Genomic DNA, 1,153,433 nt, shown 5'->3' on the forward strand with positions numbered 1-1,153,433 from the left:
AAAATACGTTCCTTTGTGGGATTTAAACAAATTAACAGGAAGAGCAGTGTGGAGGATGAGTGTAGAAACACATTTCAGTTTGTGTTTTCAACCCTTCACACGTATGTTCTGAAAGTCACGCTCCAAAAACGTGCCCCTGTCAACCGCATGGTTAGCTGGATGGTGACCTTCCTCCGTTGTGCTGATGGGGGAGTTAAGAGGGAGACGGCTCCCCCCCCCCCCCGCCCCAGGGGCAGGCCGCAGAGCGGGAAGAGCTTTGGATTCCTGCTGCCTCTACCACCAAGTAGCTGGGTGACCTTAGGCAAGTGACCTACCTTCTCTGAGCAAAAGTCTCTTGTCTTGTAGAGTGGGGGCCTCCTGTGAAGATAAAATGTGAAGTGTCGGGGCCCCTGCAGGCGCGGAGCAGGCCTCCGGTCCCTGGTAGGTATTATCGTCAGTTACCATGCCCAGAAACAGGAAATGGGACCAAACTGCTGTTACTTCGGGGGTTTTTCTCTTATAGCTGAACTTAATCCTGACTAATACACTTACTTCACAAATAGATTCCACATCTTTCTTAGGACAGGCATCCAAAGTTAAAAGCCCCAAACTGCCTACACGTGGCCTAGCCTTTAAGCCTGTTTTGTATTTTTCCAAAATAACTCCCACTTTCTCAGTGAACATTTCCAGCGGGAAGTTTTCAAGTCCACGTATCAAAGACCTATCTGTCTCGGGCCTGTGGGACTCAAAACAGAAATGGGGGTGAGAGACGAGTTCTTTTTATTTATTTATTTCACAGAGAGAGACACAGTGAGAGAGGGAACACAAGCAGGGGGAGTGAGAGAGGGAGAAGCAGGCTTCCCGCTGAGCAGGGAGCCTGAGACAGGGCTTGATCCCAGGACCCGGGGATCATGACCTGAGCTGAAGGCAGACGCTTAACAACTGAGCCACCCAGGCACCCCAAGAGAGACATGTTCTTAAAAAGAGGTCATGTGTCCCTCTTCCCTGTTTCCCCACTGTTTTTACTCACAGCACTTAGGACACCAAACGTATGGGTTTGGTTGCCCACACCAACCGACTCCCTGGTTCTCTCCAATTTCAGTATATGTGCTGCCGAAGCGAGCACTCCCTGGTTCTCTCGACACCAGCTGGGTGTCTGGCAATTCAGTTCAGCTCTGACACTACCGATGAGGGTCGGCGTCCGATCCTGTGGGGTGAGGGCTCTGTCGCATGAGACCGCCACCACCTGATGCCAGTCACAAGTGCCGGGCGGTCACCTGCCCTTCTGACCCACCTGGCTACACATCGGGGGTTCCCCTGGCCCCCTGTTTTGACAGTTTGCTAGAATGGCTCACACAACTCAAGAAAGCACTTCCCTTATTATTACTGGTTTATTAGGAAGGATACGATAAAGGCTATAAGTGGACGGCCAGAAAAAGAGGTACGTAGGGTGAAATCTGGAAGGGTCTCAAGCCCAGGACCTTCTGCCCCTGAAGGGTTGGGGTACCCCACCTTCCCAGCATGTGGATGCATTCACAATCTGGGAGCTTTCCAAATCCTGTCATGAGTTTTTACGGATGTGATTGGTGTGATTGATTTGATCATAACTGATTGCATTCAACCTCCAGCCCCTGCCCCTCGCTGGAGTGTGTGTGGGGGGCTGGGCTGAAAGGTCCACTCTTCTAATCACATGGCTGGGTCCTCTGGCAACCAGTTGTCCGCCCTGAAGCTATCTGGGGGACCACCAAGAGTCACCTCATTAGCATAGACTCACATATGGTCTAAAGGGGTTTGCTATGAATAACAGAAGACGCTTGTATCACCACTACCACTCAGGAAGTCCTAAAAGGTCTTAGGTGTTTGTGCCAGGACAGGGCACAGTCGCCACCATGCCACAAGGAGATGGTGAGCAGGGAAGCCGGGCTGGTAGAGAACAACATAAGAGGCTACTAGGTCCCCAACACCAGAGAAGGCTACGTTAGTCTTCATTTGACCACCTCTGGACTTCCTGAACATGCAGAGATAGCCTTAAAGAAGCTGATGATGTCTCCCAACGCACTACTGAGGAGGTCTGTAGGTATAACCAGGCTTCAGCGCCCGATTAGGGTGGGCCAGCTGTGAATGAGAGAAACAGGAAGAGGAAGTAAGACTTATGGACCAAATGTAGCAATACGGTCCACAAGATGAGGTCGGGTAGTGGAATTTCTGATGTGGGTCCCATACACCAGTGGCCTCAGTATAATTCTAACTGCGGGGATTGTGTTGAGTTGTGCATTTGGGGGTAACTGGCCATCAGCCAGAAGAGACTCAAACACTGCAGATGGAACAGCCAGTTGAGGAAAGAGCTGGTCGGATGGGACGAAATGAGGCAATAGCCTTGTGTTAGTTTCCCAGGGCTGCCAAAGCCAAGTTTTGGCCCAATGGAAATAAATTGTTGCACGGTTCTGGAGGCTAGAAAGCCAAGACTGAGGTGTTGGTAGGATTGGCTCCTTCTTCGGTGCCTCTGTCCTCACCTCTGGTGATCTACCAGTGATCTTTTGGCATTCTTTGGCTTGTAGACACATCAGCCCTATCTCTGTTTTTATCTTCATGTGGTGTTCTCACTGTGTCCAAATCTCCCCCCTTGATGACACAGCCACACTAAATTAGGGCCCACTCCACAGTGACTCCATTTTACTTGCTCATCTGTAAATTCCCAGTAAGATATTCACCAAATAAGATATTCCCAAATAAGATATTTACAGATACTAGGGGTTTGGACTTTAGCATCTTTTTTGAGGGGGAATACAATTCAGCCATAACACGTCATCTTCTAATACTTTGAGGGTTATCACATGAAAGGCTTTTCTCCCCCATGACCTCAAAGGGCAGGAAGCAGGCCAGGGTGGCTGTTCCACGGAGACAGATGACAGAGGCGCTGGGCTGTGCCTCAGGGGTTCTGTGCCTCTGGCTGTTTTCTGTGTAGCTCCATGCTTCCCTCTGCTCCCGCTGGTACCCGAGGGCCATTTTCTTCCCCCACCCTGGCCCCATCTAAGCAAAAACAAAGATGCAAATAAATTATTGGCCAAATAATGTATCATCTGAACTGGAACATTTCTGAGCAAGACGGTAGTGTGCGTGGTGGGAGCAGTCGGCAAGGAGGTACACTGACTCAAGTATGAAAGTATCAACAGCAACAACAAAAGCAAATAAAGACGGGCTTTTCACGATCCCCACGCACGTCGGTAATAAGTAATTCCAAACCATGGCAGTGATAACCTATTCCTTGAAAAAATGTTTTGTTGGCTTAAGTCATAAACAATTGCTAGGTTACTACTGTTGTAACATACACGTAAGCTTCAAATTAGCTTGTCATAATTTTTATCCTTTATTGTCTTTTTAAGATTTTATTTATTTGAAAGAGAGAGAACGAGCATGAGGGGCAGAAGGGGTAGCAGACTCCCCCGCTGAGCAGGGAGCCCTATGTGGGACTTGATCCCAGGACCCTGAGATCATGACTTGAGCCAAAGGCAGACACTTAACCAACTGAGCCACCCAGGTGCCCTAATTTCTTCTCCTTTAAGAAGTAAGTATTATATTCTACCTGGAAGTTAATTTGGAGAACATCCTGTTCTAAGGTTGGCCTCCGACCCATGGGGACTCAGTGTACACATTCATTTGGAGAAGTTTGCAACTACTCAGAATCATTCAGGCTTAGTGAGCCATTCATGTCTCCAGCCCCTGGGTGAGTCCTGCTTTTATTAATTAATTAATTATTATTATTTTTATTTTTTAAAGATTTTATTTATTTATTTATTTGACAGAGACAGAGATCACAAGTAGGCAGAGAGGCAGGCAGAGAGAGGAAGGGAAGCAGGCTCCCTGCCGAGCAGAGAGCCTGATGTGGGGCTCAATCCCAGGACCCTGAGATCATGACCTGAGGTGAAGGCAGAGGCTTAACCCACTGAGCCACCCAGGTTCCCCTATTATTATTATTTTTTCAAGATTTTATTTATCTATTTGACAGAGAGAGAAATCACAAGTAGGCAGAGAGGCAGGCAGAGAGAGAGGAAAACAGACTCCCTGAGTGAGCAGAAAGCCCGATGTGGGGCTCAATCCCAGGACCCTGAGATCATGACCTGAGCCGAAGGCAGAGGCCTAACCCACTGAGCCACCCAGGCACCCCATCCTCCTGCTTTTAAACAATAGATTTGAAATGGACAATGACGGTGTGATGATTATAAAGACAAAGAAACAGAACTTGAGTCACGTTAAGTCTGCCATTCTTCAGAATGACAGAATAAATTAAAACATCTATTCTCTTGGATTCATTTGTAGCACAAAGGGTTCATCAAACATATCTAATAATTTCCAAATTACCTGTTCACATTTAGGAACTATTGGTGTGGGCTTGTGTTCATTGTGGCCTACCCTCTTGAGGTGATGCTCCTGCCTGGGCCATGATTTGATGCAGGAAATGGCATCAAGCTCTTCCAGCAATCTGCAATCTCCCTATTAAGCTCCCTACATTAGGTAACTTGTAGCCTCCGTAAGTGAAAAATCTTTCTGAATGTCTGTGATATCATAAATAACGCTGATCTCTTCTCAGATACTGCCAACCTAACAGCAATTAAACATTTTCCAGGCCTTATAAAATTATCTGAGCTTTCTATATATTTCATACCTTTAATTATTGACAACATCATTGAAAATCGTTCCTTGGAAGGTCGGAGGTCAAGTCCAGTGTTACAGGCAGATGAGAAGTTGGGGGCGGCATGCTTGGCTGAGAGCGTGGGCTCTGTTGCCAGACTGTTAAGTGTGAACTCTTATTTCTATTAATTAAATTAAGATTACTCATCCCAGTGATGGGCTGGGGCTTAAAGAGTTTTAATACACGTTCCATTCAAAGGAGGTGAAATTCACCAGGGACTATGGAAGGAGGGACCTACACCCTACAAATCTGGGCATCCTATATCATCTCTGCCTTCCTCATGGGTGCCCACTTCTGTCTCACACTGTCCGTCCCTTGGAGCCTGCAGTTCCTCCATGTGGCCATGGGAGGGCAACTCCAGATCCTTGGCAGTGGGCAAGGGCAGCTGGCTACAGCCTCTGAGAGTGGGGCTGGGGGCTGGTGGTTTCCACGCGGGATGGAAACCCCACTGACATAGAGTCCAGGCTGCTGTGGCCGAGGAGGCAGATGGGGATGGCATCGTGCACCAGGGAGCTCCAGAGAGCTGACAGAACAGGAACCTAGATTCCCCGGGCCCTGGGCTTTGCCAAGTGCTGACTCTTAAGGTGCTGGGCTGTGGACAGGTGCAGGAGTACCAGGTAAGAGCCCAGGGCAAGGGGTATTTGCCAACCACTATACAAAAACTTCAACTTTCTGCCAACCAGTACAGTTGGGAACTGCCCAAATACAGATCCCTGTCACAAATCTCTAAGCAAAGCCCAACAGGCACAATCATCACGGTTCATAGCTCGCAGTTATGTTCCCTAGAAAAGGAACAGTCCATTTCAGTGTGCTGTGAATATGACTGCTTGGTATTGTTCTCTCTAATCTTTTGTACTGAATGAAAAAAATTCCCAAAAAGAGAAAAGTTAGACCATCTGAAACATTTCTGGAAGATTCGATTGTGTGACATCTTTTTTAAAAAAAGCAAAAACAAGTACACCTGCTAAGGGGTCATTTGGCACCGGTGGGATTTTTAGAAAAATTGCAAATTAGGTAAATTTTATTTTCAAAATTCCTCATTCCAGTTTCTTTTCCCTGTTACCTCTGTCCCCGTGGTCACTCTGTTCCCCACTGTCTGTCCTTGACCACCCCTGACCTTCTGTACAACATGGCAGGTGATGGCAGGTGTGCCTTGTCTCTTCCTCTTAAACCCAGACTTTGGCTATCTTATTTTTACTTTGAATTGTTCTTTCCTTGTTCCTTGAAGATATCTGAAGGACATGAATAGCCAACCAAAGTTTTGCTCTGTGATAGCAAAGATTTCTTCTTTTGCTATAAATTTAGTGGCTTTTCAGAAATGGACAAAAGTCAACACACTACATTCATAAAGGCTCAGCAGCTTGTAGCTCTGTTTTTCACACACCAAGAAGTAAAAAATGGAATTCAATGAGCATCTTTGTTGTTACTTTCTGACCAAATTATATGTTGAAATTGACTATATCCAACTTACATGGAGTAACGAATTTATACATTGCCTGAGTGCAAAACTGATCAGAGAAAATAATACCGAATGAGATGATTCAGTGAACAAAATAAAACGCACACTAGGGTCGTAAATAAAAGCGTTTCAGCTCTCTGTCTCCATGCTGCCTGTGAATCACACAGCCCATCTCCCTTTCTCCCAGCTCTTTTTCTCCTTTTACTCTTCATCCTATCTCCTAGACCGGCTGCTTTGTGGCTTGGTTCCTCTGATGTGACTTCTTTGGCCCCCTCTGCCTGACATCACCACCTCCTTTCCTCTTCCTGATAGGCTCCTGGAAACCCTCCAACGTTATCCCTTCCTGGAGTATTTATATTATAAAAGGAGACAGTGAGGCAGCTGGAGAGGGCAACGTTCCAAAGAAATGAGCACCTCCTGGGTGTTGGGGCGCAAGCATCACCTCATTTCATCTCCACAACAAATGGGTTTACTTCCCCATTTAACAGGTAGGGAAGTGGAGGTTTTGGGGCTAGAGCAGGTAGTTACTGGGTCGAGGACACAGAGCTGACGGTTCCCTGGTGGGGCTGCTCTTAAAAGCACATTTGGTAGGATCTCAAGCCCTGGCCCGTTCTCAAGACCGTGCCCCTTCCTCTCCCCTCCTCTCTCTCCCTCCACCTGGGAGCCAGACCCCTCGTCTCTGCCCACATTGCCCGGGCTGCGGTGGGCGGCAGAGGAAGGGCTCCCCGGGCCCTGCTGCCCATCTGTGGCTTGAACAGGAAAGAGACAAAGGTCCCATTTGAGGGCTGCTGTCTGTTTCCATGTCTAGTTGCTGAGCCACCAGGAGGAAAAGCATTTGAGGTATTTCCACGGGAAATGGTAGCCAACAAAAGCGCCGTTGGGTGGTATTCTAGTTAATTGCAGGAAGGCGGGCAGCCCTCCAGGATATTACCTTTCTTGGGCTGGAAAGTGTTTCTTTGAAAAACGTTTTGGTTCAGCCGAGGCCTCCTAAGTTTTCGCAGATTTGCTTGTTCATAACTACGAAGAGAGTCACCAAGTCGGTCCTTCGGGGGCTGGGAGGGGGTCCAGTGGGAGGCAGAACTGGGCGGGAGAAAACCACTCTGATGACAACTTTCTGCTAAATGATGGCTGGAAAACACTGGATTATATTTCCCAGCCGGTATCAATTCCTAAAGGGGGCCCATTCCCCCGAGGTCCGCCTCCCCCAGACGGAAACAGAATCAGCGACCCTGAATGAAATGTCTCATGGCCCCGTGAAGGGGAGAGGGCAGGAAATGAAGAGAAGCCATCACTCTTCTTATACACACTTAAAAAAAAAAAAAAAAAAGTATATATATATATATATATATATATATATATATAATGAAAAGAAAAGCATTTGCAAAGGTGCATGAATCCAAATGTGTTACTCCTGACACATTGGGTTTCCATGTGCTTTTTGCCTTTTTGGAGGAATGCTTCAGTTCACAGCAGCCCCAGGAAATGAGCAAGGCCTCCATTCATTTCTGCACCCGAGAGATGAGGATGCCTCATGACTCACAGTGCTGGTCGCCCTGCACATTCCATCAGTCTGTCATGACTGCACCCTCCTTCTCTGTGCCCCGCTCTGGGCTGCTGGCAAGGACTTTGAGGTGGCTGCTCCTCGCTTAAGTGGAATAGTCCAGGACAGCCCAAGATGAGCTGGAGTCCACGTGGCGCTCTGAGAAGGCAGGACTGAACGTGGCTGGAGTGGGAAGCCTGGCAGGACCTCTTGTAGGAGGTGACCCTCCTTCCCCCATGGGACTCTTTCCATCAGAGCTCACTGAAGTCTAAGGACTGTTCCCAAAATGGAATACATGCATTCTTGTCAGCAAGTGTACCTTTCCTCTACGCTACTTGTTATCAGTTCCAAAGTGAAGGCATAGAAGTAAAAGGTCAACATGTCATTTCCTCCACTGCCGGCAGTTCTGGCCCCCCACCCCTAAGATGAACACTCAGCACTTCAGGACGTTGCTTTGTATCGTTTGGGACATTTTTATATGTACACAACCTGCCTGATGTCTTCCCTAAACACTCCTCCAGGTGCGTGCCTCTCCTCCACCCTGCTGTGCCTCTCTCTGCCCCTGCAGGGCACCGTGAGTGCGGAGTATTCACTCCCTGGCTAGTTACCGCTCTGCCAGGTGTCTCTGCTCTAGCTCACAGCTCCTGTGGGCTGCTTCCCCAATTCTCTGCATTCTCACCAGGCCTCTTCCCTTTACCTTAGAGCAAGCGTGCCCATGCGCTCACCCTGGGCGCATCCTTGTGCCTTGCACGTTCCCTCAGCCCTATAAAGAACCCTTTTTATGAAATGCTCCTCAGATCACCCCGCTTCAGGTTTTGTAGGACCTTGACTGACAGTAGGGACGTATATTGTTTTGCAGCCTGCATCTACAGATGAATATGGATGTGCGTGCGTGGGCAAAACGTAGCAGGGTATTTCTCTGTGTAGCTGTCCGTCCTACTTTTTAAGGTGAGCACAGTATTTCACTGAGTGGAGGGGCACTGTTTATGCCATCAGTTCCCCCACTGATAAACATTTAGGGTTGTGCTCAGTTTCTCTCTGCTATCATGGCATCCCCAAATATGTATAAGACTTCTTCCAGGAGCCTAAAGCTTGGCACAGAGTCACTCCACTGCTCGGCACTTCCGTTTCCCCATCGGTCCTTCGGGGACAGCCTGCTGTATGGATCCTCGGCCCTGAAGGTAGGCGATGGCCGGCGATCATGTGGCCTCATCTTCCGCGTAGCTGCTGTTGCGAGGGAGGCCGCGGGGGGGCGGGGGGGTTGGGGGACGGAGGGAGGGCAGGCGGTGGCAGCTCCCCACAATGCTCATTCCTTGCGAAAATAGTACTTTCTGGAAGAAGCCCCGAAGAGAGAACCAGCTCTAGAACTGAAACAGAGACGAAATGAAGATGCAGAGAACTGGATGAGTCTCACAGTTCGGAAGTGTTCTGGGGGAAAGGACGTGTTCTTGGGGAATCTGGGGCGCTCCGAAGGGCGACGGGGTCGTCGGGGAAGGGGTGTGGGCGGCTCAAGGCCCGGCGCTGGGTCCTGGCCAGCAGTGCTCGCGCTTCCGGGCTGGCGGAGGCCGCGCCTGCCCGCCCCAGGGCCTGCGATCGGGGGCGGACGAGGGCGAGGGCGAGGGCGAGGGCGAGGGCGAGGCCTCGGAGGCTGGGCGGGGATCGCTGCGGTGTCGGCGGCGGCGGCGGCGAACTACGGCCGGAGCACGGCCTCAGCGGCCCCGACCAGCAGGTGTCGCTGCTGCCCCAGCGGACGGCCGCGCGCACCGCCCAACTGCTCGGCTCCCGCCTGGCGGGCTCTGCGGTCGGCAGGCACAGGGTCAGAAGCCCGTTCGCCCCCACGCCCAGACTGCCGCCTGTGAAGAGGAGTGGCAGCCCTCTTTCTCCTCCCCGCCAAGAGGCTGGGAAGGTGCTCTCAGAAGAGAATTCCGTGCAGGTCGGCTGCGCGCTGCGGTGTCCCTCACCCACTGGCCAGGGCCTGTTCAGCACGCGGGGCCCCAGGGCACCGCTGCTGCCGGGCTCTGCATGGAGCCGTCAGGGTGCTCGGATGAAGGGTGTTATGGATTGCAGAATCCAGCCGGGGAATGGACAACTTGAAGGGGAATTTGCAAGTGTAACAAAGAGGGACCTAGCCTGGGTCCAACAAGCCCAGTCCATTTCCTTCCTAGCCGGTTTTTCTTGACTCCAGAGGCTGTTCTAAGCAAGAGTCTGTTCTAGGTTTTCAGTCATCCCTTGAATAATAGGAGAATAGGAGAAAAGGAAGTAGCTCAGCTGAATAGGGTTAGAGGGTGACTGATGGTATCCTTTCCTCAGCACTTGGGAGGCTGGTGGGATGCACTACTTTGGTGCTAAGCCCTAGGGATCCCTAGGCGGCTGAGAACACCTTGGTCATCCTAATTGGGTACCAGCCAATGTTCAGGCTTTATCTCATTTAGTCCACATCGGTGGTAGTATGGTCTTCTCCATTGTTCAGAAGAAGAAACCAAGGGTCAGAGAGGCTCCACAAGCTGGCCAGTGTCTCCAAATGGGGAGGGAAGAGCTGACATTTGAATGATAGTCCCTTTAACTGGTGTTCTTTCCATGGCACTCCATGGTCTCCTGGATGCCTCTGAAGTTGGGAGTTGAGAAGTGACTTTCAAAGGCCAATCTGGGAGACCCAAACAGTAGGCAGCTGTGGGTCGTGGGCACAGATAATTATAACCTGTACTGTGGTGGTTGCCTGAGCCGGGGCAGCAGCCCAGGAGCTCCTCAAGGGCTTGGAGTTGTGAGGGAAGCAACATACTGGAAAGTGGGGGGAGATGGGGACTTGTCAGCGAGTGCACAGGCAGCAGAAAGGTGTGCGGTGGGCCAGGCCAAGGGCGCACTGCTGGGGCTGTTGGGGCTGCTGGGGCTTGGGGGGAGATAAGACCAGGTTATGTCAGCTGGAGAGGGGCCAGACCACACCACCAAGAAGGCCTTGATAACTTCATCTACGTCCTTAGTAGCCCGGACAGTTTTTGGAAATATCTTTTAGTATAAGAATAAAAGCCCCAAGCCTGGTGGGCTCATGACTTCTGTGTGCTGAGCTGGACAGGATCAGGTGTGTGGGCAGAAGCAGATCCTGAAGGAAGATTCACCATCCTCTTCCTTGCGAGCCTGGTTACCTCCGTAGCTCGTCATGAAATGATGTCAGGTTCTGACAGAGAAGCTGGGAAAACACTCAAGCTCGCATGAAAACCCAAATGAAATGATCCATAGGGTCCTGGGTCTACCTGGTAAAAGCAACTCTTGTCAACCCAGGCTGAGTGCTGTGCTCAGGACCAGTGTTACAGACAGCAGCCCCAGCTTTCCCGTCTCTGTCTTTTTTTTTTTTTTTTTTTTTAAATTTATTTATTTGACAGAGAGATCATAAGTAGGCAGAGAGGCAGGCAGAGAGAGAGGAGGAAGCAGGCTCCCTGCTGAGCAGAGAGCCCGATGCGGGGCTCGAACCCAGGACCCTGGGATCATGACCTGAGCCGAAGGCAGAGGCTTTAACCCACTGAGCCACCCAGGCACCCCCTGTCTCTGTCTTTGAGAGCTCCCAGTCCTACAGCTGACAGACGCCACAGCAAGGCACTGCAAGCAGGATGAGTGATGAAGGAAAAATGCACCAGAGCATAGCTCTCAGCAGCACTGCTTTGCAAGTTCAGACCCCACAAGCCCCCTCAGCTGGGTGCCTTTGTGCAGTGTGTAAACTGCACAACTGTGCATGGCTGTCCTGCAGACGGAACCCTGTTTGCATCAGGGACTGAGAAGTCTTTTGGGAGAGAAAGCATCAAGAAGAAGGAGAGTGACAGGCAGGAGTGGCTTCAGGAGTGAAGCTGGAGTGTGCTCAGAGTGGTCACCTCTGCCTGGGAAGTGCCCAGGAGAAGTTACTCAGGAAGACAAGGAGGAGGTGCCTCCTGGGCAAAAGGAATAGCCTGTGGAGAGGCACAGAGGCATGAAATCTCCAGGCTGCCTGGAGTGCAAGGTGGGGATGGTGGGTGATGAAATGAGCCAGGGCCAGACGGCAGAGGCCTGGGTGTCTGTGCGTTGTTCTGTAGTTGAGGATGGGGTGAGCTGGACTGCAGAGAAGGGGGCAGCAAGGTGGGCGGCGGGGGGCGGGGGGAGGAAATGCTTTTCTGTAGCTTCCCTTCGTATTTAATCACATCCCACATAAATGCTGTGCCCAGAAACCTCCAGCCGTAGCTCTGAGCTCCACCTTCTGCCCATTGTGCCTGCTCCTACTGGGAGTCTTGGGAATAAAAGCTGGGAACCTGACTCTCAACAGTAATGCCACGTCCGAGGAAAAGAGTTCTGATACCACCCGTGTGTCTGCTGGGAGTAACGGGGGGCAAAGAGTGCTGGGCGGGGGTTGGTGCTTGGAAGGAGCCCGCCCGGTGCTTGGGCTGGTCTGGAAGGACTCCTCATACCTGCCCACGGCTTGTGTAGATCTGGCTGTGGGCACGGTCTCTACCCCTGTGGAGGGCCTCGGGATCCCCCCACCTGCAGAACAGCCCAGCGGCTCGCACTCTCCCCATGGCCAAGGCATACGCTTTCCAGATGTCAAATTATTTACCCTTCCTCCTGGTGGGCAGCTGTATCTCGAGGACCCACTCCTGCCTCTCGCCCACGTGCATACCAGCTTGGACCTAAGTTTGGTTTTCTGTAGCCAGAGAATTTAGCAATTTTCTTTTTTCTCTTGTGTTCTGGTTTTTCTCTTTTGGAAGGCATAAGAAAGAGGCTGGAAAGGACCCCTTTGACTGATGCAGATCTGAAAGGGCTGAAAGTATGCAGACAATGGTCGGTGGGCCAGGCTGGCTGTGTCCCACAGGCCTAGCCCCATACTGGGCTGCTCTAATAAGAACTTGAATGGAGGGGCACCTGGGTGGCTCAGTTGGTTAAGCCACTGCCTTCGGCTCCGGTCATGATCCCAGAGTCCTGGGATCGAGTCCTGTATCGGGCTCCCAGTTCTGAGGGGCGTATGCTTCTCCCTGTAATGTTCTCCCAATTCATGCTCTCTCATTCTCTCTCTCCTTCAAGTAAATAAATAAAATCTTTAAAAGTAAAAAAAAGAACTTGAACTGAACCGAACCATGACCCCCAAATTGGAAAACACTGCCCTGATTCACTGAACCCAAAACCGAATCCAAATATTATTATTTTTTGACTGAACTCTGAGTTGAACTGTTTTTTTCTTAAATACCTACCCAGCCAGTTTGAACTAGACACAAACATGTGTGTTTTCTGAAACTATTGAACCTGAACTTCAAAATAATCTCCTATCCGAGGGCGAAGTGAGACTTATTTGCTTGAGAGTGTCCTGTTCCCAGCAGGCCAGCAGAGTTTCCCTTATGGCAAGAGTCGCACTCATTTGTTCAGCATTTTAACCTTATTCCTCAACTTTAAATGTAGTGGAACGTACAGATCTTAAATGTGCAGCCTGATTGGTTCTGACAGATGCGAGGACCTGGACCCGGAGGACTGGTACCCCGGTCAAGATCTGGAATGTTCACGCCTGCCCAGAGATTTCCCTTTGCCCCTTCCTGGTCCATCCCAGCCCTATCAAACAACCTCTGTTCTCATTCCTGTCTCCTTCTGCTTTTCATTTGAGGCTTAGAAACATCCTCCAGTCCCCGCCATCCTCACCATCCTGGAAAGAAGGAAAACAAGTAAGATAATACCCATTTTATGGATAAGAGAACAGAGGCTCAGAGAAATGCAAATGGCTTGCTTGAGCTCACGGAGCTAGGTGGTGGCAGAATTCAAATGACCCACGTTTCCGGTTTCCCAGCCGAGTGCCCCCCTCTTCTGTTTCCAAACAGCTGCTGAACTGAGAAGTGGCTTTGGTGCCTCCGTGGGCTTCCTAGGGCCTCTGGCTTCCAGGGCACGGTGGGAATTGCTTGCCTCACAAATAGAGTGGTTTCACCTATTTTCAAAGATCTCTTGGCAAAGAGGGCCCAGTGTGTCTCGGCCCGGGGTTGGGCCGCCCCTGCACATAGGTCCTACTCGTGGGGCTTCTGCATCCCCCCGCGGCGGCAGTGTGCACTGGGGTGCCTGTTCCCTGTCTCCAGCCTGCCTGTGTGTGGCTGTCTGTCGGTGTCTCTGGCCGCGGGTGTGTAGACGAGCTATATCTGACCCCCGAGGAGCGGTGTCTGTCTCCTCCAGCCGTGGAGCTGGAGAACATTGACCAGGTTCCCAGGCTGGTTTTCCTGGGGAAACATTTTCCAGAGCCTACAACAATGTTGCATTTGATTTGATTCTTTCCCCCCTTTGCAGGCGGATTGTGTGGTTTGGGGTGTTTTGCTCCTAGTTATAATCCAATAAAGAGCAGCTGCTGAGATTTTTCCAAGAGGGCTGCTTTCAACCGCCCTCGTTGAAAATGCTCTAATTTATTTCAGTCGCTTGTGGGAAAAGCAGGCTCAGCTCAAAACAAAGGCGTCCTGTGCTGATGTAATTGCCCCGTGAGTCTCTCGTCAGGGCTCCAGGCCTGCTGATGGTCACTGAGGCGGCCCAGGGAGAAGCCTCCTTTCTAGATGGTGGCCATTATCTAAAAGAGCCTCTCTTCCGAGCCCTTCGTGGGGTGCAGGCCCCCGATCCCAGAGAGGGGCAGGAACCAAGGTGTTTTCCGTGGCTTGCCCACGTCCTGTGGCTCACAGGGGTCCATTTGCAGGTCCCTCCCACCTTCATGTGAATTAATTGGATCATTTTTCTTTCTGCTTAATATGCAGTCAAGCCTGCCCACCAAGGGGCTTTCTCTTGGGAGAAAGAACAGATTGAGAGAGGGAATTTCAGTAAACAGACCTGTAGGGGGGGCCCAGATGGTGGCACCTGTGGGAGGGCATTTTAGGCACTTCAGGGGTCCACCTTTTCTCAGCTCTCCGAGCTGGCCTGTTCTATCTCCCATTCTGCCCAGGCGCCACCAGACCCCTGGCTAAGATGATTACAGGTCACCTACTCACTGACTTGGTCCGACTGTATGTGGATTTCTTCTTGTGAAGCCCAAGGGCCTCCTGGACTCCAAAGGCCAAAATGGCGGCCCCCATGGCAGAGTGATGTGTGAAACATTTGTTGCTTAGTCAGCTCATAGATAAGATTCTGATTGAATTACACGGGGTTGTGCCACCTGTTTGGTGATAACTGTGTTTCCAAAGGAGGGACTCTGGGTGCATGTTGCGGGGCTGGCTGACTCAAGGGCCCTGTTTTCCATTTTGTTTGCAAAGTGATTTCCATGGAGCCACAGAGCTCTGTTTTCTTCAAGTTAGAGGAAGTCACGTGCTGGTGAGCATTTGCCTGGGAGGTGACCTTCCTCCCCGATGGGCCCCCCTCTCCCCTAAGGCCATTCCTTCCCTAGAACCAGCTGGAAGGGCAGAATGAATCAGGTGGGCGGAGACTTGCGCAGGCAAGCCCTCTTCCCCGCCGTGGAATCCCAAACACTCTACAAGTACGGATTTCCAGGTTTCACAGACTTCAGAGATTCTGGTTTAGTCTACCTCATGTGGGACTCAAGCATTTTTATTTTTATTTTAAAAAGTATGTAAGTGTGCATGTTCATTTGAAACCTTTAGAGAATGAAGAAAATATCAACCCATAAGGTTTCCATCCCCTCCAACAGTCACATCAAGCGATTTTGCAAACTTTCTAGTCTTTCTCCTTGTCCATTTGTCCGTTTTATCTGGAGAAGTGCCACTTTGGTGTCCTTTCCTTTTTGCGCATCACAACTATTTTCTCGTGACATTCAGTGTTTTCTGAAAGCATTTTTTGTGCAGGCCACACATAAGGGAATCTTTGTCTGCATGTCTGCTGCTTACTTCCGCAGGCTGGGATCCGAGGAGACAAAGCTCAAGAGTTTGAAATACTTAGCATTGTGCATTCCCTTGTGCTGGGTCCCACTCCCCCCAAATCACCCACCACCAATGAGGAGCATTTGCCCATTTATTTTCGTAGTTTTAACGCGTGCTCAAGGAGACCAAGTCCAACAGTATGAAGGTGTGTGAAACCAAACACCCAGTCCTTGGGTTTCCCCCACTGAGCATGTCCCCCTGTGAAGGCCCCTGGGTTAGGGATGCACCTCTCATTTTTAGTGTTACTAAGTTCCTTCCCCAGCTGGTTCTACTCCATGGGAAGATGGGGAGCTATCGTGGGGGACAGGGTAGGCTGGGAATCTGAAAACTGAGTTTCTGTCCTGGCCCCATCACTCACCAGCCCTGGGGATGCGAGCATGGTAAGAAATCCTGGACCTCACCTTCTTCTTTGCAGTGGAAGGGTGTTGACATCCTTGATGCCTGCCTGCCCAGAGATTGTTCTGGAGTTGGATTTAGCCCCACTGAGCAAGCAAACAAGCAAACAAGACAACATAAAACCCAGCAAGAGGCCTAGTTAAATTTGAATTGCAAATGAACCATGAGTAACTATTCAGGAGAGATATGTATTTCATTTTATTTTCTCTGGCAACCCTACCTGGGCTGGAGCATGTGGAAGTGAGCTGGAGATAGGCTCTGGCAGGATGATTGCTCAGGGCCCCAGCTGGCCCTGTCCTTTTGGGTCAAGAGGGCTCCTTTTTCCCAGGGAGGTCAGGGTTCATCCATCCTTGGACTGGAGACAGCTCCTCTAGCACTGACAAAGGCAGGAGGACAGAGGCCCTGGAGCAGCAGGGGTAGGGAGGGCGCCCTCACACAGGATGTACTGTGTGCCAGGCAGGTGGTAAACACTCCAGTCTCCACGTTTACCCCCTGTTTGTAGGTGTGGGCCCTGCTTCTGATTCCCTCGGCCTCCCAGACCTCACCTGCACCCAGAACCCATTTGGGCCTCGTTAGGGAGTATATTTGGAAATAATTCTGGGGCTTCAGCCATTGGCTTTCTATGCTTGTTTTCAGGTAAGCCCCGGGTCAGGAGTGGTTTTCCCCAAAGGCCTTACTTATCCAGCCTCCCCTTGTCTCCTCGGATCCCACCGAGGCTCAATCTTTTGTGCAGGTGTGAGTGGACGGCAGCAGTGCTGCCATTTGAGAAGGCCTTGGACCCCAGTCTTTATCCTCCCTTCTGGGGTGGCTCATATAGAACTGACTTTCGTGGGCATCTCCAGGCAGAGGCTGGGGTCTGCCAGGATGCCCTTCCTCTCGTGGGGCCCCTTTCTGGGCTGCCTGGGCATGGCGATCTCCTGCAGTGCCCCTTGACCCCTCTGTAGCCCGCCTGGTATCCCCCAAGCACCCCACAGACCTCCCACCACCTGCTAGCCACAGCTGTGGGGCTCAGGACATTGTGGAACCCCGTGAGATACAGATATATTCAAGTCAGAATGACAGAGTACCATATAAGTCTGCTCTAAACTGGATGCCGTTTTAACCTGTATGCTCTTAGAGATTGAGGATATTTTAGTAGAAACAAGCTCACAGGGAGGGCAACACTTAGATTCAGAAACATTCTACACTCCGAGAGTTATTTCACCAAGGGCAACATACCTGATCCCAGGAACTAAGTCTGAGAACCCCCTGGAGCCTCACACTGTCCCCGTGGCCCCAGTGTCTCCATCCAGTGGAGGTTAGTAGTGCAAAGGAGAGAACAACTCTCTGAATGTGTTCTCTCTCCTGGGTAACCACTGCGTTACTTCCATCCCATCAGTACTGATGGTAACAATACTTTAGATTTACACAGCATGGTATATTTTTTCTGATCCATTTTATTTTTTAAAGATTCTGTCATTTATTTGGGGGAAAGAGAGCACAGAGGGAGAGGGAGAAGGAGAAGCAGACTCTTCTCCGCTGAACAGGGAGCCTGATGCAGGACTTGATCCCAGAGCCCTGGGATCATGACCTGAGCAGAAGGCAGATGCTTAACCAACTGAGCCACGTAGGCACCCTTTTTTGATCATTTTAATATTTGAAACAACACCGAGGAAGCAAAAGCCTCTTCTCTGCCCCCCGTTCGGTTCCTCTATTTCTCTGTTATCCACACAGAGCAGTTTGGGCTATAATTTTCCAGACTTTTCCATCTGTACATAGACATGTCCGGGTGTGTTTTGTTTTTGACCCAGTTGGCATCACACTGCACATATCACAATTCTGCTTTTTTCACTTAGCAAACAGACAGCAAGCCCATAGACCTCGTTTATCCTTCTCCAGGGTCTGTCCTGCCCGGTGTGGCCTCAGCTCTGTTCCCGCAGCGGTCCCCTCCCGGCTGACGCTGGGGGTGCACTCAGCTCTGCTGCTGGCCAGCACCTAACTGGTCACAAGTTGACCTACAGAAGCTCTTTCCCGTCTGGTATCTGATGGGCGTAGGTCAGACATCATCCCTCTTCTTTACAGACATAAAGCCACAACACAGATGTGCCAAAGTCCTGGGGCCACGCAGCTAGTGAGGCACAGAGCCTGCTGGCCTTGGGTCCCTGCCTGGGGCCCTCTGGCTCGGAACCCTCTTCTCACGCGTCGGTGTGCATATGTGTGCCCTGGGGATGGTGTGACGATGGGGAGTCTGATCCACTTGGTCTGGGGAGGGCACCTCTCTCGTAAGCTCCCACGTGGTGCTCACGCTACCGGTCTGGACCGCTCTTGGAGCAATGAGGCTTTGGTGTAGGGTAGCTTCAGTAGTGTCCAGAAGACATTTGCGGTGTGGGAGCCTTTGCTGACATCCAGTGTGGTGGGCACTTGGACCACAATCACTGTACCCACAGTGTTAGGGCCAGGAGGGCACCAGGAGACCAGCTAGCCCTGAAGACCGAGGCTCAGGTTGGGGAGCCTGGGCTGAGTCACCTTCCAGGACTCAGGATCCCAGTGGGTCTTTTCTATGCAGGATGCTAGGGACTGGGGACTGGCAGCTGGTGGCTGTGGGATCCCAGTCCCCGTCCCCTGAGTTCCTTCTTCCTATGTCTCATCATTGTGGCAAAGCTTGGTTTGAGGAATTGACCAGGGAAGATGGATTGGTTCTTACACAGTGAAGGTGTCAGGTGTGGCCCTTCTATGCAGAGAGGCTCTCTACTGGGCTTTTTTTTTTTTTTTTTGAAAGATTGGTTTGGCATGTGATGAGCACTGGGTGTTATACGCAACAAATGGATCCTTGAACACTACTTCAAAAACCAATGATGAGGAGCATCTGGTGGGTGGCTCAGTGGGTTAAGCCTCTGCCTTTGGCTCAGGTCATGATCTCCAGGTCCTGGCATCGAGCCCTGCATCGTGCTCTCTGCTCGGCAGGGAACCTGCTTCCCCTTCTCTCTCTCTGCCTGCCTCTCTGCCTACTTGTGATCTCTCTCTCTCTGTCAGATAAATAAATAAAATCTTAAAAAAAAACTAATGATGTACTATATGGTGGCTAACTGAACATAATGATAAAAAGACTGATGTGAATTTAATGACAAATATTCCATATTGATTGCTGAACTACTAGAATGCCATTTCACTGGGCCTAACTTCCAGGCCTTGTCCATAGGAGGGCTGGCCACTCTCTGTGTTTGGCAGTCAATGTTCCTTCATCTTGGCTGCACCCTCCCAACCATGGAACCAGCCATCCATCTATCTATCCAAAATATCTTTTGCTTTCCTACCGTGAGCCAGGAATGGTCCTATGCACCATAGGGAGATTAAAAAATGAAAGAATCAGGTCCTCACCCTCAAGAGAGGGAGAGAAGTCAAGATACAGGTAACTCTAAGAACATTGCTCTCACTGTCCCAGTTTCTAAATCATACTCATGTCCTCCATTTCATTTAGTCTTTAAAATCAGAGTTTGGGCCCTTGGGAGAGAAGGTGGCTGGCTTGGAGCCACCTGCCCCCAGCGGTCACGCCCCCATCCCCTTCTGGGATTTAGTTCTGTGTGGGGAGGCTGCTGAAGGCCCGAAGTGATTGGGGCCCTTGGAGGGAGGAGGGATGATGGGACAAGGGGAGCTGGTGTCAAAGGTCGTGAAGGGTTCAGGTTCAACATGGGAAGAGGCTCGCAGCCCAGGGGATTCAGGATTCTAAAAACGTGGAGGTCTTTCTATCTGTCCCTGGGTAAGTGGGACTGAAGAAGATATTGGCCCAGGGTCATGCTGCATCCAGGGCAGAGCGGAGGCAGGCCCACTGCTCCCTACCCCATCCCTGTCCAGCTCCGCAAGCTGCGGAATCAGAAGGTCCCTGCTAGACCCTGGTTGGCAGACCCACGCTGGGCTCGGCAGGCCTCTCCTGGCTGGTATTCCTCCCGCTCCTCCTCCTCTCGATTTAGACTTCAATTGTTTTATTAAGCCATGACTTTGGGGTGAATAATCTTGAACGAGTCAGGTAAGGGGTCAGCCCCTCACTAAGCTGGTGGCTACTCCTGTAAAGTCACTGAGGGCTTTGAGGGGGAGGGGGCGACTGACCATCCCATTAAGGTCCACATGGATGTCTGGGCAACCAGGGGCATGAAAACATGGGCTGGGCATGTTGAAGGGTGGGCGACTGCTTAAATGGCATGTGCCAGGTGTTGGCAGAGGGTGGTGCTTGCCCCGAGGAACATGGGTGTGGTGAAGAGAAGGGGGGTGCCCCAGAGCAAATCCTGCTCTCCTCACACGCACTCCCCGCGGTGGTGCATTCAGGCCTGCAGGTGGGGGCTTGTCCAGCGGCTTCCGTGGGAGGAGGTAGGGGGTGAAGTGGGTTCTTCGTTGGTGTTGACATCCCACCTCGCACTCCAGCCTGTGGAAGCACAAGGTGGTGTTGAAAGGGGTCCCCACCTGCGGTGCTGATGGGTTCCAGCTGTGCCCCTGACTCCGTGAGCTGCCAGGTGGGGCTGGGGGTCGGGGAGGCCTGGCAGACCTTTGAGTTCTCATGTGCTGTGTAATGAAAACCAACACTCGGCCCATCCCAGAGCTTACCCCAGGCCTCCGGCTTCGCGCCTCCGGGGTTTTCAAGGGTTTCGCCAGCACCCCCTGGGAGCGCCACCTGCGGGAGGCGCACAAGCCCCAGTCCAGAGGCAACACGTACCTCCCCTCGCCGGCTGGTTCCCCAGATGAGGAAGGCGAGGCTGAGGGAGGTCGAGGGCCACGTCGGGTCTGCACGCCTGGAAGAGGCTGGGCACCATGCAGGTCCTCCTGACCCCGCCGCCGACGATGCTTCCTCCACCGTGGTCAGATTTCTGGCATTTAGGCTAGTGGGTGGGGCAGGTCGGTGGGGGTGGGAGTGGGGGTAGGGGTGGGATGCGCTCACCGTGATGCGCGGTACCGCGTGCGCAGGTTCCTGTCTGGGTGTCTGTAGCCGTGCCGTAGCCAATGCCCATAGTCTAGGCCTGGGACGGGAGAAGGGAAATGTGGAGTTGGGGTCCCCTGCTCCACGTCCCCTCCCGTCTCTCCATTTCCGGCTTCATGGAACCTTGGACTTCCGAGAGGGAGAAAAGAAGGGTGACTCCCTCCTGCTCCTCGGGTCCTGCTGCTTTTTCACACTGGGGAAACTGGGGCGTGGGAGGGGGTGGTTTGCCCCAAAGCAGCTTTCAGGAGGGTGGTGAGAAGTTCTAGCTCAACGGGAGTCTTGCCTGATAACTATGTATCTGGCCCCAGTCATGCCATGCTGGTTGGGTTATTTGGTTTACTTAATCCGTGTGTGTGTGTGTGTGTGTGCATGCGTGTGTGTGTTGACATGGGCATAATTAGTGTACAAGGGTGTATGGCGCCTGAGGACTTGAGCTGTTGATGTATCTTGGAGCAGGTGGGAATCCTTGGGAATGAAGTTTTCTTGGAGGCAGGAACTGAGCTCTGAGTTTCCTATAGCCCTGCATCATGTCTGGACAATGGGCTCACTTGCCATAGCACAGATGTGCTTCTAAAACATGTGTGTGTTATTAGGTTTTCTGAATGCCTGTAACTTAATGCACTCGAGGTAAAAGGGATGGGGTTGGTTCCCCAGCAAAGAGAGAGATCTTTCTGTATTTGGGGCTAACCCTTCTCTAAAGTGACCTCTGCAGGAAACACTTGAAAACTGGACGTCCTAAAATGAGAGGCATCGTGACAATAACAGGGCTTCTTGTCATTACGGGTGCAGTGTGGACTATGGTGAGGTAGGGGTCCTGGGTTTGGGGCCGTGACAGTCTTTAACTAAGGGTGAGTTGTGTCACTCTGGGGCTCAGGGCAAGTGTGTCCTCTGAAGTGAGGCAGCGAAGCTGGCACTTCCCAGATTTTCCTATGCATATCAGTTCCCTGGGGATCCTGATGAAACGCAGGCTCTGATTTGGTAGATCTGAAGGGCTTGAGAGCATTTCTAACCAGTGCCAGATGAAGCCACTGCTGCTGCTCCACAGGCTACACGGGGAATGGCAAAGCTCTAGAAAGTTGCCAAGAGTCCTTTCTTCTCTCTTTTTTTTCCCCTAGGGAGGGGAGGGGCAGAGGGAGAGGGAGCACCTCAAGCCGGCTCCAGGCTGAGCACGGAGCTGGACTTGGGGCTCCATCTCATGATTCTGAGATCATGATCAGAACCAAAGCTAAGAATCAGACGCTTTGCACTTAACCGACTGAGCCACCCAGGAGCCCCAAGAGTCCTTTCCATGTGAGCGTCCCAAACTGTGGTTTTGAAGTGGGCAAGCAGAGCTGGGGTCCCCCCATTTCAGAGGTTTTCTCAAGACACAGCTCTGGACTCAGACGTCACACACACATATCATAGGAGCAGAGACAAAGGCAGAAAGGATGGAAAAACGGGTGGGGGGCACCGTGTGGCCGGGAGCAGACACAGAGGGGGAGACTTGCGCACAGAGACAGAGAAGGAGGAAAGCCTGGGACAGCACAGGTGGGGAGTGGAGGGAAATGGGAGCATGGGGAGAAGAGGAGGGTCCCGGCTCTGCCTTCTTCAGGGGTGGAGTGTGCTGCTCCAACCTCCTGGTCCCCTGGGGAAGAGGAGGACACTGCTTCCAGCTCTAATCGCGGCCGCTCCAAGCCCTGAAGGGGTCCCATTATTTTATTTATCATGTTTATATTTGAAACGGGATGTTCCCTCCCCTGCCTTTCTCTTCCCCATCATCAGACTCCAGCCGCCATCCCAGGCCCAGAAAGGAAGGACGGACGCCCTCCTCCGCTATTAATCAGAGCTGAGGCCAGCGGGGCGGTGGTGAGCACCGGGACTGCAAGCTACTGTCTGACCGAGCTTTAGTCATGCTGCACGTTACGTTCTCTAATGAGAAAATTATTCCAAATTGCCTCGAGGGATGGTTGTGATTAAACTATTTGCCTTGACTTCCTCTGCTAAATTGAATGTGCATGAGTACACACACACACACACACACACACACTCACAGAGTCACCCCAGTCAGAGCTGCTCACCCAAAGCCTTGGAATAGGGGAGGTATAGCCTCTGAATTCCAGAGGCTTCCGACTCCCAACCTGCTCTCAGCTTGCCTTCTCCTGCTACATTTTGAAGACAGCTAGGCCCGGGGGATGGAAGGGGAACATTCGTGAGGCCATATCATTACAGCAAGGCCCCAACTAACCACATTGTGAAGGGGGCTCAGTTTCTCTGAGTGAGCTTCTCCTGGGTGTTAGATGTCTGTCTTTTAAAAAGAGAGTAATTTTTTTCGGGGGGGGGGTGGCAAGAACCTGGGGCTCTTTTCGGATCCCTCTTTATGTTCTTGACTCTGTAACTCCAATTTTATTTGGAACTCCTTCTGATGCACAAGCTGGGCCAAGCCATTAATATGCAGTCTCTATTTGCTGTTACAGGTTTTTGAAGCATATTTCAAAAGGGAACCAAAATGAACCATTAAATGAGTAATTCATAGGAACTAGAAAGTTTTTATACAGAATTTGTAACATAAAAAATCTCCCCAAGACTATGCGTGGTCTTGGTTATTGGGACACAAACATACTGCTTCTTCAGTTGCTTCCTCTTTAAATCCTGGCCAGATTTCAGGGTTTTGCACAAATGTTCCCTTCTCTGGGGTCCCTCTCTAACCATCCCCAGGTCACAGTTGAGCACTTCCAATTTTGGGCTCCTACCACTTTGTCTTTAGTTGATAGAATTCGATGAACTTTTACTGACTACCAGATAAGTCAGCTTTTGCTAAGTTATAGTGGGTCAGCCGACAACCCCAACTTCTCAGTGGTTCATTCTGGGATCCAGGCTGAAGGAACAGGACCAAGAGGGGGAAAAAGAGAGCAACCCTGGGTGGTTCTTAATACTTGTGTTTAGATTGGCACACGTGACTTCTGTTCGCCTCCTGTTGGCTGAAGCAGTCATATGACCAAGTCTGAAGTCAGAGGGATGGGGAGGAAGATTTCATCACGCCAGGGAGTGCTACCAGAAGCATCTCCATTTACGGGTGTGATGCGTCCTGGGTATACCAGGAAAAATTCAGCTCCCTCAGACTTATCTGGAGTAGTTTTGTGTCTGTTCTTAGCATTCTATCAGAATTCCCTCACCATGATTATTATCACATGTAGCGATTCTTTTTTCTCGTTTTTAGACAGGTTGTGTGCTGGCAACATACGATTCTGTCAACTACTCTCCTCTCTCAGCTTCTAGAGGAGTTTTCTCCTGGTTCTTTCCATGCCTCTGGACACCTCATCTCTGTCTCTCTGGACCCATCTCTTCCCCTCTCTTTTACAATCCTTGTAGTGTTATGTTCCCTTTGGGTTGGGAAGTCTCTTTCTTGGAGTTGATGCCAACTTCCTCTTCTATCTCTGTGGCCATAAACTCTTTTTCCCTGAGAAAACTTGGTCCTCCTCTTCTGTGGCTCATCCAATATGGCCACACCTTCTTTGTAGCTCCTCCTATCAAGAAGTGAAATCTACTTTTCCTCCCCTTGAATCTGGGCTGGCCTTGGGACTTTGTAAGAGTCTGAAGCCGAGGCCTGGGATAAGGCAGCTGCCAGGTGAGGAAGCCAGTCTAGCCTGACAGAGGGTGCGAGGTGCGGGAGAACCGAAGTGCCCCAGCTGACAGCCAGTGCCAACTGCCAGGCTCAGGGGTGAGGCCAGCTTGGACTTTCCAGCCTAGAACCTCTACCAGCTCATTATGGCTGAATGAGTAGCCCAGACAAAGCCAGCAGAAGATGCATTCAGCTAACCCCCAAATCACGAGCAACTGTAAATCTTTGTTGCTTTAAGTCCCTAAGTTTTGGGTGTCTGTTATGAGCAGTAGATAAGTGAAGTATCCTATACCCCTAGATTGGGTGGCAGCAGTGCCACCCAACCAGCCTTTTAACCTTAAAACCTGGGAGTCAACCTGTCATGTCCCATCTTGCTCAACTCCACATCTAGTAGGTCAATAAGCCCTACAAAAGTGATCTGGGTCAGGGATGGGAGTTGTTCAATGAGTACAGAGTTTTAATTTTGCAAGATGAGAAAGTTCTGGAGACAGCTTGCAGAACTATGTGAATATGCCTAATCTATTGAATTGTACACTTGAAAATGATTAAGATGGTAAACCTTATATGTATGTATTTTTTTTTTTTTAAGATTTTTATTTATTTATTTGACAGAGAGAGATCACAAGTAGGCAGAGAGGCAGGCAGAGAGAGAGAGAGGAGGAAACAGGCTCCCTGCCGAGCAGAGAGCCCGATGCGGGACTCGATCCCAGGACCCTGAGATCAGGACCTGAGCCGAAGGCAGCGGCTTAACCCACTGAGCCACCCAGGCGCCCCTATATGTATGTATTTTACCACAACTTAAAACAGTGATTTTAAGCATCTTCTGGTCTGCCCCTCTTCTCAATCCCCACTTTCTGTGCTGCCTTCTTCCTGAGATATGGCTCCAGCCCTGACACTTACTTTGTTTTTTATTTTTTTCCTTTTAATACCTAATGCATTATTTGTTTCAGGGGTATAGGTCTGTAAATCGTCAGGCTTACACAATTCACCGCACTCACGCTTACTCATATCCTCCCCAGTGTCCATCACTCAGTCACCTCATCCTTCCCCCCACTGACCCCGAACAACTCTCAGTTGTTGGGGTTTCCTGAGATTTCCTGAGTTTCCTGAGATTAAGAGTCTCTCATGGTTTGTCTCCCTCCTGATCCCATCTTGTTTCATTTTTTCCTTCACTACCCCTCATGATCCCCCCACCCTGCCTCTCAAATTCCTCATATGAGAGAGATCATATGATGATTATCTTTCTCTGATTGACTTATTTCGCTTAGCATGATACCCTCTAGTTCCTTCCATGTCCTTGCAAATGGCAAGATTTTGTTATTTGGATGACTGCATAATATTCCATTGCATATATAGACCACATCTTCTTTATTCAGTCATCTGTTGATGGACATCTAGGTTCTTTCCATAGTTTGGCTTTTGTGGACATTGCTGCTATAAACATTTGGGTGCATGCCTGACACTTACTTTAAAGCCCAGTGTCTCCCCCTCTGCCTTCAGGGTAAAATCCACATCTGTACCAGATTCCATGTCTTCTCTCATGTCCTTTACCTCCTGCTCCTACTAACATCCTCCTACTGTCTGGGTGTGTTCCAGGCCGTTCCTTACCTCCATACCTCTGAGCATTTCCCAAGAAATTCCTTCTATTAACATGTCCTTAGTGGTTTTTATTCAACATTAACAACATCTCTTAGGTCTTCATAGGGTCCTGTTTTTAAATATAAGTGAAGTTACCAATATATTCCAACTCTGATTTTTTTTTTTATCCTTTGGCCCAATATTTTTAGTTCTGAAAATCCAACCCATGGAAATAATACCAGTGCCAAACAACGAACAGATACCTTGGGGTGGATGGCTGGGAGTAGATGAGAAGGAAGGGAACTAGAAGCCATGGTTTATCATGACAATCATGTGTTATCACAGGAGATCACATAAACTTATGCTGTCATTTGTAGTATCAGCAGGTGTCCAATGTCTGCCTTGCAATGGTGCCTTGCTGAGCACTTCGAGTCAATATCGCTCACCCTTACCACACCCCCTGAAGGCATGAGGTATTGCTTACTCTCACCATGTTACAGATGAGGAAGTTGAGGCTCAGACAGGAAAGGTAGCTCTCTCCTGGTTTTACTGAGCTGTCATTGACACACAGCACTGTAGAAGTTTAAGGTGTTCAGTAGAATGATCTGAAAAGGTAATTTTGGAAAATAAACACTTTATGGAAATATACATATGGAGAAGTGCACACATAGTCTAGAGAGAAAGCTGTCACAAGAGAAGAGATTGGTTGAGGAATCATATGCCGCCAAGACGTCGAGCAGCAGGTAGCACTGCTCGCTCTGTTCTAGAAAAAATAAGAAAGAAGAAGAAGAATTAGATCTGGTGATTGAACACCTTGACAGCATAGTGCAAAGTAAACACATCCACTGACCACCACCCAGAACAAGACACAGAACACTGCCAGTGCCGTAGAAAGCTTCCCCTTTCTCCCCTGCTCTTCTTCCCAAAGATAACCATCATCTGACTTCTACCGAACAGGTGAGGTGGTTGCTCCCTGAATAAAGGGACCGGTGTCTTCCTACTGCCTATATAACATGAGCCCTCAAAGCACACAGCATTTCTGTGAGATTGGTGACAGCAGGGAGAGGCCTGACTCACAGCTCTGCCCCGCCCTGGCCTTGAATTTGCTGGATGGAGGCGCAGGCATCAGTGTGTCCGGGGAGAAGAAGGGCCTGTCAGGGGAGCAAGTCTCTTTTCATCTGCTCCATCCCGGGGCTTGCTTTTCGGCATGTGCATGCACGTATATGCACACGTGCGTGCACACACACACACACACACACACACACACAATTCCTGGTGATCTCTGTAGTGAAGTCCGCTTGCAACTGCAAACCTTCCTGATAAATGTTTGATCTACCCCGGAAAGCGGTTGTGAACTCCGTGTAAGGAAAGCTTTCATAGTGACCCACCATTTAAGCCTGGAGTCAAAGCCTTGTGTGTTTTCTTTCCTTTTCTTAACTGGAAGGTTATGTGTTTCTTAGCTACTGGTCAGACTGGATGAGACTGCCAAAAAGCTTTCAGGGAATTTCCTCACCGTGTTACAAATTTATGAGTCATATGAAAAACTGGGAAAGGCTTCAACCAGCTGCCTCTCATTGACTCAGAGCCTTTTTTACAACACCTTGGTGCTGGGGACTTGGATGGAGCCAGGCGGAGGGTTTATTATAACTACAAATGGCCTGGCATTGCCTGGAAGGAGGCTGTGTTGAGCTCTCATCTTATCTCCACTCTCCTGTCCTCCCCAGCAGAAAGCTATAAAAGTTCTCTCAAAAGCATCAGACACTGAAAGGCCAACCCCGAGGGCTGGGCAGATGGATAGGCGGGTGGCTGGCTGGATGAGGGCAGATCTGGGGACCTTCTCCTTCATTTCTGCCTCGATGATCAATGGGTTACTCAAACTTAACCTGCCTGAAACAGAGTTCTGATCTCCCCCCAACCCATGCTGTCCTCCCCATCTTAAAAAAAATGCTCGCTTCCTCTGGGTCAGACCACATTTGCCAAAGGTGGCTTTGAAAATGTCCCCGATGTGCCCACCATGCTCTTCCGTGATGTGACATTGCTGCTCTTTCATCAAGAGATAGAGTTCATTTATCACCCCCTTGAAATCGGTGAGGTTCTGCCACTGTTTTGAATAACAGAGTATGGTAGAAGTGACGCTGGGCCAGGTTGGAGCCTGGACCTTAAGTAGCCTGGAAGCGTCTCCTTCCTGCCTTGCAGGAGACAGCCACCATGTAAGAGGAGTGGCTACCCAGGGACTGCCATGCTGTGAGAAGAGAAGGGGAGAGAGAAGAAGAAGGAGAATGAGGAGGAGGAGGAGCAGGAGAAGAAGGAGGAGGAGGAAGAGGTGAAGGAGGTGGAGGAGGAGTAGGGGAGAAGAGGAGGAGGAGAAGGAGGAGCTGTCGCCATTTTGGGGATAGATCTGCAGGCCTGGTCTCCCCAGCTGCTGCCACAGGAGCCACATGGAGCAGAAACAAACTACCCAGCCAGCTTTTTCCTAAGTCCTGACCCATAAAAACATGGGCAAAACAGATGGCTGTTTCAAACCACTAAGTTCTGGGGTGGCTTGTTCCACAGCGGTGGGTAACTGAAACACCATCTTCCCGGTTGCCAGACCAAAAACTTCCCAGAGCTGTTCTTGACTTTTCTCTCTCTCTCAGACGCATATCCCACCTGGATGCAAATTCTGAGGGGTTCATTTTCAGACTATATCCAGAATCTGGCTACTTTTCATGACTCCTTTGCTGTGTCTCCAGGCCACACTGTCACCTCATCCCCCTTGCCCCAATGATTACAGCAGCCTCCGGTCACCCCTCTTCAATATCCTTTGTGCACCGTGGCCTGGAAGGAGCCCATGAAGTCCAACTTAGACTATGTCTCTCCTCTGCTCAGGATTCCCAAGGTCCCCATTGTACTTGGGCTCTGCTCCCTCTGGCTACCTCTCTATCATCATTTCCTATTTCCCTCCCCATTGCTCGCTCTGTTCTAGAAGCACTGGCTTCCTTGCTGTTCCTCCATCCAGCATCAAGCCTTCATTTGTTGTTCCTTTTTACTGGAACACTCTAGTCCAGATGGCTGTGTGACTCGCCTGCCCCCTCTATAAAACCCTGCACTGGTTGGCACTTAGGGATGCTTCTCTCTGCCCCCCATCCGTCCATATACCCACCGCTACTCCTTCCCTGCTGCTCTTTACTCTATGACATTTGTCACCTGATGGCCGCAGCACTCCAGCTGTTCAGTTCTGTCTCTCTTCTCCATGGGGTGTGAGGTGTTCCCCCATGGGGGCAGATTTTTGGTTTGTTTGTTCACAGATATTCCCTAGAGCCTAGAACACTGCTGGGCACATTGTAGGAGCTCAAAAACCATTTGCCCAATGCATGAGTTGAACTTCTGTGAGCCTGAGCTTCTTAACTCCAAAATGAGGAAAATTATAGGTGCTTTTAGAAGATTTTGAGGACAAGTGAGGAGGTTAAGCACAGTGCATGGCATTGAGGCTGGGGCAGAACAGTACTTAGTAAACCTCAGGTCCTTTTACCCACATTCCTACTTATCCCAATAGCCAACTGCTTTACTGTTCTATTCTAGAAAGGCTGGGAAGAAATTATATGTGTGTAAACTTGTATCCATTAATAAAAACATATTAATTTGTAAAATATTATTATACTAAAGTATATTTAAGATACATATTATATTTGTAAAAAGATATGGGTAAAATCCAAATCTATTTATAGTATATTTAACTTGCTTTGTCTAGCATTATGTTTTTGGTCTTTACTACCTTCTAGAACGATCTCTTCTGTAAGTTAGCAACTATGTGATAGAATGTGTTCTCTGGGATCTGTCAGTCACTGACTTGTCAGTGACTCTGGCTGGGTCTTTTGTCTGTGGTTCTGGCTGGAGCAAATATGATTGGTCCAGCTTGTGTCAGTTGTTTGTGCCTGGTCCAATCAAGGGCAGTTGGGGGCAGGGAAGCAGGATTACACACAGAGCAGGTCCCATTTAAGCCACCTTCAGCGATGTTATGGGCGGGGCAGTGCCCAGAGAACAGGGTTTGGGTAGGGCAGAGACCTTATGATGTGTCATCTGCACAGTGCTTCCTCATAATTGTCACAGGCCTGGGTCCTGCTGATGGGGGCATTTCCCCCAATCTCATATTCTAAGGTCTGGGAACAAGTTTGGTGTCCCCCAAGATCTGCCCTTTGTAGGCCACTTCCTGTCTCCTTTCCCCTTCTCCCTCCAGTCTGGGAGGCTCATCTCTTTGGTCTGCCTTTCCCATCAGAGGCCTTTCCCTACATTTCTGCTGGAGACTGGCGGCTCACTAAGAGCAGGACATTTAGAAGAGGGTTTATGGGCAAAGGTGGGGGTTTAGGGGACCCATAAGGGATTGTGCCATCCCCACAGATGGCATAGGCTGAGCTGTTATATCCAAGGGAGGCAGGAGGGTTGGTTACTGGTACTTGAAAGGACAGCCATCTAGAGAAGCAGAGGGTTGCAACCAGCCCAAGGTGGGGATGCAGGGAGGGAAAGAGGTGCATGGTCACCCCAGCCTCACTCTCTCCTGTCCTCTGGCTCCTGCCAGGGCCCCTCATTGGTTGAAGCCCGAGGACAAGTGGGTCATTGACGTAGTCCCTGGGGGGTTCCTGGGGGGTTCCTAGAGCAGGGGGAAGGGTGGAGGTTAGATGGGTTGTCATAAAGGAAGGCCCAGCCACTTCCCTCTGTACTTTCTCTGGCTGTCTCCAAGTGTGAGTCCTTCCCCGTACTGAGTATTGCAATACTCAGATAATGTTCACCCTTTGGGGCAGAGAATACTCTCACCGTTATCTTTAGGAATTCTTGAGTCATAACTGATGATTAATTTGTTATGCAAAGCATAGAGTTTGGGTCATTCTTCCCTAAGCATATGCTTATACTTGTTCCACTAAAACTCCAGCTACACACACGTGCTGTGGGACCCCTTCTGTGGTGTTGTCCCAGTCCTGGGAGGTTGTAGGTGGACAGAATGTTGTTGCCAGCAGAGACCTTGGAGCTGATTTCCTGATAGCCCAAAGGTATCATTCTCCTGGTAAGAAAACCAGAGCCCAGAGAAGGGAAGTGGCCTGCTATCAGGAAAAACTACTTACTGCACTCACACTGCTGGTCACCAAATGTGTGGATGTTTCCCCACACCCACTGATTTTTGGACACCAGATAGGTGTGTGACAATTCCAGTCAGTTCTGACGCTGTCTCCCTGGAGTCAGCATCAGGTCCCACAAAAGCTCTGTCCCACAAGACTGCCCCCACTGCAGAAGCCCATCCCAAGCCCCAGGCTGTCATCTATGCTTCTGAGTGACTGGCTTTATATCAGGGATCCCATGATCCCATCCTTGGGTTCAATACTTTGCCCCAACAGCTCAAGGGACTCAGGGAAACTCTTCTGTTTGTCAGTTTATTATGTAATAAATAAAGGATGTGCTAAACGCTGATCCAGAGGAACAGCCAGAGGAAGAGATATGAAGTGTGAGCTCCAGTGAGGGGGTGCAGAGCTCCTGTGCCCTCTCCGGGGGCACCACTCTCCCAGCACCTCCATGCATACAGCAACCCGGAAGCATTCTGAACCCTGTTCGGGGTGTTTATGGAAGCTTTATCATGTAGGTGTGATGGATCATTGACCCCATTTCTAGCCCCTCTTCATCTCAGAGAATGAGGAGCAGGTCTGGAAGTTTCAACCTTGGGATCATGGTTTGGCCTTCTGGTGACCAGCCCCCTACCCAGGAGCCCAGCAAGAACAAAAGACGCTCCTATCACTCGGGGAATCACAAGGGTTATAGGAGCTCTGTGCCAGAAACTGGGAGGAGAGACCAGTTATATTTTTGCTATGAAGGCACACCTGTACAAAGCCACACAACCAGGCTGGTGGCAGAGCTGGGACTTTACTGCAGCCCTCCTCCATGTCTCTGACTCTTTCTACTTTGCCCGGTTGTATGGGGATAGAATGCTATTAGATAGTCAGAGGACAGCCAGGGCCATCTTTCCCTTGTCCTCTCTGTTCCTTCCTTGCTTTGTCTCATTTGTTCATCCAGTCACACTTCCTAGGACCTCGTGGGTGATTGGTATGTTTCACACGCTGGTTCAGTTAGGGATTATGGCAACATTACTAGTACCCAAAATAGCCAGTTCTTTTCTCCTTCTGGGCTCATGGAAGACTCACTTCCCACCGAGGAGGTATCCAGAAGGGAGGAGCAAGCTTGTATGTGTTAAGGCTGAGAATGGGGGGCTGCTTGGTACCACAGAATAAGCCATGTCAACTGATACACAGCTCGTGTTTGGAAGAGGAGAGAAAGACATTTCTAATAATGGGATAGAATTATGGGATGGTAGAATAATGATAACATGGAGGCAGGAGTGATGGACCCCACACAGTCCACAGAGTAGCCCTGGGCAGCAAGGCCAAGTCAGATGTGTCTCTTATGAGCAGGACAGTGCTCGGTCTGGACTACAGCCCTAGCTCAACCGCCAGTCTGCTCCATGACCTGGAGTGTACCGCTTTCCCTCTCTGTGCCTTGTGTATACAATGCTGGGGTCAGACAGGATCATCCCTACGGTTCATTACTGCTCAAAATTCTGTGTTTTGGAAGAGATCTAGTGAGTCGATTTCCTGACATCCTGGCCTATGCTTCCTCCCTCCAACTGGCTCGGGACTGTTCCTGTGTGTGTCAGCGGGGTCCACGTTGCCTCATGGGGATGAAGACTGATGGAACAGGATGCAAAGGGAAGGAAATACTTGCTGTTCAGGCTGTTGACTTCCAAAATAATGGTTGTAAAAGCTGTAACTAGGGATTTGCTGGCCAGGCTTTGAGGAGAGAAGGAAAGGCTCTTGAAAATCCTCAAGGGGGAGTCCTGAATGACAAGTAGAGAAGCTCTCTCTTTCCTTCTTTTACCTCCTTTTTGCCCTGCACAGGCATTGTCCCCACTTCCCTTCTCCAAACCATCCCCACCACTTACTTGCCAGATGAGTTTGAGTAAATGATGGGTTCAGAGGGCCTCAGGTTCCTTCTTGGCTAAATGGGGCCATGGTAACGTACTCCCCGCTGGCCCAGGGCATCAAGTGGGGAGTGGGCACAAAGTACTTGGCCCAGGCATAGTCCATTGTGGGCACTCACCAGCAACAAGTCCAGACCCTGCCCAGTACCTGCCCTGCCCCAGGGCGGCCTCCATGGAATTTGGTTCCTGTAGATCACCAGTTCTCCCAGGCCCCAAATATCCCACTTTGGTTCCAGCTACCACTCCCTACAAGCCTTCACCATCCATATATCATTACCACACCCACTGGGACTATGAGGTGCTTGCTTTCAGGGTCACGCAAGTGCACAGCCTGAAAAAAGGAGCACCTCTTTACACGTTGTGTCCCTTTGGCCTCACCCTCCACCTGGCTTGTCCAGCCAATGTGTGGCTGGTCTGGGGTAGACAAGAAAGCCTCTAATGCAAGGGTGCTCAAACTTCAGTGGTCAAGCACCTGGAGGGCTGGTTAAAGGGGTTTTGTTAAGGCATAAATTGCCAGCCTGAGTCTCAGAATTACTGATGCAAGAGGTCTGTAGTGAGGCCCCAGAATGTGCATTTCTAGCAAGTTCCCAGGTGACACTGAGGTTGCTGGTCCAGGGACCACACTTGGAGAATCTCCAGAATTGCAAAGTGGCACCAAACTCTCTCGAGGCTGCATGGAAAATTCAGGGATGAGCCACTTTCCTCGCCGTGTTGATCTAGTCTTCCTGTTCTCTGGATTTGCTGCTCTGGCTGCTGGTCATTCTCCTGCAGCTCCAGAGCTCTGACATGTTTGCCTAATTTATGGGACTTGGCAGACACTCAGAGGCTGAGGGAGGACAGAAAACTCCTAACATACAGCACATCTGAATTTGTGTTTGGGCGTTTTTTATTGCCCAGTGGGGAGAGCGTACACGTGGAAGGCCTGTTCCCCGGTTTGCCATAAAACTTGGTAATGGAGTGCAACAGGGTGGTTATGAGTTATTCAGGGGGCTGCGCCCTTGCCCACCCTGGAGCAAGCAGGAGGTCCTTCTGGAGTCCTTCATCGAGTGCTGGAGCTGGCACTCGATGGCGATGGGTGGGGATTTGTTTGCTCTGTGGGCTAATTAGTATCATTCCCTTAGAGGGAATGGAAGGCACACACCTCCTCCTCCTTGCTGGCTGCATCATGGACCTGATGGGAGGCCTTCTTGACCATGTGAGCGGGGGCCACACTCTACAGATGGCAGAACAGCGGATGGCAGGGGCTGAGTCCTGGTGAGCACAGGTGCCACCCCAGCTCAGATTTCTACTTCAGAGAGAAACACGTCTACCCTGATGTTTAGGCCACTCTTGGTGTGGTCTCTGTTCATTGCAGCCAAGTCTATATCTTAAATAATAGGCCACTTGCTCACAAGGAGCACTGCCTTTCCCTGAGAGTCATTCTTCTTCAATCTCCCCAAGCCATTGGAGCACCGGAGGTTAGATGAAGTCCTCCTCCTTTCCACTGTGTGGACACTCTGAGTATGGATCTGAGGGGCACGTCCAGGTCCTGAGCAGAGCCAGAGCAGTGATTTTCAAACCGAGGCATGCTTCAACATACAGAGGTTTGGTTCCTACTCCACATCCAAACTGGACAGGTAGGATTTTAGGGCATGAGACCCAGAAACTGCATTTTAATAAGCTCCCCAAGGTGACAATGGCTTCAAGATTTGGAAACTGATTGGTTACATTTATTTTGCTTCAGGACCTCCTAGCCAGGGTTCCTAACATGGCCTGGCCCACTGTATTTATTCAACGAGTATTTACAGAACACATTCCTATAATATGCTGGGCACTATCATGGAGCTCACCTTCTAGTATGAGAGACAGACAAAGAACAGCTAAACACACTCACAGGTAATTTCACGTAGGGCTACCTGCTTTGAAACAAAAGAAGACAGGGTAATTAGGATGATTTAGATTGGTTGAGAGGGAAGGCTTCTCTGACCAAGCGCCATTCAGACCTGCCTGAGCAGCAGGAAGGGGTGAACGATATGGACAGTTATAATGTTAGTTATATAATGTTATAATTGTAACTATATAATTATAGTTATATAATGTTAGTTATAAGCTGAGCTGGCATAACAGATAGACTTCCAAAGTCAAGCACTTTAAAGAGTTGGATATTTCTTGTTTCTCACATAATCTTTCAGTGTTGGTATTCAGGCTGGTGGGATGGTATTCCTTTATATAGTCATTTGGGGACTGCTCTATTAACCTCAAATTTTGACTTTCAAGGTCTTCCTGGTATCACCTTCCCATTTGGATAAAAGGTCAAAGAGCTTGGGGAAGTGTGTTGGGAGTTTTCTATGGGTCAGTCTGAATAGGAACCAACATCACTTAGGCTCATGTACGACAGGTACAAAGCCGGTCACGTGGTCATCCCCACTGCAAGGGAGCCTAGGAAATGTAGTAAGGTCATGTGCTCGGGAACCAGGAGAAGATGGATTTTGGGAGAAGCCAGTGGTCTCTGCCAGAGGCAAGGGGAATGGCAAGTGCAAAGGCTCAGATCAGGGAGTGAGTTGGGCAAATTCAGGGAACAGCAAGGAAGTCCGTGTAGCTGGAGTAATGAGGTGGGAGGAGGGGGAGAGCAGATAGCAGTGGAGACGCAGGCAAGGCCTACTGCCAAGGTGTTCTCCCTCTCCTGCTCACTATAGTGAAGCTTTAAAAATGACAGTCTTTTTGAGCATAGCATTGTTCCAATGTACACAGAAGTAAAGAGAATCACATAGTAGACCCCCAGGTACTCATCAGCTTATCAGTGTTTGGCCAAACCCACTATAATTTAAAAACAACATACAAATTACTCAGGCGGCAAGAAGAGGGGACAAGTCTCTCACAGTCCTCTGTTTACCTCACACAATCTCTCAGGGCAAATTCTGACAGATATTTAGAAGCAATTTGGATCTTAAGAAGAAAAAAAAATATGATAATGATCCAATCATTATTGTTATCTTTATCAGAATTTCTATTTTTTAAAAACATTTTTATTTATTTATTTGAGAGAGAGTGAGAGGAAAAGAGATCACAGAGGCAGAGGGAGAAGGAGGCTCCCCGCTGAGCAGAGAGCCCGATGTGGGGCTCGATCCCAGGACCCTGAGATCATGACCCGTGCCGAAGGCAGAGGCTTAACCCACTGAGCCACCCAGGCACCCCTCTAATTTTTAATATCAACAGATCAGGTATAAATTTTTAAAGGTAGAATTACCTATCTTTACCGTGCCACAAATTACCTCAAAGTGAGTGGCTTAAACTGACCATAGACATTTATTATCTTTCAGAGTTTCTGTGGTCAAGAATACAGGAGTGGCTGGGCTGGGTGGCTCTGATTTGGGGTCTCTTATGAGCATGCTTTCGGGATGCAGATGAGGGCTACAGTCCGATGAAAAACCTGCTCCTAGATGTCTCCCACACACAGCTGACAAGCTGGTGCTGGCTGTTGGCAGTAGGTCTGAATTCTTCACACAAGACTTTCCCTAGAGCTACTTAAGCACCTTCACAAGGTGGCAGCCGGCTTTCTTCAGAGTGAGTGGTCCATGAGGTCAAGGAGAAAACCATAAGGCCTTTTGTAACCTAGCTTCAGAAGGTCCACACCACCCTTTCGTGGTATGCTGGACTCACATGAATCACCTGGTGAAGGGGGAAGTATAGGGGGGGTGTGCAGAGTAGGAGGCAAGGACCACTGCAGGCCATCTTGGTCGCTGGTGACCACTGAGGCCTAAGTTAAGTTCTTTCCAATGGTCTCTTGAAGACATAACCCTTTCAGTGAGCCCTAGAAGGACCAGTTTTGGAATCAGTGCCTAGATATGAATAAACAGAAAGATTTCTGATGACTAGCTGAATAGAATAGGGGTATTTTCTAGTTAAGAGGGAACTTAGAAGTGATGTATTTCTACCCTCCCATTTTACAGAGGAGGAAATTACTTCCAGAGAGACAAAACAACTTGTTTCAGGCTAGATTATGGTTGGATAAAGATGAAAAGATCCAAGCTGTTAACTCCTGGACCTTCAGTGCTTGGGATAGTTAAGGAACCTTTACATTTGGAGTCCAGAGGTCTGGCCCAAGGTCTCCACATGGGTGACCACTTGCCCAGCCTCTGCCCCTGAGCTTGGTCATTGTCTAAACAAAAATGTCATCCTTTTGGGACAATGTTTAGGGACAGTGTCAAATATTCTCAATAAAACTCAACATGCCCTTTAAAACATTGGGTTGGTTGATGTTTTGTATAGCCCTATTCTTTTAATTTATTTTGCCCCAGTCAATGGTGTTGGGGGATTTTTTTTTTTTAAAAGATTTTATTTATTTATTTGACAGAGAGAGATCACAGCAGGCAGAGAGGCAGGCAGAGAGAGGGGAAGGGAAGGAAGCAGGCCCCTGCTGAACATAGAGCCCGATGCGGGACTCGATCCCAGGACCCTGAGATCATGACCTGAGCCGAAGGCAGCGGCTTAACCCACTGAGCCACCCAGGCGCTCAGTGTTGGGGGATTTAAAGCCATATAACTTTATTTAGTCAGCTACCTGGACCTCTCAGACATGCTGTCCATGAAGCAGCAAACTTGGGGCACCTGTGGAACCCCAGATTTGTGGTTTTCTTACACTTTCCTTTTGTTTTTTAGTTGCATGCAACAGAAACCTCACTGACTAGCTTAAGTCAAGGAAAAAAGCTAATTTGTTTCAAGAGACTAGGGAATACCTCATAAATCAAAGGAAGGCTTGAACAAGTAAGATTGGGAATAAAATGAGGCAGCCCTGAATGGCTCTGTAGCAGGAGCCAGATCGTCTTCTTGGTTGCTTCCCACTGACAAAATCCAGCCCCAGAGATTTCCAGCCCCTGTGTGTTGATATGGATGTCAAAGTCCTGGGAATCAGAATATCTCTGACTGCCTTTGGGTCATGTGTCCTTGAGGATCAATAAGCTGTGGCTGGTGGCCAGGATCAGGTAAAGTAGACATGGCCTTTGGGGCCCACCTTGAAATGCCTGTCTGTGTCCACTCCTGAAGGGGGAGTTCCAGAGGCTACCAAAGAGGTATCTAAGGTACTCTGTGAAATTCCACCATGCCACAGGGCTTAACCTTGAATAGTATACAAAGTCATTCCTACCACTTTACTAGGCAGGAAACCAGCATCCTTAACACCACTATTAACTCACTTGTTTTCACTTATTTTAAGCTCAGAGCTTTGGGACTCAGGCCAATACCATTTCCTTCTTAGGAGTTAGCTTTTCATCTGTAGTGAGGGGTTTGTCCCTGCAAATTCTAGTACAACCTGCTGGCTGTACCACTCAGCAGCCCTTTTCTTCTGCCCTGCTGTTGGAGATTCCCTGGTTAGGCTTCACACTGTGCATGTGAATACGCACAGATCTATGTGTGTGAATTAGGTCTCTAAGAGGGTGTCACCCACAACTGTGGAATCAGGTACTCTCTAAACTACCCTGGTGTATATTCTCTTAATGAGAATGGATCAGCTCTGGGTTGAGATAATCATGTGACAAGGGGGAATTATCTGGATGGATTGTTACATTTTCCAAGCAAGAAATTCAAGGGCTCATGTATTCCTCTTTACAATCTATAATTGTTGGTGTAATTTTGGCTAGAACTGGAATTAGAAGTTTGTCCAGGGTTTGACTGATGAGAACTGCAGCAATAAGTGAGGGATGGGAAGAGTTAAGTGGGTTTGGGGTAGAGGCTGTGGGGAGAGAGAGAGAGAGAGAGAGAGATTTCAGTAAGTCTCAGAGGCCACTTAAGTGTTTGCAAGTTCTTGGACTTTAATGAATAATCTTTGACAAGCTTATAGGAACCCTCCAATCTTCGACAACTGAGAAAACTCAAATCTACCTTATGGTTCATCCAGGGTTGTGGGGGCAGTGATGGAAATGGGGGTGAGGAATGCGTCAATGTAAAGGATCTCCAGCAGGAAAAACCCTATCACCAGACCCCACAACCCCCACTTTGTCCCCACCCATAACGTGAAGTCCAACTCAAAGATGGGTCCTGAACCATTTCCAACCTTTCCTTGGGATCCCAAGTCAAAATCTTGGAGTTACACAATGGTGACCAAACAAGGCTTCAGAGATAATAGCTTGATCCCAGTACTTTCTTTTCAAGTTCTCCCAAACCCCCAAAGTCATGTCTTTGGCAGGTCTACACTGGTAGGTAAGTTTCCTCTCTGGGGTCACTAGTTTTTCCACTATGTTAGCTGCTGAGGAGACAAGCATCTCACTCTCACACACCCAGTCACATTCAGGGCTCATCACTTTTATCATGGAAGAGAATCTTTCCCAGAAGTCCCCAGCAGAACTTTCTTTTTGTTCAGTTGATCAGAAGAAGTGGGTCAAATGTCACTCTAGATTCAATCATTATCAAAGAGCCATTCAATTGCCACTACCAGTTCAGACTTACCCTGATTCGTCCCCTGGGGCCAGAGGTTGGGGTGCAGGCAGCCCTTCTCTAAGCCCATGGCTGCTCACTAGGTGTGTGTATAGTAATATAGTAGGTAGACGTGTGCAAGGTGGGGACACTGGAGTGGGGACAGGACTCTGGTGGCACCCAACTTGGCCATCTCATCTATATTTGGGTTCTTGAGTGACCTGCCTGTAATTGCAGGTAAATCAATAATGGAAGGTTTTTAAAAATATTTCCTTTCTCTCTCTCTCTCTCTCTCTCTCTGTGTGTGTGTGTGTGTGTGTGTATGTGTGTGTGTGTGTAGCACACTTATGCACATGTATGTGACAGAAAGAGAGTTATGACCCAGGGCCTTATAATGTTCCTTCCTTAATTAAACTTGCGGAAATGTACCATTTTGCTTTAAAAGAAGTGTAATGAAGATGGATTATAGTTCAGAGTCTGATTGGAAAGAACTAGGAACTAAGATTAATTAGCAGCAGCATGTGGTTTATTTTCAAGGTCATTTTTACTCAGCTTCCGGAAATCCTGGCTGAAAATCTTCAAACTCTCACTGAACTTTTCATGTGCAACGGGGTGGAGGGTTTTGTGTTCTTGTTTGATGGGGAGAGGTATTTGCCTTCCTGGGACACTCTCTGGGAGTCCAACCCCTGTCACTTGCCATGTTGGGATATCTGTGGATGGCCATCCCAAACTAGACCGACCCCTTCCCATTCCTACCCTGTATGACTTCAATGTGAAATGCTTTCCAGCTGACCTTTATCAGAAGGCATGTGGGCGTTGGATCTGGGGGTGGTTTTTAATTGTACAAGCTGTTTAAAATCGCCTAAAATTCCTCAGCATCCTTTTTTTAAAAATTAGTGCTTAAAATTCTCAAGGATTTTTCAGAACTGAGAACTTTAAAATAGCCCCATTGTTACAGTTTCTGTGTATTTTGGAAAGTTTACGAACTTTATGGATAATTCTTTGGTTAGCTTTCAGCCTTTATTTTTTTCCATGACACCGTTGACTTCTCCTGAAAGGCTACTTCTTCTCCTTTCTAGCCAGGGACTATCACTACCTCATAAGCCCATTAGTAGATCCCTGTTTCTCTGGGGATAAAAGCTGAACTCTTCACCATGGCTCATAGGGCGGGCCAGCTCTGCCCTCAGCCTCTCCCTTCCTCCCTTTATCCCAGGCACACTGGCTTTCTCTGGATTCCTTAAATAAGTAAATCTTTTTTTTCTGCTTCAGAACCTTCACACATGCTGTCCCTTGTGTATGGAACGTGCTTGCCCCTTGATCATGGGACAATTCCCTTTTACCTTCCAGGTCTTGGTTTAAATATAACCTGCTCACAGTGGCCTTCCTTGACTTTTCCAAACGAAACCTCTCCTTTAAGTACGGACCACACCATCCTGTTTGGGTCTTCCACAGAACTAATGAGTTTGCCATTACTGTGCTTATTTCGGGGTGTACTTGACTAAGGGCAAGATCTCAGCAGCATGTTCACCATTCTACCTGCAGAACAGAGCTCTGTGGGCTCTGGGTCAGAGGTGGTTGGTCAGTGAGTGAAATCCTGCTGGCCTGGGCAGCTTTCCTGGGGGCACTCATCTGAGGTTGCCCCTTTTGCAGGAATGGCTCCTTGCCCGGACTGATCCCTGAGGTCCTTGGAGCCAGTGACCAGGTTTGATATGTCTTTATACTCCTCCATGCCTCCTGCCTCTACCATCAACTTAATAAAGAGTTATTGATTGATTAATTAAAAGAACTCTCTTTCCAAGCAAGAGTCATCTGCTTCTGCCAAGCTAACCACTGTGAAAAGAAGTAAAAAGTCATCGCTTAGAGATGTAGATTGATTAGGATACATTTGGCTGCAAGTAATAGAAGTCTTAACTTTTGGTGGTTTAAATAATAAAGATACTCAATAATCTCGCATGATCATAGCAAACCCTTATGTCTTACTGCCTGCCAGCCTTTGCACCATATGCTTTCTTTATATGCTAAGTCCTAATATCCTTCCTAAGAGGGAAATGCTACATGGTATTCATATTACAGGTGAGGCAATTGAGCCTCAGAAAAATTAAGCACCTGGTCCAAGTTCAAGTGAGTGATAGAGCAAGAACTTGACTGTTTCTAAGTCGCTATGGCCCCGGGGTTGACATTTTTCTGCTTTGTCCTGGCAGGTCTTGAGGTCTCGAGGTGTTATGTAGGAGCTAGGGACATCAGCGTGCTGAGTCGGTGTCTCTGTAATTCCCTTGGCCTTTCTGTCATGGTTACTACAGCTCTGTGCCTCTCTCTACTAGACTACAGTGTCTAGAGCAGGAAGCTGGGGGTAGTGGACACAAGCACTCTTTCTCATGCTACCCTCACCTGTTGCCAGGGAGGAAAGTCTCTTTCAGAAGTGATTAGAGAGTTCCATTTGCATCTCATTAGCCAGGACAGAATCTCATGGACTCCCCACACCAACCCTGGCAAAAGGAAATGGGGGGGGGGGGCATGAATGGCTGGCTTCAGTTGACTGAGTTTTCATTTCTGAGGACTAAATATGCTGCCACCTGAATAAAATTGGTTCTGTGAGCTGGAAGAAATAGGGGAATGGATGGTGGGTAGACCCCCACAAAGCCTAGCCCAGCATGTGTGCTTTATTGAGGGAGTTGGGAAAGGTATTCAGGATCAGGAACCCATCCTTGCCAGAGGCAGGGCTTGGGTGACATCCAAGGATGCCAATTTCCTTTGAATCTTAATCCTCAAGCAAGCCCAGTGTTATTCCAGAGATGTGTGCATGTGTTTGTGGGTCTGTGTGTATACACGCAAGGGGGTCCAGGGCCCAGGCAGGGAACCATGGTTGGTGGTGGAGAAGGAGCCCAGCATGTTCTTCTTCCTTCTCCTCTGGCCTTGCTGGATATGCCATCCTGGGATTTCAGACTTCACTGACAGACAGTATATATATATATATATACATATATATGTATATATATATATTTAATGAGTGGGACATGGTAGGGCCAGCATCTTTCTGCCTAACTCAGGCCCTTAGTACCTGCTTGGGTGACCTGAGAATGCCTATTGTGTCCTTGTTGTGTGTCACTTGTACCCATATCTCAGTTAATCTTCACTACTGCTCTATGAGATCAATGCTGTTATTATCATCCCCAGTTTTCTATCATGAGAAAAATAAAATTCCTTGTTGTCTTTCCTTTTATTTAAAAAAAATTAAAAAGATTTTATTTATTTATTAGAGAGAGCAAGAGAGAGGGAAAGAGAGAGAGCACAGGGAAGGTGGAAGGGGTAGAGAGAGAGGGAGAAGCAGACTCCCGCCAAGCAGGGAGCCCGATGCAGGACTGGATCCCAGGACCTTGGGATCATGACCTGAGGTGAAGGCAGATCCTTAACTGACTGAGCCACCCAGGCACCCCTTGTCTTTCTCTTTAAAGAAAAGGCATCCTTTTCTTTAAATCCCAGTGTATTAGTTTGGGAGTGAATTTAGAAAGAATAGCATCATTCTATTCAGAAACAGACACGACCTTCAAGCTCATTTCATCCAAAATTCTTATTTTATGGTGTTGAAACCAAGACCCAGAGAAGGATAGCAGCATGCCCAAGGCCATGCGGCATGCCCAAGGCCATGTGGTCAACTTACTCATTAACCATTGGAAGTTCCTATTTGCTACCATGGAGAATGAGAACACACTAGACTTCTTGCTGGGAAGGCTTTCCAAATCAATATGCTTAATATCACTTTTGTTCATCTCCTTGAAAAATGCAATGTGGCAATAATGTCCACTGTCAACATTTTTATGAACTCTGTGGAAAATATGATGTTAAAGTCTTTTGGTAACCACTTCATTAAACTTGGCTTTTTCTAGGCCACCACAAAATGTAAATAAACCCTAATGAGTAATACACCCAGTCTGAGATCCTGTAAGCTGTACAAAGAACCAGTGCCTCAAAACACACTCATCTCCCCACCCCACGCCCCAGGGGAGTCTGAGAAAGGTGATCCTAGCCCTGCACTGTGCACCAAGACCTTCAGACAAAGACTTATTAACCCTCAAATTAGATACTAACTAAATAAAGCCAGAATTTCCATAGACTGAAAAGAATTGCATAGCATCAGTAATACTGTAAAGTTAGCACTCTGCCAACTGGCCTCCCATCAAAGCAGAATTCCTTGGTAACTAACCAGTACACAGAGATTAATGGGGGCTGCTGGGCCTAACAATGACCCCAGGCCTTACTCTTTCATTCCTCTTGCAAATTCTATGCTAGATGTTGGGGATTCAATAGTGATTAAGACAAAGTCTCAGCCCTCAAGGAACTCATTGTTTTTTGGGAGGAATTGCAGTACAAGGAAACAGACTATAGTCCTGGGGTGCAATGGGAACTTGCAGAAGGAGTAACTACTCCATATTGGGGGAGCAGAGCCATATCACTTCCTTGGACAGACTGGAATGTTGAAGGAAAGAGCTCCTTTATAAAATATGAAGAAATTGGGTGTGTTTATAAGATTATGGGAAGGAGCCACTGGAAAGAGAAAGGATTGAGCTCAGTTATTGGCCTGACATTCCTAAGAAGGTGGAAAGGGATGGAGGCAGGTGGGAAGATGGACCTTTGGAGAAAGGAGAATCCTCTTTGTGAAGCAGATGAGGAAGGGACAAGGGTGGACACAGACGCAGACAAGAGTGTGGAGGAAATAGGAAGATGCAGCTGCCTTGACTGAACACCTTATGAGTACATGAGGGTTGGTGGGAAGGTAAATGGCTCCACAAGAGTGGGAAGTTTAACAAAGCTGCTGGGTAGAACACCAGCATGGCTGATTGTGTTGTAGAAGATGTCTAATAGGTGGTGATGGGGGCCAGCAGTTGTCAAAGACCATGGAGAAGAATAGTACCAAAATGAGTGGTTGGTTAGATTGCCCCAGAAGTACTTAGCATTATGAATATAGGAACATCGAAGGTGGAGCTCAGTCTAGGTTTAGTTTTTTTCCAGGTAGATCTAAGGGAAGGAAAATGGGGCAAAGGGATTAAGAGTTTTCGTAAGACAGGATGAAATAATTGATCATGGGACTAGAGAAGGGAGTAGAGACAGATGGAGTTCATATATTGCAAGAAATGAAGAAGTCAAAGGTCTGGAGGTCTCAAAAGCTTAAAAAGAGATGCTGTGAGGTGAGTAGAGGAAAAGTGCTGAAAGATACAGGTGATTGTGATGGAGAATGGACTATGAGAACTCTGCTTCCAGGTAATGGTGAGTTAGTTTAATTAGACTATCCTGCATGCTGGAAACAACCAAGAACTCTGGATAAAATACAAAAAGTCTTAAAAGTGACAAGAGCTGACTAGATCGTAAGGAATTATAAGGCCAGCATTTAAGGGGAAAAAGAAGTCAGAGAGGTAAGTGAGCACAAGAATTGTTTTTGTTTTGAGGGAATTTCACATTTTAACAAATCTGATCTTTTGTTTTGTCTACCAAAATTGAAGTCAAAGACCAGCACAAAGTGCAATGTTGAATAGGAATCTTTCCTCACTATAAACTGGGCTTCCTAAGAAACCTTAAAGCAGGATGAGCTAAATTATTATTATTATTGTTTTTAAAAGACTTTATTTATTTATTTGAAAAAGTGAGAGAGAGAGAGAGAGAGAGAACATAAGCAGGGGGAGTGGCTGCCAGAGAAAGAGAGAGAGAGAGAGAGGGAGAAGCATGCTCTTGGCTAAGTAGGATGAGCTGAGTTAAACCAACTGTGACATGGTCTTATAGTGGATTTGTACCATCTGGGTGATTCAGGAAAACTCAAGCCTCAATTTTGGATTAAATGTTGGTTCTAGACTAAGGTTACCAGACACATATCTCTATAAATAATTTTTCAAATATGATGACTAGTACAGTGTCGAAGATAACTATAGCATGGAAATAATAGAACATGTGTAACCTGTAGGTGTAACAGACCCATTGACTTCAGATACCTTTATTATTAGACACATGTTATGAAAAAGCTATGTTTTTTTTCTGTTTAAAGAAATACAAATTAGCCTAAAAATATCTGCAGGGAATAGGAAACTACAAACAATGACATAGATTGGAAAATCAAACAGAATTCTTAAAACTGAAAAATATAATAATCAAAATAGAGAATGTTCTACTTTCTGAGGTAGAGCAGTTACTTGTGTTGACATTGTCCAGAGGGTGGCCCTGAGGAGCCTGAGGCTAAGAGGGGAGGAGTTCTTCAGAGGAGTTGATGTGATTGAGGGTCTGAGAGGCAGGGAATTGGGTGGGTCGTTCATGTGACCTGTGAAGTCATCCAAAATTATGACAGGACTTGGGGTGGAGGAAGGTTAAGTGCCAAAGATATTACAGGATAAGAAGAAGGTTAGGAGATGACAGAGATGAAGAGAGTTAGAATGGTCTTGCCAGATGAGATTGAAGCATCATGGTACAAGGGATTCTAACAGGAGTTAGAAGAAGTGATCTGGAAGTGGCATCCAGGAGTGCAGAGGTGGAGGTCACCTCTCTTTCAAGAACTGTGCAGGAACTGTGCAGGATCTGATAATTTACCAGTCAACCTGACACAGTCTCATGTATGCTGGCAGAAGAAAGCCCTGAGTCAGAGGCAAGGGACAGTTTATTACTTACAGCACTTGCATTGATTCTTTGACCTTCAATTCCTACAGAGTGATGCAAAGAGGTTCCGGTGATATATGTAGCCCAGTTGCTCTACAAACACTTTGAACAGAAAGTCCAGAATTAAAGTAGTCAATGCATCTGCTGGCAAGATATATTGAAATGTGAAAGGCCCTTGGAGATCTGTCAACACCATCAAGTTCCAGGTCCACTGGATGTGAGGATGAATGGTTTTTACTTAAGAAGTCTCCAAGAAAGTGTTTTCAGTGGCTAGAAGGATTTTAGCTAGGGCTAGGAGATGAAGCATGTTATGAACTTCTTTGAGGAAACTAGGGATTTATGGCATTTCTTCTTACCCAGTGAAAAAAAGAACTGCTTATTGGATCATTAAAACTAAAATTTTGAAAAAAAATGAAATCAAATTTTGTACCGGAATTATGAGTGGTATATCATAACGTAATACAACATTGTTTTGCAGTGTGATCCAGAAAAGTTTCTCTGGGGGAGGGGTGGGCACTGGACCAGGAATGAGGACATGTGGATGGCCCCATGGGAACATTTCCCTTCCTGGTCAACATTTCCTCATCTGCAAACTGAGAAAAAAATGAGCTATTTAATAGTTTGGAGATCCCTTTTTAGCTCTAACAATCTATGATTTCCATACTGTGAAAATTGGGAACCCAAATAATATCACCCTTAAAGAAATTCTCAATTCACTGGAAAACCCTACTTTCCAGCCAGGCTGGGGACAGAGTTTGGTTAAAAAAAAAAAAGATTAAAAAAAAAAAAAAAAGCATGTGGTGATAAAGGTGGTGATGACAATGACCATGGACTAAAAGATGGAAGACGTCGTCTCCAGACTAGTGATGTGCTTTACCTGGCTTTGGATGCCAGAAGAATCCATGGATATTACATTGCCTAAGGCAGTCAATTTGTTTGAACTTTCTGGAGAGGCTGACTGACCAACTCTGATTTCCTAATGCAGGCCTAGACATTTAGAGCCTCAGAGAGGCAGTATGCGTCAGAGAATGAATGTGGGCTTTGGAGCCCAACAGACCCAGGCACTAATCCAGCCTCTTCCACTTACTGGCATGAAACCAGAGTGTGCTACTATTTTGTGGCCCACCCACACCCCTGTCTTTTGGGAACTGCACACCCACTTTCTGTAAGATGGCCCATATCCCAGCTCTATCCACGTGGTTCTGCCCAAGTGGCACAACTCATAGAATTCCGTCTTCTGCCACAGTTGATTGGTTAAGGGGTGGGTGTCTAGCCCAAGCTGAGCCAATCAGAGTCTTTCCCTGGGATTTCTGAAACTGGAACTGAGGAATGGTGTCAGTCCTCCTCTGCCCCAGGGAGGCTGTAGATGCTGTCCCAGTGGGAACTCAGGCAGACTCACTGCCTGCCATGTGCAGGTAGCTGGTCTGCAGTGCCAGTGGAGGGACAGAGAGAGAAGTCTGGCAGGATTCGAGTCCCTCCTGCTGGTTGCTCTGAGGCCTGGTTGCTGCTTGCTTTCCTATGCATGCTTTGGCTTATTTTATTTTATTTTTATTTTTATTAACATGTATTGTTTGCTTCCGGGGTCCAGATCTGTGAATCGTCAGTCTTACACAATGCACAGTGCTCAAAATAGCACGTACCCTCCCCAAGGTCCATCACCCAGCCACCCTTTCCTCCCCCGCCCCCCTCCAGCATGCTTGTCTTCTTAAACACTGCTGCATCTTGGGAACCCCAGAGTCTCTTCTTGGGTAAGATTGGCTAAGTTGGCTTGAATCCGTTGCAACCAAAAGATGTCTGACTCATGTAGGAATCCTATGCAAGTGACCTCACGTTTCCTCAGCGTCCTGATTTATAAAATGGCAACCACTGGGACAAGATATACAGTAGAGCTGCAGGGCTAGCCACGCAGTTTAACAGACATAATTTAGGAGAGCACCGGGTGCCAGGCCTTGCCAGTGGGGGAACTCAATAAATGTTATTTCTCTCCTCTTTGGCCTCACCGGCAGGTAGGGTGCTATTATTTTTTAAGCTAACTTTTATGGAGCCCTTACTCTGAGCCGAACGGTGTATATGTGCTGCCGAAGCGAGCACTCTGAGCCGAAAGGTGTACCTGGTGCATAGAAGGATAATCTTCGTTAGCCTCCACAATGATCCCAAAAGGTAGCTACTGTTTATCTCCATCTTACAGATGAGGAAACAATGGTGAAGGGAATGGATCTGGAACAATAAATCTGTTGTTCACTGGAGGTAAGGCCCTCCAGCCCCAGGCAGCCCTGCATTTTTTAAATCTCAGAGCGGGTGGATTTGGACCATTGAAACATGGGGGTGAGGGCAAGCGTTTAGAATTTACTACCTTGACGAGAGGTGTAGACTGGAAGCAGAGATGTTTCAAGAAGGCTTGGCTGAGGTAGCCATGAACAGGAGAGCTGGGGCATGCAGGGCCCATGCCTTTCGAGCTTTAACAACCTGGAGGAGACCCTTTCCCTCAGCGGATGGAATCCTTAGCTCTCCCTGTGGAGCACGGCAGGTTTTGGGGAGGCCTGCCCACAGCAGGAGGGAGGGAAGGACCTCCATTCAGTTTCCCCTGGTGCTTAAGGCTGCCTTAGCCCTCAAGCGACAGTCACTGAGCTTGGGCCCAGGACAGGCGGCGTGAGGAACCAGGGAGGAGGCTGGAGCAAGTTCCTAGGGAAGATGAGGCGCTGAACTGGGCTAGCCCCCGGCATGGTGACAGGGGGTGGGATGAGAGCTCTTTTAAAGATCTGTCTGGGCTTGGTGACCAACTGGACACCGGAGGTGAAAGACAGTGAGAGTCAGTGGGCTTACCTCAGCCTCGAGATGAGGTAGTTTCCGTGAAAGACCGAGGAAGATTACTGAATTTTCCTACTGTTAAAAGGGAAGAAAGAAAGAAAAAATTGTCAAAACAAAATATCAGTTATCGGCATGGGTAGGAAATGGTCGTCCTTTCGGACTTTGGAGGCATGGGCTACGTCCCATCTCCTACCCGCCGTTTGTCACATCACCTGCACCCACAGCCGGTTCTCTCCAGCTGCTCTGCCTTCCCTGCAGACGCCAAGGAAGGGCTGGGAGGTAGGAACAGGGGAGACTGGTAGCAGGAGAGCCGAGTCCTGGGTCCATGTTCCAGAGGCTCTAGGAGTCGGCTGTGTGAGCGCAAGCAGCCCCTTGCTTCCCCCTGGCCTGTGCAATAGCAGCTTCCCCGCTTCCTGGTGCTGCCACAGGCCTGCTGAGTGGGCCTGGGGCCCTCCCTTCCCCCTCTGCCATAGGCTTTCCCCTCTGTCTGATACCCCAAGGTCTGGAAATAACATTTCTTTCTTTCTTTTCTTCTTTTTTTAAAAAAACAAGTTTCTTTAAACCAGAGGAGGAGACGACATACTTCAAAGTTCTTCCAGTGCTCACATTTGTGGATTCTCTGACCGTGTCTGGGCCTCGAGGGACTGTGGCAAGAGCTACGTGACTTCATCCTGTCCTAAATTGGGGTGCCCCCGTGGGAGGGCAGGTGGGCATCAGCTCCAAGAGGCCCCGGATGCGTTGACCTGGGCAGGCCCTGGGTTTCTGTCTGCATCTGGTAACCATTACCTCAGCTCTTGGGGCTACGCGCTCCCGGGGAAGCCTCTGCCTGCTGCTAGGAAAGACTCGATTTCGCTTTCAGCATAATAATTTAGACATCATAAGGTTTAGGGTTACCTGAAGGAGTAAAAGGGGAGGAATGTCATTTGAAATCGAGATTCTAATCATCTCTGGTGGGTTTTTGATGTGTTGGTTGGAGCCTGGCTGTTGGCCCAGCCAGAGCCCCTGGGGGCAGGCCCTGCCCAGAGGTGCACAGTGGGGAGGGTCTGCAAGGGGCTTTTACTTGGGCTCGTGGCTGGATTTGGAGACATGGTTCTCTCCAAAGGGGGGTGCCGCTCTCTCATCTCTCACAGATGGTTCAGTCCCTCCTTCTTGCCCATTCTGGAGACCTTGGCTGAGTCTTGCACGGTTTGGCTTTCTTATGTCGTGGACATGATGAGCTCTCCCCTCCGGGCCACGCCCACCTTCACTGGCATCGCTGTGTCCTGTCCCACCTCCCCTCAGTGGCTGACCACCCACCTTGGTCTGTGGCCGCAGAGTGTGGCCATCGCCGGCTCTGCTTGGCCCCTCCTTCAGTGCCCTGGCCCAACTTCTGTGGGAAAGAAAACCACAGGGTCATGGTGTGCCTCCTGTTTCCTAAATCACAGGGATGGACAAGCTTGAGGTGAAGCCATCTGGGATCTCAAGCGCTAAGGCACCTTTCACAGCAAAGGCACAGATCCGTGGCTCAGAGCCTGTTTCTCCTCTGTTTAATCAAAACCTCCAGAAATAGTCCCTCACCATCTCCCCGTTTTCTAATGAATTAAATGCACACCTCTCAGTTTCAAATTCCAGACCCTTTGCAATCTGGTCCCAATCTACTCTGCCAGCCTCTTCCCTCCTCTACCACCACTTTGCTTTGAGACACCCGCAGAACCCTCAGCGTGCCTGCACCCCTGCCCCAGGCTGGCCTTCCCATCACTCCCACTGTCTGAGCGGCCACCCTCCCAGCCAAGAAGGGTCAAACACAGACTGTCTTCCGAGTTCCAGAAATAATGACATGAAGAGCCCCTTCACTGCCTTCCTGAAAGCTTATTTGGAAATGTCTGGTGTAAATTTCCTTGTTTTCTATTACAATGAAAATCCCCTGGTTGGAGTAATGACTTAGCATTGGTTCTTACGTGCACCTTAGTGAATGGGTTTCTCAGGTCTTACCAAGAGCAGGTGTTGTGTGTGTGTGTGTGTTTAAGATTTATTTATTTATTTTTAGAGAGAGAGAGCAGGCGGAGGGGCATAAGGAGAGAATCTCAAGCAGACTCCCACTGAGCATGGAGTCTGATGTGGGGTTGATCTCATGACCCCGAGGTCACGACCTGAGCTGAAGTCAAGAGTCTGACCCTTAACTGATTGAGCCACCCAGGCAACTTCAAGAGAAGGTTTTGATAAGGGAAATGTGTGTGTGTGTGTGTGTGTGTGTGTGTGCATGTGCGCCCTCAGGGACAATGTAGGGACAATGTGGGGAGACTGGGCAGCCCAGGAAGGTAAGTTTTAGAGATCTTTCCTTGTACCCCTAACTGGCCTTGACTGGGTCCACACACTCAAACACAGGATTCTGAAGTCAGAGATTGGCAGACTCTGTTGGTCAAACCCAGCAGCCATCTTCCTTTCCTACTATAGAACCCCATTTTACTCAAGAATGGGGTGTGGGTGTGGAAGCTAGCTCTGGCCGAGCTCACACCCCATTTTTCCCTGATGAGAAGAGAGGAGAGACTTCCTTTTTCCTTCCAGCCTGCATCACACATCATCATGTGAAGGTGTAATGTTTGGATAGTGATGGCCATCTGTGACCACCAAGAAAAGCCAAGAGACTTACACAGAAAGGCCTGGAGCTCACTGGGGGGGCTGAAAGAACCCAGACAAGAGCCACCCACCTCTAGATCTTTTGTTAGGAGAGATTATGAATCCTACAATTTAAGCAACTAAGATTTTGTTCCTTGGGCTGATTTAATTTTTTTTTTTAAGGATTTTATTTATTTATTTATTTATTTGAGAGAGAGAAAGAGCACAAGCAGGTGGGAAGTGAAGAGGGAGAGGGAGAAGCAGGCTCTCTGCTGAGCAGGGAGCCCAATGTGGGGCTCTATCCCAGGACCCTGATATCATGACCTGAGCCAAGGGCAGATGCCCAACCTACTGAGCTACCCAGGCACTTCTGGACCATCTTACTTTAAGGCTTGTGCAGGGGTTATTGAGTACAGTCCTCACCGAAGGACCTGGCTGGATGGGAGAAAGAAAGCCCTTGTCCCCAGTTTGTTGGTTCTGGAGACAACCCAGAGTGGGCAGGACTGGGTGCTCCATGAGGGGGATGGTGTCCTGGGGCTCTAAGCCTGTCGGGAGAGCAGAGCCTGAGCTCACCTTAGTCACGTCCCTCTCGCCAACCTCTACTCCCACTGTGCTCTTACCAGGCTCCTTGAATGGAGCACGGATCATGGTCTTTTCCATGACAGTCTTGTACCTTCCTCCACTAGTCCAGGCCTTCTATGCAAATGGCTTTCACTCTTGTCTAGAATTTCTGGTCTTCGGTCCTGCATCTCGAATTCTAATGAGCTGAATTTCTATTTGGTTGTACCTGTAGGGGATATGGCTGATGTCTTGCCCACAGCCCCTGGCACCAACCATTCTTATATACCGGTGCTGACCTGATACAGCCCCTGTGGCTTGTGTCTGACAGTTTGGCTAGAAACACTGGGGCTTTTACACTCCAGTGAACAGCCCTCCATTGATGCCAGTGGGGTATAAATCCCCCAGCTCCCTCGCTCCTCTGCTGGGACAATTTTGGGCATATTCTACTTAGACTCTCAGAAGTCCCAGTGGCACTGACCCTCAGATGCCCTCAGTGACAACCTGCTCATTACTACACCCCAGATTGGCCTCCTTCTCTTCCCTGTCTCCCGTCCCTACTCTCTTACTGATGGTTCCTGGGAAGCAAGAAAACCACTTGGACAAAGTCCTTGTCTCAGGCTCTGTTTGTAGGAGAATCTGGCCCAACAAATATCTTTTTCTCACTGCCCATAGATCAAAACCCAAATCCTTCACCTGTCACATCTCAATTCCAGTCTGATAGTTTAGTCCTTCTGCAAAAGGGCAAACTGGCTAAAAATCGTTTTGCCCTGGCCTCCAGCCTGATAATTGGTGCTTTCTCCCACTTGCCCTGTACCTGGTGTGTGAACGCAAAAATATTTGCCTCACCTTGACCATGAGCTTTTGAGAGACAGGGTCTAGATCCCCAATTCTTTGTGCTCGTTGGAAGCACCTGCTCATTCTGGGTAGATCAAGGTCCAGAAAATTCCTGTCTGATTCAGCAACCTCTTAACAAAGAGGAGACTGATTTCAAGGAGAGGTAGACTCCAGAGAATGAAGACCAGAGTTGCGCAGGAAGGCGGGGTGGGCGAGAGAAGAAACCGAAAAATGTGCAAGTCATCAAGCCGTGGGGAGCCCTGCAAGTCATTAGATAATTAACCGAAGTGAAAAATCAGAAAGCCAGCTTGGGACGCCATGCAGGGGTGCAACTGCTTTTGGAGTTGGATTGAATAAAGTATTTTTATTAACTTCACATTTTGCCTCTAATGTCCCCCTGTTCTGTCTCATCCTGGACCCCTTGAGTTCCTTGACTCCCAGACGTGGTGATAGGCAGTGGCAGGAGCCGCCCTCCGGCTGGCCCTTCACCCCTCCTACACCCACCCTCCTTCCCCCCATTAATCCCCCCAGGCCCCCTTAGCCCCGGCTCTGGTTCGGCTTTTTCTGTGCCCCGAATACCCACAGCCGCTCCTTTTCCTACCTTTGCTCCCTTTGGGGCTACAGAGCCGTCCGAAGGCAACTCCTGAAATGTGAAATTTCCCCAACCAAACTGTCTTCAGAACCTTCCAGACCCTGGCCCCCAGCCCAGGCAGTGAATGGTGTGTTGTGGGGGGGCCATCCTGTGGGCAGAGTGGGTAGGCCAGGAGCCTGTTTCCTCAGTCTCTACACTGTCAACATCACCCTTGTTTCACACGGTCTCAGTTTCTTGGTCAGGAGCCTGGGACGACAAACAGCCCGTGTGTGGAGAGCACAGAAATCAGCAATGAAAGATAGTGCGCCTTTCCTGCATGCCAGACTCTGCACCTATTGCTGGGTGTTGTGCTTCTCATCACAGGGCTGCCTGGTAAGCACCGGCTGAAGGGGGAAGGAACGTAGACCAAAGAGATCAGCGGATGTGGGAGTTCATAAACCACCCCGGGGTCCTGTCTCTAAAATCTGCCCTGGAGTAGAAACCCTGAAATACCGCAGCCCCGCTCCCCAGCTGCCTCTCTTCAACCCACTTCAGGTCTCCCTCACCCTTCTCTGCCACCTGCATTCCTTCCCCAGACAACACCCCTGTGTGGATGCTCCTTTGTCCAAATCCCCTTAAAACCTCTCTATTGTCCGAGAACTGAAGTCCAGAGAGGGCTCTTGTGGTCTGCCCCTCTGCCTGCCTTACTGGAAACATCTCCTCAGTCACCTCATGATCCCCTCTACAGGTTTCCACCAGGTCTCCTTTCTCCGCACATCTGGGAGGACCCTATAACTCGGGGTGAGGACCCCCACCCCATAGCTCTCTCTCCTCTGTGGACTCTTTCTTCTCCTTCCACGTTCAGTGCCATATCCGCTCCTGTGGAAGGGCTCCATGGAGAGCAGACTCCAAGACGGGGTTTGGGTGCGGAGTGTTTAGTAGGGAGGGCCTCCAGGGTTGGGGTGGGAGCGAGGGAGCTGGTGTGAGCAGAGGCAGAGGGCGGGCTGCCTTGCTGGCCCATGATAGCCTTGGCGGACTCTACAGGGCTCTGCGGCAAGTGGGGCCCAGTTAGAGTCCAGCTGCCTTTGGTCACGGTAGGTCTCCCCAGGACCTGAGGTTGATGGCTGGAACTGGAGGTGGGCGGCTGGGAGAGGGCAGCTCTTGGCAGCTGAGGCCTGAGGGGCTGACAGCTGACCTCTCCCAGCAGCTGTGGGAGCAAGTCCTTCCTTGAAGGGGAGTCGGGGTGGTATCTGACAATGTCCTCCAAAGAGGGACCCCAGCACCCCTAGGGGCATGAACTACATCTCCTCTGTTCCTCCATGCTCTGTACTGGCTCGGATTGAAGGGTATATGGCATGGGGTTGGACCAACCAGCCATCGCTAGGACAGAGAGTGTGAGGATGTGGAGACAGGCTTATCTCCAGCACAGAGCCCAGAAGAGGGTTACTAGGTGTGTCGTGGTCTATCCAGGTGCCTTCAGCCCTGCAGTGTGGGCGGAGCCCTGCCCTTGTGGAGCCCCTGAGCTGCATCATTCTACCGATGTGCACAGCTCCTTCCCCAGTCCTGCCCAGTGTCCTGTGGGCCACTCTGCACTCAGCCCGTGGAGCACTCACATTTTGCCTGCTTATGTGTTAGCTTCTGACCCTGCAATTTCCAGATTTATCATCTTTTCTGGGCCCTTCTGCTGGGTCTTGGATCCCAGGGAACCCCTCCTGGGTTCTAGGAATGATATAAAGAGGGGAGGGAGGGGTTGCTATGGGCACTTGGGCTGGGTGGCACCGGGTGACAGGCGCTGGAAGGTAGTGAGGGGGTGGGAGGCTTGGCCTTCATCAGAGTTTTCCTCTGCAGTTAATAGGCTGCACACGAAGCAACATCGTCTTGGCTGGGGTTGGCAGGGGGCAGAGGCAAGCCAGAGGGTCCCTTGGCCTCTGCCAGGGGGAGTTGGGGTTGGGAGCCATGTAGAATGCATTTAGTCCTGAGAAGACATGGTAGGAGCCATCGCAGTGCGGGTCATTCAGGGCCAGCGTCCGGAGAGACCCTGGTTCTTGTAGGAGAAGCTGTGGAAGCTCTTGGGGTGCCAGGCTCTTGGGGTGCCCAAGTCAGAAGAAACCCAGACTGAGTGCTCCTCACATCCCGGCAGAGCCCCAGGTGGGGTGGGAGTCCCCGGCCCAAGCCTCCGAGCCTCTCCAGCCTTCCGTTTCCTCTGCCTTCCCTGACCACCCGGCTGCGCGAGGGTCAGTCACGCACTCGAGGGATTCCTGTGTTCTGTGACTGCGGTGTCTGAGCCCCAGTCCTGGGACCCATGGCCTGACAGAGACAAACATGCTTTTTAGGAGCCATGCTGAAAAACCAGGGGCTGAAGCTGATGTATCCATGTGGTGTCAACTGAGGAGAACCATGAGGTCCTCCATTCCTTTCTGAGAGCCTTCCAGGCAGGAGGGCGCCCGCTTCACTGAGCCCCCAGGGACATGGATGGGCCAGGTGAGCTAAGAATCGTGGTGTAAGAGAGGGGGGGGGGACGAGAATTCTTTTTTAGACGGGGTTTCTCTTTGAAAATTTTCTGGGCAAGGTCAAGCCTATGGACCCTTTTCAGAGCAATGTTTTCAAAAGCCTAAGTTAAAAAAACCAAGGATTACCAAGTAAAGCAATTGCATTGACCTAGTCCTAAAAACCGTACTGGGGCTGTATGTGTGTGTGTGATTACTCACACACGAGGCAGGGACATCTAGCCGCAGGTCCTGGCGACGCCATTTTGAAGCTGTGAGGCGTGTGGGCAGTATTTCCAGGTTAATGTTCAGAACCGTCCTGTGGAAATCTTGCTACAGCACGCAGAGCCCCGGGTGCTGGCTGCAGGGCTTAGGGCCCACAATGGAAGGAAACGCTAGACTTCAGGCACAGGTCAGGGAGGAGGAAGCCTGCTTTCGGCCATACGCCAAGCCCAGGTTGAGAGCCTCTGCCTAGTGCCTCGTGTACTTGTTGCTAGCTGGGGACTGAACAGGTGTAAGTCACCTTTCAGAGCCTTTTTTCTCACCCGTAATGTGGGGATGGCCACACTGACAAATTCAGACTTCCGTGAAGGCCAAATGAGATGCCGTGTGAGGAGGCACAAGCTTCTGGATGCTCAGGCCAGAAACCGACTGTCACCCTGGGCTCCCCCTCCCCGGGCCTCCCCAGGGCGCCCCAAACCCTGTTACTTCCACTTCAGCACTGTCTCCGCCAACTCCCTTTCTATTCCCACTGCAGCAGCTCCATGCAACAACAGGCCCTCAGGATGCTCACACTGGGTCACTCTCGCTTCAGACCCTCCTGGGCTCCCAGGAGGTTTTGGGGTTGGGCCCAGATGCCACGGGAAGGTTCTCTGGGGTCTGGCCTCCACCTGCCTCCCTGCCTCCTGTTGGCCGCCCCTGCCTGTCCTCTTGGGTCCAATGGCACCGTGCCTCCTCACCTCCAGGACCGCCGCTCGCTGCTCCCTGCCTCAGCACGGAGCCGTCCTCCCTTCTCCTCATTAACCCTCCTCCGGCTTCGTCTCAGGTGTTGGCCCCTCTGGGGAAGCCCTCACCGGCCCTGACTTCTGGGGAGTCATCCTGCCAAGGCCTCTTGTGGCATCTGCGAGTATTTCGGTAAAATGGTCACTGCTACATGTGTGCCTTCCTCTGCTCTGCCTCCTACTGTGGGGTAGGGGTGGGTGCTGATGGCTGCAAACCACATTTCCCAGGTTCCTTGCCAGTTCTGGCTTCTGGTTAGGTCCCATCGATGGGAAGCAAGGACAGGAGGTCGGGAGCAGTCAAGGTATCTCTCAGCTTCTGGTAGAGCCTTTGGCAGGGTCCCATGGCCTCAGCTCCCCCTGGCTGGCTCTGGTTCTCGGCTATTGCTAACTGGGATGCCTTGCTATCCTCTGGGGTCTCTGTTTCCCTGACCAGACCCTGATTCACCTGGAATGTTCACTTCTCTTGCCCTCTCCAGACTGTGTATCCCTAACCTCGGAATCCTCAGTTATCAGCCAGCGGAGGCCAAATCCGCAGGAGGCCCCCAGCCTCTTCTCTGTCCCACAAGCACCGCACGCCCGTTCCTGCCTTTGTGGTTTCATCTCAACATTTTATGCTCCCCATTCCGCTCTCCTTCCCAGGCCTATCTGAAGTCTGCCCTTCAAGGCCCCTCTCAAATGCATGAAGTGCCCCTTGAAGCTGAAGTTCAGCTTGTACTGGTTCTGGTGAATTCCAGCAAGGAGGAACACACAATTTGCTTTTGTTTCAAGGCATGTTCATCTGTTTCTCTGGAGACTGTAACTCTTGTTGGCAGGAAGAGCATCATAATAGAGACAATAACAGCTAAAGGAGGCCCAGAGACGCTACACAACTTGCCAGAAGTCACACAGCCACAAAGTGACAGACAGAGCTGAGGCAGAGTTTGAGCTGCCTGACTCTGAAGACCGCAGGCACACCACTCTGCTTTCTCCCTGGGCCTTGGCCTCATGGTGCCCTTAGCAGAAAGCACCCTGTGGGTTGCTAAGTTTGGGGAATTTTCGTGAAGGGGACTGAAGGAGTCTTAAAAGGTGGGCAGAGTGGCTTGTTATGGGTCAAACCTCAGTTTCTCACGCCAAGGTGCTTGGGCACCAGGCCCCTGAGGTCAGACCTCATACTCCCTTTTTTCTTTTCTTTTCTTTCTTCCCGTTAACCTGGCACCCTCCAAGAACCGGCTTCATATCTCAGAAGCTCAGCTCAGAAGTCCCTCCAGCCGTTTCTAACAACTTGCTGCTTCACGTAAAACCCCATCCAGGTAATTTTCCACTTCACACTGCAAAGAATAATAGCCAGGGGGCTCTTTCTATAGGAAAAACTCAAAGCTGAGCAGCTTCCACTCCTGGGCAGACGGCAGAAGTCGGCAGGGCGGCGGGGGCCCAAGGAGCTGGAAGACATTACCTCTGCATATAGATTTCCACCCATCCCTCGCTCCGGCTCGCCGTGCTGAGTCTCGATATTTCCTGGCCATCTGAATCCACTTCTGGCTCTTTAATCACAGGTCCCTGTGAGTCTTTGGGCCCTCCTGCCTGGCCTTTCTGGGAACTAGGCATGGGGTGTTCTTGGGGCTCCCCTACCCGCTTGGAGGAATTTAACTCACACCTGCCTGCACGCCGCCTTCCCCTTAAGCCTACTGTGTGTCATGCACGGTGCTCAGTGCTTTTAGATCGTCATTTAAAGTTGTCACCATCTCCGTAACAGGTTGGTTTGTCAGAAGCAGATGCTGAGATGGGGTTTGGTGTGTAAGATGTTTATTAGGGGTGAACACCTTGGGAAGGGTTTGGGGAGGAGGCAGGATGCAAGTTAGGAGAGTACAGTGATGTATAACATTTGTTGCTAGAGTGACACTTCAACGTGTTTCCTAGACGACAAGAGAGAGAAAATCTGTTTTTGATAAGCAGGTAACGGGCAACCTCGGACAAGGTCTAGATCCCAAATGCCTGGCACGGAGCTTCACCATTCTGGAGGCTGGCACGGTCATGGAGGCACAGGGACTCCAGTGATCTTGGAATTTGTCTAAATGGAGGGGAGGGAAAGGTATTCTAGGGAGCAGGTATAGCGGGGTATAAAAGGAGACGGAAGTCAGAATTGACAGGGCCTGTGTAGGGAGCGTGAGCCAATTGGCCGGGTCTGTGGGGAACAGAAGGAGCCAAAGAAATGAAATGGAAATGGGGAATATGAAATTCAGCTTCATTCTCTTCCATTCCACAGGCTTCTTTTGAGTACCCACGATATGCCAAAGCAGCTCTCAGGCCAGATAGGCCTGGAGGGAACAGGAGGCCTCTCCCCCTCATCTGGCTGACAAGGCCTCAAGCATCAGCCTGTGTGCTGTGTTTTGCAATAGGAGCCGAGAGGCCAAGCCGGTGGTGTACATGCCCTGCCTGTGGGCCCACTGCCGGAAGGCTGGTCAGGTCAGTCCGGCCCGAGGGAACCCCCTCGTCCTGGGGCCAGATAGCCGAGCCTTCTTCCCCTTCAGGTGAGAAGCCCGCGGAGGAGGTGATGGAGGAGACCTTCTCTCCCCTCTTTACCTGCCATGGGAGTTTGAGGGGCTATTCATGTCCTTCAGGTCCCCAGGGAGGACAACAGTGAGGCCAACACCAGCCTTCCCTCCTGCGAGGTGCCCTTAGGGTGAGGGTTAAAGTACGGGTCAGAATGTAGGAGATAAGGTCAGGCTGGAGTAGAATGGGCCCCTCATCCCAGGTGACTGGTACTCTTATAAAAAGATGAAATTTGGACCCAGAGGAAAGGTGAAGGGGAAGACACAGGGGAAAGGACCTGTGAAGGCAGGGGCAGAGTTGGGGTTTAAGCTGAGGAAGGCCAAGGATTGCCGGCCCCCACCGGAAGCTGGAAAGAGGTGAGGAAGGATTCTATGCAGAGTCTCACAGGGAGTGGGGTCCTGCGGGCACCTTGATTTTGGACCCTGAGCCTCCAGAACTGCGAGATGGTCAATTTCCGTAGTTTTAAGCCACACAGTTTGTGGTCCTTCATTATGGTCCCGGGGAAACAAACACACCCACCATCTAACATCACCCGTGTTTTGGATATTCTAACTCCCAGAGCGGAACTGACAATTTCAGTTCTGAGTTCTGAGTTGAATGCATTTAGCTTTATGCAAGATCTACTCTGGGGATATAGTTCTTCCCTTTTATCTTGGACCAATGATGGACTTAGACTAGCTCCTATCCGGAACTGGTGCTTATGCGCTGCTGCTATGTGAGGAAATGGGTTAGGCTGCAGCCACTGTGGTCCCGGGGGGTCTTCACCCCTCCTCCAGCCTCCATGACCTTGGGGTTTAGTCCTTCTTGCCATTAAGGCTGGGTGATCAGCCCTTAGGGATGGCTGTCCAGAGGCTCAGGTGTCTGTAAAATGTTTCTTAATTACTTAATGGCTTGGGAAATGTACATCCAAAGCTATGAGATGTTCCCAGGCCTGGGACGCGAAGACTGGATGCATTGAGGACAGCACGAATGATGCTCATCTTTGTAGGACACTCAGAGGACACAGTGAGTACTGTACAGGCTGAGACAATGACTACCCTGTCTTCTAGGGCCCAGGAAAGGTTACCATTTTGGCTTTGTGACAGTGCTCAAGTGTGTGGGCCTGCGAAGCATTCAGACAGGTGGCCCACAGTGCATCTGTGCTGATGTCACTGTGACCTGTGCAATTTTAAGCTTCTAGAACTGTGCTTCTCAGAGTGTGTTGTGTGGAACATGGGCTCATTGTGATGTTCATAGAGGTTAGAAATGGTAATATAATCCTGAGAAATATTGGATCCCACAGCCTTACACCGATTCCTCTCCTGCAGCATATCTCAGAGCCTTCAATATGCTAAAGGACATTGGGCATTTGTGCATGTGTTTCCCAAATTCAACTGGTAGTGGAATTTTCTTCCTCTTATACATGGTATATCCCTTGGGACTATTTTTGAAGAGTACTCCTTGGGGTTTGTTCTTCTAGAAACTATGCTAGTGGTCAGGTGATGTCAATGATGGTGATGATGGTAAAGATGAGGATAGTGGTCATGGTTCTGGTGGTGACATTCCTGTTTAGGACATTGGTAATGCGGGTGGATAGTTTGGTATAACTTTAGTAATCCTCTAAAGGAGAAGGAACTCCCAACTCAGACCTTCTATATATTGATGACACTATTTGGCTTTACAGAGTTAATGACTCAGGCTAGTAGCAAGGAGATGGTGCCCCAGAAGACGAGGAATGTGCAGCCCAGGGGGAGTCAAAGGGGTCAGAGCTAATAAAGCACTTAGCAACATGGGAAGCCCACTGAGGGTATATACCTTTGTTCCTGGAGCCTCTACTGACATGAATGAATAAGAAGAACATGATTTGTGTGACCACAGGATTCTTAGGGTGGTGAGTGGGTAGGGAGACCTGTGAAGACTTGTGAACCCACTAAGCAATGATGCTGAAAAGTGTGTTTGCTTCTTGCAGGCTCTGTCTCTTTGGATGGCCCATTCATAGCTCAATCCTGCTGGAAACTATAAGATGACTTATGACCCCCCAAAGGGGCTGAGGGAATTTTGAAGGCAGCAGTGAAGTGGCTGCAGGAGTTTTTGACTGTGGCAGTGGGGTTATTGACAATGGGAGTGATGGGCTGATGGTAGGAATGATAATGGTGGTGGCAAAGTCATGGTGAAGGTGAGGACCATGCTGATGATGAGGAGAGTGGTCATGGGCATGACAGAGGCCATGATGGTAGGGCTATAGTAGGTGGTGGAGGCTATGATAGGGACATCCTGAGTTGTGATATTCATGAGTGTTGGGGGAATCATGGTAAACACCATGCAACAGTTAGACTCTAAGTGACTCTGGGTCCTCCTGCCTCATTTCCTTATGGGTAGGTCAGACTTTGTGAGATGCCACCCAGTCTGAGAAGAACAAGACCTTGCTTCAGGAGGCATTCCGTTGTCTTCCGTGTGGAAAGTGGCCCTTCACTTTGTCCATAAATCAGCCTCATAAACTTTCCACTTTGCAATTTGCAGGTTGTCAACCCCACAACCCACTCCTGCCTGGGATACAGAGCTTGAACAAATAAATCACACTTATGATTCATGTCAGCAGTAATGTCATCATTGCATAGGGTCCAGATCCAGGCTGACCTACCCAGGGGACACAGGCGGCCCCCCTCAATATTGTTCAAACCAAGCACACTATGATTCAACACTGAATTTCTAGACAGAGGCCCTTATATCAAAGTGACATTTAATAGCGCACTTCTCCCTCATTGGAGTGGGGCCTCCCAGGGGGTGCTAGACATATAGCATCCCTGGGAGAAGGGGGAATGACTCAGAGGCAAGCTCATGCCCTTTCTTTATGAGAAGACCACTGTTGGGTCCCCAGCCTATAATTCACCCAGCCCGACTGCTGACGTCGTGTTACTCTATGTAACCAGAGCACAGCTCTGCTCCCCTCTTCTTGCACATGCCCACTGCACCTGATTTTAAGGAGGAAATACGGCTCTGCCGGAGCCTGTGTCAGGGTGGCCCCCTATCTCAGAGGAGGTGAGATGGGTCACAGCTGCCTGGAGGTAGATGTTTTGCACCCACATGACACATCCTGGCAAGGGCTGCCCATTGATTTACCTCAGGCTTGCTCTCTGTGGGGCCTTGCTGTTCCCTGAGGGGAGCTCTTGGTCAAGGCCTTGCCTGCCTCTGGGTGGCTAGAGATTTCACAGCCCTCCACCATTTTCCTGGCACGTGTCTGAAGTCATGGGAATGATTCAATGGAAGCCATTTCCCCTTGTTCCCTCACGTCATTATGCAATGGGGAGAATTGACAGTGGGGTTGCCCTTTGGCTCTTTTCTGGAAGGAAATATTCGTTTTATTTTATTTTACACATTTATTTTTGTTCCTTTTCTTTTTTTCCTCTAGGCATGAAATAACATTTCAGCCAGCTCTGGAAAACCTCTGAGCTGGTTAGCAGTGTTAAAGCAGGCTGAACATTTCATTTGTAGAGATATCAGATATTTTCCTATGACCTTTAATGGTTAGAATTCCAATTAGCTGGGGTGTGGGGGTTGGAGAAGAAGCTTCTGTTTTGGCATTCTAGAAAAGAAGGTCTTGAGAGGGGAAATGTCTGTGGTTTAGCAAATTAAAAGTTCTAGAACACACTAGAATTTGATATTTTTGGTTTGGAATATAAATATATAATATATGGAGAATATGTTTTGGGGTCAGAACTTGTGTATATTTGGAATTGCAGTGCTAAGGGGACGCTTGCTATGGTTTCAATGATGCTGTAAGGAACAGGTGACTCACAAAATACACAACCATTCTGAGTGACTGAGTTCCAATTTGGCTTTTGCTTTGAAATATTTCTTCTTCTTTTTTTTTTTTTTTTAAGATTTTATTTATGTATTTGACAGAGAGAGAGAGACAAGCCAGGGGAGTGTGAGAGGGAGTAGCAGGCTTCCCGCTGAGCAGGGAGTCCAATGTGGGGCTCAATCCCAGGACCCCGAGATCATGACCCGAGCCGAAGGCAGCGGCTTAACCCACTGAGCCACCCAGGCGCCCCCGTATTTCTTTTTATTTTTAAAGCAGGCCCCATCCACAACATGGGGCTTGAACTCACGGCCCTGGGATCAGGAGTTGGATGCTCTACCGAAGGATCCAGGCAGGCACCTCTTTTATTTCCTTATTTTTCAAAGCCCAAGCAAGGGTTTTGGTGAAACCTTTGTCTCAGGCTCCAGAACAATTGAGCATATGCGTAGCTTCACCTGGTGACTTAGGGAGACAAAGGAAACCCCCAAATGGCCTTCTTTCTAGTAATTGTCCCCAATCACTGTCCAGGGCTGGTTCGTGCCCGCTCCCCTTTGCTTACTAATCACCGCTCTGGTGCTGGCACCTGCCCACCCACCCCGCTGACTGCCCTTCCCCATAGGTGCTGCATTTGCTCCCCAACCCTGCACCCCTGAACCCCTCATCTGTTCCATCATCCTCACGCTGCCCTGGCTCTGCCTCTGAAGCTGGGCTTTCAGGCCAACCTTGCATCTGGTTTCTCTTTGCTTCTTTCTCCCTTTGTCTTTCTTTGCTTTTGGGAGGAGATGGTGGTTTTTATGACCCCCCCTTTCCTGCTCCCTCCTGCAATTGTTTTCTGCTCTGATTCAGCTGACCTCAGCCTTTCACTTACCTTAGTTCCACTGGGCTCCCCAGGACCTGCTCCCAGTAGGACCAGCTGCTCCTTCAAGCTCGACTTGGGCCCTCAGAGATGTGTAGCTGCCATTTCTCTTGGGGGAGGTTTTTAATTTGTTTTGTGTTATTTTTTCTTTTTTCCATTTGTGTTTCTCTGTGCAGGATATCAGGTGTTCATAAACTTCTCCAGAGAGCTTACTTTTGAAATGAGAGGGTGGCTGTGGAATTTTGGGGGCTGCATGCTGAGATAGAACTGTCTTGAAAGGCCTGTTCCCATGAGCAGTAGGCTACATTTCCTCTCCCTCCTTGCCTTGTTGGGTCACCCTCCACACAGGTCTCCTGGAGAAGAAAGCAAATTCAACAACTGTTTTATCTGTGCAAACTTACTCCCTCAAACCTCCTTCTTTTTAAATTTTTTTATTTTTAAGTAATCTCTGTGTCCAATGTGGGTCTCGAACCGACAACTCTGAGATCGAGAGTCACATGTTCTACCAACCAAGCCAGCCAGGTGCCCCCAAACCTCCTTCCTTAAACTTAATAAAGAGATACCACAAATGATCAGAACATGGAAGAAATAAATATTCCCAGCTGTGTCACAGACAATTCTTCACCAAGTGATTAAAATATTGCAGTTGTGTGACACAGATTAAAAACATGTATTGCTCTTAAAACTTATTACTAACCCTCTAAATCTTTGCTTGCACAACGTGGTTCCTGGACCAGCAGCATCAGTGTCTCTAGGGAGCTGGTGGAGGGAGGATGCCAGTCTCACTCCAGTCTTACTGAACGAGAGTCTGATTTTTTTAAAAAAATTATTTATTTGAGAAAGAGAGAGAGAGAGAGAGAGGACATGCAAGTGGGGGAAGGGGCAGAGGGAGGGACCGAGAGAGAATCCCAAGTAGACTCCACACCAAGCATGGATGGAGCCTGACATAGTACTCCATCCTGGGATCCTGAGATCATGAAATCAAGAGTCCCTTGATTCAATCGACTAAGCCACTCAGTCACTGTTCAGAATCTGTATTTTAAAAAGATCCCCAGGTGATTCCTGTACACATTAGCATTCAAAAACTCCTGCTTTAATAATCTTTAGAAACATTAAATGGCCCATTTTACTGAACAAAACCAACCAAGTACTTAAACAATTACATGATATAGTGGCTATGGCCAAAGTACCTCCTTTCAGCCTCTGCTCACAGAGAAGCCACTGAGCTGACCTGGCCTCAGTCTTTGATGTGCCGCATGAGATGACAAGAACACCTGCCGGCCCTCTGCACCTATCAGGGTTGGTGTAAGGAGTTTTTGGGTAAAGATTAAGCAAGACCAATGGGTCTGCATTTTGTCAAGCACCATAAGTGGGCACCAGTAGCTCCTGCCTAGGGGACACCTGCCAGTTTTTTGCCTTTGACTAGCATCTGAAAGTCCTTCCCACAACTGGGGCATTTCCTCCCATATGAGCCTTGGTTTCTGAATGTTACCTGTAATTTGCCGAGATGCTCAATGTCTTCTTGATAAACTGTTCTGATGAAATCACCCTAGTTGGTTTCTGTCATCAGCCACCTAAAAGCCTGAGTGATAGCGCCACACATCTTACTGGCTTGCTGAGAAATAAGGAGACAATACATAGCAGATGGCACTTAGAAATGCCCCGTTGGGGGCGCGTGGGTGGCTCAGGGGGTTAAAGCCTCTGCCTTCGGCTCAGGTCATGATCCCAGGGTTCCTGCTTGGCAGGGAGCCTGCTTCCTCCTTTCTCTATCTGCCTGCCTTTCTGCCTGCTTGTGATCTCTGTCTATCGAATAAAGAAATAAAATCTTAAAAAAGAAAAGAAAAGAAAAGAATTGCCCCGTCGGTGGCACCAAGAATAAACAGTGCATCTACTTTTGTTTCAACTTGATAGAGCCCCGTTCTTGGATCAGTGAATTATAAGCTGTGGCTCCTAATTCATGGGGAGCTGGTCATCTTTACCTTCCCACGGAAAGGAGCCCTGTTCCCTCAATGCTCTTCCTCTGCCCTTGGTCAGAGGCTAACCACGTGTCCTCATCCGCTAAGGTCAGAGCTAAGATCCAGCTCTTTCTTACTAGCAAAACCAAAGGGGACAGGTTCTCAGACTTCTCCCAAGGTTTTATCCAATTTGCCCATTGGCTATTTAGGACTGTCTCAATTTCTTTCTTGATCTCTCAAGAGGTGGGTTCCCAGATTCCCTCTATTATTCCCCCAGATTGAATGTAAAACAAATGAATTCATCAAAGCCACAGTTCCTTGCTTATGGTCAAAGATAACATGAGGGGGTCCTCTTAGGAAACTAGTTGGATAAGTTATGTGATTAGCATTATTCCTGGGTAGCTCATGTCAAAATCTGTCACGAATAACCTTATTTCCCCTGTGCCATTTATTTCTTTCCAGGGCCATGTGATGGTGATTACCAGTCTTTGGGGAGCTGAAATACCTTGTCATTATTTCTTTGATTCCAAGGCATGCGTCCCTCTAGCAAAAAAGGAAAAAAAGATCACGGCGTGCCATTTATTTATTTTTAAAAAGGAAGCAAATGAAAATTAACTTTGCATTGGAATCTTCTGAGATGTCAGGTTGTCTCTTGAAAGGATGACAACTTGACATTGAGAAGCACTGCTTTAGAAACTCCAGATTATGTGAGAGAAACATCTGCTTAGGTCCATCATTTGTTTCTTCTTGGTAAATTGGCAGTTTTGTACAAAACGTTAATTAATTGATTGATTGATTAATTTGCCTGGTGGTGGGTATTAAGGAGGGCACGTATTGCATGGAGCATGGGGTGTGGGGCATAAACAGTGAATCTGGGCACACTGAAAAAAAATAGAATTAAATTAAAAAAAAGAAATAAGAAAATAACAGCAAAAAACCAAAATGTTGATTTAATCTCTGACTTTTTCTTCCTCAAACCTGTGCCTTGCAGAAGACAGCATAAAAAGCTGCGATCTTTCTGCCCCTTGCCATCTGCTTGCTTTCATTTGCCTTTCCTTTTTTTTTTTTAAGTCCTGTAGCCCCAGGGCACCTGGATGGCTCAGTCACTTAAGCATCCGGCTTTTGGTTTTGGCTCAGGTTCTGATCTTGGGGTCCTGAGACAGAGCCCTGCGGCAGGTCCCTGCTCAGCGGGGAGTCTGCGTGTCCCTTTCCCTCTCCCCGCCCCCACTCTTCCTCTCCCACCCACTCCATAAATAAATAATCTTAAAAAAAAAAATCCTGTGTCCCCAACCTTCCTTTGCAAAATGGAAAAATGTCAACCTAACACCTTCTACCTTCTGCTCCTTTTTTTCCCTTTTCCCTCTTCCTTAAAAAATTTAGCTGTAAGAACCTCCCAACAACTGGTGTCCCAGAGAAACTCCTGAACATGTCCTCCTGGAAGCCCATACCTGGTGGCACTGTTAGTAATTGCAAGACTGGAAACACCAATGTCCGGCGATGGGAAAACGGACAAAACATTGAGCCCTACCATTCACGTGACAGAGGATGACACAATCATGAAAATGAATGAAAACACCGTTGGCTGCCACAGCATGGAGAAATCGTACAGACATGGCAGGGAATGAGGAAAGCAGGCTGCAGAGGACTGAAAGGGGCTTGTGCTGCTCTTGGATAGAAGCATTTCATTGCTATGGAGGTGACTTGGGGGAGGCCTCATATCAAGATAGTGGTACCCCAAAAGTCAAAGCATCCTGGACTGGAGTTGCGCCATAAGGTGTCCTGGAGGGACGGAGGGACCTGACATGGGTGTTGCTTGAGCAGGAAGAAAACCTCTGATGACGTGCTAAGCAGCTGGGATTTTAGACTGCTTTGTGACCGCAGTGTGACTTAGCTGGCCCTGGCGCCTGCAGACACACATGAAAGCTGTGTGATAGGTGAGGCGGATGATGACCAACACACAGCTCAGGGTGTGGCTGCTTCTGGGGGAAGCAAATGGGTTGGGAACAAGATAGAGCACACAGGGAGATGAACTTGTGAAAGTGATGTTCTTTAGGCTTTAGAATTTATACATGTTCATGTCAATGCCAAATATGATATAATAGAAAAGTTTAAAGCACTCTAAAATAGTTTAGAAACTCAGCAGCATTAAAGGCAGAATCAATGTGGCAGGTAAATAGGGGATTACCCTGAAATTCTCTCAATTTGCTGTTTTGAAATTTTTCATAATAAAATGTTGGATAAAAGCCCTGACTGGCCAACAGTTACATTAAGAATTTTTGCAAAAAGCTACCCCAACACAACAATATTTTGATTTTTTTCAGCTCTTGTAACTATGCATAGTGTTTTCCTAGATGTGGTTGTAATGGATGTAGTATTTTATAGCTTGCTTTTTTATTTAATAGTTTATTATCAACATTTCTCTGGAATTCACGTGTTTTAGTGAGTACATGCATATTTGGGGGAATTCCTTCTATCCCACACAACTGCAGGTATCCCTTTCAGACCCCCATCACACTCCAAAAGCCAAAGATAGTTTTTAAAGTAGTGGTAGGAATAATTAGAGCTCAAACATATGCTACTTTGTCTGAAGTTGCCTTAGGTGATGCTGTATCTATATGCCAACTGCTCTTTTCTCAAGATGAAGGGAAACTGTTTGAGATTAAGACACATGGGCCTAGTAATAGCATTTCCTCAGTTCATTGTGACAGGCCTACTATGTGTTAGGCGCTGGCTGGAGAAATCTGTTACCTTTCCTTCTGGACTTCCCTCTTTTAGCTTCTGCTACTTCTGCCCCACCACCCTCTCAAAACAGCAACTGAATTAAAGTCTCCATGGGTTAAAAACTTATAACATCCTCAAAACGACAAAAAACCAAAACCAAAACCAAAAACAAAAAAACAAAAAAACAAACCAAACAACAACAACAACAACAAAACCCAAACCCACATATGTTTGGAAGCATACCTCTTTTGTTTTTTCCTGGTTATAAAAGTTATTCATGTTCATGGTAGATAACCTAGAAAATACATGGACATAAAACCCACTGGTCTTTCCACCACCCAGAACTAGATTGCTGCTAGTGTTTAAGTCTTTTAAAGCAATGTACTTTTTAACAGTCTTTCTGCCTGAAGGCGAAGTGTTAAACTACAACTATTCTATTGGTCCCATTTCTACCGTGCACCTGCACAGTCATAACCCAGATGAAATTAACACCAGTGCCGTATGGTCCACCTCTTTTTACCCACGCGGTAGCTGTAACAAGAAGTCTTCCCATCATCATTAAGATATGATTTAATATGTCAAGTGTATAAAATCCTCCACTCAGAATAGCAAACAGCTGTTCACCGTCTCCAGTGAGCCTGGAGCCAGAAGAAGGAGACTGAAAGGTTGGGGCTCTGGGCAACTTCTGGCCCAACAAGGGAAGGGCAAAAGTTAGTTCCTGGTGGGTCCGGGCCAAACCCTATTTAGTCCCTGTGTCTCCTGAAGTGCCCAGCTACTGGGACTTGGATATTTGGGCTTGAAAGTATAGAACAATTACTTGCTCTTTCTATATCTTTCTGACTTTTCAGGACATCATGGTTGGTGGTTTGTTGTGGGAGGGCTGCGGTTGTCCAGTTCTTTCAAAGAAGCCTGTGTTGTCATCTAGAGTCTAAAGTGGGGGGGGATTTTGTGACCCGTGGGTGTTCTGTTCACAGAGATCTGACTTTGCCGTGTCTGCCATCAGCTTCCCTTCCCAGAATTCAGCTCTCTTCTGTTCACCTTCTGCTGGCTACCATCTTGCCCGCTTGTCCTTGCCAGCTCTCGGCAGGAGGGCTTAATGTCTTTCTCCACCAGCTGGTGGAGTGAATCGAGCGTCTGACTCGGAGCAGTGCGTGTCTGTTTAGTCCACCAACCTTTGGGAATGCCTGCCATGTGCTCTACATGGCTCCAGGGGACCAAGTAGGGGACTCTAAGGCTATTGTAACAGCCTTCTTGATATTATAGATAAAGAAGCCAAGGCCAGAGAGGGTACATCACTAGCTAGAAGTCACAGTAAAAAAAATATAAGAAAAGTTACTGCCCTAAGAGATTTTGCCACCTGAATATATATTATGCATGTCTCAGTAGGTTATACTGCATATTTATTGGGAGCTGGAAGATTTTAGAAGCCTACAAGGAAGTGTAGGTAGGAACATCATGTAAATAGAGGCCCAAACCCACACAATTCTGTGATGAGAAAGATATACATTTATGGAGATATACACTTGCTAGCAGTACCTCATTCACACCCTTTGGTCCTCATTTCAGTTTGCACCAGGAGGATGCTATCACTTTCTTCTACAAGCACGTGCACCTGAGGGGCTGAAGGCTTTTTCTTAACCTGCCTGTGCAGAGGATTGGAAATTTCTAGGAGATCACATACCCAGGAATATCCTTTAGCCAATGATAGATGGGAGCTGGAGAATAAATACCCCAGCTCCCTCCCTCCTAATGTGGGTGATTGAGGTGCATTCTATAGTTTCCCCAAATTTCCTGGTGGGATCACGCCCCTCAGTTGTTACCAGTTGCCTCCTATTATAACATGTACATTCACACTCCCTTCATTGGCATTATTCCCTTCTCTGTTTCACTTCCCCACTCCCTCATCAGTGTTTACTGGGATGACCCCCCAAATAAACTCTTCACACTTCAATCTTGCTCTGGGTCAGCTTCTTAGGGAACCCAAACTAACTCAGGAGTTATCATCACCCACAGCCTCACTGAGCGTTTGCCCAAGACTGTGCCTCCACGGAAAAATGGTTGTTAACACACAGAACTCAAAGTGAAAACCTATGCATGATAGTTTATGTATCTACTCTGAGCCAAAAGAAACTGGGCATGTGCCCACACTCCTGTGTATAAATGACTTTGTCTTGCAAGGGGGCAGGAGTGGGTGAGTAAGGAGTAAGGAAGCATTTACTAAGCACACATTGTATGCCAAGCTATATTAGGCCGCCATATGCATGAGCCCTGTGAGGTGGGTGCACATTTAATTCAATTTTACAGATGGGAAAAGGGAAGTCAAGCAATTTGCTGGGCAGTCACTAAATGGTAGAGCTCACATTTGAATCTAGTGCTATCTGACTCTAAAACTCTAAATATGGTGCTTTTTCCAAGCTCTCATGCTGCAGCCTAGAGCTTACAAATATGCCCAGCAGCCATGACCCTGGACTTGGGATGCCCTGCTGCTGGCAGTGGAATTCTTAACCATATCCTCAGCCCATAAACACTGTTCCTCTCCCCATTCCAAGACAAGCCCCCACAGCAGTGACCCTGCACTCTCTCTTCCATGTACACATATCCCAGGCTGCCCTTCTGGGGCTCCATTTTCCTCTCTGTTTCAATTAAACCTCATGGATCCTGTGTGCAGATATTCCACAGCAGGAAATGAGGAGGGCTGGAGGTGAGGAATCCTAAGCTCTCGGCAGGGGGGCCTTGGTCATTAGCCAGCCTTTAGTTGCCTCTAGCTGTGCCTGCAGTGTGGTCTGTGGACATGCAGTGGGTTAATGTTGGTTGTGCTGGTCAGGAGGTGGGCTCAATGGCTGTACCTTGGCCAAGCCAGCTCGCCACACGTCTCCCCTGCCATCACTTCTACCTTGTTTTAGGCACTGTCACCTGAGTCTCATTTCCCCTCCAGTTCCTGGGGGACAGGAGCTAAGTCTACTTCACTTTTATGCCATCAAAGAATCTGGAACATTCCATTAGCGACAATAGACATCTGAATGAATGGCATGGCTGTTTTCTAGAACCAGGCTTCATGAGCATGTGCCTTTAAAGACTGAGTTTTTGATTGCTCTTAAATTTTGTTGACTATTTTTAAATGAAAATAGTCAAACTATCAGAACCGTGTAATGAGTATTTTTGAACATAATTAATAGTGTAATGATGCCTTTATGAACATCAACAAGATGTAACAAGTAGCATTTGCCATATCTGATGTAGCTCCCAGGAGGCCAGGTCTCTTATCTGCTTCAATGGTGATAATGACCCTATCTTGCACAAAGACATCTTGTCCAGCGCTTCATAGAGTGCACACACAGGAACTAAGCCTCAGCACCATCCAAGTTGACTCTTTACCCAATTCCACACTAGTTACTGAGAGGCCACCATGGGTCAGGCCATGTGGAGGGCACACAGTGACCTCAACTTCTTCTTCTTTTTTTTTTTTTTTTAAGATTTTATTTATTTACTTGACAGAGAGAGATCACAAGTAGGCAGAAAGGCAGGCAGAGAGAGAGAGGAAGAAGCAGGCTCCCTGCCGAGCAGAGAGCCCGATGCGGGACTCGATCCCAGGACCCTGAGATCATGACCTGAGCTGAAGGCAGCGGCTTAACCCACTGAGCCACCCAGGCACCCGACCTCAACTTCTTAATGAGGAAGCATGGTTCCCAGGCTTGAGACATTCACCAGAGTCTAGAGAGGGCATAGACATGTAAATAGATATTGCACGATGACATGCTAAGTCTAATGCTCCATTTTAGAGAATGACAAACTGAGAACCCAAGAACTCTGCAGTTTCATCTCTAGTGAACCTCACTAGCTCAAAGGGGGGAAGCGGTGGCCAGACTGGGACCTTGAGCTCCAACTTCCTGTTACTTAGCTGTATGATCCTTACCAAGTTTCTGTCCAACTCTGGACCAGTTTTCTCCTCTTAAAGAGTCAGGCTGGAGTCTTTTGAAGGTCTCCCTTCAGTTTTGAGTTTCTAGAACTTTCCACAGTGAAGTATTTAACCAGGCTTCCTTCTCCTTCTTGTTTGCCTATAACCTTCTCTTTGAGCCAGAGCCTGAAGGGATTTCCAGCTTTGCCTGGATTCCCTGATGGGTTCTAATTCCACCCTCTAGTTACCCACGCCAGGACTAATTCTCCCAGTCAGGAACTCCTCTTGTGGAGCTAACTCATGTCCCTATTGCTGCAGTTTCCATTAATTTCCTTTGACCTGTCCTTGGGGGAAGCTCATGGTTACTGATAATTCTAGTTAATCCTTTAACTAGGAAAAGGAAACTAACCATCTAATAGGCAGAATGAGGGAATAACTTGGCATGCCATCTGCAAAATATAAACCTAAAATATTCCAGAATGTTCTCTGAGAGGCCACAGCCATTAATGCCTGCAAGCTGGTTACTGCAGGGCCTTGTCTCCCAGTGGTGGGCACACTTGTGAGCTGAGCCAGGAGCGGGCACGGGTGTTGGCAGCTCCTGCTGTTTTCCCTCTCTGCGTGTTTGTGGCATAATAATTTTACTTGCTAAGGCAGAACAACTCCAGCCCTATAAAGGACTTTCTGACATCTCTCTGAGCAGCTGGCCTTCCCTCATTTCAGAAGATGTCATGGTTTATTAATTCCTTGCAGAAGCAATAAGAACTGGGTATTGGCTTAATTTGGGGCCAATTTACCGTTATGGTAGAAAAATGGGCCCTGTCTCCTTTGATTCAACACAGGGGTCTATAGTCCCTCCCTTAACTCCTCCTGTGCCAGGCTCTCCCCCGACCCACTTTAACCGTGTCACCTTGGGCCCATTATTTACTTTTTCTGGGCCTCAATTTCCTCAATATGGAATTGGGATAGCTACAGTATGCATTTCACAGGATTGTGTGAGTGGATATTTAGTTATTGAGTTATTTTAGGGTCCCTTCTACCAAGAGTTTCAAATCAAAAGGCTATTTTTGAAAATCTGGCGATTTCACATAAAAAGACAGATTTTCAGTTTTTCATAAATAAGTGGAAGCCATGCCAGCCTTATGTTCATATTCCCAGGGGGAACAACCATCCGGAGCTGAGTAGAGGCATCCCCCTTTAGGAAGGATGCCTGGGACATGCCGGGGTCTTTGGGTCTTCTTGCCCCAGTCTACATGGCCAGGGCCAGGGACTTCCTTCATGTCCTGTCTGGCCCTGAGGCCTCGTGTCTGTGGCCTGATGGGAATTTGGGGTGGGTTTCCGGGTCTTCTACACATTCTACAGATAGAGGGCGTAAGGACTCTACATGGCTCTGTTTTCAGCTGTGTGGTGCTGGTCAGAGTGAGTGATTTTGTCATCTGTGTCACCATGGGGTGCCACGGTGCCTGACACCTGTGAGGCAGTCAGCACAACCACGTGTTTGTTAGCTGAACCATGGAACAGTGACGCTTCCAAAGAGATTGTCTTAATGACATGTTCATAACTTCAACCTACCTTATAATGTACCTGACAGCAGGAAAGGAATAGAAAGGAGTCTTATGTATCTTTTTTTTTTTTTTTTTTTTTTTTATTTATTTATTTGACAGAGAGAAATCACAAGTAGGCAGAGAGGCAGGCAGAGAGAGAGAGAGAGAGAGGAGGAAGCAGGCTCCCTGCTGAGCAGAGAGCCCGATGCGGGACTCGATCCCAGGACCCTGAGATCATGACCTGAGCCGAAGGCAGCGGCTTAATCCACTGAGCCACCCAGGCGCCCGAGTCTTATGTATCTTAAGTGTGAATCCTCTTCTAAAAACATTTTATTATTTCATGCATTATATAAGTGATGAGTATTTACTGTAGAAAAAGACAAATAAGAAAAAAAAAAAAAAGAACATTTCAACAAGGACGTGATGGAACCCTGGGTCTAAGCAGATCTGGAATGTTCTGGAGCTCTCAGCTCTCTTCCTCTAGCATCAGGCCTCACTTCTGTATTCTGATTCCCATTCCCTGGTTGTTGGCATCATCATCTATGAAGGAGGGAGTGCCAGGAGAACAGTTCCCAGCATTTAATCTTATTATTTCAAGCACAGCTCAGGATGGGGGTGCTGAATGCCAGCTGTTTAGCTCAAACGCATCTTCCTATTTTCTGGAAGAGTGAAACTAACGTGTCATGGGAGACCCCTTCATGCCTGGCATGCTCACAGTCATTGTCTGATTCAGTCCTCACCAGCGCTCCCTACCCAGTGGAATCTGGGGCTTGAAAGAACCAAGCAAGTTGGCTGTGAGTCGGGAGTATGCCCAAGCCATCCCAGACACCACCTCCGATCTATCCTACATCAAGGGCCTTGAGCCACTGGCTCAGAGCAACTTCCATACATTTGTCCCCGGTTGTCTTGCAACACCATGAATGAACAGCCCTGAAATGAAACGAAATGAAACAAAACAAAACAAACAAAACAAAACAAAACATCAAACAAAGCATCACCCAATACTTGGAAGCTTAGCTCTATGTGCCGTGCAGAGCCTGGCAGGATTGGGTTGGAGGACTGGATTTACCCATTTCCAGCAGTGTGACCTATCATGAAACTGCTTCTCCTCTCCTCGCCGAGCTCTCCCTCAGCAACTCGGGACCGCCCTCTGGCCTTACCTGTTTGTTCTCTGGGACACTGTGCAACCCAAGGGAAGGAGAAATGAGTGAGCTATGCAGGGAAAACAGCATGCAAGAACATTTCCTTTCCATGTGAGTGAGAACTTGACTTAGCTCGGGCTTTTTCTTTCCATCCTTGGCCTTCTGCAACTTGCTTGTGTTTCTCCCCACCCCGGCGCCCCCTTTGAGGCTCCCCAACTGCTAATGTTCACTTCTGCGGAAAATGATAGGTGACAGGTTGCTCCCTGAGATACCCACAATCAGATAAGCCAGGAGGGGAAACGAGTTCTTCGGGAAGAGAAGCAGACTGTACTTTGGAAATTAAATATTCCTTAGAGGAGCACAGGAAACTTAAGATTCCAGCCCCAGGTTTCTGAGGACAGCTCAGCAGAACGACTGCTCCCTCCCTGGGGCGAGGGTTGAGAGGGGTGGAAGCTTTGCTCCCCACATCTGCAACTGTCATCTGGGGCCAGGGACTGGGCTTGGCATCCGCCCCCACGCAGCCCAGGCAATGGGCCCCTACCCCCCTCCTCACCTACCCCTGCTGGAGCCCGGCCCTACTTCGCTCACTCAATATTACGCCTTGTGCTTTCCAGTTTCAGTTTCTTGATGCTCACTTGAAGCAAGGATGTGAGAAGCAGCCTGTTACCGCCATTCCCTATGTGGAGAAACTGAGGCACAAAAGGTTGAGCAGGAGCCCAAAGAACAAAAGAGCTGAAGTGTGAGTGACCCTCTGACCAGAGCTCCGAATGTGCTCTCCCACATCCACCCTGCGGGTGCACGTACACACACACACACACACACACACACACACGCTGAGTTTTACGGCTCTCTAAAATTTATGAGGAAAGTTGAGTACCCAGAGATCTCTTAATTAAGTGGCCTTCCCATAGGAGAAAGGAAATGGGCTTCCATATTCTTAGCACTGACATCAGATTGCATGATTTATTACCCATGGCTTGTGCTTCTCCCCAAATCAACTCTGTACTACAAACATCTATCACTTTGAAGGCGGTTCAGGTGCCACCTTCCTCTCGCCCTCCCCCTTCCCTAGTACCCTCCAGGCCTCAGCATTTCCTCTTATCTACCCCTTTACCCCAAACCTTCAGGGTTAGGCTGGAGTCCTGATCAGACACCCTGGGTCATCAGCCCTGGGAGAGAGGGGAAAGCACCAAGTCCAGGGCTGGCACAGGGTGGACGGGGGGTGGCTGTGGGCTGCCCTAATCTGTGTGGGGAGGGGACAAAGAGGGGGTGGGTAGCTGGTGCCTGGTTCTTCCTCATAGCCCACTACGCCTGCTGATGGCCGCCATGAAGATATATGGGTTTAATCAGGCCCCTGACAGGTAAAGACCCTAACAACGAGGACAGTTTGTTCTCCCAAACTGTTGAGTATCTAAGCCAAATGTTTACTTTGGAATTGAATGAATAACATTGTTCTGGGAAAGGAAATTTAAAAAAGCAGGCTTGTAATTTACAGTAGAGAGGAGAGCCGATCTGGAGGTCTTGTTCCCCTCCCCCCCTTCCCTTCCCAGGCCCAAGCCCCCCTCCCACAAACCATCTCTCGTTTTGCTGTTTTAAACTTCTAAACACACCACAACCAACGAGCTCATCTTCTTAGCCCTGCCAGGAAAGGTCTCAACATTGCCAGACTCCCTAGAGCTGCCAAGAGAACTCAGTGCTTCAAGGCAAAGGTTCTGGACTGCACCCCCCTAACCTTTTTAAAAATCAAAGCAAATGCCACTAAAATTCCAAATGCTGGGAGACACATTCAAAATGCGGAGTGAAGGGTGAAGATTTGAGGTAGGCCAGAGGTTCGCCTGCCCCCACGTCAATAAAGCCACGGCAACGCCCACCCCCATCTCTCCCTCGCCTCCAACCCAAGCTAAGCCTCGCAAAATGCACCCCTCTCCTAGGTTTGCGGAATCCCTTCATAAGGAAGGTTGATTTGTTTTTAAAATAAATAAATGGGGAGGGGCGCCTGGGTGACTCAGTGGGTTAAAGCCTCTGCCTTCAGCTCAGGTCATAATCTCAGGGTCCTGAGGTCTGGCTCTCTGCTCAGCAGGGAGCCTGTTCCCTCCTCTCTCTCTGCCTGCCTCTCTGCCTACTTGTGATCTCTGTCTGTCAAATGAATAAATAAAATATTTATAAATAAATAAATACATAAATAAATGGAGGGACAGAGGGAGTGAGGGATTGTTCCTTTTTATCCAGCATCTAGAAAACTCTCAGGGACTATTTTTTGAAGAGAGACCAGTAGCACCTCTTATCTGTGCTGAGGCATGGGGTGTTGATTTGCAGCAGTGGACACGCTGGTCAGCCAGGGGGTGCTCCAGACCAGCCTGTTTTCTTCAAACAGACATCTCATTTCCAGATGATGTATTCCTCCACCCCACAGAGAGCAGCTCAGAGACCTCCAGCCATCTCTCTTTCTGGAGTGTCCCTCAGTTAAGACAGAAGGAAGGGGGGCGCCTGGGTGGCTCAGTGGTTTGGGCTGCTGTCTTCGGCTCAGGTCATGATCTCAGGGTCCTGGGATCGAGCCCTGCATCGGGCTCCCTGCTCCGCAGGAAGCCTGCTTCCCTCTCTCTCTCTCTCTTTCTCTGCCTGCCTCTCTGCCTACTTGTGATCTCTGTCTGTCAAATAAATAAATAAAATCTTTAAAAAAAAAAAAAAAAGACAGAAGGAAGGGACCTGTGTGCACTGGCTGCTGAGCTGGGGGAGGGTGTTTCTCCAGAAGGATCCCCAGCTCCCTGGGTCTGGCCTTAAATTAAGCTGGGTCCCAGTTTAGCCTCAGACAAGGACACCTCCCTCCCCTCTTCTCTTCTAGAAACCAGGGCCTCGATGCCCGCCTGCCCGCCTACCTACTTCGGATGCCTTGGATTAGCTAATTGATGGGGTGTGGGGGGGTGCTTTGAACATTTCAAGGCCTGGTCAGGGGCCAAGTCTCATTACTTGGCTTCAAAGTAAGAAACTCCATAAAATTTCATTGGTGGAGCTGATTGTTCCAGATTGTCCCAACGGAACTGAACCCACCACAACACCCCAGGCCTCATGTTTTAATGTGGGGTGAGAACATGTGTGTGGTACTGGGCTATGGCGGGGAGGGGGAGGAGAGTAGGAACCCCCAGCCCAGTTTGCATTTTTTTCTCCTTTCAAACACTTAAAAATTACAAAAGAACTATAACCTCATTACCTAAGATTTGGAAAATGGAGAAGAGGAAAAGAAAATATTCCAGAAGCCCACCCCTTAATACAATAATAATATTTCTTCGAGGCATTTTTTGTATGTATAATTTTTATACAGTACAAGTCAGCATATGCATATAAAATGGCCTGGGGTGTTTTTTATTTTTGCCCTTTTTCTTTCCTCTAAGCATTAAATCATAAACATTTCCCCCCACCTCTTCGAAGCCAGTATTTTAAGTGGCTGGGTGATATTCTGTTCTGGAATGTGGAATAATTATTATATGTTGAGGTTGTTTATAGTTTTACATTTTTATAAATAACACGAACATCGGCATATTTCCCCCGGGATTGAGTCTTGAATTTCTTTTTTTTTTTTTTTAAAGTAACATTTTTCTGATTATAAACATCACCCATATTTATTTTTTTTAAAGTGTGGAAAATCTAGGAAAGTATGAAGAAGATAATAAAAATCACCCATAATTGTTGTGCCCAGAGAGAATTGCTGTTAACTTTTGAGTGTATTTCCTTCACACACACAAACACACACACACACACACACACACACACACACACATTAGAAACAGGATCGTGCTGCACAGAAGTTTTGTAGGTCTCTGGGGCCGGGAGAATAAAATTGTCAGAGGAAATATTATTTCCAGGAGAGATTCAACGTGTGATATGTGTAGTTTTGAACCTGGACACATGTTCCTTCAGACTGTGGAGGCTGGGCCCAACCTGTGCCCAGCCATGGGGCCGGGAGGGTGCCCCGAGGGCTGCTAGCAGTGCAGCTTTGTCAAGGTTCGTGGCCTCGCTTTGGGGATGAGGTCAACTGCAAGGCCACGGTGGGTGCGAGCAAATGCACTTTCCTCATTTCTTCTGACAAGCGCTGCAGAGCTCCTGATTTATGGCCACACTTCACGGGACACTAGTAAACGTCCCATAGTGTATTTTGTAAGAGTAATGAAGTCTCAGTAACCCCAGCCCTCCCCGCAGCCTCTGCTAATAAATTTCCTTCTGGGAGAGGGGTGAGCCTGCCAGGCACTTGGCAGAGTCTTTGGGGCTGTGGATTAGCAGCCCCCTGCCCCAGGGCTGCTATTGTCCCCCCAATCTCACTCCAAAGGAAATGGGGGGCTTCGCTGCACCCCCCCACCTCCAGCCACCCCTAAAATGCAGAGCGCTCAAAAGGCAGGAGAAAGATGAAAAGTGAGTCAAGGAGCTGCAAGAGGAGGAGGAGAAACCCCAAACCATAATTGCTCCTTTCCTTCTGCAGCTCAGATTACTGGCCAGGGGCTGAGGGGCAGCGGAGGACTGTTTCTTTTTTGACTACTGTTTCCCTTGAGTTGGAAGATGAACTATGGGATGAAAGAAGGCGGAGAGGCCATTGAGATGGGCTGAGTGGGGGTGGGGCTTTGCAGGGTTATCACAGAAGGAGGATTGGGGGATGTGGGCAGAAGTAGGGCTCAGAAGTCGGGTGGGGGAGGTGTGGGGGGCCTGGGAGGGGCTGACAGTACTGATGCCCCACCCCCACCCAACACAGACACTTTAAAGGGCTAAGACAGAAGAAATATTTGTCTCTTCATAGAATAGCTGCCCCCTTGTGCCTCCCCTCCCGTATATTTGGTATGGATGTTTTTCTTACTCATTATTTGAATTCAACTTTCCATTCAGGCAGAGCCCGCCTGGTCCCACATGATGGGTGGGGGGTTGGGGGTGGTGGTGGCCAGGGACACAAAGATGGGTAGATACAACCCTTGTGAAGGTAACAGGAGTCAGAGCTCGTACTTGGTGAGTGCTTACTGTGTACTAGGCACTGTTCCAAGCCCTTTACATGTATGTATCAATTCATTTACTCCTCACAAAACCCAAAGTTGTAGGCATTTAATGATCATCACTTCTGTGTTACTTAGGGTTGAGCGGCTCTCCCGAGATCTCTCTGGTTTCTGAGTCCAGGATCTCAGGAACCCCTGGAATCATGAGCACCGAGCTGGCAGGCCACCTAGACTTTCTCCCCAATAAGCAGGTTATTCTACAAAGTAGGACCCTGAGGCCCAGAGAGGAGAAGTAACTTGCCCAAGGTCACACAGCAAGGTGGCAAGACGGGGCTGAGAGTCCTACAGCAGGACCCCATGGCTGGAGCTCTTGCCACTTGTCCTGCCTGCTGGCCTTTAGCCATTTGATCTCCCTCATGCATATTCTGAGAAGACAGTGAAGTGCGAATGCTTTTCTGAAGTCTGGAAACTTTCTGTTTGCAGTGAACTACTCTGAAGACCCACCCAATGGACCTGGAAGGAATCATGAGGAAGGCTGGTTAAAGAAAGGTTAGGAATTCCAAACCCACAGGCTGGGGAACATTCTGGTATCACTGGGGTGGTGAATGAGTTTTGAAAGTTAAAAACTGATGTTTTAGTGACATATTGCCCATGTGTAGAAACTTCCCATATGATATTTACCAATTCTCCCACGAAGACTTGCAGTCTGTGGCATGATCGCCTGGACTAGGGTGCCCCATGTAAACATTCAGAACAGGCAGATGCTGGTGCATAAGGGAGAAATGGCCTGGGAGTGGTTGGCTGGGTATCAGAGCCTGAATGGCCGGGTACATCGGAGACTCGATCATGAGATGACTCTGGTGCCCCCACAGGAACTCCCAACCCTACCAGAAATTGCCAAGTGCCTGAGACAGACCTTTATGGCAAAGCAAACCTTATGGGTAAAATCTGCGTTTGGACGCACTGGATTTGGGGAAAAGTAGAACGGGGTGTGAACTGCAGTCTTTCACTGCTCTGGGTTATGTCTCTGTCTCTGTTGGTCGTGGTGGTGGTGTTTGCTTCAGCCACCTCATTTGCAACCAGGGCATCACTGTGAATATCCCTTTAAGTTCTGACCCACCATTCTGTGATTCTCCATTGAAGATGGATTATACTTTAAGAGGAGCCCAGAGTAGGCTGAATGTCATTTGTAGCCCAGTGTCGCTCAGAAAATCAAGCATTCCAATTCACTCTCCAAAAAACATTGTAGGTGGCTCAGGCAGTTAAGCATCTGTGGCTCAGGTCATGATCCCTGAGTCCTGGGATTGAGACCCACATCTGGCTTCCTGCTCAGCGGGGAGTTTCCTTCTCCCTCTCCCTCTGTGCTCTCTCTCAAATAAATAAAACCTTAAAAAAAAATTGCAGGCTGGTTTCATAGCAGGGGGAAGGGCCATCAGCTGGGGGTCAGTGTCACCAGCCAGCAGCGGTTCCTCATGTCTCTGTGAGTGATTTGGATGCAAAATAAGGGCAGGGACCCATCCTGCAAAGTACAGGGGGAGGTGGGTATGGCACGGCCCCATTATCCCTGATCCTCATGGCATCCCTGGCAGTACGTGTGTTTATGGCCGTTTAAAGATGAACGAGCCAGACACCGAGGGTCTCGGAGACTCTCAGTGCTTGGGGGGTAGGTGTGAAATGACACAGACCGGAAAGTAAAGTAGTGCAGAAGACTGCAGCTATAAACTGTCTCCACTAAGTGGTCTAGCACGCTGAGGGCAGACCTGTGTGTCCAATCTGTGTCAGTCCCCTCCCTGTTTCTCCTTCTTTAGGGCAGGGGACAACCAGAGGGGCTACATGGTGGGGTGATGGAACGCTGGATTGTGAAGTTTTGGGGGGCCTCGGTGTGAGTGCCGGGCCTTGTTCACTGCAGGCTTCAGTGAGTATTTGTTGAATTGAGGTGGGCTCCTGCTGGGCTCCTGGAGATGTTACACCGGCTGGATCACCCGCCCAATCAGATAAACTGGGGAGGATGAAAGCGATTCCTGAATACAGTGGAAGGGCTATTCGTCTCCCTCAGAAGGAGAATGGTGAGGACCCCGGAGAGGGGCTCACCCCCTTTTCTACGCTCTTTGCGAGGACACACAGGAGTGGGCAGCATGCCCCCTGCAGAAACAGACACATTTGTGGGATTTCTCAGCCTTTCAAACCTGGACCGCCTTCTGATGAGCATTAAAGAATCTCATCCCTTCTCTTGATGCTTTTTTGAAATTTTAAAATAAATGAAATAGTGACTTTAGAAGAAGATCAATGACAGATTCAGAGCACGCTTTTTCCCCCCAAACGTCTCATGTCCCTTGGAGAGTCTGATGAACATGAGGCAGGCACTGATATAGGCCATTTTTCACTCCAGGTGGGTGTGGAAATTGAATTTATCAGGCGCTGCCCAGGTTTGAGGTCAGAAAGAACACTCCTCTCTTTGCTGCTCCTCCTCTCACTGTGGGGTTTGCAGGACTGGGGACTGTGAGCGTGGCCTTGACCAGCCCTGGCCAGCAGTCCTTGACCAAGGTGGCAAGGCTCCGTGACAAAATAGAGTGCTATGCAATGTACATTCTTGCTGTCATTAATGATGTGCCTATGATTATTTATGATTCTGAGCTTTTCCACTGTACCACGTGGCCTTTTAATTTTGGCTTCACCTTCTCAGCAGGAGTGAGCCATGGGCAACTTAGAGGGTATCTCTTTGCTCATCATTTATTTTTTTCATGGCTTCAGGCTCACCCGTGGCTGTTTTTTCCTCTGTTCATCGCTTTTTGAGCCTGCATTTCTTGGGTGTCCACACGACATGAGAGACGCTCAGAAACACCACCCTCCCCACCCTGAAGGAGCTTAGGCTGGCCTACAGGAAACCAGACGGAGACCCGTTGTAGGTAAATGATTAGGTGTCTATGGTTGAGTGCCTTAAAACTCAGGCTTTCTGTCCAAGGTAACTATTTTTCCAACATTCTCTTCCATTCTCTAAGGCCAGAACAAATCTGGCCTAATTACCAACTCGGGCAATTCCTCTAACCTCTTTGAACATCAGTTGACTTGAAACCAATGTTGAGTGAGATGGTGTTTAGACCCCTTTCCTGGTCTGCCCAGGGTCTGGGGAACTCCTGTCACCACCGGAGTGAGGCCCATTGCCCTCATGATCTGAAGGTCCCCTGTCCCTGAAATCCTCTGGTCCCGCCCTGTCTGACTGCTCTCCAAGGCGCTTCCCTGCTCACTACCTGGCTCCTTTGCTTTTCCGACTCCTTGTCTTTTTTTCTTCCATCTTGAAGGAAAAAGTGAAAATAGGAGAGCTGGCATTTCTAGGACATTGTGGGTGGCCTATAGGGGGGATGATGAAGTAGAGGGCTGGGGGGAGGGGCACACAGTTGACTCACCAAATCACCCTGAGGAGCCAGTTCCCATCATCATGATCCTGCTCACTGCCAAGAGACCATCACCATGCTTGTGGTGAGTTCGCTGCCAGCTGAGTGGTCCAGGGCCATTGGGAGGCCTCCGAGGAGCCCAGGGTGAGTGGAGACAGCCACTTGGCCAAGAGATGTGAAGACCCTTCATGGGGTAGAGAGCCCCCTGAGGGCTGTGGCTCTCCCCAAGCTGCAGGAAAGTGGCCCAGAGAGCCCTCCTTCCCCTCCTCTCACTCCACCTGGCCCTGCAGACTCAAACCCATGTCCCATCCTGGCATGTACTGGGTATGCAGAGTGAGCGGCTGCTGCTTAGCATGGCGCCTGACCGCCTGGCTGGTAGGTGGCCAGTTGAGGTCAGCTTAATGACTGACTGCTTCACACCCACACCATATTAAGCTAAAATAGTTACACAATAGACAAAGGACTTTTTACATGTCACCTATTTTCTTATTAGGATTTAATTAGATTTTCCTGTCCAGCACTCATAGTTTTGAAGACCCAAGGACAATGAGGTACATTTGAACTGGGAACAAGAAAGCCTGGATAAATCCTCCACCTCCCTGTGCCTCCATCATCAGACTGCCCAGACAGTGGTGAAAACAGCATCTGTAGCCTCACTGGTGGATCAAACCCACTGGTGGAGGGGAAGAATCTGGGGCAGGTACCAGGGGCCATGACAGGTGGGAAGAGCTGTCCCTGAGCTGTTTCACATGTACAATAACCCCTAAGAAGAATATCTCCCATTCTCTCTGATCACTGGGTCCCAGACTCCACATTCCTGGCATCATCTGGGAAGGCTTTCACCCTACCTAATACTACTGATCTTGCCACAGATGATGTGATGCTGAACGAATGAGGCCAGTTTCCCTAAGCCATCCAAGATGGCGATTTCCTTGGGTTTTCTTCAGGACCTTTGCTTAAATGCCTCCCCATCATTTTCTGAATCAGAATCATCAGAATCCTTTTCCGAAAAGACTGAAGGGGTGAATGGAGCAAATAGTGTCTATAGGAAGAGAATTCCAGGCAGAGGGGCTAGCAAGGGACAGTTTGGCTGGGCTGCATGAGCAGGGCAGGCAGGGAGACAGCTCAGATAGTGGCCAGAAGCCAGGGTGCATTGAGTCTTGCAGACCCTGAGGAGGACTTGGGATTTTGTTCTAAGTGCGATTAGAAGTCATTGGTAGGTTTTGAGCAGGGAAGTGGCATGATCTGGGAGGGAGGGAAAGGTCAAGATGGAATTTACTGGCAGATTGAGTGTGGGTGTGCGTAAAGGAGCAATCAATGACAACTTCAAGGTTTTTGGTCTGAGTAACCAGATGAATGGGCAATTCGTCCTCTTGGAAGCCATGTCCCAACCACTACATTTCGCAGAATCTCTTGTTCATTCCTTTCTGTTTCCTCTCCTGTTACCTTGTTCAAACTCCCATCACTCCTCACGGGGCTTCCTGTGGTAACCCCTCACTGCTAATCAACAAATGGTTGATTAAGTTTAATTATTTCACTTTCATGCCTGAAAACTGTGAGGGCCACCTGGATTGATTACTGAGTAACGAGTTGCCTGGCAGCTTAAAACAAGTATTTATTATCTCACAGGAATCTAGGTGTATCTTAGCTGGGTCCTCCACCTTAGGGTCACTCAAAGCCACAGTCAAGATGGCAGCCAGGCTGTGGTCTCATCTGAATGTTCAGCTGGAGGAGGACACACTTCTAAGTTCACTCATGTGCCTATTGGCAGGATTCTGTTCCTCACAGGCCGTTGGACTGAGTGTGTCAGGTCCTTGCTGGCTATTGGCCAGAGACATCAGTTTCTTGACATATGGGTCTCTCCCCAGGGCAAGTCCCAACATGACACTGACTTCCTCAGAGAGAGTCAGTGGGAGAGCAAGGGAGGGAACCCAAGATGAAAGCTGTAGTTTTTTTTTTTTTTTTTAAAGATTTTATTTATTTATTTGACAGACAGAGATCACAAGCAGGCAGAGAGGCAGGCAGAGAGAGAGAGGAAGGGAAGCAGGCTCCCCAAGGAGCCGGGAGCCTGATGTGGGGCTCAATCCCAGGACCCTGGGATCATGACCTGAGTGGAAGGCAGAGGCTTTAACCCACTGAGCCACCCAGGTGCCCCAGTTTTTTTTTTTTTTTTAAAGATTTTATTTCTTTTTTGGTGAGGGGAGGCAGCGCAAGCAGGGGGAGAGGCAGGCAGAGGGTGAAGCAAGGATGAGCAAGGAGCCTGATGTGGAACTCAGTCCCAGGATCCTGGGATCATGACCTGATTCAGACAGACGCTTAACCAACTGAGCTACCCAGGCATCCCCCCTGTAGTCTTTCTTGCAAATGATTTTGGAAGAGACATCTCATCACTTTTGCCATACTCTCCTTGTTAGAAGTGGGCTTCTAGGTCTAGTCCACACTCAAAGGGAGGAGATCATACGAAGACAGGAATGCCAGGAGGCAGGGATCTTTGGGTGCCATGTTTGAGGCTGCTTACTACCCCTCGCCCCTCTCCTACATCTTCTGCATCCACCCCTCACTTTGGTTATGTCACCTGACTTGCTGGTCCTGAAAGACCTGTCTGTTTTTCTCCATTTTCTGTGCCATTGCCTTTTTCTGGCCACGGTGCACTTTTTGGCTTGAACTCTTATAGATTTTGTTTTGCTCATTATTTCAGGCCTAGAAGTAATACTTTGGGCCATAACCCCTCTCCACAACTTGTTTATACCTGCTATCATAGTCCATGTTCATATTTGGGCTCTGTGACAGGACTGTGTCTTATTATTTGTGGGTTCCAATTGCCAAATACGGTATATATAGCACACAGTAGATACTTATTCAACTCTTTGTTCAGTATGAGTGATTTTTTAGTTAAAGCAAGAGAAGAAAATTCAGGAAGGTAAGTTTATGCATAGGGTGAATTCAAAGGCTTAAAAAGGCTATAATATGATGACCTGTTTTGGATCATCCATACCTAGTTTCCTCTCTCCAGTGGGAATTCCTAAAAAGAAACTATTCCATTGTTCCTGCAAATATTCAAGTTCCCTCACTTTGGGCCTCTCACAAATGTGAGACAGGAAGGCCAGCAATCATTGGACCCATTTTATAGATGCCAATAGAGGATCAGGGATGCTAAGTGTCATGACCACAGCTGGATGGCTAGTCCCTGGTTCGGTTCAGTTCAGAACATATTTATCAATGTCTATTATGTTTCATAGAGAAAATGCCAAAATTTTCATATGGAAAAGTAAGATATAGTCACGGCCCTCAAGGAGCTCACAGGCTCATCATGGAGACTTACATTTAACAAACCATTCCCACTCAGTGGGGAGAGCCCCTAATATGAATTTCCTACCACATAAATTGCCTCTTAAATGATTCAGGTAGTAAAAATATGACAGTGTAAGGTCAGAACAGTGGACCCAAAACCTGATTGGTCTGTGGAACCATCTAGAGAGCTTTTAAAAAACACAGACTCTGATTTATAGGTCCCAGATGGGACCCAGGAAACCGTGTTATTAAAAAACTAGGTGATACTGATGGGCAGGCAGGTGTGATCCCCTCTGGGCATAGTGGGCTTGGTCTTAGGAGAACAATCAGATCTGGAAGTATCAAAGTTGGAAGAAGGGGAATTTCCCACTAGCTCAGCCCATGAGAGCTCCAGAGGTATTTCTCTTTCTTGGACAACCCCACCTTGGAATGGGCTTCTGGCCATGCCTTTCCCCTGCATGGTCCCTACTTTGCTCCCCTGAGCCCCAGTCACACCCTTTCCTCATATTTCTGGTCACACCTCAGCCAAAAGCCCACCTGACTTAAGCATCTTGTCCAAGTTTCAGGTAATAAAGTGTTCTCTGGGAACAGTTCCAAGATGGCGTGCTCTCCTGCTGGGCCACAGTGGGCTGTAGTAGCTTCCTCTTCTGAATTCCCAACACCCTCTACTCTGGCACTTCACAAGACACATCCTGTCATAGCCATCTGTAAACAGGCCTCTAAACTCCTGGAAGGCCATCAGTGTGGCATTTAGGTTTTGACCCTTTATCTCCTTCAAGACTTGGTCAGATGTTACCTTCTTAGTGAGGCCTTCTTGACCACCCACTGAAACCTGAGTCCTGCTTCTTACACACCCAATCTCCCTGACTGCTCAAATCCCCCCATAGCATCTATTGCCTTCTAATTCACTAAATTATTTATTTATTCTTTTTTCTCCTCACTTTCCTGACAATAGAATATGGATTCCAGGAGAATGGGTCTTTTCCCTCCTCTGTGCATGAGTAGATCCTCAGAACCTAACACAGTACCTCACACAAAGTAAGTGCTACAGAAATATGTGTTGGCTGCATGAATCTTGAGTAATGCTTTTGCATTCAGTGGTGCTCTCTAAATGCTATTTGTTTGTTTGGTTGCTTGGGAAAGCCAGCCAAACTGGGGAAAACCAAACACCTTCTCTTCTAGAAAAGGCCTTGGTCAGACAGCCCAGGCGGGGGGACTCTCATTTCTTGAGGTTGATAGAATGAGCCTTGTTGAGGCTGTCAGGACCTTCCCAGCTGGGCTGAAAAATGTCTTTGGAATCAGATGCCAGGGAGGCAGTAGGCCAACTCTAAGACTTCCCAAGGAGCCGGAGTCAGGGCTGGCTTGACATCCTGTTCGTCAGCCCCAGCACACAGAAGAGAGGCCTTCAGCTGCCAAGGACTTTGTTTTATTGTCACTGCAGTTGGCTCTCCTGTAGACGGGAGCTGCCAGGGTTGCAGCCATCAAGCCCTGGACACTGGGCTGGGGTAATAATAGCAATTCCATAATTCTCATCAGAGCTGCCGGTGAAAGGAGGAGCTGCTGGAGGGGGCTGAGAAAACAGGAGCCCAGCAGCAGCGGGAGGAGGAAGAGCTGGTACTGGCTGTTCTCTCTCTCACTTCCTTACAGACCTGGACTTGGAATGTGGCTCATGGACCTACTTCCAGCCCAGTCTCAGTTCAGTTTTTCCACAGCTTGTCACAGAAAGAGGGCCAGGATGTTATTCTTAAGCCATATGGACACAGTAGAAAATTCTCAGGTAGAAAACCTGAGAAAAATTCTCAGGTGATACCATCTTGTAGACCCTTCCATAGATAGTCTGCATCCCAGACAAGAGACCTTGCTGCTTGAGATGCATTTGAAATGTTACTTCTGTTATTTGTACCTTCTGGCTTTTTGGAAAGATAGGACATCAGGTTGAGAACTTGTACAAAAGTGTTCTCACTGCTCTGGAGCTGGGAATTCTGCCACGTGTGTGGGATGATAAACCTTTGCACCAAGCAGATCTGAGATAGCCCTGAGTTCTGGCCTTGGAGTAGGCAGGCCTAACTTCAATGAGTGGCAGTTTGGGAGTCTCTGAGCTATTGTGTATACTCCTGTTCCTTATTTAGGAAGAGGAAAGAACTGATGTCCTGGAACCTGTCTCTCAAAGATCCTCCCCAGGATACCTGGAGGTAAAGCCAGAACTGAGAGCCCAGCTTCTCCAGCCTGAGTGTCTACCCAAGGCACTAGGCAAGGAAGTGAAGGTGAGTAGGCACCAGCCTCAGAGAACAAAGCTCATGTCATTATCAGTCTAATAACTGGATGCAGTTTTCCCCTCCAAGACCAGAGTTAAGGCTCAGTGACGTTCAGTCTCCCTTCTAGCATCTGTTCAGAGCAGCCTTTTGTGAAAACCACTCCCTGGCATACGAAGCCTGGCACATATAGTCTACTGGGAAACAGATCTTGACGATGAGCTTCTAGAAATACTAAGGTTTGGCTGGACCTACTTGACATCATTCGGTCCAGGGTCCCATGGGATTTTCTTTTATGTCCCTACAGTCTCCCAGTGAGGCCTCCTGGACTGTTAGGAGAGCACAGGATAGTTTGAGCTCGCTATTGGGTTCAGCAGCAGAGCCCTGGAGTATGGACAGTTAAGCCTCTTCTCCAGGCTGTTTTCAGATGGTGGAGTGTTTCTACCAATCCTTCAGTTTAAAATTATATATAGCTTTGGCTTTAGACATCCCCTCCCTCCTCCTCTTTTTACCACTTCCTCTGGTCACCTTCTCTGGTGCTGTGATCTGCCTACCCTGCCAAGACAAAGCAATGGTCTGGTTAATGGACTTCGTTTCCCCTTCTTTCATCAAAATGTCCCCTCTACCTGAAAGGCAACCGATTGTCAAATCATCCAGTCTTAATAATATGACATTTCCCCCCTACTGTCCTAATCCTATAGCTCAGTGAAGTTAACAAATAATTATCATAATTTACACTCACAAGCCACACCTTAATCATTATAGATTCTTCTACATATTATTCATTCAGTGGACTTTATTGAGCATCTATGACAGACTTCATCAATTGTGCCCACGTTCTTTACTGGGTACTGGTAACACTGAAGGTTGAGAAGAGTCATAAGAAACTAGCTGGAACATCATAGTGTTGTGTTCCTGACTGTGGGGTCAGCAGGAAAGGAGGATTTGCCTCTCTTGGATCAGGTAATGTTCAATGCAGAAGGTGATTGGCTCACCGGGGGGGCCCAGGCTCATTTAGTTCTCAGGACAATCCTAGAAGTTTGGCAGAATTGGCACAATTAACCTTATTTTTCCACCAAAGAGGTGAGTCCCAGAGAGAGGCAGAGACTTGCCTAAATTCATTTTGAAAACCAGAAACAGGACAGGAAACTGAACTCAACTCTCCTGAGCTCATGTCTCTTCCTTAGCTACTTGGGACATCAGGGCTGTCCTCCTATGTGAAGATGGCTGACTTTTGTGGTAGACATTTTTTTAAACTTCTTTTATTTAGTTCTTTAATCTAAAATTCTTTTGTAAGTCACCATACAGTACATTATTAGTTTTTGATGTAAAGTTCCATTATACATTGCTTACACATAACATCCAGTTCTCTATGCAATACATGCCTTCCTTAATATCCATCACTGGGCTAACCCACTCCCCACTCCCCCTCCCCTCTGAAACCTTCAGTTTATTTCCTGGAGTCCATAGTTTCTCATGGTTCATCTCCCCCTCTGATTCCACCCCCCTTCATTTTTCCCTTACTTCTCCTAATGTCCTCCATACTATTCCTTATGTTTCACAAATAAATGAAACCATATGATAATTGACTTTCTCTGCTTGATTTATTTCATTTAGCAAAATCTCCTCCATTTCCATTCGTGTTGATGCAAGAGTTAGGTATTCATCCTTTCTGATGGCTGAGTAATATTCCATTGTATATATGGACCTCATCTTTTTTATCCATTTGTCTGTTGAAGAGCATCTTGGCTCTTTCCACAGCTTGGCTGTTGTGGACATTGCTGCTATGAATATCGGGGTGCATGTGGCCCTTCTTTTCACTACATCTGTATCTTTGGGGTAAATAACCAGTAGTGCAATTGCTGGCTCATAGGGTAGCTCTATTTTTAAATTTTTGAGGAAACTCCACACTGTTTTTCAAAGTGGCTGCACCAACTTCCATTCCCACCAACAGTGTAAGAGGAATAAGTTCCCCTTTCTCCATAACCTCTCCAACATTTGTTGTTTCTTGTCTTGTCAATTTTTGTTATTCTAACTGGTATAAGTTGGTATTTCAATGTGGTTTTTATTTGAATTTCCCTGATGGCTAATAATGATGAACATTTTTTCATCTATCTGTTAGCCATTTGTATGTCTTCTTTGGAGAAGTGACTGCTCATGTCCTCTGCCTGTTTTTTGACTTGATTATTTGTTTCTAGGGTACTGAGTTTGAGAAGTTCTTGAGAAGTTTTTGTCAGTAGGGTCATCTGCAAATATCTTTTCCCATTCCGTGGGTTGCCTTTCTGTTTTGTTGACTGGTCCCTTTGCTGTGCAGAAGCTTTTTATTTTGGTGAAGTCCCAAAAGTTCATTTTCATTTCAAGACATTGAAGACATTTTTCATTTCAAGACATTTTTAGTAGTTTATAAATATACATTCCTAAGCACTGCACTTTAGTTTTGCCCACATCTTTGATACATCTTTTTAAGTCTCTTTTTATATAAAACTTCCTTTCCCCTTTTTGTTCCCTGCTACGTATTTGTTGAAAAGCCAGGGTCATTTGACCTATAGGGCTTTGCACAGATTAGATCTTGCCAATTGCATCCTCATGGTGTTGTTTAGCATATTCTTCAATCTTGTGCATTTTTAATAAATTAATAGTTGGACCTTGAGGCTTGATCACATTCAGGTTTCATTTTTCTCCCTAGGTGATAGGTAGTAGTGTTCATTAGGAGTCACATAAGTTCTGCTTATCTCCTTTCTTGTGATGTTAGTAGCTGTTGATTCTCAATGCCTAGATTGATTAATTAATCCATGCTTTGTTCTGATATCTCCAGTTTCTGCTTCAATGACTTGCATCTCACTTTGCTCCAGCCTCTGGAGAGACATGACTGTTTTTCCAGTTTCCCAGGGCCCTGCCCTTTCAACTGACACATCACACTCTGTCTCCTGTACCAGCTCAGACTCTCAGAACATCTTGTTGTTGTTGTTTTGTTTCTTTGTGTTATTTATTTATTTAAAAAAATTGGGTATTTGCAGAATTCTGGTGGGACCATTTTGAGCTGTTATGCTGCTGTTATGAAAGGAAGGATCCTGTTCAGACTCATCTGACTGCTTGGCTTTCAGATCTGCCTATGGGCCCCTTTCATACAGATATACTTGTAATAAACAGCCAGGGAGACCTTTCTGAGCTTGGAGGAAGGATGACAACAGGACAGCTTGGCAGCATCATAAAGATTTTGTCATCATGGAAGCTGAATTCTGCATCTTCATAGTTTCTGAAAAGACTGCCAAGTTCTTTGACAAAAAAAAAAAAAAAAAAAATTTCCTGTCTCCTGGCCACAGGAGGCTTTTGTCCCCTTTTTGAGTAAGATGTGTCCATGTGACTGAGTTCTGGCCAATAAAATGTAGCTAAATATATCACTCAGGCCTATCCCATTAACAAAAACTGAGTGATTCCATATCCTTTCCTTATCATCTCCACGTTGGATGGATAGGGTCCAGCAGAGGACTGAGAGTCTTAAGAGTATGGCAGACAAACAAGATGGAAAAACCCTAGGGCACTGAAAGACCACATGGGAGTCTGCCCACTGGCTTGGAATATGTGCGTTGGACTTTGTGGGAGACAGTAATGAATTTTTATTGAATTAAACTGTTTTAATTTGTGGGGTTGATATAGCAACTAGTGTTATTTGCCCTGGCTTATACAAACTCTTTGGAGAGTGAGGAAGTGGCTCATGATGAAAGTAGAGGAAATGAAAGCAAACCTGAAGAAGTTAAGGCAAAATATTGGGGCTTGATCACATCTAAGTAAGTTCCATGTAGTATGATGTCTTACTCAATGTGGTATTACCTCTACTCTAAAGAAATTATTTTTTAAAGTCGTGGCTGTCTGAGTTACCTGAGTATCCTTCAGGTGTGGGGTGCTGTCTTTGTAGAAGACAATGAAAAGGCAATGAATCAGCATTTGTAGAAGAGGCAATGAATCAGTAATTGAGTAACGCTAGACCTCCTTCTGAGGTTGGAGAGATGTTTGTGGAAAGGGAAGGGCGATAAAATTATGGCCTCTCCACTCTAGGAGCAGAAAGTTGATAGGGACCTTGAGCCACCAATGGGGCAGACTCTGGGCTAAATAATGGCAAGAAATTATTGTATTAACAGTTGTGACAATGAAAGGAATAACCTTAAGATTTTAGAGGAAGGACTGATAGAAATCATCACAGATCTGAAACCCTAATCTTAATGTTGGCTGACTACATCTGACTCTATATGTTCATTTGGATGTGTCTTGGGCAGAGAACACTAGTAACATCTCAGAGTTGACCAGAAGATGTCTGCTAGTTTAGGCAGCATTTTCTCTTCATGGAGTTTTCTTTTTTCCTTTTTACTTAGGAGACTTTTGTTTTTCAGAACTTTATTAAGAGTCCATCTCCTTTCCAATGGCCTTTCAGTCTTTGGAGATCAGATAGATATTCTGGCCTCGGTCTTACTTCATCATCATTACTCTTTAGACTTTCACACATCTGATAACTTAAGTTCACCAGAGGTTGGCATTGTGGGTCCTTGTTTTGGTTAGTTTCAGCTGCTTTTTATGACACATACACAGAAGCATTCATCTTCCCAAAGTTTTCAGGACAAGAAATTGACTGTGGTAGTCAAGAGAGGCCTCAGGGGTGCCAAGATTATTCAGTGGGAGGGGGAATAATCTTTTCAACAAATAATGCTGGAACAACTGGCATCCAATGCAAAAGAATAAAGGTGGACTTCTACCTCATAGCACATCAAGACCCAAGTATAAAACCTAAAACTTTAAAGCTCTCAGAACAAAATGTAGGAGCAAATCTTTGTGACATTGACATGGGAAAGTCCTTCTTAGATACTCCATCAAGTGCACAAGCAATAGAAGCAAACAATAGATAACTTGGAAATCATGAAAATGAAAACCTTTGTGCTTTGAAGGATACCATCAAAAAAGGGAAAAGATGACCCACAGAATGGGAGAAATACACTTACTAAGAGACTTGTATCCAGGAGATATAAAGAATCCCTACAACTCAACAATGACAAGACAATCATTTTTCTTAATAGGCAAAACACTTGAATAGACATTTCTCAAAGGAAATACACCAATGACCAAAAGGCACAAGCAAAGATGCTCAGCATCATTAGTCATTAGGGAAATGCAAATTGAAACCACAGTGAGATATCACTTCACACTCCCTACGGTGGCTGTAACCAGAACAGTGGGAAATGTAAGTGTTGGTGAGGATGCAGAGAAACTGGATTCTCCATACATTGCTGATAGGAATGTAAAATGGTGCAGCCATAGTCTGGCAGTTCTTCAAAGAGTTCAACATAGAGTTAGCATGTGACTCAGCAATTCCACTCCTAGGTATACCCAAGAGAAAAGAAAATGTAGAGATGTACAAAAACCTGTACACAAATGTTCATAGCAACATTATTCATAGTAGCCAAAAAAGTAGAAACAATTCAAATTCCCAGTCAATGGATGAATGGATAAATAAAAAGTGGTATATCTATACAATGAGATGTTATTTGGTTGTGAAAAAGACATGAAGGTGAAAAAGACATGAGATGCCATCCCTGGATACATGGTACAACATGGGTGGATCTTGAAAACATTATGCTAAGTGAAAAAAAGCCAGTCACATATATTGTATGCTTCCACTTACATGAAATGTCCCAAACAAGTTAATCTATAGAGACAGAAAATAGATTAGTGATTGCTGGAAGAGTGGGGCTGGAAGAAGGAGGGAATTGGGAATGTCTACTGACAAATATAGGGTTTTGTTTTTGTTTTTGTTTTTGTTTCAGAGAGGAAGTACAAGAGAGTGCAAGTGGGGTGGGGAGAGGGACGGAGAGAGAGGGAGGAAGAGTCTTAAGCAGTCTCCATCCCCAGTGCAGAGCCTGATGTGAGGCTTGATTCCACAACTCTGAGATGATGACCTGAACCAAAATCAAGAATTGGATGCCCTACCGATTTAGCCAGCCAGGTGCCACAATAGGGCTTCTTTCTGAGGTGATTAAAATGTTTTGAAATTAGTGATGATAATTGCAGAACTCTGTGAATACACTAAAACCCACTAGACTATATGCTTTAAGAGAGTTAGTTGTATGATATGAGAGCTGTATTTCAATAAAGCTGTTTAAAGAAGAGAGGGAGGTCAGTGTCTGGAGCCAGACTGAGTCAAATCCCAGCTCTTCTGATTACATGTGTGATCTTAGGCTATTCATTTACCCACTCTGTGTCTCAGTTTCCCCATCTGTAAAATGAAGATAATTGTAGTACCTGTCTCATAGGGGTTGTGAGGATTACATGAATTAAGAGAATGGCTTCTGGCACAGAGCAAGGACTCCATAAGAGTTACCCTTTTCTGAAAAAAATTACTGGTGACCTATGTCATCATGTACAATGATGCAGCAATCTGTACATAAATCAAGGGCTAAAGAAGGCTTCTCAGCAGGGAAGGCCTGGTCCAGGTTGATGGCTACAAGCAGGACCATGGCTTGGAGAACTAGGTAGCTCCAACATTGAAAGAACCACTCACAAAACTTGCAGAGCCCTTAGTACATCCAAACATACATAAATACAGAATCTGGCTCAAGATTTTTGGCCAGAGTCCATTGAGAGTTATGAATCCCTCTTTGAACAATGGCAGCTATTATTAAAATCTCGAGACTTTGAGTTGGATGCTTTCTCTAGCCCAGACACTGATTCAGAGCTGCAACTTCTAAATAGTGAGGCTAGAAATTGATGCCGTTTTTGAGCTGATTTATTGAGAGGTTTCTTGATTTGGGTCAGGTTCCTGCAACATTTGGAAAGTGACGACTATAGCATCATTATTTCCCCCAAATGACCAAAATTATAGCTGGTAACCTGAGGCCAGTAAATTTCCCTGCAGCAGATGTTAAACTCTTTTAAAAGATGATTAACAATGGGAGACTTGGCTCCATGGCAGAGCAACCAATCGGAGGGCGTTGCTGAAGTCAATGTGTGAGGTAAAGGGCACATCCAGAGCCCCACGGCATGGTGGGGAGCCTCGGCTGGAGACAGCAAGAGCCCACGTGTTGTGATGTAAATCAAGTCTGTGGTGCTGTGTGGCTGGACATGTGGTGCTGTGACAAGAGACCCAGCCTGGTGTTGGATCTTGGGTGTTGGGAGACTGGGGCTCGGGGCTTGTTTCTGCCCACAGTGTGACTCAGGGCAAGCTCTTTCCTTTCTCTGGGATACAGTTTCCCCATCCTTTAGAATAAGGAGGGACCACAGTCAGTGGTCTCTAAGGTATTTTGTGATTTTTAGACTGATTTGTTCTATTACTTGAGAAGAATGCAGATACATCATTTGCTAACCTCCAAAGAATCCGTGATTTTTAGGTGAAACAAACAAAAGAGAACCACGATACGTTATCCAATTATAGTGATGCTTGTTTTACATCACTACCACCTCAGAGTACAGGAGTGAAAAGGCATGAGGCTGGATCCAGAGATGCCATCCCTGAGAACCAAACTACATCACCAGGACTAGACATAAATGTTGGCTGGTCGAGGACAAGACTCCATCATAGTCCCCCATGGGAAATGCTTTGCAGCTTTTGCTCATCTTTCTAGGAGTGAAGTTCTTCACCTGTTCATCTCTCCTTCCTTTTCTGAAGGTTTGTCTTCTATTCATGAGATTTGTGAATCAACTATTCAACATATACACTTACATATATGCACATGTACACGTGTGTGTATATAATCGTTGGGTGGAGTTGAGTGGTATTCTAATGAACCCCAATGACAGTTGTCTTGGGGTCCCTTCTCCATCCATTCCAAACTCTTCAAATTTGCTCACAGTGTGAGATCACTGGAGATTGGAAAGGTACCATTGAGGTCCTTTAGAAATTTCCCAGATGGTCTTTGCTTCCCCCCCACCCCCGTCCTCAGAGAGAATTGGTCCAGAATAGAACTTGAATTATTCCAAGATTTTCCTGCCGTATTATAAGACTCAACACAAGAAACTCCTTAAAGAATCATGTATGCATTTATTCAATAAATATTTACTGAGAACTTACTGATTCAGGGTCAATTTTGGCACTAGCTCTGGAGATACAGTGCTGAACCAAGAGAGGAGAGAGCTTAGGATGTTCTAAGAGATGAAAGAAGGTCTATGTGAGGAGGACTTTGGTCCACTCATTCAAGCTGCTGTGATGAAACACCATAGACTGGGTGGCTTATAAACAACAAACACTTATTTCTCTGAATTCTAGAGGCTGAAGCCCAAGATCAGGGTGTCAGCATGATTGGGTCAGGGTCCTTTGGGGGTCACAGACTTTTTGTTCTGTCCTCACATGTTGGAAAACTAGGGAGCTCTGTGAAATTTCTTCTGTAAGAGCATTAATCCCATTCCTGAGGGCTCACCCTCATGCCCCAAGCACCTCTGAAGGCTCCACCTCCGAATACCACCATCTTGTTGGGCATTTGGACTTCAGCACATGAATTGGGGGACAACAGTCAAATCACAGCATGGAGCAAGGTAAGTGAGTGGGGAGAATGATGTAGGACAGAACAAGAAAGGCAGGTGGATATTAGGTCATGCAGGACCTAGGTGACTTGAGAGATCAATTTGTTCATCCACAGCCCTGAGGGAGGTGGCACACAGAGAGACATAGTTAAGGGAGGCCATGTGGAATTGGTGTAACCCATGACATTTCTCAGATCTATCAGATTGAATTCTTAGGTTATTTTTAAACACAATGAAAATTAGCTTTTTAAAGAAGTGAATTATTGAGCATACATGAGAAATTCCTGGAAAAGAAAAGAGAGTATAGGCTTTAGTTTCAGACCTGAATTTGATTCTGGGCTCTGATGATTGCTGGTTGACCCAGGGCGAGCTATCTAACTTCTTTGACTTGGGTTTCTCTTAATGAAGGCAGCAGTATCTACCCCATGGTCTTCACAGGAAATAATAGATAATGTCATGCCTGCACTATTTACAGTTCCTGGCACATACTTGCTACTCCCTTCTCCACCAAGCTCCATTCTACCATATACACAACTACGTATTATGGGTCTCAGCTCCAAGCAACAGAATCTACTCTGGCTAGCTGAGGCAACAAAGGATTGTACTAAGAGATAGTGACTAACTCCCAGGTTTGTTGGAAGAATTGCAGAAACACACTCAGGACCAAAGTTCCAGGACACTCCCAGACCACACTCCAGAAGGAACCCTATCTGGAAGCTTCTTCCCTCACAGATGACCTAGAATCACTCCATGTCTGCCATCACCCGTACTGGTGAGAATGGAAATCCCCAAGCCACTGGAGTTTCTGGCATTTTCCTGGTGACCCGTTTATTCTGTTCACCCAGCAAGAAAGGCCTAGAGAACCCCTGCTGTTTCTAGCCACACAAACTTGAGTTACCGCTGTTTTCTCTTTCCAAGCTGGGTCATCTGATTCTCCACAAGCTTAGTGTGGGTTGGTACATTTTCTGACCAAAAAAATTTATTTTTCTGTACAACTGATTGATGTCAGTCTGTCTCAGAAATCCTAATAATCTTCTTACTTTTTCTAGCCTCTAGCAGGGAACAAAGATTATTCCATTTGGGCTTTTTTCCCCTCCAAGCAACAGCTCTCTCCACCTGCCTCTCCCCACGTCTTCTGTTTCTCACTTTTTGTTTTTCTGTCTTCTTCTTCATTGCTTTAAAACCAAACAAAATCACACTTATTTTTTTAAGAAACCTTTGAGATTATGGAGTCCAACCCCATATATAGCCCAGAGTGGGGTTGTGTCTCATCTGAGATCTAGCTGATGCCCCTTGTGACCTGAGGAAGTAGAATCAGGGGCTTGGATTCTTATTTCAGCCCAACCACTAACACAAGGTGAATGAACCATTGACCGTGCACTTCTTGTGTTAGTCAGGACTTCAGGCTGTAAGTAACAGAAACTCAACTGGAACCAACCTTAGCAAAAAGGGACTTTAATTGTTCATGCACTCTGGAAATGCAGGGGTAGGTTGGGACTTGGAGTCACTCCCTGTTGCTCTGTGGCTTTTCTCTACTTTCTCCTACCTCAGGTGGGATTTCTATAGGCATTGGAGTCTGGGCCGCAGGCTGCTCTTAACTCACATTTCCCAGATTTATCACTGAAAAGGAAAGGACTTCTCTCTTAAGCCCTAGCTCATAAAATCTCAGGAAAGATCTTTGCTCATGTGGTCCACCCTTTGGACCAATCATAGAATCCAGCCAATTGTGATTGGCTGAGTTTGACAATAGCCATGACCATGGAGTCACACAGATGTGAAGGGAGAGGAAGGAGATGCAGGTCCTCTGAAGAAGTTGATGGAGTGCACAGACATGACTATGGACCCTCACTGCGAGCCATCCAGCACCGTGATTTGTGTGGTCTCCACTTTCTCTCTCTACATTTGCTCTTCTAATCCCTCTGTATGGTACTATGGAAGGAAAATAGGTATAAAGTGGAATGAAGAAGTGCTTGAAGAGAGATTCCCTTACACACATTTCCTAGGAAGAAGAACATGTTAATGCCCAGTTGTCCGATGGAAACAAGCCCATTCATACTTGTCACCTGTAAGAGCAAGATTCTGAGGGAATGAGACACAGGACTGGTCATTTTCATGGTAGGATAAGAAATTGGAGTGGTTGTCTTTGGGTGAGGTGGAGTAGTGGGGGCACAAGTCTGTATTTTCTCCTGCCAGCACTATACCCAAACCTAAATCCACCTCCTGGTCCTTGAAGTTCAAACTCATTAAATCATACATTCTGGCTTGATGACGGTCTCTTTAAGGAAATAACAGCATCAGACTTTTGGCTTTTTGGCTCAAGCATCAGACTTTTGGCCCAAGAGTCTTGTTGTCATTGTTATTTAAAGCTTGGTAATGAAAACATAGCTTCAGGGGCCCAAAGTGGTTTTGCTGCATAATCCCTAATCCCTGATTACCTTTCTGGTTTAAGGAAAGGGCTTTGTTTGATTGAATCTTCTGAATAGCTGATTTACAAGCCAACATTTTTGTTTGAAATTTTAGGGATGAAAATCCCACTAGAAGATATCAGCCCTTGTCCCTATGAAGGGAGGCAGTTCCAAAAGCTGCAAATCAGAAGTCAGGTATAAAGCCATTGGCTCGTTCTGAAATTCATCTTTTGTCTATTTTCTTTATAATCTGATCTAACTCTGCCTTTGAAATCTCCTCTATAACTTCTTGACTTTTTTTATAAAAGGTAAAACTTTATTATTTTATGAATCACTGGCCATGAGGAGTTTTCTCTCTTGGTGGCTCTATGTTGCTTCTACAGTGTGGTACCTGCAGCCACTCTAGCTTTGTTCTGGATCTGTTTCTATGGCTGACTAACAGAGGAGCAACTGTCCCTGCCTGTGAAGAGCGAAAGGCAGGACTCTGCTGAATTCCATCTTGCTGAAGTCTGGCTGTGACCCGATTTCATGTCAGTTGGTCATCCTCACACATTCAAGACAGTGCATTGTGGGGCAATGGCCCCAGAAAGGAAGCAGAATTGTGTTTAGTTTATCTTTTCCACAGTATAGAGAAGTTTTTCATTGTTCTCCTCAAATAACCAAAAAATGTCTGTTTCAATAGATTTTGCACTTGGACCTTCCCCCAAACACAACATATCTCCTTGAGAGAAGACAGAAATGTAAAGGATATCTATACGGTGTGGGCCATGCAAACCATCCTTCATGAATGATGTGGAGGATGCTGGGTGTGATGGCTGGGTGGTCCCCATCTCCATTCTGGGAGACCTGGGACTGGGTTTATGGAGGTTGGAGTTTTGGGGGAGGGGGAGTCTCTGCTCATACATTTGTCTCATTCACGTTGCAGAAGGTGTGGCCTCTGATAGTGAGCACAATCAATTCTTTGTTTAAAAAGAGTTACTCAGAGATATAATTATGAACATAAATAATCACTTAAAGGAATTGTTGAATTTGGGCTGAATGTGAGCTGATCCCAGGGTTTATTCTGGAAGCTGAGCTTTTAAAGAAAGTACAGATGATTTCTTTCTGAGAGTGTAGACATTGTATGATCTCAAGTTCTGGTTACCTGTGGTTTTCCTATATTGAAACGTTGGAATGAATGGGGGAGGAGAGAATTTGGAGTGCATTGTTGTAGAGCTAGATGCATAGGCACAAGCAAGTGTAGACATGACTAAGACCAGACTTAGTCTTGACAATCTCAGACTCCTTGGGCATGGCCTAACCTTGGTTGCCTTGGGGGATGTTGCATTTCACAATTCACCAGCTGAATACACTACACTATCCATCTGAACCTCAAATACCCATGGAAAAGAACTTCCTTTAGAAAAATCAAATACACAAATCCTCACACTCACTCAAGGCCATCTAGGCCCTAGACACAGCACTGTCATGAATCAGGAGGAACTTGTTGCACCAGGACCAGACATCTACAAAGCTGGCTTTCATTTCTCCATCAGGCAGAGGGGAGATGACCTCATGTAGATAAACTCAGCTCCATGTGTTTTGTGGTACATTAATTTGCTGTTCTGTTTTGGAGGAGAGGGCTACCATGCATGGTCATAGCATGAGGACTTCTATTGTGCCACCCCCCCATCCAGATGTCTTCCCATTACACAGACCTATTGAATTCTTCCCATTCAGACTGGCCTCCTCTCTGTTCATCAGAATACTAAGCAGAACATTATCAATACTAAGGCTCCACCATGGAGCTTTCTGGGACTCCTCAGCTCCTATATCTATTTTGTCTGATACTGTTTGTACTTCCAGATTCTTCTGGTTAGTATTTGATTGATGTATCTTTTTCTATATTTTTTTACTTTCAAACTTTCCATGCCTTCATATTTTAGATGTATTTTTATAAGCAGCCTATTGTTGATATTTTAAAAATTCATATCTGATATCCCTGTTTTTTAAGTGATTTAGTTTTTTTACACTTATTGTGGTTGCAGACATATTTGGGTTTATTTCTGTCATTTTACTTTGTACTTTTATTCATTTTGCTTCTTCTTTTCTCTCCTTTCTTACTTCTTCTTTTTGGATTAAGTTTATTTTCTTATTTTATTCTCCCCATCTTCTCATTAATTTGTATGTGATACATATCTTCTATTCTTTCATTGAAATTTCATGATGCATATTAAACAAATTCAAAGTTAATATTTTAAACCTCTTCCCAGACAAGAAACTTGCAAGACATTAACTTTTTGTGCACACCTTCCAGACTTATATGCTTTTATGTTTAGTTTTTAGTTTTTTAAAGCCCCAAATAGATATTATCATAATTTCTGTATATAAAATGTTTGGTTAGATTTATATAAATACTTACTAATCTCTTTATTCCTCAATCCTTCCTGCATTTTGGACCTTCCACCTGGAATCATTTTTCTTCTTCAGTTATATTCTTTTGAAGTTGTTATTATTATTATTTTTTACTACTGGCTTATTTGGATGCTTTTTATTTTTATTTTAGAAATTGTCTTTATTTCACCCAAGTTCTAAATGATAATTTTTTTTTTTTTGCAGGTACACAAATGTAGATATACAAAGATTTGCTCCAAGCATTTAAAAAAATGTTTTTATTAAAATATAATGTATTATTTGTTTCAGGGGTGCAGGTCTGTGAATCATCAGTCTTACACAATTCCAGCACTCACTATAACACATACCCTCCCCAATGTCTCCAAGCATTTTGAAGATGATTTCCATATTTGCCCTTGAGAATTATATTTTCTAATTTTTATGTGCTTTTTTGGATGATTGTTCTTTTCTCAGGTTGCTTTAATATCTTCTCTTATTGTTGGTATCCTGTAGTTTACTATCACATATCCAGGCATATGTATGTATTTAAATACTTTTGATATATTTTGTGCTTCTACCTGATCCTCCACCATTTCTAGAGAAAGAGATGCCACTTTCTCTTTGACAATTGCCTCTTCTCCATCGCCTTTTCTCTTTCCTTCTGGAACTCTGATTAGAAATGTTAGCCCTTCTCCTTCTATCTTCCACATCTCTAAATGCCTCTGGTCTCCACTGGTCTTCCTTTGCTCTACACGCCTATGCAACTTCTAGTTTATGCTGTGACACTGAATGCAGACATTATTTCTTCTGCCATTCCTTGTTTTAGTTCTGACTCCCTAATGAGACTGGAAGCCCCTTGAGGACTGTGCTCATGTTTCATGTGCTACTTGTAGTCCCATGACGGTTGGCTCAGTGCTTGATATAATAAGTGCTCAATGAATATTTCATCATACAGACCCATTATTTCATGGTCCCCAACTACAACGTACCCTGAGGATCACACATGTGAACTCTTAGGAGACTCATGGGTTCCCTGGACCGGGAGCACACCTAGTCTTCCTCTATACGCCCTTGCAGGGCCTAGTGCTCTGTTCCACTGGCCTCAGCTGACTTCCTTGGATTGTACCTGTTACCTCTATCAGTCCAGGGGACTCACCTGCATCATTGGAACTCAATTCTTGTCTTTCTTCTCTATCTGGTCTTTTCACACCATTCCTGTTTGTCTGTCACCCACAGTCTAGAAATGCAATTTCAAGGGCAGGCCTTGAAAATACTTGGGAATGAGTGTTGTTACTAAACAGCAATTTAGGATTTGAATATCTACCTCCACTGTTTGTGTGGGCCTGGGTTCTGAGCTTTAGTTTCTTTACCTATAAAATAGGAATGGTGTGGTAAAATAATTTGAGATAATGAATGTGAAAGTGCTTTCCAAATGGTGGGCATAGTTATTGTCTGCAAAACAATATCAAATGATGGCTGTGACCATAAGATACAGGAAACAGAAAAAAAAATCTATGTATTTGTTTTGGAAAAATAAAGTTAAACTCTATTATTCTTTGAAAAGATTAAAAAAAATAACTCTACCAATCTGACTTCAATGAGAAAGTGCTGAAGGGGTGGGGGTGGAAATCCAGATTTTTTTCTGGACTGCAAAATAAAAAATTATTAAAAAAAGAGAATTGAGTGGTTTATTTAAAACTCTGAGCATCTTGAACCTATTTGAAACCTTGTGTCCCCTTTAAATCACATTGCTCCTGAGTTAATAGGTAAGATTACAGCCAGGAAGAATAGGAACAGGAAATAAGGGACAGGATTTAAAACATAAAAAGTGTCAGGCTTCAGAACTTTAAGAATGCTGAATCCCATCTCATCCCAGCATCCTGCCCCGTAAGGCTTTGGAGAGGCCACTGATTTGCAAGGATCCTCTTGTCTGCTGCAAACCACTGGAAATCAAAGCCACATGTGAGCCTTACACTCCTCCCACCAGCTCTGCACGCCAGTTCCTACCCTCTCTGGGACCCAGGGACCCTGGAATCTTGAAGATTTTGTAAGAAGCAACTTCATCCTTGGACACTCTTGTGGCAGCAGAGAGAGAGGGATGTCACTACAGAGTCCCTTGTCGTTTTCTTCTTCGTTGTCTTCTCCTTCTCCTCCTCCCCCTCCCCCCCTTCTTCTTTTTCTTCTTGTTCTTCTCCTCCTCCTCCTTCTTCTCCTTCTTAGTCTCCGCATCTTCCTCCTCCACCACTTCCTCCTCCACCTTCTTCTCCTTCTCCTCCTCTTCCTCCTTCTTCTCTTTCTCCTTCCCCTTCTCCCCCTCCCCTTTCTTCTTTTTCTTCTTGTTCTTCTTTTTCTCCTGCTCCTTATTCTCCTTCTCCTCCCCCCCTCCTCCCCCCTCCTCCCCCCTCCTCCCCCCTCCTCCCCCCTCCTCCCCCTCCTCCCCCTCCTCCTCCTCCTCCTCCTCCTCCTCCTCCTCCTTCTTCTTCTTCTTCTTCTTCTTCTTCTTCTTCTTCTTCTTCTTCTTCTTCTTCTTCTTCTTCTTCTTCTTCTCTTTCTCCTCCCCCTCTTCCTCCTCCTTGTTTTTTACATGAAAAAGACAAGTTACAAACATGGATCATTTCTTTTCAACCACCCAGTGCTCTGTGAGATGAATAGGAGAGACCAAATTCACATCTAATAGATGAGAAAACTGAGACTTTCTCCAAGTCACAGGGCTTTTAAATGGCTGATATGGTATAACAACCCAGGCCTCTATTATTCTTCTAGGACTGTGTGGGGTTGGGCTAGTGACAGCACCACCACGCATTAGAAATGATCCCAGGATCAGGGGCTTGCCAGCAGTTAAAAAAAATAAAATGCCTGTTAGAGAAGCCAGCTGTAAATCCCATTTCATCAGCGAGAACACTAAGGGCCACCTACCCAAGAGCCTACACAGAGGGGTGCATTTCAAACCTGGGTTTTGTGAATTTTATTCCACACTCAAAATGGATTTAGTGTTATGGATTCTGATTCTTTTAAAAAGTGGATATCTATTTTTCCTGTTTATGTTAGCTAGAGGAATTACAGTTGACCCTTGAACCACATGTGTTTGAACAGCATGGGTCTACTTAGATGTGGATTTTTTACAGTATGATACTCTAAATATATATTTTTCCTTACGAGTTTCTTAATAACATTTCTTATTCTCTAGCTTATTGTAAGAATACAACATATAATACATATAACATCCAATATTTGTGTTAATCAACTGTTTCTGTTATCAGTAAGGTTTCAACAGTAGGCTTTCAGTAGTTAAATTTTTGGGGAGTCACAAGTTATATGTGAATTTTCAACTGTGTTGGGGGTTGGTGTCCCTAGCCCATGTGTTGTTCCAGGGTCAACAAGCTCTAGTGAAACTAGAGCTTTCAGTCACTGAACTTTCTCCATTCCATAAAGTACTTTCACATCCTCTGTCTTATTTGGTCTAGAAACCCCAGTGTCAAGCATGGCAATTAACTAGGACGTTGCCCATCTCCGTGGAAGCTGGTGTTCTCTGGGCATTTCTACAAGCTCTCTCATTTCATGAGTGGAGAAATGGAGTCACAGAAAACTTGAACCAGAAGTAGAGTTGCACACTTGTCACTCTAAATCACCCACAAATTGTGCCACTTGACTCTCCTAGTAGAAACATAGTTGATGAAAAGTTTCTTGCTTTGGGATCCAAGAGACATGGGTTAAGTCCTGCTGTTGATGCTAGTTAGCCAAGGGACCTTGGTCAAGCTACTTTCTTTCCTCTAAGCCACTTAAGTTCTCATTTGTAAAATAGGGGGAAACAGTACCCACTTCAAAGAATTTCTGAGAAAATATAATGTATACCAAGTTCAATGTTTGACACTTAAAATGTGATCAGCAATAAGATATTAGCTTAATTGGAATTCTTCTAGGATTTAGTTTTCTTATCAGTAAAAGAGGGATAATAATCTTTGCCTGCCTTCTTCATAAGGTCATGGAATGTCCAGATGAGATTGTGGATATAAGAAAACTTTCAGAAATAATGTTAAACACTGTTGTAATTTTAAGAATGTTATTAGTTATAACTGTGTGGAAGTTGTTGACATCCCTTTACAAGTAGGATCTAGGTACCCATTGGTTTCTGCTCATGCTTTTCTCAAAACCACAGGGTATGATTAGCCCTGTTTTGTAGGCAGAGTCACTGAGGAAGGATTTGCTGGTATCAGCACAGAATGTGGAAATGGATTTGGATATGGGAGCCTGGCATCATAAATAAGTGCCCAAAGAGAGGCACAGGGAGGCAAGATACTTCGTGTTCTCTGTGTCAGAAAGGGCTCACAGAAGGGCAAAATCTGTGTTGGGTTGGGACAGGTGGCCAAGACTGGGGAACATGGAAATAGCAGAAGGCACTATCAGACTCCAGTACACCATTTGGGTATAGAAGGGAGATGGGAAGTCAAGGCCGATGCAGGACAGAGTAAGTCCCTTCATTTGGCAGGAACAAAGGACTGGGGAAAATGGAAGTGATCAGAAAATGCCCAGACCAAGAGTCCAGTCTCTAGACCACCAAGAGAATGGACTAGAAGGTTCTGGCATGTGATAGGAAGAAAAATTCCACTCAATTCCTTGGGGGTGTGGGACGGAAGCCCAGATCAGAGCTTTAGAAGGCATCTCTGCTAAGGGTGAAAACTGGGAAGACATTCATCTGGTTTAACAAAACAGGTGGGTGGGTTTTCCCATATAATCATTACTTTTTTAAAATAATTTTTTATTGTTTGTGTTAGTCGCCATGTAGCACATCATTAGTTTTTGGTGTCATGTTCCATGATTCATTATTTGTGTATAACACCCCATGCTCCATGCAGTATGTACCCTCCTTCATACCCATCACCGGGAATCAAACTGAAGGTTTTAGAGGGGAGGGGGTGGGGGATGCATGAGCCTTGTGATGGGTATTAATCATTAATCATTACCATTGGTGGTAAGGTTCAATAATAATTATGTCCAACGATAGTCAGATATAGTAATATTGGTTGCTAATATTTATAGAACATTTCCCATGTGCCAGGTCTGGTTTGAGTAGTTGTATTAATTTCCTAGGGCTACCATAGCAAGGACCACCAAGTAAGGACTTAAAAACAAGAAAAGTTTATTCTCTCATAGTTCTGGAGGCTAGAAATCCAAACTCGAGGTGTTGGCAGGGCCCTACTCCCTCGGAAGGCTCTAGAGAATAATCCTCTTCTGCTTCTTCCAATTTCTATTTTTTTTTTTTAAGATTTTATTGATTTATTTGACAGAGAGAGAGAGGTCACAAGAAGGCAGAGAGTCAGGCAGAGAGAGAGGGGGAAGCAGTATCCCCACTGAGCAGAGATCCCAATGCGGTCCTCGATCCCAGGACGCTGGGATCATGACCTGAGCCGAAGGCAGACGCTTAATCCACTGAGCCACCCAGGTGCCCCCTTCTTCCAGCTTCTATGGCTCCACGTTTCCAGGAATTTGGAACCCTTCCGTGGCAGGAAAGAGGAAGGTGGGTAAACGATATTTAAAGGGAGAGAAGGTAATATGTGGCAACTGAGACAGGGCTCTGACAGGTAGAACAGATGCAGCCAAGTGGAGAAGGAGGAGGACAGCCCACAGGACTCCGTGTGCGTGTGTGTGTGTGGTGGCTGGATGGTCCTCTGGAGCCGTGAGGGGTTCCGTGGGTTCCTGGGTTAGACTGTCTCCCCTTCATCTGCCAAATATAGCAGGCATGGATTCATGGAAGCTTGGGGAAGGGAAGAGGAGCTATGGGATCACACAGGATTGGGGAGAATGGACAGCAACCACAGAAGCAGAGACCTGGAGGATGGACAAGTCCCAGGAATCTCTGGATCTTGGGGTCAAAGATGCTTACCCACATTTGTGTGGTATGAGTCTGCAACTACTTGGCTGTTAGAGGAGGCCCAGGATAGTCTGCACCCCAGGAGGTTGGAGAGGGTCACCTGGGGCATGGAGGGAGGGCACATTTCCCCTCTGTGGCTAGGAGAAGGTGCCCCCCACCCCCGGAAGCATGGGGAGGATGTGCCCACAGGAGAGGAAGCAGTCCCTCACAGCTGGCCATGCTGGGGCAGCGAGCAGCTGCAGGGAGCTCTGCGGAGGACAGAAAGATGCCCCTCTCCACCTATTTTTTCTTCCTCCCCCGTGCTATTCTGGGAGGGAGGGGATGTGAGGACTAGAATTGGGAGGGCAGAATTTGCCTTGTTTTTCCACCCCGCAGCTCTCTGACTTGCTGTTTTCCTGTTTTTTGACCTCACTGCCATGGTGGCCTCAACATGGACAAGTGACCTTCACAGAGCAAGGCGGGGATCCCCTAGTGAAGGACCTCCTCCTCCCAAATCTCTTCTGGCTCTCCTGGCTGGGTCCTCCCTGAAGGCTGCCGGAGGCTGTCCCTTTTGTGAGTCCCTTGGAATTTTGTGGGGAAGAGAAAATGAGACGACATGTATGACCGCCCCTTGGGGAACACATGGCCCCACATGAATGGCAAGTGTCGAGGCACCTCCAACAGCTGGATCCACAGGACCATCACCCAGGAAGCTAGCATAGATGGGGGCTGAGGTCATCAGAAGTCAGAGGTCAGAGAGACAGCTGCTTTTTCTCGTTCTGGTCCCCATGGTGTTGTCCCTGCTGAGCTGGTTCTTGGGGCCAAATGCCTCCCCGGTGGGGCGTTACCCCAACCGGGGCAAATTAAGGGGCTCATCCAGGCCCTACACTAAGGCACGAGTCTCTGCCACTGCCCTTTCCATCCACACCTCAGCAAGGCTGCCCTGGCTGAAGGCGAGGAGCTCATGTCATCAGAAGGGTTAGTGAACAGGGCAAACTGGAGATTACTTTGGACTTATTCATTATCGACATTGCATGTTCTCATGACTGCTGCTTAGGGCTCAGGACAGAAAAGGTGGCAAAGCACAAGGGAAAGCAAAAATTCGAGGTGTTCCTGTGTATTCCTCTCAACCTCTTGTGCGGCCGAGGTGGAGTCATGGGGCTCGTTCTGGAGGTTGGCGGGGACAGTGTGCAGAATGATGGGGCTGAGGTGGTTAAACCTGGTGCACCTCTTCCACAACCCCCTCCCCACCCCTGCTTCCCCTGTTGCAGCAACCCTGGAGACCACATGGTCTTGAGGCCTCAACTGCTGGATGGAGCGAGGCTTCCCAACCTGCCCGGGGAATCTTCTGGAAAGGGAAATAAGCTTCTAGTATGCTAAGACACTGAGCTCTGGGGGCTTACTGTGGGATGGCTTGCATTCATTACTTTGATGAATACAACCCCTTATGTCAACAGAGCCCCTTCAGTTAAATACCACAGGCTTTTCCCCAGAAACAGTGTCTCTTATGAGCGAACTGGAGCAGGGACTTGCCCAAGGTCACGCAGCTAGAAAAGAAGCCGATGGGTATGTTGGTAGTTAAGCCAAGTATAAAGAGGGCCGTAAGAGTGAAAAGAAGGGGCTGCCCCTTCCTTGGTTTACAGAACCAGGCAGGAGGCCAGGGCGAGAAGAAGGTCGAAGGAAGGAAAGAGGGAAAGCTTCCAGGAGAGCACACACCCCTTAGCCTAATGGCTGGCACGGTTGCCAGCAAGGTGGTGCCTTGGCCCTCAGGGCCAGAGAGGCAGAATCATGGAGTTGTGTCTCTGGGGACTCCGCTGCCTGGATGCAGGTATGCTCTGTATGGGGGCGTGAGTGGCGGTGAGGCCGCGGAGACTTGGCAAGAACGAAATGAACAGGATGGAGATGTCCGAGGAGCGCTCTGCCCCAAAGCCGCCCCTCGCTCTGAACAGGCTATCATTGCTCAATGCACTTTTGGGCCCCTCTTTGGGGTGTGCCTCTCTCCTAGCCACATCCTTTATAACTAAGCCACCAAAGTGCTGGTTCTGTTTTTCTCTTTCTGGATCATTTTAAATTTATTTTTTGAATAGATAATGTCTATAGGGTTCAAACCCTTGGAAACGTTTAAAGGTCTAGAGTAAAAAGATGAACTCCCACCTTGGTCCCCACTATGCCCAGTTCCCAGGCTATCTGACAGGGACTCATTGTAGCTGGTTCATTGTTTCCATTCAGACTTTGTTTTGTAAATTTGCAAGATAATTTTATTGTATTTTATTTTAATATTTTTAAAAAGACTTTAAAAAATTTATTTATTTGACAGAGATCACAAGTTAGGCAGAGCGGCAGGCAGAGAGAGAGAGAGAGAGAGGAGGAAGCAGTCTTCCTGCTGAGGAGAGAGCCCAATGTGGGACTTGATCCCAGGAGATCATGACCTGAGCCAAAGGCAGAGGCTTAACACACTGAGTCACCTGGGCACCCCTGTATTTTATTTTTTAAAAAAGATTTTATTTATTTATTTATTTATTTATTTATTTGAGACAGAGAGAGAGAGAGAGAGAGAATGAGCAGGGGGAGTGGCAGGCAGAGGGAGAAGCAGACTCCCCGCTGAGCAGGGATTCCCAACTCCGGGCTCAATTCCAGGATCCTGGGATCATGACCTAAGCCAAAGGCAGATGCTTAGCCACCCGGGTGCTCCAATAATTATATTATTTTTGTCCTTGCTTTTCTCATGAATGATGTCACATTATATTGCATTTTGCTTTTCTTAATACATCCTGGAAGTATTTCCATACCATAATAAAGAGCACAAAGAATCCTCTTTTTTCAACAGCTATGTAGTGTTCCAGGAGAGGCTATGAATGATTTAACCAGTTCCCTCATTGCTGTGATAGATAATAAGGCAACATCCTTCACATGTCATTTTGCTGATATTCCAGTTTACCTAAAGGATGAGTTCTTAGAAGTGGAACTGCTGGGTCAAAGATAAGGTGTATTTTACATTTTGATAGAAGATGTCAAATTGCCCTCTGTGGGTGCTGGTCGTGCCAATATTTATTCCTCTTGGGAATGTACAGGAGCACCATATTTTGAACAATTTCACCAGCAGAATGTGTGTTCACACTTTTGGAATTTAATCATTTTGATAAAAGAAAAGTGGAATAGTTTTGTGTTATAGTATCAGGGGTGAAGTTGTATATATTTTCAAGTGCTTAAGAGATCGTTGTAGTTCTTTTTTAGAAATTATTTGTTCCTACCCCTTGACTATTTGTGTGCTGTGTTGTTGGTCTTTTTCTTATTAATTTGTAGGAGTTTTTTATTTATTATAGAGATCAGCTGTTCCTTACCAAGAATAAGTTGCAAATGTTTCTTCCTAGTTTGTCTCCTAAAGGATTTTTTTTTTTTTTTTTTGCGTAGGATATTTGTTGTTTTTGTGTTTTGCCATGCAGAAGTTTTTGATTTTCATGTGATCACATCAGCCTTTTATTATATAATATAGATAATCTGTAATAGTTAGGCAACCCTTCTCTACCACAGGTCTTTAGGGAAATTTTCCAAGTTTTTTTCTAGTACTTTTATCTTTCTATTTACCTCTTGTCTACATCTTTGATAAATTTTGAGTTTTGTTGTTTTTTTTTTTTTTAGAGAGATTGCACGTGCACACGTGCACCTGACTGTGTGCGGGGAAGGCGCAATGAGGTGACAGGGAGGCAAAGGGAGAGGGAGAGAGAAAGAATTTTTTTTTTAAAGAGTTTATTTATTTATTTATTTGACAGAGAGAGAGATCACAAGTAGGCAGAGAGTCAGGCAGAGAGAGAGAGAAGCAGGCTCCCCGCTGAGCAAAGAGCCTGATGCAGGGCTCGATCCCAGGACACTTGAAATCATGACCTGAGCTGAAGGCAGCAGCTTAATCCACTGAGCCACCCAGGTGCCCCGAGAAAGAAAGAATCTTAAGCAGGCTCCACATCCAGTGTGGGGATAGAAGGGGGGGTTTGATCTCATGACCCTGAGATCATGACATGAGCCAACATCAAGACTCAGAGGCTTAACTGACTGAGCCACCCTGGGTGCCCCAATTTTGAGTTTTCTGGTTGAGTCCAAGCCTATTTTTATCTAGCTTATTACCAAGATACTCTAATACTGCTTATTTAGCAATCAATGTTTTTCACCAATGGTTTGAAATAACACCTTTATCATAACAAAATCCTATATTATTTGGACTCATTTCTGGTCTTTCTATTATGTTTCATCAGTTTATCTATGTCTGTGCCAATATTACCCTTTAAAAAAATATTAAACATGTTTATATCTGGTAGAATATGACCTTCTTATTTCTCTTCTTTTTCAGAGTTGTCTGGGCTATTTTTTTGTTTGTTTGGTTGTTCTTTTCCATACAAAATTTAAAATCATATAACCTGGTTAAAAAATATGTGTTAGTATTTTTATTGGAATTTTGTTAAATCAAAAGAATAACTGAAGAATGGTTGATGGTTTACTTGGACATTGAGTCTTCTTATCCAAGACTCTGATGGAGCTTTTGTTTGTTTGAATCTTTTTGCCTCTCCATCAGTTCTAGTCCTGTTCCCAGATGGGAGACCTTGGGGAGATGCAAACATTTCCAAATCCACAAGCATTAGCTGTCCATAATACAGCAACAACCAAGCGCCCTGCTTGGTCTCCTTGCATCTCCCTCTGGACCAAAGCTCACTCACCCTGCCGTCACCCTGGTGTTTGGATTGGGGTTTGGGGGAGAGGGGAGGATCTGCCACCAACAGATAGAAAGAGAGACAGGGAGGGGGCATTGGAGCTGGGGAGGGAGACACCATCTGGGTATCCAGAACTGAAAGTTAGCAATCTTGGACAAAGATAGAAAGGGGCAGGCCTGGAGGACTGCGGGTTACCGGTAGGTTTGCAGGAAGGTGGGGAGGAAGAGAAACCAGAGGGTGGGCAAGAGCAAAGTGTGGGGGAGGAGGAGGAGGTGAGGGAGGAGAAGGAGGAGTGGGAGGAAGGGAAGAGAAGGTGGGGGCAAGAAGAGGAGGGTGGGGGAGGCATCTGGGCAGGAGCATGGTTCTAGAGAGGCCCTGAAGAGATTGTGACCTCTTTAGGGACTGGGACAATGTCTTCAGTGTTAACATCTTTTAAAATATGTAACAAATAATATACATATATAAGTGAATAAAACATAGGTCCCCTTCTTACTGAATGGCTATGAAGTCATCTCCCTTTCTACCACCACCAGGTCACAAAACAGATTGTTTATCGCACTCCAGAAGCTCGCCATCATGTGTCTCCTGGAGCTGACTATTTTCCCAATAGTTTATGATCAGAAGACAATAGCTATTATAATAAAGAAAAAAATTTTGGCAAATTCAAGAACAGGGCTGAAATGCGCTAGAAAGGGGATTAGAACCTAGGCTAAGCAGAGAGACCTAAAGAGTAAATCAGGAAACTGAGGAGACAGTGCAGCCCCAGAGCAGAGGTCTGGGAGCAAGGCCACCACTCAGTGGGGATGTAGACCCCTGGCATCTGCGTGGCCCCCGAGCTGCTTGGCTCAAAGTGTGCTGCTTGGGTCGGCCCAGGAGCTGGGCCAGCAGCTAAGGGCACATACATTCAAGGCCTGGGGAGTGGGACAGCTCAAGATTCTCTTAGTTTTAAAATTTTTATTTATTTATTTATTTGAGAGAGAGAGAGCGGGAGGGAGGGGCAGGGAGAGAGAGAATCTCAAGCAGACTTGCACTGAGTTGGATGCAGGGCTCGATCCCATGACCCCTGAGACCATGACCTGAGCCAAAATCAAGAGTTGGATGCTTAGCCAGCTGAGCCACCCAGAAGCCCCAAGATTATCTTTTTCTTTTTAGATTTTTATTTATTTATTTATTTATTTATTTATTTATTTGAGAGAGAGGCAGTGAAGGAGAGCATGAGTGAGGAGAAGGTCAGAGGGAGAAGCAGACTCCCCGCGGAGCTGGGAGCCCGATGCGGGACTTGATCCCAGGACTCTGGGAACATGACCCGAGCTGAAAGCAGTTGTCCAACCAACTGAGCCACCCAGGCGTCCCGCCCCAAGATTATCTTGATGTTAAGGAGTAGGAGCTGACTTTAACTAACCCAGGTAAGCAGTGGGGAGCTTGGGCACCTCCCAGCATTGAGGCCAGCTCCTCCCAAGACTCCATTAGGGAAATGAAGAATGCTGATTTCTTGAACTCTCTGTGGGCTACTGATCTCCCTGTTCCCTGCTTCTCTTGGCTTCTTCTCCCCAGCCCCTACTCCCACCTTGGTTTCTCAGGGCACTGTCTCCTCTTGTCCAAGGCCCAAGAGAACCTTTCTTTCTGTACCAAGATATTCTCCAGTTTTTGCTTCCCATGCCTAGCTCCCTGACCCAAAGGAAGAAGTATAACTGCTCCCCATATGTGGGTCCCACCCTGCGTGGTGTCCTGGGCCCAGGCAGTCCACCTCATTTCTAGGGAGGGCACCATGAGTAGGGCTTTGTGCAAATTGTCTATGTGGCTCTGTGTGGCTCGTCCTTGTTGTTCATGGATAGAACATCTGTAGTTCTGAGGTTTGATTCATCCCTGAAAGGTTATCAGGCAAGTTGCTGAGACTTGAGTCTCATTACACTCTGCCATAGGGTGGCATGGGGATGAGAGTCACATGAGCAGCCAGAACCCCCTTCACCCATCAGGGGTGCACCTCAGGACTTTGTTTCTTGGTGACAGGAGACTTTCGCAAGAGAAAATTCCTGGTGATCTAGAAGCTGGTTTTCTTAGAGTGGGAAGATAGATTCAGAAAACTCAGGATTCTCAATGTCTTGGGCCTATACAGACACTTTTGTTTTTTGAAATTGGAATATTGGTGAATGTTAAGCGTGTCTGGGCTTGACTAGTCAGGAGCAAAAAAGGGCACGGCCCACACTAGTTTCTATCATCAGGGAGCATGAACTTGGAAGTGTGCCAGGCCAGGTCAAAGGTCGATGTAACACAGACAGCAGGAAGTTCTGGAAAAAGTGTGTGCCTGGGGTGGACCACCTGCTTGTGTGTGGCTAGCTCCATGCTACAGGGTCTGGCCACTAAGACTAAAGACACCTGGAAGGACAAAATAGGAGCCTATGCTCTCCCACAGATGGGCATTTAGGAACTCTGTTGCGTACTTTTTTTTTTTTTTTAATATTTTATTTATTTATTTGACAGGCATAGATCACAAGTAGACAGAGAGGCAGGCAGAGAGAGAGAGGAGGAAGCAGGCTCTCCACTGAGCAGAAAGCCCGATGCGGGGCTCCATCCCAGGACCCTGAGATCATGACCCGAGCCGAAGGCAGAGGTTAACCCACCGAGCCACCCAGGAGCCCCTGTTGCGTACTTTTAGAAAAGGGAAGCATCAAAGTCATTCAGTCCCTTCATGTTTCCAAACAGACGAAGCACTATGAGCAGACAGGACCTTTAAGAAATCTTTTTGGGGCCCCTTAGGCCCCCTAACATCTCTCCCTTGCCTTTTTAAGATCTGGAGAAGCCTACCCAAAGGGAAGTCTTTGGCTTGAGAACATTGCTAGAAAGTCCATAACAAATCATGCCTGTGTTCAAAGCACACCTCGGTGAGGTCCATCTTGATGACCTATTTATTTATTTATTTAAATTTTACTTAGTTAACATACAGGACAATATTAGCTTCTGGAGTAGAATTCAGTGGTTCATCACTCACAACACCCAGTGCTCATCCAACAAGTGCCCTCCTTAATGTTCATCCCCCAACTAGCCCACCTCCCTCCATTAGCTCTCAGTTTGTTCTCTATTGTTAAGAGTCTCTTATGCTTTATTCACTCTCTCCTTCTCCCTCTTCCCATATGTTCATCTGTTTTCTTACATTCCACATATGAGTGAAATCATACAGTGTATGTCTTTCTTTGGCCTACTTGTTTTACTTAGCATAATACATTCTAGTTCCATCCACATTGTTGCAAATGGCAAAAATGTCATTCTTTTTGATGGCTGAGTAATATTCCATTGTCTATATATACCACATCTTCTTTATCCATTCACTCAGTCAGCAGACATCTGGGTTCTCTCTATAGTTTCACTAGTGTTGGTAATGCTGCTATAAACATTGGGGTGGATGTACCCCTTCAAATCTGTATTTTTGTATCCTTTGGGCAAATACCTAGTAGTGCAAATGCTGGTTTGTAGGGTAGCTCTATTTTTAACTTCTTGAGGAAACTCCATACTGTTTTCCAGAGTGGCTGCACCAGTTTGCATTCCTACCAACAGTGCAAGAGGGGTTCCTCTTTCTCTACATCCTTGCCAATATCTGTTGTTTCTCTACATCCTTACCAATATCTGTTGTTTCCTGTGTTGTTAATTTGAGACATTCCAGCAGGTGTGAGGTGGTAGATCATTGTGGTTTTGATTTGTATTTCCCTGATGATGAGTGATGTTGAGTATCTTTTCATGTGTCTATTAGCCATCTGGATATCTTTTTTGGAAAAGCATCTATTTGTGTCTTCTGCCCATTTCTAATTGGATTATTTGGTTTTGGGGTGTTGAATTTGATAAGTTCTTTATAGATTTTGGATACTAACCCTTTATCTGATATGTTGTTTGCAAATATCTTCTCCCATTCCACAGGGTTCCTTTTAGTTTTGTTGATCATTTCCTTTGCTGTGCAGAAATTTTTATCTTGATGAAATCCCAATAGTTCATTTTTGCTTTTGTTTCCCTTGTCTCTAGCGGTGGGTCTAATAAGAAGTTGCTATGGCCGAGGTCAAAGATGTTTCCGCCTGTGTTCTCCTGTGTTTTGATGGTTTCTTATCACACATTTAGGTCTTTCATCCATTTTGAATTTATTTTGTGTCTGGTTTAAGAAAGTGGTTCAGTTTCATTCTTCTACATTTTGCTTCCAGTTTTGCCAGCAATATTTGTTGAAGAGACTGACTTTTCTCCATTGGATATTCTTTCCTGCTTTGTTGAAGATGGGTTGACCATATAGTTGTGGGTCCATTTCTGGATTCTCTATTCTGTTTCACCACCATATTTAAAATCACATTCCTACCACCAGAATCTTCCAGATTTCCTTAACCTGCAGTATTTTATTTTTATGGCACTTTTTACCTAACATATAACACACTTCTTATTATTCTCTGTTTCTTTCTACCAGGATGTATCCTCCAGGAGGGCAAAGGTTTTTGTCTGTTGTGTTCATGGATACAACTCCACTGCTAGAAAATGTTCTGGCATACAGTGGACACCCAGCACACACCTGTTGAATGAACTGTATATCTATAACCCCAGGATGCTAAGATGGGGATGGGAGGCTATATAATATTTTATTCTAGGATTCCCAACCTTTTTCAGTGAGAGGTCCTCTTTTAAGCTCAAGCATTTCATGGAGATATATATGATAATTGCTATACTTGGAGAGTATGAAGTGTTTTGAATTTGTCCTTGAAAGTGAATTTGAACTTTATTAATCTATATACTTTTGAGAAACAGTATGTAATGTTCTCTATTCTTATCCACTTATGTACTATCCCAGGAGTGCCTGACACACATATGGATTCACAAACTGCTTGCAGTAACTCCAAGGACACGAGGGCCTGTAGCCCACAGGTCAGACTCCTGTTTACAGATGGAAAGTGTTTGAATAGTGACAGCAACAACTAAGGGCCCCGCTGGTCTCCATACGTCTCCCTCTGGGCCAGAGATCACTCATCCCACCCTCACCCTTGTGCTAGTTGGGATTTAGGGGGAGGGGAGGATTTGTCACCAATAGATAGAAAGAGAGACAAGGGAGGGGACAGAGGAGCTGGGAGGGAGACATCATCTGGGTATCCAGAACTGAAAGTCAGCAGTCTTGGACAAAGATAGAAAGGGGCAGGCATTTAAACCATTTAATACCATTTGCAACTATGGAATATTGAGCACTTACTAGTTTATTGGCTTTTTAGTTATCAGAGAGCTAGACTCAAAAGATTTGGAAAGGCTGACAGCTAAGTTTTGCATCAGGCAGAATAGGAAAGAAGGGACTTAAGATGAGCATGAGCTTTGGAGCTACAGAGTTGATTTCCAGTTTGTGCTCTGCCCAAGAACATCTGGGTGACCTGAAAGTTACTTTTCTCATTGCATTTGGGCCATGGAGAGGAAATGGAATGGCGATGCCCGGTACTTAGTAGTGTACCTGGAGCATCTGGGTACTCAGCAAATGCTTCTTCCCCCTAAAGTTCTGCGGTAGAGGGCACTGTCTTGGGAGCCATGTCCAAAAGGCTCCTGGCATTTAAGGCAAGGACACCAAAGTCGGAATACAGGGTCGGGGCGGCAGGGTGACCTCCTGTGTCAGGGAGTTAGGGCTCTAGGGGGGCTGCCGGTGGACAGTTATTGCTTGGTCCCTGCAAGCATCCCCTTTGGGTGGAGAGGTGGAGGCCCTGGGTCTTTGTAGCGGGTGAGGGGCACTGCCATCCCCGCAAGTGGAAACCATGTGTTCCTTGCTGAGCAGCTGATGAGCTACGTCCCCTAATTAAAGAGAGTCCTGCTTGAGCCTCAAACTGAGACTCTAATTCTAATCAACCTTTTAATTCCAGTACATTTGGCAAAATAAAAACAACTGTGAAGAGAGCCAATGAAAAAGACTAGGGTCCTCATCCTTGCCGTCCAGCCCTCCAGCTTTGGGGTATACTTGGCCATTTCAATTGCTTTTCTTCTTCCCCTTCCCTTTTAGACTTTCAGGGAACATGATACCTGCCAACCGGCATATTCTTCCATCCGCTGGTCCCCGGAGAAACTGCCTGGGTTCCTGATGAGGGCCGGCCCTGTCTCTGCATGGGTGTCTGTCATTTCAACTGGGCTCTGTGGCAGGACCAATCACACAGATGCAAGCCACAAGGATGCCAGTGGGTCTATTTTCAAGAGACGGGGCTGTGAGCAACTCACAGACAAAACCGAAGAACACAACCCATTGCCCCAGAGCACCACTTTTCAGCTCCCAATGGGTCTGGCCTCTGTCCTCCCTGTTTTTGTGGGTAAGTCGAGAAGTGTCCACTTACATAGTATGTAATTTTAAGAGCTCCAAGATGCTCAATTCCCTTTTGGCCTGAAATAGAAATGCTCCTCCTAGGAGCATGCCTTCAGATCAAGAAGGCTCCTGTCAAAAAGAAATAGCTAACCCGAGAGGGGGAGCCTCATTTACCCATTAGCAGGCATCTATACGAGAGCAGGCTCCTGGCATTTTGGAGAGGGAGGGTCCATGGTGAAGGGAACATAACATAGGACAAGCACCTTTGATATGGAGGCAAGTACCAGAAAATATCTGTGGCCAGAGCAGGAAGTCTGTAGTGGGAGGAACAGTTTGGGGACCTGGCATCCAGGGAGAGTGTAGTGAGAAGAGCAGAGGCCATCAGCCCTGATTTTACTGACTTCACTGTCTTGGATGACTGACTGGATTCAGGGACATGCTCTAAGTCCAAAAGTTCATGGAACTAACAGTTCATTCATGAGTCTGCCAGCGCTCTCCTTTTATTCTACTATGTTCCACAAGGGAAGTGGAGATCCTACTCCCACCTCACCCAGTTCAACCGGAACATCAAAGAAAGCCCTAACAGTCTTCTAGAAATCTCCAAGCTGGAGGACAGGGCCATGGTTTTGATACTTGAATGCACCTTCAGGGGTAGGGGTGAGTCAGAGGCATGCCCTTTTGTTAAGCTCTGTGGTTGATGAAGGAACTTGCAACCTGGTTTTGTTGGGTCTACCAGGAAAATTAATTCAGTGCAGAGAGCTGAATGCAGTTTAGGTGCAATAAAGTAGGACAGGCTAAAAATGAAGGTTGTTTCTGTACTTGGCTCAGCTGATAAAAGAGAAGTAAATCAATCAAACAAGAAAATATTTAGTGTTTTCAATATTTCTGATGTGCCAAGTTCTGTGCTAGCTCCTGAGGGGGAGACAGCAGGAATATAAATTGGGGAACCACACTTCCTATTTTCTAGGGCAGTCTTGGCTCATTCTGATTGAATTCTTATCAGCTCCCCCCTTTTAATCTCAGGATTGCCCTGATATGGACAATACATTATAGATTTATTTTTGGTATAAAAATGTGGCCAGTGGGAAGCCTGGGTGGCTAAGTAGGTTAAGCGTCTGCCTTCAGCTCAGATCATGATCCCTGGGTCCTGGGATGGAGCCCCACACTGGGCTCTTTGCTCAGCAGGGAGTCTGCTTCTCCCTCTGCCTGCTGCTCCCCCTGCTTGTACTTCACTCATTCTCTCTCTAGCAAATAAATAAATAAATCTTAAAAAAAAAAAAATGCTGCCAGGGAGCTTACAGTCGAGGTAGAAAAATCAAGCAGCTCATGTTTTTTGGAATGAGCAACATGAGATAAGACTAGATAGTATTAGGGATCAGCTTATGGGAGTCCATGCATGGTCAAAGGGGAGCCCCAAGTTCACTTCCATTTGCTAGTTTGGTTCTTGTAGTAGCTCCAGATGGCTTGGCTGTGGGGCATCAGTGCACCCATCCCATGTCAGTAGCACCTTCTGGAGACATCCTTAAGGTCTACAGTGTGAAGGGAGGGTTCCCTTTAGAGTTGTGTGTCATAGCTCTGTGGGTCTTGGATTTGGAAAGGGCCAAGGGATTAATGTCTTATTCCAGGCATTCACAGGGAGCTTGCCAGCACCCCGAGGCCAATGGTCCTGTCTTGTTTGTCTCCTCATGCCTTGGCACAGATATGTGCAACAGAGTAGTTCTCTAATACATGTGGGCTGAATGGAGTTAGATTTAGCCATTGACACCTAACACAAGCTCTTCAAAGACCTCCACAAAGATGGTCTGACATAGTGGTCCTCAGCCATGACTGAGGAGACACTCATATGACTTGTGCACCTGACCCCCTCATAGGTGTATGGCCTTGGCATCTGAGTGGTGGGGCTTGACATTTGTGGGGTTCTGCTATGGGGGCTGGGATTAGAATTTCTGGACTCTCCTCTCTTGGATCTGGAGTCTGGGTGGTGACAGGAGGGCAGAACCTCCTAAAGGGCTAGTTCCACATTGGGTGATTCTCACAGCCTGTGGTTTCATGATGCCCATGTTCTGGGTTCCCTTCAGAGGTGCTGACGACTCTGGTATAGACAATTAATCCAGGCTAAGAGCCTTCTTCTGGAGGCAGGTTACAATTCTGGGAGCTGTTAATGAGAGGGAAAAGGGTCTGATCTCCAATTAGGAGAAGGGGTGGCTGGGAGCAGGAAGGGGGCAGGGCGTGGTTGTAATGCCCACTGAAGGCCACCATCATCTGATTAAAATGTCCCCACCTTGGACCTCTCCAACAGAGAGGGCTACCACAAAGGCTACCAAGGGAAGGCCAGAGGGAAGAGGTCAGGGAGTCCGGGTCCCTAGACATTGCCTCATACGGGACGTCCTGGGGCTTGTTTGCAGCAGCCTAACTTCATGACTGGCAGGGGTCACTGATCAGTTAGCTGGGGCAGGGGTGGTAAGAAAAGAAAGAAGGGGAGATAAAGATAAGATATCTGATCCTACAAAAGGTCTTGGGGACATGAATAAAGGGAGGTTCCTCGTTTAAGGACAAGTGGAATTTGATACAGTGGCCTCATGATCCCCAGCTTCTGCCCAAGGTGACAGGGTTCACCAGGCAGGGGTGGGCAGGGCAGAGAGCAGGCAGGGGACAGCACAAAGGTGCCTGGTTGCAGGCCCAGACTCCCGCTGATGGCAGAGGTATGTCTAGGACACCAGAGTTCTCCCCAGCCAGCTGTGTGCACATAGCTCACGGGGAGCCCCAGGGAGGCATGATGGGTGGGGCAAGAGGGAGACTTCCGGAGCCAGCTCTGATGTTTCAATCAATTTTTAAAAAACTGATTGTTTTGATTCCCAACGTGCTCCGGGAGTTGTTTCTATTTGCGCTGTATCTTTTTTCAGTTGAGGAGACAAGAAAAAGACAGTGGAAACAGATGAACTTGGACAGAGGGATTTCGGTTCCCTGTAACCTGACCCACAAAAGTGACCCTTAAAGGCTTGTGGCCTGGCTTCTGCTCTTGAGCCAAATAATGAACAGTTTGATTCCAATCCAGTCATTTTTTACCTGGATGGCCTCACCTCCCTGAGCCTTGCTCTTCTTAGCACGATGAGCTGTGTGAGGTCAAGATGATGTAGATATGGGCTGGGTGCTTCCACATCACCAGTGCTCAAGAACTAGTGGCTGCTAGTGCTGGTCTGTCTGTGTAACGACAGAAGCTCTTACCCAGTGCCTTACCCAGTGTGTCAAGAGTCCCACTAAGCACTTTGCACACCCCAGTCCATGTATCCCTTCGGCCCACTTCCTAGATGAGGAAACTGCATATAGAGGGGCTCCACTAGGATACACTGAGGTTTGATCTCTGGCTAGTATGGTAGAGCTGGGGTTTGAACCCAGGCAGGCAGGCTTCAGAGTTCAGGCTTGTTCTACTGCCGTGGTCCATATCAAGGCCAGAGAGAAACCCTTATCTTCCTTGCCCCAGAAAACTCGTGACATTGACACAGTTCACCGTGGAGTCCCTTTCCTCTCTCCCTGGACTGTCCCTTCCCTTTTGTGATGGCCCAGAGACTTAGAGACCTTCAAGTTTTCCATGTTTCCACTTCTAGGCTTTTGTGTGCCCGACGTAGTTTGAGGCACTCTGATTACATCTTCTTATCAACTCCTTCTGGAAGCTCTAAGAAGATCCTAATTTACGGATGGGAAATGGTGCTCCTTGGGTCACCCAATAGTGATACTCCCTTCCTCAAGGGTCCTGTTTCCCAGGGGGGAGTGTTCTAGGATGGGAATGGCATGAGCTCTGAGGCACCATGGCCCTTTAGGGAGTCTGCTCACATCTGTGTGGTTGGGGCATGGTAAGAGGAGGACCAGTGAAGAGAGAAGGCTTGGGCTGTGCTCTCTTTGCTCAGCCTGAGCCTGGAGGGCTGTAATGACCCATTTAGTCCTCATACCATCCTCCCAATGGCACCTCATGCTCCTGCCCTGATTACAAAGTCTTCCCATTTACCTCTGGGTCTGTATTGAAAGCAGGCTCGGGGATACCAGCGATCCCATGAGTGGTGATAGGAGAGCCTAAGCCTTGTTTTCCAGCCCCTCCTATGGGCTAAGTGGGATCTCTCAACTTCAAGTGACCCTGTGTCCTCAGCTATCAAATCAGTGTAGGTGCAAGGGTGGATGTTACTCTGGTGAGGAGGGCAGCTGAGATAATGGGAAGAGGCTTCTCAGGATGGGGGTGTGTGTCCAAGTAGCTTCCAGGAAGAGGCTGGGCTACCTTGGGGGCAACTTGGGGGCTCCCAGAGATACACTGGGGAAAAAGAAGTTTTGTTTCTGGGGGGGAGGGGTAGGACTCTGGCAGAGAAAATGGGGTGGTCATAATGCCCTCCTCACTTCTACTCCTGGGTCAACACACTGAGTGAATCCAAACCAGCCGGTTCATCCCACTTAGCTTCTGCCTGAACTTGTCTCTGGCTTTTCTTTTCTGACTTTTCTGAACTTTTTCTTCCTGCCTCTCCAGTGAGAACCTGTGTGGTCATGGTGAATACCCTTACCTTCTGATTCTCTGAGAATTTTTGCCTTAGTGAAGCAGGGTCAGTACCATACTCTAGACTTGTGGTTCATAGACCTGAATTTTCCAGGAGATTTCTGATTGCCAATCCTTTGCTCTGAGGCAGAAAAATCTATAGGTTTCACACTTTTCCAAGATGTCCGCAGCCACCCTCCATCTTCCAAGTCCTGAGTGGACATGAGAGCCAGAGGCTGTGACTCCGGTCCTTGTATCTCAGTTGGATGAGGTCTGTGTTCTCAATTCAAAGAGACCCTGGCATTCTGTATCCCAGAATTTCTAAGAAAGTCTTGATTTCCAACAGCCTGCCATGTTGGAAGACCACATGTCAGGCCAGTGCCAGATGAATGTGTCCTGATTTTTGTTTCAGAAAATATGGTCAGCGTAAGTGGGGAAAGAGAAATTGGAAAGGACGGTAATTGGAGCCTTGTCCTGGGCACGAGATGGAAACCACAGAAAGGCTCCATTTCAGTTTGCAGAAGTAACAGTAGCTATCACAGCCTATCAGTTTGGAGGGGCCCTCAATGTCAAGGTTGTCTGGTTCAGCCTCAGTCTTTCCATGAACATGGCCTGGCAGTGTTGAGGGCTGGCTCAAAATCAGATCGATGCAAGTTTGAATCCTGGCTGTGCCACTTCCCAGTTGTAACCTTTGGCTTAACTTCAATCTCTAGTTTGTAAACCTGGAAGAATAATGGTACTTGTGTCCCCAGGTTGTTTTTAGAATTAAGTAAACAAATGAATGGAAACTAATTAGTCCACACTGGCTCTATTGTGGTCATCATTCTTCCAGTCCTCCTCACCATGTGTCTGGCAATGTGCTAGGCGTGGGGACACCAGGGTGAACAAGTTGTAGGTCCAGCCTGAGGTAGACACTGCTCATTGCCTGCTCTTCATGCAATCAGTCTCCTTTCCTCCCTACCTCTCTCTCTTCCTTCTTCCGTTCTTCTTCTGTCCCTCCCTCCCTTCCTTCCATGATGAACCTTGGCTTATTCAGGGTGACAAAGTGTCTCTCTAAAAAATACCGTGTCCCAATTTTTTTTTTTTTCCTTTTGGCTGATAGAGGTGGTCATGTGATATGATCTGAGCCAAAGAATTGTAGGTGAGAGTCATTGGTGGAATCCAGAAGGTTCTTTGAATGGAGATGAAGCTAGATGTGGAGTAGTCGTCATGACAGTATTGGGGCAAGCATAATGACAAAAGTCACATGCTAGATAGAGCAGGGCAGCAAGAGAGATAAGGAATTAAGTCCTCAATAGCATGGTCAGCAAAGTAGGAGCCATTGGTTAAACACAGCCTGCCATCTGTTTTTGTCAATAAAGCTTTATTGGGGCACAACCATGTCAATTCCTTTATGCATTACCTGTGGCTGTTTTAATACTACAGTGGAAGAATGGAGTAGTTGTGACAGAGACTGTGTCCCTCAAAGCCTAAACTATTTCTGGTCTGGCTTTTGCAGAAGAAATTTGACAACTCCTGCTTAATGGGATCAGTGTGTCCTATACCTACTCTGCAGTGCTTATCCCCAAATGTCTTAGCAATAGTAGCATAAATGTGTAAATCATTTAATTCTGTGGGTGTTTTGCTTTCTGACTCTCTAATGCAATACTGAAACATGTATTGCCCTACAACATTATTGGTTCTGCCAAGATGTTGCAAACTTCTGCTGGAAGACTCAGGGAAGGGTGTATCTGTGAGGGGTCATAGGCTGCAAGCAACAGAAACTCCCTCAAAGTGATCAAAGGAGAAAGGAAAGTTTTGGATAGACCATGAAAGGTTTGAGAAGTGATCTGAGGTACTAGGCAGTTTGAGGAGCATCAAAACTCAGTCTTTCCCAGATGGAGCTCTTGGCTATGGGAGAGCGGCACCTCCATGAATAGCTCCTTCAGACAGCCCTGTGGGATAGATGTTCATTCCCAAAAAGGATCAGGGAACTATTGGAGTCAAAATGGTAAGGGTCCAGGCATCTGGGTGGCTCAGTGGGTTAAAGCCTCTGTCTTCAGCTCAGGTCATGTTCCCAGGGTCCTGGGATCGAGCCCTGCATCAGGGTCTCTGCTCAGCAGGGAGCCTGCTTCCTCCTCTCTGCCTGCTTCTTTGCCTACTTGTGATCTTTGTCTTTCAAATAAATAAATAAAATCTTTTAAAAAAATGGTAAGGGTCCATCTCTGAGGGAGAATTCCTACCTATCTTTTTAAAAGAACCGAGTCATCACTGTGCAGAGTGTGCTGGTTGCCCGTGCCCAGTATCAGTTCTCCCCTCCTCCACCCTGGTAATAGAACCTCCAATTTTTTTTTTTTTAACAGGTTGCAAATCCAGCCAGAATATCAATGAGTTTCCCAGTGTCCTTCGCAGCCAAGTGAGGGCATATCATCATGTTCTTGTCATTGGGGTGGGAAAAGAAGTGATGTATGTAATCTCTGGGATGTGAACTTATAGGCTGTGCCCCTACCCCTTCCTGCTCTGGGATGTGGATATGGTGTTTCTCTATCTTGGACCATATGAGTGAGAGTACCAACCTAGAGCAAGCAGTACCTCAAGGGAGAGGGAGCTTGGATCCAGGACATCATGGAGTAGTCAGACTAGTGCTGGATGGTTCCCCTCCTCAGTGTATTTACCAAGACATAAAAGACACTTCTCTCTTATTTAACCCACTGTTTTGGTCTCTGTTATTCCTAACTGATATAGTCACCACCTTCCAGGAAGCAATTACTCATACTAAGTTGAGTGTTGAGTTCCAGTAGCTTCCACCCAGCAGATCTCCTCTTGGAACTGTATATAACATTTCTGAGGTCTCATCCAACAGGCAGTCCATCAAATATTTCCCCTAACCCCACCCAATCTCCACATAACCACTGTCTTTTCAGCTCTAGTTTCTTCCCTGTTCTCTGTGGGACATGTCAGTCTCCTTTGGAAGTGTCCTGCTTTTCTGTATTCAATACACCTCACACCATAAATGCTCAGGCCAAGAAGGTAGACTCAGGAAGACTGTCTTTCAGACTCTATTTTCAGATTCTCCATGCCACAGTTTCTCAACCAGCTTTTATAAATGGCCAATGAATCAATATATACTCTGAATGCTGTCATTTTAATCTTTTTATTTAGCCCCAGTGAGTTATATAACATATTGTATTAGTCTGTTGTGGCTGCTGTAACAAACTGCCACAAAGACAAATTTAAAAGAACACACATTTATTATCTTAAATTTCTGAAGGTCTGAAGTTTGGGATGGGTTTCCCTGGGCTACAAACAAGGTGATGCGGGGCTGCGTTCCCTTCTGGAGGCTCTGGGGGAAAATCTATTCCTTGCCCCTCTGGCTTGGCCACATTCCCCGCTGTCCACTTCCCTTGGCTCATGGTCCTCTTCTTCTGTCTTCAAAGGCCAGCAGTATGGAGCCAAGTCTTTTCATGCTGCTGTCTCTCTGGTTCTGACTCTTCTTCTGCCTTCCTCCTCTACCTTGAAGGACACTTGGAATTACATAAGGAGCTGATCCAGGATAATCTCCCTGTTGTAAGGTCAGCTGATTAACAACTTTGATTCCATCTGCAATCTTCTTTTTGCCAGGCACCATAACGTGTTCACAGGTTCCATGGACCTCTTGAGGGAGCCGTTATTCTGCCTACCACACATATTGATGGTGGAAACTGTGACTACCACTGATTGATGCTTCCTGTATGCCAGCTGTTGAAGTAAGTACTTCATAGACAGTGTCTTATTTAATCCCATATTAAATTTTGGTGGCAAAATTCTAAGATCGCTCCTAAGAGTTCTGCCCCTGTGTACATGTCCTATATAATCCCCTCCTCATGAGTGTGGGCAGGACCTGTGAATATGATGAATGTCACTCCTGTGATTAGGTTACATAATACGGGAAAGATTATGAAATCATTAATCACATAATTAGGTTATATAAGATTTCATTTTAGCAGACAGGGAGAGAGAGAGAGATTCTCCTGCTGGCCTTGACGAAGTGAGCTGCCATGTTGTGAACTGCCAATGGAGGGGGCCACATGGCAAGGAGCCGAGGGCAGCCCCAAGGGGCCAAGAGCAGTCCTGTCCAACAGCCAGCAAAAAAATGAAGACCTCAATCATACAGCTGCTAGGAGCTGAATTCTGCCAACACTTGGACGAGCTTGGAAGCAGAATGTTCCCCAGAGCCTTCAGATGAGAAGGCAGACTGGGCTGACACCTTGGGAAACCCTAAAGAGAAGGCCTGCCTAGATTCCGACCTACAGAAACTGTGAGACAATGTCTGGGTTTGTTAAGAACTCTGTTTGTTGTAATTTGTTAGGCAGCAACAGAAAACAAATACATCTCAATGTGAGAGACTGGCTCAGAAAATCTAAGAAAACTGCCAAGGTCAGAGAGCTAGTAAGTGGCAGAGCTGAGATTCAAACTAAGGTCTAGCTCCAAATCTGAAATTTTAACCACTACTGCTTCCCAACTGACAAACACGCATAACGGATTTGGTGTTATTTTTTAATTGTTAGTACTTCATTTGTGTCTGGTTGGAAAACAATTTCCTTTCTAGTTTTGGGAAATGAACTTATGGCTTTTCTCTTATCTGCAATGAGGTACCTTACCTGTTCTATTCTATTCTGAATAGAATAGACACCTTCATCGCAAACTTGCGAGGCCCGAAGCAGTCTCGGGTCTGTCAAAACTTCTGCTGGGCTTCCCATTATAAAATGACGCCCTGGTTTTGAACACGAGGGCACCAAAATTTAAATCCTGAAATAAGTTTAAGGTAGAAATTTATTGTTTCTACAATCTACAGTCTTAAGGTAGAAATTTATTGTCTCAACAGAATTTCAAGTTGACAAAAGCTATAGAGCAGTGCCAGTGAGTTCATCAAATGAGCCCATGAAATAAGCAAGCCCATGTTTTAATCTAGACAAGAAAAATATTGATAGTGCTCCTATGTACACAATAGATGTAGGTCATGTTGTGAAGGGAATGAATGAAAATCAATTGAAAAGTGCTACTGAATTTTTAATAGTTTTTTTTTTTTTTTTTTTTTTATCTTTGGGAATGTTCTCTATCACAGATGTTAAAGACATCACTCCTATCAACAACTTCTACATTAAAAAGGGGCCCTCCTACTTGAAAGGGGGTCATGGAAACTCACCTCTCCCCACCACAGTCAGTAGCTGTGCAGCAAATTTGTTCTTGTTCTCCTGGGTGCTTCCCTCTGTGGCAGGTGGACTTTGTCAGAGGCCCTTTTGATATGAACACCATCTCACAATTTTCTAGAAGGGAACTTTGAGTGAAGGGATTGGGTCATCCTGAGTGATTTGTGGTTCATCTGTTGGGGTGATTTAGAAGATTGTGGTAGAGCAAAACTCCTTAGCTGCTGACTTTTGAACCCTACTAGGCAATTAGCCTGTGCTCTGGGGAATGGTTAATTAGTAGTTTCCCTCTTAATCTTCTGGGCCCGAGAAAGGGCGGGCCTTGGACAGAGGTAGTTTAGGCGAACTCTTCTGTTCTAGGGTGCAGTCAGCTGCACTACAGCTTAGAATGCTGCCTGCAGGCCGACCAGTATGGGATCAGAAAATCCCTGTGGTCTCTCTCAGACAAGTCGATGTGCCTCACAAGCCCAGTTTTCTTGTGTACAACGTGGATTGCATTTTCCTTACAACTTGTGGGGAGGATCTCATAGAACTAAAGCGTTAAGTTTTCTATTACTGCACAACAAGTCACCACATACTCAGTGGCTTAGAAAAATCTTCTCCTTATCTCCATTTCTGTGGAATAGAAATGGGCCAGGAGTCTGGGCATGTCTTAGCTGGATCCTCTGCTTCGGGTCTCGCAAGTTTGCGATGAAGGTGTCAGTTGGGGCTTAGTCTCATGAGAGGTTCGTCTGAGGAAGGATTGCTTTTGTTAGCAGAATTCAGGTCCTTGCAGCTTTAGGACTGAAGGTGTCACTTTCTTCCTGGAGTCTATCCTTGAGTTATTTGCCACATGGGCCTTCCAACAAAGGCAACTCCTGACATGGCACCTTGCTTCTTCCAAGCCAGCAAGGGAGTGAGATATTCCACCAAGGTAGATGTTATGATTGTATAGAATCCTATTATCACATACATGTAATTTCACAAAATCTGTGACATTTTTCATATCCCACTGGTTAGAAGCAAGTCACAGGTCTCAAGCTCAAGGACTGGGGCTCACACAAGGACATGAACACCAAAAAGCCAGAATCACAAAGGATGCCTTGAAAGCCTCTGTGCCAGAGCTTCTAATCCGCTTCAAACCAAGAAGTTTGTTCAAACACTGAACACCCTTTCTTCCTGCTGAAATCATCAGGCCCCCCCAAGACACAATCAATAGTCACCATAGCCCATTCATTTGCTCATCCCCTCACTCCACAACTAGTTGAGAACATGCTTTAACTCCTTCTTCTTTCCTAAACTAAATGTTGGTTAGAACTGAGGTCAAAGAATTTGGGGACGAGATGAGAAAATGTATCTTCTTATGACAATAGAAACTACAATATAATGTATGCAATTGTCTATTTTGAAAACAGCCTACCATTAGATATAAATTGAACATTGGGACAACCTGCAAATCTTGAAGGAAGACACAATCTAAAATATGACTATTATAAGATAAACCATAATTGATTGCATGCTAAATGGACTCAAATGAAATGATGAATTTTTTAGAAATGATGAAAAATTACTCGCACTAGATGATCTTTTCATTTCCCCTTATCTACTCCTTGCCTATAAGAGGACCATATATCCCTGCCTTTTGCCATGGGATTCACAGTGCCCCCAAGAACATACTTTTTGCTCCTGCTGGGCATGGCCAGGCAACTTGCTTTGGTCAATGGAATGTGATTAGGAAGGAGTGTATACCATATCTGCTTGGAAGCTTTCCTTCTGCCCTGGTGACTTTCCTTCTGCCACAAGAATGGCATGTTCCAGATTGGGGGCGGGTTCCCCTTCACTCTGGGCCCAGAATAAAGACACATGGATCAGAGTCACACCTGCAGGTGCATAATATGTGAGTGAGAAGTAACCCTTGTTGCTTTAAGCCACTAAGATTTGGGGTTGTTTCAACTACACATACCTCAGTGAAAAATGACAAAATGTAATGCTAAACCAGCTGTGTTTTCTGTACATGTGAGAGGGTGCTAGATGGTGCTGTCCCTGTTGTCTGAGTTTCTGCTGGGACCCTAAAGCAGAGAGGAGGAATGGAAGTTTGAACTAACGAAATTTTGATTTATATTCGCTGGACTTCCTAACCATTTCAATTGAGTCATTTTCAAATGAGACTGAGAGGGTACAGGGATGGACCAAATAGGTAAAGGGGATTAAGAGGCACTCACTTAAGACACGGGGATGTTTTAAGTGGGGAATGTGACCAAGCATGGAGCAACTTCGTACGGTGACAGATGGTAACTAGACTCATTGTGGTGACCATTTCATAATGCATATAAATACCACGTGACTATGTTGTACACCTGAAACTAAGACAATATTGTATGTCGCGTATTCTTCAATGAAAGAAAAAGAAAACGAGGCTGTTACACTTGCTAAAGGGGGTAAAGAAAGCTGTCATCCAGTCTTGGAGAAGTCAGACCCAAGAGCCTGTGATCGAAGGCAACAGTGGTGACTGGAATGGAGCTCTTGCCTGTTGGCACCCTGACAAGGTTGACCCATTTTGTAAGTCTGCTACTTTATTTTATATGGATCTCCGTCCTGACAGAATCTGAGGCAGCTGTGGTACCCAGGAACAGGTATCTGGTTCTAGAGAGAAGCACTGTTTCCTTTTCTTTATCCTCTGCTCACTTAGACAATAGGGGTTTTACTTTCTAGAGTGGACCTCTAGATGACTACACCAGTTCCCTTGTCATGTAAAGGGCACACGGCATTCGCTTTCACCCTTCCTGTAAGTTAGTGACTATGCCTTGATTCCCCAGGTTCTGTGTGCCCCGAGTGTCCTGACAAAATCGAGGTATGACCCTGACTGCACCCTTAGCTTGAGGCTCCCCCAGGAAGCAGCTGGCAACATACCCGGAGGAATGGGTCACGGTCCTTAATCCGTTTGGCTCCATTATGTCAGTCTTCCAGCTTCTCTGTTTTACTTCCCTAGAATGCTTGCTGTGCTTCCCATAAGGATGTTGGCATGGGAGAAGCAGTGCTGAGACCCAGGCCAGCCTAGGTGGATTTTTCTGGAGGACCCCGCCCAGATCTCATATGGCAGAGACATCAACGTCTGTGGGTCAGGGAGGACCTGTTGGAAGATTTCTGCCACCACACACAAGCACCCGCAGGAACAACCACCCTCTGAAATGTCTGATGGTGTCCCCAGAGCCAGTGCTGTAATCATGGTCCTCCCCTCCCCACACCAGCACCACAATTTAGTTGGCTTGCCTGCGGGTTCCTCGATGACATTTCGGTCTCACCGGGACTGAGAATTAGAATGTCAGAGGTAGAGAAGCCTTCAAAGAGCACATCCTCCATTGCCAGATTCCACTCTCAACTGCTTGTTTTAAGCATTTTGGGGGTAAATCGACAGGAATGAAGACGATGTGTGGAAATTGTTGCCTTTGGTACCTTCTGTCTCTGCATCCGTGTGACTTATCCGTCACTCTTCTTTGCAGGGTGGGCTCGTTTACTTTGAAGCTGTGCATGACTGAGTCCCTGGGCTAAGTCCCCGAGGGGAGGCTGGGGCAGGTTACCAAGGCAGGCCCGGCAGGAAGCTCTCCTGAATGCACAAGGCATGCAGTAAGTGCTCAATAACCCCCAGCCCAGGGTAGTAACAGCAGAGTGGAAAACCCACATGAAGACAATAGGCCACTCCTGCACTTATAATATGGGACGGACATGTTCTTTTGGGACTTCGGGATGCCAGCCATAATTAAGGGACCCAACCCAGCCAACTTCCCTTGACTTTTGGTTCCTCAGTTTAGAAATGCCATGTTTGTGGCTTCAGATACATCAAGAGAATTGAACCTGAAAGATAGGCAATTTGGCCTGGTTTCAAACCCACTGAAAGCTCCAGCTCTAAATTTAGATGTGATCTGGAAACTTGAGTTTCGAGTTCCCCTTGACTTGGACAAAGCCTGAATTTCAAACTACTAGGCATTTGAATGTATCCATTCTCATATCAATTTCCACAAACTTCCTCTCTTTCCCCCAACTCATCTGGTGGTCCTATCTTTCCTTTGACCATTGGATGGCTTCTCCTGCACGGTTGTCTGTCAACATGACTCAGACCTTACCGTGCATCTTGGTGCCATCTTCTCTCCTAGGTCAGACTGTAGCCCCCCTGTGGCTTGGGGTGACTTGCACAGGGTCCAGCCTGTCACCAGTCCCAGCTGAAGCCTGAGGTTTGCTCGGTTGTAAAGACAGAAACTGGGCAAAGGTGAGTTCCAACCAGATTTTTCAGAGCCTTGGCTTTCTGATTTGGTTAATTATTCTTTGCAAGTGAACAAGTAAATAAACAGGCATGTTTCTGGAGAACAGTGCTTTGAATTTAGAAGCCTGCACAATTAAAGAAAAGTCTGGAGAAAACCAAGCCACATTACCTGGCAGAATTCAATCAATTGTGAATAGCTTTCCCTCATTCCCTCCATGTGGCTACTGCCTGACTTGTTTGTCTCCATTTTGTTGGGGGAATAAAGGAGTAAGAGGTTAGAACTTGGCACATGGGGCAGAACTAGAGTTCAGAGTACATGCATCTTTTCACACCTTCTCTCTTCTTTTTGCAGAAAGAGGCATTATTAGTTTCCAAGGGCTGCCAATGAAATACCACAAACTGGGTGGCTTCAACCACAGAAATTTATTGTCTCCCAGTTCTGGAGGCCAGAAGTCTGATCAAGGTGTTGGCAGTGTTGTTTCCTTCCGAAGGGTGTGAGGGGAAACCTATCCCGGGCCTCTTTCCCAGCTTCTGGTGCTCTGTCATCGTTGGTGTTTTCCTGCCCTCGTCCTCACATCGTACTCACTGTTATATCTGTAGCAACCTTATTTCCAAATAAGGTTGTATTCTGAAGTACTGGAGGTTTGGACTTCACTGTCATTTTTTTGTTGAGGGGGCAGGGGACACGATTCAACTCAGAGAACATATTCTTCTTGTTTGAACTTATTGTTCTCGAAATCTGGGTGTACCAATTTGATTCAGTCTGTGCCACCCTTGTGAGTTTGGGTGAAAAACATCTGGAAGAAGTTAGTGAATGGTTTTTTCTGTCTCTATACGGTGATACATCCTTTTATCCATCCGTTGTTCACACACACACACACACACACACACACACACACACACTTTATAGAGAAAGGACTTTGGAATTTTGTAATTGAAGATCCCTGCCACACCAGGGGCGGTACTTGGAGTCCTATTTGCATCTGTCCTATGAGCTACCTCAGAGGAGGAAGGCCTGGGTTCAGAACCAGCCCTGTACTTACCAGTTCTGTGATCTCAGTGACTTCTTCCTCTTTGAGCCTTGGGTTCTTCATTTGTAAGGCAACAACCACTGGAGCAGAGCCTGCTGCCCCATAGATCCTGGAAAAATCTTGGTGGCCATTAACATTATTACTTCTGTGTGGAGAGAGAGTGGAAGCATGGCCCCCCATTTTCCAGGAGCTCAGCATAAGACATTCCCCCAGATGGATTCCCAGGGCTCTGTAACAGATACCCCCTTGTCTGGTTTGTCCTTACAACAATCCCAGAGCTGTGGTTCTTATCTATTTTGAGACCTGGATCCCTCTGAGACTTGGGCACTCTCTCCCCCACAGAGCAGGTGTATGTGGGCTTTCTACACAGATCGTGTAGAAAGTGTGCTTGTGATTTCAGATAGTATAGGGCTCCTCTCCAGCCCACCCACGGAGGCTAAGAACCTTCCCGTAGGACAGCAGCCTTAGAAATTCATCTGTTCATTCAGAGACGCTGACTGTGTGGCTCTACCTCTGGGTGCTGCGAGAGGGGGCCAAGGAGTAAGGGAAGGTAAGACGGGAGAACTTGCCCTAGGTGCTCACAACCACAGAGAACCATAATCAGAAGCAGAAATGATTCAATCTCATAGGAGAAGTGGAGCAATACTTACGTGAGAGTTTAGAGGAGGGATATTGTTTCTACTCCGAAATCATGTGGTTTGGTGGAGGGCAGGACATGGGAGTTGGAAAATGAAGGATGAATGGAAGTCTGGCTTCACATGATACGTTGCCACAGGGGCCCTCCCTGCCAGTCCATACAGGTGTGGAGATGTCAGTCTGTGGGCATTTGCCTTGTTCTGAGTGGAGCCCATGGGTAGATTCCTAAAAGGCAACCCTCTGCTAAGAAGCCCCATAGAATTCACATTGTGCTCATCATTTACAGTCTTCCTAACTCAATACCACCTCCATAACACAAGTACTTGTACAAAACACATAAGACGTCAACATTCTGCCTTCTTCAATCTTCACCTTTGTCAGGGGGTCTCTGGGCCTCAAGGGGGTCATTGTCGTTGAGGCGGGGAGGACATGGCTCAGGTTTCTGTCCAACCCCATACACATGAGTCTTAAATGCCCTGACGGGGCTTCCAACAGGGAAGGGCCCATCCAGGGGTAATTGACCGCTAACTTCTACTTTCTCTCTACCAGGAGAGAGTTTCTTTCTACCCATACTCCCTCTCTTCTTTGTCCACACTGCACTAATGGCCAAGAGCTGAAACTTCTAGAGGTCAGAGAACATTGTGAGATGCCAGGTTCTGTTCTGCCTCGGCTGCTTTGAAAGCATATCCGTTTGGTTCTGGTTCATAACGCTTCACTAGGAATTTTTCTGCAAGACTTCAGTTCCTTTTGTGGTTCAGTGAAAAGACTGGTGTTTGGGTTGGGTGCAGCATAGGGCTAGGCCAGGGCTGAGGCTCATTCCGGTTGGGGTTTTGTGGGGTGGTCGTTTGCGAGAGACCCTTACCTCAAGCTTTCCCAGCTGGAGTGGGCTGGAAACCTACTTCTGACAGAAGGTTCACGAACTGCCCTGAGAACACAGCATGCTCCTGGCTGAGTGCCGGCTTTGAAGAGAAGCTTTAGTTTCCCGCCATCAGACTGTGTCTGGGGTAGCAAGAAGTTGGGAAAGTGATTTCTGGTTCAGGCGTGGGCACAAACTTGCAATGTGATCCCAGGTCAATTAATTCCCCTCTCTGGCACCTGCTTTCCTTATGGGTAAAATAAGGAAATCGGACTAGAAACTAGATGAGGGATAAAGTACCTTTCAGAGCTCCAATGTTAGGATGCTGTAAAAACACCTTGATTTTAAATTAACTGCGTCTCAGAGGAAAAGATGTGATATGTCCCTTCCTCTGTGACCCGCCCACTTCTGCCCTCATCACAACCTTTCCCTCCTGGATTCCACTTCCTTAACACTATGCTTGGGACAGAGCTCACTTAAGGGCATTAGCAGCCTTCCTGACCGCATTAACAGGCTCACAGAGGCCTTTGACATCATTGCAGGAGGCTCCCCTGGTAGCTGGATCTGGGTGGCAGCCCTTGGGGCCGGCAGGTCCAGGACTTCCCTCCCCACCTTGCCCCTTCTTGACTTGCGGTAGACCTGGTGTGGAGTGCTTCTCCTGCACCAAACCCCGTGTTGGGGCAATTTGGGGCACCCTCCACGCAGTCGGGAACACACCTCTTTGGGGTGCTTGGGGCACTCCTAGCACACCGAACATGTAATTCCTCAGATCCTCGCCATCCAGCACTACAAGGTGTCCATGTGGGCATTTTCTACGCTTGAAAATCACCTTTAAATAGTCAAAGACTCTCATTCGTGTTGGATACTCTGTAGGAATGAGCAAAAGATGCTCTCTCCCATGGCCCATTTGAGACCCAGTGAGTTTGGAAGTAAAGTGCTCGCCCGGAGACGGGTAAATGCTTTAGCTCAGAGTAACTATTATTGTAGCAGCCAATGATTAGGTGGTGATAGAGTCAAGGAGATGGATTTCTGCAGAGCAGTTTGCCCTTCCAGGAAGTGGCTCCTAAACTGGCAGGCCCTTCCAATTCTTGCATGTGAATGACATGGTTTCTCTTCCTCTCCCTCATTTCCAGTCCTGTGTCTTGCACCTGCCTGGGGGCGCCTTCTCTCCCTGCCCCCCAACCTTCCTTTTCTTTCTCTCTCCCTTCCTCTTTTCTTGTTTCTCTCTCTCAAAGTTCATCGGGAGTTGGTCATTATTGGAGGACTGCACTCTCATTACAGAAAAATTGGAAAAAGGCAAGAAACCCCACAAATGTAGTAAGAAAGAGCATGTCCCCGGGATCAGAGAAAAACCGCGTTTTGGTCTCTTCCTACTTTATCTCTTTTTTTCATAGTTTTGAGTCCTGTTTGCTTATTTTACATGTAAGTCATACCATAGATAGAGTTTTGTGCCTTGCTTGTTTTTAGCTGTCATTATAACATAAGCATTTCCCTATGTTAATTTTATTTATTTATTTTTCTGATGTTAATTTTAAATTCATCGCCAACCTCCTCTACACCGTCCGCTGTAATATGCTGGTGTGGGATGCTCCCTATAGGGCTGATATTCCCTTCTTTCCAATTAATTGTTCCTAATACATTGTGGCTGGAAAAACACCCACCAAGCCTGTTAGAACTGTGAATAAAGTAGAAATTACTTGGTCCTGTGATCTTACAGCAAGGCATGACGAACTTTCCTCAGGAGACTTTGGGTTTGAATTTTGTAACATATTCTTTAGTCCCTCAAAGACCTCCTTTACTTATGTTTTCAGTTCTCAATTGAGGCCTGAATGGTTGAGATTGTAAAATATTGACCTCTTTATTTTTTATTTATTATTATTATTTTGAGAGAGAGAAGGAGGGAGCATGTGTGTGGGTGGGAAAGGGAGAAGGACAGAGAGAGAATCTTAAGCAGGTTCTGTGCTGAGCCTGGAGCCTGATGCTGGGTTTGATCCCAGGACCTGAGCCAAAATCAAGAGTTGGGATGCTTAACTGATTGAGCCACGAGGCGCCCCTGACTTTTACATATACTTTTACTAGTACATTAGTAATTTTACTCTACTCTTCGCCCATTAGAGACAATTTCATATTAAAAAGGTAGAATAATGCAATTGTTAGGAGCTGCCTGTGTTCGAATCCCAGCCCTCCCCCATCCTTGCTGGGTGACACCAGGCAGTCTCTCTGTGCTTCAGTCCCCCACATAATGGGGTGATGATGGTACCCACCTCACAGGGTTGTTGTGAACGGTAAATGAATGAATCCATGCAAGGGGCTTAGGATAGTGGCCGGCATTTGGTAAGCTCTAGTGAGAGTTTGCTGTTGTTTGCTGTTGTTGTGGTCTATGTATGTACATTTAAAAATTTCTCTTAAGCATTTTGATTACTCTTTAGGCTTTTTTTTTTTTTTTTTTAGATTTTTAAAATTTATCTATTTGACAGAGAGGTAGAGAGAGCCAGAAAACACAAATGAGGGGAATGGCAGAGGGAGAGGGAGAAGCAGACTCCCCCGAGCAGGGAGCCCCATGTGGGACTTGATCCCAGGATGCTTGGGATCATGACCTGAGGGGAAGATAGAAGCTTAACTGACTGAGCCACTGAGGCACCCTAGGCTTCCCCCCCGCCCCCCAAACTGGATCACAAGATAAAATGTTGGATTAGTTTCAGGAGTACAACACACTGATTTGACAATTATACATGTTACTCAGTGTTCATCATGTAGTTACCACCTGTCACCATCCACTGTTAGAATATTACTGACTATATTCCCTATGCTGTACTTTCCATCTCTGTGCTCTATTTATTTTAAACTGGCAGTTTGTGCCTTTTAATCTCTTTCACCTATTTCATCCATCCCCTCACACATCTTCCCTCTGGCAACCGTCAATTTGCTCTATGTATGTAAGAGTCTGTTTCTGTTTGTTTGTTTGTGATGAATGGATAAAGAAGATGTGAGAACACATACACTGTGGACTATTACACAGCCATAAAAAGAGCGAGATCTTTTTTTTTTTTTTTTTTTTTTTTCCATAACATGGATGGACCTGGAGGGTATTATACTAAATGAAAAGAGTTCGATAAAGACAAGTATCATATGATTTCACTTAAGCAGGGAGGCTTTTTGTTTTTCTAAAGAGGTTCAGGAGTGGAAGGAGGAGGCAGATCGGAGGGCAGGGTATGGACAGAGGAAGAACAAGGAGGAGGAGGAGGCCTGGGGTACAGGGGAACCAGGCTGACATCTGGGTGCCTCTGCCCCTAGAGCTGGGGAGTGTTCCCCAGTCTCAGGGCCCCTGGAGTGTTGCTCAAACTGGGCCAGGAAGTGAGAGTTAGGGCCCAGCAAGGGACGCAGCAGGAGCTGAAAGTCAGAACCTAAAGGAGGAGAGGGACTGGGGTTTGCCTTCCCCGGGGCCACAGCCTTGGAGGCAGGGCAATGCAGAGTCTGCAGACAGAGTCTGGAGTCTGGCGGGAGGGGGGAGAATCTAACTATAGAATCTGCAGTTTTCCTTACAAGGGCTACAACGCAGTTGTATTCTGGTAACGGAAGTGAAATTAAAAATATGAGCAGGAAATAAAATTAATTTAAAAATATCTGAAAACATGTATTCTGTGACTCGTCCAACCGGCTGAGCGTGGCTGGCTTGTTTTCCCTCAGACTGACTGATTAATAGGACAGAAATGAGGAGGTGTGAATTTATTTTGGACCCAGGTGGGGAGCCAGGGGGGTTGGCATTAATCCACTTAGGCTAAATCTGTGTTTTAAAGTCCAGGAGAGGTGCCCACATACTGGATGTCCCGGGGGGAGGGGGTGGAGGAGTTGGACGAAAAGCATTTCAGACTGAGCTCCTTCTCAGCAAGCTTCTAGAAGCAGTTTGCTTTCTTCCATCTTTTGAAGATATAGCCGGGCAGGCCCAGAGGCAGCCCTGTGACTAGTGGACTTGGGGGCCTGTCCCCGGCCAGGCTGAGACACGGAGCTGCCCCAGGAGAGGAAAGGATGGTGCAGACATCCAGCCCCAAACGCTCTCTGGGACCAGGCGGGAGGACAGGTCGGCATTCAGGGACATAAAATAAAACCCCGCTGGGCTATGTTCCTCACGGAGCATGGAGAATCATTTAACAGCATGAAAGGTGGTTGAGAAGCAATAAATAATCTTCAAATGAGGAAAGGCCACCGTCTGGGAGGTAGAGAAAAGGAGAGAAGCTGATTTCACTGCTGCTCAAGACACGCATAATTAAAAACAAAGACATCCTTAAGATAGATCTAAGTCGGCCTCCCTGGTCAGCTCCCTCACCCTACAAATCCCCCATGTCCACTCCCACCGTCTCCTTTTCCCGGAAAAGCCTGGGAACACCCTCAGGGGGAAAAACAAAATCATCCTAACGAGAGAAGACACGTTCTTGAAGAAATTTTAACTTACATGTTACAGCTTTGTAAGTATTTCTGTTGGAAGATGTCTCACACTCAGGCACTAAGTCAAGGGCACATGGATGCCACACTAGCCTGCTTTTCTGTGGGATGATTTTTACAACATCTGCAATTAAGTGCAGATTTTCTGCTGCCTGAACCTGACTGGCCGAGGGGCTCTGATGCTTCTGGATCTCAGCACACACGCTCAGGCACACGGAGCTGCATGAGGGCACACGCTCAAGCAGGACATTGCCCCACCCGCCACTCGCACAGATGGAAGCCGCCCCGACGCATACTTCCCCGGGGGGAAAAGCTGCCTTTCCCCAAAACTTCTTCATCAGAAACAGATCTGCTCGCTCTCTGTTGCTTCATCTTGATAATTGGCATTTTCCTCCAAAGTGTAGGGATAATGACCCTTTAAAAAAAGAAAGATTACTTATTTGAGAGAGAGAGAAAGAGAGAGAGTAAGTGCAGGGGTGGGGCAGAGGGAGAGGGAGAGGGAGAGGGAGAGAGAGAGAGAGAGAGAGAGAGAGAGAGGGAGTCCCAAACAGACTCCCTGCTGAGCAGAGCCTGGGGCTTGATCTTACCACCCTGAGACCATGATCTGAGCTGAAACCAAGAGTCGATGCTTAACTGAGCCCCCCACGTGCCCCAACTTTTTTTTTTTTTTGCAATACTCCAGAAATCTAGAAGATAACATGATTATATAAATGCATATATTTTGATCTTGAGAGAAAGTGGTTGTTGTATGTATGCATAAGTGTGCATATGTGTGTATGTGTGCATGTGTCTGTCTTGGGAGGGTGGAGGTCCAGGGAAGAAGAGGGCAGGAAGAGCTCTGCAGAGACAAGGAGAAGCATGGCGGGTCTGGCGGAAGGTATGAGGAAGTGTTGGTTGCCATCCCTGAAGGAGGCATGGAAGGAGAAATGTGAAAATCTGGTGGGCTCTAACAAGCAAGCCCTGTGAACTGACCACTTTGTGGACTTCCTGAAAGTTCCATATTACCTATCTTCTGGGATGGCCAATGCTGCCCAGCACTGATTGGGAGCATTGTGCAGGAAGAGAAAAGACTGATGTTTAGTCCTGCAACTACCAGCTCCTGCCCAAGCCTGCAGAGTGTGGGCTCCAGCAAAGGGAGTGGTTCTGTGCTTCCCCAGGTCAGTTTAAGAGGCAGTGAAGGAAGAAGTCAGAGCCCCCCTCGCATAAGCAGCCAAGCAGGGTAGGAAACAAGCCAGGCCTTTAGTGGCAAAAAGAAGTGGCAAGTCCTACTGGCCAGTTTAAGAGAAGTGTGATTCTGAGACCGTTCCTTGACCTCTCTCAGTTTCCACATCTACACATTGGGGCTGACGGTCTCCATGATGTGCAGTTCTTGTGAGGCTGTGAGATTACGTGAGCACAGTGGCTGGTCAGAGGTAGGGGTTCAGGGCTGAGAGGCCCATGCTGCCCTCTCCCACCGAGTCCTCCAGGCTTCTCTTGTAATGGACTTGGCCGAATGAAGGCTGTACTTCCTTTTAGGAAGCTGCCCCCCACTCCTACACCTTGACTGCCTCCCTGGCCTTTCCCTCAGCACTTGGAGCTGGAGCCTATCACTCGGCTCCAGGAAGGATCTGGAGAAGGTTTTCTGAAAGGGGAAGGAGGAGGAGCGATAGCTCCATCCAGGCAGGGCACAGAGACCGGAGGAGGTGGACCTGGCTCAGGAGACAAACTCTCGCCTGCTCCCAGTTTTGCCCGTCTCCAAAACAGCTGGCCCAGATGTCTCCACATTCTTCTGGAAAGCTTCCTCTGGTTAACTCTGAGACTATCTTTGACAACACTAAGCAGTCACCATGGGAATGGTTTTGATGCTGTCCCTTACCAGTTGGCTTTTTTTCTTTTTAAAATTTATTTATTTATTTTGAGAGAGAGAGAGAGAACACACAGGGAGGAGGGGCAGAGGGAGAAGGCGAGAAAATCTCAAGCAGACTCCGCACTGAGTAGTGGAACCTGACATGGGGCTTGGCCCCACGACCCTGAGATCATGTCCTGAGCCGAAATCAAGAGTCAGACACTTAACTGCCTGAACCACCCAGGCGCCCCACCAGTTGGCATTTTCAGATGGGGTCATTTGTTTGTTGCCGGGGTCTCTTAGCATCTTGCCTGATTTCTCCTGGAGCCCCTGGGGGATCCACACCCATACACGGTTGTGGCAGCCCTGTGAGATGGAAGCCAGCAGTAAGAGTCACCACCCCGTAAGCAGGGAGGAAAGTTACACACAGGTATTCAGGTGAGGTCTGTGGGGTTGAGGTCATTGATTTGGAAGCAGAAAACTGGACTTTCAGACACAGACATTTAATCTGTTGTCAGTTTTAAAAAATTCATCTTTTTCCACAGAAAAATAATTGAATATAAATCATCCATCCCACATTTCCCCCAGACTTCTCTGAAGTTGGGCCTTGGACATTGATTTTCCCAGCTCAGTATCAAGTATGGCATCACTGAAGATCACCAAACTGCTGTTTAGACATTTTAAAGATGCAATTTGAGTTCCAGGCGGGGGAGAGGGGTGGATAAAAGAGATTAGACGATAATGATATGGCTGTGGAATCCTGTCAAATAAAGTGTATTTTCTCTGGTGGGAAGGCTATTTCTGGAGCTGTGCATGAGTTGTTACAATGAGGGATGTGTTTATCCTAATGGGAAGCAGGACCGAGCTAGGCCACCGCACCCGGCACAGTTTTTAGAGTCTCAAGATACCACAAAGACATTTGTGGTGTCCAGAAGATGCATTTAGTCTGCCCGGGCCCTTTCAGTGTGTGCTGACTTGGCTCTGACAGGCACAAGAGGAAGGCAAGGAGAAGTCTAACAGCTAAAGTGGGGGAAAGTGTGTCTGTCCAGACCTGCCCAGTAGGATGCTTCTGGATATAAGAAAGAGAAAAGTTAATGCAAACTGACTACAACAATAGGAAGTTTACTATATGAACTAACAAGAGTCGAGAATCAGGGGATTCAGGTAGGGTATGATCAGGGTGATAACTCTGTTTTCCTGTAATTCTGTCTCTCTGCCCTCTTCTTTCTTTTCCTTAGGCTGACTTCTTTGTGGCTAAAAGGTGGCTGCCACCAGCATCTCTGTCACTTGCTTCTTTGGTCATGTCCAGGGAGAAAGTGAGGGGATGTTTTTGCCCTTTGGTCTGAACTGGTCAACTTAAGCCACCACATGGATTAATAGCAGTCACGAGGCTGACATCCTGGGATGATGGATCTACACTAGAGTTCTGAACTCAACAAAAGCAAGGAGATTTAAGTCACCCTGTTGGGATCAGGTTCCCCTGAGACACAGGTATTACAGAGTGGGGGGCAGACTTTGCAAGGAAGGCAAGGGAGGGTTAGAAATAAAAGCAGTTCAGCAACCAACAGTGTTCCCAGCCAGAAATGCAGGAGCCCTGTTTTAGCAGAGCTCTGCTATGGGCTGAGAAACCATCACTCTGTTCTTTCTGTCTCAAAGAGCCTTTTGGGGACAAGAAAAATAACAGGAAAATAAAATTGTGAAATAAGTATCAGAAGTATATCAATATATAGTATACAATGTAAAGTATAAAATATATGTATATGAGTGCTATTCCTACTGGAACCACGAACTTCACAGATGAACAACCTTATGGCTCAGTTTCCTCTCCTGTAAAATGGACACAATAATATTGCCTTATCATCCTTTGCAAAGTGTACCTAAGTTTCAAGTATTAATTCCAGTGCTCTAAGAGATCTGTTCGGTGGACCATATTGGGGCTTGATTTCCCCCAGAGTGGAATAGTGACAACCCAGCCCCCTGGTAGTCTCTCCCTGTTACCCCATCCACCCCAGTCCTGGCTGGTCTTGGCAACATTCCCTCTGGAAAGCATAAAAAACAAACTTCCCCAGAGTTGTCAGTCACTGCCCTGCTTACCACACTGGCGACAGGCCCTCCTCGATGAAAAGTTTGATGCTATCTGATCGCAAGTGGGAGTCCTCCTCTTTCTAGTAACCTAGGCATGGCTGGTCAGAGCCAGTCCCAGGGATTAAGGCTCGCTGTGCGCCTGTGGGTGTGGACAGGGACGGGGATGGAGCCTGCTGGCTGGGCCCCACATACAGCGACACTGGAGACAGGGATTGAAGAGGGGTATTCCAGGGAAGTAAGGAGCGGGGTCTGTTGTGGGGTCCCTGAAGACACAGGTGGTCTTCCATGCTCAGACTACGACCCTCTGCCACCGCTGTCATAGGTGGTTCAAGTCTCACGGAGAGCTGAAGTCACAGGAGCAAAGGCTGTGGCACCTAGTCTTAGGGCAGCCCCTGGGAAATTGGATTGGATCCTTCCTGCGCGCCCAGCCTTGATTTTCATGGAACAGAAGCCAGCATTTCTCAACCCCCATATGTCAGCAGATCAGGATGCTTCTCTGTGCCTCTCCCTCTTCCTCCTGTCTTCTCACAGGAGACAGACACTGAAAAGCGGATCACAAGCGTAAGTAGACACATAGGCATGCACGCACACATGCACGCATGCGTGCACAGACATGCATGGAGGTGCACGCATGCTCACACAGACAAGCACGGACATGCACGGATGCACACATTCCCTCCATGGCCTCGCCTCTCCGTCCTCTTCTGTTCTCTTAGGCCACTGTAATTGAGAGATTGTATTCCACCTTTGGGCATGGAGGGCAGGCGCAGGAAAGACCCTTCCTTACTGAGAGAAACTGCCTGTGGGAACATCTCAAAGGAAGAGCGGCGGGGCCCTGACCGCCTCAGGCCCCTGAGGGGTGCAGTCTCCGCAGCCCTCATGTGGTGATTTGAGGGGAGGAGCCGCTCGCATAGCTTTCCGGGTTTCCCACAGTGCCTTGCACAAACAGCGACTGCCTCAGTGGCCCCACAGGGGCTTGTGCTCCAGGACAAGCTGAGATTTCACGGAGGGGAGTCTCGGGCCCAGAAAGGAGCTTCCTCCAGCTGCACTGCCGGTCTCCAGGGGAACCCAGTCCAGGGCCCTCTCTCCACAGGCTGTGTTGGGCAGCTGAAGCCTGAGGGAGGGACTGCCTTTCCAGAAACACGTGGGAGCTCCCCTAGGAGCTTGTAAGTTGTGAAACGCCTGGCGAAGTCCGGGAGGCTTCGAGGCCCACCTCTGCTCACCACAAGATGGCAACAGAGCTTTGTGCCAGCTCTAGCGTTGGGGTGGTGTCCAGCACTCTCTGAGGACTGGACCTCTCATTTCTAACCCCGATGGTCTGAGTATTCCTTCAGTATCTTCAGGGCAGGCTGAGAATTTGTTGTTTTATTGCCTTGAACTCCGTTGTGGCTGGCATCCTTTGACGAGCTCTGATCCCCATCCCTTTCAGCCCTTCTGTAAGCTCTGTGGCAGTGTGTCCTCTGTGGCAGGACACAGTTCTACTCACAGGACTCTAAGGCTAGTGGGAAGACCAGTCAAAGGTTGAAAACCCATTAAACAATACGCAAATATGCATCATTTAGTGCCGTGTGTAGTGCTGAATTTACATTTTTTCATTCTAGGAGAAATGTTTCAAGTGGCTCTTCCACCGGGAAGCAATGATGTTTGAATCATGCACCCACTTTCCAGTAGTGCCGGCAGACTCTCTTTTGCCTCTGTGCTCCTTAATGCTCCTTCCCATGGGGCTGGAGCAGTGTCTGGCTGCAGTGGGTCTACTGGGGTGGCTGCTCTGGAGGAGGTTGGGAGGCTGGTGTGGGAGAGTGGGGAGCTCACAACACCCCCACCCGGGATCCTGTTCATGCTCCCTTCACTACGAGGGGACTCTCATGAGGTAGCCAACCGGGATGTCTGTGGAGGAGCTCATTCCTGACATGCTGGTTAAATAGTGGTTTTTAACACTCCAGCTGGGTCCTGGAAAGCTGGGATGCCAAGCTAGGAAAGAACAAAACACAGCAAGAAGCTGTGCCTTTCAGCTCTGCCCTGGATAAAGGTGCATGGAGTGAATGCTAGGAGGGCAGAAATGTGTCTACTTTATGCAAGAATGGGGTGAGTAAATGAATGAATGGCGACATGGAAGTCAAGGTGAGGAGAGGCAAACTCTTTACCACAGGCCTCTGGCAGCCTGACTGTGCTGCCACTGTTCCTGAGCATTGACGATGGCCTTGTGGTCCCCAAAAAGCTGTTCGTGGATCCCTAAGAAGTCAGTTCTTTAACAAAAGGAAATAGCTATAAAACAGCAAACTTATTCTCTGCTTTGTGCTGCCTCTGCTCAGTTGGGGGTGAAAGTTGGGGGTGAAAGCTTGGCTTACTTATGTAAAAATGAACATCTCTACCCATCGCAGGCATGGTTAGAGACTGTCTGCTTGCTGCCTGAAAGATAGACTTGGGGGCAACTCTGTGGTCAAGGGCAAACATCAAACATATGTATTTTTTTAATGTTATGTTAGTCACTATACAGTACATCATTATCAAACATGTTTTTTATTAAGTACCAAAATAATATATTTGTGTATATATCTTTGATCATCATTATTCACCAATTCCATATTTGTGAATTTGTCTGCTCATGAACATTTATTTGTAGTCCACAAATCAATATAGCTGGTGCTTTCACAGCCATTTGTGGACATGGGCAGGGGGGCAAAAATTTGGGATCACCCAAAGGGCATATTCCCCCTCAAGGTCAATGCTTGTTTCAGCTCTCGGACTATAAACAAGAATCCTTGTCCCGATCTATTTAGCACCATGTTTTGCTTTTTTTGTTGTTGGTGGTGATTTTATTGTTTAAAATGTCCCCCAGGTGTAGTGCTGAAAAGCTGTGTGTGTGCCTAAGCCAAAGAAGGCTGTGCTGTGCCTTGCAGAAAAAGTACTTGTGTTAGATGAGATTCACTGGGTATGAGTTGTGGGGCTGTTGGCTGTGAGGCCAATGTTATGAATCAATGATACATATTAAATGAGGTGTCTTTAAACAGAAACACATATAAACCAAGTCTAGATATCGATGGCTTGATGAAAATATGACCAAAGGCTCAAAGGAACCTAACTTTGTGTTTCCGCTAGAAGCAATTACATCACTGTAATTCAGTGATGGTGGTGACTTTATAGAACATAACTGCTGCAAATAACAAGAATATGCCTTATATGGATATATACATATATTCAGTAAAAAATTAAATACAGAATGAGTAATAAATCGTATAATCTCTCTTTATCCATCCTTCTTTCTCCAGTCCTGCTCCTCTTGCTTAGGGTCAGCAAACTTTGCCTGTCAAAGGCCAGATAATAGTTTTGGTTCTGTGAACCATATGGTCTCTGCGACCATTCTATCAAGAAAGAAGCCACAAGAGATACATAAATGAGTGGGCGTGGCTATGTTCCGATCAAATTTTATTTGTAAACACTGAAATTTGAATTTTCTCTAATTTTCATGCATCCCCAAATATTACTCTTCTTTTGATTTTATTTCAACCATTTAAAAATGTAAAAAACATTCTTAGCTTGGAGGCATGACAAACACAGACAGGAGGTTGTTTTGGCTTATGGGATTCAGTTTGCCAAAGCCTGACATAGATTATATGTTGGAGGTCTCTTCCTTAATACATGAGATCTACCTCATTGTTTTAATGGCTGCTCAGTATTCTGTTACATGAATTTACCTCAACTTATAGAACTATTTCTTTATTGATGGACTTGGAGATTATTCCCAATATAATAATATACATATCATAGAATATCCTTGTACATAAATCATGCACACGCATGAATATTTCTAGGGAGTAGATTTCTAGAACTGGAATTGCTGGGTCAAAGGATTCAAGGCTATGTGCGCTTTGAATGTTGATGCATTCTGACAAGGCAAATGAATAATGAGGGAGGATTTCTGGGGCAGGCTGGGACCTTTTTTCTCAGTCTACTCTCTGTCCATAGAGCTGGGGTGCCTTGGAAAAAGGAAGCAGTCCTTACTGTGTCCCAGATACTCCTAAATACCACTCAAAGAAGTCCCTCTCACATATTGCACAGAGCAAAGCCAGAAGAGCAGCGACAGCATCTAGTCTGATGGAGATGAGTTAGAAGAATGGAAATGGGCCTGCTTTGCTAAATTGGGATCTGAGGAGTCCTTGGTGGGAGAAGTCACGGGGCCCACTCTCAGGGTTGAGCAGCCCGGAGGAGCCTGCTTCCAGGGCTGCACCAACTGTCAGCCTCCTGGGGAGGGTGGTGGTGGTGGTGGTGTTTGCTACAGGACCCTGGAAGGCAGAGGAAGACTGTATCAGGAATTCTTGCCCAGGTTCAAGAGTAAGGTGAGGTCCCAAGTGGCAAGAAAGCTCAGCCAGCGAAGCTGAGAAGATGGGAAGTAAAGTAGGATGTCAAGACCGAGCCTGGGGACCAAGGGAGGACGTTGTAAGCCATGCCCAACAGGGCTTCAGCTGAACACAAGACAGAGGGCAGACAGTCATGAATGGATCATGACGGAAAGCACACAATACAGGGATAACCCCCTGAGATCGTCACCTGTGTGATGGCAAGGAAATTCGGCAATAAATACATAGGACACCAGAGCAAGAGATCTCTTTTGACTGTGTATGGGATGAAGGGACCAGAGCATCAGAGATGGAGAACGGAAACTTCCAGGAAGGAGATCATCAATAGTACTGAGTCATCCAACTAATGTATGAAGGTACAAGGAGCCAAAAAGTGCACTGGGCTCTGCGAACACAGGAGTGAATGAGATGTGATCCCCGGTGTCTGGGCCTCTCGTGGAGTGGGAGCAGCTGGGCATGGGAACCAGAGGCTCCACAGACAAGGGGAGGGGCTGGGGAAGCAGATAATATAAGGGCAAGCTCTCTGGGAGGAAGTGGAACAGATGTGTGGAGAAAGCCTTGTCTTTCTTTCTTTCTTTCTTTCTTTCTTTCTTTCTTTCTTTCTTTTTTTTTTTTTTTTTGATAGACTCTTCTAGACCAGTGTTTAGTTCACAACAAAACTGAAAGGAAGGTACAGAGGTTTTCCATAGATCCCCAGCCCCACACACGCACAGCCTCTTCAATCTTCCTGCACCAGAGGGACACGGTGGTTACAATGAATGAAGCTGCATTGACACATCAAGTAGCACCCAGAGACCTGAGTTCACATGAGTGGGGTCACTTTCAGTGTTGTGCCTTCTACAGGTTTTGACAAATGTGCAATGACACATTTCTGCCATTACAGTGTGCCATGCATGATAGCATGGCTGCCCTGAAACCCCTCTGTGCTCCATCTGTTCAGCCCTCTCCTCCCTGCAACCCCTGACAACCACTGATCTTCTTTTTCTTCTCCTTTTTTTTTTTTTTTAAAGATTATTTATTTATTTATTTGTCAGAGATCACAAGTAGGCAGACAGGCAGGCAGAGAGAGAGAGAATGAGAGAGGACGAAGCAGGCTCTCTGCTGAGCAGAGAGCCCGATGCGGGGCTCGATCCCAGGACCCTGAGATCATGACTTGAGCTGAAGGCAGAGGCTTAACCCACTGAGCCACCCAGGTGCCCCCAGCATGATCATTTTAAGTAGGAAATAAAATCACCAAAGGACCATCTTAGATGAATAAAAGTATCATATTACCTGCCTTGCCTTGGTCTTAAATGAGGAGGCATAATAAGTTGTTAGGTTACTAAAGAATATACAAAAACAAAATAAAAATTTGGAACTTTTAACGAATCCCATTACCATCAAGGTTGCAAGGTTAAGATATTGTCTTTTATTGTAGCACACTACTGCTGTTAAAGTTACAACACTTTCAAAGGCAGTTGTGTAGCTGGCCAATTAACTACTGTGGGAAATTGACCTTTCACCAGTTATGCTGAGAATTAATATTATGACATATAATTTTGCCCAAAAGAATATCAGAACCACTGATCTTTTTACTGACTCTACCGTTTTGCCTTTTCCAGAATGTCATAACAGTTGGAATCTTACAGTCTGTGGCCTTTTCCAGATTGGTTTCCTTCACTTAGTAACATGCAATTAGGTTTCCTCCCTATCTTTTCATGGCTTGATAGGTCATTTTTATTTCATTTATTTTATTTTATTCTTAAAAGATTATTTATTTATTTATATCCAAATATTTATTTATTTATTTATTTATTTATATGAGGGAGAGAGAGTGCCAGCGAGAGAGCATGAGCAGGAGAAGGGGCAGAGGGAGAGGGAAAAGCAGACTCCTCACTGAGCGGGGAGCCCGACCATGGACATGGGGCTCCATCCGAGGACCCTGGGATTATGACCTGAGCCAAAGGCAGATGCTTAACCGACTGAGCCACCCAGGCATCCCTTGATATCTCATTTTTAAAGTCCTGAGTAATATTTTCCATTGTCTGGATGTATCACAATTTATTCATTCATCTCTTGAAGGACATCTTGCTTGCTTCCAAGTTTTAACAATTATGAATGAAGTTGCTGTAAGTAGCTTTTTCAGTGTGTTTTGTGTGTGGACATAAGTGTTCAAGTCCTTTGGAGAGAGAAAAAGGTTTTATCAGGAGCTGCACCTGAAAGGATCACTGTCTCTTGGCCACTGGGATGAGGGGGATGGGAAAGCCCTACAGGCCAAGGAGACAGTGTGAGCCAAGGCATGGGTGGCAGGCAGCTGGGCGCCTGTGACCAGCATGCATAACGGAGTGCAGGGTTACTGGGAACTCTGTCGTTAGAGGTGCAGGTGGGCCGCAGGCCATGGAAGGCCTTGTTTAACCAGTAAGGGATTTGGACTCTATCTTTACCCCATGAGGAGGCATTGAAGGATTCAGGGTAACCAACAGTCCTGGCTTGCCTGGGGTCTTTCTCGCAACAGTGAAATCCTGCATCCCAGAAACTGTCCCCATCCTGGGCAGACTAGGATAGCTGGTCACCCTAGTTTTGAGCAGGAGAGTGACATGGTCAGATATGCTTTGAAAAATATTCATACCCTTTTTGTTGTAAGAATAATTTCAGATTCAGAGAAAAATTGTCGAGATCATAGAGTGAGTGCAGTATACCCTTCACCCAGCTTCCCTTGGTGCGAATATCTTTACATACATATGGTAACATTTGTCGACACTGCGAGATTAACATTGATACATTACTATTCACTGGATTTAAGACTCTCTTTGGATTTCCGCAGGTTTCCTACTCATATCCTTTCTCTGTCCCAGGGTCTATCTGGGACCCCACATTTAGCAGCTTTGTGTTCAGAAAGCTAGACCATGGCTGTGGTATGCAGAGTGGACTGGAGAGGCAGGGTCTGGAGCCCAGGGGATCTGAGGGAGCCCGGTGGCAGGTGCTGAGGTCAGGAATTCCAGCTGTGGCAGGTGGAGGGGGTGGCTAGGTCCTTGAAGTTTAATGGCGTAGACTCAGTGGGACTTGGGATTCACATTTGCTAAAGAATCCCTCTAAGAGAGGGAAGTGAAATGGTACTAGGTATTGCTTGCTCCTACAATTACCCAGTCGCCTACGCAGCAGGGAATCAGGGAGCACCTACCAGGAACTGGTCACTGATGTCCTCTGGACACATGGCTGTGGGTTCCACCTGCCACACTCCCACATCTCCAGCTCCAGCCTGGCTTTCCCATTTCACAGCGTCCCCCTCTCCTGACTTCCGCTGTCTGTGTGTGCTAAACCCAAACCCTTCTTAAAAGAAAAAGTCCGACTGAAAGAATTTTCACAGCCTGTCCTTATTGCTGCCAAGAATATATATTACCAATTTTTCAGTGGAAGCTCAAACGTCCCTTTGTAATAACCTGGTCTCTGAGCACTAAGTTTGAGGGTCATACAAGCTGGGACTATGCCTCTGGGACCAATGCTGCCCAGTGAGAGGTATGTGCGTGTTGGGGGAAGGGGAGGCAGGCATGAGGTGGTGATGGCGTTTGAGACCCAGGGGATCTGGGTACATACTGCCTTGGGTCACAGCCCAGGGTTAAAAAAATCTGGAGAAATCCTGGTTGGCATGTTTCTACTCCAGATGGAAGAGAAATAGGACAAACTGCAAAAGGTGCCAAAACCAACACACAAGAAGCCCCCGCTGCCAGCAAATTCGAGGTATGTTGGCACACGCAGCAGAAGAGAAATGTATTCACTCTGTTGGAAAGGGGAAGACAAGAAGACGGACGGCTGTTGAGAGAAAGCAGGTGCTCCTTGCCAACTGCAAAACTCCAGCTCAGGGAAGAACGGCGGCTTCCAAACGACCAAGCAGGATTGGAGCAAGCCAGGGGAAAGGGGCGCAGACAGCCAGGCGACAGGCATCTGGAGAAGCAGGGTTCATGGCTCGTCAGCCTGGCTACCCCTGAGCAATGCCCTGGGCCACTCAGCCTGCCTTTCCGCACCAGCGGGAAGCATCCCATCCCCACATTCTTTCTTGCCCTGGTCCTGGTTCTTGCCCTGGTCCCTCCCTCAGACTGCTCCCTCCTCCATCTTCTGCTTATTCACACTCTTCCCATCTTTGGCGGGGGTGGGGGGCAGTTGTCACCTCGGGGCACATCTCCGCACACTCTCCCTACGTCCGCCGTGAGTCCCGCATGAGAAATTCTGCGTCATGAAGGGTGATGCTAGGAAGCTCACATCTCCAGCTCCCGTGGGGTGTTCTGTATGTGAAGTGTTTGCAGAAGACGTGGTTGGAGGCAGCACACCCACCGGAGGAACAACAAGGGAGTCACAGAGACTTGATTCCCGAGGTTATAGAAGGGGTGGAGCTTCTGGCTTCCAGTACAGAGGATCCTATGTGCCTAGTGGCTATGGGGTGTTCTCTAGGAAACTCCTTTGTGTGGTTGGGCCCTTTATGATTAATGGCTTCAGAGTCTGGCTCTCCTGGACATTTGTGTACTCTCCAATAGTCTTGACTAAACTCCCTTCCCCGTGCCTTGAATGAACAAGAATGGGTTCTGTTGTTTGCAACTAAGAATTGAAACTAGGTGATGGGGATTAAGGAAGGCATGTGATGTGATGAGCACTGGGTGTTACATGCAACTAATGAATCATGGGACACTACATCAAAAACCAAAGATGTACTACTCTATGTTGGCTAATTGAATTTAAATAATAAAAAAGAAGAATTGTGACTGTCACACTATCTATCTTAGTCGTCTGAGGCTGCTCTAAGAGGATGCTATCAGCTGAGTGGCTTAACCAACAGGTCCTTACTTCTTAGTTCTGGAGGCTGGGAAGTCTAAGAGCGGGTGCCTGTAGGTCCAGTCTTGGGAAGCACCCTCATCCTGGTTTGCAGATGACCATCTTCTTATATCCTCCCCGGGGGAGAGAGATCACCTCTGTTCTTACCAGAGTACCAATGCCATTTGTGATGGTTCCATCCCCATGACATAATCACCTGCCAGCGACCTCACCTCCTAACACCATGACAATGGGGATTAGGCTTCAACATACAACTTTGTGGTGCACACAAGCATTCAGTCCATAGCATTGTCTTTCAAGAGCAGCTGAAGAAATGATTTCTCTACCACCCTCTCTGGGCCCTTGGATTCTGTGCCTGTCTTTATTGCATCACCCCCTTTAGCCCTGAATTGCCGGTCGTCCTCTAGCATTTGCCGTGGTGGGGTCTGCTTCTTCACTGAGTTGGAAACATCAGTAGGCAGTGAGCCTACCTTTTCTTTCTTTTTTTTGTCTTGCTTGCTGCATCCCACAGCTGGAAAAGGATAGGGAGCATTTTGGCCAAGCCCATTTTCCACATAAGGTGGTGCTCATGTCAGAGGCTGGTCATGTGACCACCCAAGTACTGGAGGGGGCAGGAACAGGAGGCCCATGTCACCTCCCACCATGTGGGCTGTTTATGTGGCAGATGCATCAGGACAACAGTGAATTTAAATAGGGCCTTCTGAGGAGTTCAAAAGGCTTCACCAGGGTGCCTGGATGGCTCAGTTGGTTGAGCGGCTGCCTTTGGCTTGGGCCATGATCCTGGAGTCCCCGGATGGAGTCCCACATCAGACTCCATGCTCACTGGGGGGTAGGTTTCTCCCTCTGACCTCCCCCCCTCATGCTCGTTCTGTCTCATTCTCTCTCTCTCTTTCTCAAATAAATAAATAAATAAAATATTAAAAAAAAAAAAAACCGCCTTCACCAACCTCCAGCTTGTATCATTTATACTTCTGGGAAGTCCACAGATAGAAGGAAGGCTTTTCTATTTACAGGAGGTGACACTGGGGTCGCGAGGAGCTGAAGTGACTTGCCCAGGATCAGCATCCAAGTTTGAAGCCTCAAGCTCCTTGGATTCAAGAGTCTGTTTTCAGAAAAACCATAGCACATGGTTCTGGTAATGGAACCACTTCCCAAAATGTATTTGGGGCTGCCCCTTGACTGACGCTGAGTCTTCAGGGGTTCCTTGGAGGGGAGGGGATGGAAAGTGCCTGGATGAGGTATCTATTGCTCTTAACATTTTGACCCAAATCGTAGTGGCTTAAAATGATACAGGTCATTTATTATCTCTCACAGTTTCTGTGCATCAGGAATGTGGGAGGGGCTCAGCTGGGCGGTTATGGCTCCGTGCCCCCCATAATGTGGCCATCATGGGATGTCTGTGACCAGGGTCCTCTTGAAGGCTCCTCACTGACCTGTCTGGTACTGGGCTGGAAAACTGGAATGACAGGCAGCTCTCTATTTCTCTGTCTCTTTGTGGTCTCTCCAGTAAGGTGGCCTCAGGGTAGCTCAGCGCTTCCAAAGTGTGTGTCTTGAGAGAGAAGCAGGCTTAGTCTCAGAAGCCATGCAACATCACCTCCACCACGCTTCGTGCTTCAGTGAGTTAGAAGTGGGTCACTGAGCTGGCTGTGTTCAAACAGAGCAGAACTGGGCATCGCCTCTTCACAGGAAGAATGTAAAGAATTTGCACACATGTTAAAAAATGCCCCAGGTTATATGGCTAATGGCTTAGCATCACCAGGATTGGAAGAAGACCTCCAATAACTCATTGTCTTCTTAACAACCAACACTCAAATATTAAGGAAGAGCCAGTTTAGGGGGTCTGATTTGGGGGGTTTTCCTCAGGATGCTACCTCATTTTTAAGCTGTTGTAAATCCTTGGGGAAATGAGATACCTGAGAGTAGCTAAACAAAGAAACAAGAAGACAGACAAACCCACCCTTACTGAATCACTACTAGTAATAATTCATGACGCCCCTTCTGTTTGCACAATACTTGGTCCAGATCCACACTGAATGACTTGTCGAAGATCAAGTAACAGGTGAGATCAGAAGCAGAAGCAGAACCCAGGTGTCCATATTCTTGTTTTCCCTCTGCTCCGCCTCATTGGCAGAACTCCCTGGATAACCTGTCTACCACTTTAGGAGAATATTCTCATTTCATCTCTCCTCAAAGTAGCAGCGACTATATCCATTACTGACTCGTGGACAGGCTAACTACGGGGCAGCGTGGCTCTGGCTGTCACTGGGCAGGGCAAGGCTTTGCACAGTTAGCCAAAGTGCAGAGGACTATGGGGATAGTCCCTGATCTCACAGACCCAGAAACTGACACGGGCAGGTGGGTGGGATATTGCTTGGGTTCTTTGACGACTCATGACAAGGCTGCCATTTACGTCCAGGTCTCTCTCTCTCTCTTTTTTTTTTTTTTGGATTATTTATTTATTTATTTGGCAGACAGAGATCACAAGCAGGCAGAGAGGCAGGCAGAGAGAGAGGAAGGGAAGCAGGCTCTCTGGTGAGCAGAGAGCCCGACATGGGGCTCGATCCCAGGACCCTGGGATCAGGACCCGAGCTGAAGGCAGAGGCTTTAACCCACTGAGCCACCCAGGCGCCCCAACGTCCAGGTCTCTTAATGTAAAATCAAGTTTGTTCCCAAACCCCAACCTTGGGTTCCTGTGTGTTTCTGAAATGAAAAGAAAACTGGTTTTGAAAAAGTTGCTTGGGATTAATTACCCATTGGTGTGCTCCTTACAGATACCCAGATACTTCAGGAAGCTTACCGATTTAATGTGCAATTATCAAGGACTCTGTTTACCCATCATTGTGCTGGGATGTCACTCAATGTAAAATCTCGGTGATTATTTACCAAGTTTACAGGGGTGGTTTCTGGCATCAAATAACTTTATGAGCCAAACCCCCACAGGACACGCTATTTAACCAAGTATCGATCACCTAGACAACACAAAAAAGTATGAATTCACAGAAATTGCACCTTAACCCGTACTTTCTAGGAAAAACAAATAATTAATAGTAGTGTGATTTTATTAAAAAAAAATGCACATACATATGACGGCAGAGAACTTAAGCACTATTGGAAAATCTGAGATGTGTGGCAGCCTTCTAATTAAAAAGATTATTTCCTGCAAACTCAGATGGAATAACCTTCCCCTGCTTCTATTTTTTTTCCATAAAACAAACTCTCTGCGAGCAATGTGAAATTTATTATGAGAGGGAACATGCTCACTTTCCAAACATCCCAGTCAGTCTGAGGAAACAAGGCAGCGGTGACTTGGAAGGCACCTTCCTTTACACACAACCCCTCGGCAGGCTTGGACTGCAGGGGGCATGTCCGGTGAATCAGAGAAATGCCGATTGAAATCACCTACTGGGTCTCCCGCTCCCACCACCAGACTAATCCAAATTCCAGCTTTGTCTTTTGTATGTCCTCCACGACTTTTCCCAGCCAAGGCTTCAATGACTCAAGTTCCACCATGTTCCCTGGAGGGGCGATACTACAGCCAAATAGAACGAATTCACCATTTGGAATTTTTCCCCTTTTATTGGCTCTAATTTTTCCTTCCCTTGTTTTCCTACTGTCATGTTCTTGCTGGATCCCTTTGGACCACCCACGGTGCCTGCTCTTCAAACGTGTGGACTGGAATTTCCCATCGTTATTTGCTCTATGACACATTTTTGAATTGTCAGCAGTCATGGCTGTGGCACTGGGGTCCCGTCTCTTAGATTCGGACACGCTGTGGGTCTAGCCTCTGGGCTAACCACACTGTTGATTCTCTCTTTTGTACACATACAAGCATCACCTCTTTGTTCCAGGGTCCCATCATCCCTGCGCTCAACCTCCTGAGTCAAATTTAGCACAAGGCAGCAAGAAAATCCAGGATGTGGCAAAAGAGGGAAAGTATCTTTGAGACCCAGAAGAAGGTTAGCCTGGCCCAGATGAGGATCCCTGTCAAATAGAAATCTAAAGAAAATGAAACTCTAACCCACTTTCCTTTCTGCCTTAGGCATTTTTACTCTTTCTTATGACATTCTTACTACTTTAATGTGAATTTCTACAGTTTCCAAAATCCTTTTTCAAAGCGTTAAGCCAAAAGTAGCCGTGTCTGATTACAGGCAAATAGAATCCTTTGGCTGTTTAATTCAGTCATAATATGGGAATACCAGAAATAAGTTTGATAATAATAATAACCATTATTGATAAGTGTACCCAAACAGAGACCTTCTCCTTACAGTCCACGAGGTGGCACAGAGCCCATCTTTTGGGTGAGAAAACAGAGGCATAGAGATTTTAATTAACTTGTGTCAGTCACAGGCCTGGAATCGGAGCTCGGAGGAGTAGGATCACAGACCCACTTTCCATACTGCCTTCCACTTGCCAAACGTACTCATCTTGGAATTACTGAGGAGGAGGCAGAGGTAGAGGGGGTGGGAACCGGACACACACACCCTCCATTTGGCAACAAAGGCTTCTGCCTGCTGTTCCTCATCCCATGTAGAACATGATGAGTCAGACCCATTTGCAGTTCCCAGTGACAGCTGTTATGTCCCTATCCACTCTTCTGTGTGTCACTCCCACCGATGTCATGGCGCAGCCTCAGCCAGGTCTAAGTTATCAGATATAGATGGTCATGGGTGATTAGGACCTTGCTTGAGGGCAAGGCATTGAGGCCCAGGAGAGGCTATTGCACAACAATGTCCTTCTGTGGTTTTCTTTTACTTTTGAAAGTCTCCTCACAGCTGACAGTGATGCCCAAGGTTCCAACCATTGCCAAGGCAGATATGCGAAACACCAGGGGAACCAGAGGATCTGTGTCAGTTACCCAGAGACACCTGCCTCCTTCCCTTACCCCACGGGATCAACAGCAAGAGCTCCAATCCCAGTGCTGCCACTTAATTTCTTTTAGAATTGTTCTCTGTGCCTTTATTCTCTAATCCATATAATGGGCACATACCATCTCTTCTCTCCCTTTCTCAGAAGGATATTGCTCCGAAATGTCAAAGCAGAACTATCCTGCTGTTCTTGTTACTTCATCCACAAACAAGGAATGTGTTCCATTGACCTTGACCAGGAGGACAGGCATAGCTCAGTGCTTCTCATATGCCTCATCTCTGAGCATCCAAATTCCATCTTTTCTATGGTCATGACTCAGCTCAAATTCTGAATCCATGGCTTGGCGTCAGTCAAAAGTTTCTGGGTTATTCTCAAAAGTTTCTGTGATACCTTCAGATTGCTTCTGCTCCATTTCCTCTTCCCTCAGCTTTTGAAACTCAGATTAGACAGCTCTTGGACCCTTTCGTTCTATCCTGTATGACTTTTAATCTATTTTATATTTTCTACCTTTTTAGCTCTCAGGGCTACATCCTGGATAATTTCTCCAGTTCTAGCCTTCAATTCCCAAAGTATCTCTTTCCGTGGTATGTGGCTTCTATCAAATGTATCCACTGAGTTTTTAAATTTCTGTTTTATTTCCTTATTTTCTAGAAGTTCTGTTTTATTCCTTTACAACCCTGCTTATCCTCTACTCATATTTTAAAGATCCTTTTCCGTTCATTGATTCTGCTGTCATTTCTGCTGGCTCTTACTCTTGGTGCCTTGTTTCCTTAGATCTGTGGGGATTTCCAGCTGTGAGCTTCTCATTTTTCTTAGAAATTGCTGGAAATTCTTCAAGGCCTTGGGAAAGGTGAATTCTTTCGGAGAATTTTTGCTTCTTTGGGTCCCTGTTAAGTCCTCTAGTCTGGGATCACTTTAATCTTCCTGTCTGGTTTTTTCAGATGACCCATGTAGACTGAATTTAGGCTATAAACACACAAGATGTCAGGCTTACAATTCTTAGGAGAGATATTCCCCTCTTGTCTCCAGTGCCAAGATTCAAAGTAAGCAATTTTCCTTGCAAATGTTACTGGCTCCCCAAATCTGGGAAGGAGGGTTGGCTTTATTTTCAGTCCTTCCTTACACTGAGGGTGTGACCCTTGGAGGTTCTAATTTTATGGGACATCTCCTGTGGGACTGTGCACCTTGGACAGACCTGGGTTCGGTCTGCTGCCCACAAACCCTCATAAGGCTCCAAACATGTCCATTCTCAAGTTCACAAGATCCAGAAAATTCCTTGAAGGAATTCTTTCAAATGCCGGCTTGAGTTCTCTTCTCACTTGAGTTCTGCTTTCATTTATTTTTTTGGCCGGTATATTCCCTAATTTTCTTGCTAACTCATGGAAGTATTTAAAGATGATAAAAATATTTCCCTTGCATTTTTAGTTGTTTTGAGCAGGCTGGCAGGTGTGGACATCTAGTTTACCACATTGCTAGAAGCAGACACCTCAGTTTAAATCCTAACTTTTCCACAGCCTCTGCAGCTGACAGAGATTCTTCCTTCTTAGAGCCTCAACACAATGTAACCAAGTCAGTCATTCAGCATTGGAGACATTTTGATGGCTCCCCATCAAAAACCGGGAGCCCATCAGAGCTTGGATTCTTTCCACTTTCTAGCTCATTGGCAACTCAGAGCTGACCAGCTCTGAGCGATGGTAGGCCTCTCGCTCTCCTTTTTGTTTCCTGTGTGCTATATTTTACAATTCCCTGCCCCTGTGGTTCCTCCCTGTTTGCTTTCCTCTTAAGTGAGTGACCAACACAATGACTGTCGGCAGCCTAACATCAACCCCTCTACTCTATTTGGGTCTCAATGAAATATGAGCCTGAGGAGAGCAGAAGCTCATTTTTCTTAACTGCAGGGAACAGTCTCGGGTAGTATATTTAGATACTCACACGATTATAACACAGATCAGTGTGGAGACCTCTGCGTTAAGGTACAATGGATGTTTCAAGTTGTAAATGCAAAGAAAGAATAGTTACTTTGACAAATACTAGTCTATGTGACATGAATCACTGTCTATGTAAAAAGTTGTCATTGAATTAGGAAAATGTAATAGCCTTGCCTAAGATCTTTTCAAGATGGTTAACATTTATTCATTAAAAAAAAAAAATCCATCACGCAGCTACTACAGGCCAGACCCTATGTGAGACACAGCGTCCAGTGGTGAGCGAGACAGGCAAGGTCTTCACATTTGTAGGGTACTCAGAGCATGGGAGTTGGGGCATAAGGCTGGACCTGGATGGTTGGGCAGGTGGTGAGGTGGAGTGCACTGTAGCTGAGCCATCAGCAAGAGAAGTGGGCAGCTAATGCTTTCTCAGAAACCTACATCAAGGGGCACCTGGGTGGTTCAGTGGGTTAAAGCCTCTGCCTTCGGCTCAGATCACGATCCCAAGGTTCTGGAATTGAGCCCTGTGTTGTTGGGCTCTCTGCTCCGTAGGGAGCCTGCTTCCCCCTCTCTCTCTCTGCCTGCCTCTCTGCCTACTTGTGATCTGTCTGTCAAATAAATAAATACAATCTTAAAAAAAAAAAAAAAAAGAAAAGAAAGAAACCTACACCAAGCTCCACGCCCAGACAGGTTGGATGGCCCGTGAAGAGATTGTCTGGTTGGTTGGTTGGTTTGTCTCATTTTTTATTTTTTTAGATTTTATTTATTTATTTGATAGGGTAGAGTGGTGAGCACAGGCAGGCGAAGAATCCAAATCCCATCCTTTCTATGGGAGCCCAATGTGGGGATCATGACCCGAGCCAAAGGCAGATGCTTAATGGACTGAATCACCTGGGTGCCCCATGTCTGTTTTTCTTTTAAAGCTCCCAGGTGATTCTAATGACTAGCCAAAATGGGAAACTACTGCTCTAATCAATAATTTGGGATGGAATTTCCAAAAAGGTGTTCTCAGGCTGGGTCACACAGTGCAGAGGTCTTGGTCCACCCATCACTCCCTGCTGCGCAGGTGTAGGAGGCAGGCAGGGTGCCAGGGCCTGTCCCTACCCTGACAAGCAGCCTCGTCTGTCTGCTGCTTGGGCCATACGAACATGCTACTTCCCATGTGTGCCATTATGTGGGAGATCCTGAATTGGAATATCTGCACCATAGGATTTGGAGGGAATTGGCAGTGTGATTTAGTTAAAAAAAAAAAAAAATCAAGGATTCAGGGTCAGATAAACTGAGGTTCGTATCCCGGCTTGGCCACGGACTTACCGTGTGAGCCTCAACAAGTTATTCAGCCTCTTTTGACTTCACTTTTCACATGTGTAAAGTGGAAATACCAACTACTTTTCCTGGTTCTTATGTGGATTAGACATAATGCCTGTAAAGCACTTAGACCTGGAGTCAGTTCCTACAGGCAGGTGTTTAATAAGTAGTGACCATGATCATTGATGCGGTTACCATTGTTAGAGAGTTCTGCCCAAATAGCCCCCCAGAGAGTTCTGCCCAAATAGCCCCAAATGGGGGCTATTTGGGCAGAGAAAAAGATGGAATTGAGCAGAAACATGGGATATGGTCCCCTAAGGTCTCAGTCTTAGATTGTCTCATGTGTCTCTCTTGAGGGCCTTTGTGGGTTCCAAGACTGATGCAGCAACATCCAATCAACCCCACTGGGAAGTGTTGGTGGAGACATTTCTGCCCACACCTGTTGCTCCCTGCTCTTCCTGGGGCCTCCAAGACTCCTGCATGTTCCTGTTTCCAAGACACTGGAGGAATCTCTGGGCTGAGTCTGGGCCTGTCCTAGAGTCACCTTGGGTCTTCCAGGCCAGGCTTCTCGGGGTCAGGAGAGAATGCACGAGAAACTGGGCAGGAGCTGCAGACCTTGAACAGGGCTTGCTTCTCCTCCCCAGAACATGACAGAAGGAAAGAGACACAGCACAGCCCCTGCTCCAGGCCTACTGACAGACTGAGCCTCAGGGTGACTTCCTGAGGAATGACAGCAGAGGGCCTGCAGACTTCCCTGGCAAGCAGGTCTCCCACCCTGACGCTGACCCAAGTGTCCTCAGGGTGACGATAGCCTGAAAAGTCGAGGTGAGCGTGAACACCAGGACTCCTGGCCTGAGCATGAAGGGACTAGATTGTTGTGTCCCAAGAGAGCGATATCTGCAGAAGGACTCTCTCCCATCACAATCAGATTGGTTTCAGTGCAGCCCATTGAGAAAGTTATTCATGGGTTGTTTTTGTCCTTCTTCCATCTTTCATGTCCCTCCAATCTCCAAGACCCTCAGTTATCCTCCTGATACATCCTTTACCTATCCCTTGGTCTGCTGCTTAATCTGTAATGGGAGGAAGACCACCCCTATGCAGATGCTAACGCACACCCCATTAATCGCCCAGCTGGGACTCCAGTCCACACTGATGGACCCTGCGACCATGTTCTACCCAGGCCAGACCTTTCTCTTCAAAAAGACGGTCAGATCCTTGAGGGCAGAGACTGTGTCACCCGTATCCTGTGCAGTTCTGGGACAGTCTCCTGTTGGAAACAGAATCAGCCACAGATATTTCCTACTAGCCTGCTCTTGGCAGGATGCCAAGACGGCATTCGGCCCTTCCCACCTTCACTGAAACCCAAGACTCCTCCTGCCCCTTCTCACAATAAGATTTTTGCTGGGCAGAGGAAGCCCCTTGGGCTGGGGGTGACCAGATTGGGTTCCTTCTGTGGAGCACTACTCAAGAAAGGGAGCCTTACCTGGCGGAGTTAAGCTCAACTCTCCACGACCCCCGCCCCCCACCCCCACACTCAGAAGCATCTTCCTATTTCCATGTCAGCACCTTGGTGGTTTCCAGGAGCTGATCTATGGACAGTGTGTTTGCATCATGGCCTCTTCCTGGCCTTTCTCATCTCTCCTCGTCTTCCTCTTTGATGGGCTGAGTCCCAGGATCCACATATGGTTCATTTTGGTATTTAAAAAAAATTTCCTGGCCGGAGGGTTCTGGCTTCCAGGAAGGCTCTCCCATAGCGTGTGGGAGTCGGAAGCTGACCCAGGGGGCCTGGCTGTGGTCAGGCTGTCTGCACTCCCTCCTCCTGGAGGCTGTTTCTCTTTGACTCACCTCTTCTTCCATTGTGACTTATCCTTGCCTTGACCAGCCAGATCACATGGGTAGAAGTCCTGGAGAAGCCCACGGCTTCCATTTGGCTGGAATGGATCCTCAAGAGGACTTGGATGTGACCTTGGCTAAGATTCCCTCCATACCAGGTCTGTCCCCTCACCTACCCAAACCTGAGGGTTGGATGAGGTCCGAGCTTCCACGTTGGGTTTGTAAACCATTTTGCCTTCTGATAAGTATTGAAATTCCATGACTTTTGCCATCAAAGGATACTCTGAATGGCTTCACTTAAGAATGATACTTATCTTACATTCTTTTAACTCTGTAGGTAGGGTCTATCTAGGCACCAGGACCACTACCCAAGAAGATTTTGGAGAGCTGGTCTTTCTGTCCCCTAATTTGTGAAAACAATAGATAATGTTTCATTCTTCCAGTAAGATATCTAATGAGTATGGGTGAAAGGACAGCTGCCCCTTCCTCCCCCTGGAGCCCAGCTTCCTGGAGAAACACTCAGAAGGAGGCCAGGGGAATGGAAGGGAACTGGGAAATGTGACTCTGGGCAGAGAAGAGCTCCATAAGAGAAGCTTATGCCTCCAGGAGGTATGCTGGCAGAGGCCAGCTTGATGGTGAAAAATCTGGCTGTCCCAGGAGGTCAGCTCATAGGCTCTGAGGCCTGTTAGCCTCTTTTCCCCGCTCCCATTCTGGGACTAATAGGGTCAGAATGAGCAGAGGAGGGCCTGAGCCTCGTGTCGTGTGGGAGGCCAAGAGAAGAAAGAGGCGTCCGGGACCCTGGGTGAGAGAGCTAAAGGCTAATGGCAGCAGGAAGCCGCAGAGGGAGAAAAGAGGGCCTCCCATAGCCCTGTGGACTCCTGGGAAAGAGGATAAGGCTCAAGCTTGATGTCAGGACTTGGGTACGTTTGGGACTCCCTGCTCAAGCTTACTAACAGGAACAAGGCTGATACACACCTACTTTACGTCAGAGTTTGTGATTATATCTTCTCACAACACATTTTGTTCTCTATCCCTCACACGGGGGATTTTAGCATGCCCGTGTCCACCTTCCCCCATACTACACAAAGTCTATAGTCCCAACAGTCTTCGTTCAACTACCTTAGAGAAAGTCCTGGGTCTCCACAGCGTCATTCTTTCAACCACATCACAGTCTTGCTCTCCCCAAGATACATGCATCTAGGTCTCCTTGTCTGCCTCCTTCACCCTAGAAGTACACTCCCAACCCCCACCTTCTGCATGGGAAGCAGCCTTTGACACAATCACATGGCCTCTGTTCTTTCTGCTTCCCATGAGCCATGGCCTTTGTGCAGACCAAACAAACCCAAGACCCCAAGCTGGCTCTGTAACTCATGGTTCACCTTCCTGTTGATGCCCAGGATCCACAATCAGCACCCACCCGCCCCCTCCCCCACCTCCCCAGTCCAGGGTGCCTCCACTGAGGAAAATGAACCGAGTATTTGAGCAACAAAATAAATAACATGGTATTGAATTATAAACCAAACTCTAAAATAAATATCCATGAGTCCATACTTGTCTAAATAAATGACCGAATAAATAAATCCAAGAAGGAGAAGAGACAAATATTCCTACAGAAAGACTCCAAATTATATGTAGGTACTCGGTCCTCTGGGAGGAGGAGCTCAGGCTCTCCCCTCCAGGGGTCAGGACTACACATGGCAACTTACTTCCAGGGAGTAGGGCATGGAATGGGGCAGCACTTGACCATGGAGAAACCTTGGCCAGGTGATCAAAGTTGGCCACTAGCGATGGCTCGTGTTGGCAGCACATGCCCCCAGCATGGCACATGGAGGATTTGACCTTTGTGGATTCCTTCCAAGCCCAGAGCCCCAGTCTAGCCATGTGAAAATGTCAGACTCGAATTAAGCGGCATTTTGCAAAATACCTGGCCAGCACCCTTCACAAGTGTGAAGGTCATAGAACAAAGGACTGAGGGACTATCACAGCCAGGAGGAGTCTACGGAGACAGGAGGACTAAGTAAATGTGCTTCAGTCTCTTGGCTGGCATCTTGGAACAGAATAAAGGACTTTAGGGAAAAAAATATCTGGTGAAATCTCCATGAAGTCTGGAGTTTAGTTAATTTGAATGAACCAGTGTTTCTTGGTCTTGACCATCGTCCCATGGAAATGTAAGATGATAACATTTGGGGAAACACGCTGGGTGGGGGGTGTAAGGGAACACTCTGGACTGTTTTGTAACTTTTTTGGGTGAATCTGTAATTATTCCAAAAGAAAAAGCTTCTTTAAAAAGAGGAGGTGGGCTAAACCAGAGCGTTCTTTCTTTGTATCTCTTTGTTTTAATTCACAGTTAATATATAAGTACAATCTCCTTATACAGAATTCTTACAGGCAGAAGCTTACAAAACAAAACCTGAAAGTCTCTGTTCTGGCCCCTATCGCAGCCTTCGATTGCCCTCTCCCAGCCCATAGTGTCAAGTGATGGCTCAAGATTGGGAACTGCTTTACAGCCCCTGCCCAAATCTACTCTCTCCACTGAGCCATCGAACTTAATCTCCCTAGCGATCCATTGAGTCAGGCCCTGCCAGTCCTGCTTTAAAGACAGAGAAACTGAGGCACATGGAAATGAAAGTTGCTGGGCCAGGGTAGGGGAATGGCTGGAGCCAGGTAAGCCAGTACCAAGCCAGTACCAGCATCCACGCTGCAGCCGCTTAGAAAGGTGACGTCACTCCCACTGTTCGCACACAACCCTCATATGCGCGCACACACACGCACACCCCTGTTTGTTGGGACTAACACCCATGCTGTTGGAAACTTACTTTTTTATTCTACACAAACTCAGTGTGGCTTCTGAGTCAGTTGTAGGCCTATCACCCCCTTCCCTAATTGCTCTGTGCTGCTGGTTTTCTATCGGGGCAGTTTTGTCCCTGGGGGGCATCTGGCAAAGTCTGCAGACATTGCAAGTTGTCGCAAATAGACGTGGTGCTGCTGGCCAATAGTGGGTGGAGGCCAGGGAGGCTGTTAAATATCCTGCATTACCTAAGACAGCCCCCAAATTATAATTACTCTGGCCCAGAATTGTCTGGCCCCAAATATCCAGGGTACTGAGTTTGACAAACCGGGCTGTATGGCTTTCTGTGGCAAAGCCAGAAGATCCTCAGGGGCCCCCAGCTCCCATATGCCTGATGGATGGAACTGCTGTCCAGTCCGGCACTTCCCAGCTCTCTCTGTTCGCTCCTGGACCATGCCTTCCTGCCTGGGGTCCCCCCTCGGCTCTCCTCACAGAACGGGGACATGTCCCCAAACCACACTGTGTGGCTGCTCCCGCGAGACACCTCACTTTTTCCTCCATGGAATTGCCCGCTCTGACAGAGCAGTAACGGGGTCCATGGGGCCCTGCGCTCAATGTCTAGAAGGGAAGGTCAGACAATTGTGTCTCTCCCGTTCCCAGGGAAGTCTAACTCTTCAAGGCAATATCTCATCCCACGACCTCCTAGCCCCGACCACACAGTAGAACTAGCTGGGAGCTCTAAGTCAATACTAATGTTCGAGCCCCTTCCCAGATGCCAGCTGAATCACAGGGTCTTGGATGGTCCCCCCACATCTGCATTTTTGAAAAGTTTCCTCGGCGATTCTAATGCACAGCCCAGGAAGAGAGCCCCTGGGCTGGCGAGGGAGCCCTGGGGACTGACTTATCACTAACATCTGAGCCGGCTTCTTACAGTCCTTAAGATAACGCCTGGTGATAAATTCGTGTCAAAGAAGGGGTCACGTCAAGTTTCTGTTCTCTAATCCAGGGCTTTGCAAACAGTTTTGTGCCCATGAATCACCTGGGATCCGGTGAAGGGCAGCCTTGGATTCTGTAGGTCTGGGGTACGTTTCTAGCAAGTTCCCAGGGATGCTGATGCCACTAATCCAAGGACCACACTTGAAGTAGTGAGGCTTCACATGTAGTTTCAGCAGCTAGGGGTCTTCAGGCTGCCCCTCTCCCTCTCAGACTTAGGCTCTGAAATCTTTGCTTGTTCCTGGGTCAATCACCCAGTTGCCCTTTCAGAAAACTCCGGTGGAATGGAGACAAAAACTCTGAGGAGGAGTGGCAAATGTTTACTGGGAGTTAGAAAATAAAAGCAAGGAGAAAGTGGGAATGTGGCAACTTCCAAAGCTTAAAAAAACAAAAACAAAAACAAACAAAAAGCCCCAACCCACACTCAGAGCAACTCCACCAGAAACGTCGGGCCTCTTCTTGCTTTAACAGTCCTGACCAGCGTCCATTAGAATGTCAGCTAAGATCCATCAGGAGTGCAATTTCCTCCCGCAGACCAGGGACCTTGCTTTTTGCTGTTCTAGCTGCACTCTGTTCTCCATCAGTGGGATTTACGCATATGGAACCGAGTGTGGAATTGGGCCCATTACATTTAACTTCCTATATCTGACATATTTAATACCTACTTTTCAAATAAATGAAATCCCTGTTTAGTGCTGGCTGGGAAAGGATTAGCTGGCTGAGGGGTTTCTCAGGGGCAGTTCTGTCTGTATGAGGTGGTTCTGTCGGACCCAGCAGCCTCTTGAAGAGCGTACCCAGGGTCTCCCAGAAATTGGGGGACAGAGTTATAAAATAATGAAACAACATTTGTAAGAGATATGCAAATGTGTTTTTTTCAAGTCTCTCTAAAAGAAGAGCTGCTTTATGTCAGAATTACAATCACTTACACTTAGAAATGCATGCCTCAGAATTGGGATGAGACAAGCCTCCAAAAGGCACCAGATCTATGCACCTACTTTTATTGTGTGCCATTCCAGACAGGTTCACGGGTCCTGAGTTTGTGAAGTGTGATAGTGGGGTCACAAGTTGGCCCAGTTTTGACTGATTTTTCGGTGCCCACGAATGTTCTGAGCTGACCATGAGTGACTTAGGTCAGGGGACTGGGAAGTGGGCAGCCGAGGCTAGAGGTCAGCACCCACCTACATTCCGCCCTTACCAACTGGCTGCCTGGCCAGCATCAAGGGCGTCGAGGCTGACATACCACAGGGGATCTGGGCTGGGCCCCTGCTGGTGCTCCAGAAACTGGAGCTTCTGGAGAGAAGAGTAAGGCAGCCCCATTCTCTGCCCACGCCCCCTCCCCAGCAAAGACCCCCGTGGTAAGAGTTCATTTGCATGGGATCTCTTGGTTAGGGGCTGATGGGGAAAGTGGCATGTGTACCAGTCAAGGGTTATCCAAGTGGAGAGAAAAATAAGAGAATGAAGGGGATGTTGTGTTTTTCCTAGTCTTGATGGAGAGAAGATGAGAAGCTCTGTTCCAGACCTGTTCTGGGAGCGTGCAGGGTCCAAGCACTGCTGCTTTTCAACACGGGGACAGGATGGTGGGGGCAGGGTCAGCCATTCTCTCCTTTCATTTACAAAACCCGACCTTCCTGCCAGTTTTCATCCTGCTGTTGCAGAAAGTATGTTAAGGCACAGACTGTCTTTACACCCAGCCTTGGGGTTTGAGGTCCTAGAAGGGGCCCAGTGGGCATGTGGACTGGCTGATGTGCCGGCAGGGGGCACTGTGTTTGCCCAGTTCTCTTCTTGGCTTTCTAGTATTCCCTTTCAGCCACTGACCTCAGCCCGGCACAGAAGAGGTCCCAAGAGAACACGGAGAAAATCCACAAAGAGAACCTGGAGAAAAATCCATCCTTGTAGATGTTGCTGCTATAAATGTCCTCAAGGCTCAGGTCAAGTTCAGGGATCCGCCCACTTGTCATCCAGGCTGGTTCTCCCACAAGGTTCCAGCATGCCAGACCACCTGCATGTCAATAGTAAGGCCACGTTGGTTCTGTCCTTGTTCCTTGTGTTGCTGTTACTGCAGGAGCCATCTGAGCCGCTCCTGACAGAAGACAGATGGATGCCGCGCTCCTCTCTGCCCCCAGCCCCGCCCCCATCTCAGCCGACACAATAACAAACAGCCCTGTAAAAAGCACTTACATTTATGAACTGTTTATAAATTTACCGACGTTGATTTATGACCCTTGGCTGGACCCGACTTTAAACTCTTTAGGGGTATTTCTTTCTTTCTTCCTTTCTTTTTGGGATTTTTTTAAAAAAAGTGTTAATGTTATGGTTCACATTCTTAATATAGCCACACGCCAGGAACGATGCGGAAGACAGCTGGGAGCCCAACCAATGACCCATGGGCAGGAGCTGAGACTTGATTTATGCTGAAGACTGGGGCTGGTGGAGAAAAGCCCTGCTGATTGGTTCGGGGATAGGCTGTTGCTCCCAATGAGCCCCAAGAGGCCAGCTAGGCTGTGAGGGGCAGTTTGAAGAAGGAGGAGGAAGATACAGTGGATTGAGGGCTGTGTGGACCTCTCCACTTTCTAGATGCGTGACCTTAGGCAAGTGATTGATCTCCCTGAGCCCCAGTTTCCTCATCTATGCAATGGGGACAGTAATATTGACCTCAAAGTATTGGTTCAAGAGTGCATGAAGTAACACTTGTCACTGTACCTGGCTATGCCTCGGCGATAGGGATTATGATGTATAAACAGATTGGTTTGGGGGCACACTGGGATCTGGAGAACTTTCCAGATGAAGTTTGGTCAGCAGTGACTTGCCTTATTACATATGAACCCGTTTGGCAGAAAGTTTGGAGGGAAGTCTGTCACCAGTCTCTTCAAGGATGGTGTGACCCGGGTCTCTGCGCACCTCCTCCCAGCCACGCAAAGACTCTGGAGGGGTTGGGAGGAAAGTGAGAACACAGGAGGTCCCTCTGCCCCTCCACTGCTTTGCCCATCCTTACACATGCCAGGAAAAACAAATACCAGTCTCCATGCGTCGTTACACCTTAATTACTACCTGTATCATTATGTACGTCTTCCTAGTCTGCTAAGAAAACAAGGCACTAACAGGTATTGAACACTTTGAGTTGTCACGATCGTGGCAGGACGTCTCTCCCTGCTCATCTCACACCACCTGCTGCGGTGGGGGTTGTTCTCTCTTTTACAGATAAACTGAGGTTCAGAGAGGTGACAGTAAGTTACTCATGATCACACACCGAGTAAGTAGCTAAGACTCCTAAACTATCCATTATCTCCAAATCTTTCTTTCTCTCTCTATTGAAAACAAAACAAAATACTGACTGTCTCTGAGTGCTCCTTGGGACCTGTGAAAACCAGCCCAGAGCACAGCATGTCCCTCAGACCAGGGACCGTCCCGAGTTAGCTTGTATCCGCCCAGTTGCTGTAATGGACACAGACCCCTCCTTTCACCACTGAGCCTTTCTGGGCCTAAAAAAGATCAGGAAAAACAAAGGCAAAAGCGAAAGAAAACCTGCGCTCTTTCCATTAGACCAGACCCTCTTCCACTGGCAGTGACCCTCTTGGACACCAGGTGGCGCCCGAGTAAGGCCAAATGGAGATTGTCAGGCTGGGCGGATTTCGGAGGGGAACGGAGTCCACAAACTGTCAAAGAGAGTAGCTAAAGGGGACTGCCAGAGAAAAGAGAGGTGTCCCGGCTCCAGCTCTGGCAGGGTAGCATTCTGGTGAGAGACTACATGAGGACGCCCTGTCTCAACGCTGAGCCACCCTGGCGGAGCTCCTGCTGTGGTCCAGGCAGTGATGAGCAGACTGGCTGCAGGGCCCGCCAGGAAGGCTAGAGGGACAGGACTTGGAAGGTGTGGGTGGGAGGACTCCTGTTTATCTGAGAGGTCCTCCTCCCAGTGTCCTCTCAAAGAGACGTCCCCTGCCCCTGCCCAGCTCTGCGGGGTACACCGTGGGTACCCTAGGGGGAAAACAGCTGATGTCAGTAGTTGCATTGAAGAAATCCTCCACAGACCCCAAGCTTCTAGTCGCCGTTGAGAGAGGAAAGGAGAACTCTCTGAGGCAGCAGCTTCCCCTCAGATGCGAGGCGCTTCTGGAGCATCTGGGTGGCTCATTTTGTTAAGCATCTCCCTTCCACTAGGGTCATGATCTCAGGGTCCTGGGATTGAATCCCACTAAGGGCTCCCTGCTCAGCGGGGAGTCTGCTTCTCCCTCTCCCTCTGCTGGCTGCTCCCCCTGCTTGTGTTCCCTCTCTCTTTTTCTCTGTCACATAAATAAATAAAATCTTAAAAACAAAAACCAAAAAAACAGGTCCTTCTATCCATGACCTTGTCCCCTCTATCATTGCCCACGGAGCCTTGATATATGATTTCAGGGTGGTACAATGCTAGAGTAGAAATATGGACATTCGGAGTCCAGGGAACATGAATAAGCCAGAAACCTTAGCAGTGTGGCCAAGTGGACAAAGGATGACTTGGTATGTCAATGTCACTCTACAAACCTTCCTAAAGCTACGGAGACGCTCTCAGTCCTTCTAGACAACCCAGTTTTCTCATAAATCATTGAAAATGGCTTAGAAAACCCAATATTCAACACGGTATTACCCAAATAGCTTATCTAAGCCAGATGTGGGTCAGAACTCTGTCAGGCTACGTGTTTTGGGGATTGGTTTGGAAGATAAGGTCACCCATGTGCATCTTATCTCCCTAAGGGCTGGGGGCTGTTGGGAAGGAGAGATGGTTCTCTTCTGCTCTTGGAGTGCCCACACGGACAGGCCCCCTGCCATGCAGGCTTCCAGCCTGGAGACCCCTGTATTCTTCTCCATCTCTGTGTTGGATTCCAAAGTCCAAATCTGCTAGTTCCATAGAGACTGAGCTCACTCAGCAATTCATTAATTACGTGCCAAGGGAAGGAAAGGAAGAAAAAGCTGACAAAATGTTCATTCAAAGTTAATTGCGGCCCGTAGTCTTCCTAATTGAAGTAGCTCAGTTGGTTTGCCCTTTTGTACCTGTGTTGTGTTTAAAATGGGATATTGCACAGTGTAAACTAAGCTACATCCCAACCTAACGATCTGGAAAATCTTGGTGTAATAAACAAAGCTGGCTTTGAGTTACTCAGGAGAAATGTACATCCGCCTGTGCCCCCTGACCCATGCACGCACACAAAAGTGCGTGTGCCCGTGCACACACGCACTTGCAGGCGTGCATGAGCCCACACACACGTACGCCTACACACACACATGCACCCAAAGCATCAGGATCTCAGACCTTCTGTTCGTGTCTTTTCCTCCCTAGTTCAAATTAAACACAGTCTCAGTCTCTTGCTCTCTCTCTTCCTCTCTCTTTCTCTTATTAAATTTATTTTTAACAGCACCTTAAAAAAAATAAACACACCCCTCCGTGCCACTCTTATGCCAGGTGCAGCCAGGGGCAAATTTTTACAGCTGAATTACATGACCTGAAAAATACAGAGTACATAATGAGGACATTGAGAGACACCCATCCATAGCGCCGGGACAGCGCTGGTGTAATAACATTCCTGGAGAGACCAGTAGCCCGAGCAGCAGCAGAGTCAAGGCTGGGGCCCTGACTCAGCATGAGGAATTATATATATCTTGGAACACTTTCCCGAACCTAAACATTATTGCTAAGGAAGGGATAACCGTGCGAGCGGCCATGGCCCTCCAGCCCGGGTTCACCCACCGCTGTGAGTGAGTCTCCCCCAGATCCTGCTCTGCCCAGGTCCTGGATGCAGCTGAAGGCCCAGGAAGTTTGGACGCAGCAGTGGGGTAGAGCCACGGAAGGACTCCCTTCGCTGGAACCGCTGACTGGCCTCACCCCAAAACCCCCACCTCTCTAGAGCTCAGACTAGAGCCCCCTCAAACGCGGCCAGTGGGGGCCACAGCAAGAACCAGGAGGAGTGGCTCATCCTAGATAAATTTTTCTTTTCGAGGTAAAATTCACACCGAGTAAAATGAACCATTAACCATTTTGAAGTGTACAATTCCGAGGCAATTAACACATCCACAATGTTGGGCAACCACCACCTCCGGCTGGTTCTAAAACATTTTCATCACCTGGAAAGGAGCCTTCTTTGCCATTAAGTGGTCACTCTCTGCACTTCACCAGCCCTGCCCCACCACCCCCAGCTCCTGGCCACTTCCAGTCCGTTTTCCGTCTCTTTCGATATACCCATTCTGGATGTTTCATACAAACAGAATCATAGACTAAGCAGCTTTTTATGTAAGATAGAGATTTTTAAACTGTTCATATCAATATGCATTTGAATTGTATAGCTTGACCAGCTTTCACAAGCAGACCACATCAGTAACCACCGGCCAAATGAAGCCCCAGAACATGGCTGACTCCTGCAAGCCCCCATACCACCTCCCAGTCTGGCTCCTCACAGAAAGCCACTCTCCTGACTTTGGGGTCCTGAATGCCTTTTACTTGTTTTCATCCTGTTGTGTGGGGTTGTAGTTTGTCCGTCTTCATTGCTGTGTCGTACTCCCTTGTGTGACTCTACCACAACTTATGTGTCCACTCAGCTGTTGAGGGACTTTTGAAAAGTTGCTGGCTCCCAAGTTATGTAGTTTGAATTAACATTCAGGTTACACACGTGTTGTGTGGGTTTCTTAGACGAGAGCAGATTCAAGTTCAGAAGAGAACATTCAAGTTCAACACACATGTTGTGTGGGTTTCTTAGACAAGAGCAGATTAAGAACATCAAAATAGAAGAAATGAGTCCTATTGGGTAGAGGGGGGTCAGAATGAACAGCTACTGAGGTTTTCGTGGCTCAGACATCCTGTGACTTTAGGCACAGTAAGGGAGGGCAGAGCAGAAGCTAACATGTACTCTTCCTGAATAACGTGGGGCCCTTTCGGGGTGAAGGGTCATGGATTCAGAAAAGCTCTGGCCAGTTTTTAAGATTCAGAGTCACCTGTTCTTCGTTCCCCATGTTGGACCCCAGATGAAGAGCTGCTCCCTCTGCACACAAGGACATGCCTCAAGGCCAACCTGACTGTCCCTTCCTCTGGAATTTGTGTTGTGCAAAGGGAGAAGTTCTGTCTGGAGAGTCGGCCATCTGGCGGCTGCCCCAGCCGGTTTGCTAGGAATCCAGGCTCGCCCAGGGCTCACAATTCAGGAACCTGGTAAGCTCCAGCTTGCCCCAAAACCTGGCCACTGTGGAGAGATGATACATCTTGAGCCCCAGTGTCCTACTGACCTGGGCCAGACCTAGGAAAAAGATACAGGAAACCTCCAATACACTGCTTTATGGTTTGGCTGAGGCCAATTCTCTAATTACGCCTCTTAAGAAGTCAGTAACACATTAAAATGTATTTCCCCTTCCAAATGTTGAATTGTACCTTTTCCTGTTACACTGTCTATCCCCCTTTTCACATAGCCAAGGCAGGCTTCGTCACCTGGAGAATTGGCCTTGGGTGGTCACATGTATTTCTGGAATGAAAGTCTGGGGTGACCACTTTGAAAACAAAAGATTCAGGTAAAAGAAATGCAATCATGCGGGCATCCAGACATCTTACCTCCTGCTTTCACACAGCTAAGCTCAGGGCATTCCTGATGTTTTCACTTCCATCCTCTGTGTTAAGTACAACCTGTGTTGGGGAATGGATCAAACCACTCCCTCACCAGGAAACTTCCAGATATCCCTTTGGTGAGGAGAAAAGATGTCTTTGAATGTAGATTTCTCCAGCTTCATTTCCTTTCCCATCGTGGATGCTGTGAGAACCCTCGCTGTCTAACCTCCCTGTGGACATTCCATCACTGGGGAGCTGGTTTAGGAATGGGGATGTGCTTGGCAAAGAAAATGGTGGGGAGGAATAAGGGGTTCACTTATCAACTCCGTGAGCAGAGAGAGAGAGAGTCCAGAGCAGGGCCCTGGTTGCTGGGTGTGCTTTTCTCTTCTTGCTGTTTTGTTTACTCTACTCATCCTCCAAGGTTCAACTCAAGTCTCCCCTTGCTGTGGAAACCTGTTCCGACCAGCCCCCTTCCTCCATGTCACCCCTACCTCCAGCTCCTGAAGCCCCGCTGTCTGCCATCACCGACCTGGCCCTTGGTGTTGCTCTGTAGTTGGTCCTTCCTCTGTAACTTCCCCTCCCTACCAAACCATAAGCACCTAAACCATAGGAGGAGAGGGTTTCATGGCCCACGCCTTCTGCCTTTACCCCAGCCACCACCAGCCCTCAGCCATTAGCAGGGTCTCCATAACGTTTGGTTGCTAATAACAATGGTACGAAGTACTTTCTTTACCTTTGTCTTTCTCTGTTGATGTATTCTTGAGCAGGCCTTTTTTTTTTTTTTTTTTTTAAACTCAGAATTCTGGGAAATGGAAGATGAGAGGTGATAAGTATGTTTGAGGCAAGCATCCGCTCCCTCTGATGGACTGTGGGTGCCCGGGATCCCCTGCGGAGTGTACCAGGAGGGGCTGGGTGCTCGGATCAATTAGCAGTGTCTGTTGTGGGCAGAGAGTGGCAAGGAGTAGCAAGTGGGCCACAGATTTGCCATGCTTGATCTCCTCCAACTGCTTCGTCTTACAGTGGAGGAGACTGAGGTGCGGAGAGGGGAAGTGACTGTATCCAAGGAAAATCAATTTCCTAAAAGGACTCTGCGCTCCGGGCGATGAGCTAACACGTTGGCACGGTTAGCATGCGGCTGTCTTGAACATGGTCTCCATAAGACCATCTTCCGCTTCCTTTGAGGTGGTGGAGTCTGACACGGGAAGACATATTAGGGAAAGGCATGAGTCAGATCTTCTGAAGCCGCTAAAGAGCATATTAAGCCATCGACAGCTTTTTCTGATTTTCGGTTTCTTACAGTAGTGGAACTGATTTTTTTTTTCTTTTTAATGTAAACAGACTTTCCCCTCTGGAGCCAGCCAAGTCCCCCCTGGTGCATCTGTTAGAGTATGGTGACTTTTATGACTTCACGATGGAGAGAGTTGAAAAAAGCAACTGGATGTCATAAGAATTTGTGCTGCTTTTTCTGAGATCAGTCCCCAAGGTTTCCGCGGGGACTTTGCTCTCTTCTTTCCTCAAAATTGGCCATGCCCTGTCGCGTCGCTTAGAGTCAAGTTAGCATTGACTTCATTCTGAATTAGTTTCCCATCAGCTGTTGAACGTCTCTTGCCCTTGTAGACAGTGAACTTCACAAGGGCAAGGACCATGACTTAATATCACCACAGCCCACCCGCCTCCAGCCTAGCAGACTACCTTGAACATGGCCTACTCGTTAGTTCCTTCATTCCTGTATACCCACCCACAAAAATCATTTGTCTTCCCAGAACTCATTATGGAAGGCACTGCTTGGGCAAGCTGGGTCATGCAGTCTTGAGTATTAAAACTCTCATGGAGCAAGGACTCATCCCAATATGACTTTTCTTTGCCTTCTAGGGTGGTGAACACACTGACACAGGGTTCCAGAAGGGTCTGATGAAAGGGCAGGCTTGAGGGGGCTCGGGAGAAGTTGACAGCAGTCCCCCCAGGAGGAAAAAAAATATCTCCAGCTTCAGAATCTTACTATTTCTCTTCTTCTATTCCTTCTCTTTCCTTTTACATATTTTTTATGTGAAAAATTTCAAGCATAGGCAGAAGGGCATAATGAACTCTGTGACCTTTAACTCAGGCCCAGTCTTGTTCCATCTTTGTTTCTTCCCTGTCCCTGATTACTTTGAAGCGAAGCCCAGAATCCTATGTTTCATTCATATGTCACAACACGTATGGCCCAAAGATAAGGAATTTTTCAAAAGATACTCATAATGCCATCACACCTCTAAAAATGAGAACAACTCCTTAATAACATCCAATATACAGCTCTGGAACTATCTCATCCGTGTTCCTTTTTTGTTTTTAAATGGTTACAAATTTACTTGTCTGATTCAGTAGTCCGTGTGTTATGCCTGCTTGCTTCCCAAGCCTCTGTTAATTTCCAGCGGAAATTCTCATCTATAGGGCAGTTGTGTTTGTGTGTGTGTGTGTGTGTGTGTGTGTGTTTAAAGATTTTATTTATTTATTTGACTGAGAGAAGACAGTGAGGACAGGAACACAAGCAGGGGGAGTGGGAGAATGAGAAACAGGCTTCTCGCCAAGCAGGGAGCCTAATGTGGGGCTTGATCCCAGGACCCTGGGATTATGACCTGAGCCAAAGGCTGACGCTTAAAGACTGAGCAACCCAGGCACCCCAGTGGGGTAGTTTTGCTTCCCAGGGGCACTCGGCAAGGTCTGGAGACATTTTGGGGATTGTTGCACGTGAGATGGGTGCTGCTGGCATCGAGGGGGCTGAGGCCAGGAACACTGCGGAACATCCCAAAGTGCCCAGGGCTGTCCCCATGACAAAGACTAATCTACCCTTCATATCAAAAGATTGACCTTGAGAGACCGAGACCTGGAGGTGCCCCCCTCTCTGTTGTTCTTGCATGTTTTGTGTCAAAGATATCAGAGTGACAATGTCACTGCAGAAATCCCCAGCTCTGGATTTTGCTCTTTGTACCTTTATGGTGCGTTCAGCATGGCCCTCTGCATGCTGGGCTTCCTGCAGTGTGAAGCTTCCATTTGCCCACATTTCCCCGAGATCTCTCCGATGCCTGGCTGTCCCACATGTACGGGCATTTTCCTCAGTGGGCACACCCTCTGCCTTTAGCTGGGTCCTCATGTCGCCGGCCCACCTGCCTCGCAGACAGTGTGTGCCTGCGGGAAATGCAGCGGGAGCCCTGCTGTCACAGGAGAGGTGTTTCTGGAAGGCAGGGACTCTCCTGGGGGCCCCAGTTGGCCTCCCTGGGCAACCTTCCCCCAAGAGGGCTAGTCATCCTCCAACTCAGGAAAAATAGCTATCCTTCCGTGGTTTTGAAGCTGATGCTAAGAAACTCGACATTTACACAGATGCGAGCTTTCAAAGCAGGTTCCAGGAATTAAAGTTATTCTTAATCAAATTAGCCCTTAAAAGGATCCGGAAGCTCTGGTTTCGAGCAGCTGGCATGTGGTCTGTCCACATTCCCAAATTTGCACAAGGTATTTCACACACACTCCACATAGTGTCCCCCATCACTTACCCAAAAGCCAGATTCCTGCCTCCCCAGTGGTTCAGGATGAAGCCACAGGCAAAGGTAGGGCACAGGACTCCTGCGTGGTGAGGAAAACAGCTCAGGGCTCTGCAATTTAATTTGTAGGACAGGTGAACCCTTGCCCAATAATTGTTCATAAACTGAAACACGCAGTCAACAACGAGAGGTGAGACTAGCAAAAGAACAAACAGAAGAACTATTTAAAATAAGGTGGAGAGAAATAGCTTTACTCATGTAGCTCTAGGGTTTTAGTTACTGCTGCCATCCTGTCTTGCGGATAGGAAGGCATCATTTCAAGAAAGGAAGGAAGGTGGAGCCCCCGTGATGCGGGGCTGACTGCTCATTGGTGGGTGCTCTGGGTGCCAGGGAGCAAGAGGGAAAAGGCACCCAGAGCTCCAGAGGTTCACGGGGCACACAGATGGGGTTTGGGGGTGTGAGGTGGATTCCACGAATGAGGGAACCCAGGGCCGGTCAGGGGTGGACGTGGGAGGCAGGGCTAGCCCAGAGGCTCTGTGTGTTCACAACTGTTCTAGAGCAAGCCGGGGAGAGACATAGTGTGATGTAAATTTTGGAAAGGTTGTTCTGGCCAAAAACGTCAGGAAGAGGAAAAGAGAGAGGCAAAACCAGGTTTCCTTAGTGGTTGGCACTGACCCAGGCAAGCGAGGGAGCGTGTGCCTGAAGGCAGTGGAGATGGAAGGGGATGACAGGATTATCTCATTTAATCTTCCCCACACCCCCTGAGGTCAGAATCATCTCTCTTTGTGAGGCAGCCGACTCCTGGCACTGTCAAGGTCACAGTAAGTAATGCGTCTGGATCTGAACCCCGCTCTGACTTCCAGCTCCCAGCCTGTTCCAGGCCACCAGAGTCATCCTTTAGTTTCTGTCTTCAAATTAAATGACGTTCAACACAATTTGCAGGAAATAGGGCGGGAAAGCCCAATATGCTTTGGAAGGATTTCCATAGAACAATGAAAACATCAAAGAGTGCGTTGTCTGGGGAGAACCTAGTAGCTCAAGAAGCCGGTGTTCCTATGCTAAGTGGAGACTGCAAAAAGCCCAGGGTTAGACACTGGGAACATAGGTTCCCAGAGAGGCCCCCTCCTTCCTGGGGGGAGTCCAGGGCAATGGGGTGGCCCCCCACAAGGTCACGGCTGACTTAGAGACTCATAGAAAGGTGAAGAGCCTTTGAGCGAGGATGGTGTGGGTGGCCTTTGTGGAGAGCACAGACCCAGAACTGCTCCCTTGGGCAAAGGGCACCTACTCACATCAGACCCACCTACAGTCTCCAGGGGAAGAGAAGAATGGACTATTTCAGGCCCCCTCTCTTTCTCTCTCTCTCTCTCTCTCCCTTTTGCTTGCTAGCACTCACACACACAATTTTTTAAAATGTAAAGAGTGAGGGGAAAAATGTCTATTTGCACCATCTGGCTTGTTCTTTAAATAGCTCATTCCAAGAAAGAAATATGTTCTCCTTGCCTTAATTTATGTTTCTACCTTTTTCTTCCAATAAGCCTGCAGAAGGAAATGGGGGATGGGTGTGTGTGGGGGGGTGATGCAGTTTGGATACCTTGCAAGGCTTCGGCCACGACTCCGGTATGCTGCTGCCTACACAGCAGTATTTAACCCAATTACAGGATAATAGGGGCTCAGACAAATTATCTGCAAACAGACATGTCTATATGTAAACCCTTGTATTTGGAACATGCATCTGGAGCCAAAGAAAGTTAAGCGCTTCGCCAGAGAGGGACTGAGCTCACAGTTCTTTTCTTTTCTTTTCTTTTCTTTTTTTTCCCTAGCCCTGTGCTTGGAGATTCTTGAGTTAAATAAATAAGAAATCCCAGGTACAGACTAGATGGTCCTGCTATGCAGCTATCCAGATGGAGGGCGTGGAACTGGGACTGTGCCCATCTAGGGTCTGTGCTTGCCCAGTGACCCAGGGGACACTGAGGAGGCTCTGCCTGGTTGGGCGAGGGTGGGCCTCATGCGACTGCCGTCCCCTAGGGGCATGGGCGGCCACCCTCCTCCTACTCCCTCCCAAAACAGCAAGGATTGAGCTCTCTGGAAGAATGCTCACAGGTTGGCCCAAACTGCTTCAAGCCTCATCAGCAAGGCAGGAGGTTGGGCGAGGAGGACAAGAGGGCACAACAGGAAATGACCAAAGGACCAAAGCTTGCATTTTATGATTCTAAACCACCCAATGCTGACAGGGCTGGTTCACTTTACAGCAGAGGAGGAAACTGAGGCCCAGGGAGAAGGGACTTGCTAAGGCCACCCTGCTGGCTAGTGGGGAAAGCTAAGACAGACTCCAGGTGCCCTAGCTCCTGGCCCAAGCCCCTCTGAAAGGCCAGCGCTATACTCATAACCAGGCTGGTGAAGGAAACGATTCTTGGCCACAGGACTCTTCTTTAAGAATACAGTTTTTTTTTTTTTTTTTAAAAACACTTTATTTATTTATTTGACAGACAGAGATCACAAGCAGACAGAGAGTCAAGCAGAGAGAGGGGGGGAGAAGCAGGCTCCCCACTGAGCAGAGAGCCTGATGAAGTGTTCAATCCCAGGACCCTCTGATCATGACCTGAGCCGAAGGCAGAGGATTAACCCACTGAACCACCCAGGCGCCCCTCTGAGAATACAGTTTTAAAAGAGAAACTGGAATTCATTTTCTTTTTTTCCCTTGGAGTTTATACCTTGAGGGGGAAAAAAAACACCTTTAAAATATGAGGTCTATAATGTGTGCAATGAAAGCAGAGATCGTGTGATGCAAAATTCCTTTGTTGCCAGTGTGGGGGTGCACACGTGGGCATGCATTCGTGTGTGTGTGTGCGCGCGCTCACACGGGAGTGTGATGGGGACCAGCTCTGGGGGTGGGGAGGTGTCCCTCTCTGGCGCAGCACAATAATGTGTTAACCATTCTGGTGACTCAACAGCCACACTGGGAGCACTCCATCTGCCCCACCAAGGCTGCCATCCACGGCTGTCCTCTCTCTGTTGTGAGGCCCCGCCACATTGCACAGCAGCTTTCTTTAGAAAAGGTGCTTGCTGTTCTGTTTCGGACAATGGACATCAGCCTGCGTCTAGGCCTCAGAAAATAATTTTGGTTCCCGGGGACAGGGAGGTAGTTCAACTGCAATTGCTCTCCCAGTGGCTGGGGCAGAGGGGGGTCTCCTGTGAGGCCAGCTGAAGCACCTTTAAAGGCAGTCCACCAGCACCCGCACCATCATTGCCAGGAATGTCTTACATCAGATTGAACATCTGTTGGGCTCTGAGGACTGTCAAGGCAGGGTCTGAGAGAGCCTGTTGGAGGTAAAGGAGGGGACGAGGAGGGAGAGAGGTGGGGAACAAGGCCCAGAGCCCCGGCTGCAAAGCTCCCTTTTGCAAGATGCCCGTGGTCTGCCCAGGGCTGCTTCTGTCTGCTGCTTCCACCTGTTTTGAGTACCAGGCCTTTCAATCCCTTTCCGTTGCCATGGAGCAGGGGGCAGGGCAGGGAATGGTAGAAAGACCAGGGTGTTGTTTTTGTAGACAGGAGGCCTGGTTTTTGTCGGGCGTGAGGAGATACCCAGGTGTTTTTCTGTAGCCCCTAGTGCAGGGCCTGGCCTGCTGGAGTGGATTTCAATTCTCCTCTGCCAAACTACACTTTCAAGAGGTGTCAGATATCGAAAACCTCTCCCCAGAGCCAAAGCAAGCATTTGGGGAAGGGGAGGGGGAGGAGAGGTCCAGAAGGGGCGAGGGACGGTCCGAGAAGATGCTGGTTAAAAACGGCAAAACAGAAGCAGTAAGAAAAGTTCCTTCACATGGTGTTCCAAGTTGGCTGTTTCTTTTTCAAATAATTGGTTAAAAACCCGTGCGTCAAGCCAGGTAAGTCTGTTCTGCATTGCAAAGGAGCCTGGGCAGAGGCCATTCTTGACGCAGGTGGGATTTTGGGGGAACAGAGCTTGGTGAGGTGAGGGAAGGGGCTGTGTCCGGTGACCCAAAGTGACCTGTCCCTTAAGGGACACCAGGGAAGAGCAGAAACGACAAGAAAAGATGTGAGGGGAGTATGGGAAGGAAGGGGAGGGAGGGGAAGATAAAGAAGGAGGGGGAAGTCTAGCTTGGGGCAGGGCTCCTCATTCCGGCTCTGGCCGGGGGGGCTCAGGGCCCCACTGGTGTTGCCTCGCGTGGGTCTCCTGTCCCAAAGAATCAACAGCTGTCTTGACCTCTGCCCCTTCCATAGGGTTCAGAATTCTCCTCTCTAATGACTCATGAAAGCATAAAATTAAGATATTCTGGGAAGCCAAAGGAATCTGGTTGAAAATGTGTGTTTGGGGAATGGAAGGCATTAGAAGAATGTTCATGTCTGGACGATTCTGTTGTTTTCGTCCCCTGTTTTCTCTTCAAATTAATGAATGAGTCACGGTCGTCTTTAGGCCTGTACAGTGCTCCAGAAGGGGAGGCGGGGAAGGCCGGGGAATCTGACAATCTCATTTTCTCTGGCTTTTTGGACTGTTCAGACTTGTTGGTGTTTTTCTCGTCCTCTTTCTGTCTCCAGAGAAAGGCTCTTTCGCATCAATAAGGACCACAACTTGAGTCCCTTTCTCTTTCTTCCCTCCTCCCACCCAAAGGCAGAGACCGCCCACCTTGAATAAAATCCAGCCCAATTAGGGGGATGTGCAGGCCAGTTTCCCCCAGACCTTCTCCAGCAGTGCCTGGAGCAGGTCAAGTCGGGGCTCTGCCTTCTCATTTCAGATGCAGACCCCAGTGTCTGCCTTGGGTCAGCTCCTAGCCCACGGGCACACCCTCGGCTCGAGGAAAATAAGCCCAACCATCAGAGGGTTAAAGAATAATCCTTTCGCTTCCAGAAAGCATAGAAGACCCCCATGTTTCTGGTGCCTTCCCTCCAGTACTCAATGGACTCAATCTGGAGTCATTGTCTAGTCCCTTCTCCAAGTCTGACCCCTGGCTCGCGGGCATCACCTTGCCACCAGGAATTCCAGAAGTGACCCATATTCCATAATATTTCTTGAGGGAACCCTTTCTTTCCTCTACCCGGACAAATCACCTCTTCCCTTAGTCCTGTTATGAGGAATTACTCTGGTAGCAGAAGGAGGGGAAGGAGGAGAGTCTGACATTTGAACAACTCCACAGAGGACGCTCCAACGGAGCTTTCCCAAAGCCCTGGGCAGTCACTGCTGCCTGATGGAGAAATGATAGCCTGCACCTGCCACCCTGTCTGGTGCCCCTGACCTTGCTTATGGACTTGGATGGCTTCCTAGCTTCCCAGGGGTAGAGAGGAGACAGGGGACCCCAGACTTGTTTCACTGAGTACCTACCATGCGCCAGGAGTGGTACACCTCTGCCCCACAGACCCTGTGACAGCCTCATGGAGGCCGCTGAGATTGCAGGAGGTTCATAACTGGCCCAAGGCCCCAGGCCATGTCAGCACCTCGACTTGTCAGCCTACAGGGCAGAGGCCACCTGCCTCCTGGGGCCCCAGAAGCATCTTCCCAAGCCTGGGCTCATTTTTCTTCCCCCAGACGACAGATCTGGCAGCGTCCATGGCCCACTGTCCTCAGATCCCCAGCTTGGCATCAAGAGTGCCTCTTGGCTGAAGGCCGGGCAGCCTCCTGTGCCCAGACCTATTGGGGAGGGATGTTGGAGTGGGGAGGATTGGGGCCCCAAACCCGCACCCATTCCTCCCTCTCTCTCCATCCCAGCCGATGCCCAACATGTTTGACGTTGTCTTGCCAAAATTAGGTGAGGAACACGCGTGCCTTATTACCAAGCCACATGGCAACAACTATATAAATGATTAAATATGTATCAGATTCACTTCGCTCTAAGTTTGATTTAATTACAACGCTAAAATTCTACATACATATGTTCTGTTTTTATAGGTTTTTGCTTATTGAGTATGGTCATTTGCTCAAAATAAATTGAGGGAACACTGTTTATATATGCCAGTTTCAGAGCCAGGAGAGAAAAGCTGATGTTTATGCACGATGTGATTATAAAATAATGACTGTGTTTTTTCAGCAAACAGACTAGGACTCCAAAGACATTCCACTGGAAAGCTCCGTCCTCTTCCAGGGAAGCTGCTGTTGCTCAAGGACCTGTGGCTTCTCTTTTGAATTGCCTTCAGAGTCCGTTTGTGTGGGCCACATGGAAACTAAATAAACCACTCCACCCCAACTCGTTATTGACCGAAAAATCCTATTACCCAGTTTGATTACTCACCTAATTCCTTGGGATTGGCCTCAAATGGCTTTCAAATGCTTCTAAATATCAGATCAACCTCCAATGATGAGAACTAGAAACCTCTGAAGAACATTTCCAAGAATGCTGAGCAGGCTCTGGGAGCAATTCCAAAAGAACTGAGATCCAGGGGGGTTGGTGGGTGAGGTGTGTGAAACGGAGCCTTGAAGGACAGGAAAGCTCAGAGTGATGATATCGAACAACCTACACACTGACCACAGCTTCTCCCACCTAGTCTGTCTTTGGAGTCTCCCAACAGGGCAGGCACAATGGAATCTGAAGCCCAGGAGAAAATCATGATGTCCTTGTCACACAGCTAGCAAATAGGTAACAGTGTGAGGACTCAAAGTCAAGGCATTGTACCCCTGTGTGCACAGTGCCCACTGTCCTCCTCCTATGTCCCATAGTATTTCAGAAGGTAGAAGCCAGTCACTGGGCTGCCTGGAGGAGAGGATTCCTATACAGGAGAGGTGAAAGCCAGGCTGAGTGAGTAGGTGGGTTGGCTTCTGGGAGACCTTTGGAACAGATAAAGGAGTATGAAGGAGATGATGCTGGGGCTACTGGCCATACTCTGTCACCTGAACCAGCACCTCAGCTGCTTGATGGCTTGCTAAACCCATGCCCCAACCCTCCTTTCTGAGGGCTGACCACTGGTACCTGGAGACCTGATGATGGCTTGGCTATACCAAGTGGTGATCCTATGTGATGTGTGGAATATGAGTGAGTGATGTGTGGAATATGAGTGAGCAATGTGAGGTGATGACCAGGTATGGGGGGACGTCAGATCCCCTGTGGGAGGCATTTGTTGACTCTGCAACCATCCTGACTGGTCCCCAAGATCACAGCTGTGGAGTCGCTGCTGAAATTGTCTTGTGGCTTGGATGGGAGTTTCTCCAAGCTGCATTGTTCCTGGCATGGTTCCCTGGCCTTCCAAGAAATTTTACAAACTCCTCAGTAGTCTCTAATAATCCCTTTTCATGTAAGTTAGTTAAAGTGGATTCTGTTGTCTGCAACTAAGTCCAACTACACACTCTGGTCAACTCTCCTCCCATCTGTTGCACGGACACTTTCTTCAAACAGTGTATTCGGTGTCAGAACGTGTCAGAATTTGTGCTGTGATGTGCATTTTTCTTATGTCCTATGACAACTGCCTTGTGACAGAATTATACCCACTTAGTGAGAGGTTAAGAAACAACTCATGCCACACATTTAGAATTTGGGAACATTTTTAATTTTCCCACCACTCCCTGACCTAACACTTTCAGGACATTTCTGCAAGGAAGATGACCTGAAGAAGGGACAAAGGGCATGTGGGTCTTCTAGAGAGAGGAAGCTCAGCATGCTGGTCTGGGGGTATTTTGAGGGGCCCTGGCTCCCTAACTTTTAGAAGGATTAGATGCCAAGGCACTAAGGGAGGCCCTGGAGACAGGCTGATTCAGTTCATTCTCCCAGGGAAATCCTCTGAAGATTTCCTGTCCTTGGCTGTGCCTTGCTTTCCAGCAGTGATGGTTTTTGTAACATGGGGACCAGAGTCCTGTCAACTGACCCCTGGTTTGGAACTTTTTTTTTGTCATGGAAAAAGCCTTTTGCAATTGCACCATTCCCCCACTCTTGGGAATTCCAGATTTTTATAGATGGAGTTTGGGGAAGGTGGGGCCACGTCCCTCCCCTGGACCCTCACCAAATCTCTTCCCAGCACTCTTTGGACAAGAGGCTGAGGCAAGAGAAGTGGGAGCATTTTAATCCTCCAATTTTCCTTCTCCTTGAAGCAGGTGAATTCTGCGGTGTAGTTCTCTGGAACCAGGATCTAGAAAACCCAGGGCTTGCTTCCTCTAATTAAACGACAAGGAAGTGAAAACATGGAAGGCAAAGATTTACGTCAACAGGAGCAGTGTTCTCAGCCAGGGACCCCTGCCCCAGAGCAGGCAAGGGGTTGGCCAGCAGTCAGAGGGGCACTTCCGGCAGCCAGCTGGCCTTGGACAGCCCTTAGGAGGGTGCCTCCCTCATTCCTCCGCTCCCTCCCTTCCTTACCTGCTTCGGTTCCTCAGCCCCTTCCCTCCCCTGCCCCCTCACCTCCCTAACCCTGCCCTCTCTCGTCCCCTTCTTCATTGCTTTACTTTTCTTTCATCCTCCTCCTCCCCCGCCTCCACATCCCTACTCTCCTTATGTCTCCTATCCCCTCACTCTTAGGACCATTCACTTATTCACCCCCCCTCACCCCTCACTCTTCACCTGTTCACAGCCTGCTCCCTATGCTACCCTAAACCTTGGGCCCCCATACAGCTCCTTCTCTATTCCAGCTACAATCTTCTATTAGAAGCAGTTGGATTTGGAGAAAACAAACCCAGGCCAACTTCATAGGAGATTCTGGGTGAAGATAGTTTCTAAGGCAATTCATAGAAAATCCAGCTCAAAAAGGAAGTACTACGTTAGGAAATGGAATTGGAAATCTAGGACTGCTTCAACCTTCAGGAGTGGTTTGATCAGAGCTATATCTTCATTTCTTTGTGATGTTCTCAGCTCTGCCAGTTTGGGTTGGTGGCCTGGCTTCCTTGCAGCCTGCAGTCCCAGAGAGTAATCTGCTGCAGAACAGCAGCAACAGTTTCAGGCTTCACATCAACAAACCGTGCCTCCGAGAGCAAGAGTGAGAGAGCTCTCCTGCCTCTCTCCCACCACTACGGTGTTCTACAGGAGCTCTCTGCTTCATTCTGATTGGGCTAGCCTGAGCCAATCACCATGGTCAGGAGAAGACTGCTCACTGATTGGCTGACTGGGCTCGTTCCTATCCCAGAAAAAAATCACTGTGGCGAGAAAAAAATCAGACTGTGTTGATTGGATCTGGGGGAGGGATTAATTTCCCTAAACCAGCCCTGGTGCCTCACTGTGGGATGGGACTGGAAGGGAGGCTGGAAGGCTGTCGCGTTGTCCGCTTCCCCAGGGAGCCGGTCTTTGGTCTTGGATACAGTCTGAGCTCTGGGTCATCTTAGCAGGAGGATGGGCTTCAGGTCCTGAGAGACGCAGTTTGGACCTGTGGTTAGCCACTCTCAGGTCGGAAGCTGTAACAGATTACTTAACCTCAATGAGGCTCAGTTTTCTCAGCTGTAAACTTAGCATAATTCTACGGGTCTTTCAGAGGAGTAATATATGCAGAAGAGTCTGCATGATGTCTGGACACCGCAGACAGCTGATGGATGGTAGCAAGAGCTGTGATGTGAGAAGTTTTAACCCACTAGCGCAGGAGCAGGCTCTCTGTCCCCCATCCACCCACCGGTGCCCCCTACTGGGAGGAGGAAACCCTTTGCACTGCATCTGAGCCGAGGACAATACAAAGGTCTCAGGTGACTGGAGGAGCCTCTTCCTGGACTCTGTGGCAGTAGGTGAGTCAGGGGCCATGGAGATGCTGCTTATCGCCTCATCCACTGCCCCAGGGAGAGATTATTCCAGATGATATACTAAGGACTGGCAGGCACCAGGCTTTGAAAACCTTGTTTGCTTCCAGAGTACCAAGCAAGATTCTGGGGACAATACGACAGTGTTGACTGACCCTGGTCATCGGTGTGGAGCTTTAAGGAGTGAGAAGGGCTTTGGAGTCAGACAGCTCTGGTTCAGAGTGCTCCCACTTAGGAGCTGTGTGGTTTGCCCCTCTGAGGAATGATTTCCTCACTGGTAATAAGAAAATGATAATGGGACTAACTTCAAGAGTTTGTTGTGAGGATTGAGTATAACAAACCCTGTACTCAACCTAAGACTGTTTCAGAGAATAGAGACTTATCAATAAATGTTATTGCCATTATGATCAAATGTCAACAAAATATTTGTATTTGAAGAATCTTTTTATTTCATTTCTAATATTCTGGGATTCTTTGATTGGCCCAGGGCTTTACTAAGATTAATAGGATGCTCATGTTATCCTCTCAGTTAAAGTTGCATCAACCTACTTCAGCCAATATTTACTGAGCACTTAAGTGCCAGGAGCTGCAAATGGGCTGCCATGTGTGATTGTATAGGTTGTGCACTGCACAATTCCAGGTGTCCCGTAACATCCTAACCTTTGAAAATGAACCCCATGCCCTGGAATTATACAGTGCAGCTCCTGCATGACCACACAAAGTGCTCTACCTGCTCTCTACTCAAACCATCCCACTGTTACATAATTGAAAACTTGGATTTGTGTAATGTGGAATGTAGCATGGTGAGATTTTTATCAAAGGAGAGGTTGAAGCAAGGGCCAAACCATGCAGGACCTTCTTGGCTGGGTTGAAGATTTGGATTTTTATTCTTGAAGCAATGAGAAGCCATTGGAGGACTTTCAAAGGGGAGCAACACAGTCAGGTTTGCATTTTTAAAATATATCCTCTGACTTCTCTGTAGAGAATAGATTATAGGGGGAAGTGTGGAAGCAGGGCATCCTCCATGTGGCTTTTATGGGAAAGGAATGGTCATGGCTTGGACTAGGGTGGCAGGAAGAACCAAAGGAGGAACAAATTCAAGAGTTAACAAGGGCTGAGGTGAGGAGAGGAAGGACTGAATGGCCACTGGTGAGTTTTCGGAGGAGAGGAAGCTCCTGTTTGCTCAGACTTTGTAACAAAATCTGTAAGGCCTTTGTGGTAATTCTTCCATTTCCATGCATTTGGACTCTTAGAGTTTCCACAGCAGCCCCAAGAGTTGAGTTCTAAAGGGCAAGCAGACAAGTCGAGGTGGAGAAAAAGGTTCGGGTGCAGAACCCCAACTCAACAGTCCTATTTGGAAAGATGCTACAATCTCAGTGAGATGAAAGCCATGTTTTTGTTGCGAGCTGTGCTGGGAGCCTCAAAACAGAGCAGTGAGCCTCACCCGCAGGGGACAGCAAACCCAGCATTTGAATTCCCCAAAGGAATGAGCCTTTATGGAAACCTGCCAGAGACACTGGAATGATGAGTCAATCTCAGGCACCAGAAGTCTGGACGGATTGAACCAGCCTCAGAAGTGTACCTGTTGGAACACCTATCATTAGACTTCTCAACTGCCTTAATCCAACCCACAGAGGTGTGCCCTACCTGTATGTGAACCTTCTTTCCACCCTTAGTCACCCTTGTCTCCTGGCCCTGGAGACCCATGTCTCCAGTCGTAGTCTGCTGCATGGAAATTACCAGGGCAGGCTTGGCACCTCCATGGGCAAAAGTCCCACACAGCCCCAACTGTTTTGCTTCTTTACCACAAGATTTGACGGTGGCCACTGCCCTGGACCTCCTTCTTCTGGAGGACTGCTAGGCCCCAGAGTCCCTGTCTTTCCAAGTTTCATTATGAAAACCTAGACCCAAGCCTAAGAGTTGGGCTGAGGGGTGGGGGACACACTGAGGGCTAGATAACTCAAAGGATGATATTTCCAAAAGGGCCTGCCCTCTGACACCTCTGGAAAAACAAACCACAAACAGCTCCAATAGGTCAAAGCCAGTTTGATCAAGTTCGGGCTCTCAGACAGAATGACAGTGAGATGGAGGCTTTCCACTTAAAGATTCCAAAGGACTTGTCTTTCATTGTGTGCAGCTTCACAGCATGCTCATCCAGAAAGTGTGGGCTGGGCACCAAGTCTGTGCCAGGTGCTGTATTGGACCTGGGGGAGGAGACGTGTGTGGGGGTGGAGGGGGGTGGTCTAAGAGAGCATGAGCGACACCCACAGGGAGTTTACGGTCTAGTACGCTGGGACCAAGCAGTCCGTCTCTGACCAAGATCTGAGAACATGTGCCCGCTGTCTGGCTATGTACCTGATGCTGTTCCCATCCATGAGAAAAGGTGTATTTTTCTGTTTTAAATAACCAGCACTGCCCCTGAGTATGACAGGGGCACCCTGACATACTCACCCTGACATGACAGCCACCCAGGAGGAACATGAGATATTCTCATCATCCCAGACAAAGAAGAGAACAACCATGATCTCAAGCTCCCATGGCCAGGATTCTAGAAGCATTCTTAAGGTGAGGGCTTTGCCAATGCCTGGAGAAGCAAGTCATAATGAAAATAGCCAGCAGCCGAGCTTCACTGGTTCCTTCAGTCTCATAACCATTGCATGAAATGGGCGCCATGATGAGTCCAACTCTATAACTGCTCTACAGATGAGGGTGTTGAAACAGAAAGTGGGTGGCTTGCCTCCCGAGAGCCACACAGCCAGCGGTTCCTGAGGGCCCAGCTCCAGAGTCCATGCCCTGACCCCCCCACGCCACAAGTCTTCTCCAGGTAGAGCCTCTTGGAGAGGAGCCTGTATGTTGCTCTGTCCGTGTTACCTTCCCTGAAGGGGTTCTAGGATGGGTACACGAAGGAAAGACGGGGAAACTGTTTGGCCAGGACTGAGGACTCTCTGCCCACGGGCCGGCACAATCGGGCAGGAGGCTGACTGAATAAACAACTGTATCCAAGGGGTGCCGTGACTGGCTGGGTGGGTATCATCCTGGAGGGCACTTTCTAGAGGAGAACCACATTTTCAGAATGTTGGAATCAAACATTCTGGCAAAGTTGCCCTTGAGCTTGTCCTGTTGAGTGTTTTTGTGGGTGACTTGGATGGATGGTGAGCAGCTTGCTGGCAGAGGTGGGCTGGCAGGCCATTGGGGGCATGCAGAGCTCTGTCTTTTAAGGTGGTGGTCTCCCTGGAGAAGGAGGAGAGGAGGTAGTTAGAGCTCTGACGAGATGACTTCTAGGAAACAAAATCAATCACTACTTAGCAGAAGGAGGAGCTTGCTGGCAGGACAGCCCAGACTGGATCGGGTGGAGATGTTGGTTTGAGGTCTCCTGTCCCAGTTCTACACACCCTGGAGCCCTGGGTTCAAATCCCATAAGCCCCTGGCTGAGTCAGCACAAAGGGGTCCCTCACTCAGGCTGCTGGCAATTTCCTGGGACTGGATCCCTCAGAAGTGACATCATTTGTGAAAGGTGCAAGCAGAGGCAGAGGAAGGGACAGGAGTCAGGTCTCTTGGCCTGGCCTGCACTGTCACCCCGGGATACTGTGAGTGTCTGGGGTCTCCTATTCAGTCCTTCCCAGGACCTCAGCTAGAAGACATCCCCATCACTGCCACTCACACAGGAGTGGGGATTAGTTCCTTGGTTTCCAAGCCAAGGACCAAGAGGAATAGAACAGAGATCAGATAGCATTTTCTTCCTATGCGGGAGAGGATAAGGAATGAGCTGGGACCTAAGATGCCACGCAGGGCCCTGCAAAGCCAGGAGGGAGAATGCATCAGTTCCCATTGCTGCTGTAACAAACCAGAGCCGACCCCAGCCACCCCTCGTCTGTACTACACATGACTCACTGTTTCAGAGAGATGGGGTAAGATAGATACCCTCAGTCTCCTGTGAGCTGGCAGAGTTCCCCTGGCCCAGCCTCCTCCTGGCTTCTTCTCTTGCCTCCATTCCCCTAAGCAGAGGTGAAGGCTCCATCCAGTTCCAGCCCCTACCTATCCAGAGTGGCCCTTCATGCAAACCAGGCATCAAGATGAAGGCTATTCTAAGCAATGAAGTCATTTGATTCCACTTAATGGGATGTGTTGGTTATGACATGGTCATGGCTATACATTATAAGTTCATCTGAATTTTAAAAAGCTTTACTCATAAAGAAAATTAGCTTATAGAACAAGAAGCCCAGATAGGCAGTCCGAGGGCATAGTGGCCCAGTGATGTTCTTGAGACTGCTGCTTTTCCCAGCATGGCATTCTGCCCTTCTGACGCTGACTGCACTAGGTTTCCTCCACCTTGTCACAGGATGGCAGCCATAGCTCCAGACATCACATCTTCACACAAAGCATTCAAGCCAGATAGGAGGATGTGATATATGGACCTTCTTTTCACATGGATTCTGTTTCAGATCTGAGTCTGCTTCAGTCTAAGATCTCCTATCAAGCCCAAACAACCAAAACTGTTTGCTACAGTACACAGCCTACGATTCCTTGGGCTCTTTGTTCCTATGTAAAGAGGTTCAGAGCCAAGTTTGGATAAGCCCAACTTATCTGCCAAGGAACATCAGTGTTCTCTTTCCTATCTGTTCTCATCAGCCACTCCTGTCCCTTTGCCTCTCACATGCCTATTCCCATGATTCCTCTCTGCGCACATCTCTATTTGGCACTCCTGAAAGTCTACTAATGTCATGCAATGGGTCAGCAGTCCCAGAGCCACACAGGACAGAGGTGGGAGTCAAAGTGACCCTGTTGAATATAAAAAGGATATTTGTGGTTCCTCTGTTTCTTCATTCACTTGTGCCTTTATTCAGTAGTTACACAGTGGCACTGCCTTTGTAACAGACACAATCCTGTCTTCCTGAAGCTTATCATCTGGCAGGGAGGCCGACGGTAACAAAACACCACCAGTGTATCATCCTGCTTCGTGATAGATGCTCTGCAGGACAGTCCCAGAGTTGTGGGGGCTCTGAGAGCCTCTGACCTGGTCTGGGGTGGGACGGGGGAGTGGTGGAAACAGGCCAGGGTTGGAACAGAGGTAGGAGTGAGACAGGCAAATGGGAAGGCCACAGTCAGCGGCGTGCTGCATCTGACCCACTAGAGCCTCTTGTGCTCGTCTTGTTCCAGCTCTGCTCAGTGGTTGCATATCGGTGGCTTTAAACAAGCCATAGTGGGTATATTTACAGTGTAGAAATTGGCAAGCACTACAAATTAGGGCTTCCTTCCCTGGAGAGCCAGGGACATTCGCCAGCATGCCACTGGGAAGAAGGGTAACTTCTGAGAATCCGCAGAGATCAGGTGCCCACAGTCATCATCTAGAGCCATTTTTCCCACGCTCCCGCATGCTTGTGCCAGCAAGGTACACATTCTCTCCTAGTGGATGCACCACTGAACCATTCTGGGTCCCACCACATTTAGGGCTGTGGGGCTGAGAAAGAGTGAGTCAGCATTTAATACTGATAGGCATGAAGATGGTAACAACCCTCCCGGGAGGGTCTTGGACCGACAAGGCACCTTGCTGGTCTCCCCACAACTCTCCTCCAAATCCCATCACATAGTCTCTCCAAGCACATCTCAGGCCATTCTTTTCTTTAGGCCATCTGCTCGAAGAAAAGCAAACCCAATTCCTTCCCTGCTCGACCCTCACCCCCATTCCTGTTCCTCTGCTTCCTCCTTTTGAGACTGGTTCACATCTTCCCAGAATATAGACTTCTCATATCTCCGACAACTGGGTATATTGCATCCTCTAATAGTTCCTTGAAAACCTACCTCCTCCGGGAAGCCTTCCCTGATTGCCCCAGCTCCATCTGGATGCCCTATTGTTTGGTGTACCTTAGCAGCTGGGCTTTCATTTTCTATCTGTGGGGTTGTTTGTTCTGTAACCAGCCTCTAGCAGACTCGTAGATGTGCCATCAGACTTGCCAATAGAGAATAAACTCATCAAGGTCTCAGTGTTACTGTTGTTATTATTATTATTATTATTATTATTTAATTTGTAACTCCTAAAAAAGACTAAAAAGAGGCTTGGCCCTTGAAGAAATGACCCAACTGCGTGGTCAATTACTGTAAAGAGGTAACAGTGAGTTCTAGAAAGGACGTAGGAGGGCGGGTGGTGAGAGCTTGCTTGTTACCTTGTCCAGAGTGAGACAAGACACCGGGGACAGGGCTGTTAAACTAAGGTCAAGTACAGGCTTTCCAGCACCTCCAATGACAGCTGTGTGACCTTGGGCATATTATTCCGAACTCCCTCTGAGCCTTGCTTTCTTCATCCCCAAACCGAGGACAGCGTGCCCACCTCTGGGCGGGGTTTGACAGTTCAGTCAGGAAGCACACAGGAGCCGCACGTGGCCAGGCACACAGCGTGGCAGACTGGCTGTGACTTTGTCCCTGATAGATGGGTCAGAAGGAGTCTGTTTCTTTGAAGCCATAGGATGCCTGGTTGTTTCTTCTTGGCCTTCCATCTGTTTTGCTCATTGTTATTTTCCCAGCCTCTAGACCAGACTCTGTACGTTTGCTCACAAGATCTGTTAAATAGAGAGGCCATTTGTGGCATATCCCCAGTAGCTGTCGGGGATCCGTTATCTATTTTCACATGCCTGGGGAGGTTTTCTGGTAGCTGCCCCCACGCCCTCCCTCTGCCTGCGGTAGTCCATCCAGCCGGGTCCCATCGTCCGTCCTCCCCGTTCACTCTGTCTCCCCACTAGCCAAGAGTGCAATCACACCCCAGCCCCGCTGACTCCTTGCGCAACCCCACTGTGACAGGCCGCTCTTCTAAGGCTATGCAGATTCTCGACCCTGCTCTCTAACCCAGCCCTGTGCCTGCAGAGTCACCCTGTGGTTTGCTGAGGGTCAGCCCTGATAACTCTAGATTTTCTCAAGCGGAACCCAAAAGTCATCAGCTGAAGGGGTCATGAAGACAGTGGCCGGTGGATTGCACTCAGAGCTCTGGCTCCTTGCTCCAGCTGGGGCTCACCCCCACCCCACAGATGGACTCGTAGGCACGTGGGGTTGAGGGACCCCCTCTCCTTTTATTTTTTGCTTCAGCTCAGGTGTGTATCAGCCCGTATCTAGATTGGGGAAGGCCGGTTTGGGCCAGCAGACCTGGATCCATTTGCATCCCTCGTTTCCCCAGAAGGGAAAGGGGAACCACTAGCAGAGGGGGATCCCTTCCTCACAAACTCTGGGACAACGTCCTCGGTGGTGTGCGCAGCTCTGCCCACCCTGAGGATAAGCCTGCCGGGAGCTCCTTGGCCAGAAGCCAGTGACCTCCCATCCCCAGCCTCAGGATTCACTGTGGATCTCGGCTTCCCTGTCCATGGGACAGTGGTCACCCTTCTCTAGCCCTAAATAGCCAGCTCCAGGGAGAGAAGCCGGGGCACCGATCCCAGGCTCCACCCAGGTTCCCGAGTGTCACTGCCGACACCTCCTTTGCTTTTTTGTTGTTCCTTCCCTTTCTCTCTCTTGCCTCCCTCACTCCTTCCTGCTCTCTGGCTTCGAGGCTGTCCTACAGCCATACGTCTGTGTGGGGACCTGATGACCACGTAACTGAGGTCAACTCCGGGCAGTTGTGACACCACCCTTGTTCTAAAATCCTCTCTTTGGCTCCTCTGACAAATTCACATCCACTTCAATGTTTGGCTCCAAAGCCACCGGTCTCCCTTACTCCGTATTACCGAGGAAGACCCTTTCACGCTCCCCAGTGCTCCTCAGCTGCTGAGGTTGATGGGGGTTTGGGTAACACGACCATCCCACTGTTCTGGGGGAAAGGACAGGGGCTCGTGATGCTTTTGGCTCCTTAGCGCCCCTCTGCGGAAATCCCTGCAGCCCCTGAGTGTTTCTCAAATCCCTTCTAAACATGTTCATATTTTCAAAATGTAGAAAGCAACAGTGACCTTCGGCCGCTCTCGCGCCACGTTGGGAGGAAAGAGGCAGAACTCATGCCGTGCCACATACATCCCTCCTGTCAATGGGACCTGGTTTTCTGCCAGAAGAAGCTCATCATTCTTTAAGTAATAAGGTTCATGCTATCGGATTCTTGGATGCTGAAGTTTGATCCTTGTCTTCAGGGAAGGGGCCAGTAAGGCCACAGGAATAGGAACAAAACAGCATTCCTGCAGCTCAGAACTGGGACAACACTGCCCCAGACCCCTCTCCCAGCTTCTGCATCACGCATTGTCCCTCATCACCCTGGACACCCTGTGACATCTTCTTGTGTCGTGGCCACGTGGGTCTCTGGCTCCAAGACTGCTGCTCCAGAGGGAGACTGGTGGTGACTCAGTGGTACTTTCCCTGAGGCTTCTCCTCCTGACATTGGCCAGTCATTCCCAGATTGCCTCAGTTTCCAGCACACTCCCAGCCCTGTCTCTGAGTGCTCATGGACCAGAGAGCCAGTGAAACACCCTCACCACCCGCCTTCAACAGTCCCAAGGTGGCCAGCCTTGATCCCATGACACAGTCATCTTTCTCTCCCAGTCTCCCTTCTTTGGAACTCTAGCCCAGGCCCAGGTAACCTGTGTCAGAGTGCTTTGGCTAAAGGACTGTGCAGAAGGAGAGGGTGATCTGTGTTGTACACATTCAAGTTATTTGGAGACAATCCCTGCCCATCTAGAGATAACCCATTGTCCCTCATCAAGCAGAAGCATCTTTAACCTCTCTTGCCTTCAAGAGGTGGCTCTCAAAGGTGGTCAGGTAGTAGGAGCACCTGGGGGGATTTCCAACCCTTCGACACACACACAGATTCTGACGCCTCCACACTGCCATGGGTGGAGTAAACACTGCTGGTTGCCTCCTGTGCCGTACTGACAGTAGCTCCTTACCCCCAGTCAGGCCCACATCTCTTCTGTAATATAGGGGATGAAAGCCTGGGAACTACATTTCCCAGAATCCATTGCCAGCAGGCTCTGATTTAGACTCCCCAGTGAGAACAGGGAAGAAGAAGGGAACCACAGACCGTATCTTTCCTCCAGCCATGGTGGGCAGACACATTGCTTTTGGCCGATGTGAGATTTTGCAGTCACCTCTGATTTTTCCCTCTGTGAATAACCTGCCTCAGGACTATCAGTGGTTCTAGGACTAGCAGCTCTGGAAACAGTGGTGGTTTCCTGCAATAGTGAGTTCCCGATGCCCTGAAATCTCGCAGTGAATCTCAGAGCTAGCACCAGCCTTCCCTTCTGTTGCCTCCCTTAGTGCTTTCTACGGTCTAGCAAGACTGAAGTCCCTCCTCCGAGACCCTTCCCACTGAAACTACATGAATTGGGTCCTGTTTTTCTGACAGATACACACGGACTACCCTTCATTCTTTCTTCCTTATGAATAGAATCTTGGTTTCAGAAGGCCAGCCATTGGCCCAGTTAAAACGTCCAGATGTTGTCACAGGGACTGACAAACCACTGCAGAAGTCTACCAGGGACTTGGAGGAAACATTTTGCTTTTCTGATAGCAGCATGGCCCCTTCTTTCTTGCTCTTAATTCCTCTTTTCTACTTTCTGGCTGGAATTTGGATGTAGTGGCTGGAAATGCAGCAGTCATATTGTGACCATGAGGGAAAGGCCAAGGAAATTGCAGAGACTTTGATCTTGGAATTCTTAAACCCCTGAAGTAATAATAGGAACTTCCTCTCCTGGACTTCTTCGTTTATAAGGGAAAACATTCTTAATTTATGTTAAGTACCATTTAGTTATGCTTTATGTTACTTTCAGCCAGGAGCAGTCCTAACCAATTCAGTATAGGTGCCCATCCGCCTCACCTTTTTGGGGAATCACTGTCCTACCGAGCCACATTACTGCAGGTGTGTTAAGATAGAAAACTGGTTGCAGACTTCTGCATGAAGGATTCCCTCCCGAGGCTCCTAGGCCTCTCATGAGAATACAGTCCACTCCAGCTGCTTCAATAGCTCCCAAACATGTCCAGGCATGTCTGCATCCACAAGATTTCAACAAGATTTAAACATCTTAGGCAAACTTTCCAGCATTAAAGCATGTATGGAATTTATCTAGAATCTCTTAATCAAACAAACTCAGTTCTAAAACATAAATTATCTCTCTCATCTCTATAAAGCCTCCCTAGCAATCACAATGTTATATGTAATGAGGGTCACAAATTCACACAAATAGGCCCTATTCCCTCAAAAAACAAAAAAACAAAAAACAAAAAACCTCTCAGGTCTCACAACTGGGCTTCACTGGAAAAAGTTGTAAGTGACTGAGGCCATGCTAGGAGTAACAGTGACAGAGAAGGGTGTCTGCTTAGGTGAAGTTAGTGGGTGGTGGTTTTGCTTATTAAGGAGGAAAAAAAAGTGAATTTTGTCCTAAAGTAAAGAGGTTGATTGTTTCAGATCTTGAAAGAAGACAGTGAGTGTTACAATCTCCATGAAGATAGGAAGCAGTAGAAGCTTTGTGGAAAGACTTTTATTTGCCTTAAATTATAACACTCGCAAATAATGAGTCTCAAAAAGGCAGTGAAATGTCAGATGTAAAGTTTTCCCAAAGCTGGCTAAGGTTTTATGGTTTTATTAATAAGACTTTTAAAAAAGAAACCTATTTAACATTTACTGCCAAATATTATGTTAATGCAAAAGTCAGAATTTGTTTTCTTTCTACTGAAGGAACAAATTATTCAGTCTGCTCTTAACAAATGGTAGTAAAAGATTTTTCTTTATTAGATCACAGAGATTCTATATTTCAGAATGTCTTTTTGTGCTTTGTGCCATTTTTAAAAAAATTATTTTTAACATAGAAAACTACAAAACTTTCTTACTTTTAAAAAGGCTATGATTCTATAAGGGAGTTTTTTCCACGGTCTTGAGACCATCTTTGAGTTTGCAACAAAACCTAAAGTGGGTTGTAATTGCAGCCAAGGTTTATACCAGAAAAAGAGTATAGAGCAAGACAGCAGGAAAAGGATTATTATCATAAATTTAAGATATTTTATGGATCCATAAAGATAGGCATAACATGTAGAAAACAGGGTAATGACTTTTGTCCAGTAATAATGTAAATACATTTTGTTCAGAGGAGATACAATTACCATTGACCCTTGAACAAGGGGGTTCAGGGTGCTGACCTCCCTACCCTCACGCTATATAATAGAAAATCTGCATATAACTTGTGACTCCCCCCAAACTTAACTACTCATAGCCTACTGTTGATGGGAATCCTCACATAATATAAACAGTGTACATGGATATACATTTTTGAATGTTATGTGTGTTTTATACTGTATTCTGACAATAAAGTAGGACTGCAAGAAGAAAATATCAAGAAAATCATAAAGAAAATTCTTTTTTTTGAAAAAAGATTTTGTTTATTTATTTGACAGACAGAGATCACAAGTAGGCAGAGAGGCAGGCAGAGAGAGAGAGAGAGAGAGAGAGGAAGACGCAGGCTCCCTGCTGAGCAGAGAGCCCCATGCAGGGCTTGATCCCAGGACCCTGGGATCATGACCTGAGGCGAAGGCAGAGGCTTTAACCCCCTAAACTACCCAGGTGCCCCAAGAAAATACTTTTATAGTATTCTCCTGGATTTACTGGAAAAAGTCTGCATCTAACTGGATCTGTGCCATTCTAACCCATGTTGTTCAAGGGTTAACTATATTTGTCTAAAAGAAAAGATAACTCCAAAGGTTACAGTGTTATCACTCGCTGGAATATTAACTGGTTCTATATGTAAATTAACAATCCTATAAATAGTTCGCTATTTATTTAATCAGTATAGTTGACGCATTCCAAGTTCCTTTGAATCAGCCTTATCAGTATGCTCCTTCCACCACTGATACGTGCTCACTTAAAAACAAACAAAGCCCTGAACACTCAGAATGAAAAGAACATCGTCGTTGAGATCAGTTTCTTAATGTTCCTTTTAAAATATCATGAATGTTAATCTTCTGACTTTGCAGAAAAACAAAGAAGAGATATGATATTAATCATCAGCCGTAGCATGCAACATCTTCCAACACCATATGCAACAAACCCAGACAAAATGTCTTATGACTCGGGGGAAGTAATGGTACAAAACAAAGCCCAAAATGTCTATTTCTGGAAAGGAAAACAATTTACAGATTGATAATTTCGACAAAAACATGGACGTTGGGATGCCAACAGCGTTTAAAAACTCTGTCATTGAAATTCGAAGTGCCAAGTACTTAAATATGTTATCTAAAAGGCAAGCCTGTTTTGGTGAAGTGCATGGTCTAGATAAAGAAAGTTTGCTATCGTCAGTGACTAAAAGATTATCAGGAGTTAAGTTTACATATAAACCAGCATTTGAAATCATTGGAATTTATGGGGCACCTGGGTGGCTCAGTCGTTAAGCGTCTGCCTTCAGTTCAGGTCATGATCCCAGTGTTCTGGGATCAAGCCCCGTATCAGGGTGCTTGCTCAGCAAGAAGCCTGCTTCTCCCTCTCCAACTCCTCCTGCTTGTGTTCCAGCTCACACTGTGTCTCTCTCTGTCAAATAAATAAAATCTTTTTAAAAAGATGAAATCATCAGAATTTCTGAAAATATTGTTTATTAATGTCAATAAAGAAATTAAAAACAATCAGAGTACTATTAGATTTGTAACAATATCAAGTGGTTAGTTAAAAAAACAGTATTTTCAGGGCGCCTGGGTGGCTCAGTGGGTTAAGCCGCTGCCTTCGGCTCAGGTCATGATCTCAGGGTCCTGGGATCGAGTCCCGCATCGGGCTCTCTGCTCAGCAGGGAGCCTGCTTCCTCCTCTCTCTGCCTGCCTCTCTGCTTACTTGTAATTTCTCTCTGTCAAATAAATAAATAAAATCTTTAAAAAAAAAAAAAACAGTATTTTCAGATACGAAATATTTAGTAAATTTCAAAAAACAATAATTTCCATATGGGCATATTATTATAGTCTAGATTTTGTTATAAAGCTTTTATCTATTACAATGTGAAAATTGCTTTCTGGAAAGCATACATCTGGGCTATAAAATGTGAACCATTAATAACAAAGCTTGAACTATTTCATATTGAAGTATTGTTAATAATTTACCTGTATGTAAAATTCAAGACTTTGAAGATAATTTAATAGATTTTTGTTTACCTCGTGGAATGAAGTAGTAACATTTGATGTAATCTATTTTAGTTTATCATCAATGCTTAAGAAAAATAATTTTTCACTGAGAAATGTTTACATGAAAATCTCATTGCACAGAGTACCAGGATAATGCTATGGACAATATCGGAGATTTCAACCAAAATTTTAGAAAACCCTCCAGCTGTTTTAATTTGATGTAGTCTAAGCCGTTGTGCTCAGCTGTCTTTGAAAGATGCAATAGAAAATGTAAACAAAGAAAATCACTTTAAATCTTTCTTCCAAAAATTTTGTATTTACCACCATTCTTCAAATAAAACAGTCTTGGGGATTAAATAATACATTTGAAGAGATCAGAATTTAAATAACACCTGGAAGAATATTGAGACCTCACGAGGCAGCCTTCAGTGTAACAGCTACAAAAGCAGGCTGGAAATTGTGTCAAGGTTTGGATATTTGTTTTAACAGAAATAATGAATAGTAATAGTGGAACAGTTTGAAAAATAACTCTTTTTTTTTTTTTTTTAGAGGTTAGGCTTTAATAAATGATATCCTAACAAAAATATCAGTTTTTCTTGTAAGAAAAAACATTCTGTGAGAGTTAATTTGGGGGACAATGTACAAGACTAAGTCTGGGAAACTACGGAAGAGAAGCAAGAGATGTTATAGAGACAAAGAAATGAAATGTATCTTCGTATCTTCTGTTGGCCCCTGGGGGACCCTCTGTCCTCTTCTCCATTCTACTCTCTGTCCTGTCGAGGCTGGCTTGTGTGGGCTCATCAAAGGACTCCCTGTACTTGGCCTGCCAAGTGGTTTTAGCGACTAGGAGGATCAGCAAAATGTCCCAGAAAGGAAGGACTCTGAGTTCAAAGTGATTATAGCCAGGCTGTAAGTCCCTGCTGGGAGTTACTGCCCACCTGCCTTGTGACCTAGGGCCTGCGAGGCTGCCTGCCCACAGCTCTCTCTCCAGATTTGGTAGAACTTGCTCCTTCTCGGCTAGGCTGAGTGTGGACTCCCTACTGTTCCTAGCCCTTGGGTGCTGCGCTGTCGCTGGCCAACCTTCCTCTCGTCAAATTACCTAATTTGAGTGTGCCATCTATCTCCTGCTGAGACCTTGACTGATTCATATACCATTTGAAAGAACAAAAAATAGGATCTACTCCAAAACAAAAAACAAAAAACAAAAAAAACCCAAAACCAAAAACCCTACTAGCATTAAACAAAAATGTTTATTGACAATGCTAAAATGAAAAATATAATAAATGTTTATGTTCTTTTAATTTATTGAATCCTTTAGTAAGACAAACAACATTTGGGTTAAAGGTAAACAAAATTAATAAAGTTGAGCCAATTAATTAAATATGACATTTGAACAAATGATTTTGTATGACTTCTTCAATGTGGAGATGTGGGATATATAAAAGACAGTATTTTAATTTGTAATATATAACAAATGGGTGCGTATTTTTAATGGTGGCCATGACCTCTAGCATAACAGAGGGTGCTCCTAATGGGAATAATGAACAATAGATGGTAGAAACCCATTAAACTAAGGAGAGCTTAAATTAAAATAACACAATCCAGACTTTATTATAATTTTTTTTAACAAAGCAACACTCAGATTTCTTTTGGTCATTGTTTGAGGTTGAATCATAACCACAGTTTTTCATAAAACTTAGAAAAGAGTCAAAGGAACAGGACCCCTGATTTTTTGCCAACTTTCCTGGGCAGAGGCCAGGGGAGACAGAAGTGGGCTCCACACCTCAGCCGGGAGCGGAGGCAGACCCTGACTTCCAGACTGGTGCGCTGCGGTAATGACAGCAGGTGTCCCTGGGTGGCAGAGAGACGACCCCAGGGAGAACACTTATGGCCTATTCCCTGGGCCTCTGGGAGAGAAAACTGCTCCACAATCAGTATGAATCTGCCTCCCCACCTCACTTCCCCCAAGCGACCCAGGCTGCAGGGCTGGGAGTGCAGGTTTTTCCTGAGGGGTCCTGTCTCTGGGGATGGGGGCTGTGCTCAGTCAGAGGCAGGCCGTCCTCCAGCTGTGGGGAGGTGGCCACCTCTCTGGAGGCAGCTGTTTATCTCCAGCTCCCAAGCTCTTGTCCACAGCCCCATCAGACTTGCCAGGGGGCCTTGTCAGCCTGGAGTGAGACCAGCAGGAACGAAGGTCTGCCCCCCTCTCCCTGGAGACAGGGAAATGTGTCTGCAGTGATCTCTGGAGGCTTGGCTACACCTGCTGGAGCCAAGGAAGTTCCAGAGCAAGAGAGGGGTTCTGACACCCGGAAGCTCCTAACACATGTCCAGCATGGGAGGAGCACAACAGGGGTGGAGGTGAGGCGTGGGAGGACCAGGGCCAGAAAGGAGGATTCTGGCCAGTGGGCTAAGAGGGGAGGTAGGTACACCCCTGCCAACTTGTCCCAGCTGTGCTGGCCTTCAGGCCATGGTGGGCCTTCGAGGCTTGTCTCCAGATGTGCCTTTGCTAATGGCCTCTATTGGACTATGGATTCCTTCATGCTGGGGGATTATGGACAGGAGATTTTGAGAAAGAGAAAAAGTGCACCCTGGCCAGGCCCAAGAAGTGGGCAGGAGCCTAAGGAGATTGCACTCCGTGCCTCAACCCTTTCTCCCACTCCCTGAAAATATTCTTGGCTTAGAGTCACACACACACATGCACACACACACACACACACACACACACACACATCAGTCACGCTCCAGTTTTGAAAATGTCACAATTTTTTTTAATGCGGCTGCGATGATGACATCCTTACACACTGGGAAGGGATTCTCCGGGGGCAGAGGCAGCGGGAGGCGGTAACAGGATGGGGGCAGATGGTTATAATCCTCCTGTGACTCTCCAGAGTGCACAGAAGAATCTGTCAGCCATTTAGGAAGCACAGTGTCAGACTGTGGCTGCCCCAAGAGGAGGCTCTGAGACAGTTCACACCATGGCGGCTGAAGCCCGCGGTTTGGAGATGTGTCTCAGCTAAGCCAGCTGTCGGCACCCAGCCCTGAGCCTCGAACCGCCTCGAAGGTGGGACTGGGGCCACTTGGGATGCTCTTCTCAGGTTGCTAATCTCTGGAAAGAGAGTCAGGTGGGGGCAGCCCGAGGTGCAAGCTGCAGCTTCGTGGGTGTGGCTCTCCTGGCCACTCGGGGACTCCACCTCCGCAGGGCAGGGAGCTGGGTGGTGGGCAAGGCAGACAGACACCTCCACTTCTGGGGGACAATGAAGAAAATGAATACAGCTGCCTTGTCTAGTGCATGTAGAGGACAAGCATGGAGCAAATAGAAACACCTTCTCTAGCTGTGTCCTCACCAGCCAGGAAAGCTGGCTTTCCTCCTGGTGGCTGTGATAAGTCATCTGTATGTTCTCCCAGGACCATCACATCCTTCCCCACAGTATAAGCCACCATCTTAGTGATGATCACAATTTCCAGCAACCACACCGTGAACCACCAGTTCGTGTTTTTCTCCTCTGCCCGGTCTATTCTCACTCTGCCCATTCTATTTACTCAACACCTTTACGAGCTTCCACTATATACCACCCCCAGTGCTAAACCTGGAAAGCTCATGAATTCAGAAAGATGTAGGTCCGAATTCCGGTTTGGCCACTTACTAGTTGCATGATCTCAGGTGTCACTTAAACTTCCTGAGCCTCAGATCTTGTAAAAGGGGGACAATTTCACATGCCTTAGAATGCAACTGGCCAGATTTAAATGAGATGATACCTGTAAGGTGCTGAGCACAGTAGCAAGTACCCTAACTCTTCTTCTTAGTTCTGCTTCCCTTCCTTGAAGGTAGAGGTCTTGCTCGGTACTTCCCCAAATGCCCAGTAGCACCTAGCACACAGTGAGCACTCCAGAAAGACTGGTTGGGAGACTGCACGTGCTGTCTGGGGGTAAGCCGGAACAGGAGAATCGTCCATGTGCCTCGCGCTGGACGATCCTGCTATGCCCTTCAGCTCTGGTTTACAAGCCTTATGGCTGTAGTTGTCTTAAAGACACTATTCCTATCCCGACGGTTTCATTTATTTTTTTTCTCTCTTTTGTTAGCAAATGAGTGAACGAAGACATGAGAGGTGGCACCTTGCCAATAGGGAAGCTGAGCCTGGAATGGAGGAGCATGCTGCATGGGGCCAAGAGATCTGGTTCAAATCAGAGCTATGTCATGAACCACATGTGTGCTGCTGTTAAGGCTCTTACATTCGTAATGTTCAACTCTGCCTCCTCCAAAGTCATGTGGCTCATCCCTGCCCCATCTACTCTGTAAGGTTGCTGGCAGGGACTAGGGCCTCACATAGGCATGATTAAAAGGATATGGAGGATGAGCAGAAATTGGGCAATGGGAGCTCTCACTGTTACTGCTCATTAAACCACATATACATTAGTGCTAAGTGAAATTACTGTCATGCTGGAAAGAACAGGTGATGGGATTGTTGGAATTTAGGTTTCAAATTTGGACTTAGCTGCTAACTTGTTGTGTGACCCTGAGCATCTCGTTGCCCACTTGGCACATCCAGAGTCTGTGTGAGGTCATCTGTTACTTCCCTCCAGGATTTGAAGGTTGAATACCATGATTAGACACTAATGACTTTGAAAAGTAGCAAGCCCCCTCCAGTTCTCGGTGCTTTGGAGAGTGACGATCTGTTGACAATGCACTAGTTGGCTGCTTGAGGCCAGACTGTCTTGGCGGTCATCCTGGGAAGCAGTACAGGGCGGCCCGGACCATCGCCGCAGCCCACGTGTAAGGCAGCTGTGAGGTTGCAAGCACATATTTGAGAGGAAAATAATTTTCCTTCAACAATAAATTGGGCAGCTGCAGGAGGTGTGGCTCCCCGGCACTGGGGTTTTCCAAGCCCTGTCAGACTTCTGACTCCCACCAAGTGGGCTTTCACCTGAAAGATGCAGGGAGGGAAACCTTTGGATTCATCTACTCCCAGGCCCAGTATTTCTCTGTAACAGGGCTCTTGACACACAGCCAAGCTGAGCCCATCTTTCAGACCTCTTTCCACTGTTTTGTGCTGTTTTGTCTCTCCTCTCAGTAGTCCCACATAATATTCCAACCCCGGAGGGAAGAAAAGGGGAACCACAGAGCCTCTGTATTGGAAGAACTTCAAGAAAACTTGAAACCACTTGATGGTCCTCAAATCTTTTCAGTAGTTTTGTCAAGAGAAAATGAAATCACCCAAAGTGGTGCTTTTTAAAGGTCAGTTTAAAAAAATAATTGTATTTATTTATTTGATGGACACAGATCACAGGCAGACAGAGAGGCAGGCAGAGAGAGTGGGTAGGGGGGAAGCAGGCTCCCTGTTGAGCAGAGAGCCCGATGTGGGGCTCGATCCCAGGACCCTGGGATCATGACCGGAGCTGAAGACAGAGGCTTAACCCACTGAGCCACCCAGGTGTCCCTAAAGTTCAGTTTTAAAACATTGTCTTATGATAGAGCCAGTAAATGAGCACAGAGATGCTAGTTTAGTTGGACCTCAAAATTGGAAAATTCAGAATTAGGAATGACAGTTATAATCACATTAATATCGGCAATTTATTTCTGCTTTTGTTGCTGTTGTGGGTCATTAAGAAAATGAATAGCTGCAAATGGTAATCCTTTTTAACTAGCTTGCAATCTTGGAAATGTTTTAATTAAATAGAGATGGCTAAGAAACATCATTTGAGGTCTGGTTAAAAACAAGCTCACCTGCCCCTTTCTCTGGGAGTTAGGGTGTATTAGCAAGTTTAGAAACCACAGACAAGGTTAGTCAGTGTCACGGAACATGACTTCCCCATCTGTGCACCTCAGTGCCCGGCACAAACTTTGGCTCATAATAAGAACTTGAAAAGTGTTTGTTGAATAAGTGAACAAATGGTCAGTTTACTTGATATTTTAATCTTGAGTCTGTCTTCCTGCCAACCCTCTACTGTATTCTCAATGAAGATGGATGGATGGATGGATGGATGGATGGATGGATGGATGGATAGGTAGATAGATGGGGATCTAAGAGTGTCTCAGAGTCATCATAAGAAGAATGAATTCTCATCGTACAGTTCTCTGGATGGATGGCCGATATACCTATACCTATATCTGTATCTATCTATATCTATCTTTTTAAAAAGAAGGCTCCATGTCCAGCATGGAGCCCAACATGGGCTTGAACTTACAACCTGATATCAAGATTTGAACTGAGATCAAGAGTGGGATACTTAACCAACTGAGCCACTCAGGCACCCCCCACATTTACACTTTCATACAAAAACCTTAATTCCTATAGTGGCAGACATTCACCTTGCTAATAACCACATTGCTCAGCCTCCCCTAGCAGGTGGGGACAGCTACATAATTAAGTTCTCATTGGTGGAACGTAAGCAGAGTCGAAGTCTGTGATTTCTGCATCACTTACAGAAAATACATGAAAATAGACTGCCTCCATTTCTCCTCTACCTTGCTCTCTATGAGTAGGGATGCTGATATGGTAGTGACCCAGCTCTCTAGAGAACACAACTCTCTAGAGGCCAACAGAGAAACAAAATGGAAGGATCTCAGGTGCCAAGTGAAGCAGAACTTCCCTGCAGACTGGGGACACTTACCTCCAGGCTATCATGTGACAGAGAAATATCCTTCAGCCTGATTGGAGTCTCCATTCCAGCTACTTATACAGCCTACATCCTAACCACTACACCAGTCTGGGATTTCCTCCTTAATTATAATCACTTTTTGCAGAGGGTGTATTTGGCTGAAACTATAAAAAGTCCAAGGTCAGCATGTTTTATGTATGAGAATCCTCTCCCCCAGCACTCACCTCTTCAGGGACATGTGTAAAGGGACCAATGTGGTGAGACAGCAGCAAAAGAGGGAGAGGTTCTTAGAGATGTTGAGGCAAGACACCAAGGCGGTCTTCCATACCCTCTAGCTCTGACCACTCCTCCTCAGTCCCAACCAAGTTTTAACCTCAGAAGAGTAAGAACAGCCTTTCAAAGAAGCAGTCTTTAAGTCCTTATAATCTCAGGGCTCCTATCTGACCAACTTTTCCCTTTTTATGTGGAGTCTGTGTGTGTGCACATGCACGTACACATGCATTTGAATCGTGAGGGCTAGAGAGTGTTGGAGCTGAGAATTTAAATAAGGTCCCCATCTAGAAAGCCCGCTCTAACTTCCGTCCTGTGTGTTGTGCCAACTGTCCAACTGGGATGGATCGTGACTCTTGTGCCAGGCTTGGCCTTTTCTCTAGACCTTACAGTACAACCATCGCTGGCTTATGCCCTGTGGGGTGTGGGTCCCCCAGCCCAGGAAACAGCCCCTCCTCAGCCTAGGCCTTCCATCTCTGACTATAGAAAATGCAAGGAGCTAGTAGCTTGTCTCACTCACAGTTGCTTGTGGCTGTTCATTTCCAAGGGCCTCGTCTTTGTCTCTTTTGATCATTCGGAAGCTGACACAAAACCCTAGGACTGCAATAGGACTTTGATCCAAGTAATGGAATCAGGCAGAGGGAGAGACAGCAGCATATGCTGCAAAGCCTTTTCGGCTGGCTTTGGGCTTGGATGTTTAATGAGAGCAAATTCTGGGAAACCCGGGAAATAAAAACTGAAAGATGTAAATAGGGAGAGATTATCGCTGAATTCTTGTAATTGTCTTACAAGCCCCTCTGGAGGGGCAGACAGTGACTAAGAAGGGACTCCACCATGGGATGGCGATTAGGGCTTGGCAGGCAGAGGTGCGGTTTAGCGTTGGTCCTGAATGAAGCTAAATGTTCCAATCTGGGTTTTTTCTATCACTGGTTTTGTCAGTTTTCCTCCTCCTTTCCCACCCCGCGGACTTGTTAGGCATGAGTCAGGAAAAGGATGCCGAGGATCTAGGGAAGTGGATGGTTCCCTCTGGTTTAGTGGATCTCCACTTGGAAGGGCTCGATTGGCCCCAGCTCTGCCCTGACCAGTCACATGAAGGGACAAAATTGTCTTTCACTTCTCTAGGCCTCTGTCTCCTCACTGGAGGTGTGGCTCCATGCACCTCTCACCACCTCTGTCAGCCTGTGCTTTCCTTTACCTGTGTATCCATTTCTTGTGCTGGTCCGCAGCTATGGGGCACAGGGAAGGGGGTACCTCAAAAGGCCAAGCTTCCTGCTGAGGCTATGAGGCTGAAAGTTGCAGGAGTTCACTTCTCTGGAGCTGGCCTGGCTTCAGCTAGCTGGATGAACTTGGACTTGTTACTGAGCTTGTGGTAGACATTGTGCTAGGTAGATAAGCTAGACAAAGACAAATACTGCATGGTATCACTTACATGTGGAATAGTAACAAAAGAAGAGATCAAACTCCCAGAAATGGAGAGTAAAAAAGTGGTCACTAGGGGCAAGGGCTGGGGGAGACAGAGAGAGGTTGGTAAACAGGGACAAACTCCCAACTGTAGGACGAGCAAGCTCTGAGGAGCTAATGAATAACGTGGTGACGATAGTTGATGCTGCTGCATTGTAGACTTGAAATTTGCTAAAGGAGTAGAACCTAAATGTTCTCACAAAATATATGCAGATACACACACACACACACACATATATATAAGGTGATGGGTGTGCTAATTAACTACACGGGAGGAACCCTTTCATAACGTACGCATATACTAAGTTACCGTGATGTACATTATAAATAGCTTACAATGTTATTTGTCAGTTAAACCTCAATAAACCTGAGCCAAAAAGAGAGCCGTGGGGGCTAAATCCAATGTTCCACGTAAAACGCTCTGCATAGCGCTGGGTTCAAAGTGAGTGCACACTTCGTATTTACTGCTACTACTATTATTTTCTGACTTCTCCTTGGGGCAGGACCTTCTTGCCGCAAACTAGACTTGACCTCGAATTCTTCAGTATCTCCTTGGCCTCAGACTCTGAAACGCAGAATCCTGACCTGGGTAAAGACGGTGTGACTCACCCATGGTGAGAGAAGCACATCCTTAAAAGATTTTCCTCCAATCAACAGCTACCAGGCACCGCAATACACGTTTTGTATACTCATTTCCGATTCTTTCAGCGTTCTTTGGTTTTCTTCATTTTACAGAAGAGACTGAGGCTCAGGGAAAGTAAGTGAATTGACCACAGTCACACACTTAGAAAGTGCTGGAGCCAGGATTGTACCAGTTGGGTCTGGTGCCAAAGCCCACGAAACACCATCCCTGCCGTGGGTACCAGATGGGCCTTTCCAACTTCACCTTGTCTTCTTATGAGGCTGACTTGGGCCAAGTGATCAGGAAAGGGGCTGAGGGTTTAAGTGTACACAGTAGGCCAAACACCTGATTCTGGCAGCTAGAGCATCACACTCCAGCCAATGAAGCCAGACTGCAGGCTGGAGCTCCCCTCCCAGGGAACACTTGTGAAAGAAAGAAAGTTCTGGTTGAAGATATCCAGCCATAGACTCACAGAAAGATAATGGAACCCCACTGAGGCAGAATTTTATTTTATTTTCATTAAAAGATTTATTTGAGAGAGAGAATGAGTATGCACACACACACAAGTGGCAGGGTGTGAGGGGAGAGAGAATCCCAAGCAGATTCCCCACTGAGGGTGAGCCCAACATAGCGCTTGATCTCACGACCTTGAGATTATGACCTGAGCCAAAATCAGAAGTCAGACCTCAACTGTCTGAGCCATCCAGGCTCCTTGAGGTCGAATTTTACATTGGACAAGAGCTGGCAATGATTGTGTCTCATTGTTATCTAGGAAGAAAGAACTTGCCAAGCAAATTAATAATGTAAACAGGATTTCCCAGAAGAATCTTTAATCCATGTAATCCTGTCTAATCCAATAAACACTTCCTAAGGGTGCTGAAGATACAGAACTGAATGACTCTTCCCTTTCAGAAGAAGCTCCTAGGCTAGCCCAGAAACAAGCATCTAAGTGCTTATACAACAAACAATAAAATTTAAAAATGGAAAAAAAAAAAAGAAGAAGAAAGTTCAGCATGAGCACAATGATAAGAGGGAGGAACTGGGTTTGCCAAGGTCTAAGAAAGTTTAAGACTCAATCAACTATTTTGGAAACCTACTCCCTTCAGAAATACCTGTAGTTGGAAAGATTAATTTAGTAATTAGTCAATCCCATCAAGTTATTAAAGCAGGATATCAAAGGGCTGATATCACCTCAGCTTTGGTAAGTCTAATTGAAACCACTGTATGAGTTTTCAAATAATAAGATTTCTCCCCTTCTAGAGACATCCTAGAATTTAGTTGTACATTTAATTCAAGTGCGTGTTCCTCTCAGTCCAGCTTCTTGGTCCAGTGGGCCATGTGTGGGCAGACTGTTTTCCATTTCTTAGGGGGCCTCAGAGTGTTTTTGCAATGAGCATTTTCCAGAAAAATGTGCAGAATAAGGCAGAGTGGGATTCAGAGCCAAGATAAATGGAGAGCACAAAGGATGGTACCAAAGGGATGGGACCTGGACCACAGACTTGGTATTTCAACAGATTTCTTGGGGAGACATAAGAAGAAGAAAGTGGGGAAGGTGTTAGTCAAGAAATGGCAACGTTCAGAGGCAGAACCGGCACGAGGCAAGAACAATGGAGTGAGAGGCTTTGGGCCTGAGCCGTCTGCTTTGGAAGGTGGTTGGGAGGCTGTGACCCTCCCTGACAGGAAGTCCGAGCCATGGGAGGTCGACAACAAACAGTGGGCACTCTCAGTGGTTGCAGAGCCTGAGCTGGCTCAGTCGCACGCCCCCTCTCTCAAAACCCAACTGCCCTCCTTGAAAACTCACCCAAGTCCGACTACACTGACTCAGCAGGCCCGGGAAGCACCGAGAAACCCTTTGGGGGAAATCCAAAGCCCAGATCTTATTCTGAGAACCTCCCACCACCGGAAGGAAGAAAAGATCATGAAACTCAGCACTTTCCAGCTTGCCATTCCTCTCCACCGTGGTGGCACCGGCCAGGGGCTGGCGGCTCTGCAGCTATTTTTACCCTCAGATTTCCGGAACTGCCTACCGATCCTGGTTAGAGGTCACCACAGTAAACTCAGCTCTGTCCACAGCAGTCACAAGAAGTCTAAGCCACAATGCCCAGCTGTGCACAGCCACACTCATCCATACCCCAGAGACATGGGCCCTAAAACCAGAGCCAAATGCCAGGGCCCATGCTGGACAGCAAGGGGACAGCTCCCTCCGGCTATCCAAGGATCAGACGTGAGGTGATGCACGTTGTGGCCAGCAGTCTCTGACCCACTGGAGGAGGGCACCCAAGTTCACAGTTTGTGTTTTAATCCTTCGAAGGGCCTCGAAGTTGACTGTTCCTGTGGTTTGTGGTGGACATAGGCCAGAATAGCTCTTTAGAGCCGCAGAGAGCTACCATGTGGAGAGCCGTCTTGCTTTGACCCTGTGTTAACAGTCACCAACTTGACCACGGTCTCTCTTCTCTCCCTCGGAACCCCTTACCTGTGAGCCTCTAGGCAGGCTTACATTTTGCTTGCTATCTTCCATGTGTCTTTCAGTCTATAGCCTTCTCTCAGGGGCTTGGATGCTGGTGTATTTTAAGAAGGAAATACTTCTTCATCGTATAGATAAATAAATAATGTCAATGCTGGAGAAGTATTCTACACCAAGATAGGATCTTCTTGTGCCCAGCATCCGTGTGAACAAAGCCTGTGAACTGTGAAGCCCCACTCCAGGCTTGCTCAGGTGCGCCTGTGTGAGGAGGCTGTTGAAAGATAGTGAAAATGACCACTGTGTTCTCTCCTCCAGCGGCAGCTAAGGGCCTTGGGTTTCTCTGGGGTGACAGCTAGAAAATGGGCAATGACAAACGACTTAAAAATTCTTGTTAATAATGGCAATTATCATTGCTGCAATGAAGAGAATGCTGTCTGCAGGCCAAATGCCCCTCAGCCTTCTTCTGGAAGGGGAACTTCACGCTGAGGATTTCTAAGTCCTTGTGATCCAAATGTTGTCAACTAAAAGCAACCAAATGTCCAAACTACCATTTTCTCCTTTTACTGACCAGTTTTTTAGACCTCTAAACACTGAATTATTGAAGTCTTTTCCCATCGGATTTCCCTCAGAAAATTAACTTGGATCAAGAAGGATTCAGTGTGGGTTGGCCTCTAAATCTGCGCAGCTCAGGGAGCTCAGATGTTGGCTCCCCGCCCCTCCTTCACAGGTCCCGGCTTCCGGTGACCGCCCGGCAGGGGATTTGCGGCCCCAGCGATTTCCCATCTCAGTTATAGGGCTGTGACTCAACAGCTGCAGAGTTGTAAGCCCACCGGCAAGGGCACCACCCGGCTTAGAAGGCCAGGCTGAGGGTGGGGGTGCAGAGGAAGGAGAGCTTTGGAGGGGGGGAGGGCAGAGGGAGAGAAAAGAAAATTACAAAATGATGGACTTGCTAGGCCCACAATTTCATCATGCGATATTCAAATATTAGACCCTGGCCCCAAATAGCTGCTCACTTACTGCCTTTTCCCTTTGTGTTGGCTCCAAGAAACACGAAGCAAGAGGTAGCTGAACAAAATGCCCCATTCATGAGAGTCTGGCGGATGCAAGCGAGTTCATGACTTGATAATCCCTGACAGCCCTCATTAAATCAGGGAGCTGCAGGTGTGAAGGCGGCTGGGGGTGGGGGCTGTGATCCGGCCCAGGGGACCGGAGCTCTGTCGGTTGTGGGACCTTGTCAGGGCAGGGCAGCTTTCCAAGTTGATAAGGGAACAGCGCCAACTCAGAATGAATGCTTAACGCAGAAGTCTCTTTTCATGGCAAGAAGTCAGAGGCTGTTCTCTTCATTTGAAGCGTGTTTATAAATGCCTGGTTTCTCCAACAAGATGGAGCTCTAGAGAGCTCAAAACTGGCTAAAGGGGTTGAATCTCCCAGTGGTTCCGGAGTTCATCCCTGTCCCGGTCCTGACTCTTGTCCCTCAAAAACGATCTTCCTTTTAGGCATCCATCCTAACTGCTGTTTCCTGCACACGGACTGCAGGAGACAGCCCTCCTTTGCAGCTGCGGCACGCCACGTGACCCCACAGCGCCGCCATACTGGGCTTCCCCAGTTTGGTCATGGAGTGTGGCTCTCTGTGGGGACGGGGGCCTCCCCCTGGGGAACTCTCCCTCCTCTTCCACTGGGGAGGTGAGGGCGTCGCAGGGCATGTGTCTGACAGAGGAACGGGTGTGGGCCGGGGCAGGATTAGCAGCCGCCATTGTAGTGGGGTTTTAGGAGTGCTTTTGGGAAAGTCTGAGGTCAAAACATTTCTCCCATACTGCCTTTCTGTTACTGATCCCTGAAACCCCTCAGCGGAGGAATTTGCTAATTTTAGTAAACATCTTGTTAAATTACAAGGACTGATGAGAGTCGTAATGCATAATGTTGTTTCCTGTATCAAAAAGTATCAAGAGGAAATATCAAGAAGTGAAAGACCACAGGTCCTGTCCCCAGTGACTCAACCAGCACACTCCTGAATGGCAAGGCAGAGGCACAATAAAGAAATGACGGGAGGCAGCTCCGGACAGCCTCTTTGATCCTGTTTCTCAATCTGTGTAAATAATGGGAGTGATGGTAGAAACAGCACCTGACTCCAGAGGATTGTTAAGAAAATGTAATGACGTCCAGGAGTCTGTATGAGCACCTTAAGATTATACCAGTCACGTGAAAGCTTCCCATTGTGCTATTTGCCAGAAGATGGGAACTAGGGAAGTGCAACTCTCTTAGATCCTTCCAGGTAGTTTTGCTTATGACCCAGCAGAGGACATGCTCTCCAGGGATGGAGGCCGCGGCATTTACCCCAAAGACTTGGCCTCGTGAGATCTCAGAGTCAACGCTCACGGAGGAAATTGGAGCCTCTAGGTCTCCCAGTACACAAGCTGTCTTGTATCTGTGGGAGCATCAGGTTTTCAACTTCAGTGCGCATAATTAAGCTTAGTGAAAATACCTATTAATAGACTCATTCACCTGGTCACCTAGATAACAACTAGTATTTGAGGAAACGGGAACAAAAACACCAGGAGTCATTCAAAACAATCCAAACCATTGAAATTCAAGCACCATGTCAACCAAAACACTTTGCAAGCAGACAAGAAAAATGTAAAACTCAAGCTAGTTCTAATGGCTTTTGCTAAACAAAATAAACCTGGAGGGGAAAATAAAAGTATTTCTTCCAACTGGAGTTTTTACAAGAGGAGAAAAATCAAATGCTTTCCTTAAACTCTACAAAGCAAACAAAACCCTTCAAAAGTCCATGAGAAATGGAGGTATTTAGGTGATTAACTTTGAGTGGATATGCAAGAAATGTTTCTGGAACAGTGTGGGGCAACTGGTCGGGGCAGTGCTTGTCAGAATCATCAGGATTTGACCGTATTAGAAATGCAAGCCTGGAGCTACAAACTCGATACCTGGGACTTGGAAACTGAATCCATACTTAACTTCCCCCTCGCCCCCCAAGCTCACCTCCCAGTAGAATAAAACCTCAATGTCTTCTACAAGCTATAGTTGTGGAGGAATAACAGGCAAAATATTTGAAATCATTAACGTTTACGGGGGCCTTCCTTCTGCTTTTCTAATTGGCTTTTCTCTGCGTAGGTTGCTAGGGCTGTCATAACAAAATATGACCAACTGGGTGGCTGAAACAACAGAAATTTATTTCCTCACAGTTCTGGAGGCTGGAAGTCCAAGATCAAGGTGCTGGCAGACCTGGCTTTTCCTGAGATCTCTCTCCTTGGCTTGAGGATGGCCACCTTCTGTGTCTGAACATGGTCGCCTTTCTGTGTGTACACATCCCTGGTGTTGCTCTTTGTGTCCAAATCTCCTCTTTGCATAATGACACCAGTCGGATTAGATTGGGGCCCACCCTATCAGCCCCATTACTTCCTATCAGCCTAATTACTTCCCTAAAGGCCCCCAATACAGTCCCATTCTGAAGTACTGGGAGTTAAGACTTCAACATAGGAATTTGGGTGAAGGGGGGTGTGGCCACAATTCAGCCCATAATATTGTTCTTAAGCTTTCCATACCTTTGTCCTGGGAAGATTCTGCTGTGGGCTCTTTTGTTTTTAGCTCAGTCTGTCTTTGCTTCCACCCGGTACCTCTCTGTCTTTCTGACCCTCTGTATCCACAGTTCCTCTGTGCATCCCAGTCTGGGTATCTGTCTCCCACCCTCACTCCTAGCCCTCTCACCCACTCCATTCTTCTGGTCTTTCTCCAAATACCTAATAAGTAATTTCTATGTGCCTGCTATAAATGATGGCAACAGAAAAAGGCTGTCCCTGTCCTTAAGGCACTTATATTCTAGAAGTTCAGAAGAGATGTAAAGGTGGACTGTGGTAAACCCCATAGAAGACAAAAGCAGAGGTTAGGCCCACAGCCCAAGGCCACAACCTGTTTTCATAAAGTTTTATTGAAACACAGAATGTCATTTACTAATGCACTATTTATGTCTGCTTTTACAGAGTTGTGACATAGATCATATAGCCCTCAAAGCCAAAGATGTTTACCATCTGACCCTTTACAGAAAAAATTCACTGACCCCTAAAGTAAAGTCAAATTTTTTACGAGATGAGAGGCAGGAAGAAGCCCATCTGACTGTTATCTTCTGGGATGAGTCACTGAGCATGCGTGATTTTAGCTGGCCTTTGAGGGGTAAATAAGAGTTCAGGAGGTGGAAGTGGGTTCTAAGTAACATCAACAGCATGAGCAGACGTGTGAGGTGGTAGGAATTAAAGACACAGTTGGGGCTCTAAGTGAAGGCCCTCAGACGTCAAGATAAGAGCCTGGACCTCAGTCAGAGGACTCTGGAGCATCTTGGAGGGCTTTTGCGCAGGAGGTGACACATAATTAGCACATTCTATGTGAGAGGCACTACATGGAACGCACAGATGAGTCAGACCCAATTCCTGCCATCAAGGAACCTATGAGTTTATTCAAGGGAATGAGACAAGTACCCAAACAATTCAAACAATTACTTTTCAGGGCAGAATAATGCTTCCCCGGGGAAAACTTAAACCAGAACAGTGATCAAAGAGAGATTCAAGCAAAGTCAACACTGACAAATGGGTGGAGGATGGAGTACTGCTAATAATGATAGTTCAGATTCACTCAGGCTGTGGTGCGAGTCAGGTCCTAGGCTAAGTGTGTCACACACATTGCATCTCATTTAATCCCATAACAATCCTGGAAGGAGATACACCTATTATTCCCACTTAACTGATAAGGAAAGGGAGTTTAGCTAAGTCTGAGCAGGGTTCAAACCTAAGTTAGATTCTCCCGTACTCTGTACATCCAAATTAGAGTCTCCATACTCTACAGATCCAAGTTAGAGTCCCCCAGCCTGTTCTTTACTGCTCTGCTGAGAGGGGAGGCAGGGAGGCCTATCAAAAGATATTTGCAAAAGTCTATCATCTGGACAGAAGCAAACAGCAAGATTCGGGATTCATGATTTACAGGTTAGTATTTGAGTTGGTTCTAATTTTTTAAAAAATTTCCAAGCGTAGAAGGATAACTGATAAGCCTCAGGTTCTGTACTTGGCTCTGACGTGTGGCTTGTGAAGCAATGACCTCTACCTCCGTTTCACAAATGGACCGTGGGCCATTTGTGCTTCCCGAAAGATGGGCAGAGAGCAAAAGCTTGTCTATCTAGGAGAGAACTCTAAAGAGGTGTTGTTCTCAATACCAGGCCAATAATGTTTGTTTTACCACACCATAGTATTTTGTACTGCCATTTAAATGAGCCATAATAGGGCGCCTGGGTGGCTCAGTGGGTTAAGCCGCTGCCATCGGCTCAGGTCATGATCTCAGGGTCCTGGGATTGAGTCCCGAATCAGGCTTTCTGCTCAGCAGGGAGCCTGCTTCTCTCTCTCTCTCTCTCTCTCTGCCTGCCTCAATGCCTACTTGTGATCTCTGTCTGTCAAATAAATAAATAAAATCTTTAAAAAAATAACAAGAGCCATAATAATACTCAGAGAAGCCCTTCTGGGCCCTCCTACCATCCTCCCATGCCAGCCACTGCTCCAGCTCCTAGAGATGCCTCCTGAGGCCGGGTGCTATGGAGAAGTGTGGCTCAGACCGCAGGAGGGCAGAGGGCCGCATGATCAAGCAGGGAGCCATCCTTCAGGGGTGAAATCGAGGCTGTACAGTCCTGATGACCAGCAGGAGACAGCACGGCTCGTTGGCTACGTGGGGATCCTGAAGGGAAAGGTGGGGAGCTGGCTGCAGGATCCAAGGGAGCACAGAGCGGGCTGAACACAGGACCGCGGTAGCTCTCGGGTCCCCCCTCCACCCCCGCCCCAGGCTCCTCACATACCACTTGGTCCTAGATGACAAGCTGCAATTAAGTAAAGTGCTAAAGTTACAAGTTGTTCTAAACACTCTTCAACAAAGACTATTCTGTGAAAAGGAACCCCAGGCGGTTATAAACCTTTTTTTTTTTCTTCTGTGTAGAAACCATAAGGTTTGCATCCAAGAATGTGCTGTCTGTTTGAGGCTGGCCTTTATTCTTTCAGTCGGGTGCCAGTGGCATGCATTTCAAATGAGCAGTTGTCTGTGGCCCCAGAGTCTGTGGCCGGGGCATATCTAATCAGGTTAAGCAGCCGTTCATCCCAGCTGTCAGCTCTCTGGAAATCAGAACAGTATCTGCAACCACACACAACTCAAATAGAAGGTTGGCACTTGGAGCCCTGAGTCTCCGACTCCTCCCTGACCTTACTGCGGTGGCCACTGGTTTTTCTTTTCCTATGTGACTCCATACAACAGTAGCAAAGCTATTTTAGGGATTCAAACAGCTAATTGCAGATTTCCATCAAGGCCAGCCACTCCGAACACAGGTTTGGAGAGCACGTTGGTGGTCTCTGCTTGTGGGGATGGTTTTGGCTTGTTTGCCCTGTGAAGTGGCTCATCCACACCCCGGACCCACAAAGCTGTTAATTGGAGGCTCTTCCATGTAGGCCGCTTGGTTCTGGGGGTGAGGGATTTGGTGGAATTTAGTGTGAAAAAGCATGTGATGTTTTCTTGGCCCTAAACGCATGGCTAGAAGGGCGTTTAAAAGTCATCGAGTTGGCCTGCTTGCCGAACAGATGAAGAAACCGTAGTTCAGAGAGTCCCATGGCCACAGAGGCAGAGGTGGGATGAGACTCGGGGCGTCCAGACTTCCTTCCTGGTGCTCTGTGTTCTGAGATGTCTGCACAACTCCATCGTGTTGTTTAAGCTTAAAGGAGGCACTAAAAGAGGCCTAAGGCCAGGTTTAAATCCAGCTCCCTTCCCCAGCTTTCCGACACATAAGGCCTGCCTATCAGATCGGTCAAGTAATTACACTTGCATAGCTCCTGACACTTTGCAAGTGTCCCCTTGACACTGCTTTATGGGCCTGTTCCTAATTAACAACATGCAGCTCCTTCCACTGAGGGAGGTTCTGCAGACTGTCCCCCTGGGAGGAACTGCACCGGAAGCAGATTTTCATGCAGTGACTACCTCCAGCTTCCTAAGTACTTCCTGGCATTTCTGAGAAGCAGTCTCCCTAGGGTTAGTGGGACACAGTTGGAGAAAGCTGGGGACATAGGGGGATCAGAGAAATTCAGGAGACAGAGATCTGTTATTTTTCATCAGAAGACTATAAAGATCTTATATTACAATGAAAATAAGAACTTTGAATTATGCTTCTCCCCTTTCTTTAGAACAGAGTGGATGTGCAAGTTATCACGCTTGCCTAAAGTGCCTTGCGTGTCTCTATCCCCGACTCTGAAGGTATGCTGCCCAGAGCAGCCAGCAAGGGCTTGTGAAGGTCTTTCTTCCTTCCTCCAGGGAAAAGTGTTGCTTTCGTGAGAGAAAGGACAGGCTCCTCCCTTGCTTGCTCTAGCCTCTCCCACTGACCTGGAGATGTTGGGATGGAAAGTTTATCCCTTTGCCCAAGCAAAAACGGCCTTCTAAAATACGTGGGGAAAGTTGGAACTTTGTGGCCATTTTGCCAGATCTTTGAGGAAGATTAAAAGAATGAAGCATGGGGCACCTGGGTGGCTCAGTGGGTTAAAAAGCCTCTGCCTTCGGATCTGGTCATGATCCCAGGGTTCTGGGATCAAGCCCCTGATCGAGCTCTCTGCTCAGCGGGGAGCCTGCTTCCTCCTCTCTCTCTCTCTGCCTGCTTCTCTGCCTACTTGTGATCTCTGTCAAATAAATAAATAAAATCTTTAAAAAAACAAACAAATGAAGCACTACATGAAAAGAAATGACAACTGACAGAAAATCACGAGACTGATTATTTAGAGTCAGAGTTGGAAAAAAGAAAATTTGGTGACTTAAAAGATTTTTCTCCCTTTTTCTCTCTTTAACTTTTGTCTTAGTCCATTCAGTCAGCTCTAACAAAAATACCATAGTTTGGATACTTCATAAACATCACATATTTATTTCTCACAGTTCTGGAGTCTGGGAAGTCCAAGACCAAGGCGCTGGCAGGTTTGTTGTCTGGTGAGGCCCCACTTCCTGGGTCACAGATGGTCATCTTTTTGTTCTAACCTCATATCTCTTGGGCTTCCTTTATAAGAGCACTAATCTCATTTATGAGGGCTCTGCCCTCATGACCTAATCACCCCCAAAAGCCCCACCTCCTAACACTATCAGCGATTAAGATTTCAACATGTGAATTCAGAGTAGAGGGGGGCCGTGAACAATCAGACCATGGCAGGGTTTCTCTCTCAAAGAGAACATTAAGTCCAGTTAATACAGTAAATGTCTTTATTTTACTATAATACTAATGTCCTTTACTAGTCTTAATTCTCTGCCAGATCCTCATCTCTGATTTCTTAAAGCTGAACATGAACCATGACATGTTTTGTGACTTGAAACTCTACTTCCACTATCAATTCTCAAAGAATATGGTCAGCATAGAAGTTAAATTTTTAAAAAATTCTAAATATTAGTCAACCCAATTCAACATCTAACTTTAAAAATGACATCACATAATCCCTATTATGAAGTAACTCATGAAGGAAAGGATGGTTCAAAACCAGAAAATCCATCAATAGAACTGCTCATATTCATGGATAAAGGACGAAAGGAATCACATTATCACCTCGTCCTAGTTGCAAAAGAAGCACTTTCTAAATGTCAACACTTACATGTGTTCATAAAATAAAATCTATGCTATAGGCTGAATTGAGTGCACCTCCTTCAAGCCCCAAATTCATATTTTAAAATTCTAAACCCCAAGGGGATGGCATTAGGGGGAGGGGTCTTTGGGAGGTGATTAGGCCACACGGCTCCATCCTTATTAGAATTAATGCCTTTATGGAAAGGCTCCAGAGTTGTCCCTTGCCCCTTTCACCACTAGAGGACAAAGTGAGAAGTTGGTAGTCTGCAATCTGAAGAAGGCTTTCGCCAGAACCTGACCACACTGGCATCCTGATCTTGGACTTCCACTCTCCAAAACTATGAGAAGTAAATTCCTGTTGTTCATTAGCTATCTAGTCAATGGTAATTTGTTAGAACGGATTAAAAGAACTAAGACAACCTCATTACAAAGAACAAAGAGATGGGTATTTAGTCCACTTAGTAAAGGTCAGCTACATCAAAAACTATAGTAAACATCATGTTTAAACTTTGGGGATCCCCTTTAATACTGGAACAAAACAAGGATCTCACTATTGCTGCTATTACTTTGCAAAGAATTGGTCCGGGCAAAAACTATAAATAGGCTTTCCTTCCCCCACCTCCCAAAATCCACAATGGAATAAGACAGCAATAAGAAAAGGCATGAAAATTAGCAGAGAAGAAATAGCTGTTCTTACATGCAAATAAGAAAAAAAAAGTCAGCAAACTCATAGAACTGATAAGGATATCTGGTAAGGTTGCTAGAGACAAGTTTAACTTATAAAAATATCAACTAATAACATTATTTCTAGGCTGGCAATAGGCAACTAAGGATATAAGAAAAAACAAAATATTATAATTATTAACCAAAAAACAGAAGTATCCAGAATTTAATTTAAAAAATACACCATGGAAGAGGCACCTGAGTGGCTCAGTCACTTAAGCTTCTGACTCTTGATTTTGGCTCAGGTCATGATCTCAGGGTCATGAGATCCAACTGAGCACTGAGTTACTTGGATTTCTCTCTGCCCCTCCTCCTGCTTCCACAAGTGTGCATGTGCATGCATACTCTCTCTCTAAATAAATAAAACCTGAAAAAGAAAAAATGAGGGCAACTATGTGGCTCAGTCAGTTAAGTGTCTGCCTTCAGCTTTGGGATCTATTCCCCTGTAGGGCTCCCTGCTCAGCAGGGAGTCTGGTTCTCCCTCTGCCTTTCCTCCCGCTAGTTCTCTCAAATAAATAAAATAAAATCTTTTTAAATTTTTTTAAAAAGGGAATACACCATGGAAGAAAATGGAAGTTCATCTAAGAGAAAATTTAAATTTAAAAGAAAAGAAAATTTAAATAACTGGGAAAGATAGTCCATACATTTAGATGGGATTGCAAAACATTATAAGGTTGAAATATCTTTCCTAAATAATCTGTGAATTCAGTACAATCCTACTATAAAAACTCATTGAATATTCTGAGAAACTCAATATATTTATTTTAAAATTTTTATGGAAACACAGAGGTCAACAAATAATTTTGTTAACAAAACACAAGCAAAAAGGAGAAATCTATCTTACCAAACATTAATATATATCAGTAAACTTTACAAAGGAAACCCAGATAGGAAAAAAGGGGGCAAAGGATGTGAATGGACAACTTACAAAAAAGGGGACTCAAATGGCTGAGGAAGCCATTGGTCCATCTGGAAATATACTCAAACTCAGCAGAAACCAGAGGATTCCAAATCAAATCAACAGTAATGTATCTCTTCACTTCACTGGGATGCCAACATTGAAGAGCTGGATAATGGGTCTGGGGAAATAGGGAATTAGTGTCCCACTGGTGGAAGTGCAGTTGGGTGCACTCATGCTGAAAAGCTAGCTGGGAATACTCAGTCAATGAAAGGTGTTTCTGCCTCATGTCCCAGCTCTCCGCTCTTTCACCTGTAGCCCAGTGAATTCATCCTCTAGGCCCATAAGGGAGTAGGTAGGAGCATGCTCACCATACATGGTTTGTGGGACTGGAAGGAAGAGGAAATCCTTGTGTAGACAAGGAGGGGAAATCTCGCTATGGAGTGCTGCGTCGCTGAGAAGCATGGTGTGTTGTGATATATCTTAAGAATATGGTGATTAGTCAGGGGACGGGGTGGAATAAGAAATAGAATAAGGTTCATAGAGCCATGTCATTTATACAAATATTTGCACCCTTAAATATCACACTGATACTTAGAAGTATATATACAAATAAAACACATTAGAGTGCTTGCCAAAAGGGAGAGAAGAATGGGGGCAAGAAGTGGGGAATCAGCAGAACCAGGGCTAGGCCCTGCAGACTGACCAGTGACCAAGTGCTGTGAGCAGAACATTGTGCTCTGCAGCTGTAGTCCATGTAAAGGTGTAAGAGCAAGAGAATTCGCCACCTGTAAAAGAAAGTTCTATGCCTCCCATCTATTTTGACATTGTACACATGCAAATTTGGGAGTGATTTATTCTCCCAAAGAGATGTTGGTGCATCTAGGAGGATTTGACACATTAGATCTGACAGATTCTGGCTATGATTAACTATGTCTCCAGCACTTTGCCTGTTTACATTATGTTTTAGGGAGAACTGAGGCCTAAGGTAGTTTGAGAGTTGGTAGTTGGAAAACAATGCTTTGTTAAGCATAAAATTTATAGCAAATGTTGGTCATTTTGAGAGGGTTTAACACCAAACAGGTAAATTGGAGAAAGAAGTAGAAGTCCTCACTTGAAGACTGCTACCAAGGAAAAAGAGATAAAAGAACAATAATAAGAGATATAACACTGGGACGGACAGAAATTTATATTGTTCAAGTTTTACTGATCTTAAAATTTTGCCCTGGAGAAATACTATTTCAACATTTCTTTCTACATCTTGTTAAGTTCCTTTCCTATAAAAGGAATTATCCTTACACTAATTCATTTCATTCTCTAACAACCCTATGAATGAGATATTGTAAACTTTACAGAAGAAAAAAACCTGAAGCACAGAGAGGTTCAGTTACTTTCCCTGAGCCATGAAGGCAGAAAATAGAGAAGGACTCAATCCAGACATGGTTGGCTCTTTCCAATGCTATATACCAGAAGGTATTTGAGATTAACTATGCTTGTAAAGAGACTTTTGACATTATAGTATGGTATGCAGGATTCAGTGCAGGAAGACAGAAACTACTCTGTATTTTTAAGTGGAATGGGATTTAATACCATGAAGTTGTTGCTTAGGAAATCTTTGTAAGTGTTGGAGGGGCAAGCTCACAGCTGCACGACCAGAAAGGATTCCCAGAACACTGTAGAAATGAATTGCCAGTCAGGAAGATGGGAGAAGGTAGATCAGAAGGTCAGAAACCATGTCAATAAGGGAACCAGAAATCAGGAAGCCATATCAGGAAGCTGTTATCATCACCAATATTGCTTGTAAACACCCAAGAATCTAGTTATCAGACAATGGAAAGCTGGTTGCAGCCAGTGAAGTTCTTCAAATGGTTTTCCAAAACCATGTAAATGGAATTGGACCCTGTATCTTTATAATCTTCCTTACTAGCAGAAAACAGCCAAAAGCTTCTGGAAGGAGGCATCTATCTCATTTCTGCACCCAATGATAGAGCTTAACTGTCATCTAAAACTCTGCCTGAAAGGGAGTCTTGGAAATGAAGTTTTTGGTTCCCCAGACTTTGTAGTATGGGACATCCACTAGAAAGTTGACATTGCTTGTAAAGAGACTTTTGTTATGGATGGTGAGTCCAGCAAAGGCATAATATTTATTTGAAACTCAGAGGTCATGCCACTAGAAGTAAGAAAGTCAATGAACTAACTTCTTAAACTCAAGAATGTACTCCCTGCCTGAATCCTGTAAAACCATCATCATCTATATCACCTGCTAGCAACATATCAAATAAAATAGACTTTATCAAATAAAATAAAACAGTAAGAAAAAGTCATCCTCAGTGTTGATCCAAGTGGAACCTCTAGAAATAAAAAGTACAGAAGTACAGTCATTAGGGAAAAAAAAAAAAAAAAAAAAAAAGAACCAAAAATCTAGAACCTCAATGATTGGTTAGACTGCAGATTAGATACAGTTGAAGAAAGAATTGGTGCATGGGAAACAGGTTGAAGAAATTACTCAGATTGGAGTCCAGAGACACATGGAGTTGGAAAACATGAAAAAGAGATGAAAGGTCATGGAAGCTAGATGCCACATGTAGGAGCTGCATAGAAAGTCAACTCAGAGGATGGGGAAAAATATTTGGAGATAATTGCTAAGTTATTTCTAGAATTTATTAAAGATATACATGTCCAAGTAAGCTAGCTAAAAATAAATCCATTCCCCAGGACACCAAAGACAAAGACAATATAACAAAAATAACTGGAAAGGAAAGATAAATCACTTTTAAAGGAGTAACGGACTGATGGTAGACTTCTCATCAACAACAATGAAGGTCAGAAAAACATGCATTAATAGTCTAAATGTGTTGAAGGGAAAAAACCCCACCTAAAATTCTATTATAAATTATCATTTAAGGAAGAAATCCATAGATTTTTCCATTAATGCACTAAGACTAAGAGAATTTAAAACTCACAGAGCCTCACTCAAAGATTTAAAGGACAGACTCTAGGAAGCAGGAAACTGAATCTATTAAGGAGAGGAGGAGACACAAGAAAAAATGGTACACAGGAAAACCTTTGTTCAATGTGTCACTCAGCAGGTTGAAAGAGTCACAGAGCAGGTAGAGCCCTGAACTCAGCCCTCTGCCTGGCCTGTGGCTACCTCCACAGCCTTCCTCCTCTGGGCCCTGGCTGCCAACTTAGCTCTAGCCTCCGTCAGCTCTCTGAGCTGGGGCTGGGGCTGTCACACTGCCTGCCCATCTGCATCCCAGCTCTGGCTCTGCCTTGCTCTTGCTGGGACCTTTTGCAGTCCCAGAACTTTGACTTGTCCCTGCCTCCTGTTCAGCTCTGGGAGCAAGACCTGCCCCTGCCTTGCCACAGGCCACATGCTATGTCCTGCTGTGTCCAGACAATATCTTCACATGGCAAGAACTACCACTTATGGAGCATCTGTGAATCATCCTCATGTTAGACATCTTTGGGCAAATTGCTGAACCTCTTGGACTTTAGTATTCTTAGCTATAAATGGGGCTAACAATAGTACCAAATTTCTAGTGCTGACCTGGGGCTCAATGAGTTACTCTATGTACAGCACATACAACAGTGCCTAGCACAAAGCATGCACAACATAAGTATTGGTTAAACAAGACTTAATTCTTTTTTTTCATCCTTTTATTTTGATATTTCACTTTTGATTTCACATTTTCAAGAAATGTTCTGAGAAATTTTGCAATAGTAAAAAGCCACTTATTGTTATGGGGGATATTACCAATTTCTTCTGACTTGTGTCATTCAAAAGTATTAACAAGATTTAGTTCTTCTTAGCCCCATGTTACAAGGTGGGGAACCAAGGCCTAGAGAGGCTCAGTAACTTGCCTGAGGCCACACAGTGAGTGGCGTGGGCCTGGCACTCTTAGTGGCTAAGGCCTGTGTGCATCCCTCTTCTTCTGCAGTGATGAGCACAGTGTCCGTGGCTCCCTATGCCCAAACGTTATCGTGATCAATGAGGCCAGTGCAGACTCCAGCACTCACAAATGGGGCAGTGACTCCAAAACACAGCATTGTGCCAGCCTAGGAGGGGGTCTTGTCCCAGGTCCCAGAGTTTTTTGGAGTTTTCTATATCATGTCCCCGTAACTGACCATGTTTGGTTTTGGGAACAAGTGTGGGCTGAGCCACCACAATGAAATGGCAGAAAAACCAGACAAAGTGCTCCTACCAGACTGGAATGCTCTCTCTGAGAAGTGGGAGGAGGGGGATGTCTACATGAATTTAAGATTCGGTGGGCGGGCGGGTGGGTGGGTGCCCTGTGACAGGCAGCAGCCAGTCTAGCAATGAGGTCATTGGTTTGGCTGGAGTCCTGAAGCAGGCTGCCCACCTGGAGAAGGGGTAGTGTCCGCCACCCTGAGCATCCCCTGGGGCCTGGAAGCACCAGCTAGGGATCTCCCCTCAGCCCGTAGGAGCCCCCTCCTCACCCCCTGGCTCATCTCCATAGGAACTTGACTACTACTAAAGAAGCAGCTTGAGCAAATGAGCAAGGTGCATGAAGGTACTCCTCAGACATGCTTTGAGGCCTGGGAGTCGAAGGCAGGGTTTGTTTAAATTACCCTCTGCAGGAGAGCCTTCCACAAGGGCCTCTGGGGCCTCTAGGATTGAACCCTGGCCTCTTTAGGCGCTACTCAGGGTCGACCATGCTTGGTTTACAAGTAACACTCTGTGTGAAACATTCTTCATTCACGCCTCACCACTTGCCACTCTGGGCTCACTGACTACACTCAAGTCCTTCTCCTCCCATCTTCCTGGTAGACTGTCTCAAAGGGCTTTGTGAGGGATCAAACACATAGAAACATGCAGGTGTCCCAGAACTAACAGCTCTTATTATTGGGAGATGGGCAGAATAAAGCAGTGGTGGTTATGAGCCTGTCTTTAGAGTTGGGCAGTCTGGGTTTGAATCCCAGTTTTTTAATTCTCAAAAAAAAAAAAAAAAAAAAAAAGATTCTCCCAGTGCCTCAGTTTCCTCATATGTCAAAGAGGGATAAAAAAAAATTGCCTACTCCCTGAGTTTGTTATGAGGATGAAGTAAGGCAAGGTGAGTAAAGAGCTTAGTACCAAGGTGGCACAGGACAGCCTCGGCACATAGAGGGTACAGTGAAAACGGTGATCACGTTCCTTGAGGAAACTGAAGCTTTGGGAGGTAAAGTAACCTGTCCAAGGTCACCTGGCCAGTAAATGGCAGAACTGGGACTGGAACCAGGTTTCCTGGCTCTCCCTTAGGAGCTCTTGCCCAGCTCCTGGCCCGGACCTTAGAAACCCCTACCTCCTCCCATGCCCAATGCCTGAGAGCTTGGTCTTTGTGAGGATAAGATGCAAGGACCTGCCTGGCATCCTGAAGACCTCTTACTCTGAGCCTGTAGAACCCATCCGCACCCAGGAGGCAGCATCTTGAGGTCGTTTCCGAAGAGTGAACTTCCAGTTGGGGGAAGATACCTTGCAAGAGAAGTGGGTCTTTAACGGGGAATATTCTCTTGAAAGGATAATGTGACTAGAAAGAGAAGGGAGCTGCGATGGGGAGAAACAGAGCAAGCCTCTGGGCAAGGTGCTGACTGGTGTGGGGTGGGGGACGGCTTGAGGAGGAGCTGGAGGAGGCTTCTTGGCCCTGGGGCAGAGGCTGGGTAAGGGGCTCTGTGCTCAGCCCCCGCTCTGAGAGTCTATCTCCTCACTCTGGGAAGCCAGCAGAAAGCTCTACCTGGTCTGTGCTCCTCGGATTGTTTCCAATTGCCATGTGGAACTGCCAACATTTTCCACATTAAGAACAAATCAAAAGAGATTTTTTCACTGAGCATGAGTTAGTGGAAGGGAATGAGAGCAAATCAAATTCATACAAAAATAGAGGAAATTAATTTTTAAAAAGCCCAACCAAACACCCTGTAATTTTCAGTGATTTCCTTTCAGGGAAACTGACCACTGTCACTATAAACAAAGCAGAGAATAAATAAATAAAAAGGAAAAGAAGGTTGTGCTTTTTTCTTTTTGCCTCCCTGATGGATGGTTTATAGAGGCCTCAGGATAAAAGTCAGCCTCTAATTGGTCCCAGATGGCGCCCGCCTCTGCCCCTGCTTCAGTGTTTCCCTGTGCCTCAGTCCAGGCTTGCCAGACATGCTGGTGGTAACGGGAGCTGGACCCTCATCCCCCAGCGGTGGCTGCGGCCAGAGGGAGATGGGCCATAGAAAGTCAGGGTCACAGAAACCTCGTTACCACCGTGGAAATGACAGGCTGCCGGAGCCGGTGCCTGCGTCTGGCCCTAGGACGGGCACACCTTTCTCTGGAGGTCCCACTGCCAAGGAGAAGGCCTGGCTGGGCAGGGAGGGCTGTGCAGCTACTGGGAGCGGGCTCCCACCCTTTCTGAAATGACATGGGAGGTTGTCACAGTTACAGCAACCATCTCGTGACATCTCTGTTTCTGTGGGATTGGGGATGAGGTCGGCACGGACTGCCTTCAGCTGGCATTGCTGTCTCAGCCGGCACGACACCCCTCTGCTGCCTCTGGCTTCCCGGAGCATGTGACCAGGGCAGTGGCTCTGGAAGTGTCTTCCCTCTCCATTCCCCTCCCCCACCCTCAGCCCAGGAATGAAGCCCAGAATGCCATGGGAGTGGGTCCCCTCCAGACTCCTCGACAACTAGAATTTAGCAAAAATGGGGGCTGGACATGTAGCTAGATTCTAAACCTCTGTTCTCACCATCTTGGCTTCTCTTCTGACTATATTTTAGGGACTCTGGTATTTTCTTTCTTTCTTTCTTTCTTTCTTTCTTTCTTTCTTTTTTCTTTCTTTCTTTCTTTCTTTTTTTGTTTGCAAGAGAAGACATTCTATTTGTACATGAGAAGACATAAGCCTTTCTCTATGAAGAATTTGAAAATAACTTTTCATTGCTGAATCTCTCTTGCAAAACAAATATCATGATGAGTTGGGGTAAATGAATCAGAAACAGATGGATAAAATTTATCTGCAATACACAGAATTCCAACCCAGAGGGAAGGGGTGGGGAGGGTAGCCTTTGGGGTTTCCATGATCCCAAATACAAGGAATGGGGCTTGAGCCACTTGACTGATCCAACTAGCTAATCTTGGGGCACCCAGTCCAGCATCAACAGAGACATGTGTGCAGCTCTCCAAGGAGCATGGTTATCAAGAACACAGAGCTGCTATCGAGTTTCTAAAACGTGGCTTCTGAAAATAAGCTGTTCTAATTTACAGTATATCTTCTCCTAACTACTCCCCTGGAGCACATGGCCCCATGGAAGATGGAAATTATTTTGGAGATAACCAGTTGCTGGGTTTGGCATCCATTCTGCAACAGTTACATGTGTGGAAAGAGGCCCTGATTGGTGGGGTGGGCGTGTGCTGGGTAGGGGGTTGAGGGGGGAGTGGGGCAGGGGCACACATAAGTGGTTTCAACAAGAATGCAAAAATACTATATTTTGTGACAAAGTTGCTCCAGGGAAAGCAGATTGTTCACAAATCGGTTACAGATTTCCCTGAAATATGTTGGGACTTCCATGCAGAAGAAAGGAGTTTGGGGACCAAAGGCATTTGGGGTTTTCCTGAGCTCAAAAACGGGCATGGAACTGGAGACAATGACTGGTCCCAGCAGTGGCCCCCGGGCCAGTCCTCACCCTTCCTACATGCACGGCCATGCTAGGTCACATGTCTGCAGGGTGGCTTTGCAGGATTCTCAAGAGAGACCACTGTCCCCTGTTCCCCAGTCTGCCCTGTGGGGTTGTTAGTCTTTCCATAACCAATCTGAACATGTGAATACCACTGCCATGTAGCTATCTTCATCATTCTAAGGAGGAACCTAGTTTCCAGTTTAGGACATGGTGTTCTGAAAATGACACCAACATGAAAAGTGACTGGGGATCAGTTTGTCTTGAATTTACTATTCGACCCCAAATTTCTGATATTCAATCACAGACCCAACTGTGGTACTTCCCAGAAAATAAAAGGCATTAATTAATTTATTAGTTCACCCTTAACACTTCTGAAATGGGACTCTGTTTTTATCTTGATATCCTTAGTTTGGCAGGGGGCAGTGGCATCTACTCAAGCAGGATATCTCAGGTTCCTCCTTGAACGCTCCTTCTTTCTCGTTCCTTAAATCTGGTCCAATAGGAGCCCTGGAGGTTTAAGTAGAATCCATATACTGCCACTGTCCGCCTCCAGGCCACCAACATCTTCTGTGTGGACAACTTTAATCACCTCCAAGATGATCTTCATCTTGTCACTGTCACTCACTGTCCACTCACTGTCCCTCCTGTCCTTTCACTCCTCCATCCTCCACACAGGTGTCCCAGGGACCACTTTCTTCTCAAAATGGAATTCAGATCATGATGCATTTTATGCATTTCTCTGCATAAAACTTAGTGGCTTCCTACTGTAGTTAAAATTAAATCCAAACTTCTCACCGTGACCTTTAAGACCCCGCACGAGCCAAACTTTGCCTCCCTCAGCTACCTTCTATGTTCCCCTCTGCTCTCTGCTCCGTCTTCCCTGGACATCCCCTCTCAGACCCCTGCCCCCATTTCAAGTCCCTCACAGACACATATCACTGGCCCTTTCTATTGCTGCCTTTGAATCTCTCAGCTTAAACCTCTTCTCCTATTTGTTCATAGATAATGATCCAAAACCCCAAGAGCTTAATGTAAGTTAGCCGTCAATTAAAGTAGCAAATAGAAAAGTTTTCTGGCTCTAGATCAGATATTCAGTCTCTGACCCTTGTTAACACAAGGATGAAGACTGGCATGTGTGAGCACATACATTAACACACAACACATGAATTAACACCTGATCCTGGCAAGGACTTTGCTGATGAAGAAGGGCTGATAGGAACAGGGCTGGAGTTCATGAACAAAACCTACAATGAAAAAACGAACTATAACTCTGGATCCTACTGGCCCAGGAAACCCTGCCATAGTGGTCCTGTGAGCAAGGGCCTCTCCCCTCTTTCCTGACAGGAAGATGAGGACCCTGGGACACCTACTGGGCTGGTGATATGTAAATTGGTGAGCATGCACCGGGTAGGCAGCACAGTGACAACCAATCCAGACTGATTCTCTGGAGCATGAAGAGGAGTAAAAGCACACCAAGAGGAAGGTCTTATTTAGGACACAGGAGGGCAGAGGGGGGCTCTTAGGGCATTTGGGTCTCTCTTCCATTACTTATCCCCATTACACAACAATGCAAGCTCTCCTGGAAACTTTTAGACATTATAGAAAATTTAGATCTAGGAAGAACAAATCTAGAGTACACTAATGTAAAGACAACTATTGCTGTATTCTTTAAAGACTGATTTATTTTGGAGAGAGAGAGATTGTGTGAGCACATGAGCGGGGGAGGGGCAGGGGGAGAGGACAGAGAGAAAATCTCAAGCAGCCTCCCCACTGAGCATGGAGCCTGAGGCAGGGCTAGGTCTCATGACCCTGAGGTCATGTCCTGGGCTGAAATCAAGAGCTGGACATTCAACTGACTGAGCTACTCAGACACCCCAACTACTGCTATTTTGATGTTTTTATTCTGGCCTTTTCTCTGTGCAGGTTTTTGGTGGTGGTGATAGTATACTCTTACACAGAAGTCATCATACTGTTATCTATAGTTTTCTGTCCTGCTTTTTCTATTTAATCTAAACATTTTCAGGTTATTACCTACTCACTGAGAAAATTGTTGCTAGAGGAATGGATATACCCAAGATTTAGTCTGTCTTTCCCCTATGAATGGGAATTTATCTGTAATAGTTATTACATATAAAGCAATGACTCACAACTTTTGTATGAAAGATTTAGGACAACTTTTCAGGATTAGATGGATTCTGTAAGAAGGGCTAGCTACTTTAACCTACAACTTCACATTTATTTAGTTCATTGTGGTCTGTAATATTTTTTAAATCTCTCTTGATCTCCTTTTGTTTTCTCTCAGATTCTCTATCAAGTAACTTCAAATAGTTGCAGGAGTTTTCATCAGTCTGTAAGTGCAATTCCTATCACACTTACAGCAAAATAAGTCCTTTCTCCCATTCTTCCTAGGCACACAACCAAATCCATTTCCTGGTTTCCCTTGCTGGGAAGATGTGTCATGGTTGAGTTTTATCCATTGGAATATGAGATGAAGTGAGCCACCCTGCTTCCAGGCCTGGTCATAGTCTCCCATGTATGATCCATCACATTTTTGTCCTTCCAGCAACTGGATGAACAGGTTCTAGAGGTTGACAGAGCCATGAGAGAGTAGGAGCCTGGGTCCCTGAATGACAGGGAGGAGAATCACCCTGCCTTTCTAAACAGCTGCCCAGAATTATTTATGTGGGTAAGAAATAAACTTGTATTGGGTCTATTTTTTACAACAGTTTACTCCATACCCACAAATACAAGGTGCAAATACAGCTCCACCGACATTAATATCTCACTTTGTTCCAAGTCCCTAACAGTATGAGTGTAGGACCTCATCCCCCTCGCCCAGGTATTTCTGGAGGTGCTGGGCTTATGTGTGCACAGGAACAGTTCTGCTCACCCCATCCACCAGCCTCACCAAAGAATCCTCTCTCCTTTTGCATGGTGAATAAAGTACAAGAGTTATTGGCCCCCCCCAAGGGGTGTGGCCTTGGAGCTCACAGTTGGGGAAGTTCTCTGAGTTCCTCAAAGCTAGGTACTATCAAAGGCTCCACCTGGCCGTAGGGTTGAGGCACCTCACCTGAGCTGTCCTCTGGGAGGGGGTCCTGGGCTCAGGTAGAACCCACAGGCAGCTAGATGGAGCTAGAAAGTTCTGAAGAGCACTAGCCAAGGTAAATGCAAGGATAATCAAAGGAGAGATCTCCTTAAGCCTCCTTATGGAGAGACGTGGTATGGAGAGCAATGACAGCCAGAGATAGCTGGCAGAGGAGCAGGGTGAAGCAAAGGTGGAATGGCACATTTTGAATTTCTAGGAGCTTGAGAATAGGGCCTGTGGTCCTGCTCATGGGGTCTTGCAATGTGCCAAATCTGTTTAAATATGTGCTACAAAATTATAAGGCCTATTTCCTGAGCTGCCTAATTAAGGGGGGGGAAAAAAACCCACATCAATGACTGGGTCATAAAAAAGCTTCCTCTGTGCCACTGTTCTTGTTAAGGAGCCTCTTGCTCTGTGATGGTCCCACCTGGATAGCTCCAGTCTGCCTCTGGCACAAGTGGAGGTACAGGGAAGCGGGCACATCCCAGCTCCAGCAGCGCAGCCAATCCAGGGCTAATTCCTCACCTTCCTGGGTCCTTGAGTTCTGCTCTGTCATGGGGACAAAAGTGGAAACTGTCTCAGAGGTACTGGGAGGACTGAATGGATTACCGCCTCAGTTACATATGCTGGAAGATAGCTCTTCTTGTAAGATGCAGGCTTTCTCTGGCTGAATTCTGCAGTGCCACATACATAGACTTTGATCTTATATTTACCAGACACCTGAACCAAGTACAGCAACTGTCCAATTTGAAGAGCACTTTTATGCTTTATTTTTATTCCATTTCAGGGTTTTTATTTTCATTAAAAAATTTATAAAGGTCCAATTATTTTTTTCAAACTAGGACCTTTTTTTTTTCTTTTTTTCCTGGGCTTTGGGAAAAATCTCTGGTTTGGTTCACGACAAACTTTGAAAACTAGCATTTGGGTTTGGTTTAGGCTTTTAGTTGGAGAGAGCAGCTTGGGCTGATTTGGGTGCACAGTTCGGCTCAGTTCAAAGCCTGCCCATGGAATTCTGATTCTCTCTCTGCTGCTCGCCAGAGCATGCACCAGGGAGGACAGTGGTGCCCTGGGGACCAGCACATCTGCATATCCTGCAAGCTGCTGTGCCTTTGGCTCTGCATCAAAAAGCTATTTGAAAAGAGGGGCACACGAGCATTTTGCAAGGTGACCATTTTAGAGGTCTCAAAACCAAGCACCTCACATCGCAGAACCCTGACAGAGACAGTTTTGTTTTGTTTCATAGGCACTATGTAAGTGCTTTATCCAAAGAACCCAGAGGCACTTGGAAGTGACAGCAGCAGAATCAGGTTTCAACCTCAAAGTTCAGCAGATTTCACGTTAAGTTCACGTCCACTAACGAATGCTAGCTTCCGGCCTCACAGCGTTCGAGCATCACCGAATTTGTAGAAGATGTTGAAGTCATCCCCTAAAAATTTCTTTTAGATCTATTTTCCCAGCTACTTTGAACCAGAGAGGTTAAGTGAATTTCCAAGTCACCAGATAGCACATGAGGGAACAAGAAATACCAGTGAGACTCCCGATGTCTGGTGTCCTGCTTTAGCCTCCAGAATTTCCTTATCTTCAAGAGGGTGTCTAAGTATCTGAATGGGATCCTTCGGTTCCCTGGTTTAAGTCCATGGTAATCCAACACTCGAGTGGATAGTGTTTTCTCATTTTGTTTTGGGTGTCTCAATAACTGAACAGAGATTCAGGTCCATGACACAGAGCAGCAGTTCATAAATGAATGCGCTGTGATTTCATTCACATAGCTTCTTCAGGGATAATTATTTCCCCCTGGGAGCCAAGTTTCCCCAAACTCCAAGTACAGAGGGAGGCCCATTACCAGTTAAGAACCCACAACTCGGTGGTTCTTGCTTCTGCCTGTTCAGGGAAGAGCTTGGTCCCCCAAGTTTCTGGGGGTCATCCCCAGAGACACAGCGCATGGTCTGTGGAGAAAGAGCTCCTTCTTGTTTGGGGCTATAAAAGGCTCTTACTGCTGTGCTGCCTCTAGATTTTGTTAGCAAGGCATCTTCTGTTTGCCCTCAGCCTTCTACCTTTCTAGGTCCCACCACATAGGAAACCTTGTGCATTTCAGAGGCGGCTGAAATCAGAGTCATAGCTTTCGAGCTCAGACCCTCTTCAGAACCATGGATTCCCTCTGACCCGGGAGGAAAGATCCCCTCCTCCTCTAAACTGAGCCAAGCTGGTCCCATGGGACTTTCTTGTCTATGAAGCTGTGCTGTTCCTTGCTCCTTTGGTTGCATGTTTCTGGCAACCCTGCCTGCAAGCTTTCCAAACACATCCCAAGGAGTGTGAATTCCAGTTGAGGCCTCTTCTGCTTGTCTTGATTAAGATAAATGGTGGCTGTGGGTAAACGAAGCTATCATGAACTTAGAGCTTAAGCTATCAGTTTATGAGATAGAGTTAAATCAGCCACATTAAATAAGTAATGAGAAAGCACACTGTAAACTCTAAGTGCTCTGCAGATAACAGACTGATTTGCCAAAAATCAGTTTGCCACATAATCTGCTTGCTGGTGTTTCCCATTTCACTGCAGTCCTTATTTGGAAGGGGTTGGAGGATCTGTGGCCTACTCCTGCCTTTGATCAGGTTGGATTACCTACCAACCCAAATCGTGTTTCTATTAACTACTTATAATGCTGACAATAATTCACACTGCATGAAATGGTTTCCACAGCCTTTGAGAGTATTTTTCTTGTTTTCAGTTCTAGTTTTGCTGAGGCTTTCTAAAGCCAATCCTTGAGCTGGCTTACGGTGTTCCAGAGATCCTGCTTTTAGAACAACAGTGGTATCCTCCCCTGCCCTTCATCTTGTCCCACAATTGCCCTGTGTCCTGTCCTCAAAAACCCCTGGGAGCACATCCTCAACACATCCTCTCACACCATCATGGAACCTGACAGCTTGGAGTGCAACTGTCATTTCTGGAAAGTTCCAGGGATAAGATTTATTCTAACTGGGGTAGGCTGTCTGCAAAGTCGACAAATAATTTTTCACAGCCCCAAAGGTGGACTCTATTCTCCCACCACTTGAATCGGGATTTTGTGGAAGTCATCAAGACATTCTGGAACTTCTGAGCTCAGGCATTAAGACAGCTTGCAGCTTCTGCTATCCTGAAACTCATCAGCTACCCCATGTAAGTCAGACTCTCCTCCAGGGTGAGAGGCTGCATCAGCCCTGGGCTGTTCCAGCAACAGCAACTGAAGGGCCATCCAGCCTCGGTGTAGTCTCCAGACTGCAGATAAATAAATGGTTCTTGTTTTAAGCCACTAAGTTATGGGGTGGCCCATTATATAGCAAAAGATAACTGGTACAGCCTCCGCAACAAGCTGATTGATTACTCTGGAAGTCTGCATATGATTGACTTGAAACTTAGAGGGAAGATGTGAGCCAATCTGCATAAGGAATTCAGAGGTCTTCTGGGAGAAAACAGAATAAAACCTCTTTTTTTCTTCCCAGAGATTTCAAGTTGTGGACATTAGCCAGGGTGGATCTAAAGCCTGTAAAGACTATAATCCAGTAATATGACAGTACAATAGCCTCCTGGAAAAAACCCAGCAGAGTGGCTGTGATCGGAGCTCAGCATACTCATTAGCAGCCACGGTGCTTCTTGTACTAAGACAGTAGCCTGAGGCAAAGGGACTCTAATACTCTAGCTAGCTGTTCCACTGAGAACAGCCAGAAGGACTTACTGGAGTTTCCTTGACCCTTAAGGAGTGGGGGGGTGAAGGAAATGAGGGGCCTCAAGCATTATCCTCTAAGACGATACTGAGGGAGAGGTTATATTTTGACTCCCAGACTGTGAAGATTGACATTCCAGGTGTACTACTATTATAATTTCCCATCTTGCTTAATTTCCCATCTTAAGATTCTGAGGAGGAAAAATTGTTGGGAAAAAAAAAAAACAGTAACAGAAGTCATAAAGAAATACCCTCCCATTCACAAGCAGAGTCGGTCTTTCCTTCCAAATACACATTGTGTGAGGGAAAACACAAAGAAATAATTTTTAGCATATGAGGAAAATTGTTCATAACATTCCTACAACCTAGTGTTTGAAAATATGTTCTTGCTTTCACCGAAAATACTAATGGTTAAAATATTGATTTCTTTTTTCAAACAAAGGCTCTAAAAGGTAAGTTATTTGGCTTTTTGGGTCCCCCCCCCCCCAAATCAACAAATCAGAATACACCTCCACCTTGCTGAACTTGAACTCTAAACATGTGCTTAAGGGAGACAGGACTGACAGCCCAGGGACTTGAGGGTCCCATTAGCAGTCGTCCACCCCCATTACCCTGTCTCTCTGGATTTCCTTTCATGCCACGGTTCTAACACTCTTTGCAAAGAGAGCCGGCAGACAGATTCTGAAATTTGCATGCAGATCCTTCTTGATAAAAATGCTTCAAGATGTGGCTGGGAGGGCTGGGTGGTTGACTTCTGGGTTTTGAAAAGCCCTTCCTGGCCTCAGCCTATTTCTCATGGTGGAGTGTACTGACAGCGCTCCAGACAGAGGGACCCCTCACCTCCTCTGCAGCAAGGGGTTCCCAGGGGAGACCATGTGACCCAGAGAGTGACGTTCTTCAGAGCATTTGGAGGTCAAGTCTCACAGAGGTGGGGACGGGCAGTAAGACATTGCAGAAGCCAGTGTGTGAACACGATAGTTTTGCAAATCCTGTTCAGTGACTCTCATCATGGCTTGAGTTCATCTAATGTCCAAGACTGGACTTGGGGTGAAAAGAAGAAAGTTCACCCACCAGGTCACTGGGATGATTGGAAGCTGGGCGTGCAAATCTGTCAGACCTTTTCCTTTAACTTCAGCTTGACAGGTTTCTAGGATTCTTCCACCAGACATGTCGCTCTAACACCAGGTTTGCTTAACCTGGAGTGATATTTCAAGCTGTCTGTGAGTTAGGGTGAGGAAAAAAAGTACATTTCTATTTTTATTCACCTCAAACTGAAATTTAGCATTCGTTTTTTATTGAGATATAATTGGCACTTAACATACCAGTTTCTGGTGTACAACATAATTTCCTATTTGTACATATGGTGAAGTGATTGCCATAGTGAGTCTAGCTAGCTAGTATCCATTACCACAGCTAGTTTACAGAATCTTTTTTTTTTATGATAAGAACTTTGATTTATTTTAAAGATTTGTTTAGTCATTTGAGAAAGAGCAAGAGAGGGCAAGAACAAGCAGGGGGAGGGGTTGGGGGAAGGGCAGAGGGAGAGGGACAGGGAAAGAGAATCTCCAACAGACTCCTTCAGAGTGTAGAGCCCCATGTGGGGCTTGATCCCATGACCCTGAGATTATGACCTGAGCCAAAACCAAGAGTCAGATGCTTAACCAACTGAGCCACACAGGTGCCCCTCTAATGAAAACTTTTAAGATCTGCTCTTTTAGCAACTTTAGCAACTTTCAGGAGACAATACAGTATATTAGTAACTATAGTAACCATGCTATACATTGTATTCCCATGACTTACAGATTTTACAACTGGAGGTTTGTACCTTTTGACCACCGTCACCCATTTCATGACCCCTCCTTCCTCTTTAAACAAAAGCTTTATCATCAGTAGAACTCAGATATATAAATATTTTTTTATTTATTTGAGAGAGAGAGTGAGCATGGGGGTTGGGGGAGGCGAACAGAAGGAGAGGGAGAAGCAGGCTCCCTGCTGAGAGGCTGAATCTCAGGACCCTGGGATCACGACCTGAATCAAAGGCAGATTCTTTACCTATTGAGCCACCCAGGCCCCCCCCAAAATCAGTTATTTTCCCATTTATAGTTGCATACGTAAGAAAATATTACTTAAGCTCATCACTAATTATTATCACAGTCCTCATATCTACTACTAAAGCTTGTTATTTAAGATCTTAAAGGAACACATATAAAACTATATCACATCCTCATACACACTAGGATGGCTCCTATCAAAAACAAACAAACAACAACAATAACAAACCTGCTTGAGGGAACAGCACTGATTCCTAGATAAATAAGGATGGCCCCTGAAAATCAGTTTTACTCAAGGGTCACACCTTTCAAACATTTTTATACAAAGCAAAACATGGAAGTATTATGGAGTAGAAAGCAAACTTTCCAGGATGTTTTGGGCCAAAATATGAAATGCTGAATGCATTTTGTGTATATGTGGCTGGTTGTTAAGATAGGACTTCAGCAATTCTGGGGTTCACAGTGTCCTCCCCCGTGTTAGGGACAGATACGTCCTTTACAAATTTGATAGGTGCTTGAGTACCGCAAAGGAGGAAGGCCTCTGGTCCCTCTCTGGCTCAGGTCATTTTAAATTAGGGAGGATGCACAGAATGGTTCAAAGAACAGACATTTTCACAGGAGGTAAACTTGGGCTCAGATATGAGCTCTGCCACTTATTAGCTGTGTGGCTCTGGGCACAGTACCCTGGCTCTTCATTTCCCTACCTGTAAAACTAAAACAGCAATACCCATCCCACCACATATATACCTACTCCACCACATATATAAAACATCCGGTCCCTACAAGGGGCTCAATACCATCGAGTTTCAAAAAAGGGCATCCAAGTTCTTTTCAGTCTGTGGACCCACTCTCCTAAGGATTTCGTGGCCCCGGGCCCCAATTTTCATCTCACCTCCAGCACCCCAGTCCAGTCTGGAGGGATGGATCTAGAAGACAGGCTTAGGTGAACCAAACCTTCTTCCTCTTTCTCAGTCGGCCCCTGGGGGTCTCCAGTCTTTTTGGCTGTCTCAAATGCTTCCACTTTGTCCACAAATCTGAGCGGGCTGATAACAGCTTGGCGAGCTCGTGTAGGGTCGCTGAGTTGAAGCTGGGTTATCCCATCGGCACCTCAGAGAGGCCTGCAATCCCCTGGCTTCCACCCGCACGCCGGAATCCCAGCACCCTAAGTCCGCGGCCCTGGTCCCGAGGCAACACACGGCCAAAGAGGAGGCTGCCGCAGATGCCCAGAAGAGCACGTAAACCTGTTCCCACCTGGTGCACATGAGGCACGCATGGCGCATGCGTAAGGCACGCAGTGTGGCACTCAGAGCGCATGCCCGAGGCACGCAGCGGGCACGCACAGGCAAATAGGCACACACACAGCGCATGCCTGAGGCATGGAGGTGCTACGCACAGGCACGTAGGGGACAGGCACCCGGCAGGCTTTCCTCCTACTCCTGGCTTTCCAGGAGGCTTGCTCGGGGACCGCGGGGTAGTCGAGGATCCAGGAGAGGCGGGAGGACCCAGGACATTTTTGACAGGTCCCGGGAGGAAGGTTCGGGTGGTGGAAGGGAAGCCAGCAGCCTGAGCGGGTCTGGAATCCTCTGCGTGCCTGGGGCAGTGGTCAGGTCAGGCCAGGGAATTGGGCCAGGTAGGAGCACTGGAGGACAGTAGAGCAAATGGAAGAGCCCCATCTCCTCTCTTTTTCTCTTCAGACCTCTCAAAGTCTGCATTAATGTGGTCCCAGGGCACATCTTCTTGCTTCTCACTGTTTCCCTATCATACTCTCAGCCCTAGACATTCTCCCTTGGAATGGGTCCTCTCCTGGCTTTGTCCCATCCTGGGCAGCAATAGATCATTGACTCCTCAGTTTCCTGCCCAGGAAAATAGGTCTGATTTTATGTCTGCCTGGTGGTAGTGAGAATTGAAAGAGGAAATAGAATCCAAGTCTTTGGACCCTGCAAAGCTGTGTAAAAGCCATTGTCATTTGCTATTTTGTTGCCATTGCCACCATGCCACCTTCTGGGGAGCTTTCATAATCTAGAACAGCCAGTTCCCCACAGTGGCTTTGCTGACTGCCTTGGGCCTTCTGTTGGCAGTCCCCCCACAGATGGGGAGATGGGGAGCACAGTGTTCAGCACACCAGTCCAGAAAGGGGGAGGCTCAGGCTCTTCCTCACTGAGGTCAAAGGATGGGCTGTAATCAGCACATGTTGGATGTTTCTCAAACAGGCTCAGTGACCTAGTGTTATTAATAGTGCAGAGTAAGAGTATAAGCCCTATATTTGTGCTTCCAAGTTTGAAAAGCCTTTTCATCAGTATTATTTAATTCTTACAGCAACATTATGGGGCTAATATTATCCCTATAATAATATTCCCATTTACTGATGTAGAAACTGAGGCACAGAAAGGTTAAGCAACTTACCTGGGTCACTGGATTTTTTTTTTCCCTGTTCATATTCCTGATTGTAAGAGCCTCTGTAGTTGGATAGGGGTAGGCAGTAAAAGAACAACATCTGAGAATATCACCATAGATAGTGTCTGGTCCAAAAGTGAGGGTGTTCAGTTTCTTCTGAAAGCTTCCCTGGTTGATAAGTGGGTCTAAACTTAATGATACCTGAGTTTCTTGGGCTGGTGTGGAGACCAAGGACCATGTGAGAGACGAGGCTGGGCGCCGGGGGCGTGCTCAGAGGAAGTCCTCAGTGGCCCCACACATGTACCATTCTGTCAGCAAACCAGCGTGATGTCCCAGCAAACCCTTCATTGGTGTTTTTGACCCTGTGATACCCCGTATCCCCTACTCCCTGCCTCCTAGAGCCCTGGGAAGAGAGGAGACTCCAGTTCAGCCATTCTGAATAGGGTGGTACAGGGATGCATTGAGGACTACAGCTGGTATTTAGTAAGTGAGCCAACGGATGCCCGACACCTTGTCATTCTGCAGGAGATTGTAGGAGATGGTCTTATAAAATGAGTTGTCCCACAGCCCACACAATTGTCAAATGTCCAGCTTTTACAGTAGTTCCTAGAGGTGAAAAGCCTGCTTTTACTAGAACCTAATAAAATTATTTTTGCATGGTTTTATAGTACATTAAATTTTCCCAAGAATGCAACCAATACATAAATTAAGATGGTACTTCAACAAAGTTCATGATTTAGTTAAAATTTGTCCCCACTAGAAATGCTGCCGGTGGTTTTGGAATCCTAGTACCACTCACCTGCATCCCTCTGTGTTACTGGCGTAACTGGCACAGGGGTCCATTCACAGGTGCAGCTGTGCTCCCTCGGGGTTTTCAGGAGAGTCATGCCTGGGGATTTGTCTATGGCAATACCCACTAAATTATCATCAGTCACTTCCTTTTTGTTGGAGTTGAGTTGCTGACCTTTAAAAATTTTGTGTGTACATACATAGTACCTTTTCCTTTCATTTCAGGATAGTAAAGGAGCATTATGAAATATTTGAAATACAAAGGAGGCATTGCATTGGAGAAGGTTGAGAATCCCTGCTCTGAGCAAATAGCAGTTTGCTTCTTTTGCTGAGAATCAGTATTTCAGGTTCAGAGACCTTGATGGTCACCTAGCCCCATCCCTGCCTCCAACCAGTGCTCAAATCTGTGTAGTTGGAGTAAGAGCTCAGGACATTCACACACCTCTGCTTCCTTTCTCCCTTCTGTAGTGTGACCCCTGTGGAGTTCCGGGATGGGGCAGAGCAGAAGATGGGCCTGGAGGACGAAGGACCTAGTGAGCCTTATGGATGTTGGCATGAGGCATTGTAGATGCTTGGGTCCAAGAGGCACTTCATATGACCCCTTAAAGCTCTGGGCACTAGCTCGGTGGCAAAACTTGGACCTGCATTCCAAGTAGAAATACTCTCCTAGCAAAGGCTCAGTCTGTATCAGGGATCCCAGAAATCTGGGCTCCACCAACTACTAAACAAACATACCGCATCTCAGAACATGTCCTGGTGTTGGAGTTCTGAATGACTCTGTGGGCATCTGATTGTCATGAAGCAGGGGGCTAGGTGGAAATCAGTACATAGAGGCATTGAGGTCAGCATGGAACTCGAGAGCACCTAAGCGAAAATGTCTATACTTGGTGGTTTCTTTCAGAGTCCAGGGTCTCTGGCTCCATATTCTAGGATAAAGGGATTGTCAGAAGGTTGCTTTAGCCAGGGTTGGCCCATATTTCCACTGAGTGTCCTCAAAGCTGCCTTGACAGAGAGAGACAGGAAGTCCAAAACACTGGGATGAACTCCAGCTTTGGCATTTTAACCCGGTTGCTTTGCTGCACGCTGCTACCACACTCCATCCTTCCCACTGCCCCCTCCATCTCATGAGCTTGCAACTCCCTTGTCCTGTCTTATGCTCTATGCCCTTTCTGCTGGGGGCTGGACAGCCTTACTCCACCTACTTCCCGCCTGCCCACCATCCCTGGCTGACACAGAGCCCTCTGTCTTCCTGTGGAATGCAGTAGCAATCCTGAGCGTGGTGTTGGACAAGGAGTCCAGCTCCCCCTATAAACTTTTTATAGCTTAGGAAAATAAACATGTGGTTTAAGGTCTTTGCATATGCAGTGCTCACAGAGTGTGAGCTTGCTTTACAGAACGATGAAAGAAAATATTGGTAGAGCTAATAAATTTCTGAGCCAGCCAAGGGACAGTCTTCCAGAAATCTCAGGGCGGCTTTGATGGTTTGGGAGATAAAAAGAGGAGTTACCTTTCCAGCTGCCATGCTGCTCAGAATGGACCCGCCTGTGTGATGCAGCCAGCCTCCTGAGTTCCCCAGGGTGGGGGGCGGGGATAGGCATTTCCCTGCTGCTGGAGGGCCCTTGGAGATCGGTTTCCAGATGAGGAAGCAGGGTCCAGAGAAAGTGGGGAAAGTGATGCCGGGTCACACAGCTCATTAGAGTTGGGGGCCAGGGTGCTTTTCATTTAAATGGCTCTCAGGTGTCTGCTGTGCCCTTGCCGGGGAGATGGGGGGAAGCAGAGAGCATACGCGGCGGGCGGCGGCATGTGCTGCATGACGCAGGCAGAGGGGAAGGCTTTTAAGGGCCATTTCTGAGGTTTACTTCCTGGGTTTGTGGAGGAGCAGAGACTCTGGGAGGAGGGTGAGTGACTAGAAGGTTTCCAGCTGGAGCACTGGGTAGTAACAATAAAAATGATAATAAGCATCGCTCTTGCTACCGTTTATGAAGCATTTACTCTGTGCCAAGATGGAAGTCAACCCATTGAATCCTTCTAGCTTGGAGAGACCAGAACCACCATCCCTATTCTGCAGCTGAGGAACATTGCATGCCACTTTCCCCCAGTCGCCTGGTAGAGCGGGGAGTCAGACCTAGACTGTGTCACACCTCCCCCGCCTAAGCTCCCCTAACCAAGACCCCGGACACCATACACCTGCTCAGACAGCCTGCAGCAGCAGGTCATGGGAAAGGCAAGAACAGATGTAGTTCAGGTGAGTTTGAGGACCCCACAGAACTGTCAAGCAGGAGATGGGCGTCCGAGGGTGGCCTCTGGATTTGGGCATCATGTGCTGGAGGGTAGATTCTAAAGCCAGAGGGGTGCTGGAGAGTTGGGTGAAAAGCTGGAACACACTATGACAGACAGGAGCTCCCAGGACACTGACGGTGGCTCTGGCCTGGCTTCTGCCAACTGGAGGACATACCACAGCAGGCTGTCACTGCTCAGAGGGTCATGGTTCTTAAGTGATGAGAGCCCTTGCTCTCCAGTGAGAGAAAGGCTCTCACATGACCAACAAGGACATGGGAGGGCATGCACATGTCCCTCTGCCACTGTACTTCTGGAGGGACTTATTCTTTCCAGACCAGTCCAACAGTATCTGAATCAAAGCATCCTAAAATGCAGCATGTTTCTGGGTCCAGAATATCCTCTTTTAGGAACTGATTCTGAGGACATAATCAGGGACATGCATGAAGATCGGCATCACAGCATTATTCTTATTTGTGAAAAAGTCACAAATCATATAAATGTCTCACTATAAGAGACCAAACAATGAAATACATGTAGTCAATAAGATCAAATCATCAAATAATATTTATAACCAACAATTTTGACATATTGTTAAATTTTAAGTGACAGGCCATGAAGAGTATAAGTAGCTCGAGATAATTTCTTCTTTTTTAAAAGATTTTATTTATTTATTTGACAGAGCACAGCGAGAGAGGGAACACAGCAGGAGGAGTGGGAGAGGGAAAGCTCTCCCACTGAGCTAGTGTGGGGAACTCGATCTCAGGACTCTGGGATCATGACCCAAGCCAAAGGCAGAGGCTTAATGGCTGAGCCACCTAGACGTCCCTCAAGATAATTTCTTGTAAAGAATGGAAGCATATACAGATTTCAGTGCCCATGCCATGTGGTTTGTTGGCTTTTCTTTGGATGGTGAGATTGTGGGTGAGTTCTCTCTTTCTCAGATATTGCAAGGTTGTTTTGTTTTTTAATTGGAGTATATATTTTTTTGTATTTTGAAAGAAGTTCTTACTGTAAGGATTCATAATAAGTAATATTAGCAGGGCACCTGGTAGCTCAGTCAGTTAAGAGTCTGCCTTTGGCTCAGGTCATGATCCCAAGGTCCTGGGATCAAGCTCCGAGCATAGGACTCCCTGCTCAGCAGGGAGTCTGCTTCTCTCTCTGCCCCTCCTCCCCACTCATGCTGTGTCTCTCGCTAACTCTCTCTTTCTCAAATAAATAAATAAAATCTTTAAAAAAAAAAAGTAATATTAGCAAAACTTGCCTGGTACTTATTTCATGTCAGGCACTGTTCTAAGTACTTTGCAGGGATTCCAGAATTGAACTCCCAAGAGAATTCAGGTGAAGGAACATGTAGGACTCCAAGCTCTGCTGGCATTCCTTCCAGCGTGCAAGGCACACTGTGGCTCCCAGCAAGCAGCACCCAGAAAAAAAAATCACACAGGAAGATTGGGCTAGTTGCCCAGGATCACAGAGCTGGTGTGTGGCAGGGCTGGGACCTGAAGCCAAATCATCAGTCAGCAGGGTCCGTGCTCTGACCCCATTCTCTAATCGCTGCCTGACACTATCACTCCCCAGTGAGACAAACGGGGTCCCCATGGCCCACAAGGATGTGGAGGATATGCACATGCTGCTGTTGGTAGCAACGGTCCTTGATACACCTCGATCCCCTGAGTGCCCTTTAATGACAACGCTTAGGTGCCATGTTCAGTGAATGAATGAATGAATGAATGAAAAAAGAATGAATGCACACATGCAAATGACAGGCCCCACTTATTCTCCAGAATATGAAAATAAGTTCTCACATGCTTTTTGCTAGATTTGAGCATTATCATAATGGGACTCAAGGAACCTTTCCCCCCGCCTGAGAGCAAGTAGCTTAACTTCTTACTTCTAGGAAATGTCTCTGATTGCTGAGACATCCCTGACTTCCAGCATCCTGGAAGAATGAAGTGTGGCTTGTGGCTTCATGTCTCTGTCCCCACCAAGGGCATTCACCAGCTATCGTAGATTATTGCCTTGGTAGTCTCCAGTGGACCGTGTCTCCCAGAATTCACGCTTTCATGAGTTCCTCCCAAATTGACTTGTGTTGTCCGAGTGGCCTGCTTTGGACGCTGAGACATTAACAAGTGTGAAGCAAGCCAAGTCTTAGTAAGTGTTCGCACATCAGGCTTGTCTTCTCAGCATGGCCTCTCTTGGAGCCCAGCCACCACACTGTAAGGAAGTCCAGCCCAGAGGCCATGGGAGAGAGGCTCTGTGGGGAAGAGGCCATCCTGGACATTCCAGCCCCAACCAAGCTCCCAGGTAAATGCAGCTTCTGACTGAGCCCAGCCAAACTCCCGTCTGAGAACAGCCAACCAGGAGATTCAGGAGGAAGAATCCATGGTCGTTGTTTTAAGCCACTAAGTTTTGTGTTTTGCAGCCGTTGGTAACTGAAATAGTGGCATTACTTACTTACTGGATGGCTCTTGGAAACAAATCCGCACACCCTTATTAAGCACTTGCTATGTGCCTGGCACTATGGGCTGATAATGAAAGGTCCCTGATTAAGAGTTGTGGACCTGGGGAGATGAGACTGTCGCATGCAGTCAGACTGAAGGAGCATCCAGGGCTAAACTTGCTGCATGAAGAGGGAAGACAGCTGACTTCCCCACTGGTTCAGCAGCAGGGAACTGGCCGTAGCTGATCTATTTGGTAAGCGGGATATGTTGACCACTTACTTCATTATAAAACCATCTTTTAAGTCCTCTGGATCCCTGTGTTGCTGCATGACATTCTGGTCACAGATCAAGTGATTCCCTGTGAACAAAGAGGAGAGATGAGATGGGGAACTGAGTGGTGTGCTCATTTGTGTGTGTACCATGGGCCCATCAGTGCTCTTCAGGGGACTCGAGGGGAATATGTTTGTGCTTCTTCTGAGCTCTGGCTGTGACTGGCCTGCTCAAGAGGGACCCACAGCCGATTACATGGGAGCTGGCGAGACTCGGACATCACCTGACCTGATGTCCTCAATGTCCTCACTGTAGACAGGAAGAAACGCAGGCCCAGAGATGGGTAGTGCTCGCTGGAAGGCACACAGTGTTTCTTAGCTCCTTCATCACTGGCCTTCCTGGTAACCAGAGCTTAACTTCCCACCTCCTGCACGTTCCCTCTTCCTGCCCCGCTCCGCACACGCCATCCTATCCCCACCCAGGACTGGCTTTGGTGGCCAAGCCGAGCTGGGCTGCAGGAAACAGCTTCAAACAGGGTCCGAGAAAGTCCACCCAACTGAAGCAAAGCCAAACACATTAACCCCCACTTTCAGACAATACACAGGAAACTGCACATGTGTGGAGAGAATATCCTGCTTAAAACAAATCCTTTAAAGGTATTCTGAAGCGACTCCTTTAGGAAGTAGACAGCCCATCGCTTTGCTCTCTTTCTTAGTGTGATTTTTTTTTCTGGGTGCTGCTTGCTGGGAGCCACAGTGTGCCTTGCACGCTGGAAGGAATGCCAGCAGGGCTTGGAGTCCTACATGTTCCCAGGTGTTCCGTTTGCCCCACCTGGACTGAAAGGGGGTCACTTCTTCCTTTGCTTCCTAATTTCTCCCTGGGACCAAGCGAGGAGAGCCAGGACTACGCACAGTTCTGTGACTCAGAGATACATCTGGAATACAAGGGAGAGCCAGGGAGGCTAGCCCAGCCCAGGAGGCATCACTGCACAAAGCAGCAATGCAGGCTCTCGGGGTCAGGGGTTTCTCAAGGCCAGGGGCTGCAGGAGCCTGGCCAGGAGGAGACTCCCGGAGAGGCTTCTGGCGGGAGGACAGGATGAGTCAGGCCCTGAGGTGTTTTCTTCACATGGTTTCGGTTCTCAGGTCAGGATCTTGGCGCCCACAGAGAAAGTCTGGTCCAGGCCCCGGGGAAAGCCTCGGTGGCTGTAGCTTTGCTGTGCTTGGATTGGGTGTGGCTGGGACGTGCGTGGCTGCCGATAAGTGATTTACAGTGTGTTCCCTCCTGTGTTACCTTTTCCTCTTGTCATGTCGCAGTCCAATCTCCAGTAATGGGATCTGCAGAGGCAACGACTCCCCCAACAGCTTCAAAGGTACGATTCCATAACACAAACTGAACCATTTGGAAGTACACAGGTGAATGTCGTGTACTACATTCATGGGGTTGTGCATCTGTGACTTCTATGTCACCCCAAAGTGAAACCCTGTGCCCACTAAGCAGGCCTTCTATTCCTGGACCCTCGCCCGAGTGGGGCAGGCAGCCCAGTCCTGGCCACTTGGTCTTGATTTTCACCGTGGCTCTGTCACGTCTCCAAACTCTGTATCCCAGAACCTTTGTCATGACCCCCTTGGTAGTCCTCCCTCTCTCCCTTCCCACTCCTGCAACCCCCAGCCTCTTAGAGTGCTGTCTGCAACCACACTGTTCTGGGCTGAGGGTTGGGGAACTTGGATGCCCCAGGAGCCCCAGGTGGGATTTCCCTTCTCGGCCTCCCGCACATCACACAAAGCCCCCAGACGAATCCTCTACCACCTGCTGTCTGTCTGAGGATTCCTAGAACCTTTCCACTGGCAGGAATGTCAAGGACATGGCCCCCGTGGAAGACTGTTCTGGGGGTCCTCAAAAAGTTAAACATATTTCTGTTACATGGCCCAGGAATTCCACTCCTAGGTGTACAAGAATTGAAAGCAGGGACTCAACAAACACTCGTGTACTCATCTTCACAGCAGCATGATTTACAATAGCCAAGGGAGGAGAAAAGCGTGCATTGACAGAGGAATGGAGAAACAAATGTCCACACAGTGGAGTATTATACAGCCATGAAAATGAGTGAAGTACCGCTAGGTGCTACCACATGGCTGACCGTGGAAATTGTTGTGCTGAGTGAAGGAGGCCAGGCCCTACATGTATGACATGGATATGAAATGTCAGGATAGATAAATCCGTAGACAGTAGATGAGTGATTGCTGGGGGCAAGAGGAATAAGGAGGGCCTGCTTAGTGGGCACAGGGTTTCACTTTGGGGTGACATAGAAGTCGCAGATGCACAACCCCATGAATGTAGTACACGACATTCACCTGTATACTTCCAAATGGTTCAGTTTGTGTTATGGAATCGTACCTTTGAACGTTTATTTTTAATTCAAAAATTAAATTAAAATAAAATAAAATTTAAAAATTCAGATAAAAATTTTTTAAATAAAATATTTTTTCCACTGCCTAAAAATCTGCCAGCACCCTAGCACATGCCTACGGCGTTCATCCTCGCCATTGCTCGCCCAGGACTCCAGATGCAGGACGTGAGGTGGTTGGTGAGGTTGTCAAGGCAGGAAATTTGGGTTTGGCCTCTTGTGGGGCCGGGGATGGAGCCACAAGGACAGGCTCTTGGCCGGGGCTGCACTAGAGGCTGTCCAGGGCAGGCGCCAGCCGTTCCGGGCTCTCCTCTCGCTCCGGGTCCCCAGGTGTGCAGTGATTGCCTTCCCGGGGAGGGAGTCACAATGCATGATAATGGCGGCTGAGAATCCTTTCTGGAATGCTGGGGATTGTTGTGAAGTCTGGATCTTTGGGGTGGGCTTCTCGGCTCAACTCTTGGGCCTCATAACCCCCTGAGCATCACTGCCAGCCCTTGGTTAGTCACTCTTAACCCCCCCGCCCCAGAGTCACTCCTACTTCCACACCATGTGGCCCCCCAGCAGGGTCCTTTCCTCTGCTCTCCTTTATGGGGCACCGCGTCTTCCTCAAAGACCACCCCACGACTCTGGCCTCCAGGAGCAGCCCCTCCCCAAACTCCTGAAGTTGCCGTCCGGGCCTCTTACTTCGTGTTCATTCTATCCGGGCGCGGCTGTGGGTCGATCCCATGGCACAGCCATTTGGCAGTTCCCACACTTCAGTATGAGCCATACTTTGCCTCTGCTCTTTGAGAAAATTCATGGCATCCTGTGCAACTGTTTTATCTTTCGTGCTAGGTCAGTATTTCATAAATTACAGTTGCCATTTGAATACAGACTGCCGCATAACTCCCTCCAATCTGACACAACGGCTTCCCTGTGGACTTGTCCGATGGGTGATGGGACCTGGGTCTGCCCCGGGACCGATGGAGGCAGGGTCTTCAGTAGGAAAGCATTTGCCTACAGGGTTGTGATGACAAAAAAGGTGGAGCAGGGATGCTCCCTGTGTTGGGGAAGTGGATAGTGGAGGCATGGCAGCGGCACCCCAATCCTAGCCTGGGATAAGCCCTTCTGGGCAGAGCTCCCAGTCTTCCGGGCCAGACCCACTCCCAAAAGAAACCCTTGAAGAAAAATTGCTTTCCAGGAGGGCTGAGAGCAGAGGGCACAGTCCTGGTTTCTTCTCAGCTGCTGTGGAAAGTCCCCACATTTCTCTCTTCAGATTCTTATTTTTTGCTTCCCGTGACTTTAGGCTTCAGGTTGGCAGAAATAAGGCCCTAGCATAGAAAACAAGCAGGGAGGCAGGTGGACCCAGCAAAAGATGGCATACCCAGAACATTAAAATAAGATAATCCCACTGTCTCTTGCAGTGGTTTTGAAATGGTTTTTCTATTTAGAAGGAAAGTCTTTGTTTCCATTTTAAAAATAACATTGAGGATTCATCTCATCAGAAGGGTTAAGAGAGGCAACTCTCTTAGCCCTCTTGGGCTCCACTGTTGGGGAAAGGGGCGTTTGCAGCAGGAGAGGGGAGAAGAGGAAGGCGGAAGGGACAGACTCTCAGCCCAGGCCTGGCGGCCATCACTAGGCACCCGTGGGGAGAAGACCATGAGGGAGCACAGGACATGGGTTGGCTCAAGAGGAGGGAGACTGAGAACAAAGAAAATGAATACCCACATGGGGAGAAAAAGCAAAAGGATGGGGAGGGGTGATGGGGGTAGACCCCAGAAGGAGGCCTCACGCTCTCCCTCCCCCTTCCTCTCCCCTTCCAGACACTGACGTTCTCCGGGCTTCCCTCTCACATATGGGCCTAATTCAGGTAGAGTGAAATCTTGCATCGCTCTGGGTAAAAATTATTGCTTCGGATAATGAAATCTTTGTCATTGGAAACTCCAAAAGAAAAAAAAAGGCCCTTCAAGCCATGACTTATGGGCAGTGTGGTGATGGAAATGAATTCATCATCCCATTTTCCCCGCATTGAGCAGGAGGACAGGCTTGATTCATAACTGGGCCATGTGTGGCTGGTCCCCGTGGGCAGGGTGGTGGCTGGGCCTGCTGAGGAACTGACCCGGGAAGCTCCCAGAAAGACCGGTGGGGGTGTGGAGAGCGATAAGCGGCTCCTTGGCAGGCTCTGGCCTCAGGTTTTCCTGAGGATTTTCCTGAGCTGTCAAAACATTTCAGGGCTGTGCAGAGACTGTCTACTTCTACAGAGAAAATCCCACAATAGCTTTATGAAATGAGCCATTTTTTTCTTCAGACCCTAAACCTCACACCCGCATAAAAATCTCCCAGACAAAGCCATATGACCTTAATGGGTGAGCAAGATGGCTGAGGATCTCCCTCTGACTATGGCCCTTCTTGTCTGAGAAGCTCAACGTCCTTCCGATTTCATATTTCATGGCTGCCCCAGCTTCCCTGCCACGCGGTTCAAGGCAACGAGTGGCTGATCTGTTGGACAGAAGATGAATTTAACTGTGGCCCATGGATGTGGGCCCTGGGGATTTGGGAAGGACAGGACAGATAGGGACCACTCTCTCATGCTGGGGGAGGGGCAGACGGCAAATGATAAATGAATAAATGGATGGTAAGCCTAGAAGAAAAGGTGATGGAGAGGCTCCCAGGGGGCTTCTTTGGATTGGGGGGTCAGGGAAGCCTCTCCAAGATAGAAGAGTCACTTGAACTGGGTCCCACAGATGAGATGGGACTTGTCATATGGAAATCTGAAGGACAGTACTCCAGAGCAGAGCATGGTCCCCGAGGTGGGAACGGAAGACCCAATTTACCAACAACCCCAGCAGCTGAGTACTTTCCCAGAGTTAACATGGCAGAACCTGGACCCTAGTCAGCCAAAGATGTTTACCTCAGGCTGGGAGTCAGCAACCAAGACCTAACTTGGGTTTACCTGCCTGAGGAACCAGGGGCCCAGAACAGACCCCAGGGCCCCTCATCTTTGTTTGACTCAAGCAATATGGAGAAGAAGAACAATCATAGAACTTGGAGGTAGCCATGACTAATTTGAGTCCTGGCTGTCTGGGGCCCTGAGCAAAATCATCTACCTTATCTGTGAATCTGGGGGGATAACTTCTCTCAGACTTGCTGTGTGGATTAGAAATGACATCTATACATGCTTTAGCACAGGTCCTGGTGCCTGAGGATTGGTAGCTGTTTCAGAGCCTCCCCAACCCTTCCAGACCTTCCTCCTTTTTGTTCTCCCTCTACCCTGAGACCTGTTGCTTGGGAGCCAAGGCCCTGCCTTCTTACCAGCCCCTCATCCCACACCCTGGCCTGGTGGTCTTGTCCCAGCTACCGGCCATAATTCTTGAGATCTCAAGATTGCCTGTTTTCTTCAGACTGCAGGCACTGTTGCTTCTAGAACTATGGCTAAGCAGAGGCACGCTTTCCAGACGCCCTCTCATGTAGACCCTCTCTCAGAATCACCTGTTCCTCTGGCTGTGACCTCTCCTGAAGGTCAAGTTCTCAGCCAAGGCTGGAGTCATCCCAGAAGGAGATGAAGATCTGAAGACAGATCTGAGTGAGATCCTACTTCTTCCCAGCTGTGAGACATTAACCAAGCTACTTAGCCTATCTGTGCTCAGAAGTTCTCATCCCTTTAGGATCGTACTTTAAGAGGAAGATACTATCATCACAACCTTATCCATTTCACTTAGGAAAGGAACAACCTTAGTTTAGGAAAATCCAGGAAGGACACTTGGAGAGGGGAGGGGGCCCTTGGGGAGGCAGGAGGAAGAGGAGGAATAGAGAACCATCTCAGTAGTCCGCATAATAAGGGACCCGGAGTTGGCCGTGGGGGTAGGGCAGGGGGATTAGCAGAGAGAGGGCTGGAGCAATGGGGACCTGAAGCTGAGTGGGAGGAAACAGCTCAAGGACCTTTCAGAACTTCAAAGTCCACTGTTTATTTTCTCAGCAGCATGGAGTGAGATGGATGCCTCCTGCTATTGCCCTGAATCTTCAGAGAATTCTCGACACCCAACTTCTATGTCTGATTGTATGCAGAGCCTTGGGGAGTCAGGAAAAAGGGTCATCTCACTTCTGCATCAGCGCTAAGGAGGCATCATAAAAAAGAACAACAAAATACAGAGAGGAGGATAACTGAGCAGAAACCTGGAATCAGGGCCAGAGAAAGTCGGAAAGGATGTAAATCTCAAAGATTTCCCAGAAGTCCTGGGGCGGGCATGAGACATGCCATGGGAGGGGGTCAAGCCTGTTAGCCTGCGCATCTGTCTTCCTGGGGCTCCAGCCACCTCCTGCTGGAGCTATGACTAGGCAGAAGCAACCCTCCACCATGCTCTCCCTCAATAGCCCAGGCCAGACCGTGGGGTTCTGGTGATTTCTGCAACGGGGAGCTGTGGGGGCAGCTTCCTCAGAGTGTGGGGGGAATTGGCTGGTGCCTTGATGGCTTCCTACAGCCCCGTGCCCCCACGGCAGCCTATGACTGACGGTCAGAGCAACCCTCAGAAAACAAACAGCACACACGGAAGAGATCTCTGCTCGTTTCTGCTCTGAGTGCTGGCACGCTCGGCGGATTGGCCAGTTATCTGAGCGAGGAAGGGCTGCCAAGGAATTCCCTCCTGTCCGAGGGTTTGTGAGGCCGGGTCCTTGGGAGGGGAGGTGGGGGGGGGGGTAGGAATCCAACTTCTGAGAGCTAGTCGAGTCACCACACCCACTCCTGCTTGTGTGGGGCTCCCCCTCCACCTCGAGGTGGGAAGGTGGGAGTTCAGAACCTTCTTAACACAAAAATCCAGGTTCTAGGCTTGGGGCTAAGAGGGAAGCCAGATGCTCAGGCCTATCTTTGGTCACCCTGGGGGCCACTGACCTCCCGGGAGGTCTCATTTGGTGAGAGCTCCTGTGTGATCTAACCCGGGTTTAGGGGGCAGAGAGGAGAGAAAATCTTGACCCAGAGACAGAAAGAGATAAGCAGACCGCTCTTGGCATAGAAGAGACATCAAACCACATTGTTTGCTTTCAATCAAATTAAGTCTGGCCCTGAGCTGCCATGGCCGCTTGTGGGGACCCTCTCCTGGGATAACACAAGAGCCAGAAAACAGGGGGAAGCTCACCTTCAGCTCCTCTTGGTGGTGGCTCAGAGCAAGAGGCTCTCACCCTGGGGTCAGCCGAGACCTCTGCCCCACATTCAGTGACCAGCTTGCCCCGGTCTGCCCCAAGGTTTTCCCAGGTTAAGCACTGAAAACCCTTTTTTCTGGGAACCCCTTTGGTTCTGGGCAAACTTGGATAGTGGCTTACAGTAGCTCTTCCCACTTCCCATCACTCAGGTGCCTTGGTGGCCATTTTCCTGAGAGGTCCTGTCCCCTCCATGGGTGGGGGTGCTGCAGGCCCTACTGACTTGGGGAAGTCAGAAGCTCCTCTGTATAGGGTCCCACCACTCTCTCGTGGCCCTCCCTCCCACCGGGGGACCGCCTTCGGCTTCTCTAGCTTCGGGAAGACGGAGGCCCGGACGGTGGATTGGTCAGAGCGGCCTGTCCTCCGCAGAGGCTTTGGGCCTGCAACAGAGGGACAAGCTCAGCACACCCGCGTATCTCGGTGACTTCCCTGCACCAGTCTGTGTAAATCACTTCGTGCGGTTCACACGTCGGGGAGTCAGGGCAAGCCTGTGCTGCCACAAGAAGGCTTTTCCTGGGACCTTCAGGAGCACGGTTCCTTGAATCCAGGGCTTAGACTATAAACGTGTAATTCCAGCGGGCCTCCCCACCTCCACCCTCGGCTTTCCCCCCTGCAAATGGTGCTTGCTCACTCCAGAAAGGCTTCCACTCGTTCCCGGCGGGAAGTTTCCTCCCAATGGACATGATACTTTCAGTTTTCCGAAAATCAAGACCAGGAGCCTCAGACTCCTACATTGGCTCCTGGTCACAGAAAGAGGCCACGATTTAAAAACGTTCCAAGGCAAGGGGCAAAAGCCAGCCTACAGACAATGATGCTTGTTAGCCGGGTAGCACCACCGCTGGTGAGAACCCACAGCCGGTGGGCCGGTGTGAAAGATGGAGGTTGGAAGTGGCCATAGTCGGGCCTGCGGCCAGCCCAGAGCTCACCTGTTTCACTCCCTGCGCACAGAAGCAGAAAGGAAAAAAGGACGGGAGAGTGTTTAAGCTACTTAAGAGAACAAATAGCTTTTAAATACTTCAGACATGAAGTATTTACGTGGTTTACATGTAACCAAATGATGTGCTAATTCCACTCCATTCTTCCCTGTTGCACTAATGAAGAAAGCACTGAGGCATTCTTCCTGCCAGCAGCCCAGGGCGGGTTACTCTCGGTCCTCAGAAGGAACAAACTGTATTTCTTCAGGCTTTATTTAATTTCTTTAGGAATAGTCTGTAATCAAGAGTTTTTATACACTGCATTATTTCCAGTTAGCTCACACACAGTAGGCCCATATGAATTGCCGTCCCGATCCCTCCAGGTCCCTCCTGATTTCCAGCACCAGGGGCAGGCTGAGGGGCAACAGGGCTGGGAGACGTGGTGACATGACCCTCAAGAGGTTGGGGACACTTCTGAGCATCTCTGGATTCCTGACTCAGGGGCCTCCAGAAGTGGCGTGGGTCTTCCAGGAGCTCCTCGACTAGGGGAACATGGGCCACACTTCCTCACAGAGGAAGCCACCTTCCTTTTCTTTCGCAGAACTCACCTCTGCAGACTTACGATGGGGTACTTGTGGGCCGCACACAGTTTTCCTGTCTCCATCTGTGACAGGCACTGTTCCAGACGCTGGCTGCTCCAGGAGCTGATGGCCAGAGCAATGACAATACAGAACTCTGGGCCAGCTGAAGGACATGTTTCATAATTAAGGAATCGACCTTTTGTTTTTTGTGGTGGGCCACCGAGGTTTTGGTTTTATCGATCATCACAGCATAATCCAATTCACTCTGACGGGTCCTCTCTACCACGTACACTCCTTTGTTTGTTGAACAAATATTTACTTACTGTGTGCCATCCTGAGCCCCAAGGATACAGAAATTAATACAGCTCAGGGCACTGCCTTAAGGAACTTACCATTCGGTGAAGGAGATGAACAGGGCAAGATTCAAATGACATTTTCCTTTACCTCATATACATATCTGTGTTAGATGTTAGCACTCTTTGGCACTTTTTTTTTTACTGTATTCTAGTAGTTTCTGCCTGTCTCCCCTCCAGCCAGGCTCAAAGTCCCTGGTTTGAAGGGTTGGTTAGAGGATGGAGAGATAGATGATGGGTGGATGGATGGATGGATGGATGGATGGAAACATGGAGAGAAGAATGAATGGATGGATGGACAGGTAGATGGAGTCAGGTGGAGCTGGTCTGATTGAAGAGACACCTTCCAGGGCCCATCCTGTACCCTTTCCCCACACCATAGGAAGCTCACAGCAAAAGGAACAAGGTATGGTCCTTCCCTGGCTCTCCTTTATTACCAAGACTGATACTGTTGATTCTAAAAACTTAGCTGAGTGATAAGAATACTTACATCTCTTGGATGCACCTTTATCAGACACATTCTATAGCCACTGTGCTTTTGAAGGGCCAGAAGTAATTCTCAAACACACGGACCTCAGTTTTGGCCTTTGAACATCTTCCTGCAAGAACCCCCACCAGCCAAACCCCTGTATCCCATATTTCTCTTTTCCATTTCCTGCTGCCACTGATTTATTAGAAATTCAAGGCAATTCCAGGAAGCCTTAAATCGGTCTTCTCTCCACGGTTGCTTAGAATAGGATGGGTAAGTCTTTTAGGTTGGATTAGCTTGTCCCCATGCATTTTTAAATCTTTCATTTGCTTCTGAACATAATTTGAGGCAGTTTACCTGAAGAGTATTGTTCTGCAATAGACGTCAGACTAAGAACAAAATGCTGAGAGCTCTTGGGGACCCTGGTGGCAAAAGGTCAGAGAGAGCTGGTTCGTGGCTAAATTGTGAAGTCAAAATCATGGTCTTCATCTCTGCTTCTGACATCCTTATCTCACTTATGTCTTCTGGTCTCCTCAAACCCAGCCTGGGCCCTGGAAAGAACACCAGACTGGAGGCCAGAATGTCTGAGCTCATCCAGGATCGACCAGGAACCAGCTGGGCATGTCATTTCATGTCCCTTGGCCTTGGTCTCCTCTGTAAGAGTCCAGGGTCACACCTGGTGCCCTCCGATGCCCCAGCCATGTCCAGAGCACTCAAGTTTTATGACTCAAACACAAGAGTAACATTTTTTTTTTTAAGATTTTATGTATTTATTTGACAGAGATCACAAGTAGATGGAGAGGCAGGCAGAGAAAGAGAGGGAAGCAGGCTCCCTGCTGAGCAGAGAGCCCAATGCGGGGCTCGATCCCAGGACCCCGAGATCATGACCTGAGCCGGAGGCAGCGGCTTAACCCACTGAGCCACCCAGGTGCCCCAACATTTTTATTTCAAATGAAATATTATGTATGGTTGAATAAGTAAAACAACCCTGTGGTTGAGAACATAATACTATGAACAAATGCATAATAAGAAGTCTCATCCTAGCCCACCTCTTTGTATGTCTTCCCCATCAAGAACTGTGAAGGCTCTAAGATTTTATCCCACCTGCAAGCTAAAAATGAAGTCTGCCACATTGTCATGGATACGGGCAGAAGACAGGTGACAGAGACACTGGCAAGCAGCACGAGCTTGCTGCTCTCATGGGTTCTCCATATCCCCGACTCCCATGGGGAAGGGGGCCCTGTGCGGTGGCCCAGGCGGGTGAGGAGCATGCAGAGTGGGGGGCCGGTTGCCTCACCTCAGAGGAACCAGGAGCTTAGCAACTTGCAATCTTTTCTATGGGGCTGAGAATAAACCTCTCCAAACTGTCCTGAAGGGATAGCAAACAAGTAAACAAGCTTGTTTTCTGCACTGGAGGGACCCACTGTCACTATCTTCTAGGGGTATTGCTGTAAAGTCCCCTGGAGAAGGATGGTCTACAGCAAACATAGTCAGGCCTCTGTGCAGAAAATTGCCTCCCAGCTGCAAGCATCCAGGTAGCTAGCTGCTGCACTGTTGGGTAGGCAACCGCTCAGACTTTTCACGTGCTGCTGGAAGCAGATACACACACATTTTCTAACTTTACTGTGTAAGTTGCACAAATGCAAAGCACTATTTTCATCATAATGCACTTCCCTTTTTTAATTTGACAATGTAAGTTTCTCGCTTTTTTTTTTTTGTTCTCTTTCAGAGTTTCCATTGAATGAATGGATAAGCTGGTTTCTTTAGATAGTCCCCTACAGAAAATGGACACTTTCTGCTCTTTCAAACAGTGTTGCAGTAAATGATCTGGACCTTGAGGGTGTGCCAAATTGGAACAAAGAGGGATTGGGCACCAGGCCGGAGGGTGGTGGAATTTACAGTTTAGTTAGACATTGTTAAATTGTTCTCCATAAGATAGAACCACAGTCTGGGGGCTTTTACCAACTTCAACCATTCTATCAGTCAAGGGCCAGGGAGATCCTCTCAAGAACAGGGAACAGGCAGGACGTCCACAAGAGGCAAAAGACTTGCTCCTTCTGCTGCCTCCGACCTTGCAGACCCCTGCTAGCGCCCCCTAACAGCAGAGTCTCAGAGGGAGCCCCTGGTAAAGCAGAGGCGCTCTTGCAGAGTCCCAGCCCCTGAGGCACAGCTCAGGAGGGACAGGGGTGAGTAGGGAGCCCAGGTTACTTAATAGCAGGCACACCTCAAGGGATGCTGTCAAATGTTTGCTTTCTCTCCATGCCGCCAGGTGAGAAGTGGCATCCCGCTGGAGTTTCCACGTGAGTTTCTTTAATTAGAAGAGTGTTTCTGTCATTTCTGCATGTGTGTGGCGCCATTTATGTGCTCTTGCTGTGAGCTCACCGCTCCTACCCTTTGGCCGTTTTTCAGTTGAGCTGTTGGTCTTTCTTGGTAACATCTTAGTCCAAGGAAGCACACTTAGCTGAATGATTCCCCTACACAGAGAATGTTCATGTTCAGTGGAGAGGGGGGTGGAGAACCCAGTGGAATGAAGCTCACGTGGGGTAGTTTCAGACATGGCAAAACCCAGCCTGGGAGATCATGGGGCTTCCAGGGACCCTCACAGCACATCCTCTTAGCTAAAGCCTGTATTCCTTATGTCACTCAGGCCCTGACCTTGGAAGCCACCTCTGGCCACCTCAGACTGTGGCTTGGATGCTGTTTGCACATCTGTGGTCTCCATGGTGAGCCCTTCCGGAGACCCATGCCAGATCCTTATTGGTGCCCGAAATCCAGGTGGTCTTTGCCAAGGCCACTTCCTCAACTGACTCATGCAAGGTGGGAAATTCTGTCATAGGGCATTTTTTTTTTCAAAACCTGGAAAGTACAGGAGAGTTTTACTCAGATTCAGGGTATGCGGCTTTGGATGTGAAACACACTTTCCAAAGGGGAACAGAAACCTGCATAAAATGGTTAAATCATGCAACAAGTTGGGAAACCCCTCAGCTGCTTTCAGCTGAGAACCAGGAAGGAAGCGGAAAATCCTCGAACATCCCAGAGGTCCCTGTACCAAAGACCTTGTGCTTTCCTGACCAGGTTGAGCCCCTCAGGCCTCCATCTGCAGCCTGCCCCCTCTGCTAGCAATGGGGGAGAGAGGCATTTGGCTTTGATTGTAATAGCCACCATGCATCATGCCCTTGAGTGGCACTGACTTGGCAGGTTTTCTTTCTAATGCCTATAACCATTGGCAACTCAGGGTCATGATCCCCATTTTACAGAGGAGAAACCGAGTAGGTCACTTGTTGTGGGGCACTGGTCTGGAGCCAAGTTTATTTTTTGTCGTGAAGGCGAAGCCATTGAAGAGAGTCCCAAAATAGGGTGCAGGTGCCCTTAGCCAGCTCCAGAGGATATGGTGGAGGCAGAGACTCCAACCAAGGCAGCCCAGGCAGACCTCCTAAGAAAGGAGGCGAGGCTGGAGCTGGGCCTGGACTGCTGGGAAGGGTCAGGGCAGTAGGGCCCGGCCGGGGCATAGGAATGTGGTGGTCCTGGCACAGTGGGATCCTTCTGGCTCAGGCGGCGGCTCACCATCTCTCCCTCTGCAGTGACAGGCAAGGCACCTGCCCACGGGAACTCGGGCTGGACGTGTTCCTGTATTGCCCGAATTAATGCTGTGTGGAAGGGGCTGGGCCTCGACGGTGTGGGAATCAGAATAAGAACTGAGAGGGTATGAGACCCCACCCACCCTCCCCGACCCAGTGCTGACCAGAGCTACAACTACGGGCAGGACTGGCCCAAAGCCTTCTGGAGGGCAGTCTTCTGGCCATGCAGCAGGAGCAAGGGCCTTTTATCCCCATGTCCTTGGTGGGGAAATGGAGTAAGGTTGTCCAGGGTATATGAATAGGGAGGCTGAGTTCTTAGTCATTTTGCTAGGCTGTCATCTCATGTATCCCCCTTTGTCCTAACTCACCTTCTCATTTGGCAATATAAGACTTCCGATTTCCTAGATCAGTAAATATTCTTCTATCACACCAGTTTTAAGGTCAGCATGTGGATGCAGAATTTATTAACTAACTTCCTGTATTTGTTTTTCATTTTTTTTTAAGTAAGCAAAGGTGCCACGAGCATTCTTTCAGCCAAATCCCTGTGCCCATCTAGGACTATCTCTTTCCTAGTTTACGAATTGTAAACATTGAACAGTGGTGGTGTTTTAACTGCTTTTGATACAAACTGCCCAAGTGCCCACCAAGTGCTTGCGACAATTTATCTTCCCACCCGCCATAAAGACAATGTGTTACTATGTAGTGATGCTGGATTTATCATTTCAAAACATCTTTTCTGATCTGATGAAAAGTGAGGACTTGTTTTAATTTGTACTTTTTTTTTTCTATTCCAAGTGAGGCTGGATTTGCCCCTCGGTGTCCCATAGACATGTGGTCCTCACTTTGAAACTCCCTTTGGGTCTCTGTGTTTTCCATTTATGATGAAAAGGTGATGACACCAGATCCCTTCCTGGATCAGCAGGAGACTCCGAGGCCCCCTGTCTCCACCTCTCCCCAAGAAAACTCTCTCCATTTAGGCTCCAAATGAAACGATTGGACCTTTTTTTCTTTTTCACCTTGGAGGATTTTTTTTTTCCCTTTAATGCAAGATGAAACACATTCACTGTTTCTTTTGGGACTTAACCACAAGTTTCACCCAGTGTAGACAGCATCCATTATACACTTTGCTGCAGGAAAGAAGAAGAAAAAGAAAGAGAAAGAGGAAAGCACTCTCTCTCCCCCAAACTTGAAGGGGGTTCTCAAGCCAGGACAGAATGCATGCGAACCAGTTTGGAAATAGGGCCCCCTCATCCCCGGGAGAGCCAGTCAAAAATTTCCCCCTCTTCTGTGGGGGCGGGAACAGAGCTTAGGAGGTGAGGGTCTAGATGGAGTCAGAGAAGGAAGAGAAAAGCCAAGTTGTCTCTAAAGGGATCCAGTCTATAGGAAAGGCTAAACTCTGCCTCCCCTGGCAGTCCAGATGTGGACAGCTACAGAGACGACCGTTCCTTGGGTACTGCCCAGATGTTTCAGGTTCCCGCCCTTGGCATCATCCAGGGTGATGCCAGAGGCAGGTTTGCATGACAGAGCTGGCTCTGGTGGTAAATTCCTAAAGTGGTGTTAATATCTTCCAGCTGGAAAGCAGGAAGCCCGATGGCACTCTGGGGACAGGTTTCCCCCTGACCTCTGACTTCACCCTGGAGTGTTCAGTGCGTGGTTGGAAGCTTCCACACCAGCATGATTCATATCCAGCACCAGATCCTGGCCAGGGTCCCAGGGCAGCAGGGGTGAAGGCAGTGAACTCCACGGCTTCATGCATGTTAATGTTGGGGTGAATCCCTCTCTAGGCACCTGCCCCACTACTAAGCCAGCCGTCTGAAGCAATACAGGAGCTGACAGTTGCTTTTAGTGCAGTTAGTTGACAAATGATTCTATCCAGTAATATTCCTGGCTCAGTGAACAACAGCGTACAGTAGTTAAGAACCCGCTACCTCACCTACTCTCTGGGAAATCTCAAGTTATTACACATTCAAATTCCCACGTTGCTCACTTGTAAAATATGAATAATCACAATTTCTGAATCAAATGGAAGTTGGTCATCTCAGTGAGTGACAATTCCATGCCTCTAGTTTGCTTAGATCAAAACTCCAATGGTCTTCTTGATCCCTCTCTCAGACTCCTTATCCAGCCACTCAGCAAGTCTTAGCTCTGCCTGCAAAATATCAAAAGACATGCAGGATCTGAGCCTTTCTCACAACCTCCACTGCTTGCTTGCTGGTGCAAGCCATGTCATCTCTTGCTCATATCATTTTATGAGCTTCTTAGTAGGTTTCCCACTTCTACTGTTGGTTTCCAGGAAGCGAGCAAAAGCTTGAAGGACATTGACAAGAGTGTCAATGAGAGCCCAGAGTGCCTTGAATAGTCTGGATGCGGAGGAGGCAGCTGGCATGGGTTTAAGGGAACTAAGGAGCCTGTTGTTAGAAACTGAAGGAAGGGGAATCCCTGGTATGCCGTGGCAGCCAGCCTAGCAATAGTGTCATCTATAGTTAATGGAAATAGGAGGTGCCCCCAGTGAAGGCAGTGAGTTAGCTAAGGTTGTTTTCAGCCAGAGTGCTAAACGTCTTGCTGCTTGAACTAAAATGCACCAGGAGGGAGATAAGGTAGAGAAGCTGCTGCCAAACAAAAGGGAAACAAGATTTTGCCGATTTAGAATTTCCCAGCCACTTCAGATGCCAAATGATGATAAAATTAAGAAATATCTTTCAACTGAAGTTCAAATCAAGGGCACTGCCAGGAAAGAATAGTCCCCAAATAAAGCTGATGGTGGCTGTCAAAATTCTTTGTTTAAGACCTCAGAAAGATCATAGTGGGTGCCTCAGGGTTCCAGTCAGCCAGATGAAATGCACTCTACAGTGCCAAGGGATGGGGGCGTTTGGGTGGCTTAGTTGGTTAAAGGTCTGACTCTTGTTTTCGGCTCAGGTCGTGATCTCACGGTCATAACATTGAGCCCTGCATCTGTCTCCCTGCACAGTAGGGAGTCTGCTTGTCCCTCTCCCTCTGCTTCTCTCTCCCAGTGCGCATTCACTCACTCACTCATAAATAAATAAATAAATAAATAATAAATTATAAACTAAAGACTTTAAGGATGTGTCCCACAGTCGTAAACAGTACGGCTTCTGAGAAGCTTAGCATTTAATGTAGGCATTGCAGTAGAAGCCCAATGTGGAGAAGAGCTTATCTCAAACAGACGTGTATGTGTGGCCTATGTCTCATGGAGAAAACCCCAATGAATTTCAAAGGAGAACCAAAAAATGTTAAAGATAATTATACACACGCACACAAAATCTCCAGCCTGTACTAAAAGGCGCAGAGACAGAACAGGATAAACAGACATTGGGACCTCCAAAACTCAACCGGCAGGAAGCCGAGTGAGAAAAAAAATGTGAAGGACGACTCGGGAGATGAAAGCAAGAGCCACAGAGGGGAGCACGAAGAGCCTAGAAGGTAGCTTTAAGAGCCATGGAGAATTATTTCTCGGCAGAAATAAGACTGAGTCCTTATCACCGAACTTCCACCATTTTCCCCACTGGATTTCAGAAATCTTGTGGGCCAGTGGCTCCTGTGTGTCTTCCGTTTTCCCCTTTTTGAACAGGAATGACTACAGCAGTTATCCTAGCCATGTCCCAACACCGGATGTTGGGGGCTAACGCGTCTGTCTCGCTTGAAGTTCTTAAACTAGAAAGCTACCGCATTCAAAGAGCTTCCCTCAGGAGCTACACTGCCTGAGCCTTGTTTGCGCCTAGATCTGACTGAGATGATGAGATTCTAGACTTCATAATGTCCTCTTGTGTTCTGTGGAATCTCTACACTATGTGTAGATGTGTTCCTTTTCTCATTCCTAAAATGGTGTGTTTTCATTAGCCTCTTTCTTTCTGGATTAATCTTGTAAGAGGGTTGTCTTTTCCAAGAAACAACTTTTGACGTTGCTGATTCTATTATTTTCTGTTTCATAAATTTCTGCCTTAAGTTTTATTATTTCCTTCCTTCTACTTTCTTTGGGTTATTATGTTCTTTTTCTAATTTCTCAAATTTCCTGGCTATCTCCCTAATCATGATGTTTTCTTGTCTTCTGATGTGAACGTAGAAAGCTTTAATGGCCTTCTAATTGCTCTTGGGCTGCAGCTCCCAACTTCTTCTTTTTTTTTTTTTGGAGACAGAGAGAGAGAGAGTGGGGGAGGGGCCGAGGGCGAGAGAGAACCTTAAGCAGACTCCATGCCCAGTGTGGAGGCCGATATGGGGCTCCATCTCACAACCCTGAGGTCATGACCTGGGCCAAAATGAAGAGTTGGACGCTTGACTGACTGAGCGGCCAGGCTTCTGAGAGAGTATCCACACGTTGTCTGAGGATCCATCCACCTCATTTTACTTGTCTGTGCCCCTAGGGATAAACATTTAAGATTTTCCTTAACTCTCCAACACCAAAGTTAGGCCACACGAACCTCCTCATAAACACCCCTTTACTAAACGATTGCCAGAACTTGGGGAAACGCATACTGAATTGTCTTCCATGGCGCCAGCTGGCCGTCCCAGAAGGCCGTACCCGTTTGTGTCTCTCCAGCAGGTCGTGTGTCCTCATATCTTAGCCCTGGGACATTCAAGCAAGACTAGGTGAGCCTCAGGCGGCGTCAGATTGCTGTGTGCTGTAGTCACTACGCAGGCTGAGTTGGCGTCTCAGAGGAAATGGTCTCCTCCTGAGTGGAGCCACATGTGAGGGGGGAAGGGAAGAACAACCTTTGAATCCCTGGGGTATAGCTTGAGGTGATGCTTTGTGAAAGGCCTAGAGCCTTGCTTGTGGGTGGAGAGGGCTCTGTCAGGGGTAGAGAGGCAGCCCCAGCAAGAGGCCCCTTTTCCCTCGCCGGGTGCCTCCCAGGGTTCTGTGAAGGGCTCATGGTCCTCCTTACACATCTGGGACCCTGAACTATGGCCCATCTCGACCCCACCCCTTCCCCCGTCAGCCTCCTTCCCACCCTGCCATGTCACCCATGACTTGGCACTTGCCCGGGTGCCCACGGTAGGGCTGCTGGAGGCCCAGCGGGGGCAGGGGGACGGCTGAGATGACAGGGTTGCACCAGGGACAGCTTCCTGGAAGACATTTTAAAGACAGAGCCTGACTCCCAACCCCAGCCTCTTGTGATCTTAATTTGTGGCTTTGTCTGATGGGATTCGCTTCCTTCTGCATCTTCCTCTGGCTGTTTATTTGGGTAAAGGATATTCTCCTCCCTTTCATGTCTGAGCGGTTTCCTCCTGTGTGTGTTCACTGTGAGGTCTTCTGCGCGCCTCGGCCCCACAGGGAGGGCCGGGTGCTTCTCCTGAGAAGGGAAGCCTTTGGGGCAGTGAGGGCAGACGGAGCCTCCCTCGGGGCTGCCTCCTGGGGGGCCGCCTCTGCCCTATGGGCAGAGCCTGAAGAGCGGACTGAAACTCTGGGCAGATTTGCTTGGACTTGGGCTAATAAGATTTTTCCTTTAAAAGGAACTTTCCATTGTTTGTTTTAAAAGTGAAATGAGCATTTTTTCCAACCGCAGGGGCAATGCTGAAGGAGCCTGTAATTTCTAGGATCCAAGACTGGGACTTAAAAACAAGAAGAAAAGGAAAATACAAAAAGCCTTCCAATTAAAATGGTCTCTCTCTTCCTTCCCTGGGGCGTTCTCTTGTCTCCGGCTTCATTCAGAGACGCAGAGGGGCTCTCGTTTTTGCATTCTACCCCAAGTCTAAAGAGCTATGTGCAGCTAAGGAGACGGGAGGCAGTGGGCCCAATGGGGAGTGAGCCTTACACTTGGGTACACACCTACCTGGTACTGTCCAGTCTCCGGGCCACGGCCCAGGGTCTGATGGAGACTGGACCCTGCTCCCTGGGAGCCTGGAGGGAAGATGGCCAAGAACACAGGCTCAGCTTTTCTCCTCTGCTAGGGGGGCTGTGATAATCACAGCATGCAGTGATAAGAGGGACAGCTCATGATGGAAAGGAACAGAGGGGCACAAAGAAGGGCCAGAGCAATTCTCCTTTGTTTCTCTTGTTCTCAGCCCCTTCTAGAGTGAACCAGGGGGGTGGGCACCCACAGGGCACTAGGATAAAGAAGACTTCAGCCCCGTCTTCCAGAAACCACAGGCTTGGACAACAGATTCACTCACCTGTCTGGACCGAGGCAGGTCGACCAAGACTAAGTACCCGGTACCACAACGGTGCTGAGCACAGTGTCACGGAGGCTGAGGAGAGGGAGAGAGGAGTCTTGACCAGGGAAGGGAAGGATTCAGAGGAGACTAGAAGCTGGGAATCCCACAGGCCTTGGGGGGGGGGGGCGGGCAATGTATTCCTCCTGAAGCAAGCCCAAGGGCAAGAGAGTGTGGGCCTGGGGAGGACACAGCACAGATGAGTGAGGTTGGCTCAGAGCCTCAGGGTGCACAGCAGGGGTGCGCTGGTAGGGAGCAGTGAGGCCTCTCCCTTCTCCCCTCCTGAGTTGGGGGGCAGGCTGCCAGTCACTGTTCAAAAGAGCTCAGAGCTGACCTGGCCTGAGTGCTCAAGTTCATTACCAGTCTTGATTCCTCCTTCCAGAGTTTGCAGAGTTTGGCTGGAAAGTTTATGAGAACTGGCTTATTCTCTGGTGTCTTGGCACTTTCCCTTCATGTCCTGATTGGAACCAGGGAGGCTGTAAGTGCAAACGTTTTTGTACCTTAGAGTAAATTATATCTGCGTTCCTGGAGAAGGCCGTGGTGAAAGTGTCTCTTGTTTCCAGTGGCCCCACTCTCCCCCCTCAGGAGACTTGAATTCCAAGCCTGCGCTTCTATAAAGTTGATGAATGCATGCCAGGCCCTAATCCAATATGCAATTGCCCTTCTTTCTCCTCTCCTTTCTGCAGGGAAAGGAAGCTGGATTTTTTAATAAGGTAATAGCACCTCTTTTATATTTTCCTTTCATAAATTATAAGGAATTGAAAGCAGAATAAGGCAGCAGCTTGGCATAATGGAAAGATTACTGAACTGGGTGGGGGTGTAAATTGGTACAACCACTTTTGGAGAGCAAATTGGCAAATATCTAGTAAAACTGGAGCCGTGCCTGTCCCGCGGCCTGGCGATCCCTCTCCTGGGAAGTCCCTAGAGAAACCCTCAGCCACGTGTCTCGGAGATCCGGCAGCTTGGGCCGGGACAGGGACATGCTGGGGAGAAGGAGTGTCCCAACAGGACGGTGGAAAAGTTGCTTCCCCAGACAGAGCTGAGACAGTCATCAAGATGAACGTAAAGAAATGATGATAAAGAAAGAAATGAAGGTATCCGAGTAACTAAAAGGATGAACAAGCCCTGCGCTTACCATCACGGTTAAGGCTCAAGAACCTAATAGGAAGTTGCAGAAAGGCTTCTAGTGTGTAATGCTGTTTATATCAAGTTTAAAAACATACAAACCGATCCTGTGTACTGTTTATAGATACATACATCTGCTGTGTAAGTATAGAAACAAGTGGGAATGGTGAATGCCAATGTCAGGATGGGCACAACCTCTGGGGAGGAAGAGAGGAGGTGAATGGAATTGGACGAGCGACTTTCCACGGGTCATAATGTTTTATTTAGAAATGAAAACTGGGGGCACCTGGGTGGCTCAGTCATTAAGCACCCGCCTTCGGCTCAGGTCACAATCCTGGGGTCCTGAGGATTGAGCTCCACTTCGGGCTGCCTGCTCTGCGGGAGGCCTGCTTCTCCCTCTCCCACGCCCCCTGCTTGTGTTCTCTCTCTTGCTGTCTCCTTCTGTGTCCAAAATAAATAAAATCTTTAAAAAAAGAAAGAAATAAAAACTGTCCCATCTTTGCAAATTGTAAAAATTCAGCAGTGTTGTGGTGTGAGTATATTCACTGTGCTTTTTGGCTTGCAGGGGGCTTGGTTGTACCCCAGCTCTGCCATGAATTCACCACTTCTAACATCTCTTTCATGGCTCAAAGGTCTGGTAGGAAGTTGAGGCATAATTATGCATTGAGATGCTGTGGGATCAAGGGAAGGAAAGTCAGTACCCAGGGTCTCCTGTGGGAGGGGGCCGAGTGGCACCTTCATAGGCTGCCTGAGTCCTCAAACTGCTTTGCAACCCAAGTATGGAAGGAGAAGTGTTGCCATTCAGAGGATTTATTGCTCCACTTTCCTGAGACCAGGAGTAGGACAGTGTGTAGTATGTGGTCATGAAGGAGCACTGAACTAGGAGTCTGGAGATCTGGACCCCGAGAGACCCAAATCCTATTAACTGGCTGTGTGATTTTGGGAACTCAGGTTCCCACTCCTGGCACACTCATGGGTGAGAACATGAGAAATATGAGGGATCACCCTTGTTCCCCCTAAGGAGGGGGTTTGTGTTGACCAAATAGGACAATGCCCAAGACAGGGCTATGGAACAGAAGCTCTGTTTCTTTGTCATCGCTCCCTGATGCTCAGATCTGCTTCTTCTTCCATAAACACCCAGCCTAGACTAAGGATTTTCTCTGTGCTCCACTCACTCTCGTGTTCTACGTATAAGCCACACTTTCTTCTGGAGCAGAAAGACAGCCCCAGCTACATGTAAGCTTGTGGACAGATATTATTGGGGAGCTTGAATTAGATACCAAAATAAAGACATCCTATAAGCATCTGGATCTATCAGGGTAAGGCTCCTTGGAGGAGTCAAGGCTAGGGATAGGAGTATAGGATTCCCTGGCAAAGAGATGGTGTTCAGAGTCATCAGACTAGATGTGATCTTCCACGGAGGAGGAAAAGCCAGCAAAGAAGAACAGGAAGAAATGGTCACTGAGGGAAGGGGAAACCAGGCAAGGACAGTGCCACTGATGTCCCAAGAAGAGGATGAAAAGGGACAGAGTGGTTTTCTGTGCCAAATGCTGCTGAAAAGCTCAGTAAAAAAGGAGAGGACTGACAACCAGATTTGGCAGTGTGGGGGTCACACAAATGGCCTCAGCCAGAAGGGGAAGACTTGAAGAACAGGTTTGAGTGGGAATCAGAACACATGTCCCATAACCTTTAGGGAGGAAGCTGCAAGCCATGTGATTCCAGCCTTGTGGCCACAGACAGGAGACACAAGAGGAGACCCTTTCCCCAAGCTGAGCCGATCAGATCGTTTCTCCCTGGACTGGGGACTCGAGATGCAGTGACTCCCATTGAGTGACCAGTGCCTCTGGCTCTGGAGGGGCTTTTCTTGAGTAAGTATAAGTGGGCAGGGTTTCACCAGTCTCCTTGCTTCAGGAAAGATACTAGGCCATTCAGTCCCATGCAGAGGAGGGTGCTCCATACTCTACCCCCTTCGGCGTGTCACTGGTGTTTGGGGAGGTTGTGTTGTTATTATAGATGCATTCAGGATGGGTCTGAGCAGTGTCTCAGGGCAGCACTGATCCCAGAACAATCACCAGGCCCCATGCAGACTACTACCAGAGAGAGATATTTGTTGGTTCACTGTGAGACCCCCTCACCGGCTTCTGGCTAGAGCTGTGAGTGGTGGGTAACCCAGGAGTCTGAGGGTGCTGATCTGGCAGTCTCTAGAGAGTGAGCCTACTTCTCTCTCGCCACCCTGGACCCTGCCAGCCTCGCTTTGTGACATCCCCTCTGTTTGTCCCATCTACTTCCCAGGCTGGGATCTGATGATGTCTTTCCCTCGTAATCATCAAGGCCATCAATCATGGATTAGGGCATTAGAGCTCTTTGGGATTTTGCCTTTTGGGTTTCCATAATCTGTTTTTTAGAACCCAATAGTCTGTTTCCCTTCCTTTCAGATGAATAGCCCCAGACTCCCTGAAAGAATGGATGCCACTCGCCAAGATCAGCCCAAGGCAAGCAAAGTGTTCAAGATGTTATCCCACAGCGTAAGTGAGACGACGCTGGTGGGCAGAAGTGACAGAGAAGTGGCTGAGTTTCCTCTAGGTAGCTAGGTTCCAGTTCTTGTCCCTTATTAGACTTGCCCCACTTAGTGCCTTGACTCCTTACTCCAAAGCCCCTGTCCTTGAGCCCATTTGAGAGGATGTCTATTTTTTTCCACCTAAGGCAGTGGGAAGGGTCCCTGGGGCTCATCTGGGAGCTCACAAGTACTTTTCATGGGGGTGTGGGTGAGGCAAATGTTGGATGGACACAAATTATCCTTGCTTTCCGAGGTAAGTCAGACCTCACAGTCACTTCTGCCACCAAATGAGTGGGATTTCACTGAAGTTTCAGGGAATAGCCTTGAGTTCTGCAATCTTTCTGGTTTTTGTTTCTGTTTCTTTCATCAGTGCCAAGCCTTTAGAGCATGGGACTAGAGTGAGTGATCAGTGCCACAGTAGACACTCAAGAAATGTTCAGTTAAGTGGATTTTTATTTGTTTGTTTGTTTGGTCTTGTTTTCCTAGAGAGAGTCCTTTACTTCTGGTCAGTCCCCACAAAGATCATTCAGCATCTGATTGGTGAGTAGAAGTCATCTCACTAACTCATATGACGTGTCACTTTTGCTGGTCTCTGGTCTGAGACCTGCAGTCTCATGCCGTATCACAAACCGCCCTCCCACCCTGTCCTTCAAACCCTCTCTTTCTCCCCTTGTCTGCTCCCCACTCCCCCCATTTGTTTTTAAAAAATCCTTTTATTGTGGAAAATCTCAAACATAAAAGTAGACAGAATAGTGTGATGAATCTCAAAGTGCCCATCTCTTAATTTCAGTCGTTACTGGTATTTTCCCAATATTTCATCCATTCTCCACTGGGGTTTTTTTCTTTCCCTGAAGAATTTTAAAACAGATGCCATATGTATTAGTTTTCTCTTATTGCTATAGAAAATTACCAAAACCTGTGACTTAAAACAACAGAAATTGGTTATTTTTTAGGTGTCTGCAGGGCTGGACTCCTTTTTGGAGGCTCTAGGGGAGAATCCATTTCCTTGCCTTTTCCAGCTCCAAGAGGCTCCCCAACTTCTTTGGGGTCTGGCCTTCTTCCTCTATCTCTTATGTGATTAGATTGGCTCACCCAGATATTCCAGGCTATCCCTCCAGCTGAGGATCCTAATGTAACCACATTTGCAAGGTCCTTTTTGCATGTCAAGTAATGTATTCACAGGTTCCAGGGATGTAGACATCTTTGGAGGTCATTATTTTGCCCATCACAAAGGGATATCATTTAATTTTACCCTAAATACCTCAACAGAGTAGGTTTAGAGGGAATCTATCTCAACAGAATGAAGGCCGTATATGAAAAACCTACAATGAACATGATACTCAATGGGGTCTAAGGTCAGGAAGAAGACAAGAATATCCACTCTTACCACTTTTATTCAATATAATACTAAAGTTCTAGCCACAGCAACCAGACAACAAAAAGAAATAAAAGTCATCCAAATTGGTAAGGAAAAAGTAAAGTAAAACTTTCACTATTTGTGGATGACATGATATTACATATAGAAAACCCTAAAGATTCCACCACCAAAAAAAAAAAAAAAAAGAGGTACTAGAACTGATAAAGAATTCAGTAAGTTACAGGACGCAAAATCAATGTGCAGAAATTTGTTGCATTTCTATACACTAATAATGAAGCAGCAGGAAGAGAAATCAATCCCACTTATAATTGCACCCCAAATAATGAGATACCTAAGAATAAACCTAACTAAAGAGGTGAAAGACTTTTATTCTAAAAACTATAAAACATGGATATAAGAAATTGAAGATGACACAAAAAATGGGCTTTTCATGTTCATGGATTCAAAGGACAAATATTTCTAAAATGTCTATACTACCCAAAGCACTCTACAGATTTAACACAATCCCTATCAAATTACTAACAGCATTTTTCACTGAACTAGAACAAACAATCCTAAAATTTATATGGAACCACAAAAGACCCCAAAGAGCCAAAACAATCTTGAAAAAGAGAAGAGAAGCTGGAGGTATCACAATTTCAGACTTCAAGTTCTATTACAAAGCCATAGTGATCAAGAAAGTATCGTATCTGTACGAAAATAAACATAGATCAATGGAATGAAATAGAAAGCCCAGAAATAAACCCATGATTAACCTTTCAATTAACCTTTGACAATGCAGGGAGAAATATCCAATGGGAAAAAGATAGTCTCTTTAATAAACGGTATTGGGGAAAACTGGCCAGCTACAAGCAAAAGAATGAAACTGGACCACTTTCTTGCACCATACACAAAATAAACTAAAAATGGATTAAAATACCCAAATGGGAGAACTGAAATGATAAAAATCCTAGAAGAGAGCACAGGTAGTGGTATCTCTGACATCAGCTGTAGCAACTTCTTGCTAGATGCATCTCCTGAGGCAAGGGAAACAAAAGCAAAAATAAACTATGGGGATTACATCAAAATAAAAACCTGCACACTGAAGGAAATGGTCAACAAAACCAAAAAGCAACCTACAGAATGGGAAAAGATATTTGCAAATGATATATCTGATAAAGAGTTAGTAGCCAAAATATAAATGATAAAGAATTTATCAATCTCAACACCCAGAAAACAAATAATCTGATTAAAAATGGGCAGAAGACATGAACAGACACTTCTCCAAAGAAGACTTTCAGATGGCCAACAGACACATGAGAAGATGCTCAGCATCACTCATCATCAGGGAAATGCAATCCAAACCATAATGGGATAACACCTCACACCCATCAGAATGGCTAAAATAAAAAACACAAGAAACAAGAAGTGTTAGTGAGGATGTAAAGAAAAAGGAACCCTTTTGCACTGCTGGTGGGAACGCAAGCAGGTGCAGCCACTGTGGAAAACAGTATGGAGGTTCCTCAAAAAATTAAAAATAGAACTATCCTAAGGACACTACTGGGTACCCCCAAAATACAAAAACACTAATTCAAAGGGATACATGCACCCCTATGTGTATTGCAGCAGTATTTACCATAGCCAAATTACAGAAGCAACCCAAGGGTCCACTGATAGATGAAGGGATGAAGATGTGGTGTATGTATCCAATGGAATATTGTTCATCCATAAAAAGAAGGAAGTCTTGCCATTTACAATGACATGAACAGAGCTAGAGAGCATAATGCTAGGTGAAATAAGGCGGTCAGAGAAAGACAATTACTGTATCATTTCACTTGTGTGGCATTTAAGAAACAAACAAAAGGAAGAAGGAGAAGGAGGAGGAGCGAGGAGAGGAGAGAGAGAAACCAAGAAGCAGACTTTTACCTACAGAGAACAAACTGATGGTTACCAGAGGGAGGTGAGGGGTGGGGGATGGTTGAACTAGGAGATGGGGATTAAAAAGTGCACTTGTGATGAGCCTTGGGTGTTGTATGGAAGTGTTGAATCACTGTATTGTACACTGAAATGAATACATCTCTGTATGTTAGCTACATTGGAATTAACATTTAAAACAATAATTTTACCCATCATAATTAGTGTGCATCTCTAACTATTTAAGTGTATCTCTATGACATTGCCCTATCTTAAAATTTTAAAATTAATTCTTTAATATCAGCAATAGCCAGTCCCTATTCAAAGCTTTCTGATTTTGTCTTCCTGATTTGCTACATTTGTTTGTTCAAATCCTGGCATGTTTATACATTGCATTTGGTTGTTGGATTCCGTATTCTTATTCTTTAAAAACTCTCCCATCCACCATCCCCTGTCTTTTAAATGCCATTGCTTTGGTGGAGAAATCAAGGTGTTTGACCTGTAAGAGATCCCACGTTTTTTATCTGGCTGATTGCTTCCTCTTTCTCTTCTCTGATGGCGTTTCAGCGGAAGTGTGCTCCCCTCTGCCAAAGGTTATGAAAAAAAAATCTGGCCAGGAATAGACTCACCCAGGAGACAGGCGAAATACTTCTCTGGAGGAAATCTTCGGGGGAAAAACGAAAAAGAACCGAAAGACAGAGAGGGGATGGAGCATTTGGCTTTTGGTAATTACTGACTATGGTAGGAAAAAGAAATCCTCTGAATCCATGAGAGAGTTTGAGATAATGATGATGACAATGAAAGTGCTGTCCTATGGGGACCCACTTGCCGGGTGCGCTCTTGGCACTGCCTCAGATCCTGGCTGGGGAGGAATTCTCACCTCCATTTTCCGTGGATGAGAGACTGAAGCCCAAAGAGGTCATTGTCATGCCCCAGAGCAGACAGTGGACCAGGACCAGAACCAGAACTCAAAGCCCGGGAGGTTCTTACAAGTTCACAGTGCCTTCAGGTCCAGGAAAGTTCGGCGAGCTGTGTTAGGCGGAGGGGTGGGACACTCCCACAGCTGGCTGGAAATCTGCCCTGAGCTGAGCTTCTCTCCTCTTGGCCGAGGAAACACTGTAGAAGTTGCAACCTCCATGGGCTGCTGTGTGGCCCTGGGCTTGGCGAGTTGAGGGCTCAGTGAATGAATGAAGCAAGGCTGTTTCAGAGGGTCCTGGATGATCTGCCGGAAGCTGGAGAGGGTGTCATGTTTGCGCACACAGCCCTGGGAGCCAGGGCTGGGACCCCAGCGGCCTTGTTGGCTTTATGGCCTGGTGGCCAGAGAGCAGTTCATCGTTTCAGAGGAAAGGGGAGAGGTCCAGAGCGAGTCACCTGGAGGCCACTTAGATCCACCCTGGGAGGTGTGGTAACACAGGTCACCCTCTTCCTTTCTCCATGCAGGGCAGGTAAAAACGTTAATGTGCCTCCTGGTGTCATCATGTCTGATTTCATGAGAGCTGGACCCGTAATAGAGGGGAAACCTCTCTAGGTTCAGTTTTAGCACAAATTTAAGGCCTCGATTTTCGTCACCATAACTGATAGAGATACAAGCTCTCAGCTGAGCATTTCTAAGACCCTTGGGGAAAGGTCTAGAACCTTGCCCACGTCTTATTATTTCATTGTCTTTTGGCCATCTGAAAGTAGACAGACTTGCTGTGATTAGTTGTTTTAACTTTGAGTTTTTGCCTACATAACTGTTCGGAGCCCTGTTTTCTGTCTAGAACCACATAAGGATCTCCAATCCTCTCCTTGGTTTAATCTGTGTGCCCTCAAACCCCTCTACACATCAGATTATCAACTGTAAAAAAGGATTTGATTGGCTGTAAGGATTGAAGGAGAGAGAAACATATGCATATGTGTGTATATTTCAGATAATGGCATGTGTAATTTCATGAGTCCTTTTAGTTGACTTTTTCTCCCTCATTCTTCACTACATAAAGTTCTGTCCCATTCTCTGATTTCCTTTCTCTTACTATCATCAGAACACAGATGACAGGGATCAGTCAAGACCTGGAACTTCTCGTTCAGAAATCCCACCTCGAAACCACAATAGGGAGAGACATTTTCCTCTAGTTCCAGAGACAGCAAACAAGAATCATGCCTGCAGGTTGCTGGAGTTTAATTATTAAATAGAATTATGTATTTATTACATGTACATGTTTTTATTACTTTCATTTTGCCCTAGAGGGGAGCAAAGGACTTCATTCTCTTTCCGTTCTTTTCCTGATTGGCCTTTGGTGCTCATTGACTTCCCTGCCTGTTTACTGCTTCTAGAATGTCTCTCAGGTGCTGCAAGCTGGGAGCAGAAGGCACAACTCGAGGAGAGCGAGGGCTCCTGTGGGAAGCAACAAGCGGTTGCTAAGGAGGGCTGAAGAGAGCGTATTTGTTCAACATCCTTATTCCTGCCTTGTCGAGTCCAATGGCATGTTATTTCCACTGGGTGGGAGCCAATGCTGAGTTCCTCTCCGTTGTATCCAACCTTGAACATTTCTCAGTGATTATGTTTCATCCAGGGATTAGCAGAATGCAGAGGGGAAAAAAACCTGAGAAGGTGTTTGGCACGGGGGCTTAGTGCTGCGTTAGCACAATCTGTGGGCATTCTCGGCTAATTGGAGAACAGCAACAAACAGAAGGGGCTTGGGAGCTCCCAGGAACGTCTCGTCTTTGGTTACTGGAAATGGTTTATTTATCAAGTGTCAGCTTTTTTGTACGTTTTGTTTGTTTTTTAGAAACACCCCACCCCACCCCTACCACCACCAAGAATGCTGCAAATAAGCAAAGGGGTCTCACCCCCTCGTCCTGCCCACACCATCGCTTTGCTATCAGGAAATCTGGGAGTGGTGAGTGAGAGGCTAAGAATTCTTCTTTCAGACCTGCCAAGTCTCATCATTCTTGAGCAAACCTTGAAGAGACTTTTTTTTTTTCCTTTTATAAGGGGACACCCTTTCACTCAGCTGTTAAAAACAGAAGACAGAGCAATTCCCATAGACACCCCACCCATTCCGGTCTTATGGGCAGTCGGGCCGGCGGCAGGTAGTGTGTGTGTGAGGCCAAGGGCAGTGTCTAGAGTGACCTCTAAGTGCCTTGCAACCTCTTCTCTTCACCCCAGACCTGGCCTGCCCTGCTGTGTCTTGAGCATATAGTACCTAGTGAAGAGGATAGGCTGTCAAGAGAACAGGAACATGCCAGGGAGGAAGTGGGGGGAGGCTGGCTTGAGGAAGACTGTCCTCTCCAGGCCCAGGAGCTGCTGTGCCACAGTCTGTGTCCAAACCCTCAGAACCCCGACCTGCTACAATCCTTCTGTGGGACCAGGGGGAGGTGACACCCCAGCAGGCACTGAGCTGCCACCAAGTTGTTCCAGAACCAGGAGCTCCGGGTCAAGTTTCTTATTAAAACTCCAAGGCCAGTGATTGCATTTTAAATGGTTTTCAGCACACTTGAGGAGTGTGGGAGGTCACCGGCTTATTCTATAAAAACTGGAAGAGGGCCAGTGTCTTGGGAAAGAAGTCAACAAGCCTTAGATGTCAAGAAGACATCCAGAAAAGGGAGAGAAGGGATTCAGGGTGCAAGCAGCAGGTCTGAGGTTGGGATATGCAGCCAGATTGGGATATGCAGCCAGAAGTTGAAGCATGACAGCAGAAAATAGACAAAAGGGCTAAGATGGCTCTTAGCTGGAAGACCCAGATTTAGCAAGAAATCAGAGAATTTGAGTGAGCAAGAGTATTAGAATCAGTCTTCAATGAAGTGTCCAAGAGTGGTGTGTAGAGTACAGTATCTTTCCGGGATTATTTGGCCTGGGGTTTCCAACACTGTGCTAAGGGGACACAGAGACCAGGACCTTGGGGTCAGGCTTGATTTGGAACAATGAGCCTCACCCCCAACTCACTACATGTCCACACATTTCTTCCCACACTGTGCAGGAAACTACTTGTATAAATGCATGCCACCAGGCCAAAGGGGATCTTCTGAGTGGAATATTGGAAATGGCTCTGAACTTGCCAGCGGAAAACCTAGATTCTAGTCCTCTGCTGCCACTTACTAGCTCCAGGCAAGGAACTGAACCTGCAAGAGCCTCTGCGTTATGTAAAACAAACCAACAAACAAAAAACCTGAAAGAGATTTAGCATTATAAAGACCTACATTTAGAATCAAGAAAAGCTATTTACAAATCTTTGGTCGATTGATTGCACAAAATATGCATAATATGTCACTCTTCCCTGTCCACACCATTTGCAAAGTCACTTTGTAGTTAAAGAAATAGAACTCCCCCCGCCCCCCCAACCCTTTGAATCTGGGCAGGTCTTGTGATTTGTTATGGCCAGTAGAAAATGGCAGAAGTGACATGGTACCGGTTCTGAGCCTAGGACTCAAGAGATCTGGTGTGCTTCTTCTCTCTCAGAGATTCCTGCCAACTTTCTATGATCAGCCTAAGGTTGGAGGGCGAGACCATGGAGAAGAGGTCTCAACCATGGCCATCCTACATCAGATGTAGTCACTTGACTCCCAAGTGCCCAGCCAAGAAGAACACAGCTGCTTACCAACCCACAGCAAACCAGAGATGCATGAGGGAGTCAGCCAAGAGTAGACAACCTCTGGACTCATCAACAAAGTGCTTTACTGGGTTAAGCTGAGTTTGGGAGTGTTTGTTATGTGACAGTAGCTAGTAGATACAGAACTTGGAGATGACTTAGCCAAAAATTAATTGGTTGGAACTAATGATCAATATCTCAGTCAATGGCAGGGGCACATGCAACTGGTCACCGAGAAGAGCAATATGGTGGCCAGCCCTGAGGGGCTCTTCTCCAGGCCACACTCTTGGGCGGGAAGATGGAATGTCACATCAAATGGTGTCTTGTTCAGATCTTAGGTGAGTCTGTAATATAAGAATAATATATTAGTGTGTGAGAGGCAGTCTCCAAAAGGAAAACCAATATTTATTTGAGGTTTATAAAAACATTATTGTAACAAATGAATTCTTTCTGTGGAATCTGTTAAACTAATATGCAGCATCATAAATTAATAGTGTGAAGTCAGAATCCCCATTCATGATTTATAGATTTACCAAATTAACCTGCCAAATTAATATCCTTCTTGCAAAGACAAAGGGTGGGTTCAAATGCCATGTGTCATTTCTAGTGCAGCCCTTGCTGGGAGGCATCTGGGACTTCGGTGGGGGCTGAAGGGCAGAAAAAAGGAATCAACAGATGCCTGGTGCTGGTGTTAGCAAAGCTGAAAGGAGGGTAGGGCTGTCTCCACAGGAGATGGGCACTAGTCCAAATCACCATCCAAACAGAGCTCTGGGCTGGGGTATCTGTGCACAAGTCTGAGCTGCTGGAGGGCCCTACCAGGAGCCTCTCTGCAGAGGAAACAATCAGGAGGTTGGCTCCAGGGTACTTCTTCCACCACGCTGAAGATGGATCTCAAGCAGAGGGTGAAGAGGGTGGAAACAAGAGTGTCCTGGGGAGAGGGAGTAAGGATTGATAGAATGGGTTCTTGTATCATCTCAGTGAAATAGAAGGGATCCCTGGAAGCCAAGGCAAAAATGCAGAGTCCTTTAGCACTGGTGAGAATGGGTGTCATGTGCTGGCTTGGTTGGGCCCGGGTCAAGGACTGGACTAGTTCCTTTGGAAGCCTCTGGAAATCATGGATGGCCAGTGGAGAGGATCTGAGGCATCAAATCCTTCTCTGTGAATGCTGGACATCACTGGGTCATTGATGGTAGAAAAGCTTTCTCCAAAGGACTTGTGGAAGGAAGTGGAACACAAGTGGGTCTGTGCCCAAGAATCAGAATCCTCTCCCCCCATGAAGATCTAGTGCACCAGAAGTGGGGAAGAATGGATGTAGGGGGAGAAGGGGGCTGAGGCCTGTGAGGGACCGTGCCTCAAGTTTGTGGGCCCATCTTGGAAAGTGGCCCCTGGACCTTATAGGGCTCAAGGCTTCTTTCTTCTCTAGGCCCCAGTGATCCCATGGTTTTATGGCAGATTGAGAGAACAGCTAGGCCAACAAACTAGTCTCGAATCTGAATAGAACCAGTTCTCTCTGTAGAGACGATTCGGCAGGCTTTAGGCTGAATGACAATGAAAACAGCCTCCTCCTGAAGCTAGGGGGTGATCCTGGAACTTTGAGAGGTTTCAGACTTGCTGTCTGGGACAAAGTAACTTCTTCTGTAGCACTTTGTCCCTAGAAATGATGACACCATTACTACTGATGGCTGACCCAGCCAACATGTAAGCAGCAGAACTCTGCCTCCTCTGTATGTTGTGGCCTCATTCCTCCAGGTCCAGTTCCGGGGCTCCTGTGAGCATTCACAGAAACTTGATACAAACCAGAAAAACGTATCCTGTCCGGGTACAAGAAGTGCCTCCTCCAGGTAAAGAAATGAGAAATAATGTTCCCTCTGAGTGAAGGGACCTCGCTCTTGGCCGACACAGCTGCTGTACCAGGACACAAGGCTTGGCAAGTGAAGCCTGAGCTGGAAGCACGTGCCCCCATGAACCCCCTGACCTGGTACCCCATTCAGCCCACTTGCTGCCCAGAACCAAACTTCCTGACACCTTGTTCCGCTAGGTCTAGTGCCCCCTTGGGTCTGGAGAGGTAGGAGTCAAATGTTGAGTAGGGCAAGGAAGTCTGGGGAGAGGCGGGGGTGTGAGTGAGGACAGAAGGAAAGGCCACCTTCAAAGACTCACATTCTCCTGCCCTGCCAGACTTCTGTGAATTTCTTGCCACTTGCTAATTAAGTGACCCCGGGAATTCAGGTGAGTTAGAGGGAACTCCTGTCTTGCTCCAACAGCTGGAACAAGGTGGTTATTTTCTATCACACAAATGCAGGTAATGAATAGAGAAAGAGCCAGCAGGCAGATCAAGTTCCATAAAACAACAACAGTAACAAAACAGCAACACAACAACAACAAACCCCCACGTGCAAATAATGCACCCTTCCATGACGCAGGCTCGCAGAGATGACAAACCAAGTGTGTGAGACGGGTCCCACGCAGGGACGTATGTGGTCCTGTAGCTCTAGACCCTGCCGGCAAATGCGGGATTCTATAATTCCTTGCTTCTCAGCACCAATGACATCACCACTCCATAAGAGAGGGAATCACAGCCACATTTCGAAGAATCATTGAGTTTTCTCATTAGGAATCTATAGGATGTCCTCCCCAACCCCCCGCCCAGCAACAGCCTTGCCAAAACAATGTTAAAAATAGGCCCGGTAAGACTTTTCACATTTGTAGGCAGTCATGAATGTTTAACAGTGTATATGTCCAGCAGACGCACATAACTTTAGAATTAGGCACTGAATTATATAGGACATATATTTGCCAAAAGGATTAAGAAAAATGAAGCAAAGAACAAACCTTGGGTTTGGTTTACTGAGGGGAAGCAAAACCCGTACTCAACTTCATTTTCTCGAAGGAGGGTGTTTGTTCAATATGTAGGCTATTTGGGGGTAAAATATATGTGAATAAAAGTCAAAAGAAGTTAAATCTGGATATTTTGACTTCATCAGCTCATATGGTCAATTCTTCAAATTCAAGGGCTTCAGTGCTGGCTCTCAAGGTATACAATTATTTCCGAGACAGACAGCACCCTATGCTTGTCTGGGCCTGCACTGCTTAGGAAAGGACACAGTTTGGGTTCAGCCGGAAGGGGTTAGGGTCAGAGGGTCTCTCTGCTGCGAAAACGTACTCAGTTTGACAGCCTGAAATGTTAAGCAAGATAAGGCATACAGAAAATGAGACGCTACCTAAAAAGAGGTAATGAAGTAAAATATAATTATAATGATTATAAAAGTAAGTACCACGCATGAGTAACTTTATTTGGGGAGTGACCGGAGTGAGTTCTAAGTAAATCACTGGCTCCCAGGGAGGAAGGGCTGCAAAACTGGCCCAGTCCCCCTGTAACGAGTCCTTCCGCAGCTGAACCGACTCAGCATTTTGGAAGTATATCAAATGTGCCTCCAAGCGTTTAAGGAAGGAGGAGGATGTCTCCTGAGGTCTCAGCTCTACTTTTTGTTAGTAGTTAAAACCGATCAACAGATGATAAGGAATCGATGGTTTTATAAATACAGCTTTTAGGTGTAACCATCATAACTTTCGGACTGGGCTGGGCTAGGACTTCTCCATCTCCAGCAGTATATCTACAAATGGATGTTTTCTTGCTTTTTGGTCAATCATGGGGTCAATCCTCTTCTGCCCCGAGGCCCCCAAAATTATTTTGACCAAAATGTTTAAGTCAGGGCTTTCATGTAGACACAGCGTAAATGAGTCATTAAGAATTTTATTGGTTAAAGTAGGCATATTTTTTCCCTAGTAGACATAATGACATAACAGTAATAAAAATGTAATATTCAAGTAATTGCTGTAATGTAATTATAGTTTGGTCATAAAGTAAGATTAGGGGTCTGGGATGGCTGTTTTGTGGGTATTTTAATGTCTGAAAGCAGTCTCGGAGGTGCTGCTCCCGTCCCCCTGGAATGCAAGAACCTTCCATCACATAACCAGGTGGCCACGAGCCCAGCTGGACCAGCATTATCTAGGCGGCCTGCTTACCCCGGCTGCCCTCTCTGGACTCCAGCATCCCGCCTGCTGCAGATCCCTAACCATCACTGTAACTGAAAACAGTGTTCTGTTTTCCCAGAGACCACAAAAGGGGAAATAAAGAGGTCCAGACTCCTCACTAGGGGAGCAGATGGAGGTCAGGTGCCATCCAGGAATAGGCCGCTCTCTGCCCCCACAGCCTGGTAGCTCCCAGTCTCCCTCTGCTCCCAGGGCTTGGAGTTCTGCTTCTGTCCATCTACACTGTGCCGGCTGCAGAACTAGCCTCTTTTCGCTTTTGGAGGGGAGAACGAGTTCCAGATTGAGTCTAAACAGAAAGAGCTGAATTGGGCATTTACCCAAAGTATGTTTTATCAAAGGATTTGTCATCATTGGACATATTCTTTGAACAGTTATAAATTAATTTCTGTCTGTGTTTCTTATTTAATGGCATGGCCTGATGACAGAATTAAGGCAAAAGAAGCGCTTAACCATTTGCGAACCAAAACAATACAACCATATTTTCTTTTCTTTTTTTTTTTAAGATTTACTCATTACTCATTACATTTACTCTCTCTCTAAAATTATTAGAGAGAGGAAGAGAGAGTGAACATGAGCGGGGGGAGGGGCAGACGGAGAGGGTGAGAGAGAGAATTCTCAAGCAGGCTCCGTGCTAAGCAGGAGGCCTGTGGAGCTCACTCAATTCCAGGATCCTGACATCACAACCTGATAGGGAATCAAGAGTTGGATGCCCAACCGACTGAGCCATCCTGGTGCTCCAATAAAAACACATTTTATTTTAATATATTTTTAAAAACATTATTTATATATTTACTTAAAAGCAAGAGAGAGAGAGTGTGAGAGCAAGAGAGAGAGAGAGAGAGAAAGGAGCAGGGAGAAGGGACAGAGGGAAAAGCAGACTCCCTGCTGAGTGGGGAGCATGATGTGGGGCTTGATCCCAGGACCCCGGGATTATGACCTGAGCCAAAGACAGACCTTACCTGACTGAGCCACCCATGTGCCCCTAAAAACATATTTTAATTAACAGTATCTGCAATTGGGCAGAAATCTAAGAGGAAACCAGCCCCTCATTCCCAGTAATATGGATACATCACACACCATGTCAGTTACAGTCTGGGCAAATTGTTAAGCTACTTAGACTTTTCTTCCTCTTGGCAAATACCGGTCTCTAAGCCCCTGATACCTTTCGATGTCTGCTGAACTGTGGTTCAGTCACACAGAGGGAATGTAGAACGTTTTACAAACCGATCTTCTTGTTGGTATCTGTGACTTTAAATATTCGCTGTCTCCTAATGCCCTCTTTTATGCACTTTTACACATCTTGAGTCTGTGGTCTGGATTTCCACAATGGTGAGTGCTGAGTGGAGGCCTCAGGAAGGCAGGAGAGCCAGCTGTGCTGAGCCCGAGGGCGGCAGGGCCGGATGGACAAGAGTTCCTCTTCAGCTCCTCCCACTGAAGTCAAGGGAAAACAAAGTGTGGGGTCTGACTGATCCAGGAGGGGTGTTGGCTTTTACTTGGCATCCACACCCTTACTGCTTGAGCAATGTTATTTTTTCCTTCAGCTTCTATCTCATTAATCTTGTGTTAAGAGTGGTCTAACCCTATTAGTTGGGCAGCCTGCTTCTGCTCCAATTAGCATATATTTCCATAAGTGTTGAGAGGAGAAGGGGATGGAAGAGGCAGAATTTCTAAACTATTGACCCGGAGGGACTTGTAAGAAGGTGTGTCTGACATGAGCATAACACAACCGAAAAAGCCCGAGTAAATGGTAAATTATGGTTGGCTCTGATGATTTGTGCGAAGCAGAATAAACTATGATGGAAACATAAAATATTTCTAAGCTTACACTTTAGTCACTCAATACACATATAACTCAATTTTCTTCCTTAAGAAATAGATATTTCGAGCACAGAGACTTTCCAGAGGAAATCCGCTTATTTGCTATCTTTGTGTTCACTCGCGTCACATGTTCCAAGCTTAAAGTTGAAAATGTTTTGATTTTCCCTAGTGAAAGGGACTGTGTGAAGCCCCCACTTAAATATAAATCCCACGATTATATTATCCCTACCATTACATTAAGTGACTTTCCTCTCTACACCCAGTTTGAAGGGGTAATGTCAGAACAAGCCTTCAATAACCAAACTCATTGTTCAAGTATTGACGGGCCAGTCGCCTAACCAGAAAATGCAGAAGTCATCCAAGGGAGCTTATTTTGGGGATCAGGTTTGTCCCACCTACCATAGGTGAAACCAGGAGGTAAACAGGAAGTGCTGAGTGGGCTTGGTTTACTCCTACAGGCACGGAGAGAAATAAAATCAGTGTTTACCAAATGGAAAAGCACAAAGTTGGTACAGAGAGCAATGCTATTTTCATGCTTCTAAAAAGGTATTACAAATAACACAAAGTTTCAAACCTATAATTAAAAACTATTTTAAAAAAGCTTTGATTAAATTCCCTTCAAAAATAGACCTCTTAGGCTAAAGCCTATTTCTTAAAGGGTCTGCCTCCCATCTATGCTGCTTTCCCCTAATCCATACTCTATAAATGTCCCTCTTAAATAACAGACTTCAATGGAAAAAGCATGTCTTAGAGTCATCTAGCAGAAGTCCAGAGCTCCTGGGGCATTTGGGTGGCTCAGTTCGGTAAAGCATCCAACTCTCGGTTTTGGCTCAGGCCATGATCTCAGGGTTGTGAGATCGAGCCCCATGTCAGTCTCTGAGCGGGGCATGGAGACTGCTTGAGATTTTCTCCCTCTGTCACAGCTTGTGCTCTCTTTTTCTCAAAATAAATAAAATCTTAAAAAAAAAAAAAAAGGTCAATGCTCCCAACTAATTAAGGAATCCAAGGCCCCAAAGTGAATTTATCAAATACCATGTAGCAAGAGGTAGAGCCACTTAGAAGCAGGAAGAATTTAGGATCCAGGCAAAAGTTAAAGATAGACTGAATTTCTTAGTGCCAGACCTAAGGACACAAACCTTGTGGGAAATGGGCTAAATGCATTGTTGGTGTTATTTTGACCAGAAGCTGAAAGGCTGGTCCTATGGGTCCAAACAGGGGAGACACCGCTCCCCCGCCCCAAGACCCTCTCAGAATCTCTGGACAAGACACTTTCTTCTTTTGTGTTAATAGCCTCAACGGAAAACCAAGGGGATTTGCAGTTCTAATGTTGTGAATCTAAGAAAAGAAAAGGACTGAAAAAGGTGATGATCCAGGGAAATAAAGAATAAACGAATGGAAATGAAGATAGATTATTTTGGGCAAGAGTAAGTAATAATATTTAAAAACCCGGTAGGGTTGTCTGAGGTCGGTTAAACTTTAATAACCCAGATTTCAGACCAACGTCAACACTCAAACCAAGAATAGCCGAAGAAAAGAATGGGCAAAGTGCAAGATCAGGCAATTCAAAAAAAGAACATGTAGACATGGCCAATAAACACATAAAAAATGTTTGGTCTCAATGGTATTCACACATGCAGGGGAAAAAACCCCCTTCAACAATCAGACTTTCCCTGTCTTTAAACCGCTAAAGGCTAAAAAGGGTAATGACACCCAGTGTTGGTGAAGGCACAGAGAAATTGATTGGTGAGCACCACCAATGAGAGTGCAACCTGGCAAAACTGAATGGAGGGACTTTTGGACACGTGTCAAGTTTTTAACATGAATACCCTCGATGCAGCAGTGCCGATTCTGGAAATTTACCCTAGAGGAAATTTCCACGACCGGTTTAGTGGATTGCCGATGGGCACAAATTCTTTGCTGCTCCTCTCAGCAAGAGGGAGAGGGTATTTCCTTTCCTCTTTCATCTGGACTGGCCCTGTGGCTAGCTTTGGGTGCCAAATATAGCAGAGGTGGTATTGTGGGACTTCTGAGCCTCGCCTTAAGAGGTCTGGTGGTTTCTATTTGATCTCTGTTAAATGCCAGTTGCCTTTGAAGTTCAATTACCCTGAAAACTACCATGTTGTGAGGAAGCCAAAGCTCGTCACAAGGGAAAGGAGAGATCACTGAGGCTCAAAATCTCCAAATCTACCAGCAAAGCCTTTTTGATCCTTCTGGTCCAGCTCAGTCGCCTCCAGACAATGCCATGTGCAGTAGTAGGACCACCTAGTGAAGGCCTACATGAACCCTTGGTCCCTCAAATCATGAAAAGTAATAATCACTGCTGTTTTAAGCCACTGAGTTTTGGGGTAGTTCATTGCGCAGCAAAAGAGCACTGAAACAGAAATAGGAAGGATCACCCCATCAGGCAAAGCATTCCAGCTTAAGTGTCTATTGATGAGAGCAACAGGAATGGAGATTGGCCAGCGGAAGAAGGAAGTCATAAATACCAGCTACGACTACTGGACCATTAGAAGTGTTTCTTTCTTGCTTTAGTATAATACAAGGATGCCTGGGCGGCTCAGTTAGCTGAGCGTCTGACTCTTGATTTCAGCTCAAGTCATGATCTCAGGGCCATGAGATGGAGCCCTGTTCATGGAAGCCTGCTTAAAATTCTCTGTCTCCTGGGATGCATCTGCGGCTGGGTTCATTAAGTGTCTGCCTTCAGCTCAGGTCATGGATTCCAGGGTCCTGGGATTGAGTCCCACATTGAGCTCCTTGCTCAGTGGGGAGCCTGCTTCTCCCTCTGCCTGCTGCTTTCCCTGCTTGTGCTCTCTCTCGCTTACAAATAAATAAATAAATAAAATCTTAAAAAAAAAAAAAAAGATTCTCTCTCCCTCTGCCCCTCCCTCTGTCTCTCTCAAAGCAAAAAAACAGAAAACAAAACCAAACAAAACCAAACAAAAAAACCAAAAATCTTTTGTATAAATACAGCATATTTGCTTAGGTATTAAAGACCTCTTTTTCTTTATCTCCACCCCGTGCTCACCTTCCCATTCCCCTGTTAGCTAACATAAGAGGTATTAATAGTGGTTAGTCATGGATCTTTGTATTTAAGTTACAGGATATCAAAGGGAATTATAATTTAGAGAAAAGAACATTGCCCCCAAATGAATAAATCTTCATATTCTATTTTTTAAAATAAAGTTTTATTTTAGAATAATTTTACATTTATGGAAAAATAGCAACGACAATACAAAGTTCCCACATATGGGCCTACCTCATTTGATTGCATTTCGTTTTATTGAGATTTGCAGATATTGCAGATTTTACAAATTGCTGGTTTGTGGCAACTTTTTATCGAGGAAGTCTACCCACGCTACTTTTCCAACAGCATATGCTCACTTATCATATATCTCCATGTCACATTTTGGCAATTCTTGCAATATTTCAAGCTTTTTCATTATTATTATATTGGTGATGGTGATATGTGATCACTGATCTTTGATGTTACTATTGTAATTGTTTTGGGACATCATGAACCCTATTCATATAAGATGACAAACTTAATCTGTAAAGGTTGCGTGTGTTCTGATGTTGAACACTCCACTGAGCAGCTGTTCCCCCATCTGTCTCCTTTTCCTTGGGTCTTCCTGTTCCTTGGGACACAGTGATACTGAAATTAGGCCACTAAATTCTATGATGGCCTCAGAGTGTTCAAGTGAAAGGGAGGAGTTGCATGGTCAACTTCAAGTCAAAAGTTAGAAATGATACACTTAGTGAGGAAGACCTGTTCAAAGCCCAGATTGGTGGAAAGCTATAACTCTTGTCCAACCAGTTAGCCAAGTTGTGAATACAAAGAAAAAGTTCATGAAGGAAATTCAGTGCTGCTCCAGCGAACACAAGCTTGGTAAAAAAATGAAAGAGCCATACTGCTGAGATGGAGCAAGTCTGAGTGGTCTGGATAGAAGATCAAACCAGTCACAACATTCCCTTAAGCCAAAGCTTGATCCAGAGCAAGGCCATAACTCTCCTCAATTCTGTGAAGGCTGAGAGAGGAGGGGAAGCTGCAGAAGAAAAATCTGAAGCTAGCAGAGGTAGGTTCATGAAATCTAAGGAAAGAAGTCATCTCCATAACATCAAAGTGCAAGGGTTAAGCAGCCAGTGCTGGTGTAAGAGCTGCAGCATGTTCTCCTGAAGATCTAGCTAAGATCATCCAAGATGGCAGCTACAGTAAACAACAGATTTTCTGTGTAAACAAAACAGTCTTCTGTTGGAAGATGCCATCTAGTACTTTAACAGACAGAGAGAAGAGTCAGTGCCTGGTTTCAAGGCTTCTGAGGACAGGCTGACTCTCTTATTAGGGGCTAATACAGCTGGTGACCTTAAGTTGAAGCCAATGATCATCTACCATTCTGAAAATTCTAGGACCCTTCAGAAATGCTAAATCTACTCGCCTGTGTTCTCTAAATGGAATAAAGCCTGGATGACAGCACATCTGTTTACAACATGGTTTACCGAATATTTTGAGCCCACTGCTGCAACTTACTTCTCAGAGAAAAACATTCCTTTCAAAATAGTACTGCTCATTAACAATGCACCCAGGAGTTCTGATGGAGACGTACAAGATTAATGTTGTTCTCATGACTGCTAACACAACATCCATTCTGCAGCCCATTGATCAAGGAGCAATTAAGACTTTCAAATCTTATTATCTAAGAAACACATTTCATAAGGCTAGAGCTGCCACAGACAGTGATTCCTCTGATGGATCTGGGCAAAGTAAATGGAAACCATTCTCAAAAAATTCACCCTTCTAGAGGCCATTAAGAACATTCATGATTCATGGTTAGAGGTCAGAATATCAACATTAACAGGAGTTTGGAAGAAGTACTTGTGGAGGACTTTGAAGAGATCAAGACTTGAGTGGAGGAAATAATAGCAGATGTGATAGAAACAGCAAGAGAACTAGAATCAGAAGTGGAGCCTGAAGATGGGACTGCATTGTTGTGATCTCATGAAAAACTTTGCTGAGGAGTTGTTTCTTACGGATGAACAAAGAAGGTGGTTTCTTGAGATGGAATCTACACCTGGTGAAGATGCTGTGAACACTGTTGAAATGACACAAAGGATTTAGAATATTACATAAACTTAGTTGATAAAGCAGTGGCAGGTTTTGGAGGGACTCACTCCAATTTTGAAAGAAGTTCTACTGTGGGTAAAATGCCATCAAACAACATCACCTGCTCCAGAGAAAGCATTCATGACAGGAAGGGTCACTCAATGTGGCAAACCTCATTGTCATCTTCTTTTAAGAAACTGCCACAGCCACCCCAGCCCTCAGCCAGTACCGCCTTGATCAGTCAGTGGCCATTGGACCCTCAACCAACTGCACCACCCAGGTACCTCTCTCATCTGTTTTTAAAAGCTCATGTGATTAGTTTGGGCCTACCTGGATAATATATGATAAATTTTCTATGTTAAAATCTGTTGATTAGAAACCTTAATTCTATCTCCAACTTTAATTCGCTTTTGTTATGTAATATAATGCATTCATAGGTTCTGGGGATTTGGGTCTGGATACCTTTGACAGGCCACACTCTATTGTGGCATCAGAAAAAGATCAAACTCATCAGGATTTAAAAGGATGTGAAATTTCCCCCTCTCAGGACATTTGCCACTTAAATGTGAGAGGAAAAAGAGCCATGGAGGAAGCAAAGGTTTAGGGCTTTTCATAGTTTCATTGAGCCAGAGGATGGAACATGAGGCTGCCAATAGCCGAGGGACCAAGATCTCAGAGAAGAGGAAACTCAGAGAAGTAAACCTATAATTCTACATGAAGTTTCTCCTTGAAATACATGTTAACCACAAAGTTGCATGTGGGTAGGTTGAGAGCAGGAGCTGGGAGGCTAAGGAGGTAAGCAGAAATTTCATCCATCCTGTGGGTGACTGGAGCCAGAAGCTGATTTCAGAGCTTACCGTGGTTGAAGGGCTTGGCAAACAACACAAAACTTTAGCTGAGGCCCTAGAGATACTTTCCATGAATAGGGGCAAAGCAGACATAGATCAACCTTGATTTGACTACACCCCCTTCTATCTATCAGAAATGAAATCCTTTTGGGAAGAAATCATCATCCAGAGCTTCTGTACTTTTTCATATACAACGTCTGCCACTCAATAAAAAAATCCTAGTCATAGCAGAGGATACAGAACTAAATGACTGAAAACCAAGAGGAAAAAAATGCAGACAACAGAAGTAGATCCACAAACAACCCAAACATGGGTATAATGAGAAAGGGATTTGAACTTTTTCTTTTCTTTTCAAGAATCAAATGGTGATTATATAACTAAAAAATAATAAAGAACTAAAGTTGAAAATTCAATACATGGGCTTATCATCTCCATGACTTATTTATTTTATAACTACAACTCTATGCTCCTTAATGCCCTTTATCTGTTTTATTCATTTCCCCATCTACTTCCCTCCTGGCAAACACCAGTTTGTTCCTTGTATTTAAGAGTTTTTGTTTGTTTAACAGAATTTCAGATGCAGCAAAAGAGAAGGTTAATAGAGATAAAATGGATCAGGAAGCATCCAAATTGAAGCACAGATAAAATAACATGGGAAGTACAAAAAGACCATAGGAGACATATTGTATATCATGTAAAGTCTGACATACATGTAATTAAATTCCTAGAAGACAAGAAGAAATATCTGAAGAAAAGTCACTGGGAATGTTAAAAAATTGATGAAAGATATCAAACCACAGATTCAAGAAATTATACAAACTCCAAAAAAGATACTTACAAGAAAACTACACGTAAGCTAGTCATACTGCAAGGGCGGAAAAATAAAACAAAATCTCAAAAGTACTAGAGAAAAATAAAATAAAATCTCAAAAGTATCCAGAGAAAAAGTTCAAATTACTTTCACAGGGGGCAACAAAAATGCTGACAATGAAAATGACAGAAGCCAAAGACAAAGGAAAAATTATATGTACAGAAAATAATGTACATTTTATAATGGTAAAACTTTGGGAACATAAATACATCCAACAATAAGATACAATTAATTAATAGTAAATCAGCCATAGTATGAAATATTCAGAAGTAAAATAATTGGTATAGGAAAGCATTATAACAGGCTACAAAGAAGTATGTACTATATGAATGTAATTTGTGAGTGGGTATAATAAAATGTCAAGAATGTTTAATCTCAATGTTAAAGGGCTGTAGATAATTCTCCTTGTATTCTTTATGCTTTCCTGAGTCTTTAAGATTTTTGTTTGTTTGCAAAATGTGTATTCTTTAGGTAATTAAAGAGAATTATAATGAACAAATTAAAGAGTTATAATGGTAAAAATAAGTTAAAATCAAGGAACACAAATTAGTAAGTTAAACAGTTATGATGAGGACAAGACTGTAAATTTAAATGCAAGCATATCAATAATTAAATGTAAGCAGTCTGAACACCTCAGTGAAATGGTAAAGATTATAAAACTGGGTGAAAGACCAACTTAATTATAGACTGTCAATGAGAAAGACACTTTAAATATAGAGAAATAGATAAGTTAAAAGTAAGAGAATGTTAGAATATACTCCATATAAACACTAATACAGTGAAGTAAATTTACTAATATCAGACCTAGTACAGTTTGGAAGATGAAAAATTGCTAGGGATAAAGTGGACATTATTTGATGCTAAAGGAAACAATTAATCAAGACATGTCATTCCAAACTGTACATGCAACTAAAAACAGAACTTTAGCATATAGTGAACTAAAACTAAGAAGACTTAAAAAAGAAATAGACAAAGCCTCAACATTCCTTTCTCAGTCATTGATTTTTTAAAAAGCAAAAAGCTAGAGAAAGTGGACACTATCAATCAACTTGACCTAATTGACATTTATAGAACACCCAACATCAGCCAATACGTTTTCAAGTGCATATGTACATATTCTGGGCCATAAAACAAACACAAACTAAAAGAACTGTAATCATATAAAGTATGTTCTTCATTATAAAATTAAACTAAAATTTAAAAACAGAAAGATACCTGAAATATTCTCAAAAATTTGAAAACTAAAGAACACATTTCTAAATAAGCCACAGGTCAAAGACACAAACAGAAAGGAAATTAGGAAATATTCTGAGTTGGATGAAAATGAAAACAAAACACATCAAAGCTTCTGAGATACAGCTAAAGCAGTGCTTAGGGGGAAGCACATAGCATCAAAATGTTTATAGAAAAGAAAGATCTCAAATGAAAAAAAAAAAAAAGAAGAGTGAATTAAATTCAAAGCAGCAGAGGGAAGAAAATAAAAGCAAGATAAAAGCAGACTGATATTGAGAACAGGAAAAAAAAGGGAATAATCAATGAAACCAAAGGCTGTTTTGAAAAATAAGTACAATGAATAACTCTATTCAGATTGGTTGAGAAAGGAAGGAGAAACAAATTGCCAATATCAGGAGTTAAAAATAGAAGCATCACTACAGATTCCATAGGTTTATAAATAATAAGGGAATTTCATAAATAACTTTTTGCCAATAAATTTGTTAAGTTAGTGGAAAGACAAATAACCTGGAAAGATATAAACTACCAAAGTTTACATTTATTTATTTATCTTTTCTTGTAATGTCTTTTTTTCTGGTTGTTAGATCAGATGATGCTGTCCTCATAAAATGAGTAGGGAATTACTTTACTTTTTTATTTTCTGGAAAAGTTTCTGTAGAATTAGTATTATTTTCTTTTCCTTTCTTTCTTTCTTTCTTTTTTTTTTTTTAAGTTCAGAGGAACTCACCAGTGAGGCTACTGGGAACTGAAGTTTTCTTTGTGGGAAAGTCTTCAGCTATGAGTAATCTTATATGTAAAGCTATTGGGATTATCCTTTTCTTTTTGAAAAATTTTGGTAGTTTATGTCTTTCTAGGTTATTTGTCTTTCCTCTAACTTATTTTATATCCTATACTTTTTATCCTACAATATTGGTGATCTCACTTATTATCTATAATAGGTTGTTGTTTTGTACTGTATATTCTTTGGAGCTTTCTACATAGATAATCACGTTATTTACAAACAAAGTTTTACTTCTTTCTAATCTGTATGCTTTTTATTTCTTCTTGTCTTACTGCAGTGACTAGGATCTTAGGTACAGTGTTGTGTACAAGTGGTAAAAATATCCTTGCCTTTTTCCTGATTTTATGGGGGAAACATTCAGTTTTTCACAATTAATATAATGCCAACCTCTGGGAAAAACTTGGGCAGTTTCCTTTCTTTTTTCCTGATTTTATGGGTATTCAGTCTTTCACCCTTAAAACATCTGTAAGATTTTCTTAGATATTCTTTATCACATTGAGGGAAACTTCTTTCTCTGTTCCTAGTTTGCTGAGCTTAGTGAGCGGATTTTGAATTTTGTATTATTTTTCTACATCCTTGGATATCTTACAGTTTTTCTTTTTATAATGGTACATTACATGGATTGATTTTTCAATTTATTCATTTCATTCATTCATTTTAATTCATTACTAATGAACTTTTCAATTCATTACTACGACAAATGCCACTTGGTCTTGATGTATTAATCATTACAGGAAAATTCCAGATCAATCTCTTTCATGAACACAGATACAAAAATACTTATCCAAATACCATGAAATCAAGTCCAGTAATCTTGCTGGACTTGATTTCATGGTATTTGGTTAAGTATTTTTGTATCTGTGTTCATATATATATATCTTTTTCTTTTTCATATATAGAAACAGATTTTATTGGTATATACTGGCAATGAACCAGAAATTAAAATTTAAAAAAAATCTTAAACGATCAAACATGAAAATCCACAAATAAATCTAACAAAATATATACTAGATCTATATTCTTAAAATTATAAAACACTGATGAGGGAAACTACAAAAGAACTAAGTAAATGAAGAGCTATACCTATGCGCTGATTAGAAGGCTTAACACCACTGTCAATTTCCCCCAAACTGAGTTATAGATTCAAAGGAGTTCCAATCAAAATCTCAGCACATGAGGGCACCTGGATGGCTCAGTTGGTTGAGCGTCTGACTCTTGATTTTGGCTTGGGTCATGATCTCAGAAACACGAGATCAAGCCCTGTGTAGGGCTCACGTGCTGGGCATGGGGCCTGCTTAAGATTCTCTCTCTCTGCCCCTTCTCCCCTTAAAAAAAAAAAAAAATCCCAGTAAATGTTTTGTAGAACTATTGAAAAGCAAAGAACCTAGCATTAAAAAGAAAAAAAAAAAAAGGTTTGAAAAAGAAAAAGCTGAAGGATTCATAAGGCCTGATTTCATGATTTAGGAATAAAGACAGTTGGGTACCGGCCTAAGGATAAGCATACACATCAATGGAACAAAAGAGAATCCAAAATAGACCCATGTACATATGGTTTTAGATAAATATGTCAAGATAAATAAATGAAGAAAGGACAAATCTTTTCACCAAATAGTTTCGGAACAATCAGACATCCTTATAGAAAAAGGAAAAAGAAAGAACTTCAACCCTCACTTTGCATCATATACAAAAATAAACTCAAAATGAATCGAACACCTAAATGTAAAAGTCAAAATTTAAAATATGAAGATTAAAACATAGGAGAAATCCTTTGTTGGTCTTAAATCAGGATTAGATAAGACAAAAAGTATAAGCCATAAAAGAATAAAAACCCAAAATTGGACCCCTTCAAAATAAAAAAATTCAGCTCTTCCAAATATACCTTAAGTCAAGCCCCAGACTCAGAGAAAATACGTGGAAAACATATTTCTGTATAAAGACTATAAAAAGAAGTCTTTTATATTTTAATAAGAGAAAACAACTCATTTTTTTAAGTTGACCAAAGATTTGAACACTTCAATAAAGAAAAGCTACAGATGGTAAATGAACATGAAAAATGCTTAGTATCATTAGTCAACAGAGAAAAGCAAAGTAAAAGCACAGTGAGATATTATTACTTATTAGAATGGCTAAAATCAAATCAAAACAAACAACAGAATGAATCATATTCAAATACTGGCAAAGTTATGGAGTAACTAGAAATCTCACATTTCTGGAGGGAGGGCCCATAGGTTCAGATGCTTTGGAAAACACTTTCTTAGAAAATTAAATATTTACTTTCCATATGACCCAGTTATCCCACACCTAGGTATTTACCTAATAGAAATGAACATGTAAGTCCACAAAAAGCTCTGTCTATCCATGTTCATAGCAGATTTATTCTCAATAGCCAGAAATCCATCCATGTTCATAGCAGATTTATTCTCAATAGCCAGAAATTGGAAACAATAATAATGTCCACTCAGTTACACAGATAAGCAAACTGTGGGCATCCACAATGGAATATTACTGAGCAATAAAAGGAAGTGAACTACTGATACACGATGACATGGGTGAATCTCAAAAGCATTATGCTAAGTGAGAGAAGTTAGACACAAAAAACCCTTAAATCCAAACTTGTTTAGAACTATTTAAATTTATTTGCTATTATGGAAAAGATAAAAAAAAAAAAAAAGAAGTCAGATCAGCGGTTGCCAGGAGTGGTGGGTGTGGAACGATTACGAAGGAACATGAGAAAACTTTTTGGCATTAATGCATCTTGATTGTGTTGGCAGTTATATGACTGTGTTTATTTGTCAAAAGTCATTGACTTGTACTGTATATCTAAAAAGGGGTTATTACTGTATGTAAATGATACTACATTCAACTAATTTTTTAAAAAAGAAATATATTCTATGTGTCCTGTCTAAAAAAACTCTGTGACTCTATGAGGTCATAAATAAATACACCAAAACCATTTGCTAACCTGGAGTTTTGGGAAAAAGAAAATTTGAATAAGTAGTGAAATAAATATATCAAAAAGTTTTACAAGATATTAAATGAAAACCTAACTATGTCATAACTCAACTCTTGCTTGTGGTGGCCAAACTTCTCGTTCCATTGAAAATGCACTGGGATTTGGAAGTCCTAAAATGTAAAGACCTTTTTTAGAAAGTTGTGCTGACGAATACAGCTGAGGAGGTTCAGAGGACTTGGGAAAGTCAGGGGGAAGGAGGGGAGAAAAGGACAGGCCAGGCCAGAAGTGAGAAGGAACAGTGCAAGGCTGGAAGGCAATCCCACGGGTATGGCGTTGCAAGACTTTGCAGAATTAAAGACTGAACGATGATTTGTCCATCTAGGAAAGCATTGACTGGCATGTAGTAGATACTGGGCCTGGTCTAAGTGCTGGAGGCAATGGCAGCAGAGACAATCTGTTCTAGAAGGAGGAGTGAATGAACAAACCACGTGAGTATATGAAATGGTAAGCAGGTGTTAGGGTGACAAAAGGAGGCAGGGAACAGGGGTATGGGGTGCTAGGGCAGAGGTTGGGGTTTCAGTATGTGAAAGGGTGGGCAGAGAAGGCGTATGGGAAAGTGGTATCTGACAAAAGACCTGAAGAAGGGGAGGGAGCCGTGAGGAGAGGTCTAAAAGTGGGTGCTTTCCCACACTGAGGCCTCATGGCCCTACTTGGCTCACATCCGCCTACTTTGCTGAGATCTGTTTCGCTTCCATAACCAGGATATAAAAAGATACCATTTAATGCAATCACTGGTTAGGATAATTTACAAAAATGATTTATGGAATACATATAATCTTCATTTCACCTGAACAGGAAACATTTGAAATCTAACTAAAATAAAACACGCCTCAATTTCTTTTTAAGCGCTACTACCCCTCTTTGAGACCTGTCTCTCTTTTAACATTCATTATACACGATTCTGGAAAAGCTGAATGGCACAGTTAAGTATTAATAAATTTCTGAGTATTATTAACTGGGAAAAGGGGTTGGGAAAAACCAGGAGGAAATAGCCTATCCATATGAAAACAATAATCACATAGTATTTATTGTCTGGGATTGAAATGTTTCAAATACGCAAAGCAATAAAATGTCAGGAAAAGCGAAACTTCCTAATGTTAAAAAGATCATAAATTTTCCCCAAAATAAGACATACTAAAAAAAAAGTTCAGGTGATACTTTATGTCACAGGAAAAATACACACTTAAATCTAAGTTACAGCAGCTCAAAATCTTCAGAAGGCCCAATCCATTCACCACGGGACGGAAGAGCCCGACGAAAGTTACCGTGAGAGCACAGAAAGCAACAGCTTTTTTTTTTTTTTTTTTTTTTTTGAGCTTGAGAATCACTTTTTAACACAAAGAAATTCACGGACCCACACATTCTATAACTTGTACTTTTGTTAACTCTTGAATGAAAAATCATATGTCATGTCAAAAAGCTACCAGGATTTCAGGATCCCTTTTAAATGAATCGAATTTTAGAAAACACATGAGCACATATGTATATATTTAAACCTAGAGTGGCACCTACATGGGCAAAACATGTTTATTTAATCTACAGGTAATTTAATGTAGGTGGCCTCCTAGGCCCCTTTCAAGAATTGCACTCTCTTTCAAGAATTGCACTCTCGCACAGGTCCCTGGCTCACTGCTTGGGAATTACAGACTTCATGTTGATTTTTCAACTTTCAAGGGTGCTATTTTTTTTCTTTTTTTTACATGATGGAATGACTGAAGGACTGACTGACTGAATGAATGAATAACAGAGACAAAAACCCTAGATTTTTTCATTGTAAGCTACTCTTGGGTGATAAACTGTTGCTTCCAATTCACAAAAATCTCATTATTTTCAAGCTAAATAGATCTTCATATTTGCTTTATGTTCAGTGGACATATTACTGCTGTTACCTTTAGGGAAATGTGATTGTAGAATGGCTCACTGTCTTTAAATAAACCAGCAGGAGAACTGGCACATTTTCAAAGATGTTGCTATATGTAAAAATAGCAAGTATGTCTCTAACTCCTTCCCAGGTTTGTACAGATGCAGATGGAACAAAAACGTTCCTAGGTTTAGTAGTACAACTGTGAGTGAGGCAACCTCTCTTTCTGAGGTCACTAACCCCTTCCAATAAGACTGAAGTGACAGTGACCTACTCATACAGGCTCCAAGAAGCCCCATGCCCAGAGGGCTCTGGTTTCTCTGAGACACTGCATTTGTCTTTAAGAAAAAAGCTGTGATCATCTACAGTTCATGAGATTTGAGCCAAACATGCATCAATACTAGATTAAACACATTTAACCAAACAAACAAAAAAAAATAATTCTGTGCTTATGTTTAAATGAATAATTTTGTTTCCACCAACCAACCAACACATGTTTACTGAATACCTAATATGTGCATGTGGGGATTTCAAGGGGGTACATGCTCAAGACTTTGCCCTCAAGAAATTCTTAATCTGGCGCAGGCTACGAGACACACAGAGAGACAATTAGCGACACCAAACAGGAAGTATAAAGAACAAGAGGGCCATAATTAGCTCAGAGGAAGCAGAAGGTAGCATGCATGGAGGCAACCTTTACGGGAAAGAGCTGGGGAAGGAGGCCACCATGAAAACCTAGGAGAGGGGAGGCAGATTTATTTTTCATGTTGGGAACAGCATGTCCTACATACCGTGGGGGAAACAGCTTTTTTCGGAAACGAGCGTCAGCTAAGGGACGGCTTGCTTGTCCTTTAGGCTTGGCGCTGCATGGTAGACCATAGTAGAGTACCCCAACCCTCATGTCTGGTGTCATTTGGGCCCCCCTCCCTGGAACACAGGATGTTGACACCATGCTGATCTTTCCTGTGTTGCTGCATAACTAACAAACTGCCTAAGTCCGTCTGTGCTCACTGTCTCTTCTCAGGTCAGATCTATGGAAGTGTGGCCAGCCAACCCACCAGCCACACACTCCCCACTGCTTAGGGACACCTTGGCTAAGTGACAAGAAGTGGCCAATGTGCTGGCTGGTGAACTAACTTCTTGAAGTGGTCTGAATGAAGTGAAGAAGTCAATCCATGCCATTCAGAAAACAACGCTGCAGGTAGGCTGGTCTGTTCCTAGCTGGGAATCCTAAGGGACCTAAGTCAGCAAGTAACTTGAACTGAGGCAGAGGAGACCTGGGGTTGAATTAGGGAAGCTGCTGACTACATATCATGCTCAGCAAGTTTCTTTCCACTTTCTTCTCTCTCCCTGTCTGCCATTCCCCCCAAGCACACACACAGAAATCCCTGGCCAGGAGAAAGAATGACTATGTCATTATTTACAAGCAAACAACTAAAAAGGGCATTTTTACAAAGTTTCAGGGGTTGTCATATGTACCTCTGTATCTGCCACTGCAAACACAAAGTACACAAGATGGGGATTATTTTATAACAGGACAAGCATACATGAAAGCATAAAACAGTAGCATAAGTAGTTAGAGCTTTCTGGAGAAATTTGATCTTCATAAAGGAGGCTTTATAAACATGAATCTTGGATCTTTGAGGAAGATTTTCTTATAATTTGTATAGGGATTCTGAGTATGTGCATTGATCATATGTATTTATCTTTAGATTTAAAACATTATAGAGGACTTGGCATCATTCAACGTAACTATAGTCTATGGCACGTGATATGATATCCCATTATATACCTAGTACTTGGCCTTAGAGAAAGAATATTCAGTTAAAATGAAATTTTCTTGTAACCAGTTTTCTGGCACTGAGAAGTGCTTCTAGGTTCAGAGCAACAATTCTCTTTAATACATTATTGGAAACCTATACTCGAGCATGCTCCATGCGGTGGAACAGTGGCGAAGGATATGGGCTTGGGGGTCAATGCGTTGGGTACAAATGCCAGCTCCACTGGCTTCCCCTCTGCTACCTGTGGGCAATGGAGGGTGGGGTGGGGGGTAACTGCGCATCCTGTGAAGGGGTTGTGAGTATCTAATGGAACAATTCGGACAAAGTATGTGGTACACAGGATGGCACATGGAGTGCTGTAATTATTATGTCAAACTTATTCTTAAAATGCTGGTACAACATAGCCTCATTTTGAGAGCAAGCAAAGCGTTAACCTGGTTTGAGTAAAATTAATTAAGCGATCATCTTGATTCTTGATTTTTCCCAGTATTTTTTGATTGTCCCAATATCCCAATAAAGAATTGCCAGTAATTTTTTTCCTTTAAAAAAATGGAATAGTGAATATTAGGTGGCGATGAGAAGGAGGAACATGAATATAATGCTCTATACAGAGTTATAGTGGTTTCCAACAATGAAATATTGTATGTAGGTTTTTTGTGACTTTCTAGGAATTGATTGTTTTGCAAAATGCTTCAATTGCCAAAGCTCCGATGACTTATGATGGCTTGAATATCTGATATTTTGTTCCAGAAAACAAATGCAAGTCTCATTCCTTGTGTTGGCTTTTTTTTTTTTTTTTTTTTTTTTAAGTGCTACAGTATCATTCCCAACACTGGAGACTTACTTTAAGAGATAGGACTTTTTTTTAATATTTGAGTTTTGAAAGGCATCTGGCCCTTATTTGGCCATCACATTCATATCTAATTCCTGCAGGCATGGTTTTGTTGTTTAAGTTTGGCTTGATGCCCTCTGTGGAAAGCCTCTGCTTTAATGAACACAGCTCCTGGAACACTGTTAGAGTCCCGCGCCTTCCTTCACCCCTCTCCCCTTTACTCTAAAAGAATGGAAAGTTTCATCTTGGATTTCGAATAAGGAGATAAAAATAAGAAAAATACATTGCTGGAGAATCAGCTTTCTGTGGGAGCCACTGCCGTGACACAGTCATTCAGCTTGATGCCCTCCTATTATTTGCAGAAATGTTTATGTACTATGAAATGTTCAGCCAGAGCGTACCGGAAACCATAAAATATTTTATGAGATGTATACATGGTTGAAGGTAGAATTTTAAATGCAACCTGGGAAGGTTCTATCTAAATTCCAGGAGGGTAGAGGAGGGAATATTTCTCTGTAGTGATTCAGTTTTACACAAGGGGTTATATGAACTGGAAAGAAATACCTGATTTGGGAACTATATAACATTTTTTCATAAAATTAAACCTTCTAATTTCTAGACAAGCAAACTTGTCTTCTTTCAGACCAAGAATCGCCACTTATGTGTATTTGTCTTCTATGTGGTAAAAGCATTACATGTGGATTGTTTATTATTTTATAGAAACAAAGGACAAACAGCGATAAATGAAGAATTTTCCCCAGGTACAGGAATTATATACACCGTTTAAAAAATATTTGTGCTTCTGATGGTTTTTAAATAAAAACTCTTGGTTCTAAAATTGGAACATTATTTCTGAATCTTAACTATTGCAATATGTGAAGGCAGGAAGGTTAATGACATGGCCTCAAATGCCATGTTCGGAACGTCACATTCCCAATTTAGGTGAAGGGAGAAATATTTCTATTTCCTTTACCCTCAAATCTACGAGGCCCTGTCAATTTCCCATAAGAGGGGCTATTTTTACTGATTTGTTGGGTTTTACTTATTTTTTTCAGATTTGATCTCCAAAACACAAGGCTACAAAAATACAGATTATTTTGTGTATTCACATTTGATTTAGAAATGAGCCTGATGTGGTTGTTTTTGTTTCTGATAGCCTCTATCTCATGAAATCATTGTGAAGATCAGTGAAATCCCAGAGGTGAGGTTCCTGACAGAGAGTTGGTGCTCAAAGTATATTAGTTCCATCTCCCCTGCTTGCAGACCTCCTTTTTTTTTTTTTTTTAAACTGATATATAGGGGCTCCTGGGTGGCTCAGTCAGTTAAGCGTCTCCCTTTGGCTCAGGTCATGATGCCAGGGTCCTAGGATTAAGTCCCGCATTGGGTATCTTGCTCAGCTGGGAGCCTGCTTCTCCCTCTCCCTCTGCTGCTCCCCCTGCCCTTGCTTTCTCTCTGACAAATAAAATCTTTAAAAAACAACAACAAAACAACCCCCAAAACTGATGATAACTGACATATAATACAGATTATTTAATTATACCATGTCCCTTTGAAGATTTTAATGTAACACTTATGCTTTATAATATGCCCAAACTAGTATCATTTAAAAATAAATTTAAAAATAAATGTAGGTTGGGGCGCCTGGGTGGCTCAGTGGGTTAAAGCCTCTGCCTTCGGCTCAGGTCATGATCCCAGGGTCCTGGGATCGAGCCCCGCATCGGGCTGTCCGCTCCGTGGATAACCTGCTTCCTCCTCTCTCTCTTTCTACCTGCCTCTCTGCCTACTTGTAATCTCAGTCTGTCAAATAAATAAATAAATAAAATCTTTTAAAAAAAAAATAAATGTAGGTTATCATCTAGGATAAACATGCCATAAAATCCCAATGTTTCAATATGGTGAAGCAAAATGGTAGCCTGAGAATTAAGGGCCATGGGTGTGGTCTCTGGGCCGTCACTGCCACCGCTGAGTGACCTTGGGAAAGTTAACTTCCCTCTCCAGGCTACATACTTTCATTGGGAAAACGAATGGTTGTTTGCAATGATTTCCAAGACTCTCTTCTGCTCTAACATTTTATGATTTTACCGAACATTTTAATATTGAGAGAGCAATTTATTGAAGTCACATTTTCTGAAATTTTCCTTCTATACATTTTTTTGTATACCCGCTGCTTAAGAAAACTTTATTTCACTGAGTTTTATTTCAAATTCAGTTTGCTGAAAGAGTCAGAGAAAGAAACTAAGTGTAAAAAAGAAAAAAAGAATTAAAAATATTAATATTGAGCAATTATGGGGACATCTAGGCTGGTTTGGGACAGACATAAATGACCTTGTTTTATTCTAAATTCAGCTCACTGGCTTATGATGAAAAGTGAAAGGTTATTATATGGACTTACTGGGTAAAACCAGATTTTATAAATAATTACCTGTCAGACTGTTCAAGATAGACAAACATACGCCAGACCAACAAAAACACAGACCTGTCATATTTCTGAGAGAAATGTACGTTGAGTCTTCCTTCTCTGGGACTATAAGGAGATCAGGTAGAATAAAATGAAGGGGAAAAAAACCTAAACCCTGTGTTTTTTTGCCTGTGCATACTTTAAAATGTATAATGTGGGAGAGCAGGAATTTTGATGTGAAAAATTAGCCCCTGAAAATTTTATACATCTATAAGCCTGGCAGATCGAAACCAAATACAATAAATGCTGTCGTTTTAAAAGTTAGGCTGTTTACTGCAAGCTTATAATTTTCCATGATTAGGGATGCCAAGAAAAATAAGAATGATGATAAAAAGAAAAGTTTAATCATACATTTCAACAAGCACAGATGGAACATCAAAACCCCTTGGCAATTTTTTGGTATTATATATCTGCGTTTTTTTGTTCTTGACATGAAGATTTTTTCCAGAAGGACTAACACAGAACAGGTAAATGATAGTTAACAAATGTCAACAGTATGGCACAATCATATTAATGGAGACTCACGATCATTTGGTCATAGGAGGAAAATCTTTCATGCTTCTTATTTCTGTTTTTATTAATGCTTTACAAAAGGCTCTTTCGGTTTGTGCAAAAACCACGATAAAAATAAAATTGCACAGAAGTCCTACCAAATTAAAGAAATAACTTCCTTTTTTGTAATTCAAGTTGAAGCAGGAACTGTACAATTATATCTGCTAGATTTTGATTTGTTCTCAAAAGTTTGAGTTCCTCATTTAATGGAGAAAAGTACAGAAGGGTAACTCAGCTGCTACTAGCAAGAAATTACCCAGTCCACAATCCCAGTGTAGCTGTGGGAATGCTTCAGAGGGAGAAAGCAAATCACTCAACTACTCTTAATCAACGGATTCTGATTATTTTGTTTCTAAAAGGCTCTGTGTGTGTGTGTGTGTGTGTGATGGGCCTGGGGACTGGAGGGACAGGGGATGGAGAGACGTGAAGACAGGGAAGAGGGCCTAGAGGAGGGAGAACACGCACAACAGGCAGATCCTCAGGAAGTTTGGGAAGAAGGCATGACAGATAACACGTACGCTGCAAGTGCGGACAAGGGATGCGAAGACGGGAACAAACAGTTCATCAGATCGATTATGTCTCTGATTAGTGTGAGTTTATAAAATGACTGCTGGTCTCTAAAATACGAGTAGGATATATGTAATCAGCAGATGTTGCAAAGTGAAGTTGGTGAGACGGTGCCAGGGGAGAAGTGACTGTCCTTTTAATTTTGTTTCCTTTGTCCCAAACCTGGATTACAAAATGCATCAAATAAAACACAGACTAAACACTGCGGGGGGTGGGGCAGGAGACGGTGGTGGGGACAAGACACTGCTTTTAAGATCTGTGAGCTGAGGGCAGTAAATCCATTCCAAATTAAAATTTCAAAATTGTGTGATCTGCATTCTTGTCCACCTACACACTATCCCAAACATCCTGCCATTAATTAGCTAAACGGCCCAGCCAGTAAACAAGACGAAGCATTGAGAGGGCTGGAAAAAAGAGCTGCAGTCAGCCAGTTGATAGTCACAACAAACCAACCCACTCCTGAGGACACAGAGAAGGTAAACTTGTATTTTATTTTGTCCAAAGAGGGGAACAGAAATCACCTTAATATAACATTGCCTTTCCTGTTGTTACAGTCACAGTCCCATCAGCAGGCCAGAAAAGCCATCCCATTCCTGCGGTAGGCACTCTGTCAAAGAAAAAGAAATCTGCAATGAATTATCACATCAAGTCAAACCAGGAAAGGAGGCAAAAAAGCAAGCAGGGCTTTCTTCCTGTTTTGTAGACTCTGCTGCCTACACTGTAACTGGGTGCTGGATCTGAACATTTCTGGGGCCATTACTCTGTCTGGTAGAAAGTCAGTGTGGTTAACAAGTGGTTAGCGATTCTATTTTGGGGGGAGTGGGAGATATGCAAACTAAGAGATCCCATTTTGTTAATTGATTGGGTTTGGTTAGGTCAGAGACATGTTGTGTTGAATCTGTTTGTCCTTTATAAACATGTGTTCTTGATTGGATATGCTCAAGAATCACTGCTAATTAACTATCTTAATAGTCTATAAATTACTGACTCGTTAGAGCCTTCCCAGGCCTCATTTATAGTCTCCGTGAAAAGCTTGGAAACAGACACTAGCAGAGGCCTTTCCTCCTTGCTAAAATACAGTGATCTCTAAGGAGTTCTGTACATTGCGGACGTTACAGAAAGCTTGAATCTTACATAATTTTATGTACATACACATGTAAATATAGAATGCGTATGAATAGTCATAGTGGGATAAAATACTACCATAAAAGAAAATGGGAAAATGGATACTAATGGCAATAATATGATGTACTCCAGTAAATCAAGTAAAACTGCATGATTTTTTCTTCCTGTAAGATACACTCTACAGCTCAGCACTAGAAGAGCTAGACGACACAGGGCCTCTTGTGACTTGCCTTGAGTCTCATAATGAAACCCAGAATGAAACAGAACTAAAATCCAGGACTTAGGAAGAAAATTATCCTTTTCACCACATTTTTCATTATTTAAACTAGGACTAGTCATACCCAGAGAATTCATAACCCTCAATTAGATGGATTTTTTTCTACAATCTGTTTTCAGAAAAGCAGAAAAATGACAAAATCTCCTATTAAGGATTTTTTTTCCCTTTAGGCTAATAACTTTGATGCTAGAGTTTGCATACTTCCAGTCCAATATATTTACCTTCAACAGCCACATTATAGGAAATACAGAGTAAGTTTTTATGAGTAAGATAATGCTGTGGAGGGGCCGAAGAGTTTACATCTAAAAATGGTTAAATTACATTTAAAATGACACCCAAAGAGAGAAAAGTGGAAGCAAGCTTTTCTGAAAGCCCTCTACCTACATGAGGCGAAACAAAAACGGTTTTCTGCATAACTTCCTGTTCGTCATAAAATTCAATTCCCTTCAAAACCTCTCCTCCAAACATTCAGCTTATTCAGGATGTACTATTGTTGTCAGGCTTTGGGACGTAGGCTGACATTTCAGAGGCTGGTCCTGTCGCTCTTCAACTCATTCCAGATCAGCATTTCAAGGATGAGAAAAACAGTGGCACTTTCCACGTTTCCTCCCTCAGAGCTCTGTCTGGGAGCTCGCTCATTACCGTCAGACTTTTTGTGCTACTGGATGCTTGGATGGAAGCAAACATTCTAAGAAGGACTAGAAAAGTCCAGCTTTACCTCCTACAAGTGTGCACTGGAGAACAGCATTAGATGAGCTCCTCAGAGAGCCGCAAATAAATTGCAGGAATGGATAGTGTCTTCCCACAATCACAGGCAGGGGAGCCTCAGGTCTCGAAACAGCACCCCCCCCCGCCCCCCCCCCCCCCGCCATCCCCTCACCACAGTTGCCTTAGAAAGGCTTATGCCAAAGTCATACTTTCAGGTTCTTGACCTTGATGTTTGAAATTTTACAACCACAGTGACAGCCGTTAACATAATATTGAAAGCCGGGGGATGGTTTACATGGAGATAAATGGACCTGGGAGTTGAGCTGGATTCCTTGTAAAGGTAAATGGTTGAAGTGAGTCCTGCTTGAAAAAGCAGTTTTGGCTCAAGGGAAGACGGAGTTTTGGCTAAGCACACCTGAGAAATTACGAAGTTTCATTTTTCCAGGGTGGGCATGTGAAATGGTTCTGTCGAGTATTGAAGAGGTTACTTTTCAAAGATCAATTCACCTTCACAGATGATTTGTCACTATTGTTTGCAAATGACTACAAGACTAGAGAGACTTCGGGTAGCCACATTTAACAAGAAAGCCAGAGTTTAGACCTGCCCCAGATTTCTGGAATAAGTGCTTCCAATTCCAATTCTAAAATAGAGAAGGGACAAACAAGCATGTGATTAGTGAAGAGCAATTTCGGCAAACCAATCCCCTGGGGTCCTCCAGCCTGAGTCACAGCTTTTTCCTTTTGATGTACAAAGGATGTATGTTGTCTGTGGAGGGTGATTATGGGAACATCCCAAATTTGGCATCCTTTCCCGAGTAAGCAACTTTAAAGGAAGATGGATGAGGACAGCTCATCTTTGTGTCAACTATGAATTTCTCTCTGTTTGTGTTGTGAATGCTGAAACTAAATTTAAACACTGCTTGGTGTGAGGGCCTTCCAGAGGCCACATTCTCATGAACACTTTGTATCCTGCTTACTGTCTACTGTCAGATTCTATGAGTGACTCCCTGCTTCTATATCTTTACAGATACTCCTACTTAGTAAAAGCCAGGCCTTGGCAGGGAAAAGCTGGGACCACCTCCGCCACTACTAAAAATTAATCAATAACGCAGTTATCTTCAACCCAACAACCCAGCTTCTATGTGATATATACCACTTAAACTTTCTTATTTAAAAAAGCTCTGTTCTCAACTATGAGTTGCTCCTCTGTGAATTTGTTGAAATCCTTAGACATGCTAGGATCTCTAAAGTTACCAGCAAAGATACTTTTTTTTTTTTTCTTTCAAAGACCAACTGCAGTTCATAGGCTTTTTGTTTCTCTTAAATTGAGGATCAAATTAGCTCCCAATTTTACACATTCATATATTCATTCAGTTCCAAATTACAGCCTACTACCAGAATGTTGATCTAACTGGATGAGCTGACACATATTCTCCCTATGGCATTATAGGCACTGATGGGTAGAAATTAACTCATAAGTTTTCACTTTTGAAATATGTTTTTTTTTCTTATCTGCATATAGACAAGCTAGAGAAAAAATTTAAATCCTAAATGGGTTTGTTGCTTCTTTTTTGTGGGCCACGATAAATCGTAGATTTTAAGGAATAGAAATCAATATTAAAAAACAGAAGATTAATATTTAAACAAAAGGTAAACACACTACAAAACACGACCTCTGTTATTTGTACCATTAGCTTGATTACTAAAGGTTTAACTATAGATAAAACTACCCCTTCCATCAGTTTGGATTTATACTTATTCTCCACTACGAGCTTTCCTGATTCTTTTCCACTTTCTCAAACAAATGAAATAAAACAAAAATTTCACTGTAGGGACTGATATTGGCAAGATGGCTGGCTAGGAGGTCCCAAAGGTACCGTTTTTGTCTCCCCACAAAAACGGTAAATAAACAACTATAAACAGACAAACCAGCTCTGGGAAAGCTTGAGACTATAACTAAGAAGCAGCAGAAGCCCTGCAGGGCTCAAATACTGAGCACAGCCTCATAGAAAAGTCTAAGAAGCATTTAACCTGCTTCATTCCATCTCCCAGCCCAGAGAAGCTCAGTGCAAAGAGGAACCCCTTTGGAGGGATTAGACCTGATGGGAAAAGGAGAGGAGCATCACTGCCATGGCCATCTGTAGACTTTGCCACTGAGCACTCCCAGTCTGCACCAACACTGAGTGTCTCCTCACTGCTGTGTCTCCTCACCAGGGACTTCCTGGAGTTACTGTTGTAGTGAGACTGCTGTGGTTGATGCTGTGCCCCACTCTCTGGGACTGGAATGCCACGGCACCTTGCCATTTGTGAAACTAGAAGTGCCATTGCTTTCTATGCCCTGCCTTCAGGGTTCTAAGTCATGGCTTTGATCAGCCATCACTGGGGCTGACCTGCTGCTTTCTGTGACTGATCCCTGGAGTCACAAGCTGTGGCTTTGACCTGCCATTACTAGGTTGTGATGCTGCTGTTGTTGCTCTCTGTTCCACCCTCTGGGTCCTAAGCCATGGCACTGACTTGCCATGGGTGGGTTGTAATGCTACAGCTCTGTGCCATGCCCCTTGTGCCTTGAGTCACAGCTTTGACCCACCATCCCCAGGGCATGCTGCTGCTACACCCCTCATCCTGGGCCCAAGTCACTGCTGTACCTTGTCATCCCAGAACCTGTGCCACTGTTGTGTGCCCCCATCGTGGGGTCCAAATCACTGTGGTGATCCCCAGAGTCTCTGATTCTGGTTCCTTGGAGATCTGCCCATGCATGCTCATCAGACATTTGAACTACCACCAAAACAAGTGCATCTGGGCCCCAGGACCCCTGGTTTCACTGCTGTACTGGGTGCCAGTTCACCAGACCTGGTACCAAGAGGCATTCCCCTTGGATAGAACTCCCTGCCACAGGGGGAAAAAAAGAGAATAGGAAGACCCCATCAGTCTCTTCCACCTAGAACCCCAACAGCCCTAGTCACTGTTGCTGCTTATAGGATCTCCGCAGTCTTGGTCAAAGAAGAACCCCATAGTCTTTGTCAATGTTGATCTCAGTTGATGTAGGTGTACAGATTATGTTGTGTGCCCTCTCCAGACCCAGAGACACAGTACCCTATTCAGCCAGAACCCTCAGAGCCACTTTCTGTTGAGTCTTTCCCCACCAAAATCAATCTAAAAGGCTTGAGGAGGTGACTCCTCTCTCAAATGAGCAAACATTAATGCAAAGGCACAGAGATGTGAAATAAGGAAACACAACACTACCAAAGGTGCTTGATAGTTTTCAAGTTATTAACCCCAAAGAAATGGAGATCTGTGAGTTACCTGAAAAAGATTTCAAAACAATTATTTTAAGGAAGGGCAGTGAGATTTTAGAGTACACAGAGAACAATATGAACTTAGGAAAATAATGCAAGAATAAAATGAGCGGTTCAAACAAGAGAAATCATAAAAACATTTTGGAGGTGAAGTATACAGTCAATGAAATGAAAAAAAAAATGCAACAGAGAGTTTCATTAACAGGCTCAAACAAGCAGAAGAAAGAATTTGTGAACTTGAAGACAGGTCTCTTAATATTATCCATATGGAGCAGAAAAAATAAATAAAAATAAAAAAAAAATAAAGAAAGCCTGTGTGAATTATGGAACCCCATTAAATAAAACAATATTCATGTTATAGGAGTCCTAGATAGAGAAGAGAGGGGGAAGGGATCAGAAAATGTAAAGAAATAATGGCTGATAACTTCCAAACTCTGGGGAGAGATGGCTAGCCAGATACATGAAACTTAAAGATCCCCAGATTCAACCCAAAGAGATCTTTACTGAGAAAACATAATCAAACTCTTGAATATCAAAGATAAAGAGAGAATTCAGAAAGCAGCAAGAGTTTAAAAAAGAATCATCACATACAAGGGAACCCTGGTAAGGCTATCAGTAGATTTCTCAGAAGAAATTATTCAGACCAGGATACACTGGGATAATATACTCAAGTAGTCAAAGAAAATAAAATGCCGATCAAGAATACTTAACCCAGGAAAGTAGTTCCTGGGTAGAGTTAAGACTTTTCTAGACAAATAAAAGCTAAAGGAATTGGTCAACACTAGACCTACTTTACAAGAAATGCTAAAGAGAGTTCCTTAAGATGAACAAATGAGTGCTAATTAGTAACATGGAAACATGGAAGTATTAAAATCACTGATGTAGGTGAATATATAGACAAATTCAATATACTCAATATTGCAATGCTGGCATGGAAATCACTAGACACTAGTATATAAATTAAAAGATAAAAGTGTTAAATATAACTATAGCTATAATAATTTGTTAATGGTTTTACAATATGAAGAAATGTAAATTGTAACATCAACATACAACTGGGAGACAAGTAAATGTGTAGAATTTTTTCAGGCAATGGGAGTTAGGTTGTTTTCAACTTAAAACAGACTGTTACAAGATTTACTATGAAAGCCTCATGATGATCATGAAGAAAAACCTATACAAAATACACAAATGATGAGAAAAGAATCAAAGCATACCATCTTAAAAAAATAATCAGTTTTCAAAGAAAGACCGCAAGAGAGGAAGAACCAAAGACTACAAAACAATCAGAAAACATTTAACAAAATGACAACAGTAAGTCCTTACCTTTCAATAATTAATTTAAATGTAAATGGTTTAAATTTTTCAATCAAGAGACACAGAGTGCTTGAACGGATTTTAAAAAAAAGATCCAACTATATGGTGCCTATAAGAGACTCACTTAAGCTTTAAAGACATTCATGGGCTGAAAATGAAAGAAATGCAAATGGAAAGAAAAAAGGATAGTGGTAACTATTCTTATAACAGAAAAAAATGAACTTTAGGTCAAATGCTGTAACAAGAGATAAGGAAGGTTGTTCGGTAGTGGGGGCAATTAATCAAGAGGCTGTAATAATCATAAATGTATATGCACCCAATATCAGAACACCTAAACATATTAAATGATTATTAACAGATCTGGAGGCAAAAACACACTGATGCAAAAATAGGAGGAAATGGACTTCAATATCCCACTTTCACAATGGGCAGATCATCCACACCTAATATCATTAAGAAAGAGTGGACTTGACCTACACTTTAGAACAGATGGACTTAACAGACATATATAGAACAGTTCATCCAACAGCAGAACAATACAAAATATTCTCAAGTGCACACAGAACATTCTCCAGGACAGATCATATGTTATGTTATAAACTAAGCTTAAAAAATTTAAGAAGATTGAAATCTTATCGAGTATCTTTTCTGGGCACAATGGTATGAAACCAGAAATCAGTAACAGAAGGAAATTTGGAAAACTCACAAATAAATAGAAAATAAACAATGCATTTCTGAATAGTCAAAGAAGAAATCAAAGGGAAATAAAGTATCTTGAGACAAACCAAAAAGGAAACATAACATACCAAAACTTATGGAATGTAGCAAATGCAGATCTGATAGAGAAGTTCATAGCAGTAAATGTTTGTACTCAGAAAAAAAGAAAGATTCAAAATAAAAAATATAGGGACACCGGGGTGGCTCAGTAGGTTAAGCCTATGCCTTCAGCTCAGGTCAGGATCTCAGGGTCTGAGATCTTTTTTTTTTTTTTTAAACATGACTCCTAATCTTGCGTTGCAGGATTTTTTGCATCCGTTTTTGTTTGTTTGTTTGTTCGATTTTTAAAGCATTTATTTATTTATTTGACAGAGAGAGACCACAAGTATGCAGAGAGGCAGGCAGAGAGAGAGGGGAGGAAGCAGGCTCCCCGCTGAGCAGAGAGCCCGACGTGGGACTCGATCCCAGGATCCTGGGATCATGACCCAAGCCAAAGGCAGTGGCTTAACCCACTGAGCCACCCAGGTGCCCCTCAAATAAATAAATCTTTAAAAAATATATAACCTTATACTTCTTAGAACTAAAGAGAGAAGAACAAACTGAGCCCAAAGTTAGCAGAAGGAAGGAAATAATAAAAATAACAGCAGAAATAAATGAATAGGAAAACAGTAGATAAGATCAACAACTAATAGATGGTTTTCTGAAGAAAAAACTGACAAACCTTCAGCTAGACTAAAAAAAAAAAAGTGAGATGACTCAAATAAAATTACAGATAAAAGAAGAGACATTATAACATATCTCACAGACATTCAAAGGATCATCAGTGCCACTATGAAAATATGCAAACAAATCCAGTAACTCAGAAGACATGAATAAATTCTTAGAAAACTGCTAAGAAAACTTAGAAAACTGCTAAAACACTTACCAAGACTGAAAAGCAGCAATGTCCACAATAGCCAAACTATGGAAAGGCTAGACATCCACTGACAGATGAATGGACAAAGAAGATTACACACACACACACACACACACACTCTCTCTCTCTCTCTCACACACATACACAATGGAATATTATTCAGTCATCAAAAATAAGAAATCTTGGGGCACCTGGGAAGGCTCAGTGGGTTAAGGCCTCTCCTTCAACTCAGGTCATGATTCTGGGGTCCTGGTATCGAGCCCCACATTGGACTCTCTTCTCAGCAGGGAGCCTGCTTCCTCCTCTCTCTCTGCCTGCCTCTCTGCCTGCTTGTAAACTCTATCAAATAAATAAATAAAATCTTTAAAAAAAATTTTTTTTTAATTTATTTGTTCTTCAGATTTATTTAGGTATAAGTGACAAAATTTTTTAAAATTTAATTCCTTTTCAGTGTAACAGAATTCATTGTTTATGTACCACACCCAGTGCTCCATGCAATACGTGCCCTCCATAATACCCACCACCAGGCTCCCCCAACCTCCCACCACCTTCCCCTTCTAAACCCTCAGATTGTTTTTCAGATTCCATAGTCTCTCATGGTTCATCTCCCCCTCCAATTTCCCTCAACTCCCTTCTCTCCATCTCCCCCTGTCCTCAGTGTTATTTGTTATGCTCCACAAATAAGTGAAACCATATGATAATTGACTCTCTCTGCTTGACTCTTGCCATTTGCAATAATGTGGATGGAACTAGAGGGTATTATGCTAAGCAAAAAATTCAATCAGAGACAGACAATTATCATACGATCTCACTGACTTGTGGAATTAAAGAAACAAAACAGAGGACCATAGGGGAAGAGAGGAAAACAATAAAACAAGATGAAATCAGAGAGGAGACAAAACATAAGGGACTCTTAAACATAGGAAACAAACTGAGGGTTGCTGGAGGGAAGGTAGGTAGAGAGGGATGGGGTAACTAGGTGATGGACATTAATGACGACACATAACGTAATGAACATTGGGTGTTATGTAAGACTGCTAAATCACTTAACTCTACCTCTGAAAGTAATAGTACATTATATGTTAATTAATTGAATTTAAGTAAAAATTAAAAAATACAAAAAAGATGAATATAAAATCTGAACAGACCAATAACAAGCAGAGAGACTGAATCAGTTATAGAAAATCTTCCAACAAATAAAATCCCAGGACCTTCAGAAGACTTCATTGATGAATTCTACCAAATGTTTAAAAAAGAATTAATACCAATCCTTCTCAAACACCCAAAAATTGAAGAGGAGGAAACACCTTAAAACTCACTTTACAGGCAAGCCTTATCTTGATACGAAAGCCAAACAAGGGCACTATAAGAAAAGAAAATTACAGTCTAAGACTTTGGTCACCAATTCCAATGTGGTTTTTCTTCCACACCAACAAGCAATTCTTGGACACCAGTTCAGTGTCCTATAATTCAACTTAATTCTGACAAATCTATCTACAGAGAGCATCAGACCCCACAGGTTAAGGACTCAGTCCTACAAAACTGCTGCTTCCCTGCCCCCCATGTGGTAGATGCCAATCACAAGTCCAGGTTACCATCTGTGTTTCTGACTGACCAGCTGTAGACTTGAGGGTCTGATTAATTTGCCCAAGTGGCTCACAGAACTTAGAGGAACATTTTACTCATAAGATTACTGGTTTATTACAAAAGTATATAATTCGGAACAGTCAGATGAAACAGATGCATAGGACAAGGTACGAGGTTAGGGTTTGGAGTTTCCATGCCTTCTCTGAGTGTGCCACTCACCCTGAATCTCCATCTGTTCACCAACATGGAAGCTCTCTGAACCCCAACTTTTTTTTAAATGGACTTTGTTACATAAACAAGATTGATTAACTCTATGGCCACTGGTAACCAAACTTAATCTCCAGGCTCTCCTCCCTCTCGGGAGGTTGGGGAGTAGGATGGAAAGATCAAACCCCTAATCACATGATTGGCTCCACTGGTAACCAGCCTCCATCCTTAGGTGCATTCTAGAGGTCACCTCACTGACATAACAAGAGATACCTGTACAGCCCATGAGAAATTCCAAAGGCTTTAGGAGCTCTGTCCCAAAACCAGGGATGAAGATCAAATACATATTTCTTTTTTTTAAAATTAAATTTATTTATTTTCAGCATAATAGTATTCATTATTTTTTCACCACACCCAGTGCTCCACGCAATCCGTGCCCTCTATAATACCCACCACCTGGTACCCCAACCTTCCACCCCCCTGCCACTTCAAACCCCTCAGATTGTTTTTCAGAGTCCATAGTCTCTCATAAATCACAGTATCACACGGGCCATGTCCCTGCTAAACACAGATGCAAAAATCCTGAGCAACCTACTAGCAAATCAAATTCAGTAGCACACTAGAAGGATTATACATCATGATCAAGTGAGGTTTTATCTCTGAGATACAAAGGTGATTAAACATACATAAATCAGTAAACATGGCATACTAAATTAATAGAATAAACAGTAAAAACCATATGACCGTTTCAGTAGGTACAGAAAAAAGCATTTGACCAAAGTCAACATCCTTTCATAATAAAAACTCTCAACACATTATATGTATTAAGAACATGCTTCAACATAATAAAGGCCATTTATGACAAACCCAAAGCTAACATCATGCTTTATGGTGAAAAGTTAAAAGCCTTTCCTCTAAGATTGGGAACAAGACAGTAGTGCAAGTAGTAGAAGTCCTAGCCATAGCATTTAGACAAGAAAAAAAAAATGACACTTAATTCAGAGAGGAAAAAGTAAAATTATCTCTGTTTGCAGATGGCATAAACTTAAAAAAATTAACATATAGTATATTATTTGCTTCAGGGGTACAGTCTGTGATTCATGTCTTACACAATTCACAGCATTCACCATAGCACATACCCTCCCAATGTCCACCACCCAGCTGCCCCATCCCTCACACCCCTTCCACTCCAGCAACCCTCAGTTTGTTTTCTGAGATTAAGAGTCTCTTATGGTTTGTCTCCCTCTCTGGTTTCATCTTGTTTCATTTTTTCCTCCCTTCGCCTATGATCCTCTGTCTTGTTTCTCAAATTCCTCATATCAGTGAGATCATATGATAATTGTCTTTCTCTGATTTACTTATTTTGCTTAGCATAATACCCTCTAGCTCCATGCATGTCCTTGTAAATGGCAAGATTTTGGTTTTTTTTGATGGCTGCATAATATTCTGCAGATGGTATAATCTTATACATAGAAAGCCCTAAAGATGTCAGCAAAAAAAAAAAAAAAAAAATGTAGAACTATATATTAATTCACTAACACAGGATATAATATCAACTGCAAAAATCAGTTGTGTTTCTGTACACAAACCATAAACTATCTCAAAGGGAAACTGAGAAAGCAATCCCATCTACAATAGGATCAAACACAATAAAGTCATTGGGAAAAAAATTAACCAAGGAGATGAAAGATCTCTACCCTCAAAACCATAAAACACTGGTAAAGAAGTTGAGGAAGACACAAATAAATGGAAAGATATCCTGAATCTGTGGGCTGCGAGAATTAGTATTGTTAAAATGTCTGTTACTACCCCAAGCAAGCTACAGATTCAATCCTATCCTATCATATCCTATTCAAAATTCCAATGCTGCCGCCTTTTTTTTTTTTTTTTTTTTTTTTTTTACAGAAATAGAAAATACAAACCCAAGGATGGAACACAAAAAACCCTGAATAACAAAAGCTATCTTGAGACAAAAGAACAAAACTGTATGTATCACATTTTCTGATTTCAAACTATGTTCAAAGCTATAGTAATCAGAACAGTATGGTACTGGCATAAAAACAGATACAGATAAATGGAACAGAACAGAGAACCCTGAAATAAACCTACATGTATATGGTCAATTAATTTTTGACAAAGGAGCAAGGGATATACTAGGGGAAAGGACATTTTTTCAAATAAATGGACAGCCACATGCAAAAGAATAAAACTAGACCCGTATTTTAGACCTTATACAAAATCAGACACAAAAACCAATTCAACCTGGATTAAAAGCATGAATGTAAGACCTGAAACTGCAAAGGTCCTAGAAGTAAACACAGGGAGTAAGATCCTTGACACTGGTATTGGAAATAATTTCTTGAATCAGACACCAAAAGCAAAGGCAACAAAAACTAAAATAAACAAGCAGACTACATTAAAAGGATGAGTTTCCGCATAACAAAGGAAACAATAAATTGTAAAGGCAACCTACAGAATGGAAGGAAATATTTGCAAATCATATATTTTAGGAGTTCATACCCAAAATATAAAAAGAACTCATATAATTTAACAGCAAAATAGCAAATAATCTAATTAAAAATAGGCAAAGGACCTGAATAGACATTGTTCAAGGAAAACATACAAATAGCTAAGGGGTACATGAAAAGGTACCCAACGTCACTAATCATCAGGAAAATGAAAATCATAGATACAATGAAATATCCCCTTTTACCATTTAGGATGGCTATTAACAAAAAGATAAGAGATAACTAACACTGGTGAGGATGTGGAGAAAAGGGAACCCTTACACACTGTTGGTGTGTATATAATACACTACAGTCATAGAAATCAGTGTGACAGTTGTTCAAAATATTAAAAATAAAATTATGATAGTCATGACTCAGCAATCCCATTTTTTCCCTATCCCAATTTTGATAGGATATGATAGGATAGGATTTCATTTCCCATATCCTAAGGGAAATGAAATCAGTATCTTTTTTTTTTAAGATTTTATTTATTTATTTGACAGAGAGAGATCACAAGTAGGCAGAAAGGCAGGCAGAAAGAGAGGAACGGAAGAAGGCCCCCTGCTGAGCAGAGAGCCTGATGTGGGACTCGATCCCAGGACCCTGAGATCATGACTTGAGCCGAAGGCAACAGCTTAACCCACTGAGCCACCCAGGTGCCCCTGAAATCAGTATCTTAAAGAGATATCTGTACCTCTATGTTTACTGCAGCATTCTTGACAATAGCTAAGCTACGGAAACAACTTAAATGTTCTCTGATGGATGAATGCTTCAAGAATATATATATATGGTATATATATACATACATACACATATATGTGTATATATAAAGAATATATATTATATATACAGATATATTTAAAAAATATAAATTCTTTATATAAAAATATATGTATATACACACACATACAACAGAATGTTATTTAGTCATAAAATAGAAGGAAATCCTACCATATCTGCAAACATGGATGTTTGGAAACTGAAGAACAAAACCCTCTGCTTTTATCTAGAATCAAAGAACAATAGAATTTTGGGATCTCTTCCAATTCCTAATTTAATAGATGAAAAAAACCAATACCCAGAGAGAGAGAGAGAAAGAGAGACAGATTCATCGCTGGTCAGCGCAGGATTCTGGACTCAGTCTAGGGCTCTTTATGGATGGTTCTCATTCTGCCCAAAGCTATGTGTTTAGCTTCTCTGACCCTGATGGGGAAAACAGATGTAGGGGAAGATATTGTTTTTCCAGATTAAGAGCCCTTGGGATCAGAACAAAAGTGAAGGGATTGAAGTGTGTGTGTGGGGGGGGTGCTTAATGATGTCTAAAACAGGACAGCTGAGCAGTTAGAACAAGGCAGGTCATTATGAGCTTTTTACTCTACTTCTGGCTCTTCTGCTATATGATTAGCTCCTCCCTGGAGAATCACTTAATTTCCCTAAGTGCCCCAAAGAATAATTTTGATAAATGGGTGAAATATCAAAATCAGTAAGAAAAACGTGACTGAGAGGTTCCATGGCCAAAGTATGCATCTTTGGGACCTTCGGGGGTGACAGACGATGTGTTCCCATAGAAATTTTACTAAGGCTCTGCTCAGTGTCTGATTTAAGGCTGAGCAATAATGCGGACCGCCTGGATCTGTTTGGAGTGGGCCAGTTGGAGTTAACATCCAGTAGTAAAGAGGACAATCAGAAGATTTGGAGTGTATATTTGCCCCTTTCCCAAGCTCTTCCTAAGTCCCAATTAACTAAGTGTAGGGGAGACTCTTTGCATTTTAGGTGATCTGTAGGCCCCAGGAGTTGCCCTGGTTATCATGGTCCTGGTGGTTTCCTGTGTGTTCTCTACACCACAGGGACAAAGAGGCACAGAAGGGACAGGGGTCCTACAGCCACTAGCTTGGCCCTGCTGGAGGGAAAATGTAGAAAGGGAGTGGAGCAAACAAGAAGTAACAGGCTAACCTGAGTGTATGCTTTATTAAAAGAGCCAGTAGAGTTGGGGCAGGAAAGTAGGTATTTTTCCGAATTTCTTGTATGAATGCTATTTCACAAGACTGCTAAGTTAGCCCTCCTTTCTGCCCCATCCCACTCCCAAGTTTTACCAGTAAAAACCAGTTTGCTTCCACCTCGCCTTTTTCTACCTCTTTACTGGCAGCGACACTGGAGACGGTATCAAGTTGCCGCCAATTCTACTGGCCCCAGGTGCCCCAATTCAACCCTGCCTGTGGTGGGGTCTCTGGATTCAGAGTCCAAGCCCTCTCCCGAACCCTCCATTTCCCTTAGGAGGTGACTGTACCCCAAGAGACATGCTGTTTTGTTTTAATGCTACAAATCTTTGAAGCTCTGGAACTCCATATCAAAGCTATGTAGTAGTTTTTTAAGAGATAAAATATGCCCCCCTTTTCTTGCTCCCCTTGTGTCTGCGTGTGGGCAAGAGATTTAATTACAATGAATAAAACTGAATGGTGGTCCAAGACTCTTAAAATCAAAGTGGTAACCATGACTGAATTTCATTAGCAAACATAAATACAAATAGGCACATCTTGTTTGTACCAATGCCATGTGACTTTTCCCCTTTTGATAATTTCATTCTAACTCTGATATTTAAGAGAATCTAAATTGAACCATATGATGTATAGCGCTGTAACATGCAAAGCTCTTCATTAAACATTTTCCTTTTTTGTACACTTCCCAATGTTATAAATATCCTATGAAAATCATGGAGGGCAGTTTGTCAGACAGCAGAGCCCTGATTTAAAGAACAGTGGAGGGAGCCCTGCCCTTCAAATAAGAGGTCTTGTCTGGCTGGCAGAATGGGAAAAAAGACATAACATTAACTCTCATTCTATTCCCAGTAACTGGGAGCCTATAAATCTTGAGGAACTTGTCATTTTATGCATGGTTTTCTCTAAGTGTGTGTCATACTCTTCTTATTACCAAGTCATTTCAGCATTCTGAACACAAACATCTCTAGATTAAAATTTAGTTATTAAAAATGATCATTTTCAGAGGTGCCTGGGTGGCTCAGTGGGTTAAAGCCTCTGCCTTCGGTTCAGGTCATGATCCCAGGGTTCTGGGATCGAGCCCCGCATCAGGGTCTCTGCTCAAGCAGGTAAGCCTGCTTCCCTTCCTCTCTGTCTACTTGTGATGTCTGTCAAATAAATAAAATCTTTAAAAATATTATAATTTCCAACTAAGTCATCCCAATCAAAGTATATGAGTGATGTGTTAATTTTTGATGTTGTTAAGCAAAATAATTAAGTGACTGATACATACAACAATGTATTTCAGAGAAAAGGTTTCTCGTGAATGTCATTTTTAGCAATTTTATGAGACTAAAAGTATGCCATTTCCACATATAAATTATTCTCTCCATGATATTGTGTGTACTCAAGTATATCTATGATTAATAGTAACTTTTTAAAAAATTTAATTTGGGGGCACCTGGGTGGCTCAGTGGGTTAAAGCTTCTGTCTTCCACTCAGGTCATGATCCTGGGGTCCTGGGATCGAGCCCTGAATTGGGCTCTCCGCTCAGCAGGGAGCCTCTCTCTCTCTCTTTCTGTCTCTCTGCCTATTTGTGATCTCTGTCCGTCAAATAGATAAATAAAATCTTTAAAAAATTTTTTAAATTAAATTTAATTTTTTTTCAGTGTTCCAAAATTCATTGTTTATGCACCACACCCAGTGCTCCATGCAATATATGCCCTCCTTAATACCCACCACAGGGCGGGTGGGAGGTTCGGTGAGCCTGGTTAATAATAAGTTCTTCTTCAGCTACTTTATATTGCAAACAATCAAAACACAGATGTCTGAAATTATTCCAAGTTGCAAACACACTTAAGAATATGTGTAAACAGTGTCACATTGGCAGGAGCTAGTAATCAAAATCTCCATTATGGTGGGGGTGCTCAGATCTGATAACATTTAATTCTCATTTCTCTTGATTGACGAAGGCAAGAAGGCAGGGAACTTGCTATTTTATTTATCTTTATACGTCTAGGGTATAATCCAGTGAAGAGCCTAATAAATAGATGCTCAATAAATAATCACCTATTGAATGAATGCATTTGACTAGCAAATAGCTTTGCTCTGGATAACAATGAAAAGTGGTAACATGTGTTGACCATCAGAGCAGGGGCTGGGCTATGCTCAGCTCCTAAAAATTAGGCTCAAACCACACATTTATTATTTCACAAGATAACCATCATCAGCAGTTGTTAGAAAAAAAGAAATTAGTGACCTTAAGAATTCAACCATAAGCCATACTGCAAAGCAAATTGTTATTCTGATATTAGTTCTCAGCTCCCACAGGAGCATTTCTGGTCTTCTTATTATTGTTATCTGCCAGGAGTAAAATCTTTTGCACTGATGAAGCCAACTGCCTCGTTTGCCAGAAAAAAGAATCCAAGTCATCTAAAACAATACTGCTAAATTGTTTTGTTGTGTCTAAACATTTCAAGTCCAAATATTCTGTTACTGAAAATTATAATTAAGAGAGAGTTTATAGTAGATAGCAGAAAATAATTTCTTTTTTTTACAATCTTGGTTGTGTGGCAGTGTTACTTAATTGCCTTTTCCAAGTTTTCAACAATGATGCAAGCTAAAAATAAAAAGAAAATACCGCCTCAATGGCCTTTACCACATCAAAAAAATACAACACAAGGAGTAAGAGCAAGGATGGCAAGAACAGTTTACCAATAATCAAGACACCAATTTAGAACAGTAAGTACATTATAATTAAGGTTCTTAAGTATTTTTTGAAGCTAATGAGTAATAAAATTATGACAGAATAATCAGGACACAACAGTTAATAATATCCACCACGTATGGTAGCCACCTGAGATGGCATATTTCTATATAGCCCTTCCATCATTTATTTATTTATTCAGCAATACAGAGTGCAAAGTGCAATGGATACAACAGTGATCACAGATGTGGTTCCTCCCCTTCATGCTGAACAGTTTAATGGGGGACATGTACTGAATGAGAAATGAAAGAAGTGATGGGAGTTACAGAATGAGAATAGGGTGTAATAGGACCATATGACAAGGTGGTAGGGGTGGGTGGTGGGGATCAAGGAGACTTCTTGAAGGAAAAGATATTCAAATGAGACCTGAACTGGAGATGAGAGGGGAACAGGTAGTAAGTGGGTAAGACCCAGAGGAGAGAGAGCTTGACTTACTTTATTCCCAAATGGCAATCTTAAGCTAGGCTTGTCACAATAAATATTAAATCTGATCCACACTACCTACCACTGACGTTTCTCAAAATTCTGGTAAGAAATGCTTATGTTAAATAAGCATGTAACCAGTTTTTTTTTTTTTTTTTTTTTTTTTTTTTCCCCTGAATCTCTGCATTAGGGCCTGATATAAACTCTTCATATTAAATTGGAATAATCTGAGGACTTCCAGTTCTGGTCTGGCATGTAATCAGAAGCTTGGAAGTTGCCACTCTGTCCTAGCAATAACTAAAAGCTGAACAAATTGGAAAATCAATAACTCTTCTTAGATCCAAAAGAGAAGTGGGGTCACAGGGCAAACCACTTCTCCTACATTCAGAAAGACAGATAGGAGGATACAGGAATCAGAACTTAATGAGAATACAGATTGAATCACAAACATCCACAGGAACCTGTGCCAGGTAGAGAAACCTGAACTGTATGTAATGCACAAATTGCTAGAACTGTGCAGACAAATCTGGGAGATAACACTCTAGGTGGACTCAGTCATGTGGGGACAGGGAAGAGGGCCCGCACTTTTATGAGTTTTACCTCTGGAGCCCTACCAGGTTCTCACAGTGAATATCACTGAAAAATCTCCCATGTTTTGGGCAGAGAGAGGGGAAAACATTTTGAAATATGCCAGAGCATTCAGTTCTTCTCAACAAGATCTACCCTGAGGGAAACAATTTAGCCACAGCCTAACTGCTGGGATTTTATCACAGTCTAACTGACCTGGGAAAAGGGAAATACCCAACTTATACCCCCTGTGGCCATCCTATTCACCTAAAAGAGGAGTGGTTGGAAAGGGGAAGACTAAGGAGTACTTGTAAAGTTCATAGTCCAGAGGCACACACTTGCTGAAAGACTAACACCTAATCACACTAGTATAGAATGCTTCCCTGCCACTGCCTACCCCCTCAACATCTAACAACCACATTAATAAATGCCTTTTTATTACAGTTCCTTTTACCCTGTGCATCATGCCTGACTATTAAGACAAAATGGCAAAATATACTGAAAAGCAAAGAAACAGTTTGAAGGGACAGAACAAGCATCAGAACCAGACCCATCTGTGACCGACAAGCTGGAATGAAGAGACCATGAAGTTTAAAGCAACTATGATTAATATGCTAAGGGCTTTAGTGGACAAAGTAGATAGCATGCAAGAGCAGATCAGGAATGTAAGCAAAGAGAATAAAAAAATAAATGCTAGAGATAAAAAACCACATAAAAGAAATGAAGAATGCCTTTGATGGGCTTATTAGTAGACAGAATACAGCTAAAGAAAGAAACTCTGAGCCTGAGAAAGAAAGAAACTCCACTGGAAAGTGGAGTTTGATTAGCTCTAAATGTGTATCATGAATTCTAGACCAACAACTAAAACAAGTTTAAAAAAAGGAATATGCGAAGAAAGAAAAGAAGGTGTAATCACATAAGATGCTCCATTAATATAACAAAGGCAGAAAAAGATTGAAGGACAAAATGGGGACAAAGAATGAGGGTAACTAACAGAGTAAGTAATATGGTAGATATTAGTCCAACTATATCAATGGTCACTTTAAATGCCAATGGCCTAAATGTACCAATCAAAAGTCAGAGATTTTCAGGGTAGATCAAAAAACAAGACCCAACTATTTATTGTCTATAAGAAACTGACTTTAAATATAAAAACACATGTAGATTAGAAGTAACTGGATGGAGATATATATACCATGCTAAGAGTAATCAAAAGAACGAGGGGTAGCTACTTTGCTTTCAGACATGGAAAACTTTACAGCAAGAAAGTTACAATAATCCTTAACAGGTATACACCTAACAACAGAGCATCAAAATACAAGCGGCAGAAACTGATAGGACTGAAAGGCGAAACAGATGTATCGACTTTTACAGTTGGAGACTTCAACACCTCTCCATCAGAAATGCAGGGATTCAGCACTCAGAAAATCAGAGCACATGGTAGAATTCAATAGCACCATCAAACAACTGGACATAACAAGCATCTACAGATTACTTCATCCAACAACAGATTACAAACTCTTTCTATGCTCACATGGAACATTCAACAAAATAGACCACATTTGGGGCCACAAAACATACTCCAATAAACTTAAGAGAATAGGAATTATACAATGTCTGCTCTCAGACCACAACAAAATTAAACCAGATAGTTGGAAAACTCTAAAACACTTGTAAATTAAACAGCATATTTCTAAGTAATATATGGACTAAAGAAGAAATCTCAGAGAAGTTAAACATATTTTGAACTAAACAGAAATGAAAACACAACTTATCAAAAATTGTGGGATGTACATATGGAAGAGAGCCTCTTTTCTCTGTCAAAAGGATTTTCTGTCATTTCCCTACTCTATCCTCTACTTAGTACTGCTGATAAATTGGTATGATGCATTCAGTGGGATGCCTGGGTGGCTCAGTTGGTTGAGTGGCTGCCTTTGCTCAGGTCATGGTCCCGGTGTCCTGGGATTGAGTTCCACATCAGGCTCCTTGCTCAACAGGGAGCCTTCTTCTCCCTCTGCCTCTGCCTGCCACTCTGTCTGCCTGTGCTCACTCTATCTGACAAATAAATAAATAAAATCTGAAAAAAAAGAATATGCCTTAAAAAAATTATGGGATGTGATAAAAGCAGATTAGAAGTAAATACATAACATTGAGTGTCTATATTAGAAAAGAAGACAGATGCAAAATCATTCATCTAAGCTTCCATGCTAGGAAACTAAAAAAGAAGAGCAAATTAACATTGAAAATAAGCAAAGGAATAGAAATAATAAAAAATTAGAGCAGAAATCAAATTGAAAACAGGAAATCAATAGGAACCCCCCCCCAAAAAACCAGTTCTTTAGAAAGATCAATATGATCGATAAACCTCTAACCAGGCTAAGAAAAAAAGGAGGACTCATATTACTAATACCAGAAATGAAAGAGTAGACATCACTATCCTTTGGACATTAATTGGACAATAAAGGAATATTATGAAAAACTTAAACTCAGAAATCTGATAACCTATGTAAATGGACCAGTTCCTTGAAAGATACAATCTGCTAAAAACTCAAACAAGAAGGAACAAACAAGATAGGATCGGGAGGGAGACAAACCATAAGAGACTCTTAATCTCACAAAACAAACTGAGGGTTGCTGGGAGGAGGGGGAGTATGGAGAGGAGGGTTGTGTTATGGACATTTGCGGAGGGTATGTGATATGGTGAGTGCTGGGAAGTGTGTACGCCTGACGATTCACAGACCTTTACCCCGGGACAAAAAATATATTATATATTAATAATTAATAAATTAAAAAAGGTGAGGGTGGAGGATATAGGAGAAGGAAAAAAAAAGAAGGAACAAACAATCTGAAGAAACCTGTATCTATTAACGAAGTTGAATTAATAGTTAATAACCTAAAGCAGAAAGCATTATGTCCAGGTGGGTTCACTGGTGAATTTTAACAAACATTTATGAAAGAAATTATATCACTTCTCTACAGTCTCTTTCAGAAGATACAAGCAGAGGCAGTTAGGTCTTAATTTATTCTATGAGGTCAGCATTGCCCTAATACCAAAAGGAAACAGAGACATTATAAGAAAACTATAGACCAATATCTCTCATAAACACAGGTGCAAAAATCCTCAACAAAATATTAGTAAGTTGAATCTGGAAATGTATAAAAAAATTATATTCCATGATCAAGTAGGATATAGTCCAGGTACACAAAGCTGGTTGAATATTTGGAAATCAATTAATGTAATCTATCACATCAACAGGCTAAAGAAGAAAAGTCACATGATCATATCAATGGGTGCAGAAAGAACATTTGACAAAACCCAAAACCCATTCATAATAAAAACTCTCAGTAAACTAGAAATAGAGGGGAGTTTCTTCAACTTGGCCAAGAATATCTACAGAGGTCCTATTAGCAAGACGGCAAGAATGTTCCCTCTCACCACTGTTTTTCAACATTGTACTGATAGTACTAACTAATTCAATAAGACAAGAAAAGGAGATAAAAGGGTCATAAATTGGGAAGGAAGAAATCAAACTTTTTGTTTGCAGATGACATGATCATCTATAAATAAAATCTGAGAAGAATCAACAAAAGCATTCCTTGAACTAATAAGTGAATATAGCAGAGTTGTAGGGTACAAGGTTAATATACAGAAATAAACCATTTTCTTATATGCCAGCAATGAACAAGTGGAATTTGGAAATTAAAAACACACTGCCATTTACAATAGCACCCCCACCCCAAAATGAAACGCTTAAGCATAAACTAATAAAATATGTACAAGATCTATGTGAGGAAAACTACAAACCTCTGATGAAAGAAACCAAACAAGAACTAAATAAATGGAGAGATAATCCATGTTCATGGATAGGAAGACTCAATATTGTCAAGATGTCAGTTCTTTCTAACCTGATATACAGTTTCAAAGCAATTTCAATGAAAATCCCAGGAAGTTATTCTGTGGATATCAACAAACTGATTCTAAAGTTTATATGGAGAGGTAAGAGACTCAGAAGAGCCAGTATAATAAAGAAGGATGAAAACAAATTTGGATCATGGTCACTACACAACCCAAAGACTTACGAAGTTATAGTAATCAAGACAGTGTGGTATTGGCAAAAGAAGACACAAATAGATCAATGGAATGGAACAGAGATCCCAGAAATAAATCCACATAAATATAGACAAAGAAGATCCTAGACAAAGAAGCAAAGGCAATAAAATGGAACAAAGAGAGTCTTTTGAACACTTGGTGCTGGAATGACTAGACATACATGTGCAAAAAATGAATCTAGTCATAGATCTTTAACCATTCACAAGAACTAACTGAAAATGGATCATAGACCTAAATGTAAAATGCCAAACTCCAATAAGATAACAGGAGAAAATCTTGACAACCTTGGGTTTGGTGATGACTTTTTAGATACAACACCAAAGTTCATGAACCATGAAAGGAAAACTTAGGAAGCTGGATTTCATGGAAATTAAAAATTTCTGCTCTGCAAGAGATACTGTCAAGAGAATGAGAAGACAAGCTACAGACTGGGAGAAAATATTTGTAAAATATTAAGACTATTATCCAAAACATACAAAGAACTCTTAAAATTCAACAGTAAGAAAACAATCCGACTAAAAAAGGGGCAAATGACCTCAAGAGGGAGATCACCAAAGAGGATCTATGGATGGCAAATAAGCATCTGAAAAGATGCTCCACATTATATGTCCTCAGGGAAATGTAAATTAAAACAGCAAAGAGATATCACTATACATCCATTACAATGGCCATGGTTCCAAACCCAGAAAATGATACATGCTAGGGAAGATGTGGAGCAACAGAAACTCTCATTCATTGCTGGTGGGAATGCAAAATGGTACAGCCCCTTTGGAAGGCAGTTTGGCAGTTTCTTACAGAACTAAACGTACTCTTACCATATGATCCAGCAACTGCACTAGGAGTCGAACACTTAGGTCTATACAAAACCTACACATGGATATTTATTCATACTTGCCCAAACTTAGAAGCAATGAAGATGTCATTTGGTAGGTGAATAGATAAATAAATAAATAGATAAATAAACTGTGGTACTTTCAGACCATGGATTATTAATCAGTACAAAAAGAAATGAGAAATTAAGCCATAAAAATTCATGGAGGAGGCTTAAATCCGTACTACTGAGGAAAAGAAGACAATCTGCAAAGGTTCCATGCTGCAGGATTCCAAATAGATGGCAAAACTGTGGAGCCAGTAAAAGATCGGTGGCTGCCAGGTGACAGGGCTGAAGGGAGAATGAATCAGCAGAAGACAGGATTTTTAGGGTAGTGAAACTATTCTGTATGATAGTGCAGTGATAGATACATGTCACTAGACATTTGTCCAAACCCCTAGAATGTTCAATGGAAGCTTTCCCACTAGAACATTAGAGTGAAACCTAATGCACACTGTGGACTTTGGGTGACAATGATGTGTCACTGAAGGCTCATGGAATGGAACTAATGCCCCATTCTAGTTGGGGATGTGGATCAAGGGGGAGGCTTATGCATGTGTGGAGCAATGGGAACTCTCTGTACCTTCTGCTCAGTTTTGCTGTGAAACTAAACCTGTTCTTTAAAATAAGTATTTTTAAAAATGGGGATACTTTCTCTTGACATTTATTTCAAAACTGAACTGCTGTACTCTGACAATGACAGGCATGCCTCTACGCTTTTCCCTAATTGGGTGTTCTTGAGGTGCTATGGACATATTCTTTTACCTCCTACATATTATATACCCCTCTCTCTCTACCAGTGTTCTATTAATGGAATCTGTCACAGATATTTATGGTTTGCCTGAGCCATTTCAAAAATTTACCTCCAAAATATCCCCAATTACCAAAGTTTGTCCTCCAATGTGAAAGATTAAATTGAATACAGATATTGTATTAAATGACTAAACTCCTGAAGGTATGGGACTACCCCAAGTCAGGTATATTATTGGTACAGTAGTGACAGTTTCATTTTATTGCATATTATTCTAATCAAGCCTAAAAGGCAGACTATTTGGGTCACAGTAACTAGGATGTCCCACTCGCTCAGACCACCCCTATCACACGCTATCGTTCAAATCTACCATTTCCTGGTGATATTGTCTCTCAAAACCAGTGAGAAGGTTTAAATTTCACACAGTAAAAAAGTCACAGGAATAAAAGGTACAGCATAGGGAATATAGTCAATGGTGTTGTAACAGTGTTGCATGGTTATAGGTGGGAGCTACACTCACAAGCACAGTAACAAAGAGTAATGAATCTGTTATTACCCCAAACCAATGTAACACTGTGTGTCAACTGCACTCCAATTAAAAAAGTTCTTAGTTTCATGTTTAGCAGAAGTCATTACTATTAAAATATTTAAAAAAATACTTTGTTTTATCAGTCACAGCCAAATTTAAAAAATAGATTTTTTGAAGGCCTGTGAAGAATTCACCACCAATTCTGGCCTAGAGAATTAAGAAAGCAAGTGACATTCTTGTGCCAAACTGGTTGGCAAAAGTTGAGATCAGAGTCATCCTGAGGAAAGAATGTTGTATTTCAGTAACTCCTCCCATGACTTCTTGAGGAAGGGCTGAATGAAGTCTACCTTTATGTATGCTACTCACGTAACACTCAAATGAAATGCAAGCAAGGCAATCTAAAAGTATAGCTTCAGGATGTATAATTTCTGCACTGAAGTTAATTCAGTGAATCGCTTCACGTAGGCTTTAGGAGAAAGAAAGAAAAGCTATTTTGCAAATGAGCCTCTCTTTGCCTGTGTACTCCATGTGGAGGTGGTTGACATTTAAGCAGGCAGGTCCCATCACTCTCCGGACTGCTGGCCGCCCAAGTGTGTAGCCAGCCTCTTGCTTCCCATAGCCACAGGAGGTGACAGGAGGTAATGTAATGCGTGAGTAGCTACCAGGAGAAAAGATGGGAGGGGGAAGACAAGCTAAAGAAATATAGTATTTCAATCAAAGTCTGAAATTTGTAGAAGTGGTTTTGGTCTCCATATAGTAAAAATATTTATCCAAGAAACTCCTACTCGGGTGTGAACATCCTACTTCTAGTGGGATTTTGTTTGGCAAAGGGCTGTGAAAGAGTGGGAGCTAATACAGAACATGTCTATAAACAAATTTATTTAGTTAGTACAGATTGACACAGTCACTAGAGGATTTCAGCAATTATATGTGTAAAACTATTTCCTCCAGTGGTTTCCTTTTGTGATTTTGCTAATTTATTCAATCTAGGCCATTTTCATGCATTGACTGCTATAAGCCACGTAGCCACCCAGGCTGAAATGAAACATATAGAGACTCTGCCTTCTTTTCGATTCTTCATGTAAATATAATTATATGGAGATATTAAAGAGCCAAACATTAATGAAAGAAAGTCAAGTAAGGTTGTAATACCTTAAAACATGATGCTGTAGTCTAACTTGAGAGAAGAGCGATTTTTGAGGTTTGGCTATGATAATGTACACAGAAGTATTCAATAAAAGGCAAACCCATGTCTGAGGGTAAGGTGTTTGGATCTGTATTCAGTATGTATTTTTTTAATTGGAATTCAATTAGCCAACATACAGTACATTAATAGTATCAGATGTAGAGTTCAGTAATTCATCAGTTGCATATAACACCCAGTGCTCATCACATCATGCGTTCTTCTTAGTTCCCATCACACAGCTACCCCATCCCCCTACACACCTCTCCTCCAGTAACCCTCAGTTTGTTTCCTCCAGTCATAATAACATACGGTCAAATCATATGCTTTTAGAATTTTAACTTTAACAAATATATGTTCGTTAAATTGCATATTCTCAACTCTGGAAGCACTTTGATTATAATTATCTAGTAATACATATTTCTATTTTATATGTTGGTATAACTCATTATATTAACTAATTAAATTTCTACTTTTTAAACTCTGTTTCAGCCATTATTAGTGCTTCCATGCCTTACAATTATATGCTCAATAAATATTTGGTAAATGAGTAAAGACTATTCAAAGTTTGGCTAGTCCTCATGGAAGAAAACCAATATGGATGAATACTTATGTTTGCAAAATAATTTATTTCACAAATTGAGAATTTATCAAACATATTTTGATATATTTATCAAACATTATTTTCAATTATATATATATATATATTATTTTTTAAAGATTTTATTTATTTATTTGAGAGAGAGCATGAGAGGTGAGAAGGTCAGAGGGAGAAGCAGACTCCCCATGGAGCCGGGAGCCTGATGCGGAACTCGATCCCGGGACTCCAGGACTGTGACCTGAGCCAAAGGCAGTTGCCTAACCAATTGAGCCACCCAGGCACCCTTCAATTACATTTTTTAATTAAGGAAACAAAATGCAGAGTACCTTTTCTTAAAGGATTGTAGAAGTACTATCATGGGAAGGGGGTAATTGTCCATAAAATATATTTATATGAAAAAAAAATATATTTATATGAAATAGCATCCACGATGACTGGGAATCACTGGCCTTGTTCCAGGGCAAGGGTGGTCTATCCAGAGGTATAGTGGGGTCTTGGCATTCAAGGTAAAGGAGACTTGGGAGGGTTGGTCCATTGAGTAGTCTAAGTGACAAGCTACTAAAATCTCCAATATGGAGTCTCAGATCACTAGGCTACCTGAGAGCTCTCTGTGCTGGGTACAGAAAGGAATTCTATTACCTTATTTTCCCAAAGTTAGGTTGTAATTATACTTATAAAAAATGTTAAAAATCCTTATTAAGAATGGAAAAGTAATGATGGTAATTTTTATTTTTTATATTTGTACTCCTTAAAGTGCCATGTTGAATTTCTTTTGTTCCTTCCTTTCTTTCTTTGGTCATTTGTTTTGCCACAATAAAGTCAGCAATATCATTGCTATGGGTCTTACACTGGAGCTAATTTTATTTACAATTACCATCTTGATATAATGGCAATTGGATGGCGTTACTGGTTAAACTGTGTCCTCTGAAAAGATAAGCTGAAGTCCTAACTCCTGGCATCTGTGACTGTGACCTTAATTGGAAATAGGGCTTTTGCAGATAAAATCAGGTTAAGATGAGGTCATTAAGATGGGCCCTAATCCAATATGACTGAAGGTCTTTGAAAAAGAAGAGAAAGAGACACACAGGGAGAAAACCACATGAAGACAGAAGCAAGAGATTGCAGTGACGTATCTACAAACCAGAGAACACTGGTCATCACCAAAAGCTCAGAGCCCTCAGAGGGACCCAGCCCTGCCGACACCTTAATTTCGGATTTCTATCCTCTAGTACTGTGAGATAACACATTCTGCTGTTTTACGCCATCCAATTTGCAGGACTTTTGTTATAGCAGTCTTAGGAAACTAGAAGGTTGGTAACCCACCTCTCTGTAGATCTGTATGGTGTGGAAGAAGCCAGGCTCTAAACAGACAAGGCCACTGCTCAAGTCCTTGCAAACCTAAGCAGTCTAGGAAGTAGAAAGGGAAACTTCTGTAATCACTCATTTTCTGAGGCAAAGGGGTCAAATGAGATTAGTTCTGCTTCTACCTGCTCAGGAAATTCTTCTTTCTGGGTTTTATAGCAGGTACAGGGGAGTTACCGTTGGCTGAAACAAAGACTGGCCCCAAAATGTATTTTAAGCAAAGCTTCTTCCTAAATGATAAATCTAGAAGGTGGGAAACTTAGGGTAATATTCTCAAGACTGGCATTTTCATTGTAAGTGCTGTGTAAAAACATAAGAAAAAAAGGACTATTAAGGACTGGCCTCGAAAGGAACAAATCTGAGATATTTTAAAAGTCAAGTTGTTGCTAATGACCATCACACCACAGTCCCTTGCTTTAAAGCTAACCTAAGTAACTAAGATCAAGTTACTTTATTTTTGACCTAGCAAACCTTAGGATCAGTAATTCCCATCTTTTTAATGTATAAGGGAATATTAAAAAATATAGTATGGTGAAAAAATCTGTGTACAGGGAAATAGAAAAGTTTAAGAATGCTCACATGGAAGTGGTATTTCTGGTAGCCACCGACTGAGAAAATGTTAATGATCTAAATCCTTTGATGATGCTTTTAAATGAATTCTACTAATCACAACAGTATCTACATACCAACATGCATCAGTTATCCTCTCTACACACAATATTCAATGTGCTGTTGGGTCTGGGGATGTCCCAGCTAACTCTAAGGCTCTTGGAGAATGCAGGCTCACAGATGTGAAAATGGCCCTCTGGCCTGCATTTATTTATTCATTCATTCCCCAGTATTTACTGAATGCTTATGATGGGTCATGCTCTGTACTAAGTGCTGGGAATGCATCACGGATACACTGGCTCTGACTTTCTAGTGGGGTGGGAGAGTCACTAAAGAAATAAGTACACAGTCTACAAGATGACAGTGGCGATAAGTGGTACAGACACTAATAAGCCTGCGTGATGGAACAGAGAGAGGCGGGGTGGGACTGCTGTCTCTCTGTCAAGGTGACATTCAGAGGCCTGAATAAAGTGAGGGAGAGAGCACTGCAGACACCCACGTGTGGATGGCCTCTGAACCCAACAGCAGAGTGTGGGGCATAAATGGAATCACACTTAGAGGAAAACCCTGGTGAGCTCAGGGGAATACCGAAAACAACCTATCTTCCTCCCAACCTTTTCTTGCGTGTACACTGTGTGAAAGGTGCACAGTGCATTCCAAGGAGCAGTAAAACGGTTATTGGGCTCTTGCTACTAGGAATCTTACATAAGGGTCAGGGGGTAGGGAGAGGGAGGAAGTGATTTGTATGTGTGTGCGCGCCCATACACACATGTACACAGAAAGCTATCAAAGAACCTTTCCAAGAATGATGGTCATAGCCCTGCTCAGTACCATGGGAGTGACAGAGCCATAGTTTCAATTCAAAAAAGGAAAATTATCTGATCTTCAAAAGTCCATTCTACCACTCACTGGCAAGCGTGGAGTGTGAGCTCTTTACTAAAATATTTGCAAAAAACCCACAAATCATCTCCTAATCAATTTTTCAGTTTTCTTTTTTCATCTCTAAATTCAGTTCAAGCAGTTAAAATAAGTTTCCTCAGAGAAGGTTAGATCTTAGTGAGAGTTTCCCTTACAAAGTCCCCTAAAGCAAGCAGTGCTCTGCAGTCTATGAATATCTGTGTGCCAAAAGGGAGAAAGTGCACTGAGCCAGCCCTACTTTGAAGTCATCTGGGAGGAAGAGATGGTGTGTATGTGGGGCACATAATTGCAACACAGTAGCATATGAACTTAAATACAGCAGCATACAAACGTAACTCTGATGAGGATCTCAAAGTACATCACACATGACATGTGACCTGCCACTTCTTTAGTTCCAAGGTCTTACAGAGAGCTCATTTACCCATTGCCACCAACCCCAACTCTTTCAAGAGACACTGGGAGGTTTTAGTAGCTGCTGAGAATGCTAGGCCATGGATAAAGGCCTATCTACAGTAGCCTGGGTTGAGAAATAAATGGAAAAGTTCTGCTTTCTCTCTAAAAATAGTACCAGTTTAATAACAAACCTACCAGGGCATGAGATCATGAGGCCGGTCAGGGCTGCCCAATTGCTTTGGGATTATTTCAGTATAAGAGAATGAACAGAGAGAGGGAGAGAGAGACATTACCAGCCACAAATCATTCAAATGTTTTTCATGCATTCATGGATTTATTAAATACATATTAACAACATTTGGATGATCTATAAGGATAAGAAAAAAATTTTTTTTAAATGCCAGGGATAAGGGCAGCTTGATGGTCTGTGCTTTGACATAAGGGGAATATGGCTGCTGTGTGGTGACAGCCAGGCTGTTTTGCCAGTCTCCTGTAAGACCAGAGGGGTCATTTATCACATGACAGTACAGCAAGGTGGTGATAGTCACGAGCATGAAAGCTTACATCAGAATGAATCATGTCAAATGTTCAGTGATGTCACTTGCTTTTGGTGGGCACCAAGACATAGTGCTCAATGAAAAAGACTCAAGTCCACTGACTTTTGAAAAGAAATGTATTGTTATGTGGAAGGGAACTGTTAACCTGGGCACAGTGGCCACCTGGGTGGATTAGGTAAGAAAGTTTCCAATATTGCTAGAAATTTTAGAAGTATTAAAACATGAAAGTCTAGTTTCAGGACAGATACACTTTGGTGTGCTAACAGAAGACCTTCTTGGTGGCAGAAATTACTTTAAGTGTATAGAATGGTATATGTGAAAAAGCATTAATTCCAAAACGAGGCATACACATATACAGATAAAGATAGGCTAAAGACAATGGTGTTCCTTAATCTGATAAGAGACATGTATGAAAAACCCACAGCTAATATGAATCTTAATTGTGAAAGGCTCAAGACTTGCCCTATATGATCACAAATAAAGCAAGATACCAACTCTCACCATGTCTATTCACCATTAATACCAGTGAAATCAAGAAAACAGAAATAAAAGGCATACAACAAACTGGAAATGTTGAAATAGAGCTGCCTTGATTCACAGACATTTGTCCACCTAGAAAACAACTAAGAAATCTAAAATAGTTAATAGAACTAATGACTTTATCAAGGTTTCAGAATATGAGGACAACATAAAAATCAATTTTATTTATATATTCTAGTAATGAACAAGTAGCAGCTGAAATTAAGAAATTATAGAAACATGAAAAAAACATGATATACTTAGGGACAATTTTAACAAAATATATGTAAGACCTATACAATGAAAACTACCAAATGTTGATGAGAAAATTTTAAAAAGATCTAAGTGAGGGCGCCTGGGTGGCTCAGTGGGTTAAAGCCCCTGCCTTCGGCTCAGGTCACGACCCCAGGGTCCTGGGATCGAGCCCCACATCGGGCTCTCTGCTCCGTGGGGAGCCTGCTCCCCTCCCCGACCTGTCTCTCTACCTACTTGTGATCTCTGCCTGTCAAATAAATAAATAAAATCTTCAAAAAAAAAAAAAATCTAAGTGAATGGGTAGGTATACTTGTGTTAATGGATCCAAAGAAAATATTAAGATATTCTCCATAAACTCATCAATAAATTCACTGCAATTCCTTTCTAAATCCCACCAAGCTTTTCTGTAAAAAGCAACAGATGGATTCTAGATGAAAATGCAAAGGGCTTGAATAGCCAAAAAATTATGAAAAAGAATGAATTTGGAGGATATGTATTACCTGATTTCAAAATTGAGTAGAAAGCTAAAGTAATCAAATCAGTATGGTGATAGCATACAGTCAGAGATGGAGGTCAATAGAATGGATGCCAAAGCACCAAGACAGACTCACATGTATGGGGTACATTTATTTTCAGCAAAGGTGCCAAGATAATTCAGTGGAGGAAAAGACAGTCTTTTCAACAGATGAAGCTGGAACAACTGAATACTCTATGCAAAAAGAAAGAGATAAAAAGGAAACACCCTCAATCCTTACCTCACACCTTATACAAATATTAAGCAGAAATGAATCACAGACTGAAACATTAGAAACTATAATACTTCTACAGAACAAACAGGAGAAAACCTTTGCGACCTTATGATAAACAAAGGTTTCTGAGCTAACACACTTATACCCAAAGAAAAAAACTGAGTAATTAGACTTCTTCAAAGTAACAAACTGAAGAGAAATGAAAACATGCCTCACAAAGACTACTATGTCAATGTTTATATATCTTCAACTTTACTCATAATTGCCTCAAACTGGAAATAACCTGAAATGTCCATTAACATACATAGAGAATGAACTATTGATACATTTAACAACACAGATGAATCTCAAATGCATTATGCTAAAAGAAGAAATCAGACTCAAAGGCGTACATGTGTATGATTCTGGTTATATGATATTCTAAAGGCAAAACGATGAGGTCAGAAAACAGATCAGTGGTTAACAGGGTTGCGGTTGGGGGAAGAAGACTATAAAGGGGCATGAAGGCTTTTTTTTTTTTTTCAGTAGTAGAAATGCTCTAAATTGTATCTAAATTGTAATGGTGGTTATAGGACTCTTCGTATTTGTTAAAACGCATCAAACTACACACAAAAAGAGTGAATTTTATCATATATAAATTAAACTTCAGTAAAAACAAAACAAAAAATAGTTAAATGCTTTTCTGGGGATAGTTAGGATTTGTATATCACAGACAGAAAAAATATCTGTACATGAACAGTGCTAGGAAATGAAAAACAACACTTAGTTCCCAAGTTGTTGGTTTTTCACATGGCAGCATACTATGTTTTCATAAGAAAGATCCAGTTGAATAGAAAAACTATATGGCTAGGGGAAAAAATTTTTTTTTTGGCTAGGAAGATTTTATTAAACTAAAGTTAGAAGTGTATATATTTATAAAATCAATTCAACTTGTCAGACATTTATTGAATACTCATTATGTGCCAGGCACTGGACAAGGCACCTCAAGGGAAGAATACAGATAGATCCCTGAGGCATGCAACAGCATCTCCAGGAACTCCCGATGTAGTGGATCTAGGCCACCTTTTCACATACCATTGCTGGAAATGATGAGGAATCAGTAAAAGAATTTGAAGTAGCTCTTCCCTGTGAATGCCTGAAATATAATTCTGGAGAACTGTCCTTTGATAAGAGTGCATGCAGTAGCAGACTTTGAGAACTGTTTTGGGACCATCTCTGACCCTTGGTGCCTTTCATCCCTTGGCTTTCCAACGTTGCTACCCTTTCGCACTGTAACTTTAGACTTGACAATCATGAACTTCTCTTCAACTTCATGTGTAAGTCTCATTAAGGACAGAAGTGGAGGATTCACTCATCTTTTTAAGAGCTGGATTTCTAAATACTCCAACAAGCTAGCCACAGAGGTAGTGACAAGAAGTTCAAGAGTAGTACAGACACCAGAAAGCCTTGCAGGGCAACTTCAGAGCCCTTCACTAAACCACATGCAGCAGACGATAAAAGAAACAAAGAGAGCTTTTAGAAGGGAAAATGCGGGGAAAGGAGGTAAGACAGAGACAGACATGTATATTGCAGGGAAACTGAGAAGGGTCTTTGGAGAGAACATAGGAGGCCTGACGTTTCTGAACATTTTTGTCTTTTTCCCAACTGAAAATATTTTTTGAAGATTAAGAATAACTTTCCACACCAGGAATGGAGTTTTTAGCATTAGAGTTCATATGACTTTCTCGTTTTTTTTTTTTTCTGTGTTTAAAAACAGAACTTGAAAACACAAAAATGTGACTTTTTCTTGGTAACGGACATTAAGGATCGGCTTGAACACTTGGGCATAAATCAGGACAATGCTCTGGCAGCTGGACCCTGAGTACCACAATGAAAGGCTAATACTCTGTTTCCTGCATTTTATTTTGGGACTGTGCTAAGTACTATATACTTTTCCAATTGCTGATACAGTTATTTCGCCAAGCATAAAATGCCACTGTCTTTCTTGCGGAAAGATTTTTTTGGCGGGGGGTGGGGGGCATTTCTGTAAATGAACTGAGACTACAAGTCTGGTGACAATCAAAGTGTCTGCACATTAAAGGGAACCAGCCATGATTAGTTATAACAACTCAGATTAGCCGTTACATAAATATTTACTGCAGGGAATGAGAATTGTGAAAATAACACTTAATGCTCATGTTTATGTATACCTATTGCCACTGGACTCACCCTACAGCTCTCAGATTACTGGGTGGAAACTCATTTTCAAATGTAAACTCTAACAATTATGGGAAGGTTTTTGTAACCCCCTCTGTCTTTTCTTCTGCTTTTCTTTTTCACCTGGTGGGATGTCAAGCTACTGTAACACTGTCCGAGCCCTGTGGGTGCCACCAATCTTCTCTACATTTATGACCCACATACATCCTTCTACTGTTGCCAGTTATCTCTTTGTGTCCATAAGTTCTATCTTTATCATTAGACTTTTGGAGGTCTTTTTTGATCTTTTTATTTTTCTAAAGGTTTTATTTATTTATTCCAGAGAGAGAGAGAGAGCACATAAGCAACAGAGAACATGAGTGGGGGTGGGGGGTGCAGAGAGAGAAGCAGACTCCCCACTGAGCAGAGAGCTCCACAGGAGACTTGATCCCAGGACCCCGAGATTAAGGCTTGAGCCAAAGGCAGATGCTTAACCAACCTGGGCCACCCAAACGTCCCTTTTTTGATTTTTCTAGCACAGTGATTTTTCTCAACAGTGGCTGACTGTCCATTAGAACTACTTGGGAATCTAAAAGATCCCGACACCCAGAAGGCACTCCCAGGTAATTAATTTCTGAAAGTGGGGCCTGGGCATCAATCCCTCATTTGTTTTTTGGGGTTATTCTGAGTTTTAAGTCCCCAGTGCCTTTCTCCCCTGTGCTAGGAAACATATTACAGTTTTGTTCTGCGTACATATGCTATGGGGGTGTCTGCAACTGGCCTTCCTACTCAGGGCTTTCTGGTCAGCCAGCTTAGACGTGAACCCTTCCTAGCAGAGACAGAGATATTACAGAAGTCCAAACTGCTTGCTCTTGAGACAGTTCTCTTGATTTACTGTCATCATTTTGCTTCTGTTGGCTGGCATTAGTAATAATCTATTTTGTGCGCATGTTTGCATGGTAGCTTATGGTTGACAAGGACCTCTAGAAGCACTCTCTCATGTGAACCTCACCATAGTTCTCGAAGGCAGGTGTGGGGTTATTACGCCCACTTTAGAGGAGACAAATGTGGTACAGGGAGGTTAAATGACTTGTCAACATCTCTCGGAATGCAGTGATAGAGGCCGGACGGGGAGCCAGAACATCCAACACCCGGCACACTCTCCACTCCTTTCTATCTAACTTTCCTCTGAAGGAAAAGAGAGGTGAGACATGGTTCTTGTTACCTTGTGACAATTTCAATTCAAATGTGATGTTAAAGGCTAACCTATAGCTGAAGCCTTAGGTACCCTATATGGAATCAGATTAATATAATTTAATGATGTTCCTGGAAAATGATATGTAGTCCACAATTATCTGTGGAATGAATGAATATGCAAAATCCTATTTTCTTGTGGCAATATATATGACCCTTCTATGGAGGAGAGCAGGAGTGACTAACACTTCAAATGAACCCCAATTTCTATCCTGGTTTGATCTGCTTATAATGATAAGGACCTGGAAAAGGGTCAAAAAAAGTAATTCAGTATTGAGGCTAAATGAGTCTTGGAAAAGCATAGAGGCAGACGGGCAATAAGACACAAAACATAGTCGTCAATTCTTCCTGTCTGGAAGAATAATCTCAGGAAGTCACTAAATGTGTGCAGGACATGTGTAGCTTATAAGACCTACATGTTAGATGAAAATCACTGAGCAGGAAAAATACAGGAGAGCACTTCCAGGAGATGAACCAGATGTATGACTTGAACTCCAACTATCGAGGCTGTAAATTTATACATTTAGAAAAGTGAATTCATAGTGTTGGTGATGTATTTAGCTGGGAAGAAGCCAGTTACTATGTATTTGTAATCATGTTCCCAACACACCTGGTCTGAGGACCACCACTGGCTGACATTGGGAGCAAAACACAGACACCACTTCCTCTTTAGACGTTCAAGTCTGCGTAGTTGCAAAGTGGTTCCGAGGCCAAGAATTGGTCAGACACGATGACCAGATTCTGAGAAACAAAAATGCTAGTTAATGGTAGGATGACTTCCAAGAAACCGCATCAGCAAGTTCCAAAAATTCTGAAAGAAGGTACTAATGTTCAGATTATATTTTAATGAAACAAAACTAAACAAGATTTAAAGAGGCCAAAGGGATGATCTCATGGTTGAAAAATAAAAACTTGAACCAAATAAAAAAAAAATGGACTCACAGGCTCCATACTCTTTTTTCCCCACTTCCCTTCAGGTTCCCGAGTCTCTTGATGATTCCCTGGGGGGGCTCTCAAGGGACACACACTTCTTGACATATATTATGCAGGTCAAATCCAGATGTATGTTTTTTGAATTAAGATGGCTTATTTAAAGCAATAAGAAGCTGCCACAGAGTAGCCAAAATTACAGATATTAAGGATGGAAAAGGCCTATTAGATCATCAAGTCTGTCCCTCAGGGCCAGTGCCGGAGAAGCAATCGAAATAAAATGATCCACTTGCTCCAACTGTTCTCTGTGGTTAGCAAGACAAAAACACTCTCAAACAGAAATGAGTCTTGGAAATTTATGACTGAAATGCTGAACTCTCTCTTTTTTTCAGATATTTGGCTCTTTGTCAGTCAGGGTCTGGGGATGTTGGGCTTACTTGGCAATAGTTTCTATATATGGTATGTATATGTGTATGTATCTATCTTTCTAAATGTACCTGTATTTGCGTGTGCACCAAACACAGATGGATGCTGTGAGGCCACTTGTTGTGGCTTGCAGTCACCTTCTGCATAGTCACATTCATATTCATGAGAAGCTCCCGATTCATCTAGAAGCACAGATTTAGATTATATTCAAGATTTGCCAGTGTAGGAATCACACTCACAGACCAAGTCTCTTTTCTGGGAGCTCAAGATGTAATAATGACTCTGTAACCACTGAGAGATGGTGTATGTGGACAATGAATTAAGTTCATGGGATGGAATTCTCGATAGAAGCATTAAGAACTTGAGGAATTTTTGTGTGCAGAGACCAGAGAAAGTGAATAGCTTTTAGCTTTCCTCACTGGAATGGTTTCAATAATTTTGAACAATACCTTTCCATGACATTTTTTAGTATATTTCTTGAATTATTAGTATATAAAATTTACCTAAGTACAGGCATAGGATAAAGCCACATCAGCATGGAAGGAATAAAAGGAGTTTTCCAAACTGGCTAGGATGAATAGAACGTGGGTATACAAAAGATTCTTTTTCAATGGTAAACAGACAGCCTTGGAAAAGACACAGATGTGACTCACAGCAGTGAGCATGCCTGGGTTGGTAACCAATGAAGTTATGACGGGCAGCACAGATAGACTTATAAGGTAATTATGAGGAAAGGAATCCAGCCACAAACTGATCTACCAAAATACTCATTCTCTAAAGCTGTGTTGGCTATGGTGGTATTAGCAATGAGAAAAAGCATGATTTCTTTATCAAAGAGTCATCATTGAGTGACCCTATGCCTCCTTGAAAAAAATGGGTCAAAATGTTCCCCAAGAAGCCTTGTAAATTTCCACACTAATGTAGACAAATGGTTACCTTCTAGTTTCTTCAGATTAAAATGTGATAGAGAAAAAAATTTAAGATGGTTCCATAGGGTTAACTATGGCCTTACAGTAAAAATACACAAACGTTTCTTAAGTTATGAAATACTAGTGTACCTTCATTCACTGATTTCATTGATGAAATCTTGGTACTGAGTTAGTTCTATAAAAAGCTGAGCATCAAACCCTTGGTCATGAATATCAACTCCTTAACATGGTTTTTATGGGAAACGTCATAATTGACTCACATCATTTTTACTTGTTAGGCCTTTCCCAGGAACTTAACCTGCCAAAGGGATGAAGATTGATTCCTCGTTTAAAGATGAGGAGCCCCAAAGGTGCTTCCTATGTATTTGGGTGCCAAGGGAAATGGAAAACCCAGGATCTTCAGACATTCGAAGACCCATTCATGGAAATGATACCACAGTTTCCATTTTCCAGCTTTGGGAAACCTAAAAGAATTGTGTTCTTAATTTTTATTGTATTCTAGTAAGTAAGGATGGAAGAGGCTTTGAATCAGGTACTTAGAAATATTTATGGCAGAATTAGGAAAAGGGACACCTAAGATCAAGTCATTATTGGTGACAGTAAAAAAACTCCTCATTCTAGTCGCCTTTTCCATTTTGCTTTCTCCCACCTTTCAACTAATTCCACTTTTCTGTTTTCCCCCTAATTATGTACTGTGCAGGGCTGTGACAGGCTTACACCTTGCCCAACTTCATTAACTTTGCTGAAAAGCTACATCATGGACCTGTGGACATTTATTGCGGCACTGACCTAAAAACGGGCAACGGCAAATTTCAGCAAGTCTTCCATTTTATGTCTTCTTCATCTTCTTTAAACTGTGTGATTATAAGGCCATTGAAGGATTTTGTCCTTTGGAAAACCCAGTGCAGAAGGAGTGATCTGTTCTCCCATGCCTCTGCTTCCTTTTCCTACTCCCCTTCCAACCCCACACATAAGAAAGAATATTCACAGACATTAGAAGGGAGTGGCAATGTTTAAAAAATTTATGCTCTATTTGTCCATTCTTCACTTTGGAGAAGAGACTATTTTCATAGTCCAATAGCTACGGTAAATTATCTATGTTTTGTACATTTTAGTGGTTTTTCTTTTTATTTTTTTTTTAAACAAAAGACTAACTGGACACAGTCTTGTTCTCCCCATAAAATTAGCAGTGAATTTGCAAATAATGAACGCTACCTCTTACATACTTGTCTTTGTGAGCTAACCGTTCAGCAAAGGCGGAAGGAAGATGTACTAAAGCAGTAACTAGGCAACTATCTGCTCCCACACTCTGTCTTCAGGAGGTTCCCTTCCACCACCTGCTTCAAAACAATTACAAACTGAACCTTTAAAATGGATGCATTTCTAAATGATGTCCTAGTGGCTGTAGAAAGTATTTTACCTAAAGAGTGCCTTGTTCTTTTGGAGATTAAGAGAAATAAGGTTTTGTTTCTTTATGACTATAAAGGCTAACAGATGGTATTGACTCTGCCGGGCACTGTTCTAAACACCTTACATACGTGGACACCTTTGATTCTTACAACAATCTATGTGGTGGGTGCCGTTAGGAAGGCTGTGTAATTTGCACACGGTCACATAACTACTAAGTGGTGCAGTCGTGATGGGAATTGAGGCAGTTGCTCTAGAGCCCATGTTCTCAAGCTGTATATCATCCTGGCCTTGGAATCTCTGATCCCTTTGGGACGCTCTAAAAATCATCACCGGAAACAAGCACTCAGTAAAAGCATGCATGTAATAAATGCATGCTAGGTGCTTACTCTCTACCTAACTGTGCTGTGCCCTGGAGACGGAAGCATGAACGACACACAGACATCACCATAATGGCTTGCTGTATTTTAGACAAATGAATAGTTGTATTTTGTTTGGGTCTTGGAGATGCACGTTGAACAAAGTACAAAGGTGGAGAGCCTGGGTGGCTCAGATGGTGGAATGTCTGCCTCTCGATCTGGGCTCGGGTCATGATCGATCCCAGGGTCCTGGGATTGAATCCTGCACCGGGCCCCTTGCTCAGCAGGGAGCATGCTTCTCCTTCTCGCTCTGCCTGCCACTCCCCCTCCCATTTGTGAACTCTCTCTGATACATAAATAAAATCTTTATAAAAATACTCATATAACAGATAAATAGAAACAGATAAATAGATAATTTTTACCTTCTAAAGATTTTCTAACGAAATCTGGAAACACGATAGCCGTCTTCAAGTATGAGGAGGTCTATCTCATGAAACAGGATTAGCTCTATGCCTGAAGTTCCAAGAACCAATCCCCCCAACCCGAGATAAGACATAGTATTTCCTTATCTAATAAAACGAAAAGGAGGAAGCACCATGTGTGTTCTGATGGCGTCCCTGTGAGAATGGACACCATTGCAGAGTTCATTCTTTTCCATTCCATGCTGGAAAGTTAAACTCCTTGGTTATCAAACACCAGTCAGGCTTCCAAGAGGAGCCCATGTTTTCTGATTTCAAAGCTTGTCAGGCTCCTTCCAGAGAGAAAGAAATTCCGTCACACGGAACTGTACATAAACATGTTGCACTTTCTAGAGACTCTGCCCCCGTCTGTCAAGGTCTCAGCCCTGAAGAAGGAGGCGCGGAGGGGCTTGAGCCCATCTCTCAGGCTGGCGGCTCTGATGGGCAGATGCTTCTACTGCGGCAGCAGGTTCTCATCCCCCTCAGCTTTCTGGCCTGCACTGCAACAGATAAGGGGTAGCAGACATCCCACCTCTCATGCCACCAGAAACAAATGCAAACTAATGCAAAACAGAATCAGAAGGTGCGGTTTTTCTTATTTTGCTCACCTAATGAAAGGGTCACCTTCAGTCCCAGAGCCCTCCATTCCTATCTCGCCACTGCTCCTGCTGTGCTGACACAGGTACCAACCTGCGATGCACTGTGTGTTTCCCCCCTGGTCAATTCCAGTTTCTTGACTACTGCAGGGAATCACAAGTTAGGATACAGCCAAGGCCACTGTAACAGAGGTGGCATGTGCATGGTTTTCTGAGTATGTGTGTGTAATGCATTCATGCATGATGCACATCTGAACACACCTGGTAGGTATGGGTTCACAAGTTTTTTGGTTCAAGGGCAGCCGCTGGGTTTCCCCTGTCCTCCTCTGAGCAGGGACATTACTGACTGTCTCAGAGGTGGCCCAGTATTTACGCTACCATTACTCTTATTAAATAGCAGGAAGCCCAAAAAGCCACCATGCCTACTCAAGCTACTGACTGTCTTTTAACAGTTTCAGTGAAAGTTGTGCAAGGAAATGATACTGTAGGATCTCGGGTCTCCAGGGAAGGATACAGTCAATCCCGAGGAGAGGGGGCCTTTGCTGAATCTGCTGCTTTAGAAGTAAAACAGGAAGCTTGGGCCTCTTTTATTGTACCTTTCTCATTTCTGAAAAGCCTCTCAAATAGTTCCAAGTAGAATTGAAGCAAAGTTATTAACGTCAAGAAGCCAAGATCTTTCTCCATGGTTTGCTGGCTTGAGGAAGGGAGAAAACTCTTTGTACTCAGCTGTCCTTTGCTGCTTCTGCATGAGCCAAAGAAGCAGGAAGGAGAGGGAAGGAATAAGCGAAAAGAGATGGTGTTTATCTCTGCACAAAATCACAACATTCTGCACTCAGCTCCGGCAGTCTGATGTGACCCCTGCATCTCTAAGACAGATAGTTCCTCTGGGAGAGACCACGCACACACTAATTATAGTGCTTCTGCCAGAGAGAACTCACACATGCAACCTATTACGGAAAATGTAATTTCTTTGTCTTTAGGAAGACTCAAGATCATTAGACATGGTTTCCTCAATGCTAAAAAATCAGAACAAAAAAAAAAAAAAGAAGAAAAAAAGAAAACAAACAGTTTCAAGTATTTGCAACATAATGCCTGCACGTATTTATGGAAATACAGTAGAAGTGCCCTAAAATGTGGTTTGATGTTTCATGCTGCACTGTTTTTCTATCTTCCCAATTCTCTAACATGTGTCCTCTTACCCTATCTCACTTTAATTTTACTGTATTTCAAACTTCCGCAGAGCAGTAGCCACAGTGATTCCCAAATAGTTGGGCTTTCAGGGAGCTCATGACCCACAGGAAGCAGCCCAGAAGCTTGTTGTAAATTAAACAAACTCCTTGTAAATTAAACATGGTAACATATGAACACAAAGGTAGGGCATGACAACATGACATAACTTTTAAAAACAGCAATTAAATGTAGAGCACTGCTTTCTCTAATGATGTGCTATGCTAATTTAAGGCTAAGGTGATGATTCTGTTGATTTAACAGTTTAACATGGAACTCATAAATGGGAATAAAGTCTGTAATAAAGAAATCATGGGGACTTTAGCATTTATGAGTATAGAATTAGGTATGTTATTATATGGGAGAAAGATATACATTTCAATCCAATCAATTTTCTTTGTCATAAACTAACCCAAGACATTTAGGTTGAACAGTAAGCAGGCTTTTTAGAAATTAGAAGAAAATACATCCTTTCATTAAATATGCAGATTCTGAATGGGATATTAAGTGATAAATTATCTTTTTCATTTCTGTTTCACATTATTGTCTATGTTTTGCTTCTTTCACAGGTTTACCCTTTCAACCTGTTTTTTGGGGGGGTTATAAGCCATCCCTTATAACCCCCTTATCACTCATAAAGTCCTGTAAAGGATGTTCGGGTTCCACTGTAGTAAAAGGACAAAAGCAGAAAGAAAAACATATCCTCTGTACAGGGTTTTGGTGAAGGAAGGGGCTGCTCTGTTTGGGGGTGGGGGTCAGCCTCACCGGAAGGAATGTGTGCTGCATTCCTTTGTATTTCCTGGTTTACTTGGCTCTGGAGCAAAACAATCCTCATCAATCAGGTTGGTTTCTAATGTTCATGGTTAGCTCAGCACTAACTGGCTTTGTTTTTGAGATAAATTCTGATACACAGGTCATCAGCTTCTACTGTCATATTACTATTGATACTATTGTGTGGCATTATGAACAGATTTCCTTTAAGTCCTTTTTTAATTTCAGAGTCCAGATTTTGGGAATCCCTTTTTTCCTATCTAGAACATTTGCCATATAAAAATCCCTTTATAGAGTAGCTACTTCTGCACAGGACAGAACCATTATAGTTAGAACCCCTTGGTCAGCAGCTACCAAGTTATCCAAATTGGCAACTGGCAATACTCACTTGATTATATTGGTGGAAATCACGTACATTTCTGCTTTAGTGGCAACAGATGAAACCTGCGGATGTTATGGGGTAACAAGTGCAGAGTAGGAGGGAAGTAATGACTTTGCGTTTCGTTCCCTGCTCCCGCCACAGTTAGCCACTTGCAGGTCCTGGAACACACCATGCTCTCCCTCCCTCGGGCCTCTATACTTCACATTCATGCCAATGAGATTGACTTTTCTGGTCCTTTCTCCTTGACTGATTTCATTAGTCCTTTAGGTCTCTGTTTATTTTTAAAGATTTATTTATTTGAGAGAGAGAGGAAGAGAGAGAGGGAGCACACAGAATGAGAGGTAGAGGGAGAAGCAGACTCCCTGTTGAGCAGGGAGCCCAATACGGAACTTGATCCCAAGGACACTGGGACCATGACCTGAGCTGAAAGCAGACACCCAACTAACTGAGCCACCCAAATGCCCCCTTTAGTTTCAGTTTAGATAATACTTCCTCTAAGAAGCCTTGCTTCTATGGTTAAGATAAAGTAAGGCTTCACCTATGTGTGTCCACGGTATCTGTTGAACTCACACCAGCAATGACTATACTACATTATAATTTCCATACACTTCCTTGTAAGCTCCTTAGGGTAGAGAATATAGCTTATTCAGAAATTTGGTGCTAGCACCTGGCACTCAGCCTGCCATACAGTCACATGCCCACAATTATCTGTTGAACAGATTAGTAAGGTGTTGATAATGATGAAAATGCTGGGGGTGCCTGGCTGGCTCAGTCATTAAGAGTCGGCCTTCGGCTCCGGTCACGATCCTAACATCCTGGGACTGAGTCTCATACTGGCCTCCCTGCTCAGTGGGGAGCCTGCTTCTCTCTAATTCCCTCCTGCTTGTGTTTCCTTTCTTGTTATCTCTCTTGTCTTAAATAAACAAAAATCTTAAAAAAAAAAAAAAAAAAGTGATGACAATGCTAATGATGCCTAAATTTACTCAGTGCTTATTGTGCACCAAGCACCGTCCTAAGCCTTTACATTTAACCTTCACAACAGCCCTATAAGGCAGGTGCCATTCCCATTCGCATTTTATAGATGAAGAAAATGAGGCACAGACAACCTTCAGTACCTTTTTGAGTTGCTTCATTTTGAAAACGGCTTGTCAATTTAGGTGAACTTAGTTTATATGCCAGGAACTAAAGTGAATTGAAGGGTAACTACTAATTGATAACAGATCCAAGTAATTACCAGGTTGAATCATACGAGACTGCTGATATTCGATTGGTTTTGACTTAAAAATATGGCAATTTCATCCGTTTCGATCTTGTATACTGAGCTCAGTCACAGCTCAGTCTTCCCCCTTGTTGCCTACCCCATTCACCCACAGCTGGAAAACATACCACAAACCTACATATTGTCATGCTAACGAGTGACAGGTACATGGATAGGGACCAGAGAAAGCATTTATGCATAGAATTCTTTTTAACTGTGTCAACAGAGCCTTGTTTCTATGGTTGGCTAAGACTTAATGATCTCTTTGCCATATATAACCCTTTTGTGAACAATGACATTGATTGTAATGTGTTCTGCCTATGTAGACCACGTCTAGGGCCCCAGAAGAGGTAAAATCAGTAATAACATGTTTTTCCATAGTTTTAACTCATATATGATGACATAAAGCCAAAGGTAAAAGGAAAAAAGAATTTGGAGTTGAAAATGATTTAAATTTGCCAGTTCCCAGCACTTCTGGAACACTGCCAGGGTTAATTTGGATTGGGCCTTTCAGAGTCTGCACTGCTCTAACCTGATGTAGCCTAAAAAACCTACTTGATATAAAGAGGTAAAAAAAAAAAAAAAAAAAAAGTCCACCTAACTCAACACAACTGACAGTCTGTTCTCAGGCTGCCTAGTCCCGCACCAGAATGTTCTATTTATTTCATTCCAGAAGAGGGTGATACTGTGTCTCTTATTGAAAGGTATTTGTGATGAGAATAACTTATAGGCTCATCCAAAGCTACGGAAGGCAAATGCTCACAGGAGGGAACAGGACTTGTTTGCAGGCTGGAAACATTTTTAGCATTCGCTGGAGATTTTTATTTCAAAATCTCCAAATTCAACAATTCTTCAGCCTCTGTAAACTTTCAGATGGAAAGCTCCAATATTTAGAGTAAATAATGTCTAAGCTTCCCCTTCCCAGCAAGTTTTCTTTTTCTCCCCTGTCATAAGAGTGTTATATCCTGGCAACTGAAATACAGAAGCCCTTTGTAGTCAAGCTATCATACTATAACCCTCAGAATGTGTTGCTAATGAGGTTATAGCTTACTAGAACCATAGAAGGGCACTGAAAAAAGAAAATACCCTGACAAATGTGTTGACCAAAGGATGCCAACAACTCTCCCAGGGTCCTGTCCGAAATTCAAGGATTTACAAAAAAAAAAAAAAAAAAAAAAAAAAAGGTAAAAATGAACTTTAGTGTATGTGAAAAATCATAACATTGAAACATAAGTCCATTTATCTTTTAACTATTTTTCTAGCTCTCTTCCAAAATTTTACTGGTTATTAAAACACTGCTGTGTAAATACAAATGTTCTGCTTTATAACTCACCCCCTATTTCTGGTCCTTACAATATAATAATGTCATTGTTTGTTGTATCACACTTATTCTTAAAGTAATAGGGATTGATGTGAAGGACTTTACATAGCAGAGTGAGGAAGGGCTTCTACACCAACAGGAGATGGAGGAATCAAGTGCAGAACGGGGAGTTCAGAAAAGGACTCTGAAGGGCTTCTCTAGTTCTGAGAGTCCTTAAAGAGTTTCTATACCATGATATTCACTGAGCTAAGTCAGCAGTGCTCTTCATAAACATCCTCCTGTTCCTGAAGCAGGCTGTCCAAGACTGGACTGTCCACTGACAAGGTCACAGGGAATGTACTACCAGAATTTCAGCCAATCCAATCGAACTCCCAGACTGGGAGTTTAGGTGCAAATAAATTTCACTAGCATATGCTAATTAATATGCTACATTTTATTAGCATACACCCTTTGCCTCGATGAGTAAATGAACAAATGCCCACTTCTCTTTTTGAGAGATTCCCAAACAACTGCTTCCCGTAACCAACTATCTTGAGGGAGGACCACCAGAACTGAGAACTCTCAGCAGTCTTTAAAACATCAACACTCTCAAAGATAAGATACCACATGTGCTGTAATTAGAATCACAGACTGTAGGGGCTGGAATGGGCCTTTGAGGTAATTTAGTTCAAACTTCTCATTGTACAGTTGAGCCCAAGTGACTTTTCCGAATGTTATTCAGCCAGCTAATTGCTGGCCTGGGAGTAGAACCTGGTCTCTTGACTTTTATTCCACTGCTTTTGCCATTATAACAGGCGTCAGCCATGATATACTATTTAGACAAGGTCAGTAAACTCAGGCTCTATCAAGACTTGATGGGGAGGGAGTCCATTAACAAGAGGCCTTAACAGAAAACTCCCTGTATCTAATTCCTAAAAATTCAAGTTGAAGGAAAACTTGGTACTCTCTCAGCATGAAAAGTCAAAGGGAACTATATGAACTAGGATCCAATTCTAATGAGTCTGTTAAAAGAAAATAAGACCTGCATAAAGAGTTAGCATATATTAAATGTAGAAAATTTACTCTAACTTGGGCATTTTCTTTCTTCATTTCTTCATTTCATATTGTACCTGTAATAAGAATGAAGAATTTCTGTTGTGTGAAATAGCCAATTTTTACTCCAATGACAGAATGTTACACTCTGGCGGGGGGAAGCACTAAATTGGGAATCAAGAGGCCTGGTTCTATTCTGGGCTTTGCCATTAATTCATTGGGATACTCGAGCTTTCTTAGCCAGTTGTCTAGTTCATAAGATGAAAGGTTTATTTTTTAAAAGGCTGCTCAGAAAAGCCAAAGAGGTTTTGTGACGGTGTCCCAGGAGCTGACTAAAGGGCCAGGAGAAGGGCAGGGGAGGCCATGCAGGAAGTTCTGAGTTTTCTACCCCAACCTCAACTGGGCAGTTCTGCTTTGACTTGATTTTGATATCAAGCTAATATGTAAGATTTTGTGTGAACAACAGCTATGTGGTAAAGTTTCAAAACCACCAAAAAGTTGAAAGTGATAGATTATTCCTTCTACGTCTGATACTCACTTGCCAGCTTTTAGGCCCTTGGTCAACAGCCTGTCAAAGAATAAGCTCCTAAACACGGTGTTCTCCATGCCTTAGCCCCCACATCTCCGGGAATTCTGCACCATGTACTTCATGCTTTACTAATCTCCAACTGTTGGCAATGCTGTCCCTCCCTGCAACTCTACTTCTGCTCATGTTCCCTCCGCAGCTCTTCCTTCCCTGCTTGGCTAACTTCTTATCCTTCGCAATTCAGCTCAAGCAATCCTTCTCCATGAAGCCCTCAGGACCCTGGAGTAGGTGAAGTAGCCTTCCCATGCTCCCACTTCCTCCTGTGAAGGACTACCAAAGTAGTTAAAGAGTATAATGAGATTATATAGTTCTCGATTATCTCTTTCAACTGGGCTTTAAGTGTCTGTGGGCAATGCCTTTCTCTTCCATATTTGTTAAAATACTAGTTTCTGAAAGTTCAATAAACATGTATTGGAAGAGGGAATAAATCAATCAGAATTAGGATCAGAATTAGAATAAATTAGAATAAATAAATCAGAATCAATCAATCAATCAGTCAATCAGAATTAGGATTAAATCAGAATTAGGTCAAGCAAAACTTGACCTAAAAAATTGATTTTAAAAAATTCTCAAAAAGCCCTTGATGATGTACGACTTATTTATTTGAAGCTTTTTTCTCTTATTGTCCAAACCTTAATTCCAAGCTGGATTAAGAAATGATTCTTCTCAGCAAGGATTTGCTTGTATCATTTGATATCTATTTATTATGAAGCAAAAGGAAGGTGTAGCCAGAAAGAGCAATGCTCCATTTAAGCACTGTTTTTAAAAATACCTGCACAGGAAAAAAAAAACCCTGAAAATTCACTGATTAAAAAAAATACCCCAGGGGCACCTGGGTGGCTTAGTGGGTTAAAGCCTCTGCCTTTGGCTCGGGTCATGATCCCAGGGTCCTGGGATGGAGCCCCGCGTAGGGCTCTCTGCTCGGTGGGGAGCCTGCTTCCTCCCCCCTCTCTGCTTGCCTCTCTGCCTACTTGTGATCTCTGTCTGTCATATAAATTAAAAAAAAAAAAAATCTTAAAAAAAAAATACCCCAAAGCAACAAAAGAACAAAGTTAACCAGAGAAAGGGTTAGTATATATTTGCAGGATATTTATATATATCTATATCTTTCATCCATTCACTAGTTATTGATCAAGTGCCCACTACTTACTTACCAGCCACTCGCAGAGGTGCTGGGAATGCACCTGTGAGCAAGAGGCAAAGTTGGTGCCCTCAGGCAGTATCTTACACAAATATACCACACAAATAAATACACAGTGTGGCAGGGGTGACAAGTGTTCTTGGGAAAAGACAATAGGGACTGTGGAGGAGGGATGGAGTTAGCGGTACAGGTAAGCTGTCAGAGAAGGCCTGTGCATAGAGCTAACATTGGATCAGGAAGACCTCTAGGAAATGAGGGAGTAAGCCATGCAGATTTTTGCAAAAAAAAAAAAAAAAAAAGCAAGTAAGTAGAAATTCCCCAAGGGAGGAGCCTAAGTGGAGTATTTGAGGCACAGGAGAAAGGCCATCCTGGCTGCAGCAGGACAAGGTAGAGGGATGAGTCTGGAAAGGTTGTCAGGGGCAGGAACAAGCAGAACGTTAGACAACGTAAAGACATGCAATACCTCATCCATGCGAAGTAGTAGTACGTTCTCCAACATTCTGAGAAATTCTGCTGTCAAAGGGCAGTAATAGTAATAGTAAGCTGAACCATCAAGGACAGGACTCAGGATGGGGGGGGGCCTGAATCTGTTCACATACAGAAAGGAGGGGGAGATCAGAGGGAGAAGGGGGGGGGTCAGGCACCTGCCCAACAAAGCTACGAAGACGTCTTCAGAAACAGGTCCAAGAGAGATGATTTCAGGCATTTTGAGGTCAATAAGAAAAGAATTCAGAAAGCCTACACTGGCCTTGGATTTTTTTTTTTTTTTTTTTTTTTTTAAGCAAAGTAGACCATCTAGCTGAGAGTCATGGAGCAAAATGTGGGGCTTGGGAAGAGTTAACTGTTTTGCTCTAGTTCCTACAGGGATACTAATGAACCTCCCCACTCCCTGGCTTGAAGGGGAGACGACAAAAAAAGGTCTGCATGAATTGTATTTTATTGTTCAACTGGGGAGTTGGGAAGAATGTAGAGATTAAAAATGATGAAAGCAGAAGGCTCTTGTAGACGTTGAGTGAGGCTCAGTCCTCTTCTGCACCAGCCGGGGTGACAACTCCTTTTCTGGTCCAGGGTCTGCACTGTTAAGACCTGAAACCATTCACTCGACTCATGTCCTAGAGAAAGCTCTGGCTACACGTATTTATTATTCCCCATTGCTTTCAGTGGCTGCTTAAGTGGAAGTTCTAAATTATTCTTCAGCTGGTAGAACACTGGCTCGCATTAAGACAAGCAGGGAGGAGTGACCAAAAGCAGTATAAACACAAATCATTACTAGGGGCTGTTCTTAAGTCAGAGGAACAGCACACTTAGTTAAGAGCCATTCCTGAATTATAAAGAATACCCAAACCCTAGATAGTCTTAGATACAAGGGAGAGAAAAGTGAAAGGAAGCCTCAGCACTACTTTAACTGCAGTTGTTAAATTAGTAACAACTAGAAAAAAAATCCCATTTCTCCAATGAAATGAACTAAAAACAAGCACTGTAATTCCTGAAATTTGGGTTTCAGGAATGGATAATCCAATCTTCAAAGCACGTTTCATATAGTTGCTTGTACAGGAAGATACGACTTATTAATGAAATTCATGTCATATAGAGGGCTACTAAATTGTCGACCTTCAATTCAGAATAACGGAAAGACCTTCTACTACAAATATGATTGGCTAACGTCTAAGGAAGAATCAGTTAGTTGGAATCCCAACTTCCCTTGCTGTCTCTTCCAGCAAGTTCTCCCTTTTTTTTTTTTTTTTCTAAAGCAGTAATAAGCAATCACACCCAAAATGCTGATTTACAATCACAGCCTGCATGTGTAAGCCCATAACAAACGTGCCTGACACATGGTAGAATCTCACTGGTTCACACCCCTGCAAAAACCACAACCCCTCCCAACCCCCAGCTTTCAATAAAGCGAAGGCCTCTTTACCTAAGTGCACATTAGCTGCTGGCTTAGCTGGGCTGTGTGACATGGCGGCCTCCCCAGTGGGCAGGCACACCACAGCAAGGCACTCATTAAGCTATAGAGTTTCATTCCAGTAACCGTTCAAATACATTCTTCATTGTACCAGAAAGTATGTTTGTTTGATGCTGGAACTTTGATTCCCCCCCCCATTCCCATTCTATCCCTCATCCCCTCACCCCTGTTTTGGTATTTGTTCCCATGCTAACATATTCACAAAAATTCAGTAATTCTCAATGGGTCTCTTGGTCATTAGTGCAAATTAGTGAGGTTTTACTGAATATGGTCAGATTTGATTTGCCAAGTTCTTTTCCCGTTAAGGTTTTAAACCCATGTGTATTTCAAGGGAAATCTAATTTGTAGGTTTCGGATTCATTTACACTCAACTCACAAACGTGGTTCTGTGAGTGCCTCCATAGCTGGTGTACAAGAAGCCACAGGAGCTGGTTTCCCTTCCTTTTAACAAGTTCTTGTTAGAATGTTTGCTTTGAAGTAGGTATTTGGACCGTGCTGGAAGCAAATAGAACTAAACCCCAGGAAAATGTAAAGTAAAATTTAAAAACCAAGTTCAAAACAGTTTTCCTTGCCCCCACAATTATACCTTTTAAAGAAAAAACTCCAACCATGGAACCATCCACTTCAGCCTTTTAAGGATGATGTCACCCACCCGCCCTGCCTACATGAGGCCGTGTCTCTTAACACTTTTGTCTTGCAGGGTGACAAGAAAATCATCTGTGAGAGCAGGCTTTGTGTGCTGGGCTCCTGCACTTGGAGTGTCCACTTGGTCATTCCACTCTGTTCAGCTGCTGGGCCACCCACCATTTCTGCCAGGGCCCCACTGTTGGGATTCTTTCAGGTGTCATTTCTGTCCGTGGCTGGTCTCAAACTGATTTGTGCCCATCTCCCCTTCTTTGGAGCTCGGTAGGTCTGACTTCACCATGGTAACCACTTCTGGTGTGGCCAGATGTTTGCTCCAACCTCCTGATAAGATGGAGTCTTTGTCACCTCGCCACAGATGCTCAGTGCTACTTTCTAGTGGAGACCCCAGCTGCACACCAATGCAATCTCTGACCCTCATGCATCTTCCTCCAGGCTGTGCTTCTGTGATGATAACTTCATGGGAACCTCTGCTGGCCCAGGTGAGGACCCACTGCTGATTCTGGCTGCCCTCTCTCACTTTGGATTGCTCTGAGTCAAAGAGGTCAATCTCACTGATGTTCTATTACCCACTGCCATAGTAAGTAAAGTAAGCAATTCTCAGCGCTGAGAATACATTGCTTTGTCTTTCTTCCCCCTCCCAGAACGCCTGCCTGGAAAGACAGATAGTATATCACACCCCAAGGACTGCGGCCATACCAATAAAGCCCTCTTTACCAACTGCAGCCTACACAAACAATGCCTTCCAGTGCTTGGGAGGGAAACAGCCATGGATGCTCTGAACGCTGGCATGACTCATGAAGACAGTGGTGAACTCTGAACGGAGGACAAAGAGTGGAGAAGAAACCACTAAGAGCAGCTAAGGCTCCAGTGGATGCAGACCAACTTTAAACTACAACTACTCGAGAAATCTACAACTAATTCAGGGACGAGCAAAAGAGGCACACTGACCAGTACCCCTAGTAGGCTCAGACAATGTTGATGTGTCTGTATATATAAATACAATACACACACAGACACACACACACACACACACAGCTATATTATATAATTATATTTTTATATATTACGTATACAAAGACAAATAAATCTAAACCAGTTATCCACACCTATGCATGAGAAAGCCCTTTTCTGACCTGCCTGGAATTTTCTAACACCTTTAGAGAGAGCTGCACACGATCCATTAGAAGATCTAGTATAATTATCTCATAACCACCACTTAAGGTGTCCCTCCCTATTAAAGGACCACTGACTGCTAAGGATAGTAATTCATTCATCTGCACTCACCTAGGAATGTTTAACAAGGGAACAAGCATGTGTCAGGAGCCACATGAGATTCTCTCCAGTTAGTGAGAAAGGATTTCTGGGGATGACAGAGGAAAGCAGAAACATCTTTTTTTTTCCATTTGCCCGCCCTCAAACTTGCAAGGCAAAAGTAGAAAGCCAATCATTCATGTGTGTTCATACAAAGTACCCAGAGGCCTATCACAAGTCTTTCCTGATCTTCTGCTATATTTACCTTCTTTATTTAGTTTTTTCAAATTTGCCTTTTTAAAAAATTTTTATTTATTTTTTTTGAGAGAGAGAGTGAGAGAGCGCAGGGGTGGGGGCAGAGGAAGAGAGAGAAACTCAAGCGGGCTCCATGCTCAGCAGTGGGGAGCCCCAACGCAGGGCTGGATCTCATGACCCTCACTCAGATCATGACCTGAGCCGAAATCAAGAATCGAATGCTCAACCAGCAGAGCCACCGAGGCGTCCCTTCTTCTTTTCTCCTTCTCCTCTTCTTTCTTCCTCCCTCCTCCTCCTCCTTCTTTTTAAAAATTCCAGTATTTCTCTTCATCTCCCCCCTCCTACTCCCCAGCCTTCTCCTTTTTAGTGATTGAAACAATGGTGATTTTAACAACTAGTATTAAGTCATAAATAGCTTCTACTAATGGAACTGTGTCCTTTTCTCAATACTCTTTCCTTTACTACGTATATAGAACAGTAAGATTTAAAATAGTGATCCAAAGGAATTTTATCAGAATGCTACACTTAAGAATTGTGCATTTCATTGTACAAAAATTTTATCTTAAAAGAAGGAAGACTGGACTTTAGCTCAATGCTTAAGTAGTGATGTCTGCAATCTACTTTGAAAGGCCTAAAAAAAGATAGTTGACAGATGAACGGAAGATGGATAGATGTGAAAGAAAACAAGAGTAAAATATTAAGTGAGGATACAGTGAGGATATATGTTTGTGGGCTTTATGTTAAAAGTTTCCATAATAAAATATTGTGGAAAAGTTTCATCAAGCTACCATTTCCATTTCTAATCCTTTTATACATTTGTTGATAATGTATTTATTATTTATTTCTCTGATTTTGGAAGCTCAAGAAACTTCAGGTTTCTTCATCTAAAAAAGAGGAAAGTCAGTACCAGCCACCGGAATGAAGAGATTTCTAGATATTTCCAGATATTTCTAGAACAAAATATCTAGGAGAGCTACTCTGTTCTCCCAAACTTCAACTGTTGAAGCCCCAATGCCCAATGTGACTGTATTTGGAGACAGAGTTTTTAGGAAGTAATTAAACTTAAATGAGATCACAAGGGTAGGGTCCTAATGTGATAGGACTTGGCAGCTTTACAAGAGGGAGATAATGACTTCTCTCTGTCTCTCTCTCCATGTTCTCCCAATGAGAAAAGACCACATGAGGAGAGAGCAAGACAGTGGCCATCTGCAAGCCAGGAAGAGTACTCTCATCAGGAGCTGAGTTGGCCAGCACCTTGATGGGGGATTTCCCAGCCTCCAGAACTATGAGAAAATAAATGTCTGTTGTTTAGGCCACCCCGTCTATGGCATTTTGTGATGGCAGCCCAAGCGAACATAAAACCTGGAAGTTAAACACCTCTTGGTATTTAGGTAGTCTACATGCAAATAACACACAGGGAAAAGAAGATGCGAATCAGTACATTCAGAGTTAGAATAATGAGGGATGTTATAGCTCAAAGGGGTTGTCATCAAAACTCTCATTTTACAGATGAGCAAACAGAAGCTCACGGGGGTCAAGTGATTTGTCTGAGGTCCTTCAGAGAGATTAGTGGCAGAGCCAAGGACTTTTAAGCCCGAGTCTCTTGATTTCTGCTCTTTTCAAAGCCACACCACGCAGCTTCATTAAATCAAACCCCTTGAGCCAAGGGTTAGCAGCCAAAAATCTAATTTCTTTCCCTTTACTGAAATCTCTTTGAAGAATTCAGCTCCAAGTTTTTCTGACTCTGTACTTTTCTCTCTACTCAATTTTTTTTTTTAAGTCACAAATCAATTTACCCATACAGTATGAAAACCAAATCAGAGTGTTCTGAACAAATACACAATGTGTGTAAATATACAAAAGGGTTAAGTATAAACACAAAACTTACACTTAAATTTAGACAAAGGTTAACTCGATATTCATTTTGGCGTGCACGCCTAAAGACAGCATATGTGCACATAGAAGGCATCTTTCTTCCTAATAGTTGCCTATTAAAACAAATAAAGGCATTCTAGAAAAATAATAAAAATGTATTTGTTTTCCAAATTAATCATTTATAGTCTAATTTAGCACAGTATTACATCTTTATAACATTTAAAATATCCATTTTGATAAAACATTCTCATAAATAGACCAAGAAAACCAGGTTAATAAGCTTGTGTGTTTTATAGGGCAATAAAATAATATACTTTTATAACATTTAAAAATAATATAAAATATAAAAATTGAATATAATTATTGAAAATTATTTTGTTAAAAAGTGTTCTTATAGAATGTTTTATTTAACTTTTCCACTAGGTAAACTTAGAGTATATGAAGGTAAATATTCTTAATGATGTTGATACAGTGGAAATGTGCCAGTGACATCCAGAAATGGCAATAATCTATTATTACCAGTCAATACTTAGACATTTTTCTTTAACGTTTCTTTAATTTTCTGCATCAGTTTAGCTTCACTATACTAGACACTGAGGAGCCACAAGACAATCTCTGCCATAATTTTTCTTTTTCTGTCAGTAGTAGTTTGAATCTACAACCATAAAGTGTGTTAGTAAAATAATGTGATTGGTGTGTCACCACTGAGGCTTTTCAAAAGAATGTGTTGCAAGCTCTAAAGATAATTGCTAGAGAGTAATTTTAAAAATATTTGGGGTAAAGGCAGCACTGTTTGGAATTGTACAGACATTCAAGGACATTTTGTTTTGAAATACACAACCTCTGAGAAATGATGTCTGGTTATATTTGAAAACAAAACAAACAATAAGAACAGTAAAAGTAATCAGATCACTTTCCAGGGTCACCTCGCTTTTAAAAATGGCTACAATGATGTTTGCACTGTCTGTGGCCGTGGAGCACCACAGTGTAGTAACTGCACGGGCGACAATGCGATTTTGCTTGTCGTGCGGTCACCTGAAGCGGAATCAGGACGAGTGGAGAAGACTGGAGAGCTGGAGAACAGAAAATCTATTTTACTTCATTTTATTTTATTTAGTTGTTAAAGATGTATTTATTTGAGAGAGAGAAAGAGACAGAGTGCGGGTTGGGGGGGCAGAGGGAGAGAGAGAGAGAATCTGAAGCAGAATCCCTGCTGAGCGCGGAGCCACGTGCAGAGCTCAATCTCAGAACCCCGAGAGCATGACCTGAGCCAAAATCAAGAGGCTCAACCAACTGAGCCACCCAGGCGCCTCCAGAGAATCTATTTTAAATTCATACTATAATCTACTGCTTTAATAGGCTGAACTGTGTACAATGAAATTTGTTCTCGTTCTCTGAATAAGTGAGAAGCATCGAGATATGACTAAGGCAGGGTAAAATGAGTGATTACCAGCAGAACTAAGGCAGCCACACGAGAGCTTGGGAACTAAGTAGAATTCTCTTCCACCCTCTTGGGGGGTGATGCCCTGGTGGAACTTGGTTTTGAAGGAAGCACTGCCATATGTCCCACCAACCGTCAGAATCCTGGGGACAAGTAACACCCCATCTTCTTCTTTCTCTCCTTTTCTGTAAAACAACCTTGGCAGAAAGTGACTGGGTGGGTTGGGGGGCTAGCTGTTTAGATGCTGTGATAATCAACTGTGTATTTCAAGGTTTGAAAGGTGTACATGCCAATAAGGTGGTTTACTAGAAGAAAGGAACTCAAGTCCAGCTCTATGACTTCAGAAAATACAATCAGCTCTCATGAGTCTCAGCCTTCTCGTCTGCAGAGTCATCTGAGTTTGCATTGCTGCCACTGCTTACCATGTTCCAGGCACTGTTCAAAGGACTAGATGTACTTGAGCTCATTTAATCTTTAACAAGCCCATGAGAAGGCACTATGCTTAGTCACATTTTCTACCTAAGGAAGCTGAATCCCAGAGAGGTTAAGTAACTCACCCGACGATAAACCTTACTCAGGGCTGTTATGAGATCAAATACAAAATCCATGGGATGACTAGCGATGGAAGGGATCTTTAAGATCATCTAGTCTTAAACTCTGACTGCAAGTATGAGGCATCCAGGGTTTGTGAAGGAGCTGGTTACCTGAAGACACTGAACCTCTTCTAGATCTTATTCTAGGGGTCTATTAAAAGAAACTCTTTCCTATTCTGCTTTTCTTTAATTAAGTTTCATATATTCTTTCACTTATGTGTATAAAATTCCTGTAGGGTAGAAAAGTGGGAAAGAGTGGTCTTGTCCACTTTTGAAAAAAAAAAAAAAAAAGGTTAGAAAACACAGGAAACCTCAGAATCAGCATGTGGTACAGCTGAACAGAAACTCAAAGTCAAGTGCACGACGGTGGTAGTGACGGCACAATTAGGATGGCTATAAAAGTGTTTCATTGCATCCTGATTCTCTTTCTCAAGCACGGTGCCAAAGCATCTTTTCTTTTCTTCCCCCCAAGATTTTCTTTGCTCTTCTTTTCTTTTCTTACTTACTGACTTAATTTATGAGAGAGAGCTCGTGCATATGTGTGCATAAGGAAGGCGAGAGGCAGAAGGAGAGAAAATCTCAAGCAGACTCTGCACTGAGTGTGGAGCCCGATATGTGTCGCAATCTCATGACCCTGAGATCATGACCTGAGCCAGAATCAAGAGTCTGAGTTTAACCACCCAGATGCTGCTCTACAAAAGCATATTATGGACAAGATCGCACTTAATGCTAAATCTACCTTTGAGTGTATAACTTAAAATGTTACTAGTTTTAAAATCAGAGAATGGCTGAGTCTGAGGTTTAAAAAATGCAGACTTTCTGGAGTCAAGATTCCAAATCCCTGTTGTGTTGAGTCAGCCTTAGGTCCTACTAAGAGGATAAAGTGAAGGCCAGGTAGATTAGTGAGTGTGGGGTTGGGCTAGACATCGACAAGGAAGGCCATCCCTCTACCAACAGGACACACTCAGGCCCCTCAGTACTTTCTGAAAGAGTGGGGGTTAACCTCAGCTCTTTCAGCAGAGTCTCGGGTTTATTTGCCAAAATGGATTTTTAAAAACAATGGCTGAATTACCCTACAGTCCATTAGTCATCCTACAGAAATCTATTGTTAGAAAAATGTTCGCTTAAGATTTAGTGGCAGGAAAAGACTGAACTATGTTCAGCAGTTCTTGGCTGTGGTCCTTTACTCAACAGAAATTTCTTCCTTCAAAATTATTAGTTACTGAATGTAATACAGTTTAATCTTCAGCGTTCGTACTTATGGAGAAGAGATGAAGCTCTTGACTTCGCACTATGTTTTCTAACTAAGCCCAAACTGATCTTTCCCTAAAGACTATATCCTGCTTGAGCTGCTGTGGTAGCCAGTTTCCAAGCTGGTCCTTGATAATTCTTGCCTCCTGGTACTCATGCCCTGTGCAGCTCCTTCCCACAGTGAATCAGGGCTGGTGAAAGTTGACAGTAGGTGACCTTTGGGGGTAGGGTACAGAAGACACTGTGGTTCCTATCTTACTCTCTCGGATGGCTTGCTCTGGAATAAGCCAGCTGCCGTGCTGTGAGAACACATGTGTAGCCCCATGGAGAACAGGGATCCCCAGCCAACCGCTCACACTGACCTGCCAGCCATGGAAATAAACCACCTAAGAAGCGCATCGTTCAGCCTCAGCGAACACCTGACTGACACGTAACTGACTGCAACCCTCTTGGGAAAGCATAAGCCTAAACTGGTCAACCATGTTGCTCGAAAATTCCTGGTTCACTGCAGTCGTGAGGTACTACGTGATTATGGTTGTTTTAAGACACTACGTTCTGAGGGTGCCTGGGTGGCTCAGTGGGTTAAGCCTCTGCCTTTGGCTTGGATCATGGTCTCAGGATCCTGGGATCGAGGCCCACATCAGGCTCTCTGCTCAGTGGGGGGCCTGCTTTCCTCTTTTCCTCTGCCTGCCTCCCTGCCTACTTGTGATCTCTGTCAAATAAATAAAAAATCTGTTCAAAAAAAAAAAAAGACAGGGGCACCTGGGTGGCTCAGTGGGTTAAAGCCTCTGCCTTCGGCTCAAGTTATGATCCCAGGGTCCTGGGATTGAGTCCCACGTCGGGCTCTCTGCTCCCTGGGGAGCCTGCCTCCTCCTCTCTTTCTGCCTGCCTCTCTGCCTACTTGTGATCTCTGTCAAATAAAGAAATAAAATATTAAAAAAAAAGATACTATATTCTGGGGTTATTTGTTACAGATATGATACCACAGATCAAGAATACTGCTGCCAACCTCAAGAGCATGAAACAGCCTACTGTGATTGTCTTATAACCCATAAGCCATCATCATTCCATCACTTATTACAGAGTATGTACTGTTACTAATGATCACAGTTGGCCCAAAGGCCAGCAACTAAATCACTGTATCCTGCCTTACATTTCGTTGTTATGGCACGCATTGTTTTGAGAGCTGATTTTTCCAAGCTGATGATAAATACATCAAGGCTGTCTCTGTTTCTTTATGCTGATTTTATGGACTTGCAAAATTTCCAATTTGATGAAATTGTTGGCAATATATGTTTAATACATTTCTCCAATGTTAAGTTAAATACAAATACTTGCTTAGTTTACTTTTGGAAGGCGCATTTTGATGTGGCTCTGTCTGTGGTGGAGAAAGGAACTGTGGGGGACCCAAAGAACAAGGAGAATCAGAAAAAGCTGCAAGACACAAATCTCTCCGATGACATCCACTGCAGTGGCTTTCCAAAGGAAGGCATTTTAACAACTCCCCATGGGTCCAAAAGGCTTCATTTCAACCAGTGCAAAAATGTAGCAAGATTTTCAGGGAGATAATTTTTAAAGCTAGGGAACTGGATCTCAATTCTAAACAGAGAAGAAATGCTACACATGAATTCATGGAATTTGCCTGCTGCCCAAAGTTCGATTTACCCATGCTGGTACTATGGGGGAAAATATTTAAGGGGACTGCCAACCATGCGATCCTGCTTCCTGAATTAGACCCATTTTATAGAAAAGGAAAGTTACCTCATGCTCTGGAAAGTTTTTACGACAAGCCAGCTCTGTGCCTAGGACATGCAAGGACTTGCAGGAAGGTGTATTTCTCTAACTCCCAATGTACTAGATACCAAGACACTACAATACCTGAGTGAAAAGTTAAAGCCATCACTCAGATATTTGGTTAACGGAACTTCCCTTGATTCTCGCTTACTTGGAGCTAATATTTTTTTAAAAAAGCATAGAAATAGGTGGTATCTGAAATGGGTTTAAAATCCCCAAACTATAGCAGAGAGATAGCAGAGAAAGTATTAACCAGTAAAGCTCCCTCTCATGGCTGAACTCATGCATCAACAAACACTTTTACCAGTTTCATACGGGTCCTGCCAGATAACTCTACATGCATACAAGCATATGCAACCATATGCACGCATGTGTTCAGATACACATGTACTGATAGTCTCATAGTATTGATAGACATGTATTGATGACCCCTCTTAATATAAATGACAACATAATATAACTTTCTGTTGTTCTGTATCTTAGTGTTTTTTGTGTGTTTTGATCACCAATATATTTCGGAGATTATTTTTTTATCTTTATCATATATTACATTCACTATCTATATTTGGGTGTAATTCTGGTCTTTCTAGGCTGCTCAATTAATCTAATTACATAGCAACATCAAACTTTGAATTACTATAGCTCTGTAACATGTTTTACTATCTGGCCTGGCTACTTAATATTCCCTCTCCCTGTTAATACTTTTTTGAGAATTTTCCTGGCTCTTCTTACATATTTGATTTTCTACATGAACATAAGAATTGCCTATTGAAGTCCTTACCCCTGCCTCAAATTACAACTTTTAAAAACTGGAGTCAGAAGTGATGCACCTTGGCTTTAGTCTCACAAACCCCGCACAGTGGTACGCAGGCTCAGTCTTCCCATAAACTACACTAATAGGATATACTCCAATTAGTTTAAACTTTACGTTTATCTAGAATTTTTATTACATATGAATGTTCACTTTTATCACATCCTTTAATATTCCTGACCACCTCGGGGCCGAGCAGGAAATGTCATCAGGGCTCTCACATTTCAGATGGAGAGACTGAGAGGCTCATGGATGTGTCCTCGAGACTGGCACCAGGAGACAAGGGCTCGGACACTTGGCTCAGGGCTCCCCGCTCCATACCAAAGGCAAAAAGCACTGTGAATCTCTAAGAAATATTTTAAAAACAAAGATTGTTTTCATTTTTTTTGCAATGTACCTTTTAGAAATGCTGGTAAACTATCAAATTATGATACTTTTAATGAATTTCAAAACATACAGCAACAGTGGCAAAGATACAGTGAAATCTGAACTCCCACAAATTACTGGGGCGAGGAGGGGAGTAAACTGGCACAGCCCCTTTAGAAAGCATTTGGGCAACACATACCAAGGGTCTGTTTTAGAGGAAGAAGAAAATTGCTGCTGGGATTTCTGGAAAGCCTTCACTTCCCTCCGCTCATGAACTTCCATCCTTTGCCCGGGTTGGGCTGGTTTTCTCACTGTCTTCTGAGTGCCTGTCCGCACCTCCCTCCTCCATCCGCCTCTAGACTCTGAACCCAGAGACCTCACTGAAGGTGCCCCCACTCTCTTCTCCCATTTCTGCATCAGCTTCCAATCCCCACATGCCACTCTTCCCCTCACAGTCTGGTAGCTTCTCCCACCCTCTCGGCCACACACCCTGCTGGAGACAAGGTTTACTTCTTATAGGTTACATTTCAAAATTAATAAATATTGCTAAAAATTGAAACTTTCTTGAACAAATCATATCTCCTCCCTCACCCCATGGAATTTAAGTGACTTTTCCAGAAACAACAATGAAAGCAATAAGAGATTCTTAGAAATAGTTCTCTTAGAATAATACACCTTGATTTAGAATGACCAGAAAATATACCCTATAGAGATTAGTTTGAAGACTGTGAAACTTCTCCATAATTAGGCAAATGCTCTCATTTCTTGTTTGATTCTTCCTTTGATTTAGAAAGACTATTTTCTCTTAAACTGAAAGAAAATGTTAACTTCTTTCATTGGCGAAATAGCCAAGCTTAGCTATAGTTTTTTTGGTAAGTTTTTGCTAACATTATTGTAACGAACAATACTTCATATCAAGTAACTGTGGGGAGCACAATTTAAAATAAACCTGGTGATTCACAGACCTGTACCCCTGGGGATAAAAATATATGTTTATAAAAAATAAAAAATTAAAAAAAATTGATCTCATTTTCCTCCAATGAGCTTGGAAATTTCCAAGCTCAGAAACAACAGAAATTTCTGTTGTTCCTATTTTTTTTAGTTCATCTTGTATCTTCTCAAAATTTCCAAGCTCAGAAACAACAGAAATTTCTGTTGTTCTATTTTTTTTTAGTTCATCTTGTATCTTCTCAAAATTAAATCTAATCACTTTAACTGTGTCTAGCTAGCATTCCCACCATGTGTGTGACAGTGGTTGCAAGGGCAAACTTGCTATCTATTTCAGCAAGATGTTCCTTCTTTGGGCAATCCAGAAAATATCATAAATAACCTTCAAATTGTTCCAAAGGATGTCATCACTATTGGCAGAGTTGTGACCACAACTTCTAGTAACAAACTCAAAAGATGATGCATTGCTCAAAGCACAAAAAGTACCTCTTGGAATTTTTGCCAAAATTCTAGCATGTATACCTTTTCCATGGCCAACTGTGTGAGTACTACGATGATGGTTTTGCCCTTGAGATACTTTTAAATGATTTCAATGAGGCTAAAGTTTTATTTTAATTTCACTGAAAATTTAACGTACTCTCATTAAATATTTTTATAAAAAATAAATATTCACAATGATAATGTCTAATCCCCGTCTAGTTGCCGATTTGTGAACTTTTCATCTAGACCTAAACATACACAACATGATGCGTCACTGCAGGTGGATACTCCTATTTCAGCTCCCATGTGCAACCGTTGTGGGGCCTGGGTTAATTTTTGAGTGTATCTGGAACCTTCACTTGGAACCTGAGAAAAAGGGCTGGATGAGTTACACTGCCTTTTGTTTTACTTTAAAGCTTCTCTGGCTCAAACCTTCCCCCTCCTTCTACTCAGGCAGCATCCACCTAAGACTCTGGTTGCAGCATAGCCCGTGCCCCTTTATGGCATTCAATAGCAAATGCCTTCCTTGGGGGTTGGGGGAGTGTAGAATATAGATGAAATTTATATACAAAATGTCTACAAAATTTTGCAATTTTAACCATTTTTAAATGTATAATCCAGAGGCATTAATTACATTCACAATATTGTGCCACTATCTTTCCAAAAAAATTTTAAGCTTTTTGAACAAATGCTCTGTACCTGTTAAACAATAATTCTCCCTCTTCCCTGCCCCTGGAAACTTCTTACTTGCTGTCTCTCTGAATTTGGCTGTTCCCAATATTTCACATAAGTGAAGCCATACGGTATTTGTCCTTTTGTGACTGGTTCATTTCACGTAGCATGTTGTCTTCAAGGTTCATTCGCACTGCAGCGTGGTGGAACTTCATTCCTTTATTTAGCTGAATAACCGTCCGCTGTATGTGTAGACCACATTTTGTTTATCAGTTCATTAGCCCTTGACTTTTGGTGAAGGCACAGTGTGGAGAAGTGGGGTCTGAGTGGTGTTTGTTATAATAGGGTCCCTGCACAACGTGGGGTGTAGGACAGGAGTCCTTCCTACGAGGTCTAGGAGAGTGCTGTTGCCTCACAGAATTCACTGCTGGAGATTCTCCATTACTCCAGCTGTTGTGTTTCCCTCTGTCTCTGAATTCCTGAAGCACGCACAGTCGGTGACATTTACCTCTGGTGAGCTCCTGTTGCCCTCCCCACAATTAAACTCCGAGTTCCCTTTCTGTCTTCAGGTGTCGTGTTGGTGGTTCCAGGGAAGGAAACGAGGAGTGGTGACTGTGCCAGGTGGTGGGGTGCTCAGGAACATTCACAGTTTTCCTTTCTCTCCTTTCCAGTGTCTCACCTGGCACTAAGCACATGCCAGGAATTCAAAATGACTGCTGATTAATTATTTGGAAAATGACTTCATCTCAACAAAATAAATGAAATGCTCAGGACCTTTGTTCTTCCTTGCCCTATCAGGGGAATGGACTTCCTTGGCCAGTGAGAAGAAGTGAACCATACCAGCCCTCAGGAACAAGAGAGAGGCCTCAGAGAATTTGGTTTCCTGAAGATACATGGGGCAGGAGCTTTCTTCTCTTTTTCTTTCCCTTTCCTTATTTCCATCTCCCTACGGAGCAGAATCACCATCCTTCCAGCTGACACTGTACATCAGGACACATGTCTGGGCACTAACTTTCCTTTGTCACCCTTCTGAGAATTCTTCTGTGTTTTCCCAAGGAAAGCAGAATCAGCGTCTCTATGATGTCTGCTTGACTTCTCTTACAGCTAGAAAACATGTAAAGCCCAATCTTCAAACTGTAGCTGTCCAGTGACTTTACTTGGCCATATAGCACAGAATACCCTATGTTGGGAAGGTACTTCTTTAATGAAGCGAGAGGGGAGCTCCTCATTAAGAATGAGGACAACTACCATAAGTGTGGGGACCTGATATACGTATTTCATGGCAGTGTGTAAAAGCTGTCAGCTAAGAAGAAAACAGGTCTTCTAAATTTGAAAACAAGACATCTAAACTCTTCCTCACTGATGGCCAGGCATAAAAACGTGTCTGAAACGGCACAGGAGCACACCACTAAGAAAGAGACTTCTGTCAGAAAAATTCTTTTGTGTTTATGAGAACACATAAACATCTAACAGATAGACGTGTCTCGATATCTAAATAATTTTGTTATTCTGGGTTCCTCAGATCTTGTTTTCCAGGTGGTTATTTCTGGTGCCTAAAAGTCTTCCTGACAAAAGTTTCAGAGTGGATTGTGGTGATTCGGTGCCACCTCTGCCACAGTGTGGTTCCATATTTATAACTGCTATCATTTCAAAACACCTATTAACTATCAACTTTGGTCCTCACTGAACGTTTTCAGTTTGATAGCTCGTAAAACAGCCACACTGACTGGAACCTGACTTCATCGGGTACCGTCACAAACAATAATTTTCTATAACAAGGCTACTTCCATAGCCCAAGAGTTGGATATTGCTCTCCTGGATAAAATAAAAACAAGAACAAAAACATACGCAATAATAACTTGCTATCAAGAGGAATTATGAAAACACGATTGTTTCTGTGATAAAGTAAAACTGTGTAGATTCAGTGTTTTGTAAATACTGTCTAATTTCCTAAATACCACTCTGCAAAATGATCCAAGAGTGATCGAGACAGATCAGCTCTGGAGCCTGCAGCTGATAGCAGAGTTCCTTCTACCGAGTGAGTATGTGGAGCTTCGTTCTCGGTGCTGAAATGCTGAGTGTAAACAAAGGTCAATCAAAGCAACAGGTGCATGTTAGCTCCAATTAGGGTTTCAGTATGATGCTGGGAGTGGAAATTCATACTTTTCCCAATATGCTAAGATTCTACAATATGTTTGGTACAGAACTCCACACTGAACATACTCACTTTAGAACAGATACTGCTCATGAGGTGGCGTGGGCATTATTCAGCCTTAGATTATAGAGGAATCAATGATAAATGCTGGTTGGTAATACTTAACCAGCCCATCATTCCTTTTTGCCGCCCTGCAGTGATCTATAAGTTGTTTAATCACAGGAGTGGAGGGTCCATTTACATAGGGCACACCAAGTTTAGGGGACCTAAAACTGATCAAGGAGATTAAAAGTGGAAACTTTGTCCATTGTTAAGTTGTTCTCTCTTAAAGATCATCATCCTGTCCATCTGATCAACCATTCATCCACTTTTATGTTGAACTCCTTAAAATAAGTGAAACAAACAAACAAAACACAAAACAAACCAAAACAAACAAAAAACACTGTACTTTGCCGAGGGAGATGCTAAGATGGTTAAACATGGGTCTCACTGCTCTACCTGATGATAGGCCCTCATTAGGTTTGGATCAGACCAGGAAATACAAAGTATCTTAGAGGAAGTGGGTCAAAGTTCAGGACTTGATTCAAAATGAAAACACAGTTCTGAGAAAAGTCAAGGAAGTAAGAAAAGATGGGATCTGGACTCCCACAATGCCCTACATCGCCAGGAACTCCTTGGGCCTACATTTACCTGTTTCTTTCTTAGAAAAAAAGGAATTTTTCCTCTAGACTTTTCCTCAAAAGAAGTATGGGCGTTCCGAAGCTATCTCAAGATTAAAGTGGAGACAGTGACAAAATTTTCCCAAGAAGTATGTAAGAAATACTGTTACTAAAATTAGGAAAGGCCTCAGAGACTTCATTCATATGACATTGTAATATTTTTCTTTCCACTGAGGAGAAATAAAGAAAAGCATTCAATTTGGGTTGGAAGAAAAATGTTTAACTATGGGATGGTGGAATAACCTGAGACTAGAGATGTCAAGTTAAATTCTTAGGAGATTTTTGGAAACAATAAATTCTCATTTGCCTTGAATAACTGAAGTAAGATCCTGCTCAAATGGACTAAGAGAATAGACCAAAGTTCATACTTTGAGCACTTTAAGGTATCATTACCAAACAATTTTGTTGAATTATGGATCCTTTTACCTAGATATTTGAAATATTACATTTTCTCATGTGTATAAAATAAAAGGACAATGACTGTCCACTAACAGAAGTTTAGGAATCGTTAAAAGTTGGAGTAGGAAATGTTTGTGGGGAAGGGTCCTTCCCTGACCCATGAGTTGGGCACTTATAATTAAAGTCCATCTGCAATGTACTACATCTTTCATTCTTTCCTTTCAACCTAAAGCTTCCAACTTCTCTTAACTCCCATTCCTGGAAAAGCTTTTGGCAGTTACTTTTGCAACTGACAATTTCTGTGGCTTTTCATCTTTTCACCCTATACTCTTTTGGCATCTAAGCCTCACTGCCCATATGTGGTCAGTAATGCCACCACCACCGGAAGTAAAGCAGTCCTCAGCTTGGGCCTGTTTGCCCACACAAGGGCAGAAATGTGTGGCAGGAAAGAAGTCTATCATTCATAAATCTCAAGATACTGCGAAACTATAAAGTTACGCATTTTATACATGTGGAAGTGGAAAAAGAGACATTAAGGGATTCTCTGAGGGCTACAAAGATGGTCAATCAGTGTTTGGGTTTCCATCTCACACTGAGAGGTCAGGTTGAGACTCCTTTTCCAAGGAGTCTTAGTAAACTGGCCGCCTTCTTTACTTTTGAATTCTACTAGGATAGTAATGACTTTAAAAGAAAGCATTCTTTGCATTTTTTGGAGTATCTTTATATTTTAGCACTGTGCTAGGAGCTTTCAAGTGTTTTTAATAAATATTTACTAAAAATCGTTAATTTTTAGAAGTGATTAAAATGTAGCTCAGACAAGTCATCGGACTCAAAACTTTTGAAAAGCCATCAAAGATGGTAGAATGTTAAATGATGCTCTACAGCAAACAGTATCAGTGAAATTTTTGGTTCATTAAAGACAATCTTTTATTTATTCAGGATATTATCAATATATTAATAATAAATAAATTATTATTTATTCAGGATGCTAACAATGGTACCACCTTCTGGGGTGCTGTAATGATGAAATGATACACATTTAAAACCCTTAGAAATCTTTTTAAAAGGGACCCTATATATGGGTGTGTTTGCATGTACACACACATACAATACACACACACATTATAACTATCTAAAAGATTCTATATGTGTGTGTGTATTATTTTCTCTTTTTAATAAAAGTGCCTACTTAATGCAAATACTGTGCCCACATCTCTGATGCTGACTTTCTCTAACAACAGCAGTCTTACCTTTAATGCTTCCCTGAAAAGCACGTCAGTACCATGACTGTCAACCATTCGAATATGACTGACACATTCCTGAGACACCTTCCACCTTGATGGAACACAGGGAGTTCCAAATCAATTTTGAGGAGTATCAATGAAGTCTGTTGGGGTATATACCTTCAGGCTTAGTGGGACCCCAGCCAAGCAGTCCAGAAGTTCTTTCCTTTGCTTATAATAGTGTGTGAACTATGATACTGAGATCTGTATGATCATAAGTTGTTTTAAAGGCTTCCACACCATTGCAAGCACAATCACGAAACAGAAAAATGTTCCTCTACCACCGTATAGAATAGAAGAAGAGCAGATCTTTGCAAAGCTGAAGTGAGATATTTAGAGTGTTTAAAAACCTACTTTAAAAACTGTATCAATCATGTCATGCTCTCTGAGCACAACATTGACTTCCTCATTAGCAAATTCACTCTGAGTATTAAGGTTACCCTCGGTGGCGATAACTGATAGCCTGTTCCACGGCCAGTGCACTCCTAGAAAAAGAGTTCAAAACGATGCATCATTTTGTCCAATGCTCTTAAAACAGCTCTTCAGAAATATGAAACCCCTCAAAACCACTACCACAAATAGCCCACATTTGAAATAACTACCAAGCCACCTGCTTTTCTCCAGAAAACACCATAAACCTCACAAATTAGTACAACTATGGAAAACCTACCAAGCCTCTATCTTTGTGATGAGGTTTGCTTGTTTTGTTTGAGACTCTATTTCCCCTTTTCTGAGAAATGAAAAGTCCCCACCACAGACTCTGCTCAAGACACAGACTTATTTGCAAGACAAAAAAAAGTCTCGTAGCAGAAGTGGATGCCAAAGAACACTTCTTTGTCACTTTGGTCTTGACTTGGCATCGTGTTTCAGGTGGTATTCATTTGGAACAGAGAGATCGATGACATAACATGTCCAATCTTCCCCTCTAAGTGGCTTTACTCAAAGTGGATAAGGGCGGACAAATATAAATTCATCTGTCCATAGGCAACCCAAAACATACCAACTCATCTTGGAGTAATTTAACCAATAGTATGATTTAGAGGACAGTGCAGTGGCACCATTTTTGGAAGGTAAAAGCTTAGCAGAAGGAACATAAATCAAAGGTGACTGGCAGGTAAGGGATATATGCAGCCTTCAGCCAAACCATGTGCACACTGGCACAGATTCAATAAGATCATTTATAACATTTTCAAGGCAGGAGTACACAAAAGGGGGTCTGGTGCTAACTAAATCCACAGATAGCTTACATGCCACTGAAATAAACACTTCCAGATGCGGTGTACAAAAACCTTTCAGAGAAAGAAATGTTTTCTTTCATAAATCTGAAGGAGGGGCTCTTAGCGAGGAAGGGCTGAAAGTCTGAATTTGAGACTGGGCTGCTTACAGCCTGGAAGTGCTTGCCGAGGTGGAGAAGTGGTATGGGCAAGGCTGGGCTGCACACGACCGGTCTCCATGGAGAAGCATTCTCGTGCCTTTGGCGAGTGTGCGGAAAACACGCCAACAGCGTCCCCCTCCATCAGTCCTCCAAAATCTGGTGTCTGAGTCAGTGTTGTGCTCCTTCCTTACAATTTCTTTTGGGGGTATGTGTGCGTGGTGGTAGAGACAGGTTTCACATGGAGATGAAACTGCTCATCAAAGTTTAGAAAAATGATGCTTTGCATCTCACACTAGTGCAAAGCTGCTGCGGGAATGGCTTTCATGACGAAAACATTTTTGAAATCTGGTTACAGTCATCCTTCAGGAATGCGTGACCAAATTCATGAATGCTTAGAGAGTCAATTTGTTCACCAAAAAGGCATAATAATATGTGGGACTTCCTGGTCATACTCATATATAAAACACTCCCAGAAGTTCAAACAGAAAGCTAGAGTTTTTTTATTATTTTGTTTTTTAATTTTTAAATATATATTTTTTTAAGTTCAGGTGATCCAAGCATTGAGCTCCCCACCAATATTCCTGAGAATATTTTTGTCTGTTTTTTGCACTGACCTAAGTTATCAGTATGTCATCTTTTATTCTTTCATTCAGGGTCATGTTCTATTTATTCTTGATTCCAAATATCTCTTGAGTCTATCTTCTCTAGTGTTAATGTCATTGCCTTAGTGGAGATTTTTCTGGATTCTGGCTTATAACACCTAGTTGGCCTCTGTGCCTATTCTACTCCCCAACCCTAGTCCCTCCTCTACATCATCATGTGAGTTATTTTTCTACTTTATGGATTTGTGCATATCAACCCCTTGCTCCCAAACTTTCAAACAGCCCCTTGGTGATCGTATTAGTTGTTAAAAAGAAATCTTCCAAACAAAATCTTCCTGAGAACCCAGTGTATATTTTTATCAGAGATAAAAACTCATCTGCATTATTTAGAGAAAATGCTTTCTTCCTTGCACGACGCCTGCATGATAACCTGGGGTTTCTGCAGAGCATGGTTAGGTAAGTGTTGGCCTACATCATAAAGTCTAGCTAAACCGGCTTGGAATTCAAAGTCCTCAAACTGTCATCACCCTGCCTTTGAGGCTTCATCTCCCCTCAAGGTACTCCAGACTCGGTTCCTCACCTCTGCCTTAACAGACTGCTTTCATACACCTAGCCTCCCCTCACATCCCATTTTATTCCTGTTCTGTTCTTTCTTTCTCTCTCTCTTTCTAAAAAGATTTTACTTATATATTTGAGAGAGAGTAAGAGACAGAGCATGAGCAGGGTTGAGGGAGAAGCAGACTCTCCGCTGAGCAGAGAGTCCAATGCAGAACTCGATCCCAGGCCCCTGAGATCATGACCTGAGTCGAAGACAGAGGCTTAACTACTGAGCCACCCCAAGTGTCCCCCTGCTCTTCTTCTACCTGAATTATCTTTTCAGAATTCTTTTTTTTTAAATTTATTTTCAGCATAACAGTATTCATTATTTTTGCACCACCCCAGTGCTCCATGCAATCTGTGCCCTCTATAATATCCACCACCTGGTACCCCAACCTCCCACCCACCCCCCTTCAAAACCCTCAGATTGTTTTTCAGAGTCCATAGTCTCTCATGGTTCACCTCCCCTTCCAGTTTCCCCTAGAATTCTTAGTTATTTCCCTTAGCTCTGCTTCATAAGCTCAGTTCAAATGTTAATGGCCCCCCATAGCTTCCCTGACTTCCTCAGGCAGATAGTGCCCTCCTCCTCTATACTTGAAACACTTTACCCAAACTTTGGTTGCAACACCAGTAGCATGCACATCTCCTTTGCCTTCATCACATCCAACACATGTGTTGAGACAGCTAGTTATCTCCGAGTTCCGTACCCCCACTTCAACAGATTGCTGACACAATACTTGGGAAGTGTTTATTGAATGAATAAACAGAGATATCAGATCTGTAGGGGACTGAGGACATGTAAGGATGTTAATACTGGTCCTTCTACTTTCAGTGGTGAGGAGTTCAACTGTACAAATACAAATTTTGCCAAACAGACTGTTCAACTTAGTCCAAACTCAGAGGGCAAGTGCTCTCCTTTGTATGTGAAGTGTGTGGTCACCCTGGCAGCAAGGCACGTGCTCTGAACTGGTTTTCCAGCAGTGGTGGGTGACAGATGGACTTGTAGTGGTACAGAGTCTTGCCTTACCTCCTTATTCTTTTTTTTTTTTTTTTAAACTTCAACCATTTGTGAGCTGGTTGTGTGTGTGAAAGATATTGCTTGCCATTGAAAACTGAGGGCAGTTTACCCACATGAGGATCAACCCCTATTACTGTTTTCTTCAGACAGTGACTCAGAGAAAACACAAAAACATGGTAGAGCCCAGGCTAGTTTTCCTTTCAAGAGAAAGACTTTCAAGAGAAGACTCCTCTCTCTCTCTCTCTCGTACACTGTAGGCTTGCTTGGATGAGAAGTGCTTGTCAGCTATAACTTACATATTGGGCTCTTACCTAATTAGTCTAAAATATAGGAATAGGTGTTTTAGGTTAGATCAGGAATGAAGAATTAAATCAGAGCCAGAAATGTAGTTTCTAACTTCTCTACTGGAAACTATAAAATCTGCATAAGTGTTTGAATTGGAATTGACAGGAACCTGTAGGCCAGGCTGTGAACTTCTGGAGCCGGAGAGTCAACTAAAATCCTCCCTCCCTGGTATTTCCATCAGGGGCACAGCTGCCCAACTGTCACCTTGAATGCACCTGGGCAAATTCAGAGCCCGACACTGGACTCTGCCCTCGTGACCTCTGCCAACTAATCAGCCAAAATATTTCCAGATCTGGAGAGCCTACTCCACATTTTGGGTATATGCCCAGAACTGCAAGTGCACTCCAGTCAGGTGGGAGAGCCTATCCAGGTGCCAGGGCAAGAATTAACATCTGACTGACATATGGGCCGTGAATTTTCTCTTCTCACAGCTTGGGGTCATGCAGAGGCAGTGTGTGGGGGTGGAATATTTGATCTGTGCATACATAGCCTAGGGGATTTGGTTTAAATCAAATCATAATTAAAACACCAGTCAGGAAAACAAGACGTAATTATTTTTTTTTCCTGCATATTTTTCCTACCTTGGATATAGCCTTAAATACACGTTGGGTACAATAAAAGCTAGGTATCCATTTCATTTTGGGAAGGTGTAAATTTTCCACTTAAAACAATCCACTTATTATGTTGTGGGATTAACTCGGCAACTGCATCAGTAAATTAAGTGACAGTTCAATGATTATATTTGTAAGACTAAAGTACGTAACACTATTTAAGAAATCATCAAAAAGTAAATCATCTCCAGTTCAACAGGTTCTCATCATGGCTGTGGGAGGAGATTTTTGTCACACTATCAATAAAACAGTACACAAATGTTTTACTTAAACAAAACACACTTATGAATGTTAGATGTTTCTGGCAATGGTCAATAAGCAATGTATTTTAATAAAACCAGTGTGCCCTTTCTAATATTCATCCAGTCAGATATAAAATATTCACTGAAAATTTAAATAGTATTTTTGCTAGGTGAATGTAAACAACTTAATTTACTGGAGCTGTATGTCTAACTCAATATATATAATTTTCGTATTTATTCACAGACTTAAGATTCTCGCCATTTTTAGAGTATAATTTTTAAGTTTAGAAATATGTCAGCTGAGGTTCTTTCCTCCCAACTAATCCTTTTGCTGCTTTCATGAATATATGAGTTAAAAGAATCCATGATTTTTTTTTTTTTAAAGAAAGAATAATTTCCTTCTGGGAGTCACTCTAAATATTTTCCCACACTTTCTCCATTCAGAAGACTGCAAAACCTTAAAAACTACAGTAACACAGTTAAATCTCAAGATCTCATCCTTTTAGGATATTCTACTCAAGAAGTTTCTCTTTGTTGTAAATCACTGCTCTTTCCGTGCAGTCATGTTTGAATTTTTCCTCTATTATTCAAAATACAGCCTGCCTTTTACAATAAGTAGAAATATGTTAACATCTTGAACTACTTCAATATTTAAAAATCTTTGAAGGACACAAAGTTGGAGAAAATACACAGGGCTGGTTAGGGCTCTCACCTTTCATTTCTATTTTGAATATGGCCTCCATTAGGGAATACAGGTTTTCGCCTTTTCACGCTGTGTTCCTGAAAACTCTAGGAATTTTTGAAGGATTTTCAGGGGCCTCCTGATGTTTGATTTGAACATCCATTTACAATTTCTGTGCTATTCAGAATAAAGGTTCTGTCATCTCATGTTTTATATTTAAACTTCTTATAAATGTTTTGTTGATTAGCAAGTTATGTCTTCAAATTTGTGTTTTGTTACTTTATTTTTTGATATTTAAAGTAGACCAGATAAATATTCTCTATACAGCTGTGGAAGTTTGAGTACATCACTTTAGGATCTATACTACATGCCAACCCAAATTTGAGGTCTTTACTACTAACATAGAAGTGAAGGCAGAAAAAAGCAAAATGTGTTTGAATAATAACTATTTACTAGAGACAACCTAGTTGTTACTGACAGCAGAATTTTCAAATTGGAACTGGATAAGTTCTTACAAACAAATTCGCTGGCTGCCCCAACTTAAGATATTGTCGTAGATGGAGGGGTTCAAATGAGAGAAGATCTTGCTTTCTTTCTCCCCCCTTTCTGTCTGATAATTAAGAAAAATTAACTGAACAGCTTTTACAGTATAATGGGGCGGTGCCGCCTCTATCTGGCAATACAAAATTATGATGCTATGCTTATATAGCAGAGACAGTTTCATTAATGAAGTTCACCAAATTTGGATTCAATGGGCAAAGCAAAATAAATTGGACCTTGAAACTTATTCAGTAAATATCTGTCAGAGAAGGGATGTCAGGTGAATGAGATTTTCTTTATGACATTGACTTGCTTATCATATTTTAAGAAACCTTAAAAAATATTTTCCAGAAATCCATGAGGAAGTACCCTGGATTAGAAATCCATATTTTAATTTTTAACATTACCAGTTTAAAAATGTGAGCATTTGTTAGGTATTATTAGTGAAACAACTTTTAAACAAAAAGTTCTAACTATTTTTCTTTTGGGCCAAGACTATTGCAGAACATTAGTAAAAAAAAAAAAAAAAAAAAGAACATTAGTAAAACTGCTATATATTTGTGAATCAAAACTTCTCAATACTGAATAAATAAAAGAAAATATAGACACTGTGATGGATATATTACAATGTCACCTGCAACTTCATTTTTGAAACAGCTTAACTTTTCTTTTTTTTTTTAAGATTTTTATTTATTTATTTGACATAGATCACAAGTAGAGCAGCAGACAGAGAGAGAGGGGAAAGCAGGCTCCCTGCTGAGCAGAGAGCCCGATGTGAGGTTCAAGCCCAGGACCCTGAGACCATGGCCTAAGCCGAATGCAGAGGCTTTAATCCACTGAGCCACCCAGGCACGCCATACCTTGACTTTTCTTAATGAATGAGATTTTGAGTGGATCTTCTAGATATAACACACAAATTTTTTGAACTATCTTACGAAGAAACCCTTTTCTAGTGGAACACGTTTTAACACTTCTTGGAACACTTGCCTTCGACACATGCAGTTTAGAAAATATGATCTCGTGTTTCCAGGCCAAGACTACTTAAAGAGTTAAGAACAGAGACCATTCTGCAAAGAGGAAGTTTAATGAGTAGGATGAGTGAGACTTCACTGAAGCTCATGGTCCCAGGGAACGACAAAATATTCCTGTCCACAGATAGAGCTCTGGGACTTACTATGTAACTTTAAACTAGCCACTTAATTTTTCTCTAAATCTCAGTTTTCATACTTAGAAAGTGGGGATAATTAATACTCATCTTGCTGTGTTGTGAGGATAAATAACATAATGGAAGTGAAAAGTTTCTTCTAAAATAGTACTTAAATTATTATTTGATCAACCAACACTCATTTCAGATTTTAATGATCTTCTCTGCCAAACTCTTTCAACTTCTTTATTTCTAAATTTCAAACATTCTCTCCCTAATTCTAAAGTGAACACTGTGTTAGTTGAACCATATGAAATTCCTGATATTCAACTGTTTCTCACCTAGAGAAACTGTAATTTCATGAAATTTGACATAATGAATTTCATCACTGCAATCCCCCCACCCTATTTCAAAATTAAAAACAACTACATTAAAAGTTTCACAGAATTTTCCTAGAGAACACTGACTTTAACATTATTCTTATATGATAAATACAACATATGTTAATTTATTTCTGAGAATCTGTAGCCCACAACCATAAAATGGTATGTGCCTCCAATCTAGAAGGATAGATTTAGTACTTCCAAAAAATTTATTGAGAAGATTTTTGCTTCCAGTCAAAAACACAAATATTTAAGAATTCTTACCCGATTTATCTTTGGTATTTATTTTAGAAAATTATTCTAATATTTTGTGACATTTCATTTTCCAGGTTGAACAAATAAAATGCCAGCAAATCTAACGTAATTATGACATAAGAATTTTTGATGAATGTGAAAGTCTAGATCAAAATAGTCAAAGCAATCCGCTATACTGCTTTTGTTTTTAAAAGCTTAATGTGAGGCATTCCTAAAGGAAATATCACATTTTCGATACCTCTGTGTCTACTTTCAACAGTCCTCAAGAACCAAAGATATGAGAGGATCCTTAGCATCCATAACAGATCTCCCTGCATCAAAGTCAATGGCCAGAGTGGAAGAGCAGTCAATGGAGAGTAGGGAGGCCAGATTCCAGGGTCAGCCCTGTTGCTCCCTCGCAAGGGGCCTCTGGGTACACTGTGAAGTTTCTCTGATGCTGAGGCTCACTGGCTTTTGCAAATCTCAGCTGGATTTAAAATACTGTGATTCTGTCTGAGAATTTAAGGCAGCTAATGGACACTAAAGCATGACTCGCTTCTAAGGATTTGCTGAAGGTATTTTATAGGTTAATGACCATGCTTAAAAAAAAAACCAACTTTACTGTCTCCCTATTCTAGTGCAATAGAAAATCACCTGATAACAAGCAACCTCAGAGGGTTAACATGTTTTTCTAGGTGAATATTATTCAGGAGGAGCTAAAATAGATTTGGGCATTACACGCTGGATTATGTCATCTCACCCAATGAACACAGTTTCCTTTTTCTGGCTTTCAAAATTATACACCTGATTTTATATCAGCCATTTAGAGCACTTGCCATAGAGAGCTGGATTATGCTTCAGAGTAAGTAGACGATGGGCACCGCTCACTGCTTGTGAAAAGCAAGGATCTGGATAAAACACATGTCTGACCTTCTTCTGCATGATAAACAATCAGTATACTGGGTAACTCTTTGGAGTATTATTTTCCCTAAAAAACACTTCATTCACACAAATTTTAAATGCTTTTTCCTTCTAAACATGCACAAGGAAATTCTAAGAAGATTTTAAAAAAACCATTACCAAAAGCATTTTAATTTTTAGGCTGAGAAAAGAAAGTATTCTTCAAACAATTAAATATCAATTTCTGATAGGACAATTCATTTAAATCTTTTGCTATACCTTTTATTGGGATGTGCTGATATCCTTCTTAAAGTAAGTTTTATTTGCCCTTCACTATTGTATATTTTCTTAATTTTCTAACATACCAGCACTAATTTCAGTAAATGCAAAAAATTACTAAAGAAATGAAGAAATTGGAACCATGAAAAAAAATTTAAAAACTGAGGGATGAACAGACAGGTCTCCAAAGAAGACAAACAAATGGCTAATAGACACATGAAAAAATGTTCAACATCACTAGGAACATCACTAATTCAACGTCACTATTTCCCATCAGGGAAATACAAATCAAAACCACAATGAGATACCACCAATATCTCATTACAGCAGTCAGAATGGCAAAAATTAACAAGATAGGAAACTAGTATTGGTGAGGCTGTGGAGAAAAGGGAACTCTCTTACACTGTTGGTGGGAATGCAAGCTGGTTCAGCCACTCTGGAAGTTCCTCAAGAAGTTAAAAATAGGACTACCCTACAACCCAGCCAACTGTACTACTAGGTATTTACCCCAAAGATACAGATGTAGTGAAAGGAAGGGGCATGTGCACCCCAGTGTTCATGGCAGCATTGTCCACAATAGCCAAACTGTAGAAGGGCCAAGATGTCCTTCAACAGATGAATGGATAAAGAAGATGTGGTTTATATATACAATGGACTATTACTCAGCCATCAAAAAGGATGAATACTCACCATTTGCATCAATATAGATGGAACTGGAAGGTATTATAGTTAGTAAAATAAGTTAAGCAGAGAAAGGTAATTATCATATGGTTTCATTCATATGTGTCACATAGGAATAGTGTGGAAGACTACAGGGGAAGGGAGGGAAAACTGAATGGAAAGAAATCAGAGAGGGAGACAAACCATGAGAGACTCTGGACTTCAGGAAAGAAACTGAGGGTTACAGAGGGAAGGGGTTGGGGAATGGGGTAAATGGGTGATGGGTATTAAGGAGGGCATGTGTGGTGAGGAGCACTGGGTATTATATTCAACTAATGAAACACTGAACACTACACCAAAAACTAATGAGGTACTACTATATGTTAGCTAACTGATCATAATAAAAAACTAATGATGTACTACTATATGTTAGCTAACTGATCATAATAAAAAAAAAAAAAAAGAAAGCTTCTATCAAGCAAGATCTTTCTTCATGAAGATAGAACTGCTTTCCAATGGATGCATGGATCCATAAGGGAATTACCAGATACTGAACTCTGAGAAACATGTCTAGGTAGAAAGCAACTTTCCCCCACTGTCTTCCTTTATGAAAAAGAAAGCGTTTTTTCAAAGGATGAGAGAAAAAAAATGAGGAAATAATTTAAAAAAATTACTACCAACTTTAAGATACTCACCAGTCTCTAAAAATTTTTTCAATAACTTACACAAATATACAATCTTACATAAGTTGAATTGGATGAAGCTTTATAAATCTGAGACCATGACATTTATTTTTTTCTTCAGATTTCTGTTTTATAAGAGCTAGTATGCAAAATCTAGCTAGTATGCAAAAACAGAGTGACAACTATGCAATTCAGTTCTTGAGACCTTATTTTTATGGTGACAATGTGATTAATGTTCTTCAACCATTACCAATCCCCAAAGTAAAAATGAACACAGTTATTCTCAGAAATAATTATCTTTAAATGGTATTTAAATTTTAATGGTAAAAACAATTAGTCTGATAAGAAACCACATTATTTTTCAAGTTTCGGTTTCTTTTTTTCTTTTTAAAGATTTTATTTATTTGACAGACAGAGATCACAAGTAGGCCAAGAAGTAGGCAGAGAGAGAGGAGGAAGCAGGCTCCCTGCTGAGCAGAAAGCCCAATGCGGGGCTCGATCCCAGGACCCTGGGATCATGATCTGAGCTGAAGGCAGAGGCTTAAACCCACTGAGCCACCCAGGCGCCCCTCAAGTTTCGGTTTCTTTGGGCATCATGAAGTGTAGCCTCTGTGTTTTTGTGTGTGTGTTTGTGTGACTGGGTGGTGGGGGGGTGGTTTCTATTTCAGTCTGTTTGTATTCCTATTTCAGACCTTTTAGAAAATATACTATAGCTACTACTACTACTACTACCATTGCTATTTCCACTATTATTAGTATAATTTATTAAGAGCTTATCACATGTCACCCAAAAAACATATTATCCAGGTAAGAAATGGGCAGAAGACATGAACAAACATTTTTCCAAAGAAGATATCCAGATGGCCAACAGACACATGAAAAGATGCTCAACATCACTCATCATTAGGGAAATACAAATCAAAACCTCAATGAGATACTACGTCATATAGGTCAGAATGGCTAAAATTGACACCACAGGAAACAGCAGATGTTGGTAAGGATGCAGAGAAACAGGAACCTTCTAACACTGATGGTGGGAATGCAAACGGTGCAGCTACTCTGGAAAACATTATGGAGATTCCTCAAAAAGTTAAAAACAGAGCTACCCTATGACACAGCAGTTGTACTACTAGGTCTTTGCCCAAAATACAAAAATACTGATTCCAATGGACACATGCACCATGATGTTTACATCACCAGTAACAGCCAAATTATGAAAAAAGCCCAAATATTCATCAACTGATAAATGGATAAAGATGTGGTGCAGGCGTGTGCGCGCGCACACACACACACACACACACTGGAGTATTATGCAGCCATCAAAACCCTTCTGAATCTGACCATTTGCAACAACTTGCATAGCACTAGAGTGAATTATCCTAAGTGAACCCAGTCAGTCAGAGAAAGACAAATAGGACAATTATCATGTAATTCCATTCAGATAGAATTTAAGAAACAAAACAGATGAACATGGCGGCAGGGGGGAGGGGGAAGAAAAGGAGAGGCAAACCAGGAAATAGACTGTTAACGATAGAGAACAAACACGGCTGCTGGAGGGTGGGGGGCTGGGTTAAATGGGTGATGGGTTACGTGGGTGATGGGAATTAAGGAGGGCACTTGTTGGGATGAGCACTGGGTGTTGTATGTAAGTGATAAATCACTAAATTCTATTCCTAATACCAGTATTACACTCTGTGTTAACTAACTAGAATTTAAATAAAAGTTTGAAACAAAAACAAGCAAAAAGAGCTTATCGCACATCAAGTTCACAGTACTCCTTAAATTCTATCATATGTTCTATTATTACATGTTTTACAGATGAAACTGAACCATAGAGAGCGTAAGAAACTTCCTTAATGCTACTTAGCTAGCAGGTGGCAGAGGTGGGATCTAAACCACGGCTCTAGGAACAGCAGCCAATCACTACCCGATATAACTTCTGTAAATACCAGCTACTCTGAGTGCAAGGACAACATAAGATGACGAGCATCAAAGTCACTTAGGACATCTGAGGATGCATACATACTGTAAAGTAATGACTACAAATCACACTTTCTGACATGATTTTCAGAGTTATAGGAAAAATAGGCAAAAACTAAGATTAGTTTTTAAAACTCTTCTTTACTATGTGTACACAGAAAGTCAGGTATATTGGGGTGGGGACAGCTGGAAAAATGTATTGAGGGAGCAGATTCTGGAGCTGGGAGTTTTAGCCTTGGTTCCATCAATTAGTCTAATTAATAATTTAATGTCAGAAAAATAATTATTGAAATAATTCAATCCTTTAGGTATGATATTTTCTCTGACCTTCTGCATAGGACTGAGAATGAATGAGAACAGGGAAAAGAAAGCAGTCACCAGCACTGTGAATTGTGGAAGACTGATGAATCACAGACCTTTACCCCCAAAACAAATAATACATTATATGTTAGTAAAAAAATTAATTAATTATTTTTTTTTTAAAAAGAAAGCAATCACCAACTAAAACCAATAAGCTAAACACAGTACTGCTCTAACAGGGTGAGTGGAGATGGTGGTTTACAAGTGTCTCCACGACTCGCACGTCCTCACAGCCAGGCTGTTTCAGCTCTCCGCCCCCTTCCTCTCCGTGCCAGCACCTGTGCTCTTCTTCCTCACCTCCACCTAAGAGGGCTTCAATCATTCTTTTCTTCTATCATTCCAACTAATAACCAAGGTGAAGAACTCATAATTCTTTATGCAGTGAACTGCAGTTCTGAAATAGATCAAGCTGGGATTTTGTACAAAATTATATCAACAGTCATAATATGGTGGAAGACAGGAGGATGACTCACTAAAAGCAGATTTTTACTGCTCTATTATTGAAATTGGAATTAAATTTCTGTGTAACCTATTGATTGTTTCTTTAATTCTCTAAATCAATTTCCAATTACTGGGAATTCCTACATACGAATCAAGTTTGGATATTCTAAATTAGATATCACATATATATCTACACCAGACAAGCACTTCAGATTTGGAATGACAAGGAGCATAGACAATTTCTATGTTTCATATACATAAATGAATTGTTCATGAGCATTTTAGTTTACACAGGAGGTGTTATGCTGGAGGTGACTGAGCTCAGCCTTGCCGTATGAAAATTTAGGTCTCAACCTAGGCTTACTATAGAGGCAGTCAACATATCTCCTCTCTTCTTACAAGCTGCAGCTCAAAGCCCAGGTAGCAAAGAGTCCCTAGTGCAGCATGAAGTATATCTCTGGGAGTGGGCATCAGGGAATGGGACAACAGGATTCCCCAACATCAGAAGCAACTCCTTTGAGAAAGCTGAAGGTATGTGGGAGCCATGGCAGATACAGATACACAGTCTAGGTATAATAAAATCTCTCCCACTTTAAAGTGAATTTTTAACTAATTTAAAAGGCAGATTTATGAGAGGTACACCATGAGGAATATAGTCAATGATATTATAATAGTGTCACACAGTGACAGATGGTAGCTACACTTGTGGTGAGCAGAGCGTGATACATAGGGAGGTGGAATCACTATGCTGTACGCCTTAAGCTTATGTGTGTCAACGATACTTCAATAAAAATAAAGGGCAGATTTATGTACTGTAATGTATACCATGAAACTGTATTTCCCTGATTATATTAATCATGATATAAAATAGAGTAAGCACATTCAGTCCTGCAGCCTGGACAAATTAGTATGGCCCAAGGTAATGAAGCAGACCTCTCAAGCTGGGTCCTTTCTAGGGGATGATAAACATGCAGGTGCCCCTCTCTGATGATTTTTTTTAACCACTTGCTGTGTTCTGGTAATGGTTCTATTTTTCCAGATCTATTTAAATTAAGCATTTAAAACTTGTATCATTAACTTAAAAATCATATTGGTTATATGTTTATTAGATAAAAATTAGCTTAAATTGTATCTGAACTAAGTTTAAAGTACATTTTCTGACCATATGCCACAATTTTAGATTATCAAAGCAACCTTGCACGGGTAACAGGATACCAGTTAGACATGAGGGAATGAATACACACATACACACACACACAGACACACATAGACACACACACACAATGGCATCAACCAATAACATTAACCAAGTTAAGTATAAAAAAGGTGGAAGAATGAAGGAGCCACCACCACCTCCTTTTGAGGAAATACCAAAGACATTATGAATGGAAGATTTTCTCCTTATATTAGATACATGTTCTGTTATATAATTTTAATTCATTATTTTAGTTACCATTTTAGGTTTTTTTCTCAAAACACCAGCTTCCCCTTGCTACTCTCTAACTTCTACATTATTATCAAAACTACCTTCTTTTCCTTCTCTCTCCACTCCAATGCCTCAACCTTTTAGCTATTAGTTATTAGTTGGCTCTTAAATGTGGACTTGGTATGTTTAATCCTTTGTCAAAAGACAGCTGTTTTTAAATTCTATCAGTCATCTCCTATTTTGTAAATTTCATCTTTCTTTTGACTCATCACTAAAAGTAGTCTCACCTATCATGAAAAATAATAGAAAAAATAGAAATATAGAAAATAGAAAAAATAGAAAAATAGAAAAATAGAAAAAATAAAACAAGAGATGCTTGATTTCATTCTGCCCTTTCAATTGTAATCATCTAAAAATACGCATGTAGAAGGATATAGTGCTTTCATCAGCAGTACTGAAATCATGTTCTCATAAGATAGAAGACAGATTCTAAATACTAAACAAAAGTGAAAATAATACTTATCATTACAAAAAGCTTCTGAAGACATACATAAAAGGCTTCTGATAAATGCTTGCTGTAACAGTGAGAATCCATACAATTAACTAATGACAATAAAGAATGGAAAGAAAGCATTCCCTTTAACTAAAAAATGGGAAAAACAGATGATCTAATGAAGAAGAAATCATGATTTCTATCAACAGGTCACAGTAAAATCCAGGAGAAAATTTCTCTCTCAGAAGAAAACATACACTCTGTTACACTTATGTATGCATGTATGTATATATATACATACATATTGTTATATGTATATACTCTGCTTTGGTATAGTAAAGCAGAAGTCAATAAAAAGAAAGCAAACAGACAATAAATTCTGCTGTTACTCAGTCTTAAATCCAACCTCACTTTCTGAAAATCAAACCAATGCCTCATAAACAAAGACTTGGAGAAAGTTCTATTAACATGAATAAAGGATTTTTAAAAAGGGCCACAAGATGAGCACCTAATTAAAACACACACACACACACACACACACACACAATTTCCTTAGGCTATTAAAAAATAAAGTCTTTAATTCTCCATTAAAACAACAACAAGAACAACAACAACAACGAACCCTGATTATAAGCTTTAAAACCATCTGAAGATGTGAAAGAGTATCTGCATTTCAGCCTACTTCAAAGCCAGTGACGAAATCACTTCTTCCAACTCAGAGTAGGTTTAGGAGCAGGACATCTGATAGAAGTGGTATTGCCAATCTAACCGATTTTAAAATATAAAGTGCTTCTAGCAATATTTGGAGACATATAATTTGACAAAAAGGTTTTATAAACCTAAGCTTTGAAAAACAGAAAATATAAGCCCCAGCAAAAAAAAGCATAATTTGTAATTGAAAGAAAATAATATTTTGTAGAAAAAAATTCGTCCTTCCAAAAAGAGACAAAAATGACTAACTTTTATTTCCCAAGAGAATTATGCCACTTTTATACAACAAAATTACAGCCACCACAAATTGCTTTCAACAATTCCATTGCTTCTTCATTTGACCACTTGAAAATCAAAATTCTTTCAGATTATAAATATAACTTTTTATAACTCTGTTATTACGTACTGTGAATGGGGAAAGGGGGCCAATCTTGTGGCCATAGCGTCGAACGGCCTCTCTGATGTGGCAGGGCTGGATGGCATCGCTGTGAGCCTCAACACCACAGGCCGCGGTGCTCTGCGACAGAAAAACACATAAATTGTTACTAAATCAAAAACACATAACAGAACTACAGTGTGTAAAATATGAAAATAAACTTTTATAAAATGGATGCTCCCCCCCCTTCAGGATGCACGTTCCTGCTGCTATACAAAACGTTTAAAAAAAGATTGTGTTAACAAGTCAAAGATGACTTTGACGTGACCCCTTCCTAGCAGACCTACCAAATGCAATTTTTATGCCCACAATATTTCACCTAGGCCCTCACGTCAAGGTCCAGGAGAATAGAACCACTCGTGCGCAGATGAGAATTTTCATGGGGGATTGCTAACAGAACTGCAGGAAGCTGTTTTTTTTAAAAAAAAAAACACTTAAACATTTATTATTGTAAATGTTTCTTGGGAGCTTGTTGGGCATATTTCTGAAATAACTTGAGGGTCATCAATTTTAAAATGAAAAATATGAGATTGCTATATATTTATTTATAATACTGGAGCTGTCACAGACAATCATTTTAACTTGGTTTCTAATTTTCTAGGTGTCCTCAGGGCAAAAATAAAATAAAACAAAACCTTTCTATTTTAATCTGCCTCACGTGTAAAAGGCAAGTTTGAAAGTATAAAAAGACACATGGAAGAAAAGGACTATTTGCAAAGAAAGTATGGATACCAGCTTAAGAAATGTATGTAATACTATTTAAATATGATGAGACTGGGTGTTATACTGGACTAACGAATCGCTCAACATTGTACCAAAAACTTATGGTGTACTATACCTTGGCTAATTGAATTTAAATTTAAAAAAATTTAAAACTTCAATAGGAAGAAGATAGTTTCATGGCTCACTTGCAGGCTCTGGTTTCCCAAATACCTGATCCAAAGCCTATCCGTTACCAGTTCTGTCAGGTTATATAATATCTCTGCACTTCGGCTTCCTCAACTGTAAAACAGGGCTAATAATTATAATTGCTTTCTACTGCAGTGGATAGCAGATGTCAGTCATTAACATTACAGAATCAAGAGAAAGAAATAGTAGTATGTGTATAACTCTAACTGTATTCTATAAGTCAGTCATGGTCACATAATCATTACTTGTTTTTCTGATAATTACTACAATTACCAATTTCATAATTCCTTGTAGGAGTATAACTAATATGACCTTTATGGATAGTAATTTGGCAAAATCTTATCAAGTGAAAGTGTACAACCATTTGGACCCAATTTCACATCTAAGAATTTATCCTACAGATATATTACACAGTTATAAAATTTTATATAGGTCTATATCTATATATCTATCAGAGTCACACACACACACTCACTCACTGCAGAACTCACTGTATATATACACTTAGGATTGATGAACTAAATGTTCATCAATGAGAGAACACTAAAATAAATTATAGTATATCCATTTAATGAAACAGAAACTATAGTAAGTACCAAAAAGAACAAGGGAGTTCCATATATACTCCAATGTAACTATCTCTACGATGTATGGTGTGAAAAAATGCAAGGTGTCCTACTGGGTGGTACTATGTTACCACTGATTTTTTAAAAAGACTGAACACTACATAATTATTCAAACAGACCATTTTTTTGTAAGGGTATACCAAAAATCAGGAATAGTAATACCTTATCTTTTGGAGTCTAACTGTGTGTTTAAAGGACATGGATCAGAAGAGACATTTTTCACTGTATATCCTTCTGTACTTTTCAAATGTGTTTTCTTTACCTTGTGCATGCTTTTCCTATAACTAGTAATAAAATTTGAAAATTCCGATTAAATGAGAGCATTGGCTAATTATCCAAGCTGAACCTGAAATAAGATATGAAATGTAAAACAAAGCAGATCTTGATTATTTTTATTATTTTACCAAGATATTGAAAGAAGTCAAATAGGAATTTACTTTAGAATATCTTTCTCAATTTCATTCCAACAATACCCTAATAACAGATCTGCAATGCCCCAAATAACACAAATTGTTAACTTAACCCTTCATTTGGCACTGATAAAAAAGTACACAGGATTTTTTTTTTTTTTTTTTTTTGAGTGCTTTCTTGGTTCTTATTCCAAGTACTTTGTGTCAGTTGGAAATGCAATTACTAGGTACCTGATAAAGGCACAGGCTCTTCTCTATGTTCATTTGACCCCAAAAGATGAATAGGACTAACAGAGACTCATTAACGGTTGAGGCAGTCTACCCATTTATGGAAATGAATGCAAATATTTAGCTGGATCTAGAGTTAAGTTTCCCAATGGAAATACAGAAGAGAGGTGTCAAGAGGGTCAGTATCCTGCATATTATGTTGGGTGGGAAGTTCCTCTATGGAATCTCCTTTATCCTTGCAACTTAGGTTTGTTTTTTATTTCTTTCCTCCATGGCCAATGTAAGATTCTACTCTTCCTTACTTTCCCCGATGAAGCTGGTTTTTGTCAAAACCATAGAACATTTAGGTCAAAATCTCTCAGAGGCTCTGGCATGGTAATCAAATAGGATTTCAGAATGTGGAAGGAAGCATAAGCTAGAAATTTATAGCTGAATCGTGCTCTTTGACAAAAAGGTGAAGCTAACATAAAAATGGAAATATCCAATTTTGTGGAAAACGTTAGATTTTCTATTATGCTAACTTCAGGTTTATTTGCTAGAATTAAGTAACTGTAAATAACATGCAGTTACCATACACACTCCTACACTTTCTTGATTTGCCCATTGAGTTCTTTGAAGGGAACCCTTAAATCCGAAATGATGTATTTCCAGTGTTGTTGCCACCTCAATTGATCTCTTCATATTTATGCCAACATTCAGGCCTTCACCAAGGTACTTTTAATCCATTCAAATCCAAAATTCATACCAGGTTGAGAATTTTAACTTAGCAGTGACTCTAGAATTTTATACAGAAGTTTCAATAGAGCTTTCTTGGACCACAGCTGAGAGTTCAAACTAATGAGACATTTTACTTGGCATCAGCCAGCAAGGATAAGTAGAGCCATGGTACTCAAATCCAGGAATATGGAGGATTCCATAAGATACTTCACCTTCCTGTACCAAGCATCAGCTTTTGGACCAAGAGACATACATAAAGTGGAAGAAAGCAAGAACAGAGTATGAATGCAGGTAAGAGGAAGTGGACCTGACATCTGAGGGAGAACTTTACCAGGCAGCCTGTACTTTGCTCAAGGAAACAGTCTATTTTGGCAGAGATTTCAGCACTCTTTAGACATCAGGACTCAGTATTTTGTTAAATATGTTCCATTTTTGAAAATTTAAACATAAAGGATATCATAAAGTGTTGGCACACTCAGAATGGGAAAGATGAATTGGTAAATCAAATGTGGTCCAAGGAAGCTATATTGAAACTTCTGTCGCTGCTGGATCTCTTACACATGTCTGTACCTGTCCTGACTTTTAAAAAAAATTGTTGCCAAGTTAAATCATCCTGTTCTTTCTCAGCTTTCCCTTGCCAGGAAAATCCAAATTTAAGAAGAACTTGGAATCTCGATAATTGCCACTTAGTCTTTCCACATAACGGTGGACTAGATCTTTTGTTAAACTTGAAACATTCGTTCTTACAGAGTAACACGTATCTCGGATTAGAGCAAATGAAAGGTTAGACTACTATTACTAATAATTTTATTACTCACTGACCAAAAAGGTTGATATATAATCTGACTGGCAAGGCAAGTGTCTTCCTTCTATTCAATGTTGTACAAATAGCTTTCCCAGAGTTTTATGTTTATGGAGGATGTCTTTTTGGATGAAGATGGGCCATTCTTTGGCCAAAGGTTACAATATTTAGTATAGTTAATTTTAATTTTAATTTAATTTAATTTAGTTTTAACAGTTAATTTTCTCATTTCAAAGTTTAATTGAGATGTTAATTGTTAAAACTCTAGTTCTATATAAGTAGAAAACTCTTTCCTTTAAGGAAATTAAAACAAAAAGTACTTAAGGAGAAGACAAGAGAATCAATAATTTTAAGGATTCGTACATTACTAAATCTGGAAGGAATGCAAGGTATCAACTATTCTAAACATTTCCAAGTCCCACCCAATTTTATAGATGAGAAAGTGAAGATAAAGGACTTGCTCAAGATTATAGTGAAACTATCAGAATATGGCTATACATCAGATTTCTCATCTTCTAGGACAAGAAAGCTTCTAAGAGGCTTTCTTATTTCATGTGGAATGAATCATACCATGTTACCACCATAGTGGAAGTTTCCAAGGAGTAAAAATGAAAACACAGCAAGAATCTGAATGTAGAAAGATGTGGATGAATGGAGAAATAATTAATAGCTTTAAAGTGGGACATTATTCTGATGTCACGGATTAATGCAATAGCTTTCAACAAGATTAGGAGAGAAATGTTTAAATATGTAGGAGAAAAAATACTTCTTTATATGTCTTTGAGAATTCTTGAAATTTTTATATACAAATGCACGATTATATCAGGTTAATTACAACTTCTTCTTACTTCTTACATACAACTTCAGTCCACTTAAGAGGTCTTTTAGGTAACACTTTGTTAACCTAGTTTTAGTTATTAAGTGAGCTGAAGCATTATAGCCAACATTCTCTAAAGCTACTTTACAATATGCATAAGTTCCTTATAGTTCAAATTTCCCCTTAGTAAATAAGCACTGAGCTCTGTTGTTTTGTAAATGGAAGAGGAAACCAGATATGTGGCTAAACTTAAATGTGCTTACTATCATTTTAAAATTATATCTTGGTATGACTCCACTACTTGTAATGGCAAATGATTCTTACTGTAGCAACTGAGTTTTAGATAAAAAGTATCACATTAGACAAATTATAAAAAACAAGAACATGAAAGTGATAGAGATTGATCAAAACCAGGCGGAAACTGGAAAGGGGAATGCCAAATTTACAAGAAGAGAAAGGCAGTGGCTTGAGTTTCCTGTTTTTACTCTTTTAGGATAAGGGCAGGCCCCAGTCAGGATAGGAGGCACACAACCTTAGAGACTCTAAGAAGTATAGGCCAGAGGTCAGGGCATGCACAGTAGGTATAAAGTGAGGAAGAAAATACCCAAAAAAGGCAAAATCAAAGAAGGAGAACCCCAAATTCACCATACAAACTTTACCCAAATCTATTTCTCTGTGGTACTGAATTCAAGAACCAGTTAAAGCTAAATGAACTGAGGAGAGATTCTAAGCTGCTGTCAATGAAGAGGAATTTGGGTTTGAAATTTAGAGTTGATTGTAGAATAGCAAACTGCATGCTTAACACACATGCCCACATCGCCACCACTATTAACACCAACAATTCTTCAAAGGAATATAACAGAACAAAAAAATCTCTACCATATATTATCTGTGATGTCCAAGATATAATTCAAAACTACTAGACAAGCAAGAACTGACCAAGAGAGGAGGCATTATTTTGGTCTCCACTGAGCCTAAAGAAGTCTCAAAGAAACCGTGACTTATACTCAATGGAGACTAAAATAATCCACATATTAATTGATAAAAGAAGGGTTTTATTTTATTTCAGGATTTTCATTTATTTATTTGAGAGAGAAAGAGACAGTGAGCACGAGAAGGGGGAGGGTCGGAGGGAGAAACAGACTCCCTGCTGAGTGGGGAGCCTGATATGGACTCCATCCTGGGACCCTGGGATCATGACTGAGCTGAAGACAGACATTCAACTGACTGAGCCACAAAGAAGGATTTTAAAGTAGCTATTATAACTGTGCTCAAGAAGATCAAGGAAAATAAACCTGTAATAAATGAGAAATAAAAAAACTAGATAAATAAAAACTAAAAAGAATTCAAGTGGAAATTATGAAAGTATAAAATAAAATATCACAAGGGAAAAAATCACTGGACATGAAACAGACTGAAGCTAACAGAGGAGTCTGGAACATAAAGAAATATTAATAGAATTTATCCAACCTAAAGAACAGAGAGAAAAGATTGAAAGAGAAATTAAATAAGTACCTGTGGGACAATATCAAAGTAAATAACAAATAAGCCTTGGAGTCTCTGAAGTGGAGGAGAGACAGTGAAAGAAGCAGAAAAAAATATCTGAAGAAGTAATTGTTGAATATTTCCCCCAAACAGTTAAAGTCATAAACCAATATTCAAGAAGCTCAATGAACCCTAAGTAGGACAAATACAAAGAAATTCATGTCTGTGAATAGCATGGTCAAACTGCTGAAAACCAAAAATAAAGTTACAATCCTGAAAGCATCTAGAGAAAAATAACACATTACAAACACAGAAACAATAATACAAACTACTGACATATGATTAAAACAATGGATGCCAGAAAACAGTAGAATGATATCATTAAAGTACTAAAATTAAAACTACCAACCCAGAATTCTATGTCCTGTGAAAATATCTTCTAAAAATGAAAGAAAAGGGTATTTTCAGAAATATGAAAACTAAGAGAAACCATTACCAGCCAACATGCACCATAACAAATCCTAAAATAAAATATAGTAGAGCAAAATAGGAAAGTAATACCAGAAGGCAGTCTGAGCATAAAAAAAGAGAGAAAGAGAGAGAGAGAGAACCAGAGAGAGAGAGAAATGAGGAACAGTGGGGATGGTAAAGTTAGTCTATTTTTATTCTTAATTTCATTGAGATACATTTGATTCCTTAAAACACAAATAATATTATGGTTTATAACATACGAAAATGTAAGAGGTATAATGACTATAGCATAAAGGAAGTCTCAAGAGTAAAGTACATCAGTCTTATAAATGTAAGTGTCTCACATTTTATGTAAGTAGTGCAGTAACTCCAAGTACACTGAAAATTTAAGGATATATTATAATCCTTAGCATAACCACTGAAAAAATGATACAAAGGGGTATCACTAAGAATTGAGTAGATGAATTAAAATGAATTTTTTGAATAGTAAACAATCCAAAATTAAGACAAGAAAGACAAACTGAGGATCAAAAATAGACTAAGCAGAAAACAAACAGCAAAATAGTTGAACTATATCTAGCCATGTCAGTAAATTCATTAAATTTCAAGGAAATGCAAACTCAAAGTGTAATGAGTCACCATTAAATATCCATTAGAATGGTTAAAAATAAAAACAATGATAACACCAGGAGTTGACGAACATGTGAAACAACTGGAACCTCACGTACAATAGTGGAAGTATAAAATGACACATCCATTTTTGGGGGGAAAAATAAGGTCTTAGAGTTTCTTTAAATACAAACACATATACACTCTATGACTGTGGATAGCATGGTCAGTAATTTCATTCCTAGCTATTTACCTAAGAAAAATGAAGGCATTTGCCCCTGAAGACTTGTACAATAATGCTCATAACAGATTTACTCCTAATACCTCACAAACTGGAAACAGCCTAGGTGTCCACCAAAATGAGAATAAATACTTTGAGGTATTCATACAATGGCACATTACTCAGCCATAAAGAAGAATAAATTACACTTCTACTGAAAAACAAATTTCAGAAAAACATCCTAGGAGTAAAAGAAATTTCACTCAAAAGAGTATATACAGCATCTTCTTTATATGATTTCTAGGACAGAAAAAACCAATCTATGATGAAAAAAAATCAGGACAATGATTGCCTCTCTGTGGTGGCAGGAACTTTCTAAACTGATGATAATGTTTTACGTCTCAAGGACTGAGAAAACAATAGGTTTATAGGCCTGTCAATACTCATCAAATGGTAACTGAATGGTTCACCTTGTATAAACTTTACCTTTAAAAAAACCATAAAAATTATACATAGTGAATTATTAAGCCAAGAAGTGTACTAATATCTGTAGCTTACTTTGCAATATAGTAAAAAAAAAAAAAAAAAAAAAAGGATGAATTGACAGATGGACAAAAGAATAATTAGATGTGCCGATATAATGAATGTAAATACATAAATATGTAGATAATACAGCAAATATAGTACAATGTTCACTGTAGAATCTAAATAGAAGATCTATGGTGTTGTCTATAATTCTCTTATTATTTTTGTATGTTTGAAAATTTTTATAGTAAAATGTTAGAAAAAAATCGGAATCTTGCTTTATCCAGAAGAAAGCTGTTAAAAGAGCTGGAGTAGAAGTCATTAAGTATGGTTAAGCACAAACTGGCTGTTTCTAAAAACTTGAATTATGAGAAAAATGGAGCAGACTTTCCATATCTCTGAAGCACACCAAACTTCATCCATTCTGCACCGGGAAAACAAAAAAAAAGAAAACCAAAACAAGATAAAACTTATCACTGACCTTTTTTCTTTTCCTTTGCTTGGTTTTAGTTGAGTCTTGCCCAGCACTCCCATTCCCTAGGGATCCCGATGTGGTTTTCCCTGAGTGCTGTGATCCAGACGAGGGGGCAGTCGGTGTGGGAGGAGGTGTGTTCTCAGGAGACTCTGGGTAGGACTTCATGCAAGACCCCTGCCCAAAGAGACATGCCTTTGAGAAATCAAAGGACCGGGACTTCTACTAACATTCAATTTTTGAGATCTCCTGAATTCAATAGTTCTTGAAGCTTACAAATATCAAAACTCAATTCATTATCCAGTCCACAGAAATGATGCCTCATCTTACCCCTATTGGTTTAGATATGTTAATTTTTAATCTGGCTGTCATTAAGATAAAATCAGGATTTCTCAGAGGCAGACTCCAAAATTTCTGCCAATATTGTCAGATACAGAGATTTCTACTTGCAAGTTTTGTTAGCACGTCAGATTTACATGTCTCAAAAGGCGCCTCTGCATTCCCTGCCAGACTGGATGCCGTCCAGAAAGTATTTGCATCAGTGTGACCAGCCTTCCGTAGTGACTCCAACTCAATGCCTGGGGGTCACTGTGGATACCTCCAGCTCCTTCCATTTCTAGTTCCTTCCTTCTTTCATAACAGCCCTCATTTCTACCTGGTTTCTTTGCCTACGACTACAAGTCTGTTCTCCTCCATGTGGATGTACTTCAAATATTTGAGGACTGCGATCTTTCTCAGCCCCATTTCTTTCTTTCTTTCTTTTTTTTTTTTTTTTTGAGAGAACTGCAATGTAGTTTATTTGCTTCCAGTAACATTTCTTCTTTTTTTTAATTAATTAATTTATTTTCAGAAAAACAGTATTCATTATTTTTTCACCATACCCAGTGCTCCATGCAATCCGTGCCCTCTATAATACCCACCACCTGGTACCCCAACCTCCCACCCCCCCACCACTTCAAGCCCCTAAGACTGTTTTTCAGAGTCCATAGTCTCTCATGATTCTTTTATAGGTCAAGCTGCCTCAAATTCCTTCAACCACTTCTTATAAGACATGTTTTCAGGTTTCTTCACCCTCTAATCACTCTCCTTCAGACATTCTCTACTGTGTCAAAGTCCATCCTCTAGGATGGTGCCTAAACACTAAATAAGACAAACAACAATAACAACAACAACCTTTTTCTTATTAGTAACATCACAATATTGGCTCCTAAGAAATTTACAGGCCAATAAAAGTCTGTCAATCTTTTCATACATGGTATTATTAATCAACATTTTCCTTATCCTACCAACTATACTAAACCATACTACCTGCTGGCCTACACTTCTCTATGATGTATTTGTATTTAAAAAAAAAAACTGTGCTAAACTTTGTAAAATATTTGGCTGAAATGCACATATTGGTTTCAAAAGTATATCTGTATGTTGTTCTTTTGGGAAATGTATTATTTATTTAAAGTTAAAAGTGAACATGTTTAAGGAAAGCTGGTAAAGAACATATTGGAGCTCTGTAATATCTCTGCAATGGCTCTGTAAATCTAAAAATTATTTTAAAATAAAATGTTTTTTAAAGGAAAAAAGTATTGCTTTGATTGTCCTACCTAGGAACATTATTAAAAATAAGAAATAACCCTAATTTGGCATGGATTATTTTTAGAAAAAAAAACAAGATAATTCCTAGAGATCATGCTTCCTATGCATAAACCATATATTAGAAAAAAAACTTTTTTTAATTAACTCCAGTTGGGGCGCCTGGGTGATGGTAGTTGATTAAGCATCTGACTCCTGGTTTTGGCTCACATAGTGATCTCAGAGTCCTGGGATCAAGCCCTGTGTCAGGCTCCATGCCTAGTGTGGAATCTGCTTGGGATTCTCTCTTTCCCTTTTCATCTGCACCCTTACCACCAAACATTCTCACTCTTTCTCTCTCTCAAATAAACATATAAATCTTTAACAAAAATTACCTTTAATTAATATTATACCTGCTAATCTGAGAACCCAAGCTTAACTAGCTTGATTTCTCATAAGTTTAGCTCTCAAAAACGACAGTCATTGAAAGAGAATGTATTGTGTATTAGCTCCATGTCTTGAGAGCTCCTGATTCCAGATCCATTGTACATAGCCCCTTCCTTTAGATCTTCTAAAACATTTGAACTCATCAACCTTTAGAAGCCAAGAAATCTTCAACTCTTCCTTAGGCTCCTTAAGAGCCTAAGACTCAATTTTCTAATCTGACTGCCTCTTCCTCCTCAACAAAACCTTTGCTTGAATATTTAAATCAGAGTTTTGCTTCTCCTTTGTACAGCTATGCCTATGCTGCCTCTGAAGCCTAGAGCATTCTCTCCACTTTTACCATCTCATCAAAGTCCGGGCTTCCTTCAATGCCAGTGTCCTTACTCAAGTTCTTTGTTGTTGGGGCTTGTTTTTACCTCTGCACTTCTGGTCTATACCACTCATTTGGAAATTAGCATATAAATAATCTTGAATTGTCAGTTTTTTGCTTGTTATTTCCTTGTTTTCCAGAATGTTCTATCTCCCTGAATATAGATCACACCAGTCTTTGGAGTCCCCCATTTGTGCCCAATTTGGTAAGGCCCTTAAAAAGGGCCCTTGACATTGGTTGCTGGTTTGTAATATCAATTAGTAAGAATCCTACTTTACAGTGGCCATTCCATGTTTTGTCAGGTAGTAAAGGGCAGGAAGATTTCCAGTCCCTCTGAATGTTCATTTTGACCACCAGTCGCATAGGAGGAGGGGTGTCTGGAAGGCCAGGGAAACGCTTGCGGCTTTGCTAACATATTTAGTTGGGATGCTTTCCGACACTCCTGTCCCGCCTCCCAGAGAGCCCGGGAAACCCAGCACACACAGGCCATTTTTCTTAACTGCTGGGGAGCTGGGAGCTGCAGCTGTGGTTGCTGAGCAGTTGCCCAGGGCAGCTTGGCCACCCTGGAGAACCAAGAAAGGAGGGGAATAAAGAGTTTTCCTAGCCATGCAAGCAATTCCTTGAATGTTAAAGGAAAACTAGGCTTGTTATGTTCACTGTAAATTTCTTCAATTAGAAATGTTACAACAAATTTGTCTGATGTTAATGAAAAGCATACTTATACACATATTCATAGGGTGAACATGTACCAAAGATATTTTTAAAGGGTGTTCTTTGACATCGTAATTTGGGTTTGTAACATAAAGAAAACAAAGTGTGTAATCAACTGGGTAAAGCTTTAGGGACTTATAAAGCATGATGACTGATAATGATGTATGATCTTTTCTAGGAAAAAAAAATGGATTTTAATGGGCATAAACATTTTAATTTCTACTTGGGTTCCAAGCCAATCTGATTCTCCAAGGGGCACAAAAAGATGTCAAACTTTTGGAAATAAAATATATTGTTTATATCTTTATATATTTTCTAAGTATCTGTACTTAAATTTGGGGTCCATCCCAGACTGTTTAGATCCAGAGAATGATTTCAGAGGGTCTCCGAACATCCTGTAATTTTTTTCTTAAAGATTTTATTTATTTATTTGACACAGAGAGATCACAAGTAGGCAGAGAAGCAGGCAAAGAGAGAAGGGGAAGCAGGCTCCCCACTGAGCAGAGAGCCCGATACGGGGCTTGATCCCAGAACCCTGGGATTATGACATGAGCCAAAGGCAGAGGCTTTAACCCACTGAGCCACCCAGGTAGCCCAACATCCTGAAATTGTATGCAAAATTTGTGAATGTATTTATGAGAGAGGATTTATAGTTTTGGTCAGCTTCTCAAAGGGGCTTGGACATTTTCAGGTTATACATTTTACCCAGCTTGATCTAAAGCTCACCTGACAATTACACATGGAGATGTTAAGCTAACCTCCTTGCTGCCTTCTCGCTGGTTATTAGATGAAATTAGTGTTTAAGCCAGGAAAAAAAGTCAAATATCAGCAAATTCATTCAATAGGTGATACTACATTTCTAGTTTGTAGGTACATGCAGCTCACAGACAAGCTCATACTACAAGTGGTACACAGTTATTGCATAATCCCTTAAAGTTGGCAAGATGACTTTATTGCCCCCCACCCCCTGGTGGAGGTCCCAATAACATAAAAGCGATCAGAAAGAATGTGACCCTCACATGATAGGGCCAGTATGGGCACAGAGAATAAATGGAGCCATGCTTTTTTAAACCATGTTTGGAGATGGATCAATAACTGGGAAATAAAATGATGAGTAATTGTCAGGAGTTATTAGGGCATGAATAATAATGATTCTCTTGTCTTTGAGGTACAAAGAAATAAAGACCTATTATCAACACTGTTCAGCTGTCTGAATCAGTTTTTCACCTCCCATGGAAATGAGGCATGCTCTCCAACTATTCCTTTTTTACTGAAGGGCTAGGGAAGCTAAATAAGGTAAGAAATAGGTGAAAAAAAAAATAACTGTATTAAGTGGATTGTTAAGGTGAGGAACATAGTCGGTGCTCAGGAAGTATTTGTTTGGATGTTGAGCATGTTAAGACTCCTGATTGAAGGCTATACATTCCTACATCGCCTTTTCCAAAGAACTACTAATGTAAACACCAGACCCAAGAAAAATCCATGGAGGCATCAAAGACAGATTTTCTGCTACTCACCTCAGCAGAGTTGTGATACTGAATGAACGTTGCTGAAATGGCATGGCTGAAGGGGTCTCCTGCCTTGGTTACCATATCCTGCCTCACAAGAAGAGCCAGGTCCACTAACTAGAAGATCAGAGTAATGGAAATAAAGTCAACAGAGCTGGAAATAATCAATTAGCAATGTTACTGAAATGGCAGAACTAGAAGCAAGACATTCCAAATGTTATTGATGATACAGCCCATCTGAAAATCTGTTTTGTGGACACGAGCATATGCTTTTGTTGGTAAGCAGACCTTCCCATGAATATAAACAATATATTCTGACTTTCTAGGGGAGGGATTCTCAAAGTTTAATTAATAACCACTAGTGAAGTGTTTTAAAATATAGGTTTTAGGGCGCCTGGGTGGCACAGTGGGTTAAGCCGCTGCCTTCGGCTCAGGTCATGATCTCAGGGTCCTGGGATCAAGCCCCGCATCGGGCTCTCTGCTCAGCAGGGAGCCTGCTTCCCTCTTTCTCCCTCTGCCTGCCTCTCTGCCTACTTGTGATCTCTGTGATCTCTGTCTGTCAAATAAATAAATAAAATCTTTAAAATATATATATATAGGTTTTAGTGCTCTAGACCCCAAGATTCTAATTCGATAGGTATGCTCTGGGTTACATTTTCAACAAGAAGCAAGGAGAAGCTGACGCTTGTGGTCAGAGGACTTTGCTTTGAGACGCTGTCAGAGAGCAGTGATTCTAGACTCGGGTTTTGGTAAGCACTCAGTAGGTTGTACATAGCAAGAAAGGTATTTTTCAAAGTTCAAAAACAAACTCTAAGCAAGGCAGAGGGGTACTGAGAAGTCAATGTTGAGAAAAAGTATGTGGGGATTCCATTTCTGGTTAGGATTGAGTTGCAAGCAACAGTCACTTTCACGCCAGGGCTGAGGATACAAGGAAACATAACTGAATTAAATTCCGGAAAACTTAAGATTGTCATTGGATAAAACTCATGGCTGTCCTCATTCCTGGTAGAGTAGCAGGTGGGAGAATTTTGATCATGGACAGGGGTAAGAAGAAAGGGACGCCTGGGTGGCTCAGGAGGTAAGTGTTTGCTTTCAGGTCAGGTCATGATGCCAGGGTTCTGGGATCGAGTCCCGCATTGGGCTCCTTGCTCAGTGGGGAGCCTGTTTTTCCCTCTGCCTGCTGCTCCCCCTGCTTATGCTCTCTGTCCCCTGCTCGCTCTCTGACAAATAAATAAATAAAATCTTTCAAAAAAAGGGAAAGAAAGTGGTCATGTATGGCCTGCTATAACACATATTATCATTCTTACCTGTGCCACAGTTTCATACGCTAAATATGCTAAAATTTCCATTGCGACAACATTGGGTTTTATCTCCATACTGCTGCAGTCCAACCAGTCTCGAAATTTGGAGGCCTTTTTGGCTAGCCGTCAAAAACAAAACAAAACAAAACCCAAATATGGAAAATTTAGTTTTTGGAGTGTTTTAATACTGCATATTACCATCACAAAATGAAAAATAAGTCTTTTGAAAATTGCATTTGAAAAATAATGCATATAAAATGCCATGTTTTTGAGTTTTATTAGTGTCGAGATATTCAAGCCCCAAGAAATTTCTTATGCATTTGGGTCTTTGATTTTGTATCTGTGCTACATAACACGGTCTATACTAAATGACTTAATATTCAGCACTTCTCACTGTATCTGAGTAAGTTACCATTGGCCATAGCTTAGGTTTTAACAATAGTCAGAGGGTTGGTTGATATAACTTTAATTTATTCTGGTGGGAAGGAATTCCTGCAAGAAAGAACCTATGGTGGAGAAAGAACATACAGAAATTGTATTTGCAATACATTGTCCAATGTGTCTATTGCCAGAATAGGTTCAAAATCACATATTTAGAATACGATAAGAAAAACCTAGTCCTGCAGTTACGTTTTCCTGACTACAAAGATGTCCAAATTCCTAAGCCAGACTCTCAGAACCCTCCAGACTGATTTCAACCTGTATTCCTATTACTGCCTCCTGAAATGCTACCTGGCTTTGAGTCTAGTTCTCTCTTAGTTCAGCCCTGCTCCTTGCCCTCCAGAGAATGCCATCCTACCTCTCTTCCTCATTCACAGGAATCCTGCCTGTCCCATGTACTTCCCCACACTAGGCATTCACTGAACTCTTGTATCATCAGATAGCCTTTCATGTCTGCTTATAATTTCTCGAACCATGTTAGAAACACCATGCATTATGTCTCTAACAGTACCAAGCGCAGGTGGAATCTTCCGGTATATCTTTCCAAAATGCCACAGTGCTAAACAGAGTCTAACTGCATGGAGGGCCTTTATTAGATACTAATAATCTAACTAGTAATCCACAGGGAAGAGGTTGATGGTAAAGATTTTGTCATATCTAAAACATAATAATCTTTTAAAAAATCCACTGATTATTCTTTTGGTTAATCCAGTCCCACGGGTCTATTAAAAGACTTCACGGTCACTCAAAGCAGGATATTTTGATCCTTATAGATGTGGTCTTCATGGATTTCATGTACAGAAGAGTTTGTTTGTTTGTTTTTTTTCTCCCAATAAATCACAGAAGACTTGAAGTCTTGCTATGGAAGTGCATGTCCAAGCTGTCAACTGTGGCAGAATTATGATAATCCTCTTAAAGCTATCTCCCTAAAGTAACCAATCTTCCACATACTCTCTGACAGGCAACATTCCATCTAACTAGTCAGCTGCATTAGCTCACAAACACTTGTTCAACATCTGTGGAATACTTCTGAAGTCAAAGTTAATAGGCGGCAATTTGGCAAGATCAATAAAATGTACCTTATTCACTTCTCCCTTTGACAGGTTGTTAAGAACACAGAAACAAGGTATTTTGTAACTATGCACTAAACAATTTATTGAAAAGAGAGGGAAAGGATAGTTCTTAGTATTCTGTAGGATCTGTCCACCCAAACAACAGAACTGGTAGCTCCCTCATGAGATGTTAAGCACTGAGAATACAGGATAGGACCAGGTGTCCACCACTGTATCCTCAGCACCTAGAATACTGCCTGGCATCAGCAGCCTCTCAATAAATATTTCCAGGAAAAAAAAAGAATGAATAGATGAATGAAAGCTACTTCTTTAATAAAAGGGTAGGGTCTCAACTATTCAGTAGCAGGAAAGTTATACAGAGGGTCCCATAAAACCACTGTGAGTTACTGCTATTCCAGCAACAGGTGAACATTCCCTGAGATAATTCCCTGTCACCTGCAGAAAGCTGGCTTCAGAGACAGACCTTCCCACAGTATTGCTCGTTTCAGCAAATAAGGCACAGGCGCTCCTAGTCACGACAGTAGGTTTCCATAGAGATGTAGGGGCACCAGAATGAATGAGTTCCTTCATCTTTACCGCTCTTCTCAATGTATCAGGAGGAAGGATAATCAGGGAAATAGATCAACAATTAAAACAGAATCCTTAACAAAGGTCAGAAGTTCCTAAGATTATCAGCCTTCTGACATTATCTGGTTTTTCAGCTTGTGCTGGGATTAAAACAATTTTGTATAGTAACTTCATATGGGAAATTTCAGGTTACTTAATTCTCATACACATTTTTTTTCTCATCATTGACCGTTAGTAAAATCTAAGTTTCTCTCAATATCCAATTCTCACATCTCTGGATACTATCTCACTATTTCTACTTCATCCCTCTCACCCGTCTTTCTATTCCTGATCCTTCCCTCAGGCCCTCCGTAATGCTCATTCTACTCTGAAGAAATTCTTCTATGACTTCAATCTCTTCAAAATTACTGCTATTTGGATTAATTGCAAACACTCTTTCTCAGAGGGCATGGTTTTCCCTGGAGTCTTTTATGGTAGAGGTTCCTTATTTCTTTCCTTCAGTACGTATTTATTGACCAGTCATTGACTGCCAACCTGTTTATTTCCCCATATACCAGAGGGCTTGGGGGTCACATCTTCTTCTCTTAGTTTTTCCCACAAGGAACATACAGGACATGTGGACAGAGACAACAGAGGCTAAAAAACAATGATATCCTGTTTTAACAAATAACTACTAGCCCAAAATTTCCTACCCAACTGAACTACTATTTCAGTATGAGGGCAAAATAAAGCATTTTTAAGACAAAAATGAATGCTTTAAGCACTTACAGAGCCTTAGAAAAAACAAAATTAGGCTGACAAGGCATGTTTACTAATTACCAAGTTAAAAAAAAATTAAAGTCTTTGGGTGTTGAGTTTGCTTAGTTCTTTTTTTTTTTTAATAAAATTTTTTATTTTTTATAAACATATATTTTTATCCCCAGGGGTACAGGTCTGTGAATCACCAGGTTTACACACTTCACAGCACTCACCAAAGCACATACCCTCCCCAATGTCCATAATCCCACCCTCTTCTCCCAAACCCCCTCTACCCAGCAACCCTCAGTTTGTTTTGTGAGATTAAGAGTCACTTATGGTTTGTCTCCCTCCCAATCCCATCTTGTTTCATTTATTCTTCTCCTACCCACTTAAGCCCCCATGTTGCATCACCACTTCTTCATATCAGGGAGATCATATGATAGTTGTCTTTCTCTGCTTGACTTATTTCGCTAAGCATGATACGCTCTAGTTCCATCCATGTTGTCGCAAATGGCAAGATTTCATTTCTTTTGATGGCTGCATAGTATTCCATTGTGTATATATACCACATCTTCTTGATCCATTCATCTGTTGATGGACATCTGGGTTCTTTCCATAGTTTGGCTATTGTGGACATTGCTGCTATAAACATTCGGGTGCACGTGCCCCTTTGGACCACTACGTTTGTATATTTAGGGTAAATACCCAATAGTGCAATTGCTGGGTCATAGGGACTCCACTCCAAAACTGCTAGAACTTATACAGGAATTCAGTAAAGTGTCAGGATATAAAATCAATGCACAGAAATCAGTTGCATTTCTCTACACCAATAGCAAGACAGAAGAAAGAGAAATTAAGGAGTCAATCCCATTTACAATTGCTAAGTTCTTTATAGATTCTGGACACTAGTCCTTTATCTGATATGTCATTTGCAAATATCTTCTCCCATTCTGTCAGTTGTCTTTTGATTTTGTTAACTGTTTCCTTTGCTGTACAAAAGCTTTTGATCTTGATGAAATCCCAATAGTTCATTTTTGCCCTTGCTTCCCTTGCCTTTGGCGTTGTTCCTAGGAAGATGTTGCTGCGGCAGAGGTTGAAGAGGTTGCTGCCTGTGTTCTCCTCAAGGATTTTGATGGATTCCTTTCGCACATTGAGGTCCTTCATCCATTTTGAGTCTATTTTTGTGTGTGGTGTAAGGAAATGGTCCAATTTCATTCTTCTGCATGTGGCTGTCCAATTTTCCCAGCACCATTTATTGAAAAGGCTGTCTTTTTTCCACTGGACATTCTTTCCTGCTTTGTCGAAGATTAGTTGACTGTAGAGTTGAGGGTCTATCTCTGGGCTATCTATTCTGTTCCATTGATCTATGTGTCTGTTTTTGTGCCAGTACCATGCTGTCTTGATGATGACAGCTTTGTAATAGAGCTTGAAGTCCGGAATTGTGATGCCACCAACGTTGGCTTTCTTTTTCAATATCCCTTTGGCTATTCAAGGTCTTTTCTGGTTCCATATAAATTTTAGCATTATTGGTTCCATTTCTTTGAAAAAGATGGATGGTACTTTGATAGGAATTGCACTAAATGTGTAGATTGCTTTAGGTAGCATAGACATTTTCACAATATTTATTCTTCCAATCCAGGAGCATGGAACATTTTTCCATTTCTTTGTGTCTTCCTCAATTTCTTTCATGAGTACTTTATAGTTTTCTGAGTATAGATTCTGTGCCTCTTTGGTTAGGTTTATTCCTAGGTATCTTATGGTTTTGGATGCAATTGTAAATGGGATTGACTCCTTAATTTCTCTTTCTTCTGTCTTGCTGTTGGTGTAGAGAAATGCAACTGATTTCTGTGCATTGATTTTATATCCTGACACTTTACTGAATTCCAGTATAAGTTCTAGCAGTTTTGGAGTGGAGTCTTTTGGGTTTTCCACATATAGTATCATATCATCTGCGAAGAGTGATAATTTGACTTCTTCTTTGCCGATTTGGATGCCTTTAATTTCCTTTTGTTGTCTGATTGCTGAGGCTAGGACCTCTAGTACGATGTTGAATAGCAGTGGTGATAATGGACATCCCTGCCGTGTTCCTGATCTTAGCGGAAAAGCTTTCAGTTTTTCTCCATTGAGGATGATATTTGCGGTGGGTTTTTCATAGATGGCTTTGATGATATTGAGGTATGTGCCCTCTATCCCTACACTTTGAAGAGTTTTGATCAGGAAGGGATGCTGTACTTTGTCAAATGCTTTTTCAGCATCTATTGAGAGTATCATATGGCTCTTGTTCTTTCTTTTATTGATGTGTTGTATCACATTGACTGATTTGCGGATGTTGAACCAACCTTGCAGCCCTGGAATAAATCCCACTTAGTCGTGGTGAATAATCCTTTTAATGTACTGTTGAATCCTATTGGCTAGTATTTTGTTGAGTATTTTCGCATCTGTGTTCATCAAGGATATTGGTCTATAGCTCTCTTTTTTGGTGGGATCCTTGTCTGGTTTTGGGATCAAGGTGATGCTGGCCTCATAAAATGAGTTTGGAAGTTTTAGTTCCATTTCTATTTTTTGGAACAGTTTCAGTAGAATAGGAATTAGTTCTTCTTTAAATGTTTGGTAGAATTCCCCCGGGAAGCCGTCTGGCCCTGGCCTTTTGTTTGTTTGGAGATTTTTAATGACTGTAATCCAATCAAGAAATGGGCAGAGGACATGAACAGACATTTCTGCAAAGAAGACATCCAGATGGCCAACAGACCCATGAAAAAGTGCTCCATATCACTCGGCATCAGGGAAATACAAATCAAAACCACAATGAGATATCACCTCACACCAGTCAGAATGGCTAAAATCAACAAGTCAGGAAATGACAGATGCTGGCGAGGATGCGGAGAAAGGGGAAACCTCCTACACTGTTGGTGGGAATGCAAGCTGGTGCAGCCACTCTGGAAAACAGCATGGAGGTTCCTCAAAATGTTGAAAGTGGAACTGCCCTATGACCCAGCAATTGCACTACTGGGTATTTACCTTAAAGATACAAACGTAGTGATCCTAAGGGGCACGTGCACCCGAATGTTTATAGCAGCAATGTCCACAATAGCCAAACTATGGAAAAACCTAGATGTCCATCAACAGATGAATGGATCAAGAAGATGTGGTATATATACACAATGGAATACTATGCAGCCATCAAAAGAAATGAAATCTTGCCATTTGCGACAACATGGATGGAACTAGAGCGTATCATGCTTAGCGAAATAAGTCAAGCAGAGAAAGACAACTATCATATGATCTCCCTGATATGAGGAAGTGGTGATGCAACATGGGGGCTTAAGTGGGTAGGAGAAGAATAAATGAAACAAGATGGGATTGGGAGGGAGACAAACCATAAGTGACTCTTAATCTCACAAAACAAACTGAGGGTTGCTGGGTAGAGGGGGTTTGGGAGAAGAGGGTGGGATTATGGACATTGGGGAGGGTATGTGCTTTGGTGAGTGCTGTGAAGTGTGTAAACCTGGTGATTCACAGACCTGTACCCCTGGGGATAAAAATATATGTTTATAAAAAATAAAAAATTAATAAAAAAATATTTAAATAAAAAAATTAAAGTCAAAGACACATATTAAAAAAATTAAGGATAGCAACTAAAATAATAGAACTAAAATATACACTATACAAACTGGTTGAGGAAAAATGGAATGAAGAAAATCCAATTAATCCAACAGAACAATGAAGAGGAGGAGGAAAAGCAAATAAAAAAGGCACAGTAAATTTAAAACACCAAGACCAAAAGCTAAAAACAACAACAACAACAAAAAGCCCCCAAAAGACAGCACATTTAAACCCAATGTATAAATAACTGAACAGACATAAATTAAAATCATCAATTAAAATACAAAAAGACTCTCAGATTAACTAAAAAAGAAAATCTATGTATTTGTTTAAAAAATCCACATAAAAACAAAAGGCTGAAGGAAAAGGCTTGGAAAAAGATTTAGCAATTTATAACTAAATTTAATCTTTGTGAATTAACATGAATATCAGATTTTAAAAAACTTTAAGGGAAATGACTAACTTACATAAATATAAAAACAAAAGTCTGATGAGTTTGATCAGTATCCCAATTCTACAACTTACCTTCAGTCTATAAAGTCACACACTCATAAATTTTAAAATGCATCAATAGTCCCAATCAGTGAATGCTATGATCAAATATTTAAGAAGATATATACAGCTGGATCGTCATTCCTATACCCTGGTAATTTATCAGAAGGGGAGAAATGAAAAGAGCCTAACATTCTGACCAGTTATGGGTATTAGTTCTGAATTTGCTGACCTACTTGGATTAAGCATTCCCAACCACAACATTTTGGCATATAAAACAGATTCTGCCACTCGGGTTTCATAATGAAGCATGTATGGGCGTCAGACAAAAAATATTTTTAAATGCCCAAATCTCTCTTCTTTAAAAAAAAAAACGTAAGCATATATACTGTTTAAACTATAACTATTTTATATAGAAAGGGAAAGTATTAATTTTTAATTTATTACATTTTATTACTGAGTTATAAACAAAAAATTAGTTGTTAAAAATGTGATTTTCGAACACAAGATATATTAGGACCTTTCAGTGACTACACATTTTAGTGTGAAAACAGCACTTCTGTTCCTTTAAGTGAATTACATTTAAAATATGATTCTAAAAAATAGTTGAATAGCACTAAATGTTACTTTATAAACTGGAGATTTATACTTATAAAAGACTTGAATGCCATCTTTAAACCTAAAAATTACAATACAAAAACCTCTCATTTGCTGAAATTGCCATGATCTGAAGTGTCATTTACTTAATGCTTCACAGATGTATGATGCCAAATTGTTAGTCAGACTGCAAAGTATATTTAGTTAGGAAAAAAGGCTTCCAAAACATGTTTTCCTATATTTTACTGACATTTACATGGGGCACTATTTGAAATGTGTCATTTATTTGCACTTTATGATCTATAAATGAAGCTCTCCTTTTCTTTTTTCAAATCAAATACATTGTGATTATGACCACAGAACAGTTTTCCATTTAAAGATACCATTGTGTCTCTCATCCCTCAGACTAGGGTCATGTGCTTTTCTGTCAGATTTTTCACTGGACTTTTCACCACACTTGCTCTTTGACCTTTCCCCTCAGAGGCTTAGTCACCATTGAACTGTTGTGGTAAGGATGTTCGCTACACAATTGAGCCCACTATTTACCATGAGCCTTTATGCACTTTCAGTAAGCCTCTGTGCAGTGATGGGACAGTCCTAATTTTATCATTAGGTTATTAGTGTTACAAGAGCTGATGAATATTACAGACTGATGAATTTGGCTAACACTGAAAGCTTGTCACAGTAGGGGGTTATAGACAAAAATGGAAGAGACTATTGATACGTTTCCTTGTGGTAATATGAGTATGCATAAATACATGGAAAGCTTGGTATTTATTAATATTGGGGGTTTCTAAATGTCATGACTGTGCTACTAAAGTCCATTAGGGGTCAAGAATGATCAGCCATACTAGTGTCAACAGGATGAAGAAACTGGAAAATAAAATAAGAATGTTAAAGAAAATGGAAGTATTTGGACTAAAAGTAATGCAAATAATTAACATGGCTCTCTGTGTCTTACTTTAAAACTTCTTTAGACTATTCATTACAAAATAGTAGAGTTGGGTAAAATCTTTTGTAGAGTTCCCTACAATGTAGGGGCTGTTTCTAACAGTTATAGCTATGCATATGTTAAATTCACCCATTTCTAAGGAACGGAGATTGTGCCATACTTTTGTATATCTGTAACACATGATCTCTTAAACATATAATGAAGCAAAATTAAACATTTACTTACAGAAACTTAATTGTCGACTTTCACAGAATTCTGCATATTGGGCTGAATCCATAATTCGAGTTTGTCTTTCTGCTCTCTGATAGATAAAAAGATACACAAACAATATTTCAGAGCAAGTAGACCATTATCTATGTCTTTGTGACTAAAATGCAGAATTGAAATTCCATTTTCCTTTCCTGACTTTACTAAGTAAACAGTTTCGTACTACCATAAAAATCATGAAACTTGAAATTATGATAAGTAACAGTAGTTTTGCAACTTGCGTCTTTTGGAAGAGAAGTTTAGAATGCCATTTTCTTCTCTGTTATTGTCATTACAGTGAAAAAACTAAAGGATCTTACTTCTTAGACTGTGTGCCAAATATTCTTAATTGTACCATCCTTTTAGAGGATAATAACAAATCAAACAGAGAAAACTGTTTATCATTATTGCCCAGGTACTAACTTAAAGCTGGGGGTTTTCATTGTTAAAGTCAGAGTCAATGAATGGAATCTATCTACTTTCCCTCAGAACATGGAGCCAGAGCTAACAAGTCCATATTTTAAATGGAAAGAAAATAAAGAAAAAGGTAAACACAACACAAAACCTTTCATCTGAGTCCACGTATGATTCACAGTTTAGTATAGTTTCACTCGTGGGTTTCTGATTCAGTATAGCAGATGTTTGCTGCTTCATTGTCCCACAGGAGGTAGGATAATTATAATTCACCCATAGCTCGGTGGGAAAGAATATGACCGCTTCCGCTTCCTTGGCAAGGGAAACATTTTGAAATGAGACAGGCTGGTACTTCTTGGAATGAGGTTCTGGCCAGGAACGGAAAAAATTCCCTGAGATTTTAATTTTTTTTCTGCTTTAAAGGACTTTCGGTAAGTTTTCTTTATCATAGTTGTGGATTACATAAGTACAACTAACGTCTGGATATTTTTACATTTTTTTAAACTGAAATTATTCTTTCTTCATTTTGTTTGATTTGGGTAGTAGTCAACTTAATTCCGATGATATATCTGTTGATAGAATGAATAATGGTACACTAGCTGCTGCTCAGTACAGGAAAGATAGATGGGGTGGTGGGAGTTAAGGTAAAATTTACTAACTCCTGTGGTTTCTTCTAAGACCATTGACTATTTTTCCCTTGCTTCTCTTCTTCTACTCTGTCCTGCCCTTCTTTCCTTCCTAATCTCCTCCTCACCCCATAGATACAAACATGCATGTGTGCTGCCATAAACCCAGACTTATTTACCCTCTAGGTTCGAGTATCCTTTTTGAACATGTATCATCTACGTAATTACATAATATACATACATACACTACATAATACACACATATGTGCATGAGGATTCTCTCTGCAGTGTATCTGAAACATTATGTTTCCTAAAGGGTATATTATTGGGTGAATTTTTATATACTTTGAAATATTTTTTAAAAGGATTTATTTATTTTAGTGGGGAGGGGCAGAAGGAGAGGGAGAGAGAATCCCAAGCAGACGCCCCAGTGAGCACAGAGCCTCATGTGGGGCTCAACCTCACAACCCCAAGATCAAGACCTGAGCCGAAAACAAGTCAGATGCTTAAATGACTACATCACCCAGGCACTCCTACTTAGAAGTATTTTTTGATACGTGAATGCATTATTTAGTTTTGCCCTTTTAAGTGTATTTGATACATAACTCAGTAAGTGTATGCTAATGGACAGCAGCAAGAGTGAATTTTGAACATCAGGAATCAGTTACTGATGTGTTTATTAAAAAAAGGTCCAAGGTTAACAATGTATCATTAATGTGGCTTTGTCTGACTATATCAGGGATCTCTCAGATTTTTTTTCTAGCTCCTAGAGAATTTCTGACACATGGCAAATGAACAATGAAACCTCCGTGGAATGAACAAATGCTACCATTTTAGTCTGCAATCAGGGCGGACTACCATCACTAACATCACCATAATGTGGCTAGTTCTTGATTATCTATGCATTCCTATAAGTCTTCTCTGCTGCTCTCCGGCCAGGCAGCCTCATCCCATCCAACACATGCGAAACAGAAAGGACTTAGATAAATACAGAAAAAGAAAATTCATAATGGGACTTTTCTTCCACAAGTTGGACAATTGATATTTGGTTTCTGCATACATGGTTACATGGTTCATGTATCTGAGTAGTATTTCTGGAAATGAAAGTTAGGAAAACTCATCCCAAGAGGTTCAGGCCGTCAGGGTTGCCAGGTTTAATCAAGTGAGGCATTTAGCTAGATGGGAATCCTGAACCACACTTAAAAGACACTGAAGGACTTTCAGTGATCCCATCTAGCTTCATTCCTTTCAGATGCCCGACTGAGTGTCTATCATCTTTTCTTCATCAAGCATTGTACTTAGGTTTCAATTCCTCTAGCATCCAAATAGTGGAGCCCCATGAAGCTGGCCCTAGGGCACATGCAGGAAGCCAGTGACTAAGCGTCCAAACAGCAAACGCTCAGGGAAGAGCAGCTGACTTGACAGCAAAGATGCACAGGCATCTACAGAACCAGGCATGTCGGGGCACCCAGGTGGCTCCGTCATCTGGCTCTCAGGGTTGTGAGATCAAGTCCTGCGTTGGGCTCTGTGCTGAGTGTGGAGCCAGCTTAAGATTCCCTCTCCCACTGCCCCTCCCCCTGCATGTGTATGTGCATACTCTAAAAAAAATAAACAAGAAATAAATCAAAACTACAGAGCCGGAGGGTTCATCTTGTTCAAACCACCTCATTTTAAAGATAAGGAAATTGAGGTTCAGAGAGAAGTGATTTGCCAAAGGTGATCCAAGTTAGCATGGAAGTCCAGGACTCTCAGTTCCCAAGTCAGCTTATTTTCATTATGAGAAGCTGTCTTCAACCTACAGTAATGTTTTTACTCCAATATTTTTCTTTGGAATCCTCTAAAGTTTATACATTCCCTACTAAACCGTAACACACGGCCACCATAGTTAATGTGCTCAAAGTGTTCATGGCCAAACAAAATTAAGTAAGGCCCTGGGTCAGCGAAGAAGGCAAAACCTGGGGGTAATTAAATGCAGGGTGCTCCAAATGTAACGTAGCTGACAGTGCACAGGTGTGCTGCAAACACATCACAGGTGTGTAGCCCCAACCACCTTTCAGTGCTGCACAAGATTGGGGCAGCAAAACCCCTGGGCTGGTACCTCATGATAAGCTGCCTTGTTCATTTACCTCAGTGTGGCATACACAATTTCATTTTATGTGTGTGCTCTGACGTAAGCCAGGTTGGGCAGCAGTTCTATGAACACCAGCAACCTTGATTAGTACATGACACAGCGCACGTGTGCTAATCACAGCATGGTCAAATGCACTCAAAATGAGATTAGAGACACGGACTGGCAGTCAAGGATGCTGAGAACAATACAGATATGGTCATCATGCTAATTTCTGTTTACTTCTCTCTCTTCCCCATGAATTATTTCAAATGACCAAAGGAAAGGGACAAAAGTGGCCTTGCAAAAGGATCCAAATCACTCAGCATCTGATTATATTATCTCTAGTCTGTACAATATCACCTCAAAGTTGGGAAAGGCAGGAAATATCTAACCATCATAGGCTCTGTGTTCTTTAAAGATAGTAACTATGTTTTCCTTCTCTAATCTCAGGCCAATTTTTGGCTTGGATTTACCGGGGCCCCAGTAAATGTTGCTGGCCCACTGAATGAGCAGATGGGTAGATGGATGGAGGCAAAAGAAATTAGTATAAATCTTTGTTGTCTGATCTAAAATCAGGAACTGTAATATTTGTAATTAAGTTGTCCAAATTCCACGGATGGCAGGCAGCTTTTTAAAGACAAAAGTCTTTTAAAAAGCTTGGTTCCTATTTCCTGTATTATCCCGATTCCACTTTCCCTTCCGCCTCGATTCAGATCACCCATTCCAGTCCACATGGAAGTGCTCACTGACAGTCCTTTTCTATTCCCGGTACTATAGGAAATCTCTGGAAAAGATGCAAGGGGGAAAATCATAAGCCTCATAGGACAGCATGGTCACAATGACAAGGCTGACAATGCCTATCGATTCTTTTCAGAGAGCAGCATAATAACCTTTTTTTTTTTTTTTAAAGATATTATTTATTTGACAGAGAGAGAGAGAGACAGTGAGAGAGGGAATATAGCAGAGGAAGCGACTCACGGAGCAGGGAGCCCGATGTGGGGCTCAATCCCAGAACCCCGGGATCATGACCTGAGCCAAAGGCAGAAGCTTAACGACTGAGCCACCCAGTGCCCCACAATAACCTTTAAAATGAACTGTTTTAACAGCTCCGTTTTACAGTTGAGGACACTGAGATTTCAGAGAAGTAAAAAAAAAATTTTTTTTAAGACATATAGTTGATAAAGAGGCCAAGCTAATAAATAAAACTTGGATCTAAATGACTTCTCCGAGGTATATCACTGAATAATCAGGGCAAATTAACCACAGCTTCTGTTCATACTGGATGTTCTCAAATTACACAATGGATTGCCACAGGAATGAAAGGTCATCTCTGGACTAGTCATGCTTTTGTATCTGCAAGACCAGTTTGTTTTCTTCTTATCTGGTAATTCTACCCACTCTTTGGTTTCATTAGGTATTAGTACTGCTCTTGGAAACTCATGGTGCACACCCAGAGGCTTTTTAAAAAATTAAACCTTACTAGTATTACAACATAACAAAGTATTACCATCTAGGGGCAAGGAAAACTCATTTTTGGAAGAATTATTCCTAAGATTTTCCAAGCACCCAACGATATTATCAAAATTTCATTCGAATAGCTTTCTAAAAAGGTAAGAGAGAATAGTTATGCTAATAGTCATTCATCTCACTACCAAGAAGTTACAGCTTTTTCTGGTTATTGTAAAACAAACTCAGAAGGCAGAATTCCATGCCAGATGAACTCCTTTTTTGGGGGGTCCTACCTAAATGAAAACAGGGAAGGAAATGTCCCAACAGATGCATTACCTAGTGTAATCCGTTTGTTTGTTTGATACCTTGAACACAACAGACTCCTAGTATGGATTTGTTAATTTAAATGTTCAGTACCATGTTTTCATTTCAATTAACATGAAACTGCTTGTGTCTTGGAAAAATACTTTCAGCAGTGACAGTCACCATTTGCCTCTATCCCTTCCAGTCTAAGGCCAGATTACTTATACAGCATACAGTTTCATTTAAATTCTCCACATGCTTTCACTGAAGCATATGTAAAGGTTAGAGAAACTATGTGCTGGCATTATCTCTTGGCGGCTTCTCAAGACACATGACATTTATCTTTCTCCAGCAATACGGAATCACAGAACATAACTTTTAAACCAAAATGAAAGTTTATCTGTCTCACTTCCACCTTGGATTTTTAAAAAAAAATCTTACTTTGATTACTCTTAGAAGTCCCATGATTGAAATGTGAAGTCCCTTCTGCATGGAAAAGGCAAAATGCCAACAGTAATCTGCCAACGACCTCATGTTAAACAGGAATCGGCTGCTGAAGTCGAAAACCTCTGATGGAGTGGTTGGCGGCAGCATCCAGCAATGTGAAGGCATGCAAATTACGGAATGTGTATACATGTTCATCTATGTTGTGGTTCATCTGCAGAATGATACTAAATAGATCAGTAAACACCACAGACTGCTCAAGAAACTTAGAAACCATATCCCCAGCTCCCTGCAGATAAAGAAGCTGAGGTTAAAGGGTTTACCTGGATTGTTGCAGGGTCATCTTGGTACCCAGGTGTGTGCTCATTCTGCTTGGGGATCGGTCTGTAATTAAGTGGATTTTCCTACCCAAGAGTCAAGTAAGTCTCCCTCCAACCATCTGGTATGTTTTCTTTGCTTCTACACCCAACTACAGGGCTCATCAGTTTGGGCCTTGAGTCCTGCAACCAGTTCCTGGCTGGTTCCTTCCAAATATTTTAACTCTCCCAACCCATCTGGGTATGACAACTTTAAATAAAAATAGAGAGAAAAGGCTATGGCATATAGCAAGATCTTACCATATCGGGGCCTCCTGGAACCCCCCACCCCACTTCCATTCCTCTGCCTCATAAACTTAAACAAATGGCTCTCAGCTGATCACTGCATCAAATTCAAGCTCAAATGCTTGGCTTCCAAATGCAGGCATAATCTGGCTCATTCTCTATAGGCAAGCAGTGTTCTCACCAAACCTAATATCTTCTGTGCTTTACTCAGATCACCCTTTGTCACATCTGCCATGTTGCTGCCCTGTGTCCCCCCCCCCCCCCATGACTGTGCTGGCCATCTCCCTCTCCTCCACACTGTATTGAACTCCTTCCCCTTCAGCATAGGTACCACCTCCTTTAGGAAGTTTTCTCTGAAGTTCTCAGGGCACCCTGATTTCTCTTCTGGAACGTTTGTTTTTCTAGATAGATTACACCCCTGTACTTTTCCATGTGTCCTACACTTATATCACCTTAAAAGTTGTAGTTCTAAGATTATTGATTGAAAATGGCAGTTGAGAACTGGTGTCTTTGTGTCTTGATTTATGATTAAAACATACACACATGTGTGTGTGTGTGTCTGTGCAAATGTCCAGAAGCATGCATGGTATATTTTAATAGTACATATCTCTGGGGTTAGAATCACAGGGAGGTTTTAGTTTTTCACTTTCACATTTCAGTGATGTTTTAACTTGTTCTTAGGTGAATTACATTAAGAAAAAATATTTTTAAAAATAAAAAGAATCTGGGGGCGCCTGGGTGGCTCAGTTGCTTAAGTGGCTGCCTTCAGCTCAGGTCGTGATCTCGGGGTTCTGGGATCGAGTGCAGCCCGTGTCTGGCTCCCCACTCAGCAGGGAGTCTGCCCCTCTCCCAGACCATCCCCTCAAGTTCTCTCTCTCAAATAAATAAATAAAATCTTTAAAAAAGGAGAGAGAGAGAATTCGAAAGTAAAGAAACTCCTTTTGAATTAACTTTGCTTGACCTACAGGAGGTCATTAAATAAATGTCCACACACACAAATAAGCAAAGCTTTTATCAAGAGGCAGAAAATCTCAGAGAAACAGCACAGGTTTGGATATACATCCTCACAGAGTGAGAGAGTGCAGGCGAGAGAGGGGGAAAAGAGAATGTTACTGTATTATTTAGGGAGCCAATGCAATCCTCACTGTTTCTGAATCATACAACTGAATAAAAAGAAAATAAATTTTCTATATCACTGTCTAAAAAAATAAAGCTTTCCATAGGTGCTTATTTGTTCTCGCCACATGATTTTTCAAAATAATCAATTTTGTGGGTCCAAGGTATTAAGAATGTATTATAGTAATCATAGGAAGTTCCCCAAAGAAGTAGTTATAGAATCTAGGAGAACATTGAAGGGGTTTAAAGGGAATTTTGTGCTAAAAATAAGTGAGTAATTCCCAGAAAGTACAAAGCAACAGTGATTGAGAAATACACAAAAGGGTATTTGTGATAGTGGTTCATAATAAAGTTGTTTCAAAATATTGAATTTTGGGGGGGTCTATAATGGGTCTAGATATATTAATTAATATGAATACAGGAGTTTTTTCTATTATATTCTAAACTATCAAGAACAAGCATGAATTGGTCACATAAGGAAAATACAATTGTTACTTAAATAGTATACTTAAAATTGTTTCAATATCTATTATTTTTAAAATATGAATTTATTAAGCTAGTAGTGGGGAGAATTACACACAACAAATTATTTCCTATCCTGGAATAAAATGTGTGCTCTCTAAGAAAAGTATAATTTTTTTCCTTGTAATCTAGTACCACGCAACCACACAATTCCATGTTTAGTTGTAAATCCTCATACAGTGTTAGTATTAATTTTTACTAACGTATCCCTGAAACTGTAAACATGCTCTGGAATAACTAGGTTGGCAAGTAATGTAAGAAGCTATGTGAGCTTCTACCCAAACTAGTTCTTTAAAGTAATAGAAGAAAACTGACCTCTTTTTTATTTTTCTGATTGAGGATGCTGTAACCCTTTTTTGTCTCTTTTATTTGGCTGCATATTCAAAAGTGCACATACTGAATTAATACATGTAAGCTCTTTAGGTATTCTGAATAACATTCCTAAGCATTCTCATTGGTTTATGTAATATCCAGATGAGTTGACATGGCTTTAGAGTCTAGCAAATATAGGAGGATATAATTAAATATTTTAGTTATTTGGGATAAAATTTTACAAACCTGCCTAGAAAACATGCATATAAAGCCACTCCTGCACAAAATGTAGTCCACATTTTCTCTTTAACCTTGAATTAGAGCTGTGGACCTTTCCATTTTCATTTAGAAAGATCAAATTCTCAAGCAGTTTAACACACATATTGAATGGAGGCTGGCTTCACTTACATAGTGGGAAAATCTGGCACCTTTAAAATAAAATCCTATGGAGGAGGAAGCTTGTCAGTGCAACGTGGCTCTCATTATCCTCTTCAAGGATATAGATGGAACTCTAACAGAACAAGGGAGTTCCTGCTTGGAATCTCCCTTTGTTGCTACCTTGGGATACATTTAATTTTTTTTTTAAGGATTTTATTTTTGCATGTAAAAATAAAATTTTTATCTTATATTACTTCATCAATTAATTCCCTCTAAGGCCCCTCAGCCCTACCTTTAAAAATATATCTAGAATAAACCATTCTTTATCACCTTCCACCTTCGCTGCTACTACTTTGGTTCAAGCCATCATGATCCTCTCTCCTAGATTACGGCAACAACCTCCTAATGGGTCTTCCAGCTTCCACTCTTCCTCCCCCCACCCCTGCCAGTCCATTCACCACACAACAGCCAGAGGGAACCTTTAAAAGATGAAAACTGGGGCATGTCATTTATGATCAAAACTTCCAATGGTGTCTCATCATGCATAGGATAAAAGTCAAAATTCTCAGGATGGCCTAGAAATCGCTACACAGTCTTGTTCCCTGTTAACTCTCTTGTCTCATTTCCTAGTACTCTCTCTCCTCCTTACTCTGTATCCCAGCCACACTGGTCTATCCTGAGGTTTCTCAAGAATGCCAAACACACTCCCATCCCAGAGCCTCTGCATTTGCTACAGCCCTGTCCCAGTGATCTTCCTGCCGCATCATTTGTCTGGCTTGCTCACTCATTTCCTTCAGGTCTCTGTTCAAAGATCACCTTATCAGAGAAGCTGATGTGGACTACATTTTGTGCAGGAGTGGCTTTATATGCATGTTTTCTAGGCAGGTTTGTAAAATTTTATCCCAAATAACTAAAATATTTAATTATATCCTCCTATATTTGCTAGACTCTAAAGCCATGTCACCTTATCAGAGAAGCTGTGTATGACCAACTTCATATAAAACAGCAGTTTCTTGCTGGTCATTCTCTATTACGCTGCCTCCTTTTTCTTCAAAGCTCTGGCTATCATCTGTCACACTAACATATTTATTTGTTTATTGTCCCTTTCCTCTGAACTAGAATGCAAAGCTACTTGAAGGTAGTGACCATGTCTATTTTATTCACTGCTAAATCCCCAAAGAGCTGGACACACAGTAGGTGTTTCATAAACATTAGCAGAATTAAATACATATTTATATTTATATTTATATTCATTCTACATTCTGTATGTGGAAAAGCTAAAACCTCGAAGGCAGGTTTCTCAGCCTTGGCACTACTGACATCTTTGTTGTGGGGACTGTCCTGTGCATTGTAGGATGTTCACTGAATTCCTGACCTTGACTGACTAGATACTAACAGCTTCTACCTATTTCTTCCTGGGTTGTGAACACCAAAATGTCCCCAAGTATTGCCAGATGTCCCCTAGAGGGCAAAATCATACCCAACTGAGAACCACTGCTCTCAGGGGAAGGGGACGACCCCTAGTTGACTCAGTACTATGTGTCAGGTGCCATGGTGGTCCTTTCCATTATCTCTTTTAAGTCTTCTAATAATCTTAAGGGGCACATGTGGTTCTTATTTTTAAAATGAAGAAGCTATAGCTCAGATGTTAGTTAGGTGACTTGTCTAAGGCTGCTAAACAAATAAGGTTGCTGCCATCTCAAACCAAGTCTGTCTTATCCAAAGTTTATGTTCTTTATTTTTGCTATGAACCCTCATAAATGAAATGGCCAAAAACAGAGATCCTTTGATAGAGGCAAGAGAAGTGGACTTAAGAGTCCTCCAATTTTCCTCCTCCTCTGAAAGGTATTCCCCAGTGAAACACCAAAAATCGTAAGACAGAATTTGAAAACCATTCACTCTCCTACGCTGTCTGCCCTTCAAGGAACAAGCATTATGCTTCTGTATCTGGTTTCAGAACTGAGGCCATTTTAGACATGAGATTCACAAGATGTCCACGATACTGAGGGAACAATTAACCCCCATGTGTCAGTCTGGGTCATCTTTAAAAATGTAATCATGTTGTGTCATTTCAGTTAAATCCCTCCTTGGTTCTGACACCACGGTCTATTGCAAAAATGACAGGTTTATCTATGGGGCACATACAAAAGAGTGCTTCTAAAATTAGGACCAAAAACACATGCTGTTACTTGGAACGCTCCTGAGTCAATGTGACAGAGCCCGTGCTCACGTTGCATTAGAACTCTCCTCCCTGTCCACAAGCCGCACTATTGCTACCAGAAATGCCCAGCAGCAGCGCAATTAGCTGGCTCAGTAATGGATCAGAACGATCAGTTTAAAGTTTTCCTGTTCAGAATTTATGTTTATAGTTGTATATACAACATTTAAAAAACTGGCTATTCCTAGAGTAAACTTAAGTATTCTAACTAGGAAGATAGCTTAGTACGATGGTCAAATGATTCATTTAGGAATTTTCAACTGAAGGAAAATATTACTGTAGACCAACTTTGATATGAATGGGGCTATCAAAAAACATGCTTTAACAGTAAATCTGAATCACACACACTTTAAAAATTCATAAAGAAGGAAGACGAAGTGATGAGAAGATGAATAATGATTATGCCCCAGTGAAGAAATGAAGTCACCAGTCTCTGGAAAATTCTCAAGGGCATGTATTATAGAGGAAAAAAATGGGCTTTTACAACTGGGTACCATGTGAGGTAAGATTAGCAACAAAACAAACCAAATTAAATTGTTTATTCCCTACCAAGAACGTGCTTCATCATTTTACAGCTGAAGTTTCTTTTCTCATAACTGGCTGAGTTGTTTTCGTGAGTCAGAAGTGAACAAGTTCATCAACAGAAATAGGCCACAGACACTGATGTAGCTGAAAGCATGAGTTAACATAAAACAAAGGAAGAAAATGATTTCCAGGGTATGCCAAGTTTTAATCACTGAAAAGCACCAGCAACAGACTTGACCAAATATGGCTATAATGTGAATACAACAGTCATCATCATAGCTATCGAAATTGCTTTTGTTTCCAATGTAATACATGAAAATTCCTATATATTTAACAGGAAAAAAAAAGCAGAAATGTCTACACATTCAGAAAAGGAATATCTATTTCCAACTCTTATCTTTAAAAAATTCTACCTACTGAACTCAGAAAATAAACGAAACCAGACACCATCTTTATAATCACTGTGTTTTCAAGATCTCTGAAAGATTAAGCACTGGAGGGATTTATCTCCTCAAGAAGCCCTGGATGCACTCAGATTCGGTGTTTCCAGCAGCCCGAACACTATGACAGCCTCGTGGGCTTCAAAGAATGCAGAGCAGCAAAATCCCCTGGAATCATAAATGTAAAACCTATAATTATGGTTATTTAACAAAATGGTTTCTGTTAAGATATTTGATGATGAAATTCCCATCCTCAGATGTCAGTGCCCAAATTTTAATCAGCCTTTACTCATAAGTAAATGTGTTCTGTTATTTGATTAAATGTCAGTGGCCATTAGGCCCAGTTCTCAAGTAAGAAGGCTTACAGCAGGCATGCCACAGAGAGGGTGTGGAATGGATTATGAAGAAAGATGAAGAAAGGAGACTTGTTTTAGTAACTTGGTGATGTGAGGCACAGTTTCACCTTAAAGCAACCACAAAAACTTGAAAGAAGCAGAGGGCAACTTTGGCAGCCGGCACAAGGGAAACTCAGAGGTGGGAAAATGGGTGAAGTCAAGTGAGGAGGAATCAGAGCACAGAACAGCAGCATTTCTGAGTTTCGGGTATATTGTCTCACTTTCTGGTCCTCTCAACAACTGTGAGAGGTAGGAAGATCTGCTGCTAGCGACGTCTCCATTTTAGAGACAAAGAAACTAAAGCTTGCTTACTCTCTGTGGCTTTTTAAAAAAACTTGTTTTGAAATAATTTTAATTTACAGAAAATCTGCGAAATTTAGTATAGACAGTTCTGTATCTACTTCAGTCAGCCTTACCACCCCAATCTCTCCTTAAACCTTCTGATCTGAGAAGCCAAGCTGAGTCATGTGTTCAGTACTGGGATTAGAGTTTCTGTGGCTTTTCATAAAGGCAGGACATATTGCTAGAAAGACTTATGATTCCTACTCCAAACCTATGCTCTTTTCACTGTATCACTGACTCCTTTAACAAAGCTCCTTTAAATATAGAATTTTCTTTCTGAATATAGACAGGACTATCCAAGTAAGTTTGATCCAAGTGAAATTACTCAAAGGGTACAACTATACTTTACTACTGTATGTTACCATTTTACATACCTATAAAGTGTGCAGTAATCTAGAACACTCTAACTGAAATGTTCTTTAGTGGCTCTAGTAAGAAACTGGTTTAGTTTTTATGGAACTGAAAACCCTAAAACTTGAACTATGTGCAGTTTTGACAAGATCTAGAAATGCATTCTAACATGAATATTTAGTAAGATATAAGTGAACAAATGTCACAAAACTACAGAGTTACTTCTGAAGAAGCACACTGAATTTTCAGTCATTTTGCTGGAGGAGAGCAGGCAGTGTTAGATAGATAGCCCCAATAATTTGATCTTTCATAGATGCTGTAAATTCCTTCACTGATTCTGGTTGTACTCGTTATGAGAGGAAGGTTGTATCTAAACTCAATTCCATTTGTATGTGTACCCTGGAAATTTCACCATATTGCACATTTTTATAGAGAAGATGTGGTGTGAGAAAATAGCTACTACTTGGGGGTGCTGGGTACTGGGCTAGGTACATTATATTTGTTACCACAAATCCTTCCCAACAGTTCCAAGAGGCAGGTTCTGTGGAAGAATCTGAGACTTGGAAACATTAGTCTAGGGTAACAAGGCTACCCTGGTACAGGAAAAGGTTTCAACTGTGATTTGAACACCGAAATCTGTCTAACCAAAGCTAGTGCTCTGGTTAGAATACCACGCAGTTTAAAGAGAACATTAGAAGGAAGACAGACATGCCATAGTTTCCTGAAAGAGAAAAATAATTCTGTTATTCCATAATAAAGGCTTTATCACCTTTTGTGATGACTGTACCCATCCTTGATTAGGAAAATGAAGCCGGAGAAAAAATATACTCAGCACTGGAGAGTGGATGTATAATATGGTGTGTGCGTGCATGTGTGTGTGCGCACGCATACACGCAAGCACGCACATATGTGTTGTCAGTTTGTAGCTTTTAGGAGGGAGTGCATTACTGTGACATAAACATGGCCTCATCTGTCTGGAAAGGTCATCCTCTTTGAAGAAGTAAGAAATAAGAAGGGGGGGCAGCGTGAGGTGAGAGTGGGGAGAACAGAGTTTAGTTGGCTGGTCACAGCTGTCCAATAACCCTGATGGTCACTGAAGCAACCGCCTTCGTAACCAGATTGACTGCAGGTAGGGGCATTAAACAAAACAAAACAATACAAAAACACACCATGTAGGCAACACTGAAATGAATGGTGAACATGTGATCTTGCTAAAATAACAAATTAAAATTCTTCATAGCATAAAAGTCAACTTCTTAGAATTCTTTAATACTGGTGCTTTCCTGGTACATTTACAATATGATGAAATGAACTAAAATTTGATTTCTACACACCTTTTAAGTGAAACTCCTTCTGTACCACATGGGGTATCCTATAAGTACAGTGAAATGAAGCAGTACTTTATAGACCCTCCTTTGCATAGTATTCTTTAGAGGGTAGAAAAACATACAGCCCAGATGAGACTTATTTTCTATGGCACAGCATTTTAATTTCTTAAGTATCAGCATGGGTATTTTGACCACAACAACAACAAAACCTAACATCAAGTCTTTTTTCCTGTTTTCCTCTGGAATGTAAGAGAAAATAAATCTAATAAATGCTGAATGATTTCTTCAATCTTTCAGGGTAGGGAAGTCTGAATAAACGCAACCCTTTAAATAATACAAGACTTAGTCTGAAACTCATTCAGACATTAACACTTGTCCTGTAAGTAGGATAGTTCCTTGACTATCGTAGCCACATGACAAATATTCCTTTGATATAAAAAAATCAGACTTGATTTGTCAATAATCTAAGAATTAACAAGAAGGAAAAAAATAGTGTCCGCTTTGGAGCGGACTATGAGAGCCCATACAGAAGCCTGTGGGAGAGGGGCCAGAACAAGCCACCATTTTATACCCTCCTTGACACATCAAAAGTGATGAGTTCACAGGACAGCTGAGAATTATCTGCTCTCATCATGAAGCAGGAAGAAATTTTGTTTCACAACTTATGAGTTCATTTTGCTGGCATAAGCTAGGCCCTGTCTGAGAGAACCCGGATTTCTACTAGCATCAGGCAATACAGAGTCCAACTGCTGCCAAATGGAATGCAACTGTCAAATGCCTTCCATTTATGACTTGTGAATAAAACTATTTTTATACCAGACCAGGCCTATTCTAGGACATTAATGACTTTCTTGAAGTTTATTCTCAATTTTATCAACCTGGGCTCATCCCCAGGTTTTCCTAGTTAAAATATTTTTGGTTGCATGCAATTTGATTCAGAATTATAGTTACTTAAGCAAGACACTGGAGATTGTCTCCAGCAAGACAATAAGCAAGATTCTGGAGATGATAAGTTCAGACTTGACATACCCCTTGCTGAAGTCATGAGGACCTCAGTATCTTCCAGCATTAGATCTGACATTTTCCTAAGATGTGGCTTTTTTTTTTTTCTTTCCCATTTAAAAAGTCAGTTATCCCTTTTATTGAGATATGAATGACATCTAATAACGTATAGGCCGTGACTTTGTCTTCACGATTCAGAATGGCTTTTAGAGCTCCAGATGGTACATCTGCACAAAGCCATCAGATGTAGGAAGGTGAGGAAAAAAATGCACTCCTGTTTTAAGAAAACTAACAGGGTGGTTAGATAGAGTATTCAGGCTTATATTTTACTGGCCAGATCTCCGTAGTATGATCAGACCTAGTGGCCAGGTAGGAAGAGGAAGGCCATATTGTGTCAGGAGGGCAGTATCACCAGCCACAAATCAGTTTTGTTACAAAAGAAGAAGCGAATGGCTATTGGGTGGTAAGTAGCTGCCTCTATCATGTTGGCATAGGACTGAGGTAGGAGTCATCACATTTATGTGATTTAGCATACCTATCTCTAGGCCTGATCTGTACCAGTTATAAGAGCTAAGGCTAAAGAGATTCTCTCCCAACACATCACTCACCAACTTAAAAAAATGCATTTTATATATTTTTTAACTTCATGGAGTGTTCTCAGAAGATAAGGAAACGACAACACTAAGTCAAACAAATAACCAGGAACAAGCCTATTCCAAAGTGACTGAGATGCTCTGTCTAGAAGAAATCGATTTAGCTGCATTTAATCTCTTCCTCAGTCAGGGGCGGCACAACAACTACTCAATGAGGGTGAGTGATATGAAAATGGGCTTGGCAAATGATTCACTCCAATGGGGGCTAAACGCCCTGCCATTTTTAGTCTATGCACTTTGCATAAATGCTGGCTGGCAGGGTGGGGACATCGCTCTTGACCTGTTCTCTTCTTACCTTTTAGTGGAATCCTAGATAGAGTCAATGAAAAGCTACCAATCTCAAACTTCATCAAAGAAAGAAAAGATGATTGAAGTAGACTGGAATGGGAAGGGTTGAAGTGATCCCAAGAACAATGAACTCGAATGCGATAGAGAAGATCTTCAGCACTGGATATAAATCAGTGCAGGGTGAATTTTAATAAAGAGGCAGGCCATAATATCTGAAAAACACTTCTTCATTTTTTAATGAAAAACTTAAAATTGCAAAAAAGGCAAATATTGCAAACTTTTCAAGAGGTCCTACATTTATGCAGTTTTATTTTGGTGAGAAAGAGAACAAACAACAAGCGAATGAGATGCCTTTCAAGATGTATCTGAAAAGGAAAGAAGGGGGTACATCACAGGATTCATACAACTTCACCTCTCTCTATATTCAAAATCTACAGTGCTAAAGAGTAACGGTGGAGTCCTAATCTTAATCTAAAGCTGTAAAATATTCTTACATAATTCTGAGGGCCATTCTACATCATCAGGTGAGGGCTGGAGTGCCCAGTGAAGACGATGCAGACCTGGGACTCAGAAGACCTGTACTTTAGGTCATGGTTTTGCCTCTAACACAGGAAGGGAACCATTAGGCTGGTTGCTTCCTTGGTGGCTGAATTCTCTCTTCTTGAATACAGCTCTGATGATCTGTGGTTCTGTGGTTCCCTATCCTAGGGAGGTCTTGAAATGTTTAGAAATACTTTAGAACTGTGGGCCCTAAGATTTAAGAGACCAGACAACCTGTTCAAGTCGATGATGGAAAACAGTCTCAGTTGGTGTGCAGTGATTCTGATTTAGAAGAGAAATCACTGGGAGAAACCAACGGGTTCCTAACCTCTGGGAAACAGCCAGGTATTTCAAAACCCTAGAAGAGTGTGTGTACCATATCGCCCACAGCAATGACACAGCCCTGTCACCCGCTGCATGAACTTCCCACAGGACTCCCATTGCTCACACAGAAGGGCACTGGATTTAGAAAATCAGAAGGTGCTGCGATGCTGAACGGAACAGATACTGTGGCCTATATAAGAATCTGCACTTTCGTAACAGAGAGAGAGAGAAAGAAGAATTCCGGGTACTGCCCCCTCCCCCCACTCCCCACCGCACTCCCAGGAAGTTAAAGGACAGGAAGATCACTATCCCTGTGGCTTCCCAACACCTCCCCCTCAAATGCTCCTTTCTGGAGAGAATTAGGTCTGATACAAGAAACTTAACTAGACACACTGATGAACTCTGCTAAAAACTTTCAGTATATATCTTACTTATTCTTAAAAGAGATATTCAGCTTCCGTATAAGTTGCATAGTAATATGCCTGTCTGAAATATGCTGAAAGTTTTTAGCAATCTGTTTTTTTTTTCTTAGAGAAATATTCAAAGGCACGTAAATGCTCTCTGAAATGAAGAGCACATTTTCAAATGATTGTCTGACTTAGATAAACATAGATGCGCCCAAGAAAAGAGAAACTTTGTAATCGAATATGGTTATTTATAAATCATCAAAGCCCAATACCTGTTCATTGTACTAGTCTATACACAGAGTCACTTAAGTAAACTTAAGTAAAACTAGTAAAACTAGTCTTTGGTATTTTGATCATAAGAAATTAATAGTAAGGCTTCAAACATGAAGGTAAATCCAGGAGACACATTTTAAACTTCCTTACTTCCTTTAAGAAAGTTAATGTCTATTTTCCAATAACAAAGGTGGAGGGTTCCTTTAGTAGGCAGGAATAAGAACATACCTTTGCATATTCCTTAAGAGAAGCATCTCCTGGGCCATTAACTGAAGAGGGGGGAAAAAAAAAAAACCTACCATGTCCCTATGAAAAAGAAATCAGATTTGGTATGCTTGTGACACTTTAAAGAGCATATTATGTAGGAAAACAAAATAAACATTTGACCTGGCAAATGAAAATGGATTTGGAGTTTCAACATATTTGGCAGACAGGTAGAATTAAATTCAAGTCAAGTATGCAGAGAAACTAATATAGTATTTAAATATTTGCTTAAGTAATACAGTATTTAAAATAACATATTTGAAGACATGTTTTTGTTGAAATGTTTTACACTTTTAGTGAGGATGTTTTTTGAGAAAAAGCTTGACTGGAGCATATTTTACTTTCTCTCTTTGTCATTCTGTGAACTTCTGTGGGATTTCTATATGAGCCATTTTCCTTTAAGTCTCAGATAACTATGTAATATCCCCTGTAGCTTTTAAAAAGAAACTAGATTTAGATTACAAAAATGAATCTTGAAGTGAGATACTGATGGGCTCAAGAGCCAACTCCAGTGTTTGTGGGCATGCTATACATGATGGATGAGGGGACGAACAGATAAATGGTCTGGGGCAGGAAGTGGCTTGGGCGTGGTCTGCCTACTTTTGCTGCCCCCATCGCTGTAAGTCTAACCTTCCAAGCCTCCTCATGAGAGTGGGGCAGGAGGGCCCTGCTTTTCAGCCACATTGCCAGGTCTAGGCCTGGACACCCAGCACAAGATGGGTCAAACAGAGGTCACTTCCTTGACACTTGAAATTGGTAATCCAGAGAACTGGGTCTGGCTCTCTCTAGGTGATGAAGCTAATTTGGGAGCACCTGGCATAATGTTACCTGCCACACACACAGAGAGAAGAAAAATTTGATTTCACTGGTGTCTGGGTTGTAGTTCCTGCAATCCAGCTGTATGTCTATCCTTGGGTTGCTTAGAAGACATACAGCCTTACAACATGAGAAATTTGTCTATTTGTAGAGTTCACTATTTTCCTAAGCAACCTATCAAACAAATTATAAGTTAGTATTTTATGAATTTATCCTCCCTAGTCTCTACATGAATCTGTGATCCTTTTTAAAAAAGATTTTATTTATTTATTTGAGAGAGAGAAAAAGTGAGCACAAGCAGCGGGGAGAGGGAGAAGCAGACTACCCCCTGAGCAGGGAGCCCGACATAGCACTCAATCCCAGGACCCTGGGATCATGGCCTGAGCCAAAGGCAGATGCTTAATTGACTGAGCCACCCAGATGGCCCATGAATCCATGATCTTTGTACTGTCTGTACAATCACAGAAAGAAGAGTTGAAGTATACCTCCCATGGCACCTTTCCCTCATCATCCTGAAAAAGCTGATATCTTTCCTATATGTAACCAAGCTTTCTTTTATTCGATAGCACACTGAATTATATCTACATTATGAATTCACTATTAGGACATTGCCAGTAGCTTGGACATACATTACATAAAGGCTTAAACACAATCATCAAGTCCTTTACTCAGGTAGAAATGTCTTCCTAAATAACGTTGCAAGAAAGCAGGCTGAGGTACCAAATTTCTATTCAATACTGGTTTCTAAAACTAGTAGTTTTCTGTTTCCAGAGAAAACAAGCTTGGTAAGAGAATTTCTAAATATGATAAGCAGTTCTGTGTCACTGAAAATTAATGAACATGTAAAGGTTCATAATTAAAACTAAATTATAGAATCCTCCAACTCATAAATATATCTTAAAAGTTAAAAATGTATCTTCTCACAAAAATACTGTCTTAAATGGTGGTTAATTTCCACATAATCTTTAAAAAACTCTCTAATCCTTATGCATCTATACTCAGTTTATGTAGGGATCTGAAGGGGGCATAATTAAGAGAATTCTGTCCCCTTCCCATATGGATGAATGCTGTTCAAAATTCTGAAAACATGAAGTTGGTATTTGAAACCTTTTCACATTATTTTTTAAATCTCAACTTCCTAGCATTCTTCTTTTGAATTTTCTTCCCCACAAGCACACAATATAGCATACTGCTTAACGTTCTTTACTCTTTAAATTGCCCTATGGTTCAAAACTGCCTTTCTCCTTACTGACCAGAATAGTTTAGACCAAATCCCTTTCAGCTAGTGACTGAGATGTAAGCAATGTGATTCACATCAATATATAAATAACCAAATGTCCTTGGACCTTCATGTGTTTTCAAAAATTGTGAAAGAAGACACAGTAATCTCTTACCGACTATTTTGAAAATTTGTGGATTTAAGATAACAATGATTCACATTTGAAAAACAAGTATGATAAATCCATTTTCTTTTCAAATCTGTGATTCTGCTCAGAAATTACCTGAAATGCCAAAGAAAAGCAAAAATAAAGGAAAATTTTTTTACTCAGCCTTGAAATTAGGGAGGCTAGTAACTATATACAATCAAACCCAAGAAATTTCTTCCAGATAAAAATCACTACTTTTCTTCTACTTTCCTTTTCCAGATAATCCACACACTGGTTTTCCTTCCAAGCACTTACAGTTTTTAACTGTGATCCTACACAAGGCATAATCTCTGTACATCAGGGTCCTAATAAGAATAGACTGTACCACATGAGTACACTGTGATACTAGCTAATACATAGACTAGCGTTTAGAACAGTGTCCGGCAGGTAGTAAGTCCTATACAGGACTCTGCTGTCATTACTACTATGGTTATCTCTATGTTATGCTACACATTCTGTCAAGGATACAGCTATTTTATGACTACTACTCTATATCCCCAGGATCGAGTGGTAGTAGGCACTAAGTGGGTAATCAAAGCATATTTATCAAATGAGAAATACTAATTAAATTTTAAGACTGATAAGTTGAGACACATAGGTTTAAGTTTCCTCAGAATTTAAAAATAACCACCAAAAAATTTAAACGCAAGGAGACTCTGAAGTTACAAATAAAAGACAAAGAAAACAGGGAGGGAAACATAAAAGACAGGATAATAAGATAAGAACATATTTTATGTCAATAAGCAATTGAAAGAAATTAAAGAAAAAAATCTTAAGATTTGGGGCAAAAGTCAAAATCCCACTATATATGCTGCTAATAATAGTTACATCCAAACCAACTGGCTCAGAAAGACTGAAAATAAGGATAGGCAAAGCTCTAACAAGCGTAGGTATTAATCTAAACAAGAGGGCCAGTTTCTACTAATGAAAGGTCCACCAATAATGACAAAAAATGCTAGAACTTCTCCCTCCTCATATAGGAAAACTGGACTGTATACAGCAAAAATAGCTGGAAATTAAAAGAGATATTTATCATGGCAGTGAAAGACTTACTTTTACTATATCTCTTGGTTTCTATTTGATTAAGCAGTGAAAAAAAAAAAAATAAGGGTGCCCACAATGACCAACTGGGATGTGAAAGAAATAATCTATATTTATATTTATCATTTATATTTAAGTACAAATATATACTTATTTTTAATTAAAAAAAATTGAACACATTTTACATGGACTGACATTTCTACCTTCAGTCAGTCCACAGGCCCAAGAATTGTGTGAGGTGGTTAAAACATCCTGAAAGATGGCAGTGCTCACACATGGACGGACTAACTGCGGTGCAATCAGGAGTCTGTACAGCGTGAGGACAGTACAGTTTGTTTCACCTTACTTGGAACAGGCGGGTGTCTTCACTGTGTCAATTAAAAAAAAAAAAAAAAAAGACCACCAGTAGTAGAATCTCCGTAGCATTTTTTTTTTAATTTTTTTAATTTATTTATTTTTTTTTAATTTTTTATAAACATATATTTTTATCCCCAGGCATTTTGAATTAAGATGCAACATGAACATAAAGGTCTTTTGTATCACCCACCCAAAGTCTCACAGGTTAATCCGAGCTAAGTAAGTAAAAGTGTTATAGAACTTGAAGACAAGGGGCACCTGGGCGGCTCAGTGGGTTAAAGTCTCTGCCTTTGGCTCAGGTCACGATCCCAGGGTCCTGGGATTGAGCCCCACATCAGGCTCTCTGCTTGGCAGGGAGCCTGCTTCCCTTCCTCTCTCTCTGACTGCCTCTCTGCCTACTTGTGATCGCTATCAAATAAATAAAATCTTAAAAGAAAAAAAAAAAGAACTTGAAGACAAATGAATTAAAAAAAAAAAGAATACAAGTGTTATAAATTTGCTGAACTTTTCTGATGACCATTGGATGCTACCAATAGATATTTAAGTGAATAAACACAACTTAAGTGTCCCTTTCAAGGTCAAAGCAGTAAACTATAAATGCTTTCATATGGCTGTTCCAAATGATGGACATCTATGATTTATGGATGTTTAGAAAATTTTCATTATTATTGCTTGTTTATACAACATATATTTATATGTGAGCACCTACTATAATTATATGCTATTGTGGGCACTGTAGATATTGTAGTGGACACAACAAACAAAGCTCTTGACCTTCTGGAGCTTACATTCTCTTGGGGGAAGACAGTAAACAAGTATATAAAAGAGTGAAGATAAGTGCTATGAACAAAATGTAGTAGGATAAGTAGACAGAGAATGACTGGGTAGGAGAGGTATTATTTTTGTCTTAATTGCTTGGGCTGCCATAACAAATGTATGGTGGCTTAAACAAAAGAAACTTACTTCTCACAGTTTTGGAAGCTTTAAGTCCGAGGTCAAGGTGCTGGCATGGTCACATTCTGGTGAGAACTCTTCCTGGCTTGCAGACAGCTAACTGCCTCCTGTGTCCTCACATGATAGACAGAGTCCATTCCTCTTCTTGAAAGTGCACTACTCCTATCATGAGAGTCTTACCATTGACCTCACCAAACCTAATTATTTCCCAAAGGCCCTATTTCCAAATACCATCACATTAGAGGGCTTCAACATATGTATTTATGAGGGGACATGATTCACTCTATAGCACCTTCCTATTGGAAGTCTAGGGAAGGTCTCTGTGGTGACGCTATTGGAGCAGGGTTCTGAGGGAAATGAGAGGGCTAGAGGAGAGTACATGACAAAATCTGCAAGTGGCAATGTGTCTGTCTGGTTGAAAGCCACTGAGAGTGGACATCTGGAGGAAGATGGACAATTGACCAAAGTACCCCGCAACAATGGAGGTTATTGCGACCTTAACAAGAGCAATTTCTATAGGATGGTGGGGATGCAAATGGGATTCAAGTGGGTTCTAAAGAGAATGAAGGAGAACAAATGAAAACTCTTTTGAGAAGTCCTACTCTAAAGGCGAGCAGAGTGAGCAGAGAGAGTAACTGCAAGTGATTTAGTGGGAAGGCAGAGAAATTACAGCACTTTTCCATGCAGATAGGAATTAATAAAGTGTACTGGTGTTGTGGTGGGAACTTTGGAAATACTGCTCTCATTGCTCCTCTTTCCTTAGTGAAACCGGAAGCCAGGTATCAGCTGAGCAAGGAAGTCAGGTGTTAGAGGTCCGATGAGACAAGTTTAAACAGTTATTAAAAGTAGTGGGAGAATGAGTACACTAGCAATATTCTAAAATTGCTGGGCAGCACTAAGGCCAAGTTGAGGCTCTTAGTTATAAACTGGAAGTGAGACTAGTTAACTTGATTGGGTTTTTCTCCACTCATGTTCTGCTGCTAGGACTGAGGCATAATGTAGGTATAAAATAAACAAAGAATTGGATTTAACCAGGATTGGGTTTTGCTAAAGGCACGTGTACATATGAGCTTCAAGTGTGAATAAATTCTTAGTGCTAAAAATAATCTACCAATATATCTAAGTAAATCTCAAATTTTTGCTGACCAGGGTTCTGGGAACAAAAAGAGATTGTAGACTAATGATAAACAGGAAGTGAATATTATTAATAATGATGATGTAACAGATACATAAAAATCTCCCTACCTTGTCTATGGATCACTTATAAAAACTCATCACATATCAAAATACCAAGTAAATTCTAGTAAATTCCCAAGATTAAAGCAATATATCTAAATATAAATCTAAATAATATATCTAAATATATCTAAATAAAGTATATATCTAAATACATCTGACAACTATGTAATAAAGCAACTAAAACACTTAAGAGGGTCAAAACAAACAAAAGATCCAGCCACTTGGAATACATATATTTTTAATATTCTTCTATATTAATTGGGCCAAAAAAGTGATTTGAAAGTGCAAAATTAAGTATTAATTATATAAATATACCACAATAATATATTATATTATTAATAAATATTAGTATTAAAATATTTACAGATAAATTTAAATAATAGAAGTAATAGATATTTTTAAACTCTATGGGCTATATCAAAAGCTATGCTAGGAAACATTACAAATGTAATATTTCTATTGTTAAACAAAGATTTTACTAATACAAATAGCAGTGAACATGTTTGAATTTTTAAAGTCTTTGTTCAATTATTTCAATTATTAGGGTACCTAGAAATGCAATTTCTGGATCGAAGGACATAAAGGTTTATTTTTTCTTTTCATGTGTTTGACAGATAGTGCCACACTTTTCTCCAAAAGTTTTATCAACTTATGTGCCCATTAATATATGAGATAGTCAGTTTCTCCACGACCAAGTAAACACTGAATAATTCCTGGTACAATTAAAACAAAATACATTTTCAAGTTGAAATGAAATGTGATTTTTCCCCCTAGCTTTTTTTTTTTTTTCCTTGGGGTTGGGGGCAGTGGAAGGAGGAGGAGGTATGGAGATGAGATTCAATATTATTAAAATTATTAAAATTTAAATTACTAAAATTATTATTACAAATGATTTATAAATTTTCTCCTAGCTATCTCTTGCCCCAGAGAATCCAGAGTTCTTTGAATAACTCCCCAATATAACCAGCTGGCCTGTAGTCATCATATTTGAAAGTACCCAAGTCCCATACAAATGTATGGAATGATTTAAAAGAATTCCAAGAAGAGAATTTTTTGTAAGAATTTATGAGTTTGAGATGACTGATATCCCAAAGCAATAATATCCAGGCAACCAAGATCACTCTTTGGTTACAATAAATTAAAAAACCTTCACTAGGAGTTTCTATGAGTCACAGGAAAAGTTTAAGCAATATTTAATTATACAAATAATGTACTGCATTTTTCTACTTCAAAACCACGTAGTGGGTTATCAATAAGAATCGCTTAAGACAATAAGAAAAATTCTCCTGAATTTCACTTGAAGCATTTCTGTTTTAACAGAGAGTGATAACTGCCTTATTAGGCTATTTTATTTTATTCTATTCATTGTAATGAATTCATTGTAGGGCCACAAGGAACAAGCCTTTCAGGATTCAAATATCCTCCCCACTAAACCTAGACGGGTAACAGGAACTCTACACAGAGCTACTCCCTAGGAAAAAGGATCGCAGGTTTTTCTTCTTTTTTTTTCTCTTTTCCCTCATCTCTTTCTTTCTTCTTCCCTCTCTCTCCACCTCCCTCTTTCCCTTCCAGTCTTTCACTGGGATAATTTCCATGGATACAGCAAAGGAATAAAGTAGTATTTTTTGGAGATAGTTGTGTATGTACTGAATTTTGGTAAATAGGGTCTAAATTCAAATTATTTAAAAGCTCTGAAGAGCAACACAACTGATGAATTATTGAACTCTACGTCAGAAACTAACGATGTACTATATGTTGGCTAATTGAATTAAAATAAAAAAAGAAGTTAGTTGAAAAAAAATTCACTAGACCTGAGGGCACATACTGCATGGAGCACTGGGTGTGGTGCATAAACAATGAATTTTGGAACACTGAAAAAAAAATTTTTTTTTAATTATAAAACTTACAAAAAAAAGCTCTCCTGGAGTTTTTATATAATAAGGCATTTTTTCAAAATAAAAACAGTAGCTTCAGAGATTTTAGATTTTTCTGTAGTGTGTTTTCCCAAAGATGGTCACTTCTGTACTTACAGCTTTTCCCTATCTGAGAACAGATCAAGAGACCCATTATCAATGACTGTCTTCTATTTGAGGTACAGAGTAACTACAAAAACCAAATGTCTTTTCTTCAAGGACTTTTAAAAGTAAGATTTAATAAACACTTTAAAAGAAAAAGATAAAATGTCCAAACTGTTAATATTTATTTCTTATTTTAAAAATTAAACATCATGCTTCAAATAGTTTACTACCTGGCTATATTAAGGGGGAATGGCTAAACACTGTCTTTTGCAATTAAGTATAAAAGCCAGAATAGTGGTGGTAATAATTAATGAATTATTAAATAAAAAATCCCATAGTTTATCAATATAGTGCATGAGGCAGATAAATTCAAAAGTAACTTTTGTGAGTCTGGTGATTTGATGATAAATCGTTCCTTAGTATTAGAAGGACTGAGTGAAACAACACTTTCCAAGTGTAGGAAGCACAATGAATGGAGAGGAAAATTTTTATGCCACAAAAAATTCAACAGTTACCCAAAGCACCTGCAAATTCCAACTATTTTCTAACTATACGTCAGTCATTAAATAAAGATTTTCCAGAAGAGGTATTTAATGGATCAGAGAAGTGAGTAATGTTATTATTTGAAGATGCTAAATTATAAAATCTTATAATAGCAAATAAAGGAGAAAAGGCACATAATCTGTGTTGCCAAATGTGAACTGGCCAGCTAGGTAGAACAGACGAATAGTCACAGATAGTACTAGTCTTTTTGAAACAAAATCTGCTGACTGAAGCTGTAAATGATGCTCAGTGGCAGTTTTATACATATCTGGGACACAGTAAAGGTCAAGACTGAAGCAGTAGGGTTAGAAGAACTTCTATAGCTAAAACTGGAAAAGTCACTTTTATTATAATTTGAACAGGAAGTTATTTGAGCAATGAAAACTATTAGCAACTGAAAAGCACCTGAAAAAGATTTGTTGGAGAACTGATAGGAGAAGTTCATACAGGTACATAATATCCTTTTTGCAATCCTATATAAGTCAGAAGAAAAGACTGGTTTTATATACCCGGAAACTGCATTATTTAAATAAAACAGAAAAGTGTTCAGATCATCCAAAGGAGAGATTAATAATATTCACATATACTGGCTACAAGATCACACCTATTTTAGTTACCTTACTTGGGCAAATATTTACTGAAAGTTTATAATGTACATAGCACTGTGCTAGGTACCAAAGATCTGAAAGTAAAATAAGTCCATGCTCTCAAGGACCTTATTTAGTAAGTTAAACTAAGGAAACAATGAGTTATAATCTATCACATACTAAAATACCTGAACATAGATGTTGCCAGATGGAGAAGACTCAGCAAAGGGAAGAAAAGTAAACAACTGGTTTAGGGGAACTACAAGTTCAAGGGGGTTCCTTAAGCAGCATGTCTGTGTGTGTGTGTGTGTGTCTGTGTACGTGTGTTATGAGTGTCCACACACATATGCTCGGAGGGAATAGTAGAAAAGAGGAGGATCGGGAATGGTGAGAGATGAAGATGAAAAGGCTATCTGAGGCAAAATTTTAAAAATGTAAATTCATATCATGCTTAGAAATTAAGACTCTTGGGGAGAAAATGGAAAGTCAAGAAAAGCAGAAGGCTGGAAAGATCCAATTTGCCTTTGGGACCAGCCCTTTATGAAAAGGAGAGTTCTCAGCACACATCCAAACACCATAGGTTACAGTGATCCCTAAATAGTTATAGTTTTGTCCAGAACTCTTATGTCTAAATGAGGAATGCAGTATCAGGGACCAAGTGTAATTGCATTAAACAGTTTGACAGGCATGATGTCATGAAGTGGCAGCACCAGTAAGAACCAAACTGAAGACAGCTCCTCAGCACGGATGCGAAAAAGGAACAGAGGGAAATCATCTATACCAAACAAGCAATGATCTGTTAATTCCACTAAATAAACTACAGCATTAAAAAGACAAAAATCTTGCCACAGAATACATTTATTTTCATATTCAGAATGACTAACTTGTTGAGATTAAACCAATACAGATAAATAAAAGCCAGACTATGTAACAACAATCTGCCCACCTACTGTGGGGAATGTGGGTGAAGGAAAAAGAATAGGGAAATATAATCCACAAAATATTCAGGGCAAAAATATTTTGGTTATTACAACAACCACAATTTGAGAACTATAAACATTAAATGTAAATTAGTGGTAAATCTTGTGGTGTTCTTAAATTTGATGATATTTTAAAACTCTTCTCTGCCAAGGTGTTTTATAAACAAGTTGGTGGACTGATCTCTAAGAAAACCCTTGTAATGTATCTTTTAAAAGAGAAGGATATCATTTTAAAAAGAACAAACTGAAATTATTTGAGAAAGAAAATATTGATTGATTCCATAAAAACCTAATTGAACAGTATAATCAGATGTGTTAGTCAAATACCCATTTATGTAAGACTAAACACAGCAGCCCAGCGAGGCCCTGCACACATGCATTACCACTGGTAGACACAAATGTTTAGTTTGCAGGGCTGGTGTGTATCTTTACCCTCAAAAATGGTTCTCTGTTTTACTAAAATTGAAACTCCTTGATGTGGGGAAGGTGGAAGTGAATGGCAATCATTGTTCCTATATTTTACTACCAAGTTCTGATTTAAAATATTCTAGCCCTGTAACAAAAGATACTTGTGGACATTAAATCAGAAATCTTGGTTTGGATCAGGGAAAGCACGATTATTATGAGGATTGTTTCAATGCTGTCACCATGTGTTTAGCTCCCTAGTAGTCTAGGGAAAGGTCAGTGAGAAGAAATCTTTTCAATTTCACCCAGGGACTAATAGTTAAAAATTCTAACTAGGTCTGACAAAATGGGAAGGATACTAAAATTTTTACCATAAAGACAGTAGTCATTTGGCTAATTTTGCTCTAAATTTTTTCTACAGCAAAGCATAAACCAAGAGATGAAACATTCTGTTAGAGAACAATTAAAACAACAACACAACCCAACTACCTCTAGTTTTACACCAGATACGTGGAGTGCTTTCATCAAAGCAGAAGTCTGGGGGCACCTGTGTGGCTCAGCTGGTTAAGCCACTGCCTTTGGCTCAGGTCATGGTCCCAGAGTCCTGGGACAGAGTCCCACATGGGGCTTCCTCTGCTCTGCGGGGAGCCTGCTTTTCCTTCTCCCTCAGCCTTTCCCCCTCCTTGTGCTCTCTCTTTCTCTGTCAAATAAATGGATAAAATCTTAAAAAAAAAAAAAAAAAAAGCAGAAGTCTGTCTCTACCCTCAGTTGGAGCCCACAGTTCACACCTGGTTAAGGAAAGCCTAGAAGAATCCCTGAAGAACTATCAGTCAAACATGATATATTAAGCCACAGAATGATAAGGACCTGGGTAAGTTAGGGAATGTTCTATTTTTATAAGCTCTGTAACTTTTCATGTTATTAATGGGAAAATCTCTTCTCCAGAAGATACCTTTCTCAGGTTTAGACAAGCTTTTATGGCAATGAATATACAAATCTTTACCATTATGTAATCGGAAGATAGATCTAGCTGTGGCTACAGAACAATCTGACAGAGTCTATAAAGATGCAAATGGAAATAGTTTCAGAGCGATGCATTATTCCTACCTTTGGGTTCTCCTGAAGTCATGTAATATTCTCTGTTCTGCTGTTTCTAGGCCAGAAAAACATGTACTAAATTACATTAATTCTGCTCTGTGTAGCTGGAATTACCAAAGGCTTTTCTTTTTTCTTTTTGGAGGTAGTTCTATTAATATTTCCTGAAGAATGATTTCATAGAGCATTTTTCAATTATTTGATCAAAAATTACCTTCAAAAGAATAAACAGACATACTAATGTGTTCTTCTGATGAGTCTCTTCAGAGTCTAGCCCTAACATACTAGCCCTAGCATACATGAAACATATATTTCATGTTTTAAAATGTACCCTAGTTCTGTTCTATTTTGTGCCCTCCTTGGCAAACCATAGTGACCCTATTCTATGGCCCTGAGGCTAGCCATAATAATTTCTTGAAAAAGTAATGTGCTTTACCTCAGAATAAACTCAATTTTAAATAAAAGAGCAAGCAAAACAGAAAATACACGGTTCCATCACACAATCAATAATCCAACAAGAAGGCTCAAAATTCAAGACCAAATAACAGAGTGGTAATAACAACCATTTATTGAGCCTGTATTCCCCTTAACAAGGCACATTGTTATCTCTTGATCTGCCACTTATTACTATAGGACTGTGAAGGCAGAAGCCATATTCTGTCTTTTTTTATAGACATAACCTCACAGGTAGGTAGTACGATGACTTACACAAGAGTCTCCAAGAATAAATGCCGAATGAGTTCAAGAGTGGAAGGAAGGATGTATACGTTGGCTGAACCCAAAGAAAATGATTTCTACTCACTATACATGCTGTCTCTTAGGGAAAACTTAGAGATCTGAGGCAACTCCAGGCTGTCATGCATCACTCTATCCATCTTGCTGTCATAATGTATGATACTCTGCACTTACAGACCTTTGCAGCTGCCTGTCCAGCATTCGTACAGTCTTCCTTTTTTTTTTTTTTTTTAAAGATTTTATTTGTTTATTTGGCAGAGAGAAATCACAAGTAGATGGAGAGGCAGGCAGAGAGAGAGAGAGGGAAGTAGGCTCTCTGCTGAGAAGAGAGTCCGATGCGGGACTCGATCCCAGGACTCTGAGATCATGACCTGAGCCCAAGGCAGCGGCTTAACCCACTGAGCCACCCAGGCGCCCCTCGTACAGTCTTCCTAAAGCTCCAGGGAACCATGCCTTTGTGAGGGGCTGAATGCATCTTTAGGGATGGTAGCCCATGACTTAGGCCAAGCCAGTAAGAACACGTCATCCTACTAGCTACTGAGGGTGCTAGGGCTTTCAGAAGATCCTGTGATATAAGCATTTTCAGAGTTAATCTTAGACAAAGGTATTCTCTCTATTATGAACTGGAGAATTAGTGCTCCTGTGAGGTCAGTCAACCAAAAGATTAGGCCAAAAAAACAGAAAAGGGCAGGAAAGAGTGAATTATAGGTAAATGGAGCTACAAATCCAGGGATATATTGTAAACCTCAATAACAAACGTTGCTAGAAGCCAAATCCACCTCTGGTTGTTTACCTGAACCATTTCCCTAACTGCTTAATTCATTTGAAATGGGCTTTCTGTTCATCAGAATCATGCGAAATGTTAACTGTTTTAAACTTCTTAGATCATTAATACCGCTCTGAATGTAGTCTGTGCCATGCTGTATGGTTATATTCTCCTACTTCTCAATTATATAATATGAAACTACTTAATTTGCTCACAAAGCATATCCTGGCAGCACCATGTATAGACTAATACTTCTGATGGGGGAAAACCATGAAAAGGTGAACTGTGGAATCTTAACTGGAGATTAAAAGAAACAACATAGATGATAAATATGTAAAGTCAAAACAGCATACATTTACACATACAATTCACTTATAATCTCATCACCTGATGAGAGCCAGTGTTAAGTTAGCCTATGGGTATATATCCTTCCAGTCTTAATTTATGTGTGTGAGGGAATATACACATTTCCTTATCATTGGATAGTAGTATTCTCTTGTCCCATTTCCACTGTTATAAACAGTGGATGAACAGCCTTGTATATAAGAATATGCATATGATCAAAATTTCAGATTATATCTTAAAGAGAAATTACCAACTGTGGGTTTACTGGGTTGAAGTAGATAAATGCCTCTAATGATATTTTAAATAGTTTCTGATTTCTCTCAAACTTCTTTTCCACCAGCAGTTAATGTGTACCCAATTCCATCTTACTCCTGACCATTTTTATAAGCAAAAATGGCATTGGTTCATTACAACTTAGCAGATATTTTGCACGCTTACTAGTTATTTTTATTTCTCTTCCTATGATTAATATATTATTATCTTTTGCCAATTTTTCTACTGGAATGTTTTCTTATTGACTAAAAGATCTACATAAATAAACGATATTAACATTTTATCACTTTTTTACATTAATTTGTTTTTCAATTTTGCCTTTTTCTGACATCTACAAGTTATATAATTTTTATCATCAAATTTAACAGTCATTTCCTTTGTGGTTTGTCTCCAAACTGGGATTTCTTTCCAGAAAACTTTTTTTTTTAATTTTTTATTTTTTATAAACATGTATTTTTATCCCCAGGGGTACAGGTCTGTGAATCGCCAGGTTTACACACTTCACAGCACTCACCAAAGCACATACCCTCCCCAATGTCCATAACCCCACCCCCCCTTCTCCCAACGCCCCTCCCCCCAGCAACCCTCAGTTTGTTTTGTAAGATTAAGAGTCACTTATGGTTTGTCTTCCTCCCAATCCCATCTTGTTTCATTTATTCTTCTCCTACCCACTTAAGCCCCCATGTTGCATCACCACTTCCTCATATCAGGGAGATCATATGATAGTTGTCTTTCTCTGCTTGACTTATTTCGCTAAGCATGATACGCTCTAGTTCCATCCATGTTGTCACAAATGGCAAGATTTCATTTCTTTTGATGGCTGCATAGTATTCCATTGTGTATATATACCACATCTTCTTTACCCATTCATCTATTGATGGACATCTAGGTTCTTTCCATAGTTTGGCTATTGTGGACATTGCTGCTATAAACATTCGGGTGCACGTGCCCCTTTGGACCACTACGTTTGTATATTTAGGGTAAATACCCAGTAGTGCAATTGCTGGGTCATAGGGCAGTTCTACTTTCAACATTTTGAGGAACCTCCATGCTGTTTTCCAGAGTGGCTGCACCAGCTTGCATTCCCACCAACAGTGTAGGAGGGTTCCCCTTTCTCCGCATCCTCGCCAGCATCTGTCATTTCCTGACTTGTTGATTTTAGCCATTCTGACTGGTGTGAGGTGATATCGCATTGTGGTTTTGATTTGTATTTCCCTGATGCCGAGTGATATGGAGCACTTTTTCATGGGTCTGTTGGCATCTGGATGTCTTCTTTGCAGAAATGTCTGTTCATGTCCTCTGCCCATTTCTTGATTGGATTATTTGTTCTTTGGGTGTTGAGTTTGCTAAGTTCTTTATAGATTTTGGACACTAGTCCTTTATCTGATATGTCGTTTGCAAATATCTTCTCCCATTCTGTCAGTTGTCTTTTGATTTTGTTAACTGTTTCCTTTGCTGTACAAAAGCTTTTGATCTTGATGAAATCCCAATAGTTCATTTTTGCCCTTGCTTCCCTTGCCTATGGCGTTGTTCCTAGGAAGATGTTGCTGCGGCTGAGGTTGAAGAGGTTGCTGCCTGTGTTCTCCTCAAGGATTTTGATGGATTCCTTTCTCACACTGAGGTCCTTCATCCATTTTGAGTCTATTATCGTGTGTGGTGTAAGGAATGGTCCAATTTCATTTTTCTGCATGTGGCTGTCCAATTTTCCCAACAACATTTATTGAAGAAGCTGTCTTTTTTCCATTGGACATTCTTTCCTGCTTTGTTGAAGATTAGTTGAGCACAGAGTTGAGGGTCTATTTCTGGGCTCTCTATTCTGTTCCATTGATCTATGTGTCTGTTTTTGTGCCAGTACCATGCTGTCTTGATGATGACAGCTTTGTAATAGAGCTTGAAGTCCGGAATTGTGATGCCACCAACGTTGGCTTTCTTTTTCAATATCCCTTTGGCTATTCAAGGTCTTTTCTGGTTCCATATAAATTTTAGCATTATTGGTTCCATTTCTTTGAAAAAGATGGATGGTACTTTGATAGGAATTGCACTAAATGTGTAGATTGCTTTAGGTAGCATAGACATTTTCACAATATTTATTCTTCCAATCCAGGAGCATGGAACATTTTTCCATTTCTTTGTGTCTTCCTCAATTTCTTTCATGAGTACTTTATAGTTTTCTGAGTATAGATTCTGTGCCTCTTTGGTTAGGTTTATTCCTAGGTATCTTATGGTTTGGGGTGCAATTGTAAATGGGATTGACTCCTTAATTTCTCTTTCTTCTGTCTTGCTGTTGGTGTAGAGAAATGCAACTGATTTCTTGCATTGATTTTATATCCTGACACTTTACTGAATTCCTGTACAAGTTCTAGCAGTTTTGGAGTGGAGTCTTTTGGGTTTTCCACATATAGTATCATATCATCTGCGGAGAGTGATAGTTTGACTTCTTCTTTGCCAATTTGGATGCCTTTAATTTCCTTTTGTTGTCTGATTGCTGAGGCTAGGACCTCTAGTACGATGTTGAATAGCAGTGGTGATAATGGACATCCCTGCCGTGTTCCTGACCTTAGCGGAAAAGCTTTCAGTTTTTCTCCATTGAGGATGATATTTGCGGTGGGTTTTTCATAGATGGCTTTGATGATATTGAGGTATGTGCCCTCTATCCCTACACTTTGAAGAGTTTTGATCAGGAAGGGAGCATTTGTCAAATGCTTTTTCAGCATCTATTGAGAGTATCATATGGCTCTTGTTCTTTCTTTATTGATGTGTTGTATCACATTGACTGATTTGCGGATGTTGAACCAACCTTGCAGCCCTGGAATAAATCCCACTTGGTCGTGGTGAATAATCCTTTTAATGTACTGTTGAATCCTATTGGCTAGTATTTTGTTGAGAATTTTCGTATCTGTGTTCATCAAGGATATTGGTCGATAGCTCTCTTTTTTGATGGGATCCTTGTCTGGTTTTGGGATCAAGGTGATGCTGGCCACATAAAATGAGTTTGGAAGTTTTCCTTCCATTTCTATTTTTTGGAACAGTTTCAGTAAAATAGGAATTAGTTCTTCTTTAAATGTTTGGTAGAATTCCCCCAGGAAGCTGTCTGGCCCTGGGCTTTTGTTTGTTTGGAGATTTTTAATGACTGTTTCAATCTCCTTACTGGTTATGGGTCTGTTCAGGTTTTCTACTTCTTCCTGGTTCAGTTTTGGTAGTTTATATGTTTCTAGGAATGCATCCACTTCTTCCAGATTGTCAAATTTCTTGGCGTAGAGTTGCTCATAGTATGTTCTTATAATAGTTTGTATTTCTTTGGTGTTAGTTGTGATCTCTTCTCTTTCATTCATGATTTTATTTATTTGGATCCTTCCTCTTTTCTTTTTGATAAGTCTGGTCAGGGGCTTATCAATTTTATTAATTCTTTCCAAGAACTAGTTCCTAGTTTCGTTGATTTGCTCTATTGTCTTTTGGGTTTCTATTTCATTGATTCCTGCTCTGATCTTTATGATTTCTCTTCTCCTGCTGGGCTTAGGGTTTCTTTCTTGTTCTTTATCCAGCTCCATTAGGTGTAGGGTTAGGTTGTGTACCTGAGACCTTTCTTGTTTCTTGAGAAAGACTTGTACCACTATATATTTTCCTCTCAGGACTGCCTTTGTTGTGTCCCACAGATTTTGAACCATTGTATTTTCATTATCATATGTTTCCATGATTGTTTTCAATTCTTCTTTAATTTCCCGGTTGACTCATTCATTCTTTAGAAGGATGCTGTTTAGTCTCCAAGTATTTGGGTTCTTTCCAAACTTCCTCTTGTGGTTGAGTTCTAGCTTCAGAGCACTGTGGTCTAAAAATATGCAGGGAATGATCCCAATCTTTTGATACTGGTTGAGTCCTGATTTGGGACCGAGGATGTTATCTATTCTGGAGAATGTTCCATGTGCACTAGAGAAGAATGTGTATTCTGTTTCTTTGGGATGAAATGTTCTGAATATATCTTTGATGTCCATCTGGTCCAGTGTGTCGTTTAAGGCCTTTATTTCCTTGCTGATCTTTTGCTTGGATGATCTGTCCATTTCAGTGAGGGGAGTGTTAAAGTCCCCTACTATTATTATATTATTGTTGATGTGTTTCTTTGATTTTGTTATTAATTGGTTTATATAGTTGGCTGCTCCCACGTTGGGGGCACAGATATTTAAAATTGTTAGATCTTCTTGTTGGACAGACCCTTTGAGTATGGTATAGTGTCCTTCCTCATCTCTTATTATAGTCTTTGGCTTAAAATCTAATTGATCTGATATAAGGATTGCCACTCCTGCTTTCTTCTGATGTCCATTAGCATGGTAAATTCTTTTCCACCCCCTCACTTTAAATCTGGAGGTGTCTTCGGGCTTAAAATGAGTTTCTTGGAGGCAACATATAGATGGGTTTTGTTTTTTTATCCATTCTGATACCCTTTGTCTTTTGATTGGGGCATTTAGCCCATTAACATTCAGGGTAACTACTGAGAGATATCAATTAAGTGCCATTGTATTGCCTGTAAGGTGACTGTTACTGTATATTGTCTCTGTTCCTTACTGATCTACCACTTGTAGGCTCTCTCTTTGCTTAGAGGACCTCTTTCAATATTTCTTGTAGATTTGGTTTGGTGTTTGCAAATTCTTTCAGTTTTTGTTTGTCCTTCTATTTTCAATGATAGCCTAGCTGGATATAGTATTTCTGGCTGCATGTTTTTCTTGTTTAGTGCTCTGAAAATATCAAGCCAGCTCTTTCTGGCCTGCCAGGTCTCTGTGGATAAATCAGCTGCCGATCTAATATTTTTACCACTTTAGGTTACAGACTTCTTTTCTCGGGCTGCTCTCACGATTTTCTCTTTGTCACTAAGACTTGTAAATTTTACTATTAGGTGACGGGGTGTGGGCCTATTCTTATTGATTTTGAGGGGCGTTCTCTGAACCTCCTGAATTTTGATGCTTGTTCCCTCTGCCATATTGGGGAAATTCTCCCCAATAATTTCTCTCCAGTATACCTTCTGCTCCCCTCTCTCTTTCTTCTTCTTCTGGAATCCCAATTATTCTAATGTTGTTTCGTCTTATGGTGTCACTTCTCTCTCGAATTCTCCCCTCGTGGTCCAGTATCTGTTTGTCCCTCTTTTGCTCAGCTTCTTTATTCTCTGCCATTTGGTCTTCTATATCACTAATTCTTTCTTCTGCCTCATTTATCCTAGCAGTGAGAGCCTCCATTTTTGATTGCACCTCATTAATACCTTTTTTGATTTCAGCTTGGTTAGATTTTAGTTCTTTTATTTCTCCAGAAAGGGCTTTTATATCTCCCGAGAGGGTTTCTCTAATATCTTCCATGCCTTTTTCAAGCCCGCCTAGAACCTTGAGAATTGTCATTCTGAACTCTAGATCTGACATATTACCAATGTCTGTATGGATTAGGTCCCTAGCGTTTGGTAATGCTTCTTGTTCTTTTTTTTTGTCGTGAATTTTTCCGCCTTGTCATTTTGTCCAGATAAGAGTATATGAAGGATCAAGTAAAATACTAAAAAGGTGGCAACAACCCCAGGCAAATATGCTTTAACCAAATTAGAAGAGATCCCAAATCGTGAGGGGGGCGAAAGGTGATAAAAAGAGGTTCAAAAAGAAAGAAAAAAAAATAAAGAAAAAAAAATAAAAGAAAAGAATTTTAAAAAAGAAAACGAATAAAGAAAAATATAAAAGGAAAAATATGTATATATTAGATAAACTAGTTAAAAAACGTTAAAAAAGAAAAGGGTAAAAGTTAAAAAAAATTTTAGCAGAAGAGAAAAAAAATGAAAAAGAAAATAATTAAATTAACTGCAAGACTAAAAAAATCACAGGGGAAAAAAAAAAAACACAAAAAACCACAGGGAGAAAGGCATGAGTTCCTTGCTTTGCTTTCTCCTCCTCTGGAATTCTGCTGCTCTCCTTGGTATTGAAACTGCACTCCTTGGTAGGTGAACTTGGTCTTGGCTGGATTTCTTGTTGATCTTCTGGGGGAGGGGCCTGGTGTAGTGATTCTCAAGTGTCTTTGCCCCAGGTGGAATTGCACCCACCTTACCAGGGGCGGGGCTGAGTAATCCAATCAGGTTTGCTTTCAGGAGCTTTTGTTCCCTGAGCGCTTTCCGTAGAGTTCCGGAGGAAGGGAATACAAATGGCGGCCTCCTGGTCTCCAGCCCGGAGGAGCCAGAGCCCGGGACCCGACTCCTCAGTGCACCCTCAGAGAACAGCGCCCAGTTACTCCCGTCTGCCTGACCTCCGGCCATGCTCCGAGCTCACCGAGCCTGTGACCGGTTCAAGGTAACCCCGAGCTGCGAACTTACTGTCGGCTCTGTCTCTGTAGCCGGCTTTCCCGTTCCAATACCCACAAGCCCTGCGACACTCAGACACCCCCGATCCTTCTGTGACCCTGCGGGACCTGCGGCCACGCAGACCCCGCGTGGGCTTCGCCCCGGTTTAGCCTCTGGAGCAATGTCCCTCAGCGGAACAGACTTTTAAAAGTCCTGATTTTGTGCGCCGTTACTCTGCCGCTTGCCGGGAGCCATCTCCTCCCCCCGGGGTCTATCTTCCCATCGCTTTTGATTCACTTCTCCGCCGGTCCTATGTTTCAGAAAGTGGTTGTTTTTTTGTTTCCAGAATTGCTGTTCTTCTTCTCTTCGATCTGCCGATGGATTTGCAGGTGTTTGCAATCTTTAGATAAGCTATCTAGCTGATCTCCTGCTAGCTGATGTAGTCTCAGCCTGCTACTTCTCTGCCATCTTGACTCCTCCCCCCTTCTTTCCAGAAAAGTTTAATAGATTCTATTTCCATTGCTGAAAAATTCACAATATATATTTGCATACAGAAACCTCTGGAAGGTCTTAAAAGGAATCTCTTCAATTTCTTAGTTTAGGATTTCACAAACTAGTTTGAAAATAGACCACTTCCCCATCCCCATTCCCAACAGTGCACCTGTTAACATCTTGAGGAGCAGGTCTTTAAAAGCTTGTTTAGAAAACAAAAGGCTGGAAAATCCTTCCACATCCCCAAATGGATATTTACCAGTGTTTATTTCTATTTTTACTTTTCATACCTATTGTTTCAACCCACCTGAATTTATTCTCATGTAAGTATAAGGTTAGGAATTAACTATTTTTTTTCCCCAAATGTTATCCAACTGTTTGGTGTCTTTCTCCCATTAATTTCTAAAGTTACCTTTATCATCACTAAATTATGCTCTCTATATTTACGTCATATATTCTATTTGTTGGTATGCTTATTGGGTTTTACACCAGGACCACACTATTTTGATGACAGTAGTTTTATGAAATGTTATATCTGGTAGGATAAACGGAACCCTGCCCTCTACTCTTTTTTTTTTTTCTTTGACATTTTATTTATTTGAGAGAGAGAGAGAGAAAGGGAAAAGCAGACTTCCCACTGAGCAGGGAGCCTGTGTGGGACTTGATCCCAGGACCCTGAGATCTTGACCTGAGCCAAAGGCAGATGCTTAACTGACTGAGCCACCCAGGTGCCCCAGCCCCTACACTTCTTTAATGAAAATTTCTTTGCTTCTCTCTTTTTTTATCACTTAAAATAACCCTTAATATCATTTGAGAGTTTTTAAAAAAAATTCTGCTCAGATTTTTGTTGAGGTTACATTAAGCTAATAAACTAATTTGGGTACAATGTATATATTTATAATATTCCATGCTTGTATCTAGGAACACAGTATTTCTTCACTTATGCACTCCTCATATTTCAATATTTTATTAAATATTACTTTCATATTCTCTTACATTTCTTGTTAATATAAAGTTCCCCTCCAAATAATCTTCATCCTTGTGTTATTTTGATTGAGATTGTCTTTCTCATTTTTATCAACTCTTATTGAAGTATGGGGGAAACTATTGATTTTTAAACTATCTATATGATTTAATGAAGGCAGTAACTGGTTCTAATAGCTTTTGTATTGATTCTCAAGGATGAATAATAAAAATTATATTATCTATACATAATGATAAATTTTGTCTCTTACCAATAGCTATGCCTTTTATTGCACTGGCTAATGTTTTCTGAACTCTGGTAAGTAAAAATGATAGTATGGGCATTTTAGAATTTAATGGAACTCTGTTTATATTTTTCAAACTATAATGATGTCTATTCAGTGGAGTGAGGTAGTCTTTATATTGATATGGAGGTACTTTTTTATTTCTAGTTCATTGAGAATTTCTAAAAAGAATAAGAAGTTAATTTTGTCCAATGTCTTTTTAAAACTTAATTTTAAGATTTTATTTATTTATTTGATAGAGACAGAAAAATAGTGCACAAGTAGGTGGAGGGGCAGAGGGAGAGGGAGAAGCAGAGGAAGGCTCCCCACTGAGCAGGGAGCCTCCTGATGTGTGGCTTGATCCCAGGACTCTGAGATCATGATTTGAGCCAAAGGCAAACACTTAACTGACTGAGCCACCCACGCGCTCCTGTCTAATACCTCCTAAACTATATGGTTGCTTTCCTCTGACTTAGTTATTGGGTATATAACATTAATGTATTTTCCAATATTAAGCATGCTTAAATTCACGAAAAAAATCTTATTCAGTCATGGCACATTTCTTATTACAGATACTGCTGATCAAAATTGCTAATATTATATAAGATTCCTGCATCCATTTCCTTCATTCCTTTCTTCCTTTCTTTGAAGATTTTATTTATTTATTTGACAGAGAAAGAGAGACAGTGAGAAAGGGAACACAAGCAGGGAGAGTGGTAGAGGGAGAAATAGGCTTCCTGCTGAGCAAGGAGCCCAACATGGGGCTCGATCCCAGGACCCTGGGACTTAATGACTGGACTTAACATCTGAGTCACTAAGGCACCCCTGCATCCATTTTCATAAATAAGATTATATTATGATACTTTGTAAAACTTAATGAGTTTTCCTTACTTTCTTTACTCTGACAGAGCTTATAAAGCAATGGTAATAAACTGTTTTATGAATGTTTGAAAGAGCTTTTCCATAAGCCATTTTGGATTCATAGACTTTTTAGGACATAATTCTTTAAAAACATTTAGCATGTTTTCCAAGTTTACTGATCTATCCAAGTTTTCTACGATCTGTTGAATAAAACTAATCATTTATGTTTTCTTAGGAAGATACTCATTCCATCAGGCTTTTCAAATATGTTAGTAACATAATTATATATGAATTGATTTCTCTAGTCTATGGCTAGATCCCCATGCCTTGCTAATTTTAGAAGCTATCTTTTCATTTTACTTATTGAGACTTAGATTCATTCCACCATTTTGTTCTTATTTTTGCAAAGGGTTCTTAGATTGTAATTATTTGTTTTCTAAGTTTATATGTTTATTTTTGTATTTTCATTTTTCCTGTTTTCTCTTTGATGTAAAATTTTTTTCTTTTTATTATATGTACTCCTGAAGTGAGTACTTTTTTTTTTTTTTAAGAAAGAGAGAGAGAATGCATTCAGGAGTGGTGGGGTAAGGGCCAAGGGAGAGGGAGAGAGAAAATTTTAAGCAGACTCTACACTCAGCATGGAGCCCCACGCGGGGCTCTATCTCATGACCCTGAGATCATGATCTGAGCTGAAATCAAGAGTTGGACATGTAACTGACTGAGCCACCCACAAGCCCCTTAATGTAAAATTTCTAATTTTAGTTGAATCATTGTTTTCATTTTTCCTAATTTAACAAAGGCTTAAAAGCTAAAAAGTTGCCTATGTTTTAAGTAAAGTTTTGTCCGAATTTTGTAATTTTTACGTGGACTATTCTTAGTGTTCTTATTACCCAAAGAGTCAATGGTAGTAATTTTTAATCTGTTGTGGGTCCATTAGCTGCTCCTATTAGTTGTTGGTTTCTTCTTTTTAAATTTTCAGTCAATTAGGGTTTTTTATATTTAACTTTTCTTACTACTTGTAGGTTTTCTTTTTTTGCTCTGGTAAGGTAATGGGCTCTATCGATTTGTACGTTTTTGAAATCTGTTGACCCTGAGAGACAGAAAAACTCCAGTGATGTTTTATAATGATTTTTGATGGAAAAAAAATAATGAAACCCCTTCTTTACCAATGATATGCAGATTCAATAAGTCAGAGAAGTTCTTCTGACTGAGGGAAGTGTGGGCAGAGAAGGGAGGCTAGAGACTCAACAAACTTCTCCTCACTTTCCCTAAAGAGCACTGTGGAATCCTTAGAGTTAGCTGAATAAGATTTTAAAACCGCTGCTTGTTTAAAAATGTTTATATACATCTATAGATAAACTTAAATTTTTATTATTAAAATTTTTTCCCCAAGTCAATCTGCTAAGGACTGAGAATAGTGTGTCTCAGGCTCAACAAATGCATTTCTCTGACATCTCCCCCATTACTGGAAGCTTTTAGTTTGTGTATTTCACCTCTCTGGAATTTGATGATTAACATTTTGTACTTACTCTCTTCACCACAGGCAGCATCACTTAGTAACACAAAATTACTGACATTGTTGTCTTTTAAAGCCTTTCCTCTCTAATATTCTTTTTTCTGAAGTAGTAATTGCTATTATTAGCATCTGAGTTTGTCGGATATACCTCTGATTGTTCTTTTACTTTTATATGAAAAAAAATTGACTATCACTATATTTCTATTCTTACAGAATATACATAATAGTATGCATGTAAAGATATATGCATTTCTATATATACCATCTGTATGTACATACATAAACTATATCTTTCCAGTACATAAACTCTGCATCTTAATCTCATGTACACTTAAATTTTAAAATTTTCTCTGGGCCTCATTTTTAAACTCAATGTTTGTATTTTTTTTTCATATTTGTAAACATTTATCTTACTAGGGTTAGCCTTTTTTATCTTTTTTTTTTTTAAAGATTTTATTTATTTATTTGACAGACAGAGATCACAAATAGGCAGAGAGGCAGGCAGAGAGAGAGGGAAGCAGGCTCACTGCTGAGCAGAGAGCCTGATGAGGGACTCAATCCCAGGACCCTGGGACCATGACCTGAGCCGAAGGCAGAGGCTTTAACCCACTGAGTCACCCAGGCGCCCCCTTTTATGATGAATCTTATCTAAGATATTTTTGAAAACTTAGTCTTAGAGGCATTTTATTTTACTATTATAATTAAAAAATAATAATAATAGAGAAGGGGAATGGTAGAAAGAACAGACTTCAAAATGAGAAGATGAAGAACATCTATAGCAATCCACGTCTCTGGCTTCTTCAGTGAGTTTTCCAGTATACTTAGCTCCACAAACAATAACACTGAGTTTCAACTTCCCTAGGGATCATAACCTCATTATGCTCGGCGCACAACTGAATGTGAACCTGATTTCTCCAATCATTCAGCTTTTATGAGAAACTTTGTGTTTTAAATCTATGGCCAATCACTTTAAGTTAAATTCAGATGGCCACCTGGAATGTTATTCAATTGTAAGCCAATTACAAACATTTTTAAGAGATCTTAAACTTTATGTATTCTACTCTGCTTTATTTCTAGATTACAGTAACAGGCCTTTGAGGTTTTAGTACCCTATTTTATTTAAAGGCTTGTCTCTCTGGTAGGCTCTAATTTTGCTTTCTTGTTTACTTTTAAACAAGAAAGTTTAATCCTCAGGTTGAGGATTAGTCAGAAGGTAGAGTTCACCCAACTTTTTATACATTTATTCTTTACATCCCCCTCACCTAGTAGTTTATTAGACTAGGTATTTTACTTGATTGATGATAAACTTGAGCTTCTCAGGTTCCTTCACAGTAGAGCTCTGAGTGACCATAGTCACTCTGTTAAGAAAACCCAAAGATGGGGCAACTGGGTGGCTCAGTAGGGTAAGTGTCTGACTTTGGCTCAGGTCATAAACTCAGGGTCCTGGGATCAAGCCCCACTTCGGGCTCTGTGCTCAGTGATGAGTCTGCTTCTCCCTCTCCCTCTGCTTCTGCCCCTGCTCATGCTCTCTCTTAAGTAAACAAATAAAATCTTAAAAAAAACAGAAAAACCAAAGCTATTTGCAGTTTTTGTGCCACCCTCTTGGCCTTTGGTTGACACAGTCACATTTAATTGATTGATGCTCAAAAAATTAGAATGTAAGAAACAGGATTAACAGTAAAACACACCTGTGTCATTCTGGCATGGGGGTTAAGTGGAGGAACACAAGAGAAGTTGTGAGCATTCAAATGCTTTTTATTATGTTTACCAAATCTGCTCTTTCCTAACCCTCAAAGGTAATTTTGAACATTATTCTAATCTTTATTTGATAATTTGTAAGTATCTTCAGAGGCAATGGATCATAGATCTCTACAATACATATATACCCAAGTGTTAAAAATTTGGTGCTGGAGGAAAACTAAAATAGGGTAAGAGTTAGCTAACTGTCATGATGAAGGATAGGCAAGTAGAAATGGAAGTAAAAATCTAATCTAGACTTTTTATATCTCAAGTCATATAATCTTTAATAATGATGAAGCAAATTATGAGCTCAAAAAAAAAAAAAAGCCAGGAACACACAGAAATCACCTAAAAACAACAGGAAAGAACTCATTTTTTCTTGTATGCTTGCTCAATGTTTTGAGAAAAAGCTAGGATCCCAAGTGGGTTTTTATGTCTATGAAACTTTTTTCTCTTCTAAATCACATTTAAGAAAAAAAGGAAGAAAGCAAAACAATAATAAGCTTTGTTGGTAGGCCTATACCATTTTCATACATTCTTGGGAAGGAGGTAGCTAACAAAATTTCTGCAACAGTAAGTGATGCTTAGAGAAAAATGAAATCACGGAGTGATGCCAGGACTGATTACCCCCCTGCACTTGAAAAGCAGAGATTGCAGTCTGCAAGTCCAAAGTGGTTTCATATGGACTGCTGCCGTTGTGGTTTACGCTTGAAACTATAACCTGTCAAATTAGAAGCAGGCAAGGCCGATGCTCTTAACAGTCCCACTTTCTACTGTCTACAGTTACGTCTAAGTTCAGCACTTTTTATTCAGTTAAACTCTGTTATTTGGATGAGTAGAATCTCAAAACTGTTCTCTGTTCTCTTGCTTGGAGAAGATTTTAGTTATGATATAAAGCTTAAAGACCTGCCAATCTGATTTTTATTACATAGATGAAGCTTACTGCGTTGTAACCATTTTCACCAACTATTGCTATTTTATTATCCTGGTGACCACTGTGTAATATATAACTGCAGGGAGGAGGTATATAAACTGCATCAGTTCCCATGCTTTTCCTCTCCTGCCTTTCCGGATACTTTATTGACTTTAACTTGTACCTTCCTGACTCATCATTTTTCCAAGCCTATGGTAGCCTGTTATTATTAGCTTAGTGCTACAGCATGCTCCATTTCTTCTCTTCTTCCTGATTGTGGAATGCCCTTCCAGGCAGCGGGCTTGGTTGACAGAGATTTTACCATTAACATTGAAAAGCTACTTGTTCTATTTCATTAATGATTCACATATAGTCCTTCCTTCATGAATCTTTCTTAATGCCCATTAGTTTAATATAAAAATGTTTTTTTAAAAAAGCATAAATAATATTTGCTCTCTGTATAAACCATGCCACTAAACGATCATATCCTGTTTAGGCCATAATGACATCAGAAATATATGTTTATCATCTGCTTTGGACAACTTAGCATGATTTTGGCCCACGGCGAAGTTCAACTAAAACCATTTGCAGTTGCCCCAAACCAAGATAACCACACATTTTTAAGGTAATTGATACCTAAAGAGACCATTGCCTTTAGATCACAGTTCATGATCTAACCATACTAATTCTTTAAAGAAGGTTGTTAAAGTTTACAAAGCATGCATGTCTATTGGACTTCCTCCAGAATTTAACATGAAATAATTATATTTTTAGCATGCATAGAGATTATTAGCATGGTCTTTTTGGAGTTCTGGAATTACCTCTCTTGCCCCATTTAAAGAGAAGGGGATAATGGAGATTTTTTTTTTTAACTGTAAAAGTATTATAATAAGGACAATAAGAATAATGCTTTTTATTTTGGAAGGCACTCAAATAAAATCAGTCATTTTTATTTCTGAATAAGTATTTAAGGAATCAGTAATTTTATGAATAGATAGCTTAGGCAAACAGAAAGCACACAATTTTCACATGTATTGTGAAAACATGTCCAGGGAACCCAAACCCATGGCACTAACTTTGTGTTACGGGGCTGGAAAGCACGTACTTGCCCTGGATACTACCTCAGCTAGTTAGTCCATTCAGAGCCTGAAAGATAGCTCTTCATGCCACGTGCCAACACGAAAGTGGGGAAATTACCTTTGCCCACAAAGATAAATGGATGATTTGGAACAAAAAATAAGTTTGGAATAAAACAGTATCAGTAAGGGCGCCTGGGTGGCTCAGTGGGTTAAGCCGCTGCCTTCGGCTCAGGTCATGATCTCAGGGTCCTGGGATCGAGTCCCGCATCGGGCTCTCTGCTCGGCAGGGAGCCTGCTTCCCTCCCTCTCTCTCTCTGCCTGCCTCTCCATCTACTTGTGATTTCTCTCTGTCAAATAAATAAATAAAATCTTAAAAAAAAAAAAAAAAAAACAGTATCAGTAAAAGTTAGGCCTAGCAGGAAGCTTAGGGAAATCTACTTGTATTTAGAGGAGGAAAGAGAGAAACAGACTCCCAAAGTCTTGGCTGAAGGCAGAAATGGACACCTGTACAGGGTGACTCTGGGCGCCTTCAGACATGCAAACCCTGTTCTGGGCAATTCAGGTAACAATTAAAGAACATAATAGAACCACATAGCATAAGCACTGCAGTAGGTTTTCTATTACATAAGAAGGAGAAGAGTGTACCATACCTCCATTCTTTCTTGCTTAACTTCATCGATCTCATCATCTTCAAACATTGCCAGGAGTTCTCCTGTTTGGTCAATAGAGTTGAGAAAGTCTTGGGCGATCTTCTGTCTTTTGTTCGCATTATTGCTACCACTCAGTTTGTCTTCATAAACATAAGGGAAGGAACAAAATGTGCTTAACAGGTTTATATCAACACTAATCACTACATGTATCGAATACTACATGTGAAATTCAGAATTGGGAGTTCTCTCAAAATAGTCTTTAAAGGGAGAATCTTTGCATCTGAAACAAAAGCATAAGCAGAATTAAATCATTTACTCATGTCATGAGTAAAGTTGAGACAATAAAACACCAAATTGTCAATCAACATAGTAACTGCAAAGGGACTGTTAAAATTCCTTAAAAAAAAAAAAAAGAGTCCTCGCATATTTAGAAAAAGCATGCTTATATATGGAGCACATCTTCTTTACCCATTCTTCTGTTGAAGGGCATCTCTGCTCTTAAGGAGGGCATGAATTGCATGGAGCACTGGGTGTTATACGCAAACAATGACTCTTGGAACACGACATCAAAAACTAATGACGTACTGTATGGTGACTAACTTAACATAATAAAAAACAAGAAAAAAGAAAAGAAAAAGAATCCTGCTATAGCAAGCCTAATTCAGAAAATAAATAAAAACACTTAGATAAAAAACATCAAGACTGAGATCTGAAATTAAAAGGAGAGAATATTATGTATTTTATTGTGGCAATGTATTTGAAGCATAAAAGGACAAGATCTTACACCTTTTCTCTTAAGGGGTAAAACTACCATACTTATCTAGAAGCAAAACATAACTTTAAAAAATTATTGCAAAAGATCAAGAAGGAGTATAATATTATAATAGGCAATTAATAGTTTAATGCATTAATATCAGTGTGGGTTAGGGAGAAAGAAATAAATTATTTTTTTTAAGTGATAAAATACATGTGCAGATACCAGGTAAAGAAAATCCAAATATCTTAGGGTGAAAGAATCCAATTTTTCACAATTAAGTATGATATGAACTATGGGTTTTCCATAAATGGCTGTCCTGGTCTATTTACAGCACAGACAATAATAAATATTTAAATATATCACAGATGGGATGGCTTAAAACAAATACTTATTTCTCACAATTCTAGAGGCTGGAAAATTCAAGATTAGGTGCTGGCACACTTGGTATCTGATGAGAGCCTGCTTCCTGATTTGCAGATGGACTGTCTTCTCCTATCCTCATATGGCAGAAAGCAAAAGCAAACTCTCCTGTGTCTCTTCTTAGAAGGGCACAAATCCCATTCATGAAGGCCCCTCCCTCATGACTTAATTGCTTTCCAAAGGCTCTACCTCAAAATACCATCATGTTGGTGACTGGGCTGCAAAATACCAATTCTGGGAAGATACAAACATTCCATTCATAGCAATGACCTTTACCAAGTTGAGAAAGTTCCCATCTCGATTTTTTTAGCATTTTTCTCATTAAAGACTTTTGAATTTTTTTCAAATAATTTTTCTACATTTACTGAGATGATCATGTGATTTATGACCTTTATGATGTATTATACAAAGTATTTTCTAAATTTAAACCAATCTTCCATTCGTGGGATAAACCGCATTTGGTCATGGGGTTTACCCTAACCCTAACCCTAACCCTTTTTAGATGTTGCTGGATTTGGTTTACTGAATATTCTGTTAGGGATTTTCACATCTATATTAAAGAAGATGTTATAGCATCCTCCTGAATGGCAAAAGATATTTGTAAATGATATATCTGCTAAGAGCTTAATATCTAAAATATATAAAGAACTTACATAATTCAATAACAAAACCCCCCAAATAATCTGATCAAAAATAGCCAGAGGACTCGAATAGATATTTTTTAAAGAAGATATACAGATGGCCAATAGACATGTGAAATGATGCTCAACATCACAAATCAGGAAAATGCAAAGCAAAACCACATTGAGATATCACCTTACTCCTGTGAGAATGGCCAGATTAAAAAAAAGGCGAGAAGTAACAAGTGTTGGTGAGACCTGTGAGATGTGGAGAAAAAAAGAAACAAAAACAAAAACAAAAATCCCTTGTGCATTGTTGGTAGGAATGGAAACTGGTGCAGCCAGTATGGAAGAAGGTATGGAGGTTTCTCAAAAATTTGAAAGTAGAATTATCATATGATCCAGTAATTCCACTACTGGGTATTTACCCAAAGAAAATAAAAACACTAATTCAAAATGATAAATGCATCTAGATGTTTTTTTACAGTATTATTTATAATAACCAAATTATGGAAACAACCAAAGTGTCCGTCAATAGATGAATGGATAAAGAAGATGGACACACACACACACACATACACAAACACAATGGAATATTACTTAGCCACACACACAGACACAAAACAAGATCTTGCCATTTGCAACAAAATGTATGAACCCAGAGTATATAATGCTAACTGAAGTACTTCAGAAAGAGAAAGGCATGTATCTCATGATTTCACTCATATGTAGAATTTAAGAAACAACCAAAGAAAAAAAAGGACAAATGAAAAAACAGACTCTTAAATTCAGAGAACGAACAGATGGTTGCCAAAGCGGAGGTGGGGTGAGGAAACTGGTGAAATACATAAAGGAGCATAAGAGAAACTTCCAGTTACAAAACAAGTAAGTCACAGAGATGGAAAGTACAGCATCAGGAATACAGAGAAGCAATGTATTAGTTTTTAGTTTTCTTTTTGTCTTTGTCTGGTTTTCATATTAGCATAATACTGGCCTTGTAAAATGAGCTGGAAAAGATTGGTGTTAATTGTGCTTTAAACATGTAGTAGAATCCATCATGAGGTCATTTAGCCCTGGGTTTTTCTTTGGGGAAGTCTTAATATTATTAATTCAAATAATTTACTTGCCATAGGTGTACACACATTTTCTATTTCTTCTTGATTCAGTTTCAGTAGTTTGTGTTTTCAAAGGATAAAAATCAGGTATTTATAGAATTGGTTATATTAACTATTGTATTTACCATTTGTTTCTTTTCATTTATTTCTGTAATTGGAGAAGCCATCTTGTGCCACTTCTTCCTCCAACACACCTTGTTTTCACCCACCTAACTTATGTTGTTACTGTCAAATATACTGTAATATATAACTACATGTATCTACATGTGTATATCTACCTGTTATAGACTTAACATTACAATTATTATATTGTTTCATACACGGTTTTTTAAATCAGTTAAGAGAAGAAAGGGGAAAAGATGCAATTATATTGTCTATTTTACTTACATGATTACCTTTACAGGTACTTTTGTGTGTGTGTCTGTATGTATGTGTGGGTATGTGTATGTGTATGGAATGAAATTATTGTTTGGTGCCAGTTACTTGAGCCATAAGAACTAACTTTCCTATTTTTTTTTTTTGTGTGTGTGTGTGTGTGTGTGTGTGTGTGTGTGTAAGATTTCATTTTATTTATTGACAGAGAGAGGCACAGCAAGAGAGGGAACACAAATTGGGGGAGTGGGAGAAGGAGAAGCAAGCTTCCTGCTGAGCTAGGAGCCCAGTGTGGGGCTTGGTCCCAGGACTCTGGGACCATGACCTGAGATGAAAGCAGATGCTTAATAACTGAGCCATTCAGGTGCCCCACTTTCATATTTCTTAATATGGATTTGCTACCAAGAAATTCACCCAGTTCTTATTTATGTGGGAATATATTTCATTTTGTCTTCACTTTTAAAAGATAGTTTTGCTGGATATGTTTCTTGGTTAACAGTTTTTTGTTTGTTTGTTTGTTTTTGTTTTTAAGCAATTTGAATATGTCATTCTATGGCTATTCTGACATATATATATATATATATATATATATATATATATATATATATACATAAATATACATTGTTTTTTAAATCTATATTGTTAATGAGAAATCAGCTGTTAATATTGCTGGAGCTTGACTGGATGTGAAGAGGTGCATTTCTCTTGTGGCTTTTGTGATTTTCTCTTTGTCTTAGTCTTCTTACATTTTTAGAAGAATATGTGTGAATGTGGATCTCTATGTGATTATCCTAATTGGAGCTGGCTGACCTGCTTGGATATAATGATTTTGATCAAAGTAGAGAAGTTTCAATCATTATCTCTTTGAAGATTTTTTTCTGCTCCTTTGTATCATTTTCTTTCCTTCTGGTAGTCCCATTATGTATATGTTGGCTTATATAATGATGCCTCAGATTTCTCTGTTAATTTATCTTCATTCTGTTTTTTTGTTTTTCAGATGGCATAATCTTTAACAATCTGTCTTCAATATCAGATTCTTTCTTCTCACTTCAAAGGTACTACTGAGACTCTTTACTGAATTTTTCATTTTAGTCATTGTGCATTCCAACCCCAGAATTCTCAATTGTTTCTTTTTTATGATTGGTCTCTATATTTTATTCTTTAAGTTTGTAAAAGTTATTAAACTTTTTTAAAGTTTTATTTTATTATTTATTAAAACTTAGTTAGTTAACATTCAGTATAATATTAGTGTCAGGTATACAATATAGTGATTCAACACTTCCACACAATACACAGTGTTCATCAGAACAATTTCTTAATTTCTCTTAATCCTTAATATCTCTTAATTGATATTTTCTATTTTGTGAGACATTATAATCATACCTTCCTTTTGTTCCTTAAAAATGGTTTCCTTTATTCTTTGAATGCATTTATGACTGCTACTGTGAAGTTTTTGTGTTGTAAGTCCAACATCTTGGCCCCCTCAAAGGCAGTTTGTGTTGTCTGCTTTTTGTTCATTTTTAATGGCTCACACATTTTTTTTTTTTTGCTTGTCTAGTATTTGGTGGTTATCGTTGGTGAAAATGGGTATTTTATTTTGTAGTAACTCTAAATAGTAATTCCCTTTTCTTCCTGGGGCCTGTTGTCATTATTTGCTTGCTTGGTTGTTTATTTGATTAGTGATTTGGATAGACTGGTTCAATAAAATCTTTTTACCTCATAGCACATGGCCTCTGAAGTTGTTTCCCAGAGAGCACAAATGTGAGCATGCAATTGGTCTCCTCAGTCACCAGGGATACCGTAGTGTTAGTCAGTTTCTCTTTGACTGTCATTTTTCCTGATCTCTCCATTAAGTTTCTGGTTGGTTTGATTCCACATGGGGTATCACACACAGCTGTTAGCTTCCACTGACTTCTGGCTGATTGCTCTATTGTTTTTGATAATACTCTTGGGCATGTTCCACAGATTGGTCTGAATGACGTCAGGCCCCTTTGCAGAGTCCAGATATTACCAGCCTTTACATTTTGCTCTGACCCCAGAAAGATTCTTCTTAGCTGTCTCTTCCATTTGTTTCCTCTGTCAAACCTTTAGCTGACATCCTGTTTTATTTGTTGTCCTAGTATAACGTAGCTTCCAGCTTCCCCTTAATTACTCACAATCAGGATTTCCATAGTATTTTTATAGCACCCTTAGGTATGAAATTCCACATGCTCTGTTCTAAAATGTCAGTCCTCATAGAGAAAGCTGCCAAGCTCTCTCTTATCAAAGCCTATCTCTCCCTTGGGGCTGAACCTCTGTATCACTGTACTGGCTTTTACTAAAAAGATTCCTAGATCTATATGTGGAAAGCTAGGCAGGGATGGCAGTCCACTGTCTTCTGGGCTTCTCCCTTCTGGTGTGGAGCTTTACTTCAAGCTAGGTTGGGGCAATCAGGACCCAGTATTCTTAGCCTTTCATGTCTGGGTTAGAGCTTTCCTATGAAGAGAGAATGGGTGGAAACTCTGGTCCTTTTAACTGTGCCTGCATGGAATAAAGCTTCTGCAACATGGAGCCAGAGGAGATGAGAGATGCCAACCTCCTGGGGGGAAACTCTTGTCCTAGACTGGTAGCTGAAAGAATCATGTGTCCAGTGTTCTTGGAAACACTTGCTCAGAGTAATGCTTCCACCATTCTGAGCTGAGGTTCCAGGAGGAAAGAGGAGGGGTAATGGGAGCAGGTCATGGCTCAAATAAAACAGACTCTCACTGTTCTTAATGAGATTTGGATTTCCTTAAATATGTACTTCTTCATTTGCTGTATTCCCTTAACGACAACTTATAGAGACTTCATGCCATTACTTTTTAAAGCTTTCACCAGTAAAATGTGTTTTACTGGGAAAAAAATCTATCCTCATATGGCCATTCTCAAAGTCCTACCTCAGTATTAGATGCATTTTACTGGAGTAGTTTATCTTATTAAGTTATATCAACTATTTTAAAACTTTATGTGATACAAAAAACTAGAAAATTTAAATGAAATTAAAGAGATGAGATCTGAAATAAATAAGGAGGAGAGGGCATCAGACACATATGATATTGCTAGTACAACTGAATACTAGTCTCACCACTCTGAGCTTCTTATGTTCTGAGTTTGGTATTAAAAGCTATCATTTATTCAGTCTCAGGGATGTATCAGGTGATTTTCATACATTATGTTAAACTCTCATAAGAACTCCACTATGGTGAGTGGTATAATTTTTGACTTACGAGAAAAATGATACTCAAGTTCACATAGAGAGAAAGCAGAGAACTAGGAAAGACAGGAATTCAAGTCTGTATTCTTTATGCTCTTCAAAAAAGGAAGCATGTAAATTCAACTGGAGAACTACTTATCAGAAATTAAATTCTCTGAGAATTGCAGGAATATTAAATAGGCAACACTGATGAAACATTTGATATGAATTTGTTTGTTTTTTGCATGGTAATTACACTTACTTATTTATTGAAGTTATGTAAATCTAAATTTACTTCCAAGATTTATTAACTCTTCAGTGGGTTTTGAGCAGTTTTCTGAAGTTCTCAATCTAAAAGAGTTTGTTTATTTATCAATGTATTTATTAGCAATGGGATAACCACTATGTAGTGACTACATTCAACACAAATATATGAGTTATTTTATAGCGTGTATTTATTTTGACTCAGTAAGTATCGTTTAGTACATTTCTGTTTTCAGCTTAGCACTGCTTGATTCTACAACATTAATATCTTTTTCTAAATATTCTGAAATGGAATTGAGTTGGAAAATCAGATAAGGAAAATTTTTTACCCCGTGTTGGGCTATTGGTAAGATTTCAAATAGCACAGTAATAACACACCAAAATGAGGTGACTTTACATCATACTGCATATCAGATACTTTCTATAATAAATTAAGAAAAACCCATATGTGAATTTCAGAGATCTATAATAACAGTTCTGGCTTCCTATACCCACAACAGAAAAACTTTGCTTGCTAAGATCAATTATGTTTTGAATCAACATGATTTTCTCAGTTTCATGACATTCTGATAAAAAACAGGCCATATGATTAAAAGAACTGACATAGCAGATTACTATGAAGCCATGTAAATAGAAAATCACAAGATTTAGCTGCCAACTAAATAGCTACTTGGATAATTTCTAAGCTACATTATTTAACAGAAGCACATATATTTCACTGGGATGGAAAAGTCCACACTAACAATTTATCAGTGTGTCATCCATCACGCATGTCACATTGCTTTCAGTGTTTTTTGGGTTACCTTCCAGAAGGTCATCCTCATCTATACCCTTGACAATCTTGGATTTGTAGTCTCGGAAAAACATGTACTTTAGCAGTCTTCTAAGCTTTTTCTGTTGAAAATATGAAATAAGAAATCGTATACATTACATTCACTTTACTGTTTGCAGAATACTATGATAATTAAATTTAATAAACTTATATTCTAGGATCACTGGGAAAAATACAGCAATTCTTACCATAAAACTATGGAGTAACAGATGTCATCATATTAAATATAAAAGCTAAAAAACATTTTTGAAGGCACTTTTCATTTGTAAGTATCCAAATGTTCCAGAATTACAATGATTGCTTTTTTTTTGTCTTACAAAAAGTTTAAATTCTTCCTGAAGACTGTGATATCACACTCTCCAAACTAAAATAACTATAGTGATTTATAAACATCTAGACAAGGATTTTATAACAACTGCTTTAAAAAAGCCAAACAACTTTCCTTTTTATAATTTTTTAATCTCTGGAAATGTTTTAATTTTTTTTAGAGGAGTTGGTTTATGTTTTATATTTCTGAAAAACATTCTATAATCTGAGAAATATGTTTCAATGGGACTCAAAGCTGATGAATGATAGATGGGTCCTGATGGTTTTCTTTAGGGTTTGTTTTTTTTTTTTTTTTTGACATTTTTTCTTTGTTTTTATTTATTTATTTTATTTTTTTCTTTAGTTTTCCTTAGGTTTATTAGAAGACCTTAATACTGCTTAACTTTAAACGTAACTGATAATACTCTGTAATTTGTTGTGCGCTTACACTTGGGATGTATTATAACTTGGTTCCTGACCTTCAGGTTTGATATTCCTAATTACGGCTGAAACATAGTACATTTTACAAAGCTCTTTTACAAGCACCTTATTTGATCAGCCCTGAAATACAGACAAATAAAATCATCTCCTTTTTATATACAGGTAAACAGGTTAAAAATAGCTTTACAACTAGAGCTTAGCCGGGCCAGAGGTAGAACATTAGCATTGGAATTCAGTTTCTTTATTTATGATTTTAAGTAAAGTGCCTACCATATAGTACCACTGGGATGAATAAATGAAAGAAAGAGTGAAGGTGCCTAGACAGTCAATAAATACTGCATGAATATAAACTAGAATTAGGAGAGAAAAACAACACACCTGTAAACAGTTCTTCTGCTACCCTTCTTTTTTTTGTTGCTCTGATTGCATTCAATACTTCAGATTTTATTTTGTCTTATATTACATCTCTATAAACTACTTTAATTTTGTTTAGAAGATGTCGGCATACAAATACAATTATTATTTTCAAGAGAAAAGGAGAACTCTGGCAGCTCTCATATTACATCTATGTTCTCAACTGATGAAAGGATTCTGGTTAAGAGTCCTACTGGACAGTAGAGGGGCCCTGTCAGTTAGTGTATATTCCCATAGTTTCACTATGATTTTAAATGCAGACTTTCCCAAAAGGCAGGAGAAAGTGTCAATGTGGACTATTTTTTGTGCTAGCCTCTTTAACTCTGTCATGAAAGACTGGACATACTCTGTAAAGTACTAATACTAACTCCGCTGTTCTCTATGGGCCTTCATGAAGGACCTTGGCTCCAGTTCCTCATTTTCTATCAGTGCTAGCTCCTTCCTCACAGCACCACTGCTGCCCTGTGCCTATTACTGCTTGGTCCCTCCAAGTATAATGAAGTCACCAAATCCTGCATATTTGTACTCCTTACTATCTCTCTGAAATCCACCTTCCTATCCACTTCCAGTGCCCATCATATTTTGCATTGGTTACTGAACCAGCTTCTTGGCGAGTTCCTTTGCATTTGGTTCATTCTACATACAACTGCATGAGTCTCAGACACCTCTACTTCAACAAATCCTTCAGCCTCTCGACTAATGACACAACTTTGAAATTCTGCTTCTTCAACTAAATCAGACAGGTTTCCTAAACCAAATTATAGCTTCTCAATAGTGAAGACATTTCTCTTCTCTTCCTTTATATTCCTCATACAAAGAGTTAATGAAGTAAGAATTTATACAATTTAATATTAGATTGGTCATGGTGTGGTTTGTAGGTCTCTGAATCTTACTGTCTAAAGAAGGGAAAATACTATCTCTAAGTTTAAGTTGACCTTCAATCAATTAGAATTAAAATATTTCACAAATATAAAGGAATTGGATATTGGAAAGGATGTTAACAAGGCTATCCAAAAGGTGGATGAGATGTCTTCTGATTGAAAAAACACCCAACCCCCCCCCCCCAAAAAAAAAACAAAACAAAAAACCAAAAAACCAGCCACAAGCATACTAAATTGGTAGAAGAGGAATGGGTATATGTATAATGAAGAGGCCAGGGAAAAACAATCAAGAAGAGAAAAATGGACCATCAGAAACCAAGCCCTGCTCATTGGGGACAATAGCTACCAGTTAACTCTGCTAGTTTTTGTACATGTAACATTTAGATGACACTACTAAAAACATGTAAAACATTATAAAATATATTTGTTCAGATTTATAGGAAATTATTTTATTAAAGTACAATGTACTACAGAAAACGCAGACACCATGAGCATAGAGCTCAAAAAATTTTCCTATTTTCAACTAGCTACTCATGGGAGATAGGACAAAATTAGACAGGTAAATACCACCCTAAATATTTTAATTACCAGAGTTCAAAGAGTAAGAAAGGTAAAACTTTACCATAAAAACTCTGGACATTATTATATTGATGCCTCTGAAAGACTCATCTCTATAGACTCTTCCTATAAATGGTATATCACAGAATAAACCTTGAAACAAACCCTGGGAAAGCTTGTAATCTTGTATAGAATTAGAAGAAAAATAAATATGCCATTCAGTTCTATCTCACTTATCTGAACAAAGCATACGATTGATACTCAGTGAATATTATGTAGCTATGAAAATGTTGAAAGAGATACAGAATGGTAAGTGAGAATTAGTTGGTAGCATAGTTCTAGGTCAGTGCTCTGGTGCTGTTTGAACAAGAATCTATTCTCTTAGAGCAAATCATTCTATGCAAACTATGAAGAATAAAACATCAGTTTAATAGTTGCATTCCAATTTGAAAGCCATGTAACAAGGATACAGTTCCTTAAATAAGCATAACTGAATACCAAACATGGCATGTTAATACAATGAAAATGCTGTATATTACCTTATCCTTGCGCATCAAAAACAGAAGGTCTTCGGCAGAGATTACCCTTGCTCCCCGGAGCTGAGAAACTTCAGCAGCTTGCTGTAACTAACAACAAAGAGAATTTAGAATTTTTTTTCCTCCATAATCTAAATTAAATATACTACAGTCATGATGTCTCAAGAGAGATAAATATACTAAGCGTTAAAAACCTTTGGGAATAATCTGGCAATCACATTACTGCTTTAAAAAGTGAAATGTCTTATGTTTGAAAGTTAAAAAAAAAAAAAAAAAGAGCAATTAAATAAGCCCACCTGTAACTGATACAATAAACAGAAATCCTTGATTTCTTTCATGCAAAGGAAAAATCATGTGCAGCTTCCAGAAATGCATTAATGCACCTGAAAATAATCTTATGAAATTTTATCCTCATATCCATGTGAGCAATGGTTTCACTCAGTATCACTAGTTGAATAAGTATATTATTAATCTGAGCTCCCATGCTGGTATGATTTGAAATAGGCCCATTCAGAACTTTAAAAGATCAACAAAAACAGTAGCTGTTTCTAATATCCAAAGGAAAAAAAATAGTTTTAGTTTTGGCAAGTCTTCAGTGGGCAAAGGATTCAGTCCATAAATCATAATACTGGACTGCATTAATTTCTTTCCACACTAATCACATGCACACAAAAAGTTAACTGTATCTGGAATGCACAACACAAAACATACTGCATGAAAAGTTAGATTCCCCCTGCAATGTTCATCTGGGCCCTTATATCTACAAAGTTGAGATTTTTCTGGAATTCAGAAGTCCTAGAAACACAATCTTACTTGAAAATGACCTGGAAAATAAAAGAATGTGAAAAATGATAGTTCTATTTTTTTGGCAAAGGCAAAATCGGTTTCTTATTTTGATTAGTTGGAAGGAACATAAAATACGTCCAGATGAAAAAAATAAAGATGCTGGAGAAAACACTACAAATATGTGCCTGTAACTTCTTCCAAATTTGATCAAACCGTGGTGATTGCACCACACCATCTCTGTCCAATATTATAAAAATATTTACATATAAAGGTGATATTTACATATAAAGGTTCCTAAATGCATTCTTCTTTGAAAGGAATAAATCTAACATATTCCTGAAAACTAATCTTTAAAAAGTGACATACTGTTATCTTAACAATTATAAGGAATCAAATAGTGCATTTGTTCTTAAGAAATTCTGCTCAAATGTTTAAGCGATTTTGCTAAGTAAGCTTCAAACCTTGTCTAAATACACAGACTACAAAACAGACTATAAACTCCCTATGTGTCAGCCTTACCACTGAATTTCCTGGATACTGGTGGTTGGTATATAAACATAATTCTACCTAAATATAGAAATTTAAATTTAACTGTGAGCCATTTAAAAAGAAATCTTGGGGGAAAGGTTTTAAAAAGATGATGTATCTACTCAGAAACTAAAAGTTTTCAGCAGGAAAAATGTGAACATATTTTTCTAAAAACTGGAATAGTGTCGGGCAAATACTTTTTTTTTTTTTCAAATAAAAACATTTCTATCACAGTATAAAATACACACAATCAATGTGGAGAAGAACATGGGCCCAGTATCCATTTAAATGTGTGGATGTATACAGGGAACCAGGAGGCAGCCTTGTCAAGTAACTTTGTATTTTCTTTCATGAGGGATGGTGAGGATTTGACAACTGTAAAGTACTATACAGACAGAAGTAATTTCACTATGTTAAGAAAGGATCAGAAGTATATATCCCAGAAGAGTTTTCCCAACTAATCGTTTACAAATACTACATATCCATAAATCATCTGTATTTATAATCCTCTTCAAAATGTCAGTTTACAAACACATTGACCAGGAAAAAACAGAAAATGGAAAATAAAGACATAGGAGAGTTAGACATTTAAATGTGGTCATAATTTTCAGGAAAATTTAACTTTAGTTTTCATCTATCTGATGCACTAATTTCCTTCACCTAACTTCGTGCCCTTACTAGCACTGGCACTGCTGGAATTCTCCTAATATGCCCTGGACTTTCAAGAAGTGATTCCTTAGGACTGAATGCGATCACTGTGTTACTTCACCAAGGCTACCTGCCTCAATGTGCCTCATGCTCTAAAATTAGCCCTCCCGAACTCTGACCTCTTCTCTATAGAGTGAGGCGAGCAATTTTATCAGCTAATTGCAGTGATCACACTGTAAACGTGTGTATTCTGCACTGGCTTCCTTCTAGAAATTTTTGTCCATGTCTACCCGAAAATAAAGAAACTCCTCTTTAACAATATAAAGCTTAAAAAGCTTAAAAAACAGATTAGCAGCTTGTCAGTCCAGTTCCACAGAAAGCTGAGCTCAGATTTGGTGTCTTTCATGTGAAAGCAATTCTCGTGTCAGGAAACCAAAATCATAAAATATTCCTAATAACTTCAGTGTTAAAAAAAATTGATTCTATATTTTATGCAATCCCTCAACTTCTCAATCTTTGAAACTAAATGGAAGTTGTACTTACTTCATTACTCATTGTTGTATGTTAAATATTTCTGGTAGTAAGTAGAATAACATGAAATAATGGTATACTTCACAATTTTTTATTTATAATGAAAATAATATACATTGAATTGTGATATAAAATATGCAAGAAATAATGGGGCACAAAAATATTTTAAGACAAATCACTAGTAGAATGAGAATACAAACTTCATTTTTTTTTTTAAATTCTTTTCAGCGTAACAGTATTCATTGTTTTTGCACCACACCCAGTGCTCCATGCAATGTGTGCCCTCAATAATATCCACCACCTGGCTCCCCCAACCTCCCACCCCCCGCCCCTTCAAAACCCTCAGGTTGTTTTTCAGAGTCCATAGTCTCTCATGGTTCACCTCCCCTTCCAATTTCCCTCAACTCCCTTCTCCTCTGCATCTCCCCATGTCCTCCATCTTATTTGTTATGCTCCACAAATAAGTGAAACCATATGATAATTGACTCTCTCTGCTTGACTTATTTCACTCAGCATAATCTCTTCCAGTCCTGTCCATGTTGCTACAAAAGTTGGGTATTCATCCTTTCTGATGGAGGCATAATACTCCATAGTGTATATGGACCACATCTTCCTTATCCATTCGTCCACTGAAGGACATCTTGGTTCTTTCCACAGTTTGGCAGCTGTGGCCATTGCTGCCATAAACATTGGGGTACAGATGGCCCTTCTTTTTACTACATCTGTATCTTTGGGGTAAATACCCAGTAGTGCAATTGCAGGGTCATAGGGAAGCGTAATTTTTAATTTCTTGAGGAATTTCCACACTGTTCTGCAAAGTGGCTGAACCAACTTACATTCCGACCAACAGTGTAAGAGGGTTCCCCTTTCTCCACACCCTCTCCAACACACGTTGTTTCCTGTCTTGCTAATTTTGGCCATTCTAACTGGTGTAAGGTGGTATCTCAATGTGCAAACTTCATTTTCTTAACTATACGGATAAAGGTATGGTAATGTAACCTTGAGTTATTTATTAGCAACTTAGTAAAATATTGTGCTACAAGACATTATTATTTTACCACAACACCAACTCATGTACAGAATGTTTTTTCTGATAGATATTATTTGTTCTTCAAAGTAAACAAAAAATAATATAATTTATAACAACTGTTCTTCAAAGTAAACAAAAAATAATATAATTTATAACAATTGTTTAAAAGACAAAAGTGGGGCACCTGGGTGGCTCAGTGGGTTAAAGCCTCTGCCTTTGGCTCAGGTCATGATCCCAGGGTCCTGGGATCGAGCCCTGCATAGGGCTCTCTGCTCAGCAGGGAGCCTGCTTCCCTTCCTCTCTCTCTGCCTGCCTCTCTGCCTACTTGTGATCTCTTGTTTGTCAAATGAATAAATAAAAGTCTTTAAAAGACAAAAGTTTCCTTTGCATAACTCATCATGTTTGCATTTTAAAATATTTTATGACACTTTATTTGGAAGTTAGATATAAAGTCCTTAAAAATTTACATGTTGGGGCACCTGGATGGCTCCGTGGGTTTAAGCCTCTGCTTTTGGCTCAAGTCATGATCCCAGGGTCCTGGTATCGAGCCCCGCATCGGGCACTCTGCTCAGTGGGAAGCCTGCTTCTCTTCCTCTCTCTCTCTGCCTACTTGTGATTTCTGTCTGTCAAATAAATAAATAAAATCTTAAAAAAAAAAAAATTTACATGTCATCTTAAATGGCTCATCTTTGATCCCGCAAATCTCTTTAATTTTTCATTGCTGTTAATGACACTAACATTCAAACTCATTTTATTTTCCTCCCTTTGCTACCTTTCCACTAACCTCTGTTGATCTGGTTGTTTTGTTTTACTCTGTTCATGGTCTTGAATTTGCTCTCTACTTAGTATTCACCCTAATCTAGGCTTGTGGGGCTATTTGCATACTGGTTTCAAAATTTCAATGTCTCCAAATTGTGATGCAACTAGATTTAAGTGCTAAAACGATCTTGCTCAAATATAATGCCCGTAATTATTTTTCCAGGATCTATACAAGTCATGATTATCTAACTTCAGTGTGGTCTTTAAAGCCTGACTGACTCACAGATTTTCACTATACCTTCATTCTCATTATATTTCATTTTTTCCCCTCATATTATTCTATGGTTAAACTCTAATAATTCCAATTATATTTTCATACTTCTGTGCATTTTTAATGATTAATTTTTTAAAAAAATATTTTACTTATTCACTTCTTAGACAAAGAGAGAGAGAGAACCACAAGCAGGGAGAGCAGCAAGCAGGGGGAGCAGCTTGAGCAGCAGGAGCAGCTTGCTCCCTACTGAGCAAGGATCCTGATGTGGGACTTGATCCCAGGACCCCAGGATCATGACTTGAGTTGAAGGCAGACACCTAACCTACCGAGCCACCCAGGCATCCTATGTAATGATTAATTTTATGTGTCAACTTGACTGGGCCATGAAGTGCTCAGACATTTGGCTGAACATTATTCTGAGTGTGATTATGAGGGTATTTCTGGGATGAAATTAATATGTGAATAGGTAAAGTAAGTAGACTGCCCTCCCGAATGTGGGTGGACCTCAACCTATCAGTTGAAGAACTGAATAGAACATTATCACCTCACAACTATCAGAATAGCTAAAATCAGAAACACAAGAAACAACAGGTGTTGTCCAGGATGTGGAGAAAGGGGAATCTTCCTGCACTGTTGGTGGGAATGCAAATTGGTGTGGTTACTCTGGATAACAATATGGAGGTTCTTCAACAAGTTAAAAATAGAACTACCCTATGATCCGACTGCACTACTAGGTATTTAACCAAAGGATACAAAATACTAATTCAAAGGGACACATGCACCCCGATGTTTACAGCAGCATTATCAACAATAGCCAAATTATGGAAAGAGCCCAGGTGTCCTTCAACTGATGAATGGATAAAAAGATAATATAAATATATATATAAAATCTTATACACATACATGCACATACATAGAATGGAACATTACTCAGCCATAAATAAGAATGAAACTTTGCCATGTGCAATGGCATGGATAGAGCTAAAGAGTATTACACTAAGCAAAATGAGTCAGTCAGAGAAAGACAAATACCACATGATTTCACTCATATGCTGAACTTACTAAAGAAAGCAAACAAGCAAAGGGAAAAAAGAGAGAGAGAGAGGCAAACCAGGAAATAGACTCTTAACTATAGAGAAGAAAACTGATGGTTACCAGAGGGGAGGTGGGTGGGGGGATGGATGAAATAGGAGTTGGGATTAAGGAGGGCACTTGTTGTGATGAGCATTGGGTGTTGTATGGAAGTGCTGAATCACTATATTGTACACCTGAAAGTAATACTACACTGTATGTTAACTAACTTTAACTTAAATAAAAACGTAACCCATAAGTGCCAAATAAAAGGGAATGGAATGCTTTCTGCCTACCTTAAAATGGAACATCTCCTGTTTTTCAGGCTGAACTCAGGCTGGAATTATATTTCACCTCTCTTGTGTCTCCAGCTTGCTAACTACAGAACTTGGGACGCCTTAGCCTCCATAATCATGGAATCCAATTCCTTACTACCTATCTACTATCCATCTATCCAACCATATACACCCCCTCCACACACACACACACACACACACACACACACCTTATTGGTTCTGTTTTTTCTGGAGAGCCTTAATACAGAATTATAGTCAAATTATGAGAAATTCTTGATTCCTTATGGGATACAGCACTTTATTCTTTTTTTTTTTTTTTTAAGATTTTCCATTTATTTATTTGACAGAGAGAGATCACAAGTAAGCAGAGAGGCAGGCAGAGAGAGAGAGGGGAGGAAGCAGGCTCCCTGCTGAGCAGAGAGCCCGATGCGGGACTCAATCCCAGGACCCTGAGATCATGACCTGAGCCGAAGGCAGCGGCTTAACCCACTGAGCCACCCAGGCGCCCCTAAAACCTATATTTTAAAGAATAAAGTGCTGGGGCGCCTGGGTGGCTCAGTGGGTTAAGCCGCTGCCTTCGGCTCAGGTCATGATCTCAGGGTCCTGGGATTGAGTCCCGCATCGGGCTCTCTGCTCAGCAGGGAGCCTGCTTCCTCCCCTCTCTCTCTCTGCCTGCCTCTCTGCTTACTTGTGATCTCTCTCTGTCAAATAAATAAATAAAATCTTTAAAAAAAATAAAATAAAATATAGGTTTTAAAATAATTTTATAAAAAAAATCTGTGATTATCTTCATACAATAGTGTTTGTTACCTAACCTAGGTGTGAAACTCATATACCCAGTTTATAATATGTTGATTATACTTGTCAATGAGTTTCTACTTTATCTTTCTCACCCAGTTACTCAATACTTTCACTTCCCAACTACACTTTGAATAAAATCTCCAGGTCCAGGACCACCATTCCCTAACAGGCAGTTTTTAAATGTTTGTCAAATGTTGGCACCCCATTTCCCCTTGACAACTGTCAGTTTTCTCATCTTTGATATAAATGAATTGGGCTAGATGAAGTCAATGAACTCTGCATCTGTCTGGGACTCACATAAATTCGGCAGATAAGTTTTCTCTAAAGTTCCAAAAGGTCTTAAAAGTATAGCAAGTTTCACAATTATTAACATCCTGAAAATATTCCATTTTAACCACAATTATGTTGTACCTTTTTCCTTTGGGTTTTAACTAAATCCCTGGATCTTACCTTTTTGAGGCTACATAGTAAATAAATAAATAGTAAAAGCCATGTTATGAAAAGCTAGGCTGTCCCCTGGCCCAAGATTTATTTGTCTGTCTTTCTATCCATTGGTTGACCACTCACTATTTACCAGGCCAGATTCTAGGTCAGACGATGAAAGGAAGCTCTGCTTACAACTGTACTTCTCAGCCACCAATTCTCTCTGAGTCTCCATGTTGTGACTGAAAGCAGCAGGAGTTCGGAAATCTGGATTCTAGGTCTAGCTCTACTACTCACATATTCACATAACTGTGAGATCAGATATATCAATTATTTCCCTAGATTTTTCAGTTTATAAATATATTTTTTTCCATTTGAAATGGGTAACCAATGGTTTTAATGACTACTAGGGGAATTAATAATCTTAGCAGTAACAACAGTTATCATTTATTGAATACCTAATTTGCACCAGGTACTGTACTGTGTGTTATATTCAATTTGCTTAAACATTTTAAAAATTTAAGTTAAAATGTAAATAACATTAAAAGTCAAACTATACTCTAAGTTTTTAATGACAGACATGACTACCTTACCAAACTTCTTTCTAGTGGTTCTGCTTCAAGAGGCAACCACTTTCAACTTGTTTAGCTTGTTTTGCTGTTATTCACCTCCATATCTGAGATATGCTTATAATATGCTTCTTTTCTTTATTTTTCACCTATAAATACTGTCAATTCTACAACTGAAGATAAAGAAGACACAGTATTCTCAGCTGCCTCTTATTTAACCATCCCCTTCTTCCCCTCTTGATCTACAAAATTTAATTTAAAAATTAATATCCAGGGTTTATATTTTTAGATTGTGTAAACATCATTATAGCTTGGCTGTTATGAATGATTTTTTTTTTTTACAATTTATAAAAAGAATTTTCTTATAGTTAATAACTTCCTTGATTTGTTTCTTTGCTTCTTTTTCTGTGAGCCTAAAACTGTTTCATCCCAAACTCTCTGAGAGATTTGAAACATATAAGGATTTCATTCAGTTTCATTGTTTTTATTTTGCTTCAGAGACATCTCATCTGGAGTTCTCCAACTCTTCAGCTATTCCTTTTCGATTCTTCATTTCTTGATCCCATTTCTTGCTCTATCTTAGTTTACATCCTTATTTTGGTAGATTTTTTTTTCTTTTCTTGAGCATAAATTTAACAGCTGCCTTAAAAACCCCATCTGCTAATATCAACACCTGGTCATTTTGGAGTCAGTTTTCATTTGTCTTTTCTCTGGGGTATGAGTCATATTTGCCTGTAACTTCATATTTTAAGGAATCTGGAATTTTAGCTGAGATACTGTGATTGATACCTTACAAGGACTCTGGATTCTGTTATGTTCCTCTAAAGAATATTGATTTTACTTTTTTAAAGGCAGAATGAAAACTAGAAAACTAGAATGAGTTCAAACTTCAATACCTTTCTTCTTCACCCTGTGGTAAGGCTATAGTTGAAAAATACATCTGGTAGTTTGCTGAGAAGGGGTTTATGGGAAATAAAATTCTAAAGATCTAGTATTCTGAAAATTCATTTAAGCCAACCTCAAATTCAGTTAACAAATGGGGTATGGAATTTGAGCTTAAAAATCATTTCATTCAGAATTTTTTTTTAAAGATTTTTATTTATTTGTTTTTTTTTTTTTTTTATAAACATATATTTTTATCCCCAGGGGTACAGTCTGTGAATCACCAGGTTTACACACTTCACAGCACTCACCAAATCACATACCCTCCCCAATGTCCATAATCCCACCCCCTTCTCCCAAACCCCCTCCCCCCGGCAACCCTCAGTTTGTTTCGTGAGATTAAGAGTCACTTATGGTTTGTCTCCCTCCCAATCCCATCTTGTTTCATTTATTCTTCTTCTACCCACTTAAGCCTCCATGTTGTATCACCACTTCCTCATATCAGGGAGATCATATGATAGTTGTCTTTCTCTGCTTGACTTATTTCGCTAAGCATGATACGCTCTAGTTCCATCCATGTTGTTGCAAATGGCAAGATTTCATTTCTTTTGATGGCTGCATAGTATTCCATTGTGTATATATACCACATCTTCTTGATCCATTCATCTGTTGATGGACATCTAGGTTCTTTCCATAGTTTGGCTATTGTGGACATTGCTGCTATAAACATTCGGGTGCATGTGCCCCTTTGGATCACTACATTTGTATCTTTAGGGTAAATACCCAATAGTGCAATTGCTGGGTCATAGGGCAGTTCTATTTTCAACATTTTGAGGAACCTCCATGCTGTTTTCCAGAGTGGCTGCACCAGCTTGCATTCCCACCAACAGTGTAGGAGGGTTCCCCTTTCTCCGCATCCTCGCCAGCATCTGTCATTTCCTGATTTGTTGATTTTAGCCATTCTGACTGGTGTGAGGTGATATCTCATTGTGGTTTTGATTTGTATTTCCCTGATGCCGAGTGATATGGAGCACTTCTTCATGTGTCTGTTGGCCATCTGGATGTCTTCTTTGCAGAAATGTCTGTTCATGTCTTCTGCCCATTTCTTGATTGGATTATTTGTTCTTTGGGTGTTGAGTTTGCTAAGTTCTTTATAGATTCTGGACACTAGTCCTTTATCTGATATGTCGTTTGCAAATATCTTCTCCCATTCTGTCAGTTGTCTTTTGATTTTGTTAACTGTTTCCTTTGCTGTGCAAAAGCTTTTGATCTTGATGAAATCCCAGTAGTTCATTTTTTCCCTTGCTTCCCTTGCCTTTTGCGTTGTTCCTAGGAAGATGTTGCTGCGGCAGAGGTCGAAGAGGTTGCTGCCCGTGTTCTCCTCAAGGATTTTGATGGATTCCTTTTGTACATTGAGATCCTTCATCCATTTTGAGTCTATTTTTGTGTGTGGTGTAAGGAAATGGTCCAATTTCATTTTTCTGCATGTGGCTGTCCAATTTTCCCAGCACCATTTATTGAAAAGGCTGTCTTTTTTCCATTGGACATTCTTTCCTGCTTTGTCGAAGATTAGTTGACCATAGATTTGAGGGTCTATTTCTGGGCTCTCTATTCTGTTCCATTGATCTATGTGTCTGTTTTTGTGCCAGTACCATGCTGTCTTGATGATGACAGCTTTGTAATAGAGCTTGAAGTCCGGAATTGTGATGCCACCAACGTTGGCTTTCTTTTTCAATATCCCTTTGGCTATTCGAGGTCTTTTCTGGTTCCATATAAATTTTAGCATTATTTGTTCCATTTCTTTGAAAAAGATGGATGGTACTTTGATAGGAATTGCATTAAATGTGTAGATTGCTTTAGGTAGCATAGACATTTTCACAATATTTATTCTTCCAATCCAGGAGCATGGAACATTTTTCCATTTCTTTGTGTCTTCCTCAATTTCTTTCATGAGTACTTTATAGTTTTCTGAGTATAGATTCTGTGTCTCTTTGGTTAGGTTTATTCCTAGGTATCTTATGGTTTTGGATGCAATTGTAAATGGGATTGACTCCTTAATATCTCTTTCTTCTGTCTTGCTGTTGGTGTAGAGAAATGCAACTGATTTCTGTGCATTGATTTTATATCCTGACACTTTACTGAATTCCTGTACAAGTTCTAGCAGTTTTGGAGTGGAGTCTTTTGGGTTTTCCACATATAGTATCATATCATCTGCGAAGAGTGATAATTTGACTTCTTCTTTGCCGATTTGGATGCCTTTAATTTCCTTTTGTTGTCTGATTGCTGAGGCGAGGACCTCTAGTACGATGTTGAATAGCAGTGGTGATAATGGACATCCCTGCCGTGTTCCTGACCTTAGCGGAAAAGCTTTCAGTTTTTCTCCATTGAGAATGATATTTGCGGTGGGTTTTTCATAGATGGCTTTGATGATATTGAGGTATGTGCCCTCTATCCCTACACTTTGAAGAGTTTTGATCAGGAAGGGATGTTGTACTTTGTCAAATGCTTTTTCAGCATCTATTGAGAGTATCATATGGTTCTTGTTCTTTCTTTTATTGATGTGTTGTATCACATTGACTGATTTGCGGATGTTGAACCAACCTTGCAGCCCTGGAATAAATCCCACTTGGTCGTGGTGAATAATCTTTTTAATGTACTGTTGAATCCTATTGGCTAGTATTTTGTTGAGTATTTTCGCATCTGTGTTCATCAAGGATATCGGTCTATAGCTCTCTTTTTTGGTGGGATCCTTGTCTGGTTTTGGGATCAAGGTGATGCTGGCCTCATAAAATGAGTTTGGAAGTTTTCCTTCCATTTCTATTTTTTGGAACAGTTTCAGGAGAATAGGAATTAGTTCTTCTTTAAATGTTTGGTAGAATTCCCCCGGGAAGCCGTCTGGCCCTGGGCTTTTGTTTGTTTGGAGATTTATTTATTTGACAGACAGATCACAAGTAGGCAGAGAGGCAGGCAGAGAGAGAGAGGAGGAAGCAGGCTCCTGGCTGAGCAGAGAGTCCGAAGTGGGGCTCGAACCCAGGATCCTGGGATCATGACCTGAGCCAAAGACAGAGGCTTTAACCCACTGAGCCACCCAGGTGCCCCCATTTCCTTCAGAATTTTAAAGGCATTGCTCCACTGTCTTCTGCTTAAAATATTATTGTTGAGAAGTTAGCTATTGTTGTTGTTTCTATTCTTAAGGCTTTGTGACCTTTTTTCCTCTTCTGAGAAACTTTTAATGTTTTTCTTTTCATACCTAAAATTCTGAAATTTCATGGTGCAGTGCCTTGGTGAGGGTCTCTCTACATTTATTTTCTTAGTACTCACAAGGATACTATAACTCATATATTTTGTCCTTCATTTCTGGTAAGTTTTCTTGCATCACTCTGAATTTTTTTTCCTTCTGTTTTTCTGGGTTCTTTTTAGAACATCTGTGGTCTTTGTGCCTATCTCTAATACTAGAGTTTGTTTTATTCAACCTCTCCAGAGTGTAAACCTATGTTATTTTTGCCAAGTGGATAAAGGATAGTTGACTGCCTATATGACTTTGACAGGGACTGGGATCTTTATACTTTCAAAAAATCCTCTTGCTTTTCACCCATCCCAAGATTTCTTTTTTCAGAGGTACTTTCAATCCTGATTTTTAAAAAATTATTATTTCTTTTCAGTGTAACAGTATTCATTGTTTTTACACCACACCCAGTGCTCCACGTAATACGTGCCCTCTCTAATTTTTCCAGGTTCCAAGGTTTCATTTTTCTTAGAATCTTTAAACTTCTGGCATTTATATCCACCTTTAAGCTTCCACAATTTTTTTTGACAAATTTCATCTGTTATTTAATCTTCACCCATTTTGTCTTTGTAGGTTTATGTCTCTTTAAATTATTTTGCTGTCCTTTAGTGTGGTTTCAGAATGGTTGAAGATAAGCACATGTTATCACCCATATTTAAGCAGAAACTGATACTTCTTTTTTAAAATGTTAACATTTACTGAATGTACTATCTTGTGCTTCTTGTCTTCTATATATTACCTCTTTTAACTCATATGGAAAACCTGAGAGATGTTCAGGTACAAAAAACTGGTACTAAATAATAGATGCTTAACATCAAGCCATTTATCTTTCTCTCCAAGATTATTAATTTCTTATTCAGAATACAGGACGTTATGATCATTAAATCAAGCCTTACATTGTATAGAAGTCTACCCACAAAAACATTTATTGGCCTTTCAAAACATTTTCATTGCTGGCAATGAAATGATTGCCAAAATAAAAATGGTTTGGATCTTGGGGCGCCTGGGTGGCTCAGTGGGTTAAAGCCTCTGCCTTCGGCTCGGGTTGTGATCTCAGGGTCCTGGGATCGAGTCCTGCATCAGGCTCTCTGTTTGGCAGGGAGCCTGCTTCCTCCTCTCTCTGCCTTCCTCTCTGCCTACTTCTGATCTGTCTCTGTCAAAGGAATAAATAAAATCTTAAAAAAAAAATTGTTTGGATCAAAACATCCAAGCCAGCTGCTTCATGCAGACATAGTTTAAGGACTGAGGACTAAGCAAGTGTTTGAAAGGAAATGGATTTGTAACTAAATACAGCTAACATTCAGGATACTATAAATGTAAGATATATGACTTTGTATTTTCCTATCATATGATCTCCTTATTCTTTGTTAGTGAATAGTCTTCCACTGTCTTAGACATCCGAAATATAAACAAGTATATAAATTGATAAAAGATGTGCCTAACTTCTTAGAGTTTCATTTTAACTTTTCTTTTTAGAATAGTAAGTCAAAGGCCATTAAGGAAAATTTAAAAAAATATGATGAAGTTATAATTATCAGTATCTCATGACTCAAAAAATTCAGTTTTATTTATATACATATTTTAAAGAATTACCAAGTCACAATCAATATAAGCCTGCGAAGTTTTAAAAATGTCCATTAAACAATGGCTGCATTTATTGTACAAGAACAGCAAACTTGACAAGGAACTAGTTCTTTGGTTACTCTTATTTAAAATATGAAATTAGGAGTAAAACAACCATTTGTAAGTTTTCTTTTAAACTATTTTACATAGAAGTTATTCATAAGAAACTTTTAAGTCTAAACACATCAAGGTTTGCAAGTACACAAAAGTGTATGTTGGAAAAATTTTAAAGTTGAAATTAAAGTAATAAACTAGGTCATAACACGGAGGACACTGGGAGAGGGAGAGGAGAAGTGAGTTGGGGGAAATTGGAGGGAGACAAACCATGAGAGGCAATGGACTCTGAGAAACAAACTGAGGGTTTTGGAGAGGAGGGGCATTGGGGGATGGATGAGCCTGGCGGTGGGTATTATGGAGGGTAAGTATTGCATGGAGCACTGGGTATGCTGCATAAGGAATGAATTTTGGAACACACACACACACACACACATTAAATTTTTTAAAAAATAAACTACGTTATAGTTTAAATAATACACTATTCTGGATTATACCTTAACTACCACACTAAACTGGATTATAGTTTATTATCTTTTTATTTTTAAAGATTTTATTTATTTACTTATTTGACAGAGAGGGACAGAGTACAATCAGGGAGAGTGGCAGGGAGAGGCAGAAGCGGGCTCCTGTTGAGCAGAGAGCCCCATGTGGGACTCAACTCCACATGGGGTTACAGTTTAAATATTATACTTAACTAACTATAGTTAGTACTATTTAAAATTTAATTATTTACTATTTAATTATTAAAACTAGAATACCATGTAACTGCTTCAACCAGTACACATAAACAGAGAAGGAGGTAAACCATAATAGATTCGAAATTATATGGAACAAGCTGAGGAAGGCTGGAGGGGAGGTGGGTGGGGAGATGGGATAACTGGGTGATGGGCATCAAGGAGGGCACTTGATGGAATGAGAGCTAGGTATTAACATGCAACTGATGAATCACCAAATTCTACCCCTGAAACTAATAATATACTATATGCTAACTAACTTGAATTTAAATTAAATATAAAAATTTAAAAAGTAAACTAAAATACATTAAAATTGTAGAAAGATGGTAGATCTTGACTTTGCTCAACATCTACATAGCAATTTTCAGTTACAATTCAGTACAATAATTAAAATGATATAGTGTAAAGATCTAAGGTTGTACATCTTATTTGCATTTCTTAACATTTTAAAAGTGTAAACATTTTGGTAGATTACAAAATGTGTACTTTTCTTGTCTACAATTAATAATGACTCTTTTTTTCTCTGCTTATTTCAATGTTTGTGCTTCCCTCCATATTTCCTTCTGTTCCCAGACTTCCATAAAGGTGTCCACTCAACGAGTTGTGGCCATTAGTTATTTCTTCAAAGGACAAAAATCTAACAGGTAAAAGACTGAGTTAACTGCTTTTCTTTGAAACCTGCTTAATTTTTCACATGATAACCTGATTTCATTTTGCCCCAGAATGTTTAGGAATAAACAAAGGTCTTGTACTAAGTCTTCATGATTAGATCGGGTTATTAAAAGCGCTGAAATACAAGACCACACACAGACCAATGTAATGATTGGAAAAAATCACCAAATGGAAAGAATACGGTAATCCTAAAGAATAATCACATGGAATGAAAAAGAAATGGATTTCTAATTTTATTACCCCTGTTTTACCCCAAAAGCAATTTTATAATTTGGTCCTTTTGTTGAGAAAATACAAGGAAAAAGTGCCAACTTTAGAATTTTAGAGTTCTAGCTTCTGATGCTGGGTCTTAGAACCTGTTCAATGCATGGGGGGCAATTGTCTGCTATGAAACTCAGTTAAGGTGTGGCTTCCTGTCAGTACTGTGATCGTGAAGAGTGTTCCAGACCATTTAGATGATTACCTCCTTTTATTGTCTAACTCAGCAGTTTTCTCCATGTGGACCACTGATTTCACAAACAGTTTAATCGAGAAGCTTTAAAAAATCATTAACTTCAAAAACGTTTCCAAAACCACAGATTGTTTTCCCTTTCATGAAATTTTAAAAATGCCTCTGGTTTGATGTTTACATGAGGCATTGTCATGCAGCATACAGTAAGCCCTGAAAAATTGCTACCTACATTTATTCAGAAATGAAAATTTAAATTTCAGGATCATCATAAAAAAGATTATTATTTCCAGTTATCATTTCCAGTATTCACAAAGATTAAAGGCTATTATTGGACTACTGATTAGCACTAACGACTTATTTTAACATAAACAAATTTAGGATATAAAAAATTTGTTTGGACATATACATATATACACACAATACATATATACCATGTATATACATATGTGCACATACATGTATGTGTATATATACACACATACATATATATTTCTATGTATATAGAGTATATATCACTAAAATCCCTCTCTTAACAAGTTTTAAAAAAATAACTCTTATCTGAGGTTAAAGGTTATAGAGTTCTTCAGTTAGAGAGCTAATGGCTTCTGTAATAACTTCTCATGTTGAATCACCCTAACATGAAATATAATGCATGCCTTAAGGTGCATACATTCTTAAAGCTATAGTTTTAAACAGAAGAGTGGCTCTTTCTGGTCCTCAGTTTCTTCAAATGGGAACAAAAGAAAGGTAGACACCAAATGAGCTCCCAAGATGCTTTTGCTTTTACTTTCTGGTTCTAGTTTTTAACCTTAGGAATAGTTTACTTTCAGCTTCATAATTAAATGCTTGTATCACTGAGAGAAGAAATAAATAAAAAAGAAAAGCTCAAAGAAGTGAGGTGCAGGAGGGAGTCAGTTTTCCAAAAAAAAAAAAAAAAAAAAAAAAAATCTACTTGGTTAAACCAGTAGAAATAGCAACCAATCCAATTAATCATGTCAGTGGATGAAGTATGAGGTTGGATCATTATTTAGTATTAATGACTTATTTTACAACAATGTTCCCCATGGTACACAAATCAGCAGGTGAGAGAGTTAATTATTCCAGTACCCTACCCAGTAGTTCCAGATACATTTGAAAGCCAAAGTCAGTTGCAAAATGGGATTAAAGCAATGCAATTACCAATACATAATTAAGATTGGTCTGTACCTGATTCTAATCCATTCTTTGTTTTTATCATAAGATGAACAGAGACAATTTGTATATACTTCCCCCTCAGTCTGTCAGAGAAAGTAGCCCTATTCAAATTTTGTATTCAAACTTTGCTTGGATAGGAAAACCAATCAATGTTGTATATAGTATTTATCAAATTAGAAGATGTATATGTAAAACTAAATGAAAAGTCAGGTTTCCTGGGCTCGGATGTCAGTCCCATATTCTACTCAAGAATTAAAAAGGTTATTTAAAAGGGCTCAAAAGGTGATATAGTACAGATCTTGTTACACTCACAGGTCATTGTGAAGATCAAATGAAATAATGTTGTATAGGCACCTGGACTTTTAAGTACCATAGAAGCATAATGTATTGCTTAGGAATGACCCATTCTTGGTTAGAAGATGAAAAAAGTAATCTATATAAGGAAGGGGGAAAAAAGTCTACTGATAATTTGATTAGCAGAGAAAATGTTTTAGATTTGTTATTTAAACCCAAACCAGGATATTCTTAAGAGATTCCTTGACATCAAGCAAAAATGGTACCACCATCCTGCAATACTGCCACGGTCACATTCTGAGAAAGCAGACAACATAGAAAAGACAGAGTCCCACATTCTTCAACAAATGCAAGTGACGTGCCACAGCCTCTCTGAGGTCTCCTTGAACTCCAGCACAGACCTACTCACCCTCTTTCCATTGTTTCTGGGGACATCGTAAGACTTCAGACAGCTTACCACTTATCACCCTACTTTGTAAAGATCTCTTTATAAAAAGGCTTCCCTTCCAGAATGCAAACTCCATTAATGTAGTCTCCACAGACCACATAAAGGCTATGAATCTTAAGAGAGACTCAAAGACATTGCTACAGATTATCTGAAACGTCTAAAGAAAATCTGACTCATCTGGAGTTAGCTCAGTTAGATACTAGCCATGATGAATTCCCAGCCAAAAGGCAAATCAAGTTGTGCCTCCAACTCTAATCAGGATTTGTGGAAAACCTCAATTTATATAATTTATCTGGCTGAATCTCAGCTAACATATGTGTGTCTGGGCTACCTCTGGGGATGACCCATACAGGAGCACTGATATTTACCTGAATATACCAGTCAGTTTACTGGTCAGGGGCTTGGAAATAAAAAAGACAGCATAGTTAAACTGGGAATTTGGAGGGAGTTTACCCAGAAACTATTTATGAAGATGTGGGGAAGGTTTAGGGAAACCACAAGGGGTAGTGTGGCATCCTCCTGGCTCTAAGAGCAACAGAGGCCATTATGAACCCTAGGCTTAGAGGGGGAAGGGGAAGGCAACCACCACCTGAGCCCAGAAGCTGGCGAAGCCCACCCTGCCAGGGATACAGCTATCTTTGGCCTTAGCTTTATTCATCCCACTCTCAGCAATCCTGCTGGTGCCTCTCACTGGCCAAACTCAACCAGAAGTCAGACAGCAAGAGAGATCTAAAGAGAAGAGACTCCCAGGGTACAGAAAAGGTGAAAGGTTGAAAAGTAAGTCTAGAAGGACGAACATTAGATGTCCATTTTCACCTGAGTCTTCAGTCTTACTAAGGCTACTCTCCCCCTCAAATACCAGAAGTAGAATGGTTTTCATTTCCTTTTAAAATCTTCTGTTCAAACAATTTAAAAACAGAACTGGGTGACAAGTGTCTTCCTCCAAATATACAATGTGATCTGGTGATGGAGATTATAATCCTAGATTCTAAGACTTAATTTAAGGAACGGTAGCACCAATAATACACAGAACAAGAACATAAACTAGCATGTAGTATATACACTACAAGATGACTAATGTATTTGACATATTTTAAAAATTGTTAGTTTTTCTAATTTTTGCAAAAATCCTGTGAGTTAACAGATATTAATATTTTAATTTTTTTCCACAGATAAGGGAAGAGCAGCTCAGAGCATTTACATGACAAATATGTGACTAGAACAAGTCTTTCAGACAATAACTCCCTGTTTCCATTGTATCCCATGGCTAGTATCTTTTCCATGGCAGCTAACTTTTCCATTTTTCTCATGTAAACTAATAGTTAATAGTTTCCTCATATAAACTAATATTTAAGTATGTAAAATTAGTGACTTGACCGACCAGCATTCAACACTTTACAGAATTTAGACAGCATTAACAGTTTAAGATAATTTTCATGGGGTTTTAAAAGTCTCTGATACAAATTTCTGGAAATACTCTTGTGTAAACATAGTTTGGTTTTTAGAGTTGAAAAAAATTCGTCATATGGTCCATAACAGATCTACTCTTAGACACATAGCAATTAGTTTATAAGACTTTAATTAAGGGGCGCCTGAGTGGCTCAGTTGGTTAAGCGTCTGCTTGAGCCTCAGATCATGATCCCTGGGTCCATGATTCCTGAACCTCGAGTCAGGCTCCATGCTGAGTGGGGAGCCTGCTTCTCCTTCTGTCTCTACCCCTCTCTCTGCTCATGCTCTCTCTCCCTCTCTCAAATAAACAAATGAAATATTTTTTAAGAGAACACTTTAATTAAATTCAAAGTTAGCAGCTAATGTAGTCAGCTCCAACCCTGGGTGTATGATCTTGTGCCAAATGATTAATGTGTCTTATCTTCAAGTCCCTATTTTTAATATGGATGTAATGATACTTGCTCCTTGGGGTTGTGTATGGACCACGTTAAATTATACGTGCAAAGTGTCTGGCACAGATTCTCAAGAAATATTCATTCCTGTTGTGCCCTCATCATTTTCTGTCCCAAAGGATGTGTGTTGGAGTTCATGTGGAAAGTGTGAGCACAGAGCCTGACAAAAAGTGCTTCTCTCTGCCTTCTTATAGGGAAGGGTAGAGAAGGGAAAGGGAATTTTCACCAACTAATTTTATTCAAGTGTCATATATTTATAAATTCCAGTGTTGTCCCATCCCCATCAGTATTTGTGCTCTGTACTGTTTAAATTATTTAGTTATAAATCATTACAGTCATAGCTATGAATTAATTAGAAGGGAAAAACTCCCCGAAATGATTTACTTTTGTGATAATGGCAGTTAGTGAATAAATGTAAATAAGTACTATAAATACATAAATAACTGTAGGTAGAAAACTCACTTTGCATTTTTACTTCTCTAAAGCATCTAACCTAGTATATAATACAAGTAATTAAGACAAGAAATTAAAAGGATATGTAATTTGGATGGTTAATTAACGGAAGTTCTAGAACAGAATACGGAGTGAAAGGAACATTTGAAGAAATAATTCAAGAAAACTTCCCAGCACTGAAAAACATAAGATTCCAGACTAAATCGATCAATTGTTCAACACAATGCATGAAAAAGTGCATACCAAGTCACTTCACACTCATTCATCCACAAGTATTTACTGAGAACCTGGCACAACTCTTGATGGCAGGGATAGAACATTAAAAAAATAGTCAAAGTCCACCCTGTCATGGAACTTATATTTGAGGGGTCAGAGACACATAATAAACTATTTAATATGTTATCCTAATCCCTATGCTACCCCAAAAAGAGTAAAAAAAAAAAAAAAAAGTTTAAGGAGGGAAAAAAAGAGTAAGCAGGATTAGGTGTGCTGGAGAGATATGTGTGGGGTGTTATTTTATAAGGGTAATCAGGGAAGTACTCATTAAAGTAACACTGAGCAAAAACCTACAAGAAGGGGGTGAGCCACATGGATATTTGGGAGAATACTTCACACAGGGGTAATAATAAGAATGAAGGCTCCGAGGAGAGACCATTTTTGGACAAGATAGAGGAAAAGAAAGGAGGTTAATCTGGCTATAGAAAAGACAGTGGTTATAGATTAAATCAGAAAGGCAGCCAAGGTGGGGTGGGGTGCATATCATGTAAAACATTCTAGATATATTATTGTGAAATTTTGGAATTCTGAAGACCAACAGAAAGTACTAGGAACTTACAGAAATAAAGGAAGAAAACAGTTCACATGTAAAGGTTAAATAATTAGAATGTCATCTCTACAATGACCTTTAACATCAGAAAGTAATAGAGAAATGGCTTCAAAACCCCGAGGTAAATAATTTCTAACCTAAAAATTTTTGCATACAGGCAAATTGCCAGAAGTCTCTAAAGGTAGAGTAAACAAATTTAAGACAGGCAAATTATATAAAAATTCACCTCCATGGATGCTTTCTTTTTCTTTTTTTTTTCTGACTTACCTATTTTTGAGCATGGTTGACACACAATCACAAATTCTTCCTCAGAAAGCTTAATGAACAAGGTATTTAGCAAAATAATAGAATAAGGAAAAAGGGCGAATTTTCCTTGGCTTACTTCCTTGTAGGAAGTAGTGTAAGACGTAAGTATGCTACAGAGAATGAAATAAAATCCCAAGACATGAAGGCAGATACCCAGCATGGTAAAGAGCACTCTCTCCGGACTTGAACAAGCAGACAGAGGGGTCTAGGAAAGGTGTTCTTAAAAAAGATGAGATTTACAGGAAATATCTTTTTTTATTTATATCCAGAGAAGATTCACATTTAATTGAGAGCTGGGTATGAATTACTGGCAGATAAATAGAGAACTAAGCAAAAGGGCAAGACAACTGCTGCAAGGAAAATACAATAAAAATTACAAGAAAGTGCAAATACGATACTGCAGAACTCGGCTATGGGTTCAGGTGATCTCAGAGTCAAAACAGTGTAAACAATAATTAATGAATTAAGTGAAAATTAGGATATAACTGTATTAGGATGTTAGAGCAGGAGTGGCTGCAGTGGAAAGGGATGGTGGGGGAAGAGAGAAAATGAAGGATTGAGGAATAAAAAGGAAGAAAAATTATGTGGGAGATAGTAGATGAATAGGATGAGAAATAGGTAAAAATTTGACAGAAGAAATGGGCAGTTCATTCCAGTGGGAAAACAGAATTATTTAATCAATGGTTTGACAAACAGCTAACTGAAGAGAAAAAAAGTAAGATTTCATCTTCTGCCATATGTAAAAATAAATTCCAGATAAGTAAAAAACTTAAAATGTAAAACATGAAATGATACAAATCATGAAAAAAGATCCAAGGCCTATATCTACAATCCAAGGATGCAGGAGACCTTCTCATGTATGGCTAGATGTCTGCAAAGAAAACGTAGGCCTTGTGGGAGGGAGCTAGTCTCTGAAGAAGACCCTGGCGAATGGTTCCTTGTATTCATGCCCTTAGCTAGTTCTCTCCCACCGTGAATCTAGACTGGGCTGTGACTTGTTCTACTCAACAGTTATAGAGCAGGTGATGTTCCAGGACTTTTCTGCCTTGACAATAAAAGTTGTTGCACCTCCTACTTTTGAAATTTTTAGAATATGGTGCCACCAAGTAAGACTCTGCTGGACAGACCATATAAAGGGACTAGATGGAGAGGAGAGGCACTGAGTCTACATAGGGAGGGAGGGAAGTCCAGCCTTCCTAAGAATCCTGGTAAAGATTCCAGATGACATAGCTCTAGACAGTATCTGACTGCAATCAAGTGAAAGACTACAAGCAAAAAACAAAACAAAACAAAACAAACAAAAAAAAACCCCAAAACACCTAGCTGAGCCAAATCACTGGACCACAAGAAATAATAAAGTGAAAAGAAAGAAAATACTGAACAGGCTCTTCGCTAAGTGTGGATCCCAAAGTGGGGCTCGATCTCACAACCCTGAGATCATGACCTGAGTTGAAATCAATAGGTGGGACACTCAACCAACTGAGTCACTCAGGAGCCCCAAGTGGTTTTTGCTTTTAGTCCTACTATGGTTTGAGGTGATTTATTAAATATCAAGAAACAAAACCATAAAAAACTTACAAGATGATCTAAGACACAATACATACAATCACGTATTAGAGAGACATCCTTATTCAATGCTGGAAGTTCAAAAATGAAAAGTATAAACACTTATGATTATATAATATCTTAAAACATTTTCATGGTTTATTTGAAAAAATTCTGCAATGCAATTTTAAGACATGTAATGACTTAATAAATGTTTTTAGAAATTTATAAGAAAGAAATCCATTAGAAAAATGTAGGAACATGCAATTCATAGAGGAGCAAATCCAAATGTCACCCAACATAAAGACGTTCAAAGTCTCTAGTAGTTGGATGGCAAATTAAAATGAGATATTTCTTCACATTCAGTATTTGAACAAAAACTGGAAGGAGCTACAACTTTCATTGTTAGCAGGCATTGGAGGAAATGCATCTGACAATATATATTAAGATTGATCAATTATGATGAAAAAAGAATGCTATAGATAGAGAAAAGGTAAATTATAAATTATATTCCACAGCCACAAATGCCCATTAACTGTTGAATGGATAAAGAAGAGGATATATATATATATATATATATATATAATGCAATATTACTCAGCCATAAAAACAATGAAGTCTTGCCATTTACAATGACATGGAGATGGATGGAGCTAGACGGTAAGCAAAGTAACTCAATTAGAAAAGACAAATACCATGATTTTACACTCATGTGTAATTTAAGAAACAAAACAAACAAGCAAAGGAAAATAAAAAGAAGACAAACTAAGAAACACTTTTTTTTTTTTTGGTTAAGATTTTATTTATTTGACAGACAGAGATCACAAGTAGGCAGAGAGGCAGGCAGAGAGAGAGGGGGGGAAGCAGGCTCTCCGCTGAGCAGAGAGCCCGATGCGGGGCTCAATCCCAGGACCCTGAGATCATGACCTGAGCCCCTGAGCCCAAGGCAGAGGCTTAACCCACTGAGCCATCCAGGTGCCCCTAAACTTAAATATAGAGAACAAACAGATGGTCACCAGAAGGGAGGCGGGTGGGGGATGGGGAAATAAGTGATGGGGATGTAAGAGGGCACCTGTAGTGATGAGCACTGGGTATTGTATGGAATCACTATATTGTATACTTGAAACTAATATTACACTGTAAGTTAACTAACTGGAATTTCAATAAAAATTTTAAAAAATAAAAACAAGTAACACATTAGGTCTAAAAATTGTCAAAAACTAAAAACAAACAAAAACAAAAAACCACAAAATCAGAAGAAACTCCAGAAAGCAACATAACAGAGTTTCACTGATTGACTTAAAGAGAATTCAGGAGAATTCAATGACATATTTAAATGACATACTTAAAGAGAATTCAATGACGTATCTTTTAGCAAGAAAAACAAGATGGAGGAAAGTATGGATAATATAATCCCAGTTTTATAAAATAAGTAACAATGGGGAAAAAACCCTATGCATGTTGATGTTTCTATATGTATGTACACTTTTATTTATATACGAATATTAAGGCATGGAGAAAAAGGGGAACTAAAAGGGCTTCATGGGTTTAGGGATGCATAAAGACCAGCCAAACAGAAAAAAAAATCTCCTAAAAAAGGTACTTATGTTATGAACACAGTGGCACATTCAATTAAAATTATTTATAGGTATACCTGTATACTGAGATATAACAAAGTTAGATCTTTGTCTCATTCTGTATATCCAAATAAATTACAACTGTGCAATTTTAAATGTAATAAATAAATATATTTTAAGATAATGCATGGGGATATTAATCAGTTCTCAAGAACTTTCTAATCATAAAAGCACTACTGCTGAAAGGGGAAAAAATCAGTGAACTGGATTACATTTACAATAAAAACTTCTGGCATTAAAAAAAAAAAGACATCATGAAAAGATACAAGCTGGAAAAATGTTTCTAAAGGAGTTCATAAAATGTTACTATCCTAAATACATAAAAAGCTCATGGAAAACATTCAAACCCTAAAGAAAAAACGAGCAAATGATGTGAATAAAAAATCCAGATTAGAATACAGGAGGCTAATGTGATCATAAATACAAATTAAAACAACTATAAATTATTATTTTGCATCTCTAAAATTAGCAGATTTTTAAAAATGCTAATGCTTTTTGAGGACAGAATTCAGAAAACAAGCTAATTCACTGCTAGAGAGACAGAATGTTCTAGAGGACAGTTTCAACTTGCATGCTAATAAAGTTAATCCCCTCTGATCCTGTAATTTTATTTCTAGATATTTATCTTAGAAAATAATCAGATACAAGAATTTATGAATATGGATGCTATTTGGCATATTATTTAAAACAGCAAAACACTGGAAAGGCACAGGCTTCTACTGATAGGAGACAGCTTCCTCACAATGCCATGAGACTCTGCCATAGGAAATGTTTTTACGGATACTCACTAGCAGGAAAGAGCCTAATGATAAGATGTTAAATTTAAACAGCAGAATGCAAATCGGAAGTCCAGTAATGATAACAATTTTTTCAAAGTAAAATTTTATTAATAGAGACAATAATACATACATGAAGACACTAAGTAGTTTTATATATACAGTAAAATCCTGTGATTTTTATTTTAGTTTCTATTTCAGTATTTTTCAAATTTGTTACAATTAACTTTATCCCTTTTAAAATGATACAGTTAATATATTCAGATTGTATCTTTAGATTTAAAAGGTAAGGGACTGTTTAATCAGGTAAATATTCTGTGGCTGAGGAAATTTATCTTGGGGCTTATGAACTTTCTGAAACTGTATAAAATGTTTAGATGGGAGGCTATCTATAATTTCATCAGATTCCCAAAGACAACCAGGACAAACCACTAAACGACAGCATCTTAAAAAATTCATAGATAGTATCCTGATAAAAATATCCAAAAGTCATTTTCCAAAACTACCCGAGTTTTTACTTATAGTCTAAAACTTGTCTTCCTGGGCCTAACAGAGAAGCAGCTAGCTGGCTTGTTCCAATATTCAAATTAATTCTTCAAGCCAGCCCTACCCCACTCTCTCCTTTCTCTGCTTCCCCTCCCCTCACGCCCTAATCCAAATATTTTCTTGTATATACAGGTTTTACTAGCATTAAAAAACATGTATGACAGGTTGTAAAACTAAAATGAAAAGGGCTGAATGTTTAATATCCACCAATAGCTCATATATAGGTATAGAAAACATTAAAGAAAATGAAATGCCCAGTGATTAGAGGAGCTATTTATATTGTAAAACTGCTTTGTTTTTGTTTTTATGTCACTTTCCATAATAGTCAGGAATGACTATTTCACCAGGATAAAAACAGTCAAACCAGTTAATAATTTCTAACTCACTGTATTTAAAAACACTGAATGACACTGCACCGGTGAGAAGTGCCTGAGTTTACTTTTGGCTTTAAATATACACAAAACAGCTATCACAGTCTACACAAATATGAAAGACTCCTCTAGTTGTATTTCATCTGAGGCACCAGGACTTCTTTACTCCCAATTTGCCATAATGTTTTATAAAGCTAACAGAAAACTATTTCTCAACATAAACAAGATAAACGAATATAGCATGTAACACACAAATATTTGAAGAGAAGGTATGATTTTTTAAAAGGGTTCTCTTGGTATAAAAAGTAAAACTTATTTGATAAGGACTGAATTGGCAATGAATTTAATTATACTTTACTCTGTGTATCTATTTTATGGCACTGGTTTTTATTTTTTTATTTTTTAATATTTCGATATTTTCTTTTTATTTCCATTTTATTTTATTTTATTTCTTTTCAGTGTTCCAAAATTCATTGTTTATGCACCAGACCCAGTGCTCCATGCAATACGTGCCCTCTTTAATACTCACCACCAGGCTCACCCAACCTCTCACCGCCCCCCTTCCAAAACCTCAGTTTGTTTCTCAGAGTCCGCAGTCTCTCATGGTTCATCTCCCCCTCCAATTTCCCCCAACTTACTTCTCTCCATCTCCCAATGTCCTCCGTGTTATTCCTTATGCTCCACAAGTAAGTGAAACCATACAATACTTGACTCTCTCTGCTTGACTTATTTCAGTCAGCATAATCTCTTCCAGTCCCGTCCATGTTGCTACAAAAATTGGGTATTCATCCTTTCTGATGGAGGCATAATACTCCATTGTATATATGGGCCATATCTTTATCCATTCGTCCATTAAAGGGCATCTCGGTTCTTTCCACAGTTTAGTGACCGTGGCCATTGCTGCTATAAACATTGGGGTACAGATGGCCCTTCTTTTCACTACATCTGTATCTTTGGGATAAATATCCAGTGTGCAATTGTTGGGTCATAGGGTAGCTCTATTTTTAATTTTTTCAGGAATCTCCACACTGTTTTCCAAAGTGGCTGTACCAACTTGCATTCCCACCAACAGTGGAAGAGGGTTCCCCTTTCTCCAAAACCTCTCCAATGCATGTTGTTTACTGTCTTGTTAATTTTGGCCATTCTAAATGGTGTAAGGTGGTATCTCAATGTGGTTTTTTATTTTAATCTCCCTGATGGCTAATGATGAGGAAATAGTCAACAAAGCAAGGAGGCAACCCACAGAATGGGAGAACATATTCGCAAATGACATTACAGACAAAGGGCTGATATCCAAGATCTATAAAGAACTCCTCAAACTCAACACAGAAAAAACAGATAATAGCATCAAAAAATGGGCAGAAGACATACATGAGCAGATACTTCTCCAAAGAAGACATACAAATGGCTAACAGACAAATGAAAAAATGTTCATCATCACTGGTTTTTAAATGATAGAATCATTATTTAAAAATCTCAGTATTATTTCTAGAGGATGATCTAACTTAGATTTAACCATCAGATTTTTTTAGGGAAAAATGTTTCTGTATTTTTTAATTAACATTCGTTTCTGAGGAACACTGATTTGAAAGGGCTATTTCACTTTATTTTAGTGAAGAGAGAAAGGATCCCATTTAAACTTAGGAAGGCATGGAAGAAATAAACAAGTTGGCCGAACATAATTTCCCATTTATTCCTTTTGAAAATTATGAAATAAATATGAAATACAAAATATGAAAAGTTAGGAAAAGGTTAGGAAAAAATCTATTTAACTACATTGGCTAAAGAAACAGGAAGAAAAAGATGCATTTAAGTTGCAACACCCATAAAAGAATAAATTATTATGCTTCCTCTTGGAAGAAAAGTGTTTTAATATGTGGATGGGCATTGTCTAAACATTTCAAATCTACTTTGCTAAGGTGTAAAAGGTTTCAAATAAAAATCAGCAATAAAATGGCAAATGTCAAAATTGAAGGAACAGAAAACCTATTTGTTAGAACTAATTTATGGGTGTTTCTGTAATATTAAACTTAGTTTTTGCTCTGAAGTCTGCTTCTATCAGTTTATTAAATATCATATATACACATACAATTTTGATAGGCACAGTTAAGAAAGTTTTATTAGACAAATAGGATTTCTCTTTGCCATGCTTGAATAAAATTTCCAAGATGTTCCAAATTGAGTACAATGCTTATAGAAATAAGAATAAAGGTTTTCAGTTCTTTTAACCTGCGGCAGGATTCCGGAGTTGGTCAAACTCTAGCAGAGCACTAAGAGGGGAACACTGCCTTCATATGCTCTGCAGTAAAGGTTAACAAACTTTTTATATAATGTGCCAAATAGTAAATATTTTTAGCATTGCAGGCCATACACTTTCTGTCACCTCTATTCAACTCTACCATCATAGTGTGAAAAGAGCCATACACAATATAACAATGGATGAGTGTGGCTGTGTTCCAGTAAGATTCTATTTACAAAAATAGGCAATGGACCAGATTTGGCCCACGGGCCATCATTTGCTAATCCCTGGTCTCAAGTATTGTGGAGAAAATATGAAAACTATATTGTGTCAGAAGAAAACGTTATGGTATAAAGTGAAGCAAAACAAAACAAAAAATCAGCACTCAAAACAACATAAACTGAAGAGTTGAAATGTTCAGCCATTATGTACCTGTAGCTAAAGGATAGCTGGACAAACATAGGATTAGTTATATTAGCTGGTCACAAGTTTGGCTCTGACCTTTTAAATTTCTTTGTGAAAATAACATTTTGAACTTTTGACATTTATCTGTAAGGTATATCCTTGCAAAGTCCTACTTTCTCCCTAGACTTTTACCCTTATGACCAGACAATAGTCTCCTCAAAAAAACCAAAACTAAACAAAACTTTTTCAAATAGAAATTCATACTTTTAACAATACACTAAATATTATATTTCTACTGTGTTCTCATTTACTCTCAAATAGTGAACTAGATGATACTGATTACTGATAATTTTGTTGAATGATAGAGAAGAACCTTAACTTTAAGATATAATTAAATGTTGACAGTGATAAGGAAATATAGACTACAAACCCACCACAAGCCCCAAACTTGTTACACTTAATTATTCCCTCTCTCTTAGGAGATCTTTCCCTTTATATATGTGTGGTCAAATAACTGGGCCTCAAATTCTTGTTATGCAATTAATTTCTTCCCTTTCAAGAGTGAGTTAGTATTGATTTTAGCAAAGATGACAGAGAATCAGTCACTATTTTTTGTCTTATTCTACAGAAGCAAGGCTAAAGCAAGTTTTGGCTTTTAATTTGTCTTCATTTATGTATTCAACAAATGTTTACTAAGTACCTACTATGTACTATGCACAATGCTACGAGTTAGGATACTGTATTGAAAAAAACAAAACAAAACCAGAAAGCCATGCCTGCAATAATCTTCCATTATGACAGCAAAGAAATACATCAATAAATGAAAGTTTTACAAGACATAATAAGTGATATAAAAAAAATCCCAGGTTGCTGAAATAACCTATAATAGAGAAGGCATCTACATTAGGCAGGATGTCAAGGAATGCCTTTCAAACCGGTGACATTTTAGTTGAGATTTAAGACCACAAGGAATATAGGGCTTTATTTATTTATTTTTTTTTTTTAAAGATTTTTTATTTATTTATCAGAGAGAGAGATGGGGAGAGAGCAAGCACAGGCAGACAGAATGGCAGGCAGAGGCAGAGGGAGAAGCAGGCTCCCTGCCGAGCAAGGAGCCCGATGTGGGACTCGATCCCAGGACGCTGGGATCATGACCTGAGCCGAAGGCAGCTGCTTAACCAACTGAGCCACCCAGGCGTCCCGGAATATAGGGCTTTAGTCATTCAAAGTGCACTCACTGGTGGGGAGAAAGTAGTAGAGAGCTGCACACCAGGTAGAAGGAAGAACATGCAAAGACTCTAGGATAGCAAAGAACTTTGCTTGAATGAGAAACTGAGAGATGACAATAGTGAGTTAAAGAAATAACAATGAACAAATGAGGACAGAGGCAAGGGCAGCAATCAGTTCATTCAGTGCAGTGTTGACCACTGTAAGTCTGAATTTACTCTAAGTGCAGGGGAAGCCACTGAAGAGCTTTAAGCTGGTGGACCACGATTTATCTAGATTAGGACTCTGAGTGTGAAAGAGTGCATTGTCAGTAATCGCACCTAGATAACTAGCTAAAACCAGAATGCCCTGGATAAATGGAGACCTATACAGAAGAGTAAGGTCTGACTGCATTCTGAGAACCTTCTGCTGTTGTGAGGAGAATGGACTGAATTAGGGCAAGACTAGATGCAGGAAGACCAGTGAGTTTACTACTGCGGTTCTCTAAAAGAGAAATGGGTAGTGCTTGATGGCATTGGTAATGGGAGGCAGTGGATGAAATGGAGATATACTTTGGAGGTAGACTCAACAGAACTCCTTGACACTCATCTACAAGTTTAAACTTCCCTTGTGGTCTAGTGGTTAGGATTCGGCGCTCTCATCTACAAGTTTATTCAAGGATAAGATTGGTATATTGGCAAGTAAGGTACTATTAATGAAGTAATGTATGGGATATATTGACTTACTATACAATACTTAAGATACTAGGCTGTACACCTGGAACTTATGTAACCCTGTGTCAACTATACTAAAAAAAAAAAAAAAAGAAAGAAAGAAAAAAGAAAAGATTATGACTCCACAGAATACTACAGAACCATAAACAGGTGCCTGGGTGGCTCACTTAGTTGAATGTTCAATTCTTTGTTTTGGCGCAGGTCATGCCCAGCATGGAGCCTGCTTAAGATTCTCTTTCTCTCCTTCTGATCTTCCTCTTCTCTTTCTCTCTCTCTCTCAAGAAAAAAAATTAAGTTCAAAAAAAAGTTTAAAAAAACCCATAAAAAATACATGCATACCATCTTCAACAATTTTATGTAATCCCTTCTATACTCATCAAAAGTAATGAACATTTATGAAAAATGCTAGTAAATGTTGATTTTAAAAACTATTTTAAAGAAAAGTGATATTCTTATGCAAATTTAAACTCAGGTTTCTGGGATATTTATAGTTCCTTAGTTTACACAGACCTATATAATCAATAACAGATAAGGCTTTAATAGATTTTCAATATTTCATTGTTTTACAAGTTTCGAAGTTCAACTCACATGCATTTCTTTAAAATCCTTCAAAATTAATGAATAGTTAATGTAAAACTTGCCAAGTGAGAAATCTTTAGGAAATGGACATTCCTAAGCAGAACACAACATACAGAGAAAACACGTTCATCTTATAAAAAATAATTTCCTCCTCCCTAATCATAAGTCCTCAAATGAGGTAAAATTGTCTTGTGCCAACAGAACATTATAAATATGTTTGTACATTCTCAGGATGCAGTGATTTTGTCCTTCTGGGCCCCACTTTCCTCATGTAAAATGGGAGATAGTAAGAATTTCTTAGGATTATTAAGATGAATATGGCTTCTTCTAAAAGGATACACAGACACTACTGTATGCAAGCCTGTGTCTTAAGGTAAGATATGCTGAAGAAGAAACATACAGCACATCTTCCGGAAGTGTTGACTGAATTAGACAGTAATTAAAATAGTGCATTTATGTTGAAATAGACATAGATATATTATGACATAGAATACAAAATTTGAATTAAATTTCATTAAAAAAAATTTCTTAAAAGTCATCTTCAAAAATCCATTTAGTCTAACTTCTCCTTAGAGGGGTGAATGTACACAACTACCCAGAACATGGTAGGGCTACTTACAGTACTCCTGGAACAGGGTAGGCACTCCATATATGGCATTTGTAGGGAAAACTAGCTTTAGTGCTTATGAAATGACTGGTATATAATTATTTTTATGAAAGAATTATCTCTTTCTCAACATTTTGTTCAAAAAAAAAAAAGGTAAAATGGTCCTTCTTTTCCAAATATTTAATAAAACAGTGTGGCATTCAGCCCATGTAAAAGGACTCTTTTTGGTCTCCCTGGTGATTTGCACTATCCGGTAAAACACACACTCTTCTGAGAGCCTTACAGCTAAAAACAAACAAAATCAAGGCAGATTACAAAGAGAATGTAAAAAATTTTACTCAATTAATTCTGACTGAATTTCCTTTTATTCTCCATAAATGAGAGAGGCAACAATGCACACACACAGACAGAGATAAGGACTTAGATGTTGTCAGTTCTTTACCCCAGTCCTTTGCCTCAGACTATACTCCCACACGGAACAATAATCAGACGTACATGTAAGGTAAAAATCCCTTTCTCACAACTCTGCTCTGTTCTCTGTGCAGAACACTATATTACGTGCTATTTAGAGTTGCAAGTAAAACAAGAAAAAAAGAGTAGAAAAATGGAGAGCAGAAAGTCCCACCCTGCATTTAAAGAGCCTATCCCAGTGTGGGAGACCATACACAGATCTCAAACGCTGAAAACAAACATAAACTCATAAATAAATATGACCCAGTTTAAGCTGTGCATAACTACTATTGGATAAAATCACATCGCTTCAGCTTTCACTAACTGCAAATTTGTAATTGTTAGGCTATAGCGGACATGGGAATTCAGCTTTGACTCATGAAAACTGACAAAATGCATTGAAGCTGCAAACAATCCAAATAGAAGGGCTTTCAAGAACTATTCACTCCCTTTCTAAAAAAAGGAGAAACTCAGAAATATGCAACTTAGAAACAATTTCTTCGTTTCAGGTCTGTGAGTCAAGAAAGATAGGTTTCCCTTTATTTGTCTTTGCAACCAAGCGAGCTAAATTATTTTATTCAAGTAGAGCTATTACAGTTGCCTCTTAATTCACCTAGCCATCTAAAATGATAATACTAATACTAACAGCAGTGGTAATGGCAGTGGTAATACTCATTGATTAATTGCTTAAGGCCCTGTCCGAATCAAACCTCTATCTTTTCCCACCCATCCCCAACTGCTGCCAGCCAAAAGCTCTCCACACTAGTCCCATTGTAATGTGTCTGAATCTGTTGTTCTAGTAGGCTGCAATAATCTTTTGAATTCTGTCTAACTCTTACTCAATTTTTAAAAAAGATTTTATTTATTCATTTTGAGAAAGCGAGTGAGCACAGGGAGGGGCAGAGGGACAGGGAGACAGAGGATCTCAGACAGACTCTATACTGAGGGAGGAGACTTGATCTCACGATCCGGAGATCATGTCCTGAGCCGAAATTAAGAGCCTGACCTTCAACCAATTGAGCCACCCACGCACCCCTTGTTTCTAACTCCTACTCGATTTTTAAAACTCAGCTTGACCTCATATCCTCTAGGAAACAGTGCCCAATAATACCCTGTTCCCAAAATACCCAGAGTACTACTGAGTAAGTGCTGGCATATATCTGGTATATCTGGTATACCTGGCACCAGAAGGGCAGATTTCCTTTTCTATCTCTACCACATATCTGGAGAATTCACTTCAAGTCTGAAATCACATCTTTCCTTATTATAGATCTAGAGCACCCAGTATTACAGACACTGAAAATATATTCCATTAAGTGAATGAATGTGTTGGGCACTATTCCAGGAATTTATATTTCTACATAGGAATTATTCAGGTCTGAGAACTACTTCAATAATACTAGCTTCAGATTTGGGAAAGAACTTGATGAAGCTCTCAGAATTACCAAGTGATGGAGTCACTGGCCTGTTGGGTTGCAGCCCAGGTAACTCCATGCTGTCAACTCAAAATATTGTCTTAAGTTCCCAGGTCTTTGGTTCCTGGATGTGATTTCTTCTCATACTGAAACTTGAGCTATCACCCTCTGGCCAAATGAAGACTCATTTTAAAGCATGCAAACTGGGATTTCAATGAAAAAATTCAGTGTTTCAAATCGCCACTGAAGGACTTCTCAAAGCCTTCACAGTCATGTGAACAGACATCTCTAAGGTAGCGGTTCTCAGTTTCATACAGTGGATTATTTCATGAGAGGAAAAAAGAATGAGGAACCACCAACTCCGTCTTACCCAGTTGCCACTGAAAAGAAACCTCACCATTACTCGTGGGAAGAATGGCATCTGAGAAAATACTTTAGCAATCTCATTAAATAAATTATTAATCCATGCCATAAAACAGACTACAGACACTGTCATATTATAAACTTTATAAGAAACCAGCTGGCAGACCACCCAGAGACTCCTAGGAGCCCATCAGTGGTCTGTGGGGACCACACTTTGAGAATCACTGTTAAAAGAAATGATACGGTTTCCTCCTCAGTAATTCAGGAACTCATAGTTTTTGTTTTTTTCTAGGGGAACACACTGCCCTTGTAAGCCCAAAAAAAAAAAAAAAAAATCAAAGCAGTAAGACCTCTAAATTCTTCTAAAACACTGTCATAACCCCAAACTACCTTGTTTATGGGATGTAGTCATGTAGGCAGTGAACTTCTCTATTTGTGTCAGTATATATATATATAAAAGACTAAATACATATAAACACAACTTTTATTTAGCTTTTTAAATTTCTTCTTTTTTAACTGTGGAATCACTAGTCATTCTGGAAAAATAGAACTTGCTGTTTTTCTTCTTTAGGATTTTACATTAAGTGAATGAATGTTATCAGACATACCTAATACCAGTACCTAAACCAAACCAGACCACTATGTCATTTCAAGCACGATCAGTCTGTCTACGTAGCTGGAGTCTGGGTCTATAATGCGCTCATCACTCAGAGTAGTTTGCAGCTGCCTTCTCAATCAGTTTATGAGCCACAAAAGAGAGCAGTCTTGATACTTTGCAGTGAAAACACATTTATTGGTCACTGTCTTTGTGCCAGGAAATATCTGAAGAGCTGAGGATACAACAGTGGAAGAGAAAGGAGAGGAAAACTCTAAAATCATCTTTATCACCTTAGAATTTATATTCTACTAAGGAGAAGGACAGAAATAAGGAAAGGACAGAAATATGATAGGTAATCAGAAGAGCTGTCAGTGGGAGGGAGGAAAAGCATCGGTATTTTATTAATAGAGTATTCAGAGAGTGTGATTTGTAGGAAGAAGGGGAGCAAGACAGGCAGGTATCTAGGGAAAAAATTGTTCTAAGCAAAGGAAGTGGCAAACTCAAAGGCCCAGAGCCAAGGCACAGCAAAGAGGGCCAGGAAGCAGAAACACAGATGAAGAAATGTGGTGGGAGACTAGATCTTGCAGGGCCTGGCAGGGGACTGAAAATTCTGGCTTTTACACTGAGTAAGATGAGACGACAGTGAGGGGTTTTGAGGAGAACAGTGACATTATCTGACTTGTATCTAAAATGACCACTCTGCTCTGTTGTGATTAAACTCATCACATCAGGATACATCAACAGCAGAGAACCTAGATACAAGCGCTACTGTACATTGGAGATACAAGTCTGGAGATCAGTTAAGAGGTCTGGGTTAGAGCTATAAATTTGGGACTTATCGGTGTGTATCTGCTACTTGAAGCCAGCTCCTAGAAAAGATCTCTGGAAGGAGTGGAGACAAAGCCAAAGAGTGCCAGAGACTGATGTCTGATTAATTCCAGATTGAGAACAACAGTCAGCAAAGGAGGCTCAGGAAAGTGAGGCAAAGGACAGTAAGAGAGTTTAGTGCCCCAGAAGCCAAATGAAAACATTTCATCGAAGAGAGAATGTGTGACTGTCAAATACTGCTGAGCAGTCAAGTAAGGTGAAGACTGAAAATCAGACCAGCCTCAGCAACGTGGAGGTCTCTTGTACCTCTCAGTAAGAGCAGTTTCAGAGAAGTGGGGAGGGTGAGATCTGACTGAAAGAGGCTAATGAAAATTGGACTCAAGCAAAAATTTAATTAGGTAGCACAAATATATAAGATTAAAATACCATCATCTTGTCTCTACACACAATAAATGAAAATGATACTAAAAGAAAATACTTCAGGAATAAACATCACAAAAATGTGCAAAGCTTCTATGAGGAAAACTTGTAAATAAAAAAACTGCTGAAAACCATTATAGACTTGAACATATGAAAAAACACATCCCTTATTTGTAAACAGAATGACTCAATAGCATATAGATGCCAGTTTACTTTACATAATTTGTCAAGTCAAGGAGATCCCTCTAAAAACACCAGTATGTGTTTCTCTAGAGCCAGAAAGTTTATTCTAAAACTCAGGTTATTTTTTTTAAATGGCATTCTTAAACCACTGGGGATAAAGTGGAAAATTATTACCTCCATTTAATAAATGGAGTAGGGACAAACAGTCATCTAGAAAAAAAAAATTGAATCTATATTTCCTCTCATATACAAGAATAGAATCAATTTTTTTACCTCGATTGTTTTTTTGGGGGTATTGAATTTTATAAGTTCTTTATAGATTTTGGATACTAACCCTTTATCATATATGTCACTTGCAAGTATATTCTACCATTTGGTAGATTGCTTTCAGTTTTATTGACTGTCTCCTATGCTGTGCAGAAGGTTTTATTTTGATAATGTCCAGATAATTAGTTTTTGCTTTTGTTTCCTTTGCCTAAGGAGATATATCTAGTAAAAAGTTGCTATGGCTGATGTCAAAGAGGGTACTGCCCGTGTTCTCCTCAAGGATTTTGATGGTTTTCTCACACTTAGGTCTTTAATCAATTTTTAAATCTATTTTTGTGAATGGTGTAAGTGGTCCAATTTCATTCTTCTGCATGTGGCTGTCCAGTCTTCCCAACACCATTTCCTGAAGAGACTTGTGGTGATGAGCACTAGGTCATGTATGGTACTGTTGAATCACTGTAATATACACCTGAAACTAATATTATACTGTGTGTTAACCAACTGGGATTTTTATTTATTTATTTATTTATTTATTTATTTATTTATTTGACAGACAGAGATCACAAGCAGGCAGAGAGGCAGGCAGAGAGAGAGAGAGAGTGAAGCAGGCTTCCTGCGGACCAGGGAGCCCGATGCGGGGCTCGATCCCAGCACCCTGAGATCATGACCCGAGCCAAAGGCAGCAGCCTAAACCACTGAGCCACCCAGGTGCCCCCCAACTGGGATTTAAAAGAAAACAGAAAAAAAGAGAAATAAGTGTTTGGAAACCTATTGGTACAAACGTATGGGAAAAGCTATATGCTTTCCTCATTGAAAGCAAACTGTGAATAAACCTTCTTTCAATTAAAAAAAGAATAAATTCCAAATGGATCAGAGATACAAATGTAAAAACATAAAACTATACAATACTTTAAGAAAATATGAGTGTTTTTCATACAACCTGGGTACAGAAAAATGTTTCCAAAGTGTGATTTTAAAATACAGCTACAAATAAGGAAAAGATGGCTATATTTGACTCTACAGAAATAAGAATCTTCTGCATGCAAAATTCACTATTAGCAAATCCAAAAGAAATGAAAAACTGGGAAAAATACTTGGCAAACATGCAATACAAAAAAGGGGTTAATATCCCTAATTTATGAAGAACTATCAAAAATCAAGGGGGAAAAGGTTACTGAAAAAATACACAAAATATACTGATAACTCATGAAAAGAGATATAGAATATTATTTCAACCTTACTCAAGATCAGAGAAAAACAAAATAAAACTGCACAGAGATATCACTTCTTACCTATAAGATTAACAAAAATTCAGAAGCTTGACTTTAAATCCCCCAAAATCAAGGGGCAAAAAAGTATACCAAATATACTATCTTTGTGAAGAAATCTGTTATTATATCTGTGCATGTAGATAGAGATGTATGTTTGTAAATATGTGTATATGTATATGTATACATACATACATACATACACCTAAAAGAAATGGATTTTCCTGAGAAAATTCTTTAATATATTGCTGACTTCTGAATCATTTTAATGTTTTATACATTCAAGCAATCACACTGAATCAAAGAATATGTATGTGGCTAGTTGGGGCAGAAATGAACCAAACCACATATTAATCGATAACAAAATACTCAGAAGGAAAAAGTACCCAAATGCGAAACAATTTTACTAAGATATAATTTACATATAATAAAAATATCTGTTTTTTTTTGTTTTAACTTTTTTTTTATTAAATTGATTTATTTATTTTCAGAAAAACAGTATTCATTATTTTTTCACCACACCCAGTGCTCCATGCAATCCGTGCCCTCTATAATACCCACAACCTGGTACCCCAACCTGCCACCCCCCCCGCCACTTCAAACCCCTCAGATTGTTTTTCAGAGTCCATAGTCTCTCATTATTCACTTCCCCTTCCAATTTACCTCAACTCCCTTCTCCTCTCTAACACCCCTTGTCCTCCATGATATTTGTTATGCTCCAAAAATAAGTGAAACCATATGATAATTGACTCTCTCTGCTTGACTTATTTCACTCAGCATAATCTCTTCCAGTCCCGTCCATGTTGCTACAAAAGTTGGGTATTCATCCTTTCTGATGGAGGCATAATACTCCATAGTGTATATGGACCACATCTTCCTTATTCATTCGTCCGTTGAAGGGCATCTTGGTTCTTTCCATAGTTTGGCGACCGTGGCCATTGCTGCTATAAACATTGGGGTACCGATGGCCCTTCTTTTCACGACCTCTGTATCTTTGGGGTAAATACCCAGGAGTGCAATTGTAGGGTCATAAGTATAAAATCTGGTGAGTGTTGACAAACGTATACATTCCTGCACTAACCCCCACAATCAAGATCTGTAGGACATTTCTTTCTTTCTCTTTTTTTGAGAGAGAAAGCGAGTGAGCAAGCGTACACGGAAGTGGGGTGGGGTGGGTAAGGGCAGAGGGACAGAGAGAGAGAATTTTAAGCAGGCTCTATGCCCAGTGCAGAGCCCAGCGTGGGGCTGTATCTCATGACCTGAGCGAAAATCACAAGTCTGATGCTTAACCAGCTAAGCCACCCAGATGCCTCAAGATCTGTAGGACATTTCTATAACCCCCAAGCCCCTAGTCAACCAACAATAGGTCTTCTGTTACTATGGATTAGATTTCTCTGTTTTAGAGCTACGTATGAATGGAATTGTACACCATATATTCTAGTTTGAAGTCTTTCATTCATCTGTGTTGTTTGTGGTATCCTTAGTTCATTTTTAAAGTTCTTGAGTAGTATTTTATGACTACTCCACAATTTGTTTATTCATTGAACTTTTGGCAGATATTTGAGTTGTTTCCAGTTTGGGGCTATGATGAATAAAGCTGTTTAAAACCATCATGTAAAAGTAATTGCATACGCATTTTCTTTTCTCTTGATTCTTTATTTCTTTTAGATAAATACACAAAACTGCAGAGACCTATGGTAAGAATATGCTTATAAGAAAATGCAAAACTCATTTTCAAAGTGTTTGTGCTATTTTACATTCCTGTCAGTTCCTCATCCTTACCAACAATAAACATTTTCAACCTTTTCATTTTTATCCATTGTAATGGAAATATAGAAAAATCACATTATGGTTTTAATTTGCATTCCCCACTGACTAATGATGTTGAGCATCTTTGCATGTGTTTATTGGTCATTCACAAATGTTCTTTAATGAAGTGTTTTTATAAAATTTTTTTGTCCACCTTTCATTGGATTGTTTGTCACATAATTATGGATTGATCAGTACCTTATATATTCTAAATACAAATCCTTTGTCTGATACATATTTTGTTTCTATCTACGCTGAGGTTACAAAGGTTTTCTCTGATGGTTTTTTAAGAATTTTTACACTTTTAGCTTTCATGATAATGTTTACATAAAGCATGAAAGAGGGGTTGAAGTTCATTATTGTTCTATGTGGATATCCAGTTGTTTCAGCGCTATCTGTGAAAATACTACCCTTTCTACCTTAAATTACTCACTCTGTCAACTTAACTGAAATGCAACTGAATATTTTTGTGGCTCTATACCTGCATTTCTTACTCTCTTCTGTTGCTCTCTAGGTCTATCCTTGTGCCAATACCACTGCTTTGATTACTGTAACCCTGAGACAAAGTAAATCATCTCATTTGTTCCTTCTCAGAAGTGTTTTGGCTATTCTACATCCAGTGCATTTCCATATAAATTTTATAATCAGCTTACCAAAGTCTCTAAAATAGCCTACTGGGCTTTTAATTGGGGTTGCAATAAATCTATAGGTCAAGGAAACCCAACAAGATTGATTTTTCCAATCTACAAATTTTCTCTCTTAATACATTTCAGTCTTAACGAAACAATGTTTTGTAGTTTGGGGTGTAGAGTTCTTACATAGAATCTGTTCAATTTATCCTTGGGTACTTTATGTTTTTGAGGCTATTTCAAAGGGTGCTTTTAAAATTCTAATTTCATAATTAGTATAAAAACATACAATTGGCTTTTGAGGACTGACATTGTGTCCTTGACCTTGCTAAATTTGGTTATTAATTCTAGAAACCTGAATTTTACATTTTTTTTTTCATTTGCTAAGCTTTCTGATTTTTATCTCATTTTATGGCATAGTTAGGGTATCCACTATTACATGATCAAAATACATGATACAAAGAGCATCCTTGCCTTGGCCTCATTCTTCAGGAAAAAGCATTTGGTCTTGAACTTTACTAAGCAGGTTTGTTTCAGTAGAGATCCTGCTACAGCAATCCTGCCATGCATATCTTATGTATTAGAGGATCGACCAAATAAGTACATATATTGAGGCTGTTGATAAGCCAGTTCTTTTTATGAAGGAAAGGTGACTAAGAAGCAAGAATTTGATTGTTAGGAAAAGAAAACAAGGAAGTAGGAACTAGAGATGACCCCTATCAACAACTTTTTTGAAGAATTTTGCTGTTAAGAAAAGCAGCTAGAAAAAGAAGGTCCAAAAGAAAAGGGGGGGGTGGATTTCAGACAGAAGAAATAAGAACATATTTTTATGTTGATAAGAATGATCTAGTGGAGAGTGGCTAAGTGATGATGCAGAAGAAAGGCATGCTGGTGTCTTTGGGTGAGTGAGAAGGGATGGAATCTAAAGGACAAGTGGTCAGGTTGGCTTTAGACTGAAAATGGATAAAATCATAGTTACAGGATGGAAGGCATGTATGTGGGCATCCATGCAGGAAGAAGAACAGATGTGGGAGGCCTAATCTCTTTATCCCAACTTTCTCAGAGAAGTAAGAAGCACGCTGTAAGTTGAGAATGAGGATGGGAAAGAAGTTGTCAGAGATTTAAAGGAAAAGAAAAAGGTAGAATATGTCATCCACGAGACTGGGAGACTGAACAAAATGGGGGAATACATATTATGTATTGTATTTTCTATATGACATATATAGATATAGATATATATAAGTACATATAACATTATACATTATAAATATCTCACACGGCATCAGCAAATACTTTATTTGAAGTTACTGGTCATGTACTTAATGTGAGACCAATCAGCATAACAGTACATATTTCTCCATTGATAGCTGTGCAGGTACAGGATGACTGCTGTTCAGAATTTAACCATCACTGAGTTTTCCAGGTGAATTAGACTAGGAAGGAAAAGGCCAAGAATTAAACACAATATGCAAGAAAATGATTATAGTTATTGGCTGTTAGGGGAGGGATTAGGGAAGGTGTTGACTGTTTTAATTGAAGTTCTAGAGAGGTGCAGTTACTGTTAGCAATGAGATCTTGGGTGTGACCATGGGAATTAATGGCTGAAGCAAGCTAAAGGATAGCATCACTGGAAGAGAGAAAATGAAGAACGTGAAAGACCAGGTTATTGGAAGGATCATGTATGTAGCTACTGAACTGACCAAAAATTATAGAAGGAGTAGGATGACCACAAAGACAATAAAACAATAAGATCTTTTGAGAAATCAAAGGGAATGACCTATGTATTTGGCAGTATTGTCTGATGGAATGACAGTTTTAGTTATAATAGGGAAGTAAACAAAAAGCTTTTTTGAGATGAGTCACTAATAGAAGATTTAAAACATATTTTCTGAAATGGTATAGTTAATGGGGTGGGAGAACTATGCCATGGTGGTGTTATGAGTTTGAAAAAGGATATTTTAGTAATACTGTTAAAATTTGCTATTGTCATATTTAATTCTGAAATTTAATATTAAAGGGCATGAGACTTTTGTTTATCAGACGTGATAAGAGCTAAGAAAGATGGTGGAGGGGTGCCTGGGTGGCTCTGTGAGTTAAGCCTCTGCCTTCAGCTCAGGTCACGGTCTCAGGGTTCTGGGATTGAGCCACACAATGGGCTCTCTGCTCAGCAGGGAGCCTGCTTTCCCCCCTCTCTCTGCCTACCTCTCTGCCTACTTGTGATCTCTCTCTGTGTGTCAAATAAATAAATAAAATCTTAAAAAAAAAAGGAAGAAAGATGGTTGAACAGATACACAATCGTATCAAGTTTCACTGAAAAGTTTCTCTAGGAATGTGCTGAATGTAATTTCCAGATTATGGCATGAATGCCATTCAACAGCTTTGCAAAAAAACCATTTATACAAATGGCAGAATTTTGTATAGACTGCATTTCTCTGTAGATGATAACTGTCAGTATAATTAAACATTTTTGATGTGCAGATGCTCTTATTTAACCAAATTTAAAGCCAATAGCAAAACAAAACATACACATAAATACAGCTCTTATAAAATGCCCCATTATTACTAACAGACATTACCTTGGTTCTGCTGTCAGGAGAAAAGAATCTCATACGCTATACCTTACTTCAAATTCCCAAGAGGATCTCTAGTGCACTGGGCACTGCACTAGAGGCTGGGAATGCAAAGATAACTAAAATGAAGTCCTTCCCTGTATGAAGGTTGTATTTTAACGGGGAACTCAGACCACGAAAGCAGGGTTTGGGGAAAGAGTATGAAAGAGGAAAAAAGCATTCCAGGAAGAAGAAAGCCTAAGCAGGGCAGAAGGCAAGAAAAAGATCTATGTGTGTATTTGGTTGAGTGAGCAAGGTAGGGGCAGACAGAGTGGGGGGGGTGGGGAGAGAAGGGAAAGAAAAGAGAGAGAGAGAGACGGAGAAATTAAGAAGTCAAGGATGACTCTATGGGGTTTTAGTTTCACTAACTGAGTAGAAGGCAGTATCCGTACATGAGAAATATAACATTTGCAGGAAAACAATAATTGGAGGGATAAGTAGAGTTGTTTAGTTTCTTATACACATACAAGGTGCCTGCCCCTAAGTGTCAAGACTAAGTGGACAGGCTCAGACCCACCATAATACAGATGGTATTTAAAAAAAAAAAAAATGCAAGCATGGTACGCAAAATGGAAGCCCAGCCTCTGAATAATGTTCTATATGACTTGCACTGAGTTACTGAAATTTTAAATTATTTAAACATCAGATCCCACATAAAGATCCATACTTCCTGACTTCTCTTGAAACAACAAAACAAACAAACAAAAAAACCCAAAAAGCAAAAAGATAATACTAGATCCAGCTGGTGACAGACCACTGCTGCTGAATAGCAATATTTGACATATCTTTACGATTCAGTGTTTTATACTCCCCTGTGGCAACACTTATTTAAATCATCTGACTGGATTCAATGTGCTTTTGCGAATTCATGACCTGAATTTGCTTGAGTGCCTGTTATGTACAGAGCAGTAGTTAAAAACATGCATTTTGAAGCCAGTGCATGCCTGGTTCTTTAAATCTTAATTCTGTCACTTCCCAAACTGTGTGACACGGATCAAAGCATTTAGTATATGCTTTCTTCAGTTTCTTCTTCTATAAAATGGGACAGCATTTATCTGAGGATTATGCTGAGGATTAATGAATTAACAGATGTAAAATGCCTAAGACACTAGCACAAAGTAAGCACTCAAAATGCTTACTGTTCCACTAGAATGTAAACTCCATGAAGGTGAGAATTTTTATTCATTTTGCTTTCAGTGAAATATCTCAAGCCCTGGAACAGTGTTTGGCATACAGTAGTTCTCAATAAATATTTGGTGAATGGATAGGTGAATAAATAAATGAAAAGCAATTACTCTCGCTATTGATATCAAAGTAACCAATCTTCCTTATATTACACTTGGATACCCAGAGATATGTATATAGCTCAGAATCTCAAAAATTTAGGTGTGCATTATTTAGTATTTCAGAGATCATATATTTCATTCTTTGAGAGAAAACACATTATATATACAGATTACAGGGTAGTTTCTGATGTAGTTTGTTATCCCTTCATACATTTCTTGAGAAAGTACTGGGAAATACATCTGAGCAAACTTCTGCAATCAGCATGCAACAATCAATTCTACTAGCTCTCTCTCTCTCTCTCTTTCTTTTTTTGAAATTTTATTTGTCAGAGACAGAAAGAGAGTGAGAGAGTGAGTGCGCGCGTGCACACAAGCAGCGGGGAGCAGCAGAAAGAGAGAGAAGCAAGCTCCCCACTGTGCAAGGGCTCTGGGATCATGACCTGAGCTGAAGATAGATGCATAACCAATGGAGGTACCCAGGTGTCCCTAGTTATTCCTCTATAGATTATAATGATATTCTTGATGAGAGCTTCACTATAAAAAAAATCCATGAAGAATAATCTGCCACTCTCACATCCATCTCTGGCTGCAATTTTTCATAAGAATTTGTATTGCGAACTAACTTCCTTGCTATTTATTTTACTAAAGATGTTTTCCTCATTAAGCCTTTATAATACAAAGTGAAACTGGGGGCTAGTAATACTCTTTTTCAAGGTCATGTTAAGGGACATCGGTATTTCCTAATATCAGAAATAACCCATAGGATCTGAGGAATGATGGGAGAATCATGACATACACGGTCCCTAAAACCAAAAAAAAAAGGAAAAAAAAAAAAGAAGAAAAACTGGTCATATCATTGCAAACAGTTCTGAACTCTGGAAAATAGCCAAACATATATAACAAGCTGAAAAGCATTTCTCCAAGAAAGATGACTGAACTGTAGTAAACACATTGGGGTGTGTGGTGCACTAATGTGAGGGTCAACACCGTTCCTTCTCCACACTCCTAACACTTCCAAGGCAGGTGAAGCAGTCTCCTAAGCATCACATGACTAGGAGTTCTGTGAAAAAGCTTGGCTCCTAGGGCACAGTAAAAACAGTAGTAATCGGTGGCAAGTAATCAGGAATACCACCATCAGAGCTGTCTAATGCAGCAAATGTGGCAAGCAAAATTCAACCAAAAATTTAAAAAGGAATCCTGAAGAACAAGAAGAACAAGACAGCCATAAGGGGTTTTGAAAAGCATGTACACATTCCTGGGGATTTGGAAAGTTTATCCAGGCACACTTAGTAAGCCCAGGAAGGATTCCAGTTATCTCCTTATCCACTGCACACAATGAAGCCCTCTGTGTCTGGAGCTACTTGTAAACCATCCACCCTTTGAATGTGTATTACTATACACACCTCTCTCAGCAAAGATGAAGTCATACTGACTCATAGCTTTTAAAGAGAAACGGACCAGTCGCTGGCTGACAGTTAAGAAGAAAGTGTGGCCACACACAGTAAAAAAAGAAGAAGAAAAAAAGAACAGTCAATAGAAAGTGTCCTTGAGAGGGCTCAGATGTTGGACTTAGTAGGCAAAGATAAACAGCTTTAGATAAACTATTATAAACACAGAACTGAATGAGGCACTTGTAAGTATTCTACAAAGCTGCAAAATAAGAACTCTCTTCTTTCTAGAACCCAAAGAAGTACTTTTTAATGATTTAAAAGAGACATCTTAGGGAGACACTGAAATTAGCCCTCAAAAGGCTATTTTATTTAAATTATTAAATGGGAATGCCTGAAAGTGCTTCTTAGCATTGAAAATAAGAAGAAACAACAAAGTTTAGTTCATTTCCTTTGAGAAGCTTTTCCCATGTAAAATCCTTCTTACTACAGACCCAACCTTTGACTATTTCCTCCTAACGACCAGGTATTTGCACCATATTGCATAAGTTGAAGACAATGTTTATAGTAGTCTTTCAAGTACTCTCTACACATATTTAAAACTATAGTAAATTAAATGAAGCTAAATTTTTAGGAATGTTCATTTAGAAAAATCAGAATTTTTTCTAAAAAAAAAATTGAATCATAAAAGGTCTTGTGATACCACAAAACTAACCTTCCAAAGTGGGAGATAATAAAATAAATGCCAAAACTTTAAGCTTTAAACTTCTATCTGAGGGAGTGGGGACTGAGGCAAGGAAGAGATGGGTGTGGCTAAAGGGAGAGAGGGATGAGATGGGAGGGAGGCATGGCAGTATTTATTTTGCTTCTCAGTATAACTCATTTGTTTCTTCAATAATCATGCATTTCATATTTGGAGATAAAAAAAGAATATTCAGATAACTGATATCAAAGAACTAGCAAGGCTTAGAATACAAAGTTCAATTATTAAATCTGTGAACAGAGACAGAGTTAATACTTTTAAAGGCCTGCTTTGTGAACGACTCCCAAACTACTAGGAAAGCCACGGTGGAAAAGAGAAATGTGAATTTAGCTAATCAATAGAATCAAATAAAAAAAAAAGAAAGAAAATGAAAAATCTAGGAAAATTTGTTTAAATAAACTGATAGGCAGTTCTAGATAGAAGTTACATATCATTATGATAGCTCCTTCCTAAAAATATTTCACTTGAATATAGCCTGAAAAGCCTGACATGTCCTTAACTTTAGTTACTATGTGAAATAATGCCAGTTAGAAAATAATCTAAGTTAGTTATCCAAATTAAAATTAGCATGAGAGAGAGACACAGAAAGAACAGCAGGAGGTGGAGAGGGAGAGAGAGAGAATCTCAAGCTGACCCCATGCTGAGCGCAGAGCTGGATACAGGGTTCCAACCCAGGGCTCTATGATCAGGACCGGAGCCCAGTCAAGAGTTGGACACTTAACTAACCACACCACTCAGGTGCCCCATCCACACTCACTTTTTAAAGTCCTTTATTCATTCAATAAATAGTTACTGAAATTCTTCTGCATTCTAGGGAATATGCTATGCACAAACTTGTAAGGGTTAGAATAATGGGTGCAAAGTACTTAGTACAGTGTCTGGAATGAAGTACTCTACAGTGTGATTTTCCATTTTAGAAAGGTTATATTAGAAGTACCTGTGGGGCTTTTGAAACCTCGCACATACATATACCTTTATTTTCTCCCTTTTCCCACTAAAAGGAGGGCATAACTATCATTGAGAAATACTGCTTTACAGTATGACTTCAGCTACCTTTCAAGTTTCATTACCTTTTTGTTCCTCAACATTCTTAGCTCTACCCAAACTCATTATTCACTGTTCACTAGTTTATAAAGTTACCCATATGCACAGATTCAATTATCTGTTCTCCTTGGCCTTGAATGACTGTCTTCTGCGCTTGTCCATCTTCCCACCTGAAATCCTATTTATCCTTGGAGACTCATTCCAAAAGTCCAAGTGCTTTCTAAAGCCTTTTCTGATCTATTAAGTAGATCTGATTTCTCCCTTAGTTGAATATCTAAGCACCTTATTATTTTAATGGCACTTATATTAATGATATGTCACAGATATAAGACAGGAAGCACCAGGAGGGCAGGATCTGTGTTTTGTTCATCTTGCTTTGCTTCCCCTTCAGCATTTGGCTAGTGCTCTTTACACAATACAGAATTAATTATTCAGTATACTGCATCTGAACATACCTTATTCAGAAATGAATGAGTGTTTCTACTTTTAAAACCAGAATTTATAACAATAGAGATCCATAATTTTTATTCTTTTGAGCTTCTGCAATGTTATGTGTACAGCAATTTAAAAAATCCATTCTATATGAGTATATAAATCAACAGTAGGTTAATATTTTAAATGGTATTCATGCCTAAAAGAATTTTAGTCATGATATCTTTGAAAAGGGCACCAATGTTCTGAGTTGCTAAATTCAGAGTTAGGTTCCAAAATCAATTGTAGTATAGTAATTTTTTTTATCCAAAAGGTGTTTTTTCGGCAAAGACTCAAATTCAAATTAAAGGGGATTCAGCTGGGTAATAACTTGTTGTATGGACATCCATACACTTTAAAATTAACATATCCAAATTATCTTAAACAATTTGGACAGTACCCAGAATCGATTCACTTGTAAATACAAACTAAGCAATTTTCTATATGAATATGCATCTTACCTACCATTTATATTGGAATCTGAGAGGGTAAATGATACAAATACCTCTTTTAAGCTAATCATTCAATGCAACTCCTGATAAACTCAAAGTGGTTGTAGCACTTTGGTGAAAACTTGAAGAATATACTTGCAAAATAACTCTCAAAATACAAAGTAAAATAACACACACAACATTGTACAACACTAAAATAGAACTATGGATTCTGCACTGCAATAAATTCTATTTCTTCAAAGATTTTATTTATGTATTTATTTGAGAGAGACAGTGAGAGAGAGAAAACACTTGCGAGTGGGGGGAAGGGCAGAGGGAGAGAGAAAAAGAGAGAGGCAGAGGATCTCAAGCAGCCCTGACACAGGACTTGATCTTATGACCCAGAAATCACAATCAGAGCTAAAACCAAGAGGTAGATGCTTAACCGACTGAGTCACCCAGGTGCCCCAATAAATTCTATTTTTAAGAGCATAAATCAGAGCATGATGGTAAATACAGTAAGATTATAACACTTAGACAAATTCCTCAACAGTATAATATGAGATACAAGGCAAAATTATAGCCAGAAATTATTAAATAGAGCTTCAAAGCAGCTTTAGCTTCTCAGGAGTGTATCTTATTACTTCCATCTGTAATTCCTCCACACATTTTATAGTACCTGGAGCATAGCAGAGGGTCAGTAAAGGTAGAATATGTAAATATAAAACACTGAATTAGAAGATGGGGGATAAAGAGAAATATGGATCCTGCCACCAAAAAATTATAAAGGCAGTAAAACAAGGTAACAAATAGGAATGGAACAATGACAGTTCAAAGAAAAGGTACTAGAAGATCCCAAGCAGAGAGGTGTTAAACAGCATTCTAGGATACTGAGTTGGGGTTGAGGGAGGAGTAACATGATAAAAGTTGACTTTAGGTATTATTAGTATGTGCTAGAAAGGGAGGAGACAGGAGGAACTAGTACTGAAATCCAGATACCACCATATGGATTAATTTTATAGTTATAGAAAGAGAGTGAGAAAAAAAGATGGATATGTGGTCCTAATTATACTCAGATTTATAGGCCCCTATAAATTGGCACAGCACATTTGGCTTGGTTTAGAAAGTTCTAGAGAGAAAAAAATATAAGTATGATTCATAGAAGTATATGTAAACTAATGGAAGGAAACGGTATTGGTAGATGCCTCCATATTTCCTAGAAAGTTCCAATTAAGAGTTTTAAAGATTAGCTGCTCAGCACATGACTGAAAGTATCTCAGATATATGAGAAGAGTAGGAGGAAACCACCAAAAAAATCCATGTTTAACAAAATTATATTTTGCAGAGAACCCTTAGTTGTTTTATTTTTTAAAGGTCACTGAATTAGTTTTATATTTTGAAAAATATTGAATGGCAATTTTGAGCTACCTTCTCCTCTGACATGAAAGAAAACACATTAACACCATTCCCCTGGTATAACTAAACCTAGAGAGGAAACGACCAGAAGCTATTGGTCAGAGCATTTGTAACTGCTGGGAGAGGAAAATGACTCTGCTCACTTCAGCAGCAAAGTGGCCGTATGTGGCAAACCCATTAGATTAATGCCATGTGTCAATACATCATGATTTATTGGTAGTTTCCAAAAAGGATTTCTAACAAAAAAAGTTTCCCAGTGCAGAGAAGAAAATCTGGACATTTTAACTGGCTGTGAATCCAATAGCATATCATTATTACTTTCATATAATCTGGAAATGTAAGGGGAAAAGGCCACTGCTACCCAATAAACCCATGTTATCCAAAGAACATTCTCTAATCAGACTGGAGTTAAAACACACTGAAATTCATGATAAGTTACAGAGCTTTCAGATAAAAAAGTAGATTTCCAATTTTTTCAGATCACCCCAAAGCCAGTCTATAAACTATAGAATTCAATCTATTCTTATTCAGTGTTCAGAGATACAAGTTTCTGCTAAAGGGGTTGTAACCATGGACAACAGCTGGGAAAATGAAATTGTTTCATCTGAAAGTGGAAGGAATTTCCTTTAACAAACTGGAGTGCTGAACTGGAAGCAACTCTCACTACGAGTATAAAGTAAGTAGCCCATATCACTGGGTTTTATTTTATTTATTTATTTATTTATTTTTTATAAACATTTATTTTTATCCCCAAGGGTACAGGTCTGTGAATCACCAGGTTTACACACTTCACAGCACTCACCAAAGCACATACCCTCCCCAATGTCCATAATCCCACCCCCTTCTCCCAAACCCCCTCCCCCCAGCAACCCTCAGTTTGTTTTGTGAGATTAAGAGTCACTTATGGTTTGTCTCCCTCCCAATCCCATCTTGTTTCATTGATTCTTCTCCTACCCACTTAAGCCCCCATGTTGCATCACCACTTCCTCATATCAGGGATATCATATGATAGTTGTCTTTCTCTGATTAACTTATTTCGCTAAGCATGATACGCTCTAGTTCCATCCATGTTGTCGCAAATGGCAAGATTTCATTTCTTTTGATGGCTGCATAGTATTCCATTGTGTATATATACCACATCTTCTTGATCCATTCGTCTGTTGATGGACATCTAGATTCTTTCCATAGTTTGGCTATTGTGGACATTGCTGCTATAAACATTCGGGTGCATGTGCCCCTTTGGATCACTACGTTTGCATCTTTAGGGTAAATACCCAGTAGTGCAATTGCTGGGTCATAGGGCAGTTCTACTTTCAACATTTTGAGGAATCTCCATGCTGTTTTCCAGAGTGGCTGCACCAGCTTGCATTCCCACCAACAGTGTAGGAGGTTTCCCCTTTCTCCGCATCCTCGCCAGCATCTGTCATTTCCTGACTTGTTGATTTTAGCCATTCTGACTGGTGTGAGGTGATATCTCATTGTGGTTTTGATTTGTATTTCCCTGATGCCGAGTGATATGGAGCACTTCTTCATGTGTCTGTTGGCCATCTGGATGTCTTCTTTGCAGAAATGTCTGTTCATGTCCTCTGCCCATTTCTTGATTGGATTATTTGTTCTTTGGGTGTTGAGTTTGCTAAGTTCTTTATAGATTCTGGACACTAGTCCTTTATCTGATATGTCGTTTGCAAATATCTTCTCCCATTCTGTCAGTTGTCTTTTGATTTTGTTCACTGTTTCCTTTGCTGTGCAAAAGCTTTTGATCTTGATGAAATCCCAATAGTTCATTTTTTCCCTTGCTTCCCTTGCCTTTTGCGTTGTTCCTAGGAAGATGTTGCTGTGGCAGAGGTCGAAGAGGTTGTTGCCTGTATTCTCCTCAAGGATTTTGATGGATTCCTTTCGCACATTGAGGTCCTTCATCCATTTTGAGTCTATTTTTGTGTGTGGTGTAAGGAAATGGTCCAATTTCATTTTTCTGCATGTGGCTGTCCAATTTTCCCAGCACCATTTATTGAAGAGGCTGTCTTTTTTCCATTGGACATTCTTTCCTGCTTTGTCGAAGATTAGTTGAGCACAGAGTTGAGGGTCTATTTCTGGGCTCTCTATTCTGTTCCATTGATCTATGTGTCTGTTTTTGTGCCAGTACCATGCTGTCTTGATGATGACAGCTTTGTAATAGAGCTTGAAGTCCGGAATTGTGATGCCACCAACGTTGGCTTTCTTTTTCAATATCCCTTTGGCTATTCGAGGTCTTTTCTGGTTCCATATAAATTTTAGCATTATTTGTTCCATTTCTTTGAATCACTGGGTTTTAAACCACTAATGAAATCACAGGAAATAAAGCAGATATATAAGCAACAAACATCTAAGACACAAACCAAATTCCTATTCCTTGTAAGTCTTCTGCCATTTAGTCCCATCATAATCAATATCTCATTCTCCTTAAATGAAAATAAATATGATAAAGAATAATAAGCCCTAGACCAAAGAAGAAGTTTCTCAGTATTTTGTCTCTGTCTCCCCTTTAGCAAACGTAACATGAGAAAAAATGGATACAGTAGTAGAAATATATGTATCTCAATTTCAGGCAAGTTCCTGTTTGGCAGGAGTTTCAAGTTTGTTGAGAGATAGGAACAATGAGGCCATGGTTAAGAGACATCTGGGAAACCCAAATTTTTATTCATTCCTTAAGATGGTGAATCAAGGATTTCCTAGGAAAACGTAAAGAAGATCAAATCTATATTTTAAAATCATTTCTCAGAAACATTTTTAGAAAGCTGCAAAAGTCACAGGTGAGGAACCAACCCAATCAAATCACTCTTCATTATTTTCCGTCTGCTTTGCTGCCTTTATCCATGAAAGATGATTAAGGGGCAAACTCAGTCCTTCCTAGGCGTGCAGCCAGTAAGAATGAGGCAGCAGCCAGAAAGGGTAAAAGAAGAGTCTGCAGTTTTAGTCTGATGTCCAAGGTGCACAGGAGGTTCTTAAATGTTTACGTGTCAACCAAGACAGAGGTTTCCCAGAACTCCAACATGTACACCATACCTTCCGACTGGGCATCTCTCCCAGTTATCAGCTTGCGCTCCAGTTTTCTTCAGGGGCTAGAGTCCTGTCAGTCTCTTCGAATTTGAGTCCTCATGTTCCAACCTAGCTTTTATCGGATCCCTTTCCCTGGGAAGGTAGATCTTGACTTTTTATCAACTGCTTACTAAAGACCAACTTTGACCCATGGAGAATCCCTCCTTCAACCTGACAGATACCTGATACCCAGACTTACCAAAAGAAACACACAGGTATTCCCTTTGTTAAATCTGAGTTTATTGGTCCTTAACAGCCAGCCCTGAAGGAGAGGTAATCCTTCCCCAACCAGACCTGCCATGCTAATCACCTCTCTACAGTGGCTTGTCATTGAGTTCCTAGGATAAAGAGTCTGGGTGAGAATGACAATATGCTTTAACATATATGACACTCCTATTATTATGTCATGACAAGCAACTTCTGTCCATTTTCACAGTCATCAGAACAATGCTATGAGGTAGAGACTAATATTATCTCCATTTTAAAAGGAGGAGACTGAGGATTGCAAAGGATATGGGACTTGCACCCAAAGTTAACTGGCCGTCTGACTCCAGAAACTCTGCTTTTAGAGAAATTAAGCAATATACAACAAGTACTTCATCAAACCTCCAAAACCATCAATACCATTATTTTAGCACTAAAAAAACCCGCAATACCTGCCAATTAAACTGATAAAATGCTTTATCAGCGGTGCTCAAAATGTGTGCCAGACCACAAACTGTTGTCAGTCAACAAGATAAGAAAAGATAATAGAGTGTTTAGAAATTTTTATGACATTTTGATAATGCTATGATGTTTTAAATTGTATTTCATAAAAGTGGTGGAGTTCTAACAAAGCAAAAACTCAAAACTGGACCTTTACTTCAAATAGTTTGAGAACAACTGAATTGGAATTTTGACACTTCTGAATTTCTTGACTTGAAGTCATCAGTATTATTCCTGTTTCTCCATGTTCTTACTGCTGCTCCACAATCAGCTCCTGGGTTTTAATCTGAGACATGGACAAGCATTTTCAAACTCTGAGGATACTGACTCTCTCTCTATATTACCAGAAGAACTCAGGGAATGACAGCTATGTCACAACACATTCAAATATCAGAAAGTTAAAAAGTTCCAAAAAATCATGTTAGATTCCATAAAACAATGGTATCATTTGTTTCCCTGTCACTTCTAAAATTTCTTGATGCTCTCTACTATTTACCCAAAACACAAACTTAAAAGGTGCTACTTTTCCCCATATAGTCTGTTTTTTGTCTTGTACCTATACTCATACACAACATTTTGGCTGACATTTTAGCAGACAGTCTTCATTAATTATACAGAAGATATGTGGTTAGTCCAAAAGCAGTATTAAATATACAGATCTATATAACCCAAACAATTTAACTAAAGACACCAACCTGAAAACATTCTAGAAACTCAATTTTCCCATCTTCTATTTATACGAGCTTGAAAATTCCTTAACCAAAACACCCTGATATCTAAATTTGTGATGTTAATTAATTAGGCTTTGCCAAGAGTTTAGAAAATGTATTCTACTTTGGGGCATCTTTAGTGGCTCCTCTTTCTTTCCTGGTTATAAAAGCAATGCATATATGTCTACCATGGGAACCTTGGAAAATATTAAAAAGGATAATGAAAATAAAAGTCAACTTATAATCCAAAAAGCAAATTAGTAAATGGGACTTCCAGTTTATAAGTTCATAAGTGTATCTACTCAATAAAAAGGATTATTTAATCTGAAAAACTACAAATTAATGTTTTCATGACTTCACTGATCAGGTCATTAAAATGTGGTCCTAAGATGAACAAAGAACCCTAAGAAATCTTACATGGGAGAGGCACTGGACTTCAGCCCCTACATTGCACTTCCACACCTATAACATTGTAGGGGCATCACATTCTGAACACTCAGCCAAACAGCTTTTTTAAAAAATACTTAACATCTTACGGCTTGTTTTATGAAGTACTGGGGCTCACGTCTTTACTTTTAGCTTTGGGAAGACCAGGAAAAATAGATGAGGTAAGATACTGAGGAGGGGTGTAAGATAGAGGTTGGATACAAATTCACAAGGGTTACTCCACTTTGACAAATAGAAGTAATTCATCTGTGAGCATACCTATGGAAGAGAACAGAAAACCAGAATGCATGATGATACCAATTTGTTGAAAAGCTATGGTAGATAGAGTTTTGTGAATTCTCTAGTGGACAAACTGCAATAAGTCCAAAGGAGCTAAGAGAAGAGAAAAGTAGATGAATTGTCCCAATTATTTAAAGTCACAAGGTCCTTTATCCAGACCCAAAAACAAGGCTGAAACATGAGTAACAAATGTTATATCAACTGAATAGAGAAAATAAGCTCCAATATTTATCTCAATTCATACATACAAATTAATTCAATGTGGATCACAGACTTGAGGACAAAATCCATAACCATAGAAATACCAGAAAGAAACCTATAAGAGAATCTTTATGATCTTGGCGTACACAAAGATTTACTGGACAAACAACCCAGTAAAAATAGGCAAAACATTGAACAGGTACATTACAAAGTGAGATATATAACTGGATAATAAACACATTAAGAGGTGCTGATTAGGGGCACCTGGGTGGCTCAGTGGGTTAAAGCCTCTGCCTCCAGCTCAGGTCATGATCCCAGGGTGCTGGGATCGAGCCCCATATCGGGCTCTCTGCTCAGTGGCAAGCCTGCTTCTTCCTCTCTCTATCTCTCTGTCTGCCTCTCTGCCTACTTGTGATCTCTGTCAAATAAAATAAATAAAATCTTAAAAAAAAAAAAAAAGAGGTGCTGATTATTATTCATGTTTAATTAAATAGAAATAAAAATTCCCGGGAGATAGTACCACACATGTTTAGAAGTGCACAAAATAAAAAGATTAACAAACCCAAGGAAACTGGACACAAAAGAGTACACTCTTTATGATTCCATTTATATGAAATCCAAGAACAGACAAGCTAATCTATGGTGAGAGAAATCACTTGGGGAGCCGTGGGGGAGGTTGTGACTGGAATTTTCTAAAGGAATGGAAATATCATTCTTTGGGGTGGTGGTCACCTGGGAGTGCAGAATTGTCAAAGCTCCCTGAACTGAGCAACTGAAATCTGTGCACTTCTTATGCTACCTTTGTATACATGACTATGTATATTTACATATACATATTGGGTGTAGAAGAAGTATTAAACTTATCGAATTAAGCTCTCTTTGTACAACGAGTAATTTAATAAACATACATATACTTAGCATGTGCTGGCACTCTAAGTCATTTGTTTTTCTGTTAAAAATTAATATAGCTTAAATTGACTTATATGTTCCAGTACAAATATTACAATTAAAATAAAACACACACTTTAATTTCCCTCCCAAGGAATGATAACTTGTCAATTCCCAGACAACAATATAATTCAGTGCCTTTTTGGCAAATAAAGTATCGCTTATTTTTTTAAAAACAGAATATGCCACTGTTTGCAGAAATAAAAACTATAATTATGGTATTTGAAAAATTATTAACATTTGTTATCAACAAATTTCCTTGTATGTGCTTGTATATTTTTGAATACCTTCCTAAAGCTTGTAGTTAAGCCTAAGAAAAGCACCTGTATAACAGTGGGCACTAATACCAGACACGGTTACATTGATGTTTTGCTATACTTGGAGGGTCAGAACTGTCCTTGGCTCTTTCGCCTACATGGTATTTGTGAGCAACACTCAGGCTTCTCTAATCTAGAACATTTCCAACCAACAGTGTTAATCACTTGCAAAACAACCACCGAATTTCAAAATATTTCTTTGGGAGAGAAATGCTGACTGTCTTCCAGATTGTTATGCCTGAATCATTACATTATCTGGTACAATTTCTCATTATGAAATTCCATCTCATGATAGCAAATCCTCGATATTGTTGTTACAGATCGTTCAAAAGTATGTGCTCTTATGAATTCACATGTTTCTTTGTGACTTCAAAATTGTTATTTATGTAACAATGGCAAGTTCCAGACTGAAGAAATTATCATGATTTCACATATACAATGTACCAACAGTATGCAAAACACTGCCCAGAATGTTCTGATTCTTCCAAATTTCATACTTCTTCTAAATTCAATTAAGGAAAGAAAAAAAAAGTCTTCTTGATTTAAAACTGAGTCATTTTTTTATCATAAATAATAATGATCTAAAATTACTATGTTTGCATGTACCAAGGATTATAACAAATGCCATGTGTCAAAGAGAGTATTACTAGAGTAATTTTCAATTTCTATAGAATTAGTTCATATAACATAGTTAATGGTCTGTTACATGTTTAGCTGGCAAGTTTCTACATTTACTAACCCCATAACTTTAAATTAGAAAATTATATTTCAACCTACTGTTTTTATTTTGACTGCATCCAAAATATATTAATTGTGGCACATACAGTCAATAAATGAGCCATTATTTCTCCAAGGTGTGTAAAATACATACATAGTTATGCCAATTGCATTAAATTTTCCTGCCAAACAGGGAAACATTTAAAGTTGTGTTAACTATAAAATCAGGATTACATTAATTTTAATAAAAGGAAAATATTTACCTTATTTTTTTTTAACTTCAGACATGCAGTTATGTGAATGGTAACCTAATGCTGACTGTATAAAATATGAACTATGCAAAGGTTTTACAGCTGGTTTTGATCAGCTTCCTTTGTTTAACATTAAAAGTTAACTTCCAGAAGACACATACAAGCTACAGGTAATGGTTACCAGATGGAGATGTCCTTACTGTTATTCTGTCTGATATAAAGAATATGCTGCAAGAAGGGAAAAATAACTTGGGCAGTGATTCGGATGTTTTCTGTCATACAAACAGACTCTTCCTAACTTATGTGGGTGAGCAAAGTCAAAAACTCTATAGTATCAAAATGCTTCTGCACTTCCGTAATAGTTAAAATAGGGTTATATTTAGCATACGTGGCCTAACATTTAAAAAACTTAAACGAAGAACAATAACAATAAAACCTTAAACCAACATTTTTAATTATCAGTTCCTTTAATCAAAATGATTAAGCTACATCCTAGTAATATAAATGTCTTCTTATTATTCATAATCAGCTCAGAATAAAGTGTTTGCTCCCCATTACATATGCTACCCCTTCTACTCTATGTCCGATAACTGTCCAACTTACCGATAAGCCCGGGGAGAGTCAAGATGCCCAGTTTCCTAGCAGGGCCCCCAGCTATACTGTCTCTGCCCCAAACTATTACATGTACTTGTTGTATTAGGTTATCATCTAGAATAGCAAGTGCAAAATAAGCCTAAAAGTTTACAAGACTCTTAATTTCTATTAATGTGGTCTAGCATTATTAAATTTTTATGACCTTTTGTTCCTCTTCATGTATGCTATATTCCCCTCAAAATAAACTGTTTTTCTCAAACTGTTCTTCTATGTTTACCTTCCATTATGTAACTCCAAAATGAGTTATAATCGATGAGATTAGAGATCTCTTCCTTGCCCAGATAAAAATTATTTTCTTCATGGGGCTTTCCTTGATTCTTTGAGGAAAAACAAATTTTTCTCTTATGGAACCACTGTAATATCTCATACAGCATTACATCTTCATTAGCGGTATATTCATTTCAGAATTTATCTATAACCTTATTAAACTATAACCTTTCTCGCCTGGGTGGCTCAGTGGGTTAAAGCCTCTGCCTTTGGCTCAGGTCATGATCCCAGGGTCCTGGGATCGAGCCCCATATCGGGCTCTCTGCTCAGCAGGGAGCCTGCTTCCCTCCTCTCTCTCTGCCTGCCTCTCTGCCTACTTGTGATCTCTGTCTGTAAATTAAAAAAAAAAACAAAACTATAACCTTTCTCATAAGGTAGAAATCAGCCTATATGATACCTAGAGTAGAATTTTGCTTATGGTTATGATGTAAGAAATGTTCAGAGAATAAATAAATGAACTCCGGATTTCTGCAGGGCCAAATACAGTGGTGGTATGGAAGATACTTAAAAAAATCATTTATGTCATCAAATATACTAATTCCAAAAACCACAAAGGACAGAAATGTAAAAAAAGACAGATTATAATAAAAATATGCATGTTTCAAATTTTCCTTTTGCATACAACTTCATGAAATTTTAAAAAATGTATATGGGGGGGGCACCTGGGTGGCTCAGTGGGTTAAGCCGCTGCCTTCGGGTCAGGTCATGATCTCACGTCCCGGGATCGAGTCCCGCATCGGGCTCTCTGCTTGGCAGGGAGCCTGCTTCCTCCTCTCTCTCTCTCTGCCTGCCTCTCTACCTACTTGTGATCTCTCTCTGTCAAATAAATAAATAAAATCTTAAAAAAAAAATGCATATGGGGGGAGGAAGAATACATCAAAAACAACACTGGAAAAAAAAAAAAAAAGAATGGCATCAGAGGGCCAAAACTTTGAGAAATTTCCAAGACATAAAAATTCAACAGAATGAGATGGAAGATTGGTTGAGAAAAAAACAAAATCAAAACAGAAGAAAGAGAGGACTTTTCAGAAGGTAGGAATGATCCCTGGGAAACTCCAAACTCAAGAGAAACAAGCAAGAGGGAATCCTTAGACAATAATCTGGGTGATTAATGGAGGAGCAACAAGAGACTAATCAAGAAAAAAAGAATGAGGATTTTCATTAGCTGAGTTAAGATGAATTCCATGAAGAGTAGAATCCAGGCAGACAAATATACACACACCCTGTGTTCCACACCCTAGAACCTTACAATTTTCTATTCAATTCACACTGACTACTTCCAAGACATGCCAGGGCTCTTCCCAGGGTATGTCTTCTTAAGGTCAGATCATTCTGTGACTATGTGCATCTCTAAGCTTATGGCTGAATGTGAGGGCTGAGGTAACCCTATATATGTGTAAGAGACCTGCAACACGGAGCCAGAGTTCAAAAGAGAGGGGCTACACTGCAGGGTGCCACAACTTTCCACTATGAAACTCTATGTAGTCAGATAATTCTAAATTTGAATGTGACAGTCCAGGTCGTTAGAAAAATATCTGTCAAGTTAGGGATACATATTTCATATAAAAATTCGTTAGACTGATTCATAATTTAAAAAACAAACGGATGAACATGGTGAGGAGAAGAGAGAGGCAAGCCTTAAACAGTCTCTTAACTATAGAGAGCAGACTGAGGGTTGCTGGAGGAGGGGGGCAGAGGGACGGGTTAGATGGGTGATGGGTATAAGGAAGGCATTTACTGTGATGAGCAATGGGTGTTGTATGTAAGTAATAAATCACTGAATTCTACTCCTGAAACTCATATTACACTGTATGTTAACTATCTGGAACTTAAATAAAAACTTGAAATAAAGAAATTACACTAAAAAAAAAAAAAACCCCACAAAACCCAAAACACCAAATAATGTAATCCACACATTGACAAAGGAAAAAAAATCATATGATCATTTCAGTAGATAGAAAAAGAAAAAATAGATGAAATAAGGATTTGCCAAAATCTAACACTCATTCATGACCCCCAAAAATGTCAGTAAATGAGAAACAAAAGTAGACTCCACCACCTGATAAAAATATCTACAAAATACACACAGCTAACAGCACACTTAATGGTGAGAAACTAAAAGATTTCTCTTCAAAATCAGGAACAAGGCCCAGATGTAACCTTTTACCACTGCTTGTCAAGATCCTATTGGAAATCCTGCTAATGCAATAAGACAGAAAAAGGGGATAGATATCAGGAAGGAAGACATAAAACAATTATTGTTCACAGATGAAATAATCACCTATGTAGAAAATCCTAAAGAATCAACAAAAAGTCTCCTGACATTAAAAACCAATTATAGCAAAGATTTAAGATACAAGATTAATATATAAAGTCAGTTGCTTTTCTATAGACCAACAATGAATGAGCGGAATATGAAATTAAAAACACAATACCACTTACTTTATCACCCCACAAAATAAAACCCTCAAGTATAAAGCTAACAAAGTATGTACAATTTCTATATGAGAAAACCCACAAAACTCTGATGAACAAAACCATGTGAGAACCAAACAAATGGAGAAATATTCCATGTTCATGATTAGGAAGAATTATTATTATCAAGATTTTAGTTCTTCCAACTTCACTTATAATCTCAATGTAATTCCAACCAAAATCCCAGAAAGTTATTTTGTGGATATCAAACAAACCAATTCCTAAGTTAATATGGAAAAAGACCCTGAATATATCAATACAATATTGAGAAAGAATGTCAGAACTGACATTGTCTGACCTCATGGCCTACTATAAATTTTCAGTAATCAAGATAGTGTAGTACTGGCAAAAGAATACACAGATCAACAAAAGAGAATAGAGAAATAAAAAAATGACTCAAAATATACTCATCTGATATTTGACAAATATAATAGTGAAGGTCACAAAATATATAGCAAAGGTAATAAAATGGGACAAAGACAGTCTTCTCAAAAATGAGAGTGAATTTATACACAGATCTTACACCTTTCAAAAATTAACTCAAAATGGATCTTTCTTTTTTTTTAAAGATTTTATTTATTTATTGTCAGAGAGAGAGAGAGAGAGAGCGCGAGCGAGCACAGGCAGACAGAATGGCAGGCAGAGGCAGAGAGAGAAGCAGGCTCCCTGCCGAGCAAGGAGCTGATGTGGGACTCGATCCCAGGATGCTGGGATCATGACCTGAGCTGAAGGCAGCTGCTTAACCAACTGAGCCACCCAGGCATCCCAACTCAATGGATCTTAGACATTAATGTAAATTATAAAGATAACATAGGAGAAAATCTAGAAAACACTGGGATTGGCAATAACTTTTTAGATGTAACACCAAAGGCATGATACATTAAAGAAATGATAAGCTAAACTTCACTGAAATTAAAAATTTCTGCCCAGTGAAAGACAATTAAAATTTAAAGACAAGTCACAGAGTAGGAGAAAATACTAGCAAAAAACATAACTATAAACATAACATAAAGGACTATTATACAAAATATACAAAGAACTCCTAAAACTCAACAGTAAGAGGCTCCTGGGTGGCTCTGTGGGTTAAATCTCTGCCTTTGGCTCAGGTCATGATCTCAGGGTCCTAGATAGAGCCCAACAGGGACAGCAGGGAGCCTGGTCCCCCAGCCCTGCTGCTTTGCCTACTTGTGCTCTCTCTCTCTCTCTCTCTGTCAAATAAATAAATAAAATCCTTAAAAAAAAAACCCAAAAAACAAAACAAAAAAAACCCAACCAAACAACAACAATAACAAAAACTCAAAAGTAAGAAAACAAACAATCTGATTAAAAAATGGGTCAAAGACCTTAACAGATACCTCACCAAAGATCATATACAGGGAGTTCTAGTGAAAAATAGCAGCACAGGGCACTCCTGAATTCAGTTTCTTCTATGAACACACAGAATCTATAGCTACACATGGAGCAAGTCCCTCTGAAGGAAATCTAGAAACTAGCTGAAGGACTCCTACACACTGGGTGAAAAAATAAAATATATCAAAACAAGTTAATGGCACAACTACTAGGAGCTACTAAGAACAAAGAAGGCAGATTAGGGAACCAGAAAGGTATGATACACAACCAAGATGTGGCGCCAGGCTGAATGACAAAATTCATATCTTATTAAGGCTATTCCATCAAGACTGGGAAAGGTGGCTCCTTTTTCTAATGCTCAGAAATCAAAAGAGTCAAGGAAAATAAGAAAAAGAAGATAATGTTCGGAACACAAGAAGAAAACTCTAGAAACTGATCTTAAGGAAATGGAGATAAATGATTAACCTGATAAAGAGTTCACTTTAACAGTCATAAAGCTGTTCATCAAGGTCAGGAAAACAATGCATGAGCAAAGTGAGACTTTCAACAAAGAGATAGAAAATACTAAAAAGTACAAGAGAGAAATCAGAGTTGAAGAAAACAATAACTGAACTGAAATATTTTAATAGAATTACCAGCAGTCAAAATGAAATGGAAGAAAGGATTCGTGAACTTGAATACAAGGTAGTAAAATTTGTTCAATACAATGGGTAAAAAGAAAAAGGATGAAAAAGAGTAAAAGGGGACTTATGGGACACCATCAAGTGGACCAATAAGGGTCTCAGTAGAAGAGAAAGGCAAAGGGAGCAGAAGCTTATTTGAAGAAATAATGGTTAAAAAATTCTCTAACCTGGGGAAATAAGACATCCAGATCCATGACATGCACAAATTTCAGAGAAGATGATTCCAAAGAGACCTACACTGTAACACATAATTAAACTGTCGAAAGTTAAAGAGAGAATCTTAAAAGCAACAAGGGAAAATCAACTTTTTATGTACAAATGAACCCCCATAAGACTGTCAGCAGATTTTGCAGCAGAAACTTTACAGGCCAGAAGAAGATGGCACAATATAATCAAAGTCCTGAAAAAAAAAATTGGCATTCAAGAACAGTCTACCTGGCAAAACTGTCCTTTAGTATTGAAGGAGAGAAGAACAATTTTCCAGACAAGGAAAGCCTAACGAATACATAACCACAAGAATGGCCCTGTAAGAAATGTTCAAGAGACTTCCTTAAGGTGAAAGAAAAGGCTTCTAAATAGTAACAAGAAAAAAAAAAAAAAGACAAAAACATAAATCTTACCAGCAAAGTTAATATACAGTTAAATTCATAATTCTCAAAAAAATTCTTAATTCTCAAATGTTTTAATGGTGGTGGGTGAATCACTTGTAAATCTAGTATAAAGGCTAAGGGACAGCTATAACTACAATATCCTATTAATGGATATACAAAGTAAATAAATGCAAATTAGGACATTAGAAATATAAAATGTTGGTGGGGGAGTATAATAATGTAGGGCTTTAGTATGCATTTGAAGTTAAGTTGTTATCAGCTTACAATAAACTTTTCTAAGATTTTATTTAAGTCTCATGGTACCCACAAAGAAAAAACCTGTAGTAGATATATAAAAGATAACAAGAAAGAAATCTAAGCATATCACAAAGGAAGGGAGTAAAACAAAGGAACAAAGGAACTAAAAAACAGCCAGAAAACAATGAACAAAATGTCAACATTGAATTCATACTAATCAATAACTTTAAAGTGGACTATATTCTCCTATCAAAAGATACAGAGGGGCTGAACAGATTTACAAAACAAAAAACAAAAAACAAAACCAAACCAAAAAACACAAGACCCAACTATACTATTGTGTATAAGAGACTTGATTCAGAAGTAAGGACACACACAGAATGAAAGTGAAGGGATGGGAAAAGATTCTCTACACAAATGAAAATCAAAAGAAAGTTAGGGCAGCCTTGTTTATGCAGACAACAGACTTTAAACCAAAATGTAATGAGACATAAAAAGATCATCATATAATCAGGGATCAATTCAACAAGAAAACATAACATTTATAAATATTTATGAACCCAAGATAGAAGTATATAAATGACAGACACATGTCATTATACATTTTTCCAAATCCATAGAATATACAGGGATAAACCCTAAAGTAAACTTGGGGTCTAGCTGTTAATGACGTGTCAATGCAGGTTCAGTAGTTTCAACAAATGTACCACTGTGAGAGGTGATGCTGATAATGGGAAAGTTTATAAATGTGTGAGGGCAAGGGATATATGGGAAGCTGTACTTTCTGCTCAATTTTGCAATGAACCTAAAACTGCCCTATATAATAAAGTCTATTCAAAAATAGATTTAACAAATACTTTTCTTCCTTTTTTTTTTTTGTATTTATGAGATGATGAAGGTTAACTAAACTTACTGTGGTAATCGTTTCACAGAATATGTACACCTTGAACTTCCACAGTGCTGTATGTCTACTATATCTTAATAAAACTGAAAAAGGAAACAATTAATTAAAAAAAGAACTTTGTGAAATACAAACAATTATAAAAACATATTATGAGCAACTATACACTACCAAATTTGAACATCTGGAAGAAATGGATACATTCCTAGAGACTTATAAACTATCAAAACTGAACCAGCAAGAAACAGAAAACCTGAATAGACCATAACCAGTAAGGAGATTGAAGCAGTCATCAGAAATCTCCCAACAAGCCCAGGGCCAGGCGGCTTCCCAGGGGAATTCTACCAAACATTTAAAGAAAAATTAATTCTTATTCTCCTGAAATTGTTCCAAACAATAGAAATGGAAGGAAAACTGTCAAACTCATTTCATGAGGCCAACATTACCTTGATCCCAAAACCAGACTAAGACCCCATCAAAAAGGAGAATTACAGACCAATACGCTTGATGAGCACAGATGGGGAAATTCTCATCAAAATACTAGCTAAAAGAATCCCACCTACATTAAAAGGATTATTTAAAAGGACAGTAAAATGATTATTCACCACAACCAAGTGGGATTTATTCCAGGGCTGCAAGGTTGGTTCAACATCCACAAATCAATCAATGTGATACAATGCATTAATAAAAGAAAGAACAAAAATCATATGATACTCTCAATAGATGCTGAAAAGGCATTTGACAAAGTACAGCATCCTTTCTTGATCAAAACTCTTCACAGTGTAGGGATAGAAGGTACATACCTCAATATCATCAAAGCCATCTATGCAAAACCTACAGCAAATATCATTCTGAATGGGGAAAAACTGATAGATTTTTCCCCTAAGTTCAGGAACACAGCAGGGATGTCCATTATCACCACTGCTATTCAACATAGTACTAGAAGTCCTAGCCTCAGCAATCAGACAATAGAAAGAAATAAAAGGCATCCGAATTGGCAAAGAAGAAGTCAAACTCTCACTCTTTACAGATGATATGATACTTAATGTGGAAAACCCAAAAGACTTCACTCCAAAACTGCTAGAACTCATACAGGAATTCAGTAAAGTGTCAGGATATAAAATCAATGTACACAAATCAGTTGCATTGCTATACACCAACAGTAAAACAAAAGAAAGAGAAATTAAGGAGTTGATTCCCTTTACAACTACACCCAAAACCATAAAATACCTAGGAATAAACCTAACCAAAGATGCAAAGAATCTGTACTCAGAAAACTATAAAGTACTCATGAAAGAAATTGAGAAAGATACAAAGAAATGGAAAAATGTTCCATGCTCCTGGATGGAAAGAACAAATATTGTGAAAATGTCTATACTACCTGGAGCAATCTACATATTTAATGCAATCCTTATCAAAATACCATCAATTTTTTTCAAAGAAATGGAACAAATAATCCTAAAGTTTATACAGAATGTTGAAAAAGAAAGCGAAAGTTGGTAGCATCACAATTCCAGACTTCAAGCTCTATACCAAAACTGTAATCATCAAGACAGTAAGGTACTGGCACAAAAACAGACACATAGATCAATGGAACAGAACAGCCCAGAAATAGACCCTCACCTCTATGGTCAACTAATCTTTAGCAAAGCAGTTTGTCTGTTGTGGACATTGCTGCTATAAACAATAAATAAACTATATATAAAAGAAAGAACCTAGATGTCCATTAACAGATGAATGCCTAAAGAATATGTGGTATATATGTACAATAGAATACTGTGAAGCCATCAAAACAAATGAAATCTTGACATTTGCAATGACATGGATGGAACTACAGGGTATTATGCTGAGTGAAATAAGTCAAACAGAGAAAGACAATTATGATCTCTCTGATAGGAGGAATTTGAGAGGCAAAATGGGGGGTTTGGGGGGTAGGGAAGGAAAAAATGAAACAAGATGGTATCAGGAGGGAGACAAACCATTAGAGACTCTTAATATCATAAAACAAACTGAAGGTTGCTGGGAGAGGTGAGGTATGGAGAGGGTGGTTGAGTTATGGACAATGGGAAGGGTATGTGATATGATGAGTGCTGTAAAATGTGTAAGACTGACGATTCAGACCTGTATCCCTGGGGCAAATAATTATTATATGTTAATAAAAAGAATCAATTAAAAAGAGCTTTGTTATAATACATTAAATATGATTCAAGCTAATGAGATATTGATAAAGAAACTATAATAGATTCTTGAAATGGAAGAAACACACTGCCAGGAATAATGTAGAATTAAAAATACTTAACTCTCTCAGTAAAATGTAGGAGCTCAGAGGAACAGAGAAATAACAGTGTTCTAAATGTTACTTGGGACAAGGTAGAACAGTAAAATAAAACCATTCTTAAATATGGGGAATGGCAGAGGAACAAACTATTTTAATGGGAGCAATTGTGGGTATTTTGTTTTTAAGTGGTGGCAGGACAATGAAATGGCAACTGACAAAAAGGGAAAGATAACTATTACTGGAATGTAAAATATAGGAAAACTCAAGAAATAGTAAGAAGAAAGCTATAAATGGTAACCTGATAAAATTAACAACTAATGTTAACATAGAGAAAACATGAAAAATCAATAATCATAAGATTTTGAAAAAATAGGTTAAGATTTTGAAATAGGTGACTACTTTTGCTAAAAAACAGACTGTCAGTTTTGCCTTAAAAAATAAATGTATTATGTTATTCAAAACAAGTATTCTTGGGGAGCTTGGGTGATTCAGTCTGTTAAGCATCTGACTCTCATCTGTTAAGCATTTGAGAGAGTCAGACCTGAGATCAGCTCAGGTCTTGATCTCAGGGTCTTGAGATCAAGCCTTGCAGTGGGTTCCATGCTGAGTGTGGAGCCTGCCTAAGATTCTCTTTCCCTCTCTCTCTGCCCCTCCCTCTCAGCTCATGTACAAGCTCTCTCCATTAAAAAAACCAAAAAAGTTCCCCCTAAAACAAAACAAACAAATATTATGAAAACTAAGAGATGAATAAGGAATATAAGGAAATCATAAATAAAAAAGATAGCAGGGCACCTGGGTGGCTCAGTGGGTTGAGCCTCAGGGTCCTGGGATTGAGTCCCACATTGGGCTCTCTGCTCAGCAGGGAGCCCGCTTCCCCCCCTTCTCTCTCTCTGCCTGCCTTTCTGCCTACTTGTGATCTCTGTCAAATAAATAAATAAAATCCTTAAAAAAAAAAAAAAGATAGCAGAGGGTGTTTGGGTGGTGCAGTTGATTAAGTGTCTGCCTTTGGCTCAGATCATAGTCCCAGGGATCTGGGATGAAGTCCTGCATCCGGCTTTTTGTTCAGTGGAGAGTCTGCATCTCTCCCTCTGCTCCTCCCCCTTTTTGTGCTCTATCTTGCTCTCTCTCTTAAATAAAATATTTAAATAAAAAGATAGAAGATTTCAATGTTAGCATAGGAAATATAAGAGTTATATAACAGGGGCGCCTGTGTGGCTCAGTGGGTTGGGCGGCTGCCTTCGGCTCGGGTCATGATCTCAGGGTACTGGGATCGAGTTCCGCATTGGGCTCTCTGCTGGACAGGGAGCCTGCTTCCCTCTCTCTCTCTCTCCCTGCCTCTCCGTCTACTTGTGATCTCTCTCTGTCAAATAAATAAATAAAATCTTAAAAAAAAAAGAGTTATACAACATTATAAGCCACAATTTATGAAGATAAAACAGATATATAAAACTGTATATTCAAATAAGGTAGAAGTTAACCATAAAATATAAAATATTAGAGATTCAAGGCTTAATAAAAAAAATGTTTCTTTTTAAATTAAGTTTTCCATAATCTCTCTCAGAATTGGCCAGATCTACTAAAGATACAGGTGAATGGAATATTGCAATCATGTGTGCATTTTATGTATATGGATATGTAAGTGCTTGCACACACACACACACACACACACATACATCCCTCCATTTGTTCTTAAATCCCTTGAGTTAAAAAAAAAACAATTCCAATTTTTTATGCCCCCAAAACAAATACAAAATGACCACATATTTGGCTATATGTCCACACAATTTGAACAAATATACAAAACATAAATATATAAAACATAAAGCACATATTCTCTGTTCATATTGCAACAAAATTAAAAATAAAAAAGGATTGTTAAAGTACTCAAATAACTGGGACGCTCTCCATGGAGCAGAGAAGAAGTCAAACCTCTTACTGAAAATTACATGGATAGCAAATGAAAACAGGAAGCTATGGGTCAGAGTTAAAACTGTAATTACAAGAAAATTAATGGCCATAAATCTAGTTATTCATTAAAAAAAAAAAACCTAGTAAACTTAGTCCTAAATTTAAGAAATTAGGGAACAAAGAACAATTAAAAAATAATAATGAACCAAAAAGAGGAACAAAGATAAAAGAAGAAATTAATCAAAAGGAAAACAGAAAAAATAGTGTAGACATAACAAACCCATCTAAGTGCTAATTCTTTCAGAAGACTGCTAAAACTGATAAACCCCCTTGGAGATTAATGAAGGAATGAAAGAAAATAAACAGGCAATTTAAGAAAGGACTATTCCACAGATATGGAAGGAAAACAATTATTTCTTTAAACCTTCATTATCTGAATGGAGGAAAAAAATCAATAGGGATAGATAAATTTTCTAATAAATCTCTATCAGAAACTCAGAAAAAAGCAGATTCCAATAGCATGGTACCGTTGCTATATGAACTTCCTATATGAACTCTATATTAACACAATCCAAATTCAGGAACTGAATAGATGTAAGCATCAAGGGATGTTCTTGTACTAAATGCAAGTTTGTGGCTATTGTGTTAGTCAGGACTAGATTCAATTGCACATCAAAGGAAACCCCAAAATAATATATTTTTAACAAAATGGAAGCTTATTATTTTCTATAAAGGGAAAAAAGAAAACAGAAGTACTAAAGAAGGTAGGCCAGTGTGGCTATAGTAGCACAATGTTATCTACAACCTCTATCCTGCTCCCCTGTCTTGGTGTGTGGATGTGTGCACAAGTCGTTTTGAACATAGGGTAGCTGCTCCAAGTCCAGCCGCCACTTCTGAGTTCAGCAGCCTGCCCCCAAATCTAAAAGACTTGTCCCACCATAATATGAACCATAGGTCTGGCTAGCAGCTGGAGTCTTTTGTTCCAGACAACACTGTGCCAAAAAAACAGGAGCTGTTACTAGGAAACAAAGTAAGAATGGACATGTGCTTAAGCAACATATAATTGGTGATAATATAAAAATTTGAAAACCTAAAGAAAAATAAAAGTTTCCTAGCAAAACATAAAATAGAAATTTAACCTCAGAAGTAAAAATCATAACCAGAGCAATTATCTGAGAAGAATCTGTGAAATTTAATAAAGATCAACGATTTCAAAAGACCCCAGTGTAAAAAAATCTTCCACCTTATTTTGATCTAAACTTTAAAAAGAACAAATATTTTCAATTTTAAACTATTCCAGACTCAAGGATATAATGGCTCATTTTGTGAAATCAGAAAAACCTTAAAAATTAATACCTGATAAAGATATTAAGTGGGGGAAAATTACAAAACTACTATAAACTAGTACAAACAGAATCTGGGAATAGGCCGAAAGAATTACATGCTGTGATCAAGTAGTTCTATGAATGCAAGAAAATTCCAATTTTCAAAATAAAAAACTTCAAACATTTCAAGAAAATTTCAGAAAATTTGACATTCTGAAACATAAGATTAGAGGGGGAAAAGAATCATATGTATAAATAATAAAACAGAATTTGATATTATTCAGGAGTCTTTGCTAATAAAACCTCTAAGTCATATATATATATATATGCATATATATATATATATGCAAACTACCTAAATATAATAAATTCTGGTTAGTGAAAATTATAGGGAACACCATTCCAAACAGAGATGTGGTAAAGCCATTTGAAAATGAATCATCATTCAAGCAGGTAACAAAAATATTTTAAAAATTTAATAGAAAAATGGATGAGGGCTACAAAGAGGCTATGCACAGAGCAACAAATGAAAGTGATGAAGATGAGTAGAATGTTCTTGTGCTGTGTCTGTAGAAAGGAAAATGCAAATCAAATGCTGCAGTGCGGCAGCACTGTAAATCATCAGACATGCAAATTACACTGTGGTCACAACTTCTAAGGGCAAATAATACCAGTGCAAATAAAAATGGTTAACAGTGTTCTTTCTTTTTTTTAAGATTTTATTTATTTCTTTGACAGAGATCATAAATAGGCAGAGAGGCAGGCAGAGAGAGAGAGGAGGAAGCAGCTCCCCGCTGAGCAGAGAGCCCAAAGTGGGGCTCGATCCCAGGACCCTGGAATGATGACCTGAGCTGAAGGCGGAGGCTTTAACCCACTGAGCCACCCATGTGCCCCAAGAGTATCTCTGAAGAGATATCTAGTAATACCAGGTAACATGTACTTTTGTTCAGCAATTCCACTGTGGGGATGATGACACAAAAGGATATATTACAAAGATAACATGTAGGAGTAGCAAAAATTATAAGTGAATGTCCATCAGCAATGCAACAGCTGAACAAAATATGGGATGATCTCACACTCTTAAGAATTTTATAAAACCTTGAAAGGGAATGAGGGAGTAACATGGTAAGTATGAAAAGCAAGCAGAAAACTAGATGCAGTTTAAGTAATTTATGATCTCAGTTTTGTAAAATAATGACAAAAGACCACTACTATAGTTGTAACTTCTCTCTAAATATTTATGGAGAAAGTATAGAAAGCTATATACCAAGTCATTTATAGTAGGTACTTGATAGGAAGAGATTAAGAAAGTTAAAAAAAAAAGATTGTTCAAAATCTGTTCATATAATTTATTTCTTTTAAATTACACATATTTATGTGTGTACATATAGGAAAAGAGAAGTACAACAGGATGGTGAACAAAACGGTAATAATTATCTCAGAATGGGAACCAATTTGAAGTCAAATGAGCTTTCCTTTCTCAGTTTTTCATATACTATTACAGTGAACATGTGTAAAAAATAAAACAAAGAATAGGTGCTAAGGGAGTTCAGAAGAAAGAGTGAGAAAAAAATCAGTCAATGAGAGAAGTGACTGAGAAAAAAATTGCTCAACAAGTTCAAATTTGATTGGCTAATATATATTAAATAAAATTCAAATGGTTTGATTTCAGGTTCTCAATACAGTGACTTTGTTGTCCCATAATGCTTAGGTTTTTAGGCTTTTTAACATTTATGTTTTTATGGTTTTTTTATGTTTTTATATATTTTTTAAGTTCTAGCTCATGCATTTACAGAAAAGACTTGGGCGGATGAAGTTATGGTCTGGAGGAACAGAATGAAATAGCTTTTTAGCTTTTCCTGGGCTGGGTCAGTCCTTACTATTATTTTCATAACTTTATTCTCAGAAGAATAGCAGAAAACATCAGATGCATCCATATTGTCACAGATAGCTACAACTGCATTCTTAAATTAAGTACAAATGATTTTTGAGTTGCCTGCCATTTTGGATTAGTCCTATTTCTAGAGAACAAGAATTGTTATTAAATTTCAGATATAAAATAAAGTGAGCTGCTACTTTAAAAATATTCTTTGCAACAATACTGTATACTTAAAACGGTAAAAACATAAATTGAATACTTTATACATGGCATATAGATACTATGATCTACCAACTTCTGGCATTTCTCCCTCTCTTTTATCCTTCAATTAAGATTTTACAAAAGATGAATCTAATTTGACATAAACTTTTTTAAGTGGAAATACAGGTCATTAAAAACAAAAAAGAGGGACACCTGGGTGGCTCAGGTCGTGATCCCAGATCACGACTGCCTTAGGCTCAGGTCGTGATCCCATAGTCCCGGGATCGAGTCCCGCATTGGGCTCCCAGCTCCATGGGGAGTCTGCTTATCCCTCTGACCTCCTCGCTCATGCTCTCTCTCTCACTGTCTCTCTTTCTCAAATAAATAAATAAAATCTTTAAAAAAATAGCAAAAAGATAAGAAAATACCTCTAAGGGAAGAAATTGACGTTTTCGACTTCATTTATCTAACTAAGCTCACAAAAGAAGAAACTAAGTCACAGACTCTCTCACAGGTAGTAGAAATTTATGGTCTTGTTCAATATAAGGCCAGGAAAGTTACCTATAACATGTGCTATAAAGTAAATTGCTCTTCCACATTGTAATACCACCTCTAAATCCTCCAAAGTTTATCCTCCTGCCCCAGAAGTCTCTAGTTGAGGAGGCTAAAGAGGTATGTCAAGAACTGTGAGTCTGGATCTCTGAAATCCACCCTTCATTGTAATCCTGGAGTAGATATGGTTTTAGAAAGAAAATCACACCATGTTCCGCATTTTCATAAAAAAAAAAAATGACATGAGAATTTTTGTTTCACTTAGGCTCACAGCTGATGTAACAAGTCCCTCCTCTATAAAGAATTATCAATTACCTAAATGAACTACTGGTTTCCATTTTAATACAGTCATTATTCTGGCAAAGGAGAGATCAGATCTGAGTGTAATGCAGATGGTAACACTTCCAACTGCCTATGAAGACCCATTATTTCCAATATATGGACAGGATTGTAAAAAGGCATAACTCTAATTTTACATTTGCATTTTAAACACTTTAATTATAGTGGAGTCACCTGTTTAACAGCAGAATTAGAGGGCACCTAATGATCTCAAAATCATTTTGTAGAAAACTACCTACCTCACATTAAAAGTATTAGAAATGCAAACGCCACTATATTAAATAATGTTAATGGAGTTAAATAATACTAATACACTAAATTGTACATTGAGAAATAGTTGAGAGGATAAATTTTGTGTTACATATATTTTACTACAATAAAAAAAAATATATTACAATATACATACCCACCAGAACAACTAAAATAAAGAAGAAAGGCAATACCAATGATGGCAAGGATGTGAAGTAACTGAAAGTCTCATACACTGTTGGCAGGAGCATAAACTGATATAACCACTCTGGTAAACTATTTGTCATTATTTATTAAAGTTGAACTTTTACATACTACATGACAGAAATTCTGCCCCTAAGTCACCCAACAAAAATCAAAATAACTTGTTCAAGAATATTCATGAAAGCATTATTAGATGATAGCTCTAAATCAGAATAAGTCAAATGTACATAAAAGTAAATCTGATCAACTGTTACAAACGTACACAATGAAACATTACCCTGCACGAGTATAAACTATTGTTACACATAACAACAAAATGAATCACGCAAACATGATGTTGAGTCAAAGAAGCTAGACTCAGAAGAATATACACTGTAAGATTTTACTTATATAAAGTTCAAAGTGAGCAAAACTATATTTATGGTGTTAGAAGTCAGAATATTCTGTTAAGAAACAAAACAAAACAAAACAAAACAGACACAGACTGGGATAAAATATTTGCAGAGGACAAATCCAACAAAGGACTTGTATCCAGAACAAAAAAGGAACTCTCTCAACACAGCAGTAAGAAAACAAACACTCCAATTAAAAAATGGTTAAAAGACTTGAACACCCCATCAGACAGGATAGACCTATGGTAAATAAGGGACAAAAATATATTTAACATCATCAGCTACTTGGAAAGGGCAGATGAATACCCAAAGAGATACTTCTATACACTGATAAGTAGGACTAAAAACCACTGGCAATATCAAATGCTGGTTAGTATACAGAAAAACCGGATCTTTCATACACTGCTAATGGGAATGCAAAGTCAAAGAGTGTCTCTGGGAACAGCTTGGTAGTTTCTTTTAAAAAATTTAACTTTTGATTTTAACTTTGAATCTAAAACTTTCCCATATAACCAGCAATCACAAATCCATGGCATTTATGCTAGAGAAATGAAAACTATGTCCACACAAAAACTTGAATGCATATGTTAGTGGTTTTATTGGGTTTAGCTCAAAACTAGAAATATTTCAAATGTCCTTCAATGGATGAATACATTAAAAAAAAAAAAAAAAAAACCTGAGGTACATCCAGAAAAGGAGATACTACTAAGCTATAAAAAGACCATACTGTTGACTCCTGCATGCAACAACCTGGAATGATCTCAAAATATTTATGCTGAATTTATTTTAAAAGGCAATCTCAGAATATTAGTCACTTTATGATGTTGTTTGGAAAACTGCAGAGGTGAATAACTGATTATCGACTGCCAGGGTAAGGAAAGAACAGAGTTGGGGGAACAGCTGCTCAGATATCAAGGAGTAGCAGGAAAGAGTCTTTTTGTGGGGTGACAGAGAAAGTGCGTATCTTGACCTTGGTGATGGTTATACAAATGTTCAGATGAGACACAATGACATAGAGCTGCATGCACACATGCATGTCTGTATGTAAAAACTGGAGAAATCTAGTTGATAGTGTTATACTAATATCAATTTCCTGGTTTTGGGTAAGATGTTACCATCAAAAGCAGCTGGGTGAAGGGCTCCTAGGAAGCTCTGTGTTACTTCTGCAATGTTTTGTGTCTACAGTTATTTCAAATTAAATAGTAAACAACGAAAAGAAGTAATAAAAGTGGTTGTCCTTGGAAGGGAATTAGTATCTAGAAGGTGTCATGAGGGAGGTCCCTGGGTGCTGGCCATGTAGTGCTTAATGAGCTGTATGCTGTTCAATGAGTGCACTCACTCCGTGGAAACTCATCAAGTTGCTAATGCTTCCGATTTATGTACTCCTATGTGTCTCTGTGTTGTGTTACACTAGAGAAGTTTACTAAAGAAAAAGTAAGCATAATCTTTATTAGCCTATAGACTTCCTAGGACAGTTGCACTAAAAATAAACACTTGAAACAGTACAATGAGTAAACCATGTTTAGGCATGGGAAATACACAACAAAAATGACTAAGTGGGGCACAGTTGCTTTGTCCTTTTAGTCAGAATTTAAAGTCTACAGCATAACAACTATATTGTTAATTCATTAGAATAACACTTACAGGTTCAGTAATGCCACATCCTCTCCTACATTTTTGAATGTAGAAATGGACGTAATGCTGGGATCATGCTGGGATCATGGCCATAAACCAGAACTTCTTGAGCAAGCTGGGGCATATGTAGACACGATTTTTAGAGCAAAAATTCTTTAACAGATTGACTGTCATTTCTGCCTTCACCTTCTTATCTCCAGTTCTCTTTGTGATTAATTCTAGAAAGATTTTTTTTTTTTTGTCTCTATCACTGAATTGGAACTACTCTTGCCAAATACTATCAAATTCAATAATCAACTCCTTGTCCTCATTTGCACCTCCCAACAGGATGTGAAACACACTCTTTACCCGGCTACCAGGATACCACACTCTGCTAGTAACACCCATGGCAAGGGCTTATGTCTTTTCTCCAAACTGTGAATGTTAGAATACCTCCAGGGGCCACTCTCCAGTCTTCCCCTTTCCTCCTCCTCAGTGAATTCAGACTATCTTATGACTTTAAACCCCATTTATATGGCAATGACTCCAAAACTTTTATCTTTAGCACAAATCTCTTTCATGAATTTAAGTCACATATTAAACTGCTGACTTGACTCCCCCACTTAGATTTATGGACATCTCAACTTTAACACTAATAAATGCTAATTTTTTTGCTCTATAACTACTATCAGCTAGCTGTTCAGATGAAAATTCTAAAGGTCACCCTTGATTTCTTCCATACCTTCACATCTAATATCAACTCTATCAGAAGTCCTGTTTGGTGCCACCTTCAAAATAATGCTAGAGCATCTGGCCACCAGCACCACACCAGTGCAAGCTTTCCACAAACCATGACAGAAGCCTCTTAACTAGTTTCCATGCTTCCATTCTCAAACTCCTTTGGCCTCATCACCAAGAGCAGCCTGAGTCATTTTTTAAAAGCTTTAATTCATACAGGGGGTTCTGGGGATCTGTTCCACAACATGCACATAGTTGAAAAATATGATACTGTACACTTAGAAATTGTTGGAATGGTTAAAAAAATTGGTACATTTCCTTTGCTTGGATAAAGATACTTCTGACACTTGTGTGCTTTTGTCTTAAGTCAAACGCTAAAAAATTAAATTTAAAATAAACCTTGTATCAGAGCACAAATCAGGCTCCTATTAAAAATTTTAGTAGTTTTATCAGACTTAGAACAAAATTCAACTCCTTAACATGACTTATCTGTCAGTGTAAATCAAACCATTGAAAAACTTCTTACCCTTACAGAGTGAAAGTGACAGAGAGAAGAGATACAGTCCCCATGTAATCCAGCTCTTGTGTACCTTTTATACCTCATCTCCTACCATTTGACCCCTCACTCATTCCGCTCCAAACACTGTTACTTCTCACTGTTTCTGAAGCTCATTCCAGTCTGGAGGCCTTTATACTTCCTGTTCACTCAGTCTGGAATGCTCTTCCCCTAGATCAATGCATGGTAATTCATTCTTTAATATTTTGCACAAATATCATCTCAAATGAAGTGATCTAATTATATACCTTTCCCTTTCCTTATCTAGCATTATTCATTTATTTACCAAAATATAAGCTCCACAAGGACAGGTACTTTATGTACCATTATATCCCCAATTTCTAAAACAATTCTCAACACCTGTATCAATAAACACAGTTCCTGGATGGAACCAGATGATGGAACTCCTGGGTGGCTAACAATCCCATCTGACCTAACTCTACCTCTTGTATATACAGTCTAATTTAGGAGACAGGATTTTATTTTATCAGAATTCACACACCTAAATACTATTCTTAGCAGGATTCTGCCTTGAGGGTAGCAATACAAAATTATAGTAGTTGCAGAATATTTCACTCTTGGGCCTGATAAAACATTAAACCAGACACTATTCTAAAGTAACTGCCTGTCTCGGCCCATTCTTACACCTGTAACAGAAAAGTAAAACAGTCAGGAAAACTTTCACTCAGTTATGTGTAAGTGTGATGCCTTTAATTTTATTTGGGCTTCTAAACAAGAAAAGGAATTTGAACAAAATGGAAGCTAGTGAACTTACAAATAAAAGAAGGTGCATTATCAAGGCATTTTCATTAAATGCCTGGGAAAACAATGCAATCCGAAAGTTTCCTGTTCTGCCTTATAATAAGAAGCCTTAAATATTTGATAATTATTTTGAAGCATCTATACACATAGAACCATAATATTTATGTACATTATTTACTACTGCTCTGATTTTTATTGAATATAAATGTATGCTGACATTCCAAATTAAAAGTTTTAACCCATTTAGGCCAAAAAAAACCTATGTGCTCCATAACTGTTACCTACTTTATTACTCATTTTTGATAAATTCTTTTCAGATTATGTCAAATGTGCTACAGTGTAACTAAAGAGAACAAAACAATCTTGAAAACATTAATTCAGAGATACACTGAGATCCAACCGAGAAAAGAATCATGTGAGAAATATACTAGAAATTAAGAATGAAGAAATGGTAATCAAAATTCTTCTCTAGGGATGTTTGGGTGGCTCAGTCGGTTAAGCATCTGCCTTCAGCTCAGGTCATGATCCCAGGGTCCTGGGATAGAGCCTCGCATTGGGCTCTTTGCTCAGCCTGCAGCCTGCTTCTACCTTGCCTGCTCTGCCTGCCGCTCCCCCTTTTTCTCTGATAAATAAATAAAATCTTAAAAAAAAAAAAAAACCCAAAACAAAATTCTCCTTTAATTTTTTACATTTCTTTAGTCTTATTTTTTCTGTTAACCAAAACAGCAGCATGAAGACTTCAGTAGACATCTATCTTTTGCATCTAGAATAGTGCTTATCAAATAGCAGATGATAAATAAATAATGAATGTATTAAAGGAAGGATGACCAAATATTTTTCCTTGACTTGGGAAAAGATATTACATAAATTATAAAACAATAGCTTATGACATAAAGTTCCCCTTTCAAATTTCATAGATTACCTAAAAACACTATTAACACCATTAATATTAAATATAATTCAATAATGATTATCTCCTGTATCTAAAATGTTTAATTTTTAGGTGTGAAAAACTCATACTCCACTGAAAGACATATTTCGATATTCAAATACTCTGAAGTTTGCAGCAATTTTATTAGAGATGACTTGGAAATTAGTCTTTGTTATCGACTTTGTAAATCCTCAAATCCTCAAATGTTCTACCTAGGTTAAAAATTTTCACCTTACTAAAATCTTTCCCCACTTTAATGAAAGACAGAAACAATGAAATGAATAAATTTCATTCTGTGCACTGGCCACCTGGATTTCTGGTTTAATAACTGCTTACTTTATAAATAAATTTTCTCTAATTTATATATACATTTTCACTTAATTGTAGGTAATCTGATTATTAATCTAGATCTTTAAACTTTATTACCAGAAAAAACTGAAGCACTTTAATCATACTTAAGAGTTCACAAGAAATAGGAAACATATAATATCATAAGGGCACTCTTTTAAAAAATAAGAAATTCTCAGTGTGGTAACTATAGTTAATAATACTGTATTGCATATTTGAAATTTGTTAAGGGAGTAGATCGTGAAAGTCTTCATCACATGAAAAAAAATTGAAATTATGTATGGTGATGGATATTAACTAGACTTATTGTGTTGATCATTTTGCAATATATACAAATACCAAATGCTATGCTATACACTGAAACTAATACAATGTCTTAGGTCAATTATACCTCAGTAACAAAAAATGAGAAACAACTCAATCTTGCTTCATTCCCCACCAACTAGCAATATCAAATCTTCAATGCTGGGGCGCCTGGGTGGCTCAGTGGGTTGAGCCGCTGCCTTCGGCTCGGGTCATGGTCCCAGGGTTCTGGGATCGAGCCCTGCATCGGGCTCTCTGCTCAGCCGGGAGCCTGCTTCCTCCTCTCTCTGCCTGCCTCTCTGCCTGCTTGTGATCTCTCTCTGTCAAATGGATAAATAAATAATCTTTTTAAAAAAAAAAATCTTCAATGCTTACATGACTATATGTGACGTGTTACTTCTATCACCAGGAACCACACTTACATAAACAAAACACCCACTTGGACTTGTGAGTTGAAGGAACTATGTGCATACATAATACAGCACTGGGATCTTAAGACTCTTGGCTTTACAGTCCCCCTTGAGGTCCTTCCATCTCCAAAACTCTATGCTTCTTTGAGTTTTGCTGTGTCCAAAATAGCCTCAGCAATTGATTTACAATGGTGTTATTATGTAACTAGAAAAAGTGTGTCTTACTTGGTGTTGAAAATAGGAGTAATTGGTTTGTGAACAGGTGCACTGCTAAAAAAAAAAGTTTAATGAAATTCTAGTTCCATAGCTATTAATAACTAAATTTCAATATGTAAGATATCAGGAATAGTGAACACTAGGTGTCAGTGTAAGAAATGGAAAAATATTTTTAAAAACTTGTTTCCAATCAGGTGTATAACAAAGAAATCAAAAGCAGCTGTGACCACATTTACTTATAATTGCATAATTCAGTTAACAAGCCAATCTTTCTCTCAAACAAAAATTCCTGTTCCAAAACCATCAAGAGCTTAAAATCAGATTAAGCTGATTATTAGAAGTTACAAGTCTTTTGTAACTTCAGCTACATAAAACACAGCAAATTAATTTTACTTTTAAGAATAGATGTTTCGAAGGATGGTGTTAAATACAGGTATAAATCTGGAAGTATTATGTTGCATATTTTTAGTTGGTGGAAAAGAATTATTTTCACAGTAATAGTGTTGGATGATTAATAAGTGTTACTGAATTTTCAGATTTGCCCTGAACAGAAATATGAAACATGAAGGCATCAGAAATTACAATGCTTAAAATGTCAATTCACAAATGAATATATGACCTTGAGAAGGATGACTGACTTCCCTCAAATTCTGTTACCTAGAGGTTATTTCTAAACTATGAATGCTAAAACTAATACTAAAAATAGCACCTATTAACTATCTGATAAAAAAAGCTTTCTGTAAAGACTTTTAAAACAGGTTTTAGTTTTAAAAAGACATTAGCAGTAACACTAAAAGCTAAAGTAGTGCCTCATATTTTACAAAGTGCATTCAAAGGAAATACCCAATTTAAGTCCAATAATACTAATGTAATAAATCTATATTCTTTTTAGCACAGCATCATTTGGGGAGCTTTAACTCTTCTATCTACTAAACTCTCTCACATACCCACTTGGCCATTTTCATGTTCCATCTCTCAAACTCCACATCATTATTTACTTATTTCATCTTTCCATATGTTTTTCAAGCATGTTGGGAAACTTTTCGTATAATATTCTGGAAGTTACTCATTTATAGAAATGGAACAAAACTAAATACAGTAGTCATCACTAGGGTATGAAGTGCTGTGACTCAAAATTCTTTTAGGAAAATATTTAAGGATTTGCTGGAGAAATAAGTGCTTTTAGTTAATGTTGTACTCTTGTTTCACTGATAGTTAACTTCTATTCAAATTCTAATTGTAAAATGAGAAAGTATGAAGTTTATGGAAAAGGTTTCCAAGCTTGAGGATTGAAGCAAATTAACAGAGGCAATTTAGACCACTCTGTGTAGGTTTCTTACCAGGCACATAAAGTCAGATGGTGACAGACAAGGATGGAATAGGGAAGTTCACATATAATACATTATCTAAACTAGTATCTGTGAATTTTAAGATATCTTAGCATATCAGGAATGAGAAACAGAACTGAAACTGAGTTAGCACTATATATGATATGACGTTCAAAGGCAGGAAAGTGCCCCAGAAATATATAGAGTATATGTCTCTCCAAGTTTTCTTTCTGGCTCTTTGGTGTCTTTGCCCTTGACATTGTGATACTCCAAACATATAGATTAATGCATAGAATTTGTGGTATTATTAATCAAATCACATTTTCATTGACAAATAGTGTGGATCAGAGCTAGGTCATTTATACACATTATCTTATATGTGAGGCAGGTAAATTCCTGCAGAGGAATAAACCAAGATTCAGAGAGATGAAGAAATATGCTCCAGGTTGCATAACTGGCAAGTTAGGAAGCCGAGATTCAAAGCTGGGAATCTTTTCTGCAAACACCTTCTACTATACTGCTGTTTTCTAAAATAAGCTCTTGTGTGTTTTGCAAAAGTAACCAGGAGAATCACTTTTAGAACAACGATTAATAAGTGAGAATATGTCAAACTGGTAGATCTAAAAATGTACTAATAACAACTTAGTATTTCCAGCAGTTCTGCAAGCAGGTAAAAACTAATAGCAGCCATGGTGGGTATGACGATTGCATCATTTTGAATCATTTATTCTTGCTAATCCAGGATTTACTATCACGGACTACTGCTCTTGGACAGCAAATAAAGTTCAGAACTTGTTACCATCTAACTTGAAGCTGGTAATATCTCTTGCCCTAAATACTTCAGTATTCTTCCTCTAGTAGTTCTCTTCAGTAATGGCATCTTGAGACCTTCAATAACATTTTAAAAATAGCCAGGTTATTCTATCCACCTTCCTCAGTTGTCATTTTGTGTCTTTGCCCCCCCAGCAATCTACAGAACAACAAATAAACTCCTCGGTTTGAAATTCAATGACCTTGAAAATCTAGTCCAAAGCTGCTTTCTCATCCCCTTCTATAATATAAATTTAGGAAAGGTTGTTGATACTACAATTGAAAATCTACATGGCTTGATCAGAGGTGATTTCATATAAACCAATTGTCTAAATTTGGTTTCTTGGCATAAAATGCAAACTTTATGTAATTTATCTGACATTTAAAAACAGGACTTCTGGGCACCTGGGTGGCTCAGTGTGTTAAGCCGCTGCCTTCGGCTCAGGTCATGATCTCAGGGTCCTGGGATCGAGCCCCACATCAGGCTCTCTGCTCAGCAGGGAGCCTGCTTCCTCCTCTCTCTCTGCCTGCCTCTCTGCCTGTTTGTGATCTCTCTCTGTCAAATAAATAAATAAAATCTTTAAAAAAAAAAAAAAACAGGACTTCTACTTCTGACAACATCATTCAAACCCATTCTGCAATCTATACATAGTTTTCATTACTAATGGTTACTAAGTAGCTTATTATCCAAGCATAAAGACTTAGCTAAAACAGAAACAATTGGTTTTGGAACTCAAGTGTAAATAAGAGGTTGATTTATTAATTATCATTTATTATTATTATTATTAATTTCCTCTTTTAGAGAGTAACCATACGGTCTTTAGTACTGACAGAGATAAATAACTTTTTTTCTTGCTTAAGTGACAAATTCATTCCCTGGCTAGCATAAAAAGAGAACAAATATAGATGGATGTGTTAGGGGGGAAAAAAGCTTCTAAATTCCAGTATTTTAGTTCCACAAGAGAGACATTTGCAAACATTAACTATATCACCACCTGAGCTCTCATTTATATGAAAATGCAGTGGCTTTATTTTATACTCATCATGTTAGAAAATATAAAACTTTTTTTTTAAAGAGCTAATACTTCTGCTTCTAAATGGAAAAACAAACAAAAATAAAAATACCAAGTGCCTAGTAAACATAAGGCACCCACAACAATCTTATTCTTACCAATGAAATTAAATGCATGTCTATTTAGGAAAAGAAAAATATTTGACTTCTTTCACCCTGCCATAGACACCATGATTGCACAGAATTTTAAAGCTGAAGCTTTTAAGAGGGGAGTAAAGATTAATATAAGAAAACACTAAATAAATTTATTACTTTTTTTAATAACATGTGGACCACAAGAATTTGTTAGGAATACTATGAGGCATTTTAATTTTCATATTATCATAAATCTTACTTGAAGTCTAGTGATCTTCTTCACAAATGAGGCTTCAGGGGGAAACCAAGAAGCAACTTAGTCTCAATGGCAAAAACTTCACTAGAACTTTCCTTCTTGAAGCCTATTACAAATGTAAGCAGCAAGAATGTAACTTTCTAGAAGAATTCATGCTTTACATATCTTATTTCAAGTATGCTTGAAGTTCTTTTGTTTACATTTAATTACTTTGTCCAGAGAGCTATCAAATGATACCCACTTTAATTTTATAAAATTATCCACTGTGCCTAAATGTTTTGTTTCTTGATGCTAAATGGTTGTTAAGATGCTAAATGGTTGTTAACAACCATTCAGGTTGTTAATGGTTTCTCATGTTGAAGGATGGTTTTCTCTTTACAAACTTAAAGTGTGATGAAACCCTTATCAGAGACTTGATATTGAATTTGTATGTTCCATACCAAAAGAAGATTTTCCTGGGGCTTCTCTTTTTCAAATAATCTCTTTTTGTTAACAAACCATCTGTAAAATACAAATCCTATTTTGAAAACATTACTCCTCACTTCAGAAAACCCCAGAATACTCAGAATTAGGAGAGACCTTAGAGATACAGAATAAATTCAGCCAGACAAGTATCCATTCATACCCATAAGTCAGCATTTTTCATTCTAAAGATTCCCTAAACTCTCTAGAGAAGAAATTACTTAAATTCCACATCTACTACTTATAAGGTATGTGACTTAGGCAACTTGCTTAATCTTTCTGTTCTTCAGTTTCCAAGCCTAAAAAATGAAGACAGTATATTCTAACTCTCTAGATTCATTATAAATATTAAGTAAAGTGACTGTTATTAGAGATGCTCATTCTATCAAAGTCCACATATTGGAAGTTTGAAAAATAAAAATAAAATATTTTAATTTTCTTAAGGACATCTGCCCAATCAAGATAACTTTACATAAAGTTTTTGGTCTTTTATATACAGTATGCTATATTGTATATAGAATATAACTAAATTTCCAGATTAAAAAACATTAAAATTTATTATTGAGAGATATCTTACTAAATGTGTCACACACTCTCTTCATCTTCTAAAGAGCAACCTGAATTTAACAACTTTTCTAATTGTTTTAAGCCTTCACTGTGAATATCATTCATCATATTTTGTTAATGTACATATGACGGTCTCTTCAACCAGAGAATTTTATTAACAGGTTTCAGATATTACCATACACACTTTCTGGAACATACTTTGTAAATTTTACTGCTGGATCAACTAGATACTTTTAATTTGGGGTGTCTGTGTTTTCATAAGCAATTATTTTCTCTTGGCTCCTTCACTCTGACAACCTCTTGCTGCTTCTTATCAGTGCCTGCCTTTGTTAACTGTCTTGTCCTCACTACTCTGCGGCTTCTATTCTATTGCAAAAAAGAAAAACAGATAAATAAACTTTAAGATTAAACACACTCCCGGTGACAAGCATGACTTTTACACTATCTACTGCCTTTTATTACTCTCTGCCAGATTCTCAGCTGGATTGAAAGTACAAAGTCTGTAACATTTTACTGATAATGTTTTGAGACCAATATTTAAAATGTTTTAAGATTTTTTTAAATCCTTTTCTAATTCACAAATTTTTTAAGAGATTTTATTTCTCTTTCCATTCCCTTTAAAAATCTGAAATCAAATTTATATCATTGCTTCAAATATAAATAATAACTTGAATTTCAGATTATATACATCAATTAGAACTTCAAAAAATTTATTCTAGAGAAGGATTTAAGGGTAGGTAACACATACTTGGTAAACTAACAATGTGATCATAAATTCAATAAGAGACAGGAAAATTACTAGAAATATTTGAAATCATCAGCATAAACAAATTCTCCCTATCGCAATCAGTAAAATAACACTTCTAATAAAACAATAGGATGGAAGTAAATATTTAAAGGCTGAAACACATTTTTAAAAAGACTTATTATATATTCTTCAAGTATAGGATAATATATGCTGAGATCTGAGAAATAAAGGTTTCTAACTATATATATAATACATATATAAAATATTAACATATATAAGTATATTATATATATGTAAAACAAAGCAACGTTAAACTGGGTTAAATTTTTATACATTCAAATGCTATATAGAAATAATAGTTATCTTTTTAAACCTGGAAAATGGTCTATATGTGTACAATAAAACAATATATATAAAGTCTTTAGCAGACTGTTTAGTAAACATTTACTAACTTTTATTGTCTTCTTTTCTGTATAATCTGCACATGAATCAGGAGTAATAGCAACACTGGGGAAAGGAGATACAGAGCTATGTATATATAAAAGCGTGTTAGGGATCTTAGAAAGGTACTGAAGAATAGGAATTTAAAAACAATCTCTTGGTTCAGATACAGTGAAGAAAAATTTTGATGAATGAGAACCTGGGAGACATTTGCCAGATTAAAAGCATTAAAGGTAAGAATAAAGAGAAAGGGAGACAGAACCCAACACCTGCTAATCCAGATAGGAGACTGGATAATCCCTCTTTCACATATGTTTATATTTTATTTTAATTAATTAATTAATTAACTAATTTAAGTAAGCTCCATGCCAAGCGTGGAGCCCAATATGCGGCCCAAACTCACAACCCTAAGATCAAGACCCCAGATGAGACCATGAGTCAAATGCCCAACAAACTGAGCCACCCAGGCACCCCTGCATATGTTTATTTGTTAATTAAAATAATTAGAAATTATTAGAATAAATCTAAAAGTAGATTCACATAATGAAAACATAATTCAACAGATTGGCTTCCTAGTTGCCTGACAAATTCACAGAAAATCCAGTATGATTTTCAAATGGAATGATAGATAATTATATACGATAATAAAACAAACATTGTTCTGGTAAGTTTTGTTTGATAAGTTTCAGTGAATGGAGAAACAGAAGTAGTCATACAGTCATCACAGATCATGATGGTTTTTAAAGTTTCACTCAAAATGGTTATTATCAAAAGAATGTTATTGATATCATTATCAATTCACCCATACAATTTCCAGTTACAAATCTCTACCTATTTTCATTAAATGATGCAACTCAATGGGGAGAGTGAGAAATCTATGGAAAGTCTGCGTCTCTTTGGTAAACCTGAAATTCCTGGAAAGAGTGCATTAAGCATTTTTAAGAAGTTTAAGCCACAACTCAAACTTGCAGCATACGTCAGAAATACAAGCTCGGCACAAGTCGTTAATAGAGCTTAGCTTAGGTCAAGTGACAGGATTCTAGTAGACCAACAGGAAGAAAGTGAAGAACCCTAAAGGAAAATCCTTGACACACGTGGAAAGGTGGGGAGTTGGTGTTTTACATCTATGCTAAGAAAGACAAGGAACCTGAGACCCTACTTAAACTTACTGGAACTGTAAACACTTTATATTGAGACTATCTTACCTTGTAAAGTTGAGTGACTATGAGTAGGATGTAGCGCAGCAGGAAAAAAAAATGCTAAGAGAGAAGGAAAGCCTGGAAATTCCTTCCTGGTTGGCCCTTTAGGTTATGGCTGTAGCAAACTACCTAGAAGAGTTGGTGGGGAAAATGCAGCTGAAGAGGCATTTTGCCTAAATATGACCATTTTGTGTCACAGATTAGAAATTAAGCAAGTGTCAACTACAATATAAACTTACTATTTTTTTAAAAGATTTTATTTATTTGTCAGAGAGAGAGAGAGAAGGCGAGAGAGAGGCAGGCAGAGGGAGAAGCAGGCTCCCCACTGAGCAGAGAGCCTGATGTGGGGCTCAATCCCAGGACCCTGGCATCATGACCTAAGCCGAAGGCAGGTGCTTAATCAACTGAGGCACCCAGGCACCCCAAACTTACTATTTCTTAAAAAGAGGATTTTAAGTAGTATTTCTTGATACATAAGGTAGTAATATCTGAGAGAAAATAAGACTAATTAAATAGAAAATATTAAGATCAATTAGAAACAAGTGCTATTCAAAACTTATCAAATTTCCACAGCACATTCGTAAGAAAATAAAGTTATTAAGTAAAAGTCAAAAAAAGTAACTGTTTTTTAGTAACATACAGTGTTCTGTATCTTAATCCATATGTATATGTGTGCACGTGTATTTTCCACAAAGCAGGTGTGTTTTTAAGCTGTTTATAATAAATACGTGGTACTTGATTTACTCCACAGTAGGAACAGACAAAATATGCCAAGAGTTTTTTTCCCAGATGTTATCTGTGAACTCCTTTATCCCATTCATGTAAACACAGAGTGTGTTCCGGTTTGCTGAGTTACATATGTGCGCTTTGACTTAGTACAAAGTCTCAATGTTTAGTTAGCTAGAAGACTGTTTCCATTCCGTGATTCATTAGGTCCCCGTGGTACCTCTACTTCCTCTATTTTATGCAATCACAAATTATATTAGTTTGTCCTATTTTAATAACCCGTTACAACTGAAGTTCTGCACAGCAAACTTTATTACTGCTTTAAGTTTTTATTTAAATTCCAGTTAGTTAACATAGAATGTAATACTAGTTTCAGGTGTACAATACAGTGATTCTACACTTCCATACAACACCCAGTGCTCATCATGAAAAGTGCTCTCCTTAATCCCCTTCTCCTATTTAACTCCTCCCTCCCACTCACCGCTCTTCTAGTAACCATCAGTTTGTTCTCTATAGTTGAGTTTCTTGGTGTGCCTCTCTCTCTTTTTAAAAACATACTCCCTTTTTTTGTGGAGCATAAGGAGTAACACAGAGGACATTGGGAGATGGAGAGGAAAAGTGAGTTGGAGGAAATCGGAGGAGGAGACAAACCACGAGAGACTGTGGACTCTGAGAAACAAACTGAGGGCTTTGGAGGGGAGTGGGTGGGGGTTTGGGTGAGCCTGGTGGTGGGTATTATGGAGGGCATTTATTCTGGAGAATAAACAATGAATTCTGGAACAGCGAAAATAAGTAAAATAAAATGAAAAAATAAAAATAAAAACATACTCATAAGGGCGCCTGGGTGGCTCAGTGGGTTAAGCCGCTGCTTTCGGCTCAGGTCATGATCTCAGAGTCCTGGGATCGAGTCCCGCATCAGGCTCTCAGCAGGGAGCCTGCTTCCCTCTCTCTCTCTCTGCCTGCCTCTCTATCTACTTGTGATTTCTCTCTGTCAAATAAATAAATAAAATCTTTAAAAAAAAAAAAAAAAAAAAAAAAAAAAAAAAACATACTCATAAACCATTCCTGTGGTGGCATAAGTGACAGCCTCACAGAAATGGAAATGAGGCTCAAACAATGCCTTACATGAGCTCCTTCTATCAAGGAGATTGACTGCCAAATTAGAAAGCATTATAAGTAAGAAGGCCAGCAGAGGGGTGGTGAGGAGATGGACGATTCTGCATCTGAGTGCACTGTGAGAGAGTTAAGCAATCGCTCTTTGCACACATAAATTTACCAGTTTTCATATATTTTTAGAAAGACTTATTTATTTGGGGGGGAGGCAGAGGGAGAGAATCTCAAGCAGACTCCCTGCTGAGCATGGACCTGGACATGGGCTCAGTTTCATGACCCATGAGATTATGACCTGAGCAGAAACCAAGAATCGGACATGTAACCCACTGAGTCACCCAAGCACCTCTATCAGTTTTCATATTAAAGACTGTTTGACTAACCCTGTACTGGTTCTGTGTGAAAGCAGTAGGACAGATTGAACAGCTTACTAGTTGCCTAGTAGATGAAATACTGAGAAAGTCCAATATGATTTTGAAGTGGAATGATAATTATATTCTATGCATGAAGTGAAGAGATTCTTCTGGTCACTAAGCTTGAATGAAAAGAAAAATGAAAGCAGCTATATAGCTAGCAGAAGTTGTAATAGTTTTAATCTTAAGGAGAGTACCATTATTATTGAGAACATCATTTAATAGCAACTCATCACACCATTTCACATTGGCACAAACCACTAGCTGTCCTCATATTGGAGATGCAGCTCAACCTGGGGAGTTGAGGGAGAGGGAAGCTTAGCACATGAAAAGACTGGCATCTCTTTGGTAAATGTGAAAGAGCATTTCATTTTCCAATCCATTTCTAATCTAAATCATACCATCAAATAGTCCTCTTATCAGGATTAGTCACAACATTAACCACTTAACATTAGCATTACTATAACTTGGAGAAAGGATGCTATGTCCCAAGAATTTCATTCACTACTACCTTTAAATACATTTTACCTAATTTTTATGGCCCTCTATAACCACTGTAACTATTAGCACTGTCATTTTACAAAATAAGGACATTAAGACTTTTGAATACCCTCTCTCTCTAGTGGCAACTTCTAATTTGTATTGGACTGAACCATGTAAAATTGGCAATATTCAACCATTTGTGATCTATAAAAATGACAATTCTACTTTGATTCAAAACTAGACAAACTTAAAATAATTTCTGAAGTGTAATTCAACTTTAAAATCCTATGATTTTAATATCATCACTTGTTCTTTAATAACACTGAAAGCCTTATGTAGATTTTAAACTCTATATTTTCATTATTTAACATATCATGTAATCCTACAGAACTCCAGTGAAAAAGAGTCAAGTGGGGCCTAAGCCAGATACAACCTAACAAGTAGAACAACGCAGAGGAAGATCATGCAGAAGGAAGGTGGGTCTGGCTGAAATACTACTGATTAAGAATCAGGGGTAGGATTTGGGGTAAAGGATGAGAGGGTAAAGGCCAACAGGTTGAAGAAACTGGCACAAAAGAAGAGATTTAAGGAAAACTTCCTAATTTGCTTATCTTACTATAGCATTTCCCAAATGAAACAATAAGCAGATGCTGCCAAAATAATCCCCAAATTGCCCACCATTATTAGTATTAGATACGCAGATGATGTTCAACAAAAATCTGCACTGGAAACAAAAATCTGCATTGACTGACTGAACAAGAAACACATTTATTTTTTATTTTTTTTTTAAAGATTTTATTTATTTATTTGACAGAGAGAGATCACAAGTAGGCAGAGAGGCAGGCAGAGAGAGAGAGAGGAGGAGGAAGCAGGCTCCCTGCTGAGCAGAGAGCCCGACGCGGGACTCAATCCCAGGACCCTGAGATCATGACCCGAGCCAAAGGCAGCGGCTTAACCCACTGAGCCACCCAGGCGCCCAAGAAACACATTGAAAAGAAAAATCAAAGTATACCACATAAACTTGTCAAAAACACAGCTGACCTGCTTTAGGACACTATATTCCGTGCGGCTATCGGTATGTCAAGAGAGAATACCTTGAAATAGTGGACAACACAAAATTCTGTATGGCCTATGACAGAATGCAAATCGACATTTAAAAAAACTGCTAATACAAGGGCTAATATGCAATACACACCAGGTATCAACTTGTGTAACTTGTTACCTCACACAAAGTAAAATGCCGAAAATAGATTCAAGACTGATTTCAGAAATTTCTGACTGAAACAAGCTTCTTCTTGAAGAAGCTGTCAGTATTTTGAGGTAGATATTTTGTTCACAGAAATTACACATTGAATTAAATGAATATTTTCCTTTGCTTATATTCTTCATGCTATATTATTATCTAAGTATAAACTTAGTGATTAAAATTGTATTTATATCTATCATCGCCCTCTGTTTTTTCTCTGTCTCTAAAATGAAGAAAATGGCATTGTGTGCGTGTACTTACATATGTGTTAATCATTTAAACTATTCCAATCACTTTTTTTAAATACAAAGTCTGTATTTTTCCATTTAAGTGTCACCAAGCATTTCAAGCCTTAAGAGGCATATGCCTACAAAGACACATCTTTAAGAAACTCCATCAAAGAGGCCAACTCACGCACAAATACCCGAAAGTACAGTGCCTCATACCCACAGCTCCTCAACAGAGTCAGCAGGAATGCTTTTTTTTAGGGGCACTCACACCCAGAATAATTCTTCCCCCAGAATTTTTTTTTTTTTTTTTTTTTTTTTTTAAAGATTTTATTTATTTATTTGACAGACAGAGATCACAAGTAGGCAGAGAGGCAGGCAGAGAGAGGAGGAAGCAGGCTCCCTGCCGAGCAGAGAGCCCCACGCGGGGCTCGATCCCAGGACTCCGGGATCATGACCTGAGCCGAAGGCAGAGGCTTTAACCCACTGGGCCACCCAGGCGCCCCTTCCCCCAGAATTTTTGATTGGGCAGATAAAGAGTAGGGTGTGGTACTTGTGGGGTTTTGATGTTGTTGTTTTTTTAAAGAAGATGGCTTTAATGTGAACTCCAAGTTGAGAACTACTGCTAACTGCCTTGGGATAGATGATATAATCAACTACCCTATTCATCAGACTTGTTTCTGAATGGTTTTACTGACTTTTTAATAATCAAGATCAACCAAAATTGGGTAAACAAACGTGATGCTTTGAGTAATGTCTAGGGTTACGGAAACAATTTTATGGCATCTTAAGGAGATCTGTTTTGAAAGAGAAAGCATTTAGGTGCATTAGGGTGTAAAGCAAAAACAAATTCATTAAGTTACAGTTAGATATACTTCACAGTTTCAAGGAGTAGCCTCGCCTGTTCACCTGAAAGTTCAAGATCATGTTTTTACTTTTTCAAAAATACTGGCAATTTTGTTGCCCAGCTCTGGTTACAAACCACCAGCCTATAAACTGGTTTCTCAAGTCTGATTCTTGGGACTACTTAGATTACAAAGATCTTGGGATTTTATTAAAAATACAAATTCTTGGGGTGCCTGCATGTCTCAGTGGGTTAAGCCTCTGCCTTCGGCTCAGGTCATCATCTCAGGGTCCTGGGATGGAGCCCCCCATTGGGCTCTCTGCTCAGCAGGGAGCCTGCTCCCCCCTCTCTCTGCCTGCTGCTCTGCCTACTTGTGATCTCTCTTTCTCTGTCAAATAAATAAATAAAATCTTAAAAAAAAAAATAATACCAATTCTTCAGCTCCACCCGAGCCCTCCTGAAAAAGAATCCTTTGGAGAGTACAGATGAATAATCTGAACTTGCTTATGTTATGCAGATAATTCTTAGACAATCTAACAACTGACACTGATTCTATACTTAAGGAGACTCTGGGTTTTGCTTTTTTTTGAGACTCTGGGTTTTTATAGTCCCCTGTAATGACTCAGAATATTTGTGTAACTGAAGAATTGCTAGGTAGCCTGAATAAGTATCAGCTGTGTGCCTACTCTTTCATGTGTAAGAGTTCAGAACAGATATTTTAAAAAGTCAAGGGATACTGGCAATAGTATTGAACTTCTATGTTTTTCTTTCCCTTTAAGTTTTAGATTACGTTTTATTAAATTTTAGCTTTCAGCTGCAGAAGGAAGAACAATTGAGTTGCTGAAGTCCTAGCTCACTGTCCCAGTAGGTAAAGGTGCTTTCTGACAGGAGACACAGCACCACAGAAGCTGTGATGGCGGAATGCCCTTCTCACTTCTACACAAGCAGTAGCAAGAACCTAGCTTCCTGTTGTTTTGATGATTTTTGTATTACCTTTGACAGATCACTCTTCCATTAACAGAGCCAAGTTGCATGGGTTTAAAAAAAAAAAAAGTAAATCCACAGGAAACAACCTTCTTTACTATCTTTCTGAATTTCTGCAACCTACATAACAACTGTTCCGACAGCTTTTAGGGGAAGTAAAATTTCTTTTAAAGTAACGAAATTTTCTTCCAAAATTCGGTTTCTTGAAAAGTGAAACTGGGGAGGACTATGGCCAAAATGAGTACCATATGCTGCATAACTCCATCAATACTCAGTACTTTCCTGGTTAAGACAAGGAAGCTGGTCTGGTTTACCTCCCACAGGTAGAAGTAGCCACTGAGCAAAGATTTCCATGCTAAATTCAGGCCTATGTTGTCTAACATTTCAATTTTAATGTTTCAAGAGAACCCCCAAATCCTGTTTTTATGTAAAACAAGTCCAATTTTTAAATGCTGGCAATTAAATTCACATCTTTAAAAATATAGGCCAAGAAAAATAAAATATGCTTTCATGCTACATCTATGCAGAGGTAACCGTTTCTAATGTCTATTCTGATGCTTACTTTCCTCAATTTAATACTGTAAATATGTAGATTCCTATAAAAGATTTAACATGAATTTTTATATAGACAAGTATATACCAATGCATGATGAACTCCAGGTTGGATACCATTTGTCAAAACCCCTATCACTCTTTATGCATATTAGCATTACCAGCCCTCACTTTTTAAAATTATTTTCGTACTCAATTTACTCAGATGAAAAACAAAAACAAAAAATAGCATACCAGTTTCTCCACAGCAGTACACCCTCCACCACACTACTAGCAACCACTATCCTGTTTTCAATATGTATGAGTTGGCTTTCTATGTTTTTGTTTGTAGATTACATATGTAAGAGAGATCATACGGAATTGGTCTTTCTCTGTCTGACTTACTTAACTAACATAATGCCTTCTAGATCCACCCATGTAGCTGCAAGTGGCAAGATCCCATTCTTTTCTGTGGCTGAATCATATGACACTGTGGATCTGTATCACAATTTGTTAATCCAGCCATCCATCGACAGACACTTAGGTTGTATCTCGGCTATTGTAAATGGGGCTACAACAAACACAGGCACATCCACCTTTTTGGATTAGTATTTGTTATCTTATAATAATACCAAGAAGTGGAACTGCTGGATCATACAGTAGTTCTAGTTTTAATTTTTTGTGAGAAATGTCCATACTGTTTTCCACAGTGGCTATACCAATTTGTAATTCCACTAACAGTGCACAAGAGTTCCCTTTTTCACATCCTTGCCAACATGTGTTCTCATCTTTTTGATAACAGCCATTCTAACAGGTGTGAATGAGTATCTCATTGTGGTTTTGATCTGTATTTTCCTGATAATTAGTGATGTATAACACCTTTTCATGTACCTGTTGGCCATCTGCACGTCTTCTGTGGAAAAATGTCTATCCAAATGTTCTGCCTATTTTTTAATCACATTTTTTTTCCTATGAACTATGTGAATTCTTAATGTATTTGGGATATTAATGACTTAGCAACTATATGATCTCCAAATATTTTCTCCCAGTCAGTAGACCATCTTTTCAGTTTGTTGATGGTCTCCTTTGTTGTGTGGACATTTTGTATAGTTGAAATAGTCCCACTAATTTTGCTTTTGCTTTTGGTATCAGATTAAAAAAATAATGATGAAGACCTATGTCAAGAAGATTATTACCTATGTTTTTCTTCTAGGAGTTACATGGCCTCTCTGCCTACTTATGATCTCTGTCTGTCAAATAAATAAATCTTTTTTAAAAAATGATTTAATTCAAATATCCAGTAGGTTAAGTTGGAGTAAGCACACTCTCCACTGCTTCTCCCAATGAATACAATAAAAACCCTGGATACAGGGCATGCAACAACTATCTGAGAATTCTGAATAATAAATGGTAGGAGGCCATTCGAGAAGGAAATGAGAACCTGAAATACAAAAATCTGGCAGTGAGTTTTATGGGTTTTATTTTGCACTAGTAACTCCTACCCTGGACACAAAAACCATGTAAATTTAGGTCTGATTAATAGGTACATACAAAAAGTTATGAGACACTCTCTCTCATTCTACTTCAACAAAGGTGAATGGAAACCTCAAGGAGATGGGAGCTTGGGAGAAGGAAGAGGAGTCTGAATACAAATGGGTAAAACAAGGGAATTTGGTAGGGGGGCATGATGTAACAGTATTGAATCTTGACTACTGTGGTATTTATAAGATTCTGTACATCTGTCACAGAGCTGAAAAACAACAAGAACAAAACATGGATTTTGCCATATGTAATATAAACAACACACTTCAAATACAAAAAGTCAAAGTAGTAAGAAAACATAATACAGCACAGTGAGTAGTTGCTGCATTGTATTCTAAGTTAAGGAAGTATCAATATTTAAACAACTTTTTCCCATTATGTTTTCTTTTCCTTTGAAGAGCAGAAATGTGTTGAAATGCACAAGCTCTCATGAGATGCAGAAGAGATGAAGCCAAAAAAGCCATAGCAGGAAGTTTTAAGAACTTAGAAGATATGTGAGGTGGCTCATAACATGGCAGAGTTTATATTTTATGTCCAGGCAAGTTACCGGCCAGCTAAAAGAAAAACGGCCAAAACTTTCAGAGGTGTCATAAGGGTATGTCATCTACAATATCCACTTTTCAAACAAAAATTACTAGGGATGCAAAGAAACAAAAGGAAAACTGAATAAATAGGGGTGTCAATGGTAATGGGTTCCAGTGTGATCCAAATATTGAGTATAGAAGATAAAGACTTTCAAGGAGTTATTATAAATATATTCAAAGAATTAAAGAAGAGGAGATGCCAATTAAGAGCTCCCATGCTTGCATTCACCCTCAGCAACAATAATGTGGCCACCACCCACAGACAAAAGGGCCATGTGTGTGCTTTAGGATCCAGGTAGGAGACTGTGAAAGTCCAGTGCAGTCTGAGGCTGACAAGAGTTGTTTTGCAACTGATGCAGTGAACATGGTACTGGCTACACACCCAGAAACAATCCTGTACCCCTGAAGGTTAGGTTACAGCCCTGTGTGGCCACCATTCCATTACCAGCCCCACACACCAAAGGATCTAGAAGGAGTCATGCCCACCTGTGGCTCAGATAGTAGAGACACAGCTTAGTCCCAGCTGTGGACCTTGAAATGGTCTGTGCACTGATTCCAACCCCATTGGCCGCTGTCCAGAAGCCCCCACAGGTAAGCCCACCAAACTTGGTCTTTCAGTAGATTCTGAAAGGGCCCTATAACTGGGCTCCAGTCCTTCCTGGCTGTTGTCTCAAGGAGTCCTGCTGGCACAAGAACCAGGGAGGAAACATTTCTGTCTACAGACTGAAATCATAAATCAAGTATTTTTTTTTCTGACCCCAACAGTAAGGAACCAGAAATCAATAATAGAAGGAAAACTGGAAAATTCTCAAATATGCAGAAATTAAACACACTCTTCTGAATAACCAATAGATCAAAGAAGAAATCAAAAGGGAAGAGAGAAAATAGCTTGAAACAAAAACAAAAGCAGAACATACCAAAATTTTGGGATGCAGCAAAACCAGTTTAAGAGGGAAGTTTATAGCAATAAATGCCTACATTAAAAATAAAGAAAGATCCCAAATACACAACCTAACTTTATACCACAAGTATTAAAAAAAAAAAAAGAACAAACTAAGTCCAAAGAGAGCAGAAGGAAATAATATAGATCAGGCAAAAACAAATGAAATAGAAACTAGCGACATGATAGAAAAAAAAAAAAAAAAGAAATGAGGAATTTTTTTGGAAAATATAAACAGACTGACAAATCTGTAGCTCAACTAATGAGGAAAGAAAAAGAGGACCAAGTAAACAAAATTATAAAATAAACAGGAGAATTATAACTGGTATCACAGAAATGCAGTTCATAAAAGGATGAGCATTACATGAAAACAAAATGGATAATCTAGAAGAAATGGATAAATTTCTAGAAATATACAGAAATATAGAGTTTACCAAGACTGAACCATAAAGAAATGGAAAACCTGAACAGAACAATACTAAGAAACTGAAGCAGTAAATCAAAATCTTCCAAAAAAGAAAAGCCCAGGATCAGAAGTTTCACTGGTAAATTCTACCAAGTATTTAAAGATGACAATCCCCAAACTCTTCCAAAAACTGAAGAAGAAGGAACACTTCCAAACTCATTTCATGAGGACAGCATTAAACTGATGCCAAAGTCAGATAAGGACACTACAAGAAAACCACAGGATAATGTATCTGATGAATACAGATTCAGAAATTCTCAATAAAATTCTAGCAAACCAAATTCAAAAGTACATTAAAACGATCATACACTATAATCAAGTGGAATTTTTCCCTGGGATCCAAGGTTGGTTCAATATACACAAATCAATAAGGATGATATGTTACTTAAATAGAATGAAGCTTATGACTCTCATAATAGATACTGAAAAAACATTTCACAAAATTCAACACCCTTTTATGATAATAATTCTGAACATATTATGTAAAGAAGGAATATAACTCAATATAATAAAGGCCATATATGACAAGTCAATAGCTAGTATCAAGTGAAAGATTAAAAGTTTTTCTTTTAAGGGGCGCCTGGGTGGCTCAGTGGGTTAAGCCGCTGCCTTCGGCTCAGGTCATGATCTCAGGGTCCTGGGATCGAGTCCCGCATGGGGCTCTCTGCTCGGCGGGGAGCCTGCTTCTCTCTCTCTTTCTCTCTCTCTGCCAGCCTCTCTACCTACCTGTGATCTCTCTCTGTCAAATAAATAAATAAAATCTTCAAAAAAAAAAAAAAAAAGTTGAGGGGAGGAGTCAAGATGGCAGAGAAGTAGCAAGCTGAGACTGCTTCAGCTAGCCGTAGATCAGCTAGATAGCTTATCTAAAGATTGCAAACACCTGAAAATCCATCGGCAGATCGAAGAGAAGAAGAACAGCAATTCTGGAAACAGAAAAACAACCACTTTCTGAAAGGTAGGACCGGCGGAGAAGTGAATCCAAAGCGACGGGAAGATAGACCCCGGGGGGAGGGGCCGGCTCCCGGCAAGCAGCGGAGCAACCGTGCACAAAATCAGGACTTTTAAAAGTCTGTTCCGCTGAGGGACATCGCTCCAGAGGCTAAACCGGGGCGAAGCCCACGCAGGGTCAGCGTGGCCTCAGGTCCCGCAGGGTCATAGAAGGATCGGGGGTGTCTGAGTGTCGCAGAGCTTGCGGGTATTGGAACGGGAAAGCCGGCTACAGAGACAGAGCCGACAGTAAGCTCGCAGCTCCGTGTTACCTTGAACCGGTCGCAGGCTCGGTGAGCTCGGAGCGCGGCCGGAGGTCAGGCAGACGGGAGTAACTGGGCGCTGTTCTCTGAGGGCGCACTGAGGAGTGGGGCCCTGGGCTCTCGGCTCCTCCGGGCCGGAGACCAGGAGGCCGCCATTTGTATTCCCGTCCTCCGGAACTCTACGGAAAGCGCTCAGGTAACAAAAGCTCCTGAAAGCAAACCCGAGCGGATTACTCACCCCGGCCCCGGGTAAGGGCGGTGTAATTCCGCCTGGGGCAAAGACACTTGAGAATCACTACACCAGGCCCCTCCCCCAGAAGATCAACAAGAAATCCAGCCGAGACCAAGTTCACCTACCAAGGAGTGCGGTTTCAATACCAAGGAGAGCAGAAGAATTCCAGAGGAGGAGAAAGCCAAACACGGAACTCATGGCTTTTTTCCTGTGATTTTTTTTAGTCTTGCAGTTAATTTAATTTTTTCTTTTTCATTTTTTTTTTTTTCTCGCCTTCGGGTAAAATTTTTTTTTTTTTTAACTGTTACCTTTTTCTTTTTTAACGATTTTTTACTAGTTTATCTAATATATATATTTTTTCTTTTTTACATTTTTCTTAGGTGTTTTCTTTTTTTAAAAATTCTTTTCTTTTCTTTTCTTTTCTTTTCTTTTTGTTTTTTTTTTTCTTTCTTCCTTTTTGAACCTCTTTTTATCCCCTTTCTCCCCACTCACGATTTTGGATCTCTTCTAATTTGGTTAAAGCATATTTTCCTGGGGTTGTTGCCACCCTTTTAGTATTTTACTTGCCCCTTCATTTACACTTATCTGGACAAAATGACAAGACATAAAAATTCAACACAAAAAAAAGAACAAGAGGCAGTACCGAAGGCTAGGGACCTAATCAATACAGACATCGGTAATATGTCAGATCTAGAGTTCAGAATGACAATTCTCAAGGTTCTAGCCGGGCTCGAAAAAGGCATGGAAGATATTAGAGAAACCCTCTCGAGAGATATAAAAGCCCTTTCTGGAGAAATAAAAGAACTAAAATCTAACCAAGGTGAAATCAAAAAAGCTATTAATGAGGTGCAATCAAAAATGGAGGCTCTAACTGCTAGGATAAATGAGGCAGAAGAAAGAATTAGTGATATAGAAGACCAAATGACAGAGAATAAAGAAGCTGAGCAAAAGAGGGACAAACAGCTACTGGACCACGAGGGGAGAATTCGAGAGATAAGTGACACCATAAGACGAAACAACATTAGAATAATTGGGATTCTAGAAGAAGAAGAAAATGAGAGGGGAGCAGAAGGTATACTGGAGAGAATTATTGGGGAGAATTTCCCCAATATGGCAAAGGGAACGAGCATCAAAATTCAGGAGGTTCAGAGAACGCCCCTCAAAATAAATAAGAATAGGCCCACACCCCGTCACCTAATAGTAAAATTTACAAGTCTCAATGACAAAGAGAAAATCCTGAAAGCAGCCCGGGAAAAGAAGTCTGTAACATACAATGGTAAAAATATTAGATTGGCAGCTGATTTATCCACAGAGACCTGGCAGGCCAGAAAGAGCTGGCATGATATTTTCAGAGCACTAAACGAGAAAAACATGCAGCCAAGAATACTATATCCAGCTAGGCTATCATTGAAAATAGAAGGAGAGATTAAAAGCTTCCAGGACAAACAACAACTGAAAGAATTTGCAAATACCAAACCAGCTCTACAGGAAATATTGAAAGGGGTCCTCTAAGCAAAGAGAGAGCCTACAAGTGGTAGATCAGAAAGGAACAGAGACCATATACAGTAACAGTCACCTTACAGGCAATACAATGGCACTAAATTCATATCTCTCAATAGTTACCCTGAATGTGAATGGGCTAAATGCCCCTGTCAAAAGACACAGGGTATCAGAATGGATAAAAAAACAAAACCCATCTATATGTTGCCTCCAAGAAACACATTTTAAGCCCGAAGACACCTCCAGATTTAAAGTGAGGGGGTGGAAAAGAATTTACCATGCTAATGGACATCAGAAGAAAGCAGGAGTGGCAATCCTTATATCAGATCAATTAGATTTTAAGCCAAAGACTATAATAAGAGATGAGGAAGGACACTATATCATACTCAAAGGGTCTGTCCAACAAGAAGATCTAACAATTTTCAATATCTATGCCCCCAACGTGGGAGCAGCCAACTATATAAACCAATTAATAACAAAATCAAAGAAACACATCAACAATAATACAATAATAGTAGGGGACTTTAACACTCCCCTCACTGAAATAGACAGGTCATCCAAGCAAAAGATCAGCAAGGAAATAAAGGCCTTAAACGACACACTGGACCAGATGGACATCACAGATATATTCAGAGCATTTCATCCCAAAGCAACAGAATACACATTCTTCTCTAGTGCACATGGAACATTCTCCAGAATAGATCACATCCTCGGTCCTAAATCAGGACTCAACCGGTATCAAAAGATTGGGATCATTCCCTGCATATTTTCAGACCACAATGCTCTAAAGCTAGAACTCAACCACAAAAGGAAGTTTGGAAAGAACCCAAATACATGGAGACTAAACAGTATCCTTCTAAAGAATGAATGGGTCAACCGGGAAATTAAAGAAGAATTGAAAAAAATCATGGAAACAAATGATAATGAAAATACAACGGTTCAAAATCTGTGGGACACAACAAAGGCAGTCCTGAGAGGCAAATATATAGCGGTACAAGCCTTTCTCAAGAAACAAGAAAGGTCTCAGGTACACAACCTAACCCTACACCTAAAGGAGCTGGAGAAAGAACAAGAAAGAAACCCTAAGCCCAGCAGGAGAAGAGAAATCATAAAGATCAGAGCAGAAATCAATGAAATAGAAACCAAAAAAATAATAGAACAAATCAACGAAACTAGGAGCTGGTTCTTTGAAAGAATTAATAAAATTGATAAACCCCTGGCCCGACTTATCAAAAAGAAAAGAGAAAGGACCCAAATAAATAAAATCATGAATGAAAGAGGAGAGATCACAACTAACACCAAAGAAATACAAACTATTATAAGAACATACTATGAGCAACTCTACGGCAATAAATTTGACAATCTGGAAGAAATGGATGCATTCCTAGAAACATATAAACTACCACAACTGAACCAGGAAGAAATAGAAAGCCTGAACAGACCCATAACCAGTAAGGAGATTGAAACAGTCATTAAAAATCTCCAAACAAACAAAAGCCCAGGGCCAGACGGCTTCCCGGGGGAATTCTACCAAACATTTAAAGAAGAACTAATTCCTATTCTCCTGAAACTGTTCCAAAAAATAGAAATGGAAGGAAAACTTCCAAACTCATTTTATGAAGCCAGCATCACCTTGATCCCAAAACCAGACAAGGATCCCACCAAAAAAGAGAGCTATAGACCGATATCCTTGATGAACACAGATGCGAAAATACTCAACAAAATACTAGCCAATAGGATTCAACAGTACATTAAAAAGATTATTCACCACGACCAAGTGGGATTTATTCCAGGGCTGCAAGGTTGGTTCAACATCCGCAAATCAGTCAATGTGATACAACACATCAATAAAAGAAAGAACAAGAACCATATGATACTCTCAATAGATGCTGAAAAAGCATTTGACAAAGTACAACATCCCTTCCTGATCAAAACTCTTCAAAGTGTAGGGATAGAGGGCACATACCTCAATATCATCAAAGCCATCTATGAAAAACCCACCGCAAATATCATTCTCAATGGAGAAAAACTGAAAGCTTTTCCGCTAAGGTCAGGAACACGGCAGGGATGTCCATTATCACCACTGCTATTCAACATCGTACTAGAGGTCCTAGCCTCAGCAATCAGACAACAAAAGGAAATTAAAGGCATCCAAATTGGCAAAGAAGAAGTCAAATTATCACTCTTCGCAGATGATATGATACTATATGTGGAAAACCCAAAAGACTCCACTCCAAAACTGCTAGAACTTGTACAGGAATTCAGTAAAGTGTCAGGATATAAAATCAATGCACAGAAATCAGTTGCATTTCTCTACACCAACAGCAAGACAGAAGAAAGAGATATTAAGGAGTCAATCCCATTTACAATTGCATCCAAAACCATAAGATACCTAGGAATAAACCTAACCAAAGAGACACAGAATCTATACTCAGAAAACTATAAAGTACTCATGAAAGAAATTGAGGAAGACACAAAGAAATGGAAAAATGTTCCATGCTTCTGGATTGGAAGAATAAATATTGTGAAAATGTCTATGCTACCTAAAGCAATCTACACATTTAATGCAATTCCTATCAAAGTACCATCCATCTTTTTCAAAGAAATGGAACAAATAATGCTAAAATTTATATGGAACCAGAAAAGACCTCGAATAGCCAAAGGGATATTGAAAAAGAAAGCCAACGTTGGTGGCATCACAATTCCGGACTTCAAGCTCTATTACAAAGCTGTCATCATCAAGACAGCATGGTACTGGCACAAAAACAGACACATAGATCAATGGAACAGAATAGAGAGCCCAGAAATAGACCCTCTAATCTATGGTCAACTAATCTTCGACAAAGCAGGAAAGAATGTCCAATGGAAAAAAGACAGCCTCTTCAATAAATGGTGCTGGGAAAATTGGACAGCCACATGCAGAAAAATGAAATTGGACCATTTCCTTACACCACACACAAAAATAGACTCAAAATGGATGAAGGACCTCAATGTACCAAAGGAATCCATCAAAATCCTTGAGGAGAACACGGGCAGCAACCTCTTCGACCTCTGCCGCAGCAACATCTTCCTAGGAACAACGCAAAAGGCAAGGGAAGCAAGGGAAAAAATGAACTACTGGGATTTCATCAAGATCAAAAGCTTTTGCACAGCAAAGGAAACAGTGAACAAAATCAAAAGACAACTGACAGAATGGGAGAAGATATTTGCAAACGACATATCAGATAAAGGACTAGTGTCCAGAATCTATAAAGAACTTAGCAAACTCAACACCCAAAGAACAAATAATCCAATCAAGAAATGGGCAGAGGACATGAACAGACATTTCTGCAAAGAAGACATCCAGATGGCGAACAGACACATGAAAAAGTGCTCCATATCACTCGGCATCAGGGAAATACAAATCAAAACCACAATGAGATATCACCTCACACCAGTCAGAATGGCTAAAATCAACAAGTCAGGAAATGACAGATGCTGGCGAGGATGCGGAGAAAGGGGAACCCTCCTACACTGTTGGTGGGAATGCAAGCTGGTGCAGCCACTCTGGAAAACAGAATGGAGGTTCCTCAAAATGTTGAAAATAGAACTGCCCTATGACCCAGCAATTGCACTATTGGGTATTTACCCTAAAGATACAAATGTAGTGATCCAAAGGGGCACATGCACCCGAATGTTTATAGCAGCAATGTCCACAATAGCCAAACTATGGAAAGAACCTAGATGTCCATCAACAGATGAATGGATCAAGAAGATGTGGTATATATACACAATGGAATACTATGCAGCCATCAAAAGAAATGAAATCTTGCCATTTGCAACAACATGGATGGAACTAGAGCGTATCATGCTTAGCGAAATAAGTCAAGCAGAGAAAGACTACTAGAGCGTATCATGCTTAGCGAAATAAGTCAAGCAGAGAAAGACAACTATCATATGATCTCCCTGATATGAGGAAGTGGTGATACAACATGGAGGCTTAAGTGGGTAGGAGAAGAATAAATGAAACAAGATGGGATTGGGAGGGAGACAAACCATAAGTGACTCTTAATCTCACAAAACAAACTGAGGGTTGCTGGGGGGAGGGGGTTTGGGAGAAGGGGTTGGGATTATGGACATTGGGGAGGGCATGTGATTTGGTGAGTGCTGTGAAGTGTGTAAACCTGGTGATTCACAGACCTGTACCCCTGGGGATAAAAATATATGTTTATAAAAAATTAAAAAAAAAAATAAAAAAATTTAAAAATAAAAAAAAATAAAAAAAAAAAAAGTTTTTCTTTTAAAACCAGGAACAAGACAGGATGCCCTTTCTCACCACTCTTATTCAACATACTATTGGAAGCCCTACTCAGAAAAATTAGGCAAGAAATAGTAAGAAATAAAAAGTATTCCAATTTGAAAGGAAGATATAAAACTCTGTTTTTCAGATGACATGATGTCACATGTAGGAAATATAAAGAATCCACCAAAAAAAAATTAAAGCCAATAAATTCAGTAAAGTTACAAAATACAAAGTCAAAATACAAAAGTCAGTTGCATTTCTATACACCAGCAATGAGCTATCTGAAAGAAAAATAAAGAAAAGAATCACATTTACACTAGCATAAAAAAATAAAATATTTAAATTTAACTAATGAGGTGCAATGTCACTACACTGAAAACTGTACAATTTTAAGGAAAGCAATTAAAGGCAACACAAAAAATGTAAAGATATCTTGTGCTCACAGATTGAAATATTAGTATTACTTAAATGTCCGTATTAGTCAAAGCCATCTATAAACTCAATGCCATCCTTATTAAAATTTCAATGGTATTTTTCACAGATAGAAAAGACAATGCTAAAATTTATATGGAACTGCAAAAGACTCTGAATAACTGAAGCAATCTTGAGAAAAAGAAGAAAACATCACAGTCTGATTTTGAAATATACTACAAAACTATAGTAATTAAAAACATGATACTAGCATAAAAATGCACACAAAGATGGATGACATAGAATTAAGATCCCAGAAAAATACCTATGTACACACAGTGAACTAATATTTCATAAGGGAGCCGAGAATATTCAATGGAGAAAATAGTCTCTTTAATAATGGTATTGGAAAACTGGATACCACATGTTGAAAGAATGAAATTGGATCTCTATCTATCTCACACTACTCACAAAAATTAACTCCAAATGGAATACTCAAATGTAAGAACTGAAACCATAAAACTCTTAGAAGAAAACTTAAATGAAAAACTCCCTGATATTGGTCTGCGCAATGATATTTTGGATAGGACATTTTTAAAAGCATAGCAAAAAACACACAACTGAAGAGTACAACAAATTAAAAAGCTGCAGAGTGAAAATCACAATCAGTAAAATGAAAAAGCATCCTATAAAATGGGAGAATATATTTGCAAAGCATATATCTGATATGAAGTTAATATCCAAAATATTCAGAGATATTTACAACTCCTTAGCAAGAAAAGAGTATTTTTTTTTTAAAAAACTGCATAGAATGAGGGACAGGAAGCCTCAATCCTAGTTTCAATCCCAGCACTTAATAAGCCTGTGTCTTGGACGAGCTATTTCTCTATACATGGACATTCAAATTGGAACACATCCTCCTCTCTGTTTTCCCCCTTGAGATTTAATGCTTGTCAAATAAAACATGAACATAAAAGATGGTTGGAAAACTTAAAATTGGGGAAGGATCTGAATAGACATTTTTCCAAAGAAGATACACAAATGGCCAAAAGGTAGATGAAAAGTGCTCAATATCACTTATCATCAGAGAAATTCAAATCAAAACCACAAGAAGATATTATCCATGCTAGAGGGACTATTATCAACAAGACGGGAAACTACAAGTGCTGGCAAGGATATGCAGAAAAGCAACCCCTTGTGCACTGTTAGTAGAAAAGTAAATTGAGAAAGCCACAATGAAAAACAGTAGGAAAGTTCTTAAGAACATAAAATTTAAAAAAACAAACCAACAAACAAAAAAACCTGCCATAAGAGCCATCAATTCTACTTCTGGATGTATATCCAAAAGAAATAAAATCTTTGAAAAGATATCTGCACCACAATATATACTGCAGCATTATTTACCATTGTCAAGACACAGAAACCACCCAAATGTGGGTCATGGATAAATGGATAAAGAAAATGTAGTACACATGCACGTGTATGTGTCTGTGTATGTGTAATGGACTACTGGCCACTGAAAAAACTCTTGCAATCCCTGCCCTTTGTAGTAACATAAAATAAACCTTGAAAGCATTATGCTAAGTCAAATAAGTGAGAAAGAGAAGATCTCATTATACGTAGAATCTAAAAACACACCAAACTCACAGAAACAGAGAGTAGACCGGGGGCTGCCAGGGGCTTAGGGGTGGAAGAAATGGGACAATGTGGTTTAGAGTGTATGAATTTCCAAATATATAATGGATCAGTTCTGAGGACCTAATGCACAGCATGATGACTACAGCTAATGAAACTGTACTGTATACATGAAAACTGTTAAGAGTATAGATATTAAATGTTTTCATCATTCATGCCAAAAAATGTTAAATATGTGAGGTGATGGATGTGTTAACTAACGCTAACATGGTCATCATTTCACAATATAAACAGAAAATCGTGTTATCGTACACTTTAAATTTACAAATGTTACATGTTAATTGTATCTCAGTAAACATGGAATAAAAGAATTAAAGCAAAAAACTAGTCTTAAAGAGTTAAAATGCAGGTACCTGGTTGGCTCAGTTGGTTAAGTGGCTGCCCTTGGCTCAGGTTATGATCTCAGGGTCCTGGGACTGAGTCCCACATAGGGCTCCCTGGTTAGCGAGCAGTCTGCTTCTCCTGCTCCCTCTGCTCCCTCCTCCCCCGCTTGTGCTCGCGCGCTCTCTCTCTCTCTCTCAAATAAATAATTTTTTTTTTTTAAGAGTTAAGATGTATAGAGAACTATCAGATGGCAGAAAACACATAGACCTACATATTTTGTCATGGCTACAAATATACAATGCTAAGAAAGGACTAACTTTAAAAACATTTCTCTATTACTCTTTTCATCCGAAGAACTCATTCTAATACATGCCTTGATACGGGAGAAAAAAGCAAGATCTTCCTCTAGTAAGGTGTTTCATTCCATTTTACTTTTAGTGAGATTTGGACAGGGTCAATCTTACAAAGCATAGATCAAAATTATTATCCAAATAACACACAGATTATTACATATATATGTAATAATAAGTCCTAAGCAAATTCTTCTTCATATACTGCAATGACAAAGATCAAATACAAAGGAATAAATGAAATAAATATGTGAAGCCTATAGAAGATAAATGTTAAAACACCCATGAAAGACAGAAAAGTGGTTTTCAAAAAAGGTAAAGACAATTCTCTTTTCTTAGATGGAGTCAACATTCTTAAGATGCAGTTTTCTCTAAATTGATTTATAAATTCATGAAATTTCAATAAAGACACCAAAAAGGTATTTTATGAAGCTAGAAAAATCTAATACTAACATTTATATAAAAAAATAAACATACAGAAATAACCAGGACCACACAGAAAGAAAAATTGGGGAGTCTAGCTGTAACAATCTTTAAAATATACCATTAAAACTTACATAATTTAAAATGTATTATCATTGCATAGAAAAATAAAACATTGGCAATAAATATAAAACCATAAATAGATCCCAAATATACTTATTCAGTATATGATAAAGGAGGCATCTCCAATCATTAGGAAAAGCATAGGCTTTTTAATAAATGATGATGGTATAACTGGGTTGTCATTTGGATAAAGATGAAATTACAACCCAGTTATACACATTCTTCTCTAGTGCACATGGAACATTCTCCAGAATAGATCACATCCTCGGTCCTAAATCAGGACTCAACCGGTATCAAAAGATTGGGATCATTCCCTGCATATTTTCAGACCACAATGCTCTAAAGCTAGAACTCAACCACAAAAGGAAGTTTGGAAAGAACCCAAATACATGGAGACTAAACAGTATCCTTCTAAAGAATGAATGGGTCAACCGGGAAATTAAAGAAGAATTGAAAAAAATCATGGAAACAAATGATAATGAAAATACAACGGTTCAAAATCTGTGGGACACAACAAAGGCAGTCCTGAGAGGCAAATATATAGCGGTACAAGCCTTTCTCAAGAAACAAGAAAGGTCTCAGGTACACAACCTAACCCTACACCTAAAGGAGCTGGAGAAAGAACAAGAAAGAAACCCTAAGCCCAGCAGGAGAAGAGAAATCATAAAGATCAGAGCAGAAATCAATGAAATAGAAACCAAAAAAACAATAGAACAAATCAACGAAACTAGGAGCTGGTTCTTTGAAAGAATTAATAAAATTGATAAACCCCTGGCCCGACTTATCAAAAAGAAAAGAGAAAGGACCCAAATAAATAAAATCATGAATGAAAGAGAAGAGATCACAACTAACACCAAAGAAATACAAACTATTATAAGAACATACTATGAGCAACTCTACGGCAATAAATTTGACAATCTGGAAGAAATGGATGCATTCCTAGAAACATATAAACTACCACAACTGAACCAGGAAGAAATAGAAAGCCTGAACAGACCCATAACCAGTAAGGAGATTGAAACAGTCATTAAAAATCTCCAAACAAACAAAAGCCCAGGGCCAGACGGCTTCCCGGGGGAATTCTACCAAACATTTAAAGAAGAACTAATTCCTATTCTCCTGAAACTGTTCCAAAAAATAGAAATGGAAGGAAAACTTCCAAACTCATTTTATGAAGCCAGCATCACCTTGATCCCAAAACCAGACAAGGATCCCACCAAAAAAGAGAGCTATAGACCGATATCCTTGATGAACACAGATGCGAAAATACTCAACAAAATACTAGCCAATAGGATTCAACAGTACATTAAAAAGATTATTCACCACGACCAAGTGGGATTTATTCCAGGGCTGCAAGGTTGGTTCAACATCCGCAAATCAGTCAATGTGATACAACACATCAATAAAAGAAAGAACAAGAACCATATGATACTCTCAATAGATGCTGAAAAAGCATTTGACAAAGTACAACATCCCTTCCTGATCAAAACTCTTCAAAGTGTAGGGATAGAGGGCACATACCTCAATATCATCAAAGCCATCTATGAAAAACCCACCGCAAATATCATTCTCAATGGAGAAAAACTGAAAGCTTTTCCGCTAAGGTCAGGAACACGGCAGGGATGTCCATTATCACCACTGCTATTCAACATCGTACTAGAGGTCCTAGCCTCAGCAATCAGACAACAAAAGGAAATTAAAGGCATCCAAATTGGCAAAGAAGAAGTCAAATTATCACTCTTCGCAGATGATATGATACTATATGTGGAAAACCCAAAAGACTCCACTCCAAAACTGCTAGAACTTGTACAGGAATTCAGTAAAGTGTCAGGATATAAAATCAATGCACAGAAATCAGTTGCATTTCTCTACACCAACAGCAAGACAGAAGAAAGAGATATTAAGGAGTCAATCCCATTTACAATTGCATCCAAAACCATAAGATACCTAGGAATAAACCTAACCAAAGAGACACAGAATCTATACTCAGAAAACTATAAAGTACTCATGAAAGAAATTGAGGAAGACACAAAGAAATGGAAAAATGTTCCATGCTTCTGGATTGGAAGAATAAATATTGTGAAAATGTCTATGCTACCTAAAGCAATCTACACATTTAATGCAATTCCTATCAAAGTACCATCCATCTTTTTCAAAGAAATGGAACAAATAATGCTAAAATTTATATGGAACCAGAAAAGACCTCGAATAGCCAAAGGGATATTGAAAAAGAAAGCCAACGTTGGTGGCATCACAATTCCGGACTTCAAGCTCTATTACAAAGCTGTCATCATCAAGACAGCATGGTACTGGCACAAAAACAGACACATAGATCAATGGAACAGAATAGAGAGCCCAGAAATAGACCCTCTAATCTATGGTCAACTAATCTTCGACAAAGCAGGAAAGAATGTCCAATGGAAAAAAGACAGCCTCTTCAATAAATGGTGCTGGGAAAATTGGACAGCCACATGCAGAAAAATGAAATTGGACCATTTCCTTACACCACACACAAAAATAGACTCAAAATGGATGAAGGACCTCAATGTACGAAAGGAATCCATCAAAATCCTTGAGGAGAACACGGGCAGCAACCTCTTCGACCTCTGCCGCAGCAACATCTTCCTAGGAACAACGCAAAAGGCAAGGGAAGCAAGGGAAAAAATGAACTACTGGGATTTCATCAAGATCAAAAGCTTTTGCACAGCAAAGGAAACAGTGAACAAAATCAAAAGACAACTGACAGAATGGGAGAAGATATTTGCAAACGACATATCAGATAAAGGACTAGTGTCCAGAATCTATAAAGAACTTAGCAAACTCAACACCCAAAGAACAAATAATCCAATCAAGAAATGGGCAGAGGACATGAACAGACATTTCTGCAAAGAAGACATCCAGATGGCGAACAGACACATGAAAAAGTGCTCCATATCACTCGGCATCAGGGAAATACAAATCAAAACCACAATGAGATATCACCTCACACCAGTCAGAATGGCTAAAATCAACAAGTCAGGAAATGACAGATGCTGGCGAGGATGCGGAGAAAGGGGAACCCTCCTACACTGTTGGTGGGAATGCAAGCTGGTGCAGCCACTCTGGAAAACAGAATGGAGGTTCCTCAAAATGTTGAAAATAGAACTGCCCTATGACCCAGCAATTGCACTATTGGGTATTTACCCTAAAGATACAAATGTAGTGATCCAAAGGGGCACATGCACCCGAATGTTTATAGCAGCAATGTCCACAATAGCCAAACTATGGAAAGAACCTAGATGTCCATCAACAGATGAATGGATCAAGAAGATGTGGTATATATACACAATGGAATACTATGCAGCCATCAAAAGAAATGAAATCTTGCCATTTGCAACAACATGGATGGAACTAGAGCGTATCATGCTTAGCGAAATAAGTCAAGCAGAGAAAGACAACTATCATATGATCTCCCTGATATGAGGAAGTGGTGATGCAACATGGGGGCTTAAGTGGGTAGGAGAAGAATAAATGAAACAAGATGGGATTGGGAGGGAGACAAACCATAAGTGACTCTTAATCTCACAAAACAAACTGAGGGTTTCCGGGGGGAGGGGGTTTGGGAGAAGGGGGTGGGATTATGGACATTGGGGAGGGTATGTGATTTGGTGAGTGCTGTGAAGTGTGTAAACCTGGTGATTCACAGACCTGTACCCCTGGGGATAAAAAAAATTTTTTATAAAAAATAAAAAATTAAAATAAAATAAAATGTTTAAAAAGGAAAAAAAAATAAAGATAGGAGTCTGACCACAAAAAAAAAAAAAAAAAAGATAAAATTAGATCCACATCTCACATGATAACAAGAGTAAACTGCAAAAGGATTAAGGAAACCATACAAGTCTCAGAAGGCAACATGGGTGAATTCCTCTTTAAATTTGGTATAAAGTAAGTCTTTCTAACTGTGTTTCAAAATTCTAAGACAATAAAAGGTTGATATATTTGGCTTTGTTGAAATTAAAATATTTGTATGCCTTAAAAAATCATAAAAACAAAGTCAAGAGGTAACATACACACTGAAAGAATAAATTTGTATCATATACTACATGGATTGATATCTTTAATATATATGGGACATAGGATCAACACCCTAATGGACAAATGGGAAAAGGACATGACAACGTAACTAATGGCCAACATTATAACAACTTAAGCAATACAAATAAATAATGATATAACTGCTGAATGATCTTAAGATTAAATTTAAATATACATTAGTACATACAAATACATATTAAAAATTGAATAAATAAATGGTGATAAAGGATAGATACTCCTTTAAGAATAATTGCAATTAAAAAATATTAAAAGGAAAGAAGAAAATAGAAAACCACTATTAGGCAAATACCAACAGTCATAACGGTCTCAGACAAGATGCAATGATGAATGGTAAAATAAATAGGCAAAAATTTTTAGAGAAGGAAAATATTTGCAGAGTCACAAAATACCTCCCCCTCATAAAATACTCCCCCAAGATATTTATTACAAAATGAAAAAACTTGTAATTTCATTATAGTAAAAAAATTCAGCATATATTCAACCTTAACTAATTTATCAAGGTTAAAATCATAAATAAAATATCAAGAACATGACCATGTTGATGTGACACACTGAAAAGGACCCATCACTTCCACAGTGTTCTTGGCAAAAATGTAGAGCCATGTTCTAATCATAAGAAAACATCAGACTGAAAAAAGAAGAATGTCTTATAAAACAACACTCTGGCATGTTTAAAAAGGTGTCAAGGCCATAAAACAAGGAAAGATGGAGGAAGTATCCTAGGAAAGGGCTGACTACAAAGACAAGGGAGCTAACTACATGTGTTACCCCAGACTGGATCCTGAGACAGGAAAGGAATATTAAAAAGAAAGCTGATGGAAACTGAATAAGGTCAGTAATTTCTTTAAAAATATTATACCAACATTGTTGCCTGTTTTTGATAATTGTACTGTGGTTACATAAGATGTTAACAGAGGAAGATGAAAGGTATCTGAGAATTCTATGTACTATTTGTGCAGTTCTTTTATAAGTCTAAAGTGCAATACAGGAAAGTTTTGAAAAGCGTTTTACAAAAACTGTCCTAATCGTGACAGAAAGCAATTCAGTGTTACCAGAGGGTCAGGGAAGCAGGGAAAGGACTAAATACCCAGGGGCACAAGAGAACTGTTTTGGATGTTGAAAATATTCTATATCACAATTGTGTTCATAGTCACAGGACAGTATTCAGTTGCTGAAACTCACTGAATTGCGTACTTACAGTGGTAAAATTTTGTTTTATGTAAATTACACCTCAATCCACCAGACAAAATAAAAAATTTCGCATATAAATGCAATCTTTAAAAACACGTGTTGGGTTGCAATTGCAATATAAGCAGAATGGAGAAACATCAAATAAGATTATACATGCTCTTACCAGATTAATTAACTGCGTGTGTACCACATCTTCTACCAAAAGTGCCGTTTCATGAAGAGGCCTCCTAGCATCACCTAAAGAAAACCTGTCAAAAAAAAAAAATTAAGCATACCAATATTAAAGACTGTAAAACTAAGAAAGGCAAAAAGTGAAAGATATTGATTATCATAATCTGTTAATAAAGTACAGATTTTTCTCTCAAATAACGGAGTGGATGTACAATTCTCTATGGACAAAGAATTACATCTTTCCCAAACAAGCTACAACTTCCAAAGAGAATACAGTGTTAGCTATGCTATTTCTTGATCTCTGTAGTCATTTTTAAGGGCACTTACTCTTTTAAATGGAAAATATTAACAACTACCTCATAATATTGGCCACTAGAAAACCATGTTACTGTATCTAAAGTACTAATAAAGTAACATACTAATAGCCATTTTGAAAATTATAAAAGCAAACAATGTAATTAAACCAGTAATGTAATTAAAATGAAAAGCTTCTTAGAAAAATGTATATAAATGCCATAATTTATCATTTCTAATTATATACAAGCAGAATGTCAAGAATGGATTATTGATCTTAAAAGTGCTTTTCTCAAGTTTCATATGTAGACCAGATGTGCAGAGAATCCTTTCCTGGTAAATGACATTTGAAAATGCACAATACTATATTAACAAATTAGTTTGCTTTAATCAGTTTGCTTTAACCAGTAGTGTGGGGGATAAAACAGAAGGCTGATAAGATGAGAAAATCGGTTTCCCTGGATACGAGAGCCCTGGAACCAAAATTTATTCTGAAGGCATCTAATTATTCATAGTAGTCAATAATCTGGATTTTGTCAAGTGTTGTATTCAAGATATAGCAAAGAACGCTGGGACCACAAACAAGGCAGAAAATCAGTCTGAGGAACCAAATGCACAGTGATATCTGGTATGTGTGAAAGCACTTTGCCTTTCTTGCCTGAGGCTACAGGTGAAAGAACAAAAAATGTAATGCTGGTCTGAGGACAGACAAATAGAACAGAATAGAGAGGACAGAAATAAAACTTTACATTATGTACAACCGATTTTTGATAAGGGAACAACCAAGCTGTAAGAGATAGTCTTTTCAACAACTGATGCAGGGAAACAAGATATCCACATGCAAAAGAATGAAGTTGGATTCTAACCTTGTACCATATATGAAAATAAACTGAAAACAGATCAAAGACCTAAATTAAAAAGCTAAATTATAAAACTCTTAAAATAAAACTGGGAAATCTTCATGACCTTGGATTTGGCAAAGGTTCCTTAACTAGGACACCAAAATAACAGACAACAAAAGAAAATATAAATAAATTGGAATTCATCACAATTACAAACCTTTTATACATCAAAGGACAAGACGGTGAAAAGACAATCCACATAATAGGAAAATATTTGAAAATCATAGATGAATAACCAGAATATATTTATAAAACTCTTATAACACAACAATAAAGAAAACAATCCCAATTTTAAAATGGGTAGTAGACTTGAACAGATACGTCTCCAATGAAAATATACAAATAGCCAACAGCAAATGAAAAGATCCTCATATAATCAGTCATTAGAGAAATGCAAATCAAAACCACATTGAGTTGCTACTTCAAACCCAGAAGAATGGCTATTACCAACAAAATGGAAAATACTAGCTAGGATACAGAGAAACTGGAAACACTGTACATTGCTGGAGAAAATGCAAAATGGTACAGCCACAGTGGAAAATAGTTGGGTGGTTCTGGAAAATGGTAAACACAGAATGAGTTTTTGACCTAGCAATTCCACTCCTGAGTATATACCTCCAAATTAAAATTGAAAACAAGGATTCAAACAGGTATGTATACACCAATGATCATAGTAGCTACATTATTCAGAATTGTCAAAAGGTAGAAATAACCAAAATCTCCATTAACCAATGAACAAATAAAATATATACATACAATGGAGTATTATTCAGCAATAAAAAGGAAAGAGGTTCTGATACATATTCCTGTATGAATGAACTTTAAAAACAGTATGCTAACTAAAATAGACAAAAGTGACAGCTGTTATATGCTGCGACTTCTATGACTTATCTGGAATAAGAAAATTTGTAGAGATAGAAAGTAGACTAGAGGAACACAAAGGGATTGGAGAGTTTTTGCTTAATGTGTAGAGAGTTTGCCTGGGATGAAAGAACTTCTAAATAATAAACAGTGATGATGACAGCACATTTTGAATGTATTTAATGTCAGAGAACTATAGGGTTAAAAGTAAGTAAAGAGGTAAATTTTAAGTTATATATGTTTTACCACAATAATTGATACGGATGAAAAAAATTAACCAGACTAGATTCAGCTATAAAGATAATTAGGATTCAGAACAGCGTATCTTAGGAAATTACCCATAACACATCGTGGGTAATAACAAAATACCACGATCAATGTTGTGCCAAATATGATGATACTGTGGTGAAATGGATAAATTTCTAAAAGAAAAATACAAATGGTCAAAGCTGACTCAAGAAGAAATAAAAAACCTGAATAGTTTTATAAATTTTAAAGAAATTAAATCAGTAGTAAAAAATCAAAACCAAAGCAAACAAAAACAAACCACCTTACCTCATCTGTAATTTTGTACCCAACATGCAAAGAATATTTTATTCTAATTTGATACAACTTTTAAAAAGAATACAAAAAGATAGATACTCCCTAATTCATATATTTAGGCTAGTATAACCTGGGTTTCAGAAGCAAAAAAGCAAGAAAGAAAGTAAAATTACACATATATTTTACTCATGTACATAAACAGAAAAAAATCATAATTAAAGGGCTTGAATAAAACAAAAGGTAGAATGAGGGAGAATTTATTTTCCCTCCTACTCTGCACCTATGACCTCTCGGGAGCTCTTCATGATTAATTAACAGAAAAAGAGAAGACTCAGGCCCTGGTTTACATACCATCTGCATGATATGCAGGCACCACCCAAAAGTTAACAGCCTGGAGCACTTCAGTCCCCTTCTGGAACATCACTTAAAGATAGCAGCGAAGGGAAATTCTCCCAATGGGAAGAACTCCCAATGGGAAGAATAGAACCCTGTCATCATTCAATGGGGCTCATGAACAAAGTGGTCATGGTGGGAGGGATGGAGGATATGCAGTACCCAATGATATGGACTTCCACTAATCAATGCCATCATTGTTATAGCCCCTGCTGAGTGCCCATCTGTCAACAGCAAAGATCAACACTGAGTTTCTGAAATTGCTCCATTCCCCAGGGTGATTAGCTATCCTCCTTGCAACAAGCTGATTACATTAAGACCACTCCCATCCTGAAAATGAAAGGGTATGATTCTTACTAGAATAGACATTTACTCTGGATATGGATTTGCTGTCCCCACATGCAATGCCACTGCCGAAACTACTATCTGTGGACTTACAAAATGCCTATTTGGTGTCATGGTACTCCATACAGCAATGTTTGTGATCAAAAAACACTTTTCAGCAAAGGATGTGGTGTACTGGGTCTATGCTCAAAGAATTCATGAGCACTAGTCTTAACGTGTTCCCCACCATTATGAAGTAGCTGGTTTGACAGAATGGTGGGAATGGCTTTTGAAAATCCAGTTACAATGCCAACTAGGTGGAAATACCTTGTAGAATTGGGACAAAGTTTTCCAGAACACTTACACATCCTGTGAATCAACATCCAGTATATGTGCTGTTTCTCCCACAAATAGGATTCACAAATCCAGAAATCAAGGAGTGGAACAGTAGCAGCAGCATACATTATTATCTGAAAGACCCACCAGCAAAATTTTTGCTTCCAGTTCCCATGACCTTATGATTTGCTGGCCTTGAAGTCTTTTCCAGAGGGAGGAATCCTTTCACATTTATTCCACTGACACAACAATTATTCCATTGAAATGAAACTTTAAGACTGTAGCTCAGTCACTTTGGATTCTTCATGCTTCTGAGTCAACAAGCAAAGAGGGAATTACTGTGCTAGCTGGGATGAGTGATGTTGACTACCAAGTGGGGACTGGACTGGTTTGCCACAGTGGAGGTAAGGAAGAGTATGTCTGGAATACAGGAGATCTCTGAGGAGATCTCTTAGTATTACCATGCCCTGTTATTAAAACCAATGGAAAATTACAACAGCCCAAACCAGGAAAGGCTATTAATGACCCAGATCCTTCAGGAATGAAGGTTTGGGTCATTCCACCAAGTGAGAAGCCACAACCAGCTGAGGTGCTTGCTGAAGGCAAAAAAAATACAGAATGGGTAGTAGAAAAGAGTAGTTACGTATACCACCTAGTCACATTACAAGTAATAAAAACAAGGACTGCAATCATTATTTCCTCATTTTGTTATAAAAACGTGTGTGTTTGTGTGTGTGACTACTGGGCAAATATTATTGTTTCCTTCCTTTCCTTTTTCCCTTATCATATAACATAAAATGTACTGGATTAATAACATAATATTTAAATATTATTAATTTTACATCATAGTAAATGTAAAAACTTAAATTTAAGTTTAAATTTAAGAATTAATCTCATCTTCTGGGAAATGTGTTAACATATTTTCAGTTGTACAGTGGATAACTGTATCAAGTTTGGCAAAATTATGACCTCGTTATTGTCTTTATTTGGAGATCAAGAATAGTTTAAGGAGGGGTGCCTGGGTGGCTCAGTGGGTTAAAGCCTCTGCCTTCAGCTCAGGTCGTGATCCCAGGGTCCTGGGATCGAGCCCCATGTCGGGCTCTCTGCTCCGCTGGGAGCCTGCTTCCTCCTCTCTCTCTGCCTGCCTCTCTGCCTACTTGTGATTTCTCTCTGTCAAATAAATAAAATCTTAAAAAAAAAAAAAAAAAGAATAGTTTAAGGAGATGTATATGAGTGTCAAGGTGACATGGGGTAATGCTTAATTTTATATCTTAACCTGACTGGGCTAAGAGTACCTAAATATTTGGTTAAACATTTATCTGGACATGTCTGTGAAAGTATTTCTGAAGGAGATTAGTTGCTTGAGGCAAACTGCCCTCTCCAACATGGGTGGGCTTCATCCAATCTGTTGAAGGCCTGAAAAGAACAAAAGGCAGAGTAAGGGAGAAACACTCCCTCTGCCTATCTTCAAATTGGACCATCAGTCTTCCACTGTCTTTGAACTCAGACTGGGACTTATACCATCAGCTCTTTGCTTCTCAGGTTTTCATACTGTTTGTTCCTCTGCTCCATTTTGGTTTTTGAATTTCACAATGTACATCTTTTTACTTTAGGTATTATTAACAAATTATTATGGTGAGTCACTATTTCTACTACTTTTGTCTTTTAGCCTTCGTACTAGATGTATGAATGATTTACTTACCACCACTGAAACATTTGAGTACTATAAATTTAACTGGTGGAATTTGTACTTTTGTATGTTTTCCAGTTACTAATTATTATTCTTTCATTTCTACTTGAAGGAGTCTCTTGAACATTTCTTTCAAAGCTAGTCTAATGGTCATGAACTCCTTCAACTCTTGCTTCTCTGGAAAACTCTATTTCTCCTGCAGTTCCTAAGGTCAATGTTGCCAGGTCAACTATTCTTGGTTGCCAAATGCTTTCTTTTAGCACTTTGATTATATCATGCCACTTCCTTTGGGTCTGCAAAGTTTCTGTGAAAAAAATTTGCTAACAGCCTTGTGGGGGTTCCTTCATATATAACAAGTTGATCTGTGGGTTTTAAGATTCTTCCTTTGTCTTTAACCATTGACAATTTAATTATAATGTGTCTCAGTTTGGGTTTCTGGATTCATCTGATTAGGAATTCTGTGGGCATCCTGAATCTGAATATCTGTTTCTTTCCCTTGGTTATAAAATTTTTCAGCCATTATTTCTTCAAATAAGCTTTTTACCCCCTTTCTCTCTCTCTTCTCCTCTGGTACCCTTATAATACAAATATTGGCCTGATTGATGGCATCTTCAGTTAAAGTATCTTTATTCTTTTTTACTCTTTTTTCTTTTTGCCCTCTGATTAGATGAATTCCACTGCTCTGTCTTCAAGTTCACTGATCCTTTCTTAGGGTTCATCTAGTCTGCTATTAAACACCTCTACTGAAATTTTCAGTTCAGTTATTATATTCTTTAACTCTATGATCTCTGCTTTGAATTTTTTAATATTTTCTATCTCTTTGTTAAAATTCTCATTTTATTAATGCATTGTCCTCTTGATTTCAGTGAGCACCTTTATGACCATTATTTTGAATTCTTTATCAGGTAAATCACTTATCTCAGATTCTTGGATTTTATCTTATAATTTTGGTTAGAACATTTCTTTCTCTTTCTCCATTTCCCTTCATTCTCTGTTTTGATTTCTATGCATTAGATAAAATAGCCACCTCTCCCAGTCTGGACAGAATAATCTTCTGTAGGGAATGAACCTTATTATTCAGCTCTAGTTCTTGACTGTCTCCTAAAATATAACCTTCTTCGTTCTTAGAGACTCCTAGTCACTTAGGTAGGCCAAGAACTATCAGTGTCCCATAAAAGAAGATCTCAGTCAGCACACTGATTTAGGCTGATTGGAAGCTGGACCCCGAGGCCATATATTTTAAAGTATTCAAAGAGGCTTCCCTTAGGAAATGACTAGTAGATGCATGTTTCTCTCTGTTCCCTCTGTGCTGAACCCTGGGGTGATAGCTGGTTGAGAAGTATTTCCTTGCTTGCTAAGGTCCCATGGAAACGGCAACTCAAGATTTGTTGGCCACCACTGCCAGATCAAGAGATGCCTCCCTTAGGCAACAGCCACAAAATCCAAGTCACCAAATGTGTGCAAGAGCTCTTTGCAGGTTGATACTCTTGAATTAGATCTGGCCAGAGGGAGAATGCAGAGAGCTCCCCAGTATGTGGGGAGGTTCACAACCAGCCCCTAGATATGTACCAAATTAGAAACCTGACCCTTAATCAGTAGTTTTTGAGATATGCAAATAAGGCCTCTTTCCAGGAAAGATGAGAAATGGGCATTTCTAACTGCTGTCTCTGTGCTGACCCTTGGGGGAAAAAGTCAGTTAAAAACTTTATTTTGGGGGACCCAGAAATGCAAGCCCCAATGGCTGTCACAGCCAGCATGTCCTTTAGATGGCAGTCCCTATTGTGGTAATTATTTCACAATACATGTAAATACAACCTTAAACTTGTACAGTGATGTATGTCAATTATTTCTCAATAAAAATGGGGAACAAAACCTGCAGCCTGAAGATCAGGCTTCTCATTTAGCACATGCCTGCAGTATTCCCTCTGCCCCACTGTGGTTCACCAGTATCTCCATGAAAGGAGCATAAGCACATATCTAATCATCCAGCTTTTGTGACTGCCATCTAGAGGACACACATGCAAAAAAACCAACCCAAAGAGGTCTGCACCAAGACACAAGGTAAATAAGATGGCCGAAAGTAGTGATAAAGGAAGAATTTTAAAAGCAGCAAGAGAAAGGAAAGAAGTGACATACAAGGGAAACCCCATAAGGTTATCAGCAGGTTTTTCAGCAAAAACTTTGCAAGGCAGAAGGGAGGAGCATGATAAATTCCAAGGGCTAAAAGGAAACAATCTACAGCTAAGAATACTCTATCCAGCAAGGCTTTCATTCAGAATAGAAGGAGAGATAGAGGTTCCCAGAAAAACAAAAGTTAAAAGCAAACTAGCCATGCCCCTGTCACACATGCCATCAGCCTATGGGTCCCAAATTCACAGTCCAGCTGCCCTCCTGCCCTAGTGAGCATGCAAGGCCTGTCACCTGCTCAATGCCAAGTCAACATGCCTTCACTTCAGATTGATGAGAACTCAAACTGACACTCTTTCCCTCAAATTCCACCCCTTGAGCTCATTTGTGCACAAAAATGGGCACAATTATAATAGCAGAATGAAGCAACCCAGTGACACTAATTCTACGGAATATATAATGGAGAAAATAAGTATGCTAGGCTGAGAACATTTCCAACAAGCACATCAAAGGACAATACATACAGCATGCTTCTGGTTCCTAAAAGAAACAAACCCAGGAAAAATAAAATGAGGCAAAATCGGAGAGGGAGAAAACCATAAGAGACTCTTAATCCAGGAAACAAACTGAGGGTTGCTGGAGGAGAGGTGGGTGGGGGATGGGGTAACTGAGTGATGGGCATTAAGGAGGGCACATGATGGAATAAGCACTGGGTGTTATATGCAACTGATTAATCACTAAACTCTACCTCTGCAAAAAGTAATACACTGTTAATTAATTGAATTTAAACTTAAAAAAATGGAAACCTCTCCCCAAAAGAATGCAAATAGTCACCTTTCTAGGAAAGGCTGGGAGAAAGGCCTTTCTGTCTGCTGCCACTGAGCTGAGCCCTGGAGGAAGAGCCAAGGTGAGTCCTTGGGAGTCCTGGCAATCCTGTTATGAACTGTTCCTTTTTTGCTATCATCTTGTGGACAAAACCCCACTGGTTTTCAGAGTTAGTTGCTATGGGAGCCCATCCTTCAGGTGGAAGTATTAAAACTTGGGGCACTGGATACTGGATCCAAATCTTTTGCTCCTCAGGGACAAGCTGGTTCTGAATTCCTACCTAATTATGTGTCACAGTGCCAAGACGTGGTTTATAGCTAGTATGTCTCACCCATTCCTTCCTGTTTAAAATAGATTTTTTTAAAAAAATCTCATTTGCTTAGCATACGGGAGTTGCTCAGCTGGTTTCTGAATTTTGTTCAATGGGAATTTTTGTGTGTATAGTTGCAGATTTGGAGTGTTCATGGAAGGAGGTAAGTTCAAGAGGCTCCTATGCCACCACCCTAGACTGGAGTCTTGGAATTCTTAGGCTTTCTACTGACACTAAAATTTATACCACTTGTTTTCCTGGATCTCATGCCTCTGGATTCAGATTGTAACTGACATCATCAGCTCTCCTGCTCCTTGGACTAGAAATGCCATTGGCACTCCTTTGTCTCCAGCTTGGTGACTACAGATCTTAGGACTTCTAGCTGCCATAAGTGTACAGCAAATTCATTCTAATAAATCACTTTAATACACATATATACAAACACACATGTACGAACCCTACTGTTTCTGTTTCTCTGCAAACAGGAAAATATGCCCAGGAAAACAAGAGTGGAACACATATCTACTAATGATAATAATTAACTAAAATATGAGAAGAAAAAAATTATCTGATCATCTCAACATATACAGGAAAATCACTCAACAACTATTCATGATGAAAATTTTAGCAAACTTGGACTAAAAGGCATTTTTTTTTCATCTGATTAAGACAATCTACCAAAAACTATATAGGAAACTCATATACTCAGACACATTCATACTCTTTGAAATTCATACCAGTATCAGGACTCCTACTACCCTACTTTCATACAGGTATCACATGCTTCTCAAAGGTTTACATTACACCATTTTGCTTATACAAAAGATCTATATTAGTACCTTTTTTTTTTTTTTTTTTTTTTTTTGCTAATTTAGAGAAATCCAAAGAAGAAATTTGAGTTTATGACAAAGCAAAATTCATGTTCAGCATCTGGTTTGCAATAGACTGTTATAAATGCAGGCCACATCCCAAACAGTGAGAGTTACACCATGAAGTTCCTTTCCCAGAGACTATACTCAGCATCTCAGCATCAGGCTGCCATAGATTGGAACTGTGTCTACGAGCATATGTTCTTTATCTCGACTTATTTTGTATATTCACTAGTAAGATGTATTCAAAGGTATTAGAAAAGCCTAAGTGAGATTATTTTTTCAGGTCTGGGAAAACTTAAAAAGTCTTCCATATAAGTTAATGGTAATTATGTCTTACTTTACACCATTTTGGCTTAGAAAGGTTTCAAAGGAACACTCTACTTTTGGATTGGGGGGTTGAGGGGAACTTATAATATTTAAGACTGTAGCCAGAATATTAAGAGAAGAAAACGTTTAAACTACATAAAGATTTAAAAAAGAATAAACGAAAGCACTCTTATTTACATATAATCTGGGTATCTACACAGAAAATAAAAAAATAATTGGAAAACAAACTATTTGATTGAATAAAGTAAGTTATTGGTATGTTTTTCAAATACAAGATCAATTCACAAATATCATCATCAACACAAAGGCAGAATAAACTCATTAAAACAGACAGCAGAGTGGTGTTTATAGGAGTCAAGGGTGAGGGAAATGGGGAGATGTTGCTTAATGGGTACAAACTTATATAAGCTGAGTAAGTTCTAAGGACGTAACATACACCATGGTGATTATAGTTAATAATATTATATTTTACACTCCAAAGTTGCTAAGAGTAATTTTTAAATGTTCTCACTGCATAAAAGCAATGGTTATTATGTGACGGAATGAAGGTGTTAGCTAAAGCTATGTAACCATTTTGCAATTATTTGCATATCAAATCAACATGTTCTGTCCCTCAAACTTACTCAATATTATATGTCAATTATATCTCAATAAAGCATTTTTTTTCAAAATGCAAAGACAGGAAATGCAGTTAAAAAGAAATATAAATTGGTTCTAAACTTTTTATCAAAGAGCTAAGAGCCAAGAATAGTCAAGACACTTTTGAAGTAGAAGGATATGTCCTACCAGACTCATTATAAAGATATAGAATTAAGACAGTGTGTAACTAGTACAAGGACAAACAATAAACCAACAAAAACAGAAAGGAAGTAAAAAGCCCACATTAGAAAGTAAGCTCCACAGAGGCAAAAATCTTGTTTTCATTGATATATATTCAGTAATTAATTCTTTGAAATGCTGAACATTATTTATTATTTAAATTATTTAGTATCTCACTAGACAAAAAGTACAAAGCTACCTAAGTGAAATTACTGACTCAAAGATAACAAATTCAATTCACATCTCTAGTAAAAAGAACACTTTAAAAATACTTCTTGTATTAATGTACATTAAATGTACAAATAATTATCAAATTTTACCTAATAAAAAGTTAAAATTTTTCTACTTGAAATCATCATTAGCATAAACATGTAAGCTACCTAAAACATGTCAAGTGTCTAAAACTAAGGATGAGATTTGATAAGCATTCTATTTTAATTTTCAAGGTTGTTAGTATCTCAGCTTTAATTCCACAGTTTTTCTCACATTACTTCTGCCAATTTTTTTCCCACACACAGAAAGCTAGATATTGTCCTAGTGATTTTTGGAAAACAGAAATGAAAACCACCATACCTAGCCACAGTCACTTCCTTTTTGCTCTGTAATGTATATGATATTTTAAAGTCACTTAAGGACAAAATCCAAGTAACTGACACTTATAAAAATCTTTTAATTTTTTTTTTTTTCCATTAAAGACCTACCTTACTATTTCCTGATGCCGTGACTGACTTGTCCTGGGTCTGGTTCCAACAACTAGAGCCTGATAATCCATTCCTTCATATACTGCCTAGATGCCTCTAATAATACCAGTACTCTAGACCAGCCTCCACTAAACATCTTTCAGGAAACTGTCCTAAAAAGGCTATCCCTGCCCTGGTCTCCTGCAGTAACTTCACTGCTATAACACACGAGCCTCCATTTTAGGAAGGACAGAACTTTAAGAACCATGGTCACAGCAAGCAGTTTAAGTCCAAAGCAATCCTGCTGGACTCTACCTAATGATGATAGTGGCAGAGTCACCCACAGCCTACTTTCTCACCCAAACAAGACTGGTTTGATTCAATTCCAGGATCAGATGCTTCAGCGAGCACTAGCTCACGCAGCTAGCTCTATAATTCCCTCATTTGAGTGCATGATGAAAGTACGAAATAAGCAAATTATTTATGATGTAAAGTTGCACTCCTTATTATGTACATTTATACTCAGATACAGGAGGGTGTATGCTGAATAAAACCATGGGATATTATTCCAAAAGGAAGAAGAACTTAACACTCAGCCTTTCAGTATTTTTGTTATGTGTATGCCCAAAACAGTCTACAGTTGGGGGCTACCCTTCAAACAGACATCTATTAGAGAAAAAAAAAGACCTACTAATAGAAAGCATGTAAGATAAAATAGAAGAACTAGTTGCAGAGACACTTCCAAAACACAAAAAATACATTTTTAAAACTTTACATTGACTATTACTATAGTCACTATGTGTTTTGAAAAAATATGCTCTAGGTCAGCAGCTTTTGATATTAATTTTAAAAACAATTAAAAATAAAAAAAGGAGGGAAGAAAGATGCCAGATATTTGTTATCTTACTCTAAGTTGAGCCCCTACTTAACATTTTGTTAGTAATTCATGCCAAGATGCTTCCCAAGTATATGCTTCCACTACCTCTGTAAATTCTAAAGCATTATTCAGTTACTAAAATCTTTAGCTTAATTCCAAATCCTACATAAATGTATATATCTGATTATGTCCTCATAGACCCATAGTTCTTATACCCACTTACCCCCAAGAGTGAAAGGCAATGAACCCCAAATTCTTTTAATGGTTTTAAACAGGAAAAAAAAAACTTTTTGAGCAAGCACATACCATATGAAATACTTCTCTCTTTTTAAGATGTGTGTGTATATATATATATACACACACACACAAGCATTTCAAAGAAGGTAAAAATAAAACAAAAGGTATTTTTAAAGTATTATTTATTGGCATGGGAAAGCTTTTTGCCTTGATTAAAAAATATATGTATATTTTTAAAGATTTTATTTATTTATTTGACAGGGTAGGGGAGAGAAAGAGAGAGAGATCACAAGCAGGAGGAGAAGCAGGCAGAGGGGGAGGGAGAAGCAGGCTCCTTGCTGAGCAGAGAGCCTGACCTTGGGCTTGATCACAGGACCCTGGGATCATGACCTGAGCCAAAGGCAGCCACCCAGGTGCCCCAAAATATGTATTATAAGCACCACAAGCACTTGCAATTTGCTTAGGACTAAGAGGTTCTCCAAGTTATTCGCTACCAAATAAATTAGCTTAATTAATACTAAAAGGTCATGACACGCTTCTTACAAAAAAAGACAAGCCAGAAGTTCCTTTTTTTTAAGCGAATGAATAATGAATAAGACTTGTATATTTACTTTCAATTACCCTAATTATTTCAGTACTTGGGTCCCAAAATAAAGAAACAAATAGCACATGGGAATCTATCCCTCCATTTGGAGATCATGATTTTCCATTCATGAAGCTGAGGACAAAGTTCATGACAGAGGATGAGGCACAGTTCCCCAGCTAAATCTCACTGTAGTCCTTGCCTACATGCAAGAAAATGAACAGCATCTACTGAATAAGGGGCCAGAGATGTGAGCCCAGAAAAACAGAGTTCAGTGTCCATTATCACACTAAGAAGATTACAGTAATTGCAGAAGTCCCACTGCATCCTGGCCATCAGCTGCAAAGAAGAGGAAGTCAGTTACAATGAAAAAATCAGTCCAGGAGTCTGACGGCCTGGTTCTAGTTGACACTCTGCCACTAAGGACTGTAACCTTGGGCAAGTAACTTTTCTGGATGCCTCACTTCCTTGACAATGAAAGATTAGATTCATTATAAAGGTGCCTTTTCAGATTAGATTTTGGTGTATGAAAGTAGCTGTAACCCTCCCATTATAACTTATTTCTTTAAGAATTATTAAAAATTATGTTCTATTTTATAAGAAAATGATATCTTACTAAATTGAGTAAATTAGATAAAAATCATGATATGAAGAAAGAAGAAATACATTTTTTAAATGGGTAGCACAGAAAAAATTAAAAGAAGAAAGCCAACTGGAGGAAGGGCAATAAGGCTACAACTTATTCCTTGTTCTGAATGTGGAAATAGTTCCCAAGAAACGTTCCACTGCCTCCTAAAGAAACTGGAGAACAATAACAACAAAAACAAACCCCAAAATGCTAAATAGTCTTCGTATTTAAGACGTATTATTATTCTTCAGTATATTTAATGAGATTCACTTTTGAGTCTAAAATATTTATATTCAAATTTTCAAGCCCTGATTAAGAATAGAGTGGCACAACTGAATAAATTAAAGGGATTGTTTAATTAAAAAGATCGTTTCACAATGTATACGTGTATCAAGTCATCATACTGTGCATTTTAAAGATCTTACAACTTTACTTGTCAATTATGCCTCAATAAAGCTGGGGCAGGGTGGTAGGGAAGAGATTTTGTAAAAGAAATCAAGGAGGTAATTTCTGGCGAAAATCTGTGACAGAGAGACTGCTGGCCAGTGCCGGAGAACATGAGACCTATAAGCAGATCAGTTCATTAAGTATCCAGAATCAAATATAAAAGAAAAGGACAAAGAGACGTTTCTTAACAGCCCTGTGTGCTTCTTCTTGGATGCTGAGTTGCTTTCAGTACTTACCACTGGCTACAAACTCTAATGTGGTTAAATTATTCTGGATGCTGTGGTTAAGTAATTGCTGTGGTCTTGGGAGCTAGGTTTTTTTTTTTTTTTTTTTTTTTTTTTTTTTTTTTTTTTTTTTATTACTTCTGGGTTTTTGGACGTTTTTCTAACTCAGGTAATTAACGTTACTTTGGAATGGACACTGTGTGACGACTACTGCTTGGTGTAAGAAGGCCCTGGGTGACTTTCTGTCCCCAAAAGAAAGTTTCCCTTTTCCCTTCAAACCACTTATTTGATTATACTTTTATAGGGTAGGTATTACTATAATACCCAGGAATTTCTCCTAACTGGAATTAGAGTGAATAGCAGGCTACAACCCTAACATACACTCTAGTCAGCTAACCTGGCACTAGACAGCACATGCAAACACAGACATCATACTGTTTATGTCATTCTTACCCAATATTTGTTGAGACTGATTTACCCACTGTCCAAAGGGGAGGGGGAGTGCAGATGTTTGACCACGAGCAGTCATTTAAGGCAATCAGACAATCATAAACACATACAAATTATCCTTACTCTTCAATTTTTAATACATCTAACCTTTCTGAACTCTATAATTTTATCTACCTGTTTTTCAAAGAAAGAAATGAATTCACTTAACAACAGCTCTGAGAAATCCAAACTAATGAAGTAAATTAAAACATCAAATGAATACCTAAGATGACAGTTTTTTTAGCAGTGGTTTTTCTCATTGCTTGCTTGAATTTTCATCCATTTCTCCACTCCCTTTACTAGCATACATTCATATATCATTTAAATGAAACTTGAGACTATTATTAGAATTTTATAATACTGCATGAAATAACTATAAATATTTGGAGATATAAGAAAAGCAAGATTATAAAATTCTTTATGATGTAAAATTTACAATACCAATGTAAAAAAATATGGGAATGTTAACTATCTTTGTTTAGAATAAAACAAGAGTTAAAACTTAGAAAAAGCAAATATTTAAATAATCTATATGAATTAATCAATCCACAAATTTTTATCAAGTGCCTATTACGTGTCAGGCACTGTTTCCAATTGCTTAGAATACAAAAATGAATAAAATAGATTTTTAAAAAGTGGGGTTTATATTCCAATGAGGAAAGGATGCAAGAAACACTATATATAACAAGTTTCCAAATAAAAGATCTGTACATTAAAAAGACCACGTAGGAAAAAAGAAAACATCGAATCAGGAAATGGAAAGTGAGGGAAAAGGGAAGGGAGGCAGTGTGAAACATTAAAATGGGCATTTCATTGATTTTTAGTTTTTTACTGAAAGAAATGGCCTTAAGAAATGGGAGAGTGAAAAGATAAGTTAGAAAACTTTGTAAAAATCAAAGACTCACCTAGGAAAGCTAATCTAGAATTACCAGAGCACAAAGCATGGAATGTAAATCTGAGAAGTTCACAAAAGCAGCAAAATATCCCTATAAATTTCTTCTAAAAATTCATAGTGTCATTTCTCTTATATATCTTATATGTTTTTAAAAAATTCTTTTATCTGACTAAACCTGACACACAATGTTACATTAGTTTCAGGAGTACAATATCTCTATATACATTATGCAATGTTCACCACACTTGTCACCATGACACCTATTATAATCCCATTGACTGTATTTCCGAGGCTGTATCTTTTATTCCCACGCTTATCCATTCAAGAACTGGAAGCCTGTATCTTCCACTGATATATCTTATATTATTGAAAAGGAAATATCCCAAGTTCAAACCCTAATGCATAAAGCCAATGTTGATAAGCACTCCTGACTTGAGGAACAGGAAAGACAGTAAATGAGAAGTGTATCAATCACTGAATTTTAGGTCAGGGCAGGACCCAAAAGATTATTTAACCCATTTTCCTGTTTTAAAAAGAAGGAAAATAGAGGTCAGAGAGGCTAAATAACCATCTCAGGGTCACAAACCACTCACAGGCAAAAGCTAGGTCTTTTGTTTTGTCCAGAACTCTTTTTCCACAATACCATGTTAAATGTGCAAAAACTGTAACAAACTAGACAAATTAACCTTAAATGCCCATTTATCAAAGATTTAGATTAACAAAATAATTTTAAAAAGGGAACCTGGAGCAATTACTTTGTATAACTAAATTTTTTAAGGCTTTTAGAGAGATACATCATAGCATCAAGAAAGTTCTTTTGGTCCCTGAGGCCCTGAAAATATTTAATAATACAAGGACTTTATCTCATTATTGCTGAAATTTAAGTCAAAAATTAACATTCTATAACATTGGATATAGATACACTATAATCACGAATTTCACCCAAATTTTTAAGCACATTTCATGGGAATCAGAGATTCAAGAAAGTTGAGAGATTTGCCCATGGCATTAGCAAATGGTAAGCTTCAGAATTACATGCTATGACGTGAGACAGTCACTTAGAGATAGGTGAATTTGCACTACACAGGTATTTAGCAAATTGGCAAAAGGGAAAAACGTGTATCAGCACTTCCCAAATTGATGTTGGCCAGGAAAAAAAAGTATTCTGTAGTTATAGGCATTCCAGAAATGCCTGATGACTTATTCTTCTCTAGATTTCCAACACATTACATGAAATACTGAGAAATTCTGCAGGAAAGAAACTTGGTTTTCCACGTACTTACTGTGTACGCAATCATTTTTCTAAGCCCACTTAGTCATACACCTCTGAAAATCATTTCAAGAAACGCTGACATAAGCAAAACAAACAAACAAAAATCTCCAATGTGACTGAAGAACTTTAGTGATGGGATTCCAAATGAGCTGCATACAGCCTAAAGTGTTAGGAACTTAAAAGTTTTCCAGTTTTAAACAATGAGATGATGCTGGTACAGATAAATCATTTTTTAAAAAATTGTTTACTTACTCACCAGGTATTTACTGTTTGTCTTTATCATGTCAGGCACTGAATTTTACAGTAGCCAAGAATTTCTTTTTTAAGATTTATATATTTATTTGACAGGCAGAGATCACAAGTAGGCAGAGAGGCAGAGAGAGAGGAGGAAGCAGGCTTCCCGCTAAGCAGAGAGCCAGATTCGGGGCTCGATCCCAGGACCCTGGGATCATGACCCGAGCTGAAGGCAGAGGCTTAACCCACTGAGCCACCCAGGTGCCCCAGTAGCCAAGAATTTCTAAAGTTCCCACAAATTAAGGATTGTTCTGTAGCCATGGTAATCAGCCACCAGAAGTATTAAAGCTTGTCAGGGGAACATGTGACAATGGCAGCTCCCCACTCTGAAAGCCAAATGAAGAAGAGACTTACTCCAATACATTTGCCTCTTGAGTGCCAACTAATCCACAACAGTCCCATCCGGGTAACCTGTCTTCTACAGATGATGTCAAGCTCCAGAACACCACTGCTTCCTGAATACTCTACGTAAGATCAGCTGTCCCCCCTGCTGAGAGACTGTGCCTTTCTTTTAGGATAAGAAACAAACAGTTATCTCTACTTCAGGCATGGAATGATGGACCTACTATGCTTTTACACGCATCTGAGGAAGTCTGCTCTCATAAGCCTGTGAGTCTGAACCTCCTCCTGTCTTTTTTTCCTCTTAACTTACTCCAGAAGATTTCAAAATCAACAGAAATCCTGAAATTGGGGCACCTGAGTGGCTCAGTGGGTTAAGCCTCTGTCTTCAGCTCAGGTCATGATCCCAGGGTCCTGGGATCGAGCCCCACATCGGGCTCTCTGCTCTGCAGGGAGCCTGCTTCCTCCCCTCTCTCTGCCTGCCTCTCTGCCTACTTGTGATCTCTGTCAGATAAATAAAGAAAAAAAAAATCTTAAAAAAAAAAAAAAAAAGAAATCCTGAAATTAACAGTACAAAGGACACTATATAGCTTTCACTTAGAATCACCAACTGTTAACATTTTGGCACATTTGCTTTCTTTCAAAATTATACTTGCACACAAAATTTATATACATATAAACATATACGTACATACTTGTTGGTTTATCTATATTTTCCCTTGAACAGCAAACATTTTTTTTGAGTGTCTCACATGTGCCTGGTGTACTTAGATGAATTATATCATTTAAACTTCCTAAAACCCTGGTAACTCACTATCACTATGCTTGTTCCTCCCCGTCTTAGAGAGAGCTATTCCATTAAAGTGAGTGAAATTCTGCTTGTTAATTTCCACACATTGGGTCTAATTTTGCCACCTAGACCTAGGTGAAATAATAAATTTACATTTTACATGATAGGTCTTCAAAAATAGGAAGAACGCTTGCTTAAAAACTTTTTAAACAATTTCACTGAGGTATTATTTATATGCCATAAAATTCACATGTTTAAGTACACAATTCAATGATTTTTAGTAAATTTAAAGAGTTGTGCCATCGTTACCACAATTGAGTTTTGGAATAGTTCCATTATCCCAAAAAGATGCTTCATGCCTATTCCGATCCCCAGCTCAGGGGGACCATTAATCTACCTGAAGAAACCAGGTACCCTCTCTAGTCTTCTTACAAGTTAAAAACTCGCCACTTCTTATCATTTAGGTCTCTACTTGAACAGCATATCCCTGGAAAGACCTTTCTCCAAGTATTACCACTTTCAGTCGTCACTTGAATGAGAGTAGTTCAGCATTTATTTGGTGAATATTTTATATTGAGGTCCTGCCCAAGATCTCATTTGAAGAGAAAGATTCTAAAACTTTTAAGTTAAAAAAAAAAAAAAATGAAAACCTCTAACTTAAGTGTTGAACAAGTCCTGTAGCAGATACAAAGCCCTGTAGCTAAGAGACACCCTTGAGATAACAGATCCACTAACCAATACTTATGGGCTCAGAATGGGTGAACCAACTATCACGCTGCCTCTGTTAGAACTTAAATTCTCCATCTCATCCAAAAGAACATTTTGCTGCCACTTTATATTCTACTGCCATGGCACTACTCTTCAGAAAGGGAAATTATTATACTCTGATATAAATTGAGAATTGATGTTTGTTCCTACTAATTACAGATCCCAGAATTTTTGTTGAGATTGATGTCAAGTTCACCAGGGTATAATGACTAGAATCTCCCTTCCCCCACCATCATTTTTTAAATGAAGCAAACTCATACCAAAGTTATAACTTAATTATGCTTCCTTAAATAGCATTCTAGAAAAACCACCTGGGAGTAATTAATACCACTGTTATAAATATTCTCTCTCCTAACGTATTTGTATTTCCAGAATTTAATTTGTCACCCCAAACAATAGTTTTAGTCTCATATATTATACTATTGTCTGACTAAGCCTATAAATTAAAAAATATGAAAAACAGTACAAAGTTGTTATATTACCAATTAAGAAACTAGGAAATTAATTGTGCAAATATTCATGACTGCCAACAGAAAAATACATAATATATTCCAGTTGTAGTACATAATACATTCCATTTGCTCTTTCACAAAGGGCTTCAGTTTCAATCAGGAAGTGTACAAGACAATTGTCTTTCTAGAATATGTAAACTGGACAATGATCAGTCACTTTTGTTCTGAGAAAATGAAGAAAAAGTTTATCTCCAGTCTCCACAATGTTCCTCAAATCAAAATGGAATTCAGTATGCCCAGAAGAAATGCATTTTAAGTCTGTTCTCAAGAACATGGATAAAAAAGTGATAACATGAGAAAGATGTTAAGACTTAATTACATATAACAATTCTACTGAGAATAAACACACAGGATATAATGAATGATCTCTTGGTTTTACTATAGATTATACTCTACAACTTCAAAATTTTGGCATGTATAAATAAGAATCTTTTCTAGATGTTTATCCACACTATCGCTGAAACTCATATGTTAATCTTTATACTATGAAAAGCTTAGTCTGTATTTCTAGTGACTGCAATGAATAGCATGCGCAGTCTTCTAAGTGTACCAAAAATATTAATATAAACACTAAGTAAGTCTATAAATTATGTACCTACCATCTATGCACCTACCAACTATCTGTCTGTATATTATTATGTATCTTCACAAGGACTAGTTGTAGTAGCAAATAAAAACACTAATAATAATTAACATCAATAAAATAGTGGTTAACACCTAGGCTTAAAATCATGACAGAATTCTACAACTTCCAAACTCCTTTTGAAATCTGGCTTTTGCCTTTAATTCTAACCTTATTCCCTGCCATGCATCCTCTGTTCCTGTTCCTGTAGTTAGCTGACGACACAGGTTTCCCATCTTCTGGCCTCTGTATGTGAGGTTCTCTCTGACAAATATGGCCTTTGTTTTTCCTTCCATTTAATGAATTCCTTCAAAATTTAGTTCAAGGGTACATGTTTAAGAACTGTTCCCTAATCCCCAGTTTAATGTAGATGTGCCCCTGTGGTATATCACACTGATGGCCCTAATACTCTTTATCACACACACAGGATCGACTCCCACTGCCAAGTAATTTTGAGTGCCTTCACACTATAACTGACAGCAATCATGTCATATGCTTTGACCAATAGGTGTTGGCACATGTTAGCAGGAAGAGGATAAGGTACACTGAAGCATTTCCATTTTGCTCTTGTATCCTGCCATTGCCACGAAGAAGTGCGCCCAGGCTAATCTGCTGGAAACTAAAGACAGGGGGAGCAGAGCTGAGTCACCCAGGTTCTCCCAGTTGAGGTATCCTAGATCAGCTGAATCAGCTGATACTCAGTTGACAAACCCTGTCAAGATGGTAGAGCTGCCTAATATACTATCCTAGACACATACACAAAAATGCTGCGGTTTTACTATTGAGGTTTTATGACTTTTTGTTATGTAGTATTATTGTGGCAATAAATAACATACCCACCCTCCTAGATGCTTCCATAGCACTTATCTATCATCACATATGCCACATCATACTTTTCTAGTGACTCACTTATTTCTCCTTCCTCTGGATTTTAGAGGAGAAAGCATGTCTTATTAAAATTTGTATTCTCAGCACCTAACACAATGCCAGTTGCCTGTGGGCACGAAATCCATGATTGTGGAGAAAAGAAAGAAGGGAAGGGAGGAGGGTGAGGCAAAAGCAGGGGAGGGAAGAACAACGAAAAGGAGGGAAGATGGAAGGAAAAAAGGTGGGAGAGAGGCAGGCAAGGGTCAAAAGGAGAATCACGTTATACTTGTGATCTCTCTGTCAAATAAATAAATAAAATCTCGGGAAAAAAAAAAAAGAATCACATTAAAAAGAAAAACACTTAAGAAAAAACATAGAGGTGATGAAGAAGGGCTGTATTTGGATAGGATTCACCTCCCATCTGATTTCACTAGGATCTCAGATTCTTTTTTTTTTTAAGATTTTATTTATTTATGTGACAGATCACAAACAGGCAGAGAGGCAGGCGGGGGGGGGGGGGGGGCGGCGGGAAGCAGGCTCCCTGCTGAGCAGAGAGCCCAGTGAGGGGCTCCATTCCAGGACGCTGAGATCATGACCTGAGTTGAAGGCAGAGCCCACTGAGCCACCCAGGGACCCCGGGATCTCAGATTCTAAGGAGGCTTTCCCACGGTGTACAATTTCAGTGGGCACTCACAGTAAATACTGGTACTGCAGATTAAAACCCTAAGACTGCTCAATGGGGGAAAAAATCAATTCATAGGACTTGTCAATATAGTATTAGCAAGAAAGAGCCAATAACTGTAAGACTTTGGCCAACAACACTGGGTGGCATTAGGCTATGTAGTAGATACCAGGGCAGAGCATCAAAAGATGTATTGTTAGAAATCTTAACATTTTAATATACAGAAGAATAGGCAAAACGTCAAAGATGCAAAGGGAAAGGGCCCCCATTTCTGCTATAATTCCATACACATTTCCCATACCTCACTGCTTCTCTACCTTTGCCTCTACCTGGGTTTTGCTGTACTCCCTCAGTCTGCTACCCCCTTCCATTACCTGTTTAATACCAGTATATCTTTTAAGGTCTTGATCAAATGTTTCCCCTTCTATGAAATCATCTCTAGTATCTATCCCAATCTACCCAAGAACAACTAATTATAGCCTTGGAAATACATGCATATTTATTAGCAGTAACTGAATGATAGTAAAGACCCAATCGTTTTCATCTCTACAAAATGAAACAGCACATAGTAGGAACTAACAGATTTTTACTGAATGAAACAAAAACTTAGGGGAAAAAAACACTCTAAATTTTATTATAGTTGGTATGTTTTTGGGGACAGGTAAAATTATTCAAAAAGGTACCAGATGAATTTTTTTTTTAACAGCAGCAGATATTTAATAAAGAAAAAAAAAATCCATGAATCTTAAAGGACCTAAGATTTATTTTATTTTTTATTTTTTTAAAATATTTTATTGATTCATTGGACAGACAGAGATCACAAGTAGGCAGAGAGGCAGGCAGAGAGAGGAGGAAGCAGGCTCCCCGCTGAGCAGAGAGCCCGATGTGGGGCTTGATCCCAGGACCCTGGGATCATGACCTGAGCCGAAGGCAGAGGCTTTAACCCACTGAGCCACCCAGGTGCCCCAAGGACCTAAGATTTAAATCAGTATAATAAGTTATGAGAAAATGACAGAGAATGATATTTTTAATGTATACTACAGGGTGACTATTTGTTAGATACTACTGAACTGATTTAAATGTTGAGACAACCCTCTGAGGTAGGTACTGCTATTATTTCCATTTTCCAAGATCTCATATTCAAAGAGTGACAGAAGTGGAATTTCAATTCTCAACCAATCTAACTGCCAATTCTAAAAACCAACCCCCTGACTACACAATAATCTTGTCTTTCATAGAAGCTGAAGGAACCTCAGATAGAATTTATTTCAACTTCCACTAAGTTAAAAAAATAAAAGAAAAATTTTCGGACCATACAAGCATGTATCCAACTATAGAGTGAGTACAGTTGAGTATTGGTGGGCACTTGGATAAATTATGAACAGCTTTTTTTTTTTTTCCAGAGGTTTACAACATTCAAATAAGTGTAAACAATTCAACTCTCTTCATATTGTTAAGTACTATGTTTTACATCCACAATCTGAGCTGTCTCAAATTTAAGGAGCCTCCCCATTCCCCTCACTTCAAAAATTCAAAAAGCTATGAAATTATGTTTAGATGATGGTTAAAATATACCTTTCACAAAGATGATGACTCAAGTAATATTTAACATTTTAAATTAAATTGTTCCTATGGTACTATTCTTCATTAAATGCAGAGAGCTTGTTTTTACTTAGGAATGTGTTCTTAAAAAACCCTAAGTGAAGAAAGTTAAGTGAAAGAGTTCATTTTCAAAACAGAAAGAGGAAAATAAAAGAGTGCCAGAGTGAGGAAATACTATTTTCTCTCTATATAAGCTTTGACTTTAAAAAAGAAGATGCCAAATTACTCTCTTTACCCTTCATATAGGTGTCATCTTTCTTATACTGTTACAATGCAAAGTCTACAACAATCTATTCCAGACATGGAGGGGGGTGGGGGTGGAATGAGGCATTAGTGAGGGAGTAGAAAACAAGTTTGTAGCACTTTCCGCACATGGTTTAACAGTAACATATAACAGAAAAACCTTGGTTCAATCAGTATGACTATCTCAATTTTCTTTCTTTCTTTTTTTTTTTTTTTTTATTTTATTTCTTTTCAGTGTTCCAGCATTCATTGTTTATGCACCACACCCAGTGCTCCATGGAATTCATGCCCTCAATAATACCCACTACCAGGCCTCAATTTCTTAAAATCACACACCTTTGTGGTTAAAGTACTTATAGATTTCTTCTCCAAAAAACTTAATTTAAGAACAATTTGGTAGCATCTTTGGAATAAGAAAAGTATATTTACTTCTATTTCTAAAAATATTTATATTTTTATTTTAAACATTTATAAGTATTGATATTTAAAACATCTCTTTTTAATCTGTTTGCAAGAAAACAAAACAATGGACTTTGAAAGGGTGCTCAATCTACTATCATTACTTTTATTTTGGTAACTAACTTTTATACTAATGTCTTCATAACAAAGCTAAGCCTTAAGGCTAAATGGCCACATAGTTCATTAAAACAGTGAAGATAAAAAAGAACGTTACTCTTACCCCCAGAAAATAGTTGTTTCTAATTTTTGTGAAAAGGAAACAATTGGGAGTATCACTGAAGAGGAGTCACATCAGGAGATATTTTCACATTAAACAAGGAGTACCTCACATGTATTTTCTAAGTTTAAGTCACACAGAATACTGAACTCTCAGATCCAATCAACATAAATAAAAATCACTTGCAAACTGCTAATTTTTTTTTTTATTTTGGGCTATATAGTATATTGAAGATGAGAAGTGAAAATTGAGAGTCATATATGTTCTATTTTCAGCTTTATTATTAATATGTTGGAGGACCTGGGGTGTATCTCTTTATAACAGCTAAATATTCTAAGTATGCTATTAGTAATAGAGGTTACTCTTGTCTATCCAAAACACACACTTTTTTAGATATAAATTTAATTCACCCCAACCATATTCATTTAACATCAACCAAAATGAAGGCCTCTATTAAAGGCTGAGGAACACAAACATGAGAATGACCAAGTCCTTGAGAATGCCAAAAATAATGTATAGCATAGTGAAAGATGTGCATACAATGAAATGAGTAAAACTGTCCCTATTAGTCAAACATAAAGTTATATTGATTATCTACCTTTTGAAAAATATTATATAGGTGAGGTAGCCTAACAGGTTGGAAATGAACTACTGGTATAATCCAGGATCAGGAAACTTTCTGTAAAAGGTCAGACAGTAAATATTTTCACCCTTGTGTGCCATTCAATTATGCAACTGCTATGTGGCCCCAAAGCAGCCACTGACAATTCATAAATGAATGAATATGGATAGTGCAACTTTATTAGTGGTTACTAAAATTTGGAATTCACATAACTGTTAAATGGCACAAAATATTCTTTTGTTTTTTTTTCAATCATTTAAAAAAGTAAAAACCATTCTTAGTACATGATGTATAGAAACAGTTGGCTGTCAGGATTTGACCCTCAGGCCATAGGTAGCCAACCCCTGTTATAATCAAACACCAGTTCCAAATGTTACATGTATTGAGAGTGACTGTGTTATGTACCCCCCATGACTGCTACTGGTATTCAGAGAGAAGAGGGGAGAATATGTTAGAATAATCAAGAAAGACTTTGAATGAAAAGTACTTGAGCCAGGGCTTGAGTTGATCTATGGAGAATGAGAACTCAGTCATGGAAGCTACTCCCTAGTTAGTTAGCACATGCAAAAAAAAATCGTTCTACCAGCTGAAAAGAAAACGAAAATGTTATTTTGTTGAAACATGTAGCAAACAATGAGCAATGAAGCATCATGCTGTTATTTAAGCTGTCCTGTACAGCTTACCAATTTCCGAAATATTGTATATTTGCATTTAAAATGACAAGTCATGGGATATGGAAAAAGATTAAGTCGAAGTTCTAACTCATCATACCTCAAAAAAATGACCTTTGGAAATCGGGTCTTTAGAGGGGTAAAGACACTAAAATAAGGTCATCAGGGGTAAAGACGTTAAAATAAGGTCATAAGGCCTAATTCAATATGACTGACATCTCTGCTCATGAAGTCTGTGTTCCTGAGTAACCAAGAAAAGATCACTAAAGCTACCTTCTTTCCAAATGGTGGTAACGTAAGTATCCAGGGAAATTCCTTTGGATTTATGTCAATTTTTTTTAAGATGGTGCCTCATATTAAAGAATAAAAGAAACCATATTTTATTAAAGCAAATAAAAGCATATCTACCTTTCACAAGAGTCCTTTCTGACAGAGGTTATGCTCTAACATTGCCATTAAATGGTCTGTTAATGGTTTAAATGTGATCACAACCTCAATTCTTTAGAGGTGGAACAGAATTGGGGCATTGTTTTGGATGGAGGCCACTCAGAAAAAGTAGAGTCATCAACATTAAGGCGACAACAGAGTTGTTATATTGCTTTTTTTTTTTTTTAATTTTAAGAGTATATATCACTTATTTTAATTTCTACAATATAGGATATTGATGTGTATTAAGAAAGCCTCAAATGGTAAGATATCTCTGAAAATATGAGTCTACTAAGAATGTTAAAGAGAATTTACCCTTAATTTGAAGATCTTTACATTTGCCTAGAGGAAGCTGACTGATCTAGGCCATATTTAGCTGCTATAACTCCTTATTTTGTTTTTTCTTCTCAGGCCTCCAATTTATACAAACACTTTATTTGGAATCTTTTCTAATCTTTTTTTTCAATGTACTATTTTCTATAATGTGTAGAATTAAAACAAGGTGGTAGATTCTAATCCAAGACATTAACCATAGTCCCAAGATTATAATGAACTATAATGTACTAAGATAACAACAACTTCTATGGGCAAAAATTACTTAGAGTTGGAGAAATGTATTAAAAGACCCTTTTGGTAGTAAATTAGTAGACATATACTAGGTACAGACACAGATTCCATTTATATTTAAAGTAGAAATTGAGATTTCTACAATCAACCAATTAAACTTATACTTGGGTTTAACAATATTACCTTAAGATGTGGCAAGAGAGAACTCTACTCAGAACCTAAATGTCACAAACACAACAACATCAATACTCATCACTGACACATAACCCAAATCTTTCATTCTTGTTATCAACATCATTCAGGCCCTTAGGGGGAAAATTCTCTACATTTCTCAAAACAGAAGGGTACTGCATCAGAATGCCATGAAGGTTTGTGGGTTATGTTACGACAGACATGGGAAATGCACACTGTTCTGGGGAGTTGGGAAAATTAAGTGGTAGAAATGCTGAGGGCCTCAAATCTTCCTCAGACAGCATGAATGCACAAGATTACTGCATTTCAAAGTACCATTTTCAAATAGTGCCAAGATCCATTTTCTTGCTTCCCTCCTTCTGATGTGTGATTTCAGGGGTATTTATGATGACATATGGTACACCGGTCATCATTTAAATTCTTGCTCTTTGCCCTACAAGTTTTGGGGGTGAGCTTGAATAAAACCTGAATCAGACATATTATAACTCAAATAAAATATCATTTCTATCTCATTTTTAGCACAGATTTATATTTTAGTAGTTGAAAAAAACTGCATGTGTTTGGAATTTTTGAATTAAAAATACTAAGAACTATTGACCCTAACCTACTCCAAAAAAAGTGGACATCTTTCCTGTTTTTAAAGATTTCCAGTAAAATAAAGTCCAAAGCTGCATTCAGCTGTTTATGTTAAAGTTTCCATTTTCAGTTTATTTGTATTTCATCCATTAAAAAAATGTTTTGAAAACTGAGATTCGCATAGAATGTTGGCCAAATTTTCAAAGAGTTCCAAACATGCTCTCTCAGAATATGAACCTACAAATTTCTTAATGTCTCTGAACTCAGATTTGTGCATTTCGATGTCATCTGGGTGCCCAAATTTAAATTTCATCGCCGCTTATCAAGCACAGTAACTGAAAACTTGAACTAAACTCACAAGTGTGCAAAGAAGTAAATATCCATTGGAAAAAAAAAACCCCTGATTTACAAGGTGGCCCATTTAAAACAGTTCCCATTTAATAATGTGGCTGTGTACAGGGCCTCTTTTAAATGGGCCACCCTGTATGAAGCTTAAGTCCAAGATAAAAAATGTCCTCCCTTGAGAATTTTTAAAAACCAAAACACTGTAGGTTTAGTGGTTATTTTTAAGGTTTTAGATGGTTTCTTTGGACTCCTTTAGAACTGAAAAAAGATGGATACACATTTTAAAAATGAAATGTTACAACCACACATCTGTAATGAGAACCAGTGCCAGTGGATATTTTTAAAGCAAATTAAAACGGTCAACTTTTTTTAACTTAGGCAAACAGCTGCTACACACACAGTGCACAGTAACTACTTTTCAGCAAAAGTTCAGAAGGAATTTCCTAATGAAGATTTATAGGATGTTCTGGGATTGATAATTAAAGGTTCCCCAAAAAAGATATGAATGACAGCATCAGAGATGTGAGGGTTAAGGGCACTGAGCATGCCTGTCCTCTAAGGGAGGGGCCTAGAATTTAGAATGAAAAATACACAGAGGTTACAACAAAGGGAAATTTGGATGAAGCAGACATGGAGCAAAGTTATAGACTTCAAAGTCTTTTTGTAAGATTCCAAAACGATTTCTAGTGTTTAAATACCTCTGTAATTGAGTTCTTTCTGTAAAAAAAGTAACAGGGTGAGAGAAAAAAGGGAAAAAGCCTTGCCTAAAAAACTGCACGGTTAAAGACATTATGGGCTCTGAAGATTCTGATTTCCATTGTGTTCCTGACATGAGTAATGCTGTTTCCCTCTAAACACAATGGTAGTAGTAATAATAATGATATTAATCCTAATCATAACAGTAACGACTATGAACACCCCCCCCCAATCATACTGATGACATCTACTCTCCAGGGAACTTGGCATCAGTAAATTATTTAATCCCTACAATAATACTATGAGTTTGGTAATTTTATTTCCATTTACAGGTAAGGAAAATGAAATCCTAAGAGATGAATAAAGTAATGTGCTCAAGGTCACAGACATAGTAAAACTGCCTACTGAGATTTAAGCTAAGATTTCAGGGTCAGTGCTCTGAAGTATTGGGCTATTCTAGATGTTTATGAAGAAGAAGAAATCACAAAATTCCCTGAAACTCTCATTTTGTAAGGATCATATGCTGAACGCGCCACGTGCACTCTTACAAGTGAAGCAGGCACATTCAACTTCATTCTCCAAAGTAGCTCATTCATTCAACAGGTATTTACTGAACACCTGACTGTGACAAGTATTGGTCTAGGCACTGGTCATAAAGCAACGAAACAGGCATTTTACTTTACCCTAAGTCTCAAAACTCGGGTCCTAACTAATTGGGTACAATGCCTAACCTAGAGGGATGTATTTATGGACAAGCCTGCAGACAATGAGGTAGAACAACAAAATAGCTCTTCTCTATAATAAAGTAGTAATTGTATTTATTCTCCCAGAAAACCGAAAAAGTCAAGAGGAAGGAGGACAGGTGGAAGTAAAGAAACGTAGAAGGAAAACAATAAACTCAAGCAATGGAGGAAGAGAAGCCCAAGTAATCAGAAACTGCAAGACAGAAAAAAAGGGAGTGAGAAGAGGAATAAGGCCACAGCAAATGCAGGGAGAATCAAAGAGATAAGAATCTCAAGAACAGGCAGTTGTTACTGAGTGTAACTGTATCTCATTAGAGTTACCTATATACTTCCTCAAGGCTAATGACGTTCAGCAGTTTTCGTGTGCTAATCAGTCATTTCAGATGCCTTCCTTTGTAAAATGCCCAGGGTTTTGCCAATTTTTTATTAGTTGGCTTAACTTTATATAATTGCAGCCTAATAGCTATATAGATATTCTTTTACAATTCCTTTCTCAGGCATAGGTTCTACAAACATATTCTACTAGTCTGTGGCCTACCCAGTCATTTTCTTCAATATAAATTTTCAGTAGATCCAGCATAGTCAAAATGGTATCCATTCATCACTGAATTACCTAGCATCTGTGCAGATAATAAGTTGGCCATTTCTGTGGGTCTATTTGTAGACTCTATTCTATTCCACTGAGGTAGGTCTATCCTTCTGCCACTACCACACTGTTTTGAATAACGTAGCGTTTCACTTTTTATAAGAAGTCTAGAATTCAGATAGTGTAAAGGTTCCAACTTTATTCTTTTTAAAATCTATTTTCTGTCCACATAAAATTTTCAGAATAGGCATGCCAGTTTCTATTTTTAAAAGACAATTGCTGTGATTTTCATTGGGATTGCATTCAACTACAAATCAATTTGGAGAGAGATTACAATAAATTACAGTAGCATATATCTCTTTATATTTTGATATTTTCTCTCAGAAGCATTTTGTAATTTTCACTGTACAAAGTTGTTATATTTTCAGTTTATGCCTACTGTATGTTTTTTTTTTTTTTTTTTATTTGACAGAGAGAAATCACAAGTAGATGGAGAGGCAGGCAGAGGGAGAGAGAGGAGGAAGCAGGCTCCCTGCCAAGCAGAGAGCCCGATGCGGGACTCGATCCCAGGACCCTGAGATCATGACCTGAGCCGAAGGCAGCGGCTTACCCCACTGAGCCACCCAGGCGCCCCCTTACTGTATGTTTTTAAATCATATTATAAATGGTCTTGCTTTTAATTTCATTTTTAAATGATTTTATGAGGTATGACTGATATACAAAAAGCTACACATACTTAATGCATACAATTTGATGAAATTGGAAACCCGTACTTATCCATCTCCATGAAATCATCATCACAACTGGTGCCATAAATATAGCCATCACCTCCAAACATTTCCTCTGGCCCTCTTTTATTATTTTTTGTGATCGAATTATTTAACATAAGATCGAGCCTCTCAGCAAACTCTAAAGTATATAATACAGAATTAACTGTGGGCATTATGCTCTATAGTAGTTCTATAAAATTATTTGTTTTGGATAACTGAAATTCTGTACCCTTTGACTAATACTTCCCTGTTTTTCCTTCCACCTAGACCCTTACAATCACCATTCTGTTCTCTACTTCTAGGAGTCTGACTACGTTAGATTTCTCATATAAAAGGTATCATGTATTTTTCCTTTGTGTCTTGCTTATTTCACTTAGGATAATGTCTTCCAGGTTCATTTATGTTGCCACAAATGGCAGGATTTCTTTCATTTTTAAAGCTGAAAAATATATCATTGTAGGGGCACCTGGGTGGCTCAGCTGGTTAGCATCCGAGTCTTAGTTTCAGCTTGGGTTATGATCTCAGGATCATAAGCTCAAGCCCTGCATTGATCAAGGCTATGTGCTGTCTCCTTGAGATTTCTCTCCCTCTCTCTCTTCCCCTCCCCCTGTTCACACATGCCCTCTCTAAAACAGATAAAAACAAAAACCTTAATTAAAAAAAATATATATCACTGTATGTATATCCATACACCCATACACCCATAAATGGATATTTAAGTTGCTTCCGTGTCTTGATAATAGTGAATAATAAATTTCAGTTACTAATTTTTCACTGCTGAGATACAGAAATACATTAATTTGTTTATTAACTTTGTATCCTATGACCTTGACAGATTCTTTTACTGGGTCTGGTAGTATTATAATCATTTTGGGCATTTTGCCTATACAAGATTCTGTAATTTATGAATAAAGACAATTTTACTTCTTTCTTTTCAACTGGAATGTTTTGCATCTATTCAGCTTGCTTTCCTGCACTGTTTAGGACTTACAGTACTATGCAAAAGGGAAATGGTAAGAGTAAACACCAAACCTTGTTCTTGATCTTCAGGTGGAAAATGTTGTCTTTCCATTAATTATGATATTATATGTAGGTTTGCATAAGTGATCTTAATCAGTTTAGGCATATTTCCATTGATAGTATTCTGAGAAATTTTATTATGAATAGATATTTAATTTTATCACATGCTTTTTATCACATATCTCTAAGATGATTATGAATTTTACCTTTATCATGTTAATGTGAAGAAATATATTGATGGGATTTTTAAAATGCTAAAATAAATACATATTGCTGAATAAATTCTTCTTAGTCTTCATGTATTATCCTTTATATATACTGCTGGGTTAGGTTTGCTTATATTTACCTAAAAATTTTCACACTTTATGTTCATGAGATAGTGATTGGAAGTTTTCCTGTAATATTTTGGTTTGGGTATCGGGATAATGGTGGTCTAATAAAGCTGACTGGAATTTATTTGTTATGAAGGTTTTTAATTAGTAATTGAATTTATTTATCTGGGGGCACTTAGTTGGCTCAGTGGGTTAAAGCCTCTGCCTTCGGCTCAGGTCATGATCCCAGGGTCCTAGGATCAAGCCCTGCATCAGGCTCTCTGCTCAGCAGGGAGCCTGCTTCCTCCTCTCTCTGCTTGCCTCTCTGCCTACTTGTGATCTTTGTCAAATAAATAAATTAAATCTTAAAAATAATTTATTTATCTGATTACAAAACTACTGAGATTTTTAAATTTATTCTTGTCTAAATTTTCGTGATTTGCATTTTTAGGGAATTTGTCCATTTCATCTAAGTTAACAAGATTCCTTTATTATCCTTTTAATAACAGTGGAAGCTACAATGATATTTTCTCTTTCATTCTTGATACTAAATAATGTTTTCATGTGTTGGAGAGGATGTGAAGAAAGGGGAACCCTCTTCCATTGTTGGTGGGAATCCAAGTTGGTGCAGCCACTTTGGAAAACAGTGTGGAGATTCCTCAAGAAATTAAAAATAGAACTTCCCTATGACCCTGCCATTGCACTAATGGGTATTTACCCGAAAGATACAGATGTAGTTAATTTCTTGAGGAATCTCCACACTGTTCTCCAAAGAGGCTGCACCAACTTGCATTCCCACCAACAGTGGAAGAGGGTTCCCCTTTCTCCACATCCCCTCCAACACATGTTGTTTCCTGTCTTGCTAATCAATATCTTGATGTTTATAGAGAACTGGCTTTTATTTTCATTGATTTTTCTCTATTGTCTATTTTCTAGTTTACTGATTTCTACTCATCTTCATTAACTTTTTCTATTACTTTGGTTCCATATGCATTTCTTTTTCTATATTAATGTGGAAGCTTAGAATATTGATTTTCAACCATTTTCTTTTCTTTTCTAATATAAGCATTTAGAGCTACAACTTTCCCTGGAGGTATTGCTTTAAGAATCCTGACATGTTGTGTTTTTTATCATTATATGAATTTTATTTATTCCTTCTGTTTTTTCAGTTTTATTGTGTATATTTTGAAGCCCTCTTGTTAGGTACATACATATTTAGGATTATCCTCTTTTCATAAAAAACTCATACTTTTTTTTTTTAAAGATTTTATCTACTTATTTGACAAAGATCACAAGTAGGCGGGGTGGGGGGGGAAGCAGGTTCCCCGCCTAGCAGAAAGCCCAATGCAGGGCTCGATCCCAGCACCCCAAGACCATGACCCGAGCTGACGGCAGAGGCCTCAACCCACTGAGCCACCCCCAGGCACCTTGAAAAACTCATACTTTTATCATTATACTCCTTTTTTATCTCTAGACACTTTTTTATCCTGAAATCTACATTGTCTGATACTCTATAGCCATATTAGTTCGCACAATCACTGCAACTGGACCTTCCATGTTTAAGAAAAGCAAATAACCTTTCTTAAGGAATAAATAAATGAAAATATCTCATGATCTCATGAACTGTGACAAAATATGAGAGTCTTAGAAAATCATGAGTTCAGTCTCTAGAACTAATAATTGCTTTCTATTGAAAGATTCTTTGCCACTTTTAACCATAGATTTGCAACAAACTTACCAATTTATCATTTCATTGATTTCTTCAGTAAGCAAAAGATTTTTTTAAAAGATAGAACATATTTATATATTCATGTATAAGTTGCATTATATATTTTAAAAGAGCAAAAAATATTTACAGGCAGAACTTAAATAATATTCTGCTTAAAATAAATGGAATACAGAATAGAAAAATAACTGAAAGGATTAACAAAATTTTAGAGATGGATCCTTTAGAGTTTCTTTAGATGGATCTCTAAAAGGATAAACAAAATTGACACATTTTTAGATAGACTAATCAAGGCAAAAAAAAAAAAATAACAAAACAAAACCACAAATCAGGAAACAAATTAACAAAATTATAAATGAAAAAGAAGAAATTACAACTGATATCAGAGAAATACAAATGATTTTAAGAAGTTACTATGCACAACTAAACAAAAATAAACAACTAAACAAAAATAAACAAAAAATAAATCTAGGAAAAAATGGAAAAATTCTTAGAAACATATAATGTGCTAAGATAATTAGGAAAAACTAGAAAATCTGTAATAAAAGTATTACTAGTAAAGAGACTGAATCAGTAAACAAAAATCTCTCCATGAAGAAAAGCACATGCAGAAAAGCCCATAATAAAACCAGAGAGCTTCACTAGTAAATTTTACAAACATTTAAAGAAGAATTAACATGAGATTTTCTAAAACTCTTACAAAAAGTCAAAGAGGAGGTAACACCCCAAACTTATTTTATTGGGCCAGTATGATGCTGATACCAAAAACAAAAAAGGACACTAAAAAATAACTACAGGCCAATCACAAATGAATATGAAGATTCTTTTTTTTTTTTTAAGACTTTATTTGAGAGAGAGGGAGAGGTAGAGAGCAAGGGAGCAAGCACAAGCAGGGGGAATGGCAGACAGAAAAGCAGACCCCCAGCTGAGCAGGGAACCCAATGAGGATCCTGAGATCATGACATGAGCCAAACTTAGTGAACTGAGCCACCCAGGTACCCCAGACAGAAAGATTCTTAATAAAATAGTAGCAAACTAAATTGAGCAACACATTAAAAGGATCACTCACTATAATCAAGTGGAATTTATCCCTGAGATACAAGGATATTTCAACATATGTAAATTAAATGTGATCCATCACATTAAAAGAATGAAAGGGAAAAGTCATATGATCCTCTCAACAAAGATATAGAAAAATCATTTGATAAAATTCAACATTTCATGATAAAGCCCTTACCAAATAAGATGTAGAAAGAATATACTTCAACATAATAAAAAATATAAATGATAAGTCTACAACTAACTTCATATTTAATGGTGAAAAGTTGAAAGCTTTTCCTCTAAAATCAAGAACAAGACCAAAGTACCTGCTCTCATTCAACTCCTATTCAATGTAATCCTGCAAAGAGAAAATAATCAGGGAAGAAAAAAAATAAAAACCATCAGAACTGGAAAAGCAGCAGAATTAGTCCTATTTCTAGGTGACATGATTTTATGTATAGAAAAATCCTAAAGAACCCACCAAAAATCTGCTATATCTAATCAGCAAATTTAATAAAGTTTCTAGATAAAAAATTAACACAAAAAAAATCAGGAGTGTTTCTACACAATAACAACAATTTGATAAAGAAATAAAGGAAATGAGGGGCATCTGGGTGGCTCAGTGGATTAAGCCTCTGCCTTTGACTCAGGTCGTGATCCTAGGGTCCTGGGATCGAGCCCCACATCGGACTCTCTGCTCAGCAGGAAGCCTGCTTTCTCCTCTCTCTCTCTGCCTGCCTCTCTGCCTACTTGTGATTTCTGTCAAATAAATAAATAAAATCTTAAAAAAAAAAAAGGAAAAAAGAAATAAAGGAAATGATTCTATTTACAATAGAATAAAAAAATAAAATATGTAGCAATAAATTTAAAAGGAAATGAAAGATCTCTACACTGCAAACTAAAAGACATTGATTAAAGAAATTTTAAAAAGACATAATAAACATAAAAGTATCCCATGTTCATGGATTAAGAGAATTACTATTGTTAAAATGTCTGTTCTACCTAAGGATGTCTACAAATTTAATGCAATCCTATCAAGATTCTAATGGCATTTTTGAGAACAGAAAAAACAATCCTAAAATTTTTATGGAATCACAAAAGATGCCACCAAATAAGCAAAGTAATCTAAAGAAAAACAAAGCAAGAGACATTACACTTCCTGCTTTCAAGCTATATTAGAAAGCTGTAAGAATGAAAACACACAATATTGACATAAAAACAGATACACAAACAGAATAAAGAGCTGAAAAATAAAAATATGCATATACAGTTAATTCATACTTGACAAAGGAGCCAAAAATAGTCAGTGGAGAAAAAGTCTCCTCAATAAATTGTCCTGGAAAAATTGGACATTCACATGTGGAAGAATGAAATTAGACCTTCATCTTACATCACTCAAAAAAATGAAGCTGGAATGAATTATAGGCTTAAATATAAGATCAGAAAGCATAAAACTGCTAGAAGAAAATAAAAAAGGAAGCTTGACAGATTTTTTGGATGTTGATTTTAGGGATACAAGCAACAAAATAAAAAATAAATGAGTGGGACTACATCTAAATAAAAGGCTTCTGCAGAGCAGAAGAAATTATCAACAAATAGAAAGACAACCTATATAACAGAAAATAATATTTCCAAACCATAATTTAGATAAGGGGTTAACATCCAAAATATATTAAGAACTTATACAATTCAGTAGTAAAAAATAAAAAAAGAATCCAATTTAAAAATGGGCAAAGAAACTAAATAGATATTTTAATAAAGAAGAGATATGAATGTCCAAACAGACACATGAAAATGTCTCAATATCAGTAATAATTAGGGAATAGTAAATCAAAACCATAAAAGGATATCACCTCAAGCCCACTAAGTTGGCTCTCATCAAAAAGAGAAGAGATAACAAATGCTGGAGAGGATGCAGACAGAATGAACCTTTGTGAACTGCTGGTGGGATTGTAAATTGGAATAGCTACTAAAAAAAACATTATGGAGGTTCCTCAGAAAATTAAAAACTGAACTAGTATATGACCCAGCAATTCCAATTCTGGAAATATAAGTTAAGGAAACAAAAACACTGTGTCAAAGACATAACTGTGCCTCCAGGTTGACAGCAATTTTATTTACAATAGCCAAGACATAGGAACAATCTAAGTGTCCATCAATGGATGAATGGGTAAATAAGCTGTGGAATACATACACACACACATATACATACACTGGAATATTATTCAGCCATAAAAAGGGAAATTCTGCCATTTGACACAACATGGATATACCTTGACTGCATAATGCTAAGTGAAATGAGTCAGAGAAAGACAAAGTGATATCACTTAAAAGTTGAATCTGAAATTTAAAAAAACAAAGTCCTAGAAAAAGATATCCAATTTATGGTTACCAAATGCAAGAGATGAGGAAAAGATAAACCAAATAAAGGTAGTCAAAAGGTATACCCTTCCAATTATAAATTTAAAACAACTAGGGATATAATGTGCAATAGGATGAACATAGTTAATATTAACATAGAGAATGTCTGAAAGTTGTTAAAGCAGTAAGTCCTAAAAATTTTCTTCGTAAGAGAAAAACATTTTTTTCTATTTCTTTTTTTTTTTTTTCAACTCTATATGAAATGATAGATGTTAACTAAACTTAAGGTCATTATTTCTCAGTAAGTTTAAGTCAAAACATTACACTGTATACTTTAAATGAATGCAATTCTGTATGTAAAGTATATCCACAAAACTGGAATGTGGGGAATCCTCTGCTCAAACACTGTAATCTAGTATTCTAGTAGGCAGAACCCTTCAAATTCATTCTCTTTACACTGTTATGAAAACTGCTATGTAAAAGACAACAGAGTAACTTGCTACAGACAAATGTTTTAAACAGGTTTTGTGGGGCAAAATGATGTTTTAGTGTGGCCATTTGGACAATGGTACTCAATAATAAACAAGGCTTAGTATAGGATAATAAAGATCTGGAATCAAGTCCTTGTCTGCAAATCCTATTTATGTGACCCTCAAATTCAAATCTGTGGTTTCCTTGTGTAGATATTCAAGCACCAATTTCATCTTTAAAATAGGGGAAGTGTGACACTAAACAAATCTTATTGAAAGCTTATTCTGTCCTAGACCAGTGTGGACCAAATGTTACCCACTTAACTACTATCTTCCCAAGTTGTGTTGTTTTTTGTTCTGGTTAAGCTGTCATCTATTACTTTCTTTAAGTTAATATATATTTCTACTTCATAGATTTATTTAAAAAGAAACTTCCTATCACAGCAAATCAGTGTCATATGACAGAAAGAAAAGGTTCCTACTCTTGATGGCAATTAATAAAACTGTCTGATCACCCCTTTTGGGGAAAAATTGAATGGGGAAGTGAGGAAGAAATGGAGAGAAATGTAGGAAACAAATGAGAAACAAGCAGAAGGGAGTCAAGTCACAAAACTGACAGTGTTAAGATTAGAATAATGAGTAATGTGTCATACCACAAGACAACTCAGTCTTCAGATTATTCCAAAAATTATTTTTAACAGTATTGAGATATAAATAACATTACCATAAAATTCACCTAATTAAAGTGTATACTTAAGTGGTTTTCAGTATATTCACAGCTGTGAAACCATCACCACAATCTAATTTTAAAACATTTTCATCACCTAAAAAAGACCCCCTCTCTTATTTACTAAGAGCCATTCTCCATTTCTGTGTCCTCTCCTAGCCTTTACTCTACCCCAGGCTACACCAATCAACTTCTGTCTCTATGGATTTACTAATTCTGGACATTTTATGTTTGTTTCCAAAGACATTCTTTGATCCTTTCATGTCTTTCTCTCTGTCATGGTTTCTTAATTTTCTTTAGGAATATATTTGGATTTTTTCTCTTTATTCTCTGCATATCTATTAGTGGCTTTTGATATATGGTTACCATTGGGTTTGTATATAACCTCTTCTCTATATAGCATTCTCTGTTAAGTTGATGGTTGTACAAGCTGGAACCAATTCTTTACTCCTCTATTCCCACATTTAAGACTTATGGTATCATATTTCACATTGTTTTATTTTTTGAGTTCCCTGATTTTTACAGAAACATTCATTTTTACTGCTTTGTGTTTACTACCTTTATACTTTCACTTCTGGCCTCTCTTTTCCAATCAACGAGTCCCCTTTAGTATTTCTTGCAAGGCTGGTTCAGTGGTCATAAACTCCCTTCATTTTTGTTTGGTTAACTCTTTATCTCCCCTATTCTGAAGGAAACCCATACTGCATAGCGGAGCCTTGGCTGCAGATTTTTCCCATTCAGCATTTTAAAGATATCATGCCATTTCCTCCTGGCTTGGCAAGTTATAGCTGAGAAATTCCCTTCTAGCCTTATGGGTTTTCCCTTATAAGTTACTGTTCTTCTTTTGTTGCTTTAAAATTTTTTTTTTATCACTACATTCTGCCAGTTTAATGACGAAATATCTTGGTGTAGATCTGTTTTTGTTCACTTTGATGAGCATTCTCTGTGTCTTCTAGATCTGAATACCTGTTTCCTTCCAGATTATGGAAGTTTACAGCTATTATTTCTTCAAAAACATTTTCTACCCCTTATCATTCTCTTTTTCTGGGACTCCTATAATACAAATGTTAATACTTATGATGGAGTCAGAACTTCCCTAAATCTTTCCTTGTTTTGTATGATTCTTTTTTCTCTCATTTGTACAGCCTGATTACTTCCCATTACTCTGTCTTCTATATCATTACTTCATTCCTCTGCTTCTTCCAGCCTGTTTATTCCATGAAGTGTGTTTTTCATTTTACCAATCCCTTTATATTTCTCTTATATTATTCTTTATCTCTGTGTCACATGTCTCATCATGTCTTCCACTCTTTTCTCAAGTCCAGTGATTATCCTTAAGGCCATTACTTTAAATTCTCTATTAGGTATGTTGCTTTTATCTGTTTTGCTTAGGTCCCTGGCTGTGGCTTTGTCCTTTTATCCTTCCATTTGGGATAAATTTCTCAGTCTTCTCAGTTTGTCTAAGTCTCTGTGCCTGTTTTTCAGTGTTAGAAAATTCAGGGATGCCTGGTCGGCACAGTCAGTTAAGAGTTTTACTCTTGATTTCAGCTCAGGTCATGACCTCAGGGTCCTGAGATTGAGCCCCATGTTGGGCTCTGTGCTCAGAAGGGAGTGTGCTTGAGAATTCTTTTTCTCTCCCTCTGCTCCTCTTCCCACTCAGTTCTTTCTCTCACTCAAATAAAGAAAATAAATCTTTTTTTTTTTTTTAAGATTTTATTTATTTGACAGAGAGAGATCACAAGTAGGCAGAGAGGTAGGCAGAGAGAGAGGAGAAAGCAGGCTCCCTGCTGAGCAGAGAGCCTGATGCGGGACTCGATCCCAGGACCCTGAGATCATGACCTGAGCCGAAGGCAGCGGCTTAACCCACTGAGCCACCCAGGCGCCCCAGAAAATAAATCTTAAAAAAGAAAGAAAGAAGAAAATTCAGCTGTCTCCTACTCTTGAAAGTAGCAGACTTATGAAGAAGAGGTCCTGTAGTGCTCTGATGTGTTGTGTCCCCCATTCCCCAGGGCCTGGGGCTTCTGGAAGTCTCTCTAAGGTGTGCTGCATGTGCTCAACTATTATATCCTGGCTGATTTATCCTTAAAGCCAGTCCTCTGCAGAAGCTCTCCTTGCCTGTTGTGGGAAGTATTTGGTCCCTGGCCTGAACGTGGCACATTTTAACTAAGTGTGCTCTGTTTGTGAAATGAGACCTGTTGCCACCACCTCCAGAACCAAGGCTCCACAAAACTCCCACATCAGGAGATGAGGTGTGAGAAGGGGTGTGGGTAACCTTTGGGGGAGGAATCCCACCAAGCTGGGACTGAGGCATGCATGAATGAGAGGGGTAGTTTCATTTTAGTGGGGTGGTGGGTGGGTTGGTGTAGGCAAGATAGGTTATGAATGTCAGTACTGCACTGGTTCCTGTAGGCAACCTGTGCTTATGCTGAAGGGCAGAAGAGGGAAATGGCACCAGCCAATTCCTTTGTTCCCAGAGTTCTCTCTATTAATGTGGTCTATCTGAAACACATTCTAAGAGAAGCAACTAACCTCCCCACTATGTGCCCCAGGTGCTCTTTAGATCGCTTTTCCATGCTGTACGTCCATGAGCTGTTTGCCTGCCTTTTGTGCAAGAGCAGCCCCAATGTCCTTCAGGATCTCCCCAAGCCAAGCCTGCTGACTTTTAGAACTCTAGGCTTTTTGCCCTACTGATTTCAAGAATTCACAAAATTTGGGACCTCTCATTTTCCAAGCCAATTGCTATAGGGGTTTGTTTTCCCTGTGTACTCCCCTTTGTACAAGTCTGTCTCTCACTCTTCTCCTCTACAATAGATACCTCTCCACTACAGTGGCCACAATCTGTTTCACTCCTAAACCTCATCTCTGCATGTCATAACTTCTTCAACGTATCCTCTTCTCTATCTTTAGTCGTGGAGTTTGTTCTGACAGTCTTCAGGTCAATTTCTGGGGTATCTGAGATGACTTGATAATTATTTAGTTCTATTCACTGGACAATACAATGATCCTAGGATTCTTCTACTCTGCCAACATTTCCCTAAGATCAAATTATACCATTTTATCTATAACAAAACTCAACTGATATACATTTTTCTCCATGTTTTGGCCATTATAAATAATGTGGTTATGAATGCTTGGGTACAAGTTTAAAGAACTTACTCTGTAGCTGCTGGGATAGTGCTCTATTTGTCTGATTTTTACTGTAAATTCATATCATCTGAAGGAATCCCTTATCCTTTCAACTCAAAAGAACCTCAATAGTGGGAATATACATTACGTGAGGAAAAAGAAAGCTAAAAAAAATAGTTTAAGTACCAAGAAAGAGCAGTGGACTAAAAGTCCAAAGAATCTGAGTTGTCTCTGCAATGCTATCTATTGTTATCAGCTCCATAATCCTGATTAAATTACTCTCCCTCTAAGGATCTCAGTTTCCTCATCTGTGAATAAGAGTCGTTGAGTAAATATTTAAAGTTGTATTATGTTTTAATATATTATGATTTAAGGTTAAATGTCTCATCCTTCCAGATACAGTGAACTAAAGTAACAGAAAGAAAAAGTTTATATAGTTTTTCCCCTCAATATTCTGTCAGATTTATGGCACAAAGCCTACAATAAAATAGGAATCTATTCTTTCTCTAATAACATATCTTATTATCTAGAAATCAGCATAACTTAATATATTTTCAAGCTTATATGTACTGCACCTCAAGTACATTTTAATAATATGGTCAAAATAAAAACACACATTAATATCCTACACATCAGTTCTGATAAAGGAATCCATTAAAGTAATACACATACACATACATATAAGCCACAAACATGTAAGCCAAACCCACAAATAGTTCTATTAAATTTCGCAGTCTTTTTGTTTTTTTCAAAAAGTCATCCTTGAAAGCTAGTAACAACCTAGACATTCAAGACATAAAATAAGAAAAAATGAATAGGTAATAAAATTACCAACACACTGGTCACAAGAATTAGTTTAACACACACAAAAAATTTTAAGATAAAGCAGTTCCTTAATGAATATACTAAATTTCAATTGCACTGAAATATAAAATGCTTATTATGATCCTGCATGAAGTAATCAACAGATATTATTTCCATGGTTTCTTAAATATGTATTTCTTTTGTCTTTCTATTGATTTTATATTTCACTTTTTCATAATATATTTCATTTATTACTAAGTCTTATAAAACAGTTTGTGACTGCTGGTGGTTTTCATCAATAATTTTTATGAGGGAGAGCTTATATACTGTCTTTTAATTTTTCAGATGAAGTCATTAAATCTCAGAAAGTATAAATGATTTCAGAAGTTAACTAAGCTACTTCATGATGCTGCTGCCTCAGCACCCATGTTGTGTAGCCTACAGAGACCTTCAACTAACATAAGCCCCTTTATGCAAGCACATGTTCTACACAGCAGCTTCAGATCATAAGCAAATATAAATTCCTGATACAAATTCCCCAAACAACCCTTGTGATCAAGAGTCTCCCCTGCCTCCCAGCACCTGTATCCTTTTGCACCCCTTAGGAAGATCCCTATGAAAGTAGCCCAAACCCCATTCTTTTGGTTTGAAATGATCTATTTGGCCATAATGCAGGAAACACAAAGCAGTCTACTCTTGGACCCTAATGAATGCATGGGCTCCAGATCCTGACGTTCTCTCTTTGTTAGGCACTCTGCCTTTACCTGCCCATGTAGGACCTTGAGGTATGCCAGGTACTTCCTCCAAGACCTGTGATAAATGCCTTTATTTCAGTTTTTCTTGTTGTGTTATTGAACCTCAGCTCACGATCTAGAATCCTGTGCTCCACTTTAAAAATGTTAATTTCACAATGTCATAAAGAGTGACTTAGCCAAGATCATTTGCCTCATGAGAGATAAAATAAAAATGCTGGTCTTTCAATCACTAATTTCAGGTGTATTCCACTAATAAGTGAATAAAAATATTACTTCAGCCTTGATTTCTCATTTAAAAAAACAAACCGTGGCTCAGTGGGTTAAGCCGCTGCCTTCGGCTCAGGTCATGATCTCAGGGTCCTGGGATCGAGTCCCGCATCGGGCTCTCTGCTCGGCAGGGAGTCTGCTTCCTCCTCTCTCTCTCTCTGCCTGCCTCTCTGCCTACTTGTGATCTCTCTCTGTCAAATAAATAAATAAAAATCTTTAAAAAAAAAAAAAAAAAAAAAAAAAAAAAAAAAAAAAAAAAACCAAATACCTACCTATCCTACAGAACTCTATATATAAAGTTTGAACTGCTACATAATCTGCAAGGTGTTCTACAAACATTAATTTCTTTCATCATAATGAAACATTCATTGTTTGAGGATAAACAATACTGAATAAATATTTTACCCAAAAAGGGGGAAAAAAGCTTATTTTCCCATTGTTGCAAGCACCTCTCCCTCTGGCTAAAGTGACTTCCAGGGGATTTAAAGAGCTGGGGTTCTTTCCTTCTCCTCCACACTTCATTTTTCACCTTTTTCCCCTTTCAAGAGCCAACTTTTAAGGACTAGGAAATCCAAAAATAATTCTGTATGTAGAGGAAAATTTAAAGTGACTGAATGGCTAAGGAAAGTTTTAGAAAAGACGTCAGAAGAAAAATGAACAGAATCTAAAGAACTGAAGGGACATCACAGAGTCAATAACATACATATTGAGAGAGTCCAAGAAGAACAGTGACAGAAAGGAACAGAGGGAATATTTGAAGAAATAATAGTTGAAATTTTCCCAAATTTGATGACAGATACAAATATAGACATCCAATAAGCTCAACAAACTCCAAGTAAAATGACTTCACAGACCCACACCGTTACAATAAAACTTTGAGAGACAAAAAGAGAATCTTAACAGCAGCATTAAAGAAGGAAATCATGATATACAAGGGATCTTCAATAAGATTATCAACAAATTTCTTATCAAAAATTTGAGCACTGGCACTGAGCACTCGTGTTATACATAACTAATGAATCATTGAACACTACCTAAAAAATTAACGATGTATTGTATGCTGGCTAATTGAACATAAAAAACAAAAACAAAAACAAAACAAACAAAAAAGAAAAAACACTGGAGGCCAAAACAGAGTGGGCCAATATGTTCAAAATGCTAAAAGGGAAAAAAGAATTATTAACCAGGAAACCATTATCCTGCTAAACTATCTGTAAAAGTGAGAAAGAAATTAATATATTCCCACATAAACAAAGGTTGAGGCAATTCATGACCAAAAGGCTTGCCCTGCAATAAATGCCCAAGGGAGTCCTTTAAGTTTAAAAGGACAATGGACAGTAACTCACAACCGTATGGAGAAATACAGATCCCAATAATGGTTGATACAGGGAAAATCATGAAACTAGCATCATTGTAGCTACACTTTTTTGTTACCTACATGATTTAAGAGACTAAGTTAAAGAAACAATTAGTGTGAACTCAATACTACTGTAACTTTAGATTTTAATTCAAAATATTCTTTTCCATATAACTTGAGACTAATGCATTTTTAAAAATTATTAGTTTATGGTGTTGTGCACACAATGTATAAAAATGTAATTTCAAGACATGAACAACTAAAGGGGGTATGGTGCAGCTGTAAAGAGACAGAGTTTTTGTAAGTTACTGAAGTTAAGGCTGTATAAATTCAATTATGAATGTTATTACTTCAGGATTTTAAATACATTCCCCAGGGACACCATGAAGAAAATAGGTATAGAACATACAAACAGATTTATAAATTTCACTACAAAAAAATCTACGAAACACAAAAGAAGATATAATGACAAAAACAAGGGCCTAAAGAAACTGAAAAACATTTAGAAAGCAAACAGCAATATGACAAAAATCCATACTTAACAGTAATCACTTAACATGTAAGTTTATTTTAGTGTTCAATCAAAAGACAGAAATTGGCAAAATGGATAAAAACACATGACTCAACTATTTGTTTTCTGTAAGAGACCAGCAGGAGATCTAGAGAGACAAACAGGTTGGAAGTGAAAAAGATATTCTACGCAAATAGTAACCAAAACAGAGAAGGGTGACAATACTAATTTCAGACGAAATATTTTAAATTTTTAAAAATGTTATAAGAGTCAAAGAATAACATTATATATTAATAAAGGTTCAATACAGCAATAGACTATAACAATTACAATCAGAAAACGAGAAGCAAAAAGTGAAAGAACTGAATGGAGAAATAAAGAGTTGTACTACAATAGTTGGAGACTTCAATATTCCACTCACAACAATGAACAGACCAACCAGACAGAAGATAAGTAAACAAACACAGGACACTGAACAACATAATAAAGGAAACAGGTCAAAAAGATATTTGCAGAATACTCTATCAATCAAATAATCAAATACAGAATACACATACCTCTCAAGTGCACACAAGGACATTTTCCAGGAGAGACTATATGTTAAAACATGAATTATCTCTCAATAGATTTTAAAAGGGTAAAGTTGAAAATCAAAAATGAAAGAAAAATTGGAAAATTCACAAAATAATGCAAATGTAACAGTATAATCTTAAATAACCAATGGATCAAAAAAGAAATCACAAGGGAAATGAGAAAATAATTAGAGAGGAATATAATGAAAATACAACATAGCAAAACTTGGGAGATGCAGCAAAAGCAATACCAAGAGGGAGATTTATAGTTATGATGTAGACATTATTAAAAACAAGAAATATCTCAAATGAACAATCTTCTTTTACAACTTAAGCAACTATAAAAAGTACAAACTAAATGCAAAGCTAGCAGAAGGGAAGAAAATAATAAAAATTAAGTCAGAAATAAATGAAACAGAAAAGGCAAACAGAGAAAAGTCAATGAAACCAAGGTTGATTCTTAAAAAAAAAATCAAGAAAACTGAAAAAACATTAGCTAGACAGACTTATAAAAAGACTGAAATTAGTAAAATGAAGAATGAAAGTGGAACACTGCTACTGATTCTACAGACATAAAGAGAATTCTTTTTATGTCTTTTTATGTTCTTTTCTAACACAGTACTATGAACAATAGTACACCAAAGATTAGATAACCTAGATGAAATTTTAAAATCCTAGAAATATAAAACTTACTAAAATGAAATCATGAAAAAAAAAATCAGAATAGACCTCTAACTAGTAAAGATATTTAAATCAATAATCAAAAAATTTCCCAACAAAGAAAAGCACTAGACCTGATGAGTTTCCTGGTGAATTCTACCCATTTTATGTAAAGAATAATTATTTCCAATATTTCCCAAACTTCTCCAAAAATTTGAAAAGGAGAAATATATCCTATCTTGTTTTATGATGTCAGCATTACCTTGATACCAAAGCCAGTCAAAGACACTACAAAAGAAAGAAACTACATACCTAAAGATCTTATGAACACTGATGCAAAAATCCTCAAAATGGTAGCAAACAGATTTCAGCAATATATGGAAGGATTATATATCATGATGCAATGGGATTTATTCTTGGAATGCAAGGACGATTTAACAAACAAAAATAAATCAGTGTGATATGCTACATTAACAGAATGAAAGGAAAAAATCCACTGGACCATCTCAATTGATGTAGAAAAAGCCATCTGATAAAATTCAAAAAAGATTTTTTTTTAATTTTTTAAGATTTTATTTATTTATTTAACAGACAGAGATCACAAGTAGGCAGAGAGGCAGGCAAAGAAAGTGGAAGGGAAGCAGACTCCCCACTTAGCAGAGAGCCTGATGAGGGGCTTGATCTTGGGACCCTGGGATCATGACCCAGGCTGAAGGCAGAGGCTTTAACCCACTGAGCCACCCAGGCACCCCAAATTCAACATTTTTATGATAAAAACACTCTATAAAATAAAAATAGAAAGAAACTACCCACCAAATTGGAAAAAAACAAAGCAAACAAACAAAAAAACCTACCCAACAGAAGAAACAGAGCAAGCATCATACTCAATGTTGAAAGTTTGAAAACTTCTCTTCCAAGTTTGAGTTTAAGACAAAAATGCCCACTTTCAACACTTCTATTCAACATAGAAACTGAAGTTCTAGCCACAGCTACTGTGCAAGAAAAAGACATGATAAGCATCCAAACCGGAAAGCAAGGAGATGATTTCTGTTTGCAAATATGATCTATCTGTAGAAAATCCTAAAGATAACACACACACACACACACACACACACACAAATACCTCTTAGAAGTAATGAATGAATTTGGCAAAATAGCGGGACACAAAGTCAATGCATGTGCACATACACACAGACACACAAATCACACCTCTACACTTGAACAAAAAGCTGAAACAAAACAATTCCATTCACAATAGCATCAGAAAGAATAAAATATTTCAGAATTATATTAAGCAAGTGAAAGACATGTATTAAAATACAAACTAAAATACTGCTGAAAGAAATTTTTAAAAATATAAATAAATGGAAAAATATCCCATATTCAAGCATAGGAAGACTTAATGTTGTTAAAATGTCAGTACTAACTAAAGCAATATGTGTTCAAAGCAATTGCTATAAATCCCAATATTGTTTTCTGCAGAAATAGGAAATCTCATTCTAATAACCATAAGCAATTTAAAGGGACAGTGAACAGTCAAAACAAACTTGAAAAAGAACGAAAACTGAAGGACTCACACTCCTGATTTCAAAAACTTACTACAAAGCTACAGTAATTGAACAGTATGGACCTGGCGTAAGGACAAACACATAGACCAAAGGATTAGAAAAGAAAGCCTGGAAACAAATCCTCACATATATGGTTAATTTGACAAGGATGCCAAGACCATTCGATGGAAAGAAAAGTCTTTTCAACAACTGATGCTGGAAAAATGGGATACCTACATGCAAAAGCATGAGGTTGGACCCAAACAACAAATCTTATACAAAAATTAACTCAAGGAGCATCTGGGTGGCTCAGTCATTAAGTGTCTGCCTTTGGCTCAGGTCATGATCCCAGGGTTCTGGGATGGAGCCCCACATCAGGCTCCCTGCTCAGCGGGAAGCCTGCTTCTCCCTCTCCCACTCCCCTTGCTTGTGTTCCCTCTCTCACTATCTCTCTGTTAAATAAATAAATAAATATCTTTTAAAAAAATTAACTCAAAATGGATCAAGGATATAATTAACAATTATACTCTTAAGACTTGGGACAAAAGATTCACAACATTGGATTTGGCAATGGTTTCTTAGACATAGCCAGCAAAAGCACAAGTAACAAAAAATGAAGAAAAATTACTCCAGGAAAATTAAAAATCTTGTGCATCAGAGGACAATATCAATAGGACAGTATTTTTTTTTTTACTAAAGCCACTCACAGAATGAAATAAAATATTTTCAAGGCATTTACTTGAAAAAGGATTAACATCCAGAACGTATAGAGAACTCCTAAAACTGAAAAAACAAAAGCAAACAAACTGACTCAGTTATAGGGAAGGACCTGAATGGACATTTTTCCAAAGAAGATGGAATGCCCAGTAAGCACATGAAAAAATGCTCAATACATTTAGCACTAGGGAAATCCAAATCAAAATTATGATACCACCTCACAGTCATTAAGAGAGCTAATATTAAAAAATGAAAACAGGGGCCCCTGGGTGACTCAGTAGGTTAAGCCTCTGCCTTTGGCTCAGGTCATGATCTCAGGGTCCTGGGATCGAGCCCCGCATCCGGCTCTCTGCTCAGCAGGGAGCCTGCTTCTCTCCCTCTCTCTCTCTGCCTGCCTCTCTGCCTACTTGTGATCAGCCTGTCAAATAAAAAAATGAAATCTTAAAAAGAAAAGAAAGCAAAACACATATATACACACATACATGCACACAAACAATAAGTGTTGGAAAGAATTTAAAAGAATGGTACCCATGTGCATTGCTGGTGAAAAAAAATTTTAAGATATGCTATGGAAAATAGTATTGTGCTCCCAAAAATATTAAAAATAGAACTGCTATCTAATCCATAAATTCTACTTTTAGTATAAACCCAAAAGAATTGAAAGCAAGGTCTCAAATATTTGTATACCCATATTCACAGTAGCATTATTCACCACAGCTAAAATTTGGAAGAACTCAAGTGTCCATCTATACATGAAAGCATAAACAAAATGTAGTACACAGGCATACTTCATTTTATTATGCTTTGCTTCATTGTGCTTCACGGATACTGAGTTTTTTAAAAATTAAGGTCTATGGGAACTCCGTGTCAATCAAAAGTCTACCAGTTTCCCAACAGCATTTGCTTACTTCCTATCTCTGTATCGGGATGCCTGGGTGGCTCAGTTGGTTAAGCAGCTGCCTTCGGTTCAGGTCATGATCCCAGCATCCTGGGATCAAGTCCCACATCGGGCTCCTTGCTCAGCGGGGAGCCTGCTTCTCCCTCTGCCTCTGCCTGCCATTCTGTCTGCCTGTGCTCGCTCTCTACCCCCCTCTCTCTCTGATAAATAAATAAAATTAAAAAAAAAAAAAAAGAATCTGTTTCCTATCTCTGTATCACATTCTGGTAATTCTCACAATATTTCAAACTTTTTATTATTATTATATTTATGGTGATCTGTGATTAGCACAAATGATGGTTAGCAATTTTTAGCAATAAATTACTTAAGTTATTACACATTACATTTTTAGACATAGTGCTATTCACACTTAATAGACATTATAGTGTGAACATAACTTTTATATACACTGGGAATCCAAAAAATTCATTTGACTCAACTTTATTGCAAAATTCTATTATGGGAGTCACTTTATTATGGAACCAAACCTGCAATATCTCTGAGGTGTGCCTGTAGATATACAATAGATTATTATTATTATTATTCAGCTTTAAAACGGTGGGAAATCGGGGCACCTGGGTGGCTCAGTTGATTAAGCAACTGCCTTTAGCTTAGTCATGTTCCTGGAGTCACAGGATTGAGTCCTGCATCAGGCTCCCTGCTCATGGGGAAGTTTGCTTCTCCCTCTGACCCTCTCCCCCTCATGCTCTCTCTCTCTCCCTCTCTCATTCTCTCTCTCAAATAAATAAATAAAAATCTTAAAACAAAAACAAGGTGGGAAATTCTACAATATATGCTACAACATGGAAGAAGCTTGGAGACATTAAGCTAATGAAACTAGACAGTCATAAAAAGACATATACTGTATGATTCTACTGATTATGAGGAACCGAGAGTCATCAAAATCAAAATGACAGAAAAGGTAAAAGTGATTCTGGGACCTGGGGGTGGGGGATAGAAAATGAAAACTTATGGTTAACGTGTACAGACTTACGAAATGAAGAGCTATGTGGATAGATGAGGCAAATAGTTGAGAACAATGTGAATGTATTTAATACTACCAAAATACACAGTTAAAAATAGTTAAGATGGTTTTACATTATATGTATTTTACCACAATAAAAATTATTTTAAAGAACAGAGGAAAAATATAAGAAATGAAAAACATATGTTTTTGGATACAAAGCTTTATTATTACAAAGATGTTGATTGTCAGAAAGTTAATCCAAAAATTCAACACAATTTCAACAGGAACTAATATAAATTTTTTAACTAATCTGCAAAAGAAAGTAAAACTAGCTAAGAAACTTTGTAACAGAATAATAAAGAAGGCACTATCTTATGCTATACTTAAAAAATACATTCAGGAAAAGATAAATATTTTGTACTGAGTTTTTATAGAATTAAACACCTCTCCTCTGTGGCACTTATAATACTAGTAATTTTATATGATACGTAAAACATTTATTTAATGGCTGTTTCAACTACTAAGGTATTCCGACTTTAAGATAATGCCTAATACAAAGTAGGTATTCAAGACCAATATGCTCAATGAATGAACAAATGAAATGAAACAGAATACAGCAACATCTTCATTTTTATATAAGAATAATACATATGTTCTCACATCAATGAGGAAAGAATGGATTATTCCATTAGTGATACTAAAAAACTAAATAGCAATCTGGGATACAAATGTTAGCCCCCAATCTTACATCATATATAAAAACATCTTCAGATTGCTGGAAGATAATGTCAATGTAAAATTATGGGTAAAGAACAAAGAACAAAATCTAATACTCTTCTTAACTCTTCATTCTTCACTACTGTAATCTAGCTAAACATAAAGAATATTATTCCCAAGAAGTAATGTGAAATAGAGAAGAACAAGTAAATTACAGCTTTAGTTAAGTATTATTTCATTGTAATTATGTGACCAGACATTTTAGGATGGTGGGAACAATGTTGTCTTTATGTTTTCCATCCCAGATAGTAGCAATTCCAAATATCCTATAAAATTGGCTCTCTCTATTCTATGGAAGCAGTCTAAATGGAGAGGTGGAAGTTTTGCCTCTTTAGATTATTTGCAAACCTCTCATTAACTCTGATACACAGATTGAAATAGTAAGGCTTTTTTCAATTCCATTTTCCTACTTAAATTTGTTGTAAAAGGAGACTTCAAATGTCTCCACATCTAAATCTATTACACTGTAACAAAAGCATAAGAAAGTCAGGGACTTAACCTACTTTATATGTTTTACATAATACCTGATAGCCTATTCCAAAACTCAGTCAAGGAAATGAATGACAGCATAGCAAAGAAAATTTTTCATTTCTTACATTTTTTTTCTTACATTTCTTCATTTCTTCATTCTTCATTTCTTACATTTTTCTTTGACTATTGGAACTTTCCTGAGACCAATCAGCTTACATATTAAATTATTTGAAATACAGTGTGTTAAATTTTAATTGAAACTTTCACTAATAATTCTACAAAAGACTTACCAGATATGCATTTTTTTAAATTAGTGATTGATCATGGAGGTAAAAAAAACAAATCCAAATATTCCAGTATGCTATTTTTAGAACAACCTGATGGAAAATGACCCCTAAATTCATAAAAACAAATCTTCAGATAATATGTAAAATAGTTCACCCTAATTCATAAAAGTAAATACAGTGATTTTATTTTTCAAATGATTATATGCCTTGTTTTATTATTATATATTACTGCAAACTGATTTAAATTATCATTGATTAGTTTTGTAAATTTGTTTTATTTGAGTATAGTTGACACACAATGTTACATTAGTTTTAGGTGTACACTGACTGGATAAGTTTATACAATATGCTATGCTCACCACAAGTATAGCTACCGTCACCATACAACACTACTGTAATATTACTGACTATATTCCTTATGCTGTGCCTTTTATTTCCATGACTTATTTATTTCACAATTGGAGACCTGATGTCCCAATCCCCTTTACCGATTTTGCGTACCCTCCCACCCTGCCAATTTCCCTGTCTTCTGGCAATGGTCAGTTTGTTCTCTGTACTTATGGAACAGCTTCTCCATTTGTTTGTTTATTTATTTTTTAATTCCACATATGAGTGAAATATGGTATTCATCTTTCTCAGTCTTACTTCCCATAATATATTGCCCTCTAGGTCCATCCACGTTGCAAATGGCAAGATCTCATTCTTTTTATGGCTGAGTAATATTCCGTTTTATATATGTATGTATGTGGGGTGTGTGTGTGTGTGTAAGTGTGTGTATCAGATCTTCTTATCCATTCATCTCTACGGATGGGCACTTGGGTTGTTTCCTATCTTGGCTATGATAAATAATGTTGCAATAAACATAGGGCTGCAATATATCTTCTCAAAAGTTTTCTTTGGGTAAATATCCAATGGTAGAATTACTGGATCATAGAGTGTTTCTATTTTTAATTTTTTGAGAAATCTCCATACTGTGTTCTATAGTGGCTGCACCAATTTACATTCCTGCCAACAGTTCATAAGGATTCCTCTTTCTTCATATCCTTGTCAACACTTGTAATTTCTCATCTTTTTCATACAAGCCAATCTGACAGGTATAAGGTGAAGGTGATTCTCATTGAAGTGTTGATCTGCATTTCCCTGATTAGTGAGGTTGAACCATCTTTTTATGTGTCTGTTAAGAAAGTAAAAGCTAGAGGCATCACAATCCTAGATTTCAAGATATATCATAAAGCTGTAGTAATCAAAATACTATGGTACTAGTACAAAAACCAAACACAGATCAATAGAACAGAATAAAGAGCCCAGAAATAAACACATGCTTATATGGTCAAGTAATCTATGACAAAGAAGGCAAGAATATACAATGGGGAAAAGATCATCTCTTCAATAAATGGTGTGGGAAAACAGGTCAGCTACAAGCAAAAGAATGAAACTGGATCACCGTCTAACACCACACACAAAAATTAACTCAAAATATATTAAAGACCTAAATGTGAGACCTAAAACTGTAACAATCTTAAAAGAGAGCACAGACAGTAATTTCTCTGACATTGGCCATTGAAACATTTTTCTAAATATATCTCCTATGGCAAGGAAAACAAAAGCAAAAATAAACTAAGGGGACTACATCAAAACAGAAAGATTTTACGAAACAAAGGAAACCATCAACAAAACAATAGAGCAACCTACTGAATGGGAGAAGATATTAGCGAATGATATATCTGATAAAGGGTTAATATCCAAAATATAAAAAGAAGTTCTCAACTCAACACCAAAAAAAAGAGGGGGGGCAGAAGACCCAAATAGACATTTTTGCAAAGAAAAAATACACGTGGCCAACAGACACATGACTCTTTTCTTACAGAAATCTACTTTGCAAAATGATTCAACACTGCTAATTAGAGAAATGCTGATGTAGACATTAATAGAACTCTAACAATGATAGAAATGATAGAATACAATTCCTACAGAAAACATAAAAACAATATTACTCTTATTCCTTTACACAAGGAAAATTGAGACTTACACTAGTTATGTAATTATACAAGGACACAAAGGTGGTAAGTGTTAGAATCTGTATCTGACTCCACATTCTGAGGGGCTCTTAACCAGTGCAAGCATCACATCCCACAGGTAATAAAGGAGTGAGATAGAAGAGTAATCTCTTGAGAGTAAATACAAATACATACACTGAACAGTTGTAATTTTCACCTGCTTACTTTCAGCTCAGTTCTGCTTAACTGCTCAGCCTGGTTCACATAGGCTCAGCTTGAGGCAGCAATATCAAAGTCATGAACTTGAACAATGAATGATTTGACACAAAGTGCTTTTCTGCTTGTTAATACTATCTATACCATTTGTTCAGATATGCAACCTGCATATTTAGTCTCCTGCAGTCCTAACCTCAAAAAAAAGTTTTGAAATGTGAATTGAGGGAGTCCTTTTCTTCCACAGTGGGAATTTTTTTTTCTCAAATACAGAATATTCAGACAAGGGGAGAAGATAACCATGAAAACATGAATTTCTTTTTTTTTTAAGCTTTTATTTATTAATTGGACAGAGAGAAATCACAAGTAGACGAAGAGGCAGCCAGAGAGAGAGAGAGAGAGATAGGGAAGCAGGATCCCTGCTGAGCAGAGAGCCTGATGCAGGACTCGATCCCAGGACTCTGAGATCATGACCTGAGCCGAAGGCAGCGGCTTAACCCACTGAGCCACCCAGGCGCCCCAAAACATGAATTTCTGATTATCTGTCATATTTGAACCATGTTAGTTTAGAAAATAAACTGCACCACATACTTAAACACAAATGCAGATGTACTCCTGCATAATAGGAGGGCAACAAGTCCCCTGCCACTCCCCCAAAACACCATAAAGCTCAACACAAGTGTCACAAACAACCATTTCGGCACTCAGAAAATCAACCAGAGGCTTACAGCAAACTGAGAAATAGTTACTAATAAGACTATTGAACTCTGAGTGAAAACAGCATCAGTTGATGGTGACTTTTCCTGGGGCTTCTGACAAACCCAGCTCTACATATGCAGTTCAACTAGGGCAAGGCATAATGTGATAACTGCACGTTTTGCTGCTGTCATTTAATTTGAAGTATTGTCATGTCAGTTAAAATGGTGATTTTAGTGGCACATGGCACAGGGGGCACAGCTTCCATCTTTTTCAAATATTGGGTCTTTTTCAGGCAACCAACAGCCTGGCAGGCAAGTGAGAAACTTAATAGGTAATTCTGGGAGGTGAGACAGCCACATGGAGCCAGATGAGATCGCCAACTATCCTGCATTGACTGAGGTTGGTATATGTGCAGCAAGAGACTGGAGCGGGTGCAAGCCACTCATACATTCTTGGAAAACAGAATCTGAGCTAACACACAGAGGAGCTACAACAGAGCCCAGTGGAAAATAAGAGCCAGGAAAAACTTCAAATAGCCTAAACACAGAATATGCTTCCCAAATCAGTACAGAGAGAGGAAGCCGTACTGGCTCCAACTACTTCAGCACAATTTCTGACCAATAATGATTAAAGATGAAGTTAAGCAGAAACAGAGGAAAATACCTAAGAACTGAGGCTTAAAAATAAAGACAGTTAAGAAAACAAAAGCAAAGGGGCGCCTGGGTGGCTCAGTGGGTTAAAGCCTCTGCCTTCAGCTCAGGTCATGATCCAGGGTCCTGGGATCGAGCCCTGCATCAGGCTCTCTGCTTCGCCCTCTTCCTCTCTGCCCGCTTCTCTACCTACTTGTGATCTCTGTCTGTCAAATAAATAAATAAAATCTTAAAAAAAAAAAAAAAGAAAGAGAGAGAAAGAAAGAAAGAAAAAACAAAAGCAAAAACAAAAAACACTCAACAGAGACAGCAGGGGCCACACAGTTTGGTGTTTAGTCTAAATAATTACTAACCATACAAAAAGAACCACAGCAACCCTTAGGGGGAAAAAAATCAGAATCTAGAATTGCTATAAAATATTATCTAAAATATCCAGTGCTCAACAAATTATGAAACATAAAAAGAAATGCAAAAGTGTAACCTACTGACGCAGGAAAAAAGTCGAAAAATTGAAACAACTTCTGAATGTCTTTTTGTGTTGGATTTAATAGATAAAGACTATAAAACACCTATTATAAATTCATTCAAAGAATTAAACATGTCCCACCATGTTCAGAGAACTCAAGCATGATCTACTGAATGGCATAACATACAGAAATATTATTAAAAACAATCAAAATTCTGAAGTTGAAAACTATAATAACCTAAATTAGTGATTTACTAGTTTTCCATTTTAATCACATTGCTACTGACTTTATGAGTTCTTTATACATTTTGGATATTAACCCTTTATCTGATATATGGTTTGCAAATATCTTCTCTTACTCCATAGGTTGCCTTTTCATTGTGTTGATTGTTTCTTTTCTTGTGTGGAAGTTTTTAAATTTGATGTAAGCCCACTTACATTGTGATGTAAGCCCCTCCCTTTGAATCTGAAAGATGTGCTTTAGTATTTCTCATAGATGCTGCTAGCAGCATCTCCTCTCAATCTTTGTTTGTCTGGCACATCTTTATGAAAAGTGGTTTTGCTGGATATAGATTTCTTGGTTGGCAATTTTTTTTTTCCATCAGCACTTTGGACATGGTATTCCATTCTTCTTACTTTTACTTTTTAAAAAAAATATAAAGTTATCTGTTAGTGTTATTGTGATTCTTTATATGGGATCAGTCATTTTTCTTCTGGTGCTTTTATAATTTTCTCTCTTTTGGGGGTGCATATAACATGTCTAGGTATAAACGTCTGAGTTTATTCTACTTGGGGTTTGTTGAGATTGATGTGTTGATTAATGTTGCTTTTTGATTTTAAATTAAATTTGGTTTTCAGCCATAATTACTTTAAATATTGTTTTCTTCTTTACCCTCACTTTTTCTGGGACTCTGTTTACACTTAGTTTGCGTATTATAGTTCCTGGAACCACCACAAAAAATATTTTTAAAAAACAGCCTACAAAATGAAGAGAGAAACTGAAATGGTGAACTAAAAAATATTTCACAGAAAAGGAGACAGTAAGTAGGCAAGGACCCAGAAAAAAAGACACGAGACAGAGAAAAACCACAAAATAGCAGGGATAAATCCCACCATAACCAACATATTTACATTAAATGTGAAAATATTAAACATTCAACTCACAGGACACCAGCAATAAAAGCCAAAATGGATAACTTAGACTAGATTAAAATGGAAAACCTTTGCATTTCAAAAAAGACAACATTAGGGAAATGAAAAGACAATTCACAATGGGAAATATCTACAAAAATATATCTGATGGACTTGAGTTCAGCATACCTAAAGATGTATTCTTAAAACTGAATAAGATGATGAACAATCCAATTAAAAAATGGACACAGGATCTAAGTAGATATTTCTCCAAAGAAGATATACTACTGGACACCAAGATAATGAAATGATGTTCTATAACATTAGTCATTAAAGAAATCCAAAACAAACCCATAAGGAGAGATCACTTTATACCTACTCTAGCATAGCCATAAACAAAAAGACAGACAATGACAAGTGTAGGTAAGGATGTGGAAAAAATGGAATCCTTATATGATGCTGGTAAGAATGTAAAACAATACAGTCACTTTAGAAAAACAGTTTGATGGGGCGCCTGGGTGGCTCAGTGGGTTAAGCCGCTGCCTTCAGCTCAGGTCATGATCTCAGGGTCCTGGGATCGAGTCCCGCATTGGGCTCTCTGCTCAGTGGGGAGCCTGCTTCCCTCTCTCTCTCTGCCTGCCTTTCCATCTACTTGTGATTTCTCTCTGTCAAATAAATAAATAAAATCTTTAAAAAAAAAAAAAAGTTTGACATTTTATTAAGAATTTAAACATGATCTTACCATACAACCCAGCAATTCCCCTCCAAGGAATCCATCCAGGAGAGTAGAAGACACATGTCCATTCAAGGAACTGCATGTATATGTTCACATCACACTGTTCTTAAAAGCCAAATATAAACATAATCCAAATGTGCATCAGTTAGTAAATGGGGGGAAATGTGGTATGTCCATACAGGGAAATATTGTTTAGCAATAAAAATGAAGGAAATACTGATCCATGCTATGATGTGAATGAACTTCAAATACATGCTATATGAAAGCAGCCACATGGAAAATACTCCATGTATGTGATTCTATTACATGAAGTACCAAGAAAAGGAAAAATTACAGAGATAGGAAGGAGATCAATGGGCCTGGGAGTTAGGCTGCAAACAAAATCAAAACAAGTTTAGGGGAAATGAAAATATTTAAAACTCAAGTACAGTGATGGTTATATATGCCTATCAATTAATGAAAAAAGGCACTGAACACTTAAAATAGTGACTTTTATACTATGCAGAATATACTTCAGGGGCACTTAGGTGGCTCAGTCAGTTAGGTATCTGCCTTCAGCTTGGGTCATGATCCCAGGGTCCTGTGATGCAGCCCCATTCTGGGCACTCTGCTCAGTGGGGAGCCTCCCTCTGTCTCCTGCTACTCCTGCTTAAGCTCTCTCTCTCTCTCTGCCAAATAAATAAATAAAATCTTTTAAAAAGTCCAAGAAAAAAATGAAGGTATGGATACTATGGATACTATGAACCACTATAAAATGACCACAAAAAGAATACAGTTAGATGCAATGGCTCAACAGTGATCTACTGAAGGGGCATCCGTTTTATGCAAGGGAATGTGTTCAGCAGTTGCTGAAACAACTTATCAGGGAGGGACACTCAGTTATTAATCAACTATGTTTCCATTCGGGGGGAGAAAATAGTCAGAAAAAGGACTTTATAGAATCTGTGAATGAAAACCTACAGGACCTTTATTCCTACTTTTGAAAGGTAGGAGGAAGGATGATCTAGAGTGAAGGAAGGGGAAAAAAATCCCTGAAACCTAACAGCAAGTTAAGACTGGGAGGTAGCAGGGCCAAGAGTAGAACCAAGTATGCCTGGCTCCAGAGACTGTGTTCTTAACCATTACAATATATGGCCAAGGTATTTAAAAAAAAATTTTATCCTGGCTGTAGAAAATAAAGGAATGTGAAGTTAAATGAAACAACGAATGATGAAAGCTGAAGTAAACAACTCATTAACACTGAACCCAGCTGTTCAATTCTGTAAAAATCCTGATCTACATATAGCTCAATGTTCAGACTTTCTTTCCTTTGTTTATTTCCCTAATATTTTATTGAACATCTGGTATGTGCTAGACTCCAAAGGGTAAAAAGAAATGAAAAATCTCCAAGCATAAAAGGTTTAGACGTCAATGAGGCCATAATTAGGAAAGAATTATCATCCAGTTTAATTGTTGTGGAAGGAATATACATAAAGAGTGGATAGGACTGGGGTGCCTGAGTGGCTCAGTGGGTTAAAGCCTCTGCCTTCGGCTCAGGTCATGATTCCAGGGTCCTGGGATCAAACCCCGCATCATGCTCTCTGCTCAGCGGGGAGCCTGCTTTCTCCTCTCTCTCTGCCTGCCTCTCTGCCTACTTGTGATCTCTGAGTGTCAAACAAATAAATAAAATCTTTAAAAAAAAAAAAAAAAAGAGTGGATAGGACTGCCACAGACAGATACACTCCAGGCATCTCTAGCAACTTGGGCAAGAATCAGATCATTCAGGATGGCTGCAGTGTGCAATGTTGTAGGAGGAGATGGCTGGGGAGTGAGGAGAGTTCTGAGCAAGCAAAGGGGAGGATCAGTTTGTCATTTTGGCAACAGTAGGGAGGACGGATGAATTGGGGCTACGGAGAAAGAAGGTATATCTTAGTACCAGGAACAGAGAAAGAGGCAGAAAACAGAGGGAATTCAATTTTACTATGGCAATACAAAAGATAAAAAATTAAGGCCTCAACTGAAACAAAGGGAGTAAAGGAAAAAGGAAAGAAGATGAAAGATACAATGTGTATTAGCTAGCAGTTACATAATTATGCTGTTTTAATAAAGGAATTTATCATTATAGAGAAAATTAAGCAATAATCTCATGTTATCTTTCTACCATGTACTCCACAGGAAAGCAAGGCATTATTGCTTATAACAACTGAATTATAGATATAGACTTAAATCATCTATAAAAAGCTAAATCTGTATATCTACATCTATACCAAACTAGAGAAATAAATCATAAAAACATATATTTTTACATTTTTAATTATTCTAGATAAAAGATATTTCTAAACAGAAGTTATAGGAAAGTCTTCAATTTTTAATAAATATTCTTTCCCCAATGAGCATGAATCCATTAACTTACCCCTCCCCCAATCCCGATAAGGTGAATACTATTATCCCTATTTCACATAGGAGAAAATCAAGGCCCTGAGAGGGTAAATAATGGGCCCAAAGTCACTAGATGTTAGTTCTGCTATACAACATCTTTTGAAAATGTAGATTTATTCCAGTGCAATTGATAAAATTAGGGAATAATGGTATAACTCAAGTTTTACATTGCTCATTTACGAGAAATTTCATCCACAAGAAACAAGGTGAATGCAAAAAAACAACTGTGCCTAGCTGAAGTAGGAATGCATGAAAAGCACACACTTCAAAACAAAAATCTACCAGCTACCTCACTGTTTGAGGTGTGACTCACATCCATTCACATCTGGTGTTAAAATTTTCCTTCAGATTTCAGTAAGCCTACTTGCATCACTCCACAGAAACTCACAATCTTGCAATGCTTTCCATACCCACTTCCACAAGGGAATAATACATTTTGAAATATAAAGTACCAAATATATTGCAGTATTTATTTGTTAACCACTTAACATTTATGATCTTTTTAAAAAATATGTCACTAACAAGTTTTTGAGTATTATGCTGGAATATCATTTTTCCATAAGCCCTATGGTTTTCATTGTGTATTTTTGCATAGCATGGTGATTTTTTAGCAACAAATGCTTAAATTAATAGCAGAGCTCAGTTGTGGAGTGATACATGAGTTTGCTCATTTCAGAGCCAATAAGTTACAGGGTCTCCCACTTTCATGTATGTACTCATTACAAACTGTTTGCACACAATGTATTTTCTGAACATCTTAAACTTCCAGTTCTCTTTTACATAATTTATACGGCTATATATATTCATTCACCCAATTCTTCAACCCAAAGGCCTTAGAATCAACTCTGACTTCTTTCCTTTTCTTATATTCCAAGTCTGATCTATTAGAAAATCTTGCTAACTACCTTCAAAATATTTCTACAATTTGATCACTTTGTACCTCTCCAACTGCCACTGCCCTAATCCAAGTTGCCATCGTCTCTAGCATGCTATGACAGTAGCCTCCAAGCTGATCTTTCTGCTTAAATCTTACACCTTTGTCTCATGGAATGTCCTTTCTCTATATGGCAGCTACAGTAAGCCTTTCAAATCTAATCGTGTCCCTCCTTTAATCAATGTCCCCAATTAAAACATATACATATATTCAAATAAAAACCTAACTTTTGACCATAGCCTGAAAGGTCTCACTTCTCTGCCCTTATCTACTACCCTTACCAAACAGCTTTTGCACTCTTCCTTGAACACACCTAATACTTCCAAACTAAAGGTTTTAACATTCCCTGTTCCCTCAGATGGGAAATTCTCTCCCAGACACTGACATAATTTCACTCAAATCTCTGCCCAAACATCACCTGTCACATTGGCTTTCTTTGGCCACCATACTGAAAATGTCAGCTTCCATCATATTGTATCCCCTAAACTTACTTTACTTTTCATCCTAGGACTTAACACTATCAGACATATTGTGTATCTGTTTGTTTACTGTCTGCCTCTGCCATTAGAATGTAAGCTCCATGAAGACAGAAATTTCCTCTTGTTCACTATTGCTCTCCCAGTAGCCACTAGTTCTTAACAGAAACATCAATGAAAAAATAGGAATTAGTCAATTAGTAAAGACAACAGACATTAGGCCATATTTCTCATGTTCATTAAGTAACTTTCAATAGTAAAGTAAAATGGATAATGAGACAATGAAAAAAAAAAACTAGTGACTAAACCTACATAGAAACTATATTATTAAATATTAAATGGAAAATGACTGTGCATATTTGTGTCACTAAAGACAGGTCTAAAGTTACTGCTCAACATTCACAAAGTACTATATTGTTAGAGTTGCCAAGTCAATAGTTCCATAATTAAAATAGATTTTAAAAGTTCACTCACCCCATTAGGTTTAGTTTATTTCTTACTAATGTAAGATGGGGATTTTTCTACAACCCCACCCTGTCTAACTATTATTTCCATGAATCACCCTCTAGCATACAAAATGTACTCATACAATTACTTATAAACATAAAAATCCTTTATATAGTTCATCTATTTGTTCTCTGTTGACAAAATATGGATGAGTGTATCTGTCATATAATTTAAATTTCTAGAAAAATTCACTTAGACATCTTCATATTTAGAATCATCTCAGGAAAACTGACTTTTTGAGAATCAGTGAAGAAGGAGAAAAAAGAGACTTCAAAGATGATCCAGAGAAGTGATTTAACACTGTGTTCTTTTCTTTGTTTAAGCAGCTAGAATTTTGTCCTTAAAATCTTATATGAAAGCCCATTAAGTAAAACTTAAATTGATCTATTTTAGGCATGGGGGTGGGGAGGAAAAAAAAGGTGGGTCTACAAAGAAGAAAGATCCTGAAATCTTCACGGTTTATTCCTCTAGGACTTCAAAATCCCTCCCATTTACTATGACTGTCTCTAGGAAACTCCAAAAAGGAAAATGTCCGTTCTAGTCAGTGCTACTCTACAATAAGGCAAGAGAATGGAAGTTCAAATATGACTGTGGGAGTTGAGATGGTCTTCAGTTAATAGTGAAGATGAAATTCAGTTCACAAAACAAATCCTACTTCTTGAACAAAGCCATTTTCTGGGATGAGAAGTAATTTTTGTTTCCTTATTTATAGAAAAATTAAATATGAGGTTTTAATTTTTGTTGCTGGAGACAAATTCACCATGGTAATATATTCTAGTGACAAGATATCCTACTTTCTCTATGTACTTTTGTACTTGTCAATTATGTCCTGGCACTTGTTCTGTAAAAAGGATCACTTCATTTGTAACATGTTTGAAAATGATACCTCATGTGTTATCCAACCCTCTTCTAGTTCTAAGAAATTAGTTTTAAATAAACTTAAATCAATTAAGCTCACAGACAGTTTTTCTGGTCATAATATATTATATGGGAAATCTCTATGTGATATGCCTCTCTACCCAAACACAAAACAAAGTGCAAACCATACAGAGAAATCAAATTAGGGCAGACATTATGTATAAATACATGAGTAATGGAGAAGGAAATACAAAAGATTACAGATTATGTTTACTAGCTTTATCAAGAACTCACTTAAATTTAATTGAGCTATACATGATTTTAAAAGAAAAAACTTGTTTCAAATAATCACAAATGTGATCACTATAAAACAAATAATTTTGCCATGGCAAGATCAGTTTTTAAAGATTTTTTTTTTTTTTTAATTTGCCAGAGATAGAGAGAGAGAGTACACACAAGCAGGCAGAGAGGCAGGCAGAGGCAGTGAGAGAAGCAGGCTCCCTGCCGAGCAAGGAGCCCAATGTGGGACTCAATCCCAGGACCTTGGGATCATGACCTGAGCTGAAGGCAGCGGCTTAACAAACTGAGCCACCCAGGCGTCCCAAGATCAGTTTTTAGACACACATCTAATGTTTTCACTTAAACAAACCTTTTCTTTTGGGGCACCTATGTGGCTTAGTCAGTTAAGTGTCTGCCTTTGGCTCAGGTCATGATTCCAGGGGCTTGAGATGGAGTCTCGCATCAGGCTACCTGCTCAGTGGGGAGTCTGCATCTCCCTCTGTCCCCGCTGCTCCCCTTGCTTGTAATCACTCTCTATTTCAAATAAATAAAATCTTTAAATAAAAAGATAAACCTTTTCTTCTAATAATTTTGGGCACATATGGCCTTAGGAACTTTATCTCAATTTATTTTTTAAGTAAAGGCGTTAGCTGAAGTTTACCATTAAATGTCTTAAAGTTGAGAGAAGTGCTGTGTTTTTCACAATAATTTGTTCCAAAAGGTGTTAAATTACTAAACATAAAACACATATGTTTAGTAATTTAATAGCATGTCTAAAAGCAAAAGTCCTAAAGTGTTTTTAAAATTCTTAATCATCAATGCTTGCATCACTGGAATAGCTATATTTACATCAGAATAATAATATTGTTGACAATCTATTCTTTCTGGGATGTAAACCATGTAAAGACACAAGCGGAAACAGAAAGAATTACAGCCTACAAAATTCTGAGAGAGATGGAGTCTAACCTGAGGAAGCAGCTTCCTTCCTAATTTCAGATGCATAAGAATCCTAAAGGTTAATACCTTGTATGTTGCCTTCTTGGTTACAAATGACAGGTAGCTTTATATCTGATTCATTCCTTCATTCAAAGATTATTTACCTCACATCCATTATATGGAGTTATGATTCTGGAATGGTTAGAAACAAAGTAAACATGGTCTCTGCCTACATAAAGATTATAATGAGCTCACAGTAAAAACGATTTTGAAGTTCATTTTCTCCTGCATTTGGGCACATCCCACCTTGCCATTTGCAAACAGACAACTGACACCCAAAGTGAGGAGCACTGGGAAGACAACCTTTTCACTACAAGCAAAATCCCATCTTAACTATGTGACTACTTGACAGCCTATATTGCGCAAACTCCCCTTACTGTATGTGTGAAGCTAGTATTAAAAAAAGACTGGAGGATGACCAATGAGGGAATGTCAAAACAATGGAAAAATAAAAAAGAAAGTTTACAAAACTGTCATCAGGATTAAGGATAACTTGTGCCAAAATACCTGTACAAGGATGCTGAATATATGACTTCCATGAAGGAGGCAGTTTCTGATCTGTAGTTTTGGGCGTGTAATCTTGACCATCTTAGAAAAAAGGAAGACAGGTCTGGGAAGGATGGCACATTAAAATAAGTGTGAAACAAGTGGAAACTAAACTTACTGGGGTGATAAGAATCTTGACTAAGTTGGAATTTCCTATGATATATAGGTTGAACTGTAAGTTCATGAATTCTCATGTAAGTTATGAATTTCTTAAGTGAATGAGAACGTTGTTTTTTTAATGAATAAAAGCAAAGGAAGGAAAAAAATCAAAAGACTAAGGGGTAAGACTGAGATTTAAGGGTGACTGTGTTAAGGACATGAACCCCATGGATTAGGGCAAAGGTGCTAGATGCTAGTGTAAGGCATTCTGCTGAGGAAGGAAAAAGTTCCTTTATACATTCATAGGCCATTCTTCCCAGCAATTGTCAATTTTTATTTTTGAAATATACATTATAACAAATAATCGTCTGATCGTCAAATACTGTAAAACTGACGCCAAACACAGCATTTTGATCTTACAGTAAGCAATGTATTTGTAATTGCTTAGCATAACCCACATACATTCTAGGAAAAAAAAACAAAAACAAAAACAAACAAACAAAAAAAGTCGCAAAATGCCCAACAGAACACATTCTGTGGCCAATAATGATGCTATCACGCTACATGCCCCTTAAAAAAAAAAAAAAAGGCTCATTTTGCATACATAACTTGTTTCCCTCAGCCTCGAGACTAGCAAAACCAAAGGAACCCACATCCTAAGCCACAGAATGGAGCCACCTGGCCTTGTTCTTATCACAGGATGACAAAATTATTTCAATCCCCTAATGTCATGCAGAGATCCTCAACATTTGTATAGTGTTTTTTAACTAACAAAACTGTTGCATCCTTCCTGAGCTGTAGAATGGTCACAAGGTTCAATGTAAACATTTCTTCAGATAACCTTTACTGCCACATTTAAAGGCACAAATGCTTTCATCCTTTTTCTTTCCCTGTTCTGTTTGCTATTTACATAATTAAATATGATTTCAGAAGTTTCTGGGATCTTTCCTTCTAAAAATGTTTAAATCAATGCCAGCTTTGCACTATTCATCTCTCAATCTAGAGAAAATGTGAACAACTTCATGAGCACAATAAGAAACAAATTTTTTTAATGCTCCAAAATTCCATGACAGTAATTACAGACAAGTATGAGAAAAAAAAAAACCTGTCACATAGAAAAGTACATAGCCTTCTCTTAAAATACATATATCTTATAATAATAAAAAACTGTTCTTTCAGATTTTATCATGAAGATTTTTTGAATAACTAACTTGAAGGGTAATTTATAATATTTGTAGTTAAAAAACCTGAGAATTAATCCTAGGACTTTTTAATACCACAAGTTTTACGTTACTAGTGAAAAAGGATGTGGGATTCTGATAATCTAGTTAAACGAGATATATGTGTATAAAATTTAACAGACACCACCACTTATATTGACCTCTATTGATCTGACGAGAGAACATTAATATGTAAATGGTATATCACTGTCAATAATTTTCAATGAAAATGCAATTATCTGAAATTAATGTTTCACCAGAAAAGAAAAAAAGCAGTAGCATTTTTAAAGTATCACTTTACTCAATCCTTGAAGGCACACTATAAATTAGACAAGATGTGGTTATCTTTTCTTTATTGTTAGAGGTTAAATGGCTCGCTTAAAATAATGTGGTTTCTGTGGCCAAATTAGGAACCGTTTTCCTTTAAACTCTCTATTGACAGAATTTCAAAGAGAAAAATGAGATTTACCAAACAATAATAATTTGCCTAAGTATATGTTATGGATGGAACTATGTGTCTCCCCCCAAAAAAGATATGAAGTCCTAAACCCCACTAACTCAGAACGTAATCTTATCTGCAAACAAGGTCCCTGTAGATGTAAGTAGTTAAGATGAGGCCATATTGCAGTAGGGTGAACCCCAAATCCGATGTAACCAGAATCCTAATAAAAAGATTAGGACACAAAGATACAGAGAGAATGCCACGTAAAGATGGAAGCAGATGTGATAGGATCCATCTATACTCACTAATCCCAAAGGCTGCCAGTAACTACCACAAGTTATGAGGGGAAAAGGGAAGAGAATCCTCCTCAGAGCCCTCGGAAGGAACCAAGCCTGCTGACACCTTGATTTAGAACTTCTAGCCTCCAGAACTGTGAGACAATATAATACATTTGTTTTAAGCTACTGGGGTTTTGTGGCACTTTGTTGCCAGCCTACAAAACTAATACAGTCTAAATATAGTTTGTGAAACAACAGAAAGTGTTCATTATTTATAAAAGAAGGAAACGATTTTTAAAAACTTAAGGATAAAAAGATAAAGAGGTAAATGACCTGGATCCTGGTCCCAGCTATAAGATATACTTGCTGATTGTGTTTCTGTTGTTATAAAGTGACTTCTCTCTGGGTAATTCAGAGTTGTTGTGAAGATAGCAAGATTCTTATACACCATCCACAAAGTTATTAGATATAATTATCATAATGTTGTAAATCACTCTTATTCCATATATTATCCTAATACTTATAAACTATCTAAAGAATTACATTTGTAATCCCCACAGAACCCATAATAAGGCTAAGGAAAGATTAGACACAAAATATTTGATTTAAATTAAAAATCAATTCACAGCTTTTACATATAGCTTATCCAGCAAACTACACCTAACTCTCTATCTATTTATCTATCTATAGTGGGAAGCAGCTCCTACTATTTTACAACACTATATTGATAGACCCATATTGTTTTGTCTATTTGTATTGTATTTTCTCGATCCTGTAGTAACTTCCAAGTTCATTTTAAACAACATACACACTGAACAGATACACAAGTGGATTTACCATGAAGTTAATGAAGTTAAGCTTCAGGTCTCCTCACTTGTATCAGATCTTGCCCTGGCCCTGGAGAGGTCTAAGATACAGGGTCATATGGTTCTATTTAAAAAATCAACAAAAATAAAGCATCTTCATTAGTCAGTTAAGAAAGCTGTCTTCCCTCCATATGGATTTTCTTCTATCATAGTTCCCTCTTATTGAGTAACTTTGGAGTTACTGCCCAAATAACTCTGAAGAACCCTGCTAAGGGAAGGAAGAGCTGGAGATACATCTTGTTTGGGGCGCATGTGACACATTTAGTTGTTAACAGTCACTTCCTTGTATGGTTATTGCTAGCTGTCGTGGTATAGGAATGGCTTCCAAAAATATTCCTAATTTCCCCTGTATTGACTTACACGTTTTATGCTATGAAGATGCAGAGACGAAGGTCTTATCCTGATATAAACACATTGTACAGGTCCTGGCACCAAAAATATGTAGATAATGAGAAAACATCAATACATACCCTACCACTACTGGGTACCCTGAGGCAGATGGCCCCTACTAGTAAGTGGGGCTCTCTCACTGGGAAAGCAGTTAGAAGATCAAAGAAACAAGATGATCAAAGGGGATCAAATCCAACTGGTAAGGAACAGACCTCTCATAAAGCCCTGTGCTAGAGGTCACCATTACTAAATTGGCTGGCATCATTAGCCTCAACTAACTTTCTTCAGAAAGGAGTGTCAGGGAGACTAGCTAGAAACATGCAGATTTAACCATAACCCACAATTTATCTACCTAGTTTCTGAACAGTCAACACTACTGCATTTTAAATAGACTATAAATTTTTAGTTTCTACACAACTCTATCATAAATTTTAGAATTTGTATTTTTTCATTTTTTAAAAAGATATTACTTATTTTAGAGCGAGAGAGAGTGCATGCGTGCATGAATGGGGGCAGGGGGTTGCAGAAGGAAAGAGAATTCCAAGCTGACTTCACACTGAGCATGGAGCCCAAGTGGGGCCCAATCCCATGACCCAGAGATCACAACCTGAGCCAAAATCAAGAGTCACTCAACTGACTGAGCCACCCAGGTGCCCTAGATTTTGATAATTTTTAAAGTATTTTAATTCTTTTATTTGTTTAGCTATTAACAGTAAAATTCATATTTACTTAGTTGCTATTATTTGTTTTGTTCATTAGTCTTGCACTTGAATTATTTCATGTTCTGTTGTTTCAGAAATATAAGAGTAAAATACTAATAAAAATAATCAGTTCAGTTATGTCAGCAATTTTCAAAAGACAATTATTAGTCTCAGATTCTTTCTGGAAAGCAGAAATTAGAAGCCATAGTTTAAACACAAACACACACATACACACACACAAACACACATCCCACACATATTCCACCATCACCACCACCAAGATGGTTTGTCCAACATCTTAAAAATTAATTCTATGTTATAAAATAATGTTGAGTCCAAATGATTAGCTTATGTTGTAATCACCAGAGAAATGAAAGAGATCTGGAAAATATCATTTGAAATGTAGGTATCTAAGGGCTATCATAAAGCCTACCATTTAACTTCTCAAATGGTTAAAACCAAGATCATCAACATATCAACAATGTGTTTTTCTTAAACAGCCATTTACACGAGATATAAGTCATTTATGTTCTTTACAATCAAGATACAAACTCACTATATCATTCATTTATTCATTTATTTATTTATTTATTTATTTATAAAAAGATTTTATTTATTTATTTGACAGACAGAGATCACAAGTAAGCAGAGACACAGGCACAGAGAGAGGAGGAAGCAGCCTCCCTACTGAGCAGAGAGCCCGATGAGGGGCTCGATCCCAGGACCCTGGGATCATGACCTGAGCTGAAGGTAGAGGCTTTAACCCACTGAGCCACCCAGGTACCCCACTATATCATTTATTTTGAAAAACTGTTAGAATGAGGCCCGTCTCCAAACAGAGTAGTTAAAAGTTTCTGGAATGTTAAAAGGAACTTTACAAAAAGATAGGTCTATGACAAGTACTCAAAGGAGTAGCAAAACAGTAGGGCTTCGGAGTAGAAGAGAAAACATTTTAAATGCATGACCAAATGTTTTCTTGAAAATTAGTCTAAAATTAGATGACCAAAGTATAAGTACTATGTCTACAGTCTAGAGATGTAAAGATTTTCCATAAAAATGAATCATAACACACATAGATTCTGCAAGCATAGCAAAATCTGAAACTTAAAAATATTGTTTTAGCTGGTAAAAACATTTTTTATATGTAAGTGAATTATGGTGAGTTTCCTAACTGCCTGAAATGAATACTGAATTGAAACAAAAAAAAAAATCTATAAAATTTGTATGTTTAAATGAGAAGAGTAGAATAAGAAAAGTACAATAAAAAAAATTAATGAATATAGTAAAACTACTCATAGAAGCAAAGGAAGTATAATTTGTAAGAGAATAACGCCTCTGTTATACAGAGAAAAATCTGGATACCCAAAAGGTCTATTCTAGGTCTTGGCAGAAGCTCCTTCTATGAAATCTTTAAACCAATCCACAAATTTTCCTGTCTCTGAAATAGGGTAATGTTTAACTGACAAATGATAGTGACCAGAAGGAAGCATTACCTGGAGCTGGCTATAAAAGCCACTCTTGGGCCACAGAAAATAGGAACTCTAGTTCACAGCCATGTTTTAAATTCTGGGTTGACTCTTCCTACTTCAGGAGCCTGGACCTCTATGCAAGGCAATATTTTTTAAGAACAAAAGTCTCTAAAAGGACAGACACCAGAGAAATCTCTCCTCCATTGTCTGAACTCTTATTACGTTTTCCATTCTCTACAATGAAATACAGGTGAACCAAGCCACAATTTTTTAAAGCGCATTTGGAAGTACCACTGAGCTCCATGAAGGCTAGAATTGCGGCTGGTTCCCTCTCCGCCCAAAAGCTACTAACCCTCAACACACACAAAGCCTGTCTTGGTACCTTGATTACAGTTGGCAATCAATAAGCAATTTATGAAGACTTACTACACTATCAAACTCGGGTTTTTCTTTCTTTCCAGCATCACACAAGTAAACAATTTATTTTATGTTACTTTATTCTAGCAGTGTTTTTGAACAATTTAATTCAAATGCCTTTATTACTCAGTAAGATTGTAAGACCAGGGAGGTTAAGGATTATATCTTTTCTTTTGTCTGTCAGATAGTTTTATTTCTATCTGATTTATTTATTTATTTATTTGCTTATTTATTTCTGTTTTTTTTAATTCAAGTATAGTTTACACACAATATTATATTATTAGTTTCAAGTATGACCAGACTGCATGTAACTCTTCAGAATGTGTTAAAAACATGAAACTACGAAGGGAATGGTACAGTTTGCTTTTAAAGGGGATAGACACGTTACTTTTCTCAACAATACAAAAATAGGCAGGATCTTTGTTCTACAGACTTAGAAATGATCACGTAACCCACCAAAATAACTCTATATTATGTGACTTGCCTATAATTTAATGAGACCCATTTTTTAAATGAAACATTTTATCTAAATAAAAGACAATTCAACAAAGCAAGTGGGAAAAGAACTACCTATTATAAAGCCCTGTGCTGGAGGCTGTGGATATATAAAGATCAGTAAGATACGGTTCCCAACCTGAAGGTGTTCACAAACTACATGAGGATCTACATGAGGAGTTGCCCAGGCAGTTCAAAGGATAAATCTAGCAAGCCCAAGCCCAGTCCCTGGATGCTCATTCTCTGAGAATCAGGAGACTTGTTCATAGCAGTAAATGATATATGAATTATTTTTATTACAAGAATAATGATCTGCTTATCATGATCAAATAAGAGGAAACTGTGGGCAGAAGAGGAGATTTCCCTTAACTGTAAGATTAACCTGACAACCTAGGCAGTAAAAGGGTAGGGAGTTTTCAAAAGACTATCTTCATTCAAGATCTTTAGGTTGTAAACTGAAAATTCCACTCTTATTTTGATACTTTTTTAAAAAATTTATTTGACAGACAGATCACAAGTAGGCAGAGAGGCAGGCAGAGAGGGAGAGAGGAGGAAGCAGGCTCACCGCTGAGCAGAGAGCCCGATACGGGTCTTGATTCCAGGGCCCTGAGATCACAACCCAAGCTGAAGGCAGAGGCCTTAACCCACTGAGCCACCCAGGCGCCCCTCTTATTTTGATACTTAACTGAAAGTAGACTATAGGACTAGTGATGCTCAAGGTTTTTCGCTGACCTATGAAATTACAGAATTATGCTGGAAGAGAAGTGGGAGAGATGAGGTGATTATATATCTTACAGATAATGATCAACACAGAACTTTTGAGCACTAGCGCCTGTATTTCCAATCCTTTTGGGTGAACTACGGACGTAAGTGAAAACAATAAGCTCTGTGTTGCATTACTAGTGATTCAAAGTAATAATGTCACCAAAGCCAAAGCTCAAGTTAGTACAATTCATTTCACTCCTTATTGCTTTGTTGTTGGTAATTGTCAAAGAACATGCACTAAAATACCGCACCTTACTTAGCATGTGTTACCTAAACCTAGCCATGAATAGAGCCATTTAAAATAAACTTTTATCTAATATAGTACATAAATGTCACATAGATAAAGCGATAAGCATTATCAACCACCAGTAACTATGTTAAGTTCCTATGTTTCAAAAAAAAAAAAAAAAAAAGCCCTACTGAATATAAAAACGAAAAAACTAAATTATTATCTATCAATTAAGACTGCATTTGGTTCCAAGTAACAAAAAGCTTAACTAACAGTGGCTTAAATATGTGCAGGGTAATTTTTCTCACTTAAAAGGACTGTAGATAGGCAGCCGTTAGGATGGGTTTAGCTGCTAATCAGCCACAACCAAGGAACATGATCTTTTGGCCTTCACAGTGCTATTTTTCATCCTCATGCTTGTTACCTAGGAGTCAGAGGATAACTGCCACATTTTCCCAATTAGATCAACATTCAAATCAAAGAAAAGGGTGATGTAGCACCAGTCACTTTGTGACTCTTATCAAGATAAGCAAAGCCCTATAGCACACTTCTACTTACTTTTCATTAGCTAGAAGGCAATTACCTACCTACCTCTAACTACTAGGGAGATTGAAAAAGTAAATAGAGTTGATCCTCATAATTCATGATTTTCGTATTTCTGAATTTATCTACTCATTAAAATTTATTTGTAATACCAAAGGCAATATTTGCAGTATTTTCATAATTATTCATAAATGTGTGCAGAGGGGCAAAAAATAAGAGCTGGAGATATATGAATTCTCAGCTAAGGTATAACAGGGTGACAATCTGCCTTTTTTTTTTTTTTTTTCTGGCTGGTGAACTTTTATTGGTCTCTCTATGTCCAGCAAAGGGGCAGGGACCTAGGGAAGGGAAGCCCGGGGCCCAGAAGGAAATGGGGACATGCACTGATCACAGAGGAGCAAGTGGGGGGGGCTCCAGGAGCAATCCTCCTAGGGCTGGACAGAGGGGCAGCGGTGTAGCATGGGGAAGCCAGGTCCACTTCAGTGACGGGTCATCTTGGCCATGCTCGGGGGGTACCTGGCTTTGAGGGACTCATCATTCAGTAGAGGCCTCACCAGGCAGGAGCGGTGGTGGGAGAAGGTCTCAAAGCTCTTCTTGCCATGGTAGGACCCCATGCCACTATTCCCCACACCCCCGTAAGGCAGGGAGTGCACAGAGATGTGGACGATGACGTCATTGGCCGTCACCCCACCACTTGATGTCTCTGCAATCACCTTCTTAACCACCTTTTCGTTTAGAGAGAACACGTAGAGTGCCAGGGGTTTCTCGCGTTGGTTGATGAACTGGATGGCCTCCTCCAGGATGCGCACACACATGATGGGCATCACCGTCCCAAAGATCTCCTCCTGCATCACTGGAGACTGGGGGTCCACATCTATGAGGATGGTGGGGGCTATGTATCGGGTGGCCGTGTCCCCCGTGCCTCCATAGGCGACTTTCTGGCCCTCTATCAAGCCCATCACCCTCTGGAAATGCCGGGAGTTGATGATCCTTCCGTAGTCACGGGACTTCTTGGCGTCCTCCCCATAGAACTCTTTCAGGGACTTTTTCAGCTTCTCCACAATTTGATTCTGGATGGAGGGGTCACAGAGGATGTAGTCGGGGCCCACACAGGTCTGGCCGCTGTTCATGAATTTCCCCCAGGCGATGCGTCTGCAGGCAATGTCCAGGTCACAGTCCTTGTCTACATAGCAGAGGTTCTTCCCCCCCAGCTCCAGCATGACGGGGGTCAAGTGCTTGGCTGCCGCCATCATGATGTTCTTCCCCACGGCGGTGTTCCCAGTGTACAGAATATGGTCAAATCTTTCCTTGAGCACCTCTGTGGTCTCGGGAATGCCCCCAGTGATCACCGGGTACAGGTCCCTGCCAGGTACTGAGGGACGATGGTGGCCAGCAGGTTCGCCATGTTCTCACTCAGCTCCGAGGGCTTGGTGACCACTGCATTCCCTGCAGCAATGGCGCCCACCATGGGCTGGATGGTGACGGTGAAGGGGTAGTTCCAGGTGCCGATGACGAGGACCACGCCCAGGGGCTCGGAGTGGATGTAACACTCGTCCTGCTGGGTCTGGAGACTCTTCTCCACGGGCTCATCTGCAGCCCACTCGGGGAGCTTCTTGATCATGTACTCGATCTCTTCTAGGACATAAACCATCTCCTCGTAGTAGGCATTCCATTCATTCTTCTGGAGGTCTACGGTCAGCGCGCCCACGATGTCCTTCTCGTGCTCCTTGATCATGCGCCGCAGCGCCTCCAGCTGCTGGATCCAGAACTGCAGCGGGCGGGTCTTGCCCAAGTTGAAGGCGGCTCTGGCCCGCTGCTCGACCTCGCTTATTTTGCTCATGGTGCCTCTTGAGACTCTGGAATGAGCCACCGCTGAGAGGGGAAGCATTTAAGGGACAATCTGCCTTCTTGATTCAACTCTCCTACAGAGGTGACCAGAAGATGAAGACTGTAGGGAGCACAGCAATGTAGGGCAAGAAGTTCCTACTCTAGGGCTAGCTGTATGCAGTTTGAATCTCAACTCTGATGTTGCAAAGACAACAAAAGCAAGCATAAACAACTGGGTCGACATCAAACTAAAAAGCTTCAGCAGAGCAAAGGAAGTCAACAAAAAAATAAAAAGGAAACCTAATGAAAAACCTATTGAGAAAATACTTGCAAATCATATATTTGATAAGGAGTTAATATCCAAAATATATAAAGAACTCCAACAACTCAAGAGCAAAAAACCAAGCAATCTAGTAAAAATATGGGTAAAGGATCTAAAGAGGCATTTTGGGGGGCACCTATGTGGTGCAGTTGGTTAAGTGTCTCTCGGTTTTGACTCAGGTTGGGATCAGGGTTATGAGATCAAGTCCCACATGAGCCTCCACACTGAGCATGGGGTCTGCTTGAGATTCTCTCTCCTTCTCCCTCCACCTCTCCTGTTTGTGCTCTCTTTTTCTCTCTTGTCTAAATTAAATAAATAAATCTTTTTAAAAAATAAAGAGATATTTTTCCAAAGAAGACATAGAGATGGCCAACAGGTACATGTAAAGATATGCAACATCATGAATTACCAGGGAAATGCAATCAAATCACAATGATATATCAGATCACATCAGTTAGGATGGTTAGTATCAAAAAGACAAAAAGTACCAAATGTTGGAGAGGATGCGGAAAAAAGGGTAGGACTCTATTATAGCATTGGTAGGAATGTAAATTGGTGTAGTCACTATGGAAAACAGTATGGAGGTTCTTCAAAAAAATTAAAAATAGATCTACCATATGATCCAGCTATTCCACTTCTGGGTATTTACCCAAAGAAAATGAAAACACTAATTTGAAAAGAAACATGCTCCCCTATATGAACTGTAGCATTATTTACACTAGCCAAGATGTGGAAACAACGTAAGTGTCCATCAATGGATGAACAGATAAAGAGTACTATTCAGCCACAAAAATAAAGGAAATCTTGCCATTTGTGATGGCATGGATGGACACTGAGGGCATTATGTTAAGTGAAATAAATCAGAGACAGAAAGACAAATACCATGTGATTTCACTTATATGTGAAACCTAAAAAAACAAACAAAACTTACAGATTTGGAGAACAGTGGTTATCATAAGGGAAAGGCATTGAGGGGTGGACAAAAGGCTGAACACCTTGGACAGAGGGTAATTAGACTTACCAAGGTGATCGTTTTGTTGTGTATATGAATATCTGTAAAATACACAATAATTACAATACTTATACCTGAAACTAACATAGTGTTAAATACCAATTTACCTCAATTAAAAAATGTGGCCTAACATATAAAATTGGAATGCCAGAAGGAGAAGAAATAAGTCACATACTGAGGGAAAATACTTATAGCATACCTACTAAAGACTTATATTTGAAATATATAAAGGAATTTCATAACTCAATGATAAAAAGACCAAAAAAGCAAAAACCAAAATAAAACAAAAAGCAATTAAAAACTGAGCAAAGGATTTGAATAGGTACTTCACCTAAGAACCTATCAAAAGGCTAAAAGCCCATGAAATGATACACATCTTCATTTGCCATCAGGGAAAAACAAATTAAAACCACACTTATGTACTGTTACATCCTACTAGAAGAGCTAAAATCTAAAAGGCAAAATAACAACCACTGCCAAAGATGTGAAGTAACCAGAACTTACTAAGTGCTGGTGAAGACATAAAGTTGTATAAGCACTTTGGAAAACACGTTGGCCATTTTTTTTATACAGTTAAATGCACCAAGCAATTCCACTCTTAGGTATTTACCCAATAGGGTAGCCAAATCATTAAAAAAAAAAAAAAAAAGTCTTAAATTTCACATCAGGATCCCTAAAAGGAGACAACCATGTAGTTTAAGATTACTCTTGGACAGGATTCTCCAAAAACGGTTAAAAGCCTTGAATGGGTAGGCACTGTAGGCAATAGAAAACCTAGCTAGCCAAAGCCATTACTTCCCTTTTATCAGAACTCAATGCTATGGCAAGATCAAGGAAGGACGACAACAAAAGTGTATTCCAAAGTCCGACACTCTCCTGGAATTTCTCTTAGAACTTTAATTCTCGCTTCAGTGTTCTCAATGAGCTCACTAAATGGTAACAAAAGATCTATCTTTCCTGTGAAGCTGCTAGAATCCTTTTACTCCATTGAAGTGACTGGGATACAGTCAGTTAAGAAACTATTTAAGGGTCAGTGTTAGTATTGTGGCCAACAAAAGGGGTGGAGGGAAGGCCTAGTGGATTTTTTTTTTCCTGACCTTTTCTGTCTTTGATCATGTGCTAAATTAGCTGCTTTGTATTTTTAAAGTCTTGATCCATCTGCATCTTTTGGTCAGACTCAACATTTATGACTTGAGGGATTTGGGCATTCAATTAAAAATCCAAAGAAGGAAGAGACTGGTGATTTTGGCTGATTTTTTCGCTTTCTGGCTGGAATAAGGAAAACGAAGATGATGATGAAAACACTGAAAGAAATATTTACTGAACTTTTGATGAAACATGGCAATAGTCTGACTCAGGTCTTGACTCTGACACTGGCTGTTAAAGTTCACTTCTCACATCATATGAAACCGTATCTGTGATCACAGTATTAACAACATCTTTTGATTTCAGTGTGCAATTAGAGTACTTACTTGTGTTCCTCAAGAAACTATTGCTTTCTGGGGCGCCTGAGTGGCTCAGTGGGTTAAGCCACTGCCTTCGGCTCAGGTCATGATCTCAGGGTCCTGGGATCGAGTCCCGCATCAGGCTCTCTGCTCAGCAGGAAGTCTGCTTCCTCCTCTCTCTCTGCCTGCCTCTCTGCCTACTTGTGATCTCTCTCTGTCAAATAAATAAATAAAATCTTTAAAAAAAAAAATAAAGAAACTATTGCTTTCTAAAGTTTCTATAATTTATGCCAGGGAATATTTCTTTACAGCTGAAATTATTAATCATAATCATAATTGACCATAATTATTATCATAATCATAATCAGCATAATTAACGACCTGAAAAATTTTAGCCCCTTGTTTCTCAAACTGCAACAGAGGCACTTCTATTCCCAAAGATGACAGAAAGCCATAAGATAAAAATAGCATATTTCAATGGGCATCAGGTTTACTTCATATTACATTATTTTTTTTTTTTTTTAAAGATTTTATTTATTTGTCAGAGAGAGAAAGAATGCAAGCACAGGCAGAGAGAGTGGCAGGCAGAGTCAGAGGGAGAAGCAGGCTCCCTGCAGAGCAAGGAGCCCGATGTGGGACTCGATCCCAGGACGCTGGGATCATGACCAGAGCCGAAGGCAGCTGCTTAACCAACTGAGCCACCCAGGCGTCCCTCATATTACATTATTTACAAAGAACTGTTTTAAGCCAGATTTAGTGAGGTATAATTCCTATACAGTAAAATTCACCCTTTTTGAACGTATTGAGTTTTTTTGTTTTAATTTTAAAATATTTATTTATTTGACAGACAGAGATCACAAGCAGGCAGAAAGGCAGGCAGAGAGAGAGAGGAGGAAGCAGGCTCCCTGCTGAGCGGAGAGCCCGATGTGAGGCTAGATCCCAGGACCCTGAGAGATCATGACCTGAGCCGAAGGCAGAGGCTTAACCCACTGAGCCACCCAGATGCCCCTGAATGTATTGAGTTTGGACAAATGAATACAGATGTGTAAATAGAACCACGATCAAGATAGAGATCATCTCCATCACTCTCAGAGTTTCTCCGAGCCCTTTTTTCTTTAAAGATTTATTTATTGGGGCAACTGGGTGCCTCAGTCAGTTAAGTGGCTGCCTTCAGCTTAAGTCATGATCCCAGGATCCTGGGATGGAGTCCTGCATCAGGCTGAGCAGGGGAGCCTGCTTCTCCCACTGCCTGCCATTCCCCCACTTGTGCTCTGCCAAATAAATAAAATCTTTTTTAAAAAGATTGATTTATTTGAGAGAGAGAGAAAACATAAGAGGAGGGGAGGGGCAAAGGGAATGAGAATCTCAAGCACACACCCCACTGAGGGCAGAGCCTGACATGGGTTCAGTCCCACAACTCTGAGATCATGACCTGAGTCGAAACCAAGGGTTAGTCGCTTAACCAACTGAGCTACCTACCCAAGCACCCCTCTTTGAGCCCTTTACAGACACTCCTGCCCCTCAACTCTGCCAACTACTGATCTGTTCTCTATTCCTGGTTTTGCCTTTTCCAGAATGCCATCATAATAATGGATTCCTGCTCTGTGTATTCTTTTATGGCTGAGTTTTCTTATGTGGCATAATTCTTTGAGATATATTCATGCTGCTATGTTTATCAATAATTTGTTGCTATTTACTACTGGCTAGGATTCCACTGTATACATGTGCCATAAGCTGTTTATTCATTTACCAGCTGATGAACATTCAGATTATTTTCAGTTTTGAGTCACTGTGACGAAGCTGTTATAAACACTTCCCTCTGCTGCTATGCTATCCACATGTCTCATTTGCTTAATGTTCTTTGGGACTCTGTTCTAAATGTCATCTAATCAGAAAGCCCTTCTCTGCCTACTGCATTTGACCAGGCACTTTCCACCACTCTCCAGGCCCCCAATTCCTGTTTCATTTCTTCAAAGTGCTTATTAGTATTACCTTCATTTACATTACACATTTTATAAGAAAGATATATAGAGATTGTATTAGCATTCTCCAGAGAGACAATAAGATATATCTTTAAGAGTGAATAGGATATATTTACATAATTTTAGAGCTGAAATCTAAACTCATTCATTTATAGATGGAGGAAAATTAAAGCCAAGACAGTAATGTAATTTGGTCTCATATTAAAGCCCATTACTCTTTTTATTACTCAAATGTGATCTAATTCTAGAAATAACTACTATGCTACTATTATACATAAAGCAAGCAAAACAATTATTTCTAGAAAAATAAAAAACATTTCAAATTATAAGATTTATTTTAAATTATGTGAAATTATATGGAAAATGGAATTTATAATTAAACTGCTGAAAAGACTCCCTGAAGACTGACTTATTCAATAAATATTGTTGAACCAACAATACTGGCCATGAACCAAATATAGGTGGCACTAAATGCTACCTTATTCCAAATCAGAGCTACTTGTTAAATAAACATTTATTGGGGCACCTGGGTGGCTCAGTTGGTTAAGCCTCTGACTTCCAATAAGGTCATGATCTCAGGATCCTGGGATCAAGTCTCACCTTGGGCTCCCCGCAAAGCATGGGGTCAGGTTGTCCCTCTGCCCCCCATTCATGCTCTCTTTCTCTCAAATAAATAAAATCTTTAAAAACAAATAAACAAACACTTTTTGAGTGTTTATACCAAAAGAACTATGTCAAACAGGGTTCAGAGGTTAAAAAAAAAAATTACTGTATTCTGTCCCTGTCTTGAAATCACTTATAATTTAATATGGGAGCCAGAGTCTTTAAACATTTCACATAACCACAATCTCACATGTCTGAAAGAAGTGAGAAAAGAGGGTTTTCCACTAGTAGTATAAATATCCAAATTAGAAGGTGCTTTAGATAAAGTGGGGGGAAAAAACCATGGGATTTGAGGAAAGAGACCAGAATCTGTTCTATCAGCAATCCCTGGGCAAACCCTCCTTGAAACAGTAAGATGTTGGATTTCAGTAGTTCTTCACTCTGAATGTTGATCAGAAACTTTATAAAACTGTGCCATGCATGGAAACCAATTCAAAACTACCCAAACAAATGATCCAAGGAAATGTGTGGACAAGTTCTTCAGATTGTTCTGCTATGATTCCCTCATCAGTGATCTCAGTGATCTAAGGTTGTTTCTAACAAGCTCATTCTGTGAAATGTAGTGTTAATACTTTCTAGTTGGGGGCGCCTGGGTGGCTCAGTGGGTTAAAGCCTCTGCCTTCGGCTCAGGTCATGGTCCCAGGGTCCTGGGATCGAGTCCCGCATCTGGCTCTCTGCTCACCACGGAGCCTGCTTCCCTTCCTCTCTCTCTCTGCCTGCCTCTCTGCCTACTTGTGATCTCTGACTGTCAAATAAATAAATAAAAATCTTAAAAAAAAATACTTTCTAGTCAGAACAAGAATATATCTAAAATCTCTTTCTCCCTTTAATAGGAAAGAAGACTTTTATAGGAAAGAAGAAAGAACTGCAAAGTACATGAAAAGTAACAAAAATCAGTTAAAAAGGATAAGCTGCTTGCAATGGAATTTATTTTTAATTTACAAAGTTAAACTACAAGCCAGTATACAAAGAAGATGTGAAACGAAATTACTGACTTTGAGTCTGGCGACTCAAAAATAGACCCACAATGCACAGCCCCAGGAGGTGGGAATAGGAAACCAGACCCTGCAGCTTGCTTTCTCCCTCCTATCTTTCAGCATGGGAAGTTAACAGTTGCTTCACTTTCACTTAGGAAAGGCTACGGTTTGAAAAGCAACTCATGATAGGCTTTTAGGTAGGAAATTTACTTTTTTAAAGGATATACCAGCAATACTTCAGTTAGTTACAGAGATATAATTATTGTTCCTGGGATTGATGGAAGAAGGAAAATAGCATTTTTAAAAGTAATCCTACTCTGGGTACAAATGTGAGCCTAGCTGAATTAAGGGCAATGGAGGACTTTAGGTGGTACTTTGTGTTTCCTTGAATTTTTCTGGATTAGAACAAGATCATAGTATATGAAAATTTCCTCAATCTCCCTATGTAGAGCATTTCCCTTCTCTTTTCTACAGGAAAACCTTTCTGCCCTTTCCAGCCAAATGAAATGTTTATGTTCGTTGACTGTTGACTAAGTCCACAAATCCCTTGTAGGCAAAATGAGTTCAGGGAAACTGTGTTTAAGGGATCTAAAATACATCTGTACAGTTTATCATAATCTTTACTATAGATTTTATTACATCATCACTACCTTATAAAAGGTGTATTTAAACAGCATCACTACAAGGAAAACTGGTATCTTGGTAAGTTTTCATTTTGTTTTCCTTTAAAATAATGATCTATAGTTCTCAGTTGGTTCTGCATTCAGAATGTGAATATGATTTTCTTTCACTTAACTTGGATCCTACAATTACTTTCATTTTCATACGGCCTAACAATTCACAGCATCTCTATAGTTGTCATCTCTGACTGGTAACATAAGAATGCTGCCTTAACTTCTGCTAAATTTTTTTTTCTCCAAAATGCAATAGACGATCATGTGAAATAATTCTAAGATCTCATGAGTCCAATAGTCATTAAGATTAATTTTAAAGTTAAGACATTTCTTTGAGGAATCTGGAAAAGAATATGGAATCTAGAATCTTACATCTTGGTGTGACTTACTAAGTGCCAGGATCATGGGCAAGTCAATGAAGCCCTCCAAGATAGTAACAGCTGTTCAACAAGTTGATGATAGGATCAAGAGGACATTCTGTACCTACATAGCTATATAAATAGTTTAATATTACACCAGTTAACTGCTGGTATCTTTAAACTTATGTTTCAAAGTAAATCTATAAGAGCCTCTGTCTCTGGCCAATAAAGATTATCAATAATAGGCTCTTACAGATTTGCTTCAAATCTCAAAGGTACCCAAATAAGCCCACCCGGGTCACATGTGAATGGACTGATTATGAATCCTGACTACTCCAGCAGAACAGTTTATGTCTATAAAAACCATTTAAATTTCTAAAAAGTATTCATTTTCTGTACCTATATTAGTTTTAAACATCAGCTTTAAGATAACGAAAACTAAGAAATTGTAATTAATCTTAGGGCTCTAATTTATTAGGAGAAATGTACAGAGAGAGGCAAAGGAAAAAAACACTTCTCTGATGTTCTTTGCTAAAATGAATACCTTATTTAACATGTTATAAAATGTGTATGTATTTACACCTTTAATTTTGCTTTTTCTGTTTTATAACACAAACAGGACAAAAATACACTTAAGAAATATTTGCTAGAAATAAAAGCAATACCAACATTGAATAAATGTAAACAAATATGGTAAGCACGCCTACACAGAAATCAGCACACTCTATTTTTAATCAAAACCCCAAACCACCATGGCATTTTTACAGCTTATAACTGAAGAGGACCTTTCAAACCAATGCCCCCAACTTGAACAGTGAATCACTTCAAGATTGATAAAAGTAAGATCACAATCTAATGTAAGACCAATACCTAGCTGCTAAAAATGTAGACAACTCTTTGAAATCAACGCCTCCAGGGTAAGGCATTCACAAAAATTCCACTTGCTTTTTAAAGTGTTAAGATGAGATTCCAACAGAAATGGTTTATTTATTTTCTTATTTCTGTTATGCTCAAGATATTATCCTTAAGTTACCCTGTATATATTTGTACCATTCTTCTTCATCTCATATTTTAAACTCCTTGAAGCTGGGGGTCACAACTTTCTTATGATTAGCAATGGATCCAACATATTTCAAGAAGGAAAAAAAAGTCTTTACATAAAAGAACATTTAGCAGTGAAGCAAATATACTGGCAATCCTTCAACAAAGATAGAAGCAATCTAAAATTATAAATGAAACAAAAAATTTCTTTATCAAAAACTTCTTGGCCCAATGATGTGATGGGAGAAAGATATACACAAAGCATACAGATATCCAGTAAACATAAACAAATACTAAGACATCCTGAGGCCACATAATGAAGAATTCTATGGGTAAATTCTTTGTGGTTTTCTTAGAAAAACATTGTTTAATACCTATTTACAAAAATAGAACTGCTCTTAATTCTCATTTTTTCACATATGTTTAAATTTATGGTTACTAATGGAAATATTATTGTAACTCTACATAAACTTAAATAAAACATTTTTCAACTATTTTCAGCACAAATTGAATACCAAAGTCAGATGTATTAACATTATATTTTCACAATTATAAACACAGTTAAGGTAAGACTCACCAACTAATAAAGCAGATAATGCAGTATTCAGTACTTACCCAGGCACTACGCTAAGATCTTTATAAATATAATCTCATTTAATATACAAAACAGTATAGTAAGTACCCTATTCTATAGAAATTATCTACTTTTTTCATCACCACATAACTGTAGGATCCAGATTCAATTAAATCAGTCCTACCTGATTTCAGAGCTGAGCTCTTACCACTATTTAAAAAATTAAAAAAAAAAAAGAGGCTATTTTTCATTATATCACTATCATGGGTATCTGTCGCCTGTGGTACACATAGATTTTTTTTTTTTTTTAAAGATTTTATTTATTTATTTGACAGAGAGATCACAAGTCGGCAGAGAGTCAGGCAGAGAGAGAGAGAGAGAAGCAGGCTCCCGCTGAGCAAAGAGCCCGATGCGGGGCTCGATCCCAGGACACTGAGATCATGACCTGAGCCGAAGGCAGCGGCTTAATCCACTGAGCCACCCAGGCGCCCCAGATTTTTTATTATTTTTAATGGTTCCAACAACTGTAAAACATACTTCCTCAACTGGGCTTGGAATCGTAGTAGGCTGGAAAAAACCTTTGTCAGCACAGAACAAAAAAAGATTACAAATGTAATTCAGAAGTCCTAGAGGTAGATATTTTCAAGACATTGATGGTCCTGAGTAAAATGCAGCTTAGCCGTCTCCTTTTTGGAGGACAACATCTCTGATATACTACTTGCATACCCAAAATTACTTCAATCACAGCCTTAATCATGTTGCACTGTCACTATCTACTTTGTTTTACTTCCCGCACTGCCTTCCACCCTTTTATCTTTGTGCCCTGCATACCCATACAATTTACTAGATAATAGAACACGTTTATCATATTATGACTCCAATGGTTAGAATGGGGATGGGACTGGATAATTCCTGTATCAAGGGATAAATTGGGTCCATTAGATTTTATTCTAGATCAGCAACTTGGTTTCAGTGTCAAAAGGGAATGAATAAGTCTGGAAGAGCTTCTAGGCACAGTCCTTCCTTGCTCAGGTACTGAATAGAGATTCAGAGTTTTAATCTGGGTTCCACCATGAACTTTCTAGTGAGTGACTCTGGGCAAGATTACCCATTTCTCTATCTGCAGGTTTATCAATACACAGTAAGTATATGAGGACATATTATAGTTACAAAGTAAGAGTTTAATGTATGTTAGATTTTGCTTTTCTCTAAACAAATAGAATAAGAAATTAAATTTTTTACATCTCTGGTACTTAGTTCCTCCTACATAATAAGGGCATACAAGTATATTATTTCAAAAAGTTGGACCCTTTTCTTGCTAATCTATAATGTATGCTCAAAATCTAAGAAGATATAGACCATTAGCATTTTAAGATTAATCACCTGGCATATAAAGGGAGACAAATAAGCAGAAAACTGAGAAATCATGAACATCAACTTCCAGAACAGTGTGAAATAACTCCTTAAATCGGCTTTCACTTTTAGGAGCTATAAATCAAAACAGTACCTTTGCAAAATAAAAGAACAACATATGAATAGTTTATAATATCAGGCTCTATCTAAAATGAACATATACAAAAATGGTTTTTACATTATATTTTACCTTTCTTGTGTTCTGAAACAATTACATTTTCCAAATGTTTTGATGAACTAAGTTTTGAAAATATGGATATTTTAGAATACTGAGTTAGGCACAGTATAAGGATAAGTGGTTGCTAGGAACTGTGAAAAAGGGAAGGAGGAAGGGCGAAGGATGAATAGGTAGAGCACAGGGGATATTTTGGACTGCGAAACTATTCCAAATAACACTTTAATGGTGGACTCATGTTGTCTGTTTGTCAAAACCCATAAAATGTGTACTGCTCATCAATGTAACAAGTGTAACAGAGTGATATAAAATGCTAACAAAAGGAGAAAGGAAAGGAAGAGGTACATGTGAACTTTCTGTACTTCCCACTCATTTTTCTGTAAACGTAAAACAGCTCAAAAAAATAAAGTCCATTAATTAACAACAACAATAAAAAGTTTTGGAAATGATAGTTTACAAGACTGTAAACATAATCAATGCCACCAAACTGTATACTTAAAAGTGGTTAAAATGGCAAATTTTATCTTCTATATATTTTACTCCAATAAAAAGGGTCGTAGATGCTCCTTGTTTTATAAGAAAATAATTCTGTGGTTCTAGAAACAAAAAAGGCTGACTGATAATCAATCAATCCAATGTAGAAATCAATGAAAATCTTCATGGAAGAAGTTTTCACTAAAAAATACTCCATTGTAGCAAGAACATTTAATTTTATTTATAAGTGCTTTCATGTTAAAAAAAAAAAAAAACAGTACCTTAAGAGACGTGGTTTTGGCAAGATGGAAAGCCCCGCAGCTCTTAGGTCTTCTTCTCTCACAACTAAAAATCTCTAGCAAAAATATGTATGGAATCAGGAGAGACCCCGAATCGCTAAGGAAATGTTGAAAAACAAAAATAAAACTGGGGGCATCACGTTACCTGATTTCAAAATTTATTACAAAGCTGTGATCATAGACCAGTGGAACAGACATAAAAACAGACACACAGACCAGACACATAGACCAGTGGAACAGAATAGAGAGCCCAGATATGGAACCTCAACTCTCTGGTCAATTAATCTTCGAAAAACAGGAAAAAATATCCAGTGGAAAAAAGACAGTCTCCAATAAATGGTGCTGGGAAAACTGGACAGCTATATGTATAAGAATGAAACTCGACCATTCACTTCCACCATACACAAAGATAAACTCAAAATGGATAAAAGACCTCAACGTGAGACAAGAATCCATCAGAATCCTAGAGGAGAACATAGGCAGTAATCTCTTCGATATCAGCCACAGCAACTTCTTTCAAGATATGTCTCCAAAGGCAAAGGAAACAAAAGTGAAAGTAAACTTTTGGGACTTCATCAAAATCAAAAGCTTCTGCACAGCCAACGAAACAGTCAAAAAAACAAAGAGGCAACCCACGGAATGGGAGAAGTTATTTGCAAATGACAGTACAGACAAAAGGTTGATATTGAGGATCTATAATGAACTCCTCAAACTCAACACACACAAAACAGGCAATCATATAAAAAAATGGGCAGAAGATATGAACAGGCACTTCTCCAATCAAGACATACAAATGGCTATCAGACACATGAAAAAATGTTCATCATCACTAGCCCTCAGGGAGATTCAAATTAAAACCACATTGAGATATCACCTTATACCAGTTAGAATGGCCAAAATTAACAAGACAGGAAACAACATGTGTTGGAGGGGATGTGGAGAAAGGGGAGCCCTCTTACACTGTTGGTGGGAATGCAAGTTGGTGCAGCCTCTTTGGAGAATAGTGTGGAGATTCCTCAAGAAATTAAAAATAGAACTTCCCTATGATCCTGCAATTGCACTCCTGGGTATTTACCCCAAAGATACAGAGGTCGTGAAAAGAAGGGCCATCTGTACCCCCAATGTTTATAGCAGCAATGGCCACGGTCGCCAAACTGTGGAAAGAACCAAGATGCCCTTCAATAGACGAATGGATAAGGAAGATGTGGGCCATATACACTATGGAGTATTATGCCTCCATCAGAAAGGATGAATATTCAACTTTTGTAGCAACATGGACGGGACTCAAAGAGATTATGCTGAGTGAAATAGGTCAAGCAGAGAGAGTCAATTATCATATGGTTTCACTTATTTGTGGAGCATAACAAATAGCATGGAGGACATGGGGAGTTAGAGAGTAGAAGGGAGTTGGGGGAAATTGGAAGGGGAGGTGAATCATGAGAGACTATGGACTCTGAAAAACAATCTGAGGGGTTTGAAGTGGAGGGCAGGGGTGGGAGGTTGGGGTACCAGGTGGTGGGTATTATAGAGGGCACGGATTGCATGGAGCACTGGGTGTGGTGAAAAAATAATGAATACTGTTATGCTGAAAATAAATAAATTATTTTTTTTTTTTAAAAAAAGGAAGAAAAAAAAAATCCCTAGCTATGACGTGACAAAGAAACACAGGAAGTTTCTAAAAGAAGGACAAAGACTGGATACCTATGAAACTCACAGCCTGGGGAACAGCATGACAGAGAGCACCCAGGACCTCCTACCTCCTTACTGCCTCCTATAGACACCAGCCAGCGTACTGCAGAAGACTCTGTGAAACCACCAATAGGCAGAAACCAAAAAAAGCTCCAAGAAAACCTTGTTCCCTACTAATCACAGGCAAGGAAAAGAGTGAAGAAGACATTTTTTGGCAATAATCGTCCCACTCCAGGCAATCATCTGTAGAAAAACTTCATTGTCCCCTTCACACAGGTCAAATAAGAAGTTACATTTCTACCCCCAAATCTCCACACTACTTTATCCCTGCACACACATAAAAAGACAATCTAATTCCCCCACAGTTAGCAAATCAGACAGTTTGGCAGGCTGATTTTCCATTTCCCACCAGAGAGAACTAACAGAATTCCTCTGATGGGATTATTGTCAGTGGGCAAAAAGAGATCATTTTACATTCCCCTATGTTGCTCATTCTCCTTCACTGCTCCAATTCCCCCACCAAAGTAGCATCTGCAGAGTATGGCAAAAAGTTGAGCCACCACCTCTACTCAATAGTAATAAGATTTATTAAGAATCTTAAGCAGTCTATTCATCTGTTGATGGACATCTGGGCTCTTACCATGTTTCAGCTACTGTGGAAATTGCTTACTATAAATATTGGAGTGCATGTGCCCCTTGTGGTGTGTATACACACACACACACACACACACACACATACACATAATGGAATATTACTCACCCATCAAAAAGAATGAAATCTTGCATTTGCAATGACCTGGATGAAACTAGAAGGTAATGCTAAGCTAAATAAGTCAGTCAGAGAAAGACAAATACCTTATGATTGCACTCATATGTGGAATTTAAGGAATAAAACACATGAACATAGGGGAAGGGAAAGAAAAATAAGATAAAAACAGAGAAGGAGACAAACCATAATAGACTCTTAAATATAGGAAACAAACTGGGGGTTGCTGGAGGGGAGGTGGGTGAGGGAATAAGGTAACTGGAGGGCACTTGATGGAATAAGCACTGAGTGTTATATGCAACTGATGAATCACTGAAATCTACCTCTGAAACTAGTAATATACTAATGAATAAACTGAATTTAAATTTTAAAAAGTAGTCTGAAAGAGAGCTAGTCACCACTCATGCAAAACCAATGAGACTGACCAAGATAATAGAAGTGGGAACTAGTCCCCACTCCACCATCCCCCTTACTTGAACATCACTGGGGCCAAACAGGGACCTGAATCTCCAGGTACCTACACAGCAGTGCCAACCGGGGCTAATCAACACTCCCAATTCCCCACATCCCTGGTGTCATCAGGGCCCAGGGGGAAGTAGACTACCAGTCTTCCTTAATGAGGCCAAAGGAGGTGATGTGATACAGAGCTGGATATCACTCCCTTCCCATTATCGCTCCCTGGTAGCAAAAGGTTCAGCAGGAAATTGAAACTACAACCCAAATCCCCAAGACAGGATGGTGAATATCCAACCTTCCCATCTGCAGCAAAGCAGTAGGAGTGTCCTTCTTTTGCTGTAATTGTTCTGGAGTAATACTGGAGATAGGAAGGGGACCTAGTGGGTTTCTAAGCAAACATACTCATCCAAGCCTCATGTTACATTTCAATGTGGGGGCCTGGCTGACTTAAAAAAGTCTTTAATAGGATCTAGAGTCTCATAATACCCAGAAAATAATAATTAAAAAATGCAGCCATACCAAGAATGAAGAAAGCAGAATATGCATGAGAAATAACAGCCACCAAAGGTCAAATCTAAGATGAATCAGGTGTTAGAACTGTCCAACAAGGATTTTAAAGCATCCATCACACATGCTTCCACAAGCTATTATAATTTTTTTTAATTTTATTTATTTATCAGACAGAGAGAGGGGAAGAGAGCGAGCACAGGCAGACAGAATGGCAGGCAGAGGCAGAGGGAGAAGCAGGCTCCCTGCTGAGCAAGGAGCCCGATGTGGGACTCGATCCCAGGACGCTGGGATCATGACCTGAGCCGAAGGCAGCGGCTTAACCAACTGAGCCACCCAGGCGTCCCAGCTATTACAATTCTTTTAAAAACAAACAAATAAGTTTTAAAACAACCAAACATAAACTGTATAACTAAAAAATACAACAACCAAAATAAACTCACCTAGATGAACTCAATGCTAGAATGAAAATGATAGAGGAAATCATCAGGCCCAGATGGTTTCACAGGAGATTTCTACCAAACATTTACTACAGAATGAACACCAATTTTATACAATCTGTTCCAGCAAGCTGAAGAGAAGGGAAAACTTGCCAACTGATTTTATGACTAGTGTTTACCTGATATCAAAACATAGAATAGTACAAGGAGAACAGAGTATAACAAAACGAAAGTACAGTTCAAAAAAAGGGGATGGGGAAATAATTATAAACTAATATCTCTCATAAATTCAAATGTAAAATTCTTCTATATTAGCAGATTAAATCCAGAAATATATAGAATTATACACAATAACCACTAGAATTAATTCCATGTACACAAAGCTGGTCCAATATTTGTAAATGTAACCCAATATATCAATAAACTACAGAAATCATATGATCATGTAATTTGATGTAGACAAAGCATTTGACATAACCCAACATCATTTCATGACAAAATTCCCAATGCAAGATCACGAACTGGTCTACTCTCCTAAGATCACGAAGAGGTCTACTCTCACCACTCCTACTTTACAGAGTACTAAAAGTTCTAGCCACTGCAATAAAACACAAACAGGAAAGGAAGAAATAAAAAGTATCCCATCTTTGCATATAGATGATTCTCTACAAAGAAAATCCCAAACAAATCTACAAAAAAAAAAAAAAAAAAAATTTAAAAAAATAAAAAAACTGGAACTATTCAGTCAGTTCAGCAAGGTCACAGAATACAAGACAAACACACAATAAGTATATTTCTATATGCCAAAAAGGTACATGAAGAAACCAAAGGATTTCAATTATCCCCAAATCATCTATAGGTTTGGTGCAATTTCTATCAAACTCCCACCAATGTTATTTGTAGACATACAAACTAATTCTCAAATTCATATAGAAAGGAACAAGGCCCAAAATAATATTAAAAAGTAGTAAAGCGGAAAAAAAATCAACTTCACTAATCTTAAGATCTATATTAATCAAAACAACAGGATTTTGGCAAAGAAATATACATATCAATCAATGGAACAGAAAATAAACCCAGAAGCATACACACAAAAATATGCCTAACAAATTTTTGACATTTGTAAACATAATCCAATGGAGGAGCAGCTTTTCCAACAAATAATGCTAGAGCAAGTGGGGGTCTATTGGCAAAACAAACTAACAAGTAAACCACCTTAAAACTAAAGCTCAAACCTACACAAAAATTAACTCAAAATGGGTCATGGATCTTAATGTCAAACTAAAACCATTAAACATTTAGAAAAATAGGTATAGAAGAAACTAGGGCTGCCAAAGAATTTTCAGATTTCACACCAAAAGCATAACTAATTCATAAAAGTAAAAATTGATAAACTGAACCTTATTCAAAATTCAGAACTTTTCTCTGCAAATGACCCCGTTAAGAGAATGAAAAGACTCTATAGAACTGTGACAAAAATATTTGTGAATCACTTAAGGACAAGTATCCATAAAGAACTCTCTAAAACTGAACAGTAAACAATCTAATTACAAATGGAAAAGGACATGAACCACCATTTTACAAAAGAGAAAATACATGGGAAAGAAGCACATGAAAAAATGTCCTATATCATTAGTGAAATGCAAATAAATCATCTTATACCTAGCAAAATGCCTAAAAGAAAAAACAAACAAAAAAACACGATAGCACCAAATGCAGGCAAGGGCAAGGATGCAAAGGAATTGGATAGCTTGCACGTTGCTGATTGGATTGTACAAAGGTACAGCCATTCTGGAAAGCAGTTTGGTACCTAACTACTATTGGTACCTAACTAACTATTCAGGTACCTAAGTTCCAGGAAAGATAGCAGAGTAGGAAGACCCTAAGCTCACATCCTGCCAAGGATATAGCTAGATAACACCCACAACCGTGTAAATAACCTAGAAGACAACTCAAACACTGAAAGAGCAAACTATACTACAGCTAAATATAGAGTGAGGTCACATTAAAAACGGTAGGTAGGATGGGAATGGGGTGGGAGCTAAACAGACTCAGAGGACTGTCCATGGAAGGAAGGGACACCACAGGAGTGAAAAGGGGAAACAGACCATCTCAACAGGCGTCCTTACCACAGATAAGAAGAATCCCCAAAACATTTGGCTCTGAAAACCAGAGGAACAACATTTTGCAAGTTCTTACAATCAGTGGGGCTTAACACCTAAAAGTTTAAAAATCAGGAGCCTCTGCTCTGAGAGAGCAGGGAGGATGAGAGGAAACTGAGTCCTCATCCTTCAAGACACAGCACATGAACAGCTTCACAAAGATATAGCATAGATGCAACAGTTTGAAAAACCTCTAGGGTATAAGGAAGGGAGATTAATTTACTACTCTCAGATCATGTGCCAGAGGAACAGGGATCCCTGTGAGACTTCCCCAAGAACAAAAGAGCCAGTGGGCGCCATTTCCCTCCCCCACCCCCAGCCTGTACACAGGTATATGTGAAGGAACCTGCACAGCACCAGCAATCACTACCTAATTTGCTAACAGCCACACCCAGCCTGCATTCTCCTGTGGACACATTTCCTCCGGGTCCTCCTCCAAGGACTGGCTCCAGGTCCTTTTCCACAGCACATCAGGGAAATCCTTGCTAAAACTGTGTTCCCTAACCCCACTGTCCTATGGACCGTGCCCTTCCAATGAGTCCTTGGCGGGAGCCCTTCAAAGCAGTGCCACAGGCCCAGAAGGACAAAAGCAGCCCTGGCAGGGAGCAGCTCTACTCCAAAGTGACTCCTGAGGAGAAGAGAAAATAACCAAACAAACCAGGCCCACTGCAGCCCCAGCAGTGGGCGGGGGCACACATCTGGTCTGATAGCAGGCCCTCCCCAACAACAAAAGCTTCTCACAGGTGACAGCACAGGGAAAGCACCCTGAACTTTGGTGCTACTGCAACTCTGGCAAACACCTGGTCTGACTCAACTCAAGCTCAAAGCCGCATCATATTGGCACATTAATGACACAGGGGGCGAAGCTTGCCCATAAGAGGCAAAGATAGCCATTACAAGTGATTAGACTACAGGCAAAAGTGGCTGAGCCACAATATTTAAGGAACATCCAACATACATAAGAAACACACACGAAGTGCCAGCTTCTAGTGAACAGGGGACACGACACTGCATTACAGAACACTACTGGACTTCTTTATAAGCCAACTCCTTTCAAGAGCAGAAGATGTAGTTAACTTTTCCAACACAGAGAAACAGATACAGAATTAAAAAAAAAAAAAAAAAAAAAAAAAAACGAGGAGAGAGAGGGGTATGTCCCAGATGAAAGAACAGGACAAAATCAGAGCTCTCTTTAGCAAGAGAGCTAAACAGAGGTAAGTAATAGGTCTGATAGAGAATTTAAAGTAATGGTCAAAGGGCACCTAGGTGGCTCAGTCAGTTAATCATCTGACACTTGATCACAGCTCAGGGCTTGATCTCAGGGTCAAGCATTCAAGCCTCTCACTGAGCTCCACACTGTGTTTGGAGCCTCCTTGAAGTAATGGTCAAAAAGATACTAACTGGACTTGAGAAGAGAGGAGGACCTCATTGAGATCCTTAAAAAAGACATGGAAAACATAAAAAGAACCAGTCCAAGATGAAGAACACAATAAATGTAACTAACAACACAGAAGATAGAATAAATGGGTTAGAAAAAGCACAAGACAAGATCAGCAACCAAGAGGACAAAGTAGTGGAAAACAATCAAGCAGGACAAAGTAATGGAAAGCAAACAAGCTGAAGAGGAGTAAAAAAAATAAAAAACTAAAATAGAATTTAAGAATTCAGCAACACCATCAAGCATAACATTTGCATTATAGGGGTCCCAGAGGGAGAAGAGGGCAAAAAGGGGGAAAGATATTTCAGCTGATATTTGAAGAATATCAGCTGAAAGCTTCCAAATGTGGAGAAGAAAACGAAACTCCAGATCTAGGAGGCACAGCAATATTCCAACAAAATCAACTCAAGGAGGTCCACTACATGACACATAGTAATTAAAATGATAAAAGTAGTGAGAAAGAAAAATGTTAAAGCACCAAGATAAAAGAAAACAGTTACATACATGAGAAACCCTGTAACACTATCAACTGATTTTTCAGAAGAAACTTGACAAGCTAGAAGGGAGTGCCATGATATATTCAAATTGCTGAAAGAGAAAGAACTACAGCCAAGAATACTCCCCCCGGCAAGAATGTCATTCAGAATAGAAGGAGAGATATAGAGTTTCCAAGACAAACAAAAATCAAATCAGTAATTTTAAACTCTTAACAAATGAATGTCCAGGACCAGATGGCTTAACAGGTGAATTTCACCAAACATTGAAGGAAAAGTTAGTACTTTTTTTCAAACCAATCCAAAAAATATATATAAGAAAAGGAAAGCTTCCAAACTCATTTTATGAGGTCAGCATTACTCTGATACTAAAACCAGATGAAGACACTACAAAAAAGAACTATCTAATGAACACAGACATAGAAATTCTCAAAAAAAAAAAAAAAAAAAAAAGGAAAGAAAGAAAGAAAGAAAGGAAAAAGAAAACAAAAGCTTAAACAGAATCAAACAATATATTAAAAAATCATTCACCACCATCATGTGTGATTTACTCTCAGGAGGTCAGGGTTGTTTACTCAAATTAATCAATCCCATATTTCAAGATATACTACAAAGTTCTAGCAATCAAACAGTATAATATTAGCACAAAAATGGTCATGTAGATGAACTGAATAGAGATCCCAGACATAAACCCACAATAATGCTGCCAATTAATCTTTGACAAAGTCAAGGATATGCACTGGGAAAAAGTCTCTTCAAAAAATGGTGTTGGGAAAACTGGACAGCAATGTGCAAAAAAAAGGAACTGAACCACTTTCAAACCACCTATAAAAATAAACTCAAAATGGATTAATAAGGATTTAAATGTGAGACCCCAAATCAGAAAAATCCTAGAAGAGGGCACAGACGATAATTTCTCTGACACTGGCCATAGAAATATTTTTCTAGGTATGTCTCCTGGGATTACATCAAAATAAAAAGCTTCTGAACAGAAGGAAAGAATGAAATGAAAAGGCAAACTACTGAATAAAAGAAGATATCTGCAAATGACATGTCCAATAAAGGGTTAATATCCAAAATATATAAAGAACTGATATAACTGAATACCCAAAAAACAAATATTCCAGTTAGAAAGTGGGCAGAAGATATGAACTGACTTTTCTACAAAGAAGACATACATATGGCCAACAGACACAAGAAAAGATGCTCTACATCACTCACCATCAGGGAAATGCAAATCAAAACCACCATGTCACCTCACAATGTCAAAATGGCTAAAATCAAAAACATAAGAAACAATACCGGCAAGGATGTGGAGAAAAAGAACTCTTGTGTACTGCTGGAGGGAGCTCCAACTGTTACAGCCATTGTGGAAAACAGTATGGAGGCTCCTCAAAAACTAAAAACAGAATAACCATATGATCCAGCAACTGCACTACTATTTGTCCAAACAGTAATAAAAATACTAATTCAAAGGGATATATGAATTCCTATATGTATTTCAACATTATTTTTAATAGGCAACTTATGGAAGCAATCCAAGTATCCACTGATAGATAAATGAATAAAGATGATGTGGGGTGTGTGTGTGTGTATTCCACTTTGTGTGTGTGTGTGTGTGTATATATATATTCCAATATATGCATAATATTCCACCATATACATATGGTAGAATATTACTCAGCCATAAAAATGAATGAAATCTTACGATTTAAAAGAACATGGATGGAACTACAGAGTATAATGCTGATGGAAAGAAGTCAGTCTAAGAAAAACAAAGACCATGATTTCACTCATATATGGCATTTAAGAAACAAAATAAATGAACAAAGAAAAAAGAGACAAGCCAAAAATAGCTTGTGGGACTTTATCCTAGGACCTCAGGATCATGACCGGAGCTGGTCATGTGCCACTCTATCCTAGGACCTCAGGATCATGACCGGAGCCGAAGGCAGATGCTTAATGGACTGAGCCACCCAGGCATCCAATAATGGCCATTTCTCCTTTTATCTGAGACACTACTGATTTTAAGAAATCAGATTAGTAAAAATGACTAAAGAAAAACAAGAAAGGGTCACCTGGGTGACTTAGTAGGTTAAGCGTCTGCCTTGGCTCGGGTCATGATCCCAGATTCCTGGGATCGAGCCCTACATTGGGCTCCCTGCTCAGCAGAAGAGTCTGCTTCTCCCTCTCCTTCTGCCTGTTGCTCTCCCTGCTTGTGCTCTCTCTCTCCTACTCACTCTCTCAAATAAATAAAACCTTAAAAAAAAAAAACAAGAAAAGAAAGAGTAAAATTTTCAATATACTAATATATTGATAATATTGATAATATTAATATATAATAAAATATAGTAATTATTATGACTATAATTAATAATATTGATAGTAATAATAACTATCAATAAATAAAATATTAATAAATATCAACTTAAGAGGTATCTTACCCTCAGAAAGGTAAAACACATATATTAGAATCAAGGATATCTGCTATTTCACAAAATGCTATAATCATGGGATTGAAAAAAACTATGCTATTCTCTACTGCAGCCAAACTTGAAATTCAAGTAGGTTAAGCCACCTGCTCAGTAACAACCAAAAATCAATTAGAGGGAGCAGAGGAAGATAGTGGATTAGGAGGTCCTGAGTTCATCTCCTCCCACAGACATACCAAGGCAAAAGACACGTGCATTGCAACTCTACAACAATGAAGAGTAGAAGAATCAATCTTACGCAGCTGAAGACATAGCAAGAAAATCACATCAAGAAGGGTAGGAAGAGCAGAAACATAGTAGGAAATTAAACCCCTACTGTGTTACCAACAAGAAAGATGGATATCACAGGCTCAGAGGAGGGAAGAAGATCAAGCCCCACACCAGGCACCCCCTGCCCTAGGTATCAGCACTGGGGAGCTCAGCCCCAGTGAGGTGTGGCTTTGACAATCAGTGGGGCTTCACTCCAGGAACTTTGAAAATTAACAAGGTTTAACTCCAGGACAGATGAGGGATATAGGAAACTGAGTCTATGGTTTTAATGGGCCAGTTCACTTTATCACTTTGATCAGAGATGCAGCACAACAGCTTCGGTTTAAAAACACTGGGGATATATATAAAGGAGATTTATATGTAATTTTAAGATATGTGCCAGGGAGTCAAGGATTTTGTCACCACTTGTGTTGCATTCCTTTAGCTTAGCTGGCAATAGTTCTAGGGGAGCCAGTTTTGAAACCTTCCGTCTGCCTTGCTAGCACACCAGTGCTCCCCTGCAGATCTGCCCCACCCAACATTCCTGCCCCAGCAGGTGCCTCTCCAAAGCAGCCCCCCAACATGACCACACTGAACAAGCATCCTTAGTAGGAACCAGTGTCCCTCTAAAGTGACCACCAGTTTCACCACACCTAGTGGGCAGCCCCAGCCAGAGCAGCACTCTCCAGACTGATTCCTGTCTGGGGGAGAGAAAGCAGTCAGCCCCACCTACTAGTCTGTACATAGCAACTGCAGCCCCACCTCACAACCAGAACATGAGGGACAACCCCTGCCCACCAGTGTGTCCACAGCAGTCACAGCCAGTCATTGTAGACTGTTGGGTTAATGGTCATCCCTGACCATCAGCCTGTAGGCAGCAGTAACAGTCCAGCTGAAATAGTAAGTGGCACATAGCCCATATAGGTAGCACCCCTAGAGCTCCTGTCCTGGTGTCCAGGAAAGACTGAGCAACAGGGAACCAAAGGATGCCTTCTACATAAAGCCACTACTTTCAAAACCTAGAAAGACAGGTGACCAACCTAATACACAGTAACAAACACAGAGAGCAAGACATAATAAAAAGAGGAGTAAGTTCCAAATGAATGAACAAGACAAAACCTCAGAATAATAGCTACATGAAATACAGTAAACAACCTACCTGATAGGGTTCAAATTAATGGTCATAAAGGCACCCAACAGACTTAAGAGAACAGTGCATGAACCCCGTGAAAATATCAACAAAAGACAGAAAAAAGAAAGTCAGTGTAAAAGAATACAATAAATAAATGAAAAATATACTAGAGGAAATAAACAGTTGATTAGAGGATAGAGAAGAACGGATTAGCAATCTCAAACACAGAATATGAAAAGCAACAAATCTTATTGATTACTCAGAAAGCTAATACAAAGATTAAAAAACAAAAGTAGTAAAATAAATTACACCTAAAATAATTATTCGGGGCGCCTGGGTGGCTTGTGGGTTAAAGCCTCTGCCTTCGGCTCAGGTCATGATCCCAGGGTCCTGGGATCGAGCCCCACATCAGGCTCTCTGCTCAGCAGGGAGCCTGCTTCCTCCTCTCTCTCTGCCTGCCTCTCTGCCTACTTGTGATCTCTGTCTGTCAAATAAATAAATTCTTTAAAAATAAAATAAAATAAAATAACTATTCAAGGAGCACACAAAATATAAATATATAAAAGATATCACATGTATAAAATGTGAAGGGGCAGCAATGATATAGCACTTTACAAATATGTTTGAAATTAAGCAAACAACAACTTAATATAAACTGATATCTACAACAGATGATATATATGAACCTCATCATAACCCCAAACCAAAAACCTAGAATATGAACACAAAAAACAAAGAGAAAGGAATCCAAAAATGACATAAAATAAAGTCATCAAATCACAAGGGAAAAAAGCAAGAGAATAAGAAACAGATAACTTTGTTTTGTGGTACAAAAACAATAAGACAATAATTAACAAAGTGACATTAACTACATGCTTATCAGTAATTAATTATAAATAAAATAAATACTCCAATCAAAAGACACAGAGTGATTGGATGGATAAAAACACAAGGGCTATCCATATGCTGCCAACAAAGACTCACCTCAGACCTAAAGACACATAGAACCAAAAGAGATGAAAAACCACATTCCATAAATATGGAAATAAAAAATAGCTAACAATATTTATATCAGACAAAATAGACTTTTAAAAAAAGATTGTAACATGAAACAATGTAGGAAATAACAATAAAGGGATCAGTATAGCAAAAAGATGTAAGATCTGTAACTGTCTATGCACCCTATAAAGGAGCACCTAAATATGTAAAGCAAATATTAACAGACATAAAGAAATAAACAGTAATACAAGTAGTGAACTTACCATCAACAGATAAATCATTCAGACAGAAAAGCAGTAAGAAAAAAAAAAGTGGCTTTGAACAACACATTAGACCAGAAAAATTATACATATATATATAAAATACATATTTGAAACTTTCCATCAGAATCAGTAGAATACACATTCCTTTCAAGTGCCTATCAAATATTTTATAGGACAAATTACATGTTAGACCACAAAACAAGTCTTAATAAATTTTTAAAAATGGAAATCAGGGCGCCTGGGTGGCTCAGTGGGTTAAGCCGCTGCCTTCGGCTCAGGTCATGATCTCAGGGTCCTGCGATCGAGTCCCGCATCGGGCTCTCTGCTCAGCAGGGAGCCTGCTTCTCTCTCTCTCTCTCTCTCTCTCTCTCTCTGCCTGCCTCTCCATCTACTTGTGATCTCTCTCTGTTAAGTAAATAAAATCTTTAAAAAAAAAAATAAAAAAAAATAAAAATAAAAATGGAAATCATATCAAATATGTAAGAGCAAATCAAAAAATACCCAGAGACATAAGAAAATGAAAATACAATGGTTCAAAATGTTTGAAAAACACCAAAAACAAGTGTAAGAAAGATGTTTATAGCAATATAAGCCCACCTCAATAAACAAACAAAAATTCTCAAGTAATCAGCCAAACCTTATACTTAAAAGAACTAGAAAAAGAAGAACAAAGCCTAAAGTTAGTAGAAAGAAAGAAATAATAAAGATTAGAGGACTCAAATATAATCAGAAATGAAAGTGAAGAGATTATAACTGACACCAGGAAAATACAAAGAGACTATAAGAGATTACTATGAAAGAGTATATGCCAACAAACTGTAAAATCAAGAGGAAATGGATTAATTCCTATAAACATACATTCTTCTAAGGCTGAATGAGGAATAGAAAATCTGGACAGATCAATTAATAGTAACAAAGTTGAATCAGAAGTCAAACACTCCCCAAAAAAACAAAACTCCAAGACCTGAGAGCTTCACAGGAAAATTCTAGAAAATGTTAAAAATAAAGTTAATACCCATCCTCTCAAACTATTCCAAAAAATTGGAGAGGAACAACTGCTTCCAAATTCAATATGAGGCTAGAATTATCCTGACAACAAAACATGATGAAAATACTACAAAACATAAAATGACAAACATCCCTAATCAACAGATGCAAAAATCCTCAACAAAATATTAGCAAACCAAAATGACAGTAGAAGGATCATTCACCACAAACAAGTGAGACTGGTTTAAGGGATATGACAATGGTTCAGTGTGATGTATCACATAACAAAATGAAAGATAAAACCATATAATCATCTCAACGGATGCAGGAAAAGCATATGACAAAATTCAACATCCATTCATTATAAAAACTATCTACAAATGGTATAAAGGAAAGATATCTCAATATCATAAAGGCCATGTATGATTAAACCCATAGCTGACATCATACTCAATAGTGAAAAGCTGGAACTATTTCTTCTATGATCAGTAATAAGAAAAGGATGCCCACTCTTGACATAGCTTTGGAAGTCCTAGTCACAGCAAGCAGTCAAGAAGAAAAGTAAAATGCATCCAGAGCAGCAAGGAAGAAGTAAAATTATCACTATATACAGATGAGATAATATTATATATAGAAAACTCTAAGACTCTACCAAGAAAATATTAAAACTAATAAATCAGTAAAATTGCTGGATATAAAATGAATATGTATAAATCTGTTATGGTAGAGCCACAACTATCAGAAAAAGAAATTAAAGAAACAAGCCTATTTACAAATGCATCAAAATAAATTAATTAATGACTAGGAATAAATTTAAGCAAGGGGGTGAAACACATATACTCTGAAAACTGTAAGACACTGACCAATGAAATTGAAGACAACACAAATAAATGTAAAGATACTCCATCCTCACAAATTCTGGAGACAAAAATATCATTAACATGTCTACAGTATGAAACGCAAGCTAAAGATTCGATATGATCCCTAGAAAAACACAAGTAGTATTTTTTATAAAACTAGAATTATCCTAAAATTTGTATGGAACCAGAAAGGATTCCAAAAAGCCAAAGCAATCTTGAGAAAAAAGAAAAAAGTGGAAGTATTACATTCCTAGATTCCTACTACTACAAAGCTATAGTAGTTTAAACAGTATGGTAGTGGCAAAAAAATAAAAATAAAAAGACAAACAGATCAACAGAATAGAATGAAGTCCAGAAATAAACCCATACTTATATGGTCAAATAAATCTATGACAGAGGAGAAAAGAATATACAATGGGAAAAAGACAGTCTCTTCCATACATAGTACTGGGAAAACTGGATAGTCACATGCAAAAATATGAGACTGAACTAGTTTTCTTAAACCATACACAAAAATAAACTCAGAATAGATTAAAAACCTAAATGCAAAACCTGAAACCATGAAACTCTTAAAAGAAAACATGTGCAGTAAACTCTTGGATATCAGTCTTAGCAATATTTTTCTGATCTGTGTGCTAGGGCAAGAACAGCAAAAGCAAAAATAAACAACTGGAACTGCATCAAACGAAAAAGCTTTGCACTTAGAAGAAAAACATCAACAAAATGAAAGGGCAACATACTGAATGGGAGATAGTTCCAAGTGATATATTCAATAAAGGGTTAATTTCCAAAATATATAAAGAACTCATGTAACTCAACAGCAATAAGTAATCTGATCAAAAATAAGAAAACCTGAATGGACATTTTACAAAGAAGGCATACAGATGGCTAACAAATGAAAAGACACTTAATATCACTAGTCATCAGGGAAATGCAAACCAAACCCACAATGAGATAATAACACATCATACCAGTCACAATGCCTAAAATAAAAAAGATGAAATATCTAGTGTTGTCAAGAATGTGGACCAAAGGGAACCCTTGTGAACTGTTGGTGGGAAGGTAATCTGGTGCTACCATGGTGGAAAATGGTATGGAAGTTTCTTGAAAAATTAAACATAGAAATACCATATGATCCAGCAATTCCACTATTGGGTACTTAAAAATGAAAATACTAATTTGAAAAGATACATGCACCCCTAGATTTACTGCAACATTGTTTACAACAGCCAAGATAGGAAGTAACCCAAATATCATCATTAAGTGAATAGATAATGATGATATGGTATGTGTGTGTGTGTGTGTGTGTGTGTATACATATATATATATATATGTATGTATGTATATATATATATATATATATATGAATATTACTCAGGTATAGAAAAGAAAAAAGACCTTGCCATCTGCAATAAAATGGATGGACCTAGAGGGCATTATGCTAAGTGAAATAAGTAAAAGAAAAACAAATAACACATGTTTTCACTTATATGTGGAATATAAAAAGAAAACAATCTTTTAAACACAGAGAACCATCTGGTGGTTACCAAAGTGGGGGTGGTGGTGGGGACAAGCAAAGTATGCAAAGGGGATTAAGAGATACAAGTTTCTAGTTATAAAATAAATAACTCACTGAGATGAAAAGCAAACCCTAGGGGATATAGTCAATAACATTTAATAATGTTGTATGATGACAGATGGTGACTAAACTTACTGTGATGTAAGCACTGCATAATGTATAGAATAGTCAAATCAGTATGCTCTACACCTGAAACTAATTTATGTCAACTATAATTCAACAATAAAAAATTTTAAAGATGTGTTACATATACACAATGAAATATTATTCAGCAATAAAAAAGGGTATGTTGCTATTCACAACAACATGTACAGACCTCAGGGTACTAGGCTCAGTGAAATAAGTCAAAGAAAGATAAATAACATATGATTTTACTTTTACATGGAATCAAAAAAAAAAAAAATGAAAGCAGACTCAAAAATACAGATAGCAAACAGGTGGTTGCCACAGGGGAGAAGGTTGGACAAAACAGGTGAAGGGGATTCTGAGGTACAAATTTCCATTTGCAAAATAAATATCACGGAGATGGAAATTATAACATAGGGAATATAGTCAATAATAATATAATTGCTTTGTATGATGACAGATGGTAACTATACTTATTGTGGTAAGCATTTTATAATTTATATAATTTTTAAATCACTACATTGTATACCTAAAACTAATATAATATTATATGTCAAATGTACTTCAAATTAAAATAAAACCAAAAATGAAAAAATAAAAATCATAACCAAAGCCTCTTGGCTCCCAGAGTCCAATAGAAAAATTTTTGTATGAAACAAATACTCACGAAGGTATATCTTTAAAACAGTAGAACATGTGATCTTGAAGTACTTCCCAGACTATATTTGTAGTGACTAAATTATATTAAACACCCTAAGGTATTTTCTCTTGTTCTTTTTAACAGACTGCTTAAGTCCACACTTCAGCCCAGGCTTGAAGATTGTTGTTTTGGGCTTTTTAAAAACTGTTTTCATATGAGAGATTTTTCCCCACCTTTATTGAAAAATAACTGACATATAATGCTATGTATATTTAAGTTGTATAACATGTGATTTTATAGATTTATATACTGCGTAATTGTTACCACCATTGTATTAACTAAAACCTCCATTTCACACAATTATCACTTTTTTTATTGTGGTAAGAACACTTATCATCTACTCTCAGGGGCACTTCCAAATATTATTATTATATTTGTTATATATTAACTATTATCAATATGCTAATATTACTTATTTATCTTAAAACTGAAACATACTGTTACAAATACCTCCCCATTTCCCTCTACTCCTCAGTCCCTGAAAACCACCATTTCTGTCTGTTTCAATTACGTTAGCTATTTTAGATTCCACATTTAAGTGATATATGGTATCCATCTTTATCTAACTAATTTCATGTAGCATAATACCCTCAAGGTCAATCCATTCTGTCAAAAACGACAGGATAAACATCTTCCTCGTGGTTGTATAACAATCCACTGCAGCAAAAAATATATGTATTTTTATATATGTATATAAATATAATATATATACAAATGTACATGTAACACATTTTTATCCATTCATCTATTGACAGACACCAAGGTCTTTATAGTGTCTTGGCTACTGTGAATAAGGTAATGAACATGAAAGTGTAAATAATCTCTTCAAGATCCTGTTTTCATTTCCTTTAGATATATGTCCAGAAGTGAAAACACTTGATCATATGGTGGCTCTATTTTTAATTTTTTAAGGAACTTCTAAAGTTTTTCAATGTGGCTACACCATTCACATTCCCATCAACAGTATTCTAGGGTTCCCACTTCTCTACCTCCTTGCCAACACTTGTTACATCTTGTCTTTTCAATGATAACAATTTTAACAGGTTTAAGGGGATACTTCACTGTGATTTTGATGCTAAGCACCTTTTTACGTACATATTAGCCATAAATGTCTTCTGTGAAAAGATGGTCTATTCAACTCCTCTGCTTATTTTTAATTGAATTTTTTGTTCTTAAGTTCTTTTTATATTTTGGATATTAATCCACTATCAAATATATCATTGCCAAATATTATCCCACTACTAAAACTGCTTTTGTAGCATCCCACAAATTGTGGTATGTTGTATTTCCATCTTCCTTTGTCTCAAGATACATTCTTATTTCTCTTTTGATTTCTTTTATGACCAACTCATTCATCACAAGAATGATAGTGTTCACATATTTTTTAATTCTCCAGTATTCTTCTTGCAGCTGATTACTAGTCTCATACTATCATGGTCAGAAAATACTTCATAGACTATCAATTTTTTTAAATTTATAAAAACATGTTGTGGCCAAACACATGATCCAGGAGAATGTTCCACTGAGAATGAGAAGAATGTATATTCAGCTGCTGAGTGGAATGTGCTATAAGTGTTTAATTCCATCTGGTCTAATGTATATTTTATACCCAGAGTTTCCTTACAGATCTGGATGTTCAATTGTTGAAGTGGCATACTAAATTCCCCTAAACTTGTATTGTTTATTTCTCTGATCAGATCTTTAAATATTTGCCTCATATATTTAGGTGATCTTATGTTAGTTGCATAAATATATAAAACTGTTATACCTTTTCCATAAATTAATCCTTTTATCATTATATAACAAACTTCTTTGTCTCTTGTTATAATCTTTGGTTCTGTACCTATTTTACTAATGTAACTACACAGCTTTCTTTTCATTTCCATTTGCACGCAATATCTTTTTGCATCCTTTCATTTTATGTGTCTGTTATAGGTAACATACAGTTGGGTCTTATTTTCTTAATGTATTCAGCCACTCTGTGGCTTTTGATTGAAGATTTTAGTCCATTTACATTTAAAGTACTTATTGATCTGGGTTTACTCATGTCATTTTCCTGTTTTCTGCTTTATAATTTTTTTCTTCCTAACTTTCCCTTTTTCTTTGTAATTTTATGACTTTTGTGGTATTCATAAATATATTTCTCTATCTTTTCCAAACTTACTACAGGTTTTTGCTTGTAGTTGTCATAAGGTACATAAAACACAGTTCTAAGAGTATTATTTTAAGCTCATAACTACTTAATTTCAAATGCATACAAAATCTCTACATTTTTATACTCTCTCCATCATAATTTGTATTTTTGATGTCACAATTTACTTGGTGTATCCAGTAACAAAATATTGTCATTATGGTTATATTTTATATTTTATACTGTCTTAACCTTCAAGCTAGGGATAGAGTACTTTATTACCACCATTACAACATTAAAATATTCTGAATTAAATTAAATATTTACCTTTACTAGTACTTTTATAGTTTCATATGTTTTCCTGTTACTAATTAGCATTCTTTCATTCCAGACTGAAGACCACTCTTCAACATTTCTTATAAGGTCAGTTTAGTAATGATGCACTCCTTCAGCTTTTGCTAGTCTGAAAAACTCCATTTCTCCTTCAATTGTGAAGGATAACTTGGATGGGTAGATTATTCTTTATTGCCAGTTTTTTGTTTGTTTGTTTGTTTTTCCCCCAACACCTAGTGCCTCAGTCAGTTAACTGGCTGCCTTTAGCCCAAATCATGAATTCAGGGTCCTGGGATTGATCCAGCCCTATGTCAGGCTCCCCAATCAGCAGGGAGTCTGCTTCTCCCTCTGCCCCTCCCACCAGCTTGTGCTCTCTCTCTCTCTCTTTCTCTCTCAAATAAATAAAATCTTAAAAAAAAAAAAAATTTGTTGCTACAGTCTGTAGGGCCTGAATGCATGCCCCACTGGATATCAGATCCAGGTAATCTGGAGACACAGCCCTCTGGCATCATGGCAAAAGCTTGAGTGTCAAGTGTGTCTATAAGATCCTTCCAGAAAGATGCCAGTGACTTAGAGCAGACTACAGGGAGAGGGCAAGGGAGGTGTCTGCCGCCTACCTTGTTCCCTTGGGATGATCACAGTCATCCTTTAGATGAGTACCATTTCAGCATGGGTATTTCCTCATTCATCTAAAATACAAGAGTTATGAAGCTAGTTTCCGGATTTCTTTCAGAAAGGTAATTGCTCTGTGTATAGCTGTATATTTACTGAGTCTATGAGAGGGAGGTATTTCAGAATCCTTCAGTGCTGCCATGTTTGCAGCCCATGTCCCAGTTTTTCTTTATCAAATGAAAGATTTAAATCTGTAGTAACAGTAGTCTCAGAAATAGGGAATTACAAAGTTATAAAATAGAATGTTAAATACATTGAGATGGAAAATAAAATCCTCCATATAATTACTCTATCACTGAAAACTCTTACACGGTAATACCCATTCTTCGTTATAAGAGTTTGAAATAAATAGTTTGCTCCATTTCCTCCATTAATTTTAAGAAATAACAATTTCAAAAAGCCAATCAGTTATAAACCATCCTTAACTATCTCCTATAATTTGAAAATAATGAAGCAAATAATTAATATATACTGAAAAACTACACAGCCAAAACAAATATTCAAAGAAAGAGAGTAAGTATATTAAGGGAATGCAAAGAACACTAGGTAGAAACTTAATCTGAAAGTTTCAAAAGCATAAACATTTTAATTGTTGTTAAGACAAAGGAAGATACTCTTCTTTTATTCCTTGCCATTTCATATATATTATATATATATATATATAATTCAAACACAAAAACCCTATAAGAGAAAGAGAAGAAAGGGCATTAACATGTTTTGAGATACTATAAAGTGCTAATCATGAAACTCAGTAGTTCAAAAATGTCTTACCTACTAATGTGTCAATTTCCTCATTTGTTTAATGAAATGTAATTCCACTATGCCTCAGAAGATTATTATGAAAATTAAGTGGATTAATATAAAGTACTTAGAATATATCTTCATACATGGAAATATTTAATAACTGTCAATAAAATGATGATGCTTAAGTATTTTCCCCAATTTATAGATAAATTGATAAATGGAGGAAACTAAAAGTCCAGAAAAGAAAAGCAATCTGTCCACAATCACAGAATGAATAAACACCAAGATTTAAAGCCAGGTATATCTGACACCAAAGTTCTTGCTTTATCCATGAAGTGAACACCTAGAAAACACCTTTGACGTTCTAAACCAAAACAATAAAGAAAAGCAAGCCTTCTAAAACGCTTTCTTAAAAAAATATTGTGGATGACAGAGTGTGTTTAAAGGTTAACAAAAAATGTCCTGTACTGCAAAAAATACTGTACTGCAGTTCTTTGAACGTTTGATATTCAATACATAAGTCTTTATTAACCAGAATATTTATCTTATCAGATCCATAAGATACAAAATGTGTACACAATATGAAAGGTTGGATATTAGAAGCCAAAGAGAATAAGATGAGAAGACACACTAGAGCAGCTTACAGTGTTAGTGCAAAATACATGCAAACATGACTACAATAAAATACTGCTTAGTACCACAATATTAACATACTCAAATTAGTAAACTGAGAAAAACAAAAGATTTCATACGTGAAATGCAAGTCATATATCATAGCTTGGCATTAAGGGTTCAGGTTCTTCAATGAGAAACAAAATCTTTGAAATATCAGTCTCTAAAATTAAAAAAAAAATTATGTGAATATATTTCAGGTTCATTTCAGTTCAACTAATGAAAAATGTTACGGTTCTCATAATCCAAGATTTCAAGGAAACATGTTTCCCTTTTAAAAAAGCAAGCCTCAGAAAAGTTCATATGCCAATCCTAATCGTTTGGTCAGATCACAGAGGAAATCACAGGATGAGATTTGAATAAGAGAACTACAGTCGCTATTTATCAGAAAAGGTAACCAAGATTTCTATATCAATCCCCAGGCCAAAAGACCACCCAAAGACATTTTCACTGGTCAAATCTTATAAAACTCAAAGAGGAAGTCCTCACCACCAAAGAAAACAATACTCCTTCCAGAAGAATTTATTTGTAAGACAAATCAAAACCCTCAAGATTGGGACTCTTTTTATACACAAGAGCAAATGGTTTTATTTTTATTGGAAAGCCATTAAGTAATAACCTTGGTCCTTGATGTCACAAGCTCTATGTAACACAACTGGCCACTTTTAATAAGTAGAGAATTGGAAACATATTTAAAAAGTTATCACAGAAAAATCCCTTTATAGTCATAGTGAAAATTAAACATTTAGCTTCGTATCTTCCCTGTGTCAGTTGGCCAAGGGAATTCCCCAGGGCATGCAGATTTAAGGCATCATTTTCTCCACTACTATTCTACACCATGGCATTGTAAAACTTGTAATAGATGTGCTAAAAGAAAAGGTTCCATCGTTAAAGTTTTCTGGGACCACTGCAATAAACAAGTAATATGTTTCTTTATAATAAAAATGTGTTTTTAAAGCTTTAATATACATTGCAAATCTCCAAGGGGTGGGGAGAAAAGTATGAAATATTTCCAAACTCTTGTGACTAAGTGACAGAGAAATTAAAATCAGTGCATAAAAATCAGTATACATCTTAAAAAATATTTAGATTCCATGAAATATAGTTTGAAAGACACTATTAGAAGTGCAAACTATGATGAGCGATTCTAATCAGCTCACAGAAATCAATGGGTTCAATGCAAGGCAAGACACAGCAAAAGCCCTGTACTTTCAAACCTGACATTAAACTTTGATGAATGATTTTACATATTTAAAATCCTTACACAGGACAATTCTTTGTGCTGACCTTTGTGAAATAATACTCCACTACTTAACTAGGTAGTGGAAGACTTTCTTGGGTCATTCTCAGTAAATTAAGAGTAGATCCTTTAGGTCAAAATGAAACAGAGATTTGAAAAATTTGTATAGTCTATAAGGGTAGGATTTTTGTTTTGGTTTTATTTTTGAGGGAAAATTCTTGTTTTAAATGAATGTTCTAAGACAATGAAGAAACAAGCCACAGACTGGATGAAAATCTCTGCGAAACACATACCTGATAAAGGACTGCTAAATAAAATAAAATATACAAAGAACTCCCAAAACTCAACAGTAAGAAAATAAACTCAATTAAAAACTATGCAAAAACAGTCTGAACAGAAATCTCACCAAAGAAGACATTCAGATGGCAAGTAAGCATATGAGAAGATGCTCCACACTGTATTTCATCAAGTAACTACAAATTAAAAGAACAGGATACCACTATACACCCATTAGAATGGCCAAAATACAGTATACCTGACAATGCCAAATGCTGGTGCAGATATAGAGCAATGAAAATTCTCAATCATGCTGGTGGAGATGCAAAATGATGCCACCCTGGAAAACAACTGACCATTTTCTCACAAAACTAAACATACTCTTACCATATGATCTAGCAATCACATTTCTTGCTATTTAAACCAGTGAGCTGAATAGCTATACATACACAAAAAGCTGCACACAAATGTTTACAGAAGCTTTATTCACTAACTGCCAAAACTTGAAAGCAACGAGGTTCAATAAGTGATTAAACAAACTGGTCTAACCAGATAATGGAATATGATTCAACTTATTGTTTTATTAACCCCATGAGCTATCAAGCCATAAAAAGACATGGAAGAAACTTTGATGCATCTTATTAAGTAAAAAACAAAGCCAGTCTGAAATGACCACACATTAGAGAATTCCAACTACATGACATTTTGGAAAAGATAAAACTATGGAAATAGTTAAAAGGTCAGTGATTGCCAGGGGATCACAGGGAGAGAAGGTATGAAGGCAGAGAAGATTGTTAGGGCAGTGAAACTACTCTGTAGGATAACAAAATGGTAGATACGTGTCATTACACATTTATCCAAATCCAAACAATTTACAAGACCAACAGTGAACCCCCAATGTACAATGTCAATAATGAATATTTTATCAATACTAACTCATCAATTATAACTGAAAAGGAAGGGATGCCTGGGTGGCTCAGTGGGTTAGAGCCTCTGCCTTCGGCTCAGGTCATGATCCCAGGGTCCTGGGATGGAGCCCTGCATCAGGCTCTCTGCTCAGTGGGGAGACTGCTTCCTCCTCTCTCTCTCTCTGTCTGCCTCTCCACCTACTTGTGATCTCTCTCTCTCTCTGTCAAATAAATAAATAAAATCTTTAAAAAATAAATAAATAAAATAACTGAAAAGGAAGGTGAAGCAGTAGTGGTAGAAGGCGTACAGAAGAACCCTCTACACTTTCAGCTCCACTTTTGATTAAGCCTAAAACTGCTCTTAAAAATAAAGACTATTCTACACAACTAATAAATCACTGAACACTACATCAAAAACAAATAATGTGTTGGCTAATTGAATTTATTTATTTTTATTAACATATAATGTATTATTAGCCCCAGGGGTACAGGTCTGAGAGTCGCCAGGTTTACACTTCACAACACTCATCATATCACATGCCTTCCCCAATGTCCATGATCCAAGGCTAATTGAATTTAAATTAAAAAATAAAAACTATAAATTTTATTTTTTTAAAAGGTCTATTTATTTTAGAAAGAAAGATAAAGTGAGCAAATGGGAGGGCCAGAGGGAGAGGAAAAGAAAGAATCCTAAACAGATGCCCCACTGAGTGCAGAGCCAGACTCAGGGCTCAGTCCCAGGAGCCTGAGATTGTGACCTGTGCCAAAATCAACAGTCAGATGATTAACCAACTAAGCAACCATACCCCTAAAAACTATACATTTTCTAACAACAGAATTAAATTTAAAAATTAGGAAGGGGCATCTGCATGGCTCAATTGGTTAAGCATCTGACTCTTGATTTTGGTTCAGGTCATAATCTCAGGGTCCAGAGATAAAGTACCGAGTGGGGCTCTGGCTCCAGGCTCAGCTGGGAATCTGCTTGAATCCCATCATGACACTATACCCCTCCCCTCACATCACTCATGTGCATGCTCAAGCTCTCTTTCTTTGTCAAATAAATGAACAAAATCTTTTTAAAAATGAGGCATCTTGGGGCACCTGGGTGGCTCAGTGGGTTAAAGCCTCTGCTTTCAGCTCAGGTCACGGTCCCAGGCTCCCAAGGTCCTGGGATCGAGCCCCATAACGGGCTCTCTGCTCAGCAGTGAGGCTGCTTCCCTCTCTCTGCCTGCCTCTCTGCCTACTTGTGATCTCTGTCTGTCAAATAAATAAAATCTTAAAAAAAAAAAATTGGCATCTTAAGAGGAAAATGTAATCTACATTCAAATTTTATGAATGTATTATTTTTACTGTATCACAAATTGCATAGTAAGAACAATTTTTAAATAGGTATGTCATGTACTCCAGAAGAAACGAAGAGGATATTATCTCAGAACTTCCAGTGTCCCTGCCTGAAATAGTTCAGGTCATGACAGTAAAAAATATTAATACACCTACTGTATTAATTTATGGCACCAAATTTACCTCATATTCACTTATTTTACTGAGAAACCTGATAGAGAGACTATTATGTCCAAGAGCGGCATTAATTCACAGGAAATCTATTACACAGAAGTAAGTTCACTCTTACTGCATACTCCCAGTCTCTATATACCTGTATATTTCTTAGTAATTGCTCTTCCCAAGATATTTCTAATAATGTTTGTAGATATTTCATTGGAACTCTCAGTTTATTTAAATTCTATTAGTCTTCTGATGAAAGGAGAAGTCAAGACTCTCATTCTGGCATTATAGATTCTCACTCTGATACTAACTTTGTGGGGAAAAACAATCAAGGTTTATAACAAATAGAAAATAAAGTAACAAAATGAAAAATATCTCTCACATAACAAAACAAAATTGAAAAGCAAAAATCTGGCTAAACATAAGAATTATGTACTTTGAGAAAACAGAGTTGAGATCCTATGAGCTTCAGTTATTTAAAGAATAATTTTAAATTTATTTGAGAATTGGGGCACCTGGGTGGCTCAGTGGGTTAAGCCTCTGCCTTCAGCTCAGGTCATGATCTCAGGGTTCTGGGATGGAGCCCCACATCAGACTCTCTGCTCAGCAGGGAGCCTGCTTCCTCCTCTCTCTCTGCCTGCCTCTCTGCCTACTTGTGATCTCTGTCTGTCAAATAAATAAATAAATAAAATCTTTTTAAAAAAATTTATTTGAGAATTAATTTTATTTTTTAAAGGGGTATTAACTGTATTTCAAATAAGTCAATCTAACAATAGTGAAAATTAGGTAATTTCCTTAGTTTCTCATTTAGTTTATTAATAAACTACAACTCTTCAAATAAGTGTTCTTAATCTTAGGTCTCAGGAAAGAAATATTTTTGCACATTTTATGAGCTTTTATCACACAAAAATGCAAAACTCATTCATTAGTTTTGTGACTTAAAATTTCTAATCAGAGCAAAATGGTGATCCCTGAGAATAAAAGATATAACTTAATAAGTTGTTATGACCCATCACATCACATAAGTTAGATCTCTACTGCAGAAACTTAGTGACAACATATTAAGTCAGAAATACAAAATCCCTTAAGGTTTAAGGTTTAAAAAAAAAAACAAAACCCTCAGACTTTTAGTATCCAAAAATATATGCAGAGACAAGTAATGTAGGTATTTAAGAACATGTATCCCATTCTTTCATTCTTTAAACTATAATAAAAACTTTTTGTTGTGATCAGCTCAAACATTCTAGACCTGATGGCAGTACTTACTATAGAAACCAGAACAAAAATAATGCTGATAGGATTCCATAAAAACTGCTTTGATGGTGTTTTCAAACACTGCATGTTATAATTCATTAAGGTACTATAATTATCAATTTAAAACAATGAAATATTTTAGGTATGTGTATAGCTAGAAACAAGTATTGCTCTTTTAAAGTTCTTATGTCAATTCAGAGACACCCCCCTCCAAATAACATACATACATTTCCATATAAAAATATTTTACATTGGTCCCTAATATGGCTGAGTGGGTAAAATAGTAAGACCCATCTGTACACTTCTCACAAGAGACTTACTTTAGATATAAAGACATACAGACTGAAAGTGAAGGGATGGGAAAAAATGTCCCATGCAAATGGAAACAAAAGCAAGCTATACTTCTATCAGATAAAACTGACTTTAAAAACAAATATTGTAGTTAGAAATAAAGAAGGGCACTACATAAAGATAAAGGGGTCAACCCCACAGAAGGATATACCATTTATAAATAATTATGCACCTAAATATATAAATCAAATATTAACAAGCCTCAAGAAAGAAATTGATACCAATATAATAATAGTAGAGAACTTTAATACCCCACATAATTAATGAATAGATCATCCAGAAAGAAAATCAATAAGGGAACAGCAACCTTAAATGACACATTAGACCAGAAGGGCTTAACAGATTTCTGCAGAACATTCTATCCAAAAGCAACATAATACATACTCTCAATTGCACATGGAACATTCTCAGGATAAATCATACATTAGGACACAAAACAAGGTTTAATAAATTTAAGAGGACTGAAATATTATCAAGCATCATTTCAGGCCACAGTGGTATAAAACCAGAAATCAATTACATGAAGAAAACTGAAAAATTCACAAATGTATGGAGATTAAACATGCTACTGAAAAATCAGTGGGTCTGAAAAGAAATTATGAGAGAAATTTTAAAAGTATCCTGAGACATATGAAAACGGAAATGGAACATACCACATTTATGCAAGTCAACAAAAGCAAGCCTAGGAAGGAAGTTCACAGCAATAAGTACCTATTTCAACAAACAAGAAAAGTCTCAAATAAACAAGCCAACTCTACAACTCAAGGATCTAAAAGGGAACAAACAAAATCATAGTAAGAGGAAGGAAATAAAATTTGGAGCAGAAAGAAATTAAAAGTTTAAAAAGACAATACAAAAGATCAATGCAACTAAAAGACAGTTCTTTGAAAAGATACACAAAATTGAAAAACCTTAGCTAGATCCACCCTTTAAAAAGTACTATAATAAATAAAATAAAAAATGAAAGAAATGTTACAACTAATCAGAAATACCAAACATCATAAAAGACAGCTAAGAACAATGATATGACAACAAATTGGACAATACAGAGAAATAAATAAATTCATAGAAACATATATCTTACCAGGATTAAATCATGAAGAAATGGAAAATCTAAACAAACCAAAAATTAGTTAGGAGGTCTAATCAGTAATAAAAAACTCCAAACACACAAAAGCCCTAGACCACATGGTTTCACTGGTGAATTCTACCAAAAATTCAAAGAATTAATACCAGTCTTTCACCAAGTCTTCCAAAAAAATAGGAGAAAATCTTCCAAAATCATTATACAAAACAGCATTACCAATTCCAAAACCAGACAAGGACACTACAAGAAAGGAAAATAACAGGTCACTAACCCTAATAAACATAGATGCAAAAAAAAAAAAAAAAAAAATCCAACCAAACAAGAGCAAACTGAATTCAACAGTACATTAAAAGAATTATATACCTGGATCAATGGAATTTTTCTCCAGGGATGCAAGGATAGTTCAACATCAGTAAATCAATGTGATATACCCCACTAATAAATGAAGGATTAAAAAGCATATAATCATCTCAGAAGATGCAGAAAAAGCATTTCACAAAATTCAACACTGATTTATGATAAAAACTCTCAACAAAGCTATATGGAGAGAATCACCTCAACATAATAAAAGCCATATAGGACAAGCCCACAGATAATATCATACTCAATTGTGAAAAGCTGAAAGCTTTTCCTCGAAGATCAGGAATGAGACAAGGATGCCCACTCTTGTCACTTTTATTCAACATAGTATTGGAAGTTTTAGCCAGACCAAGCAGAATTAAAGAAATAAAATGCATCCAAATTGGAAAGGAGGAAGTAAAACTTCCACCATTTGCATGTGATTTAGGATAAAAACCCTAAAATGACTCCATCAAAACACTATTAGAATAAACAAACTCAGTAATGTTGTAGAATACAAAATCAATACACAAAAATCTGTTCTATGAACTAATAACAAACTATTAGAGAAATTAAGAAGAATCTCATTTACAATTGAATAAAGCAAAATACCTAGAAATAAATTTAACCAAGGAAATTAAAGATATATATATAATGAAAAGTGCAAGACATTAAGGAAAGAAATGGAAGAAAACACAAATAAATAAAGAGCTATTCCATGCTCAGGGACTGAAAAATACTGTTAATATGTCCATATCACCTAAAGCAATCTGTAGATTCAGTACAATCCCTACCAAAATTCCAATGCCATTTTTCACAGAAAGAGAACAAGCAATCCTGAAATTTGTATGGAACTAAAAAAGACCCCAAATAGCCAAAGCAATCTTGAAAAAGAAGAACAAAGCTGGAAGCATCATGCTCCCTGACTTCCAATTATATTATAAAGCTAAAATAATTAAAACAGTATGATATTAGCACAAAAACAGACACAGAGATCAGTGGAACAAAACAGCCCAGAAAGAAACCCATGCATACATGGTCAATGAACAAAAAGGAGCCAAGAATATACAATGAGGAAATTCCAATCTCTTCAATAAATGGTGTTAGGAAAACTGGACAGTTACATGCAAAAGAATGAAACTGGACCACTGTGGTACACCATACACAAACATGAAATCAAAATAGATTAAAGACCTGAATATAAAACCTGAAATCATAAAACTCCTGGATAAAAACAAAAGCAGTAAATTCTTTGACATAGGCCATATAGGACACCAAAAGCAAAAACGCCAAAAGCAAAAATAAACAAGTAGGACTATATCAAACTATAAAACTTCCACACAGCAAAGGAAACCTTCAACAAAATGAAAAGGTAACCTTCCAAAAGGGAGAAAATATTTGCAAATCATATATCTGTTAGAGGGTTAATATCCAACATATATAAAGAACTTATATATGTGTGTGTGTGTGTGTGTGTGTGTGTATTTATATTCTCAATAGCAAAGTAATCTAATTAAAAAAGGGACAGATCTGAATAGGCATTTTCTCAAAAACATACAGATGGTCAACAGGTACACTAAAAACATTCAACATCATTAACCACCAGGTAAATGTGAACGGCATCAGTCAGAATAGCTAGTATCAAAAAGATAAGAAATAGCAAACGATGGCAAGGATGTGGAGAAAAGAAAATCCTTATGCACTGCTGATAGGAATGTATTCTGGTATGACTACCATGAAAAACAGTATGGATGTACTTCAAGAAATAAAAAATAGAAATATGATTCAACTATTTCATTTCTGGATAGTTATCTGAAGAAAGTGAAAGGACTTTATAAAAATATGTGTGTGTGTGTGTGTGTGTGTGTGTGTGTGTATACTCCCCTGTCACTGTGTAGTACTATTTACAATAGCCTATATAAGGAAAAATCCTAAGTGGCCATCAATAAATGAATGGCTAAAGAATATGTGCTATATATATTCGATGGAATCTTATTCAGTCATAATAAAAAAATGAAATCCTGCCATCTACAATGATATGGATGGACCATGAAGGCATTATACTAAATGTCAGACAAAGAAAACATGCTCTTACATGTAGAATCTTTTAAAAAATCTATCTAACAACAACAACAAACAAGCTCCTAGATTTAGAGAACAGACTGCTGGTTGCCAAGGCAGGAGGTGGAAGGGTGAAGGGGTCAAAGGGTAATAAGTAATTAAGTAGGTTAAAAAATGCAATGAAGTGGTCTTTAGTTGAAAAATGGGAGAAATCCTTCACCATTCAAAATTCTTATTTCCCAGTAAATGCCTTAATTTATGGGTGCCTGAATGGCTGGCTCAGTCAATTAAGCGTCTGTCTTTGGCTCAGGTCATGATCCTGGAACTGAGCCCCACATAGGGTTCCCTGCTGAGCAGCGAGTCTGCTTCTCCCTCTCCCTCTGCCCCACCCCCAGCCCGTACCCTGCCTTGTGTGATCTCTCTAATTAAATCTTTAAAATTTTTAAAAATTTTCTTAAAAAGTCTTAATTTTCCCTATAGAGAGATTGTTCGGGTATATATGGTATAAAAAACAGTGCAAGCTACTGATGACAGTATTACAATGGGAAAGTTTTATTTAAGAAGTGTTTTATGAAGCATTCCTAAAGCAAAATTACAGGCTGTTTCTTGAAGAGTACAAATGAAGTATCTTGTACTTTATGAAGACCAGAAGGAACTGTGACAGCATGGTTGCTGGATTCTTTCTTTTCCTTCTCTTCTGTCCCTGCCTTTTTCTAAATACACACACACACACACACACACACACACACAGAGCATACTATTTACCAAGAAGGACATTAAGAAGCTAATGTCTAAATTACAATTTATAAGATTTGCAAATGAGATAAAAACCTCATCATTTTGTAACAAACAGAAATCAGACTTTTTAACTGAGTAAATTATTGGGATTCACATGAACTACATACAAGCATACACATTAGCCCTCAATATAAAATATATTGTTTGTAAATAGGCCATGACCAGAAAAACCTGAAGTCCTAAATAAAGATGTTTTAAAATGCAATTCTAAAGTTTAAGATGGATTTTTTTCTCTAAGAACCTTCAGCATTCTTATCAAAGATATCTTAATATTTCAAGATTATGTCATGGAAAACAAGAGCTTAATATCAAATTAAATATTAAGACACTGCATCAAATTCATCTTTATAGTTCCAGGGCCTGGCAAAGAGTAAGAGCTCTTGCTTATTGAACAAAACTGAGTAAGACAGTGCCTTTCTATTAAGCTGTCATAGAAAGGCTGTTATCAGTAGGTCACGGGATGTCATAACCTGTATGTGGAATTCAACCCACAGATTATCACACAGAATTCTTGACATGAGCCCTCAGACAAACTAAAAGACCCTGACAAACATCAAATTATTTTTAGTTCCTTAAGCTAACACATAGCTTTAGAAATTCTAATTATTTTATCTATATATATATATATATATATACATTATCTTTGTTTAAACAAACATTGAATAGATCATATAACAGTTCCACATCAGGAATTTTAAAATATCAGGTTATCCATCAGGGTTTTCACCTTCCTTTATCAGTTTACCCATGAATTAGATACGGAGAATCAATCCCTGGTGATTATTAGCAGGTCTTTATACAGCCTGTGTTGCTATTTGACCGCTGACATGACCTGACAACCAAAAAGATTCTGTCGAAGTTTACATTTGGTAGCTTTTTTTTTTTAATTTGGTAGCTTTTATTACAAACATAATAAACACAATTCTTCCATCTTCTAAATAAGTAAACCACATTCTGATATTAGCCATATTTTCCACTGTATCCACTACACACATACCCCTTCTCTCCAGGAGAATCATGTTTTACAGCCCTTATTTGACAAGGAAAAAAAAAAAATCAGCACTCTGAATGGTATTTCGAAGTCCTGTCAGCAGTATGGGGGGAAGAAAACACCTCTATCATTTGTTTGTCTTTATGTATACATGTATATCCTATTTTAATAAACCAATTGTTTATTTAAAATGAAATCACAAAGTTACAACTTTAAAGTAAATTACTCAAATACTTGTTGTATTGGTAATAATTATTTTTCATCAAAAAAAAAAAAGAATGCAGAGTAAAACTGTCATGCATAACTCTGTAACTAAATTATTAAAGTGAAATGTTTATCTTCTAATGTCTTTATCAATACATTTGCTTAAAAAATAGCAAAAAACACTTTATTTAAATACACACATATATACACAATTAAAATCTGTTTGCCAAACTGGCATCAAAGCTATTATGAACACATATTTTGGTTCTAGAGAAAATATACTATGGTTGTAAGCAACAAAAAGAAAGCAGCTGCAGTAGAAAACTTGTTAAATTGCATCTGCTGTGATTTTTTTTTTTTTACTCCAGTGACTTGTATCAAACAAATTTAAGCATAATCTCATCCTGAGTAGTAGTCATCTAATCTCATGCTGTTTAACAATTTTTACTCCAAAATAGGGTGGCTACTCATTTAGCAAATGTATATTTCCAGGATACCAAGTCATAAAAGACATAGAGTATTAAAATGTTTAAACTACTGTAAAAAGACCTGTAAATACCAGAGTAGTTTCTCTAAATTAAAGACTGTGGACCTAGTTCCTGGGAATTCGCAAGTTTTCTGTAATATTTCTGGCATTAAATTTTTGTGTCAATAAAAAATAATGAATCGGCAGCCAGCGCCTATTCACTGGCAGGATAATGGAAAGTCAGGGAGAGGGAACAAGGAGTGATACTAACTGAATACACAAATAAATGGCCGAATAATGCCAAACTATGCCATACACGGATTTCCTAATAACTAGAATGAAGTCACGGGAAACTGAGTTATCACAAGGAAAAATTAGCTATGATGAGAGCTTTCCAACCTGAGTCCCTTTGAAAAAGCCACCAACTGGGTACAGGTGAAGAGATATCGGTCCCCTCAGCCTGTGAAGGGGCGAGCTGGGCTTGGGGGAATTCAGGGTCTCTGTGACCTGCTGTCTCCTGTCAGGAGCAACTTGTGCTTTTATATCCCATGGCCTACTGAATACTATCATTTGTACTTGTACCATGATGTGACAAAAGATTGCAAACCACTGGAAAGACATAACAAACTCTTACACCATAACAGTCACACTGGGGAAGGGGATTTATTTTCAGGTGTATAAAGTCTGTCACATTAAATTAAGATTATTAATTCAATTGCTATAGGTATTATGCATTTGTCTGTAATTTTTAAATTTGTTTGATTTCATAGTTTCATTAGATTTAAATTCATCAGATTAAACAAGTAGTAAGTTGCTATCTAGATAATTATGTTTATTAATAATTCAGTAACCTTAACACAAAACGCTGTAGGTTAGAATGGCATCTATGAGGAATTCCTTCCCCTTTTAATGGGACCTGTGCAAATGCTGAAAAACACCTGAATTCATTGGTGGGTGTAGGGTTAGAGTATTCATTTGAAGCTCAGGTCTCCTCCTTAGAAACTTTGTGACCCTGGTTTAGTTACTTCTTTTCTCTTTAAGACTCCACTTCCTCAATTGTAAAATAAGGATAATGACAGTTGTGATCCATGAAAGAGTCTACCAAGCGATTATGCCCACTAGCCGGCATATAGTAACATGTGCAGATAAGCAAAGGGAGGTGACTATAGGAGGCTTGGGAGGCTAAAAGCATATCTCACATCTAACAAAAGCATACTTGTAACTTTGCTTATTTAATCCATCTTAGATAAAAGACACTGGGAACCTGACTATATATATGTGACCATAATCCATCTTTAAAGGGGGTGGAGGGTAGTTATATTGCTTTAGGAGGGCTCCTACCATTCTAAAAATACTGTCCCGCAGCTGTTTAAAATTTATTTTTTTTAGACCATAGCACCACTGTTTGGTTGTTTCCAATTTCTAAACCACAAATAGTAAAAGTGTACTCAGTCTACTGCAAACATAAATAGCAAATGCACGCTTCAGCACTTTTTAAAGGATATGGAAATTGGCAACAAAAATGCAGTTCATGTTGAAAATTTATGACAGCCCTGCCATATTTCTTCAGAAATACAATCAGGTAAAAATTAGGAAGATCTCTACCAGCTGGGTGGTATTTTTATGTTTTTTTACTTATATTTTCACTAACTGAAAGACTTTCATTATGCAACTTCTGGCACTTGATAAAATAGAGCAATAGTACCTTTGCTAAAACCACAGTTTCTTTGGTTATGTTTAGCATTACACAAACATCTTTCACCTTAGATATCCTTTTGCATTAGAGTGTTTAATTTTAAATTGACTAAAGAGAATTTCTTTTTACAGATTGTGCTTTCTGGATATCATTAAGCACAAGAATTGTATTTTCATAACTTCTCAAAAGGTTACGTGTGTGTTACAATTATTAGGCATTTGGTTCCATAAAAATATTGTGAAAACTACTGCTAAAAGATGAGAATAGAAAAGTGACTCAGGGAAACACAGAGAAGACTGATTTACTGCGATGCTATAAACTTAAAGAGAAAAAGCCCTGTTTTCTAAAATATGTAAAAAGGAACAACATGGATTTAGTGTCCCTTTCCTGATGCAGTTTCTCTAAAATAACACATTCTCAGCTTCTAAGCAGAAGAAAAAACATCCTGGTACAGAGGTTGAAATAATTTTTACCAATAAACTCAACAATGGAGAAACAAGTTTTATCATTAGGAATAATTCTTCAATACTCTATTTCTTATGATTGCATTAAAATTACTACTGCTATATGTTATAACTGGTTTTTAAGTATTAGGGCTAGCAAGACTCAAAGATTACTTGTTAATCTTCTGCTGTAATCAATGAAGTTCTCGAATCTACACTGAACAAGTGATTAGATAAGGAGAGAAGAAAACGGCACTTAATCATTTCAGATGCTTTTAATGAGATTTTTTTAACTGAATGAATCAAAAGTTGAAGAACTATTATTTCATATTATGTCCTAAATACTTAAATGAATGGAAAAGAGAATAAAACTATTAAGGAACTTTCAACGGCTACTGCTTTTCATGGTGGTTCTTCTTAATACGCATTTTTACCAAGCATGCTTAACTAATAAACATTTTCAAGACTCACTAAATATACACTTATTGGATTGGGTGAAAAGTTTATAAGTATAACATATGCTTTCATAAATAATAAAAATAATTTAAGGAAGAATTCAGATTAAAATAACCAGTGTAACAAAATGTAGGTAAACTAAATGAAACAAAAGTTCTGGAGTACCTGCAGAAAAATTAACTGGCTATGTTGTATTTTTTAGTTTACTGAAAAGAATAAGAGAGTCAAGACTATCAAACTATTATGCTTTGTATTTTTAAGGCCCTATTTATGTAATGTAAACAGTTGTCTTTTCCCATGTCTTATAACAGGCACCTGATTTTTGTCAAATAACTGCTTTCCTCTGAATTTACAAACAAGAAAGAGAATCTAACTTCTAAGCAAAATCTCAAGAACACCAATTACATATCATAAGTTAAGAAACAAAGATATTTTTCTTATCTACAGTTAGCATCTAATCAGAATGTGAACTTATATATGCATTCAGATTTAATTTCTTCCTACTTTGACACCTTTTTAAATAATACAAACTTGATACCAATGCACTACTACATTTCTAGAAATTATATAAAAATTCCTCAAAGTTCTCAACTTTTATCTTGTTTGAACAAGAAATCATTTGAAAGTTCCACTGCTTTGAACTGCCCATTATAAAAATGATACTGAATCATATTTTCCTAAAATAAGAGGTAGTCTAATCAATATGAAAGCTAGAAACAAAGTAGCATTTTTAAAACAGCTTTTCAAATTAGGAATATATATTTTAGTGATGCAATTTTCTGATTTGAAAGAGGATCAATTTCACAAAATTGAGTGGGCTTTCTGTATTCAACAATAGAAAAAAGAGAATAAAGGTATAAATGTTTATCTCATTTGCTAGAATCATAAGTTCTAAGATGGAAAGAAGAATTAAACATTAGCAGGTTTTGGAACATACGAAGCTTGCAATTTAAAACTAGAATGTTTCCTCTTAATAATTTAAAATAGCTTCTGGTTCAAGCACTTTTTAAAAAATAATTAGCTATAAAATATGGAGAGAAAAAATATCCATCTCTAATATATTATGATCATTTGCTGAAATTTTCACATCTGAAAACAAATTCAAGTTTCAGAATTTGGGAATCACCACAACAATGAATCAATATGTCATTTATAATAACACTGAGATACTTAAAAGAATTTCTATTTGGTTAAGTTACAAAATAACTAAAATTCTGAGGAAACTTAGTTTGATTCTAAGCTAATTGTTATAGCTACCATGACTATTTTTTGACCATGTGAAGAGCTATAACTTTTTAATTCGATACACAGTCCTTGAGTTCCTGTGGGTTAAGTCACACTACCTGAAACTGTACCATTTGGAACACTAATGTCAGTTATTTAAACAGTTACCTATTCTTTGTAGTAGACACATTAACTTCTAATCATATCTGCTATTTTAAGCTCTGAATAACATGGGACTAAATCATGTGATATAGGGTATAGAAAAATTTAAGAAAATAGCTACAAACAGACCGATTATAACACTTCATTTCCTGTACTGTTACTTCCTTTACAAATACTTGTGTTATTTTATAACATTTTAAACTCTTAAGAAAAAAAAATAATTATACCTCTACTCTGTTATCATCTCTAGAGATATAGGATCCTTAAAATTAGAAGTACATACAATTTTATATTTTAAAATTTATTAACCCAAAAATAGGAAAATATATCTGTTTAAAAAAAAAAAGAACTATTTTGAATGCTGCTGTTATGTTGGATTAAATTGTGTCCACAGTTCACAAATACCTCTAATACAGAGTTAAGTCTAATTTTCCTTTCCAGAAAACAAAATCCAAAAAACAAAAACAGCTTAATTGTAGACTATTTCATCAATACCATTACAAACATATGTTACGTACAAATAACGTAACCTGAGACCTACTCTGGTCATCTGAGGAATTACGAATTAAAGCATGAATCTTCAGAGTCCAGCACCACTTTAAATAATCTAATGAAAAAAATTATTTTTTGCACATTTATTCCCTCACCACATGAAAATCATTTCCTGGGCTTCTTACAGTGAAAAAAGTCACTTGTTTTGGAGCACAGTATATATCAAAATACTTGGTAATCCAATAGACTATTTTTCCTACATTATGGTCAGGCAACAGACCCTACCAAATACTGAAGATTGACATTTGTAGGTAATTCAATAGTTAGATGATGATTCTTCAGTAGTTTCACAGTGGCACAATTTTTCACATTACTTGAAACCACTGTTAAACTTATAACACATTTTCTGCTTTGCCATGGGTATTTTTTCTGTCTTTAACCCTAAAAGGAATATCTTTTATCTGTTTGCAGTACAAAAAGCATTCATAATTCAGAAATGTTTTCCTTTTTTGCAATGCATGACTTTGAACTCAAGATTTTTCAAAGATCAGTTAAACATTATGTTTCTTTAAGACCAGAGCCTTATTTATGTGAGTCTGTGGCTTAACTAACAAGAATTTTTCTGTTCCAGGGAAAGTCAGTCAGTTTGTATCTTAAATACCATAATCTAGTTTCAATTCATATAGACATCTGCAAGGGAAGGCACTCAGTCAAACGTTATATACTCCAGCAAACCAAATCACAGACTATAAGAATAATTTCTCTACATAACAGGCAAGAGAAAACCAGAACACAGAATGATGGGAGGAAATAAAACATTTGTAATTTTAAAAATTAATAAGCAACAACACATTTATCATTTATGTAGCAGTACATTTATATAATACTTTCTATTCAATTCAAATATTTAATAAAACCCCATCGTGTGAACATAGTGAGTGCTGTTTTAATCAGATGTCACAAGCCTCCATATGAGCCCCTAGAAATTTGTTCTCTAATCGTATTATTGTACAAAATATTGTCTGTGTAATCACTATGTATATTTTATTGTCAATTTCTAAAAATTACCAATATTAAATGACAAACTGCCAATGTTACATGAAAATTAGTATGAATTAATGCATTAATGAAAAATGAACCCACAATCAAAGTGTCTGGCAAAACAGACTTTTTTTTTCGGGCAAAATTGACTGTTTTTTTTTTTTACTGTTTTTTTAACTTAACAAACTTCCAAGATTCTAAAATCGCATACTGAAGGGCAACTAGTATAATAATCTCACACGTACTATATGCTAATATCACTCATTATATGAAAGCTACTATTAGTAAGTACTTTATTTTATTTAACTTACCTATTGCTCAAAATACCTTCAACTTTATAGATGATGAAAACAATGCTCAGAGGGTTAAGTAACTCACCTGAAGTCATGCAGTTACTAAGTGGTAAACAATTTGTCTCTAAAGTCCATGCTCCTGTCTACCCTTATAAGCACTATAGTGAAATGTTACTTTTTATATCTGAAAAAAAAAGTGACATTCACAGACTTAATGTCTGGATCAAATATGTAAAAGATTATTATATGAGCATACATAAATATCTTAAGCCTTATGTAAAATTTTTTTACTTGTAACAAATGACTGTTCTGTTTGTATCTTGTTATCTTCTACAATGAAAGGAATGAATCAAGTTAGTGGTTACCTAAAGTATGAACAGTCTTGATGTGAATTAAATAATCACACGTGCACAGTGACACTTGTCACATGTATACTACTTCCTTATGGGAACAATATGAGAATTTCAATACAATTAATATTAAAATGAAGCACAAAAATATTTTCTGATAATTAGTAACCTAAAAAGTAATATAAACACACATTAAACTGTATTTTACTTATTGAAATTTAATATTTAAGTTTAGATAGGTAATATGTCACTTATTTTACTTTTACTGTGAACTGTTAGACTTTTAATTTTAATTATTCTCATTTTAAAAAACCAAAGGCCTCAAATCACTATGTTATACAGCTGAAACTAATGCTGTATGTCATTTACACCTCCATAAAAAATAAACCAATAAATAACATAAAAAACTAAAGGCCAGTCTAGAGTTTAATATAAGAACTGATAAATATAAATAATCTCATTTAGCAACTTTCCAACTTAAAAAGTAAGAACTCACTTCTAATTGCTTGGGGTGTTGTTCACCCAGGTAATTTTATTTCTATTCCAGTGAATAATGTTTGGTTAAATGCAGAAAGAGTTATACCATCAATGGAATGTGATTATCTATAATGAAAGTAAGTTATTCCATATTCCCATTCTGAAAAATAAATGAATATATCAACATACCCTATAATATAACATTTATATAAACTTTAAAATAACAGCTAGCTGAAAGTGAACAGAACATACAATCCGGATAATTTCATACCGTGCATAATCATTCCTCACAGCATTTTTATTATGCAGTATGGAATGGATTATAGTAAATGTATTTCACACATGCTATTTCTTATTCAAAAGGAAATACAGAATAGGATATAAAACAGTTCTAGCCAAATCTTCATTCAAATCCAACCTTCATGGACGCCACTCTAATTGAAAGACATTTCCAAACAGATAGCTGTGGACCTCATTTTCCTTTAAAATCATATGTCTTTGACATCTGTTCCAACTAAAACATTCATGTTCTTAAACTTCACCAAACTGTCTTGTGCTTAGTTTTTAAAATATTGTAGTTTTATTTTTGTTTTATTCAATTTACAACTAGTTATGCTCATAAAATAATTTAAATTTTCAAATTATGCTAACATGTTAGAAAAACTGTATAGTATGCATAACTAATCAACATTGTACATCAGTGATTTCCAAAGTTTCTGAAACTTCACTTACTTTTAACTGACCTTCATGCAACTCCTTAAAATGGGATAAAGAAAATATTCTGTCATTTTAAGATTAATGTGAACTCAAGTTTTTATTGTGAATTTTTAATTTCACTTTGGATATATCTTCCAAAATAAAGAGTCAACGTTTCCAAGACCAGAGATCAAAATGTATACTATTAATTTTCAATACTGCACTTTACTTTTGACCTACTCAATAATAATAAATTAAAAATAAATATGAAATATTAAAATATGACAAATTATAGAAATCTCTGACTTGATATTCCTTGAGATTTCATATAATGAGGAAATGAGTTAAAAGAAATTTCAGATCTAGAGTATATTAAAAATAACTCTAAGCAAAAATGATAAAGGAAAAAAGAAGAAAGGAAATTAGTAAAGGCCTTATGCACTTCTCAATGAAATATATTTAAAATGCAAAAATCTATAATAGCAAAAATTAAGGATTAGTATTTACCTAACAATAAATTCAGAAGCATTTATAAAGCCCATGGAAACTTAATTGGATTGGTTTCTACCAATGATCTTTTGCATGAGTAGTCAAATGAAATCCAGTTTAGGAAGACTGCCTAAATAATTTTATCCACAAGCCTTTCTTAATATATTGGTAACTTCAAAAAATCTCGTATACTATCGTCACTCTTCCCGTCAAAATCCCTATTTTAAAATATCTTTGCTATTAAATTTAGAGTATTTACCTAGAACAGGCAATCAATGGTTCTCAACAAAAGAATGCAATATTTGTAAATATAAAATTCCATTTAATGTACCGATGTACCAAAGAATGAATTAATACAACAAACGGGTATTTTAACTTTTTACTCTGATTTTCCCGTGCAAACACTCAAAACACAGAAGGGTATTACAACATAAATTGGGTTCATTCTATTCATGCACGTACCTGCATATAGTATATGTGCTGCCGAAGCGAGCACACGTACCTGCATATAAAAACAGCTAGAGAACAATTACAAAGCAACATCAAATACATGATGGTTAAGATACAGATTATACAAAAATACCAAAAAACTATAAAGGTAACGCTAATCAAGTGTGAGATTACTGATGGCCGACTCCAAGAAGGAGATTTTGTACCATGGTTTTGGAAGAAGGTTTCAGTTTCATTTAAAATACAAAAATAGATAGTTATTTTAAGTCGTGGAATAGACGGTGATGAACAGAGGCATGAAGGGCGCAGAACAGAAACTGACAAGTAAAGGTAAAATAAAAACAAGTTAAAAAAAAAAAAAGGGAAATACAGGCCATGAAGTTAATAAGTGGCAGTTACATTTACCAACTATTGAGATCAAAATCTGAGGTGTCATCTCTGATATAGGTTCTCTCCTTTATATTCTGTAGCTTGTTTAATCACCAATTCCTCTTAAGTCGGCCTCCTAAACACAGCTGGAATCAGTTGTCATCTCCAGTTCCCTAGTAAAGCCCCCAGAATTCATACTAACCATATCGCACCTGAACCTCATTTTGCGGTATCAAAGGTAGTTTCTGTGAATCCCCTCACTCCCATTTCCATCTCACCCTAATGTGACACCAATTCTCTGCCAGGTTGGTCTGTTTGAAATGTATATCAGGTCAGGTTACCCCTCACTAAAAAACTTTTCAGAGGATCGCCAACGTTCTCAAAATAAAGCCTAGAATCTTTAACATGACATTATTGATTTGGTACTTACCTTTATTTCCAGTTTCACCTTGCACTCCTCTAACCTCACGTGGAGCCTTCTGCCCTGCCCATAAAGAACTTCTCTCTCTTCCTCAGATACAACCTCCTCTCTGTCTTTATCTCTAGGTAATCTCAACTACAGCTTCCCCAAGGAAGTCCTCTTTGACCCTCTCTCTCTCCCCAAACCCCTGTGACTAGGCTAGAGCTTAGAAACTCAACAGGTACTTCTCTACGGCAGCACTTTTATATATACTTAAAATTATTTGACAATCTTTTATTATCTTTTAAATGATGGCTTTCTATTATAAACTTACAAGTTCCAAAGAGGAAGGACTATAGCTTTTTTGTATTCCATTCTTTAGAATCATTCCCCAGAACCTAGGCAAGAGTCTGAAATAATAAATATTTGCCGACGGAAGCAAGAAGACACAGGAACACGTTGCCACCCAGAAGATTCACAGGATACAAAAGACTCTCAAATCACCAAATATTCAATCTAAGAGAGCACTCATCGATGATCAACTTCAGTGGTTTCTGACTATATTCATCAGAGCCCTTGGAGAATGGACCATAAAAGCAAGATGTCAGACCCATCTACGATGCATCTACTATGCACCTCTGCCCTTGCTCCAACTGAATCAGCTTCATTTTGGGGGGTATTTTTACATACTGGCACTTTACATAACATTTCATTTTAAAAAATGAAAGAAGTTTGAAAACCTCCATGCTGAAATATTTCCAAATCCTGACCTGCAGTCCATCTGTTCATGTAAGATCCTTTCCTCCTGCTATCATTCCTAACATAGTGATAGAAACCACCCTAGTGACTCTGCTACACCCAAAATCATCTTAATTTTCTGATCCCTTGACTCCTCCACATCTAATCAGTTACCAGATCCTGGTATTCTTCCCCTTTCCCCATTTCCTCTGCTGCCAGGCAAAAACAGATTCAAATCCTTTTGGTTCTTGGAATTACTATGGCAGCTTCTTATGTGGCTTACTTAACTCCAATCTCCCCTTCCTTAATAACATCCATGTTGGACCTATCTTTCTCGTATTCTTTCTCATACAGTGCCTTCCTTGTATCCCTAATAAAAATCTTGGGCAGATTCCAGTTTAATATCATAAAAAAAACAACTGCCCCTCTCTGGCTTTTAAAACGCTCCTTCAACAACCTGCCCAAACCACCTATTCAGCCTATTAGGCTTCCTTCTTTGATCAGTTTTCTCCAAACTACATCATAATCATTCAAGCAGGATCTCTACACCTCTCCTCTGTGTCTATCCAGACCACAAATCCAAAGCTGAGTGGCCTAAGTTACCGAGGCATATCAGATATGGTAAAATAGAACTCCGTGTTCCCCGTTTGACAAGTTTAAACTTCAAGAACCATCTTTATATCTGCTGCACTCTCTGTCCTCCTTCAGTGCATTGGCATCAACTCCCACAATTACACTATATTAAATTACTGAGGTTATGAAAGACCTTAGATAATATAGCCCACAACCTGCATTTTATAGATGAGGAAGTGAAACTCCTTGTTCAAGGTCACACAGCTAAGTTAATGGTAGGCCAGGAACTAGACTACTAGTCTAGCTCAGCTCCTCTGATTCTGATAGTCCAGCTCTATTCCAATTTTCTTATTAATAATCATGAGATAGGACTAGACTCAGGCTGCTAGAGTTTGAGTAAAGGTCACAATGTGTACCTGAAAAAAATTGTGATTCTCCATAATATTAATTTTTAGCTACTTGTCTTTCCAGTTGGGCAAGATGCTAAGACTCATTCATTTAACAAATACTCTTTGAACACCTACCATGTGCTGGGAATATAGCAGTGAAGAAAACTGACTAAAATATCCATCTTTAGGAAGAATACATAGTAGTTTAGAGGAAACTGCTAATATATAATTATTATGAGGGCACCTGGGTGGCTCAGTGGATTAAAGCTTCTGCCTTTAGCTCAGGTCATGACCTCAGGGTCCTGGGATTGAGCTCCACATCGGGCGCTCTGCTCAGTGGGGAGCCTGTTTCCCCCTCCCTCTCTCTGCCTGCCTGTCTACTTGTAATCTCTGTCAAATAAATAAATGAACTCTCTGAAAAAGTATTATGAATATTATGAATCATTTATTCCAATGATTGAATGAATAAATAAGTTAAATATTTACAGTGTTGGGCAGCCATAAGGTCTTTAGAGAAAGTTAAGGTAAGGCATGGTATACCCCATTGTTTAGTGATCCAGGGGATGAGAAGCAACTCATGTCCAAGAGGTGAGAAAAGAGAAAAAAAAACAGAAGCGTGAGGTTCGGAAAGGCAAGTGAATAAAGTGTTTTAAGAAGGAAAGTGAGCTGCTATAAACAGCACGTTCGAGGGGATGTGCCCCTTCGGATCACTACATTTGAATCTTTAGGGTAAATACCCAGTAGGGTGATTGCTGTCCATCAACAGATGAATGGATAAAGAAGATGGGGTACATATACACAATGGAATACTACACAGCCATCAAAGGAAATGAAATCTTGACATTTGCAACATGGATGGAACTAGAGGGTATTACGCTGAGTGAAATAAGTCAATCAGAGAAAGATAATTATTATAAAATCTCTATGATATGAGGAATTTGAGAGGCAGGATGGAGGGTTTGGGGGGTAGGGAAGGAAAAAATGAAACAAGATGGGATTGGGAGGGACACAAACCATAAGAGACTCTTAATCTCACAAAACAAACTGAGGGTTGCTGGGGTTTGGGTGGGTAGGGACAGAGTGGCTGGGTTATGGACACTGGGAAGGGTATGTGATATGGTGAGTGCTGTGAAATGTGCAAGTCTGATGATTCACAGTTGGGCAAGATATCCCTGGGCGAATAATACATTATATGTTGATAAAAATAATTAATAAAGTGTTAAAAAAAAAAGAAGAAGAAGGAAGGTGAGAAATTGTGTCAAATCCTACTGATAGATCAAGGAAGATGAGCACCAAAAAATGACCACTAGATTTAGGAATACAGATGTCACCAGTGACCCTGAGAAAAAGCTTTGGGTGAGTTATGGAAGCACAAATCTGAATCATTAGAGATAATGGAAAGACAAATAGAGACAGAACACACAACTCTTGGAGTTCTGCTAAAAAGGGGAGTAATGAATGGTAAATGGAGAGTGATGTGGGATCAACATGTGGTTGTTGCTGCTATTTGTTGCTTATGATGGGAGAAATTAGTGCAACTCTATGTGCTATTAATCCAGTAACATAAAATGCAAAGAAACTCTGGGGTAATGTCCTTGAGGAGATGGGAGGAAGATATTTCAACTAAAGGAACAGTCAAGAAGTGGGTACAGATAGATGCAGGGAACGTCTGTAAATTTTCGACTGACTCGTTACATCCTCTAAATGAAATAGGAAACAAAGTCAGCAACTGAGAGTGAATATAAGGGAGAAGGTGCTGAAGGTTTAATGGGAAAGGAAAATGTATGAAATGGCTGTCCAACACAATGAGTGAACGGACCCCCCCTGTCATCAGGGGGATGTGGGGATGGGGTAAGCCTGGTGGTGGGTATTATGGAGGCACATATTGCATGGAACACAGAATGTGGTGCATAAACAATGAATTTTGGAACACAGAAAAAATTTTAATTTAATTTAATTTTAAAAAAAGACTGAGGAAGGCAAAAAGAAGTAGTAGTAGTAGTAGTAGTAGTAGTAGTAGTAGTAGTAGTAGTAGTAAAATTTGCAGGTAGTGATCATGGTTCAAATTGGTGCTGAGTGTTTCTTCAGAAACACTGACTTGTGCTCTGCCACAAGAGTAGAGGGAAAGTTAATTCAGGGAAGGAAGGAGAGAGAACCAAAAGAACAGAGGAGGAAGAAAGAGAAAAAGAAGCTCTTTTATTGTATTTGCATTGTGACGATTATACTGACAAACTCTAGACTATAGGTGTGTAAAAGGAGGAGGTAAGAATTCAAGAATGATGGGGTGCGTGGGTGGCTCAGTGGGTTAAAGCCTCTGCTTTCGGCTCAGGTCATGGTCTCAGGGTCCTGGGATCGAGCCCTGCATCGGGCTCTCTGCTCATCAGGGAGCTTGCTTCCTCCTCTCTCTCTCTCTGCCTGCCTCTCTGCCTACTTGTGATCTCTGTCAAATAAATAAATAAAATCTTTAAAAAAAAAAAAAAAAAGAATTCAAGAATGGCAAGAGGATAAAAAAAATGGCCCAGAAAGGGTGCCTGGATGGCTCAGTCATTAGTGGCTACTAATGTAGTGGTTACTAATCAGTAGCTAAGGTAAGGTAAGGGACAAGATATTTAGATCCAACAAGTACTCATTTGCAATCTCAAATTTCTAAACAAATCTTCACACCTAACAATGCCCTCTAAACCTTCACAACCAGGAATTTGGCCTGGGCCAGGTGTTTTTAAAAGTCCCACTATGGCCCTCTTCTAGCCATGCCCAGCCTGCTGGGGAAGAAGTCCTTGGGAGCAAAGGGGACTTGCTTGATCCAAGCCTGCAAACTCCTCTCCTTAGAAAAACTGTGTTCCAGGTCCCACGACCTTAGAACTCCCTCCTCCAATGTCCAAACTCCAGGTTCAAACCAATGTGAACTTCCTCTTCAGGTCCTCCTTCCTGAGGACTGATGTATAGCGACTTTAAGCACCCTTAAATCTGAGGGAAACCCAAGAGGAGATACAAGGGTAGGCAGAGTTTGAACATGTGAGCTGGAATATCCATATCTGTGCAAACAAGGTCCTCATGATTGGGAATGAGAATAGAGGGGAGTGGGTAGACAGGGAGGGAGAAGCAGACTCCCCACTGAGCAGGAAGCCATCACAGTGCTTGATCCCAGAACCCTGGGATCATGACCTGAGCCCAAGGCAGACGCTTAACCAACTAAGCCACCCAGGTACCCTATAACCTCACAAGACTTTAAAAAACAAAAAGAATAATTATTATTTTATGATTGGGGACACTAAAATTAAGGAAAGGTAGGAGATTTGACAAGTTCACTAATATGAGTAAGTGGATAACATAACAACCTCATTCTTCAGTTACAATGTGATTAAATTTGAAATAAAAATGCAACCCAAATTTTCAAATCTTGGGAAATTTAAAAATACAATGCCAAATAAATTTTTCAAAGAAGAAATCACAAAAGTTATCAGAAAATATTTAGAACTAGAGGAACACTGAAAACTGATATACCAAATGTGACAGTTATTTATAATAAGATATACACATATTTGATCTTCAGCCCAGTTCCCAGCAAAAAATTCCTAAAAATCATGGAATATCTGACGCGATTAAGGCAATAAAGATGTCATTTGTTATGTTAATGAGATGACATTTGGACCGCCCATAGGTAACCTATTTAGGGGCTTTTGCCAGGGGAACTAACCACAGAATTAGAGGGTTGGAACTTTCACTCCCACTCCCTTAATTCCCCACCTCCTCTCCGTAAGAAGAGAGCTTAGAGATTGAGCTCAATCACTAAAAGCTAATGATTTAATCAATCATAACTATGAAGCAGAGACTCCATAAAAACTCAAAGGACCAGATTCAGAGTGCTTCTAGTCTGGTAAAGAAACAGAGATTCAGGGCAAGTGGTGCACTCAAAGAACTTGGAAGATTGCACCCCTCCCATATACTGTGCCCCATGTGCCTAGCTGATCTTGTGTTATAAACTTTCATAACAATCTAGTAATCTATTAAGTAAATGGCTTCTCAGAATTCTGTGAGCTATTCTAGCAAATTAATTGAACCAAAGATGGGGGACTGTAGGAACCATCTACAGGCAGTTAGTCAAGACTATAGGTAACAACCCAGATTTGCCATTGGCACATGAAGTGCGTGCTGGTTGCAAATCTCATAGGCCTGAGCCTTTAATCTGTGGTATCTGGTTTGCTGGTGTGAAAAAAAAAAAAATCAAACACTGGAACAGCTGTCAGAATACCAAGACATGCAAGATACAGCTAAAGCTGTAGCAGAACAAAAACAAAAACAAAACAAACGAACAAAAAACTGTACTTAGAAGACAAAATAATCAATGTGTTTGTTTAATGTTGCAGAGGTAGAATAAGTCCAAAGAAAAGCAAGGAAAAGAAACCATACTTATAAGGCCAGAAAACAATGAAATAGAAAACACTGAAAAAAAAAAAAAAAAAAACCAGTATCAACGAAACTAAATGCTACCTCTTTTAAAAGAGTTTATCCAAGATGAATCAAGGAAGAAAGACACAATATGGGAATGAAAAGGACAACATAACTGTATAGAGAGAAAATACTATAAATACCTTCACTGGGATAAATCTGAAAAGATGAACTGGTTAATTTCCTAAAAACTTGTAACTTAGTAAAAATTAATCAAAAAGAAATAATAACCCTAAATACACCTATTTAAAAAATAATTTTGTAGTTTAAAAAAACTTTCTCACTCCCTGATACACACACACACACAGAGTTATACAGCTATGTTATATAATACCATCCACAATCAGATAATCCTGACCTAATATCAATGGTTCTAGAGAGGAAATAAGGGGGAAATTACCCTTATCTGGTAAGAATTGCAAATGGCTGTTTATAATAGAGACCCAACAAGAGAAATTTAAATACATAAGGGTTTTGATTGGTTTGCTTTCATATAAGAGGCAGGTATTTGCTGGTATTGGCTTTAACGGCTGTATTAGCTTTCTGTTGCTACTAAAACAATTACCACAAACTAAGCAGCTTAAAACAACAAAACTGTATTATCTTATAGCTCCAGAGGACAGAAGTTTGAAATTGGTTTCACTGGGCTAAAATCAAGGTGTCAAAGGAATGCAGTCCTTCTAAGAAGGTCAAGTTGCCTTCTACAGATTCTAAAGCTGCCTATGGTACAGTGTTGTAAAAAACAGTATATGCGAGCTCATCAAAAAATTTAAAACAATTATCATATGAACCCAACAATTCTATTTGTGGGCATATGCCCATAATAATTGAAAGCGGGGTCTCAAAGATATATTTGTACATCAATGTTCATAGCTGCATTTTTCATAACAGCTAAAATGGGGAAGCAACCCAAGTATCCATCTACAGATAAACAGATAAGCAAAATGTGGAATATACATATACTTGAATATTAGTCAATCTTAAAAAGGAAGGAAATTCTGACATATGCTAGAACATGAATGAACTTTGAAGCCATCGTGCTACGTGAAATAAGCCAGTCACAAGAAGACAAATAGTGTTATAACTCACTTAGGTGAAGTTACATAAAGGAGTTAAAATCAAAGACACAGAAAAAAGAATGGTGGTTGCCATCTGCTAAAAGGAGAGGGGAATTGGGAATTATCATTTAACAGGTATAGAATTTTAGATTTGTAAGACTAAGAATTATGAAAATAGATGATGATCATTATACAACATTATGAATGCCATTTAGTACCACTAAACTGTACACTTAAAAATAATTAAGATGGTGAATTTTATGCTATGTGGATTTTATCACAGCAAAAAAAAAAAGGGGGGGGGGAAGGAAGACAATTAAAATATATACGTATGCCAGCTTAGCCTAGCCATACAAATCACTCCCCCCAGTTCTGCAAAATAAGAGTCAAAGAGAAAACAATTATGCTTGCCATACAACTCAGTCAGGACATGCCCTGAAGAGAGAAACAAATTGACTGTTGTTGCAGCATGACTCAGTTCCCCCAAGTTTCATTTAGCTTGAGCAATCTCATCACACTCAATGGTTGGACACTTTGATATCATTTTTCAAACAAGAGGGACCCCCAAAATAAGCATTCAGGTCTATAAAGAATACAACATATATAAGAAAATGGGTTAGTATCTATAACATATAAAAAGTGGGTTAGTATCTATAACATATAAAAAGCTACTTAAATTTAGGATGAAAGGAGCACCTGGGTAGATCAGTCTTTGGCTCAGGTCATGATTCCAGCCTCCTGAGATAGAGCCCTGTGTCAGGCCCTCTGCTCAGCAGGGAGCCTGCTTCTCCCTCTGCTTATACTCTCTTTCTCTGTCGAATAAATATTTCAAAAAAATTTTATTTGAAAAAATCAGTGCCTCCAAATAATGAAATGTTTGTAATTCATAGGACAATAAATATAAATGGCCAAAACCTTTGAAAAAATGTTCAAATTCACTAAGATAAATGTAAATATTAAATAAACCAACATTCTACCCTGGTAATGAACAAACCAGCCAATACAAGTGTTGGTGAAACTGTTGGAAAACAAATATTCATAGCCATTGTTTTAATAAGAATATAAACTAATACATTCATAAAACAATTTAGTAATATTACTCACAACTTTAAATGACCAACCCTGTTGAAAAAGTGGTTTCACTTTTAGGCATACATCCTATGATAATAAATTTAAAAACTTATTAGGAACAAAGATGTACAACAGTTGGCTAAATATTTATAAGCTAAAAACAATCCAAATGCCTACCAACAGAGACTGTCTATAATAAAAAGAAGTATACTTATATAAGAATAACAAAGGAGGGGTGCTTGGGTGGCTCAGGCAGTCAAGTGTATGATACTTGATTTTAGCTCAAGGTCATGATCTTGGAGTCATGAGATTGAGCTCTATGTGGGGCTCCACACTGGGAATGGAGACTGCTTGGAATTCTCTTCCTTTTCCTTCTGCCCCTCCCCCATCAGGCAGACACACTCTCTTAAAGATTAAAAAAAAAAAAAAAAAAAAGAACAACAAAGGAGACTTAAATGTACTGACACAGAAATATATCTACAACATATAACACGGTTTAAAAAGGTTTTATGCCTTCATTTTCAAAATAAAAAAAGTTTAAAAAAAATAAAATAAAATAATTAAAAAGTTTTAATCACCTTTGTTATTACAAAAATAATTCTGAACTCATACTGAATATGGGTATATTAAAAAGATTAAAAAAGAAAAAGAAAAGTACCCTCAATCCTTTTAGCAAATAATCCTCCCAGACCAGTAGGATTTTTAAGAATCATATAGAATTTACTCCAAATTTAGAATTAAGACAATAGTCTTTAGTACAAAATCCCTATCATCATAATCTATAGATCTTTTAAGCGCTCATACGGTAACCAATATACTATGGAAAACACCAGAAGTTCTATTTTATTGGTTTGGTTTTATTCTAAGTTGGTTCCTTTTGTTTGTTTGTTTGGTTTAGTTCTAAGTTGGTTTATTTTTTCAAATATTAATTTTATTATCATTCTCTAAATTATTTTTTTTTTAAAGATTTTATTTATTTATTTGACAGACAGAGATCACAAGTAGGCAGAGAGGCAGGCAGAGAGAAAGAGAGAGAGAGAGGGAAGCAGGCTTCCTGCGGAGCAGGGAACCCGATGCGGGGCTCGATCCCAGGCCCCTGAGATCATGACCCGAGCCGAAGGCAGCAGTCCAAACCACTGAGCCACCCAGGCGCCCCTCTCTAAATTATTTTTTAAGTTTTTATTTAAATTCCAGATAATAACATAAAATGTTAATATTAGTTTCTGGTGTAAAATATAGTAATTCAACATTTCCATAGAAGACCCACTAAATACAGTCCTTCATGTCCCTACTCACCTTCCCTCTGGTAACCATCAGTTTGTTCTATATGGTTCAAAGTCTATTTAAAGAGGATTTATTTCAACATCCTCAAATGTACTTAAATTCACATAATTTACTACTCAAGTTTAAAGTTCAAGACAACTAAGTACACAACTATGCCCATACAATAGCATTCAGAAGCCTTCTCAGATTATAAAACTAGGAAAAAGAAAAAAAAAGTCGATAGACTGGGGCGCCTGGGTGGCTCAGTGGGTTAAAGCCTCTGCCTTTGGCTCAGGTCATGATCCCAGGACCCTGGGATCGAGCCCCAAGCCCCATGTCGGGCTCTCTGCTCAGCAGGGAGCCTGCTTCCACCTCTCTCTGACTGCCTCTCTGCCTACTTGTAATCTCTGTCAAATAAATAAAAAAAATCTTTAAAAAAAAAAAAGTCAATAGACTGAAAGCAATTAACTCCAGGAAGAGATTATAAACAATAAAGCAATGTATAAATTAAACAAGTATAGCTCACAGCTACAGTTATCAAATGATTCAGTGACCACCCAAGTACATAACAGCTCAGAAGGAAGAAATGGGTTTTCTACGACACCTTATGAAACAAAATCAAATATCTGACCACACACATTCCCAATCCATGTAGTTACAGAGGATCGGAGTAACAGGAAAAATAATATAAAAATGAAGAGAAGGTATAAATTGTACCATATGGGAAAGTGATTTGATTGACAGCATTCAAAGAAATGACAATAGCAAAAGCTAGTGAAAAGAAATCAGCATTACCTGAAAGAAATACAAAAAGTTCTGTCTAATGATTAATTTACCCTATTATTAAAACACTAAAAATGGATAAGCATTTAAATCTGGATCATAAGCACTATTTCAAAATAAAGGTTAAATGTTATTCCATTCCAGACGTTTGCAAATATACAGAAAAACACATTCCTAAGAACATGAGTGGTAGCCAATAATAGCTGTTTATAAAATTGAACAGAAGTCAAATGCTTCCACATAAAAGTTGAGTATCAACAACTTATATATTCTGAATTTATTTCAAGGTACCAAAATTCATATGTAACTATTTAAAAAGTTAACAGCCAATAACTTAAACAGGTATATTGTCAAAGTAACAGAGCTCCAGTTAATCTAAGAACAACTTTTTTTTTTTTAATTTAATTTATTTGACATAGAGAGATCACAAGTAGGCAGAGAGGCAAACAGAGAGAGAGAGAGAGAGAGAGAGAGAGGAGGAAGCAGGCTCCCTGCCTAGCAGAGAGCCCAATGAGGGACTCAGTCCCAGGACCCCGAGATCATGACCTGAGCCAAAGGCAGAGGCTTAACCCACTGAGCCACCCAGACAGCCCTAAGAACAACTTTTTGACATCGAAAATACCACTTTCCTTCCTTTACAATATGAATCAGTGTAGGACGTTATAGGTTGAGTAGGAAATGTCTGTATTGTTATTAAGATACTATTACTAATACAGATCTCAGCAGAGATAACTATACAAATCTGAGGGTTAATTATAGCAGTTTGATATTCCCTTAAGGTTAAAAAAACGTATAGCAAACATCTCCTATTCACTGTTATTATTTCAAAGCATGGAAAGCCTAATCAGATATGTTCTTAAAACATATTTTTATAGTCCAAAATATTTTGTTTATTCTCACAAAGCACAAAATATCCCTTTTGTAAAGAAAATGTCTTAATGTTCCTTATACCCTAAAATATATAATGTCTTTAGTACATTTCTTTTAAAGATTTTATTTATTTATTTGACAGAGAGAAATCACAAGTAGATGGAGAAGCAGGCAGAGAGAGAGAGAGAGGGAAGCAGGCTCCCTGCTGAGCAGAGAGCCCGATGCGGAACTCGATCCCAGGACCCTGAAATCATGACCTGAGCTGAAGGCAGCGGCTTAACCCACTGAGCCACCCAGGCGCCCTGTCTTTAGTACATTTAACATTTACTCCAGAAACTTAATCTTGTGAATAAATGAATTTGTCCTTGAAAACTGGCTAAAGAAATTTTGTCAAAAATAAATATAATGGGGGCGCCTGGGTTGCTCAGTGGGTTAAAGCCTCTGCCTTCGGCTCAGCCCTGAATCCAGCTCTCTGCTCAGCAGGGAGCCTGCTTCCCCCTCTCTCTGCCTGCCTCTACACCTACTGTGATCTCTGTCTGTCAAATAAATAAATAAAATCTTTAAAAATAAATAAATAAATAAATATAATGAAGGGGTACCCGGGTGGCTTAGGCACTTAGAAGTCCAACTCTCGATTTCAGCCCAGGGCATGATCTCTGGGTTCTGAAATCGAGCTCTATGTCTGGCGTGTGGAGAGTGCTTAAGATTCTCTCTCCCTCTCTTTCTGCCCCTGTCCCCCTTCCCCACTCTCTAAAAATAAAACAAATAAAATAATTTAAAAACAAAAGAAAAAAAAGTTTTTAAATAGCACAAGGAAGAAACAGAAAAAGTAGAAATATGGGTATATACAACAGACTATCACTTCCCCAAGTTTTATAAATCATATTTGATAGCTAAAACAAAACCTATAAAGCTATCTGGTACTAAAGTTAATGATATTTTAAAAAGAGAAACGTAAAGGGACCTATATAGAAATAAGCCTTTTATACATCACTTGAAGTGAAAAAAGATTGATATTATTTTAAGATAGCTCACATATGTATATTGTAATACTCAGAGTAATCAGCCATAACAACACTACCAATGTTCACAACCAAAGAATAAGAGTCTCAAAATATGTAAGGCAGAAATAGAGCTGGAAAGAAAAACAGACAAATCCACAATTATAACTGAGGACTCAATAAGTCATTCCCAGCAACTAATAAAATATCTGTCAGAAAACTGTCAAGGAAATAGAAAATCTGAACACAAACAACAGGATTCAACTGAAATATACAGAATACTCCCCCCAACAATAATGCCCATGGCACCATACATCAAGACAAACTATATAAATCCTAGGCCATAAAACAAATATCAATATATTTAAATATATTCAATATCAATATATTTAATATCAATATATCAATATATTTAATATCAATATATCAATATATTTAAAAGAACTGAAGTCATACAACGTACATATCATGTCACCTAACCAAAATGGAATCAAACGAGCATTCAAAAATACAAAGACAGGAGCGCCTGGGTGGTTCAGTCATTAAGCATCTGCCTTCAGCTCAGTTCATGATCCCAGCATCCTGGGATGGAGCCCAATATGGGGCTCCCTGCTCAGCAGGAAGCCTGTTTCTCTCTCCCTCTCCCAGTCCCCCTGCTTCTGTTTCCTCTCTAGCTGTCTCTCTCTCTTTGTCAAATAATAAATAAAATCTTAAAAAAGAAAAAGAAACAAACAAAAACCAAAAGCACAAAGACAATAAGAAAATGTCTCTGGGCACCTGAGTGGCTCAGTCGTTAAACCTCTGCCTTTGGCCCAGGTCATGATCCCAGGGTCCTGGGATCAAGCCCCACATCAGGCTTCCTGCCCAGCAGGAAGCCTACTTCTCTGTCTCCCACTTTTCTGCTTGTGTTCCCCCTCTCGCTGTCTTTCTTTCTGTCAAAAAAATAAATAAAACCTTAAAAAAAAAAAAAGAAAGAAAATGTCTAAATACTGGCAAACAAAACAGGATACTTCTAAATAATTGAAAGATCAACGATGTCACAAAGAAAAGTTTCAAATACATAATACTGAAAGAAAATAAAAACAAGACATCAAAAATAAGTATGATGTAGCTAAAGTAGTGCAGAGAAAGAAAGTAAATGCTTGTATTATTAGAAAAGAGTGATCTCATGTAAATAAATAGTCTAACTTCTTACCTCAAAAAACTAGATAAAAATGAGGAAATAAACCTAAGGAGAAAAAAGACATAATAAATAAAGACATAAAACTGAAAATAATAGAGAAAAATCCATAAAAAAGAACTGGTTCTTGGGGGGGGGGGGGATCCATAAAATTGATAAACCTCTAGGAATACTGACAAAATAAAAGACAAATCACAAACATCTGGAATAAAAAAGAGGTCATCACTACAAACCTTAAAGCCAGTAAAAGAGTAATAAATAAATATTACAAACAATTTTATTCTTGCAAATTTGACAATTTAGCAGAAAAAAACTAATTCCTTAAAAATCAACACTAATAAAACATAATCAAGATGAAACAGATATGTCCTATAACAAAGAAAATGAATTCAAAAGCTGCTCCCCTTCTAAAAGTCTCCAAGCCTAATTATTTTCAATAAAGAATTTGAGCAAATATGAAAATAAGTAATGTCAATTTTCACAACCTGTTCAAGAGAATGAGTCTTATAAGACTAATTTTATCTTGATACTAAAACAAGAAAAAATAATACCCTAAAAATGTAGATCATTTTCTCGCATGAATATAGATATGAACAGATAAACCAAACAAAAACCCTCAATACAGTATTAGTGAATCAAATTCAGCTATGTATATAAACAAATATCATGATGAAGTGGGATTTATTATAGGGTTGAAAAGCTAGTTCAACATGTAAAAAAAAAATCAATGTAATCTATCATAAATCCATCATATCAACAGGATAAAGAAGAAAAATATATCAATCAAGGTACAATAAATTTGACAAAATTCAATATAATTTCATTATTAAGAATTAGGAATAAAGGAAAACTTCCTCAGCATGATAGAGAGTATCTACAAAAAACTTAGAGCTAACATTGTACACAAAGATAGAATTATTTCTATAGTCTGTACACAAAGAATTATTTTTCCCTAAGATTTGGAACAAGACAAAAAGGTCCACTCTCATAACTCACCATACTACTGGGAGTTCTGACTACTGCAATAAGGTAAGAAAAAGAAACAAAATGCATATAAATTGGAAAGGAAAAAATAAGTATCTCTGTTAATAATATTTTTTTTTTACTAAAAAATCCCAAGGAATCTACAAAACAACCTCCCAGGACTTAGTTCATTAAAATTGGAGGATACAAAGTCAACACATAAAAATAAAAAATCAAGCTACTTCTAAATGGGAAAAATGAACATGTGGAAATAGAAATAAATTATAATCACTCCAAAGAAACTTAAATGCTTAGATATAAACTTAAAACATGAACAAGAGCTGTATACTAGAAAATATAAAATGTTAATAAATGAAACCAAGGAAGACTTAAATAAATGGAGAGACTATTTTTCTTCATAAATTGAAAGACAGCAAAATAAAAATGTCAATTATCTCAAAATCAACGTAAGTTGTTTGTAGACCTAGGGAATCATAATGTACACTGTAGCACTACAACAGATAATACAATCTTTAAAAAAAAAGAATAAAATTGTAGGAAGCTAACTCTTCATGATATTAAGGACTATATACAGCTATAGCAATCAAGAAAGTGTGATACTAGTAAATGGAAAGACACACAGATCAATCGGATGTTATAAAGAACCAAGATATCAACACAAACAAATAAGGCCTACTGATTTTTGATACAGTTACAAATGTAATTCAATACAATGGTTAAAAAAAAAAAAAAAAACAATGGCAGAAGTATAGTCTTTCTACAAATGGCAACGGAGTATTTGGACATGAAGAGCAAAAGAATATACCTCAACAGAAACCTCACACCTTACATAAAAACTAACTCGAAATGGATCAGATGGCTAAATGTAAAACACAAACATTTTCAGAAAATATAGGAGAAAATCTTAAGGATTTTGGGCTAGGACTGACACCAAAAGCTTAATTCACAAAAGGAAACACTGATAAACTTGACATCATGAAAATTATTTTTTGCTCTGAAAATACTCTAAGAGGATGAAAGGACAAGCAAAAAAAAGTGGAAGAAAAATATATGTAAACCACGTGACAAAGGACTAGTATGTACATCTATAAAGAACTCTCAAAGCTCAAAGAGTAATACAATAACCCAACTAGAAAATAGTAAAAGGCATTAACCAACACTTCACAAAAGAGGATGTATATATGGCAAATCAACACATGAAAAGACATTCAACACATTAGCTATCAAGCACCATAATAAGACTACCACTACACACCTATCAGAATGTCTAAAATAAAAACAGTGGCAATACAAAGGTTGGCAAGAATACAGAGAAAATAAGACTCTCATGTATTACTGGTGACAATTTAAAACAGTACAGATAACTCTGAAAATATTTACAAACTTCTTTAAAAATTAACATACAATTACCATATGACCTAGGAATCATGCTGTTTGGCATTTATTTCAGAGAAATTAAAAACTAAAGTACACACAAAATCCTGTATACAAACAGTCGCAGAAGCTTTATTCAAAAGAGGCAAAAACTAAAAACTAAAACTAAAACTAAAGAGGTCTTTTGATAGTGAATATTAAACAACCATGGTACAGCCACACCAATCAATACTATTCTGCTATAAGGAGTAATGAATTATCACTTAAAGCTTTTACTTATTTATTTGCCAAAGAGAGAGAGAAAGAGAGAGACAGAGAGCACAAGCAGGGGGAGCAGCAGGCAGAGGGAGAAGCAGGCTCCCCGCTGAGCAAGGGCCTCCCCCTCCCCCTGATGTAGGACTCAATCCCAGGACCCTGGGACCATGACCTAAGCAGCCAAAGGCAGATGCTTAACTGACTGAGCCACTCAGGTATCCGAGCAGCAATTAATTATTAATATACACACAACAACTTGAATGACTTTCCATGGAATATGCTGCATAAAAAAGCCGAAACCAAAAAGATTGTAGACTATAAAAATCCACTTAACTTCCTTAAAATGGAAGAATTATAGAAATAAAAAAGAGATTTGCTGTTGCCAGATAAGGATGGAGGTGGAAAGCATGGGAGGAGGCTACAAAAAGGCAATACAAGCAATTATGTGGTAGTGGAACCATTCTGTGTCTTGACTATAGTAACAGATGCATGGAACTACATGTTATATAAATGCACACACAAGTGTAGTACTTGTGATAAAAATACAAACACACCCATACAAGTGGGTACAAGTAAAACTGTAGAAATCTAAACAAGATCAATAGATTTTATCAATGTCAATATCCTGATCATGATTGTGTACTACACTTCTTTGTATACTACAATTTTCTAAGATGTAACACTGAAGGAAACTGAGTAAAGTATAAACAGTATCTCTCTGTACTATTTTTTATAACTGATAATAAATCTGCAATATATCAAAATAAAAAGTTCAATTTTAAAGAAACAACACACCAGAAATGATATAATACAGTATTATAAAAGTCTAATGATTCCTGAATTCATATATAACAATTCTAATCAGAATATCAGAATCTTAGAATTAGAATATCAATTATTTATCATACTTACTTTTTTCTTAGTTAGATAAATCATGGCCTTATAAAGCTATAATTTTTTTAAAAGGATTTTATTTGTATATTTGTCAAAAGAGAGAGAGTGTGTGGAATGGCAGGCAGGAGAAGCAGGCTCTCCACTGAGTAAGGAGCCAGACCTGGGACTCCATCCCTGAACCCTGGGAACATGACCCGAGCCAAAGACAGACATTTAACTGACAGCCCCCCAGGTGTCCTGTATTAATCTACATTTTACAGTAAATAATTTATAATAATCAAACTTTTTCTTAATTTGATATATCTCTTCAATTTCTTTCCCTCTTAAAACATAAAGCTAAGTTGTAGGTTATCTCAAATTCCAGCAAATTCTGAATAAGTGGAGTCTAACAAATATTTTAAATGATCTTTAAGGATGTATTTGTTGGAATTATTGCACAAGTATATTAATGTAATCAAAATCTGAATTCTAATTAAGAACTTCCTATAAAGCTCAAAATTCAAGTTTAAAATTTTTATTCAAAAACATGACTAGAACATTAATTTAATGATGTTAAATTACAAGTTATAATCCTATACATGACACACTTAGCTAGATTAAATTACATAAATCATAATAAAATGTGCCTAAGTATCTGAGTTGAAATATATATTATATAAACATTTTAAATTTAGGTTTTATAACTGATAAGCTGACAAAAACAAATTTACTGAATTCAGTTCCATGAAGAAGCAAAGGTGGTATTTTTTTTTTTCAGTTAGAATTCATTTATGGAATCCAAAACCAAACATAATGCACTGCCATATACGGGCATATCTCATTCTACTGCACGTAGCTTTACTACACTTCACAGATACCACATTTCCCACAAACTGAAGATCTGCTGCAAGATTGCATCACACAAGTCTATTGGTACCATTTTTCTTAAAGCATTTGCTGAATTTGTGTCTCTGTGTCACATTTTGGTAATTCTAACAATATCTCAAACTTTTTCATTATTATATTTGTTATGGCGATCTGTGATCAATGATTATAACTCACTAAAAACTCAACTGATTTTAGCAATAAAGTAAGAAATAGAACAGTTCTTAGCAATAAAGTATTTTTTCATTAAGGTATGTACTTTTTAGATATAATGCTATTGCACCTTTAATATGCTACAGTGTAATGGAAACAAAACATAACTTTTATATGCACTGGAAAACCAAAAAAATTCATTTGCTTCGCTTTACTGTGATATTTGTTTTATTGTGGTGGTATGGAAAGAAACCACCAGTATCTCTGAGGTATGCCCGTAAAATGTAAACATGTCATCCTAAAAATAATCAACATCATTCTTACCATCCACTATTCCTGAAGCTTCCTGTCTCCATTGTGCAGTCTACTTAAAGATGTCATTACCCATATGTAAGTATTCCTCGTAAGTACCATGAAATTCTCTCAATGGGATTATTAAAGGATCTACAGTACTTCATGGTTTGAGCAGAACAAACTATGACATGCTAAAAGAATGTTTCTCTCTGTGTGGTTCTGCCACCACCCACACAGAGTTTATTATTAAAAAAAAAAAAAAAGGACTGGCACTTGACACTATACATCATCTTAGTACCAAATAATCTCAAAAAAATTGTTTCTTATATGTTACCACCTTTTGATAAAAGGACACATAGGGATGCAGCAGTTGATTTAAAATTATACCAGATTTTTTAGAGCATTAATAAAGGCTACAAAATTTATTACATTATCGTTATTAACAATAAATTTTAAATGAGAAAATAGCAAAAAAATTCTTATAATTATACACCTTTTTGAACATATACAACTTCCCACCTAGTTTATTATTAAACACTTTTTACCAATTTACACTGTGAAATGGGATTTTTACTTTCTTTACTATCAAGGCCCAAATAACATTCAGGCAAAAATAGCCATCCCATTTAATCTACACTTTATGTAATTTCTTATATGTCTTTATTTTCAAGGTTCAGGTTTAACACCAAAGCATATAGATAGCTATTACATCATACTGTCAGAACTGACCCCAGCTGTGACCTCTACTAAATTTCTTACCACTAATTAAATTTCAGACTTAGAAATGTTTCTATTCCACATATAGAGAAATTGGCTAGTTGGAATTTACTGCTCTCTTTCTTCTTCTATCTTCCTCATCACTAAATAGGTGGTTAAATGGTGTAATTTTTTTCAAACCTGAAAATGTCTTCAAATTTTGTCTCAGGTCCTTCTTTAAGAATACATAATAAAAATCCTCTTTTTACCAGAAATCACATTGGAATTAAAGATAGCAATTCCAGTAAATTTCATTTTCACCATATTTTTATATATGTATGGAAAGTTCACTATACCCACATGTCAGACACATCCCCAAAAGACAAACAGACATACAGCCATCGCCCTCCCTCTTTTCCAGTGCCCATGGTGGTTTATCAGTAAAACTAAAATACAAAATTAAACCATTCCCTAGTTTACATAACAGGTGACCAGCATAAAGCAAATTGTTTAGGACAATTGGGAAAGGAACATAAATTCATTAAGGATAAAATAATTAATCTAAACATGGTCATCTTTACAAGACTTCAATATACCAAGGTGATCTTCAGATATGTAAGAGTAAGTATCAGATTTATTGAGTATTTATAGGCATTATACCCCTTCCATGTATTAATTAAATTTATCCTCTCAATAATCCTAAATATTATTTCTACAATTTACAACAGACAAAACATAGCCAGCAAATAACAGTATCTTTCAATGTGCTAGAACAGTAAGTTTTATTTCAGAAAAATATTTCTATTTTAATGCAGCTAAATGGTTTTAAATAATTTTCTGCCACCTTTGGTTATACACTATGAATATATATATATATATATATATGCATATATATATATATACATACACACACACGGAAAAAAATTAAATTGTAAGTCTGCATAATAACTGAATATATTGGTAAAACAGGCTCACTAAATTTTCAGACTCAGATACAGATCACTAAGTTCTTTAGTGACTTTTACTTTATGAAATGAAAGACTACTGCAAATACTCTCTCCACTTACACTACTCTTCAAGCCGATTTAATTAACTGAAAAGGAAACATGAAAGAAAATTCCCATTAAAAATAGAGCAATCTGGGGTGCCTTCATGGTTCAGTGGGTTAAGCCTCTGCCTTCCGCTCAGGTCATGATCTCAGGGTTCTGGGATTGCGCCCCGTTGGTCTCTGCTCAGCAGGGAATCTGCTTCCCACATCCCCACCCCTGCCTGCCTCTCTGCCTACTTGTGATCTATCTCTCCGTCAAATAAATAAAATAAAATCTTTATAAAAATAAAAATAAGATTAAAATTAAAATAGAGCAATCTGAGAACCAAGGACAGTTCAACTTTCTCCATCCATAGTTACTCCCAGAAGCCACAGTTGCATAGGCTCATACTATAATTAGATCAAGAAGGCAGTTCAATAATTAAAGGGGACAACAATGATGTCTTTATAAAAGAATTTCTAGAATTAAAATAATTATGAAAAATTTATATTAGTTATCAGATGTAAAAAAATCTCTCCTCTCAGAAACTCAGTATTTGTAATATATTAATTAATCTGATGAATTCCTTAACCTTAGGATGTTTCTGTGCTTATCCCTTCATGACTGTGTTTACCTTCTTTACTTCAATTCTATATCTCAGCCTTAAACATACATAAATGATTATAATAAAACAAGATAGTACTCATTAAAAAATAAAATTCATGCATTGTCAATAAGCTTTTCCTGCTAGTTTTAGGTTCCAAGCTTCCCCCCACCAAAAAAAATTATTTATACTTCAGTTTCATTTTCCATTTTATGTTTCAGATGTGAGACTTACATGTGAAGTAAGAGACAGATGAACTGGACACTCACTGCATTCCCAAACATAATGGTTTTCCAGAGAGATAGGATACTCAGAGCCACTTGGCAATTGTATGCTCTGAGCAATGGAGACAAAGGTAGGAAATTTAAAAAGGACAAAAACATGGGTACTAGCTATGTCACTGAGCAACTCAACACTAAATATTCTTCAATGTAACATTCTGTCTGCCCAGGGAAGAAAGAAAACACAGCAAAGTTATAAAGCACTGAGGGTAATAGAGCTAACATTTACAAATGGGATGGTGGCAGTTGGTGGGAGTGAGGACAGTAGTCCAAAAAATAAAAAATAAATAAATAAAACTAAAGCAAAACAAAATATCTATACACTCAAAGTACATAATAACTTCTGACAATTTGAAAGCAAACAACAGTGCGATGGCAACAGCATATATGGAGTAACCTCGACAATTAAATCAGCTCACAGCTGGATTTGAGTGAAAGCATAAATGGAAAAAGTTTGATTTCATTTTCTGCTCAACTTCCATGATGGTTAATTTTATGTGTCACCTTGACTGTGCCAGGAAATGCCCGATATTTAAACATAATTCTGGATGTTTCTCTGAAGGTGTTGTTGGATAACAACATTTAAATTGCTAGACTTAAAAAAGCACATGGCCCTCTACAATGTGGTGGGTCTCATAAAATCAGGTGAAGCCCCAAAAGGCTGACCTTCCTGCAAGTAATCCTGATGGACTTTGACTGGATTGTAGACCCTTCGTGCCTAACAGCTGTCAAACTGAAATATCATCTGTCCCTGGTTCTACAGCCCCTTCCAGCCTTACTTGCCAACCTCCATAATCAGGAGTCAATTCCTCACAATACATCTCTTCACCCATATATCCTACTATCCTACTATTTCTCTGGAGAACTCTAATACATCTCCCAAAAACAGATTATTTATAATCAATTTACCATCAGGTTTATTAAGATTATAACACTGTGATGAGACTATTCCTGCACAAATACATTTACATTAATGAATTAAACCTCTAAAACATGCTATGATGAATACTAACATTTGTTTAAAACATTTTCTTTTATTTTTTTAAGATTTTATTTATTTGACACAGAGAGAGAGATCACATGTAGGCAGAGAGGCAGGCAGAGAGAGAGGGGGAAGCAGGTTCCCTGCTGAGCAGAGAGCCCGATGCGGGGCTCGATCCTAGAACCCTGAGACCTGAAGGCAGAGGCTTAACCCTCTGAGCCACCCAGGTGCCCCTGAATATTAACATTTTAAAAAATCATACAGAAAATCAAATCCATGGCCTCCTGTTATATAAGTTGTGAATTTTTTAAAGGAATAAGCTTTTAAAAGTAATACTGGCTACAGTTTTTTATTACTTTTATGTATTATTGCAATGATCATTTTCACTGAAGTAGCCTTTTTTTTTTTTTTTAATGAACTTCTTGGGACTCTGTGTATCAATGCAGCAGCTAAGAGCCTTTAAACTCATTATTTTTCCCAGGAGAAGTATAAGTCAGCTTACACTAGGAGAGCAGTGTTCTGATTTAGCTGGGTTTTCCCATTCTGAGAGGGAAAACTGCCTCCTTAGCATGTAATACACAGAATATGAGCCATGCTTTCTGCAACAACAAAATACCACACCAAAAATAATACTGGACACGTATTGAGTACCATGCTCCAGAAATGGCACTCTAAATACTTTTCAGGCATTATGTCATTTACTCCTTCCAAACAGCCTTTATCACTGATAGAATTATCAGCCACATTTTGAATATGAGAAAACAGAGGCGCTGAGGCCTCCACTATTCCAGGAACACCTGACCAGTAAATGGCTTACTCTCCATCTGAACCACTGCACTGTACCAATAGCCACCCTATAGAAAAATGGTTTACCTTCCGGTACATCTTTTAGAATTAAATGGCTAAAACTATAAATTACATTCCAAATAGCTTCCCTTAATTGTCAGACTCAGACATGTTCCTAAAAAAATAAAATAAGTGGATTCAATCTCAAAGTCTTAATATTCAAAAAAAAAATTGTTGACTGAGTCTTGGAAGATATTCACTACATATGTACCCAATTCTGAATCAGCTATGATGCTGTAACACATATTCTCTTTTAAAGCTATTAAAAATCCCAAATATCTTCTTTTAAACTATTACCTACGTATTTTCAACTCTTGGATAAAATACATTTGTGAGTGAATAATGATTACTTATTCAGTTATTTAAAATTATTTAATCCCTTGGTAAGCCACATCAACGTTGTTGAAGAAAAGCAGAAGACTTCAATTTCTAATGTTTTACCAGGCTGAACACTTATTTTCAAGTTAAACAAATACTGAGTTTTTTTAAGTCTTTGGTGGAAATACAATATATGTTTTCTTTCTTTACCTAATTTAATCACTATCCCTATAGCATTACAATTTAAAATTATTATACTTGAAGACTTTGAAAGTGTAAACAAATTATAGCTAGATATCAAGTTACTATACCTTTATATCCAATTTATAATTTTCTTCAGTTAAATGACAAGTACTCCAAGGAGATCTCTGCTGATTGGAGGCTCCTCTAGGGTACAATGGATTTGTAGAGAACTAAATAGTCCCGTGCTCTTAAAACCCCTAGAAATACTTCAGTATGATACAAAGCCTTTCTTAATAAAATGAGACAGCCAAATAAACCAGACATCATGCAAAATTTGCCCTAACTACCCCAGTGGGAAAATAGCTCTCTTTGGAATTTTTTTTCAGATTTAAAAAAAAAAAACACAGAAATTATCTTAGATTAGAAAAAGAGAAGAAAAAGAAATTAAAATTAACACAAGGAAGAAAACCTGTAACAAAGATCATCAAAGGTTTTATATAGAATTATGAATAAAATATTTTATATTGCTGTTAAAGGGATAAAATTACATACACATACACACACACACATATATCTGAAACAGATTTTCCTCAGTCAATAAAGGAATTTTAATGAGCCAATATTTTAAACTAAATAGCTGAAAACTAAAAACTCCTTTTAAAAATACTTATGAATAGTTGTAATATCTTGGAATTTAAATTATTGTTGAAGAACAGGCTGTATTACATTCTCTATAAATGTCTTCCATTCCACCAAAAGTATCAAAAACCAGAATAAATTGTCTTATGAAATTTTGAATGTTCAAGTAGCACTGCTAAGAAACAAAGTGGTAGATACTAATCCAAATATTATTAGGGGAAAGGAGAAACTTCTTAGAAATAGTAATTTATTTTTATTTTTTGAGGAACCACCACACCATTTTCCACAGCAACTGTACCATTTTACATTCCTACCAGCAATGCACAAACATTCCAAATTTCTCCACATACTGGTCACGGCTTTTTATTTTCTGTTCTGGGGGGTTGCTGTGTTGTTGTTGTTTGGGTAACAGCCATCCTAATGGGTACAAAATGATACCTAATTGTGGTTTTGACTTGCATTTCTCTGATGAGTAATGATGTTAATCATCTTTTCATACTCTTATTGGCCATTTGTACATCTTCTTAGGAGAAAGGTCTACTCAAGTCCTTTATCCATATTTCAAATGGATTACTTTCTTTTGTGTTGTTGAGTTGCAGGAACTCCCAATATAGTTTGGATATTAACTCCTTATCATATATATGACTTGCAAATATTTTCTTCTACTCTGTGGGGTATATTCACATTCTTTTGATAGTGTTCCTTGGCATGCATAAGATTTAAAATTTTACAAAGTCCAATTTATCTATTTTGCTTTTGTTTCTCTGCTTTTGGTGTCATATGCAAGAAATCACTGCCAAATTCAATGTCATAATCATTTTTTCCTAGTTTTCTTCTAAGAGTTACATAGTTTTAGCTCTTACATTAAGGTTTTTTGATCAATACAAGTGAACTTCTGAAACATAATAAACATAAACATAGGAAACCATCATTAACTTCCAAACCAATATTATATTAATATAAACTATAAAGTGATTTATACCAGAACACCATTATAACTAACTTTGCTATAGTATAAAATATTTCACTGTAAGGTCAAGGCTGGAAAAAAGATACTAGTCTTTCCAAACACAATAAAGATAAGGAAAGTTCTGGAGAAGAATACAGATAACAACAAGATTTACAATGCTCATCAACGGTCAGTCCATATAGTACAATGGCTCCAAATCACCTTCCTATGTGGAAGGTCTGAAAGCATGGTACTCCCATTGTGACTCCTTTTGGTTATAAAGCATGACAACTAAGGGTAAAACATATATTCAAGATGTAATATTCAGCAAAAATGTAAACTTTTCTATTTGACAAATTTTAAATAATTTTCTCCAAAAGACTATTTCATCACCAAAGGGAAAAGTGTTAAAGTGATAAATTGACATGAAAATATTATCTAAAAAATTTTTTTCTCAAACATATCTAAGATCAGAACAGGAAATAAAGTGTAGCCTTGCAACTAAGTTAACTTGCTACAGTTAATTTTCTCCAAATTATGAAATGCATTTACTCTCAAGAATAAAGAAAACATATTTACTTCTACCAGGATATAAAAAGTAATATGGATTTTTTTTAATTTATTTATTTATTTATTTATCAGAGAGAGAGAGTGCACAAGCAGGAGGAGCAGCAGAAAGAGAGAGAAGCAGGCTCCCCACCACGCAAGGAGCCCAATGCGGGACTCAATCCCAGGACCCAAGGCAAACACTTCACCCACTAACCTACCCAGGCATCCCAAAAGTAATGTGGATTTAAAATAGAAAAATGTGATGCTATTATTTGCTATGAAACCCAACACTGAATTTAGATCTGAGCCTGGACCACCACTACCATCACATAGTTTAGAAAGGAAATGTGTTATAGCAAAAAGAAAAAGAGTCATAAGATAAGGATACTTCTCCTAACTCTGCCTCTACTCATTGTCTTTAATTTTTTAAAAAGTAATGAAATGTGGGGGCACCTGGGTGGCTCAGTGGGTTAAAACCTCTGCCTTCGGCTCAGGTCATGATCTCAGGGTTCTGGGATCAAACCCTGCATCGGGCGCTCTGCTCAGCCAGAAGCTTGCTTCCTCCTCTCTCTCTGCCTGCCTCTCTGCCTACTTGTGATCTCTGTCAAATAAATAAATAAAATTAAAAAAAAAAAAAAAAGTAATGAAATGTGATTATCTCAATGTCCCCCCAACTCTAAACATCTATGATTATTTTAAACAGCAAATGGGCAAAAACTTCCAGATATCCAAGGTTGCACTCTCCAGGGAATGAATGTAGACAATATAATTTTATTTCACTCACGCATTGAGTCCATCATTCAATAAACAAGGAACTACAAGCATATGCCAAGCACTGTTTGAAGCACTAGGAATTACATACAAACATATACAAAGTCTCTGTGTAACGCTAGTGGAGAAGACGAGGAAAAAACCAAAGGACAAAAAACATTGCCAAATATCATTCCATATAATGATAACTGCTATAAAGGAAAATAAAGGGGCATGAGAATGAAGAGTTGTGAGGAGAGGGGAGAATGTTTTAGATAGTCTGAGGTAGAAATAATGATCACTATGTTTAAAAAACAGTAAAAAGGACAGTGTGCCTAAAATGGTATGAGCAAAGGGAAGACAGGCAGGAGTTAGATCTGAGAAGTAAACAGGACCAGCTCATGAGGGTACTATAAGAAGTTTAATTTTTACATGTAGAATAGGAAGCCACTAAAATGTTTCCGAGTATAGAAATGAAAAAACATATAGTTTATATTTTTAAGGTAAAACATGGTTGCTCCTTGGAAAAGAGACTGAAGGGAGTAAGTATGTTCTTAACTAACAAATAAGTAGCACTCTTCTAAGAATATTATAAATATTCTTTAATTCCATTGCAATTGCTTAAGATATGTATTGCATCACTATTTTGAGGTGGGAAACTGAGACACACAGAAGTCAAAAAGATCACACACAGGGCAAAGATCACACAAACCAGAATACTGCAAAACTATAATTTTAACCCATGTAGTCTGACTACTTTGTCAGTGATCTTAACCATTCTTTTCTGTTGAATCTTACAAGAAGCAAATATTTATAAATAGAAACCTCTTAAATTAGAAAACATTACCGTGATTTAAACATATCATGAAAATACGGGTGAAAGGACTTGCTGATAAAGTAGGTATAGAATATAAGGGAAAGAAAACAATTAAGAATTATGCTAAGGAGTCTGATATCAAACAGAGATGAAAAAAGTAGGAAAGAAGAATGTTTAATAGATGGAATCATGGATGTTATTTTAAATTACTAAACATCGAAATGAAGATATCAAGTAGGCAGCCAACCCATATCACAGCATAATGGGAAAGAAGTGTGGTCTAAAAGTATAATTTGTCTTCAGTGTATCAAGCATATTTAAAGCCATTTGAAAGAATGAAATAATCTAAAGAAAGATTACAGATAATTTACTTATGCACAGCCTTGATAAAAATTCTAGACAAAGAATTGCATAATTATTTCCCTAAACAATTAGTGCACAACCCTGAGATTTGCATTTGAAATCTAAAGTTCCATTTCCACAAACACACAGGTGAATATTTGTGATCATGTGCATATTCCCAGAAAAATTAGTTCCCCAAAACTGTAAGGAATGTATGTGAGTGCAAATTAAAGAAAAGGGATATAAAGGCAGACATGGGCTCTGAGCTGGACCTAATGTGATTATTTTAATGGTAACATAAAAGAGGTTACAGTGCACTAATAGAAAAAGAAAAAGTTGTGGGTTTCACATGACTTTTATTTGCTACTAAAACAATCATATCTCCCCAAATATCTACATATTATCCATTAATGATGTTAGCCTTCCTGCTGAAATTCAAATTGTCAGCGAACGAAAGAGTCCTGAACTTGAACAGTGACAATGCTTACTGTGATTAGGAACCCCAGAGATAGAATGTGCTAAAGAAGTTTTACCCAAAGTCTGTAACGAAGCCTCAGAAGAGACAACCTGGTAACTGCTCTCAGAGGAGTTTTCTGATCTTTTTATTATTTTCCTCGACACTGTGGTCCCGTGGTATAATCCAATTACAACCACATCTTAAAATAAAAATCCAGTGACAATCTCAATTCCTGGTTAATCCCAAAACATTTCTTTTTACTTCAATTATGAATACAAAAATACAAGTTCCTTCATAGTCCATTTAAGTAGATAAGGGCATCAAAAAGAAAGACAACCTACTTTAACTCAAGTGATATAGATTAAAAGTAAATAGACAAAAAAAAAAAAGATATAACATTCAAACACTAATCAGAAGAAAGGAGTAAATGAATATCAAAACAAGGAAAATCACAAGGAATGAAGAAAAACATTACTTCATCATGAAGATATAACAATCTTAAATGTGTATGCAACTAATAACAGAGCATCAAAACACATAAAGCAAATACTGACTGAACGAACAGGAGAAAGAAATAAATGTGGACAAAATAAAAGAAAAAGTTAAGAAAATCAGCGGGATATGTAAGACCTGAACACCATAAAACAACTTGACCTAAAAGACATTTGTAATATATACTCAAAAACAAAATAACATTTTTTCAAGAACAAATGGAAATTCACACATACAAACCACATTCAAGGCCATAAAACAAATTTTAGAACGTATTGAAATCTTACAAAATATTTTCTCTGTAAGTAAATTAAAGTAGAAAATAAAAGAAACATAACTAGAAAATATTCTCAAATAATGAGAAATAAAACAAATTTCTAAACTACCATAAGTTAAAAACGATGCCTTAAGGAAATTAAGAAATACTTTTAAAATTATTTTTATTAACATATAATGTATGAGCGCCTGGGTGGTTGAGTGGGTTAAAGCCTCTGTCTTCGGCTCAGGTCATGATCCCAGGGTCCTGGAATCGAGCCCCACATCAGGCTCTCTGCTCAGCAGGGAGCCTGTTTCCCTCTCTCTCTCTCTCTGCCTGCCTCTCTGCCTACTTGTATCTCTGTCAAATAAATTAATAAAATCTTTAAAAAAAAAAAACCACATATAATGTATTATTTGTCCCAGGGGTATAGGTTTGTGAGTTGCCAGGCTTACACACTTCACAGCACCCACCATATCACATACCCTCCCTAATGTCTATAACCCAACCACCCTCTCCACAATCCCCCTCTCCCCAGCAATCCTCAGTTTGTTTTGTGAAATTAAGAGTCTCTTATGGTTTGTCTCCCTCCCAATCCCAAGAAATATTTTTAACTAAATGAAAATGTAAATATAACAAACCAAAATTTGTGGGATATACCTAAAGCAGTGCTAAGTGGGAAATGTATAGGGTGCCTGGTTGGCTCAGTCAGTTAAGTGTCTGCCTTGGGCTCAGGTCATGATCCCGGGGTCCCAGGATCGAGTCCCATATTGGGCTGCCTACTCATTGCGGAGCCTTCTTCTCCCTCTCCCTCTGCTGCTCCCCCTGCTTATTCTCTCTCTCTCTCTCTCTCGGTTAAATAAATAACTTTTTTTTAAGTGGGAAATGTATAGCATTAGATGTATATATTTGAAAAGAAGGTCTTAAGTCAATAATCTAAAGATTCCATCAGAAGAAATGAGAAGTAAACTGAAAGCAAGCAAAATAAAAGATACTATAAGGAGTAGAAATCAATGAAACTGAGAACAAAACAGCAACAGAGAAAAATCAATGAAACCAAAAACTGTTTCTTTGAAAACATCAATGAAATTGATAATGCTCTTGCCAGTTTAAACAAGAAATACAGGAAGAACTATCATAATAGAACTCATAGATAATAAAAGGATAGTAAGAGAATACTACAATCTTATCTATGAATGTAATTCTGACAAATTAGAAGAAATGGACCATTTCCTTAAAATAAACAAACTCATTCAACAGAAACACACAACAGAATAGTCCTATAGTGTGCAGAAAAGAGTTAACATTGCAGGCCTGATGCTGCTATCATGAGACGGGTCTGACTGCAGAACTGGTGTTTGGCTAGCATATCAAACTTTTGGTTTAGGGATATTCTCTATATAGCAAACCTGTTTTATCTGCTTGAGGCATTGAGCCCTGTGGTACCAGCTTGCATAGACTGTACAAATATCATGAGTTAGGGTAAATATCTGTTTTCCTTCTTAGAGTCTGGAAATTGGGAAGCTGTGGCCATGACCACATCTGGTATGGCTACATGAACAGTTCTCAGTAAAAATCCTAGATTTTGAGTTTTAAGCAGGCTTCCCTAGGCAGAAACACAGCCTATGTGTCACTGCAATTTACTGCTAGAAGAATATGTTTCTTATGCCTTGTGCTCTCAGAAGGGAGAACTTTAAAGGTTGAGTTTGGATGCCTCCAGACTCTCCTTGAGTCATTTTCCCTTGCTGATCTGTAATAAATCATACTTATGAGTAAAAATATGATGAGTGCTGTAAGTCCTAGCAATTCACTGAATGTGCACATGGTCATTGAAACCCTGGAATACATAGCAATTAAATAAATTACATATGTACTTTAAAATCTTTCTGGAAAAAAAAAAAAGGAAATTCCAGGGCTCAGATGGTTTCACTGGGCAACTCTAACCAACTATATCCTACATATAACACCAAATCTACACAATTTATCCCAAGTAAGAAGAGGAGAAACACTGCCTAAATTCGTTTATGTGGCCAGCATATAATAAAACCAGAAAAGAATAGTACAAAAATGAAAATCACAAATCAATATCCCTCATGAACATAGATGAAAAATTCTCAACAAAATATGAGCAAATTGAACTCAGCAATACATAAAAAGAACAGTACATAACAACCAAGCACAATTTATCTGAGGAATGCAAGGCTAGTTCAATATTTAAATATCAGTTGATATAATACATCATATTAACTAACTGAGACAATTACCACATGGTCTTTATCAACTGGTAAAGAAAAATAACAGCAAAATAACACTATTTCATGATAAAAACTCTCAGCAACCTAGAAATGAAAAAGGAAATCATCAATGCAATGAACCAGATCTACAAAAGACATAGCTGCCATCATATTTAATGGCAAAAGAAAATGCTTTCCACACAATACTCAAACAAGGCAAAATGTCTCTTCTCACCACTCATTTTCAACACTGTACAAGAAATCCTAGCCAATGCAATAAGACTAAGAGGGAGGGTGGAGAGAGAGAGAGGAGGGCATACAATTGAAAAAGAAGAATTAAAGCTGTTCTGATATGCAGACAATTGTCTATAAAGAAAAGCCCAAAGTATCTATAATAAAGCTCCTAGAAATACGTTGTTTACCAAAGTCACAGGATACAGCTTACCATACAAATATAAATCAGATTTCTATGTAGTAGCACTGAAGAGCTGGAAACTGAAACTTTTAAAACAGTACTATCTGTAGTATCTCCACAAAAAATTAAATACATGGGAGTAAATCTAAGTATATGACCACTCAGTGCACTGAGAACTACAAAATTCTGATGGCTAAAAAAAAAAAAAAAAAAACTAAAAATATAAAAAGACCATTTTCATGGGTTGGAAAACTCAAAATAGTTAAGTGTTAGTTCTCTTCAAATTGATCTATAGATTGAAGGCAAATTGAATTAAAATCTCAGCAGGATTTCTTGTAAACAAGACAATTCTAAATTGCACAGAGAAAGGTTAAGAACTACAATAGCCAAAGCAATTCTGTAAAAGAGAAACAAAGTTAAACAACTCATTTTAAGAGATTTTCAGACTTATTATAAAGCCATAGTAATTAAGACAGTATAGTAATGAAGACCAGACTCAAAGATCACTGGAACAGAAAAATGGGTCCAGAAATAGAACCACAGAAGAATAGTCAACTGACTATCCACAAACATGCAAAGACAATTCAATGGAGAAATGACAGACTTGTCAACAAATAGCATTAGAACAACTGGACATACATATACAGAAAAAAGTGTATCTTAATACATACTTTGCAACTTATATAAAATTCAAGATAGACAACTGTAAAACAAGAAAACTATCAAACCCTTAGAAAAGAAAAAAAAAAATCCTTGTGACCTTCAGATAGGCAAAGAGTCCTTAGACATAATACCAAAAGAATAATACATAAAAGGAAAAAATTGATAAGTTGGACTTTATGAAAATTGAAAACTTTTGCTCTACAAAAGATGCTGTTGAAAGAATAAAAAGACAAGTTATATTTGTGGAGACATGCACTTCAAATCATATATCAGACAAAAGACTTCTGAAGGACTGGTATCCAAAATATATAATTAACCCAAAAAATAAGAAAATAAGAAAACAAATTAATACAGTAAGAAAAAAATAATACAGTAAACAAAGAGGAGAGACGTTGGGGAGATGTAACTTTTACAGATGGCGAATAAATGAAAAGATGCCCAACATTGCTAATCATTAGGGAAATGCAAAGTAAATCACAATGTAAATCACAAAGTAAATCCCACTTCACACCTATGAGAATGACAAAATTAAAATAAAACAAAAACCAGGCAATGCCAAGTACTAAGAAGGATGTATAGGAACTAGAACTCTCAGACACTGCTGATGGGAATTTAAATAGCAGACAGCCATTCTAGAAAACAACTTGGCAGTTTTAATAATACTAAGCATACACTTACCATATGATCTGGCATTTCTACTCAGGTATTTGCCACTTCGAATTCATACACTATCCTTTCTAATATTCCATAGCAACAAGAAAGGAATTGAACAGTAGTAGTTATTCTTTCTCAGGTGTCGGGTATTTTATTTAAGTAACTGGTGTGTTGACTAACATTCAAATATTCTTTCCTCATTCTCTGATTTTACTAACTCAACCTTGAGAGATATTCATCTTTACTCATTATTGTTCTCTCATTTTGCTTGTAAGTCTCTTCATATTTCATGTTTCTGTACCATGTAAATGAAACTATACAAATATTACATGCTCCATCATAAGGAGGAAGTGGCATTTCTATTTAAATACGACATTTACCTCTGCTCTATCCTGAAAACAAAAGAGGTAGAAATTTTAGTCTCTTTACCTTAGCATTTTTACTAAAGTAATAAAAAACGGAAAAGGGAAAGGAGATGACAACAGACCAGAATATTCATAACACAATGGAGGCTACAAAGGAGACAATGAAGTGGAATCCTAAACCTAGGGTGAGTAAATCAGCAAAAATCAAGGAGTTTTCAGCTACAGAAGTAAGATGAAGTTTGAGAACTGAAGGAATGCATGGTGGGACTGAAAACCAAAATGTGCTGTAGTTTCCACAGGACACTTAGAACCCCAAATCTCTTTTCTAACCTCATACAAGTGATGCCACAATTTCGATCACCACTCTTTCAAAGAATGAAGTTTTCATCTTTGGGAAGACTATACCAGCAAAATTCTGTGCTTGTGAACACCAGGCATGTTGAGGAAGGAGAGTGGGGGGAAGTGTCTGATACATGACAGTGAAAAAAGAAAGACTAAGGCAAATTCTACATTATTCAATTAGAAGAGACACACAGTCTCACCCCACCCCAGGCTCCTTCTTCGGATGAGATACCGAAATCCTCATAATCAGACTTAGAAACCCTAGGCAAAGGACTGACAGGTTTCTCCTTGGAGAAATTTGTAGTCTAAGAAAATAGAAATCAATAGTTGATAGTATTCTTGAGGGATGGTCCACAAAAATGGCCAGACGAATATCTAATCACCCTACAATAAAGTTCTACTTCACATACATTTGGTGCCTCGGTCTTAAATTTTTAAGCAGCTAAAAATCACCAGATGGTAAGAAAAGACTCTAACATAAAAAATGTTAAACAGAACAAAGGGAATAAAAAGGAAATAAATGAAACAAAGAAAATAAAGGGAGTTTTAAAAAAAAAAAAAAGCTTCACACAATCACAAATCTTTTTTTTTTTTTTTAAGATTTTATTTTTGCGAGCAAATGAGCATGGGTGTGCACACAGGAGTGAGCACTGGCGCCCACACATGAGTGTGGGGAGGGGCAGAGGGAGAGGCAGACACCCTGCTGAGCAAGGAGCCTATTGATATGGAGCTCAATCCCAGGACCCTGGCTGGGATCATGACCTGAGCAGAAGGCAGACGCTTAACAGACTCAGACACCCAGGTGCCCAATCACAAACATTCTTGCGAAGATATTACATCCACAAAAAGACACAGAGGGCTTTTTTTTTTTTTTTTTAACGAATAAGTAAAAGAAACATTTAGAAAACAACAAAAAAAGCGCTCTTGGAAAATAAAATCATGATTTGAAAAATTAAAATGAAAAGTTTGGAACAGAAAGTTAAGGATAATCTCCTAGGAAAAAGACCGAAAGAATAAAAATATGGTAAATGGATAGAAAGAATAAGAAAGTTGTAGGACCAGTTTAAGGGAACTAACAACTGAATAACGTCAATTCAAGAGAAAAGGGGGGAAGGGGAGATAGACAAGTATAGATGGATGGAGGGAAGGAAGAAGAAAGAGACAAGAGACAAAGGGAGAGAGAAGGAGAGGGAGGGGCAGAAAGAAAAGAAATTATCAAAGAAATAATTCAAGAAAATTGCTAAGAGCTGAAAGATAAAAGTCCCCAGCAAAGGAGATGGAAAAAGACCCAGACAATGATATCATAAAATATGAGAACACAACTGATAAATAAATGATGCTAGAAATGTCAAGAGTAAAGGGGAGGAAATGGTCACATATAAAGGGTCACTGATCAGATGGCAAAGAACTTGTTAACAGAAACAATGGTTGCTACAAAATGGTAGGAAAAAGGCTTCAGAATGTTAAGGGAAAATGATTTGCAACCCAAATCTATTGTCAAATGATATGAAATTTATATACAAATGATCTGAAATGTATATGTATGTAATTCCATTCATTATGCGTATCTTTAGAATTCATGTTTATCTTTCAACAATAAATAAACATTTAAATTATGTTTTTCTAAAATCAATGCTGAAAATAATCTCTTCATTAAGTGCATTCACTAAATGACTGAAAAAAAGCTTCCTGGAGAAATGTTCAATGCCAACAGAAAGCCTGAGTAAGATTAATAATTTGCTGTGGGTAATCCCCATGTAGAGTTCACTATAAAGAGGCTTATGCTGTCAGTTTCAATGAGAACAGGCTAGCGACAGAATTTTGAAGTCCTAAAACAAAACAAAACAAAACAAAACAAAACAAACCTCTTTTAATAAAGAGTAAGCTAAAATTGGGAAATTGAAAAGATAGATGTGACAGAAAAGATGAATTTTTCAAAGGATATGCCTCAATAAAATACCACTACCTGGTATTTGCAAAACTTAATTATTTCTCTAAAAAGATCATACCTCACATACTGGTAAAATGAAGCCAGTTCATTGCTAAAATGAATTCTAGCTCCATTTTACCATTGACAAAAGCCCTGTTAATTGCACGAGTTGTCCTGATGACAAACTTTTATGTTTCTTCAACTAGGTTATATGGTCTTCAAAAGTTTAGACATAACTATTCTCCCATATAAAAGAACAGGGCCCCAGGAGTACACTTATCTTGATAAGCACTGAGTAGTGTATGGAAGTGTTGAATCGCTATATTGTATACCTGAAACCCAAATATAACACTGTATGTTAACTATGCTGAAATTAAAATTTTAATACTTAATTTTAAAAAGTTATATTTAAAAAAAAAGAACAGGGTCCCAAGATAATAAAGATCATCTAGAAAAAAACATAATCAGGCCACTATATCAAATATTCAATTTTATAAATTATGTTAAATAAAGAAAAGATTATAAAAGGGTAAAGGGCAGGAAGTGGAAAGAAGGAAACCGAGCCAACTGGAAAATGAAAAAGCATGCTCAAAGCTAGCTCTATGTCCCAAATTAAAAAGAGACTGAAAACATGTAAACATTTATTGATTCTCAACTATTTACCATATATTGTACTACAGGCATTTCCTTCAATCATCATCAATAAAAAATATTAGTTCCATTTTATAAACAGGAAATTGTGCTGAGAAAGGTTAATTTGCCCAAGATGACAGTTAATATGGAGAGGAAGGCTGATTTAATTCCGTAGTTAATGCTGCTCTAGTCAAGACTGATTTTTCACAATTATAAAAAGAAATTTTATACATTAACTTGAATGTACATTTCTCATGATGTGAAGGCCATAAAAATTCTACCAAAATAATGAAAAAGTACAGATTCAAGGAAAAAAGTATCCGCCAATACTGTCCTTTTGCTCAATCTGCTTATCAAGTTTGTTCAATATTTACTCATTTCCTACTATATGAAAAGCACTGTTCCAGTGCTCATATTTCTCACCAATAGAAATTCACACCCAGAAACAGTGGATTAAAGAAACACATAAGTTAGAAAGGACTAAAAGTTATAAGGTGTAATACAAATAGGTGTGCAAAAAAGAAAAGGATGCTATCACAAAAAAGATATAACAGAAGAGGAGACTCCTACAGTTCATGAAGTTTATTCATTCAAAAATATTTTCTACAGTCCTCCCTATATATACATATTCCAGTCATATTTAGTGGTAAGTAATAAGACGGACATGATATGGTTAGAGATGTGAAAAAGAAAATTAGAGCATAGGAAAAAAGGCAAAAAGAAAACATCCTAATTCCTATGGATTATTCCTAAGAGAACTGGGTTCAAGGTCTATTAAGATTAAAGCAGACCAAAAACGCAACATTGAGCCCGCCATCTCAATGAGCTCTTCTTACTAGCTAAGACAGGATGATTTAATACCACTTCTACCAAAAGTATCTACCAAACATGACACCAAAGCTAGAAAACCACAACTGAGATTGTTTGTTATATGTGACTTATATAGATTTTAAAACTTCTGGATGAAAATAATATGATAAATACAGGGCGGCTGGGTGGCTCAGTGGGTTAAGCCGCTGCCTTCGGCTCAGGTCATGATCTCAGGGTTCTGAGATCGAGTCCCGCATCGGGCTCTCTGCTCTGCAGGGAGTCTGCTTCCTCCTCTCTCTCTCTCTTCCTGCTTCTCTGCCTACTTGTGATCTTTCTCTGTGAAATAAATAAATAAAATCTTTAAAAAATATATATATGATAAATACATAAATTCATTTCAAATAGTAAACTAAGAAAATCTTGCAATACAAAAAACAAAGATTTAAAGACCTGGCCTTAATATATAGAGTTTTTATACAAATATAAATATCTCTATCTCTTAAAATAAGTAAGAAATAATGGATAATTCACCAAGAACTAGTCTGTTTGTAGCACAAGTGGGGCTCTAGAAGTCACAACATATTCTGTGCTCAGAGATAATGTGCTGATCACCTGATCACCTAGATCTACTGGGAATTTGACATGCACTCCCAGAAAACAAAGTGAACAATTTTTAAATTTTATTTAATCTATTTATCCATCTACCCCATGCCATCCCCAACTCACAACCAAAACTAAGTATACGCACTGAAAACAAAAAATATACACATACGCACACATTTATATCTATACTTATGTCAATATTTAAAGCAATATACATCAAACAATAGGAATTTTTTTTTGAAATGTTGGGTTTCCTGGTATTTCATACTTTTAAAAAATGTTTGACAACTGCTTTTTTTCACTAAGTCAGCATGTACTACATTTATCATCAGGAAGGCGAAAACAGTGAGTCCCACTTTTTAGCAACTGAGGTGAAGGCCTAAGCGGGTAGCTACTAGCATTTTAAACATTGTTCTACTCTGACCAAAACTGAAATAGGAACCCAGGTTGTAATTTGCCCAAGATGACAGTTTTAGAGAGAGAGTCTCCAGTCATAAAGCACTGAGATGCACAAGACCAGAACCAGAAGAGAGGAGTATTAAACAGCAAGCAAATTTTAGATTATGCCAACAAAACCTAAGTCACAACCTTTCCCTTCTTATTAACAAATGATTAACCAGCTAAGATTAGCAGGCCCAGTCCTGTGCTCAGCAAGATAAAGGGCCTTCAAATTTAAAACAGAGCCCAAGCCCTTCAGAAGTTTTAATCCAGTGATAACATACTAAAAATAAACATATATGCATTAATATATACAAAGAACAGAGGTGATAGAATAAAAAAGTTAGGAGAAGGTGACACCTTATATGCACTGAAAAAGAATCAATGAAACCCCAGAAGAAAGGTGCCTATCAGCAAGGTGCCTTCAGCTGTAAGAAACAGACTCCCAAATCACATGGTAGTCCCAAAGCAAGGCAGTCTGTTGGGAGTCCTTCACATGCTAGGACCTTCCTTCTCCTGCATACTGTTTCCTCATTAGCTACCCTCAAGGCCCTAATTAATTTTTAGCATATTTATCATTTTTTGAGTGCTTGCTATAAGCCAAACACTGTTCTAAGAACTTTATGCTCATTAATTAATTTTTTACAATAGTCTATAAGAAAGATATTCTTAGCCCCATTTTTTAACAGCTTTATTGGAATATAACTCACATACCACATAATTCACTCATTTAAAGTGTACAGTTCAATGATTTATAGTATATTCCCAGATACGTATGCCCATAATTAGTCAATTTTAGAATATTTTTGTTGCATGAAAAAGAAACAGTAAGCTTTAGCTGTCGCTCCCCATATACCACCCAACTACCAGCCACAACTGTAAGCAACCTTGTAATATATCTTCTGCCTATAAATTTCCTTATTCTAGAGTTTCATAGGAGTGGAAGAATATATGTACATGTGGTCTTTCATGACTGGCTTCTTTCACCTACTGATGTGTTAAAGGTTCATCCACATTGTGCATGTATCAGCTCATTTCATTCCTTTTTGTGGCCAAATAATACCTCATACCAATAAATTATATTTTGCTTATCTATTTCTGCATTGATGGACATTCAAGTTGTTTCCACCTTTTGGCTATTATGAATAATGCAGATATAAACATTTGTGTACAAATCCCTGTGTTAAGAGGTACGTTTTCAGTTCTCTTGGATATACATACCCAACACCCACCCAGAAGTGGAATTACTGGGTCATACTTAATCATCTGAGGAACTACTATACTACTTGGAATATACTACTATATCACAAAGCAGCTGGACTATTTTATGTTCCCCCCAGGATTATATGAGGATTCTGATTCCTCCAAATCTTCACCAATATTTGTTGTTATCTGACTTTTTTATTCTAGTCATTCTAGTGGCTTTGATTTATACTTACACATTTTCTCAAATGTGTATATTAGCCCCATTTGTACAATCAGGAAAACTGAGGCACAGAGAAATTAAATAAACTGCCATGGTTACAAAGCTAGTACGGGAAGCACTGGGATTCTAACATAGGCAACCTAGTCCAAAAGCTTGTATTATAAAGTTGCAGCACTTCCAAGCATTTCACCCACAAGAGAGGCAGCCTTCTTTAGGTAATTTGATTTATCAGTGAGGGAACCTTCCCAGAGGCCATTCAGACTTCTCACAACTCACAGACTAGATCTGAATCAGGAGACTCTTCCTAAGCCAATTACTGAGAAGAATAGGGTCACCACAATGGGCTAATATTATGCAGGATTTCTATGCATATTCAGGGCTCTGATAGAAAGAAGGTAAGTAAGAATGGCTGGCTTGTAACTGGTCAAATCAAAAATTTTTGCTACAGGTGTATTTGGGAAGAAAATAAAACTGATTTTCTTGCTTCTACCATCTCAGAAATGAGAAAAGTTAAAAAGTGTTATGCAGGTACTACTACTGTGCTAGTGTTGTCTGTATGAGTAAATGAGTAATTATAAGGTCAATCAGACAGTAAAAAATTTTTTTAAGAAAACAACCATTTCAGTAAGGCAAAAAAAAAACAAGACTTGCATTAGGCTGAAATCTGGCTAAGGAAAATTAAGCCTTGACTATAGGAGAAAAGCTTTAAAAAGGAACATTTATTTGTACATTTTCAAACAGCAAAAGTATAACTGCAGTTATTTAAAAATAACTGCAGTTTATTTAAAGCTGGAAAATGACCAAAGAAAGCATCAAAAAAACAGCATTTTGAGTTATAAGGCTTTAAAGATTCTCATTCAATATAACATCATTATAACAAAATTTTTTATCCACTTTAAAGTTTTGTGGGACTTAGATAAGCTCTCCTTAGGAATGTAAAGTTTACTGTAAAATCACTCTAAGTGCTAGATTATACTACTTTAGAAAGTATACGAGCAATCAGATTTCACAAACCATATTGTAAGCACAGCTTAAATAATTCATAATGGACAAATGGTTTTTATTTTCCACACTTTTTATAATATATTACTTGTAAATTAACATATGTGCTCCAAAAGTGATATAACGCATATTAGTATTTGCTTCATGGGAAGAGATTAGAAAATAAGTTTACCAATCAATCAAACATGCATTTGAAATGCTTTCAAAGTATCTACTTTGGTCTCTCATTAAAATAAAAATGTCAAAATTTTAAATATGTATTTTATACACACACACATATAAATATAAATATATATTAAGATGGGGAGGCAACTGAATAAATAATTACAAACCAGGCCTGACTTTAGATAGAGGGTTTATCATGTAATTATAATGCTGATCATTTCAAAGTATCCAAATGTCTCCAGCATTTTAAAGAGCTATGCAGAGTTATTTTTAAAATCAAACATATGTGCTTTTTCTGTTTATGTCTTTGGAAAGAACATTCTGTATAATGAAAAACACAACCAAATTTTTCACAGTACATCACTATAAACCCTATAATTGACTTTTGGGGTTGGTTTACTCTGTATCTATTTTTGACCACGTAGAAAACAGCAATGATGTGGTGGAAAGCCCGAAATGTAAGTCCCATTGCAGGATAAGACTCCATCCTGATTAGTAAAGAAGTATCATATTTATGCTGGGAAATGTGCCCATTTTAGAAGGAAAATTTCAGTGCATAGGAGCCTCCTCTCTGTTAATCAAGCCATGTAAAAACTAGTAACTCCCATGCCCAGCCTGGACCTTGGTTACAAACTGGGTGTTATGAACACTGATCCCCTCCATCAAAGTCAGCATAATGTTGATGTTCAAAAGTGATGTTCATTTCTATCAGTTAATCCAGTTAAAAGTAACATTGGATATTAGGGTTTAGCATTGTAAATTGATCTCTAAAATATGAATTAATAATGAATAGCTACTTTTCTCATGTCTTAATACAGATGAAATAAAAAATTTACTCATTCTCTAAAAGCTCTGAGCTTACTCAATGACAAAACTAATTTGTCTCCTATCTAAGCACAAGTCTAAAATATCTCTGAATGAGCCCTCCTGGTTTCATTAATAAAATTTGCCTGTTAGCAAGTTTATAAATAAACTAAAAGAGAGAGATGGCATGTGATGTAAAAATCAGCCCTGTGACACCTAGCATAGATTTATCTCCCGCGAGTTGACTCAACTGTTCCTTCTTCACAGCAAATAAAGCAAATTCTATGCAGGGTACAGTGGTAGAGTTTTTCAAGGACCAAGTGAAGGAATATGTTTTAGACAGAATCTTCCAAACTGACAGCCTGCCCATTTCTGGTAAGTATTAAAGGATCCACAGGACTTTATGAATTAGTTGTGGTTTACCTAAAAAATAATGGCCAAAGCAGCTATGGTCACTGCATGCTCAATTTATTCCTATCAGAAATCAATGTGCCTTAAAATTTTTTTTAACAGATTTAGAAAAAAATCAAGCCAAGTGAGCTAAGTGACAGCTTTCTAGTAGCATTAATGATTGAGTGGCAATAATATCACTTTAAAACATATAAGAATATTTAATGATTTGTCAATTATTTTTAATATTTAGGTCTTTCCTAATGCAGATCATTATAATTTATGCCTACATTTTAAATGGACCGATGAAACAACGAAATAACATTAACTGCATTAGGATATTTGATAGTTTTTAAAAAATATTTAGTTATTTACTTGAGAGAAAGGGAAAGCGAGCACATAGTGGGGAGGGAGGGGAACAGAATCTTAAGCAGGCATCACAGTGTGAAGCCCCACAAGATGCATGATCCCACAACCCCCAGATCATGACCTGGGCTGAAATCAAGAGTTGGATACAACCAACTAAACCAACCAGGTGCTCCAAGAATATTTAGTAGCTTCTGCCAACTTCTTGGGGAGCAGGGATTCAAAGATATTCATAGAATCCTCACTACTTAATGAAAAAAACTCCTGAAAATCCTTACAAGAATTACCTACTTAAAAGTCACCTAAACAACAGAGGAATTTTTTACCAAGGTGACTAGACAGCCAAATAAAATACCACACTCAAATATCTACTTTTGCAGTAAGAAACACATGAAAGCCTTAACTGAGCTACATCAAAGTGTCAAGAGGAGAATTAATGTCAAGGACTTGATCAAGCTGTGTCACAGTCCTAGTTCTGTTCCTTGCAATAATTCCCCATCTCAACAGATGAGCATATTACCTGCATCACTGCATGAGCCAGCCTTTATGAAAAGTGTTCTTATATACATTTTTCAACTGTTGTGGTAAAGGAAAATAGGAAAAAGTTCACCAGCTTTTTCTTCTCCTTTGCTAGCTTTCCCAAGAAAATTAAGCACGTGTTGAAGAAAGAAAAATAAATTACCATTTCACTAAATGATAAAAGAAGAGTAACAAGTGGAGCTAAACAGTCCTTTCAGAATTCTTGAACTGATCCTTTTACTGGAAAACTTTCCCACTACAGTACTGCTATGTTTGACAACTAAAATTTTACTATGAAGCTCAAATTATTAAGATGTTATTAAGTCTAAATTAGAGGCCTGGAAATGGCTAAATTTCAAATGGAAAAAAATTAAACCTAACTGCTGCAAACTTGTAATGATACCAAAACATTTCTGTTTTTTCCATTACTCTCCCAGGTAAGTCTAAAGTATTCAAAGGGTAGGCTAACCCAGAACAGTGTGGTGGGGAAGTCCTCCCTGTCACCTCCAGCTGACTGTATACTCTTGTAGAGACCACCATCTTAGGTAGAGCACAGAGTTCATTTGGGTATCCAAGCTCTAATGCATACCACTGTGAGACTTGGAATACGTAACTCCATACCAGAGCTGTTGCCTTATCTATAAAACAGGGACAGAGACAGAACCTCACAGGAATATGGTAAAGCCACAGTTAAATAATTCAATTCATTCAGTGAATTTACTAATGATACCACTTTCCAAGCACTGAACTAGCCACCCGGGACTAAACATCACAAAAGACACCTTCTTGGGCTTCAGAACTGTTAGGATACAGTGGAGCAGAAACCACACCTATAACTGAGGGACAGAATTACAAGGAGAACAACAAAGCCCCAGAATTGAAGGTATGCGAAGGCATCTGCAAAGAGATGGTGACTGACTAACATTTTGAAAGTAAAGAGGAGGTTAATACTTAAAAGAGCAAAATAACTTTGATAGCCTGACCAAAGAATACAGTGAGGAGCAGCAGTAGATAAAGCCAAAGGGAGTGTGAGGGAAGAAAACCACGAACATGCTCTGCAAGCTATCACAAAAAGTATCTTATACAGATAGACAGTATTACTATATCTCAACTAAATCAGGACCCACACGTATTATAAAGATACACTTACATATCTGCTCCCTGAACTAGACAGTGAGTTAAAAAGTGTAATTCGTAGTAAGGAGATCCATGCAGCATTGATCTTTGTACCTCTCTGATCCTTTCCTGCCCTCAAAGAAGCCCCATTTTTTATTTAAAAATATTTATTAAAATAAAACCTAGCAGTAATACTTTTCACTGAAAAGTAACCAAAAGGAAACTTACTGAGCAGTATACTTATCACTTATTTGTTCTTTCCATTCTTGCTTTTGAGATTGGATCTGAAACAACTCTAACTGTTCTCTCCTAAACCTGAGAATCATAAGACCTATGTGTGGATTCAGGGTTTCTTACTTAATAGCAGAAACACACTGGACAAAATACTAAATCTCTTTTGAACTTCAATTTTGTTTATTTTACAAAATGTATTTATTATTATCTAATGTGAGTCTCATGGGGTTTTGATAAGATTTAAATGAGGAATCAAGTTAGACATGTACATTAACAGTTAGTTCATGAACTGTAATAGACTTTGCAAATATAAAATATAATTCTCCAGAATGATACCTCTGGGAGGTTCCTGCTCTTCCACACTCCAGATTAAACAAAATAACCAATTTATTACCCTCTGTCAACTAATCCTATTCTCCCTAGTGAAATGAAAAACGGTATGAGTGTGGCAAAATAGGTGACAATCAGGGCTCTATTGGGAGTACAAAGTTCAAAGTCTTTTGTAACATCCGGGACTCTAGTTATCTTAATATCCTCACTCAGTTTCAAAACACACACACACACACACACACACACACTCACACACAAATCATGTTGGAGTTTCTGCTTTGCATGAGTGAGTAAAACTCACAGTCACACTTTTGGATGTACCAACCACTGCACTGGAAACTGCCAGAAACAGTAAAGAAGCTCTGCTGGATGTTTAACATCACAGAGAAATAAGGTCACCATCCTAACAAAAAATGTGAAGGGGGGAGGAGGAAGGAAAGATGAGCAATGTCAAACAAAGCTGGAGAAGCCTTCTATAAACTTTACCCCAAGAATGAGATAACCGAGAAGATTCGACTTCCAAAAACATGCATCTTCTTGAGGCTTTCCTGTCCGTTAATGGTACTATAACTCATGTCATTTTCAAAGGCAGAAGTTCTAAGACCTTCAAGCACATTCCCAACTTTTCTTCTCTCAAAGGCTAGCATTTGATGGTCTTGGGTAGAAAATGTCTTTAACAGTTGAATCTTCCCAAGCAGATTTTTGTTCTGCCATGATAGAGCCATCATCTCATTTGGCTCTCTTTCCACCTTATTTTCTTACTTTGTCATTATAAAATCTCAAGACTCCACAACATTCACTCCCAATCTTCCTCCAGGCCTCTGTGCAAATGTCTCCTTATCAGTGAGGCCTTCATGGTTAGCCTATCACAACTAGCAAACCCTTCAACAAAATATTTTTATCTATTATCCTATTTTTCTTTATAAAACTTACTAAAACCCAACATATTGTACAATTATTTGCAAATCATAATTGGCTTGTCTCTCCTAAGATATAAGGTCCAAGAAGGCAGGAATGAAGGTTTCCTTCACTCATACATACCTAGAACCCAAAATACATGGTATGTGTGTTTTGTTGAATTAATAACTAAATCCTTCGCTCTCTCTTCTCTTTAACCTCCAAATCCTATTGGTTTCATCTCAGTTTTACACTTGCATGTATAACATGTACCTTCCTCTCTTTTTCATCAATGTTTTACCTCTTTTTCATCCACACTGCCTTTGGTGGAAGATCAAAACGACATCATCTCTCAAATACTCTTAAAGGAGTCTTCTAAAATGCATTGCCATGCAGCTATCCTTAGTCTAGTTCAACCTCCATCTGTCCAGATAGTTTCCTTCCAAAAACATAAAAAAGTCAGTCACCTGCTTAAGACCCATATTGGCTCACCTAAGCCTAAGGTCTTGAGCCTAAGATCTTCAATATGATACCCACAATCCTGAACTCCATGACCTCAATCTACTCTGCCATCTAGATCTTCTTATACCTCTCCATGTCACACTCAAAAATGCCCACAATAAAATCAACATTTCTTGGACATGGACACTTTCACAGTTCTTTCCTTGTCTCCCTTAACCCCTCACCAGATTTTTCCTCTTCCCTTTGCCTAGATCAAAGGTCTCTTTATGAATGAAACATTTCTAGATTTCTATATGCAAAATTATGCCAAATCCATCTTGAAAACACATTAGGCGTGCACTTCAAATACTGTACTTGCCACATTATAGTTATCTCTCACTGAGTCTGTATATAAACTACAAAAAAGTCAGGTCTTATACATTATCTTTTCAGATCTTTCTACCTGGACTGAAAAGCTCTAATACAGACACACTGTGCCCATTCATTTAATAAATTCTTAATGACTGCCTAAACAGTTCTGACTCCGGAAATACAGAGAACAAAATAAACAAAATCTCTACATTACTGAAGCTTTCATTATAGTGGAGTAGATAGGTATTGAATAAGTGACCTGATTTATCATATAACATAGTATAAAGTGCTACGGAGAAAAATTACATAGTGATATTTGGTGTACAAGAAGGAAAATGTTGGTTGGGAACTTGTGATCTTATGGTGAGGGAAAGCTTGACTAAGAAGGTAACATTCCAGTGACAGCTGTGAACTATGAGAATCTAAAGGAAAAGCATTCCTCTAGAAAAAGCAGAGTAAATGCAAGGGGTCTGGCATAGGAATAAACCTGGCATTTTAGAGTAACTATCAAGAAACTATCATGAGAACAGCTGCATGCGGGGAGAAAAAGTAGAAAGGGTAACAGGAGAAATATCACGTGATATTTTTTACTTCCTACTGTGAGAATATGAAGACACAGAAGGCTTTTAAGCAAAACTTCATGGGCTCACCTTGTTTTAAAACATTTAAAACATTGAGAACATTTAAAGCATGGCTGCTGCTTGCACGCAAGAACACAGGAACAGCAAAGATAAAAACTGTGGGGAAAGTTAGAAGATCCATTTAAAAAATAACAAAGCAGGAGATAATGAGATCAGAAATTCACATCAGCAGAAGAGTGAGGAGGTCACAAAATCCTCTTACAAACTACACAAAACTGTCAAAAATGGTATCAGCATTGTGGAAAGGAAAGGATACAACAAACTGATAAGCATGTATTTGTGAAAAATACAGAATTTCAGTGGAAAATATCCATCCACCAAAGCCCTATGAACATAGTAGCTCAAGCAGGGGAAAAGAGGTTACAAAAACCACCAGCTTCTCTGCTGTTGCTGAGCTGAAGTCGGTTCACCTAATGGGGAGCACTATGAAGTAAAGTGGTGATCCCAGTGTAACTAGAACAGGGATGACCAAAAGCTCAGCACACCTCAGGTTATGACTGTGTTTAAAACCAGCACAGGCAGAGGGGCTTTCCAGAAGATAACAGAAAGTTAAAGACAGGCAAACAGGGGCTACATAGGAGAGAATAGAGGAAACCCAAGTCACCCACACTGTCATGACTTACAGTATCCACATAAATGCATAGCAGAGACACTAGATATGAATAAAGGAGTAAAAAGGGGGCAGACTTTAAAAGAGCCAGCCCACAAACAAATCCAGAGCAATCCTCCTTAAAATATCCCATCATGACCTTTAACAAAACAATGAATGAGCAATCATCAATGTAGATAAAGGAATCACCCCTAGGCTGTCACAGATAAACAAGAAAAAAAGATAGGTAAAGATAATAAGCATTCTCACATTGTGAAGGAAACAGACTTCTCAATACAAAAAAAAAAAAAATTTGATAGATTATCTCTCAGATTGTCAATATTAGACTTAGCAGCAAATAACTTCAAAGCATCAATTTTAAATATGTTCAAAAAAAAGCAAAGGAAACCATATTTAAAGAATTATAGAAAGGTATGATATCAATAATTCAAAGAAAACAGAATCTTAATAGACAAAAATTAAACAAAAAGGGAAAATATAAATACTTGACTAATGAAAAAATTCACTAAAGGAAATCAAAAGCGAATTTGAGACTGCAAATTACCAAAGTTGAAGATAATGGAAATGAGGAATACTCACTCTAAAGAAGAGAAAAAAGAACAGTGAACATAGCCCTATAGATCCTTGGGACAAAATCAAATGTATAAAAGTGCAGTGATAAGAATGAAGAAAAAAAAAGGGAAGAACAGATGATCAAAAGAATGGCTAAAACTTCTTAGGACAAGAATATTAATGAATGCAAAGTAGGATATATAAAAAGACACGCACAGGGACCCCTGGGTGGCTCAGTGGGTTAAGCCGCTGCCTTCGGCTCAGGTCATGATTCCAGGGTCCTGGGATCGAGTCCCACATCGGGTTCTCTGCTCAGCAGGGGGCCTGCTTCCCTTCCTCTCTCTCTGCCTGCCTCTCTGCCTACTTGTGATTTCTCTCTGTCAAATAAATAAATAAAATCTTTAAAAAAAAAAAAAAAAAAAAGACACGCACATGTAGGCTACATCATAGCCAAGCTGCTGTAGGTCCCCCCCCCCAAAAAAAGGACAAAGAAAGGCAGATGAATTCTTAAAGTCACTAAGAATTCTTAAAATCACTAAGAGAAAAGTGAATTTCCACATTATATGGGAACATCAAGAAGATTAAAAGCTAACTTATCAATGAAACGAACACAGGCCAGAAGGCAGTGGGATAACATTCAAAATGCTCAAAAAACAAAACAAAACAAAAAAACTGTTGATCAAGAATTCTATATCCAACAAAACTATGCATTCAAAATGAAGTTAAAAAACAGAAAATTCAGGGCGCCTGGGTGGCTCAGTGGGTTAAGCCGCTGCCTTCGGCTCAGGTCATGATCTCAGGGTCCTGGGATCGAGCCCTGCATCGGGCTCTCTGCTCAGCAGGGAGCCTGCTTCCTCCTCTCTCTCTGCCTGCCTCTCTGCCTACTTGTGATCTCTCTCTGTCAAATAAATAAATAAAATATTTTTTAAAAAAACCAACAAACAGAAAATTCCTTGCTAGTAGATCAATCTTGAAAGAAATGCTAAGGAAGTAGTTCCATCTAACTGGAGATAATAATTCAAATATGCAGGGGAAAAAACTGTTAAAATATAGTAAAAATATGGACAAGTTTAAAATTCATTTAAATTCATTTATAAAATTTATAAAATTTTATATAATTTATAAATTTATATAATTTATAAATTATATTTATAAATTTATAATATAAATTTTATATAATTTATAAATTTATAAACTTTTATATAAATATAAATTCATTTATAAAATTAATATTATTTCACAAACTCAGAATATAGAGAAAGAAAGAATATTTAAGAATTCATTATATGAGGTCACAGTTACGTTGATGGCAGAGAAAGACAAAGATATCATTAGAAATGAAAATTAACCCCTATATCTACTGAAAGTAATCCTTAAAAAAAATTCTTATCCCAAATTCCTAACTTCTGTTAAAGATGTAAGAATGGATATGCAATAATTACAATAAATTTTTGGGTTTATAGCAAATAGATGTTACATATCTAACAATAATAGAACAAAGGATGGAAGTAAAGAGTCAAGGAAAGTTTTTATTTATCACAATTGAATAAATATCATTCTGTACACTGTGGTCATTAGAAAATACTGAAATCCCTAAAACAATCACTAAGAAAATACCTATTAAAAACAGAGTAACAAAGAACTCAACAGAAAATTCAAAATAAAACACTAAAAATAGTTAACACAAAAGATGGTATAAAGAGAGAAGGCATAAAAAGACATGAGACAAATGGAAAACAAAAATGTGTATATCAACCCACTATTAAAAATAATCATTAAATATAAACGCAATAAACCTATATCCAAAATGCAGAAACATCAAACTAGAAAAATAAATAAAATCCAAGAATATTCTGCTAACAAGAGATAAAAACCTCAGATTAAGTGACAAATACAATGAAAGTAAGAGGATGGAATTAGATACCATATAAAAACAGAAGTAATAAGGGAGCTAGAGCGCCTGCATTAATATCAAACAACACAGACTTAAGAAAAAGAAATGTTCTTAGAAACAAAAAGCAACACTTTATATTGATAAAAGGATATACGAGGAAAGTATAAATGTATATACAAAATAGATGAGACCCAAAAAATGACAAGATCAAAAAAAGAAAAGCACAATTCAACAGCAATAGCAACGGACATAAGAGAGAACAAATTCACAAATATGCAAAACAATGAAAAACAAAAATTAACCAACTTGACTAACATACATTTATAAAATTAATATTATTTCACAAACTCAGAATATAGAGAAAGAAAGAATATTTAAGAATTCATTATCTGAGGTCACAGTTACGTTGATGGCAGAGAAAGACAAAGATATATTAGAAATGAAAATTAACCCATATATCTACTGAAAGTAATTCCTTAAAAAAAAAAAATTAACAAACTGGAGTGACATCAGTGAAAAAATAGACAGTATCTTCAAAATTCTGACCTTCCATAAAAGCAATGAAAGAAAACAATGTCATGGTCAATTTTTTTTTATAATTCTGGAGATTAACTAAATGAGCAATGGGGGAGCATCTATATAAGAAAAATGACTGTATCTCAGTAATAATTGGGATCTTTACAGTATTTTAACTTAGACTAGTACCATGTGCCTCACCCAAACTCAGAGATAACATTAGAAAATGTTTCTAGTAATGAAAAGAGCAAAATAAAGCTTAAATTCATTCCAACCTCAATCCTAGGACTAGTAACTATTTGACCTATCTAGTAGCGTTCCAGAAGGCCTTCATTCAAAAGGCTTATGTTTACACCACATGACTCAAAATTCATATAGAACAAAAGCCTCTCCCAGCAAGAGTAGGTATTTGTAGAAAACATATTTTACAAGCAAATGTTTTTAACACCACTAGTGAGATAGTAACAGCTGGGGCAAACCATAAACTAACCAAAAAGATTGAAAGGAAACTTGAGGAATGAGATTGTCTATAGGGACTTTGAAAAACTCCGTTATTCCTGGTAATCTAAAAACTCATACATAACGTGAGGGGCTATGCACACGCTCAGGAAAAACTTATGGCCTAAAGCTCTCACCTCTAGCCAAACCTGAGTGTCTGTATAAGTGGGAAGTAAATGTTAAGGCTTAGTTGTAACCTATCTTGCTTAGTATTGAAGGCATCGCAGCACATACAGTCTTTAGAGATTTTTTTGTTTTGGACATTTAAGAAAATCTCTGCCCAATCATTAGCTGAGCATTAAGCTTATAACTGAGAATTCTGTGACCACACATGACAAATACAGACTTTTGTTTAGCTCATTAAAGTCACAAAGCAAACAATAAGATAACACCAATAAACTCCAGGGAGAGAAAGTAGTAGGCTGATTTCCATACTTGCCACAATATTAAAATACACATTTTTCAAAACCTTAAAAAAAAAAAAGGTGATGAATTCAAAGAAATAAGACCCATGCAAAAGAAAAAAAGCAAAGAACAGAAACTGCCCTCAGTCAGATAACTGACTTATGTGACAAAGACCTTAAATAAGATAGTTTAGATATGTTCAAAAGCCTTAAAAAAAAAGTCTAAGGAATAAAAGGATAGAACTATGAGAACTATATCTCAACAAATAGGAAAGATCAGTAAAGAGAAAGAAGTTATAAAAAACATACAAATGTAAATTCAGGAGTTGGAAAGTTTAAGAAATAAAGTAAAAAATTCACCAGAAGGGCTCAAAGGATATCTGAACAGGAGACAAAATCAGCATACTTGAAAACAGATCAGTTTATCCAGCATGAGATTATCCATCATGAATAACAGAAGAAAATGAAGAAATCAGAGGCTCAGATACATATGAAGCACCATCAAACTTACCAACATTAATAGGAATGCCAAAAGGAAAAAAGAAACAAAGGAGACAAAAAAAATCTCAAGAAATAATGGATGGCAACAAATTTGATGTAATAAATTACACATCCAGGAATCTCAACAAACTTCTAGAAAGATAAACCTAAAAAGATCCACACATACACATACACATACTGTAATCGGACTGTTACAAGACTAAGAAAGAATCCTGAGAACAGCAACACAGAATCAAATCATGATGTATAAAGATCTTCAAAGAGATTTCTCATCAGAAACCATGGAAAGAAAAGGCAATGGGATAACGATAAAACTGCTAAAAGATAAAACTATAATTAAGAATTCTGTATCTGGCAAACTATCCTCTAAACTGAAGGAGAAATCAAGATATTTCTAGGAAAACAAAACCTTTGTTGATAATAGACCTACCCTCCAAAAAATACTAAAGGGGATCCTTCATGCTGAAATGAAAAAACAGAAGATGGTAACTGGAATCCAAATGAAAAAATAAAGACAACCAGTATAAATCTACATTAATCAAGACTGTGGTACTGTGAAATAATAAAGAGATTAATGGTTCAGAACAAGAATTCAGAAACAGACCCACATAAATATAGCCAACTGACCTTTGGTAAAAAAGCAAAAGCAATACAATGGAACACATGGCACTGGGACAAATGAATATTCACATAGCAAAATAAATGAATCTAAACACAGACTTCACAAAATGAACTCAAAAGGGATCACACACCTAAGTGTAAAACGCAGAACTGTAAAAATTAATAAAACACCAGATGACCTTGGGTATGGTGATGATCTTTTAGGAAAAACACTGAAAGCATAATCCATAAAGGAAATAACTGAAAACTATACTTCATTAAAATTAAAATTTTCTGCTCTGGGAAAGACAATGTCAAGAGAATGAAAAAAACAAGCCACAGAGTGGGAGAAACTATTTACAAGTCACATTTGATAAAAGACCATTATTCAAAATACACAAAGAACTCTTAAAACACAATAATAAGAAAGTAAACCATCTAACTTAAAAGTGGGCAAAAGATCTTAAGAGACACCTCACCAAAGAAAATACACAAATGGCAAATAAGCATCTGAAAACCTGTTCCACATCATACAGCACCACAGAAATGCAAATTAGAACAATAAAATATTGCTACACGCCTAAAAGACAAAATGGCCAAAATCCAGAACACTGACACCCCCAAATGCTGACAAGGATATGGAGCTACAAACTCACATTCATTGCTGTTAGGAAAGCAAAACAGGGGAGATGATTTCGGAAGACAGTTTGGTGGCCCCTCACAAAACTAAATACATTCTTTTTTTTTTCTTAAAGATTTTATTTACTTATTTGACACAGAGAGAGAGATCACAAGTAGGCAGAGGCAGGCAGAGAGAGAGGGGGAAGCAGGCTCCCTGCTGAGCAGAGAGCCTGACGCAGGGCTCGATCCCAGAACCCTGAGATCATGACCTGAGCTGAAGGCAGAGGCTTTACCAACTGAGCCACCCAGGCACCCCCTAATATATTCTTACCATAAGATCCAGCTACTGTTTACCTTTGTATGTGCCCAAAGAAGTTGAAGATTTATGTTCATTCAAAACCCTGCAAAGGAATGTTTATAACAGCTTTATTCCTAACTGTTAAAACTAGGAAGCAACCAAGAATCCTTGCAAACATAAAGGAAAAAAATAAACTATAGTACATTTAAACATACTCTGAGATGAATAAAAATGAAAACTCAGTAACAAGAGTTATGGAATGGAGCAAAAGCAATACTCAGAAATTTACTACTATAAATACTTACATTTAAAAAGAAGATCTCAAATAAATAACCAGTATCACAACAGTGGATTACAGCTGAGAGAGCTCTAAGATACAGACTTATACTTTAGGAGTAATAATGAAGCCCAAATTCAAAATAATACAAAAACAAGAACAGCAGAAGAACTTGAACTCTCTGGTACCAATTGATAAAGCAAACATTAAATAAAGGCCAGCTCTCAACCAGATTGATACAAATCCTTACAGTAAACATCTAATTATCTCAGTAACCATTACCAAGTACGACAAGTCTGGCTGTCAGCAAAAAAATTACAAGGCATGCCAGAAGACAAAAAGGAATACAGAAGAAACAAAGTAATCATCAGAAACACACTAGAATATGACAGATTTTGGAATTACCAGACAGGGAATTCAAAATAACTGTAACTAATATGTTAAAGACTCTAATGGAAAAATGACAACTTGCAAGAACAATGAAAGGATAAAAAAGGAAGTTGAAATCATTGTAAAGGTAATGAAGAATCCTGTGAGAGAACTGGCAGTAGATTCAACAGAGCCAAAAAAAAAAAAAAAAAATCCAGGAACTTGAACACTGGTCTATAGAAACTTCCCAAACTAGTATTCAAAGGGGTGAGGTGCAGGGGGAAGCATGAAAATAAGAACAAAACAGTACACCCAAGAAATGTGAAATAATACCGAATGGGAGAACATGTACATAATCTGAACACCAGAGGTGGAGAAACAACAGAGAAATAATTGAATTATAGTCAAAATGTTCCAAAATGTATGACAGACAACAGCCATAAATCCAGAAAGCTCAGAGACTACCAAGAAAAATAACACACACACACAAAACCAGGCATATCATACTGAAACTAGAAAACAAAAATCAAAAACAAACAAAAAAAGGTAAAATCATGAAAGAAGCAAGAGGGAAAAAATATCTTACCCACAGAGGTACAAGAATAAGAATTATAGTTTTCCTTCAGAAACTGAGCAAACAAGAAGAAAAAAGTGTAATATTTAAAGTGTCTAAAGAAAAATAAAATCCACAACCAGATTCTATATCCAAAGAAATTATCCCCCAAAGTAAAAAAGAAATAGACTCTTCTCAGACAAACAAAAAATAAGGAAATTCATCACTAGCAGATTTACCCTGCAAAAAAATTTCTTCAGGCAATATTTTAAAAAAGGAAAGAAGAAAGGGAAAACTTTAGGTAACATAGGGAAAAAGAAGAAGAAAAAAAAAGGAAGAAAGAAGCAGAAAGAAGGAAGAAGAAAGAAAAAAAAAGGAAGAAGGAAAAAGGAAAGGGGGGAGGAGGAAGAGAAGAAGGAAGAAGAAACAACTGTGGAAAAAGATGGTACATATCAAAACAATAAATGTAAATAGGATAAATTTGTCTACTGAAAGGAAAAAATCACTTTAATTAGATTCGATTGAATTTCCCCTAAGAAGTGTTTGACTGAGAAGACATCAGCTATAATTAAAGTTTTCCTTGGCATACACATAATTACTTCAAGACCAGAACATTTCCTCAAGAGAATCTGCATTCTTCTGATTAATGCAATATTTGTTGAAGCCAATTAAATACATATGATACAAAAGAGCTCATGAGAACACCTAACATTATCAGTTTATTTTAAATGATTATAATACATACAATACAGACTTAGTAGTTATTCCTGGGGGAATTACTTTACAATTGGAAATGCTAGAGGTTACTGTAAGAAAAAAATGTTAATGTTAAAAAAGAATTACTTTATTACCCTCCTTATCTATGGGGTACACATTCCAACACTCCCGGTGGATGCCGAAACCAGACAGTACTGAACCACTGTATTTTTTCCTACATGTACGTACCTATAATAAAGTTTATAAACCTGTGATAAATTTATGAATTAGGCATAGTAAGAGATTAAGAACAACAATAATAAAATAGAACAACTGGGGCACCTGGGTGGCTCAGTTACTTAAGCATCTGCCTTCAGCTCAGGTCATGATCCTGGGGTTCCAGGATTGAGCCCCATGTTGGGCTCCCTGCTCAGCAGGTAGGCTGCTTCTCCTTTTCCCAATCCCCCGCTTGTGCGCATGCTCTGTCAAATAAATAAGTAAAATCTTGAAAAAGAACAATTACAAAAATATACTGTAATAAAAGTCATGAATGTACTCTCTCGCCCTCCAAGTATTTTACTGTACTGTATTCACCCTTCTTCTTGTGATGATGTGAGATGACAAAATGCCTACATGATGTGAAGTGAGGTAAACAAGGTAGGCATTTTGACATAGCATTAGGCTACTAAACACCTTCTGATAGGTTGGAAGGAGGACCACCTGCTTCTAGACCATTGCTGACCAAGGGGAACTGAAAACATGGAAAGCAAAACCATGGAGAGAAAAACTACAGATAAGAGGGAAATACAGCGGGTCGAAATACTTATCATGTAGATATCATAAAAAATAAATAGGTAATTTTCTAATTACTTTATTAAATTATGATGTACCTCAAACAATCAAGAATGAATAAAGCTCATACACCCTAGAAAACTGCTATCTTCAAAACAGCTCCGGGCGCCTGGGTGGCTCAGTGGGTTAAGCCGCTGCCTTCGGCTCAGGTCATGATCCCAGGGTCCTGGGATCGAGTCCCGCATCGGGCTCTCTGCTCAGCAGGGAGCCTGCTTCCCTCTCTTTCTCTCTGCCTGCCTCTCTGCCTACTTGTGATCTCCCTCTGTCAAATAAATAAATAAAATCTTAAAAAAAAAAAAAAAAAAAAAAACAGCTCCAGCATGGACAAAGACACTCAGGTCAGGTTCATGTGAACAATTCGAAAGATCCATGAAATGTAAATGGGCAAAACAGATTACTAATATTTTTTATGTAATGATTTAAGTGTAATGAAGTTAGTTAACTATTGTGCATAGACGTTTTATGATATTTACCTCCCTAACAGTTCTCATGTTCAAGTAGGTATAAAGTTTTTTCAGTCTTCTCATTCAGCATCTGGGAATCTGCCTTATATTCAGGGGCACTATAATCAGGCATACACAGCAACTTGAGAGCATGAGAGAAAAATATTAAGAAAGTAGCTATAATGAGAAACCTTCTTTACTAAAACTGCTGACATACTTGATACACCAGTACTAATGAAAAGGCTGACCATGCCACACAAATCTCAGATTCTAATTTATAAAAGCCCTAGAGAATATGCATTTTAAGACTTAAAATTCAAGCCCTTATTAAAGAACTAAAATTGATATCTAAAATACCTTATTTCTTCGATCTATTCCTTTTAGGTACATAGAGTGAAAACAAAGTATTTTTTTAACTTTCCAACAACCTTCATGCACAAATACATATGCAAACATGTATGCACACATGATTATAAAAGCAGTGTTTTTATTTCAAGCTTTAAAACAATTCTAACATTAATTTGTTTGTTGTAAATAAATGACACTTTTCAATTAAAAAATTAATTTAAAAAAATGAGAGATTAGAGGATGATGATTTGAGAATTTACTTAGTATTTAATCACTCAGTGTAACTGAAGTGTCTAGTATCTATCTCTTTGACCTCTTAGATAGTGGTAGGTTATAAAACTGGCTCCATGTCTTCATCCATGACACTGCCATGGTCCCACTGTATGTATTTGTACTCCTCTGCCTCTTGACTGCAAATTGGCCACAGAAACATTTTTTCGCCAACAATGAATGGCAGAGGCTTTCTCAAGACTCTGCCATCACCAAAAAAGAACATTCCCTAGGTAGTCCCACAAAATAGAGAGAAAAGTCAAGTGGAACAGAGCCACCCAGCCTACCCACACATCTGCAGTGAGAAACAGAGCTGCCCAGGAAAGCCCAGCCAACTAATAAATAGGCAATACATAATTACTGTCCCTGAGTTTTGAAGCACTGTCACAGAAGCAAAATGAGTTTTGCTGATTATTCTTCTTGGCACCAGTTTTGAAATAGCAACAATATAAAAATAATTCTCTTTACATAGTGAAATGCCATGATCTCCAAACTTATAAACAAAGAATAAAACCATTAAACATGCCATTTAAAAATTAGACTTTTCCTTTGACTATTTCTTATAATTATATGCACATAATCCTGCTACTGTGACCAATGACAGACTCAGTGACCCCAATATTTTCTATTTTAGAACTTGCAGTGAGTACTTTAAGAAATAAAAGAGAAGCATGAGGATATTGTAAATCATTCAGAATATAACGATTCAATCAAATTTTAAGGATAAATGATGTTTTTCCCCATTGTTTGGCATTTAAACACATGGTTTGTAAATCTGGCTAACAAAGTAAAGAAAAAATACATATCCAATGTAAAAGCACAAGAGAAAATCTTTAGAATACCTTTAAATGAATAATTAAGGTTAAACTGGGGGTGATTTAAAATACAATCACCCAAACATAATGATAACATAGTCTTACGTAAGTCAATTGACGTACACAAATTTTTTCTCACTCTAAGCAATTCTACAAATGTATAGTTCATCTACTTTCAAAAAAGGACTTAAACTACAAGAAGGGTGCAGATAAAAAAAACCAGAATTATTCAAAAATTAAAAAGGTTATTAAATAATTAAGAAGTTAGTTATGACAGTTTCAAAAGGAAAATTGCTTCAAATAACCTAGGCTGGATTGATTCATTGAACACATATCTGTTTTGAACTTCATGTCAACCAAAATTAAAAGAAAAGAATACTGGTTTATATTTTATATATTTTATATTTATATTCCCACTATCTTCATAAAATGAGACACAAACAACAATTTGTGAGGAAAATGTAACTTTTTTTCTATCTTCAAAAGTAGAGTGTCCTGCTGGGCTTTTTGAAAGAGAAAAGTGAGCACTGTGACTGAAGGTACCGTTCTACAAAGTCACTCCTCTACAGACCCAGATAAGTAAAGTCGGGTATATCGTGCCATCTTCATTCAAAACAGCTGGTAAAAAGATGCAGAAATCAGAGCGGTATGGATATGTGTTTCAGGGAACACGAACTGCAAAACCTGTTAACCGTTATACTGACAACAAAAACATGTTGGATCACTAGCTTTGAGAAACCAAGGGTTATACAAAATCAGTCTCTATCATGGAACTACCCTGAGCCTTAATACAGTCCATTGGCTGTTAAGCACCAAAAATTCCACTTTCCTCAAACTGAAAATAAATTCAAGTAAGTACAAAAACTATAAAAGCATATATAATATAACCAATATCTAGAGAAGAAAGCTGTTCACTGAAACAACTATTCATTTGTTTCGGTTTTTGATGTTTAAGGGTATGTGAAGTAGATTGCAAAGAGGACCCCAATTACTTACTCCTCCCCATATCTGGACCTTTTCCCTTGTGAGTTTGCTGTTCCTCCCACTGAAGAGATTACATCTATTTCCCATCCCTTGAACTTTGCTGCTCTTGTGAATTCCTTTGGCCAATAGATTAAAATGGAAGTGAAGATACACCCACAATAGTATCAGGCTTCTGAATGTACTGCAGTTGTTCTTCTTTATTACACTTCCGCCACCATCATGAGAACTTACCTAGGGCTAGCCTGTTGAATGCTGTAATAAAACTAATGGAGTCACTGAGCGCCAAGGACACCCTAGAGCAGCAGGGCTGCTTAAGTGGCCATCCCAAACACGGGAGCAACATTTACTGTCCTATACTACAGAAATCTGGGGGGTGTCTGTGATACATAGTTACTGTGGCAACAGATAATTTATACAAGATACTTAACTGTTTACTACTTTAACATCAGTACTTTGGGTGCCAGAAAACTGTATTTTAATTACAATACATCTGAAGATAGAACACATTTCTGTTTCCCATAAGAGTTTCTTACAACTTTATATTAAACTCTTTAATCCAACGTGACATTATTTAATAACTGCTTATGCTTGTTTTGTGATTCTTATATTAAATTCTTAAGTGTGAAACTGAATCTAGTTTGAGGCTCTCCATTTTAACCCACTCACCTCAAATTCATTCTTTTTTTTTTTTTAAGATTTTATTTCTTTGAAAGAGAAAGACACAGATAGCGAGAGAGAGCATGAGCTCTTCCCAATGAGGGGCTCAATCCCAGGACTGTGAGATCTTGATCTGAGCCGAAGGCAGACGCTAAACCAACTGAGCCCCCAAGGAGCCCCTCAAATTAATTATTTTTAAGATATATTCAAATGCCTTATCCAATTTTTTAGTATGCCTGGAATAGTTTTTACTATCAGAAGTTCCTTTTTAAATAATATATAACTATTTCTGTATTATACTATAATAATTTTTCCTTTACAAAGAAAAAGACACTAGATCAGATCATCATTAAGTATTCTAAATTAAAATCAGCCCTTCTAATACATATGGAATCCTAAGGCTAAAATAAAAAAACAGAAACAAACAGGTTTATATGGTCTACAAGCCAGAGGAAAATAAAATGCAGGTAGCAGTAAAAATGGACAAAATTGATTAGGATAATTATTCCTTATTTCTACTACCCACTATTTTCCATCACAGGTGGATCTGATGGGCCAGACACCATAAGAAAGAGTGATATATGACGAAACAAGAAGAATTCAAGCAGGTACAGATCAGATGGCTCTGATTAGAACATCCACCTACAGGGACTAAGGAGACACAACTCAGCAGAATTCATACTGTATGTGCTAGATTTACACACTAAATACTACACACTACTTGGCTCCCTTACTATGAAATATAAATTAATGATATTTCAAATCTACAGAGGTCTTTTCCTAACTATAACATAAGATACAAATCACATATTGGTCATGTTAAATATAAACTGTTGCCTTTCAAAAGTTCCATCATTATCTTATTCCATGAAAACATTACCAACTATGAAAATAAGTGAGTCTGAATGTGTAATTTGAAAATATTTGGCCAAAGAAAAAGCCCACTATGACTAAAACAAGATGGCAAATGACTTCATCTTCTTTTGGAAAATGACCTCATTATGACAACTAGCTAACCAACAAGCTTCCAAAGCCACTAACAGTAGCTTACAAAGTCACAGCTGTTACTTTTTCTAACAACTGAAAGTTGATTTCATGTTAAATGTCATTTCCAAAGAACTAAATGATTTCTTCAAAGTACTACAACTTATGAGCAAGAATTATATTGAGTAGAGCACAATGATAAGTCTGTGACTTATATTCAATAAAGATGATTATAAAGAATGACAGAACAAACAGTTAAAAAACACTTCATTGTGGCATTCTTGAACAAAAAGCAGACATATTTAGGAGAACTGTTAATCATTCATGAATAAGACAATGAATACATAAAGTGCTTACTTTGACCTTTAAGCAATATAAGAATCATTTGATAGAGAAGGTATGATATAAATGTTTGATAACTAGTTTCTTTAAAAAAAACATAAATATATGAATAATCTTTCTGGAAAAAAATATTCAAATAATTCATGAAATTTAAAACTTTCAGATCCCAAGTACAATGGAAAAACTGTCACCATTAAAATTCTTGTGGAATTCTGTTTCTGCAGTTTATTACCATTTTCATGATTAAAACACCCTGTGTGATAGAGTACCTACTTTGTCCTCAACTCCACCTTCTACTATATTCCATGCCCCACCACTACTCAGTTCATTTAAACAGATGTAAACAAAGACAGATGGAGTGGGGACTAATTCAGATTTCAAGGCAGATAAAGAAAGCTGATACACAAACTATCATGCTCAAAGAGGTGGAGGATTTGGGGATAATATATGCATGGTACACAAAATCTTTGATTCTCTAAATGCATTCTTAGCCTCATTGCCCACGGATCTTTCACATTTGCCAGCCAAGTGCTAAGTATAAAGCCTGCAGTTCCCTCAGGGGGCTCCAATCTCTCACAAGTCTACAATGTTGCATAAGATGTTCCATTTTTTTTTGGAATTCCCAAACTTACTTCCTTTAGTGTCCCCACAACTACCAGCACCTGTGCCACAATCTTCTTTACTATTCCAACTGTGGGACTCCATGAGTCCTGAGATATAATGTACCAAATGGTTAAAAGCATAGATTTGGGGGCCAAACTGATTAAATTTCAATCTTATTCCAAGCTGAACTAAATTCTGTATCATCTTTGTAAAGTCCTTAACTCTCTGTGCCACAGCCTCTTTATCTATAAGCCGTGACAGTAATCATAGTTACTACACAAGATTGTTGGGATGTAAATGAGTTAATGTATGGAAAGCCTTAAAAGAGTATCACCCATACAAGATATATTTTAAGTGTTAACTGTAACTACTATCTTAAGTATCATATCCAGCCCAACTATCATCCCCTCAAATTGTTAGGTATACATCCTCGGTCATCCTTGTAATGTTCTGTTCATCCAATTATCACCTAATATGCTCTCCTGTTCTTTATCCGTTCTCTATCCCCAGCACTAAGCACAATTAGCACCACATACTGCAAACCCAGAACACTTAATACCATGAAAGAATGAAAAAAATAAAGTGAAAGTAATACAGGATACAATGATTACAAGGCACATGATTTTCACTATAGGATATAAACAAGCAGGACTATCAAACATGGTTAGGGGATTCATACACTGCATAAAAACACCTGGCTGAAAAAGCAGGTCAAGACTGAACTGCCCAGTGATGCATCCTGGTACAAGGCCAAGTATACCAGAAAAAGGAAGTGGCTGTTTTTGCTTTTTCAATCCAAAGATGCCATCTTCTCACCAAATATACAGGAAAGGTGTTTTAGCCCAGAGAGGGAGTCTTCTTTCCTTATTTATTTTTTTTAAGATTAATTTATTTGAGGGGCACCTGGGTGGCTCAGTGGGTTAAAGCCTCTGCCTTCAGCTCAGACTGTGATCCCAGGGTCCTGGGATGGAGCCCCGCATCAGACTCTCTGCTCAGCAGGGAGCCTGCTTCCTCCTCTCTCCCTGCCTGTCTCTCTGCCTACTTGTGATCTCTGTCAAATAAATAAATAAAATCTTAAAAAAAAAAAAAAAGAAAGAAAGAAAGAAAATTTACTTGAGAGAGCGTGTGTGTGTGTGAGAGCAAATGTGTGTGCAGGAGCGCACGTAGAGGTTAGGAGCAGAGGAGAGGAAAGAGAGAATCTCTGACTCCACGCTCAGCGCAGGGACTGATGCAGGGCTTGATCTCACAACCCTGAGATCACAAACGGAGCTGAAACCGAGTTGGAAGTTCCACCCACTATGCCACTCAGGTGCCCCTGAGGGAGCCTTTTTCTAATTAATCTCCCCAGAAAGAATGAATCAAATGTAGTATATACATACTACAAAATGTAGTACATGCATACAATGGAATTCAGCCTTAAACTGGAAGGGAAAATTCAGAAACACACTACAAAATGGATAAATCCTGAAGACATTATGTTAAGTGAAAAGAACAAATATTTTATAATTGTACTGGTAGCTAAAACAAACTCAAGAGAGAGAGAAAATAGAATGGTAGCTCCCAGGGGCCAGGGAGAGGGAGGAATGAGGAGTTGTCATTTAATGCATGCTAAGTTTTGATTTGAGAAGATGAAGAAGTTCTAAAGATGGATGGTACAGATGCTTAGAAAACAATATGACTTTTTCGCAACGGGTTTGCCGCCAGAACACAGGTGTCGTGAAAACCACCGCTCATCCTAAACCAGAATGGGGAAGGAAAAGACTCATATCAACATTGTTGTCATCGGACACGTAGATTCGGGCAAGTCTACCACTACTGGTCATCTGATCTACAAATGTGGTGGGATCGACAAAAGAACTATCGAAAAATTCGAGAAGGAGGCTGCTGAGATGGGAAAAGGCTCCTTCAAGTATGCTTGGGTCTTGGATAAACTGAAAGCTGAACGTGAACGTGGTATCACCATTGATATCTCCCTGTGGAAATTCGAGACCAGCAAGTATTACATGACCATCATTGATGCTCCAGGACACAGAGACTTTATCAAAAACATGATTACAGGCACATCCCAGACTGACTGTGCTGTCCTGATTGTTGCTGCTGGTGTTGGTGAATTTGAAGCCGGTATCTCCAAGAACGGGCAGACCCATGAGCATGCCCTTCTGGCTTACACACTGGGTGTAAAACAACTAATTGTTGGTGTTAACAAAATGGATTCCACTGAGCCACCCTACAGCCAGAAGAGATACGAGGAAATTGTTAAAGAAGTCAGCACCTACATTAAGAAAATTGGCTACAACCCCGACACAGTAGCATTTGTGCCAATTTCTGGTTGGAATGGTGACAACATGCTGGAGCCAAGTGCTAATATGCCTTGGTTCAAGGGATGGAAAGTCACCCGTAAAGATGGGAATGCCAGTGGAACCACACTGCTTGAAGCTCTGGATTGCATTCTGCCACCAACTCGTCCAACTGACAAGCCCTTGCGTCTGCCTCTCCAGGATGTCTACAAAATTGGTGGTATTGGTACTGTCCCTGTGGGCCAAGTGGAGACTGGTGTTCTTAAGCCTGGCATGGTGGTCACTTTTGCTCCAGTCAACGTTACAACTGAAGTCAAGTCTATTGAAATGCACCATGAAGCTTTGAGTGAGGCTCTTCCTGGGGACAATGTGGGCTTCAATGTCAAGAACGTATCTGTCAAAGATGTTCGTCGTGGCAATGTGGCTGGCGACAGCAAAAATGACCCACCAATGGAAGCAGCTGGCTTCACAGCTCAGGTGATTATCCTGAACCATCCAGGCCAAATTAGTGCTGGATATGCACCTGTGCTGGATTGTCACACAGCTCACATTGCTTGCAAGTTTGCTGAGCTGAAGGAGAAGATAGATCGTCGTTCTGGAAAAAAGCTGGAAGATGGTCCCAAGTTCTTGAAATCTGGTGACGCTGCCATTGTTGATATGGTTCCTGGCAAGCCTATGTGTATTGAGAGCTTCTCTGACTATCCTCCTCTGGGCCGTTTCGCTGTTCGTGACATGAGACAGACGGTTGCTGTGGGTGTCATCAAAGCAGTGGACAAGAAGGCAGCTGGAGCTGGCAAGGTCACCAAGTCTGCCCAGAAAGCTCAGAAGGCTAAATGAATATTATCCCCAATACCTGCCACCCCAGTCTTAATCAGTGGTGGAAGAACGGTCTCAGAACTGTTTGTGTCAATTGGCCATTTAAGTTTAATAGTAAAAGACTGGTTAATGATAACAATGCATCGTAAAACCTTCAGAAGGAAAGGAGAATGTTTTGTGGACCATTTGTTTTTTTGTGTGTGTGGCAGTTTTAAGTTATTAGTTTTTAAAATCAGTACTTTTTAATGGAAACAACTTGACCAAAAATCTGTCACAGAATTTTGAGACCCATTAAAACAAAAGTTTAATGAGAAAAAAAAAAAAAAAAGAAAAGAAAACAATATGAAAGTACTTAATACCGCCGAACTGTACCTTTAAAAATGGTTAGAATGGCAAATTTTCTACCTACAAACAAATTTAGATCAATTTTTTCTTATTTCCAAAAGCAAATGCAGCTTCCCAACTTTACACGATTCCTCTAATAATTACTTGTGGCAAGTTATCACACTTGTGTACCTTGTACACTTTTTAAAAAATGTTAAACATTACTTTTTTATACTAAAATAACACAATATTCAGTTAGACATGCTGTGCACTACTTTCCTAAAACTTCAACATTTTTTTATGGCTGAGAATAACTAATAATTAATCTGCTTTAAAAAGTAACAGGACTCGAGGGAGGAGTCAAGATGGCGGAGAAGTAGCAAGCTGAGACTGCTTCAGCTAGCCGGAGATCAGCTAGATAGCTTATCTAAAGATTGCAAACACCTGAAAATCCATCGGCAGATCGAAGAGAAGAAGAACAGCAATTCTGGAAACAGAAAAACAACCACTTTCTGAAAGGTAGGACCGGCGGAGAAGTGAATCCAAAGCGACGGGAAGATAGACCCCGGGGGGAGGGGCCGGCTCCCGGCAAGCAGCGGAGCAACCGTGCACAAAATCAGGACTTTTAAAAGTCTGTTCCGCTGAGGGACATCGCTCCAGAGGCTAAACCAGGGCGAAACCCACGCGGGGTCAGCGTGGACTCAGGTCCCGCAGGGTCACAGAAGGATCGGGGGTGTCTGAGTGTCGCAGAGCTTGCGGGTATTGGAACGGGAAAGCCGGCTACAGAGACAGAGCCGACAGTAAGCTCGCAGCTCGGTGTTACCTTGAACCGGTCGCAGGCTCGGTGAGCTCGGAGCGCGGCCGGAGGTCAGGCAGACGGGAGTAACTGGGCGCTGTTCTCTGAGGGCGCACTGAGGAGTGGGGCCCTGGGCTCTCGGCTCCTCCGGGCCGGAGACCAGGAGGCCGCCATTTGTATTCCCGTCCTCCGGAACTCTACGGAAAGCGCTCAGGTAACAAAAGCTCCTGAAAGCAAATCCGAGCGGATTACTCACCCCGGCCCCGGGTAAGGGCGGTGTAATTCCGCCTGGGGCAAAGACACTTGAGAATCACTACACCAGGCCCCTCCCCCAGAAGATCAACAAGAAATCCAGCCGAGACCAAGTTCACCTACCAAGGAGTGCGGTTTCAATACCAAGGAGAGCAGCAGAATTCCAGAGGAGGAGAAAGCCAAACACGGAACTCATGGCTTTTTTCCTGGGATTTTTTTTAGTCTTGCAGTTAATTTGATTTTTTCTTTTTCATTTTTTTTTTTTCTCGCCTTCGGGTAAAATTTTTTTTTTAACTGTTACCTTTTTCTTTTTTAACGATTTTTTACTAGTTTATCTAATATATATATTTTTCTTTTTTACATTTTTCTTAGGTGTTTTCTTTTTTTAAAAATTCTTTTTTTTTCTTTTTTTTTTTCTTTTCTTTTTGTTTTTTTTTTTTTCTTTCTTCCTTTTTGAACCTCTTTTTATCCCCTTTCTCCCCACTCACGATTTTGGATCTCTTCTAATTTGGTTAAAGCATATTTTCCTGGGGTTGTTGCCACCCTTTTAGTATTTTACTTGCCCCTTCATTTACTCTTATCTGGACAAAATGACAAGACATAAAAATTCAACACAAAAAAAAAGAACAAGAGGCAGTACCGAAGGCTAGGGACCTAATCAATACAGACATCGGTAATATGTCAGATCTAGAGTTCAGAATGACAATTCTCAAGGTTCTAGCCGGGCTCGAAAAAGGCATGGAAGATATTAGAGAAACCCTCTCGAGAGATATAAAAGCCCTTTCTGGAGAAATAAAAGAACTAAAATCTAACCAAGGTGAAATCAAAAAAGCTATTAATGAGGTGCAATCAAAAATGGAGGCTCTAACTGCTAGGATAAATGAGGCAGAAGAAAGAATTAGTGATATAGAAGACCAAATGACAGAGAATAAAGAAGCTGAGCAAAAGAGGGACAAACAGATACTGGACCACAAGGGGAGAATTCGAGAGAGAAGTGACACCATAAGACGAAACAACATTAGAATAATTGGGATTCCAGAAGAAGAAGAAAGAGAGAGGGGAGCAGAAGGTATACTGGAGAGAATTATTGGGGAGAATTTCCCCAATATGGCAAAGGGAACGAGCATCAAAATTCAGGAGGTTCAGAGAATGCCCCTCAAAATCAATAAGAATAGGCCCACACCCCATCACCTAATAGTAAAATTTACAAGTCTCAATGACAAAGAGAAAATCCTGAAAGCAGCCCGGGAAAAGAAGTCTGTAACATACAATGGAAAAAATATTAGATTGGCAGCTGACTTACCCACAGAGACCTGGCAGGCCAGAAAGAGCTGGCATGATATTTTCAAAGCCTTAAACGAGAAAAACATGCAGCCAAGAATACTATATCCAGCTAGGCTATCATTGAAAATAGAAGGAGAGATTAAAAGCTTCCAGGACAAACAACAACTGAAAGAATTTGCAAATACCAAACCAGCTCTACAGGAAATCTTGAAAGGGGTCCTCTAAGCAAAGAGAGAGCCTACAAGTGGTAGATCAGAAAGGAACAGAGACCATATACAGTAACAGTCACCTTACAGGCAATACAATGGCACTAAATTCATATCTCTCAATAGTTACCCTGAATGTGAATGGGCTAAATGCCCCTGTCAAAAGACACAGGGTATCAGAATGGATAAAAAAACAAAGCCCATCTATATGTTGCCTCCAAGAAACACATTTTAAGCCCGAAGACACCTCCAGATTTAAAGTGAGGGGGTGGAAAAGAATTTACCATGCTAATGGACATCAGAAGAAAGCAGGAGTGGCAATCCTTATATCAGATCAATTAGATTTTAAGCCAAAGACTATAATAAGAGATGAGGAAGGACACTATATCATACTCAAAGGGTCTGTCCAACAAGAAGATTTAACAATTTTAAATATCTATGCCCCCAATGTGGGAGCAGCCAACTATATAAACCAATTAATAACAAAATCAAAGAAACACATCAACAATAATACAATAATAGTAGGGGACTTTAACACTCCCCTCACTGAAATGGACAGGTCATCCAAGCAAAAGATCAGCAAGGAAATAAAGGCCTTAAACGACACACTGGACCAGATGGACATCACAGATATATTCAGCACATTTCATCCCAAAGCAACAGAATACACATTCTTCTCTAGTGCACATGGAACATTCTCCAGAATAGATCACATCCTCGGTCCTAAATCAGGACTCAACCGGTATCAAAAGATTGGGATCATTCCCTGCATATTTTCAGACCACAATGCTCTAAAGCTAGAACTCAACCACAAAAGGAAGTTTGGAAAGAACCCAAATACATGGAGACTAAACATTATCCTTCTAAAGAATGAATGGGTCAACCGGGAAATTAAAGAAGAATTGAAAAAAATCATGGAAACAAATGATAATGAAAATACAACGGTTCAAAATCTGTGGGACACAACAAAGGCAGTCCTGAGAGGCAAATATATAGCGGTACAAGCCTTTCTCAAGAAACAAGAAAGGTCTCAGGTACACAACCTAACCCTACACCTAAAGGAGCTGGAGAAAGAACAAGAAAGAAACCCTAAGCCCAGCAGGAGAAGAGAAATCATAAAGATCAGAGCAGAAATCAATGAAATAGAAACCAAAAAAACAATAGAACAAATCAACGAAACTAGGAGCTGGTTCTTTGAAAGAATTAATAAAATTGATAAACCACTGGCCCGACTTATCAAAAAGAAAAGAGAAAGGACCCAAATAAATAAAATCATGAATGAAAGAGGAGAGATCACAACTAACACCAAAGAAATACAAACTATTATAAGAACATACTATGAGCAACTCTACGGCAATAAATTTGACAATCTGGAAGAAATGGATGCATTCCTAGAAACATATAAACTACCACAACTGAGCCAGGAAGAAATAGAAAGCCTGAACAGACCCATAACCAGTAAAGAGATTGAAACAGTCATTAAAAATCTCCAAACAAACAAAAGCCCAGGGCCAGACGGCTTCCCGGGGGAATTCTACCAAACATTTAAAGAAGAACTAATTCCTATTCTCCTGAAACTGTTCCAAAAAATAGAAATGGAAGGAAAACTTCCAAACTCATTTTATGAGGCCATCATCACCTTGATCCCAAAACCAGACAAGGATCCCACCAAAAAAGAGAGCTATAGACCGATATCCTTGATGAACACAGATGCGAAAATACTCAACAAAATACTAGCCAATAGGATTCAACAATACATTAAAAGGATTATTCACTACGACCAAGTGGGATTTATTCCAGGGCTGCAAGGTTGGTTCAACATCCGCAAATCAGTCAATGTGATACAACACATCAATAAAAGAAAGAACAAGAACCATATGATACTCTCAATAGATGCTGAAAAAGCATTTGACAAAGTACAACATCCCTTCCTGATCAAAACTCTTCAAAGTGTAGGGATAGAGGGCGCATACCTCAATATCATCAAAGCCATCTATGAAAAACCCACCGCAAATATCATTCTCAATGGAGAAAAACTGAAAGCTTTTCCGCTAAGGTCAGGAACACGGCAGGGATGTCCATTATCACCACTGCTATTCAACATCGTACTAAAGGTCCTAGCCTCAGCAATCAGACAACAAAAGGAAATTAAAGGCATCCAAATCGGCAAAGAAGAAGTCAAATTATCACTCTTCGCAGATGATATGATACTATATGTGGAAAACCCAAAAGACTCCACTCCAAAACTGCTAGAACTTATACAGGAATTCAGTAAAGTGTCAGGATATAAAATCAATGCACAGAAATCAGTTGCATTTCTCTACACCAACAGCAAGACAGAAGAAAGAGATATTAAGGAGTCAATCCCATTTACAATTGCATCCAAAACCATAAGATACCTAGGAATAAACCTAACCAAAGAGACACAGAATCTATACTCAGAAAACTATAAAGTACTCATGAAAGAAATTGAGGAAGACACAAAGAAATGGAAAAATGTGCCATGCTCCTGGATTGGAAGAATAAATATTGTGAAAATGTCTATGCTACCTAAAGCAATTTACACATTTAATGCAATTCCTATCAAAGTACCATCCATCTTTTTCAAAGAAATGGAACAAATAATGCTAAAATTTATATGGAACCAGAAAAGACCTTGAATAGCCAAAGGGATATTGAAAAAGAAAGTCAACGTTGGTGGCATCACAATTCCGGACTTCAGGCTCTATTACAAAGCTGTCATCATCAAGACAGCATGGTACTGGCACAAAAACAGACACATAGATCAATGGAACAGAATAGAGAGCCCAGAAATAGACCCTCAAATCTATGGTCAACTAATCTTCGACAAAGCAGGAAAGAATGTCCAATGGAAAAAAGACAGCCTTTTCAATAAATGGTGCTGGGAAAATTGGACAGCCACATGCAGAAAAATGAAATTGGACCATTCCCTTACACCACACACAAAAATAGACTCAAAATGGATGAAGGACCTCAATGTACCAAAGGAATCCATCAAAATCCTTGAGGAGAACACGGGCAGCAACCTCTTCGACCTCTGCCGCAGCAACATCTTCCTAGGAACAACGCAAAAGGCAAGGGAAGCAAGGGAAAAAATGAACTACTGGGATTTCATCAAGATCAAAAGCTTTTGCACAGCAAAGGAAACAGTGAACAAAATCAAAAGACAACTGACAGAATGGGAGAAGATATTTGCAAACGACATATCAGATAAAGGACTAGTGTCCAGAATCTATAAAGAACTTAGCAAACTCAACACCCAAAGAACAAATAATCCAATCAAGAAATGGGCAGAGGACATGAACAGACATTTCTGCAAAGAAGACATCCAGATGGCGAACAGACACATGAAAAAGTGCTCCATATCACTCGGCATCAGGGAAATACAAATCAAAACCACAATGAGATATCACCTCACACCAGTCAGAATGGCTAAAATCAACAAGTCAGGAAATGACAGATGCTGGCGAGGATGCGGAGAAAGGGGAACCCTCCTACACTGTTGGTGGGAATGCAAGCTGGTGCAGCCACTCTGGAAAACAGCATGGAGGTTCCTCAAAATGTTGAAAATAGAATTGCCCTATGACCCAGCAATTGCACTATTGGGTATTTACCCTAAAGATACAAATGTAGTGATCCAAAGGAGCACATGCACCCGAATGTTTATAGCAGCAATGTCCACAATAGCCAAACTATGGAAAGAACCTAGATGTCCATCAACAGATGAATGGATCAAGAAGATGTGGTATATATACACAATGGAATACTATGCAGCCATCAAAAGAAATGAAATCTTGCCATTTGCGACAACATGGATGGAACTAGAGCGTATCATGCTTAGCGAAATAAGTCAAGCAGAGAAAGACAACTATCATATGATCTCCCTGATATGAGGAAGTGGTGATGCAACATGGAGGCTTAAGTGGGTAGGAGAAGAATAAATGAAACAAGATGGGATTGGGAGGGAGACAAACCATAAGTGACTCTTAATCTCACAAAACAAACTGAGGGTTGCCGAGGGGAGGGGGTTTGGGAGAAGGGGTTGGGATTATGGACATTGGGGAGGGCATGTGATTTGGTGAGTGCTGTGAAGTGTGTAAACCTGGTGATTCACAGACCTCTACCCCTGGGGATAAAAATATATGTTTATAAAAAATAAAAAAAGTATAAAAAAAAATAAAATAAAATAAAAAAATAAATAAAAATAAAAAGTAACAGGACTCTGGTTATGCTTTTATTATACAATATTATGGGGCCTCGTGTACCCTTTCCCTACTCGAATTTACCTAATAAAATTTTCTAAAGAGAATACTGATGCTGCCATAGGTAATTTCTGAGCTCATCTCCCCTATGTGGTTTATCTCACTTCCAGATCTCAACTTTCACAATATGATGTCAAATCTATTCCAAGTCAGGTGCACCTGCATGGCTCAGTTGGTTAAGAGTCCAAAGCTTGGTTTTGGCTCAGGTCTTCATCTCAGGGTTGTGAGATCAAGCCCCAAGAGGGGCTCCGCACTGATCAGGGAGTCTGTTAAGAGATTCTTTCTCTCCTCTCCCTCTGCCCTTCCCCCTGCTCGCTCGTTCGCTCTCTAAAATAAGTAAATCTTTAAAAAATCTATTCCAACTCAACCTGAAAGCATAAGTCACCACTTAATTGGCAACCAACAAGAGCTGAAATCTATGTCTCTTTCAAGAATTATCACTGAGAGCAGACAGTAACAATATTTTTTAAGAAGATACTTAAGCATATATAATTTGTCAATTCAATAAAAGTGGTATCTACTTTTGGTCAGGATATTGCTTTTTATTATATTAATAACTCATACAAATATAATAACCATGCTACATTAATGAAGAATATAGATGACCAAAGCCATTAGGCATTCGGTAGTGTTTTAAAATGTACTTGTGCTTTATTAGCCACAAAAATATGTGCGGATACCAGAGACATAGTAGGATGTGAGCTTAACAAAACATTTTAAGGTCTACAGTCAGTATTTTCTGAGTGCTATTTATAAATCCATAGATTCCTTGCAATCATCAAGCTACCAGATCCTTTATGCTACTCTTAAGAACCCCCTCTTGATAAAGACCAATTATTAGACAGAGCACAACTTTTTGTCTATCTGTTCATCAATCCTATTTCTGCCTACCATTCCTCTCTTCCACTCAACTGCACTTTGGTGTGACAATATCAATCAATTTCAAAGCAAAGTAAGAGACAAGCCTATGCCTGTACTCCGTATATGTGATATAGACAATACACAGGATGAACAGGAAAAACTACTATAGGATATTTATATCTTATATATTTAAATCTAAAGCACCATTAAGAAAGAATGACTTATATATTAAATCTTAGCACCATTAAGAAAGAATGACTGACACACTTCTGTTAGGCTTACAGGAAAGTGAATCTTAAAAGTTGGTGCTTCTTAATTAATCTTTTCCATATCCCACCTCCAACAATTCTGCATATCAACATACTATCACACTCCTATATACTGAATATTTTCTTAAAATATCAACCCTTGTTTTACTTAAACAAATTTTAAAGGGAATCTTTTAATTATTATTCTAAATAAAAATCCAGAATCATTTACTATATAGAAGAGAACTGAAAATAAAAATGAAAATCGTATTCAATTTTAGTGCTATACTGCTACTTGCTTTTTGTTAAAACTTTTCATGTAGTTTTAATTACAAATTACTTTTAAAGCTGGTATGTTATTACTGAGAATGTAATATAAAGTCACCATCACTTTTTTTTTTCAAATACATTATGCGATACAGCTGAAATCCCTTTTCCACTAACTTCCCTCATGCTCTGTCCTTCCCTTCTCAGAAATAACCACTGTTCTATAATTGGTGTGTATCCTTCCCATTTGTGTTCTGGAATACTTTTGTTATGTATAGTAAATAGCATAGTTTTGTTTTTAAGAATCTGCATCAGTAATGTCACTGCTATACTGTTTGTTTCATGCTCAACTTTGTTCTCACAATGTACCTATTCATATTCTTGAACACTGACTTTGTTCATTTTAACTGCCCAATAGCTACTATTCTATGTATTTGTTTCTACTATCCATTCCCCTCTTTGTTATTTGGATTGTTTTTCATTTTAGGTATAAGCAATGCTGCAGTGCTTTAGGCATATTTCTTTGGGCTCAGTTTCCTTGTCCTATGTGAAAGGTTCTTAGATATATTAATTATTTTGGGGTGGAGTGGAGGATTTAGAAACTGACAACCCAAATTTGCATTCAAGCTTTACTGAGAGTAGTAAACACAACAGTACATTTTACATACAAACCTGACTCCTAAACACTATCCTGTTTTCCTAACTTTATATTCCATTTGCCTCCTTTTATTACCCATTCTTAATTTATTACATCTTGCAGGACTATTTCTACTTTTAAAAGTTATTTTAAGTTCTTTGTGGAACAAGGAAGGGTATAAACAAATAATGTGTTTCTCAAGAAAATATCAACCAAAATCTTGATCCAGTTCTACATCTAGGAATTACATACACAATGGGACTTGAAAAATCAATCAATCATGGTGTCTTAGTGAGCCTCAAGGACCTCATAAAATGGAGGAGAGGGGTGTATAATATTTTGCTTTCACAACTATCATGGAAATTTTAAGAAAGTGAATTATGGGGCCCCTGGGTGGCTCAGTGGGTTAAGCCTCTGCCTTCAGCTCAGGTCATGATCTCATGGTCCTGGGATTGAGTTCCACATTAGGCTCTCTGCTCAGCAGGGAGCCTGCTTCCTCCCCTCTCTCTGCCTGCCTCTCTGCCTACTTGTGATCTCTCTCTGTCAAATAAATAAATAATCTTTCTAAAAAAGTGAATTATGAATACTATATGATCCTTGGGTGGTATTATATTTAAAAGATATCAGCAGAACAATAATTTATTGAGAAGTCTGCTAATACTTAACAGACTTCTTAGAAAACACATAAGCATAATTACCTATCTTCTCAGTTCCTGAAACAGGTAAATATAAGAATCAGTCATCAGTCATACCTGTAGTATGTCACATGCGGTAAGTCTCATCATTAAGGGTGAGATAGTTACTAAATATTCTTGCTGAATGAAAGATTTTAAAGAAAAATCTTATCTAAGTTAGCTGTTAGCACCAGTACAGAGTAGACTAAAGTGTAATTTTTTTTAACCGCTACAATTTCTTATGTGAATATTAAAATACTGTTGTCTTCCTTTGGACAAATTCAATCTAAACTTGCAAATTTGGGGGGAAGTCAAAGGCTCTTGCTTTCACTTGTGGGCAAAAGGAAGATAACTACTGAGCTAATATGACATAGAACTACCTGGGAAGAAGTGAGACTGGGATTGTCTCCCAGGCCAGCCTATACATTTGCAGCACTGGAGTGAGTTCTGAACTGTACTACCATAGGATCAAATGAATCTCTTCAAATAAAAGAAGGCAGTGAAGACTTCAAGTAAAAGGCTGGAAGGAGGAATAGAATGGGAGAGAATGCTAACATTCATTTCATATTTACTCTTCTGTGCAGTTTTAAGTATGCTCTCCTTCAAACAGCAAAAGTCCTGGAAGGTAGGTCTTATGATCTCTTTTTTAAAGATAAGAAAGAAAACTTAAGCTTCTAAAAAGTTAAACTGTTCAATAAAGTCTCACTCAAACCTAAAAAGTACAAAGAGCTAGACCATGTGCCAGGTCCATGCAATTCCAAACTCTTTTCATACTACTTACTGTTTCTAATATCACATAAAAACAGCAGCAAACACCAATCAAGTTCTTACTATATAGACTACAGCAACCCAGAGTACTGTATTACAAAGTCCTGTTCAGATAGATGCCTTGCTACTTCCATTTTGCAAATGAGGAATCTGAAGGCCAAAAAGTAAAGTACTTGGCCACCAGTCACACAGCAAATAAATGGTGAAGCCAAATTTCAAACCCACGAAGTCTGATTCAACTATTACACTACAAGCAAAACAGAGAAAGCAAGAAGGCTGACCTTGAGAAGATAACATCCAACAGAGATATAACAACTGTTTTCCAGGCTACACCCCCACCGAAGACATTACTATACAGAATTGTGGTCAGCAGCGAGGGACAAATACACACAGGTTCAAAACTTAAATATACTACTTCTTAGCTGTGTGAAGTTGGTCAATTCAAGTAAGCTTTCTCTGAGCTGTTTTTGCATTTGCAAAATGGAGATAAAAACAAAACCTCAACAGCTGATGAGTTAGTGAGATAATACATGAATGTCTTACCTACTTTGAGCTAAGCATGACAGAATTAAACTTATATCATTTTAGTCTTATGATAATCTTTTAAGATATATTATCATCACTTTTAATGTTTCAGGATAGCTTCTCAAGGTTATATGGTTTACTCAAAGCCACAACTACTATGTGAGAGAACAAAAATTTAAATTATGCCCTTCAAAATTCAAAGATAATGCATCCTACTCTTATACCAATGGTATTACCAAATGTAATAAAGAGTTCTCAAAACTTGTACTTACTCTCTTAAAAGTTAATATGAATTACAATGAGATTATCCATTCACCTGACCTTTTAGCAATCTAACAGCAATTCTAGACAAGCAACATTGCTCCAGATTGTCTAGGCCATCCACAAATACCACTGATACACAACTTCTCATCCACCATAACAGCCAGGGAAAATCCACTGTGACTCTCTCCCCTTGCTTATTCCCATGTGCAACAAAGATGTGCATTAAAAACAACAGTGTCAAAATTTTGGTGAGACCAGAAACCACAAAGTCACAGAGGGCAGTGAGAGGGTAGGTGCTTTTACTGCCATTAGTAGTAATCACAAGACTGAGGATAAGTCATTTAAGCTTTGTGTGCTTCCATTTCCTTATCACTTTTTTTTTGAAGATTTTATTTATTTGAGAGAGAGAGCAAGAGAGGGAGAGTGTGAGAGCACATGAGTGGGGGAAGAGACAGAGGGAGAAGCAAGCTCCCCACTAAGCAGGAAGCCTGATGCGGAGTTTGATCCCAGGACCCTGGGATCATGACCTGAGCCAAAGGCAGACACTTAACTGACTGAGCTACATAGGTGCCCCATGGTATGTATTTTAGACATAATGCTACCGCACACTTAAAGACAATAGTATCATGTAAACACAACTTTTATAAGGACTGGGAAACCAAAATAACCACTTGATCTACTTTATTGTGATAATAACTTCACTGCAGTGGTCTGGAACCAAACCACTGTGTCTCCGTTACACCTGTACTTTGTGTTAATATAACTAAAAAGGAACCTCAAGTATAGACAGTTTCCTTTAACTCCGTATTTTAAATGCCCTTTATTCATGTGGATTTCATTATTTATTGTAGAAAAGTTGCATAAATCTGCTACAAGGCAACTGACTGCCCATACACCACAGGTCAGGATCAATGACAAACTAGAGTCACTCACATGAATTGGATGAGATGTAAATGGAAAATAATATATACTTTTATCCATTTAAATGAATAAATATGAGCATCTAATCATTACATTTCTCTCATTATAGATTAAAAGACATTTAATACTGTTTTCTACAGGAAAATGTTACAGATAAAAGTAACTTCTCTCTACCCACCCATCCAAATTAAAGAGCTCTAATTCTGAAAAAGAGTTTAGCACTGTGAGGAATTTATTTTAAATAATTTAAAGGAAAGATAAATTACCACAATAATTAGTCAGTAATTATGCTGAAAAAGAGATACATTTCATTGTAATTACATCCAAAAAAACTAAACTTATATTCAGTTTTTCCACTATTTTATCATTATGTTTGGCATTAATGGTAACATTTGCTATTGCGAGTATTCCATTGCTTTAAAAGGATAGTATCATTTTCCTAAAACTAAATAGACTATTAGCAAGAACTATTTCAAAGCCATACCAACAGACCTCAAAACGTTTTTTTTTTTTAATTTCCTAACAGGAAAGGCCAAGGAGGAAGGTAATTAGCAGTGAGAAAATAAAAGAAACAACATCCAAACTAAGAACAGAAAAACATAAATAGAAAAGCTTCCCAGATGTTTGTTTTCAGTTGTTGAGTCTACTAACAGAATCATTTTAATGGTAAGAATGTCAAAAAGATCTTAGAAAGCAAATGAACAAAGCCACTACACCTAGTTTTCTTTTTACTTATTTTTTTAATGCAACCAATGGTACAAAATCATTACCAATCTATAACATACTTACCATTAAAATGCACGTGAGTGCTCAAAGAACACAAATGGCAGAGGAAGTCAACAAGCTGAAATTCTTATTCCTAGAAACATTTAAGAAACCCAACTGAAACACTGAGAGCAAAGGCAGTGTGGGTTCTATTACTACTAAATCCATGGTCCGATTTTTCGACTCTCAACAGCAATGTGGCTAATCATGGCTCATAGATATTTCCAAACTAAGATTCAAGGCTACCTCCATTATTTAAAGTAAGAAATACCAGCTTTTAACTATAAATAAGAACAAAAGCAATTGCATTAATGGAACATAATTCATTTTATCTCACCACTTGCATTTCTAAATAATCTTTTTAAAAAACACAAAATATCAGGGTCTTTTCATACCAGCTCCAATATAACTGCAATATTTGTTGTTTCCATGCATTATTTACTGTGCTTCATGATTTAGTGTTATGACAGTCAGAAGTATATCTAATTTGTCATTTTGAATTTATAGAGTAACAAAAAACCTTTTCACAAATATATTCACCTAAATTCAGTTAGATAAGTCTATTATCACAATGCTTAACAAAATGTGCACTCTGTCCATTAGTTTATGAACAGAACTGCATGCTACATAAACTATCAACTTCCATCAATGATTTTTAGAGTTCACTTTCCTTCTATCATTTTGACTGATTCGGGCTCTCTTTCAACTACAAAATCCTCCTGGTCTCCCCTAATAATACATCCTCCACACTGCTACCAGATCATCTACACCTTTATCATGTCACTTCCCTCCTCAAGAAAATCTAATAATGGTTCCCCTAAGTTTTGAACATAGTGTTCAATCAACTTAAATAGTTTAACAAGTAAGGTCCTTCCTGATTAACCTGTCTACCTGTCTACCTTTCCAGACTCTTCTCTAGCCATTTTGCACCCAACTTTTGCCCCAACATCTTAAAATTGAGTGCAACTCACAAAATGCTGCATGTTGTTCCATGTGATCTTGGTCCTTAACATTCCACTTTGTATTTCCCTCCTCTTGTCTTTCCTACCTACAGGTGTTGAGTCAACTCCTAACAGTCCTTCAAATTCAGCTAATTTTCACCCATTCTGAGTAACTTTCACTGAATCCTGCAGTCTGACTGAAATTACTTTTCCACCACTACCTAGCACCATGTTTATGTGTCACAGTATTCAACACACAGTATTACATTCAAAAACTTCTTTGTGTGCTCCAAATAGTTCCTTCAATATAAATTTGTTTCACTTGCAAACTATGCTTTAACTCTGTAGTCCCAGCACTAACACAGAGCTTAATACCTAATACATATTTAGTGTTTAATAAATGCCGACAGAATGAACAAATGATGAATGATACTAAACTTTTAAATTTCACATTTTAAGATAATGCTCTCTATAAAATTGTTGTAAAAAAAGGTTCTGACTTCTGGTTTTCAGGCTGACATATAAATAGGTTGGAAGGCATCACTCCCTTCCTCAAGATAAGAAAAAAGCTAAACAAACTGAAAATCAACCACTCTTCTTAAATCCATCAGAGAATTGAGGTCACAGGGCAAACCAATGTGGTAAACACCAGAGGAGACAGACATATGAATACAAAGAGTTACAGCTTCCAAGAAGCAGAACCCATAACTGGAACCAGGTAGGAACACTTAAAGGGTAAGTATTAATTAATTGCTAAAGATTAGCAAGAAAGACAGAAACTCCAAGCAGTACAGCCTCCGGGCGGGGGGGAGGGGGCATTGGCTAGACTGCTGTGTTTTACCTTCCACAAACCCACCATGTTCTCATGGTGAATACCAAGGAAAAATCCTCTCCAGGAGAGGAAAGAAGAAAGTAATCGTTTTTGAAAAAGTTCCAGGGTACGTTGTTCTACTGAACAAAAGCCCTTGGAGAGAACTATTTACCAAAATCTAACCAACCTGCATTACACCAAAAAACCAACCGCCCCTAGAGAAAGGAAAACACTCAACATCAGCATCCACTAGAGTTTTTGGAATGGGAGAAGGGAAATATCCAACTCCAGCCTCATCTAGCCTTACATATGGGGAAAAAAATACTCAACCCCTATTCCTCTAGCCTTCTGATTTAACCCAGTGTGATGTGAGGAGAGAGGGGATGAGAATTAGAGAAGCACTTATGAAAGTCACAAGCTCACTAAAGACTAAAACCTAAGCACAGGATTATAGACTTCCCTTCTGCCACCCCTTCTACCACATCAATCAGCTTCTCCCACAATAAGAGTAGAGCTGAAAGACCCAAAACTCTCAGACGCTACTTAAGAAGGAGTCTTGAGGGAACCCCAACAACCATAGGAAAAAGAAAAACAGGGACACTTGAGAAAACTTTTGTCTTTGACACTATGGCCAGAGCAACAGCAAACACAGCCTAACTCCTAGCCAGATAAACACAGAAACTTCACACTGAAGGCCTACCTACCCATTTCTTTTATCAGATATATCACATCTGACTTTCAACAAGAAAATTACAAGACATTCTAATTAGACAACACACCAATCTGAAGAGTTAAAGCAAGAATCAGACCTAGACTCAGATATGATGGAAATTTAAAAATCATAATGAAATTTACATTAACAACGACTAGTATGCTAAAGGCTGTAATGGAACAAATGGACATCATGTGAGAACATGGGTAATGTAAGCAAAGAGAAGAAAACACTAAATAAATAAATAATTTTAAAAGAAAGGCTAAAACCATAAAATCAAAACACTGTAAAAATAAAATGAATGGGCTCACCAGTAGATTAAACATGGTAGAGGAAACAATCACAAAGCTTGAAGATATGTCAATAAACTTAAAAATTTTAAAGGTAAAAAGGTAAAAGAATAAAAAAGACAGAAAAGAATATTCAAGAACTGTGGGAAAATTGCCCAAAAAGTAACATACATGTAATGGTACTACCAAAATGAGAGGAAAAGTAAAGAAACAGTTGAAGTAAAAATGGCTGGGAGTTTTCAAAAAATGAGGAGGACAAACACCAAACCACAAATCATCAAAGTTCAGAGAACACCAAGCAGGATAAATACTGAAATACTGACACTGAGGCATACCATATTCACACTGTAGGAAATCAAGTAGAAATTCTTGAAAGAAGCCAGAAAAATAAACACACACACACACACACAAACACAAAAATCTTACCTATAGGTCAAAATAAGAATCACACTGGACTTCTCTTCAGAAACTAAGCAAGCAAGAAGAGATGAATGAAATATTTAAAGTGTTGAAAGAAAAAAAAAACAAAACTTAGAATTCTGTGTCCAGCAAAATTATTTTTCCCAAGTGGCAAACTAAACACTCTCTCTCTCTCTCTCTCTCTCTCTCACACACACACACACACACGAGGCAATTCATTACCAGTAAACCTGCCTTGAAAAAATGTTAAAAGAAATTCTTCAAAGAAAACGAAAATGATATGTCAGAAACACGTATCTATATAAAGAAACAGTATCGGGCAAGGAATAATTATTAATTATTTACTGATCTAACAAGTAACAACTCGGTCAAAATAATAACAACAATATACTCAATGATTATAGCTTTTAGATAAGTGAAGTGACTGACAACAAAGCTTTATAAAGGAGGGAATAATCTTTCATAAGGTACTTGCACTATGTGTAAAGCCACATATTGTTATTTCAAACTGGAGTTGGATTAGTTTTAAGTGTATATTAGAGCAACCACTAAAAAAAGTTTTTACAAAAAGTAAAGTTTAATTGATATGATTCAGAATTGAATAAGTAATAACCTTCCAAAACAGAAAGCACAGGCCACAACAGCTTCACCGGCAAACAATTCTCTACAACTCTCTACAGTCTCATCCAGAGAGAACACTTCTTATTCATTCTCTGAGGCTAGCATCACCCTTATACCAAAAGCAGACAACAACATTACAAGTAAGGAAAAATACAAAAACTATCTTCCATGAACAGAGGGGAAAAAAATCCTCAAAAAAATATTAGCAAGTCCAATCCAATAATGTATAAAAAATAATTATATGCTATGATGAAACAGGATTTTTTTCTAGGCATGAAAGGCTCATTCAACATTTGAAACTCAAGTGATAAAATCCATCACATCAGCAGGCTAATGAAGAAAGAGCATATGTTCCTTTCAATAGATAAGGAAAAAGCATCTGACAAAATTAAACACCATTCACGATAAGGAACATTGGCAAAAAACCTATAGCTAATGTCATACCTAATGGTGACAAACTAGATGTTTTCTTAGTAAGATCAGTAAAAAGGCAAGAATATCTCTTTCACCATTCTTATTAAACATCATACTGGAAGTTCTGGCTGATACAATAAGCCAAGGAAAGAAAATAAAGGGAATGAAGATTGGAAAGAAATAAAACTGTCTCCTCACACATTACATGAATATCTATGCAGAAAATCATAAAAAAACAACAAAACACTCCCAGAAATAATAGGTAATTAATAGCAAGGCTTTAGAATGAATACAAGATCAATATATGAAAACCAATAACTTTCCTAAATACCAGCAATCAATAACTGAAATTTGAAACTAAAAAAAAAAAGAAAAAACTATACTGGCATAATAAATAAATAAATATTTAGTTATTAATCTAAGAAAAATACATAGAAGATTCAAGGAGGTAAACTAGAAAACTGATGAGTGTAATCAAATTAGACCTAGATCTAGATAAATGTTTTTAGTGACCAGAAGAAAACATTGCTAAGATGTCAGTTTTCTGCAACTGGATCTACAGATTCAAAGCAATCCCTATGAAAATCCCAACAAGTTACTTTATGGAGAACCAATATTCTATCACTGTAACATAATAAAGCTATATTATTCAAGTCAGTGTGGTTTTGGCAAAAGAGCAGACATCTAAGTCAATGGAACAGAACAGAGAGTCCAGAAAAAGATCACATAAATACAGTCAACTGATCTTTGTCAAAAGCTTGAACAACTGCTGGAATGATTGACCAGAAAAATTAACAACTCAAGTGTCCATCAACCAGTATCTGTATAAACAAAATATGGCATACACAAAGAACTCTTAAAGAACTGAATACAAAATAATAAATTAAAAATAGAAAAAATACTTAACAGATTCCTCCCAAAGAAGATATATACATGCAAATAAGCATATGAAAAGACGTTGAATATCATTTGTCATTGAGGAACTGCAAAATTAAACAACGAGGTGGTACCACTATACATCTATTAGAATGGCTAAACTCAAAACAAAACAGCCAACGCTGACAACAATGTGGAACAGGAGCTCTCACTCATTACAAGTAGGACTGCAAAATGACACAGCCACTTTGGACAATTTGACAATTTCTTACAAGGTTAAACCTTTGGTTTGGTTAGGTCTTACCAAACAATCTAGCAATCACATTCCTAAGTATTTATCCAAATGAGCTGAAAATTTTTGTCTACACACAAACCTGTACTCTTTATTCATAAATGACAGAAACTAGAAGCAAACAAGATGTCCTTCTATAGTTGAACAGATAAACTGTGGTACATTCATACAATGAAGTATTACTCAGCAGTAAAAAGAAATCAGTGATGAAACCACAAAAAAGACATGGCATCTTAAATACATATTGCTAAGTGAAACAATCCTGTCTGAAAAGACTGTATTCTGTATGATTCCAACTATATAATATTTTTTAAAGATTTTATTTATTTATTGGACAGACAGAGATCACAAGTAGGCAGGGAGACAGACAGAGAGAGAGAAAGGGAAGCAGGCTCCCCACTAAGCAGAGAGCCCGATGTGGGACTCAATCCCAGGACCCCGGGACCATGACCTGAGCTGAAGGCAAAGGCTTTAATCCACTGAGCCACCGAGGCGGCCCCCAACTATACAATACTTTGAAAAGAACACACACACTGTAGAGACAGTAGAAAGGCCAGTATCTAAAATGGATAAGATGCTAAATTTTATGTTATGCGTATTTAATCAAAATTTTATGGAGATTTTTTAGGAAAAACTATTCTGTTGGATACTATAATATATATATATAATGTAATATACACAAAATTACCCATTTAATAAAACCTATGGAACTGCACAACATAAAGAATAACCCCTAATGTAAACTACTGAATTAACAAAAATGTGGGTGCCTGGGTGGCTCAGTGGGTTAAGCTGCTGCCTTCGACTCAGGTCATGATCTCAGGATCCTGGTATCTAGTCCCACATCAGGCTCTCTGCTCAGCAGGGGGCCTGCTTCCCTTCCTCTCTCTCTGCCTGCCTCTCTGCCTACTTGTAATCTCTATCAAATAAATAAATAAATAAATAAATAAATAAATAAATAAATAAATAAAATCTTTTTAAAAAATGTATCAGTATCAGTTCATTAACTGTAACAAACACAGAATACCAATGTAAGATGTTGATAGTGGGGGAAATGGGGCTTGGGGAAGGAAAGGGGGTATATGGAAACTCTGTGCTTACTACTCAATTTTTCTGTGGAATTGAAACTGCTCTAAAAAAAGCTATTAATTTTTTAAAAAGTTTTTTGACACTTTTCAGTATTAAACTTGATAAAGATTTCATGTAATAAATGACTACAAAGAAATGCTGCTACATGTATCAGTAATACTGAATAATTCAGAAATATGCAATCTTTAGGATACTTAATTTGGGGAAAAAAAAGATAGCTAAAAAACAAACAAAAGTCCTAGATATTTAAAATAGTGCAAAAGATAAAATATAATAAGTAATTCTTCATTTAACCACTAATCTTTAGGTCAGGTTTTATTCTTCAAAGGTTAATTTTCCTAATAAATGCATATTATGATTTTAAATGCCAAACTATTTTTTCTTAACTTTAGATGAAAATCTTCCCTACATAAATTTTAAATATTTATCTTTTTAAATAAAGTATACTTAATAAAATGTTCCTCCTGTCTATTCCTCCTGTCTAATAAAATGATCCTCCTGTTCCTCCTGTCTTTTTAAATAAAGTATACTTAATAAAATGTTCCTCCTGTCCTATTAGTTTATTAAATTGCTGTAAAAACAGTATTACCTTTTAAAATCCATTAAGGTAAACTTCATTAAAAAAATAATAATAAATAAATAAAATATATTAAGGTAGCTAGGACAGTATGAACTCACATTAATGACCCTGGATGATGCTTTTTGAGTCTCTAAATATTGAATTTTTATGCTCATTGCCAGATAGGCTATTCTTATAACTTATAATGATTTTTATGTCTTTTTTATAATTAAGTATTGGAGAAAGGGGAAAAGTATAAAAGCATTCATGTTAAAACTTTATCAAAAATGAGGGCAAAGAGGCAGAATCCCTGTTTATTAACTAGGATAGCATAGATTCAGAGCTTCTTTTAAGGAAGAAAGATTGGTGGAAGGTTGCTCCTTTGTGATGAAATTATATGAGGTCTATGTAGTAATAATTTTTCAACTGTCTAATCCTTAGCTATGTGTGTAATAACTGGAATTGCTTAAAATGCTAATGGATAAAATAAGGTGTCCAACAATTGAATTGTAAACTTTTGCTTAAAGCTATCTCATTTCTATACAGCTCATTATTTAAAACTTAAAATATTAATATACTACAGGTCTCAAATTCAGATCAGAACACGGATTCGTTTGCTCCTTATCCGTTTTTTAAAAAGGTACTTTTCCTGTTCAATTGTCGTAATCAGCAGCAGCAGCCAATAAATAATACTCAGTCTACCTAACGTACATGAATCTTCAGAAAACTAATTTACTTTGGATATTATGTCCAATGATGGGTGCAATGAATGTTCTGGAGATTAATGCCAAAAATAATTAAGTCCTTTTTCTACTCAGATTTAAATTCAAATATAAATGGAAAACAGGGTAAATAGTGCATCACAATCACTAATAAAATTACTTCGCATTTTTCTTATTAATAATGAACTGGATAAATTAAAAATTAAGATTTATGATAATTTGGAAATAGTCTACAATCAAGACTTATTTGGATTCCAACCTTATCCCTAAAAAGATCTCAGGGTGCCTTATAAAACTATTTACAATACATAATGATTACATGACCAAGATGAAAATGCAATGCTCAGTTCAACACAGTTCCTAAGACCCATACCTGTGATCTTTAACATAATAAACTAAAAACAGAACACAAAAACAAATTTTTATAAACAGTTTAAGAAGGAATTCCATCATAACATGTAAATTAAAAGTCTGATCGTGTGGTGGGTATTATAGAGGGCATGGATTGCATGGAACACTGGGTGTAGTGAAAAAATAATGATACTGTTATGCTGAAAATAAATAAATGAAAAAAAAAAAAGTCTGATCATTATTTCAAACTTTTCTTGCCTGTTTTGCAAGAGGCTCTTCACTGGCCACAGATGCATGTCTACAAAGCATAGGCGGCAGGAGTGAGCAAATCTGGCACGCCAGTGCCTGCTTATATACAAAGCTGTACTAGAGCACAGCCATGCCCATTCATTCACTTACTGTCTAATTTACTTACCTGCTTTCACACTACAATGCAGAGTTCAGTAGTAGACAAAAACCCTATAGCCTACAAAGTCAAAAATATATTCTATCTGGCCCTCTACAGAAAAAATATAACAGACGCCTGACAGGGTATTAACTAGTATGACACAGACTCCGGATAAGTAATTTGCATATAGAGATAACAGGCTTCTGCTCATTAAAATACTTCTTGACAGAGTATAATTTAATAGCATAAACAAGTTAATAAGTCAGTACTTTCAAAATACCATTTTCCAATTTATGTTTTCCATGTATAAACTTGTGAAAACCAGTTGTTTTACTGTGAATGGCATTTAAATGTAAAATATAAAACTATAAACTAAAATCTTAAAATTGCTATGTAGAGCCCAGGCTATTCATACTGACTCATTTTTTTAAAACTGACTATACAAATAAATAAAATTTTCCCCGCTATTTGATTTCAACTTGAAATCAAGTCCCTATACAACTTTTCCACAAAATGTTTCACCTTTCAGAACTCACTATTTAAGGTGGAAGATAGTAAAATGAATGCCAGTATACCCTTTGCCTAGATTCACCAATTGTTAACATTTTGCCACATTTGTTTTGTGTATTTATTCATGTTTGACTTCATGAAAATAACTCATTATGCACCTCTATTAAGAATAAGGGTATTTTCCTATATACATGCAATAGCATTATCACACTTAATAAATATTCCATAGTATCATCAATATCCAGGCCATACTGAAGTTTCCACAAATATCCTACAAATGATTTATAAAGCTCTTTTTTAAAACCCAGCATCCAATCAGGATCCACAAACATAACCAATTGCTGAGAGGAAAGGGCCAAAGTTTTCTTTAAACAATCTTTTTGTGTATACTATGTTCTCTCTTCGTTCTATAAACTTGTTCTCTGGAAAAGCTGTAGGAACAATTTCCCCAGTGCTTTCCTGGCAGAACCATTCAGCAGTGAAAGGGTATCATGATAATATTGGGGAGGAAATTAAATTTCCAATTATCTTGATAGATGCTATTTTCCCTATGAAAATATCTAGAATGAAACAGTAATCTTACCTTATAGTTGGTTACAATTTTTGAATATACCTAACCAACATTCAGTGATCATCAAGTCAAAAATCTTATGACCAATTACCTGCTAGGACTCAAGAATTTTTAATATTGTCTCTAATAATAAGAATTATGAGTAATATCCAAATTGCCATTTTATAAAAAGAAACAACATTTTATAAAAGTCTAAAAGAGTGCTTTAACTGGTCACTTTGTTGCCAGTTTCAGAAGACTAAACATACTCTTTTGTAAATGTATAGTCAATTTTATATAGTTTACTAAAATGAATAAAGTTTTAATCATTCCATAAAACTGGATAGCTTACATATTATGCCTATGCATTTAGAAGCTGACTTTTGGCAATTTGTTTCAATGCTTTCAAGCTTTTACTAAAGTGTAAAACATTTGAACAATGCCTTATTATATCAATATTATAAAACTATGTACTTCTGAACAACTAGAACCACAAATTTTTTCTTACTACTAACGTAATTAAGGTATATGAATAATTTAACATTTTTTCCATAATTTATTTAATCTTAAAGTTCAAAGTAGAGCAATTTTTGATTACCAAACTTTCTGAGAAATAGAGATTTCCAATAGGAATACTGTCAAATTTATAAAAACAAAAAAAAATCAATATTCTAAGTGATCCATTTTCAATATATTTTCTACACTGTTAATTATGGCTGAACACAGAGTATTTTCCAGTGTAAATTACACACAAAGCTTAACAAAGATAGATCTAAATCTACAATCGCCTTTACTGAAACCAATGAAAAATCTATACACAGCAATGAAATTGGCATGCAAATAAAAGAACTGTCAAGACAAGTATCCCTAAAAATAAGCCTACAATAACTATTTTAAAGACTGTGTGTGGTCTCACCCATATATTTTGGCAAGATGCACTTTCTCCAACCGCAGCTAGATTCATCCAAAAGCAGTGGCACTGGAGAGCCTCTGTCTCACCTGTCAAAGTTGAAGAACGTTGTTCTAAAGACCACCATGCGTCCATGGAGAAAAGCCACAGTACTACAGCTGTTATTGATAAGCCCTCTCTAAAGGAGAAAATACTTCAAACAATTAAGCAAATCATCCTTAACAGAGATGCAGACAAACAATTTATTAATGTTCAAATGATGAAATGACAAATACCAAGCCCGGTATAAAACAGAGACAATTTCATACACTGGAATACTAAGAGGGGATCTTTCATAAGTAACATTAGCTTGATAGTCTATTATCTCTCTGATAAAATTTCTATACATTATCAATTCAAAACCCTATTATGTTCCCGTATTTAAATCTTACAAAACCTCCCTTATAAAACCTCCAAATTCATCTAAATTTCTAAGGTTCTAAATCCATTCAAATTGCTAACGTCTGACAGCTAAGAGCAGAGATGATTAAGATTTATAAACAGAAACCCTAAGTATATTGAAACCTGATTTTTTAAGAAGATATTCTAATATCTTTATCAACCACATTATAAAAGCAGTTTACATTTTTGCTTTAAACTAACCTCTCTATGGTAAAGCATTTGGACTGATCAGGTAATCTATAGGTAGGTTAGTAAAAAGAAACAACAAGAAAAACAAGTACTTTGAAAAGAAATATGCCTTGGGCGCCTGGGTGGCTCAGTGGGTTAAGCCGCTGCCTTCGTCTCAGGTCATGATCTCAGGGTCCTGGGATCAAGTCCCGCATCGGGCTCTCTGCTCAGCAGGGAGCCTGCTTCCTCCTCTCTCTCTCTCTGCCTGCCTCTCTGCCTACTTGTGATCTCTCTCTGTCAAATAAATAAATACAATCTTTAAAAAAAGAAAAAAAAGAAAAAAAAGAAAAGAAATATGCCTCAGTGGACAAATGAAGTCCCAACCTAAGTCCCAGTTCAAACCTGGCAATAAAAAACAACTTAAAACAAAATGTAAAGAAATACACCTGGTTAGGTAAAAAGTTTAAATAATCATGACAAATATATCTCATAATTAACTTATTTTTCCTACCAGATAATGTCCTTTTAACCCTTTTTAATACGGCAACAACTCAACTGAAAAAGAAAGCAGGTGTCGTTTTGTGCCTTTTTAGGAAAGTTAATACCCAAAAGGTTCTCATTATAAGACAGTTTCACCTACAACCAAGTCTCACTGCACAAAGGCCAAGTTACCACAGGGCTCCAATGTATTATATGATGTCCCACGGTTTCACTTACTATATTCTCCAAGTACAAAGGTTCCAAAGAGATTAGTTTCACTTTTCCCTAGATATATTCAGTGCATTAACTAGTACAGTTGGGATATTATTTTTCCTTGGTTTTGTCAGTAGCATGTTTGATATAAATTTTATTAAGTGGTAGTATATGTAACATTGCATTGTGGGTAGTAGTTTCCTGCTTTGGCCTAGCCACATCCTCAGCTGTCATATGAGCATATTTCCCATATTTTCTGCAAGTTCTCGCCTTTTTTTTCTTCTTAGAAAAATGACAGCATTAGAAGATGAATTGTTCTAATAATTATAAGAAATATGAATTATTTATACAACTATATTAAATGTAGTATGGACCACTCTATACTTCAAAGAACAAAGGGGGGACAAGGAATACTCATAATTAAAGTGTTAAACTCATGTGAAACAGTGAGTCACAAGTAAATTAACACAGAGGAAGGAATTAAAAACTATTAAAAGAAAGAAAATCTCTAATCAGATGCCAATACCATCCAACAAGTGAGGTGTACTATATCAGTATAGAACAATGATTTGCCTTGAATGCTAGAGGCTTCAAAGCTACCAGGTCTTCATTAGTTTAGATTAATGTCAGTATTCCCTACTAGAACCTTAAGAATCTACTTTGAGACTTTGTAGAACTATCAAAACAGAGAAAGAGAAAGAAAAAAGAAAAAAAAAAAAAGAAAGAAAGAAAGGCCTGGAGGAGAAAGGGAGGAAAGAAAGGGGAAAGAAGAGAGAAATGAGGAGGAGAGAGAAAGTTAAATATTTTCTGTTTTGGCATCCAATTTCCACATAATTTCACTTTAGACAGATAGTTGCTAATACTAAGCAAATGAAGTTGTTCAAACAATTATGGACATGGTATTGCTCTGGGTTTTTACATAATTTAATTAAGACAAACTGAGGAGGGAGGAAAAAAAGCAACAGAAAAAAATACTCTCAAAAAGTACCACAAAATAGCACCCTGTACAAGCACACAAAAACCATACACGTGCATGAAGTTGTATACATGAACATATACTTCCATTAAAATGAGGAAGTGAAATTAATCTCTCATAATCATAATTTAAAGCATTAGTAAAATTATACATACCTTACTAATACAAAAATTTTTCAAACTATCAACATAAGGCCCAATAAATGTTACATAAAGTTAAACAGCTATACATCAGATCCAAAAAAAACTGTCAGAAAAAAATGATCACAAACCAAGTTGAAACAAGAGATTAAGAAAGTTCCTTACTAAAACCACACAATCAGTGAGAACATTTTAAGCCAAATCAGGATTTCTACAATTTGCAAAATTCCTACACCAAACCATTTGCTTCTATTGTTTTCAATTAAAAGAAAAATAGAGGAATAGTAAATAGGTCTAAAACAATCCCCCCCAAAAAAAACAGACACACACACACATACACACATGGAAATGAGCACAAGATTGATATTAATAAAACTACTCTATTCAAATAGGATAGTTAGTTCAGAAAATAAAAAGTAATTCAAAAGTATCAATGAAGATATATGTAACATTTAAAACACTTTTACGGTATGTAATATAAAATGTTCAACTTATGTTGACAAATTTATTAAATACAAGGTAATAGGGAAGCAAGATAATTGCTTTACTTTCTGAAACTGAGATTTCAAGTTCAAAGCTGTATTTCATTTCCATGGCATTAACGTATGTAATTTATACAGCCAACCTAAACTTGTTACTTACTTCAACACAGCAAATACTAACATAACCCCAAAAAGGATGGAATTTTGAAGATCTACGGTTTCCATTTCTAATTTTAAGCCTAGTATAAATCCATAATCAAGAGCTTTACTTTCAGTAACCTATGAGTCAGTCTCTTCATCACATGTAGTATTATTTCTAATGAAACAAACTGTCAGTTATCAAATGTGCACCAATTACCACGGTTGTTTTAAAATGTTTACCACAAAGTAACATTTGCTCTAATGAGGATATATTTTAAATTTAGGGAAAAAAGCATGTGGATAATAAGTATACCAACTTTAAAGCACATGACTTCTCTTTCTCCTGCCAGAATTTGATGGACCTCACGGGAAAAGAAAGGGCATAATCAACAATATCTATTAAGCTCTTATGCAATAAGAGTAATCATCCAGACCAAAAAATTACATACAGGACAGTTACCTGCAAAAAGAGAACAAGCAGTTAAAAAACACACAGATGTTAAAAACTGTTCAAATACATAGAAGTCAATTTGGAGGGCCAAAGTTTGCTTAATTTAAAAAAAAAAAATAAGGGGCAAATACTTAGCAAAAAATTGGGGTTATAAGATGTCAAAGAATCCTTCTGCAAAAACTAAAAGTTCATTCTAAAAGAGGAAAAGCATTTACTTACCACACACACTGTAACAGCTACCTAAATTTTTTTCAATTACCTGATTCTGCTATTGTTTATGTGCATATGGCACTATGTTTGGAAATTCCACAAATTATATAGACATATCCCTCCTTTAACATTCTCTGGAAATTAATTCATAGATCACACTGGTACACCTTATTTATGAAAGAGAATAACTGAGTAGCTTACACATTAAATGAAAGTTTTTACTTTCCAATGTAAAACCTGTTTATACACACCATGAGGCATAATAAATCTGTTTTAAAATACACTAAAATGTATTTCTCATTTTCTATCACTAAGAGTTTATTATGAAAAAGTTCTGGGCATTTGAACAATAAAGGACTGAAGTCATCTCTGGTCTTCCCAGTATATTCTGGGCACAAGAATTTTTTGTAAAGAAAGTTATGAATGTGTTTGTACATTTATCTTTATCTAGTAAAAAACAAAAACAGATAATGAACTCTGCTAGGAAGATCAGAAGCGGGAATATTTTGGCTATAACACCATCCTTAGTGTTTTCCAACCCCAAACTCGTTATACCCCCCAAATAATGTTTTGTAATTCTCTGTCTCCACCCACCCTCCCAGTCATTTACTTCACGCCACTCCTAGTTACTATCACACTAGGAAGGAGTCTAACATGCAAATTCAGAGTGGCGTGGATAAATGGAAAAAAAAAAAAAAGTCTAGAAAATTGGTCTGTTCGGCTTTATAATTTTTGTTGAAAAACACCCCATCACTCTCAACTGATGAAAACAGGAAGCTCTATTCATAAATATGAAATTCTCTGCCTATGATATATAATCATCCTAATAAGAAAATGAGTTCTATACATACATGTCCAAAGGGGCAAAAAAGGAGATAGTTTCACAAAGATGTTTCCAATTTTCTTCTGAATCAGAATTAGCAAATCGAGACGACTAACATACTCTGTCTGTGTGGATTATTCCTTACTATACACAGCATTTTGTAATTTATTTCAAAGCTTCCATTATAAACAAAAAATACAGCTTCTGTTAACCCACTCCATTCTGAGCTTATAAAGTCAATAACATTGAACAATATAAGTTACAACATAAGAATTTTACTTTATAGATGTATAAGATTTGCTATCAAAGGCTCTGTTAAAGTTAATATCCAAATAAAGTATTTAAAGAACTATATAAAATGAATACATTCCCTTGAAAAATAAAAAATTACAAGCATAAAAAAAAAACCCTAAGATTCATCCAATAAATTATGTCACAGTTCTTGCCATTCACTTTTATAAGATCCTCAAACTGGTCATGAGGTAAACATATACATAATACAAAAGCTACTAATTACATTTAATCTTCATTGTAAGGGCCGGCATCTAATATTGATCATACATTAACTAGACAGACATGATTTAGTATTTGTAAAAGAATCTCCAGACTAACACTTTCATGACAGCCAATTACAGTCGAGCCCAGCAAGCAGTTTGCAACCAGACCTTAAGGAAGGTAAACTTTTTTACAATGAGTTACAGATTCACAAGTTTAAGGAGACAAGAAAAAGAAAAACAGAAGGACTCCAATCACCCAGCAAATATGAAGCAGACCCCAGAATGTGATACAATCCAAAGATGTAAATTATTGTAAATCATCACTGTTGTTCAGAATTTCACACAGCCTCTTGAGCCAATTTTGTTCTTTTCCACAGACACAATAATGAACCAAATAAAAGGGAGGAGGAAAAAAAAAAGAAAAAAAATGTGGGGGTCGGGGAACAGAAAGGAAAACCTTAACTGCAGAGTTCTGCTGTACAAATGTGTAACCTTACAGGAGTTTGGTTCCTTCAGCATTTGTATTCTATCCAAATCCTCATGAGTCACAAAAATTAAAAAGCTATATCCTTCTGGATGCCAGGAAGGGCCTTACCACAAGCCTTTTGTCAGAGAGAGAGAGAGAGAGAGAGAGACAGTGAAAGAGAGAGAGCAAGAGCAAGGGGGGAAAAGCCACAGTGGTAGGCAGTCCCACTTTACTTTGAGTACTGTGAGGTCACAAACCACATGATTCTGTCTCTCCAGTAATAGTGCTTGCAAAAAAAAGGAGTTTTAAAGCTTTTGCTTTTTTGGATTGTGTGAATGCTTCATTCGCCTCACAAACAACCACAGAACCACAAGTGCGGTGCAAACTTTCTCCAGGAGGACAGCAAGAAGTCTCTGGTTTTTAAATGGTTAATCTCCGCAGGTCACTACCAGCCACCGAGACCAACAGAGTCAGTGAGTGCTCTCTAACCACAGTCTATGCAGTAATAGTAGGTCCTTCAAATATTTGCTCATTTTCTTTTTGTTTTGTTTCCTTGCTTTTCACATGTTACCAGCTACATAATTTCTTGACAGAAAAAAATAAATATAAAGTCTATGTACTCCAGGCATACTGTAAAACTAAAACAAGGTTTGGGTATGGTTTGTATTTTCAGTTTAAGGCTACAAGCAGAATTTACAACAGAGTGTACAAGTTCTATCTGAAAAAAAAAGGAGGGACTATGGCATCAAACAGCCTCTTCAGCACAGTGACACCATGTCAGCAAAACTTCTTTTGGGGTAAGTCTTATCATATTTTAAAAATCCTATAAGAGATGAACCTGTTAAACAAAAAGGTATGTTTCTTGGATAAATTGCTAACTTTTCCGGGTAATGTTGTAGTATATTAAGTATTATGATGATAATGCTATTTTGTTGCACTGAAAAATGGAAAATGAAAATGCTGTACATATTTGCATTTGGAATCTGTAATTTATCTGCTTCTCGGAGTAATGACTTGAAATAGAAAAATGACAGTATCTTACAGTAGTCAAAATGTTTTCTAGAGCTGTAGAAATGAGGTAGTTAGAAACAGTAAAAGAAAGTTTTAATATTCTCATTAACCCTCACTGCAATAAAATGAGACACTAAATTAATCAAAGTATTATGAAGTATTCACCCTGGCAGCTCCCAATATTTGAGCAAACTTCAAAAAGGAAGCAATTTTACAAAATAACAGACCACAGAATTATCTCGACATTATGCTCTACCATTATGCTCTAGTGCAGAAATAAACCTGAAGTACAGTTAACATTTTATCCAGCTTGACTAAAAGAAATCTATTTGTAATTTTAAACTGCATCATAAGATAGATGCACAAGCTTGTTTCTAAACAACTTTATATAACTGAAGCATATATTCATATATAAACTTATAAGCATGTGATAGCCATTTTTAAAAGATCTTTATAGTTATCCAGGACATCCAGGATATTAAAAAGTCCACAGAAGTCTTTGAAAACCTACACACAATTACATTTTTCTATGTGATTTTAATTTTACATGTATATACTATTATCCACATGGAAAACTTGTTATAAACACACAGCAAACACTGAAATGTCTAGGATTCTTTTAATCATATTCTCGGACCTACCAAAATGAATAGCGTTTAGTCTCATGAAAAATAAAACTCCGTAAGGATACCCTGCATGATTTTAAAAAGCCATACCTATTAAATCATGCTGAACTTTGAAAGAAAACAGGCATAATATAGTCCCTTAATATTCAATTTCAAATTAGTGTTGATATACAAAAGTAAACTACTTCAATATTCATCAGCTGACACAGTATTATAGTAAAATATCTAAACACTTACAAGATTTTCTTTATGAGGTCCAACATGTTCCAACTACAAGGCAAGTTTATAAAATTTTCCTTTATCCTTTAAAATAAATCTTTTTGCTCTGTATACCTGTATTAACTTTGCTTTATAACTTACAACTAACGATTGGAGTTTCCTTTACTCCTCCTACTTCACACATTTTAACTGGCTACCAGAGGATCAGTCTTAGTTTAGGTCAAAGAGAAATAATTAAACCTGAAGGAGAAAAAAGGTTTCTCTTAAAAAGGTGAGGAAATGCAGTTTGTATTTTACCAAAAAAATATAAAACTGCTGTAGTGACTCCCTCAGTAGTTGAACATGGTCCCCCCCCCCCAGTTATAACACATAAAATAATCACTGACTGTTTTTTTGAAATGTAATGATAGGTAATAAACATTACTCTAAAAATTTCTGCATTAAGGAAGCAAAACATACAAACAATTAGGCTGCATTACAGCCCCCACTATAATTACAGCTTATACATGGTAACTTTTGCAGTTCCTACGTAAGAGATAAGGGAAAAAATGGTTAAAACTATTGTTATATGAAGGAATAACTTGAAACAGGCATCTCAAGCAGTTAACTTATTCTTTCACAATCTTACTGTTTAAAAAGCAATACATTTTTCTAACCAGATGGGGAACCATACAAGTATCAAAGACTACTTCAGCATTAGAAGCAAAGACATTAACACTCTCACAAATAATATGTTAAAATGCTCTTTATCCTGTCTTATGAAGGGTCTTATATTTCCTGTGACAACCTTAATAACTATTTCTACAACAAAATTTCTAAAACCGGACCAAGTTTCTAAACAAGGCAGAAGAGTAAGGGAAATAGATAAAGATCATCTATCGCATGTCATATATTTTTAGACATTGTAACTAATTCTTCCTCTTCTAAAAAGTGGGATTTAGTGTCTCCCACCCCCAAATAATACTTTAGCACCTGGAGGACAATTTAAGATGAACCCACTACACCAAACTAATTATAGGTGTGTAATGAACATTATGTATAGGTTGTCATCACACTGCAAACATTTCCTCAGCCCATAATCTATCTGAAGTCTAAAACCTCACTTCAGGCCTTAAATTCTCATAAATGATTATCAAAACAACCTAATTAAAAATCAAAGGTATGTGCTCTAATGTTGTAAAATAAGTTTTTTGAAGTTTAAGCTTTCCCTAGGTGAAGGACAAAATTGGCTCGCCTCAGTATGAGTGAAAAGTGTGTGTGTGAGGGAGAGAGAGAAAGAGACAGAGACAGGAAGATCTTTCAGTGTCTGTTCTCTCAGCACACCATTTACCTTGAATTGAACAAGAATTTTCAATCTGCATTATTCAAAATCTACCCAATATTTATGATAAAGTTTATTGAAAATGACAGATCTGACTCATGGAGTTTCTTACAATTAAGAAGTTAATTATGACAATATATCAGCTGATTAAATTTCTAAATAAAGCCTTTGTAACTGACCATAGTAACTGAACATGATGTGTAAACATTAACTTCCAAAATAATAGCTATGGTCCATATCAATAACTTCATAGTTTCAAGATCTAATAATGTTGAAGTGTTACAACTTGCTTTTAACAGCTAACTTCCAAAAGCCAGGGAGACAATTTAAAAAGTCAAGAACATACACAGAAGACCATTCCAACATATATTAAAAGTTAAAAATGTCGATGCAATTCCCAAAAGACTCATAATACAAATTATTCTGAATTATAATAAATAATCCCAATTTTACATGAATAGCTGTTAAAGATCTCACTTTTAAAATTTTAAAAACATTTTAAAATGCAAAAATTTAAAAGAAATCACAGAAAAATATTTTTGTTAGTCTGTATGAACCTCTGGATAGTCTCCAAATCACAAGAAAGGCATAAAATATACATGATAACATTATGATACATTTTAGTTATTTTAAAAGAACAAAAAATTAATCTATTCAATTACACCCTTCAAACTAATCACTGATAGTTTGACTTGTTTAAATCAGTCATGCTAAAATTAAATTCAGTAAGATAGAAATGTTCCAGTTTGTTAAAAGAACACTGAAATATTTGATGGTTAAATAAACTGCAGAGGGAGGAAAAAACTAACTCATTGAAGGCACTAAGATTTTATCAAACACACAGAATTAATCTTTATTGAATAGAACCATTCACAAATCAAAACTCACTGTACTTCAATACTTTCAAGCAGCGCTAATCAATTACAAACCTTTTCTAGTGCTTCAAAACTCATGTGCTTTCAATTTTATACACTGGTGGTCTTCAAGTACTGTATTGGGGTTGAGTTAAGACATTCTGTATCACAACTTTTTTTTCAACAAATATCCTTCTAGAGGGCTTTTTTTTTTCCTCTCTAGAGCTGCTCAAATGAAAACTGTGGTAATATTTTTATACTGTACTTCTTTGTTGAAACTAAAGGTTAGGGGTTACCTAAATACCTCAACTGTATATACAAAAAAGGGAAAAGGTAAGTATTCATATAAAAAAATCCAATGGGACTGGATTATTTATTTTTGCATTTCCTATGATTAATGATGCACCCGTACCTACTTGAAAACTGATGGCAAAACAGGGTAACATCTCAAATTCCTGTCCAAAGCATACAAATATCAACCTCCCATACTGTTCTAGCCCTTGTTCCAAGAGACTAAAATGTGACAATCCTGATAGTGAAGTCATGCAAAAGCTCCTCAAAAGCATTAAGACCACAAATGCTATTACCTAACAAAAGACTTTAACATAAAGGGTTCACTGAGACAGCCTACTTCTACAGTGTCTCTTTAAAGACATTACACATTTGGTCAAATAGACAAATACTTTCAATATGAAAAAATCCTTCCTGCAAATAATAAAATTATAAATGTGACAAAGTATGACCATTTTTTCTAGTCATTTACTATTCAAGACTTATTAAATGGGAGCTAGTAAAACCAAACATAATTTAGGCAGAAAAACCCCAATAGGCTACCTGAATGCACTATTTTTTTTCTCTTATACCAATGAATCCCACTGAAAAAAACTACCCCCCCCAAAAAAAACTCTGTCCCTGAACTCCAGTAATAAGGATAGCAATAAACTCCAATAGTCAGTATTTTCTAAAGAGCAAAATAATCAAAGCTGTCTCAAGTATTAGGTAATTCTTCATGAAATCTAAAATGTTTACTATTTTAAAACAAATATTTAGAAAAGGAAGTCTCACATCATGAAAATATACACCTTAATACAATATACTGCCATTTCAAAGATTATGGAGTTCAGTGACTACGTGTTTTGATTAATGTGTTACAATTCAAAAAAGTAACGGGGATATTCTATACCTTATTCAAAGGGAATTTCCTCACAATTGTCACCACAGCTGACCACAAGCTTTTGTCCATTCAATAGCAAACCTATAAAACAAGCTATACATTCCTACATAACTTTTTAAAAAGATTTGTACAAAAACTGAGCTTAAATGTTCTTTTACTACAATGTATGTAATATCTTCATCTTACATTGAATTCTTGGGCATTTTCCCCCCTTTATACTATTTTTTTAAGAACATGGACTCAAGGTTTGGGACAGTATTAGATGAATGTAATTAACACCGTATCAACATTTCAGGTGTTTGTTGTGATTACTGAACAGGATGTTAACTCTAAAACATTTTTTTCATAAATGTGCTTTCTTTTGACTAGAAAATAAAAATCCCATTATTTACCAGGATATACAAAACAATTTCCAAATAAAATTAGGTGTAGAACTAAGAGTCCTTCAAAAGCTAATTGCTACATAAGCATTTAATATTTGCACTGAAAAAAATTCATTTATTAATACATCTCCTATAAATACCCTACATTCTCATTAATATTCATAAATGTAACATCAAATATATATTCTAGGACCAAAAATCATACCAAATGTGATTTTGAGTCTATTAAAAAAAGGAAAAATGTTATTTCATCTTAAGTGCTTTCCATTTTTCAAATTAATTGCCCACAAGGAATTCTGTACCATATAGACATATTAAGTGAATCCAACTTTTCATAATACTTAAGATATTTTAAAATTATTTTATTGATGACAGAAAATTTGCATCGTTAACATTATTCTCAGACATGTATTTAAGATTATTGTGGAAATTAGCTTAAATGTTCTATTATCTGCATTATTTCTATTGCCATCCCTTAAGAAATCACACACAAGTTACATTAGAGAAGTGACATTCTTAACAAGGTACAACAAGGCAAACAAGGCAAACAATTTTTACCACAAAATCAAATAAATTTTATTTTACCTTTCATTTAAAACTGGCTTTTTATTTTTTTACATCTATAGTAGCCACTAAAAATCATTATGCCATCAACTAGAATTACATAAAAGCCTAAGTTTAAAACTCTAAAATTTATGCATTTATAGGTTCCTCTAAAATTTATATGGACTTTGAGTGTGCCCGCCATTGTTTACATATTCCTTATAGGCAGATGTCTTACAATTAAATCCATTTTGGTGGTTCAGTATAAGCAAAAAATAGTAGTAATAATAATAAAGGACAAATGCTAGCCAAAGCACAATTAATGACCATCAGTAAGGTTTTAAAACCTATACACGTACAAACTCTGAAAAAATGAGAATAATGATGTTGCGCTATTCCACAGAACATTATATGAAGGTGGACATATTTTTATACAGAAACAAAATATATAACAAAATATAACTTAAATCTCTTTCAACTATTAGTCCGCTCAAAATCTTAATACAGTCTCTGCATTTGCATGTGCATACAAAATCACACAAATGAGTGACTACAGAACTTACAATAATAATTGTAAACAAAGAGAAAAACAATTATAAATTATGTAACTGAGGTATTGCTTATAGTTCTTTTGTGAGAGATAACCAATTCCTTTTTGCATGTATACTAATAAAGAAATGTCGACTCTAAAACCATTAACAGACATCAAGCAGACAACCCAGTCTACCGGGAAACTCAAGATAAAAATAATGAAAAACTACACCTGTAATATCTAAGGACATTATTTTCCAGTTATAAACTTAAAATAATTAAACAATGATTATCAGTTAAACAAATTATTAGTTCACAAAGGTAAATAGGAGTGTAACCATTGTGTTAACAGACACCTATTTAGAGACATTCTCTCAAACAAGAATTCTGGCTTGGAGGTAAACAGGTATATTTTCTATATATATACTTACTGCCTATATAACTTGTGAAACAATTTAAGTTAGGTATTGTGATTTTTAATTTGCTTATTTTGCTTTAGCCATAATAATTATAATTCTACTTTTAATTTCTCCACTGAACATCTCAATTTAAACTTCAAATTTCCCAGATAATCTTTACATGAAAAGGTATTATTTCTATCAAATGATTAAAAATTATTTAAATGAATCTAAGCAAAGTGAATTCACTGTGAAGCTAAAAGATAATAAAGTGCTATGTTTTATAATCAATATTTTAAACCACTATTTTTAATGTATTGCTGTAACATGGTCCTAGAAAATAGACATAAAAATGTATCCAAAAGATACAGGGTGCAAGTTCCCTTTAATCAATAATATTATAAGACTTGTTTGTAAATATAGCTCAAAGATAACTTAAATGAATTCTCAATTTCATAAAATTTTACCACCTTACAGAAATCTGCAATATTAGATATATATACTGTATTACATATAGCACAGAAAATCTTCAATAACTTACATTATATCAATCAGTATATTTTCCATAACATGAGTAACTATAAAAGTATGTAAGCATTTCATACTAAGGATACCCAATTTGAAATATCAGGACAATATAAGAAAATATCTGAGAAAACTTCCATTAAGACAGTAACATCCTAATATCAGGCATAATTGGTTATAAAAGGTAATCTAGTGAGATTAATTTTTATTAATTAACCTCTCATGAAATTGGTAAAGCTTTTAAAGTTATTCGACTTCTGACAAAATGCAGAAAATATTGCTATTGCTCTTTCAAATAATTCAACACAAAATGAAAATATTTAAGAAGATAATCCATAAAGCAGATAGTACTTACAAAAACAATGTACTATAGTACCTTTGTAAAACAATATAAAGAGAAAAATTAATGTAATTCAAACTTTTGATCATTAATTCAACCTCCTCTCCATAATAGAAACTCTTATTTTTTGTATTATTAAAACCTGAATGTTCACACAGAATTCTTTACATTCCCCAAGTTGTTAAAACTAAACACATACAGTATGTTCTCACTCACTCTCTCTCTCTCCATACCCCACTTCCCTCCCTTCCTCTTTGAGTATCTTTATCTTAGGAGGAAATCTTATAACATTTTTTTTAAATTTTTTATAAACATATATTTTTATCCCCAGGAGTACAGGTCTGTGAATCACCAGGTTTACACACTTCACAGCACTCACCAAAGCACATACCCTCCCCAATGTCCATAATCCCACTCTTATAACATTTTCAAAACATCTTACCACTAGTATCTACCTCAATTCAAAAATGTCATATCTAAGCTAGATAGTGACAACTGGTACTGTCAGAACACTATTCGTGATTTAGCACTAGAAGTTTAACAATACATTTCCTTTATAATATGCATAAGCATATTGCAGAATGTTTTAGTGAACGAGCAAGACCAGAGAAAACATATAGATTTTTTTTAAATTACCATTCACAGGATCCAGAAAGAAAACAGATCCATATGCAGATTAGGCTTATTTTTATTTTATTTTATTTTTTTAGGCTTATTTTTATTTTCATAAATATTCTTATTTTTAAAAATATAATGATAAATCAGAATATATCAAGGAACACTTGGATAACTTTTTTACAAGAGTAAAATATCTGGCTTATATTGCCAAATTATTTAATTACTAAATGACTAAACCACTCTATATTTATACATTTATATATGTAAAAAAATTCCACTGAGGCATATTCAAACCATTTTCTTGGCTACAAAACAAGATCATGTGCTCCAACAAATAACAAAATATTTTTCATAAAGTATTTATTTAAAAAGTTATTATATACTACATGTACAAAATGATGAGATTTTCTATAATGAAATTACATTAATATACATAACTCAAATTTGCCACCTTGATTTAAACCTTAATCAGCCAAGAACATGATCAATTCATTGTGCTTACATTATCCAAAAAATTCTAATACCCCAAAGCCGTTTTAAAGCAAACTTTAAGAAAAATCATATTACTATTATAAGCTGACAGATATTTTTTGAAATATAATGTGAATATAATGTGAAAATAATGTGATCTGAAGACTTACATATAAACTTAAATAAACTTACATACTCAAACATATTAAATGAACAAGAAGACAGCAAACACATGGATGAAATAAAACTCTACCAAGCAACAGTATAATAGTAAAAAGCCAACCCTAATCACAAGAGAAATATATATGCTTTTTAAAACACATGCCTAAGTTAAATGCTTTTAAATACATGCTCGTCTTTCGAACTGCTCAAATGAACAGATAACATCCCAATGACTACAGAACTTTCCTCTAAACCGGCAAAACCAAAAAAAAAAAAACCTAATTCTTAATTTTGCAATTATAATGTGTGACACTTTCTTTAATCTTAAGAGTACCATTCATTCTAAACCGGCTGGAAAGCTTGCCCATTACATTTTTCCTGTACGTACCTCTTCCTTATCAATTATGGTGTATCTTCAGCATTCGGAGAAGAGGAAAAAAAAAAGGCTTCAAAACTTTGAGTTTAAAACACATCGTTAAACCAATATACACGGGGCTACTTTAAAAATATTCATTTCTAGAAGGCCAGAAAATCTTACTTTTTTTAAGCTGATGCATCTACACATAGAAAGCAACTTTTAGTAAGTTCTTTTGCTACGCCATAATGATCTGCTCCAGGAACTCAAGGGTACCTAAAACAACGAACTACCTGTTCTAGCCATGCTTAGGAATGTGTCCAAATCATTTTTATTGATTTAACCTTTATAGGAATGCTACATATCCTCAGAGCAAAACATTTTGAACGTATTTATAATATGACACACTTCTGAGAAACCATGAAAAAGAAAGCTAAAAACAAATCTAGATACTCCTCCACTCTTGGTTGTTATGGGTTTATTTTTTTTTTTAAACACTATCCACAGACCTAAATATTAAATAATTCTATGTAGGAAAAACTTACTTTGGCACCACTGTAAGTAGAAATAAAAATTTATTTTGGAAAAAAAAAGGTGCATTTAAATAAATTCGAACTTTAAGAAACAAAATGCCTGACTTGCCAGTGATGTCACATCTACAAATTTTAGCGGACTCTAAACACTCATTTTCATATTCTAATTACATATTAATCATGGAACCTACAAACATATCAAACTTAAAGAATTCAGTCCTTATTGAATAAACTAAGTTGTTCTCTAGTTTACATTCTGAGAGTTTACAGAGAGAGTTTTGTGTTACCTATCTCTCCAGCTTTCTACAAGTGGTACTTTATTAATGGCTTCAGCAGCTAATGCCTGCATTAGTTATGTTTCCCAAATAATAATTCACAATATTATGCTTCCTCATATTATGGTTCATCATTCGCTAACTTGAACCTCACCTCTAAAGAAGTTATACTTTCACTGCAAACTGTTCTCTTAAAAAGGCAAACAACTTCTGAGCATTTCCAGATGTAGCACTCAAAAAAAAAAAAAAAAGAAAAGAAAAACCATAGGCAAATTCTCAAAGAATTCGAAAATTATTAATAAAAATGTAGTAAAACTTGAGTCACTACTACTTCAATGATATCCATAAGTTTAAGAGCTGAATGTACTATATATCAAATTAAGAAGCTTATGATAGATTTCAGGTAGCTGCCAGTAGATAAAACAACCAAGCACATTTCAGGGTGAGACAAGATTCTACTGAACTGGAAGTTCCGAAGCTCTGACAATCACTGAACATGCAAGAATAAAATGATAATGTTATCTTTTTCAAACAGCTAACTTTTCTTCTGGGTAATATAAATTTGGGTTTGGCTACATTATTTTCATTTTGTCATTAATTTTTTATAAAACATCCAAGCATGCATGTGATTATGCTAAACCAAAATTAAAATAATTTATATGCAGCCTACTCTCTGGAGCAGGGCTGGGACTAGAGTGAGGCAAGCAGGCGTCTAGGGCACAACATTTAAGGAGGTACTTACTTGTGCCCAACCCTAAAAATGAGCACCTCCTTAAAACGTTGTGCCCTAGACACTGTTTGCCTCACCCTAGGCCCAGGTCCTGCTCTGAAGGTACACTAGAACAACCATTTCATGAGACATATCCTAAGGAGGATATCATAAAATACATATATATGGTAATATAAGAATAAGAAAATGAAAAATAAGAATATTTACATGTTTATCAGCCTATCTGATTTGTACTTTTCTTTAAAAAAAGAACCCACTCGGACTTATATGCAAATAAACATTTTAAAAAAATCATATTATAATGAGCAATTTGAGTTCAGAGATGTCACAGTTGACATATTTTTTTAAAGGAGCCTTTTATTTGCCATATCTATCTTTATTATCTGACCATATGTTTTTTTAAAAAAAAAAAAAGGATTGAGCAAGTATGTTCCATTAATGGGCTCACAGGACAACACAGGACTTGCTACAGCCCAGTGGCATTGACATCAGACTGATTAACAGAATCACCTGAGGAAAAGGTCTTGAGGAGGAAGGGGAAATGAGAGGGAATTTTTTTTTTTTTTTTAAACAAAGCTCTATAAGTAAATTAACCAAGTTTGGGGCCCAACAGAGAGACAACTTTTACATTCAGAAATAAACCAAAGACAAGACAGATACATAAAATATGTACATTTCCAAATTGTTTCTCCACTAAACATTTGTAAAGCTATTCACAAGAAAGCAAACACTAAAATTTCAGTTTTTTACTTTACTTCCCTTCCTTCTAGCAGACATGTTAGTCAGCGAGGATGTGTCCAACAAGTAATACCAATAAAGAAGGTCAGAAGCATAGTTAAGTAAGATGAATACAGCCAAAAATACTAATATTTTTCTTTTAGGTTCAAATAGCTATTCCAAGTATATAATCAATCTATACTAAAAACTTAATACTTTAAACTTTAAATATATTTAATTAAGCACATCTTAATGTATTTTAAAGAAAATATATGTGCCTAACATACTTCCCAAGATTTTTAGAGTATATCTTAATTGAAGCTATATTTTGTTTTTGTTAGCTTTTCTTTGCTGACTGTTTATTGTGCCAGGCACTGTGCTAAACCCTCTATAAACGTTATTTCCTTTAATTCTCAGAACTCCCTTTTATGGAATGGGAGTTATAATTATATACAGATGAGAACACTGAAAATGAGGTAATAAAACGTGCCCAAGGTCACACAGTTGAAAAACAAAGATTCAAACCCAAGCTTTCTCACTCTCAAATCACCACCTTACAGTGGTATACACAACCTTCTTGAAGTTACCTTCTAATCCCCAATTTCATCAATAAAGGTATCAATTCTCAGAAACATCATTAATGTAAAGTTATTAAACCAACAAAATACAAAAAGAGAGAAAATCTCTGAAACTCGAAATTCTCCCGAAGTATGTATCTTTAAGTAATACTGGTCAGTGAGAACCAAAGAGATTAAGGAAAAATAAAACTGTAGAGTATACCAAGGGATAAGATTTAGGTCAGGTTTGATCAGAAAATGAAGATTCCAAGGAATTAAATAATTCTTAGCCAATCATCATAACCAATAATATTATTCAATGTCCACACCACACAGTATATATACTTCATGTGACATGAAAATACCATTTAGGAGCTAAAAATTACCATTACATTAAAAAGGAATTTATAATCCTCTGTATTTGTAAAATTTTTAAAACAATAATGATTTCAGTCATGACCTTTATGTCAGTCAGATCTGGAGTCAAATCCTAGTTTCTGTAATAATCTATAACACTCCTTTTACCATGGTCTCACTGTCCTACCTAAAAAGGGTTATACACCCACACTCATGCTAAGTGAACAAGGTGGCCTTAATTCCTAAATTTTATTTTCTAATTATAATTGCTCAAATTCTTAATTAAATCTTTGCTAGTCCCAAAGATCCACTGATAAAGGTATATTTTCTTTGCCTACCAAAGAAATTATGTACCTAATTCTAGAAAGTAACTCTTTGACATGTACTATCTCTACCAATTTCATCTACAACCATTTTCTCCACTATTATTAAAAACAAAAATTCTTAGAGAAGCCACAAAAGAGTTCTAGCTCCTTTTTTCTGGCAAAGGATATGAATAAAGCTGTGAGATTATATTACTCAATCTGTTTGGATCCACCGAGAAAAGATGCCCTGGCCAGGAGCCACAGGTAATGGCAGGTAGATGAGACACATCATCAAAGAATAAAAAAACTGGGGGCACCTGGGTGGCTCAGTGGGTTAAGCCGCTGCCTTCGGCTCAGGTCATGATCTCAGGGTCCTGGGGTCAAGTCCCGCATCGGGCTCTCTGCTCAGCAGGGAGCCTGCTTCCCCTCTCTCTCTCTGTCTGCCTCTCCATCTACTTGTGATTTCTCTCTATCAAATAAATAAATAAAAAATCTTTAAAAAAAAAAAAACTGGAGAGAAGAGAAAGCTGTTTAAACATCACAAATGTCAACAAACCTCGCCAATAATTTTTAATTTGGTACGTAATGTTTTAATGATCACACCAACAACTTCAATAAGGTAGAGAAAGAATCATTCATTAAAATGAAGTAAGTACATATGCAGGTATGAAATCCTAGATACCACATTTTAGAAAAGTATGCAAACTCGCACCCTGTCTGGCAATGGACAAGAAGACAGAAAAAGATCTGGTTAGATATAAAAGCCGATAGAGGAAGATGCTTCATGGGCGTTAGCTTCAACTCCCCAAGTGTTCATGCTTATTTTATTAGAAGTCACTGAAAAGATTTGAGAAGAGAAAGACAAAAGATTTTATGTACAGCCAGAACAATCAGCCAGTGAAACCAGGAATAAATTTAAGAATGACATAGTGGGGGTACCTGGGTGGCTAAGTGGTAAAGCCTCTGCCTTCAGCTCAGGTCATGATCCCGGGGTCCTAGGATCGAGCCCCGCATCCGCCTCTCTCCCTGCCCGCCTCCCTTCCTCTCTCTCTGCCTGCCTCTCTGCCTACTTGTGATCTCTGTCTGTCAAATAAATAAATGAAGTCTTTAAAAAAAAAAAAGAATGACATAGTGATTTACTAGTTGTTAATTTAGTAAGAAAAAGCTGGGCCCAAACGTGAAAAAACATAGCTAAACTGAAGAGAGATTACAAAGAAACCAGCAGCAGAATTTGGCAGCCATCCTTGGGAGAAGCAAGAAAAGGAAAAGGAGATTGCAGCCTAGGGGAAGATGGTGGTGTTGATGGTGGTCAGGAGAAAATCAGGGGAGGGTAACGTAGGAAGAGTTTAGTCTTTCATTATTAAAGCTGTGTTGAGCGGAAGAAAAAAAGACCCTAATTATAAACAACACAATCTCAACTTTTTGTTTAGTTGTATAGGGGTGAGCATGTTATCAGAGAAACTCAAAATGGTAATAATCACTATGTTTGGATAACAGTAGAATTATAAAGGATTTTTTTATACTTGCCAGTATTTTTCAACTAAAATATATTTGTATTTATATAAATATATATAATATAAATTATTATATATATAAAATATATGATATATATAACAAATGCTTTATATATTATATATGTATCATATATATATAACAGTTTTAAAAATTTAGTGGACAATATGTTTTAATGTTTAACATCCCATACAACAAGTTTGGTACTGATAATGATGTTGCTGTTTTTAATCCCACTCTCAAGTTGAATGGTGCAAATTCTTACAATTAGAAACTATTTTTATGGGGGAAAATCAGTTTCACAAAAATCATAGAATCTCATAAATATGATAGACCCACAAGGGTTTTAGTGTTAAGCTGAAATCCCACTTATACCATTAATTCTTGTTGTGAGAGGCCAGATGATGTATAGAAGTGTTCAATCACTATATTCCTACACCTAAAACTAATATAATACTGGCTGTTAAGTAAGTGGAATTAAAATAAAAACTTAAAATGTGTATAAAAAATAAAATTAAAAAATAAATCCCAGTTACATCAATTTTAAAACCTTGAGCAAGCTATTTAAGCTCCCTGTGTCTCAATTTCCTCATCTGTAAAGATATGTACGCCCCACCTTGAAAATTTTCTGTGAAAACTAAGCATGTAAAGTGTCTACAACCCAATCAGGAAAAATCACTGCAGTTATTATTATCAACTTCCAATCCTGAAATTCTCCTAAGAGTCTAAATCTGTCTATTCATAATGTGGTCCACAGACTAGCAGCACCAGCAGCACCTGAAAGCTTGCACAAAAATCCCAGACTTTGAGAATCAGAATCTGCATTTTCAAAAGATCCCCAGGAAGAACAAAGTTTGAGATGCCCTGTTCAAAACAACACTGAAAGGGAATGTCCAGCTTGTCCACATATTACCAGCTCCCTGAAATCATCCACTTCATCTCTGTTTCAGAGTTCTCTCTGATGCTGAGTGAAGAGCAGCTAGTAGTTTACTCCTAATTCATAATTGCGAGACACTTTCAGGAAAATGACACAAATTCTAATCTACTACCACTTCCAAAAGATGACATTTCAAAAAACTAAGAGAACTCCCATGTTCACCCCTCAGTCCATCCACTTTGAACAAGAAACAGGGCCCTGTGGTGCCTAACTCTCTTTTATAAAACAAGGTCTTCGATAATTTGAGATATTTTGTAAATCATTAAACCGTACAACTGTATTAACTAGGCACCAGTCTGTTTACCTATGTTGTCAATGATGTCTTACCACAAACTTGTCAAATGCTTTACTGAAATTTTAAAACGCTATATTTGTCCTATGTTCTTGAGACAGAAATCTAGTAGAGCCCTGACAGACCAGAGAGTTTGCAAGGCATGGTTAAGACTGAGTGAAACTATAGGGCTTCTGGTGCTCACCTTCTAGGTGTCTCACAAAACCTGCCTTTAATAACCCATTCTGGAATCTTAGCCAGCACAGGCCTCCAGCACAGGCCTCAAGCAGACAGGACTTCAGACTTTCATTTTCTAACTAATTCCCCTCTTTGAGATTTTTATACTAATTTTTTACTCTTAAGTACTGTATTATCACAGATGCCTAGTCCTGTCTCTTTTCTATTCCATGATGACTGTACTGAATAAATAGGAAATACAGAAGACAACTGTCTATATGAAAAACTGTCAGGCCAAACAAACATTCAAATTTCCTAATTTAGAGAAATAAAAGATGGTATGAAGTAGATACAACATAGAAAAAAAAATCTGCTAGACTTCACAGTATACGGAGTTTGATTATCAGAGCTCCAGTAAGTTTATCTCCACTGTAGGGATTTCTTAGACTGCAGAACTTTCAACTTCCTCTTAGTTGTTACACAGTTGAGAAGTCCCTCATTTATCTAGTCTATTTTCCTCTTACCCATATATACTAAGGACATGCCCTTACTTGCCCATGCAGGCACTATTCCCATCTTTCCACTCATATCCATATGAGCACTGCCTTAGATTCCAAACTTCCAGTGGAGGGCCCCCAGCTGTAGATCTGAACATCATCTAGAATAGTAACATGATCAATTAAGCTGTAATTGCTTTATGATGAGCACATCAATAATTAAGAGCCTACAGAAAGATATGCTTATCACAAATTTTAAATCCATCAAAGATTAGGAACAGAGAAAAGCATAACAATTTTTTTTCTGCAAAATGTTGTACATGAACCAGCACTTTATTCTTAGTTGGAAAGACTTGGAGAAAAAAACACATGACTATGAAAGGAAAATTGGCCTTAAAGACAAACAGAGGAATATACCTAATGGATGGAGAAAGGAAGGCCATTTAAAATAAATGTGATAGGCCAAAACTCAGGATTAGGACAGGGAGACAATAAAACAAGTGGCAGGTACAGAATTTTTAAATCTCTTTGGTATAAGGGACTACGTGTGAGAAGACTGGTTTAAGAGTTGCCATCTACTATTCTTCAAAGCAGGCTTCATTCTTATGAGTTTAGGAATGTCTCTACCACACATAATGAAATCAAAATCTGGCAAACATGTATGTGAACAAAGGGGTTGTACTAATGTTAAAATGTACCTCATGACCACTATCTACTTGCTCACAGCACCTTAGTATTTAATAGGTAGATCTATGACAGAAACAAATTTAAAAAGAAAAAGTATGATAGCCAGGAAATCAGAAAATTTTCTAAATGAAAGACTGATGCTATGAAGAATGTTCAATCCTCAAATCGCTATTTCAATTCCTAGAGTTGAATACAAGTCTTATTTTCTCCTTGTTCTCTCGGTGTACCATATGAATGTGCATTTATTGAGGCCTCAGTACATTCTGAGAGAGATGTGCTGTCTCATCAAACAAAAATAAAACCTCCTTCCTTGAGCGTCAAAAAATAAAGATCGAGTTTGATGAACAATATTTTTTATTTTTAAAGTTGTTAACCTTTTAACTACTGATTTTTAATGGTTTCCTGTTTAATAAATCCTTGCCTAGATGGTAAGAAGGGGGGGAAGAAAGATTAGTTCTACTCACAGAACATAGTCTTAATAAATTATTCCTCTGGATTTTCTTCACACTTGGTTTGCTGGGTTTTCTCCAAGCTTCCCACCTCACCCCAATTCCTTCTAGTATTATCATATTGGACTTTCAAAGGACTGAGCTTCCAAGTCAGGAGACTAAGATCTATTTGCAGTTATCACGTTACAAAAAGACAAAACACTTTTCTGAGTTTCAATTTACCAGTACTGAACTATATAATGCTAAGGCTTTTCAAATACTATGATTCTGCCATATTTACTATTGCAGGTAGAAGATTATTTTCAATAGTGTTTGCTGGTCAGCCTAAGGTCACCCAGAGCAGACCTGAAGGCATTTTTTTTCCCACCGAGACTCTGTATAACAATTATCATTCTCAGCTCAGGTCTGCAGGGAGCCACTGACTACCAACAGGAAACTTACTAACGAGAAGAAAAATTTTTACCATCTGATTGCTGAATATTTAGCATTTTCATTCAAAATTCAATGTCTTCTTCCTGACTTTCTTCTAACCATGCTTATTTCCACTGAATCTTTGACATCCATCTTCTACTTTGGGTCTTTGCATCTGCAGCCCTAGATCCATGTTTTAAGAATGTGTTCACAGCACAGTGATAAGAAGCACAAAAGGTAACAAAAAAGGCAGAGAAGTGGAAGAACTTTGTTCTAGAGCCCTTTTATTCTCCCGCATGGCTTTTCTGATCTATGAAATAAGAGAAAAACTATGCACCTGCTTGCCCTGCCTCACAAGGAAGTTTTGAGATTTAAAGGAGATAAAGTTTGTCAAGACACTATGAAAAATCTCAAGCACACCCAATATATGTTATTACAATTTAGTACTACAAAAACAAAGTTTAAACTTCCATTCACTTGACTATAAGAACATGCTTGTGCCTTTAGATGGCAACATAAAATAGGAACGAGCCAGGTTTCTTACCAGAGAATAAAACTTTAAAATCTTCAGCAAACCAAGGAGTTTTGAAGGCTAAATTCTGTGAAATAATATTCATTAAATATTATCTCAAAAGTTAGTCTTCTCATTCCTCTAGCTCAGCTCACTTTTTAATATAACCCATCAGTAAAATACACATGTGATAACCACAACTGTTATTTGTTTATAAATTATATATGTATATATATATATATATATCTGTTATCTTTCTAACATATTATTCATTTTATAAATTATTTATGAAAGTTGAAATTTTAAGGAACAAAAATGTATAAGTAAAAGTCTTCATACTATTTCCTAGACTCCACTTTGGGGACCACTGCTATCAGTCAATGGTTTCCAACTTTTTAAAACTTTGTTCAAACGCTGCTCAAACACCGAATTTTAAAATGCAAACCCACTCTATAAAAGAAATAAATGTAGAGCTGCTCTGATTAAATGGGAATTGGAGAACAGGAACTTGGAGTTCCATGAAACTGGCCCCAGAACGCACAACTTAAATCTACTGATCTTGAGATCAGACTTTCCGTTAGTCTCTTTATAAATAAATAAATAAATAAAGCGTACTTTTACTTCAGAGTGCTGCTTCCTAAGCCTGAGGCCAAAGATGTTGCAAAATTTAACTGAATACTTGATGTTATTTTTACTAGAGATAACTGCTGACTACAAAATTAAGCGGCCCAACAGGCTTTTATGAAGGAAAATTCTCACAGGCCTTAGCACCAAAAAATGTTATACTCCTAACTGCTATGCACAGACTGTGAATCTGCTTTGCTTCAAGACAATATAATAAACAGTGTTAACGCTTTCCTAGTTGCTAAGAAGCTAAACAGTTACACTCTTGCCCTACCTCAGCAACCAGAGAGTACCTTTATTCAGTGCATCTCTGCATTTTTACCTTCTGGGTTAATTTTGTATCCCTACTCCTTTTAGGCTTCATTCTGATTTCTTGTCTTTTCTATGCTACTATAAATACTTGTGATAACCTCCTCATATCTTTTTGGAATCACCTAAGATACAAATGATAAAACTCAACACTCAGAATCCCTACTTGGCATACCAGTTTCCCTTTCCTCCAGGATAGAAACCTTGGAATCACCTCTGATAACTAATTCACACCTAACAATCCAGACTTCACATGATCACTTATACTTGGTTCCTAGCCTTCATTCCCACTGCCAGTACCTGGACTGCTACAGAAGATCTTCCCTCAGCCAGTCCATCTTACGTGCTGCTTATAATCAATCCTCCTTAATCAGTATCAACACATTTCATACCTTTATTTTTCCAAACACCTTTTAAAGGTTTCCCACAACCTACGGCAAAGTAACTCCTTAGTCAGGCATTTAATGCTTCCCATATTCTGACATCTATCAACTGTTTTGTCTGTATTTCCTATAATCCAGTTCTCTCCAGACACATTAAACTATTTGCAGATATGCCTCATCTTTGCCTCTAAGTCTCTGAACATACTGTTCCCATTACCTGCAATGTTCCCTACTTATCCTCACTGCTACCCTCCCCTTACCTTCTACTGTGCCAAATATTACCTTAGCCCTGACTCAAATGGCATTATTTTCACAAGCTTTCATCCTCCAAATTGAAAATGCCCTTACCCACCTCTGTATTCCCAGAGTAGTATATTTATAACTCCTTTCACATATTTATCTTCATCATTTCCTCATATTCATCTCCTGGCATCCTATTTTGCTTTCTGTATATGACATCACCTCTCTCCTTACAAACATAGGTTAAATGTATAAAAAATTGCAAACCGGTGAATCTTAAGTTTTTTTTTTCTTTTTTTCCTTTTGTTGAAGCTTTTTTCTTTCTAGCTGCAAAATCCATTTTCACTTGAAATGCTAGAGAAAGCCCAGTAAGCGAAATGGATTTTTAAAGGAGATTCTCTTGTTGCATGGGAGACAGACTGAGAAGATTAGCTCGAATCTCACCCCCTCTCCCGAGCAGCCCAGCAGCATCTTCACAAAGCACAGAGAACACTAAACCATACAACCCATGAAGACAAGAAGTGTACTTTATTTACCTGTCTCCCATAAAGGAAAGCAAACAACACTGCAAAATCAGATATTCTTGGAGTCAAATCATAGTTCTGTCAGTTATAAACTATGTTCTCTATGCAAATCCTTAAATCTCTCTGAACCCAAGTCTTCATTTGTAAAATGGAAATGGTAAAATCTATTTCCATGTGACAACCCCACAAGAAAAGGTACATAAGTCATACTTCATAATGTTGCTAGCATAGATAAAAAGGAATTCCCATTCCTTCTTTCCTCCCTCTCCACATCACCTAGCTAAATACCTAGCATATAATAAGAATTAAATAAACACTTCTTGAACGAATTATTGAATGACTAGATGGAGAGATGAATGAACAATCATCTAAACAAAAAATAAAAGGACAGAAAAGGGATTTGGTAACAGGTATAGAAAAAAGACATACTAAAGAAATACTATATGAAGAAAAAGGAAAATATTTTAAAATAACTTTTATGGCTGGAAAAGAAAAAAAGGTTGCACTTTATATATTTAAAAGCTGGAGACATTTTCAATAAAAATTTACTACCATAGAAAGAAGCTAAGACAAAATAATTATTTACACACATCATTTTAGGGCTTACATGTGAATAATATGATACCTGGCTAAAATCTAAACTCAATTTATATTCACCAGCTTTAAAATAAGAGTTAAAGTAAACTACAGTGAACAATTATCATACTTTTTTTTTTTTAAGATTTTATTTATTTATTTGACAGACAGAGATCACAAGTAAGCAGAGAGGCAGGCAGAGAGAGAGAGAGAGGAAGAAGCAGGCTCCCTGCTGAGCAGAGAGCCTGATGTGGGACTCGATCCCGGGACCCCGAGATTATGACCTGAGCCAAAGGCAGCGGCTTAGCCCACTGAGCCACCCAGGCGCCCCAATTATCATGCTTTTTAAAATGAATTTTATTTCACTGATTTATGTATGACTGTTATGGAATGGCATTCTGATTTTCTTCTTAAAATGTGTTTCCTTGTTTCTCAAGTTACAAATGTAAAGTTCTGCAATTGTATTTAAAATCTTTTGGAGGTAGATGTGCACAAAAGAAATACCTCAACACAAATCACTGTGACAGATAATGAACCCAAAAGGAATAGGCATATATCATTTAAGGCAAGATGTTAAGTTTGATAAAAACAAAATCTGACCTTTAATATTTTTTAAAATTGGTTAATAAACATAAAATGTGGCAAGGCTTATATCCCACATATTTTTAAACTCTTCTGGCATCCTTGGGGTCTGTCTACAAAAGCAAAGGCATAGGTACATGGTAGAAACTAAAAAATGCAAATGAAAGAAACAAAATCCTGTGGGACTGTCATTTAAATAGAAGGCTGAGGGACGCCTGGGTGGCTCAGTTGGTTAAGCGGCTGCCTTCAGCTCAGGTCATGATCCCAGCGTCCTGGGATCGAGTCCCACATCAGGCTCCTTGCTCAGCGGGGAGCCTGCTTCTCCCTCTGCCTCTGCCTACCATTCTGCCTGCCTGTGCTTGCTGTCTCCCCCCCTCTCTCTGATAAATAAATAAAACCTTTAAAAAAAAAAAAAATAAATAAATAAATAAATAAATAGAAGGCTGAAATCCAAATGGCTTATTTTTCTGTACACACAAAACTGACTTCATGCAACAGATGAAAATCAGTTAATGAAAAGTAATGGCAGAAAAAAAATAGTTACACAATTAGTACAATATTCTTGAATGGTAAACTACAAGTCAAGATTAGGTCTTACTCTTTCAAGTTATTTATAGTCCTTAGAAATGAGAAAAACAGAACAGAAATTAGATAATAAATATCTCTTATAAAAACGTCACTCCATCAGATCAACAAAGTTAAAGAATTATTTTCCCAAATTTGACTCCCAAAGAGGACTACTATAACAGAATACCTTTTATTTGACTTCATGAAAAGTGTGAAACCTCTTCCTTCTCACTACTATATGAAGGCCAAAATCAGTATTTTATGAAACTATTTTTAAAAAATTTACTAGGGGCACCTGGGTGGCTCAGTGGATTAAAGTCTCTACCTTCAGCTCAGGTCATGATCCCAGGGTCCTGGGATCGAGCCCCGCATTGGGCTCTCTGCTCAGCAGGGAGCTTGCTTCCCGCACCCCACCTTTGCCTGCCTCTCTGCCTACCTGTGATCTCTGTCAAATAAATAAATAAAATCTAAAAAAAAAAAAACTACTAGATTCCAAAACCAGAGAGATGTATATTTCATTTGGACACTGTATGCCTATCAGTAAATAATTTTGTATACTCAGGCTGATTACAATTTAAAAAATAATAAATGCCTAAATACTGAAATAAGCATAAAAAATGTCAGTGTGGTTATCTGTGAATCATGAGATTATTTCCTTCTTTTGTCCTTCTGAAAATTCCAAAATCTCTCAAATTTGTTACTTTTAAAATCAGAAAGTTAAAGTTATATAAACATAAATATATAGATATATATGCAAGTGTGCACACATTTATGTATCTTTAATATTTATGTGTACATACCCTAAGCGGCCTACTTAATTCTAATTATAGAAACAGAACACAGGGCTCTGGTGTAAAAATGAGAAAAAGTAAAATAGGAAGATATAACTTATGTTATTTAATAATTAAGAAAATATTCTCAAATCTCCCTAACATAACATGGCAGTTAAAGCTTTGGCTGTGGAGTTGGAAAGACCTGATGAAATCCCAGCAGGACTATTTAACAGCAGGGTAGCTGTGAAAAAAAGTTAATGAATTTCTTCAATCCTCAGTTTCCTTCATCTTAAATTTGGGAATAATATTATCCAACTAACAGGGCTAGTAAGTGGAGTAATATATGGAAAGATGTCAGTGCACAATGCGTATTTAGTGATGGTAGTATACTTCCTCTTCCCGTAATTCCTTGTGTAGCCTAATGATCCTTCAGGTTTCAGCTTAAATGAATTTCCTAAGAGATGCTTTCCCTAAATTAAGTTCTCACATTCCCATTTCCTAGTACCTTTTACATTTTCTTTCACAATCCTTATCACAATTTATAAGTATTTACTTAGGCAAATGTATGTACAGGGCATAGCATACCATATGTACTTAGTAAATTATCACTTAATGAATTTATAAAGATGTTTATATTTATTATCTTTCCACTGATACCATAAAATTATGTCTCTAATCAGTGTGATCTTGATTATAAATGTTACTGACTGTAATATAAATGGGGTTTCTAAATTTGAATTTAGTACTTCTGGGGACAAGTGCACTCAGGGAAAAAAAAAAGGACCTATATTAGTCAGAATGATAGAAGCACAGTAATTCTCTACATCTCATCCCTCATTCTTCCATGACTGAGTCTACTAAAAACAAGCATTAAGAAAAAATGTTAAGTTTTTTGGCTTTTAGTTTACCTGCTGAGTTTTCTTTTAAGCACTGTCTGCTACAACTGTGATTAAATCAGCGGTTTACTGATAAATCAGGGAGTCTCTGCTATCTACTACCTTTTTTAGCATTTGATAAAATTCAACTCCCTTTCATTTTCTTTTTTAAATTCAAGAATATTGAACTATATATAATACTACTTCCTCAAAATGATTTAAACTATTTTAAACCAAAAGCCAACATCATACTTTCTAGTGAATATGAAAAGCATTTCCATTAAATCAGGGATAAAAAATTCTACTATCTTCACTGTTCACTATTAATATTTCAGAAGTTCTGATTTAAGAGAGAAATAACCATTATTTATGGGTGATAAAATTCTATAACTAGATTGAGGAGAATCAACTTAAAAATAAAGATGATTAAATTTAAAATGTTCTTACATCTTACACTAACTACATGTAAATATAAACAATTAAGTCAAAGGTTAAAGAGCAAAGAACTGAACTACAAAAATAGTTCATTACGAAAACAACAGAACTTCAGAGAAATGAGAAACAGTAACGTTATTTCTAACAGAACTAGACTGCAAGCCCCATGAGATGACAGACTGTTTTGTTTTATTCACTGATATATTCCCAAAACCTAGAACAGTGTCTAGCACACAGTAGGCACTCAACAGGCATTAGCTGAATGAATAAATTAAATGCACTGGCATATAATAATCCTTCAGATCAAATGTGGTCTGCCAACAGGTGATAGTCTAAGAATGGTTTATTACAAGTCCACAATGAGAGGAGTCTGCACCAGAATGAAAACCAATAGCATCCAATGCACACTATTTAACTCAGCTTTTTTCACAGGAAAATGAACTCAGTGAAGGCCACAGGGGACTGGTTAACAATCTGGCTCAAGCTACTTACCTCATAAAAAACCAATGATACAGAGTTCACATACTGGCTACAATGGATGGCACTGCTTTAAACTAAATGTTGGGAGTTGATGAGAGGGGAAAAAAAACTAGCTTTAAACCAAAGAATAATTTGTAAAAGTAACATCTGGCTTTTGAAATGTGGTGATATTTAGGTCAGTGCATTTTTTTTTTAAAGATTTTATTCATTTATTTGAGAGAGAGAGGAGTGGTGAGAGGGGTCAGGGGAGAGGGAAAAGCAGACTCCCCACTGAGCAGCCCAGGACTCCTGAGATCATGACTTGAGCCAAAGGCAGACCTTCAACCTACTGAGCCACCCAGGTGCCCATCACTGGATCTTTTAAAGGAAACTTAAAACACATATGAAAGCAACAAGGATAAGCTCTTTTTGTCAGTTAAAAGTCAGGTTCTAATCAGGAAATTTAGACATCCCAGGAGTATCTAAATGAATGAAGCCTTACACTTTCTGAGCCATTAATAGTAGATGACCCTGAAACCCGAAACTAACCAACTACACATCCTAAGCCAAATCACCTCATCCCTCTCTGCTCTTCAGCTTCTTTACCAATCAAGACCGCCTTAAACAATTTCTAAAAACTCTCAAATTATCCCTACAGTCTAAGTAACTGACATTACCAGATTGATTTGTTTCTGAATGAAGGCAGACAGGTGGTTCTACAGAGATTTGCCGACGTTAAATGTTATCTGTAATCCTACAGAGTCAAACTGATTGAAAAAGCAGACATTTATAGAGAGATTTGCACTGAACACCTGTCCATCTCCTATATAAATGACTTACATATATGATTTAATTCACATGAGAAATCTGAGAGATTGGATATTATCATACAAATTTTATAAATAGTAAAAATTTCACAGCAATACAAAAAAAAAAGGGCAGAAAAAAAAAAATTAAAAGGCATTCACTCATATCTGTATGACTCCACCAGACCATACTTCCTTCTACAAACCAAACACTACATTGATCTTACAATTTTCTAAGGACACAGTAGAGATTTCAAGTAAATAAGAGATTTTCTAAATACAGAATGTTATACCTAAAAATGTGTTTCATGAGGTAAAGATGAAGAAGAAACTAAAGTTAGTGTACTAAGAAAATAATGGGAATGGTAAAACTTCAATTCCAAAATTAGTAAGGAAGCAAAATAAATACCTGGTGCATGATATACAAATGTTCAAACCCTTAAAAAAATCAGGGGAAAACCAAAATAAAGCACTAATTTGAATTTCTAATATGAATTTACAGTATGACGATAGACTACCCATACCCCCATTTCCTGTCTGGTCTATTTTGAAGACTTCCAACCTCTTCTTAACATTAGCAACTCCCATTGAACACTGTCCTTCTAAACTACCCACTATGAACAGGACTTCCTGTTTATTCTGTTTATTCTATTTACTCCTGTTTATTCTATTTAACACCTACTAGGTTCCTCATAGGTACCAGGGCACTGTAATACAGGCAAATTAAAGCAATCTTTACAGTTATAAAGCTTACAGTGGGGAACAGAAACGGATAAGATCCCTACCATACAATGAGGAGTTTGGTAAGAGTATAGTATGAGAGGCCACAGCACACAAGAAGGCAATTAACAAAACCCAACAGGCAAGGAAAGCCTTCCTAGAGGATGAGATGTCCAAGCTGATACTTCTATTTTGTTACATTTTCTATTCCTTCAGTTCTCATAATTACTACTTTTAACCTACTTATTTTAAAACCTCACTGAATTCTCCAAACCCTTCTTTTTCTCCCATTTTTCTACAAATTGATCAATTCCTTCCTATTTTCTGTTCCATCCTGCCTACCAGCCAAGACTCAGGGATCAAAATCTCTAACATCTTAAACTACAATATTCTTCTGCTACATCTGCCCTTCACAACTCTAAAGCAGTCCAATCAAGCCTCTTTTCCAGTCCTATGCCCAGCAGCTAAGCACTGCTATAGAAATTATACAACCTCACTGTTAGAGCCCCCATAACTGCTGACTAAGCTCAGCTGAGTCTGGGACAACTTAGGCAAGACTAAGCATACTCTTAATTTTTCACTCCCTAACTCCCCTTACCATTACAAACATTCACCCCTCCCCTCTAGTTTCCCTACCTCCCGTCCTCAGCCAGTGGCCTTGCCTACTTCTTCAAAATGATATGAACAATAATTAGACATAGATGATTACTTTAGACATTTTTTATGGATTAAAAAAAAAAAAGTTGTGTGTACTGAACTAACCCAGCAATGTAACTAAAGTTCCTCAAATGGTTTCATTGAGAAAACAGATTTAGTCCCAAACATAGGACTTACAAATAAACTTTGACCTGCCATCTGACAATTTCAGCTATTAAAAATACAGCCAAAACCAGAACTAAGAAGTAAGTAAACTCAACTCTCAAAATTGATACTAAGTTTATGCACCAGTGGTCATATGATTTTTCTCAGAAGTAGTGCCTCAGGCCTTCCTAGCTTATGAACTCTTATTTTAAATATTGGCTTAAATTTGACTACTAGTCTATCACAGACTGGAAGCAGTATTCAAAAAAAGGGGGGGAGTGAAACATTACCAGAGTGTGGCACATTGATAGCAGCAAAATTAGCAGCCGGGGGGGTGGGGGGGTGGCAGGGCATAAAACTCTATAAAAATAAATAAAATTAAACAGCATGAAGTAGGGCCATTTATCATAGGAGCAAAGTACCTCTGTCATACCCAAGGGCATCACTACAGTACAAATGGATCGCAACAGATGATACTAACAATGAAATTTCAGAGTAAAAAAGAGTAATTATATTTGGTATCCTGCTTATACACAGTAATAAATGTCATAAATAAACTATAAAATGTTCATTAAAATGGTCAAATAAAACCCATCTGATGGCTTAAATTAGCTCATATATTTATATGATGAATATATTAAATATCTCATTTTCTATAATTTATATTGCATAGACACCCTTATATATAAGTAATTCTGTTAGAATACAATGTGGGGGTACCTCAAGAAATTAAAAATCGAACTTCCCTATTGAACTACTGGGTATTTACCCCAAAGATAGAGATGTAGTGAAAGAAAGAGGCACCTGCACCCCAATGTTCATAGCAGCAATGTCCACAATAGCCAAACTGTGGAATGGGCTAAGATGCCCGTCAACAGATGAATGGATGAAGAAGATGTGGTCCATATATACGATGGAATATTACACAGCCATCAGAAAGGATGAATACCCAACTTTTTCATCATCATGGATGGGACTGGAGTAGATTATGCTGAATGAAGTAAGTCAAGCAGAGTCAATTATCATATGGTTTCACTTACTTGTGGAGCATAAGGAATAACACGGAGGACATTTGGAGAAGGAAGGGAGAACTAAAGGGGTGAAATTGGAGGGGGAGAGAACCACGAGAGTCTGTGGACTCCAGGAAACAAACTAAGACTTTTAGAAAGGAGGGAGGTGGTGGGATGGGTGAGCCAGGTGGTAGGTATTAAGGAGGGCATGGATTGCATGGAGCACTGGGTGTTATAAGCAAACAATGAATCATGGAATGGAATCAAATATGGTGACTAATATAACAAAGTAAAAAAAACGAATACAGTTTCACATACCTATAAAAAATTAAGCTAGTCTTTTATTTCTAATCATGCTCATCATTCAAAAATAAGACAATAACTGCATAACTTAAAACCAAGGGGATAGTTTGGCTTATTTTTATATACTGCAGGCACAGCACAATTCTACATTCAAGCAAGAAAAACACATATTAAAGAAAATGGAGATGTTCTTCAGAGTCTCTAATCCTGCACTAGTAACCAACTCATTCATTAGCCAGTTTCTACCCAGTGTTGTTTCAAATAAACTTTCTAACTGTAAAATTTTTTCATTAATCAACTTTAAAAGTAAAATGAACTGCAAAGACCAATGTCTGAAATCTGAGTATACAGCAAAAAGCATAAAAAGAAGAAAAATGAAACTGCTTAAAATTTGCACTTAGAATTTGTTTTGGAACGTGATAAAATGATTCCTAAAAATTCATCTGGAAGAATAAAAATAGGAAAAGAGACAAGAAATATTTTAAAAGGAAAAGTTATGCTGATGACCCTGAACTACAATACCAAATTTTAAAACATATTAAGAAGCTATAATAACTAAATTAATGCAGTACTGGCAAAGGAAAAGACAATTCAATGGAACAAAGCAGAAAACTCAAAAATAATAATTTATTATCTGATAAAGGTAGCATTTCCATTCTGAGGGAAAGGAAGGCTTATATAATTTGTGGTGGTTAGACCACTGGCAAACCAATTTAAAAACTGTTTTAACTTGGAACCCTTCTTGACACTATACAATAAAATAATGGATTAAATATTAAACTTGAGAAACTAGAAACTTGAAATGTACATATCAGACGATATATAAAAAAACGATGGGAGGGGCTTTCAGTCAAAGGCAGAAGCAATAATAAATAAATAAATAAATAAGACTGATTTTAACCACATTAAAAATGAACACTTGCGGGCGCCTGGGTGGCTCAGTGGGTTAAGCCGCTGCCTTCGGCTCAGGTCATGATCCCAGGGTCCTGGGATCGAGTCCCGCATCGGGCTCTCTGCTCAGCAGGGATCCTGCTTCCTCCTCTCTCTCTCTCTGTCTGCCTCTCTGCCCACTTGTGATCTCTCTCTGTCAAATAAATAAATAGAATCTTAAGAAGAAAAAAAAAATGAAAACTTGCATATTGAAAAGAAATCATGCACTATAAACAAACCTTAAGGAAATCAAAATATCAGACACACAAACACACACCACAAAGTATGAGACTCTGTGTTGGTAAAAGATTACAGATTGCTTTTATTTTCTTCTTTCTGCTTATCTGTATGAAGATCTTATTGCCTCTTCTGAGTTAAGGACGTCATTTAGAAGTTGCCTCAGTTTCCTTGAAAAGATACATGCACCCCAATGTTTACTGCAGCATTATTTACAATAGCTAAGGTATGGAAGCAACCCAGTGTCCACCAACAGATGAATGGATAAAGATATGGCACACACATACAGTAGAAGAGTACTCAGTCACAGGAATGAATGTGATCTTGCCACGTGCAACAAGATGGATGGACCTAGATGGTATTATGCTAAGTGAAATAAATCAAAGACTATATGATTTCACTTATATATAGAATCTAAAAAACAAAACGAAAGAGCAAGCAAAAAAACAGACTTTTAAATACAGAGGACAAACTGGTGGTTGCCAGAGGGGAGGTGGTCTGGGGGATGGGCAAATAGATGGAGGGGATCAAGAGGTACAAATTTCCAGTTATAAAAGGGTCATGGAGATAAGAGTACAGCATAGGGGGCACCTGGGTGGCTCAGTGGGTTAAGCCTCTGCCTTCGGCTCGGGTCATGATCTCAGGGTCCTGGGATTGAGCCCCGCATCGGGCTCTCTGCTCAGCAGAGAGCCTGCTTCCCCCTCTCTCTCTCTGCCTGCCTCTCTGCCTACTTGTGATCTTTCTCTCTGTCAAATAAATAAAAAATAAATAAAATCTTTAAAAAAAAAAAGAGTACAGCATAGGAATTATAGCCAGTAATAATGTAATATTGTGTGGTGATGGATGATACCTACACTTATCTTGATGAGCACTGGGTAATACAATTGTTAAATTATTAAGCTGTACACCTGAAATTAATATAACATTGTCAATTTACTTCAATTATATATTTATTTACATATAAATAAATGAAAACATATGTAATTTATGTATAAATAAATAATACATGTCACATTACTCAATACTGGCAAGGTATATACACATATATGCACTACTGGTGAGACTGCAATTCATTAAAGCCTTGATGAAAGGTCAACAAAAACCTTAAAAGAACTAATCCTAATGAAATATCCAGTCATGTGCTCAAAGATACATATACATACACACCCATACACACACAGTAGAGAGAGAGAAAGCAGGGGGAAGTGAGAGAAAAGAGAGGAGGAGAGGAATAAATCTATATATAAAGGAAGTTCATTACAATCCTATCTGTAACACTGAAATATTAGAAACATATATTTAACAAGATTGCTTAAAGACAAGATAATGGAATATAAAAAATCATAGCCTTAAAGATAATACCATATATTTATCAAAATGGAAAGGGCTTATCATATTATACAAGTAAAAGCCCAAGTTATACAATAGCAGTTATAATATGGGCTTTTGATATTTATTTTTTATATGCGTTGGAAACTAGAAAGATAAATACCAAAGCATTAATATTGCTTTAAGTCAATGAGTTTAAAGTGTTCTTTATGATCTTTCATCTCCTGATTTCTTTTTCAGAAAATAACATGAACTGAAAGACATTTAATTTTGAAAAAAAATGTTAATGTGACAGTTCCCCTATCCATAACATTTTCTTGGTTTTAGGGGTTTTTTTTTGGGGGGGGAGGGAGTTATTTTGTTCTTAACATAAAATTCACCAATGCAGAAGTGAACCAAGATCTTCCGGTTGCAAATCTACAATCCTTTCCACTGTATCATGCTATCTAAATCATTCATATGTGGCATTATTGTCCTTTATATTAACTTACCCTTTAAAATATTCATATTATATTATAAATTTTAAGAAAAGTAAAGTTTTACTGTATATTAAAAACAAGTATTATCTCTGTTCACATCCTTCCAAAGGATCAGAAGATACCATCAAACCCAAATTCTAGGTTGGAAGAGACAGAATAAAAAAATAAAGTACTTGACTCCAAGTTTGACTGGGAGTAATTCCACACAAAAAGAATGTTATTTTTATTGTAGAAATAAGCATCAACTGATTGCCAGTTCAGCCCAAAAAGATTAATTTAAACTTGGCAGAAATATACTACTACTGTACTGTTATCCCTATTAAACATACATTACCAACCTACATAAAACAGAAATAAGGGAGAAACCCCAAAAGGCTAGGAACACCCTCCCAGCCATGGAAAAGCATTTCAAGACAGAAATCCATGGAAAAAAAGAGGAAGAAAGCAATCAGTCAAAGATAACAGATGAAGGATTATTTCTCACTTCTCTTCCTTAGAACAGTGGTTTGTGAATTCTATGTGCTCTGTCCCATGAAAAAATGTTATGCCAGTTAGAAAAACCTAATTTTTAAAAGGCATATGATACTTGAAGATTTTTTTAAATATTTATGCAGAGATGTCAAAAAAGATACATCTGCAAAAGTAGCACATTCACAAAAATATATATTTTTGTGACATATTTTAGTACATCAAAAACATATACACACATATTAATATATATGTTAACATGTTAAAAGTACATCACAGAATAAATCAATTCTCATTTCTTTGGATGTAATACAAAATGCATATTGGTGTCATACCTACAGAGAATCAGAACTGTCCTCAGCTAACTTAAAAATGGTCATGAAGCTTGGACCCACAATTTGTCAAAATAAAAAAAGATTCATTGCCCTCTATTAAAAATCTACTATTGGGGTACCTTCCGGGCTCAGTCTGTAAAGCATGGTCTCTTGATCTTGAGGTTGTGTAAAGAGTCATTTACATTCTTTATTGATAGCGTTCACTGTTAGGAGGCAATCAATATATAATGGTAATATTAAATTTTAATCTCCAATCCAAAATTACTAACCACTTTTTGATATATTTCGGCATTAAGGAATCCATTTTTTTCTAAGATTCTATTTATTTATTTGACAGATTGAGACACAACAAGAGAGGGGACACAAGCTGAGGAAGTGGGAGAGGGAGAAAGCAGGCTTCCCGTCAAGCAGGGAGGCCGATGCAGGGTTTGATCCCAGGATCCTGGGATCATAACCTAAGCCAAAGGCAGATGCTTAATGACTACGTCACCCAGGTGCCCCTTGAAGAATCCATTTTTACCCACTACAGTTTTGAGATTTTTTTTTTTTAAGTGGTCTTTACACAACACGGGCTCAAACCCACAACCCTGAGATCGAGTCACACACTCTACCAACTGAGCCCGCCAGGTGTCCCCATCCACTACCATTTTTAAAGATTAATTTTGAATTTGGCATATTTAAAAATAACAAGTTTTTGAAATCCTAGCATGTTAAAAACAACAAATTAACAAAATACTGCATAACATATTGCTAACTCTCTAACTACCAGAAATTCTACAAAACCAGCTAAATGAAAATGAGGACCCAAAACTCACAATGCTGTTACATATTCTATTACATATTCAATTACCCTGGCAAAATAATCAAGTACAATACAATATGCTCAGAGCTATAGTGGTGGGACTTTTAGTAAGACTAAACACAAATATATTATGTAAATTTACAAAGGAACATTTTTAAGAAACACACTTCAGTATTATCTGTGCTTTCCAAAAAATGGAACATGAAATATAATATTAATCCTCCCAATCAAATCTAACCTGCCAAAGTAACCAAAAATTAATATCCCCAACTCTTTAAAGAACTGTGCAACAATGACAGCCAAAAGAAAGGAAGCAGCAGAAAATAAATTGGTGACAGCACTTATTTATTTACTTAAAAGTAAATAGTAAATTTTAAAAAGTGATATAACACGTATATGTATTTTCCCAATTTCAATAAAAATATAAGAAACCGGGTGGGGTTATGGACATTGGGGAGGGTATATGCTATGGTGAGTGTTGTGAAGTGTGTAAACCTGCCAATTCACAGACCTGTACCCCTGGGGATAAAAATATATGTTTATAAAAAATTAAAAATTAAAAATTAAAAAAAGATATATAAGAAACTGAGAAAAGTAGTAGTCCATGTATAATTTAAACCATTTTTTTTAAGATTTTATTTATTTATTTGACAGAAAGAAATCACAAGTAGATGGAGAGGCAGGCAGAGAGAGAGAGGAAGGGAAGCAGGCTCCCTGCTGAGCAGAGAGCCTGATGCGGGACTCGATCCCAGGACCCTGAGATCATGACCTGAGCCGAAGGCAGCGGCTTAACCCACTGAGCCATCCAGGCACCCCTCCATGTATAATTTATATTTTCCATATTTCTTCTGTGTTGTTCAAACATGTAGCTACTTGCAATATGTGACTATTTAAAGTTAATTAAGATAAATGTAAAATTCAGTTGTTCAGTTGCCTAGCTCACTTTACGTACTCAGTCAGCACACATAGTTAGTGGCTATCATACTGGAGAACACAGAAATAGAAATTTCCATCAATGCTGAAAGTTCTACCAGACTGCAGGCTACAAGGCAGACAATTCATTTTTTCTCTGTAATTATAAAAATTCTTCCCCATGAAACTGCAAACATTTCCCCCTGCACTTGAAACATTTTTATAAGCTTCCTAACCAGACATTGATGAGAACCATTTTTTTTAAAAGATGATGGCAACAACTAACAGGACAGTGCCTACTATGCACTGGAAACAGCAACTATCTGCCTTGACTCAGAATCTCATTTCATCTTCATATAAACCCTATGACGTAGATGCAGGTCTACAGTCCTTTCTCTGAGAAACGTTCTTCAGAATTCCCGGGTTTTCAGGTTTTAGAAAGTTAATACTGAACATGAAGCATATATATATATACTACGTACCACCACAGCCAGTCTAGGTAAGCAGTCAGGAACACAATGGAATGTACGTACGAGAGTTAAGTGAATTCTAGAAGTACCCGTGAACCAGCTACATCCTGGTTCTGCCAACAAACTGGTTGAGAATGGGTATTCCCATTCTCCAGTGAAATACTTTGCAACCATATAGTACTTTTGAATGACGGATCTATGAACTGTCACCTATTTTTCCCGATACAACTACGGATTTTCATTAGAGAATTACCAAAATGACCATCCCCCTGGACTTGAGGGATTCATTCTAAGACTGAACAACATATTTTTCTCCCTGGTAATTACAGACATACTATCCTAAACTTGAAAGCCTTGTTTACTTTCTTTTCATGAGATAACTGATAGAGATATTTCAGTACAAATTCAAAATTATATTTTGTACCATTTATAAGACGACACTTTTTTTTGGTGCAAGCACTTAATTCAGTTGGGATCTAGCAACTTAAACATTTCCTTATTTCATTTCTGAAAGGAAACTAGGTAAAACCAACTTTCAGTTACATACCACTTTTTAGGTTCTCAATCAGCTTTCACAGATTTTCTCACTTTCAGGAAAGACTGTGACCAATTTTAAATAATTTTAAAATCTTCCACATTATTGTATTTATAAACCAATGTATATCTTAAAATATTCCAAATAGATGCATTCCACAAAAAGTACAAGGATAAGTTTATCCACATATTTTAGTGTAAATTTATCAAGAATTAAAAGAAAATACTAATGGCAATAAAATATAACATTTAAATATTCAACAATGTAGCTATGTTTATATCCAAAATTATGACATATCAGAAATATGAGCATCCAATAAGGAGCCTATAAGTATAACAAATACACAATTTCAACAAAAAATTACACTTTCTCTTCGTTATTGACATGACCTTACTTAAAAATATTTGGTGATTAGGCATAGGCAATTAAAATAAATGCTATGATAATATGAAAATAACTTCATCCAATACTTATAAAAAATTAGACCTCATTATTAACGATACTAATTAACAATAATTATTTAGCTTTCACATTATTTCATTAGAGTATACTACTCACACATAAATTAGTAAACACTGATTCATAAACTAAATTTTCTAAATCAAAATCAAAGCTTGATTGGCTGAAATGTAGTTTAGCATAATATGTCAGAAGTACGGACTCTTGAGGGAGTTAGACTTCCTGGCTTAAATATAAGGTTTTGCCACTTACTCTAATGGCAAGTTTTTGTAAGTTACTTACTTTTGTGTCTCAATTTCCTCATCTAATTTTTAAAAGGGGAATAGTAGGATCTACCTCACCAGGTTGTGTGAAGGTTAAATGAAATGATACATGAAGTAGTTAGGCAGTGCCAGCATTCACTATTGTCAGTAGTATTAAAGCACCTCTGAACTTGGAATGAATTGTTAGCACTATTTACCTTTTAAGAATTCTTATCCAATTTCCTAAAAAACTTAAATGCACCAAGAAAACAATATTTGAAGGAATGCTGTGTGAGTTGAATATATATCTAATATTTACACATATGTTTACATATCAGGTCTCTTTAAAGTCAGATTAACATGAGGCTAGAACTGGGAACATGACTCTTTCACAGCTCCTAACTTCAAAATGCTAAATTATAGCCAAATGATGCCATTTCACATAGACATCTATGCCCTCACCTAAGGCAGCAATGAATGAATAGTTGTTGCTACATGCCCCCAAAAACTCATAGGAAAAGAAGCAAATCTGACTGAAAAAACTATTAGTTCAGTTTTGGACATACTAAGTTTGAGGTGCTCATAGAATACTGCAGGGCATTCCGGGAAAAAGTCAGAAGTAGAGACCTCAGGAAGCTTATTCTCAGAAGTTCATCACTCTTTGTACTACCATGAAATTAATTTTTCATATCCTATTACCTAATAGTTATGTGTCTCCACAAACCTCTATTGCTACACTAAGTGGAAGGCATCTAGGTCCTGCCATGTAAGGGATCAATAAATGTTGATTTCTTTAAAAACAAAAAACTTGCAGAACTATATATACAGTTAAGAGAGTAAATTTTATCATATACTAAAAAAGCTAAAACAATTTTTTTTCAACCTGTGAATTTTAAATAAGGATGAAATTTTCATTTTGAAGAATTCTTACAAAATAAAGTACCTACAATAGGGATTTGAAAAGATTTCACTTTGTAATTTACGGAGTTAAGTAAATTACTTGAGTTCAGTAACTTAAAAATGAAAAGCCTCTGGACCCTCCCAGCACATATTATTCAAAGAGCTGTGATAAGAAGCATGTAGCAAATGTGCTGAGTTATTTGCTCTAGGTAAGGGAAAGCTGCTATCATCCCCCATGCACCAGCAACTGTCTGCTAATCCTTTAGTTTAAAATCTACAGAAACACCTCCTAAAGAATGCTTCACTGTACTATTTAGAAGCCAAACTTAAAATATGATCCATTCTATCAAGGCTCTAACAGTAGTACAGACCTGCTAGCCGCCAGCTCTGTATTTAATAGCAGATCATGACAATTTCATCTGTGCTTGACAACTGGACACCTTTCATTGAAACTATTCCCTGGAAATGACACTACAACATTGTTACTTATGTAGAGGGCAAGGAGCCAGGAGAAAAAAAGCCATTTATGGTGAATGGGTGTGAAAGACAGTAACAGTAGAGGATTAAAAAATGGTAATACAATATAAACAGGCTTAACAGAACTGTGAATGGGGATACACAGAATGGAATTTCTACAACACAAAATAAACACGAAGATTTAATCCTGCACTTCTCATCAGAAGTAAGCAAGAATAAATATATACTGCTTCTCATATAATCAAAAGCCTGAAAACCTTATACTGATATTGGTAAATTTAAAAGGATTCCCTCAATTTGGGCCCTTTTTTCCTGTTCTATGAAGCAATTCATAAGGGGAAAAAAATAACTTCAGACTATAAATGATGAATGTAACTATTAGGAGTAGCCTCTCTAAGAGGTCTGAAATAGAAGGAAAATGTACATTTCTTCCAAAGCTGTAGCCAACAATAACTTTTGCATTCTGAATCCAGCTTAAGCATATTAGTTGAGAAGATGTTTGCAAAAGTATTTAATAAGAAAGTGCTGAATTTAGCTTTTATTTTTTTCTGTTTTCTTAAGTGGCCTGCAGTCTATCAAATGCACTAAGAACCTCCCCTAAGTGTAAATGACCAAAAGGAAATAAAGCTTTCCCCTTATAGAAACTGTTTCTATAGATCAGGTAAACCTTTTCTGTAAAGGGCCACAGAATAAATATTTTCAGCTTTACAGGCCATATGGTCTCTGTCACAAAAACTCAGCTCTGTCATGTAGCATGAAAGTAGCAACAGGTAACAGATAAATGAGTATGGATGGGGTCCAATAAAACCTCATTTTCAACAACAGGCAGCCGGTCCATGGGACCATGACCATAGTTTGCTGACCTATGCTATAGACCTTGTTTTTTTTTTTTTTTACCTACGACAAATATATTGTTTTAATAAACACCACCAACTTTGAAATATGATGTCTGTGATTTGCTTTAAAATATTTCATAAAAGAAAAGTGGAGAGTAGGTTAAATGAGACTAGCAAAACACAATTATTGTTAAGGTTGAATGATGGATGCATGGAGTTCATTATCCTATTCTCTGTAATTTCATGAGTTTGAAATTAAAAGCTTTTAAAAATACAAAGTAAATCAATGAACCAGCTCTGCAGGAAAATGAATTTCTTCACTTTAATGTAAACCTTCTAAAGCACATTTATTATTTTGAAATATAATTAACATTATGCCACATAAAAAATTCTTAATGTAAAGCAACAAAACTAAAATGAAAAGGCTTATCATATGGAAGAGTATACCAGCATAAACCCTTAACATTTTCCATAATTTAAAACACAGGCTCCCCCATACAGCTCCTAAATATATTAAATTTATTCTCATCTTATCTAACAAAATATTACTAATTTTTGGTTTAAGAATATAATTATTTTTATAGGGCACATGTTATTTATGTTAACGTGTAATGGGTTTATTATTTTCCAAATAAATTAATATTTTTATATTATTTAAATTTAGAGTCCTAAACTCTAAGAAATAAGTATTCATGGATACAACCTACATAAACAAACGCTTTAGGTCTTCAACAACTAAGAATGTAAAAGGATCCTCCGACCAAAAAGCTTGAGAACCTATGGCTTAAATGTTCTCATTGTTGTCTAAAGTATGTTTACCAAGCATATGAACAGCATATGTATTTGAACAGTCACATAGTAAAGTTAATCCACTAAGAGGACTGTCAATATTCACCCACAAGAGGAAGATACTTAAATCATCAACAGAAACATTCTTTTCAACTTGCCCTGTATGTCATAAATAACGTACACACAGGAAAAGAAGAGCTCTAATGTGTTGTCCCACTTATGCAGATAATTGTCTCCTGAACCAATAATAAAGAAAAATATATGCTAGCAGACATCTCTAATAAGAGCGCTATCTCCTACCAAATCAAGCTAAGCCACGTCACTCAATGCAAAAAGCTAGAACTCAAGCTAAACAGGGCCTTAGGAAAGAAATCTTAATGACTGTATAATTTCTCAAAAACAATAAATGTGTTTTTTAAATGTTCTAGATTTTTTCTCAACATTTAGCAATATAGTGATTTCAGATATTATCAAAACTAAAAAGAAATTTAAATTAGGCTCATGGAATTATTATGATATTTGTGAAAAACTGAGAACCTCTGTGAAAACATCTGAACTATCCAAGAATATAATCAATCTCAAAATTCTCTAAATCTAAAACTAAAATAGGAATAAACAATCTGTAACACAGATTTGAACAGATAAAACCAGAGCAAAAATATTCCTGTGAATGTCCATTCTTTTATAAAGATAAACCAATATTTATTTTTCAAATACAATACCACCTACTATTTTTAATGACTTTTGCCCCTTTTGTATATGGCTATTTAATCTATTATCAGACTACTTCATTGTTACTTAAGTATGCATTTCCAAGTTAAGTTTTAGAAACTTTATTGTTTTTGTTGTCTTTTATCAACCTGAATAAACTTAAAATAGTAATGTGTGATACAGAGACATACTTACATCATACTCTGTAACTCTGCTGCAAAGCTTACAGACTTCCCTGTACTTCTTCCACTACTTGAAGTAGCAGTAGACATGGGGCTGGCTGCAGTATTATTCATCTAAATAAAAAAGAAATAAAGCTTACAAAATGTATTTAACTATAAGTAAATGCATCAAAAATGGAAGCAATTATAAATTACTTCAAAAAGTATAGAAAACTTTAAATTTCTAGTTTCTTCATAAATCTGCTTGTCCATACTTAATGTTCTTTATTAAAATGAAATAGTAAAATAGGGGCACCTACGTGGAGTAGTCAATTTAGCATCCAACTTTTGATTTCCATTCAGGTCATGATCTCTGGGTCCTGGGATCAAGTCCCGCCTAGGGCTCTACTCTCAGCATTAGTAGGCTTGAGATTCTCTTTCTCTCTCTCTGCCCCTCCCCCTACCCATCACACTCGCATGTGTGCTCACTCTCTCTCACAAATAAATAAATCTTTAAAATGAAACAGTAAAGAAGAGAAAACTGCTTAGTCAAATACAATATCAAAAAAGTATTCATTTAGGCGATTAACATTTTATGGAAGAAAAAGATTCATTAAAATACTTTACTAGAACCCCATGATTTTCAAAATGTGTTCCAGGGAGCCCTAACGTTCACAGGCAATACTTAAAGGAGCTTCCAATTGTCCCAAAGCACACCCTCCCAGTTCCATCCAGAATCAGAGAACAACTCTGATTTTTCTATTTCATGTATTGGGGTTCCAAGTAAGAGTTAATATAAAGAATTGGGCAGCTGTAAAATACAAAATTAGAAAACCACTGCATAATCTAATTGCTATTTGAACCAAAACCTAAAATATAAATAATAAAGTCAATCAGTAGATCGTAAATAAGCATTGTGATATTTTAAAATCTCATGGTTAAGTAAATCATCAATTTAAAATGTGACTTTTTCCCAATAAAATTAAGTTGATGCATAAGGGGAAAAGTAGATGCCAATCCTAATATATGCTATTTTATTTAATGCACGTGGTATTCCCATAAACAAGAATTAGTGAAAATAATGTTAAAATAATGAAAGTAGATAAAAACCTCAATTACGCAGTAAGTGCTCAATAAATGTTAGCTATTATTTCATCTGTCCATATAAATTTTGCAATATAATTTTCCTTAAAAATGATCTGCAGATTTGAATATATGATATGAGATATATATATATATATATATTCCTATTCTCTGTAATTTCATGAGTTTGAAATTAAAAGCTTTTAAAAATACAAAGTAAATCAATGAACCAGCTCTACAGGAAAATGAATTTCTTCACTTTAATGTAAAGTTTAATGTAAACCAGAAGTCAGACTGTCTAGGTTCAAATCCCAGTTCTGCTACCTTACTAGGACTTTGGGCAAATTACTTAACTTCTTTGTACTCCAGTTCCTTCATCTTTAAAATGGGAATGATAATCCCACATTCTTAGGGTTGTTGTGAGCATTCAATGAACTAATCTGTACAAAGCATTCAGAACAGCTCTTAGCACACAGTAAGAGTACAACGTTAACTTAGTATTGTACAGAGAAAGAATTCTTTTACTGGTCAGCTAAAAGCTTTTATATGACAAATTGAGGTTACTATTTTTTCAGAATTGCAAGTCTCAGAAACTTGAATATTTTCACTGAACAGCCTTAACACGATTCAATAAATATTAAGTACTTGGTTTCCTTGTAAAATATTTTTCAGTACTGACATCATCACTACAGCTAGCAGTCATCCTAGCTCAAAAATCTGTCGTTGACTCCTCCTGCACCCTATCATTTGCAAAAACAAAACAAAACAAAACAAAAACAAAAACAAATAAAAAAAATTCTACTTATGTTCTTACATCCTCCCCATCTTGTTCTACTGTATGGCCCTCTCTATAAGCACTATTTATAGCTTTTCTCTTTCCATCTCAATTCATTCTTCACCTTGCTGCGAAATTTATCTTCTTTTTTTTTTTTTTAAGATTTTATTTATTTATTTGACAGAGAGAGATCACAAGTAGGCAGAGAGGCAGGCAGAGAGAGGAAGGGAAGCAGGCCCCCGGCTGAGCAGAGAGCCCGATGTGGGACTCGATCCCAGGACCCTGAGATCATGAGCCGAGCCGAAGGCAGCGGCTTAACCCACTGAGCCACCCCGGTGCCCCCGAAATTTATCTTCTTAATACATCCTCTAACCTGACAGCTCCTGTGGGCAATGGAGGCTAAAACTGATATAGGAAACCCAAACCCGGGTATTTACCAAGCTCTGAGATGGAAGGACTGGGCTCCATGAAGATGACTGAAGGGATGAAAAAAAAAAAAAAAAAGCCACCAAAAACAACAACAATAACAAAACTACTATAAACTACCGCCTGAGACAGGCCATGTATGAAGCGTTTGAGAGAAGGCAACGGGACAGAGGCCTAAGATGAGCAGCATACTAGCAGGTTGGCTAGATCTGGAATATCCCAATATCCTCCTGTGGCAAGGCCAACTATCTGCCAGCATAAGTCCTGGTCTAGTATGAGGTCCCTAAGGGCAAGAGCAAATGAAAGAGCAGAAAAGGCAAAACCTTTTACTCAAATTGAGCCTGAAAACCAAAATTCTAAAACACATAAAGAAGCTAACGCTATGAAAGACCACTGACTGTTTTTAAGCCTCATTTTTTTCCCCACAGGCTTTTACAATAAGTACTTTTTTCTACAGACAATATAGGAAAAGAAGCATCACCATTAGAACTCAGGTTAAAAAGAAAAATCACATTGCCAAATCCAAGATTGGGGGAAGACAAACAGGAAATGACTAGGAACAGTCCTACAGAATCAGGACAGTGATAAAAAAGGAACCTGGCTCTCTCAAGGACCTTAGAAATGGTTTCCCTCATCCCACCAGAACCCTGGCAAAGATACGATGTCCCAGAGAAAACGTTAAACTCAAAGTTTATTAACCCCAATTTCCAAAAACAGTTATGATTTAAGGTGACTCATATCAGACTGGAAGACATGCCAGTGTGTGGCACGATCCTGTGGCCTAATGTCCCATGACACTGCGGGAGCAATCTGCCCCTTTTTCATTTTGCAAATCCAGTCACCCTACTTTAACACTCTGAAGAGGAGACACTTCAGAAAGTAAATTTGTATTAAAACCACAGCTCTCTTCAGTTGTCCCCCTACTGCAAATGTTTCACATCAAGGGTATTTATTGGTAAGAGGTAAAAGGTCCCAATCGTAGTTTATTATAACCGCGATCATCCTTTCACAGTCAAGTTATTTAATTTTTAAATCAAACAGGTGAATAACATTTTTCTGACATGATGAGCTGATAGCTCATTAGAACCTTTAAAAAATTATTTCCCATACCCACATTTCATTTGATTTAGATAATTAACTTCTTTAGACATAACTTCTTTACACATCAAAGTCCTATCATCCCAATGCTTTATTTCCTTTCTCCTAGACATTAAAAAAAAAAGTCAGTTAAAAGCAGAAGCACTCAAGTCAATTTTCTCTAATAAATACAGTTAACATGGAACTGAAAACCTACTGTAATCTTCTCAATGGGTTAATGTCCTGCAGTTGTTTTAGCTTTCAATCGAAATGCAGCTGTTTGCCATATTTTACAAAATGAATTCAGATGTGCAGATGGAGACCTAGATTATTTCAACATGCAACAGTTTAAATGTGAACCCGAAGAGTAAGTTCATCTCTGATTAATACTTATATTTAAACCTGATCGTTAAGCCAAGAGCCAATACTATGTCACACCTGTAAGCTCTTATTCTGGAGTAGAAAAATTGAAATCTTTTATTTCAAAATGATGGAATTTAAGGATATACCTTTTCTCATACTGTCACAACAATTTTTTTTTAATTGTAGTAAACTTATACATTAAAATGTGAATTAAACAAAAATGTAATGAACATGCTACTGAGTTTCTAATTATAGCTCATATTTTTGGTGCTAAATGACCAAAGATGAAATACCATGAAACATCTTTGGCTTAAAGTACCTCCAAGAGTTGAAAACTTTATTACTAGTTATAGCACCATCAAAACAACATAAATATCTGGATTGTGAAATCCATCAGTTTACCCATTTATTAAGACAGTGGAATGTTTTATCATTTCTTCTATTACATCACTGCTGAAGAAAATTAAGTCAGCAGACCTATATACTGATTCTGAGCATAACAGTTCTAATTCCAATCACCCATAAGCTGAACATCCTGCATAATATAAATTAATAGAAAACTGTTACAATCAGAACATTCTCATCTTCATAGAACTCCAAAGGCAGGAAGCAATTATGGTTAAGCCAACACTATTATACACTTCATTCTGGTTCTGTTGTTTAAAAAAAAACCTCAAATTACATCATGATACAAATTTTTCCTGCTGTGAAAAATAATACCAAATGATCATTCAATGACCGAGAATGTAAAAAATAAAAAAAAGTTAAGTGTACAAAGTGTTAAAACTTCTATACCTAGTATTTGGGATACCACAATGGTAACTCCAATATATTTATATATGCCCCATTTCAAGTGGACTTCAGAAAGTATAAAGCTCAAGAGTGCATACAATTACCTGCTAAAAGAGAAGCAACATACCATGAAAAACTGAAAGAACAGATGATTCACATATAATTTTTAACTGTTTCAAAACCAACTGCAATTTTTTGGAAAATGCTAATTGTATTTTCATAACTAAAGATCATTTGTATTCACTTACCCCATATCAAATGAGTTCAGGACCTAAAATAAAATGCATCAGTCATAGCATTTCTCACACTAGACACTACAATGTTAATTATTTCCTTGTCATCAACCTAGCTAACTCCTTAATGACAGGACACTGCTTATTCTGTAATTTTAATACTTAATATGCTGCCTACCACTGCTGATACTCAGTAAACGTTGCATGAATGATCAAATTACTAAGTGGTGTAATAAGGGATAGAAAGATAAGAAAGATGTATCTGTGTCATTTAGTAGCTTATAGCCTACTGAAGTGAACAGATCAGATATACTCAATGGAATGAGTTTAGATAAAGCACAAGATCCTCTTAGACAAGAGGAGCAGCTAAGACCCATTCAATTATTATGGGAAAACCGTCCTGAGATTTAATACTTGTAACAATCTGAAAATAAAGCATATTTAACTGCATTACAAACAAAACCAGGTAAGTGAACAGCACATCTGAACTATCCATGTCATTGGATTACTATAAAATCAAAGTGCAGAAGTGAAAGTACATTGAAAATTATGAAGCACCATAAAAAGCAAAATGATAGCAAATATTTTTCCTTACCATTCACTGAGCAATTATTTTTCTTAAAAACTACTAGAACAGGAATAAGTACTTCCTAACCAAAATTAGTTTGATTCTAATTAGTATGGGTAAGAAGCTACAAATTTTCATTAGGAACAACCAATGATCAAAATGACAAGTTATTAACTACACTATAAATAGAGAATCACCATTTTAATATAATTATCAAAGGCTTCATATTTACAGACAGAAAAACTCTCCTCTGTAATATACTATTTCCTGGTATATTTTCCCCCACCAAACCTGCTTCCCTGTTCAACATTCCCAGTTCTATTAAGAGCAACACTACTCTTCAGTCACAGAAGTTCATAAAGTCCATGGCGTTTTTGATTGACCAGCACTTCTCCTGACAACATCCATGCAATCTGCTCCTGGCATCTTTTGTTTTAATAAAGCAATTCTAATGCAGTCTCTTCCTTTCCAATCTCACCTTAACAAATACACTTACTACAGTACCTTTTAAACACATCTCTCACCTTTCTTTTTTTTTTTTTTTAATCTTTTTAAAAGATTTTATCTATTTATTTGACAGAGAGAGGCACAGAGAAAGAGGGAAAACAAGCACAAGTAGTGGGACAAGGAGAAGCAGGCTTTCCACTGAGCAGGGAGCCCAATGTGGGCCTCAATCCCAGGACCCTGGAATCAGGAACTGAACCGAAGGCAGACGCTTAATGACTGAGCCACCCAGGCGCCCTCCCACCTTTCTAATTAATTCCGTATACCATCTCCAAAGTACTCATTCTTATTTAGAATTATTTGTTACTCCTCTACTCAAGGCATCCAGTATTTCTCCTTCACCTGGAGGATAAAACTTATCTAAAATCAGTCCCACAGGACCTCTGCAGCCTCCTTTCCCACAGCAGTCAAAGCAAATACCCAGTTATCTCCCAGACCATCTCAGGTTCTTCTGAACCTTTAGCCTACAGTTCTTCCTCCTTGCAATACCTTTTGCTTGCTCTCCACATCCTAGCTGCCTAGAGAAGCCCAACCTAAGCTCATTTATCTCCAAGAAGACTTTCCAGACTCATGATCATCAGGAATTCTCCTTTCCCTGTCATCTAATGTTTTCATTTTGAATTCTTTTGTTGAATTTTAAATATTTCAGTGCACACACATTACTTTAGTTTTATTAATAAAATAAACTTCCCAACTGTTGGCAGTTGACTACACCTGTACCTCCCTCTTCACAGAGAAATGAAAAGCCTTTATTTTCTAACTCCCTCCACTCCCCTCTTTCAAAATCACCATACCTTCTCCTAATTCCCTCTTCTTACATTCAAGGTACCTCCTTAGTTAAAGCCAATGCCCCACCTGTTCGTTGGCTTTATCCATTCCTAACTATTTAGTGAGCACCTACTCCAGGCCAAACACTGTTGTAAGGAGCTCTGGATACGGTCATGACTGAGCTAGAAAAAAAAAAAACGATGTTACAATGCAGGAGATGAGCATATAAATACAATGCCAGGTAGTGACAAATGCTATGAAAACAAATTAAACAAGTTGTTTTCAGCTAGGAGGTGACACTTAATAGAAGATATGAATGAAGCCCAGGAGGGAGCTTTGGAGAACTTCCAGGCAAAAAGAATAGCAAAGTACCAAGATCCTGAGGCCAATGTGGTTCAAGTGAAGAGAACAAAGCAGATAAGCAGTAGAAAATAAAAAGGTCTGAGAGGTAGCAAGACGTCAGATGATATAAAGCCTTCTAGGCCATAGAAGTTAAATTTCAGTTAGATATAATGTAAAACTACTAGAGAACTGTAAAAAAGGAAGAGACTTGAAATATTTTAGGTCTTAAGGTTTATTTATTTTGGAGAGAGAATAAGATAGCATGTGTATGCACAAGCACAGCAAGTGGGCGGGACATAGGGAGAGGTGTGGACGGACGGACACACACACACACACACAAGACCCCAAGGGGACTCCTGACTGAGTGCAGAGCCCAATAGGAGGCTCGATCTCATGACCCTGAGATCATGTATTATCCCCCTACCAATGAGAAAGGGGGGAATAAAAACTGGGTAAAGAACGTAAGTCTAACAAAAAAATCAGGCTTTGATCCCAGGTAGCTGATAACCTGAAATATTCTGTCCATGTACATACGTATTTTTACAAAAATTCACGGATGTCCCATTTTAGTGCCTTAGTTTTTTTCATCTGTAAACAATGCCAATCTCCTTTAACATACTAAAATAATGTGAAATTACTGAGAAGCTGTACACATAGTAAGCAGTCGAGGACTTGTCATTAAGTTATTTCAGAGACTGCTGACTTCAGAAATTCTTTGCTTAAAATTAAATCTTAGGCAAACGGATAAACCATTATAACAGACAAAACTATAACTATACAAACTGGTGGGAGGGGAACCAAAGACATCTGAGGTTCAGAACTACAGTTTGAGAAAAACTAATTTCATCCAAATCCCTCATTTTTCAGGTGAGGAAACTGAAGTCCAGAGGGGTTTCTTGAACTGCCCAAGGACACTTCACTATTTAGTGATACAGCTGGGACTAAAACTGAAGTCCCGACTTCTGGTCCACAGAGTTCTCTCTACTATCCCACGAGGAACATACAAATAAAAGTTGATCATAATTAACTCACAATACCTCCATAATGTGTTTGTCATAGTGAACTTTGTTGCAAAATATCTGCCTATGCTGAGTCAGTTTAGCAGTAAATAGCTGGGCTCTGGAGTTCAAATACAGGCACACTTACGACGTGCTCTTGGGCAAGTCACATCACTTCCCTGCCTTAGTTCCCTCATCTTTAAAATGCAGGTTAAGGGGCGCCTGGGTGGCTCAGTGGTTTAAAGCCTCTGCCTTAGGCTCAGGTCATGATCCCAGGATCCTGGGATCGAGCCCCACCCCGGGCTCTCTGCTCAGCAGGGAGCCTGCTTCCTCCTCTCTCACTCTGCCTCTCTGCCTACTTGTGATCTGTCAAATAAATAAATAAAATATTTAAAAAATAAAATAAAATGCAGGTTAAAAGTGTACTCCCCTTGTAGATTACATGAAGCAATATTTTTAAAGCACCTGGGACAGTGCCTGGTACATAGAAAGCACTCAGTTCATTATCATGATGATGAAAAAGAAGAAAGAAGAATCCAAGCAAAATTACAGTTTCTTAAAAATATTTCACAAAGAATTACCATTAAACATACATATTCTCAAAGAAGGAATGTTATGATTAGGAGTAGTCCTTTAAAGATCCAGAAGCAAATAATATGAATGAAGTGAAACATACAATCTTCAGTCATAGAACCTCTATGGCATTTAAAACAGCAAGAGTGTACTCGGAGATTTTAAAATAATTTATATTTGTATAGTATTTTCCATTTATAAAGTACACTCACATAAATTATTTCAATTTTATTGCCCTATGAATTTCATGAACAACCATTTTTTCAGCAGCTACTACATACCATATGCCAGACAGCATGCTTTTTTCATATTCAGTACCTTATTTAACCTTCAATATCCACTAACTATCCACCAGATCTTATCAGAGGCAGTAGTATAATGCCAAAAATCTGAGAGATCCATTCCAGAAAGTAACAGCCTCTTCGGTATCACCTATTAAGTGGGAATGACATGTTTGGATAAATAAATGAGATACAGCATTTTGCATAGTAGATGGAATACATCAAAGGCCCATTAAAACATTGGGTCTCCCTTAGTGGTAATACGGAGTTGTTTTGTGTAGAAAATATGTCACAGGTGCCTGGGTGGCTCAGCCGGTTAAGCACCCACTCCTGGTTTCGCCTCAGGTCACAATCTCAGGGTCCTGGGATCAAGTCAGACTCTGTGTGCATTGTGGAGTCTGCTTAGGATTCTCTCTCCCTCCCTAACCACCCCCCCCCCAAATAAATCAATCTTGGGAAGAGAAAATATATTGCAACCAGATCAGCAAAGTACCAATACCATGATTTACAGTATTGTTAAAAAGAGCAACCTCGGGTAGTGCCTGGTATACTTTACACAGTTTCACAAATAAAAATATACAACAATTTTTGCAGATTTAAAGTCAGTCTCTACTAGAGGTAGTAGGTTGACAAGTTGAGACAAAACCAATTAAATAATGAAATGTCTGTAAAGCATTTAATGTGTTTCACCCATAAAATTGCACAAAGCAATTTATGCCAGTCTCTTCTGAAGTCTTCAACAATCCTGTGAAAAGTCTAGGACGAGCTGAGATACTAATTCCATTTTACAGAAGAAGAAATTGAGGTTGAGAGAAGTTAAATACTTTAACTGAAGTCACAAAGACAGAATATGGTAGGGAAGGACTAAACTTAGGTTTTCAGAATTAGATTTAAGTACTTCTTGGCAGTTATCCACAATGTATCTCAGAACATCAATATCTCCTCCAGATCCTTTATTCAATAAACTTAAGGGGTGCCTGGGTGGCTCAGTTGGTTAAGCAACTGCCTTTGGCTCAGGCCATGATCCCAGAGTCCTGGGATCCAGTCCCAAATCGGGCTCCCCCTGCTGTGTAGGGAGTCTGCTTCTCCCTCTCCCTCTGCCTGCCACTCCCCTTGTTTGTGTTCTCTCTCTTTCTCTCTCAAATAAATAAAACCTTTTAAAAAATCAATAAACTTAAGGCTAAAACAGCTTATATTTATTGAGCACTTACTTTTTAAGTGCTTTGCTGTACACAATGTATCACATGGATTACATCTTTTAAACCTCAGCAGAGTAAGGACTCAAACCAAGTGTGTTTGACTCTCAATAAAACATTTATCTACCACAGTATAAATTAATACAATAGTGCATTTGGCTGAAGTATTTTTCTTTACTATTTAAGTGAACTATAAACAAACTCCTTCTTGAACATCCTAAATACGTAAGAAACAGATTTCTGACCAACTTCACTATTCAACTTCACCATAAAATAAAATGGATATTATTTTCAACAAGAATACTCAGTCTTCTGATTTGATTGGCATGATCTGACTTTCTCTGAAGCCTCTTATACCACAAGATCTTTTAGGTAGAAAAAACAAAAATCAACCTGCCCAAGAATTACATTCAATATAAGGAGAGAAGCAAAAATGTGTAATTCCCAGTGGCTTAAATGGACAGGTCACTTTCTGGTCTTATTCCAGATAATCTATTATTTAAGCACACAAGCTCTCAATACTTCAGTACATTTGTAAGACTGCAACATGGTTAATCCTCCTAAAATTACATATTACAAATCTCAACAAGAATAAAAGTAGGGTGATATTTTTATGTAGTACCAACTGGGATATTTTTTATATGAGAGGGCCTCTATTAATACTTATGCCACGAAAAACAGGCCCTAAACAATGACTGTCACAGAGAAGACGGGGTATACAATCACTTATATGAAGCAACCCATTTTGACTCGTATGTTATAGGCTATTCTCTATATATGCTAAATCCATGAGCTTTAAGTTTCTGGCCCATTATCGATTATCTTCAGCCTTGAGATCAAGAACATCATTTTACAAACACCAGGCCAGAGTTAAGGGTACTATCTATAAAAAATGCTTTTTAAGTTTTATTCTCAAACTTAACTTTATGAACATCTGCTTAAAAAAGAAAAAAATCTACATATTTCAAAGAAAAAAATCTTACAAATATCACCAAGTTCCAGACTATCTCTTCAAAAGTTTTGAATACCAATAACTGCAAAACTACTTCTAAAATGGCCCAGTGCTGGGGCACCTGGGCAGCTCAGACAGTTAAGTGTAGCCTTCCACTCAGGGCATGATCTCAGGGTTCTGGAATCAAGCCCAGGATCAGGCTCCCTGCCCAGTAGGAAGACTGCTTCCCCTCTCCCTCTGCTCCTCTCCCCCAGCCCCTTAGAGCTCTCTCTCATATAAAATGTTCAAAAAATAAAATAAAATAAAATGGCCCAATTCTCAAAAACTATTAGAAACTATCAACTCACTTTATTATACAAAAATTATAAAACAAAAAAAATACCATGTTTCAAATGGAAAAAAAAAAACCTTCAGAAATAAAAACGTTGAAATGATGAAAGAATAGTGAAAATCCACGGTCACAATACGGTACAATATGATTAAAGATAGTATCGCTATCCGGATAGCATAGTATGGCTCTCCGGATAAATCTGGCATTAGCTGTACAACTTAAGGAGTCAAAAGAATGATCTGCTTTAATTTGTCAAGGCCTAAGTAAGTACTAACAGAACTATGCACTGAATCATATATTTGAGCAAAAGGCCTTATTTGAATATAATTATGATTCCCAAAGGCAATAAATGCTCCAAGAGTTGTCTTGTCTTAAAACTCAACCAAATCCAGAACTGGGAGGGATCTCAGAGTCTAAATTCTAAGCTTATGCTATCCAATAAGGCAGTGACCAGCCACTTGTGGTTATTTATACTTAAATTAATTAAAATAAAATTTAAAATTAAGTTCCTCAGTGCACTACCCATATTTCAAGTGTTCAAGAGTCACCTAAGACTAGTGGATACCATATTAGTACAGCAGAGATTACAGAATATTTCCACACGGCAGAAAGTTCTACAATGTTGGGAATTGTTGCTCTAGACTTAGGCTGCTTTAGATCTTTGCTTGAATATTCCCAGAGATAAAAAAGAAGTGCAATGAAGTGCATTCTCCTTTTGCAAAGTACCATCAAAAAACTGTTCTTATATTCAGTCAAATCCAGTCTCTCTGAAACATCCACCAGAAATCCCGGGAGTTCCGTCCTCAGTTCGGTCTTCAAGAAATCTCTGCACGGCTAACTCCATTCCATTTCCAAAGTTCCGACTCTCGACATACACTAAAACCCTAGGTCCCTTCCTCCCAGATAAATACATAATTTCTTTCAAACGAAACAGTTTCAAGTTTGTATCAGCCTCACGAAGGTATGCTAATTTATCCAGTGGACATTAATAACACGTGTTAATGTCGTCTCCGAGCTTCAGATATCACATTCTGCTGTTCCTATAAATCTACTCTCGCTTATCGGACCTTCAAGGGTCTTGAATTTTAATTTGGAAAACAGTCACTCTGAACTTCTCAAAACATGGAGACTCAAATTAATTACACTTAACATGTAATCGATCGGTGCCTGGTGCTGTATGACCTTATATAACCCTGGCAATTCTGAGCTAGGCTATTACTTCCCCCATCTACAGAGCGCAACTACCAGCCAACTGCAGGCTAAATGATTTCCCCAGGGGTCACAGATGTGGGCCCAGCCCCCAGAGAACAGAGTGGCGCTTTTCGTGTTTCCGGATGCTACCCTTTTCCCAGCGCTTCTTCCACCCTGCCCGTAAAGCAATTTCCTTCTGTAAAGATTTTTCCCAGCAAAACACTAGCTACTTGACGCGCAAAAGGTGCCTAACACACCCCAGCCACGCCAGCTCCCCTCGCCCCACGCCCACCCGCCGACGGGGAGGAGTCAAGAGCCGGCTAGCTCCACGCTCGGCGGGAGGACCGGGTGCCGAACCCGGACGGTGCCTCCGACCGTCCTCCCTTCAGCCCTAAAGCGCAAACGCCCATTCCTCCCCCGCGGCCGCCCTTGGACAAGGGCCAGGGCGGGGCCGGGGCCCAGAGACGCGGGGCTCGCCACGCGCCGTCCCTCCCGCTTCGCAGACTTCTCCCGCCCGCCCCGCACCGCCCCCCGCACCCCCTACAACCTCTGCTTTAAGAACACTTGTAGGCACGGCTGCGCGTCCCGCGTGGAGAATGTGGGGAGAGATGGTGCGGTTTCTGCTGCGGCGGCCCGGGACACGCTTGGAAAGGGGCGGGGTGGAGGGCTCAGAGTGTAGAAAGGGAGAAGGTGGCTCGGCCGGGGCAGAGGGGGGGGGGGGGCACAAAATGGCGTGAGCCCGACTCTCCGTGGGGCGGGGGTTGCGGAGACGGAGGCGGGAGCGCAGTAGACGCCCCCACCATTAGCTGCGCGGACGCTGGCGCATGCGCGCTCGGCCAGGTGGCCGTGGTCTCCTTTCCCGAGCAAGCCACTTCCGCCACGCTCGCCGGGGGCGGGGCGTCGTGGAGCGCACCGGCTGCGGCTTTCGTAGCCCGGGGCCACCCTGGTCCGGGCGGCGGGCCTCCAAGCGGGGCCTGCAGGCAGAGGAGTGGAGTTGAGCCGGGAATCGAAGGGTGCTGGAGGGCCGGGCCGTTCTTTAAAGCGTGGGCTGAGAGAGCTGGGGTGTTCGAGCGGTTGGGTGACCTACACTGGAAGTTTGTTTTCAGCTTCAGGGCAGAGATTGGCCTGTGTAAGCGTCTGCCTACGAACTGGGGTGAAGCGGGGTCTTCACTGGATTGTGCTTTTAGGATGGGGAAGGGAAACGGAGAGAGCAAAAAGACCCGCTCCCGCAAGGTGTTTCTGGGACCTTGAGACCACCTCTTCCGCAGGCTCCCTAACACCACCAGTCCCCGCCCTGCCTCTTGCAGCAAAGTCATTGGAGAGGCGGTGGGAGATGATGGTCTCCAGTGAATATCCCTCACTCCCAACGCCAGACTCATTTTACCAAGTTCAGGCATTTAACGATTTCAATTTTTTATGATTGAAACCTTTTTCTGTATCAAGGGTTGGTTGGTTTGTTGTTATGGTTGTTGTTGGGTGATTTTATTTTTATTTATTTTTCCTTAGAATTAATTTTTAAAGCTTGCACCCCCACTGTTGAACTGCCTGTCTTGTGCTCTCAGTTTGAGTGATAAAGATGGACTTCTTTAATACGATAGTCAATTACTTAAGTATACGAAGTCTTGTTATGTATATTTTTAACATTATTTTCAGCTGTTGAGGAAAGAAAACTGCGTTATCATCCATGCTTACATCCAGTCCTGTGACATCAAATATCATAAAGTATTTCACAGAAATTCAACTACTAACCTTCATCAACTTTGTTTGTTTTGGGTTTTTTTTTTTTTTTGAAGATTTTATTTATTTATTTGACAGAGGGAGACACAGCAAGAGCAGGAGCACGGGCAGGGGAAGTGGGTGAGGAAGAAGCTGGCTTCCCACCCAGCAGGGAGCCTGATGCAGGGCTTGATCCCTGGACACTGGGATCATGACCTGAGCAGAAGGCAGATGCTTAACCATCAGAGCCATCCTTCAGGTTCCCCTTCATCAAGTGCCCCTTGATCAAGTTTTAAAGCATTATAGTTTCAGTTATTTTCTTGCCTATGAATATTTGTGTTCTGACATAATCTTTTCTTCTTAACTGCTTACGTTTTTTAAAGTAGCAACTTAAAAAAAAATAAAAAATAAAAAAAATAAAGTAGCAACTTATTTGAACATTTTCTCTGGGTCATAGTTGAGTCTACTGTTAATTTTGTACTTAGTTCTCTTTAATCTTCCCCAACACTTCACTATTTGCCAAATACTTACAGTTCCTAAATGATAAATATATTTAAGATGTAAAAGCTCATCATAATGTGTGAGTCAGGGCTTAATGCAATGCTAGGCAAAGTTTAGAGAATACGGAAAGGAAAGTAACAGAATTGTCGTATATCTTACAAAAGAAAACTGATTTATACAGTAGTTGAAAAGCCCTTTCAAGTATGCTACCAAGAAAAATAATTAGGAGAAAATGAAGAGAAAAATTGATATTACATCTAAGGAAATATAACCCCAAGCAGATCGTTTCAATTAAAATTACATTCAGTTAATGTTGCCCTAGTACTTGTATGGGAGTTTTACCTGCATCACGTGGAGGCCAGATTTGACCTAGCTTTTCAGAGTAGAACCCAGATCTTCTTACTCTCAGGCTACTGGTGTCTAACCTACATATAATCACACACAACAGGAGTTAATGAAAGTGAGCCATAGAAAACGGAAACTGAATTAAACCAGGCACTGGTAGACGGAACTCAAAAATTCACTCTTAGGAAATTGCGAATTGTGCTGTTGGCAGAGATCTTAGCTTTGAAGTCACATGAGCTATCCTAGTGTTCCTACCTCCTGGAATCTATTAAAATCTATTTTAAAAATTTGATTTAGCCATAATTTTGTTTGTAGTTTGAGAGCACTGCTGTACACAAAGGGTCAAAATATCTTCCCTTGGATTAATATCAAATATTTTAAACTATGGAAGCTACTAGGTTACCTTAATTAAAACAAAGTTAAAACAATGAAGCTGTTGCTGTAATTAAGACATTCACAACTACCACCTCTCAGAAAAAATACATGATTTCCAAAGCATGTGGAGAAAACACCAGGAGACCAAGTGAATGCACCACACCAAAAAAATGTCTCTATCCCTTAAACAGAGCTGTGAAAGGAAAATGAAGCATTGTTACCATCGAGTTTCACATTCCTCTGCATAATAACCTTCATATAGATAGTGCAAAAAAGAAAGTGCAGATATCTAAGTAAAAATACCTAAAAATGATTAGGTTAGATAATGAAAGAAACCCTAATTCTCCAGATAGCAGATGCTATGCCAAATATGGAAACATCTCCGTGATGAAGAGGTCTCTTCTCATGTGGATGTCATAAGGACAGTTCTCTGCAGGTGACCTGCAAATTCTTACTCTTTTGTGATCCATGACTCTTACTTACTAGAATGCCTGAAGGAAGCTCTTTCTTATTTATCAATTATTTTGTTCTTTGCTCTCTCTTAGATTTCCAAATAGTGGCTTATAAAGTCACCATGGAAATAAACGGGGCAGAACTGCATATTGTTTAGAACCACAGATTGCGATTGTTGCTATATTCAATTAATTTGCTGATATTAAGAACTATTTTTCAATTCCCACTTGCTTTATTTTAGAACAAGTTGTTCTGACCAAAAGGACTACTCAGCCCTCTGGTACCTGGGCAAGTTACTTAGCATTGTTCGGCCTCCATGTTAATGTCTATAAAATAAGATGATCAAACCAAATGAATGGAAACCTTGTAGCTCTAAAATTCTATGCTCCTTTAAAAGGAATGGCCAAAAAAAAAAAAAAAAAAAAAAAGGAATGACCAAAGAATGGATGTTAAAGTGATAGAAAATAATTTCAGCATTCAATATATTTGTGCTACCCAAAAATACGGAATATTCAAGGCTCTTGGCTGTAGGCTGACATGGATATTCCACTGACAGTACACACTTCAAAAAAAAGACCGACATGAAAAACATACATGAATTATATCTGCTGAAATACAGGAGAGGAGGATGCATCACATAATTTTTCAAGGTGTAATCAAAGTGACTTCCCATACCTTCCAAATTACATTCAGAGATTTCAAATTAAAAAGGGCTATTCTGTGGGTACCTGGGTGTCTCAGTGGTTGGGCCTTTACCTTCCGCTCAGGTCATGATCTTGGGGTCCTGGGATTGAGTCCCACAAGGAACCTGCTTCCTTCTCTCTCTCTGTCTCTCTCTGCCTGCCTCTCTGCCTATTTGTGATCTCTTTCTGTCAAATAAAATAAAATATTTTTTTTTAAAAAGAGCAATACTGTTATGAGAGAAGAAATGTTAAGAATTCCGAGCAGCTTTGTAAAACTGTCATCATGATCCCTCCTTTTAGGAACCTCTCATTGCAAATTTAACACTCCAGGATCTTTTAAAATTAGTCCTTTGCTGCTGAGAAAGTGATCATATTTTGAGATTTAGAATGGGAATGGGAAAGGAATCATACTTATCAAGCTCTTCAAAGAGCCCCCCAACTCTCTAGATACATGGAAACTTCGCTGCTTTTATTACCATGGAATCCAACATATAATCCTCTTGTTCTGGAAATAACTTCTACACTTCTCCCCTTGAAGATAAAATCTATTCGCTGAGTTTAAGTGATGGGTGCTTATTAGTTCATTCATTCAACAAATAATTATTGTAGGCCTACCCTGTGCCTGACATTATTCAAGAAGCTGCAGATATAGCAATGAACAAAACAGACAAAAATCTATGCCATTATCAAACATAGTAGTAGTTGAACAATAAATGAATATTTAAATAAAAAATGTGTTAGAAAGCCATGGGTGTAACAGAACAGGGGGAAATTTTTATACACCAGGGAGGGGATAAGAAATGAGATAAAGCATAGGAGGAACAGGATAATTGTTCATTTTTTAATTAGGCAAGTAGGGTAGGTCTCACTGAGAAAGTGGCATTTGAATAATGGCTTGATGAGGTGAGGGAGGTAGCTGCAAATATCTAAAGAAAGAGATATCTGCAGATATTTCCAGACAGTGAGAACAATCCACGCTAAGGTCCCCTGAATTGGGAGCAAGCCCAGTAAGTTGCAGGAATGGCCAGAGGCCTTTTTACCTGAAAAACAGTGGTCCAGGAAAAAGAAAAGAAAGAAAGAACAAAAGAAATGGTATAATGTGAGGTCACAGTTTCTAGGCCAGATGCTAGAAGGCCTACATGCCTAGGGCTGGAAGGCTATTAGTAAAGGATTGACATGATATGGTTTAGGTTTTAAAATAATTACTCTGGCTGCCAGGTTCAAAATAGTCTATAGAGCACAGGTCTTTTTGCAATATCCCAAGCGAGAGGTGATGGTAGCTTACACTAGGGTCATTACAGTAGACTCCGAAAGACATGGTTAAATTCTGGATGTAATTTCAAAATCAATATTTCCTGACAGATATTGGATCGGGGGTTCTAGAGAAAGGGAGGCATAAAGAATGACTGAAGTGTTCTGGGAAACTGGAAAATGAATTTGCCATAACTGAAATGGGAAAAGGGGGGAATGGATATGTTGAGTAGGTGTAAGAGATCAATAATTCACTTTGAGGGGCGCCTGGGTGGCTCAGTTGGTTGAGCGACTGCCTTCGGCTCAGATCATGATCCCAGACTTTCAGGATCGAGTTCCGCATCGGGCTCCCAGCTCCTCGGGGAGTCTGCTTCTCCCTCTGACCTTCTCCTTGCTCATGCTCTGTCTCCCTCATTCTCTCTCAAATAAATAAATAAAATCTTTAAAAAAAAAAAAGAAGAAGAAGAATTCACTTTTAGGTATAAATAAGTAATTAGGTACAAAGTTCGTATTATCTATTGTTTTGCCATCAATAAGTAGAGAATAAGTAAATTCTTACGGAAATGAAGAAAAGTTTCATCTGTAAACTTCTTTTTTTTTTTAAGATTTTATTTATTTATTTGACAGAGAGAGGAGACACAGCCAGAGAGGGAACACAAGCAAGGGGAGTGGGAGAGGTAGAAGCAGACTCCCCACTGAGCAGAGAACCCAATGTGGGACTTGATCCCAGGACCCTGGGATCATGACCCAAGCTGAAGGCAGATGCTTAACAACTAAGCCACCTGGGCATCCCCCCATCTGTTAACTTCTTTAATAATTTTTTAATTAGGAGCACCTGGGTGGCTCAGTCATTAAGCATCTGCTTTGGGCTCCGGTCATGATCCCAGTGTCCTGGAATTGAGTCCCGCATCAGGCTCCCTGCTCAACAGAAAGTCTGCTTCTCCCTCTTCTACTCTTGCTGCTTGTATTCCTTCTCTCTCTGTGTCTCTCTCTTTGTATCAAATAAATAAATAAAATCTTGAAAAAAAATAATTTTTTAGTTAATTTCAAATCCTGCCCAGATAATAGAGACCCATCTAGACTGGTATAACATGTCTCAAGGAATATCTTACTTTTTTTTTTTTTTTTTTTTGCAAAGCCAGCTCAACATTCCCTGTTTAAAAAAACAAAAACAAAAACAAAAAACCCTTTCTTTTGCTGTTGTTTTATCAATACCTGACTGCAAGGTGGGAAATTCAGTCAACACAAATATACAGAACATCCAGTTCCCCAAAGTATTTTCATTGAAATATTCAGATTTAAAATGGATATATCTCAGTGAATTATTTGAATAACTGCCTCCATTTACTATTACACATATGCATTTCTTTTTCTTTTATTTTATTATGCATCAAAGCAGTGCCAAAACTTAATCAGTGCCATGAGTGAAATATACCATAGTATGGCTAATGCAACCTGCTATTCCTGGTTCACACTCTAAAGCTGGATGCAAAAACCTATTTTGATTTAGGAATGCTCAGAACAATTCTTAGTGGCCAGGAATATACCAGCAGATTGAATCAAGTTGTTTTAGTTTTTTATAGCTGAAGGTTGGGCCATATTTTCTCTTTCTAGAATATATTTCAGACAACTTCAATAACTCAGTCAGTGCTGTACAAAATATGTGGGCTTTGACGCCACTTACCAGTTATGATGCCCTGGACAAATTTCTCAGCTTTCCAAAAAATAAGTGTCCTCCACTATAAAAGAGTAATAAGGATATCTATGTTATAAGGTTGTTATCAGGATTTAAATGAAAAGTTCTAGACACTTTGAAAATATTCAGTAATTTATAGTTATTGTTGTTTTCCAGTTTTTAATGAGCTATTGAGTAATTTTTATGATGTTTATATTTTTTATATATTAGACATGGAAATAAATTAAACAGGAGATCCTATCTCAAGTATTAGTGGTTTATTTTTTCTGAATTCAATAAATACATCTTAGTATGACAACTATTTTTTTAACAAACATTTATTGAGGACCCATAAGTACATGGCCATTGTTAGTTCTTGGATATATAATGACAAATAACACAGAGTTTCTGACCTAATGAATTTAGGAGAAACAAAGTTGTATGAATAAGAGCAAAGTCACGGTGATAATATGTAACACAAATATTAGCTGAGATCTCCCTGACTGGATTGAGCAACAATTTCTCCTGATTTGCAAGCCCAGTAGCCAACTCATAGTCTCTTCATATTTTTGGAGATCTAATGTTCTCATAGTCCTCTCTTGCTCTAAATGTGCATTTATGCTAAATTACTGAAGTTCATGGAAGAGTTTCCAACTGTCCTTATTCCACAAACAACCACTCAGATATAGAACTTAGCCCTCTTCCTAGATTTCACCCAAAAGCATTTTCACAAATGCTTGTGTGGGGACAGCAGACAGAAGATGACAGGTAGGTGAAATAGTAAAGGAGTAGAATTTATAGGACTTAGTGATCAGTAACATATGAGGATGGAAGTAAGGCAAAGAGCGGGAACTCAAAGATGATTCCAAGTTTTCTCATCTTACTAAGTGGCAGGTTGAACATTTTGAGTTTAAAGTGATCATATAAAGTTTCTGGTGGCAACCATCAACACTAAACTAGACTATTCAGATGCATAGCAAAGATAGAAGCTAGACTAAAGTCTGGAACTCAAGAGAGTAAATGATCTTTTAGACTTGGGAACTAGTAGCCTACAGCATACAGCATTCCAGACACATCACTTAGATGTGGAATTTAGCCCTTTTCCTAGATTTGGCCAAAGAACATTTTCATAAGCATCTCTGTGGGCACAACTGAAGCTGAGGAAGACAGTGAAATACCCAAGAGAGCTTGCATGGAGCAAAGAGAAGTGAGTCAAAGATTGGATTCCAGACACCCACATTCAATGGGAAAGGGAGAGTAAGAACCTACAAAGAACACTGAGAAGGCAGGGGTGTCACAGAAACCAGGAGAGCAGAGAGCTTCAAAGAGAGACACGAAAGGCACTAAAATGAGAATTGGTGTTAACTGTGCTCAGCTAGTTCAAAGTCAGCCTCAATAGAGTGCTAGGATTAGAAAGTTGGTTGTAGTGACTTGAGAAGAATAAAAAGGAAGTTGAGAACTCAAGTGTGTTATTCTTCCCAAGAATGTGTCCTGTGAAGAAAAAAGAGATTGGCTAGAGAAATATTTAGGGTCACAGGATAGATTTTCAAAAATCAAGGACTTGGGCTTATTTACAAGCTTTGGAGAAGAAGTTGGTAAGGAGGGAGAGGTTGAAAACTTGATATAGAAGAGGGCCAATTATAAAATCTCTAAGAAGCAAAGATGGAATTTTATCCTGAAGGAGACAGGATGGTTTTTGATCAAGAGTTCGGGAAATAGAGGTGAAAATGGAAAAGAGAATGGAAGAAAGAAATAAGAACCTGAGGCAGTTCATATGCAATGACCCAAATTTTCCCTGTAAAAGTGGGGATGATGCTGTAAGATAGGTGTGAGGTGATAAAGTTTTGTTGGACCACTCTGGGGAATAGGAGAGAAATAGCCAAAGGCCTGTTAAATTGAAAATAGACCAAGGTATACCTTGTCTATACAGAGGGTCCTCAAAGCATGGTTGCAGTATCTACTTTTTGCTAGAAAAAGCCTTTTTAACAGGTCCTCCACATAATCACCTCCCAGTGATTTTGAGGTTCCCTAACATTTGAGAACAACTTCTATAGAACTTGTGACTTCCCCCAATAAGCCAGCAAATGATAAGGCACAAATTACACTATTTGACCACATTCTCGTTATCTTTGGTCATATTGTATATTATGGTAAAATATATACAAAACAATATCCTTAGGGATTAAAAAATTCTGCTGGTTTCTCTTCTGAAATGGGTGCCTTATAAGATTTAAAAATCTGAACAAAGATAAACTTTTGTTTCAAGTTTTGCAGAGCGAATACTGTAAAACATTTTTGCCTCTGTACTCTACTTCCACATTTATAATAGAGAAATAGTAAAATGGCTGTTTACTGCATCAAAAATACTCACTAACTCGCTGTATAACAGCAGTTCTCAAATTATCCTCCTGCACTAGTATCATCCCATTCTAACTAAATAATGGTAATCATTTCTCAGTTCATGTGAAGAAACTTAATGACTTAAATCCTTAATTTTAAAAAAAATTTTATTTATTTATTTATTATTATTATTATTATTATTTTTGCAAGGAAAAGAGAGAAGAGACTACAAGCAAGGGAAGGGCCAGAGGGAAAAGCAGACTCCCTACTAAGCGGGGAGCCCTATGTGGGGTTCAATTCCGGAACCCTGGGATCATGACCCAAGCTGAAGGCAGACGCTTAACCAACTGAGCCACCCAGGCACCCCTTAAATTTTTTTAATTTTAAGTTATTCTTTATTAAGGTGATACCTGGGTAGCTCAGTCTTTTAAGCAAGCATCTGCCTTCAGCTCAGGTCATGATCCCAGGGTGCTGGGATCAAGCCCTGTGTCAGCAGGGAGTCTGCTTCTCCCTCTTCTTCTGCCTCTCCCCCAGCTTGTGCTCTTGCCCATACTCTCTCTCTCAAATAAATAACTAAAATCTTTTTTTTTAAAACTATCCTCCAATAAATTTTTCCTAAATCTTTGGCCCTCACAACAACTAATTTTGCAACAAATGCTAATAGATTACAAAATAAGTGACCAAATAGTCAATGAATATTAATGAAACTTTAAGTTATCTAGACATGGTTCGTTCAGCAGTTTCTCTGTAATTGGATACATGTTCATGACTGATTTCTATATTACAGACCAATAGTACATCTATTTTCTACTACCATTGTTCCAACAATGTTGCCTTTGCTCAAATAATTTGGAACTATTTTCAGGGTCTGTGGGATATTCTTTTGAAAACCCTAAACAATGGAAAAGCCAACAATCATGGTCGAGAAGGATCGCAAAGATTTATTTTACAGCCGAATAGGTGAGTGTGTCATCAGGTCGATTTATCCAGGTGTGCCTTGCATATTTACAATCCATAAGTGCACATGAGATACTCCCCAATTATTTACAGATAAGACTAACCTCTGAAAGCTAATTGTGCAATAAGCAAATGATGAATCACAGAAGGGATATAGATCCAAGCCAACAAACCTTAATTATAACCTGCTTAAAATACTGTATAAATAAGAAGAGAGGTTGGTTAATCACAAAGCATAGAAATAGCAAAATTAGAACAAATTAGCATAGTACATTCCTATGCTGTGTTACTGAGTAGAGAAAAGATAGATGGGTCAAGATACAGTATCCTAATATCACTCAGGAATTCAAATTAGGTAGGTAACTCCCCTTATCCCAATTCTATTGTGACGGGCAAACTTTACATATTTTGGCTTCCATGAAGCTTCCCAAAAAGTATGATGATCAGGCTGATGGGAGGTTCATTCCACCCAACGGTTAGTTATATTTTCCTCATTGCCAATCAATACTCAGCATTTTGGTTTTTATGCTGGTCTCTTCTGAATTAGAGTGAGTTAGATCTGAAACAGTGATAATGTTGCCTATTGAGGGTCAAAAAGCCAAACCCCACTTTTCAACTTCAACTCTGAGGAAGCTTAGACCGCTCTCCTTGGCAGCCCCTCAACCTAAAAACTTGCCCTTTTTTTCTGAACAACTATAGGGAACAGATCAATTAACATGTGCTTATTCATTTCATAAAAGAATCATTTGCTTTATGAAAAGATTTTCAAATACAGGGAACTTAGAGTGGATGAGAAACTGAGAAATGACTTTTTAATTCAGTCAGAAATTCTTTTTTTTAAAGATTTTCATTTATTTTATGTATTTGACAGAGAGAGACACAGAGAGAGAGGGAACACAAGCATGGGGAGCGGGAGAGGGAGAAGCTGGCTTCCTGTGGAGGAGGGAGCCCTATGTGGGCCTTGATCCCAGGACCCTGGGATCATGACCTGAGCCAAAGGCAGCCACCTAATGGCTGAGCCTCGCAGGGACCCTCAGTGAGAAATTCTTTAAGCTTAGTCCAACACATCTTGATGGTGGTGGCAGGGCTGTGAATGGAAATGTATTGAACAATCATGTGTTTGAGAAGCTTAGCTGTTGAAGGGAGGAAGGAAAGAGGCAGAAGGGAAAAGGGTGGTTGGGTAAAGGGAAAGACGTCCAGTTGTTTGTTGTTGAGTAACCCCTATACATCAGAAAAGGACACCAGTCTACGGGGGGGGGGGGGGGGGGGGAGAAGGAACCAATGGAAACAGATATGAAAGTCCTTGGGTAGAAGGGATTTGGGTGGGGATCCTCCCCAAAAAGATTGGGTTTGTGGGGCAAGAGAGTGCATCTCTCCTTCTAGGGAAAACTCCTTTAATGATAACTCTGAGACACAATGGGGCACCTGGGTGGCTCAGTAGGTTAAAGATAACTCTGAAACACAACATTTTGGCCCTTCTCTCAAATGCATAGCTTTATTACTGCAGAAATCCTTCAGACTCTCTTTCTTCTGATCAGTTATCTCTCATCTTGTATTTACCAAATATAAATTAAGTGCCTCTCACAATTAAAATAGGAAGAAAGATGTGATCCATGGCTTATGGTCTGATGGGAAAAATGGACCTGTAAACAAATCACTGTGGGTCTGTGCACCACATACTGTGAGGATATAAAAGGGATGAGTTTTGCTTTTTTAAGTATTTATTTATTTTTATTCTTTTTAATTTAACTTTTTAAAGTATTAAAACGATACTTTAAAACTGCTTAATCCATTTGATTGGTGGCTTATCTCTTCACCAGGTCCTAGTTCTAACCGGCAAATTCTGGTATAGTCAGGCTTTTTACACTTGCTTCCAATCAGTTAAAACAACATGCATTTCATTGGATTATACAGTATAAACAGTACTAGACACTCCAGGGAATTTTGAATTCAGAATCATATAATATATTATCCCTGCCTTCAAGAAATTTGCAGTCCATTTGGGTACATAAAGCTAATAGTACATCTTATTTTTTTAATTTATATTTTAAAATATATTTTCCTTGTTAAAGGGGGGGAATAATTAGGTGTACAACTCCATGGAACAATTCTAATAAGTCCCAGAGAGGAGAGACTTTAGGTTGGGAGAGTCAGAAGAGAAAGAAGGTAGACCAAGAAGTTGTAGTATTAGTTTGGAAAAAAAGCCAAAACACAGAAACCCCTTTACACTTTGGACGCATGCTCCACTATCGCCTTGATTTTCTGATTTTGGATGTTCTACGATATGCTTAGGGTGTAGATTTGGGGGGTAATTTTTCCATTTGGTGATCTCTGAGCTTTCTGATCTGTGGTTTGAGTTCTGCAGTTAATTTTAGAAGTCTCTGCATCATTACTTCAAATACTTCTACTCTCTCTCTCTCTTTCTCCTCCTGCTGGTGTTCCCATTACATTTATGTTACACCTTTTCTAATTGTCCCACAGTTCTTAGTTATTCTGTCCTAATTTTTTTACTTTTCTCTTTGTTATTTTTGGCTTTAGAGGTTTCTATTGACATGTTTTCAAGTTTGCCTGTGTCCTTTTACTGATGAGCCCATCAAAGGCATTTTTAATTTCTGTTACAGTGTTTTTTATGTCTAAGATTTCTTTTGGATTCTCTCGTGGCATTTCCACTTCTCTGCTTACATTATCCATCTTTCTTGCCTTGTGGTCCACTTTTTCCATGAGAGCCCTTAACATAATAATTGCAGTTATTTAAATTCTCAGTCTGATCATTCCCCAAATTCTGCCATATATTAATAAGTCTGTTTCTTTGGATTATGTTTTTTGCCTTTTAACATACCTTGTAATTTTTGTTGAAAGTTGGACATCATGTACTGGGTAAAAATAACCGAGGAAGGGGCGCCTGGGTGGCTCAGTGGGTTAAAGCCTCTGCTTTCGGCTCAGGTCATGATCCTAGGGTCCTGGGATCGAGCCCCGCATCGGGCTCTCTGCTCGGTGGGGAGCCTGCTTCCTCCTCTCTCTCTGCCTGCCTCTCTGCCTACTTGTGATCTTTCTCTGTCGAATGAATAAAATCTTTAAAAAAATAAAATAAAATAACCGAGGAAGACAGACTTCCAGTGTGAGGTTTTATGTTTTTCTGGCTAGGAGTTTAGACTGTTTACTGTCGCTGTAGCCATAGTTCCAGAAGTGAAAATTTCCTCCGATGCCCTTGTTTTTTGTCTCCGCTTGAGATTTCTTCTTGAGTGGGGTTTGAGACTGATAAGTCTTTCAGCTGTATGGTTATTATACAACTGCCAGATTGATGTGGCAGTGAACTATGGGCCAGGGGAATCCTAGGATTAAGTCTTGATTTTTTTTTTTGGTGAGCCTGTGTCCCTGGCCTGCGACCTTCACAAGTACTTCTCGTCTTTTCCTCCCTACTCCCCTCCACTCTCTATTAGTTTGGATAGGAAGGTTAGAGGGATATTTTTCTTCACCCACATGGAAGGCTAGAGCAGATTGGAATTGGATATGTACCGTGCCCCAGGTTAGTTAGGCTCTGGTAAAATAATTTCTTGAGGGCAGACAAAGACACAACAGAGAACTCTGAGTATATTCAAAATAACTATTGTTCCCATCCCCCTGAGATGTTCCAGGGTATCTTCTTCTGCTCTGCAACCTGAAAACTTAGTGGAGTTCCTGGAGATAAAACTCAGGAATGTAGGAGGCCCGCTTATGGTTGGGCCCCCAGGAATTTTTCTCTCTCAAGCTGGTCCACAAGCTTAGTCTCCAGGAGTTAGTCAATTCCCTTTGAAGTGTTCCCACAGGTTCCAACAATGGCTTCTCCTCCTAGGAAGCTGTGATTGTCCGTATTCCTCTGTCTCTCCACTGTCGGGGCAGTGGTTTGCCCTATAAACTTGATTCTCTGATGGATTTTTAAAATGGTTGATTTTCAATTCATTCAGCTCTTTTCTTGTGTGAGGATGGAAGTGGTGACTTTTTAGCTCTTTAAGTGTCTTACTGAAAATTGGCAGTCCATTCCAAATTCTTATGGAAAAATAATCTATAAATATTAGAATCCTAATATCTATCAGTTGAGGCTACTCTAGTCTTCAGTGATAGGACTACACTGTTTTATGCTCAGATTTAGCTGCTAAAACCTTGGGTGTCAGTTTATTTCAGTTCCATCATCCAACCCAACTAAGCTTGTTTACTTATTTGTAAAATGAGGGTAATACCCTTTCTTTCTAAATTTTAGGCTTATGGAGAGAGTAAACTAAGAATATATGAGAAAGCATTTGAACAAAGAAAAAGAACTTCTTGAACAAGAAGTGTCACAAAAATTCACTGAGAAAGAAGACAATTTCTGTGATTCTTTACCTTATACTATGGTGTATAAAAGTAAACATTTCAAATGAGTTGTGCATTATATAACCAAGATATTTTCAAATCACCATATTAATTACAAAAGATTCTTTGCTCTATGAAAATATTCCTTAATTAAGTAATTGTTTTAAAATTGAGATGGTTTAAATCTGAGTAGGTATGCACTAGTGACAGGCAATTATAAAGCTTTATTATAGAAACTCCCCTACTAGATACTAGAGAATACATTTGTTAAAATAAATATTATATAGAACAGAAATTAATTCCACATTAATAATAATAACAAAAATATCTGAGATTTTTTGGTCACACAATTGTCTAGGATTTTTTTAAAGCTTTAAGAAGGTTATAATTTACATGTCATAAAATTCACTTATTTTTATTACATAAGTCAATGGTTTTAGTAAGTGTACAGAGTTGTACAACTATCATAATCTAGTTTTAGAACATTTTTATCAACCCAGTAAAATCTTTTATGTACATTTACTATTAAACGCTGCTCCCATTCCCAGCCCTAAATGGCCACTAATTTATTTACTGTCTCTGTGGATGTGCTTATCTTGGACATTTCATACATATAGAATCAGATATGTGGCTATTTGTTTCTGGCTTTCTTCATTTAGCATAAGGTTTTCAGAGGTTCATTTATCTTTTAGCATGTTGCAGTATTTCATTCCTTTTTATTGTTGAGTAAGTAACAGTATCCACTGAATGAATATACCACATTTCGTTTAACCATGCACCAGCTGATGGTCACTTGGGACATTTTCACTTTTGGGCTATTATGAATAATGATACTATGACTCATACTTATACATACTTATGTACCATTTGTGTGTGTGTGTGTGTGTGTGTGTGTGTGTGTGTAGATGTATGTTTTCATTTCTCCTAGGGTAAACCTAGGAGTAGAATTTCTGGGTCATACAGTAAATTTGTATTTAACTTTTAAGAAATGATCAAACTGTTTTCCTAAGTGGCTGTACCATTTAAGATTTCTACCAGCAGGTGTTTGAGGCTTGTGGTTTGTCCATATCCTTGCCAACATTCATTACTGTCTGTCTGATTATAGCCATTCTAATAGATGCGAAATGGTATCTCATAGTGGTTTTAATTTGCATTTCCCCAATGACTAATGATGCCAGACTTGTGACACTTGTTAACATTTTAAGAATAGCATATTAGCCGTTTGTATACCTTTTTTGGTGAAATGTGTATTCGATTATTTTTCTAGTCATATAATATTCTAAGGAATCAAAATTAAAGAATTACTTGTGGGGCGCCTGGGTGGCTCAGTGGGTTAGGGCCTCTGCCTTCAGCTCAGGTTATGATCCCAGGGTCCTCGGATGGAGACCCATGTCGGGCTCTCCGCTCAGCAGGGAGCCTGTTTCCTCCTCTCTTTCTGCCTGTTTCTCTGCCTACTTGTGATCTCCGTCTGTCAAATAAATAAATAAAATCTTTTTTAAAAAATAAAAAAAAAAAGAATTACTTATATAGTTATGTTCAACCTGATTTTTTTTTATTCAAGAATTGGGCATATACATTAAATATAGGTGTAGTGCAATTAATTATCTTTAAACTTATAACATTAAGTGAAGAGAATCCGGGGCACCTGGATGGCTCAGTCAGTTAAGTGTCTGACCTTCAACTCTGGTCAAGATCTCAGGGTCCTGTGATTGAACCACCAGTGCGTCCAGCTCCCTGCTCAGTGGGGAGCCTGCTTTATCCTGTCTCTCTGCCACTCCCCTCCAATCATGCTTTTTCTATCTCCCTCTCTCTCAAATAAATAAATAAAACCTTTTAAAAATTTAAATTTTTTAAATTCTATTTTTAATAAAATGATTTTTTAAATTCTAAAAGACTTTCAGTGTTGACCTGTTGAAGCCCTCAAAGGCAGGGATCCCATCTCACCTTAGCATTCCCTGCATCTCACAGTGAAGCCTAATTCCCTGCATCTAACATTGTGCCTAAAACATTTGAGAGTTCAATGGATTGTTATTTAAACGGGATCAGGGTTGGAAATCCAGACCGTGTGATGTTATTTCTCTCCTTAGAACTTTTTAAAAAAAAATTTTTATTTCTTTTCAGCATAACAGTATTCATTGTTTTTGCACCACACCCAGTGCTCCATGCAATCCATGCCCTCTCTAATACCCACCACCTGGTTCCCCCAACCTCCCACCCCCCGCCCCTTCAAATGATGGGTGCCCCACTGAACTTCCTCCTTGGGTCTGGGACACAGAGCTTAATATATAATGTATAGGTCTTCTTCTACTTATGATGGGGTTATATCCCAATAAGTCCATTGTAAGTTGAAAATATGTTAAGTTCAAAATGCATTTAAAACCCTAAACTACAGAACATCTAGCTTAGCCTAGCCTGCCTTAATCAAGCTAACAACCCTTACTTTAGCTTACCGTTGGCAAAACCGTAACATGAAGCCTACCTTCTACTAAACTGTTGAATCTCTCATGTAATTTATTGAATACAGTGCTGTACTGAAAGTGTAAAACAGAATGGTTGTGTGGGGACAAATGACCATTAAGTGTATCAACTATTTACCCTTGTGATGGCGTGGCTGACTGGGAGCTATGGCTTGCTGCCTCTGCCCAGCATCACGAGAGAGTATCACGCAGCATATTGCTAGCTTGGGGAAAGACCCAAATGCAAAATTTGAGGTAAGGTTTCTACTGAGTGCGTATCGAATCCATACCATCCTGAAGTCAAAAAATCCTGTCAGGAACCATCTGCAGCAGCTAATGGTGCAAGCTGACGAGTCAGATCGCCTAGCCTCACTCTTTTCTAACTGTGAGCACTCGGAGAACCTTACTTAGCACCTTTTACAAGGTCCTAGATTCCTTATCTACGAGCCATACTTGCCACACAGCATTGTACTGAAGAGTAGGTAAGGCAATCCATGCAAAGCTCTTAGCCTGGTGCTTGGTCACAATCCCTGCCCCATACACTTTAGCTATTCTCATTATGGTTGTTAGAGTCTGAAAAGCCAGACTTCAGCTATAGACTTGATTAACAGAGAAATAGGTTAGTTGCTTTTTTCCCTCAATTTTACCCAAAATGTTTATATGTGTATCTCTTTCTTTCGAAAGAGACATTTAAAATATTTTAAACATTTTAAATATTCAAAAGATGATATGTTAAGAGCAAGGTTTTAAACAGATTGGCAACTAGATATAATATGGTATCTTTATTATTCATCCTTAAATATTAACAATAATTACTTTATCACATTCTAGCATCATCCCCAGGCTTGTACAAATCATTTTTTCTAACTCATCTTAAATCTTTATCCCATTTTTCTACTGACCCCCCGCCACCATTTATTTCTCCCACTCTTTGTCTATATCTTTATTTAGCAAGATCAGCACTGGAGGCAGAGAGAAGTGCCCAGATCCCTTTTCTCCTTTTCCCTTATTTTCTTTTTATTTTTCCTTTTTTTTTTTTTCCTGTCTTCTGTTTTTCTCTTTTCTCCTTTTCCCTTGTTTTCTTTCTATTTTTCCTTTTTTCTTCCTGTCTTCTGTTTCTCTCTTTCTTTTACCCTCCAAAGAATGAAGGAAAGGAGGGGGGGGGGAAGGAAGGAAGGAGGGAAGGGAGAGAGGAAGGGAGGGAAGGAAGAAAAAGAGAGGGAGGGAAGGAGGAAAGGAAGAATAATTTTAGAGGCATGAGGATTGGAGAAAAGAGGGAGCCATTGGCAATGGCTGAGTCTTGGGGTTTTTTTTCCTCTCTTGCATGCCTCTTTCCCATCATAGGTGTTGCCTCCAGGGTTAGAACATCTTTAGCTCCCATAAATGAAATCTGAGAAAGAGGTGGGAATCTGCTTGTCAACTGGTGTTTGCCTGGTCCTTAAATGATCTAAGTAAGAAGGGCTCAAATCCCTACTCCCACCTTGTGTGAAATCCAATGCTCTTCCCACGACTTCTCCAAATTTTAGGGAGTTTATAGTTTTGTGGTCACCTCTAGTTCTGACTTCCTGATTCCACTAAGTTTGGATTCTTCACTCTGTCTTATACATTCTTTTATCTCAATTTCTGAGTCTATTTACACTTGGAACTCAGTCATTTGTCTTGATTTCTATTATTTTTAAAATTTTATTTATTTATTTGGGAGTTGGGGAGGGACAAGCGGACTCTGCTGAGGGCAGAATCCAATCCGGCCCTTGATCTTACAGCCCTAAGATCATGGCCTAAGCAAAAATCAAGAGTCAGAAGCTTAACTGACAGATCACCCAGGTGACCCCTATTCCCCCCACTTCATTTTCGTTATTTAAAAACACCATTCTCAAAAAGCTTCCTTATGTATAGTGAGCTTTACTGAAGGTAAGGGGAAATGAAAATTTACAGTGCAAACAGAAACAACCTAAGATGGAATAGAACACATCGTTGTTTTAAAACTCCTGCACTGGTACTTATGCCTGCAATTTACTTAGAAATTAATTTTTTAGAAAGATGAATTGCTGGAGAGATAGAGGGATGATAGATGTACAGATATGTGTAATAAAGCAAGTATAATAAATAACCATGTAGAATCTAGGTGGTAATGGATGTTCATTGTAAATATTATTTTAACTATTTCATGTTTTTCATAATAAAATATTGGGAAAAACAAAAACAAAAACAAAATCCCTTCTGTCCCTCTCTCTGAGAAATGCATTAATTCTCAGCCATCTCTCTGACTCTCTCTGAGATTCTGGATCCTCTACTGTGGGGAAACCCTGACAAAACTTCCTTTCATTTCTAATGAACATAGTCTAGCTTTCTTTGTTCCATTATCTCCTACTGATCATACCTTTGTTGTCTTCACATCCAAGCTGCTTAAGATCTTCTGCAATGACCTCCTTAAGAATTCAAGAGCAAGAACCACCTTATACATATTTCTATGTTTTTTTTTAAGATTTTATTTATTTATTTGACAGAGAAAGATCACATGTAAGCCGAGAGGCAGGCAGAGAGAGAGGGGGAAGCAGGCTCCCTGCTGAGCAGAGAGCCCGATGCGGGGCTCCATCCCAGGACCTTGAGATCATGACCTTAGCTGAAGGCAAAGGTTTAACCCACTGAGCCACCCAGGTGCTCCTATTTCTATGTTTCTTAATGCACTTAACAATGTCTTGTCCATAAGAGAGACAATTTATATATATAAATAACTATATATACTTTCTATATAATTATACATATATCACATATGTATAATTCATGATACTTAATAACAATTAATTAATGATATACATATTTAAGGGCATACATTACTGAAAAAAATTGATTTGAGTCCTGGATCTCCCAGTAACTGTGTGACCTTGGACTTACTGACTGACTTCTTGGAGTCAATTTCCAAGTTTTCTAATCTGAAAAAAAGGTATGATTTTTAAAAATGGCCACCTCACAGGATGATCATGAGTTTTAAATTGGATAATGCGGGCTTTTAAAAACTCTAATCAGTGATTGAACAGTTGGATAATGAAAAGAGGGCAAAACCTGTTTATGTGATTGACTGTTGGGGGTCCCTGCCTTTCTGGCTAATGAGCAACAGGCATTTAAAAGGCAGTACCTTCTCCTAATGGGGAAGCTCAACATCTTCCAACGGTCTCCGTCCTTCCACTCCCAGTTCCAACCCTAGTGGCAGCCTTCTTAAATAAGCCGCTGTCCGGATGGTCCCACTACTGCAACTTTCTGCAATACCCATTTGATCCCAAACAAACCTCTGCCTCCTTGTCAATCCGAACAGTGGTATTGTGCGTACTCAACTTCTCTTTGTCTTCAGCTTTGGGTCCTGGTGTCTTGGGTTCAGTAGTTTCTTCTGGAACATCAAGAAATGTCCTGTTCAGTGTTCTGTCGACTATGAGAAAGCATAGATTAGATCATGCAAGTGGGGAGAGTTGTTAGTTAATTATGCTTGTAGGACACAGAATAGTATCTCACTGTGAATGTTCGCTCACCTTCTTCTCCATAAATTTTCTTTAACCATTTAGAAGTTTCTTTACTGCTTCACTTTCTTGAAAACAGTTTCAGCATTCCTTATCCTCTTTTAACTTGTCTACTTCCTTAGCTGAAGCTAATATAAATGGGAATTTAGAAGGAATTGGTCCCTTAGCAACTGGCAAATTTTGCAGTTTGGCTCCTACTGAGCTTGGAGTTGCAAAAGTCAGATGCCACAGGCTGAATTATGAAAGATCAGTTGACGTCGGGATGTCTTCCTGTTATTTTGAAACCAACATTTAAACAGAAGAATACAAAAGATTTTAAAGAGCTCTGAGATGATTTCACTGAAGTTTATTAAATACATAATAATACTTTACATGTTTCCAAGTGAATATTTTGGGAATTTTTATAGGTCTTCTTAGAAAATGCCAAAAGATAATAATCTGTTATTTAAAGCAAGTATTAAAAGTCTTGGATATAACAATCAATACTTAAATATCTATTTAATAGTCCTTTTTTGGGGAAAGGCACGAATGTAGATTTTTTTTTTTTAAGATTTTATTTGTTTATTTGACACAGAGAGAGAGATCACAAGTAGGCAGAGAGGCAGGCAGAGAGAGAGAGGGGGAAGCAGACTTCCCGCTGAGCAGAGAGCCCGATGTGGGGCTCTGTCCCGGATCCTGGGATCATGACCTAAGCCGAAGGCAGAGGCTTAACCCACTGAGCCATGCAGGCACCCCCAAATGTAGATTATTTTTTAACATACCTTTACCACAATGTCTGAAAAACGTTTTGGCAGACCTTTGCAGTTTGAAAAAGTAACCTACGCTCCCAGGACCTTTTTCTTCTTAGGACTGTAAAACACTTGCAAGGATATAATCACAAGAACCTTGTAGCAAGGACCCACGTTCATTGTGTTAACTGTGACATTAACATAAAAAGGGTTTGAGGATTTCTTTTGTTCTTCTTAAGCAGTGGCTTAAGCTGTTTTGTTCCTACTTAATCATTTTGATTTTCCTTATAATCAATAGAGGCATGTTTAATGTAGCCAGTGGGTGCTGGAGATATAGTCTATTCAAGGTAATGGAATATCTCTGCTACATTTGATCACCTTCTTCATTTTTTTGGTATTCAAACTAGTATTCATCAAATTCCTATGGTGTATAAGGCACTGTTCTAGGTATTGGGGATTTAGCCATAAGCAAAACAAACTTTCACAGTACTGACATACTTACATGTGAATTGGGGGGAAGAGAAAACAGATTGAAGCAAATAAACAGGTCAATATATACAAAATGATGAACTGTTAGAAAAATGGAGAAGAATAAGGCAGGGTAAGGGGCATTTGGGGGAAGAGCAGTTGGGGGAAGAATTGCTATTTCATATACACAGTCTGGGAAGGCCTCACTAAGAAGGTGACACCTGAAAGGATAAGGGGTGAACCTTGTAGTTATGAAGGAGGACAGTGTTACAGGCACAAGAAACTGCAAGTACACAAAGTACTCACCTTCCTGAAACTCTCTTCCCCTTGAAGATGTCTCTATCCTCAATCCCTGCTTCTCACTACCGCCTTCTGTGTATCCCTCATTGGCTTTCTCCTCCTCCTGCTTAGTTAGAGAAAAACCTGCATGGAAACTTCTTTCTGCTACCCTCCTTCTAATTATTCCTTGATGATTTTTGATGATGTTGTTGTCAATTGACTTTATTCATTGATTCTTGAAAGTATCCATGCGATTGAACAGACTTTACAATTCTCAGAATGTCTGCCGATGACAGATTAGACATCAATAGAACAGACCAAGCTGATTGATTACTCACGAAAGGGATAGCAAAAAAGGGATACGAAATTCCTATTTTAGACAGAGGAAGATTCTAAGCATTCCAGAACCAGACCATCACATTTTGAAAGATTAGAGTTCAATGCTCTCTTCAACTAACGCATTTCTAGAAAGGCAGTGATAGAAATACAGAATCAAAAAGGCTAATGATTTATAACTATAAGAACTAGAGAATTGGGAAAAGATTTTAAAAGGCCATCTGGTTCACCCTCCTGCCTCTCAGCAGATCAATGTTGAAACTGATCCAGGTTGCTGAAAAAATCTTTGATGAGAAAGGTTCTATAGTTTTTCTTTGTAGTCTGACTTAGTGAACTGAATTGATTTTAAAGAATGTTAACTCATGTAAATTATTTTTTGTTCATGTTCTTGCTCTTGTTTCCTCTCTACCTATGCAAATTCTTCAATGATTTAATCATCTTCAATGATTTAATAACTTACTACTTCTCCATAAAATCTTACCTGTCCATTGAGGTCAGTGCTATTTTTTCCACCTCTAAACAAATACGTGGAACACTTCTTTGGTACTTAAACGTGAACTATCATTCCTCTTATGGAGTTACATATATGTGTTATTCAATATTTCATGACTGTAAATATTGTCTCTCCACTCATATTGTCACTATCATAAGGACAAGCTTGAACTTTTGTTTTGTTTTGCTTTAGCATAGTACTGCTTGTATACAATTAGCACTAGATAAATCTTCGTTCAGTTTTGCACTAGAGTTGACTCCTATCAGCTTGCTAGAGCCAACCATACATATCTTCTTTCAGTCCAGTGTTTGGTGACATCATGTTGGTAGCTTGAAGTCAACTGTGATGGGAATGTCTTCACCATAGAAATTGGCAGAGGCTACAAATCAGTAGCCTGGGTTTATATCTGGCTTGACCATCTACTTGCTGTGCAAAATTTGGTGAGATACTATGCCTCAAAATTTCTTCATCTGAAAACATAGATATTAAATTATCTACTTCATAAAAGCGTTGTTTGGAGTAGATGCATTTATGCATGTGAACTATTTAGAAAAATTCTTGGTGTGTAGTAAATCTTAAATAACTGAGAGTTTAATTTTTATTAAATTATCCCTCTACTTATTTCATATATTCTCAACTGCTCTGTGAAGTTTTCACAGAAGTCCGCAATATGACCATGCTTGATTTATACAACATTATTTCCTATAAAGAATGATACAGATATCTGTATACAGGTCATTATGTGAACATAGGTGTTCTTTTCCCTTGGGTGTCATTACTGTGCTCTATGGTATTATGTTTAACTTTTTATTTTATTTTATTTTAATTTATTTTTTTTTAAAGATTTTATTTATTTATTTGACAGAGAGAGATCACAAGTAGGCAGAGAGGCAGGCAGAGAGAGAGAGAGAGAGAGAGAGAGAGGAGGAAGCAGGCTCCCTGCTGAGCAGAGAGCCCGATGCGGGACTCGATCCCAGGACCCTGAGATCATGACCTGAGCCGAAAGCAGTGGCTTAACCCACTGAGCCACCCAGGCGCCCCTATGTTTAACTTTTTAAAGAAACTGCCAAATTGTTTTCCATGGTGACTATGCCATTTTACATTCCCATCACTAAGGTATGAAAGTTCCAATCTTTCCATATCATCTTCAGCACTTGTTATTGTCCATTTTTAAAAATGATAGCCAACCATCCCATTGGGTAGAAAGTGGTTATCTCTTAATTTTGATTTGCATTTCTCTAACGACCAGTGACGTTGAGCATCTTTTCACGGACTTTTTGGCCATTTGCATTTCTTTTTTGGAGAAATGCCTATACAGATCTTTGCCCATTTTTTAAACTGCAGATCTTTGCTCATTTTTTAAATTATAGGGATTCTTTATACATTTTGGATTCTAGACCCTTAACAGATATAGGATTTGCAAATACTTGCTCCCATTTTTGAGTTCTCTTTCCATTTTCTTGGTAGTGTTGTTTGAAGCACAAAAGTGTTTTTTGTTTTGGTTAAGTCGAATTTATTATTTTTTCTTCGGTTGTTTGTCTTTTCGGTGTTATATTAAAAAAAAACAACAACAAACACTGCCTAAGAAACCACTGGAATCGAAAAGGTCACAAAGATTTATATCTGTGTTTTCTTCTAAGAAATTTATCATTTTAGCTTTTACAGTTAGGCTTTTGATCCATTTTGAGTTATTTTTTGTATATAATATAAGGGAGGGATCTAACTTCATTCTTTTGTCTGCTGCTCACCCAATTTTAGGTTCACATGTATGCTAGTCACTTGTCTCCTTCCCTCCCCACTTCTACCCGCCCCACCTCCACCCCTTGCCACCATTTCTGCTGTATATTTCAGGGAAATGTTTTTCTAGTCTCCCTTACCAATTGACTCTCAGGTAGGGGTCAGTCAATGGAGACATTAGTAGAAGATCAGAGGACAGATGGAGAAGAGAAGCCATGGAATTTCTTCCCTCCTTCAGCCACAGACATTCTCTCCAGCAGTTGCTGTATGGCCTCTGTGGCTCCATATTACACTAAATGACTCTTCCCTCCACAGTTCCTAGATCTGCAGGGTGGTCCCATCATGCTTCTGGCTCCTAAATGGTCCTGCTTTCTGAATTCTGGTACTAAAAACCACTTCTTTTGTTTCTATGATCCTGGGATGAGTGCTATTCCACTTGTTGCTAACCTCTGGATACTTTTGTATTCCCTGTTGATTTCTTAACTCTTCCATAGCTAAAAATACGTTTATTAAATTCCTTGTGTTAAAAAAAACAGTACCTGGAAATGTTTCTATTTTCTTTCATTGGACTTAATTAATAAAGTATCTAACATTTTTTATTCTATCTTTAAATAGTTGCCAAAGATGCCATTTTCAGCATATTGTAATTATTGGCTTGTAAAAATAAAACCTATATATCACTCTTTCAGATGTATTTAGTGGAAGCTAAAACCATAGTGATTTGAGACCACCTACATCCATTATAAAATACCTGAGTAAGGCCTCATCAGTCAAAAGTTTTACATTATTTCCATTCATTTCAGTTCTATTCCACTTCCTCTACAGAAAGTGTCTTAATATAATATATTTTTATGCTTTAAATTCTTCTATTAGTCACGCTAAGCTATTTCTTGGAAGCAAAAATAGGTACATTAAATGAAATTGCAAATTGTTAAGCTTTCTGGGTCCACAATTTCTGTTAAAATACTTCTTCTAGTTTGAGTTATTGTAACATTACCACCATAGCATATACTTGCTGAAAACAATATAAATACACTATAATTTTTTTTATAAATAGTTGTTGAACATGAGAGTTAAACTTTTTTTGGGAAATCTATCTCTTAAGGTGTTGAGTGAAGTGATGCGTTTGGCATCTTGATAATGGAGGTTCTCTGTTGTAGCCAGATTTTTTTTTTAAGGTTTTATTTATTTGACACAGAAAAAGAATGCAAGAGAGGGAACCACAAGTAGAGGGAGTGGGGGAGAGAGAGAGAAGTAGGCTTCCCACTGAGCAGGGACCCCAATGCCGGGCTCCATCCCAGGACCTTGGGATCATGACTTGAGCTAAAGGCAGCCACTTATCGACTGAGCCACCCACAAGCCCCACAGCAAGATTTTTTTTATGCCATGGGGCAAAGCACAATAGGAAGGGGAGGTGGCCAGGAGGTATCCTTTCTTTTGTGAAGGGGAAAAGGGAAAGGATAGGAAATGGAATACCACGGAGATCACTTTTAGCAAGGAGTGTATATGACTTTGAGGGTTTGGAAATTCTTAAAACTGCATGTGCCCTTGGAAAGTTTTCTTATTCTGTAAGGATATGACTTACACGTAACTTACATGTACGACATGTAACTCAGCATTATGTGGGAAATTATCTTGATGTCAGAGTAGCCTCTAAGAACACTAAGACAAGCTATTTGCCACTAAACAAAGGCTTACAGACCACACTGAGATTCTTGAATCATGCAATTTATTGAATTAATTGAAAACAGAGAAGGAAGCAAGGGAATAGAGATGGTATAGATTAATACACTTAGAACAGAGTACAAACAGAGTTGAAGGAGTATACTACTTAGATTCTGAATTATGCAAAGTTCATAGGTCTTGTCTTCTTTCTCTGATGTATCAAACTTGCCCTAATGTTGATGTGGATATAAGCCCACACTGAGGTTTGTGCAAAAGTGCTCTGCAGAAGGAAGGTGCTTAGAACCAATACACATCTGTTTTAGGATGCATCTGGCCATAACTGTAGCTTGCCTGTTAGATTGAAGAGCAGCCATAGAGTTTACTGGGCAGAGGACACATGGGTCAGAAATGCTGTCAATAATGGGATACCAATTTAAGATCTGATAAATATTGAGTACCTCATGTATATTTAGTACATCATGAATATTTGATGCTCTTCATCCTTCTATTCCTTCCAATGGATGTTAAGCACACGTCTAACATGTCTTATAAGCTACTAGCTTTTCTATATTTAGTATCATTTATCATCCTTATTTGTTTCTCTTATTTTCTAGGACATAATAAATATTCTTTTTTTTAACTAGGTCAGTTAGCCACTGTATCATACCTCACTAAGTTTTGATGTAGTGTTCAGTGATTCATTAGCTGCATATAATACCCAGTGCTCATCACAACATGTGCCCTCCTTAATAAATATTCTTAAATAATACAGCAGACCACATCACACAAGGTTTGAAGGCCACCACTACAGCACAAGTGCAGAGATTTTGATCCTTGAGCATTCATGACACAGTGTGGGTTCCGGTGACTGGAGCTACTCTCCCTTGCCTCCAAGCACAAGTCTCTCACTACTTTATTCCACTATAACATACATAATATTATCTCTTGTTATGTGTTTTACAGCTAGGGTAGATACTTGGGTGTAGAACTGTTAAGTCACAAAACATATGCAGTCAACGTTACGAGATATTGCTAAACTGTTATCCCAAGTCTTTTCTCCCAGTTCGCATTCTTAAGAAAACAAAAAAGTTCCCAGAGCTCCACATTCTCGTCGATAGTTGACAGTTTCAGGCAGAACCATAGAATTTAATAACTTGGAAAGTTCTTATTTTAAAGGGCATAAAATTCAGGTCTAAATGGAATTTTAAGTAAGTATTCATTAAGTCACTTTAATAAATAGTTATAGTCAACTTACTGTCTTCTAGGCATTGTGCTAAGTGCTAAGGATAAAAAATGAATAAAACCAATTTCTGCCCTGAAGGTACTTACACTCTGTTTGGGAGACGTTGATGTGAGTAGAGAATTCAGGTGATGAGTGCAATAATGGAGGGAAATGCAAATTGCTATAGTACTCATGAGGAAGAGAGAGGAAAATATGGCTGAGTTCAAGAGGACAGATATTAGGAGATGTGTGGATTGGGTTTTTTCATAAGATACATTTTTTTTCAAATTTGGTTTCACCATTAAGCCCTGTGTTTGCGGTTCAGGGATGGCAATTTGAGAAGGCAGATCATGAAGGGGTTTGTCTTGTATGAGAGAAGATACAAACCACTGAAGAGCTGTAAGCATTGCAATGCCATGATTGAAGTCACATTCTAAAGAAAGAACTCGGATGGACTAGGGTTGAAATGTGCATGAATGGAGGCAAGGAGACGAGCTAGAAAGCTATTGCAGTTGAGGGCACCTAGGTGGGTCTGTTGGTTACGTGACGGCTGTTGGCGTGGGTCATGATCCCAGAATCTTGGTATCAAGTCCCATGTTGGGCTCCCTACACGTGGGGAGTCTGCTTCTGTCTCTCACCCTCTCCCCTCTCATGTTCCTGAGCATTCTCTCTCAAATAAATTTGTTTGAAGAAGAAGAAGAAGAAGAAGAAGAAGAAGAAGAAGAAGAAGAAGAAGAAGAAGGAGAAGAAGAAGAAGGAAGAGGAGGAGGAGGAGGAGAAGGAGGAGGAGGAGGAGGAGGAGGAGGAGGAGAAGAAGAAGAAGAAGAAGAAGAAGAAGAAGAAGAAGAAGAAGAAGAAGAAGAAAAAGAAAAAGAAAAAGAAGAAGGAGAAGAGGAAGAAGGAGAAAGCTATTGCAGTTGAGATTTAAGATGGTAGAGCCCGGGATGAAGGCAGTGCTGGAGAAGAAAAAAAAATAGGTAGCAGTGATATTCAGGAAAGAGCATTAATAGAATTAGGTGATAGACTAAGAGAGGAAAATGATGGGGATGATTAATTTATCATAATACTCGGGTTTCTGCTTCAGGGGGAATAGTCATTCATTCAAGCCATATATATATATATGGCTTGAATGAATACATATATATATATATGTATTCATTCATTCAAGCAACCAATGACTATATAAATTCATTCAAGCAACATACATATGTGTGTTTGTGTGTGTGTATGTGTGTATTATTTTATCATCCATGTGATAAATATATATCACATACCATATGTTAGACCTTATGCTAACTGTGGGGGCTAGCTAGGCCTACCATATCATACCACTCCAAGGGGCTCTGTTTGCATCGTGTACACAAGGTATATAGTAGGGACGGTGTTTCCTGGATTTCTTCAGTAGTGTGGCTCCACCTTAATCGTGAACCCGACAGACATAGTACCTACCGTTACGGAACTCACAATCCTGTGTACAGTGATACTATTGCCTAGGACAGAGAAAAAATAAGTGCTGTGGACTGTGGGCCTTGGAAAAGTAAATGTTGTCCTTTGCCTCCTTTTCTGTTTGAAACAATGACCTGAGTATACTGGATATTTTGACCTTGAGGGATTTACGGAATAAATCTTCAGGTGGATATTTCAAGGCTGTAGGACATGTTGGTCTGGAGCCCTTGTTCAAAGTTTTATAGGGTGTTAGTTTAAAAGATGTCCCAGTGCACTTCCATTTTGCAGGTCTACCCTTTCTTCTAAGATGTGCTGAGAAGAAATATAGTTCAAATATGGTCCTGTTGCTCTGCTCCTGGAAAGAAGTTCAAAGGGAAGAAACCAATCTCCAATCCAATATAAACCTTCTGAAAGTTTTTTCTTTCAGTAGCTCCAAATTGCAAACTCTCCAACTGAGAAGTTCAGAAAATTGAGCACTTCATTAAAACGATCAAGGCCATGTAGGTTTTTCAAATAATACAACAATTTCAAGGATAAAGTGAATGAATTAAAACGAATTTTTCTTTTCATACATGTCTAATGGCAAATACTCATAAGTTGTTTAGACTTTATTTAGATATATGCCTCCCCCTTTCTTCAGTGATAAGTGCAATACTACTTTCCAACTACTTTTCTTCTAGTTTTATAATTTTCAACACCGACAGTAAGAAATATTCTTTAGAATGTTTGGCTTTGAACTTAAATGCTTTTGCCAGATCTCTGCCTAGAAGGAATTGTGATTGAGTTTGTAGATGCTTGCAAAACAAAGTTAAAAATTGAAACACTTAAGACTTTCAATTTTCAAGGTTAACTATGAGTTGTGGTTCCTATGGATCATACTTCTAGTAATTCTCTCCTTATTACTCTAGTTTTCACAGTTCAAGTTTTATCACAGATATGTTGGGAAAGGGCATTTATTTATTTATTTATTTTAAATAAACAAATTTAAATTCCATTCAGTGAACATATAATGTAATATTAGTTTCAAGAGCAGAATTTAGTGATTCAGCACTTACATATGACACCCAGTGTTCATCATATACAATACCCATGACTTATTTAGCCCATCCACCCACCCACCTTTCCTCCAGCAATCTTCAGTTTATTCTCCATAGTTAAGAGTTTTATGGTTTGCCTCTCTCTTGCTCTCTCTTTCCCTATGTTCACCTGTTCTGTTTCTTAAATTCCACATATGAATGAAATCATTTGTCTTTCTCAGACTTACTTTATTTAGCATATATACTCTAGTTCCATCCACATTGTTTCAAAGGGCAAAATTTCGTTCTTTTTTATGGCTGAGTAATATTCCATTGTATGTATATACCACATCTTCCTTATCCATTCATCAGTCGATGGACATTTGGGCTCTTTCAATAATTTGGCTTTTGTTGATAGTGTTGCTATAAACACTGGGGTGCACATGTCCCTTCAAATCAGTAGTTTTGTATCTTTGGGTAAATACTCAGTTTTGCAATTGCTGGGTCATAAGGTAGCTCTATTTTTAACTTTCTGAGGAACCTCCATACTGTTTTCCAGAGTGGCTGCACCAGCTTGCATTCCCAGTCAGTGTAATAAGGTTCCTCTTTCTCTGCATCCTTGCAAACATCAGTTGTTTCTTCTGTTGTGGATTTTAGCCATTCTGACAGGTGTGGGGTAGTATTTCATCATGGTTTTGATTTGTATTCCCCTGATGATGAGGGATGTTGAGCATCTTTTCATGTGAAGAGACATTCATTTTTGTATGAACCAATACTATCAGCATAAACGAAGCCATGATTAAATCTTGAATGATGATATATAAAAAATTGTAACACCTCTAGTAGTTTCCATTTCTGCGGTTATGAACATACCATAATAATATCATTCAATAAGGATAAATAGCAGCAAAGGAAATTCAAAATGGAAAAAAGTCTATAGTCAATGAAAAAAAAAATAGATGCAACCCACATTTCCGGCAATCTTGGAGAAGACTAAGCTTTAAACTAAGCAAACCAGAGTGCCTGGGTGGCTCTATTGGTGAAGTGTCTGCCTTTGGCTCAGATCATGATCTCAGGGTCCTGGGGTTGAGTCCCACATCAGGCTCTCTGCTCAGCGAGGAGTCTGCTTCTCCCTCTCCCTCTGTGCTGTCTCTCAAATAAATAAATAAATAAATAAACAAATAAAATAAACTAAGCAAATCAGATGAAGACCTGGAACATTTAATCAGTTTCTTTCTTACTTGATGATAATGAGAATAGTGTTACCCAATAGGATTTTATATTTGTTGATTAGCCATGTACATATAAACCTGGACTAAATGTTGAGGTCAAAATCCCAATTAAGAATTGCTAAGAAGAGTTAAGGGAGGCATTTAATTTTAAGGCACGTGAAAAATCCCTATTTCAGAACACCTGGGAATCAACATGTCATGGTTAACTCTCATGCCTGGTAATTGAAAACTGTAGAGGTTTTACTTAGTGTGTGAAAAAAAATATATTCTCTGGGTAAAGATGTGAAGTATCAGAAAAAGAACTGTATCAACAGAGGAAAGAACACTGGCCAAAGAAGCTTTTTTATTGGGACTGGGGGGGTGTTTTTTTTACTTTGGTGAAAATTTATTTCACCAAAAAAATAGAGATTGTCTCATATAATTCCTATAAAGATTAGATAATGGAATCCATTTGATTTATTACAAGATTTATTACAAGAATTTAAGTAACTTAACACCAGAGATACACATACAGAAATGAAAGATAATAAGGCCCTATGTGCATTAAGTTCACAGCATATTTTATTTAAATAAAGTTGGAGATGGTTCTTCTAAAGTAGAATTGGAAGCGGGTAAGAGAGACAGTTAAAAGGCCCAGATCCATTTTCACAGAGCAGGTAAAAAAGGATGAATTTGGATCTGAGAGGCAATAAGTTGATAAAGGCACATCAAGGGAAGAAAAATCATCCTTAAGAAAAATCGTGACATACAGGAATGTGATTGAAGAACAGATCTCTCCCCCCAAAAAAGATAATTCAGGGGAATCATTTGATGTCAAAAAAGATAAAAGAATCATTATACATAGAACTTGATCATGGCTAGAGGGTAAGAAGAAAGTACTTTCTGACTATGAAATCCTGAGGAGCAACAAACTTGGGATAATAACTTAAACCCAATCTCACCTAAGGACTGCAGCTAATGGAACCAAGCTGGACTCTTGTTTTTTTTTTTTTTTTTTTTTTTCTTCTTCTTCTATTTTTCCTACCTTTCTAGTTTTTTGGTTTTGTTTTGTTTTTTAAGGAGACAGAAAGAAAGAGGGAGAAAGTTCAAGGTGGGGTTGGGGATGGGCAGAAAGAGGCTCTTAAGCAGGCTCCACACCCAGCACAGAGCCCGATGAAGGGCTCGATTGCATGACCCTGAGATCATGAGCTAAGCTGAAATTAAAAGTCAGATGCTTAACTGACTGAGCCACCCAGGTGCCCCTGTACCTCTCTAGTTTTTAATTTGAATTTCTCACATTGCAGAAATGATTCTTGTACTTTGTTAAGATGGACTGGGAATGTTACAATGTGCATTTCTCACACCGATGGCAGGGTATGGTAAGGGAACAGATGGTTCAGACCATCCCAAAGCATAAAGTGAAATTTTAGGAATCTGGGCAGTGGGAATAAAACTGGACAGCAATATTCCTTGGTGCCTCGAGGTAATACACATGCATATCAAAAAAGAATGGCTACATTACTACAGAACCATTAATTTTAGGGTGTTCTTAGGTGTTTCATCACAGACTGCTGTAAACTTTCACATAGACTATTCCATTACTTCTGCTGCTGCCACAGGGCAATCGCCAACTCCAAAATACCAAAGGGCAGACTTGGGAAAATTAGTTTTATTTTTCTTGACTCTGGGGTAATAAGTTAGACACTTTTTAGAAATTATGTTGGTCTCTTCAAGTAAATAGGGTACCATTTAGTAGGTTGGTATTTTTAAAATATTTTTTTAAAGTTTTTTTTTTTTTTTTTTTTTTTTTAACAGAGTGAGCTCACAAGTAGGCAGAAAGGCAGGCAGAGAGAGAGGAGGAAGCAGACTCCCCGCTGAGCAGAGATCCTGATGCGTGGCTCAATCCCAGATCCCAGATCCCTGGGATCATGACCTGAGCCCAAGGCAGAGGCTTTAACCCACTGAGCCACCCAGGTACCCCAATAGGTTGGTATCTTATTCAAACAAAGTATATGCTCTAGTCAGGTTCCTGAAAAGCAATTAGACAGATGCTCCACAAAAGTGTTTCTGAAAGATCATGTGGCGAGTGTCAGCCTTTTTTGCGACAACACCTGAAAATGACCTGTGGGAGGGCTAACTAGAACAACCAGGAAAGACTTCTGATGCTAAGATCTCCACTACAAACATTTCATCTGTTGGTATAGTCATTCAAATTATTAGAGGTCCACTGACAAAGGGAAAATTTTAGGGAGCTTAGGAGAGATCATATAGAATTTAACTATAAAAAATTGGAATGGAAAAATATGTCCAAAAGCTTTGGGATCACTTAAATTATTAAGTTAACTATTTTAAAAGTATATATAGGATTTGGGTAAATATTATATACCAGAAAATTCTTGGTAAGCTCGTTTATGTTTCTTGTGTAAAATGGATGGAATAAACCTATTAAAGTCTTCACTGATTTTTTTTCAAGTTCACATTCCATGAAAGTTCCTTTACTCTTTTCTCATCTATTCAGTTAATGGGCTCCCACACTGAAGGGCAATAGAAGATACTGGTATAGAGACAGGTAGAAACAATGGTTCTTAAGGGGCTCATGGAAAGGCACCAACTCCTCATTCTTTTCTCTGTGTTGGTACAGGCAAAATTATTAAGTGGAAAAATAGTCTAATTGATAGTATTTTATACAGAAAAGAATTTTTTTCACTTAAAAAACGAAACTAATCTGGACCTTACACATGTTCCACCCTGATGCCCTTTTTTTACTTATTTATTTGTTTGTTTGTTTTTATCAATGCCTTCTTTAATGTCTGCTCCCTTCTGCTGTCCTTCCCACCAGGGTACTGCATCCCTTTCATTTTAGGATTGGTGAACTTTCTCTGCAAAAAACCAAATATTAAACATTTTAGGCTTTGCCGGCCTTACAATCTTCGTCATAGCTATATAACTCTGCTGTTTTCGGTGAGGGCAACTACAGTCAAACATAAAACCAGATGAATATACCTGTGTCCCAAAACAACTTTATCTGTGGACCCTGAAACTTGAATTTTATATCATTTTCATGCAATGTTAATTCTTCCTTTAGTTTTTTCCAACTATTTAAAAATGCAAAAATTGGTCATAACTGTGGGTTATACAAAACTAGGCATCAGGCCAGATTTGACCCATGGGCTGCAGTACGGCCATTCCTGGTCTAGCCCAGTAGTGCTTCTTCAAGGGCCAGGGAGCGTTCACTCAATCAGGGTCTAAAGGAAAACTCCCTAAAGATGGTTCTGTTTATAAAGTTTTCCCACAGAATGCAGTTAAAAATTTATGGATGAACACTATGTCCGTGATTTTCTAATACACATCTGAAAGTTTGTCCCACTTTATTAGATGGTCCATTGAAAACCATTTTAAGGTTTTACAGTGACTTTTTTACTTTTCATCAAGAAAAATAACAAATAGGGCTTATAAGATAAAACCTGAATGAAAGAAGTATGGGTTATGTTCCTGGTTTGGGGCATTCAGTTCTTTGACTAGATAAGTAACTTGACTGTTTTATATCTCATTTTCTGTGTCTGGAAAGTCAGAATTGGTGGGTCTTGTTACTAAAGAGTTATATTAAATATTAAAGGAGATGAAGGGGAAAAATATGCCTATATCTTCCGGAGTAGCTACGTGTTCAGAAAGAAAAAATAGTATGTTCTTTTATATGTTATAACATACAGCAAAAAAGATGAATATTTCTGAACAAGAATGGAAATCTAGTGAGTGAGTGATTTTTTTCTGAACATTTTGGGGTAGAAGAAAATCTAAACCCAAGGGTGAGATCATGCAAACTATAGCAGAAAATACACAGATGAAAAATCTCCTGGTTTTCCTATGTGCCTACTATTACCAGGAGTGGTTTGGTTTAGGGGTCTGTAAAAATGTTTTCTTCCTTTAAATAAAATGCTCTGAGCCAAGACATCATCAGTTCCAGGCTCAGTGCCTTCCAGCTGAAAGTGTGAATGTTCAGCAAGAGGGTATTTTTGAAAGGAGACTGAAAATCTGCTGTGCCAGATACCTGAACCGATGTTAGGGTATTCAGTGGAAAATTTCATTTCCACATTATAAATAACTGTAGGATATTTTAAGGGATCCAAGACCAGGAACTTCCAAGAGCTGCTTATATTAGTTCAACTGAAATGTAAAATGAAGGGAAGATGCCCAAGGAAGGCTATAAAAGCTAAATCACTGGATGTGATTAATTAAAATAAAGAATTCACCATTGATTAAATCGCCCTTAAAATCCCCAGTCAAGACACCCAACCACTGAGGCCTGCGTACTTCACTAGCCTCCGAGGAAAACAAAGACAGGACAGAACAGAGATGGGGAAAGAAAGGAAAAATTCTCCAACAAGATTACTTAAATTTAAAGTGCCCTAGAATTTCTTCTTTGAAAAAGCCCATCTGGTCGCCTATATTTGAAATATTGACTTAGCGTCTTCAAATTTTCTGAGAGTTCCTTGTTTGGTGGACTTCCTGGGAGAAGGAGGACAGCCCCAGAGAAGACAGCATATCACCTACTACGGTCACAGAACCGTTGTCTCCCTTCGAACACAGAAAAGATCCCGTTCCTATAACGTTTTCCTTCCTTTGTAGCCCCTACACGTTTAAAACCCAAACAAGAAACAAGTGAGAGATCTTTGCTAGACAGTGGTACAACATACCCCAAATAAAACGGCTCCGCGAAAAGGCAACCAAACCAAACCAAACCAAACCAAAATAAAGCAAGCAAGCCTGGTTGTGTGTGTGTGCGTGCGTGCGTGTGTGTGTGTCCCCGAGAGAGCGTGTATCCGAGTGTATCTGAGTGGGTGTGTAAGGTAGGAGAGTAATGAATGCAGTGTGGTCTCTCTCTCTCTTTTTTTTTGGAGGGCTTACGGCCGCTTGCGGCTGGGGAAGACTCGACCCTGTGCGCGCAGGCTGCGAGCCCGTGCCCGGGGTTAGAGCTCTCCCCTGTGACCGAAAAGATAATTAAAAATCGCACGCGCCGGAGATGGCTCAGTTCCTCGCTGCGCAGCCAGTTCGTTGCGATAAGTGGGCTCCCCAACAACTTCTGGGCGCCGGGGTCCGGAGGCCAGTAGGCCCGGGGCGAAGAGCAGGCTGGGGAGGGGGTTTCGTCGCGGATGAGGCAGAATGGGACACCCAGAGTGGCAAGCTGCGGTGGGGAGGTCGGGGAGGCGGGAAGGGCGCGGCGAGGAGGCGCGCGTCTGTGGGGGGATTTTGGGGAAAGGCGGGAACGTGGAAAGAAAACTGGGAAAGGGTAAGACGCACGAGGGAGACGGGGAGGAGCGAATGGAGGAGAAGGTGAAAACGAAGCCCCAGAGAGGAAGGACGGAGCAAGGTCCCCCGTGCCCGTCGTGACCCTCACGAGGGCGCACACTTAAGCACCTTGGCCCCTCACGTCCGCTCCAGCAGTTGGAGGCCCCTCTGCCACCCGCGCCTCTCTTTAAGAGGCAATCCTCGTGTCACAGTCACATTACGACAGCCCTCCACGTTCACCGTGCACTGGAAATGGGCTCCAGAGTCCGTAACTGGCACCGGGTCCCTTCTTCCGCGCCCCCAAGCCCTCGAAGCCCTTCCAGACCCCTTCAAAGGCGCAGGCCCCGTGCGCCGACTCAGCGAGTGGAAACAAGGCTTTAAAAACCCGCAGGGAGGGTCGTGGCAGGTCGCTACCAGGGTGACAGAGGCATTTGCGCTGAGTGAGCAGTAAAAACGCCAAATAATGGGCACGTGAATTGCTTTAAATGAGATAGGGGGCGGGGGAATGAGTGATGACTCAACTATCTTTATTCCTTAATACTCCGAGGGCAAAGCGTTATAATTTTTTCATTTATTTTATAAAATCACTTATTATGGTGTCAGCTACCGTATTATGAATCTTTGAAGCTTTGGCAACTCTGTTTTTGCAAACACGTTTTCAAGCTTTGAGAGGTTTAAAGGAGTTTGACGGTAAGCAAGGAACGTAGCAGTACACAATAAGGAGGGGAAAGGGCCCTGTGTCCTCTTTTGGGGGGTGCAAAGCCTCAAGCGGATTTCCCGGCTTCTGCGGGCGCCGCACATTGTTTTATTTGTTTTGAAGGTTCCGAGTTTGAGGCTGGTCGGAGACACCCACGTGCTTCTGACTCTCATCAGCGTAATGATCGCCTTAGCCAGAGTCGTGTCTATATAAACCACAAAAACCTAATCATTAGAAATCCCAGCCTCCAAAAACCACATTTTAGGTAAAACTGCCGCTTTTTTCCCGCGCTCCTTCATCCTCTCGACCACAACTTTTTTGGGGATCCAAAGTTGCTTTCTTAACCCACATTGGGAAATAAGTACATAAATAGCCAATGAAGCATTTTGGATATTTTATTTTGTACTTTTATTTTTTCCCCTGGGAGTGGTGGGGAAGAAAGTTAAGATATTAGACTTAATTTTAGATGCAGAATACACTTAATAAAATATTTAAAGTCATGGAAAACTGCTGGAGTTTTTCCTCAGCAAGGTTTTTGCAATTTATTTTAATCATCCAACTGACAGTTTACCAGTCCTTAAAAAAAAAAAAAAAAAAAAAAAAAAAAAAAAAAAAAAAAAAGCAGCAACTCATCCTTGTTCTCTAGGAACAAGTTTGAGTATAGAAAAAGTGTCCAGCCACCCACTTGAGGTTCTAAAAACTATTTAGCAAGTGTCCCCTTCACCCCATTTTTTTGTGTTCCTTGAGACAAAAAAGCACCCAAACCTTGCAAAATCATTTTTTCCCTGGGAGCCGCTCCGGCAGAGGTGGGGGGTGGGGTGGGGGAAGGGGGAAGAGTGCCGAGAAGTCAGCACAGACGCTCAAGAATTTTCCTTCCTCCTCTCCTGAAGTTACAACGAAAAATAACGACAGTCAGTTCAGCGCGCGGCTCTCTGGCGTCTCAGCTTCAACCTCGTGCGACCAAGAGGGGGTTCCTTGTCCTGGGTCGGGGGAGAAGCGAGAGGACGCGATCAGGCGAGATTCCCCTCGACCCGGGCCGCCTCTCCGGCTTCGGAAGCTGCGCGCTGCGTCCGGGGGCTCCTGCTCTTGGCCGGCGGGCGGCGGCAGCGGCTGCGATTCGCAGGCTCGAGAGCCGTTGCCCCGAGATCCGCTGCCCGCGACTTACCTCCTGGCACCTCGACGCGCGAGGGTCAGGGAAGCTTTGCAAAAAGCAGGAGGGACTGGATGCAAGGAGGTGGCCCTGAGAAGGCCAGAAGAGGAGAAAGGAAAGGAAGGAGCGGAGCCGGGGAGCCGGGCTGGCAGCCGCCGCGGGAGGAATCTGAGCGTGCGGCTGGCGCGGGGGGAGCGGAGGCCGCCGCGGAGGAGGCGGCGGCGGCGGCGGCAGCAGCAGCGCGGGGAGGGCGGGCGGCTGCGCGGACGCCTGCAGCTGGGTAGCTAGCTGAGCGCGCGGCGCGGCGGTGGCGGGCAGTGCGCGGCTATGCTGGCCGCGGGGCTGGACTGCTGAACCCACTCGGAGCCATCGCGGGACTCGACCTGGGAGGGGGCGCCAGCGCACCCAGGACGCGGTGCCCCAAGGGACCCCACTTCAAGCTGCGAACTGAAGCCCCCTGCCACCCCAGGACACACACATCTCCGCGCCGGTTCTCCGCTGCCACCGCCAGCGTTCCAAAGGCTCCGGCAAGATCTGTGCCTCTCGGGTCTCCCAACCCGCCAACCCGACTGCTCCGCATCGTCACCGCCGTCCCCGTCAGACTCCTCCCGGCAGTCGGCTTCACCGAACTTGATTTCTCACCTCCTCGGCCCCATCACCTCCATCCCCTTTCCCCCCGTCTCGCCTCCACCCCCCCAATTTCCTCCTCCTCGCCCCTCATTTCCACCCTCCTCCCCCTCCCCCGGCCACTTCGCTAACTTGTGGCTGTTGTGATGCGTATTCCCGTAGATCCGAGCACCAGCCGGCGCTTCAGCCCTCCCTCCAGCAGCCTGCAGCCCGGCAAGATGAGCGACGTGAGCCCGGTGGTGGCTGCGCAACAGCAGCAGCAGCAGCAACAGCAACAGCAGCAGCAGCAGCAGCAGCAACAGCAGCAGGAGGCGGCGGCGGCGGCAGCGGCGGCGGCGGCGGCAGCGGCGGCCGCGGTGCCCCGGTTGCGGCCGCCCCACGACAACCGCACCATGGTGGAGATCATCGCTGACCACCCGGCCGAGCTGGTCCGCACCGACAGCCCCAACTTCCTGTGCTCTGTGCTGCCCTCGCACTGGCGCTGCAACAAGACCCTGCCCGTGGCCTTCAAGGTAAGAAGCTGCGGCCGCTCCCCCGCCCGCCGGCGTCTCCATGCCCGCGGGGGCCGGGGCCCCGACGGGCTCTGGGGCCTCCTACCTTGGTGGCTCTGACCCGAGCACCCCCCCTCCCCGAGTGACCCTCTTCCTCCGGATCCCTCGGCGGGCTCGGGACGCGGTGACCCCGCGAAGATCCCCTCTCCCACCTGTGCCTGCAGCCAACCGCCTCAGTCCCTGACCCCTTTATCCTTTCATTACCCCTCAAGCCTCCCGACCAGCGTTCTAACCCACTCCTCTGAGAGGTCTCCCCTCCCCCTAGAAGCCCCTCGGTGCCCACTCTGGGCGCCACCACCCCGGCTTATTCCACCCCCCCCCCCACATTCCCCCGGGGTGAGGAGCCCCCGGCCTTCTCCCCCGGGACTCCCGCGTTCGCCCGGCTGGGCATACCCACCCGCCCAGCAGCGCGGGCTGCCGGCGCCTCCCCTCCCCCGAGTCCCGCGCGCGCCTCTACTCTCTCCGCTCTAGTCGGACCCCCCTCTGCCCGGCTTGGCGCCCCCTTCTCTAACCCGCCTGAACCTCGGCGGCCCCGGCCGCTCCCGGGCTCGGGCTCGGGGGCCAGTGTTCGTGGGGTGCCGGCGCCGGGCATTAGCGTCCGGGGCGGGGCGCGGGGTGCCGGCTGCGGAGCGTGGGCCGCATGACCCGTGTCCACGAGGGTCTCGGGCAAACCTAGGGACTCTGGGAGCGAGTGAGCGGGAGACAGCACGGGGGCGTCGGCTTGGCTCGCAGACCTGCGCCTGTTGCCGTTACCGGGAGGAAGGCGGGGCCGCCAGGGTCGCTGCGCGCCCGGAGGCGGGGGAGCCCCGGATCCCGGGGCGCTGGACCCTCGAGTGCCGGGAGGTGGCTAGTGGAGGGGGCGGGGGCTCGGGCCGCCTCTTGGAGCCGGGACCCAGCTCCCCGCCTCACCCCACCTGGGAGGGACAGGGGAAACCTGTGAAATGCCTTTGGCTCGCCCGCCTTGAAAAAGGAGGTGAAAGTTTGAGGATTTCTCTTATTGGTACTTGTGAAGGACTTGAGTCCCTAAGGGCCCTCCTGCTTCTGAAAGGTCATGGGAGGCTCCGGCCGGAGGTCTGGGCGCGGAGGAGCAACCCCCGAGTCCTGAGAGCGCTCCCCGCGCACCGCGGCCTCCTCCGCTCGCCCGCCGGGCCCGTTAGTTGGAGGGCGGGTGTCGTCGGCGGGAGCCGCAGCAGCGGCCCGGCAGGTTGCGGGTCCAGGGTCTGGAGCCTCTCGCAGTAGCTGGATGCGTCTCCACAGCGCGGTCTAGATTTCCCCGGGCGGACCTCGTCAGGGGTAGCCCGGGAGCCCCCAGGGCCTGGCAGGCACTGGGCTGATGGGGAAACCGGTTCCCGGGCAGTCCACACTCCCGGGACCAGACTCCAGGGATGGAGGGGGCGGTGAGCCAGACAGGGAGAAGAGCATTCCCGGGAAGACGCTTCCGGCCCTGTCTGGCCTCTGAACTGGTAAAGGTGGGCCTGGGTCCTCTGGGTTCTGGGATCTGTGGAGAGCAGGCTAAGCGAGGCCTGGCGAAGTCGGAGGAGGAGGGAGGAATCCTGCCAGTTCCTGTACTGTGGACCCCGAGGCCAAGCTCCTACAGGCCACTGGCAGTTCCCAGTTGTGCATCACAACACCCCCCCCCCCCCATCACCACCCCACGCATCAATTCAGATTCCGTGTGTGGGTGGGGTGGAAAGAAAGAGGAGTCCAGGTCAATTAGAGCTGGTTATCTAGCTGGGTCTTGTATCAGAACAGAAATCAGAATGAATTGTTCAGGAAAGGGGATGTTGCATTCTGGGGCAGGTTTCATTTTGCAGTTGGTTCAAGAAGTGTGTGTGTGTGTGTGTGTGTGTGTGTTTTAACCGTCACATTTCTGCTTTTATAAACCACCTATCTTGTAGATTAACGTTTTTCTCCTTGAAATACGAAAAGCTTAGAATGGATGTGAATTCTAGAAATTAGAATTTCCACACAAGAGCTATCTTTTACAACGTTCATCGTCCCTGGGCCCAGAATGTTCTAATTGGCCTTAAGCGAAGAGTGGAAATTTGTACCCCCCCAACCCTCAAAACACAAACAAACAAACAAAAAAGCCTGGATTAAAACAGCAAATACAAATAGATATTTTGTCTTTAAAATGCCATGTCAGGCATTCCAAGTCAGGATATATGAAAATAAAATGGTAGGTACCTACGTTTTAAAAGATATCATTTAGATGTTTGGTGTTCTACATTCTGTTTGCTCTGCTAGACGTGTTTAAGGTATAACTGTCTTGAACTATTCTCCTCATTTATGGTGCTGAATTGATTTTGAGTCTTGGTACTTTGGATAGAAATGAACTTTTTGGTGCAAAGATAGAACGCAGTGTGTTTGAGCTGTTCTCAGATATTTTGGTTATCTTTAGGTTTTCTTATTACCACCCTTTTAAAATTATTTTGAAAATAAATTGTTTTCTTTGCTATTTATCATCCTTATTGTTAATTACAGAGCAGTTTTATTTTTAACCAGTGAACAAAACCATAGATTATACATAGCCATATTAGATTAAGTATTTTAATTCATATTAATTAAAAAAGAAATTGAGTTAATTTAAGACTTGATTCACTGTGTCCTCCCACTCCCATACCTGTATTTAAGAAAATTCAGACAGATGGTGATAGCTGAGATCCCCTCAGGATTTAAGTTTTGTCTCTGCTGAAAAAGATGTGTAGAGGTGTGGAACATCTAGATTTTGACAACATTTTTTATTGTTTTCATCTGAATGTTAGTAAAAACAATCTCTCTTTACCTTTCTTTTGAGATAAAAGCCTGAGATCAGTAGACTTTCTACACCCTTGTAACATAATCAAATACATATGCAGCAGAGAAATAATATGAAGAAGTCTCAGTTTTAGAAGTGGTGACCACAATTTGGCTATCATATTTAGAGCCATGTACAAAGTAAGTTACAGTGTTGTTGGGTAGATAATATGTGGGTAAATATGTTTAAAAACACAAACACACAGAACTTAATTGTTGAGAAATCTGGGATTCAAATCAATACAGTATTTATTGAACCCATATTTTATGTCTGTGACCCTAAACTCAGAATTGAAGAACAACATATTGAGTTTAATATGTAGTGTTTTGATGTGTTAATTTAAAATAATGCTTCATGATGATATTGACAGTGTATTATATTTAAGACATAAGCAATGTATTAGTGTTGTTCATCTGATCTTGTTTTGGGATTATACAAGAATACTTATAATTTGTTTATACTCGGCATGTAAAAACACAAAATCAACTAGTATGTTTTAAAACATGCCAAGTTGTTTATTGGTATTATATTTTTAACAAAGTTCTGCAGGTTTGTAGTGTTCCATCCTTCCAGGTGTCAAGGAAATGGAAATAAATATTTTTAACATTTCTTTCAGGTGTATCTTACTGAAAGCTTAAAATAGTTAAGGGATACTATTAGAGGATCCCCATGCCCTTTCTGTCTTAGATAATTCTTGTGACAAAGAAAGCAAAAAGCAATTTGCAAATTCATTACATTTGTTAATGGTCTGGTAGAAATAGGGAGAGCACATGTCAGCCTGGCATCCAGTAGCACCCTTAGAGTCAGAGGTCTGTCAGCCTTTCCACCATGAATCCTGGTGTTCAGGGCTTATAACTCAGTTGCTTTAAATAGCTTCGAGCTGAGACACTATGCAGAAATTTTAAGTCCAGATGTATATTTTAAAACTAAAAGTGGCGCAAGGCTATTGTGCTGTTTTAAGTTAGAGAACACTGGACTGTATATTTGCCAGTATCAAATGTTTTTCTGGCAATGTTAAAGAAAGAAAACACATTTTTAGACATATGATCTATTACTCATAGTTAATTCTGCATGTTTGATGATACCTTTCAGTATTTCTCATGAGTAGGGTTTCAAAATGATGGAGCAATTTCTATTCGAAAATAATTTTTTCGACATCACTGGCCATTTTCCTCTTCCAAAACAAGTATGCAGCTAATAAATATTTGACATTAGTGAGCTATGTTTTCCTAACGTACGTAATGATCAGGTTTTTATGTTTTTGTCTTTTTGAGTGTAATTATACCCCAACAAAGAAAAACATTATTGAACCTATTAAAACCTTATTGAATCTACTGTGAATTGTTATGCAAAATTATGTAAATCACAGTAGATTTCAGGTTGTGTGAGGACAGATACATTTTTGTGTTGTGCCTGTAAGTGCAATAAAAATTAAAGTTAAAAATTTTAGAACTGAATATTTAAAAGGTAATTGAAACACACAATTTTAGGTGGAAAATAAATATTTAAAAAATTTTAAGAAAAACTTCTATTTGGAAAAAGATATGGTTAAGATATCTTTCATTATATTCTCCCATTTGGCATTGTTGTTTGTCTCTTTTCAAAATTTCAGAACATCTGTTGTTAGATGATCTAAGCCAGCTTGATATAGGGCACGTAAATTCCTGGCTTACACTGAAATAATTTCCATCAACTTATTCTTTGATATATATTTTTAAAAATTTAAAATGGTATTTTATATTGCATTTATTTTTTTCTCTACAATTCAGTTAAGTTTTCCTAAATTCGAGGATAAATGCTAAAAATTAACTGTAGCATTTGTGAAACTTTTTAATTGTTTATTTGATGTTATCTCTAGATAACTACCATAGGAATACAATTTTCCCTTTTTACAATTGCTCCCTTACATCTTTTTATTCCAAATAAAGATTTGATCAGATTTTATCTTGAGAAAGAATTATATTTCAATTTTGCTGCAAGTACAATGTGCTAAATGATATTGGTCTGCAAGAGTAATTGGCTGGTTAAAATTAGACTTCTGTCCACGGAAATGTCAAAGGCAATTTTAATTTCCATACAATAAGACCACAAAAACAGTTTTAAGGGTCTGAGCTAATTCTGTATTGCTGCTCTTTTAGAATAATTCACAGATTTAGTCATAAGGAGTCTCATGCAAAATTTCAGTAGTTTCTAGGGTTAAGTATCCTTTTACCTTATTCTGTACAAGCTATGTATCATGTGATTTAAATGCTAGTTCTATTGAGGTGTGCTAAATAAAGGAACTTCTTTCTCTGTTCTGAAATGTTAGGACACAAAATTACTTCCGTCTTCTCCCTTAAGTTTCTTGAATTAGTAAACTGTATATTTTAAAAACACTTAGAAATGTAATTGTTCAGGTTTCATCACAAACTGTTCTTTGCAGAACGGAACTTTTGTGTTGGGTAGTATGGAAACAACTTTTAAAGTGTGCTTGCTCCTAACTAGTTAAAAGAACGATTTTTGAGTGCTCTCTACCCCTTAAATTGTTTTCCATTGCTTGGGTTTGGTACAGATGAAATGTGTAAAAATTTCTTGATTCTTTTGGTTTTCTTTTAGATAAACACAGTTGAGAATCTCCAAGGGAGACTTTTTAGCTTCAGAGATCTATTTTCTTTAAAACACTCTGACATATAATTATACTTTTGATTGATATAAAATCGAATACAGTACTCTCTCTCTCTTTTCTTTTCCTCAGAAAAACATTGGGCATTTGATTTGGTAGAGTGAATAGTAGAAAAAAACCCCAATATATTTAGCCATTAAAATAGAGTTCAGCCATAACAGGAAAAGTTGTCACCACATTCTGTGAGCATTTCGTTTTTAGGCCAAGTTCTAAGCCTCCTAGAAGACTCACACAATTTGTGATTACCTATTTGTTTGGTTATTAAGTGTAATACATAAAGCATACCAATATTTAACATGGTGATTATTCTGTTGCTTAAGCAAAGAAAAGTGGATTTGTGTGTTTCACTCTTAGGGATCTTTTCTTTCATATTTTCCCATATTGAATCAATTTTCCTTTTTCTTCTAACTAAAAAAAATCCATTATGTTAAAAATATGCAGTAAAATAATAATGTCCCAGAACTCTTGAAAATCTTTATATTGGGACAGATTTCTTCATTGTTTTTTAAATTTAGCCAGACAGAAGCGAAACCCATCAGCAGTCAACCTTTATCTCTGAGAAACACCAAAAAACATCTCAAGACATGAAGTAAAGAATTACATGTTCAATTGAACCCGTTCAGGATGCTTATAAGTTAAAGCCTGTGTTTAGCACACAGCGGACTTAGAACCAGAATTAGCCTCCTCATCTTACAAAAAATACATCATTGTAATTACACTCTACTTCTAGAGTATCTTCTACATTATACAGACTTAAAAAAATTATTTCCAATTTATATTGGAAAACTGTGGTTCCTGGAGATGAAGTTATTTGTGTGACATCATAGCAGATGTAAAAAAGAGGTGGGAAAAAAGAAGGGCCTCTTAATTTTTGGTACATTCCTTTTCTTCTGAGCAGTACAAACTTCTCTGCCTTCATTAATATGCTTACTGGTTCCATCTTTACTTTGACATCAAAAACTGCACGGCAGGTGCTAAAACACAATATGCTGAATATAAAAGAGGTCAGACTTTCAGATGCAGACTAGCCAAACGTGAATTTTTTCAGTGTTTTCAGATGTTCCCATTTTTAGCCTTGTGAATTTGAAAAATTGAAAAGCATATTGTCTCCAGTAGGAGTAGGACATTACCTCTATTCAGGAGCCCCTTGAAGCACTAGATGAAGTATGCAGGGAGGAAATCATGTTCTCCTGGAATTTGCCCTTGACCTGGGAGACTTCTCAGGTTGAATAGAGTCACCCAAAGGGTAGTCGGCAATTCCCTCTTCGAAAAAGTTGTCAGAAACCTAGTTTGGTGCAAGAACATGTTGCTTATGGAGGGATGCTGACTCAGCCTTTAACAGGTTCTCTTCCTTGGACTTTTAGCTGGTACCCTTGCAGACTCTTGGCCGTGGGAGGCGTTGCTCTTTATGGAGCACTTCTGTACTTATTTCAAAATTATTTATCAACACTTACTATGTGCTAGGTACTGTTTGGGCTATGGGCATGTGGTGGTGAGCAAAGTCAGTGAAGGCCAATCTAATATAATCTAGTCTCCTGGGAGTAAGTCTCAGAACTTTGGACTAGTGTGTCAAAAGCAGTAGATGGATCACTAAAATATGTACATGGAAATGAGGATCATTTGAGAACAGTGGGGTTCTGGGGAAGTGTGTTCTGTAAGGAAGGCTATAGGATTTTGAGCTGAACAACAAAGTGCTAAGGCAGGCATGGCATTGAGAAACAGCCTAAGAGAAAAGCCAAGGCAAAAAAAAAAAATTTTTTTTTTTTTTGACGAGTTTTTTTTTAGTGTGGTTGGTGGTTTGCTTGCATGGAACAGAGGGTATGTGGTAGAGGAGGGCTGGGGTGGGGGTCATGAGTGGGGAAAACTCAGCCCTCAAGCATAGTTACAGGTCGGTTTTATCACACTATAAAAACTTGCTTTAATGAGAGTATGTACAAATTGTATTGGGAGTCTGGAATCAGATGCTTAGGTCTGCCTTGTGGAAATCTCGACAGAGGGGAGAGCAGCCCTAGGCATAGAAGAAGAAAGATCAGAGGGCTATTGGCCAGAGAGGCAAGAGCTCGTGGGCGTCATTATCAGAGAGCAGTGGGCTACTCTCAGTGGAACTATTGCTTAGTCACCACAAGGGCATCTGGAAGTGGAATGAGGAAGAGATGGAAAAAATCTGAAAAGAAGACCCTGGAAGTTAGTTGAGAAAAATGATATGATCAAGAATGGATCAAGAATAGTGTGTCTCTGTGACCATGTGGCCTCTACACCAACATTCCCTCACCAGCCTTCCTGTGAAAGAGAGGTACCAATTTGCAGGTCAGCTGACCTCGGTTAAAAGTGTGACCCCTAGCCTTGGAGCAGTGAAAATGTTTGTGGACCTGAGATTCTCAGGATCCTTACTTGACTGAGTTAATCTGCTGCCGGTTAGCTGTTGAAGACTCAGGAGGCAGTGGTGTCATTTCAAAATGGCGGACGGGACAAGACAGAATCAATTTGTCCAAGGGCACTTTTTTTTTTTTTTTTTTTTTATCTCTACCACTCATTGGTCAATGACCATTTTCAGCCCATTCTAATCCTTGATTCGGCACCTAGACTTTAAGTTTCTCGAGAGCTTTGTCTATATTCCACAGTAGGGTGGGCCTTCAGAAATTATTTGCAGTGTGATTAAAAGCTGAATATGTAGCCCGAAGTTAGGAGATGAAATGTAGTGTTGGATACCACAGCCTATTGAAGCTTCCATATCATCAGGAACTCTAAGATTTCACCTCAATGTCTTCTCCCATAGAGCAGCTGACCAGACTTTCTTTTTTCAGCCTGTGATCTGGATGAGACCACACCTCAGGGGCTCTCCAGGCTGCAGACAGGCGGTGCCTTCATATGTACGATGCAATCTGCAGATGGGGCATCAGCTTTCCTTCTGTGGCATAATTCCCATGGACAACCTAACATGGGGATTTAATAAAAATGTACATGTATTCTGCGAGGAGTCCAACAACGAATGAAGGAAACTCTTGCCTGCCTTTGAAATGGGTGGACCTTGAAACATGGGTCTGTTTGAAGTGGCATCCTGACCCATATGCAGATGCTTCCTTCCTATCTGCCATGACTGGGCTAGAGCACTAAATCCTGATAAGACATATCATTTGCAATGGGAATATGTTCTCAGTGTCTAAGCTTTTCTGATGTGCCCTTATTGCTGCTGTGTTTCCTGTTTTATGTAGGTGGTAGCCCTCGGAGAGGTACCAGATGGGACTGTGGTTACTGTCATGGCGGGTAACGATGAAAATTATTCTGCTGAGCTCCGAAATGCCTCTGCTGTTATGAAAAACCAAGTAGCAAGGTTCAACGATTTGAGATTTGTGGGCCGAAGTGGAAGAGGTAGGTCTCTGGTTTTTAATATTGATAGTGGAATAAACACATCAGGATCTCCTGTTGAAATGTAGGCTAGTCTGTATACAAATCAGCACCTTCTTGCGCTGAACAGAATTGCTTAAGCTTTTATTTAAATATGTCCAGATGAAGTTGAGTGTTTTTCTGAGTGCTCAGGCTTTTTTCATTTGTTTTATGATACTGAAAATTCAAACAGTGTTTTCAGAAGAACTAGTCCCTAATTTCACTGGGCGTGAGCACATAAGGTGGAGAGAACAGTTGGAGGTTCAAGTTCTGAATTATGAGGAGCCAAATAACTGAGTAAATTGAGTGGCAACGAGGAAAGAAAAAGGAAAGCATTGGATCAATTTCCTGATAATATCAATTTTGTTCTAAGTTGCTGCAAGGACAGCCAGTATAACGTTCTTCACTTAGCACATAGGTTACCTCAGTATGATTTAACTTACTCTTATAATAAGAATCTATTTTAAAAAGTCATAGTTTTTTACAGAAGGCTTCTTATTTGAATTGGGGAATGATGTGTTCCCTGTGTTACAGTGACTATATAGAGTGGTGTAGACAGATGAGTGATTAAGATTCTAAATAATTTCCACATTATTTGAGGGTCTCCCCCTCCTGCATCTATCTTCAAATATTGGGAGTCCTTAAAAAGATCATAAAATAGAAAATAATTTCTTTTAGGGTTCTCATAGCTGTTTCATAAAGGGGATTAATGTTTTTTAAAAAAAGTCTCCAAGGAAACCAATATTTTGGCTTTTATTTACTTTCCTGTAGAGAGACTTGTAATGGTCCTTCACAAGAAGTATGATGCTCATTTATGCATTTATTGAATCTACTATTTTCATTTTAAGTGTCTCGATAAGAAGAGAGAAAATAGACCACTTTAGGATGGAGGTGAAATAAATTAGAATGACCTATGGAATGACTTCTACCCAGGTTCGAATTAGGAAATGAGAAGCATCAATTTTTAAACCATGTCCCATAATTGCTCTTTAGTTTGGATCAGATGTCATATTATTACCATTGTAAAAACTTGATAAGGGAAATTCAAGCAAGGCTGTTTCCGATGAGTAGTTTTAGTTTACTTTCTAGGAACAGGGCCAAGAAGCTGTACTTTTTAACTTAAAAAAAATGATGCATGCTAATGAGATACTGTCACTGAAAGGTTGTTTGAAATAAAATGAGGCTCAGAGCCTCTGGTAGACTCAAAACTAAAGGGGTTATCTCTGCATCAGATTTAGTTTACTTTCATTAAAAGGAAAAAAGACACATCCTATCTCACTGTTGACTGATTAGGTGTGAAGTGTGTGCATTCTTTTTTTTTTTTTTTTCTGTTATTGGTGCAGGTCCACAGTACAATGAAAGTTTCTCTCTTTTCTAGTAGAAATCAAGAAACATTTGAACAGGATGATTTACCTGCATGCTCTGAACTGTATCTTTCTCCTTATGTGACATTAATTTTGTTTTTAATTGGAGTAATGAATTTCAGTATTTAGAAGACTGGATACTACCTTACAGAGTCAAGCTAGTGTTTCCATTTACCTTGCTTTTGTATTATATAGATGCTGCATAACTTTTCTCTGATCAATTTGAGTAGAAACTATGGCAAAGTGATAGTGTACTTTGTAAACCCTCAACATATTTATTTAAGAAACTTCAAAGAGAAACAAAGGGTGTGCACTGTTTTACTATATTGGCTTTCTGAGTTTTGGCTGGTTTCCCAAATAGCAATTTTTATATTTAAAAAAAAAAAAAAGACAGACTTAACTGCTTGCAGACTTTTCACGCATGGAAGATGAAGAAAGCTTCTTTTGATGAAGTGTAATTATGTCCAAACAGAGCTGACCCCCTCCCCCTATATTTCTTATGATCTTAACTGAAGAAAGTAGGATTTTTCCTTTGAAGCAGCCGGGACTTGGTGGAGGATCTGAAATGCTACAGTCTGCTGCCAGAGGCAGGATGGAGAAATTGGTCCAGACTTGTCTTCGAGACTTAGATTGGGGGCGGGAGGGGGGCGGGGGAGTGGGTGCAGAGAGAAAGAAAAATTGATTTATCGCTAATAATAGATTTTTATATCATGACATTAATGTTATATGAAAGGAATCAGTAATATCAAGCTGAAATGAAGAGGACGAAAGGAGAGAGAACACTGATAAGAGATACCATTCTTTGGGGGAAAAAAAAAAGAAAAAAGGTCAGTTTTTCAGTGGCAGGAAACCCTTTAACCTGCCTGTGTACCTGACCTGCTTTCTAAAAACAAAACAAAACAAACTCCTTCCAGCTTCATCTCTGATTTTTACATTTCTACATTTCTCTTAAATGATGAAGTCTGGATCATCATGTTGCTACCATTGTATCCCCACCCCCCCAGCTATTTACAATTTTCTATTTTGAGTAGCATGAAAAAATAATACAAAATTTCTTAAATGTTAACACTTTTTCTTTTCAGTGGTAGAGAGATAAATTCTCAGAAATAGAAAAACAGTTTTAGATATATAAAGGAGTTATTTCACTACTTACTTTGTCATTATGGGTTAACTGATGACTTTTGAAAATGCTTTGAATTAAAATTCACAGAGCATCTGTGAAACTTGCATCAAGTTAGGAGTGGCTTATCTTTTTTTTATTGTCCCCCCCCTTTTTTTTCCTCCTTTGCATTTTAAACAAAAGTATTTGTTTGCTATTTCAGCAGAAATATTTGGTCCTTAAGTTTTCTTGCTATGTGTGCACACTTCTACATCAAACATGCTGCTTGTGGTCTACAAGCAGTTTGAAGCACCTACAGTGTACAGAGCTCAGTACTGTATCACTCCAAGATACAATCCTTGCTTATAGTTTTATCCTATCGACTGTCGCTGATAGCCTCTCGAGTTAGGTTAGAATTGTCTTTCAGTGACCGTGCCTGTATTTATCTTGGAGAATATATGACTCCAGGACATATTTTGGAACTAGTTCCTAGCTGAAGCCAAGGATGATATAATTAGTTGTCATTAGTGCTAGCTAGCTAGCTCCCTCGGTAGAAGTCAGCATTTTTATCACTTCTGCAAAGTAGTAAACAATGGAATTTAGAAAAAGGTTTTCTTTTTTTTAAATTTTTAAGCAAAATTTAAGTAAATCATGAGTACTCAAATAAACATTTGACTTAGGAGATGCATTGTTATTTGTGAGGTGAAAAACCAATTACTCAGTTGGGTAGTAGTTTCTGGAAGTTTCTTGAACACTATGTTCATGTTCCTCCTGAAGGGGCAGTAAGAGGTAGAGAGAACCTCCTTAATTTTTATTTTAGTTGTCAAAGTACATTTTGATCTTCAGGATTTGATTTTAGAAGATTGTAGTGATACTTCAAGGACTGGTTTCCTCTCCCCCAAACCCACCTCTTTTAAAAAGGAATTTTTACTGGTTCTGCTTTGAACATGTAGGTGCTTTATGCTTACAGGGTAAATTTTATATTGGCTTTTGTTCTTACACAAGGTGTTTGAATTTGGGAGAAGCATTGATGACTTTTAATATCTGAACGAAGATATGAAAGCCTCAAGTAGAAATATTCTCAGAACCGGTTTCGATAAGTTCACGAGTCTGAATAACACTAGCAGGTCATTTAGACTTATTTAAGGACAAGTGAGATATATACATCCTTGCTTTGTTAAGATCTGTGCCAAGGATGACAGCTGCCTTGCTAACCAGCCTTGTAGAAGTGCAGTCCTGGCTCACAGACCACTGATCTGACCCAGAATGGCGTCTTGTATGGTTTAATCTCACTTACCTTTCAATCTAGGGGTTCAGCCCATTCACTCCCCGAGCTCTCTACATTGTTTTGAGTTCTCTATCTGGATCTCTATCAGATCTCTTCAGCTTTCTGATCTCCCATTCTGTACACTTGGGAGTTTTCTGTAACTAGTTCAGATTGCCAGCTGCCTTTTTCTTCCAGTTAGCCCTAATGTTTATAATAAATCCTCTGGTTCCTAACCAGACAATTGCATTTCTTTAAACCCATGTAACATTCAGTCTATAATGGATGAAATATGATCTATCAGTGACACTTTAAAAATAGATGCTTTCCTCCTCCTGGCGAGATATTATGCTAGTGGATTTATATCTACTGTTTCTTGGTCTTATAGAGCTGATGGGGACGCGTGTAGAAATAAGTGATCTGTTAATTTTTAAAAATTTTCTCTGACAGAGTTTAAAAGAAGAGCACTCTCTTTAAGGCCTGGAAGACCTGGGTTCAGACCCTGATTTTTTCCTCTTATTAGTTGTGTGGTTGACTTACTAAGCCTCTCTGGGCTTTAGTTTCCTCATTTGTGAACTGCAGGGGATGAAGCTAACTGGAGAGGACTAGAGGAGATATGTATGAGGTGGTTGACAGTTAGTAGTTTTCTAATCAGTATTCATCTCTCCCTGTCTGCTCCCCTCCCCCCACTTGCATCTTGTCTTTTTTTTTTTCTTTTTTCTTTCTTTTTCTTTTTTTTTTTTTTTTTTTTTTTTTTTGATACTGGCCATGGAAAAGTATAGCCAAAGAGACTTAAAGCTAAATATACTGAGTAACAAATGATGTGTGTCTTAAACATATTTCAGGAACTTCTATGGTCAGGGTTGAAAAGAAAACCCATTCACTAGATTTGACAGCCAAAGACCTGTTCTACATTAAGCCTCGTGTAGAACCTGTTCCACATTAAGCTTTGAGAAGATTGCCTTAAACTCTGCATTGCTACATAATGTTTAAGATTTGCGTTTTGATTTAATACCCTCAAGCTTTCAGTAAAGGGAAAAAACAGTCTCTGACCAAAAAAACAAAGCAAAACAATACGAGCTGTTTCAAGGTCTGGTACAGGAGCAGGCCAAGAGCACACTCTGGCCCGCGATTGCCACGAAGGTTTTATTGAGTCACTGTTTCACGCCCACCTTTTCCTGTCTTGTAACAGTTTGCAGTTTTGACTATCTGACATGACTAACCGTTGCAAATCTAACTGATTACAACTGTCAGTGAGTCTGGGTAGCAGGGTCTGGGATCTTCTTCTGGAGAAGGCAGACATCCGAGTCTGCTCCCAGACTTCTCCCTGTCTTCTTTCCCCCACCTCTATTCATCACCTTTCCTCATTAATTTGAAACATCAGATGTCGTGTTTCAATGAAGCACACCCTCAGCTAAAAGCAGCAATTCTCACTTACGTTGGGAGACGTTGTGTACATGGAGCGAAGAAGTCACTGTCAGGGAGTTAGTTCAGGATTTAACAGCAAGGTTGTATGTTCGGGCAGGGGTGGGCAGGGAGGAGAAAAGCTCTGTTCCAGTAATGATGAAATCATCATACCACAGGCACATTAAGGCAGGACAGGAGACACCGGCTCCTGTTAAAATGATTCCCATAAGAACCTTCCTCTTTCATCTTCTTATTGTAGTGCAGTTAAATAAATGAAATGCTAAAGCCATGTGAAGTAAATAACATAATCAACAGTGATTTACTATTGTTCTCTCATGGGGTCATGACCTAATCCTAAATAAAGACTTCTAAAATTGTCTGTGTTTGGATGTGTTCCTGATGTTGTTGGAGAGGACTGGAAGGAAGAGAATCTTCCTCAAGTGGGCCAGCGTTTTTGTTTTCATTACCACTCCTTGCTACTGAGCTGCAGTTTTTTTTTTTTTTTTTTTTTTTTTTTTTTTTTTTTGGGAGTTGGAGCCCTCTTGTAGAGCACTGCAGTGAAGATGGTCTGGATACTCAGTTTAATCCTTCCCCAAAGTGGCCATCGGAGGCTTTCTCATTGAGAATAAAGAGCCCCGTCTCTTGCTTTTGTTTCATTACCTCCTCAGACATGCTCGAGTGCAATCTGGACGTCCATGCTGTTCTGTTATCCCTGGTGCTGTCTTTTTATATTCACTGTGGATTTTCCCCTTTTACATCTGCAGGCAAGAGTTTCACCTTGACCATAACTGTCTTCACAAATCCTCCCCAAGTAGCCACCTATCACAGAGCTATTAAAGTTACAGTGGATGGACCCCGGGAACCCAGAAGTAAGTACTCGCCTTCCTGTTGGAAACGGTAAACAGGGTGTGTGGGGGACCCTATGAGGAATGTGTCCCTGAGCATTAGGACTACTTTCATGTAAACGGTTTCTTTGCCAAGTATGCTCTCTGCATGTGTTTGGACTGAGAGGCAGTTAGCAGAAGTTCACAGTTAGTAGAAGATCAAATTACACTGGTCAACCTTGCCACAGAATTGCTAAGGCTTACCTAACTTGGGGGACATGAGTGGAGAATTACTCAGTCACTGTAGGTGCGGGCTAAGACATTCTTCTCATGTGCTGTACACACTAGACAGCAGACCCATGAGATCTGAGGAGAAAAACAACAGACTGAAAAATCTTGAGCTTAGTCAAAAAGCATTTGTGTGTGTTTCCCATGGTCTAAGAATGTGTTTTAACTTTTTAGCTCGCCCACTCAATTCCCTTTATAAAGAGCACACTGCTTAATTACAAAGAATTTATTTGCAAATGATAACTTGCTTGATTGTTACAACACTGTTGTTTGGTCATGTTCTGGTAATTGTTATAGATAGTTTCTTTTAACAGATAGAGTCAAACCACGTCTAAATCCGCCTTGGTGTGTTTGTCTGTCTGGACATCCAGAAGGTTGATCGGGCATTCATTTAAGAAGAACACATAACCCATTTGGGCCAATATGCATTTTCCTCCCAAATCTAAATAGAGACAGGTTTTCTCCCCAGTCCCACCCCCAAAACTGATTTGATCAAACTTGGTACAGCAGCATTTAACTGCATTTAGGGATTAAAGATTATTTGATATATATGACATGAAAACTAATGTGCCAATGGAAACATTGAACTCTGCCTTTGATGAGTGAGTACATGGGAGTCCCAGCCATTGGGTTTAGAGAGTTTAATTTGGTTTGTGGTGGAGGTACAGCTGGCAGAAATATTTGTTACACAAGGATACACCTGCTTGGACAGTGAGAATGACCTATCTTCCCCTAAAAGTGAGAGAAAAGGCCTGATTTTTTCCCCCTCCTCAAGTAGCATATCATGCAGGAGCATAGGGTGCCTTCAGTTCCTCTTGCCGCTCTCTCTTCACCAAGGCTCACTGCTTGTCTGAACTAGGGAGGTTTCCTGCCTCAAAAGCCAGTCTTTGAAGTTTTTCTTTTCTCCTTCTTTCATGTGTATGGCTTCTTCTAGGCTCACAGTTTTGGGTCAGTGCAGGCTCCATTTAGGTTGAGAATGTTCTGTTAGGCAGTGTGTCTCTGGTCACCCTGAGTCTCTGGTCATAAGAGCCAGTGGTTATGCAGTGCAGGTGACTAGAACAGAGCAGGACTGTCTGGTCTGGTGTGGAGCTTTGGCTGAAGTTCCTGAACTGCCATATTCAGGGGAATATGCCTTGTGATGGAAGCCACATATTATCTAATTAGCCCTTGAGTTCCTGAAAAGGCAGGGACATCCATTTCAGTCTTGTGTAAAGCAGGACAGTAGTCTTTTAACACTTCTAATACTTATCTTTTAAAGATGTTTCCTGCTGATCTCAGCAGCTCTTCTCACTTCTTGGAAAAACCATTATTGTGTGTGTGTGTGTGTATGTGCGCACCTCTGTTTGTGTATGTGTCCATACACTCAAGAGTGATAGTTGTGAGAGGAAATAGGGAAAGGTGGGTGGGTGCAGCCCTGTTCTGAAAGGGGCGACAGAAGGTGAGGAAACGGGGTAGCTTTGGGAAAGTCACTTCTCTCAGGTGAGGATACCATTTCCTAATTCCCAAGAGGTTATTGGCAGAATTAATTGGCTGATAGGCTTGCTGTCCTGTAAAGGCAGAGAAGTGCTCTGAAAGCAAGGAGGGTCCAGGATAGAGGGGCAGATGGTGTATATGTGACCTGAGTTTGGGCTCTGGGTGCCGAGGGTGGGAGGGGGAGCAGATGCAGATCATGAGTGGCAGACCACTGAGTAATGACATTTTTCAAGGACCAGAAATATATGTGACAATGTGTTGTCATGATGGCATCATGAGGGGGTGTACCAAACTCAGTGCCTGCACACAAGGATGGATATGGTATCAGTAACATCTTAATCCTATAACCTTGAGTTTCTATATGGGATTATTGCCTTCTGCTCTGCTCCTGGCCATCCTGGGCGTGGAGAGCATAACACTCTTCCCAGTATTGTTCTTTAAATTTTCACATCCCAGGTGTGAAAAATGCCCAGCATTTTCCATTTTCTTCAACTCTAATAGGATTTGGAATGAATGGTGCATATATAATGTTAAATGGAGATTCCTCCAGAATGTGGATTGGCAGACTTTTTCTGTGAAGTGCCAAATAGGAAATAACTTCTGCTTTGTGGGCTATATCTTCTCTGTCACAAGGACTCAACTCTGACAACATAGCTCAACTGACCTCGGCCAATACATAAATGAATGGTTGGGGTTTGTATTTCAATAAATCTTTATTTGCAAGAACAGATGGTGGGTCTGGTCTGGCATACAAGTTGCAATTTACTAACCCTTGCTTTAGATTTCAAACTGGCTTATGTTATTAACCCTTGACAGAGTAGGGCTTTAGAAAAAGGCTTTCCTGATGGGAGAGAGAAAAAGACAATGCAATTGTCTGAGCCGTCCCTCCAGTGAAATTATAATTCCTCAAATGGTGGTTGTCCTAGAAATAGTATCCATCTGTTTATTATTGTAATGGTTTGATGGAGTTGAGGATATTATACCATTGATTCCCATTAATGGAATTTTACTGCTTCCTCCAGAGATCAGAATATATATTGAAAAAGCTACTTTTGGTAGATTAGCTATTTGGACAAGGACAAGTTCTGGGTCAACTGGATGGGTCTTTATTCAGTCTCACATAGTGATTAAGGGTGTGGCTTTGGTGTCTGACTGTCTGGATTGAAATCCCAGCTCCACCGCTGACTGACCCGTTAGTTGTATGGTGGTAGACCAGTCACCTGACTTTTGTTTCCTCAACTTCCTCATCTGTTAGAGTGAGACTAACGATGGTATTTTCTTCATTGGTTGCTGCCAATATGTTAAATGATGTAACGTCCATAAAATATGTAACACAGTGATTGTCATGTAGTAAGTGCTCATTAAGTCTAAGTTGTTTCTGCATCAGTTCCCTTCAGCATCAGAGGAGTTTGCTGTAGAGTTTTGCTTCTCGTATGCTTCCAGGAAATAGATACCATCTAGACTCTGCTCCCTTGCGTGTTACTTATTTTTTTTTTCTTGCAGACGGTTTTACTAATTTCTGCTCATTAGTAAATGACACTAATAAGTGTTATAAACTGTGCCTTGAGCAGGTAGTCCTGCTGCCTGGGGACGGCTTTGCAGAGACAATGATACACACAGTTTGTTGGCAGCCAAGAGAAGTCCGAAAGAGGATACAATGGCTCTAGTGCCCCCCTCTGAGGCTCTGCTTATCAGCACATCTGCCAAGACTTGCTTTTCACTCAAAAATCAGAGAGGTTTCATCCTTGTGTGTTCTCTGTCTCTGGCAGCTGAACCGGTGCTGTCAGATCACAAACAATTTCTGTCCTTAATATACACATCTGGCGTTGGCAGTTGGACGAACTTCATAAGAACACATGATCATCACTCATTACAAGATTAAAAAGTACCCCATGGCATCATTGATGTTTTTTCACTTTGATCTTCTGCAGTTGTGATTCATCTCAGTTATAAAACTTCCCTTGAAAGGAACATAGCCGATGACTTATTAGAACCTTCATCTTAAGTAGCGTAAACATGAAAACGGTGCACATCTTTACAAAATGCCATTTGTTTTCTCTGCCAGCTTATCATTTTAAGACATGACATCATACCTAAGATCCCAAATTTGTAAGTCCCGTGTTTAGGCAAGGCGTTTTGACCTTCTGTTGGCAAGTGAGCTAGAACGACTGCCGTATGTTCGCCAGCAGAAGAAGTCAGTGGAGCAGCGGCAGCTACGGTAATGTGTTCAGATGCCTGACTCTTTCACACATCAGTTTCTATTAGGATTCTTTGTTCCGTATGTGCCCTTGGTTCCCACTGCCGTCCGAGTGAGAGAATTTCTACAGGAAGGTGAAAACTTCCCAAAGTCGGAGTTGTGGTTCTGAGTTAGGGAGGCCGGCTGATGGTAAAGGTATTACCGGCCATGCAGAGGATGGAAAAAATAAATTGCCCTACATAGTTAGGATCCTTTTAATTCTCTTGCTATTTTTTCAGTTATCTATTGCTGAATAACATACCATCCCAAAACATCATGGCTTCAAACAGCAACCAGTTTATAATTCTTCAGGATTTGGTGGGCTGCCCGGGGTTCATCTGGATGGGTTTTCTGCAGGTTTGCCTGGGGTCTTTCATTGACTGCAGGAAGATGGCGGCTGGTGCTGGAACATCCATGATGGGTGGGTTCTTACGTCTGCTGCCTTGGTGGGATGGTGACAAGGCTGGGCCTGGCTGGAACGATGGGACAACTGGGCCTTCCTCCCTCTCTCTGTGGTTCTAGAGCCTTTCCCCCTCCACATGGTCCCTCCATCCAGTCTCTCCAGCATAGTCTGACTTCCTCCATGGCAGGTCAAGACTCCCAAAGGTGCAAGAGTGGGAGCTTTTAGGCCTTCTTCTGGCTTTTAAGACTCCGAACTGTCATGGAGTTACTTCCTTCATATACTGTTGGTTAAAGCAAGATACAGTTCAGTCTCAATTGAAGGGGAGAAAACCCATAAAGACATGGGTGATGGTGACACTGGTTCATCGACTCAGCAATTACATCAACCTCCATAAGTGTTTAGATGGCAAGTGTCATTGTTGCCATGGGACACAATAATATTTTTGAGGTATCCTCTTCTGAAAGATCTCTCAATTTTCTAATCTGGAGGATGTTTAAAGTTCTGCAAGGTTTTCTGTCCAAAGTTTATAGGATGTGTGCAGCACTCACAGCGGGGCAGGAAAAACCAGGCTAGGCATCAGGCTTCGGGATGGTTCTGTGATGTCTTTTTATCAAGGGAGGAAGTAGTTCAAGTCCTGTCCTCTTCTTACCAGTTTTAAGGAGAGAACTGAGTCTCCAACCCAGGCCCTCTAGTTATATTAATTCACAATCGCAGAGACGTTCTTTCCTGCCAAGTTCCATTTAAGAACCCAACCATCAAAATCACAAAGGCTTTAAACTACTTTCCCACCTACCCCATTTTCTTCAAAAAAAAAAAAAAATTCTGCAAGGTGACTCCCAAGTTTTAATTATAGTAACTTCCTTTTGAATTGAAGATATTTGGTAATTATCCGGTGAATTAAGGGTGAGTGTTACCTTGGGGTGCTTGGTATTAGCAGGTCAAATCAAGGTGCACCAGATCAATACTTGAATGAGAGAAGAACATTTGCTGTTTGAACAGAAGGAGGTTATTAGCCTGGCCTGGCAACATGGCCAGTCTGAGGCGGAAGTATTTTATGACTCCTCAGTTGGATGAGCCTGGAGGTTTTATAGTTTCTATCGCCCAGCTTTGGAAGGTTTCACTTGCCAGCACATCTGTGAACCTGATAACCTAACACACATGAGTGGGTGTCTAAGAGTTTTTGCGTGCTGTGCCCTAGGGAAGTAAATCACAGCTGCTCTGGTCACAGATGACCAAAGCTGTCATCCGTGTACTTATGGCTGGGACACTGCTGTTCATTGTGGACCAGCTAGCTACCTGTCCTGACTCTGTAGGAGAAGGAAGAAGCTCAGCCTCTTCTTTCGTGTTGACTGAACTCCTTTCCTGCAACACTGCCCTGCTTGGCTGTATTTTTAAGAAAAAATATTTATTTGCTTATTTGAGAGAGAGAGAGCATGAGCGCGAGAGGGCGTGCAGGAACATACGTATCAGCAGCGGGAGGGGCAGAGGGGAAGGGAGATGGTCCCAGGTGGACTCGGCCTTGAGTGCAGTGCTCATCTCGAGGCTCAAACCAGGACCCTGAGATCATGACCTGAGATCACGACCTCAGCCAAGATCAAGAGTCAGATGCTTAGCTGAGCCACCGAGGAGTGCCTCTGTTTGGCCGCATTTTGACGGGAGTAGGGACTGGCCCTTAGGGGAGGGAAGAGGCAGTCTGGAAGTGCAAGGTGATGTTTGTATTCCTCAGACTGCCTGAACCCCCCTGGGCTCGCTCAGCTCATCAGGCTGAGGTCCTCAGCCAAACCGGTTTCTTTTCCTGCGTGCGGCTTCTCACCTGGGCATCACACATTTATAAATCTTCAGACACTGTTCTATTATTCCACCTTCTTAAGGCACTTCCAGCTGCAGAAATTTTACCTTAGGAACTTAAGGTAACAGGCTGAAACATATCAGGGTGGTCTGGGACTGCCGTCATTTCATTTTTCTCTAATTCTGTTCTACCTGGGCCTGTTTGCCAGCCCCGGGAAGGGTGAGGGTGTGGAGGGCTAGGCCTTTTCTCTTCCTCATTCCAGTTGATGTCAGTGGCAGCTCACCTCTGCTACTCTTCATCCCAGTTGGGTGAAAGAGTAGACTTTTTTTTTAATTTTTTTTTTTTTTTTTTTTAATGGTGGTTAGCCCATGCCCTCTGCTTATTTATAGATGGTGGATGCTTATGTAGAGCTTGGCCACATGGGAAAGTCGGGGGGAATGTAAAATGTGTTGGATGGAGGGCTAGCAGAAGAATTTTTTTAAGGCCATCGGACACCTCTGGACTTCAGTTCTTGGATTCATCATCTTCCTCCCTGTGCAGATAATTTGGGAAAATCTTGCTAGTTTCTGTACCAAACCCCTGATGCCACAGGCCTGGATTTTAGTCCTTAGTGCAAAGCGTTAGTAGAAAAGCTGGTTACTTCTTGCCTTGCAGAATTTCCCTGGTTCTTCATTGTCTCTGAAGTGCCCAAATAATGGAAATTACACATAAATGCCATACTTTGATATTGACAAGTCAGCAACCATAAGTGTGGTTGGGTTGTCATTAATATTAATCAGTCCCATCACGAGTGTATAAAACATTGTTGAAAAATCTTTGGCTGTAGGGAATAATAACAGGTAAAAATACTCAAAAAAGTGTTCCCTTTTTCCCTTTCTTGAAGAAGGATGGGGCAGGGGGGCAGTCAGAAGGGCTGGTAGAGGTCATGTCTGGTGGTGGGTGGAATGTGCTCTTGAGAAGAGCAATTTTAAATCTCTTTCAGTCCTTTTTTTTGTTGACTGACTGTCAGGAGCTGGGAAGATGGCCAAGAAGGAAATGACACATCGAGAGGCATTTTGTGTTGTGCAACGTTCTGTGGAACTGATGCAAGGATATATGGCCTGTTTACACATTCCTTTGCGAGCAGACTGCATGGCAGTAATTGACTTCAGCAGCACATGGCAGGCTGCAGCAAGGAGCTCTGGCCCTCGTGTCCTTTCATGGCAAATTATCACAGCCATTAAAACATGCTCATGTCCCTCTTCTGCACTTTCCCCCGGCTTCCCAGCTCTCACGGGGCTTCCTCCTTGTACAGGACTTGTGTTCACAAGGAGCTGAGGCTCTCACAGCAAGATCACGTCTTCCACATGCATGTGTTCCAGTTGATAGATTTACTAAATAGTCTGGCAGGTTTTCAAGTGATATGTGTCCGAGAAACACACCTATCCTTGATCCGATGTGTCCGGACTTTGTGTTTTGGTGCAAGTCAGAAATCATTCATTCTTAAAACAGTGTTAGGGATGTGTGTGTGTGTGTGTGAGAGAGAGAGAGAGAGAGAGAGAAAGAGAGAGAGAGAGAGAAACAGATATATTTTTGGCTATATTGAGTAATCAATTAGTAATTGATAAAAAAAAAAAAAACAACTTTTTTTCTTTCTCAAGGAAGAAAATGCCCGATAGATCACTGAACTACCTTACTTCTGTTTTGTTTGTGCTGTAACATTTTCTTCAAGGAGGACTGGACCAGAGGAGAATAGTGTACTTAAAGAGAACAGAGGAAAAAGACTGTGTTGCTGTTTAGAGTGTTTCAGTTCATACTCATGCCTACTTAGCATATTTGTAGGATGTGTGGATTATGTCCGTGAAAGCCCACCCATAGTCCAGAGGTAAAATTTCCAAAGCCTTAATCTAGGCGGGTATGGAAAATCATTGCTCATGTTTTTCAAGTAACTTTGGGAAATTGAGAGGGCATAAAATCTAGTTAGGTCTAAATTCAAGGTCATACACAACAGTTCAAGTAGGAGACTGTACTTGGGGTTTTGTTCTTTAGTAGCAAAGGAAGGGCCCCCTGTTTCTCCCCCAATGTCTCTGCCATTATGTCCTGGTGACTAAAATCTATCTGCTAATAGATTAGAGCACTTTTTCAAGTTCATGTCTAAGGCTCAAGTTCGTGTTCAAGTTCATGTCCAGAGATGGTAACTTGGACTTAAATTCATAGTAAGTCAGTAGAAGTGATCTGGAATCCTGTTTTGGGAGCAGGTTTTGGGAAGTAAAGGGAGAGTGGTTCATGAAGTCGTGGGCCCCAGAAAGTAAACAGTGACTCAAGGGGACAGGCAGGGTCTCCACCAGCCTCACAGGTGGTTACTGCCAACTTGAACCCTTGCAAACTTGCTGCAGGTCTGCACTTGCAGTGTGGATTTCTGACGCTTTTCAGCTCTGGCTACTCTTAACAAGTGCAGGATTCTACTATTTTAAGGTGTGAGTTTTGGTTTTTATATTTCCGTATTTCCTCCTCTTGCAAGTATTTCCCATTTACAAAATGTTTCCTCATTCAGTTTTGTTCTAGGTACGTGCTGGCTTTCCTCCTCTATTGGTTCGAAATTTACCATTTACCATTTAATTTCTCTGTTTCTTTTGGTAGTTATCCTCACTGTTTTAACCCATATGTTTGTCTTAATAAAATTAATCATGATCTCTGTCTGCCTCTCGGATAATATAATAAGAACTTTGGCATACTTTAAACTGCCGTCACTTCCTCTCTTCTCCTCAGTTGTCTGATATTTTTTATCCTCGTTTCATCCTCCCCAGATTAGTCGTCCTCAGTGTTTAAGCTGTACGTTTATCAGTTTGTTTGCTCACCGTTCCTTCCTGCACCTCAGTTCTTCCTTCTGGATTCAGTTTCCTTTTTCATGATACAGAGCCCTTCGTGGTTCCTTCATGAGAACCTGTTAGTGGTAAACTCAGTGTTTGTTTTTGAAAATGACAACATTTATGCAGACTGGCTACTGTGATATGCAGGGCACCCCACTGAGAGTCTGTCTGCCCTTGGTGCCCCCTCTTACCCATGGAGGATATATTCCAAGACCCCCGGTGGCTGCCCGGAATCATGAAAAGTACGGAACACTATAGGTACCTTTTTTTGTTTTAAATTTTTTTCCTATACGTATCTACCTAGGATAAAGTTTAATTTATAAATTGGGTACAGCAATAGATTAACAATGATTAGTAATAAATAAAACCATCATAATAGTATGCCCTAATAAAAGTTATGTGAGTGTGGTCCCATCCTCTCTCTCTCAAACTCTCTTGCCCTTCTGTACTCACGCATCTTCTCCGTGTGATGATGTGAGTAGATAACATGCCCACCTGGTGAGGTGAGGGGAATGACGTAGGCATGGTGACGCAGCATTAGGCTGCTATCTTGACCTTTTGAGGATCATCTGCTTCTGGACCATAGTTGATGGCTGATAACTGAAGCCATACAATGTGAAACTGAACGAGTGGGGGCTGCTGTACTCATCTTGCTTGGTGCTAAGACTTTCACGCCCTTGTTACCAGGCTTGTTAGAATAGGATTTAAGGGACTAAAATACAGTACAGCTAGATTTTAATGGAAGATGGATGAAGGGAAATGGATCTGGTGCCTTTCACCATGGGGAGCTGTGAAGAGTCCCGAGCCAATGGTGGAAAGGAGGTGGGAGGGAATGTTCTGGCAGAGGGGGAGAAGTTGAAGAAAGAGGCATGTAGGAAGAGGAAATTAAATCCCTTACTTCACTGTTTTGGCTTGGGTAGGCCCTAAGTTGCTTTGGAACTCTTGACCCAAATTTATGTTAAAGAGCTCTGCTGTTCTACCTGGTCCTCAGAGGTCATTTGACTGTCGCTCATTACAAAACCAGGCAACGTTTTCTAGATGATGTTGTCCACACATTTCCTGTCATTTTGTGAGAGTACATATCTCCAAACCAAAAGAGGCTTCTTTTATACAGTAATTGAACAGCTGAATAAAGCAGAGGGAGGAAAATAGGCGAGTGGGTGGAGGAGCATGTTTTAAGAGAGCCGGGGACCATAACCTGCGGTGGGACTTCTCTAGGCACAGTCGATATAGGGTGACTCCGGGGTTCGCTCTGTGCACCTCTCACTGGCGTTGTGCAGGAAGTGGCTCCTGGGGAAGAGGTCAGCTCACACCAAGGCAAGCTGGTACCTTCTGTCTTTCCATTAGCTCTCAGCCTGCACGTCACCTTCTTGACGCTGATTTTCATGATCTGTAACTTGGGTAAAAAATGCTACTATGCCTTTTGGCTGGACAGTATTCAGGGTGATTTAACCAGGCCTCTGTGCTCCTTTAGGTTTGTCTCTGGAAATTATTAGTAGAAAAATACAGGCTCTTCAAGTAGATGAGGAAGGTACCCAAACAGTTTGTTGTACTTACCGGAAGTGAAGAGAAACATGGATGTGTCAAAGGGGGGGTGTGTGACTGTGAAGTCAAGGTTACTAATTCTAGAACTTTGGTTTCTGTTTCAACCTCTCACCATTCACGCAACCCTGCAAAAACAAGTTGCAACGTTTTCCATCCTGTGAGGGCTCTTTCAGAATAGCTTAATGGAGAGTTGGTCCGTACGGGCAGTTTGGATTTAAGATGTGGCTTCAGTTATAGTTAAAAGAGGGGGAGGACCTGGAAATTCCTTTGGTGAGACCACAGCGCGATGTTGGTGACCCTCGGCAAATCGCTCAAACTTTTGTCCAGCTCAGTTTTTTCATCCTGAAAGCAGAAATAGGCGTGAAGACAACTTCACAGTCATTGGGAGTAACTCCTAAGGAATGATCATAAAGTACTTGGCGCACATGAAGGGCAACTTAAATACCAAATAGTAATTATGTAGCGCCTTTCTGCCAAGGAGTTCCAAACACTTAGACATTACCTCACTGGATTCTCTTTACACCCCTTTGAGGGATGTATTGTACCTTTTATAGGTGGGTAAACTGAGGCATGGCCATTTGAAGACTCCTTTGCTCCGTGTCACTCTGCAAGTCAGTGGATGATTATGATTTGTGGAGGTGGGCGAGGAGCCCAGGTCTGGTCCTGCTCAGTTACTCCCAAGACTCCCTGATGCTTTGTCATTAAAGTTGTGGAAGCTCCTGGTGTTGGCCCCAGGGCTGATGTTATGAAGTAACGTTCTTTACAAAGAAAGCCTGTTGATGTAGTTGCGTTGTTCTGTAGTAAAGAAATCGCAAGGTGTAAGGCCTCACACAGGAAAGGCATATATGTATGTATGTGTATGTGTGTTTGTTGACTGAATTGAATTCACTCAGATGAAAGTTTAACTGAGAACACTGGATTTTGCGAGACGAAAATAAGGTGTGCGAGTTAACCCTCAGTAGAATCTCTCTTCAAATACCAGTGGGATAAGAGTGAGCACTTGAACAAAAAGTTAATTTTTAGATTTTATTTATTTATTTATTTGAGGCGGGGAGGAGGAACAGTGGGAGAGGGACAGGCATACTCCGTGCTGAGCAAGGAACCCGATGTGGATCCACAACCCTGAGATCATGACCTGAACTGAAACCACAAGTCCAATGTCTAACTGACTGTGGATCCACAACCCTGAGATCATGACCTGAACTGAAGCCACAAGTCCAATGTCTAACTGACTGAGCCACCCAGGCGCCCTCCAAAAAGTTAACTTTAAAAAAGTTACATGAAGGGCACCTGGGTGGTTCAGTCTGTTGAACACAGGACTCTTGGGTTTCAGCTCAGGTTCTGATCTCATGGGTCCTGGGATCAAGCCCAGGGTGGGGCTCTGCTCTCCTCAGAGAGCCTGCCTGGGGATTCTCTCCCTCTGCCCTTCCCCCCAACTCATGCTGGCAAGTGCGGGTGCTCTTTCTCTCAAATAAAATGAAAAAATCTTTAAAAAAGTTGCATGAGAAGAAAATGGAGACAAGTGCATGGTAGAAAGAGTAGAAAGTAAAAATTAGTTAAGAGAATAAAACATGTCCGTAATCACGTCTCCAAAGATTGCCACTGCTCATGTTCTGATCATCCTCATCGCCTGAATGTTTTCTTGTGGTAATGCTGGTCCTTTCAGGAGGGGACAGCAGGGAGGAAACAGCATGGGGACAATGATGGAATGCTGTTAAGTGGCATGCCTTTGTTGAAGCTGAACAGAGAATAACTAGAAAGGAGATCAGTTGCTTGAAGGAGCAGGAGCGGGACAAGGGGACAGACAGCAGTTTCTAGTTAAGGTCTTGGAAGAGGCAACAGCTGTCTCTGGATTCGGTGGGCTGGCTTCTCCTGAACAAGACTGGGTGGGTCTGAGGAGGAGGACCCCTACCCCTTCCTCCCACTACTCCATCCCACCACTAAAAGCTCCTGCCCCCTTTATAATAGCTAACAGAGCCCCCTTTTAATGATAATTAAAGATATGCTTTAAAATGTAAATATCTCTGGTAGCGGGGGCATGTATTCATTCAAAAATTATTTTTGAGCGGATACTGTTAGCCACGTGCCAGGTTCACGAAGCATAGCAGTTAGGATCCCTGCCTTTGAAGAGCCTGCTTTCTGAGGGGAAGATGGACGAGAAATGAGTAAACAAACATTCATGTTTAATTGCATCTAACTGTAAATTGTGCTAAGGGTTGTAAAGGGAACTGATGTAGCAATAAAGAATGATGGGGCATCAGGGGAGGGATAGGAACGTATTCTAGAGTGTGCAGGGAAGGCTTCTTTGAAGACATCACATTAGAGCTGAGACCTGAAGGGTGAGAAGGAGCCAAATCTGGGAAGGGCGGGAAAGAGGCTTCATGGTATAGGGCATATCACGTATCAAGCCCTGAACACGGTCAGTGTCAGAATCTACTGTCTGATTTTGATAGGAGAGAGCACTAGGAGAATGCCTGTGTAATCGGGAAAAGGTATGCAAAAAGAGGTGACCAGCCTCACACACCTCAGAGCGGCTTGTTTTATAATTCTACCCATGGCCTCTGTAGCATAATTTGAGGAGTGCAGAAGGATTCTCCATGTCCACCCCCACAGGCCCGAAACCTCTCTCATGGGACTCTAGTCCAGCTGCCTGACATTCTTCTTTGAGTTAAAGCTTTGAGGACAAGACCCTCAGAGATGTTATCTGCAATGGAGAACACATTTGAAGACATTTTTGGTTAATAACTTGGTTTACATAAGTGGATCAGATCAGATTAGCTAGATACTCATTTTATAATGGGATCATTTAGGGAGAGTAAGTTGAGAAAGAGCTCTGTCTGGCGAGGGAGACTGAGTGGGAGTCGGGCGAGGGGAACAGCTTCTCCATGGCCAGCGCCCAGTAAGAACACCGTGTTTTTTTCTGCTGGAAGGAGCCCCGGGAACAGGTTTGTACCCAAAATAACCCAAACAAAGCAGCAGGTTACCCACTCAAAGAGAGTCTTTGGGCTCTCTTTGTGAACAGGGAGAAGCAATTGCAAAGGTGAGCTGGGTTTCAAAGCCTAAGAGCAACATGGAAAACTTCAGAATGTTTAGTGCAGAGCATTGATGATGATTAAAGGATTGTAAAATTGAACCTAGAAGGATAAGTTGAAAGACGTGGGATTATTTAGCTTCAAGAAGAGGAGACTGAAAAATGACTTAATAACAGACTTCAAAATTATGAGGAGTTATGAAGCTGTGTATGGTGACCAGCTGTTCTGTTCCTGGCACGGTCAGAGAAAGAACAAGTTTTAACTGAAGCAGGAGAGATTCAGGTTAGATTTAAGGAAGAACTTCTGGACTGTGTGAATTGTCACAGGGGACGAGTTGCCCAAGGCTGAAGTTTGGACCTGATGGCTTTCCATTCAAATCCCTGCCTCGTTGGTGATTTTCTGTGTGTTTATGAAGTGTAACAAAGCGCCACCGTTCTGCTTGTAAAGTCAAAGGCATGGTTTCTGTTTCCCATTATAATTTTGAAGCTTAAGAGTTGCAGAGGTTTGTAGACACAAATGAGGAGGGCAATTTGTCTTGCTTCAATGGCCATTAGAATCTTTAATTGAGAAAAACACGACCAAATAGAGGAACAGCTCTGCCGCGTGATCAAAAATTATTATTGATGATTAGAAGAGAAGATAGATTATCAAGAACATGGGGACTGAGTGAGGCTTTGTTTTTGGAAAAACTCAGGTGTGTTTGACATAGATGCCAGAAGGTGGGGTTTTATGGAGTTGACTGCTTTTTTTCTCTCTGGTCCCTTCCTCCTGGGAGAAATTAAAAGCACTTCCAGGTCAAAGTTCACGTCTCCTGGAGCCTGAGAGATGCGATCGGCAGGTCACCCTCAAGGAATGTATCGGCACAGAGGAGGAAGGAGAGAGGAAAGAGGCAGGATTTATTTCTGAAAACAGAAACTTTCATGCATGTGAGAGCTGTTGGAGCAGAGGTGAACCCGAGGAAGAACCAAATGTGCCCTCCTTGTCCACTTTGGAGCTGGAGCGCAGGGAAGCAAAGAGCCTTGTTTCTGGGGTTCACTTCTCTCAGTGGAGCCCAGCGTCATTTTTATTTTAGATTTATTCTTGAGTTCACTCTTCTGCTGCTTAAATACCTGTCTGTGCAGCTGGTATAATAGCAGACGAGCACGCCTGCTGATGGGCTGCGCGGAGCGCTCCTGATAGCTCTCTGCCCAGACTGTGGAAAACAAAGCACACGTATGTAGCATTCTCAGACGAGTTCTTTGTTTTCGGCTAAGTGGATACAATTTTCTTTAAAGGAAAGAAATAATCAAAGCGACTCAATAAGCAGACTTTGAAACAGGTGACCCGACTGGGAAGAAAGCTAGGCGGGTGTGGTGCTAAGCAAGGGGAAAGGAAAAATACTCAGAAAACATGTTTTTCTTTCCTTCCAAAATACCTTGGGCTCGTTGGTCCATTAAGCACACTTAGATCCTGAAGCCACCATACTTGACCTTTCCAGAGCATCGTCGCTGCTGCCGAGCCACCGGCAGCCCATCGTGGGCTCAGAAGTCACAGCCCACTTCTTCTTACTGGCCTCCTTTCTTTCTCGTCTCTTTTATTTTCTTTGTGGCCTTGGCACTTTGGGACATCATTTATTTATTTTTGTGATGTCAATGTTCGGGTCTCTCCCACCCTCAGAAGATTTATTTTTAAGACCCCTCCAAAGGATTCTTAAAAATGACAGCTACCTTTTCTGTAGCAAAAGTTAGCCTGAAGGGGATCAGTGGCTCCCTCTCTTCTGCTCTTGAGGTCAAAAGATTGAGAGAGGGAAGGAAAAACAAGAGGTTTACTCCTATTATAAAATGGAGCTCTCTTCTGAGGCTTTCACTACAGGAAATGTCTCTTCATGGTTCCCCCCAACCCCTCAGATGGTTTTGTTGTCTCCTGAGCTCCTTTTTTTTTTTTTTTTTAAATCTTGAGGACTTTACTTAAGACTTGAAAACTAGCCTCTCTTTCCTTTAGAGAAACTGTGATAGGGATCAAGTGAGAGTGGTCGACAACCAGGGTTTATGGATAGGTGGGACACGTGGCTGCGAGAATGTCTACCGGGGAGTCCAGAAGGACAAAGGTTTTCCTAAAGGTCTTGAAGTTTAAAGGGAGCAAGAGTGGATGATTCAGGTAGCATGCTAGTGGAAGGCCCTGTGCCTTGATCACTTCTAAGGGGATTCCCACATGGACTCCCCTGGGTATTTTTAGAAGTCCACATTTGATGGTACACATCAGATGGAGCAAGAAAGTATGCTGGGGCTGGGGCTGTAGGAATTTATAGATTCCATAATTAGGAAACCATGATGGACCAAAACATAGGATACGTGTCTATTTTATTATTTACAGAGCATGTTTTTGCCTTCCTTTAATATATTATATATTGATTCTATATATTGTGAGACCTGATGCCGCATTTTCTTGGTAGAGCTAAGCAGGAGAGGTGTCTTTTCTCTTTGCTGTCATCCAGGCTGTCTAGGTGCTGTGCTGAGGATGTGGTTTGATTGTAGTTAACTTGTCTCATCCTAGCCCAGCGGTGGATGTAGGAATAGAAGTTAGTCCCTAGAAAAGGGACTTGATGGGATTTAACTGCACCGAACACCCATTTTTGCTAAGGGCTGACTTTCCATCACCAGTTACAGCTCAGGAGAAATCCTGAGGAAGAAGAGTGACCACTTCATTCTCTTTTGTTAGGAAAACAGAAGTCTAATGAGAATTTGCAAGGAAGTTGGAAAAAATCTGACACGGAAAGATGAAATGTAGCTTTTGCAGCACGAGATTTGTGGCACAAACTGACCAGAGGAAGGAAATCTGATGATCTAGATAGATGCTTCTGGTAATTACCACTTTTGCTGTGTGGCCCTGTGCTAGGACCTCAAAAGGATGAGTCAAATATTCTCTGTAAATAAAAACTTCACGGGGAATGGAAGATCCAAGTGTTTGAAGGAGTAGGTGGCTTTCATAAATGTCTCCTTTCATTCTCTTCAAAGCTGGAATAAGTTGCACTAAAAGTCTACTGGAAGAAAACTGTTTTTAATTGTTTTAATTATTTTATTTCATTTTATTATTTTCCTGCTACTGTAAAGAGCTCCTGAAACTGAACCACGGCTGAATTGTATTCCTTGTTCTAGCCCTGGTGCTATTTGGCTAATTCTTGGCATGGATTTTGGTAGTTTTCACATCAAGAAAATATGGTCACATCAATCTATTATCTTTTCATTTTGGTCGCAACTGTCAGGCAGTTGGAAGACTCATGGTTGTAAATTATTTAAGATAATTGTTTTAAAAAGGTGATTATTTATGCATTAGGATATTAAATCCCAAGACCTCTACACACTTACAAAGTACCTGTAAGTAAGTAATTCTGCTGTTGATACTCAGGTCCTTTTGGGCTGGGTGACTTTGGTCGGTAAAAGAGTTTAATGTCAGGAAGAAAAGTTAGTTTTAATATGATATCTGTGTCCCCTCTTTCTTCATTAATTGGGCACATGGATCTAGGAGGCCTGCTTTGTGTCGGAGCCTCTGAATGTTGGATGCTGGTGAACTTTGTGAAGCGAATTCAGAAGAGACATAACAAAATCGAGAATAAAGCCAAGTTTAGTCATCAGTATTGTGCTGAGCCTAGCAGGACACAGAGGGCTTAATCTGTAGGGAACGTGAGCAGGGTCCCTGCTTTTATTTTAACAACTTCTGAAAGTTTACGACTAGTCAGTCCTACTTTACTGGGAGTTGTCTCTGGCCACAACCACATCTCCTGACAGATTTTGGTCCCCCGTCCCTGCCGCACCTGCTCTGTGCCCTCACTCAGGGTTCTGTCCCATCCACTGATCGTGGTGCGGTTGGTTCTCTCCTCTTCTTCGTCTGTCCGTCACCAACCAGGTCTCCTTCCTTGCCTGCGCCTGCAAGCTCTCTTGCTCTCTCACTACTCCCTTTGCCCAGAGTAGGGGGGCACTTCTTTGCCTTACAGAATGGGCTTCCAGGTACCTTCTGATTCGAGGAAGGGTGTCCAAAGCTAAGGAGAGTGTAACGAAACTCAACCAGTTTAAAGAGTATGTTTGCATGGCCGGGAGGAGCACAAAAAGCTAACATCACGCTTTCCAGCCATTTTCTCCTCTTTTACAAATGAGGAAACTGAGGCCTCAAGAAGTTGTGTTTGCCAACCTAGTTCCTTTGCCATAGCAAAGTCAACTCCATTTTCTGGCTTCAAGTGCCCACTTTTGCTGCTGTTTGATACCACGGGCTTTGAATTCATGTGAGTAATTTGTAGGGCGAAACTTTAAAGAATTTTATATCAGAGGTTAAGGCAAATCTAAATTAACTTAAGTCTCAAATATTATTTGTAGTTCCTTATTTGTCCTGGGTGCAGTGGGAAGGTCTAGGGCACAAAGTGAAGAACCCGTTTAAAGAGAGGGTCTCACCTGACAATCTGCAATACAACCTGGACCCCTCTGACTCTGGCATTTCTTTGCTGGGCCACCTTTTCTTCTTCGAGAAATTGAAATTATTAACATTCACTTACTTACTGTCTGGGATTTGCTTTTTCCTGTTAACCTTTAATGCCACTGTGTACCGAGCACTGTCATTGTTGAGAAGTAGCACTACATCTCTTTTTTGGTAGTTTAGACTATTCAGAAAATACACTGTGTTGGTGAACATGTTACATTGGTGGGACTAGTAAGAAAACACATGTTCATTCAGTGCTACCCAATTTTTCTTCTTACATTTTGAATACCACTCATTTTCAAGATGTAATTTTTTTAGAGCAGTGAGGTATACAGCATAATCGAAAGGAAGGTATGGACATCTCCTGTGTCCCTTGTCCCCCCACGGTGCGGGTTCCCTGCCCCCCCCCCCCCCCCACCAATCATCAGCAGCTCCCACAAGAGTGGTACGTTGGTTACAACCAATGAATCCACTTTAACACATCACGATCAACCAAAGTCCTTATTTTATATGGGAGTTCACTCTATTTGTTACACATAATATGGGTTTGGACAAATGTATAATGACATGTAACATACAGATGGTTTCAGTGCCCTAAAGATTCCAGCTCTACCCGTTTACCCCTCCCCCAACCAAGCCCCTGAAAATCTGTGATATTTTTAATGTCTCCATCGTATTCACTTTTGTAGAATATCGTATTCATAGAGTTGGAATCATACAGTATGCAGCCTTTCCAGATTGGCTGCTTTTGCTTAGTAATGTGCTTCTAAGTTTCCTCTATGTCTTTTCATGGTTTGAGAGCTCATTTCTTTTTAATACTGAATAATATTCTGTTTAGATATACCATAGTTTTTCCATTCACAAGAACATTTGTTTTCATTTAATTACTACATAAGAAAGACATGGGTTGCAAAAAGTTCAGGAAACTCGGGGACCCTCGGTGGCTCAGTCATTAAGCATTTGCCTTCAGCTCAGGTCGTGATCCCAGGGTCCTGGCATCAAGCCCCGCGTCAAGCCCCTCATCCTGCTCAGTGGGAAGCCTGCTTCTCCCTCTCCCACTCCCCCTGCTTGTGTTCCCTCTCTCACTGTGTCCTTCTCTGTTAAATAAATAAAATCTTAAAAAAAAGGGGCACCTGGGTGGCTCAGTGGGTTAAGCCTCTGCCTTTGGCTCAGGTCATGATCCCAGGGTCCTAGGATTGAGCCCCACATTGGGCTCTCTGCTCAGTGGGGAGCCTGCTTCCCCCTCTCACTCTCTGCCTGCCTCTCTGCCTACTTGTGATCTCTTACTGTCAAATAAATAAATATAATCTTTAAAAAAAACTTAAAAAAAAAGTTCAGAAAACTCAGAAAGCATAAATAAAGAAGAAAGTAAAAGTCACTTGAAGCTCAACACCAAAGATAATCCTAGCTAGTATTTTGTTGCATTTTCTTTCAGTATTTTTCCCGGGTGTATATTTGTGTGTATGCATAAATATTAACACTTCCTTTTTATCTTATCCAATTTTGCCTATATCTTCTAAGCTGATTTCATTTCTTTGTGGGGGGGAGGGGCAGAGGAAAAGGGAGAGAGAGAATCTCAAGCAGGCTCTATGCCCAATGCAGAGCCCAACACAGGGCTCAATCTCATAACCCTGAGATCATGAACTGAGCTGAAATCAAGAGTTGGATGCCCAACCAACTGAGCCATCTCCCTCTTTTTTTTTTTTAATTATTAGAAGGAAGTGGACAAATCTCAGATGGTAAATTTTCTATTAGGGAAAGATAAACTTTTTGTAAATTAGTTTATAAAAATTGGTATGAAATTTCTTATTCTAGTTCCTTTAAGATTACTCTAGCATGTGGGGTTATTTACTTCCTGATATAGTTGCCTGCCTCACAATATAGCTTACATCAATTGTAATCCTCCTCCTTGCTATTCTTCTTGTCTCTTTTATCCTTTCACTTTATTCTATTTGACAGGTGCTCACCTGATGTCTGGCATGTGAAACGGCCAAGTGTGTGCTGTGCTAGGGGCCGTAATCACGCTTTGAGGAGCTCTGTGGCCCTCTTTCACACCCCTTTGAGGCTCCATATACATATTCCCCGCTTTGTAATGGTGCTGTGTGCCTTCCCTTAGCATTCTCAGAGCTGCCTTGGAGAACATTCTGTATTGGTATAGTTTACAAAGTTTATGTTATTCTTTGGACTTCAGAGTAACTCTGTGAAGTAGTCAGAGAAGAGACTTTTACAAGCAAGGAAGAAGCCTTGAGAAGTTAAGGACTCACCCAGGGTCACACATCTCTATTAAACATTTCAGGTTTAACAATGGTTTTATATGACTCTAACCAAATTCAAGAAGAGAAGAGGTTCCAGCTGAGAATTTAAAGAAAGTACAGAAAATATTATTACCTCAGCCAAAATTATTTCAATTTACTCTAACTGGAAACTTACCGATTTTTATGTGCTTTCTGTTTGTTTGTTTTTTGTTTTGCAAAAGTAAGTAGCAGGAGCACCTGGCTGGCTCAATTGGTAGAACTTGTGACCCTTGATCTCAGAGTCGTGAGTTCAAGCCTCACATTGGACATAGAGCTTGCTTAGAAAGAAAGAGAGACAGAAACCAAGTAAGTAGGGATCAAGTACAAGTGAAGAAAAAAAAAACAAGTTAAATTAATTAATTGAGCAAAGAAATGTATATAGGAAAAAAAGATTGTCTCTTCAGTGTAGCTGCTCACTGATTACTGGGGAGGGGAAAATAGGGCTTCACTTCTCCCAACAGAAAAAGGCAGTGGCTCAGAGATAGCTAAATCAAGGGGTAGACTAATTCTCTCCTGATCCATAGAGGATAGGGTGTCTGGTGAAGGGCCAGTGGAAGGAAGACCCAATGCCAGACAATGGCTTTTCCAATTTCTGGAGGTCTACTGACATGAAAGATAATAGAATACAGATTCAAGATTCTTAGGGAACCCTTAAACGTAAAACATCCTCGATTCATGAGGATATCTGGAAAAACAGAAGCATCCTATTTGGCAGATACTTTATTTTAAGCCGTTTAGTCTACCAGGAAATGTAATTTGAATATTATTATTTTTTATTCAAAACTTGCAAAAATGAAACCAGCTTTTCTAGTGTCTGACTTCTGATATCCAGGGGGCTAAGTGAAGTAGAGGAAAGCAGCAGCAGCTCCGTGGAAGAGTCTGCCCCACAGAACGGGGCAGAAGAACTAAGCCCGGCCAGTGGTGACTGGGCTGAAGAGGGTTTGTGACCGAGGGGAACAATCAGAGGCTCAGTCGACTCTCAAGGTCAGAAGCTCTGCAGCAGATTGGCCGAGGTGGTTCTGAAGTGCATTTTTCCCTGTTAATAAGGCAGGGAGGCATGTAGGCATAGACTGGGATGAGTGGGGATGCTCTGGTGGAGCATCTTTGTGGAGATAAACAAATGCAATGGTGCATTCTGGGTAGGAAATTAAAAATGGTAACAGTGTGAACTTACAGGCAATGCGGAGTATTTGTTGAGCACCTTAAAGGTCTTGATGAAACTACCTAGAGTTCACATTTCACTGTTGTGACATTGAAAAATCAGAAGGAAATAATGAGTTTTTAAGGAGCCAAATGTGATAACTGCCATTGGATTTGGCATGGTGGAAGCCATTGGCGATCTTGGCAAAAAGAAATGTCAACAGAAGGATAGGTTCAAGAGGTCATTTGGTGAAAGTTAAAGAGAAAATAGAGGAAGTAGGGAAAAGGAATTTAGAAAGTGAACACACTTTTAGTGTGTTATCTGAAAAGTCATTAGAGACAAGGGTGGGTAACTGGAAGGGGGTATGGCAGAGTGGGAAGACCACTGGGACTTTGAGATACAAAACTGAAGGCTGAAGTGCTGACCTTTCACGAATGAGCATCCTTGACAAATCACTTTGTTTCTCAGGACCTTGGCATCTTCAGTAGAAAAATGGGTATAATGAAAACTATCTATAATGGTGATTTTAGAAGGGTATGTATAATAATAGTTTTTCACTTGTAAGTGGCAAATAAATGTAAGAATCTCATCCTTTTTAGCATGTAATTGATATTCTCAAAGAAACATATGATCACGTGGAGGAAGCTGAGTCTGGAAGAAAATAAAGATGAATGACTGGATGAACTCAAGACCTTTATTAAAAGCTCAGGAAGAGGAAAACCATAGGATGTGTAGGGAAAGGCCAGATTGGAACAGAAGATGAATGTTGAAGAGAAGAGAAAAATCAGGTTGGATAGGGGGAACTGGGCTATGGATATAGGACTGTAGGGCCATTCAGAAGAGTTTGAGTTGATGGGACAGATGTTGGGGTGGCCCTTTGGGTTCTCCAGCAGGATAATTGGAAGTGGAAGGTGTTGCATTTCTATATAGCATGGAATTACATGGATTAGAGAAAATTTTACTTTGTCTATAGAAGACCTCCAGTGTTGTAATGCAACTGGGATATTTTAGTTTGGTGGAGGAAGCAGGAGGAATCAAATATAAGAAGAAATAGGAGGGAGAAACATGAAGGCAAGGAAGCCAGCTGGAAAGGGTCTTCTCCAACCCAAGTATGGTGAGAATCAGAACTGAACCTTATTGTTTGGGGGATTATGTGGCATGAAAGTCAGTGTTAACTTCCTGGAGAAAAAAAGTGCAAAAGGAAGGAGCGTCTCAAGAGGGAAACATTGATGAAATGAGTCTTAGGTCAGTCAGTCATCAGGTATTTACTGAGTACCTACTATGTGACATTGCTGTTCTTGGCCACCTTCTGGGCACTCTTTCAGGCTCTGTTCTAAGCGTGGACTACAATACCCTTAATGGCAGGAAGTGTGTGGGAGGAAGCCAAACTGTGACAAAACTAGGCTTACATTTCATTTTCTTTTCTTTTTTTCTTTTTGTTTTGTGAGAGATTACATCTTGCAGCATTTTCTACATCATCTGGTGTCTATTGCGTAGTTTGCTAAATGAATTTGTAATATTTTGTGTTAGCCATATTAATCTGTTGCTGCAATTAAAAAAAAAAAAGTGATTTGTCTCTACACATTACTAGCCTTAAAAATGTTCCCAGGCAGCTGTGGTTAGAACTCATGACCAGATTTGGCTTGTCCAACTGCAGAGCACCATCAAATTCCGTTCCCCCAGCCATTCATGTGATACTCATATAAATAAATAATCAAAATAGAATATATACTAAGATAAATAAGAGCAAGCTTACAAAGAAACAATGATTTAAAATAAGGGGGAAAAGAACTTCATTTCTGACTATATGAAGGAAATTGGGTTAGCGTATTTAAGGGTTTAGGATCCATGAACTGTGGGGCTGGACATTTTGGTGAGAGTAGACAGATGCATGAGTAAATGAGCTCTCCATTTGGCTCAAAACTACTCTGAAGCATAAAATCATGAGTGCTAACTAATTTTGAACTATAGCTTTATGAAATTCATCAGGACTAGGACTTTGGTTTTAGTGGTCTGTGCAGTGAGCTAGTCACGACAGAATTTTCCCCAAAATGGTGTCTTTGTAATTGATGGCTTTAGAAGGGTAGACTTGGGTTTGAGTCCTAAAGCAGATGTTCAGTGGTTCAGATTAATTTCTCGCAATGGTTTTGGAGGTTGAAACCAAGATTGTGTCCAAGAGCAAACATATTTCTTGCAGAGCAAATAATTTGAATGAAACATCAGCAAGTAGGCACCAGCTACAAGTTAATTTTGACACAGATGTTGGGAAAGCATCAGCAATTAGCGTACTTTTCATCAGAGCCACAACATATTATTGTCTCTCTGTGCTCGTGGAAGGAAGGAAACACGTTGCTTTTTGAAGCCCGGACTTGTACTGGCTGGCCAGAACCTGAGGCTGAAGTCATCCCCTTCTGGACCTGGGTGAGGGATGCAGGCGTTGGTACAGGCAGCCATTCGTGTCTGAATTGAAACAGGCCCCCGCTGCGGCCAGTATCTTTTCACCAAATCTCCATCAGGGTCTCCGAAACGGAAGGTGTCTTCACCAGATGGCTTAGTTCCTGGGTCAGTTTGTTGTCTTTCTCTCTGGTCTTAGGAGCACGGGAAGCAAAAAGCATGCTGATAGTTTCTCAAGGAAATGAAAGGTTCATCGTTGCTTTCCAATAGAAATAAAACCTTTCCATAGAGAAATAAGAGGAGGAGTCTGGACAAGGAAGCATTTATATCATCCTCAGGCATATTAAAAAATGAGTGAATTGACAAAGACATAAACCAGTGAAGTAAGGTGGTAAGGTGGGCGGCGTGGTAAATGCACTGACATGAAGGCATTGTTAGTTCCCTTATTTTTCCAAAAGGATGGAGAAATCTCTCCACCTCCATCTCTCCCCTTTCTAGCTGGGGAGGGAACAAAAAGCAACAACAAACCTTTTCCATATTAATCTTTATTTCATTTGGTAAGTGGTTTTATTTTTTCTCTTTTATCTTGTCAGTAGAGTTAAAACTGATGGATTCCCTCAGCCCTTAAGTGTCATGGTAGTCAACCAAAGACATTCATACAGCGATGCTCACATTTTTGTAAATGCTCTTTTTGAAAACATTAATTTTTCCTCCTCTGAGTTTTGTTCTTTTTTCCCTTCAGTTTAGCTTTTTGGCAAGAATGGTGGTAGCTCAGTTCATTCGTTATTTTTTTTTTAACTGGATCATATTGCTTTGAGACAATACAGGGAAATTTTTGCATCCAGACTGCTCTATCCTAGAAATAAGCACATTAATGGGAATGTTTCTACTTTTATTAATTGGTGAGACAAGACCAATTAGACAATGAGTTGAACTCATTGTCGACTGTGTTCGAAATTTTAAAAATGGTTGCAGCAATGAAGATAGCTGGGCTCCTGGACGAACGTCCCCAGATTCTCTATCAGGGCTTACGTCTTTCCCCACCAAGTTCAAGTTTCCAGCTTACTACCTGTCAGGTCCTAGTGAACAGTAAAATCTTAGAATGAGTACATGCGCTGCTAAGTGATTGTTAAATCCGAGAAGTGCCCTAAATAGAATTTTCCCCGCTTTCGTGGTCTAGGATGATGATGTGAGAATAATACAAAATGAAATATGAACCTTTGTTTCATTTTGGGAAGTGTCAGCATTTGAAGGCTGTATCTCCACTGGCCCTTGAATGGCATCAGCTGCTTCAAACCAGATCATCGCCTCTTTTACTTTGTTCTCTACAGAGCTGGAAAAAAACAGCCAAGACCAGCGTCAGAGCCTGATCCAATACTTACCATCCTGCAGGGCTTCCTCCTTCAGAATCTGGATATGATCGAGCACATAGATAGCCTGCTCACCAACTTCTCTCATTTGAGCCTAATGAATATCCTCATATCACCGGTTATGTCAGAAGACATATCCAGAGATAGCTAGAGGCCCCTAACTGTGTCCCATTCATGTTTGTGGTTCTTTAAGTTGTCTGGACAAAGCCTCCACTCTGTGTGAATCACAGTATGTTTCATTGCTCAGTGGCACCGTGGCAGCCTCTTCAGTATGTGGGACCTTGGTCCATGACTCGACTACATCACTGCTTTCAAACACAGGAGAGCTCTGAGGGGAGGGCCCTTTGGTACCTGAGTGTATAGGATTTTCCATCTTCTTGTGCTGCGTAAGGGAAACATTTATACATTGGACACAGTGTTTCAGAACTTCTGTGTCTCTTTCTTTTGTCTCTACTGTAGTTCCTTCTAATTCTCTCAGGGACTCTGGGGAGAGTAGTATGCTTTTGCGATACGATCGCCTGTGTTGTGACATATTTATAAGCTTTGGCCAAGCCATTGCTTGTGGGCATTCCGTAGATACTCTGAAGACCCCAAGAGCCTATGACACTCTCAGGGGCTCTTTCAGAAACACTCTTCAGCAGTGTTCCCCGGCCCTGAGACAAACACACAGGTCAGATGTCTGTGACACCTTCTGGTGGGCCCACTGCCCAGCCCATTGGGCTCCTCCCTGGCACCAGATCCCAGATGCCCTTCTCTGCCCACAGCCTGGTGGGTCAGGAGGGCAAGAGTTCAGGGACCCAAAGAAGGTAGTGGAGTGGAAACAGGACAGCGTTTAATCCATTCTTCTGAAATAGTAGCTTTTCGTGGTTAATTATATATTTTCAGGTTTTACATGACATACTCAGCAACAGATAAATATTACTGGTCACAAGAGTCTTATTCTTTTTTTTTTTTTTAAGATTTTGAGAGGGAGAGAGAGAGATCGATCACAAGTAGGCAGAGAAGCAGGCAGGGAGAGAAGGGGAAGCAGGCTCTCTGCTGAGCAAAGAGTCCAATGCTGGGCTTGAACCCAGGACCCTGAGACCATGACCTGAGCCGAAGGTAGAGGCTTAAACCACTGAGCCACCCAGGCACCTGACTCTTATTCTTAAAGGACTCTAATTTTAGAACCACACTTAACCTTGTACAACGAGCATCAGTACTTACTTAATCTGAGCTGGTACAGACTACTTAGTCCATAAAGAATCAGCCTGGCCTAGTTGATGTGGTCACGGTGTTGTTAGCTGTCAAATTTGCCTTCTTTTCTGTGTCTGTAGCAATATAGGAAAGCCCTGCCATTTCCCTAGGCCTCAGGTCCTTACCTGGGAAATTGCAGCAATAACTGTAATGTGGAGATCCCAAGAATATGGATACTAATACCTTGCATTTAGAATATGCATGACAGCCCTGTGATATAGATGCTGGGATGCTCCCAATTTAAATGCAAAGGACAAAGACACTGATGCTGGAGCCGAGCCCTTGCCAGTCTGTAGTATCTCCTGGGTGGTTGTGTAGCATGGTCATCTGTGCCCCAGGTAGGGGGACTGGTCTGGCTCTGATACCTCTTAATGGAAGGGCTTGGTGAGTCCCCCAGGTGAAACCTTGTAGTTTATAATAGGAGCCTAGTAGGACTGGGCAGTTTATTGTTTTCCCTCATTAAAGCCTGTTTTCATGAAACAGGTGCTTTAGGGTGCTTTATTTCCCTACCAATATAATTTGTACATCTGAGTGGTTCATCACAGAATCTTCACATTGTCACAGAGACCCCTGGGGCTCCATTCATTTATGAGATAGACTATTGGCCAACAGTCCCTGGCAAGTTTTGTTGTTTATTTCGACAGACTTGCTGTCCTAAGATGTTCTTTTTTCTTTACTACTCCTTTGAGCTGATATCTTATTTCTCTTCTTCCTAACCACCAAACTTCTTGAAAGAGTCGTGTAGACGTGTCATCTCCACTTCCTCACACCCACTCACTCCCAACTCCTCGCAGTCTGACTTCCGCTCCCCAGCCTGACCGAGTCTGCTGTCTTGAAGTTCGCTCATCATCTCCCTTGGGTGCCCTCGACCCCTCAGCAGCAATAAGCCTGTAGACACTCTCCTCTCCCTCTGTCCCTGGCTTCTGCCGTATCATAGTCTGATCTCCTTCTGCCTGTCTGACTGCTCCTCTTTCTCTTTTGCTTTATCTTCTAAACCTCCACTTGCTTCCTACAAGTGGACATCACCATAAGTTCTGAACTTGGATTTCCTCTCTCTCTGTGTCCTTGCTTGCTTGTGCAAGGCACCATCGCATGGACAATCGCCCTGGTTTAATGAATAGCTCCCAGATCGTTATCTTTAAGCCCCACCATCTTCAATTTCCTCATCTTCCTTAACCCTAAAACTAGTAGCACAAAACACTTTTGATCTTTGATCTTTAATCTCTATAAAAGCTATCCCTTCCTCACCTTAGTATATAGGGATCTAGCCACGAGCCGGGATTACTAACTCTTCTTCCAGCCAGCAATACCTTCCTCCTTAAAGTTCTCTTTACACAGCTGCTATTCCGTCTTCCTGAGGCTGAGCTTTGATCAGGTTAACATGCAGACCTCATATCGCAGGGTACTATATCCCTATGTGCCTCCCAGCCCCTTGCGGGCTTTTCAGGTGGCTTCTGTAAGCCCACCATCCCTTGGCTCCATCTTATCTTTACATCTCCAACTGCTTTTCTACACACATTCTAGTAATGTCACAGATGTGTTGGAGCCAACCTCACCTTTAATAACAAATACCCAATAATTGTCCCTTATGACCCTGAAGTGAAATCATTGGTTTTCTCTATTTGTCTGTATAACTTCCAAAAGATCAGTATATTGCCATGAAGTAGCATAAAGGAAAATAAAGGAACTTAATTACAAATAATATTGTTGTGTTAATTTATTTTAATGTCTAAATACTCAGAGAAGAATGTCCTAGAAAACTTAATGAACTAGCCAGCTGCGTGGACAGTGCAGAATCATCTTGAATGTGATGGTGATAAATCGGGCTTGATGCGGACGTGTGTTAGTGGCTTGATACCAAAAGTGACATTAGTGTTGGTGAAAATTTTCTGAATTCTTGAAAAACTCTTGCAAAAATTCCTAGCAGAACAAAGTAGGCTTTTTTGATTTCTAGGTAGTTTTATTCCTAGAAGATTCAACATTTTATTTTTATTATTATTATTTTTTAAAGATTTTATTTATATATTCAGCAGAGAGAGAGCCCAAGCAGGGAGAGGAGCAGAGGCAGAGAGAGAAGCAGGCTCCCCACTGACCAGGGAGCTGGATGTGGGATTCCATCCCAGGACCCTGGGATCCTGACCTGAGCTGAAGGCAGTTGTTTAACTGACTGAGCCACCCAGGCAGCCTAAGATCCATCATTTTAAAACCATAGAGAGAAACCTTTGTTTATATTTAACAAATAATAGAGCTTTGGTTCTAGGCTCCAATAATTATAACCAGATTTTTTTCATCTACTTGAGTGTCCAGTGGGTTTTCCAAAAGTCATAAGGAGCATGGGTGGTTGAGTGGTAGAATTCTCGCAAGCCAAAAGTCATGAGGGACGTGGAGAAACTTTTCTGGACGTGGAGAAACTTTGTGGGACTGTCCCAGGCATTGCAGGGCACCTAGCATCCTTAGCCTCTGCTCACCCTCTGTACCTACAGTCATGGGACAGTCAAAACCACCTCCAGGAGTTTCTGAAACCTCCCCCGCCGCTGGTGTCATCTGTCTTGAGAACCACGGCTCAAGCCAAACTGTTCTCATCGTTCTTGCTGAATCCCATAGATGTTTTCACGCTGTGCTTTTGCTTGCAAATTGTGTCTTCCATTTCCATCTCTGGAAATCTTAGCCACCTCTGAAGCTCAAGTGGTACCTACTTCATGATGATTTCCATCAGGAGGGGTGTCTGCCAGTCTAAAATCTTGCAGCACTCTGGCTGTTCTACTTGAAAGTTCTGGAGACACATCGTTTTACGGTAGTTATCACCTTGTAAGATCCTTGAGAATACAGCCCATATATAATGGGAGGTTCTATTCCTTCCTCAGTGTTTCTAGCAAAGTGCCTATTGGATGTTTATTTGTGAACAAATGGGTAGCTTTTAAAGAATATTTGTAGAGAAAAACAAGGGGGAAGCTTGATTTTAACATGTAAAGTGATATTTATAGTTTATCTTCTAGTTGTATACTTCTGATAATACAAATTCATATCAGAAAAGCACATTAAAAAGTCTATGGGTCTCTAGGCTTGGTCTCTATATATTTATTTTGTGTATTCTCTACCCGTAACAGAAGTTTGGAACAAAATTAAGCTAGCCTTCAAACACTGTAGAGGACATGTGGATAAATGTGGTTAAAATGCCTCCTTTTTCATTCAGTTCTGTAACGTAGAGATAAAATCACCTTTTTTTTTTTTTTTTTTTTTAAAGATTTTATTTATTTATTTGACAGAGAGAAATCACAAGTAGATGGAGAGGCAGGCAGAGAGAGAGAGAGGGAAGCAGGCTCTCCAATGAGCAGAGAGCCCGATGCGGGACTCGATCCCAGGACTCTGAGATCATGACCCGAGCCGAAGGCAGCGGCTTAACCCACTGAGCCACCCAGGCGCCCTAAAATCACCTTTTGAAGTTAATCAGGATGCCTTCGCAATTTTCCTGTTTTCCTCCTTTATGCGAAAACCTCAAAACCGCTCTGGGTAATTCCCTCAAGATTGGTTTCTAACACATCCAGTCTGAAGAGTGAGCACAGTTTCCAAGAACTGAGGGCTTGCAACGTTTACTCTTTATACTCCATTCGAGAGCATCTCTCCCCAGTGACACGAGCTGTAGGAAAGCCCAGGGATCCCTCCACCCACCTTTCATCTCTAACTAGAGTAGCATGAAGCGTTTGTGCCGTCTCCTCTTCCATGGCTTCATTTTCTGTCATCTTAACTCCATCACCAGTCCTCAGCCTCCTAACGACATCCGTATGAAAGAAATCAGACCCCTTCCACAATGAAAAACACATTGAAGCTACTGCGTACAGCCATTGCCACTGGAGAAGTAGGTATTACTCTTTCTGTCAATCCAACCGCAGCACAGTGGCGATGCTTAGTTTGGATGGTCGCGTTTTCATGCATCCGATAATTAGTCAAGTTGTGGGTGCTCATCGACAAAGTATTGTTACTGTTTAGGATGATGGGATGCTTAACGGCTCTGGGCTTCTGGACTTTTTTCAAGTAGGAAGTATTTGTCTTTGAATGTGGAGACCATGTAAAGTGATCCAGGAAAGCGATATGGCCAAATGACACTATTAATTTTCATTCCTTTTCTTTCCATCTCTTTCCTCAGATGCATTTGAGCCTTGCCCAGACCCCAACTTGATAGAAAAAAGCCCAGACTTTGGGACAAATCCGTCAATTAAAAGCCAGCTTTTCTTGTAGTTTGAGAGACAGGTAATGGGGTACAAAGATGTGCTCTGCCTTCAGAGATTTTACTAGAGCTGGGGAGTTTAGAAATACCTTCCAGAGGCGACAGAAAAGTGTATGATAAGTGTCAGGTGAGTGATATGGACAGAGGACCACGGGTTTGGGGGATGAGGTCACTGTGGACCCCGGCCCTCCTTCTGAGTCCAAGATTGCCCTTTGATCAGAATGTCCTTCTTTGGTACCCCAAACTCTTCTTGATCACTGTGAGTTTACCTTGAGGCTCAGAAACCGTGCCTTCAGTAGCACGGAGGTTGGGCATTTTAACGTCCCACTTGCAGGCCAGATTCCTTTTATAGTTCACTGCCTTTGTTTTGTTTTGTTTTTAAAGGGAGAGGGAGAGGGAGAGGGAGAAGCAGGCTCCTTACTGAGCAGGGAGCCCGATGTGGGACTCGATCCCAGGACCTTGGGATCATGACCTGAGCCGAAGGCAGTTGCTTAACCCACTGAGCCACCCAGGCGCCCCTGTAATTCACCTCTTTGAAGACACGCTTCCAACCCTGTTAGCATGAGACTCTGGCAGGTACTGTGGCATTGGGGAAGGCAAAATGTTTCCATAAAAAATTAAACAGATTCATTTTAACTCACTCCTTCTACCACCTTGTCCTAGGGTTATTTTTATAGACTTTGTGAATTCAGGTTCCACAAATTGAGCTGTAACCCAAAAAACCCCATAATAATGGTATTGTGGTAATTAAAATGGTATGGCTATTTAGTTTTGCCCATTGAAGCCAAGGATAATAGAAAATCTAACCAGGAGCCATGTTAACATGCAGGGACACTGTAGGGTGGAGAGTCGGGAAGGAGATGACCGGGTCTTCCGATTCTTTTGAACAAAAATGTCTCAACTTTTAAAAAAACATGGTGGAGTAATTCTCACTCATGGGCTTCACCAGGTTTGTAACATCAAAAAGCAGTTCCACACCAGAGGAATTCCTGGCCGTAAAGGGTATGGATAGCTTTGGTTCAAAATGCTAAGTGTTCAGGTGATGTTTAAGGATATAAATCGGAATTGTTCTGTTTTTAAATTCCTAAAACGCAGAGCTTATGTTTTGTGCCCTTTTTTTTTTCCCCTCTGCAGAACTCAAGCAATACCCATACTCCTCACCCCAAGCATCTTCAAAGCTATTTAAATTGAATAGAATTGTTGAGAAGATGATATCCTATTATTCTGTTGAGATTGGAAGCTAGGTCTGTTGACAGTTAATTTTTCAGGTTAACCCTCCTTTTCTCATTGAGCTGACTTTTTCCTTTGAAGGGCACAGAGTAGCGGCTGTTTTTCTTTATTTAATAGAGCTCTCTTCCTGTTTTACTGTTTTAGCAGTACACTGTCGAAGTAAAACTTTGGTACTTGCTAATGTTTTAAGAGAATCAATCTGATAAATGATGGGAAGTAGAATTATTTTTTTAATCAAACAAAGTTCAACCAGAACCTGCTTGGCGACATAGTTCTCATGCATGGCTAAGCAGTTTCCAGTTGTTTCTGTTTTTAAGAAATTTCAAGATTTCCAGTTTGTTTTTTATTCAAACATTCCCCTGGATTGTTAGAAACAAAAATGCCTTAGTGTTGGCTGGTGCAAAAAATGAGATGTAAAAGTGTTCCTGGGAACGAAAGTGAGCAGAGACATTTCTCTGGCCGATCAGTAAGTACATACACAGAAACAAAGAGGGAAAGTGAGAAACCGAATTCAGGTCCAAGGTATCAGCAAGAGAGGCAAGGTTTTAATCCAATGTGCATGATGTTGGAATTAGATTCTCCAACCCCTCCCCCCCCACACACAAAAAAAGACCATCCTTGGGTTTTCTCCTATTCTGCCAAGTACTCCCTCCCAAGGTTTTGCTATGTTCTATGGGCCACACACACGGGAGCAGGACTGCCTGTCATAGAACCCAGATGCCCGGCTGGGGAAGAGATTGTTTCAGCAGCATCCGTCTGTTTCTTGGCAAGACTTTCAGGCAGTCTAAAGAAAACAGTCCTGGAACAGCCTTTGGGCCTGCCTTGTGGCTAATGCTGAGCTGCTGTGTATCTGGTTCCTGCTCTGACCTTGGGGGCCTGGACGCTGCTTTCCCTGAAGTCTGTCTGTCTCTCTTAAAGAATATCTGCGGATTTACTTTGATTTTGTGCAATTCCTCTAGATGTCCATCTAGAGAGGCTTGGCTCTTTTCTGGGGGGTTGCTTCTCTCACTGATTCTAAGAGACGTGGGTAGGCATTGGAAGGCACAGATCTTACGGGAGGGCAAGGATCCTTCTGCAACACGCCAAGTGCGCTGGCAAAATTAAAAAGTCATTTTCATTGGGTTTATTTTCTAACTCCGCAATCTTTCAAAGTCTGAAAAGGGAGAGTTAGTTCAATTCGTAGCCAACTGCTATAATAAAATTCAGGTTTAGGGGCAACCTGGTGTGGGTTGGCGTACTCTGTTCATAGGGAATATTCTTAGACTTAAAGGGTGGTCTTCTTTGAAAGCACTATTTAATGGTTGTATTCTTTGGTTTAAATCTTTATTTTTACAGTATTTGTGTTCAGCTTTTGCACTGAAGGGATTTTATTTTCCTATTCTCCTGATTATTTTAAGGTTAGCAGTTGAATGTTGTTAAAATTACGCAAGGGAGTGGTTCTCGTTACCCTCCCCCCCCCCATCCTCCCCTCCCCCAGTCCTCCTACCTGCCAATTGTGTCTGAAATAATTTCCCAGCAGTGCTGTTGACTTTGGGAGATGCAGTATTTCTGGTTCTTGGTGTGCGTATGTGTGTGTGTATGTGTGTGTTTTCCCTAATATCTGGCTGGTAATTAGTTGTTACTCAACGTGGAAGTCTGTTCATCTCTCTCCTCTTGACCCACTCTGAGAATTAACATGTGGTAGTCAAAGTAGGGGTGCCTTATACATGACGACAGGTGCTAATCTTCAAGGAAATTTACCTTGCATTCCACCCATTAAGGGTATGGTACATAAAAATGGCTTAATGTCTCTTTGAAGGTGTCAGTGGGCATGTGTGGACCACACAGAATGGGTTTCACTGCAAGTAATAGAGTGAAATTGTCTGCATAATTATTTTCGTTGGATTGAGAATCAGCAGCCCTCGTTGGGTTCAGGAAATAAACCTCTGTTAAAACCATATGGCACTATTCTCAGAAGAGACGTTATTACAGGGCCACTTCCCTCTGAAATTTTGAGTCAGGAGTTCTTGAAAGGAGTCACATATGTTTAAGAATGAATGGCAAATTTTCTTCTTCCAATGTTGTTATGAAAGTCAGATGTTTTCTTGCCTTTTTCATGAATGCCACCGTGGTCAACAGGTACAAGGTGCTTGGGAAGAGGCGGGCCACCTCAGGTGTACACGCAGTGAATTATTAGCTGGGCCAAGGGATTTGGTTCTTAAGAGAAAAAGGACTTTTAATTCAGTGAAACATGTGATTTGTTAACACTGGAAACACATCTTGAGGTTAGGATAATTATATTTTGTCTTCCCAGGACCTCCTTGCAGATTCAGTGGCTAGAAAATTTTTGTACCTGCTTGTCATGGTACTCGTGTGGCCCAGAGAGAGCTGTGTCAGAGTGAGAGGTAAAGTGAGGGAATGCAGTGTGCACACCAGCGGCTAGGGAACATTTTGGGAAGAGCTAAACTAGGTAAATATATTAAGTAACACCCACAATAGTTTTATGTTCATATATAATATATACATTTCTATATATATTTAAGTTTTTCTGTGTGTTTAAATACTTAAGAAGACAATACGGTGTGTACATTGTGATGATTCATTACGCATCTCACTTTTTGGGGGGCGGTTTGCGGTCTGGTTTATTAATCTTTTTTGTAGAGGGACTCTAAGCAGAAGTTGATTTTGTTCATTTTTTTAAATCAGCTTTGAAAAGGATCAGGCTCTGTAGCGCTTACTCTGACTGTGCCTAAAGCTAGGAAGTTCAAGTGTCTCCTTGAGTGCCATAGTCCTAGCGAGAACTTACTAGGTATTAAGTCTTGCAGTTCATTTCAGACTGGAGAACAAGAGGGCAAGAGAGCTGTGACTGAAAGGTTAGAAGGTTTTTCGGTTGCCTTAGGTGTTTTTATCATGAGAACTGGTTTTTACTAGGTGGACAGGCTGCTGGTGTATGGATTCTGTCAACCACTGACCTGCATTCTGGACTCACTCATATTTATCCCATGAACTCGTACTGGGCACCTACCGATTGTGCGTTCAAAGGGCCGTAGGAATTTAGCTGGACTTAGTCACATGAATGGCTCAGGGAAGGGCCAATTTTGCCTCTCAATGACTAGGACCATGTGACAGACGTGATAGAAAATGAGAAAGGGCCCAAGAAGGTGGCAGAGCCAAAGTAACATGGAAGTTCAGAAGCAGTTTTACTTCTGTCTAGGGGTTTGGAAGGAAGATTTTATTGAAGTGAAAGTACTTGAGCTGAATCTTGAGTTATCAGTAATTCAACTTACTGGCGGAAATTCTTGAATATTAAGTTCTAGGTGGACAGATGGTGACTTCCAGGAGACTAATGCTGAGTTTCTTTTATTTTTGTCATAAAAAGACCTCCCAGCTCTCCTCCTTGACCTTGGCCTCTTTGCAGGTCAGCTGATGGAAGTGTTAGTCAAAACTTTATTGATGGTACATGACAAGGTAGGGCTCCCCAAGCCCCTCCCCTTCTTCAGGGGGTCTGGGATGGAAACAGTGGAGGTTGGGAGATTTTCAGTGTTTTAGGGGATAAGTTGGGGCAGGGATTCCCCAGCAGCTGAGGGCCTCTTTCTTCCTCTTGCTCTGGCTGGGGCTGGTGGTTCAGGGGGCTCTTATTCCTTGGAGGCCATGTGGACCATAAGGTCCACCACCCGGTTGCTGTAGCCAAATTCATTGTCATACCAGGAAATGAGCTTGACAAAGTGGTCATTGAGAGCAATGCCAGCCCCAGCATTGAAGGTAGAGGAGTGGGTGTCACTGTTGAAGTCGCAGGAGACAACCTGGTCCTCAGTATACCCCAGGATGCCCTTAAGGGGGCCCTCTGATGCCTGCTTCACCACCTTCTTGATGTCATCATATTTGGCAGCTTTCTTCAGCTTTCTCCTTCAGCTTTAACTGTTGTCTGCTCTGTTCTCTATTAATCTGGAGCCTTTGCCGCAGTAGGGGCTAAGTTCCAGTGCTGCTTCTCTAGTACACTAACAATCCTGTCTTTCCTTTTTTTTTTTTTTTTTTTTTTAGATTTTGTATTTAATTTAGTTCTGTAGTTGTTGACGACTTCTGCTGAACCTGTACTAGTACCAATGGGATAATATTTTTGCATGTTGTAGATACTGAGTTGCATGTAATTCAGTAGAATAAAGTAGATCAGATAATTGAATTAACTTCTTAAATGTATATTGAAGTTTGTGTTCAGGTTAGGATTAAGGAATAAAAATTTATACCGTAAACTGTTATGTAAAATGAAAAGAATAGCTAAGGGCCTAATTTTGAATGAATACAAGTTAAGTGGAGAAATCAAACCAGTGGAGGTGACGTTCGTATTTCTTTAATCATAATTCTAAATGGTGTTAGATTTTAGCAACTTCTGGAGTGCAGCTTTCATGGAGGGAAAAGGAAGAGGTCTAAAAACCTTCAGGCCAATGTGGTGGCTGAGACTTTCCTCCCCCCCCCAAAGTCCATTTATGGGCGTTTATTAGTCAGGTTGCTGTTTTATAAGTGATATCACTCACGCTGTTTGCCTTGGACCCTTGCCATATCTCCATCCATAACAGATGGATTCTTTTTTTTCTATCTCTGTATGGATTCTTTCAGGGCTTGTTACTTTCTGATGGACAACGGGAGTGAGCACAGAAAGGAGGAGCGGAGATGAGGGACTGTGTTTGTTTTATTTTATCTCCCTATCTCTCTGGAGCGCCAATGGCACGACAAGAAGCACTCTCATATGCGGCTCCCTGGGGATCAGAAAGGAGCCTTTCTCAGAAGATACGCTGGGAAAGGCCGTTAATGGTAGAGAGTTTTGCTCTTGATCCCTGTTTTCCTCTGCTCTCCTGCATCTTTCAGGTTGGCTCTAATTTTGGCAACTCCAGTGTCATATTTAGACCACAGCAGATTTTGCTTATTTGCTGATGTGTGCAAGTTTAAGTACAGAGCCACAGTCCTACTGGGGACTTGGCCTAGAAAGGGCTGAGTATGGCCCACGGGCGCTTCAAACTGAAGCGCCCATGGATCATACTCACAATATCTGGGGTTCCCCACCTCCACTTCCACCAAACTTCTCTCCTCAGATAGGGATCCCCTTGGGTTTTACCAGTTTTGAGGGCCCCACAGTATACCTAGGTGGCCGAACCAGAGACCTGAGACTCCTCCTCTCTCCATCCGATCGTTCTGTTATACTGTCCTCCGTGTCTGTGCCGTGCGTCTCACCCGCATTCTCTTGTACCCATTAGCACTGCTTTCTCTTGGTTGCCCCTCTCCGTGTCATCTCCTGGCCTGTAACACAAAAGCCATTTCTTCTCCAGCTCCATGTCTCTAATGGTACTCCCTTCTCGATCTGTTTTCCCATTCAAGTAGAGTGGTCCTCCTAAACTGTAAATCAGCTCATGGCACAGGGTGCTGCAAATACCACCGAGGTCCCCCGGGACTTCCGGGGTGAAGTTCAGACCGTGTGGTATGGTGGACAAGACCTTTTGGCATCTGATCTGCCCACCTACCTCCCACCCATGCCGTCGTGGCTGAGCTCCAGCCAAACTGTTTCACTCCACACTTTTTTAATCTTTTTGTCTTTGCACTTCCTGTTCCTTCTGCTTGGAATGTCTTTTTCTTCCACATTTGCTTGATTGAGTTCTACTTATCCTTGAATGCCATCTCTTCTATTAGCCCTTTCTGACCACCCTTGGAAGTTAAGCATTTATTTTTTGGTTCCCCTTTGCCTGTTAGACTTTGATTATGGTGTTTATCACGTTGCTGCAGTGATTTGCTTACACGATGCCTCTCCCAGTATGTCGTGAGCCCCCCAGTGTAGCACAGTTCAGGGCACACAGAAAATTTTAATTGATACATAGATGGCATATTTGTGTAGTGGTTTTACCTGTGTGGGATGTTCTCACCTCTATCAGTTAAATTCTGTCGGGGTGATATTCCTGCGATGCACATACTTTGATCCTCATTTGACAGATGAGGAAGTTGAGTTACAGAGATGATAGATTATTTGCCCACAGCTCCGCAACCAAATTAGCAGCAAAGCTGGGAACAGACTGCAGGCTTTCTGCTTGTGTAGTCAGGGCTGGATTTAGATACAGGATTCTCCTATTTAGTCACATACTGGCTGGATCTTTTAGTGAACTTTTTAAATAAGTTCACTAATTGTGTGTGTGTCTAGGTGTGTGTGTAGCCCATAGTGACAGGTGAGACACCCATAGCATCATCGGTTCTTGGAACTGGAAGTTAGGTAGTCTGTTATTTCACAGACGAGAAGATTCTGTACCAGAGAAGTTCACAACTTAACCATCAGAGGCAGAACCCACGCCTCCTGATGTAGACATGCAGTATTTTTCTTACTCCCTGTGGGGCAATCATCAGTTCTCTCTGACAGTGTTTTAGTGTTCAGTGTCCCTGGTTGTCAGTAGGATTTTTTTTGAGCCATTAGGCCAGTTAACTCTTGGGAAGAGCCTATCCTGGGAGCAGAAATGATATCCTTTCTGTGAATATTCTCAGTGAAAAGTCCGTGAAAGGGATAAAACCCTGATGAGAAAGAATCAGAGATGCTGTGTTTTTATTGGTTATGTCCCCTTTCAGAGTGCATTACTTCTTTCCCAGTGAGTGTCCTAGATTCCTGATCATGTGCCATTTTGAATACAAAACAAAACAAAATAACCAACCAGCAACAAAGGCATCTCATTAGGCTGATTCGGAAGAACACCAGGTTGCAAGGAAAGATGTGTTCCGTAGTGGTGTGATGGTGTAAACAGAGTGTAAAGCATTTTTACAGTGCTTTACTTCTACTTCTACCTTCTACCTTTATTTCTACCAGTGCTCCTCTCCTTCTCTGCACAGTTATAGCTAGATAGAGATGGATGGAGATATATGATGGAGATACCAGTGTACACGTATATGAGGAAAAGTCAACACTTCATATATCTCACACGGACAAAAGAAGAGCATTCGCCAGACTGTCATTGATTAAATAATTCAGCATGAAGCTGCCAGACAGAGCTCCTTCAAACTTAACACCACACTTGCTTTTGAAAAACAGAAAACGTTTTATTTTCATCCCCTGAAGTCTGGACTCTGGAGCTAGCGTCTCCATAGTGTTCTTCCCTTGAGGGAGGGTTGTGAGAAAGCCTGGAAATGGGCACCAACCCACTTCCTTTGGATTCAAAAGAATGCATTTTTCTCATCTGTGTCTGAGAAAAAAGGTTAAAACTTGCTATCTCTCAACTCCATTTAGCAGTCCTTTCGATTCCCTTTTATATAACAATAACTTGATCCTACTCAAAATACTTGGCACCTTCCGTGACAGCCTGGAATGTAAGAACACTTTAGCAGACCTGAGTGTGAGTGAACTCCAGGAGTTTTGGAATGAAGAGGTAGAGTTCTCAGTTCCTTATTCAGAGTTCACAGAAGAGAAGAATACCAGGATTAACACAATAGACTCCTTTCATGTCCCTCAGGTGAGGAAAGCAATTATCTGTCTATCAAGACTCTAGTAAGTGGTGTGGGAGCCTTAAGGAGGGGTGGGCGGACAGGTGGGTGAACGCTATGCCGTTGGGAAACGGTGCTGGGGTAGGAGGGGCGTCCTTTGCATTTAACTCGTCAACTGTTTCTTTTTGGAGTTTATATCATGTTTCCCTTGCAACTTAGAAATAATCTTTTTAAAAATATATATATGTATATAGTCAATGGCATTTTTCAGTTCCTTACCCATCTGAATTTTGTTAGGGGGCTTGTTTCAAAGACATCTCCTGTTTAATCGTGTTTAAACAATCTGTTTAAGTCCCGTTGTGTAGATATAAACACAATAGCCCTTTAATGTAGTAAAACAGACTTCTGACAGACACGGCACACAACAGACATCCTTCCATTATTGCTTAAGCCACCGTTCCTTCCATGCCTGACCTGAGAGGGTAACCACAGAGCTCCGCTGACAGCCGTAGTTGCTCAGAAGACCCTGACTTGCCCATATTAATGTCTAGTGAGCCGAGAACTGCAGAACAGCAGACAATCAGAGAGGTCTTAGACTAGATTAAAGCTAAGTACCTTAAATCTGGTTTAATGGCTGTGTTTACATCTCCTTCTTCTTCATTCCTTTAAAAAAGTAATCAGGTTTTGCAAGCGTTAAGAAAACCACCTCTTTTTGCCAGCTGGACTGGGTCCAGTTGAAGCAAGAAAATCCCGCCCCCCCAGCCCTTTCTTTTTCTGTCTTTTTCTTTTTATTTCCTCTATGATCTTCACTGCCATTCAGCACAGCAAGACGGGGCTGCGGGAGCTGGCTGAATTTTTCCCGGGTTATTACTTTTTAACATTTTCTTCCTGTTCCGGAGCTGGGAAAATGGAAAACGATGTTCTCCTTCCGTCTTGGTGTGTGTCGAGAGACGAGCCCTTCACACTTTTCAGTTACTTTTATGTACCGTTTTCTTTCTCTGCTTCAGACACACATGAGGTTACATAACGTATATCCAGTACCATAATAATGAAAGAGAAAGAGGGATGATCGCATGCTAAGGACATTCAGTCAGGATCCAGGAATTGCGTGATGGTCTGTAGGCTGGTTGTCACTGGCCTCTTTGAAGAATAATGCCATCCATGTTTAGCCGATTATTGGCAAATAAACAGTGATGCTTTTTGTTCAGCTGTGGAAACTACCATTTCCATTGCTTAAAACGTTACCATTAAAAAAATCTTTGCATCTCTCAGTGGGGTCTCTACAAATGCTAGTGGTGCAAAACTGATGGGTGTGTGAAGTATCTTAGAGTAAAAGAAGGCAAAGGAAATGTTTTCAGAAGTAAAACAAGTTTTATTGAGTTTGGGGTGGGGGGGGGTAAGTGTAAACATAGAGAAAGAGATCTTTTGTTCATTTCCCAGAAACTGAAGGGAGAGATGCAGTTTCAAATGGCCCAGGATGGTTGTGGATGTTGGGTTGTGATTAGTCGGAGGACAGGAGGCATGGAGATAAAACGGAGTTGGAAAGATCAGGTATAATGTAATGAATTCTCAGAAGTAAGCTTCTCAGCTTTTTCTTTCTTTCTGTCTCCTTTTATAAATTTTTATTTATTTATTTGAGAGAGAGGGAACACAAGCAAGGGGAATGGGAGAGGGAGAAGCAGGCTTCCTGCTGAGCAGGGAGTCCGATACAGGGCTCCATCCCAGGACGCTGGGTTCAGAACCTGAACCAAAGGCCGGTGCTTAACGACTGAGTCACCCAGGTGCTCCTTCTCTGCTTTTTCTTATTCTGTTCTTTCTGGGCCCCTTTTTCTCAGCCTTTACCGCCTCTCCTTTCCTTTCCTTGTATGAACAGGAGGGCTGCTGCCTGTCAGGGGACTGGCTTCCAGTGTCACTGCCTACCTCCACGATTTCAAACAAGTCACAGGACTTTTTCTGGATATCGGTTACTTTTCTAGAATGAAGAACATGGTCTAGAAATCCCTATTCTCCCCCAGCTCTGAAAAAGTCTCATTCATGTAATCTTGCTTTGAAATGAGAATAAAGAGGAAAGAGCATCCCTTGGAAATGACAGGGGGGAAGAAGTCAGGGATAGCAGGAAGGGAACTGTTCTGGGCCAGAGAATCTGGAGGTTGAGGGGCCAAGCAGATGAGGGATGTTTTAGGACCTGGAAGCGGGGCTACGGTAAAGTCAGCCAGGTTCTCTGGGAGCTCTTTTTCCCCCTGCTTGCAAAAACGAGTACATCTCCCCTTGTGTGTTTCCATTATACTTTCATCTGGTCTTTCTTTAAAGTTTTTTAAGCCTTTTTTTTTTCCCCTTCTTGCCTCCCGTGAGTTTCTTTTTCTTTAGATGTCTCAAGCTTTTTGAGTCCATTATTTCAAGAAAAAGGATTACACTCTAAGCATATGTTTTTTAGAAGCTATCCCCTGATGTGTGACTGATACCGGCAGAGCCTGATCTCCCCTTCAGTCTTTGATGGTCATGATTTGCCACAGCCTGAAATCCAAAAGTTTTATAAAGGAACTCACAGTTACTATACATGCATGTTAATATTTCACAGTTCTTTCATTAGTATATTTATTGAAAGATCTTGAATTCTTGAGCCTTTAGGAGCCTAGATTTTGAAAGAGGCTGTCCTTCAGTGATCTCTCTCATGCATCTAGTTGCATTTAAAAAATAAGTTTGGGAGAGTGAACTTTTTACTCACTGACCTAAACTGGCGCCTTTCATTATTAAAAGAAAGCAAATTCAGTTTTTAACATTTTTTTTTTTTCTGTGAACTGGAGTTCCTAGAATATTTCTATGGAGTCTATGGCTTAACTATGTAATTATGTCTCTTGAGTAGATTATGTTTTTTCTTCCCATAATTATGTTTTTACCCGAGAGACTGGAAGGCTTCAGTCCTCTCTTGGGTGAAATTGTTCTTCCTCTCCTCTTCCTTGTTAAACTTTGAATTTTACATGTCTGACTCTGTTCAAGGGCTGAAAGGGAGCTCTTGAAGCTATGTGGAAGTGATTAGGAGGTTTTTTTTTTTTTTTTTTTCCTTCAGAAATTGGTTTATATATTAAGAAGGGCCCTTAGAGAGAAGCTCTGTTAGTTCATTTTTGAAATGCCATCAGAGAAGAATCTCCTGGAAGGAGATTTGTTTATGATCTGTGGTCCTCTGTCTGAAGCCACACACTAACATGGCTCTAGGGCTGTCTCCTCTCACGAGCTGTCTTTTGTGAGCTCTGGGGCCCCCATACACATGTCCTGTCGCTTGGCTGCTCACTCCTAGTGGCTCAGAGGGGCTAGAGGCTTCTGAAGCAGGAAGGCAATTTCTTAGTTCATTTTACTGTTCTAGTCCAGAAATAGTTTTTGACCTGAACCAGACAGCATACTCTTAGCAAAAAGATGACTCAGCAGCCTTTCCCAGCAAAGATTAGAGACTCATCAATTTTACTGTGGGAAATGTTTCCCAATGACTAGCTCTCTCTTTTTTTTTTTTTTCCTCCTCTCCTTTCTTTTACTGGCTAAAAGGAGAGGTAATTCTAAATTTACCAGTGTTCTTATTTTTTAATTCAGTAAGTATTTGTTGCAGGCCTTCTTTGTACCGAGGCCCCACGTTAGGTGCTAGACATGAGATATGACACCCATCCTCAAAGGGTCCCTAGTCAAGTCCAGAAGACTCCAAGATAATAGGGTTTGAAATTTTGTATAAATATTTTATATCAATTCAGAGTCAGTTAATGCTTACTGAATGCCTACTACACTTAAGTATAACCACATGTAGTAGACAAAAAACAGTCATAGCTGTTTTCGGCTTGCTCACATGGAAACCAGAGGGATCATGGAGGCCCTAGAGACAGAAAAGACTAGAACAGTGTGATGGCCAAATGGAGATGATGGGGTGAGGTTATTCTGAGCTGGGGGAGACAGTTTGGGGAAAGGAACGGTGGCTCTTTGAAGAGCCATGGGTAGTCCAGTGTGAGTAGAGCCTAGGTGGGGAGAAGTACAGTTGTAGCCACTGGAAACGAGAGTGGTGACATGTGTTCAGAACCTATTTTCCGAGTCTTTCCAAATCTTTGCTTTCCCTTCTGGGCTCAGGGAACTCTGTTTAATTCAATAGACAGTGATAGACAGTTGAGAGGTTTTGAGCAGGTGAATAATGTTAGGATGTAGGGATTGAAAAGACGTTAGAAATTTTGGAAATTTTCAGCAGGCCCAGAGATTTCCATTAAATCTCTTCCCGTGGTCGGCTATACAACTTGTGGGTGTCCTTTTGTTTACTCCAGCTTGCTTCTCTGGTGGATTAGCCACAAGTTCTGGTGGGAATGGAAAGTGGGGGCCCCCTCTTGCAGAAACTAGGAATGGCCTTACCCAGATGCTGGGGTCCAGGAAAGGGAGGCAGTAATGGTATACTTGGGCTGGATTTTGAGCCTCAGAGATTAGAAAGTAGTGATATTAACAGAAATAAGGAAATAACAAATAAGGAGATTAGAAAGTAGTGATATTAACACAAATAAGGAAATTTGAGGAGAAGCTGGTTGGAACTGTTTGTACTGGGGGCAGGGGTGTGTCAGGGAGGGGCAGAGGGCTTAATGAGACATTACAAGTGTCATAAGAGTATAGGCCTTTGCTTTTTAGACTTTGACAAACCACCAGTGAAATGTAGTCATCTGAATGTAAACAGAGAGGAGTTTCACTTTTCTTAGTAGTATTTCCATTTTCACATGTACATAGGAATGCAGAAAATCAGGGTTTTCCATCTGGAGCCTCGATGGTTACAAAGTATTTGGATCCCAACTTCGCCCAGCTCCCCTAAGACCTCTCTTGAGTCTGTGTAACCTCGACCCTGTCATGTTGCTTTTGCTGGAAACCATGTAATCCGAGTTCACTGAGAAGAACTAAGGCTCCTCCTTAGTAGTAGAATTCCAAGTAATTTCATTTGGAATAGAACTAGGACTTGAAAATTCGTCACCCTGTTCCTATGCCCCTCCCTGCACACTCTCCTTCATGGGTCACTTTCAGGGTAGAGAGATTGGAACCACGGCTTTGTTTTTGTTGGTTTTCCAGACCTGCTGCGGAGTCCCAGCTCTGTTGTTCTCTTGCTTTTTTACTCCAAGGATCATGGTCAGAACATCTGAAGTGGGCATCTCCTGGGGTTTGAGCCCTCGAGTACAAGATCAGGTCTCCTCCTCTCGCACACTTGCTGACAGCAAAATTAGCTAATACCTCCCCGGTTGCCCCGTCCTTCCGGGGGGAGCCTGAGTGCCTGGCAGAGGAGGCTCTTGGCCTGCCAAAGGACCGTTTTGTTAGAGGATACAGAGATCTGTCTTAAAAGGGCAGGTTCCCATCCAGATTGCAGAGTTGAAGAGAACTAAAGCGCGGTTGAGAAACTAGAGGCGTCAAACTATTTGAAGAATAGCGGGCTTCTGTTGAGATTGTTATCACCTACATGTTCCACACTATCTTCTCTCACAAGATCTTTATTATCATATTTCTGTCATTCGTCCTCCAGCTAGCTTTCCTCCTTTCTTCTCGGCTTATGAAAATCCTACTTGACCTTCTAGGACACAATGATTTCATCAGTGAGAGCTTCCTCTTTGCTTTTAGTCAATACCATTGACACTCCTGTTCTTCCCAGAACCATTTATTGGTTTTATTTTTTAAAAAGTTTTCTTTAATTATGAAAAATTTCAAATATATTAAGAGATTATATTTAATAAAATCCCATATACCCATCACCTTATTTTATAACTAGTAACATTTTTCCACATTTGCTTCATCTGATATTCTGCTGAAAGGTTTTAAAGCAAATGGCAGTCATCAAGACACTTACCCCCTGTATATATTGGTTAGTTTTTCTAAAAAATAAGGGTATATTCTTATGTAGTCACAAAAAGCACCACTTCCTTAATATTTGAAAGTAGTCTGTACTCGTATTTCCTCAATGGATCCCCAAACATAAGCATTTTAGTGATTGCCCTCATCACAACCTTCTCAAGTTATACTTAATGGTTTGTCTTTCTTACCTACTAAGCAATGAACTGCTGGCGGAGAAGGACATTATCTTTTTTTTTTTAATTTTTAATTTTTTATTAACATATAATGTATTATTAGCCCCAGGGGTACAAGTCTGTGAATCATCAGGCTTACACATTTCACAGCACTCACCATAGCACATACCCTCCCCAATGTCCATAACCCCCTTCTCCTGCCGTCTCCCCCCGGCAACCCTCAAGTTTGTTTTGTGAGATTAAGAGTCTTTTATGGTTTGTCCCGAGAAGGATATTTTCTTAAAGAAGTCTCTCTCCTCCTTGCAGTGCCTGGGGAGACTTACACATGGACAGATGCCCCGCACAGGCACACGTGGGCTGGACTAACAGATCCAGATGTAGATGTGGTCCTGGTTCCTGATTGAGGGTCCCTTGCACATCTGCCTTTTTGCCTTCTCTCTTTTTCTTTCATTCTTTCTTTAAAATTTTATTTATTTATTTGACAGAGAGATAGAGAACAGAAGTAGGGGAGCAGCAGGCAGAAGGAGAGGGAGAAGCAGGCTCCCCACTGAGCAGGAAGCCCAATGTGGGGCTCGATCTCAGCACCCTGGGATCATCACCTGAACTGAAGGCAGCAGTTTAACTGACTGAGCCACCCAGGCACCCCTTGACTTATTTCTTTTACGGTGTTATCATGATACCCAGAATGAAAGTAGATATCCAATAAGAGAAGTTAGAACTTAAAATTGACTTAGAATACCAGTGTAAAAAGGCGAGATGCCCAACATCATGCCCTAGTGATCCATGAAATGACCCGCTTGCGCCCCACAAGAGTGGGCCTGGTGTGATGTGGTGCCTTGTTGAGGTGGCCTTGTGTTTGAAAGGCGCAGTCTTTTGGAGGCACTTTTGGGTGTCCTTCAGGAGTCCATCTTTCCTTTTGGGGGAAGATAGCTGATCAGCTGTGAGTACAGGGCATAAAGTATGACTGTCTGCCTGGGGGCCCTCAAAGATTTCCAGTTCTCAGTCGACTTTTATAAAAATGGGCAAAATGAGTCCCATCCCAGAAGCAAGTTTGTTTTCATAGTTCATACAGCACAGTTTCCAGGTCTTCACATACCCCTTTCAGATGTGTGATCTTTTAAGCAGCAATCCTAACGGCAGTATTCCCAACTAGCTTTTGTGAGTATGGGCCCCTTTCACTACCAGGGCTGCAGGGGTTGGGGGAGGGAGGAGACAATCAGCAGCACTCTTGCTTAGGGACCTAACTGTTCCTCAACATCTTTGCTCTAAGGATGTGCAAATGCTGTGACCTTTGGATCATGAGTTCTCCTGCCCCTGAGTTTATTGCAACAAAAGGCATATTCAGCCAAATACACTCGACTTTTTGAAAGAAATTGTTTCTGAAAATTACTTTTTTTTTCTTCCATTTTAAATTCACTTTTGACCATGATTTCTCGTGGTGCTGCAGTGTTATACTCTGAAATAAGCTGGTTGGCAGTTGGAGGGAAAAGAGCCTGGGACCAGGAACTGGAAACCTTGAGTTCTAGTCCTGTCACCAACTGTGTGATTTCGGGCAAGTCACTTCTCCTCTCAGGGATTTAGGGTCCTTATTCATAAAAGAAGTACAGTGGTCCAAAGTGCAGTATAAATGATTTCTATTGTCCTTTTCAGTGCTCTGATTCTAAATGACTTGCAACAATGCTGAAGAGTTAGAGTGAGGCTTCTTTAGAAAGCAAGCGAGCAATTAAGCATTTGCTTAAATGATTGTCCTTCGGGGAAATTATATTTAACAAAGCTCGCTGGAGGATTTTCTTACCCAGCTTGGGTGGAAGAACCACTGCCCAAGGGAGAAAGTTTCCCATTCTTTATACCTTCCTCCTCTTTGGAAGATGCCCTCTTTGGCCCTTTGGCTGATGTTCAGTTCTCCCTGTACCGCGGCAGAATCCCCTGTCTTTGATTTAATTCAGTGTGCCCTAGTCTTCCATGCTTTCGATTTCTTACGGGACTCCTTGAGTGTGGAGGATTGGAGGGCGTCTTCTTCCAGCCCGTCATTCTCGTGCTAGCCCTGATGTGGTTTAGTGGTAGCGGTGTTTGTCATGGTTGAAAGATGAAGAGTCTGTTTGGCTTTTGTTCTTCCTTGTGCTGTAAGAATTTTGTTGTGGTTCTGGTGGTAGTTCTGAGGGGGCAGACATCTACAAGGAGAAATGCATACTTTTGTTTGGTGTATGCAGCCACAGAATGATATCTCCTGGATTATGCCAGGTGTCTGGATATACTCGGTAGCTAGCGTTTGAAGGTAATTTCCATAAGGTCACTGAAACTTTTAAAATTTCACCTGCTTTTCCATTTTTCATACTTCTCAGCGCTGCTTCAGGTCCTTTAACCTCACCTACAGCCTCTTGTGGCATTCCTGAAGCCCTGGGCTCAGAGGAAATAAGAAGTGGACTCACCCATCCACACACCGAGCTCATATCTTATATGGTCTCCAGGAAAACCCAGGAAAAAGGCTGTAGAGAGCAAAGGCGAGACTTTCTGAAGTTTTCTTGTGACCCGTAGCCCACATAAAGTCCCAGTGTTTAAAGGAACCAGGCAAGATCTTGTAGCCCTCTCTTTAGCCCTCAGGGAATCTGCCATTCCAAAAATACGGCCCTATTAAAAAAAATAACTTCCAGGGACAATTCCATAAGCTCTCTTGTTAACGTTTATAGTTGTAGCAATACCACACCAATACTTTCGTGTGTGTGTGTGTGTGTGTGTGTAACAGAATCCATGGATCTAACTGTGAGAAGTACTATATAATTCCTTAATTGTGAAACTGGTTAGATCGAGCAAGACGCATTGATGGGAGTTTGTGTAGGGTAATGGGTGAGCTATTAGCTTTGTCATGGAATTCTCACTGCTGCTTCAGCTTGTGTTGAAATACCGGCCTTGGTACCACACTGGGCTTAGTTCTTAGGTGGGTCTGTGTGTCGGTGGGGGAGATTGTCTGATTTCCATGGCAACTGTGAGAGGGAGGGAAGATAAAGCAAGAACACCAGCATTGATGGTGCCTCGTGATGAGTGGGAAGCTTGGTCAGATTGGACAGGAACCGTATACCATCCAGGCTGGGCTGGCCAATGGCTGAAGACCACAGACTAGTTGTTTGACCTTCACAGGCTGTAGTGACTCTGTGGGCACCTTGCTCGCTGGGGTGTGGGGGCTGTTTGGGGTAATCTCTAAAGGCCCTGTAGAGTTCTAAAATCTATTCATAATCTGGATAAGGAGTCCTAAACAACAGGGAAAACAGCATAAAAAACAATGACTTTCCCTGATCACTTTTTCTCCTGGCCTCCATCCCTCATTCCAGCAGATGCCCAAACTGACGCTGGCAGGAAATAGGGTGGTGGGTGCATTTCAGTTAATGGGCCTATTTGGAACATGTTTGGCTGCAGAGACAGCTACACTCATATTACCAGGCCTTGGCTTCCTGTCTGTTTTCTTTGGGCTGGGTAGGCAATGAAAAAGGAGATAGGAAAATACATTTTGGGGCAAATAAAATAAGGAATTTGTCTTATGAAGACAGCTTATAGCTGGGAAATTCTCATGTTCACCTTAACCCTCTCCTCATAGATTCCTCTTGTCCTCTATCAAGAGGAAGATGAGGTGGTCTTGTTGCCCTCAGTCTTGAAGGCTCTTAACAATCCTCCTTTTGGGTATTTTTTTCTTTTATGGATAATAATCCTGATTCCCTCGGTTTTTCTTCAAAGTGCAGATTCTGATTCCAGTCATTATCTTTTTTTTTTTTTTAAGATTTTATTTTTTTATTTGACAGAGAGAGATCACAAGTAGGCAGAGAGGCAGGCAGAGAGAGAGAGAGAGAGGAGGAAACAGGCTCCCCGCTGAGCAGAGAGCCTGATGCGGGACTCTATCCCAGGACCCTGAGATCATGACCCGAGCTGAAGGCAGCGGCTTAACCCACTGAGCCACCCAGGCGCCCTGATTCCAGTCATTCTCTTAATGGCTCTTCCCCCCCCCCCTTTTCCTTTTTTTTTAGAGAGAGAGAGAGAGAGAGAGAAGGAGCACGAGTGAGAGGTGGGGGGAGGGGGTAGAGGGAGAGGGAAAGAGGGAGTCTCAAGTAGACTCCCTGCCCAGCACAGAACCCAATGTGGGGCTCCATCTCATGACCCTGAGATAATGACCTGAGCCAAAGTCAAGAGTCAGAGGCTTAACTCACTGGACCACCCACCCGCCCCTTAATGGCTCTTCTTTGGATCAGCTCCGGTTTCAATTACAGTATACTGGGGTAACATACTAGGGCCTCCTTCTGGCACAGAATATGGAAGAAGGAATCTATAGTGTATTTCCATTCACGTATGAGGCATTATCGTGCTCGTCCACTACTGGGCCACTCCACAGATGTGCACTGAACTTACGTAGCACCAAGATTCTGAGGTTTTCTGTTATACTTGCACCAAGACTTGCTGAGAAGGAGTTCATGATTTTCAAGAAGCCTTAGAACCTTAGTTATATTAATTTGCGTATTTCTTTAATATCTAGAATTTCCTTAGATTTTAGACTTGAACAAACTAGAAGAGAGACAAAGCTTTTTTTTTTTTTTTTAAATGATGGCTTTTCACATTCAAATGGGAACCCAAAGACTATTTTTCAGTTTCTTATACAGAATCATAGTACTAAATTTGAAGTCAAAAAGCATTCTGTGATTTAGCCTAGCTTATCATATGCTTTTACATTTTGGGATCTCACAAAATATCCAGATTCCTCTTGTGAATTTGAGTTTCCTTGCCTCTACTTCCATTTGATCCTCTTAAAGGAGTTCTAGGTTTGAGTTTTAATTTTTTGGAGAAGAGTCATGGTGAGGTATAGTTGTAACATAAAAAAAGAAAAGTCGCGTATGGTCATCTTGGAAATTGCCCTTTGACAAATGTGTTTGTCTTTGTTTCTGCCCCAGTTTTGGGAGAGGATGTGCGACATGCACAGACTCTCTGAACTACGGGGAAGTTCCTTCATGAAACAAGCAAACACACCCCAGTCCACAACCACTTTCCCCATCATCACCAAGAGGGTCGGGGAGGCTCGCAGAGAGTCTCTCCTGAGTTCCAGCGTCCTGCCTTCGCTGCTGATGCTAGAATCCAGGTCATCCTCTGGGACCCTCAGCTCTCCATTTGTAGACCAGGAGTAGGAACGCTTGCCACCAGATGATGCTTATAAAGCCGCTTGAAACGGAAGGCATTATAGAGACATTTCATTGTAGATATCAGTATTGATGATCCCTTGGCTTGTAAACCCCCAGTATGTATGTTCACATATCTATTTAGTATGGTCGATTGTTCAGCTAATTAATATGCTTTTATTTTATGATTTGCTGTTTCCAGGGCACAGACAGAAGCTTGATGACTCTAAACCTAGTTTGTTCTCTGACCGCCTCAGTGATTTAGGGCGCATTCCTCATCCCAGTATGAGAGTAGGTGTCCCGCCTCAGAACCCACGGCCCTCCCTGAACTCTGCACCAAGTCCTTTTAATCCACAAGGACAGAGTCAGATTACAGGTAAGACAGACTCCCAGGTTTCACCGGCACACGCTCCGGCAGGCTGGGGGTGAGGGGCTACCACACGATACGTCCTCACGGCAATACTCCTGGGCTGTGAAATGGCTTTATTATGAACAAATCAAGACGTGAAGATCTTACGGGCCCCCCCCTTTTTAAAAATTTATTTATAAAACACAAATTCCGGTATGCAGTAACTTTGGGATAAACTTTGGGGGAAGTTGCAGATAATGCTGTGCCCTGGGGCACAGTCGTTCTGCACACTGGTGGGTGGTAATAACTATGCTCTCCGGGAGAATGTTTGTTATGAGTTTCTGGACCAACCCCCGGGGGCACAGGGGAGAGCATCACACCCTCGCTATTAGAAAATTAGTGTTACCATCTCAGATTTGGGCTTAAATTTCTTACATGTGTAACTGTTTCATTAAGTGTGTTTGAAGATTGCTCAGGGCTAACAGGAAGCCTTAATTGGTGGGTATAAGGCAAGGTCAATGAGCAGCTCATCAGACAGACAGAGAGTTTGCTGCTGATTCACATTTAGCTCTGAATCCTAAAGTGACATTTGTCTTGATACTACATTCTAGTGAGCTGCTTACTACCTTTCTTAAAAATTAATGCCAGCATTGCATTACAGACTAATCATTCGCATTTGGTACACTGAGACTCCCAACTCTCTCTCTCTCTCTATTTTTCTGCCCCACTCATACAAAAGCAGATCTTGTGTTAAGCACAGTTGCTTTTAGGTCATGGTGACAGAGGAGCATGTCAGTCATCATAGATCCTTAATTTGTCCATCACAAGTATTGAGAGCTGATGTCACCTGGTCATGTCATCTAGTTTCTGTTGTTGGCAGGGGTAGACTACAATGGAGGGAAAATAACTCAAAATGTACAGTAAACTCTTAACATGGATCTATTCTAATGGTTAGGTTATGGTCGATAGTAGTTAGATGCTGAGTGTCCTTAATGGTTTATAAACATAATTGTTTATAAATGGAATGAATTCCCTCTCTTTCTCTCCTGATCATGTTAGGTATATGTCTTCTTGGGTGTTTACTTAGAGTAGGATTCTGTGGGTATATGTATATTAGTCTGAATATAAGGGTATGCCTGAATATATAGTTAAAAACAATGCAGAATTATAAAAATAAAGTAAACACTAAAGAGATCCAGAGCCCTGCATCAGGGAAGAACATTAGAGATCTGTGAAGAATAGCCATGTATTAGCCTAAATAAGTCTCTAAATGTTGATATGTAGGAATCAAAAGGTTAGTGCCTTTACTAGACATGTGTCCTTGATAAAAATGCAGGGGTGAAATTCACACTCACTTGTGAATTTGAAGCTTGTAGCTATAGGTGCTACTGCATTTAAAGTAGTGGGCTTTAGATCTTTGATTATGGTCCATAAATAGCTCTCCTTTTGTCTTTATAGTAATCTTTAGACCATATGTGTGTATGGAAGCATTTGGATACATATATAAAAGTGTTTATATGTGATTTGTAAGGGACGCATGGTGGCTAATAAAATATATATGAGAGAAATACATGTTCTATGATTTGGCAATCCCTGGGTTCTTTAAATGTTTGATTCCTATATTCTCACCCTTAACTGCCAATTATGTTTTGTGAATGACAAACACTTAGAATGGCCTTTGAAAACCAGGTGTTGCTAGATCCACTTAGGAAGATGCTTTTCTCAAGGCTTTGACCCCAGACTTAAAGACGGCATCATTACAAAAAGAACCAGAGGACATTTTAGAAAGCGAAGGTAGCTTAGATCTTATGAAGTAGAAGGCTGGCGAGCATGGTGAAGGGAAATCTACCTTTTAGCAGCAGGTGTAAATGCAGAGTGATGCTCTGAGCAGGGGTAAGACACATGGAGAGAGCTGGGGCAGGTCAGTGTTGTGATCATCTTCACAGAGCGGGGGGCTCAGGGCTGCCTATCACTGTCCTCCCTGTGGGGTCACTCAGGAAGGTCAAACTTCCTGTCTGCAGTTCTGCTTTAAGTTCCTGGTTCAGTATGTTTTTTTCTAATACTTATTTGCTGGATGTATTTTTAAAAATGAAAATATAAAACAGTTGTATTTCCAGGTACCGATAGCTTTCTGGAATTAAGCCATTATTAGCTCTGCATTTGGGATGACAGCACCAGTATAATTGATTTCAAGATCAGTTGTCTTGTTTTTCTAACATTCACAAAGTATTGGGCCCAACAAATTTCCCCAGCCTTCCTGATTTGCACGTTGTCCCACACAAGCATGCATGCATGCGCACACCACACCTACCCACTCCCAACCATGTGCACTTTGTTTCCGTGCCCCTGTATTGTCAGTGACATCATACAAGGTTCTACTGGTAATCAAGGGTATTCACGGTTCTACCATGACTTAGATGAGTAGGAGAACCAAGAACATCCATTGCAGCAGCAACTTCCAAGTGAGTTGGACTGATTTCAGTTTTTTTTTTTCTCTCTGAGCTATTTTTCTTATTTATTTAATAAGTATGAATTAAAGCCTACCCCATGTAGGGAACTGGGTCTTAGATAATGTGTGTTGGGACGGGGGGGAAGCAAAGTGCTCTGTCCTTGAGTTAAAGTCTAATTAAAGATTTAGCCGTCCTTTCCAGCCCTTGCACTGCCACATCCTGTCCCCAGACAATAATGTCGTTGTTCCCAGAGGACACGTTGTCTTGTCTGTACCTCCTTCCTTAGGCTGTTCTACCTCTCATAGAACCTGCTGGAAGGTGTCATCTATCCTTCACTGTTAGCTTCTTTAGGGGAGTCCTGGCCTCTGTGTCTCCAGGCTGCCTATTTATCCTCTAAGCTTTAGCTGGGATTGCCTTATTTTACAGCTTCTGCATGTTTGTTTGTTTTTTTCTACCCTGCTAGATTACACATTCTTTGAAGGATTTATTACAGGGATTTATTTTGGTTTGTGCCTAGGATAGTGTAGCATCTTGTACAATGTTGAATGGATGAAAGTTTATTTTATTTTTTAAAAAGATTTTATTTATTTGAGAGAGAGAGTATGAGAGAGAAAATATGAGTTGGAGGGAGGAGCAGAGGGAGAAGGAGAAACGGACTCCTCACTGAGCAGGGAGCCTGACGTGGGCTCCATCCCAGGACCCTGGGATCAGAACCTGAGCCGAAGGCAGATGCTTCACTGACTGAGCCACCCAGGTGCCCCTGAATGAAAGTTTAGATGAGAAGCTATCCATACAAGAAGGGCTGGGATGTCATGCCTTGTTGGAAGTAGCTGTTTCTAATTTCCTGTTCCAAAGTGCCCTTGTTCCCTGGTGATGAACAAGAATGGCAGAAATCACCTGTCAGTATAATACATAGTTAAACCATTTGCTTTCCTCCAGTATAGTATCTGCATAGTTGCATGATTAAATTTAAATTCTACTTACGAGCCTTACCTATAATGGATTTTATAACTTCTTTGAAGGATGTCACCTCTGCATTTTAGTTCATGGAATCTTTTCAATAAAGATATTTGTCACCTCTCATTGGCTTGGCCCCTTTGATAGTTCAAGCTCTTAGCTCAAGACTGTTGATGACGATTATGGTTGTATGGTCACTACTGGTTCTCCCACTTGCCAACAGAAAAGGGGTGACATGAAGTTAGAAGTCATAAACTGAGGAAGTGATAGGCATTTAGTGTTTCATGTTCATGTTCTACAGTGTCTCTCAGAGTTCGTATGGCTAAGGGTCCCAGTCGTGCAGTGGGCTGACTTCTTTCCTGTGCTGGTCTCATGGTGTCATTCTGTCACAGTCATGAATGGCTGATGTTCTCTCTGAGGCCCACGGCCTCCTATGGCTTTGCTGAGGAAGTTGCTTCCTTCCTCTGTACCTTTTTTTTTTTTTTAAATCTTTCAGACATCTGATGCCTATCTCTGGGTGCTAGGAAACACCTAGTCTTGTCATAAATGTCTACTTCTTTGGATCAGAATGTTGTGATAGCAGGGGCATAGGCATATTCTGTTAGGAGATATTACTAAAGATAATCACTATTTTAAACTCAGTACTTTGTGGGTGGGGGAGCTACACCTGAAACAAGCAATGAAAAGCAGACTTAGGCCCTTGGGTTTGGTGGATTGAAACATTTGTCTAACCTTTGGGTGGGCATTCTGCTCTTCTGTTATTCATTCATTCAAAAAAAGTTTGAGTGCTTACTGTCTGCCAGGCATTAAGTGAGCAAGACAGAACCCAGTTTCTACTGACAGGGAGCTTACAATTTTGTGCTAGATATAGTCTGTAAATGGATAAATAAACATACATACAAGATAATTCCAGATAATAACACCATGCATTGAGAAATGGAATAGGGTAATATATTAGAGAGCAACTCAGGGAAGGAAGAAGGTACTTTTGATTAGAAAGTTGAGATATGGGGTTCTTTGAAGAACTTGGAAGACCAGGAGGAACAGCATTTCAGGCAATGGAAAAGTCATGCAAAGGCTGACCGTGGTGGGCTCAGAGGGCAGGAAGGTCTGTGTAGGTGGACATGGGAAATGATCCAGAAAGGCAGGCAGGGAATGGATTAATTCAAGGACCCGGTAAGGAGCTTGGGTTTTGTTCTGATTGCAGTAGAGTGCTCTTTAAGGATGTGAAGCAAGAGAAGGGCGTTATCTAATTCATATGCTTTTTAAAGGTCAGTTTTCTTACTGTGTGAAGAATGGATCATAAGGGGCAATGGTAGAAACAGGGACATCATTCGGGAAGCTGCTGCTATAGCCCAGGAGAGAGCCTTCTTTCTTCAAGACTCAGATCTGAGGCCAGCATCTCTGTTAGCCTTCTTCCAGCCTACCCACGCTGAGCCTAAGGCTCCCATACTCATCCCCTTTGTGACAATTTTCTGTTTACACATCTGTGTCTTCATCGGACTTTGAGCTCTTAAAGTTTAGCGCCATGTTTTATTTACCTTTGTGTCCTCATTGTCTTACACAGTGTCTGTTACTTTGTGAGTTTGATTTGGTGATGAATGAATGAATGGGTTATTGACTTCTTCAGGAAGTGTGACCCATTATTATCCTTGCCCTAGTACCTACTTGATTGAATTATTTTAAGCAGTCCTTTACTGAGTGCACATTGTGTATTTGGCATTGCTGTAATGAAGTTAGTCCTTTATGTTCCTTACCACAGCTCTGGTGAGGTAGGCGGCATTATTATGCAAAGCGGAGGTTCTGAGAGGCCAGATGCCTTAGATACCTTGCCCAAGGTCCCAGTACCCACTAGGCGGTGGTGAATACAGGAACAGAAGCTGGATGTGCATTGTCTCAGGGCATCTTAACCATGCTCCTTAACCACTGTGCACTCTTGGGAGGCCAAAGCATGCTTCTGTCGTGGCCGATTCCCCCCATTTCTCTACCTACGCAACTTTAATTTATGCCACTCTTCTCCACTGGTGAACTAGTCTTGCATGAAGTTCTTCTTAAAGCTTTAAAACGATTCTGTAAAGGACATATCTTCCATGTGGAAGAAATTGATTCTTCAAGACATGACTCACTGAAAGCTTCTTCAGCCATTATAGTCGACTGTGAGCTCCATATTTTTAGTTGGTGGTCTCCCTCAGCCCTACCAAGTCGGCCATATTGCTGACATTCTAAGTGATATGTGTCTTAAGGGACTAATTGTTTTTTCTGCTCCCCACTGGGTATTACTTAGAATCCTCAGAGAATGATGTTTTCCTAAAAGAGATGCATTAGGAATATCTGAATTATGCTTTAAAGTGCAATAAAATGATTTTTAATGATTAAATTACAGTTATGTGAGTATGTATTCAAGGTAACACTTTTAGGAATATCTCAAAAAGCAACATGACCAGGCATCATGTAGAAGAATCATCTTCTCATCAGTTACGGTGACTGAAGTGCAGTAGTGTCCACCCACCTTTGGTCTGATTCCCTATTCCCTTGGCCAACAACATGCCTTTAAATGTGAGGAGGCTCTCAGCCACCTGGGCCCGCTGAGCTTGGGCCGTGTATGTTTGGCTGTCTTAGGCCTTAGTCCACTGTGTTCACACTGCAACACTGACTAGCATAATACTTTCCTTTTAATGTCAAACAAGGTGGGATCTGGTGTGGGCATGGGGCCTGGGGGCAGCAGGTGGTGGCTGTGAGTGTGAGGGAAAGTGAGGCTTGAGAGAGGCCCAGTGACCATTACCAGGAAGAGTGACCACAGGTGTGTCACTGTGGGAGGGTGGTGGGCTGTAGAGGGTGGGCGAGGTAAGCGAGGTCTCATGCTTTATGATCACCAGAGTCTTACTCACCTGTAGGCATCTCATGTCTGAGGAACAGAAATCACCACATTCAAAGACAGGCTGTTGATAGTACTGTTCTTTTACTTTCGTGGTGCTGTTGTTTAATTTCTGAAGTTTCCAGAAAGTTCTGTCCTATCTTCTTCCTGTGAGAGAGTTTGAGCAGGATAGCTAAGTCAATGTGCTGCTGCTGTGCACATCTGTGAGCTGGAAATCTCTTCAGAGGTCACTGGTTACAGTCCTTATGAGAAAATAGTACAAATGATGTGTAATTGCCCATCCATTCAGCTCTGGCAGCTGCCTTATGAAGAAGAGCAGAATTTGGGTTCAGCCTGTGCTGGCTTTGAAGACTAAGGCTCAGGAAGACCCCATGGAAAGCTGGTGGTCAGTATGTCATGCTGTTGTTAGCCTGTGAGCAGTGTCCTTAGATCAGCTTCATGAAGGGTTCTGGACTTGTCAGTAGGAATTCCCTTATTAACTGAAGATGCTTGGGCTTTATTATGCTTTTAGAAAAATGAAGAGGGGCAGTGTTCCAAGAAAAATTAATTTCTTGAGTTCCAAAAACTTGCCTTTGTAATTTCCTCCTATCTGGACTAGAAGATGCATAGTTAATATCTAATTGTGATAAGAAGAATCCATCTACATAATGCCTCGCTTTATCCTTCCCCAAGACTGCTCTGTTTCTGGCCTGTCTTTGGGTCTCTGCCCAGAGGAAGTCTGGATTTCTTTCTTTCATTCTTTTCCAAAGCATTATCTTTCTCTGTTTGGTTTTATATCTGGTTTTAGTCTTTACCTATGCACATATATGTATGTGCATATGTAATACAGACAAACAGAGACATGTACATATGTATGTGTGTACACAGACATACACATGTCTTTCCTCTTCACTAGTTGCCTGGGGACCCTTCTTGGCCCTTTTCACCTTTTGCAATGGACTGTAGGCAAAATCATCAGAATAGGAATCTAGCTTTAAATGGCATATTTGTCCTACAGGGCCAGTCCAGGAGAGGGGCATGTCAGGTGTGAAATTTGATGTAGTGGATACTCTGATGGTGGATTTGATGTTTAATCATTGATGGGAACCCAGGGCTTCACACTGAGAATGGGTGTATATTGTACTGTGCAGTATTAAAGTAACAACAGTATCTTACAAATATTGTCAGCTGAGAAAGTGTTTTGATTCTATTTTTTCATTTTAATATGTGCAGAAATACTCCAGGAATAAAATTGTATGTCCCTTTTCCCATGTAAGACCTTCAGATCTTTTTCTAGGGCTTTGTTTATTTGGATAAAGGCTCGCTTTTTGACTATTTAAAAAATGTTAGTGATAGCAGTCTTTGAAAGACAAATATCATTGAAGAGTCCATATTGTGAAGCCTGTTTAGGGAAGAAGAAAACTTAGGTACCAGGAGATTTTGGAAACTCTCAGAACTAAAGTCAGTGTCCCAGGAAGGTGAACTCTGACAAGGTGGTTTTAGGTGGGGAGGAGGTGAGGGGAGAGGGGAGAGGGTTAAGAAGAATAGTAAGTGTTTGGAAGAGTCATCAAGTGAGCAATGGGAGAGGAAAATGACTTTGGGTGAGCATCGCTGAGGAGCTGCCTGAGGATAGAGGTAATTGGAAGTGCCAACCAGCCTAGTTATGCCTACTTATGTGCTTCCCTCCTGCATTGTTTGTGGTTTGGTAACAGGAATGGGTTGTGGTGTGGTGGATCATCAGGGAGAATGACAGTCTGTCCCAGGATTTGGTAGGACTTGGTACAAGTCAGGGAAAGAAGGAAGATGTTGAGCCAGTTACCAATATGGAGGAAGGTTCTGGAGGTCGGTAGGTCATGGTAAACATGGAAAAACTTCTAAAGAGGAGTTGGCTCATCTTGTGACCTTGGAGAATGAGCTAAGTGGAAAGGTTATCTGGGAAAATCCAAGTTTCAGGTCAGGCAGGAGGTAGGAGTGTCCTATGGAAAGATTGAAGGTAGTTGGGAGCTCTTGGCCTCTCCTTTCAACCATTCCTCACATGATGGCTGGAGGTTCCATCTGATGCTGCCTTGAGAAGACACGGTCCTCTAGCCATGTGTGACCAGGGCAGTAAGGGTCTTCTGGTACTCTGTTCATGCATCCCAAGGTTGTATTAACTTTTTGTCATCCCGTCACATTGTGTCTCGCAGTCCAGGAAAAGCTCTGCTCTTAGGGCAGGCTTCCGCCATCCTGTCTTAAATTTGACTGAGACAAGGATGTGCTTTCTTTCTTATTCAGTTCCATTATGTCACTTGTACTCCCTTTTCCCATCCTTGAGGGTTATTTTATAGTTCTGATGCTTCACCCAGTGTGTTGGCTGTTCCTCACAACTGTGTCTCATCTTGCAGCTTAGAAAGGTTGTTTCTAATTCTTTAAAGACCTTCATGAACATGCTGGGCATAACTAGGACTATAATCCTTGAGCCTGCCACTGCATGTCTTTCTCCAAGCCGACCATGAGTCATCTCAACAACCACTTTCGGATAGGCCTTTTAAGTAGCTCTAAATCACATTAGAGATAAGGTGTATATCTTGCTGAGGTCAGGATGTGCAATGGACAGGTGAGCTGTCTTCTAATCCAGTGCTGTGGTAACCCCAGGAGACAGGTTTTTAGTGAACCTCTTCTGCTTTCTGGTTGTCACTGTGGAGCTCTGGCATGAAAAGCTCATTGTCCATGGGTTGCTGAAGGTGACTTAGTGTTTTCCATGGACTGCAATCAAGTCATCACCAGTAAAGGCTCCAAAAAACTAGTTGACATTTAAATCTTACCAGTAGTAGTACTTCTCTCAGAATAAGGTGAATGGAGTCAGCGAATGTCCAGTGATCATCTAGTAAAGGCATTAGCTTCTAATAACTTCAGGACTCTCACGTGGTAGAGGAATGCCGGAGAGCAAAGCTGAGGTTAGTAGTGAGTGGAGTTACGGGGAAACAGGCTTCACTTAATATAACTTTGGAGCCCCGCTCTGTCAAATAAAGGACAAAACAGGACAAAAGAGGGGAAAAAAAAAATGCCCTTTTGGCCTATTGGTCTTCACAGTTCTTGCAATATTGTGCGGTATAACTCATCCAGGAACAGAACCTTGAATTCGTTTAAAGTACAAGTCTCTCTCCTCTGTCTTCTTACCTCTCCGGGGCCACAAAGTCCTCTGAAGCATGTTTGTTTTGCTCCTTCTATTTGGAGATCATTCTTCTTGATAGGGAAGATTAAATCAGAATGGCGTTGGGTAATTTTCCTTTCTGACTGTCAGCAGTAAAAATTATGCCCATTGTTTTCAAACCGTGGCGTGGATTAGGCATCACCTGGGGGAGCTTGTTAAAAGGGCAGGTGCCCAGGCTTTACCCCTGAACCAGAAGGTGGGAGGTGGGGCCTGCTCAAATCACAGCGGCAGGCCCAAGGCCCCTGACTGCAGGTCAGCCTGCTCAGCCCAAGCTGATGTGATCCAGCCTCGGGCACCTCAGGGATGGTGTGTGGAGGCAGCTACGGGCCCAAGGCTGCTTGCTGGCTCTCCTGGGCTCCTCCCCTCTGTCCATTTCAGCTGCTGTTTGTCCTATACACCCTTCTCTGTTTGCCAAGTTCTAGACTGGACTTGTGCCCTGTTTCTGTTATGATGCTGTCGGACAGAGATTTTAAAAATGCATATCTGATTATGTCACCTCATACTTAAAACACCTCAGTGACCTTCTGTTGCACTTAGGATAAAGCCCTGAATTTCTGGTGTGGCCTAGCAGGTTCTGCTTGCTCGGACTCCTCCCCCGTTCTCCTCTCAATGATTTTGAGCCTTTTGTCCGTAATCCACCCACACTGGCTTTCTCAACTCCTTCAAAAACGGTACTGCCTCTGTCCCAGGAACTTGATACACACTGTTCTCTTGGCATAAAGCCCTTTTACGCTCACCTACTGATCTACTGGACTCTTGCTTGCCATTGAGTTCTTGACTCAGTTATCATGTCACATCATTAGACCCCCCAGGCATGGTTGGGGTGGCCCACTGTGTGTTGTCATGGTGCCAAGGACTCTCCTTTCTAGTACTTATCGCAGTTATGTGATGAGTTGATTCATGTCAGTGTCCCCGGCCAGACTGTAAAGCCTGTGAGGGCAGGGATTCAGTCTGTCTTTATTTGCCATTAATATCTCTAGTGCCTAGCCCAGTACCAGAGAAGGCCACTCAGTCCATATTTTTCAAATGAATGAATGAATGAATGAATGGTTGGATACATTAATGAATGAATGGTTGGTTACATGAATGAATGAATGACCAGGAGATAATTCTTAGCACCATGGATACCATGACCCATCTGACAACAGGAATCACCAGGCCTGGGGACCTTCTGTGATGCCCTAGCTGCTGTAGCTGCCTCCTGGATGTTGACATCCGTCTGAGTTGACCTGACTGACTATACCCACTTTGGGATGATGATTTGAACTGAAGTTCACTTTCCCTGGCCAGCCCCACATCCCAGTTATATCTCAAGTTCTGGTTCTGTGTGTAGCTCATATTTTTATGAGACAGTTAAGAGTCCCATTCATCCAGAAGTTGGTGATGTTTTGAAGGCACTTCTCATGACCTTGTCTTAATGCAACTTTTTGGTTTTTTTTTTCTTAACCTTTTGTTGTGGCATATGACCTCTCAGACTATACATATCACTTCTCATTCTCTTCCCTGCTATTTTCTCCTAAGAGTGACTAAGTCCCTCTTCTCCCATTGTTTGCTTTGTGACCTCACTCATCATCCCCAGTGTACCCTACGTAGGATCCAGTTTTATCCAAACAGTGTGCTGCTCTTTTCTCCTCAGATTTCAGTCACAGTTCTGTGAATCAGTTGGGTTGGTCTTCTGCCAAATGAATCTTGATCTGTTTGGGGAAATCCCAGGTAGGGACAGAAGGGGGATTCAAGAACCCTGCTCTTAGGGTCTTCTCTGCTCTGTGAGGGAGGCTCTGTGAGGGCCACCTGTCACTGACCTTTCACAGCCAGCCCAAACCTGCTCAACACACCATCAGTAATTTCAGTGACAACTACCGTCTCCAGAAAGGACTGAGGGTAGGGTGCTTGCTTTCCTGAGTAGTTAGTATCATAGAGTTCAAAACTGAAAATCATCTTAGCGATAACCCATCTGTTCTCATCTCCTCTTCCAGGTGCAAATGGTGAGACTCAGAGAAGGTAAATCAGTGGTGCACGGCTGCATGGTTGGCGCCAGAGCAACCAGTCCAGGGCTCTTCCTATGCTGGAAGAGGAGCTTGTTTGTTCTAAGAACCATGTGTCCTACTAGTCAAGAGACCCAGAAGTGAGTGGGAGAGCTCATTCTGAAAATCCAGTCTAGCTAACAAGGTTATTAGAGAAGACAGAATTAAACATTTAGTATTTAGTGTAAATTGTTTTGAAATGGGAATTAATGTACATATGAACGTGAGTGTATTTGTACTGTGAATGATAGTAGTACAACAGACATAGTTTAGGGTAGGAAATTGTAAACCTGCCTCTCTCTGTTGAGATGACTGGCTATATTTGACCCTGGTAGCAATTGACAGGGCACAAGTCATAAACTATTAGACTCTACACAGTTCCTTTTAAGAACCCCAGTTTTCTTAAGAAATATTTGAGGTTTACACAGGCTGATGTGAGTGCTGATTAGGGTAAAAAAATGGGTGGAGGATAAGGGTGGGAACGTGGAGCTTTCTAACCGTACCCTGCTCCCCAGATAGAGAAGGTGCTGCCACAGGCACACGGAGCTTTGGCAGAAACCATGGGCTCCCGTCGGGTCACATTACACAGAAACCCGCTGGCACCAGAAGCAGGAAGAAGCCTTTTGTGCGCTGGTTTGGGCTTTGCCCCTGCTAACTTGTTTCCTCCCATCTCTGCACGAAGTTCAATGCCATGTGCGCGGTGTGCCTTGTTATGAGTGATTCTTAGGAAAGCAGGCCCTTCTTCACACCTACACGTTTAACTGAAGTGTTTACAAAAGGAGGCCCGCTGAGAGCAACCATTGATTTTCCACATTACCTCTCACTGGACTTTCATGCAGCTCTGTTCCCCCTTGGCTCCCCCCAGACTCAAACTCATTCAAACTGAAGAGAAGCCAGACGTCTGCATATTTTCTTAAAGCCAGTTCATTTTCCTAGGGTGGCTTTTTTCTAACGCTCTGCCTCCTTCCTCTCTTTTTTTTTTGTCCGCACATGTTTGGAGTTCAATTATGCAGACATGGAATTTGCTTTCTAGTCATTTGAAAGTATGGATCCTCTAGAAGCCATGACTCTTTCAGTACCATTTTAGGAGATGAATGGCCACTCCTTCCTTTCCCCCATACCGGTGATCGAACTTCAAAAGCTGTGATCCGACTCAAAGAAGAGAGCTTGATCTTCTTATGTCCACAGCTTTAAATAAATGGTTGTCTCCATTTTTGCCTGGCGCTTAGACACCTTGAACCACTTTTCCCAAGTTAGGATTTGGGAGCATTGCTGGGGTATGTCGTCCTCTATACTTTTTGTTTTGGGAGTTTCTGGAACAACCTCCAAGTAGCCCAAGCAGAAGAAACAGCCCTCTAGAAAGAGAAGAGAACTTAGGATATCTGCTCTGACATTGATGCCTTATGGTTCATTTCTATCTTTAGAGCATTTTTTTAAAAGACACAAGTACATACTCTGAACATTTCTGAATTAATTGTTTACATCTTTCCATTTTAACTTCCCCAATTGCATGTATAAGCTTCTTCAAGGCAGGAAAGGTCTTTTGTGCCCTGCCCCTTAGACCATCCCACTGGCACATGGGCATACAGAAGCTGTTTATCGCAATAAAAATTGATAATTTTTTGGTTCATCAGAACACCATGCAAAAACGTCTCTCCCGCTGCCCCTCAAAAACCCTGTTAAGGTGGCAGTAATGACCATTTGTACCGCACAGATGGAAAAGAGATGGCTAAGAAGAACCTTGCCCTTGACTTAGTGAGTTGGGAGAGAGACAGTGAAGTGTACGCTGACCTCTGGGCTTCTAGTGTCTTTTTAAAATATAAGCTATATGGAGGAGCAGCCCCGCACACTATTGATGGTAGTGATGTCTCTGACAGACTCTGCCTCAGATAAAACCAACACTGAGGAATTCTTTTTTTTTCCCCCAAGTTTTTATTTAAATTCAAGTTGTTAGCATATCACACAGTATTGGTTTCAGGAGTTGAATTCAGTGATTCATCACTGACATACAACACCCAGTGCTGATCACAACAGGTGCCCTCCTTAATGCCCATTCCCCATCTAGCCCATCCCCCACCACATCCCTCTAGCAACTCTCAGTTTGTTCTCTACCTTTAAGAGTCTCTTACAGTTTGCCTCTCTGTCTGTTTTGAAGGGTTCTTTATGTTGAATGACTGGTTCCTTTTTATTCAATATGAACTCTTAGTAGCTAGAATTGGTCTGTTCTCACAAAGGAAACCACGGTTTTTTCTGGAAGGTGCAGTTATAGATTTGAGGTGTCTTCTAAGTAGCTTGACCTTATGTGCCTGGTGATGGTTCTTGGCATGATTGCACGGTTCAACCTGGTGCCCGTCTTCTCGCTGGTTTCATCTAGGCTCCAGGACCTCTTTTGCTCCTAGGTCCCTCTGCTGCTTTTTCTCCTCTCTCTCATTTAGTCATTTTGCTTTGTCACTTCCTGGCCGTGAGTACGGCAGCCCTCATAGAGGGAAGACCTGATTTTCTATCCGGTTTATCTTATAGGTCAAATTTGATCACAGGTTCCCTTTTAAAACCCCCATATTAGGTGAGAGCAGAGAAGTTTGGGGGAAAAATAGGGTAGAGGCCTATTTAAATGTTCAAGTGCTGTTTAGGACTTCAGATTTCTCAGGCACTAAGGAGTATGTGCACATTAAAAAAAAAAAGCAGCCCTGAAGGTTTTGTTTTTAAATTGTACCATCTGTATAAAAACATATGCTGATCCTTTGAATTTCTATAATATGGTCATAAAAATATCGATACTGTTCCTGAGGATTCTCATGTGAAAGTAGTGAAAGACGGTTTTAAAAACACCATAAAATATTTAAAGCTCAACAGCAGTTTTCATTTCTTTCGAAAAATTTCTGAGAAAGGAAGTTTACTTATCCTCTGAAAGCTCATGGGTGCTTATGTGTTGTTGCTTATAGGTAGTTGCTTTTATCCTCTGAGACACAAAAATTAAGAATATTCTCATTTATGCTGGAGTGGAGGACACAGTACCTCCCTCTGTTCCTGCAGAGTCAGAGAGACAAGCAGTTTTCTCTAACTCTGGGCAGGATGGACTGAAGGAGAAGGTGCTGTCAGCCCCATGGGACCTGAAGTCAGGGTGCAGACCGTCTGTTGTGTGTGAATGGCTAATTAGTAGGTTTGTCTCAGAGCAAGGCCCTACACCCTTCCCTAGTAGCAACCTTAGGATTGAACAGTGATACCTGAAAACCTTATCTGTCACCTGCTCTGACTCACCCAAGTTCAGAGCGAATCCCAGAAGTCTCAAGTTTCTTCAGGAAGTTGAGTTCCAAAACTGCTGATGAGATCAGGTTAAGGTGACTTTTCTCTACTTGTAAGCATTAATAATTGTCCATAACAAAGCAAATATGCTATAATTGTATATTTAAGATAGGATTATGTTTTCTTGGTGATGGGGCATTTAGGAAGTCAAGATATTTTAAATATAGCTCTTTTTCACTACGGGTTTGAAAAAAGTTAAGGTGTACGTATTAAAAAATACACTAAACTGCTTAGGATTTCTCGGTCTGGGAGAAACCAGGACTAAGAAAGAAGTTAAAGGTAAATGAGTGAATAATGAGTGAATTAGGTAGAGGGTTAAAGGTAAATGATCATAACGGTTATTGACATGACCCACGTGGGTATATTCTCCAAACAGTGGACTTCAGAACTTACATGAAGCTTTCTAAAAATTGCCCTCTGCTAGGATAAGAGATACAGGCTGGAAATACAAACGCTGAATAAAGGTTCAGGAAAGGTAGAGGTCTTAACAGTGGTGAACATGTATTGGGTTCTTCTCATGAGCTCACTCTTTACTACTTTATTTCGATTGATCTTCCCAACAAACTGAGGAGGAAGGTCTTCTTATTTATCCCCATTTTACAGACTAGGAAGCTTGAAGATTGGATAGATTATATGATTTGTCCAAGATCACACAGGACAGAAACAGTGGAGTTTGGAAGGCCTTGGGCTATTGGAGACTGTTACTTTTTTTTTTTTTTTTTTAGAGATTACTGTGTCTTTTTAAAATTATTTTTTATGAGATCTAGTGAACCCCCATGTGGCAGTTCTGGCTCGGCAGTCTGTCCTCTGGGACAAAAAAACAAAAAGAGAGACCTCACTTGTTAAGGATAGTAAGAAGTGATTTTCACTAATCTTGGAGATCTTCAGGTAAGACCTCTGGTAAAAGCAAAACTGTCCTTTGATAGACTGTTCTGGTGTATATTCTGGAACTGGAGGTCAGGACATGATATAAAAACTAAAATCTTACTGATACAACTTCTTTTATCACCTGAGGGGAAGTTAGAGGATGACTAATTACTACTTCGTTATAAAATTTCATTATTCACTCAAACCACCCTGGGAGGTTCCTTGAATGTTTGCTTATCAAGCACTTACTATTTGTGTTGGGTCTGATCTTAGAAACCTTCAAGAATAACATGAGACAACCCAGCCCTCCTGGATGGTTTAGAGTCAGATTTTTAATTTTTTTGAATGATAACGATGATTTGCCACTCCCTGTGTATTATTTAGTCCTTACGACAGCTCTGTGATAGTATCATACCCATTTACAGGTGAAGCGATTGAAGCCCAGCAACATTAAGAAACATAATCCTTGTCACACAGCAGGGCCTTGACCACGTGAGCTCCTAAAGAAGAGCAGTAATAATTTTAATATAGCACTTGATAGTTACCGAATGCTTTTACTTACATTATCTCATTTACTTTTGTAACAAAAAGGTAGCTATTGTTACAGTACTCATTTCACAGCTAGCAATAGTCATTTATATTTATGATGTACTTAATATGTACCAGGAATGCCAGGTGACTCATCAGATAAGGCCGTGTTCATGGAATGCTCCCAGCAACCCTAAGAAGCATCGTTATTCCCATTTTACAGATGAGCTGTTGAGGCCCTAAAGTTTCAGAGGCTTGCTCAGCACCGAGAGGAGCTTGTCTCCCCTCCAAAATTCAGAGAGTTCCCTACCACCACTGAAGCCATGCAGCTTATAAATCATAGAGCCAGGGTTCCAACTCCTATCCTTCTGCTAGAAAGCTCACTTGTTCCCCCTGGACTGGGCTGCCCGCCTGCTCCAGGAGAACTGAAAGGCTGCCCACATTAAGTTCCCCGATTCCTCAGTGATATGTTTTAAACATTAATACTTCTATTCATTCTTTACACTTCTTTGTATTTTTTCCCATTTTTAGGCAGGGAGTCCTGTGCTACTGCTAACAGCGAGTTACAGTAGAGGAACGGACATGCAGGTTAAACTGCTTGCTTCAGAAGGCAAGTTCAGAAGAACCTGGTCAGGTTAGATTAGAACTCAAATCCAGATCGGAATCCTGTGTGTGCAGCTCAGTTATCTATGGGATTCTTGTCCTTTTTGTCTGTTGAAAACATGGCTTGAGAGAAGGCCTTGCCTTTATGAGATCGCCTTCGGGTGCTGTAAGGAATGCATCCTTTTCCATCTGAAGGTCATTTGTATTTACGTCTGAAATGTAATGAATTACATTAATGGTTAAAACAAGGAAGTATGTTAGTATCAGATATATCACAAGGACCACTCACTCTGATTTGAAATGTTGCCAATCTATACAATCTCAGCCTTGAACATTTTAAAGCACAGAAGTTCATTACTTTAATGACCCAGTTCCCCTTAGATTTCTGAAGGAAAAGTTTATGTTAACCATTTACAGTACCATACTTTTTTCCAAGTTGCAAACTCCAGTAAATGTTCCCTAAAATTGAGCTGGATGAAATTTTCCTATGTATCTGTTGATACAGTAAACATCAGATAAATATCCAGATGTATTTCATTATTTTGACTCAGTATGTCCTATTTAGACAGCCTTTAAATAAATTGTTTCTGAATTGAACAAATAAACAAGAAATAGCTGAAACTAACTGGCTTTGATTGTATGGAAAAACCGAGAGGCTTTAAAAGAGGGACCATTTCAGAAATACTCACGTCTTGTTGTACTCATTTTTATTTTTAGAGATAAGCCTACATTGACTATTAAACATATTGTTTTAAAAACTTAAGCTTTTCATTTTCAGAGGCTGATGGGTATTAGGAGAATAGTTTTAAGCCTGGTCCAAATGTATTAGTGCCAATTCAGATGTGTTCTAACTGTGGGACTATCCTTGTGTCACTGGGAGGAGTTTTGTTTTTGTTTTTTAAGATAAGAGTCAATACTTACTGGGTGCCTCCTTGTGCTAGTTCTCTCCATATGGTTTTCTCTTGTAAAGACATTTTTAAAAAATATATTTTATTTATTTATTTGACAAACAGAGATCACAAGTAGGCAGAGAGGCAGGCAGAGAGAGAGGGAGGAAGCAGGCTCCCCGATGAGCAGAGAGCCCGATGAGGGGCTCGATCCCAGGACCCTGAGATCATGACCTGAGCCGAAGGCAGAGGCTGTAACCCACTGAGCCACCCAGGCTCCCCTGGTTTTCTCTTGTAATTCTTACAAACTGTGATTCGGATATAACCTGAGGAAACAAGGCTCAGAGTTGCTGAGTAGTTCACACAGCTAGAAAGTAGAAGTCTCAGAACTTGACCCCATTCTCCACATCACAAAGTCCTTGAATATTCTAATATACGATGCTGTCTTGTGAACAGCCTGGTGTATTAGAATTTTTAAAACTAGCAAAACATTTTGGAAGTAGCAAAAAAAAAAAAAAAAAAGTTAAGAGAAATTTGCTTATGAATCTGTTTGATTAGCCTTCCAGTAAGAACAAAATTAATTTGAAATACACACTGGAAATATATGACAAATTTACCTTTTTTTCCTCTGTAGACTGAAACTCTTTTGATAAATGTACTTGGCCTTGAACTTGTGCCTCCAGGAAACCCCATAGAGATACATCAAAAGATATTGTTAATGCTCAGCAGTTAACCTAACAAGTTGGCTGCCTGTTATTTTTATTATTACAGTGACAGTAGGTAACACTAGGCTATATTCCAAACATGTGGCATCTTTAAAACAGATTCCAGTAAGATTAAAGATGTGTCCTTGCTCTTCTCTTTTTGGGTCATTTTCTGTCAGAAACTCATATGCTTAACATTGAAACTGGGTGGTGATGAAGCTTTCCAGTTTTTTTGTTTGTTTGTTTATTTGTTTGTTTAAGTGGGAGGTGGAGGGAAGAGCTGAGGGAGAGGGAAAGAGAGAATCTTAAGCAGGCTGGACACTCAGCACAGAACCTGACAAAGGGCTTGATCTTACAACTCTGAGATCAGGACCCTGAGATCATGATCTGAGATATCCCTTTCTTAAAGGTCATTTTCTAGAGTAGTTCTAGCATGAGAATCCTTAACTGACTGTCCTCCTCTGGGTTTTCTCACATGCTGCTCCCTCTGTTCTCCTCCCGACCCCCAACCTCCTAACCCTTCCTGCTAGAAAGTGCCATCCATTGACCTGCCTGGAGAGAAAGCGAAATCATGGAATTCTGCACTTTAAAACCAAAAAACACATCTGAAAGATAGCAGCTGGGTATGCTGCCGGGAAAAGTACACTGAACCTGTTCTTTAGCCAAATTGGCTATTAAAGAAAATCTGACTTAAAAAAAAAAAGTTGAGAGTTGTATGTGTTCATGGAAGTAATATGAGAAGATACAGAAAATAAATAAAGTAAAATTCAACTTTGTAAAGGTAACTGAAGCAAGTTGTTTTTTTAAATGTCCATTAGACTTTCCAAATAGAAATACTTAATGTGTGAGAGAGAAATAGTCGTTGTGCATGATCCATTTTGTCACTCTGAAACTAGAAAGTTGTGTGCCACACAGGGCCTGAAAGGCTAGGGTCAAAGGAAATAAACACTTCCTTATAGAGTGTCATTTTACTCTTGCTTTCTCCTTTCTCACTTTGGGGTTGCATGTTCGAAGTCCACAGTGGCCAGTACACTAAAGATGTTTCTTCTTTTCCCAGACCCCAGGCAGGCACAGTCTTCCCCGCCGTGGTCCTATGACCAGTCTTATCCCTCCTACCTGAGCCAGATGACGTCCCCGTCCATCCACTCCACCACCCCGCTGTCTTCTACACGGGGCACGGGGCTTCCTGCCATCACCGACGTGCCCAGGCGCATTTCAGGTAAAGACCACACTTTAACTATAAACCCACTCCCGTGCAGGGGTGGGGCTGGGGTTGTAGGCCGGGCCGAGGCTCACAGGAACTCTCTATGAGAGGCGTGTGGGCCACGGTATGACAGCTGGCAAACCGGGTCCTCTGAATAACGGGGTTATCAAGTCCTTGAACATTTTAAGTTAAAAGACTAAACACCCACCAGAGCTGGCATCATTTTCTTAAAATGACATTGAATGCCACCCAGCATTAGCCCTGCTGACTTGTGGCCCCTTTGGTGGGCACCGTCTCAACTGGGGCCTTCTCCTGAAGGTCTAACGCCCGGCCTTCCTCTGCTTGCATTCCTTTCCTTCTCAACATCCGCCTGTAAGCCAGCTTACAGACCGATGGCTCAGCCTTCCATCTCTAGAGCCTCTTAACCCCCTGAAGTCCAAGCTGGCTTGTTCTGAGACAGGACCCCAGCAAACTTAAGATCTTTAGCAGAAGCTAGTGATTTGAAGTGTGGCCAGGCCTGGAAGAGTCTTAAGAGGCCATGTGTGGCCCCGGAGCCTGACCCAGACTGACGTCACTGCCTGTGCACGAACCATCCAGCAGCCGCAGACTCTCTCAGCCTGGCAGCCGCAGAGTTCACACATCCATTATTCCAGAGGCACCACAGAGATCTGTGGCTCATGGTGGAAGTACACGAGGCGCACGTTCTGGCCTTCTCTTGCTATCACGAGAGAATTCATGGTAGAGAGCCCGAAAGTGTACACAGCCTTCACGCTGGCAATTAGAGAAGAGTTAGAGGCTCTTGGCCAACCGTATGAGTCCTGTGAATAAGAAAAAAAATCTCTCCGTGCATCTCAGGACAGCCCTGACGCGCAGACCCGAGCACGGTCCCCCACACAGAAAGTAGACCCACTGAGGCACACACAGTTGGATCCTCCGTGTCAGACACTCTGCTCAGCGGTCGCGCTCCGTGCACCTGTTTGACTCCTGGCCAGCTTAATGCCTCTCTTTCTTTCTCTTTGTGTTTCTGTCTCTGTTTCTCTCCCTCTGTCATTTTCTGCAAAGCTCGAAGCCGCTACTCACTCCGCTGAGTTGCATCACTGACAAGCTGAAACTCCACCAGGAGGCTTGCAGGTTTTGATTAGCTCAGACTCCTTTATTTCTTTCCACTTGGGAGGAGGGAAGGCTTTGTTTCTCAAGCGAATGGCAGGAAAGGGCTCTCTGGTCCTAGTGCCTTCACATTTTCTACAGCAGATGGACTCCCGCAGGGGTGAGTAGGGTAAGAAGAGGGGTGGAGGGAGAACCACAAGATTCTTTGGAAAACCATGTTACCCCTTTGACCCCTTTTCATTATGACGGCTATTACGATTTTTATGAATCACATGGTATTTCTTGGGGAATTGCGCAGAGTATTAAATTTTAGTTATCACTTCCCTTGACGGGAATTACTGCCTCCTTTAGGCAAACATCGGTTAAAGACACGGGAAGGGATGAGTGAGGCAGAGGGGGAGAATGAGGGCCGCTGTGGGATCCGAGGCACGGGGCTGGACGGTGTTCAATGAGTTCTGGTCGCTCCTGTATTTTCTACCGAGTCTGTTTTGTTTCACATAGGGCCAAAACGACGCTTGGCCAGGACAGATTGGCGCAAACTTGCTTCTGTTTAGGGTCCTCTGGGGCTTCTGTCTGTCCAACCCTCTGTGGCTGAAGCAGATTTGGCTGTTTTCCTCTGGCTGTACCTAGAGGACAGAACCTCAGGAAGTGATTGCAGCTTTAGGGGACACTGTTCTACAGAGGTTCCTCACCCAGGTGCATTCTCAGAAGATTGAGTGGGAAAACCAGGGGAAAGAACACTGAAAACACGCCGCGTAAATGCGGAGTCGCTGTTGTTCACCATTTATATGTGTCGTATGGGATCACGAGATTGCTTTGAGTCCACTGACTGAGGCTTATTTAAAACCTTTCCAGAAGCCAGCACCACACAACTCTTTCCGTTTCACAGGAGAGGCAGTAGGAGCAGAAGCAGGTGAATTACCCAGCCATAGATTGATCGGAGGCCAAGGGTACGAATGAGCCTCTGCTCTAAACTAGTTTAAAACTGAGTTTCGTCCAGTTTTTTCCTCCTACCCCAAACATTTCTCTGAGTCATTCCTGGCCAAGTAAACATGGTGCCAGGGTGGGAGGTTCTGTGTAAACATTAGAGGGAGGAGAACAGAAAATCCCTCTTATCAGCATGTTGGGAAACAGGAAGAAAGAACTAGATGGGGACTGTCAGGGAACTGGAGGAGCCCTGATTTACCTGACCTTGCTCTTGGGCATGGGGCTATGCCCTTACCCCAGAGTGCTGCCTGGTGGGCTTGGGGACCAAGTCACCTTGGCCCAAGGGAGTGCCGCTTTTGCTTCCCTGGGGGCCGGTCCAGGGAACATCCCAAGAATAGAGTTTGTCTCCTGGGTTTCAAGGTGCCACATTGCATATTTTCTGTCTTATTCCCCCCGAGATCTAAAGCCTAAGGTCTAGGATGCTTTCTCTCCATAAGATGGGCAGCTAAAATATTAAACTTCTTCTCCATCTCTAGGCAGTCCTGTATTCCCTTTTTGAGATGCTTTTCAGAGCAGTTTGTGCTCAGTTCTCATCTCCTTATATGAAGGAGCACAGAAATACCCACAGAGGCTCATGGGTGAGAAAGAAGTCCTTACTTGCATGGTAGGACTGAAGGTTCAGACCCAGGTTTTGAGTCCCAGCTCATGTACCTGGTGGGCAAGTTCCTTACTTCTCTGAAACTTAGCTCTCTTATTTGTAAAATAGAGACATAATATTAATCTCCTAGAGTTACTGTGAGGGACCGTGGGATGCTTTATATAAAGTACTGCCACACACTGCACACACGCTATGTGCTCCGCAGAGTGCTGCTGATAGTATGAAGCACAAGTTGTTTTGTAATAATTGCTTATCTGTATATAATATGCAAGCAAGCACTAGCTTAAATGAGCCAAGCAGATAAAAATCTGAACTCTTAAAGGGGATTATTTGCTTTGTAAAATGGATCCACCACAGAGCAGAGGTAAAGCAAACAAACAAAAATTTAAATATTTAGGTGAGTGGCTCCTCAGATGGCATTCATAAGGCACTGTGCACAGTGCCTAGCCCGTGGAAGTCCTCAGTGTTTGCTGTCATTACTGTACAGACTCAAAATGATGTGTGCAGTGCTAAAAGCAGGTGGAAGTCATTCACAAATGGTCAATAACATACTAGGAGAAAATAACTATTTCATTACAATGTTGGAAGAATAGCATGATCATGTTCTTTTCCAAGGGATCGTAGAAATAAGAGCAACCAGAAAGATCTTTCAGGAAGTACCGTTCCTAAGGAAATTCCATTTCATCCTAAAAGACCATTCCAAAGGAAGAGCATCATTTAATATACTTGAAGATCTTCAGAGATTCTGATTTTACAACTTCCTTTTCGGGTATCTCCCCCACTCCCCACCCCTGCCCCGAGTAATTTTTCATGTGTAGCTACAAATGCTAGACCTTAATGAATTACGATAATGACAGTGATGGATGCTATATTGTGTTGTCCCTGCCGTGGCCCTCATGAAGGCAAGGTATAGAGAGAATAAGATGATACATGTACGTTACCTGCAGTCCCTCCTTTACCACCACGAGCACAAAACAAAAATTCAGGAAATATTTCCCTAACCTTGAATAGCCTTCAATATTGTAACAAAAACAATAGCAGCAGTCATGGGTTCATGACCAAACAATAAATCACTGTCGTGTAATTGATCAGTAGGGCTTCCCTTATTGTAATGAGTTTAGTTCCTATTCAGCAGAATGAGAAAACTCAAACGCTTCTTATCAGAAACTAGTATGGAGACATTGGAGGGCAGGAGGAGGCCCACCGGGTTGGTTCCCCTCCCCTCCCATACTCACAATGACAAGCATGGCCTTATCACCTTACAATCAGTATTGAAGCAGCATCCTCCACCCCTGAGGGATATTTATTCATTATCTCATTTAATAAAAAGAATATTCACTCTACAGAGGTTGCCAAAATTGTTTCTCACTGATTCTGTCAAAGAGCAGGGTGTGGCAAGGCAAGGACGAGTAAGCCCACAAACAACCCAAACCATTGTGTGTCTTTATCATTGTCATAATGTTATCACCCCTGGCATCTTTGATGTTCAAAGCACTTGTGAGGCTTGGCACAAAGATGGTAATTACTTTTCTGCAGGCCATTACAAAATACTATGTAAGTAAATAATTACAGACTTTCAAAATGTATTTTATGTAATTATCCGATATGAAAAGAGACACAACTGTTTCTTTGACTTGTGGGTTAGCATAGCGTAGGAGCTATCTGTCGCTGGTCTCTGGAAGGAGACCCTCTGTAAGTTTACTCCCTGCTGATAACTCCTCTCCTGCCCCACCCAGCCGAGTGAAGCAGCTTAGGTTGACCTAAGTCTGTCCCACTCTTTGGCATAAGTGAAGTGGAAAGGACTCATACAAGCATTTTTCTGTGGTCTTGGTTGTTGTGCCCATGGACCTCTCTGATGCTTTCGAGGGGTCTCTTAGAGTGTTAAGATACGTGAATTAGAGACGCAGGGTAGGATCATACGTGTTGTCCGCCTCTGTTACTCTGGGAGAGGCCCATGCAGGTTGTGTGCATGATTTTTTTTTTTTCTTACACAAGACAGAGTTAGGAACTGTACTCTTTTTGAAGGTTACATATTATTTTTGTTTGTTTGTTTCAGCAAATGGTCTTGATTTTCTTCTTTCAAAATATTTAAATATCAAAAAATTCCACTTAATCAACTGCGCAGGACTAGTCAAGATGTCTCTGTTTTTATGACTCTTAGTCGCTAAACTATAATATTTCCAAAGGTCAGCAGAATTGGCATTAGTCTAGTAAATAAAGTTACTAAAAATTATTTTATTACTACCACAAAATCGAGAAATTGCCAGTGGAAAAACCCCATTTGATCATTCAGGGCCGATTAGGGGGGGATGTTTTGTGTGATTTCAAATGGGGCAGTGTTTGCTTCACTTCATCTTTAAATGTCCCTTATAACCGAGTTTCTGTCAAGTCCCCCGAGTCCGATTTTGAAACCAACAGCTTCAGTAATGTGCCAAGTATATGTGCACATTTATTTTCACTGGGCCACTCTTAACTCACAGGAGGGAGTGACGCCTTAAGAGAGGTTAAAAGGAAAACTCCAGCAATTAATACTAATAAACCAGAAAGTTAAAGCAACGATAATAAAACACTAGAACATCTACTTTTTTTTTACTACAGAACCATTTCTTTATTAAGAGCCACCTGTCGGGTAGACACATCTCAGCCACGGCAGCCACGGGCAAGTAATTAAGTTTAATAGGAGCCACTCTTATTTTGAAGAAGTTCTCTGTTTAAAGCCACAGAGGGGGAAGTTATTAAATTTAATAGACCCTAAACAAAGGCAAGCCCTGTGTTACCAGTGGAATGTTGTTCAGTATTCTTCTCTGTGTTATCGACAGCGATTGGTTGGGTTATTTTGCTTTCTAGAAGTGGGAATTCATCTTGCTTTCTCTGAAGGTAGACTCTCTTAATGACGCGGGCAGTTGAGGTTTTTATCTTCTTGCTGCGGGGAGGGGCAGGTTCAGGGCATCCTGGGACCTCAGTTTACAGAGAGTTCTGAGCGCTGGGTGCTGAGGACCTAAGAAGTGGTTTCCACTCCGTCCCGATCAGTCGGGTTAGTTGGGCCTGCTCAAAGAACTGAGGGAACTGGGTTATATGGTATTTGCTGTTACTTGTAGTTAGACGGAGGTACGGAAGTTCCCCATGAAGCCTGCGTACATGGCCTGACTCTGACTCCACACATGGTTCTTGTCAGTTGTTTTCGTGAGGACTGGTTTTTGGTCCATGTGCAACCACACACACATGAGGAAAAGATGTAGAAATGAAGGGGCTCGTGCCTATGCAGGGATGGCAAAGACATGGCTACGGATTTTACTGAAAGATTTGCTGCAGTCCCTTTCTCTTCATAGGAGAAAGCTTGCAAGCTTGAACCTCACTTCACTTAAAGTATTAAAGTTAATTCTTTAATGACACGGTGACTTCTGGGGTTCCCTGGGATTCGAGGAAAGGGTAAAGGCAATGTGACTGAGGAAACCCCTGAGTTTTGCTTTCATTGTCACTGAAGATTCTTTGTGCTGTTCTCAGACATGTCAGTTAATTCCTTGGGCCTCTGCTGGCCTGGGTGAACAGATTACTCAGAATTGCCCATCCATGTGTCTCAGAATTTTGTGCAAGGAGTGAATGATGTCTTCCCAGGGATTTGTTGTTCTTAGGACTTCTAGCAAAGAAAGCTTGTCTTACCTGATAAAAACCAGTGCAGAAAGTAAGTTGTATTGTGAGCTTCAAAATGGTAGAAACATACTGTTTTATGTATACATGTATTTAAATTGATACTTTATTTTTTAGAGCAGTTTTATTTAAAACTTTCTAGAGCAGTTTTAGATTTACAGAAAAATTGAGCATAAAGTAGAGCTGAGATCTATCCCCTAACCCCAATTTGCCCCCCCAACTCCCGCCATTTTGTCTTGTTATTCACAGCTTGCATTTGTGTGGTGAGTTTGTTATGAATGATGTGCCAATATTGATACATTATTCTTAACTAAAGACCATAGTTGATGTTAGCGAGTTGAGTTCGAGTTCGCTCTCAGTGTTGTGCTTCTTTGGGTTTTGTCAAATATATAACGCCATGTATCTACCACCACAGAGTCCTTCAGAATAATTTCATTGCCCTAATATCACCCTGGGCTCCACCTGACTATCCCTCCCCACCAGCCCCCACAGCCCCTGGCTGTGATCTTTTACCTGCCTTGATAGTTCTGTCTTTTTCAGAACATTGTATAATTGGAATCATACAATCTGTAGCCTTTTCAGACTGGCTTCTTTCTCTTACTTTGCCATGTGCATTTAAGGCCCCTCTCTCTCTATCTTCCCATGACTCGAGAGCTTGCTTTCATTTACCACTGGATAGTATTCTATTGTAAGGATGTTAAGTCTGTTTTTTAAAACATCAAGGCTGCTCTCCCTCCTCCTGGGAATACCCCCACCCCATTTCCTCTTGTCATTGACTTTGTCAGTGGTGCTTCTTTTTCAGAAAGCGTTGCTGCATTCCTTCCTGGGGAAACACTTCTGCTGTCATAGCAGTTGTCCCCAAATGGTCCAGATTATGATTTTCTGTACCTTTGGTCCATTTCTTAATGAAGATTTTTCTTTAGCTTTTTCCATTGACTGCGTATTAAATTTACATTGTGGTGATGATTCTTAATCAATTCAAGTACAGAACAGACCCAGATAAAAATAACAACCCACTTATCTGGCGACTTCGCTGTTCTCCTAGGTAAAGGATGGTCCTTTCCTCTAAGAATGCCTGGCATTCCTTATGTAAGCTGCGCCAGTTTCCCACTTCCACGCAGGCCTCCAGCTCTCTCCTCCACGCTGCTGGCCAGGGCCCTGTTCATCTTTCTCAGCCACCTCTTTCCCCAAAGGAATCCCTTCCCCAACCACCACTTTCCTCAGAGTTTATTCCTCTGCCTACACCCATCCATTTCTCATATCTGGCTTTGGACACACTTATAACGTGATACATAACTTCCTTTAGTATCATCGTTTGCTCACATGCCTTCCGCCTTCTACAGGAGGTGAGCCGCTCAAGCATGGTGACTGTGTTGTACATACTTGGAAACGTTACAACAAAGCACAGTTTTGGGCACATAGTATGTGCTCAGTAAATCTTGAAGGAAACAAATTATTAGTGGCAAAGGTGATAGAAAAGTACAGGAAGATAGGCATGTAGAAGACATAAGGGAAGAAGACAGGGGAAAAGAAGAAAGAAGATTTTGTTCACCTGGAACAACAAAGAAGGGACAAAACAAGAGGAACTTTTTATTGCTGATAAGGACAGGAAATAGCACAGTGTGAGTGTGCATAAGCAGCATATATTTTTATCTCCAAGCCTTTCTGCAATGTGTTTCATATTTAGAACACATAGCAAGACTGCATCTGTTTCCAGAACTTGCTGCTAACAGTTGGTAATAATGCCAAAACATACTTTAGTTCCAGCTTGAAACCAAATGATCAAATAGAATTTTTGATTTCTAATTTAGAGTCTGACATTAATTATAGCCATCATGTAATAAAGTGTCAAAGTCTTTTTTGAGAAAATAATAGAAATTATATTAACTAAGCTGTAAATTGAAGCAAAACTACTTCTCTAAAACAAGGCAAAAGATCTGGTTTTGACAACATTTTTGACAAAGTCTTACCTTCTCCAGACTGGATTTCTCCTGTTCTTCCACTCTTCCCCGCCCTTGCGGTATGATAGGGGTTTCCTGTTACTGTCCAGGTCTGTGGTTTCTGGGCACATCAGGCTTTGTCAGTGTCCCACTTCATGCCTGGCACCCAGAACCAAATTTCCTTACTCTTGGCCTCTGTTAGCCTAGGCTAACTTGGCCTTCATGCTTTGGCGACCATGCTACACTCTGTCCCCTCATGTTTGCCATTTTCCGGCAAGCCGCATTACTCCCTCTCTTTTCTTTCTTTCTTTCTTTCTTTCTTTTTTTTTTTTTTTTTTTAACTTTTACAGTTATTTGTTCAGATCCAATAGGATAATTTACAGTTATTCCTGTTTGGTTTTTATCTTATTTAATTCAAGTAATAGTTCCTGCCTGTCAAGAATTTTTTTATTTTAATCACTTCATCCAATGTAGTAGTAGCCTCTTGGCATTCCTTCCTACCTAGGATGTCTTTCTTCAGTTGAGTTCAGTCATCTCAAGTCAGCTCAGCAAATCCTTTGTACATAATTGTAACATGCTTAGGCAGCCAACAAACAAAAAACAAAATCAAAGACATCATCTGAACCTTCAGGAAGCTTTCAGTCTTATTTAGGAGCTGACACATGCAAATAGGACCTAGTGACACCGTGACGACGGCTCAGGTAGAAACCCGAATGCGCAAAAAATGCTCAGGATGTTAGTGGAAGGTTACTTCTTTGCCCCAGTGCCCAAGCAACTTAAAACCTTCTCTTTAGGAAATTAAAAAAAAGAAAAATCACTTCTACTCTACTAGATTATACTTTTACTCTGAGTACTAAAATGTCAATTACATTTTCAGTTGGAAAAAAAAAATTCCACTTGTTGGCCTGTGTGGTTGCTTAAGACAGGACAAGAACATAGAGAAAATCTTGTCTTTTCCCAGCTAGATTGAAAGTTCCCTTAGGTCAAGGACATGGCCTGCTAAGTACGCTTTGAGGTCTCTCTGTGAGTCCTTATTTTATGCTCTGTGTGTAGATGCTCATGGAAGTACCTGCCCAATGCAGAAAGGTTTGTCCAATAGTGTTGCATGCTTTCAGATCCCTTATGCTGTATCTGTTGCTAGGAATTGCTAATAAATCTAGAAGTGGGGCTGGAGGAGACCAAAGACAATTGCCATTTACTTTAATGTTTTATTTCATAGGCACAAATACGGTCCTAGTGTGTGTTTATATGATAGAATTTTTTACTTTCTCTTTTGAAGTCAAGCAACACTGTTAACTCTATTCCATTACATATTCATATGCACATATGTATGTACTCACCTGTTCACTATACTTAGGATGAATATACATATAAATATTCTTGACAGGTTTATTATTTGTCATGATAGTAAGTATCAGCCAAGCTACTACTTGAACTTTTTTCTGAAAAAATAGGAACCATTGAAACTCTTCATGTCTTTGTATTATTTTGTTACTTCAATGAGCATTGATTTCTCAGGAAATATTAAGTGATCACTGCTGCTAGAAAGAGGGAAGGAGACACTGCATGATTATTTTAAGTTTGTTTTTAGATTTGTTAACATGTAGAAATAGTTATAAGGGGAAACTTAAAAAGATATAGTTGAAAGAAGTAATTAAACAAATAAAAAACTTCCATATAACTAAAATCCATATGATAAAATGCAAATGACAGCCCTTTAATTTGAATTATTCAAAGTCATTTTTGGACAATATTTTATTTCGAACAGTTCAAAGCCCTTTCAGACTTCTTTTTTGTTTGTTTTCTTAAAAAATGACCACGAAGGCATATATTATTAAATTGGGTGAGAATTTGAGAGACTTGGTTTGAGACAAATCTAGGACCCCATTTGACTACACCACCATCTAATTTTTTTTTTTTTTTTTTACGTGATGCTCCAGAAATTCATACATCTCAAATTCATGAGTCTCATAAATGAAATACTGCTCAGGCACCAGTGTCCTGAATATCTGAGAGGATTTCTTAAGCAGGAAGTCGTCACCTTTTTCAGAGAGATTTTGGCCTTAAGTGATAAACTTAGAAAAGCAGTCTAGCATGGTAAACTGGAATAAGACTGATGTTCCTATATCCAGAGTTCATCACTCTCTTGCTAATCAAAATGGTCACCGTTCCAGCTTTCTGTTGTAATTAGTAATAATGCTATAGTTAATGGAATAATAATAACAAATATAATGATGGTTATAAACACTCCACCCTGGGCCAAGGAGAGCAGTGACTCATGATAAATCAATAAACCCATTGATGTGGTCACCATAAATCCATACCTAATTAAGAAGAACCCTTTATAAATAAAAACCGCCAAGGAAATAAAAACAGGCTTGGAAAAGAGGAAAAAGTCCGAGAATAGTGATGTGGTGTACTCATCATTAAAAAAGGAAAAAAACAAACCCAGAAGCTCGCCAACTACACCTGAGGAAAATGATACATTCTCAGTATTGCTTAAGGGTATAGTTGTGAGTTGACCTTAAAGATCCCCAAAAGGAAAGAGTTTGGCCCTCTGGACAGTTCACAGAGAAAGTTCAGGGTTTTGTGGGGTTGTTTTGTTTTGTTTTGTTTTTGACCTCAGAGTGGTCAGGTGTCACAGGTACAGTACCTTTGAAGAATTTGTTGGGTCTTGGTTTTTGGTCCACTCTGATGATCTCCGTCTTTTAACTGGTACATTTAGACCATTGACATTCAAAGTGGTTATTGATCTAGTTGGATTAATGTCTACCATATTTGTTACTTTTTTTTTTTATTGCCCGTGTTCTTGATCTTCCATTTTTTTTTTTTTTTTTTTTTTTGTCTTCCACTCTTTTTCTGCCTTTCATGGTTTTTGTTGAATGTTTCATATGGGTCCATTTTCCATCCATTCTTCAGTTATACTTCTCTTTCTACCCTCTTTTAATGGTGACCCCAAGTTTGCAATACACAGTTACCACTACTCCCAAGTCTACTTCAATAACACCGTAGCACTTCATGGATAGTGTAAGTACCTTATAACATATGCACAGCTGTGTGTACGTTTTATGTGGACATAACTTTTCAGTTTCTTTGAGTAAATGCCAAAGAGTGCAATTGCTGGATCACATGGTAAGAGTATATTTACTTTTGGGAGAAACTGCCAAACTGTTTTCCCAAAGTGGCTGTACCATGTTGCATTCCAACCAGCAGTGAATGCGAGTTCCTGTTGCTTTATGTGATCTCTGTGTACATTTATATTTAAAGTGGGTTTCCTGTATATAACATACAGTTGGGTCCTGTTTTCTAATCCATTTTAGCAATCTCTGTCCCAAATGGTGCATTTAGATCATTGATGTTCAAGTGATGATTGTTGGATTAACTAATATAGTTGTGTTGACCTTTGAAGGGTTATTAAAACCTCAGATGATCCGTTTAATTGAGCAAATGATTGAAGCTTTTAAATTGGGACATGCATCCCCAAAGGGGACTGAACATAATCCCGATAAAATAGCAGTTGCTCAATAAAATTGTATTGTGTTGGTTTATTAGAAAAGTGTTCCTTCCAAGGTCCAGGCATGCAGCATGGTGATTAACACTCCCAGCCTCCCTGGCAGTGTGTGGAAATAGCACTTGGCTGGGAATTGAGGAACCTGAGATCTATTTTTAGATGAGCCTCCGAGTTTTTGAGCAGCTTGCTTAACCTCTATGGGCCTTAGTTTCCTTATGTACAAAATAAGTTAGTTGGGCTAGATATTCCCCCAGGCCCATCATTCTGAATGTCTAGGATTCTGAAATAAGACCTGCATGGTTAGGTTTTCTCTCAGAAACATTTAGCAGTCAGCACATCAGAAATCTAAATACCACCACCCATAATAACAATAAAGGCTAATGTAGTATTTGACTTATGAACTGAATTCTTAGGAAGAACTACCATAGATGCTAAGAAAAGCTTTGTCTTGTGCCTCCATTGATTCTGATGAGGAGCAGTCTGGGATCAGGTTAATTACTGCCAAAGAACTATATATTCAGACCTTGACCCTTGACCATAACTGACTTCTGTTCAAGGTGAAGCCTTGTATATGTGCATGCGTGTCTGAGTCTGTAGACAGGTTTTGAAACCACAGCTTTATTAACATCAAAAAACTTTACTTTATTGATATTTTACATACTTTGCATGGTTTTATGTAACTTAACTATTTTACACTCTCTTTCCCTGAGAATGGTTATAATGAAGTGTAATTTATCTTACTAGAGAATCTTGTAAGTTAAAGATTATGAAAACAAAAGAATAGGTGAATTTTATTAATAATAGAATAAATGAGATCAGAGGACCAGATTACCTATATTAAAGAAAGTATATATTTAGGGAAAATATTATTAGAATTATAACAAAGTTCCTTTTAGTGTGAAACATTGCTATCATAGTATTTTTTAAAGAGATTTTATTTATTTATTCGTCAGAGAGACTGAGAGTGAGCACAAGCAGGGGCAGAGGGAGAGGGAGAAGCAGACTCCCCGCTGAGCAGGGAGCCCGATGTGGGACTGGGTCCCAGGACCCGGATCATGACCTGAGCTGAAGGCAGGTGCTTCACCTACTGAACCACCCAGGAGGAGCTCATTGCAAATCATAGTATTTTATGAGTACATGATAAAAATCTTCATTAATACAAATTACTGTGGACATTAAATTTACTCATTTATTGAGACTGTTCTAGTCATTGGAGATACAGTGATGAGTAAGACAGAAAAACTCAGGGGGCTTTTTTCCCCTGACATGTGATATGGTGATTAAACACTTAGGCTTTGGAGCCAGACTCCCTGGGTTTAAATCCAGGCTTTTTTACTTACTTGCTGTGTGATCTTGGGAATATTACTGAACTTGTCTGCACAGCAATTTCTTTTATCTGTGAAATGGGTTAATAATAATAATAATACCACCAACCTCAATAGGTGGTTATAAGAATGAAAGGATAAAGTATGTAAGGCTCTTAGAATAATGCCTAGTAATAAATGGTAGCGATTACTGGGGAAGGGCCGGCAAGTGAAAATGAGAAAGTATTATCTAGGGGAATGTACTGTGAAGAAAGCAAAATGGAGCAATGTTATGAGGAAGCTGAGCTCTACATTTACAAGAAGGAGTCAGCCCTGTGCTGCTCATTGCAGGCAGTGGGGAAGGCAGGTGCAAGGGCCCTGGGGTGGGAAGAAGAATGCCTGGTGGCTAGAGCTTCAGGTCCCCTGGAGCCTCTACCTGTCAGGAGCCAAAGTTTGGGTTTGCTGGTCCTCACAGTGAGAAGCCATGGACAGATTTCAAGCAGGGTCCTGACATAAATGGATTTCTAATTCAGAAGGTCACTCTGGCTGTTCGAGGGTGAATTGTGGAAGAGGATGAGGGAGCAAGCGAGAGTGTGTCTGAGAGGACAGGGGCTCATGCTTGCCTGGAAGTCATGGGGATGGAGATGCATGGGACGGGAGTTGGATGTCAAAATGTCTTAGCAGTACTTTCCCTCAGTTGTTAGTCTACTTGAAAAAGAATAATAGTACATCTTCTAAAATGTTAGTTAACCTTTGGACATTGTTTACACATCCCAGAGTGCAGCAGTAATTCAGGAATCGCTTGATTGATTGGGTGAATGTGGAACTAGCAACCTGGAAAATTCAGGCCGGAAATCCATTGTAAGAGCTGAAGTGCTCAGTTTGGTAGTTTTCATTGACACATTAATCTGATTATTTCCAGGAGCTCCCCTTCCTTGGCACCGCGCAAAGACAGATTTCAGGGCAGTGAAGCACAATGAGGAGATTAATTTGGGAGACTGACGCACATTGCGTGTTCTCCTCAGCCTCTTCAACTATTGGTGGCACATTTTTAGGTCTCTCGTAGCCTTTAGATACTCTAATTCTGTTTACTGCTTTTAAGCTGGGGTGACATGAACATGGCCACACTGGCGTGAGCTGGCTGGCTCTGCATATGCTCATCCCGGGAAGAACGTCCAACAGCCCTGAGGTGAGGAGACCCCTGAGCAAGGGGTTAGCCTCAGGCTTGCATGCCTCTATTTTGCATTTGAGCCAAGTGAAGCTAGATGAGGCCCCGTTACTTGTCCTCTCTGTGAGTGGAGGAACCATCCAGAACAGCTTCATCCCAGAGGACTGAGAAATGGGGGCATATCTGAAATTGGAAAGAACTTAAATTGATAAGGGAGGAAGAACTTGTTCTAAGTCAGATTTCGTAAGCAGAAACTAAGGGTCAAGGAGGAAGTTTGAACAGCTGAGATGATTAGTCTAAGTGTGTAGTCAGCTATCACTGCTTTCTCAGGTTCTTTCCATACCCTGTACCTTAAAGAGACCCCCTCCACCACCTCCCCCCACCAACCTTCAGTTAGTGGCTCTTGAAATTAGCTTGAAGACTTTGTAAAGATACGAGTTGTTCTTAACATTTCCTATTTGAAAAGTAACAAAAGTCCTACTCTCCATGGGCAAAAGCTCCTCTTCTTTCTGGCATCCCAAGGTGCAGAAGTATGCATGCTACAAACCGGTATTAACCATTTTTAAAGAAAAGAAGGAAAACAGTAAAATCAGTATCTTGGGAGCAGTGACCTAATCTACTTAAAATTTTTTTGATGGATTTGTTTGGAGTTTTAGAAACCCAAAGGACTCAAAATGAGATACAATTCAAAGGGTATCATCCTCTCCTAGGATGGGAAAGGTAGAATGATTCCCAGGGCTCTAAAAACTTTACAGATTAGAACTCTGGGTAATGGGTTGGCTGTTTCTTGGGCTGTCAAATCTAGTTTTCTCCCTGGCTTTGTCCTTTAGAATAGAACAGTAATGGGGAATAGAAGTTAAAGAAACAATGTAAGGAGGAGACAAATCTAGATTGTTGAGGAGCAACAGGTAACACCACTCACAGGGGCGGGGCAGGGGGAAGTTACTTGTGAAAGTAGTAAAATCAAAGGACAGTGTGCTCTTCTAGGAAGAGGGGTATTTTCTTCCTAGGAGCCAGGAGTTCCAAATCTCAGTGGTACAAATGTGTGCAGTTAATTCCCTTCCTCTTCAGAGGAGGGATGGTCTTGATCATGCTCATCCTTAAGGCTTGCCTACTGTTACTTTTTCGCTGCCACACTGCAATATAATATTGAAAATCACCCTAGAAGCAGTAACCAGATAAAAGTAGGACCTTAGGACTAGAAACCTGGGATCTACCATGCTCCCCTTCACCATGTTGCCTGATGCCTGAAAGAGAACAACTATTTCACCAAAGTGAACCCCGCCCAAGGGTCTGCCTGACAGCGTTTTAATAAAAAATAACATCTCAAAATATATATAGTAGAACTTCTAGTTAAATGCTTGAAACAGATATTTCTGAAAGTTTATAAAAATCCAATAAGCAGGACCACTGAGGGTATATAGAAGGCCCATTGGAGCCGTCCACCTTGAGGTAAAACTCTTCAGTGACCCACAGATGGGGCAGGTGAGCTTTAACACAAATAATAAACAGGCAAGTGTTGAGGGACATGGGATGAATGAAGAGATCAGTACAAATCAGCCCTGAGAGTTAGGACCGTGGATTCCCCCACAGCATCATGTGGGACATGAGGAGGCCCACAGCCTGGTGCAACTAGGTGACAGGTAGATTCCAGCCACTGGTCAGGCTGCTGTCTCAGAGGATGCTGACCTGGAGGCTGGGTCAGCCAGGAGATGGGAGACTCGGGCAGGTGCCAAGGGGCATGTGAAGAAAAACTGAGGGCAGTATCAGGAAGGAAGAAGCCTCCTCATGGGGAAGCTTGATTTCTTCTTCTGCTCTAATTTGGGAACTCCAGAGAGCAAGGAAGTTGAAAAGATTCAGGACACCCAGGTCATATGTGATGGTGGCTTTTCTGATGGCAGAAATGAAAGCTTCGGGATAAACAACACCATGTATTCCAGGACAAATCAGGTGCTGAGGAAAATGGGGAGAATTAAAGCAAAGCTAAATCCAAAGGTGATGGTAAAAACTTAACTTTAATAATAATAATATTTAGATAGTATTTTTTTTAAGTTTTATGTATTTTAGAGATGAGGGCATGAGTGGAGGGAAGGATGGAGGGAGAGGGAGAGAGAATCTCAAGCAGACTCTGCACTGAGTGTGGAGCCCAGCATGTGGCTTATTCCAATAAGCCTGAGATCATGACCTGAGTTGAGATCAAGAGTGGAACGCTTAACAGACTGAGCCACCCAGGCACCCCTAGAAGAATATTAAATGTACAGAAAGCACTCTCACAGATACTGTCTCATTTAATCTCCATGACAGCTCATTGGAGTGTAGGTACCACTATAGCCTCTATTCTGCCAGTAGAAAATTAGGGCTTGGAGACATTTAGAGACTTGGCCTAAGTCGCACAGTGAATGAGCAGGAGCGTCAACCCCCAACCCCGAGTCTTTTTGTTCCAAATGTGCTTTCCTCACTACACTTTGGTCATAGGGGTCTCCTCCTGTCAGAACCAGACTTTGCTACAGAGCCTGCTGGGTGGCATCCTTGGAGGGAGTGTTACCGCACTGGTCTTTCCAGGTGACACGTGGGGGACAGAACACCAGCAATCCTTAATAATAGCCAATGTTCATGCTTTATTAAGGTCAGAGTCCCCAAATAAAGTAAAAGTCACCAAGTTCCTGCCAGAAATAATAGTGGAAACAATCTATCTCCTCCTTTCATAAATCTGAATTTTATTCTAGAGATTAAAATTATACATATTAATGAAAGCTTAGAACCTCAAAGTTCATATTTTTATATGTGGAACAGGGAAACTAAGGCTACTGGAGTGAGGCATAACAGTACATCCTATCCTGCAAAAGTTGGAAAGGTTGGTGTAAAATTATTTATTGTAGCTTCAGCTAGTTTTGATCAATACCACTTAATTCGAGGAACCCAGAACAAGAAGGAAAGAGAAATAGCTCACATTCTATTTCCCATTGAAAGTCTGAGCCTAGAGCTAATTTTAACCTTCTTTACTGCTCAATTTAATGGTAAAAAGCTTTCGTATAAGGTACGTTTCGTTCCCATTTTCTTTTGGCTTCTGTTGCAAATGGTTATTAACAATAACATTTTTTCAGTTTGTGGAAAAATATTGTAGATTTTCTAATTGGCATTCATATCTGGAGAGAAAACCTGGGTATTTCATGCACAGTGCATATATGCCTCATTAAAAAAAAAAACTGTAATACTATTTTTTAATGAAGGTACACCTTTCATGGAGGAACAGTATTTCTAATAGAATTTTTAAAGAAATTTTTGGAATTCTCAAGGTTGCCTCACATGTAATGGAATCAGATTTTTGAAGCTGGAAATCCATGGGGACGACTTAGTTAAATCCTGTCATTTTGCTGACAGGGAACAAGGGGGTCAGAGAGGGGAAGGGACTCCAGGTGGCTGTTCTGCTTGCTGGGGACAGCGCTGTGACCAGAACCTACATCCCTGGCTGATAGTCAACACTCTAGAATTGTTTTCTCCTGCTACATTTCCAGTAGGGTGCTGACATTTTTTCTGTTATTGCTGTACATGGCCCCTGTGATCTGAAGAAAAAGAAAAACGCTACCCTCAAATTATCTCCTCCTCCCTTGCTCTTCCTCTTTTATCCTAAAATTAAATCCTTATGAAGAAACGGAATAGATTTTGCCCTGGATGTGGACAGCACCGTCTCTTTTGACCAGTCATTGGCTGTTTTGGTCCACATCTGGACCAGCCTCAGTACACTGTATGCTAAGGCTGGGAAAAATAGGGCTGGGGTTTGGTGTGTGTCAGGCCGAGAACTTCCACTGTTTGAGGAGGAGCTCCCACTGGACTACTGTTTGTCCCACAGCACACCGCGCAGACCAGGCTGGCTTGCGCGCGCGCTCTCTCTGTCTCTCTTTTTTTTGGTCATCAAAACAAGTAGCTCTTCTCAGACACCTCAATACATAATTAGGTGTGTCTGTTTACACTTGGGAGACAGAGGGCTTCATGTCCTAAAGCAATACAGGGGATCTGGGAGCAGCCACAAACAGATGTTGGAAATGTCCATTTGTGGTGAGTTTATTACTATAGCACCAGAAGTAAACACTGAGGATGAAACCCCTCTGAAGGAGTGGGTGTGTGTATTGAGAGGGGAGTGTTATCGAGCACAGGAGAAAGTGAAAGGAGGTCCTAGTTTTCTTTCTTTCTTTCTTTTTTCTTCCCCGATTTGCTCTAGTATTTGTTTATCTCCTACAATAAGGAAAAGTTCACTCTTTGGCTTTGGCTGTTTGAAGGCTTTTGCCAAATGCTTAACAATCTGTAGGGTTTGATTTCTCTCAAAAAAACCACTTTGAGAACAAGGCTCTATGTAACTAAGATGTGTTTGTTTTTGTTTAAATCACTCAGAAGAGAAATCATCTCTTGTCCATTGTTAAAAGAGAGGTTTCAATCAAAGGAAAATTCTACATATTCTAAAATATACAAACAGCTCTTTGAAACTGATGCCAAATCAAACTCTAAAAGGGACGTTTCTCTTGCAGAAGTTTTGAGTTAATTCCGTGTGCAAGGCTTGAGTGGAAAAACTCTGAGACAGTCAGAGGAATGAGTTACTGTAACACTGAATTTTGGATTCGGAAGTCCTATGAGGAGCATTGTCTGGGGATAGCGTGGAGACTTTTGGACATGGTTTTAGGCTAAACTCTAGAAACAAAGCAAAGAAATGATCTGTGAAGTCAATCAGTTTTTAAGTTAAAAAAAAGTCCGTAGTTTGTTTTCTGGTGTTACTGAATCTAAACCTCCAACGTAAGGAGGCATGCCTGTCCTCACTTTATTAAAAAATTCAACTGAAATGTTCCCTTGTTGTTAAAGAAATGCCATCCTTTCCCCTATTAGGATTCCTATTAGGATGAAAAGTAGTAGATGTTAATAAGACAAGCTCAGTGGGGAAAAGAAGCACAAATTAGGAGACCCAACAACTTCATTTTGGTTCTGCCGCTAATTGACTTCGTGAAATGATTCATTGTTTCTTTGATGGAACTTCGTGATCAGTTGGTATCCATGACGCCTATCTCATAGGACCATTTTGTGAAGGTAAAACCAGATGTACATAAAAGCAGGGACAACTCAAAAGCGGTGTGTGAATTTGAGACATTATTTCTTTTTTATTTATTTTGAGGGTAAGTGTTGATGTGGCACAAGATACTTTGCTTGGGCTGAAAAAAAGTGAGAAAAAGCTTTCATTTTTAGGATAAGGGAGACAACCGGGGAGTAAGGTCTAGAACAACAGCTGCACCCCAAAACTGGTGGTCAGAGTAGAGTTGCGGGTCTGGAATTAACATAAGCCCTTGAGGTCCTGGTAAGCATAGTGATGGTAGTTCAGGAAAAGCAATTGACTGAAAATGGGCAGGCAGAAATCAGAAAGCAGACACAAACCCCACAGTCAGAGAACTGGTCACTGTCTCTTCCTCCCCCAACCCCCACACTTAAACATTTTCTGTGTGTCACTCTGAGAAGAGCCACAGTGACTTAAAGATAAGTTGGACAGAGCCTGTTCTCAAGGAATTTATAGGCAGTGAGAAGGTAATGGTAGGACTGCTGTGTGCACCCAAGGAGAGACAGAAATGGAGAACTGAGTGCAGAAGGAGAGGTCCTTGTGGGCTAAAGCAAGAACATGAGCATAATCTTGGAAGCAGAAGTGGATTGTGAGGTAGACTTTATTTTTTTATTTTTCAAAGAATTTTTATTTATTTATTTGACACAGAACACAAGCAGAGGGAGCAGCAGATAGAGGGAGAGGGAGAAACAGACTCCCTACTGAGCAAGGAGCCCGATGTGGGGCTTGATCCCAGAACCCTGGGATCATAACCTGAGCCAAAGGCAGTCGCTTAACCAACTGAGCCACCCAGGCACCCCTGTGAGGTAGACTTTAAAGACTGCTTAGAATTCCAAGGGACTGAGATTGGGGTGGGGGGTAATCATGTAAACCAGGGCAGGAAGTGACAGTGGAGGGTAGGGAGTACAATAAATGGAAGAGGGTCCAGTCTGACTGGATTGTGAGTTGATGAAGTGCATTGAGAGACAGGACCGGAAAGGTAAGTTGGGACAAGACTGTCATTGCAGCAGATGTTTGTCGTGTGTCTACAGAGATCTAGAAATGTATACATACTTAAGTAAAAAGCATGACATGAAGTCCCAGAACATGTAGGCAACAATGAACAAGAAAATCCTGAGGACCCAGTAAGCTGCACAAGACAAGGATTCAGGAACCTAGATAAGCCGTGTGGGCAGAAGTTTCAACACACACACAAAAATAGGTCTTGATTCTAAGGCAACCTTCTGTCCTGACCAGGAAGCCCCTTATATTTTTCTCCCAGGGCAGGAACCATGCCACAGCATGAGCAGCCCAGGCCTGGCTCTGGGAAGCAGGTCAGCGTGTACATCTGACTCTCAAGGGAAAGATGGCAAACATAGGCTGGGTCCTGGCAGGCTACAGCTGGAGGCTCGAGCCTGTGGCTTTGATCCTAATATTAATATGGATGGTGTTAGGTCTGTCATAGCTGTACGCCTTGTAGCTGACACAGACTGAATAGTACTGTGGTGGTCTGGTTCAAGTTCTGGTTCAATTTGAGGCCTTGGGTGGTTTGAGTCAGGTCCTTTAAGGTCCAGGATGGCCTCAGGGCTGTCGGAACACACCAGGGTGCTAAGTCTTTAGAGGGGAATGATATTTGAAAAAGCTGAGCTCCCTCACTTTTGAGTGGCTCTGCTGCCTGGAGCTGACTCTTCCTTCCCCTGGGCCTCTCGTGCTCTGTGCCAGACTTGGAGGCAGAGTCTGAGACTGGATTGGTGCTGGACTGAAAGGAGCAGAGCTCTTCCTATTTTAGGAGGTGGAGGATTGAAGCTCAAGCTGAAAGCACAGTGTGTGCATCATGGGCTGGTGGAATGTGGCCTCTGTGGTGCTGATCTGCTGTGCTTTTTTACAGAATAGTTCAGTTGGGACTGGAGCTGGGTGTTAGGCGAGGTAAATGGGGACTTTGGGGATAATGATTCATGTTGAGACCCAATCTTTTCTAGTTTGGACCCAATCTTTTCCGTTTTCTTTTTCTCTGGCTCCACTAGTTTAAGTGGTACTGGTAGGAAGGGATTTCCTTTCGAGATGGAGACATTTGCTACTGGCTGTGTCCTTTTGCCAGGTTACACTTACAAGGGCGTTATCCAAAGAGAGAACCTGACGAATAGAAAACAAGATTTCTTAGAACATTAGTGGCAAAGACTACATGAGAATCTGGGGGCTGAGTCACGCGTGGCAAATTGGTGGCATGTATTAGCCTCCCCATTTCGCACTGCGTGCCCATCTCTACCCCCATCCCTGTCGCCGTCCTCATCATCCCTGTCTCTATCCCCATCCCTATCTCTGTCCCATCCCCATCCTCATCCCTATCCTCATCCCCATCCCTAGGGCTGTCTTTGACCTTTGATCGGGCCTCTTTCCATCACTGCCCTTCAGGTGGGTATGGCCAGGTAGCTAGAATCGCCATGAAAATAACACTGATTCCCTGCTTGGAAGACAAGATGGGGTAGCTGAGCTCTACAGGTCTGGGGCCAGGTCCTGGCCACCCATAAATGGTCTTCAACTTTGAGGAAATCACTTCACTTCTCTGAACTTCAGTTGGTCATCACAGTGTAGGGTCAGTGACAAGTTCTACCTCACAGGGCCAGGGGAGGATTCAGTGCCATCACGCAGGTAGGAGTGTTGCAGCAGAGATCCTCTGCCAGTCAGAGTCATCCACTCTCAATTGTCTGGTTAGCCAGTCCTTCCTCTCAGGAGAACCGGCCACAGCATGGGATACCACGACTATTAAATCACGTATCGGATTCCTATGGTTGGAGCGGAGTGAAGACTGCTCTGGGAAGCAACAGCCAGTGCCGTTATCAGCCCATCATCAAGCAGCCTGGAGTCAGAGCGCTCCTACATGATGGCTTAGGCTTGCTACCAAACTCAAGAGAAGCTCTCCTCAAATGTTTCCACTGAAGTACCCCAAAGGGCAGAGGAAACTCCAGGGTTCCTTCATGGCTCCTGCTCTCCCCAACCTATTGACATAACCCCAAACAACCCCAGCTCCTGCAAGGGGAGCACTTTCAGGTTTCTCATTTTATCTTAAAACTCATGTGAATTTTACTCCATACTATGCCTGGTTTTTTTTTGTTTCAATACAAGAATAATGTTTTAACTTAATAATACTCAGTTATAGGTCCCTCTTTAAAAACCCTCCCCCATTTGTTCCTTTCTTGTATTTCATGCCCTCCTATCAGCCAGGCTTTGGTGTCTAATATAGAACATCTCAACCAGTTCATAAATTTCTGCTTTTAATATAGTCTGAGTTACCACTCGCGCAGGCCACAGGAAAATACCAGGCCGTCCCCTCTGCATTCAGGCTTTTTTTTTTTAAAAAGATTTACTTAGTAACAATTTATCATTTAGTTGCAATTTTTAAAATAATCTTAATTGGCCACATATGTTATCAAATAAGAGCGGGTCTTGGAGCCTCCGCCTCCCTCCGCATCCTTCTCGGCTCCCCCCCCCCCCTTGCCCCGTTTGCGCATGCGCATGCGCACTGCCTCCTGCCCGCTGGAGAATGAATTCTGCCACTGGAGGCAGATACTATCACAGGAAAGCCTCCCCGTGATTGGAGATAAGATTACCGATACTGAAGCTGTTATTTTTAGGAGGGGAAGACTACTGCTTTTAAACCTCTTTCCCTCTTTTTCCTAGTGTGTCCTCTCTTAATTGTGGCTCCAGGTAGCCATAAGTCATTAGTGGTTTTTAATTTCTCTGAAACTGAAATAAGGTCTGAAAGGGTGGATTTGTCCTTTTTTCCCCTACTTTTCCCCCCCTTCCCCCCACCTTTTTTTTTTTTCTGGCTAATCGGAGGAACGCAACCACATCTGAAGCCACTTGGCTCATTATGAATTTCATGGAAACTGATTCTCTGAAAGTGTTTCCATATGTGTGTTCCCAATATATCCCATCCTCTCTAAATGGGAGCACAGACGTGTGCATGGGCTGGAAATGGCTTCAGGATGTGACAGAGCAGTCATATGACCGCTACGGCACTGTGGGTGGCCTCTTCTGAAAGACACGGTGTCCTGGGTGCTGGCCTCCTTCCTGCAGCGGATCTGGTTTCAAAGACTACCCACCCTTCCTAGCCTTTAAAAAGTTCTTAATCAAGGCCCAGCAAGAAGATCTCTCTCATTTTTCCTCCGTTTCTCTGCCCCCCCAACCCTCCGGTTCCTTCCTTCTCTCCTACTCTCCCTCCCTATGTGTGTGCATGTACACTCCCACATCTCCTACCGCTGGCCTCCTCTCCCCTCAAAAGAGGAAATATGTTATTCCAACAATATCCTCAAAATTTGGGTGGGTTTAGGGAATGGCTGAAGTTTCTGGAAACTGCCAGGTTGTTGTTTCTTTGTTTTTTTCCCTCTCTCTTTCCTTCAGCATAACATACTTTCTTAGCCTTGGGATCAGCTGGTCTTCCAGATTTTGTGAGCATGCAGTGGAAAAGTACAATTCATTACAACACGGAAAATAAATATTTATCCTGGATAGTTGAGGCACTTTTCCTCTCTTTTGCAAAACTATGGAGTTTGCTAGTCTGACCTTTCATTATCTTAAAAAATTTGGTTTCACATTCTCCTTTTTTCTGGTTTCTTCTCCATCGGTATGATCTACTACACTTCTTCCACATAGGGTATATTTTTCCAATTATTATCTAATGAAATTACAAGTAAAACTAATTTAGAGATAGATACTGGGTCATTTTAGTGTGGGGACAAATTCAGGGAAATTGAGAAAATTGATGGAAAAATCCTTTAAAACCTCAGTTTGGAAAATGCAAAGTACTCTTCTGCATATAGTCTAAAATTGATTTTTGGATAGTATTTACATAGCATTTCTTCTTCTGTCCTATTGCTGTTTGAGACTATGTTAGTCGTTCATCTGTGAGGCACATTTTTTGGAAGTACCCATTTTAGCATCATACTGTGTAGGTATAAGAATACATGGTTCTTATCCTTAATTTACTCTTCTTCAGCTGGAAAATGAAAACATTTCTCTAAAAACAATGATAAATACCTTAAAATGCACGGAGCAAAATTTATGTGCAAAAAAAGTTCAGGAGGTATATGATTTAAAAAAAGATGATGAGACTTTGTATCCTGGGAAGTTTTAATGTATGGGTGAGCTTTAAAGATGATGCCTGCCCAGACTTGGTCTGGCAGAGAGAAGAGTGGGGGGCCATGAATCTGGGAAGAGCATGAGCAAAGCGCCTATGAGGGTCCTGAGTGTATGTCCTGCTGTGAAGAGGACAGTTCATACTGAGGAGCAGTGGGACATGACCTTGGAAAAGTAGAACAGATGACTCTGAAAATATGCCAGTAGCCTCCTCCTCATTTCCTCCCCTCCATGGCCGAGGTGTCCCATCATGCTTTGTGAAAGGTGGCTGACCTTTGCCTGGGAGGGGGTGGTTGTCAGGCTCTGCCACCTGTGTGGCCTGAGAAGGTGATGTGTAAGCAGGAGGTTTCTCCCTGTCCCTGTGCATTTCCACAGAATGCAGATTTAAGACCCCTCGAGACCGATCCTCCCCATTTTCCCACTGGCAGGCCGAGTCAGAGCTGCAGAGCCAGAAGAACCTCCTCAGATTTACCTTGTGTCTAGGCTTCTGTTTCTTCATCTATAAAAGTAACCTCTGATTCTTGATGCCTCTCACGTACTTGCTCTGTCTACTGGTCCAGAAATTCAGACAGAGTGTGAGTTTTACCCTCTGTCACCTTTCTACCTACTCCACATAAATACCACCACCTCGGTGACAGCAGGTGCCCTGGGGTCCTGCGGCAGAAGAGTGGGCTTGCTCCCCTCCCTCAGGTCCTGTATTTGTGGCCTGGCCCTCTTGTTCCCTCATCTCCTCTCCGCATGGCACTCGGCAGGGACTGGTACCTGGATTCTGGCTCTGATGGTACTGGGAACGACACCAGCGGACAGGCAGCAGTATCTGTTCACTACTGGGGATGGACTGTCCAAAACGTGAGGTCCAGTGATGTCATGACACTCAGGAAGAGCTTCGACCACTCTTTAAAGAGAGTTTTATAAGGATGGATTCTTCAGAGTCATATTGGGATGCTGTTGGTCTGATATCAGTATTGCTTCAATGCTTTTTATATCTGTTTTTTTAACTTGTCAGAAATGTATTAACTATCTTACAGAGTTCCTGACTCCCAGACTGATTTACTTATTCACTCATTATCACCATCCATCCATATACATACCCTAAAAAGCAAAAACCAAAACACTTAAGCTCCTGGAGTATAGAAGCAATAGGAGAGGAAAAGAAATCATGACCTTTACACCCAGTGCTTTATAGCTGGGAGAGAATAGGCTAAGAAACAGTTAATAATTCAGTAAAGTAGCAACTCTTAAGGGCCCAAAAGAGAGATATGGGAAGGAACTGCTCTTGACACCAGAGGGAAAAAAGGAATTATAGAATAGAGCAGGTGGGGCAGGGCAGCCAAAAAACATTGTCGAAGGGGAAGAAGATTCTTCAAGAAAGCAGCTCTGTGGCGAGTTGAGGACTATACATTTCCAGAGGAGGAATGCCACGAAGGGGTCAATAAAAAGTTCTTGGGCTTTATTCGAGATTTGTCGAAGCAATAACTCCTACCATTTAAAAGGCCCCAATGAAGCTTTGAAGTTAACACCTCATTGCGGGGAAGCATGATGGCTTTTCATTCTGTACACGGATGCCTTCGTGTTACAGAGGAGAGCAAGGGACGCTGCCTGTGCCAGTTCGGTTCCCCTGGCTTCAGGGCCCCTCTTCCTTTCCTGTGCCTGACCTGTCGCCTCTGCTGGGGTGCGTCAGTTCTGCTTCAGGGAGGGGACGATGGGCGTGCCCAGTGTCTCCCAGCTGACAGTCCCAAATGACAAGTGCCTTGTCTGTTACTGTTCCCAGACTCCTCTGTTTTCTTTCATTCTAGAGATCGCCTTGCCCATTCTCAACCAACCCTGATTTACTGAGGATCTAGTGAGTGAGAAGGTGTATATCAGAGTGCTAGGTAAAGGCCTAGAAATGTCCAGTAGTATTGTGATTAAGCACTGAGGGGGAGACAAACAAGGATTAGACAAATCCTGCCCTCAGCAGCCCACTGTTGAGTGAGGAGTCAAGGATGAGCCAAGGTCACTGGCATTAGAAAGCAATGTGTGAAAGATGCTGGCGGGGGATTGCAGGCCACGGGACCCAAAGATGAGGGATTCTCTTTTATTCCCCCTTGTCTTTTTGGTTTTACTCCTTCCACTATGCTTTCTGCTTGCCCTGATGACCCAGGAAACCCCAGTGGGTAAAGAGAGGCAATTTCCTTGTTCCCTGTAGATCTTGAGAAGGCTGGGGAAGAGGCAAGACTTTTTAGAAATTTTTAATATTGATTTTATTTCTATTTGAGCTTTCTGCGCATTTTATTAATATAGTCTCCTCATGTATATTAGGTCTTGCTGCTACTGTGTTAACAAGCAAGGTTCTTGCAACTCTCTATGAGAGCTGCATTCCTTCACAGGCTATCTGACCGTGGCCAGAGGTGCAGATAGCAGAGCGGGAATGAAACACGTCTGTAGGAAACCAGCAGGTCCTACGGGAATCAAACCCTTGACCTCGGTCTCATTCACATGATGCCACAAGCAACTGAACTAATTGCCCACGATTTAGCAGATTAGCTCCAACAAGGCCTCAAAGAGCTGTCAGGATATCCCAAAGATAGTAATGCTCCCGGGGGTAACACAGAGGCTCCAGAGAGCCTATGGAAATACTCAGGTACAGTTAGATTTTCAAGGCAAGAAATGCATGGACCTGTGATTGTGACAACCACATTCCTTACGGGTAAATAAGATTGCAAAGAGGTCATGACTCTGCATCTTTCAGGCTGCATGATCTGTAGTGTACACAGATCCCCTTCTCCGGATCTCAGCTTGCCTGTTTGTTAATGGGTTAGCTTAGAATTAATTATCCAAGCAGTAGGTGAGGAATTTGGACATTTCCATCAGATATCCCAAGCAGCAGAGGAGGGTAAATGGGTGCTATAGGGAATCTGGAGGACATAGTCTAAAACTTAGTAAGTACAAAAGTTTGTTCAAGTCTCTTTTAGTTTGTTTACCTAAAAATTCACCCAAGTGTTCTATTCCATACATATCCTATTACTGTCCATATGCCCTGTCTCCAAGCCGAGTAAAACCAGCCCGTTGGGAAGATGCCCCATGTTTATCTTGGGCTTCAAGTAACTCCTGGCAGTACTGGCTTTATTTAATCAGCCAGTTGGAGGCAGGAGTTTTAAACTGGCTCGGGGGAGCTCTGTGCGACGAGGCACCTCCCTGGGGCAGTTACTGAGTTTTGTTTTCACATTTATAAAGTTAGATTGAGGTGTTAGCACTTTTAGAACTCTCCAGGCTTTTATCTGTGACCCCTCAATAAGTAGATAATACATTTTCTTTACCATTTTTGATATTAATATCCAGGTCCTTTTTTTTTTTTTTTTAAGTTTGTAGTTGTATTGAGGCTAACTAGCATAGTTCAGTAGAAGTAGTAGAAGAAGAAGTAGAAGACCATCTATAAGTACACCTGAGTTCACGTAAAAAACAGAGATTAAAATTATGGATGCCACCTTATTCAGGGAAAGGAAATTTATTTATATTATTTGCTTCTGCAAAAATGATTATAAACTAAAGATTAGGAAGGGCTTTATGTTTTTCTTTTTAGAATTCCGTCTCCTCACCTTAGGTTATTACATAAGGGATCTCCTGTGAAACTGTAACGAGTTGTTAATGTCTCTCCATGCAGAACACACTGCAGTATGTTTCAGAAACATTTCTTGGTAACACAACATGATTAAGGGAATTCCAGAAAATCCCATTTTTTTGTTAGTTATAAAAATGACTGTATAATCCCTTTAAAGTCCACATTAGCTGTCTTTGCCCAGAAGGAGTTAATCCTCAAGACATTACAGTCTCAAATGACTCAAAGTCATTGGTCCACATTCTGTCAGCCTAGCAGAAATTTGTTGCATTGTTTTCTATAAACCACAACCAGAGCTCATTAATTGAAAAATGAATGTCAATTTCCATTAGCTGGCATCTATAAACCAGAAAGGTACAGTGATCCTGGCATGTGATGGGTAATAAAAACATCAGCAAAATGTCTCAGGTAAAATAGAGAAGGTGAGGGAGTAGAGGAATAAATTCAAAACCATATTGGAGTTTACTGGCAGGGCCCCACATCAAGGGTTTTAATGAGGCTTCTGCATCAAAATAAGGGAAACCACATGGAATGTTAATTATGACTGCAGCATATTTTAAGTACAGATACCCACGAGAAGCATTTCTTTTCTTTTCTTTTTTTTTTTTTTAACATGGACAAGCCTGTCTGTGTGAGCTTCGTGCTTCTGTGGGGGGCAAACGGTGGTGTTTTCAGTGTGACTTCTTTCTGTTTGCGATTGTCCACATTATTCTGGTTTCTCTCACAAGAGCCGAACATTGAACTTAATCTGTACAGAAGTGGCCTGCCTAGAACAATTAGCGGCGCCAGCACTAGTTCACCTAGCTGCTCTGCAAGGCAAAGGCCGGCCGAGGAACATCTGGGGCCCTCACGTCCTGCGTGTGGCTCCTTCCGCAGAGGGCACCAGCACGGGGCTCGAGAGACCCTACGCCTGCTCCCGTTTGCCCTCTGTCAGAATCACTCGGCCCACATCTGAACCCTGGAGCCTAAAATTTTGCATCCGGGAGGGGTGAGGTAGAGACCGGTGGAAGATAGAAGACTTTGTAGAGAGCAGAGAGTAAACTGCCCAGAGTGTGTGAGTTTTGGTGCGTCATCTTGAAAGTGTTTGCTTCTGGTATCCGAAGCTGCTCACTAGCTCTTTACCCTCTGCTTAGGGGCCTGCGGATTCTGGGAAAGCACTCAGGAGGGGTGGGAACTTCTCTGCCTCCCCCTGCCCCTCAGACTGTTGCTTCTCCTCCTGTCCCGGAGTTCCCGGTGGTGATAGAGGGGTTAGAGCTGGAAGGGAACTTAGAGTTCATCCCCCCTCATTTTACAGATGATGACACTGCCACCTCTGACTTCTGCCTCTGGCCTTCCACTCTCAGTAAGAAGAGCCAGGCAGGTGAGACTTGTTATTAACAATTGCTGGGTCGGGCTGGGTGGGGCCGGCTGATTGGTACTGTCCGATTTTTGAGAACAACTTTTTTTTAAACTATGTATGGCTTTTTAAATTGTCGCTTTTGATGACAAACGCACATCCTGGCCCTTACAAAGATCCCAGGCAGTGTGCATTTTAACAAAGATCCACAACTCTTAGTCAGCACCTTTAAGGAAAACCATTAGGATCATTTCTTTAATAAACACTGTAGCATCCAAGAACAAGAGTTCAGTAAAAACGGGACTGAGGATGTACCTCTTGACGGAGGCCTTGATGGAGCACTAAGTGCTTTCCCTTACGGATGAAAACTAGGAAAAGCAAACACGGCAGACGCAAAGACTTGGAAGGTTTTAGATGTGACAAAATCTTAAGATCCCTGGGATCATAAAAGGCCTTGTCCTAATTCTGTCAATTTTTGAAAATCATAACCCAGTCTTTAAAGATCACCACTCTTAAGTTTTTAGGCATTTCAGAACACTGATTTCCACATGAAGTGCTTTATGACTATGGTTTTATAAGTTTAAGCACCAGAAATAGCTACAAAGGAGCCACACTGTTGGCTTTAGAAGTTAAGGGACTTTACATTTTAGAGCAAAACAAGCTTTGCCTCCAGGTACCACTTGGAGTTAGCCTGAAGCTAATTCTATAGGATGTGGCACAGGGGCCTGGTGAATGGATGCTGAGGGAGGCAGCCTCTTCCTTGTCCGCCTGCCGGGCATGGAGCCTCTCACAAAAGAGGCTGTTGGCACCTGGCCTAAATAAGCCCTAGGTCACCCATCAAGGCTCGAGATGCAACCTACTTATTTAGTTTATGACCCTCAGGAGAATTTCTAAGGGCTAGCCTCTCCCCCTTTGCCCCCAGAAAAATAAGATAGTTCCAGAATACATTGAAATCTGGTATGATTTTTTTGGCATTCATTACTAAGATGACGAATAAAATAAAGACTATAGGTGATTTTAAGAACTGAAGAGAAGTGATAGGAACATGTTAGGGTTTCTTTTTGGAGTTCCTTCATTGACGAAGGGGCCCTGCCAAGAGTACCAATAGCAAAACTGATCTTTGGGATTTCTTTATATTGCGTGGAGAAAAAGAAACTTGTCCTACTTAGTGAAAACATCCCTTTCAAATACCTGAGGTGCAACGAGAAACAAAAAGAGAGGAAAAAAAAATCAATGAGGATTCAGTCTTAAGTCTGGTGAGTGAATCTATGTGTTGGGTTGGTTTACACATAAGACCTAGCACACATTGGAGTTTTTAAAACCCTTTGGGGTTCTCTGGGGGGTGGGTGAAGGACTTAAGTACTGTCAAGTGAAAAAACAAAACAAAACAAAACTGTGTAGTGACCAGTGCATTTGAAGGTCTATTTGTGACTTGTTCCTTTTTGGGAAGCTAAAGGTTTTTTTGTTTTTGTTTTTGTTTTTGTTTTTTTCTTGTAAAAATTCTCTCATTATTTTAATTGATATTTACAGATTTTTTCCCCCCATCTTCTGTTATAATTTTTAGGTGCTTCAGAACTGGGCCCTTTTTCAGACCCCAGGCAGTTCCCAAGCATTTCATCCCTCACTGAGAGCCGCTTCTCCAACCCACGAATGCACTATCCAGCCACCTTTACTTACACCCCGCCAGTCACCTCAGGCATGTCCCTCGGTATGTCCGCCACCACCCACTACCACACCTACCTGCCACCACCCTACCCCGGCTCTTCCCAAAGCCAGAGTGGACCCTTCCAGACCAGCAGCACTCCATATCTCTACTATGGCACTTCGTCAGGATCCTATCAGTTCCCCATGGTGCCGGGGGGAGATCGGTCTCCTTCCAGAATGCTTCCACCATGCACCACCACCTCGAATGGCAGCACGCTATTAAATCCAAATTTGCCTAACCAGAATGATGGTGTTGACGCTGATGGAAGCCACAGCAGTTCCCCAACTGTTTTGAATTCTAGTGGCAGAATGGATGAATCTGTTTGGCGACCATATTGAAATTTCCTCAGCAGTGGCCCAGCGGTATCTGGGAGCTGCATCCCAAACGTATCAATATATACATATATAGAGAGAGTGCATATATATGTATATCAATGAGCTATCTACAAAGTGCCTATTTTTTAGAAGATTTTTCATTCCCTCACTCAGTCATGATCTTCCAACCATAAGAGGGTACAGATACTGAGAAGCAAAAGGCCCGAGAGACACCATCCTATCTAGGTTCCAGGTTGTTTTCTACTTAAAATGTACTTTTACAAACCAAGGAAAAAGGTATTTTTTTGTTGTGTTGTTGTTTGGCCTGTTACCACAAATCATCTGTTCCTATGGCAAGTCAGAGAGGCGGACTCCAGGTTCAGGAGGAAGAAGAGCAAAGCCACTTCCTCTCTGTGCTTTGATACCACACACCCTCGTGGTGACGGCTATGTCTGGACCCGTGCACTCTGCAGACCAGCTTCCAAAACCGGTCGAGGTGCACATCGGGCAAAGATGCACAAAGGTGCACAAAGGGCAAAGAGGGAGAATGGATGATTCCATCACAGTACCATCCATTCTGAGTCACTGTCCCAAACTTTGCTTTCAGACTTGCCGTGAGTTCTCATCTGAACTGTTTGGTTCAGTTTTTGTTCTTTTTTTTTTTTTTTTTTTTCTTTCATACTTTAAGAAAGTGACTTCAAAAAAATACTGATTGGAATAGATGATTTCATTTTACTTTTTAATACTTTGTTTCCTTTTCCCATTTAACCAAAAAGAAATCCCAGCCCTCAACACCACCCCTGCCCCATCCCTGCACCTTTCTCCTTTTATGCAAAACTCAAAATGGCAATACCTTATTATAGCCATAATGGTATAGATAGTGTTTGCGTTTGGCTGTGTGTTGTTTTCTTTCTTTTTTTTTTTTAAATTATGAATATGTGTAAAATCTGAGGTAACTTGCTAACGTGAATGGTCATATAACTTTAAAGATATATTTATAATTATTTAATGACATTTGGACCCTTGAAACTTTTCTTAGTGTACTGATACATTGACTTCGGTCTCTAAAAGTGCTCTTTATTAAATAACAAATTTCTTCAGTGGGCTAGAGCCATATCTGAAATATTGCTAAGCAATTTCAGTTCATCCAGGCACAATGTGATTTCAAAAATACGTCCATCTCCAAATATTTTAGATGTAGCTTGTTTTTTGTGATGTATGAAGGAAATGTTATGCTTCGTTCTTTCAGACCTTGAATTGCCTCTAACAGCTTTGTCTTCTAAAGCAATAATTAGGGATTGAAAAACCAACTCTTAGCCCTGTATCACTCATGTTGCCCTTTATTAGCATGAAATGCTGGAGTGATGTGGTTTCCCAGTTTCTTTTGAATAATGGTGACTCTTGTCATATTAAAAAGACAAGCACAAGTGAATCATTGAACTGCAGAAAAATGTTCTGTGGTTTCCTAGTAAAAGCAAAACTCTAAATCGCCAGGCTTCATAGTAAAGACACAGCTTAAAGCCACCCATGTAGCTTAAGGACTGATCATGATACACGTAGCCAGTAAAGCCAAATTGCACCAGGGATTCTTAACTAACCCGCCTTACCAAACAGTAAGTAAGGAGAACCCAGATCTGCCTCACCTAAGGCCCCATTGGCAGCTCTCTACGGAATCTGCATTTAAAGGAGCAGATTTAGCCGTTGTCTCATGGGAGCCATGTCATCTGAAGGAGTTGGAGACTTCCAGCAGATAGCTGAGCTGAGTTAATGTAGGGCCTTGGGGACCCATATCAAACCCCTTGGGGGTCAAAGGAAGGCAAGGCCATGTGGAGTTTGGTGTCTACTACTGTGTATGAATTTGAGCAGAAGCCCTCCTGAAGGATGCACTTTGGCCACTCCTGGTGACCACCTGGCAAATTCTCAGCGTGAATCCTTATTCCAAGCCAGGATCACTCCATGACACCACTGGGCAAATCCCTGCTGGCTCCCTCTCAGGTCCGGGGGACCCCTTTGTTTCAGTTCTGTGCTCCCACTGAGCAGAACCTTATAGAGATTTGTCCCCAGCCTCTGGGGACCCTTTCTCTGTAGTCATTCCCAGGCCCGCTTCATGGGCCGTCAAGCCTGGTGGGACGGTGTGTGTTGTGGGGGCATCTGGCCCTGTGCTACTGGGTGGGGGCCTCCCTTGCGACCACCCCAACTCCTCCTAACAAAAATCGAGGGCAAAACAAAACAAAACAAAACACTGCCTTCTAAAGGTTGTATACCAAGTATGCTTAGATAAATAAGCCACTTTTCTGTTACTTAACTAAGATGGAAGTAGTAACTGATACTATTTATTGTTTGTGTGTGGTAGCTTGAAGCACGCCACTGTCCATTTATTTGTTAAGTGTAAAATATGTGTGTTTGTTTCAGCAGCACTTAAAAAAGCCAGTGTCTGGTTACACATTTCAATTTTGATTAATTGACATAAAAATGTTACCGCCAGTGCCAGCTGTACCCTATTTAATAAAAAAGGTACTATATTTGTACATTATTTTTTAATGTTAAAAGGGCTTTTTTAAGTTTACAGTACACATACTAAGTGACTTTAGGGATGCTTTTGTGTTGAAATGTTATTATAGTGGCTGCAGGCAGCAACCCAGAAACACTTTAAAAAGTTTTTTTTTTTTTTTTCCTTGGGAAAAATTCAAGCACTTCTTCCTTCCACCCTCACTCCAACCACTCCAAAGGGGTAAGTCACATTTCTTGGATTGAATTCTGCCCTTTTTCAGCCTGAGGGTTAAATATTCCCTCCTCCTCCTCTTTTTTTTTTTTTTTTTTTTAACCGAACCCTTAATTTGCACTGGGTCATGTATATGATCTGTGATTTCAAGACCAAAGCAAAGCCTGACTATTCCTCCTACCACGGAACTGCGTACTAGCCAACACTCTGTATTTCCTTCAGGTTCAAAGAGCACGGTTCTCTTTGTAGCACAGACGTTGCTGGAGTTTTCGGTGTGACCAGCTCAGCCGCTTTCTGTCTTATTTTAGTTGTCTCACAAAGTGTGACCAGTGTCAGGGTTCCAGAACATACCACAGTGTTGATTTTAGATGAGTGAAATGACTTCCAGCCTGGAACTGAGAGACTCGACCAATGAACTACGGTTTGCTCTTCAGACAGTCTCACTAACCCCACCCTGCCCCCGGGGCCTTTTAAAAATGAGCAGAGAAATCCACACCGTTAGGGACCATCTATTGCAAACCCAGAGGGGAGGAGATATGTGTGCTCCTTAAGAGTTCCCTTCATTCCCAGGAAAGGGACTGACTCAGAGTCTAGGTTAATACATGGAAACACAAAGCATGAGTGAAGACAATAACGACTTCTATGACATTCAAAAGAACAATTATAAATAAAATAAAGAGGACTCTGGCAAACCTTGAATTTGTTGTTCTTCAAAAGAGAATGCATTTAAAAAATATTTTCTGTGTGAGAATTTTTTAGATGTTTGTTTACTTCATGTTTACAAATAACTGTTTGCTTTTTAATGCAGTACTTTGAAATATATCAGCCAAAACCATAATTTACAGTAATTTCTTAGGTATTCTGAATAAAATTCCATTTTTTTTTTTGGATATGCTTTACCATTCTTAGATTTCTGTGGAACAAAAAAATGTTTGTAGCATTTTGTGTAAATACAAGCTTTTCATTTTTATTTTTCCAATTGCTGTTGCCCAAGATCTGCTTTCCCTGCACATATTGTACAAATTCTGCTTTGTGCCACAGGCCATGATTGTGGATGAGTTTACTTTCAACTTCAAAGGGACTATTTGTATTGTATGTTGCAACTGTAAATGGAATTATTTGGCATTTTTCTCATGATTGTAATATTAATTTGAAGTTTGAATTTAATTTTCAATAAAATGGCTTTTTTGGTTTTGTTACGTGTGTACTTTGGGTCTTTTCTCAGCCGCGGTTTCTTCTCTAGTCTGACGCTTACTCCTGCCTACACCTGGGCCCTTCTTGGCCCTAGGACTTGCCAGGGCCAGAGGAGGGCGGGGTTCTCTGTGACTGGTGAGAGGTTAAAACATTTCGCTGAGTGCTGCCTTCTTGGTTCGTCCTACTCCTACAGAGGCGTGGGCAAAGGATCTAGCAGTGAACTCATTTCCTTGTCAGCCTGTGTCCGAAGGAGAGAGCGCCCTCCCCATCCTTGGGTAAAGCCCCTTTACTCTGACGAAGGGACCAGACTGCATATAAAAGACAGTGGGCTCCGCAGTCCGAGGGTTCTAATCTCTGGGCAGTTGAGCAGGAGCCAGCAAGTGAATTTCTTCCTGGCTAGGGTCAGAGGATCTCAGGCAGCCCTGCCATAGGAGATAATCTAGCTGCTTCCCACATCTCTTTTGGGTTCTTAAAAACAAAATCAGTCAAAGCTCAAGGGTAAGTAAAAATGGACTTTGGCCTGGAGAGCTGTAGCCTCAGAAAAATTCTACTAGGGAGCAGGACTATAGTTTGGAGATCTGTTTGTTTTTAATGGGTTATTGTGTATTTTTGGTAAGTCCCTCCCCTTTGATAAGGTTGAGGGCCTGGGTAGAGTGGCTGCTCTCTTTCTGGCCTGTGCTATCTGTCCTCTTTGGCTTACCACAGTTCTAAAAGAAGGACCAGAAACCGTGAGGTGGAGATGCTCAGGCGCGGGCCAGTGGACCACGTGATCTAGAGAGAGAGGCCTCCTTTGAGATCTGCTCATTCTTACCCCTTTGGCATTGTGTTCTGAGAAATCTTGGAGACCGCTAATTTCTAAGATTAGGAGACATCCTGAAAGCACGCGGGTGAGACCTAGGCCAGTGAACTTGTTTGCAGCTCTTTGAAGATGTATATTTATTTTTCCTTTTTTATTAGACATCTGTGTGGCTTTCAAAGGCATTGCATGGGAGGTGGGCAGAGTGGCTTTTCCTTTCTCTCCATCTTTGTCCAGCAGCATGGTTCAGGGCAAATGGCTTCACTCCTCTGGGTCTCAGTTTTTGGGCATATGGAGAGGCATCGGGCTAGACCTTGGCTTTGTTGACATTTCAGGCTGGAAAGTTCTTTGTGGTGTGTGTGTAGGGTGTGTGGTCCTACACATCATAGAAGGTTTAGCAGCCTGTCTCTGGCTTCTACCCACTAGATGCCGATAGCACTGCACCACTTGTGACAATGACGTGTGTCTCCAGAATGTTCCCTGGGAGGAAAAGTCGTCCCCAATCCAGAACCAGTGGGCTAGAGGCTCTCTCTCAATTCTTTGGTCAGGCTTTCTTGACAGAACTGGTGTGAAAATACACTGCTCATTATAACAGGATAGCCAGGGGGAAGACGGAGGGCCCTCCCCAGAGGTGGATGTGCATCAGCCTTTTCCAGCCCTTCACCTGCTTGTCACTCTGAGGTTGGGAGGTGTCATGAGTGGGGCTTCTGGCTTTCCTGTCTGCATGTCTCTTCCTCCTCACGTCCCAGGGGACGGCTCAGCTGGGGAGCTTTGTGAGGCCCTGATGGCTTGGCCATGTTCATCATGGCTGCTTCAGTTCTCACTGGAAACAAAAGGCGGAGAAAGAGAGACGTTTGTCCAGTGTGCCTGACCCCTTATGCCCCCTGCCCCCGTATACCTTATCATCAGGCAGTGCTTTGAGAGTGGGCATTTCCTGTTAACTCAATCCCAGCCAACACTGGCCCAATAAACACCTCAGCTCTCTGCTACAGAGTTTATTTGGCTGGGAAATGGGTATTGTCATGTAAACAGGAAACCCCCTGAAGTTATTATCTACAGATGCGGTTGAAGAGCCACATGTTTATATTTATGGAATTTGAGAACAGTCTGAAAAGGCAAGGGAGGAGGTAGGGGAAGACCTTGTTCACAACCAGTGAGTGAGAGCAGGGTGTACAGATCCTCACAAGCCGGTTTCTCCTTCCTCTGGAAATGGGTGGCTGACAATCACGTCACAGCCAAAGCCACAGCTTGACTGATTCAAGCAAACAGCCCTACCGCAAGTATCAGGTAAACTGTACAATCTAGTCACTTCCCTGCCCCAATCATTTGGAAATCATTTTAGAGACCAGTTCTAGGAAACAATGGTTTGGGGGTATCTACAAAGGTAGGAGGCTTAGGAGAAGATGATCATGTTACCGTCTCTAAGTTTTTCTGGGGACAACTCAACTGCCTGCCAGTTTTAGTGAGCCCGGGCCAGCTCGCCTGTGGGATGGCAGGCAAACTCCTCAGGGGCCCCAGGAAGGATGTCTTCTTGCCAGAGCTGTCTGGGTTTTGGTATAGGGAAAGTGCAGGTGGTGAGACAGCTGGACTGCCCGCCAGGGCACTGGGTTACTCCAATTCCTTTTCCGCCCACTTCTGTTCTTCCTTCGTTGGTTCTCCCTTCAGGACTGCAGAAGATGCTAAGGGAGGCCAGGTAGGAACCAATGCATGGAGAGCAGATGCTCTGTATTTGAATTCTGAGCTCTGAGCAAAGGCAAGGGAATCTCTCTCCTCCTTGTCTCCATTTCTGGGTACCCTGATCGGTCTCTCGGTGACTTCCCAGTAGACGGTACTCAGCTGGGAGGCCTTGGAAGTGAAGATGTTAAGAAGCTATGAATTCAGTTATGAATGTAACAAAAAACAGGGTCCACCACAGAAGAAAAGGGAACTACACTGAGGGCTGTGCGCATGCGTGTCCCTCAAGGGAGGTAGCGAGGACGTAGAGGGATGGAAAGGGATGACTGAGCAACCATTCAGGGAAAACTGAAGTGCGCACACGCACACACGTACACGCACATATACTCCATACAGCGTTTACTTGTCTCAGGTGTTTTTCTTGCAAATCCTACAAAAGAGTACCTCATTCCATAAGTGGTGAAGAAGCAGTTCTTCTCCGTATAGGTTATTTAGACAGAACAAGGGACACCGGATGTTCCCTGAAATGTCGGGAGTACCCTGAAGCTGACATTTAAGAAGGGGTTGTTATTTTTGTGAAGCTTTTATTAAGAGCTTTTTTTGTGACGCGACTGGCCCTGCTGTTGAGACATGCATCACTCGTTGGAAAGCAGAAGGATCAAGTTTCTGGAAGCCCACTTAACTTTTGCTAAAACTTATTTTGTTTTGTTTTCTTATTTCGTGGCAATGATGTCTGGCCACTTAGCGAGGTTTTCTGGAAAACCTGCTTTCTGTTTTTAGCCAACACAGCTCACAACTTGATGGCTTCCCCCCGCCCCCACCCAAGGTCATTCTGTGCCACTCTGTAGCCAGTAAGGAAAAGGGAAGAATTGCTCACCCTTCATTTTTATAAAGAAACCAAGACCATACAGCAAAATGGTAAAAGAAAAAAAAAAAAACTGAGGTGGAAATCTGGGGGGCAAGCAAAAGGTTCTTCCACACAAGCCCCTCAAGAAGTAGTTTTGTCTGCACAACATTAAATGAGACCAGAATCCAAAATTAGTAATGGGGTCTCAGGTGGCCTGTACTCCTTAGGCCTGAGACATTTCTCCTGGAGAAGCTGAAGTATCAGAGTGAGCTGGGATGTGGAAAATGGAAGCGGGATACAGCAGGCTGTGTGGAGTGAGGCAGTCAGGATCCGGTGGCTTTGAGGGAGAGGAGTACCGGGAACTCCCAGCTGCATGATGGACTGACATAAACGTGCGAATTGATTCCTCGAAAAGAAACAAGAAAGCTAGCAACGAAACCCGCCACACGCATCATCGTGGGAGAATTAATACAACGGTTTTATGTTTAAATCTCCTTCGACATCATTTCCTTCCTAAATGAGGTCATTTATTTATTTTTTTTTTAGAATTCCATCCACCCCTCTGACAGAGCAACAGCTCAGGCGAGTTTCACTTTCTGTTTCTGAGTTTCCCTGAATTCTTTTGCTCCCCCCGCTCCCAAAGCAGAGGAGCCTTCTGTGGCATCCTGACATCTCCGGGGCGGGGGTAGTGGGGACACCTCAGCCCCATTCTGTCTTCTCTAACACTCATTTCATATTTCAGTCTTGAAAGTCACCCTGACCTTTCTTCTCCTCAGCCATGTGTGCTTCAAGAGCTTTTTTGTGTGCGGATTTTTTTTGGGGGGGGGGGAGCGTAGGGAGTGTGAGTCCTTATCAAGATCTTCTTATTAGTGGTTTTCACAGATGAGAAGGGCAGAGATTATCACTGAGCGTGATCCTCCACCATGGCTTCTGGAACCTACTCTGTGCTCTCAGGTTGTGCCGGGCAAGATGGAGGGGCCCACTTTCCTGTCTTGTGGGCACGAGAGGGAGCGAGGAGGACCGGGAGGGAGGCGAGTGTGGAACTTTCTCAAGGAGTTAAGTGGTTAATAGGAACTCAGTTTTTTTTATTGGCTAATAAAACCTCCCCAGGTTTTTTCATATTATATGGTTCCTTCAGGCTCCCAGCTCCCAGCCCGATGCTTAAAAAAAGAAAAAAGGCGCAAACAACAACAAAAAGCTGGAACCTAACTACCAGGGCCGTCCCAGTCATGTTTACTTTTTCATTTCCGCAGTTGTAAAAAAAAAAAAAAAAACCCTCCTCTGGTAGTTCAGTTTTATCACACGGCAGGAGCAGATCAGTGTTTGAACGGCTCCCGGGCTCCCTGCCTCCCAGGGTGAGGAAGAAGCCCACTCTTGGTCTCTGGTTCAGGGAAAAGAGGAGGGAACCTCGAGGCAAATGATGGATGCGTCAGGGAAATTTGGAAAAGCGGTGGGGGGAGGAGGGAGAGCAGATATTGAACTGCGATACATCTCTGGAATCCTGAATGCAAATGATCTCTGTCCTTTTATTGCCAGTGGTGCTGTTCTCCCAACAGAGCAGGATGTTCTTGTTTTTTTTTTTTTTTTTTTTTTTTTTTCTGTTCCAGATAATTTTATTTTATTTTTTTTTTTTTTTCAAAACTTTTTTTTTTTTTTTATTAATTTTTTTATTTTTTATAAACATATATTTTTTATATACATATATTTTTATCCCCAGGTCTGTGAATCACCAGGTTTACACACTTCACAGCACTCACCAAATCACATACCCTCCCCAATGTCCATAATCCCACCCCCTTCTCCCCAACCCCCTCCCCCCGGCAACCCTCAGTTTGTTTTGTGAGATTAAGAGTCACTTATGGTTTGTCTCCCTCCCAATCCCATCTTGTTTCATTTATTCTTCTACCCACTTAAGCCTCCATGTTGCATCACCACTTCCTCATATCAGGGAGATCATATGATAGTTGTCTTTCTCTGCTTGACTTATTTCGCTAAGCATGATACGCTCTAGTTCCATCCATGTTGTTGCAAATGGCAAGATTTCATTTCTTTTGATGGCTGCATAGTATTCCATTGTGTATATATACCACATCTTCTTGATCCATTCATCTGTTGATGGACATCTAGGTTCTTTCCATAGTTTGGCTATTGTGGACATTGCTGCTATAAACATTCGGGTGCATGTGTCCCTTTGGATCACTACATTTGTATCTTTAGGGTAAATACCCAATAGTGCAATTGCTGGGTCATAGGGCAGTTCTATTTTCAACATTTTGAGGAACCTCCATGCTGTTTTCCAGAGTGGCTGCACCAGCTTGCATTCCCACCAACAGTGTAGGAGGGTTCCCCTTTCTCCGCATCCTCGCCAGCATCTGTCATTTCCTGACTTGTTGATTTTAGCCATTCTGACTGGTGTGAGGTGATATCTCATTGTGGTTTTGATTTGTATTTCCCTGATGCCGAGTGATATGGAGCACTTTTTCATGTGTCTGTTCGCCATCTGGATGTCTTCTTTGCAGAAATGTCTGTTCATGTCTTCTGCCCATTTCTTGATTGGATTATTTGTTCTTTGGGTGTTGAGTTTGCTAAGTTCTTTATAGATTCTGGACACTAGTCCTTTATCTGATATGTCGTTTGCAAATATCTTCTCCCATTCTGTCAGTTGTCTTTTGATTTTGTTAACTGTTTCCTTTGCTGTGCAAAAGCTTTTGATCTTGATGAAATCCCAGTAGTTCATTTTTTCCCTTGCTTCCCTTGCCTTTTGCGTTGTTCCTAGGAAGATGTTGCTGCGGCAGAGGTCGAAGAGGTTGCTGCCCGTGTTCTCCTCAAGGATTTTGATGGATTCCTTTCGTACATTGAGGTCCTTCATCCATTTTGAGTCTATTTTTGTGTGTGGTGTAAGGAAATGGTCCAATTTCATTTTTCTGCATGTGGCTGTCCAATTTTCCCAGCACCATTTATTGAAAAGGCTGTCTTTTTTCCATTGGACATTCTTTCCTGCTTTGTCGAAGATTAGTTGACCATAGAGTTGAGGGTCTATTTCTGGGCTCTCTATTCTGTTCCATTGATCTATGTGTCTGTTTTTGTGCCAGTACCATGCTGTCTTGATGATGACAGCTTTGTAATAGAGCTTGAAGTCCGGAATTGTGATGCCACCAACGTTGGCTTTCTTTTTCAATATCCCTTTGGCTATTCGAGGTCTTTTCTGGTTCCATATAAATTTTAGAATTATTTGTTCCATTTCTTTGAAAAAGATGGATGGTACTTTGATAGGAATTGCATTAAATGTGTAGATTGCTTTAGGTAGCATAGACATTTTCACAATATTTATTCTTCCAATCCAGGAGCATGGAACATTTTTCCATTTCTTTGTGTCTTCCTCAATTTCTTTCATGAGTACTTTATAGTTTTCTGAGTATAGATTCTGTGTCTCTTTGGTTAGGTTTATTCCTAGGTATCTTATGGTTTTGGATGCAATTGTAAATGGGATTGACTCCTTAATATCTCTTTCTTCTGTCTTGCTGTTGGTGTAGAGAAATGCAACTGATTTCTGTGCATTGATTTTATATCCTGACACTTTACTGAATTCCTGTATAAGTTCTAGCAGTTTTGGAGTGGAGTCTTTTGGGTTTTCCACATATAGTATCATATCATCTGCGAAGAGTGATAATTTGACTTCTTCTTTGCCGATTTGGATGCCTTTAATTTCCTTTTGTTGTCTGATTGCTGAGGCTAGGACCTCTAGTACGATGTTGAATAGCAGTGGTGATAATGGACATCCCTGCCGTGTTCCTGACCTTAGCGGAAAAGCTTTCAGTTTTTCTCCATTGAGAATGATATTTGCGGTGGGTTTTTCATAGATGGCTTTGATGATATTGAGGTATGTGCCCTCTATCCCTACACTTTGAAGAGTTTTGATCAGGAAGGGATGTTGTACTTTGTCAAATGCTTTTTCAGCATCTATTGAGAGTATCATATGGTTCTTGTTCTTACTTTTATTGATGTGTTGTATCACATTGACTGATTTGCGGATGTTGAACCAACCTTGCAGCCCTGGAATAAATCCCACTTGGTCGTGGTGAATAATCTTTTTAATGTACTGTTGAATCCGATTGGCTAGTATTTTGTTGAGTATTTTCGCATCTGTGTTCATCAAGGATATCGGTCTATAGCTCTCTTTTTTGGTGGGATCCTTGTCTGGTTTTGGGATCAAGGTGATGCTGGCCTCATAAAATGAGTTTGGAAGTTTTCCTTCCATTTCTATTTTTTGGAACAGTTTCAGGAGAATAGGAATTAGTTCTTCTTTAAATGTTTGGTAGAATTCCCCCGGGAAGCCGTCTGGCCCTGGGCTTTTGTTTGTTTGGAGATTTTTAATGACTGTTTCAATCTCCTTACTGGTTATGGGTCTGTTCAGGCTTTCTATTTCTTCATGGTTCAGTTGTGGTAGTTTATATGTTTCTAGGAATGCATCCATTTCTTCCAGATTGTCAAATTTATTGCCGTAGAGTTGCTCATAGTATGTTCTTATAATAGTTTGTATTTCCTTGGTGTTAGTTGTGATCTCTCCTCTTTCATTCATGATTTTATTTATTTGGGTCCTTTCTCTTTTCTTTTTGATAAGTCGGGCCAGGGGTTTATCAATTTTATTAATTCTTTCAAAGAACCAGCTCCTAGTTTCGTTGATTTGTTCTATTGTTTTTTTGGTTTCTATTTCATTGATTTCTGCTCTGATCTTTATGATTTCTCTTCTCCTGCTGGGCTTAGGGTTTCTTTCTTGTTCTTTCTCCAGCTCCTTTAGGTGTAGGGTTAGGTTGTGTACCTGAGACCTTTCTTGTTTCTTGAGAAAGGCTTGTACCGCTATATATTTTCCTCTCAGGACTGCCTTTGTTGTGTCCCACAGATTTTGAACCATTGTATTTTCATTATCATTTGTTTCCATGATTTTTTTCAATTCTTCTTTAATTTCCCGGTTGACCCATTCATTCTTTAGAAGGATACTGTTTAGTCTCCATGTATTTGGGTTCTTTCCAAACTTCCTTTTGTGGTTGAGTTCTAGCTTTAGAGCATTGTGGTCTGAAAATATGCAGGGAATGATCCCAATCTTTTGATACCGGTTGAGTCCTGATTTAGGACCGAGGATGTGATCTATTCTGGAGAATGTTCCATGTGCACTAGAGAAGAATGTGTATTCTGTTGCTTTGGGATGAAATATTCTGAATATATCTGTGATGTCCATCTGGTCCAGTGTGTCATTTAAGGCCTTTATTTCCTTGCTGATCTTTTGCTTGGATGATCTGTCCATTTCAGTGAGGGGAATATTAAAGTCCCCTACTATTATTGTATTGTTGTTTATGTGTTTCTTTGATTTTGTTATTAATTGGTTTATATAGTTGGCTGCTCCCACGTTGGGGGCATAGATATTTAAAATTGTTAAATCTTCTTGTTGGACAGACCCTTTGAGTATGATATAGTGTCCTTCCTCATCTCTTATTACAGTCTTTGGCTTAAAATCTAATTGATCTGATATAAGGATTGCCACTCCTGCTTTCTTCTGATGTCCATTAGCATGGTAAATTCTTTTCCACCCCCTCACTTTAAATCTGGAGGTGTCTTCGGGCTTAAAATGTGTTTCTTGGAGGCAACATATAGATGGGTTTTGTTTTTTTATCCATTCTGATACCCTGTGTCTTTTGACAGGGGCATTTAGCCCATTCACATTCAGGGTAACTATTGAGAGATATGAATTTAGTGCCATTGTATTGCCTGTAAGGTGACTGTTACTGTATATGGTCTCTGTTCCTTTCTGATCTACCACTTGTAGGCTCTCTCTTTGCTTAGAGGACCCCTTTCAATATTTCCTGTAGAGCTGGTTTGGTATTTGCAAATTCTTTCAGTTGTTGTTTGTCCTGGAAGCTTTTAATCTCTCCTTCTATTTTCAATGATAGCCTAGCTGGATATAGTATTCTTGGCTGCATGTTTTTCTCGTTTAGTGCTCTGAAAATATCATGCCAGCTCTTTCTGGCCTGCCAGGTCTCTGTGGATAAGTCAGCTGCCAATCTAATATTTTTACCATTGTATGTTACAGACTTCTTTTCCCGGGCTGCTTTCAGGATTTTCTCTTTGTCATTGAGACTTGTAAATTTTACTATTATGTGACGGGGTGTGGGCCTATTCTTATTTATTTTGAGGGGCATTCTCTGAACCTCCTGAATTTTGATGCTTGTTCCCTTTGCCATATTGGGGAAATTCTCCCCAATAATTCTCTCCAGTATACCTTCTGCTCCCCTCTCACTTTCTTCTTCTTCTGGAATCCCAATTATTCTAATGTTGTTTCGTCTTATGGTGTCACTTATTTCTCGAATTCTCCCCTCATGGTCCAGTAGCTGTTTGTCCCTCTTTTGATCAGCTTCTTTATTCTCTGTCATTTGGTCTTCTATATCACTAATTCTTTCTTCTGCCTCATTTATCCTAGCAGTGAGAGCCTCCATTTTTGATTGCACCTCATTAATAGCTTTTTTGATTTCAACTTGGTTAGATTTTAGTTCTTTTATTTCTCCAGAAAGGGCTTTTATATCTCTCGAGAGGGTTTCTCTAATATCTTCCATGCCTTTTTCGAGCCCGGCTAGAACCTTGAGAATTGTCATTCTGAACTCTAGATCTGACATATTACCGATGTCTGTATTGATTAGGTCCCTAGCCTTCGGTACTGCCTCTTGTTCTTTTTTTTGTGGTGAATTTTTACGTCTTGTCATTTTGTCCAGATAAGAGTAAATGAAGGGGCAAGTAAAATACTAAAAGGGTGGCAACAACCCCAGGAAAATATGCTTTAGCCAAATTAGAAGAGATCCAAAATCGTGAGTGGGGAGAAAGGGGATAAAAAGAGGTTCAAAAAGGAAGAAAGAAAAAAGAAAAAAAAAAAAGAAAAGAAATTTTTTTTTAAAAAAAAAACACCTAAGAAAAATGTAAAAAAATATATATATATATTAGATAAACTAGTAAAAAATCGTTAAAAAAGAAAAAGGTAACAGTTAAAAAAAAAAAAATTTTACCCGAAGGCGAGAAAAAAAAAAAAAAAATGAAAAAGAAAAAATTAAATTAACTGCAAGACTAAAAAAAATCACAGGAAAAAAGCCATGAGTTCCGTGCTTGGCTTTCTCCTCCTCTGGAATTCTGCTGCTCTCCTTGGTATTGAAACCGCACTCCTTGGTAGGTGAACTTGGTCTCGGCTGGATTTCTTGTTGATCTTCTGGGGGAGGGGCCTGTTGTAGTGATTCTCAAGTGTCTTTGCCCCAGGCGGAATTACACCGCCCTTACCCGGGGCCGGGGTGAGTAATCCGCTCGGGTTTGCTTTCAGGAGCTTTTGTTCCCTGAGCGCTTTCCGTAGAGTTCCAGAGGACGGGAATACAAATGGCGGCCTCCTGGTCTCCGGCCCGGAGGAGCCGAGAGCCCAGGGCCCCACTCCTCAGTGCGCCCTCAGAGAACAGCGCCCAGTTACTCCCGTCTGCCTGACCTCCGGCCGCGCTCCGAGCTCACCGAGCCTGCGACCGGTTCAAGGTAACACGGGGCTGCGAGCTTACTGTCGGCTCTGTCTCTGTAGCCGGCTTTCCCGTTCCAATACCCGCAAGCTCTGCGACACTCAGACACCCCCGATCCTTCTGTGACCCTGCGGGACCTGAGGCCACGCTGACCCCGCGTGGGCTTCGCCCCGGTTTAGCCTCTGGAGCGATGTCCCTCCGCGGAACAGACTTTTAAAAGTCCTGATTTTGTGCACGGTTGCTCCGCCGCTTGCCGGGAGCCGGCCCCTCCCCCCGGGGTCTATCTTCCCGTCGCTTTGGATTCACTTCTCCGCCGGTCCTACCTTTCAGAAAGTGGTTGTTTTTTTCTGTTTCCAGAATTGCTGTTCTTCTTCTCTTCGATCTGCCGATGGATTTTCAGGTGTTTGCAATCTTTAGATAAGCTATCTAGCTGATCTCCGGCTAGCTGAAGCAGTCTCAGCTTGCTACTTCTCCGCCATCTTGACTCCTCCTGGATGTTCTTGTTTTTAATAATAGCCAGACCAGATGCTAAATTCTCCTCGGCAACGTGCTGTATAAGTGAGAAGGCAAACAGCTGATTCCTGTTAAGATGAACACCAGGAGAATAAGCCAGAAAGTATGAGAAGTCTCTGGAGGTTTTTGCTTTGTAAACCCCTGTTTGGCAGAAAGATCACAGAACCCAGGCTGAAAACACAGTGTGTTCCTCCTGCACCCGTTCCTCATCGGAGCCGCTCGCTGGGGGCCTCCGGGGCCTCCTGCCTCCGCCAGCCGGCCCTCGCCTGAGCAAGCCAGAGGACTGGCTCGCAGGTTCCCCCAGAGGGGAAGTCGGAAGCCCCGAGCCCTTTGGCTTTCAATGACTGTAGAAAAATACGCATCAATAGGAGGAATTTTTTACTTGCTCCTTGCCATAGAAAATAGTGAAATCCTGAACATGAGCCAATAACTTTAAAATGGCATCTTTGTTCCATCTTTTTCACTCCCTTCTTCCCCCTGTCAGAGTCTATAAAACCTCTCGGTTATTATTTTGTTTTAGAATATGCCACACATGTAAGATGCTGCTTTCTTCTCTCCCAGGGAGCTGCCAGAGCCAGAGGCGCTGTGGGGGCTGGTGGAGGGGCCCACTGACCAAAGCAGGCAGAGACCAGTCCTTACGCTGCTGCCGCTCAGGTCACCTCAGGAGGCTGGCCTGAGGTGGCTTCCGTGAGAAAGCAGGGGTGCCCTGAGTGAGGGGTCCATACAGCGCCCTCTGACCATCTCTCTCTGAGGCCTTGCCTGCAGGCCTGCAGGAGAGTGAGGGAGAGAGAAGGAAGGGCTGCGGGGAGCAGGTGGAGAGGCACATTGTAGTTCTAGAAAGTCCCTTTGCTCCCCTGGCCTCTTGACACCACCCTCCTGAGCCCTCCCCTGTGATTCACAAAGGGGCATGCTAGCTCCCCCTTCCTCACTGATTTCTTCTTCCCTAACTGTCCTCGAGGTTCACTTGGCCCCAGCCTCCCTGAGATGAACATCCTGGGGAGAAAGGAATGGAAGCAGATTATTTACCTCCTTCCCCCTTAGGATGGCACTGAAGGCCATTCTTTTAATTTCCGTTTGGGGGAAAAGTTGGATTTGGTACTGGTGGCAGGATCAAGTAATAACAGTAAGACTCAATATTTAATTTACACTGTACACTTGACTATAAGTCTGGTGCTTTGATTGGTATTTCACGTGCCTTGTGTCAGACTTCCCAGGAGCCTGTGAAGAAGTTAGTACTGTTTTTAACCCTCTGTTTTGGATGAGGAGACCGAGAATCAGACTGTCCCAGGGTTATACAACTATGAAAACTCAAGCCTCCATCTGCCCAATTCCAAAAACTACGTTCCTAAGCTAAAACTTGACATGCCATCTCAGTTATCATCCACATAATGAGAATTAAATGAGTTAACGAGATAAGAAAATGCCTAGCACATAATAGATAGACGGTACCCATTATTATTACTCATCATAATTAAGACAATTATATTAAAAAGCATAAATAAAATTTTCAGATCGGGTGAATCACCAAAGAGCACCAAGTGGAATAACTTTTTAGAAACTATTATTTTAGGTGGCTCAGTCAGTTAAGCATCCGCCTTTGGCTTGGGTCATAATCTTGGGGTCCGGAGACGAAGCTACGCCTCAGGCTCCTTGCTCAGCAGGGAGTCTGCTTCTCCCTCTCCCTCTGCCCACCCCCCCCAAAATAAATAAATAAAAGTCTTTTTAAAAGAACCATTATTTAAACGGTTTAAAAAATGTCACTCTTTGAGAGAGTAAATTTTAAGAGAGAGAGAGAAAGCACAGGAGAGTGTAAGTGGGGGAGGACAGGGGAGAGAGAGAATCTTAAGCAGGTTCCACACACCTCATGGAGCCTGGTGTGGGGCTCAGTCTCACAACCCAGAGATCATGACCTGAGCCAAAATCAAGAGGTGTACACTTAACCAACTGAGCTACAGATAAAAGGTATTATGGAACTTAAATCGGCAGTATTGGCTTCACGTAATGGGAGAAAGATCCAGGCCAAGAAATTTCTGTCAGCATCAACTCTTACCTTTCCAGGAGTGGCTTTGGCATCTGTCTCACCACCTGACAAAGGGGCAGCACTGAGGGCCCCCATATCTGAACTGGCATCATTAAGAGGCAATGCTATGTAGTGGAGACAGCTGATCGGAGGCCCAAGGCTTGAGGAAACCCAGCTGCAGCCTGAGATAGGATGCTGGTGTGTGCCAAGCTTTGCACACACGTGTCCAGCCTGGAGGATCCTGGGAAGGGGGCATCCTTGCTCCCAGCCCTACATTACTTCAGTCTCTTTTGCTGAATAGGTGGGGCTTCTCCAACTTTCTTAAAGCATTTTACAGACTATTTCCTTAAGTCCACCTGATATGAAATTGATATCCCATTTTATTGAAATCCCAGAGAACAGAAGTGACCTCTCTCCCTGTTGCCACTCTGCTTCATTTTTGCAAATATTTATTGAACCCCTGCAATGGGCAGAGCAATAGGCTGGCAGGCTCCCCTCCACTAAAAAGCATATCAGAACGGGGTGTTTGGGTGGCTCAGTGGGTTAAGCCTCTGCTTTCACTCAGGTCATGATCTCAGGATCCTGGGATTGAGCCCCGCATCAGGCTCTCTGTTCAGCAGGCAGCCTACTTCCCCTGCTCTCTCTCTGCCTGCCTCTCTGCTTACTTGTGATCACTCTCTCTGTCAAATAAATAAATAAAATCTTTATTTAAAAAAAAAAGCATATAGGAAGACATCTTTGTTTAATTTAATGCCTCCCAATAAGAGGTGTTTGTCAGGACCTCTTTATGGAAGCAAATTCGTGAGAGCTTCAGATTACCAACAACAGAGATTAAAAAGTTAGCAATTGGTTTCTAGAGAGAATTTAGATGGTTTTGATTTCTGCTTATAGCCAATTTCATTTCCCATTTCTCATTTCCGAAAATACTCAACGTATTTATAAGGCACTTGGCATCTATATTTAGTCATACAAGCCTTTCATTTCCACCACAATATATGGGAGGCTTGGTGTTTAAAGAGTGGGTGATTTTCATACAGGCAAAGGGAGAGGGGCCGCTCTTCCATTTTCTCTTCCTCGCCGTAACAGCCGTGCGGCCAACCATGCGTGGAGGGATTGAGGTATGTTTTGAAAGGGGTAGCAGAGAGTGGCAAAAAGATCTGGGTTCCAGATCCTTAACCCCTACGGACTAAATATGTGACCTTGAACAGGCCACTTAACCTCTCTTGACCTCCTCCTTAATAGTGGACAATAATATATTACCTGCTAGATGGCATGTTAAGAGAGTATGTAGTAACTCTTACCTGTAGATGAGGAGTGGTTTCTAGAACACAGAAATTATGAGCAGTTTTAAGAGGTGCCGCTAGAGTCTGCCTAGCATTAAGAGAGAATGAGGTCCATTGTTTCTCACAGAATTGGCAAAACTGACCATTTTGTAGAGGGTGAAGAGACGGAATCCCAGAGAGGTCAGATCACTTACGCGAGGTCACCCTGAAATTGAAGAGGGGAAGCCAAGTGTTGAACATCTACTTTCGAGCAGCTCCCATCCTTATTCTCTGAAGAATCTTTGCTCCTTTATGATGGCAGTGTATTCCTTCATGAAGCCCCAATGCTTCATTACTTTTCTAGTTTTTATGAACCGATTTTCACTTGATAGAAACTCAGGCAAGCTGATTCTGTTAAAAACTTCGTATACTCATGTAAAGAAACTTCCAGCATACTGATTCCATACCATGCTCCAGCTAACCATATTGAAAGACACCTGTTATATATTATTTCAAAAACAAAAAAAAAACAATAAATTTGTACACCAGGCCTGACTTGGTGAGTGGAGCATTAAGGCTAAGAACATCCATGCCGTTCCTTCCTGGACAAAGATGACCTATCCCTTTAGTGGACAAGTAGACAAGTAAAGGAAGGAGGTCCTGGCCTTGTTGTGGTCAGGGTCTTTCTCTTTGCTGTTTCATGGTCTGACTGTAGGGATGGGGCCACACTCTTGACTTCCTTAACATGGTATCCGAGGCCTCTCAACAAATGAAAGCATGGCAGCTAATCTTGAAGAAAGAGAGAATTTTCATCTCAATTTTACCTTTTATTTGCTTATTGAGTTCCCTACAACCGACCTCTCTCCTCTTTGCAAGCTGCAAAAGGAAATCCCATGCCAATGGGGAAATGATGGTGCACATAGGTCTCGGTATCATGTTAGCGGACAAAACTGAGTGGTTCACCATCTGACCCCTGATTCAGGGTAGACATAACCATATTGTGTTAGGCGATGGCAGCACAAGCCATGTGCAGGGCAGGAGGAGGCAGAGGGCTGAGAGGAGGGAGAACTGGTGGCCTCACTCCATCCCTTGCTGGAGAGAATGGTGAGAGAGCATCGTTGCTTTGCCTCACCATCGGCAACTGTCATCTGATCTTCAGGGAGGGGCTGCGTTTTTATTCATGCAATAACCATTGGAAATGATAGAAATGAAAATGAGTGAGACATATCCCTATCCTCAAGAAGCTCACCACCTTCTCAGAGAGACAGAAAGATAAACTCTTAAGTGACAGTAGAATGGAGCGGTGCCACTGTAGAGATGTGAATGGAAGCCTGGCTTCCCACCCTCTCCCCTGCCCCACCAAAAGGAGGTAGTGACTCCTGGCCAAGCAGGAAGATGACACTTGAGCTGATCTGGAAGGATGAGTAATTCTTGGTCTTTTTGGGTCTGCAGCCTTGCGGGTTTTGGCCCCACATCCACCCTGGAAGTAGGCAGACCACCCCTTCCCACCATGGAGATCCCGCTGACAGTTCTCCAGAGAGACAAAGAATGAGATAGTGCCCCTGGGCTCTGTGGTGTTCCTTAGCATGCCCTATCACACTTCTACTCTGACGATGAGCAAGAGGGATTCTCAAAGAGGTTAGATTTGGTGGTGGGGCGTGGTTTGGGGTGAGCGGTGTCGGAGCCTTTGTGGGGTATGAGTCATAAAAATGTTGAGAGGGCTCAATGTGGCTCATTCGGTTAAGCGTCTGACTCTTGGTTTCTGCTCAGGTCATGATCTCAAGGTCGTGAGATTGAGCCCTACGTGAGCTCCATGTTGGACATGGAGTCTGCTTGGGATTCTCTCCCTCTCTCTCCCTTTGCCTGTCCACCACTAAAAAAGCTTTAAAAAATGATGAGAAGTGACTGCATAAGATATCAAACTTTCAGAGTGTAGGTACATTTTATCTAACTGCTTATTCACCACCAACGACCATGTGCAGTGGAGTCTGGATGAGTGAGGGTGACTTTGGTACATAGGGCCCGTTGGCATTCAATAGGGAAGGGTGACAAGTACAAATGGGTGGGATTAAGTTTATGTTCTGGATGGTCACATACTCAAAGAAAGGAGTGAGAGCTAGGCCTGTGACTGACCCTATGCTAAACTTTAAAGCAGGATCTTGCGGTCTTCTCCACCCACACCTCCAGCCGTCCCCTTTGGAGGCCGGCCCTTGGCCCTGTCTCTCTCCCCAAGGCCACACCAACTAACCCTGCACTGTGGACCTCCCCTTTTATAAATGAACTTGCCCTGACCCTCACCTTTGAGCCGTCAGTGTATTTGCATTTCAAGGGAACCTTGAACCTCACTTCCAAAGCCACATACTCTGCTCGAAGGGCAGAAACCTTCCTTGGGAAGCTTTTTAGAGATCCCTCACATCCCATCCTGGGGGCCACTGCTGCCTTCATGTAGGCTGCTCTTCCTTGTTGAGCTAAAAGCCAATCCTCCTTTTCTTAATCTCTCTTTCTCTCTCTCTCACTCTTGCTCTCCCCCTTTCTCTTGGCCAAATACCTTCTCCAGACAGACGCTTTGAGGTAACAGAGGGTTCTTCCTGTCCTCAACCACCACAGGTTAGAATGAAATGTAGAAGAGTTCTGGTTCTACCTGAAGCTCACTTGAGGAGCCCAGCATTTATTTCCGTCTCTGCAAGCGGTGGTTTATTGATTAATGGAATCTTTATTAGGGTTATTAGGACACATAAAACACACGCACATGCACATAAATCCATCTCTACCCCTCCCAAGCCCCTGGCTGGCAAAACGAGTTCTATTTCCAGCCCTGATATCTTGCCAGTTTGTCATTCTCCGTCCTGGCCACATCAGCTTCCATCGGGTTTGGGTTTATTGGCTACACAGTGGAGTTTATGTTGTCATAGAAATTAGCCTTGATGGACAGGGATATGGCCGGGGGATCAGGAGAGGTCAGCAGCCTCGTGGTGTTGGCATGGCTGAGATACTAGGGTGCCTGGAGCCCTCTCCAAGAAAAATCAAAGCTGGCTCACGGCAGCAGCAAACAAGCGCAACGAGACCCTCCTGAGGGACGGGAGCTTGGACGTGATTGTGAGCCGTCCAGTTCCCACTCCACCCGCCCGCCCTCCCCCCTTCCTCCCAGTCCTCCCGGTGCCCCCCGGTGCCAAAAATCCTTCCCCGTGCAATGAAGGCAGGGCTGGGAGGCCTGAGGTTAAGCCTCTCTCTTCTCCAGTTCGTGGTTAGCTTTTGCAGGCTCTTGGCTGTTTGACAAAGTTGGATAATAATTCAATATTTCTTACTGAAATACTTGACCTTATTGTTAGTTTTTGTGACAAGGGGAATTTAAAGGAGCTGCAAAAATGCAAGCAAGTGTGGCTGAAAAAGGCCAGGGTAGGCCACTGAGCAGTGAACAGTTTCTTTTTCTGACATCTATAAAATTTAGGTGAAAACAGGTCAACATTGATGTTGGCAAATGGGAAAGCCAGTTCTATTGTTAGCAAATGAACTTCAGATAGAAATGTAAGTCTGGTTCAATCAAAACCACGTTTGGTTTTAGACACCAGCGATGTGCTTTCTATTAAAAAGGGGGGGGGAGTTATTTATAGAGACACACAACGTAAAAATATTTTTTGGCCCAAAGGATCATTTTCTAAATATCAAATCAACTTGTTGAAGTACAAGATGAGACCACTTTCATTTTCTTTTTAAATTTGTAGGGCATATGCTCCCAGAATTCTCTCTTCTCTTTATTTTGAATTGGCAAGGGCTGTTGAAGATTAAAATCGTATATTAGGAAAACCCGGCATTGCCTGACGTTGGGACTTGCTGGAGACTGCCAGCTGGTGGCTGAGAAAGAAATGAAGTTATAGGATTCAAATGTATGGCTCCCTGGATTTGGCCAGAGTATTAGAATCCCTTTTATAAGCTCCACTCAGGAGTCTCATAAGACAATTTTGAGCTCACAGAGGAGGGACATAAGAGAAGTTCAGTCGCTTGCCAAGTCCAGATCATGGAAGGTCACTTAATTTTAGCCTACAGGGCAGCTTGCTGATCTTACTTTCTCTCTGTCCTCAGACCATCTGAGATCCTTGTCCTGCTGGGAGCTGGAACAATCGTCGCAAGACAGAACCCCTTCTTTTTGCACAGCCTCCCACCAGCAAATGAGGAGACTGATGTCCAGTGTCAAATGTAGTTTGGTCGACAGGATTCTGGAAGTGTTGACCTTTTTTTGGGAAAGCTTTTTTTTTTTCTTTGAATCGAGGTGAAATTCACATAACATAAAATTAACCATTTTAAAGGGCCCTATCCGTGGCCTCTCTGCACACGCTCAGTGTTGTACAATGCTACATGTCATCACCCCAGACGGAAGCCTTGTACCCATTAGGCGGTGGCTCCCTGTCCCCACCTCCAGGTTCATGTTTGAGTACAAGTTGGTTAGCTCGGTTCCCACAGAGCGTCATTTTAGGGCTTCATGATTTTAAATAAGGTTCGGCTGTGTTTCTGGAAAGGCGAGGAGGATGGAGAGTGTTTCTGGTGGGGAGGGGCGGGGAACAGGAGAGACGGGGCGTCTGGGAGCACAGGGTCCCCAGAACCGGAGACTCTCTGAACTGGAGCATCTGTTAGGGGAGCTGTTCTCTCTGAGGCTGAGTGTCGGTCTCCTGCTGAGGTGATGATCCCTTTAAAATTCTCAGCATTCTCACTCCCCCTGCCCGCCTCCGTCTAGGAGGCATTTTCTTCCTTTAATTTGTGTTGGTAGGCATCCAAGTCTGGCACCAGGCAGTCCCCACTCGGGAAGCTGGGAGGTGGTGGAGGCTCACCCAGGTCTAGAAAGGGAGCTCTTGCCGGGATGCTAACTGCAAGCTGTCTCCTTCAATCCACATCATCCTGCAGGATAATCATTTTCAAATGGCAAACAATAATAAAAGCTTTCCTCTATTTTGCTTCCAAGCGTCAACGTATCTACACAGGCTGTGTAGATGTGTGTGTGTGTGTGTGTGTGTGTGCGCGTGTGTGAATTGTCTGTCTAAGAAAAAAAAAGGCAGTTTGGGGAGCATTTGAGGATGTTGGGCAAGGCTGGAATTGCTTTGGGTGGCTTTCCAAATACTGTGAGAGGCCGACCTGAAACGTGGGTCAGAGATAGAAGAACTAGATTGTCATGTGACTTAAGTTTTCAGCCTTCATTTGGAGACCCTGCAGTCTCCCTCCAAATGAAGACTGAAACTTAAGCCAATCCTCTCCAGGATTGGGTCCCTTGTGACCATAGGGGCAGCTCATAGCAGAGAATGGGATAGAAGAGGGGGAACGCAGGGGCCAGATCTGCCTACTGAAGATGTGTGACTAGATCTTGAAAGGAAAGTCCCAAATCTTCAGCCTCAGCAGGTGGGTAAGCCTGATATTCCCTCAGGGTGCCTGTGTATTCTGGGGCTGCACAGAGTCCCAGGTCTCATTTTCTTGAAGAGTTTGGGGTAGGGTGAAGTGAAGTCATTTAACTGGTAAGTAATTTCAACCATTTAAAAAATATATCATATTTATTTATTTGAGAGAGAGAGAGAGAAAGAGAGCATGAGCAGGGGGAGGAGCAGAGAGAGAGGGAGAAGCAGACTCCCTGCTGAGCAGGGAACTGGACATGGGGCTCAATCCCAGGACCTGGCATGACCTGAGCCAAAGACAGATGCTTACCTGACTGAGCCACCCAGGCTTTCTGACATATTTTGAGATAAAAATGCAGATGAATAAATTATGGAATTCAATATAAAATTCAAAAGAGTTATAAAGCTAAAACAAGACTTTGGAGAAATCTTCTACTTGTAGTAGGTTACTTTGGGCCAGATTTAGGGTTTACTTTCTATAGTCAGGTGACTAGAGTGAGAATAATTGAGAAGTCCTGTCAGTGTTTGGGGCATTTTTCCAGAGGCCTGTGGAGTAAAAGGATCTTATAGAATTTTCTCTGCCCACACCCTGCCCTTTCACTCGTGCAACTCTCATAGTCTCTGAAACCCCACAGCCCCCTCCCTTACGAGGACTCCTTACCATTCGTCCTGACCCAGCTGTGCAGGGCAGCAGGTGGGGCTAGCTTCTGTTGTGTGCACCACGAGGTCGGTGCTCTAACTGTCATACTCTTTTGGTTATCTGTCTCTGCCTAACAAACTGCGCCACAACTTAGTGATTTAGACAACAGCCATTTTATTGCTCCTGGTTCTGTGGGTCAGGAAAGCAGGTGGGGCTCCACAGAGCGGCTCTGGAGGGTAGCTTGGGCTTCCTCACAGCATGGCAGTCCAAGGGTAGGCAGAGTCTTCCCCGAGCTCTTAGAAGAAGCACACAAGTGGAAACCGCGCATCGCTGAGGGTCTGCCTTAGAGGGGCGGATGGGCAGGGTTGCTTCCATTGTGTTCTGTTGGTCAAAGCCAGTCACAGGGGCCAGCCCAGAGTCAAGGGGAATGGAAATAGACCCCCAGCTCTTAAGAGGAGAAGAGGCAAAAGATGTTCAGTTGTCATCAAACAACTACATGTAGCTGACGCACAACCCGTCTGGCTTTGATGCTTGTGATCCTATCTGCTCTGCAATCATCCCTCTTAGATTTCCCGGTTCTTGATGGTCCCTCACAGGGCCAATGGCAGTGGGCCTTTGTCAACCTTTGGCAGTTATTTTAGGCACCAGTACCAGGAGTTTGAGAGGAGATTTGGGGGCACGAGGCATCTCCACACAGGCAGACCCCTCTTCATCCACACTTCTCTAGTGCTGGGATGGGTCAGGTGTATGTCAAATATACTGGAATTGAGGGACTCTTGTTAAAGGGAAAATAGAAGCTCACACCAGCTCAAGTTTTGAGATCTGCATGGGAGAGTTGGGTGGCAGGATTCCTCCAGACTTTCCCAGGGTACCTGGGGGCAGTCAGGCTGGGAGGGCAGCCCTGGTTGCCACTGAGACTCAGCAGGGTCCAAGAGCCACCCTTCCAGGAAAGCAGAGAAAGAGGGTATTGTTTCCTGCCACTCGAAGCTGCTGATGACAGTACAAAGGAATGCAGTGGGGACCCTCCCTCTGCACTGGGGAGGATTAGAGACTGAAGAACCAGACTCTCGGCCTCTGGGCACAAGGTGTGGGAAGCACTGTGGGGGCACAGAGGGGTGTGAGCATTCCCTGGAGGGGAGACTTGTGGATTCTGGAATTGCACCCCTCCACCTCCCAGCTTCTGACAATTCCATGGACATGGTTTCCTCATGTACAAAATGGGGACGCTGGTTCTCAGGAAAAAAAATTTTTTTGATGATTAAATAAAATATATAGAAGGCCTAGCATGCTTCTTGCCACAGGGTAAACACTTAATAAGCACGAACTTCTTCCTCTCTAAAATGTTAGAAAATGAATCCTAGACATCATTGAATCCCATTTGTGCATGACCCAGCTGAGGCCTGGAAATGTTAAAGTGACTCGTCTAAGTGTAAGCAACATGTCTGTGAGTCCCTCTGTCCCCCCGTCTGCTCAGAGCTCTCCCTTCTGCCCCACCAATGTTCAAGCCCCTCCAAGGACATAGAGAACTTTTCCTCACAGCCACAGTGCAACTAAAAATGGCCACTTTTGCCTTTATTCTTGGGTAGAGTACACATGACCTTGAAGAACATAGGGGCGATCAGAAAATGCTAGCAGCACATTACAACATAACAGGACAAACAACAACAACAAACAACAAAGCCGCCAAAAAACCTAACGCACCACGCACAAGTTCTACACAAAATTCTTTGAATAAAACCATCTCCTGAAATCACATTAGTAAGTCCTTGCTCCTCTATCAATTTTTTTCCACTTAAAAAAGTTATTGTAAAGATCAGAGTCATGACATTTCGGTCTGTGGAGTTCAATTTCCTGGAGCTGGACAGTCAGGAGGCTTGGGGCTCTGGGGAACACAGAACTGGAGCCCCATCCTCTATTACCGAGCAACATCACCCCCAAACCCAGCGGTGCAAGGGAGCAACATTTGATTATGCTCACGGATTGTGCAGAGCGGACACAGCAGGTCTCCACTGCAGATGTGTGTGGCCTCTGCTGGGAAGGCTCGAAAGGCCGGGGTGTCTCTGCTCTGTCATCCAGGCCAGATGCCTGGATGGCCTTCACTGGGATTGTCTCCTGGGGGACATCTGTGTGGGTCTCTAGCGTGCTGGCCTTGGGGTAGTTAGGCTTCTAGCTTGGGTGCTGGGCTCAGAGAACAAGGGTCCCCACTGACCTGGTGGGGGCTGCCTGGCCTCTGTCAACAGAGCCTCAGAGGTCACATAGCGTCACCTTCACCATCTTCTATTGGTCCAAGTGTTCAGGAGCCCACCCAGATTCAAGGAGGGGGCCCCACCCTTGGGCATGAATCTCAAAGAATAGGCAGCCATGTTGTTAAGCCCTCCCATCTGGAGATCGTGCTTTCTGGAGGCTGACTTCCCACCATCTAAAGGAATTGGGTGCCATTTCTGGAAAAGAAAGTCAGTCTAAGAAGTGAGATTGGGACACTTGATGAAACATGGGACCATCTTGCCTAATCCTGGGAAAGTATGCTTTTTAAGCAGTTTGCTTAACATTTTCTTCTGCAACACCGGGGCCGTGGGACAAGAGCACCTGCGTTTTAACAGGAGGGGACTGTCCCAGGGGACACTGAAGCCTTCACCTGGGGGCCAGTGTGGCAATGAACTAGACTTTGCATTTTTATTTTTTTCCCCACTGACAGCAGAGGAAACGTCAGTGCGGGGAAAATCTGCCCCCCCCGAGCTGAGCAAAGGGAGTTGTAGCCCTCCTTTAAGAGGTGTTTGGGCCTCACCCTCCAGCCTTCCCCCCACCTGTGTACATATCCAGAAGGAACATCGTTTGTATTGAGTCCAAAGAGGAGTCTTTGAAGCCCTCAGAGATCTTCAGAGCAAAATGCTGGGTGAGGTCAGGGCATTCAGGAGTCCTGAATGAAGGGAGGGAGGCTGGGTGCGTGCCAGCCCGGGGCTGCTGGAGGCTGAGCAGAGCTCCAGTGATGCCCCGCTCACGCCTGGCAACCCAGCCATGGTATGGTCTGAGGCCAGAAATGCGAATCAGCACACTTTCCCACCTCTCCCCCATGTGCTTGTGCTCCCGACAGTTCAGAGTTTTGCTCTGGGCTGGCAACAGTGTTAGTCACTTTAGATGATGAACCTCTCTCATTTCATCCTTGCCATACTCCTGTGAAGTAGGCATTATGGTTCCTACTTTACAATTAAAAGACTGAGGCTCAGAGAAGTTAAATATCTTTTCTAAGGTCACACAGCAAATAGAAAGGGGCACTGGAATCCCCAAAAGGACAGGGCCTGTTTGCTTTTCCAAAATCAGCATGTTGTTGTCCTCCAGTCTTCACTCCATTCCACACTTTCTCCTGTGCTGGAAACCATGAGGTTTCTATCACCAGGCTTCTTGATGCTTGCAAAACCCAATCCCTTCACAGTTAGGGCCAAGAGGGAGTGTTCTGCAAAACGGATTTGAAGAAATGCCTTAGAGCTGTGCTGTCCAATAGGGTAGCCCCCAGCCAAACTTGACTGTTTAAATAAAATGAAACAAAATTAAATAAATGTAAAATGCAGTTCCCCAGACATGCTAGCCATATTTCAAGCGCTCAATAACCACAGGTGGCTAATGGCTTCTGTGTTAGATGGCAGAGGGGTAGGGTATTTGAATCATTGTGGACAATTCTGCACAGTACTGCTTGAGAGACTACGTAGAGGAAGAGCCACATTTTTTTATACCTGGCACCATTGTCAGCTTTATTAATACTTTCAGTGGTACTCGAGGCATTGATTTATCCCAAATCTTTTTCAGAGGTAAAATAATAGGTCATATTTTTATGGTACTTTATAGTTTACAAACTGCCCTCCTGTTCTTACTCTCATTTAACGCAGCAGCCTTGCAAAGTATGGTAGATAATGACGTGACAGGTGAAGTAACAAAGGTTCAGAAAGGTCAAGCAACTTGGCGAAGGTTCTATAAACAGTAGACGGTAGAGCCAAAATTTCAACACAGGTTTTCTCATTGTATGCTTTCCACAGTGAGAATTTGGGCATATGACGCCTGAAATTATCCTCAGGCAAAATTATTAAGTCAAAACTAATTTACCAGGGTTCTTGTGGGGAGAAGGGTGCTTGTCAGTTTTTCTTGTTTGGACCATCGGATTTTTTCATTAGGTCTTGCCACTAACAAATACCTTTGTTTTCTTTCCAAAGTTGTTGGCAGCTTCTATAATTATTTTACCATGAGAACAGTTTACACTGGTGCATATTTATTAATTGGAAAATTACCTTTTTAAATTAGTTTATAATGAGAATGATTATGTTTACTGTCACTTAGACAAGTGGTAAATAAAAGAGAATCAATTAAAAAAAGTAACTTTCCAGAACTAGGTGAGATGGAAGATAGATCTACATAGAAAGATAACCAACAGGGGTGCTGGGGGTTCAGTTGGTTGAATGTCTGACTCTTGGTTTTGGCTCAGGTTACAGTCTCAGGGTTATGAGATCAAGCCCTTTGTTGGGCTCCATGCTTAGTGGGGAGTCTGCTTGAGATTCTCTCTCTCCTTCTGCACCCCCGCACCACCCCAGCTCTCCCTCTCTGAAATAAATAAAATCTTTAAAAAAAACCAACAAGGTAACCAACAATACCTGGTCAAGTATGATGTGTGTCAGATTAGCATATGAACAACAGTTAGTTTTTCACTCATTTTTAAATATAATTTAAAATATGTACCATCCACTGTTCTAGATGCTGGAGGTAGTAACCAAGACAGATGACCAGCAAACCTGAAATAAAATAGATAACATTAAGACCAGGTAGGACAAGAGTTTTGTGTAAATAAAAGAAAAAGGGGGGTGGGATAGAAAGTGATGCAGTGGGTGGGGATACTGTTTTAGTTTGAGTATGAACACTTCCACAATGGCCAAATTCAAGCTACCAGTATGACATCACTAAAACGAGAGTTGTGTCCACAGTGGGCTCTCACGGGCTGGGGTGGGCTGTCTCCACCACGAATTTTCTTTCCATCTCTGCAAAGTGCCTGGGCACCTTTTCTATGGGATCTCTAGAGATCCTGGTCCTCTCATACTTTCTGAGGGCAAGTAGAAACCACAAATGCTTTTTTCTCGGCTAGCCCTGGGAGCAGCTGGTGCTTTGGGGCTATTTTGCCGGAGTTGGAGGCTTTGTTGTTTCAGGTTTCTGATAATTCCACGCCAGCCTGTCTCTGTTCATTGGAGTGCATGTGCTGGCTTGTCATTGCAAATGGTCACAAGGTCTGTGTTCCTGAAAGGAGAGGCCTGATTGTAAGCTTTTGCAGTATGATGAAAAAGAAGGAGCTAAGGCAGTGGTAGAGAAGAAAACCTGGCTTATGGTAAAAGTTCTTGTGCTTGGTCAAGGCCGTTTGCCGAAATCATTTCCCCGAGAAAACTTGATAGCATCGTGGAGAGGTGTTGAAACGAGGGGATTGGGATTTGGATCCCTCGATGACCTTGGGTAATCATGACACTCTTTGAGCTCAGTGTTCCTATCTCCTGTGTAAGGTCACGGTGAAGATTAAGTGAGCTAATGTGCAAGAGTGTGTGAAGATACATGCAAAGTGTCTAGCATGGTTTCCGGAGCAGGAGAGGTACTTAATTCATGAAATCTCCCACGGGAAGAGCAACAGCCATGGGTATACAAGGAAACAACCCTAAAGCTATCCTCCTTGGGAGAACCTGGGAGGATCCAGACTGGAAAAGGTGGATTGAGGAAGACCCACATGTGACAGGTGCTGAAAGGACAGAGGAGTGGGTGGAACTGTACCTCCAGTCCAACAGCTGAGACTCTAACAACTATGAAACTGGGGCTTTATTTGCCATCACTGTGCCAGCTGGTGGCTCTGGATTCCTCATTAATTGAATGGTGACAGTGGTAGTGCCCGATGGTTGATTTCTCCAGTCATACTGGGGAAGTTGGGAAAGAAAAGTCCCTCTGAGTTGCTTTGTTTGCAAAGTGAAATATAAACTAAGAAATATACATTAAGAACATTGCCTGTAGCATCGGTAAATCGCTAGAGGGTCGTTGGCCAGAATTTCCTATAATCCTAGAGTCTATAGATGCTAATCATAGTCTAGAGCCTCTCTTTGATATTCTGGGACTGTAGTAGAATTGATAGAGGAGCTGCATTTGACTTAGAATGAAATACGACATTTCATAAGCCAAGCAATGCAGAAAGAGCAGACGAAGAAGTAGAGAAAGACAAAAAGGGTGAGTGGGGAAACATCCCTTGAAACATGAGCCAGGGAGCATTAGATCATAACGGACAAAAGATCTGAGCTCCCAAGAATCCAAATGTTGCATTAAGAGCTGAGGAGTAACACAAGCAAGGAGGCTGTGGGGCTGGGGAGGGACATCCATGAATAATGGAAGGTGGTGGTCTAGAGACAGAATAACACCTTTCCTCCCAATGCAGTCCTAGGGAACCCAGCATGTCTGGGACCAGGACAGACTTGAAGCTGAGCTATCAGGACCCGTCTCATAGCATACCCCTCAAGCTGTGCTGGCTGGACCCTGAGCACGAGCCTCTGCAGTGAACTACGGCATCCTGCTAGGGTTCACACCACCTCTGGTATTCCTTGCACGCCCTGCGGCTCAGGGAGCTTTGTTTTCTCAGAGTGAAGGAAATGGCCAGGAGGGTGAAGTGGGCACGGAGAAACCAAATGTCTAGGAAATTGTTCTCCTCTTCACTCAGCCGGGTGAGTCCCTGAGCACCAGCTGCAGACAAGGAATAAGGGAGTGCCAACAGGTTAAGGAGGAAGAAAAGAGGAAAAATCAGGCAGGGTGAGCTACAAAATCCCCCGAGTCTGTGCAGGAGGTGGAGTGGAGAGCCACATTCTCTGTGAGGGCCTGGGTTCTTCACACCGCTCTGCCCTGGCTAGCCAGGTTAACGAGGGCAAGTCCCTTCAGTCCCTTCAGCTTCAGCTTCCACAGTAATAAAATGGCGATGCTGGTAGCCCTAGATGGGTTCCAAGTCCCCTAATCCTCTTCTTTTATCAAGGCCAGTGTCAAGGCTGGCTTCTGAGGGGTGCAGGTTTGGGCTGTGGTCCATTGGCTAATGTGGACAGGACCCAATAGCATCACCACCTTCGTGTTTCAGTGTTTGCCCTTCTTTTGTTAGGTCCAGTGGAGACTGGCTCTTGCCTGGAATGGTCAATACATGGCATTCACGGGGCGCCTGGGTGGCTCAGTCTGTTGGGCATCTGCCCAGGGTCCTGGGATCGAGTCCCGCATTGGGCTCTCTGCTCAGCAGGGAGTCTGCTTCTCCCTCTGCCTCCCCCGTCCCAACACCGGCTTGTTCTCTCTCTCTCGATCTCTCAAATAAAATATTTAAAAAAAATACATGGCATTCACATTCTGTCTGCCACATCATACTAACAGCAGCTAACAGCATGTGTTGTTAAATAACCCATGGTTTCCCACTGCTTCTGAGTTATATGTCAGGATGTTTAACTGCATTGCAAGTGCCATTGAGACAAGGAGCACCTTACCTGGACATCATGGCTGTGCTCTTATATTTGGACTAAGCATAGAGGACTTTGACAATTTAGCCTGGGAAGGTCTCCTGATCTTCTGAGAGCATCTATGATGCTCAGGATAGATTTTCCACCTGCTCAAAGTATCCTGGGACACTTAGCTGTTTATCAACTGACTCCTGGCTCAAGGGACCAGTCAGTCCTGTTACAATGTTGCTTAACTTGTAACGTGGAAATAATAATAGCCGCCTTGCCTTCATTTTAGAGTTCCAGGGAAGTGCTTGGAAAAATACCAAGTGCGAGGCAACTGTACGATTATTAATAATGTTGCTATTATATGTTTTGATTGATGAGATTTTGATAAAGGGAAAGGCTCCCTGCCCTCCCCCCATCCATAAGACCTGTTCCCAAAAGTACATCTCAGTCCACACTCCAAAGACATTTCTTGGAACCACATCTTAGTGTGGTTCACCCAATAAAAAGCCCCTCTGGCTCCAAGTGGGCATGAAAGTTCATCACAACATTTGCCATCAATAAAAAAACAATTCTTTCCATATGAAAAGCATTACTGCTGTCAAATGGTTATTGAGTGATGATACCTGAATATTGGGAACACAGGAACAGGGAAACATGCATACAAAGGGAAACTTCACAGGGCCGCCAAATTGTAAAGATAGAAATGCCAGTATCAGAGGGAATTGGTTAAGCAGAGCAGGGTACGTTTGCCTTCGCTGAGCAGGGACGATGAGGGGAGAAGGAGTGGTGGGAGGTGGGGAGAAGCAGCAGGGAGGAAGGAGAGAATCAGAACTGCCTGGTAGATGCGTCGCAGATGAGGGGGACATGCAGAGTGACCGTGACAGCCCACAGACCATGCTGCCATGTGGCTAACACTTTCAATCCAGGAATTTGTCAAAAATTATCTTCTAGAAAATATGGTCACAACAGCTGTTGCCTTTATAATCAGAGCTTCTTTGAGGCCCCGTGAGAAGGTCAGCTGCTTTCAGAAGCCCAAGCCATTACCTCTGAGCCTTTCCTGCCAGGACATCCTGCCTGCTCCTTCATGCCATTTTTCCCTCTGTCACACTTCTGTTCCCGTTCCAGCTTCTTGTTCCGCCACACATGCTCACTTGCTACCACTTACCCCTGTGGTCATTCCTGGCTGGCCAGACGAATGTTGGGTCCATGTGGTGGATGGGGTTGAACATGGCTTTATTCACTGCCCGGCAGGCCTGGGGTGAGTTACTTAGCTTTTCAGCCTCAGTCACTTGATCTCTTCAGTGGGAATGATCCATTGCCTTGTGGTTGAGGGTGAGAAGCTGATATAATCAAACAGTGAATATCCCATGGAAGGAGCTGGACACATGTGAGGTTGAGTGACCATATTCCTGGTTTGCCTGGGACAGTCCCTGTTTAGAACTGTTGTCCCTATGACATCAGTAATGGGACCCCATTTCATTCTTGAAAGTGCCATGGTTTGGGTGATAAATTGTATCACCTTGGGCATTGTGATTACCAACAGATGGAAATATGGGGGGTTTAAATGGGACTGGGAACTTTCCAAAGACCCCCAGGTCCTCAGAATGTGTGTCCCTTCCTCCTCTGTCCCAGAGCAGAATTTCATGTCTGTGTGTCGTGATTCACTTTCAAAATTAAAATTCTTCAGTTAGTCCATTAAAAGAAATAACCGCCCTGTTTTAATTTCAGCAACGGCCTTGGAATGAAAAGACTACTAATTACTCCAATTAACCAAGCACATTAAGTGCACATGTTCAAATGAATATTAACATACCATCCATCTTGGTCCTGAAATTCTTGAGATGCTGGGATGCATAAACATTTAGTGGAAGAAATTGTGACTGCAGAGAAAACACAAACAAAGCAGCCTGTTTGTTTGTGCAACTGTCTGCTTGGGGAGAAACAACCAAGAGACATGGAAAGACATGAGGGTGTTTCCCAGTTTATGTTTCCAATTATTGCCCAGAGGAGACAGAACAAAGAAACTCCTATTTATAGCCAAAGTCTAAAGTGGGAGGTGGCAGGGGTGGTGGGGAGGAGAAACTTCATCATGAGAAAACACAATCTACTATTGGCATTAATAAAATAAAATATAGTATAATAAAGCTGTAGATTATCAAAAGAACAAACCATCTTCGGGGAAAATAAAGGACTACTTCCATGTCTTGACTCCATGTATGATGTTCTCTAAAACGACTTTACTTACCAGGGGTGAGAGCCAAGGTGGGAGTGGGCTAACACCACTGGAGTGGAAGAGCTTTGTGGTGGAAGATAGGGCTGGTACCCAAGCTTCAGTCTATGACGCACCATTATACCTATTTCCAGCAAGGCCAACGAAGGCCACGTTTCTTTGTGCACACCACTGTCCCTTCTCAGAGCTCAGACTTCAGGAAATGCTCACAGGAAGCAGAGGATGAAGCTCAAGGGCAAGGTTAGCTACTCAGAAAGAATTCCGGGCCATGTACAAAAGGGCACAAGTCTCAGGATCTAACATGTTGGCCAGGGATGCCACAGTGGTACCCTGCTTGGTATGCCAGTTCTGCTGTCCCGCCTTGGAGGAGGGCACCTGTCTTGCATGATTATGGTTTGTCCTTTCTTCTTCCTTCCCTACTTCCTCCTCCCTGTATCCTCTGTTTAAAAAATTAATTTTAAAAAATAAGTATTAAGTACGTACATGGGCCACACACTGTGTCAAGTAATTTTCTGTATCATCATCTCATTCAGCCCTCATAACAACCCTTTAGAAGTCTGTCGTTACCATCACCAGTTTATAAATGAGGAAGTTAGGGCTCAGAGAGGTGAGCTAAGGTGCTCAGGTCACACAGTTGGAGTTCTAGAAGGCCTGGGAAATGGCCAACTTGGAAACCATCTGGAGACACCAACATTGATGAGGAAAGTGCCTCCATTTCCAGGGAATTGGTTCCGTGCCTTTTGGGGCTAAGCACTGGAAACATGGCTGCAGAAGCATCCTGGTCTAGGGCACAGAGGGTGCACCTGCCAGCCCCATGCAAGTGCCCATGGTATGGTTGATATGCCCTCTCCCTTCTAACATCATATTTAAAATGTCACAGTCATTACAGATCATCTAGTGTTGTGGACTGGGATTAGGGAGGGTCCTGGGAGAACATGCAAATGAGGGGTTTTGTTTATTTTTTGCATTCTAAGCAAATTGGCTTGTGTTTTTGAGGCTCTGAAGGCCATAGTGGTATTTCCTCTTTTGCTATGTCAACTCCCTTCAAGGGAAGCTATCAAGGAAGGGTCTCGATTCTGTATAACCTTTCTGAATGTCCAATGAGTTGAGTCTTTTTCTTTCTCAATCAGAGATTCCCTGAAGCTGGCTCAGGCTGGAAATGAATCCTCCTGCAGGAACAGACTAGAATAGGCATTATCATCACCATTCATTCAGTAATTTTTGCCTCTTCCTTCATCTTTAAGTACTCAATTGCTCTTACTTCTCTGGACCTGCAGAAACAAGAACAGTAAACAAATTCTATCACTTCTTTCCTTTTGGGTTTGTCCTTTCCTTCCATCCCACACTTATTACATTGGTTCAGACAATCATTTTAGTTGTTCCAACTTACTTTTCTGATTCTAGTCTTTGTCTCCTGATCCTTCAATGCACCTTGAAGTCTCCTTTCCAAACAATGTTCTGTTCTGAGATGCCTACTGACGCAAAATTCTGCAGTACCCCATTGCCTATTTTTGAGTTTTTTTAATCACAAAAATTGCCCTTATGATTCCAAATTCAAACAATACAGGAGTGTATAAAGGAAGATAACCAACTTTTTTGTTTTCTATTTATCTTCAAACTAGAGGATTGTTATTTATTTTGAAATTTATTCCTCTTAACTTTAAAATGTTTCTCAATAAAATCCATGCATATGCTAAGCAAAAATTCATTCAAATCATAATAGAATTCATATTGAAAAATAACAGACTTCTACCCCACACTTTTCACTAGCATAGCTTGTCAAGTCAAAATAAAATGCCTCAGCAAACGTTTCAAAATTCTATGTGCCACAGTGCTGCTGGGGTTACCTTTCAAACCTTATTTCTACTCCTCTTCAATTCAGACCAACTACTCCCTCCAGGTCATGCTCTCCTCTGATAGTCTGCCTTTTAACTGGAGATTTTAACCCATTTACACTATTTGTAATAACTGAACTATTTGGATTCATTTCTTACTACCTTATTTTGCACTTTCTAGTAATATTCATCCAGATTTTTCCATATTCTTTGCTTTTTTTCTTCTTTGCTTCCTTGTTTTGAATTGCTTGGTTTTGTCCCCCCACCCCCAATTTCAGTATTTTCTCTGCATTCCAGTTCTTTTAGGGGTCACTCTGGAAATTTTTGTATGTATATTTAGCATAATAGAATTAAAAGTTCATCAATGTATTTAAGCTCTTTCTGAACAATAAAAAAGCAAAGAACTTTCAAATTATGATTATTCACTGCCAAATTTTATATACAGTGGTCCAGATTTTAATATTCTCTTGATTTTTAAGAAAGATTTATTTATTTATTTGGGAAGGAGAAAGAGAGCATGCAGGGTTGGAAAGAGTGGCAGAGGGAGAGTGAGAATCTCAAGCAGACTCCACACTGAGTGTGGAGCATGATGCAGGGCTTGATCTTAGCACCCCAAGATCATGACCTGAGCAGAAGCCAAGAGTTGGATGCCCGACCTTTGAGGTGTACCACCTAGACACCCCTTCCATTGATTTTTTAAAACCCAAAGAATCTTTGGTTTTTCAAAACTCTCTTGATTTCATTTTATACTATCAATTTCCATTTCTACTTAATCATGTTTACCTTAAATTAAATATTTGTGTACTGATCCTCCTACATTTTTTCAGTCCTACCTTCTGAAATCGTTTTTTTTTTCCCCCCTAAAATACATGTCCTTTAGAAGTCCCTACAATGAGAGTGTTCTGGTAGTAAATTCTCTGTGATAGTTTGAGATTCCTTATTTGTCACCCCCTCCATTTTTGAAAGATAGCTTTCCTTGTTTAGAATTCTAGATTACTAGCTATTTAATATCAGTTGGTTGACATTAATGCATTTGATTTTCCTTGCCGTTCTTGAGAATTCAGCTGTCAGCTTGTCATTTTCCAGACAGTCTGCTCATTCTCTCTGATTGCTTTTAAGATCTCTTTGTTTTTGTTGTTCTGCAGTCTCACTATGATATGTTTAGGAATGGCTTTCTTTTTACTCATTCTGTTTGGGATTCTCTGGGCATTCTTTAATCCATGCACTGATGTCTTTCATTAATTCTGGAGAATGCTTAGCCATTATTAGTTTTAATGTTGCTACCTTCTGTTTTCTTTATTGTTTCCTATAGAATCCTCTAACCCTATTTTCTGGGTTTGTTGAATATTTTCACATTGTCCATTGCTATTTCCTTCTCTACTACAAGTTTGTGCAATCTCTTCAATATCCCAGTTCAGCAGTTTTCCCTTTTAGCCTCATCATTGAAATTCAAATTTCAATGTTTTTCATTTCTAGTTTCTAGTTAGTCATTTTTCAGATCTGGCCAGTTATGATAATCTCTTTTCTTCTTTGCTATGCTTTCAACCTTGTCTGATTTTTAAAAACCTATTAATTATACTAATTTCATATTCTGTGTTTGATTAGTTCTGGTATCTGTGGTCTCTGTAGATCTGATTCTAGAGTTTCTTGTTTCAGTTGACTCTCACTCGGGGTGGCTGATTTTCTTGTGCATTTAGTGATTCAAAAAAAAAAAAAAAAGAAGTTCAAGTTTCCTTGTAATAATTCATTTTGAGGTCCCATTTAAATATATTTTCTGCCAGAGAAGACTAGAATTTGCTTCTGCCAGGTGCCTGATGCTATTATTAAGTAGAACCAATTTAAACCAAATCTTCAGAGTTTTCTTTCAAGCCATAACAGTTGTGTATATTCAGACTCCAAACCCATGGAAGTCCAGATCTGAAATTAGAAGTGGAGTGTGAGTTTTTTTTTCTTTTTCTTTTGCTGTTCCACTCAGAGCCAAGGCCAAGCTGGGCTTGTATCTTTATCTTACTGTTCTCGTGGCATAAGCCTTTTTTTAGTTCACTCACTGAGAGTGTTGACCTTCATTATTCCTGGCTTCATTTATGGGGTCCCCACTTAGACCTTTTATTCACCGTGGGCTTTGGGTTTTGTCCCTTTTGTGGGAAATGCTGATTCAAACACTTAATGGCTGCTCTGGATTTGGGCTTTCTGATCATTTCTGGGGCCCAAGTAATTACTTCACTTTCTAGCCAAATCTGTTACACATTAGAAAAATGTTTTTCATATTTTATCTAGTTCACTTAGGAATTCTATGAAAATCTAGTTTGTCCTATTGTCAGAAAGAAAAGGCTTTGGGTTTTAGTTTGTTTCACTGGTGAAGTAGTAATACTTCCATCATTAAGATTTTTGTGAGGATTAAATAAGATACTGGGTATACTTCTATGCAGAAGCTTACAAAATGATGGCCATTACTGTTCTTGCCACTCTTCTGTTACTACTACTATGAGTACAACAACGATTACTACCAAAAACACAAAAGGGCCTGTTCTTCCATGGAGAAACAAAGAATTAGATGGTTGAAAGGAAAATAGTTGATTTTAAAAACAGTTAGAAATTAAGTTTTCTAAACATATTTCTCATATATATTACGTGTGAGGGCTTTTTTTTTTTTAAACACTTTCCTGAAGTAGCTAATAACAGATCTCCCTGTAGGACTTGAGCCCTGTCCCCTGAGCTATAGCTTTGATAGGAGTACGTGTGTGGGCTAGAGGCTAGGCTCCAGTCAATAACCAGTGTCAGAGTCCACAGTGGAAACACTTCCGCTCTGTGCAGTGTGGGTGGGCAAGCTGAAAGAACGCCATTTATTGGAAGAAAGGTGCTACACATATACAACGAGGTGTTATATTTATTATTATTTCTATTTTAAATTATCCATCAGAGAAAGAAGACATGGCAAGAATTTTTAATGAGGCCCAAGGTCAAATTGGGTTCAGAAGCCCAAAGGAAAACATGGTAGTGCTCTGATCGGGACCTTGGGCAAGTGAAATAACCTCTTCACGTCCATCCCCCCTTGGGTGTGAAGCAGAATAGTGAAGCTGTATGGTTTTAGGAAGCTTCTACATCTCAAATTCTGTGACTCTCATCTCTTCCCAACTCATATCCCCCAGGATCCCTATTTCACCAGCTTCTTAGACCCACCACCATGGCTGTGCTAAAGAACACCATTTATCCAGTGTCTGCCTGGAGCCCCCCTTTCTCTGATGTGAGACACAGAAATCAGAGCCACAGTAGAAGCAGAATCCTTCGTGTGGCTTTGGCCTCTCCCCCTTCATGAGATGCTCATCTGTTTCGGATGTGTGGTTGGAATGGGAGGAGCTATAGCAAGGTGCCCCAGCTGCCATCTAAGGAAGGAAGTAGTTGGAACGGATGCCTGGGAGTGAGGTGAGCCCTGTGCAAAAGCAGACCACACCCAGAGACAGTCTGTAGATGTATTTTAAGAAGACTTGGGTGACTGGGTGGCTCAGCGGGTTAAGCCACTGCCTTTGGCTCAGGTCATGATTCCAGGGTCCTGGGATTGAGTCCCAAGTCAGGCTCTCTGCTCAGCAGGGAGCCTGCTTCCCTCTCACTCTCTCTCTCTGCCTCTTTGCCTACTTGTGATCTCTATCAAATAAATAAATAAAATCTTAAAAAAAAAAAAAAAAAGAAGACTAAAGCAACAGCCTGATCTTGCCCACGGCAGGGGGGTTTCTCCTTCAGCCTAGATGTCACCACCACAGCAGGAGTGCACCACCTATTAGGAGGAGGATGGCTGAAGCATGGTGGTGTCTTGGGAGTATCTGAATAATGGGTGGCTAGAGCAGGTGTGGATAGTATGTCCTGAGAGAAGGCAGAGGTGCTGGGGAGTGATAGAACTATGTTCAGAACTTGGGTCTCCTGCTCTTCAGCTTCGGGGGCCTCATCTCTGACTGGAGGCTGGAAGCCAGGACATGGGTGCTACTGTGTCATCATTTCCCAAACTTCGGTCATTGGAAGGCCACATCAAGATGGTTGCTGTATTCACCTGCCACCTGTCCTATTACTTCCTCGTATTTGAACTGCAGTTGAGTTTCTTTCTTATTGAAGTGTTTGCTTTACAGGGAAGCTTTCTGTTACTATCAGAGATGGAAAACCAGTATCATGTGTCACAACTGCAAGCCAATCACACATGCGCACCCCACAGTGAAAACAAAACAGTGTTGTTAAATCATAGCTCGGTACTACTACCTGTGGAATTCTCTGGGCCTGAGGTTTCTCTCCTTTTGCTAAAGGGCAGACTAGCCATTAGTAGGTTTACCAGTACACTCTACTAAGACTTTCTTTCTTCTTGATGTAATGAAGAAGACTGCCAAAGGATAGCAGTAATGGGTATAATTTGTTGATTCCCTTCTTCTGTGTATTGCCACCAACACCTCCACAATCAGATGAGACAGGTTCTCCTGTTATTTACATGCCTTTTCCAGCTGAAGGCACCAGGGCTGAGAGATACTAAATCACTTGCTGAAAGCACGCAGCTTGCTGGGGGTACAGACAAGATGGGAGCCCTAGTGATTTGTCTCTAGAACTAGAGTCTGGCACCACAGGGCTGTTTCTTCCCTGGCATGGTGAGTCAATGTTGCTTACTGCTATGGCTTCATGATGTCCAAGAGCATCTTAGGTGCTGCCTCAAGGCGTTTCCTGCATCATGAGTTAGAGGCATTTCATACATGAGGAGACCTTGAGAGCACTGTGCCTGACACCAAGAAAGAGCCCAGTAAGGCTTGATCCCTTCTCTCACCACGTCTCCCGTCCATGCAACAGGGGATCCTAAGCTCTGTTCCAGTATTCAAAGCTGCTTGAAGAGCAATGACCACTTTAAGCTGTCACATCTTAAAGGCACTTGGATATCACTCTCTGATGATGCCATAACTTCAGGCAGCCTTCCAATGGCTACTTGCTTTCCACAGCAGAACTTGTACCTGGGAAGAGAATGGACCAATCAACTGACAGCAGTGCTCTTGCTTTGGCTCACTCGTGTACCTCAGCGACTGGCACAGGGCACTGAGAGAATTTGCAGAAGGAGTGAGGCAGTGGCTGGTGCTGATATTTCTGATGCTAATACTATTAATGATGAAATGGCCATGTTACGGAGCTCTGACACTGTGCCTGACCCCATAGTAAGGGTTTCTTCCCTGTGTTACTCAGTTTTTCGTCCATAACCCTAGGAAGGACATACTATCATCCCGTTTTACAGATGAGGACACTGAAGCTTAGTTTGATTGCAAAGCCTGTGGGGACTTCCAATTCGAGCAGAAACTGCTCCCACCAGAGTTGGCCAAGTGGCTCTGAGATCTGGTGAATTTGGTGGATGATGGCCAGGCCTTTGAGCACCAACTCTGACTTTACTGACCACCCTGGCCTATAGAGCTCTCAGTGTGTGTGTATGTGGGGAGGAGGGTGTGGTCAGAGGCACTGACTTTGGTCTCAGACAGGCTCGTGTTCAAATTGTCTTCTGCCCACTATGGGCCAAGGGATTTGGGGCAAGCCACCTAATGTCCATGGGCCCCGATTTCTTCTTCTCTGAACAGAACACTGCAGAAGGGAGCACTCAGCAAGCACAGTGCTTTTAGTACGAGCTAGCATTGAGTGAAAGGTATTTATTACTACAGAGAGGAAGCAAAGAGAGCCTGGGCTGGGGAAAAGAGGTCATTTTAAGAGGAAAAGAGAGTTGGAAGCAAAGTTATTTCTGTTTCTCTGTGACTTTGGTGGGAGTGTTAGAGGAGGCCTCGGAGAGCCGATTTCCTCCTTTTCTTCGAAACACCCCAGGTGAGCAAATGGTCCCACCCAAGCGCCCCTAGAATGTGTCTTCACACTGTTCACTGTTGGCTACACATTGTCCTGAGCCACGTGGACTTCCCTGCTGCCTGGTCCTGAAACGGCCTGCTGAGGCTGTGGCCTTTTAGGAAATTAATTCCCTCACACGGCAGCCAGAGCCAGGAGAACACCCAAGAAGCAGGGGCAGGGGCAGCGGTGATGATGAAGTGAGTGTGAGCCAGGCCTCCTCAGGAAGGAGCAGGCTCAAGCTGCAGGGAGCGAGGGGGACGAAGGCCTGGCCCGAGCTGGGGCTCCTTCTCCAGTCGGGACACTGGTGGGCCCATCCCTCTCCCGGGCCCTCAAGGGTCCCATCCATCACAGCCCCGGAGTTCTGCACTGGAGGAAGACTCTGTCAGTAAAACATGCCCTCTCTTCCTCATCCGTCCTCCCTACCCCACCACTCGCCTTCCTTCCAATCACTGCACCAACCCTTACTCGCCTGTTTACTTGGTTTTGTGGTTTTGACTTAGATGTGGTTGGAAGGGGTGGGGCAGAGGACAAGTTTCCACCCCACCGCTTCACCTCTCCCTCACACACAGAGGTGCCCTCCTTGGTCTCAGAGACCCAACCTGGTATTCTTGGCATAGCAGATGGGGAAGTTCTGAGTCAGTTTCTCTGGGGTGGGGCTCAGGGATGGGCATTTGTTAAAGACTCCCAGGTGATTGTAATTGAGAGCCACTGGTCTAGCCATGGAAAGAACCAGATGACAGCTGTCCTTGAGAAGGCAAATCTCGGGGGAGGAGTTGGGCCTGGCCATCGTGAGAGGTAGTATTGCTGATTCCTGCATAACCATTAGCTAAGGATGGTTTAATTATCTACAGTCTTTTGAGATGCCTCTCAAAAGCTTATTCCCAACATTTTGTGCATGTGGACAAACAGCTCGCTTGACTCCCACCAAAAAATGGTCCTCCCCACAAACCTCTGAGAGAATGAGGGAATCATGGCATCAGTGACATGATTTAGCTCAGGTGGCGGTGGTGATAGTAAGTGGGACCAGCCAAGATCGGAAATCTCTGGTGCTCAGGTCATTCTAGATCCCTCCAGACTGAACCAGTAGGTGTGCCCTAAAATAACGAGCCCCATTCAATTTGATCTGCTGGGTGCTGGAGGCTATCTTCAGCCTGCCAGGTTAATCTGGAGGGCACCCAGGCACAGAGAGAGGGGAGACTGCCCCTGTTGCTGTTTCCAACAGATTTATAGTAGAGATCATAGGCTTAGAGCCTCAGCGAGGTTCTACAGGGGAGATTTAAGGAAGGAAAGGTTTCCTTGGTGGGTGGGATTACGTGGCAAGATAGGGTCATGAGCGTGGCAGTGGTATGGGTCAGGAAATGTGAGGCTCATGGGAAGCAGGCCTGTGGGGGTCTCGGTGATGAAGAGCGTGAAACACACTGATCAGGCACACAGATATGAGAAGGCTCCTCAGCCCCGCCCCACCCCGCCCCAGGCTTTTCAGCCTTAGGTGCAGACCTGAATTCTGTGCTTGGTGGCACACTGATCTGCAAGAGGGTCCTCTGTTCTTCCACTTACTCCCCTTCCCCAGCCAGATTGCCACAGTCAAGATTCATCATGCACCAGCAACAACCAACTAGAAAAGATGATAGAAAACCAGAGCCTGTTCAACGCGCCAGCTAAGGCCACAGCACATCTGGGAATTAACCCAACAGAGGATTGCCCCCAAACCTTTAGGAAATGTTAATTACTCTTTGAAAGAAGGGAAATTAAAGAGGGATATGATACCAGGATATCTTTAATGTAAACTGAAATGCACATACTCTATTTTTTAAAAGCGTATAGACATATTCAAGGTCTTATATTAAGTAAGTGGGTGCCCATAGAGGGGGCATGAGATAGGGGGTCATGGACATAGATACATGTATATTATCTAACAACACTTCAACACATTTCAGTGAATAATAGTGAATAATAGCTGCTCTCTTGAATACTCAACCTCAATAGGCAAAATGTGCATATTGTCACCGTCATTACGCATGTCCTTACTTTTAAACTACCAATTTTAGATTTCCTGGAGGGCAGGGATCATTTCCTGTATTTCTTTATATCCTCCGTGGTGCTTAATGGAGGCCCTTCCGTGTAGAAGATGCTGAATACACATTTTTGTAAAATATCCATGAAAAATAACATTTATACATCATTGGACATTTAGAACATGTGCATTATAGAGGAAATCTAGAAAAATCTCTGTTTTGAAAATTTAGAAAATGCAGCTAATCAAAACCTCATAAACTCACCTGTAATTCTTAGAGATAAATGATGTAAACCTTGTGAGTATATTATTCCAGATTTCAGTTGGAGTATTTTTTTTTTATGATTGCTCGATGGCTTTTTAGTTTTTACATCTAATAGTTTTGCCATTTTGTAGTTGGAATGAGAAAGTATTTAGAAATGAATTCAATGTACAAACTGTGCTTTGCAAGGAGAAGTGTGGAGTGAACAAGAAATGAACCGTTAGTCCTTAGGATGATCTAAAGGAAGAGGAGGGGCTGGCCAGGCTCCGCGTGGGTGCGTGTGTGGCCAATGAGGGCAAAGAGTGCAGAGATCAGCCAACCTTCTCTGTCGAGGCCCAGATGGTGAATATTTGTGGGTCACACGATCTCCATGCCAGTTGCTCACTGATGCTGTTATACCGTGAAAGCAGCCATAGACAGTATGTACACAGATGAACGCGGCTGGGTCCCAATAAAACTTTATTTATGGGTGTTGACATCTGAATTTCATACAACTTCCTCAGCTTTCAGAGGGAAAAGAGAAAACTTGGCAAATCCAAAGAACCCATAGAAGGTTCGTAGGGATCATCCATCGGGGTTGGAGGGGACGAATGCACCTGCAGAAGCTTCAGCCACAGACATCTGGGTTCAGTGTGCCCCAAAGGCTTGCAGGTGGTGGAGGGAGATCAGCTGGAAAGAGCTTGAGAAGAAGGACCTGTTCAGGAATCTCAGGGAGACTTGAACCATTGCTCAAAGGCCAGAAAGTCTGCTTCCAGGTTTTTCTGCATGCTCTCAAGAAGAAAAGAAAAAAAAAAAAAAGCAACACCCAAGAAGACAGTGCCTCTCCTTGGGAACACCCAAGATTTAATGCAACTTGCTGACCCTGAAGTTGGATGGGAGAGATGTCCGTAAATCACTACATAAGCGGGGCAGACAGTCTGTAGGATCCTTGCAAAATCAGCCCCAGGGTATGTCCTCCTCGCTGTTTTTATTTTGACACTCCTTGGTACACACCTGTCATTTCCACGCTGCTGCGTTCCCACCCGTCGCAGCCACCTCATCCCCAACTTCCCTGATGATAAAACCAGATCCCATTGTCTGTAGGCCTCTTGTTCCCTTCTTGATCAGTGTCATCCTGATTTAAGTGCTCCTTTGAAATCCTCCTAAACAGAGCTTCCCTCCTCCCTTGGTTATTTCCCTCCTGCCCTTCCACACTCCCTGACGACCCTGGGCTATGAATGTATGCAGTGACCTGTGCTGGGCAGAGGAAAGATTATGTTTATTCTCATTTCATTACACTTTGCCGAAGTTAAATGCGTACCTCAATGAAACACGACACATCACAAAATCTAAGCAGATTGTTTTTCTACAGAGTGCCCGATCTCAGCCCGATTCCTTACACCTTTTTCCAGATTTCCTGGACGTGGTGTCTGGGGGGCCACACCTGTCCATTTTTCACTTCTTTGCCCTCCCAACCGCAAGAAGGCTTTCAGCGTCTGGAGTTTGAGATGGGATTGCCTAACCAGGGGAGACATTAAGAAGTGATCTCATGGGCAAGATTTGCACCTTGCAAAGTTACTCAGAATTCTGAGCAGGATTTTTTTTTTTTTTTTTTTTCCAATGGACTTGCCTCACTATCCTGGTTTGCAGGCCTAAATGATGAAGTAGTTAATATACAGCACATAAAACTGTCCAGTCTGTTTGTTCTCGCTGTCATATCGTCAGTAATGATGGCAGGAGCTAACTAATGAGCCGGCCCACGTATCTGTGTACACAGAGAAAGAGAGAGGAGGCCAGGGAGCACGCATAACAAATAGAACTCCTATTTCTCTATGAGAGCAACTCTTCATTTCCTAATGCTTTTCTCGTGAATAGCTCAGGTCTTTCAGGAAAAAAGAAAAAAAGAAAAAAAAATCCTTTATGAAATGTAAGCTCCGTTTCTCATTTCATTGAAAAACCTTTAAGAAAAGCCATTTTTCATACTTAAGACTTTTCCAAATCTCTCGTAACCAGTGACCCTCTGCATTGTATCTTTCGGAGCTGGCAGTCATCCAGCGACAATCCTTAAAAATCCCTTTACAGTTTTAAAGGAAAATACAAGCTCTCATTTACCACTGGATCGAGTCAGAAAATAAAAGCTTAATGCCTTGACAGGCCTGGCTATTTTTTTGAGGCCTAAGTCTGATTTATGGCAGTAGCCAGCAAAGCAGGCTGGTGAGATATTTGCTGCTGCTCCCAGGGATATGGAAAAATGAAGTGTGAAGTTCTGGGGAGAGCAGGCCACAGCCTTCCAGTCACTAAACACTCCCACCAAGTTGGCAGGGGAACAGAGCCCCAGGCTGCAAGATGAACCTCAAAGGAATAGGGGAGGAGAAGGGGACCACGCACCGTGTCAAAATACTGCCAAGGCTTACCGCTCGCCATACATTTTGTCACATGGGGTGGGATGTTTATGAGGGGGTTTTAGGGAGGAAAGAAGAGAAACATTTTCTTCCTTCGTTCTTTGTTTTATTTTCTTTATAGCTTCCCTGTAGAGGTTTCACTCCAAGTAGGAGAAATTAAGAGCAACAACGGCAATGTAGGAAGTTGCTTAAGACCCCGCCATAAAATCGTTCCGCTCGAAAAATATGATCTGGTTAGAGAGAAAGCACGGACTTGCCCTGGGCTTGGAGCTTCAGGGCAGGAAGACAGACCCAGTTCCCCGCACCAAGGTCCCCGGATCTGAGGGCGTGGGAGCCAGGATTTTCATTCCCATGAAAAGGGAATTTCCTAGAGGTAAAAGTCAGGTGCCCCCCGCCCTCTCCTTATTTTCTTGAAGTGAGTCATCACATGTGCATATGCCAGGTGATGAAACGCTTGGTGGTTTTTTCCCCCCTTTTTATTTAAAAATTAAAAAAAAATTAACATCCACTGTTTAGATCTATTTTTAATTTCAAGTTTCTTAAGAGTCCTGGATACCCAGGCTTGTCTCAAAGGGCTTCCTCTGTACCTGGTATTATTTACAGCAGAGATAGATGGAGCCCCTGGCGAAGCAGGAGTTGATGTTCATTGTCTTCTTAAGTGAAAAACCTTTCTTTTAGGTGGTATTTTTGATAAAGGCAGGAAAGGGCAAAGATAGAAAACATGCATTTCATTTTCTCCCCACACAAACTTATCTTCAGAAGATCATTGGCGAAATCTGATTCATTTGAGAGCTAAAATGCACCCCTTTATTATTTTTAACTTTTAATAACGGCATCTCTAACCGCCAGATGGGGATTTACATTCTGGTAAAGTCTCTGGGTCGGTTAAAGCAGGCTCGGTAATTACAGAAATGTTTATGCTCAGGCGTAGTCGTCCCCTTGCCTCTCTAAATCACTAACGAACACACCTACTCTCCCTCAGACAGACTCTCCCAGGCTCACTTTAACACCCCCACAAAAACGGCCTCCCTCATTTACTCCCTTATCATAAAGCTAAACTTCCAGATAATTCCACTCAATAAACATTTATTGGTGCCTCCCATGTATAAGGTCGTGTTGGGCAATCGAGGGGGCTTGGGAGTTTGGGTAGACTATAAAAACAAGACCCTGCTCCTACACTGTAAGACATTTGCAGTTGGATGGAGGGAGAAACTCATCTTTGATCTATTTGCCTTTCAGTAAAATTGACCCTTAGGAAAGGCCATCAGAAGTGCTTTTTTTTTTTTTTTTTTCCCCACGTTGGCAGAAGAAGAGAGCAAGGGGGCCTCCTAAAACGGAATGACTTGCCCTGTGCCACCAACAGTAATTGCCAATATGGTTGAGCTCTGTTCTGTGCTGGGCACTGGGCCGTGCACTCCCTGTGCCCATCTCCTTACATCCTCGACACTCCTGGCGAGGCTCCTGCCGAGGAGGAAACCAAGGGAGCTGGCGGTTAAGGTCAGAGGCCAGCAGCATGTGGCAAGGAAGGATGGGGCCGGGACTCACAGGCCCTCGTAGACCCTCCACAGAACTGAGCCTGGAACTCCTCTCTCCTGCCTCCTGGTCCACATTTCCCCCACGCTTGTCTCCAATCCCCATACCTGTGAGGCGGAGGTCGAATTTTAAACGTTTCACCTTTGTGTTTATTTTGAATGGGTTTGGGGTGAAGAAACTAAGGAGTGCTTTGCAAACTATTTTTGTTTATGTGGAAACAGCTAGGTTTCAGCCTTGAGGTTTGAAAATACTTGGCGAACATTGGAATAGGGTCATTTTTAAGCCGTACTTCTTGAACAAAATGCTGTTAGGGGAAACTGAGAAATCCAGGGCCCGGTCCGTGGCGACCAGACCTCCAGAGTGGCCACCCTGTGTTTGGTAGGCGACACGCTGAAAGAGGTGATGGAGCCCGAGTTTCTCCACTGGTGACTACCATACACACACATATACACACACACACAGGCTGACGCATGCACCCACAGTTCAAATATTTTGGCAAATGTCCTGGCTTCTCTCTACCACTAAAATGAAAGTGAAGGTGAAATCATTTTGGGGGCCACTAGAGTAGAATTCTCACTCTTGATAGCTGGCCATAGATTTAAATGTCTCACAGGAGGCCCAATTAAACATTAGTGAGATTCCCAATTCACGGAAGGATCATATTTTCTGGCCATTTTCATCACTCACACTTCCCAGCAAGTTAACAATGAGTTTAGAACAGAACTTCTTCCCTCAGGCCACCTCTCTTTATTTTATTTTATTTTATTTTATTTTGAATCTGGAATCTAGTGGGCTCGGGTGTCGGGAAATGCCATAGGCAGATTTTTCTAACCAAGAAACCCGTTGCTCTCGACACACAGCCTGGTTTTGTTAGGATACAAAGTTATCTCAGTCGTGGGCTGGTAGGAATCTCTGTATGTTGTTGGTAGTGATTATTTAAGAGGCTCCCTGGGACAGGGTGCCAAGAGGACATACAAAGCACCCACCGTGCCTCACACAAAGAAGATGCTTGTTGAATGAGTAAATGAGAAAGGGAAGAGGGGGCACCCCTTGCTTGTGGCGGCTAGAGTAGCAGGGCAGACAGTGGTACAGCAGGTGTTTCTGCTTGCCCTAGAAGGCTTCCTGGATTGTGTGCCACCTTCCCACTGTGGTTTGCATCCTTCTGGGGGTACCTGGAGATTTTTGAGGGGCCATGCAGATGTATATGACTTTCACGGCATTGATTTTTAGATTCTTGACTTCCTCTGCCCTCTTTTCTAGAGCTCACCAGTCTGAGAACACACTTCTGGTTTTCCGTTACCATCATCACTTTAGTTGCCCCTCTTACACTTTTAAAACTAAAAGGCATCCTCTCACCCACCCCAATCTCTCTGTAGAGCATTGCCCCAAGGTCTAAATATCCTCTGCATATCTGAGTGATGAAATACTTTGAGAAGGCATTTGGCCCAAAGAAGAGTCCCAGGAGAACAGAGGAAAGAGAGCTTTGGGGAGAAATCCTGGAAGGGGACAGAGCTCTGTTTCATCCCGAGACAAACTCACGGCAAATGTCTGTGCACTTATGTATCTGCCACGATTACCTGTCTGCCCGCTTACTCATCTACTACAATGACAATTCAGAAATGAATGAATTGCCACACGGACACATATTAATATAACTTATTGGAATTGAAAAATGAAGTTAGAATTTCTCTGTGAGAAAGTCATCCTGATTTGGCCCAGGAGATTGGCAATAAGAACAGCATTGTCATTTAGGTTTTAAGGCAGACATTTCCCATAAATGGAATGACTGAAATCTTTTGCAAAAAGGATTTTGACGAAAAATAGCTAAAGAGTAAATAGAATACACATGACCTTTATAACCATCGAAACATGTGATGCTATTTAGATGTCATCTTAAAATGCAGTTTAAAAAATTCTCTTAGTGGGAGTACACACACACACACACACACAATTACTTGAGGACCCCTGGTTTAGAGAAAGTTGGAGACATAGACAAGGAGGAAACTCATTAATAAAAACGAGTCTGAAGTTAGAAAAAATGTTGTCCAAATTGCAGAACTCTAAGAAGAGGTGGAAGGAGAGGTATTAAGAATAAAGAAACCATGGGAGAGAAGAGAGAGGTACGTGTGCTTAGGGATGAATTTGTCTCACATTTGTGTGATATTGGCGAGCTGTCTGTTTTTTTCTAGAGAGACACATACCCATACCACTCAGGTTTGTTATATGCATCAGAACACTCTGGAATTTTACTTCCTTCCTGCCAAGTTTTACTTTAAGAGAATCAGACAATCACAGCACATGTACAAATATTGTGAGCTTACTTGTTTTTTTGTTTTGTTTGTTTATTTGTTCTTAGCCAGTTAGTAAGAGTACTTTATTTTATTATTTATTATTTTTATTTTTTAATTTAGATTCAATTACCCAACATATAATTACTTTTTATTTATTTATTTATTTATTTATTTATTTTTTAAAGAGAGAGAGAACACAAGAGAGGAGGGGGAAAAGGAGAGGGAGAGAGAAAATCCCAAGCAAATGCCCGCTTAGCTCGGGGTCCACTGCAGGGCTCCATCTCAAGACCCTGAGATCATGACCTGAGCAGAAACCAAAAGTCAGATGCTCCACTGACTGAGCCACCTGGGTATCCCTAGCAAGGGTTTTTCTAAGTCATACTAAAAAGCCTTTGCTCTTAAAGATACATCTGGCTATTCATCTAATAACAGACCATGACAATATATAACATATCATTAAGCAGGTGAATCTGAAGTAGTCGGGGCAGTGGCGTGGTGAATATTAGCAGGCTGAGCTCTCCACAGAAGTATTTATGCTGAGATTCCTTACAAACAGAGGCCCTCATACGGACACACTTTCAAGAAGCTATGAGAAGTGGCCGAGGCATTGCAAAAGATGGGCAAACTGAGTGCTGATGTTACACCAGAGATTGCTGGGTTAGCGCCTAATTTACTACTATCTGGCCTCTGCTATACCCCCATTAATCTGTCAGCTGAATGAGCTCTAATTACGCATCTCGTAACCTGGTGTACTCTAGCACCCTGTGTTCCAGCGGGGATAGATCTTCAAGATTTACTGCGCATACGCCCATAGTTTCATTGGGTCTCTAAGCTGGGCGCGGGGAAAGTGGGGGTAGGGTGCACGTGCTTCCTCCCAATTACCGAGAACACCTTTAGCGTTCAAGAGAAGCAGATGGGCATGGCAGGAGCTGCTGAAGATTTAACTAGGGATTCAGCGCACTCCTAACAGCCTGAGGAGATGCCAAATGCATTTTGGAGTGGTGCTTTCACGTGCATGGGCAGTGTGTAGCCCGGAATACATAGTATGTGTAATCAGCTTCACCCCACCCACTGCCCACCTGGCTGCCTTGGACTTTCTGCCTCCATCTGTGGCTGGCCCATTTTCTGAGTGGATACGGCAGTGGGGAGAGGAAAGGGATGGGTTTGGGAGGGAATTGCCTTTTATTATGGATTTTTTTTTTTAATGACCTCTTCCTGAATCCTCATTAAAATCTGGTGACGTATACACTGTAATCCCTATTTTGGAAGTGAAGCGAAGAGTCACAGGGAGGCTCAGACTGTGTGTGTGTGGGGGGGGGTGCGTTAGGGGAGGAGGCACGCAATCCTATCGCCCTGACTCTTTGGGAAAGCTCAATGCCTCTGATTTCCTTTGCCACCAGCTTGCTCTTTCTCGAGCCTCAAACTGGCATTGTGGCTTTCTGACTGGTGTTCCAATCTGTTCTGCCGGCTTCCCCTCACTTCCCTCCAGCTACCAGAAAGTTGGGGAGATAAGTCAGATAATGCTCATAAAAGGCTTTTTATCCCTTAGGGGAAGGTTGTCCACACACAGACACTGAGTCCTATCAAAATTGCATGTGTGTTGGTCGCCTCATCCATCCCCAGGGACCCAAGTGTCCCCAACACCCAGCTGCTGTGGCATCCACTCCTCCTGAGGTAGACAGTTGCTCTGGGTTGACTGGGCACTGCAATGTCACCCAAAACATTTTCGCAGGGACCAAGAAAAAAAACCTTTCTGTTTCACAAACACTTTGACTGACTTTTCCTTTCTGTTTCTGTTTTTCGCATCCTTTATCCATCTCTTCACCAGTCATAGCAGGGATTTTAGATGTTGTGAGTTGGAATTTTTTTTTTTAAAGGTCACAGTGTGGGTTTATTTTGAATTTTAATCTTCAATTAAAACCCATTTTGCTTGTAACGTAATTTCTTTTAGGCTCATCTTGGCTTTGTTGGCATAGGAAGCAAACAATTTCACTTCATGGCAATTCCATGGGCTAAATAAAAAAGACTTAGGCCCTAGAGTCTGGTTGAGACTCCAATCAGGCCTCCAGACACTGGTGGAAAGGAATCTCTAACTGATCCCAAACCTGTAGGACTTTGGGTTTCATGGGCTTCTCTCCAAGTGTCTGCCAACAGCTCGCTGAGCTGCTTTCAACCACATTGGAAGCTGAGTTCTGAAAAGAGAAAACATAACCATGATAAGTTGTGTCACTTGGGTGATATATCTCTCAGAATATTATAAACTGGGTAGCTGAATTTTTCATTGCCTTAGAGACGTCCACAGCCAGAGATCTAAGGATAGAGGGTTCATGTCTCTCTCCATTAAGAAGTTTAATTCACATTTTACCCAGTCTTAGCCTTTGATTAATATGCTGGATACATCATACAGCAGTCCCTGGGATTATGAAAAGTGATTTGTCTAATCTGCATGTCAGTTTCCTTTGGGGCCTCTGCGGGAAAACACACACACACACACACACACACACACACACACAGAAAACCAACACTTTATAGCTATTGATTTCATGTCATTTGCTTAGCGTTTGCCTCTACATTCCGGCCAAGTCAAGTGGATAAAGAGCAATTTGATCCATGGAGTGTGGCGGGAGTGTTGTCACCGTCTACAGAACCAATTCATCTGGAGGATTTTGTGCATGCATATATCAACACTGGAAATGGGTTTTAATGAAATTTCTAGCAAAACGAAGTTAATATAACAGTGAACGTAAAAACATATGCTTATGGTTCAGGCAAGGTTGCAGAAGGGTGAGGTCCTCACTCCAGGCTCTTGGCCCCCAGGAATAAATTATGGATGATCTGAGTCAAGGCTGGGTTGAAGGACAGTTTTAAAGGACAACTGTTTCATGCCACTGGCCTGCACCAGTGTTCTCTGAACGTGAACTCGCCCTCCTCCCCGCTGGCTTTTTCCTTTCTCAGGACCCACTTCTCCCCCACTCAGTTCTCACTTCTCCCCCAAGGCAGAAATTTCAACCTCTCCCCGTTTTGGTCCATAGATGGAGCTTTCCCTGATGTAAGTTGGTAGGCCTCAGAGTCATTCTTTTACAGGAATGATTGGCCTATGGGATGTGCACATTCATTTAAGTAGATGCGTCCAAGATGATGCATGTGTTTTATCTGTTCCATTCTGGAGACTGTGCCTTCCCTCAGTGTATTAAATCAAGTGGAGGATTTTCATGTCAGATGGTCAGAAAGATACGCTGGAGCAAGTGGGCCTTCTACATATGTCTGTGTTAGAACTTGCATGCTAGTGACCTCTTTTTTCCAGATAGGGATTTGGTCGTGCCTGGGAGCATGTAGCATGCAAGAGACTTGCTTTAACTAGTTACAGGAGAGAGATGTAGAAGCACCTAAGACAAACAGCATATGGAACCCCGGCACTGGTGGGGTTGCATGGAGAGCCTGTCATTCTAATTTGGGAGGTGCGCACAGGGCTGTAAGAGGCTTGGGAAGTCACCTCCTGCCCTGGTACTTGAAAGGAGGCTTGGTAAACAATTCATTACTGCAGAATGAGATCGTGTAATTTTTGGAGACAACAAACTTTAACGTCTCATGAATCCTTGAAAGAAGCAAGGTTTTCCTGATGAAATAGAAGTGCTCTTCCTATTGTTTTGTTTTGCTTTTTTCCTTAAGTGAAAGTAACAGTCTAGTGCTTACTAGCAAACACTGATATCACTTTTTATATTAAATATTGTTATTCTATTTTCTTTTTATATCAAAAATCCCAAATATTAAATTTCTCTCTTTCGATTTGTATTTCAAAATCTTTCATTATTCTTATGAATTTTCTCAGGGCTCTTTCCACATTTCCCAGTTTATTTTAGCTAGATAATATCCCAATTGAAGGAGGACATTGCACTGTGTCTGATACGGACGTGAGTGTCTGATGTCTGTGTTTGAATCCTACCTCTACTCCTTAAAAACTGAGATGTTTCTTTCTGAGTCTCAGCTTCCACATCTTCAGAATGGTCATGTCTAGGCTTCACTCCTTCCCAGCAGTGCTATTAGAATTAAATTTGAAAGATGGTAGAAAATTTCTTGGCTCCTGGAACATGGGTTGTATGTAATAGATGCAATTTGTATCTGTATCATGACCAAAATAGACAACGTCACCTGAGCTATCCAGAGGATAGTGCTGACTCCTAATCTGATTTTTTGAGATGTATGAGGTTCTTTAAATTGCTGGCATCTTGTGTCTTTAAACAATTAGGGGAGATTTAGATGTAGGTGGAGAATTGGAAAAAGATATGACTTAGATACAGTAACCATAAGAGAGCTATATTCAAAGACAAAATAGACTTTAAAACAAAAAACAATTATTAGAGACATGGAGGAATATTTCATACTGATAGTTGTTGGGTCAGTTTACCAGGGAGATATAAAAGTTAAAAACTTATACACACCTAAAAACAGCATCCCAAATATATGAAGAAAAAACTGATAGAACTGAAGGGAGAAATAGATAGTTCAACAAATTTAACAAAGATAGTTGGAGGTTTTAATACCCCACTCTTAAGAACTGGTAGATAACCAGACAGGAAATTGGCAAGGATATTGGAAGGCTTGATTAACACTAACAGCCAACTTGGCACATTCTATAGAACATTCTGCTCAATATTAGAAGAATATGCTTCTTTTTAAGCATACACAGAACATTCTATAGGACAGACCATATGCAAGGTCATAAAGCAAAGTGCCAATAAATTTTAAGAAAAAAATATTTAAATAATATAAAGCCATTTCTCTGAACGTGATGAGGTTACATTAGAAATTAACAATATAAATAAGTATGGGTAACCTCCAAATATTTGAAAATTAAACAATGCATGTCTAGATAACCCATGGGTCAATAAGAAATCCCAAGAGAAACTAGAAAATATTTTTAACTGAATGAAAACAAAACCACATCATTAAAATTTATATGATGCAGCTGAAGTACTTAGAAGGAAATTTGTTTATAAACAGCTTTATTGAGATGTACTTCACATACCATAAAATTTACCCTTTTATAGTGTATAATTCAGTGGTTTTTAGTATATATCATAGTTTTGCAAACCCCACCACTAATTTTAGAGCATTTCATCATTCCAGAGAGAAACCTTATACCCATTACCAGTTATTCCATATTGTCCCCTTTCCCCATTCTCTTGAAAACACTGATGTAATTTCTGTCTCTATGAACTGCTTGCTTTTCAGATTTCAGTCAAATGCAATCATATGACATGTGACCTTCCATGTCTGTCTTCTTTCACTTTGTGTGTCTTAAATATTCATCCATGTTGTACCATGTGTTAGTATTTCATTTCTTTTTGTGACTGGATAATGCATTGTATGGATACACCACATTTTGTTTATTCATCAGTTTAGTTGATGTCATCATCAATTTAGTTTAGTCCTCAATTCATGGACATTTGGGATGTTTCCACTATTTGGCTATTATGAATAATGCTGCTATGAATATTCAGGTTTTTGTGTGGACACAGGTTTTCAATTATTTGGGGTTATGCCTAAGAGTGGAATTGCTGGGTTATATAGTAATTCTATGTTTAACTTTTAAAGAACTACCAAATAGTTTACAAAGCAGCTTCACCATTTTATATCCCTACCAGTGATAAAGGGCATCTAAGGCAAACCTAGAGCTAAAATAAAACTTAGTTGTGAAAGACTGAAATTTTTATCCCTCAAGTCAGGAACAAGACAAGGTTATCTGCTCTCACCACTTCTATTCAATATTGTACCAGGAAGTCTAGCCAGGACAATTAGGCAAGGGGAAAAAAAAAAAGTTCGCCCAGTTGGGAAGAAAAATAGAACTCTCCCTATTTTCACATGACATGCTGTTGTATTTATAAAATCTTAAGGAATCCACAAAAAACTTTTTAAAATTAATAAACAAATACAGCAAGTTTACAGGATATAATATCAATATATAAGAATCAGTTGTATTTCTATTTACTAGCCACAAACAATCCAAAATGAAATTAGAAAAATAATTCCATTTATAATAAAATCAAAACCAAGAAATAAATTTAACCAAGGAAATAAATTTAATAAAACCAAGGAATAAATTTAACAAAGGAAATAAAAGACTTATATATTGAAAACTAAAAAAAAAAAAAAAAAAAAAAATTGTTAAGGAAATTAAAGAAGATCCCAAATAAGTGGAAAGATAGCCTGTGTTCATGGATCAGAAAGCTTAATATTGTTAAGATGATAATACTCCTCTTACTGATCTACAGATTCAGTGCAATCCCTCTCGAAGTTCTAACTTCCTTTCTTGCAAATGTGTGAATGCTTATTCTAAAAGTCATTAATAGTCCTTAGATTGTTAAAAAATTCCACCTCCCAAAAAATTGATTTTGTCATTTCTGCCAGTGTTCTTGTTGCTTTTATGGAGAAGCTGATTTTCACAGGTCCTAACTCCACCGACTTATAGTGCTTCTAGAGGGAAATTTATAGCTTTAAGTACTATATTTGAAAAGATGAAAGATCTCAAATACTAACCTTAGCTTAGAGTTTAAAAGACTGTAAAATGAGGAGTAAACTAAACTCAAAATAAGCAGAAGGAAAGAAATAATAAAGAATGAATATTAATGATCAAAATAGAAAATAGAAGAAAAATAGAGAAATTCAATGTAACAAAGTTGATTCTTTGAAAAGATCAATAACATTGACAAACCTGTAGCTAGACTGACCAAGGAATGAAGGGAAAAAACAAAAATCAGCAAAATTAGTAATGACTTTGAAGAAACTAGAAGAATTGGAGGGATACTATGAATAATGTGCCAACAAATTAGACAAGTCCAATGAAATTGATAAATTATTAGAAGGAATCAATATCAAAACCAACTGGAGAAGAAATAGAAAATCTGAATAAATCCATAACAAGTAAAGAAATTTAAATTGTTAAATAAAAATCTTCCCATAAAGATATATACTATAAAAAAGTCATGTGGAAGTATTTGACATGAAGTTGGCCCCAAATAAATGTGAGTCCATTTCCTCTGGCCCTTCCAACAACAAAGGTATCAAAACATAGCAAAATTTCTTCTTTCTTCTATTAAATTTTATGGATACCTGCTGTATCCACTGACATGATTTGAAGATCTAGAAGTCTGTTATCAGTGAGAAACTCATCTTCGGATTCATTTGGGGTAATAAATGCTGAGATCACAGATGGGGCAAACCAAGACATCTTGACCTCAGTCAGACCCCATCATGAGCAAGGATAGTCTTTAATGATGATCACCAACAGTATCTTGCACACACAGACAACTTAAGTATAAGTGGCTCTTTTCTTCTTATGCCTGGAATCTGGGATGGTCGAAAGCAGGGTTTTATTTATAGTTGATAGATGAAGAATCCAAAGTAGAGTCAAAGACCATATAATAGTATGGAGGTAAACTTCATGCTTAAACACTTGCCACTTGGTTTTCCATTTAAGACAGCATAGCAAGGAGACAGAGGACTTAGGGTCTAGATCAGACACTGCTGCTGACTTGCTATTGATATTTATCAAACTACTTCTCACTTTGGCCTAAATACCCTCATTTTAAAAATGAAAGACTAGGCCTTGAATTATCATGAGGACCCCCACAGGAGAGACGTGTCTGATCCCAGCCTGCTGGCATGCTGTTTCCCTATATGCTTGTAAGAGAAACTGATCCAAGAGAGACTTAATGTGGTCTGTGATCATCTGGGTGAGAGTGGACATTACAACTAGAGAAGAAAAAAATCTTTACCTCAGAGAAGGAAGTGTTCATCCTAGGAAGTTGGGAGAAATGCAAGATTAAATGTAAAGAAAGCAGAAGGCAGAAGATATGAACAGACACTTCTCCAATGAAGACATACAAATGGCTATCAGACACATGAAAAAATGTTCATCATCACTAGCCCTCAGGGAGATTCAAATTAAAACCACATTTAGATGCCACCTTACACCAGTTAGAATGGCCAAAATTAGCAAGACAGGAAACAACATGTTGTTTGGAGGGGATGTGGAGAAAGGGGAACCCTCTTACACTGTTGGTGAGAATGCAAGTTGGTGCAGCCACTTTGGAAAACAGTGTGGAGATTCCTCAAGAAATTAAAAATAGAGCTTCCCTATGACCCTGCAATTGCACTACTGGGTATTTACCCCAAAGATACAGATGTCGTGAAAAGAAGGGCCATCTGTACCCCAATGTTTATAGCAGCAATGGCCATGGTCGCCAAACTGTGGAAAGAACCAAGATGCCCTTCAAAGGACAAGTGGATAAGGAAGATGTGGTCCATACACACTATGGATTATTATGCCTCCATCAGAAAGGATGAATACCCAACTTTTGTAGCAACATGGATGGGACTGGAAGAGATTATGCTGAGTGAAATAAGTCAAGCAGAGAGTCAATTACCATATGGTTTCACTTATTTGTGGAGCATAACAAATAACATGGAGGACAAGGGGAGATGGAGAGGAGAAGGGAGTTGAGGGAAATTGGAAGGGGAGGTGAACCATGAGAGACTATGGACTCTGAAAAACAACCTGAGGGTTTTGAAGGGGCAGGGGTGAGAGGTTGGGGGAACCAGGTGGTGGGTATTGGAGAGGGCATGGATTGCATGGAGCACTGGGTGTGGCGCAAAAATAATTAATACTGTTATGCTGAAAAAAAAATTAAAAAATTTAAAAAAAAAAGCAGAAGGAAGGGAAAGATAATAGTATGCACATGACTTCCAAGAAATAGAAACAAAGTTTCAAGAGGGAATTGCTGGAGTCAAAATCCTGTCCTTTGGAAAGACAACTCTGTGGCAAATTCAAGCAAGATAGAGCTGAAGGCATGAATAAATCAGGAAAAAAGGGATAGAATTATAAATAAGGTCTATCTTGAATAATTTTATGGCATAAATTTGAAAATTTAAATGGACAACTTTCTATCATATTACCAAAATTGACTCAGAATAAATACAAAATGCTATGGATCTATAACCACTGAAGAAATTAAGAAAAAAAAAATTAGTGGCTTGGCTGGACTCATTTTAGAAAGTTACTTCCAGCCCTGGTGGCCTCCCTTCCTTCTCTCTTTTCCCCTCTTCCTCCACCTCAGTCTCTGTCTCTTTTTTCTTTTCTCCTCCATCTCCTCTCCTTCCCGCTTCTCTCCATGTTCTTTTCTCTATCTTTGTGTTCACAAGAATGTTTTGAACTTGCAGATTCAAAGGTAGAATTCATGTGGGGTGACATCTTCTGGCAGGGTGTAGGGCATGGCCACACTTGGGTTTTCACAGGAGCAGTTCCGGCTCCAGTTAGCTCCTAAGTCTTGAAATGCAGTGGAGAGAAGAGGGGTGCAGAGGGACTGTGCTATCAGAACTTAATGTGCATCTCTCTAGGACATGCACAAGATGGTTCCTGAGCCTACCAAGGACCCCAGCGTTTGAGTACTGAGTCTGAAATCTCTCAACTTCTACCCCATGCTGCAGGCTCAGTGAGGATGAGTATATGCTGCATCTGGCCTCACATTGTGTGGCCCGCTGACTCTTCTCAAGTCTTTCTATAGAAGGGCAACCTTAGGGGAATTTTCTAGGGGCATACAATGCCACAGTGGGGCCAAGTATCCATGGCGAGGGGGTAGGCCTTTAGAGACTTTCTGTTCTGTGCTACAATGGAGGGGGGCAGAGGGAGGGTATACCCTGAATGGGTGGACCACAGCCTCTTCCTCAGGGAGTTGGAGACAATATTATACATCTCCCCTTTGCTTTACCTTACCCATTCTCTGTGGGCTTGCACGTGCCCCAGATGCTGAAGTGAACATTTCTGAAGTTCTGTTACTTAAAGGGAGAACAAAAAGAGATCTACTTTTCTAAGAATATGTTTTATAGGAGAGAAGGCAGTTTCATTAACCAGATGCTGGGCTCCTTGAGAGAGGATGGGACTGACTGGGGCAAAAGGGGGCATGGGTCAGGTGGCAGGGAGCACTTTCTTCTCACCTAGGTGAGGGCTGGCCTGAGAAGCTGTTCTGCTTGCTGAAATGTTCCCCGGAAAGGTTGCTTGCCAAAAATGGATCATAGACAATGTTTTAGTCCAACTGTCGTTTTTCAGGTTAGGCAAGATGGATTTCATTTGATTGCTTTTTGCATTTTCTTTTTATCTTAGATGAAGGGTGTGCCTGGTTTTTCTGCTGTGAACAATGGCCTGATTGTTAGAAACCTTGCTTACATGTATATGTGTGTGCGTGTGTGTCTGTGTTTTGCCATGACTCCTGTGTTTTGGAAGTCTTTGGGGACAGATGATATTTATGAATGATGTCCCAAGGGTATAATCAGGATGACTCATTCTTGGAACCAGTTTCATCCGTTAAGAGATGCCAGCTGCACCCAGTTCACAACTGAACATACTTGAGATAACTTCCCGCACTAACCTGCTCCTGGTCTGGGGTCAGAAGGGCATATATTAGAGGTCTTTCTACTTTTCCAGGAATGATTTAGTTTCCCATGATGGAATCGTGGGGACTTTCTGTTGAGTGTTTTGACAAGGTGAAGACTGTTACATAGTTGAGAAAATATTGTGTTTTAGAATTTCAGAAATCATGGGCAGTTTTACAAATTTCATCATAATAACAAAGTTTCCTATTTATTCTCTTTCTTTGAAGTAATTCAGAAGAATGTCCTGATGTTATCGTCTTTGTATTTGTAGGACTTCAGGCAGGCAGGCAGGATGGAGATCACTGATCATCTCTTCTACACTGCCTCCTGCCCTCCCGATAGTCACCACCAAAATGGGGAAACAGAGGTTGGCTCAGAGGTAATGCTCAGAAGCCCCTCCAATAAGCCTTGCTCAGAATTGGAGGCTACCGTCTTGGGCTCTAGATTAGTGAGCTTCATTATAACTTCTACCCCCTCCAGTAAAGTCCAAGTTCCTGGTGACATCTAAGACTTAGATACTGAGATGTGTCCCACACATCAAACAAACAGACCACGTCCTTGACAGAGGGCTGGTCTTCAGGTTTTATTGGTACCTCCCCAACACAAAGGCAATTTTCAGTTCTTGAGGTGTCACTCATTGCCGCTTGTGCTTTCCTGACTTCTCCCATGACCTGGGGTACTAGAGACCTTGGGTATACCCAATTGTGCTTTCTGTCTTCTCTGCTGTGTTTTCTGGGGGTTCTTCATGACCACAGATTAATGAATCCTGAGAATTTCACTGTTTTCGCTTTTTCCACCCACCTCACCCAATCAGACATGCTACCAGCATAAGGGGTAGGCATCCCCCACCCTCAACACCACATACTTTTTGACTCATCTTTGAAATAGTTGCCTGATCTCGTCTCTTGGAGAGAAGACATGTGGAGCGTCAAAACACACTTCAACCTGCACATCTGGCAGGCAGGCGGGCAGGCGGGCGGGTGAGAGTGGAATTCCTGGATTGTTTCCTTGGTTTGTGGTCTCTGGGGATTGCTTGTTGAATAGCTTCACATCACATCACTTCACAGATAAAGAAGATGTCATCCCCATGGCATCTCTGATTTCGGCACAAGCTTCAGAAAACCCCAAGCAGCTAATCTAGAACATGATGTTTTAAGCTGCTATAATCACCAGCCAAACTTTGAACATGTGCCGTGCACATGATGGCCTTCTCTTCTCAATGACAACACCCAATTGTGGGACTACCTGAGCGGACTCTTTCCCTGTTCTGGTAGAAGGTGCTAGAGCTGAATGCTGGGGAGACAGCACCCAGCCAGGGGCCTACGTAATGCTTGTAGGCTGGAGTTCTGGAAGGCACTGGGCTGTGACACCAGGGCTTCCTGGAATGGGCACTGAGGAGAGGACAGTAGCTCTTGATTCAGTCATCTCCCTGGCACCAATGTTTGTGAGATCATAGGGAGGAAGATCCCTCTCTGGGCATCAGTTTCCATATCTGCCAGATGGAAACTTGTCTTATGTGTGAGGCTGGGAGGGAGCTTGACTATTTTGGGAAATGGAGACAGGATCCAATTGAGGCAGGCTGGACCAATAGGTCAAACAAACTAACAAAATAAAGTTTAATAGGAAGAGATTTAACATTCCATACATGGACTCAGAAAACAACTATACTACTCAGGAATCGGGAAGAGCAGAATAGGCGGAAATAAATGTGGAACGTTTAAGTTAACTACAGTGAAGAAATGAGGATTCTGAAAAGACAAGTGGAAACATTGGCTGCGGTGGTAGAAATACAGTTCTCAAAACAAGGGAGATGATAATCATATGGGCCAGAGCAGAGCTGTAGAACTGTATTCTGTTCAGGGCCTTATGCTTAAGAGGACTGATACCCTGGCACATATTTGGAGAAGACTGGCCAGTATGGCAAAGGGTATGGAAGCCCAGGACATCCAGGGATCAATAGAAAGAATGGCAAATGTCCTTTTCCATTTCTGAGAAAGGGTCCAGTAAGCAGGACCCGATAGATAGTTGCCTAGAGACTTGGGACCAAAAAGCAAAAATCTTTAAGGAAGCAGAGATTTTGCTCAGCTTAAGGAAGAAATTATATTTCTTTTTAATCTCAAACTGCCTTCTCTTCCCCACTGCTTCAAACATTGTCTCCTCACAGTAACCAGAGAAACCTCTGTGTATTATATAATGTGTTCACATGGTTTAGAAACAAACCAGCCAACCAACCAACCAACCAACGAAACAACCAAATAATTAAATAAATAACCATCCAACCAACCAACCAACCAACCAACCAACCAACCAATGAAGTATAAAAACAAATATGAATACAGGCAAAAGCCTCCCTTCCACCCCTGTGCTCTGGTAGGGATAGTATAGCATGGTCCTTAAGAACACAATATCTGAAACTGTGCGGTGGCCTGGGTTTGTATCCCAGCCCTGCTGTTTACTAGCTGTGTGACCTCAGACAAGTTCTTTACCCTCTCTGAGCCTCAGCTGCTTCGTCTGAAAAAATAAGGATAACAGTGTAGGGCTGCTGTGAGGATTCAATGAGTTCCTCTATGTAAAGTACTTAGAATAGTCCCTGGTATGTAGTGACTTCATGTACATGTTAGCTCTTATTACATTCTGCTTCATTCTCCCCTTTCCCCCATGAATAGCCATTATCTTAACAGGTTTCTTGTGTGTTATTTCAGAGTTTCTTAGTACACATACAAGCAGACATAAATATCAATTCTTTTTTTTTTTTGTTTAAAAATATCCCCAAGTTAGTGTAGTGTACACATGGTTCAGCACCAGTTCTTGTTTTTTTTGTTTTGTTTTGTTTTGTTTTGTTTTTTTGTTTTCACTTGATGGTGTATCTTGGAGATTTTTCCACATCAGTACAAAGAGAATTTCCTCATTCTTTTTCACAGCTGCACATATAAGGAAGGACTTTCTAACAATCAGAGCTTGTTTGAAAAGAAATCTGTCACTGGGCGCATTCAGGTGAAGACCAGACAGCCGCCTCTCAGGGAGGTTGCCTCAGAGACTGATGTGCTGGGGAGGTGGTTGGGCAAGAATACTTTTAGTGTTCCTCCAGCTGAGATTACCAGATCCTGTGTTAAGTTTTCTGAAAGAATTAAAGAACTGGTCAAATCACTCTAGACAACAACGTTGTTGTTCTGTGTCTCTGACCGGGTTCTGACTTGGGACTCAGCCAGCCCTGGGAGAGTCAAACTCCAGAGGGGTTTCTTGAGGGGCTAACATGTGCCATCTCAAAACGCAGGGAGCTCTGAGTTGAGGTCCTGGCTCATCCTCTAGCTCTAGCCCCTGTAGAGCTGATGTGTCCCCAGCATTATTCCCTAGAGGGAAGAAGGATCCCATTCCAGGGGGACTCCAAGTCATCCTTTGGCAGGCATGGTCTCTCTGGAGTGTGTCCTTCATAGGACATTGGGTGTGTTCCCCACTTCTCAGCCTGGAACTCACCGTTTCAGGTGCAACTTTGTGGTGGACAGCACGACTGGGTTTCCAACAAGCAGCAGCATTCCAGGGCCTTCTCACCACCTGCTCTTTCTTGAGTATTTAAGTTGAGGGGAGGTCAGAAATTAGCTCAGCTTCCTTCTACCAGCAGACCAATAACCAGAGAGCAGAGGTCCCCTGACTCGTAATTGCAGAAGGTGAGAGGTGATGGCAGGCAATTGTTTCATGTGGTAGAAAGGTTCCACAAGCCCTAATAGAATCTGAACTGTCCTCTCTAGGCGTGAATGTTTTGGGGTCTTTCTGTTCTATCGATCTTTAAAAATGTAGGTCTTGTTGACCTACATTTGTAGGTCATTTCTCTTGTTGAGAGAAATAACGACAAGCATTTTCCAGGCACTAATTCCTCAGTGAGACTAGATGAGAACAGAGCTCATCACGGGGCACTCAGACAAGGTGACCAGGAGGAGTGAAGATAGGAGAGGGCAGAAGAATGCTAGACAGAGGTGGGAAGCCTGCTGAGGGTTGGCCATGGTTTTGGGTGGTATGGGACCAGATCCTAAAAGGAATCCTTCTTGTTTACTTGGTAGGATTCTTAGCAGAGTTAACAACAGCAACAGAGCCCCATAAACCTCCCTCCCAGAGCACCCACAAAATACTCGCCATAATCCTCATAAGCACCCACAAAACACTCAAAAAAATTAACAAACAACCCCCCCCAAACCACTCAACAAACATAAAAGCCCTAACAGTTTTCATACAGACTCAGTTTCAAGATAAGTGTCAGGAAGTACCCTGTACTATTTTCATCCATTGGTATGCTCCTTCAACCCCTGTTCTATAGAAACTCTGGAGCCACTGTCCATTCACTGGTGTACAGGGAAAGCCACAGTGAATCTTGATTACACAATTTCTATTGCTAGTTCCCTAAGGTCAGGTGCCATTCCTTGTACCTCCTTCCTCCTTCTATTCTTCCTCTCCTCCTTCTCTTTCCCTTCCCCACCTCCACTTCTTGTTTTTAGATATAATTGACAATAAACCACATGTTTAATATATGATTTGATAAGTTTTGACGTATGTATACATTGATGGAAACATCACCACAATCTAGCTAATGAATATATCCACTGCCCCAAAAGGTTTCCTTGTGCCCTTTTATCATTCCTTTCTCATGGCTCTCCCCATTCCCCTCATTCCCAAGCAATCGCCGATCTGCTTCTGTCCCTAGAGATTAGATAGCATTTTCTAGAATTTTATATAAATGGAATCATACAGTATATACTCTATTTCTTGTCTGGCTTCTTTAATTTAGTGAATTATTCAGAGATTCAACCATATTGACGTGTGTGTGTGTGTGTGTGTGTGTGTGTGTACAGTTACCTCTTTATCTAGTTTTATATACATATAGTTATATATATTTAGTCAATTCCTTTTTATTGCTAAGTAGTATTCCATCATATGGATATAGATATCTGTTGCCTTATTCAATTGATGATCACTTAGGTTGTCTTTATTTTTTGGCTATTACAAATAAAGCTGCAAGGAACAGTCCTATATAAGTCTTTGTACAGATATATACTTTCATTTTTCTTGGGTAAATGCCTATGATTGGGATGGATTATACAGCAGGTGTATGTTTGACTTTTTGAGAGAGTGCCAAATTGTTTTCCAAAGTGGTTGTATCATTTTGCTTTCCCATCAGCATTGCACGAGAGTTCTAGTTGTTCCATATTCTTGACAACACTTGCTATGGTCAGTCCTTTTATTTTAGACATTCTAATAGGCTTGTAGCAGTTAGTGGAATCTCATTATGGTTTTAATTTACATTTTCTGAATAACTAATGATGTTGAACACCTTTTCATTCATTTATCCTTTTTGGTGAAGTATCTGTTTAAATCACCTGCCCGTTTTTGTATTGGGTCGTTTCCTTTTTGTAAAAAAAAAAATTATTAACATATAATGTATTATTAGCCCCAGGTACAAGTCTGTGTATCACCAGATTTACACACTTCACAGCACTCACCATAGCACATACCCTCCCTAATGTCCATAACCCAAGGGTTGTTTCCTTTGTTACTATTAAGTTTTGAGAGTGCTTTATGTAATATAGATACAAGTTCTTACTCAGATATATGATTCACAAATTTTTTCCCAGTGTGGAGCCTGTCTTTTTCTTTCTTTCTTTCTGAATGATGCCTTTAGAAGAGCAGAAGTTCTTCATTTTGATGAAGTCCAATCTGTAATTTTTGTTTGTTTGTGGATGTACTTTTGGTGTCATACTTAAGAAATCTCTGCCGAACCCAAGGTTACAAATACATTCCCTCATGTTTTCTTTAAAAGTCTGGTCATTTTAGGTTTTAGGTCTGTGACCCATGTTGAGTTAATTTTTGTTTGTGGTGTGAAGGTAGGGATAAGGTTTCATTTTGGGGCATATGACTATTTAATTATTTAAGCAACAGTTGTTGGACAGAGTTTCCTTTCTCCCCTGAAATTCTCCTACATCAGAAAGCAAGTTGGCCAATGTAGCCTAGGGTGTGTTTCTTTTGTACTCCTGTGCCTCTGTCTGTGGTGGACTCTGCTCAGGGCTAACACACAGCAAGTGTTTAAAACCTACTCAGGGATATAACTTGAGTCCAGCTGTCCTCAGAGCTTTCTCCTTAGATCTAGTTGAATGTTGCTGGGCTTAGGGACAATAATGCAGTAAGAAGTTCAGATGGTGTGAAGTCACAGCCATGTGCTGTTGGCTTTGTCCTAGCACATGCTGGCTCTTGTTCATACTGTTCTTCATAATCAGCTCTAAGTAAGTTGGGGTTAGCCTGAGATTATCCTTGATTCTGGGTCATTCTCCAGAGCACTGGTGTCCAATAGGGAGATAAAGCAAGCCACATCTGTACTTTAAGATTTTCCAATAGGTGTATTTAAAAAAAAAAAAGAAAAAGAAAAAGAACAGGTGTAATTAATTTTATAATGTATTTTTAAACTCAACATAAAATATAATCAACATGTTGTCAAGATGAAAGTGTTGATGAGATATTTCATATTTTTTTGAACTAGGTCTTCAAAATCCTGTGTATATTTTATGATTTTAGAACATCTCAATTCAGACTACCCAGAGTTCAAATGCTCAGTAGCCACATGTGGCTAGTAGCTATGATGTTGACAGCATGGCCTTTGAACTTGCCTTAAACCGCTAGCTTCCCTTCCCCACCCCAGCCTTTCCTGTCACTGGGAAGCCAAGATCAGAAGAGGAGGAGTGGAAGAATGTCTTGAGGGTGGAAGATATAAAAACAAAACTGAAATCTAGGTCAAACAAAAGCTCAGGAATCAGATTCTGCTTAGATGGCACTGGAGGAAGGGTGGCTGAGGAAAACCCTATGGTGTGTGGGAGCTAGCTCATTCATGCTGGTTCACAAGAACCAACTGATGACTTTTCAGGAATTTTGTAAGCTAATTGCTAAACACAACCATGAATAAAAATTAAACTTACAAACTTTGCATTGAATAAATCATATTTAAAACATAAGTAAGAGGGGCACCTGGGTGCCTCAGTGGGTTAAAGCCTCTGCCTTCAGCCTGGGTCATGATCCCAGGGTTCTGGGATCGAGCCCTGCATTGGGCTCTCTGCTCAGCAGGGAGCCTGCTTCCTCCTCTCTCTCTCTCTCTGCCTGCCTCTCTGCCTACTTGTGATCTCTGTCAAATAAATAAATAAAATCTTAAAAAAAATAAGTAAGAAATATACAAAGCTTACAACTCCTAATTATGACCCTGCATTTCACTATATCCATGTTCTTGAGGTAACTTGCGACAATTAGGTCTGAATGGTAGAAACACTATGTGATGTTGTGCTCCTGAGACCCTTTCCAACTCGGAGTTATTGCTTGGATTGGTAATATTTATACCATAGAAAAATGGCAGATAATACAAGTCAGGGCTTTACCCCCAAACTAGCCAGTTGTTAGACTTTTCAGTAACACCCTTGAGAAGGCTCTTGGAAGATACCAACTTGAGGTGCCTGGGTGGCTCAGTCACTTAAACATCTACCTTTGGCACGGGTCATGATCCCAGGGTGCGGCGATTGAGCCCATTTCTCCTTCTCCCTCTGCTGTTCCCCTTGCTTATGCTCTTTCTGTGAAATGAGTAAATGAAGTCTCAAAAAAAAAAAAGAAGACCTCAACTTAATGAGATGAAGGATGCCTGGCACGTTGTAAATGTTCAGTAAATGGTAGCTGTGATTATCGTGATTGGAAGTCTGACCAATTTAGGTTAGAAGGCTGTCCCTGTCCCTTCTTCCTACCCCCTGCTCCCAGCACAGGGGAGGATGTTCTGTCTGAAACAGCCTCTATCATTTCTGTAAGTTTTTTCCACACACTCTTACTCTCAGTTTTTCTATGTGTTCAAGATTGTGGTTAAGACCTAGAAGGTACAGCTGACTCCCAGTACTCCCAGTAGAGTCTTGGTAACACAGTTATTCTCTGAGTACCCTCTTCCCCATTGCTCTGAAGGACTGCGAGGGAGGGGAAAAAAAAAAGGCTTTCAAGCTTATATGCTAGATATGCGTAGCAATTCTCTCCAGGAGCTAGGAGTTTTTCTGATGCTTATCTACATTTCATAATTTTTCTATAGTAGCATCACCAGTTTTAAATAAGTGAATTTTCAAAGCAGCACATAAAAATTTTAAAATGTTTTGGACGGCCTATCTGGGCATAACAGGCTCATGCGAAGAGTGGGCAGGGTGGAATTAAGCATGGAAGGGTTTCAGCTGGAATTGGTGAATCTCCCTGGCTGCCCAGCATTTGGGGATGAATCAATTAAAAGGAGGTGAAACAGGAAGGCAGCAGACAGGTCTCCATAAACCCTGGAGTCTTTCTGTTGCTGCACCCTTTCTCCCACACCAGAGCTGCCATCCATCCTCGTAGATGACATACGGGATGTCTATAATGAATATGGATTTGATGTGATTTCATCTCTCTGCCAAACTAACTCAGAGAACTAATTCCACCGTAGACTATGTTAAATGAGGTTTTAAAAAGTGTATTAGGGGATTACTTTTGAAGTCTCTAAGCTAGATCAAGGGGTGCATTTGGGAGAAAACTTTGGGGACAACTCTTTCGCCGTGTCCACGGTTGGAGCCATATTTTGATGTCTTTGATTTATAAGGGTGAGAGACTGTGGGGATCTGTCTTGAGAGAGTTTTGACTTTTAAGGGATTCAACTAGTTGAAACCTTATGTGCATTTGGAAATAAAGCTCTTTCATATCATAGAGTCTAAAAGCTTGAAGGTGGGGCAGGACCTCAGAGGTCAGCACTCTAAACCTCAATCAGATGCCTGAGTCCCCTCCTTTATGTCTCTGCCCGGTTTCTAGCTTTGCCCAACAGCCTCCCAGGGCAGTTCTGTCCATTTCTGGTGCAATCCATAGAGAGCTCTGCTCACACTGACCCTACACCCACCTTCCTGTGGTGCACACCTGCCATTCCAAGGACTGGAAGGTGCGGGCAGGGACTCACAGAGGTACAAGCTAGTGAGATTTGTATAAGGAAGAAAGACCATTTTTGTAGTAAGTTAATTCAACATGACCAGCACTAACTGAGCCATCCTCTGCATATGAAGCCCTGATCTCGGCCCTGTAGGGATATAAAAATAAATAAAACGGAGGACCCACCCCCAAGGCACAGTTTAGTGTGTGTCTGCAACAAACTCTAATATAAGGCTGGAGATGATCTGAAGAAGGAAATGGAACCAATATTTGTTGAGCACCTTCAATGGGCCAGGCCCTGCTTTCCTTGTCGCGGGTCTCCTGCAATCCCTGCAGGCTTGCGCATGAAACTCCCTGAACCCCATTTTCCTTATTTGTGCAATTTGATGTTGGCCTAGATGCCCTCTGAAGTGCCTTCCACCCTCATATCCCATGATTCATCCCCTCTTTCCCGGTGGCCCCAGGCTTCTCTCTCTGCTGGGCTGGGCTGGCGAGGAAAATGGATGGGCAAGAGACATTTTTGTTGTTGTTGTTCTTTCTCTCCCTCCCTGTGGGATGTATTGTGGACTTGAAAGCAGTTTGAACAAAGCACTCAGGAACAAACCACAGAGAACCATCTAGAATTGGCAGAGGATAACCCAGTGACCCCAGAGGCCTTTTCCAGTTCTAATTTTTATGATTCACTAATTTGCCGCACCACACTCAAGTCTGTCCGGGAATCCAGAGTTCAAAAAAGATGCAATGTAAATTGCTGGAGGTAATGAGAAGGGCTGCAGGCACAGCGGGGCCAGAAGCGTGGTTTTCAGTGAAATTAAATACAGGGAGATATTTAAGGAAGCCAGAGACTGCTCTTTTTTCTTTTTCTTTTCTTTTCTTTCTTTCTTTTTTTTTTTCCTTCCCTGAGAGTCTCCCTTTTTAACGTGGGTAGGGTAAATTTCAGGGTTTTCACCCCCCCACCCCCACAGCGGTCTGACTAGATTTTTGCTATGTTATGACTCCAGTAGAGCTGCTTATCTGTTTTATAACCTCCCTCCAAAAAAGCTATTGAATGCAGACATGGTTGTCTAGCAGGGAATTCTGCCGCAGTTTAACATTTTGAAGTGGGAGATGCTATAGGAAGACCAGTGTTCTATAAATATGCATGTCTTTGCTGAGAGATTTGCTGAGGGCAAGGAGCACTAATTTGGTATTTGGTGAGTCTCATGAATTTTTAGTGCTTTCTACATTTCCCCAATTTTTGAGAATCTTTATGCCTCTTGACGGCTTCTTTGCAACTCTGCATGAAAATTAGGTAGTGTGGATAAGATAGAAGTAGGATCCAGAACACAGTGTTGCCGGAGGCCAGTAGCCTCTGGCATGTATTCAAGCTCACTGGGGGTTGGTTGAGTGGAGCAATGGGAGGAAAGGGCTGACAAGCCCAGTGCACAGCTGTGTGAGAGGACAATGACCTTCAGTACCCTGGAGTCACATCTTACCTGGGTCCATGTCCTGAAGTTGGCTCTAAGGTGCACACCATACATGCTTTCATAATTGGCGAAAATCCCATCCAACTGGAGACTGGCAGGAATTCAGAAGGTTTTTCCTTTATGTTGGATCATAATGCTGTTTTTGTGTGAGGCACTGGATGAAGAGGTGGGCTTGTGTTTAGGGACCATGTTCTATTTAAAAAAAAAAAAATGTCTTTAAAAGTCGGACTTGCAAACACACACTTCCCAAAGCACCTGAGGTTGAAGACTAGAGGAAAGAGGAGATTTATTTCCTTCTCATATGCTCCCTGTGGCAGATGCCTATGGAGAAAAAGATCAGGCTTAATTCCCCCACAGAATTTAAGTAGTTTGTGTGTGTGTGTGTGTGATTATTATTTTTTTTCTTTCATTTTCTTCTTTCCCCTAATAAGGAAATTTGGATCTGCAGGATAAATGGGTACCCGATGCAAACAAACTATAGGAAGATTGATGTGTTTTATCTCCTTTGCTTTTCACAAGAACCCAGCCAAAGTGAGTGGCAAGAGCCCATTTTGAAGCTGTGAAAACTGAGGGAGGTGATGTGACTAGCCCACGCCCGGCTAACAATTGGTGGTGGAATTTGAGGAAAGACTCTAAAGCCTGTGCTCCTTTTTCTATACCTTTCAGACTGGATTTTTTTTTTTTTCAAAAGGAGGGTGAGAGAAATAGAAGACGCGTGAAGAAAGGAAGGAGCAGAGAAAAGCCTGCAAGCAAGAAATGTGTCCATTATGTACCATCTATTACAGTAGGCATTTTCACATCCCTTGGCATTCTAGACTGTTAGTTTCTCATCACTGCTGTCATGAATGATCACAAACGTAGTAGCTTAAATGGCAGGAATTTAGTCCTTCATGGCTCCGGAGGCCAGAAGTCTGAAGTTAGCCTCAGCCGGGCCAAGGTCAAGGTGTCAGCAGAGCCACACTCTTTGTGAGGTATCCGGAGGGAGAAGGACTTGTTTCTTGCTGCTTCCAGCCTCGGGTAGCTGCCAACATTCCTTGGCTTTAACCACATCCCTCTAATCTGTGCCTTCTCCTCTTCTGTGTGTCAAATTTCTCTCAGCCCTCTCTTTGCGGCAATTGATACGAACCTTCATTTTTGCTCTTGGCGTGACATTGATCTTCAGCATTCGATACCTAACCTATGGCTGCCCTAGGTCGGGGTGTTTTCAAAAGGGTGCAACCTCCTCAGTGCCCACACCTTCAGAAAGTACCAGGCTCACACTGAAGCTGAGAGGGGTGGGGAAGGTGTGCAGAATCATAGGGCGAGCAGATCACAGGAGCGAGTGAGAGGCCAATGAATGCTTCTGAACCTGAAGGGGGTGCAGCTAAAGGAGCTTTGAGAGGCTTTCAGAGACTGAGGCTGTGGAACAAGAAAGATCTCGTTAGCATGTTCTGTGACCTCTGTGTAGGAGACTACAATTTGGGGAGGCAGTATATACACAAGGAAGGGCTGATGATCCCTCACAGTCCTCCCATGTCCGGAGAACATGGGCGCCATGATGTGGCACATGCAGACTCACAGGTGCCAGCCAGCCCGGCTTGGGCACAGGAAGTGCTCCTTTCCATGGGAAGGACAGGTCCTGCCTCTGACCCAGAGATGTGCAAACCCGAGTGTGAGGCATCTCTACCAAGGGCTTGAAGTTCTCTTCTGACTTAAAAATTAGACGCAGTTGGGTGTCCCTCCATCGCTTCAAATTCAAGTTTTTCCCCCACTCCCTTGCCTAAACCAATCTGCTCTGCCGATGTGTCCATTTTGGACATTTGTGCCAGCATTCCCAGCCTCTTGGGACTGGGCCCTTAGTGTCAATACCAACTTCTCATTTTCTAAGCTTTCCATGTTCCTCAGTCCCGTACTGATGAGACAGGTAGCCTAGCGGTCGGACCATGGGATCTGGAGTCAGCAGGGAAACCAAGAACACAAACTTGCTTGGCAACAAGCTCTTCTATTTATTTGCTGTGTGTCTTAAGAGCTGTTGTTCAGTGTCTGAAGACTTAGGATAATGCAATAAACCTTACCCCAAAGGCATATTGCCAAAAATTATGTAAGATAATAATAGTTATTGTTGCTATGGTTCTTTTTCTCAGAGCTCCCACTTCAGTTCAGGCCTTGATCACCTCACATCAGAACTTCAATACATGCTTTTAAGTCAGTAATTTTTGACCCACAGTGAAAAATTTATTTTATATCATGACATCACAAACACATCTACAAAATGAAAATAAGAGTTTTATAAAATATTTTGCTATTTAAAAAATTCTTTTCTCATCAATGCATACTAAATTTTGTTTTAATCTTATTAAATTGATTTTACAGCCCACGAATGAATGAAGACCCCTTGTTTTAAAAAACACTCCTCTAGAGATAAATAGTCCTGACTAAAGTCTCCTCCCTACCCCCAGCTCAGGGATGATCAGATTCTCAAGGGGAGGCCACTCTCTATGTTTTACAATGTAACACCAGTACCCACAGCCCCCACTTACATCACACTGTATAGCTCCAAGACTTCTGTGTATAGATCTCACTTAATTCTCTCCACCGACCCCCCTCTGAAGATGCGAGCTTCAGCTTCACTTCGAAAATGAGCACATTCCGATTCCAGATGGTCACGTGCCATGTTGAAGATCATGTCCCTGGAAGTGACTGAATCAAGATCAAATCCCAGTCTCTTCAACCCCATCCAGGTCCTTTTCTACACACAATGGGTTGAAAGAGGAATTCAAGTTTTTAAGACTAAGTAAGAACACAAATGGATTATGGTTATGGCCAAATCTTCTATTATATGCTCTCTTTCATAAAAAAAAAATGTGTAGGATGATGATTATGCACTTTCCATAAGAGAGTCACTTAGTGGCCCTGCCACATTACTGTATGCTCATTCCTTCCTCCATTCATTCATCTGCCCACTCAACAAATTCATTTGTATATTCATTCAAGGAATAGTTATTGAGTGCCTATTGTGTGTTGGGCACTCTATGTGGATACCACATTGAGCATAACAAATTTTTCAAGTTCCCTCCCTTATATTAACCCATAGGTGGTGCTAAGTGCTATGAAGGAGAAATAGAGTGGAGTGAGACGCAAAGATGGCTGGGGGTGGCCTTTTCAAATAGCACGATCAGGGAGGATTTGCGAGTAAGGTTACCTTTGGGCTGTGACTTAAATGAAGTGAGGGAGCAAGCTAAGTGGGTATCTGAGGAGAATTTTCCAAAAGCAGGGTGGAGTCAATTAAAGAGGGATTGGGTTTGCTGAGGACTGGGGAGGAACCAGGGAAAGAGGAAGAGGAAGTCAGAGAAGGGGTGTGATAGTGTAGAACACTGAAGCCATGACAAGGCCTTTGAATTTTATTTAACTAGTTCTCTAGAAAAGAACTGTATGCAATATTAAAAAACAACAACAAAAAACCTTGTTAGTTAATTTTTCTTTCATACTCACACGTCTTTACGCTCCAGTTGCTCTTGGGCTGAGCCCACATCGTTGTCATTGCCCACAAAATCCCAAGTTGTAGTTTGAGAAGAAAACACCCCACCCATTCTATCCCCATTCCCTCTGAGCAGGGTGGGATCCCCAGGCCTCAGCTGACCTCTCCTCTTGGGGTTGATTTAACTTGTGAAGAGCTTTGGTCTAACTTTTTATTCTTAGCTAAAAAATAACTCAATGGTCAAGAACCAGCAGCTTTCAGAAAGCAGTGTGAGGATCACGTCTCACAGGCAGTGAAGAGTCTCATGCTAGCTTAAGTCTTAACCTGGCATTAGGCAGGGGAGGTATTCAGAGCACTGGTAATTTGGCACCTGTGGCTTACTTGGGTTTATAAATAGAATCCAGGCATGTCTCTAAGGTCGATCATTGAACAGAACTTGCTTTCGCATTTTACGTGGTGTAACTCTGAGGCCTTGATGCCTTAATGCATTTGTCCTATTGAAAGGACACTTCCTGCTCTAGATGCCTGCCCCTCTCTGGTTCGGGTTGAATTCCTCCCTAGTACGGACAGGAGCCTACCTTCATGAGTATTTAGTGAAGAAGGTTTAACATGCGCTATTAACATGAATCCATGCTTTTAATCCTCGAAACAACATGCATTATTGTTTTAAGTCCTCAAAACAACCCACGGAGGTGGGTACTAATGTTAGCCTTTTATAGAGGAGGAAATCAAGGCATCAAGAGGCTAAATCACTTTTTTGAGAGGTCGAGTCTAGATTTAAGTTTGGAACATTCTTTTTCTGCTCGATTAACTACTGGGCCACATGCCCTGTGGTATATTTAACTGAGTTATGACAAAGGGAAGACCAGTTGAGCAAAATTGTGAAAGAGGTAACCTCAGCCCCACTACCTTTCCTTTCCCTTTCTGCTTTTTTTTTTTTCTTTTCACGATGGCATGTTTGAGTTCATTGGTTTATGCCCCTCTCTCCTTTCTCTCATTTTCTCCCTCCCCTCCATGGACTAAAACCCAATTTTGAGAAAGAATGTAGAAGGATAAGCTATCTTAAGGTCTTAACTGGCCAGCAGGCTAGTGGGTGGCGAACACATCTGTTCATCAAATATTTGGAGGACGCCCCCTACAGGCAATCCTCCAGGTTGGGTAATGTTATTGATTCAGTAAATTGTTGTTACTCCCCAGGGCCTTCATGGACTCCACGAGGAACCAGAAAGGTAAAGGAACTTCCTAGGGTCACATAACTAGCTGATGGCAGAGTCAAGAGGGAGATAGAAGCCCTGATTCTCAGCGCATGGGCCTCCCACTATCTTATACTGCCTCTTCCATTCGCTGTTTAATGTACATCACAGTGAACCTCTAAGCAGCCTTGACTCAGAGGTGGAGGGTTCTTAGAATGACGGGGCCAGCAACTGTTGGTTTTTCAACCCCCATTGTGCAGGAGGTGACTCACTCCAGTTATTTTTAAGGGTTTCCCTGGAAAACGCATTGACAGTGATTAATGATCATCTCCTAGATGGGTCAGGAAAATTTGCACATTTTGATGGGTCAGAAAAATAAGAGGTAAAATTCTGGAAATGGGCAACATAGTTCCCTATCAGCAAAGACAATGCATTGGGAATGCCTGGGTCTCTCAGATGCAGAGAGGGTCCAGAGAACCTCGTGGGAAAGGAAGATCTTAGAACAAGAGCTGAAGAAAAGTCCACTTCACAGCTGCCCACACTCCATCAGTATTAACTGACACTTTCACCATTTGGGTCATCTTCCAGTAGCCAGTTCAGCGCCAAGATAATAGGTCAAATTGTTGCAGAACTGAGTGAGGTAACCGACCCATCAGATTCCCATACCATCTACTCTGTCCCCCACCCCCAACTACCCAAGTGCTTTTAACTCTCCAGGCGAAATTCACTTTGCTCCTGGGCTGGAACACACTGGGCACATTCTTGAACAGAGTTCAAACTAACAGGATTTCCCTAAAACAAGCAACTCCCTGGATGCCCTGGGAAGCACTGTGACTACCAGGAGGATTAACATAGCCAGAGCAACGTGGCTCTGGTCCAGAAAGAAAATGTATGGGCTCAAGGAAAAAAAGAAAAAAAAAAAACAAACACAAAAACTGGCGCAGAGTCTTGGGAACCCCATAATCAGAAGCATACTCATTCTGACAGTTTCAAAAGACCCAACACCCACCTCAATGTGACCTGGCGAGGGTTCAGAGAAATCCTCCCCCTCTTTTGTCTTTTGGATGGAATGTAAGAACCATATAAGACTTCCTGCCTAGGAGGCAGAGAAAGGGCAAACCTTTGCCACCCTGTCTGAGCAAGGTGGGGGGACAGTTGGAGGCCATCCTTTGGTTCATCCTTGGGTGCTGTGATTTAATCTTATGGCACAAGGCTTTCTGGGTTACTTCTGCTTGGCGCCCAAGTCCCTACAAGCCTATCTAGTCTTCAGCCAGTGTTTTTACTGGTTTGTATTTTGTTTCATTTGTCTCCTGGGGGAGAGCTACTCTCAGGCTCGGGTGTGGGTGTCTCCTGTCAGGACTGGACAAGCAGAGACGGAATAGGAATTGAGACCAGGGGTCTGCGGGCTAAGAGTGATGAGCTTGATGCTCTCAGAGGTCAGGAGCAAGCCTAAGGCCCAGCCAGTGCATTATTCATGGCAGGGCAGGGAAAACATGTCTTGGAGGTCAAGGCAGGCAGCGTCAGGAACCCAGATGGTGAGGTACTTCACAAAAGCAGTACCGGCTGGTAGAAAAGTTATTCTGGGTCCCAAGTAGAAGCTGAGTCACTGCTGGCTTCCTGATTATTTCTAGTAGGCTGGGTACAAGTCTGGGCCACAAGGGAATCTACCTTTTACCTTTAATGAGCGAGAGACCAACTTTGAGGTCTGGGAAAAGGGAGAGTCTCACAGCTACTAACAGACACCTTCCTGTGGTCTCTGACTTACACTATTCAAAGAACGTTTGGGTGCGCAGGTTGCTTTGGTAAAGGAAAACAGAGCCTCCTGCCTGTGGCCTGCTGTGATCCACATTGTCTGCAACTGGAAATGCCAGCGGAAGATTTTAAAACATTGGATCCACACCAAGCCAGGTTTATTGGGGAGTAGGGGGTTGTGGAGGAGACTCCGTCAAATGAATGCTTTGAACATTTCCTTAGAAATTTTGGTTTTCTAGAACACCCCAAATCTTAGGACAAAACTCGTTTTGCAGGTCTGGTCACAGCAGCCATCCTGCCTTTGCACATCCCGATTCCGTTCTGTGCCTGGGGATGGGCACAGACCTTATTCCTTATTCAACCTTATTCCTTATAAGTCTTATTTCAGGCATACAACTCCAGGGATGATCAAGAGTGCATGTGTCACTGCATTTAAAGCAAGATGCTTTGTAGACAACTCCTAGTTAACACATCGGTGGTTGCTTGCCCACTCCAGACTAAACCATGCACCCATGTAATCACGCATTCAACCAGCAAACACTTACTCAAGGCCTTAAATTTGTCAGAAGCTGCCCCGTGCTGAGGAAAGATACACACAGCTGATTAAAGACGGAAGAGGGGGAAGTGTGGTCTGAAGGGACTGTAAGATGGCAGGGTCAGCTTCTGTCTTGGAGAAGGAGGAAGAGGGAAGCTAAGGAGATCTTTTGAATAGGTAGGGTTGGACAACCCTTGAAAGCTTAGTAGATTAGACTGATACACTGTCAGAGCACATAGGGTAGTGAAATGAACCACAAAAATGTTCAACCCCAGAAAAAACTAGGCTCTAGACTCTGAGAGGAAGGACATGGTTTCCTTCCTGGGGGTGCATGTCACCACTGTCCTTATCTGAATGACCTCAGTGATCGGTATGGCTGTGAGGATGAGCTTGGAGAGTCCTTCCTTTGGTTGGAATACCTCTACGCAAGTGACTTCCAAGATTTTAGTCTATGGTGAATTCATCTGGCTGGTTTGATTAGAGCAGGACCTGCTAAGCCAATACCCCAGCCTCAGTCCTCTGAGGCAAGTTAATTTCCCTTTGTTTTCATGGCAAGAGGTTATCCTATTATGGGCTTGCATGTGATCACACAATTGTCTACTAAACCAAATGCTCCTTGAGGTTGGTAGCATTTTTGTCCATTATATATCTCCAATGCCTAGCATGTCCCATGCCAATGAATATATGAACGAAGTGAAATTTGGGTAAGTGTAAAAATCCATTACCATGAGGAGAAATCCACTGCCATCACTTGAGAATCTCATCTAGTACAGATCTGCTCTTGCTAGATGAGTAGGAAGACTTGAATCAATTTTTTACCCCCCATCTCCACTCCAAAGGCTGGGTGCAGGGTTACCATTAAATTTTCCTTCTCTGCACCACTTGGTGTATTGTTGCTTAGAAGTAATTAAAAACAAAACAAAACAACAACAACAACAACAAAAAAAAACCGATGCTAGGCCAGGAAGTTTAGAAATCAGGAAGTCAGTTTTGACAAATTCTAAGCCCCAGGGTCGAAAGCATCTGTATCAGCCAGCATCTGTAAAACTAACAAACAAATAAACAAACAAAATAAAACAAAAACAACATGGATCAATTTAATAGAAGAAATTTAACGCGGAAATTAGTTACAAAGATTTTCAGAAGAGTCGAAAGAGCAGCCATGCAAAGCAAGGCAACCCCAAGATTAGCAATTGCAGAAAGCCATTGCTTCCTCTAGGGCTGGAAGAACAGGGATGTTACCTGAGTGCAAGCACCCGTTGGAATCTGGTTCTAGAGGATGCTCAACTGGTATTGTGCTAAATGGGGAAGACACAGCCCCATTTAGTGTGGGGTGGAGTGGAGGTGAACACCTGGCTTCTCTTTCTCACTCATTCTTCAGTTTCCTGCCTGTGCTTCTCACTGGCCAAACTGAGTGGGAAAAAGTGGGTAAGGGAGCCTTGGTAGTTTCCTGGGGTCATCACTTTTGAGTACAGAGAAGGGCAAGGAAGTGATGGGGACTGGATCTGACGGAAAACAGGCAAATGACAAGTAAAGCATCCATCCATCCATAGTCCCCCAACACTCTTCCTGGTGTTTGAGGGAATATGGCTGTACTAAACTTAGATAAATGGTGGCCCCTTGAGAGGGTTGTACTGACCAATTTCTTTTTCCTCCATATTTAGTCTTTTTCGGAGAATTATGTAGAGTGTTCGGTGAAGCTGCTGCACTCCCCAAACTAGCTCTGCAGTTGAGACTGAAATTTACATGGATGGAGTACCTTAGAGGCAGCTCCTTGTTATGTAAGCACTTGACCCGGAAGAGCACACGTTGAGCACACTGTGTTACCCAGTTTTTGTTTCTTCGTTTACCCTACCAGGGGCATTGGAGTGTGTAGGAGGCAGAAGAGAGGACTGAAAATGTGCTCTTGGATTAGAATTCACATGTACAGGTCTCTGAGTCCTGGTTCCCAGGGAAGGAGGCCAAACAGATCTACCAGAGAGAAACGGGGGACACTGGGAAGCCCATTCTGACTGTGGGTGTCATCCTACATACCTTTTAGGCTTCCAGGGAATGAGACTCATGGCTGGGGCTCCATTTTGTTTGGAGGCTCTATGATCCCTTATGTAGTCAGGTGGTCTCTGTCAGTGAGGGTTTGATCAAGGAAGTCAAACCACTGTGAGTAAAATGGGAAATAAGAGATCTTCTGTAGGGATTATCCTTTGCACAATTGTTGGTGAGGAAGTTGATGAAAGGCTGTTGCCTCTGTGTCTGGTGGTGAGCCTGAAATTACTGCAGGTCAGTGCTGGTGACTGGGAGGAAAATCTTGGATAGGTGAAGTGATACTGGAACCCTTCAAGAAGCCCAGGAAGACAAGTTGGAACCTGGGTGAGGAAATTGTCACCTCTAACCTGAGCAAGATGGATGACTGGTGGAAGCTCTTCTCCTTGGAACCACATGCATGGCTGGCCCGAGCCTCAGAAAAACTGAAGAAGGAGATCCTGCAGGATCCGTGAGAGCTACAGGCCCAGCTCTGCTCTCCTCCAACAAGTGGGTTCGTGGACTGGTGGCAACAGGTGCAACTCCCAGAGGCTTCCACCTTCCCAGCCCAATGGAGGCTGGTTCACTTCCACCTCCTAAATCCCATTCTTATGGCCAACCTCACCTGGAACCACAGAGGGAAGGGAATTCTGAGAATCCTAGTTACAGCTTGGGCAAGTTGACACTGAACAAAGCCAATGCATGTTGCAAGGATACTGAAGACTGATGCTTGGAGAAGAGATCTTAGTTTGGATACAGAAATGAACTTTTATCACCCCTGAAAAAAAGACACTGTGTCTTTCAGTTCTGGGGAGTGGTAGCCATAAGCTGGTGCTCCCTACTTCTGGAGAGCTCCTGTACCCAGGGGATGGAAACCAGGAAGTCCAAAGTGGTCGTTGAGCTGGGGGAGCCCTGGCTGACCAGAGTCTGCCAAGGATTTGTATCTCCGGAGGCCTCTCTCTCAGACTTAGGAAAGGTGGAGCCTTCTTCAGGCCATCCCATCCCCTCTCTCCAGCACAGATATGGTCACACCTCCCCAACAAGGGTGTTTTGAGGTTTATTCATGAATGACAGGGAAAGAGTGAAGGTGACAACATTATAAATGGTGCTATAATGGCAGCTTGATGCCCGCATCCCAACTTGCAGACACTTTGCTGACTAATCATAGAACTCAGTGGAGTTGGTGGTGACCTTTTCTTCCCATTACATATCTAAATATTTTGGCTGTCAATTGTAAACAAGCCCATTTGGAAACAAAAGCCAGGTTTGCTGTTGGTGCTTTAAAAGTTGTCCCTGTTCTTTTGAGCATTTCTGGTTAATCTCTCTCTTTCTCTCTCTCTCTCTCTCTCTCATTTCTCTCTGGTTAAAGATGGCCAAATGAGGTCTACTTCGCTTCTGCCTTTACCTAGAGAAGAGCTTGGTGATGAGACCATTTCACCCAGTTTACCTTCACACTCATTTCTGACCAGATGGACAGCATGTCAAAGCTTTTCAGCAATTTCAGCAAGGTGGCAAACATATTAGACACGTGGATTCCTTTTTTTTTTTCGTGACCAGAAATAATTGGTCTTTTCTTCTCAACTGTTGAGATCATGGAGGTCGTGCTGCCATTTGGATTTCAGTTCTTTTCACCTTCCTCCCTTTCTTTCTTGTCCCAGCTGCTTCGACATTGTAATCTTCAAGTATGTCACAAGGACAAAGGTTATCATCACGCTCTTGGCCTTTCCCCTCATCCAGTTCTTGGAGGAAGGAATCCCTGTGGAGATGAGGAAAGGCTCAAGTGGCCTGGGGGCTCAGTTGATACATGTAATAAAGAACAGAGCCCAGAGCCATCCAGGGAGCAAAAAGGAAGCAGGCAGATTGGGGGCATTAGGTAGCATCTGTGTGTGGGGGGGGGGGCGGTAAATAGGTGTTTTGAGGGAACCCCTGAAAGGTATATAGAGAGAATAAAGGGGAAAACCATCTAAAGAGGCTTGTCTGTGTTTGCTCGGGCTGCCGCTATCTAATGTCACAGCCTGGATGATGACTGAAACAACCAAAATCGATTTTCTCCCAGTTCTGGAGGCTGGAAGTCCAAGATCAAGGTGTGGGCAGGTTAGGTTTCTCCTGAGGCCTGTCTCCCTGGCCTGCTGATGGCTGTCTTCTCCCTGTGTTGTCACACAGACTGTCCTCTGTGCACATGCATCCCTGGTGACTATTCCCCTTCTTACAGTGACACAGCCTTATTGGATCAGGGCCCTCCCTCATTGACCTTCATTGCCTCTTTAAGGGTCCTGCTTCCAAATGCAGTCGCATTGTGGGTAGGACTTCAACATATGAATTTGGGGGGGCGCACCTTTCCATCCATAACAAGGGTTTTAAGATTATTTTTATTGTATTAAATATGTGTCTCCCCACCCCTGGCACGCCCAAATTGGTATTTTCTAAACAACAACAACAACAAAAATACGGAAAATTTTAAATTGTGTTCTATTATATTTACATTTTCTGTTGAATTCGTTTTGATACAACATGCAACAAGCCTGGGTCCCAGGTGTTCTGGGTTTATAGGGGTTGTACATCGATTTAGACAACTCTCTGTTACCCAATTTTCAAGAAACTATAATGTAATAAAATAGTCTTGCTAAGAAAATTGGAAGGCACCTAATCAAATCTCTCATTTGTAAGTTCAAAGTCTTTGTTGGAGTGAACTTACCCTCAGCAAGGACATAATTACCATCTGTGAAAAGCCAAGAAATGTTTGTACTGTCGAACGAATGAATGCCATATAAAACTTTTAGCTTTGGTAGGTATAAATAAGTATTTGTAACTACATGTAGGTCTTTGTAGTTGCAATGCAGATTTTCTTTTGCTATTATGAAAAAGAGTTATAGCCTCAAGTCTGCTAGTTTCATTTTGACAATCATCTAAATAAAACTTGTCATTTAGCAACTGCCATTTGGAACTATCAATAACTGTTTGAAAATAAGCAAACCACAATCTGGATGGAAAAAAAAAACCCCAAAACCCTGTCCTCCAATACCATGTTCTGCTTCTCTGATTTCTGCTGGGAGCAGCCGCTGAGGCACATAGAAGGCCCCTTATCCAGGGCTCGGTACGGCGGCTGAGAAATCTGAAGCAAATTTTGCGGAGACTGCAGACACATGTTCTATGTCAAATACACAATGCTTGTCAAGGTGCTGTTCTAAAGGATTGGTGGCCTCCTGTCTTCAGGGAGATGTGTGTTGAGAGCATGGAGAAGCATGCGAGTCATGTTCCATGGGGAGTGAGAGCATGTCTGTGGTCATCAGACATATCTGAGGTCCTGCGTCACCTTGAGACGTTGTTTGGGGGACCTAACCTGAGACCATCTGGCTGGATGATGCCCCAGAGCAAATATGTTAAAAGTGGAGCTGTGGGTGAAGGGCTGAGAGAAGAGAAGGAAAGAGAGAGACAGAGAGACATTTGAGTCCTATGCTAGGTATGTATAGGAGATGATACACATCTCTTCTCTGTCCAGGAGCAATTTCTAGCCGATCAAATCCGCACCATAATGAGGCTAGTCTGGTGCCTACTTATACAGGAGGATGGGCGTGAGATACAGGTCCAATATTACAAATACCATAAAGTCCATCTATGTTTCCCTGGTTTGGGCCTGGTGGTATTTTTTTAGGTCATTATTATTTATAATCCATTTCTATATGGAAGACGATGGTTCTTTATGGTTCGAATGATTTAAATCTGGGTCTTTAAAGTCATGCATGATTTATTTGCACAAGGAAATCATGTTTTCTTTGGAGCTTTTCAATGGAGGCATAATTACAGTGTTGCAAATACAGTGCTCTATTTAAGGGTCTGTCAGCATTTCCATAATAAACCTCTATTTTCAGGCGTCCAGAATATTGCCAGACACACACACACACACACACACACAGAGGGACAGTGAGAGAAAGAAATCCTTCTAAAATCCAAGATTAGTGGGTCCACCTGGGGATTTTCTTTTTAATCCAAATCTGTGTATGTATCTGCAACGACATTTTCTTCTTTATTTGTGTGGTGGTACCAGTAATGTGCCAGGCATCTCTGGGTCCCGTCCAGTGGGGCTTTGGCTGTAAAGCAGGATCTTCCCCGGGAAGCAGCAGCTAGCGCGTTGGGTGGCTGACCGGCTCCCTTTCCAGACCCCAGCAGATTGCCAAGCTGCATCTCAGCTTTACAAAAAGAAAAGCATTTTTTTTCCCTCTTGCTTCTGGTGTGTTTGTTTATTTTGGTTAACGTAGGCATATGCTAATTTGGATCTTGACTAATGATAATAATAGAGGTATTATCATTATTTCTAACAACTATATGAAGTACAGCCTAAGTGCCTGGGATGTATCTGGCACTTTCTGAATATCATTTACAATTTCAGCCATCCTGCAGTGTAGAAATTATTAGCCCTGATTTTCAGAGCATGGAAACCAGCAGGGGTGGGGGTGGTCTGGCGGAGAACCAGGAAGCAGATTTCAGGGTAGCTAAGGTCAGAGTTGAGAGGGTCCGTTGCTGGGTCCTACAGTCTAAGTGAGGTAGGAGGCATTTCTCAAATTGGAGTAGCTCATTTAGTTTAGAGAGTGAGGCTCAGAGTGGCGGGTGGTCTCAGAGACCACATAGGTTGGGAAGTGACCCGTCAGTTGGGAAGCAGAGTCTCGAAGCCCATTCAACAAGTCCCAGAGCATGGTTTCCTAGGTAAGTGTACATCTGGTTGAGCCTGGATAAAACCATCTGAAGAGTGTTTGGAGGCTCCCTGTGTGGCCAGCTTGCACTCTACCTGAGTTATCTCCCTTATTTCCCAAGCTTAGCAATGCGGAGAGTGAGCTTTATGGAGACTGGAGAAAATGCCAGGATTATATAACCAGGAAGTGGCGGAGTTCCCAGGTCTGGAATCCTGGTTCTTGACTGTGATGCTTTATGGCCTCAGGGGAACCAGTTTCCCTCCCTTTGGAAGGTACTTTGGCTGAAGACAGGAAGCTGAAACTCAGGATTCTCTTGCCTTACGTGGGAGAGCCTGCCTTGGAATTGCTGATGGACACTTTCCAGCAGTTTGTGTGTTGGCATTTAACAGGAGGGAAAGGTAATATACACCCCACTCACAAAGGGGGGACGAGGGGCAAGCAGTGGAGGGAAGACCACCCTCCGCATTGTGTTCACAGCCAACCACCGGGAAACTATTTGGTAAACTCCTGATCCCTTGTGGGTGGTGTGATTTAATTCTTTTTCCTTCTCTTTTCTGGGACTGCTTTCGGGTTGTTCGTTCCAGCTGAGACCAGAGGTGGTAATACACATCCCAGGGAGAAGCAAGAAAAGGAAGCACGTTTTTCATTAAGAGTATGTTCTTCCTTCTTCTGCAAGCAAAATCAGGAAACTGTATAGGGGTTATTATTCATTGAGGTGATCTTCTGCTCTCAAAGTGGAGGTTGAGCCTCAGAGTTCCGAAGAAAGGATTCAAATTACCATTACAAAGCAGAATGCATGTATCTTATTGGAAACAACTCTAAGAGACTGTAAATTCTGTTCAATAAGTATTTGTTGAGGGTCCTCTAAGGGGTTGGTGTTGGGTGTTGTTCTCCAAGAGGGAGGTGGCTTGATTGGCATGGAACATCTGACTCCAGCTAGTGTTGGCAGTGAAATGGTAGGGAGGCCACTCTACGTGGTCCATGCCTAAGTACTAATTTGAGAAATCACTGCAACAGTGTTCCTGGGAACAAGAAGCAAAGTGACCAGTGTCCATTTGGAACCAGAACTATTTATTTAACCAGCAAGTATTTACTGAGCATCTACTATCTGCTGGGCACTGAGCTAGGAGCTGGTGATTTGATGGTGAGCCAGACAGATGTCATTCCTGCCCTCACAGAACTTAAAATCTAGGGGGATAGAGACATGAAACAGAAAATTACACTAATAATTAAATAATCTATTTATTAAGTCATTACAACTGTAAGTTATTCAGAGGAATATATAAAGTCCTATAAAAACTGGTAACAGAGGGACTAAATCCAGTAGAATGCATTCAGCTCTAAGTAACAGAAAACCCATGCAACAGTGGCTCACATAAATTGGCCTTATTTTACCCCCCATGACAAAGAGTTCAAAAGCCAGCATTTTCTAGTGTTGATTCATTGATGTCATCAAAGATCCAGGCTCTTCTATGCCCAGCCCCCCACCATCTTTGACATATGAGCTTTTCGATCTTGTGCTTGTATCCTCATGGTGACAGAAGGGTTGCTGTGGCTCTAATTTCAAAGATGGGATCCAAGGAAGAGGCTATACCAGAGAGCTCTTTTCTCTAACACAAATATATTTCAGCAGCAGCAAAATTTCTTTTTTGGAAAACTTTCAGCAGACTTTTTACTAATTCATTAGCCCGAACTGGGTTTTTAGTGAAGACAAAAGAAAAGACAAAATAGTCAGCAATTATGTATGTATAACTGTAGGTCAGAGTTGTGGCATGTTGTACAGACCACATTCTTGTGTATTAAGTTGTTTGATTCTCCCATCAATTTTGTGACAATAATCGGTTTCTCAGATGAAGACATTGAGGCTCAAGTGAGGGGCTTGCCCAAGAACTCATAGTCAGACCTCCTTTGGCCAGGGGTCCTGGGTCCTTCCTGGGGGCTGACACTGTGCTGGGTCTACCAGGTTTTGGAGACTGGGGTCATCTCCTGAGCCCTAAAAACACAGGGCTTCCTGAAGAGACAGGCAGGCACAGGAGAATTTGCAAAAGGGTGAGGGTTAGCTTTCTGAGATGTTTGCTTGGGGGCTCAAAATTTAGATTATCCCTCTGATGTTTTCCTGTGATTATCACCACCACCACCCCCAACCCCCTATTGAAAGTCACACAGTGGGAGGGCAGGCTGACTGGGAAGGAAGAAGCCTTCAGCTAGCAAAGTCAGAATCTCACTGTGGAGCTTTTGGGATCCTGACTTGCCAGGATATAAAAACGGGTATAGAAAATAGCATCTGCATATGGGACTGTGATCTCCTTTCTGGAAGACTTTGGAAATATCACTTTTAAATGTTTTTGAGTAAACTTCCCCAAATCCTGGCACCTAACCCAGGCAAAAAGGTGGTGTGTTTAAGATCTAGGATACATGAAGGAAGATTAAAACCACAGCTTCCTGTGATATTTTAAAGGCACCTTGAAAAATGGGTCTGCTAGTCACGTGGACCTCCCTGCTCCACACCCCTCCCCCAGCCACCCGGCATGCTGTGCGCGCTGTGCCGGTCACAGCAGGGGAGATGTCCTTGGCCCATTCCACTCTGCCTACCACCTTCGTAGCCTCCGGGACTGGGGCCATGAGGTTGTCTGTTGTCTGTCGCTGGGCTGGTGGAAGGTAGAGACAGACCTGTTGGCTGCGGATTGTCCCATGAAAATCAGGGTGGGCAGGGTGCCCGGAGACGCACCAGCAACCTTGAGTTATGCCAGTGGAAACAAGAGTCATGTACCCTGTGCTGGAGAATGTGTAAAATTGACACCGTTTACCAGATGTTCCAGAGTTTTATGAGCTTTACAAGGCCTTCTGTTAAGTAACACTTACTTTAAAAACGTAAACCTTGCCTGCTCTGAGTGGAAAGTTTTGTTTTTGGATTTCTTTTTTTCTTTTTTTTTTTTTTTTTTTTTTTTTTTTTTAATATTTTGGGTGAACTCTGTAGCACCTGTTTGCCCAGCAGAGCTGTGGCTGCAAGAAGCTGCTTCTGGTGAATGACAGGAAGGGGGGCAGAACGTGGCAGGCAATCTGGTCGTGATTTCAACAGCCAGATACCAGAGGCCTACGCATAGGGATGCAGACACCCACCCACAAACAGGGACGAAGATGTGCTGCCTGCCTTTTAACACAGTAAATCTGCTTCTGAAATTTTGGGTACAAGTCACTTATTATTGTAGTCCCAAATAGCATTTTCCTTTCCTATGTAACCAGTTGGTTTTTAAAGACCTTATTTGTTTATTTGAGAGAGAGAGAGAGAAAGCACATGAGCTGGGGGAGAGGCAAAGAGAGAGGGAGAAGCAGACTCCCTGCTGAGCGGGGAGCCTGACTCGGGGCTCCACCCTGGGATCCCAGGGTCCTGGGATCATGACCTGAGCTGAAGGCAGATGCTTACCCAATTGAGCCACCCAGGGACCCTGCAGCCAATTGTTTTTTTATCTAATAACTACCATGTAATTCATCTTTAGAGTACACCTAAATTTTCAAAAGATAGGTTTGGTTAAAACGGCGTCCATTCTTAGCGCGGGCTGTAGGATACAGCCCCTTATGAAGCAGTCATTTGTCATGTGTGGGGTTTCGAAGATACCACACAAGATGGTAAACTAATGTCATGTATGAACAGGCATGAAGAGCTCAGTGCAGAATATGGTGAATCCGATGAGGGGAAGGGCAGGAAAACCAAGGTCTTGAATAATCACATGAGAGAAAGAGAGAAAGGCAGAAGTTGCTCAGTGGGAGCAGAGAGGGATCCTATTCAGCAGGATGGGGGAGGACCTTCCAACCAGGGACGGATTTGTTGGGAGGAGAGTGCAACTCTGAGAAGGCTGGCAACAAAACCTGGTTGGGTACCGTCCTGCCCAAATCACTGCCACACCCGGAGGACCAACTGAAGTCTTGCCTAAAGGGGCTTTGGGGGTGTGTCGAAATCCACACAGAACCGCCTTTACCTTATGCAACTTAGTTTTGGGAGGAGGAGGAGAAAGAGGAGAACTCTTTGAGGCTGTTCTGGTATCTTTTCAGTAGAACTTGGCTCTGCAACTGACTCCAACAGTCCTTAAAATGATAACATCACATCCAGCATCTATGGGGCAGAGGTCTTCTGACTTCTAATCAGAGCTTCCTTAATTGCATGTGCGGACCTCCTTCTTTGTCCCCAGGGGCCATTGTCAAAATCTGGGCCTTCCTCTGGGGCAGCAGGGCTATTCTAATGATCCACAGCTGTAGAACTCAGAGAGTAAAGAGCAGTGTAGAAGGAGGCACATGAGGTAACATTGGTTTCCTGGCAGGGGGACTGTGGAGGAGGGGGAGGTGGGAGATGAGAACAAAGATCATGAAAGAGAGGGAGGAAACACCATACAGAACATAGTATGCGTGGTATCCCAGTTATACAGAAAGTATGTCTCTCTTTGTGTACCTAGCTATGAAGAGATGGGTCACCAAAACGGGAATAGCAATAGACTAGTGGATTTCAGGTTATTTTTAGTTGCTTATATTTTTCTAGAGTTTCAATGTTCTGTTCTATTATTTTTAAATCAGAAAGCAGGCTTTTTTCAATGTAAAAATTAAGAATAGCACCAGTAAGACAATAACAACAACAAAGGCATATATTTCAGTGTCCCTCTGTTTCTCTCCATGGAACCCTGACTACATTTTGAAATGTGGCCTCTGGGAGAAATGGGAAAAAAGCTACAGGATGTAGGTCATGTACTCTATGGTTGGGGCCTCAGATTGGTCTCTGGAAAATCAGGTGTTGATTCCAAGGTGAATATCTCAGCAGAGCATCGGCAGCATGCCTGTAGAGGCTGGGTTTGCAGAGACCCCTATGGTTCCAGAAGCAAGGCTCAGCCTCAGTTAGTTCCCCCCATATTTCTCTTTCCAACAGGTTACAATCATCAAGAATGCAGGTATTGTCAAACAAAGTCAGGTTGATTAATTTGCTGCAGCAAGGGAGAATGTACCCCAAAAGTGGGCATCTCAGATGGAAGGAATGGGGAAGGGCTTTTTATGATTTGGACTCCTACTGAATAATTATGAGGAGGGGCTTGGAAAAATGAGGTCTCCTCTGGATTGTATGCCAACACGAAGTAGGGGCCATTTAGAAATTGGGAATCTCAGCAATAGGCAGGAGGAAAGAAGCAGAGCTGGGGAAGGCATTGGCAAAACCAAAAACTAAAAATGAGGAGGAGGCTGCCAAATAGTTGCTTGGCAGCATGGTGTGGCCTTGGGGGAAGCACTGATTTTGTTGGCCTTTTGTTGGGGCCTGTCTTCATCAGATGAGGTGCAGGGCTGGTTTTCATGGTCTTACTCCCTGGGCCCCAGAGTCAGCGGTAATTCCTGGAGAGGGTGCTTGGGGGTGGAGTCTGATGGAGCCAGCTCTGTGCACAGGCCTGGCTTAGGTGAATGAGAATGGACCACATGGTGCCTTAGCTGCTGTCCAGGACTTCATCCTCCATGGTTTGTGTGGGCCTTGGAAGTTAGTGGAGGGGATTGCTCATCAAGGTCTGTGGGTTAGGTCCTTCACCCCCTGATGTGGAGGCTTTTGGAGACAGATGCTTAAGAAGCAAGTACAGATAGCTCCACGCAAAGGCCTTGGGCCATGCTGGGTGGTGGGGCTTTAGGCCTGGCCTGAGAAACCCTGCCTGGATTCCTCCAGATTCACTTCTTTATCTCATTGTCTGTTTTCTCACTTGCAAAGTGGGGAAAATCATACTGACTTCTCCGAGTAAGGCTAGGGTGGCTTTGAGTGGAACCCACACTGTATTCTCTGAGAACTGGCATCAAAGAAAAAGGTGACGTAGAAACATGTCAAGATCTTAACATAGAGCGGATCTTCTTCTGTGACCAGAAGCCAACAGTGCACTCACCAAGGATGGTGCATCCCTGCCTGTTGGCCCTGGGTACCCTCATGAGTTCTTATGGTGGTTGCCTCCTTCTCCCCTTCCCCTCCCTTGTCCACTCTGCATGGTGTCTTTCAAGAAGACCCCCTCTAAGTCTTGGCTTCCATCCCTGTCTTAGACCTGACTTTTCCCCTGCTTCTGGGGCTTCCTTGTCTGAACTCAGCCCCAGTCCCCTTCTCCAGGTAAGAGGATGGAGGGCCTGAGGCCAAAGGGTTCAAGGAGGAAGGTCTCTGAATCTTGGTCTTCTGACTCAGTCCATTGGGCTGCCCTGTGGCTGCCCAGTGTTCAGGCATGGCCTCTGTCCTGGCGCCTGACCTGGACTTACGTTTTCTACTGAGGGTCAGAACCAGCCTTGTAGTCCACTGATAGGAGATCTACCTGTCACGCGGGGCCAGTTCATCCCAACCAGATGTGCATCTAGGTATATGGAAAACAACAGAGGCCACCTCAGCCAAATGGAGACTTTCCCTTAGCTCACAGCTGTGGTAGGCAGACATGAGAAGGACGACATATTTGCCTGTGACATTAGAATAAGATTGGCAGTAGTTTTGGGGGGCTGGGCTCCAGCAGGCACTTGAAGAACACCCCAGAACTGCAGACGAAGTCCTGAGGTGATTTCATGGGGCAATTCCAGCATGGGCAATATCTGTAGTCTAAAGAAATTTAAAAAAACATGCTGGTGGTCTGGAAGCTGAGTGGGGTACACACTCTGCACATATTTGAGATGACCTTGTGATTGGGTGACAGGCCTGCTCAATCCCGGCCTCTAGAAATCAGTTAGGATCTACCAGAGAAATAAAATAACCTAAAAGGCCCTGAGTCCCCCCATTCCTCTGGCTGTCCCCTTTCCCCCTTCTCCGCTAAGAGCAAGGATTTGTTCCTGTTGGTGTGACCCCCAGCAGCGACTTGTACTTTATTACCACACTCCAGACTTTTCTGTCCTGCACTGGACGCCTGAACCAGCTTCCTCTTCATCTCTTGCTCTGCAATAACATGGCTCCCTGTTCACGATTACCGCCGTAATTTGGGAAGATCTATGGTGTACACCGTGTACAGCTCATCAGTTTGCTTTAATGGAGCTTCAAAGGACAGTACGAGCCTCCAACTTATTTCCCGTTTGCTTCTTCCTTCCTCTTCCACAGTCCCTGCTGAAGACGGGAAGTCCGGCCCATGCTCTCGGACCGAGGCCCGACCCTCACGGTCTGGGCTAGCCTCCCCGGTGTAGGAATTTGCCCAGGGAGCTAATTGCCAATGTTTGTCATTACTCCAGACCCAGAAGGAAGAGAAAGGGGGTGCCAGCAGGAAGAGGGGAGTGCCTGCGGCCAGCTGCTGCTGACCCTGGCACCCGAGAGTTCCTAGCAGCAGGCCTGTTTGCCACAGGGCCTCTGGAAAAGCCAGGTTGCCTCAAGTGAGGGGCGGCCTACTGAAAACAGGTCTCCCACCCCTGTACTTTTGTAGAATTTTCCTTTTAAAACTAACACGGGGGCCACACGCAGCAGCTTTTTGTCCCAGCTAATGACCGGATGGAATTCTTACTTATTTATTTATTTTTGACATCCAGCCACCAGCTTCTGAGGTCCTCAGAAAGAACATTTGTAACCATGCATTCTTTATGTGGTCTTCGATTAATAAACAGGAACCCACCTTTCTAGACGGACAGAGAAACATTTTTTTTCTGTTTGCTGCTCCTGTGTGTAGGATCCATGAATGGGGGCTTTGAGAACTGGCCCTTTCGTGGCCAGATATCAAAGTGCTGCTCACACAGACGGGCTGACCGCACGAAGGTGCGGCCCTGGGCCGCCGCCCCTGTGGCTGCCCTCTGCGGTTCCCCGCTGGCCGCCTCATTGGGCCACAGGGCCAGGCTTGTGATGGCCCCATTTTCCTCCCTGGAATGAACACCGACCCACCAGGAAGAAGGGGGAGACCACCAGCATCCATTCTCCATCGAGTCCCAAAATAACTGTATTTATAATTATGTGTATGTGTTCCCTTTTGTGGCCTTCCTCCCCTGGTCACATCCCTCTGTTTGGGAAGAGAAAGCTCTTGTCTAAACGTTTCCTGGCCTGATGTTCTTTCGCTTCTCTTCTCCTTTCCATTGCTCCCCCTTCTCTCCTCTTCCCTTCTTTCCTCTCCTTTTCTGTAGCCCCCTTCCCTCTTGTCCTTGGATAGTGTGCCCTGATTCTCCCACGTGACCGGTGGGGGTGCTCCTGGAGTCTTTCCGTGGCCACCTCAAGCTGGGAGCTCTGATGGGTTTGCGGGGGCTTCCGCGAAGCAGCAGGACAAGCAGCAGTGACCATGGTCAGGTCCCTGCAGACAGCAAGGGTGTGCGAAGGGCTGGGGCTTTGTCTATGAATCCTAAAGTCTGAGATTGGGCTGATGAAAGCTTCGAGTTAAAGTCGGAGGATCAAGGTACAGCAAGAGGAAGCACGTTGAGCCTCGTCAACATGCTGGCGCTCTGAGGGTTCTTCTGTCTGGGAAAAGTCATCTGCTAATCTTGGGCTTCCATTTGACTCATGTTGGGCAAAATGCTGGGAAGCAGCTTTGGGGGATCCGTTACTGGAAGCACAGACCTGGCAGTTGGTCTGGGCTTGTGGGGAGGAGGCAGAAATGAACCCATCCTAGTCTCTCCTGCCTTCTCCCCTCTGGTCCTGTCCTCTCACTCCATATGGATCTGTCGGGAAGATGGAGGTATGGCTACCCTGGCTGAAGTCATCCTTACTCTGCCACCATCTTTGAGAGCTTCCCAGGAAAGGCCTTGCAGAGGTGAAGAGACACTCAGGTGTAGTTAGAGCAGGGTAGGTGGTCAGCGAAGGGAGCTGGAACCTGTCTTTTCTATTACACAGCTTGTCCCAGGTGAGGCAGCTCAGGAGACCCTCACCATGTAATTCTTTAATTAGAATCTAATAAGGTGGGATTTTTAGGTCTCCTGTATTGGCAGAGAGGGAGTCTGGAGTTGATCTGCCTGGGGAAGAGACGCTGAGTTGCAGGAATGGCAAGCTGTGGGAAAATGGATGAGAGACTCACCCTTGGTTCTCTCAGTGCCCCCCTCCCTGCCTTGAGTCCCAGAAGCCCCTGTGAGATGAACCAGAAGGGAACCGTGATGCTCCTGTTACAGGTGAACACGCTGCTTTCATCCCTGCCTCCCCGTACTCGTGCCCATGGAGAGAAAGAGGAAGAAGCATGAGCTGGCCTGAAGAAGCTTGCTGTGATTCTTAGAAGCCTTGATGGCCTCTCAGAGGATGTCATCTGCCTGCTTCTCCTATAATTCCCAGCCCTCTCTGTAGGGACAATGTCTGGGGGAAATAAGGAAATGACAGGAATCAACTCTGGCACCAGGGATGCTGCTGTGAATGGCTGGAGGTATAAAGATCCTTCCCCAAGTGCGCTCTGATTTTCCACGTTTCATTGTTGATGGCGCACTGTGGAAACCTTCCTGGCTTCTCCACACACCCTGGTCCTATCCTTGGCTTGGCCCTGACAGTGCCTCCTACCCACCCAGGCCACCACTCTCTAAGATTGAGATCCCCAACATCCCCAGGAAGCTAGAAGACCATTCCTCTCTTCTCTTCCCCCTGATCTGAGAAAATGAAATTGGGTCTTTGGATGTATGTCTAGGCCATAGGGCAGGTCAGAGGCTTCCAGAGCAAGGGCTCAAGTCCCACCTCCTTGTCATCTGGATCACCAAAGTAAGCACCCCGGGGTGGGGGTGGGGGCAGGAGGTGAGATTTGATTAGTGAGAGCTTCAAAGGAAGTTAGGCCAGGTCCCAGAAGGCTGGCAGCAGAAGAGTTAAGAGTTGTAATTAGGAGTCAACACAACCCAGTGCTAGATCTTTACTTTTCTAGGCTTTGCAGTGCTTTTGTTGCCCTGATGCTGGATATTGATGGTGGTCAGCAACTGAGGGGTGTGGCTTTTTCTGAGGGTCATGGCTTTTTCTGAGGGTCTTATTGTGAAAAGAACAACTTTGGATATCGCCTTATTTCCTGGGTTGAAACACACCCTGGAGCAAAAATTTGAGCAAGTCCCTCATTTGCCAAATGGCTTCTTCCACCTGCGACAGCCTAGGGTTCTGGAAGATGAGGCCAATTCTGTTCTCTGGTTTGAAGCAAGGCAAGAATATTGGTCTTAAGTATCAGGCTTTTCCTGATCCTATGCTGGGCACTGAACATAATCCAAGAGAGGAGCCAATGTTTCCTGCAGCCTTGACCAGAGTTATCAGTCCTTCAGAATATTCCTCCATAAAGGGGACTTTAAGGTAGAGTAAATATGGAAAATTCTGCATTCTACATCCCCCTCAAGGATGATTACCATGACTGTTATCATGTTAAGGTCCCGAGAAGTCCTGCAGTGAGGAAATCATTTAACTTTGTTCAGCTCAGAATGGGTTGGCATTACTTGGAAACTAATGCAACTGAATTTTCATGGAGCTCCATTTTGTAGCCCATGGGAAAAGTAAAACAGAGTAAAATAAACTAAAATATAGGTAAGGAGGACACAGTAAGTTTCTTCCCAATGCACAACGGATTGGGATAGGAGATTTTGTATTGTATGCACAGACTCAGAGGGAATTTAACATGCCATGTTTTTCTTTTTTCTTTTTTTTTTTTTTTAAGATTTTATTTATTTATTTGACAGAGAGAAATCACAAGTAGATGGAGAGGCAGGCAGAGAGAGAGAGGGAGGGAAGCAGGCTCCCTGCCGAGCAGAGAGCCCGATGCGGGACTCGATCCCAGGACCCTGAGATCATGACCTGAGCCGAAGGCAGCGGCTTAACCCACTGAGCCACCCAGGCGCCCCATGCCATGTTTTTCTGATTTGGTTTTCAAGTCTGCAGAGATGAGTAACACACTGTTGGGGGTTGCTGTCTGGCCGTTTAAGACAGACTTTCTACTCTCATCTTGTTGAGGAGGCAACGCGCATACACACATACACTCAAGATAACTACCTATCCCTGAGCAGGGAAGCGAGGGTAGAGTGGAGTGGAAATGGTGCCCGGCAGAAGAGGAAGGAGTGAATCTTGGTCGCGCTGGGGAGGAGCTGGTGAAGCAGGGCCAGGAGGAAGGTACCCGGTTCTGTCCTGTCCCAAGCTCAGGCCTGCTTTTGCTCTCCCTCATGTGGTTCTTCCAGTCTGAGGGGAGCAGAGAAGTCGGGGCCTGACCGACTATGTGGGGTGAGCTAGCTTTGTGGGGGTGGCGGCGGCGGCTCACTTGTACCCTACACAGAGTCAGTCAGGGAAAGGTCCGCTGTGGCCTTCTCTGGAGATACTTTCTTCCCACGGGGTGGCCAGGGAGGTGGCTGTAATTTGAGGGGCAGCTCGAACTTGTTCAGTTAGCCACAGGTTGAGGGGGGTGGGCAGGGAAAACGTGACTCTGAGTGCTCTTGGTTGCAATGGACTGCCTTGTGCTCAGAAATCTCTGTGGCCTTGTGCCTGGCGGTGGGGAGTAGGAGAGAGCCCACAAGGATGCCCCTGATCTGGGATGCATGCAGAAATGCATCCTTCCTGGGGAAGGATGGGACAGATGTGGGCGCACCCTGCCGCCAGGCAACACCTGTTGAGAAACCCAGCTGCAGTCAGGGTAAGGGGCGTTCTTGGCCCCTGCCTCACAACCGCCTTGGCAGCTGCCCGGGTGTGGCTCCACACTGCACCTGTGACGCCACTCTTGCCAAGCCCCGAATGGGCAAGACCTCCTCGGGCCGCAGGGCTCTGTGCCATCACCGCGGCAGTCACCCATACCTCGGGCGGATCCAGTCCCCTATCTTGGCCGCCAGTCTGAGAAGCAGAAGCAGATTTCACAGCCAAGGGCTCAGAGTCAAGTTTGTTTTAAGTCATTAAAACGTACAAGTTATTAAAAACTGGAGGTGGGGAGTAAAGACAACTAGAGCCAGAGATGAGAGACCAGTAGAAAACACCAAGATGGGAATGGTTGGTGCATTTCCAACCAACTGGCTCCTATGCTAATAGTTATCCACTAGGAGGAAAAAGCTTTTGGCTGCAAGGAACCCCTCTCCACCCCCCCCCCGCACCCCCACCAAAACAGAGTAGAAGACTTTTTTTTTTTTTTTAGGTAGAGAAAAGTAGGCCAAGAAATTACTTAAAGGCTTTCTGATGACCTCATAGCTCATGGTCCTTGTTCCAAGTAATGTAACACACAGGGGAGAGCAGTGACAGGAAACAGGACAACTCAGCGGAATTCCACACTGTAATCATTTGTGTGCTTTCTCGTTAACCGCTTTAACCTGAGGACCTTAAAACAGTTCACAAATTTACAATGATCAAACCTCATGGCCCACCTGAAGGAGGGCAGAATGTTGTGTTGCTCATTTTATAGATCGGTGGACTCCAACACGGAGAGCTTGAAAGAAAATGTCTCCAGAGCCCTCCAGCAAGAGAAGCCTGCCCAAGGATCTGAGGAGAGCCCTTCCTCCTGACAGGCCTGCCCCTGGGGCCTGGACCTCTATTGTCACCTCCTTTCCTGTTGGAAAATATGTCTATACTTAAAAAAAAAAAAAAAGTCTATACTTAAAAGTTACAATAAAAATATCTTCAAAATAATATATATAGGAAAATATGTAATGTATAATAAAAATTTGCAAACAAAAATTAAAAAGCTGTAGTTTGCCAAGATGGGGTTCCTTTTTACCCAGTGGCCTCCTTTTAGTCTTTTGTTTTGCCCTCACAAGTCAGTGGAAAGGCAGCAATTTGGAAAGAGGTTTTCTTTTCCAGAAGGAGAAGGAAATGGAAGAGTTGCTTTTTAAGATGAAATGCTGTGAGATGATGGGATGAGGGTTGGGGGAGGGGAAGAAGAGGGGTGTGAGAACTTTGTTCATCTTGGTTGAAAGTGCCCCAGAAAATATTTATCTTAGTTTACCTCAGAAGGGCAGGACGTGCAAGAGCTCTGCGAGCTTTGCTCACAGTTGGGATTTTCCTTCCCAGCTTAGGCTTCCTACAACTGAGGATGCTCTGTTCTCACTCAGGGACCTGGGCTAGAATGGGGCCAAGGGGCCAGAGCGGCTCTGACTTTAGGGCAAGAGGTGTCTCCGTTTCCTCAATGTCTGCCCAACTCACTTGGTGTCTCGCCCTTCATTCTCTCCATTTGAAGGCAAGGAATAAAGATGTTTGCCCCGAGATTCCCAAGGATAATAGCTACTCTATGCTGCATTTATAAGTGATTTTCATCTTTGGTTCCACAGTAGTGTGTTATGCACGCAATGATGGTAATAGCGACACTTCCTTGCTGTTTGCATAATGTCTGGCAATTTGCAAAATGCCTTAGGGAGCTTACATATATGCTCCCCAAAACCTCGTGTCAGGCCGTGTTCCATGGATAGTTACCAGTCTCATTCGAACACTTCTGCTTTAATTCCGGGATCTTTCGAAGGATGTCATTGAACTGACCACTTGCCCCCAGACTCTCAGGGGAGTAATTATAAACCATTTCTAGCAGAGACTGGTTCTAGCTGGTCCCCATGAACAAGTGATACCCAGTCCTGGGAGTCAGACAATTCACATATGAAGCTGGAATTTGTCTGCTTTGTTTGACTATTTCAGATTGAACATCAATAATTAGGTAAACATGAGTAAATTTGGTCCAATAATTCTCCTTCCCTCCCTCCTTAGTCCAGTGTCGTTGGGCCTTACAGGGAGTTCTGGGTTCTCAGATCTTGTCAGGGCATTGTAGATCTCAGTAATTCTCAATTCTCCCTTCCTCCTCTCATGCCCACTTCCAGCTCTAAATCCCCAAAATGTAATAACCGACAAAAATTGTACAAGAGAGCTTAATTTTGAAAGGAGGTGAACTGCCTCCATCGAGATCTTTCTGGAGAATATTAATAACCTAACGAAACATGATGTAGAGATAATTCTCTCATCGGCTCTAACTGAAAGCCAGCGTGGAGGGAAAGTTGCGGATGGCGGGAGCCTTATGGATGTTGGTCCTCCATTACTCAGCAGGGAAATGCTTCTTATGGTGTTCCAGAAGGGAGGGGTAGTCACGACAAGTCATACCATGTGTCACAGTGCATCACATTGACTCACGGCCAGATCTTGAGAAAAATTCACAGCAGTCAGGAAATTCCCCGAGAATGCTCTCATTTCACCCTCTGCTGACCCTGCGGTGAGAGCATAGGTAGTAGGGTCAGGCTGGAGGACGTTTTTTAAAAAGGGAAAATCAAAGCAGTTCTGTTGTTTCTGCATGTCTCTGGCAGGGCAGAGTCCTTACGGGCCTGGCTAAAAATGCAGGATCAGCCTTGAGCCCTGGTGACCTGGGGGCAGCCTGCTTGGGTCTGTTCCTTCATTCTAGACTTTTGTTTTTGCACAGCTCCATCCCTGTCCCACCCAGCTTTGTTTCCCTTTGGGGACCAGCATCATTCCCTCTGGACAAAGCAGGATGCCCATGATCTCGTCTTCCAATGGATAGAGCCAAATTTAGAGTTGGGGCTGCTCATTTGAGCTTTGCATATAATTGGGCCTGGCACAAAGGGTTATCATTAGGAGGAAGGGCATGAAATGAAGAAAAAAAAAAAAGGGAAAGCTGGTACTCAAATTAGAAAAGATTTTCTGAGAAGAGACACAGTGGTAAGGCTGAAAGGTCTAATCTCAGAGGAGTCCTTAAGAGAAAGGACAGAGTATTAAAAATGCCCAGATGGGGGCACCTGGGTGGCTCAGTGGTTTAAGCCTCTGCCTTTGGCTCAGGTCATGATCTCAGGGTCCTGGGATTGAGCCCCACATCGGGCTCGAGCCCCACATCGGGCTCTCTGCTCAGCGGGGAGCCTGCTTCCCCCCTTTCTCTGCTTGCTGCTCTGCCTACTTCTGATTTCTCGCTCTGTCAAATAAAATAAATAAAATCTTAAAAAAAAAAAAATGCCCAGATGGGGCAATTAGAGAAGCTAATATGGCCATCTCTTAGGATCACTTGCTTCCAAGTACGGCAGGTGCAGGGGGATTGTCGTGATAGGTGGCAATAGACACCGGAAGCATCCATTGTTAAGATCCAGGGTCTGCTCCCTGGGCGGCAGAGAACAATTGGAGAAACAGGGAGATCCACTTAATAGATGTTTGCCAGGCATCTCTGGAGCTGGGCATCGTCACTTCGGACTGATTGACAATAGAGGGTCCTGGGGGATCCTGAGCCCTTTGCTCAGCCATTGGCTTAGGGAACACCTTTGTCTAGAGCCTGGCTGCTCGTTGCCTTGGGAAATGGGACCATTACTGCTCCCTCCTCTCCAGCTGGGGAGCCAGTGCTTCCTTCCTTACTCAGTGTGGGTCCAGGGGGCACCATGAAGCCGGTCAAGGAGATGCTGTCGCCGCTAAGCTGGCGGGTGGATACGCATGTGTCCCCCGCACAGGGGTCTGGGGCCCTGTCGTGTGAAGAGGACCCAGGGGACCCCGTGTAGTGGGCCCGGCACTGCTCTGGTCCAACTCTTCCGGCCCCTCCAGCTCCACCTATGGACTCACATGGGGGGTACCTTGGCAGCCTCTCGCCAGACTGTCTCGGCACCCTACATTCCTGGTGGCATCCCAGCTCTGCGTGACCTCGGGTTCTAATATTCTTGGGTTCGCTCAGACTACCCAGCTGGCTCCGCTCCGGGCTTCCTGGCCTTGTTAAAACCAAAATGCCGTCTTTTACAACCCGGCTCTTTCCATCAAGTTCATCAAGCAGCCGCTCTTTTACAAGCGAGATGGCCCCTTTGGTGAGCTCTTCCTGGAGGGGGTGGCGGATGTGGGCAGGGAGCCTAGGCTCCAGCTGGGTCTGGTCTGGGCTCTATTCTTTAATGACAGTTAAAAAACAAAACAAAACAAAACAAACAAAATGAAGTTCGAAGGTGAGTGACCCTCCAAGAGGAAAGATTAAATGGGTTGATTTGGGAACTGTTCAACCCTGGAGGCATGGCTAAGAAACGTAATCTATTTTGAATTTTTCTTCACGAGCCTAAGTTGGTTATGGTGTGGGAATAACTTTTTCATTTTGTCCCTCCCTTTCTCTGTGCTATAAAAATATTCATGGCAAGGAGTATACAGGTTGTGTAAACGTCCCTTCAAAAAAGCACATAAAGGGATTATGTGTAGTCAACTTGTGTCTTCCTCCAAATGGGGATGTTCACAGGGACACATAGAGATATCCTTCACACACTGGATGTGAAAAAATAGCCAATTTAGAATTTGGCAGAGCAGCCCGGCCTGAGCGAGTAGAAAAGCTTGGCTTGGGGCTTAACAAACAATCCCATAAAACCCACACTTGCTTTTATTGAATGGTGATGCATGAAGGACCGAGGGTGGCCAACTTGAACAAGGACAAGAGCCAACATTCACAGTATTGTCCATAAAGGGTGGCAGCAAAGTTTCTTTTTTGCTGAAATTCAATCTATTCCTAGAAAAAAAAAAAAAAAATGCTTCTCGTACTAGTTGGCTCGGCTTCACTCTGGTGCGTCTTTCTGCTGTGATATCATTTCAGTGCCTTCAAGGTTCAAGATGCAATGTCTTTTGCAGCCTCACCCCTTCCAGGTCAGCCTCCACAAGGCTGGCTGCCAGAGTAATCTTTATAAAAATGCAAATCAAATCTATCACTCTCCTACTGAAAATCCTTCAGTGGCTCCCCATTGCTAAAGTTCAAATTCCTTAGCTTAGTGGACAAGCTCTTCAGCCATCTGTCCGTGCTACCCATGTCACTCAGAGTCTCCCATCGCTGCACACCCTACACTCCAGCTATTTCAAATCGACAGGCCATAATCTCCAAGCCTCATACATTTGCACATATCATTTCCTCCATCGGGACTGCCTGGGGACGTGAGTTGGGATCCATGAGAGCAAATGCTGCACAGGGCAGGGGGGCACAGAAGGCTGATGTGGGGCAGGGGGAATGCAAGTTGTAGTTCCAACTAGGGTATTTGGAAAAGGCCTCTTGAGAAGGGGACTGAGCAAAGGCAGAAGGAGATGAGGGAGTGGGTCATGCAGATACCCAAAGAAGGAGCATTCCAGGCAGAGGGAACAGTAAGTGCAAAGGCCCTGAGGTGGGAATGTGCCTAGTACCTTCAAGGAATAGTTGGAGCAGAGTGGATGAGGAAGGTGTGGGGCAGCTAGGAGCCTGGCTGAGGACAGTCGGGATCTTTTTTTTTTTTTTAAGATTTATTTATTTATTTTGGGGAGAGAGAGAGAGAGAGAACATGAGCAGATGAGCAGGAGGGGCAGAGGGAGAGGGAGAGGGGAGAATCTCAAGCAGACTCCTGCTGACTGCAGAGCCCAACATGGGGCTCAATCCCATTTCAACTCAAGGAGTTGAAACCAAGAGTCAGACACTTAACTGACTGAGCCACCAAGACACCCCCATGGGGCTCTTGAACTGAAACAATTCCCACCTTTCTCCTGTGGCCAGTGGCACTAGTGAGAATGCATGACCCTGAGAAGCCAGAGGCTTGGCTGGGAAGTGCTTTGGAGGGTTGAATCACTTTGCTTATGGAAGCAGAATGGGTCTAAAAGTAGGTGCAAGTGTCAGGCTCTGGACTTGATTTTCTTCCAACCTATGTGCACCCAGTCTCCACAAAACCATTTTAGAATTGTTCACACTGGTGCTTGAGAAAGGATACACCTTCGAAATGCTGCAGTCTTGTTTATGTCCCAGACTGAATAAGTGATCCTGGTCCTCAGTGGACCCTCAGTGGGGGGTTTAACCCATGTCTTACCTATACTATTCCCAGTCGCAATTTATTTTATTTTATCAGTCCTTCCCCATTCTTCCTTTACAAACAGTCTGAGATGTCATATATGGATCTTCTCTCAAGCCTTTGGGTAAAATTGTGAATTAAGGTGTCACAGTCTCTACCTCCCCTCCCTGGTTCCCACTCCGTTTTTATTGTGGCAAAATAATTAACATTTACCATTTTCACCATTCTGGGGCATGAAGTACCTTTATGGTGTCGGTTAAGTCATTCCCACCGTCCATCTCCAGAGTGTCCTCATCCTCCCCAGTCGAAAAAAGGCTGCCTGGTTAAACACTGACAGTCCCCACTTCCCTCCTCGGCCCCTGGCAGCCACCATTCTCCTCTCTGCCTCTGTGATTATTGACTACCCAGGGACCTCGCACAAGGGGAATCATACAAGACTTTGTGGATGGGCTTCTGCGGCCGGCTCATTTCACTTAGTGTAAGGAATGTCTTCGAGGTTCATCCATTCAGCAGGTGTCAAAATTTCCTTCCTTTTTAAGGCTGAATAATAATCATATACAACATATACGTATATATGTCTGTACGTACACACACACCCTGCATTTTGTTTTCCTGTGCATTCATTTATGGACCTTTGAGAGAATAACGATGCTGAGATTATGGGCATGTAGATACCCGCTTTCACTGCTTTGTTCCCTCTTCCTTGAAGGTACTTTTTGGAACAGGAACACCTCTTGGCTTCCCGATTCAGTCTCTGTGGCTGCCTTTCTCCCTTCCAACCTACTTTGCTTTATTAACTTGACTAAGGATGAGCACTCCTCTTTAGCTCAGCCCTCAGCCACTAGGGAATTAGAGGCTGAGTAAGTCACACAGAAGTAAAAGGGGACGACTTTTCTCATATCACTCTCCAGGAAGCTACTAACACTGCAGGAAATAGAGACCATGTTCCCGGGCCTGGGTCTTCTGATCCTTAGAGGCAGGGGATGATAAGGGACTAGGCAGGGTTCTTGCTTGGAGAGTCAGTGCCACATCCTGGCTGGGGCCACTGGACATCTCTTGGGAGGACTTCGTGTGTTGGCTGTAATAGAACCTGGGTGAAGGCAAGGCCATAGTTTTGGGGCTCCTTGGGCCAGCGCATTTCATTCCGTGGCTATAGGTGGCACCTGTTAGTATTACTTTGGGTCGCTGGCTTAAATAGCGCTTGACTTTGAACGAAAAAGATGCAGATTACAAAACAAATTGTACATTTTGAAAGTTTGCTTCTAAAAGAGAGGAGGCACAGATAAGAGGGAGAATGGAATCAATAGGAATGAGCACTCCTGTGGGAGTCTGCCAGATACAGGTGAAGATGAGGGTCTCGTTAGCCGTGGGCTTTGGCCAACCTGTCCAAATTCTGTGAGCTTCGGTTTCTCTATGATAGGCAAATGGGCAGAGCTTCATTGTTGGGATTAAATGAGAAAACGGATGAATAACCCTATCTGCAGATTAGCATTACAATCACCTGAGATACTTTTTTTTTTTTAAGATTTATTTATTTGTTTGAAAGAGGGGAGCAGGAGAGCATGTGCAGAGGGGAGAGGCAGAGGGAGAAGAGTCACAAAAGAGTGTGCTGAGGGTACCTGAGTGGCTCAGTGGGTTAAGCCTCTGCCTTCAGCTCAGGTCCTGGGAGCAAGCCCCACATGCAGCTCTCTGCTCAGCAGGGAGCCTGCTTCCCCCTCCCACCCCCCTCCACAGCCTGCCTCTCTGCCTACTTGTGATCTCTGTCTGTCAAATAAATAAAGAAAATCTTTAAAAAAAAAAAAAAGGGCGGGTGACCTTGCCTAAAATAATGGATTTGTTGATATTAAAAAAAAAAAAAAAAGTGTGCTGAGCGTGAAGCCCATCACAGGACTCGATCTCATGGCCCCGAGAAGAGGACCGGAGCTGAAACCAAGAATTGGACATTGGACACTCAGCCAACTGTGCCACCCAGGTGCCCCTCACCTGGGATGCTTTTAAAACATAGGCTGCCTGGGTGCCCTCCCCAGAGATCCAAATTTAATTGGTTGGGAGCATCAGTGATTTTTACAAAGCTCCCCAGGTAACCCTAATATGCAGCCATGCTGGCCAATCAATGGCCTTGGATGTAGGAGACTCTCTGCGAATGTCGGCCCTCCTTCTCAGCTCTCCTAAGGCTCTCCGAACATACCGGAGCCTTAGTTTCCCAGCACAGAAAAATGGGATTCAGAGCAGAGTCTGCCCTGGTTTTCTACAACCATGGAAAGCGATACCAGCTTTGCACGTGGCCTGATGCTAGGAAACAGTCCGTAAATGCTGGCTTTTCTGGCAAATGTGGTGAGAATGACAGTGTCCTCTGCACTGTGGCAAGCCCTCCCCACCACCCCCAGAGCAGCTGACCATCCTCTCGCCTGCCTGCTCGGGCTGTCCAGCTTCAGCTCCCCTGCTGAGCCATGTTCCTGGGAGATGCCTGGTGAGAACTTGGGATCAGACTGAGTCAGAGGTATTTGCAGACTTGACTCACCAGGTCTTAAACCCAGAAGACTGCCCTGTGGGTCTTATGACGTTCCTGGAAAATAAAAGAAGTGAATATTATTGGGTTGAGTTCATCAGACACTCACCCTCCCTTTTGTGTGTCGGGCTTTCTGAAAGGAGCAAGCAGCAAGCCAGCCAAGTCTAAGCCATCAAAGGAAAGCACCCGGCTGCAGGCCTGAGAGACGCTGTTTCTTCTGCCGACAGGTTCAGCCTCTTCCCACAGACTTCTGCTCCTCTGGCTCCCCAGGGCTACCCTGTTTCTCCTCCCTCTAGGCTCCTGGGAAAGTGTTCCCAAGGGCTGCCTCTGGTGAGGTGTGTCAGAACTGAGCTATGCTGGAGGGCTGGGTGTGGGCTGGGAAGGGCCATCTGGACTCCAGAGAACAAGAAAGTGGAAGCTCTCCTGGAGTGAGAATTTCTGCAAACTTACACTTAAGCAACAGCAGGTAGGGCATCCATTTCTTCGATGCCTCCTTTATCTTAAATCCTAACATTTCCACATTCCGGCTGTCTCTAGAAACTGCCTCTCCGCATCTCTAGAACTGTCACTTTAGCAATAACAACTGTCATTTTGTAATTTCTCACCCACAGCTGAGAACTCCTAACTGGTGGTCCCGCTCCTACTTTGTCTACTCCCTGCCCAACACAGCCGGGTGAACTTTTCAAAATACAAAACTAATTATATCACACACACACACACCCTTATGCTTAAAACTTTCCCAAACCTTGCCATTGCTCTTAGGATAAGGGAAAAACTCCTTAACAAGTTCAACAAGACCCTGTGTGTCAGGATTTGGTGAGGTTGTGAGGATAGAAAACCCAGTTTAAAGGGGTTTTAACAGATAAGATTTTATTTTCTCACAAAAAGTCTGCAGTGGAACCAGCTAGGATTGGCATAACAATTCCCCAAAGTTATCAAGGACTCAGTGCTCTGCTCTGTCATCCTTAGCAGATGGTTTCCATGTCATGGTCCAAAAGGGCTGCTTGAGCAGCAGCCATTGCAACCAAATCCCAGGCAGAGAAAGGAAGAATCGCACACAGTACCTTTACTGGCATCTTTCTGCCCAGAATTTCTCTACTAGCTACAGCTAATTAGAAGACAGGCTGGAAAATGTACTCTTTAAGTGGTCATGGGCCTAAAAAGCAGGAAGAGAAAAACGGATGTTGGGCAACACTGGGAGTATATATCATACACTACATTTCCTGACCCCTACTCTCTTCTTGAGTATCATCTGGTCTCCTGCTTCCTTTCCCTAGCTATTTCCATTCCTGTCAACATTGGCTTTCTCTAGAAGTCCCCTGTATTTGCAACACTCCCTCCTGCCACAGGCCCTTGCTCAGAATTCAGCTTTCTCCCCTATTCTGATTTGACTCTAGAACTCTGCTCAAGCAGCATTTCCTCAGGGAATCTTCCTTGATTAGGTCAACCCTCCCATTTAGATGCTTATCACATGCATGTCGATGGTATCATTCTTGCAATTACACATTTATTTTATGCAGTCATTTGATTATTTTCTGCCCCCACAATGAGGTCAGAGTTTAGGTCTAGCTTTGCACAGGAAAGAGCATTCTGCGGGGCATACTGTAGGTACTCAATAAATATTTCTTGAATGAATTAATGAATAGATTTAGCTCTTATCTCATACAAAGTAAGAGAGGCTGAGACTCAGCAAGAGATTTTCCTAGGTGAGTGGTGGTGGGTGGCCAGGAGGACTAGGGAGAGGCAGTAGAGCCTGGGGACCTTCCTAATTGACTGAGGACTTCCCCTGAGGGGAAGTCAGAGAGAAGAGCAGGGTTTAGGGAAATGATCTAAAGGGTTTATTTGCAAATGAATGGCAGGTTCTTACAGGCAGCCTCAGGCTTCATCTCTCCCCCAGGGGCATCCCCAGAGCAAGGGTAGCCCCAGGCTGGTGGGTCTACCCGGTGGTGACAGGGAATGCCAAATGAGTGTCAAACATTTAAAAAAGGGTCAGTCTTTCAAGGTGGCTATTTGCCAGCCAAAAAGTGACTCAGTCTGACTCAGCAATAAGATTGAAATGAAAGTGGTCAGAGGACCTTGACCCTGTAGCCTCGGTAGGAAGCCATCACTTTCTGCTAAAGGTCAGTGACCAGTGAGAGGGAAAGCATACCCATGCGCGCTCACTGCCAACATCTCTGTAAACGCAGAAAACAATAATCCCCTCACATGCCTAGCATCTTTGTGTACTTCCTCCCAGTCCTTATTTTACACGTTTTTCTATAAGCAGTTGAACTCCTTCACAAAACATGATTTGGCAATTTCCTTTCTCACTAAACTAAGCATGTTTTTTTAAATGGCTTTCCGGAGAGGATGTACTGATCTACTCTACTACAAACAATGTGCTAGAATGCCTCTCTCCTGACAATCCTTGCAAACTTTACCAGTTAAACATTGCAGTTTATTATTCCTAATTCCTAATTATTTCAGTTCATTATTATTATTTTAATTTGTGGTTCTTTCATGTCTAGAGAGAATGAATGCTTCTCAAACGCTTCTTAGTTATATATATTTTTGATAATATATATTTAAATATATTTATTTTTCAATCTATATTTTTCAATCCATGTATTTTAGTTCATAATTCCTTCTTTTAATTTGCAATTCTTTCATTTCTAGAGAGAATGAAAACTTTTCAAGTGCTTATTAGTTGTACAAAACTGACGTTTTTCAAAACTGACTTTTGCACCATTTTTTCTAGGATGGTAAATAGGAACCAGAAATTTTCCAAATGCTTATGATTTATACATATTTTTTCAAAACTGACTTTGGCAAAGTTATTTCTAGGATGGTAAATAGAACCTTTCCCACCTCTAGAAGTAGCATCTGTCCCAAATGGTTGTGTGTGTGAGGAAGATGGGGGTAGCGATGGGGAGAGGAAGGAGTGCTGTGGCAGAAAGTTTCCGCTCCGAGTTTGGGTGACCCTGGCTCCCACGCCAGTCTCCAGCACGCCTTTGGAAGGATGAGGCTCCAAGCTTTCTCAGCAAACCAACACTCACTAAATAGATGGCGGATGTTTGCAGTGCAGCTTTTTTGGATTGCTGCCCCAATCTGATCCACTGGAGGGGTTTTGATATCTGGGAGGCAAACTGGGAGCCAATGGAGCAGGGGAGGGACTGTGTCTGGTGGGGCTATGTCTCCAGAGCCCAGTAGGTCACCTGGCATGTGGTCATTCCTCAGTACAGGTATGTTCTGTGGCTGAATGATGGGAAGACTGAATGAATAGTTGCTAGGAGAAAGGAGACCCTGTCCCTCTGTGTTCTCAGTTCTGTTCCGTGCTAGGTCAGGAAACAGCAAGTCCCTGTCTCGCACAGACCTCCATCTCCATTTGGAAGTTAATCCAAATAGTAGCAAATATTCCTTCCGACTCTGAAGTTCTATGAAAACGCCTAAGCTGTTTTGCTTTTCTTTTTTTAAAGTGCCCTCATCTATGAAACCAGATGAAAATGTTGACCTCCCATGGGGTTGCCAGATAAAATATGGGACACTCAGTTACATCTGAATATCAGATAAACAAGGGATACTTTTTTAGTGTAAGTATGTCTCAAAAAGTGCATGACTCTGAAAATAAAGGAAGCACTGAATGATAGACAACGTCCAGCTGGATCAGTGTATTGCACCTGGGCTTGTGTTTCTGGACTGATGATGATTACTTGGCATTCATTCAACAAGTATTTATTGAGCATCTAGTAGATGCCAGACACCGTTTAGGCCCTGGCGACACAGCAGAGAATAAAATAAAGCAGTGTCTTTGTTTTCACATGACTTACGTCCTTATAGACGAAAAAGTACATAAAATATCAGGTGGTCCTAAAGCTCAGAAGACTAATAAAGCAGGATAAAGATCAGAGACCCTGTGGGGTGGGGGGGAGGAGGGAATCAAGCAGTCTGATGACCTTGACCTTCTCCACCTGAGAGCCTCTGACCTCCATCAAGAGTTGTGTTTGTAACAATAGGACCCTGATGTGATTTTTATAGCAATTATGAAGCTGCATGAAAATGATGTCATTGATTCAAAGGCACCTGTCCAAATCAGGGATAAAACGGTCAGCTTCAGGGATGGAAGAGACCTATAAATCATTTGGTGCAGATTTTAGCTGAGCTGGGGCTGGGGCTGCAACCAAGTTCCCTGACAGCTGGGAAAAAGTTCAGGAAGGTCAGGTACTTATTAAAAAGATGCTTCTGTTTTCAATTTCTATGTGGCGGTCAGGGTGGATTGAGTCCTGACAACTTGATGTGTTTTTGAAGTTTTAGCTGGAACAGCAGGGAGGTATTTTCCTTTTTAAGAAGTCTTCAAGCTGGGGTACCTGGGTGGCTCAGCTGGTTAAGCGCCTGCCTATCGAGCCCATCGTGGGGAGGCTGCTTTTCCCTCTCCTCCCTGTTCATGCTCTCTCTCACTCTCTCTCTCAAATAAATAAATAAAATCTAAAAAAAAAAAAAAAAAAAAAGTCTTTATGCTCCCTGGAGGTTCAAGGCTGGGCTGAGGACCGTGAGACTCATTGCTGGAGAGGCTACCTGTTTTACTCTCCTACCATTAGCACCAGCACTGTTGCTATCTTCATGATCATATCATGCTTGCAGGTGGTTCCCCTACCCCTGGTTACTCAAGTTGCTATGGTCATGAATCCTACGTTTTATTGCTAAGCTGTGTATTTGGTCTACACCTTTGCTAGGCAAGGTGTGGTTCCCAGGCCAGCAGCAGCCCATCATCTGGGAGCTGGCTATAAATGCAGAGTCTCTGGTCCCACCCCTGACCTGCTGAGTCACAGCCTGTCCTTTAAGAGTGTCCCACGGAATGGCATGAATGTTAAAGTTTAGGAAAGACTGTGCTAGAACATTCTGTGTGCTTGTGTCCATTGCGTTTCATACACTAGACTTGTATTTGATTTAACATACAGGCTTCTTATCTGCTATGAGATTTGGATGTGTGGGGCTCAGTCATGTCTTCCTCAACATCAGTTTGTAGAGTTCTTACCATTTTCAGCTCATGGGAATTATGCGCTCAGATATGTCCTCAGATTCTCGGTTTTCAAAGGAAGATCCTCATGGAAACCGGAAGAAATGAAGTTTTGGTAGAGGAGGGGCAGTTCCTTGAAAACCAATAGCAGAAGGTGACCAGGAAATTTCTACCAGAGAAGTTTTTAGGCATTCTGGTGGTTTCTCTGCAAATTGTGTTCTCTGGAGGAACAAGAGCCTCTAGGCCTGTCAGAGGGGATTCCCGACTACACAAACTGGCCCGCTGGAAATCTGAGGCCTCTAGGGCCCTATGAGAACGCTGTGGGGGACCAGAGTCAGGATGCAGGAGGGAACAAGCTCTCTTCTGGTGATCAGGGCTTCTTTGAGCCCCAGCCAGGCACAGGTGAAAGGACAGCTAGCCCGTGAGAGTGCACGTGTTCACCTTCCAGGGGTATAGGTTTACTCGTGGGCTTTCATCATAGGGCCCTTCCCAAGATAACAAGCTGAGGGAATCGAGCAAGTTCTGCCTCTGAAAGGCTTGGAAGTCCTGAAGGGCAGGGCGTAAAGGTGGGCCCTCAAACAGACAATGCAGAAAGCCAAGAGAGACACACTCCAGCTAGAACTGGGGGCGAGGCCTCAGAGACTTGGTCCCAGTAAAACTCAGAACTGCTTCCAGGGTGAGCACAGACTATCTCCCCAAAGGCAGCAAACAGGGTGGCTGAGACAGCTGAGTTAAGGGCTTTTGCACTGATGTGGATCCTTTGATGTGAACTTGGTAAACCTCCTTACCAGACCCAGTCACAAAGAGCTGCCGCCCACTTTTTACCTGGAGGCTCAAGGGATTAGGGGCAGACTAGCAAAGGTAGGCTTGTCAAGAGCCTCCAGGGCCTTGAGTGAAGCCCACTGTGAACCCAGATCAATGCTTCAAATTGAAGATTTTTGAAAGTGGGCTGATCAGCCTTGGAAGGGTCTGGGGGGTGGGGAGGGGTGGGGAGTGTCGCTGGACCCAACATGTACAACTTATACAGATGGGAAAGTGAAATCAAGTCCCTAAGTGGGGAGGGGAGGATGGGACTGGCCCAAAGTTCCATGGCATTTTCTGTGACGATTAGTGCTACTGTCATCTGGCTCCTGGCCCAAGATTCTTTCAACTGCCCCCTGAGAGCCTGGCTTTGGTGGGACGGGGAAGGAGGCCATCTGTTTAACACACTTCTGCTTCTGAGAACAGTGGGGAAGGGCCCTCCTTTCCATCTTCACCCACTGTCCTTGGCAGGACAGTGTCAGTCGAGGCTGCAACTCTGTCCCCATGCCCTCACTGTCTTCACGGGAGGGCCACCTCCCTAGACTGCGGGGGGGACAGCCTGCCTCAGAATTCCTACGCTCAGCCCCACACCCTTCCCACTTGGTTCTTGGGACATTTACTGCTCCTACAACCCACTCTTCGTTACTACTCTGGGGTAGGACATGAATGTCCACTGTCTCAGTTCCTAGAGGGCCTTGCCTGGAGCTGGGCATACAGCTGGCACTCCGTGCGTGCCCTAGTGACTCTTTCTCCTTTCTTCCTCGACAGATTCCGACCCCAGTACCTTGGATTCCCAGTCTTCGACCACCCTGTTCCTGTCCTCCGAGGAGCCGGGCCCTTCCACGGCTGCACTGCCCTCTCCCTCTTCCTCCTGTGAGCCCCAGGCCTTCTCCCCGGGGGCCTCAGTCCTGCCCCCGCTGCTGCCGCCACCCCCCACCGCCGCTGCTGCCCCCGCGCCCACCGTCCCTGGTGCCTCTGGACGCGCAGGCCTCTACTCTGTCGTCGTTTCCTCCCCCGACGGAGCCCCGCGCCTTGGCGACTGGCTGCCCGGCGGCCGCGTGGCCACCCCTCCCGGCGTCTGTGGGGATGAGCGGGAGCAGCCCGCACCCACCCCGCATCCTGGAGCAGCAGGCAGGGAGGAGGGCGCCGAGGCCCCCGGAGCCTCCCCACCGCTCTGCGCCCGGCCTGCCGCGCCCACTAGTCTGGAAGCCAGCGTCGGGGACATCCTGGTGGAGCTGCGGACCATGAACGGCCACCTGGACATCATAGCGAGGGCCCTCACCAAACTCGCCTCGTCCCTGGGGCCTCCGCCACAGCCCCTGCCCGAGGCCCGGGATGCCAACTGACGCAGAAGCTGACACCGGGTTGGGCACTTTCAAGGGATCCCTCGTGTGCTGGAGCGTCCCCGCCTGTCACCTGTCACCCACAGGGGTCCAGCAAAACCAGCAGAAGAGAGCTTTTCTCTGCTCGGCCTGCCGGAGTGGACCTTCCCTGGCCGCTCAGTCTGAAATGACGGCGCTTCTCACACTGTCCGGCCAGGTCCTTTCTCGGTGGTCACCACTGCCCCCACTCCCCGGGGCTCTCCTGGACCTTCAGATGTCCTCCTTGTTTTGGAAAAGGCCTTGAGCTCTGGGGAGGAGAAGTGCCCTCAGAAGCTAGCTGGTGGAACTTTGGGCGAGGAGACGCTCGGGAGAACCATCCCTTCACATCCCACTGTTGTCACTCCTGAGAAGCGTGGCAAGAAGGCAAGCCCGCTCCAGCTTTTCTCTCTGACTTGTTCATGGTCTATCTGATCTTTGGTGATGTTTACATATTTCTTAAAAATTTTTTTTTGCATAATTAAATTTATTTTTTCTCATTATAACCCTATTACAGGAAGTTTAGAAAATAGAGACGTGAAAAAATCTGATGTATTTGGAGAAGGAGGTATTTAAGTCTTTCTTATGAATAAGAAAGTATCTGTGTAATAAACAAAACTTTTATGTGTACTTTCTGGATGTTGGCCTCGCTCCGCTCCCTTTTTTCCCTTTGCATGGGCCCCTGTTCCTGGCTACTTGTCCCGACCTTCCTGGACTCCTTTGGATCTTATTTCAACACTTCTCATGCTTGTGAAGAATAAGCTTCTAAAGTTCTCATGATTCTTTTCTAAAACTCCCCTAAATTTGTAAATCCACCCCTTTCCTCTGGATTGGAGCAGAAGCTGAGTCTCAGAGTGCCTGGACAATATGGAGGAAGCCAGCACCCTTGGCCTCTAGTTTTTAGGTGCCAGGGACACTGCCCTTCCCCACTGTGACAACCAAAAACATCTCCAGGCTCTGCCAATGTCCCCTGACTGAGACCTAGATGGAATTTCAGAAATCTGGAATAATCTCTACCCTCCAGGATCTGACTTCCCATAAGAAGCCAGGGCTCTTCTCACTCTCTTATTTGAGTTAGAATTAATTTGTCAGAAGCAGATACACTGCTCTTTTCCTGGAAACAAACCAAGAGTCAGAAGCCACACTGCACAGAGTAAAAGGCCGTCCGTCTCTGGGCATTTGCAGGACATGCAGGTGATGGGCTGAGGCCAGTGGCTGCCTGGGCGCTGTAGTCCTTGGCATACCCGGCACATGTCTGACTTCAGCATGCACGACCCACCTGGAGAACTTGTGAAGGTGCCCATTCTGCTTTAGTGGTTCTGGGGTGGGGCCTGACACTGCATTTCTAACAAGCTCCAGGAGGGTGTTGATACTACCGGTACAAGACACGTCTTGAGTACTAAGGGAGTAGTAAGGGCTTTTTCTACTTTGGGATTCCTGCTGGTTTGGGTTGCTTATCTTTGCATCCTCCCGTGGCCTAGATGCCCCCAAGCTCTTACCAAAACGTTCACTGCTGTTCTGGAGGAGTTCTTGTTTTATTTTTTTTATATTTAAAGATTTTTAAATTTTTTAATCGAGAGAGAGAGAGTGAAAGAGAGAGAGAGCAGGGGGAGGGGCAAAGGGAGAGGGAGAAGTGGACTCCCCACTGAGTAGGGAGCCCGATGCTGGACTAGATCCAGGGACCCTGGGATCATGACCTGAGCTGAAGGTAGACACCTAACTGACTGAGCCAGGGTGTGGGCTGCCTTCAGCTCAGGTTATGATCCTGGGGTACTGGGATCGAGCCCCGTGTCAGGCTGTCTTGCTCAGTCGGAGCCTGCTTTTCTGTGTGTGTGTGTGTGTGTGTGTGTGTGTGTGTGTGTGTGTGTGAAATAAATAAAAGCTTCAGACATTTTAAAATAAAAGCCAGGGTGTATTAGGTCTAGCCACCCACTTCTAAAGAAGCTCTACTGGAGTTCAGACCAATTCAACATTTATTGGGTGTCTACAATGTTGGTGCCTGGGGGACACAAAGATGAATAGAGAGTAAGGGCCCTGCCCTCCAGGGGCTCCCAGCCTGGAGTCCCACACAGGGAGGGATCAGCAGTTCCCTCCAGTAAACAACTTGAGGAGGAGATGGGAGAAGCAGCAGAGAGTGGTGAGAATGGCAGTCATTGAGGTCAGGCTTCTGGCTTTGACTTTGGGAGGATTATCCTGCCTCAGTGTCTTAATCTGTGTCAGATGGGGATGATGGCATCTGCTCCGTCATGGCCCAACAGAAGCAGACTTGGATGTTCTGGGGCCTTTGCATTCCAGAATGTGCCGTCCAGATGCCCTTAGATGGCGAGTGAGTATCATTACCTCCTCTCTCCTGGGTCCTGTGGCTGGAGGTACCCTGGAGAGGGGGAGTCACACACTCACATCCGAGCTGCCCCTCCACCTCTGACTGACTAGAAGCTCCCCTTTCTTTTTCTTTCTTTTTTTTTTTTTTTTTTTCTTTTTTTAGGAAAAGAATCCATGGCCCAAAGTGACCGTCCTTTGTTCTGCTCTTTAGCTGAAGAAACGGCTAAGCTGGCATTAACCCAGATTAAAAACAACAAAAAACAAAACCTTTCGAGAACAAAGAGGCACTGACATATAAATCCTAAATTCAGATACAGGGAATGTATCTGACTAAATTCAGGGAATAATGCAGATACAGGACTGACTCCTTTGCTCAGAGCCCCGTATGCGCACATGAGATTGAGGTTGGGGAAATCAGAAAGAGCGGCTGCTGTAACACTCGTTCCATCTAGGGAGAGCAGAGGAAAATCTGAGCGCCTGTCCTGGGTGCATGGGGTCTCAGAAAATGGGCCTCATCTAAAGTTTTTGCAGATGGGGCTGAAGGGGGATAGGAGGGGCGGGATTTGCAGAAAGAACAGCCAAGGCAATGGAATTGCGTTCAGACAAAATAACAGTCTGAAGGGGCTGGGCGGAGAAAAAGAAATCTCATCTTATAGATTGTAGGTTGGAATTTCCCCCTGAATGACACCAAACTGTCCCGATACCTCTTCTCCTGAGGCTTAGGTGTCCTTAGGGTTGGTACAACATAAGACGGGGACATGACAGTTCAAGGTGGCAAGCTGAAAATTGGTCTAAGACTTACGGTAGCAATAGAAGGCTTAAGCCAGTGACGGATGTAACAGTCATTACTGTAGTTTGTCTTTGTGGGGTAATGAGGGGCCTGTTTTTGAGGGCATTCTAGCAGAGACCAGATGAGGAGCTGCTGATGCTGAAACAAACGGGGTTCTACAGTGGGTAGAGCAGTAATTTAATGATCCTCTCACTCTAGTATTGACATAAGCCTTGGCTCCTCTCTCTCTCAAGCCCAAACCCAATCCAATGTCCAGTCACATGGATTCTACCTTCTAAAGAGTTCAATCATCCAACCACTTCTCACTGCTACCACCTGGCCAAAGCCACTGTCCTCTCCCACCTGGGTTACCACAATAGCCTCCTAACTGGCCTGTCGCTCCCTCCCTATTCTCTCAGAGAAGCCAAAGTGGTCTTTTTTCTTCTTCTTCTTTTTTAATGTTTAATGTGATTCATTAGTTGCTGATAACACCCAGTGCTCATCAGATCACATGCCCTCCTTAAGCCCCATCACCCAGTTACCCCATTCCACACCCACCTCCCCTTCTGCAACCCTGTTTGTTTCCCAAAGTCAAAAGTTTCATATGGTTTGTCTCCCTCTCTGATTTCTTCTCCTTCAGTTTTCTCTCCCTTCCCCTATTGTCCTCTGCACCATTTCTTATGTTCCACCTATGAGTGAAACCCTATGTTAATTGTCCTTCTCTGACTTATTTCACTTGGCATAGTACCCTCCAGTTCTATCCCTGTTAATGTAAATAGTAGATATTCATCCTTTCTGATGGCTGAGTAATATCCATTGTATATATGGACCACATCTTCTTTATCCATTTATCTGTTGATGGACATCTCCACTCTTTCCACAGTTTGGCTATGGTGGACATTGCTTCTGTGAACATTGGGGTATAGGTGCCCCTTCTTTTGACTACATCTGTATCTTTGGGGTAAAGCAGAGTGGTCTTTTAAAAACATTTCTAATCAGGTCACTCCTCTGCACAGACTCTCCAGTGGCTTTCATCTCACTCAGAGTAAGAGCCAAAGTTTTACATAATTTGGTCTCCTATTATCTGCCCAATCTCATCCCTTATCACTGTCCTCTATTCTAATCCCACCAGCCTTTGCTGCTTCTCCCATGCATTGGGCATGTTCTACCTCAGGGCCTTTGCACTGGCTATTTATTCAGTCTGGACCACTCTTCTCCCAGATAGGTAACATGGCTTGCTCCCTCATATCTTCAGGTCTTTGCTCAAACCCCCTTTGAAAAGTTGTAACCCCCTCCCTAACCTTAACCCTCCATACCCCAGATATATTTTTTATTCTCCTTTCTTGTTGTCTTCTTGTTGTTGTTGTTGTATGTGTGTGTGTGTGTGGTTGTTTTTGTTTGTTTGCTTGTTTTCTGCCTTGCAAAAAACCACCACCCCACACACTATATGCTTACTTTATTTTTTGTCATTGGAATGTCAGCTCCATGAGGAAAGGACTTTTTGCCTGCTCTGTTACCTCAGCATACTGCCTTTGAAAAAGGGATACATCAATTGTAACAGGGATTTTTGTTTTGTAAAAGGGATACATCAATTGTAATAGTTCAGACCATACAGAGGGGAACAAAGAAGAATACAAAAGCCACCCCAAAATCCACCCCCAAGAGATAACTACTGTCAGTATTTTGGCAACTACTATTTGAAACATCTGTGTCTATACAAAATGCATACGTATGTGTGTACTTGTACTTAACTGTGATTACCCTAGTCCTGCTATTCTGCTGCCTGGTTTTGTTTTTTGTATTTTTTTAACTTGACAATGGATGAAAATTTTTCCCTTAAAAAAATACATGTTATCTATGAAGCCACACTTACTTAGCCATTCCTGTGTTTTGGTTTCTAATTTTTCACAGTCGTGAGCAGTACTGTCTTGACCATATCTGGGGCAGACCTGTTTTTGCTCTCCTGTGTGTTAAGGTAATTTCCTGGAGGTGTGATTTCTGGGTCAAAGGGCATACATTCCTACTTCTTGTTTTATGCTGCCGCTGCCATCGTGGCTTCATCGAGGTTCAAAAAGGGGAAGTGAATGAATGAGAGGAGGAATTCAGTGGTCTCGGGGTGGTTCCATTCAAGAACCTGGAGAAAGGAGGAAATGAAAACGGGACTGCCTTCTGAAAGTTGAAATCGGAGCACAGTGGGCCAGAACAGAGTTGTGCAAAGCCACCTGGGAGGGAGGAATCTTGACCGTCCCTCAGATGGTGCATAAGTCTGGGTCTGATCAGGAAGCAGAAGCCATCTAAGTTTTGCCCACCGAGGGGCTCTTTTGGGGATTGGAAACAAGGGTGTTGGAAGGGTCTGGAGGAGTATGGAGGGCAGGTTCAGGTGGCCCAAGATGAGTAAGTGCAGGAAAGCACCACCAGCCCTGGGCTGGGGCAGCCAAGGGAGTGCAGGACCCCAGTGATCCCAAAGTTGGGACAATAGAGCTGAGCTGCCTCAGCAGGAGATTGGGAGTGACACCGCCAGGCCTTAGGCCCTGCCACTGTCACTGTCCCCTGTGAATATCACTAGTGCTGTCACCAGGACCTGAGACCTCCACCAGAGAGCAGCAGGAGGAAGGGAGGGAGTTGCTTCTCCCCTCCCCCTACCTTCTGGCTCTCAGCCAGTGCCTCCCTCTCCTAGAACCTAGCTGGAAGCTCCCGTTGGAGGGAGTCTGGGAAATGCAGACTGTAGACCCTTTGCCCCGATGACACAGGACAGAGCACAACTGACACCAGATAGGCCAAAGACAGTGCTGCAGCAATGTGAGTCAGAGCAGTGGTATAGCGAAAGAAAGCAGTTGTCGCACAGTCAGCTCCATTGGCCTTGGGAGCACAGGGAAGCAGGCCCCCTGGAGGCCCACATGGGCAGAGCCCATGCCAGCCAGAGAGGGATGGATGACCCTCAGGACCCAGCCCCAGGTGGGCTCACGTAACCTGGCTCTCTCATTGGATACTACTTCCCAGTATGGGGGTACAATTGTCAGACTGTCCTCGAAAGATAGGACGGGTTTTGCAACCTTCGTTGGGTCTTGGATAGTAGTAGTTTAGCGATGAGCGTTGCCACTCTGGGAGACAGGAAGCAGCCCTGGGACTTGCCCTTGGACGTATTCCTTTATCTAAAGGACATAGGCACTAACACTTATTGGGCTCCTATCATGCACCAGCTCTGTGCTGGGTACTCTATCTACAAGCCAGATCTTATTCACGTCTCATAGCAACCCTGTGGGCAAGGTTGGGAGCAAGATCCTATAATCCTCATTTCATTGATCAGGAAATCGTGGTACAAGGAGATTGTGTGACTTGCCCACGGTCGCACAGCTGGTAACTGACAGAGCCAGGATCTGTCTGTCTCCGGGGTCCCGGCCCTGCCGCCACCTAGGGCTGCCTATCCCATTGATTGGACCTCTTCCTTTCAGAAGTATGTTAAAAACCCGGGGTTGCTGAATGGCCTTTGGCTGGTGAGTCTCGCCCAGAGTGACAGCTGAGTTGCTCTCCGGAAGTTATAGGTCCCTGGACAAGTGAGAAAATGCCATCACTGGAATAATAAACCGGAAAGCAAGGGGCTCTCCCTTCCCCCCACCCCACAACCCCAATGCTGTCATACATGTTGGGCTTGGGAGGAAGAGGAGATGTGGGAGGACAAGACTAGGTACAGGGAAGAGTGGATGAGGAGAGAGGCCGGAAGGGTTGTGCCAACGTGGTGTCTCTGAAGTACCTTTAAGGTCAATGTCATTAACTATATTGCATGTACAGGTGACTTAGCTTCAATTGTATTTTGTTTCCCCCGCTCCTTACCCCCTTGGGCCACCTGACTAAAGCAAACAATATGCTTGGAGGACCAGAAAATGCAAGGATTTCCACAAGCCTCTCAGGGGCCAGTATTAGCATCTCAAGTCTCAGGGACATTTTTAAGTCTCCTATAAAGCAAGGACCCTAGCATGCAGCAGGCAGGCTGACTCTAACCTTGGCTGACCAGTACCCAGCGAGTACTATGAGGCTGGCCAGTACCCACGCATGAGGCTGGCCAGTACCCAGCGGGCTCAAACCATTTCCACAAAGCAAATGTGCAAAGCCTCTGCTGAGAGGCCACCAGGAGCCCAAGGCTCTTGGCTCCCATCTTCCTCCAGAACGCACCCAGTGTTGTCTCTACTACCCACGTGCTCTCTGGAGGGCGCTCTGCTGGCCCGGCCGTCCCTTCTGGAGCAGACACTGTATCCTGCCCCCCACCCCATCCCCACTACGCCCAGCACCCTTCAGACCCAGAGCTGGTGCTCAGCAGATGTTGCTGGAGAGCTCCGCTGTGGGAGGGGGAGCAGTCCCCGGGGTCCAGTCCGGCAGTGTGGGGGCTCCACCTCTCGCTTCCTGAGCACTGCCCGCCCCGCCTGGATGGAGAGGAAGACCTGTCCATCCGCCAGTCTGGTGCTGGCCCAGGAGGGAAGGTCATGATGACCTGCCTCCGCTGTAGCTTCCAGGCCTCGCCTTTGCTTGTTTTCTGGGAGCCTCGGTGTCTGCCCACAATGGCATGGCTCATTCAGCTGCCCGGATTCTTGGCGCAGCGCGGGCCGCATAACTCGTTTCCGTGGTGAGCATGGCAGAGGTGGTCGGCGCTCCCAGGCCTGGCCTTCCTCGTGGTCTCCCCAGGCAGGGAGTGTGCCAGGCAGCTGCTCCCCAAAGTGGGCTTTCCGATGGGGTGGGGCGGGGGGGGGCGTCACCTCAAACTCGGCCGTGCTTTGAGCTGCAGTGAACAGATCTAACGGATTTTACTTGTTCCTTCCTCTTTCGTCCCACCTTGTTCCCCAAAGTGTTTGAGCGAGCTGCAGGGAATACCACATGTTGGGGAGCGCTTGGACGGCATCTGGTCTGACCCCCTTCACCTGTTGGTGTTTGGCTCGGGGCTGCCCAGCGATGAGCAGCTGGGCTGGGCTGGCAGCTACCGTCTCCTGAGTCCTGTGTCCTTCTAACCACAGCACTTCCTGGCTTCCTGAGTGACTCTTCCCAGGGGTGAGATGGGACAGCCCAGAACAGTCCACTTCCTCCAACGCCTTTGCTTTGCCCCTGAGGCTGGTTACACGCTTAACATACACGTATGCACATGCAGGATGGATCCAGAATTTTAAATGAAAAAACAATTTTTTTTTTTTTTTTTGTAAACAGGGGTCAAGCTAATTGTAGCCCATGATCTGTTCTCATCGGTCTGGGAGCGAAGGGTGATTTTTACATTGTGAAAGCAGCAACAGCAGGGACAGCAGCTTAGGTGACAGAGACCGGATGTGCCCTGCAAAGCCAAAAATATTTCCCGTCTAACCCTTTGCAGACAGTTTGCTGATCCCCAGTCAGGACAATACATTGGCCTTCCCCCCCAATGACAGTAAACAATCTGCCCAGGAGACTGAAGACTCCTCTTTTAGAGGCCCACCTACAAGGTCCTCTCCATAGGGTTCCAACTGTGAAATTGAGAATTTGCAGCTTTCTCCCTTTACCCCGTCAGATGCTTGTGACTTCTCCGAGTGGTCTTTCTGTGGCTTGATTCCTGTCTTCCCAGGATGAACCAGGAGGCGAACCTATTGTCAGGAGACACCCAGAGGTGAATTAGGGGGTCAAGGCCTTTCCTGCTGGTACCCAGCCTGGGTCGCTCCTGCGCGGCCCCAGGAGGACTGACTGAGGGGGCGGCCAGAGAACAGACTCCCACGAGCGACAAGGTAAAGGTCTTTTCCCTCGAAGAGAAGCACGGAGTTGCTTGTGATATGACTGACTACCTCTGTTTCCTCCTCACCAAGGCAGGCTTCTCAACTAGTTCCTGTCTGTTCGGGCCACTCATTTCTTTAGAGTTACTGAACCAGAGTAACCGCAACTCAAGCCGGAAGAGCGCGATAACCCGCTGAACTCTGCGTGGCCTTGGCCGGGCCTCTCCCTGAGCACATCGGCCCACCGGCCGCCTCTCTGCCGCGGCAGGGAAGCCAGCCAGGCTCTGGGCTCCGGCTCCTTATTGCCAGAGTCGAAAGAAAGGGGGGAGGCGGAAAGTGACAGGCAGGCAGAACCGGGAACATTCAAAACCGTCAGAGTTGTTCACGGTTGTGAAAGATTTACGGGCAGGCAGTTCGGAGTTTAAATACGAAATGACACCAGAAGCCTTTAATGTAAAGAGGAGCTTTAAGCCTGATCTGGGAGCAGAAAATAGTCTGTGAACTCCCCTCTTTGAGATCTTAGAAGTTGTGTGCTAGTGAATCCAAGCAGGGCTGCCGCCGTGGTGCACTTCACGGGCTCATAAATATAACATTATTGGACCCCAAAACCAATCCTTCTCCAACTGATTAGGCCCAGATTGGTCAACCCATAAATCAACACTGAATGAGAGCTATAAAGTTGTGAATCAATGTGTCCCAGACCTCCAAACCGGAATGAAAATGTTGGAATAAAATGGCTGGAGCCCTTCCAAGATCCTCCTTCTCATCCCTCCTCCCACCGGCCCCATATCCTACTACACTAATTTTAAAAGTCCTTTTTCTTTTTTTTCTTTTTCTTCACTCCTTCTCCTTCCCAACCCCCCCCCCCGCCCTGCCCCCCCCCCCCCCCCCCCCGCTTCTTCTTTTTCTTTTTCTTCTCCTCCTCCTTGCTACTGGGTCTGGCCACAGACAGCGTTTCAGGGCAGGAAATTTGGTCTAGAAGTGAGGGTGGGGAAACAGAAGGTTGACCTGTTGCATTTCCGGTCAGAACTGCTCGGAGGCTCCGCTATGCCTCCCCGGCTGGGAGCTCCACCTGCGGCGGAGAGCTGATGGCGTTTGTCATCCACATCGTGGAGCCAGGAAGGGAACCAAACACCCCTGTGGCCCACGGTGAGTGACTGGCTCCTGTTTGATCAATGAGTGGATATTTAGATCCAATTAATTTAAGGGATGTGAACTCCCACATGGAATTACTAAATACAATAATCCATTCACCTCTTGGAACTGCACGTCAGGTTCAAAAATGCCGTGTGGCTGTCCCTGCCAGACGTGGTCACCCTTTTGGCCTGGGAGCAGAGCCTGTCTGCAGGGGACATTGCCCACACATATCACAGAGCGTTCCGTGTCCCAGTTCCTCTGGAGTTCTAAAGCAAAGCTTGTTTTCCGAATCCCTCTTCTCCAAAATATACCCTCCCTGGGTCCCTTCCCTCTCTCTTGGACGCAGCAGACACACCCCCCCTGCCCCTTCAGGGCTTATTGTTAAGTACCTGCTTCCCAGGGCTGGGAGCTCTTTTCTCCCCATCATCTGGATGCCAAGCTCGCCTGCCATCTTCTTCCCCTTGGGGAGGACCCATGCACGATCCTGTACAAATTCCTTGAGATGCTGCCTTTCTGGTTTTTCCCAGACATAGATTCAAAAGGCTGGAAGAGACCTCCGTTTCACCCAGTTCCAGAAGCTCATTTGGGGAAATCGAGGCCTAGAGAGGGGTTCTCACTTATCTAAGGTGAAAATCAGTCCTCTTACAACTCATTCCATTTTACCCTAGTGCAAAATCCTATGCTGACTGCATACTTGTTCTCCTCTGTAGAGAAAGAAGGTCCTTGTCATGTTCTCCTGAAGCTGGTCTTAAAGCACCATTTCTGTACATTTGGCTGTTTCCTTTGGACACTTTTATTTGCCCCCGTGTTTCCCTCTCTCCTTGCTGGGACTTACAAGACCATGAACAGACTAGCGCAAGACCCCAGAGGAGAAATTCTCCCCTCCAGTCTGTGCCTCTAGGAGGAATGGGGCTGAATGACAGCACTATTTGACGAATGAGCTCCATTTAGGTGTTTTACCACCAGCAGTCAGAGAAACCTTGCAGGATGTGTCCAGGGAAATGGATTTTGTAGGGTTAGCTAAATCCGTACCACCCACTGCACAATAGCAGTACTGTGCAGAAAAGGCAGCTTTGAAACAGGTTCAGTTGTATGTTAGTTCCAAGTTTAGGTGAAGAGCCAAGTTCAGGTGAAGGGCCGTTTCTGCAGCTAAAGGATTTGTATTCCCCCTGCTAACCTTGATGCAGTTCTTTGTCGTCTTGGCTCTTGCACTGTTTAAAAATCCTGACGTTATCTCTCTACTTTCTGGGAAGACATTCAACTCCCAAAGCGAGCTGTGAGAAATAAAGTGATCACACTGCTTGGACATAACTCTTCAATCAGCAGACCTGGGAGTGAGTGAGAATGTGATGAACCCTACTGCCTGGAGAATCCTTTTTGGATAATCTCTCTTTTAGCTTCCAGGTTGGAGGGTCCATGGAAAGTGGATGGGGGAAGATTATAAATCTGAGCCTAATTCTTCATCCCTGCTGTATCCGTGGGCTTTGTCATGTAACTTTGTATCGTTCTCCAAGGCTGGGCTTAGGCATGAACTTGTTTTGGCCAACAGGAGAAAGTGAAATTGACATGTATGGGTTCTGAACCTAGACCTCATGAGGCCTTGTATGTTTCTTCTTGCTCTCTATTGCATCTATCACCTCCATGACAACAGGCATAAGCTAGCCTGTTATAAAGGGTTTACACTGAGGTGCAGAGTCAAGTCACCCTAGTTGTCGCATCCAATGCCACTCTAGATTGACGAAGTACCAGCCAATCCCCAGACATGTAACCAGTCAAGATTGGCAGAGCCACTTAGCTGACCTGTGGTGGTCCCTTGATGTTTACGATGGTAAGGCTTCATTGTGGAAGTAGCTGATTGATATGGGCCATTACCCCATATATTTTTAATTATCAAATTTTAATCCTTATTTCAATCAAATGGTCACCTAAATCATCTGGTCTACACCATAGGTGTCTACCTAATACCCATAATTCTCTTCTTCACAGCTATCAGAGCCATGTGGTTGTGGGGAATCTGAGTGGCTGAGTAGGTTAAGCATCTGCCTTCTGTTCAGGTCATGATCCCAGGGTCCTGGGATGGAGTCCTGCATCAGGCTCCCTGCAGGACAGAGAGTCTGCTTTTCTCTTTCCCTCTGTCCCTCCCTCTGCTCAAGGTCTCTCTCTTTCTTTCTCTCAAATAAATAAATAAAATCTTAAAAAACAAAACAAAACAAAACAAACCATGTGGCCAGCTAAAAACCTACATTTCCCAGCTTCCTTTTCTGTAAAAAGTTGTCATGTGACACTTCTTTGCCCAATCCAGTAGAACTCCCAAATGGGGATGGAGGTTCCTTTTGTCCCTGTCCTTTTTCCTGCCTGAAATGAAAATGTAATGCTGGAGGTTATTCTGACCCTGAGCACAGCTAAGCTAAGAATGGTTGGGAGGATAGACAGAAAGAGCTTGGGTCTTGGAGAGTATGGCCGTAGGGCTAGTACTGTACTAGTACTAGAAGCCTTCTTGTACATTTTGTTATATGAGAAAAAAAATGAAACTTCTTCATCACTGGTGCTACCCTTTTTCTAGCTTCTCTTATTTGTAGCTTACGGTAATTCTTAGTATCACATTCTAAGGGCTACTTTGTCCTCTCTTGGAGAAAGTGCTTAGAACAAATATGTAAAAGTACTTTCTTAAGATATTTCATAGAAAATATGACTGCTAATTACTGTAGAGTTTTACCACTTACACACATAACAATAATCTCTATGTATTTGTGTTTATATATAACGTCTGTTAATAATTTTCTTACTTGTCCCCCTCCATACAATTGTGATTAGTATCCCATATTCATTCTATGGTAGGGGAAACTGAGGCATAGGGAGTTTAAATGAGTTCTCCAAAGTAAATAACCTGTAAGAGAGTTGAGGAGGGACTGGAAAACAGGTTCCCAGGCTTCCTCAGGGAGGATGTAATGCACATCTCAACTAGACCAAGCTAAAGTGATTTAACTTCTGTATCTTGGGCTGTGACTGACCCCAGTCAGGAAGACCAAAGGCAACCGAATCTTTTTAACCCTGAAGAGACCATCCAAGTCTGAAAGGCAGTGCACTCTGAGACAGGCTAGTTTGTAGGAAGAAAGAGAAGAAAGAAAGGGCAACTTTGTCGTCTTGGCTCTTCCACTGTTTAAAATTCCTGACATTATCTCTCTACTTTCTGGGAAGACATTCAACTCCCTAAGCGAGCTGTGATCATGCTGCTTGAACATAAGTCTTCTACCAGCAGACCCTGGAGTGAGTATCCACAAAAGTATTTGCTCTCTCTTCTATGTTCCACTGGGAAATGGAGTTGATTTGCTGTGGATTTATCTTCCCAGAGCTTCCCAGTAAGCTCCTCAAGAGTAGGACAGGGCTTGTGGGTACAGTTGTGCATGTTGGTCACTGCACAAGAGTGCTTGGCTTGAGAAGTGAGTAAAATCCACATTCATCAGGCAATGGGCCCCATTGGATTGTGATACACCAAGAAGTGCTTCTTTCCTAATTTGCACATAGATACTCTGGTAATTGGCACCTGGACCACAGTACAAACTACTTATTTGAAAAATGAATAACCCTCAGATGATTTCTTCCTTCTGAATGTCATTTTCGTCATGTTCTACTAGCAATACCGTGTCTCTAAGATGGGAGTTGGTCAGTGTTAAGATCTTTCCTTCTCAAGCTGTCATTCATAGTCACAGAAATGAAGGAGCAGTTTCAAGATTCAGAGATTGGAATAAAAATAAACATCCACCATTTATTAAACATTTATTATGTGTCAGATAAAAACCACTTTACATCCATTACCTCATATAGTAGTTATAGCAAAACTGTGAGGTAGGTTCTATTAACATTCTCATTTTTTTTCTTTGTAAAGATTCATTTATTCACTCTAGAATGAGGGGGAGGAGGGGCAGAGGGACAGGAAGAGAGAGAGAGGGAATCTCAAGCAAACTCCTCTACTGAGCGCAGAGCCCAACTTGGGGCCCAATCCCATGACGTTGAGGTCAGGACCTGAGGTGAAACCAAGAGTCAGATATTCAACCAACTGAGCCACCCAGGCACCCCATAACTCTCCCATTTTAAAGATGAAGAAACTGAGGCTCTGAAAAGTTAAGCACTGCTCAATGTCATATAGCTTGTATGCAACAAAGCTTGGATTTGAACCTTAGCTTGTCTGATTCTAAGGTCTTTTTACTTTGTCCTGAAGTTTCCCAAACATGTGAATCCCTTGCCATTAGTGCGAGTATAGCAGAGACAGTGGTATTCACCAATTGGTCCATGGGCTCCCCTAAACTTCTCACTCTCACTTGCAGTTAGGTTGGGCCACATGATTGGGTTCTGCCAGTGGGATGTAGGCAGAAGTGATTGATGACCACCCCCAGGCATGGATTTTAACAACATCCTGGATAAATCACTCTCCTTCTCTTTGTCCATAATCCAGGGCAACTCAGTTGTTGAGATGTCAGGGTCTCAAATAGAGAAAGCCTGGATCCCTGAATCACTGCGTGGAGGAGAGTTGCCCTCAAGAACCACCCAATCCACATTTGGCTTTATGTGAATAAGAAATGATTCTCTGTTGTGTTCTTGGAGCAGAGGATAGCCTAACTCATCTAATATAGTAGACATGGTATGAACAATTTTCTGTATTTTATATAACTGTGCATAATGCACAATTGTTTTCTTGATTCTCATTAACTTGAGAGATATGTACAAATTATAAGCCCCATTTTATAGGCCAGGAAACTGAGGCCTAGAGAAGTGAAATGATTTGCTCAAGACCACATAGTTGGTAGGTGGTCAAACCAAGGTTAGGCTCTCAGTCTTTTTCCCACACTCTGTAATTTTACAGCTTCCTTAGCTCAATGTCATAAAAGCAAGCAGTAAGCTCAGAGGGAATGAGGGTCCCACTGTATAGAGTTCTGCAGATTAAATTAAACACCTTGAAGGACTACAGGGCTAGGTAGCCAGTAAAGACAGGTGTAGTACATTCCAGTGGCTCATATTCTTAAGTCAACAAGCTGCAGGCGTCCTGTGGCTGCTCAGACTCCTGGGTGGTCCTGGAGGGGAGTCCCAAGTCTCCTTCTTAAGCAATCTGGTGCACAGATCTCCAATCTGAACCACAGTTCAGGCCTTGAATTAAAGAAAAAATGGGTGAAACTCTGGGTGAAAATCCTCAGTATCTCCAGAGAATAAGGGCCTGATTCTCCTTCATCAATCCCACACAGCCATCATCATTTTATTCTGTAGAGAATTCTTCACCATATGAAAAACACTTCACCATCCTTTATCTCATTTAATTCTCACAATAGGGAGTCATCCTTTTTCTGTGGATAACTCTGAAAGATTGATTGGTTGTAAGATAATGACAGGATTTTGTCCCTGAGAATAAAATCTGACATTTATTGGGTACTACATGTGTAGTATCTCATTCAGTCTCCCAACAGCCCTCCAAGGTCATGGTGGTGATAGATGCAAAAGAAAGCAGGAAGAAATGTACAAGGCCTCATAAGGTCTGGGTTCAAAACTGATACACATCAATTCCACTTTATCTTGTTGGCCAAAACGAAGCCCAGACAGAGCTTTGGATGATAATACAAAGTTACGAAGTTACATGACAAAGGGTATGAATATAGCAGGGATGAAGAACTGGGGTCTTATTTACAATATCTTCTCCATCTTCCCCATCCTCTTTCCATGGACCCTTGGACCTTGGAACTACTTTGCCTGTTTTATGGTGACAAATATGAAATGAAAGTCTAAAAACTTGTTCAAGGCACTCAGCTGAGAAGGCTCCCACTGGAGATCTATAAAGCCCATGGAGGAGTTCCCAATCAAGACAAAAAAGGAGAGGGATGGAGAAAGTAGTTAATTATCCCATCCTATATAAGGGATGTGCCACAAATGCCCATGTAACTTCTAGTAACTTTGCCATAATCAGTTTAACACCTTAAAAGTCTGTTGTAGTTCTTTGATCTTACCTCCTCTCAACAGACAGGGATCCAAATTCAATGTGATCCCTTCTCCAGGAAGTAGAGTCTCTATTCAGTCGACCTCTGATAACATTCTTATACTAAGAAGAGGGCTGGAATCTTTTTGTTTTGGTATTCACTTCATGACTCTGTAAACATTGACCTTGTCCCTGTTCAGTTTCTTTTGCTAACCAAAGTCTCCAAATCTCTTCTTCTCTTTCTAGGTCAAGCTCCTGGGATTCCTCTCTCACAAGACCTGACAAGCTATTGATAGCCTGAATGTGACAAGGATCCAAGTCACCTCTGCCTGTGGTTATTTGGTATTCTCTCTTCCTTGCTGTGGCTGAGGGTTCATTTAGCACCCTCCCTCAACAGGAGCCCATCCTCAAACGGAGGTGTTCCTGAAGGACCTCCACCTACCTCATATCAGGACACCATTCATTTTGTACCCTTTGTAGATACAAGTGCTGGGCATTTAAGCAAGACTGTGGCCCTATTTTTTTTTTTTTTTTTGTGGCCCTATTTTTGACTCATTCATCCATTCAGCAATATTATTAAGCACTGGCTATAGCTTAGGAACTCTGTTGATCTCTGAGGATGGAGAAGGGGAAGAATGACCCTGGTCTGTCCTAGTGACCTTTGAAAATCTGAGAGTCCCTGTTGACTCTTCTTCTCCCTTAGCTATCACATTGCTATCAAACACCAGCCCTTCCCAATTCTGCCTTAGAAATATTCATCATACTCATTTGTAATTCTGCTTTCCAGCAACATTCCTTTATTTTAGGTCTTTCACATCTCTTTTATTGATCATTGCTGTTCCCTCATAACTAGTCTGTCTGATTTGGTCTCATCCTCCTTATTTGCTCTTCTATATGGCAGAAACAATGCCTTGCCTAAAATATATGGCTAGCGAAGTCACTCATTCAAACTTTCAATGGCTCCCCTTGGCCCACCCAACATGGCGTACAAAGTCCATGGTGCCCTGGCTTGTACCTGCCTCTCCAGCTCCGCCCCTTAGTGAGGCTCTTGAGTATCTGAGTCATTCTTCAGCCATGTTGTATTGGTGGTCTTCTCGTCCTCTGGGGGTGAGTGTGCTCACTCTCCCTTTTGCACATCTTTTCCCCCACCCACTGCTTCTCTCTCTTTGCTCCTTCATCCCTGCCTCCTCATCCTGTATCAGGATGAGTCCTATTCATTCTTCCAAGGCTTATTTTAAGGCCCAACCCCTCCAGAAAACCTTTGTTACCTCTTTCACTGCTCTTTTATGGGTGCCTTTCCTCAGTGGGGCCACTGTATCCCTTGCACATCTCCCTCATTGTTCCTAACCTATGGACTGGTGGTAGTCAATGGAAACCTACAATGACCTAATCTAGATGGGACAACGAATGGCCCAGACAGAATGGTCCAGAATGAAGGTATGGACCAGCCCATCAGGTAAAGGGCCCTGACCAGCCTAGCTGCTTGCTGAAGACAAAGGAAATGCAGAATGAGCAGTGGAAGAAAGTAGTTTATAGGAGTGCCTGAGTGGCTCAGTCGGTTGAGTGTCTTGATTACAGCTCAGGTTATGATCTCAGGGTCTTGGGATTTAGCCCCATATGGGGCTCCTTGCTCGGTGGGGAGTCTGCTTCTCCCTCTCTTTCTGGGCCTCCCCCTACTTGTGCTCTCACTCTCTCTCTCTCTAATAAATACATAAAGTCTTAAAAAAAAAAGAAGAAGGTAGTTATAAGTAGCAGCTATAACCATGTGACCAGCTGCAGAAACGAGGACTATAATTTTCATGACAATCCCTCCTTATTTTGCTGGTCTGTAAATGTGTTTGTGTGTGACATGTAAAAATCCACTCCAGCTACTCTCACATTCATCTTCCTCAAGAGGATGTATCCTTCCCTGGCTGTAAGGGGCCCAGCCCCCAGCCCATTTTCCCTACAGTCACCTGATTTCTGTCTTCCTGGTGCTGGGCAGGTGATGTGTTACATTTCAAAGAAAATGCAGTCAACAGCATTCAAGAAAAATGTATCAAGAATTTACCAGAGCAAGAGGCTGTGTAGAAAGATGAGTCAGCCCCAGATTCTATCCTCAAGTGGTTTTACAGTCTGATAGCAAAGCAAATGCTGTGTTTTTTTGTTTTGTTTTGTTGTTCTCCCTAATTTACAGTTATATTTGTCTGTATTGATGCAATGTTCGCACATGGCTATAGGGGAGATGAGCCTCACACACACTTGTCTGTGTGGTCTGAGGACGTGTATTGTCCCAATTACCTTGCTCATCAACACCTGTTGCTACCTGTGAGTGAAACTGGCTTGGTGCAGGCTCCTTTGCTGGGAAGGAGCACAGCATCTAGGAAACAGATCCCTTCTGGACTTGGAGGGCTGACACAAGAACCCCCAGACCCCCCGAAACCCTAATGCTGTCCTCACTGGCCCCCTTCTCCTGCCTTTCTTCTTGGTAATCTTCATTTCTTCCTGGTAACCCATGATGGAAGCAGAATGGTGCACTTGGAACAAATGGAACTTCTATCCTCACCTTTCAGGGGTGGTCAACTCCAAATTACCACAATTATATAATAATGAATCTCCAGAAGTCCCCACAGACAATTTGGTAGTGTTCTCCAAGAGTTAAAAATGTGTGCACCTTCCTATCCATGCAGTGGAATACTCCTCTCTAGGGAGAAGCAGTGAGTGCTCTATAAAGTGCAGTAACATGAATGAAACTCAAAATAATTATGCTACATAAAGGAGCAGGAAGAAAAAGACTAAGCCTTGTATGATTCCATTTATAGAAAACCCTAGAAAATGCTAACTAATCTATAGTGACAGAAAGCAGAGCCGTGGTTGCTAGAAATGGGGAGAGCAGAGGGAGGCAGAGATTACAAGGGGCACAGAGAAAGTTACAAGGTGATGGATACATTCATTATCTTGATTGTGGCGGTGGTTTTAGGGGTGTGTACATATGTCAAAAATTATGAAATTGAGCACTTTAAGTATGTGCAATTTATCGTATGTCAATTATGCCTTAATAAGGCAGTTTAAACAATTTTTAAATATGTGTACATTTTGACCCAATAATTCCATTTCTCGTCACCCTGCTAAGGAAATAATTGAAGTGCCCAATTTACATTCACGATCTTCAGCACAGTGTTTAGAAGAGTGAAAAAGTTCTATGAGAGGATGTAGTTAAAAAAAATTAATGCTTAAATAAATTCCAGATGATGATGGGATCCTGTTTATGCTTTTAAAATAATCACTGTCTTGTTAAAAAAAATAATTTTAAAAAATAATAAATTAATCACTATCTTGTTTACGGTAATGAAGGAAATGTTTACCGTGTTGTAATTGGTGGAAAACCCATTTACAAAACCGTATGAACATCATGAGGTCCAGATCAATGTGCCACAGACCAAAGACATGTGCAGAAGAAAGACTGGATGTCAAAATATCCACATCATTTCTGGGGAATGGGTGGGATCACAGGTCATTTTAATTTTCCTTTTTTTTGATTTATTCCTTTTGTTCATCACATTTTCTACTTTGGAAATGTTTTAAAGTAGAAAACACCCTGAAGCAATAAAAGAATTTGGGGGCAGAGGGGGCACTCTGTTCTGTATGGACGCTGCAGGGGAGGGCCTGTCCCTTCTGGTCTCCTCTCCCATTGCCAAGTAGTGCTGTGCCTTGAGGACAATGGGTTGCAGAAAGCTTGAGAAGGCCTGTTCCTGGGGCCCTCCCATTCTGCCTGGGGCCCTGGTGCTCCTTCTCTGCTCCACGGTTAGCCTGCATAAGAGATGACTCGCTATAACTGAGCCAAGGATGGTTGGCCAGGCCTCGAGCGTGTGGGCACTGGGGAAGAAAGCAAAGCTGGGCCTTCCTAGCTCTTTTGCAGCTGCTTCCTCTGGTTAAGTGCAACTCTTAGAAGCATTCAGGAAACCAAGCATTAGTCACCATAGACTTACCCACGCCATCAGTCTACTACTTTCCAGCAAAAACTATAATACAGGGTGCAGAGGTTGGGGGCAATTTGAGCCTGTAAGGTGGCCTGTCTTTTCCAGACTCTCTTCTTTACTTTTCTCCCCCCCCCCCACAACTCCCTGAAACAGAAACTGGGGAGGACAGAAACAGAAACATGTGCTCTTGGCCTCACACTCTTTGAAAGCAGGATGGCTTCCTTTGGGCTGGTGGTGCTGTTCTCTGGGCCGTTAGCTGCCTACGGTGGTATTGGTCTCGGGTCTGGACCAACCAGCTGAAAAGAAGTTTAATGCAAGAGGTTTAAAATACTTTGAAAATGCACTTGGATGTTCCTTGGAGGATGGCTAGGTTGGAGGGACCAAGCTGACTTATTGCATTCATTGTTGTTGAATGAATAGTAGGATGAACCAAGACCAGAAGAGTTTGTGACCTGAAAACTGGTTTTTTTTTTTTTTTTTTTTTCCTACAAGTGAGTGGAAAGGCTTGTGGAGGCAAAACTGTGTGTATCATGGTTGGGCTGCCTGACTTATAGGAGGTTCGGTTTGCTCATCTGTAAAATGGAATAGGAACACACATGTTACGGGATTCTTTTATGTATCCATTTCTTTTCTAAGTATTGACTTAGCACACATCATGTGCTAAGTACCGTGCCAGGGAATGGAGACACAACAGATTAATTAGGCATGACCTCTCGTTTCACATGGGTCTTCCCTCCAAGGTTGCTGGAAGGTCTAAGGTTTATATATATCTATGGCCAGGCTGATTGACCTGTAATAGATGCTCCAGAAATACTACTGTTGTCACCAAGGCAAGCACTCCTGGGCCCCGTTACTGTACCTACAGCCACAAGGCAGACACCCAGATGCAAGGTCAGGTGCACTGACCACTGAGGCTTGATTAGAGAACCTTCAGGAGTGAGTAAAAAGCTAATCTATGGGCTAAAAAATGTGTAGGATTCAAGGTGTCCTTGGGCAAGGGTTTTAATTGGTTGCTGGAAACAATTCTTCTGAATGTGTGTATATACGCTATTCATGCCAACAGAGGTTTATTTTGTATATCATTCACTTATTTTAAAAGCATGTGAAATAGTCCCCCTTTTCTGTGGCTTTGCCCTCCAGGGTGTTGGTCCCCAGAGGTCTGAAAACAGACGAACCTCCCTCTGCCTCATGGTCAGAAGGTCAATGTGTCAGGATGTCTGTGTTCTTCCCCTCACTCATCTCATGGTGTGAGCATTTATACTCTTACATCATCACAAGAAGAAAGGTGAGATACTGTGAGATATTTTGAGAGAGAGAGAGAGAGGCCACACTGATGTAATTTTTATTATAATATGTTGTTATAATTGTTCTATTTTGTTATTAGTTATCATTGTTAATCTTTTACTGTGTCTAATGTAGGAGTTAAACTTTAGTAGAGGTATACATGTATAGGAAAGATCTATATTGATGGAGCTGGGCACTGTCTGTGGTTTCAGGCATCCACTGGGGTCTTGAAACATATCCCTCACGGCTGAGCAGGCACCTACTGTATTCATTTAAAAAACACTTACTCTATGCGAGGCCCTGTGTTTAGAGCTGAAGGAGAGACTAAGGGTCCTCTAGTCTGGTGAGGAGTCAAGAACATTCAGGTAAACAAGGTGAGTGGTAGCCTAAAGGGCCAGAATGAGTGACTCAGAAGGTCAGTGCAGTGGGAGTTCAGAGCTGGTGAACAGTCTGGTTGGAGAGGGTAGGGTGCTGGAAAATGCTCTAGAGCAGATGGATGGATATGGGGGCCTTAGCTAGGGCTCATGGGCTGTGTCTTGGGGATGTTCTTGGGAAGGTGAGCAGATGGGCCCTGGTGATTGGAAGGAATGGTTGGTGGCATTCATTCATTTACTCATTCATTCGCTGGATCTTTATCGAGTGCCTACTACTGCTAGACACTTCTAAACTGGGGACTTAGCAGTGAACAAGACAAAAAACAACCTCTTTCTTATATAGTTTGCATTCTAAAAGAGGAAGACAAAAAATAACAAGAAGTTATATATAGCAGCAGTGCTCAAATGTTTGGTCTCAGAAACCCCTATGTGTCCGTAAAAATTATTGAAGACCTCAGAGAACTTTTGTCTGGGCAGGTTATAGCTGCTGGTAATGACAGTACTAGAAATAAAACTGAGAAATTTAAAATATATAGGGAAATTTAAAAATAACAATTGATGCATTATATTTTAGTATGAATAACATTGAGTTAGTGAAAATTACTGTTTTTCCCTATGAACAAAAATTTAAAGGAGAGTAGTATTTTTTTACATGTTTGCAGATCTCTTTATTTTCCAACCAAAGTAGAAGACAGCTGGATTCTCATATCTGCATTTGACCTGTGTTGATATGGTGTTTTGGCTGAAGCTCATGAAGGCAATCTGGCTTCATGTGGATATGTAGTTGAAAAGGGGAGAGTATTTTAATAGCCCTTTAATTGTGGATATTCTTCTTTGATTCTACACCAGAACTCAATACGTCATAGTTTTCTGAAGATCAGTTGCTATGTCAAATCTGAAACCATATCAATACTCCATTTCATTAAAATCCACTGGTCCATTTTGAATGTGTCGTGAATGTACCTTTGAACTGAGTTTCTACCCATGCACCATGGATCCATCACTTGGAAAGAATGAGTTCGCCAAATTGTGCAGATCTTCCCAATATTAATACATTTCATTATCTGTTCCCCAAATCACATTCATGAATAGCATCACCAATCTTATCAGACAACTCTTCAAGGGCTGGGAAGTGGCAGTTTGCAAAAATTTTGCTTTTGCTTGAAAGCTTGTATTTTATTTTTGACAGCAAATACTACCAGTTGGATGTTTTCCAGAAAATGTCTGTCAATGACCCAGGTCTGAATGGCCATCATTTTATCAGCCAGTCATTCCTTCAAGTAAAAATGTATGCTAGAAAAAAAGCAGCTAGTTCACGGGCAACTCAAGCAATCACACAGCTACTTTTCCTTCAGGTAACTCATACTTTGGTAGGTGACAAGAGGCTTTATGCCCAGTTCTCAGACTATGAAAAAGACGTGCACTCAGGGGTCAAGATTTAATCAAATGAATAATTTATGCAGTTTCCTTAGGGACCTTCTTTGTGAAACTATCATCATTTTAATTGTGTGTGGTTGTGAGGGACCCAGTGACCAGCCACGAGGTTTGGTGCCACTGACTTGATTCATGTGAAGGTCCCAACTGTTTACTCACTCTCTGCACGAACACCAACATGGCAAAAAGGGCCACTATGTTTTAGTATTATTAGGAAAATTGTCTAGATGTGGCTTGGAGACCTTCAGAGGTCTGTGTACTATGTTCTGAGAACTGTTGGTGTATAGTGTATTTACCACATAGACTGGTGAGAAGTGCAATGGAGAGAATTATAGTAGGGAGAGGGTGTGGGGGGTGTAACAGGAGGATTGCAGTTCAAACTGGGTAGTCAAGGCAGGCTTCAATGAGAAGGTGGCATTTAGACAAAGGCTTATGGAACAGAGAGAGTGAAGCCCTGGAGTATCTTGGGGGGTAGGAGTTAAGGAAGAAAGAACAGCACGAGCAAAAGCTCTGAGGCAGAAGCATACTTGGCTTATTCAAGGAACAGCAAGGAAGCCAGGGCAGCTGAGGAGTGGGTGGCAAAAGTGTGTAATGGAAATGGAGATCAGAGAGAAGATAAGAGCCGGACTCCATAGGGTCCTCCAGGTCATCATAAGGATTTGAGTTTTTGTGTGTGTGTGTGTGTGTGTGTGTGTTTTAAATTCTATTTATTTAATTATTTGAGACAGAAAGAGAGAGATTGAGAGAGAGAGAGAGAGAGAAAGAAAATGAGAGAGTGCAAGGGAAGTTCAGAGGGAGAGAATTCTCGAGCAAACTCCCTGCTGAGTGTGGAGTCAGATGAGACGTTGGATGCCAGGACCCTAAGGTCATGACCTGAGTTGAAACCAAAAGTCTGATGCTTAACTGACTGAGCCACCCAGACTCCCCAAGGACTTGAGCTTTAATTCTGAGTTAGCTGGAACACCATGGAAAGGTTCAAAGTAGAAGAGTGACATGATTTATTTCCCTAGCCAAAGGGGATAAGACTGGATGGTAGGGTGAGGTCAGATTGTGTATTTGTAAGGTTTGCATGTGTATCCTTGAATAACACCTAGCACATAGTATGCTTAAAAGAGCTATGTTGCACAGAAGAAGAATGGCTTAGATTCCTGTACCTGTCAAGGAACAGGCTGTGTTAGCCAGCTTTTGCTACAGCAACAAACACCACCCCAGTAGTTTATTGGCTTAAGACAATAAACATTTATTTCTTGCTTATGTTACTTTATAGCCTATGACTTACTTATATTACTTGGCTGAAGCTCTGGGGAAATGGGGAGGAGAGAACGAATATTTGGGAACAATAATGCAATCTGTAAGGGGCACTTTGAGGATGAGTCAGCTACAGTCGGCTAGCTGAATTAGCACATTTGACTAAGTCTTTTGCTTATGGGGCCCAGCATGGGCCATTTTACAAGAACACCAATGCCAGAATTGAGTCATTGGCTTGTATGCACAAAGAACAACCACACAGTCCTCCTTCCGTGATTCATTCCAAAAGAAGGGCCAAGAAACCATGGCCTTTTCACCCTAGGAGCATAGAGCTTATCTTAGAGTTGTTCAAACTTGACTAAAAGTTTTATATTTGGGGCCCACAAACAGAGCCAGGGCCCACTGGGAGAGGTTCCTGGACTACCTTAGGAATCCTCGGTGATTCTGTATGCTGGAGAGAGGCACAGCATAATAATATAGTCAGTTAGAAAATGGACAATATCACAAGAGCTTCGCCTTGCTTTTGTTCTCTTCATCTGCGGGTACTTACAGTTTGGATCCTGGGTTGGGTTCAGTGTACCAAGTCATCACAGGCAGAGTATTGTTGGAGACGTGGGTGAAGCAACTTCAAAGTTCAAGTTCAAACTACTTTGAAGTCACATCCTTGACCTGGCTGGGTCACAACTCACACTCAATTTTAGACCTTTCTCATCTGGATCCAGCTGACTCTCTAATAGTAAAAGGAGGCCTCTTACAGCCCACTGAATATTGTCTTTCCCGACCTGGACCCTTGAAACTTGAACCATGGCCTCAGGGTGTCTCAACCCACCCTGCTTTAGAGAAACGCTTTCTTAAAAATCTCTCAACCGCCAGGACCCCACACACGTCAGCTTCCTTTATGTCGGGTGACTCAGTGGGACAGAGCTATTGTCTCTCATCCTCCTCAGGTGATTAAAGAGAGGCTGTAGTCGAACTCCCTCCCAGCTCTGGTGGAAGTTTCTTCTTTTCAGGTCTTACCAAGTTCAAGTAGCTTAGGGACACCGCCACGGAAGCCCTGTTTGTGATCTGGAGTGATTTACGACAGCACTAAAACCTCTCACAACAGACAAATTAATACTCAGACGCCTTTTCAGCGCCTCCTTTGAGAAAGAGGTTTTGACCTGGTGCCAAGATGTGGGAGGCAAGATGTTTCTCTGGAATCTCATTGGATGGCAGCCTCTGGGATCATACCCAGCTTGGCCTGCAGTCCAGTGCACTCCAAAATTGTCTCCGCCTTTGACTTGGTTTCTGTATCTTCGTTGCTCAATTTTGGTTTGTGTGAATTCATTGTTCCTCATAAAAAGGAACACCATGGGAGCACGCTCAGTCTCAGGGAGCCGGAAAGAGTTTTGAGTGTTCTGGCCCATCCTGGGTTTGAGCCAGGTTCACTTTTCCTCCTTGGAGGACCCCATCAGTAGTTCCCAAACACTTCTCCTTTGGCAGAAGTGCAATCTTCTATTGCTAAAATTCTGGCTGAAGTCTTTGAGGCTTATAATTAGAACCGACGAGCCCCTCTCACTATCCTCCGGTAAAGAGAAAACAAGACTCTGGAGTTCTGGCAGGACTGGAAATGGGCTCAGCAAGGCAAAGACTGAGAAAAAGAATCGCAGTCCACGTGGGGAAGGGCTCACTTTCAAAGATCATGTAAGGTAAAGGCAGGGTTTTTAATCAGTGGGATCTCAACTTCCATATCTTCATGTGGGGTGATGAAGAACATTTTTTTAATAAATTAACCCTTCAAAAAGAAACGAAGAAACAAACCGATTGTAGTCTTGAGATGTCTTCTCCCCCTGCCAAGTGGCAGGGTTAGAAATAGGCCTGTTGGGGCACCTGGGTGGCTCAGTGGGTTAAGCCTCTGCCTTCGGCTCAGGTCATGATCCCAGGGTCCTGGGATCGAGCCCCAAATCGGGCTTACTGCTCGGCGGGGAGCCTGCTTCCTCCTTTCTCTCTGCCTGCCTCTCTGCCTACTTGTGATCTCTGTCTGTCAAATAAATAAATAAAAATCTTAAAAGAAAAAAAAAAAAGAAATAGGCCTGTTGTCCGCAGTTTTGAAAGCGATGGATAAACACTAAAGACCTAAAAAGTCAGTTTTGCCAACGTGTTCCCACCCGGAGGTCTTGTGCTCGGAAGCAGTGCTTGTCAAACGGTCACCTACAGACTGAGAAATCCAGATGGTCAAGCTTAACCCAGGATGCCCTGGTTCAGTAAGTCTGAGGTGGGTCCCAGGAATCTGCTGTGTAAATAGATGTCTAGGTACTCTTGTGCCAGCAGGTCTTGTGTTTGGGAACTGCCACACCAATAAGGTCAAGATCATCAGTCCCTGAACTTGGCTCTGCTGGTTCACCCTCCTGAACCGTGCCTCCCTTCTTTCATGACTCTGGACTCAGAAATCTCTCTTCTATGCTTCTAATGTAAGGAGGGTGCCCCCAAACTGGAGGCAGGGGGCAAGCCTTTGCAGGCAGAGTTATTTGCTATCCTAATTTAGAAGAGGGCAGTGCTGGGAAACAGAGGTCTTTCAAAAGGGAAAGATTAAGTGAATACGGTAACTGCTCTTAACAGAACACTCTGCAGGCATTACAAGTGAAGCCTGTTCAGTCTGTGGGATTACAAGGGAAGTGCTCATGATATAACAGAGGAACAAGGCACTGATGATAAAAAGCTTAGAACTAGGTTGAGAGGGGAAATCTCTGCAGAAATAGGAGGTAGAAATATAAACAACATGTTAATTGAGGTTGTATTTGGATGGGGGTTCTTATTTTTGAGATTTTATTTATTTATTTGTCAGAGAGAGATAGAGCACAAGCAGGGGGAGCGGCAGGCAGAGGGAGAAGAAGGCTCCCCACTGAGCTATGAGCCCAGTGTGGGACTCGATCCCAGGACCATGGGATCATGACCTGAGCAAAAGGCAGCTGCTTAACCCACTGAGCCAGCCAGGTCTCCCTGAATGGGGTTCTTTGGATGCTTTTGTTTATATGCATTTTTAAATTTTCTTTCTATGCCATTTTCTGTAATGATCAGTTATTGTTTTGTATTACATCACATACACACAACTATCTGTACTTATGCACGGATACAGGTATATCTTTATTTTAAAAGCAAAAGAGAGGCACCAGGGTGGCTCAGTCAGTTAAACATCTGACTCTTGATTTTGGCTCAGGTCATGATCTCAGGGTCATGAGATCAAGCCCTGTGTTTGGGGTTCTGTGCTGAGCTTGGAGTCTGCTTAAGATTCTCTCTCTCCCTCTCTCTCTCCCCCTCCCCACTACTTACACACTCACGTCCGTGTTCTTTCTAGAAAATAAAAATTTAAAAATATTAAAAGATTAAAAAAAAAGAATTGCTTGAATTTGATTATGAAACAGGAGCTGGTGGAATAGTGGGGCAGTCAAGGCTAGACTGACCCTTTCACTAAGGAGAGAGCTGGTGTGTTGGAAAGTGGTGTGTGCCTACAGGCCACATATAAGCAATGTTATCCTTAAAAGAGATATATGTATATCCACATCCAGTGGGGAGGCTTGGCCTCCCTGCATAGAGACAGACAGATGCCATTTCTGAACACAAATGTATCTGGTGTGGGATCTTTGAGGTCTAAGTTGCTGAGTTCATTCTAGCTCTCGCAAACACCAGCTAACAAAGATGCTGGGGGTAAACTTCTTCCAGCAGAGCTGCCTCTGACCTTACTCAGAAAGCCACTAAGTCACCCCTACAGGATCCACATGCTCCAGTCGGGTAAGAGACCCTAAGCTTCCCTGATAAATTAGAATGAGACTTGCCTCTCTTGGATAGGGACAAAAAGGAGTTTTTATGCTAATTCTGGTTGCTTCAAGCTCTGTGTTGGAAAAAACTGTACAAGTCTGGAGAGCAACCCCCACTCCTACCTACCTCCAACAAAACCCCACATCAATGTGCTGCTGTTGCCCATGTTGGTGCCAGCAACGTGCTATGCGCCTGAGGAAGACTGTTTGTTGAGCTGGTCTGAATGTCTCAGGACCTTCTGCTGTCTAACTCCCCGTCCTGAGTGACCCAGATGGAAGGGTTCAGACCATGCAGTACTTCTTCCTGACAAGACCAGGTTTTCTCTCCAGATCTAACTGGCCCCAGGAACACCTCAGACTGAACTTTCCTGCATCTCATGGTTGGCCATCCTTGCCCTTAACATTATCAGTAAGGCTGAAATGTCCCCTTTGAACCAAATCACTGTCTGACTCCACTGCCACATCTAGGTCTGCTGGAGAGCCTTTGGCTGGCTTCATTATTCATTCAGAGCAGGACAGAAGTAAATTAAAACAAAAAATAAAGGCTGCCACATTTTCAAAATATCTGTCCCCTGGCCTTCAGACAAGTCCTCATTGACTCTAATTTAGCACATTGTTTAAAACTGGTGCTATCCAGTACAGTAGCCATTAGCCACACAGAGCTATTTAAGTCTAATTTAATTTAATTACAATGAGATACAACTTGAAATTCACTTCCTTAGCTGAACTAGCTGTTAATTAAGCTTCCTAGTGGTAAATAGCGCACAGAGAAGTTTCCATCATTGCAGAAAGTTCTAAAAGTTTTATTGAGTTACATTATAATTTATCTTATCTAGCTATATCTTTTCTTTTAAGTTTCTCAAGCCATAACAGATTAGAAATAGCAAATTAAGGGCAAAGGGAAGGATGACAACAAATGACCCAGTATAAAAGGAGGAGATAGAATAATTAGGGAGCAAAACACTCACTCATTTATTCGATCATTAAACAAATGTTTACTGAGCTGCTACATGCCAGGTATAGGTCTAGGTGTCTAGGTGCTTGGCCTACATTATTGAACAAAAGAGACCTAAATCTCTGCCCTCATGGAGGGTACAGAACAAGTAAAACACTCCACTTTGAGGACATTTAATACAGAGACCAATAGCCATGTTTTCTTCAATATTCTCTGGAGGCGTCATTGGTTAAGAATCCAGTTCAATAATTGATGTTTATCTTGAGTCATCAAGAATAGTTAGTATATGTTAAGAAGGCCCCCAAGTACATACATTTTAAAAAGGTTACCGAAAATGACCAGGGTTACCTTATTTTTGCTTTTCCTTTCTGAGTTGGATAATCCTCTTTTATATGTAAAGAGAAAAAGGAAACAAACAAAAAAATCCCCTGTCATTTTATAAGCTCCTTTTTACCAATGAGTTTATACTGACCTTTCTTTCTATTCCTTTTTGAGTTGATATAATTTGCTTTCTAGTTCTACCTCTTAATACTATATGACTCTGAATAAGTCATTTGAATTTTTCTACACCTTAGTCAAAAGGTAAATAAGAAAGAGAACTAACACAATTGTAACTGTGGGGGGGCATAAATCTCATCAACAAAGTGCTTGAGAATTAGGACAAAAGTTTTGAGAGACTTTCTTGAGCAAGCAAGAAGCAGGTGGGATTTGATGATTTCATATGATCTCTCTTTTCCCCCACTCTCCTTCCTGTCCCCCACCTAAAACCCATAGTGAATTCTCTTCTTACCCTTTATAACTGGTGGAAAAATCAGAAGCCATGCAGTAATAAGCTTAAATATTTCCTTAGAGAAATACTTCAATTCTAGTAATAAAAAAATTATGTCAAAACAGGTGAGGAAGAAATTAAGGTCTTTGTAGAACACTCCAGGCCTTGGAATACATAATTCTTCCAGGTGAGAGAAGGAGTTCTGTGAAGGAAAGGGGAGACATATTTCTAAACTGCTTTTAAAAAGTATAGGTCAGAATCAGGGCAGAAACCTCTAATTTAAAAATGATGTCAAAGACAGTCCAAGATCACTGATGGATGGGAGGCAGGGTGATGTAGTAGAGGGGTGGAAACAGAGCATTTGGAGCCAGACAAATCTCAAATTCCAGCTCCAACACTTATTAGTTGTGACATCCTGTCTAAGTAACTTAACCCATCTGTGTCTTAGTTTATTGGTTTGGAAAATAAAAAGAAGGATAGTGATAGTGTCTAACACATGGGGCTATTACAAGTGTTCAGTGCAATAATTTGTGGGAAGCACCTGGCACAGAGTAGGTGCTTGTATTAGATAAGGTAACGCTAGCTGTTGCAACACTTAAATACCAAACCCAGTGGTTTAACACGACTAAAATTTATTTCTTGCCCATGTACTAGACTACATAGAGAAAGCAGGAGGTTCCCCTCCATGTGGTGACTTAGGGACCCAGACTTCCATATTCCCTCATCTAAGTGGGGAAAGCAGAAAGCCTTCCTCCATGTGGTCATTCAGGGATTCAGGCTCCCATCCTGTGACTCTCTGACACCCTGGAACCTCAAAGTCTTCTGCTTCCAGGTGGCAAAGGGGAAAGTAAGAGTGGAGAAGCCCTGGCCTCAGAGGTGAGACCCATCCAATTTCATTCCCATTGCTTCGATGAGAACTGGTCATGTGGCCTCACCTGGGTGGAAGGAGAGCTGGAAATGTAGTTTCAGCTTAGCAGCCCCCTCTTACCAGTAAGACCATAGTCTGAAAAGGGAGCCAAAATGTTCTGACCAACAGCTAGCCTTTTTGCCACCATGTCCAATAATTGGTAGGAACACATGGTCAAATGAGCAGTGGTTTTGTTAGATGAGAAAACTTGACATGCTGTAGAATTCTGAAGGATAAGAGAAAACATTCAAAACCCAGATGATAAAAATAGATGATGAGTAAACTAGTTTAAACCTTCAATATTTGGGGTCATGTTTTATTTGGTCATGTTTGATACTGAAGACCAATGTTTCTATTAATTTGAGAAACAAATATTTATTATACTGATCATATGTAAGACACTGGACTAGGCACTATGTATGGGCTGGACAGGGGGTACAAAATTAAGACCTGGACTTGCCTTCAAAGACTTTATATTCTGGTTTGGAAGGAAGATATGCACATCCTCAAGGAACCACAAAGACAGAGGCAGTGTGTGCAGTGATCTGAGCGGTGCAAAGTGCTCTGGGATTTTGAGAAAGGGTGGGATGGTTTCTGTCCCACATGATTCAGCTGCATGAGAGCATTTCAGACACTCAGAATGGCAGTCCATCCTTATCCAATTGGCCCTTGACACCATGCCTACTTGCTCCACAGAAACTCCCACCTTTGTTCTCAGATATCCCATCTGCTCCATTCCTGATCTTTGTAGCTCAGAGGCCTTCTAGCTCTGAGTCCTTGGTTTATTCCTTTTCCCTGGAGAGGCCTGGGTTTCCAGACTTGGGTACCTGCACTGTCTTCTTATGGCAGCTCTTGTGAGCTCTGCTCTGGAGGACTGTACCTTCCAGCTATGGCCTGGAGTTTCAGACACCAACAGGGTGATGATACTCATTGGCTCTTTTCTATCTTGGGGTTGGGAGAATAGACCACTTCATAGATAAAACTGCATTTGACTTAGGGCTTGAAAGACACATGGAGCTTTGTTAAGTAGTGACAAGGCTTTCATGTCTATAATGCTTGATTCAACAAAAAGGTCCTTTATTAACACTGACTCAATTTGACTACAATCTTTTTTGTTCCATTTTGTTTTTGGAAGGCTAGTATGTATCAGGCCTTGTGTTGATTGGCGAGGACACTGAAATTAATAAGATATAGCAACCCCTATGATGTAGGTTGGGCAGTTAGTATCACCCATTTTATGAACATAGAAGACCGAGGCTTAAAGAAGTCAGGTGACTTTCCTATGGTTAATCAGCCATTAAGTAGAACAGACAGGATTCCTCTCTGATTGTCCTTATCCCTCGTCTAGTGCTCTTTACTATGCTGGAAAATACCACAGGTGTTCAAATGAGTGAACTAAATTTTGTCAAATTGAACTCCATTCAATAAGATGTAATACCTTGTAAGACTATTGACAATGTAATAGTGTATTCTTAAGGAGTAGATCGTAAAACCTTCAGCAGTCAAAGAAGTAATCTCTCCATCACTATTTGTTGCGGAAATGAAGGACTGCATTAAGGAATTAATGGGTACACAGAGCGCTGATAATTCTTCTAATCTGATTGTGCAGACATGTCCAAATCTTGTCTATTTAGAAACAAGTGCTGACTCTGATAGTTTAGCCTGTAAGCATAGAGGACAAACAATTCTTAACCTTTGCTTTTTTTTTTCTTCAAGTTTTTAAAAGTATTTTTTAAAGTAGAATTGACGTATAGTATTGTTTTAGCTTGAAGTACAAAACATAATTGACATTTGTATGTGCTATAAGATGGCCACCACAGTAAGTCTAGTGATATCCCTCTTCCTACAATGTTACGAAATTTTTTCTTGTGATGAGAACTTTTTTTTTTTCTTTAAGTACAGATAGACTCCACACCCAGGGTGGAGCCCAACACGGGGTTTGAACTCATAGCTCTAAGATCAAGACCTGAGTTAAGATCAAGGGTGAAACTCTTAACCAACTGAGCCACCCAGGTGCCCCTTTTGCAATATGAACTTTAAGATTTACTTCTTAGCAACTGTCAAATATGCAATACCATATTAGTGACTACAGTCACCGCACTGTAC

General features: G+C 40.7%; 4 protein-coding genes across 15 annotated transcripts; 2 read left to right on the forward strand and 2 right to left on the reverse strand.

Annotated features, from left to right (window-relative positions):
• Window positions 1-278,275: 278,275 nt before the first annotated feature.
• Window positions 278,276-853,160, reverse strand: SUPT3H (SPT3 homolog, SAGA and STAGA complex component). 6 transcript variants are annotated; one of them, XM_059178140.1, is made up of 13 exons: window positions 852,887-853,160; window positions 839,921-840,021; window positions 578,952-579,036; window positions 466,703-466,789; window positions 463,535-463,625; window positions 455,973-456,112; window positions 409,952-410,027; window positions 401,270-401,382; window positions 399,972-400,079; window positions 395,373-395,540; window positions 387,043-387,153; window positions 304,501-304,605; window positions 278,276-278,560 (listed from the first exon to the last, which is right to left on the reverse strand). In XM_059178140.1, exons 2-12 carry the CDS (start codon window positions 840,019-840,021, stop codon window positions 304,534-304,536), a joined length of 1,152 nt encoding a protein of 383 aa, XP_059034123.1. In that variant the 5' UTR covers window positions 852,887-853,160; the 3' UTR covers window positions 278,276-278,560; window positions 304,501-304,533. The 6 variants fall into 6 exon arrangements, with proteins under 6 accessions (XP_059034123.1, XP_059034125.1, XP_059034126.1 ...); XM_059178142.1 differs by having other exon boundaries at window positions 278,279-278,560; window positions 304,501-304,586; window positions 852,887-853,158; XM_059178143.1 differs by lacking the exon at window positions 304,501-304,605 and having other exon boundaries at window positions 278,279-278,560; window positions 852,887-853,159.
• Window positions 651,734-653,575, reverse strand: LOC131834047 (aldehyde dehydrogenase, dimeric NADP-preferring-like). Its single transcript, XM_059178138.1, is given in 2 exon segments — window positions 651,734-653,101; window positions 653,104-653,575. Coding segments are annotated over 2 exon segments (1,359 nt in total). The 3' UTR covers window positions 651,734-652,214.
• On the forward strand, window positions 769,911-771,659 carry LOC131834046 (elongation factor 1-alpha 1-like). Its single transcript, XM_059178137.1, has one exon. It carries the CDS (start codon window positions 769,984-769,986, stop codon window positions 771,370-771,372), a length of 1,389 nt encoding a protein of 462 aa, XP_059034120.1. The 5' UTR covers window positions 769,911-769,983; the 3' UTR covers window positions 771,373-771,659.
• Window positions 853,161-890,873: 37,713 nt separating the features above from the next.
• RUNX2 (RUNX family transcription factor 2) lies at window positions 890,874-1,121,283 on the forward strand. Of its 7 annotated transcripts, none has more exons than XM_059178135.1 (7): window positions 890,890-891,805; window positions 900,516-900,672; window positions 906,586-906,690; window positions 957,388-957,561; window positions 976,962-977,123; window positions 978,171-978,239; window positions 1,006,474-1,006,522. In XM_059178135.1, exons 1-6 carry the CDS (start codon window positions 891,440-891,442, stop codon window positions 978,194-978,196), a joined length of 990 nt encoding a protein of 329 aa, XP_059034118.1. In that variant the 5' UTR covers window positions 890,890-891,439; the 3' UTR covers window positions 978,197-978,239; window positions 1,006,474-1,006,522. The 7 variants fall into 7 exon arrangements, with proteins under 7 accessions (XP_059034113.1, XP_059034117.1, XP_059034118.1 ...); XM_059178131.1 differs by lacking the exon at window positions 978,171-978,239 and adding an exon at window positions 1,008,080-1,009,414 and having other exon boundaries at window positions 890,892-891,805; window positions 1,006,474-1,006,539; XM_059178130.1 differs by lacking the exons at window positions 978,171-978,239; window positions 1,006,474-1,006,522 and adding an exon at window positions 1,120,107-1,121,281 and having other exon boundaries at window positions 890,874-891,805.
• The last annotated feature ends 32,150 nt before the right edge of the window (window positions 1,121,284-1,153,433 follow it).

Source organism: Mustela lutreola, chromosome 6 (genome assembly GCF_030435805.1).
Source record: "Mustela lutreola isolate mMusLut2 chromosome 6, mMusLut2.pri, whole genome shotgun sequence".
Lineage (NCBI taxonomy): Eukaryota > Metazoa > Chordata > Mammalia > Carnivora > Mustelidae > Mustela > Mustela lutreola.

Excerpts from the sequence above, each read along its gene's own strand:
- LOC131834046 (XM_059178137.1), top strand. The coding sequence starts at position 769,984 with ATGGGGAAGGAAAAGACTCATATCAACATTGTTGTCATCGGACACGTA.
- SUPT3H (XM_059178140.1), bottom strand. The coding sequence starts at position 840,021 with ATGAATAATACTGCAGCCAGCCCCATGTCTACTGCTACTTCAAGTAGT. Across the intron at positions 410,028-455,972 it reads TTAAGCAAGAAAGAATGGAG|AGAGCAGAAAGACAAACTCG; the intron begins GTATGGTACACT and ends TTTATCTATCAG. Across the intron at positions 400,080-401,269 it reads CGTATGAAACTGTGGCACAG|TTAGTGGACCTGGCTCTTCT; the intron begins GTAAGAATGATA and ends CTGATCTTCTAG.
- RUNX2 (XM_059178130.1), top strand. The coding sequence starts at position 891,440 with ATGCGTATTCCCGTAGATCCGAGCACCAGCCGGCGCTTCAGCCCTCCC. Across the intron at positions 891,806-900,515 it reads CCCTGCCCGTGGCCTTCAAG|GTGGTAGCCCTCGGAGAGGT; the intron begins GTAAGAAGCTGC and ends TGTTTTATGTAG. Across the intron at positions 957,562-976,961 it reads AGGACAGAGTCAGATTACAG|ACCCCAGGCAGGCACAGTCT; the intron begins GTAAGACAGACT and ends TTCTTTTCCCAG.